The following is a 1125946-nucleotide window of genomic DNA, read 5'->3' as shown; positions in this document are numbered from 1 at the left end:
CAGTGGCCGCTTTAGACTCAAAGGAGGAGCAATGATGTCACCACAGATGATGACATCAGAGGGAGCTGTGACATGGCAGGGAGGGACACCAGGTTCTGGGTGTGGGTGGCACAGGACTGGGTGGGTGGGGCTCCATCTGCTGGCAGCTCCCCAAACTCCCAGCAGCTGGGGATGGCAGGACTGGATAAAGCCGTGTTCGGGGGCCCTGCCTTATCTGTCCCCCCCACACGCCTGATAAGCCTCTTACCAGGGCAGGCCCAGGGAGCAGGCAGGGAGCAGGCTGGAAAAGGGGAAAGGGTCAGCTGCGTCTGGCTGAGCTCCAGGACAGACAGCAGGGGTCAGGGTGTCCTGGCAGAGCCCCAGGAGGCAGAGGGGAGGGGTCCCTGGGAGAGCAATGCAGAGCAGGGGTTAGGAGCAGGGTTTTTGAAGCCAAGATGCCTGCATTCGTACCCCAGCTCTTCCATTTCATATGCGGGTAAGCTGGGCCCTCGGTTTCTACAATATTTCTCAACAAGAATACTATTAGCCGTGACCATCAATCATAGTATTGTGAGGATCAAGTATGTGTGAAGTAGGCATAGAAAACGGCCTGGTATATAGTAAGTCCTTGTCCTGCTTCCTAGGTGAGATCAGAATTCTCACCCAGAGGTGCCCATCCTACCCAGCAGCACATTCTGGTGTCCTGAACCTCACTGGGGTCTGGGCTTTTCGGGGGCTGTACAGCCCCATGCATATCCCTGTGTGCACCCCCACACCTTCCCAGTCTGCACCTGCCTCAGGAATCCTTCCCAGGAGTCCCAGTCTTTCTGGCCTGGTTTCTTCCTGCACCCCCTATGGACACCTTGGAGCCCTGGTGCCCTCTGGTGACAAAAGCCATACATGGCAGTTACAGCAGGATCCCTGGGCACCTCTGGCCAGACAAGGTGTTGTCACCTGTCCGGTTATTTTGTGTCGTCCTCACATCAAGTTTTCAAGGTAGGAATTACCTCCATTCTCTAGAATCAAGGCTCAAGAAGGTTAAATAATTTGCCCAAGGTTACAGAACTAGTACATGGTAGAACTTGAACTTGAACCCAAGTTGGTCCCGTCTCCCAAGCCTACGCGCTCACCGTGTGAACAATATGCACACAGAGTTGCATGGCCACCCAGTAGATATTTTTTGTGCCATACTGATAGTTGGAGTGTAACTATGACTGGGTGTATGGCCATTGAAATTCTCCAACTGTGACCATAAAATGTGAATTGGTTTCAAGAACAATAAGGTTGGGTGTTTGATTACTGGGACCTTTTGTTGGCTATGATGTGGCTGATTGCATTGTGTGAGTATTAACCATGGTCAGCGTTGTCATTGATGTTGTGTGAAATTGGCCACGGTAAAACGTGTGGCTCGTCTGCCCACACGTGCGTGTGTGCCTGCGTGCGGTGCTGGCATGTGTGGTTATTGAGACTGTGTGGGGGAAGGTGACAGAGGGCCCTGAGTTCCCAACGCCATTTGCCTGTGCAGTCTCAGGACTGTGTCTGCTCACCATGACACATAAGATGGATGACTTCACATGCCTTGTGCACTCCCAGGGGCCAAACCGCTTCTGAGTCCTCTCCCTCCTGCCCCTTTTTGGAGGAAGTAAAGCAAATAATACCACAAATGGAACTGACTTTCGTTTTTTTCCATGGGATATTTGAGAGACCAGTTTACAAACCTTTGAATGATATCTCCCCAAAAAAGGGTCATTTAAAAAGAAAAGTAAATACAACCTCTCTAATTCTTTAATTCGAGTTTAAGCACCGATTCTCAAGGTCTTGTTGGAAGATCTCCAGGGATCTCCAGGACCCTTACAGGGGACCCACAAGAAAAAGCGATTTTTATAATAATGTCAAATTTTTATTTGCCATTTTCACTTTGTCGATATTCACATCAGGGATGCAAGGGCAGCGGGTGGGCAGTTCTAATCTGATGCCCAAGGAGGAATCAGGACGTGGCTCCCAACTGTACCAGCAAGCTTTGAAATTTGTCTGCCACTGTGCATGCGCAGAAAAAAAAAAAAAGAGAGGAAAAAGGATAAAAGGGAAAAAAAGGCCAGTTTCACTTAAAAATGTCTTGATGAAACAGTAAAATTATTAATTATTTTAACTTTCAACCCTTAAGTGTCTTTTCAGTATTTTTGTGACAAATGGGAATAGACATAAAGCATGTCTTCTGCATTCTGTTGTATGATAGTAATCTCAGGAAAAAGCACTCGTGCAGTCGACTTACGAGCTGAAAGTCGTTTTTCTCACTGGTTTTACTTAAAAGAACAAATGACAAAAAATAGTCAGGCTTGGGTGTTTGGCATCCACTTTCTCCAAAGTGAACCAAGTGAGCCCGTCACTTCAAGGGAAACAACTTCTTAGTATTTGTCGCTATTGATAAAATTAGAGCTTTTAAGTGAAAATTGGAATTTAGCAAATATCTGTCTGCTACTGTGAGCTTGAAATCTTTTCAAAAATTTTTAAAAAGATTTTTCATTTATCTATTTGACAGAGATCACAAGTAGGCAGAGAGAGGGGGAAGCAGGCTCCTCGCTGAGTGGAGAGTCCCACGTGAGATTCCATCCCCAGGACCCCGAGACCATGACCCGAGCCAAAGGCAGAGTCTTTTTTTTTTTTTTTAAAGATTTTATTTATTTATTCGACAGACAGAGATCACAAGTAGGCAGAGAAGCAGGCAGAGAGAGAGGAGGAAGCAGGCTCCCCACTGAGCAGAGAGCCCGACGCAGGGCTTGATCCCAGGACCCTGGGATCATGACCTAAGCCAAAGGCAGAGGCTTTAATCCACTGAGCCACCCAGGCACCCCATCCAAAGGCAGAGTCTTAACCCACTGAGTCACCCATGCGCCCCTGAAATCTTTTCAGTTTTGATGAGGTTGGTGATGACATCAATGAACGTGGAGGGGGGGTTGTTTTGTTTGTATTATATAATGAAATGTGTCAGTATTTGGAAGATCTGCATAACTCAGTGAACTGATATCTTCCAAATGACGGGGACGTGATGTTCAAAATCACACATGGATAAAAGACACATTCAGGGTGCAGGACAGACCCATGAGATTTCATGTAACAGAATATGAAAAGCTCATTAATGGAGTTTCAGATTCCACACTGCAACTAATCTTCAGGAAACTACGCCTGGCGAGTTTTGTTGTGGTATGAAAGAATAAGCACAATGGATAAGTCTATTCAAACACTTCTCCCTTTTCCAGCGACATACATTGTGAGGCTGAATTTCCTTTGCATAGCGCAGCCAAACCAACATATGGTGACAGATTGAATGCAGAAGCAGGTATAAGAATCCAGCTGTCTCCTGTCAACCCAGACATTAAAGAGATTTACAATAATGTAAAGCAATGTCACTGATCTCATTAAAGTTTTCATTTTGGAAAATACACAGCTATTTTTTGTAGACTTTTTTTTTTCCTGTTAACCTGTAATACATGGATATTGTTATTTTCAATTTATATGTATTTTAAGTGTCTTTCACTTTTAACTTTGAATATAGTGAATATGAACAGATAAAACCCATTTAAAAAGAACTTTTGGGGGAATGCCTGGGTGGCTCAGTTGGTTAAGCCGCCGCCTTCGGCTCAGGTCATGATCCCAGGATCCTGGGATCGAGTCCCACATTGGGATCCTTGCTCAGCAGGAAGCCTGCTTCTCTACATGCCTCTGCCTGCCACTCTGCCTGCCTTTGCTCTCTCTCTCTCTGACAAATAAATAAATAAATAAAATCTTTTAAAAAAAGAAATTTTGGGTCCTCAGTTATTTTTAAAAGTACAAAGAGGTCCTGAAATCAAAAAGTTTGAGAACCACTGAATGGGAGTTTTATTTTTATTTTTAAATAAATATTTATTTATTTATTTGAGAGAGGGAGAACGTGAGCAGGGGGAGGGGTAGAGGGAAAAAGAGAATCTCAAGCAGACTCCCCTGCTAGGTATGAAGCCTGACTTGGGGCTCCAACCCACAAGATCATGATCTGAGCTGAAATTATGAATCAGATGCTTTAACCCACTGAGCCACCCAGGTGCCGCTGGAGTTTTTTTTTTGTTTTTGTTTTTTTAAAGATTTTATTTATTTATTTGACAGAGAGAGATCACAAGCAGGCAGAGGGGCAGGCAGAGAGAGAGGAGGAAGCAGGCTCCCTGCCAAGCAGAGAGCCCGATGTGGGACTCGATCCCAGGACCCTGAGATCATGACCTGAGCCGAAGGCAGTGGCCTAACCCACTGAGCCACCCAGGCACCCGGTGCCGCTGGAGTTTTATTTTGAAAACAAAAAAGACAACAAAATTGTATTATAAACATTAAAATGGCTAAGAGACTACACCGTGATTGTCCCCATTACTAGAAGAAATGTTAAGTGGGGCACCTGCGTGGCTCAGCGGGTTAAGCCTCTGCCTTTGGCTCAGGTCATGGTCTCGGGGTCCTGAGATTGAGTCCTGGCATCCGGCTCTCTGCTCAGCGGGGGCCCTGCTTCCCCCCCCAACCTCTGCCTGCCTCTCTGCAAGCTTGTGATCTCTGTCTGTCAAATAAATAAATAAAATCTTTAAAAAAAAAAAGATATGTTAATCATGTGACCCAATAGAGGTGTTAGCTAATCACATTGCAGTATAAATGTATCAAATCAATATGTTGTTTGCCTTCAACTTACACATTATATGTCAATTACATGTCAATGTTTAAAAGAGAGCCCCTTTTCTGCCCTAGACCTCTCTGATTAGTATACCATGAGAAAGTAAGTTTATCCTACTGCCTACATGCCAAAGCCCATAAGCTACAGATTTTCAGTGTGTTCCTAGTGCTGTTGGCATCATTCCCTCTCCCTCGTGAAGGGTGCACCTTCTTTCCACAAAGCCTGATCTTTTTTTTTTTTTTTTTTAAGATTTTATTTATTTATTTGACAGACAGAGATCACAAGTAGGCAGAGAGGCAGGCAGAGAGAGAGGGAGGAGCAGGCTCTCTACTGAGCAGACAGCCTGATGTGGGGCTCGATCCCAGGACCCTGGGATCATGACCTGAGCTGAAGGCAGAGGCTTTAACCCACTGAGCCACCCAGGCGCCCCAAGCCTGGTCTTTCTTAATGAGAAAAGAAACGAACTCCTTCCCTCAGGACTGATAACATCGGCTGGCAGGCGGCGACCTGCGTGGTTACTGCTGTTCTTGCTTCACACCGTCTCTTCCATTTCTAAGTGCACTTTTTTTACACTATTATTTATTGAGTACATTCTGTGTTAAGAACTTCACATTCACTTTCCCATTTAGTCCTCACAATGACTCACAAACCAGTTACTATTCTTCCCATTTTACAGATAAGAGAACTCAACCTCAGAAAGGTTAGGAGAAACCTCTAGGAATGTAACTGAATTTAAATCCCTTTTGTTTAAAGAAAGAGGAATATTTTAAAAATCATATAATTTTTTTTTTCACCGCAAGGGCACTCCCTAATCCCCATCCCCTATTTCACCCATCCCCCACCCCCTTCCCTTCTGGTCACCACCAATTTGTTCTCTAGAGTTAAGTCTGTTTCTTGGTTTGTCTCCCCCCCACCACACACTCCTTGCTCGTTTGTTTTGTTTCCTAAATTCCACATACTAGTGAGATTATATGGTATTGTCTTTCCCTGACTGACTTATTTCACTTAGTGTAATCCCTGAAGGTCCATCCATGTTGTTGCAAATGGCAAGATTTCATTCCTTTTTGGGGTGCCTGGGTGGCTCTGTCGTTAAGCATCTGCCTTCAGCTCAGGTCATGGTCCCAGGGTCCTGGGATCGAGCCCCCTATTGGGCTCCCTGCTCAGCGGGAAGTTTGCTTCTCCCTCTCCCACTCCCCCTGCTTGTGCTCCTCTCTCACTGCCTTTCTCTGTCAAATAAATAAAATCTTGACCAAAAAAAAAAGGATTTCATTCTTTTTTTTTACAGTGGAATAATATTCTATTGTATAGATACACCACAAAAGACCATTTTAATTCATACATTCAAAAAGTTATTCACCTGAAGTTTAGTATTTTAACAATTGTTTTTCGTAACAAGTCAGTACTGAAGGGAGGCACCAGTACAGATCTTCCCCCGAGCCCCATCGGTGCCCTCCCATTTGGGTCCTCTTCCTGAGCCCCCACTGAAGTCTCCTGTCATATTTGTTTATTTATTTTAAAGATTTTATTTATTTATTTGACAGACAAAGATCGAAAGTAGGCAGAGGCAGGCAGAGAGAGGGGGGAAGCAGGCTCCATACTGAGCAGAGAGCCTGATGTGGGGCTCGATCCCAGGACCCCGGGATCATGACCTGAGCCGAAGGCAGAGGCATTAACCCACTGAGACACCCAGACGCCCCTCTCCTGTCATATTTAGGGCGTGTTTACCCCAAGCCTGAAGTCTTGTACCTATGTCTGGCCTGGATTTTTCCAGAACCTTTATGCTGAGCCTTCATCCCCTCTCTTTTTCACTGGAACCTCTCTGAGCCCTTACCCTGGGGCAACATGCTTGAGCTCCTCACCCAGCCTCCGGACCTGAGTCCACTGATGGGTCCTCACAGCAGAACCCTGCCCTCGATGAACTACAGGTAGATTTTGGCCTCTGAGGTAGTCCATTTCAGGGAGTCGCAGAGGAAGTAGAGGCCAGAGGCTGAGGATGGGGCCTGAGCTGAGAGAGCGGGAGTGGAGACAAACCTGGGCACTCAGCCCCCAGCCATGGTCGGGAATGTTCCCAGAGAGCACTGACCTCTCACCCCAACCCGCTGCAGTTCCAGGATCCGCTGCCTCCACTGTCCCCACTTCAAGGCCTGGCAGCCGCCTCTGGAGCAACTGGGGTATCACCATGGCAACCAGGCCAGGCCAGTGTGTGGGTGGGGCTGCTTTAAAGACTTATTGCCCCAAAACCCAGGCATGATTCTTTCATTTTGGCAATCCTCAGGGGCCCTGTGGGTGAGGGGTCTGGAACAGGAGGGACCCTCTGCTCCCCACCATGGCTCTCAACCCAGAGAGATGCTTCTCTGGACTCAGCCAGGTCCTGCCTGAGACAATCTAGTGGAAAGCCCAAGATCTCTGTCAGGGGGCTCCCTGACCTCCACCAACACGGTAGGTGCCTGTGGATCTCCCCACCCGCCCCAATTCCCCGGTAGCAGAGCTAGAGGGGAGGCTGGACGGTCTGACCTCTTGCCCCCCCCTCCCCGGGCTATGATTTTTCAGGGGTGAAAACTTGTCCATGGAGTCCCTGATGGGAGGAGCAGAGGAGTGGTTGTGGGGGTGGGCGCTACCCGGGGCTAGGTGACCTAGACAGAGGTCTTGTGTGGGCGATTAGCTGTCACGCTGGGTCTAAGCTCCTTACCCTGAGAATCTAGCCTCCCCACCCCCAGGTCTAATCCTGAGGTGGGGGGAAGGGCCTTGGTGGGTCCCTGGTGACCCATTTAGCATAACCAGCTATGGCCCTCTTGGCGGGGTAGAGCCTCTCTCGGTCCCTGGGAGCGTCTCTGCCTCTTCCTGCCTTGTCTTGGCATCTGGGTTTCTGTCTCCTTGTCTCCGCCTCCGTGGGTATTTTGTGCCTTGTCTCTGTGAAGAGTTTTGTGGCTCTGACCCTGTGAAACTCTGGTTGGGGACAGAGGGCAGGGATGCCACTAGGTAATGGGTTATAGAAAACTCAGTGACAGGAAGTTTTGGGGACACAGGCTGGTAAGTGACCTGGGGCTTTAGACAACACAGGGTCTGGGTAGCAATGTGTTGTGGGTGACCCAGGGTGTGAAGAAAATTGGGTTGTTTGTATTTGACACTTGCGTGGGGTCACCCTGAATTGTGGCTAACACAGCATCTGGGTCACTCAACAGTAGCAATTCAGAAAGAATCTGGGAGGCCGTAGGAGTGGCTGCAGTGGTTTTCAACGGGGAGGGATCTGTCTGTGTCTGGAGACAGTTTGGGTTGTCACAACTGGGAGAAAGGTGTGCTAAGCGTCTAGTGGGAGGAGGCCTGGGATGCCACTTACAACCCACAGCGCACAGGACAGGTCCCCACAACAAATAATATGGGGCCCACATACAGAGTGTCCGCTCTGAAGCTGGCTGCCTAGGCTGAAATCCCAGCTCTTGCACTCTGCCATCTTGAGCAAGTTTCCTCCTATCTAGCATGGACTATGCTTCTGAGGTTATTGGGGTTTCTGGGCCCATACCTGGAAAGTGGTCCTCATGGCACCCAGCACTTAGTGACTCTTGTTCACTGACTGCTGCCCAGAGAGAACAAGAGTAGATCTAGATCTTGGGACTCAGACATTCTCTCCCTTTCTCATTACAGCTTCTACTGCAGGTGGGATTCTTCCGGAATCCACGTAGGAAGCCACACAGCCAAAAGCAGCTCAGGTCTTCCATCACAGGGACCTTGGTTGTGTCAGAGGAACAGAGAGAAGCTTTTCCTGGCTTCAGTACTTCGAAATCCCGAAGATCGGCTCTGATTGGCTTAGCAGGCACCATGTAAATACATTCATTAACTCTTGCCATCTTCATACCACCAATGTGGTGAAGTAGGTAGACGCTTTTACCTTCCTCTTTCAACAGCTGAGGAAACTGATGCACAGAGGTGAAGTAACTTGCCCAAGTTCACACGGCCAGTAAACAGTAAGCAATGAGATTTGATCAGAGGCAGTCCGGCTCAAACACGTGCACTCGCAAAAGCCACCATCTTGAATATATTTATGTTTAGATATGTCCGTTTTTGTCAAAAAGTACAACAAGAAGTAATGTTTTATTATCAAGGCTCAGTCATAGAGACGTTTTCAATACCAAAGTTTGCTCATTTTTGTTTTTCTAAGATAAAGTAGTTGTGCTAATAACATGAAGCCACCCATTCTCTTGGGTGAGCTGATGAGAGATGAGTCCTGACTTTTGATATAACAGCCTTGAGGAGAGGAAACAATGAGAGCTGGTCCTGAGACAAAAGGTTGGGGGAGAAGGGAAAAGGGGATGCAGGTGGGGGTGACCTGGAGAAGAATTAGGTCTAGAGAGGAGACAGCCCGGTTGTGAGGTGGGGTTGTCAACAATGTTGACATATCTTCTATGTTTCGTAATGACCCTAGACCCAACTCAACCCTTTGACTTTTTCTGGAGCATTGACAGCGGTTGGGCACTGTCACATCAACTTCACTAAAAACGCACCTGTGTCAGTCACATACACTTTGAGGGAAGGGATGACTGCATAGTGAGAGTATCCTTTTTTTTTTTTTTTTTTTTTTCATAGTGAGAGTATCCTGCCGGGGGACCAAGGGCTCAAGAATAGGGGGATAGATGGTGGTGCTGCATTCCTTCTTTATTCATGCCACCGATTTCTTTTTTAGGTGCTTAGTATAAGGAATAATCAGATACGACCATGTAGGTGGGTTAGACAGGAAGAGGAAGTTTCCCTTGGGAGTTCACAGAAGCCATTCTGCGGCGAATCGGTGTTAAAGGTGGTGTTATGGTGCCCTCTAGTGGACACTGTAAGAATTTAAGCAATATCAGATTCCGATAGGTACGCTGCTAAATTCACCAAAGACAAGATTATTTACCAGGGCGTGGCTTCCAGAGTGTTTGGAAAGCAGGACCAGGAAAAGACTCTGTGTGTGTGTGTGTGTGTGTGTGTGTGTGTGTGTGTGTGTGTGTGTGTGTGTCTCTATGTGTTGTGTCTGTGTGTTGGGAGCTCTGCGGCCTCTCCTAACTTCACCATGTAGATGTCAGGAAATGGTGATAGAGGCAAAACGTGGGAGTAGCTGATGGCAATGGCCCAAAGATTTTATTTAAAAATGTGAGAAAACCAAAGCCTGTGGAGATAGGAACTTTTCCCCTTTCCTAAAGTAGACTAAGTACGGTGGTTTAAATAAGAGAAGAGGCAGAGCCGGTAACTTTCCAAGCAGAATCGGCTGTGTGCCTGGGGTGCTTCTAGATGTCAGTTATGCTGAGAAACGTCCTGATTCCACGGATTCCCTTAGTTCACCCGGAACAGAGGGAGAACCGAGGGATATTACAGCCTCGTACCCACAGTGTAATAAAGGGATGTTTCTGTCAGGATGGGGAAATAGAAGGGTTTTAGGGGAAGAGCAGATGAAAGAGAGGTTCCTTCTTAATGGTGAATGCTTTTGTCATGAAATGTGTGTTTGACTTTTTCTTCTTCTGAGAAGGTACTACATTCTGTTTTTCGAACCAGAAACTTCCTCTGATATGACTGGATTGAGAGCTCATTGGTTAAAAGTTAGTATTTGGGGGTTGGGAAAATATTCTTTTTGCTCTTAAGTATGTGAATGAGTTGCCTTATTGTGAGCCTAAGTTTCCCTTGGTGAAATTGTCTTCATGTGTTTGGCTGAGGTATAGTTTGTTTAATTTATGAACACGGTAAGATTTATCTATGAATTAGAGACGTTGAAAAGTTAATTTATTCTGATAATAATAAGATTTTTGGTTTTATGTGTGCAAATACTGCATGAATGCGTTAGCTTAATAACCCTTTAATTGAAATAACTCCCACAGAAAATTTCATAAATCATAAATATATAGCTTAACGCATCATTTCAACTTGAACACATCTGTGTAAACTTAATTGTTTTAGTCAGCTCAGGCTGCTGTAACAAAATACTGTAAATCTGACGGCTCAAATTTCAGGCATTTATTTCTCATGGTTCTGGAGGTCGGAAAGTCCAAGATCAAGGTGCTGGCGGATTCAGTTCTTGGTGAGAGCCCTCTTCCTCACTCCCAGAAGGTTGCCCTCTCTCTACTGTGGAGGGTGGGGGAGAGGATAAAGGGAGAGGAAAGAGAGCATACACCCTCTTGCTTTCTTCTTCTTTAAAAAAAAAGATGTTATTTATTTATTTGACAGAGAGAGAGAGAGAGCACAAGCAGGGGGAGAAGCAGGCTAGAGAGGGAGAAGTAGGTTGGAGAGGGAGAAGTGGGCTCTTGCCAAGCAGGGAGCTGGACGCAGGGCTTGATCCCAGGACCCTGGGATCGTGACCTGAGCCGAAGGCAGACACTTAACCAGCTGAGCCACCCAGGCATCCCTGTGCTTTCTCCTTAAAAGGGCGCTCATCCCACCATGGGGTCCCTACCTTCACGACCTCATTACCTCTTAATACCATCACATGGGGGGTTAGGGCTTCAACATGTGATCTTTGGGGGGCACAAACATTCAGTGCATATAATAACCATTTTGTAAAGAAGCCTCTCCATCACCACCCTCTGTCCTCCCCAGGTAACCACTATCCTGACCTCTAATTCCCTAGACTAGTTTTGACTGTTTTTGAACTTTACATATCGTTAGAATTACACAGTGTACACACTCTGCTATTTCTCAGATTCACTCCTGTTGTTATGTGTAGCAGCAACTTGTTTATTTCCATTGCCGTGTGGTATTCCATTACATTAATGCACGATTTATCCATTCGAGTTTTCCGGCTTTTTGACTATTTTAAGTAATATAAATCTTTCGGTGCACATACCTACCAGTGGAATTGCTGTCCCCCCATCAACTTGAGTAGGTATCATCAAATGACATTATAAAGTGGTTGTGCCAATTTAGACTCCCACCAGCAATGTGTGAGGGTTTAGCCACAGTCAAAAAGTATTTATGCCACAGAAATCGGCAACTTCTACAAATTAGAGTTTCTTTCTCAGAGAGCCGCTTGTTAAATAATTTCCAACAGACCACTGCCAAAACCCACTGTCACAGAAACTGCACATGCTTTCCAGTACTTGGTAGAGTCAGTCTTTTTTTTCCCCTCAAAAGAAATGATAAAAAATTTTTGATGAAAATTTTAATTGGATATATTTTTAACTCTGATTTAAGAATCTAGAGAAATAATTTTATTTTATTAAGATCAAATATATAAGGAGTCAGACATCTCTTATTTTATACACATATACATACCTCAAATTTAAAAATAGGTGCCTGGGTGGCTCAGTGGGTTAAGCCTCTACCTTCAGCTCAGGTCATGATCTCAGAGTCCTGGGATGGAGGCCTGCATCGGGCTCTCTGCTCAGCAGGGAATCTGCTTCCCTCTCTCTCTGCCTACTTGTGATTTCTCTCTCTGTCAAATAAATAAATAAATATATTTTTTAAAGATTTTATTTATTTATTTGACGGAGTGAGATCACAAGTAGATAGAGAGGCAGGCAGAGAGAGAGAGAGGGAAGCAGGCTCCCTGCTGAGCAGAGAGCCCGATGCGTGACTCAATCCCAGGACCCTGAGATCATGACCTGAGCCGATGGCAGCGGCTTAACCCACTGAGCCACCCAGGCGCCCCAATAAATAAATCTTTTTAAAAAATTTAAAAATAGTACCATTTTCCAGGCTCTCAAAAAATTGTGTATCTTAAGGTCAAAGGTGAGGAAAAACCAGGACAGTCATATAGCTAGTGAGAGTGTAAACTGAGACGACCGCTTTGGAAAACATCTGCAGTATTTACAAAAACTAAACGTGCGTACCTCCCACGATCAGCAATTCTACTCCTGAATATATATACCTAACAGAAATGAATGCTTCTGTCTACTGGGAGGCATGGAAGAAAATGTCTATAGCAGCTCTATTCATCATAATCCACACTGGAAACAACCCTGATGTCCATAAACGGCAGAGTGGGTAAATATGTTTTGATGTATTCACACAACAGAATATTACATGGCAATAAAAACGAATAAAGTAAGGCACCTGGGTGGCTCAGTTGGTTAAGCTACTGCCTTCGGTTCAGGTCATAATCCCGGACTCCCGGGATCGAGTCCTGCTTCAGGTTCCCAGCTCCATGGGGAGTCTGCTTCTCCCTCTGACCTTCTCCCCTCTCATGCTTTCTCTCATTCTCTCTCTCAAATAAATAAGTAAAATCTTTTTTTTTAAAGATTGTATTTATTTATTTGACACAGAGAGGCAGAGAGATCACAAGTAGGCAGAGAGGCAGTCAGAGAGAGAGGAAGGAAGCAGGCTCCCTGCTGAACAAAGAGCCTGATGCGGGGCTCGATCCCAGGACCCTGAGATCATGACCTGAGCTGAAGGCAGAGGCTGAACCTACTAAGCCACCCAGATGCCCCAATAAATAAAATCTTAAAAAAAAAAGAATTAAAAAAAAAAGTCAGACACAAAAGAGTCCATGCTGTATGATTACAGTCATATGAAGTTAAAAACTGGCATAGCTAGCCAACAGTGGTAGAGATCAGGAAGGAGTCACCCATGGGAAGAGTACTAACTTGCAGGGATGCAAGAGAATCTTCTGGGAAGATGTACTTATTGTATTCTTGATCTGGGTGGTGATTACACAGGACATGTACATTTAAAATCAATTTGTACACATTACCATTTCTAAATTACATGCCAATAAAATGGAAAAGATTGCCTAACACCCTGTTGTTAAGAGTGATATTACTGAGTCACATTCTTAAATTTCTTTTTTTTTTTTAAAGATTTTAATTTATTTATTTGACAGAGAGCGAGCACAAACAGGGGGAAGCGGCAGACAGAACAAGAGGGAGAAGCCGGCTCCCTGCAGAGCAGGGAGCCCGACATGGGACTCAATCCCAGAATCAATCCTGGGATGATGACCTGAGCCGAAAGCAGATGCTTAACCAGCTGAGCCACACAGGTGCCCCTGAGTCAGATTCTTATGTCAGTGCAGGCTCAGTCTCTTTCCATATGTCTTTGACATTGCCGTGTGGCATGAAAATACCATCTTCCATAGGCGTGTGGTAAGAAAGGGGAGAACCAGCTGTTTCTTCGGCAATATTTGGCAGTACTTTTCATTTAGGCAGCTCCAGAGTTCATTAATCATAAGATTTGACAGCTGACACCTGGTATATATATATATATATCCATACACATATATATATTTTTAAATCATCACTTGAATGTAATCTGACTCTTTGCTTGTGGGGTTTGGACAGACCTTGGGAATAATAATACTCGGTTTTAATTTGCAACCTTCTGTCTACAGCCATAGATTCAGGGGGAACGAGTTTACATACGATGTGAAAATCCACCAGCAAAAGACCACCAGAACACACCTGTAGCTAATCGAAGTTAAGTTTCTTTGGCTTGCAGCAGCAGGGAGGATGTACCTCAAAGGAAGGGGGGGCCCTCTCAGGCCCGGAGACTCATTTGGGCTTGTCTGAGAGGTGATGAGGCAAGTAGGAGCCAGGAAACAGGATGATTGCTGCCAGGAAGTGAAGTGTGGGGCACAGAGCAGGGTGGGAGAAGGTGGAAAGCGGATCCCAAATGGGCAAATGCTGCCCGTGTAGCTTCTCTGAAGTAACTGTTAGAGGAAGTGCTTCAGCCAAATGGAAAAACACATGAGAAAAGTTAGCTGAGAAACAAGGAAAGCCTGATATGCTGAACACAGCAACAGGTAATCAAAGCAGTAAGATTTATCGTTAAGTATTAGTAACTACTGTTATTGTGATTGAGAAAAGATTCTTTTTTTTTTTTGGACAGATCACAAGTAGGCAGAGAGGCAGGCAGAGAGAGGAGGAAAGCAGGCTCCCCGCTGAGCAGAGAGCCAGACACGGACTTGATCCAAGGACCCCGGGATCATGACCTGAGCCGAAGGCAGAGGCTTTAACCCACGGAGCCACCCAGGCGCCCCTGAGAAAAGATTCTTTTTTTTTTTTTTTAAAGGACCACCATATTTATTTAGTTTAACATTTCCCCTGATCTAAAGAGAAAGATGTCAAAAGAAAAGCTAGAACATATACATAAGCACATATTCCGCCCCCCCCCCCGAACACAGATAACCTAAAAGAAAAAATAACAACAAAGTTCTGTTCAACAGATAAATTTATCTTCGCTTCTGGAAGATGTTTCCACGCCCCATTCCATGTCCTCTTCCTCTTGCAGCCACTTGGGCCTTCAGAATAGCAGCTTTTCCCCGGCCAGCCCCTGAGCCTTGGTTTTTATTTTTCATACTCTTTAACATGGGCGCATTTTTCAGCATGTCAGGCAAAATGAGAAAATGGATCTTGCTGCCACGGATGTACACCTGTTCCAGCTGTGCCACTCGGCCATCTCTGTATGTGACTGTGATGTTGGACATCTGGCAGTTCATGTTGTCCTCCGCCTCAATGAGCTTCCCACGATACACCTCACCAGTGTTTGTCTCACATGTCACGATGTGACCCTCAGCCTCATGTAGGAGTTTAATCGGCACACCAATAGACATCTTGGCAGGAAAAGAGTTCTCACCGGCTCCGTCCTACTCTCCCTTTCCCGTGCAGTGGCAACTCCAGCGACTGCAGAGGCGTGAGCCAAGCGAATGGCGGGTCTCGCGCTCCGAGAAAAGATTCTTAAACCAATTATCATAAAAGGCATATGCTCATCGTAAAAACTAATGTACAAAGCACTAGAAATATTTTCTTAATTGCCCCAAGGGCCACTATCCCAAAACAATCACCTTCAACATTTGTTGATCATCATTCTAGCCAACTTTCTATGCCAATATATGGAGAACGTTAGCTATAAATCATTTAATGACATACAGTTTAAAATAATTCTGTGTTAGGGTCATGCCGGAGATTAGCTGCAGGCCTGGTTTTTGGCTCATATCAGCTCTTCAACTGTGGCTTTGGCCTGAACCCTTAGAAGGTTGAACAACCAAGCATTTACTTTAGTATCATTTCTGACGTCTTTGAACTTGTGTGTGGTCCATGATCATGATTTCCATCAATTCTTATCAAGGTAACAATGTCTGCAAATTTAAGTAAGCCATGTTATTTAGGTTTACTATTAATATCTGAATATTTGCTTTCAAATATGGGTAGCAGATGCAAATCACTGAAAATGTCCGTCTTTGGGGCCTCTGAGTGACTCAGTTGTTAAGCGTCTGCCTTCAGGTCAGGTCAAGATCCCAGGGTCCTGGAATCGAGCCCCACATCGGGCTCCCTGCTCAGTGGGGAATCTGTTTCCCCCTTTCCCTCTGCCATTCCGTCCTCTTACTCTCTCTGGCTCTCTCTGTCGAATAAATAAATAAAATCTTTTTTAAAAAATGTCCTTCTTTGCTTTAGATGCTCAAATCCTTTCAGCCAGTTGAAGTACAAATATATATTTAATATTTCATGAGAAAAATGTTGTAATAATTAATGATTTGAAAGCTGCTAATTATGTGTATAAAAGCAATGTCTAAGAACTTTCAAACCATTAAATATAGGAGTAGATTAACAGTTAATGCAATTCTTAAGAAAAAAGATGTTAATTAAGTATCTTTAGGAAGAACTTTATATTATTATTGTATTATTTTTTAAGATTTTGTTTATTTGGGCCCCTGGGTGGCTCAGTGGGTTAAAGCCTCTGCCTTTGGCTCAGGTCATGATCCCAGGGTCCTGGGATCGAGCCCCACATCGGGCTCTCTGCTCAGCAGGGAGCCTGCTTCCCTTCCTCTCTCTCTGCCAGCCTCTCTGCCTACTTGTGACCTCTGTCTGTCAAATAAATAAAATCTTTAAAAAAAAAGATTTTGTTTATTTATTTTTAATGTTTCAAGTTTTTATTTAAAATTCTAGTTAGTTAATATATAGTGTGAAATTAGTTTCAGGAGTAGAATTTAGTGATTCATTACTTATATACAACACCCAGGGCTCAGCACAAGTGCCCTCTTGAATGCCCATCACCCATTCTAGACCATTGCTCACCCACTTCCCCTCCAGCAACCCTCAGTTTGTTCTCCATCGATGAGAGTCTCTTAGCCGCACCTGGGTGGCTCAGTCAGTTAAGTGTCTGCCTTTGGCTCAGGTTGTGATCCTAGGGTCCTGGGATCAAGCTCCATATCCGGCTCCCTGTTCATATCCGGAGAAGAAGTCTGCTTCTCCCTCTCTCCTTTCTCATGCTCTCTCTCTTGCTCTTTCTCTCTCAAATAAATAAAAATCTTTAAAAAAAAAGGCGCCTGGGTGGTTCAGTAGGTTAAGCATCTGCCTTCAGCTCAAATCATGATCCCAGTGCCCTGGGGTTGGGCTCCCTGCTCTGTGGAGAGCCTGCTTCTCTTCCTCCTTCTGCCCCTCCTCCTGCTTGTGCTCTCTTAAATAAATAAATTAATTAATAAAATCTTAAAAAAGAGTTTCTTGTGGTTTGCCTCCCTCTTTGTTTTTCCTTTACCCTATATTCATGTGTTTTGTTTCTTAAATTCCACATGTGAGTGTAATCATATGGTATTTGTCTTTTTTTTATTTTTTAAAAATATTTTATTTATTTATTTGACAGAGAGAGAGGTCACAAGTAGGCAGAGAGGCAGGCAGAGAGAGAGGGAGAAACAGGCTCCTCACTGAGCAGAGAGCCCGATGCAGGGCTCAATCCCAGGACCCTGAGATCATGACCTGAGCCAAAGGCAGAGGCTTAAACCACTGAGCCACCCAGGCGCCCCTGGTATTTGTCTTTTACTAACTGACTTATTCTGCTTAACATAATGTCCTCTAGTCCCACCCATAGCATTGTCAATGGCAAGAGTTCATTCTTTTCTATGGCTGAGTAATATTCCATTGTATGTATACACAACATCTTCTTTATCCATTCATCGGTCAGTGGACATATGGGCTCTTTCCATAATTTGGTTGCTGTTGATAATGCTGCTATAAACATTGGGGTGTGTGCGCCCCTTCAAACCAGAAGTTTGTATCCTTTGTAAATACCCAGTAGTGCAATTGCTAGATGGTAAGGTAGCCCTATTTTCAACTTTTTGCGGAAACTCTGTTCTTTTTTCCAGAGTGTCTGCACCAGTTCGCATTCCCACCAGCAGTGTAAGAGGGTTCCCTTTCCTCTGCGTCCTCGCCAACACCTGTTTTCCACATTGTTAATTAAGCCATTCTGACAGGTGTGAAGTGGTATCTCACTGTACTTTTGATTTGTATTTCCCTGATAATCAGTGATGTTGAGCATCTTTTCATGTGTCTGTTGGCCATCTGTATGTCTTCTTTGGAAAAATGTCTATATTCATGTCTTCTGCCCATTTCTTAACTGGATAATTTATTTTTCGGCTTAAAAATTTTATTTGTAAGTAATCTCTACACTCAACATGGGGCTCGAACTAATGACCCCCAGGCCAAGAGTAGCACACTCCTCTGAGCCAGCCAGGCACCCCAAACTTCATATTTTTTAAGGTCTAGCACTCTTTTTAAAAAATATTTTATTTATTTATTTGCAGACAGAGATCACAAGTAGGCAGAGAGGCAGGTGGAGAGAGAGGAGGAAGCAGGCTCCCCACCGAGCAGAGAGCCTGATGCGGGGTTCAATCCCAGGACCCTGGGATCATGACCTGAGCCGAAGGCAGAGGCTTTAACCCACTGAGCCACCCAGGTGCCCCAAGGTCTAGAAGTCTTTGTAATAATTTAAATAATACAAATCAGAAACTAGTGATCAGATTTTATCATAATCCCAATTTTGTAGAACTGTTTGGTGTAATAGTATTCCTAACACTAATCAAAATACTCTTCACTAGCTGTCTTACTTTCACTTATTAAAAAGACACCTCAGAAGAAATAAAAATATAAACCACAGCAAAGGAGAAGATAATTGTAACACACATAATCAACAGAAGATTAATATCTAGTGTATGTAAATAACTACTATAAAATAATAAGAAAAAGAGAAGGCGTGCACATGTGTTCCCTCTCCACCCTCAAATAAATAAATAAATCTTTTAAAAATGGGGGTGGCACTTGGGCAGTTCAGTCGGTTAAGCCTCTGATTCTTGATTTTGGCTCAAGTCATGATCTCAGGATTGTGAGATTGAGCCCCAGGTCAGCCTCTGTGCTCAGCGTGGAGTCTACTCCAGATTCTCTCCCTCTCCTACTGCGTCTCCTCCCACTCTTGCATATTGTGGGCACACACTCTCTCTCTCTCTCTCTCTCTCAAACAAATTAATTAGTTAATTAAAAAAGAAAAACAGAAGGAATTCAATAGAGTAATTGACAAAAGGCATTCTCAGAGAAGAAAACATGTATGATCAATAAATTGATGAAAAATGTTTAGCTTTATTAATAATCAGGAGATCAAGACTGGAATGAGATACCATTTTAAATACAGCCACTTGGCAAAAATTAAGAGCAATACTTCCTGAAGAAAACATTGATCAATGAGAGATCTCTTACACATTGACGGTGGGTGTGCAAATTGAACAGCTACTTTGGAAAACAATTTGGTTTTCTTTTATGCTATTGGATAATCATATACCTAGAAATTCAACTCTTGGGTTTATAGCCAAGAGAAATTTTTGCCATATGCATCAGGAGACAGGTGACAAGAATGTCGCTGGTAGCACTTTGTGTAAGAACAAAAAAAAATTCAATTCAAGAACAATTCAAGTGCCTAGTGGCCCCAGAATAAATGGGTTGTGGTGTATTCATACACAGAATACTATACAACAGTAAAAATGAGTGACATTCCTTTACATGCCACAACATGGGTAAATCTGAGTAGCATAATTCTGAGTGGAAAAGCAAGTCTCAAATGACTATGTTCTTCATAAAGTTCAAAGACAAGGCAGAAACAATATCTTACTTAGGCATCCACATACGTGAAAAGCCTTCAGATAGTAGTGACCTCTTGGGGGAGACACAGGTCCCGAGGAGCACATTGGCAGACCCACGTTACTGACAATATAACTTGGGATGAGTGTTGAACTCATGAGTGTTCATTATGTTCCTTACAAAATTAAAACAATGGGTAAATAGTCCTCACTACGTCATCCCCTGTTACTAATAGGACCTCCAATGCCTTCCAAGCCCAACCAGGTCAGATGACCAGTCCCACTCCTAGACCAGACTCCCTGCTCCCTTGAGCATTAATTGACGCAACCCTCTCATGTGAATCATTATATTCGTCCAAGTCCTTAGTTGCAGGCCACAGAATCTGCAATATTGAGTTTAAACAGGAAGGAATTTATTACCATGTATCAGGTACTCGGTGAGGTTGAAATTCGAGGGACAGCGGGTTGTGGCTCACAGGAGGCCTGGGTGATGCTGATTGCGAATGAATGATACAGGGTTTTCTAGACTGGCTGGAATCCCTAGAAGAAAGCCTGCTGGGAAGATTCCTGCTTAAGTGATTTACCGGATGAGTATGTGTGGGACAGGGTGAGTGAGGAACAGGACAGGTCAGACGAAGAAAGTTCAGCAAAGGTGTGGACATGGTCTCCTCTGAAGACTCCTCGGCCTGGTTCCCCAGGGAACACTGGAACATAATCGTACCACAGAATGTGTCCCTGCTTTAGGCAAGTGGGACAGGACAGCCATTTGCACCCCAGGGAAGGTGTCTAACCTCCAGGGAAGTTGATTCCCTTGGGGTTGAGGGACATTATTTAGAGAAGGAACAACCAGCTCTCACAGCGACTGGGGCTGGGTGCAGTGACCAGGACACAGTCCTGGCAGTGACCCAGTGCCAGTCTGAGCTCACTGGGAAAGGCCAGGGTTTAGGTGGGGGGAATAGAGGAGGGCAGCAAGACAGGGGCAGCAGCAGGGGGCTGTCTGTATACCTTGGAAGTATAAGCCTGGGTTCCTGAAGACCCTGGGCTTGGCCTCATGCAGCAGCAACCACTCTTCCTTCTCTGGACACAGAGGGACAGACCAAGCTCTCTCCTTAGCCTTTCATTCCAGTGAGGGCTGAGCTTGTCATCACCCCACCCCCAGTCATCACTGTCACCCTCCCAGTTACTCAGGCAGCGAGAACAGGAGGCTTCTCTCTTAGCAACCTGCTGCCCCCTCCCCCACCCTGGCCTTCTCCTTGATCTCGGGCTCTGACAGTGCTCGATTCAATGTGATATCTGATTCATTGGCTGATGGGCAGTTTTTCCCAAGCTGTTTGCCTCAGTCTGGAGCGGAATATTCTGGCCTCATAGAAGGGCAAATGGAGAGGGGGGTGGAGAGAGGGGAAGGGGGGACATTAACTCCTGCTCTGCCAGCATGATTCTCCAGGGCCAGAACCTGGGGTTCTACAAATTTTTTTCTCCAGGATGGCAGCAGAGAAAAACCTTGTCGAAAGCTGTAGGTGATCCACGTACTTCCTCGTCTCTACCTGGGGCCATCCGAGAAACACTTAACCTAAGGAAAAATAGTGTGTCCCTCGCCCCACCCTCCTTTCCAAAACAACTGCCACCCTCTGCCCTTCTGTCTATACTTTGGGGTCACCACTGGGACATCACGAACAAGGTGGCCTCCCCTGGGCCTTCTGCACACATTTCTCCCTCCCCCAGCAGCGTGCTCTGCTCTCAGTGGCCAGGGCCCCACCTCCAGCAGAAATGGAAATTTCAAGGATAGTAACACAGAAAGTCAGAGCCAGCACACCCTCGTGGCAGCAATTCAGAGGCTGAGACAGCCCCGGGTAGGAGACATTCCAGTTTTCCCATCCTTCTGGCTGATGGATAGGGGGCATCTTGGCAGGTGGGGATGGGAATGGGGGCCTCAGCAGGGAGCGAGAGCTTTCCAGGGAGGGGTCTTGGCCAGAAGGTGGCTCAGCAGGCTATTTCCAGGCCAGCGGGCTCTCTTCCCCTTTGCCCTCACTTTGAGGGTGCTGCGGGAGAGAGGCTACATCTCTTTTTAGCCCCAGCTTCTTGGGTGGGTCAGAGTCCAATACCCCAACCCCAAAGGCACCAACGTCCTCCTTTCTCTCTTCCTGGCTCTTGTCCAGCCTTAGCACCTACCTGTCCTGATGCCTTTAATGCCTTTCCCCTCCTTCAGACCCAGGGCCCCACGGTCCCTCACAGCTGTGACCACTGAGGCCTCGGGAGCACGTGGGTGGGGACCCAACATCCTTAGTGGTCCTTCCTGTGCTCCAAATCCCCCCACCTTCAACCCTCATGTTTTATCGATTAGACCTTCTGGCACGTTGAGCCTTCAAGAGTATGGGTTTCTATTTATAGCCCGTCAACACGCAAAAACCTCCCTTGTTTTTTTTTTTTTAAAAAAAGGCCCCACTCTGTCTCCACCACAAGTCCCACTCCCCGTCCTCCCTTCTCTCCCGTCCCCATCAGAGCCAAACCCTGCTGGGCCACCAAATGGAGGAGCCAGGCCTGTGCTGGGGGCACCACCGAGGAGGAGCAACCCTCCGGAGAAGGAATGAGACAGCCACGGCAGAAGTTATTTTCAACGAAAAGTGGCAATATGTTAGTTTTGCATTTAAAATCATTTAGAAAGGGCTTATTTGAATTTAAGCATACATGCAAGTTTTATATTAGTTTGAAAATCGAAAATGTATTTTGTGTCATCTATAGAAAGGATGGGAAGCCTCATCTTTTCAAGGTGTTTGTTCTCTCTTTCCTCACCCCTTGATCTCCAATCCTGTGTGGCTTCAGACACCATGGAGTCACAAACTGCTCCTGCCAAGGTCACCAATGACCTTCACATCGGTATGTTTGGGGCTCAGCCGTGATGCCCTCTGACCTTGAAAAGCTCTCCTTGCGGGTTCTGTGACAACTGCTCTCTCCTGGTGCTCCTTGACTTATTAAGCCTCGCCCTTTCTGACTTCCTCTTGGTTCTTCTTCCCCAAAGTGTTTGTGCTTCCCAGAGTTCTGGGCGGGGACTTCTCCCCCTCCGGCCCTGTATCCGTCTCTTCTGGTCCAGCTCCCTCCCTTCTCGGGTCTCAGTTATCATTTGTAATTAGGTTGCTTCCAAACACCGCCCCAGCTCAGCTCCTTAGCTCTAGTTCCGTGTGTCCGACCACGTACCCTTCCAGGCAGTTGGGTTCATTAAACCAGAACTTGAACTTGATTTCTCCTCTCCCCCACAACACCTTCAGTGGCCTCTGCATGGCTGGGTCAAGCGCAAGTGAGCAGCTGTGTCACCTTTTCCGTCCCCAAGCTCAAAGCTTCCTCCCCCACATCCTGTCTACAGCCAACTCCCCGGTCTGTAACCATCTCCTAAGGATCCTGAATGTGCTTCTCAGTTTTCTGGGTTGCCATTATCTCTTGCTTACGCCGCAGCAACAACCTCCGAATGGGTCTCCCCCACCTCCACGTTCTCAGTCCATTTCCCATGCAGAAGCCAGTATAGTGAGGTTTCACCGAGTTCTCATTGGCTCAGAAGAAACCCAAGCTCCAGCGGGAAATGATCCAGACTCCTCACCTCTGGTCCCTGGTGTGCGCTCAGCGTTAGATCTCCCCACTCTTTGTCACCCACTCTCTGTCCAGTAGTATCTATCTGAGCCCCCACCCTGCTCCATCACACCGTTTCTTCCCTGTGCTGCCTGGGCCACCTTTGTCCCTTCCCTCATCCCCCGCAGCTCTGATGATGCTTTCTGGGGCAATCATAGCCAGGCCGGAGATGTGGGTGGCTTGGACCAGGGTGTTGACAATGGATGTGGTCCAAGATGCTAGACACACTTAAAGGAAGGACTACTAAAAGTAGGACTGGTTGGGTTTGGAAGTATGGGGGAGAAAAGCAAGGTTGTTTTTGCCTAACTACAAGGGATTAATTCTGCTAACAGATGAGAAGGTAGTGGGAAGAATGGGTTTGAGTGGGAAGATGGGGAGTTCAGTTTTGCAAGTGCTAATGGAAATGGCCCTTAGAAGTCCACTTGGGTTTAGGTGTCTGGTTTCAGGGGATCTGAACTGGAGCTGTGCACTTGGAGGAAAAGCAAGAAAATGCAGCGCCCTGATAGCCTAGTGGAAAAGGGATTTGATGGAAGAGAGAGGGGTCAACTGTGTCACAGGTCAAATAAGAGGAGGTCTGAGAATTGACCCCCTACATGTGCTAACAGGAAGGTCATTGATGCCACTGGCAAGAACAGTGCAGGAAATGGTGGGGCAAAAAGTTTAGGGGAGCATGTCTGGGAGAGAAAGAACAGAAGGGTGGAAGTCAGGTGGACAGACAACTCTTCCAAGGAGTTTTGCTGTGAAAAGGGAAAGTAGATGCTAGCTGGAGGGTGGGTTAGGGACATGAGAGCTTTTTCTTTTAAAGATGGGAAAATGACAGCACCTTATTTCAGTATATCTAGGGGATTGATCCAGTAGAGATGAAAAGATGGATGGAGGAAGAGAAAAGAAATATTGGAATAATGGAATCCCGAGGGGCTGAGAGAGGAAGGGACCCACTGACAGCACAGAGGCCAGCCTTGGACATCAGCTCTTCTGAGCTGTTTGCATGACTTCTTCTCTCCCTTCTCTCTCTTCATTCTGCCCCAGTGTCTGCTCTTCAGAGAAGTCTCTCCTGACCCCCCTTCTACAATGGTGAACACATTTGTTTACTTTCTATCGTCCTCGCTAGAATATAAGCTCCCTGTGGGAAGACTTGGTCTTCTTCCCCCGTGTATTTTCAGCACCCAGAATAGTGCCTCACCCAGTAGCTACCCAGTAAATAAGTAAGCATGAGGGAACAAGCGAATAGTTCCCTGATGACCACTGCAACATACTCAGTTCTCATTCCATTCTTGTTTTTATTCTGCTATAACCCGCATCTCCTCCCCCCTTCACCCAGGAGAGCATTCAGCCCCATGCCCATTAGCATCCCTGGCATCCCCATGCCATCCCTCCCCCACACCATCCTCGTCCGACGTGTACCCGCCCTCTTCTACATCTAATTTCCTCCATCCCCCATCTTAATTCCCCCTGAGAGCCCGGTCTTAACTCTATCCCCATCCACATCAGGCTCCTCATCCTGATCCCATCATTAAGGCTACCCTCATCTCGGTTTCCACTGCCTATATTGTGTCCGGTCCCCCCACTCTCAGTCCATTCTCTTGCCAGCAAGATGTCGTCTCCGCCTCCATCACTGTTTCTTTCCCCATTCCCTTCTGCCAACGCCATCACCACCTAACCTGCTTCCTCGCCTTGGTTGGATATCTCCAATCTTGTATGGTTAATACAAGCAGCTGTGGGAAGACAGACGGATGGGACTCCTTCTCATAGTGACTTAAGTATTAACAAACATATCTTACAAACTAGCATGATTCCTTACAATAGACTGAATAAATGACTCTCTGAAATTTTCTGAAACATGTTTTACAAATATTGGCATTATCTCAAGTCTTGAGACAAGGGGTTCTGAGCCTGAGAGATTAAGCCAAACTCTGGGGTAAAAACAATATGGCTTCTCAGAGGGCTTTCCTCTCCCCGCTTAATTTCTAATGTCAGGAAACACTGAGAATGTCTGTAAGTTATGATGAAAAACAGAGCAATTCAAATTGAATCTTACTTGGGACTCTGGTCTCTGCCGGAGTCGGACTGACTAGTTAGCTAACAAGCCTTTTTGTATTGCCCACTGGGTTGTAAGTACTTTGTCTTTCTTTATTTTCAAGAGAAATGATGAGTCCAGCACCTGAATAAACACAGTATTTTTAGCTTCTTGAGTTTTTGTTTTTATAATTCTTTCCCCTCATCCCAATTTGTGACCTAGAATTTCCTTGTAGTTGAGACTGGATCAAAAAATGTATATATTAAAATCAATGAATTAATTAATTACAAGTGTACCTTGCTTTCTTGCACTTCACAGATACTGCATTTATTTTTTATTTATTTATTTATTTATTTTTTTTAAGATTTTATTTATTTACCCGACAGAGAGAGATCACAAGCAGACAGAGAGGCAGGCAGAGAGAGAGAGAGGGAAGCAGGCTCCCCGCCGAGCAGAGAGCCCGATGCGGGACTCAATCCCAGGACCCTGAGACCATGACCCGAGCCGAAGGCAGTGGCCCAACCCACTGAGCCACCCAGGCGCCCCGATACTGCATTTATTAAAAAAAAAACCAGCTGAAAGTTTGTGGCAACCCTGTGTGGAGCCACTTTTCCAATAGTTTTTGCTCACTTTGTGTGTCTGTGTTACAGTTTGGTAATTCTCACAATATTTCAAACTGTTTCATTATTATTATATTTATAATGATCTGTTATCAGTGATTTTTGATGTTACCATTATAATTGTTTTGGGGGACCATGATCTATACCCCTACAAGATGGCAAACTTAATCAATAAATGTTGTGTGTGTTCAGACCGCTCCACTGACTGGCCGTCCCTGCATTTCTCTCCCGCTCCTCAGGCTCCCTATTCCCTGAGACATGATGATACTGAAATAAGACCAATTAATAACCCTCCAATGGTTTCTAAGTGTTTAAGTGAAAGGAAGAGTCACATGTCTCTCACTTTAAATCAAAAATTTGACATGATTCAGCTTAGTGAGGAAGGCATGTGGAAGGCCAAGATAGGTCCTAAGCCAGATCCCTGAAGCCAAACAGCCAAGTTGTGGCTGCAAAGGAAAAGTTCTTGAAGGAAAATAAAAGTGCAACTCCAGTGAACACATCCGTGATTAAAAAAAAAAAAATGGAAAAGAAAAACAACTTTATTGCTTGATATGGAGACAGTCTTAGTGGTCTGGATAGAGGATCAAACCAGCCACAACATTCCCCAACCCAGAATAAAGCTCTAACTCTCTTCAGTTCTCTGAAGGCCAAGAGAGGGGAGGAAGCTGTAGAAGAAAAGTCAGAAGCTAGCAGAGGTGGGTTCCTGAGGTTGGAGGAAGGAAGCCATCGTCGTGACATGGAACGACAAGGGGAAGCAGCCAATGCTGCTGAAGATGCTGCAGCGAATTCTCCAGAAGGTCTGGCTATGAGAATTCACGAAGGCAGCTGCACTAAACCACAGATTCTCAGTGTAGACACGCAGCCTTCTATCGGAAGAAGACGCCATCTAGGACTTTCATAGCTAGAGAGGAGAAGTCAGTGCTTGTGTCCAAAGCTTCCAAGGCCAGGCTGACTCTGCGGCTAGAGGCTAAGGCAGCTGGTGACTTAGTTGAAGCCCACGTTCATCTACCATTCCGAAAATCCTAGGGCTCTTAAGAATTATATGAAATAAAAAAAAAAAAAAAAGAATTATATGAAATCGACTCTGCCTGTGTTCCATCAAAGGAACAACAAAGGGGCACCTGGGTGGCTCAGATGGTTAAACATCTGCCTTTGGCTCAGGTCACGATCCCAGGGTCCTGGGATGGAACCCCACATCGGGCTCTCTGCTCAGCAGGGAGTTTGCTTCTTCCTCTCCCTCTGCCTCTCCCCGTGCTTGTGCTCTCTGTCTCTGTCTCTGTTTCTCTGTCAAATGAATAATTTTTAAAAAATCTATATAAAAAGGAAATGCGTTGAACTTCTGGAGGGAACAAATTAAAAAAAAAAAAAAAAAGGAACAACAAAGCCTGGATGACAGCACATGTGTTTACAACATACTTTACTGAAGAGTGTCGGTCTGTTGTTGAAAACTGCTCAGAAAAGAATGTTCCTTTCAAAATAAGACTGCTCATTGACAAAGCAGCTGGTCACCCAAGAGCGCTGGTGGGGATGGACGGGATGAATGTTTTCATGCCTGTTAAAGCAGCATCTATTCTCCAGTCCACAGATCGCAGTTTAATTTTGACTTTTAAGTCCTATAATCTAAGAAATACGTTTCTTGAGGCTACAGCTGCCATAGAGAGCGAGTCCCCTGGTGGATCCAGGCAAAGTAAACTGAAAACCTTCTGGAAAGGATTCACCATTCTAGATGCCGTTAAGGATAATCATGATTCATGGGAAGAGGTCAAAATACTATCATGAGCAGGACTTCGGAAGAAGGTGGTTCCAGCCCTCATGGGTGACTGTGAGGGGTTGAGCACTTGAGCGGAGGAAGTGACCGCAGATGGGGTGGAAAGAGCAAGAGAACGAGAGTCAGAAGTGGAGCCTGAAGGAGCGGCTGAAGTGCGGCCGTCCCTTGAGAAAACCTGAACAGGTGAGGAGTTACAGCTTATAGAGGAACAAAGACAGTGGTTTCTGGAGATGGAACCTGCTCCTGGTGAAGACGCTGTGAAGATTGTGGAGATGACAGTAAAGGGTTTAGGACACTCCGTAAACTCAGTTGCTGAAGCAGCTTTAGGGTTGGAGAGGACTGAGTCCCAATTTTTTTTTTAAAGATTTTATTTATTTATTTGACAAACAGAGATCACAAGCAGGCAGAGAGGCAGTCAGAGAGAGAAAGAGAGAGAGGAGGAAGCTGACTCCCAGCAGAGCAGAGAGCCCGATATGGGGCTCGATCCCAGGACCCTGGAATCATGACCCGAGCCAAAGGCAGAGGCTTTAAACCACTGAGCCACGCAGGTGCCCCTGAGTCCCAATTTTTTTTAAAAGATTTTATTTATTTATTTGACAGAGAGAGATCACAAGTAGGCAGAGAGGCAGGCAGAGAGAAGGGGAAACAGGCTCCCTGTTGAGCAGAGAGCCTGATGCAGGGCTCGATCCCAGGACCCTGAGACCATGACCTGAGCCAAAGGCAGAGGCTTAACCCACTGAGCCACCCAGGTGCCCCCCTGAGTCCCAATTTTGAAAGAAGTTCTGCTCTGGGTAAAATGCTCTCAAACAACATCATGTGCTACAGGGAAATGGTTTCCGAAAGGAAGAGCCAATCAGTGCAGCAGACTTCCTTGTTGTCTTATTTTACAAAACCACCACAGCACCCTAGCCTTCAGTGCCCACCACCCTGACCAGTCAGCAGCCATCAACAGCGAGGCCAGACCCTCCACCAGCGAAAAGATTAGGACTCGCTGAAAACTCAGATGATGGTTAGCGCTTTTTAGCAAGAAAGTATTTTTTTTAAAGATTTTATTTATTTATTTGTCAGAGAGAGAGAGAGAGCACAGGCAGACAGAGTGGCAGGCAGAGGCAGAGAGAGAAGCAGGCTCCCCGCCGAGCAAGGAGCCCGATGTGGGACTCGATCCCAGGATGCTGGGATCATGACCTGAGCCGAAGGCAGCTGCCCAACCAACTGAGCCACCCAGGCGTCCCTAGCAAAAAGTATTTTTAAGTTAAGGTATGTACATTGTTTTTTTTAGACATAACGCATTTCCACACTTAATAGACTACTTATAAACAGGTCTCTTCTATGTCATGGGAAACAATTTCATTTGACTCTATTGCTGTATTTGCTTTATTGCATTGATTTGGAACTGGAACTGCCATATCTCTGAGGTACGCCTGTATAATAGTACAGATATCATAATAATTATATATTATCAAAAATTACTTAATCTATAACTCGTTACTGTCACATATTAACAAGACTGTTATTTCCAATATGATTATGGTTCCTTATATAATTTTATTCCTAGTTTTTTTAGTCAGATACCAGCCCAAGGTCATAAGTCATAATCCTCACCCTGGCACTTAATACTTTTTTTAATTTTAATTTTTATTTATTTATTTTTTGTATAGGGTAGCCTGACTGGCTCCATCTGTAGAGCTTGTGACTTTTTTTTTTAAAGACTTTATTTATTTGACAGACAGAGATCACGAGTAGGCAGAGAGGCAGAGAGAGAGAGGAAGGGAAGCAGGCTCCCCACTGAGCAGAGAACCCGACACGGGGCTCGATCCCAGGACCCTGAGATTCTGACCCCAGCCGAAGGCAGAGGCTTAACCCACTGAGCCACTCAGGCGCCCTGACTTTTTTTTTTTTTTAAGATTTTATTTATTTATTTGAAAGACAAAGATCACAAACAGGCAGAAAGGCAGAGAGAGGAAGGGAAGCAGGCTCCCCGCTGAGCAGAAAGCCCAATGGAGGCCTCGAACCCAGAATCCTGGGATCATGATCTGAACCCAAGGCAGAGGCTTTAACCCACTGAGCCACCCAGGCACCCTGCTTTTTTTAAAAAAAGATTTATTTATTTACTGGAAGGAAGGGGCAGAAGGAGAGGGAGAGAGAGGTTCAAGCAGACCCCACACTGAAAGACTCAGATCACGACCTGAGTTGAAATCAAGTGTCGGAAGCTTAACTGACTGAGCCACCCAGGTGCCCCCTGTTCTGTTCATTAGTGTTCTTTACTAATGAACACATAAAATCCTTTTTCCTGGCTAGAATAAAATCAAGAGACATGTGATTTTGTAAACATCATGGTTGAATTTGCTACCATTGTTGTTGTATATAAATTTAACCCATAATCATGTTTATTTGACTAGGGATCTAAAAAATGTTTCTAAAGTAGTGATCTATTACCACAGAGATCAAGCACGTAGAGTCCTTGACCAAGTCAGTTTCTCTTCTACATGATGGGTAAGCATCACCAATGTAATTATCACCTCTGAGATCCTATTTTGTTTGAGGTCCATATTAACCAAGATCCTTCAGACTGACACATTTTGTTTTCTTATAAGTTATAAAAGAAATGATTTTTTGCATCCCAAAGGGTAATATAACAAATAAAAACACCATAGAGAATGATAACGTACGAAGACTATATGGTGTATATAAAGACCAGTGTGCCCATCGTCCATCTTGGGAAGCAGAGCCTCATCCATAGTTTTGAAGCCTTTTGGAAGATCCTTCCCATTGCCTTCCTCTCCTTCCTCTGCTGGGATAATGGTCATTCTCAATTTTGTGGGTATAACCTCTTTGCTTTTTGTTAACATTTTATTACAGATTATGTACGTGACCTTAAAAAGCATGTCACTAAAATTTTTTTTAAGCATGTCACTAAATTTTATGCATCTTTGGATATTACATGAAGGGCTTCATAATGTACGTTATACTTCAGTGGTGTACTTTTTTTCAATTCACATTTTGTTCTTAAGTTTATCCATACGGCTGTGTGTAATCACAGTTTGTTCATTTTCAGTATGTGTAGTATGACAAGGTAAGAACAAACAACCATCTATTTGCTCATTCCCTTGCTGATGGGCATTTTTTGAGATACTTCCAGATTTTGACTACTACGGATAATGCTGCTATAAACATTTCTGTGCATGTGATGCGGTTCCCATGTGCATCGATTTCAAAAAGGTATGAACCTGGGAGTAGCATTGGTGGGCTGCAGGGTACATGCATTGTAAACTTTGCTGCCAAAATTTCCCTCAAGGGGTTGAGCCAATTTAGCACTCCATCAGCAGTATATATGAATACCTTTTATGGTGACACAAACCTTGTGTGCCTTCAGATTTCCTCAAAGTCCTCCTTTTCTCTCTTTTTCTTCCTGAGCATTCAAACTGCCACTGGTCACCTGACCAGTTCCAGATTTGGCTGAAATTCACACCATGGAGATCTGCCAGAGAGCCATGGGAAGCAGCCTGGAAACAAGAAAAGGAAATGGAAATGAGAGAAGCTAGGAACCAGGAGCCTTCTTTCTCTCTTCCAACGTGTAGTTCATCTTGCAACCCTTCTCACATGAAGAGTGACCATGTTTAACGAACAATCCGCCGTGTCTCTTTGAAGTTGGTTACAAAACATGAATCACAAGTCTGTGCACATGCAAAGCAGATTGTAGGAACAGAGAAGTTTATGGCAACATTATCTGTGGTGGTCTGCAAGCACCCTGTCCCACCCTAGCTTCCCTTGCTCCCTTCCTGTCCTCCCTCACCTCACTGCCCTCCCCTGGAACATCTAAAATAAAGCATTAGTCCTTGTCTTAATCCTTGTCTCAGGCTCTGCTTTCTAGAGGGTCCAGGTCAGGAAATTTTCATGACTTACTTCCTCACCAACTCTTGAGATTGTCAGACTTTAAAAACATTTGTCTTCTATTGGATGTATCTCACTGTGGTTCTAATTTGCGTTTTCCTGAATCCAATGACGTTAACCAACTTTTCATACATTTATTGGCTGTTGTGTTTCCTCATTTGTGAAGTGCATGTTTAATGTTTTTACCCAATGTGCTACTGGATTGTATGTCCTTTTTCTTTTTATTATCGATATGTAAAATGTTTCAGTTAACTCCCGGGAAATTAGAAAGTTAGACTGTATAAAAGCACATGGGATGGGAGATACTATCTTTGGAAAATATGTTTGCCATATACAGGAGTTCTTTTTTTTTTTTTTTTTACTGCCACCCCTCCCAAGCTCACCCTCTGTAATCCCTTATATACACGAGTTCTTTACATTTTTCTGGAACAAGTCTTTCATTGCTTATATATGCTACAGACATATATACAGACATCTGCTGCCACTCTGAGGATTAGTTTTCCACTGTCTTAATGGAGTCTTTTGTTGAATAGTATTTTATTTTATTATTTTTTAAAAGATTTTATTTATTTATTTGTCAGAGAAAGATCAAGAGAGTGAGCATAAGCAGGGAGAACAGCAGAGAGAGGCAGAAGCAGGCACCCTGCTGAACAAGGAGCCGGATGTGGGACTCCATTCAAGGATCCTGGGATCATGACCTGAGCTGAAGGCAGACGCTTAACCAACTGAGCCACCCAGGTGTCCCTGAATAGTATTTTAATTCAGTCAAATGATCCATCTTTTCCTTTATGTTTGGTGCTGTAAATGCCTCCAGGACACTGAGGCCATGAATCTCTTCTTTTATAGTGTCTTCTAAAAGTTTTACAGTTTTGCTTTTCAGGTTTATATATTTAACGCAGTTATCAATTTACTAGTGCTCAGCTCCAAATGCACCCTGTTTTGTCCTGCTTTGTCATCCTCTGGAGCGGGATCTTAGGAATGGTTGTCCTTTGTCAGCAGATACAATTCTAGGTCATGCAAGAAGAGGGCGCTAGAGAGACTGCGAGAGGAGGGTAGTTTCTTGGTCCGGGAGCTTTTCCTTCTTGTTCCAAAGGTGAGCTGCCAGTAAGTGGCTTCCTTGTCATGGGGTGGCTTCTCAGTGGGTTTTGCTGCAAGTGATTTCCCAGTAAGTTTTGTCAGCACCCCAGTGGGCAGTTTCCTGCCGGCCAGCCGTGGTCTGCGGCACCTTCTCTCTCAACCAGTGGAGGGCAGTGACACCTTCTCCAGTGAGATCTGCAGCTCAGCCTTGGGTGGGTGGTGGGCGCTCTTCCAAATGCGTTCCTTTCTTGGGTGCTCTGCCCTAGCCATAGAGGTGGTGGCTGCTCTCTGCGTCTGCTCTGCCTGCATTATTTGTAGTTCTCTACTCCTCTAAGTAGTTAATCCCCTTGTAACTAGTTAGTAAGTCTTTATATTAAATTTTTCCGGTTCACATTACTCATGTGGTTTCTTTTGCCAGACTGGATCCTGATTGACAAAGTATTTAGTCTACCTGGAAATAATTCAGTATATGATACGAGCCAGGAGTCCAGCTTCACTTTTTCCAAATAACCAATTGTCCTGGCACCGTTTAGTGGAAGGACTTCTCTTCCTCCATTGCTTTTCAGTGACAGCTCTGTCATAGAGCAACAGTCCCTCTGTGTGAGTCTCTTTCTAGGATGTATGTCTGCCCGATTTTTCTGTCTGTGCCTGCACTAATGCCTTCACGTCTTTTGTTTTGTTTTGTTTTTTTTTTTTAAGATTTTTTTATTTATTTGATAGAGAGAGAGAGAGAGAGAGATCACAAGTAGGCAGAGAGGCAGGCAGAGAGAGAGGAGGAAGCAGGCTCCCCGCGGAGCAGAGAGCCCGATGCGGGGCTTGATCCCAGGACCCTGAGATCATGACCTGAGCCGAAGGCAGCGGCCTAATCCACTGAGCCACCCAGGCGCCCCTTTCTTTTTTTTTGTTTTTTTTTTGTTTTTTTTTGTTTTTTTAAAGATTTTTTTATTTATTTGATAGAGAGAGAGAGAGAGAGAGAGATCACAAGTAGGCAGAGAGGCAGGCAGAGAGAGAGGAGGAAGCAGAATGCCTTCACGTCTTAATCATGTCTCATAATAAGTATTTAGTAAAGCATGTCCTTCCACAGCTATCATTTTCTTCAAAATTATGTTGGATTTGGGGCGCCTGGGTGGCTCAGTGGGTTAAAGCCTCTGCCTTCGGCTCAGGTCATGATCCCAGGGTCTTGGGATCGAGCCCCGCGTCGTGCTCCCTGCTCAGCGGGGAGCCTGTTTCCTCCTCTCTCTCTGCCTGCCTCTCTGCCTACTTGTGATCTCTGTCTGTCAAATAAATAAAAATAAAAATCTTTTAAAAAAATTATGTTGGATTTTTATCAAATGCTTTTCATGAGATAATCTCACACTTTAATCTATGGTGGATCATGCTGATTGCTTTTTAAATGGTAAACTCTAGGGGGGCCTGGCTGGCTCAGTCATTGGCGCATGCAACTCTTGACCTCTCTGGGTTATGGGTTCAAGCCCCACATTGGGTGTAGAGATTATCAAAACAAATAAACGTTTTTTAAAAAGTTAAACTCTAAACTGTTTTTATTTGTTTCTGCTTCTGCTGCCTCTGTCTCATGGTAGCTTATTTCTCCTCATGCGGTAGTGGTTTTTTTTTTTTTTGTTTTTGTTTTTATTGCTTGCTCGTATTGGGCTAAACAATCTGTAAGATTAAATGACATAAATGTGAACCTCAGACTCATGAGAGGACAGGTTCATAGTTAGAATTCTGGACAGGCTATTATTATTATTTTCATTCAAAGTCACAACAGAGACGGACAGGTTTTTTTCTTGTCATTTCCCTCATACAAGCCCAGAACTTATCCCCCATTCCCCATAATGTATATTTACCTCCAAAGCTTTAGGTTTTGGATAGTGACACCTTCCCCATGATAGCCTAGCTTCCACATTGGCAAATCGCCAATTCTAGCAATCTGTATCTGTTTTAGGCCCCTGGAGGTTTTCTTTGGTGTCTTAAGGTCCTAGCAAAGTGTATGAATGTCTATTTGTTGAAATTTATCCAGTATCAATGTTTTCAAGCAGGAGGGCATTTTCTAGTGAACCATACTGCTGGTGGCAGAAATCTTTTTGTTGTAATATCTTCCAGAGTGTTATTATATGTGATATTACCAACCTGTTCTAAAATCTCGGATAATTTTTCTTAATGGACCTGGCAACACCGTATATTTGGAAAGTTAATGTCCAAAGACTTTCCGTTTCACTTATTTCTCTGAGATTCTATAATTTTGCTTAGGGGAGAGACTAGAAGTGGTGCATAACCAGGATAATATCCCCATAATCACATACGCCAGACCAATTCCTTGGATGCCAAAAGTCAGCTCATGTACCACAGATGAAATAAGTCCCAATAAATGATCACCGACAGTCTAATTGGGCAATTGAGCAACTGAATAGCGGAAGATTAAGATACAGTGATGTATCGAATTCAGGAAAATATCATAAGGATTAATACAACATTCATTATAATTACATTGGCCACTGGCCACAGGAACTAATCCATTTTGAATGAAACACTGAAACACGTTAATGGCTATGGCTATTTGTGGAAAGAGTATGGAAGTATGGGAAATTACGCTGGGGATGGTGTGTCTGGAAGGCTTTATTGGTCCCATTCCAGCAGCAATCAAAAACAACGGTTTTGCATCCCTGGGCTTCAAAAGTCTTCCTAGAGGAGGAGCACTGGTATCTTGGGTATCCCCTGAGAACTGACCCAATACTTGGTGATGTGAAGTTTCTTTATGAACCAAAAGAACGGTTTTAAGGAAAGCGTAATATTTTTACCCCTGGATTTTGACATACCAAAGCCATACAACAATAATCAGACAAAGTCCCATCAACGATTTTGGAGTTTTTTCCTTTATATTTTAGATAGTCCTTTTCTTCCCCTTCCTCTAGAGGGGAAGATCATTTTTACTTTGGAATGGCACATTTTCTGTACCTTATAAAGAAGAACCCAAACCAAACCTGTGCATTCCGAAGGGACAGCAGGCCCAGGGCCATGGTGACCTGGCGGAACTGACCTTGTCATTTGATCTCTTTGCCAAAAGAGAGAGGACCATGGACTCACTGTGTCTTTAAATTTTTGAGGTAAGAATCGAGCAAGGCCTTTTTTTTTTTTTTAAATAGAAACTTTTTTTTTTGTTTTAAAGATTTTATTTATTTATTTGAGAGAGAGAGTGAAAGAGAGCATGAGAGGGGAGCTGGGAGCCCACTCAATCCTGGGATTCCAGAATCATGGCCTCAGCCAAAGTCAGTCGTTTAACCAACCGAGCCACCCAGGGGCCCCTGGGTGAGGTCTTTTTTTATGCAATGAAAGACATTGTTCATTTGCTTATGTTTTTTTCCTTGCAGAAGAGAGGTTGGTGAGAGAATTACTCTTTTAAAGCTGTGACCTCATTGTGCTGCTCACAAATCGGCCTGCGCTCAGAGTCCATTGTTAGGATAAGTGTCAGCTGGCATCCAGAGAGCAAATAAGGAGACAGTATAAAATATCAGCCAGGTTGTTCTTAAGGTGAAGGTTAAATATCCATGAAATAGGCCTGAGAATCTGCCATGCCTCTGGCACAGATGTCTTCTTGAGGTGGGAAGCCTGGACCAGGTTATGTGGGTGGTCATTCCAAGCTGGGATGGTTCCCTCCAGGGAAATTCAAGTGATGCCTCTTTTCTCTGGTATCTTTTTTTTTTTTTTTTAAGATTTTTTTATTTATTTGACAGACAGAGATCACAAGTAGGCAGAGAGGCAGGCAGAGAGAGATAGAGGAGGAAGCAGGCTCCCCGCTGAGCAGAGAGCCCCATGCGGGCCTTGACCCCAGCCGAAGGCAGAGGCTTTAACCCACTGAACCACCCAGACGCCCCATTTCTCTGGTGCATCTTAAGGTCTATGCAATCTTTAGTTTGTAGATTATAGTTCAGGGTCACCAGGGTGATCTTTCAGGCTTCTTGTTCCTACGAACAGAAGCTCTGACATGCTTCAGTAGTTCTTTAGAATAAGGTAACAAAATGCCACTGAATACATCAATATTTCCCAAGTGGATGTCACCGGAGCTTGTCCCGTTCTTCTGTTGGTTGTAGTTCTTATGATCTTGAGAATCACAGGCAAGACATCTGACCATTTCGGTTCTATACGATTTGGCTAATTTCCTTTTTGAGATCCCGCTTTGGCTTTCTCCCACCCTGAGCTAACTGTGAGTGATGAGAGCAGCGCAAGTGTTCATTTCAACGGGGCTTTACTCACTTCCTTTACAGTTTGACCTGATCACTGCTGAAGGATAGAATTGCCTAAACCTGGGAAAGAAGATTTTCAGAAGTTTTTGATTCATGGTGACTGGGTTAGCCTTTGCTCGTTGCTAAAAAATGTACTTGAATTACCAAGGCAAAATGAACACCATTTCTTTGCCTAGGTAGACACCTAAATATTTACAAATGACCTGCGGCAGAGGATGAGCTACTCATATTTATGGGCAAGTTGGCGTTACTGTTGGTTCAATGAGTATTCATTGAGCACATGCTATGTGCCAGACACTGTTCTAGATGCTGGGGTTAAAGTGGTGAATAAGGAAAGAAGGCAACAATTCCTTCCCCCATGGAGCTCACATTCTAATGGGAAGACAGAAAACAAACACAGTAGGGAGGTAAAATAGATTAGGTTAGGGGGACTTAGCACTAACGACACAAAACAAGGAAAGTGGAATAAAAGTATGTATGTGGAGGGGGGTGCCTGGGTGGCTCAAGGGGTTAAGCCTCTGCCTTTGGCTCAGGTCATGGTCTCAGAGTCCTGGGATTGAGCCCCACATCAGGCTCTCTGTTCAGCGGGGAGCCTGCTTCCTCCTCTCTCTCTGCCTGCCTCTCTGCCTACTTGTGATCTCTGTCTGTCAAATAAATAAATAAATAAAATCTTAAAAAAAAAAAAAAAGAGGAGGGCAGAGAGTGGGCCAGCCCTGAGGAGCAACAGGGTTGAAAACCTGCCTGACCTGACTTCAGGGGAGAATGGACGGAGAGACATTAGAGATGGTGAGAACAGACCGTTATTTTGAAGGATTTTGCTCTGAAGGGGAGCAGAGAGACAGTGTAATAGCTGGAAGGAGAAATCGGGTAAAGTGAAGTCTTTGCCTTTGTGTTTTCTGTTTTGGGGGGGGGGTTGGGAGATTATATAGCATCTCTGAATGCTGGCAGCAATTATCCACTAGCAAGTAAATATCGAGGCTGTGGGGAAATTGTAGGAGCAGAGCGAGGACGCAGACAGCTGAGGCGAGAAGGCAGAGTGCCTGTGGAGAGATGCTGGGAGACCGGCAGGCTGGAGAGCAGGCGGGATGCTCTCCTGGTGGCCTCTATTAGTGAAACAAGGAGCAAGGTTATCAGCAGGGAGTTAGGGATGAAACCTGTGTGAAGAGGGGGGAAAAGATGTAAAATAATTAAGTACACAAGTAAGAGAGTTAATGGATTAGAAACGTGTAGAATAATTGCCAGGAAGTGAAGTGCCCACTGGAGGTCAGTGGTCAGGAATGTGAAGGAGTCCGGCCAACACAGTGACCTTTTGTTCAGCTGTGTTTTTCTGCAGCATCGATGCCGATGTGGAGGAGCTGGGAGAACTGGATTCTGCCAAGGTTTGGGTTTTGCAGAGCAAGTGATGTGAACTGAGGTCTGGCCAAGGGACTTGAGAGCGTTGACAATGGTTCGTGATGTTTGATCATGAAAATTTCCCTGGGTAAGGAAGTGTAGGAACCAAGTATCTTATTTTGGCTTATCTTGACTGCCATATCAAGATATTTGGGCAACGTAAACTAGACAGTTATTCTCTCACACTTCCGGAGGCTGGAAGTCCAAAATCAAAGTGCTGGCAGGGTTGGTTTCTGGTGAAGCCTCTCTTCCTGGCTTGCAGACCGTTGCCTTCTTGCTTGTCCTCCCATGACCTTTCCTATGTGTGTGGACAGAGAGCAAGTGAGATCACCGGTGCCTCTTCTTCCTTTTTATTAGGTGTAATGGACATATAACATATTAATTTCAGATATACTACATGACTTGGTATTTGTATACATTGCAAAATGATCCCTGCAGTAAGTCTTAACATCTTCACCATATATATGGACACATTTTCTTTTTCTTTTTTTTAAAGATTTCATTTATTTATTTGACAGCACAAGCAGGCAGAGAGGCAGGTAGAGAGAGAGGAGGAAGCAGGCTCCCTGCTGAGCAGAGAGCCCGATGTGGGGCTCGATCCCAGGACCCTGGGATCATGACCTGAACCGAAGGCAGAGGCTTTAACCCACTTAGCCACCCAGGTGCCCCACACACATTTTCTTTTGTCGTGAGAATCTTCAAGATCTATTCTCTTAGGGGGCGTCTGGGTGGCTCAGTGGTTTAAGCCTCTGCCTTCAGCTCAGGTCGTGATCTCAGGGTCCTGGGATGGAGCCCTGTGTCTGGCTCTCTGCTCAGCGGGGAGCCTGCTCTCCCACTCCCCGCCTGCCTCTCTGCTTACTTGTGCTCTCTCTCTCTGTCAAATAAATAAAATCTTTTTTTTTTAAAGTTCTATTCTCTTAGCAATTTTTGAATATGCAATACAGTATCATTAGCTCTAGTCACCATGTTGTACATGATATCCCTGTGGCTTATTTATTTTGTAACTAGAAGTTTGTAATTTTGACCCCCTGCACCCATTTTGCCCACCCCATCCCCCACTTCCGGCAACCACAAATCTGTTCTCTATATTTATGAGCTTGGTTTCTTATATTGTTTTTTGGTTTTTGATTCCACATATAAGTGAGATAAGTATTAGTCTTTCTCAGACTAATTTCACTTAGTATAATGTCCTCTTCTAATAAGGATACTAGTCCTATCAGAGGAGAGCCCCACCCATATGACCTCATTTAATCTTAATTATCTCTTAAAGGCTCTGTCTCCAAATGCAATCACGCTGGAGATTAGGGCATCAGCATAGAAATTTTGAAGGGACACAATTCAGTCCATAACAGTATGGAAGGAAGCAGTCTAGGAGAATGACAAAGAGGTAAGATGAATGGATTGTAGGTAATGGCGAAACCAAAGGCTCTTCGGAGTTGGAGTATTAGAAGGTGTGAGTTGGAAATAGGGGAGGAGCTGATTGGAGGGTGGACTGTATGAAATTAGGATTATAGACAGTTGCAATAATTTGTAGTGACAAAGTCTGGGGTGTGACAATGGGGCTGAATGGCTGAGGCAGGATGGATGTCAGGCTCCTGGAGGAGAGGACACCAAAGAGCTGAGAGGCCAAGGTGTGAACAGGCACATCGCTGGCTATGCTGAAGTGACCAGGAATGATCACAGGACAGCAGTGTTCCAGAGACTGACAGTGAGCCCGGTGTTGAATGGCCAAGGAAGGCAAGGGGCATAATGGGCAACAGATGACATCAGTAAGGCAGGACTATATTGGGACACAACCGTAACCAACCAATCATAACTCACAGAAGAAAGTATTTGCAATCCATACCCCAAATAGATTTTCCAGAGGCAGATGCTGAAACGTAATTTCCAAGATGAGGTCCAACGTGAGGTCCAAGAAGCTTACCAGGGGTCAACACGGGTCAATGGCGGTGGGGGTGGGGAAGCAGGACTGGGCAGAGTAAGAATTTGAACTATGATATGGCTACTACAAGCCTCAACTAACCCAGCCCGGAGCTCTAGCAAGTATCATGCATGATGATGTTTGGTGTTGGCACACACGGCTGGGCTTTGCCTGCCCGCCACCCCTCTGGTCCCCAGATAGGGGATGCAGGCAGGTGGTTTTCTGCAGAGGAGGCCGATTCTGAAATCGTCAGCAGCTGCAGGGCATCTGCCTACTGCGCTCCGTGCAGCTGGAAAACCAGCTCTCCCTGCTGGGGCATCCGAGGGGTACCTCCCTGCGTCTACCATGAGGAGACCTGTATTTTATTTTGGCAAAAACCCCTCTATGAAATGGCAAATATAAACTTCTATATGGAATATAAAATAAATATAAATGTAAAATATAATATGTCATATACAAATAAATATATTCTATATTCTATATAAATAAATATAAATATGAAATATGAAATCAATATAAAAACCCCTCTATAAAATGGTAAACAAAAAAACCCTAGTACGAAATCTAGGTTGCCAAGGATAGTAGCGGCGGCCAAAATCTGAATCTCTCCCCAATCCGAATAACACACAGTTGGACCTAGAAGGCATTATGCTACGTGAAGTAAGTCTGAGAACAACACTGTATCATTTCACTTATATGTGGAATCTAAAAAATAAAGCGAACAAACAAGCAACAGCAGAAGTAGACCCATAAATACAGAGAACAAACTGGTGGTTGGCAGAGGGGATAGGAGTGGGTGTGGGGCGAAATGGAAGAAGGGGGGGTGGGAAGTACAGGTTTCCAGCTATGAATGAATAGGAAGCAGGGATGAAAGGTAAAACACAGGGAATACAGCCAATGGTGTAATAGCCTTGTATGGTGACAGATGGGAGCTACACTCGTGGTGAGCTCAGCCAAGGGAGATGTTGAATCACTATGTTGTACACCTGGAAGTAATGGAACATTGTGTGTTAGCTATATTTCAGTTAAAACAAAAAAAAATTGAGAGGGGTGCCTGGATGGCTCAGATGGTTAAGGATCTGCCTTTGGCTTAGATCCTGAACTCCAGGCCCTGGGATTGGGCTGCCTGCTCAGTGGAGAGTCAGCTTCTCCCTCTGCCTCTGCCTTTCCCCCAGCTCATGCTCTCTCTCTGAATCTCTCTGTCTCAAATTAATAAATAAAATACATTTTTAAAGATTTTGTTTATTTATTTGACAGAGAGAGACACAGCAAGAGAGGGAACACAAACAGGGGGAGTGAGAGAGGGAGAAGCAGGCTTCCCGCTGATCAGTGAGCCTGACATGGGGCTCCATCCCAGGACCATGGGATCACAACCCGAGAGGAAGGCAGACGCCTAATGACTGAGCCACCCAGGCACTCCAATAAATAAACTCTTTAAAAAAATTGAGTACCCTAAAGAGCTTTTGTAGGGAGTTACCTCTATCAATATTTAATATTGACTATTCAATTAGATATTAAACAGAATAATAAAATTCACTCAGTAAAAGAATTCAGCAAGATAACAGGATACAAAATTAACAAGGAGATGTAAATAGCCATCAGGTATATAAATAATAATCAGCGGATATGATGGTAGAGAAAAAGCCAATTTACCATAGAGGAGACACTTAGGAAAAAACTTAAGAAATGTGCAAAGTCTATCAGGAAAATTTGAAAACTCTCCTGAAACATACAAAAGTAGACATAAGCAAAGGGGAAGACATCCCTTATCGCTGGACAGGATGATTCAACATATTTAAATGTCAGCTCTCCCTAGGTAAGCTTATAAATTTAATTGTGAACCCCCAAACTGTCAACACATTGGTACTAAAGTCCATGTGGAAAAATAAACATGTAAAAACAGGCTGGAAAGTTATGAGGGGACTGTAGCTCTATCAGTAATTACATTAATTAAAACACATTCTAAGACCTCTCTAATTAAAATAGTCCTGGATTACTTTTGCAGGCAATGTGTAATTTCTAAAATCATTAAGATTTGGGGGTGCCTTGGGGCGCCTGGGTGGCTCAGTGGGTTAAAGCCTCTGCCTTTGGCTCAGGTTATGATCTCGGGTTCCTGGGATCAAGCCTCGGAGCCCCGTGTCCGGCTCTCTGCTCAGCAAGAAGCCTGCTTCCTCCTCTCTCTCTTTCTGCCTGCCTCTCTGCCTGCTTGTGATTTCTGTCTGTCAAATAAATAAATAAAATATTAAAAAAAAAAAGATTTGGGAGTGCCTGGCTGGCTCAGTTGGTGGAGCGCACAACTCTTATTCTCGAGGTTGTGAGTTCGAGCTCCACATTGGGTGTCGATATTACTTAAAAAATAAAGAAAATTCTTAAAAAACAGTAAGATTTGTAATTCTTTGGTTTATTTTGTGACTTTCCTATTAACATTCCTGTCAATGTTTGTTTTTGTTTTTAGGGAAGGTGGGAGTGTTGGAGGAGGGGCAGAGGAAGAAGGAGAGAGAGTATCATAAGCAGGCTCCATGACCAGCACAGAGCCCAATTGGGCCTTGATCCCAAGATCCTGAGATCATGACCTGAGCCAAAATCAAGAGTCCAACATTCTACTGACTGAGCCACCCAGGTGCCCCAAGATTCCTATGGTTTTGATAGATAGGTTGGATAACCTAATGAGATAGCTTTGGCTTATCTATTTTATTTGCTTGAGCAAATCACTTTGGAATTTTTGTTGTGATAACTAAGCCAGAGCTTTCAGCGAAATGTAGCATCTGGTGTTATTGAAGAATCACATGTAAAGAGAAGTTAATGGAGAGCAACTTTGGGAGATTTATGGATTGAGGTAGTCACGGTTTTGCTTTGTTTTTTTAATCTGTTACATAAGTTTATTAATTGAGTAAAAATAATGTTTTTCGCCTAATGTGTACTCTACCAAATTTGTATTTGTATTATTAATACAAAAGCAAATAAATATGCCATCCGTGTTAAATTCTTCAGCTGAATTTACAGGGGCTTTAATGCTAAAGTCAAATATCTCACCTTCAAGAGTAGAATCATTCAAAAGTTTTACTTTAGGGTGCCTGGGTGGCTCAGTGGGTTAAAGCCTCTGCCTTCAGCTCAGGTCATGATCTCAGGGTCCTGGAATCGAGTTCCGCATCAGGCTCTCTGCTCAGCAGGGAGCCTGCTTCCCCCTCTCTGCCTGCCTCTCTGCCTATTTGTGATCACTCTCTCTCTGTCAAATAAATAAATAAAATCTTTAAAAAAAAGTTTTACTTTGATTGAATGAATGGAATGAAAAATATCTACCCATTATTGACCTTAGTATCACTGATTTTTCTCTTTGATGCATATGATGTTAATGGATATCAAATTGGCCTAATTTCCACCGTTTTTATAATTATTTTACTAGTGTAGCCAATACTTAGCTAAAATCATGCAAGAAAAAGGAAGAAATTGAAATGATTGAAATCAATTGAGAACAAGCACTTGACCCAGATGAAAATCATGTTTAACAGAAGGATTTTTAAATGTACCTTCTGCAGTGACACAAGTTAAATCTGACCTTTTTTTTTTTTTTTTAAGATTTATTTATTTTTGAGAGAGAGAGAGAAAGAGAGAGAGCACTTGCACAAGAACTTAGGGGTGGGGTGGGAGGGAGAATCGCAAGCAGACTCAATGAGCTCAGAGTCAATCACACTCATGACCCATGAGATCATGACTTGAGCTGAAACCAAGAGTTGGATGTTTAACTGACTGAACCACCCAGGCACCCACATCTGACCATTTTTCAATGTAGTTGCTAATGTCTTAGTTTTTATGAAGCCAAGGATTTTACCACATCCTCCAAAGTGGATGGTAAATGTCAGCAGACATTTTGTGCAACTTACACATTTGCATAAACTTTTTCGAGAAATGTAACACAATACATGTGTTTTTATTAAATATGCACTTTTAAAAAAGTCATTGCTGTTGAAAGGATTTATGGAAAAATTTAAAAATAAGTTACTGAGCGATTATATAAATATGTATGTACAACTTAAAGTCAATGACAAAACCAGTTAGCAAAAACACTCGATTATTCTCTATACAAACTATGGGGCAATTGTTCAACCTCTATTTCCCCAAACATATTTAATGGAAAGCTAGCCTCTAATTTCTTGATTCCCACTAATACTGTCCATTGGGAAACTGATGTCTGGCTTGCAGATCAAGGTCAGAGTGCACTCAGCCTAGGGCAAAATTGGCTGGTAAACCAGATGTCTAAGTGACCAGAAGAGAGCAGCATCAATGTCACTGGTAGCTTGTTTCCAGAAGCACTTGGTTTAATCAGCAAGTGTCCCGCATTTTGTCCCTGCAAGAGAAGTTGATGACACATGTATATGTTGGCGACATATTTATCTGTACACGTATATGCAACTAGAAAGGGTTGAGGGAAAGAGATAGGCTTCATCTCTGTTGATCATTCATATTTTACCAAATGTTAAAGTAGGAACTTTGTTTCCGACACAGGCATTTTTTATGATGTTGGATGAATTATGGAAATTGGAGGTCTACCAAATCCATGCTGGCTTACTGAAGTGCAACTGTTAATAATAATACCATTCTACTCACCAATAAGGCCAATGTATTCATTTCTTTCCATACCAAGCTAGAGTCATCTGGCGTGTTGGAGCCTTCTGCTTGGCCAGGTCTGGAAAGAGGGAAAGAGATAGTCACAGTTTTAACCTGTGTATGCCAAGCATAATCTTTAAAAGAAAAAGCAAAAGTCACGTTATCCAAATTCCTAGTTGCCTTGGTAGCCACGTACAAGGACTCGGATGGTCTCATTTGTACTCTTTCTTGCCGAAGTAGTAGAAAGCTTACTGCCTTACACTGTGGTGCCAGTACCGCTGCCCGGGACCGACAGAGTTGGCAGAGGGCGCTTACACAATGTTGGGAGCAATTAGCAAGTCAGAGGGCGCCTGGCTGGCTCAGTTGGTGGAGCACACGACTCTTGATCTCAAGGTTGTGAATTCAAGACCCACACTGGGTGTGGAGCCTACTTTAAAAAAAAAAAAAGTTAGCAAGAAAGGTTGTAAAGAAAACACAAAAGATGTTGGCAAAGGAGATTGGGTAAGTCTGGGTAAGGTTTTCTTTTGAAGCATTTTGATATCAAAGTGAAGGAGAGACAGTGGCTATAGTGGGGGTGCGGTGTGCATCCATGTGTGTACGCTTTTCTCTTCTCCTAAAAAATTTTATTTTTCAGTAATCTCCGCACGCAATGTGGAGCTTGAACTCACAACCCTGAGATCAAGAGCTGCACACTCCACCGACTGAACCAGCCAGGCAGCTCTGTGGCTCTCTTTTTTTATTTTATTTTTTAACATTCCAATCTCTCTTTTAGATGTAGAAGTTACGCTATTATTTGAGGGAGTGACCAGATTCACAGTTTTCTCTGCAGAACTTCTGTCACTGCACGGACTTTGTTATTGATCACTCCTTTCCAACCATATTTGCCGAAGCATTTAAAACTGCTTTTTTGTTTTTTGGTTTTTTTTTGAAAATGAAATGTTTGATAGACTTAAGTTGGCAAATTCGGTTCTGGACCAATTCCACTGTGGGGGGAGGGTAACACTTGCCCCTACTCCGGCCCCTACTCCAGCCCCCACCCCCACCCCTGCCACCAGGCAATTCTCTGGACACCAGCTGGGTGTTCTACAATTTAACTCAGTTCTGACACTATCCATCCAGAGATAACATCAGATCCCACAGGTGAAGGGGTCAGTCTTGCAAGACTGTCCCTCCTACCCCACACTTAAGACACCAGTTGCAAACCTAGATTATCACCTGTGTTACCGATTGACCGGCTATACATCGGGAGTTTGCACAACCCCTTCCTTGGACTTGAGACACCTGTCACAAGTTCAGGTTGTTACCTGTACTTCTGACTGACTGGCTGTAAGTCAGAGGTTCTCATGAACCCCTCCTGAGCTTCGATTAATTTACTAGAGCGGCTCCAAGAACTCAGGGAAACATTTTACTTCCTAGATCGCTGGTTTGTTGTAAAGGGTGTAACTCAGGAAGGAACAGCCGGATAGGAAAGGTGCATAAGGCAAGGTATGTATGGGGAGAAGGCCTGAAGCTTCCGTGCCCTCTCCGGGTGCACCGCTCTCCCAGAACCCCTGTGTGTTCACCAATCTGGAAGCTCTCTGAACCCAGTCCTTTTGGGGTTTTATGGAGGCTTCATTACATACGCATGAGTGATTGAATCATTGGCCATGGGTGACTGAGTCAACCTCCAGGCCCTGTTCCCTTCCCAGCGGTCAGGGGGATGGGACTAAAAGTTTCAACCCTCTAATCACATGGTTGGTTCTACAGACAGCCATCCCCCACTGTTAGGTGTAGTCCACCAGTCGCCTCATTAACCTAACAAAAGATCTTTACCTGTCTCCTCACTTAGGAAATTCCAAGGGCTTTAGAAGCTCAATGATAGAAGCCAGATGAAGACCAGGTATACATTTCTTATTATAAATCACAATACTGCAGTTGGAAATAGTTATTTTAACTTTATCATAATTTGCTAAATCTGAAAATCTATATACATTTCATCTAAAATGAAATGATGATAAGTCAGAGATCCAGAGATAGTTTATATGATAGTTTATATAGTTATCATTAACACCTTATTAAAGAGTATATATGCATTTTCTCTGAAAAAGAATTTAAGGAAACAAAACCTGTCAGAAACATGTGCAAGAGACATGAATAGACAATTCACGAAAAAGATATAAAAATGGCCTTCAACAGATGAAAAGATGTCCAACCTCACTCATAGTAAGAAAAAACACAAAGTAAATTTACTCAGATAAACCATTTTTCACCCATCAGCTTGGTAAAAATTTTAAATTGTGACACCTTCTCTTGGTAAGGCAAAGCTGTGGGGAAACAGACCCTCTCCCACACTGCCGGCACAACCCTCATGGAGGAAAATTTAGGAATATCTGTCAGAGCTGTATAGACGTTTATCTCTTGATCCATCCATCCCACTTGCACAAGATACGCCTCAACAATACAAAAATACTTATGGAAGCGGGCGCCTGGGTGGCTCAGTCAGTTAAGCGTCTGCCTTCTGCTCAGGTTGTGATCCCAGCGTCCTGGGATTGAGCCCCATATCAGGCTCCTTGCTCAGCGGGGAGCCTGCTTCTCCCTCTCCTTCTACCACTCCCCCTGCTTGTGCTCTCTCTCTCCCTCTCTCTTTCTCTCCATGTGTCAAATAAATAAAATCTTAAAAAAAATACTTATGGGACTCCTGGGTGTCACAGTTGGTTAAGCAACTGCCTTCGGCTCAGGTCATGATCCTGGAGTTTCAGGATGGAGTCCCACATCGGGCTCCCTGCTCAGGAGGGAGTCTGTTTCTCCCTCTGACCTCTCCCATCTCATGCATTCTCTCTCTCTCAAATAAATAAATTAAAAAAAAAAACTTATGGACAAGATTATTCACTTTAGTATTGTTTGTAATTACAAATCATAGAAAGCAACTTCAATGTTAGATGCAGGAAAGTGAATGAACTGTGGCACATCCCTATGAATGAGTACTACGCCCTGTAAGAAAGAAGCTACGCGAACAGATGCGAGTGATTTCCAATGTATATTGTCAAGGAAATAAAACGAAAGTGCAGACGAGCAGCTACAGCGTGCTACTTTTTATGTAAAAAGGAAGAGAAAATAGGAAAGTATGTGTTTATCTGTTCCTTTGTGCAAAAGCAGAACAGAATGTAGATCAGAAATAAATGATGTGGGCACGCTGGGCAGGTTGGGGTGGAAGGAATGGGGGATGGAAATGAGGGTACTGAGAATGGGAAAGAGGAAAGATGTTTTACTGAGCAGACCTTTTTGTACAGTTCTGAGTTTTAGAATCATGCTTATGTTTCATCTAGTAAAAAAAAAAAAGCAAAAAAACAAGAATGGCAGAAGCCTACAGCAGAATAGAAAGAAACAAATGAAACGAAGTGTATTTCAAATGAAAAATATAACCACACAGAAGGGGGGAAAGAGTCAATTGGAATAACTCTTGAATGCAGAATTATGCGGATACACTCTCCAGTGAAAGAAAAACAGATACCTTGAGGTGTACTGAATATTGAGATCTGGTTTGTTTTTTGGAATGTTATAGGCTAGATTTTTCTTTTTTCCCCTGCTCCCATCCCAGGCTAGGTTTTTCAAACTTCTTTTTCTGCGTATCCCCCGACTGGAACTCTAAGCCAGGTTTCTCACTGTTGGAGAAGGAAGTTACAAACATGGAAAGAGACCCACGCTTTATACTCGTGTGTGCGTGTGTATATGTATAATCTTATTTCTTAGTTCAGGCCACTGAGGGTCTGAAAACAATAACACTTGAATAGTAACGAGCTCATCCAGGGCCTAGATCTTGTTTTGTTCTTTTTTTTTTTTTATTAATATATAATGTATTATCTGTTTCAGGGGTACCGGTCTATGATTCATCAGTCTTACACAATTCACAGTGCTCACCATAAAATCTTGGTTTTTAAATGCATATGAAAAGGAAACCAGGGTTCTAAGGCAAGATTGGAAAACTGCACTTGAGGCTAGAATATCTTGTGACAGAATTTAAGGTTAGTACTCAAAGAAAGATGGTGACATGTCAAAAGGAGACATAGGTGGTAGACGGAAGTGGCTCTCCCTGGCCAAATCTGGGACAAGTTGAGCATGAAAATAATGTGTATGGATTATAACCCATTGAGTCAAATAGGAATTCATGAGTCTATACCATTATAGAGAAATAAGCAAGAGAGAAGGAAAAGCTCTTCCATACAGTAGAAGGCCAACTAACAAATAAATGTAGGATTAGGAAGTTAGAAATTTACTGTCTAGCAACCATAATAGTAACAATTGATTCAGGCAGGACTCACAAATGGATACTAAAACTGGTGGGTGAATTAACATAGTCTCGAAGATTCTCCCCACAAAACACTGAGTGATTTTGAAAAGAAAATGGTAACTTTAATCTCCAAGTATTTGGGGATTTTCCAGCTATCTTTTTGTTATTGCTTTCTAGTTTAATTCCACTATTATCTGAGAGCAGATATTGTTAGGATTTTAAATTTTTAAAATTTGTTAAGGTGTGTTTTATCGCCCAGGATGTGGTCTATCTTGTTTCATGTGAACTTGAGAAGAATCTCTTTTTTGCTACTGTTGGATGAAATAGTCTATAGGATGTCAGTTATGTGTAGTTGATGGATGGCACCATTGAGTTCAACTATTGCCTGCTGATCTGTCCGTTTCTTTTTTTTTTTTTTTAAGATTTTTATTTATTTATTTTTTGACAGAGAGAGCGAGATCACAAGTAGGCAGAGAGGCAGGCAGAGAGGAGGGGGAAGCAGGCTCCCTGCTGAGCAGAGAGTCCGATGTGGGACTCGATCCCAGGACCCTGAGATCATGACCTGAGCCGAAGGCAGCGGCTTAACCCACTGAGCCACCCAGGCGCCCCGATCTGTCCGTTTCTAACGGAGGAGTATTGAAGCTTCCAACTATAATAATGGATTCAGTTATTTCTCATTGCAGTTTTATCAGTCTTTGCCCACATATTTTGTTCTGTCGTTAGGTGCATACACATTAAGGATTGTTATATCTTCTTGGAGAACTGACTCTTTTATCAGTATGTGATGCCTTTCTTTATCCTTGATAATTTTTCTTGCTCTAAAGTCTCTTGTGTCTGAAATTAATGTAGTCATTCCAGCTTTCTTTCGTTTAGTGTTAGCATGGTATATCTTTCTCTATCCCTTTACTTTTATTTTTATTTTTTTGGTTTTTTTTTTGTTTGTTTGTTTTAAGATTTTATTTATTTATTTGACAGGCAGAGATCACAAGTAGGCAGAGAGGCAGACAGAGAGAGGAGGAAGCAAGCTCCCTGCTGAGCAGAGAGCCCCATGCGGGACCCGATCCCAGGACCCTGAGATCATGACCCGACCCGAAGGCAGAGGCTTTAACCCACTGAGCCACCCAGGTGCCCCATCTATCCCTTTACTTTTAATCTACTTTTTTCTAAAAAGAGATTTAATTTATTTATTTATTCAAGAGAAAAAGAGAGAGAGCACAAGTGCGGGGGAGGGAGAAGCAGACTTCCTGCTGAGCAGGGAGCCTAACATGGGGCTAGATCTAAGAATTCTGAGATCATGACCCAAGCCAAAGGCAGATGCTTAATCAGCTGAGCCACGCAGGTGCCCCATGTGTGTCATATTTAAAATGGATTTCTTAATCCCCTCCAGCTGGAGCAAACCAAGCTAGAGTACAGAACAGAACTTCTGATCTTCTTCACGTTTTCATACTTCCCTCTTGCTAAAATGAAAGTATTACATACCATGAAAAGATAAAGTGGGTTTCTTGGAGAAATGTATAGTTAGGGTTGGTTTTTTTTCATCCAGTCTGACAATCTCTGTCTTTTAATTGTTGTATTTAGACCATTGACATTTAAAATGATTATTGATTATAGTTGGATTAATATCAACCATATTTGTTATTGTTTCTTTTTCACATTCTGGCTATAATTATTGAGATAAAATTCATATAACAAAATTCACCATCTTAATCATTTTGAAATGTACATGCTAGTGTGGTTTTTCTCAAGTTTTATTCATGTTTAAGTAATCTCTGCACCTACTGTGGGGCTTGAACTCGTGACCCTGAGATCAAGAGGTACATGCTCTTGTTACTGTTTTCTATACATCACCTTTATTCTTTGTTCCTATTTTTGTCTTCTACTTTTTTTGCCTTGCGTGGTTTTACTGAGCATTTTATGTGATTTCATTTTCTCCCCTTTCATAGCATATCAATCAAAATGTTTTGGCACATCAATAAAATTATATTTTTGTTTTTTATTTTTATAGTGGAGAAATTTGTGATCACATTAACATCACTAGTAAAAGAACAAATAGCTATCATATGTCTCCTGACATGTTGCAGTGAGAAGGGCACATTTCTTACCTGGTATTCCTGCCAAAAAATGCATAACCTTAATTACTCTTGAGGAAACACTGAACAATCCCAAATTAAAGAACATTCCACAGAGTAACTTGATTTATTCTTCAAAAATGTTAAGATCATAAAGGACAAGGAAAGGCTGAGGAATTACTCCAGAATAAGGCTTTGTGGCATGACTACTAAATGTAGCTCATGGTCCTAGATTTTCTTTACTTAAAATGAATATTACTTAGGGGTGCCTGGGTGGTTCAGTTGGTTAAGGGTCTGCCTTCAGCTCGGGTCATGATCTCAGGGTCCTGGGATCTAATTTTGCTCAGAAGGGAGCCTGCTTCTCCTTCTCCCTCTGATGCCCCCCTTGCTTGTGCTCACTCTTTCTGTGTCAAATAAATAAAGAATAAAAATCTTTTTAAAAATGAATATTTTTTGGACAATAAGAACAAGGCTATTTGGTATTATATCAGTATTATTTTCTTATTATGATATTTATATTGTGATTATATAAGAGAATGTCCTTATCTTTAGGAAATATGCACTAAAGTATTTAGGGATAGATAAAGCAAATGCGGTAAGATAGTAATACCTGAGGAATCTGAGTGAAGGGTATATAGGAATTCTTTGCATTGTCTTGCAACTTCCTTGGAAATACAAAAATTATTTGCAAATAAAAAATAAAAAATTGCAATAGGGTTTAGTCTACTGTTATTTAGATGAGTCACTGGGTGGCTCAGTCGGTTAAGCAGCAGCTTTCAGCTCAGGTCATGATTCCAGGGCGCTGGGACAGAGCCCCGTTTCGTTAGGGAGCCTGCTTCTCCCTCTCCTGCAGCTCCCCCTGCTTGTGCGCATGCTCTCTCTCTCACTCTCTCTGTCAAATAAATAAATAAAATATTTCAAAAATAAAGAGTGCTATAAAAGCTTTATTTTAATATATCAGTGTTTGTAGTATTCCAGAAATTAAGTCCTTTGCAGCTATTTAACTTACAGTGAACATTTTCAATATACTTAAAAATATGTGCCAATTCTTAGGCTAGTGAAACCATTCTGTATACTATAATAACGGTTCCATATCATTCTACACTTGCCAAGAACCATAGACTGTGCAACACCGGGAGTGAACCCTGATGTAAACTATGGGCTTTGGGCAATAACGATGTGTGGGTGTAGATGTACCAATTGTAACAAATGTTATCACTGGTGTGGGATGTTGACAGTGGAGGCTGTACATGTGCAGAGGCATGTGTAGAGGCAGGGGGTATATGGGAACTCTCTGCGCTTTCTGCTCAATCTTTTTTTGGTGAATTTAAAGTGGTGGTGGTAAATTTTTGAATAAAAAACAAAGTCTATTAGAAAATGTGTGAGAGACAAAACTGAGGGTTGCAGGGCAGGGGAGTGGTATGGAGAAGGTGATTGGATTATGGACATCGGGGAGGATATGTGCTATGGTGAGTGCTGTGAAGTGTGTAAACCTGATGATTCACAGACCTGTACCCCAGGGGCTAATAATACATTATATGTTAATAAAAATTCTTTAAAAATGTGTGAGAGAATGCATACATTTTTCAAGTCTTTAGGGGTAAGGGAGAAAAATTTGGGATCACTTTCCTAGAGGATTGGTGCACAGAATATTTATATAAAACCAGAATATTTATTCTGGTTCACCAGAATATTTATATAAAAACAATCATGGCAGCATTTTGACAATAACCTCAACAACTCCATGGGGCATCAACAGCAGAAGAGATAAACACATTGTAACATATTCGTATTCATATGGGAAATTATTCAGCAATAAAATGAATGAGTTACAATACCACAAAGGAATCTTACAGATCAAGTGCGTGAAGCGCTATATACATGATTCCATTTATATAGAGTTCAAAAAACAAGCCAAACTAAACCATATTGTTTAGAGCCATACGCATATGTGGTATAAAAGAAAAGGAAGCAAGTGATTCACAGAAAATTCAGGATCATAGTTACCTCTAGGATAGAAAGGGTCATGTGACCCGGAAAGACACTTGTATGGGTGAGGGGCTGTTGTTGGGGTGCTAGTTAAGTTCCATGTTTTTGATTTGGGTGGTAGGTAAATGTATATTCACATTAGAATTAGTGCCTGTACTTTATATTTTATGCACTTTTACATGTGTTATATTTCACAATAAAAGATTTGAAAACTAATAGTGCTTATAATGGATTAAAAAACAACAACAACAACAACAAAGTACAATCTCAATTTTTCATGACACTAGTCTCTTGGTGTCCTTTCCTGAATTTGGCAGACATGATGGCCAGAAAAGAATGCACTGATGGTTGGCAGGGAGGGGGAGGACAAAAGCAGTAGTGTGTCCTGGGAAAGGTACGGGGCATCAGCCAGAGCAATTTTTCTTAATTGCTAGCCTGCCCACAAATTCCCTAGGGATCTTGCAAAAATGCAGATTTTGATTTCTAAATTCTGGGGAGATTCTGCATTTTTAACAAGCTCTGGGGTGATGCCAATGTTGCTAGTTCATAAACCACACTTTGAAGTAGCAAAGTGCTGGAGCGTTTCCAGGTAGAAAGATTTCTGAAGAATAATAACTTTTTTCTTTTTTTTTTTTGGATAGCTGCAACAAAAGCTTAGGCATAGAACAGAGTATAAAGACAGTTAGAAATGTTTTCTCCTCCAGAGGTGAAAAATTCCCATTTTTCCACAATGGCCTATAATCACGTATCACTTCAAATAGAAAAATGAATGGATATAAATCATGACAGATTCATACGGAGCAAAGGAATAAGCTGGGGCAAGTTAACAGGTTTGGCTTCTTGTGCATAGCGTAAGGCAGAGGAAACCTCTTTATACCTTCCTGCTGAAACCAAAACTTCCTATGTGGAACTTTCTGGGAGAATCTCACCAACCTGCCAAGATTGGTATTTGGGGAGAAATTAACAGAAAATGTTATTAAATTGGTAATAACCTCGAAGCTATCACGAGCTTCTCTCATTATTGGAACTGAAAATAGGCTGGATTTAACAGGGGCATTTATTAAGGATCATGTGATCGGAAGAAGCAATATTTCATATCTGACTTGCTGGGTGTTGGAGAATGTTAGTGCTTGTTTTTAGGAGGCTATCACAGGAAGAGCCACTGTAGGAGGAAGCTTGCAGCTGCTAAGCCTACCAAACAGATTCAAGATGGCAGACTGACTGCCACCAGTGAGTGCCACCGAACATTCAAAGAGACACAACTACAATCTAATGTTTCCAGAGAACTAATGAAGAGGGAATGCTCTCCCTTAGTCATTTTATGAGCCTGCATAACTTTGAAACAAAACTTGACAGGGACACTTTGAAGAAGGAAAATTATAGGCCAATCTCCCCCATAAACACAAATATAAAAATCTGATACTCGTTAGTACACTATATCAATAGAAAAAGCATATGATAAAATTTAATATCTATTCATGAAAACTTCTAGCAAACTAAGAATAAAGTGACATTTCTTTAACCTGATAAAAGCTATTTACAAAAATCCTGTAGCAAGCAACAAAACTTTTTGAGATGGAAACAAGCCGTGGATGCCCACATTATTACTTCAGTTCAATGTTGTGCTTAAGATCATAGCCTCTGATGTATAAAAAGGAAAAAAATTAAATAAAAGGTAAAAGATTGGGAAGGAATAAATAAAACCAGTATTATTCACAGATGCATGATTATCTATATTTAAAAACCTTAAATAATCTGAAAACAAATAATTATAATTCAGCATAGTTGCCAGATATGAAATCAACATAAAAATCAATTGTATTTCTATATTCCTGTAAGAAACCAGAATTGAAATTGAAATAGCATTTTTTAAAAAATGGAGGTAAAGGAATAAGTCTACTGAAAATATGTGCAAGACCTCTTCAGGGAAAATTATAAACCTCTGATAAGAGATATTACAAGAGATCTAAATAGATGGAGAGACATAATATGGATTGGAAGAGTCGTTAGTTTAAATATATCAAGTTTCTCCATGTGGATTTATAGATTCATTGCAATTCATTGCAAAAAAAAAAAAATCCCAACATGACAAGAATACTGTAAAATATGTGTGGAAATAAAAAGGGCTAGGAATTACCACTTATCTCCTGAGAAAAACAATGCATACATCCTACACTACCAGGGAACAGTACTTATTACAAATCTATTGTAATTAAGTCAGTGTATTGATGCAAGAAGCAGTCACAGGGAAAGTGTGAGTCTGAACAAAGGAAGCACAAACCTTTGCATTGGTCAAGAGGACTAGTGAGCCCTGGGCTCCTCACATAAATCACTACCTTCCTCAGAATTGTTACTCTCAAAGTTTGGAGCCAGAGTCTCCTTCAAGAAATGTAGCAATGGCTGGAAGAAGTGCCCTTAATGAGAGCTGGGAGAATGGCTCAGGCTACAGGCCTCTGGGAACATTTTTCTAGGAGATTTAGTAACTCAGTTTATACAAGGAGCACATTGAAATTGAGTCAATAGAGGTCTTCACTGTCCATGACTGTACTTATGAGAGCCTGCCTTGTTCTTTTTTTTTTTTTTTTTTTTAGATTTTATTTACTTATTTGACAGAGAGAGAGCATGAGTGAGGAGGAGAGGGAGAAGTGAGAAGCAGACTCCCCACTGAGCAGGGAGCCCGATGTGGGACTCGATCCCAGGAACCCGGGATCATGACGTGAGAGCCCAAGGCAGATGCTTAACTGGCTGAGCCACCCAGGCACCCCAAGTACATCTTGTTCTGATGAAGAAATCTCAGATCATACTGAGAAAACCACTCACATCCATGAGGGCAAAACAACTTCTCAGCTCAATCTGGTGTGACCAATCTCTTCGCTCAATCAATTCAATGACAGTGGTTATAATAGGATGTTGAAAGGGACTTTTGTTGTTCCAGAGGGACCCTTAGGACCAGAGTTGAGGACAAAGCAGCATCAGGTACTCCAATAATTAAGGGCTAGCCACCCCTTTGAGGACTTGAGGGCTAACCGAACTAAATCTGCTACTCCTAACCATCACTCTAAACCCCCTTCTCCATGTAAGCAGAAGAAAGGGGAGGAAGGAGAGGGGGGAAGAGGGCTGTTAGAGATATGGGACGTGAGTCTCTGGCGTAGGGAGAAGAGTGTACTCTTATGATTTGGAGTTGCCTGTAGGCCAGAGGCCACCATGGAAGACAGCTAAGTTTCAGCTACCCTGCCAGTTCCCTACTCAAGAATGCCGCATGAGGAGACCCCAGCACTGGGAGCTGTGGAGTATACTGGCTCCATCTTGACTCATTTGAATCACCATCTCCAACCTGATGCCACACACTTCATCGTTCCATCCTATTCCCATTTCCACTTCCATTCCATCTCCAATCCTATCCCCATCTCCATTCCTCTCTCCTTACAGATCCACCTTCCCATCTCCATTCCCATCCCCTTCTTCTCTAGCCCCCTCTCTAGCCTCTGCTTCTACCCCATCTGCATGCCCATCTGGTCTCCATTCCATCCTCATCTCCATTTTCACTCTGATCTCCATTCCCATCCATCTTTATCACCAGCCTCTTTTCCCAGTGTCCATTCCTTTCCCATCCCAATCCCCACCCCTGGGGCCACTAGATCCCCATTACTATTTCATCCTATTCCCAGGGCACCCCATCCTTATTCTTACACATTCCTTTTTCACCTTCACTTCCTCCAGGGTGAAAATTGAGGAAGATTCATGAAGAACGCTAAAAGTTTGGAGAAATGTTAGGAACTATCAAGGTTGGTGGTCCTTCTATACAAGATTTCCTCCCCAGGTTCCAAGTATGAAACTTCAAAAGAAGTCACTCAAGTTAGATTTCAGATAGAACTTCTCCACCGTTCAAGGTGATTGCAGGAACTGGAATGCAGGCAGAATAGGAGGGAGTAGGAGGGAAATAGAGCAACCCTGAGGGAGACACAAGGACAAAAACACCAAGAGAAGCTAAGGTGATGTCAGAGACCAGAAGACACAAAAGAGTAACAAATTGGGAGTAACAGATCACAAATCCAGTTAATCTGAACCTCTTTCCCGTTCTTCCCACTCTCCCCACCAGTCAGATTTTGCCACAGATACTTAGAGAAGGGGAAAGGTGTGGTCTGCCCCTTCGTTCAATCCTTTATCTGTTCAGCGTTGCTTTTTTATTCAAATGAAGCAGGAGAATGGAGCTGGAAATGGACAATTATCTCTGATTCCCCTGGCTGTGGAGAAGATCCTCTTTAGGATGGAAAGGAATAAGGGTGGGGTGTGATGGAGATGTGAACAGAGGGGCAACTGTAATGATGATGATGATGGGTTGATGAATAGGAGACTAGAGTTTTCAATTATACTGAATGACCGGAAGCTAACGCGCTTGCTCATGACATTGTTAAGGCACTGGAAAGAGAAATGTGACAAGTGAAGTTGAAGGCAGTGATTAGAAAAGCCAGTCACCTGCTGTGAAAATTAATAAAGGGTAATCTCCTTTAGAATGGAGTTGGGAGGTCAGAAGGGGGCGCTCTCACTTCCTCCCACTCACCAGAGCAGGAGTCTGTAGCAGTCAAGGGCAGACCCAAAAGGGAGAGGTGCACCTTTCAAGTTCACTACTTTAGGTCCCCCTTGACTATCCCAGCGGGAGGAAGAAAGGTTTCTTCCTACCCTGACCAACAGCCCAGCCAAGGAGAGACTGTCCTAACTCAGCCAATGAAGAACTCCCATTTTATTCTGGTGGACTTCCTTTCCTCTGTAAGAATGTTCCTCCGTTTTGTTCTCTGGCCTTGCCTGCGGTTATAAGGTAGCTTGTTTGTTCCTGATTGCAATTCTCTGCTATTCCCAAAGAAACCCATTTCTCCCTGGTAAAATAACTGGCAGATTGATTGACTGATTGATTGTAGGCGCCATGCCGTGGAGCCCAACACCGGGCTTGAACTCAAGCCCTTGAGATCAAGACCTGATCTGAGATCAAGAGTCGGGCATTTAACCGACTGAGCCACCCAGCTGCCCCCTGGCAGTTTTATTTTTAAGGTTAATACTGAAGTTTAGGGCCTCTTTTCCCAAGAGGCTGTGTGCTCTCCTGACCTTACCTAATAGTGAGCTTGGAGGTTTCAACGGTCAGATAAACCCATCCTGAGAAAGACTTGCTCAGAGATTCTGAAAGTTTTCTTCCCTTAATTATTGCTGGGAATTCAGCCCTGGAAGTTCTGCCCCGTTGCCTCATATTAGGATTAGCAGTAGGAACTCATGGGTTCAACCTAATCATGTATTTTCATGACTGCTGGAGTGAACCCTAGGAGGCCTTGTGACTCCACTTTTGCTCTTTTTTTTTCTTTTCTTTTTTCCTTTTGATTTTTTGTTTTTATTTCTGGTTATTGGCCGGGTCTGTTCGTCTATGACTTGTTTAGCTTATTCTGGGGATCCTTCCCTTCCCAGAGCTGGTCCAGGAACAGAAGGAATCAGGCCACTAGGCCAGGCTGGACTGCACTGCTGAGAACATAGTGTGTACAGAAGAGCTCAGTGGTGCAGGGGTGGTTCCGTTTTCCCCACGGGAAGCAGTGATGGTCAGGAATCTGGTTTTATGGTTTGACCATTGGTGGTCTCTGCCAGGTGAGTGATGAGCTCTTTCTGTCAGGTGAGAGATGACAGAGAATCGGGTTTGTTGGTTTTGTTGGTCTTGATACCATTTGTGAGATCAGATCACTTAAAATATTTCATGCCCAATGGACAAGGAAAGGGCACTTTGAGATGGGGACTGGTGAGTCATTGCGGTTCTGTGTCTGCTCAGACTAGTGACAGGTAAAACGGAACCTGCAAACTCTGGGTATCTTCAGGCCTGCAAATGAGAAAAGCCTTAAATCTCATTGTGTGGGTATAGGATGTTTTCCTACAGCTTAAGGGCATGAGCAAATTAGATTTTAAAGACTCTTGAATTAAAGGACATTTATTCTGATTGGTTCATAGAGACTAACAAGAGCTTATATAAATCCAATATTGCTCAAACCACCTGAAAACAAAGAAGCTGAACTTCTAATACTATAAATGGATTAAGCAAAACCTTTTCTCCTAGAAACTGGTAACTTGGAAGCAATTTTATGCAAAATCCAAGTTTATGCAATCAAGCAAGGTTGAATGCTGGACAAGTGAGACTGACCTAAAATTTTACCTTAAAAAAGATTTGTCTTTAAAAAATTGTCTTTTTCCTGATTTTTACCAGTGTAGAGTAGAATACAAACATACATTTTTAGTTTTTGTTGTTGTTGTTGTTGTTGTTTTTTAAGAATTTGAGAGAGGAAGAGTAGGGGAGGGGCAGAGGGAGAGAATCAGAATGGGAGCCCCATGCCAGGTTCAATCCCATGACCCCCAAATCATGACTGGAGCCAAAACCAAGAGTTGAACGCTTAACCAACTGAGCCACCCAGGCGCCCCTAGTTTATTTGATTTTTAAGATTCGTTTTTGTTTCTTCATGAAGAGAACTGGTGAGCTGAACATTCTACGACACAATATACTCCTCTGCCACTTTTGCTCCTGGACTAGCCTCAATTATCTTTATTATAACCTTTACCGAAGTCTCTAGGGTCTGCTTCAGAGAGAGAACAGGGGGGTAGAGCACTGAGAACCCTCTATCGCTTACAAATAATGCAGGATATTGGGAAGAAAGGCAGGCAGGGGCAAATCCCCCTCACCAAATGGAAACTACCCTTTAAAGGAAAAAGTCCCCATCCTGTTATTGACATCACCCTGGAAGGAGGTGTTTCCCACATGAACAACTACCTGATAGGTCAATGAGCACGTGGACACTAACCTGATTGGGTGACAAGTGCAAGGAGGGTTGATCAGATTAAAACAGCCTGCCAGCACTCAGAAAAACCTGCAGGGGGTGCGTGAGTGGCTCAGTAGGTTAAGTATCAGCCTTCCGCTCCAGTCACGAACCCATAATCATGTCCGCATTGGGCTCCCTGCTCAGCGGGGAGTCTGCTTCTCCCTCTCCCTTTGCCTCTCCGTCTACTCGTGCTCTTTGACTTACTCACTCTCTCAAATAAATAAATAAAATCTTTTTTTAAAAAATCCCCAAATCTGTTGACTTACCAGAGGGCAACCCTCTCTGGTCCCCTACCCCTCTTTGGAGGCTTGGTACTATTGTTCAATAAACTTTGCTGCTCACCACTTTTCATCTGGTCTACCTCTCATTCTTTGAAGCGGCGTGACCAAGAGCTGTGGGCACTTAGGAAAAGACATCCTTAAGAATTTTATCAAATTCTTTTAGATTCCTGGACCCAATTCCAGTGTGTGTGTGTGCGCATGTGCGTGCGTTGTGTGGCAGCTTCCCCAAATCAACAAGGAATTCTTGGACACCAGCAGGTGGTCCAAAAATTCAACTACATTCTGGCACTATCTCTCCAGAGGTAGCAGCTTCAGATTCCACAGATGAAGGGTTTAGTCGTACGGATTGTCCCTACCACCCCAACCTCAGAGGCCAGTGCCAAGTCCAGAATGTCCTCTCTACTTTTGACAGACTAGCTATAAATCAGAGATCCCACGACCTCTTCCTTGGGTTCAATTAATTTGCTAGAATGGCTCACAGAACTTCGAGGAAAGCATTTTACTCACTAGATCACCAGTTTATTGTAAAAAGGATAGAACTCAGGACCAGCCTGTTGGAGAAGATGCATGGGCCAAGCTTTCATACTCTTCCCAAACATCCATGTGTTCAACCCAGAAGCTCTCTAAGCCCAGTCCTTCTGAGATTCTATAGAGGCTTTATTATATAGGCATAAGGGATCAAATAAGTGACTGAGTCAACCTCCAGACCCTGTCCCCTCTCCGGAGGTCAGAGGGATGGGACTGAACGTTCCATCCCTCTAATCACAGGGTTGGTTCCTCTGAGGACCAGCCCCCATCCTTAGGTGTTCTAGGGGCTTTCCAAAAGTTGCTTTTATTAGCATAACAAAAGATACCTTTATCACTCCCTTCAGTTAAGAAATTCCAAGGGTTTTAAGACCTCCTGGCCAGAAACCAAATATATATATATTTCTTACTATAAATCACAGTATCACACAGACCAACAGAGTTTATAAGAACACATGCTGCTTGATGTAAATGAATCAGGCCGAACACCGTAAAGTCAGAGTTTTGTGATGATTGAGAGTGATCTTTGGAGAATAGTTATGATCACAGCAGGGGACTATTAAGAAAAATTACATAAAATTGGTAATAAAGCAAAAGGATGACTATATGTCCTTTTAAAAAAGTTTTTCTTAAAACTTATTTTGAAATAATTTTCAATTTTCAGAGAGTTTCAGTGACAGCACAAAGTGTTCTCATATACCTGTCACCAGCATCTCACAAAGTTAGTATCTTATGTAACCAGGTACACTTTGTTTTTAGTTTCTTAAAGTTAAGATTTTATTCTTGAAAGCTATCATGGGAAAAAGTTCAGTTCTTCCTCAAGCTTTTCTTTCATTTACTGATTATATAATTCTTTTAAAAAAATTTCTATTACTTCATGTTTGTATAATTTCATTTACATTCATATTGCTCTAATATTTCTTATTCTATTTATAAATCTTTTTTTAAAGATTTTATTTATTTATTTGACAGACAGAGATCACAAGTAGGCAGAGAGGCAGGCAGAGAGAGAGGAGGAAGCAGGCTCCCCGCTGAGCAGAGAGCCTGACACGGACTTGATCCAAGGACCCCGGGATCATGACCTGAGCTGAAGGCAGAGGCTTAACCCACTGAGCCACCCAGGCGCCCCACTTATTCTATTTATAAATCCAGAAAACTTTATTAATCCCTTTAAGGTGGCTTTTACAATTCCCTTACATTTCATTAAGTTTTTTGTTTTTGTTTTTTTAAAGACTTTATTTATTTGACAGAGATCACAAGTAGGCAGAGAGGTAGGCAGAGAGAGAGAGGAAGGGAAGCAGGCTCCCCGCTGAGTGGAGAGCCCGATGCGGGGCTCGATCCCAGGATCCTGAGATCATGACCTGAGCCGAAGGCAGAGGACATTTCATTAAGTTTTAACTGCACATATAAAATGCAATACTCAGTTATCTTTTCTTGATTGGTTTTTCTAAGGGTTGATCAATTCTTTTTTTTTTTTTAAAGATTTTATTCAGTTGTTTGATAGACAGAGATCACTAGCAGGCAGAGAGAGAGGAGAAAGCAGACTTCCCGCGGAGCAGAGAGCCCGATGTGGGGCTCCATTCCAGGACCCTGGGATCATGACCTGAGCTGAAGGCAGAGGCTTTAACCCACTGAGCCACCCAGGCACCCTGATCAATTCTTTTTTTTGAAAAAGTTTATTTATTTATTTTTATTTTTTTTTTAAATATTTTATTTATTTATTTGACAGAGAGAGATCACAAGTAGACAGAGAGGCAGGCAGAGAGAGAGAGAAAGAAGCAGGCTCCCCGCGGAGCAGAGAGCCCGATGCGGGACTCAATCCCAGGACCCTGAGATCATGACCTGAGCCGAAGGCAGCGGCTTAACCCACTGAGCCACCCAGGCGCCCTGAAAAAGTTTATTTATTTAAGCAATCTCTACACTCCATGTGGGGCTCAAACTCACAACCCCAAAATCAAGAGTTACGTGTTTCACTGGCTAAACCAGCGAGGCACCCCAGGATTGATCAGTTTTATTAATCATTTCAATATGTCAATTTGGGCTTGTCGCTTTCCTTTGTTTTATACTCATTTTCTGTTTCATTATTTCTGCCTTTTTCATTATTTCTTTTCTTCAACTTTCTATTTTTTCCCTAGCTTTATTGAAATATAATTGACACACCATATTGTGTAGTTTCGGTATACAACCTGATATTTGATACCCATATTTATTGCAAAATGAATACAACTGCATTAACATTTCCATCACCTCACCTAATTACCTTTTCATGTATGTGTCTGTGATGAAAACATAAAGATTTACTTTCTGAGCAACCTTTAAATGTATAATTAGCTATTGTTAACTATAGTCACCATGCTGTATGTTAGACCCCCAGAACTCACTCATCCTATAACTGAAACTTTGTATCCTTTGACTGACTTCTCTTCATTTCTCTCCACCCCTACCCCACCATCCACCCAAGGCCCTGGCAACCACCATTCTACTATTACTGAGTTCAGCTTTTGTAGATTCCACATATAAATGAGATCATATGTTATTTGCCTTTCTCGGTCTGACTTATTTCACTTAGCAGAATGCCCTCAAGGTCCAGCCGCGTTGCAAATGGCAGAATTTCCTTTTTATGGCTGAATAATATACATAATATGTACAATGTTACATAATAATAAATTACATGTAACAATATACATAATAACATATATACACCATATGATATATATGCGTGTGTGTTTTCTGTGTATTGTGTATTGTTGGATGGAATGCTTTGCATATGTCTGTTGGTTTAAGTCCAATCTTTACTTACTGATTTTCTGTCTGGAGGGTCTATCCGTTGTTGAAAGTAGGGTATCGAATTCTCCCACGATAGTATTGTTGCCTATTTCTCCCTTCAGATCTGTTGCTCCAATGTTGGATGCATGTATCTTTATAACTGTTATATTTGTTAATGAGTGGCTCCTTTATCATCATATAATGACCGTCTTTACCTCGTGTTACAGCTTTTTTTTCTATTGAAGTTTATGAATTTATTTTTTAGTAATCTCTACATCCAACATAGGGCTCAAAGTCACAACCCCTCTTATTACAGCTTTATTTATTTATTTATTTATTTATTTTTTTTTTTTTTTAAAGTTATTTCTAGATATTTTTTTTTTTTTTTTATTTATTTGACAGAGAGAGATCACAAGTAGATAGAGAGGCAGGCAGAGAGAGAGAGAGAGGGAAGCAGGCTCCCCGCTGAGCAGAGAGCCCGACGCGGGACTCGATCCCAGGACCCCGAGATCATGACCTGAGCCGAAGGCAGCGGCTTAACCCACTGAGCCACCCAGGCGCCCCTATTTTTTATTTTCATTTAAATGTTGTTCGTTAACATACAGTGCCATATTGGTTTCTGGAGTAGAAATCGGTGATTCATCACTTACACCCAACACCTCGTGCTCATCACAAGTGCCGTCTTTAATTCCCATCCCCCATTCATCTCCCTCTTGATTGAAGTCTACTTTGTCTGAGAGCACGGTAGCTCTCTTTCGGGTTCCATTTTTGTGGAATATCTCTAGTCATCTCTTCCTCTCCCTGCTGAGCAGAGAGCATGATGTGGGACTCGATCCCAGGATTCTGGGATCACGACCTGAGCCGAAGGCAGAGGGTTTAAACCACTGAGCTATCCAAATGCTCCAGCCTACATATCCTTAAAGCTGATGTGAGTCTCTTGAAGACAGCATATCTTGGGTCTTATTTTTTATCCATTCGGAAACCCTATGTCTTTTGACTGGAGAAATCAATCCATTTGCATATAAAGTGATTATTGATAGATAAGAACTGAATAATGCCATCTTATAGTTTTCTGGCCTTTTGTTCCTTTCATCCTCTCTTACTGTCCTCCTTTGTGAATTGATGATCTTTTTATGCAGTGGTATGCTTGATTCCCTTTTCCTTTGTGTATCTACCGTAGGTTTTTGCTTTTTGGTTACCATGAAGCTTACACAAAACATCTTGCAGATATAACAACCTGTATTATACAGATAACAATTGAACTTGGGGTGCCTGGGTGGCTCAGAGGGTTAAGCCTCTGCCTTCGGCTCAGGTCATGGTCTCAGGGTCCCGCGACAGAGCCCCGCATTGGGCTCTCTGGGCTTCCCCCCTCTCTCTGCCTGCCTCTCTGCCTACTTGTGATCTCTCTGTGTCAAATAAGTAATAAAATCTAAAAACAAACAAACAATTGAACTTTGATTCCACACAGAGACTCTACTCCTTACTCCTTCACCATGTTTTGACGTCTCAACTCATCTCTTTTTACATTGTGTATTAACAAATGATTGTGGCTCTGGTTACTTTTAATATTCTAACCTTTCTACCAGATTAAGTGTTAATACACCACCATATCACAGTATTAGAGTGTTCTGAGTTTGACTGTACACTTACCTTTACCAGTGAGATTTATACTTTCAGAAGTTTTCATGTTACTCGTTAGTCTCCTTTCATTTCAGCTTGAAGAACTTCCTTTAGCATTTCATGTAAGGCAGGCTTACAGTTTTAATTCTCTGGGCTACCTACATTAACTTGTTTGATCTCTGTCTTAGTAGGTTGGGCTGCTATGATGAAGTCCCCTGGATTGGGTGGCTTATGAAGAACTACAAATTTTTTTTGTCACAGTTCCAAGGGCTGCATGTCTGAGGTCAGGGTTCCTACACAGCCAGGTGCTGGTGACATCCTCTTCTGTGTCGCAGACCACCAGCTTCTCAGTGCAGCCTTTCAAGGCCAGAAGCAGAGTGAGGGAGCCTGCTGGGGGACCTTGTATAAGGGCACTAATCCCATCCATGAGGGCTCCAGCCTCATGACCTAATTTCCCCCCAAAACCTCCACCTCCTAATATCATCACCTTTCAACATATGAATTTTGGGGGAGGTCACAAACATTTAGTCCGTAAAAGTGTCTCCTTTAGCAAACGTACTAAAGTATCCCCTGCCTATGAAATTATGTAAATCCTCGTTCCTTAAATGCTCTTTGAATCAGCTTTCCCAACCTTCTGATTAACCAGTTAACTTTTTAGAAATTCTACTTGGAAAACAATTTTTTAAAAAATTCTACTTTAGCAGAATTAGTATCAATCTGGGGTTGAGAGTTGAAATGACATTCCTGAGAAATTAAGATATGCTCTATAGTTACATAATTTGACAATTCAGAAAGCCCTCCTAGTCTTTTTTCCTTTCTCAGAAAAAAAAACCCCCACCAAATTAAAACATATAGAGAATAATATAATAATGAGTACCAATGTACTTGGCTCCCACGTTTGTCAAATCTTAGCATCTATGATATTTGCTCCAGATTCTTTATTTTTTTAGTTTAAATCAATTAATTAAATATAGTGTATTATCAGTTTCAGAGGTAGAGTTTGGTGATTCATCAGTTGCATATAACACTCAGTGCTCATTACATCATGTGCCCTACTTAATGCCAGTCTCCCAATTACCCCATCCCCCCCACCTCCTTTTCAGGAACCTTCAGTTTGTTTCCTACAGTTAAGAGTCTCTTGGGGTTTGTCTCCTCTCTGTTTTGTCTTATTTTATTTTTTATTGTTTTTAAAGATTTTTATTTATTTATCTGACAGAGAGAGAGATCAGAAGTAGGCAGAGGAGCAGGCAGAGAGAGAGGGGGTAACATGCTCCCCGCCAAGCAGAGAGCCCAATGCGGGCTTGATCTCAGGACCCTGAGATCACGACCTGAGCCAAAAGCAGAAGACCAACCCACTGAGCCACCCAGGCGCCCCTGTCTTATTTTCTTTTTCCCTCTCTTTCCCTATACTCCTCTGTTTTGTTTCTTAAATTCCACATACGAGTGAAATCATACAATAATCATCTTTCTCTGATTGACTTATTCCCCTTAACATAATACCCTCTAGTTCCATCCATGTTGTTGCAAATGGCAAGATTTCATTTTTGATGGCTAGTAATATTTCATGGTCTATATGCACCACATCTTCTTTACCCATTCCTCTGTCGATGGACATTCCCCCAGAATCCTTTAAAGAGGAAGAAACAGTACCCATATTTTTGAAATTCCATCACTACTTCTCTTGGATCTGCTTCCTTACTCTCTCCTCCTTCCTGCTCTGAGAAACCACTATCTTAAATTGGGTATTTTTCATTCTTGTGAATGTTTTTATATATTTATTACATATGTATATGTCCATAAACCATATCTAGTATTATTTGTATGGTTTGAAACTATGTATAAATGTCATCCTATTGCATTAACTCATCTTTATCTTTGAGTCTATGTTTTCATTTAAAACTTGCTTTTGGGACATCTGCGTGGGTCAGTCATTAAGCGTCTGCCTTTGGCTCGGGTCATGATCCCAGAGTCCTGGGATCTAGCCCTGCATCAGGCTCCCTGCTCGGTGGGAAGCCTGCTTCTCCCTCTCCCTCTCCTCCCCCTGCTTGTTTTCCCTCTCTTGCTGTGTCTCTCTCTGTCAAATAAATAAGTAAAATCTTAAAAAGAAAGAAAGAAAGAAAGAAAGAAAACTTGCTTTTTTTTCTTTGCGCTTACATTTTTACAAATAAACTATCTGGGAGTCATTTAAATTTCAGGAGAGCTGCAAAGGTAGTCAGAGAGTTACTGTAAACTGTTCACTCAGCTTCTTGCAATGTTAGCGTCATACCTAACAGTGATACATCTGTCAAAGCTAAGAACAAATACTGGTAAAATCCTACTAAGTAAATTGTGACTTTATACAGATTTCACCAGTTTTTTCACTAATGTCCTTTTCCTGTTCTAGATCCAACCCGGGACACATAACATTTAGTAGATTGTGTTTTTGAGATTTATGATGATACCTGGCATTCTTATTCATTGTGCTTGAAGTCAGAATTCCATTTTTGACTGTAACGCAATGTGTGTGGGGGTTTTTTTTTTTTTAAGTTTTTATTTATTTACTTGACAGAGAGAGTTCACAAGTAGGCAGAGAGGCAGGCAGAGAGAGAAAGGGGGAAGCAGGCTTCCTGCTGAGCAGAGAGCCTGATGTGGGGCTCGATCCCAGGACCCTGAGATCATGACCTGAGCTGAAGGCAGAGGCTTAATCCACTGAGCCACCCAAGCCACCTGTGTGTGGTTTTTTTTACTAAGATTTTATTTATTTAGTTGACAGAGAGAGATCACAAGTAGGCGGAGAGGCAGGCAGAGAGAGGGGGAAGCAGGCTCCCTGCTGAGCAGAGAGCCAGACATGGGCTTGATCCCAGGGCTCTGGGGTCAAGAGTCGAAGGTAGAGGCTTTAACCCACTGAGTCACCCAGGCACCTCAATGTGTGTGTTTTTAAAAGATTTATTTATTTCAGAGAGAAAAGTGAGAGAGAACCCAAGTGGCAGGGGCAGAGGGAAGAGAGAATCTCAAGCCAGCTCCCTGCTGAGTGCAGAGCCTGACTCGGGACTCCATTTCATGACCATGAGATCATGACCTGAGCAGAAACCAAGAGTTGGATGCTTCACTGACTGGGCCACCCAGGCACCCCACACAGTGTGCTTTTTATTCTCCTACTGGGAGATATTTGGGTTATCTCCAAGTTTCTTTTGCTATTATAAATTGGTGCAATCCTTGTACCTTTGTCCTTACCTTCTTTGTACTGTCAAGAAGCAGAGAGAAAGCATCTTTCTGCAACTAACGATGAAGTCCAAGGCTGTACCTTTAAAATCTGGCTCTGACTTTCTTCTTGAGCCACTTCAGCACCCCTGTCAGCCCTCCCGAGTTCACGGCTGAGTTCCGGCTCTCCTGTGTTTTCGAATCTGCCTTGCGCTTTTCTGGTTCCCAGCCTCGCCTTTTCTGGTCTTCTTCACCCCACTGCCAGCCCCAGTGGTGCCTGTTAGAAGGCAGCACAGATTGAAAGTCGAATGTGGTTATAAGTATGGTTTAAGGAACAATTTTGTTACTTAAAATGTGTGCACGTGTGTTTTTTAAAATTTTTTTGGTTTTTGTTTTTTTATAGTCGCACAGACTAAAACCACACAGAGACGTGTGAAAGTGAGGGTAGAGAAGAGGGAGGCCGGCGTGCCCTGCCGGGGTGGCTGTGAGGGCAGCACCAAAGGAGCATGTTCAACCAAACTGATGGGAAACCCAGACAGCGAGAACCATGGACAAGTTCTTTATGGACAAGCCTTTATGGGGGTCAGGGTGGAGTACCCAAGCAAAAGGCAGGAGGGGGCGTCATTGGTGTGTTTGAATGCCACTAGTCACAGTCAGGGCAGGGTAAAGAGGGGACTTGCAGCAGAGACCACACTTTCACACTGGTACTCTGGGGCTCACAGCCTGTTTGTGGGGCTGTTAAGGCAGCAGGAAAATAAGAAGCTTAAAACACTTATAATCCAGTAAAGAGAGTGTGGGCTTAGAATAAGATGGGCTCAGGCTCCTATCTAACAACCTCTCTATTTGACCGAGAGTTACTCATCGCGTCTGTGTGTCAGACACGGTGCTAGGCACCCAGAGGTTTCTGTAGCCACTTTTCTTCCTATTCTATATTCTAACGGCTTCAACTCAGAAATCTGCACTCTCCAGCTTTGACTTTGTGTCCTGAGCTTCTAACCTGTATCTCTAAATGCTTTCTGGGCATCCTTATGTGGTCATCTCATAGGTAACCTCAAAGTCAATCTGGTCAAATATGTATTTGCTATCTGTAAAATGTCCGGAGTCTGCTCCTCTTTCAATGTCCCCCATAATCTTAGGGAATGGCCTCAGCAACCTCCCAGAATTCAAGGTAAACACCTGGGAGTTTCCCTTGATGCCCCCTCGTTCTTCCCCAGCATCAACCCAATGCAGCACCAAGTTCTGTTCATTCTATTACCTTAGGGTAGACACATTTGTCAAGTGCGTTCATTTATCCTTCACTTTTGCAGCTACTCAATGCCTTTCTATGCCAGAACTCAGGGAAATAAAAATAAACCAGTGCTTCTCAATCTGTCTTGGTGAGGGAACTTTTTCCCACCCCTAATCAGTCAGGATGGATTCTTTTCTAAAACACAGTGAACACTAATTACTAGGAAAATAAAATGAAAAAAAGGACATACACAAGACAAGCCCCAGATTTTCATTATTGGATTCAACACACAAAAATAACTGGTCACATAGCTAGAAGAATTTTAAACGTTTCGCTCAATTTCTGTCCGTATCTTGTTGCAGGACTGGTTAAGTCTGCAAACTGGGGTCATCCATTGCCTGCACTTTGAGGAGCACTGAGAGACAAACACGGAATAGGGTGTGTATATGTGAGCCTCAGAGTGGGAGGGGAGAAGGCAGAAAAGGAAGATTCTTTTTTAAAAAAAGATTTTATTTATTTAATTTATCTAATTAATTTAATCAATTTATTTTAATTTGATTTATTTATTAACTTAATTTATTTGTTACCTTAATTAATTAATTAATTTATTAATCCCTGCTGCGCAGGGAGCCGGATGCACTCTCAGATCATGACCTACGCCAAAGGCAGACAGTTAACGACTGAACCACAGGGGCACCCAGAAAAGGAAGACTCTTGAGCAAATAAATATCAAGCACATTTTCAACAACAAAAGCAACTGGTTTTCTGTGCCAGGGCAGCGGGAGAATAGACGAGGCACCTAACCCAGCAAGCGTATCAGGATAGGCTACCTTATAGGGAGTGCAAGATGGGCAGGAGTTGGTCAGGTTGGGGAAGCTCTAGAGACAATAGGGCAGGGTGTTCCCAGCAGGGAAACAAGTCTGGAGGTGTTAAGCAGCATACGGCTTGGGAATTACCTTTCCTATGATTTGAGGGGCTGCTTTTCTCTGAGTCAGCATCCATTTCTACCCCATGTGTAAAGTGGATATGCTAATCCTTCCTTTAAATGACGGAAGAGAACCCACGAAAGTGCCTATGACAGAGCCTGACATTTGGCACTGTGCTGTGTGTGTGTAAGGGGTACGCGCAGGAATCTGAGATGCCTCAGGGGGAGGGGTACAGGGGGTTGGGGCACAACTCATTAACTCAAGACTGGAGTCTAGAATGAGCCAGGTTCTGAAGGATGATGAGGCAATCAGGGGGCCATGCCTGTTGGACAGTCAACCAATGATGGAGTGTAGTCTCAGGTTGGCGCATGAAGCAGGACCCCCAGAGTAAGCATCTCTTTCCCACAAGCCTCTGGTGTTCGAGATGTTCACACCAAAATTCGGCTCTAAGGGCAGGTACCTGGGTGGCTTAGTCAGTTAAGCATCTGCCTTTGGTGCATATCATGATCTCAGGGTCCTAGGATTGAGCCCCACATTGGGCTCCCTACTCAGTGGGGAGTCTGTTCCTGCTTGCCTCTCTGTCCCTCCCCCTGCTCATGTTCTCTTTCACTCTGTCTCTCAAATAAATAAATAAAATCTTAAAAAAAAAAAAAGGTTCTAAAGCTAAGGGTTAGTTCTTGCTCTGTCCTGCCCTGTCTTGCCTTTGCGGGGAGGTTGATAGGATAAATGACATTAATGGAACATTGATAAGTCACAAAGCTTATCTTCTCAGGGACTGGTTTCTTCCTTTCTTTTTTTAAAAAATATTTTATTTTTATTGTTTATTTATTATTTATTATTTTAATATTTTTTATTTTTAATATTTTTCTTTAAGTTTTTTTGTTGTTGTTAGATTTTATTTATTTATTTGACAGAGAAACAGTGAGAGAGGGAGCACAAGCAGGGAAAGTGGGGGATGGTGAAGCAGGATTCCATTGAGCAGGGAGCCTGATGCAGGGCTCGATCCCATGACCCTGGGATCATGACCTGAGCAGAAGGCAGACACACAGAGACTGATAAATAAATAAATAAATAAATAATAAATAGATAAATAAATAAAATCAAGATTTTATTTTTAAGTAATCTCTATACCCAACATGGAGCTCAAATTTAAAACCTGGAGATCAAGAGTCCCATGCTCTTCTGACTGAGCCCTCCAGGCACCCCTCAGGAGAATCAGGAAAATTAAATAACACATTCCAAAATCTCAGAACCAGAGCCATCACTAGGATTAAAACCCAGGCCCTGACTCCAGACTTCACGTCTTAACCAGATGATGCATTCAGAAAATTTTCCTGATTTTTATTTTGTTGAAAACGACTCGTTTTTATTTAAAGCCCCAAAAAATGAGATATAACATGTATACTTGTACATGGAGAAAAAGATACCGCGGAGTATACAAAATGTTGATCACTGCCATGTATATACGTGTACACACAATGGAATATTATTCAGCTGTAAAAAAGAAGGAAATCCTGCCATTTGTGACAACATAGATGGACCCTGAAGGCAGTTTGTATGTAAAATGAGTCAGGCAGAGAAAGACAAATATGATATCAGTTATATGAGGATCCTAAGCAAAAAGCAAAACAAGGCGCTGAACTCATAGATAGAACAGACTGTGGTCGTCAGAGGTTTGGGGGAGGCCGATGAGGAGGAGAGGGGTGGGCAAAGTGGGTGATGGTGGTCAAAGGTACACACTTCCAGCTGTAAGATAAATAAGTCCTGGGATGTCAGGCACAGCATGGTGACTGTAGTTAATAACACTGTATTGTATATCACAAAGTTGCTGAGAGAAGAAAAAGATTGTAATGGTCATGATGGATGTTAATTACCCTTATTGTGGTAATCATTCCACGATATATACACATATCAAATCCTTATGTTGTACACCTGAAACTAATATAATGGTAAATGTCAATTATATCTCAATGAAAAAACAAAGAAAAAAACCATGAAAACCATGTGTTAGCATATATTTATTACACACCTTTTAATAAAGATTTTATTTATTTATTTATTTATTTGGGGGGGTGTGGAGAGGAGGAGCAGAGAGAGAGGGACAAGCAGACTGAGCTGAGTGCGGAGCCGGGCACAGGGCCCCATCTCATGGCCCTAAAATCATGACCTGAGCCGAAATGAAGAGTCGAATGTTTAACCGACTGAGCCACCCAGGTACCCCTATTCGAAGTTAATTCAGAGAGTGCTCAGTTGTGCTTGGAACTCACTTTAGGCATGGGTCATGTCTCTGACACATGTGGTATTAGACATGCCTGTGTTCACACAGTAGCTTCAACAGCTTTATTGTATATATTGATTGATTATAAAGGCAAAGAAACAGAACTTGATTTACCTCCATTCTGTCCTTCAGCGCAGCCAGTTAGAGTTTCGTGATAAAATTTAGAACAGTGAAACAATGCAAATGAGAGGCAAAATTTTTCTGTTTGTTTAAGTGCAAATTTTTCTTTTAACTTTATTTATTTGAGGAGGGGGAATACAAGCAGGGAGAACAGCATACAGAGAGGGAGAAGCAGACTCCCTGCTGATCAGAGAGCCCGTCTCATCTCAGGGCTCAATTCTAGACCCTGGGACCATGACCTGAGCCGAAGGCAGGCAGACAGACGCCCAACTCACTGAGCCACCCAGGCGCCCCTGGTTAAAGGCAAATTTTAATTCACACCCGAAATGTTTTACTGAATTGGAATCACACTTTTAAAATGGAAATTTATTTTTAAAAAGTCTTAGCTGTTTTAAAATGAAAGATGAATCAGGAAAGTAAATGTTACATCAGTGGTACAATTTAGCAGTTTTGGTTTTATTAAAATCATTTGTTAGTTACTGAATGATCACTTACATAAGGTCTCAGATTGCAGTGAAAGGATCAAAGTTCAAACAGGTTGATGTGAAAATGACTGATGTAAACAGTTTTACTTTTTTCATTCTTTTGGTACTGTAATACTAATTGTCTGTATGTATTTGCTTTACTAGTAAGAATATGCATACAAGGTTTGTAAAAGAAAATTTTCACTCCTATATTTCTTTTCTGCACATTCTTCTTCTTTTCATTTCACGGTCGCTTGAAAATATGAAATTTGAAAAAAAATAGTAAAATAAATTAATTTAAAAATAGTTAATTAATGGGGAGCCTGGGTAGCTCAGTGGGTTAAAGCCTCTGCCTTTGGCTCAGGTCATAGTCTCAGGGTCCTGGGATCGAGCCCTGCATCGGGCTCTCTGCTCAGAAGGGAGCCTGCTTCCTCCTCTCTCTCTCTGCCTGCCTCTCTGTCTACTTGCAATCTCTGTCAAATAAATAACTAAATAAAATCTTAAAAAAAAATTTAATTAAATTAACTAAATAACAACTAATCAAATAATTTAAATTAATGATAATTATTAGTGTTATTATTCATAAACAATAAGTGGATTAAATTAATAGTTATCAAATAATTTTATCTTATAGAGGATAAGCTGTTAATAATCTGCTCCATGTATCAAATATGATTCATTCTGCAGACACAGTTGAGATGCCATGTTGGGAGAAATATTAGTTTATGGAAACTGGGAGAGGCATCACCTGGGAGTCAGAGATGCTCCCAGAAGGCAGTGATACCTGAGCTGAGACCTGAGCAGGTGTTAGTTATAGAGGCACAGCCACTATTTCCCAAAGGCCTACTCTCAGCCCCCACCATGTACTAGTGGCTGGAAACACGAAGATACTCAAGACTCTTGTTACCCCACCTGTTACAAAAGAACAAAAGTCCCCCCTTTCACCAAAGTCCCACTTGCCCATTTGTACTCTGTCTGGGTCCTGTCTTTACTTGAATTATCAATGTCACTCCTATAATTAAGCTACCTTCTTCAATATCAGTTTCTCTTTATTGGTGGATCCCTGTTCAGCCTCCCTGAATCCTCCTAACTACCACCTCATTTCTCTGCCCCCATTTATAGCAAAACCTCTTTTAAAAAAACATATATATATGTATATGTATATATTTGTAAGTAAACTCTCTGCCCGATGTGGGCCTCGAACTCACGACTCCAAGACCAGTAGGCTCCATCTGCTTTTGTCAGTCACCCATGACTTCCATCTTGTCAAGTCCTGGTTCTTATCTCAGCAACCTTTGATGTGGTGGCACAGTCCCTCTTTTGAATGCACACTTCTCTTGACTTCCCGAAATATAATCTCCTGACTCCCCTACTTCTCCGTCTGTTACTTCTCAGTCTCCTTGGATGAACTTTCTGTTCTGCTGAAACTTACATGTAGGAGATGCTCAGATTCTGTCCCCAGTCCCTTTCTCTAACCAGCTCCTAGCTGATACCATTTACTCCAATAGCCTTATGACCACCATCTCTGTGCTGTCAACGCCCAGATTTACATTTAAAACCCCAACCTCTCTCTGAGCACGTTTGATGGACCATCCAAAGTCAATATGCCTGGAAAATTGAGTTGTTTCAGCTGCCTCCAAATCTGCTCTTCTTCTCTTTCCATATTCCCAAACAGTGCAGTCACCACTCAGTTGCTCAAGCCAATAATCTAGGGATCATCTTTGATTCCTCATTTCCTCTCAGCCCTTTACCATTCCAACCCATTACCAAGTCCTTTCCCTTTTCATTCTAAAATATCCTCTAATCGCCATCCCCAGCCCCCACGAAATACTGACAGCTCCTTCTTGGAGAGCTCCTTTAGCTTTCTTTCTTTCTTTCTTTTTTTAAGATTTTATTTATTTGACAGACAGAGATCACAAGTAGGTAGAGACGCAGGCAGAGAGAGAGAAGGGAAGCAGGCTCCCTGCTGAACAGAGAGCCGGATGCGGGGCTCGATCCCAGGACCCTGAGACCATGACCTGGCTGAAGGCAGAGGCTTAACCCACTGAGCCACCCAGGCGCCTTCCTTTAGCTTTCTAACTGGTGTCCCTGCTTTGATCTCATCTCCTATAATCCATAAACCTCAAAGGACCCCAATGGTTATTTTATTTTTTTTAAGATTCTTTTTTTTTTAAAGATTTTATTTATTTATTTGACAGACAGAGATCACAAGTAGGCAGAGAAGCAGGCAGAGAGAGAGGAGGAAGCAGGCTCCCTGCTGAGCAGAGAGCCCGATGTGGGGCTCGATCCCAGGACCCTGGGATCATGACCTGAGCCGAAGGCAGAGGCTTTAACCCACTGAGCCACCCAGGCGCCCCAATGGTTATTTTAAAAACTTAGATCCTATTAATTTAAAATCCTTCAGTGGCTTCCCATCACACTTTGAATGAAGTTCAAACTGCTGTCCATGGTCTCCAAGACCATCCCTATCATGTCATTCCACTCTCCTCCGCACTCACACAGCGGCGGTCCCCCGGCCCTCTGTGTTTCCTTCCACAAGCCAAGCTCTCTCCTGCCTCAGATCCCTCCAGTCTTCCTATGGGGAGGTCCCTTTCAGGCACTCAGTGCTCAGCTCACATTTTCCTATTTCATTTTCTCTGTGGCACTCGCCACCAAAGAATATCATATTAACTATTGACTTTATTATATTCATTTGTCCGCCCATTTAACATGAAAATTCCTTGAGTTAAGACCCTTGGTTCTGTCTTGTTTGCCGTTATATCCCTAGTTCCGAAAAACAGTGCGACGCGCAGGAGGTACTCAGTAAGTATTCTGGAATAAAGTCACCGGCTAGGAAGCTCCCAGAATTTGGTTTGTACACACAAGGGGGAGAGGTACCTGGTTTATAGCAGAGAAGATCCAGGCCTCTGGGAGCTTATGACAAAGAACCCTGACCTGGTGGGGTGCTGGTTATGGTTCTCCTGTCTCTGGTATCCCTGTCTGTAGCTGCCTCCTGACTCCCGCCCTGGTTTTTCCACTCTGAGGTCTCCAAGGCCTTTGGTCTGAAACCTCAATGTTCTTACCCCTGCTTGGACCAAAAGGACCAAAAAGAGATGCTCAGACTGAAGGGCGAATGGGGTAAATCGGGTGGGGGTGGACTTTAGACACAAGATGTGGTGACGGTCTGAGGTCCCCTGTTAGTGACCCTGTGGTGTCTGGGTAGGACCTGGGTGCCCCCTGCAGCGGGGCAGGGTGGGGCGGCTGCTGATGGGTGGGTCTGTGGGTGCGGCCCTTGGCTCCGCCCCCCGGCTCAGTGGGAAGTAGAAGCTGAGCTATGCAATTGTGATTGTGGCGTGGTGGTGGCGGGGCACTTTATCTGCGACGCGGAGCGGGAGCATCTCAGCTGTGATCTGGTGTGGGCCTGGACCCGCACGCGGTCCTGATGTGCAGCCCATCCAAGGCTGAGATGGAGCGGGAGGCGGAGAGGCTGAGACAGTGGCAGCCGGCTCAGCACCAGCTCGTACAGGTGAGTCCAGACGTCAGCCCCAGGGCTGGGCGTCGGGGGCGGGGGTGGGTGGGTGCAGGCTGGGGGTGGAGGGAAGCAGAAATCTGAGGTATCAGAAGTGTGAGGGGTAGGGTTGGGAAGGGGAGGGAGGGGAGATCGCGGACAAAAATGATGTGTCGTTTATGCAATTAATATTCACCCAGCGTTAGCACCTGTGCTAGGCTCCGGGGGTGGGGGGTGGGGGGTAAAGAGGGCCTGGGCGACGCCCTGTCATACTTGACAGAACGCCCTGGATACCTGAATATCCAGGAAAGAAGACAGAGTTAGAAAGTCAGTAGGGAGCAAGCAGGGAGGAAAAAATTAATAAGTAGCAGGCCTTTGCCAAGACCCTGGGGTGAACTTACTATAGGATACTATGCTATTATATTAATAAGTAGCTGAATGATTGGAAGTGTACAAATTACTATGAGGGAGAAGAATGGGGGCCACAGGAACAAATAGCAGAGGTCTTTGAGTTGATTTAGGGGGTTGGGAAGACGACTGAGGATTTGGTCTGGATCTGGGGAACTGGCTGGGTGAAGGGTTTGCAGGGTCGGAGACCAGAGACAGGAAGGGAATCAGCCTTGGAGGAAGTGAGAGATAGACTGAGAATTAAGGCCAAGAGAGTGATGGGAGAGTGGCCCAAGGGGAGGGAGGCGGAGATTCCGGGCCTTACTGGAGGTCCCGCAGGGCCAAAGCCCACAGGAAGCCCCTGAGGAATTTAAATGTGATCAGTCGTGATTAGATTTGCATTTTGTAAAGAGTGCCCTGATGGGTGGGCAGAATTCCAGGTGATTGCTGGAAAGTTGCTCTGATGATCCCAGTGAGAACCGAAGTGGCAGCCTCACTAGGGAGACGAAGGTGAACATAGAGAAAACCAAATAGATCTTGGACATGCTTTGGAGGTAGACACCACAAAAACTGGTCATTAACTTGCATCTAGGCGGTGAAGGAGCCATCCGGGACACCTTACCAGATTTCTGGCCTGCATGACTGGGCAAGAATAGTGACATTTTGTGAGAGAGCAAAGGATGAGAAGAACAGGCTTGTTTTCAAATCTTGTTGGGGAGGGGGCAAGTGAGGATGAGCGCGAGTTTGGAGTTTTAGAAGCCGCCCATTCAGGAGCCTTTGGGCTATCCACATGGACTGAGCAGTAGGCAACTGGGAGATTCAGGAGAATTCTGCCCTGGAGCTACTGGTTTAAGAATAAATGGAATATAAACGTAAATAGATCATTAGCATGAGAAAGATTGCCTGGAAAGTAGGCCATATGGGAAACCTGTAGAGGTGGCTGAGAAGGAAGGAGGGCCAGGGAGAACCGAAGGAGAAAAACCAAGGAAGTGTGACAAAATGTGTTCCCAAGGCCACGGGAGGAAAACATTTGAAGAAGAGTGTGTTCAGTAGTCTCAGGAGCTCCAGAGAGGTCAAGCAAGAAGGGGTCTGATAAGTGTTTGGACTTAGTGACATGAAGGTCGTTGACGACCTTTATGAAAGCTGTTTCTGTGGAGAAATGGGGGCCAAATCGAATTTGGGGGAATAACTAGGCAAGGTAGTGGTGAAGGTGTATATTTTAAGCATTTCCAAAGAAGTCTGCCTGTGAAGGATCAGGAGAATAAAAGAGGGCCATCACTGAGAGGAAGGAAAAGGGGGGCTTAGCGCCCTAGAAATACCCATGCGATAGACATTATCTGGAGCCTGTTATGTGCTTACTTTATGCAAGTTGCGTATCGTGGTGAATGAGACAGGTTCTCCCCAACCCTTCTAGGGTGAAAGAAAATGATTTTCTTCTATAGTCAGCACATTTTCAAACCTACCAGAATTCTAATTTCTTAATATCATCTTAAATGTAATTTGTTTTCAGATTTCCCTAGTTATCCCTAAAGTGTGCTTTACGATACTATGTCCAAACCAGGATCCGCTTTAAACCCACACGGCACATCTGGTTGTTAAATCTCTTGAGTTTCTTTGAAATTAGAGTAGTTTTCTTTTTTCCTGACTTTCTATTTTTCATGATCCTGACTTTGGTCTTGTAGACTATTCTTCTGGATTTATCACCTTGCATTCTCCTGGTATAATTTAGCTTGATCCTCTGGCTCTTGGATCCATTTCTAAACTGAACTGAGACCTTAAGCCTCATTGGATTCCTGATTGTTGGTAAGAAGGTCTCATAGGTATGGTAGGCTCCGTCTTCATCAGGAGACGAATCTGGATCCCCACGTTTGGGTTACACTAGGCTTGGCCCTTGAATTAAGTTAGTGAAAAGCCTGATTGATCTCTTGATTCAAACTTAACCTTTCGCCTTGTGGTCAGAAAGTAATCTGTGTGACATTATTTTGGATAGATCTAAATGCCCGGTTCCCCACCAATCAATCACCAATTGGTGTCAACCAAATGTTAATTTTTCCTTAATCGAAAGTTTTATTAAGGGTTGTAAAATAATGATTTTCCAATCCTACCACTCCTTTTACATTTATTAGTCTGTGTTCTTCTGTAAAGTAGGATTTTTCTTAAACCACTGGACTCTTCTGGTGATTTTGAAATAAGTTTCCTACCAGAAAGAGATTAAAAAAAAAACACTTAATTTTCACTTCAATTCACAATGTTCAAAGCTTCTGTTAAAACTAGTCATTATTCTTTTTGATTCTCAAATTGTCACAAGTTTGGCCAGTGGGACCTTTTTTTAGACATTTAAAGTGTGGTAAGATCTACATAACAAAAATATCATTATAACCATGTTTAAGTGTATAATTAGTGGCATTAGTCATACCACATTTCTGTGCGACCATCCCCACTATTAATCTCCACAACTTTTTTCATCTTCCCAAATTGGAACTCTTTTATTTTTATTTTTTAAATTTAAATTTAATTAATTAACATATGATGTATTATTTGTTTCAGGGGCTGTAATTCATCAGTCTTCTATAATACCCAGTGCTCATTACAACACGTACCATCCTCAGTGTCCATCACCCAGTTCCTCCATCCCTCCACGTAGCAACCCTCAGTTTGTTTCCTTTACGAGTTTCCTGTTGGGGGCGCCTGGGTGGCTCTGTGGATTGAGGCCTCTGCCTTCAGCTTGGGTCATGGCCCCAGGGTCCTGGGATTGAGCCCCACGTTGGGCTCTCTGCTCAGTGGGGGCCTACTCCCCCCCCCCACCCCCCCCCCCCCCCGCTGCCTACTTGTGATCTCTCTCTCTCTCTGTCAAATAGATTAATAAAATCATTTAAAAAAAAAAGGAGTCTCCTGCAGTTTTTCCCTCCCTTCCACTATGCTCCTCTGCCTTCCAAACTGAAACTCTTTAACCAATAAAAAGTAACTTCCCAATTCCACCCTGCCCATATCCCTGTCAGGCAATCACCATTCTACTTCCTCTCTTTGAATTTGACTTCCTTAAATATCTCATATGAATGGAACCATACATTTTTTTGTCCTTTTGTGACCAGCTTATTTGACTTAGCTTAATGTCTTCCAGGCTCATTCATGTTGAAGTTATGTATCAGAATTTCCTCTTTTTTTTTTTTTTTTTAAGGCTGAATAATATTCCATTGTAGGTATATGCCCCAGTTTGTTCATCCATTCATCTGTTGATAGACACTTGGGTTGCTTCTGTATTTTGGCTCCGATGAATTCTGCTGCCCTGAATATGGGCATACAAATATCTGTTTCCGTCCCTGCTTTCAATTCTTGTAGGGAGATACCAGAAGTGGAATTGTTACATCATAAAGTAATTTTATTTTTAACTTGTTGAAAGGCTCTCATACTCTTTTCCATAGTGGCTGCACCATTTTACATTGCTGCCATCAGTGCACAAGGGTTCTAATTTCTCCATGTCTTGCCATCACTTTGGGTTGTTTTTTTTGTTTTTGGTAACAATCATTTTAAACGGGTGTGAAGTGGTATCACATTGTGGCTTTGGTTTGCATTTCCCTAATGGTTAGTTATGTTGAGCATCTTTCATTTGTTTATTGGCCATTTGTATATCCTTGGAGAAAAGTCTAGTTAAGTCCCTTGCCCACTTTTGAATTGGGTTGTTTGTTTTGGGTTAAGTTCTAGGAGCTCCCTATATCTTCCGGATATTAGTCTCCATTAGATATGTGATTTGCAAATGTATGCTCCCCTTCTGCGGGTTGCCCTTGTAACTCTGCTGGTGGTGTCTTTTGATGCACAAAAGATTTTAATTTGATGAAATTCAGCTTCTCTTTTCTTCTTTTGTTGCCATGCCTTTAGTGTCATATCTGAGAAATCATTGCCAAACCCAATGTCATGAAGCTTTCCCCCTATGTTTCCTTCTAAGAGTTATAGTTTAGCTCTTGTGTGGAGGTCTTTGATCCATTTTTTTTAAATTTTATTTATTTATTTGACAGACAGAGATCACAAGTAGGCCAAGAGGCAGGCAGATAGATAGAGGAGGAATCAGGCTCCCTGCTGAGCAGAGAGCCCGATACGGGGCTCCATCCCAAGACCCTGAGATCATGACCGGAGCCGAAGGCAGAGGCTTTAAACCACTGAGCCACCCAGGCGCCCCTTTTGATCCATTTTGAATCAGTTTTCGTATGTGGTATTAAGTAAAGGCTCTTCATTCTTTGGCATGTGGCTATCCTGCTTTGCCGGCACCATTTATTGAAAAGGCTGTCCTTTCCCCCATTGAACGATCTTGGCACCCTTGTTGAAAATCATTTGACCATATGTATGGGGGTTTATTTCTGGGGCTCTATTCCTTTTGGTGATGGATAGGTCCATACTTAATGCCTATATTACATTGTTTTGATGACTTAGCTTTGTAGTAAGTTTTGAAATCAGGAAGTGTGAATTTTCCAATTTTGTTCTTTTTCAAGATTTTTTTGGCTATTTGGGGTCCCTTGCAATTCCATATGAATTTTAGAGGGTAGATTATTCTTGTAAAAAAGGTATTTTGGGGGGCGCCTGGGTGGCTCAGTGGGTTAAAGCCTCTGCCTTCGGCTCAGGTCATGATCCCAGGATCCTGGGATCGAGCCCCGCATCGGATTCTCTGCTCAGCAGGGAGCTTGCTTCCTCCTCTCTCTCTCTCTGCCTGCCTCTCTGCCTACTTGAAATCTCTGTCTGTCAAATAAATAAATAAATGAATTAATTAAAAAAAAGGTATTTTGGTAAGAAGTTGTATGGAATCTGCAGGTTGTTTTGCATAGCATTGACATCATAACTATTAAAGTCTTCCAATCCATGAACACTAAGATATCTCTCCGTTTATTTTGTCTTTAATTTCTTTCAGTAATATTTTGTAGTATTCAGTGATTAAGTTAACCTCCTTGGTTATTTCTAAATATTTAATTCTTTTTGATGCTATTATCTATTAAATTGATTTTGTAATTCCCTTTACAGATAGTTTATTGTCAGTGTATAGAAACAACTGATTTTTGTGTATTGAATTGGAATCTTTTATTTTTTAATTTATTTTTATTTTTTTAAAGATCTTATTTACTTATTTATTTGTCAGAGAGAGAGAAAGACAGAGAGTGCACAAGCAGGCAGAGTGCCAGCAAGGCAGAAGCGGAGAGAGAAGCAGGCTCCCTGCCGAGCAAGGAACCCGATGTGGGACTTGATCCCAGGACCCTGGAATCATGGCCTGAGCCAAAGGCAGTGGTTTAACCAACTGAGCCACCCAGGCATCCCCAAATCTTTTTTTTTTTTTAATTTAAATTTTAGTTAGTTAACTTACAGTGCAATATTGGTTTCAGGAGTAGAATTCAGGGACACCTGGGTGGCTCAGTGCATTAAACGTATGCCTTCAGCTCAGGTCATGATGCCAAGGTCCTGGAATGGAGTCCATGGTCGTGCTCCTTGCTCAGTGGGGAGCCTACTTCTCCCTCTGCCTGCTGCTCCCCCTGCTTGTGTGCTCTTGCTCTCCCTATGACAAATAAATAAAATCTTTAAAAAAAAGTAGAATTCAGTGATTCATCACTTACATATAACACCTAGTGCTCATCACAAGTGCCCTCCTTAATACCACCCATCTAGCCCATCCCCACCACCTCCCTGACCTCAAACCTCAGTTTGTTCTGTATCATTAAGAATCTCTTATGGTCGGGGCGCCTGGGTGGCTCAGTGGGTTAAAGCCTCTGCCTTCGGCTCAGGTCGTGATCCCAGGGTCCTGGGATGGAGCCCCACATCGGGCTCTCTGCTCGGTGGGAAGCCTGCTTCCTCCTCTCTCTCTGCCTGCTTCTCTGCCTACTTGTGATCTTTGTCTGTCAAATAAATAAGTAAAATCTTTTAAAAAAGAATCTCTTATGGTCTGTTTCCCTCTCTCCTTTTTTCCCTGTTTCCCGTTTTTTCATCTGTTTTCTTTCTTTTTTTTTTTTTTTGTTCTTTAAAGATTGATTTTTGAGACAGAGAGAGAGCACTAGCAGGAGAGGAGCAGAGGGAGAGGGAGAAGTAGTTTCCCAACTGATCAGGGAGCCCGATGTGGGGCTCCATCCCAGGACCCTGAGATCATGATCTGAGCCAAAGCAGACAGTTAGCCAACTGAGCCACCCAGATGCCCTGTTTTCTTTCTTAAATTCCACACATGAATGAGATCATATGGTAATTTGTCTTTCTCTGGCTAATTTCATTTAGCATAATACAGTCTAGCTCCATCCACATCATTGCAAATGACAGGATTTTTTCTTTTCTTTTCTTCTTTCTTTCTTTAAAGAGAGGAAGAAGTAGGTAGGGTAAGGGGCAGAGGGAGAGTGAGAGAGAATCTTAAGCAAGTTCCACACCCAGTGCAGAGACCCATATGGAGCCTGATCTCATGACCCTGAAGTCATGACCTGAGCTGAAGTTGAGTCAATCACTTAACTGACTGAGCCACACAGGTACCCTCAAGATTTCATTCTTTTTGTGGCTGAGTAATATTCCACTGTGTGATTGAGATAGATATATATCCCCAAATTTTGGCTGTTGTTGATAATGCTGGTATAAACATGGGGGTGCATGTACCCCTTTGAATCTGTATTTTGTGTACTTTGGGTGAGTACCTAGTAGTGCGATTGCTGGGTCATAGGGAAGCTCTATTTTTAACCTTTTGAGGAACCTCCATACTGTTCTCCAGAGTGGCTGCACCAGTTTGCATTCCCACAACAGTGCAAGAGGGTTTCCCTTTCTCTGCATCCTCGCCAACACCTGTTGGTTCTTCTGTTGTTAATTTTAGCCATTCTGACAGGTGTGAGGTGGTATCTCATCATGGTTTTGGTTTGTGAGCATCTTTTCATGAGTCTGTTAGCCATCTGGATGTCTTCTTTGGAAAAGTATCTACTCATGCCTTGAATTTACTACTTATGGGGTGCCTGGGTGGCTCAGCTGGTTAAGTGTCTGACTCTTGGTTTCAGCTCGGTCATGATCCTCAGGGTCATGGGATGGAAACCTGAGTTGGGCTCCAGACTCGGTGCAGTCTGCTTGAGATTATCTCCCTCTTCCTCTACCCCTCTCTGACACTCACATGTGTGTACTCACTCTCTCAAATAAACAAATAAATAATCTTTTATAAAATGACTCTTACTACTGCTGAATTTGTTAGTTCTAACAGGTGTATGTGTAATCCTTAGGTTTTCCACATATATGATCATATCATCTGGGAACAGACAGTTTACTTCTTTTCCAATACAGAAGCCTTTTGTTTTTATCTGATTGCTCTGGTTAGAACTTCCAATACAATGTAGAATAAAAATGGTCAAAGTGGGCATCCTTGTCTTCTTGATCTTAAAGAGCCTTCCATCTTTCATCATGAATATGCTATAAACTATGGGTTTTTCATAAATGCCTTTTATCAGATTGGAAGTTTATTTCTATTCTTCGCTTTTTTCGGAGTTTTTTCCCTTAATCATGAAAGGGTATTGGATTGTTTCAAATGCTTTTTCTGCTTTCTCCCCCCTTTATTTTTTTTTATTTTTATTTTTTTTTAAAGATTTTATTTATTTATTTATTTGACAGAGAGAGATCACAAGTACACAGAGAGGCAGGCAGAGAGAGAGAGAGGGAAGCAGGCTCCCTGCTGAGCAGAGAGCCCGATGAGGGACTCGATCCCAGGACCCTGGGACTCGATCCCAGGACCCTGGGACTCGATCCCAGGACCCTGAGATCATGACCTGAGCCGAAGGCAGCGGCTCAACCCACTGAGCCACCCAGGCGCCCCTCTCCCCCCTTTATTTTACTTTGATTTTCAGATGCTGAATCAGCCTTGTCTTCCTGGGATAAATTCCACTTGGTTATGTTGTATAATTTGATTAATATGCTGGTGGATTTGGTTTGCTGAAAATTTTTTAAGGATTTTTTTGGTATCTGTATTCATGAAGGATGTTGGTCTGTTGTTTCAGTTTACTTGTGATGTCTTTGCCTGGCTTTGGTATCAAGGCAATGCCAGAATGAGGTAGCAAGTATTCCCTCTTCTTCAGCTTTTTGAAAGCTTTTGAGAAGTATTGATATCTTTCTTTAAATATTTAGAATTCACCATAAGCCATCAAATTAAGGGTTTTTCTTTGTGCTAGAGGGTTTTGATTACTGATTCAGGCTCTTTATTAGTTATGAGTCTGTATAGATTTTCTACTTCTTCATGATTCAGTGTTGGTAGATTTTTGTCTTTTTAGGTATTTATCCATTTCATTTAGGTTACCCAAACTGTTGGAATGAAATTGTTCATTGTACTCTCATAATCTTTTTCGTTTCTGTAAAATGGGTAGTAATGTCCTCACTTTCACATTTTTCTTGGCCAGTCTAGCTAAAGGTTTGGCAATTTGTTAATCTCTCCAAAGAACCAGTTCTTGGTTTCATTGATATTTTTTCTAATATTTCCTTCCTTCTGCTAGCTTTGGGGTTAGTTTGTTCTTCTTTTTTTTTTAGTTCCTTAAGGTGTAAAGCTAAATTGTTGATTTGAGATTTTTTTTTTATTATTATAAGCATTTACAGCTACAAATTCCCTCTTGGGAGGGAAAATGTATAGAATATTTCCTATTTAAATTCACCGTTATTTTTACTTAATTTATTCTTATTTTTAATTAATTAACTAATTAATTATGAAAGATTTTATCTATTTATTTGACAGAGAGAAAGACAGTGAGAGAGGGAACACAAGTCGGGGTAGAGGGTGAGGGAGAGGCAGGTTTCCTGCCGAACAGGGAGCACACGGGGCTCATTCCCAGGACCCTGGGATCATGACCTGAGCAGAAGGCAAAGGTTTAGCAACTGAGCCCCCGAGGTGCCTCTACTCTGATTTTTTTTTTTAAAGATTTTATTTATTTATTTGACAGAGAGAGATCACAAGCAGACAGAGAGGCAGGCAGAGAGAGAGAGAGGGAAGCAGGCTCGCTGCCGAGCAGAGAGCCCGATGCGGGACTCGATCCCAGGACCCTGAGATCATGACCTGAGCCGAAGGCAGCGGTTTAACCCACTGAGCCACCCAGGCGCCCCTCTACTCTGATTTTTAAAATAGCATTTTTCACTTGCTGAAAATCCTGATTTCTCACAGTATTATTTTGAAACTATTTTAATAAAAAAATAACAGAGAAGTGAATATAGTGTACAGCCTAATGGATTATTACACAGTGAAGATCTATGAAACATTGCCACCTCTACAGAAGCCCCTTCCATGCCCCTTATCATTGTCTCCCCTGCTCCCCTCTAATATAACTTGTACCTTATTATCTGGACATAACTTTAAATTCCACTATTTCTGTTCTGTGATGTTTCTGTAATTGGTGTAAAAGCTAAGTTTGCTTTCTTTTTGTGTGTGTGCGTGAATGTTGCTCATTTTTCCTTGATCTGTGGCAACATTTTTTTCCAGTCAATTTCTTTAAGATTTTATTTATTTATTTGAGAGAGAGAAAGAAAGCTGAGAGAAGCAAGTGCCTGAGCCGGAGCTGGAAGGGGTGTGTGTGTGCAGAGGGAGAAGGAGAAGCAGTAGGGGAGGGACAGAGGGAGAAGATGCTGGGATCTATCCAAGGACCCCCTGGGATCATGACCTGACCTGAAGGCAGATGGTTAACCAACTGAGCCACCCAGGAGCCCTGATTTATTTTGTTTGTCTGTTTTGGTTTTTTGAGATTGCAATATTCAATTTCTCTTGGTGTTTTAGTATCTTCTGTGGATACTGTATTTTTTACTTACGTTTTGGTTTTCATATTTGAATGGATTGGTCTTTTCTGGACTGTCGCAGTGGAGGAATAGATGGGAAACTATTCATTAAGACAGTTTCAAAATAACATTGTGAGAAATCAGGATTTTCAGCAAGAGCTCTCTCTAATGCTGCAGTGATGGACAACTTTAAAAAATGTTCTTGGATCTCGTCCTGTTTCAAGAGGTTCTGCTGCCCATCTCTTTATTTCCCTTTACACCGGTCAGTCTTCCAGGAATACCGCCTCTTGACTTCCAAGCTAATCTCCTACCCTTGTTAAAAATCGTCCTCATTTCCTCACCTCCTCCAGCATTTGATCTCAGACTTGTCCACAGCAGTTTCAACTCAGCTCAGACCCTCTTCTGTAAGTAAATACTTGCAGATGCTTTCTAAGTTTTGCTAGAGTCATGACCCATCTGAACCCTCAATTCTTCCTACTCTGTGGCTTTCTGCACTTAGGCTGATTTTGGATGTTCTTTCACCCTTACACTTAAAGATATCTTTGAAGGTTTTCTCAAGAGTTTTACTGAAGCTATAGGCTATGGAATATTTTATTTGCTCTCTTGTTTCTTTTTTTGACATGAACATGACAAGGAGGAAAAATGGCATGAGTCCCGTCCAGGCTTCTACTGTGCTCCTGTCAGCTAGACTTGCTTCTTAGAAAGTCCACCCAGGAGAATGGCCTGGTGCTGGGATAATTCAGGCAAAAGATCTTGGAGGCTGAATAAGGGTGGAGTCGGGAGATGGGAAAGAGGGATGGAGTTGGGAAGGAGGGACATGTGGAAATGGAATTTGAACTAAGGGTGAATTTCACTTCTCTCTCTTCAAGGACACTGAGAAGTCACTGTCCATCTTGGACATGTCTCCATCTCCTAGATGCGGTGGAGCGCATACCTCTTGGAATGATGCCAAATCAGGCATTCACCACTTCCTTCTGTGCACAGAGCTGGAGAGGATCCCTTTGGCCTTAGCTGAGGCACCCAGGAAGAATGCAAGTGAAATGGGGCCACAGTTCAGTATGTTGCTGCCTGAGCATGGTGTGAGCTACTGCTCCCAAGTGACTCGCACTCCTTCCCAGATGATTTACTGTGAGGGAATGTCTCCCTCCCAGCCAGGCATGGTGATTTTCAAGGGGCCCCAGATGATGCCCTTAGGAGAGCCCAGTACTCCAGGGGTGGCCATGACCTTTGGTAGGAATCTAAGGATGCCCCACAGTGGGCCGCCAGTCTCAGCTCCCAGTGGAATCTCAGTGACATCCCACATCAATGTTCCATCAACGCCTTATTCTGGCCCCCCCATAGTACCTTCTAACAGAGACTCTTTAACACCTAAAATGTTACTGGTCCCAACCATGCCTTCTACTGAGGCCCAGGCAATGCTTCCTTCTTTAACTCAGATGTTGCCCTCTAAAGAACCCCATGACTTCAGGATGAGCCCAGCTAGTTCCTCATCATTTCTGGCTTTAGAATCCCAGGACTCTCTCAGCCAGCCAAGCTCCCAGGAAGACCCCTTACCCAAGCAGCCCATGCATGCCCCCTCGAAATCAGAGGGGAACTCCAGGTCCCAGGAAAGGGCTCTCAGGAGGAGATCCCCAGTTTCAAGGCCTTACTGCTGCCAATATGAAAGCTGTGGAAAAGCTTATACTAAGCGCTCCCACCTTGTGAGTCACCAACGCAAACACACAGGTAAATGAGGTGTCAGATAGGTGGGGTAGAGGAGTCTCTGGGCTTTAGATTTGTGCTAGACCACTGGTTTGTAATGGCTTGGGATTAGCTTGTTATCTTTCAAGCTTGGGGTCAAACTGTATTGGCCCCACCGATGTGCTTTCCCACTGGCCAGTGTGACCATGCCAGAATCATGGGACTGCTGGTCGTGTTGCCTCCAAACTCCTTTCCCTTGATTTACTTTTGGTTTCTCAACCTTGACTGCTCTTCCTCAATAGAGTCAGATCCCTTTCTAAGCACCTAAGGCATGTTCTTCTACTTAATTTCTTCTGTCCCTTGTCACCTCCCCATAGGTGAGAGGCCCTATAAATGCTTGTGGGAAAGCTGTATGTGGTCTTTCTTCCGTTCTGATGAGCTTGGACGACATATGCGGATACACACCAGATACCGACCACATAGTTGTGACCAATGCGGCCGACAATTCATGAGATCTGACCATCTCAGGCAACACCAAAGGATTCATCTACGGGTGTCAGGATCCCCAGACCCACAGGCCAGCAATGGACAGATGGTTGGTCCTCCTGCTGCTGGTCTTTAGACCAATCTTCTCTCCTCATCTTGGTTTCTCTACCCAGATCTCACCTGCCTCTGACCAGCTAGTCTTCAGTAGGTACAGGCTTAGATGAAGACAGAGAAAGATTACGAGGTGGTGTTAAAGCCTCTATGAGCTCTGGACCCAGTCAGAGACTCCTCGGAACTGTCTTGCATGTCCTCACCTCTCTGGGGCCACCTACTTTTGCCGAAGTTAGCCACATAGGAAAATGGAGGCAAGTAGAGATTGGGAGCTTTATCCAAAAGCTCTTTATCTTGTGTCACTGCCCAGCTTGAAACTCTTCAGCGACTTTCCTTCACCTGCTACATATAATCCAACTTCCTTATCTTGGTCTTCTATAGTTTCCAGAACCAGACTATGTTAAAATCCTGAATTTACCACTTACTAGCCATGTGACCTGGGAAAAGGTGTTTGGTCACTATGCCATGTTTCCTCATGCGGTACACAAGAAAAACAGTGTTGGACTGTTTTGGACCCATCTTAGGTACTGAATCAGATTCTCTCTGGCATTCACCAGACACATGTCCAGAGATTGTCTCTCCTATAGCTTCGAGGCTTGGATGGAATGCAGCACGGCAGGGCATGGGATCTGGCATCTCAGGTTGCTATTAGCAGCCCAGAAGTGTGGGGGAGTAAATGCTCCTGAGATAACATTTAACTAATGTGAGATGGGAGAGAGTCAGGCAGATAACCTTCTTCCCTCCCTTTCCTCGATAGCTGCAAGGCTGTTTCTCCAATGGGGAGATTGCCCAAGTAGCCATTGGACACACCTGCTGAGTTTCTTCAAGGCTTGTCATGAGGCAGGACTCAGCTGCTATCATTTTGCATTACCATCAGTTCTTTCCTGCCTTGCTTCCTTTGTCTCACTCAGTGTCCTGGGTTTGCACTCTCAAATAAAACATTAGTACTTAGTTCTTGTTTCAGGCTCTGTTTTCTAGGTGACTTGGGGTGGAGGACAGTAGACTGGGGCAGAGAAGGACAAAGCCTACTGTAACTTCCACTTCTCCCCTAACCGGTACCTGGGCTACCAAATACCAGGTATTAAGGGCCTTGTCCTGCCCTTTTCCCTCCCATAGGGTTGAGAGAATAATAGCTATCCTGAGTACTCAGGTAGTTTTGAGCCTCATTTCTGGACTTCTCAGCTAGCCATTCCACTGGCTGGCAAGCTAATAGGAACTTGCCCAAATTCAGGTGGCAGAGCTGGGATCCCAACCAGAATTGGGATTGTTGCCAAACACTGCCAGGTGAGAGCTGCAGAGATAATGAATCAGTTCTGGTGGCCAAGGGACTATCTTGGTCTAGGGGCTGAGAAGTCCACCTAGGTATGGTGGCCATGGAGAGGAGGAACACCTAAAGGGAAGGTCAGAGATGCTTTCTGGGGGAGGTCACCCTGGAGCTCAGTGAGTGTATGTAATATCTAGTAATCCCTTAAGTGTTGGAATAAACTGAGCAGGAGAATGAAGAGAAAAGAATTCCAGACAGATTGCTGGACCAACACAACTGCTCAGAGGAGAGTCAAACCAGCAAGCTTCTATTCATTTGACAAACGTTCTTTGAGTCCACTACAGGAGCATCACAGCTGTGGGGACTCGTGGTGGAGGGTGTGTCAGGGAAGAAAGACTTCTCAAAAGGAGGTACCTGAGCCAGCCCTGAAGGACTCATGGGCCTTAGCCAGACCTCAATTTCCTGGATATCTATCCTTGGTCATGTCCTGTGTTGGACACTAAGGACTCAGAGCATGACAGTGCCTTGCTGTGGGCCATTAAGACCACAGTTAAATATTCTTTTTTTTTTTTTTTTTAGATTTTTATTTATTTATTTGACAGAGAGAGAGAGATCACAAGCAGGCAGAGAGGCAGGCAGAGAGAGAGGAGGAAGCAGGCTCCCCGCAGAGCAGAGAGCCCGATGCGGGGCTCGATCCCAGGACCCTGAGATCATGACCTGAGCCGAAGGCAGTGGCCTAATCCACTGAGCCACACAGGCGCCCAAGACCACAGTTAAATATTCTGAAAGCACTCAGTGTTGCCAAGAAGAGCCGCCAAATCTCTGGGGGCTCAAATTTATTCTGGGCATTGTGGAAGTCCCACAGGTAGGGTGACACCTGTGACCCCCATCCCCACCCTTACCTCCTCCTGCATGGCCACCTTGGTCTGTTCCCTTGGTAGCCCCGGTGTACCTGCACCAGGCATTCAGTGCCTTCCACCCAAACTCAGAGTGAGGGGAGTGGACATGATGACATGAGTGGACATGAGGGGTACTTAATTGGGACCCAATGCGTGGCCTCAGGTCTCAAGTGCCCGAAGTCTCTTTCATTCCCACCTGGGCACTGGGTCCCTTCTGTGAAGCAGGACATCTCAAGCTCAGTGGGCCAGCACTGGTCTCCATTCCCTGCCCTACCTGGCTCATACACATCCCTGCTGGTAGGGTCAGAAGGCCAGATTGCTTGTTGGGACATAAGAGAGAGGTCTGTTGGTGATCCATCACTTTCACCAAGGAATGGAACTGGAAGGAGCCAGAGAGGGCAGGGGTGTGCCAGACACTATAAGTATTGGGCAACAAGGGGCCCTGCCCATGTGGAGGTCACAGTCTAGTGGAGGAAGGAGGATAGACATTTGGAATGCAGTGAGGACAAATACCAGGGACTTGCCTGTAATAGGACAAGGGTTAGGAAGGCATTCCCTTGGGAAATAGGGCTTGAGCTCAGTGGTAAGGACTAACTAGGAGGCAGATCAGGAGGTGAGGAAGTTACTGGAAGGGAGAAAGTTTACAGGTTATCTTACCGCAGGCCGTGGCTAAGCCTTTCCCAGAATTATCTTGTTCAACACCAGGTAGTATGGGTGGGGTAAAGGCCTTGTGGGCTAGCGAGTGAGATTAGTAGATTTTGAATCCTGCCTCTACCATTTTCGGCTGTGTGGCCTTGGGCAATTTCCTTATCTCTGCACCAGGTAGCAAGTGGGGCCAGATTGACACCTTCAAACTGAAGAGAGAATTAGTCATTAAAAATGGTTTCTTCTGCTTAAGGGGAAGGGATCATTCCAGGTGCAGTGGAAGAGAGTGGAAGGTGGAGAGTAGTAGAAAGGTTTAAGAGATAAAATCACCCCGGGGGATAGCTGGATCTGGTTGGCCAGGGAGAGGTCAAGGATAACTCCCAGGTTAATAGCTTGTGTTCTGAGTGACTGGAAGGAGAATGGATGAAGTTTATTTTTCTATATTTTTATTGTTGATGTCCATCTTGTGCAAAAAGTTTGCTTATATACAGTTTAAAGAAGCACACACTAATACATTTGGCGCCTTGGTGCTCCCCTCTGACCAGGGATCTCATCCTCTATAGAGGTAACCACTATCCTGAATTTTGATGAATTTGTGTTTGCTTTTCTTTGATTTTATCATATGTATATATTCTTAAACCCTATAATGATTTGTTTTATGCGGTTTTGAACTTTCTTTATTCTGTTCAGGGTTCATTGAATGTCTTCCATCTAAAGGTTTATAGTCTTAATAAAATTTGGAATTTTTTGGCATGTTTTGTCAATTTTTTGTCCCCCTCCCCTTTTTCTCCTGACTCAGAATCTGCCCATATAATAGACTGTTTGCTGTTGTCCCACAGGCCACGGATGCTCTGTCCATTTTTTTCAGTCTTTTCTTTCTCATTTTATTTTTTTTAAAGATTTTTATTTATTTATTTGACACACAGAGAGAGATCACAAGTAGGCAGAGAGGCAGAGAGAAAGAGGAGGAAGCAGGCTTCCTGCTGAGCAGAGAGCCCGATGCAGGGCTCGATCCCAGGACCCTGAGATCATGACCTGAGCCAAAGGCAGCAGCTTAACCCACTGAGCCACCCAGGCGCCCCTTCTTTCTCATTTTAGATCTTTTCTTCTACAGTGTAATCTGCTCAGTATTTCAGATACTGTACTTTTCATCTCTAGAAATTCCATCTGGATCTTTTAAAAATCTTCTATTTCTCTCCTTATCATGCCCATATTTTTCTCTCCCTCAGACATAAGAAGCATAGTTAAAAGCTATTTTTTTTTTAAGATTTTATTTATCTATTTGACAGAGATCACAAGTGAGCAGAGAGGCAGGCAGAGAGAGAGGAGGAAGCAGGCTCCCTGCTGAGCAGAGAGCCCAACGTGGGGCTCGATCCCAGAACCCCGGGATCACGACCCAAGCCGAAGGCAGAGGCTCTAACCCACTGAGCTGGTTCCATCATGTTCATCATTTCTGAGTCTGGAATGGTTGGTTTTTCTCTTGATAATTGTCCTTATTTTCCTGATTCCTTGAATAGCTGATAATTTTGTACTAGAGGCCAGACAATTGTGAATGTACATTGTTGGTTGCTGGATTTTGTTTTATACCTTTACATATTGTTAGTTTTTAATTCTGGCATGCATTGCACTTTCTTGGAGTTAGTTGGATCTTTTTGAGGCTGACTTTTCTTTCCCTTGGAGAATATTTATTCATTTATTTATTTATTTAAAGATTTTATTTATGGGGCACCTGGGTGGTTCAGTGGGTTAAAGCTTCTGCCTTCGGCTCAGGTCATGATCCCGGGGTCCTGGGATCGGGTCCCGCCTCGGGCTCTCTGCGAAGCAGCGAGCCTGCTTCCCTTCCTCTTTCTCTGCCTGCCTCTCTGCCTACTTGTGATCTCTGTCTGTCAAGTAAATAAATAAAATCTTTTAAAAAAAAAGATTTTATTTATTAATTTGTCAAAGAGAGCACACAAGCAGGGAGAGCGGCAGGCAGAGGAAGAAGCAGGCTCCCCACTGAGCAAGAAGCCTGATGTGGGACTCTATTCAAGGACCAGAGCAGAAAGGCAGATGGTTAAACGACTGAGCCACCCAGGTGTCTGGGGTATTTTTATTCATATGAGACTTACACTTTCAGCTTTTTTTTTTTTTTAAGATTTTTATTTATTTATTTATTTGACAGAGACCACAAGTAGACAGAGAGGCAGAGAGAGAGGAGGAAGCAGGCTCCCTGCTGAGCAGAGAGCCCGACGTAGGGCTCTATTCCAGGACCCTGAGATCATGACCTGAGCTGAAGGCAGAGGCTTTAACCCACTAAGCCACCCAGGCGCCCCTACTTTCAGCTTTTTTAGAACAGTCTCAGAATTGCGTTTTTTTCTAGGGCTAATTTAACCTCACTACTAAGGCAACATTCTGAGGATTCTTCCCGATCCGTATATTATGTTGTTGCATTCTGGTTGGTGAAAACAAACTATTTCCCAACCTATGTGAGATCCAGGAATTGTTTGCCTACTTTTCAGTGTTTTTCTTCTTAGTCTGGAGTAATTTCTTTTTTTTTTTTTAAGATTTTATTTATTTATTTGACAGAGAGAGATCACAAGTAGACAGAGAGGCAGGCAGAGAGAGAGGGGGAAGCAGGCTCCCCGCTGAGCAGAGAGCCCGATGCGGGACTCGATCCCAGGACCCTGAGATCATGACCTGAGCCGAAGGCAGAGGCTTAACCCACTGAGCCACCCAGGCGCCCTGGAGTAATTTCTTCTCATGCTTGATCAGTACTTAGTCAAAGATGCAGAGGGATACCTCTCTGGATCTTGAGCCACCCAGGTACCCCTCATCATTTTTTTTTTTTTTTAGAGAGTTAAAGGATGAATGGGGGGTATGTAGGGGTGGAGGGAGAGACAGAGAAGATCCCAAGAAGGCTCCATGGTCAGTGCAGAGCCTGGCATGGGGCTTGATCTCGCCTCTCTGAGGTCATGACCTGAGCCAAACCAAGAGTCCAATGCTTAACTGACTGAGTCACCCAGGCACCCCTCATTCCTTTTTTTTTTTTTTAATTGAAGTATAATTGACGCACAATGTTACATTAGTTTCAGCTGTACCACATAGTGATTTGATAAGTCTGTCGGCCATTTGTGTATCTTCTTTAGAAAAATGTCTATTGAGGTCCTCTGCCCATTTTTAAATCTGATTATTTGTTTTTCTGCTGTTGAGTTGTATAAGTTCTTTATATATTTTGGATATTAACCTCTTATTAGATATATAATTTGCAAATATCTGGGAGAACAATGTTTTTTAAGTAGCACTGTAGTGAGAGATCCCAAGGTAGATGGGATGGGAGAATGAATCTTAGGGTAGGTGGATGGGTTGGGATGTCTTCACAAGGCAGAGATGTGGCAGGACGTGAAGGCAAGAAGAAGAAATAGCTTCTTGGAGGAGATGGAGCATGTAGGAGAGTTTCCAGATTATGGAACAATTTGAGAGAGTACAGTGGGCTAGTTTGGGAGGGAGTTTAGGGGGAAGGATGGGAAATACAAAATAAAATGGGGAAAGGCTTTCCAAAGGTCTTTGGAACATTGTCCTTGAACAGTGTTAGAAGTTGCATTGTATGCATTCTCTTCCATTCATCAGAAAATTTACTGGGTGCCTACTGGGTGCCCAGGGGTCTCAGTGATGGGGATACAGTGGCCAAGTGGTCAGCTGGACCTTAGCTCTCCTTGGAGCTCTGAGCTAAACGCAGGAAAGGCTGACTCCCAAACAGATGATTACAGTTGCATTTGGAAAGCCCATCTCGGTTGCCTTGGGTGAAGAATGGATGGATTATACTGGGCCGAGGAGCAGGCGACTGCATTTGGGGAAGATGAAGCGTGGTTTGCACAGACAAGCAGATTCACGAGAAGTGGTTGCATAAGTGAGCTGAAAACAATTTCTGACTTCCTGCTACAGGTCACCTCCCAGCCCTCAGCCACAACTGCTGCTGGTTGCCTGTGCTGGGAACTCATCCTGCCCTGGGTGCATTTGATGACGATCCTGCTTTTGTCAAACAGGTGCCGGAGGCTGCCTGGCTTGACGCTCTGGGGCTGTAGCTAATGCCCTCCCAAAGGCAACTTTCCTGGGTCTGGCCTGGGTCCAAAGGAGAACACCCTGTCCTCTGTCTGCGCAGGTGTAGAATTCAGCCACCTTCCACAGACTAGAGAGACAGGTTTTTTGTTTTTTTTTTTAAAGATTTTTATTTATTTATTTGACACACAGAGAGAGATCACAAGTAGGCAGAGAGGCAGGCAGAGAGAGAGGGGGAAGCAGGCTCCCTGCTGAGCAGAGAGCCTGATGCAGGGCTTGATCCCAGGACCCTGAGATCAAGACCTGAGCCAAAGGCAGAGGCTTAACCCACTGAGCCACCCAGGCACCCCGAGAAACAGTTTTTAAAGAGAATCCTAGGTTCTGGGGCAATGGGGATGGAAGCCACCTGCAGAATGGAGCCCTGAGTGGGTGCAGAAATGGTGTGAGGGGTCAGGTGGGGGAGGGAGGGGAGGGATGACATGTGAATAGGCTTTGTTTGAGAAAACACTGGCACAGCTATTCTACTCTTAACATATGATATAGCAAGAAAAGAGTGGCTTTTCCAATAAATATGACTTCTTCTTTTGGCTTTCAGATGTTCATCCATTCACTCAATTCTCCCTTGCCTGACTCACACCTCACACAATGAATCAGACTTTTACTTGTATTAAGTGTTGAGATAAAAGAGGGGCGCCTGGGTGGCTCAGTGGATTAAGCTGCCGCCTTCGGCTCGGGTCATGATCTCAGGTCCTGGGATCAAGCCCCGCATCGGGCTCTCTGCTCTGCAGGGAGCCTGCTTCCTCCTCTCTCTCTGCCTGCCTCTCTGGTCCTGGGATCAAGCCCCGCATCGGGCTCTCTGCTCTGCAGGGAGCCTGCTTCCTCCTCTCTCTCTGCCTGCCTCTCTGCCTACTTGTGATCTCTATCTGTCAAATAAATAAATAAAAATCTTAAAAAAAAAAAAAAAAGATAAGCAGGACCTCTGGCTTTCAGTCTTCTCTTCCATTTCTGTTCTCCTTCTCCTTCACCTGGCTCATTAAGAACATTTTAAATAGACAATGTGTACATGTAGTACAAAATTCAAAAGGCAGAACATATTACAGGGAAAAGTTCTCCTCCTGCTCCTGAGCCTCTCCTTGGGAGTGATGCTTCTTTGGTAATATGCCTTCCAGACCTATCTGTAATATATAAATGGGGGATTATTCACACGGCTTGGTGTCTTGCTGTCTTCGCTTATCAGTACGCCTTGGACCCTCTTTGATGGAAGCAAATAGAGAACGACTAGAATCTTTTAAATGGGTGCATAGAATTCCGTTGTGTGGATGGACCATATTCATTTCCTCCATCTTCTGTTGCAGGATGTTCAGCTCATTTGCCATGAAACAATGTTATAATCTTGAGAAGGTTGTTTTATTTGATAGAGAGTGTGAGAGAGAAGAGAGAGCACAAGCAGGGGGAGCAGCAGGCAGAAGGAGAAGCAGCTCCTTGCTGAGCAAGGAGCTTGATGTGGGACTCGATCCCAGGACCCCTGGGATCATGACCTGAGCCGAAGGCAGACACTTAACTGACTGAGCCACCCAGTTGTCCCCACACTTTCCTTGTTTTTGGCAACCTTGACAGTTCTGAAGAGCACTAATGAGATATTTTGCAGAATGTCCCTTGCTTGGGATTTGTTTCTTGCAAACGGGCCACACATGTCCACGTGCATATGTATTTTTAGCCCAGTGGCCTCTGAACATTCAGAGGTTTCTTTATGGGAGCCTTGGTGGTCTGAATTAGTACTCTTTCATTTGAAGCCCTCCTCTCCATCCTCTCTCAGATTCCCTAGGTCCATAAAAAGGCAGGAGCCTTTCAGTTCAGGGCTCCTTGGCGGTGAGGGCATTCCCCTGTCTGTCTGTATCCAAGTGACTTTACTTGGGGGTTTTAGGGAGCCAGCACCTCTCCTCTTCACCTCTTGCTTGTACTGTCAAAGAAAATAAATAAAGCCTTGATTTTTACCTTCCGTTTGGCTCATTGTCCTAATGAACCATCTCAGCACCTGGCAACTCAACAAACTGATGCAGCAAGACAGGGGGTGCCTGCTAAGCACAAAGCTGTTCTGGATGAATAAAACCCCCGAGGGCCCCACAGGGCACCTCCACAGCCATACCAAGAGGACGTGGCAGTGGGGTTGCTAGTGGATTATTTACAGATATTTTCAGTTTGAAGGGGAATCATGGGTCCCTTTTAGCCCTCCACTCCTGGCTGGGCTTGCCCAGTAGGTCCAGTGAGAAGTCCAATGAAAGGAACTCTAGAAAAGCTAGGGCATCTGTTCCCTAGCTGCTACTGCTCATGGTCCTCCAGAAATGGGACCAAAACCTGTGAGAATGCACACACTGAATTGCACCCGAGAACTATGAGCTCTTTTTGCTGATGCCAAAGGACGTCCTGCGACACAGCGTGATATGAGACTCAACTTCAGTGAAAGAGTGTAGAGGTCTTTGTCCTGTGGCCCAAATAGACCTAGAGACTTGGTGAATTTGCCTCTGCAATGAAATAGATCCCCTTGTTGGACTAGCGACAGAGAGAGTGTCTTGCTGTCTTCGCTTATCAGTACGCCTTGGACTGATCTCGTCGGGTGCACTGCTATAAATTCTCTTTGGAAGTGCCCTGGCGGTGGGCAAACATCCGAGACCTCCTTCCTCAGTGGGTGCTATGTGGCTCCAATAGGTTTGTCCCACCTGTGACAAGTTCCGTGTTTGGACCACACTTGCAGAAGTTCTAATGTTGCTGCAAATCATCCTTGCGATCCCTTGGTCTACAATGAGGGACGGAGAACAGCAGATGGTCAGATTGTTAGCCAGACTCAAATTTCCAAGTTTGTTCATGCTACCCCTGCTGGCCCTGGTCAGCAGGCCTCGTTAAACCTCTTCATGAGATCAGGTCAGTTCACCTGTGATACAATCCAAATTCTTGGACAGGGAAAAAGCAGCCACTGGCAAGAAAGCAAATTGACCAGGACAAAGAGTGGCATTAAGAGTAATAAACTAGCGCCCTCTCCTGGGAAGCCTGGGTAAAGCCTTTCCAGAAAGATTTCTGAATTTGGTTACTTTGAGACAGTCTCAAAGGAAGAAATCGGTAGGGCAAGGAAATCAGGGCTTGTGGGGTAGCTGATAAACAGGTTCCTCCCAGTGAGCCTGGACCTCTTGGCATTCAAAAATAAGACTTTGGGATGAGTCAAAACTCCTCTGTTCCCATGGGGGATCAGAGGCCCTATGCCAAGGTCAAGGTTCAACACTGTTGTTGGGGAGAGTTGCATTTCTTGGGTTTCTGGCTGCTGGCGCACAGGTGACTGTGATCCCTGAAATCCTAGCTCCAGGATGAGGGGGAAACAGATAAAGCTCTACCACTGGGACCTTCCCCCATGCCTAGCGATGGGTGGGTCCTTTTGGGTCCCTACAAACTTCCTTTGCTATGGCTCCCACTCGTGAATGTATTATTGGTATAGAAGTATTGTCTATGTCTATAGATGACTTGCCTTTGCCCCAAATCCCTGATAAGAACTGCTGCATTTTAGTGGGACCTGTGGATGAACCTACCCTATTGCTTACCAGTGCCTAGTACTGCTGTCTATCCCAAACAATACTGACTGCTTGAGGGAGAAAAAGAAATAACCATCCACACTGCCCATCTCAAGGAAGCCAAAGTTCCATGAGATGATTTCTTCATTCAATAGACCAGTTTGGCCTGTGCACATGGCGTAGGGTATCTGGAGATTCGTGATTGGTTAGAGGAGGTTCAGGGCCATAGTTCTGCAGTCAAATGCTCTACCACTGAGCTATACCCCCACAGGGCCATAGTTCTGGAAGTACCTGGTATCATGATTGTCACAGAGATTACAGCCCAAGCTGAAGAAACCTGGTATGTAGCAACTGCTATTAAAAATGTTTTTTTCTAGGGGTGCCTGGGTGGCTCAGTGGGTTAAAGCCTCGGCTTTTGGTTTCCCAGGGTCTGGTCCTGGCATCGAGCCCCATATCAGGCTCTCTGCTCAGCAGGGAGCCTGCCTCCACCTCTCTCTCTGCCTGCCTCTCTGCCTACTTGTGATTTCTGTCAAATAAATAAATAAAATATTTTTTTTAAATGTTTTTTCTAGCAACCCCTCTCTAGCCAGATGATCAGGATCAAATTCGTCTTTATGTGCAATGCATTGTGATACACCTTTCATGTCCTATTACAAGGCTACCTAAATTTTCCAGCTCCTTGCCATCAGTGTGGCCTAGAAAAAGTTCTGCTCCCAGAAGGAACACTAGCCTTTGTTATATTGATAACATCCTCCTCGTGGGCCCACAAAAGGGCACCAGCCCATAAGAACGGGATGCTCTGTTGACCACCAAGCAACACAAAAGTGGGTCGTTAACACAGGCAGGGCACGGTGACCTAGTGCCCAGTGAAACTCTTAGGCATTATCTTGGAAAGGGGTGTGATGTCTCATTCCAGAGATGACTGCCCTGATAGACACTAGGGAGGCCTAGTGATTAGTGGGGTGCTTTGGCTATTGGTGCTCTCATATAACCAATGTAGGAATATTGGGGGCATCCATCTATTGGGTTACTAGAAAGACAGCTCCCTTAGAGTGGGGCTTTTAACAAAATGCCTGGAGGCTCTCCAATGGGCTACCCTGGCTGACCTTCCCCTGGTTCCCACAGATCTACATTTACCTTTGAGTTACAAGTTTCAGCAAACTCTGAGTTCACTGAGCACAGCTTATGACAGAACTGTGCCATGGGCTCGTCGCACCACCTGGTTTTTGAAACCCCTGCAGTTGGCTGAAAGGTACACATTCTTTGAGAGATCATTACTGGTCTCTTAGGGTCTTTCCGGTACCTCAAGTGCACCAACTTAATGTGGACATGACATGTTGCCACTACGGGGTTCTGCAGGAGCAAAACACCTCCCTAAATGTAAACTCACTCCTGTCAGAGAAGGAGGCAACCGGAACATCTGGGAGAGCAGTGCAGGGTCTTCCATCAGAGCTGTTTTGGCTACAGTGGTGGAGGCCTCCTTCCCTCCACTCACTCCTGCCCTATAGAGGCTGTGTGGTCATTCTCATTGTCCTCCAATTAGAAAAGGTTGTACAAAAAAAAAAAAAAAAGAAAGAAAGAACGAACGAAAAGAAAAAGAAAGAAAAGAGAAGGTCATACACTTATCTGTCCTTCCTCTTCCATTGAGATGATTACTAATCCTATCCCAGCCTCAACTCCTTGGCCCAAGTACTGTTGGCTAACCGCAGAGTCCTTGGCTCCCCGCTGGCCAGCCAAGGAGGGTCTGTGTAATGGCCAACAACTTGGATCAAGGAATCTGGCAACAGAGAACGGACAACTAGGTGACTTAGATAGAAGGCCTCCCGGCTCTCTAGGATAGATGCTAAAGAGCTATGTATCTTTGGCTTGGCAGCTGTTGAGGCTCACGGTTTTTTCACTCTTCTGGGCTGGCCTGATATTCTACTTAGAGTGACTTTGACCATGGCGGTCACACTGATTAACCAGACTTATTGCAATGACTGGCTCATCCGAGTCCCTCATGGAGCAGACTATGCTTCTTGCTCAGGCCCTGAAGCATCAAGGGGTGAAGTTGAGGAGTCCAGCTCCAGGCCAAAATCCTGTTTGTGATCTTTCAGGCCCAACCGTAGGTAATTAATTACAAGACCTTGCCTGCCAGTCCTCGCGGGGAAAAAGCTGCTCTCCCCACACCAGACTTGGTGCCCAGAAGGTGCACCACAATTTTCTGAACAGAGCTGTTGTCAAGAAGTCACTTCACAGGCCAGCCCTGCTCCTAAGCATATCTGCATTCCCAGCCTGGGCACCTCCATTCAGAAGCCTCTTCACTGGGGAACCTGCTGAGATATTTTTTTTTCTCTGACTCAGTACTTTTCCAATCCTAGCACTTTCCCCTCTTCCTCCTTCTGTTATCCCTTCCATGAAAAGGTAGGAGAATCGTTTTACTTAGGGCAGTGCGAGACTTCCCCCGTCCTCACTGCATGCCCCTTAACCCCAGCCTGGTGCCCTTTCATGGGGAAAGATGGAACATTGAAGAGCTGGTGCCTCTTCTCTTTGCATGCTGCTTTCTCTATAGCCGGAAGCAAGACCTGATTGTTATTTTCAGTTTGGCTCATTGCCCTAACTGGCCATCTTGATACCTGCCTGTGCACCATGGGGTGATGGGCTCCCACAGATGTTCACTTGTTTATACTTCTAACTTACATGGACTATTTCATATAATGCCAAATACAACATTAAGATAGGATTTTTTAAAAAGATTTTATTTATTTATTTGACAGATATCAGAAGTAGGCAGAGAGGCAGGCAGTGACAGAGAGAGGGGGAAGCAGGCTCCCCGCTGAGCAGAAAGCCAGATGCAGGGCTCCAGCCCAGGACCCTGGGATCACAACCCAAGCCAAAGGCAGAGGCTTCAACCCACTGAGCCACCCAGGTGCCCCAAGATAGGATTTTTTAAAATGCTGTCTGAATCCCTTAAAGACTCAGGGATCTAGTGTCTGGGGGTGAGGTGAAAGTGTGGTCTAGTGTCTGGGGGTGAGGTGAAAGTGTGGTCTAGTGTCAGGGGGTGAGGTGAAAGTGTGTGGTCTAGTGTCTGGGGGTGAGGTGAAAGTGTGTGGGTCAAAAGTGCTTCAAATGCTGCAGAGCTGATTGAAACCCTGGTGTTTTGTGGTCCACTCCCCTTTTAGGGCTCTGGGTGGAAAGAGCTTTTCAAAGTGCTCCCTTTGGAAATAAGGAGTGGGATAGATCACATCCTTGACTTTTCCCAGCCTTTTTTGCCAGGAGGATATTATATAAGCTGGGGTTTGGACAAGAGTCAAGCCCAAAGAGGGCAGAATCTTTTGAGAGCTGGAAGAGGACCTCGTCAGCAAGGAAAGATGGTGGAGCTTCTCTGAAGCAGTTATCAAATCATGCCCAGGCAAAGACCAACAGATCGCCTGCAGAAGCAATGAGCAAAGGGCCCCAGAGCCCAGTGGCAAAGATAGATCCTTCCCCTGGCAGCTGTCCCTTGACCACCCTGTTCCAATGCGATCACTCTCTGTATCCCGACAGCATATGGAGAAGGTAGGGCGGGAAAGAGACACTTTGCCTGAGAGAAGAAATAGTCATGACAGGAAGTTCAACTTTTGAATAGATTTAGTACTCATCCGAATGAATTCCATTTAATTTTAGAGCATTTTACACAAGATGTGACCAAGTGTCTCCCTCCTCTTAACTGCATAGAAATGGAGACCCAGAGAAACATGAGCTTAGATACAGAATGCTACATCCTTTGCACACTGGAACTATGTATAAATTTCAATCATCTACATATATACATCTGTACCCGTACACATAGAGGCAAAGGCACAGAGCAAGATCCAGAAGGATCAATAGCACAGGATCAAAAGTAACTCTTGGAGTGGGAAGTGAATGAAAAGTGCTCTGAGCCTATTGAAATGCACACACGAATTCCTTGTATGTTTCTGAAAAAAATAAACAAAAACCTTAAAAGCTTACAAATAATATCAAGCTCTTATTATATGCTGGCACAGTGCCAGGTACAGAGCAAACAAAGACTTAGTAGAATCTTTCAGCTGAACTCATTTCCTCTTGTTCTGGTAAGTTTGTGATCATGGGCGAGTATTATCTATGGATTCTCTGATGCTGCTTCAGGTGATCAGATCGTGCAAAATTCCGGTTGCATTTAGTACACAGGTAGGGTCGCTCCCCGCTATGCCTCCTGTTGTGCCTGTTGAGCTCATCTGAACGGGGGAATTTCCATGTGCATCCCTTCACATTGCATTTGTATGGCTTCTCCCCTGGGTCAGAAAGAGAGAGAGATTTGTCATGCTTCCGGGTAGAATGGGACAGGGAAGTGGAAAGAGAAAAGAGAAGATAAAGGGCTTGAGCGTGTTGGAGTGGGAAAGAGAGAGTGTGGGAGAGGAGAGGAGACCAGAGGTGGTAAGTAAAAGAGGAAAACAAGGAAGGCAGCGTGAGCTGGAAGGACAAGAGAAAAATTGTGAAGGAGGGAAAGGAAGAGAACTAGGCAAAGCAAAGGTCAGGAGGAAAGTCAGTGGGGAAATAAGGTCAGGGGTACGTATATGTAGGGCCTCAGGAGAGGTCCATGAAGTGTCAGTCCCAGCAGAGGTAGGGTCATAACCAACTACAGGAGGACAAACAAAGCCTTCCACTTATTCCCATCATCCCAGCACAGGTAACAACACAAAAGGCTGCAGCCAGATTGGCTGAGGCCCAGAACGACATAGTCTATTTCTGGGACTGCTTTATATACCCTTTCAAATAGGCCAACTTTTTCTAGTCTTCTGAGGTCCCAGACTTAGAGAGAGGTGACAACAATCTCAAATGATCCCAAAGTTTTATAAAGGCACCTCCCAGTCCCTCAGCCCTCACTCACCAGTGTGTTTGCGCTCATGGATGCGGAGGTGGGAAGGCTTAGTATATGATTTCCCACAGTCCTGGTACGTGCAAGTATAGGTCTTCAAAGTCCCAGGATTCTTCTGGAATTGACGACTCTGGGTCTTGATACTGCTCTTCTGCTTTTCTAAGGATTGTCCTTGGATCAAATGGGAACTTGAAAGATACAGGAACCCCGGATATGGCAGTGATGGTGACTGATGTGGCATCATATGGCCTCCATAGAGAGTGTGGTCATCAGCAAAGGTTGTCATATGATCCCCCTTAAGGGTCATCATCTGATTTCCATAGGGGGTCTGGTCACCACTGTATATTGTCATCTGGCCCCCAGTGAAGGTCTGGTCACCAGTGAAGGTCATTGTATAGTCCCCTTTAAGAGTTGTCATCTGGCCTCCATAGAGGATCTGGTCCCTACCGAAGGCCATCTGTCCTCCATAAGGGGTCTGGTCATCACAAAGTGTCTTCATCTGGCCCCCACATGGGGTCTGGTCCACACTGAAGGTAATCTGGCCTCCATAGAGGGTCTGGTCACCACTGAGGGTCTTTATCTTCTCTTCACACAATGTTGTCCTTTGGTTCCAATTCAGGCTATGGTCACTACTGGAAGTCATTGTATGGCCCTCAGTGAAGGTCTGGTTACCACTAACAGTCATCACATAGCCCTCTTTAAGAGTCATCCCTGGTCTTTCATAGAGGATCTGGTCGCCACTGGTCATCATCTTCATCTGGTTACCTTCACTGGGGATTGCTATCTTGTTTGCAGTGATAGTTACCTTTTGGCATTCAGTTAATGTTTTTGGGTCATCAGTAGTATCTGTCATCCAAGAGGTTGTTGTGGGTTTTCTCTCATCAAAGAAGGCCACCTTTGGGTTCATGGAAAAAGTTTCACCTAGGTCTTCAGGGGGCATATCAAGGGCTTTAGCAGCGGGTATTATTGAGTTCTGAATAAAGTCTGTCCCAGGGATGTTAGAACATGCAGAAATCATCATTGTGGATGTCAAAGGAGTCATCACCTTCTGGGTTGACTCCTGTTGGTTGTCCTCACCATGGGCAGTCTGAGGTATATCAAGTTGCGGTTCTGGTGCAGCTGAGGTTCTTGCATTATATGTCTCAGAGACATCCCTCAGAAACTCTTCAATTTCCTCAACTGTTCGAAGTAAAGAGTCTGTGGAAGTCTCTTTGCTATTGCTGGATAACTGAACTGGATCTTCCGTTGCGGGATCCTGAAAAAAATTTAGAAGTTCAAGGGTCTCACCCAGCTCAAATCCCAATTCCATAAACCCTTCCTCTCCATCTTTGCTGATCCTATCCTAGTCTACCCCACCATCATCTCTTGTCTAAAAGCCTGCAGTTGCCTCTCAGCTGGTCTTCCTGAGTCTGAAATAAGAAGGAACAAACACAACATAATGAAGGCCAGATATGACAAGGCCATAGCTAACATCATACTGAATGATGAAAGGCTGAAAGTTTTTCCTCTAAGATCAAGAACAAGACAATGGTGCTCATTCTCACCACTCCTTTTCATCATGGTGCTGGAAGTCTTACCCAGAGCAATTAGGCAAGAAAAAGAAATAAATGGCACCCAAATCAGATAAGAAGAAGTAAAATTTTCCTTGTGTACAGATGATACGATCTTATATACAGAAAACCCTACAGACTCCACCAAAAAAACTGCTAGAACTAATAAACAAATTCAGTTAAGTTGCAGGATGCAAAATCAATACACAAAAATCAGTTGTGTTTCTATACACTAGCAACAAACTATTGAAAAAAAATTTTTTAATTTTTTTTTTAAGATTTTTTATTTATTTATTTGACAGAGAGAGACCACAAGTAGACAGAGAGGCAGGCAGAGAGAGAGAGAGAGAGAGAGAGAGGGAAGCAGGCTCCCTGCTGAGCAGAGAGCCCGACGCGGGACTCAATCCCAGGACCCCGAGATCATGACCTGAGCCGAAGGCAGCGGCTCAACCCACTGAGCCACCCAGGCGCCCGAAAAAAATTTTTTAAATCCCATTTACAGAAACAGCAAAAACAATAAAATTCTTGGGAATAAATTTTTTTAAAGATTTTATTTATTTATTTATTTATTTGACAGAGAGAGATCACAAGTAGGCAGAGAGGCAGGCAGAGAGAGAGAAGGAAGCAGGCTCCCCGCCGAGCAGAGAGCCCGATGTGGGGCTCGATCCCAGGACCCTGGGATCATGACCTGAGCAGAAGGCAGAGGCTTTAACCCACTGAGCCACCCAGGCGCCCCTTGGGAATACATTTAACAAGGGTGAAAAACTTGTACTCTGAAAGCTGTAAGACACTGAAGGAAGAAACAGAAGACCCAAACAGAAAGCTATCACCTGTTCTTGGATTGAGAAGATTATTGTTATAATGTCCACCCTATCCAAAATGATCTACAGATTCAAAGTAATCCCTAACAAAATTCCAAAGCAATTTTTCACAAAAATAGAAAAAAACAGTTCTAAAATTCAAATCAAACCACAAAAGATTTAAAATAACAAAAGCAATCTTGAGAGAGAAGAACATAGCTGGAGGGATCACCATTCCTGATTTTGAATTATGTTACAAAGCTTTAGTAATCAAAATAATATAGCACCGCCATAAAAACAGACACATAGACCAACAGAACAGAATTGAGTGCACAGAGATTAACTCACACATATAGGTCAACTAATCTTTGACAAGGGTGCCAAGAACACACAGTGGGGAAAAGATAGTTTCTTCCATAATGGTAAGAAAACTGGATATGCACGTGCAAAATGACACTAGATCCCTTTCTTATAGCACTCGCAAAATTCACTTAAAATGGATTAAAGACTGGGGCACTTGGGTGGCTCAGTCAGTTAAGTGTCTGCCTTCCGCTCAGGTCATGATCAAGCCCTGCACTGGGATCCCTGCTTAGCCTGGAACCTGTGTCTAGCTCAAACTCCAGCCCCCACCCCACCCCCCTGCCCCTGCTTATGCTGGCTCTGTGTTTGAAATAAATACATAAAATCTGTAAGCCTCTGTACAGCAGAAGGAAATTAGCAACAAAGTAAAAAGCAACCTGTGGACTGGGAGAAAATATTTGCAAGCCATCTGTCTGATAAGGGGTTAATATCTAAATATATGAGAAAGTCATACAACTTAATAGCAAAAAAACAAACAATTCCACTGAAAAATGGACAAAACACCCGAAGAGACATTTCTCCAAAGAAGATATACAGATAGCTGATGGTATAGGAAAAGGTGTTGACCATCACTAATGATCAGGAAATGCAAATACAAACCACAACAAGCTAGCACCTCATTAACTGTAGAATAGCTATTCTTGAAAAGACAGGAGATACCACAGTTGGGGGAGGATGTGGAGAAAAGGGAACCCTTGTGCACTGTGGTTGGAATTCATAAACTGGTACGGTCATGGAAAATGGTATGAAGTTCCTCCAAAAATAAACAGTAGAACTACTATCCAGCTGTTCCTCTTCTGTATGTTTATCTGAGGGAAATATAACCAGGATCTCAGGGATAGCTGCACACTTCACGGCAGCATCATTCACAATGGCCGAGATATGGAAACAACCTAAGTGTCTGTTGACAGGGTGAACGAATAAATAAAGACAACATAGGGGGTGCCTGGGTGGCTCAGTGGGTTAAGCCTCCGCCTTCGGCTTTGGTCATGATCCCAGGGTCCTGGGATCTGAGCTCCGCATGGGGCTTTCTGCTCCGTGGGGAGCATGCTTTCCACCACCACTCCCCCGCCTGCGTTGCTGCCTACTAGTGATCTGTCAAATAAATAAATAAAATCTTTTTAAAAGAATAAATAAAATATTTATTTATTTATCTATTTATTTGACAGACAGAGATCACAAATAGGCAGAGAGGCAGGCAGGGGCGGGGGAAGAAGGCTCCCCGCTGAGCAGAGAGCCCGACTTGGGGCTCCATCCCAGCACCCTGGGATCATGACCTGAGCCCAAGGCAGAGGCTTTAACCCACTGAGCCATCCAGGTGCCCCTTAAATAAATTAAATCTTAAAAAAAAAAAAAAACCACACACACACACAATGGGGGGTATAATATATACAATGGAATATTAGTCAGCCACTAAAAAGAAGGAAGTTCTGTCATTTGTGACAACATGGGTGAACCTGAAGGACATCATGCTACGTGATATAGGTCAGACGGAGAAAGACAAATACTGGATCACTTTGATGTGGAATATACAAAAGAAAAGTCTGAACTCAGAGAGTAGAATGGTGGTTGCTAGGGAATGGGGTGTGGGGAAACAGGAGATTGGTCAAAGGGTACAGACTCGTAGTTAAAAGGTGAAGAAGTTCAAGATCTAACGTAGGGCCTGGTGATGGCTGCTAATAATGCTGAAATTACTGAAATTTGCTAAGGTAGTAGATCTTAAGGATTCTCACCCACACAAAAAGGTGACCACATGGGGTGATAGATGTGTTAATAACCTTGATTGCGGTGGTCATTTCACAACGTACACACACATCAAATCACCGTGTTGTACACTTTGAATAGATTGAGTTTGCCAAGTGACTTCAATAAAACTGGGGAAAATTTTTAAAAAGATTTTCCTTAAAGAAATAAAAAGGGAAAGAAGGAAGGATGGCGGGAAGGGAGAGAGAGAAAGAAGGAATCATTTCCCCCGCCCCCTGCGCCCCCCCCCCCCCCTTGGCTCTGTCTCCAGATGCTAGCTAATTTTTAACCGAACCCACCCCAGGCCTCTCTGCCTCATCCGCCCTGCGTTCTGCCCATCCTCCCATCCCTTCCACGATGTGTGCAGTCGCCCAGGACCAGGGCGGTAGTCTGGGGACCTCCAGCGCACCAGGCAGGGAGCGGACATGCCCCGAGACTTCAGGGACAACAACCAGCAGGCCCAGCCCCGACCATGTCTCCCCCGCAGGCCGCGTCCGTCTGTCTGGAGGAGGAGGGCACCCCCTCGGGCAGGGCAGGCACCCGGGGGTGAGGGTAGAGCGCTCAGGAAACAAAATACATCCCCCAAGAAATGAACCATTTCGAATGTTTCGACCGCCTCCTCCCCATGAGGGGCCAGGATCCCCGACCGTCCACCTGAAGGCCGTCGGACCTCCCGCTCCCTTTTTTGCCCCGGTACTTTTGCCCCTGAGTGGAAAGGGGCAGACTCACCATAACTGGCTCCAGCGCGCCAGCACAGAGCATGCGGTGGTAGGCCAGGGTGAAGCGGCTCTGGGAGGCCAGGCGCAGGGCCTGGCCTTAAATAGGGCCCGGCCGGATGCGCGCGGCTCACAGATTCGCGCCTTCGGTCGGCCACGCCCTTCAGGGCGGAGCTCCGGGCACCCATCCGGGCACCCATCCCTCCACCTGTGCAGGCCGGACAGGACAGCGGCTGATAGCGTTACCTGCGAGGCGCCTCCAGATGTCTTCCCAATCGTTTCCCGAGTGTTCCCACTGGGCGAGGGAGTGATGCTCGCGCATTAGCCCATTCGTCTCCACGACGGTCCCGTGAGGTGGATTTTGTCATTGGCATCCTACTATGAGAAAACTGAAGCTCAGAAAGATTAAGTCATTCGCTGGGATTATAAAGAAAATCGATCGCGGAGATCAGAACTAGATTTAAACTCAAATGGCTTTGCGCGTGTAGTCTGTGCTAAACAGACGAGGCTTCAACCCTAAATCCAATCAACCACTGAGTTCTGAGTCCACCTCTTTGCTGCAAATTTAATCAAATTAACGACAGAGGAAAGCTCTAGATTCGATCAGGTCACCTAGAAATGGTAATGGTAATACCTGATGCCCTTCTCCCTCCCCCCACTCCTCAGGTCCCGAGACTGTTTCACCCCAGTAAAGGCACTCACGCCTGGGGTTGCATGAGTGACTTCGACCTCCTCTGGACTCTGCTCCAGGTCTCCGTTGGGTCCCCACCACCGATGGCCCAGCCGTCACCAACTAGCCTTGGGGCTTTAGCGATTCCCAGAAAGTCCCGCCCGAGGGCCACCCCCTCTCCAGCCTCGGGTCTCTAAAATTTTTAACGCAAGTCGCCTACGCCCCTTTGCCTGGGGCTTGAGATGGGTTGAGAGGTGAAGGGGAGACGGGCGCAGGGACTCCCAGACCCTGGCTCCGGCTCCCAGCGGCTGGAAGGCCTCGCTGAGGAGCTGCCATCATGGGATAAATTTATAATCCATATTGGTTTCTTGCTCCCACCGTTCCACCTCCTGGCAAGTACTCACCTGCTTTCTCCCTACTAATGTTTTTATGTGCTTTTAAATTCATTTAAATGGGGGCGCCTGGGTGGCTCAGGCGGTTACGCGTCTGCCTTCGGCTCAGGTCATGATCCCCGGATCTTGGGATCCAGCCCGGGGTCCGCATCGCGCGCCATGCCCAGCGGGGAGCTGACTTCTCCCTCTCCCTCTGCTCCTCCCCCTGGTTGTGCTTTCTTTCTATCCAATAAATAAATAAAATGTTAAAAAAATAAATTCATGTAAGTGTCATTATCCACCGCTTATCCCAAAATTTACCTCTTTTCACTGGATGTTATATCTTGACAACCATTCATGTGGTTAGGGAATCAGCCTTTTAACTGCTGCTTTTGTCCCTTTTATGAACAGAGAAATGAGGAGGGGCCGCTGAGGTGTCTCAGGACCCCAGGAGAGACCGGCTTTTCTGATTTTGAAGCAAGGCAAGTAGGGAAGCTTTTAGTGCGACCACACCAGGGTAAAGGAAAGTCGGTTCCTCTGCAGGTTACTGTTGAAGAAGTTGGGAAATGACCTTTACATAAGGAAGGCCAGTCCTCTTTCGCAGATGCATGGAAAGTCAAGGGTGCAAGCCCCTCAACAACAGTGCTGCTGATTGAATTTGTATCGATCTATTAAAGGAGTACAGTAAATAGTTTGAAGAAATTAGTCTTTCGTACTCTGGATCTTAATCTCTTAAATCTCTGAGGGGAAAAAAAAGGATGGGGCAAGTGAAAAAAATAAATTGGACTAGAATGTGTTCTAAAACTTTGGTTAAAAGGTAAACATCACACTCTAATAAAAATTTAGAACTTCAGGGCACCTGGGTGGCTCAGTTGGTTGAGCAACTGCCTTCGGTTCAGGTCATGATCCTGGAGTCCTGGGATGGAGCTCACCATCTGAATCCCTGCTCAGCAGGGGGTCGGCTTCTCCCTCCAACTCTCCCCCCCCCATGCTGTCTCTCTCAAATAAATAAATAAAATCTTTTTTTAAAATTTAGAACTTCGTGTAAATAACTATGTAAACAACTAGGTTATTGAAAGCATTTTCTTTTATTTCAAGATTTTATTTGACAGAGGGAGAGTGTGCTTGTGCACCAGCAGGGGGAGCTGTGGGGCGGGGGCGGGGGGGGCGGGGCAGAGAGAGAGTGAGAGAGAGAGAGAGAGAGAGAGAGAGAAGCAGGCTACTTCTGGACCACAGAGATCGCTGTGTGGCTCCATCCTAGGATGCCGTGGTCATGACCTCAGTGGAAGGAAGCTGCTTAACCAATTGAACCACCCAGGCGTCCCTAGTATTTAGAAACATTAAAAAAAAAGATTTCACCTATTTATTTGACAGAGCCACAGCGAGAGGGAATACAACCTTGGGGAGTGGGAGAGGGAGAAGCAGGCCTGTTGCTGAGCAGGGAGCCTGAAGTGGGGCTCCATCCTAGGACCTTGGGATCATGACCTGAGCCGAAGGCAGACACTTCATGACTGAGCCACCCAGGCGCTCCTAGAAGCATTTTAAATAGTATTCATCTAATTCCTTTGTCTGAAGAGTGTGTTTGATAAAAGAAAAGCCTTTGATTGGTGGCATCCATGTCACTGCTGGGATGGAGATACAGAATGAAGACGTGCAAGCTGACAGCAAGTCAACAATTACTAGTCATAAAAAAGGTTTTAAGGAACTCTCTTGTATCAAGACTTTTTTATTAAGTAGGCTCTGAACCCAGTGTGAGGCTTGAACTCACAACCCTGAGATCAAGAGTCACATGCTCTACCGACTGAACTAGCCAGGTGCCTCTGTACTAAGACTTTTAACTGATATTCAGAAAGTAAATGAAATCAAGGAAATTGAAATTTCATCAATATTAATTGATACACTTAAGGTAAACCCTTTGATAAATTGTTTGGGGAGTCTGGGTATTTTTTTTTTTAGAAGTGGTCCTAATTGGCCGTTTATACAAAATACTTATTTTTTTTAAAGATTTTATTTATTTAGTTAACAGACAGAGATCACAAGTAGGCAGAGTGGCAGGCAGAGAGAGAGGAGGAAGCAGGCTCCCGGCTGAGCAGAGAGCCCGATGCGGGGCTCGATCCCAGGACCCTGAGATCATGACCTGAGCCAAGGCAGAGGTTTAACCCACTGAGCCACCCAGGCACCCCTGGGTATTTTTTTTTTTCCTCACTATCTAGGAGACTTTAAAAAAAAAGGTTTTATTTATTTATTTGACAGAGAGATCGCAAATAGGCAGAGAGAGAGAGAGGAGGAAGCAGGCTCCCTGCCAAGCAGAGAGCCTGATGCGGGACTTGATCCCAGGACCCTGAGATCATGACCTGAGCTGAAGGCAGAGTCTTAACCCACTGAGCCACCCAGGCACCCTGGGCTTTTTTTTTTTTTTTTAAGATTTTATTTATTTATTTGAGAGAGAGCATGAGCAGGACTCAGGGGCAGAGGAAGAAGCAGGCTCCCCACTGAGCAGGGATCATGACTCATCAGGACTTGGTCCTGGGATTCTGGGATCATGACCTGAGCCAAAGGTAGGTAGTTGCTCAATGAACTGAGCCACCCAGACACCTAAATCTGGGATTTAAATGATGACTGTATGACTTCTAGATTTTACTTATGTGATAAATAAACATGCAAACAGTTTAATTTATCCAAGGCTCTGCATTTGATTTCAAAAAAAAGTCTAGACTAAAGAATCACCTAAATTCCTTAAAATTGCCTTATGAGGCATATAGTTTATTATTATTTACACCAATATGTAAGAATTCTAAATGTAAACTCAGGTGTACAATTAAGTTGAATTATAATTTAAATATATAGTACCTTTAGATGGAAGCAACGTAAGTGTTTATCAATAGATGAATGGATAAAGAAGATGTGGCATACACCTACAATGGAATAATTCAGCCATTATTGTAGAACTGTATTTCTCCCTTCAATTTTTCAGTTTTTGCTTTATATATCTTGATTTCGTATGACATACATAACTGTTTGTAACTGCTATATTTTCTTCATGTATTAAATGTTTTAGGAATGCATAACATCCTTCTTTGTCTCTTGTAACCATGGAGCCCAACTCGGGCTTGAACTCAGGACACCCAACTGACTGGGTCACCCAGGCATCCCATCTTGATTTAAAGTCTGTTTTGTCTGGTATTAGTTTAGCAACTTCACCTCCCTCTTGGCTACTATCTGTATCTGTATTTATTCTGTAACAGAAAAATATCTATCTTTTATCTTTTGCTTTTCTTTTTTACTTTTTAAGATTTTATTCATTTATTTGAGAGAGAGATAAAGTGCACAAGTGGTGGGGGAAGTGCAAAGGGAGAGGGAGAAGCAGACTCTTGGCTGAGCAGGGAGCCGGATGTGAGGCTTGATCCCAGGACCCTGGGATTATGACCTGAGTCAAGGCAGATGCTTAGTCCACTGAGCCACCCAGGCACCTTTCTGTTTTGTTCTTTCACTTTCAACCTATTTGGGTCTTTGGATCTAAAGTGAGCTTCTTGTACACAGTATGTAGTTGGATCATGTGTTTTAAATCCATTCTGCTAATCTCTGTCTTTGGAGAGTTTAACACATTTACATTTAACCTAATTACTGACAAGAAGGGATTTAATTCTACCATTTTGCTATTTGTTTTCTATATGCCTGATAGCCTTGTTCCCCACACCACCTCCCACCACATTTCCTGCACTACTGTCTTCTTTTGTATTTAGTTGGTTTTTTATAGGTTTTCAATTTTTTCTGGTTTCCTTTTGCATATATTGTATAGGTATTTTCTGTGTGGCTACCATGGGAACTATCCTTAATATCACAAAGCTTTAATGCTATAATTTGAATTTATATCAGCTTAACTTTAATAGCATATAAAAACTGAGCTCCTGGGCACCTGGGTTGCTGGGTCACTCAGTTGGTTAAGTGTCTGCCTTCAGCTGAGGTCATGATCCCAGTGTCATAGGATTGAGCCCCATGTTGGGCTCTCTGCTCAGCAGGGAGCCTGCTTCTCCCTCTCCCACCCCCTGACTTGTATTCCCTCTCTCGCTGTCTCTCTCTCTGTCAAATAAATAATTAGAATCTTAAAATAAATAATTAGAATCTTAAAAAAAGAAGAAGTTATTAAAAAAACAAAAACAAAAACTGAGCTCCTATGCAACTCCATTCCCCTTTTAGGAAGCGCTAATGAGAACAATGTTGCCTGAAAATTGGAGGAAAATTGCTGTAGGAAAATTGCTTTCCTACAGCCTTGGTATTACAGGCAAACTGTCTCACAGTATCTCTCCTTTTGTAGGTGCTATTACACTGTTTTCTTGTACTTAATGTTTAGGTCAGGAACATAATGTTGCACTGATTTTCCTCTTGTTAAATGATTTGGTCTTTCTTCCTAAAATCCATAAGTTTTTTTTTTTTTCCATCCTTAACCCACTGAGCTATCCAGGTGCCCCTGGTTTTTTTCTTTTTTATAATCTTTAAAGTCTAATAATTCTTTTTTTTTTTTAAGTCTAATAATTCTACCTGTCCTGAGTCGATTTCTCCAGGCAGATGTGTTTTTTTTTTTTAAGATTTTATTTATTTATTTGAGAGACAGAGATCACAAGTAGGCAGAGAGGCAGGCAGAGAGGGAGAGAGGAGGAAGCAGGCTCGCCGCTGAGCAGGGAGCCCGATGCAGTGCTTGATCCCAGGACCCTGAGACCATTACCTGAGCGGAAGGCAGACGCTTAACCCACTGAGCTACCCAGGAGCCCCAGATGTGGTGCTTTTAAAAATATAATAAAATACATACATTTGGATCCTATTTAATGTCAAACCATTTTTTAAAATTAGAATTTAAAAATTAGTTCCACTCTACTGCTTTTCTTTCTCAGAGACTCCAATTATACATCTGTTGCTCCTCCTTGCCTATATTCTATATTGATCACTTTCTGATCTTTTTATTTATTATATTTGGACATTCAAACATAAATTTAACTTTCTGATCTTTAAAAAAAACTTTTTATTTTTGAATCACTTTCTTGGCTCTTTTCATGTATATTCTCTATATCCTTTACTGTATTTGCAGCTAATTTATTCTCCCTTGGACATCCTGTAATTTAATCTTCATTTCTGAGATAATTTTACCTTTTTCAGTCTCTTTCCTGAGCTAGTCAACTCCATTTTACATCATCCTCTGGTTTGGTCCATTTGGTATCTTTTTGCATTTCTGTTTCTTGTGACCCATGTCCTACTCCACCCCCAGCCATATCTACAATTGCTTTTTAAAATATTCTAAATTCAGTTTGGATTATTGTTTTACGATTTTCCTCTGCTATATGATAGAAATGTTTCTGAGTGTTTTCATCTGAAAATGCATAATTGATTTTCATTTTTTTAAAGATTTTATTTATTTATTTGACAGACAGAGATCACAAGTAGGCAGAGAGGCAGACAGAGAGAGAAGGGGAAGTAGGATCCCCACTGAGCAGAGAGCCCGATGCGGGGCTTGATCCCAGGACCCTGAGATCATGACCTGAGTCGAAGGCAGAGGCTTTAACCCACTGAGCCACCCAGGCGCCCCTTGATTTTCATTTTTAACACTTACTGTATCTTTGTATGTATGCTTGATTTTAATATTTTTTTTTCATTAGTATTTGGGATGTGTTGAGTTTTTCTGGACCATTTATTTGTGTTAGGGCCGATTTAATGTTGAAACCTGTTTAACTATTAGGGCCTGCTTAGCTAGAGCGATGCCATCTTGCCTAGGTAGCCATATTGTTGTTTACATACAAGGACTTCATTCTGGGAATAAACGTACCAGTAGTTCCTGGTATCGGTTCCAGGTATCAATTCTGGGAGTAAATGCCTTAACAATAGAAGCCACCTACCTTGAGGTCTGCAGTTATGCCCTATAAAACCAGCCTGTGAGATTGGGACAGGGTCGCTCTCTTTGGAGGCAGCCCTGGCTGGTCAGTCTGACTTCTAATGCTTGGCATAGAATAAAGCTTTGCATAACTTTCACTTGGTCTCAGTCTCGTTCCTTTGATAATGGACCCCAACAATTTGAAGGAGGAATTTCTGGAGGATAAAGAAGGAAAGTTTAAGTATTTTTACTAATGTTCATCTCAAGAGTTACCTCTTCCATTGCCACAGTTTAAGAGTGTTTCTTTACTGTAGGGTAACTTTATTTCTGGTCAAATTTTCTCTGATCCTTAGATCTCATCTATTTAAGAAGAATCCTTATTCTGAGCTACTTCTTTCCTTTTCTCCATAATCTACTGAGGCCTTCTGGGGCCACTGATATCTTTCAGGGTGCCTCTTTTTTTCTCCCTTAAAAGTAGTACCTTCCAAAGATTGCAGGCACTTCCCAAGCCACTTCCCATGACTTCTCTCAGACCTGCTCTCAGCAGTTCCCTTCAGGGTGGGTTCCTCTCCTTTGAGGAGTGAATCTTGTTGATGTTACCTATGTTCTGCCACTGGTTGGACCACCTAGATTCTTTACTCTTGCATAGCCACATCTATGTGGGCTCCAGCAACAATTCTGCTAGTCTCTGGCATTTATCTCCTTCTCATTTTCTTAAATTGGAATGTGTAGTCTTTCCTATTTGTGAGTTATACTCTGAGGATGAATTCTGGGTATTTTTGTTTGCTCCCAATTTTCTATTTGATGTTCAAATATCTTATTTATTTATTTGACTGACTGACAGAGAAAGAGAGTGAGAGCAAGCAGGGGGACTGGCAGGCAGAGGGAGAGGGAGATGCAGGCTTCCTGTTGAGCAAGGAGCCCAGTCTGGGGCTCAATTCCAGGACCCTGGGATCATAACCTGAGTTGAAGGCAGATGCTTAACTGACTGAGCCAGCCAGGTGCCCCACAACATCCTTTCTTGATTAAAACTCTTCATAGTGTAGGGATAGAGAGTACATACATCAATATCATAAAACCCACAGCGAATATCATTCTCAATGGGGAAAAACTGAGAGCTTTCCCCCCTAAGATCAGGAACATGGCAGGGATGTCCACTATCACCACTGCTGTTCAATGTAGTACTAGAAGTCCTAGTCATCAATCAGACAACAAAAAGAAATAAGTCATCCGAATCAGCAAAGAAGTCAAACTTTCACTCTTTGCAGATGATATGATACTTTAATGTCGAAAACCCAAAAGACTCTAACCCAAAATTGCTAGAACTCATATAGGAATTCAGTAAAGTGGCAGGATATAAAACCAATGCACAGAAATGAAATAAGTTGCATTTCTAGACACCAATGAGACAGAAGAAAGAGAAATTAAGGAGTTGATCCCATTTACAATTGCACCCCAAATCATAAGATACCTAGGAATACATCTAACCAAAGAAGCAAAGTATCTGTACTCAGAAAACTATAGAATACTCATGAAAGAAAGTGAGGAAGACACAAAGAAATGGAAAAACGTTCCATGCTCATGGATTGGAAGAACAAATATTGTTAAAATGTCTATGCTAACTAGAGCACTCTACACATCCAAGGCAATCCCTATCAAAATGCCATCAACTTTTTTCACAGAAGTGGAACAAATAATTCTAAAATTTGTATGGAACCAGAAAAGACCCCGAATGGCCAAAGGAATGTTGAAAAAGAAACTAAAGCTGGTGGCATCACAATTCCAGACTTCAAGCTCTGTTACAAAGCTGTAATCATCAAGACAGTATGGTACTGGCACAAAAACAGACACATAGATCAATGGAACAGAATAGAGAGCCCAGAAATGGACCCTCAACTCTACGGTCAATTTACTTGCAGGAAAGACTATCCAATGGAAAAAAGACAGTCTCTTCAACAAATGGTGTTGGGAAAACTGGACAGTCACATGCAGAAGAAGAAACTGGACCATTGCCTTACACCGTGCACAAAAATAGACTCAAAATGGATGAAAGACCTAAATGTGAAGCAGGAATCCATCAAAATCCTAGAGGAGAACACAGGCAGCAAATGTCCCTTGTGACTTTGTCTACAGCAACTTCTTGTCAGACATGTTTCCAAAGGCAAGGGAAACAAAAGCAAAAATGAACTACTGGAACTTCATCAAGGTAAAAAGCCTTTGCATAGCAAAGGAAACAGTCAACAAAACCAAAAGACAACTGATAGAGTGGGAGAAAATAATTACAACTGTCTTATCAGATAAAGGGCTAGTATCCAATATCTATAAAGAAGTTATCAAACTCAACACCCAAAGAACAAATGACCCAATCAATAAATGGATAGAAGACATGAACAGACATTTCTGCAAAGAAGACATCCAGATGGCCAACAGACACATGACAAAGTGCTCAACATCACTCGGCCTCAGGAAAATACAAATCAAAACCACAATGAGATACCACCTCACACCAGTCAGAATGGCTAAAATTAACAAGTCAGGAAATGACAGGTGTTGGCAAGAATGAGGAGAAAGGAGAACCCTCCTATACTGTTGGTGGGAATGCAAGCTGGTGCAGCCACTCTGGAAAACAGTATGGAGTTTCCTCAAAAAGTTGAAAATAGAACTACCCTATGACTCAGCAACTGCATTACAGGGTATTTACCCCGAAGATATAAATGTAGTGATACAAAGGGGCACCTGTATCCCCATGTTTATAGCAGTAATGTCTACAATAGTCAAACTATAGAAAGAGCACATATGTCCATCAACAGATAAATGGATAAAGAAGATGTAGTTATGGAATGGAATGTTATGCAGCCATCAAAAAAAAATCTTGCCATTTGCAACAATGTGGATAGAACTAGAGGGTATTGTGCTAAGCAAAATAAGTCAGTCAGAGAAAGATAATTATCATATGATATCACTGATATGTGGAATTTAAGAAACAAGGCAGAGGATCATAGGGGAAGAAAGGAACAAATGAAATAAGAAGAAACCAGAGAGGGAGACAAACCATAAGAGACACTTAATCTCAGGAAACAAACTGAGGACTGCTGGAGGGGAGTGGGGTTGGCGGTGTGGTGGCTGGATGATGGACATTGGGAAGGGTATGTGCTATAGTGAGTGCTGTGAATTGTGTAAGACTGATGAATCACAGACCTGTACCCCTGAAACAAATAATATGTTAATAATAAAAAATTAAAAATTAATAAAAAAGGAAAAAAGAAATATGTTGTCTTTCTTCATCAGTATGAAACAATTTTCATATAATTCTTTTTTTTTAGTTTCAGGATGGGATGTGTAATCATATTTCTTCTTTTTTCCCTTTTTTTAAATCATATTTCTATTCTGAGTGTATTTTTTTTAAGATTTTATTTACTTATTATTTGAGAGAGAGAGAAGAGAGAGCAGAGCAGGGACCCTGATGCTGGATGACAAAGGAAGTCATTTAACCAACTGAGCTACCTAGGCGCCCCATGAACGTATCTTTTAAAATCATGCATGAGGGGTGCCTGGGTGGCTCAGTCAGTTAAACATCTGACTCTTGATTTTGGCTCACGTCATGATCACAGGGTTGTAGGATCGAGTCCCACACTGGGCTCCAGGCTCAGTGCAGAGTCTGCTTGTCCCTCCCCCTCTGCTCCCCCACCTCTGACACTCTCACGGTCTCTCTCAAATGAATAAATAAATAAAATCTTTTTTAAAAATTGTGGATGAATTGGGTCTGCTTATTTGAAAGGTTATTTCCACATGTCAGAACCCCTAGGTCACCATGGTCTTCGTGTCTTCCACACACTAGGTGTCACCTAAGTCAAGAAACTGTCACCATGTTCCATTTCTGGTAAGTTTTGACAAGTCCGTCTTCAGAAAATTTCAACGCTATGGGAATTGCTAATTAAATTGTGACTACCTCTCCCAATGCAAATGTTACCTCAGGGTCACTCTGCTTTTATTTAAATCCTTCCTTTACTGTCATCCCATTCAGTCATAATTCCCTTTAAAAATCTCCCTCAGGAGACCTGGTGGAGAATTTCTAGAGGACAAACCACAATCCCAGGGCAGGAGGCTTCTGTGCTAGAAGCTCTGACTAAATCTCCAGTGTCTACTTCTAAAAAGCCTGTTTCAGTGATCTTTAAACAACAAGAAGTCTTTCTTCTGTGCCTCTTTCCTTCTGGTCTTGACAGAGGTTGAATTATTTGTCGTGTTTCACCAACAAAAAATAGGTTTTGGGTAGGATTCTTCCAGAAGTCCTCTCTGAGGCTAGGGCCCATATGGAAGTGGCTTATTAAGGAAAGTTCTCAGGAGAACCAGTGAGGGAATGGTGAACCAGATTCCTAAAGGGGCAGGAACCAGGCAAGAGTGAGGTTGCTCATGATGTCTCAGACACACCTGGTCCTGCTGGGAGCTCTAGGGCAATAATTAGGATTCAGAGTTTGTTCTGTCCTAAAGACGGGCTTTTTTTTTTTTTTTAATATTTTATTTATTTGGGATAGAAAGAGCATATGAACACAAGCGGGGGTTGGGTGTTGGGGGATGGGGATGGAGGGGTAGGGGCAGAGGGAGAGGGAGAAGCAGCCTCTCGGTGGAGCAGGAAGCCTGATGTGGAGCTCAATACCAGGACCCTGGGATCATGATCTGAGCCGAAGGCAGACACTTAACTGACTGAGCCACCCAGGCGCCCCAAGACATAGGCTTTTGTACTCCTAGCCAATGACTGGTAAAGGGCCGGCTGGGGTGGAAGGTCAAGCGGTCTTGTAAGACTCCCAGGCACTTCCAACTCTCTGCATGGTGGGCGGGGTGGAATGGCATATGGGGGTGGAGCAAGAGGAGGGGAAGCAGGAGTCCAGTGCCCAAGGGCAATCCTCAGAACGCCGCAAGTAATTGTTGGCTTTTAGCAGCAAAGTCTGCAGGAGCTGGAGGAAGGGTGCACAGAGCTGATAAAGCAGAACTGAGAGCATGGGCGGGGGGAGCCCTGCAGGAACCAATTCCTGCAGATGAATCTATTCTCAAAGCACCTGTTATGGGCTGAATTGTGTCCCTCTCAGGTTCATATGCTGAATTCCTGACCCCCAGTACCTCAGAATATGACTATATTTGGAGACTAGTCTTCGAAGAGGTAGTTGAGTTAAAATGAGGACATTAGGATGAGCCCTAATTCAATCTGATTGGTATCTTTATAAGGAGGAGATTTTGACACAGACAGACAGGCAGAGAAGATCCTAGAAGACCCAGGGAGAAGACAGACATCTACATGCCCAGGAGAAAGGTTTCAGAAGAAACCAGTCCTGACAACACCTTGAACTCAGATTTCCAACTTCTAGAACTATGAGAAAACAGACCTCTGTTGTTTAAGCCACCCAATCTGCTACGGCAGCCCTAGCAAACCAATATAGCATCTTTTTGCATCTGGAAGCAGCAGGCGTCCCTTCTGTAATTATACCACTTTTAAAGCAATAAATAAAAAAATAAAAATAAATTCAAACAAGAGTGTTTATGTACCTGGATACCTTCTAGGAAGACCACAAAATTAGTAAAAATACTTATATTTTGATTCAATATTTCTACTCTGAATGAAAGGATTTTGCCTTCATTTCCACTTGCCCCTCATTCAGCCACATGTTTGGTCCAACATGCCAGCTACTGCTAAGTATTCCATAACCGCAGACTTAGATTCTACCTTCTTTGTTCCAGTCTACGTATAGTACATTCCAAGGCCTATCTGTTTCACCAAATGATTTTAAAAGTTTTAAATAATATTATGTTTCCTGGTTGCTTAGTCTCACTCAACATAATGGTGATCGATTGCTCTTCCTTCCTTCAGTAGATGTCCTCAAACAGAATAACCATCTTTCCACAGTTCTGGTGCCCGGGGTCCACTACCTGGAACATAATATCTCAGTATGGAACAGCATCTCTACCACACCCAACAAACAGTTATTTTCGAGAAATCCAGACACACTGCAATTTCACAGATGTACTCTTTATTGGAAATGTTCTCTTTTCCTTTCATGAATAAAAATCACAGAAAGATATCACTAATGGAATTCCATATTCAAAAAAATTTTTTTTGCATTGAAGTGAACATTTTTTGTAAGTATGGATACTAGAGCTGCACACAGCACTTAACAAGCCTTGGTGGGTGGTTCTTCCAGAGACGTGGTGAGCTGGGGAAACAAATCAAAATCAGAACAAGTGTCTATGCCATTGGGGTCAAATCACTACCACTTTATGATGTGAACAAACTGCCCCAGGGTGCCTAGCTGTCCCCAAGTGCATGTGGCTAAAGGTTAGTCACCTTGCTGGTGTATTGGGCAACAACAATGGCAGCAAGCCCACTCAACCTTGGTAAGGGGAAGTCCATGTCATCGAGCCCATTTTATTTATGAATCCATTGAGCAAGTTCTGGGGTGACTGGGAGAGGAGGCTGACCAACCCCCAGAGAACAGGTCCTCTTGTCTTCCAGAGTGTGGAAAGTCTCCTCCATTTTGAAGATTCACAAGATGCATAAATATGTTTATAGTCTGGACCCATCTTTAGAGGATCTTGAATCCATCTACATACCTCTTCTCCCGTCTTCCTGGTCATCCATTTTCTTTTCTTGCCCCTTCCAAGTTTCCGACCCTATAGCTAACAATTTGCCACCCTTTTTGTATCACTATAGGACCTTATCTCAGGTCAGCTTCCCTATAGGGAGTGTGGACAAAAAGATGTGTTACCTGGGGCTCCTGGGTGGCTCAGTGGGTTAAAGCCTCTGCCTTCAGCTCCGGTCATGATCCCGGGGTCCTTGGATCAAGTCCGTGTCAGGCTCTCTGCTCAGCGGGGAGCCTGCTTTCCTCCTCTCTCTGCCTGCCTCTCTGCCTACTTGTGATCTGTCAAATAAATAAATAAATAAATCTTAAAAAAAAAAAAAAAGATGTGTTACCTGAAATTCTACCCAGAGTTTTCTTCTCTACAGTCCTTCAAGGACACTCTGAATATAATGTAATGGCACACATAGCACAATAGTATACGCTTGGCCACTGCCAGTGTCCTGTGCCAAGTAGTCTATAAAGGCTAAAAGCTTTCCTTCTTAGCTTGCGATCACAGGAAGCTCTCCGTGAGGCCCTAGGTAGGGGCTGAGCATGGATGACATATGACAGGAGTGGCCATACTCCTTACATGCAACTTACATGTATGTTCAGACTTGGGCCATCATGATCCTGTAAGTACCATTTTTAATTAATGGATGACGTGCCCTCTAGTTTATGGTTTGGGATCAGTCTGGGCTGTATAATCACCAAATATTTCATGGTTAAGTATTTTTATACTGTCCTGCCTCCAGTAGCAAGCCAGGTGCTAGTTCTCAAAAGAGCCATCTGCTGGAGATGCTTTCCAAATGATACTCGATGAGAGCAAAGTTAGCTTCACCTGGCAATTTCAAATGATTGTCCTCCTGGCCTTAATGCCTATATGTTTCTAGTACACCAGTGCGTCTCAAACTAAAGGCCACCAGCCCCCATCTTTACTTTTCTCTAACTGGTCAAATAAGAGATTACCTCATGCTTCAATTTTTCTCCTACCTGCTCCCCTATCCACTGATGATAAAAAAAAAAAAAAAGAACAAGAAGAAATAAGGATGGTGGGTGAGAGAGCCCTTTGGGAAATTTTCCTATATTGGGCTCTCGGTCCCATAAAACTGCCATGTAAGTATTTATCCTTCTCACGGGAAGCATATGGGATTAACAGACTGTGACAATGGTCTTTTATTTTTCCATAATATTTTAACTTCTAACTGTTAAAAGCCTTTCAAGACCAAAGAAAGCAACTTAAAGAAAGCAATTTATATTATAAAACTTTTATTTGATCTAACACTTGATCTTGCTCTTTTGAGTTCAATGGCTTCACCAGGAGAGATGTGAGTGAGGGAATTCAGACCTTTTTATTATGGAACGTTTCAAACATACATAGAGAGAATGGAATCCTGAGCCTCCATGCACCCATCACCCGGTGTCAATGGTTATCAACACTCTGTTCCTTTTATTTATAATTTGTCCTTCTCCCCCCTAGTTTTTTTTTTTTCTTTTGCTAAAGTATTTTATTTTATTTTTCTTTATTCTTTTAAGGATTTTATTTAATTATTCGACAGAGAGACACAGGGAGAGAGGGAACACAAGCAGGGGGAGTGGGAGAGGGAGAAGCAGGCTTCCTGCCGAGCAGGGAGCCCGATGCTGGGCTGGATCCGGGGACCCTGGGATCAGGACCTGAGCTGAAGGCAGACACTTAAGGACTGAGCCACCCAGACGCCCCTTGCTAGAGTATTTTAAAACAACCCAAGATATCATATCATTTCACTTGTAAATACTTGGGTAAAAATCTCTTAACACATACAGACTAATTTTATAATCAGAACATGACCATAATTTTATCACACACAGCAAAATTAATAATTCCTTAATTCATCTAAAAATCAGTCCATGTTCAGTTTTCCCTAATTGTTTCAAAATGTATTTTTACAGTTGGCTTATTTAAATCAGGATCGAAATAAAATCTACATATTGCATTTGGTTGGTAGGTATCTTTAGCCTCGCTCTCTCTTTTAAAAAAGTAAAATACAGGCTTTCTATTGAAATAATTTGTATTTCCTTCCTAGTTCCTAAAATAGACATCACATTTCTAAACAGAACAAAAAAGCCTTCGCTGAAGAGCCATGTATGAGACATTCAGACTGGTCTAGGAAAAACGATAATGAATAAATGGATTTGAATAAATTAAGGTGCGCATTCAGAACAGAACTGTAGCTTTTAGTTAGAGACCCCAGAACCAAAGGCAAAAACCTGCCAAGATGAAGGCAGGTTTTTCACTGCTGTTTATTTATTTGCCTTTTACTGCTCCAGTCAATGAAAGGAAAACTTGACGGAGGCCCCAGGGCCTTGGGGCTCAGGCAGGAGGCCATCCCCCAGCCCCCCAGTGAAGGAAGAGAGGGAGCAGGGGCCTTATTTGACCTTATTCTTATTGGGGCCAGGTTGCTGGCGTGGGTGCATTTCTGGAGGCCGGGGGATAGCGCCTGGGTGCGGGCATGCGTCACACTTGGGCCGATCTTCTTGTCGCAGTCGTGTTTCTGGGCCAGCTAGGGGAGGGAAGGCCCCATGAGGCCACCTCGCTGGCGAAGCACCACATGCAGGGTGGGCTCTCTCTGGCTATTGTAGACTGACACCGTGGGGCCATCCTCCCAGTTCGCCCACAAAAATCCGACGCCACTAGGCGGGCGGAATGTCCTCTTTGCCTTGCATTTCGGCTTTGACCTTCTTAGTGACCTTCTCAGTGGTGCCGCTGGGGTCCACCTCGAGGGGACTGTCTTGCCGGCTAGGTCTGCACAGAGGTCTGCAACTCTGAGTCTGCTGCAAGACCACCTCCTTGAAGAGGAGGAATCTTTTTTCACTTTTTAAAAAATAGGGACGCCTGGGTGGCTCAGTCATTCGGCGGCTGCCTTTAGCTCAGGTCACCATCCCAGAGTCCTGAGATCTGATCCCATACTGGGCTCCCTGCTCAGGTGGGAGCCTGCTTTTCCCTCTGCCTGCTGCTCCCCCTGCTTGTGCCGGTGCACTCTCTTTCTCTGGCAAATAAATAAATAATCTTTACACACACACACACACACACACACACACACACACACACACACAATGTGTTCTTTGTTTCCCTTCAAGTTCATGTAGTGGTCATCTTGATATTATATAACCTGCATTACCGAACTAGAATACAAGCTTTAAAATACATTTAAAAGTTTAGTGGATATTTCATGCAATTCAAAAAAAAAAAAAAAAAAGATGGCATAGAAAGTTCCTTTTGGTTTTAAAGTCTTACATAAAAAAAGGTCTTTCTCATACATACACAAGAAATGTTTCCTTTTTGCCTTCACATACTTTAGTGTAAGACTTTATTGCAAAATCACATGACTCCAGGGCAAACACTTGGTCACAGAGCAGGATGATGGCCATTGTAAGGACCTGCTCTCTTCCTGTGCGAGAAGCCGCTCGCGTGCTGCTAGTTTCCCCGGAGAAAGTGGACGGCTTTGGCAAAGATTGTCATTCATCTCCAAGGCCAAGTCTACAATGATTGTGGGGTTTTTAAAAAATTTTTTAAAGATTCCATTTATTTATTTGACAGAGACAGACAGAGTGGGAGAGGGAACACAAGCAGGGGAAGTGGGAGAGAGAGAAGCAGGCTTCCCACCGAGCAGGGAAACCGATGCAGGGCTCAATCCCAGGACTCTGGGATCATGACCTGAGCTGAAGGCAGACACTTAACGACTGAGCCACCCAGGGGCTCCTAAAATGACTGTATAGGATGTCATCACAAAAGCGACATAGCCTGGAGAGCTGTTTCAAATGTTCTTGTAATTGAACTTTGGGAAAGCTCACTTTGTAAAGAGGTGCAAGAAAACCAAACACACAGGGACCCAAAGTAGGCATATCTCCAAAGAAAAACAGAGATGTTCCCAGTCTGTCTGCCAGAAGGTTTAGGCACCCCTTGGCTTGTCTGTGTATATGTGTTCCGCTTCTCAGAGGTGGAAGAGGGGAGGCTGTCCTCTGATCAGGAGAATACTATACTCAGTGCTCCCCAAGGCATTTTTCCAGGCAGGATCAAACTGGAAAGAAAAGCAATTCAGGAACCAAACCCAAGAATTGTGTCACAGTCAAGAATTGTCAGTCAATCCCTCTCCACCTACTTGTGATCTTGTCTGTCAAATAAATAAATAAAATTTTAAAAAAAGAAGAAGAAAGAATTGTCAGTCAATCAAGAATGTGGAAAAACTGCTAGAAGCAGCTTCTCTTACCTGCCCCCTGCATTGCCCAGAGTTCATAGTCAGATCCGCATTTGTGTTCTTAAAAAATTTAGTGTTTTTCCAGCCAAGAAATAATGTCATCAGTGATCAAAATTGCTACCTTCCCTCTTGAACCTCTCTGTGTATCATGTATGATACTGATGTTCAAGAGTGCACCATAAAATTTGTCATAAAACGTCACCACCAGGGACTCACCAAGTACAATGGGACACCCCCCACCACCGCCACCACTTCCCCAGCCGCTGAGCTCCAAGGGCCGCCATCTTGCTGGGCCTGAACTTTGCCACTCTTAAGTCTCTTTCAGTTGATAGAATGGCCGCTCTTTCTTTGTTACTGGTTTCATTTTGTTTTTGTTTTATGCAACTTATTTATCGAAGAAACTGGGTACTTTGGCATGTGGGATTTCCCACATTATGAATTCGGATTTGTAATTTTGTAATGTCATTTAACATATTTTTCTATCCTCCGTATTCTTTATAAACTGATACCTGCATCCAGAGGCTTGATTTTTGTCGTGAATACTTGGTAAGTGGTGCTACAGGTTCTACCACATCAGGTCAGGAGGCACAGCCAGCTTGTAATGAGGTTGAAATTAATCAGTGAGGGCAGGAGTTTCCAGCCTCCTTTAAAGTTTGTCATCAACTTCCACCCAAAACTTTTATTTTATTTTAATTTTTTAAAGGTTTTATTTATTTATTTGACAGAGAGAGAGAGAGAGAGCACAAGCAGGGGGAGCAGCAGGCAGAGCAGGCAGAGTGAGAAGCAGGATCCCTGCTGAGCAGGGAGCCTGATATGGGATTTGACCCCAGGACCCTGGAATCACAACCTGAGACTAAGGCAGATGCTTAACTGACTGAGCCACCCAGGCGTCCCCATCCACAACTTTTAATTATAATTAATGACCATTGCCTAGATCCATTATTTCATAAAGGAGTGCAAAACAGAAAAAAAAATTTTTTTCTGTTTCCACTTTTTTTTTTTTCATTTATTAACTGTGGCTTTTCTATAAATTACTTTCTCTTATCATTGAGTCCAATAGCCTAAAATACAAGATATTCAGGAGAGGCCCCTGGATCCTTCCCTTTAAAAAAAAATCAACTTTTGGAATAATGAGATCATATTCTAGCAATGTCCAGGGGTGGTCAGTGAGTCATTCCATGGTCATATGTATCATGAGGTTTTAGGGTTTTTTTAAGCCGCTACATTTTACGGTGGGCATATTATACAGCAGTAGATATTCAAAATAATGAGTCACAAAAGATTAGCATGTAACAATGAGGTTTCGAAAAATTGTTATTATGAACTCATGGATGTTTATATATTCCATGTGTTTCATTCTTTGTAGTCAGTATATTCTCTCTCTCTCTTTTTAAGATTTTGTTTATTTGAGACAGAGAGTGAGAGAGAGAGCAGAGCTGGGGCAGAGGGAGAAGCAGACTCCCCACTGAGCAGGGAGCTTGATGTGGGGCTTGATCCCAGGACCCCAGGACCATGACCTGAGCTGAAGGCAGACGCTTAAGCAACTGATCCACCTAGGCACCCTGCATTTATTTTTCTATAATTTTCCCATTTTTCTACTGGGTTGTTAGACAGGATTTGAAGTTCTTTTTAATATCTAGAAAATGTGCATATATTAGAGATATTGGCCTTTGAGATATTAGTTACAATTTTGTCATTTGTTACATTTTTTAATTTAACTTTTGACATTGCTGATGGTGTTTTGGGCAGGCATTTAATTTTTTTTAAGTTTAAGATAGACAAATTTATCCATTTTCCTTTAATGATTTCAGGTATAGAATCACAGTTAAGAAAGTTGTCCTCCTTCCTACATCGTAAAGAAACTGACTTATACTTTCCTCAAATATTTGTATGACTCAATTTTTTTTTCATTTAGGTATCTGATCCATTTGGAACTTATCTTAGTATAAGGTATGAGGAATGAATCCAGTTTTATTTTTATCCACATGGCTATCAGAGGATAAACCGTTTGTTTATCAAACATTAAATTTCCATATGCCTTTGGAGTCTGTCTTTGGATTTTATATTCTCTTCCCTTAGTCACCTGTCTACTTATGCACCAATAGCATAATGTTTTAATTATAGGGGCTTTATAAATCTTTCAATGTATGGGTAATTCCCCCATTGCTATTTTTGGGGGGCAAGGGCAAGGGAATGGGAATGCCCCTTCGATTTTTTTTTTAAAGATTTTATTTATTTATTTGACAGAGAGAGATCACAAGTAGGCACAGAGCAGGCAGAGAGAGAGAGGGAAGCAGGCTCCCCGCTAAGCAGAGAGCCCGATGCGGGGCTCCATCCCAGGACTCTGGGATCAAGACCTGAGCCGAAGGCAGAGGCTTAACCCACTGAGCCACCCAGGTGCCCCTCGATTTTTTTTTTTTTTAATTTATTTAACAGAGAGGGAGAGATCACAAGTAGTCAGAGAGGCAGGCAGAGAGAGGGGGAAGCAGGCTCCCTGCTGAACAGAGAGCCTGATGTGGGGCTCGATCCCAGGACCCTGAGATCATGACCTGAGCTGAAGACAGAGGCTTAGCCCCCTGAGCCACCAAGGTGCCCCGATTCTTGGCTAATCTTGTATTTATTTTTCAAAATAACTAATAACCAACTTGTCTGGCTCCAGGAAAAAAAATCAGTAACTTGGATATTTTTATTGGGATCACATTAAATTTGTAAATTTTAACTTGAAAAAAGTTGGTATCTTTCTGGTGTTGATTCTTCTGATCAAAAATAAGGCATCTTTTTCCATTTGTTCAAGTCTACTTTTTGTCCTGTAAGATTGTTTTATGGTTTTACTCATGTCAGTTTTACAAATTTTCATTAAATTTGTGCCTACATTTGTCCCTACATTTATTTTGCTTATGCTATTGTAAATGGGACCTGTGACTTTCTTTTCCATTATTTCTTCCAAGAGGTTACTGTTGTTACTGTTTCTTCCAAGTGGTTATGAATACTATTTCTGTATGTAATTTTTTATCTTGCTACTTTGCAAAATGCTTTTACTATTCATAGGAGGTCTTCATTCATTATAAGGTTCCTCAAAACATATCATCTGCACATGTATATAATCTTATCTCTTCTTTTTAAATTCTTATGCCTCTAATTGCCTTTTCTTGTATTAAAATAGTGGCCATCCTTGTCTTGTTTCTGATTTTTGCAATGAGTTCCAAGCCAATTATCTGATACCAACTGAGTGTTCAACAATTCAGTTCAGTTCTGACAATAACTACCCACAGGGGGTCTGTGAAGACCCCCGCAGGGGAAGGTTCACAGTTCCACAAGACTGGCCCCACGTGGGATGTTGGTTGAAAATCCTTAAGCCATTAGTATTTCTGCCTTGCTGGCTACAAGGTGGTGTCCTCTTACAACCTCCTCAGGTTGGTAATTCACTATTGACAGTTACAATTTTATTATAAAGGATACTAATGAACAGCTAAATGAAATGTACATGAGTAAGATCTTGAGACCACTGAGTCTGTGGCCTACCTTGGGCCACAGAGTTTCTGTGCCCTCTCCTTACAGAATCTGAGACGCTGCCCTCTGAGCCCATCAAGGTGTTCACCAAATGGGGAAGTTCCCTTGTGTTCCAGGATTATTAAATCATTGTCTTCATGAATGAACTCTATCCCCAGTCCCTCTCCCTTTCCCCAAGGTTGGTATGTGTGTGTGCTGTGTGGGAGGTTGTTGAGATTTCCAACCCTCTAATAGCATGGTTGGTTCCTCTGGCCTTAGCCCCCATCCCGGAGCAATCAGATCCCTCTGCCCGTGAATCATTACCATGATTCATTTTATTAGCATGAACTCGAGTATTGAGTTGATAAAGTATTGAGTTTATAAACTCAAGTATCAAGGGACTCATGAATAACAAGACATTCCTATCATTCAGGAAATTTCAAGGGTTTTTAAAGCTCTGTGCCAGGATCCTGGAACAAAAACCCAAATTTATTTTTTATTATATCACAAACAGGAAAGACTCTAGTGTTTGTCCATTAATATTAATGCTATATTTGGGGTCAAGATATGTAATAGAAATATCCCTCAATTTCTATTTCATTGAGTCTTTAGCATGTATGGGCTTTGAACTTGTCAAATGCCTTTTCAGGGGCTGTGGAGGTTATCTGTTCATTTTTTCCTTATGTGTATAAATTTGATACATTATGTTAACAGATTTCCTATTATTAAATTATCTTTGTGTTCCTGAAATAAACCCCACTTGGTTATGTATTTATTTAATTTGCTGGGTTATGATTGCTAATACTTTTCCTGTTTTATTCATTTACTATTAATATTATACTTTGTTTCACAAAAAAGAAATTAGAAGTATTTCTTCACTTTCTATGCTCCAGAATTGTTGAAGCAACATTCAGATGACCTTTGCTTTAAAGATTTAGTATAAATCCTCTGTGAAGCCATCTTGTTCTGATACTTTTTTGTTGGGTTTCTGTTTTACAAAATTGCATTTCTACATAATTCTCTCTGTTGAGACTTTATGTCTCTACTGGGTTCAAATTTGGTAAATTTTATTTATTTAGAAAGTTATCTATTTCTTTGATATTTTCATATTTATTTGCATAAAATCATGCAAATTAGTAGGCTATGTTTTGGTGGCCACATATCCCTTATCATTTAGCTTGTATTATTTGTTCTTTCTCTCAAGAAAAAGTTGTCTAATAGTTTGTGTACAGTATTACTGTTTTCAAACATTAAGTATTCTTACGTATGTACTATTTTTGCTCTGTTTCTGTTTTTTAATTCACTAATTTTTCACTCTTATCTTAATAATTCCTTCCTTATACTTTCCTTTGAGCTTTTTCTAGCCAATGTTTCATTTATTTACCTTCATTTCATTGACATATGTATCTACTGTATGAATTTTCCTCTGATAATTATTTTTACTCTAGATCATTTGTTCTAATGGGATGATTTCATTATTAATAGTATTTCCAAGAAACCCTATTTTTTTTTTCAATTTTCCTTTTTTCTGCAGGAATCACTTAAAAGTATGTGCATTAAAAAAAAATTCCAAGTGGAAGAAATTTGGTTATTAGCACTATCAGTTTCTAACATTGTAGTTAGACAGCACTGTTTGTGTTATTTGCATTTTATTGCAGTTTTTCTTTATGGCCTGAGATATCCATATGGACATTCCACGTGCACGTCAAAGAGAGGTATATTCTCTAATATTGGGATTCAGAGTTTGATGTGTATTTGTAAGAATTACCATACTGATTATGTTGTTAGGTCAATGTGACTCAAAGTAACTGGTCTACTGTGTCACTATAAGCTCACAATAGTTCAGCCAATCTCCCCACTTTGGTAGCAAGACTTTCTCCATGAAGGAAGTGGTGCATGGATTTATATTCTCGGGCAAGCTTACAATCTCACTGCATCTGGTAAGCGCGGTTCATGAACTGGCACCCACCTCTAACCACATTTTCAGTAGCACTGGATTAGGTTTCCTAAATCCTTATTCATTTTGGTTTTGTCCACTTGATTTGTCTTCAACTGAGAGTAAAGTGTTAAACTTTCCTCTTGTTGATGTGTTTCTAGTTCATCTACATCTCCTATAGTTTTTACTTTCCAAAAGTGGATTGCTGTGTTATAAAGCAGATATCTACCTCCATTGTTAATTTAGCCAGCAGAATTATAAGAAGCCCTTCTTTTCCTTTTTAATGCTTCTTGGTCAGAATTCTACCGTGACAGATAGACATAAACCTTGCATTTTCTGTGCCTTATATTTTGCCTAGTATATATGTGTCTGTCCATCCTTTTATTTTTAAACAGTCTCAGTCTCTTTGTTTTTGGTGTGTCCAATATCTAACAGGGCTAGACTTTGCTTGGTTTGATGATTTGAAAATCTTTCATTTGATATGTGAGTTTGCCTCATTTATATTATTGATAACGACCAACTTTTTTTTTCAATTTAAAATATCTCACAATATGGTCACCTGGTTTTTTTTTCCTCTCTCCTTTTCTTTTGAGCTTCAGAAACTATTTCTTTTGGATAAGGAGTTCTATAATTTGTTCTAATTGTTACTTTCATAATAATACCTTTCCAAAATAATATTTCCTTCCTTTTTTAGGTAATAGTCCACTGGCCCCTACTTTGAGCAATATTAAAATTAACAAGTTACAACTTCTTCACCTTCTGCCTCCTCTCCCTGACATTTAGTTAAAGTGATATATTATTATTCACTTTTAATAACTATAAGGCAATTGGTGAACTTATTTTGTATTTCACATATTCTCCCTTCCTCTTTTTAAAAAAATTTTTTTATTTTTTTATTTTTTTAAAGATTTTATTTATTTATTTGACAGAGAGAGATCACAAGTAGATAGAGAGGCAGGCAGAGAGAGAGAGAGAGGGAAGCAGGCTCCCTGCAGAGCAGAGAGCCCGATGCGGGACTCGATCCCAAGACCCTGAGATTATGACCTGAGCCGTAGGCAGTGGCTTAATCCACTGAGCCACTCAGGTGCCCTCCCTTTTTAAAAAAATTAAAAAAATTTTTTTCCTTTCCCCCATTTTTGATATGGGGGAAATATCTAAAGTATATCCACTTTATCTACATTGTCAGAGCACATAACAAGTACATGCCATTCTGTCACCCTTAATCTTGACATTTGCTTTTAGTTCTACAACTAAATAAATTCAGTGTTTACAGCCAATCCTTGTGTTGAAGTTTTTCTAGTTATTTCATGGTTGTATAAAGGCCATTTTCTAGTAGATTCCTCAGGAATGATCTCATGGGAACAACATTTGCTAAGCTTTCACATGTTCATAACAACTTGTCTATGGCCTTTATATTTTCTGGTCATTTTAGCTGGGTATAAAATGCTTGGGCCATTATTTTCTTGAGTATTTCAAGGATATTACTTTATTGTCTTCTGGTATAAAGTATTTTGGTGGAAAACACTGATGCAAAACTGATATCCTTTCATTTATAAGTAATTCAGTCTTCTTGCCTCACTCAGGTCGGTCCTCTCTCCAGGACAGCCCACATCTGATGAACAGCTGGGATGGGAATGCAAGGGCCTGGTTTCCTCACTCCATCTAGAGACAACTCAGAAGGGTCATTTCACCTTCAGAGCATCTCTTGGGGCCAACTGAGGTCTTGCTGGGATTTTATCACAGTCCAACTTCTCCCTCGAACTAACACAATAATGTTAATAATATAAAAACCCAGACCTGCTTTTCCCCTTTCCCTCTACAGATATTGGTACCAAGAGTACCAGTTTAACAGATATCATGATAGCTATGTTTCAGAGTACGCTTCTCAAGGACTTTAACCCACAGTAACATTTGCATGAATCAAAACAGCCCCTCATCACACCTCCAACTGATGCTGTTCTTTTGCTCTAATGCAACCTATGTTTGCTCTTTCTTAGGGTGGAAAGCAAATGTGTAGCTTTAGTAAACCCCCTGCTTAAAAGCCCCAACCCCAATTTGTTTAGAACCCATCTTGGTCGGGTTTCCTTTCTCCTTCTTAAAGAAAAAAAAAAGGGGGATTGGGGTACCTGAGTGGGCTCAGTTGGTTAAGCGTCTGACTCTTGATTTCAGCTCAGGTCATGATGTCAGGGTTGTGAGGTCAAGCCCTGCATTGGACTCCATGCTCAGCCTAGAGTCTGCTTAAGATTCTCTCTCTCTCTCTCCCTCTGCCCACCCCCACTCTCTTTGTCTCTGTCTAAAATTAATAAAAAAGGAATAAACCTAGACTTGAGTATCTAAAACAAGGTAAAATTGAGATGGGATATCAAAAGGTGCCACATGAGTATGAGGAGAGTAGTGAAAGGTGCCAGAACCCACCTCCACTGGTGTGACAGCATTTGCACCCTTGGGGCTTGGCTGCGCGTCAGACCCTCCTTCCTGCCACTGGTCCCAATTACCCCCATCACCCCCACTGCCAAAACCGGCTCTGGGTCTTAGGACTGTTTGGATAATTTAAAGCTCTTTCCTTCAAACAGAGGACAGGAACAGCATGAATAAAATCTGTATAGTGCTTGGCAATGGCTTCAATAGGAAAAAAAGAAAGTAAGACCCTTTTGGTACAGCTGGGAGGCTCAGTCCGTTAAGTGCTTGTGTTCAGCTCAGGTCATGGTCCCAGGGTCCCAACACTGGACTCCCTAATCAGCAGGGGAGTCTGCTTCTCCCTATACCCTTCTCCCTGCTCGCTCTCTCTCTCAAATAAAATCTTTAAAGACAATCAAAAATGAAAAATCAAAATAAAAAACAGAAAATAAGACCCTTTGATCAGTATTGGTCTCTGAGTGTGACTTCAATTTCCATCCTATTTGTATAATATGAAATCAAAGTAATCTTGTTTACAGAGAGGGCATTCTCCTCTATATTTTGGTGGACTCTGGAATGAGATCTGCTATATGAAGTTGTTACTCCCATTTTTCTTTTTCTTTTTTTAGATTTATTTATTTATTTGAGAGTGCGAGAGAGAGAGAGAGCATGTGCACCCACACGCACACACACACATTTGTGTGTGTGTTGGGGAAGGGCAGAGGGAGAGAATATTAAAGACTCTTCACGGAGCACAGAGCCCAATGCAGGGCTTGATTCCAAAATGGATGAGATAATGACCTGAGCCAAAACCAAGAGCTGGCCCCTCAACAGACTGAGCTATCCACGTGCTCCTGTTACTCCCATTTTCAAATCCTGTTTCACTTTTACACAAAACCAGTTTTGAGGGACAGCAGTGATTGCTGCCTTCCTTGTTCCTGACTTTAATGGCAGTGCATTTAGCCATTTGATATGATGTTTGCTCTTAGTGTCTTAGAAAAGGAAAATAGACTAACCCTTTATCATAGTTAGGAAATGTCTGGTGCCTCTTGTTTTACATAGGGTTTTTTCCAGAAATGGTTCTTGAATTTTCTCAGCAGCTATGTAATATAATTGTGTAGCTTTCAATTTGATTTTATTAATGTGATTAATTAGGTTGATGGATTTCCCAATTTTGTACTATCCTTAAGGGCCTGTTATAGAATAAATAACAGAATAAATTATTCTATTTTTTAGGTTTATTCTTAGGTGGTTAATAGTTTTTGTTGCTATTGTGAATGTCATCTTATTTGCTATTACATTTTCTAATTGGTTATTGCTGGTATATAGGAAGGCTATTGATTTTTGCACTTCGATCTTGTATGTGGTCCCCTTGCTGAATTCTCTAATTTGTTCTAATACTTTGTCAATTGATATTTTTAGGTTTTTCTATGTAAGCAATAGTGTCATCTGCAAATAATCAGAACTTGCCTCTTGCTTTTCTCATGTTTATGTGTCTTATTGCTCTTCTTCCCTTCTTGAATTGGAGAGAACATCTGACACCCATTTGAATGGTAATGGAGATAAAGGTTATTCTTGTCTTACTCTTGACTTCAGTTGGAATGTGTCTATTGTTTCACCAGTAAGTGTGGCATTTGCTGTGGGTTTTGTTGTTGTTCATTTTATTGTTTTTTTTTTTTTTAGATTTTATTTATTTTTAGAGACAGAGAGCACAAATGAGAGGGATGGGGAGAGGGAGAATCCAAAGCCAACTCCACACTGGCAAGGAGCCAGACATGGGGCTTTATCTCACTACCCTGAGATCATGACCTAGCCCAAACCAAAAGCGGGATGCTTAACCAACTGTGCCATCCAGGTGCAACCATTTGCTATAGGCTTTTATCATTGCTTTATCAAAAACAAATAATGTAGGGGCACCTGGGTGGCTCAGTGGGTTGAACCTCTGCCTTTGGCTCAGGTCATGATCTCAGGGTCCTAGGATCGAGTCCTGCGTCGGGCTCTCTGCTCAGGAGGGGGCCTGCTTCCCTCTCTCTCTCTCTGCCTGCCTCTCTGCCTACTTGTGATCTCTCTCTGTCAAACAAACAAATAAAATCTTTTAAAAAAACAAAAAAAACCCACAAAAGAAAACAAATAGTGTATCAAATTAAGACTATTCTTTTCCTAGTTTGCTAGGATATTTTTTCTTTTAGATCATTAACGGGTATAGAATTTATTAAGACACTCATATTTAAACATTTTTTAAAAAAATATTTTATTTATTTGTTTAACAGAGAATCACAAGTAGGCAGAGAGGCAGGCAGAGAGACGGGGAAGCAGGCTCCCTGCTGAGCAGAGAGCCCGATGTGGGGCTTGATCCCAGGACCCTGAGATCATGACCTGAGCTGAAGGCAGAGGTTTAACCCATTGAGCCACCCAGGTGTCCCATATTTAAACTTTTTAAATTATTAATATAATAAGCTAAATTGATATAGATTCTTTTTAAAGTGTGTGTGTGTATATATATAGAGAGAGAGAGCACGCGAGCATGCTCATTGAGTCTAAGGTGCTGTGATCCTGGCACATTCTTTTTTTTTTTTTTTAGATTTATTTATTTATTTGAGAGAGAGAGAGAGAAAGCACAGGAGGAGGGGCAGAGGAAAGGGAGAGAGAATCTTTTTTTTTTCTTTTTAAGATTTTATTTATTTATTTGACAGAGAGAGATCACAAGTAGGCAGAGAGGCAGACAGAGAGACAGGGGAAAGCAGGCTCCCTGCTGAGCAGAGAAACCGATGCGGGGCTCGATCCCAGGACCCTGGGATCATGACCTGAGCCGAAGGCAGAGACTTTAACCCACTGAGCCACCCAGGTGCCCCAGGGAGAGAGAATTTTAAGCAGGCTCCGTGCCAGTGCAGCGCAAGGCCAGGCTCAATCTCATTACCCTGAGATCATGACCTGAGCTGAAATCAAGAGTCAGACACTGAATTGACTGAGCCAGCAGGAGCCCTTAAATTGTAAGGCAGATTCCAACACCTGATTTATAATTCTTGCCTCACATTCTGTAACCCCCATCTCCTTCAGGGTTTTAGCCATTGTCTGTGCCTCTCTCTTGGCATACTCTTGGGAGAAGCCATCTCACCAGACTCCACGACATCCAGTGATCACACTTCTTGGGCTAAATCACCCACATGAATGTATTTCATTCCTGGCCTGGCATGGTTCTTACAACCTCTGGTGTAGCTTGCCTTTCCCACCCTCCAGCTCTGCCCCCATGTGCCCTGACCAGGGAGCAGAACGTTCAGCTTTTTCTTATTTCCTTAAATGGTTTACATAAGGTAAGAATTTTCTATTTTTAAAAAATATTTATTTAGGGGCACCTGGGTGGCTCAGTGGGTTAAAGCCTCTCCCTTTGGCTCAGGTCAGGATCCCAGGGTCCTAGGATCGAGCCCCACATTGGGCTCCCTGCTCAGCGCGGAGCCTGCTTCCTCCTCTCTCTCTGCCTGTCTCTCTGCCTAGCTGTGATTTCTCTCTGTCAAATAAATAAAATATCTTAAAAAATATTTTATTTATTTATTTGACAGACAGAGGTCATAAGTAGACAGAGAGGCAGGCGGGGGTGGGGGGGAAGCAGGCTCCCCATGTAGCAGAGTGCCCAATGTGGGGCTCGATCCCAAGACTCTGGGATCATGACCTGAGTTAAAGGCAGAGGCTTAACCCACTGAGCCACCCAGGTGCCCCAGAGAATTATCTATTTTTCAAAGCATTCCCCTCTTAGGTTCTGATATTATGCCATTTTTCATAATTTGAATTGTAAAAATTTTGATTTCTTATATGCTCTAAAGTCAATTTGAATAAATGAGGAAACTTCTGTTCCTTGAAGGTCAACTAGAACTTTTCTCTTTGTAATTTTCAGCCTGCTACCTTTTAAAATTGTAGCTCAATAACAATATTTTGAGTTTTTCTTGCTAAAAATTGTGCCTTTAACTGATAAACACGTTGATATCAGAATAGTCATGAATTTGTATTTATTTTTGGACAGTAAAAAACCAGCTAATAAATATTTTTGGACAGTAAAAAACCAAAGGCAGCCCTGGGCCTGCTACTAATAGATAACCACCTGAATGAAAGTTGCACCGAAGGCAAAGCCTTGGGGAACCAAATGGCCTCTGTATAGAGCAGCATGAGGGCAGCCAGCTTTGGGAACTGCAGTGAAGAGGGCTTTCTTTCTGGACAGAGTAAAGAAAAAGAATGTCAATCTCAATATCCTGAAATTTTGGCTCAAGACAAGTCCCAAACCATCGACTTTCTAAGTCTATGATAAAAATAACTTATCTCTTGCAGTCATGGGGCTGAGTATAATTGAAAATTGAATCTAAAGTGTGATTCCAAGGGACGCCTGGGTGGCTCCATCGCTTAAGCGTCTGCCTTTGGCTCAGGTCATGATCCCAGGGTCCTGGGATCGGTCAGGCTCCCCGCTCAGCAGGAAGCCTGCTTCTCCCTCTCCTACTTCCCCTACTTGTGTTCCCTCTCTCTCTGTCAGATAAATAAGCAAAATCTTAAAAAAAAAAAAAAAAGAAAGAAACGAAAAACTTAAGAAAAAATGAAGTGTCATACTGAGAATTGTTGTAGTATAATATGAGGTAAAATGGCAGCCTTGCCAGGTCCCTTATGCGAATATTAGAGCACTGATCAGAAAAGAAAGCATTCAGATGACTTGGAGCATCCAAAATTTTACTCCCTTGAACCTCCCTTGCTGGCAGAAGTTCCTCTTTCTTCCTCTGTTGAGGTTAATGAGTGACTCCTGACCATCCCTGTCAGCAGGTGGGAACTGTGACATAATTTCTGTCAAAGCCTTCTATTGACACCTTCTGGTAAATCAAGAATGCACCAAGGGACGCCTGGGTGGTGTGGGTCCATTAAGTGTCTGACTCTTGGTTTCCGCTCATGGCATGATCTCAGAGTCATGAGATCGAGCCGGCGTCAAGCTCTGCACTCAGCACTGATTCTGCTTGAGATCTCTCTCCCTCTCCCTCTGCCCCTCCCACTGTGCTCTCTCTTTCTCTAAAATAAATAAATAAATTAAAAGAAAAGAATGTGCCAGGATCACAGCATCCTAGATTCAATGAAATAAAGCAAACCCTGTGGAAATAGATGGCAGGGGTGTGTCTGGAGGAAGTGCCTGTCTTAGGTACACGTTACCTCGCCTTACACCCTGCTACCATATGAAAGGGGCAGAAGACCATCTCATTGGTTCACATTAAAAAATAATTAAAAATTTGGGGCTCCTGGGTGGCTCAGCGGGTTAAGGCCTCTGCCTTCGGCTCAGGTCATGATCCCAGGGTCCTGGGATCGAGCCCCGCATCGGGCTCTCTGCTTGGCTGGGAGCCTGCTTCCTTCTCTCTCTCTCTCTGCCTGCCTCTCTGCCTACTTGCCTACTTGTGATCTCTATCTGTCAAATAAATAAATCTTAAAAAAATAATTAAAAATTCACGTAACATAACATTAACTATTTTAACCTGAACAATTCAGTGGTGCTTTGTACATTCAAAATGGTTTTCCTTCACATTTTAACATCTCTGACATGAAATTCTTCTTATAATTAATGGTATATTACGGCTGAACTGCTAGTGCTTTAAAAAATTCTTCATGGTGGAATATAAATGAAGGTGTGCTTTGCAGTTGATGGTGACTTCGATTAGTGGAAATGTGGTACTTGGTGGTTTTCTTGGATTTTTGAGGAGTATACATCATATTTGGGTGTCTGGCTCCCCACTCATTTACTGAGTCACCTGAAAGGCTGTCTGCTTTGAGAGGAATCCAGAACAAAGGAAAATTGTCCAGTTGGTCGAGGCTGCCAAGTAAATAGACAGGCCATTTGGTCTCCATGACGCCCCCAGATCCGATCATGTTCATGTCCCATGCTAATGGAGTCTATAGCAAGCCCAGGAGGAACAATGCAGAAGAAGCCCCTGGGATTTAGGAAGAAAGCTGTGCCCTGTTTGGCCAATAACTGATCTCCCTTTGAGAAAGAGCTTTATCTTATGTCGGGGCCCTGATAGAGACTGAGTGCTTATCCATGGGACAACCAGGTGACCTTGCCAACTGAACTGCCCAACACAGCCTGCAAGCTACTGGGTCCACTGTAATGTCTGTAGTGTCCAATAGCACTCATCATCAAGAAGAAAGGATACAAATGTGGCCAGGCCTAAGCTTGTTCTTTTTTGCTACCCATCCAACACCTATGGTCTCAAGAGGCAGAGGTGGTCCAAATGGATGAAAAAGAGTAAAACTCAAACATGTATAACAGATGCACTTAAAATGTAAACATACCAAAAAGATGAAAGAAAACGGAAGGAAAAAGATATACCATGCAAACAGCAAGCTTGTGAAAGCTGGAGTTGCCATGACTATGAACTGAAGTATACTTTAAGACAAAGACTATTGCCAGAGATAAAGATAGATACATAACAATAATGAATGGGTCAATTCACCACAAAGCTATAATAATTATAAAAATAACAGAGCTTCAAAATATATGGAACAAAAATGGACAGAATTAAAGGAAGTTACAGATGATTCCACAATCATAGTTGGAGATTTTCAACCCCTTTCAGCAATTGATAAATAGACCAAAAAAAAAAATCAGTAAAGGAGATTATATGAACAATACTGTCAATCTTATTGACCTAATTGGTATTTCTAGAACTCCATACCAAACTGTGGGACACACATTTTTTTCAAGTGTACCTGGTATATTCACCAATGGACCATAAGCGGGGCCATAAAAGGGCTCTCGATAAATTTAATAAATTCTCAATAAATTTAAAAGGATTGAAATGATATAGAACAAGTTCTCTGACCACAGTGAAATTAAATTAGACATCAATGATCATCAGATACCTAGAAAACTCTCAAATATTTAAAAATATAGTGAGCCACATTGTTCTAAATAACCCACGGATCAAAGAAGCAATCACAGGGAAATTAGAATGATAATGAAAACGTAACATAATTTGCCAGATGCAGTGAAAGCAGTGATTATGGTGAAACTTAGAGCATTAAGTATTTATAATGGAAAAGAAGGAAGATCTACATACCCCTTACATTTTAGCATGGGATACTGACTTCCATCTCTACCTTGATGGCTTAGGGGACAGAATAATTCTCAGCTCATGTTCGGGAGTTCGAGTCTCATACTTAGTGTCTCATGGTCAGGCATTCAGTTTCTACTGGGTCCCGCTGTAAGCCAGAAACTGCTTTTCAAGTGATGGCTGCTTGTTTGCAGCCTGGATGCTTGTGCTGTGACTCTCCCCTTGGAACTGCCTGCAGGTATGTATAAGATCCTTGTCACACACAGAATCTTCCCAGATTATGGAGTCTGCAGGCTCATCAGGCCGAATTGCTAACACAGGTCGCACTGCAACCTGGACCTACTGGGGAACCCTTTTTTGAGCCAGACCCCTCTCTGACCTTACAGGTTACCCGGTAAACGGGTCAGTGCGGCAGGCCGGGATCTTGGACATGCAGCCTCCAACCCCAAAGAAGTCCACTGAACTTTGTAACGCTTTCTTTGAGGTGGGTGGTACAAGGTGCAAGGTCTTGCCTCTGACTTTGATTTTTATTTATTTGGTTAATTTAGAAAAGCAAGAGAATTGACTTGCAAAGAAGTTTTATAAGGGACTCCAGACTTTAGGAGTGGCTCGCCAAAGATGAACATGTATTTAAAAGAAAAATATCTCAGGGCCTCTGGGCGGCTCAGTGGGTTAAGCCTCTGCCTTCAGTTCGGATCATGATCTCAGGGTCCTGGAATCGAGCCCCGAATCAGACTCTCTGCTCCACAGGGAGCCTGCTTCCCCCTCTCTCTCTGCTTGCCTCCCTGCCTACTTGTGATCTCTGTCTGTCGAATAAATAAATAAAATCTTTTAAAAAAGAAAAAATAATGAAAAATATCTCAGTTCAAGCTGTTCCAGTAGAACTTCTACCGACTGGGTGGCTTAAACAATAGAAACTTATTGGATCATGGTTCTGGCAGCTGGGAAGACGGCTCTGCGAAGGAAAAAGAAAAAAGAAAAAAAAAGGAGCCACATGGCATAAGATAGTCAGGAGGTGAGGGTGGGGTGAGGGGGTGAGGGCAGGAGCCAGGAATCCACTCCGGAAAGTTGATAACTGTCAATAGGACACTGGCAGGGGAAGAAGAGAGATGCATGCGCGAGAGAGAATTCCAGGGGCCCCTGGGTGTCTCAGTTAGTTAAGTGACTGCCTTCGGCTCAGGTCATGACCCTGGAGTCCTGGGATTGAGTCCCACATCAGACTCCCTGCTCGGCAGGGAGTCTGCTCCTCCCACTGACCTCTCCTCTCATGCGCTCTCTCTCATTCTCTCTCAAATAAAAAAATAGAATCTTTTAAAGAGAGAGAGAGAGAGAGAGAGAATGAATTCCAGAAAGGTTGAAATGGGGGGCAGTATAGAACACCCAAGAGACCCTGAAGTAGGCGGAGGTGAGGGCACCAACAGCAAGCTTTTCCTCTGTGGCGGATGGGGGAGGAGTGTCTATTGGGCTGCACGTCTGGAGACTCAGTGCTGGGGGTTGGTGGCAGCCCAGAGAGCCCCCCAAGAAGGCCTTGCCCCACTCTCAGACAATTGGCTGCTGGCGCGGCCCGTGTCCTTCAGTCGTTCCCGGAAAAGGGCTTCATCGTTCTTGATCCCAAAACTAATCGGCCCACACAAGCCTCCTCAAAGCCCCTACCCCCAGCTTCTAGCCCTGGATTTCCTGATCCCAGCCAGCTCCCTATGGGCTTTTCCCCCAGGAAGTCTCAGGGCCTTGGGGAGGGGCCATCTTGATTGGGGCCAATCAGAAGCTCTCCTCCATTTACTTGTTTCTTCTTCTTGAGGAATAACTTTCCCAGTCTATTTCTTAAGATAAAGTGCCAACCGGGGCGCCTGGGTGGCTCAGTGGGTTAAGCCGCTGCCTTTGGCTCAGGTCATGATCTCAGGTCCTGGGATCGAGTCCCACATCGGGTTCTCTGCTCAGCAGGGAGCCTGCTTCCCTTTCTCTCTCTCTCTCTCTCTCTGCCTGCCTCTCTGTCTACTTGTGATCTCTCTCTGTCAAATAAATAAAATTAAAAAAAAAAAACAAAAAAAAAACAAGATAAAGTGCCAACCAAAAAAAAAAAAAAAAAAAAAAGGTGCCCAAGATCCCTGCTGAAGGCAGCAATGGTGTTTGTCTTTACTGCTGTATACTCAGGACTAGCGCAAGGCCTGGCATAGAGTGCTACGCTTCTTCCTCTTTAAAAAAAAAAAAAAAAATTTACCTAACCTCTACACCCAACCTGGGGCTCGAACTCATGACCCGGAGATCATAAGTTGCATGCTCCACTGACTGAGGCAACCAGGCACCCCAAGTGCCACACTTCTAAGTGACTACAGTAAGTGCTAAACAATTTGTTGAGTGAACTAATGATTAAAATCGCATCATTCCACATTCTCATCAACCCGGTAGGCTGGAGACTAGGGCAGAAGTACTCTTGTCGAGAACGCGTATCACAACTATTATTTTACAGTTTTCACCTACCCAATAAGGCAAACACTGATATCTCATTATCGTTTTCAATTTCTCCATTTCCTTTCATCCATTTACTTATTTCTCATTTCATTTCACTTCTTTCATCAGGTGATGCTGCCTGTTTACCTGTACATGTGTTGGCTGTAGCACTTTCTCTGGAGCTTTCCTAATCATGCTCTTTGCCCATATTGAAAAGTGGGAAATCTGTCCTCGTTCGTTGGAAGATGTTCCTGATAATTAAGATGAGCAAGACCAGGTCAGAGTGAGAGGCTCTGGATCTTGAGCACAGCACGTACAGATTGCCTCCCCTTTCCCACAGTTTCTAAGGAGCCCCGTGCATATAAAGCCTGTGGGCACCTTGTGCGGGGAGAGCTCCGGGGATGAGGAGATCTCCTGCCGCTGCTAAGGAGAGCATAGTCTTGGTGAGGAGCAGGGTGGAGGGTGAGGAGGTAGAGGGGAGAGGGAGAAGGGAGAAGAAGCAAGGAAGGGAAGAGCCAGGCCTGGTCCTTGGGAGCCCCAGTCTACTATTTCTGGGCCCAGATGTGAATAGGCAAGCTGAGGAGGGATGGGCTTCTGGGTCCCTCTTAAATTCTGTTTGCCGTATCCACAAGCATGCGTGTTCCTAATTCCAGGGGATGCTCCCACTGCCTCCCACCTGGTTCTTCTCCTCCAGCTCCGCCTCCTACCCCCCAGCTGGCAGGCTGTCATGGCCACTTTCAGTGGCTTCATGCTGCTCTTAGAGATAAGCAAAAATTCCTTTAAGGTTGCCTCTGCGGCCCCAGAGTGTCCTGGCCTGAAGTCCCTCTTCCTGGCTTCGCAATAGGTCACTGTAGTGAAGAGTCTCTCCAGAAGTGATGTTGTGTCCCCACAGAGGATCTGATGGGTGTTGCAGAACAAATCCCTCTCTGGGTGGACAGTGGATCCTATTGCCACCTGCAGTCTGGTTGAGGAACTGTGGGCAGTGGCTCCCGAGATGGGTCGAGGGAGGCATCCTTCTCTTGTCCCCTTTTCCCAATCCCTGGACTCAGTTTCCCCAAGGGATGAGAAACTCTGGACCATATATTTGGGGAATTTCCCAAAGATGGCAGCTATAGTGGTACCCTCCAAGGATGAGGATAGAATCTAGACTATGGCCAAGAAAAGATACCATCTAATTGCTCGTTGGGTAAAACCCAAAGTCTTTACCATGGCCCTCTATACCTACCTCTGATCTCAAATCTTCCTATTCTCCCCCTCCTCACTCACTACTGGCCACACTGGCTTTTTTTCTTTATGTGCCTTTAATATGGAGAGTTCCTTCCATCTCAGGGATTTTGTGCTTATTATTCCTCCTGTCTGAAACATTCTTTCCCCACGTAGTCTCTGGCTGCTTCCATCATTTAAGCCTCAGCTCAGATTTCAGGAAAGATTTCCCTGACCACACGACATAAAGTAGTCCCCTATTCTATTACCCTATTTTATTTTTTTCGTAGCTCTTGTCACCATAAAAACTAACATTATTTTATTGCTGAGTTTCTCTTTTTCCACCAAGGGACATTTGTGTCTCATTCACCTACTACATCTCCAGAGCCTAGAACAATGCCTGATACATACCTACATTTATGTATCATGATCCTCATAGAAATAAATCTATCAGGGGAGGGGCACCTGGGTGGCTCTGTTGGCTAAGTATCCGACTCTTGATTTCGGCTCAGGTCATGATCTCAGGGGTGTGAGACTGAGCCAGCACTGGGTTTTGCAATGTGCATGGAGCCTGCTTAAGATTCTCTCTCTCCTTCTCCCTCTGCTCCCCTACCCCATACCCCCACTCATATGCACTCACTCTTTCTCAAAAAGAAAACAAAAACAATAAATTAAAAAAAAAAGGTCTATCAGCAGAGATAGTTATAAAACAAATAATTACACAACTACAAGTAGAGTCAAGTGTTTGAGGCACAGGTGCAGGACTCTTTCCCATTGCTCTGTCCTCTTCTGGCTCCAAGGACCATTCCTTTACCCTGTGGGCAATTTCTGCAGGAGACCCTGACTTTGCCTAGAAACTATTTAGAGCCCAGAGGATTCACCTAGAAATCAGGTCTCTGGAAAAGCACAAGATTTCCACCTCCAGATCCAGTTCTCCAAAGTTTTGGGATCTAGGTAGGCTGGCAGCTGCAGCTGCTGCGTCCCTGTCCCCTCCAAGCCAGAGCAGGCTACAACATTGATCGCTAACTTGCGAAGGCTGTGTGCTCCTCGAGTCCCTGCTTGGTTCTTTGGCAGCCTGGGGTCTAGTTTCCTCAGTGCCTTGCCAAGCCCTCGCTCCATGCTCAATGGCTACGTGTCTTCCATGTTTGTGGGTTGGTATGCAGAGACTGAAGTTGGGAGCTGCTTTCCCTGTCCCTTCTGCGCTTCCTCAGGACCTCCTGTTCCAGACGTTTCTCTCTCCAGGGAGATTAATAAATTTCTTCCTTTAAGAGAGACTTCTTCTGGCTGCTCCCTGCTCGGGGCTGTGTTCTTGGGCCTCTTTGTAACCCACACTAGCGCCGTTAGCTCCCAGGCCAGTTTAGTTCCAGGAAAGCCCCATGGAGGGGGAGCTCCCTCAGAGAAGCTGTAAGTGAGGGTGCAGGCCTCACTCCATCTTGGCAGCCATCCTGGGATGCTCCGCTTTGACTAGTTCATCTCTTCACCTCCGACGCTTAGCACAGTGCCTGGTACACACTTAACATTTAATGAACAGGGGCCGTTAATACCACTAATTCATTTAATTAAAAAATTAAACGTGCCAGTCAATTTGCTAACGTTTTGCATAGATTATCGATCCTTCACTTAAGCAGGTGCCATTACAATTTCCATTTCATAAATGAAACAGCCTCAGAGGAATTAAGCGACTTCAAAACTCTGCGCTGTTTTTATTGCCCGAGATGCAACAGAGCAACGTAGAGCGGAAACGCCAGAAATCAGGAAGCACCTGAACGTCGGCGAGCTGGTGGAAGCCAAAGCCTGCGACGACCTCACCACACTCAGCCGCTTTCGCACTGGGTTGCCAGCCGGCTCCATTACCGCGCAGCACAGACCGGAAGTGTTCCTGCCGGCCGCGTTTCGAGTGCGCACGATCGGAAGTTTCTGTCCGCGGCTTTGCGGGGATCGGGGAGCGGTGGCCCCTGCAGTCAGAGAATTCAGTGCCGAGGCGCTGGGGTTTTGGAGGCAGACGGGGCCGTTAGGTAGACCCAAACGGTGGGAAACAGGCCGAACCCCGACCACATCTGGACTTCCCTCTTCGTAGCGGTCCGCCTCTTCACCCCGCCTCAGTTGGGGCTGAAGTGGCTCCGCCCCCTGGCCTGAGCCTGGTCCCTTCTCTGGCACTGACCCTTGACCTCGGGGCGCTCCCCCATCAGGTGCGATGGCCACAGGCGCGGATGTGCGGGACATACTAGAACTCGGAGGTCCAGAGGGGGATGCGGCTTCCGGGACCATCAGCAAAAAGGACATTATCAACCCGGACAAGGTAGCGGGGGCGCCTGAGAGCCTTGGGTACTGGGAGTGAAGTGGGGAGCAGTGACAATGGGAGAGAGAGGGGGGAGAAGGGGTGCGCTGCTGCGCTCCTAGAGAGATGGGCGGTAGAAGGTGTGACATAATGGGACAGTGTTATCTTGATGAGATGGGATGGAGGTGGTGGGGCACCCGGTGGGGACCAAGAGAGTGTGATACTCCTGAGATGAGAGTACCAAAAGAGTGAGACTCTTGTAGGATACTGGGGCAGGGTGGCACCAGGTCGGTGTGACGTTCTGAGAGACGGTGGAAAAGTATCTTGTACTCTGACAGGTCGGGGCTCTACCCAGCGAGGTGGGGTTGGGCAGGAATGACCTGCTTCAACTAGAGGTTTCCCTGTGAGTGGGCCTTCCCAGTGTGTGGTTATGTGTCAAGTGTGTATGCGTTATCATTGTACTTGTAGGTGCTGTTTTGTTCAGGGATTGGGCTTGGCTAGACAATTTTCAGGGAAGGGAGTCTAGGCTGTGGTTCCTATCCTGTGGTTTCTCTTCTCAGAAAAAGTCCAAGAAGTCCTCCGAGACATTGACCTTCAAGAGGCCCGAGGGCATGCACCGAGAGGTCTATGCACTGCTCTACTCTGACAAGAAGCAAGTACTAAAATCCCAAGCACCCTAGGTTCTAGTCCCTGACCAGTCTGCATGTCCCTATCTCCTGGTTTTCTCTGCCACTTCTCTCCCTGATGCCCCCCCAGTCGGGGCTCCTGCTTGCTTAGTAGGATGCAGGAGGAGCTCAGACCTCTCATTCCAGGATGTGACTTCCTTGCTCCAGTGTAGATCAGCCTGGGTCCAAAGGCTCTCTGCACACCTCTGACTCTAACCTCTCATCTCTCCAAACTCTGCTGCCAGGGATGCACCCCCACTGCTACCCAGTGACACTGGTCAAGGCTACCGCACAGTGAAAGCCAAATTAGGCTCCAAGAAGGTGCGGCCCTGGAAGTGGATGCCGTTCACCAACCCAGCCCGTAAGGATGGAGCTATGTTCTTCCACTGGCGACGGGCAGCTGAGGAGGGCAAGGACTACCCCTTCGCCAGGTTCAATAAGGTGAGCCATCACCATTTGGACAGAGGCCAACAGAGCTACTCGGAGCTACTCCTGGGAGCTCTCAGCCTCCTGGGGTTGGCTCCAGAGGCATGGTCAGTCTTTGTGTCAACCGCGGTTATTCCCTCAGTCCACATGGCATATGCCTGCAGGGTGAGACTTCATGCATCTCATCCGCCCATGGGATCCTGTCCTTTCCTGGGCCTGGTCTGGTTTTTGGTGGTTTCTCTTGGCCCTTTAAATGTTGCTGTTCCTCAGAGCTGTGTCCCTGTCTCTCTGTACTTTCTCCCTAGTGGGTCTCATTTTCTCTGTAGCTTCGGTTGCCTGTTATATGACAGTGACCTCACTTAATATCTTCAATCATTTACTTAATGTCTCTTCGGGTGGGCCCCACAAGGACTTCAAGTAAGGTACCCCTGAGCAGAACTCATCTGTTCCCTCTCTTCCTCACCCATATCAGTGAATGGTACCACTGTCCACGCAGCTACCCAAACCAGAAACATGTGAATCATCCTTGAGGTCACTTCTCCTGTAGTCTCTAATTATTTCATTCAACAGTAGGACCAAGAAGGCAGGGAAGGATAGATGACAAACATGTAAGCAAATAAATAGGATTCTTTCAGATAAGAGCCATCAGTGAAATGAAATTAGGATATGAATGGAATATGAAATGAGTTAAAGAGTGAACTTGTAGGCCATAGGGGAGGCCTAATTTAGATAATGTGGTTAGGATGGGCCTCTGTGAGAAGGTGGCATTTGAACTAAATCTCAGTGATACATTGAATCATTGAGTCCACTGATTCTGTTTCCATAATAAACCACATCTGCCTTTGTTCTTCATTCCCTGTGCCGGCACCCTCATCTGAACTGAATCATCTCTGGTCTAGATTACTAAGGCTCAGATGGAGCAGGGCCTTACCCACACTCTCCCAGCCAGTGAGAGGCAGAACTCGACTAGGCTAGGATTTCCTAGGCTGTTGTTCAAGCCATTATATGATATGGTGTCACAGTCCCTGCAACCTGGAGCAGCCTCCTCTTGGAGGCCAAAAACACTGGGCCCTGATCCCAGGGCTTCAAGTCCTGACTTTTCCCCCACTCAGCCCAGTGTAGCCAGCCGTACCTGCACTGTTCTGCCTGGATGGCTCACAGGCTTCCCGGACTGAGCACATCCGGATGTGACCCTTCATTCTACCTCACCTCGAAGGGACCTGGTTTTCCTCTATCTCACCACCATCCTCAGACCCCCTAAGTTCCAGTGGAGGGAGAGGCTGGAGGTACAGGATTGAGAAGGGACAACCAAGAGGTGAGGTGCTGAGATGGGAGGGAGGGTTGAATGAGACAATTTGAGAAGACGAAAGAATGTTCATTTTGTATTTGGTAAAAGCTGCTTCATGCCAAGTCAAACCTTAGGGATTCAGAACACAGAATTACACCAGCAACAATAACTACCCTCAAGAAACTCTCCATATTGTTGGGGAGGGAGTGGGCAGAGGCACAGGTAATTACAGTCCAATAGGATGCATGCTACTTGGGGAGGACTTGAAGGCCATGGAAGCTTCCTGGAGCAGTTAGAGCTGGAGTTGTGTCCTGAAGTATGTCACCAGGCAGTGTTAGGAACAGAGTGTAGTGACTTTTTCAGGCAGAGGGCCCGGCAGGAGCAAAGGCATAGATAGAAAACCAGTCAAATGTATGGTGTGCTGCAGGCATTTCCCTCCTGATGAGCCTAAACCCGGCATAGGACATGGTGCAAGATGAGGCCTGAGAGGTCAGCAGGGGCTAGTCAGTCAGGGCTTGGCAGCCCGGCTCAGGAATCTAGGCTTGGCCCTAATATCTTTGGGTAGCGACTGACAGATTTTTAAATAGAGTACTGTCAGGATCCGATTTGAGTCTTGGAAAGATGGTGGTGACTGCAGGTGGAGAATGAACTCAGAGTAAGGTAAACTAATGATCTTCCTTCCAGTACCGCTGGTTCCTGGGGCCCCACTCTCAGTCTGTGGCTCCCCAGCTGCTCTCTTGCTCAAGCCTGAGACATGGGGGTCACCTGTGATGGTGTCTTCCTTTACCCCTTATGTCCAGGTGCCAAGTCTTCTGGTTTTAACCCAAAATTAGGTCTGTGCCCTGTTCCCTACTTTCCACTGGTGCAGTTTTAGTTCAGATCTCTTCACTTCTCACCTGGATTGTTTCCAAAACCTGCCAGCTGGCCTCCCAGAGTCTTGTTTCCCCTTATCTGTCCTTACTGCTGCCAGGGTGGTCTCTATAAAAGAGAATCATGATCATTTCACTCTTCTCTTTCAAAGTAACCTTATTGTTTCCTGTCACCTCTTCCCTGACCAACCCTTGTCCCCAGGCTGGATCAGGTGTCACTTGTTATACCCTTAGGTGTACGGTTGGCATCAAACTCGCCACACTGGACAAAATTATTTTTTCAGCGGACTCTGAGCTCTGAGAAGGTAAGGCCACTCTTTGTCTTACTCAGCATTCAGCACTGGTGTTCTCAGCATGGGTCTGGCAGGCCCAGGATAAATATATGCTGAATGAATGAATGTTTCCCTCACTTGACTGTGAGCCCCTTGAGAGCAGAACTGGCTACACAGGTCCTGAGCTTTTTTTTTTTTTCCCCCTTAATTAAATGGAATTGAAATACTTGGAAGGGATACTTAACCAAGCCTGGGAAACCAGAGAGACTTCCAAGAGGAGCTGATACCTATAAGAGGCCAAAAGGATGAGAAGTTAACCTATGTAGAGGAAGGAATGTGGAAGTGGAAATGCACTTCAGGCAAGAACAACAAAGGCTGAGGGGAGCCTAGTGAGTTCCCAACACTGCTAGTCATTTGTTTGGAACTTGGGGCACGTGAGGGTGTGGCTGCAGAGAGGCTGGGTCATCCACCCCTGTGTTCATTGGTTGATTCTGTAAATATTCATTGATCCTTAGAGTGTGCCTGTCCCTGTGCTGACCTGTGCTTTTGAGGAGTTTGTGAATTCGCTAGAAGACACTTTTAGTGTAGTAGAGAACTTCTGAGGGTTTTAGGAAGAGATGGGTGACATGATCAGATATTTATTCTAGAACAGCGCTTCTCAAATTATCTGTGATGAAGGGCTTAAAAAAAATAATTTCCAGTCCATCAGAGACTGACAGTAAGGTGACAAGAAAAGACAAAATACAAGTCCGTGTTTTTTGTTTTTTGTTTAACTTATTAGAGAGAGAGCAAGGTGGGTGGAGGGGCAGAGGAGAGGGAGAGGCAGACTCCCCACTGAGCAGGGATCCTGACATGGGGTTTGATCCCAGGACCCCGAGATCACGACCTAAACCACCCAGGTGCCCCCCAAACCACGTGTTTCTTCATATTCGATTCAGTAGGATGTGATTTCTGTGAAATTGTCATAAAGGTTTCTAAATGCCTACTCTCACTTTCCATACTTAACATAGACCACTGGTACCAGTTTGCAAACAGCAGTGGTCTACAGGCTGTCCTTTAGGTCGTAGCACTGGTCAGAGAGATCACATCTTGGATGCAGAGGGAGAATTGTTTGGAGGGGGATCAAATGGAGACAGAGAGGCTGGTGGGGACGCTGTTTCTCTGATGCAGGCAGTGGTATTGATGGTCTGGACTGGGACGTGGCAGGTAGAGGTAGAGATCCTGCCAGTTAAAGCCCCAGCTTTGTGGAAGGGGAGGGGTCAAAGGTAAAGGTAGGAGTTAAAGATGCTTAAAGATGCTTTCTAGTCTTCTGGCTTGGGCACCTGTCTTGGCTAATGGTGACATTGACTTAAGAATCAACCTGAAAGAGCTAGAAGTTTGAGGGAGGGTGATGAGCTCAGTACTCATATATACTCATATACACATATTTTTCTTTTGAGGTATAATCAACATACAATATTGTTTCAGGTTCCTATTTGTGTATATTGCAAAATGATCACCACAGTAAGTCTGGTTAACCTCTGTCACCTGAGCATATTAAGTTTGAGGTGTATGTGGGACCTCCAGTAGGAGAAGTCCAGGAGGCAGCTAGAAACAGGGTCTTGAGAGCAAGCAGTTTTAAAATTTTATTTATTTATTTGACAGACAGAGATCACAAGCAGGCAGAGAGAGAAGGGGAGGCAGGCAGAGAGAGATGGGGAAGCAGGCTTCCCACTGAGCAGAGAGCCCGATGCGGGGCTCGATCCCATGACCCCGGGATCATGACCTGAGCCAAAGGCAGAAGCTTAACCCACTGAGCCACTCAGGTGCCCCAAGAGCAAGCAGTTTTAGAACCAGTGTGTTCTTTGATAGAGAAAAGGGACTTCCCTAGTCTAGCCTAACATTGACTCCTTTCTGGGGTTTCTGACTGACTGGCTCAGCTGGTGGTGGTGCTTTTTGTCCCTGAGGAGGGTCTGGGGGTTGGGGCATGGCAGGAGGGAGGCAGGGATGTGTGCAGGGGTGCATGAGCTGGGAGTAGGATTCAGGCCCCTTTTCTGTAGAGAGATGAGACTTTGGCCTGCTCTGGGGAGCTGCAGGTCTCATTGTCACCACTGGGTGGCAGCAGTGCTTCAGACAAGGGTTCCACTGACTGGGGGATCCTGGGCCTTTCTCCAGTATTTAGCCATCTGCTCTACTCCAGAGTTAACTTTTGCACTCCACAGAAGCTCTTACATGTGAGCCCCTCACCTTAACCCTGGGGACAGGAGCATGCATCCTGTTATTGAGGCTCTGGGGCTGAAGGCATGGTCACATTGCTCCTGGGCCCAATCCAGAGGCAGGCTACAATCCTAGCCTGCTGGGGTCCCTGGGCAAGCAGTGTGTTTTCTCACCTGGAGACATCGTTTCCAGGCTTCCATGTGCAGGGCCCTAGGCAGAGGGTTTGCTTTGGTCCCGCCTAGGAATGGGCTGTATACAGATCACAGGCTATGACCACAGCGGGCTGAAGCCTGCTGGCCATGACGTGGTACGCCCCTACTCTGTCCCTCTGTGCCAGTAGACTGTGCAGGTTCCCGTGTACTCAGAGCAGGAGTACCAGCTGTACCTCCATGACGACGCCTGGACTAAGGCAGAGACGGACCATCTCTTTGATCTCAGCCGCCGCTTTGACTTACGTTTTGTAGTAATCCACGACCGCTATGACCACCAGCAGTTCAAGGTGAGCTGGTGTTACGCATTTGCATGTGTGTCCCACCCCTGTGCCTGGCCGGCCCCCTGCCTTCATGCGACCCCTTCCCTGTGCCTCTGGGCACTCACTATCCATTCCTACCTTGTCTTTATCCTCAGAAGCGTTCTGTGGAGGACTTGAAGGAGCGGTACTATCACATCTGTGCCAAGCTTGCCAATGTGCGGGCTGTGCCAGGCACAGACCTCAAGATACCGGTGTTTGATGCTGGGCATGAGCGACGGCGGAAGGAGCAGCTGGAGCGTCTCTACAACCGGACCCCAGAGCAGGTCAGTCCCTGAAGCCCTTTGCTTTCATCCCACAGGCTCGCAGTTCCCTACCCTCCCGGTTCCCCCACCGCCCCGCCTAGTCCTTCCTGCCTAGTCCTTCCTCGCTAGCCACTCTCCCCACTCCACACCCCTCCCCCTCCCTTGAGGTCCCTTTCCTCTCGGGGTGGCTCACGGACAGGCTAGTGGCCCTGCAGCTCCTCATCTGCCCCGGTCCCCCCCCCACCCCTGCCATGTGCCCTCACACTTGGGGCGTCTCGCTTTCCCAGGTAGCAGAGGAGGAGTATCTGCTGCAGGAGCTGCGCAAGATCGAGGCCCGAAAGAAGGAGCGGGAGAAGCGCAGCCAGGACCTGCAGAAGCTGATAACGGCGGCCGACACTACCGCGGAGCAGCGGCGCACCGAGCGCAAGGCCCCCAAGAAGAAGCTACCCCAGAAAAAGGAGGCGGAGAAGCCGGTATGTAGACTGAGTCAGCCCAGTTCAGATTGCGGGGCTCCGAGGGCACCCAAAGCTGGGAGGGCGTCAGGACTAACCCTGGGCCCTCCTGCCACTGTGCCTAGGTCTCCATAACTTCTCTCCCCCAGGCTGTTCCTGAGACTGCAGGCATCAAGTTCCCAGATTTCAAGTCTGCCGGTGTCACCCTGCGGAGCCAGCGGGTACGTGTCACCTCCACCGCCTTGCTGGGGCCCTGGGCTCCCCGCAGCCTGCGCGTGGCAGCTGTGGCCCTGGAGCACCGGGAGGGAGGGTGCCATGTGCTTCAGAGAGAGCTCTTGGGGGTGCGGCCAGGCTGAAGTCAAAGCTCTTGCTCTGTTCCACAGAGCTCCCTCCAGGGGTTCACTTCTCTCCCAGTCCCCTTGCCTTTGGTCCCCGTTGTCCTTAACCACTTGTTGGGAGAGGGCTTAGCAGCCTGGGTCATTGCAGATGAAGCTGCCAAGCTCCGTGGGACAGAAGAAGATCAAGGCCCTGGAGCAGATGCTGCTGGAGCTTGGTGTGGGTGAGTGGGGACTGGGCCTGTGGGACCTGGCCACCTGTGGCTCGCAATTAAGGCTGGGCAGGGGAGGGCACTTTGCGTCGCTGGCCTTCCCGCACACCTTGGCTCTGCTCTGCCTGTGCCCTCCACCAACCGCCTGCAGAGCTGAGCCCAACGCCCACGGAGGAGCTGGTGCACATGTTCAACGAGCTGCGGAGTGACCTGGTGCTGCTCTACGAGCTCAAGCAGGCCTGCGCCAACTGCGAGTACGAGCTACAGATGCTGCGGCACCGGCACGAGGCCCTGGCCCGGGCTGGCGTGCTCGGGGGCCCCACCACGCCAGCGTCTGGCCCGGCCCCAGCCTCTGCGGAGCCGGCAGTGCCTGACCCCGGTCTCGGCCCCGACCCCACCAAGGATACCATCATTGATGTGGTGGGCGCGCCCCTCACGCCCAATTCGGTAAGAGCCCAGTTGGGCAGGGGTAGTGTGATCGGCCGGCCCTGCTCCGTCCGGTGCCCGCGGTTACTGTGACAGGTTCTGAGACTGAGGGCAGGACTGGGCGGCGGTGGGCATTACCCGCCCTGAGTGTGAAATGCATGCACCAAGCCCAAGCAGAGCTTGGGGGGGCCACTGACTCCATCGCCTTCTGTGTCTTCTTAGAGGAAGCGACGGGAATCCGCCTCCAGTTCCTCTTCTGTGAAGAAAGCCAAGAAGCCATGAGAGGCCACAGTGGGTGCGGGTGCTGCTGTGTAAATAGAGCTGCTGAGTTGGACTGGGCTGCTTCCTTTTCCTTCCCACCCCTGGCTGGGGAGGGGGCGGTCACCACACCCACTCCACAGGGGTGGCCTTGGGACCTGCCCGCGTGGATGCCCCAAGCAGCCTTCTCACCACTGCTAGTGTTGCCCAAACATCTGTACTTGGTTCTGCTCTCAAGATGGTTCACACATAGCTGTAGCTTCAGATAACCAGCCACTTCAAACACTGCCTTGTGCTTAGACAGTGCCCGTGGCCCTGTGCTCATTCAGGGAGGGTCTCATAGGTGTTCCAGTGACTGCCAGCCGCTCCGGTAGCCTTCAGCCCCAGAGCAGCCCGGAACATGCGCTAACCCCTGTACACCTTGGACGGCAACAAGCACAGCAGCACCCGGTCCACACACACCCACAGCCTCGTTTCCCCGACTTTATTCAGTGGCACGTTCACAGCGGGGATGGGGGTTGACACAAGGTGGGGCCTGATCTGTCCTGGAGCCCTGGGGGCACCACACACCATGCACTACAGATGGGAGGGGGCACAGGGGGGCTCAGTGGCCCCAGCAGAAGCCTGTGTACCAGGGAAGAGGCGGTGAGTGCCTGGGTCCTCCTAGCCCAGGCCCACAATGGGAGGGGCTAATACTGGGCTGAGGTTGAGGGATTGGGGTGGGGGGCACAAAGTGTCTGCTCCAGAGGGGCCGAGTGGCCAAGCCCTTACCCAGGGCACAAGCCCACAGGGCAGGCTGGGGGACACTCTGGATGTAGAGCTGTGCCACTCTCCCTTTTCCCCTCTGGTGAGGGAAAGGAGGGTTCTGGGCTGGGCCAAGCAGCTGCCCTGTCCTGCCCCATCCCGTCCTCGGCCAATCAGAACGGCTTTGATGTCTGCTTGAAGATGAAGCCTTGATACGCAAGTGTCTTCATGATGTTGGCAATGTTCTTGCAGTCATCTGAGAAGAGAAAGAGAGGACATTTAGAAGGGGCCCAGATCCTTCCCTTCTGTGCCCACAGGTGCTCTTACATGGCTGGGGGAGGGGAGCAGGGTCAGATTCAGGAGTCATAGGCTCTTAACCAGGGGGTCCTGTCCCCTGGTGGCAGCATCTCCAGCCTCATGTTGGGCTGGATGAGACTGGGCCAGCAGGAAGCATGGTCTCAATGCTGCTCAGTCCCATAATTCATGCTGGAAATTGGCCGGCATGTCCCGCCCCGGCCCCAGCGGTGATGTATGGGCGCCGTCGCAGTAAGAAAAAGGCAGAGTAAATGTGTAATTTCTCCCTTGACGGCCCCCGGCCGCTGGGCGATCCTTCTTGTTGCCGCCGCGTGGGGACGGCCCGTCCGCCACACTCCGTCTTCCCGCCACCCGCCTTGATGTCTCCATTTCATTACTGTGCGGCCATTCATCACGCCCACGGCCAGGGTGACTTTGCCGGCACTTGGGTGTGTGTGTGTGTGTGTGTGTGTGTGTGTGTATGTGTGTGAGAGAGAGAGATGTGGCCCAGGCCATAATGGCTGGTAACGAGGCACAGGCCTTGGCACTTTTGGGCCAGGGACCTGGGAAGCCTGCTCTGGGCCCCAGGCTTGTGTGCTCCAACAGCAGCCTGCCTGGGCCCCTGCTCCGATGGAGCCCAGAGCAGTGGAGAGGGTCCAGGTCTGCGGTTCTCCCACACCCTGGCCTGCAATCCTCCACTAGACGTGCCTGTGTGCTCAGGCTAAGCCCTGCCTCTCCCACCCCACTAGGCTCGAAGCTGGTGCTGGTCAGGCTTCAGTAGTCTTGTCTCTCTGGCTGTTTCTAAGTACATCTGCTCCTGCCAGACCCTGTCACAGCAGTTTCTCCAGTACTGATCCCTGTGAGAAACTCCTGGAACCCTGGCGGCTGCAGGAGCAGGTACTCTGGGCCTTCAGTATGATGGACACCGGCCAGGACTTGTTCTAATGCCACCAGCAGGAGGTGCAGCTGCCCAACACTTGTCCCTCTACAGAAAGCCAAGGATGGAAATACCCAAGTGCCCAGGGTTTTTCTGTTCTACTGCCAACAACACCAGCCTGCTCCCCATCCCTTCGCCTGCCTCTCCTCCCACCCCTCTCCCACCTCCCACAGATGCTCCTGGGCCATGACCAGGGCCTCAGCCGCTACCAGCCCTCATGGGATCGATGCTGTGATTGCAGAAGCGTTATACTTCGATGTCATAATCAGGTGCGGGGTGGTGGTAAGGTCAAGGTGGGGTCAGGAGGCCTCTGCATCTTTCAGGAGGCCAACTCCTTCCACTGAGCCCTCCAGCCTGCCCTTGCTAGAACCTTAGACTAGGAAGCAGGGCCCAACGAAGCTAGAGAAGGGCTGTGGGAGCAGGAGTCGGCCGGCCCAGGTCCCATGTCATTAGCCAGACACGACTCTGAGCCCTGTTTAGGGCAGATCAGTCAGTCGCACACCGTCCTGTTTAGCCGACCTCAACATGAACATACTCAAGGGGGATATGGACATGAAAAAGTGATACAGGACCCAGACACGGGGACACCCTTTTCCTCCAGGGACTCAGGAAGCCACGAGGGCTGGTCTGAAGCAGGACAGTGGGAAGACAGATGGGTGGGTAGTGGCGGCCATGGCAACTCCAGACGTGACCCGTCCCCGTGGTTTATGGGCCGGACACGCACCCCGCTCAGCTGAGGCCCTGTCATTTGTCTCCCTTAGTGTGTATGCCTGTGCTGTGGGGGTAGAAGGTGGAGGGAGCGGGCTGCGACAGGAGTGAGGCAGCTGACAGGAAGGAGAGGGGGCAGGAAGATCTGTGTGGGAGGGGCAGGCTGGAGATGGGGCAGGAAGGGCCCTGGGAGCAGGAGGGTTTATGATAGGGTCCAGAGCTGTGATGGCACCGTCAAAAGGTGCTACGATAGGGTGATTTTCTTCCCAAAGATGTCTGGCCTTGTCAGGGCACCTCCAATCCTTCCTGTCTCCTGTACTCTGGGGACCATGGCCGCTGTGCATATTAAGAATAAGTCCCCTCGTTATCTGCAATTACCCAGCGGCCACACACCTCATTTCTTCCAGCAGAAAAGAAAATTAGTTTTCTATTGACTTCATCTGGCTCCTCCCTCATTGCTGGACAAATCGCTCAATCTGCCTCCCCTGGCCCAAGTGAATGTGCCCAGCCCCTCCCCCCAGGCCACCAGCCATCCAGAGAGCCAGCACTGACCTCCCACCTGTGCCTGGCCCCAGTCAGTCCTTGACCTCTCCCCACTGGACACACTGGCTGGCTTGTCCACGCCCTGAGCTTCAGCAAGCCCTGAAGATCGCTATCTCCTGCCTGCACCTCTCCTGAGTTCTGGAACATCTCTTTCTAGATCATGTAAACTCAAAACATCCAGTAATGCACCAATATCCTTCCCACATGTCTTCACTAGTGTTCTCCATCCCAATGAACAGCACCCCGAGTGCTCCCAAAGAAGCCTGAGAATTGGGCTTGACACTTTGCCCTCTCCCTCCCCAATTCTTAAGCATCAACTGTGAATTTTATCGTCTGTTTAATCATCTACTTCCCTTCATTCTGGCAGCACCCCCCACCCTCACCGCCCAGGGCAGACCCCATCATCTCTTGCTCTTATACAGCCTATCTCTCTTTTTTCTCCCTCTAATTCATTCTCTTGTAGCCCAAGTGATCTTTCTTACACAAATCTGATCACATCCTTGTCTCTTTAAATCCTTTCAATGGCTCCTGCTGCCCTCAGGTTCAAGGCTATACTCTTTAATATGACTTAAAGGTAAAGGCCCTATAAAAAACGGGTCCCTGCTCTCTCTGGTCTCACCTCTGCCATTCTCTACCCCCAATCCCTGTGTTCCAATCTCCAGGAACCACTGTTTTCTGAAAATGACAAAGACAGACCCACTTCTAGTCTTTGCCCACTGTCTGTGTGCTTGTGGCAAGTGCTTAAGTTTCTTTGAAGTTCAGATTCCTCCACTAGGGGTGATCAGGGATGCTACCTGTGTTAACTGTGAGCACTGAGCAGGGGACACCCCTCCGCACCCCGTCTTTGTCAGTACTTCAGGTTTGGAGTCCTTCCTCTTTTTGGAGGGACGGCAAGGATGCTAGTTTCCCGGGTGACCCGACGGCGAGAAGGTAAATCCCATACCATCTATGGCGCAGATGACAGAGAGGCCAGCACACGTGCTGAGACCAACTGGCATTCACTGCACAAGCTCACACTGACTACTGATCCTGTTTACTGAACATTCTGCAGTCTTAACTTGTAACCGGTCCACTACAACAAAGACCCAGACTGGGGAAGACACCTGCTTCAGTTCCCCAAAGTCCGCGATATGGCAGTTGTGGGCTTCCAGCCCAGGCTCTTTTTCTAGCCCCGGAAACCACGTGAGTCAGTGCAACCTACTGAGCAGTTTAAAAAGTCAACAGTATGGTTAGAAGATGAGGAAATGGAGCATAAGCAAAGAGACAAATCTGGGCCTTTTAACAGGCCACAAGTTCAGAGAGAGCAGCAGGGTGAAGCTGGTGACAAGGCCTCTGGGAGAGTCCTCTGCTTAAAGCCCAGGGGCCACATGGTCAGCAGCTCCCCCTCTGGCATCTCCCACTGAGCTAACGAGGCCAGCCTGATGCTGGCATGGTGTAGAGGGTGAGGGGCGGGAGGCACACAGCCTCTTGCCCACAACAGAGGCCTCCAAGGTAGGTCTTCCTTACCTCCAAATTCTAGAAGACTAGCCTGATTTTATATTCCTACAGGGTTATCAGCTTGTGATAAGATGACTCTCTTCTGTTTGCGGCATTAATACTCTTAACGTTGGAAATATTTTTATATTGCAAACTCTTTAACGGGAGATGTGCAGCTGCTTAAATCCGTCAGAGAGGTGAGTGGGGCTAGCACCTGACAAAGGATAAGCATGTTGGCTGGGCCCAAGGGTAGTCAAATATCTGCTTGGCAAAGCTGCTAGCGGAAGGAGGGCTCAGACCACGGAGGACACCCAGTGAGAGCTTACACAGGACAATGACCTGAGGCTGACATGGGCCAGTCAGGAGCACTTGTCTGGGAACCGAACAGTAGAGGGCTTCCAGGAAGCAGGGCCTGGGTGAGGGCCACCCTCAGGAGGGAAAGGGCCCAAGGAAACTCTTAGAGAACCATTTATTTGTGCATGCTTTCATTCAGCAAACACACACTGACACCTCCGCGTGTTGGGTGCACACGGGCCAAGCCGGGTCCCGGGCCTGGCTGCAGACCCATCAGAGGTGTGGTGTGAGCAGTGCTGCAGGAAAAGTCAGCACAGAAAAGGCACTGAGGATGGGGAAAGGAGTCCTCAGGGACAAAGCCAGGCAGAAGTCTAAGGGCATGTGGGAGGGGGCCGGCCAGCAAGCTGGGCTTGGAGTCGGGAGGTGACCCCGGCATAGTGAATAGCACACGGGCACCTGGCTGGAGGGGAAATGTAGTGTGTTCAGAAACAAGTACTTAAGTCTAGCAGGCAGTGGAGGTGCTGAAGAGTAAGAGGCAGGCGTGTGGCAAGAGACGAAGCTGGACAGGCCGGCAGTGACTGGCCAGAGGAAGCCCTGCAGACAGGATGCCAAGCTAAGGAGTTTCAGAGCTTACTACTCCGGGAATGACGGGGAGACGCTAACCGATGTGAGGAGGGGCAAAACAGAACCACATCCGCATTTCATAATAATCACTCAAGGATTGGAAGGGTTAACCCTGAAGGCACAGACACTGATTAGCAGACTGTACCATGGTCCAGGCCAGAAACAGTGGCCCAAACCAGCCCAGTGGTGGTGGAGACAGAGGTGGGGATGTACGGATGGTGCGGAGACATGGACAGAGGCAAGAGCTTTTAAAGGAACAGAACAAGCAAGGCTTATTAGGGGGAGACAGAGTGTGGGGCTATGGGTGGGGGGTGAGTCTAGGATCTTAGCACCACCCACAGAGGTAAGGCAAACCTGAGGTGGTGTAGGTTTGGGGCAGTGGTGACCTTATTGTAAAATCTCGAGATTCCTATGGGACATGTCAACATAGCAGGCATTTCCCTTACAGCTTCTAGGCTTTGTATCTCACTGAAAAAGGCCTTCCCTATCCCAGTGCTATTAGAAAACTATCATATATTTTCTTCTAATACTTTTGTTTTTATATTTAACTTTTTAATCTGTCTGGAATTTATTTTCATATATGGTGAGAAATAGAAAATCTAACTTTACTTTTTTTCCCCCAGTGGATAGCCATTGTCCTATCACCATTGACTGAACTGTCCACACTTTCCCCACCCTTCTGAAATGATGCATCCATTATACATACAATTCCCATACGTGCGTCTGTTGGAGTGAGGAAAGAGAATGAACATGAAATGATCAAAGAGACAAACTGGACTGGAGATATCGGGGGCAGAAGGGTGACGTGCTGCTGACTTTATGGGGCTGCAAGGCAGTGTGGCCTAAAGGAAGATTCAGACAAACAGGAGGCCTTCTGTCTCAAAAACTCAGCCTGGTAAGCACACTTTCTTAGTGATCTCCAGGAGCTGGGGAGGAATGGGGCCAGAGCCCATGGAGCAGGAGCCAGGAAAGAAGGGGTGGGAACAGCACTGGGAGCAGGAACCTTGGTAAAGACAGAAGAGCAAGAACCCTGATGTGTTGACATTCTAGAACCTCATTTTGCTGCTGCATCTTTCTGTCTGTTAGCACATCTTGGCAGCATTGTGTCTGAGAGCAAAGGGCCAGTGGGTCAATGCTGGGCCTGCTTGACAGAGGACTGCCATATTAATAAGTCCCCAGCTCCAGAGGGGACATACTTATACTAAAAAACTATTTGTTCTGGGCGCTTGGGTGGCTCAGTGGCTAAGTATCTGCCTTCGGCTCCAGTTGTGATCCCGGGGTCCTGGGATTGAGCCCCACATTGGGCTCCCTGCTCAGTGGGGAGCCTGCTTCTCCCTCTCCTACTCCCCCGGTTGTTTTACCTCTCTCACTGTCTCTCTCTGTTAAATAAATAATAAAAATAAAATCTTTTTTTAAAAAAAGTTATTTGTTCTTTGGCTGACGTTTAAATTTAATTGGTGCCCTATATTTTTATTTGCTAACTGGGCAACTCTATGCTGGGGGCCAGCATCTCAAGCTACACTGGGTACAACTCAGGGTACAGCAGCACAGGGTAACTCAGAAGGAAGACAGGTAGGACTGAACCAGCAGAGGGCCCTGGATATCCTGAGATTCTGGGTTCGAATCCAAACTCCATCACTTCCTAACTATGAACTTGAACAAGTTACGGTGTTATTTCACCTCTCTGTGTCTTGGTTTCTTCTCTTCTAAAATGGGAACGATAATGATAATTATAGCAACTACTTCCCTCAAAGGGTTGTTGAAAGATGAAATGAGTTTTTATTTGTGAAGTGCTTAAAACAGTGGCTGCGTTAGTGATTATTATTGTGGTTGCTATTCCAATAATATCCAATAATAACGTTATTCCAGGAGTAATCCCCTGATATCCCACAAGCCCCTATACCTTGTCCCAGACATGGCCCATGCAGTCCCCTGGGTGCCCAGACAGGGCTACCCTGGCCCACCTAACACCACCCCCAGATACAGACCCCTGTCCCCAGACACGGCTCCCACAGCTCCCTCTGCTCCCCCACCAGTCAGGGTCCTTATAACCTCAACTCCAAAGTGACCCCTTCTTCTAGCCCCTCCCCTCCGCCCCCTCCACCCCACCGAGGTGCCTGGAGGTGCCACAGGGCTGATGGTGAAGGATGACGGTGGTTCCACAATAAGGGGAAAAGGCAATTTCATCTTGATTAGCAGGCGATTTCTCTCTCCGTAATAAGCGCGCTCCAAATAATTAGCGTGTTTTACGTAATAATGAAATTACAGAAATGCAGTCCACTTATTCAAACAACTCACCATTACCATATTTTTAAATATTAGACTTAATTAGAGTTTATCACTTCAGAGAAGTATGCGGACCGAAGATGTTTTTAAAAAAATCCTCATAAAGTGTTTATTAAGCGCTGGTAAAGCTGGGATAATGATGTGTTTGGAAATTAAGGCAATCAAACACTTACCGCCGCTCCTGGAGGCCGGGCATGGAAATGAGGCCATTACACGCCCATTACCCGCCAGCTCACAGCCACTTGGGGGGCGGGGAGAGGATGTGCCCGGCCGAGAGGGCATAGTGCCCGGAAATGCCTATGCCAACAGCCCGCAACGGCCTGGCCGGTGAGCAGGCGTCAAAGCCTTATGTCACTCACATTTGGCCACCAGGAACCCAACTCAGACTTGGCCACACAAATGACCAGAGGGGTCCCAAATGCCAAAGACGACACTCAAGACCAATCCTGAACTAGATTCCCAGGCTGGGCAGGACCTGTCACCTCCATTTAGACCCTAGCGCTGAAGGGGACAGAAACCAGCTTGGGCAGCCAAGAGAGGTCAATGAGAGGAGGCGGAGGCTGAGGAAGCCACAGATCCTGAGCAGGTGACCGCTCCCAACTCTGGGCCACACGGGAAGGGCTAGCTACAGTGAGGGGAGAAGGGTCTAGGAGGGAAGTGTGGAACTGAACCACAAGCCAAAGGTACAGAGGAGCCAGGGGTCAGGCCCGTGAACACACCTGGATCAGGGAAAGCAGGCAAGAAGGGTGGTGGGAGAAGGGCTGGTGGCTCCAGGCCCCATTTATCCCAGTGAATAACTAATTCCAGAATTTATAGTGCTGGGTTTTTGTTCTGTGGCCATTTATATCTGCGAGGGGAGGAAATGAAGAGGCAGCGCGGACGCCACATCTTTCTGTGTTATTGCTTGTCTGCCATTTGCAAATCATTATTAATTGTGGGCCCTGGTGGCGGGCTGGGCGGGGGCCGGGCTGGGTACATCCACATAGCTCTTCATCAAGGACCCCAGCCGCTGCCCCAGAGAGCCAATTACCCCGCCCTGATTGGGATCAGATAAAGAGGGAATTTTTACAAATTAGGGAATAAATAGAATTTCCACACAGGGCGCGGGCAGGACCTGAGAGGCTGTAATGAAAAACCATCCGTCACCATCAGCGCGGCCTGGGTACGCAGCCCCGGCCCTCCCTCCCCTTGTGGGCCCGCCCTAATGCTCAGGGGCCTGGGTGTACAGGTCTAAGGACATACCCCCCACCCCCATCCCAGGCCCAGAAGCAGGGAGAGGACTTCCCTGGCAGGGTATCTCTACACTCTTTGGGTTGAAGAGGCCTGGGCCCCAGCTCCAACCCTTTCCCTACTGCCTCCTCTTCCTCTGGATGTTAACAAGAAGGACACTGAGGTGGTCAGGAGAAAAGCCAGAGTTGGGGACCATGGGGCACCATAGCCCCTACAGCTATGGCAGCTCTAGGGCAGAGCCCCGGCCCTGTGGACCACTCACTCTGGGCTCCCATTAGCGCTCCTCCCCTTGGATCATTAAATATGTATATCTTATTACACGCCTTGTTAGAGTATCGAGCTCTATTGACTGATGATAAATCCTGAGCCTCGTCCTGGCCATAAATTTATCTGGAGATGATGAAGACTCAATAATCTAGTCAGGCAGATAATATCATCGGGCCTTAAAAAAGATCATTACATTATATGTCAGAATTAAAAGTGAAATACGCCGTAGTAACAGGGCGGTTGCTCTGGCCATTACAATAGGTGCCCGCCTCCCCCACTCATTCCCAGCCTAGGCCCCATCCAGGTAGAGGGGCTGAGAAGCCGCGCCCTCCTCCTCCTGACTCTGGGATACTACAGCTAGAAGAGCCGGAGGTTAGCGAGATAACTCAAGGCTGAGTGAAGGGGACCTGGCCAGGAGTGGGGTGAGGAGCAGAGGCAGCTCCAGAACACAGTTGAGCACCTCTGCCCCATTCCACCTTACCCTGTCCCTAGGGGTCTCCCATGGCACTATCTTCTGAAGGTCCCTGAGTGGCTCCAAGAGGAAGGTGACAGGGCCTTAACCTCTTCCAGAATGGCCTGACCAACCAGGGAAGATTTTTTCCAAAATGCCAACACTGGGATACAGACAGGTTAGGCCACTTGTCTGTACTGCCCCAGGCACCTGTGACCTGTCCCCAGACCCATTTGCTAGCAGCCTCTCTGAGGCCTTTCTCAGAAGCATGTGCTGGCAATCCAGACCCTGATCACCTCCTTCCCAAGAGACCTGCCTGCCACAGCCTCTACAACATGTCCTTGGAGAAACTTGCTGCCAGCCTCTTGGATCTTTGACCTCAGCACTAACGACTGTTTCCGCTGTATCCCATTTCTAGTCATTTCCACAGTTACACCTTCTACCTTTTTAACATCCTCCACTGCTCTTCCTTTGAAATATTAAATTCAAATCTCCCTAGTTACTGGCACTAATACACTTTTCTTTCATCTCACTGGAACCTTGAAACATGAATACCTCTGCTCTCTCCGGATACACCACCTGCCTCCTGTCTACTTTCTCCCCTGTCTACTTGTGACTGCTTACCCAACAGTCATTCTCTTGCTGCCAGCCTGGCAGAGCCCACTCCTCGCTCATGGGACCAGGGGTGAGTCCCCTGGGTCTGAGTCACCTGTGGTGATCCCCGCCCCCTTGCGGGTCATTGGTGTAGGGGTGGCCATGTGTTCCTGCTAGCGAGAATGAGGGTAAGTTTGCTGAAGGACCTGCATGGAAAACTTTACTCTTATGAAAAGAAACACGAGGAGGAAACAGTCCTTTATATTCTGCCGGATGTTTTCATGTCTGCATATAATGTCTAGGACTGCAGAAGCCATCTTCCAACCATTAGGGGAGTTAGCCTGTGAGGAACATGCTGAAGATAACACAACAGAAAAATGGGAAACGTCTGGGTCCTTTATGACATTGCTGAGATGCTGAATTAACTAATCCTAGGATTACCTTATCTCCAAACTTCTGTGAGGTAATAAATCCTATTTTTTAAAGATTTTATTTATTTACTTGACAGGGAGAGCTCACAAGTAGGCAGAGAGGCAGACACAGAAAGCGGGGGAAGCAGGATCCCCACTGAGCAGAGAGCCCGATGTGGGGCTCAATCCCAGGACCCTGGGATTATGATCTGAGCCAAAGGCAGAGGCTTAACCCACTGAGCCACCCAGGCGCCCCAATAACTCCTATTATTTAAGATACCTTGCATTGAGTTTTCTTTTTCTTATAGCCAGAAGCATACTAACTGATACAGAATGTAAAGACAGGAGAGAGAATAACAGAACAAATGGGCCCTATAACATAAACTTGGCTGAAGGGAGGAGGAGCAAAGGGCAATGAGGGTGCTGTTATTTCGAGCCAGGAAGCTGGTAACTCTTGTTATGCTCTCTTGAAACACCTGACCAAATTGTTTCCTGCTATATCGCAAGACACAGGCCATGTTCTACTAGAAAGGCTATAAGAGTCAGGTTTTGACGGGAACCCATATGAAAACGGAGAGGAAAGAAAACTCAGCTGAATGAAGAAAAATTTTTTATGTCTATGGTTTGTGATCTAAGTTGCCTGAAAGCCCTGTGGCTCCACAAAGCCACCAGGGGCTTAGACTACTTCCTTCTGCCCTTTTGAGCATGTTGCTTCCAATTTCCAGGTTACCTCCTGGTCCAAAATGGCTTCGGAAGCTCCAAGCATCACATCCACATTTCAGGAAAGAGGAAGACGGGAACAGCAAAATAATGTCCTTCCCGGCTGAGTCACTTCCTTTTAAAAGTATCATTCCCGGAGGTCTCACATGCTTTTCCTTTTACTTCACTGGCCAGAACTCAGGGACGTAACCGTATCTAGCCGCACGAGGAACTAAAATAAGTGGTGTTTTAACTGGGTACACGCTGCTGCCCCTAGTGATACAAGGGCTCCATTTAGTGAGGAAGGAAGACAATGGCTATCGGATATGTACCAAGCAGTTCCCATCCTAGCAACATGACCAACACACCTCACACAGGAGCCGGCCTTCCATGGGCGATCATCTCAGTCCTTTCTTGCCAATATTCTCAACTCTCTTGCTCCCTTTTCTTCCCATCACCCGTGCCTGGAAAAACCTAGAATGCCTTCTCTCTGCTTGCCTCTGGGCGGAGCGTGACTAGAGAACATGGCAACCATACCGATCTGTGCCTCTTACAATCAGTCCGCAAGCTCACCCGGTTGTATAAAGCCACCCAGCCGGCTTCCTATGTTCCTGATCAGTGTGCACGCTCTCTCCCTTTCTCCCTGGCGGCAATGTCGCGTTTGCTCTAGTTCCCACCATTCTCAAGTCCCTCTCCCCCACCCCTCTCCCACAGTTTGGTCACCTACTTCACAGGAGACATAGGGGCACTCTTCTCTCACCTGCTACAGGGGGAGGAGAGAGGGCGCATCCTGATGGCACGTCTAAAACCTGCCCTCGCTCTACCTGGGTTCTCCACCACACTTCCTTTGGGGGGGGGGCATTCCATGCTAAGCAAGCCCCTTTCTCTCTGACAGAGCCTCAATGGTTTTTCTGCACTGCTTCCTTAACATAAGCATGTAAACATATCAAATCTCTCCCATCTTTAAAAACAACCTCGCCTTAACTCCCTCCCCCCAACCCCCTCACCCCTCCACCCCCGTGCCTGATACCCAACCTCTCCTCCCTTTCATAGCCAAACTTCCCAGTCAACACTCAAGGCCTCCTTCCCTCACTTCCCGCCCTACAACCTGATTTCCCCACCTGCTTCCTACCAAACCACTTTCTCGAATGATCCTTCCGACCTCACAGGGCTCAAGTCCAGTGGTTTAGATCACCCAGTAGACTAACTCGTGCCCTGAAGCTCTTCTCTGGGGCTACGGTGACAGCATCTTCCCTCCCTCCCCGACTCCTTCAGTTTCTTTGTATGTGTCTTTCTTCTGATGTCCCTACAGAGTGGGTATTGCTCTGAGCTGCCACTGGCCCCCTTCTCACTCTCCATCCAGCCCTGAGCCTTATCCACCCTAGACATCCCAGTGATTTCTAAACCTATATTCACACTACCACCACCCTGGTCAAGGGCACCACCACCTCTCACCTAGGAGACTGCATTGCCCCCGTCAATCTCCTCCAAGGTATCCTTCTAAGCCACAAATCTGGTCATTTCACTCCCTGTCTTAAAACCCTTCAATGACCCAGGAACAGGAAAGGACAGCATTGGCGATACTGCTGAAATCCAAGGAAGCCCTCCAGTGTAGGGCACACTGTAGTAGCCACGTTTATTTCCTGGTGCTGATAACTGCTGCAATTATGTCAGATGCCAACATGAGAGAAAGCTTGGTAACAGATGTATAGAAACTTCTCTGCAAGTAAAATTGGTTCAAAGTAAAAAGTTTAAGAGTTAATCATTAAAATAACAACCACCACTCCAACAGCACTTCACTGCTCTTAGGACAGCGTCCAGACTTCTTTATACAGTTCTGGGGATCTGCCCAGCTTCCCCCTTGGGCCTTGTCTTCCCCACTCTCTTGCTGGACCCCAGAGTTTAGGCTCTTTTGCTTCTCGGTGTTTTCTGCATGCCCTCCTTCTGCTGAAAGCCCCACCCCTTGCTATCATTTCCTCATGTGTCTTCCCTGGGCCCTCATGTTTGTGTTAGGGATCCTTCTCTGTCACCTCCTGCTAGATCACAAACCCGAGGGCACTAACGTTACCTGTGCAGAGGCCCTCAGTAAACACATGCTAAGTGGAAAAAAGGAAGAACTGGAAGAAAAGAAAGAGGGAAGGATGGGAGGCAAGATCATAGGCAAACCTATTACAGCCCTGACATCGTTGCCCGAGGCCTAGACATGCCCAGGCCCTGAAAATGAGTCGAGGTCCTTGTCCTCAGCTTCCAAAGTGCTGGGGGCTGAGCCCCTTCCCCACCTCCTCTCCTTCCTAGTATCTTGATTTCCCCAAGACTTGCTGGGCCAGGACACTGGCTGGGACCTGAGCTCTCAGCAGTCTGGCCACAAGTCTGTCCAGCAAACTGATGCACCTGGGGGCAGCAGTATCGGTGATGGGACTCCCCAGTCCTAGCAGTGATGCCCTGGAGAAGGGCCTTGCTCTGCCTGGGGACTCTGCGAGGGGGGCTGCCTCCCCGAAGCCCAGTCCCACCTGGTAAATATTTCATCCTCAAGCTGCTCAGCTAATCCCTATTAATTTCAATACCGCCGCCTTGCCTGGCTCAGCTCCCAATGCATTATTTATCCCCTTTGTTTGTTTGTCGCTAACAGGTGGGCCCCAGCGGAGGCGCTGACTAGGGACAAGCCCACTCCATCACAGTGTGGCTGTGAATTAATCATGAGGACTAATGGGAAGCACCTCAGCTCCAGGCATTGCCCTCGCCGCCTCCCCCTGCCCTGGAACCCAGGGGTGGGCCACGGCCACCTCAGCTCAACTTCATTCAAAACAACACATTTTATTTACTATCTGCCTACACAAGCCAGACACAAGGTTACCCTTTGGAGATACAAGCTGAACAAACAGGCGTCAGTTCCTGCCCTCAGGGAACTTACAATCCAGCTGAGGAGAGAGGCGTTAAAGGACTATTAATTAGGATTGTGAGGAAAGGCCGTGCAGGGCAAGTGCTGGGTGGTAGGCAGGTGTGCCCAGGGGAGGACCTGACCGAGTCTAGGAGTCAGGGTAGGCTTCCCTGGGGAAGCAAACTTTAAGCTGCTCTCTGAAGGATGGGCAGGAGTTAATCAGGCCAAGGGATGGGAATGGGGGGCTCCCAAGGACCATAAAGCCATGTGGGAAGGCCTTAAGGTGAGAGAAGGAATGGCAGTTTCCAGAAAATGGGGGAGGGTCCTTTGCTGGAGTGCAGAGGGCATGAGAGAGGCAGGCTCAAGAAGGGGCAGGGGACTGGGTGACAAGGCCCAGCTTGGGGATGCTTTTCTCCCTACATGACCCCGGCATTTGTTCCTGGTGGACGGCCATGGACACATCCTGAACACCTGATATGCACACTCACACCACCTTTGCTGACTTGAGCAACATCCGATTTCTTGACCTTCTGCTTGTGGCTCCCGAGATGGTCAAGATCATTACCTCTCAATTGCACGGATTAGGAAACACAGGTGGGCATTCAACCTGGGGCTTATGTGAAGGCCTCTGTGGGCCTCTCAGCAGCCTGAAGCTTAGGTGTACCCGTGGCAGGACCAGGCTGGATCTGGCCCACTGACTCTACGTGGAGACCAGGCACAGGGCTGGGAACCCTAAGCTGCCTCAGCCACAAGTGCTCACATCACCTCCCGGCAAGGAACCTCCCTCACCTCTGAAAGCCAGCACTGGCCTGGGCCCCCAGAAGACCTCAGCAAACATCTTCTGAACGAATGACTGAACAGAAGTGAATGAATGCCCCACAATTCCCCACAAAGACCTTTCCCTCAGATACTCTCCTCAGAACTTTTACAGAGATCTAAAATAGACAAATGAGCTAACTGGTACTCGGTCGGCAGGGAGGGTGGGGTGGTTTACAGTATTTTCAAATGCATTACCTCCTTTCTCCTCATAGTAAGCCTGGGAGGTTGGAGTCACCATCAACCCCATTTTAAAGAGGAAGAGACAAAGGCCCAGAGTGGTGAATGACATATCCAGGACCACACAACCTGGAAGTGGTGAGTCTTGACTAGAACAAGGACATCCTGTTTCTAGGATCTAGGCCCCAGCACATCCATAGGTCTGCCCCTCTGTGGGCATTTCCCCAGGGATCCCTTGGTGGCTCCAGGGACCCTAGTTCTCAAGAATGATCCCCAAATGGCCCCACCTCATTTTTGAACCAAATGTAGCTCTGCCAGGGCAGAGGCTTCACTGTGCACATGGTCAGGGTTTGTAATTCTATTCAAAGTGGCCACTTTGAAAATCCATATGTCTCCAGGCTCCCTGTACATCATGGTGTCAAGTCCTGGAGCAGAGGCATCCATCAGCACCTCCCGACGCCATGGTCTGTGTGCCCACACGCCTCTTCCCACCCTGTGCCTGTCCTTGGCTCCTGGCCACTCGGGCAGTACTGGCCGGCCCCGGGCAAAGGCTCAGGCTGGCCTGCCTGCTGGGCCCCACAGTACCCTTGCCTGCAGACTAGTTCGGCTGCCGGGCCCCACCCCTGCCCCAAATGCTGCCTCTGCCCTGCCTGCTTCTCCAGTCTCTCGGAGCTAGGCAGCCAGCACGGAGGCAGCCTCGATAACTTGCTAACGTGCTGCCCATGCTGTTCTTAAAAATTTATGACTGTGCAACATGAAAAATCCGGCTGAGGAGCCGTCATTAGCGGCGCTGCCTCCCTCCCCCACCAGAGCCGCCCTCGTAAATTGAGATTTATGGCTGCAGCAGGCGGGGCGGGGGCGTGTGCAGGCGGTGAGGATGTTGTGGGGGAGACAGGGAGACCGATGAGCCAGCGGTGGGGCCAGGGGCTCCCCCCTGCGGCAGCTCCAGCTTATCACAGTCTGCGGTGAGACCCACGGAGAGCAAGGTCTTGGCTGGGGTGCAAGCTGGCACAGGTGCTGGATTCTGCCTAGCCGAGGGACTGGACAAGGAGGGGCCTATCCCCTGCCATCACTGGCTCCTTCAGGTGGAGGACCAGATCCTGAGGTCCAGGTGCCGAGCAAAGGCCTCTCAGGAGGATGACCTGAGGAGGAAGAAAGTTGGACGGAGGGAGGCAGCATCATGCTCGTTGGAGTCACAAGGCCTGAGCCCCAGAGCCAGCTTCTCCGAGAAGCACACAGGTTGGCTGTGACTGTGGTAACCCCACAGAGAACTGGAGGGCAGGCAGGGAGTGGGGAAAGAGGGTGCCAGCCTCTTCCCTGATCCTCTTTTCTCTTGTAAGGAGGGCTGGAGGAGAGCACCTTGGTGTGGGGTGGGGGTTGGGGAGGGCAAGCCCTAGACCCAGGCTGGGGCTGAAGAGGAGGTAATCCTGCAAGCCATTCCCCACTGAAGCCCCCCCCAACGCCCCCCCCCCCGCCACTCCTCCTATTACCTCCCCGCTGCCTCCTCCCCTGCTCACTTAGCCCTGTCAGCCAGGCCATTATGAAATTGGGGTTTCATTTACAGACTAATTAAACATTACAGCTTGTTCACAATTACAACGCGGGGATGAGGGAGTAACTAATTACGGAAGAAATGAGCTAACATTTATCTCTGCTCCCACCCTCCCTCTCCCCACTGCCCCCCCAATCTGGCTTCCTCCCACTCTCTGGTCAGTACCTGCTCTCTAGGCTTATTTCCTAGGATGGGGGACTGGAAGGGCCCAGCACCCACCCACCCTGGACACAGGATCTGACTATTATTCCCAGACACTCTGGGGAGGGGCTCAGCTCCAAGGACCCTGCTGCAGAAGATAGGGGTTTTGTGCAAGACCTTAGGTGTGACGAAAGTGAGGGTCCCTGTGATGGTATGTGTGACTATGACATGGCGGGGAGGGTCGGAGAGACACTCTACTTCGGTGTGTGTGACAGTACAGTGGGGCTGTGTGGCTCTATGTCGCTCTACCTTGCAGAGCAGGGTTTTGGTGTGACTCATGCAGACAACTATTTGTGTGATGGGGCATGCGTGTGAATGAACCACACCCTCACCCTCAAACCCCAGACAGAACAGACAAGAACTAGGTGGTTGCAGGAGGTGATGGTCAAAGCAGCCCTAGGCCCAAATCTCCACTGGGCAGCCCTATTCATTCCTGCCTCAGAAGCAAGAAAGGGAGCAAGGTTACCCTGTGCTGGGAGCTCAGCTCATCCCTGCCCTCAGGTTGGTCTTGGCCTCAGGCCAGATGCCCCCTGGGGCCCAAGAAGCCTCCTGGGGGCCTGGGGTGCCCCCTGTGGGCAGGAGTCCTGGGGTCTGGCTGGCCTGCCGCAGAGTTTAATAATAGTAACAGTGAGAGTAAGCGTTTCCATCCTTCCTGCCTTTGGGCAGAAGAAGAAAGGAAAGAGGAGGGAGAGGAGGGAGTGGAGGGAGCGGGCTGAAGGGAGGCTTTGAGGCCTCAGAACTCACATCAAACGGCCGGATCTGGGCCTAATTGTCTGACCCCTGCCCCTGCCTTCAATCAGCTCTGCGGCTCCCCGCCCGCCCCTCGCCTAACTAGCAGCCATGTTCTCCTCATTAGGACAAGCTCCCCTTGCACACGTGTCCCCGGACATGTCCCCAGCACTCTCGGCTTCCAACCCTGCCTGGTGGGAGGGTACAGTGGGGATCCAGTTTTGGAGGGGCCCCTGGGACAGCTCTACCCTCTGCCACCACAGCTGCCTGGACGAAGATGCTCAGCCCCTCTTCTTGAGCTGCAGGGGCCGGGATGCCACATGTGGTGACATATCATGGGGCTGGCTCAGCCGCTGGGTGCTTTCTGTCCTCTGTGCGTCCTTCTTGCTACAGCCCGACTGTCTCAGACACACTGCTCCTGAGGGCGGCATGTGTTTGAATCCTGTCCCTTTTGGTCTGGTTCAGCCCGGCAGGGGTTCTGGTCTGGGTCAGGGTCTGTGTTCAGAGGCTGGGAGTGGAAGGAACGTGTCTGCCCACTCTACAAGGGTGGCTCCCTTCCACAGGCCCAGGCATGCTGACGTGTGGAGTGTCTGGGTCTGCTGCCACAGCAGTGAAGCCACAGAACTTGGTGGTTTCGAGCTCTGGCCTTAGAGAGAGAGATGCTTAAATTCCAGCTCTCCCACATCCCTGCTCTGCTGCCTGGGGTGAACGGGAGCCTTCCTGAGCTCCAGTGTGCTCACATACGCTAGTGCGGACAGCCCCTCGCTCACAGGGTTTGGGAATGAGATGACAGCTGGGAACTCCTCTGTACTACATCAGGCGCTCAGTAAATGTGGGGTACCGGTGTTGGAAGGCGATTTAGACCAAGCTGCCCCCTCCACAGGCCAAAGCCCCACTGTGCCCAGGTGGGGTCTGGGCCCTGGTCACAAGGTGTCAAGGAGGAACTGTGGGCAAGGGGCTAATACCAGGGGCAGAAGCACCCGATGCTGGATGCTTGGGGGCAAGGATGTCACACAGAGGCTTCAGGTGGCAAGGTCAGAGCCCAGCTTAAGGACTGTTGAGGGGCGTTAGGTCAGCTAAGTGGGTCTGGGGCTGGTCCATGAGGCGCGGCCCCACCCAGGAGTACTGAGAGCCTGGGAAGAGGCATGCCATGAACACCACCAGAGTGAAGGCTGTCTGGCTACACATGGCGCTCATTTCCAGGGTACCAGACCTGGATGCAATCAGGGGAGGGGCTGGCCTGGTCTGGGCCCTGACATTGTCTCTCACCTTAAACCAGTGGTAATGACTTGCAAATATTGATGAAAACGCAAACTAGAGAGATTGTGTTTTTCGGGGAGTGAAGGTGGGGAGCGGGGATAAGGAGGAAAATAAACTGAAATGAAGTCCAGTTATCTCCCATCTGTGGCTGCTCCTAATCCCCCAGCCCAAAGGAATCCAATGCCTTATCTGCCCTGTCAATCACTCCATCACCGCCCAGTGCTCGGTGGGCACCACACACCCTCACACACACTCAAGCACATGCTCACACATGCACACACACGCACACACTCACTCCACCGACTCTTGCTCCAACACTCCCGCCCACCCCCAGCCCATTACTCCTCTGAGTAGGAGCCGCCAGCACGCAGGTCCTGCCAGATGGATGCAATTTGCATAATATCAGCAGCGGAGGCTGCAAGATCACCAGGGGTCAGGGCGCTGACATCCCCACACAGTCTATCTGCAAGTGCTAATTTGGCCGGCATTGATCTGTCTTTCTGATTTCTTTGTCATTTACGTGTGCGACAGTTTGACAGGAGATACAGAGAGAGACAAGGGGAGGCCAGGCCGGCCTGGGGCTAGGAAGGTAGGGAAACAAAGATTGTACTTCCCAGTGCATCACACACACACACAACACATACACACACATACCAGAACCTTCCCCTATCCATCCGGCAGTCTGATTGTCCATCTGTCCAGTCATTTTTCCACCTGTGGTTGCCTGGTGTCTGGCAAGGACCTATTCCTCAGACGTCCCCGGGGCTCTGAGGGCACCAGCTAAGGAAGGAAGGAGTACCCCTCCAGGGGAACACTGCCTCCAGGCAGGCCAGTGCAGCCCGTCGATGCCTACAGAGCTGTCCCTTCTCATAGCCACCCGTCCCTCAGCGGCTCACTTTCTCTGGGCCTCACCAGAAACAAGTAGATGGAGTGGGGGGTGAGGGTGGAGCCAAGGAAGCACATACTCAAGCTCTCTCTGCCCCTTCCTGAACCCACCCTGAAGATGGCCAAAGTGGAGGGACACGGGGTGGCCTGAGCAGCACCTTTCTGCCTCTCTGGGATAGCCAGAGAGGGGTTACTAGGTCTGCAGGGGCCTTATATCAATACTCACCACCCTCAGGTCTTCCAAAGCCCAGACTGTTTTTTTAGCTGATTCTGAAGCCCCTTAGCATCAGACCAGATCTAAATGCTACCTGCTCAACCCTCGGCCACTGTCCCCACATTCTTCCGTGCCTTGAGAGAAGGGTGTCCCATAGGGATGGGGCACTGCCTGGATAGATGTCAATGGTAAGGGGGAGGGGAGGATAAGATTGCAACTCTGGAAAGAAAGAACCCACTGCAGAGAAGTGAACATGGTCACTCTGTCAAGGGAGGAAGAGGGGCCTGAGCCTTCCAAGGGTGAAAACCCCTTCCCTGACAGCCACAGTGGCTCTGTCTTGGCCCCACCTCCTTTCCCTTGCCGATGGCAGCAGAACAGGGTGATCAGAAGGAACTCCCTGCTGGGCAAGAGGGGGGGCTGGCGTTTGGTGTGTGCTAATCCCGGGCCTGAGGTCTTCAGAGGGACCTGGGGAACTTCAAGGAGGGGAAAGCAAAGCTGTACTGTAGACGAGCTCATTAGCCAGCACCCCCACACCCCCACGAGGAGGAGGGCGGGCGGCCCAGGGAGCGTGGCGGCAGAGGCGGCAGAGAAAAGGCTGTCACTGTCCTTTCTTCCTTTTGGTACAAGCATCTCCCTGAGCCGACGATTCTCCTGCAGTGACACCTCTCACGGGAGCTAATGAGATCCGTGTCACAGAGCTAATGCGCTCTGACTGGACTCTTGATAGACACCCTACTCCAGGGGAGACCACAGGCCAGTACTGCCCCCCTGGGGCCAGGCTCCCACCTTGCCTCCTGCCAGCCCAGCTCTTTTTGCCAAACCACGCTGGGCAACGACCTCCTGAGAGCCCACTTGGTGTCTGGCTGTCCCTCCTTACCATGAGCCTCAGAGGGCTCCTCCTCAGGCCCTGAGCAGAGGAGCTAAGGAATCAGGGCAGGACCACCCAGTGGGCATCAGGGAAGTTTCCAGTTACTCTCCTAGCCAGCTGAAATCAACAGTCTGTGGGGCCTCCATGTCCCAAAAACAGATGAGATCCTGTGCAGATTTCTGGGACCTGCTGTTAGAGATATCAAGTATGGAGGGCCTGAACATCACCTCCGACAAACTGTGAGTGCAGTCCAAGGATGTATTTTGTACATGCACACTGGGAAGTCCAGACAAGATTCCCAGAAGAGGTGGCCTCTGGAAAACGGGCAGGATTTTCCTGGTCGATGAGGTGGAGAGCAAACAAATCAGAGTAAGAACTGTCAGAGCCAGAAGGAGGTCAGAAGCCTAGAGTTGCTGGGCTCTGGCCCTGAGGGCAACTGTAGCAGGCAATGCCTCCTTTCCTTTCTTCCTTGACAAGGCTTTGTCAAGGCCTGTCTGTTCACACTGACTGAGGAAAATGAGGGAAGTGAGCCTGTGTTCTTCCTCATGTCTCTGTTGGTAGCACAAAGCCCAACACCAAAAAGGTGCCTCCTAGTTCAGCACAGCAGTAAGAACACAGAGCCTGCACTCAGACGGAACTGGGTTTGAGCCCTGGTCTTCAATTTAACCAGCTGTGACCTCAACTTCCTAGTCTATAAAATGGGAATGCTAATGCCTGCCTTCCATAAAACTGATGTGAAAATTACATTAGTTAATAAAGAGCACCCCCAAATACTTGCTGACCCTTTGCAGAAACACGAGAAGCACCGCACAGCGCTCCAAAGCCGCCTGCAGAGGCCGCCCTGCCCCGAAGCCTTTGGTCCACACCAAGGGTGCAGACGGAGTCCACGGACCGCCAGGCATCAGCAGTCCCCCCCACATGGTCCCTCTTCACCCACACCCCGCTTCCACACCACCCTGTTCACGGGGCTCGCAAGCCCAAATCCACCACCCGAGGAGGACATGTCCCTCTCCTGACTCAGAGGCCATGCTGACAGCCCCTGAAATCCCTGTCTGCCTGGAGCTCCACCACCTCTCCCTCCGTAGCTAGGGCCAATTGGACCTGTGCTGATGACCGTACCTGAGCTCCGTGGGGGCAGGGCACTCTGACATCCTCACCCATACACCTATCACGGCTCCTGACACATACAACAGGCGCAAGGTAAACATTCACTGACGGGTCTTCTGCCTCCATTCCCACGGCTCCTGCTGGCTCTAAATTAACTGTCGCCTCCATGAACCTTACAGAACCACCCCTTCTGCTGTTTCTCCTTGCTAGTCCTCCCCGTGAAACCTCTCAGACTGCTCAAATTGCAGCCCAACTCTGACCAGGGCACTGCTCTGCCAGGACGCCCCCCGGCTCCCCTGCGAACAGTTCAGCCATGCACATTCATCCCAGCGGGCCCTCTCCCCTTCTATAGCCTACCGCCCAGCCCCGGGCTGGCCGGCCAACCCTCTAGCACGCCTGCCCCTCGCTCTCTCAGCACCACCACACCGGGTGCTCAGCCCACCCAGATAGGCCCACAAACTGCCCCTGCCACCCATACCTTAGAAAGAGGCTCAGGAGCTCTCTCTAGATCCTAGGATCATCAGTAATTTGTACACAGAGAAACTGCTTACCCCCCCTGCCATAGCATCATGGGAGAGCCAAGCGGATCCCAGAGATGGCTAAGCTGTGGGATCTGTGGAACCCTTGGCCCCCATCACCAATGCCCCCCCCAATATGCATACCACTCCCCACTTCAGGCTGGCAGCTCCTCACGCAGTTAATTAGCACTATGTCACTGAGGACCAGCCTGAGTGGCCAGTGACAGGAGCTGACCCTTGACCCCAGGGCTGGAAAACAGTCCACATCAAACTCTTACAGCGCGACCCTTTTAGCACGCACAGTAACTCGGGGCACCGCCAGCTGAAGCTCATTAAAGCTGTCTCTTTGGCGCGAGGGCCATTAACCTCACTGCTCAAAACCAATGCCTCCCCTCCCCGCCTCTCCCAGCCCAATTAATGCCCTGCATCCTCCCTCCCCTCCAAACACCCTCACCCACACCTCGGAGCCAGCTGGGAGGTGGCAGGGCAGCCCTCTGTGCTCAGAGATACAAAGACCCAGTGCAAGGAACCCCACGGGCCCTGGGGAGGCCACGGTGCTGGCAGGGCCATGGGGGAGGGGGAGCTGCTTGAGCACCTACTATGTGCTGGGCCAAGCACCGCACAGCCCTGTACACATGCAGCTTCACAGAACCTCCCCAACAGCCCTGAGAGGCACTGGCACTGTTCCTTGTCTGAGGTCGCAGAGTTCTGGGTGGCAGAGCCAGAACTACTTCTAGCTCCAAAGCCCTTACCCATTGTCACTTGTAACCGTGGACTGTCCCCTGTGGCCCAGCCAGATGGAAAAACCTTCTTCCCTAGAGAGGGAACACCTCAAGAGTCCTAACAGAGAGGAAGGAGGAAGCTCTTCCCCTCACAAACACACCCTGGGAAACACCCGCAGACACAGGGCACCCAGCTCAAGGCCGACCCAGCCCCATGATCCCTCTAGCAGCGAGACTCAACTACTGGCAGTGCGTGCTGACTCCTGATCATCCTGCAAGGGTCTCCTGACTCAGAAGTCTTTCTTCTCTAGGAAACTCCCTGCTGAGCTCCCAAGCATATGACCTTGCTAGGTTTGGGGTCCCCTCCAGGTTGTATGGGAGAACTCCTATGGAAGGGAATAGCAGCTGCTGTGGGGTACCCCTAATTCCTTAGAGCTGTTGACTGATTCCTCTTTCCCCCCACCCTGGACCCCAGAGGAGCCTTGGGGTGTCCCAACAAGAATGATACACGGCATCCCTGAAGTCAGTGAGATGTACATAAATAAGCAGAAGTCACTTTGGCCCCTGAAGACAGGGGAATCCTCCCTTGGGACAGCCTAGGTGCTCCTATCACAGCCCTTCTCCATCTCGTTCTAGGATGTGACCTCCTTGAGGATAAGCATCTCTATTCAAGCATGCCCAGCACCCACTAAGTACCAGTGATCTCTGTGGAAAGGATGAAGGGCTAGTCTGTGACAGGTGACTGGGTCCTTTTGGTGTATCTTGCTGGTGCCTCTGCCACCATAGCTCCCCACAGGTACACAGGTTATGATTATACCACCTCCCAGGAGTACCACGCCCCCCCGCCCCTGCTCCTCCCCACTTGGAACAAAGCCTGTGCTTGTCAAGTACCCCACCTGAAAGCATTTACATGACGTGTGCTCACACACAGAAAATCGGATACACAGAAATGAACAGACACACTTTCTGGTGGATACACACACTGGTTGATGGTCGCTTTCATATACAGACAAATGCCCTCAGGAAAATCAACCCAGATATTTCATTACACTCACTCACACCCCTGCCCAATACTGATATATCCGAAGTTAGCAGAGCCTCCAATGCATAGAACCACAGCCACTCCAGCCCCCTCCAAGCAGGGATCCCTCTGAGGGTGCACCCCCACCTGGTACCCCAAGCGGCCCCTCCCAACCCAGGCACCGCTCAATGGAGGCTGCTGCTCCTGCGGGGGAGTCAATACCCTGTGGACGGAGCCATCGGTCAGAAGGACCCCAACTAATTAAAAGCTGGTGAGGTTTAAATAATTCATCTCCTTAACTCCCATTGATCGCCCAGTTTAGTAGCCACAGACTTGAAACAATATTAAACAGCCTCCTCTAGCTCCACAGGGGTGGGTAAGCTGACATGTGCCCACCCCTCTGAGGACATCACCCACCAGAGATGCAGGCAGGTTTGGGGGCATCTTGCCCTGAATTCAAAGCCACCTGTGACCCACCCAAAGCCCAGACCCCAGTCTCCTCCTAAACAGTATTTTGAGAGATCTTTTCCAGTGGTCTGGTTCCATTTTCCCGTACACCACCTTCCTTCCCCACTCCCCCCAGCTATGGAAAGCACCCCGTTAGAGCACACGATGAGCCACAGAACCCCTCTGTGTGCCAGGGGACTGGGGCATGCGGGCAGGGGGCTGACTGAGCTGCCAGGGGGTATATGTGGAGGGACTGACCGATGCCGCTGTGGGGCCGCCCTATGTGTTGAAGGCTGAGGCCCTTGTTCATGTCTAGAAGTCCATTCTTGGGCCAGCAGCCCATGGCGAAGCTGTAAGCCTGGAAGACAGGAGGCAAGAATGGTTAACAGAGGCCCTGACCCCCAGGACTCACCACCTCCACCCTCCAGCCAAATCTTCCCCCTAAGGGCTTACTCTCATTATGTCATTTCATAAGAGTCCCTGCACTAGGTCCCCTTTCCACCTGGGCCCCCACCAGAAAATCCCTTCCTCTTTCAGAGGTCCTTTTGTCCTAGGCATCTCCCCATCAGAGACCTTCAATCCCCAACAGATACCCCCTTGCCAGGCTCCTCTAGAGAGCTCCCATTTACTAAGACCCTCCTTCTCAGGACCATCGTGTCATCAGGGCACCCCCTTCACCAGGCAGCCCTGTTAGATACCCACCCTAGGGTACCCAGCACTGTGCTGCGCCCCTTCCTACAGTACTGCTGGTCACAAAGCCTGGTGTCAGGAAGGACTTGGAGACCAACATATGCAAACTGCACTCTATATAGGAAAACTGAAGCAGGAGGGGGCTGACCACCTGCTCTTGGTCTGTTTGCTTTAGACCGAGAGGCAGGCCAGGCTGTGGAAGGCTGAATGCCATGCATGGGCTCAACAGAGGAGGGCTAAGGTCACCTGGTCGACTCAAGCAGCTGTGAGGGGAACACACGGAGAGTGTGTGTGTGTGTGTGTGTGTGTGTGTGTGTGTGCGCGTGAACACCAGAATGTGTGTGTGGTGGGGGAACAGATCTCTGCTGAAGGTCAAGTGCTCACTTATGCATATTCAAAGCGGCCACCCATCGATCTGTACTTAATTGTTTTCCTGGGGTTGGGGAAGGAAGTGCTGGGGGCATCGATCTGCTCAGGCCCCTAGCACTTCATTGCCCCCCTCCATCCCCTACTCGCGCCACCTGGCCGCCACCAACCTCCATGGTGAGGGGCAGTATATGGCAGGACAAGGGATGGCACTTTTCTTTCATAATCCCTTACAGGCACAACAGACTTGACATCACAGATGAGGAAACTGAGGCCCGGAAAGAAAAGACTTGCAAGGGTCAGAATGCTATTAAGTGGCCTAGTGTGAACTGAATTCCTGCTCCACCTGCTAGCGAAGTCCTAGGCTTCTACCAGAGGGCTTGTGTAGCTGGCTGGCCTTCAGACATTACCCATACCCTCACCTTTTAAGTCCTGGAACCCCAGGCTACGCTGCTCCCAGTGGCAGGAAGCATATGGGATGTGGTCAACAGGAGTGTAGCTTGGGGGAGTTCCCAGAAGCTCAGTGCGGAGACCACGAGGTGAACCAAGGGGACTGCAGCCACATTCAGACAGGCACTGCAGTGTCCCCACCCATGCCCCGGCCTGGAGGTCCCCATCCCACTAGAGACTCCCTCACAGCAAGGAGGGCCTAACACAGGGTCAAAAACCAAAGACAGGAAGCTGGACCCAGAGTCCGTGCTGAGGCCAAGGGGCGTGTACCCTTCCTTCCCAGCTGCAGGAACCAAGCCCTGGTCCTGAGAGTCCTTCAACCTGAGCACCCTCTGGAGCCGCTTTCCTTGACCACAGAGGTACCAGCCACAATTCAACATCCCAACCAACCCTCCCACACTTTCCCAAGCCACAGCTGGACCCCCAAATCAGGGGCTGAGTGTGAGGCTCAAGGGCAGGGGAGAGAACACTGGCTTGTGGCCAGGGCAGAGCTGGGGGAAGGCAGGCAGTGAGGGAAGTAGCCGGTGGGTGGTGCACAGCTGGACGAGCTGCTGAGCCCGGCCAGGGCCATGGCTGGAGCGCAGTGGGGCAGAGAGCAGTGGCGGGCCGGCTTTCAAGTACTTTAAAATCACTTACAAAGGCCGGATTAAACGATCAGAAATTCCATTTAATAGGACAAATAAAGAAATAACAATCTACCCTATCAGCCTGGAGAAGGCGAGCTGGATGGGTTTTTTTCCCCCTCTAAAAAGGAAAAAGGGAAGGAAGGGGGAAAAAAGAAGGATAATGTGTGTTTACTCAAGCAAAGAAAAAAATATTTAAGTGATGTCGGGGAGAAGATTGCAGTAACTAGTGAAGAATAACATCGTCTACTTTGCTGTCAAATCACACCCGAATTTCAGTAATAGATTCTCGGCTGACACTCAATTCAATTCGAAGGTGATCCTGCTTTATCCCAGCCCATCAAATATTAAACACTTGCATTAGCAGGTGCTGCCGCTTCCCGGCTTAAAGTGGCGGGCGGGCAGCGGGCTGCGGAGGCCCCTCTGCTCTGCTCGCGGCTTGGGGACAGGGCAGCTCCGTTATCTGCCCGTCACCCCGAGTCTTATCGCAGCTCAGCGGGAAGACCACTTCAGATAACGCTTGCCCTGACGCGTCACCGTGATTAGATTATTATAATAATTATGGCTCCCCAAGATCTCCCCTAGACTGGGACATGTGGAAGGGGGGTGGCGGGCCAGGCTGAGCCTGGCTGGACGAGGGCAAGCTGAAAACCCAGGCAGAGAAGCACAGGTAGCAAGCAAGGCAGTGGCCCCGGTCCCGCCTGACGGATGCCTTTCAGGAAGGGCAGCCTAGCTTGTCAGAGAGAGGGCGAGATGAAATGGCATCTCCAGCGTGGCCGTGGGTGTCATGCGCACAGTTTCATACTCCCAGATAAGGCATGATAACCAATTGCTGCCGTGACATGGCCTCATCCAGTACTTCCTCAGGGGGGCACAGGCGGGAGGAAGGGGGCAGCACATGCACTTGGGTCTGCCAAGCTCCTAATAAGAGGGATTTAATTTTTACAAATGCTGCTTCCAGCGGGGCTTTCACATACCAGCCCAAGTCCAAAATGATATTAAAAACGGTTAATTAAAACTGCTCTCCTTCAGCCTGGGCTCTCCCCCTGCTGCCCCTGCTGAGAACCCTGGCATGTCTCCCCCAGGTACTGTCACACACCCTGCAGAGCTGAACCTTCAGAAGTGACCACCAGCCTCAAGGAACCCCCACAGGCACAGTCCCAGGGCACAGTCTCACAACCTTCCACCAACTCCTGCCATCTGAGGTACCCCCTCAGCCACAACCAGCAGATGCAGAAAGCCACCCAGAGAACACAGGGTTGTACAGAAATCTGTGTTCCTACCCATGTATGGTCTGGATCCTCACACCTGCTACCACTCTACACCTGTACCCACATGCCCACCACACCAAGCACTCACTTCTAAAGTCCCTCCCTGCCAGATACGTACACCATCAAGTGCACACACCTGCACAGGCACCAAACTCTCCCTTGGGTTACTCGGTGCATCCTTCTATTCCCCACTCCCTCCAGACATCCTCCCCAAGATTACATCTATCTGTGAATCTGAGCAGAGCTTTCCCAGGAGCCCTGCTCAAAACAAGGTGATGTGGGTTGTGTCTCGGAGATTCTGGCTGAGAAGTCAAGGCTGGGACCTAGGGAACCAGCAGAACAGGAGAATCAGGGAGGCTATCCCCTGCGGCTGCCCACAGGGGCACTGGAGAGAAGCAGGCCTGTGTGGGGTTGGAAGCAGCTAGGAAAACTTCCTGGAGGGAGTGGTAGTGGAGGGCTGGGTGGGGGGTTAACAACACTCCAAGCAGGAGACACAGCAAGGACAAAGGAGAATGGCAGGAGCAGGCTTGGTGAGAGCACAGACCAGGGCTTGGGTGTGGCTGGGGCAGCCCACAAGGACAGAAAGAGCCCCATCTTCAGGTGCTGCCTCCCAGCTCTGTGTTCCAATGGCAACACTGGCATCAATCAAGGGACCTTATTACTTATCCATCCTCTTTTTTCTGCCTGCTCCTTTTCCCTGCCTCCTCCTTCTCTCCCGCCAGTCTGCAAGGACCTAGGAGTTTTCTGACCTCAGTCAGCAAGGGGTGGGAAAATGTTTTAAGAGCTCTCACCAAGAGCCTGTGCCCAAGCCCCTTTTCCATACTGGTTCCAAATTCTTGGGGTGCCACTTCCCCAGCTGCCCCTCTCCTGGCCATCAGGACCCACCTGCCCAGCTGTGGCTTCCTGGCCAAAGAGTGGGGCAGGTGGAGCCAGGGTGAAAGATGCTGGGGGTCTACCAAACCACCCCACCGCAGCCCTGTGCCACGCAGGCACACACACTTCCTGTCCCCTGGGCTGCTGTAATTTCCATGCGCGGGGAAGCAGGTGCCGAGCTGCTCCCGGCTGGCTCTTCTCTCTCGCGGCTCTGCCCGCCTTGGCTGCTGCCCCATTAGCTTAGTGGCCAGCCATCTGCGACGGGCCTGCCGCGCAGCCCTGCTGTAGGCGCGGCGGGTGGCCCCCTGTGTAACAGGGAGCTTTGCCATTAGCGCCTTTAATATTCTGACACCTCAGCACAGCCTGCTATTACATGCAAACGCTGATCGCCCTGTGAAATTACATTGCTGGGCCCGCGAAATGGAATCGTGTATAATCAGCCTCCTCCATGCACTGTCAGTCCCATCACAAACACGGCGCCCGGCGGCTTACGGGGGCTTAGCAGCTGCGACAAGTGTATTGGGTTTAATAGATGAAGTAGCCCTCATCGGCAGCAGCATCAGATCCTTCAAAGAGGAAGGAAGAGGCATCGATGGCTGCGACGGTGCCTCTGCCCACCCATTCACTACCTGCCAGGGCCCTGAAGGGGGGTGGCCACTGAATGGGTACGGCAGTGGCTGGGGTTAGAACCCAGCTCAAACTGCACACAGAAGCACAGACGGCTCTGTAACTTCCGGAAAACCCAGAGCTTCCAAGCTGCAACCAGCACATGGGACCCACCCAGCTTCCTCATGATGGGGGGAGGAGCAAGCCTTTAACCAGACCTCTGGGTGACATGTCACCTGGTGGACCCAAGGCTGATGGGTCATTTCCCAAGATAAGAAAGCCACTCAAATCACCTGCCATTCCCACGAACATCCAACAGATGAAGCTGTAAGGGGGATGCTCTGGACGATGGGGGAGAGAAAACCTGACAGACACAACTACTACTTAAGTCCTTATCTAATTGGCCAGCGCTTCTCTAGCTGGCGAACCAAGTACCAAGGACAGAGGTAAACATGAGGATGGCAGACCCAGCAGCCCAGGCCTCGGAGAAAGGCAGTATGGTTGGGCTCAGGAGTCAGACAAGCATGAATTCGGTTCCCAGTCTGCCAGTTATTAGCACTGTCACTTGGGAGGAGTTACCAAATGTCTCTGAGCCTCAGTCTCCTATACTATAACATGGGAGGACAGTTCTTTCTCCGGGTATACCTGAGGTCACTCAGAACATCCACTCCCACTGCGACCTCCAGATATTCTTGGCGCTGTCACCTGAAATGCCTTTGAGAATGCGGTTCCCTCTCCCTTTCCTGGGCTCGGCCAAGCACCAGTTGTGGCAGACTGTGTTTTCCAGGGATGGCTGCAACACCATATCCCATCTCATATGCTCTTCTTCCAGTGTGACTTTGACTCCCCTGTTATCAAGAGAGGGAGTCTATGCCCCTCTCTTTGAAACAGCATAGGCTGTTGGGACTATTTCAACTAGCAGAGTAATGCAGAAGTAATGCTATGTGACTTCAAGGCGATTTCAGAAATAGAGGAGGCAGCTTCCTCCTCATTCATTGGAACACTTGCCGGGGAGCCCTGAGCAGCTCTGTACATAGCCAGACGGCCCCAGGGCAGCCATCTTGTGAGGAAGCCCACACTAGTCTGTACAGAGACCACATACAGAAGCCATGAGAATAGGCAAGGAAAGAGAGATGCCCGCAGCCAGCTCCCAGCTGATCCAATCACACCCTGTGCTGGCTCCAAGGACTAATAACTACAAATGAATGAGAGAAGCTGAGCCAGAACCTATTTACTGAGCCCCTCCTAAATTCCTGACCCACAGAAACCATGAGATAAAATCAGAAAGCTATTGTGTTAAGTCACTAAAGTTGGGGGTGACTAATTATGTAGCAATACTAGCTAGAAAACCAATACCTACTCAATTCTGGATATACTCTGCCAAAACCCCTTCAACTTCTTGCTGCTTTGAGACTATTCCTCCCCTCTCTCTGGGACTCCATTCCAGGTCATCATCATACTGGGTAACTTTAGTATCTACAGGACAGCCCAGCCATGAACCTGGCCTTTCAGTTTCTCAACTTCTGTGCTCTAAAGACCTTCTCCTCTACCCATTTCAGCCATCCGTAGGGAGTGGGTGCTTGAAGTGGTAGATCTCAGGGCTCCAGGCCTGGTAGACAGAGGATCAAGACCAGAAGGGGATGGACAGACTAGGAAAAGAGCAAGAGTAGAAGGTACAGAAGCTGGCAGGATAGGAGGCTGGGGTCAGAGTGGAATTATCATTGTAAGATTTCTGAGGGAGAGCAGTTCTGGTTGATAACAAGGCCCCAGGATCTACCAGTTCAAGCACCCACTTCATGGTCTTCAAGCCCCCCTGTCCACTTATCCAAGTACACCTTCCCTGAGAAAAGCCAATGGTGACTCCATTTCTCCACACTTGATCCTGAGCTAAGTGATGCCAGAAAGTCACTCTGATGCATAGAAAGTGGCCACAGTGGCCAAGATCACAAACTGAGCAATTCTCAGTGGTATGCAACACTCCTACTCTTCTCTGACTTTCACAAAGCTCATAAAAGCTGTGGCGCAGAACTCTTTCAACTGCATGCCCCTCGCCTGCAGATGCGTCTGTACCCTTCCCCACCTGCTCCTCCACCAGTGCTGTTCCAACAGAAGGGACACCTCACTTCTTGTCTAAGGCCAGTCCCGTACTTGTGATTGACATCTCACCCTTCTCCTGCCTACTTGGTCCTCCTCCATCTGGGATCCCCTTTCTTTCTAATCTTTAACCTTCCCCTCTCTGCTGGCTCCTTACCACTAGCATTCTAGCAAATGTCTGAATCTCTATCAACTTTACAGAATTTGTGTCTCGGGTTCCTCTTTATAAAATGGGGGTAATCACACTTTCTATCCCATAGAACTGATGTGAAGAATAAATGAATTAGTGTGTAAAATGTTTAAAACAATGCCCAGCCCTCTGAAATGTATGTCAGTATTAGATTAATATTTTTAAAGCCCTCTATTCACTCCAGGTCCCCACCTGGCGACTGACTGTTTTCCTGTTAACCACCAAACTTCTCAAGGTTATCTCCACTCGCCTCCACTTACCTCCCCCGTTGCTCCTTCACCCCTGCAGTCTGCCTTCTGGCCTGACTGGTGTCATTCAGCTCCTGCTAAAGCCAACAGTCCTCCTCACGCTGCCCACACCTAGGGACAGTTTCAGAGCTTTGCTGTCCCCGCCTCTCTGCGGCCTGCTTCAGCTTTTACACTCTTCTCCTTCCGTTCTCTTTGAGTTCTCTTATCTCTCTGCCCTGCCACTTTCCTCATACTCTCCCTGTAGTCCCCTCTGCGTGCAGACCATCCTCCTCATGCCCTCAGGTCTTCTCGCTTCCTGTCTTTGTCTACACTCTACCTACTTACCCTCTCCCCGAGTGACCTTTTCAACTTCCTGTCTTCCACCTCTCCACCTTCCAAACTGATACTCGTTGCCACTACTTGAGTAAAAATACATATTTTCTATTGCCTACCTGACATTTCTACCTGGATTTCACCCAGGTACTTCATTCTCAAACATCAAAACAAAACAAAAAACCCCAAACTAAAAAAACCTGTTCCAACATCTCGTCTCCCAAGTTATCCTTCTCTTGGGTTCCCAAATCCCAGTGAAAGCCATTATCATTTCTGTGGTCTATTAGAAGTCCTTTTTCTTTTTTACTGCCCCCTGAGTCCTGAAATTGCTGTTTCATGCCTCCAAAACATGACCTGAGCAGTTCCTTCAGTCTGCCGAGAATGCCCTTGGCCTTCTCCCACTTTTTGTCCTAGTAAACACGTACTCTTCTTTTACCACTGACTCAAAGTCTTTACCAAGTCCTCCTTGACTTGTCCCTTCTTTAAACCCATCCACACTCTAAACAGCATCTGTAACACCAGATTTGTTCACGTAACCGTTACCCCACAACGGTGCTGGGAGATTCTTAAGGTCAGAGGCTGGCTCTGCTGTTTCTCCAAATGGTCTTCATTGAGGGGAAGGGAAGGGAAAATAAGACCTCTCTTTGGGCCTAATTTTGCCAAGCGGGAAAGCCTGGTTTTCAGAGTTGCTGCTCCTGTTGACCCTATCTGGTCTACTTCGAGAACCACTGCTGTTCTTGCCCAGCAGACCAGCAATCCTCCCACAGCCAACCTTAGAACTGGGGGCTCGGCTGTCTGTGTTAGGAGAGAAGGGGAGACTGTTCCTGTCCCTCCTTCTCTTTTTCTGAGCTCTTTGGCTTTACGGGTAGCTCCCACTCCATTCCTGTGACCCAGCAGAGCAGCAAGAGGATGGACACTCACATCAGCTGACACATCCCATCCTCTCTATGTCTGGTGGGTAGTATGTCCACAGTGTTCCCTGGTCAGGGGTCCCAGAGCTGCCGCCGCCTCTGTCCATCAACAGACCTTGAGTGGGATGATTATTGTCTCTGTGTACTTCATCTTCCTCCACACGGCCCACAGCGGGACGGCTGCCTCCAGCAAGCTGGACCACCACTACAGCAAAGGCTGGGGCTGCAGCACTGGGAGGACGGCTGCCAACTTAGCTGGATCCCATGAGGGTCCTGAGTCTATTTTCAGGTGGAGTAATCCAGAGCCTTTGCTTCCCTGCTGAGTCAGAGGGGACCTGGGGACACCGAGGTTTCTGAGGCGAGAACCAGATAAGGAGCTCCTGAGCCACGCTGCCTGAGCCCCCACGGAAGAGGCTGGCCTCTCTGGGGCACCACACGCACTGTCACAGAGTCAAAGGCAGCAGGTCTCAGCCAGCTGCCCAGGGTGAGAGCTACCTTGTGAATTTTCTTTGTTTTCATTACAATTTTCTCTCCCATTGCTTCTTTTTAGCCAGCCCTCTCCTCCCCGAGGTGCTGGGGATTGAATGAAACACCACCCCCGGCTCCAATAAGTGTATTTCAATTACATCTGTCACTGCATAACGATATAATGATATATCATGTGATATTAAATCCATGGTAATCATATCAGGGATTTTTTTTAATCGTGCACTAATCGCATTATTACATCTCTATAATTAACAACAGGAGGTATGGAAATTCAGTTAAGGCAGAAGGCTCAATGTACTCCCCTCACCCCATCCATGCCCTAGCTTCCCCAGATTAGGGCCTGATTAGGAGTTGGGAACTGCAGGGCACCAACATGATGGGCCAAAGCTTCCACCTCCCAGTGCCTTGGCCATGGGCAGAGCCTTCAGCATCCAGGACTGGCAGAGATAGGACAGACTGAGACCAGGAGCATCTTGCAGACGCTCAGAAAAGAGCCTGGGGTGGAGGCCACACAGAGAGGCCCAATGACGAGGCTCAGCTGGGCCTTCTAGACCTCCTGTCCTTGCAGCACCAAATCTTCTCCATGGGGAGGGGTGTTACCTTTCCTTCCAACCAGCAAGGTTCTCAAAGGTACTTGCAAGGCACAAGGCAAATTCCTGCCTCATGGTCTCCTAGATCAGAATTCCTCTTGCTACTGCAACATGCATTCCCTCTCTCTGACCTGGCCCACTGTGGTGGTAGCTCTTAATATCACCAGGTCCAGCAGCTGTGATGTCGCTACCTCTTGGTCCTAAAATCCCTGAGCTGAGCAAACCGAATTTGCCCTGGGTCCGTTCCTCCCCAATTCTTTCTCTGAAGCCTGTCCCTTCATATTGCATGACAAGTGGGGTTTTTGATAACCACTGGGGTTGCTCCCCCATCCCCCAGAATGGTCCAGGTTCTTATGTCCTCCCACCCAGACCTATATGGAGAGGGGAGGGGCCTGGGACTACAGCTTGAACTATGTCAAATGACCCTGTCTCTCCCACCTTCCTCCCCCCCCTTCCTGATACTGAGCTGTTAGGGCTAATCCCCTCAGGGGTGTCAGAACCAGTCTGCAAAGCAGAATTCTGTGTTTCAAGTCCAAAGCTTTGAACTTGGCATGTAACTAGTCCTCAGTGAGGGGCAGGCATTTTGCTAAGTTTGACTCTCAGAAGTTGGACAGGCCTGAAGATAAAAGAGAAAAATCATGTCCTTTTTCCTAATAAAAAGGAGACACTAATAGCAGTCAGCACTTAGGCAAAGCACTTTAAGTTTCTAAAGTGCTTTCCAAATTAAAATATAATCCTTTACTGAGCATGTGACACCGCCACCACGACCACCAACCCCTCACACACGAAAGCATGTGCCTGCTTGCACATAGCACATACACCTTCGCTTTCCTTCTCCCTGGGAAAAATGAAAAGGGTGTTCAAAACCTTCATCTCAGAGCTCTCTGCATCTTCATTGGCTTGCTCATATAACACACACTTACTGAGCAAAGACTACGTGCCAAGCTCTGTGCTAGGTACTGGAGACACACAGATCAAGTGGACTAAGCCACTGCCTTCAAGGAGCGTTCAAGCTAGAAGGAGAAACAAAGACATTTACATGCAGTGGTGGGGGAGCTTAGATCCTGTAACAAGAGGCAGAAACCCTAACCAGGCCTGGAGGGAAATCAGCTAGAAGACTGATGTGGCCTTCCGTAGGACATCCAAGGCAGGGTGCCTAGAGAAGGTGGACATGTGGGCCTGGAGCTCAGTTCAGAGGTCGGAGCTGAGACAAGAAAGCCCTAAGAATGTGTAGGGGTGGCATTTGAAACTGAGTAGGTTAAGATCACCCAGAAAGAGAATAAAAAACCTTTGAGGGTCACAAGAGGCCCTCTCTTCTTTGATGTTTGGACAGAAAAGAGAAAGCCTGAGAAATGGAAGGCTGAAACCCTAGAGCCTCCAGGACTGATGCCCAAAGAGCCTCCTCTCTGGACACGCCCACCATCCTGTCCCCTGTAGGCTCTTGTCACCGCCACCTTTGCTCTGCCTAGATGTGGTTCAATGGAGGACTGCAGGATCTGGAATCACACTGACTCGCTCATGACAAAAATTTATGGACAGCCTATCGTATGCGAGGTCACATGCATACATTAGCAACAGAGACACAGTACTGTCCTCAGAGAGCTTCAGTCTGTCAGAAAAAGCGGATGTTAAATAAAGAGCAACGTAAATAACCACTAAGGACCTATAGTAAGGACTCAAAGAAGAAAGGTACGCTGTTAAGACAGGACAGAAGAGGGAAACCTAACCTAGATGGGGGGAACACTTCCCTGAGGACAGGGAAGCAGGAATGATGGACTGGAGGGAGAGGTGTTTGCGGTCAAGGGCATGATGCATGCTAGGGCCTTTAGGCAAAGGGTAACAGCACTTGGAAGGAATCAAACACTTGGTATCTCTGGAGCACAGGAGATAAGTATGAGATGCAGCTGATGAGGAAGACAGGAGATGCCCAGACATGTAGGGCCTCAGAGGACACAATAAAGAGCTTCATTATCATTTCCTAAGGTGATGGGAAGCCACCCGAGGGTCTACCATTGTCATGCGATGTGATGTTAGGGTGCTATACCAAAGTCAAAAGTTAGTTGCTGTGCACCCTACTCCACCCCATTCCTAAGGGTAGTCAGGCCCGGGAAAAGCTAATAGAGAACCAAGACCATTTTCTTCTGAAAGGAGAGGGAGAAACTGCACAAGCGACTGAACTCATTCATTTAATCACTGAAGACTCACACAGTCACTGAAGGCCTGCCAGACCCTGCCTGGCACCTCAACTGAATCCCATGTACACCGTGCCCTCAAGAACTCACAGCCCTTCGCAGGAAAATGAATACAGATGCCATGAAGAGCCCAGTCACTGTGACAAAGTGATCAGTGAGAACTGCAAGAGCGTTACGAAGGAGGAAAGTGCTTAGGCCCAGAGGCATCTGGAGCCCGGAATCCGTGTGCTGCCTCCTGGTCCTCTCCTCACTGCAAGCAGCAGTTGGCTGGCTGGGACAAGCACTCCCACACAGGCTGCACACTGGGCAGTGTGAGGAGGACCCTGAGCCAAGGCTCCCAGGAAAGGGCTGGATACCAAGCAGCAATGAACTTAAGCCAGGATCTTCTGATTGCACAAATGAAGGTTGGAAGGATGTGACCAAAGCTACAGAGGAGAGAGGAGGGAAAGGATCACTGTATCATCCCAGGATGATGGAAGGGGCACCTTTAGAATGAGCAACAGGGCTTAAATAGGAAATCATTCCAGGACATGATTCAGGCAACTCTAGTCCCCTGCCCTGTCTCCGCTTTGGAAAGTGAGGGGCTTAATTACTTGACTTCTTAGGTCTCTTCCTGATCTGAAATTCACTGGATCTGAGGTGAAACTCCCACAAAAGTCAGGCTTATTTCTGATCCCGCATCTTTGCTTACACCATTTTACCCCCCAAACACTGGCCTTCTTCCACCCTCTCCAAATCTGGCTTATCTGCCAGGACACCACTTTCAGGAAGCCTGTCCTGATTTCTCTTCCTCCCTCCCCCACGTCCCACCCTGACCTCCACAGTTCATACTATGTTCTCCCTATAGCACTTTGCTTAATTACATATCACAGGGGTCTGGTTCTCTTACTCAACTGGTCTGAGGACTGTCTTGTCTCTCCTCGACCCCTGACATCCATTTCAGAGGCAGGAGGGAAGCTCCACTCTTGCAGGCCCTAGAGGCAGGCAGAAGTCTGGGTCCCCACTCCCTCTGCCCACAGTCCTTTGAGAACTCGACAGGCCTCCACTTGAAAAGGGTGCTAAAAGCAATGATGTCTCCAAGTGCGATGGGAGATATTTGTGTCTGCTTTACCCTTGGCTTTTTGCTCCGGTTCAGGTAGGAGCGGGGTGGGCCGGCTGGCAGATCTGAGAGCGCGGCACGCCCCAGCGGGCAGGGCGCACAGCGCGGGGAAGGCGCGAGTCAGTCTGGAGTGCTCCCCATTTATCAAGCTCACGCAGGCCGCCAGCCGAGCGAGTCTTTCTATCATTACACCTCTCAAAATCCGATTCATACCACTAATCCTGCCTTCATTCTCCCAGATTAATAACATCTCTTTCAACCTTCACAGTGTGATAAATAGACAAAGAGAGAACAAAAGGAGAGACAGAAGAGAGAGAAAGAGCTGGAGCAAGTCCCCATAATAGAGAGAGCCGAGAAAGAGGAGAGGGAAAAAAGGAGAGCGAGCGAGAGCAGGCAGCGGCCGGAGACTACAGCTACCTCAGAGAGCCGCTGAGGAGAGCGGGCCGCTGCGCCCCGCTATGCGCTCCGCTCCGTCCCTGAAGAGAAAGAAAGGCTCGTTAACAGCTCCTTCCTGCCTGCACTTTTGTTCAGATTCTTTTCTTCCCTTCCAATCCTGCTTTAGGTCAAATTCTAGTGAAAATGAGTCTCGCGGTTTCCTGGGCTCCTCCCAGCCTCCCTACCAGGCCCAGGGAACCAATCGGGCCCCTGGCAGCAGGGCTGGATCTAGGCCCAGGCAGGGCTGGAATGGGTTTAGCAAGGGAGGGGTAAGCTGGCCTAAAGCTTCCCCAGAGCTGTTGCCTTAGCCAGGCCCCCTGCCTTGCTCTTTAGGCTGACCAGGAGAGGAAATGGAGCAGAGGGAGGCCACGGGGTCCATTTCTTAAGGCTCTGCCCTGTACAATTCTCTGACCTAAAGCTCTGGCTGGTCCAATCCAAGGCTCCTAGCCCCCAGCAGCCCAGCCCTAGCTATATGGTGGAAGTAGGCCCCATGAAGGCTTGCTAAAACTGAGGTGTGGCCCATACAATCAAATTATGAGGAGAATGTGCTGGGAAAATCAATCCCACTAGGTCCCAGCGCTAGGCCTAACACAACTGATCTGTGACGATTCTCCTTGTTCTCTCTGCCCAGAGGCTCACCCACACTTGTCTCCATAGCACACTCCCCATCCTCCTCACAGACTGAGTTCAAGAGCCCCCCCTTCCTCCCATGACCCCCACTTCTGGGTGCCAGTCTGAGCTCTTCCAGGAGAATTCAGCCACTCCCTCTTCTGGGCTCTGGAAAGCAACACCATTTACATCACCCTGTAGTGAATGTCTCCCTCACTCCACTGGGAGTCTTTCAGCATTCTGAGTTCTCTCTTCCCAGGTCCAAGCTACCCATGGCACTTCTGCTCTTTCTTGACTTTGCCCAAACTAGCCCTAGCAGAAAACTAAGCCAAACAAGATCTGACCCTCCCTCTGGACTGCACAGTATTCCTAGGGAGTTCACAGGCCTAGCTGAGAGGCAGGGGCAGGGGCATCCGGCCCTGGGAAGCTCTCTTGGCTCTGCACACCCACTTCTTTCACAATTCACCACACAGGACAATGTGGATTTTTAAAAAAATAATCCAAAGACTTTAATGACTTAAACCTGATTAGAATATGCCACATGAGAATCAATATTTTACAGAAAGTTGTACAGAATTTTTTACAAAGAAAACTTTATGTCTGTACCACATACATTTTATCTATTTGAAAATTTTTTTTACATTAAGCTCCTCAGATTTCTCTATCCCTTCGTATACTCTTATGGTGGGACGTAGGTGGTGTGTGTGCAGAATGAAGGCCCGTCTTGCCCAACCCAGCCTAGTATGAGGAGCCGTCCAAGAAAGTCAAGGCTTCTCCAAGGATGGAGGTTGGTGGTAGAGAGAAGCAGAGCCTCAGTAAAAAGCTGGTGGCCTTGTGGTCTGCTTAGAGACAAGTCCTATCTACGAAATATCCTGCAGACACTTGTCAGTTGTTTTCCTCTAAAAAGCCTCCCCCTATCCCCTGCTCCCAAACACAGCCCTGCTTTTGGATCAAAATGGCTGCTACCTACTACTACCATTCATTCCCGGGGACCCCGTTACTTCTAACTCCAACCCTCAGGTTTGGGGAACTTGAAAAAGCTCAGAGAACTGGAGCTGGAGGCTTCACAGAGCTAAGTAAAAGAAACAAGTAGGCAGAGGGTAGTCCTTGGGATCATATCCCTCCCACAAAAAAACCCAGAGACTCTGTTAACCTTCCTTCAGCCCTGTATCAGGACTCTCGGCACTCACTTGTGCCACTAGACCTCTAAGATCAGACACCTACAATAGAGAGGGTGAAAGAATGATAGCGACTTACATTTGTCCATGAGTCCAAGTGACCCAAGGAGTTGGGTTAAGAGAGGGAATCATACAGTCTCAGTGAAGGAGAATGGTCCTCCCTACAACCAACCTAGCCCACTGGTACCCTGAACTCCAGAGCAGGCTAGGTGCAGCTGGCGCACAGGCCCATACTGCTTTCAAGCCTAAGGCCACAGGAGAATTCCAGAAACATGGAACTTGGCCCCTCCCTTCCCTAAGAGCCCACATTACTGGCAGATCAGAGAGCCTCAGCCAGTCAACCCCCCTGCAGCCCTCTAGACACAGGCAATCAGCAGGCCCAGACACCCCTAAACTTGCTCTAACCAGCTCCCATGCTCTAAATTCCCAGGCAACTTCCTGGACAAATTTCCCAGGGGCTTAGAAAGATGCTCTAGCTGCTGCAGCCCCACCCCAAACAGAAGGACAACCCCAAAATCTGAGAAGTCAAGTCATGGCAGCCCCTCCATCCTCTGCTTCTGCTGCCAATCCTTATTCAATACACAGTCTACTGCCACCCCTATAGGTAAGACTCTGCCACATACCCAACTTTGAGGGATGAACCTCATTCCTTCAGGGGGTTTGACTCCTTCAACTGAGAGGGACAACCTAGATCCCAGTAAGGGACCTGTCTGGGGAGCAGACAGAAGGACGTCAGGCAGACACAACAAGGTCTCTGTCAGGTTAAGAAGCTAGATCCCAGGGGCGCCTGGGTGGCTCAGTGGGTTGGGCCTCTGCCTTCGGCTCGGGTCATGATCTCGGGGTCCTGGGATCGGGCCCTGCATCCGGCTCTCTGCTCAGCGGGGAGCCTGACTCCTCCTCTCTGCCTGCTTCTCTGCCTACCTGTGGTCTCTCTCTGTCAAGTAAATAAATAAAATCTTAAAAAAAAAAAAAAAAAAAAAAAAGAAGCTAGATCCCAGTGATGCTTTTCCCCTGAACCGGACTTGGAGAGTTCACCCCCAAAGTTTCCAGTTCTAGAGCCCACTCCTCCAGGCAGCCAGTGGCACAGAGCAGGAAGAAGTTGGGCCTAATGTGTAAAAAGCTCCAGCAAAGCAAAATCATTTACTCTTCGGTGTGACTGCTCAGCAGAGCTAATAAATCTTGCATGAGCAGGGCCGATTCTAATTTCCTAATATGAAAAGGCATTTGGATTGAGAGAGAGGGGGAGATAAAAGTGATTGAATCTCCAATAGTCCAGGTTACTGACAAGAAACATCCTGCTCAGCCCTGAGAGAAGGATGGCAGCGCCCGCCCGCCCGCACACACCCATCCGTTCTGCCCCCCTCTTGGCGCGATACATCTCAGTCTCGTCTATTGACAGGACGTGGCTTTAAACACAGTTACACAAGTTATCATTTCTGCCTTCTGATCAATCTGAATTTTCAGGACAATTACCCTCTTAATCAATGATTGCTATCAGCAGCCCTGCGCCTGGACGGATTTCTCAGCAAGGTAATCATGCCGCCAGGCTGGACGGCGCGTGCATAGGCAATGAAGCTCCGGGTGGGGTCTCCTCCCTCCCTCCTGAGTTCCCCATATCCCAGCGCTCCTGCCAGTATCGAGGACAAGGACGGCAAAGTGTGAAGGCCACTTCAAGGAGTGATGGGAATAGAAGGGAGGGAGGGGAGGGGGCCCAGCCACCCAGTCAGCCTTTCAGACCACCTGATTATGGAGCAAGCCTATTAAAACCCTAGATTTACTGCCCAGCACCCTGATGCATCTCCACATGCCCTCCTGCCATCATTCCTACCTCCTAATTAGCCTAATAAAGCCCAATTCTAATTATGGGCTCAAACTATTAGGGTGAGTAAATGCAAAGAAAAGAGAAATATTGGTTTTTACCAATCTCTCAGAGGCTATTGGTTCTAGAAATTCCTTTTCTTTTATAGACCTGGTTCATACGGGCCACTGACTAGAATGGCAGAGGCAACCTCCTCTCCTCAGATACCCAGATATTTGGAGCTGTCACAAAACCAGCCTGGCCTAGAGCCAGGAGGCCACCCCGCTTAACAGCCCCTCCAGGGCCTTTCCACAGATCCTACCCTCCCTGTATAAAACAATCTGGGGCCCCTCAGGAGAAGAGGGAGAGGAGGAGGTAGAGTCAGCCTCTACATCAGTGTTGAGTTAGCCAGAGACCTTACTGACCTTACTTGCCATCAAGGGGGCAACTCAGGAAAGCTTCTCAGACTAGCTGTTGTTGGGCAAAGAACTTACACCAGAGAGGCCAACAGTGGAAATGAGAAGGGCATGGTCTGGGACACTGATGAATGAGCTTACATCTCAGTGTGGGTGGCAGATAGGCGAATATAGATACAGGGGACAGAGCGGCTTGGGGAACTGCTATTACATCCCAAGAGGGAAGAGAATTAGAAGGCATCCGTGTATTCATTCACTGATATTTACTGAGTGCTAGCCATGGGCTAAGTGGTGGGGATACAGCAATTAATACAGGAGTGACCCTTACTCTTAGGAGCTCACAATCTACTTGAAAGACAGGTGTAACACAAACAAACAAAACACCAAAATGCAAAAATAATAAAGTGAACTTGTACACAAATATTCATAGCGGCATTATTCATAACAGCCAAAAAGTGGAAACAATCCGAATGTCCACCAACTGATGAATGGATGAATAAAATTTGATGCAACAGAGTATTAGTCGGTAATGAAAAGAAATGAAGTGCTGATTCACAGTGAAACACGGATGAACCCTGGAAATGATGCTAAGTGAAAGAAGCCAGTCACAAAAGACCACATATAAAAAATTCCCAGAACTGGGACGCCTGGGTGGCTCAGTTGGTTAAGCGGCTGCCTTCGGCTCAGGAAATGATCCCAGCATCCTGGGATCGAGTCCTACATCGGGCTCTGTGCTCGGCGGGGAGCCTGCTTCTCTCTCTGTCTCTGCCTGCCACTCTGTCTGCCTGTGCTCGCGCTCGCTCGCTCTCTCTCTCTGACAAATAAATAAATAAAAATCTTAAAAAAAAAAAAATTCCCAGAACTGCAAGAATAGGCAAATTCATAGACTGAAAGTAGATGAGTGGCTGGCCTAAACTCAGACGGGGATGATGGCTACACAACCCTAGGAATACACTAAGGAAGACTGAATGGTACACTCTAAGTGGGTAAATTGTATGGTACGTGAATTACAGCTCAACAATACTTTCTTTTTTTTTTTAGTACACTACCACAGAAGAAGTGCCAAGAGCCCACAGCAGGCTCACCTAAGTGAACAAAGCCAGAAAGCTCTACCACAGTACATAGGCACTTAATGAATAGGTGTGTGAAAGAGCAGGAAGTTGCCAATGGGAAACACAACAAGTCTTCAAAGAGCACATAAAGGGGTTAGGTCTTGAAGAGTAGGCAGAAGTTCATGAGGCAGAAATGCAGCAAAGGGCATTCTAGATAAATAGAACACAAGTATGAATAAGGCCTGTGCGTGACCATGCAGGCCGTCTTCGTACAGCTAAAAACCCAGAGGAGTTTCAAGAGGTAGGCTAGAGAGCTTGTACTGTACCTAGCAGTCAAGATTTTTCAAGAAGAGTAGTACAGGAATAGCTTGGGCTTTGACGGTTTAGGCATGGGAAACAACATGTCACAGGTGAAAGGCCATGGTTTCTGGAATCATATGTCCAGCATTTAAATCCTTCAATTTTTCTCCCAATAAACTTGAATGACCAATGAGGGCTGGAATTTTGTCTATTTTGCTTGCTATTTTATTCCCAGTGCTTGGCAGAGTGCCTGACCTAGTAGGTGGTCAACAGCCGTTTACTAAATGAAAGTGAATGAATGAATATGTTGAATCCAGTCCCATTTGACAAACATTGATTTACCATCTACTGCGAAGTTCGCACTGGTTATGCAGTGTGAGCTCTTCGTGGGCAGGGTCCCTGTCTGATTTCTGCCTCAGTGACTCACAGTTTGTTTGGAACGGGGCAAGTGTTCGAATTGTATTAATTCCCCTCCCTCTCCTGGTCTGGGAGGTTTCCCTCAGACGCAGTGACTCTTGGATAGGTGTGGCACAAACATGGGGCAGTAGCCGACAAGAAAAGGGGAGCTGAAGCTGTCGGGGTACAAGGCTTCAGGAGCAGGTGGTGGTACCCAAGGTATCTGTCCCACAGCAAGCCATGCGCTCTAGGAAGCTAGCAGGCAATTCCATTTATCAAAGCCCGTGAGGACCTGAGTGGGAATTCACAGAATCCTCTGCAAACTACCCTGCACCCAAGGCCCCCACGCAGGGCGGGGGCCAGCACAGACAGTAAGGTGGGAACATAAGCTGTGGGGTGTGCAGGTAGATGAGGAGGAGAAGGTCTGGCCTTACTTCCTGAGCACCTGTCCTGACCCCAGAGATCCACCACTTCCACGTCTCTCCTCCGGTCAGGAGAGCCCTTCAGCTCACGGCTGACCACAGTATCAAGGGGGCTCCTCAGTTTCCCAGCCCCCAATTCCTGTAGGGCCTCCTCCTCCCCTCCGTGTTCTTCCCTCCCTTTCCTTCCTGCAGAGCTTCCCTTGAGCCATAAAAATAAAATAAAACACAAACACCCACAGTCCAGGAGGAGGGCGTCAGACAGATAATGGGCATTTTATATCTTTTTATGACACTCCCCATAGGCAGCTCGGCAATCACAGCGCAATAAAGGCAGGCATGCAGCTTGCATAGTTAAACAACTGCCGGGTAATTAGGCACAGCAAACACACCACTGGGGAGGCCTCAGGGTTGCCCTGGGATCTGCCTGCAGCCTGTCCTCCTGCTAGCAGCCAAGTAGGTGCAAAGCCCAGGCCTAGCGCCATAAGCCCTGGTCGTGGTGCTGAAGACAGAATCCTGGCTGCTGCCCTATGCACACTTGGGCTCATGCCCATGCACACTCACAGCCACAGCTGTCCACACCCATACAGAAGTACTTCCCAAGCAGCTAGCCTGGACCTCATCTTTCCAGAAGGACCACTCCTCTTTACCACGTAGGGCAGCCTAGCATCTCTTGGGGCCCTGCATTAAGGTCCCTGAAAAAGTCACTGGCCCAGATGCAGCTGGGATGAACTCACCTGGGTAGCTCTGAGCTTGCTGAGTCAAACAGGCAAGGGACATATAAACACAAAGACATGCCTACATGGATTCTCTCTCTTGTGCATTCTAACTCGTACAAAGCTGAATTCAAAATAAATTATTTTTAAAAGCACACTTAAACATACCATACACATAATTCCTATTATTGTACTTAACTACCTCTATTGTATATTTCCCCATTTTCCCTGCCAGACTGGGAGCCCTGTATAGGTAAAGACTAGACCTGATTCATCTCAGAGTCTAAATGCCTGATACACAGGGCTTTAGAGAGTGACTGGTGGCTCAATGTGAATGTAGAGGTCCTGGCGCAGGCAGGGCACAGGTCACTAGGTTCAGGCTGATCTAAGCTTAGCTTATAGACAAGCGTCCTCCCAGCACCGAGGACACCTCACTGTGAGTCTACACAATGCTTGTTCCTTCTCTAGTGACCACCCAGCCAGTCAATTTCAGAAATTTCAGGGAGCTGGTGGCTAATTCATGGGACAGAATAGACAAAACCCTGCTATAATCCCATCTGAAGACTGAGATGGCCAAAGGTCCCATATTTCGAAGCCACCCAAATCAGCTTTGAGGAATCAGTCAGGGGAAATTAAAGCACCCAACCCTAAGCCACTCTTCCCCCAGAAGAGCTGATAGCAGGCCAAGTGAGCTCACACAAAGGCTTTGGGTTGAACCAGCAAGTTCCATATGAAGGTGAACACATATCCAGCTCTTTGTTCTGGTCTCTCTACCTGACCGTCACTCTGCACCTGCCACGACAATCAACAATGGGGATCAAAGGGCAGAGGAAAGACCTGGGCTGCACCCTGCCTTTAAAGGTATCGAGAGGCCCCCTTTCCCCCACCCCCACAAAGAAGCAGGGAGACAACAAACTTCACCTCACCCCATGTTCTCATGGAGAAGTCCAAAGCCTCCACAGCACTCAACTCTAGTCCAGGCCATCCCAAACTGTGACAGGACCAGCTATCCAATACCTGAGCCCCAGCCCTTCTGAGCTGATGCCAGGCAATGCTCTGCCTTCCCTGGACCCTCAACTTCTCCTAGTGGGATAGTGGAACAGTCCCAAGGCTGGAGATCAAAGTAGGTACGGATTTAAGGGAAACTTCTCTCACCTTCCTTACATCTGTCTCATTTTTTACTGAGAACAAAAAAGAGGAAACAAAGGCAGAAGAGATTGCCTTCTCTGGCCCCCTTATTTGTTAGATGAGGAAACTACAGGCTCAGAAAAAGCAAGTGACCCAACACCAGAGCCCATGTCTTTAATCTTCCAGCTTCAAGTTTGGCCCAGGAGTCTTTGTATTGTTCCATGCTGTCCTCCAGAGATAAGGGCCTCATCTGTTCACCTTCAGGTGCACATGTATTTCCACAGAACCCATATTTACACCCTTTCCATACCCCTACATGTGGGCATGTGCAAGTACCTGAGTATACACAGACACAAGCCTCCCACATGGACAAATACACTTCTTTAAATACAGATAGATATCCATGTACACCTGGGCACACCCCATACACACACAGATAGATCCGTGTTAAGTAAGTGCCACTCTCAAGAGACCTGGATCATGAGGCCAAGCCCTATCCTTCCCTAGTCACTGCCTTTCACTGACCATACAACTAGTAATGGCCGGCTATGTGTTTGCCCTAGGCTCCTGTTCCAACCAGGCCAGACCAGAGGAAATGCCTTTAGGTTGTATCTGTTACAGGACAAGTGACAAGAAAGAGGCCATGAAAGGAGAGAAGCTGAATTTACATCCTGGTCATGGGGCCTTGGGCAAGCTTAGTTTCTCTTTAGTCTCTACTTCAGCACTCACAGCACAGGGACAACAGTCCTCCCTTGCTGCATAGTTGTGAAGATGAAACGAATGAACATATGTAAGGCACCGAGTACGGAGGCTGGCACCAGCTGGGGCTCCGAACGTTGGTGCTTTATTATTGACACTGACAGACGTGGTCAGCCCTGCTTTTCCAGAATGGCAGCAGGGCAACCAGGGAGGGACAAGGGAGGCAGGCAGGGCTGTGCCTCCTGCCTTCAAGAAAGTCTCCTTATCCTTTTCTCTCCTTTTCTGTTAATCTTTTCAGTCTCTAGGGTCCAGAGTAGCAGTAACAATAACAACAAAGCAAAACAAAACACAAAAAGAAAAAAAAAACAAAACAAAACGAAATAAAACAAAAACTTGGGAGAAGGCAGAGTAACTCAGTTCCCTTACTTCTCTCAGACTTACCACGGAGTGTAGATGAGTCAACCTCTCCCTCGCCTCGCCTCTCTCCCTAGTGGCCCTCAGCTTTTCCACAGGGTCTTCCTGGCATCCCCTCTGCTGGCCTAGCTCTGTGGATCGAGAATTCTGATGGATTCAAGAATGAGATCTAGTCCCTATGCTTGAACGGCTCATGGTCCTGCACAGGGACAGACCAGGCCACATAAAACAACCAAGAGGCATGGCCCTTGGGTTACACTGCAAAATAACCTAGAGGCTAGCCCGAGGGTTACAGTGCAGGCTGATAGTTGGGATGCCTAGGCTTAAATCCAAGCCCCACACAGATCCAGGAGAGCTCACACGCTCCCTTGTTCTCAGGATTCACTTCCTCAAGGACACAAGAGAAAGACAGAGGAGCTACAGAGTGGGACCAAGAGGGAGGTGGCATCACCTGACAGAACACAGACTCTGAGCCCCGGCCAGCAAGAGGCAGACCATGAGCTGGGCCTCATTACAAAGACCTGCCATGGAGGCCACCACAAGCAACTCCAGGGTAGAGTCGCTTGCTCCCTCATGGAGGGAGAAGGAATCCCAGCTGCCTTGAGCGGACTCCCTCTTCGTTCCATTTCCCCTTGTGGCCACACTCATGCGGAAGACAGAACAAGGCAGGCTGGCCCCTTAGCTGCGAGTGTGCTAGGCTAGCCAATCATACACCAAGTGCCAGAACACGCTAAAAGCTTTACACACATCACCTAATTGATTCCTCACACTGTATTGCTTTTTTTTTTTTTTTTTTTTTAAGAAAGGGAGAGAGAGTGGGGAGGCGGCAGAGGAAGAGCAAGAGAGAGTATCTTAAGCAGGGCATGGAGACAGGGCTTGATCTCACAACCCTAAAATCCTGACCTGAGCCAGAAGCAAGAGTTAGATGCATAAGTAACTGAGCCACCAGGCACCCTGGTTCCTCACTGTAATTTGCCACCTTCTCCTGGAAGGATATGGAGGTCCTCTGGCACAGCAGTGTCAGACTGCCCAGAGCTGATAATGCTACAAGGCATGATGCCCTCTTTCCCATCCTGCTATCCTGGGCCCGTGGACTCTTTCTTCCCACACATGGACATAAACGTGGCATTTTTCTGGAGCTACTGCCACATTCGTAGAAGGAAGCTTAGGCTGGCTCCACCAAGACACTGGGCAATGGTACCTTCCTGTCCTCACTCTCCCAGCTTCTCTGGGAGAAGGCATACACATGACTGGCCCACATCAGTAGCTTAAAAACCCTGTAAACTACTTTGCAGTTCCCCAATCTGGCAAGTGGCTGCACTCCTCTGTGGACTCTGTGGACACTACTGCCTCCACCTGGAATGCCCTTCCCACCCTATCTCCCCAACACTTTCAAGGCCCAAGTCAAATATTCCCGTGAAATCTTTGTTGACTTTCTCTCCTGCCCCCAGATGAAAACGACTCCTCCCTCCTCTGCGCTGGAGTCAACAGAGCTGTAAGAGCACAGTCTTGGAGCCTGCCGCCTAGACTCGGAGTCTGCTCCAGCTCTCATTAGCAGGTGAACCCTGTGCCAGGTACTCAGCCTCTATGGATCTCCGTCTCCTCATCTGTAAGATGCCAATACCAGTACTTAGCTCTTAGAATGGGAGATTAGGGACCGAATTCATATAAAGCATTTAGACCAGTACCTCTTCATTTTTATTAATTACCTCTACTTTATTTACAAAGGAGGAAACCAAGATTCTGAGAAGGGACGTAACCTGTCCAGGGTCATAACGCAGATAGTGACAGAGCCAGGGATCATCTGAAGGTAAATGTGACCATGCACTCCACTGTACACCAGCCATACTGATGGCAGCTGGAACCAAGAAGAGGAGATGGACAGCTCCATTCACTACCTTCACACTCAGGGTGAGCTTGCCCACAGATGGCATGAGGCTCCTACTCCCTGTACCTCCATGAATTCTGCCAGGGGGCCTCTTTCTCCGAGCTCCTACGCACAAAGTCTGCCTTGAGCTCCTCTCTCCTTTACCCGCCCCCCCCCATGTGTAGTCACCTCGGTCCTAGTGGTCAGTACGAGGACGGGGAGGACATTTCATGTCCAGGACAACTCTAGGAGTGATGGTATTGTTTTTCTTCTTCTATAAAGAATGATACTGAAGCTTAAAGAAGCGACTTTCCTGAAGCCCCACAGCTAGTAAGTGCAGGTAAGATTCTAAATCAAGCCTACTGGAGCCTCTTCTGTGGTATTAGCTGTCTTTTACATGTTCAGGGAGGTTCAGGAATTTGCTTCAGATCACATAGCTAGAAGTCTGAGCCAGACTCATCTGATTCTAAAGTTCCTTTTCTTGCACTAATGGTCTCCAGCCTGTGAGCAACATCCCCAGGGACCAGTGTCCACACCAAGCATCACCTGAAGACTAAGTAAAGGGTCCATTTCACATATAGCCAGGCCTGGTATTTAGGTAGGTTTATGCAGATAGCATTGTAATTAACAATACAAATCCAGTCACTGTAGCTTTTTCCATAAGTACTTTCATTATCTTATCTTTAAACACCCAAAACATCAGTTCCACCAAGTGCTGAGGGGAGTGGGAGAGGAAGAATGCCTGTGAAGTCTTCCAACATTACTAAGAGCTCCAGGTACTCTGCCTGCTTACCAACTTAAGAGCTCTCTGAAACCACAGGCAGGCACTTTGTCAAGGCACTTTTCCCCATCCTTAGTTACAAGCACACAGTAGAGAAGTGTCTTTTGTATGGAGTAACTGTCCAAAGGTCCTTAGCAGTGACAGGAGGCACAATCCCTTCAAGGACTTGAGACCATGAATGCTAAGAACCAATGCCATCTCTAGCAAAGGGGACTCAAGTGTGGAGCTATAGGAAAGGAAGGAAGGAGTCAAAGAAGTGAGTCTGTCTTTCCAACCCTGGCTTCCAACTCCTTCCCTGCCCATCTGCCTAAGTTATACGGTCAGGGGAAAGAGCACCTCACCCAGGCTCAAATTCTAGCTTTACCTCTTCCTGGCTATGTGCCCTCAGACAGGTTACTTAACTTCTCCAAGCCTATTTGTCTGAGAGATCTGGCTGGGGACTAGGCATGGACTCCTGAGCTCATAGCCCAGCCCTATATTCAGTGTGGCTTCAAGTAGTTCTTGTTGATGCCCAGTGTGTGTCCCATCCAGTGCTGAGCACCAGAAACACAGAGATGGGTGGCATGTAGGCCTCAAAGTGTTCACAGTCTACTAGGAAATACAAACATGTGAGCAGATAATTGCAAGAGCATGTGATATACTCATTATGAAGTGTGAAACCATCCAAAGGAGGAGGTGATTAATTATTTCTACCAAGGATCAGGTCAGAGAAGCCTTCACAGAAGAGGGTTTTGAAGGATGAACAGGAGTTTTCTCAACATACTAAAAGGGGGAAGGCAAGGTAGGCAAAGGGAAGAGAATGAGCAAAGGGAAGTGAAACAGTCCCTTTCAAGAGTGTATATGAAGAATGGCAAGAAGTTTGATATGGTCAGAATGTTAGAAGGATGGGAGAGACGAAGCTAGGGATGCTGCAAAGGGCCTTGGGTACTTTGCGCAAGAGAAAGGATGGGCCACAGCTTTCCATACCTACCCTCTTGGCTCCAGTGCTTTTCCTGTCAAAACAAGCACACTGCAATCGCACCCTTTCCTGTGCCTTTGATTTAAGAGTTCCTCTCCTGGCCCTGACAGTAAGGCATTTCTGTCCCACAGATTATAACTCACTCTGGGCTATTATTCAGCTCCCCAGCCCTGGCCCTGCTGCAGTTAGTCCAAACATAATATCCTTCATGCATATATTATCTGTCTCCCTATTATCTGGAATCATTTCGGAATTAAATTTCAGTCCTGCAATATTGGCTTCAGGAGCGGCGCGCTTTATGGGCTAGTCAAAGGTTAGAATACCAATCAAAATAACAGTGCCGATGCAGCGAGACATTTTAATATTCCAAAACCCGGTAATTGTAAAAGGACATAATATTTTTTCCCTGATTACCCCAAAGGCAACACATGTTAACAAGGCGAGGGAAGGAGTGAAAGAAATTTCAGAGTTCAGACAGCTGTAAGACATATTTAAAGGAAAAGCCGGGCAGGGCACTACACCATGGGGGCAGGGAGATGCGAAGAAAGGAGACATTCTCTCCAGCTCCAGCTGTCCCTGATTCCAAACACAACACTGTTCCCTCTGCTACTTCTGGACCACATCCCAAGAACTCGTGCCCAAGGGCATACATTGCAGAAGGTGGGATGAAAGGAGAAAGAGCTCAGCACATGGAGTCTTGAGGCCTGGGTTCTAGTTTCAGCTCTACAATCAAGGAGCCTCCAGCCCCCATGACTGGCTCCTCCCAGGGTTTCAGCATCAAACCCAGCAGCAAGAGCTCCAGGTTGCTTTCTCACTCGCCCCCTCCTCGTCCCATGCCTGTGGCCCCACTTCTCCCTCATTTACACCTGGTGCTCTGTGTCCTGTCCTCTGTGTACATATTTCTTCCCCAACACAGCCAGAGGCCCTGGCCTCAGAGCTGGCTCCCACCAGGATAGTGGCCCATAACTGCCCCACGCAATGCTCTACACTTTGGATGATGCCAAAGACCTGGACCACAGCACATCTGGTTCTGACCACCGAGTGGTACAGAAGCATCTGTCTTGATGCAAACCCTCTCGGCCCTCCAAAATAAAACACCTTGCAGGGCCCCTAGATCTTCATACCCCTCTCTCAGTTTTCAGTTCTGTTTGGTCTGTTTTTTCCAAATTAGCTTGTGAATAACCCCAATGGAGGGACTCTGCAGGAGGCACCATGTGGCCACCATTCTATAGAGTCCCAGCCTCTGTCAGGCTGCCTATCACTTGAGCAGTTTAATACCCAGAGCTCCAAAATAGTGACCTGACCAACAGAGTTTCAGATCTTTTCACTCCTGATGGCTTCCCAGCTAGCTGAGCCTACTCGCTGGGGCCTCCAATCTGCATCACTCCGACCTGCTGACCTGCCTATGGCCCCCAGCAAAGAACTTCATTAAGGCCAAGAATTTATTCCTCCATAAGCCCTTAATTTATTACTGCACTGATTGGGACTCTGAATGCTCCAAGGTCAGGAAAAGTCATGCTCAATCATAGACACCAACCTTCCCTTTAGCAGTCTCTCCTGCTGTCCACTCCCAGGGGAGGGGGAGATAGAAATACTTCTTGGAGGGACCCAAAAAGGTCTCCTCCTCCTTATTCTCTCTTTCACAGCTGGCCCCAACCCCACCCCCTTCAGAGCACCCAGAAATTAGAGCAGGGCAGAGAGCACAGATGGCACAGGCAAAGTGGAACAAGTCTTCACACTCTGGCACATCAGGGTCTGTTAAATTCTAGGTGACCCCCTCCCTACAACTTCTGAGCGTGATTGGTTGAGCCCTGTCTGTCAGTGCTCAGAACCCTCCTAAGACGCCTGCCTGCTTCCCCCAAAGCCCGTCTAAACAGGCCCAGAGGGAATTCCAGACCATTTGTGAGCGTATGTGCACGCACCTACCTGGCTTGGTCTGAGTGTATGTGAACTGTATATGCATACATGCAGGCATATCTTTGTATATACATTTACCCCTCTGCGTCCATATATATGCAGAGACAATATATACATTATCTGTGCGTGTGTGTGTCCACATACTCACTTCCTAATGGAAGTCGCATCTGACCTATCCCTTTGTTAACCTCTTGTTTACAGTAACATTTTCCTCCACCCAATCTTAGCTACTCACTCCCATGGGCTCACCCTGGAACCTGCCAACATGGAGAACTGCCCCATGTCTGAAATCACTAAACCACACATCCTATGCTAACCATAATCTCTTCTCTCTCCATGTGGCATGCTCAACTACACCTGACACAGCTTTCCTCGCCTTACTGGGACCTAGCTACTTCTTCCATACCCATCAGGCCCCCTGCTGTCTTCTCTCTCCTCAGTATCCAGCTGAGATCTCCTAGTCCATTTTGGCAACCACCGTCTTGCCAGTATCTTCAACTCCTTTGTTCCTTTCATCATACTCCTTGGGAAAGTCTTCACCCTGGATGAATGTAAGTGTCTGCTGCCGGCATGCCTACAACCAGGCAGCTGAGCTCTCTAAAGACAAGTCCTACAGCAGAAGAGAGTGGTTCCACCATGGATGAATGCCATCAACCTCGAAGAGACCCTCAATACTGCCTAGAAATCCTACTCTGTTTCTCAAGCTGGCTCACACTTCTACTCTTTGCTCTTTACTAAAACTACAGCAATCCTTTCCACTTTCTACAGACCTTCCCTGTCCTCCACTATTAGCAAGTGGCTCATCTACTTCATAGGGGAAACGAACCATCAGATGGGAATTACTTCACCTTGCCGTCAAATCCGCGTGCCTTCTGCCTCTACCGCACCTACCTTCCCCTTCCCCCTCTCCTGCAGAGAGCCGATTTCCATCCTTTTCTCCACCCCATCTCCTCCTCACCATCTCAGAGACCTCTCTCACTCCTGTATTTTTAAACTTTCCTTCTGTAACGGTGCCTACAACCAAGCACATCTCCCGTCTTCAACCCCACGCTTGCCCCATAACAGTTCTCGTCCTTTCTCTCTCCTTCAAAGCTATGTTTCTGAAAAGGTTAGAATATCTCTGTCAGCTCATTTACTCCCCAATTCGCTCCAATTTGGCTCCAGTTCCTCTCATGCCATCGAGTTTTTACCAAGGTCGCCGAGCCCTTCCATCCCAGGCGTCTTTCTGTTACGTGGCTCCCTGCGAGCCGACTGGTCCTCTTGTTCTGAAAATTCTTTTGTTTCTGTGGCTTTTGTGGCACCACATCTGGTCTACCCCTTCTCTACCACTCTTTACTCTCTCATTTTTACCTCTCTTTAGCACAAAAGTTTAGGCAAAACTAAATTTCAGTTCTACCCCTACCAGATACCAATGTGGGACACTGAGCAAGTTGCATCCTCACTCCCTTGTTTTCTCAACAAGGTAGTATCTGTTTTCTCAACCTTAAAATATGAAAAATAGAGATATGCAAATAATAACAGATTACTTCAAGAAGTAATCAATATAAAAATTACTAATGAACAAAAAATTGATAAACCATTTTGTATTTAAGTATGTAACTGATACTTAAAATATACATCAATTCAGGGGTGCCTGGGTGGCTCAGTGGGTTAAAGCCTCTGCCTTCGGCTCAGGTCATGATCCCAGGGTCCTGGGATCGAGTCCCGCATCGGGCTCTCTGCTCAGCGGGGAGCCTGCTTCCTCCTCTCTCTCTGCCTGCTTCTCTGCCTACTTGTGATCTCTGTCAAGTAAATAAATAAAATCTTTAAAAAAAAAAGTATATCAATTCAGATGCTAAATCGTCATTAGAAATACTAGATCTCTATTTAGATTTTAAGCAGCTAACAGTTGAAAATGTAAACTCACCAATATAGGTTGTTCTAAATATACTTAAAAGAAGTTCTTCAAGAAAGCTTATTTAAATACAAGTTAACTAAGCTCTTAAAATAAAAAAAAATATTGACAACTATAATGGACAATACAGGTAGAGCACACAAAATGCAATCAATAAATGAGAATTTTTACCACTACTATACTCCTTCTCTAGTCTGACTCTTTCTCCTCTGTTAAGTATTGGCATTTCTCAGTGCTCATCCTAGGCCCTCTTTTCTTCTTGCCCTGTATATTCTACACTCCCATGGCTTCGGTGAGCATTCCTATACCAACAACTCCCCTGAATCTGTAGCTCTTATTCAGACCCTATCCCTGAGCCCGGACCTATATATTCAACTACTCTGCAGTTTCACAAGAACATCTGAAAGCATCTAAATTCTATGTGTCCCAGTTGATCTTCTCCTCTAATCCTCGAACTTCTCCTCCTTCCATTTCATTCAGTTGCTCAAATCATAAACCTTAAGAGTCATTGTGGCTTCCTCCTTCATCGTCAACCATCACAGCCGATCAGTCACTCTTTCCTGTCCATTGTACAGTCTGTTCTGCTATAATACCCGTTTTGCAAGAAGAGCACATTCATTTCAATGCAGTCAATGTATTAGCAAACAGTCTGGCAGAATGCGAATTTTACCTTTGTTTATGTTGGTTTTTGTCCATAATCAATACCAGATAGGCACAGGAAAGTATACCCAGCTGAAGAGAGCTGTGTAAGAATATGCAGAATGGACACATGCTTACACTTCGAACGTATTGTAGCTTCCTGGAACACTACGTGTGTCATAAGCGGCATCCATCTGGCTACAACTTTCCAACCAATCCCAGAGAACTCTCCTTCTACCACTTTGCAGTAACTCACAAGCTGCAACCTTTCTCATGCCTACTGCCAAGCAAACTTCATGGTTTTTTCAAGGTAGAGTGCCATATCTTTTGTAGTATTTATATATTTCTTAGCCATTTAACATGTGTAAAATTATGCTATCATTTTTATTAGGTTCCTATCTTTTTTCATGTCACTGATGAAGTTTTTGAGTATTGTGCTCCTAACCCCATTTTTATTGCAACTTTTTATTACAACTTTTCATAGCACGGTGATTTTTAAGAAAGTCTATGTTGCATTATAGCAGAACTGACTGTACCATTTAACACTCTAGAATCAATCCATTTCTCTACATTTCCACTCCTATCAGTTCAATCCTGGTGACTACTGTCTTTTACCTGGACTGTAGCAATGGTCTAATTCTGTGGTTCTCAACCAGGGACTGGACCTCCCCACTCCCACCCTTGTCTAGGCCACTGGAAATGTATGTGCATATGGTGGGGATGGAGCACTTTTGGTTGGAGCAACGACTTGGAGCAAGGCACTACTAGCAGGACAAGAATGCTACAAGTTCAGCAATGTTGTCCATAATTTCTCCCACCCCAAGATGCCAACTATAGACCCATTAAGAAAAACCAGTACTGATCCCCCCATATCAACACTCAGCTCTCTCTACACTGTAGCCAGAAAGAGCTTTTTCAAAATCCGTATCAGATGACACCTCTCCTACGTTTAGTAGCCTTTAATAGCTTCCCCTTACCCTAAGGATAAGGATCAAATCTCAAGTGTGGCCTCCCCCTCCAGCTTCATCCCTCACCACTCTCCTCTCTTCCCCACATTCACTATGCTCCAGGCAGTCATTCATTCAACAAATAATGACTAAACATCACTGTGTGCCAGGAACTATTCAAAGTGATGAGGACAGAACAGTGAACAGAGGAGACAAAAATTCTCCATTCTCATGGAACTCACATTCTAGTTCCATGAAGCTCCCAGGCTTCTCCTTACTTCAGGGCCTTGCCACACGCTTGTTAGCGAATTCCTACTCATCCTTCAGATCTCTTCTTAGACACCCTTCCTCAGGGAACCATTCTCTGCCTCCCTAAGTCAGGACCCCTTATGAAATGATGCCATGACTCTGGACTTAGCAGTGTTACAACACAATTAGAATTATTTAATATCCATCTTTTCTGCTCTATCTCCAGGCCTAGTATAGTACCTGGAACACAGAGGGCACTCAACAATATGTGTTTACTGATAAAGATGTGTATGTTTTTGTATATATATATCTACACATGTCTTCATGCTTTATGAATATGTATGTATAAACATTCGTGCCTGTGTTATATTTCCATGTATTTCTGAGGGTGAATATGTGACTATATATTTATACCCATATGTATGAATGGAAACATACATACAATTTTGGATACACCTACTTGGGTATATTCATTCACTTGAGTAAACACGTGTATATTCATGCACCTGTGCGTGTGTGTGTGTGTGTGTGTGTGTGTGTTCTTCTGGCTCCTCAGTGACAGCTCTGACCTCCTGGAGGGAGCTGGGAGCAGGGCCCCGAGTCTTCTCTAAGCTGACAGTTCAATAAGAGTGTAAGATCATTCAATGACACTCCAAATGTCAGCAAACACGGACTTGCTTCACTCTGCTACAGGGGAAGTGGGTGGAGGCGGGCAGTGTGGCAGCCTGGCCACTGAGAACCTGCTCTTCCCTGATGCAGTACACACCATTTCTGGAAAGGAGAGGCTTTAGGAAATGGGAATGGTGAATTCAGTCCCAGTTTACTCAATGGCTAAGTCTTGGCAGCCAAACAAACCATGACCCTCCCCCTCTACTTTTTCCATGGGTAAAGTTCTGCTTGTGGAGTTGAGGAGGAGAGGAAAAGGAAGGAAAGTGGGAGAAAAGAGTCAGATCTAGGACAGGAGAGGGCCCTGGAGACAGTCAGGGCCTGGTCACACGAGGCGAAAGAAGGGCACGGAGTAATACGTTGTACAATACCCACGCAATCCTGGCAATGACCTCTCTGGCTGGCTCTTATTGTTAACTATTTTTAAGGGAGAAGGAATCTTTGTGCAGCCTGCACTAACTCATGTTGTAAAAAGGTCAGAAAGATCACCATGCCCCTGGATCTCCAGGGCCCTGCAGCCTCTCTGTCTGGAATGACTGCCGGCAAAGACAGGCCCAAAGTCTGGAACTGAGTCACCTCTCCTGCTGGGCTCTCAGGTGCATCTGGAACATGATGTGGCTAGAGGGCAGAGAGGATGGGATTAGGCCTCTCTAATGCCACTTGCCTCATGCCACTCTTGTTTTTCCTAGACCTGCTCAGTTTACCTAAACACAATCACAAGGCCAACTGGGAACAGGGTCTCCAGTTTCCACTGGTACCCATGTCCCTCCTATAGCTTGGCATAGTCCAAAGAGAACCACACTGAACAGGCTCAGGACAGCTTGCCTCCAACCCGAGCAGCATCGAGGTAGCCTTGAGTGGCAATGTTAACACACGGGTCGGCTGTTTTCCTGCCTCTGGGCCAAGGAACCTGGAGGCAAGGACCTATCTGGACACCAAAAAGTCTAGTGAACTTCACAGAGCAATTGTTCATGGTCAGCGCCCGCTTCGCCTGGCCGGGCCTTCACATTGCATTTGCTGAGGCCAGCAAGCAGCCTCAGATGCACGCTGACAGCGGGCATGCTGTCTTTCAGGAGTGCAGACCCAGCCACACCCCCGCGCAGAGCCCCACCAAACCCTGCGTGAGAGGGCCTGTGGAGCCAGCTCTCAAAGATCAGCCAGCCAGCCAGCCACTATTTGCTGAGCATGTATTCTGTACCTAGCCTTGGCCTGGCCGCCTCGGACAGAGAGGAAGCAGCCTCAGTCTCCGTGCTCCAGATGGACAGGTCTGTGAGGAAACACAGAGGGACTGGTTTCAATACTCAAAAGTCACTGATATCCAAAGGGCCAAGGGGTCTCAAGACTACAGACTGACTGCTGACCTCTCAGAAGAGATAATGCCTGAACTGAATCCTCAAGAATAGCAAATGCACTTTATGAAGGTGACCAGGGGCGTTTCAGGCAGAGGTAAGGCCACAGGCCAAGACCTGAAGGTAGGACAGAGCCTGGCCTCTCACCCACAGATGGAAGGCAGTAAGTAGCTACTGCTCAGGTCCAAGGGAGGTCAGTTGGAGAGGTGGGTGAAGGTCAAAATATAAACAAGGACCAAGAGTAAAGGACCTGAGTACCAGGGGAAAGCAAAGGAGTTCACAAATGATGCGACAAAGAATGGCTGCCCTGAAATGGACGGAATGAAGTCCAGGATCATTCTCCTCTACTGTTCCTCTACATGTTCACTCAGCTCCAGCCCACACACACACCAAAAGCATGCTGCTCCCCTCGCCTGGAAAGTCTTCTCTCCTCTTCAGGTTCATATTCCACCTGACTTGAATGCCCAGTTCATGACCCAAATCCTTACGATACCTAATCTTACCCTTCAATGACCTCTCTCTTCTCTAAGCCCCCCTGGGAGCCACTACTCTGACCCCTGGTGTCTTCTCTCTTCTCTGATTTCCTGGGGGTCACTAAGCTGATCAGCAGCATGGGATTCTTGAGGCTGCTCCAGGGCTGTTGCCCTTACTTGAGAATTGTGGGGGTGAGTCTCTCTAGCAGACTGGGGCTCTAGGAGGAAGCATCCCAACAGTGAGGGGAATCCCTATCTTGGGAGTCTATTCCTACACCTCCTTTCTTCTGCTTACCTGAGAAGTATAGCACATATTAGAAAAGTACAGTTTTCTGGGTAATTCATTCTCTGCCAGGCCCCAATTTTGTAGCCACTTGGGGTTTCCTCCCAGCCCATAGCCCTAGCACACACTCCCCAGGTACTTGGTGCTGCATTAGGGCCAGTCTCCTTCCTCATACTCAAAGGGAATTGGGCTCCAGCTTACACGGTCCTTCTAACATGAGCAAGGCTCTGCTGGGGCAAGGAAGAACCAAAGCTAGCCTGAACCAATTCTACCTCCCAACCAGAGGGAGTTACCAGGGCCACTCAGAATGGTCAGAGGCCACACTCATGATCACATCAAAGCAGGATACTTTCCCAGAGGGTCAGCTACGACCACATCTCTCCTAAAGACAATGCGGCTCAGCCCAGTGATTCAGTTCTGAGCAAGAACTGAGAAAGTCCCCTTCGTTGCGACTTCTCCGCACATCTGGATGACACCACCATAGGACAACGTTATACTCTACCCCAAACAGCTCCCCACTTCCAGAAAGGTCCACTTCCAGTGCATGTTAGTTAGGAAAAAGGCAGGAGGGATGTTGAGAAAAGAGAATAAAAAGAAAAGGAAAAAGGTGACAACAAAAAGACAACAGAGATGAGTAGAATAAAGAAAGCGGGGGGTGGGTGGGGCGGATCAAGGCATAGGAGACCCAGAGGAAGCACCCAAATGGGGCTCAGACACAGTACCTTTTTCAGATTAATCCACTGCTTGAAGTAATCCGCCACCGGCAAGCCCAAGTACTGGCACTGGCCTGGGAGCCTACAAGAAAGGGAAAAGAGAAAAAGTTGGGAACATCCATGTCCCAGGTATGGAGTCTGAATCTAAGAAATGCAAACACACCTCCTCAGAAGGCTAACCCATTAGCCATGGTCCCACCCTGCCCAGGAAAGGCACCCCACCTCTAGTACCCTGGACACTGGGCTCCAGATCTACATATGAGCACCCGGAGCCTCTATTTGAACTAACACAAGCAGCCACTATTTTCTGACGGCCTGTAGAATGCTAAGGCTCTTACTTGCATTGGCACGTGATTCCTCAGCACGGCGCTGGGAGGTACCATTGCCTACCTTTTACAGATGAGAAAATAAAATTCAGAGGGGTCACCGAAGGTCCCACAGCTAAAAACTGACAGTGCCAAGAACTGAACCCAGGTCTATCTCACCCCAAAGCCTATGTTCTTTCCAATGCACCAGTTTGCAGTTGTTTTGTTACAGCAGAGAGGCAGGCATCTAAGACGGGAGGAGAGAGAGAAGGAGCATGTGAGTTGGTGATACCTGGGCAGGGGCTCCAGTTCACGTTTAAGTCTCTAGCAAGAGGTTTTCTGCCGATAGAGAAGAGACCGTGCAAAAGGATAAGAGGTCAGAATTTAAACCAAAAGCCCATTTTTACTTTTTCTTGTAATTTATAAATGGTCTTTCCCTGTAAATAGGATGTTGTACCTGCATAAATCCATTCAACCAATCATTTACTGAAGTTTAATAATAGGCACCTAGGGCTCAAAGCGAAAGTCTCAGCCCCTGGCCCTAAGGGGCTCACGATCTGTTCAGTGAGATGGACGATAAAAGAAACAGACTAAACAGCCTTAAGTTGGAGCACTGGGATACATGAAAACATGGAGGAAGATACCAGAAATATTAGCTGGGACAGAACATAGGATTTTCTTGCTAAAAGAAGAGCTTGGCCTTAGGCAATGGAGAGCCTCTGAAGAGTTGTGATTTACAATGATTTATCTGGGGACGACAAAAACAATACTCTGAAAAGGCTGGATAGTAGCCGAGAGCTAGATAGAGGCTGTAGAAGCAACGAGCAAGGAACAGACATGAGATGTGAAGGAGGCCTTGGCAACCAAATGGGATGTGGGGCCCAATGAGAGGAAGTGGTCTAGAGCCCAATTCAAAGGTTTGTGGCTTGGCTAGCTTCATGCTACTCTTTGAATCAGACAGAGAGAGGGAGGCAGAGGCAGAGAGAGGCTATCAAACACCCAGAGCAAATCAGTATTTTAGTCAGTTTTACAGCTGTTTCTAAATTCTCTACCCAAATCACGGTGCACTGCTTACTTCCTCACCCCTGATGCACTGCTGGAAGGAGGCACAAGTTTGGGAATGCAGCTTTACGTACATGTATGGTACATGGTGGCACTCAGTGTCTGTTGAGTTCAAAGTGCTCATAGGACATGTGGCAGGCAAATGATATCTACAGAGGTGGCCGCATATTCAGTTTTGAGCAGATTCTGGACTGGAGATATAAACTGTTTAATCATTAATATAATTTAAATGAAATTAAAGCCACGAGAATAGATCAACAGGGAAGAGTATGGAGTAGGATGAGCAGAGGACCCAGGCTAATGTCTCGGAAGTGTTACTGAGCAAATATGAAATCAGATCTCCCCAGAAGATCATCGCCACACACATGGAACTCACTACTTTACGTAGCAATTGGCTCTAGTTTTGAACTCCTTCAATTCTAGAACATCCTTTCTTGATACTGAACTAAGATCTCTCTATAACTTCTGCCCATGAGTCTTTAGAAACTGGACAGAGAGACTTCCATCTCTTCCTTACAGAATATTCCCAAGATCTGAGGGCCCAGGAAGCCTCCACCCCCAGAGGTCCCTTCTCAGCCCTTCCAGAATTCCATAGCAGGTAATGTACCATGAATCAGGACTCACCCAATCTACCCTCATTCTAAAGGGCAGAGCTCCTGGACCTTTTTCAGGGTACCAGATACCCAGAGTTACACATGTACTTTTGACCTCAATTTGTGTCAACCTGTGGTCAACCTAAACAACCTAAAAGCACATTTCCCTTTTCTGGAATATATATAACTATTTTTTTTTTTAAGATTTTTTATTTATTTATTTGACAGACAGAGATCTCAAGTAGGCAGAGAGAGAGGAGGAAGCAGGCTCCCTGCTGAGCAGAGAGCCCGATGCGGGGCTCGATCTCAGGACCCTGGGATCATGACCTGAGCCGAAGGCAGAGGCTTTAACCCACTGAGCCACCCAGGTGCCCCTATATATAATTATTTTTGAGCTTAAATTACAGGTCATTAGTGTCAAATGCCACAGAGTGGTCAAGCAAGATGACAGCTAAGAAAAACCAATGAATCTGGCATCAGTGGGTTGTGGGAGCAAAAGGTAGCATGCAACATGTCCAAGGTGAGTAAGAGAAAAGAAAGTGGAAACCACAGTGTAAAGCCCTTTCTGAGGAAGTCTGGCTAAGATTCCAGTTAGGATGACTGGTTCCAGCCCAGAAAGTTCCAGGGCAGTCCAGCCTCCCCTCCATTACTCCATTGTTCGGCAGACACTGAGAGGAAACTGATCCCCATGTTTAAGGCAGTACAGTAAGAATTCGCCTTTTTTTTTTTTAAGATTTATTTATTTATTTATTTGACAGAGATCACAAGCAGGCAGAGAGGCAGGCAGAGAGGGAAGCAGACTTCCTGCTGAGCAGAGAGCCCAACGCGGAGCTCGATCCCAGGACCCTGAGATCATGACCTGAGTCGAAGGCAGAGGCTTAACCTGCTGAGCCACCCAGGCGCCCCTTAAAGATTTTACTTATTTGACAGATCACAAGCAGGCAGAGAGGCAGGCAGAGAGAGAGAAGGAAGCAGGCTCCCTGCTGAGCAGAGAGCCCACTGAGCCACCCAGAAGCCCCAAGAATTCGCTTTTCTAAGACCCGGGATATCTTACTTGAAGGGGAGATTCCTCTTAAATATCCAGGTGGCACAGGGACATTAACTACAACCAGTCAATTTCCCAGAAGAAAGTTCTGGCTGAGACCATGATGAAGGAGTATCCACACAGCCCGTCCCCATGTGGGAACCAAGGACCAAGAATATAAGGATACTAGGAAAGGTTTTGAAGGCTGAAAGATAGCCTTAGAGCTACAATGTGATTGCTTAAGGAGAACTGTATTGTTTGGATAACTTTCTCATTTCCTTCCATTTTTCTTTTATGTTCCTTATCCTTGTTATTTGTGAAAATGTTTGCTGAGCTCAGCTATTTTTGAAAAGCCACATTAGTCTATAAGTGAAGGGGCCACCAAAAGCAACAGAATCTGCAAAGGACTAGGTCAGGGGGACCAGCCAGCCAAAGGCAGGGGTCCTGAGCTACCTATCATATTCTCCCTTAGCCATTCCCAGTGTCCCGATTCTTTTGGATGACATGGACCAGGAGTCCTACTGGCTGTGGCTTACACTGGTGGGGGGCGCAGGGAGGGATGGGGGTGGTGGCTCCCTCTTCAGCAAGATCTCAAAGGTAGACATTTCTACCCAGGTAGGAAGGTTTGGCACAATAGAATCCTATCTGACCCTCTTGGAGGAGGGCCTATATCAGATAGGCTGCATCAAAGACAGACTAGACAGACCGTTGGGCAGGTTGGTCAGTCTCTGATATGGCTCAGCAGCAGCCCTGCATGTTATCTGTACCCGTAGCTGACTGAGGCAGGGGACGATGGGACTATAATTCTCGCTCAGGCTCCAGGACTTGCAGGTCTACATGCAGTCTGCAGACTCACAGGCACTCGGGTTGCAGAGTCCTTCAGTCCATGGCTGGTCCTAGCCCTGTGACTCCAAGGCACAAGCAGTGAGATGCAGCAGCGTCCAGGCCCATGTCCACAAGAGACACAGAGCCAAATGCCAGAACCTGAACTTCCAGTTACCTCATGGGAAGACAGCTACACATTTCTATGACAGAACCCTACCCAGCTCAGAGAGAGCACCAAGAGAAACTGGGCGAGAAAGCGAGAAAGGTAGGTCAGAGTAGTTGTCATCCCCTACATAAAAGAGAAGAAAAAGGATTTGCTTGATCACACAACAAGCCAAGGGGAGAACAAAAAGTAGGACCTCAGGCTTCCGACTGCACAAGGCATCAGTCACACACATGCACATGGAGTTCTTTACAGTCCCTAGGAAGGCCAGCGCTGGGGCCTCAGAGAGGCAGGTAGCATGGTAAGCATGGTGGTTATTGCTCAAGGTCACACCTGGCTCCAGGGTTCTTAGCAGCCTAAGGCTACGGTCCGTGGGTAACAGGGGGTACATGGTTCCACCAATTTGGAAAGGAAGAGGGCAAAAGTCCCCTGGCATAAAGGGTCTGAAAGCCATGAGTTCCTACCAGATACTGATCCCAGGAAAAGAGCCACTGGCAGTGGGCCCTGGACTAGCCTGCGGGCATGAATGTGCAGGCAGGTTTATGGTGCCCAGGTCTCCATGCAGCTGGAATCACTGGGCACAGAGCTCCTCAACTGCCCAAACCTCATCTGGCCATGCTTATTACTGTTGCCCAATGAAATTTTATGCACCGAGTCCACAGGTGTGATTTCCCCTTCTTTATGAGGGTCGGAATGACATCACTGATGGCCAATAGAAAAGAACCAATTATGTCCAGGCCATAAAAAGGAATGAGATTTTTTCAACCAAATCAAAACTTCCTTCAGCTTCATGAATGCAAGGGGCCCCCTTTAAGAAAGGGCCCCCCAGTCCTGCCGTGGGCTCTAAACCGAGGGATTACAACCGCTTTCCAAATACTATGGGGCCTAGGGCTGGAGAGGGGCTATGCCTTCCGCATTCACCATGTGATGCTGCTCCTATCACACCGGGTCCTGGGGTCATCAGCACAGAACATCAAACCCTCCTCAAAGATGCCTGAATACTCCTCACTACTTCAAACTCCAGGCAGGAGTTAAAGATGAGGTATTCTTCAAGTTCCCTATTACTCCTTCCAAATAACAAAAAAGGAAGCAGAGAGCCCTCCCCCACTTAGAAAGAACAGTGTGGGAGGAAAAGGGGTATAAGTAACTGCCCCCTCCAACAAGCATAGGGCACAAAGCATAAGGAACCCAGCCCTCCCCACCCACCCCTCATCCAGCCCCACCACCTGCAGCCCAGTGCTTGGGCTGGGCCCAGACAGCCCTGATGGCAAACAGGTGTGACCAGCTCGGCGCCAGCCAAGGCAGGGGACTGGCTCATTAAGGGAACACCACCCTCGCTAATGGGTAAGGGCAGGATGAAGCCATTGTGAACAGTTGCTCCGCTTTGAAGATTAGGTGAAGCAGAGCTGGGGGCTCTGCTAGAACTGCTAGGCTTGAGTTGAGGAGGCCAGCAACATCCACGGAGGTCGGACAGACACCAACAGCCAGGATGAGCAGCACAGGCACCAGTGCTGGCAAAGGTTATGCACGAAATTCCTTCTGTGCTTTTCTCTCTAAGTCTAAGGAGCAACTCCACATCAGGGAGATATAGGTCACTCGCACTTTTAGCAGACCTGAGCCCTGAAAGAGCAGGAGGCCAGCCAGATCTGGAGCCGCATGTGAGCCCTTTCTGCCTCTCTAGGAAGGCCGTGAGACCCAGATCTTGAAGTAATGTAGGCTGTCTGTCCTGGCGTCCAAAAGCTCGAGGAGACACACACTGCTCACCTGCAAAGGCACACTGTTTTGTCCCATCAGATATGCAGAAATGAGGGGGTACTGAGGGGCAAAGGGAAGAGTAGGGAGAAAGGCTCGGTCTTCTCCCAAGCCACAGTTGTGCCATAGAGGGACGGAAGGCCCAGCCTGGCAAGGGGTAGGCCAACAGACAAAGCCAATCAGCCAGATGGGTGCTCCTGCCAAAGTGACACCTTGAAGAGGGAGTGGGGCTTGTTTCCATGTGGGGTCTCTACGCTTGCTCATCTGATACAAATGTGCACGTGGAGTGTTGTCATGCTGGCTGTCCTGCGTTCCAGAACTGCCATGTTTCCGAGGCCTCAGGAAAGGTCCCATTCCCAGTGGATCCCAGTCTGGGAAGTGCACCCGTTAGGAGACTTCACGGCCGGGGTGATGAGTCTGCATTCAGCACAGGCAGGCTATCCCAGGCAAGGCAGCACTTAGCCAGGGACACAGTTCTTTGTCTCCCCTGTTTCCAGTCCCCCCCCACCCCCACCAGAGGAGATAAACAGACCCTGGGTGATAAACGGCCCGCCTTTCACGATCACTTTTCCTCAAGTTGAGGAGAGTAGCTAGTGATGGATGGGCTGGAATTTGGTTATCGGGAAGGGCTGTCAGCCAGAGGTGCCTATCTCCTCCCCCACTACGCAGGGCATCATTACACTGTGGCATCGAGGTAAAATATGAGTAAGGGGAGGGAAGGAAGGAAGAAGGGAAGGCTGGGCTTCCACACAGAGCAAATTGAGCTACAATGAGAGCGGGCACAAGGCTGGGACGTTAGTTATCTGCCACGACACCTTTATCTCTGTGCAAATTGGTCCTTCCTCCCCCACCGCATCCTCTTGTACAAACAGAGGCAGGCACAATGTGTCACCACTGCAACAGCGTAGCAATTTAACCCGAATTAGTGAGGGGGTCAAGCTAGAAAATAGGGGTTTCTCATTTCAACAGGTTCCTTAGTCTCTGCCGTGAACCACCACACTGGAGGGAGGAAGGTGGACAGAAAGCAGACTCATAATTGAATTCACTCACTTGGCCACTGCTGATGTTTAAAAAAATGAATGCTGGAGCCTCCTACTTATCAAAGCCTGTTAGTTTCCATCTCACCTTCGAGACGCACTATGGCAAAAGACATGACCTAGGCCACCCTTGCAGGATGAGCTTCCAGTGCTTTAAGACCACATGGGAATGAGCAGGGTCCGGAAGGCAGACAACAGTGCTGCCCAAGACAGCTGCCCCATGCCAACAACCCCTTCTAGAAGCCTACAGGATAGGGGTGCTGGGTGGCTCAGTCATTAAGGGTATACTTTCAGCTCAGGTCATGATCTCATAGTCCTGGGATCGAGCCCCACATCAGGCTCCCTGATTGGCAGCAGGCCTCCTTCTCCTTCTCCCACTCCTCCTGCTTGTATTCCCTCTTTCAGTTTCTCTTTCTCTCTCTGCCAAATAAATAAATAAAATCTAAAAAGAAGAAGCCTAGAGGATAGAGTGCAGGGTGGGGTGAAGGATGTAGGCCAGGGGAAGGGGCAGTAGAAGGTAATCACATTAAAGATGATTCTGGACAATTCAAGAATATACTTCAGTCTACAGACAGAAGAAGCATTCTGGCTCCACTCTACACCCAACATCCAAGGTGCTTTAAGAGGGGTGTCCTGTAATCCCCCTCTGCACCCCCAGACAGATAAGACACACACACACACAGAGTTGTGCTGACAGTGAGGAAGCCAATGGCAGCACTGATGGCAATGACAAGGCTAAAAGAGCAGGAATAGAGTCAGGCCCATTCCCCAGTGACTCTCCCACTGCAGACCCTGAAGCTAGAAGAGTGCAGGGGGGCGGGAGGGTGCAGCACAACCCCCAGCCAGCACATGGCTCTGCTGCACGAGGAGACAACTTGGTCAAGTGCCCACATGTCCTTGAGCAAGTTACGTTACCCCCATGCCCTGCTCTATGAAGGTTGTAGGAGCCAGCCAAGGGAAATACGTTCCTACATAAGCACTTGTACAAGGGAATCAGGCTATAAAGAGGTCAGCTGTGACCAACCCTGCAATAGCCTTTGGAGAGGCCTCCAGGCCACCAACCTCGAGAAGACAGCACCTTACTCAGGAAAAATAACCTGAAGAAGCTCTGCTAGGGATGACACAGAAAGGGGATGTTCTAAAACCACTGAACAATTTCAAAAAATGAATTCCAAGAATTCATTTGGGGACGAAGGAAGGAAGCCTTGGGACTCATTCTCCAAATCCAAAGAATCAGCACACAAATAGGAGGGAACAAAAATCAAGGCCACAGTCTAGACACAAAATTGAAGAACATTCTACCTCGACTGACACTATAGACTTAAGGATATCACTGAGACCCAGGACCCTCAAGGGCAGATGCCAATCAAGCCTGATTCCTAGACTCAGGGAGCTTCTAAGACCACCCAGAAGATAATCACAACATGAAACATAATGATCACTCCAGGAAAAATGGCAGAAAGGGCCATCCTATTTTTGGTGATGGGAGAGCACTACTGGGGAGCACTTAGACTCTGCTTTAGTCCGCTGTTAGAACACACACACAAACACACACACACAGTCTCTCTCTCTCTCTCAGTCTCTCCCTCCCTCTCTCTCCCTCCACTCATTCTTCTCTGCCTGCCCACAGCCCTGGGAGAGTGCCTACTTCTCAGCCCACTTTGCTCCCACACTTGCTCCCATCCTCTAGGACAGCTGCAGGTTACAATTCCAGCCACAGGCTTCAGAAAGATGATACACTTGCTGGAGCCTGCAAAGGGTCAGGAGAGAGTACTGTCTGAAATACCAGCGTGACAGCTGGCTCCTTGTCTGTCTCTTCCTCCCCCACCCGCCTCCCCAAACTTGTCATGGTACAAGAAGTCTATAAGCAGCCCATCAGCTTTAAATATCAGTGTGCGTGAAGCAGGAGCACGAGAGCGAGGGAGCGGGAAGCAGACAGCGAGCGCCTCTGTCGCCACTGCCTGTCAGGGAACACTAATGAATTTCACCACCAGCAGCCATGCTTCAGATTGGGGTGGGGAAGGGGGGTGGGTGGGGGGAGTTTTCTAGGGAGAACCTCGCAGTATTAAAACATCTTTTCCCAAAGCCCTGTTAATAAATGTCACTGCAGAGCCGAGAACTGCGGCCTACTGCCAGGACTTCAAGGCAAGGGAGGGGTAGGGACAAGCCCTAAGGTCCACCCAACAGAAGGAGAATGCCAAGTGTGAGGCTGGAGGGGGCCAGCTGGGCTCTGCAAATTGGGAGGGTGACTACCATGACCCATGCTAATCTTATAAAGGCCTTGGGCTGCCTAGCTCAGAGGACCAGGATAGGAAGGAAAGGCCCCAAGTAGGAGGAGATCACCAGCTGGTCTTCCAGGCCAGAATTACTGTCCACCCCACTCTCCATCAACTTTAGCCACCTCATTTCACAGGGAGGCCCGTGGGCAAGGGACTGCTGGGGCTCCCTTCTAGATCTAGGGGAGGTAGGGGGAAGAAACTCTGGACCAGTCCCAACAGGAAGTATTCCCCCATAGGTGGCAGGCTCCAGAGCTTATCATAATCTTTATTTTACAGATGAGGACATGGAGATTGAGTGGAAATGTAACTTTCCTAAGATCCTACAATTACCAAGTAATGGAGTCAGGACTCTAACCCAGGTCTCTTAATTCTAAAGGCCCATCTCTTTCCACAGCACTATGCAGGTTCTCTGAGGAAGCACCGATCACCTCATGGCCTCTTGTGTGTCCTCTATTCCCAGGCCCTGCCCATCCCCTCCATTCCCTCCCACTGGTACACATGCCCCTTTGGCCTAGCATAGGCCGCAGCTGCCATGTAGCACAGGGCTGGGCTCCAGGCCAGGGTGAACCCAGCCTGGCAGAGAAAGCCCTGGGAACGAGCCAGGACATCACCTGGGAGTCTCCACAGCTCAGAGGGCATGGCTGCAGGCATAAGCCTTCCCTTGGGTACCCTCTGCACAGCTCTGATCAGCAGTGTCTGATCTGGCAGCGACCTGCTGTGCAGGGGGCAAATGACATTTAATTTCCTCTTGGTTTCCCTATGGTACAGACGAAAGGCCGTCACCTGCGTCTGAGTCTGGCGGCACAGCTGGAAGTGTTCCCAGACATGCTGCTCTGGAGAGTTCCCAAACAGAAACCAGAACGCAGGCAGAGCAGAGGGACACCCCACAGGCCAGGCTGCTGGTCATCCCTGAGAAAACCAACCTCAAATCCCCATTGCCAAGCAGTTGCTCAAAGCCTCCAAAGGCACTGATATGTAAATGGCCCCTCCCGGCTCTGCTGCTTGCTGGCCCACTGGCCCACTATTTCTCCTCCACGGGGCCCACAGAAATGACCACAAGCACATAAGTGCCACAAGGGCCCCACACACCCTGCAGTGTTGAAGATGTATATGAAGTATAAACATGCACTTCCCTGTGCCACAAACAGTTCAGGAAGTCAAATACCTTCTATCTCCCCACCCCCTCTCCAGTGAAACAATAAGACAAGCATCTCTCCATGGTCTCCCTAAGGCCAGTTCCTCCAAGGAAAGGGCATGGTGCCCCACCTGTTGTGACTATGGGAAGTGTCAGAGCTGCCACCAGGTCCTGGCTAGAGCTCTCTCCCAGATGGAATGGCCCCAGCAGGCAGTAGGGAGGTGGGTAGAGGGAGGAGGGGGAGCAGGTGATAGGAGGTTTCCAGGGCACTTTGGTCAGTGTCTCAGCTGATAAGCTATTCTCTTTTTTGGCCAAGGAAATCAAGAGCTCCTTAGCAGTTTGAGCTGTTTCCAAGACATCTCACTTGTCCCCCATTACAGTCTCTACCTGGCCTGTGGCCATCTTGACCCTTTGCCTGGGCTGCTTTTGTGTGGCCTACAATGCCCTCTGGAGGCTCCATGGAGAGGCATCCTGCAAGCAGCCAGGTTCTGGGATACAGACTGATCTCTGCTGCCATATACAAGGATGTAGCTGTTCCCCTTACCCTCTGGCTGATCTCTGCCCTGACCCCAGCTCCCTTGGCTCCCTTAAAACAGGTAACCACTTGGCCTACATAGAGTCGCACTTCCGGGTAGCATTAGAACAGGCTAGTGGTTTTTAAACTGTGCTCAATGGGGTTCTAGGACTCTAGAGGGGACATGAGGCAACTCTGTGGACTGGGGGAACAGGAAGAAGGACAGGGTCTTGTTCTAGCTTCAACCAGAGCAGTTCAACTTTTATACACTTTGTAATATTGGGATTTCTTTAATATTTGTTTTTTAAAAAAAGTTTCCTGCTAAAAAATACTACCCCTTCAGTCTCTCTACTGTGCACCTGTAGGCTCTCACGGCATTTGTTCTGTATCTTCTCTGTAGCGTTCCCACCCTCCACTCACTCAGCCTATAGTTAGTCACGTGCATGCCACGTTCTGTCCCGACCACCTGTGCTGCTGACGGTCTCCAGCACAGGACTTCCCGACTTTCCGGCCAGAGCAGCTCTCAGCGGCGTCTGACTCTGGGCTGTTGCTGGAATATCAGCACTTCCAGCAGACACAGTGGTCAGCACCTTCAGGGGCAGTTTCTGAAAGACTTCTCTGAAAAAGAGCTGCAGTGGGGGTTGACTGACACTCACAAAGAAGGTTCTAGTGAAGACACGTGGCATATGTCACTCTTAAATCACCAAGTGGGACACACCCGCTACCATCATCGATCACCCAAATCGACCTTTGAGGGGAATCAAAGAGACTTTCGCAAACAGCCAATCTTTAGGCAAAATGCAGACATTCCAACCGGAAATATCACTCATTAGAAGTTTCCAAACCATGAATGTGAGACCATCCATGGAAACACAAGATGATGCTCATCGGCTGAGTACTCGGGGTCTGTTGCCTTGGAAAAGAGTCACTAGTCCCACAATTCTACTTGTAGCACTGGAAATGGGTGGCCCCATAAACCAACCCCACTGCCTGACCTCCTCCAGCCAGCTCTGGGGAAGGGGCAGGAGGGAAGCAGGGGTCTGTGCTCCTCCTAGCTAAAGCCACTTGTTAATAGGCCCTAGATTCCCTTATCCCCAAGGAAAGGAAGGTAGCAATGAGCCCTCTCCCTTGCACGCCACCCCCCCCAATATGCCTCCCAGCAGGGCCAGGGAAGAGAGCCATTAGTGTGTGCCTCAGCAGACAATGGGGAGGAGAAGTCTCCAGAGCAAAGGACAACTGCAGCAATTAGAATGCAGGGAGGTTCAGAAGCTATTTAACTGGGTGACCCCTGAGGTCGCTGCATCTGACTCCCATCCCTGGATAAATATTGTATGAGAGGGGAGGGGGGGAGAGTGAGGGAGCCCTCAGAGCGCTGCTCCTCCTTCCACTCTGTTCCCCACCCCACACGGCTGCCTCCAGCCACACACACCAGGAACATTATTTACAGCCCTGACAGTCAGAGCAATCACTCTGCTAACCAAGAGGGAATGGACAAAGTCGACTTACCAAAAATTGACTATGGCAATTGAAGAAGAAACCAGGGCTGTGGGGGAAGGGAGCTGAGCCAACACTGAGATGCAAGGCTTCCCCCACATTCTGGGTCCCACTGGAGCAAATATTTCCCAACACCCCAAGACCACTGGCAAGTGAAGCTGGTCCCAATGGCAAAGTAAATCAGAAATGGTGTATCGTTCCACCCTTCCGGGGCGTCCTAACTGAAAAACTCCTGGATCTCATCACTACCAAGGGGTTCCTTAGCAAAGATGGGAGTCCTAGCTACCTGCCCAGAGGACATGGGACTAGCCACATTGTCACTCATCCAGAGCGTTCCTCAGCTGACCTCTAGGAAAAGGTCCCAGGCAGGAGAGTCAGCCACAGCAGAAAAGGGTCAGGCTGGGGGAAGAAGAGGAGGGCATCTGAGTGCGGGCTGCGCCTCGGCCCCCACATGTGTCGCTCCTCCAGTCCTGCTCTAATGCACCCTGACATGCCTCTGAAGACAGAGAGCTGTTTGCAGTCAGCACCGTGATTTGTTAGTAATTATTTCCATGGTGTCACATTGCTGTCACTCTGTTAACAAAGAGACAGGCTGCCTCAGGCTGCCTGCAAGAAAGAATCGCAGAGAAAAAGGCCTGTCAGGCTCCCGGGATTCTCTGGGCTGGCTGGCTTTCTTCCCCAAACCAACATCCTTGCAGGCTTTGGAAGAAACAGTTTTACAGAACTATCAAGTCTGAGTATGTCACCCTTTAGCCAGGGACACTGAAAATTTACCCCATCCACTCACAGCCGTTTCTCCCAAGCCCTACTGAGCTAAGCCCCCAAAGTCCACAGATCATATAGGCCCAGGTCATTACGCCAGTTGCAGCTTCGACTTCCCCGGCCTTCATCTACCAAGACCCTTGCCTCCCGACTCCTCTCCCCCAGTGGGGTGTTTGCAGCCTCTCACGTGCTGTTAGGAGCCCAACACAGGAAACCTACTTCAGACCAAAGCGAAGCAGCTGCTCCGCTGGCATGGAGAGTGGTTAAAGAGAATACGATGGCAGGGTATCGCCCCTCCTTGAACCTGCCAACCACAGTTCAGGACCAAAGCTGCTCCGGTGTCAATGCCCCTGCAGTCTCTAGACAGACGCCTGTGCACCTGTGAGGAGATCCCCACAGACTGCCCTTCATTCCTAGTGCCTGGATCGGTCCAGTATCCACACAAGAACTGGTGGTTTGCTTTAGCACAGAGTAATGTCTCCATTACCCTGGCTGGGAATTAGAGGACAGATTGGCAAGCGCTGACAAAACAGAGGTCACTCACCTTACAGGCATGGGAAGTTGGAGATTAATTCTCTCCTCTCAGAGAGGGACTCAGACTCCTGGACAGTGGAAGGGAAGCACCAATATTGAGAAACCCTTTCACTGCCAAGCAGTAACAGCAGGGGGGAGACAAAAGCCATACAGAGGCCCTGTCAAGCTGGCAAGGGCCATTGCCACCCAGCTCCCTTGGAGCCCCACAGGATAGAGGAGCCTGGGCAAAATCAAGATTCTTCTGGCACCAGGGTCCAAAGGGCAGAGGGCAGGGCTGGCTGCATGCACTGGAATGTAAACTCTATGAAGGCAGAATGTTTTAGAAGTTTTATCTCCTCTTTGCTTCTCACCTAGAATAGTGTGAGACAGAGTGGGTATTTAATCAACATCTGCTGAAAGAATAACTAAATGGGTCAGTATGGCTCAAAGGCCACTTCCACAGGCCTGCAGCCAGCCTCTCCCTCAGAGAAGAGGGAAGCCAGTGCAGATTCCAGAAGAGACAGGGAGGCCACATATCCAAAGGACTGGCGTTAGGTTTTAAAGGATGAGGGAGATTTGGATAGGCCTTGGGAGATTCTCATATCTAACTGAACATTCCCAAACTCATTTGACAACCATGTACCGAAGGGCTAAAGAAGGTGTGTAGTCCAACAAAAGGAGAAGGGATATAGTACAGAAATACAAGGGGACACTATACGGCAATGAAAAGGCTGAACTGCTAATACATACAACAACCATGGAAGACTCTCTTATATGTTATGTTAAGCAAAGGAAGTCAGACATAAAAAACTACATTCTGTAGGATTCTACTCATTGGAAGTCAAGAACAGGCAAAACGAACCAAAAGTAACAGAAGTCAGAACAGTGGTTACCTAACAGGCAAAGGGCATTACTGAGAAGTGGCACAAGGGGATTTCTAGGACGGTGGAAAGGGTTTTTTTTTTATCTTGAGCTGGATGGTGGCTGCACAGGTGTGTATTTGCATAAAAACCTATGGAGCTGTACATTTCACATCTGTATGCTTTATGTACCCTACTGTGCCTATTTCATACCAAGATTTCTAAAAATATTAGGGGGAAAAAAAAGGTTAGGTCTCAAGAGTCACACAGAGATGTTTTGTTTTTTTTTTTCTTTTTTAAAACACAGAAACATCTCACCCAGAGTAAAACATTTTCCAGGAGCAACAGTGTCTCCTTCTCCTTGGGAGTTCAGGGGATAGGCCCTCCAGCCTTCACTCTCTAGCTGCCAGAGGACAGAGGAGCCCAAATGGCCAAGGCCTGGGAAGGTCCAGAAATATTCAAAACACAAAGGAATGCAGCCCGAGTCCCAGGCCTAGGAGGTAGTAACAGCCTCTATTCCGTACCAGGTGAGCTTCGGGGAAGCAGAAAGGGAACATATGGTCAAGCCACGGCTCCAGCTGGTTCTGAGGCTCTCTGAAGCAGCCTGTCAGAGACTGCGACAAAGGATAGAACCAGACTTCCAGAGACGGTCTCCAAGAGCCACAAGACCAATTTGTCTTCCTGACAAGCCAGGCAGACACTCGCTGAGCTACCCCAACTCTGGGTTATGCAAAGGTCTCAATGCCTACAGTCCCTGCTGCCAGGGAGGAGGTGGTGGTAAGACCCTCACAGATGGTCAAGGGGAGTGTAACTCGGGGCCAGTACTTGGGCAGCAGCTCTTGCCTCAGGACCAATGAAGCAGCTAAGAGCCACCCGGTCAGCGGCCCGGCAGCGTCCTGGCAGCAGCCTACTGCACGAGGCTCCCCCGACCACACACACCTCAGAGCCTCATCAGTTACCACACAAACGTCTTTATCTTTTATCGGGATTTTAGCCAAGCAAACCTTCCATTCCAGGGTTCAAAAAAATCACCAGAGTGCTTTTAGATCCTCGCGCACTTTCCTAGCGAATGAGGAGAGGAGGCCAACATTACAGTCCCACCACTGGGCAGAAAAGTGCCCAGAAAGTGGATACCGGAGGCTCTGCCTGCCAAGGAGGGACCGAACTTACTGATCAGAAAACAGAGCTTCTCCCCAGTGCCCCTCCCGGTCCAAAATCCTTTCAGATCAGACCAATTGCCCCAAACTCAGGCTCCAAGGTAAGGACACAGGCTGAACTGCCTGCTGACATGCGGCTCCAGGACCACATGGAGAAGAATGGAAAGGGGGCTCGGATAGGGACCTAGGAGTCCCCTGGGCACTCCAGAGAAACCTGCTCCTGCCCTAAGGCCCACCCACAGGAAAGGGGATAATCCCAAGCCCACACTCAGGAGCCCCTTTACCACTAGTGCTGGGCACCAGGACACATGCCGGAGGGAAATCTCATGTGTCTGTGAGTAGGCTGGCCCCAGAGGCCTGCAGGCTCCTGGGGGGAGGCGGGGCACCCCTCGCTCCTCAGAGCCCAAGAACTCTCGGCCCAAGGAGCTGTCAGGCTAACGAGGCTACCCCACCACCACTCCATCTGAGCATGGCAGGCTGCACCGCACGACTGGCTTCAGGTGGCTCTTCTTTAATTAATGGCATCCCAGGCTCTGCAGGGAGCTTCACCCTACAATGAATGGCCCTCTCTCATTAGAGGCAGGCCTGCCATGATGTATTCAGGGCGAGGGCCAGGATTCATTTCCCTGTCTGTGGGCTAGGGATGGGAGGGAGGGAGGGGAGAGGCAGCGGGGAGAGATTTATATCGAGTGACTTGGATTAGCTGCAGCTGAAACATGACCCCATCAACTCCAGCTGCCTTCTTGGGGCTAACCCGATGCACCTCTGCTGACGAGAGGGCTCTAGGGAAGCTGAAGGGAGGGCAGAAGGTCTGGTTCTTGTTCTCTCTGGGCTTAGGCTAGAGCTCGAAGGCCCAGAATTCCTATACAACCTCCAGAACACCCTCCCCAGCCACCACACACACACACTGGGAGCCTGGCCTGACTCTGAGCTCGTCTTGCCCACTGAGAGCCTCTTCACGGCCAGGAAGCTGACACACTGGCCTGCGAGCTAGAGGGCTGCCCATGGCTGACGGTTGGAGGCTGGCTTTCCTAACTACTTTGTGTAGGAAACACCCTCCCTCCCTACTTCAGAGGACAAGTGCACAACATAGTAATACCCCCATATCTGCTGTCTGGACAGGATCCAAGAACATTCTGCCACAGGGCATCTCAGACCTCGGGCTACCCAGCACCAGGGAAAAGGCAGGCATTGGTCTGATACTAAAACATGCTGTCGGCTATCACCTCACCAAGCGTCCAAGGTGGGGAGATTCTGTACAAAACTCATTTCCACCTCCCTCTGAGGCCATCTCACAGGGATCACAAGACTGAGCATGGGGACATGGGGTCTTCAGGGCAAAAGGGTACCCACATGGCCAGCAGTACAGAGACTCAGAAGGCTACCCTGTGTGCTGCTATTCACACAGGTGGTTCTAGGCCTGGGGGTAGGTAGGTAGGTAGGTTGGCAGCAAACAGCACACAGCCCTACAAACTCGCCTTGTAAATCCCACTGAATCTGACATCCAGTCGTGCTTGTGCTTGGGATAAAAATTACACGTCAGAGCCTGTCCTCTAACCACCCTTAGTCCTCTTAGAAATGCCCATTCACTAAGAGAGCTGGAGAGTGGACCCTCACCCGCCCCTGCCAGCCAATCTGAAGGCTGCTCCGCAAACTTGCTGTGTCCCCAGGAGAGCCAAGGCAGAACGCCTATCATCTGTACACACACCCACTCCATGTCATCCACGCTTCTCCCTGGCCCTTGTGGAAGAGCTTCATTTACCCTTCCTTCCCTACTCTGAAAGAGATGTAGTTCAGTTCCGCTTTGCTAAGCCCTATTTGGCAATGTGTCTAAACACATGCAAACTTAATTAGTTCAGGAGGGGAGCCCAAGCACTTGCAGTGACAGATAAAAGTATCGGGAAATGAGACAAGTCAGGACTGCCAGGGAGTTCTTACTCAAGGCCCTTCCCCCAGCAGGCTGCTAATCAGAGGTGATGCAGCTCAAGAGCTGGGACCAACTGGCACACCCATGGGCAAGGGGCAAGGCTTTCACGAGCTTAGTGAAATGATGAGATCCCCTACATGCTTCCAAACATACTACAGGAAAGAGGTATCCAAAATGACACTAGCAGTGTTTTCCTTAGAACAGATTTGAGGACTCATTCATTTGTAGCTCATCAAGGAAGCTCTCGGACACCCCAAACCATTCCTCACCACAACTCCTGGCCAACCATGCCCCCATATCAAAATAAACCTAACAGTCCAGACCTCCATCAATACCAGATTGGGTACCAGCAGCCTAGGGTGTCAGAGAACACCTGCCACTCAGTGCAAACAAAGGAAAGAGGGAAGGGAATTCCCACCATATCACAAAGCCATGGGCCATTAAGGGCAGATGGCACGTGATTAAACACACGGGTTCTAGAGTCAGAATGTCTAAGTTCAAATCCCCGCCACAAACTGGTTGTGTGCTCTTGACAAATTACTTACCTCTCTGGACTCCAGTTTCCTCCTCACTTATTTAAAAAAAAAATTATAAAATGAATTTATTTCATAGGACTACGGTAGAATTAAGTGAGATAATGTATAAATAGAACAGCAGGACTCCTGGTATATAATACATGCCTGATACATGCTGGCTATCTTTATTATCTAATGTAAATGTCTCCAGAGCAATCCCAACCCTCAGTCTTAGAAGGCACAAACTCTCAGAGAGCCCTTTGGCCAGCTCCTAGGACCAAATTCCTCCACGGCCCAGGCCTATGGGCCATCTCACCCAGTACCCACCATGGAAGGAAGACCTAACACCCTGTGCTGGCAGTGAGAAAATCCAGGAGCTTCCTGACATTAGCAGCATAGTTCTCCAACCCCTCACACTCAGCTTGGTGCAGGAAGGCCCAAGATTTCCTCTTCTGTTCCATTCTCCCTGAATCTACCTTCCATTGATCCTCTGTCATTCTTCCTGAGTACAGATTCCACAGGCTCACTCCATTCCTGAGCTGTCATTTAGTCAACATACATTTATTGAACAACTACTTACATACCAAACATTGTTCAGGATTATAATGGTGCCCACAGTCTAGTGAGAGGGACAGACAAGTAAAGGCAGACACAATACAATTTCATGTATAGATAAGTACATGTGCTCCAGAAACACACAGGAAGGCACCTAGAAATTGATGTTCCAAAGGATCATGAGGAACTGGCCAGCTAGAGCACCTGGCTGGGGTTGGAGGTGGAGGGTGCACAGAAAGTATTAAAAGATGAGGTTCGAGAAGTATGCAAGGGCCTCATTAAGCAACATGACTTTGCCTTGAGGGCAAGAGGAAGCCTTGAGAGTGTTTTGTGGGCATGTGACATAATTTGCTATAGTCAGAATGGCAAGGAGGTAAAACTAGAGTCAGAGACAACTTAGAAGACTTTTGTAATCCAAGAAGAATATGTTGACCTGAGGGGCGCCTGGGTGGCTCAGTCGGTTGAGCGTCTGACTCTTAGTTTTGGCTCAGGTTGTGATCTCAGGGTTGTGGAATCGAGCCCTGTGTCAGGCTCCATGCTTCGCAGAGTCTGTTTGAGATTCTCTTCTTCTCCCTCTGCCCCTCCCCCTGCTCGCACTCTCACTCTCTCAAATAAATAAATCTTAAAAAAAAAAAAAAAGGCAGCACCTGGTGACCTGAACTATGGCAGCCGTAGCAGGGATGGAAAGAAGACAAAGGCTTTAAGAAACCTCTGGCAGGAAGAATCAACAAGATTTGGCAGTTAATTGGTTGTGGCTAGAGAAGAGGCATCAAGGATGAGTCTCGGCTTTCTGACAGAATTACCAGACAGTGGTTCCAGTTACAACTTGAGAGCAAGTTGGAGGACTAAGTGTTGGGAGAAGGAGGACACCTGAACTTTAAGGGGCCTGTGGCATTCAGGTGGAGATACAGCATAGGTAGTTGGATGTCAAAGCTTGGAATTCAGCTGGCAGATAAGGCAGACTGCTTTTCCCCAGCAGGATCTCTGCTGCCATGTCAAAGATGAAACCCCTTTACAGAGACATTCCCTGCCTGGGTAGGCAGAGAAGAGAGAAAATTGGAAAAAGAATACTAAACACCATGAAAAGCTTCAAGAACCATGAGGTAAGGCAAAGGAAAGGTGGGTCAGGTAAGGTAGGAAGCTGACCAAGGGCCAAAGCCATAACAAGTGTCATTTCTTAAACAAGTTGAGAAGGAAAATTAAATCCGTGCCCACTAAATTAAAACCCACCTCGGCAGAATCTGTGACTACAGCATCAAAAGCCCACAGAGTATCAACTCATCTGGCTTTGACAAAAGATGGACACAAAATGATTCTGTCGGGACCAGAGCAGATTTCTTTTCTCCGGTGGGATTTCTGCTGCCACTTCAGTTCCCATTTCTCAGTGCTTCACTAATCAGGCCCTTTCCAACAAAAGTGATGGGAAGCTGGCTGGGGGTGGGTGTTGGGAAAGAGGGGAAGAGCAGCAATGAGAAAAAGCCATGGCTCCGGAAACCTAGAGTGGAAAATGAAAATATTTGCTGAAATCTTTAGACTTAGTTAAATCTGAAAATGGATGTCAGAATAAGAAGCGAGCCCCATACTAACAAGTTGCGGGTGTCAATTTACCACCACCCTTGTCAGGCTCCTCAGCAGCCTTTACCGGGCGCATAAAAAGGTGATGGCTCTGATGAGAGGTTCCAGGAACACCGATAAGCTGTGCACTGTCACGAAACACTACTTAGGTTTCCTCTCTGGCTGTTTTTATTTTGTTACACATTTAATTAAGAGCCTTCCCAGCAGTTATGCGGAGTCCTGCTTCTAAAAGGCAGCCACAAAGCTCTCCTCCTCCAACCCCTGCCACCTGACATCTGCTTCCTTCCTGCATATTCTTTTTCAGAGCTTCACTGGTCTTTTCAATACAAACCCAAACCAGCTACCAAAGTCTGCCCAATCCCTCTCTTTTAGAAGCAACATGGTCTTAGAATTCAATTTTGTCTAGCTACGAGTCTACCAGTTTAGGCCTCAGTTTCGAATTCTGTTTTGTTTTTTCCCTCTATAAAAGGGAATATAATTAGGAGGACCGAATGAAATATGGTATATGCTCATTAAAATTTGGTTTCAGGGCGGTTGGGTGGTACAATTGATTAAGCAAGCGACTCTTGGTTTTGGCTTAGGTCATGATCCCAGGGTCCTGGGATGGAGCCCCATCTCAGGCTCTGTGTTCAGTGTGTAGTCTGCTGTCCGCCCCACCCCCCCACCCCCCACCGCCAGCTCATGCTGTCTGTCTCTCTCTAAAATAAATCTTAAAAAAAATTTTTTTGTTGTTCTTTTCTTTTTCTATATGTTTGGATTCAATGACCCAATCCCTCTTCTTTTTTTTTTTTTTTATTTTTTTTTTTTAAGATTTTATTTATTTATTTGACAGAGAGAGATACAAGTAGGCAGAGAGGCAGGCAGAGAGAGTGAGAGGGAAGCAGGCTCCCTGCCGAGCAGAGAGCCCGACGCGGGACTCGATCCCAGGACCCTGAGATCATGACCCGAGCCGAAGGCAGCGGCTTAAACCACTGAGCCACCCAGGCGCCCCCCAATCCCTCTTCTTGATGGCATCGGTTCTTATGAAGATGCAAAGCAGCTTCTTGAGTCACCAAAGTCTGTCCCAGGCCCACTGGGCTGATCTGGTGCTACAGGTCAGAATGGGCCAGACCCAAAGAGAACACCCTCTGAAATTCCCTCTTTGTCTCATGGAGAAACCAACTGAGGAGACCTGGCCAGACAGTCCCCAGAGGGAAGAACAGGGACGTTTTCATACACACACATGTACATGACATTCCCAGTTAATACAGAAGATTATGGAATATGGGTGTCTGGGATATGAATACACCAAAGAGTGAAATCCACCTGGAAGAGTGGGAGTTCTGGGAGGCTATCTGGAGAAACTGGGCCTCTAGACTGGGTAACATGAGCCTCAGATGCTGGGTACAGCCTGAACCGTGCCCACCCCAAACAGCTTCTCTTAGTGCAGAGCTCCACCTAAATCCCTTCTCTGCTCCAGGCACTCAGAGACGCCCAGATGCCATAAATAAGAGCAACAGCCTTCTTCCTCCTCACCATCCCCACAGAACCCTCCCCCTGATTCATATCTGCTTCCAGATCCAGCCTCTGTCATTTCTCTGCCCCATGAGTGTCATCTGGGAACACAGATCCTGTGGAGCTCTGGGAGTCCTGTGTATACACCTAGAGGTATCCAGTCGGTGTGTGTACACAACCTGAGGAATGTGGACATGAAGTGCATGGGTGTTTATGTGCTTTGGGTTTGCTTCTCCTGTCTCAAGTTGGTGTCCAGCAGCAGGCTTGATATCCACCTGAGTGTGTAACTTCACCTCAATACCCAGCATCCAAAAGGCATAAAAAAGGACCTTGGTGAGAAGATCATGACTAATTTGGTAGAAATGTCACTCCAGAGCCACTATTCTTCACCACCCACCAACACCCCAACTATGAGCATAAGTGTGCATGCACGCACACACACACACATGCACACACACACACACACATACTCTCCCAGAATGCCTGCAGCTGCCTTTGGTCACAAAGAACACAGAGGTATCGATTCTATCAATCCTCAGCAAACAGTGCCCCCACCACCTCCACCCCGCTTTAGCTCCCTGGGGGCTGTCTGAAGCCAGGTATCCATGAGGACAGACAAGAGGCAAAAGTGTCAGCCCAGCAACGGAATCAGTTCTGTCTTCCATGACCAGGGCAAGACCCAGAGACAAAGGAGAAAAAGCAGTGCGGACAAAGGAGGGACAAGGAGGCTGGGGAACTGGGTAGCTCCCTAGAAGCAGCCCTCTCTCATCCCACCAATGGGCCTGCAGTTGAATCATCAGGGCCTTGTACCCCAGATAAAAGGGTGGCACAGCAGAATGGTTAAGAGACAGGACCCTGGAGCCAGGTTGCCTGGGTTTGAATCCTGGCTCTGTGTGTTCTTGGGCAAGTTACTTAACCTCTCTGTGCCTTAATTCCCTTATCCATAAAACAGGAATAAAAGTACCAAGGTTTATTAAACGAATTACTATTTCTAAAGCATTAAGGGTAGTAAACGCTATACATTTGGTAGGAAAAAAAAGGATCTTCTTTAAATTCCTTCCTTCCAGGGCAGTAACACACAGCCCCACAACTGGAAGGGCTGTCCTGAGCAGTGGGACCCGGCAAAGGCAGGAAGATCCAGACAACTGCAGTCCCAGTAGGGTCCTTGATTGGTCTACTCCCAGCTCCACAGTCAGAAGGCGGGGTTCCCAGCCCTCTTCACACCATGGCAGCCCCAAAGATCCAGGGACTCCCTGAGCCAGCTGTCCTGTACGCTTGGACGTGTTGGCCAGCGAAAGGCATGACCTGGTCCCATAGTTTCCAAGCCCTGCCAGTAAAGCAGTCCTTCTCATACTCACATGACTTTCAAGTCCCAGTCTCCACAGGTGACAAAAATTGACTTGACGTTTGGATCTAAGAGGCCTTCTTTCGCCATCCACTCATCGACCCTCTGAAAAGAACACAGGAACAGATGAAGATTTTCCTTTTTTTTTCTTCCCAAGTCTGTGAAGAGCCATACCAAAGAAACGCAGATAAGCTGCTTGTAATCAGAGCAGAAGAAAAATGTAATCTTATCCAGCCATGGCTCCGCTCTGGGCTCTCAGCCTTGGCTCAGGGCTGTGGGGGCAGCGGGAGGGTGATCCCTGCAGGGAAGGTCCACAAACCTGAATGAGGGGGGGAAGGGAGCCCCTCCACTGCCCCGATGCCTGGCAACCTGCCCCAGACGGGATAAGGACATATCCCGGTAAGTCGGTCCTCAAAAGCAAAGCCTAGCACAGGCTAGGCCCAGGGCATCTTGTGCCATGAGGACAGGCAGGAAGGAGGCCCCAAGCAGGGACTCCAATCCACAGGTTCATTCATTCACTTGTTCATTTCACCCTCCCACCAAAGGCTTATTAACCAAATGTATGAATTTCCCAAATGAGGATGAAGTTAATCTTTACTGTGAGTCTAGCAGAAAAAGCTCCCTTGCTGGGCTGGAACTCCACCTTGATTCCTGGAGTGGCACTGCCCGCTTTAGTCTCTGAAATCTCATCAACTGGCCCCAGACTTTACGTTTCTCCTCTCCTGGTTGAGGATTCAAATTCAGATTCAGGAGAATCTTTTCAAGGCTGAGCTCAATGCCTAGACAAGGATTAAAAACTGCTCCTAAACACACTTTAAGTATTTCTTTCCCTTCATCCCTTTCATCAGTTTCAGTATTTGCACTCACATGGGAAGTACAGATACTAAAATCAGTATATACTGAGAGAATTATCATAAAGCGCTCCTGAAGCATTGCCTATTTTTCAGAAGATCCAGGCATGGGGTGGGAGTACAGCAGATGACCACCGTGCCACTCACACAGAAGGATTCGTTTTTAAAGGCTACATTGCGAAGTCGCTACAAATGCAGGATTGAAAGTCAGACACATCTGGGTGCTAACCTTGGCTCTTCCACATCCTGGCTGTGTCACTGATGGGAAGTCATTTAAAAGTCATTTAACCTCTGTGAACTTCAGCTTCCTTCATCTATAAAACGAGGTAGGATGACTAACCTTACGGGGTTGTTTTGAGAATTAAATGTAATAATGTATTAAGTGCCTACCACAAAACAGACAGTAGGCTGAGAAGGCAAGAAAGGCGAATCATCCGAATACAATAAAATAGATGCAGCCACGGAGAAGCGACCAGAATGCTGTAGGACCAAGAGGAGGATGTGACCAGCTCTACCTTTGACAGAGAAAAGGAGTCAGAAAGGAACGCTTCACAAAGACGCCACTCCCAACTAGGGGACCTGGTGGCTAGGTTTGCATGACGGGGTGGAGCAGAGCAAAGGACAGCACAGGCGCGATCATTTTGTATCTGAGAAGCAATTGTGTGCTCGGTATCTGCTTCCCCCAACAGACTAGAAGCACCGTGAAGCAGGGACTTTCATTCATCTTATTCACTGTGTAAATCCTTAACCCAGCAGGGTCCTCTCAACAGATTCCTGCTGATTCACTGAAACATGAGTAGGGAATAGAGTGACCGACGTCCAGTGTGTAGAAAGGAGGGACAGGAAATGACACTGGGGGATACATGGGCCAGACTCCATGGTCTTACTCCAGACATGGAGTACATGGGCTTACTCCAGTGGGTAATGGAGAGCCCACTGAAATCGCGAAGGAAGCTAACTCTTAGCGGGTGTAGGCTAGCTCCCTGGGACATCTCAGAGATACTGGTCTTTAAGTAGGGCCAAAGGTCCTAGGTCATTCTCTGGTTAGAGTGGTCCTACCTCTCAGGGGGTCAGAGCTGCTCCTTGAGCCAGACTGTGCAGAGTCTCCTCACAGTTTGCACACCAAAGAATTCCCCTCAGCTGAAGAGTCTCCCCAGCAAGCTAAATTCTGGAACTTCCACGGCTGAATGGCTTGTTTCCCCAGCCTCCATGGCCCACTTACACAGAGGATATGCACACACTCACACTCATGTATCCTTTCCCAAGACTTTATGTAAGAAAAGAAGTAAGGCAATCCTAGGGCTGCCTGTGTCATCCAACCTTGCTCCAGCTCACTGGCTTTATATCCCCAAGGTAAGTGCCCCATCTGCTAGTGGGGCTCCCAATGCCCCAACTCCTACACAGTGGTCTTAGAAAAGATAGCAAGACAGGATTGTCAGGAGCCAGTGCCCAGCAGGACCTTCCCTATGAGAAGCACTTACTATTCCATGGGGTTATTCCTTGGAAGCTTAGGACCCAGCTCATTCACTTGTGCAACAGATGTTTAGTGAGAACCTTTTAGGGTGAGCTGTCCAGAGAAGTGACACTATATTTGGAATAAAGCCTATCTTTTTCCTTCCCTTCTCTGCTTAAGTGGACAAAGAGTTAGAGAAATTACCAAGACAATCCCCAATCAGCTGTGGCCACCCTCCCAGCTACTGAAGGTCTAGCATGAGTTCTACCTGAACCAAACTAGTCAGACAAACATCTAGCTGACCACTCGCTCAGTGCCTTGGTTAGGACAAGAAGTCAGCTTTTTATCTATTTGGCCAACTTAGGACTAATGAGACAAAGCAGAGCCCATTCTGGTCTCCTGGTCAGAGACTCCCTATTCAGGCTGGTGCCAGGTGTCTTCCCTCTTCACCCACAAAGTATGCTGAAGTAGCAGAAAGTAGCCTCATGGATAAGACTCAGAATCCCTCCAGCATTCTGCTCCAGGCTGGCCTGAGATTAGCAGGAGGAAGCCTCCTAAAGATCAAAGCTCCCTCAACCAGCACCCTGAGGGAAAAAAAAAAAAATCCCATAACCTCAATAGCTCTGGTTCAATGCTGGATTACAGCAGGCATCTTCCTTCTAGGATCCTGGCCGAGAAGACATTCCAGGAAATAGCCGTGTGGCCTCCCTCAGGGGCTAGGCCCTGGCTGGGACACAGGAAAGGATGGGTTGGTCCCCTCTTTCTCCTTGAGTCTGGTCTTACAGGGAGCATGGATGCTGAGGTATCCCCTCAATCATAGGAGCAAATCTCCCCTCAAAAAAAAAGAGGGTCAGTGGGGCTGTGAGACACCTCACAGTTCATCTTCTCTTCTCCCAACCTACTGCAGGTACCCTAACACTGACCCGACCCAGAGCTTGACCCATCAGAGAACCCAGGCTTATACACTTCCAGGGAGAGGGAGCATACCTGCCACCGGGTGGGCCTAAACCTGACTCCATCCTGAGGAACCCCAGGAAATTCAGTCTGCATCTCTCTCTCCCATGGGACAGGGCCTCTAGATCTTCCTCCCTCCCCAGGCTACCCTCCAACTTCCTCTAGGCTGACTACCTCTGATGTAGACGTGCCCTGCTACCCACCCCCAACTCTGCTTCCTCCTGTGCTTCGACAGGGGCTGAGCTTTGGGTTTACTGGTCTTAAAGATAAATAAAGCACCTAATGAGATCCATGGGCTTTTTCTCTTCTCCCCTCCCCCTAGAGAGGAGGGAGGGGGGAAAGGGACCTTCTCCCTCCCCCAGGCCAGAAGGGGTGGGAGACAAGCTGAGGCCAAGCACAGCCCTTGCTTATTCCCTCAGGCTGAAGCACAAGCAGCAGCATCTTAACCTTTTCCAGCTCCCTGAGGAGAACATCCTAGAAGTGTGGTCTCTGCCAAGGGTTCTAAAGCCTTTAATTTGATTTCCCTCACATAGGCAATTGTTGTAATTATTCTGATTAGGAACCATTACCCAGTGCAGCCTCTGCACCCCTGACAGGCACAGTGCATCCAGCGGCAAGCTGCAGTGGGGCAGGCGGGCCCAGCCGCACCTCCTGGAGGAGCTGACAGCAAACAAAACCATCGACAGGGAGTTCTGGGTGAGTTAATGAAGTGCTCACATGCCACAAGAAGCCAACACTAAAGCTAAACAAAAACACCTTCAGTCTCCAGGGCTAGTCCTGCGGTGCCACGGCTCCGCTCCCCTCCTCCCTGACGCGCCCAGCGCTGGCTGCCCGTGCTGCCCAGCCCAGGGCCGGGGGCCAGGAGGGGGCGGGGTCCCGAGTGGAACTCAGGGCAGCACTTGGACATCTTGTCAGTAACCCTGACGGGAACAGCTGGAGATGACAGATCAATGGTTCAATACTCTCAACAGCATGTCACTGATGTGACAGCAAATGTTATTCTAATCAAGCCATAATCATAGTCAAATTACACGGCTACATTCTCAGGAGGGGAGGGAGAGAAAGGCAGCGGGAAAGGGTCAGAGGTCAGGAATTAAAGGTCACTCAACCTACCTCCAGCACTTGCTGCAGGCTCGGCTGACCATCCACCATGGCTTGAATAATCCCGGTAAGCTGAAAGGAAAGAGAAATAGCCAATAGGTGGAACAGCAGGACACAGGGTCTCAAAGCCGGACTGGATCCTCTCCTTTCTCCTTCTGCCATAAAAGACTGGCCTGCACTGCTTTTGGCTCAGAACCTGCCAGAGGCCTTGGGAATGTAGTCCCAGGACATAAGGTGAACTTTCTCCACAACATCCTGCCCCAAGAGGGGGAAACACCTCCACATGCTGACCACAGGGTGTGTTTCATACCTATTTCAGCTTTCACTTTGAAAAGGAAAAAAAAAAGGAAAAAGATTTTATGTGTCTTGTATTCAATAAACTCCAATAAATCCCTACAAATTATAATCTAAGGTACATTTACCTCTAAGCTTCACAGAAGTTCTTGTAGACCTTGAGGAATGCTCACACAGGACAGCCACACCTGGGTTCAAGTCCACTCCTTCTCTGGGTCTCAGTGTCCAGCATTTCCCCCTCTAACATCAGAGAAGAGCCGGGGGAACCCCACAGGCATTTACCCTTTACCCTGAACACCTGGGTCCTTGATACCAACTAGGCAAGCAAGAAATAGACATCTTTTTTTTTTTTTTTTAATTTTATTTATTTGACAGAGAGAAATCACAACTAGGCAGAGAGGCAGGCAGAGAGAGAGGAGGAAGCAGGCTCCCCGCGGAGCAGAGAGCCTGATGTGGGGCTCGATCCCAGGACCCTGGGATCATGACCTGAGCTGAAGGCAGAGGCTTTAACCCACTGAGCCACCCAGGTGCCCCAGAAATAGACCTCTTTAACTGACAGGGAAACACAGACGCAAAGGCCTAATAAAGGAACCTGGTCTAGAGAATTTCTCACTCACAGGTCTATGCTCCACCCAGGTCAGACCTAGGTTCAAACAGGCTTGTTGCTTTGCTTTGTTTTGTTTTAAAGTGAAAATATCCTTCGAACACAGAGGAGGACAGACTGCCTCAGGGATCTGAGGCAGGAGGCCCCTATCCACAGACTTGGACCTTGCTGGAAATCACCATGCCCAATGTGCCCGGGGCTACTTCTACAGAGAGCTGCATCTCAGGCTTGCTGGGGAACTTCTTCTTGTCCTTTTTTTAAAGTGTTGGGGGGGGATTAAACTCCAATTAAACTATAATTACATTTAATGAATATCAAATACCCAACTCACAGGAACCGCTGGCTCTAAGAAGGAAGGTTATTTTCTCATAGCGACTTACATGGAATGGTAATACACACCTTTTAGGGAAGAAATTTTCATTTTAAGAACGCTGAGTTCCTCTAGGTGGGTTTCTGTAGTTCATCAAGTCATTATTAGGTGGTATTTTAAGGAAGTGTAAGGACACAGCCACTCTATTTTATATTCCAGAAACTGTTTTTATATTAATCTGTATTTTAATTGGGTAACAGCTGCTGCCTACAGACTTCCCATGGTCTAAAAGGAAAATAAATTAGAAAGATTAACTACACTGTTGTTTCGCAAGGCTTTAACCCACAGCAGGCCCACCCGGCTGGTCCCTCCACACCCTTTCCTTGCTTGGGAGACCGAAGAACTGCCCAGCAGAGGGAGGGCCTGAGCCAAAGAGAAGGAAAGTTGGTCCACTGAGGGCTAGGGGTGGGGCTGGGGGGTGAGGGGTGAGGAATACCTCTGGGTCAGCAGCTTTAATCTTTGAGGGCTAACACTCCTCCTTTCATTTAGTCAACAACTACTCATGGACAGCCTACAATGTACTGGGCCCCATTCCAGGAACTAGGGATCCAGCCGTGAGGAAAAACTGAAATCCCTGCCCTCATGGAATCTGCATTCTTCTTGGCAGCCCCTTCTAAGCCCAGCCCAGCCAGCGCCCAAAGCCTGCATACCTTCCAGAGCACACCCTGAGCAGGCAGTGGCCCTGTGTTTTGTCTCAGGCACACAGAGGCCAGAGTCCAGAGTGGGCTTGTTGCTGACTCCAGGTGCAATACCTAGGTAACTAACGAGCATCCACCACTGCTCTTCCTGGCCCCCGCTTCTCTCCTGCTTCATTCTTCCAGGACCAAGCCATACCCCCAAGCTTGGAGCTAAGACTTGGGTAAGGACTATCCTGGAAAACCTATAGCCACTCGGACTTCTTGGAAAGCTCTGGGGTCTGTGTGCCATTCCCATGTCTCATCTGAGTCTTCTGGGGCAAGGTTAGGTCTACCATTTCTCTTGACTCCTTATACCCAGGGTCACTGAGATGAGCTGAGCACAGAAGGGTTTCCAGAAAGGCTCACTCACAGAAAAAACCAATGACACCCTTGTCAAGAGACCTCCCTCCCTAGAGATGGGTCATGGGTCAGCATCTATGTACTCCACAAGCACCTGTTCTTGGCCCCTGGAAAATCACTAATGTGGGGAGAGAAAGTCACTGCACTATAAAGGAAAACAAGGGCACTGCTCTGCATGACCTCTCACTACAGACTAGGCCTGCCTTTTCCACCCCGGTGGTAGGCGGTAGGGCTCCAGGGTCCTGGGGCTTTCTCACACTCCTGTCCAGCAGTCAGCAAGCCTGGAATCATCAGCCTGGGAGAAGCCCAGTGAGCCCAGCTCCCTCTCTCTCTCTATGCTTCCTAGACCATTCGCGGTTCAGCCAGACACAGCTTACAGCTGACCTCCTAAAGGGCTTGAACTCAACCTCCAGAGACACAGGGGCTTGCACCATTGGTTCAGCTAGAGGCACCCTTCCAGGGGAAGCCCTCACTCCTTCCAAGGACAGACTACATCTTACTGGCTCCACCAAGGCACTAGTTGAAGAAGAGTGTGAAATTACGAAATTAGTCTCTATATCTGATACAACCTACAAGACATCTCTAAGACTTACACCAGAAGCCATGGAAGCTAATTTAATAAATTTAATAAATACTGGAAAGTTCTACCTTAGGCATAACTTAAGTCCTTCATGCTGCAGTTTGAACCCAATCCCACTTGGGTTAATATATATTTGTAAAAAGCTTTTACATCCTCACAATGAAAGGTACTAGAGCAAAGCCAAGTATTATTAAGCTGAGAACCAGGGCTCACAGGCTAAACAGAGCTCAAAGACCTTAACCACTTAAAGCTGGAGAGGTGAGAGGAAGAATTAATGTGTGCTCTGTGGCTCCTTTCACCAAGGGATTACAGATTAACTCCCGCTTCTCCAGACTCGGAAACCACAAGGCGAGGGGCTTTTGACCCTGACTGATAACATGACTGGTTACTGAGATCCCCTACCCTCACAAGGGCTTTGTCCGGGAACGAGCTGGCTTCATCATAAACACTAGCCACTACAGGAAGCAGCCCAGGACACTCAATGCCAATAGCATGTCAGCATCCAGAGCTTTCTCCTTTCACAGTTTATCTCCAACACAATCGTATTCTGACACCAAGACAGTTTGTTGATTACATAAGCACTTGTCTCTGGTGTACAATCTGATAATCAGACCCACTCTTTCTCCTCAGACAAAGAGACCAATAAATCTCACCCTTTATAAGTACAGGTGCAAGACAAAGCCCTTTACTGGCATTTAGCAAAATTGGTATTTTTTCTAGTTGTTTTTTTTTTTTTTTCAAGACAATGACAACAACAACAACAAAAGACTACACATGGTCAGAGACTGTGGCAGCAGCCCAGCTGCTAGATGCAGAGATCTGACAGGTTGGAGCAGATTCCAGATGTGGGAGAGAAAGGGCTTGGGAAGGAATGAAACTTATCCCATCCTGTCTCTGTTAGAAACAAGTCTACCGGCAGACTATGAACTGGAACGAAGCAAGGATGTGAAGAAGGCTACTAACATGCCCATTACAAAGAGCAGTAAGAGTGTCTGTATGTGGGTCACAGACCCACTCAAGGCAGCATCCCTCTTCTTGCTGCCTAGCACTGAGCCTGTCTCTCCCCCCACAAGCATGTGCTCATATGTGTACTTACATGTCACGATGTGTGTGCACACACATACACACACGCCAGGGTTCTTAAGAACTTCTTGTGCACAAGAGGAAATCCTACTAGAGGAGATGCTTAGGCACAATCCTTACTGAAGAAAGATCCTCTCTGACCACGATGATCTCTCTCTCTCTGCCCCAAAGGCAGCCCACTGCCACACAGGACGAGGTTGCACAATGACGGCCTGCATCCTGTGCCCATGCCTCTCTCTACATTCCAACTCCATTTGGAATAGAAAGAGGGCAATATTTAGATGATCTGAGGTTTTCCAAAGAAGACTTCACTTGCTCGAAAAGAACAAGTGAGCAGGACAGTGACTTCGGGGCAGGGGCAGGGCGGTGGGCAGCAAGGTGTGGTTGAATACCCTTGACAATATTCACTCATTTAAGGAACAAGTGTCAAGTGCTTACTTGGCACCAGGCTCCAATGATGGGCCAGAGATAGATCAGACCTAGGTTCTGCCCTCAAGGAATGCACGGTCTAGTGGGGAGACACATAAGTAAATACAGTATAATGCATCTGCTCAGGGCTTTGGGTGGTGGCACCAGCGATGGTCTCAGGGAAGGCTCCCCAGAGAAGGTGACCCTGAGCAAAGTCCCAGAGGACAAGTGTTGGGGGTGGGGAGGGGGAGGGCAAGAGTGGGAGCAGCGTACAGGTAAGAGCATCACGTGCACAGGGAGACTGGTGAGGGGGCGACCTTAGGTGAGCAAAGTGCGGGGCATAAAGCAGGAAGATGTGAGGCTGGACAAAAGGCCAGGACCAGGTCAAGGAGAGCTGGAGGCTCTAGAAGCCTGAGGCAAGATCGCACCCTTGGTGCCATAGCTCACTCACATCTTCACTTTCATATAAGGCTTCAGGACAAAGGTCCCAACCTCACCATGCCTCCTGCCCTCCAAATCATGTATGTGTGTCCTGGGGTGAAACTTTCCAGAAAAAAGAAGAATAGCTCTCATCATAGTCTCATATTCCCTCCTCCCCCTACCCCCCAAAAGAAGCAGCAGCAGCCCTGATCTCAAAAAGATCCCTTCTCCCAATACTCTCAGGCACCCACTCCTGCCCAGGGCTGAGCTCCAACTGCACTGTTCCATGCCAGAACAAGAGTAACCTTTCCCAAATTTGGGCCTGCCCGGCTGTGCCAGGAACCCCCGTGGGGAGTCTGCACACAGACAGGAGGAAGAGAAGGACAAGAGGATACTGCATTTTCAGGCCAGTGGCTTGCTTAAGGAAAATCTTCCCTTTCCACAAGGAAGGGGATTTTCACCATTAAAATGGTGACTTTTTTCCCCCAAAAGGGGCAAAAAGAACAGATTAGCGCCCCCTGGTGGTACAGGTAATTTCCAGGGGGCGAGGGGGAAAAAACGCAGATTCCAGAAGGAGCAAGAATCTCAACATCATTAGAGGGAACAGCAAAGGGGGTGAGAGACTACACACCTAGGGAGATGGATGCCTGCACCAAAAGGCCTATCTGGGTTGGGCGGGAAACACTGGCATCAAGCCCAGTAGCGACCCCCAGAAACTTCGTATCTGGGCTGAGTCAACCTCAGAGTCCATGGGGCCCTCCCACCAGTGGCAGGCAGGCCCTTTCCCAGCATTCCCCACACCAAGACAATGGTTTTAGGATCACTCAAGAGCTTTCTTCCTCATGTTTCACTTATATGCAGAAAGTAGATCTCTAAACAAGGCACACTATCTTGAATGTACCCCAGCCCCAAATTCTTTAAAAAAAAAATTCCAGCAACACTCATGTTTTCCCATTACTTCTGCTACCACACATACATGGCCCAGGATTCCACTACAGCCCGTGGATACCACAGAGTGCAAAACAAGACATGTCACAGGGGAAAGCAGTCACAGAAGATCCTAAGAGTAAGAACTCTGCGGGAGCACCTGCTCTCCACTATTAGTTCTTTTGAGCCTCTAGCAAGCATCAAGATCTCAAGTTAGCCCAGTTTCACAATCTGCAGAATGGGGTCAATACTAACCTGCTGGCAAAGTGGCTGAGTCCAACACCAGCACAGCATAAGGGTAAGGCCATTTCAGCCTCATATACCACTTAGACCGCCCTTCTCTTTCCTCAATGATAGAGTTGTGCTTCCCACAAACTGAAGCAGGGCCACTTTGCTCCAGGACAGAAAAACATCACCAGAAGCTAAGAGAGCCTTAACATAACCTCTCCTTCCAAGAAGCTGAAATCTTTACTTCTTGTCAAGAGGCCCCAAGGGAAATGGAACTGAAGAGAAACTGAGCCCCGGAAGCACCACCCTCGAGTGGGGCAGCACTCCAAGTGCTGGTCACCAGGAGGGGTAGGGACAATAAGGGAGGGAAAAGGCTGGGGAAGCTGGGACAGATTGAGCCACTTCTTGGGTCCCCAGTGACCACAGCAGTGCAAGTGGAGTGGCACACTTTGTAAAATGCCAGCTGCTGGCTGGGTCCCATGCTCACCTGCCTTAACCAGCAGTAAGACTCAAGCTGCCCCTAAGCAGCAGGGACAGCGTACCAGTGACCCAAAACTCCTGTCCCAGCGCTCTAGGGCCCTTACCTCTGTACAGAAGGGAGTAAGCTGTGGATGGACTACGGGCTGGACATACATGTGAAAGGTAGACTCAATCTCCATGGTCCGACCATTTAGCTTCAGGATGGGGAACTCGATGATTTCCTGGAATGGCAAAGACACAGAAAAAGAAGAATACACTTTTTTAACCAACCATTTCAAGGAACTCAAGAATGAGGGACTGTTTTGGACTCCTGAACTCCTGACAGAACAGACCCAAGACTGAAATGGCACCAGCTCAGTTTCCATTCTAACCTTCCCACTGTCACTACCCTCATAGGCAGCAGGGACTAGACACACACCCCAACCCCACTGTCTCTGGAAAGAGGAAAGAAGACAGTGGTACAAGCTGCCCCAGTTTCCCCAACTGGTTCTCTGCCAGAGGCCTATTTACCGGAGCCCACAAAAGTAGCCCCACTGCTTCCACTTGCCCAGGCCTCTGCCCTGGATGGGGCTGGATCTCCAGTCACCTAGACAACCAGCCATAAGACCAATCAGAGCCTTCTGCATTTGAAGTTTAAGCAGAACCAATGAGTTTCTTCATTCATTTTTCCAAAAGAAAAAAAAAAGATAAATAATAAATAAAGCCAAAGGGGATACTAAAGAGAAGCAGAAAACTGAGTAAGAGTAATAGGAGCTAGTGCTTCCCACCTTTCTTACAGGCAGTACACCCTCCCCCAGGCTGCACCCCCCAATCACTTAGCCAGCCCTTCCCAGTCCACTGGAACGTAATAGAAGAGAAGGAGGAGGAGTGACAATTTGTTTGGTGTCTCTAAGATTAATTTGTCTCCGTTATTTAATAGAGATGCACAGCACCAAGGTCCTGGTGTGCAAACAGGCTTGCAGAACGCTGGCTGTGCAGCACACCTCCCACATCGCTCCTGGGAAGGGAGGAATGCACCAGAGGGGGGAGAGGGCAGGAGAGCACACACGCACCAGAGAGAAAAGGGAAAGCGAGGAGAGAGAGTAAAAAAAATTATTGCTTTTTAATATTCAAAAACAGTTTGCAAAATTTAATCAAAGCAGAGGAAAAGCTAACATTTTTACCACTTTGACATTTTTATTAGCGCTTTCATAAATTTTTAAAACATGAATGGAATTAGTTTACAACACAAAAAAACTGCCCTGAAAACATCTGGAAGAGACAAATAGGAAATAATAAAAAAAATAAATAAAAGCAAAATCCTCCGAGTAAAATTAGCATGTGGAAAAGGCCTCCACTGCAGAGAGCGAAGGGGGGCTTTGCCCACTCCGTGCCCCCAGTAGTCTGCTCCAGCGGCATCCCTACCCCAGGTTCCCAGTCCTGGCGGGGATCTTTCTAGTATCACTAAAATCAAGGCAAACTGGTTCTCTCCAGGGACAGCCTAGAGGAGCAGCACGGAAGCTGTTGACACCTGACTGTGTGCGGGACGTGGACGAGTGGGAAGATGGGAGAAATGGCCAATCTCCTTGATTTCACAGGGCAGCCAGGTAGCCTCTCCCTCAAACGCACCTGTGATTATCGGGCTTGTTTTTAAAGCATCTATTTTTACCCAACACCTTACAGCAGGACTGAAGACCCAATCAAGGCAGTCAGATTTCATGACAGAAAAACCCTGAGGTTCTGTTTGCCTGGCCTCTCCAGTTGATCCCCACAAATGGGGAAGCTGACAGGAGCCCCCTGAGATAGGAAAAGCAACAAGGCTGAGGCAGAGGGGGCAATGGCAAGGAGGCCCCAGCTTTTGCTCAGGTTAGGTGATACCTTTCCTCCCAACTTGAGACGAGGAGACTCTCCCAGTCCCCTGGGCCTTTCTCACTCCTCACAAAACACTCCTTAGCAGACCTGGCAGAAGATAGTTTTGTGCTGAAAAATAAAATGGAGGCACACATACACACAAAATACATACTGCCCCCCCACCGAAAAACCAGACAGCCAAGTTTTCCAAGAACTCCCTCTGAAGTGGGGCTCACCGGATGCCCAAATTTCTGATGTATCCTGCTTCTCCTGCTACAGAGAAGCAGCATTCCCCAGAAGGAGCTCCACAGCCTGGTGAGTTTGGCTGCCCTGGTGTCTAAAGAAACAAATACAGCCAGTTCCTCACTAACAATGTTAGCTTGGCCCACAATGAAATTGAACCTGTGACACAACTGTACTTTTCATTTAAACTTTCATTTGGAGAGAAGCAGTGTTTGGAGACCTGCAGTTTGTCCTGCTAATAAAGACAAGTGTTGGGACCTTTAAGGATGCCATTCATCTCTGGCTTTTATTAAATTCAATTTTCTTAAGCCCATGATACATTATGAAATTAGGAGTTGACATTCCTCTGGAAACAAAAATATCTATCAAACATAAATAGAAAAAAAACCCTCTATTACCAAGAATTTATGGCTTAAAGTTGATCTCTTTCCACTTTTTTACAAGCACATGGTTTGTTTTAGATATCTGAAATGTTATTACAGATCTAGAATTTCATTAGTATTTATTATAAAATAGTAAGCGCTTCAGCTCCTGCTCTGACCAGCACCAAGTCGGCATCCCCAGTAGATTCTCTGAAAAAGGCCTTTGGGTTTCCCCACCGCAGCTTGCTCTTCCACTTCTCCTGCTGCTGGCTTCCTCACCCCGAGGGAAATGGAGCTAACCTGTGCTCACACTCAGTAGCACCCTCCCAGGGACGAATTAGAAGCTAGCCTCAGCTCTAAGCAAACTGAGAAGGGAGATCCCAGAGAGACCTGGGGGCCAGGGACACAGCGAACTGGACCTATCCTAAACATACCTCTCTAGAGGTCTATCAACCAGGCCTTCTCCCCAAGATCAAGAAGAGGGACTTCCAAGAGCCAGTCTTAGAACACGACTTTGCATGCACCCCTTCTCAGCACCATCAGCGGCTGCTGTGTCAATGACCTTGCACACTGGCATACTCATTTAAGCCAATGAGGATGAAAAGAAGAGCTTCTGATAGAAGACCCTCTGGGGAGTCAGAGCACAAAGGATTTCACCTGGGTATTTTTTATCCTCGCATATTACCCATCCAAGCCCAGAACCTCAAAATCCTGGCCCCAACAGCCCATTCATGGGAGAGGAACCCTAATCTCTACCAAGGGGCATGACTCTGCAGCCAGTGCACCCAGAGCAGGCCAACGGTTTTTGGCTCATAAGGATCAGAAAGGTAACACCAAAGTTACAGGTTGATCACATTAATTCCAAACAGGAGCTTAGGAAGCTGTGCCTCTGTGCTAGCTTCGGGAGGCAGGCCTGTGATGATGATGAAACTGTTATTCCTGCCCCTCCTCCTTTTCCCTCCCTCAATCTCCTCATTCCCCTGGGAGGAAGTTTTTAGGAGTAGTTGAGTGTCTGCTTACGCAGAGGTAGGACTAGAAAGGAAAGAAGAACCAGTGTGTGTTCACCAGCCCTCTCTTCCTCCTCTAACAGTTTCCCAATTCCTTACATCCGTATGTCATGTGCATTCAATTAAACTACCTGGGCAGCATCTACTGGGAGCAGGGCACTGTACGGGTGTTGGGAGTGGGATTTAGAGGGAAGATGTAGCCTCTGCTTTGGAGAAGTGCACAGACTAGTGAGCAGAGAAGATACCGAACAAATAATGAACAACGCACTACGGTAAGTTTCTCAGTGGAGGCACATACTGAGTGTTAGTACTTTCAACTTAGAGGTGTGCTTGCAAATACATTTTCTTATCTTACCCTTATTAATCCTGGAAGATAGGTCATATCTGCGGCAGCAGCAGCTCATAAACTAACACTATTAAGCACCTACTATTTACCAGGCAGGGGCTGGGTGTGGACATAGAGACAAATATAAGGAGATGTGGCTCCTCTGAGGGGCTTGGAGTCTGGGCAAAGGGTAGAGAGGAGCTGGCCCCAACACCCTCAGGACCACATGGAAAATGGAATCATTTCATTCCTTCCATTTGTTGTTTACTACATGGCAGACCCTCCACCAGATGCTTAACAGGAAGCTTCCTAACAACTTAGGAGGTGGGAATCACTAAGATCTTTATTTTACAGATAAACTCAGGCCCAAAAAGAAGTGATGCTTTGCTCGAGGTTACACTCCTTCTAAGGGGCAGAGCTGGGACTCCAAATGGGGAAAGGAGACTTAAGAGAACAGAAGAGCTGATTCTTCCAGGCTGAAATGCTGTCTTTAGGAGGCTTGGCCTGCTATCTCCTCGGAAGAGAGGCTGCTCTCGAGTTACCAGAGCACAGAATACGGCCTCCCTGGGCAGAAAGTCCTGGAGGACCACTGCTGCACAGTGACGCAGATGGCACTATGCTCTGAGGGCAGGGACAGTGGGAACCCGGAGCCTTAGGTCTGCATCTTCAGCACCCAGCTCCGTCCTGGCACACAGACCTCACTCTCTCTGCTTCTGATGAGTAACACCGGAGGGGGCCATAAATGGCGAGGTAGAAGCTGAGCACTTGGCTCTAACAGAAACATCTCAGCTTTTACACAGCTCCCCACAGGTCAGGGAGATGAAGTGATCTACTGAAGGTGACAAATGGGGTAAAGGTGGTGGTGGAGCCAGGATTCAAATGCAGACATAGAACACCCCAAAGCACCTTGTCTTTCATCTTTAAGCGGCTTCTCATCCTCCCTCAACTGCTACAAACCACCAACATCCAGCCTTCTGTCTGTCCAGACCCAGGGTTCCCTGGAACACAGAACTTTCAGAGCTAAAACGGACAGCTGGTCACCCTTCACTATCCACAAGCTACCTGGACCACTAGGTTGTCAAAGGATAGAGCATAATAGTCCCCCAAAGCTGGTCTGCTGATGGTAGATGGGAATTAGCCACAACTTGACAACTCGGGACAAAAGCCTCAGAACTTGAATTGTTCAAAGTATCCAGGGTTCCAAACCTACTGTGTCTGCTGTCTCCCTCAATAAAATGCCAGCAGCAAACCTTTCTTTGTTTTTTTAAGGGGAGAGAAGACAGATAAAAAGGAAGCACTAAGTAAATATTCTTTTACCTTTTTAAGTGAGCAGAGGTATAAGTTGGAGCAAAGGTTTTAGACAGAGCTGCTTTCTAGTTGCTCAACGAGGAACACCAGAGATTGTCTTGATTAACTGAGGACAAACGTGTAATAGCATCTCAAGTGAAATTTCACACCTACAATCAGCAGATTACAAGAAATAAATGTGTAGGTTGCTTTCAGGGTATTCAAACTCCCTTCAACTAAAGTGTCTTCAGTGATAAGATTATATTTGAAGATAGAACAACAATAACAAAAGGATTTTTAAGGAGAAGGGACTTAGGTTAGACTGCTGGAATTTCTTGACAATGGGACAGAAGATTTAATAGTGTCACGTTCTTATAGACCTTTTCTCCAAAGCACAGATTCTCCTTTGCCTGAGCTGATGGCTCTATGGTCCTGTCTGAAATAAGGGAATCAGCAAATCATTTTTCATGGCTTCCTCCTCTCAACCCAAGAACTGGCGCTCCTTCAATTTAGAGGTGGTAACAACTAACCTACCCCTTCCCTCCAGCCTCAGAAGAAAATACCGAATTGTGCAACATCCCTGCAAGGAAAGGTTTGATAAATCCAAAAGCGACATCACACCACAAGGTAGAAAAAGCAATACATGGCAAAAACATGAGTTTTCTGCAAATACTTGGGTTTTGCCTACAAGTCCCATGAAAAGGCAGGCCCTTCCTCAAGGGATCAAGGAGCCTCCTGGCCACAGGGAAGAGGGGAAGTTGAGAGGGGAAAGTGAGGGCTACACTGGGCAACGAACAGGGCACGGTTTGCTTAACAGTTTCTCCCTTGGGGAAAAAAAAAGACATTTTATGCACAAGGAGCTTATTTCTTAAACAAACACTCGTGGTTTTGATTTACACCACAGCCTGCTCCTAAATAATTTATGGCGGGTTAAATTTATTGCCGAGCCCTGGCTGGCTGCAAATTCGAATTGCCAAATAATTAGATTTTAGGGCAAAGCTTATAAATTACCCGTCGATTTGTCCGGACTTGTTTGTCAGTTGCTTTGTGCTTCAGGTCATCTTTGGCATTTGGCTGTTTGGGTTTTAATTGCTGATTTACACTTTGACAGATGAGAGCTGATGCTCGAAGTTTCAGGACAAGGAAGGGTAAAAAATTGGAGCTTTAAAAGGCTGGTTTTTCACCTACATGTCCATTTTCACTATCCCTACAGACCCCAAAGCAATTAAAATGTAGAAAAGAGGCTGAAAATAGACAGTGCTATTCTTTATTGGGGGGTGGGGGCAGGGGGTGGTATGCAGAATGATTTATAATTCACTTTAACTATAATGTGAATTTAAAAAAATAATAATACCAATAAATGAAGGGGCCTAAAAGTTTTCAAAACTGCATCCTCACCCAGGATTGTGCCTGCCTGTGTCTACCTTCATGTGACTCTGGATCCCCCTCAGTTCAAGCATTTTTACATACTCAATTGTAAATAACTGCAGATATTAGTGGCCTCTTTGAAGCTAACCCTCCAGGGCAGCAAACAACCAAATGATTCCTTTGTAGCTACCTGTATACATATTGGTCATAAAATTAATTTAAGCAAATCTTGGAGTTGTGTGCAGGAGAGGCCCCCCAGAGGCAGGACTAAGGGAGGGCATGGAAATGGAAGGGTTCCAAGTCCAACTTGCCATTCCAGTACAGGAAAAAAAAATATCTCTAGGTGGTGCCTCAGCTCTACCCACTATGTTGACAGAAGGCCTAAAGGCTTTCTCTATGCTTCCAGAAGCAGGGCCTTCTTCCCAGCCACCTGCTCTATCTCAATACCCTGCAATGATGCCATGATTAAGAAGACTACTAGTACTAATTCCACTAGGAAGAACTAACTCCTATCGCTATGACATGTAAGGCACTGTTCTAAGACTTACACTTTACCCTCCCAACAGTCCTACGAGACTGGTGCTATTATTAACCCCTTTTTGCCAGTAGGGCAACTGAGGCATGAAGAGTACAAGTAACTTGCCCAAGGCAAGTCATACCATTAGTAGGTGGTGGAGACTGGGCTCAAATCGAGAGTCCAGTTCTGGAATCTATGCTCCAAACCATTATGTTGTAATACTTCTCATCAGAATAGCCTCTCCCTCAGTTTCCCTCACTTTGGGGATCCAGAGTCCACATTCTGGGACTTGGGCACATGCAGCCAATGACTGTTCATTTACTCAACCAGTAAGGTAAGGAAAAGTCATGTAACATGCTCAGGATCACAAGACGAATCAGAGGCTTGGTTAGTCAAAGACTGTTTTCCCAATCAGTGCAAATACTGCACCAAAGATCCAGTACTTGGGGTAACAGGTGATCGGGAGAGGCCCAGGCCCACTCAGGCAGACAGAGGTCCTGGCCAGGCAACTTGGGCAGGAGACCAGAGAAACTGGCTGGGCTGCTCCTGAAAGGGCTACTGGTCTCTTCACAGAAGGCTTAGTTCCATGGGGTGCTTCATAGATTCCCTGTTCTCTGTATAAAGCTGCTGGCCAGAAGCCAGGACAGGAAAACCGTTGCGCTGGCATGACAGCAGATTTTTAAAAATCACTGACCATGGAGCAAGCAATACCCAGACTGACATCCTGCCTACAATGCACGGAACACTTTTGTCACACATTGGCTCATTTGATCTTACATCTCTGTAAGGCAGGCAGGAATCGCTGACCTATTTTATAGACGAAAAAGCTGGGGAGGTCAATGGGCCTCAAAGCATGTTCTCTCACAGGGAGCATCCCATCACTAGGGAATTTACCAGAAATGCAAATTCCTAGCCTCTACCCCAGACTCTGGATCAGAAACCCTGAGGTTGGGACCAATAATCCATGTTTTAACCAGCTCTCCAGGTTAATTCTGATCACTATTCTGACTAAGTTTAAGAACCACTGTCTAGACTAGAGCAGTGTCTCTCAGACTTCAAATTACCCAAAGATCTTGTCAAATTACAGATTCTATTCAGTGCTGGAGCCGGGCCCGCTATTCTAACAGCATTTCTAACAGGCTCCTACATGATGAGGATGCTGCTAGTTCTTCTACCACACTGATAAACAAAGGTGTAGTCTAGACCATCTATGAGATTATCTCCTTATACTGACCCAGGGAGATTCTGTGCCACAAGTCTTAGTTCCTTTCTTAGAGCAAACCCTTACTTGGCCCACTTTCAAGCACTTGGGACAAGCCCTTTAGATCTGCCAACCATTCCTGGCTCTAGCCATCAGACATTTCATTCTCCTTGCTGCCACAATCCAGGGGAGGAAAACTGGCAAGTCACACCCCAGAGCTTTACTGAGCTGCTGGCAACTCTCTGCTAGGGAGCCAACAAGAGGTCTTCTTTCATGACAATACATGCTCCTCTCCAGGAAAAAAAAACACCTTCCTTCTGTCCAAATGAATCAAAAAGCAGCTCTGGATCCTTCTCCAATGAAGACTTCTTGAGAAATACCTAACTGTGGGCACAGATCTGGAACAGGATCCCAGCAATTCCTACAAATATCCCGAGGTACCAAGCTGGGGATTCCTCACCAACATCAACCAACTGCTACATTCTACACCATCACTATGAACTCCCTTTTAAGGTCTACCCCTGGCCTTGTTTCTCTAGCCACTTACCCTTCCAATGAAAGTAGACCTTATCAAAATGGCATGTTTCATACCCATTCTTCAATGCCTACCTCCTCTGTCCCCAATTAACTATCAATCCCTTTCAGTCCATCAGTTGGCCTTCCATTCAAATGCTGCTAAGACTGGGGAAAGAAAAAAAAAGCAACCCATGAACAATTCCGACTCCCTGGAACTCCATTTTCAAAACACCACAATCTCAAGCCATGGCTCTCAGTTTCTATCACACTTCTGGAGAGCAAGATTCCAAGCTTTCTTTCCAGTTATTATCCTATCTACCTAATCATCACTACCTACCTCCCCTGGGCTACTGGCCAAACGGTTCATCAAAAAGATCCTACTTACAACACCACTAAGGAACTCAGCTTATCGGTGCTCCCTGATAGGAATCTTCAGTTCGGAGCACCCCTTTTACAACCACCAGAGGTTCCACTTTTACTCCTTGCCAAATCTCAGTGCCACTGATCCTCAGGGGCCCACCAGTATCCAAAGAAGCCACTGGCTACTTTAAAGCATGGTTCTCAAGCTCACGTCTTTCCCAGCACATCTAAAAGCTACAGCACATAACGTTTTCTCTCCAACTCCACCATCACTACCTTAGTCCAACCTACGAACAACTCTTTCAAATAATACCTCCTAATCAGGTTCCCCACATCCTTTTCTATTTAAAACCTTCGAACACCTTCCCCACCATTCCCATGAACTCTGGCTTGCAACATCTCCTTCTGTTTCTTCTACTCCCTTCAATAACACCTTCACACTTTCTCTTCTGGCTCACCATCTTTCCCCCAGCCTCACCGTATGCTCCCTTCCTTTCAGCAACATCAGCATCTTCAAATAAGAGCCTCTGCCAGCATTCAGCCTTTAGGCCAACCCTTGGCTGGGAAAGGCCTCCCTAGGACTAGACACTGACCACAGCACTGGAACAGAAGTGGGTTGATCACATAACAGATGTGTTTTCCTGCCCACAGACCAAGATCATCCACTGGCCACTACATACAGGGATAGGACCAAAACAGCAAGCTATTCCAAGGTACCTGCACATCAGATTAAAAGCTTTGCTGATGTTTGTCTCTCCCTCCAGGGTCCACTTACCTCCTTTCGGATTCTCTCAGCACCGAACGGGGCTTTGCCTGTGGCAGCGCTCTACACTCACAAACCCTTGTCTGCCCGTCCCAGCCTGCTCACCCTTCTGCTGCAGACCTGCCGGCCTGGGGGGCTAGTGTCAATCTGGGAACACTCTTGTTTCAGGCTTTTAGGCTATGACTCAATTTTCACAGCTAGAGCTCAAAACTCATCACATAAATGTATAGCTGTGGGGTTTTTGTTGTTTTTTTTTAAAGTATTGTGAACACCCAGGATTAAGAAAATAGAAAATAATCACCCCAGTGGCATCTTAATCAAAATGATGCAGGATCCTTTTCCCCAACAAGATAAAGGAATGGAGAAAGCATCTTCTGGTATCAGTTTTCTCATGTCAAACAACTGAGATCAGTCTACAAAGTAAGAAATGTAATCAATATCGGAGAGGAGAAAAAAGACAGGATGGAGGCAAGAAGAAGTGAAGCCTATGGACTTAGCTAAATACTCCTCTGGATTTCATTTCACTACCCCCATCCCAAACTACTTGTTTTCTTTTTATGGCTGTGTACCTGTTGGTCCTGCTCAGAGGGAGAACTTACCCCCATCTCGACACCTGCTCTAGCACATTTTCTCTTGTTACCCAGGCCTGCCTGCCTCTTCCTTAACCCTTCCATCGAATCTCTTGGTGTTAGTCAGCCAGCTTATCTGTTTGACGGATCTGGTCTATGGAAGGTAGCTTCTTCCCAAGGGATGTCTCGCAGATCCAGATCCCAACTGCCAGTACTTTGAGGGGTCAGAGGGAGCCGCCATGTCACCCTCTAGCCCTTCTTTTTACCTGAAGGCCTAGTAGCCCAACCCCGTGCTACCTTAAATAGCACCAGGTATTCAATTAGCCCTCCCCGGCAATGTTTCAAGGCCTCAGCTTACATATTTTTTTGTTGATCCTTACGTTTTTGCCCACAGTTTATTGGCTAAAATTCTCTCAAACCTCTCCTAGCCTTCATACTCTCACAGATCCCACTAAGACCTTCTAGCTTGCAAGGCGCCTGGGTAGCTCAGTCCGTTAAGTGTCCGCCTTCAGCTCAGGTCATGGTCCCAGGGTCCTGTGATGGAGACCCACATCAGGCTCCCTGCTCAGCAGGGAGTCTCCTTCTGCCCCTCCCTGCTGCTAAAAACAAAACAAAACAAACAAAAACCACCTTCTTGGTTGAATGTGAGAAATACCATATAACCAACACAGATAATCCTATTAAACAAACAGTGAAATATATTTGTCACGTTCAAAGCCTTCACTCTATCTCTTCCTCATTTTCAACATTCCCACAAACAACCCTGCAATCCCTGTCAGTTTTTCAGACTCGGGTCAATTCATCCTGGCTTACTCTGTGAGCACCTTCTTTCATTCCTGCTACAACAATTCTAGAAGCCATAGGCTGACTTGGCTCTCTTGGATCTCCTAAACTTTTCTAACATCAGGCCTATGTGACCCCTCCTCCACACTATGAGCAGAGTTGATCTTTCCCCTCCTTTGAGCCCCCACTGCACCAAGTACTTATCTACAGGATATAATCAAATGCTTAACAGTGGTTACATGCAGGTCTATCCTCGACTACCAGCTTCTTGAGGGTAGGGACTGTTTCTTGTTTCTATGTACCCAGCATCTAACACGGAGCTTGAAATTGCTATCCAAAGCGTAGAAAGAGGCCTTTTCACTGCCTCTAAGGTAGTTATAATGAGGTCCTCCCCACTCCTTTGCTTACTTGGTTGGTTTTGTCGTATCCAACAAAAACTTTAAAAGGCAGCTCAGTGTCACTGTTCGTTTACAGTCCCTGATTTCATTCATCATTTATCAATGGCCCTATTCTTTACAGCTCTTCCCCACCACCAACCTTAGCCCAGTGTCTAACAAAATCTGCATTCCAACAGCTGTCTCAGCCCTGGGGAGGCCCCAGGATAATAAGAGGCTAGGGGGAGGTTTCCTGATTTTGTACTAAATTATGTGGTGATTTTGTTACCAATGACCCAGTGCTCCCCAAGGAAAGTTCCTGGTCCCACCCCCAGGGCGACTCCACAGCCCTAACTACACACCACAGCAGCTTAAAGGTATAAACCCTGGGGAAGATAGAGAAGCAGTGTGAATAGAGCAAATAAACCCACTTCGATCTCTGCCTCTGCTATGCCAAACACATAAGGCAGCACCACCACGCATCGGTGCTCCACTCCTGGGGATGTATATTTTACTTTGACATTGCTATGTCTGCTCCAAATAAAGAAGGGCCCTTCGGCTTTCACGTGAAGTTACAACAAGGCCAAGACCCGGACACAGCAAATGCTTGTTCCCATTCAGGGAGAAGTTGTGAGGAGCCACAGTGACAGTAAGAGGGAAGGGATGGTGGGGGTGGGGGGTGGGGATCCCTGTAAGGGACCACCAGGAAACAGCCGTCTGTGAAGGAGGGGGGCTTTTGGAGGTGGAGGGGGAAGCACCACTTTTATGGAGGCAGCAACAAAAAGGACAAAAGCGCCTAGTGGGCTGTCCCATTCCCACCACCTTCACTGGCCACCAATAGAGGAATTCATTTACGGTGACCCTGGAAAAAGAGATGTGTTAAAGCAGAAATATAACTAAAAAGAAAGGCAATAATTGGTCTGATGGGCAGGGGAAAAATTATACCAGGAGTCAGGAGCCTGTGCAAGAACACTTACAGCTCACACAGTCGTCATAACTCAGCCCCCTCAAGCATTTTGTGCTCTGCTTATGGTGTTAACTTTAATGTCTTAACATATAACACCATCCGCACTAACACAAAATACTACACACGCCAGATGAGGCTGAATTATAGTTGCTGTGGGAAGCATAACTTTGAATTTCCTGATTTTGGTGCATTTAATCTCAACCATAATGTTACATTAACGTCGGTTTTGCATTTCATTTCCCAGTTTAGAAGAATAGCGTCAGCGCCTTCGCCTGTCTGTAGAGAAAAAAGCGCAGGCTGACTGGGGCCACAGGCAGATGGCCCACAACCGAACAATTGGGTCCTCCCAATAGTAAGCCTGGCTGCACCCCTTCTACTTGAAGGAGCTGGGACTGGGACAAGTGAATGGGGCAGAAGGGTGGATTCTTTCTCTAGGGAACTGTCTTTCCATCCACTTGGAGGGTGCAGAAACCAAGAGCAGGGAGAAGGAAAGGTGACTACATAGGAAGATAGTATGTGTGCGCACACTGGTTAGGAGCGGGGGGAAAGGATTGGGGGATCCTGCTTTTTAGCCCTGAATGGAGAAGGGAATCGATACAGTTTGATTTGCAGGGAGCTTAACAATTTCCTGTAAAGTTTCCCAAAATGTCTTTCTCAAAGAAGACTAATAATGATATACCGGTTCTAAGTCATACTGAAATCCTCCAAATGCCTCTCTTCTGTATTATTCCTTCTCCTGTCACCATTAACCTTCCTCCACCTACCCTCCCAAAATAACCCAGCATCTGGACAATTTTCTATAAAAGAGAAACTCCTTTACTCATAGTTCTAACTCAAAATGCAGATGGAGTTTTCTTCAAGGTTTCCTTTAAAAAAGAAAGAAAAGAAAAGAAAAGAAAAAGAAAGAAAGAAAGGCAGGCCCCTGTGGACAAAGACCAAACACTAGAAAACCTCAACCCCAAAGGTCATTTTTCTCCAAAGTTATGGGCACTTGAATACAGATGAGAAGGAAAACAGTCACAGGGCTGCTGCAGAGCAGTGAGAAAAAGACCATACCAGGAGCCTCATGGACGGCCCAGAGGGAACTCAGGGAGGGAGGGCAGGCAGTGGCCAGACAGGAGAGCAGGGCGGCCCTCTCCCTGGCCATTCGGATAGCTGACGTGATTTCCTCCTCCTCATGTGCTATGGCCTACACCCCACTGTCCTCACTTATATTTGCTTTGTTCCTTTCTAAACAGTGAGGTGGTGAGAGAACTTGCCCCCAGGTTAAAGATGGACAATTAAAGATCCCACCAAAGCTTTCAGACTGCTCCCTGGGCCTCAGGGTCACAACCACCATTATTCGATGCACATCTACACCAAACTGAGCACATGAACTCCTGCTAACCAGGAGAAAGGAGTCAGGATTCTCCTAAACCAGATAAAAACCTACTTCCCTATCAGGAAACAACTCCTAAAGTAAGAAAGGAATCCTATTCCTCAAACTTAGAGTCTCTAAAGCAATTTAAACCATCTAAATTAACATTAAAGCGGAAAAATGTTTTCAAATGTGAAAGTCTTGTATTCTGCCAATATCTACCATGTTAATCTGAATTAAAATGTAAATCAAAATGAGTGCAAAACCCAGAAAAGTGAAGCCTATCACTGGTAAACCAACCACTCCAGCTACACCCAGCTGAACAAAGTACAAAAATAAATAGCAAAAATGATGACAAACGGAAAATACCAGATATTTTACCACATTTATAACCAATACTGCTACTCACCCAAGTAAAACAGAGCTTATACGTGTTTGTTTTCACGGTGCCATTCCTTAAAAACAGTCTCAATCAGCTGACTCAGGAACTTCTGAAGACCAAAGATGGATCAGAAAAATGAACCCTGTAACAAGCCTTCAGATAGATCCTGGACCCAAACTTGTTTCTCCCTCCTACACCCCACCCCCAAGGGGTAACGGCACACTCTCATAAGGACCGGAAATATACCGTGTAGATGCCTTGAGTATTCAAAGCAACTGGGAGCCAGGGAGGAGGAAGGCTGATTTACAGTCCCAAGCTCGTCCCCAGGAGGCACAGAGACCTTGCCTATAAAGCATCTCTGTCGAGTGAACAACCATTAAGCTATTCTGAGAGAGCAATAGGGAGGGCTGGATTCAGCTAGGAGCCCATCATTTCCAGTCTCTTCTAAAAGTTCATTCTCATCCCAAATCTCAATCTGTTTCCATTTAAATTCATTTCTTTTTTTATCCTTATTAAAATGAAGAGCAAGTTATTAGTATACTCCTTGGAACACCTCCCATGTGAAGAAGTCAGTCACTAAAACCACATTCAATTTCTCTTCTCTTCTAAGTCCTATTTTTGTACCCCTAATGATTTTTTTCCCCTCTTATCCTGAGCTTTTCCAATTTCTCCACTGCCCCTGCTGACCGGAAGACCTACACAGCCCAGAGGCTCTAATGACAACATGACTATGTTAACTAACCTCAGTGGAAGGACGCTAGCCTATGTGGGACTGAAAAATTCTCCAAACCATCTTCCAAGATTCCTCAGGATCCTATCAGGATCCTGCTACTTGCAAACTTTAGAGAAGATTTTTTTTTTTTTTTTTCAAAGAGAGATAAGGTTTAAGTTGCCACAAACAAGTCTCAAATCACTCCTGAGCTACCCATCCTTTTTCTAAGAATGATCCAATGGGTAGTCCAACAGAGCTGCCTGGCCCCCAACTCACCTTCCCACCTGTTGATCACAGCATTGTGGAGGCTTAATGAAGTAGAGATGCATTACATTTATCACTTACCCCAGATCCACTCAAATCCATCACTGTGTCACAGCAAGAAGTTAGATTGATCTGACAGGATTTGCTCTTCTTCGCAAACCCATGTAAGTTATTACTCGGTACCCTACGCTCTTCTAGCTGTTTGCTGATTGATTATCTGACGATCAGGTCAAGTATCTTCTCTGGAATCACAGTAAACTAACGGGTCTATAATTTCCAAGATCATTCGTATTCCCCTTTTAAAGATAAGCAAGACAGCAAATGCTTCTTCCTGAGTTCTCTAAAGCAACAGCTAATGCTTTCTAATAATGAACCAGGGCAGCCAATTCTTTAAGTGCCCTTGGAATCACATCATCAGGGTTCATTGATTCTGGAGATAATCTTTAATCAGGCCCAGAACCTGGTAAACGGCAAGAAGTTCTACCTCGGCCTAGATCAGGAAGGCCTCCGTGGCTAAGTCTGGGTGGGAAGTTGGTGATACGAGTGATTTAAATCTGTATGGCATTATATCTTAAGCATTGCAATAAATAACTAAAAAGAACAATGCCCTTCAAAGAGAGATGGAAGGTGATCCTGACAGACCAAACTGAGACATGAATCAAGCTTCACCTTTAGCAACATTGATGGGACTCTCTGTAGGACAAGAGAACAGAGCTACAAAATTATCTGAGCTTACAATCTAACTGAAAAGTTCAGAAATAAGCATATACAAGTATGTGCCAGAAAGTAGAATGTAGAAAATGACATAAAGGAGGTGCCAAGTGATTACAAGAGTTCAGAAGAGGGATGAATCATAGGCAAGCGGGATGTGTTGGATCTTAGACTCATGTCCACTAGGGCTTACTCAATAACTGAAATCTACATCAGTAAGGGAAATAATATGGTGTGTTTGATTTGGATCCTTGATTCCTAAGCTGGGAGAATCTACGTAACCAAAATTCCCACCCACCACCCAGAAACAACCAGCAAAGAATCTCCAATAGTTTGGGGAGGCAGAGAAGACTCTAGAGAATGGGCAGGAGCAAGCGGCTGAGAAAGTAAGTGTGGCTTAGGCAGCACCCACGCTATATTCCTTTTATGCAAAATTCCTCCCCTCGGGACATTCCCCTCATCTTGCTCCTGTCTTCCCAAACCTCCATAGGCCTAATTCCAATGCTCCCAAAGATAGACCACTACTTGAAGGGAGAACAGGAAAAGGAGAGAGAAGGGGGAAGGTAAAAGGGTGGTGGCATCTGCTTTATGGAAAATAATCTACAATTCTAAAGATAGAACCTCTTCATGGGGAAAAAAAAACAACCATGAGAAATGAACCCAGTTCATTTTTGAATGGACCCCACTCCTCCCTGTCTCCCAACTGCCTGATGCTACCGTCCTCCCCCATTCCCCCTCCTCCCTACCACTGAAAGCTGCTCCAGACTAACATGTCTACACATCCCAAAATTACACTCCTAATAACCCAGGCCCAGAGGAAAGAGTAACAGTCCTAGAGCCGGGCATACTAAAGGCCCCCACAGCACAATGAACTGCCACATCAGCCCCCAATCGTTCCCCTCAAAGAGACACCAAGCATGCCAGTATCTCTCAGCACAGGTGCCTCTGTGCTGCTAATCCAAACCTCCTAATAGCACTACCTTAAAAGGTAAAAGGTCTCTGAACTCAGCTGATGACAGGAAAAAAAGCAAGCAAAGAAATTTTCCTTTCCAACAAACCAACAGTTGTACTTCTTCAGGTTCTCGAATGCTGCAAAACACATCATCCCCAAACTTAGTGGCTTAAAACATCAATAATCACTTCTTAACTCACAGTTTTTGCCAGCCAGGAAGGAGTGGCTCAGTGGACCAGCCTGGCTCAGGGTCTCTCCTGAGGTTGAAGTCAGATGTCCACTGGGGCTGGCAGATTCACTTCCGAGACAGCACCAAGAAACATGAATGGCACTGATACTGGTTTTTAGCTAAGAAACTTGGTTCCTACAGACGCATGCCTCTCCCCAGGCCGTTTGAGAGCCCTCGGTGCATGGCGGCAAGTGATCCAAAAGAACAAGGCAAACCACAGCGCTTTTTATGAATTAGCCTCAGAAATCCCAGTATGGCTTTTCCTCTCTATTCTACTGGTTATACAAGGCTAGCCCAATTCAGTGTGGGAGAAAAACTACCAAGGGTTAGGAATCTCAGGAGGCAAGGGTCACTGGGTGCCATCTTTGGGGCTGACTTCCACAATATTCCTCAAAATAATGTGCGGCAATAGCAGGAGAAGGAAGGAGGGAAGGGAAAGGAGAGAGGAAGGATGGGACATTAGGAAATATTTTGATTTCCAAAGGCCGAGACCAGAGAGAAACAATATGCCCAATTCTCTCCAGAGACTTGTCAGGTCTACCTTACCCTAAAGCATGCCTGAACCAAGTCCGGCTTCCTAGGCAGGAATTCCCGATGAGTAAGAAACCAGGAAGACATGAGAAAGTTCCTCTGGAACCCAGAAAGCAAGACTAACCTCCCTCCCTCCTTGCCCGCCCCCCCCCTTTTCTGAAGCAATGATGCAACAGTTACCTGAGGATGAATCTGTGGCTTGTCGCACGTGGCCTCAAAGTCCAGCACTAAAAAGTAGTGATACCTCTGGGGAGGGAAGGGCACCATTGCCGCCATGGATGCGCCAAAGCCGTGGGCCGCCAGTTTTCTGGTGGATATGGAACAGAACTCCGGGACACCACAGGGAGAAAATAAGTGGGAGCCCAGCACTTTTCTTGCTCTTGAAAGTAAATATGAAGAAAATCGAGCTGCTCCAGTCTGTAAAGGTGCTAGCATTGAACATCCAGAAGCATCTAAAACTTAGGGGAGGAAAGTTTAAAAAAAAAAAAAAAAAGAAAGAAAGAAAAAGAAAAAGAAAAAAAAAAAAAAAGAACAAAGAGCCTGAGTTACTCCCCTCCCACGGTGGCCCTGTTCCATCTGGTCTTCAGGAATAGTCCCACAACATGAACCACTCCCCAGTGTTTCTGGACCCCTTTTCGAAATCCACAGTATTCGTTACTGCAGTTCAAGACCCTAATACTGGCCCCCGCAGAATTATGACAGCTCTGAGTCTCCAAGACCATCCTCAGAACAATCTGCCACGCTGGCCTTCATCTTTAAACGGAGCTCTAAAGTTTAAAAGAGAGAGAGAAAAATTCTGTGGTCATTTCTCAGGTGGCAACAGTTAATGTAAAGCTAAGGTTCCCAAAGTAACATGAGGTGACCAAGCCACACAATCCATCCTGGAAGCTAAGGAACAGTGGAAAATGCCAAATATTCTCTCCTCAGCTCATTACAAGCCATTTGCCCCTGGGTTTCCAGTCCATATCGCACACCTCCACATTCCCTCCATCCGGTCTCCCAAGGTGAAATGGAACGCAGCCGGGGAGCTTGCTCCTGATGTGCTGGTGATTCCCCAGCCCCCATACCACCAGTAAGTGGCACCCTGGGGGAATGAATGACGCCTGGAGAGCACAGCTGGCAACAGCCTCGGGCCTTCTCTTTTGCTGCCTTTAGACTTACTCTCTACTAGAGACCCTGAATGACTGCGGGATTTTTTTAAAATAGGGAAGAAAAAGAGAAAACCCAGATGTGGCAGTAATGGGAGCATTGCTTAAAAAAAAATAAAAGAAAAAGAAAAAAAGGTCTAGTAAAGTTTTCTGAGTGAACATGTGCAAAAAAAAAAAATCCAAATCACTTTTCAAGTTTTTCCTTTAAATTTGCAGAATGTCTGCTCTTTAGAGGGTTAAGAAAATTTAAAAACCAAAGCCTAAGTTTTACTGACAAATAACTCAGGCTTCCTTTAAGAAAAAAAAAAAAGGGAACAAAGAAGAAATTTTGTGTTTTTTTACCCATCTTACACCCAATATTCAAATTCCCTCAACTTTAATCCTCAAAGTCAAAAGAGAAATCTCACTGCTCAATGCAGAAATGGCCATAGTTTATGCCTTCGGAAGCCCCATTCTAATAGAGCCAAAAGCTTGCCTCTGAAAGGCTGCAGATGGGCACTGGCTCCTTCCCGCAGGGCTGAGGGGGGTAGCAGCCTGTGAAGTCCAGGACACACTCGGAGGCAAGGAGGTGACCACTGCCTGAATGGATGTATACAATGCCAAGTATCACTCTTCCTTCTGGCTCTTCCCTGACTCACTGAATGCCCTACAATAACTTGTCTGCATATTTACTAGGACACATGTGGGTCCTCGATTTCCCCATCTCCATAGTGAGATTCCATGGGGATTCAGAGGTGCGAACACTGAAAAGTATTTGAAGTTCTTCATGGATCCTACAGAGCATAGTGCTTGCTTTCACCATGGCTTTACGGCATTGCCAAAAATGCAGCCCCAACTCTTTAGCTTAGGGTAGACAAAGGCTGGCTTGGATTTCACTATGGAATCCCTTGGAAAGGCAAAGGGGCCAACATCCCTCTGAAAACCAGAATCCAAAATAACTTCACATCACCTCCCCCCCAACACACGCACACATCCCCCTGCCTTGAACAGTACTGGAAGCCTTGCTGAGATGGGAGACACCACTCTGTTCAGATTATGCATTATAGTTTGGACCCAAAGTCCCTCAGGGCCTTAGAACGCTCCTCTAACTCCTTGAAGTCAGGCCGTATGGATAAGGACTTTTGAGAGTCCTAATATTTGTCAATATTCACAGTGAGTGTATATAGTATATGTAGTCAACCAGACCCCATCTGCCAAACACTACCGGCAATTAAGCATCATGATTAAGGAGGCCTTCCAGGTTTGCATCCTGGCTGAGCCACTTATTTGCCATGGCACCTTGGCCAAGCTCTGTTCTTCCATCCTTCACCTGTAAAATGACAAGAATAGTTCTTATTCCTTAAGTGAGAATGAAATGAGAGGACACGTGTAAAGCATTAAGAGCAGTGTCAGGCACATAGGGGCTCAATATAGCTTACTATTATTGCTGTTACTACTATTCTATACTACTACTGCCTGGCCAAGCCTGGACCCCCCCCCTTACTTGGAGCCTATATATCCAATTAATGCATAAAGCAATCTCAGAGAATAACAGCCAAATCTCCTGCATGCCCAGAATGCTCCAGGCCTCCCATATGGCATACTATATGTGTACTATCCCTTTTCATGAATGACACATTGATGACCAGTAGTCCTCTTGCCTGCAGGCCTTGCTTTCTCAACTGATTTCACCCACATCAGAAAGCTTCTCTTACAGGAAATCTTGAGAATAGACAATAGTAGGAGGCCAATCCTCCACATGTCAGTAATCACTGGATTCCACACTTCCTCTACTTCTAAAAACCAAGTTCAACTCAAGTCAAGAAACAGAGGGCAGCTCTTCCTCTTCCCTTCCTGAAAAAATTTAATCTTATGGCTTTAGAGTCATTAGTGGTGGCAGAGGAACATAGTATCTACAAGTTGAAATGGGAGGAGCAGACGAGTCTGGCCATCGGGATAGAGGGTATCTGAGCCCAAGCAGAATAAGTAAGACATCTGTATAGAGGCAAGAAGGTGTGAAGTAGCATGTCAGAGCCCATGTGGGATGTGGAGGGTATGGGGAGGAGGGAAGCAAGCCTGATGCAGGGAGTCACAGGCAAGGTAAAAGAGGCATTCAAGATGGGGAAGGAGCAATGGTAACAAATGGGAGATTGGTTACATGCAGAGGGACTGATCAAAGGGCATATATTAAGGATAATGAGAACCAGGTTTCTCACTGTTACAGGATGGAATTAAAATATGGAATGAGGAAAAAAAAATACATGGAGTGAAATTGGAGGAAACAGTGTGAACTCAAGGTTTCTGATATACAATATATAAAAATAAGCTAGATGTGGGCACCTTGGTGGCTCAGTCATTAAGCATCTGCCTTCAGCTCAGGTCATGATCCAGGGTCCTGGGATCAAGCCCCACATCGGGCTCCCTGCTCAGCAAGAAGCCTGCTTCTCCCTCTCCTACTCCCCCTGCTTATGTTCCCTCTCTCACTGTGTCTCTCTCTGTCAAATAAATAAATAAAATCTTTTTAAAAATAAATAAATAAATAAATAAGCTAGACATAACTGTGAGTATGGACACACATACACCCAAACACACATATGTTTTCTAGCTCTACTGAAGGGTCAGGGAGCAGCAACACTCCAGCAGCACTAAGCACACCTAGCACCCGTTGCCTTCTAAATAACATTCTTCAGTGGAAGAACCAGAGCTCTTCGGAGAAATGGCTAATTCTGCAACTATGGCAGGGAAAGTACAAGATGAGCCTAGAACATCTTATTTTGGGGCCAGAAAGCAAGGAAATGCTAAAAGAATGATAGGAATTATTAATCAAAAGGATGCAGAAGCCAGTTTGAAGGGGCTCCCACTGGCAATAAATGATGATATTAACAGATTACACTGCATTGAATTAAAAAGGAAACCATGAATCTAAATACACAAATTAATTAACTAATTAATTAATTAATAAGTTAATTAGTTAATAAACTAATTAATTAATTAGTCTGGTGAGGGATATTCACGTATTTCAAACTATCTCCCCACAGAATGCTTAGTAATTGTAACAGGAAGTATACAATGGGGAAGCCTGGCAGACATCACCTTAATCAAGTGATCAAAATGAGCACAATGGGAAAAATCAAAATCATGTACCACATGATAGGAGGCCATGAGAAGAAAGCATCATTTCTGTGATATTTCTGTTAAAGATGCATTATCTAACTCTAATCATGAGAAAATATCCAACAAATCCTAATTGAGGGACAGTCTACATAATAACAAGCCTATAATCTTCAGAAGTATCAAGGTCATGAATGTCAAAGAACTTTTACTGAGCAAAATCTAAAGGAGATTAAAGGGGCTCGATAACTAAATGCAATGCACATTCTGAACTAGATCATTTTGCTACAAAAAACATCACTGGACAACTAGCAAACTTGAATGGAATTTCAGAATTAGAAGGAGGTAAGGTAGCAACATTAATTTCCTGGTTTTGCTGATTGTATAATGGTTAGGTAAGAAAATGTCATTGCATGTAAGAAATACACTCAAAGTATTCAGGGTGATGGGACATTAACATTAGCTCTCAAATTGTTCCACAAAAAATTCTTTGTACTGTTAATTCCAACTTGCATGTAAATTTGGCCTATTCCAAACTTTCTAAAAATTATTTTTTAGGGGCGCCTGGGTGGCTCAGTTGGTTGAGCTACTGCCTTCAGCTTAGGTCACCATCCCGGAGTTCTGGGATCACGCCCTGCGTCCCTGCTCAGCAGGGGGTCTGCTTCTCCTTCTGCCCTTCCCCCTCTCATGCTCTCTCTCTCTCTCTCTCTCTCAAATAAATAAAATCTTTAAAAAAAATTTTTTAATCTATATGCTGCAATGCGATTTTAAAAAGGGGTGGGGGGAGGAAAGAGAGAGAGAAGAGATGGTATGTGAGGGCTCCATCTCTCCATACTGCCCATGAAAGGTAGGCTGTGCATACAGCCACAGTCTACCTTAAGAGCCAAAGCCAGCCCTTAAAGCATCAAGTCTCAATGCTAAGAGCCCCCACTCAATGCCTGCTCACTGGGCACTCCTGCCACCATTCTCAGGAAACAGCCCCGTACTCCCTGCAGGGGCATCCCACCTGCCTTGCAACCTCTAGCCTCTTGGGGATGCCCCTTACCTACTGCTGCTTTATACTTTCGTCCCAAGCTTGTAGACTGTAGCCTGTAATTTGTATCATCAATTGCGACTTCAAGTATCTAGTCAAGGGGCAGAATTCAAAAGGAACAGTTTATGATTCTATGTATTTCTGCATACTATCTTTCGTCAGAGACCAAGACTTACACACCTTTATTCTCAGACACCCTTTTTCTTCTCCTAGCAATTAAAGGTAGTAAGTAGCCCGTGGCAAGGAGGAAAATAAATGATTCCCTCCTCAAAATGAAAGGACCAGCCCCCAACGGAGACAGGGGAGTGGTAAATAGGGACCGCCATGGGGCCAGCCCGATTTGGAGAAACAGGCCTGCGCCACAGCCCCTGGAGGACGGTCTCTGTGCACAGTATTTACACAACAGACACCAATGGCTCCTCTGCAGCCATTACTGTCGGTCAGGTAAATAACGCATGTGCCAAAACACACATTTAATGAGGGAAATAATATGCCTTTATAAAAAGCCTCAATCTGTATTTACCTGAGAGACCAGAGAAGCACCAAATCACCAGATTAGTGGAACCACAGAGGAGTCATTCTGGTGTCTTGGGTAAATAGACATTTTACAGCCTTCCATTACTGAGGGAGGAAGAGAGAGCAAAGGGAGGGGGCCATCCTTGAACATCCACATACACAGACCACGGGAACGTGGGGGATAGGAAAGAAGAGAGGGCCATCATGAAATATAGGGTCTACACCCACCCTATCTCCCCAACGGCCCATACAGTTGACCCTTGAACAACACAGAGGTTAGGGCCACTGACTCCCCCATACAGAGCAGAATCCGCCAATAACTTTTGACTCTCCGGAAACAACTACTTATACTACTGTTGACTGGAAGCCTTACCAATAACATAGAGTCAATTAATACATATCTTACATACGCATTATACACTGAATTCTTACAATAAAGGTAGAGAAAAGAAAATGTCAAGAAAATCTTAAGAGAAAGTACACTGACAGTACTGTACTGTATTTATTGAAAAAAATCGACAAGTAAGTTGGATCTACACAGTTCAAACCCATGTTGTTCAAGGGTCAACTGTACTTGGAATCCCTGGGGAGGGTTTAGGCTGATACCATCCCTGGATTAAATCCATTCCATTAAAAACTAGACTGGGAGGCAGGAGCACACACCAGAGAAACTCTAAGGCACTAGAGGCAGGCTCTGAGTCCAGGCAACTAAAAGCACCTGAGAGCTACAGCTTCCCGAGGTCCCAGTCCAGGGCAAGTCCCTGACCCAATCTGACTGATAGTATCACAAGGGCTCAGGTACCTGAGTCACAGAGGCATCAGCAGGGAGCACAGTAATATGTGTCCGGAACCACTCGGTCACAGGCTCTGAATTAGGCAGCTAAAAATGGCCTGGGAAAAATCTAAATAAACCGCATGCCTTCAAATGTCATCATCTTCCAGCTAATGAATGCATCCTTGCTGCCAGAGCACTTTCTGTGAAAATCACAGACTGTTAAAGGTGAAAGAAAACCTAAGGGGAGACACAGTACAGCCAGCCAGGGAAAAGGAGCCCCAGGAAGAGTAAATGACTGCCCAAGACTCACATCGCAAGTAACAACAGAACTCAGTGCTCCTGACTCCCACACCAGGGTCTCAGACCACTGCCCCAACACAAGGAGCAGGCCTCACCGCTCACCTCCCAAGCTTCTCTGCAGTCTCGCCATGGAGGCTGAGGGCCTGAGGGTTCGGCCTAGTCTGCTGAAAGCCAGAGGCTGAGGCAGAACAAAGCATGACATGCCCTGGAACCTCTCTACACAGCTTCCTAATGGCCCCAAAGTAGAATGGAAGCAGGAACTCTAAAGCTGTCGTCACCTCAGCAAAACACTCTCCTGCTCTCTACAACCTGTCACTCCCTTGGCCAGTAGCTACAGCTGCTTCTGTTCCAAGGTGGAGCGAGGGAGAACATTCTCAGCATCGGAAGCAGCTGCTAACCCTAAATTACCAGGAGAGCTACAGTCACTAAAGACCTACGGGAACACCACATTCCGATGGCAACATCACAGGCCACAGGAGGCTTACTCTCCTTTTCAATTAGCCATCTCAGCAGCTCAAAGCAGCACCTAAAAAGAAGTGACTATGATTTGCCTGCTGTCTGCTAACTAATCACTACACCAGTAGTTTGGGCAAACTCCTTCGAGGGGCCAAAGCTGGGAGACATCTCTTTGCAATGTCCTACAAGTCAGCTGTGACAGCATGTGAGAGGGGACAAAGGTTTGTTTCTAACACACCGTAAGTAGGACAGAAATGACCAAAGGGCAGAGTATGGTACTCTTACTCCTTTAAGCACCTCTCACGCTTGTAGACAGCACCTGACCCCAGAAGAGAGGTACCAAGAACCTGTCATTCCCCTGCTTTCAAGATGGAACTGGTATAGAAACAAGGAGTTACACAGCCCAGATGTTTAAACACTGGAATCAGACAAATCTAGGTTCAAATCCTGACTCTGCCACATATTCTTTTTTTTTTTTTTTTAAGTAGGCTCCACACCAGCGTGGGACTTGAACCCATGACCCCAAGATCAAGAGTTGCATGCTCTATCGACTGAGCCAGCCCCTCTACCACATATTCTTAATAATAATAGCTATAATAACAATACCTATCTCTTTGGGGTTCAGTGCAACCACACAACGTATATAAAGCACTTTGTACAGTTTAAGCACTCAATGGAAGGGAGCTACTGTCAGTAATGCATGAGAAAGAGGAGAGGGAAACACAATTACGAGCCAGAAGCCAGGCACTGTATTAGTGATCTATATATTTCATCCCCCTAACTCTCAAGCAAAATGGGGGAACAGTATTTCCATTTTACACACGAGAAAACTAAGCCTCAGAGGTCTTCAGCTCTTCAGGGCCCTGTTCTCTCCCATGTTTGAGGGCCCACATTCCCCACTTGATTGAGTCCCCTATCCACCAAAGGATTAAAAACACGTATCAACTTCAGTTTTTCCTTTAAGGTAAGGAGTGACTTTAACTAGAAATAATTCAGCCATAAGCAATGATCAGGTCTGTCCAAATCACCCAAATCTGTTCTCATAATACCTTCACCACATTTTAACAAGAAAAACAAATTGCAGCCCTGGGTACAAAAAAGCAGAAAAAGGAAGGGTTGCCTTGGACTAAAACAAATGCAGCACAAGAAACTCAAAGCCTCTTCTCAAAACAATTCCAGAGGAGCAGAGAAACTGGCAGGAGGCAGGGTGACGACTAGCTCTTGCTCAGGTCCCCAAATGTGATGCTTTCCCAAATGTGATGCGTCCTTTTACAAATCTGTGCCTTGGCAAATGCTACTCCCCCTGCTTTGGAATGTTACTTCCAATTTCACCAGGCTCCTTCTTCAAAATACAACTCCAAACTCCCTTTTAGTAGCTTTCTCCAATACTCCATCAGAAAGTTAATTACTTAAGTGTGATCCAGTAACACACTCTATTCCTACGTCATAACTTTTTGTCTCACTATACTGTACATAACTTTTTGTTTCACTATATTCTAAAATTTTAATCTAGTTCTCCTACTATAATTTTCAGAGCGTTTGGTGAGAAAGCTGTAAGATAGCAGGTAGAGGTATGTGTGTATGTGTGTGTAAAAAAAGCATAATTTCTTTGGCTTGTTCTTTTAAAGACCCTTTGATGCATTTTAAAATTTCAAGTAGCATTAAAGAAACGCATCAGATTAATTTTTGCACATGCATGAGTTTAAAAACTCTGAAAAACACTGAGATTCCCATAGATCTTTAAGGGCAAGGACCATATTTTAATCAGTTCTGTATTCCCAGCACCTAGCACAGGGCCAGGCACAAAGTTAGTGTGAATCAGTGTTTGCTGAATGAATATGCCCGAAGTCCCAATGTCAACTGCTCTGGAATCAGAACATGTTAGAACAGAGCAGATCCTAAGCACCCAGCAAAGCTTCTTTTTTTCCCCTCTTTCTTCCTAGCCCACCCCATTCTGTCCTCCCCAGTTAAAGACAGAAAGACACCACATTGCCTTGGTGCTAGAATACTATTAAAAGGATTAATTTAGGGACCGGTGTTTGGACTGTCACATCCAATCACTACCCACAGATCTACAGCTTCCCAAATCAAGCTCATGCAAAGAGGAATCAATTGCAAGGACACAGAGGGTCTGAACAGGCATACTAATGGCCTCCTGAGGTGCCAGCGGCCAGCTCTGACACTCCCATAAATTATCCGTCTTTTGATTTTACCTGTAGCTGTGGGGCACAAGGCACAATTTTGAACATATCAAAGCAATCTCTTGTAACCCAAGGCTCCCCCAAGAATGTCCCCAAAGGAGGAGGGGCTAAAAACAATGACCCAAAGGGAATCTGCTTCCCTGGTCCAAACAATCATCAATTAAAACCCAACAGGACCAAGTGAATAAAGTGGGACCCAAATCATCACTCCTAGCACATCTGGACAAAGCATGCATCAGTCTGCAGTTCCGCAACGACGACACATCTCTCACTCAAAGGAAGAGAAATCACTGCAATAAACTAACACAATTTCTTCTGGAGGCAAATCTGCACTAGCTCCTATGGTACCTCACAGTGTGTCCTCAAGCAACATACTTAACCTTTGTGGGCCTCAGTTTCCTCACAGGGGTAAGCAGGGACAATAATACTGACTACCTAACTCATTCCCAGAGTGATGGTGAAAAGTAATAAAAAACAAACAAACAAACAAACAAACAAAAAAACATTCAAGAGGCACTTTACAAAGATGTAGGGCCACAAGGGTGGCAACACTAATAAATGACCCTGACCAACTGGGAGAAATGACTGGTCACACTTTGGTGAATTTCTTTCAGGCAGCTGCTCACTCAATTCACTTCACTGATGGTACTGGGGCTAAGGTCTACCCTGAAGAAAGTTCTGATTTTCTGGACTCCTGATGGCTGAAAATTTTCCATTATGAAGAGTGGCCCTTTCCGTTAGTTATAACTCCCTTCTGTCTACTAGCTCTCACCACCAGTGGTTATGTTTCTCTCATACAGCCATAATGACAACTGTGAGGACCCAAAACATATGAAGGCAAAGGCCAACTCACCCAATTGTGGGCTGCTTTTTAAAAAAAAAAATTATTGTGTAAATTACTATTAGTAACTAAAGTTATTAAAACACTGTGCTAAGAGCTTTACATACATTATCTCATTAAATCCATTAATCCACCGCCTTAAGTCCCATTATCTGCATTTTACAGATGGGAAAGTAAAGCTCAGAGAAGTAAGTCACTTGCCCAAGGTTACACAAACACCTTAATGTGGGTTATCAGAAACCTATAGGCTTCCCTTCAACAAGGCAAGTAGGCTTGCAGGAGGAGGAAGACAATTCATCAGACACTCAACAAACACTTTGGCTCCTGTGCCTGGCATATACCAGCGTACCTGAACCAGGAGACAATACCCAAAACAGAAAAAAGGTCATCAGGTCGCTACAAGCAAGGGAAGTTAAGACTGAGTAGGGCATGTAACAGAATGAGGACAATTCCCTGGAAAACTTACGAAAATGTGTCCTCCTCTATATAGTTCAAAACGTTTAAAGCAATTGACACTAAGCTAGGAGCCTGAAGACCAACATTCCTACCGGCGCTCTGTTTATTCCCTACTTCTTTGATTAGAAAAGAGTTCCCCAAAACTCTTCATTCATTCCACACCTACTTGCCCTTCCTACATCTTTTCTAGTCTGTAAAACAGAAGCTGGTATTACCAACAAATTCTTTGGTAGACATGCTTTAAGTTCTCGTCGATAGCCAGGAAATTAATAAAGATAACCAGTATACACATTATGCAAAAATTCAGTTATGTTCAATTTTTAAGTGTCAAAATACTGCCTCAAAGGGTTAAATATAAAATGCTACCATGCAATGGTCACCGGCTCCTTTAACTGGTTTCTGCCAGTTATTGTCCCCTTCAGTTCATTCTTAAGGTTCTAAAACACAAATATAATTATCAGTCCACAGCTTAAAACTTTTTAATGGTTTCTTACTGTTCTTAGGATAGTCCGATCCAGGTGTTGGCAAACTATGTTCCATGGGCCAAATCCAGCTGCCACTGGTTTTTATAAAATTTTACTAGAACATAGCCACACTCATTCATTTTCATACTATGGCTGCTTTCATGCTGTAACAGCAGAGTTGAATGGAGTTGAATAGTTGTGACAGAGACCACAAAGCCTAAATAGTTACTATCTGGTCCTTTACAGAAAAAAGATCTAGTCTAACCTAATCCTAAGAGCCTATAAGGCCTTGGCCTCTACTTACTTCTCCTGCTTCATTTCTCACCATATTCTCTAAACCCCTGTCCACGGAGTATGCTGTTTCATCACACTGAACTTCAGTTTCTCAAACTCAACAAAACTCTGACCTTTACACTTGGTCCCTCATGTCTTCATTTAATTCTAGATGAGGAGCCTACAAGTCTGGGTTGTGGACCCTTTTGAGTACTCCCAAAGCACCTAAATTTACCTTATTAGAGCACTCCCAGAGTGTATCAGAACTGCTTCTTTACTACCTATCTCTCTCCTGAATTTTAAACCCTGTGGTATCAGAGACAGAAGTTGCCTTGTTCACCACTACAATTCTGGTCCTAGCAAAGTGTCTGGCCCTTTGTTACTAAACAGAATCTGAGATCTGGGAAATTAGTCAGAGTCTGCCTTTTCAGCCAGCCCTGATCCTTGCAAAATGGAGACAGGCTGGGATTCACCATCCACCCAACTGTGACTCCCAAACCAAATCAAACCAAGTTCCCAAAGGCCTTGGTCAAATGCATTATCAGAAGCCAAATCAATGTGTTCTTCCTGTTATCTTAAGCTGTATATTTCTCAGGATGAAGGACTATTTCTGGACCTATTGTAGGGTGCTCATGCAATGCCCACAAAGAAATCATAACGGAACTTGAGAGTATGGCTACCCCACTTCTAATCCTTGCCACTTCATAGACATTTGGGTACATTTCACAGGTCTTTGAGCACATAGTGTCTAATCAGATAAAACTACAGAAAAACACAATCTGCACCAACCACCACCCCTTCATCTTCTAAACCCAAATACTCATAAGAAAGAAGTCAAGCCAAACTTGACCATGCAACAAGATTCTCACCTCTCCTTACTTCGAAGATGCCAAGACTGCCAGCTGGGGATGCTGAAGGTTCTGTGAGAGCTGGAAACCCCCAATGCTGTGGATAAATACACATCTCTGCAACAAGTCTATTTCAGTATAAAGGATCAAATCCCCAGGGGATGGCTGCTATATGAAACAATTTTAGGACCACCCGAAACCTCAAACTCCTAAACTCAAACTACTTTGGGGTAACAGTTATCTATGAGGAAGAACAAGACCCGAACAGAGCTTTCAGAAGCTACTAGCACTATATATTTTTGGAATGATGAATTTCATGTTCCCTAATAGCACACTTTTCTTCCTAAGGAGGTTATCTCCTAGAAACACTAAACATTTATAATAGCTGAGCTTGGCCTAAGAAAGATAGCCGTGAAATGATGTCTCTCGGGATCACACCGGAATCCTAGTCTAGTCAAGGAGGAGACACTGGTAAAGCTGACAATATTCAGAACTCAGGAACTGAGACCAGGACTGGAGGAGAGGCTGTCTGCCACAAACCCAGAGGCCACATTGAAAATGGCCAAACAAACCATTACACGCTTACAATATACTTCCAGGTCTACCTCAAGTCCTAAGAAAGTCAAAGTGTAACCAAACTCTAAGTCAAAACATTAATGGACACCTATCACATTTATCACCTAATTCGGATTTTCTAAAAGACTAGAAGTTGCAGAGGTGCTCTTGTAAGCTAGCAATGCCCCTGGCGCAGAGAAAACACTTCAGTTTGGAACCAATCTATTTCTGTCTGCCACTCTACTCATTTAAGATTTTATGCTACTCAGATCCCCTGGGAAAGACCACTTACAGACTTACCCCACCACAAAGAAAACACTTTTCAAAATGAAAGGGAATAAAGGCACTTTGGAAATTTCAAGTTGGAAGGAGAGCTCTCAGCCAAGCTCTAGGACCTAGCTAGCCGATTATTTACAGGATCTTTGGGCAGGAATTGTTAATGAGCTTTTAATTTGGAGTGCTTAAGTTGCCAAAGTGCTCTGAGCTCCAGTGAAGCACCACAGAATCCATAAAGGAAACCTTATCAATCACTTCCCGGCAGCTCCCTTCCCCCACACCCCACCTCTCTGAGGAAAGGCAGCCAAGTGGGTTTCTAACCAAGATCACAGATACACACATTAGTGGAGTCACACTCCAAGTCCCTGTTTATAAATTGGCTTTTAAATGGTAGGGGATTCAGGTATAATATACTTAAGCTCCAGGAACGAACCCACTAAAACAAGGCATGCCATGTATGATAAAGTCAGAATAAAGCACAATTTGATGAAGCCAATTTCTGGTAGAAACTCTACAATCAAAAATCATTCAGCCAATCACAACCTACTATGGTTCAAATAGTGTACAGTCTTTAGCCAGTGGGATTCGTGGTATTTTGCCCTTCAGCTCGAAGATTGATAAAATGTCTGATAAGAGATAATCCCATAGAGGTGGCCAGAGACCTAGAGCAGAGACAATGATGGGCATTATCCGTTTGCAAAATCCAGCCCTAAGGGCAGAATCCAAACCCCCAGGAAGGAGCCACCTGCAGCATCTTCCAAGTCAACCTGGAAAAGTTACATTATGCAAGAATTCGCAGTCAAGCCTCAATTCAAGTTCATACTTTTTTGTTTTAAGAGAACACCTGTTGCTGGAACACTTGCAGGAAAAGCAAACAGAATGCTAGCTAGGTTAGGCCCGTTACTCACTCGTTCCACCATCACTACTATTACCACTACTACAGATTTACAAAGAGGTAAAGCGCTAACCTCGTGTATGTGGAGAGGGAGGATTGGGGTTATTCTATCTACTACCTCTTTGCTGAGTTTCTGTACCTACTGTGGTCAAACCTCTCTTCCTCTTCCCTAGTAATCCCAAGTAAAAAGTCAGTACCCTTAATCACCCCACCCAGTCGGTCTGGCAAAGCCCTGCCCCGCTCCCTCTCGGCCAGAACGTTACTCAGTAGATCATGCATCCAGGGTGAGCACATGGGCTAGCACCCCAGACTGCACAAACTGCGCGCCGCGACCCTCACCCCGCATGCATTAACGAGGGCCCAATCTGGGGGGCCTCTCCGCATCACCCACCCCAGGGTGTTGCCCCCAACTTGGGCCCATCCAAGTCCAGGGGAGAGTAAGGGGAGGGGCAGGGGGCCAGGAGACCAGCCCTCCTTCCCAGGGCCGCCCCCGCCCCCCGTCAGCGGCGGGAGAGGCTGTCGCCATGGCAACGCCCCCTCCTCGGGGCCAGCGCGGCAGGCTCCCTCCAGGTGCAGGCCCCGACGTCTCCCTCGGCCTCAGCAGGCGCTCAGGGCAGTTTACGGCGGCGGGCGCGGCCCGCGCCGACTGCGGCGCCGGCCAGGCAGAGGCAAGGCCAGCTCCGCCCGCTCCCCACCGCCCGTTCCCGGCCGCCTCAACAGCGGCAGCCAGCACCACGAGTCCACAACACACCGACTCACCTCCGCGCACTCTGACCCCGACCGACGCGACTGACGGGCGGGCGCGGTGGCCAACCGCTGAGCCCGCCGCTTGCTCCTTCGACCAATGGGCTTCAGGAGGGCGGGGCTTCTTCTCCCCAAATGCTCGCTCTACCGCCGACATGCGCGCTAAGGTGTGTCAAGATGGTGACTCCCCGCGGCTGGCCTTATGGGACTTGTAGTCTTGGGGTGGCACGTACTCAGAAGAAAGTGAAGGGGGAGCTCCCTTCCGAGCTGGGAAAGAAATATTTTAAATAACGAAAACTTTTTAAGGCCTAGAGCGACCCAGGTCCCCCACTTCCGTTTTCCCACCTCCCAATATACTCATGAGGTGAGTATAGGCTCATAAGATGACGTGTTATATTTAGATAACTCCTCATGATTTGTTCATTCAACAAGTCATTATTACCATCCACTCTCAGAGGTGGGCCTGGAGAGAGCTGAGAGGAGGCAGATTTTAGGCTAAGAAGAAAATTCTTAGATTTCTGCTTCCTGCTTAAGAGGGAACTGATTTGTTTGGGTCGGCTCCGGAGGGAACATCAGAGTTGAAAGGATTCTGGCCTCAACGATAGGGAGCTACCACAGACAGTCTATTCTGTCATCTGGAGAGAAGTCTGGCTAAAGACAGAAATGTGTTTCTTCAACTAGTTTATGGCACGTTGGGAAGTCATGGGTAACAGGTTCTGAGGCGGGAAGCCCCCACCCTGGCCAAACCAGTGATGGTTTTGACAGCTTCCCAGTCAGCCAGGAACCATCTTCTGGGCCCAGCTTTGATCACCAAGCCCTCTGTCTTCCATTTGTGTATTTTCACATAAGAAAATGATGTCATTTCTGGGTCCACCGTTTCTGTGAGATCTGACGTTAACATAATGGTTCCTGCCTGTGCTGGGAATGCCTGGTAATACCCATATTATTAGGGAATGTCTTCCTTAATCCCATGTAATGGGCTAGGTGATTCTGCTCTGCACCTACAGAATTTATTGCATTGTTTTATAATTGTCTATTTCCTTGTTGTCTCTCCCCCAGGCCTGTAAATTCATTTAAGGTAAGCATTATTTCTGTATTCTTCATGGTGTATCAGTAATACCCAGCACAGTTCCAAATATAAAGCAGGAATCTGTTAAATGGTTGTGGACAAATGAGGAAATAAACATCAGTAGGGACAGATGTCACTTAACCCAAGGTCAGTAAAGCACATCTTCCTCTCTGATTCTTGGGGCTGGAATTGGGTCTTCCTCCTCCCATTAATGTCATCTAGACATTAATCCCAGTTGATTAGTCAGTCAACATATATTTATAGTGCCTCGGCTAGGTGTTGGCAACTGTTTTTGATGTAAGGATGCATTGGTGAATAAGGCACCCAAAACCTGGTCCTTGAGGAGCCTTTATATTGGGAAGGGGAAGGTAGAGGCAGAACAGACAATAAACAAGTAAGTAAATAGATAAATTAAATTAGACAAGTGAGGGGCTCTGAGATGGTCTCTCCTGTCTCTGGCTTTCGTATGTCCTGAGTCTGGCCTAGGAATAGGGCACAACCAACATTTTTGACTGTAAGAATGAAGTCAACCTACACTGTATGGATTGGAGGCTTCCATTAAGGCCTAGTACCAATATCCTCCATGGAGTCTTCCATGGTGCTTGTAACTTCCCCAGAATGTGCTCTTTCCTCCTTGGTGCTCTAGAGATCACCCCTACAGCTTCCAGGACCTCACCAGACTATATTATATATAAGCTCTTTTTGGACAAAGACAAGGCCAAATGTATTCAAATAATAGAACAGTTTAAGAGATCGATATATATTTGGTACCCTACACTGCTGCCTAACCCAGCATTTGGTTCCCTTGAGCCTTTGGCTCTGATGTGATTCCCTCTGTTTTCTGATTTTGTAGAAAACAGAGCTTGAGATAAAGCTTATGTGGTAAAACTTCTTTGGGAAATATAATCCCAGGGCAGCAAGAGTTGGAAAGGTAAAGGGAAGTGAGGCAGAGAAGAAAAGGAAGAAAATATAAGGTTGTATATTATAAAGTTGACCAGAGCTTCATGGAAAACACAGCTAGTCATTGAGGCCTTATAGAACCATCACTTAAATAAATAAAATCTTTAAAAAAAAAAAAAAAAAGAACCATCACTTATAAGGGAAAACGGAGGTTGTATTACCCCTACCAGGCTGGCAGCCGCAGGGGGTGCCAGATCCCACACCCTAAAGCACAGCAGTGCATCTGAGACTAGAAATGATGAGAGGAGTCATAGCCCCTGGTTTGGCCAAATTAGACCCACTGCAGTCCCATCACAGGGGGCACAATGGAAGCTCTGTCGAAACCTAACCCTCCTCCCAAGGAGGCTAAGACAACCAGATGTGTTAGTAAATAAGATGATGGTAATGGCAGCTGGGCTGTGCAAAAAACTGGTGGCCAAGGCCCAGGTTGGGGGTACAGATGGGGCAAGTGAATCTTTGGAGAGAGATGAACTGAGTCTGGTACACAGACACAGATATACCTTGGGCAGCCTCCTGGCTGATGGATTTTTTTTTTAAGATTTTATTTATTTATTTGACTGACAGAGATCACAAGTAGGCAGAGATGCAGGCAGAGAGGGGGCGGGGGGAAGCAGGTTCCCCGCTGAGCAGAGAGCCTGATGCGGGGCTCAATCCCAGGACCCTGACATCATGACCTGAACTGAAGGCAGAGGCTTTAACCCACTGAGCCACCCAGGCGCCCTTGATAGATTTTTTTTTTTTAAGATTTTATTTATTTATTTGACACAGAGAGAGAAAGAGAGCACGTGCAGAAGTGGGGGGGGGGCGCAGGCAGAGGGAGAGGGAGAAGCAGTCCCCCTACTGAGTAAGGAGCCCAATGTGGGGCTTGATCCCAGGCCTCAGGGATCATGACCTGAACCGAAGGCAGACGCTGAACCAACTGAGACATCCAGGTGCCCCCTGTTTGATGGATTAAGTGACTGAGCTAAAGTGAACACAGAGCAGGAATTAAAGAGAGGGCCAAGTTGGTTCTGCTGCCCTGTGAAACCACAAGAGAAAAATAGCAAGATGGCCAGCAAAACTGGGACCTTAACCAGCCATGGAAGGGCAGAGAATCCAGGACCCAAGGACAGTGCAGGCATGGCAGCCCCTAGACTTGGCACAGCTGAGAGAAACCAGACTGGGTCTGAAACTATTTTATCTAAGATCTGGGAATGCTTCTGCCATTCACAGCCCCTGTAAGCTGCATAAGACAGCATCATGCAGTTAGGAGGAGTGTGAGCTCAGAGACAGCCTGTTCAGGCTGGGGTCCTGACTCCATCTGTGACCTTAGGCAAGCCACATACCTCTCTGAGGCTCCGTTTCTTCATCTGTGGAGTGACGATGATACTAGTTTCTACTTATTAGAATTAAATACAAACATGCTTAGCATAGCATCCAGCATAAAGAGTTCAGTAAATATTGGCTGTTATTACTGTTATTCTCACCCCTCCTCCATGCCTCTGTCCAACTCCTCTTCCTGCCATCACCACCACCACCCCTCCTTCTCACGCCCCCATGCCCTGCCCCCCACAGTCTCTGCTGCAGGAGCAGTGGGAGCCAGACCTGGCCATGCCTTCTCTGCCCTGCTTTCCCCAGGGCTGTTCCCCATGAGCCTGAGCCATTCATCTCCCTGGTGACCTGAATCTGAACTAAGAGATGGATGTGGGGTGGCTGAGGCCAGGGTGGTAATGTGCTCCCTTATCTCCGTGCCCCTCACTGGGGCCTAGTTAATTTTCCCTTTGATTTTAATATAGATTTATTGAAAGTTTCAGTTATCAAAACAAACTGCAGTAGCAAATTGGTGTTCTTTGCAGGCCTACAAGTGCCTATAAAGCTGCCATGCTCGGGGACGAATGGCGCTCTCCGGGAGGTCAGTCATGGCAACAGGAAGTCCCTGGGGACACACACACTGCAGTTTAATATTTTTCTTATTAGCCTTTTTCTTCTTGGCCATCTAAGCCTCCCCTTTAAATCGGAAATCAAATGGAGCCACCTGCCCAGGGAGGCTCTCTGCCCCAAGCTGTTCCACTCTGTCTTCTCTGTCCTAGCCTCCCCACTTCTCCCTGCCTTGTCCACTGTTCCAGAGAACGTGCTGATTCACATGGCCCAGAGGTGTGGCTGAGAGCCCCACCCCAACAATGAAGCTTGGCTTGGGCTATCCAGTCACTCTAGTCAGAGGAAAAGCATCCCTAGAAAAGACTGGGGCCCCAGGCCTCTTGGAATCTGGGGCTCAGAGGGGAAGGAAAAGACACGTTTTTAAAGCAAAAGAGTTGTTTTCAAAAGGACAGACAATCCTGTCAGGATCTATTGAATTCATCAGAAGCAAAAAAGAAACTGGGCAAGTTTTCCTTCCAGCTCCCAAATTGTCTGATTTCATTCTCATTTCCCCACGGCCACTAGCCACTCCCAATATGGCCTCTCTTCTCAATCCCAACTTGATTTTTGAGAGCACCCCCCCACACACAATTCTCTAGTCCCAATCTACCACTCTAAGAACCAGCCTGGTTTGTTGCCTCCAGTGGCTCCCATAACTAGAACCACACACTGCCACTTCTAGATGCCGGAATCAGTCCTATCCTTGGAGAGCCTCCCTGACCTGGTGACCCTGAGGCCACTATCATCTCTTCTTCTGGACCTGAGCTGGTGCTGGGTCACCCATACATGTCCCATCCCAATTCCCAATATCCTCCTCTTGCTCTTACAGCTTCCCTGCTAGCAGCATGGGCTCCCACCCTTCCTCAGAACTTGGGCTCTGACTAAGCCAAAAACTATTGCCATGTGGCTAAAGCGGTGGCAGGTGCTAAGGTTTGGATCCAGACAAACCAGGAATTGAATCCTGGCTCTGATACTTAATGACTCTGTGACTTTGGGAACCTCTTTGTGGTGTCATTGTACTTCATGCTTCTGTCTGCCCTTGTCTGCCCCTGTATCTCTCACCCCCAATATTCGGTTGTCTTCGAAGAAGAGGACTGTGTTTTAATCATCTTTATATTCCAAGTGTATATATTTGATGAATAAGCAAAGTCATCTTACCTTGGCCTGTTTCCTCCGCTCAGAAATGGAGATAATATCTGTGTAACCAATAAAGCGAAGAAAGCACCGTAAGGTAGGTGCTCAGTGAGTCAAATATCCTTCATCAGGTTTCTCTTCAGGTTGGCCATCAGCCTCCCACTTCCGCCTTTTGCCTGTTCCCACCTCTGCTTCAAGTTCAGCTCTCTCCTGTTGCCTGTTAGAGCTTCTCATCACTGATCAAATGCCAGCATTCAACCTGGACCCTTTGGAGTGGTACTGATGTCTCCTCTCCTCCAGGCCGGACTCCCTCAGTTTTTCCAAACCCACTTACAAAGTGTTGCCTCCTGGTGGTTCTGTTTCTATTCCCTAGATGACCTCGTAGTTTGTCTGTTGCAAGGCTTTTCCAGCTGGCGGTACCAATGAGTTTATGTTAACATTCTTATACCAGCCTTGCTAATGCTAGCCCCACTTGCTCCTATAGAAATACCAGTCCCCGGCAATGTTTCTTTAAAAAGCCCCAGTTGTGCCCATGGCTCCATCCAAGCTACTGTGCTCCACTGGCTTCTGTCGCTAAGTGCACCATAGATGCTGGCCTTGAATGCCTCTGCCTGATGTGCTCCCTTCTCATGATCCCGTGACAGTGTGAGCACAGCAGTCTTTCACAAAGTAAGAAGGATCCCTCCGTATTACATTCAGCTAGGAGGACATGAAGCCCAGCTCAGGGTGTTTGAGCTCTTCAGTGTTTCAGAAACAGCTCTTTCCACTTATTCAACTATTCCTCTTTCCTCTCGTTCTGCAAACCTACTAACCATGAGAGTAGCCAGGATTGGGCAAGCTTATGTAAGAACCATCATAATGAACCAGAGCCGTGGTCCTCTTCACCCATTAGCCTTACTGTGGAAACTGGCTTGTCTGCCAGGCTCCTCCCTTCTCTATCATTAGGCCTCTGTCTCTCTCAAGCTCTGCTGGCTCTTCTGGCAATCTGGGATCCATTGGGTTGTCCACACACCCCCACCGTAATCATGCTGGTATATACCTGGTCCAACATGGTTCAGGCTTGGTTCAAATATATTTGTTTGGCTTTGTAGCTCCATGTAAAACAGTAGATTCAAATAGAGTCAGGGGATGTAGCCCAGTATCAGTCCCAACCCACTAGGACCTCCATTATACAGCATATTCTCCCCAGGATTCAGTGAATAAACTTGTACTTCCTTTCCCTTTCCTTGGCCTTCCCAGACAAATACAGCCTTGTCCTTCCATTGGACCCCTTGTGATTTCATAGTTCCTCCTTCCTGATCTCAACTCAGGCCTTCAAGTGCTTTACACTCAGGCTTCAACCTACACTTCCAGTCTTATTTCCTAGTAGTTCTTTACCTCTCCTTCTCTTCCAGGCCAAAAGAACTAATTATTACTCAACAAGGTGCTTTGCACTTCTCTGCCTCTAAGACTTTCTTTGCTGGTGGTAGCCTCTCAACTAAGAGTGCCTTCCCTGTTTCCGTCTCTACCATTGAACTCCCTGAGAAATGTGCCCCGCTCCAGGAAGCATTTCCTGATCCCCAAATGATTGTTCCTTTCCCTCCTCTGAGCCCCCAAGCCCCATCTGTGTGTCCTGCCTAGTGTGGCACTCACTAATCCACAGGGCAAGGGTTTGCTCAGAATTTTTTCTTTTTTAAAGTAGACTCCGTGTCCAACGTGGGGCTTGAACTCATAACCCTGAGTTGGAGAGTCACGTGCTCTACCAACTGAGCCAGCCAGGCACCCTCAGCATTCTTATACTGTAGGCACTGCCTGACCACACCTCCCAGGACCGGAGAACGCTGTAGGGTTTTTAGGAGGCATCTGAAGCCTTCAGGGGATCTCCTCCAGCAGCCCCAGCTGATCTAAGAGCTTGAGCTCATTCTTCTCAAAGTGTGTACTTTTTCAGGATTCAACAACATTCTTTGAATTCCTGCTTTGTGCTAGGCTCCTTGAAAGCACAGGACAAGATCATGAACAATAGACACAGTTCTGCCCTCATAGAGCTTACACTGATATGAGGGAGACGCTGATAAAGAAGTGTGTCACTCAGAGTGATAACTGTGATCAGAGAGACAGACCAATTGCAGTGAAAGTTCGAAGAGGAGGCACCAATCACAGCTGGAAAGGTTTAGCACTGAAGTCAGGTGTTTTTTGAGTAGGACTTTCCCAGGCCAAGGGGGATGGCGGGGAGAAAGGGGTGAAGAGGAGAGGCCAGTCCAGGCAAAGGGAGTAAGTTGAGCAAAGCCATGAGGCAAAGAAATGACTCCCACATGAATGGGGAAAAAACTCAGGGCTGTTGGAGCAGAAAGTGTGACAGAGCCCGTGGTGAAAGGGGAGTTTGAAGGAAGCAAAAGTGAGACCATGCCTAGTCTTAAAGTGAGCCTTCTTGATGGGTTTGGACTTGAGTTTGAGAGCTATAGAGAACCAAAGGGTTTAAAGCAGAGCAGTGACTTGGTGTGTTCTGTATTAGATCATTGCTCCTCAAACTTGAGCGTGCATTCCAGTCACCTGGGAATCTTGTTAAAATGCAAACTGTGATAATGGGGTCTGGAAAAGGCTTCAGATTCTGCATTTCTAACAGATTCCTCAGTGATGCTGATGCTGTTGGCCCTCAGGCCACACACAGAGTAGCAATCCCTCTGGCCCACCTTCCCACCTTCCCCAAACACTCATCTGCTTACATCTGCAAACACAGAGCGATTTCCTTTCCACGGAAAATGGTCCAAGGCTGCTGTGGCTCTTTGCTTTTAAGTAGCAGCTATCTTTTAGAAGCTGTTTATTGAATATTTATTTGCTCCATGCCTGCCCGTTTAGGACTAGGTGAGGGGGGTAGGGGGGGTGGGGGGAGGAGACTGGGGAAAAAACAAAAAGCAAGACATTTTCCTGCCCAAAAGTGTTCGGCATCATCTCGAAGGGGCAGCTTTCCCTGAGCTGCCCTCTGCCAGACCTGTCATAAACATGGTAAATGAGGCCTGTCTCAGTGGTTCTCCCTGGGGCTCCCACCGCCTCTGTAGCCCCATCCATAGATGAGCCTGTTTATCCCTAACGGTTGTCTCTGACCTCTAAATCAATTCCCTGTCTGATACAAAAACCCCAATCCTCCCGGCCCGCCTCCCAATCCCAGACTATGACAGTTTTTAAGACTAGAGGCAGTATATGATGACAGCGGTTCCCAGCCCAGGCTCTGAAGTCAGACTGTCTGGATTCATAGCCCAACCCTCCTACTTATTAGCTGGGTGACCTTGGGCAAGTGGCTTAACATCTCTAAGCTTCAGTCTTCTCATCCGTAAATTGGGGATAATAATTCTTTCTGTATCACGAGGCTGTTGTGAGAGTCGGTATGACACTGCATTATAAAACACAGCCCCTGAAACAGGCAGAGAACACCCAATCACTGTTAGCCATCGTTTTTGTAAATATGAAAACCTATGTGTCTAGAAGCTTATCAAAGCCGCCTCGGAAGTCTATATAAACAAAATTCTGTCTTGGTCATCCCTTATCCACCTGTGATGGTTTCTTCCTGCTGGCATCAGCCCTTCCCTAATGCTGGGAAGGCAGAGGCAGTCTTGGAAGTCAGTGCAGAGAAGCGCTGCTGGAGGAGGCAGCCTTTGGGGAGTACTTTTGGGACAGGAGGTTTCAGCCTACAAAAGCTGAGGCTCTGTGTCGGAGGGGGATGCTTTGTGGATCCCCTCCTACCCCAACCCCATCCCACACAGTGTCCCCTCTGTATAGGGTCACCCAGACTGTCCCTCCTTCTGGCTGCAGGGAAAGAGGCAGCTTCAATCATTCATCTTAATGTCTCTATTAAGCAGGGTTATGACCAGGACGAGACAAGAAACAAGGTCTTTTAGTGTAAAAACATGGCTCCCAGGCTTGGCCTCAGGGGACTCCTTCCCTGCGCAGCTGCTCCCAGCTACCCTGCGGTGGTGCTGGAGGGCTAGTTGAGGCCAGGATTGGACAGGAAGTTTCTGCCCTGAGTTCTTTCTCTCCCATTCCTTCCCTGGATCCTGCTATGTGCCCAGAGCTTTCTTTTCCAAAGAGAAGAGCAAAGACTTGGCAGTTAGTTGCAGCCACGGGGTCCTCAAGGCCTGCACCCTGACTTGGGATCACCATCCTCATCACTATCTCACCTCTCGCTGGCACTGTGGAAGCAGCTATAGCCTTAGCCACTGAGCCCTGGGCATGCGAGGGGCCTCACCCGGAGTCTGGGCTCAGAGCCTAGGGGATTACAGGAATATTCCTGATTGTGGAAAGATCTTAACAAGACCATACCAGAAGTCCCCATCTCTCATACTGAAGAAGGCTTAGGAGCCATTGGTGGAGTCAGCATATGCTTAGACCTGGGGCCTAGGTTCTAGGGTGGTAGCTGTCTGCCCGAGGAGCCCTGTGCTTACTGATTCTCACCTACACCCATACATGGGCAGAGGTTGGCAGGCGGCAGCTGGACCAACCCCCTCACCTGGGGAGAAAGGCTGAGGCTCCTGGAGAATTGGAATCGAAAGGCCTCCGAAAGAGCAAGAGCACAGATCCAGCCTTCAGAGGCATAGAAAGAGTCCCTAGATGGCTGCTCCCACATTTAGTAATGTCCCCATTAGAACGCGAGTCCTTTAGCTAACTGGAGTGGGAGATTAAGAAAGTGGAACTCAGAGGGCCTGAAGAAGGAGACGCTCACCCAATACTGCTTGCTGCCCGCACTCCTGCTAATGCTCGGGCCACTGCCTTCTATTTTCCACTGTGCTGCTGCCTTCTCCCTGGTCCCGGGATTTCCCTCTGGATCACCACTTACCCTAAACATGACCTTTCTCTAGCGGACTTCCGGGAGGTAGGCTGGCAAAGAGGAAAAGCCATAGCCGTGGGGCCAGGTAAAACTGGGTTCACATCCTGGCACTACCCTTCTGAGCAAAGTGACCCTGCCAGAGTCAGTGTAGCTCCCAGAGCTCTAGTCTGTTCTTTCATTCTTAAGATCTTGAGGAGTCAACGAGACAGCATGCACGCATTTGCTTGGCTTAGAGTAGAACCTGAAACACTGTGGAAAGGGAGAAGGGGTGCAGGAGAGAACTGGGAGTTTCAGGCCTCTCCATATGTAGGAGGGAAGGCTCTGTGCCTAAACACAGGGGGCGTGGGTCTTGAGCAAGAAGGGTTGCAGGAGCAGGGGGGGCTGTGGAGGGAATGCCAGAGCAGCTGAGGGCAGCACAAAGTCAGAGTGAGTTAGCACTGGTCCCAGGGGCTGCATGAGCCGGGCAGGCTTTTACAGAGATATCCAGGGAACAAGAAATACCAGCAAGGAAGTTGCTCCATTAATAAATAAGAAGGCGGGAAATTAATGATGGTCTGAAAATGGCTGAGCTACTGAACTCATTCCTTAAATCTGTCTTTAACAAGAAAAATAAAGAAAAGAGATTTGGCCAATTAGGAGGTAATGAAGACATTGTAGAAATAGCACCTGACAAAAGCACACGTGGGGGTGGGGGGCGGGGTTGCTGAGTGAACATCCAATGGCTTTGACCCCTTCAGAAGAAGAATGCTGAAGGAGAGGAGGACAGGAGATCATGCCAGGGCCTGGGAAGGGGTAGGGAGGGAACTGGGGTGGGGGTGGGGGCTGAGGGCAAGACACTGTCCCCTGAAGGTGAGAATGGGGGTTGGAGGGGACACAATGAGGGCAGATGGAGGTGACAGGAAGGGGCCCAGAGAGATCTCTAAAGACAGAGAAAACCAGAAGGACCCTGATTAGAACTACAAAAGGGCTAGATCCCTGACAAATCTGGGGTTTTTAGGTTTTTAGGTTTTGGGGCTTTTAGGGAGTCTGTGCCTATAAGGAGAAGGGAACAGGAGAGGAGTCATGGGAGGGAAGGAGAGAGAAGTCAGGAAGAGAGACCTGGGGCCTGAGGGAGAGAGGGAAAGGTAACTGTACAGAGAAAGGAAAATTAAAGATGGTATTTAGGCAAGGCTCAGAGAAGCGGCCAGGGGGAGAGTGGGAGGGAACAGGCTGTTTTGCTGAATGGAGGAAAACCACACGGCTGGCCAGCCACGGAGGCACAGGTGATCCATCTGGTGAGCAGAATGGCAACCCTCAGTGACAGGTGGCGGTAGGATAGAGGGGTCACAGGTTGAGCGTAAGCAGAGGAACCTCAAGAAATAAGGGGGGACTAGAAAGATGAGGGTGAGAAAGGAGTCCCAGAGCAGGGGAAGCTTTGCCACTGGGGGGGGGGGGGCCCTCTCTGGGGAAGTATCTGTGTGCTGCTCTGCACACCCTGCCACTGGGTCACTGCTACAGCAGTCCTCCTCCCACCCATGCTCTATAAGGACGTAAGGAGAGGGTGGGGGCCTGTGAGACAGGCAGCATCACAGAGAAGGACATTGAAAGGAGGGCTCTTGGGAAGATCTAGGCAGGGAAGGAGCAGAACGTCTTATGGAAGAAAGGAAGGAATGAGAAGGCAGGTCCATCCATTTAAGCCCCCCACCCACAGCCCCTTCCTACACTAAATTAAGGCCTGCCTATAGCTAGGAAGGGAGCCCTCTGCTCCGTTAGCCCTCCCATCCTTTTCCAGGCCGGGGCCTCCATCTCCTACAGCCCCTGGGTGCTGCCTTTGGGCTAACCCCAGTTGCCCAGGGAAGCCAAGGCCCACAGCCCCCCAGGGACAAGAGCAGTCTGGCCTAGGAAGCTCATCAGCTCCAGGGTCTGTCCTGAATCTACATCCAGAATGCAACCCCAAGTGGCTGGGCTGTAACACTACTGACACTGTCTGCGCAGGGGTGGGGGTGGGGGTGGGGGTAAGAGCAGTGAAACCGCAGGAGAAAGGGAGGGTGGCCAGTGATGAATAGGGGCGGCCAGAGCCTCGTTAGAGGGGGCTGTGGAGAGGCTGGCTGCTGCAGGGATGAGCCCTGGGCCTGATTTATCATCTTCAGAGCTGATCCGAGCGAGAGGGGTTAAGTAGCAAGTTAATGAAATCCGCAGATGCCGCTAAATGGGGAGAGCGGGGAGCACCAGCCTAGAGGGGGTGCCAGGAGTCAGGCTGGCTGGCCACTGAAGAAGGGGAGTCATCTGGAGGGGAGAGAGGACAGACATAGTCCTGCTCAGGGGGGGATCCTGTCATAGTCCCTGAAATCTGGTTTGGGCCAGCCAGAGAGAAAGAGGTTAGAGAGACAGCAGGGATTCAGAGAGAACTCGGGTCCCGTCCCTGGGGTGTCCCCAGTCAAGCTTCACAGCCCCCTGCCCCAGTCCCAGTGGGCTTCAGCAAACACTGGGCGGCCCCTGAGCCCCAGAGACCAGGAGGTGAATGGAAACAGGCCCCTGCCTCTCTTTCCCGGAGGCTGAGTGGCGGAACAAGTAACTACAGTTCGCAGTGATAAGTGCTGTTGAGCAACACAAAAGGAGGGAGCAATTAATTCTGACAGGGGAGGGCAGGGAGGTCACGATGACATTAAAGCGAGGCTTGAAAAATAAGGATTTTGCCAGGCAGAAAAAGGAAAAGAGGGACTCTGGGCAGAAGGAACAGCATGAGCCAAGGCCAGGAAAAGCACAAAGGAAGCCAAGGGAAAGGGAGCTGACCTGGCAGAGATGACTGTTCACAGAAGGGAAGGGGTAAGCGGAAGCCAGCCAAAAGCCCTGTGTACCCCACCACGGGGCTCAGCTGGGGACACTGGGTGTTGGGTGACGCCGGTGGGCCCAGGCATTGTGTTGGGTGGTCTGGTGGTCCTGTAGTGGTCTGACTGTGCAGGAGAGGCCCAGGAGCAGCACAGTCCTCGCCAGAAGAGCCCCTTCTACATGCTGACCTCCAGTTCCAATTCTAACAGTAGGCCTGGACCTCCCCAAAGGGTTGACACAGAGTTAAATGATGTCATCCATAGAGCTTTGGGCACAGGGCTTGGCACACAGCACGAGCTTACTAAATGTAAATTATGATTATTTTGGTAGTTAATATTTCCAGGCTGAATGAAAAAGAAACAAAAAATAGAACCTGAGCCAGGGTAAGATTGAGGATCCAGAATGCACGCAGGGAACAAGCAGACAGGTGGTTACTTAACAGGTAGAAACTTGGGCCCACGGGACGGAAAGTAATCACTGTAATGATGCGGTGGGGCAGGGTGCTGCTGAGACATCAGGACTGAGAGCCCCGAGAAAGGGAAGATGACCCATAGGCTATAACTAAAGGAACTCTGAAGACCAGACCATCAACAATTCTGACCAGGGCCATCAGGGGCAACTCTTAAAGCAGAGGGAAGCAGTTTGCATCTTTAGGCCAAATAGCAAGTCACCTTATTCCTCCCCCAGCTCTCAGAGCTATCTGGGCCAATGAGTACAGCCTTCCCTGTAGAGGTCCTCCCTTTTCTAATCTTGTCCTGAGCAGCCACCCTCCCCGTGTAGGAGAACCTTCCCTAAGGGTATAGTAGCAAGTGGCAAGATATCTCCTTCACTCCTTCTAATTCTGTAGTAACTAGGTATTCATTGAAAGTTTGTTGGATGAAGGGATGGATGAACCAGTAAAAATCCCGAAGCTCTTCAGCATAGCAGAGTACAGCCAGAGCTAGAAAAATCTTCCCTGGCCACCATACATACACACACATGCACACACACACCCTCTTTCTTCATTCTATCTCAAGGCAGCTGGCCTGAAGAGAACGACTGATACTGTGCTATTTAAAGATTAGGCCTTGGAGTCAGACTGTCTTGGGATTCAGACTTTGCTCCACTACTTACCAGTTCTTTGCTCCTTAACCCCTGCCAAGTCTTAGTTTCCTCGGTAAAATGGGAATAATAACAATGTGAATAATAGAATCGTGCCCACCTCATATGTTGTATGGATTAAATTCATAATTCATAATAGTTCATATGAAGGACTTAATACAGTGCCTGACTCACAGAAAGACTTACACAGAAAGAATTACTATTAAAACAGTAGAGAAAATTAAAACAGTAGTAGAGAAAATATCTTGATTCTCCCTTCACCTCCACTTTGTGTCCCTTCAAACCTTCCCTGTGGGCCCATACTCCCCCTGCTGCCGCATGTTTTTTTCAGGCAGGTCCTAAAACTTCATCCTTTCACCAAAACTGAGTTCTGAGATCCACCGAGTCATGGGGTTAGGCAGGCCCAGTAAGAATCCATGCTAAGATGAAAGAACTCCCATGTGAGGTCGAGCATGAGCAGAAATGGAGTGCACAAGCAATCGACAGTGTAGTATCCCACATCATCTACCACTGGTGTGCCAGTGCCTCTCCTCTGCTCACACCTAGCTTGTATGGAAGGATTCCTTATAATGAGGAAATAGGAGAGAAAAGCCCTACCTTAGTTTATGGATGGCTTGAAGCAATGTGCGGGTACAAGCAGAAATGGACAGTGGCTACCCTGAAACAGTGGTGAGGGAAAATCCTCTCAATGGGCAGAGTCCCCTGGTCACCCACTTTATGTGGAAAGAAAGGAGATTCAAGGATAGAATAGTTATGGACTCAAGGGCTGTGGGTAATGACTGTGGCGGCTGGAAGAGGCAAGACTGGAAGATCACGGACAAAGAGGTCTGGGGTAGTAGACCGTGAAAGGACATATGAGAATGAGCACAAAGTGGAGCACAAAGATCTTTGTATGACATGTTAGGGCCCACCAGTGAATATCCACCATTGGAAAGGGAACTAAACCATCAAGTCAATAAAATGACTCAGCCCGTTGACATAAACCAGCTTCTGTCATTGGCTACCCCAGAGCCAGTACAATGAATGCATGGATGGAGTAACAATGATGGCAGGGGTGGATGGAAGTTACACACAGGCCTTATAGCATGGGTTCCCATTTACCAAGGCTGATATAGCCAATGCCACTGTGCAATGTTCAGCCTAGAAGTAACAGAGACCAACGCTAAGTCCCCAAGATGGCACCATCCATTGAGGAGATCAATAAGCCCATTGGTGGCAAGTTGATTATTTTGGGCCCTTTCCATTTTGGAAGAAGTATAAATTCACTTTGACAAGAATAGCTACATATTCTGGTTATGAGTTTGCCTTTCCTCCCTCTAGAGCTTTAGCCAGCACCATCAAATGAAGGCTTACAGAATATCTGAACCATCAGCATACAATCTCATATCCTATCTACCATGTCATACCAAGAGACCTACTTTACAGGAATGGAGGTGCAAGAGTGAGCCCGTAACAAGGGGTCCATTGGTTGTATCATATGCTATGGCACCCAGAAGCTGCTAACCTAACTGAACAATTAAATGGCTCTTTGAAGGCACAGCTGAAACACCAGCTAGGACATGATAGTCTCTGAGAATGGGGCACCATGTTTTTGGATACTGGCTCTCAAATGGGGATGATTTTGCCCCCTAGGGGACACTGGGTAATATCTGAAGATGTTTTTCATTTTTGCAGTAGAGGAAGGGAGAAGGAGAGGTAGTGCTACTGGCATTTAGTAGATAGAAGCTAGGGATGTGCATTCTACAATGCACAGGACAACCTCTCTCTCTCCCCACACATCCAAATAAAGGATTATCCATCCCAAAATGTCAATAGTGCCAAGATTAAGAAACTCTAAGACATGGTGTACATTTTTTAGGAGGGCAAGTGGAGGGTGGGGAGCAAATCTTAAGCAGACTCCACGCCCAGCATGAATCCTAATGTGGGGCTCGATCTCAAAACCCTGAGATCATGACCTGAGCCAAAATCAAGAGTCAGGCGCTTAACTGACTGAGCCACTCAGGTGCCCCTTAGGACACAGTATACATTTTAAATCAAAGATCTTTATATGGAGATGTGTCCCCAGTGGGGTCCAGAAACCAAAGCCTCATTTACAATTACTCCCAGTGATCTATGTGTGAAATACACATGCTGGGCTTTGCAAATTTAGAAGAGCTGATACCCAAAGGGGAACACTTCTGTTAGAAGACATAGCAAGAGGCCCATTAAACTATATACTATGGCTGCTGCCTGGGTTCTTCAGGTTCATCATGCCACAGACAACAGACAAGAAGAAAAGTCTTGGCAGAGGTAATTGGCTCAGATCATCAGGAGACAGCAGGGCTGCAATTACACAATGGGAATAGCCAGGCAATCCACTTGATACTTGATCTATTGGTACTCCCTTCTCCTAATTTGATGATATAAGGACAAGTGCAACAACCTCAGCCTGAGAAGGGAATAGTAACCAATCTGAGATCTCCCCCAAGGATGAGAGTCTGCGTCATGCCATCGGCTAAGCTATCAAGACCAATAGATGCGCTAGCTGAGGGTGAAAGGAATCACAAATTTTGAGCAGAGGAGGAGTATAATGGATCTAATCTGTGACTCTGAGACCAGATCCAACAGTGGGGTCTGCAGTTCATTCTTTGAAACCTCTTCTTCTAAGTTTCCTCCAGAAAGAGAGGCCCACGGAAATCCTGGAGGAGGTGCTCTCAGAACCAATATGAGAAAGTGAATCTAAGTGGTAGCAGGGTCGATCGCAGTGAATGCAGTAATCTGCTGCCTCACTCCCTGTTCAGGAATGAAGGACTGATTCCACTAGTTGCTGGGAGTGCTGCTAGCAGCCCCCAATGGCTGGCCTTGTTGGAGGATGGCTCAGCTGAAGAAAACTTCTTTGCCCAAGGTCCTGCCTCTTTCTAAAGGCAGTTGCATCAATGACTCATCCATCCTGGGGCACGAAGATCCACTTGTCCCAACTCTGGGTAATTTTGAAAGATCATCCCAGCTCCAGGGCTTCCTATAGGACTGGCTGAGGTCCTGTTGGGACTGCTTCCTAGTTCCTAGTTCAGAAGCTTCTAGAAGTTCCTAGAAGCTTCCTAGTTCAGGTTCTCCCTCTGCCTAATCGTGCTTGCCTCTATTGGTGCTGATCCGAAGAATAGTCTACTAAACATCTTGCATACTAATCTTTGTCTCAAAATCTGCTTTCTGGGGAAACAGTCAATAAACAAAATAAGACCTCTATCCATGTTGCACTTACATTCTGGGGCAGGCAAGTGGGGATGTGGAGGAAAAAACCATAAATGAATAAGTAAGTAAATCACTAAGTATGTTGGAAGATGGTAAGTATGATAAGTTCTAAGGAATAAAGAAAAAGAGTGGAGTAAGGAGATCAGTACTGTCTGGGTACAGGAGTTGGCAGACAGGCGGCAGTATTAACTCAGATGCCAAAGTGGGCCTCATTGAGAAGATGAGATTTCAGCAAAATTTAAAGGAAGTAAGGGAGTTGAACAAGTGGGTGTCTGGAGACATTCCAGGTAAAGAGAAGAGCAAAGATCCTAAGGCAGGAGCCAGTGTGTTTCAGGAGCACCCAGAAGGCCAGTGAAGGTAGAGTAGGATGAGCAAAAGGGGAATACAATGACAGGAATAGAAAATAGAAAGGCAATGAGGGTCAGATTATGTAGGGTGATTTTAAGGGTGATGATTTGTGCTTTGAGTAAGATGAGAACTGTATCTAATTCATCTTCCTCTAGGAAGCCCTCCCTGACTGTCTCTGACTAGATGTGCTTTTCCTGGTGCCTCCTCTGTGCTCTCACAGCCTCCTGGGCTTCTGCCATGGCTGCGTTTATCACACTCTGCCATAATTGCTTCATTGTCTGTCTGTGTTACCCACTTAATCGTGAATTCCATGAGGACACACTGAGATTGTGTTGGTAATAGGGGATCATTGTGAGGACATAGAAAGTAATAAGGAAATAGAGACAGAGCCACACCATGAGACTTCACAGAGCCCTTAGAAACTCTGAGAACACTGTTGTTCAGGATACAGTGTAATTCTAGAAATGAGGTATTTTCATTACTGCCTCTGAGTGAGCATTCATTGATCTCCAATCTTGTCTTTCACCCGTATAGTCACTTAGTACTCTGTCCTTGCTTCTGCAGCACCTAGCACTTAACAATTAACGTGAGTTTCTGTTTTCCAAGGAAAAGAATCTAATTGGCTTGGCCACATCCCAGTCCGTAACTCTGTTGATCAGAATTCCTTGCTAGGTCACTTCATGGACTCCTGTCCAGCAAATAGATTGGCTGCCTTTGGGTCACGTGTCCAGCCCTGACCCAGTTAGCTGTGGTCAGAGTAGTAAAGTCCTTGACGCCAAGCACGGTCATCTCTGCAGAAGGAAGCACCCAGAGCCCCTTCTCCTAGCAAGGATCTGTAGATGGGGCAGCTGTTCACTTTCTGGTACAGAGGACTCTCCAGTACAGCTTACAACAGGGACTTGCGAATGGGAAACCTCAGCCAATCAGTCATTCTTAGATAATGCCTATCCCTCCTAAGGGCTCAGCGTGGGGCCCAGCATAGAGTAGACAACAGTAATTATTTCAGAATGGAAGACCAGGACTTGCAGATGACACGGCACGAAAGGAGGCGATACAGAGTAGTGGTTTACACGTGGATTCCTGCCAAAGACTGCTTGAGTTCAGATCCCAGCTCTGCTCCCCAGCAACCATGTGACTTTAAGCTACTTAACCTTTCTGAGACTTAGTTCTTGCATCTGTACAGTGAAGCCACAGATGGCACCCATGACATAGGAAGCTCGGGTGCATGAAATGAGAAAATAAATATAAAGTGCTTTTGTACAGTCCCTGGCACGTGGTGATGCCTCCGTGAGAGTAGTGTGATGATTTTCCTTTGTCAGACTTATGCTAATGAGCATGGAGCTCTAGGCTAAATACAGGTCTGGAAGGCATTAGTCCTATCCTTCCTTCAACTGAGTGGGGTAAGATCCTACCACACAGAGAGCTGCCTAAGCATACGCTGATTCTGAGACTGGCAAGGCCATGGTCCACTGGCTGGACTCTCTGTCTTCCCTGTGGCCCTGCCTACCTGGTTACAAGTAACCTGGACTTTATAGGTCATCCAGGCAGCTACTGCTGATTTTAGCAAAGAAAGCCACTGTGAAGGATAGATCCCTAATCTTTCTGGGTCAGCAATAAATATATTAGTTATTGGGCAAGCTATACCCACAGTCTCTTGAAATGACAGGTAAGTCCGGCAGAGAATAGGGGGAGAGAAGAGAGAGAGAGAAACAGGAGTGTGCACTGACCACAGTCAAGGGTTCAAGGATTCTGTAAGTTATAATTCAGTATGTAACCAAGCCAATCTTAATATTTCCAGTATGGAGAAGCCTTCTGGTCACCTTGTCTCAGCACACAGGGATCAATGGGAAGGTCAAGATGGAGATAGGTTTCTGTGCATTTGTGTGAAGGTAGGCATGTTTGAGACTGGGGGCTCATTCAGGGCAAAGAAAAGCAAGCCAGCCTTATACCCTCCTGAGCCCCATTACAGGCTGGCAGGCAGAATGGGACTGAGAACTGATAGAAGATGAGGTTCTTCTTAGGAGCCTGCTTAACCAGGAAGGGCTCCCCATGGAAGAGATTACTGGAAAGTTTGGGGAAAGGAATGAGGGTAGTTGCCTTGGCCCAGGGTATATTGAGGGGACAGAGGGGTGAGAGGCAGGGAGAAGGAATACAGAGAGCAGAGGGAAGATGGAGTCACTGCCGCAAGCTGGACCCTCGGTAAACTGAGCAAAGAGCAGTGAGAGTTCCTCTCTCCGTAGAATTCCATGGTGGCCTGCACTGGGGGCTGGAGCCTCAACCGCTTCCCTTTGGGGCTCTCTGGGGCAAGAAGGCTGGGCTTCTTGGTTCCCTCCAGGATCTCCCAACCGCTACAAAACCCCTGCTGCTCCTCCCTTCCCCCCCCAAGGAACACCACACAGCAATGCCAGCTCCCTCTTTACTGGGCACAGCACCTGGTAGCCTAGAGGCATACTTGTCAAGAGAGAAGTTTCCATTAGGAGAGGACAATTCTCTCTTTTCCTCACCAGTTCAGCTAGGAATTTCCTTTGAGGAAATGGTGGTAACTCAGGCACCGCCAGGGGGCACTAGGGCCTCTAGGCACCAGGGGCCAAGGCACGTGAAATCCCAGAAGCTTGGAGACCCAGGTCCCGTCTCACAAACCCCACCCCCACCCCCTGCAGCAGCCCCTCCAGCAGGACCTTGGTGCAGAAGATCAGGGAGACTGTGCTGCTGACTTATCTAACGAGAAATGAGAGGACTGGGCCAAAGAGCCCTATTTCTGTCCAGCCCTACACTACCTGCCATAAAATTAAATGATCACAATGAGTACATTAATTACCTGACACGAATGCTTTAACATAACAAAATTATTAGCCATTTTAGATTTAGTGTTTGTACAGCACTTTATATTTGCAGGGACGTCGCAATAACTTCCCCTGTCGAGGGCGCATTTCGGGACCCGAATGACATCCTAAAGCGTTTCTTCTGGCCAGCCAGCTGTCTGGCCTCTGCCACAGCTGGTTCCCTGCCTTTCTTGCCTGCACTGACTGCTTCTCTTCCCCTCCAACAGCCACCTGGCAGTCCCTCCTGGCGACCCCCTCATCTGTTCGCCGAACCTCTTTTGTCCAAGAGCCTGGAGACAGTTTCTTCCCTTGTGCCCAGGTTCCCTACTTGACCCTGCATCAGAATTCAGGGGCCCAAGGGCAAGAGCCCTGGGCAGGGCTGGCCTTGGTGTCTGGCAAGTCTCTCTCCCACGCTGGCAGTGGTGGCAAGTATGGACACACAATGGCTTCTGCACACAGCAGGAACTCTGAGTCTGAGGCCTGACGCTGATCAAACTCCACAGGAACCGATGGCTTGTCCTGTCATATCATCCATGGTGAGCTTACTGCACCCACACCAGAGCCAGCCCTAGGCCCTTGAAGGGGTATGGTGTCGAAGGGACTCGCCGTGGTGCAGATTCAGTTCCAGACTGGATGGGGTATTACAGGAAACTTCACTAGTAAAACTTGTTGCAGTTGGCTTGGGTGTGAAATCTGCTTCCCCGGGCAGAGAGATCAAAAGCCCAGTTGATGGATGTCTGTGTACCCAGCTCTCCTTGCTCGCTTTCATCTTCCTTCCAGAAAGAGGAGTAAACATTCAGCTAGCGAGCACTGCAGGTGTTCCCTTGAGGAGTGGAAAGGAATATCACTGAAAGCAGACAAGACCACCAATGAAGGTGTCCACAGGATATCGAGGGTCTCAAGAAGGAGCAAAACGAAGGACGTTTGCAGCAGCAGTTCCAGAATTTCTATGTAGGAAGGCCTTTGGGGCAGCAGCAATTTGACTGGAAGGCAGCTGGGGGACTATACTTGAAGCTGAATTTGTGTAGCTTATACAATGCAGATCAATATTTCCTGACGCTTTTGGTCATACTTTACAAAAGTGGAGAGAACATCAATTGTCTATATAAGAGAACATCAATTGTCTATATAATTGATGCTTTTGGTCATACTTTACAAAAGTGGAGAGAACATCAATTGGTGCATAGTACAGTGGTTAAGGGCAGACCTCTGGATCTGTATTGCTTGGGTTCAAACTTCAGCTTCACCATAAATCATCGAGGTAACCTCAGGCAAAGGCCTTAACTTCTCTGTGATCTGATTTCCTCACCTATAAAAGGTGGGTAACTATAGTGCCGACCTCACAGACTTGTGAGGATTAAATGAGTTAATCTGTATAAAGTGTTGAGCATATAGTAAGTCTTCTTTGAGGGTTACTAGTTACTAGCTACTGTTACTTATTGGAAGAGATTTGAGAGGGCCTAGGGGTGGCTGTGGTACCCAAACTGGGTGTTCGAAAGTCAATTTCTAAGTCATTCAAAGTGAAGAGGAGTTGAGGAGATGGACTCGTGATTTAGGCAGGAATGGTGTGTACGGTGAGGTGCTGAGTAGACTCCTGGTGAAGTCCAGACAATTCCATCTCTATAGGTGTCGTGGAAGGGAAAGGACTGGGTTCCAGGTCATTAAAGACCCACAACCTTTCAGTGTACATTAAGGAGTGAGGACAGCCTGGAACCCCCTTTGACAAAACTAGATGTTACCCCTAAGAGTAGTGGGGGGAATGGCTCTTCTCTTGCCTTTCTGAGCACAGTCTAGGAAACCTGTGGAAGGGGGTACAGAATGGGAGGAAAGAGGATACAGGCCCAGCCAGGGGAGCGGGTGGGGTGGGGTTGCAGAGACTGTCCCAGGCACAGGACATCTGCGCAGTGAGCAGGTAGCCCTGCACCGCTGCTCTGCCCCTGCCCTTACTGTCCAGGCTTTGGAGGGAGAGTGGCTCTCATGGCTAATCACAGTGACCGGCTAATTAGCTGGCCTCCTCCTGCTTTCCCTGCTGCCTCTAGGATCTGGGCCTCTTAGAAACTCAAGGGGGATGAGGGAGCAGTGACCACTCCTGGGAAAGAGGACATCCTGGTTATTGGCCCAGACCCAGAGTAGTAATGGGGTGGAGATGAGATCAGTAAGTGAGGAAACCTGACCTCTGGCCGGGTCCTGGAGTTGGGAGGCTGGGGCACCTCATCCCACATCTCCCTCTAAAGTGTAATCGGGGGCTCTGACAAGCTTCCCCTAAAAGCCTCTTCCAGCAGCAAGCCTGTATGAGATTCTGTCTCAGTTTGTGGTCAGAGAAAGGAAAATGAGGGAGCAGACCTGAGTTCTACAGTCTTGCTATGACACTGATAAGCTCTGGAACCTTAAAACTGAGATGAATAGGCCAAATCCTGGTCCTGCCCCACACTCCAGACCCAGACCCACCCACCATACAAGTGGACAAAAAGGCCCAGATGTCCATGTGCTCTCTACTTGGTAGGTCACCTGGTCACCTGTCATGAAGGGAAACGATGTACCCAATGGGGAGCAGGGAATTCAACAATATGGAAGATTAACAACGGTTCTTTATACATATGCACAATGGAATTTTTTATTGAAGTATGGTTGACATACAACATTCCATTAGCTTCAGGTGTACAACATAGGAATTAGACAAGTTAATACCTTATGCTATGTTCATCACAGGTGTAACTACCTCATCACACGCTCTTACAATACCATTGACTATATTCCCTATGCTGTATCTTTAATTCCTGTGACTTAGTCACTCCATGTTTGGGAGCCTCTATCTCCCCCTTGCCTTCACCTATTTTGCCCATCCCCCCAATCCTTCTCCCCTCGAGTAACCATCAGTTTGTGCTCTGTATGGGTCTGTTTCTGCTTTTGTTTGTTGCTTTGTTTTGTTTTAATTTAAATTCAAGTAATTAACAGATAGTGTATTATTGGTTTCAGAGGTAGGGTTCAGTGATTCATCAGTGTAATACCCAGTGCTCACTACATCACGTGCCCTCCTTAATGTCTATCACCCAGTTACCCCATCCCCTCAACTCCCTCCCCTCCGGCAACTCTCAGTTTGTTTCCTATGATTAAGAGTCTCTTATGATTTGTCTCCCTCTCTGATTTCATCTTCTTTTATTTTTCCCTCTCTTCCCCTATGATTCTCTTGTTTTGTAAATTCTACAAATGAGGGGCACCTGGGTGGCTCAGTGGGTTAAGTCTCTGCTTTTGTCTCAGGTCATGATCTCAGGGTCCTGGAATCAAGCCCTGCATCGGGCTCTCTGCTCAGTGAGGAGCCTGCTTCCCCCTCTCTCTCTGCCTGCCTCACTGCCTACTTGTGATCTCTCTCTCTGTCAAATAAATAAATAAAATCTTACAAAAAAGATTTCTTAAAAATTCCATGTATGAATGAGATCATATAATTATCTTTCTCTGATTGACTTATTTCATTTAGCAAATACACTCTAGTCTCACCCATGTTGTTGCAAATGGCAAGATTTCATTTATTTTTTTATGGCTGAGCAGTATTCCATTGTATATATATACACCACATCTCTTTTATCCATTCATCTATCGATGGACATCTGGGCTTTTCCCATGGTTTGGCTATTGTGGACATTGCTTCTATAAACTTTGGGGTTGACAGAGGTTCTTAGGATGTGTTGCAGTTAATGTGTGCCCAGTTAAGGGATTTACTAATTATATGAACTAGTTTTAGCTAAATTTCTTCATGGAATGGACAGAGGGTTTAAAAAATTCCTGCAAAGAAAACATGACTTTTAAAAAATACCAAAAAATGCAAGCACAATGAATCACTTCTACTCCTATTGGAGCTCTTAGACAGATTATCAGATACAAACAATCATAAGCTAATCAGATCTGACAAGAAGTCAGCAAAAACTTTTTGAAATTATTCAGAAGAGTATTTGAAGTAAGGATTTACATACATTATAATGAATTCTGCCCTAAGAATATATTGTATCTTGCGATATTAGCTGATGGTAGTAACTCAGAAATAAATATACATATATTAGGAGAGGGTGTGCTTTTTTACTGATAAGTATGCATGGTCAAGAAGTTTGGAGACCACTGGGGCGCCTGGGTGGCTCAGTGGGTTAAAGCCTCTGCCTTTCGCTCAGGTCATGATCCCAGGGTCCTGGGATTGAGCCCCGCATCGGGCTCTCTGCTTGGCAGGGAGCCTGCTTCCTCCTCTCTCTCTCTCTGCCTGCCTCTCTGCCTACTTGTGATCTCTATCTGTCAAATAAATAAATACAATCTTAAAAAAAAAAAAGGAAGTTTGGAGACCACTATTTCACTTATCTGTGGCTCAGGTTTTGTCAAAAATGATTGTTGTTTTCCAGAAAAGTGATAGGATAATACTTCACTTCTCTTAATTTATGATATGTTATTTGGTGTGTGGACTGTCATTTTCTATCAGTGAAACCTTGTACAAGTGTCTTATAACTCTCTGAACCTTGCTTTGCTTATCTGTAAATTGTTTTATGGTTGTTATAAGATTACAGAAAAATGTTCAAATGTTCACAATGTGGGCCCTTGATAAATGGCTGATGTCATTATAAAGGAAGGTATTGCTAAGTCAAATTAAGAGGTTTAATAAGTTAATAGAACAGACAATATTTTGGTGCAACATATTTCTTTAAAGACTTTATTTATTTGACAGAGAGATAGAGAGCACAAGTAGGTAAAGCAGGAGGAAGATGGAGAAGCAGACTCTCCACTGAGAAGGGAGCCCGATGCGGGACTCGATCCCAGGACTCTGGGATCATGACCTGAGCAGAAGGCAGCCACTTAACCAACTGAGCCACCCAGGCACCCTGGTGGTTCGAATTCACTTTGGGCTAAGGGCTAAGAATCCAGAGAGGAATTTGATAGAGACTCAATGGTCTAGAATTTGGAGCTGGCTTGTCCAATTACTATAGGAGCTACCCGACTAGTGTCTCTAGCTTCATTGTCCCCCACGGTTTCCTGGTTCCAGCAACCACCTCCCTGTGAGTGGCAGACCTGTCCGCCTCACTTCCTTCATTTCCATGTGTAAAAACCTTCGATAACTCATACACTACGCAATTCTCTGTTATATACTGTTTTGAACTGTTCAGCAATCTTTCTTCAATTCAGACTTCTTTTCCCAGATAAAACTGTTATAGTTAGGACTTAGAACTTAAAAATAAGGAATATAAGGTTGCCCCTGAGAGAATTTAACTTAATGGACTGGTGATGAAAAGAACCCAAGGTCTCCTAGGCCCTTGGGAACAGTTACTTAATTACTAATCAGTGGTATGAACACATCTAAGGAAAGAAAGCTTCAATGTGGTCTGCTATACAACTCAAATAGAGGAAAGCCGCAGAGATAAATGTTAGCTGAATGCATCCAGCACTGACCATGGGATAAAGAAAGATACTGGAAACAGGAGAACCTGAACATTTCAAGGCTTCAGGGCTAGTTATTTCCTCTGGCCAGCAGAAGTCCCCCTCCCTTCTATGTCTCCAGTAAAGGTACTCAGCATTCTTGTCTTGGATCTCCTGGATGAAATAGTCCCCCTTTTAAATTACTAGGTCTGGAGATCTCATCAGGCTGCTTGTTTACTAATTCTGCTTTTCAGGTATTTACAGATTGAGATAGGGCACCTCTGTCAGGATCTCAAGCATTCTGGTTAATTGAAAGGTTTATCTCTATTCTTTATGTGAGTCTGACATTCTTAGTTTATGTGAAGCTGATAAAGTGAAGATCTTAGTGAAAAAGATGAAACTTATGAGACAGGAGAAAATGTAGCAGAATATTTTATTTATTTATTTGTTTATTATTTTAAAAGACTTTTAAAATTTATTTATTTGACAGAGAGAGAGAGAGCACAAGCAGGGGGAGCAGCAGGCAAAGGGAGAGGGAGAAGCAGGCTCCCTGATGAGCAGGGAGCCCAACACGGGGCTCAATTCCAGGACCCTGGGATCATGACCTGAACCGAAGGCAGATGCTTAACAGACTGAACCACCCAGGCACCCTGACTTTTTAATCATGTGGTTGAAATATTCCTTTTAAGTAAGACATACCATCTAGGATCTATAAAGGAAAAGATTTAACTAGGTACAAGACTTAACTTCTATACAAAGAAAAACACTATCAACAAACTAAAACACTATCAACAAACTTGAAAGACATGATAGACTAGGATCACATATTGGCAAGTTACATAATAAAGGATTGATTGATTGATACATTGTGGGTATATGAAGATGAAGATATATTGTTGATACAATATATGAAGAAAACCTAATAATGAAAAAAGGAAAGACTACCCAATAGAAGAACGGGTAGAGGATATATGAATTAGAAAAGTTACAGAAAATATGTTTAATAATAATATGTCTCACAAACATTTGAGAATGGTTCAAGTTCAATACAGTAGGTTCAAGACAATAGGACAGTTTGTCTCATTGATCAACTCTTCCTTTCACAAAAGGTTTCTCTATAGCATGTAGTGCTGTTTGATAGCATTTTACCCACAGTAGAATTTCATTCAAAATTGGTCTTAATCCTTCCAAATTTAATCAACTAAGTTTATGGAATGTCCTAAGTCCTTTATTGTCATTTCCACAATCTTCACAGCATCTTCACCAGAAGGAAATTCCATCTCAAGAAACCGCTTTCTTTATTCGTCCATAAGATGTAACTCCTCTTCGGTTCAGGTTTTATCAAGAGATGGCAGCAATTCAGCCACATTTCAAGGCTCCGTTCTAATTCTGGTTCTCTTTCTCTTTCTACCACATCTGCAGCTACTTCTTGCACTAAAGTCTTGAACCCCTCGAAGTCATCCATGAGGGTTGAAATCAACTTCCTCCAAATTCCTGTTAATGTTGCTATTCTGGCCTTTTCCCATGAATCACAAATGTTTTTAATGGCATCTAGAATAGTGAATCCTTTTGAGAAAGTTTTCGATGTACTTTGCCCAGATTTTTCAGAGAAATCACTCTCTATGGCAGCTATAAACTTACAAAATGTATTTCTTAAATAATAAGTTTGAAAGTTGAAATTACTCCTTGATCCTTGGGCAGCAGAATGGATGCTATGTTAGCAGGCATGAAAACAGCATTCATCCCATTGTCCATCTCTGTTAGAGCTCTTGGGTGACCAGGTGCACCATCAAGAGCAGCAATATTTGGAAATGAATCTTTTTTCCTGAGTAGGATGTCTCAACAGTGGGCCTCAAATATTCAGTAAACCATGTTCTAAACAGAACAGTAAATGAGCATTGGCTTCAACTTAAAATTTCCAGCTGTATTAACCTCTAGCAAAAGAGTCCGCTTGTCCTTTGATGCTCTGATGCCAGGCATTGACTTCTCTCTAGCTATGAAAGTTTTAGATGACATCTTCTTCCAGTATAAGACTGTTTTGCTTATATTGAAATTATATTTGTTATGGTGAAACTATTGTTTACCAACTATGGTAAATATTGTTTAGTGCAGCCACCTTCGTGAATTCTCATACTCAAATCTTCTGGAGAACTTGCTGCAGTTTCTACATTAGCACTTGCTGCTTCACCTTGAACTTTTATGTTACAGAGGTGGCTTCTTTCCTCCAACTGCATGAACCTATCCCTTCTAGCTTCTGATTTTTCTTCTGCATCTTCCTCCCCTCTTTGTCCTTCACAGAACTGAAAAGAGTGAGAGCCTTGCTCTGGATTAAGTTTTGACTTAAGGGAGTGTTATGGTTGGTTTGACCTCTCAAACTTTTCCCATATCAACCATAAGGCTCTTGTTTTCTTTTCATTCATGTGTTCACCAGAGTAGCCCTTAAGATTTCATTCAGGAACTTTTCTTTTGCATTCCCAACTTGGCTAACTATTTGGCTTAAGGGGCCTAGATTTTGACCCAATTCAGCTTTTGACATGCCTTCCTCATTAATAATTTCTAGTTTTTTATTTAAAGTGAGGGATGTGTAGCTTTTCCTTTTACTCACTTAGAGACCACTGTAGGGTTATTAACTGGGCTAATTTCAATATTTTTGTGTCTCAGGGACTAGGAGAGGGAGAGACCGGTTGGTGGAGCAGTTAGAACAAATAAAACTTTTCTTTTTTTTAAGATTTTATTTATTTGACAGAGATCACAAGTAGGCAAAGAGGCAGGCAGAGAGAGAGGAAGGGAAGCAGGCTCCCTGCTAAGCGGAGAGCCTGATGTGGGGCTCGATCCCAGGACCCTGAGATTATGACCTGAGCCGAAGGCAGAGGCTTTAACCCACTGAGCCACCCAGGCACCCTGTAGAACAAATAAAACATTTATGGTTTAAGTTTGTCATCTTATATGAGCACGGTTCATGGCACCCCATAATAAATGTTCATGGTGTCCCAAATACAAGAGTAACTTCCAAGATCACTGGCCACAGATCACCATAACAAATATAATAATAATGAAAAAGTGGGGAGGGTATGTGATACGGTGAGTGCTGTGAAGTGACCCTGACGATTCACAGACCTTACCCGGGGGCAAATAATACATTATACGTTAATAAAAATAATAATAAAAAAAGAAAAATAATAATAATGAAAAAGGTTGAAATATTGCAAGAAATGCCAAAATGAGGGGTGCCTGGGTGGCATAGTCAGTTAAGCATCTGACTCTTGGTTTCAGGTCAGGTTGTGATCTCCTGGTTGTGGGATCAGGCCCTATAATAGACTCCCTGCTCAGCATGAAGTCAGCTTGAGATTCTCCCTCCTGTCCCCTCTTGTCCCTCCTGCTCATGCTCTCTGTCTCTCAAATAAAATAAAATAAACCTTTAAAAAAAATTACCAAAATATGACACAGAGTGCAAAATGAACAAATGCTGTTGGAAAAATGGTGTCAATAGACTGGCTCAATGCTGGGTCGCCACAATTTATAAAAAACTATGAAATGTAATAAAGCGAAGCACAATAAAACAGGGTATGCCTTGCTTGAAAAACAACTTGACTAAGAATAAAATTCATGACTTGCATTTGCTTTCCCTCACACCCTTGAAGTCATGCTCCATTGTTTTTCTAGTTTTAGTCCAGCATTTTCATTCATCTCTGGGTTGGCTTGATTTCATCTGATGTTGTTGTTTTTTTTTTTCCAGAAAGGATTGTATGTTATTTACTCCCCAAGTTCTTGCTTGTTTGAGAATATGTCTTATTGGCTTATTGACTTAAATGACAACCTGACCAGATATTATATTCTTGGGCTCACTTTATTGCCCTAGAAACTTTGCAGCCACCGAATGCCACTATGGAGAAGTCTGAGACCAACCTGATTCTTCCTTCTTATAAGTGATCTGCTTTTTCTGCCTGTATGGCTGAAGAATTCCTCCTTTATTCTGAAAGATGAAGAACTTTATAAAGATATATCTTGGTTTCAATTGTTCTTTGTTGGTTTTCTCACGACACAGTGTGGCCTTTTCATGTGTAGACTCAGTACTCCTCAGCTCTTCACATCAGGAAAAATTTCTCTTGTTATAGATGAAAACACCTTTTCTTTTTAATTTGTCACGTTCTTGCACCCAGTTTTACATCTTCAAAGCATGTGTCACTACTTGAAAGTATCTTATTTGTTTATTAGTTTAATGTCTTTCTAACCCTTGGAATGTAAATTCCATGAAAAAAGGAATTTTATCTCTCCGTTGTAATTTCTGTATCTCCCATATCATGAACAGTGCCAAGGAAGACCATTGCTGTTTCAATAAATATTTATTTCCAATTTTATAAATTATGTAGTGAACATTCTCAGCATACATCTTTTTGAACCATTTAAATGATCTCTTTAGAGTAAATTTCTGGAAGTGGGATTACTATATCAAGAGGTACACACATTTCATATTATGTTCGCCATTGCCAAACTGTTTCCAGAAAGATTGTTCAAATTTATGCTAAAGTGCAGGTGAGTGCCCATTTTCCTTACCTCCACAGAATTTAGTCAATCTTTCTAATCTTTGCCAACCTATATGTAAAATATAATAGCTTATTGTTTTACTCATCTTTTCTTTAGGTTCTTAGACACTTGTAGATCTTAGACTGTGCATTTTCTATTTATGCAGCTTGACCTTTTGCTAGTGGGTTGTTAATATTTTCTTGTTGATTTATAAGAGCTAGTTAGATATTTGTTATTAACTCTTTTTAATTAAGTATGATAAATATTTTCACTATTTGCTATTTGTCTTCCAGTCTTATTTATGGCCTTTCTCACCATGCAGAATGTTTACATTGGTATGGGATGACTAGTTTCTCTTTATGGCTTCTAACTTTTGGGATGTGTTTTGAAAGCTTACTTCAACTCCAAGGTTATACAACTATTTCCCCGTGTTTTCTTCAAGTATTGTTATGGTTTCATTCCCCACCCCCCACATGCTTTGGGCCTAAAGAGTGAGATAGGGATCAAGCTGTATTTTCTTCTAAATGGCTGGCCAGTTATTCCAAAGTCTCTTACCATATTAGTCAACATACATCCACTGATTAGCATTTATTGACTATCATGTGCAGACACTAAGTCCTTTACATGCATAATCTAGTTTAATCCACACATCAAGAGATGACAAAATCAGATTTGCATTTAAAAAACAAAATAAAAGTTTTTTGGATGCCTGGGTGGCTGTCGGTTAAGCATTTGCCTTCAGATGGGTCATGATCTCAGGGTTTTGGGATTGAGTCCCTCATCAGGCTCCCTACTCAGCAGAGATCCTACTTCTCCTTCTGCTTATTGCTCCCTCTGCTTTACTCTTTCTCTGATAAACAAGTAAATACAATCTTTAAAAAAAAAAAAAGACTGAATCTTTGTTTCCAAAGTGGAAAATAGACTGGAGGGAAAAAAGGATTTCAATGTGACCAGTTATTTAAGTGATCCAGACAAGAGACCCCTTTGCTGTTGTATATTCTAGCACTTAATGGTCATGGCACGTGGTAATGACTTGGACCAGAGAGGTGGTGGTAGGGATGGAGAAAAGTGGACAAATTTTGAGAAATAGTTTGGAGATTGAATTAACAGATCTTACTTAAATATGGGGAGAAGTGAGAGAGGGAGATGTCAAAGGTGACTCAGGTTTCTAGAAGGAATATCTTTAATGGGAAAGTGATGAGTTTACTTCTGAACACACTGAGTTGAAGATACCTTGGAAATATTCATCTGAGAATGTCAGGTAAGCAGTTAATTACATCAATCTGGAGCTCAAACAACAATTCTGAATTCGGATATGAATTTGAGGAGCATAAGCATACTGATAGTAGTAATTGAACCCATTGGAAGAGCTGTGATTACTTAAGGAAAAGGTATCAAATGAAAAGAGAAAAGCACCTAGGACAGGTCCCTGAAAGATTCTGGCATTTTAAACGTTTAGTAATAGAGGAGAGAGAAACCAGTAAAAATGTCTGTGAAAGGCTGCTGGACAAGCAAGAGAAACCAGGAGAGTGTGGTGTACTTAGAAGACAAGGAAAGAGGGCATTCAAGGAGAGAGTTCAGGGTAATTCTAAGAGCTAGTAAAATGATAGACCATGAACGCTAAGCCAGATAAACAGAGAAGTAAAGATAGGAAGGGGGTGATAGAAGGGAAGTGAAGTGATCGGTAATCTTTTCGAACAGAGGGAAGGGAATTTGCCATCAGGCTGGTGTAATAACTGAACTGAAAGTGGACTATTAGAATTAGTGATTTTAGGGAAGAGGGGAAAAGAATTAGTGGTTTTAGAAATAAAGAAAATAGGGACACTTGGGTGGCTCAGTGGGTTAAAGCCTCTGCCTTTAGCTCGGGTCATGATCTCAGGGTCCTGGGATCAAGCTCGGCGGGGAGCCTGCTTCCCTTCATCTCTCTCTGCTTGTTTCTCTGCCTGCCTGTGATCTCTGTCTGTCAAAAATGGATAGAATCTTAAAAAAGAAAGAAAGAAAGAAAGAAAGAAAGAAAGAAAAAGAAAGAAAGAAGGAAAATAGAGGGGTTTTAGGTGATGAGTGATTGTTGGGGGGTAGGTGGCCAAATAGCAGTGGAGGAGGACATTAGCGATTAGGTGGGTCTTTCATGAGGACTCGAACTCACTTAGGATGACGGCAGGACTTGCAAGACAAGAGAACACAGTAACCAAGTGCCAGTGTCTTCTGTGAATGATGAGTCCACACAGGGCAGGTGAATTACAGTGACTAATCAGGGAGAGGGAGGCAGGGGTTTTCACAAAAGGGGTGGGGGAGCAGTGGACTCTGACTAGCACCGGGGAGTATCCTGGTCTCCTGACATGAAATAGGTGTGAAAAATATAAACAGACCTCACTGGAGAGAGCAGCCTGGGAAGTGGCCTAGAGAAGGCCAGGTTGAAATAAGTACTGAAGTGGAAAGAACTTTCCGGGAAATGATTGAATGTGTAGAGGAGTTGAAATTCCAGAAGGTAAATGGAGGGTTTGTGTAGGGAAGGAGGAGAGAGATTACACTAGGCTTAAGGAAGTGTAGAACATTTTAGGACGATAGTTCCATAGAGGACAAATTTGGGAAGAGAGCAGGTAATTCTGTTTGGAGCTTTGACTTATGGAAAGTGGAATGAAGCTTGGTGATTTAGTCACAGCTGACTCCTGGAGAACAGTGGACACAAAGGTTTAGTAAAAGCCGGCTGTGGTCTGGAAGGTCCTGCAAGTATTTGTTCTCATGCAGAAGTGTGATTAGTCTCAGTAGATGCAGCGGAGGACAGTAGTAGGAGCTAAGAAGCTTGAAGTTCAAGGTTCTTTGAGGGGAGGAATGAACAGTTGTCCTAAGATTGAATTCTTAGGTGTAGCATCAACTGGGGTCCTCTTTAAACAGAGGTTGGAGGTCTTGATACTTAGAGCTCCGGGTGGGGGTGGGGAAACAGGGACTTAGTAGTGGCCCGGGAAACAGATCTAGAGCTGTAAATGCAGATACACGGTTTAGAACTTCCCCTGGAGAACAGTTTTGATTTTCACTCTCCCAGCATAGAAATGATTCCAGAACTATGATCTCAGAGTATTTTCATCCATTATTACAAGCTTAAATTTTAAATGATTTGGTCCATTTCCCCCAAGTTTCCTTCTTATTTTAGCAAAGTATGTATTTGCTTAATTCATAATTTACGTAATTGTTGGTAAGTTAAATTTTCCAACACAAGAGATATCATGGTTTCTGGTTGGTATAACTATAAAATTCAGGAGTCTTAACAAAACTTAAAGTTGTCCCATTTCAGGGGGGAAAGTATAAATCTTAGTTTTTAACTTTTTCTTTTCCTGCCAATGCCTTTATAGAATCGGTAGAAAATGCTTTAACGGAACTAGGCCAATGTCATACACAGGGCCCCTCCGTCCCTACCCTCTCTCAGCTCCTTGGGACTTCACGCTACCCTAAACTTCTGGAGATGCTTTGTGTTTCTAGCTCTCACTTGGATATGGATAGACTATGGATAGATTCTGTTTTTTCACTGTGGAAGCTCATTGTTTTTTACTCACATAAAATCACTTCTTAGATGCATATTTTTCCACATTTTAACAGCTCAGAAAGTTGAGATGTTTCTTATAATCCAAACTGTCTCGGATTTGATGATCCCTCCCCTCCCACAGCCTAACATAATTCCTGACACACAGGCAGCACTGAACAAATGTTTGTTTATTGATTGACTAATATGTAAATTAAGAAGAGGCCATACAAGTTGAATTATTTCTTAAATACCAATTTTAACCTGACCTCCAGCATTTATTCAAACTTTTAAGTTTCATGGGTCTTTTTATTCAAGAGAATGTTAGGTTGTTAAAAAATAGAGGAAAGGAATAAAGAAAAGCATAATAATCTATCTGCCTTTATAATGATCTAAAAATGGATTTAATATTTACAAGGCATTCCTTAACAATACCTAACCTTACTTTTGTGTAATTTGTCACCAAACAACAGTAACGAAAACAACCAACCATACGATATATATAGGAAAAAAGTGACTATTAGAATAATAGAGGGATACCTGGCTGTCTCAGTCTATAGAGCATGCGACTCTTGATCTTGGGGTCATAAATTTGAACCCCACATTGGGCCTAGAGATAACTTTAAAAAAAGAGACCACTCACTTTATGGGGTACCTGGCTGCCTCAGCTGTGGGAATATGCAACACTTGATCTTGGGGTTGTAAGTTCGAGCCCCACATTGGGTGTAGCGATTACTTAAATAAATAAACTTTAAAAAATGGATAATAGAGAAAGTATATGATTTATCTAAATTCTATCGAAGTTCTTTTTTTTTTTTCTTTTTAAAGATTTTATGTATTTATTTGACAGAGAGAGATCACAAGTAGGCAAAGAGGCAGGCAGAGAGAGTGAGAGGGAAGCAGGCTCCCGCCGAGCAGAGAGCCCGATGTGGGACTCAATCCCAGGACCCTGAGATCATGACCCGAGCCGAAGGCAGCGGCTTAAACCACTGAGCCACCCAGGCGCCCTCGAAGTTCTTTTTATCTTTTTTTTTTAATTTAGATTTACCTAAATTTATCTAAATTCTAAATTTATCTAAATTGGTTTCTTGGTTTATAGTACTTGTTCTTCACACCAGGCTGGGTTGTCCCACGGAAAGATGGATGTATCAAAAGCATTCTTAAACGCAGCGCACTTGTGCAAAGTGCTTCTTAAAACTGATAGCCTTAAAGTGAAATTCTCACTGCTTTTGTGCATTCATCTCTTTCTAGTCTTCAGAAGAAGGGGAAAAGGGAAAAGATGCAGCACCGCTGAAATATAATTGCTTAGTAGGCACCGTTCAATGAGGGAGGCAGTAAAAAGTGAAACTCCTATTATTACATAGTAAAGAGCACCTTATTTAGCTCTTGGGAAAGATTGAAGGATATTTACAGGTAAAATGCAATTTTTCACTCACTTTGTAGGTATGATCACAAGTGTCAACTTGTTTTCTGACTTAGAATCTTTAAGTCATCCTCATGAAATGTTTATATTCCTTTGTCTTACCTTCTCTGCCCGTGCCGCGGAGGTGTCACTCCACTGCTTCGCCGTGATTTGACTTTGGGAGTAATTTTCACTCCTACACATATATTTCCAGGCTCTCCTTAGGTTATCCCTTTCTTGCTTTGGCTTTCATTGCAATGATATCTTCTCTGACATCCATTTTAGCCAAGATTAACTTCCTTTTGCCCCTGAATATTTGATTTTTTTCTCTACCTATAAGCTGGTTTTGAAGTCAGGTGTGTCCCAGGGTAGAAGCGTCTATTTTTCATTTCACTAAAGTTACTTCCTGGAATTGCTTCTCTCTTGGGGGGGGGGGGGTGGTTTTCAAAAAACCTCAGGACTCCAGAAAATTAGTGAGCACAAACTTTGCAAGTTTTAGTGAAGAATGTTGGTAGTGGTGGTTGCATTCTTTTATGGGGAAGTCATCATATTGATGCTTATTTCTGCCTTCCCACTCAAAATGACTACAAGTTATCAGAGGAGGGACCTCTCGTGACCTCCAGTTATTTCCCTCTTTAACTTTTTTTCAATTACTTTTTTATAGTTTGTTAGTTCTGCTTTCTAGCTATGTTTTACTTTTTTTTTTTTTTTTAAACGAGCTCTGGCCAGTTTCATTAAAGATGAATTTTGCATGTTTTGCTTTTCACCAGTCTGTTCTGGCATGCTTCTAATAATATCAGGATCACCTGGATCAACGATAGCCAGTGTGCATACCCCACAGTATTTCCCACATTCCAAACCCAGTTCAGTAGTATTGCCTCTATACCGATGGACACCAGTTTTGGCCAAAATGGCATAGTACTCTATTTCAGATTTCCTCAAGGCAGGACAGTTGTTGGCAAGGACGATCAGTTTCACTTTGCTGTGTCTGATCATTTTCAGAGTCTGCTTGTACCCAAGCACATACTTTCCACTTTCCATAATGAGTTGGAGCCCAGAGTAAAGAGACTCCAGTACCTTTTTTGTCTTCTTTGCAACCACCGTCTTCCTGCCTTAGGTGTGGGCAGACCCCAAACAAGAGCAGCCACCAAGATGGCTGGGAGCAAGAAAAAGGCGCTACGTTCTACTTTTTAAGCTACAATTTTAGCTAACTTTCTGAGTGGGCTATTTAATCTAAGCTTCAATTAGTTTATCTGTAAAATATGGATGAAAATGCCCACCTATCAGCGGTTTTTGTGGCACTGCTCATCCAGAAGCGGCTAGCTCATTCATTTCATAGCTCTTTATAAAAATCTCATTCAAGGGGCACCTAGGTGGCTCAGTGGGTTACGCCTTTGTCTTCGGCTCAGGTCATGATCCCAGGGTCCTGGGATTGAGTCCCGCATTGGGCTCTCTACTCAGTGGGGAGCCTATTTCCCTGTCTCTCTCTGTCTGACTCTCTGCCTCCTTGTGATCTCTCTCTCTCTTTCTGTCTGTCAAATAAATAAAATAAAATAAAAAATCTCATTCATTTCAGTACATTCCTTCACTGTCTGCAACTTGAAATCACTCTAATTTCTTGCTATGCTCTTGTCCTAAATGTTCTTGCTCTTAACTCACTGTTCTCACAAATTCATGTGGTCTTCTGGTTGGCTGGTCATATAATTTATTTGGACACTTTTTTTTCTTTAAAGTAAGCTCTATGCCCAACATGGGTCTTAAACTCAAGACCCTGAGATTAAGAGTTGCGTGCTCTACCAACTGAGCCAGCTGGGCACCCCTAATTTATTTGGACACCTATAAGCATACAAGGGGGCAGCACCATCAATTATTATGCTAGGATAACAGATGTAAACTGGGATCGTCCTAAGCAAATGAGAATGTATCCCATCCATTAGCCCTCTCCTGGCTAAAGCAGACTACTTCCTACTCTGGGAATTATCTTCACGTTTCCATTTCAGGACTCCATTGCTTTATTGACCTTCTGTATAAATCCTTCCCTCTGTCACTATGACTATCAATACCTATGCTCAGACAGAACTACATATATTTACTTTCGAAACCACCTTCCTTTACCAAGTTTTCCATTTCTGTTAAAGGATAGCCCACACCAGAATTTATCTTTGACTTTCTGTATTCCTTCAGATCTCATATCCAGCTGGCTGGCAAAGTCTGTTAGTTCAATTTCTATAAGCATATATTGAGTATTCACTTGGTTCCAGACTCCAAGTGAAGTGCCAGGGATACAAAGAGAAATAAAATACAGATAGTATCTTTGGTATAGTGGTTATGTTAACATGGAAGTTATCGATTCTGCCTGAATGAGTCAAGGAAGACTTTGCAGAAATAAAGTTGAAACTGATCTGTCACTTACTATATGAAAATATTAATATATATTTTATTACCAAAATTTGCTAGACACTATGATATGCACTAAGAATACATTGATACGCAGGGCAGGACCCTGGAGTTTAGAGACTATTAGTGAAGGTAGACCATATAAAAGTGAGGAGTGTTAGAAAAGGTAAGAATGGGGCATAATATGAATGTATAGAAGGAGAACTAACCAACTCTGCTTTCATTTAAGCCAAAATCTGAAAAGACAAATAGGAGTGGTTAGGTGAAGGGGAGAGATTGCTAGGAGAGAGGAGGAGAGATAGGTGTGAAAGAGGAGAGAGGATGATGCATTGAAGCACTGATGGGAGATGAACATGTCTTTAGGGAAAGAGAAGTGGGGAAAGGGACGTAGAATGAAGGTGGATGCTCAGACGGCGTCAGAACTTACAATACCTTTAGACCATATTAAGGATTTTAGACTTTATCCCAAAGTCAATGGACAGCCATTATATTACACATAAGCACTGACAGTGATAGCCCTTTTTAAAAGAAGACTGTTGCAGTAGCTTAGGTAAGAGATGATGGTGGTAAAAATGGAGAAGAAGATGGTTTTCAGAATATCTAGAAAGTATAATGACAAAATCAGTCATTGATTTGTAATGAATGGTGAAGAAGGAATAGTCGAAGATGACTCTCAGAGCAGCTGGTACTAGCACGTGCTGAGCTGAGAAACACCAGGTTTGAGAATGAAGATGATAAGTCTAGATTTGGATATGCCAAGTTTAAGGTGCCAGTGGAAAATTCAGGTAGAGGGCTTATGGAGGCAGTTGGATATGTGAGTGTGAAACTATGGATTTGAGAGTTGTAGGTATGCCAATGGTAAAAAAGCCATGGGAGTGAATGCATTTAACCTTTGGTAGAAGCCAAAGTAGGAAGAGATGTGTGCATTAGAACGGAATGTGAAAAACATTTATTGGTTGCACAAAAGAGATGTAAGATGGTCAAAAAGGAACATCTAGAGAAGAGAAAAGAAAATCAGAAGTGTGTGATATCACAGACGTTAAAGGAAGAAAGCATTTCAAACAGAGAATGGCCAAGTAAAAGGAGAAATAAAAATTGATGATCTTACTGAGACAGTTTTTGAGGAATGGCAGGAAAAAATTCCAGATTGATGGGGTTGAGGAGTAAGGGGTGGTTAATAATATCAAGGCAGAGTACGTGGGCTAATACTTTGGGAAGGAGGGGAGGGAAAGCATAAGAGCTGGAGAAGGATGTGGATGAAAGACTAAGGAGGATTTATCTTTTTTTTTTTTCTTTTAATGAGGGATACTTGAGTATGTTTAAATATTGACTAGAAAGGAACCATTAAAGAGGACGAGGTTGGAAACAAGAAAGAGACCATACTAGTGCAAAGGCCTCCAATGAAAGCCAGGGCTCCAAAGCACAGGTGGAGGGTCCAGCTTTTAAAAGGAAGAGGGGCTCTTCTTCCCTTTCTGCAACAGGAGAGAACAAAGAAAGGGAATTACAGGTGCAGGTAGGAGGTGGGAACTGAAGTAGGTTCCCCTCGATAGCTTTTCATCTTTCAAAAATAGGTACTCAAATATTTATTAAGTCAATGAATGAACAAATGCAAGTGACACAAATCTGAAATCCACACAGTTTCTGTTTTCCTCCAGAAGCATTCTGTTGTCTAGAAAAGCATGGAGATGATAGTGGAGGTGAGCAGGATTCAGAGTATTTTTAGGAAGAGTGCCTTTAGGAAGAATACCTTTCAAGAAAGGATGTTTCAAAATCAAAAAATAAGTATGCTAAAGTCATGATCCAAATGGGAATCAGCAGGGATAACGCTGCTCTGTTGAATGAAGGGAAAGCAAAAAGGCTGAATGAATGCCTGTTCTATACAGGTCTGTTTTGTTCTGTATTTTTAATTTTAAAAATTCTTTTTCAATCCCTAGAAGTTTCAGACCACAAACTGCGACTCTAGGGGGAGAGCATAGAACTATCACCTACTGAGCACTTATTTGCCAAGAACTATGGAGAGTAACTTCCATTTTATCTTCATGTCAACTTTATGAGGTAGGTGTACTTAATACTGTCCCCATTTTAAGATGGGGGAAACTGAGCTTCAGAGACAATGAATGAGACAAGGCCCCTCAACCTTTCAGTGGTAGAAATAGGATTCAAACCCAGATCTGCCTTCAGTTGTTCTTTTTTTTTTTTTAAAAAAGATTTTATTTATTTATTTGACAGAGAGAGATCACAAGTAGGCAGAGAGGTGGGCAGAGAGAGTGAGAGGGAAGCAGTCTCCCCGCCGAACAGAGAGCCCGATGCGGGACTTGATCCCAGGACCCTGAGATCATGACCTGAGCTGAAGGCAGCGGCTTAAACCACTGAGCCACCCAGGCACCCCTGCCTTCAGTTGTTCTTAACTGCAGTGCTATATGGATCCATCTCAGATTTTAACACTTTTCCTTTTTTAAAGATTTTATTTATTTACTTACTTGAGAGAGAGAGTGAGAGAGAGCACAAGAGGGGAGAAGGTCGGAGGGAGAAGCAGACTCCCCATGGAGCTGGGAGCCGGAAGTGGGACTTGATCCCAGGACTCTGGGCTCACGACCTGAACCGAAAGCAGTCACCCAACCAACTAAGCCACCCAGGTGCCTCAGATTTTAACTCTTAACCATTACAGACACTCTTCATGATGCGGTCATGAGTAAAATGTTCCCTGACATGCCATAGGCGCTATTCTTGTGATATTCCCCACTCTTCAAGGTTCAAATTCTATCGCCATTAATTCCCTGTCTAAATCCTACTTCTTTCCTAAACACGTCAGGATACCTCTAACCCTAATGGTCTCTGTGTCCTTCGAAATCCTACAAAGTTTGTGTTACTCACTTGAAGAATTTTTTTTTTCTGCATTGTAATTGAGAATAATAACTTTTCTTTTGAACTTTCCATAGGACTCTTTTATGATTATAACTTAACACCACAATTCCACAAGCTTCTTATGGGGTAGGAAGTACATCTCATGTCCTTTTATTTGTTTTCTCCTTCCTTCCTTCCTTCCTTCCTTCCTTTTTAAATATCTTTTAAAACTTCTTCCTAGTGCCTTGTCCATAGCTTGCAGTCAGTATTTGTTGCTTAAGATTGCTGGGTCAATCTCACCACAGATATTGGTTGAACGTCTCTGAGAACTGTCCTCAACTACTTCAGAAAGTTCCTTGTTGATAAGTCAGTCTGAGAAATGGAGGATTTATTATTATTTCTGCTGTGGATCTTATTTTTCTTTTTTGGTTACAAAACTGGGAATCTCAAAGAGACTGTTCGTTTGTATGTGTAGGGGGGTTCCTTTGAAAGGGACTTTAGAAAAGCAGACTTTTTATTTTGTAAAGGTTTTTTGCAGCTTACAAGTCCTCAGGAAAAAAAAAAAAAAAAGCCCAAATTGGTTGAACTTGATGTTCCCCTCCTCCTTTCTCCTCCTTCAGAGCCTTTTTCTAAACCTACTTCCCTTAAAATGACTTTTATTGATTTTCACTCAATGAGAGTTATTCTTCAGAATGAGGATGGAGGGGTCAGAGAGAGAAATTTACCCTGTGTTACCTGTGGAATAGGTGTACCTCTGTATCTAGTCTTGTTTTATTTGTTCTGTTTCCTGTATCCAGAAACCTGCACACTAGGGATCATTAGGTCCTCTGTGTCTTGGTCGGAGCTTGAGTACAGTATACTAATAGATCAATTTATGTGTTCATTCATTCAGCAAACATTTATTGAGCAGGCATGTCCTAGGCATTGGAGATACTAAGATGAATAAGATGTAGTCACTGCCCTCAATGACCTCCAGATGTACATGAAGGCACCAACTCGGTGGGGGTTGGGGTCAAGGAAGGCTTCCTCAACGAGGTAACTGAATATCCTCCCTTAGGGAATCCTAAGAAACTAAAGAGGTCAGCCTTGTAAAATACATATAAACATCTAATCAAATTAGCCAATTAGAAAGACATTTATTAAGAAAGGACAGTCTTTTACCAGTATGTCCTATGTTTCTTTTTCAATTTTTTCCAATTTCTTTGTCTCCAGTCTTATCCCTCTCCAGCCTACATTTAAAATTGCCTCCAAAGCTACTTTTCTAAATTCTGATCTGATCATGTCATTTCTGTCATGAGAATTTGTAATGGCTATTCATTCATTCATTCATTCATTCATTCATTCATTTATTCTATGTAATCATCCATCACCTACCATGATTGTTAAGTGTTTGGGATGCAGTGGTAAGCAAACCGTCTTTCCCTTTAAGAAGCTTACAGTCTAGGGGCGCCTGGGTTGCTCAGTGGGTTAAAGCCTCTGCCTTGGCTCAGGGTCCTGGGATCGAGCCCCACATGGGCCTCTCTACTCAGCAGGGAGCCTGCTTCTTCCCCCCACCCCACCCCCCGCAGCCTCTCTGCCTGCCTTTCTGCCTACTTGTGATCTCTGTCTGTCAAATAAATAAATAAAATCTTTAAAAAAAATAATAAAAGAAGCTTACAATCTAGACCAGGAGACAGACAAGCAGACAAGTAAGTAGACAGTTTCAGTATAGTTTAATACCAACTTTGACAGGGTAAGCACAGGATTCTGTGGGAGTGTATAGAGGAACACCTGGTCCTGTCTTGGAAAGCCAGGTAGTACTTCTTGAATCTTGTCCTTACCTTTTAATCAATTCAAGCTAACAGATACTAGTATCTATTGTGCTAAGTCCTATGCAAAACAGTCTGATCAAGCAGATCAAAGTCTAGTGGAGGTGCCTGAAAATTTAATCAATAATTCCAGCACCATGTGATAAGTGGATAGATAAATGCATAGCATGCTCCAATAACGCGGACTGGGGAAAAAAAAGGCCGGTGGTAGTGCAGCTTCCTGGAAGAGACCAGGCCTAAGCAGAGGCTTGAAGTAGGAGTAGGAGTTGGCTAGATCCTTAACAAACAAAGGATCGTTTAGATCCTTAACAAAAATACCCCTTCACAATTCATTGATCTACTTTCTCAATACGCTCTTACATCTTCTATGCCTTTGTTTTTCAAATGAGAAAAAATAACCCCTGGATTATTTAGTGTTACACATGTGATATGAGAACGTATTGGACAAATGTGGTGCATCTTTCCGGAGCATCAGTTTTATCAGCTGATAAATCATTGAGAACACTGTTTTATATTCAAACACAATATATTTGTGGAGTTGAAGGCAAATTTTCCATTAAGTCTTTCAAGATAAAACTGGATACATAAATTCAGGATTGCCCTTAGACACCACTATCCACCATCACCCCCTTTCTTTTAGAAAAGTTTGAAATGCACTATCTGAATGCACCAAGAACTTTCATGTCTCCGTGCCCTAGCATATGCTGTTCGCTTGCCCTATAGGACTCATCCCACTTTTCTCCCTAGGTAAACTCACTCTTCTCCTCCCTAGATAAACTTTATCCTTCAATGTCCTACTTAATGTCATCCCATAATAGTCTTTTTTTTTTTTTTTTTTTTTTTTGAGAGAGAGAGAGAGAATGGGTGGGGGAGGAGAGGTGGAAAGGCAGAGGAAGAGGGAGAGAGAGAATCTCAAGCAGGCATGGAGCCCATTGCAGGGCTCGATCTCATGACCCTGAGATCATGAGTCTGATACTTAACTGACTGTGCCATATTATGAGGAGCCCCCTCCTCATAATAGTCATTTTAACACAATTTTTCATCCTATATAATGTTTTGGGGGTTTGCTTTTTTTTTCTTTTTGTTTTTGTTTTTAGATTTTACTAGTTTATTTGAGAGAGAGCACAAGGGGGAAGGCAGAGGAAGAGAGACAAGCAGACTCCCCACTGAGCAGGGAGCCAGACATGGGGCTCGGTCCCAGGACCCTGAGATCATGACCTGAGCCAGTCAGACACTTAACCAATAGAGCCACCCAGGCGCCCTTACAATGGTTATTTTCTGAACACCGACTTCAGTCCCTGCCTCCTTTCTTCGTAGCTCCAGGTAGAGCCAATGCCAATGTCATCCTTTACTCAGGATCTCCATTATAGCCCTGCTCACCTTCTACAGCACTGCTTACCAGCTGCTTCCTCATTTGTCTCTGCTGCTGGAATTGGAAGCTTCTCTAGGGCAGGGATGAACTCTTTTAAAATTTAACTTTGTTTTCTTAGTGCCTGGCCCAGTAAATACCTGTGGCATGTTATGTATACGGACCATTCCTTATTCTGCCTCAGCTCTGCTTTTACCTAAAATATTATCTCCTTTACTTCTCATTTTCAGGGAATGGTGTGTTCCGTGAATGTATATTTTCCAGACAAATGCAATAGACTTCCTAAAGCATCAAAATCTACTTTGGGTGGGAATTTATTTTTCTAAGTTTTTACGTATTTGCTTGCTCTCATGAGTAAAATATACTAAGTGTAATGTGTTCCTTGATGATTTAGCCCTTCAAGCATTAGGGTTTTGCTGGTTTGGAATTTGTGACATCCTCTGGGGCCACTGATGGGATAGGGCTTCTTGCCTCCACACTGAAGAACCCCATCATCTTCTAGTTTGTGACTTTTAGTGCTTGCTTCTTGTATATTGGTCACAGCTTCTGGCTGTGAATGTGCTCGCTGTAACCACATTGCCCTTTGCTCCTTTTATATGCTTTTTAATGGATATTAAAATTACAAAACTAGGGAGATGCAACATGGTGGGGTAGGGGGGTAGGAGAAGAATAAATGAAACAAGATGGGATTGGGAGGGAGACAAACCATAAGTGACTCTTAATCTCACAAAACAAACTAAGGGTTGCTGGCGGGGGGGTGTTGGGAGAGGGGGAGTGGGGTTATGGACATTGGGGAGGGTATGTGCTATGGTGAGTGCTGTGAAGTGTGTAAACCTGGCGATTCACAGACCTGTACCCCTGGGGATAAAAATACATTATATGTTTATAAAAAATTAAAAATTAAAAATTAAAAAAAATTACGAAACTAATATATGTTCACTGAAACACAAACAAACAGAAGCACTTGAAGCAAAAAGCCCCTTCTTTTTTTTTATATATTTTATTTATTTATTTGACAGAGAGAGAGGTCACAAGTAGGCAGAGAGGCAAGCAGAGAGAGAGGGAGAAACAGGCTCCCCACTGAGCAGAGAGCCTGATGCGGGGCTCGATCCCAGGACCCTGAGATCATGACCCGAGCCGAAGGCAGAGGCTTAAACCACTGAGCGACCCAGGCGCCCCAAAAAAGCCCCTTCTTTATTCCTGTTCCCCCTCTCCCCTCTCCCACCCACATTCCCACTCCCACTCCCTGGCATAACTATTGTTGGCAGTTTAATGTATATCCCTACAGGCCATTTCTGTCAATATGTGTACGTACTTGGGTACATACAAATATCCGATCACATTACGTACGCTGTTATATGACTTGCTGGTCTTCCCACTTGACAGTATACAATAGATATCCTTGCGTGTCAGTTCATCCAAGTCTATCTCCTCCTTTTTAATGGCTGCCCCCTTTTAATTTGACAATCTTAATCAGCTGTAAATGGGAAAGCCAAATAATCAAGCTTATTAGAATTGTACCTAAGAAAGAGTAAATCGGCTCTGAGTGAAAGCTTGAGGAATTCTCCTAGGAGTAAAATGTGTTAACTTTAGTGCAAGGACTTTGTAATGTTTATTTTGGCTATTCTGGGACCCTTTTTGCTTATTTCCTGGTCCATTGTGTTTTGGATAGCTGAGGTTGCTGGACAATGACCCGTGAATTCGTGAGGTATTACATATTCGATTTTGCATTATATAATTTTACTATGATTTTGTGGATTTAATTTTTTCATTATTTCATCTAATTCTTAAGTACTTGAATCATAGTGCAGAGCACTGAATGTGGTAGCACTTCAAAAATGTTTGGTTTGATGATTGACATAGGGCTTCTTATCTTTATCATCTCCTCGTGAGAATGTCCACTGGATTTATGAGAACTCTAGAAGCTGATCTGAGGAAGCCTTTAACTACTAATGAACATTAAAGTACTGGGGTGCCTGGGTGGCTCAGTGGGTTGGGGCCTCTGCCTTCGGCTCAGGTTGTGGTCCCAAGGTCCTGGCATCGGGGCCAGAGTGAGGGGGGGATGTGTCTCTGCTCGGCGGGGAGCCTGCTGCTTCCCTTCCTCTCTCTCTGCCTACTTCAAAAAAAAAAAAAAAAAAAAAAAAAAGGACTGATAGCATCTTGTCTTCCAAATAATAAAATGCTATTTCAGCTATTTCAGATTCATAGAGGATCTTCTGCTTCATCTACCATAGAAAGTGGCTAAATCCTATTGTCTTTTATTTATTTATTTATTTTTAAACAGACTCCACACCCAGCATGGAACCAAATGGGGTTGGGGAGCTTGAACTCATGATGACCCTGAGATCAAGACCTGGGCTGAAATCAAGAGTTGGAGGCTTAACTGACTGAGCCACCCAGGTGGCCCTGCCTTTTTTTTATTTTTAATTTTTTTTTTTAAGTAATCTCTACACTCAATGTGGGGCTCCAACTTAAACCTGGAGATCAAGAGTCACATGTTCTACCGACTAAACCATAGGCACCCCTAAATCCTGTTGATCCCACCTTTCGATCTCACTGCAATGTGTTTGTTCCCTCTTCTCCATACACTGCCTCAGTACCTTGATTCAGGCCTTACTAGATCCCAAATGACTTACCTGTCATAAACATCTTAACTGGTCTTCCTGCCTCTTGTCTAACCTCCACCATGCTCACCCAATAACTGGTACTCTTTTTGAGCAGAACTCTTACCATGTTACACCCCTGAAAAACACTCTAAAAATTTTCATCAGCTACAGGATAAAGTCCACTTTCCTTAACTTAGACTGTATAGCCTTTTGTGATTTGCCCCACTTGTCCTGATTATCTCTTGCTGCTCAATGCCTCATACTTCAATTTCTAGAGAAATCAAGCAGCTCATAGTTCCTTCAACACATCACACAAGAGAATTCTCAACAGATGCTTGTTAAATGTATGAATGAAACACCCCATATAGCTGGGATGACCATTCAACCTACTCAACTGGGGATGGTCACACCGGCCATCACAGCGTAATTATTAATGGTGTTCCTTTTCATGATCAGACTTGTCTCACGCCAGTAAATTACACGGTCATCCCGATAGCAGCCACCAAATTGTCTTCTACCTCTTGTCTCCTCTACCAGATGGCGAGTCTTTGAGGGCAGAAATTGTGTTTGTTCACTTTATTTTTATATCCTCATATATGCATTCAGCTAAAAGATTACCACTGTTAGATACTGAGGATACAATGCTGAATAAAACAAAAATGGTTCTTGCCCTCAGGAAGCTTACAGTCCAGCAGGGAAAAATAAACTAATGGGAAGAATAGCACCTACTATAATAAATCCTGCTGTGAGTGAATGACTAAATGTGGATTAAGATTTAGAGGCTCCTAAACAAACAATGGTAATCCCATGAATTACAGATACAGAAATAGTCATAACCATAGAACTCTAGATTGATCAAATCAACCATTTACTTAAAGAATGGCTCATTAAAATTAAAAATAAATTAAAGAAAAAATTTTAAAAATAAAATTAAGAACCTAAACATACATGATGTGTAGATGCTACCTTAATGTTAAACATAAGAAAAAAGGACCATGCAATAGTAGCAAGAATGAGACTCTGAGGGTTCTGTGTTTTTAGAGAGACAGTTTGTAATCCCATGTGGTTCTTTGCTGAGTGGATTATCAGTATGTACTCTATCCCCCCAGCCCCCCACCCCACTTTTTTTTCAGATGGGAAATCTGAGGTTTCAGAAACTGAGCCACAAACAAAGGAATGATTTCTTAAACCAGGATTAGATTTTGGTTGGGCTTTGCTTTCAGAGCTAGGAGTACCTGCTATCCTAGACTTGTTAACCATATTCCATGGGCAAATTGCAAAAACCCTTTCAACCTCAGTTTCCTATTTTATATATAAAATAATGATAATATTATCTCCAGAATTAATCTAAGCATTAAATGGGGTTATGTAAAGGCATTTAGTCCTGTAACCTGGCTCTTAGAAGGCACTCAGGGAATGTTAGTTCTCCATCCATTTCCCCCTATTTATCTTCCTGTACTTGGTGAATTAAAAAAAAAAAAAAAGATAGAAAAGGGGCACCTAGGTGGCTCAGTCGTTCAGCATCTGCCTTGGGCTCAGGTCATGATCCCAGGGTCCTGGGATTGAGCCCCCAGTTGGGCTCCTTGCTCAGAGGGAAGCCTGCTTCTCCCTCTCCCACTCCCCCTGCTTGTGTTCCCTCTCTCACTATCTCTCTCTCTCTCTGTCAAATATATAAATAAATAAAATCTTTTTAAAAAGGATAGATGATTAAAAAAAAAGAACTGTAACATAAATACCAGCAAAATTTTTAATTCTTGATTCTGGGTGCTAAACTAGGCCCTCTCCACCATCTCTAAAACTTGTAGTTTTATTTATATTCATCTGTTATCTTACTGTTATAGGCAAAGACCCTGAGAAGTATTCCAGGAGCAAAGCAGTAGGTAAGATTTTTCTGGAAAAAGGCAGAGTTTATGAGGAAGCCAGGATTTGGGAGTCATTCAACTGCTGTGGGTGTCAGCCTTAAAGAGTTTAGCCTTAAAGACCATTTACTCTTGGTCACTTTTGGTTCAAGAAAGGAAGAGCACCAAACAATTCATTAAGATCTCCCCGGACGGGGGGGAGAGAGGGTGTGATGAGGGGGAAGTGTGAACAAAAGTATGCACTCTCTGTTGGGTTACCACAATGTCCAGCGACCCCAAGACTTTCCAGCTCTTTCCTGAGGGCCAGCAGGTCTGTTCTCCAGGAGTGCCCTGGGTCTGGACTCCATTTCCCAGAGTCCCTTAGTGCCCTAATGTATTCAGTGCTCAGAGTGCCTGTATGTGTGTGAGTGTGAGAGAATGTGTGCGTGTGTGTGCGTGCGTGTGTGTGTGTGTCTCCGAGTCCCTGGGAGAGTGGAGGCTCATTCACTGATTAGAGCCAGCGCTGAGAGGCAGCACTGCTCCTTCTCTCACACCAACCGAGTCTCTTGATCTGTACATGCAATCCCAGGCAGCTCGCGAACACAAACCCGGGGCCAGCCGCCTACTGCTGCTGCTGCCGCTGCCGCCGCCGCCGCCACCGCTGCCTCCGCCGGCTCTGCGCACCCGGGACTTTTCATGCACCACACTCACTGCCTCCTTCCCTCCGTGTCCTGAAAAGTGCGACCGTTCTCCCAAGGAATTTCCACGGCAAGTATGGAGACCAGAAAGGGGTGTGGGTGTGTGCGCGTACACAGAGGGGTGGGTGCGAGAGCGGCGGGTTGCTCGGGAACCTAACTTTCCGGGTCCGTTTCCTAGGGATTCGGGCGGCTCCCCGCGACAGGGGCAGGGACTGGGACCTGGGCTGGCGCGTCTCAGATCTCCGCGACGGTGCCTCCCGGCAACGGTGCCCTGCGCACTCCGTGCGCTGCCTCGCTCAAACTTTCCGTCTTGAGTTTTCCTTAATGTGTTTTATTTGGGGGGTGCGAGGGGGAGGGACCAGACGCGGGAATTGGACAAGTAGGGAGGGTGAGGGGACAGCTGAGGAAGGGAGCAGGACTTCTTTTTTCCATCTTTTAATAAGCCCCGTTCCCACTTTGTTTGGGTCGATGATGAGATAGCCTTGTCGCCGGGCTCTCCCGCGTACCCCGCGGCGATTTCCGGCAGGGCCCAGCCCGGGCGGTGCTCAGACGGCAGGCAGGGTGGGGAAGGGGAGAGCCTAGGGAGGAGGGTCCCCACCGCCCCCACACTGCTCGCCACCGGCCCGGTGGAATACGCGCGCAGCGCTGGGAGCCTCGGGCCCCCGGGTGCTTGGCTCACTTTTTCCCAGCGGGGGCGGGTGTGAAGGGCGTGGAGGGAGGTGGGGGTGGGGTGGGGGGAGTCGCGGCGCGCAGGAAGGAGGCAGGTGTTGGCACTGAGGTGGACCGTTCTAAACGCAACCGGTAAACTCCCTGCTCCGCCCGGCTGGACCCGCCTGGCCTTAGAGCAGCGGGACCCGTGGGGGGTCTCCCGGGATTTTCGAGGTCGGGACTCTAGCCCCGTGGTTCTACGGAGCCGGGCGGGAGGACCGCCGTGTAGACAGCGGCGCGTGGCTTTTTATTTTAATCTTAGACCTGCCTTAAACTGAGTAACAATTTCTCTCCCTCCGACTTGAGAACAAAACTTTTCAGCGAACACGCAGGTCGCTGCAGTCCTGCGGCCACCACCACCGTGCTCGTCAGCCCCTGCGGAGCGACCTTCTCCGCCCGGAGCCGGGCCCCGCCACTGCGCTCCCGAGCCTCCGGCCGGCCCCCCTCCCCAACCCCGGGCTTTTCAGGGCTCGGCCTGGGCGTTTCGCCTTTGTGCTTTGTAAGGGAAAGCCTTTTCTTCCAGGGCACAACAAACTTGGGCGGAGAGCTTCCGTGTGGCCCCCCGGGCGAGGCCGCCCACGGTGGTGAGACCATCCGAGGGGATGCCCGGTCCGTCCTTTGCTCCACGAGCCCCTCCAAGAGCTCGAGGCCCAGGTGGTCCCCGGCCGGCGAGGGCGCGCGGGAGCCCCGAAGTAGCGGGGGCTCCGGCTGCCCGGAGGCAGAGGAAAAGCTCTCGTTTCCCGTTCGGAACGCACTGCTTTCTTGGGCCCTGGCCGCAGGTCCAGCGGAGGGCCAGGGCCCCGGCTCCGAGCCGGACGCGCGTCGCACCGGGTGGGTGCATGGGGCGGGGGCGCTCGGTGTGGTGTTCAGTCCTGCCTGGCGTGGCCGGGCCGGGCCGTCCGGGGTCTGTGGCCTGCGCCGCCTCCCTGCCCCGGGAAGAGCAGGGAGGGAGGACTCGGGCGCGCTCTGCCTGATACCCACCAGCCACGTCTCGCCTCCAGCCCCCGCTCCGGACTCGGCTTGAGGAGCAGAGGGGTGTAAAAAAGGAAAAATAAAGAGGAAAAAAGGGCGGGCAGTGAGGAAGCGGCGGGTCAGACTGGAGGGAGCTGAGCGGTCAGGGATGCCCGGCCTCTTCCTCTGCGCGTCTCGGGGGGTTCTTGCCCAAAATGGCAAACGAGCAGAGGGGGGAAGGTAGAAAGAGCGTCGAGGAAGAGATGCGGGAGTCTTCCGTTCCCATCCCTCCTGGCCCGCGGAAACCCGGCAAAAGTAGCGTGAGTTCGCTCGCTGCGATCCGGGGCGAGGTGGGGGAAGGCCGAGGACAGGGCGGCGCCGCCCCGCTGGTGACCGACCGGGGCCGGGGCCGGGCGCCCAGAGAGCGGGGACACACACCTGTTCTGCTAGGCTGCGTCGTGTGCGGCGGCCGGACGGCGTAGGCGCGAAAGGCAGAACTCTATCTCTCTCACCCCAGGCCCGCAGTCCCGGAACCGGGAGGGCCCTGTTGCCCCGCGCAGGCCCGCATTTACGGGAGCGCCAGAATCCCTGAGCCCGGTGGCTGCCCGCCGAAGCGGTGGCGGGCGGCGCGGAGACCCGGGTGACCCGCGGGGCGGGGTTGTTCAGCGGCACGAGGTCCCTGGACTTTGATCGAAGGCAGACTCCCCCCAGACCCTGCCCCGCGGGCCTTGCCCGGCTGTGGACCGGGGCGCCTCACACTTGTCGGTTCTTGCCTGGCCGGCGCCCTGGTTCCCCCAAAGTTACAAGCAGCTGCTTTCGTGCAGAGGTGTTGGGATCGAAAGTATTCTTTGTGCAATGGCAGCCGAGAGCTGGGGGAGACGTCAGACCAAGGAGTGGTGGGCTCGGCTCTGCGTTGGCCCCAAGTTTTTGCAGGTTTCGCCTTCACCTCTTCTTCCTCCGTTTTCCCTAAAAGAGTTGGTTTTCCCGGGCTAAGACTCCTCCCGGCTGAATTTTGCACCCGCTTGGCTGAGCTGGCAGCCCCGCAGCCCCACACTCTTCGAGAGGCCGGGTTATTTCGGATTCGCACCCGTTGGCCACGCCGGGCCTGGGTCGGGGCCCAAATCTGGGACCGATACCCGGCCACTTCTGAATTGCAGGCGTTGGCCCCAGCCTTTGGAATAGTGTTAAGCTTATGCTTTCTGAGCTCTTGCATATGGTGGTAAAATTTCTGTTAGAGCGGTGTTTCCAAACACCCCCTGGGCATTTGGTGTGCGGGAATTCTCTTCAAGCGAAGAAGTCTGTGAACTTAAAAAAAAAAAAATTCTTTCCTGAGTTCTTCACAACCCCCCACTACCCTGGCCCCACTTCCCATTGTTCTTTGCTTTTTAAGTTGCCTGTTAATTTTTTAAAAGTTTATTTATGCAAAGGAAAAATATCTTTTAATTTGTTCTATTATTTTAATTCCTGGCTTTTGGAAACGATTCAGAGACCACAAAAATGTCACCTGTTGTAATAAGCAGAGGAGTGTTGTGTGTGCGTTTTAATTGCCCGCAGAGTCGTAGTTTGGTGGGCGTTCAGAGCCAGGGCTCGGGGAAAGAGGCTTTGCAGCTTTTCTTTGTGGCAGTCATTTGCAAGTGGGTTTGGCTCCTAGCGGCAGCAGGAGCGCCGCTTCCTTCTACGCGGATCCCAGCGCGGGTCAGGAAGCCCAGACCCTGGACGGGGATGGTCAGAGGCTGGGGTGGGAGATCGCCCACTCTCAGACTTTCTTTCTGGCTTTCGGTTTTTCAATGCGAAAGTGGCTAGTTCGCGCCGGAGAGCGCGGAGCGCTGCGCATCAGCCCAGCTCCAGACATTTTCACGTTCCAAATGCCAGTTTCTTCGTTTCATTTGTCTTGGTTCTGGCATGTTTAACCATGCAATTAGTAATCTCACTAATTATTCAGTTAGCTGGCGTTTTGTAATCACTTTAAACCAGGGTCGGGTGTGTGATTTAACAAACAAACAAACTCCCACACATACGGACCTGAACCAAACCCATCACGTCAAGGATTTGAAAATTTTAAAACTCAATATTTGCTGGTCCCCCCCGTCCAACCTCACTGCCTGCCAGACAATTTATTTAGCTTCGTGGATTGATCCCTCCTCCTTGTTTAGTTAATTCAACAAAGACTTTTTGCAATCTGTTTGGAGTTTGTCTGATGCCGTGGAAAAGTAGCTGATGATTTATTTGGTTGCTTTTCGATTTCTGTCTTCAGCCCTTCTTTCTCCTCCTTTCAGCGGGGATGTCAGCTGTTATTACTTCCTATTGATCCCTTTGCAAAGTGAGAAGTGAACTAAAATTAATGTCAATTCCACTGCTCAGATCAATAGCTGGAGTTATTTTAATCTGGATTTGCACGAAGTGCTAAATTAAAAAAAATCAGCATAGAGGCAGAAAAGTAACAGTTACTTACTTTCCCTTTGCCTGGTTCTTTACAGTCACCCAAATGCTCCATCAAGCTGATTATCTTACAATCCATATTTTTTTAATTAAGAGGGTCAGTTAGTTTTCTTATTTTGGGTTCTGTGTTTAAACCCATGACATTTTGACATTGGGAGTGTATTAACTATAGATTTTCATAATGACTGTGGTCTGCTGAAGCCCCATCTATACAAGTTGTTAATGTGAGGAGGGGGTAAGAAAGAAAAGGAAAAAGAAAACACACACACAGACACACACACACACACACACACCCTCCCCCCATAGAGACCAACGCCCACACAGTGGAGTAAAAGAGATGTGGCCTAGAAAAATATTGTTGATTTATTTTCAGTATAATGAAGTTTCAAATGAATAACCAGGTTTGAGTGATTCACCGTATTCTGTTGGAGTGTCCGGTGCTGTCGCCAGATTGCTAATTTATGAAACTCATTTAACATAATGAGGTGATCCAGGAAGTAAAAATAGAAAGTGAATTCTCTGGGCAATTGGTTATTTGGGGGGAAAACATTCCACCCTTCACCCCCCACCTGCGGTGTATTATGTTTGTCCTTTTCTCCTGCTTGCCTCATGTGATATTGCTTGTTGAGATACAAGTAGTTAGTTATTTCTGTTATGAAGAGCTGCTTAGAACCCTTGGAACAGCCCTAGACCCACTTTTAGAGCCTCCATGTTGTGTGACCATTAATCTGACTTGGAAACAGCCAAGAACAGGATTCTCAGACCAGGCTTGTCAGGCTAACTGGCTGTCCTTGGCAGATCATTCCCTGAGCTGCTATAACTTGACAGGAAAGTTATTTAAAATTTGGAAGAGAGAAAAATCCGTTAATGTGAGATACATAATCTGGTAATTTAGCAATGATGTCTATAAGGAGAGATGCCAAATGAGGAAGCAGTCTGATGGTGTGCACTCATCTTCCCAATTAATAACAGTCATTGACACGTCTGCTACAGGATGAGAGAAGGAAATACTCTCTTTGCACTACATTAAGCCAAGGGGATTCATCTACAGTTTAACTGAGGCTTCTCTAGTTGAGGGAATATCAAAGATACTCCATTATCTAGGTGTTTTGTGGTTTTGTTTTTTTTTTTTTTTCCCTAAAGGGAGGGGGTAAATTCTTATTCGAGCTATGACTCTCAATTTAAAGGTGATAATTTGTAGCAGATGGTGATTTTTGGTTACACTTGGAGTTTCATTAAGTTTCTGTCTAGTGTATATTTTTGAAGCTAATAAATTCTAGTGTTCATCTTATGTTATCCTGACTTTTGATATATAGCCCTTCTCCCACTCCCCCAAACCCCTACTCAAAATAAATTTTGAAATGGAATCAGTGGCTATGAAGATGTACAGCCTAAATTTAAAAGGGAAATTGAAGGAAGTCTCTCCGAACTCCAGAATATTTCATGGGCCTTTATCAGACAACAATTGTGATCGGGACAATAAGCAGAGCAAAATAAGTCAGAAATTTTGTTAACATTTTGCTCCAAATGTTAATGGCAAATTCAGGGCTCTTTACAAATCTACTTAAGAGCTAGTGCATTAGTAACTAAAATTACCAATCCGTTCTTTGCTGCCCCCGGAAGACAGCCGCTTCTAGAGAACATATGCCAAAGGCACCCATTATGGTGTTAAATATTGTCAGAGATGCCAGGCATTTTACTGATGAAGGTTTTGTTCCTTCTCAGGAAAGAGAAAACCTGTATGATTAGAGAGGGGTGTGCATCAAAAATAATATTGCTGTTGTCTCTTCACATTGCACTTCTTTCTAGAAACAGCTTTAAATGATACATGAAGATATGTGTTGATGTATGTGCCAATGTGTGTGATTTATCCACACGTACAATTCGTACCAACTAGCATGTACACATGGTCTAGATGTGCTTGATTTAGGAATTTTTCAGCACCGGGGCGTTGTCAGGGGAGATGAAGAGAAAATGTGTTTGTGGGGGGTCACCTAGGTAGAACCTCGCCTCTGTTTGAACATCAGGCCTGCCAAGAGCGGTGTGTGCAGGTGGAAACCCTTTAAAATATAGACCCCACCTAATCTACTTGGGTGCCTTGGCCTTCCAAAGCTCATTTGCTCAGGGAATATTGTATTTGGAGGTTTTATGATTTTTTTTTCCTTTGCTGGGCTCAGGCACATTTCACCCGGAACGTGTAGGGACCAAAGTCAGCTACGCGTACATCACAGTAAGTTGTCTATTGATTTTCCTGAATGAAAATGGTCTGATGCTGCTGCCCACTGGCTCCTAAAGCCTCTGGTGTCTCTTGCCCGAGCATCTGTAAGCCAGAAGGATGGTGTTTCGATCACTTGGGGTTTCCCTTTTTTTCCTCCCCCTGACCTTCCTCCCCCTCTTTTCTTCTCTTTGCTGTTTCCGCAGGTCTTAGAAGGGGATGATTCCCCAGTAATATTCCCTGCCCTGATCCAAGGTGCCGCTCGGCCTCCCTCCCAGGGAAGACTGCTTCTCGTGTGACACCAGCCATAGAAAGAGACTCCGATGGACTTACACCGGGCAGCCTTCAAGATGGAGAACTCATCCTACCTCCCCAACCCGCTGGCATCCCCAGCACTGATGGTCCTGGCGTCCACGGCTGAGGCCAGCCGCGATGCTTCCATCCCTTGTCAGCAGCCACGACCCTTTGGTGTACCTGTCTCGGTAGACAAGGACGTGCACATTCCCTTCACCAACGGTTCCTACACCTTTGCCTCTATGTACCATCGGCAAGGTGGGGTGCCCGGCACTTTTGCCAATCGTGATTTTCCCCCTTCTTTACTGCACCTCCACCCTCAGTTTGCTCCCCCAAATCTAGATTGCACCCCAATCAGTATGCTGAATCATAGTGGAGTGGGGGCTTTCCGTCCCTTCGCTTCCACTGAGGACCGCGAGAGTTACCAGTCAGCTTTTACGCCGGCCAAGCGACTTAAGAACTGCCATGACACAGAGTCTCCCCACTTGCGCTTCTCAGATGCAGATGGCAAGGAATATGACTTTGGGACACAGCTGCCATCTAGCTCCCCCGGTTCACTTAAGGTTGATGATACTGGGAAGAAGATTTTTGCTGTCTCTGGCCTCATTTCGGATCGGGAAGCCTCTTCTAGCCCAGAGGATCGGAATGACAGATGTAAGTACTTTGGTGGGAGCCTTCCCTACCCCCAGCAAGCCCTGCCTCACAGTAGTGTTCAACAGGTCGGTGGCAGTTGTCATGCTCCTAGGAATAGGGAGGGCCGACTCCTTCCCACTCAGTGGCTGCGGAGTGCTAACATTTACTTGTCTAATGTCGATGAGCACTGACAGTTCCGGGAGGACATGTTTTTCTGATGGTAGCTAGAGGCAAGTTGGCCTCCAAGCTGCCTCTTCCCAGGGCACGACTGGCTTATTCTCTGGGGGCTCACTCTGGAATGAAGAGGGGTGCCGTATGTATACGGGAGCAAATGTCATTTTATTAGAAAGCGTAGGTTCCTAGAATATTTGGGGGGCCTGAAGAAACTTGTCCATCCCTCCTCTCTTTGCTATCCTCATTATATTCCTCTGATCTTGACATTATTTTTTAGCTTTTCCATTGTATCACATCCAGTGGACTCCACGTGATTTTATTTTCCCAACTCTCAGCCCTTGTCCACATCAGGCTATTTTTCAGAGAAGGACAAAGGTGTCGTCAATCACCATAAAGCATTTCAAACAGCTGTGTTTTCCTTGCGATTGCAAGTCTAAAAAGCCGACTTCTCTTGGGATTTAGCAGGTTTGCTGGATGCTTATCCTGGGGCTCACTTTTAGGACTAGACACGGTTGACCTATGTGACTATTCCATATTTGATGTTCACAACTATTATTAATTTCTGCTTATGGAACATCTTTCTTGTGTTCTCCCAGTGCCTTGTTGAGCTTTGGCGACCCTTGCTAATAGTTGGAACCAAGCCTTTATTTGGAACTTGTAGACCAGGAGTGCTGAACCCTGCAATCTTCTCTAATAGAATCAGAGAATAATTGTGTTCTGACGCTTTTGGGCTGTGGGTAGGCAGAGCAGTTTTCTTCAAGCCTGGTGAGAATTTATGAACTGAGGGCGTTTTTCCACCCAACCCTTTGTTCTAAGATTTGCTTCATTTTATTTTCTTAAGAAAACTACATCTGAGGTTTGCTTTCCCCTCTTTTTTTTTTTTTTTTTTTTTTTTTGTGCTCCTGTCCTCTCCATAACCACCAACACGAATACCATTTTTTTTTCTCTTCTCTTTATGATGCCGAGGAGAGTAATAGAGACATTGCAGCTCTCTCCCCTGTCGGCACTGCTTCCTCAGGCTGTCTCCTTGAATTAGGCACTGTGTTAACTTTCCTGCGCTAAAAGGCATCTGCCTAAACCCAGCGTACCTTTTCAATAAAAGTCATCATAAAATCAACCTGCCTTGTAAATCCATCGCTCTTTGGTTTTGAAATATGTTGCAAGTGTGTCTTTTATGTCAGCGTCTGTAAGCCCGAGACCTCCCCACTTCAGGGAGAAGCTGCTAACACAAGTGCCCATGTGTTCTCTCACTTCGCTTGGGCCCCTCTTCCATCGTCTCCCCTTGTGGACAGCTGATCTGTGCATTACCATCCTGCTTTCCCGGTATACCTGCAGGACACGCTAGCGTCTTGTGGGTCTGTTGTGTTTTACTTCAGTGCAGTTTTCATTTGTCAGTGGGCAAGCCATCAAGGCGAGCTGTCATCTGACCTCTGGCTAAAGCTGGCCTGGGTGATTCTGCCCCCCTTTTTGCTCCAAATACAAGTCGAAGATGAAATCCTCTCAAACCTAACATGCCGCCAAGTAACATCTGGAGATCAAGATTCCTTTCTTCTCTCCCAGCAGATCTGGCTGGTCTCCGTTTTTCTCTCTTTTTAGCCCAAACCTGTGTCAGACCCCCAGAGCAGGAGGAAGCTTGTTAGTCAAGTCAGAACTCATAGATGTGGCTATCCATTCCCCCTCCGAGTGTCAAAGCCATAACTCTTCTGTTTGCCTGGTTTGCATTGTGTGGTGGTGCCATTCCCCATGGAGATGGCTCCCTCACACAGGAGTACGCCTGGGTGGAGAAAAATTAAATGAGTCTATCTCCCAAAGTGAAATGGAATTCTGACCTTGAAATTAATGAGATTCTGATCAGAAGGGTGGGGAAACTTCTTTATTTCAAATTGTAGTGCTGTAGAAATGGGAACCCTTTCCCCTTTTATTTGTTTAAAATATTCTTTCTTTTGAGAGTACTTTGTCTTCTCTTTTTTCTCTTACACAAGCATAAAACCTATAGGGGTGTCTATGAGCGTAGGATGTTTGAACACCCACAGTATTACCTAGAGTTGCATTAGTGACTAATCTTTAACAAGAAACAAAGGTGCCAAGTGAAGAGGAGCCTCTTAGCCTGTGATAGCCCTGGGTCTGGGTTCCTTCCTTCTTTTCTTTCCTTAGGGGGCAGAGCAGCCTTCACAGGGTTGTACTGGGGAGCGTTTGTGCTTTTGATTTTGAGTTTTTGGAAGGCGGGAGAAACATTTTTCTGTAGGGAAGGGTTGAAGAGGCACTGTGACAAAGTCGGCAGCAGCTTTCTTGGCTTCTGTCATATGCCGACGTGTGTCGGAATATTTATGGTCTGTTTTATGTAAATACATATTTAAGGGCCGTTAGAAGGCCTGATTATTCCCACTAGATGCCTTTCAGGTCCTCCCTACAGAACCGTTTTGAAATAAGTAATATTTCTCAGATAATCGAGTGACAGTGTACAAGACTGCTTCCAAAGGGAGAGCTTAAGGGGCAGCTGGGGCAGCGAGGGGGGGATGGGGAGGCCAGAAGAGAGAGGATAGAAAGTGTTCAAAAGAGCAAAGTAATAGGATGCAGTGACTTTTGGTCAGATTGCCAAAATTAGCCAGGTATATTCTAGATGTTTTTTATTCTTAAAATTTAGAGTTAATTTCTGATGTGGTTGACTTATTCTTCTGTTCTCTTCTTATAAATAAATTTTTCTCATAAAATGTAAAAAAACAAGTCTTAATTAAATACAACAGTAAAACTTCTAAATAGGCACTTAGCTTTAGGGGGTTTTTTGGGGGGTGGGAGCTGAGTATGGGTGTGTGTATGTGTGTGTGTGTGTGTGTGCGTCCTTTACTTAGAGTAGAAGTTTTATGACTGAGTTTTAGGTCAATGAAAAATCAGTTTTACAATGGAAACACTGACAGTTTTTACTGTCGCAGCCACCCCCCTGCTCACACACTGTGTCCATATGCAGATATGGATATGGATATGTCCACATGTGAGTGCACTTGAAAGAGGGGCCTGCAGACATGGTGTAATGCACACGTGTTCTTTCCTTAAATCTGGGTGCCAATAGGCAGGCTTTCTTTTGCGATTAAATATGCATTTTTGTAGACCTAAATTGTAGCTATTTGGGTAAAGTGTTGTCTCTCCTAGTAGATGATTTCCGGTTTGCTTCCCTGTTCACCTACCTGGCATCACAGGTGATTCGTGAGGTAGGTGTTGGGTTCTATGGAAAAAAGAAGCCTTGACTCGGCAGGACTGACTTATTTGCCCTGGAGAAAGGGAGAAGTGTTTTGTGAGAAGCCGTTCATGGAGGATGCGTAATTCCCCGGAAGGGAACTAAGGTAACTCCTGTTTATTGTCACTCCCTGAACCAGTCTCCAAGGCTTCTTGTCCAGGGAAATGATGCTAAAATTTATGGACCAATTACGAATAGTCCACGTGTGTCTTACATATGAAGTGTCTTCAGATATGTTTCCCAGGGCTTTTAAAATAAACATTTCCTCATTAAGGAAACTTTACAACAAAAGGGAAGATAAGTATTGTCTGCTGCCTTGTGCTACAATCTATACATTTATTAGCCCCTTAACGCTCTGGCTCTTACCATGTGCATTTCCTTGTTGTGTTCTGTTGGCCACCCGTGTGCCCAGATTCCTGCCTGGGTGATGCAGGTTTTTCTGTGTTTTGGGGTGGTGGTGGTGGGGAACCAGCCTGCCAGTCATTCTACTCAGTCAGCCCAAATTGGAGTTGGCTAGTATGCATGCTCACCAGAGGGCTGAAAGGAACCAGAACTGTCCCAGTTGGAGCAATGACTGGCCGAGGCTTCTGATTCACCTTAGGGACAGGCACTGGGCATTGACCGTGCAGTGGCCCTGTTTCCTTGGCCCTTCCCTGTGTCAGGCAGATTCACAGGTAGGCAGGAAACCAGGTGGCCTACAGCATTCCTGGATGTTCTATTTTGCTCTCATCTTTGATGTATTTGAAAAGTCTTTCTTGAGCCCTGAGTAGGAGATGGTATTTGTACCTGGAGAATGTGTCATGTATCATCAAAGACCCTGTGTCTTAACAGATCAGCTGAGCCCACATACGCCCAAGGGCAGTCTGGAATGAGGAGTCCTGGCTATATCATGAGGGTGGTATTAAGGGGGATTCTTCCCAAGGGCCCTGGGACTGGAGTGGCCAGGGATCCTAACCTGGGGTTTTAGGAGAATTGCTCTCACTGGGGAAGATGTTTGGGACAGTTGTCAGGTCCCCAGGCTCAACTTCTGGATTGTAGCTGGAGCAGATGACCGCAGTGGAAGGGCCAGCAGATCGCCAGGGGAGATGGGTCAGATGGCTCCTTCCATACCCACCGCCCACACCTAGCCCAGTTATCCTTCAGCTGCTCCCCGATTTTTTCCGCAGCCCCTTTTCTCCTCTCTCCGGGGGTGGAGGGCAAGAACTCCTGTAATGTGTGGTTGTTTGTGGTTGTTCACTCCCAGCACAGTCATGGAGACTCCTTTTCATGCTGCCGGGTTTAATTGTCTTGTTGGGATAAAGAAATGTTTGCACAGCTAAAGTGGGGCCGGGCTGGACGGGAGCAGTCCCTGATGGCTGCAGAGCCATCTGGCCTGGCTTGGCTTGGCTCAGCGCGCCGCTCGCCCGCCGCCCGCCCGGCGGCTGGGCTCGCTCCCGCTCTCGCTCTCTTCCCCTGTCCTCGCTCCACGCCGCGCCGCTCTGGTCGGCGGCTGCCTCCTCGCGCGGCCGGAATGCCTAATCACCATGGTGAGAAAACGGACACCGCAGCGGTCCTCCCTCCTCGCCTCGCGCCCTCCCTCCCATCAATTGTCATGCAGAAGTGATCCGGGCTGCCGTTTCCTCGCGGCCGCCAGCCAGCCCCTCGCCGCTCCCGGCAGAAGGGTGGCTGGTAATTGATCGTTTGGGGGAGGGGGCGCGGAGAGGCGCGAGGCCCGGCCAGGGGAAGGAAGGACCACAGAGCGGGCACCGTTGGCTTCCTTGAAAAGGACCCCCCAGCCTCCGCCACCGAGATGGCTTTCAAGTGGTTTCAGAAATGTTGGCGACCTCGCCGTCGCTCGGCTGGACTCGGAGGTTGCGGGAGAACCCCGGGCGCTGCCCCAGGGCCGGGCGAGACCCGCGCCGACGCCGCCGCCGCCGCCGTCTGCGGCCGGGACCCGCGGGCCGGCCTGGTCCCCCACCCCCGCCCCGCCCCGCCCTCCACGTCCCGCGGCCCCAGGTCGCACTAGGAACCGAGCCCAGGGTCGGTTTCCTGTCCTGTCGTCTCAGCCGCAGAGGGAGTGTGGGGACGGGGTGAGGAGACAAGGGAGCGAGTGTGACCCCCCCGGGGGGGGCACGCCCACGCGGGGGGTCGGGCTGCGGGGGGACGGGGCGGGAAGTGCAGGTGAGCGCGTGGCTGTGTGAGGAGTCGAGGGGACCCCGCGTGGGCGGCCAGCGCGCGGCGAGGGGGGGCCCGAGGGGAGGGAGGAGGGCGTGTGGGAGGGCGTGGGGGCGCGTCCAGGAGGACGGACGTGTGTACACGCGCATCTGGCGCTAGCATTTCCCTCGGCAGCCGAGGACTTTGAGGTTTCTCCTGTAGATTCGAAATATTTCCCCGTCTTGCTTTTTAAATTTGTAAAACGTTCTGGGGAATGTTTCCCAAGTCCTGGGGTTCGTGAATCCGCAGGATGGCTGGTTTTCGGGCGAGGCGAGTCTCGGTCGCCTCGGACCGTCTGAGGCTCTCAGCCAGCACAGCGGGGCTGTTAAAGTCCGGGCAATTTCTGGAACTCTTCCCACGGGAAGTTTTCCGGGGCTGCCTTCCGGTCAGCGGCCCCAGGTTGATTATTTGGTGGCCCTTTTTTGTTTGAAAACAAAAAACACGCATTGTATCCTAATAACAAAAGTTGCTCTCCCTCCCCATCCCCTTTCCTCATTAGGCAGAAGAGGAAACTGAAAAAATAGAATTATATTTTTATATTAGTTTTTCTTATTTTTAACCCTTGTTAGCTACATCCATCAGGTTAATAAATATTAGCACACATTGAAATGTATTATTTGTAAATACTCGGCAGTTGGAGTGACAATACATTTAATAGATTATATATTCATAATGGTTTTTCATATTTTTAAGTCTTATTAACCACGTCCATCTGGTCAATAAATATCAGCGCACATGTTGGAATGTACTCTTTATAAATACTTGGGATTTGGAGTGATGATACATTTTAAGTGTAAAACCCACACAATTGTAACACCAAAATTACAGTAATCTTTGGATTTGAATATTCTCTTCCAACAGTTTAACAGCATTTCCCAGTGCCATTTCCCCCCTAACGACAGATGAACTGCAGACTTGAGGATAACTTATTGCCGTATAGCAGCTAAAATGCCTTCACCTTTTAAAAATACCATTTAAATTGTGACGTTTGTGGCTGAATAGAACCTGCAAGTCTGTGCTGTGGGTGGGAATTTGTAAATATCTTTCTTTGGGCAAGGAGGAGAATTTTCTGCAAAAGAACTTTCACCTACTTAGTCTCTCTCTTAGGCCTTTTCCAGGAAAAGATCCTGATTTGGGACTATGGGTTTAGGCCTGGAAAAATGATAGGCTGTGGTATGAATAAGTAAACCTGGCAGATGCTGAGTAAACAAGAGGAATTCATTCCCTTCCATTTTTTACTCAATGGATTAGGTTTTTCTATAATCTTAAGCACAGTTTAGTTTTAGTACTAAAAAAATTGGGGGGTACGTTGATGCCAATCACATCGAAGGGTTCAGTGTTAGTTCAGTATTGAGTAAATTAATGGTGGTGATTATAACCTTATTTTTCTCCCAAGTTTTCATCTGTTTGCCACTCTTTGGCATATCACTGAGTAATATCTATTAGACTATTCTATCCCAAAGGTGTAGAGGTTGGAGGGAAGAAAAGAAGAATTTATTTACGCCTTGAGGTTTAATAGTGACAAAAGTAGGTAGGGAGTTTTTCAAGAGATATGTGAAATTGCCTTTCTCAGCTATAGACATATTGATTATTTGGGGGTACCAAAAGAATCTTTCCTAGCTTAAAAAATAATTCAAAATTTGCTTTTCTCACCTAACAGTCTAGGAACCTAAGATCAGAGGCTATCCCCTTCCCAAATGTTTTCTCACAGCATTACATTCCCTATCATGGTGTCCACAAATGCTGATCTGCTTTTGATGTGTATTTAAAAAAAAACAAGTTCCCACCCAGGTCCTGGGTGAAGCTGGAAACAGACAAGTGATGTGGAGGTTTTGTAGACACACATAACCATCTGGCAATTCAGACATTTGACCGTCAATCTTCCCTGTGGAATGTGTTCTGATTGAAGATGACCTAGAGGAAATGAAAGTTGTGTTTTTGGGGGGAAGACATGGTGCTGCATCTAGCACATTCTGTTCAGCAGACGCAGAGCTGCAGGAAAGTCTAGAGCTGTATGTGTAAGGAAGGGACCTTTTGGTACAGTCTCATGAGAAATCAAGCCCAGTAAGCCTGAGTGTGACTCACCAGATGAGGGTTGTCTTTTTCCACTGAAATTCATTTGCAGGCTGAGACTTATGGCTTTGCATCCATCTTAGAGCAGCAGACAGTGTGAAAGCTGTAGGGAGGGGGCAAGGGCCAGTCCTGGACAGATCTTTGCTTTATTTTCAGGTGTATGACTCCCCTTTTGGTGCCAGCTAATCCTAGAGTGCTCTCATTTGGTCTTTGCTTTTTGGAGTGTGACTTACACCAAGTCAGAGTGGCCTAGCAGAATAAATACCTGTGAGAGGAATAAATGTTGCATTTACCCTTTTGGAGCCTCAAATTGAAAATGTTTCAGATTGAAGGTGGGAAGACAGTATAACACAGTAGTTAGGAGTTCAGCCTCTGGAGTAAGATCCTGACCCTCTAACTTACTTACTCAGTGATCCTAGGCAAATTACCTGACCTTTCTGGGCCTCGGTATTCTCACCTGTAAAATGGGAATTATACAACTTAAAGAGCTGTTGTGAAGGACTGAATGAGATTAAGTACCCAGCTGATGCTTGGAACAGTACCTCAGACATACTAAGCTTTCAATACCTAATGACTCATTTCAAGGATAATCTGGTGGTATAATCTTCATGGTTAGAAGCACTGACGTAGCCAAACACAGGGTCGTTAACAACTGGCATGTATGTAGGATCCTTTCACACACTCGTGCCTTATGGCAATATGAAAAAAGGAGAGAGAAAGTCTCAGAGCCCTTTTCTGCAATACCCAGCTGCTTCACCTCCCTTCATTATTACCCATCCACCATGATTAACCCTGGTGGCCCTCTGACCTCTTTCTCCCTTCATTTTATTTAGAAGCAAGGCAATATTAGAGTTAAAGAAACCCAGTCTGAGTAAAGAAGCGACCTGACCAGGGTTAGTTAGGTATCAAGGCAGTGGCCCAGGTCAGAGAAGCCAGATCTCATCATATTTTCTTATTCTGGAACTTTGTATTGTCAGATATCATTTGAAACAAATGGACCATTAGAATTTGTTTGTGGTAGAGATTTGAGCTATATGTAATCAGATTTTCTGTAATGGTATTTGAATAGTATTAGAATGCAAAGTCCCAGAGTTTCTAGTATGTCCCTAGATTTTAAGTTATACAGACACTTTTACCCTCTTGCCTATGTGAGAGAAATCTGTGAACCTTCCCCCATCTGTGTGTGTCACAGTCACACAGCATGATGGATTGTCTCTGCTTGGGGGAGGCTTAGGACGGGGCTTGAAGGGGGCTTGTAGGTCAGGAGAGAAATACAGCAGCAGGACTGAGCTGGGGGAGCTGCTGGGGCGGGATTAGCAGGGGAAGGGGAGGGCAGGGTTGGGCAGGGATAGGCCTCTTCCATGGTGTCTGTGTGCATTTTCCTAGGAGTAAAAGAGGGCTGTCCATTACCCTGAGTGCACAAATAAACTCAGTGTTTTCTTCTTTGTAGAAAGAGAGCCCCATGGGACTTGGGAATATCAGAGAATGATTCTGCACGTCAGTGGGAGAGGTGGAGAGTAGGGGGATGGGAGTGGGCAAGACTGACCTTCTGCCTGAGGACCTTGGATTTGAGTCTATTATTTAAATATAGTGGCTTGGATTTGAAAAGTCTCCTGTTCACATACATATGTAGCAGAAATAGCCATTGGCGGCCAATTGAGGCTGACACCTCAATCCTTGTCAGGTCCTTCATGGCTCTGTTGCAGAGAAGGGGTTCAGGTCCGTGTTGGTGGTGAAGAGCACCCACTTCTCCTCTTGCCCTATCCCCAGTCCTTCCCATATAGAGTCACAAAGGTGTACAGGAGGTAGGAAGGGAAATGCTTACCACTCTTAATTTTGAGTTGTTAAAGAAGGGGGGAAATTCTGAGATTTAGACCCCAATGCCAAAGTCAAGGGAAGGAAGGAATTCCAGAAAAGAGAAGAGTTGGACCCAAGAGGTGGATAGGGAGGTGAAGGCAGTAGTGCGTGCTGGGGTAAGGAATCAGCAGGGACTGCAGTTAGAGCCTAGGCTTTGCCTTCCTTCCTGAGCAGTAAAATTAAAAAAAAAAAAAAAAAAAATCCTTAGAACAACAAAAGTCTGGACGCATGGGCTTCCTTCCTGACAGGCCAACCTGGTGGGGCTTCATTCAGCCTGAGCAGCAGTCAAGGTTGATTTACTGGTAAGAGATCCCAGACAGACGTTTGGGCTTAACCCTTTCCTAACTGCAGTGATGCCTTATTGCGAAAGCGGCCCTCTTCTTCCAACTTACCATCACAGTGTGAGTAGCTTCTTACCATCACTTGTTCTTTATTTAAAGAGGGTCCTTACTGCTGAAGGGCCTAATACCCTCTTCGTGAGAAAGCTGGGTCTAGGAGAAGTTGAATGACTTGAAAGAGGGATCTTATCATCAAGTCTGTGACAGGGCTGGCGTTGTGGCTTACGGCTGATTTAACTCTCAGGCTCTTAGTGATATTATATTGACTTTGGAGCATTATATTCATCCTTTGGTCATAGAAGTGCCTCCTGGAGTCTGTATTGGGGTGATCCTCTGAGCCTCAGCTCTGCCTCCATACTGTGCTGGCCCCACAGAAGGAACACTGCTGCTTATCGTAGGTGTTTATTGGTGTATTATGGATAACACTGGCAGAGTACATGAGGCATGATTCAGTTTCCATCTTGCTAATATGATGCACTCATTAATTCATGTAATTATTCAATCAGTATTTACTAAGTACCTGCATTGTTCCAGGCGTTATGTTAAGCGCTGGGAATACAATGATGAGCAAGGCAGATTATATACAGTCCCTGCCTTACTGTAGCTTAAAGTTTAGCAAGAAATTGCTGGATATTGTGAAAAGTACAATAGGGGAAGTATAAAAATGCCGCAGGTTTAGAAGCTGGAGCACCTAATCTTGTCTGTGAGTGTGGATAACTTTCTGGAGCCGGTGACCTTTAAGCTGATATCTGGACATCAAGAAGGAGTTACTTTATTCAAAGGGGCTAGGTGTGGCAGTTTACCTTCATGGACAAAGTATAGCATCTGAGAGTGGAAGAAAGAACTCCAGAGCTGCCAAGGACTGCTTATGATAAAGGAAAAATAGAATTTCTGTCTGCCAGGACCTGAGGCATGACCTCAGATCTCTATAGTACTACATTCTATAGGCAGGTGTTCCTGAGAACATTCCTTTAATGCTTATATACTTCTGAAGCTAAACATCATATAGGGTCTTGTTTTTAAAGTAACTTTCTCTTGTTTTGTCTGTTTTATTGAAGTATAGTTAACATAGAGTAGTAGAGGGAGGAGATAACAGAGCAGTAGAAACATTGGTTTCAGGCATACAGTATAATGATCCAGCAATTCTGTACATTACTCAGTGCTCATCAAGTTAAGTGTCCTTTTAATCCCCTTCACCTCTTCCACCCATCCCCCCACTCTTCTCCCCTCTGGCAACCACTAGTTTATTCTCTGTATTTAAGAGTCTGTTTGGGGTACCTGGGTGGCTCAGTTGGTTAAGCAACTGCCTTCAGCTCAGGTCATGATCCTGGAATCCTGGGATGGAGTCCCGCATTGGGCTCCCTGCTCAGCAGGGAGTCTGCTTCTCCCTCTGACCTCTCCCCTCTCATGCTCTCTCTCTCAAATAAATAAGTAAAATCTTAAAAAAAAAAAAAAAAAAGAAGGAGTCTGTTTTTTGCTCTCTTTTTTCCCTTTGTTTTGTTTCTTGAACTCCACATATGAGTGGACTGACTTAACATTATACCCTCTAGGTCCCTCCATGTTGCTGCACATGGCAAGATCTCATTCTTTTTTATGGCTGAGTTATATTCCATTGTATATATATGTAGCCACATCTTCTTTGTCCATACATCTACGGATGGACACTTGGGCTGCTTCCATATCTTGGCTATTGTAAATAATGCTGCAATAAACATAGGTGTGCATATATCTGAACTAGTGTTTTCATTTTCTTTGGGTAAATACCCACTAGTGAAATTCCTGGATCCTACAGTAATTCTAGTTTTAATTTTTTGAGCATACTCCATACTGTTTTTCACAGTGGCTGCGCCAATTCGTATTCCTACCAGCCGTGCACTTTTCTTCCACATCCTTGCCAACACTTGTTACTTTCTGTGGTTTTGATTGTAGCCATTTGACAGGTGTAAGGTAGTATCTCACTGTGGTTTTGATTTGCATTACCCTGATGATTAGTGGTGTTGAGAATCTTATCATGTGTCCGTTGACCATCTGTATGTCATCTTTGGAAAAAAGTCCGTTCGGGAGCTCTGCCCTTTTTTAATTGGATTATTTGTGGTTTTGTATTGAGTTGTATAAGTTCTTTACATATTTTGGGTATTAACCCCTTATCAGATACATCACTTACATGTATCTTCTCCCATTCAGTAGGTTGCCATTTTTTCGTTTTCCTTCGCTATTAAAAAACAAAACAAAACAAAAGTAACTTTCTAAAGATAAGTCACTATAAAATACTTTATAATGACATATGATATCTTAAGGCCCGTGAATACCCAGAACCATGCTTGGTACAAAGTACTCAGGAAATATTTGTTGAATATGGAAGACCATTACCCTTGAGGATGTTTCGGGGGCTAGATCAAGGGCCTTGTCTTTTTACTCAAGTTGATGCTCAGCTGTATACTCTGCTTGCACAGAGATCCGATAAGTCTCAAGGTCTAAAGTCCTCCCTGACCGTTAAACTACACCACACAGCACCCAGGATTCTTGGCAAGATTTCTTGGCAAAGTTTCCTATGGAACGTGCTTTGTTCAGGCATGACTTTCATGAGGGAGGTGAGGCATGTAGTGCCAAGACTATTGAAGAAGGAAAAAAAGAAAGCAAGGCAAACCGTTGTTCCAGCCTGGCACACGTAGGCATACTAAAAACAGTTCCCTCCAGCTAGGGCCTCGGTACTCTGCCATCCCTGTTGTGGTTTTCCTTCCCCTGGCCTCTTATCGTGGTCATCACTCAACAGCCACAGCATTTCCTGTAGAGCTCGGTGCTCAGGGCTGTTTGCAGAGGAGTCAAAAAAGTAGATGATACTTCCTCTTCTTGTGGGCCTATGGTTAAGGTGAGTGGTTAGGATGTATATATGAAAAAAGAAATGATGATATGAAATAACAGACAGCAGGGGCTCTGGGATCTCAGGGGGAGTCATTCCCAAAGGTGGGTTTCTTAAAATGTGATTTAAGGACCACGAGCTTCCCTACCACTTAGTGGTGTGGGGGGGAGGGTTTGGGAGGGGGGTGGGAGATTATTACCTATAATGCAGATTCCCAGGGCCCACTCCAGACCTCCTAATCAGAATCACAGGGAATGTGACCTGGAAATCTGTATAGTTAGCAAGCCGGCCATTCTTAGATTCCTTAAAGTGTATGAGTCACTCACCAAGGGTGAGAGTCTCAGAGGGAAGATCTCACCAAGGAGTATGGCTTTGGAGGAAGGGGAGTCAGTATGGGCAAGCAGAGGGGAAGAGCTGGGCTTCCACCCAGAAGCCCGGAGTGGTAAGAGTGAAGATGCAGCCCCTGCTTAAGACAGTGTCTTTCTTCTCCAGTCTCCTGTTATGGGTGGGATCTGTCCAACTGCCTCTAGTTGCCCCCTTGGCCCTTGCTCCTCCTCGGGTTGTTTCCCTTTTCCTCCCTTATTGCTGACTGGCTGATGGTACGTGCTCAGACCGCTCCTTTCTTGGTGCAGTATAGTAGCTGTAAGATGGCCCAGTGGAGGGGCTCGCGGTGCTTAGCCAGATGTGAGAGAGCCAGTGCGCGCTTTGGTACTTCTTGGGCTCCAGCCAGCTTGACTGCTCACTGCTGTTATACTGCCGAGTTGGGGCTGGAGAGGGGTTTTGCCAGCCTCCTCTCTCCTCTTCCCCAGCCCTTAAGCTTTCTTCTTATGCTAAAATGCTCATTTGTAAAGAAATAAGGGTTCGTGGTGGGTTGGAGGGTTAGAGGAATCTCTCAGAGGCTGAATTAGTCACCAGCACCTGCAGATTGACTCTCTGCTGCAAGCTTTAACCCTTGTGGGGATAGCTGCGGGTGGATGGAAGGTTCATCGGACTGCGAGCTTCAGGTGGTCCAGGCACCTGCGCACGAGCCAATGCTCTCATCTATTTTGCTCATGGACTCGGGGGTGGTGTCCCTTTCTGGACCTACTCTCCCCTTTTAAAACACTCATCATATTGTATTGTAATTATTTGCCTAATTGCCCCTCCTCCATGGGCCCAGGGCTGTCTTCTTATGTGACTCTACCCAGTGTTTCTCCTCCTGTAGCACCTGGCTCAGTAAGTATTTGTTGTGAGAATACGGGAACGCAGGGTCACTGTTTCCTCGACCGAGTTATGCAGAGCGTTGCCAGCTGGCTCTACCCGCTTTGACATAGTCTGAAGGACCACGCGGGATCCACTGCTGGGCTGGGCAGCCCCTGGCACATGGACAAGTGGGAAGTGATGACTAGAAATAGAGGCTTTGGAAACAGCTCAGCGACAGGCCAAGAGCCCAGAGCCAGAAGCTCCAGCTTCTCATTTACGAGCTGTGTACCTTTGGGTCCGTCCGTCTCTCTGAGCCCCAGAGCCTCATATATAAAATGAAAGGTGGCAAACAATCCTCGCCCTCCTTTACAGGGTTGTTGAATCAGGAAAGATAACACAGATGTGTTTTGTCATCCAAACGTTACCATATAAATGGCACACGAGCACACAGACCACAGATAAGACGTACCCATACCCGGTATAATGCGTTCTTCCCCTTCTGGGAGCATCTGTCTAAGGAGCAGCATGGTCTTGGGGGAGTAAAGCGGTTTATGAAATACCTGAGTGTTCAACCTAGAGGGAGCCCTCCTACCTGCAGTTCCATCCTTGCAGCCGGACTCCACGGGAGAGGCTGCAGTCCCCGCCACCGGCTGGGCTGAAGCATTATTTTCCCAGGTGGTTTGGGACAAAAGTTTTGTACTCTTTGTGGATGCAGGTTGGCAGGCTACTTTCTGTATGGATCCATGACATCTGAGCCGAAATATTATTTTGCCGGATTCCCACTGAAACGAATTCACCCTTTGCCTTTCTTCTCAGCAAAGTTCAGAGCACCTTTCTTTTTCAGTTCCCAGGGCCCATGACTCTATTCCTACTTTGGGGAGGGAAATATTTTGACTTAGAAGCAGAATGCCTTGGCCAAAGGATTGATAGGCAGAATTGAGGTGAAGAGGGCTTTCTGCCCTTGAGACCTTGCTTGGGCCACAAAAACAACCAGGCTCTACAGGTCGAGTAGGACAAGGTGAAGAGGGCTATCAGATTTGGAAGGATTTGGAAGGACTTGCCCCTCAGGCCAGATCTTTAGAAGTCAGAGCTGAGCCAGGAGGATTGGAAAGAGCAAGCATTTGAAAAAGGCTTTACTTGTGCGGTAAACTTCATTGTGTGATTATTTAATAGACCATTAACAAGCAGATTCATTAACAAGATCTTAATTAACAAGTTCCAGGGTTATTCCTCCAACTTCCCAGGGGAACTGTTCTCCTATTTAGTCCCAGAGACTTCCTGTCCTCCTTAAACTAACCATACCAGAGGCATTTAAATTCAGTCATTTTATTGCAAGAGAAATGACTGCGGGCAAAGACAGACACACAACACTATTCCTAATAAGAAGAGCTAACACCTTTCGAGTGCTTTCCATGAGTTAGACACGGTTCTGAGTGCTTTACAAGTACTCGTGTGTTTAGTCCTCATAAAATCCCTTTGAGATCGATATTGTTATCATGTCCATTTTACAGATGAGGAAACCAAGGCCCAGAGCATTTAAGCACATATCCACTGTCACAAAAGCAAGGGATAGCAGACATTCAGAAGCAGGCAGTTTGGCTGCTGAGCCAATAGGAAGGAGGAAAATCCCAGGAGAGGGAAGACTGTGGGTCAGATTCGTGAGGTAATAAGAATAATACTTGTATCTGTTCATGGTGCAACAGACACTTCTCAGCACCTCATGTCTGTATGCCAGGGCATGTCCACACTGGAAGAAATTGTAGGACTCTTTTGTAGTGAGGCAGCCCTTAGGCGAGGTCTCTTTTGACCCACTCACAGGCCTCTCTCTCGCCCTACCTGCTCTGTGAGTTCCCTGAGGTAGGAATGGTGTCTTACTCATCTCTGTTCTCAGTCCCTAATGTGTTGCCTGGAACTTTCTAGTTATGATCTCAAACAAAACAAAACAAAATAAAAACGAGTCCGTCAGATATACCCCTCCATGGACGAGGGGGCAGATGGTTTTAGCATCTGCTAACTCCTCATGCTGTCTGTGGACCAGAGCCTGCCGGTGGGGAATTCTGCACTTCACAGACAGAGCCATTCAAAGAGAGCTAACTCTGAGACAGGCCAGATGTGTGTGGTCTTTCTGTGCCTCAGTTTCCTCAGGGTAAAGTAGGACTCGCACTAATACCAGTCTCCTAGGATTGTTAAGAGGTAAGTGAGTTCATATAAGATGCAAATAAAGTACCAAGAATAGTTCCTGGCACAAAGTAGACCCTTAATACATGTTGGGTTTCATAGTCGCTATCACAAGGACTCGGTCACAGTTTTGAAGTCTCTTGGACCAAGGCCTTTCCCTCACCTGCCTCTGTTCTTGTTTTGGTTTTTTTTTCTTCTTTTTTTCAAAATTTTATTTAAATTCTTGTTCACCCCAGCTTCTATTCTTGATTACATTTTAGAGGCAGTGACTGATGAGCCCTGATCTCTTACAAGTTTGTGCAGTTAGTGACAGTTCTTTCTATAGCTGAAAAAAAATTCCCAAGTGACATTAAGGAGCTGGTCCCTATAATGTCTTGCCTTCTTGGCTCCAGTTATATGGGGACTGGAGCGAGGACACTACAGCTCATCTGATGATCCCTCCTTTTAACTGCCCTAACTGGCATAGGGTGGAAATAACCAGAATTCCACGCTAAACTCCTACCAGGAGAAGGACAGGGAGCCATCAGGACTTTATTTGGGAATAAAGGGTTTGGTGAGTCTTGTTCTTGGCCTCTTCCTTGGCAGCCTTTCAGAGAGCAAGCTTGTGGACTCTGCCAGCTGTGTTGGGGAGAAGATAAGGAGCGGCAGAATGCCTGAAATCATTGGGAAATGTGGCCTAGGAAAGAACTCTTGTAGATGGCTTTATTTTGCTTGTTCTCTGATTACTTACATGGAGCTTACGTGAAGCTGTGTTCTCCCCTTTAGCCTAAGAAAACGGTTACTTCCGGGGCGCCTGGGTGGCTCAGTGGGTTAAGCCTCTGTCTTCAGCTCAGGTCATGATCTCAGGGTCCTGGGATCGAGCCCCTCATCGGGCTCTCTGCTCGGCAGGGAGCCTGCTTCCTCCTCTCTCTCTGCCTGCCTCTCTGCCTGCTTGTGATCTCTGTCTGTCAAATAAAGAAGACGGTTACTTCCTCTCTATCCAGATTCTAGTCCCATTTGTACATTCTGTAAATATGCTTCTCCTCAGTCTCAACCTGAAGACCTACAAGAGCGCCCTTTCTCACGCAGCTACTTTTGCTCCCACTCCAGGATCCACCCGTTGCCCATCATCTTTCATTCACGACAGAGGCTTATAAACCCCCAAACTGGCCTCCCTCCTCCCAACTTACTATCCTTGTGTTCTTTCTGAGTAGCTTGCTTGGCCATAATATCACTTTCTTTAGCAGCATTCTAACTTCTAAGAAGCTTAATAGGCAAGGAGATTGTGGGGTCTTTGACTTTCTCTGAGCCTCAGCCTTAAGTGGTTTATTCTATTAAGCTGATTCTTGGTGGTGGATAGAGCTTTGCTGGATAAGAAGTTGGGGATGAAGAGGGGGTTGCAGTTTGAGGAATAGGATCCTTTCACTCCCTCTTTACTGTTCCCCACCCTCAAACCCATTCCTGCACTAGGATCCTTTTTATAGAGCTCAGGAATGAAGAGGGTGGTGGTGGAACCAAAGTAAAGAACTTTTCTTTGAGGACTTAAGAAGTTGGCCTTTTTTTTTTTTTTTAAGCTGTGCTTTGCCTCCTTACCTCTACCCTTCCTGCCCATTTGTTCCTCTTCTTCAGTCAGCCACTTTGGGATTTTCCCTTTGTTTCCTTCCCTCCTTTTGCTGCCTCTCCAATTCTAGCTACCAAAAAAAAAAAAAAAAAAAAAAAAAAAAAAAAAGAAAGAAAAGAAAAAAAAAAGCAATGAATAAAAATTATGAACTACTGATTTAAAGAGAGGAAATCCAGGGCACCTGGGTGGCTCAGTGGGTTAGAGCCTCTGCCTTCGGCTCAGGTCATGATCCCAGGGTTCTGGGATGGAGCCCCGCATCGCCCTCTCTGCTCGAGAGGGAGCCTGCTTCCCTCCCCCCTCTCTCTGCCTGCCTCTCTGCCTACTTGTGATCTGTCAAATAAATAAATAAAATCTTTAAAAAAAAAAGAGAGAGAGAGGAAATCCAGGTGCGGGATGTAGAAGAAAAAATAACATTCAATTCTAACAAAGGAAATAATGCAGAATTCTTCTCAGTGTTCTTTTTCTTTAGAGTTGCACCGAGATGAATTTATTCCTTCTGATATTCTGGCCCAGATTAAAGATCTTCAGGTTTCCCTATTAACATTCTCTTCCGGTTCAGAAGGGCCAGCAGGTTGGGAGAGCAGGGCAGGGGAACTGTTTTTTTGTTGAATCAGGGGAGCTGCAGGTAAACTATAATGGAAATTTGTGAGCAGAAAAAAGCAATGTTTCTGGAGAAGTGGGGAAGAAACCAAGAGTGTAAGTGTAGAAAAAGGTGCAGCGAGACACGTGAAGGAAGGGTTAAGAGGTACAGACTTCTAGTTAGAAAATAAATAAGTCAGGGAGGTGAAAAGTGAAACATAGGGAATATAGTCAATAATATTGTAAAAAAGTTGGATGGTGACAGGTGATGACTGCACTTATCATGGTGAACCTTGTGTCATGGAGAGAATTGTTGAATCGCTACATTATGCACTGAAACTAATATAATATTGTATGTCAACTAGATACTTCAATAATAATTTTTTTTTTAAAAAAAGGTACAAGACAGTCTTCTCAGAGAGGGCAGGAAGAAAATCAAAAGTAACCAGAAAACTAAAAAGAGGGAAAGAATATTTGAAGATGGAGGTGGGAAGATGATGGAACATTTGAAACATCTCAGGGAATTACGAACAATTTATTTCATTGTGTACCCATGTTGATGAAGGTGCTTGGACACAGGGCCTTGTACATAGTTGATGGGATTGTAAAATGCCGTAATCTCTTTGGAGGGCAATTTGGCAATATCTACGAAACTTTTAAAAAAAAATTATTTATTTCTTTGACAGAGATCACAAGTAGGCAGAGAGGCAGGCCGAGAGAGAGGGAGAAGCAGACTCCCTGCTGAGCGGAGAGCCCCCCGATGTGGGGCTCAATCCCAGAACCCTGGGATCATGACCTGAGCCGAAGGCAGAGGCTTTAACCCACTGAGCCACCCAGCAGCCCCTATGAAACTTTTAAATGCAAATATCTTTTGAAGCAGTTCAACTGTAGGAATTTATCCTACATATATTTGGTCAAGTACACAAGGATATATGTACTTTATAATATTGTTTGTAATTTGAAAAAACAGAAGCAACCTAAATGTACATTGATGGGAGGGGAGTACATTGATAGGGAATTGGTAAATTATGACACATCTATGTAACAGAAGACTAGGTAGTGGTTTTAAAAAGTAAGTTAGGACCATGGGTTCTTATATGTAAAACTAGGTACAGAGAAGTATATGACCTCTTTGTATAGAAAAGAAGATACATACATATATGTCTTTATACACATATGTAACTTTTGAAAGGGGACAAAGGGGGTTGTTAACAGTAGTTTTATTTGGGGAGTATAACTGGGAAGGAAAGTTGAAGTAATGCATTTTATTGTATGATCTTCTGCAGTATTTGAATAGGTAATATGGGTATTACTGTTTTTATAATAAAAAATCTAGTTTATGATTTAATACATAGTTTGGAGGTGCCAGAATAGAAAAAGGACATTAGGTGAAAAGTAAAGAAATCTGAATAAAATATGAACTTGTGTTAGTAATAGTGTGTCAACATTGGCTCATTAGTTATAACAAATGTACCATACTAAAAATAAGATGTTAATAATAGGGGAAACTGGGTGTGAGGATATGGGAACTGTCTGTACTATCTTTGCAATTTTTCTGTAAATCTAAAAACTTCTAAAAAATTTATTTTAGAAAGACAATTTGGGTGTGCCTGGATGGCTCGGTTGGTTAACTGTCCAACTTGATTTGAGCTCAGGTCTTGATCTGAGGATTGTGAGTTCAAGCCCTGTGTTGGACTCCACTCTAAAAAAAGACATTTAGGGGCACCTGGGTGGCTCAGTGGGTTAAAGCCTCTGCCTTTGGCTCAGGTCATGATCCCAGGGTTCTGGGATCGAGCCCCGCATCGGGCTCTCTTTTCAGCAGGGAGCCTGCTTCTCCCTCTCTGCCTGCCTCTCTGCCTACTTGTGATCTCTCTCTGTCAAATAAATAAATAAAATCTTTTAAAGAAAAAAGACAATTAAAAAAAAGATAATTCGGAAGACTATATTATGTGAAAGGCCCATGACTAGCATTTAAGGATTGAATCTTAGAGAGATGATTTGATAAAGCTGGATGATTTCTCTAGTTCTAGAACTCATTACTATGGGTTCCATTTCTTCCAAATGCCGAGTGGAATGGGATGGATAGTCACAATTGCTGCGAATGTGTCTGATTTTGTTGTTGGTGTTATTTACAAAATTAATTTTCTTTTCTGAATTAGTTTATAAGAAGGTTAAATTAACTGATAGTTATTTCCACTTCATCATCCGAAAAGTACAGGCTGTGCAGGAGCTACTAGTGAAGGGAGTTTTGTTTTGTTGGTTTTTTTTTTTAAAGATTTTTTATTTATTTATTTGACAGACAGAGATCACAAGTAGGCAGAGAGGCAGGCAGAGAGAAAGGGAGAACCAGGCTCCCCACTGAGCAGAGAGCCTGATGTAGGGGGTCAATCCCAGGACCCTGGGATCATGACCTGGGTCAAAGGCAGAGGCTTAACCCACTGAGCCACCCAGGTGCCCCTAGTGAAGGGAGTTTAAAAACGAAAAGAGAATTAGAGGTGGTCAAATGCTTGCTACTTTCTTTGAGTGAGTGAGATGGGGTAAATAGAGAGCAGATGGGAGGACTAAGTTGTATTCTACGTAAGCAGTTCTGTCTGTGGTCATTTATAAAAGAGCACAATAGCCAACTAGGAACAGACCGGAAGACTCTATCCCTAAGCCATCCTCCAAGTGGCCTCTCTTCCCTTATCATGCACTGGTCAGGGCTACTGACAGCCATTGGCTGAGTTCTTTGCAGGAGTAGGGTCTAAAGAGCACAGACCTGCCATTGGCTTAATATGATATGTGCTTTTCTATCTTTCTGCCTCTTACACTAAGAAATGGTTAAGACCAAAGGTAAGAATTTTCCCTTTGAGCTAACTCATATGCCAGCTAGAAGAAAGCAGACTTGATTTTTACCTTTCCATGTAGTAAAGGGAGATCTCTAGGCCGTACCCCGGGTTGGCCCTGGCACCCAGTTCAGAGGAGGGATCCTTTATGGTACTGGATACAACTAACCCCTGACTTCATCCTTCTTGGAATTCCCACTCCCTTGGCTTCTGGGACATTATATTTCCGTTGTTCTTCTCCTACTCCTTTCCCCTTGTTTCTGTTCTCCTAATACCTGTATTTCCCTGTATCACAGCACTTAACAACTTTTTTATTGTGATAGAGTGTCGTGTGCGCTGGTGAGGGGAGTTAAGTGCTGTGTTAGTCTGCAGAGGAATGTCAAAACAACAGTCAACTAAAAGTTGGTCTGCTTTTTAATGTCATCATGCACTGGTGATTTTAAACAATGTCAGTTATAAAATATCTATAAAATATTTCTCTCCAAAAATATCTTTTGTTGGCCTACGTTCTGAAAAATTGCTGGGGTCACTCTTGAGTTTTGCCAATATGTAGGTAACTTTATATTAACACATTTTAAATTTTATTCTTTACTAAACACTGTATTCTGTAAGGAAGAATTGGGAGAATTTTTGTTATTCTGTGGACCCATGACACCTGCGGGCTCAGTTGGCCTTCCGAGCAAGTGCCTGACACTCCTGAAGCAGCTGAGCTCACTTCCGTCCTCAGCTCCTGTGATATGGCTCAACTCCTGCATGCAAATGGGAAATTCAAAATAAACAATGAGAGCATGTTAATTGTAAAGATAAAGAAACAAAAATTGAGTTATTTCAGTCTGCCATTCTTTCTGACCTCTTGGAGTTCTTATGTTTTAAACTTTGAAACAGTGGAACAAACTATGAAATGGGGTGTGATATTTTCGTTTGGTAGGGGCAAATTTTAGTTCATCTGGTTAATAGTTTACTAAATTAGAATATCGTTAAAAACAAAACATTAGGGGTGCCTGGGTGGCTCAGTGGGTTAAGGCCTCTGCCTTCGGCTCAGGTTGTGGTCTCAGGGTCCTGGGATCGAGCCCTGCATCGGGCTCCCCACCGCCCACACCCTCCCGCCCCCCCCCCCCCCCGCTTCTCTCTGCTGGCTTTCTGCTTACTTGTGCTCTCTGTCTTCCAAATAAATAAAATAAATTCTTTTTTTTTTTAAGATTTTTATTTATTTATTTGTCAGAGAGAGAGAGAGAGAGATCACAAGTAGGAAGAGAGGCAGGCAGAGGCAGAGGGAGAAGCAGGATCCCTGCTGAGCAAGGAGCCTGATAGGGGACTCCATCCCAGGATGCTGGGATCATGACCTGAGCCAAAGGCAGCCTCCCAACCAACTGAGCCACCCAGGCGTCCCAAATAAAATAAATTCTTAAAAAAAAAATTATTGGGGCGCCTTGGTGGCTCAGTGGGTTAAAGCCTCTGCCTTCAGCTCAGGTCATGATCCCAGGGTCCTGGGATCAAGCCCCACATCGGGCAATCTGCTTAGCAGGGAGCCTGCTTCCTCCTCTCTCTCTGCCTGCCTCTCTGCATACTTGTGATCTCTGTCAAATAAATAAATAAAATCTTTAAACAAACAAACAAAAAAAAAACCCATTATTTTTCAGTTGTTAATCACTTACATTAAAACTGAAGCATCAATCAAGAAAATAATTGTTATGATTGATCATGGCATGATTATTTGTCATAAAAAATGGCCTGCTGTATCCACTATGCCTGGTACACCCCCGGAGGTGATGTTTGAACAGGAAATATGAGTGGTGAGCAAGTGGCAACCACAGAAGCGTTTGGGTCCTGGTACATTTGAGGGACAGAGAGCCTGAGGGCTGGGATGGCGTGAACTTGGGGGAATCCAGAAGTAGATGAAAGAAAGAGCAGCCAGATCTCCATGAATCTTTTAGATCATAGAGAGTTTGAATTTTATTCTTTATGCCACAGAGTATTTTGAATGGAGAAATACCATGTTGTGATTTATCATTTAAAAGAGGACTATGGCTGTTGTGTGACTAATGGGTTCAAATAGGGTATTAGTAAAAAAAGATCATTGTAAAGAGGCCATTGCAGTAGTCACAGATGAGAGAGGGGGAAAGGAATAGTGCCTTACACTTACTGAAATAGCAAAAATTCCCATAGTAGGTACTCAGTAAATACTAAATAAATAAATTGGCAGAACACTAAATGCTTAAGAAAACAAACCAAAACAAAAACAAAAACTGTAGCAGAGCAGTGCTGAACAACACGGTGGTATGCCAGGACCACGGACTTTGGAGTTCAACACATGGGGCTTCAGTTCAACAGCTTGGGCTCTTATTAGATGTGCTGTTCTGAGGTAGGTAGTTTAAACCTTTGAGCCTCAGTTTCCTTGCCTGTAAAGTGGGAACAAGCTGACTCACCTTTTTGTTTTACTGAAAACTGTATTTTTTTAAAAGATTTTATTTATTTATTTGTCAGAGAGAGAGAGCATGCACAAGCAGGCAGAGTGGCAGGCAGAGGCAGAGAGAGAAGCAGGCTCCCTGCCAAGCAAGGAGCTCAATGTGGGACTCGATTCTAGGACCCTGGGATCACCGCCCGAGCCGAAGGGAGCGGCTTAACCAACTGAGTCACCCAGGTGTCCCTAAAATACTGTATTTATAGCATGGTATCTGATATAGAGTAGCCACTCAATCAGTGGTGACCATTATAGTTAGCAGGACATGAGCTAGTGGTCAGTGAAGTTTTGATGTGTGTATAGGCACGGGGAAGAGGGCATCTGGTGTTCCTTAGGATATCAGGAACACTCTGGACCTTTTAACAATTGAGAGTCCGTCTCCTGAGTCTAAACTTTTACTGGCCTTTGAGTAACTGTGTTTGAGGGACTTAGGAGGAAAAAACAGAAGAGACCTTTAGAAAGAGACAGTTAAAGCTTAGCATATTCTCTGTGAGCTCAGCTCTTTTCCCTGATTTTGGGAAGAGTCAAATCTCCTCTCTCTTCATTTCCAAGTTGAACTGTGAAGTCCTAAGGTAGATGCTTCCTTCACACACAAAATAGCTACTCTCTGAAGCAAGTTTCCAGTTTTCTCTGCCAAAGCGGCCTGGGGCACAGGACGCTGTAGGCTTGTACCTAGTTAAAGACCTTGATTAGGGATGCAGTCCTAGCTTCTGGCTCTGTGTATCATTTGACCCTCACCTAAAGCGGCCCCAGAGGCCTGGTGATCATTCCAAATCCATGGTGATCATTCCAGATCCATGAGGACAAGGTGGAGTTGGAGACCGCCTCTATCCCTCGTGGGGAGATAGCTACTTCTCTGGGGGTGATATAGTTTTCTTTTTCTTTTCTTTTTTTTTTTTTTAAAGATTTTATTTATTTATTTGACAGAGAGAGATCACAAGTAGGCAGAGAGGCAGGCAGAGAGAGTGAGAGGGAAGCAGGCTCCCTGCCGAGCAGAGAGCCCGATGCGGGACTCGATCCCAGGACCCTGAGATCATGACCTGAGCCGAAGGCAGAGGCTTGAACCACTGAGCCACCCAGGCGCCCTAGTTTTCTTTTTCTTAAGATTTTCTTGCCAGGATATGTGTGTGTGTGAGTGAAAGAGAGAATAAATAGAAAGGGAAAAAAGGCCCAACAGTGCACAGAAACTGTTAGCACAAAGGCCAGGGGAGGGACTTGCAGGGGAGGACAAGGAAGTGATTTTGCCCAGTTTAAATCCCACTTGAACCGTGTGGTTTCTGCGTCCTGAACCTTTTGAGGTTCAAGTTGAGTGCACTCTTGACAAAACGTGATTTTCTGGTTCACATCAAAAAGGCTTTAAAAGACTTCGAAGTCTTTTCCTTGGGACATCAAACAGTCCTCAACAAAGCAGGGTGTTGATGAGATGCGTGCAAATGAACAGATTAAATTCTCCCGTGAGGATTAGATGCTCCTTAAGAAGCAGGCAAAGTTGGAAACACAGGAGAGGAGACGAGGCTGTGCCCAAGCATACTCACACGCAGGGACCCCAGAGTGCCCTCACGCCCGTTTCCCGGCACTACCTCCCTGGGCTCAGGGCCTGACCTTATTTGTTACCAGGTTCACCCAGGAGTACCCAGGGAATTAGAAACTGAAAACAAACTCTTCTGTATTCTCTCTCTTGCCTAAGGCAGCACTTATGTTCCCCAATAAAAGGTGTAAATTAACTTAGAAAAGATAGGTCATTCCTTTGAAAAATTGTCAGTTGTCTTGGTGGCTTAGAGCAGAATTTTGCTTATTGAACCAGCCTCAATCTTTCGAGAACTAAGGACTTCAATGTCTGCTGCCTTATGGTAAATGGACTAGCCAACTTGAGGACTGGTGTGCCAAACCAACCAGCGTAGTCGAATTTCGTTACCAGCAAAGCCCCGAAGCTAGAGTCGACTACATAGACACAACGGCATCGAGCACGGTTTCTGAGCTGAGCAGCTAAAATATTAATGATTAGCTTTAAGGAGGAGCAACTCTGACCAAGACCACTCTCTTGAAGAAACCATAATTAGCAATTAAAATATATTTTTTAAAAAACTGTTCCAAACCAACAGCTTCTAAATAAATAATTGTCACTGCTGATTGAACTTGTTTTATTTTCCTGTGTTTTTTCTTATCTTTTCTTCTCCCTGCATAACTTACAACCTGGTAAATGCTCAGGAGCTGTTAATATGATTCTGTCAATACGTTTACCATGGTGACTTGGGCTGTATTTGGCGAGCATTTGAAGAAATCAGTCACTGGTTGGAGGGAGGAAAGACAAGCTGTCGATATCCGGGGAAAAATGCTAATAACCCTAGTGACAAATCGTCCTCTGGATTCTCCAAGGGTTAAGAAAAAGCACCTCTTCGACATGGGAGCTCCGGGCTAAGTGGTGGTGACTCGTTAGGAAGCACAGACATTCGCTGTCACAGAACTGCAATGTCCTTTTCATTGTCATACGTCGCACCTTTCAAGCCACAGATGAGTTTTGGAGACAAACGGGCCTGGATCTGGATCGCGAGTCCCCTGCTTTTATCTGTGTGACCTTGAGCAATCACCACACCTTCATTTTCTCGTCTGTGAGTCAGAGGGTGTGATATGTAGCCTCAAAAGTGGTCGGGAAAGACCTTGCACAAAGATATTATTCGCTGCTTCTCTTCCCAACTCTTCTGGGAAAGTACACAAATGATAAAAGAACATGAACTTCCGGCCCCCAGCATTGTAATGGTGTATAGAAAATGTGACATATTTGGGAGTCTTGTAGTACCTAAGTTTTTGTGGATTTTACATTCTGGGTTTAATGTATCAAGACAATGTTTAAATATGCTGATCATTAGGTAAAACTGGTACTCGGATATAATTCACTAATTGAACACGTATCTGTTGAATGCCTATTATGTGCCAAGCAATTCAAAACGCCAGGGATACTACAGTGAATAAGATAGGTTGGGTTCGTGCTCCCAGTGACTTATAGCTGCCTCAACCAGGAAACCTGGTACTGGATATTTCTCAGGTTCCCTGTGACCCATTTGAGGGGACACCAAACCCCACACCAGAGAATCCTGGGGAGGACCTCCCACTGGCTAACCGCCATGATTTTAAGTGGGGAAAGAGAGAGAACCATTAATATTTTGGCATCTGTCCTTCCAGGTTCCTTTATATGAGTTGACAGATAAGTAAGCTGACATATATTTTTATGCAAAGAGGGTAGTACTAACATGCTTGTTTTTTCACTTTTTCATTTATTATAGATAATGCTCCATGTCAATAAGTGTAGATCTATAGCACCAACCCTAAATAGCTACTTAGTGTTCCACTGCAGAGAGGTACCATATTTTATGTAACCAGTTTTCTGGCTATCTAATTAGGTTGTTTCCAGCTTTTCAGTGTGATAAACAACACTGCAGAGAACATCTTTGTAAATTCACCTTTGGCAAGTATCTGATTATTTTCGTAGGATAAAAGGAGAATTGTTGAATAAAAAAATGTGCGTATTTGGGGCACCGGGGTGGTTCAGTTGGTTAAGCATCTAACTAACTCTTGATTTCAGCTCAGGTCTTGATCTCAGGGTCTCCTGAGAGACCCTGCTTACAATTCTCTCTCTCCCTCTTCCTCTCTCCTACCCCCCATGCACATGTAAAAATATATATATATTTACATTTTTATGCTTACTATCAGATTACCTATTTCTTTATACTCTTATCAATGTATTATAAAACATTGTCATTTTGTCAAATAGGCAAAAAATGGTATTTTGTTACTTCACCTGCATTCTTTAATTACTAATGAAGTTAAACATTTCAAAATGTTTATTGACATTAGTCTGTCTTTTTTGTATTGCCTGTTTATATCCTTTCTCCATTTTTCTCACTGATTTCAAGAGCTTTTTTATGAGAAGACTGGTCATCCTTTTTTATCTATCATATATGTTGTACATTTTTTTCCCTAGTTATCATTTGTCTTGATATATTAAGATGGTAGGGTTTTGTTGTTTACTTTGCATACAGAAACTCTTCATTTTTAAATGAGCTCTTTTATGGTTCCTATTGTTTTTAGTTTCTGACTTGGGCTTGTCCTTAGAAAGGTATAAGGCCACTTCTGATCAATCCCTAAAGTATATGCAAATATGCAGTAGTTATCTCAAAGGTAATGGTCCCCAACTTGGAAAAAGTCTAAATCCTGAGCTCCCGTGGATTTCCACTAAAAGGGAAATTAAGAGGCATCCAGATTAGGGAGGTAGTCCATAGATAGGATAACCAAAGAAACTGACAACCTAATGGAAAGTACAGACAGACAGTCATTAAAATAAAATGTGATTAGTGATATAACAGGAGAAGGCAACAAAGGGGAAACCAAACTGGGTCCAGAGTCTCAGGATGTATCCTGGAAAAACAGGTGTTCAGGTGGAGATTTTAAGCCCAAGTAGAAGTTAGCTAGGTAAAAAGTGGGGAAATACATTTCATGCCGGAAAATGGCAAACACAAAGACCTACAGTCTAAACCTGTCAGTTATGGTATGGGGGCTATTTAAATTTAATTAGACTTGAATAAGATTACGATCTTTTTTATGAGTCCCACTAGCTACAATTCAGTTCCTGACATGTGACTAGTAACTATTACAGTAAAGAGCTCAGGGACAGAACTTTTTCTCTTATTTTAGAAAGTTCTGTTGGACAGCACTATGGAGGAGGAGCCTTATGTATTCAGGGAACTGAGAAGACTTCACTCTAGCAGGTACACAGTGTAGAGTGGAGGGGGAGGGCAAGAGATGAAGAGGACACAGCAAAGAACGGAGGGACTTGGTCAAAGCTGACCATGGCATTGGGGCTGATGTTCGGAGCCTGTTAAAGAGGAACTAGAAGGGAAACAGGGAAATAAATTTAAGTTTTATTACACATCAACCTTTCTGGTAGATTTTATCTCCGTTTTACAGACAATGCAGTGGAGACTGGGAGAACTACTTAAGACACTTGACTAATGCACACCTAGTTAGTGGCAGAGCTGAGATTCAGAGCCAGATCTGTCTGATGCTGAAAACTTGTATTCTTTCAGTCAATTCAATTGACTAAAGAAAGTTCTACGGAGTCATCTATTGGATCAGGGTGGAAGAGATTCTGACATAGAACAGATTCCTTCTCAACTTGGTACTCTGTTCTGGGAGTATTACTGATGGGTGATTTTGGGACCCAGCTTGGAAGTACGAGAGAGAGAGAGAGAGAGAGAGAGAGAGCACGCGAGCGGGAAAGGGAGGAGAGAGGAGAGAGCTTAGAGGCAGAGCTTTCTTTGGACCTTTAGACCTCTTGATCCCTGAGTCCCCCAAGAGAAACTCCTTCTGCTGCCCTAGAGACATTGACATTGGGCAAATTTAAGGGAGAGCTCTGTCCAGGGGCTGACTCTTAGAACCAAGACTACATTACCAAAAAGAGCAATTGGCTTAAGAATCCTGTCCGAAATCTGTCAGAGGAACTCACGGGTATTGGAATATATGACTTGATTCATCCCTGACCTAGAATCCATTCTGGTGGCCACTTTCAAGATAGTATCTTCAGAAAGGAAGGGTGCCAGTCTCCCACTAAAGAGGGATGTCCTTGCCTTAGTACAAGCCCATCTAGTCCAGCAGTTGAGGAGTGTGTGGGGTCACGTCTGACCCAGCCCTAAGCAGTCATAGGGACTGAAGTTTTTATTTTTTAATTAAAAAAAAATTGGGGGGATAGAGGGGAACTGAAGCTTTTAATTTGCTGTCATAGCACCAAGCATTTTCTGAGCCTATGAAAGTCATGCCTGGCAGGATATTAAGGAGTATATTACCAACTGAATGTGAACTCTACATAAGTCTGTTTCCTAGGTCTCATATTTTCTAGGGCGAGTATGTTACCTTCACATTCTCTGAGCTGGTATGAGTAATTGAAGGGGGAAGGAAATATGTACGATCATATAGATCAGGAAAAATGAAGGATGCAAATCTGAGAAACAAGTGCAAGAGAGGTAGTTAAGGTGATGGATAAAATGGTTAGCTTTGGAGATGAGCAGCAAATCTAGGAAGGATGATAGAAGAGAAGATTCTAAATGGGGGAGGAGGATGCTATGGCCTCCACCTTTAAAGTAGGAAGCAAGATACTTTGTGGAGAACTGTGGAGGAAAGGATGGAGTAGCAATTGGAAACTTAGTACGTGAAGAAGGTTCCTGATCCCTGTTGAGTGCAGTGCAGAGAACACTCAAGACATGATAGTAGGAGAATTGAGTAGCGTATCATCATTTTCATTCACTCATTCCACAAATGTATTGAGTACCTGTTACATGCTATAAGCCATTCAGTTATCAGAATCCAAAACCCCGAGATCATGACCTGAGCCGAAGGCAGACCCTTAACTGACTGAGCCACCCAGGCACCCCAAGCCTCTATATCTTATTGATCTCCTTATTTCTGAACTCAGACCCTTTTAATCCATCTTTGTCATAACTACCAAAGTTCTATTTCTAAGACAAACCTTGCTCTAGTAATTCCCATGCCTGGAACCCCTCAGTTCCATTGCCTCCTGGACGGCATAGCATGTAAGGCCCTCCATCATCTGCCCTAAAAGCCTCAGCTTGTGCTGGATCCTCTCAACCCCCTCCTTCCTCTTTATTTACTGTAACCTCCATCTCTACCAAACTGCTTACAGTTCCTTGAACACATAAAACTCTTTTTTATACCTGCCTTTGCCAGAGTTATGCCTTACCCCCGCTTTGTCTTTAATTGGGAGAATACCTACTCATCGTTTTTAAATTCAGTTCAAAGGTCACTGCTTCTTTAAGACCTTTCCAACTCTCTTTTTCATCCCTCATTAACCTCACCATCTTTTGTCCTCCTACTAAATATACTAGTATTATTGCTAGCAGGGCATCTGTTTATTCTACTGCAAATACCAGTTAATATACTTCCCTCTCCCACTAGACTATACAGATGCCCTCCAAAGGCATGCGGAGCCCCTTGAATGGAGGCATATTTCTTACCCCTCTCTTTCATCTCGGGCCTAACACAGTGCCTGGCACAGAGTAGGTGGTGGTAAATAGTAGTCATTGTCATTAGTGTCGTTAGTGTTATTGTCCCCCTGTTTCCTTGTTAGATTGGGAGCTCCTTGAGGGCCTGGCACTTGGTTGGCATGCAGTGACATTTGTTGAATGAATGAATAACTTACAAAAACTTCTAGAAACAGCGATTGGTTTAAAGTGATATTTGGAGTAGGAATATAGAAGCCACGTGTATTATATTTGTGGAGGAACAAAGCTGATTTACATCCATTTCGTGGGGATGAAATTTGAATCTGAAATAAATGCAAAGCAAAATTTTATAAGAACAAATGTAAAATTGTATGCTTGGGTTAAAAATTTAAGCTGCAAAAGTAAAACTGGGAAAAGCCTGACTTGTCCGTGCCTGTGGAAAAGGAGCTGAACTCTGTTATATGATATTGTCCCTCCTCTAGAAAGATTACATTTTTGCAGCAGATGATAATTTGTATGTAAGTGTGACTGGAAAGATGAAAATCTAAGAACACGGTCCTATGAGATTATCCTTTGGTCAGCACCGATGTCTGCTGTCTGAAGAGCTTGTCAGTGTTACAGTGACATCTTGTAGATGGCCCAGCTAAGACTTTCTTTGCTCAAAAAGAATGCCTCTTCCCTCGAGTAACCGTTCTTAAGCAGCCATCTTCATCCCCACACAGTAGATGAGGTTCACGTGCATGGTCATCTGTCATAGACAAATCTGCATTGATGTATAATTTCTGACCCATGAGCTCTGCCTCCTCCTCTTCATCTCCGCCTCAAGAAAGCATATCATAATGGAAGTGTACGATCATGACATTATTTATTAGAGTGATAACCTTGATCTACTCCAAGTTCTGTTTTCTCAAAACTCAATCATTTCTCCAAACTTCAATACTTTCATTATTAGTGGTAAGAAATTACTATATTCCTCACAATTGACATCTTGGTTGAGAACCAAGATATGAACAGTGGTCTATTTTATTTGTAGAGAGATGAGAAACTTTGGAATCGGACCAATTGTGATTGATTTACAGTGCAGTCCCTGCCACGTGATCCTGAGCTAGTTGCTTAATATCTCTGATTTTCATCTGAAAGATGGGCTACTTTATAAGTTGCTGTCAGGACTATAAATAATTATGTAAAACACTCAGCATAGTGCCTACCTCCTAAATATCTTTCAAATCTGTATACCTCTCTCTCCCCACTCCCTACCCCACATGGGCTGTATGCATGGTACCATGTTCCAGATTCCTGCAGCAGCCTTCTTTCTAGTCTTTTGCCCCACTTTTATTTGCGCTGTTTCCTTCAAAGCAAGTATTCTCAAAGGGTCCATCCACAACAGGTATGTCCCGGGTACGGGACTGGAGACGTAGCTGCCACTTACGGAGTGCCTGTCACATGACAGGGGCTGGTCTCTATCTAGCATTTTGTTCATGAGCTGTTTAATCCTCACAGTAAGCCTGAGAAGCAAGTATCATCATTCACCTCTTAAAAACGAGAGGTTGGAGAGATTGAGTGACTTGCCCACCGCCACTCAGCTAGGAAGCGAGGAGCTCTGTGTGTATCCAGGTTAATCTGGTTCCAAAGTTGATGTTCTGTTCCTCTTCCGTGCTTCAGAGCCTGGTGCTGTTAAACACCCTAATCCTATTACTAGCTCCGTGCGTGCTGATTCTGAGCTTACCATCCGGTCTGCTAACAATTGGGCTTTGCACGTCCCTTGGCTACAGGCGGATGATGGTGGATACAAATACCTCTTTGTATATTAATAAACTGACACTCTAGTTTTGTACTTCAGTTTTTCATGACTTAGTGAACGTGTGTAAACCTCCCTGGTGTCTCTCACCTGACAGGATTGAGTTTCTGGACCAGCGAGGCTGAGGGCCAGATTCTGGACTTGGATAAATTTGCCAAGGCAATAACCCCTGGTCTGAGTCTTCTGGCAACTAGCCCATTGCTCCAAGCCACAACTTTCTGATGCCTATCGTTAACCTTGATGACATGGATGAAAAATCTTTTATTTGGTTTACCGAAACCCGTCTGCTTGTCTAGGCTTCTGGACGGTAACAGAGATGAAGACTATCTATACTTGGTTTCCCAAGACTTAGGCTAGCCTTGTGTATGGCTAATGTTTAATGGTTAATGGTTTAATGGTTAATGTTTTCTCAAGCATTCCATCGACAGACATGTTTTGGGGTCTTTTTTGACAAACATGTTTTGAGCCTTATAACAAGGGAATACAAGAAATTTAGTATTTAAGATACTTTACTGTGTAATTGGAAGCATTAGACATGAAAAAAAGAAATGACCAACAATTAAAAATACCAGATCACAGTACTTTCATATAGTCAGCTTTCTATGAATCAAATCGGTTCGAAGTGAATGTTTGATATCATATGTGGCTGGAGCTTATATGAGAGCTCAAATATTTATTGAATGAGGGGCACCTGGATGGCTCAGCGGGTTAAAGCCTCTGCCTTCGGCTTGGGTCATGATCCCAGGGTCCTGGGATAGAGCCCTGCATTGGGCTCTCTGCTCGGTGGGGAGCCTGCTTCCTCCTCTTTCTCTGCCTGTCTCTGCCTACTTGTGATCTCTGTCTGTCAAATAAATAAGTAAAAATTTAAAAAAATCTAAAAATATATTTATTGAATGATTATTGAATGTTGACGTCCCAGATGCCACTCTTCCATAGACAACTTCTAATCCATATCTCTAGCTCTGACCTCTCTAAGAAGCTGCAGGCTTGTGATATCCAGCTGCCCACTGGACAGCTCCACCTCAATGAATACCCCATTAGCATCTCAATCACAACATGTCAAAATTGATTTTATTAACTTTCCATCTTTGGAGAAGCACTCTAACCTCGGGATTAAGAGCATGGAGTCTAGAATATTGGTTTGAATTGCATCTCCCGTATTTAATGGCTGCATGACCTTGGAAAAGTCTCTTGACTCTTCTTTCCTTGTGTGAGGTTGTTCTTAGGAGTCAATGTGATAATGATAATGGATATAAAGCATTTAGCACAATACCGGCCCATAGTCAGTAATCATTAAACGTTAGCTATTGTCATAATTCCCCCAAACTTCCTATTTTCTTTAGTTGGTAATGACGCCATTACCCACTCCAACCCTCACCTTCACCTCATCTCATCTACTTAGTTACCTAAAATTGTGTGTTTACCTTTTTGTTATCTCCCAGATGATGACTCATTCGACATACACTTACTCATCATCTGCTGAATGCCAAACACGTTGCTAGGCTCGGAAGACACAGAGATGAATACTTACCAGTCTCTGTGTTTATGAAGGCAGATACATGCATAATTGTAGCCTTTAAGTAATCCACTTAGTGGAAATGCATGAAGGGAGTTAAAAAGAGCCTGGGAGAAATATTCTTTCCTCCTTTCAAAACCAATGCTCTCGCTTCAGTCTGTATCCCCTCTAACCGTGGATATTACAGTTCTTCTCTTCCTCTTTTTTCTCTTCTTTCTATTCTTCCTTCTCCTCTCCCCCTCCCCTCCTCTCCCCTCCTCCTCCTCCACATTGATTTTGAAAACATACAGGTAAACCAGAAATATGTGCTCATTGAAAAAGAATAAATTACAGAATAATTACAAAGTAAATTTGTCCTCCACTTCTGTAATCCTGCTTCCATCCACAAAGGTTAACACGATTTACAGTTTAGTATGTACCTCCTATAGACCTTTTCCTATTTATAGATGTGTACGCTTATGTATAGTTCAATGTAGGTAAAAGATATGTTTTTACACAAATGGGATCATACCATAAACAGGTTTTTTGCTCTTTTTACTTAGCAATATATCTTTTTTTTTTAAAGGTGCATTTATTTATTTGAGAGAGAGAGAGAGAGCAAAAGAGCATGCAGCATAAAGGGACAGAGAGAGTCTTAAGCAGACTCTGCACCGAGCACAGAGCCCAATCCAGGGCTCCATCTCACAACCCAGAGATCACAACCAGCCAAAACTGAGTCCAAAATCTAACTGACTGAGCCATCCAGGCACCCCTTAACCATATATCTTTAAAATTTTTTCATGGCAATGCATAGTAGAATCACCTTACTCTTTTAACCCTTAATGCTATTCCATATTTTGTAACTATCATAAATTTATTTAGTTGTTTCCCTATTGGAATCCTTGTAGTGCTTCGTTTTTTCACTGTCACAAGCAACGCAGTCGCAAACCTTCTGCACAGACCTTTTTATGGCTGTATGCAATTGTTTCTGCAAGTAAGTTTCTAGCAGCGGAAGGGCTGAGATAAAAGATGTGAGAATTTAAGTTGTTGTTAGAGTGTGCTTCAAAAGATTGTATCTGCTTACATTGCCATCCAACAGTGAATGAGAATACTCATTTTCCCACATCTCACCCCTACTGGCTATGATCAGTTCTCAGTAAATCTAACGAGCAAAAAAGCTATATTAATCTTTTGCAGATTTGTATTTCTGTGGTTACTAGTCAATTTGAGCGTGCTTCCATATATTTATTGATCACTTATATTTCTTCTGCAAATGGCCTGTCTATATTATTTGCCTATTTCCCTATTAGATTGTTGTCTTATTCTCATTGATTTGAAGGCTTGCATCATACATTTTGATATTAATTCTTTTTCTGTTATATATGTTGCAGCTATTTTTTCCAAGCTTATTGCTTTTTTTTTTTTTTTTTTGGCTTGTCTTTAATTATACTGCCTTACATCACACAAAAGGTTTTCTTATGTAGTAAAACTTGCCAGTCTTTTTCTATTATGACTTCTGAGGTTTGTTTTGCTTAGAATGCCATCCTTAACTTTCAAAAGATTATATATATATATATATATAATCTCATTCAATCCTTTCACAGTTTTGTCGTCCCAAGTTAGATCTTTAATATAATTAAAATAAATCTTTTTCAGTAATGTGAATTAGGATTATAATTTTAGTTTTTCCTAAGGTAATTTCCAGTTGTCCCAATATAATTAGTTAAATACTCCACCTTTCCCCCACTGATTTGGGATGCCAGGTTGTACATAGGTCTGCTTCTGGATTCTATCCTGATCCCTTGATTTTTTTTTTTTTTCTTTTGGTCCATTTTTGTACCAGCATCACTCTGTTTCAATTACAGTAGCATTACAGGACATGTTTATACCTTAAGGGACCCAGAACTGCATATTCTACATTTTCATTATGTTTCTTTTTCTTTGTCACATTGTTTTTCTTTCTCATAATTTTTTTGGACTGCCTTTGTACATTTCCTCTACCAAGTGAACTTTGGAATCAATTTGCCAAGTTCCATAAAATATCCTATAAGTATTTTAATTGGAATTTCATTAAATTTATAGTTTAATTTGAGTTTCATCCAAGAACATGATGTATTCTTCATTTATTTTTGTCTTCTCTTAATGTCTTTCAATAAAGTTTACAGTTTCTTCATATAAATCTTGGGCACATCGGTGAGTTTAGTCGCATGTATTTTACAATTTGCTTGCTGTTATAAATTAGATACTTCCCAATCCATTTTTCTATTTGGTTATAGTTGGTGTATAGGAAAAGGAATGATTGTTGTTGATCTTTTATCAAGCTTTTCCTGAAATCTAGTATTCATTTTGAGTTCTTACAGTTAATTTTTAGATTTTCTAAGTTGAAGATTTAATCACTTATGGTTTATGACAGTTTTATGTCTGACTTTGTAATGCTTCTATTTCTTTTTCTTATCCTATTGGACCATCTAGGACCTCCAGTACCATGTTTAGTAGTTACCATGGTAGCAGTGAAAGCTGGCATCATTTTCTTGTTCCTGACCTTCATGGGACGGTAAATGTCCTTTATCAAATTAAAGAAATTTCTTTCCATTACTGGCTTGTCAAGAGTTTTTAAATTTTTGTGTTTTGTTTGTTTGCTTGCTTGCCTCTTAAAATCAGAAATGGGAATTTAAAGTATCATTTTTTAAAGTGTCATTTTGTGTGGTGATCATGACTTTTTCTCCTTTAATCTATTGATGTAATGAATAATATTTATAGGTTCCCTGATAGAAAATCAGCCCTTACATTTCTGGATAAATCTGAGCTGTTATTAGTTATGAAAAAGCCTTTTTAGAGCAATTAAATTTAAGACATTTGCACTGATGTTCTTAAGTAAGCTGATAGTTTTCTTCTTTGTCTCTTTTTCATGTTGGAGTAATATTAGTTTAATACAATGGTTCTCAAATATTTCTGCCCCAGGACCCATTTACTCTCTTAAAAATTCTTGAGGAACCTCAAAGAATTTTTGTTCATGTGTTTCCTGTCAATATTAGAAACTAAAATGAAGCAAATTTTTAAAACACACGAATGTACAAGCACACATTTCGTTAATTGCCAGAACAATGACATCATTACATAGTATTCCGTTAGTCTCTAGAAAATGCCACCTACACTTGTGTGAAAGAATGGGAATGAAAAAGTCAAAACATCTTAGTATTGTTATCAATGTAGTTTTGACCTTACGGACTCCCAGAAAAGTCCCCAGGGAACTTAAGGGATCCCTAGCCCACACTTTGAGAAATGCTGGCTAGCAGAACGAGTTGCAAAATTTCCACTTTTTTTCCTGTACTATATAAATAACATAGAAATTGTTTGTGTCTTGAAGGTAGAACTCATCTGTAAATTATTTGGAACTGATGGTTTTGGGGATGTTATATCTTTGCCTACCATTTCAATGCCCCATATGACTATTGGCCTACTCAGGTTTTATACCTCTTCTTGAGTTAATTTATACACTCATATTTACCTAGAAAAACATGCAATTTCATATAGATGTTTATTTTTTAAGTAACAGTTATGCTTAAATTATAATTTTTAGATTTTCTTTATGTCAAAAATTAAATCCACTTTTTTATTTCCAATATTGTTTGCCTATGTGTTTTCTCTTTTATTCTCATTTGGATTTGCCACTATTTTATCTACTGTATTGGTATGTGTTGGTGTATTTTAAAGAACCAGTTTTTGTATTATTAATCAGGTTTATTGTTTTTTGTTTGTTTCTGCATCTCTATTAATTCTTCTATTTTGGTGGATATATTTTTTAAAGTCATTTATTGAGATCTAATTTATACATAGTAAAATTCACCTTTTATAGTGTACAGTTCTAGGAGTTTTGGCAAATTCATACAATCATGTAACTACCAGCCCAGTCAGGATACAGAAAAGTTCTGTCATCCTCAGAAATTCCCTCATTCCCCTTTGCAGTGATCTTCCCCTTGATCCTCAGTTTCTGGTGTCATGTTTCCTATTTAGTAGTTTGTTTTTTTTTTCTGAGTGATATTCCATTATACGGATGCACTGCCGTTTTAGCCATTCACCAGTTGAAGGATATAAAGGTTTTTTCCAGTTTGGGATGATTATGAATAAAGCCACTATAAACATTTGTGAATATGTTTTTGTATAAACATTTGTGAATATGTTTTTGTATTTTAAGTTTTCATTTTTCTTGAATAAATATCTAAGAGTAGCATTTCTAGGTCATATGGTAAGTATATGTTTGACTTTATAAGAAATGCCAAATCGTTTTCCTGTCATTCTCTGTTTACTGGATTTCTGTTTGTTTTGTTCTTTCCTTTGCTTCTGTCAGATCTCCTTTTTTTAGGATGTAAGTTGGTCTCCCCTTGCTCATTCACCTTAGCAAGGGCATAGGGCACACTGCAATGCCTCAAGCATAAAACACCAGGGAAGACTCCTCAGTGACAAGACTTGGGAAGTGGTTGAGTAAGATGATATTAAGTTTTCCCAAGTGAGACACCCATGGGGGTCATAGGAGGGAGAGGAGGAAAATGGGAAAGATGGAAAAAAAAAAAAAGGCAAAAGAAGGGCAAGAAAATAAATGAAAGCAAAAGTGCTACCCTGTAGTAGCTTCATGTGTCATGGCAGCCTTGAGGGCAATATTGACCTTGAGGGCAATAGAGTAGGGGAGGTGGGCCAGAAATCACCAAAGCAGATTCTGAAAGCCCGTGGTTCCAAGGTTCAATATGAGTAGAGAGGTAAGCCATTGTGGGCTTTGGGAAAGGGGAATGATCTGATCCCAGTGGTTATTGTGATGGGATTGGGGTTTAGGAAAAGGAGAGAGGCTGAGAAGGGGTCAATAGTGAGGCTGCTGTGAGAGTCTCAGGGCGGGGGAGGGGGTTTCATGGTGCCATCAAAGGAAAGAGAAATTTGTGGGATGGAAAATGTGGTAGGTATTCAATACATACTTGTTTAATTAACTGATTAAAGAACTTGATATTTCAAGTCAGTTGTAAGAAGTAGAGGTTTTTTAGAACTGCAAATGAATGAACTGGAGAGGTGAAAACATTGAGAACAATATGGAAAGATGAGTAAGCTGGGAGGGGAAAAGAATCCTGATAACTAAATTAATGGTCTAGGGTAAGGGAAGGAGTTGGCAACGGAGACTTAAAGCTGTAACTATAACAGGAACTTTGTGAATAAACATGGAAACCTCGTGAAACCCAAGGATGAATTTCTGGGTTCTCTGGCTCCAGCACCTGCCATTTGTCCCTGGTTGAGGTCTGAGCTTGTCTATGGATACCCTGAGGCCAGACAGCCAAGTGATGAGAAGGAATGCTCCTGACGGGTTTGAAGCTTTGGGGTGGGGATGAGGGGTAGATAACATGACTCTGAAGAACTTTTCTAGCTTTGGGATCTTGTGATTCTAGTGAAAATACTACTCGAGTGTCATATTCCCAGAATAAGAATAAGGACTCTCTTGACTTGGAGAAAGGCCCTACGGCCTTTAGTGGGAAAGAAAAAGTAAAGGCCAGGAAAGGTCAATAAAATCTTTTTAAAAATACTTCGTTGCTAAAACAAACAAACAAAAAACATCTGAGTTTTCAGCCAGTCATATTATTTTTGCTGGTTGGGGGGTCTTGGTGACTGCTGACCGGTCAGGGTGGCGGTTGCTGAAGGCTGGGGTGGCTCTGGCGATTTCTTAAAATAAGACAGTAACGAGGTTTGTCTCCTTGATTGCCTCTTCCTCTCACAAACAGTTTCTCTGTAGCATGCAATGCTGTTTGATAGCTTTTTATTCACAGCAGAACTTCTTGGAAAATTGGAGTTAATCCTCTCAACCCTGCTGCTTTATTAACTAAGTTTATGCAATATTCTAAATCCTTTGTTGTCATTTCAACAATCTTCACAGTATCTTCAGCAGGAGGAGATTCCATCTCAAGAAACCGCTTTCTTGGCTCACCCATAAGAAGCAACTCCGTTCAAGTGTCATCACGAGATTACAGCATTTCAGCCACATCTTCAGACTCCACTTCTAATTCTGGTTCTCTGGCTCTTTCCACCCCATCTGCAGTTACTTCCCCCACTGAAGTCTTGAACCCCTCGCAGTCATTCGTGAGGGTTGGAATCAACTTCCTCCAAACTCCTGTTTCTTTTGCTGTTTTGACCTCTATTATGAATCATAAATATTCTTAATGGCATCTAGAATGGTTAAATCTTTTACAAAAGGTTTTCAATATACTTTGCCCAGACTTGTCAGAGGACTCACTGTGCCAGCTATAACCTTACAAAATGTATTTCTTAAATAACAAGACTTGAGAGTTGAAATGACTCTTTGATCCACAGGCTGCAGAATGGGCGATGTCTTAGCAGACTTGTAAACAGCATTAATCTCATTGTCCATCTCCGCTAGAGCTCTTGGGTGACTAGGTGCATCGTCAATGAGCAGCAATATTTGGGAAGGAATCTTTTTCTGAGTAGTATGTCTCAACAGTGGGCTTAAAATATTCAGTAAACCATGCTGTAAATGTTGAGCATGGGATTCAATCCAGAGTCACCAGCTGCATTAACCCCCAGCAAGAGAATCAGCCTGTCCTTTGAAGCTTTGAAACCAGGCATTGACTCTCTCTAGTGATGAAAGTCATAGATGACATCTTTTTCCAATTTAAGGCTGTTTTCACCTACACTGAAAATCTATTGTTTACTGTAGCCACTTTCATTAATGGTCTTAGCCAGATCTGGATAATTTGCTGGTGCTTCTACACCAGCACTTGCTACTTTAACCTTGGACTTTTATGTTACGACGATGGCTTCTTTCCTCCAACCTCAGGAACCCACCTCTGCTAGCTTCTGACTTTTCTTCTACAGCTTCCTCCCCTCTCTCAACCTTCACAGAATTGAAGAGAGTTAGGGCCTTGATCTGGGTTAGGCTTTGGCTTAAGGGAGTGTTGTGGCTGGTTGGAGCTATCCAGACCTCTCAAACTTTCTCCCTATCAGCAATAAGGTTGTTTTGCCTTCTTATCATTGATGTGTTCACTGGAGTAGCACATTTAACTTCCAACAAGAACTTTTTCTTTGCAGTCACAACTTGGCTTTTTGGCACGAGAGGCCTAGCTTTTGGCTGGTCTTGGCTTTCCACATTTCTTCCTTGCTAAACTGAATCATTTCTAGCTTTTGATTTCAAGTACAGATATGTAACTCTTCTTTCACTCAAACACTCACAGGCCGCTATAAGGTTATTTGTTGGCCTAATTTCACTTTTGTGTCTGCATGGAATAGGGAGGCTCGAAGAGACGGAGTGACACCAGAGGAACTGCTGGTTAGTGGAACGGTTAGAACACCCACAACATTTATCAATTAGGTTTTATGGGTGGGGTTCATGGCACCCCAAAATAATTATAATAGTAACCTCAAATATCACATCACTGATCATCATAACAAATATAATAATGATAAAAAAAATTTGAAATACTGCCAGCATTACCAAACTATGGCACAGAGACACACAGGAGGCAATTGCTATTGGAAAAATGGCACCCAAAGGTTCACATGAGACAGGGTTGCCCCAAACTTTCAATCTGTAAAAAAACTCATTATCTGTGAAGCATAATAAAATGAGGTGTGCTTGTAATTGGCAGAATGACTAGAAATAGGAATAAGGGAATTGGCTGAAGATAAAAATCATAGCGGTAAGAAGGATCCTGTCTGTATCTTTGGATTTTTTCCGAGTTGGGAGTGGGAGAAAGGAATGGAAATCAAAGGTAGTTTTTTTTTAGTTCAATTAGCCAACATATAGTACATCATTAGTTTCTGATGTCGTGTTTAAGGATTCATCAGTTGTGCATAACATCCAGCACTCTTCATAACACGTGCCCTCCTTGATGCCCATCACCCAGTTACCCCATGCCCCCACCTACTTCCCCTCCAGCAGCCCTCAGTTTGTTTCCTAGAGTCAAGAGTGGAAATCAGATGTTATATTCAGATCTGTGTTTCAGAAGATAACAGATTCTTTATCTATTGCTATTCAATCTCCAAAATTTTAAATGCTAAAACAGAAAAAGTCATACTCATTCAGCATTGCTACAAGTTGATGAATCAAAATCAGTTAAGGTAGGAAGTCATAAAAACTACTACATATAGGTGTTCAACATTTTATTCTAATTTAGAACATATAAATGCACAACTCTGGCTCATCTTCTTAAGACCTTTCCTTAAGTGTGGAGTCCTTGATTCTTGAATGACTGCACCCATGTGGAATCATCTTTGGATTTTAGCTTCAAGTTTTTAAAGTAGAACAAGAGGGGTGCATGGGTGGCTCAGTCGATCGTTAAGTGTCTGCCTTCAGCTCAGGTCATGATCCTAGGGTCCTGGGATGGAACCCCGCATCAGGGTCCCTGCTCAGCAGGAAGCCTGCTTCTCCCTCTCCCACTCCCCCTGCCTGTGTTCCTTCTCTTGCTGTGTCTCTCTCTCTCAAAAAAATAAATAAAATTTTTAAAGATAAAAAGATAAAAAAGTAGAACAAGAACCCTAAATACTTAAATACTTCTTGTAAAATAACATTAGCACAGATTCTATTACTAGGATTTTTCAAGTTTTGTACAGAATAGCATAATAGTAGTAAAGAGTGCAGCCTCTCAAGCCAGACAGCCTGGGTTCAAATCCTGGATGCACTGCTTCCAAACTCAGGCAAGTTGTTTAGTCTCTTTGTGCTTCTGTTTCCTCAATACTCTCTTTAGAGAGTTATTATATTTTATATAAAGGCTTTGTGTGGTACCTGACACTCAGTAAACATTCAGTAGATGTTAACTGTTTTCCAGTTGTCCCACCCATACCCAATTCAAGAGCATTTAAAAAAGGAAACCTAGGGATGCCTGGGTGGCTCAGTCGGTTAAGTGTCCGACTCTTGGTTTCTGCTCAGGTCATGATCCCAGGGTCATGAGATCGAGCCCTGCATCAGGCTCTGTGTTCAGCATGGGGTCTGCTTGAGATTCTCTCTCTCTCCCTCTGGTCCCCACTCCCTGCTCACTCTCCCTCTTTCTCGCTCTTAAATAAATGAATAAATAACGAAATGAAATGAAAAGGAGATTTACCTTTATTGAGACTTTCCAAAGTATTTGGTTTTGTATTCTTGGAAACAATTCTCTTTCTTTGTACTGTTGGTTTACATAATATGTACTTAAATTATGTAAATTCAGTAACCATTACCATTGGCATAAACGATTTTGGGCCTAAACAGCGACTTACACTCAACTGTTGGAAACAGATACAGACGTACCAGACTAACTTACTCACCAGGAATATTCAGGTTGCTGTGGCCATTAACTGGTGAGTATCACAGTGGAAATGAAAAGTTGTAATGAATCCAGTAGGTCATTAAAGACAAGGTCAGTTAAGAGAACATCTAATCTTGGATGACAACCCCTATCCTTCCAGCATCCTCTCTCCCTTGCGTCTCTTCTAGCTATGTCTTAATTTCATCAACTTCCCAGACCCAGGCCAGACCTTTAATCTTCCCAAGCACCAGAAAAGAGAATGCTCCCCTATGGAATTTAAAATAAAAACAATACTAACTTGTAAAATAAGCATAAGGAAATCCAGTAAAGTTCTGACTTTTCCCATAGTGATTATTTCAGCACTCTTTTTTTTTTTAAATTTCACGTTCTTTCCCCAAATATGTTGTAGGGGGTCCCTTTCCCTTGCTGGTGCCCTGAGAATGTGTGTATCTGTTGGGTAATCCCACACTACCTTTGACTCTTCTGTGTTCTTGCCAATCTCTCAGCCTCCCAGAATCACTTCCCTCCTTTTTGAGCCTAGATCCTGTGGTGCATTGCTTTTAACTGCTTTCTTACCAATATATTCTCTTCCATTTCCTTACATACTTGTCTTTACACAGAACCCATCCAATAACCCTTTGAACACTGGATATATTGAATTTGGGGTGATTTAGCAGCTTATGGGTGAAAATACCCAACAGACAGTAGAACGTAAAAGTCTAGAACCTAGGAGAGAGTAAAAGTAGATAAAGAGATTTGGAAATCTTCAATAAATAAGCGGGATTTGACCCCATGTGGGTATGTCACATTACTAAGGGCAATTTCAAGTGGGAAGAGCGTTGGTGGAGCTAGGAACTCTGGGGAGTATCACTGTGTAGGGGGTAGGTGGAACAGGAGCTGCTGATGAAAGACGGAAGTCTGAATCCAAGGAAAGAGGGCTTCAAGAAGGAGTGGTTGCCAGTATCAGAAGTAACAAAGAGGTGAGGGAAGATTAGACAGTGCCCAATCCTAGCAGGTACTCAATGCATATCTGTTAACTGACTAAGTAATTAGGACTGAAATGTTAGGATGTTGGTAGTGATCTTGGTGCTAGGTTTGGGTTTCCCTAAGCAGACCCTGAGATAAACATTAGTATATTTGAAAGATGAAGGAACACTGGGAGGTGGGAGAGAGTGAAACAGGACTGGGGAAAACCCGGTAAAGTATGAGTTATCAAGCCAGCAACCACTGTGAGCAGTTGGAGTTTAATCTCCCAGGGAAAATTCTGGAAGTCAGTGCAGAACACCCAGCTCATAGTTATCCCTCTCAAGGAATGAGAGACCTGGAGTATTTATATACCAACTCCTACGGGTCATTGGTTGAGAGCTGCTCTTGGAGGGCATTAATTCAGTGACATTTCCAGTCTGCTGTTTAGACCAGAAAGAAGACCTTGGATGTATAAGGAAGCAAATGAACACAAGTCCTGGCATTTGGAAATCTAGTGTGCCCTCTAGTAGTAAGGGCAGGGATACAGACAGGACACCAACAGCCCCTGTAACTCCTGGTATCTGCAGTTTTAGTAGCAGAAGCTAGACTTATGTGAGTTGGTCGTAAATTGGAGGTGAGAAGTGGAGATGATGAGTGTAGATATCTATTTCAAGACGCTTAGCTGAAAGAAGGTAAAAGATGTGCGAACTGGCTGACTCGTAGAGGGGAGGGAAGAAGGGGAGGGGGTACTGGAAAAGCAGAACGTCCTGGTGATGTTCACTGAAGAGATTCATGGGGCACATGGGTGACACAGTCAGTTAAGTGACAGACTCTTCATTTCAGCTCAGGTTGGGATCCCAAGGTCCTGGGATCGAGCCCCTCATTGAGCACACTCAATGCAGAGTTTGTTGGAGACTTTCTCTTCCTTTCCCACTACTCCTCCCCACCACGTGCTCGCTCACTCTCTCGAAATAAATAAATCTTTAAAAAAAAAAAAGGAAATTCACAACATTTTCCCATTTTTAGTTAGGTTGAGATGTACTTAGCTGCACTAACTACTACTCACCTCAGGGTCCTTCTTCCGCTTCCTTGGACCAGCATCCAGAGTTTCCCCTACTGGGCTTTGAGAACTGTGGTCCCCTTCTGGAGAAACCCGTTTGAGCTGGCCTTTTCCAGCCTCAAGGTCCCAGAGGATGAGACCGACTGTAGCACCAAGCGGATTTTGGCAGGTGTGGAGCCCAGTGCCCAGACTCTGAGCCCACAGAGGACCACAGGGTCAGAGGAGAGCTGCTCCTGAGGGGTCTTCCACTAAGTAGCTCCTTGCTTTCCTGCCCTTCCCCTCTCACATTCACAAATCGCAATCATAGGTTTGATTGGGGCATGGCGGGCATAATGCTAAAAGAAATATTCTCATGACATTAACCTAAGAAAGTGGCTCTTTATTTGATTGCTGTCTATCTCTTAGCTAAAGCATAAGTTCATGAGGGACTGTGTTCATTTTAGCGGTATCCTATCCCTAGTGACTGGTACGTAGTCAGAATTCAATAAGTATTTGCTTAATGGAGAAAAACCCACAAATACTACTGTCTATTGATGGTGCCTAGACCAAGAAGAAGCTGAGATTTTTATTTCTTAATCCCCCCAGAAGCAGATTTTCTATGAAGCTAATGAAATTGAAACTTCTAAAGTTCCCTTACTTGCAGGGCTCCTTTCAAGATACTGGGAGAGGCCTTAACAATATTTTTACGTGGTCACAATTTTTATATTTGCAAAAATAAAATACCTTAACCGAAGTTGAGTGAGACCCCTGATTCTGCTCAGACTGCATGTCCCCTCCTATGGAGCGGCTTTGGAGTGGCTACAGGTGTTTGGGGGACCTGGTTAAGGGAAGTTGAATTGGGAATATATTTAGTTTATTTGGGTTTAATGGGATCTATTTATGTGGGTTACGGTCTCGTCCATGCTGTGTAACTTACTACTGGCTGTCTCAGTGTAGAGCTGGCTCTCAGGAGTAGTGCTCCTGCCCCCTCTGCTAACTCAGTGGCATCAGGACAAGAAGGTGGGTGGCCAGACCTTGCAGGAAATGTGAATGTGCCCATGGCACCCTGCAATAGAAGAGAAGCAAGGCTGAAAATATATGGATCCAGAAACTACGATTTTGTTTATGATTTTTTTACTAAGATTTTATGTATTTATTTGGGAGAGAGAGAACATGAGAAGGGGAAATGCAGACTTCCTGCTGAGCATGGAGCCCAACATGGGGCTCGATCCCAAGACCCTGAGATCATGACCTGAGCTGAGGGCAGATGTTCAACTGACCGAGCCACTCAGGCACCCCAGAAATTTTGGTTCTTATTAATGCCTGGTTAAAACAGAGCCTCTCCTCTGTTGGGAATATCCTCCTTAATGCACTACATACAATGATAAATGCATCATACACATTTTTTTCAATGGAAATCACATAAGATAGAGTTTATTAAAATCCCTATGTTTATATGGCATAAACCCATGACAACACTATTCATAACGAGTGCATTCTTATGTGAAATTATATATTTTACATATCTCCACAGTATATTGACATCACCAAAGGTAACATAAAACTCCTAATATACCATTATAGCTAGGACATCAATAATAAACTGATAAAAAAAAGTGTCAATAAAGTCCAAGAGTATTCAGGAAAATTCAAAATGCCCTGAAATCTTACAACTCTTATACGAAATAAATTTGATAGATGTTTCCCCAAATTTCACAACAATACTAAAAGATTTATATAACAATACTAATAGGGAGTTTTGAAGCTGAAAGAAAATCTTCTAAATTTTAAATAATAAAGTTTGATCAACAGTGGTAGAAGGCTGAATTATATTTAGATTTTTCTATAGAAAATAATACTTAAACTTGTTCATATGCAGAGTCCATCAGAAAGTCTGCAACCCCAAAATTGTAGGAAATAATCACTTAGGGGTATATCAGACAATTAGTTTTAAAATCATATTAAAAATTTGGGGGGATGTTTATGGCCAACTTTAAAGATTTTATTTATTTATTTGACAGAGAGAGGAGAAACAGCCAGAGAGGGAACACAAGCAGGGGGAGTGGGAGAGAGAGAAGCAGACTCCCCACTGAGCAGGGAGCCCGATGTGGGACTCCATCCCAGGACCCTGGGATCATGACTGGAGCCAAAGGCAGATGCAAACAACTGAGCCATCCCAGCATGCCTATGGTCAACTTCAAAAATTTTGTTATTTGTTGTGCTATCATTTGTCGTGTTAAATACATACTTGCTTTTGAACCTAATTTTATAGTTGTACTTCTATTTCATTTTCTTTTCTTTTTAAGAGGACCCACAAAGTTGTATATGCTAAGCTTTAGAGGCCACAAAACATGAATCTACCCCTAATCCTCCTTTATCTTCCTAGCATTAGGTGATTTTGGATAAAAAAAAAAAAAAGCATTATCTTTAGCATCCTAACTACAGACCACTGGTGTATAACTAGTTTCCATGTTTTAGACATTTTAGATGGCTCTTGGCCTTCTTTTTTGGTTTATAGAATAAACTGAGTTTCTAGAATGAGCCGGGTGCTGAGGACCACTCCCTTCTGATTTATTCATGGCATCTGAGTTTGAACCTCTTAAATCTAAAGTCTCTTTGAGCCCAGGCCCCAAGGACAGCTTTCTTCTTCCTTTCGGAAGGAAGAGCCTTCTATTTGGCTGGCTCTAGGATGGAGGGAGAGTGAAAGGGAAGAGGGAGAAGAGGCCCTCATGAACACAGAATTCTAATTTGATGACTTGTGGGGAGTACCCCCTAACTGGTCCCAATTAGTATATCTTGTTGAGAAGGAGAAGGCATATGATGACTGTGGAAGGAAGAGAGGATGTTTAGCCTAGAGAAGCGATCTCTTCGTTGGAAACCTGTATTAGCAGCTCTTGCCCCAACATTGCATAACAAACCACTCAAAACTCAGTGCTCGAAGGTAGTGGGTATTCATTTCTTGAATGCACAGATATCTGGATCAGCGGATCTAGGCTGGGCTCTGCCAGGCTTGGCTCCACTGTGGGTGAGTTCCAGGGCTGCTCCATGTGCCTTTATTCTCCTTGAACCAGCAACTCCCAGAGGCATGTTTTTCCTCACGGTGAAAGGCAAGAGCCCAAGAGACCAAGGCCAACTTGCCAGCACATTTCCATCCTCTGCTTGCGTAGTATCTGCTAACATTTCCCTGAATGAAGCACATCAAAAGCCAAGCCCAAAGTCAAGGGTAGGAAGATGATTCCGCCCTGCAGTGAAGACAAAGTAAGCCATATGGGCAAGGCAATACCTGGGGAGCCGGGAAGATGGAGGTGGAGACACAGAAGGAGGAAGGAGGGACTATTTGAGGAGCGATCATCTAATACGTCACCAGAACTGTCATAGCGAAGAGAGAACAGATTCCTCTCCTCTCAGTCCTCAATGCACTACTCTAGTCTCATCCCTAGCTTTTACCAAAACCACTAAGTCTTCCTTATTTTGCTTCATTATATCTAGAATGTGGTTCTTCTTCATGCTTGCCTAGATTGCTGCCACAGCCTGGTAACTGCTCTCCTTGTCTCTGGTCTCGGCTTTTCCCAGTTCATTGTCCACAGGGCCACCAGCTGTCATCCGTACCCCATCAGCAGCAGCATTCATGTTACGTATTCTGCATTACATGTACTGGTTATGTGTCTTCATTGTACTGAGAACTCCTGGAGGGCAAGAACTGTGTTTTCCTTATCTTTTTTTTTTAAAGATTTTATTTATTTATTTATTTGACAGAGATCACAAGTAGGCAGAGAGAGAGGAGGAAGCAGGCTCCCCACTTAGCAGAGAGCCCGACACGGGGCTCGATCCCAGGACCCTGGGAGGGGCAGAGGCTTTAACCCACTGAGCCACCCAGGCGTCCCTATTTTCCTTATGTTTGAATCTCCAGCATCCTGCATTGGGCCTGACACAGCAACACTTCAATAAAGAACGGAGGATGATGAGACTCCAATTTAAGTCTGCATGACTTTAAAGCCCAAACTCTTTCTACTCTACCATAATTTAGACTTAGTCACAGATATGTTGCTGATAAAAAGAAGGCCAAAGCTCAAACCCTCCCACCGATACCCCAGTGGGAAAGTAGGCTACTAGATCAAGATTAGCAAAGATCCTTTCTCCCATAATCACAGTAATCCTTCTTAATCCTAATTCTTGGAAAATGGAAAAGTCTTAAAGCCATAAAAAATTGTAAATGGTCCTCAGCATTTTAAATATAGGAAAAGATGCTCAACTTCACTCTTAGAGGAATGCATTCAGCCTTTTTTACCTATTGTTGTTGTCAGGTTGTCAGGGATCAAGAAAAGTTTTAACATTGTCTTGGTAAAGGGTGTGGAAAGGGGTATTCACGTGTATTGCTGATGGGAGTGTAAATCACTCCCTCCTCCACGGGGGGCAATTGGGCAATGTCTGTTGGCTCTTTAGGTACTGATGCAGGGAGGGCTCTGATACACCCTGTGTTGTAAGTAAAAAGGAATATTGCAGAATTTGGAGTACACTGTTACTTTCGGGGCGGGGGGGGGGGGAGGTTGGAGAGGGAACAGACACCATACAAATTGTTATTGTTCAAGCAAGCTCTGGAAAGATATGTAAGACACCATTAATAGCACTTGCCCTTGGGAGGGGAATTGAGCTGGAGAACAAGGATAAGAGGAAAATTTCTTTGTCCTAGTGTATATTTGACATTTTCTTGCATTTAGAATAGAACTGTTTAGATGACATAAATAATATCAGAAGATCAACAAACTGGAAAACATATTTGCCACATGATATGGCAAAGGGCTAATTTCCTTAATCTACAGAGTTTATAAATCAGTTAAATTAAGACAGAGGGAGAAGTAGGTAAGGGATATAAGCACTAATTTTAGAAAAAAATACAAAAGGCCAGTAATTACATGAAAAAAAAAAGGCTCAACTCATACATTATTAAAGAAAATAAAGGAAAAATCAGAAGGAATCTTTCAGAGAAGAATTGAGCTTTGTTATTCAATGTATTTAGGTGGAGACAAAGAGACCGATTACAAAGGTTGCCATTGAGGAGTCTTTTTTAAGTCTCTGACCAAAGAAAGATTTCTAGCACCCGAAGGAATGAATTTATTCCTGTCCTTAGAGGCCTTAATTCCTTCTGGTACCCAATGGAGGAGTGTTCATAAGGTCTAGCATAAGAAGGGAAAGGAAAATAATGAAAAGTCACCTAGAAATCTCAGAAATGGAAGGGAATCTACCACCTAATGCTCCATCTCTTGGGACACAGTCCCAGATCTGCCACTTAATGACACTGGGCAAGTTTATTACTGTATCATTCATTCAATAAATATTTACTGTGTTCGTTCTGTGTGTGTCAGGCACAGCCCCTATCCTCATGGAGACAGACATTAATCAAATATTTATTCAAACAAATGTAAAATTGGTAACTGTGGCAGGTTGCAAAAGCCTCAGGGTATGATGTGACCCAGACAGGGTGTTTAGGAAAGTTGAGTAGGAGTTTAACGAGGCAACAAGGAGTGGGGAAGGTGCCAGGCGGAGGCAGCGGCACGTGCAAAGGCCCCAACGGGAGGGCTCATGACAAGGCCTAGGAGGGGGGAAAAATTGGGCATGCTGATGACTGTGTGGTCTGAGGCAAGGCTGAGGAGAGACAGATCTGGCCTTAAGGAGCTCAGTCAGAGTCCTCAAGCCAATGGAAACCCTTCAGAGGGTTTGGGGATGGAGAAGAAGGGGGCCAAGGCCTGGAGCAGATGCACATTTTTTAAACTACTACTCTGGCCATAGAGGGGAAAGTGAATTGGTGGCAGCGAGAGCAGATTGCCCTGGTGGGCCAGGAAGCCGACGCTGGAGGACAGGTGGAGACGCCTGGGAGGTAAAATCAGCAGGACTCTCTGGTGGGGAAGGAAAGTGTCAGTCCTGCTTCCTGAGTGGCTAGATGGCGGTACCATTCACAGACAGAAGATAATGGGAGAGAACTCAGTTTGGGAGGAAATGTCAGGAGTGCGTTTAAGAGACCCTGAGATGTTTTGGGGAGGCCATGTTGGTCAGTGAGCAGCATTTACCATGGAGCAGCGTCTGTGCAGCTGGCCGTGGAATATACGAGTGTGTTTATTTGCAATAAAGGGGAACAAAGAGATGAACACAATACCCCCTTTGAAGCCCTTTCTGTTGCACTATTCTGTTGTCTCTTCCTTCTTCCTTCTGTCATTTGCCAATTTTCTGACTCTCCTCCTCATCTGTTGGATGGAATGATCCAATACCTTACATTTATAGCTTCTTGGCCTATTAATTTCTAAAGACCTTTATCACCATTAACTTCGCTGTCTAGTCCCATGGCCACACCGTGAACCTTATCACTCAGAACCCACCAACCTTAAACTTCTCATGCTAACTGTGCTCTCCTATCCTGCCAGATTTCCCTTCCCCCTTGTCCTCGTCCTCCTGCATTTACGGTCCTGATTTTTTGTTTGTTTGTTTTAAGATTTTATTTATTTTTTTGTCAGAGAGAGAGAGTGAGAGAGCACAAGCAGGCAGAGTGGCAGGCAGAGGCAGAGGGAGAAGCAGGCTCCCTGCCTCCCTCCTAGGGAGGGAGCAGCTTCCCTCCCTGAGAAGGAACCCGATGTGGGACTCGATCCCAGGACCCAGGGATCATGACCTGAGCCAAAGGCAACCACTTAACCAACTGAGCCACCTAGGTGTCCCATATGGTCCTGTTTCTTTCCTTCCCATTATTTCCAAACCTCCCAATCTCCTCCTTATCATCGCTGGACACATAACAGACATTCAATAAACATCTGTTGAGGGAACGAAAAGTTGTCTCTGCTTTCTTATTAACCAACTGCTTGCAGAAGTGTTGACTTCCATCACTGCACTGGTAGGCGGATGGGGCGTCCTAATTACCAAATCCAGTGGGTATTTTTTCCAGCCTTTATTTTAATCAGACCACCCCTCATTGTAGCTGGCCTTGGTGCCTTTCTTTTGGTACTACATTTCCTTGAATTCTGCAGTTTTCTCCCTCTCTACTTTTTCTTCGCCTCTTTTGAGGAATTCTAACCCTCAAAGAGTGTCTTCAGCCTTCTTCATGCCTCATCTACCCATTTTCCCTAAGTGATTCTATCCGCTGTCTGTGTTGTGAATCCCAAAATATCTACATCCAGTGCAGAACTCTATCCAGCTCTGAAAATGCAGTCAATACCTGCCTCCTGGGTATTCACCAGGACACCTAGTAGGTGTTTGCATATTGGTTGACTGAATGAAGCATCTATAAGCTCCCACCTCGTAATTACCATGTCCAAAGCAGAAATCTTCTTTTCCTTCCAACCCACTCCTCCTCTTTTTTTGTTTCCTATTCTGGTTAATGATAGCACTGCCCATCTAGTCATCCAAACCCCGCACATTAAGCACTAAGATCTGATTACTTTTACCCCTAAATATGTTTACATCTGTATCTTCCTCGATCCCCACTACCACTATCTTAGTCTAGCCCCTCATCAGATCCCTGCTGTTTTTTTCTTCTCTCACTCTTGAGAGATTAGATTATTCAAATAGTCTAGATTAGATTATTCAATCTTATTAATCTCACTCTTGAGAGATTAGATTATTCAAATAGTCTAGATTAGGTTATTCAAATATTCTAGATTATTCAAATAGTTTTCTAAACTAGTCTCTCTGGTCTTTATCTTGCTCCTCTCCAGTCTATTTTTTTTTTAATAAAATAAATTTCATCATTTTTTCATTTTGAAGTAATATAACTTGGTGGTTTTTAGTATATTCACAATGGCGTACAACCATCACCCCAACTAATTCCAGGACTTTCCCATCACTCCAAAAAGAAACTGTGCCTCCCAACCGCCCTTTTGCAACCACTAATCCACTCTTTGTATTTATGGATTTGTCTATTCTGGATATCATACATAAGTGGATGCATACAACATGTGGCCTTTCATGTCTGACTTTTTTCACTTAGTATATTTTTTGAGGTTCATTCATGTTACAGCATATGTCAGTACTCCAGCCTTTTTTATGGCTGAATAATATTCTGTCATACAGATGCATCACATTTGGTTTATCCATTTATCATTTGCTGGAGATTGGGGTCATCTCCTCTTCTCTGCTATTATGAACAATGCTGTTTATGAGCACTAATGTGGTGTGTTATGTGAACATAAGCTTTTGTTTCTCTTGGGTATATACCTAGGAGCGGAATTGCTGGGTCATTGGTTAACTCTCTGCCATAGAGTCTTCCATAGAGGCTACATAGTTGACAGCCAACATTGCCATCGGTAGTATGTGAGGGTTCCAGTTTTTCCACATCCTGGCCAATCTTTGTTATTTCCTGATTGGTTGGCTGGTTTCTCTGTTTTTAATAGCCATCCTCCTGGGTGTAGAGTGACATCTCATTGTGGTTTTGATTTGCACTTCTCTAACGACTAATGAGGTTGAGCATCTTCTCATTTTTTTTTTTTGAGCATCTTTTCATTTTTTTTTTTTTTTTTGCCATTTGTACATCTTTGGATGTAGAGTCTTTTTAAAAGGCAATTCCATCATGGCACTTCAGTGTTAAAAATTTTTAATCATGGGGCACCTGGGTGGCTCAGTGGGTTAAGCCTCTGCCTTCGGCTCAGGTCATGATCCCAGAGTCCTGGGATCAAGCCCTACACTGGGCTCTCTGCTCAGCAAGGAGCCTGCTTCCTCCTCTCTCTCTGCCTGCCTCTCTGCCTACTTGTGATCTCTGTCTGTCAAATAAATAAATAAAATCTTAAAAAAAAATTTTTTTTTAATCACTCTTGGGGTACCTGGGTAGCTCAGTGGATTTAGCCTCTGCTTTCGGCTCAGGTCATGATCCCAGGGTCCTGGGATCAAGCCCCCGCATTGGGCTCTCTGCTCAGCAGGGGACCAGCTTCTCCCTCCCCCTCTGCCTTCTTCTCTGCCTACTTATGATCTCTCTCTATCAAATAAATAAATAACAACTTTAAAAAAAAAAATAAGATTGTTGTAAAGACTTGAGAATGAGGCCAGCCCTTATGATGTACCTTCTAGGGCCCAGGGAGAGCCCTCTCTTCCTCAAAGTACTCAATAGAGCAAGACATCCCTTTTTAAAAAAAAATTTTTTAAATCACTCCCTATGTCTAAATAAAGGCCCTTCAAGATCTGGCCTCAGCTTTTTTGGGGGGGAGGGGGGGCTCAACACCTTCTAATTCTTTCCTCCTCTGACTTGATGTTTTAGCCGTATTGAACTGAGAAGAGGTAGTGGGATTGTACTTTTGTTGCCTTTTGTGTCAACTCAGTCTCCAACGATAGAGGATGCTCAACCAAGGTTAAGGAAGAGTCATCTGAGCAGCACAGTGATGAGGTGGGATTAGCATACCCGTGAGCCCTACTGGTGTTCCCTTTCTCCTCTTATTCTCTTGGCAGCTCTCATTTTGCCCTGATCGGACCACGTGAGTGCCAGACAGGGCTACATTCATGTCTCTAGGCCTTACTGAAAGGTTCTCTCTTAGGTCTTCCTGGACTGCGAAGTGTGTGTTTCTTCATGTCCCTGCACATCCTGGGACTCTACAACCCAGGAGGAGGCAGGCGGGCAGAGGAATAGTGGCCAATTTGTTCTGTAGGCCCTTCCCTCTCTTGTCTTGACTGCAAAGGGCTGGAAAGTCAGCTTCTATTGTGATTAAGTTATAATTTAAGGCAGTGAACATGTGCTCTGCTGGCGGCTATAAAGATTCAAATCATAAAGTTTTACAGTGGAACGGTTTCTGTAAAAGCATCGTTAGGAAGTGGGAACCATGCCTTTAATTCTTATGACATATGGGACTGCCTGGTTTGTTTTGGTTTCAGTGGAGTTTAGTAGGGTGACGGTCTGACTAATTAAAGTCAGACCTTCTTCCTCTCCACAGTGCTGTGCCCTGTCAGAGGACAGTGTAGAAAGGTGGAACTTTCTCTCTACTCTGCTCCTATCTCAACTTATCAGGGACAAGGGACTCTTAGAAATCAAGAGTAACCCTTCAATCTCTGAGTATTTTATAATCTCCTCCAGCCTACCAGGCTTCATTCACTGGGGAGTCCACGTCTTCGTCTGTCTCTTTCTGGCCAACGGGACAAACCTAGAAAATGAACTAAGCCTAACATAAGAGGCTGATTTCATTCAGGGGGATGAGCTGAGGAGATAGATGGGCCTTGTAATGGCAATGGTAGAAGCAAAGAGAATAATAGTGGAGTAGCTCTCTTAACTAACTTTCACTTAACTTACTTGCCTGGTTAACTGTTGCTTTCTGTGCCATGTGTAAATTGTACTAATGCCTACAGTGTACTCTCAGGTGATGGCTACTCTTGATTTTGCTGTTATCGGATACGCCATCTCACTGCTTCTCCCACCAGCTGACTTGTAACCGAGACCCAGAGATACTTGCCCCTAAGCCTGTTTATGCCAATGGCAGTTGCTATTACAACTGCCTGATTTCGTGAAACATTTTGTTAATTCAACAATAAAATTGGAGAGATTTTTATGTTGTTGTTTTATGAAAGCCAAGTCGAAAACTAAGGTGAGTTTTTTAAATAATGGCTGCTCAGAGCTGTGAATAATACTGACTGAGGGAAAACATCACAACAGTCTGGGAATCGGCCCTCTAATTTCTCTAAGTTCTTGTTCCTCTATAAAAAACTAAAACCAAGAAATGAAGACAATGTATTATGGGTGTGATTTACACAGGAAAGATCTGGAAAGCCAGTAAGCAGACACATTCCTTGGCCTTACATCAAAAAATTGGAGAATGAATCTACATTTGTATATTTTAAGTTAAAATAAAATATTTGAGGTAAGTATATATCTTTTTAAATGACATTCTGCTTTACGGGACTTTTTGGATAATCAACCAATATGTTGGATAAGAGAGTTTCTCTGTAATAGGATTTATCATTCATTGGTATCATTATTGAGTGTGTTAGGGTGTGTCAGGGACAAGGGACTCTTAGAAATCAGTGGAAGGCACTGCAATCCCCATTTTACAAGTGAGGAAACTGAGGCTTGGAAGAGTTAAACTGTGCTAGTTCACACAGAGAGAGTGACCACTTCAAGTCCGTTAGCTATAGAACTGAGAAGAAAATGAAACGTCCCCTGTGGAATACAGGAGCAAATGGGTCAGGGAAAGAGGTATTTGGGTTTGATCAAAAAAGTAATAATAAGTAGCACCTGGTAGGCTGCTGGGAATAAAAACTTGGTATCAACACTTTGAAAAAACAAAGCATTATCTTCATTTACTCAACCACTAACTATTGAGTCACCTACTCTGTGCCAAGCACTGTTCTATATTTTGAAGAAATGGTAACGAACAAAATAGACAGAAAACACTGACCTCATGCATTGTAGCTTACATCCTTGTAGAGCTGAACATGTATATATCACATGCCTTAGCATTTCCATCCCTTGGTATATTCCCTAGAGAAACTCCTGCTCACATCCTCCAAACGATGCGTGTACAAGAATGTTCACAGCAGAATTGTTCATAATAGCAACAAAACAAAGCCTGTAAATAACCCGTATGTCCATTAACAAGAGAATGGATTAACAGATTGTGGTATAGTCGTATAACTGAATACTATAAGGAGGTGAAAATGAAAGCACAATTACCGTAAGAATCAACATAGAGAACACTTAGAAAGAGAACATTGAGTAGACAAAAAGGACAGTTGCAAAAGAATACACATAAGTCTGGGAAGGGATGAGGGAGGGAGGGAGGGAGATGGAAGGAGCACATAACTATTAGTTGTTATGTTCTATTTCTTAAGTTTGGATGGTGGTTCATAAAATTCATATAATATTTAATAAAATGTTAGTGCCTGAACAAAGAAAAGAAATTAGAAAGGTTTTAGAGATTAAAGTAAAAGATCTTGGAGCACCTGGCTGACTCAGTCAGTAGAGCATTGATCTTGAGGTCCTAAGTTCAAGCCCAGGGGTGCCTGGGTGGCTCAGTTGGTTAAGCTTTCAGCTCAGGCCATGATCCCAGGGTCCTGGCATCGAGCCCCACATCGCACTGGGCTCCTTGCTCAATAAGGAATCTGCTTCTCCCTCTCCCTCTGCCTGCCGCTCCCCTTGTTTGTGCTCCCTCTCTCTGTCAAATAAATAAAAATAAAATCTTAAAAAAAAAAAGTTCAAGCCCAATGTTGGGAATAGATCTTACTTTAAAATAAAAAGATCAGAGATCTTGACTTGGAGAAGCTTGGGGTTAGAAAAGCTAGAAAGTCGGACTCCAATCTATAGCTTGTACCAGGATCCAGGCCCTGGTTTTTCTTTCTACCTCTCCCATGTAGGAGGATCTTCATGCTCTGGAACCCCTCTGCTTCTTCGCAGCATATGGTCTGTGACTTCAGAAACACTGTAGAGACTGACATTGGGACCTTGTAGCAGGGGCAGCAAATACTACAGGGAGGAAGCTAATAGTAGCTTGGGGAAGGTATGTGCTAGAGTTGCCAGGTTGTGGGCTCAGTCATCAGGCTGAAGGTAGAAGATATCTTTGGACTTCATGTTTCTGTCATAGCCTCGAACCAAAGCTCTGGGTGTCTGCATGTGTTTTATGGGTATGCTTATGTTTTTGAAGTGGGTGGAATGCACCAACCAAGCTTGGTGAAAATAACTTGCTCTGACCTTGGCAGAACAGCAGATAGCCTGATCTACATCTTTGACACCAAGTCATAATATTTGTCTCAAAACAATCAGACATAATGTAAAGAAGGAGCCCATCAGTTATATATTTTAACTGTGTTGGTTTGTTTGTTCACCAGCCTAATTATTTGGGAAGCATAGCTTGCTAGGAGGGGAACAAACGGTTACTATTAAGGAGAAGAGGGGCACCTGGGTGGCTCAGTCAGTTGAGCATTCAACTATTGATTTTGGCTGGGGTCATGATCTCAGGGTCCTGGAATCGAGCCTTGTGTCAGGCTCTGCACTCAGTGGGGAATCTGCTTGAGGATTGTCTCCCTCTGCCCCTCCCCCAGCTGTCTTTCTCTCTCTCTCTAAAACAAATAAATAAATCTCTAAAAAATTAGGAAGAATGGAAAAATTGAGTTACACTTTCTAAAGCTATTTTCTAGGCAGGCCAAAGAGTATTCCAAGTTCATTCACTCACTTTAAAAATTCCTTTACTCAACAAATATTTACTGATAACCTATTATGTGCCAGTACTAATCCTAGACTTTGAGAGTGCATTAGTGAATAAGTGGCTATGGTCCTTCCCCTTACAAGGCCTATAGTCTAGTGGAGAAAGCAAACAAACTAAGTATTTATTCTTACACACAGGGGTGAATGCTATGAGATAAATGACATAATAATAAAGGATAATTGGGTGATGTACTAAAGGTGGTCTCTGAAGAAATGCATTTGTATGAAGATCTGAAGTGAAGACCTACAATGAGCACAGGGCACATTCAAAAAGAAAGAACAGGTTGTTTCAATAGTCTTGAAGCAGGAAAGGGCATGTTGCATTTGAAGAATGAAAAAGAACCAGTTAGCTGTTGCTACATAATAAACTAGCACAAAAATCTTAGCTGCATACAACAGTAGCACTTACTTCTCACGCATCTGTAAATCAGCTAATCTAGCTTTAGCTCGGCCAAGAGTCTTTGCTCCTTGCCAGTGGTTGAGCTCTAGACTGATCCATGGATCTTCATTCTGCAGTTTGTGTTGAAGAGAGAGCAGCTACATAGGGTGAACATCTCTTCAAAAGGGCCAACCCCACAAGTACATTTCAAGTCCCTGCTTGGGAATATCTGACCCAATGTACATTAGCCAAAACAATCACATAATTGAGCCAAAAGTCAAGAAGCGGGAAAGTAAACTTCTCCATGGAGACAGTAGGGGAGTAAATATTTTTGGACAATAATCTAACATAGCACAGTCTACCTCTTATTCATGAATATTTGTATAACTCCCACTTGCCAAACACACTCACTTACAATCCCAAGACTCCCCACATTTTATCTAAATCATGGCACCTGGCTTATTAAAGTCTAGGATCTTATCATCCCTATATTAGGTCTAACTGTGATTTCTCTTTATCTGATGACCTAAGAACCAAAATAAATAAATAAAATACCACCACCACCACCACCCATTTAATATACATTGGTAGAATAGGTACAAGATAACAGCAATAAACTACTCCACTCAAAAAAGAAAAGAACTAGATGCATGTAGAAATTATCGATCCATAGCAGTTCTGAAATTCTACTGGGCAAATGTTGAACAGGTCCAACCATCCTGGGAGTTGGGAATTCTTTCATTAGTCCTCAGTTCTGTTTTTCGGGAGTAGCTCTCCAATCCATTGTTCACTATAGCTCTTTGTTCTATCCTCTAAAAGTTCTTCCTTTTCCATCAGCCTTGGATGCTTCGTCTTGGATGCAAAGAGAGAGGGAAAGAGAGAATCTTTTTTTTTTTTTTTAAGATTCTATTTATTTATTTGACAGAGAGAGAGAAAGATCACAAGTAGGCAGAGAGGCAGGCAGAGAGAGAGGGAAGCAGGCTCCCTGCTGAGCAATTCCTGCTAAGCAGGGAGCCCCATGCCAGGCTCGATCCCAGGACCCTGAGATCATGACCTGAGCAGAAGGCAGAGGCTTAACCCACTGAGCCACCCAGGTGCCCTGGAGAGAGAGAATCTTAAGCAGCCTCCATGCCCAGTGCGAAGCCTGACACAGAGCTCATTCTCACAACACTGAGATCGTGGCCTGACCTGAGAGTTAGACCCTTAACCGACTGAGCCACCCAGGAGCCCTGCCTTGACTGCATCTAAAAAGAACATTAAATAGCATATCTTTCTGATGGCTGAGCAGATTTTTCTGCCTACTCCCTGTCCATAGTAATCTGAGGACTCAGAGATCTTTTTACATCTTGAACAGTGTCAGTCTCTTTTAGTTGGAGCTGACAGTGTTTTTGCCAATACAACTCTCTCACAAACTTTGTGGGTTTTCTATATATTTGATACTAGTCAGCTCTGTGTGCCACAAGCCCCACCCACGGTTTTTGCAAGGCTTGATTCATCCAGACTTAATTACTGGCAGTCTGGACATGTCAGGCTGCTGGAGAACCACACTCATAAGCTATCTAGGAGCCTCTTTTCCAGCAGAAAGAACCTACTAGATGCCACCTTATTTCCTTCAGAGCTTAATGAAAACCCTTAATTTTTACCTCACCTTGAAACGATCTCTTCTGGTAGCATCCTAAATTTGATCTTTAGCCCCAGGATGGATCTTAATTGAAAATCTTTTACTGGAGAGGTTGGAGTTGAGAAAGTTTTATGTTTCAACCCATTAAGTTCTGAGTTCTTTGTATTTCCACTGAATTCTGCTTGTAGACTAGCCAGTTCTTTTTAAAGTTTATCTCTTTCTTCTTAGTGCCTCATCAAATGTACCTAAAAGCAACCAGCTCGTGATTTCAATATTTTACTGTAAGATCTCCTCCAGTTCTACTAGCTCATTAGGTCCATTTTCTGTCTTCCAGCTTACTATTGCTTAACCAAGTATTTACCTCTATATGATACAAGTTACTCTTTTTCTAATCTTTTATATCAGCTTCCTTGCAGCTCTGCCTAGTTCCAAAGCCAGTGTCCTATATTTGAGATGTTTTGCTGTTTTCGTTATAACAACATTTCATTATTTAGAGTGTTAAAAAAGATGAAATCACCAAGGCTAAATCATGTTAAAAGCAGGAAAAAAAGGGCACAGATCCAACCCCCAGAGACCTATAACATTTAAAGATTTAGTAGAGGAAGAAAGGACTGAGAAGGATGGTAAAACCAAGGAGCAGAAGGGGAATTTTAAGAAAAGAGCAAATGGTGAGCTATGTCAAATGCTACTGAGAGATCAAGAGAAGGGTTGTGTCTGCGGGATTTGGCAATACGGAAGGTGATTGGTAGCCTTGAGAGCCGTTTTAGTGGAGTGACAGGGCAAATTCAAATTGTCATGAGTTGAAGAGTTAATGAGAGGTGAGAAAAGGTACATAGCATATGTAGACAACACTGGAGATGTTTGGCTATAAAGAAGAGCATAAAAATATGATGGCAAGTAAAGAGATGTGAGGTTAAGTGAGGGATTTTTTTTTTAATAGAGGAGACAAGTACATGTGTGAATGTTGATGGAAATGATTCAGACAAAGAAAAAGATGGGTAGTACAAGAAAAAGAGATGATGATTAATGATGCAGTTTTTAAATGGCAAGAAGGGATAGGATCCAGAGCACATGTGGAGGACTGACTTCAACAGGAAGATGATCATCGTTCTCATCAGGAAAATGGGTGTTAATCCAGAGACAGGAAACCAGAACAATGACAGCGAAGTGGGGTGCCTGGGTGGCTCAGTGGGTTAAAGCCTCTGCCTTCGGCTCAGGTCATGACAGGGTCCTGGGATCCAGCCCCGCATCAGGTTCTCTGCGTGGCCGGAAGTCTGCCTCCCCCTCTCTCTCTGCCTGCCTCTCTGCCTACTTGTGATTTCTGTCTGTCAAATAAATAAAATCTTAAAAACAAAAAAAGAAAATTGTTTATAAAAAAATCTTTAAAAACAAAACAAAAAAACCCACATGTGCAACATTTTGTGCCCATTCATTCTGCAGATACTGAGCTAGTCCTGGGTTCTAGGCCCTGTGCCGGCTAAAGTGGTGTAGAGTGGAATGAGGCTCTTCTCCTGACCTTGAAGAGCTCCTAAGCTCTTGGGCATGCAGATTGCCTTGTAAAGGTGTTTGAAGATATGTCCAGGGAGCTGGAGAGCAGGCAGTAGGCAAGAGTAGACAAGTAACCAGATGAGAGAGGCCCGAGATGTGTAAGCAGCCCAGCAACTTGATCTGATTCGAGATTGTGATTTCTAGTTTGCTTTCATACACATGTTCATTATTCTATATGAATCAGATTTTCAGACTACCTCCTCATTACCTCTTCTCCCTTGAGCCTTCCAAAGCCTATCAGATGAAATCAAGTATGTGAGGGACCAAGAAACCCCCAACGCTGTGAGCTCCCTCTTCAAGGTGGAGGGTCTGGGTCCACAGCTGGCTGTTGCCATCCTAAGCCCAATCCAAATCTGTTTTCCCAGCCTTGGGATCCAGACTCTCCTTCCTCACCTATCCTTCACAGGCTGTAGAGCCTCCTGAGGAAGGGGCTTAGTCAGCTCACTTTTAGAGTTCATTAGTCAGGGTAAGGTAATTTCTACAACAAGCAAACTCTGTTCTGAGGGCAGCTTCGTAGCAGTGATTTGGGAATTCAGGTTCGTCAACGCTTAGGGTTCAGAATCCTTTTCTGGATGTTCTAGCCGGCATCTGAGAAAAGAAAGAGAGCATAAAGGATCAAGTAGGAGACTTTTATTGGCCCAGGGGAAGTAGCATAGCACACATCACCTTCACCTATGATCCAGTGATTGGAATTCAGTCATATCTAACGCAAGGGAGGCTAGGGAAGACCATCTAGCTGTACGCCCAGGAAGAAGAAACAGGTTTCGGTGGGCACACAGTAGACTCTGCCACACAATAGGCAGAACTGACAGAGAATAGACTGCTGAGCTCTGGTGACGACAACAATGAAACAGCCCCAGGATCCCCCCACGTCCGTGCCTGGAGACCAGAGATATTCTACTTCAGGTTTTCGGTGGGATGGTCGGTGAAGGCCCTATCCACCTCATGAACGAAGGAGCCCCGAGTGAGGGGTTGAGTGAGACCTGCTGTGACTAGGATGGGGGGGGGGCGGGGCAGACTCCTGTGGCCTGGAAGAGGGTTCTCTGGTGGGCTTTCTGAATAATGTTGTACCAGAGTCTCTCTGTCAGCCTTTCCATCCAGAGTAAGCACAGATGCCCTAAGCTGTCCCTTCAACATAATGAATTAACTTCTCTCTTGTGCCTTTAGAATGTACTGTCTAGATGGACTAATCGTACCATCCTTGGGAGAACTAAGAAAATAGTTACTGAGGTAATTTTTCAGTCCCTGAGGTTCAGTTGAGGTACCCTGGTTGAGAACCACAGCCTGTGGCGCGGCAGACAGCATTTTGTATTTGAAGCGAACACTCTGGGCTCTTTTCCCCCTTCCCCCAGTCTCCTGCCCCCTGAAAGGAAACAAACTGATGTCATGAGAAATTCCTTTCTAATAACAAAAACAAATGGGCCGTCTCAGGGGACTGTACGCATGGAGAGACAGTGGTCGTTTAAGAATGAGGAAATGGTGACTCTTGCTCCGAGTTCTCTTTAAGTATCAGGTAGAATCTTTCCAGCATCATTCTGAATCAAGAGAGGCAGGGAAATCACTTTAGTAAAATCTTGGAGTCGGAAAAAATGTAAGGAAAACAAAATCCCACTAAGGCTGCTTTTCCCCAGGAAAGGCATTAGTCGGGCAGCGGTTGGAGCGAGCGGCCTCTCAAGAGCCTGTTTTTCAGTGTCACTACGGTGACTCTCCATGCTCTGGGTTTTAATTCTAGCCTCTAATCTCAGTTGCTTCTGTGATAAATTAATTGTAATGATAGAGGCCCCAGTTACGAGGTCTGCACCGTTTGCTTGTAATGTGAGCGACAGGTTTAGGACCTGCTTTATTTAAGATGCTGGGGTAATTACATGGGAGTTAGCATATGCCGGCAGAGATATGATTCATTCTTCCAGCCACAAGCATGACACAGCTGTTTGCGGGATAAAATAGGGGAACCGTGTTGTTACAAAATGTTCCCCTTATTATACCTCATTAAAAACAAGGCTGTGATAAGTCAGGACTGGCAATGAAGAAAATCTATTGCCCCTCTGTAAAACCTGATAGGAGAGAGACTCGGAGCTGTGCTGTGTCATTTTATTTTTTATTTATTTCTATTTATTTTTTTATTTTTTTGTCCTTTCTCTGACTCTTCTCCCTGTTATGTAGCAACTCGCCGATACTTGGGGAAGGAACAGTCTCCCAGACCCTCTTCCTTTCTTCTAATGAAATAGGGTCTGCCCTTTCCCTTTCTTAGATAAAGCTGAGCATTTTCAGAAAGAGAGAGCATTCACTGAGAACAAAGGATGGGGGTCTTTTGGGCGACCTGGCCCAATTTTGTCCTCATCACCTTCAACAGGAGTACGTGGGCTGAGAGGGCGCCCAGAGCTCGGAGGCTCCAGCAGGAAGCAGAGCTTCAAAGTCAGAGAAAGCCACGGGCAAGAGACAGAGGCTCTTTCCTTTCAAGAGACAGATATATGCTGTCTTCCCCCATCATCTTGCTTTTTAAAAATAACCTTAAAAATTGAAATGCATTTTTGGCCTCATTTTCCTCCTTTTTTCTCTCTCCAAGGGAAGTAGTGAGAGTCCAAACCAACCTGCCGATTAACATTGAACCCAGGGCCAAATAAATTAGGCTATTCTTCATCAAAATGGATGGTTAGGAAAGGTAGGAGCTACCAGGTGAAGAATATTCTTCAGGAAAGAGCTACTCGAGCCCAGTCTGGAAGAGTTGTTCCTTGAGACATGGATGTGGCTGTCCAACAGTAAAGACCACTTGGGAAGCCACTAGATCTTGATGATTAAGAGCATGGGCTGAAACACTAGACGACACGTGTTCAAATAGCTCCACCTCCTGCTTTTGTGGCTTTGGGGAAATGGAGTCAACATTTCTGTGCCTCAATCTCCTCAATCTATAAAATGAAATTGGCGAGAATATTGCCTACCTCTTGGGTTATTATAAGAAGTAAATATGATCGGGGCGCCTGGGTGGCTCAGTTGGTTAAGCATCCACCTTTGCTCTCAGGTCATGAGCTCAGGGTCCTGGGATCCTGCTGCTCCCTCTCCCTCTGTTGCTGCCCCTGCTTGTGCGCGCTCTCTCTCTCTCTGTCAAATAAATAAATAAAATCTTAAAAAAAAAAAAAGAAGTAAATGTGATAATACATGTAAGAGCTTTGAATAATGTCTGGTAAACACCATGTGCCAAGTAACTGCTGTTATTATAAGTAGCACAATTAACAGCAGCGAACTGCTAGGAGCCAGGTTGTGTGTTAGATTTGAAAGGACAGTTCCGGGTGTTTTTTGTTTTTTTTTTTTGTTTTTTTAAATGTTGTTGTTGCAACAGAAATAAGGACTCTAACCAGATTCGTGATCCTTTTCTGAAGTTTGGGCTTGGGGACAAAGTCTCAAAATTTTGGCTAGAGATACAGGGAAGGAAGTCACGGGCATTCTTAGTTGTTGAGTTACAGACCAAAGACCTGTGCATCTTGGTAATATGTGTGCCTTAGAGTAGTGGCCTTTAAACTTTTTACACTATGATTTATATTTTAAAAATATGTTTTAGGGTGCCTGGGTGGCTCAGTGGGTTAAGCCTCTGCCTTCAGCTCAGGTCATGATCTCAGGGTTCTGGGATCGAGCCCCACATTGGGTTCTCTGCTCAGTAGGGAGCCTGCTTCCTCCTCTCTCTCTCTCTGCTTGCCTCTGCCTACTTGTGATCTCTCTCTGTCAAATAAATAAAAATAAAATCTTAAAAAATAATAAAAATAAAAATGTGGGGTTTTTCTGTTTTTTTTTTTTTAAAGATTTATTTATTTGACAGAGAGAAATCACAAGAGAGGCAGGCAGAGAGAGAGGAAGGGAAGCAGGCTCTCCGCTGAGCAGAGAGCCCAATGTGGGACTCGATCCCAGGACCCCGAGATCATGACCTGAGCTGAAGGCAGCGGCTTAACCCACTGAGCCACCCAGGCGCCCCTAAAAATGTGTTTTACAGTGTGACTCAGTATACACACTCACCAACTGAAACAGAAGTTTCACAAAAATAGTAGTTTCCTTACTTTATGTGATGTACTCTACAATTTTCTGTCTTACTCTATTGCATTTAATTAAAAAGTGCTGATGATCATTCTTAAGTTGATATTACCCTCCACTAATGGATCTCACTTTATAAGTGATGGACAGTTGGTAGTTCTCAAAAAGTGCTTGTTGAATTGAGTTGAAGTATTCTGGAAGAGGGGTTAGACTATGAGAAGGACAGAATCAATTGTGTATGGTATGTTCAAGTTTTAAAATACTGCTGAAGTTATAAAAGTTGATGCTGAAGTAGTAGGGTATATATATCCAATAGTTAGAATCAGGAAAGTATTAGATCCTAAGAGAACAGATAATGTAGGTTTATAGATGACTATACTATGAAATCAAAGGTTTTAAACACCATAAGAACAATTCTGAGAATTTTGGGAGATCGGAGGAAGTTGAGATGGCTTTCAGGGAAATCTTGGTATTCCTCAGGATTCTGTTCTACACATTGTTCATTCATGCATTTATTAAATGAATATTTTTTGAGTTCCCACTATGTGCCAGACACTCTCCCTTGGCTCTCATCCATCTTCCCAGTTTCAACTGCATGGAGGATAACTTGAGTTTTTAGCTGTTCATTTGGCACTTTCCAGCATGGAAAGGTAAATGGTTTTACTTAAAATTCCAGTTGAAGTCTCAGTACCACCCTTTGGCCTTGACTTGTGCCATCCTGAACCATCACCCTGGCCAGGGCAACATAATGCTCTAATTGTCTTGTGCCTGGGTCACATCCATTACCCTGAAATGATGGGTGGAATCTGCTTCATCAGAATCTCATAGACTGAGGATGGGGGAAAGTGTGGTCATGAATGCCATATTTTGTTTCACAGCTCGAAGTCTACATATTGTTTCCACTGCCTGGGAAATGATCTTTCATGATTTTGCCTAACTAATGAATTATTTGTCCTTAAAAGCCCTCCTCAATAATCACCTCTATTGTAAGATTTAGTCTGTTAAACAGAGCTAATTACTTTATTTTCTATATTCTTTGGAACTTTAAACATAAGTCTGTCATTGAATTTATCAACCTCTATTATACTTATCTGTTTCAGGGTCATCTCTCCCACTGTACTGTGCATTACTTCAGTGCAGGAAGTGTGTTAACCATTTTTGTATTCCCAGCCCTCAGCTTGAACATAGTAGGTACTCAAGAAATGTTTATTAAACTAAACTGTTCTTCATAAGACTAGTCAGGCAACAAAATGTAATATCAACTAGAAAGGAAAGTACTGGATATGTTTCTTAGGGACAGTTAAAGATATATATGAAGGGTCAAAGATGAAATCAAAAGGGAAATTAGAAATTGATATGAATGAAAATGTAACACAACACACCAAAACTTTTTTTTTTAATATTTTATTTATTTGACAGAGAGAAATCACAACTAGGCAGAGAGAGAGGAGGAAGCAGGCTCCCTGCGGAGCAGAGAGCCCAATGTGGGGCTCAATCCCAGGACCCCGGGATCATGACCTGGGCTGAAGGCAGAGGCTTTAACCCACTGAGCCACAACAGGCGCCCCAACACACCAAAACTTAAGAGATGCAGCTAAAGCAGTGCTCAGAGGGAAATCATAGTTCTAAACACCTACACTTTAAAAAGAAGAACTATCTCAGATTAATAACCTAACCTTGCAGTTTAAGAAACTAGAAAAAGGAAAGCAAACTAAACTCAAAGCAAACAGAAGGAAGGAAATAATAAAGATTAAACAATAAAATAAGTGAAATATTGAATTAAAAACAAGGAAGAAAATCAACAAAACTAAAAAGTGGTTCTTCAGAAAGATCAACAAATGGGCAAAACTTTAGCTAGACTGAATAAGAAAAAAAGAAAAAATACTCAGATTACCAAAATCTAGAAATGAAAGAGGAGACATCACTACCATCCTTGCAGAAATTTAAAAAAAGAAAAAAGAAAAAACACTGTTAGTGAATAACTAAACAATTGTTTAGTAGATAACTACTAAAAAAAGTAGATAACTGAAAAAGGTAGATAACTTAGACAAAATGGACAAATTTCTAGAAAAATAAAAGCTGCCAAAAGTGACTTAAAGGGAAAGAAAATCTGAGTAGACCTATAACAAGTAAAGAAATTTAATTGGTAATTTTAAAACTTCCCACAAAGAAAAGCCCAACTCCAGATGGCTTCACTAGTGAATTCTCCCAAACTTTAAAAAAATAGTCAATACCAATCCTTCACTAACGCTTCCAAAACATAGAAGAGGAGGGAACACTTCCCAAGTCATTCTGTGAAGACAATATTACTGTGATGCCAAACCAGTCAAATGGATCATAAGAAAACAAAATTACAGATCCCTTATGAATATATGCACAAAAATCTCCAATAAAATTATAGCAAATCCAGCAACATCTAAAAAGGAAGGATTATGCACCATAACTAAACAGGAATGCAAATTTGGTTTCACATTTGAAAAAAAAATCAATGTAATATACTATATTAATAGAATAGAGGATAAAAACCAAATGATCATCACAATAGATGGGGAAAAAAGCATTTGGTAAGTTAAACAACCCTTCATGATAAAAACACACAAGAAACAAGAAATAGAAGGGAACTTCCTCAATGAGGAAAATTGGAAGTATCCAAAAACAAGATAAGAAGTCCACTCTCACCACTTATGTTCAACATTGTACTGAAGAGTCTAGCCAGAGCAGTTAGGCAAGAAAATAAAATAAAAGACATCCACATTGGGAAGAAAGAAGTAAACTCAATAATAAAAAGCATAACCCAATATTAAAATGGGTGAAAGATTTGAATAGCTATTTCTTTAAAGAAGATACATGAAAACCCAATAAACATGTGAAAAGATAACTCAGTATCATTAGCCATCAGGGAAATGCACACCAAAACCACAATGAGATTCTACTTCACGCTTACTAGGGTGGCTATAATCAAAAAGTCAGATAAATGTTGGTAAGGAAGTGGAGAATTAGAACATTTATAAATTCCTATTGGGAGTTAAAATGGTGCAACCACTTTGAAAACAGTCTGACAATTCCCCAAAAAGTTAAACATAGAGTTACCATTTGACCCAGGAATTCTGACTCTTAGGTTTATGCCCCAAAGAACTGAAAACATATGTCCATACAAAAATTTGTACACAGATGCTCATGGAAGCGTTACTCATAATAGCCAAAGGTGGAAAGAATTCAAATATTCATCAAGTATGAGTGAATAAACAAAATGTAATTTATCCAACAATGAAATAATATTCAGTCATAAAATGGCTGGTACATGAAGTACCAAATATTTAAAGAAACATTAATACCAGTCTTTCTCAAACGCTACCAAAAATTGAAGAGGAGGAAACACTTCCAAATGATTTTTACAAGGCTGCACTACCTTGATACCAAAGCCGGATAAGGACACTATAAGAATAGAAAACTACAGGCCAATATCCTTGATAAATATAGGTGCAGAAGTTCTCAACAGAATATTATTAACAGCACTTTAAAAAAAGTATCGTACACCATGATCAGGTGAGATTAATCCCTGGTTTGCAAGGATGGTCCAACATACACAAATCAATAAATCTGATAAACTACATTAATAGAATAAAAGATAAGAATCATGTAATCATCTCAACAGATGCAGAAAAAGCATTTGACAAAATACAACATCCTCTAATGATAAAAATTTTCTTGGGGCGCCTGGGTGGCTCAGTGGGTTAAGCCGCTGCCTTCGGCTCAGGTCATGATCTCAGGGTCCTGGGATCGAGTCCCGCATCGGGCTCTCTGCTCAGCAGGGAGCCTGCTTCCTTCTCTCTCTCTCTGCCTGCCTCTCTATCTACTTGTGATCTCTCTCTGTCAAATAAATAAATAAAATATTAAAAAAAAATACCTTTACATTAATAGAATAAAAGATAAGAATCATGTAATCATCTCAACAGATGCAGAAAAAGCATTTGACAAAATACAACATCCTCTAATGATAAAAATTTTCTTGGAGTGCCTGGGTGTCCCAATCAGTTAAGCATCTGACTCTTGGTTTTGACTCAGGTCTGATCTTAGGGTCATGAAATTGAGCCCCACCTCAGGCTCTGCACCCACCCACCCCCCACCCTCACCCTAGTTGGGTGCTGCACTCAGTGTGAAGTCTGCTTAGGTCTCTCTCTCCCTTTCCCTCTGCCCTCCCCACCTCTCTCTCTCTAAAATAAATAAATAAATCTTTTTTAAAAAATTCTCAACAAGTTGAGTATAACAGAAACACCTCAACATAATAAAGGCCATATGACCAGCTCACAACTAAAACATCATACTCAGTGGTGAAAGAGTCAAAGATCAGGAATGATGCAAGGGTGTCCACTCTTGCCATTTCTATTCACCATTGTACCAATAGTGTTAGCTAGAACATTCAAGCAAGAAAAATTAAACTCATCCAAATTAGAAAGGAAGATGTAAAACTGTCTGTTTGCAGATGATATGATCCTATATGGAGGAAATCCTAAAGACTCCACCAAAAAACAAACAAACAACAACAACAACAAAAAAAAACTGTTAGAACAAATCAACAAAAATCAGTAAGGTTACAAGTTACAAAATCAACATATAGAAATTGGTTGCATTTCTATACACTAACAATGGAATGTCTGAAAAAGAAATAAAACAATTCCATTTACAATAGCATCAAAAACAATAAAATACTTAAGAATAACTTTAACCAAGGAGGTGAAAGAACTCTACACTGAAAACTATAAGACTTTGGTGAAAGAAATTGAAAAAGACACGAATAAATGGAATGATAACCCATGTTCATGGATCAGAAGAATTAATATTGATAAAATGTCCATACTATGCAAAGCCACCTATGCAGTCAATGTAGTCCCTATCAAAACTCCAAAGGCATTTTTCACAGAAATAGACAAAATAGACAAACAACCCTCAAATTTGTATGAAACTACAAAGGACACCGAATAGTCAAAGAAATCCTGAAAAAGGACGGAGCTGGAGGCATCACACTTCCTGCCGTCAAGCTATCTACAAAGCTGTAGTAATCAAAACTGTATGGTACTGGCATGAAAATAGACACACAATGAAACAGAACTGAGAATCCAGAAATAAACCCTCACGTAAACTGTCAACTAATATTTGCCAAGGGACCTCAGACTACTCCATGGAGAAAGGATAGTCTCTTCAATAAACTCTAGTGGGAAAACTGGGAATCCCATGCAGAAGAATGAAATCGGACTCCTATCTTATAATGCTCACAAAATTTGGGGCACTTGGGTGGCTCAGTGGGTTAAGCCGCTGCCTTCGGCTCAGGTCATGATCTCAGGGTCCTGGGATCGAGTCCCGCATCAGGCTCTCTGCTCAGCAGGGGGACTGCTTCCCTCTCTCTCTGCCTGCCTCTCTGCCTACTTGTGATCTCTTTCTGTCAAGTAAATAAATAAAATCTTTAAAAAAAAAATAATACTCACAAAATTTAACTCTAAATGGATTAAAGACTTCAATGAAACCATAAAATTCCTGAGAGAAAACAGAGAACATACTCCTTGATGTTTTTAGCAACAATTTTTTGGGTATGACACCAGAAGCACAAGCAACAAAAGCAAAAATAAGTAAGTGGGACTACATCAAACTGAACAGTTTCTGCACATCCCCAGCAACCATCAACAAAATGAAAATCCAACATACTGAGTGGGAGAAGATATTTGCAAATCATATATTGGATAAGGGGTTAACATCCAAAATATATAAGGAACTTCTACAACTCAATAGTTGAAAAAGAATCTGATTAAAAGTTGAGCACAGGATCTGCATATTCTTCCCAAGAAGACATACCAGTGTCCAATAAGTACATGGAATGCGTTCGACATCACTAATCATCAAAACCACAATGAGATATCATGTCACACCTGTTAGAATGACCGTTATCAAAAAGAAAAGAAGTAACAAGTGTTGGTGAGGATGCGGAGGAAAGGGAACCCTCGAGGCACTGTTGGTGGGGATGGAGCTTGGCTGAGCTACTATGGAAAACAGTATGGAGGTTCCTCAAAAAATGAAAAATACAATATCATATGATCCAGGAATTCTATTTCTCAGTATACAGCCAAAGGAAATGAAATCAGGATCTCAAAGAGATATCTGCACCCCCATGTTTATTGCAGCATTATTCACAATAGCCAAGACAGAGAAGCAACTTAAGTGTCCATCAACAAACGGATAAACAAAATATGATGCATACATATACAGCGTAAGAATATTCAACCGTAAAAAAAAAAAAGAAGGAAATCCTGTCCTTTGCCATAACATGGATGGACCTTGAGAACGTTACGCTAGGTGAAATGAGTCAGGCAGAGAAAGCAAATACTGTAGGATATCACTTATATGTGGAATCTTAAAAAAAGTCAAACGGAGGCATCTGGCTGGGCCAGTCAGTAGAGCATGCAAGTCTTGATCTCAGGGTCATGAGTTGGAGCCCCATGTTGGAGATGGAGGTAACTAAATAAATAAATAAGCCAGATTCATAGAAACAGACATTGGAATGGGGGTTTCCAAGGGCTGGTGAGTGGGGGGAAATGGAGATGTTGGGCAAATGATAGAAACATCCAGTTACACGATGAATAAATTCTGGGAAATCTCATGTATAGCAGGGTGATTACAGTTAATAACACTATATTATATACTTGAAAGTTGCTAAGGGAGTCAGTCTTTTTCTTTCTTTTTTTTTTTTAAGGGAGTCAGTCTTAAATGTTCTAACCACAAAAAGAAATGGTACTTATGTGAGGTGATACAGATGCTAACTAGCCCAACTGTGGTAATTATTTTGTTTTGTTTTTTAAGATTTTATTTGTTTATTTGACACAGAGAGAGAGAGAGATCACAAGTAGGCAGAGAGGCAGGGAGAGAGAGGGGGAAGCAGGCTCCCTGCTGAGCAGAGAGTCTGATGCAGGGCTCGATCCCAGGACCCTGAGATCATGACCTGAGCCAAAGGCAGAGGCTATAACCCACTGAGCCACCCAGGTGCCCTGTGTAATTATTTTGTAATAGGTGTGTGTCAAATTAACACGGTGTATATCTTAAGCTTATGCAATGTTATATGTCAATAAAGCTGATAAAAAAAACCAGGGATGGATACATGCTGTAACAGGGATAACCCTTGACTACATCACGCAAAAGGCCATGTATTGTTTGGTTCCATTTATATGAAAGCTCCAAGATAGGCAAACCTGTAGAGATAGAAAGTAGATTAGTGGTTGGTAGGACTGTGGGGAATAAAAAGATTGGGGGTGATAGCTTAAAGGTATGGCTTTTTGGGGGGGTGATGAAATTCATTGTGGTGATAGCTGCACAACTCTGGATATATCCAAATCATTGCATTTTTAATGGGTCTGTTGTGTGGTATGTAAATTACACCTTAATAAAGATGTATTTCCAAAAGACAAGAAAGCTGAGGACTTGCCCTAGAACAGTAATAGTGAGAATAAAAAAGGGGGGATGAACTAAAGAGAGGTGACAGAGGTTGAGGGTCTGTTGGACTTAGCTAAGATTTTGACGTATGGACAAGTGAGAAAAAATAATTCATGATGAAGTTTCTGAGTTGTGTGCCTGTGAGCAATGGGTAGCACCATTAATATGAACAGGAAAGAACCATTTTTTAAAGAAGAGTATGTTTTGGGGCACCTGGAAGGCTCAGTCAGTTAAGCAGCTGCCTTCAGCTCGGGTCATGATCCCAGGGTCCTGGGATCGAGCCCCGCATGCAGAAACCCTGCTTCTCCCTTTCCCTCTACCTGCCTCTCTGCCTACTTGTGCTCTTTATCTCTCTGTCAAATAAATAAATAAAATCTTTGGGGAAAAAAAAAAGAGTATGTTTGGATGGCAAGATAAATGTTCTCAGAATTCCACAATGCTAGGCATTGAGGATACAACAAGATGATGTCGAAAACTGCCTTCAAAGAATGTACAAGTCTTACGGCAATACAGACAGCTTAAAAAGCAGTTAAAAGAAAATTTAGTTGCGTGCTTTGATGGGACTGGTACAAGTTGCTTTAGAAGCATGTGGTTAGGGGAAACTAACCTGGTCTGGAGAGCGAGAGAGACCTAAATGATGATTAGGAGTTGGCTAGGCAGGGGGAACTGGAGTAGGGAGACGTTCTGGTTGAAGGAAGACAATGAGCTTTCCAGGCAGAATAATAAACTTTGTATATATTGGCCCGGAGGTGAGAGGGGAACAGAAAGTACATCAGGATAGCTAGAACTCCAAGATGGCAGAGACCCATTCTGTTTACTGCCTTATCCCACCAGTTGGAATACTATCTGGCAGGTAGTAAGCACTCAATGCACAGTCACTGAATGAATGGGTAAATGAAACAGTGACAAGAGATTATGCAGGAGAGGTAGGCAAGAGTCGGCCATGTGGGGCTTTTATCAGCCTTGTTAAGGAGCTTGGTCAGAATCCTAAAGACAATGGGAAACCATCAGAGTTTTCAATTTTAGCAAACACCACAGATTTGTACTTTAGAAAGAGCCGTATGGTTCTCGAGCGGAAAATAAAGAGTAGCTCCATGATAGACTGGGTGGCAGGGTGAACAGAAGGGGCATCCACTGAAATGGAAGGACAAATTAAGGTGAAGGGGAGTACAAATGAGTTCTGCTTTTGACATACTGCATTTTAGGTGCCTATGGGGGAATCCTGGTGAAGTTGGGGGTACCAGTTTTCCCAGGATGGAATTCAGAAGAGAGGTCTGTTAGAACCACTAACCTTTCTATCACAACTAAAGCTGTGAAAGTGAGTGAGATATCCCTAGAAGATGGAAGGAATGGCAGGAGAATGAATGAGTGAAATGAATGAATGAAACCCAGACACCCACTCTGAAGAGCTTTGGCTAAATACCCACGGGGTGAGAAATGCTGTGGAAAGATGGGAAGGCTTAAATGAATGAACCAGTGCCCCCTCCCAACCCCAACCCTGCAGAGCTGGTATAGGAGAAGAAAGGTATGGGCCATGGAGTAGGGAAGGGGGACTAGCCACATCAGCCGCTCCTACTTTTCACCCTAGCCCTTTGTTCCCTCCCGCGTCCCATGTGGTGCTGCTATGTCTAGATTAGTGTGATGTGGACTGAGAGTCCAGAGCCCAGCTTTTAGTCTTGTTCTTCCCTCCCCCGCCCCAACAATGAAACAGCTCCCCTGTTCACCTAGCAAGTTGCTAAAATTGAAACTTAATCAAGCATGGTCACTTGGGAATGCTGAATAATTTTGCAGCCTGCTCTCGAGAACAAGGAACTGCTAGGGCAGAGAACGACGGTGTGAGGGCTGCGGAAGGTGCCTGTTCTTTCCTGTGGTCCCCATCCTGATGAGCAGAAAGACAGTGGCCCCTTCCTCCTGCCCACCTACCTATTGCTTTAAAGGCAAAGAGTCCCAGCCATAATATTTCCTGGCCTGAGGTTGGGGGCCAGACCTTCAGGACAATTTCTCCTCTGACCACTTCCACCCTTGCCCTGGATACAGAGCAAGAGCTACATTAGTGTCCCCTTTCAAATTAATTCTGAGTCTCAAAGCCCAGAATTCCTGAGGCATCTCTGGGGGTTCCTTTAAACCAATGCTGCTATGACAGACGTATTTCATACATCTGTTCCCTCCTTTCTGATGGTGTTTACCTTACCTTATCCACAATCCAGATATGTTCTCAAGGCTAGTGATTCTGGGCGTATATGTACTTGATAATTCCTTCCCCCCACCACCAGTCTTCTACCCTATGCTTAAAGACCAAGCTCTTCCTGTATAAAGTCACCGGCCCTTTATGTCCTTGGACCCTTACACACCTGTGTGGGATAATCTGGACTCTTAAGTGACCATCAGGTCTCACCAGGATATGCTCAGACTCCAGTGTCTGGCAATTTGTCCCATCGGCAGGTGTGTGATAATCCCTTAGTGCCCCATCCCCACCATGTGATAACCCTTCTCTTTGGCCTTAGTGTTGTTTTATTATATGAGAGAATCTCCCTCAATCAAGTCTTCCTGCATAAAGACCAAACCATAAAGCATGCATATATGATCATCCTTACTCCTTTTCCCCAGTACCTGATAATCTCCCCATTCCCCCAAATTCAATAATTCTCCTCATTCCTGGGTTTATTATCTACATTTATTAAGCACATATTATACAACTCTCAAGACCCTCCCTTTCTGCTAGAAGTTGCTCCTAAATTCTTAGGATACATCTTCTTCCAAAGCTAATTGTGTTCCTTCTCTTATCTGAACTCCCAAGGCATCTGGACTGGACGTGGAGGCCAAGATGCCTGATACATGAAAAGCTGCTTGTGCTTCCATGAGAAAAGAAACCAGCTGGGGAAAAGCCTGGCCTGGCCAAGGAGCTCACTGGTTGGAACAGTGCATCAGCAGAGACCTTGCCAGAACTTGGCTCAGAGAGCCCTTGCTTCCCTAGACGTGGGCCTGCCCAAAGAAAGCCAGCATTTACCATGGAGTGTGTTTGGTGGGCAGTGAACATAACTCTTTCTTTCATTTATAGATCTGTCTGTCCTCCCAAACTACATTGCTTCTGGGTTCCCAGAAGAGAAAGACACATTAACTTTGGAATGAGGAATGTGGAAACTCCAGAGGTCCACATGCTCCTAAAAATACTGTCAGACCTTCTGTGGTAGCACAACCAGCCTCACCACTAAGTTCTGCCCCAGAGTCTACCTGGACCAGTGTCGTCATGCTTTCTGTTTATGGATTCACCATCAAAGTCCCCTGGCTCCCAGGAGGATGTCATCACCTGGACTGTGCAGGAACACATAATAATCATGTGGCCATGGTTGAGAACTACTGCCCTAATCTGATCCCACTGTCACCCCACCCCCTGCCCAACTCCCACAACCCATCAAAATCTACTATACCAGTAATCATCAAACTTTAACATCATCAAGTCATCCAGGAGGGCTAGACTTCTGGACCCTACTGTCCAAGTTTCTGATCATGTAGATCTAGAGTTCAGCCCAAAGATTTGCGTTGCCAGTGATCCTGGTCCAAGGACAACCCCCCCCCCCCCGCCCGCCAACCCAGAACCATTTCCAATTTCCGGCTTTCTTGGTTCTTAGATCTTCTCTCTTCTAGTAATGTTGTCTTCCACTCTACCTCAATGAAGGACTCTGAAGTTCATCCCTAAAATCTTGTCATTGTCTTTACCAATACTGAAGCCCTTTGTAATATTCATTACACCAATTTAGTCCCTTCAAGTGCCCCAATTCCATCCCCAGTGGGACAATACTCCACTGGTCCTACCAGCTTTTCACTGTCCCTTACCACATCATGCCCTAATTTCTCTCCTAACCTAGCTTAGATTTCAGGGCCCACTGTTATTTTTGTTGCCTTTTATGTACCCTCAACTAACTCCCTTACCTTTCTCTCTTTCATTATACTCTCCTAGCAAAACTCCAACCCTAGCTGCGTCCACCTCTTGCCTTCTCTCTGCTTAATTCTTGCTTCTCATTTAATGAAGAAAATGGACCCATCAGAAGATAACTTATACCAGCTTCCCCCATCTCATGGACCTCATCTCATCTGCATCTGTACCTCTGTTTGAGCTTTCTCCCTGTTGCTATAGGTGACATGTCATGTTTCTCTAGAAGAAGAACTCCTGTACTTATTATGCTCTGGATCCCTGTCCCTCTTACTTCGTTAAGGACACTCACTGTCCCAGCAGTTGTCTCCTCTCCATCTCGTCATCAGATTTTCTCTCTCTGCTGGATCATTCCTGTCAACATACAAATATATGTCGATATTGACCACCTTCTAAAGAACCCTTCCATTGATCTCATTCCCTTTATGTCGATCCTTGTTGTCACCCTCCTCTCCTTTCAGTTTCACTCAAACCCTCTCCACGCGGATTTTCTCCAATCTTCCCTCTGAAATGGCTTTTGTCAAGGTTACTAGTGATTTCTTCTATTGCCAAATCCAATGACCAGTCCTCAGTCCACATCACACTCAACCTATCATTCCCTCCTCCCAACCTTTCTTCACATACCTTTTAAGACACTGCTTTCTCTTGGTTCTCCTACCTCACTCCTTGCTCCTCTTTTGCTGGTTCTTCCTCCTCTTTCTGACCTCTAAGCTTTGGAGTACCCTTGGACTTGGCCACGGATTTCTCTGCTTTTCTATCTACACTCCCATCCTAGGCAATCTCATCTAGTCTCTTGGCTTTAATACCAGCCACGTGCTGGCAACTCATAGATGTATACCTTTAGCCCAGGCCTGTCCCCTCAACTTCAAACCCCTGTTCCCAGTTGCTTACTGGACATCGCCACTGGAATGTCTAATAGGTAGCTCAGATGTATAAGCCCAGAACTGAACTCCTCATTCTTCTAAGTGCATAGGCCCAAATAAGTATCCCCTTTATATCCGCCTTATCAGTAAATGGCTACTTCAGTCTTCCATTTGGATCAGACCCCAAACCCTGAAGTCTTCCTTAATTCCTTTCTCTCACGCCTTCCATGCAACCAACCAGCAAATCCTGTTGGCTCCACCAGCAGGACATAACCAAAATCTGGCCACTCCTCTCCATTTCTACCTCAGTCCCTGGTCCAAGCCACCATCATCTCTCTCTCCCAGGTAATTACAACAGTCTCCTGATAAGGTCTCCCCACTTCTGTGTTTGCCCTGGGAACTTTTAAGACATAAATCGAATTATCTGACCTTTCTGGCTTCCCACCCATTCAGAGTAAAATCCAACCCCCTTATCAAGGCTTAAGAGATGCTACATTATCTGGCCTCCCTGCTCCTCTCTAATCTCATGCTTACAGTTTCTCTTTGATCTCACTGCTTCAGCCTTTCTCTTCCTTTATCAATAATTTAGGGCCTCTGTTCTTGCTGTTCCCTCAGGCTGGGATCCTCCTTTCCCAGACACTTCCTTGAGATAGGCCTGGGTCTAAATTCTGACTGTATCAGGAGGCCTTCGTGACACACCCTCCCCTCTCCCCGTTAACACTACCCCACCTAGCGCTCTCTAGCCCCTTTTCTGTCCCTATTTTTCCATATATGCTTATACCTGAATGTTGATTGAATTTGTTGGTTCTTTCTCTCCCACTAGAATGTAAGCTCTGCAAGGAGGGACTATATTTTGTCCATGGCCATTTCCCCAGTGAGCATATGGTAGGTGCTCAATAAATACTTGTTGAATTAATTAATTGAAAATTGTTTAGATTTTTTTCCTCCCCAGTGGCTGCCACCCTGCTCAGGGAGGTGTCCCCCCCCCCCCCCCCCCGCTGCCTTTCTCTATTCTCTGATAGCCTCCTGGCTACCACCTGGGCCCCCTCCCCTCCCCAGAGCCTGCCAGACCATTCTAATTGCTCCCGCAGCGGAGGGAGGGAGGGAGTCTCTAAAGAAGAAGGAGGGAGGGAGGATCTCCATCTGGTATCCAGGAAAACAAGGGAGCAAGCTTGGGGCTGCTGTTCTAGGTCCACTCTCAAGCCCCCCTCCCCGGGATGTGTGGCTAGGGAGTCATGAGGCCAGGCCCTCTTCCAGCCTAGACTTGCTCTTGGCTCTCTTTTTCCTTCCATCAAAGGGTGGGCCTTGAGCCTCCATAGAGGGCCCCAACTTCTCCTGGTTTGGTCAACTAAGCTGGGCCCAGCATTAGGCCTCCAAGCTGCAGAAGGCAGTGGGGGTGGGGTGGCCAGAGACAATGGGGAGCCCAGAGCCAGCTCTCTTTTTCCACCAGCCTCAAGTGATACAATGGTACAAAGGGAGAGTCTTGTGCTTGGGGGAAGGGGGTGGGAGAGCCCTTTGTCCCTCTATTTTATGCATTGCTGGGGGGGCAAGGGGTTGGAAGGTTGGGGGGTGGCTGGTGAGCGGCTGTCAATATGGGGAGGAGTAGAGAGTGGTGCCGAGGGCCCTGGAAAGTTTTTGAATTTCAATCAGATTGGCTTTGAAAGAGTTTGGCTTTTGTTGTAAGAGAGAGAAAGGTTAATGCTAAAGTTGAGGGGGAGGGGGTGGGTTCTGAAGATGGAGTCCTGTTTGCAGGCCAGTCAGCTGTGGGACCCCCAGGCTGGCGGGAAGGCTGGGATGGGAGCACAGGAAGGCGGGGAAGTCCCATCTCCTTCCACGGGAAGAAGAAGGAGGAGTGCCCTGCGGAGAAGCCTGGGGAGTGTTTGGGTAGGAGCAGAAGAACCCGGTCAGCAGGGAAGCCCCGCAGGGCCAAGCAGAGGAGGGGGCGGAACTCTTTTCTCTCTTTACGAGGCTTACAGAGCCTTTGACTTACTTTCAGCCCGCAGAGAATGACGTTCCCTCGCGCTCTCCCCTCCCCCAACCCCAGTTGCCGCAGCGCCTTTGCCAGGACTGACTTTGTGACAAGTGCAGGCTTAGGTTGTGGGGGAGGGGAGGCCAGGGTGGCTTAGGACCCCCTAGTGATAGGAGTCAGGTGGGTTCCCTGCTCTGGGCCTCTGCTGACCCTCCCCAGCACCTTAACTCTCCAACAATAAAACAGAAAACTGTGGTGGTGTTGTGGTCTTTGGAACAGCAGGAAAAGAGAAAGGATGAGGGACCCCTGGCCAGGAAACAGGCTGCAGCCACCAGTGTGGGGGACCAGCCATTCCCCAGACAGGCCAGGTCCACAGAACCTGAATTTGTGGCAGAAGTACCCACCCACAGCCCACGCATCCACTTTCTAAGGCTGCTGGCTAAGGCTGCAGTCCGATCTGTTGTTCTGGGAGTCCTTGGGGAGGAATCTGCGGGGTGCCTAGTTCTCCAAATGGTACCACTGTGTGCTCTTAGCTCCACGGGTTACAGACCTGCCGATGATAACCACCCCCGACCCTTGGACTCCAGTCTCGAAATATTGGAGGAGCAAAGAGTCCGAGGAAGAGAGAAGGAGAATTGGTGAATGGGCTTATTCTCATTTTTACATTTAATAAACACGTGCACAATATTAGGCCTCTTCCTCATGGAGCAATATTTGATCATCAAATATTTGTTAAACCTTCCTTGGGTTAAACGTTATGCCAGGCCCTTGGCGACAAGGCAGAGTTAGAACTGTCTCTGTCCTCAAGGAGCTCACAGTCTAGAATAGAAAAACAGGAACAAATAATTATAATCCAATGAGATAACAATGCTATCACCGCACCACACAGCACACTGCAACATAAATCACATCTAATTTCATTCGACAGGAAAGTACTACAGAATTATGTGTGAATTCATTTTTTAAGATTACATTCACTTTTTTTTTTTTTTTTTTTTTTTTGGTTTTTAATTCTGGTCCGTTTGAAATGTCTACCAAAAAAAAAAGCATTCCAGAGATGAAAACTCGCCCCAGTGAGCAAGAAGAGGCTTGGACTCCAAATCTTGGCTAAAGGAAATAAAAGAGGAATGTGCCCATTTTCATGTGCACGCAAATTTAGGTGCTGAAAGATGTCCAGATCTGTGCCACCCTTCATCCACTGGCCCGCTGAGAGTACTTTTCTGATTTTGTTCTCTGGTTTGCAGCCAAAAAATCACCCCAGGCCCCCCCAACCTCAACCCCCATCCCCGCCTCCAACAGTGGGTCTTTCAGTCCATCTTTGAAGACCAGGTCTGAGGTGGTGAGAAGGCACTGGGAAAGTTGACCAGAGGGAGATTTTCCGGCCAGTGTCCTCATAGCCGGGTCCCTGGACCGGTAGCGTCCACATCACCTGGGAATTCAGAAATGGGAATCCTCAGGCCCCACTCCAGACCTGCTCAACCAGAAATTCTGGGTGTGAGCATAGCAATTTGTCTTTTAATAAGCTCCCCACTCGATTCTGATGCTCCTGAAAGTTCTAGGCATGCTGATCAACTACCTTTGGTTAGATAATCCTGATGCACCTCAAAAATATCCCTATCTGGGTAGAAGCCACGCCCGTGGGCCAGCCCAGCCCGGCCCCTGTCTTTGGGCTGCATCACGAGCTCATCTGCCCAAGGGTGTGAATGTTAATGGCCGTCACACAGAAGCTGTAAGGACCACATTAGCGTGGACCCCTGGGGCTCAGGCCCTGTGATCCTCCCCCCCCCCCCCCCCCCCCCCCCCCCCCCCCCCCCCCCCCCCCGCCTCCTGGGCTCAGATTCAGAGACCAGGAGGAGGCAGAAGGAGGAGAGGCTGGTTAAAGCCCAGAGTGGCGATTCCCGTCAGGAATCCCGGCTTGTATCAACACCAAACGCAGTTTGATTCTCTGGGATTCTGGATGGGCACAGGTTATGACAAGTGGGTTAGAATGGAACAGGCGGAAAGGGCAAAGGCCCCTCTTGCATATTTGATTTTGCAGATAGTGTCTGACACCTCGGAAACAGGGCTCCAGAGCCCGGGGGCCCCCTGCAATCTCTTTGTCGTCAGTATCTTTCTCAGCATCAATGGACAGTGTCCTTTGGAGGCCACATGACCATTTCCGTCTTAAGAAGAAGGCATCTATCCATTTATCCAATCTGTGTCTCTGGCCTTTTTCCCGCCTCTCACCTCACGCTGGAAACCTTTGGAATGCTTGGGCCCGTTTCAGGGTGCTGTCATCACATGACCAGTTTTGATCTCTAAATGTGAGGCTAAGAATTCCTTTCAGAGGGAAAGAAAAATCAACATTAAATAGATGTTAAGTGCCAAGCACTGTTCTCCCTGCTTTACATTCATTTCATTTATCTTCATGGCAGCTCCCAAAACTGCATGTGCTATCTGCCATTTTATCACTGAGGAAACTGAAACTGAACAAGAATGCCACTTACACAGGGTCCACAGGCTTTTAAGGAGCAGTAGGATTTGAACCCAGGTCTGACTGACTTTGGAGCTCCCATTCAACTCCCTTTACCACACGGCTTCCAGAGGGTTCCTCTAAGGTCCTGGCTCCCTCCCAGGCAACCATCAAGGAGACAGGACTCTGGCTAAGTCCATGGGCCATGTCGGTCCTGGCTGGATTCCCTCTTGGTTGGGCTCCGGGTCAGGCCTTACCTAGTTTCTGTCCTCCCCTTCCGGCTTGCTGTGCTGTGTGCCCTCTTGGCTCTTCATGGCCTCCCATGGGAGAGGGCAAGTGAGGCCTAGACAGGTCGCTGGGAGCGTCCCTTCCATCCCCTGTTAACCCCTGCGGCCGGCCCACAGCAGGGAAGCCTTCTTGCCTAGCTCGGCGAGATCTGCTCGCCTGCCTGAGTTTGCATTATTTATTTAATGTCTTGTACCGTAAATAATGGTAACTTTATGGTTATTAGGAACGGGTTAAGGTACATGCGGGTAGCACCAGGCTGCCTTCAAAAGGAACAGTCCTGGCATAAAATGTTGCGATAATTGCTTTACTGCTGAGTGTTGGTCTTTATTTTGTGTCTGATTTGTCCCTTAAGCCAGCGTAACATTCTCCCCACGGCAGGAGAATGCAGAGAGCAAATTGAAGGGCTGAGCATGAACAATGCGACATGGCGCACTGCTGGGTTTTTCTTTTTTCCTCTTTCTTCGTTTCTCCCTTGACCTCCCTCCAATCCTCTCCGCTCCCCTCCCCCCATGCCCTGCCCAGTCTCCGCCCTCCTCTGGTTGGTGGAATCCTTTCCCCCCACCCTTAACACCTCAGGAAGGTGTCCCATCTTACCCTCCTTATTTTGAAAAATCCCTTACCTCTGCTTGGGGCAGCAAACAAGACAGAACAAAAGAATAAACAAACACCGAGGCTTCCTCTGCGTGGACCCAGGGCCCAAGCAATGCCCGGGCATCCCAGCCCAGAGGTGGTTGCCCCTTCGTTGCTTACAAGGAAGCGGGGTACTGGCACCAGGACACTAATCTCCTTGGGGCCATCTCACCAACCTGACAGTCCCACAGTGGTCAGAGTGGGGCAGGTATGCAGGAAGACCCAGTCTGCCAGCAGCTTCTGATAGTGGGACAGGGAAGGGGGCTCCAGTGGCCGCTGGAACTCTTCCCCCTCTCTTCCTGTCTTCCCACCACGACAGGCAGGCTGAAGGCACTGGAAGGAAGGAACTACCAAGGAAGATTGTGATCGCTGGCCAGGGAATAGAGAAAAGGGAAAGTGCCATGGGGCCCTTGGTTTGGGTCCATCTTTAGCTGCCCTCATTTTTTTGCCCCGAGGGTTATCTCTCAGCCTCTGGCCATGCCGCATAGGCTGGGATGACCCAAGAAAGGTAAAACCTCCATTCCCTCTTCCCAAAGAGCAAGCCCAGAATCCTTGGAAAGAGCACTCCCGTTCACCCTGGGCCTCTCTGACATTAAGGGAGTTTGGCTGAGAGGAGGACACTGACGTGGGAGTCAGGAGGCCTGGCCTCTTGTCTTCGTGCTGCCACTGACTCACCGAACGGTAGGTGTGGTAATGGAAGTTCCTTGGAATCTTTCCATCTCAAGTTCATGTGTAAAGTGAAGGCAAAAATATCTGCCTTGTGAGATGGTGAAGATCCAAAAGGAGAGACTGATTCATACAAACTCCAGAACCATTGTGGTAGGGTTATCATGGAGGCTCAGGTATCCCATCATGCTCTCTAGCCAAAGGCAAGTGGCTCATTCTGGGCAAGGAGTGGGGGAAATTTGGGGTGGTACAAAGAAGGGGAGAGGAGGAAGGCAGAGCCCACCCACCCAGCCCGCATGGTTCCCCTTGGGGAGGGAAATCCCTGCTGCTCTTGTGCACATAGCCCATCATCGGTCAATGGGGCAGATCACCAGGCTGTGCCTGACCTCGTGGGATGCCGTTCATCCAGCAGGCAGGATGGCCTCTTGCCCTCGGACCCATGCCCTCCTCCTCTTCTGGCTCCCTTGCCTCAACCGTTTCTTTTCCTCCCCGCTAGGGTTTCTCCCTCTCAGCTATAAACACAGGGACAACAGAGTCCAAGCACGTTGGCAGCCAGTGCTTTAAGCTACAGGAGACTGAGGAGATCTGTACCTCTCTCCACTCACCCCACCTCTCCAGAGCCTAGTAACTCATCAATAGCGGAAATTTGAACAAAGTGGAGAACCTGGGATGAAAGGAGAAATGCTGCGGTGATTGGGGTTGGGGGGAAGGGGGCAGGGGGATGGCTTTAATTAGGACTTCTTGGCCTCTTTAGTCCTGGGGCTGGTTGGGGTAATCCAGTTAGAGTCCTCGCCTTTCATCTCAGCTGGCTGGCCTCTCTGGGGCCCTGTCAGAGCCTTTAGGGGGCAACAAGTAGCGGGCTGCTCCGAGTGGGGGAGTGGGGTGGGGGTTGGTACCGCACTCCTTTCCAGCTGGACGCAGAGGGGGGTGCGGAATGAAGCCCAGCCAGCACAGCAGTTGGTGGTGGGCAGTGAAGTGGCCTGTGCGGGCGGCTTGGGCGCTGGGCGGCTGTCTCCTGACACCAGAAACTCTCTTTATGAAAGGATCAAGTCGGGAGCATTGTTCCCTAGGCCAGGGAACCAAGGGCTCAGAATGCTCTTTTGTGTGGCCGTGCCCCCCCCCACCCTCCCCCTTCTTTTTTCTCCCTTTGAGCCACTGCTGGCTATGCCTCTGCCCCCCCCCACCCCGTGCTCGGGAGCGGGGGTGGGGGTGGGGGGAGCCATGGAGTGGTGGAGATGGGCTCGGGACAGACAGTCCTGGGGGAGCCATCTGTGCTGGGGTAGGATCCACTGGAGCTGAAAAATTAAACAGCATTTTCAATTAACTTTTCCTCTCTTGTTTGGGGGTGGGCGTGAGGGGGGTGGTGGAGCGGGCTGGTTGAATTTAACCTTTGAAAAGCTGCTGTGGAGAGGAGGAGGAGGGAATGACCTTTCTTCCTGAGGCAGGGTTGGGCGGGTGGGGGGGGGGGGGGAGCAGTGGGATTGTTTCCTTAGGCAAGCCAGGGGACCCTCTCCTCTGGTGAATATTCGAAGAAGCTCTTGGTGTCCTTGACCTGAGGTCCCACCTGTGTAGATCTGGTTTGTGCATGTGTCCCCAGAAGGCACACCCTAGAAGAGATGGGGAAACCGCATGGAGTCAGCAGGTGGGGCGCAGACTCACTGCTGGGCAGGGAGACCTCTTCTACCCTTCAGTTGCCCCTTAATGGCTATCCCTGTTCTCTACACATCTCCCCTTCTTTTCCTCAAGAAGTTCTGCCTTTGAGTCTCAACTCTTGGGAGGGGTGCCCCAGAACACGGAGGAACGCTGATGGAAGGGTTCAGGTGGTATTTGACCTAGATGTGCTCAGAGACCTTTCCAACCCTGGTTCCGATGGCAACGTGGAATATACCTAGAGTATTACATCATCCAAGAGTCCAGGTTGTACCATTCTCCCGTCCCCAGGTCTGCATCTCGTGGCCTTGTCCATCTTCTGGAAGCTCTGGGGGCAGATCTTCCTCAGGCTTTGCTGGTCTCTTCCTCACTCTGGGCCACATAGCGACTACAGGGCCCCTCAGCTCTTCCTGGGTCACCATAGTGAAGACTTCTCTCTCCATCCTGACTACTAGTAAGCCGAAGAACACTCTGTAGTTTTCAAAGGATTCGCATGAGTCTCCTTGCGATCTGTGGAGATAGGTGGATAGAGTTAATCCCTTTTTTTATGATGAGGAAACTGGGACTCAAGAGGGGTTAATTTTGAAAAATTAACCCTTGGATGGTTTATCAGCATCACCTAGGGACCTCTTCCAAATTGCCCGTCCATTCACAAAGATTCCAAAACTTTCACCCCTCCTACACCTACCTTTACTCCGGAGTAGAATTGTTTCATGAAATTGTATCTTTTGCATTTTTCTTTAGCCAAGCCTAAACTCCCATTTATAGGTGAGAAAATCTGGAGGGTCACTTGATTAGCTAAGGCAGAAGAGAGAATAAATCCAATGGCTTCACTCGATTTTTTACCATCCCCTGTCATCAAAGCAACAGGGGAGATGAACTAGAATGTTCCAAAGTACTGGAAATGAGTTGTCCCTCAACTCTTCTAGGGCACAGTGGAGCATAATTTTCCTTCCCAATCCTGTTCCTTGTCTTAAATTTCATCCTCAGTTTAGGGCACTATTCCCTTGCCTTGGCTGACAGCATTCTCCCCTTCCCTGTGCTCAGTCACTTTTCCTTTGGTTCATCAAACGTTCAAACTTTCCTTTGAGGCATCTTACTGTACACTGCACCCACTCTTACCCATCCTTCCCACCTCTGTGAACGTCACTGCTCAAAGAAGCCTTTCCTGTCCTCCCAATGTAAGTCTTGTCTTCTGGTTTTACCTTCTCATATCACCCGGAGAGTATTTCATGTCTCCTCTACTAGACCTCAAGAACTGTGAGATCAGGCATCCCGCCATTTGTTCACTACTCTATCCCCAGTGCTTGCGGTAGGCGCTCCAGCACTTAATACAAGTTGAATGAATGAGTAAATGAATGAATGAGTGAATGGGGGAATGAATGAATGAAAGGAGAAAGAGGAAAGGTAGCGTCCCACAGAGAAAATGAGCAAAACGAAAACCAAGTCTTCCCAGAGGTAAAAGTGAGAGCTAAGTATTACTCTGACATCTAGAAAATGTCTTTAGAACCCCATAATGGAAGCCAGCGAGCTGAATGGCGCAGAGAACATTTTCAAGGCAGGGGATGGGAGAAACTGGAAATGATGGTCAAGGTCTTGTAGGTGAGGCAGGGAAAGCAGGCAGCTAGCTTCAGTTCCCCCCCCCCCCATATTCCAAGATGCCAGTCCAATTTTGGACCCCCAAGGAGGAGAAGGCTGGAAAAACACTCAGAACTTCAGCCCAGTTCTGATGTGTAGTAAGAGAAAAAGAAAGATTTTGCCGGCTAGAATAGCTTTGGGTGAGATCACCCTAGTGTTCAGCAAAATAAGAGGGTTGTCTTTGATTGGCAGCAGAGGAGAGAGATCCTGGGACTTGTGGGCAAGAGAACAAACCATAGGAGGTAGAGAGAAACTTGATCTAGTGAAGAGTTAAAGGGAATAAACATGTTTTGCAATATATTGAGGGTGAGGGGAAGGGAAAGGTGGGGGAAAGACCAGGGAGCACATAGACTCTTAATAAATGAGGAGAAGTGGGAGATTCATCTTACCTCCTACAGGGCAGAGATACTCAGCTCATTTTTTAGATCAGTCTTTAAAAAGAAAAATGACAAAAAGGAATTTGGATAATTAGGAAGTAAATGCAGACGGTGCAAAAATCGTTACTGATAGAAAGCAGGTAGGAGAATACTCAGAAAATGTAAAGGTTTCACAAATCAGCAAGCCAGGATGACATCCATCATGAGGTATTAAGGCCAGTGTTCTGGGAACATGCTAAGCGGGGAGCTGATTGAACCACTTATAATTATGTCTTGGAAAATCATAGAAAGTAAAAGGGGCCATCAGGAGCCTGGAGAAGTGTAACGGATGTGACTTCTAAAAAATGGTCCAACAGTCCTAAAAATGTTCATCCCGTTAGTTTGGAGCTAGATACGGTGAAAGGGGGAGGGAACCTGTCATCTTCGGGAGGAAAACAGAACTGAGAGCAGTGCGTGCGTGTGTGCGTGTGTGCGTGCGTGTGTCAGTGTGCCTAAGGGTCAAACCACACCAAACAGAATAACGCTACGTGATCAAATTGGAAACAGAACAACAGATGTGTTGTAATGGGTCCACCACAAGTGGCTCTTGTTAAAACAGGTTCAGGTTTTCTCCAGTGGTGTAGACATGTAGGTGAAGGCTGCACAGAAAGGGAAAATCAGCGGCAGGGAACCCATTCAGGGAGAAGGACGCCCTCCCAATGAACAGAGGGTTCTGAGCCCACTGACGAGGTCTCAACTGGGAGCTGTGTGGGGAGGTGGGTAAACTGTGTGCGCCGAAGAAGCTGATGGGGAGATGCGGCCAAGGAATGACACGGGAACCTGAAGAAGTCATTGGTGTGGGCACCTACTTGCGCGCGCGCGCGTGCACGTGCGTGTGTGTGTTGGGCTTGGGCTCGAACAAATCAACCTGGCAGGGGGGAACCTTCCCCTGCTCTTCAAGGAGAACCATAGGAAGGCCTGGGAAGCCACCTGGCTTAGAGGGCTCCACGCATGCACATCTGTTTGAAGGAAGAGCTAGAAGGGACGTGACACTCCGGAGTGGCTTCGGAAAGAGTGGGGAAGGCCCCTCTGCGCCGGCTGCAGGGGGGAGTGGCCTCTCATGGTAATGATCCTAACTGACTCCACGGCCCCAGCGCCCTGCACGCTTTTACAAGGTTAAAGCAACAGCTTGAACCTGTATGGGGTGAGCATTTGTTTCCTTTCCAGATTGCCAGCTAATGAGGAAAGATTAAAGGAGCTAAATCTGTTTAGCTTGGCTAAGTGACGACGGAGGCGGCGGGAGTGGAGTGCCATGCTGGGCCGGCCAGGCCGGGCTGGGGGTGTGATAACTGGCTGCAGATTTCGGGAAGGTGTAATTCCAGAGCAGGAGGAGCGGCGGGCTCAGGTGCTGCTTGAGCCTCAGATGAAGGGAACGTTCCCCAGCGGTGAGCTTGATGCCCCCAGGAGGAGGCCGTTGACCTGAGGGGTGCACAGAAGGTCCCCGCTGAGCTAAGGGAGGGACCAAGCCAACCCGTGTACTTAGCAAGACTGTCCCAGTGGGCTGGCTTTCATTTTACCTTCTGCTAACAGCATCTTCTGGTATTCCCGATGGGCCTCTCCGACCCACTGCCCCCACCACAGCCCATGACTTAGGAGACTTGGAACCCAAAAAGGTGACTCCACTTTCTGGCCTGTGATGTTCTTAGTAGCTACTCTGGTGGTTCACAGCCAGGCCGGGCCCTCAGGATGTCTTCCGATGGTGTCTTTCCTAAGCTGTGAGTTCAGCACCTGTGAAAGCTGTGAGTTCAGCACCTGTGAGAAGAGCCCTTCTAGAAACAGAAAGATCTGGTCCAAAAAGGGGGAACAAGGCCCAGGGTTTCCCAAGCCCGGACCCTCCTCAGGAGACCTGGGCTGCCTCTTGTCATGCTTCCTGTTGGCAATCTCACGGTTAAACACTTAAACAATCTTTCTTTCTCCTCTTTTCTCTCTCCCCCTCTTTCTCTCTTCTTTTCAGAGTTGACAGGGGCCAAATAAAGGCCCTTTTAAAAAAAACGCACAAAACAATTTTGTTCCTTCTGAAAGTGATGGAGCGAAAGTGAGTGCAGATTATAGGCCTGTGAGGCGAGGGCCTTCCTGACGGGGGAGAAGCGGTGACATGATGGGAACCTAATGGCAGTAATTGGCCCTGGCTTTGACAGGGCCCATATCACAGCTCAGGAAAAGAGAGATGTTTAAAGTAAAAATTTACACAAAATTATATGTTTTCGGGGTGAAAAAGACTGTTTGGATTTCATTTTTTTTCTTCCTCTTCTTCCCCCCAGGGCATGTTTCATGGGTCTTCCTTTGCCGGGTGTGTGTGTGTGTGTGTGTGTGTGTGTGCATGCATACACACACACAGCCATGCGTCTGTACCCCTGGGTACATGTGCATTTTATACCTGTGTGGTCAATGCCTTCTGTTTTCTCCCTTACTGCATCAGAGGTATTGGTTAGCTTTGGAAGTTTCTCTTCCAGAAGTAGAGGGAGACTACAAGAAGGGAGAAACAGAGAACCATTCGAGAAATGTCTTAGGCCACCCTTAATAATGTCCCCTTAGCACTGCTTGTTCAGATCCAATATACAGGCAGCTGGCATCTTGTAGCATTTCATCCTAAATATAACCAAGCAATAGATTGGGTAATTGTGTTTGTTTAGCATCTAACTCCTACCCCTCCGGACGGTGAGCCCTTTGAACACAGGACTTTGTCTTGTTCAATGCCATAATCCCAGCACAGTGCCCAGCACCCAACAGGCATTCAGTATTTGTTCTGCAAGTGGCCCAGAATCTTAGAATTATGTTGAGACGGGAACTGTGTTGGAAGACCATACCTCCCTGAGAATAAAATGCTGAGAAACCAGATGTTTGTCTTGGGTATCAAAATATGCAGAGAATTGATTCTTTGTTGCTTATTGGAAATGTGGCCTGATGGGAAGACTTCAAGATGGCAGAGAAACTAGAACGTGAGGTGTTCATCCCCTGTTCTGAGTAGTTCCAACTTTCTCTGCTGTGAGCTGTACTAGAAGCTCTACAGTCAAACTCCAACCAACTCTTTAATGCTAGTGACCATTTCCAGTGTAGACTGGTCCACTGGGGGCTTACAAGATAGACTGCAGCTCCCTATTTGATCTGGAGGGTTAGCATCAAGCAAGGACCAAGCTAAGTTCTTGTCAGCCCTCGGGCTACTTCTTAGATTTTTAAAAAATATGTACACTTTGACTAAAGTAGTAATGAGATGCATGAATGAAACTAAATCGAATGTTTTCTTCAGATGAGCTCAAGGTGAGATACTGGAATCACAGACTCTCAGACTGGGGAGAGACTTTACAGGTTCTGAAGTCTGTCTTTTGTAAGTTGCACACATATAACCTCTACACTAATTCCTCAACCTCCAAATGCAAAGATTGGTATGTCTGGTGGGAGTGGAGAAATGAGGGAGTTAGGAACTGGGCTGGGCAAGAGTCTGTCCTTGGGAATGGGTCAGTCATGGGGGACACAGTTAGAAAGGGGAGATGTGGCAGGGACTGTGCCGGGGGGTTGTTGAGGTGGTGGAAATCAGTTCTCAAAGGAGAGTCCAGGAGACTGGTAGAGAGTGGTAGGGACCAGGAGCAGAGACAAGGCAATATTCTATGTCCTCTCCATTTAACTCAGTGAACTGAAGAAGATTTCAACCGAGACAGAGTAGAAGGTTCTGAAGACACTGGGGGAATCCAGAACCCTGGTGGACATCACCGGGGGTGCGAGAAGGGCAGCAGTGGCTAGAATCCAATGAGGTGATGCTCCTAGAGCTGTGACGGTCACCGAGATGCCAACTGAGGATGAGTTGATACCATTCAGGGGACAGTTCTGGAACAACATCAGGTGTGGCCCATGTGCTCAGGATGGAGTCAGGTACAGTAATAGCAAGTGATGTAAGTAAGTCATAGGATTCACGCGCTCTAGGAGGAGAGAGGATGAAGGGATCGCTTATGGTCAGAGTACAGGTTTGGAAAGAAAAACGGAGGCATTTGGGGCTTTAGAACCGTTTATCTGTGCCAATATTTATGGAATGCCTACTCTATTCTAGGCATCCCATTTGGTCAAAGCCCTCCAGACTTACTGTTTAAGTCACTTCCCTTTTATTTTCCCTTTATATGCTGGATCGAAATTGTGAGTAAAGAAAAAAAAATGGCTGGCATTCCATGAAGGAAAATCACAAAATATGAGAAGTCTCTCTTGGCAATCTCAGGGTTCTCTGAGCTCTGTAGACGCTCCAAGAGTCTAAGGGAACAGGCTTACAGAAGTCTCCTTCTTTTTGGCATTTAGCACAGAAATGATAACCTTGTCCTCCTATATTACCTCGGTGTAGGAATATTACAATTGTAAATTACATGCATTTTCCTAAAATACAGTTCTTTCACTGGGATCTGGAATAATGACTTGGCTGCAGGTGCCTCTGGGTACCACTTGGCTTGCCAGTCACTGCAGCGCGTTGATCCGAAAGATGAGATGCTGAAACCTTCCAGCCTGACTCCCTTGGACGTGATCTTGGCTGTTAGAGCTACCCTTCTAACAGGATAGCAAAGGAGCTGTGGGTGGTACTTGTTTTTTCACTCATCTAAACTTTTTGCTTAAAATCATGGAATCTCAGAGCCTTGGAGGTCATGCAACATTTCTTAATAGACTGCCTACTCTAAGTTAAATGCTGGAGATACAGAGCTTTAAAAATAGTTCCTGCTTAAAGGAATTCATAGTCCACAGAGGAGACAGCCCAGCTAGAGAGATCATGTCAGTATACTACGATACGTGCCAAGATAGAAGTCTGAACGAGTTGCAGAACCACCTAGAAGCAGCAGTACCTAAATCAGCTAGAGACCTAGAAAAAACGTCACAGAGTTGGCAAAACCGTTGAATGATTCCTTACGGAGAGCCCAAGTTCCATAAGCCGTGGAAACGCACAGGGAAGGGCGTTCCAAGTAGAAGGCAGAGTGGAACTGTTGGAAGCATGAAATTTAAGTCGACCAGTCCCAGCCCTGAGTTCTGTAGCAGTTTCTCAGAAGTTCACTCTCCTCACCTTTGTGACAACTGTGGGCAAGGTACAGGGTCCGCGAGAAAGGGAAAGGGCTTGGAGAACCATGAAGAGAAGGGAAGTGGGAATAGATTAGAGGGCAAGAGGAAGAGAAAGGAAGGAAACCGGTATTTATGGAGAGCCTGTCCTGTGCCAGGTGGCTTTACATTATCTCACTTCGTGTTACTGCTCCCACTTTAGAAGTGACGAAAGTGTCTCGGAGAGATGAATGAATTCCTTCACCCTCCCTTTACTCTTCTGTCCTCTCTCGCCCACCCCCCAGCCCCGTCCCCACTCTAAGTCTACCTCAGACCCCTGCCTGCTTGGATCCCTCCTCAGACCCCACCACTTGGATCTCTGATAGACACTCCAACTTACCTGTCTGGAATACTGCCAATAATTGACGCTCCCGGCCAATCTGCTCCTTCTCCACTCTTCCCATGCCCCCTCCCCATCCACGTGCTTGCACAGGAAACCGGAACCACTCTTGCTTGACCTTTCCCTCTTGCTGGACCCCACATGTGACGCCTCACGCAGTCCTGACCATGCCACCTCTGAGACTTCTCTTAAGGGCATACACTTCTAGCCCACTTCTCTATCTCCACACACACACCACTACTAACCCCCACCCCTCAAGCAGTCCGTCATCATCTATCATCTGGTATGGCTAAAACAGTCTTACTTGGCACCTCCCAATCTAGCCTCTCCACTGGGCAACCCAGAAATCTCTTTAAGATGCTTGGCCCCTAGAGTCAAGTTCATTATCCCTAACGCTGTGAGACGGGCTCCCTACGAGACCTGTCCCTCTCCTCACTTTGGGGGTCTTTGCCTCCCACCCACCTCTTCACATGGTTGGGTCCTTATGCTTCAGATCTTTGCTTAAATGCCATTTCCCCCAGAGAACTCTTCCCAATCTAATAAAAATGTCTCCTATTTTTCTATTTATTATCTTTACCTTTAAGTGTTTATGATGAACTGTAGTGATATGTTTGTTTGTGTGTTTGTTTAATCCTGTCTCTTCCACCAAGCCTAAGTTCTGTGCAGGGAGTACTATGTCTCCTTTGTTTGCCTCTGAATCACTGCCACCTTGCACAATGCCATGCTTTGAGTAGGCATTTAATATTATACATTAAAATATTATGTTTTGTTTTAAAAAAAAAGAATATCGGGGTGCCTGGGCGGCTCAGTGGGTTAAGTCTCTGACTTTGGCTCAGGTCATGATCTCAGGGTCCTGGGATTGAGCCCCGCATTGGGCTCTCTGCTGAGCGGGGAGCCTGCTTCCCCCTCTCTCTCTGTCTGCCTCTCTGCCTGCTTGTGATCTCTGTCAAATAAATAAATAACATCTTAAAAAAAAAAGAATATCAATTAAAACTGGTTCAGGATAAGGAAGAGCTTGGATTTAAATTCACCCCTTCCTGAAGCCAAAGCCCCAGCGCTTTCCTCTCCACCATCCTGCCCTCCTGTGCCCATCACACCCCTGAGAACCAGCACGGACAGACAGGCAACGTGTGGTCTTTCTGGAGTTCTTTTCAGAGACGGGATGGAGAGCCTTCAGAAACTTAACCCTGATGGGACAGTGAACTCCATGAAGTCAGGGGCCATGTCCTCACTGTTTAGCAAAGTGCCTGGCACAGAGCAGGTGCTTAATAAATGATGAATGAACAAATGAACCATGAGAAACTCTTGGGTTTCTAATACGAACCAATGAGCATAGGTACCATTTACAGAGGTGGAAAGGGGAGAGGAGGAGAAAGATTCACTGGTGGATGGGGAGACGTGGGGAGAAACGAAGAGTTTAGTTTCAGAATGACCTGCCTAGAAAGCACAAACATCAGTTAGTGTGTGTTTCAGGAACCGTGAGCAGTTTATCCATTCATTTCGTCATTTATGTGACCATTCATTTAATCTACAAATGCCTGTTAAAGGTTTAGCACAGACCAAGCCCAATGCTACATGCTTAACATGAGACAGTAAGTCAGATATAGTCAAGTAAGGGAAAAGGATAAGAAAACAGATTAAAACGGAGAGAAGCGACGCCATTATAAAAATGAGCACATAGTTCCGCGGGACTTCAGAAGTGGAGGCAGAAAGATTTTCTGGAGAAAGTAACACCTCACTTGCATCCTGAAAACTGCAGGAAGTAGGTGCCAGCCTGACTGAAAGCCAGAGAAAGGGTGTTCGAAGCAAAGGAAGTAGCATGTGCAAAAGCCCAGTGGCAAAAGAAAGAAAAGCGTTCAGGGAACTATAAATAATTCAGCAAGTGGGAATCATGGTGTTGGGCGCAGAATGCTCCAGGGAAAGTAGTAAGACATCCAAGCCGTGGACCTCTTCAACATCCCTGCTCTCTGTCTCATTCAGAGAGAGAGAATAGATAATGCTGGAAGTCCAGTGCAGATGTTAGGTAAGCCACTGTGGCTCACAGCGATGTGTGTGAGGAGAAAGTGGGGTTGGAATCATAAGCTTGCACCAAGTGGATAAGAGCCTTGTTTGCCATAACAAAGAATATGACTTCTAGGGGCAATTGGTAGCCACCGAGAGCTTTAAATCGGGGAGGGTCTTGGGGGTGATATGATCAGACATGTATCTTAGAGAACTCATAGCTAGCATGAAAAATGGATTTGGATTAACAGAGACATAACCATAGGCTACTTTCTGTCATATTTTCTGTCAAGAAGACATTCTTCATATTGGGGGAAAGAAAAAAAACAGGATGACAAGAAAATACCGAAGTCTGAGACTGTGTGTGTGTGTGTGTGTGTGTGCGCACGCGCGTGTGATCATAAGAAGCTATCTACAAGACTCCCTATTCTGACCCTCATGGCAACTGAACTACTTGCCATGTATTTGCCCCACATGTCCTAGGTTTGCCTCTATGCCAGAACACATTTGCTACCTCTTTTCAAAAGGCCTAGGCCTCCCTACCTAGTATCCATCTGAAATTAAAACCGTAGGTCTCAGCTCAGCCTTCCCTGCCCCTCTTCCTCCAGCCAGATTTAACTGTTCCATTCTCTGGACATAACAACTGCTCTAGAACTACTGGTTTTCTTTTCCTCTATGTATGTATGTATTTATTTATTTGAGAGAGAGAGTGTGTGTGTGCAAGTGGGGGGAGGGCCAGAGGGAGAGAGGAGAGAGAACTTCAAGCAGCTCCCCTCCAAGTGTAGAGCCTAACATGGGGCTCGCTCTCATGACCCTGGGGTCAGGACCTGAGCCAAAATCAAGAGTCGGACACTCAACTGACTGGGCCACTCAGGCATCCCTAGAACTACTAGTTTTCTTCTCTGTCTCTCAAAGTAGACTGTAGGCTCCCCAAGAGCTAAGATTGTGCAAGTTTCCTTGTATCCCCAACATCAGGTAGGCTCAGGGTAAATAGTAGGTATTCTAAATATTAGACAGATTGAAATTTCTCAGGATACTAATAACTGGGATGGTCTAACATGAAATTTAACAAATGCAAATTCCTGCACCTTGGATCCAAAACTTTAGCTGTACCAGTAGAGAATGGGAAAGCAAGATTATTCATTCAGGAAACATCTATTCACTGTCAAGTACGTGCCAGGTTCTGTGCTTGACACAGGACATAAAGCAGGCAAGCAGGGTGACACATTCTTTGCCCTCATGAAGTTGACAATCTGTTGGGAGGATCGATTTTGAACAAGTAGTTAATGTAAGTGAAACGCTACAGGGAAGAGCACAGAGAGCAATAGAGATCTAGCCTCGTCCGGGCGGCCGGGGAAAACTCTACAAGAAAGTGCTGCAGAAGCTGATCTGAAAGACAGCTGGAGTTCCCTAGGCAAAGTCAAGGGTCGGTGGGGCCCCGTGGTGGGGACTGGGGTAGGAGACGCGGTTCGCAGCAGATCTCAGCTCTGTTACTACTTCCGTAGGTCAACTTTCCCTGACCTTCTTGACAAGGTCACGTCTCCTATAGCAACATGGATGGCTCTTGCAGAACTTATCTGCGTCGCAGACTCACACGTATTTCTGTCATTCCTCGAATGCCCATCACACCCCTAGACCGTATGCACAGTGAAGAGACTTGTCTCGTTTTTGTTCACCAGCATATTCCCAGTGCCTATACCTGACATATAGGAGGCTCTCAATTGATGTTTACTGAATGAATGAAAGTGTATATGCACGAATCAGCAAGAGAATGAATGAGGAGGTGGGCCTTCTAGGCACAGGGAACGGGCAACGAAGACCGAAGACCTACCTTTGTGTCTGGGAACAGAGTGAGGGGGAGACCGAGAGTGAGAAATCTGAGGGTTTGGTTGACGGTCAGCTGTGTATAGAACAACAAAGGATAGAAGACTACAAACTCAGGATTCATTGAGAAAAGTCTCTCTAGTCTGCCCTGGCTAGACTAAACCCAGGGTGTTATTTTCTTTCCAGGGGGTCACACTTTAGTAAAGACTGTGACAAGTATTTGCAAAACATTTCCATGTGGGCAGTTCTGTCACGTAATGGAAAGATCATGGGATTTCTGATTCAGACGGACACCTGAGTTTGAATTCCAGCTCCACCATTTGCTCGCTGGATTGGACGAATCACTCAACTTCCCAAAGCCTCTTTTCTTGTCTATAAAATACAAATAATAATGTCCAAAGTTCTGAAACCCAAATAAAATAACATGTAAAATGCCTAGTACAAGAGGCATGTACTAAATGTGAGCCATCTCATCTATTAGAAGATAAAGAACTCTGAGCTATTTGAGTTAAAGAAGGCGTCTTTATTTATTTTTTTAAGATTTTATTTGAGAGAGAGAGAGAGCATGAGGAGGGGAGGGGCGGGGCAGAGGAAGAGGCAGAGAGAGAGGGACAAGCAGGCTCCCCACTGAGCAGGGATCCTGACTCAGGGCTCCATCCCAGGACCCTGAGATCATAACCTGACCTGAAGGCAAATACTCAACCAACTGAGCCATCCAGGTGCCCCAAGGAAGGCTACTTGAAGGGGGCAAAATCTGAGCGGGTCCCTTAGGGACTGGAGGACTTTCTTTCATTGAAGAAAAGAGAGAGGCCTCAGTTGGGGGGGTAGGCGATTACTGAGCATGGCAATATGCTGGGCCCTATGCCTGGGTAGAGAACCAAGTAGAGCCCATTCCAAGCTCCCGGCCAAGAATTTCCCTTCTGGGCACCAACCTTCTATCGCTTATCTCACCTTCCAAATAGGAATATAATGCCCAGGAACCATCTCTGACTAGGGCACGGGTTTTAGAAAGTAGGGAACATCCAGCCTGGTTTAAGATTTGCTCACAAACTCGGGCAGCCTCTAAAAACCTGCCCTCTTTGAGCTGGTATGGAACATGCACTCCACTAACGGAGCTCCGAGTAAATGTGCGCGCGCACGCGTGTGTGTGTGTGTGTGTGTGTGTGTGTCCACACTCACATGTGTGCACACACTAAAGCCTGCAGCCAAGCCCAAACAAAGCATGCTAGCCACACTGCAGCTTGGCCGTGACATCCAAAAGCAGCCCATCCAGAGGGTAGCTTTGGGTATGGAAGGACCAGTAAGGGAGAAGGGAGGCGAGAGATGGGAAAGAACATATGTTCAAAAATAAACACTGCCTCCTGCTAAATGGTCTAGAAAGCATCTGTAAGAGGGGCTCTGGGCTGTGGGGTTTCCGAGGATGGTTAGTGCGGGAATGTTTTGTCTGTACAGTTGGGGTTGGGGGCTTCCACATCCTGCCCCATTGCCACATCTGGGGAAGTCATCTGTGCTGGGCTGATGGCTCCCCGAGCACTCCTATTTTAATGGCTCGTGGTGCCGCAAGAAGTGGCCCTGGAATGGCCATTCCAGGCTGCCCTGGGGAAGGATCTGGGGCAGGCCCCAGGCAGCCTGTTTGCTTTTCTCCCACCCCAACCCATCTTGCATCTTCCAGGCTCTCTCTGCCTCAGTGAGCTGGCCTGCATCCTGGTTGGCATCCTCCAGCTGCCCACAAGGTGACCGTGGGACCAGGGGACTTCAGCATGGGGCATGGGGAACGGACCTGGCCCTGCTCTCCTGGACTGCCCTCCCCTTGATGAGGCACCGGCTCCTACATCCATCACGGTTTTCTTTCTTCTTTTGATGCCGCTCTGTCTCATCTCCTCGCAAAAGAGGGAGGTTCAGGGTTATGGGGTCACTTCCAAGACCAAGTGGTGCAGAAAGGGCAGGCACAGCACATTTTGAAAGAAGTGCTTCTCTCTGTGAAGCATGGTATTAGGGCGAGAAATGAAAAGAGCAAAAAGCAGAGAGCTGTGCTGAGGGCTCCTGCCTCTGCTGTCCCCTCAGGTCTAAGGGGACCCCCTAGTCCTTTCTGCCTTCGTGCTCCAGTGCAGCCCCATCCCAGAGACAGTCCCTCAGCCCGAGGCAGATGGCTGTAGGTGGAGACAGACCGGCTCCCAGGAGAACTCTAGGATGGGGCCATTCTCCCTGCCTTGCTGACAGCCCTAGAGAATTACCCGCGGGACCCAGGAGAAGGGGCATCGCCTGGGGAGGTAACTGCAGGTGGCCAGGATTGAATGAGGGACCAAGGCTTCAGCAAGGGCCAGGACCACCCCGCCCACCACACACACGCACGTCGGTGCCCCTCGTGGCAGCCTGGCTCGAGTGGGGGCCCACAGCGCATGGGGAGAAGCTGGAGGGGCCGAGGAGAGGGGAGGGCTTGCGCTCCTCTCTCGGCAAGGGCTCGTAAAGCTGCAGGTGTGAGATGTTGTTATTTAGTCTAGAGCCTGGTATGTGACAGCCTGGGCCCTCTCTCCTGCGACTGCCGCCACCGCCTCTGCTGGCCAGATAATTAGTCCATTACGACTCTCCCACCTCGGGTGGGTGGGGGCAGGGCGAGAGCCCACCCTCAGACTCCTTGTAATTCAACTTCCTGTGTTTTATGGAAGCGGGCTGTTGGGGGCAGCCAGTGAAAGGCCCTCCCTTGGCTTGGCCAACCCCTCTCTCTGCTCCCAGCCCCCACCTCTCTCCTTGCCCCCCCAACCCCAAACCCAGTTGCTGTGGTGACCAAAGGTTATTTCCCAGCTCCGTATTCCAACTAATTTGTAAAAGTTTTTTTTACATCCCTTACCTGCCGAAAACATGAATACGAGCCGGGGTCTATCTCGTCCCGAGTCTTGCTCTGCCTGTCTCTCTTCCTCCGCATCTCTCCTCTGTCTCTCTCTATTTTTATTACACGCTTATCGCCTTTTTCCCTCCTGCTTTTGAAATTGATTTCCTTTCCTTTCTCCCCCTATTCAGGACCTAAACGCTGAATGTTCGATATTTCATTTGAGACCGCTAATCGCATTACTGCCCTTGACGTTTCACAGATATCATATTATGGGCGCAAATTTGGCAAATTATTAGCGCTGTAATGTATAGCTTGTCAGAGGTATTTAAGACGCTAAGAGCCCAAGGCTTATCGGGGTTAGCAGAGAGCTCTCGTTGAGCTTTTGAAATGCAGAGAGCCAGTTATAAAACACACTGTGACTCTCTCTTCAGCTGGTGAAAAAAAGGAAAAGAGAAAAAGAGAAAGAAAAAGAAAAAAAATGTCACCCGTCTATCAGAGGCTTCCAGGGCTGATAACAAGCAAAATTCTTCTCTGTGGGTTTCACTGGAAATGTGAGAAGCTTTTAAAACATTTCTCAAGCTGTCTGGAAAAGAAAAAAAATCTTTATTGAAAGGATGTAGCAATCTTTTTTACCGTGGCCTATTTATCTCTGGGGAAAAAGCTGTAACAAGAAGATCTCCTACCGGCCATCAGCCGTGTCACGGCCTGCCTGGCTTTGGTGGCAGGACTTTGGTGTGGGGGGCTTGCTGAGAGAGTGTGGGGCCACCTTTGGCAGAAAGGGGAGAGGCTGCTGGCTCTGGTGCATTCCTCTGGGAGAGAGAGCCTCATCGCCACACCTAGCGCCCTCTGTGCTCAGGGCTCATCAGACCCATCTCATCATATCCCTTCGGAATGAATGCGCGATTGAACCGACCAACAAAATAAACAGAGCCTGCCCCCCACTGCTCCCCCCCCCACCGCTTTGGCTGGCCCACCAGTCCCCTGAACCTGTTGGTTGGCCCCTCGTACCCTCAGCAGTGAGGTGCTCGCTCAGCTCCCCCCCCCCCCCACCATCCCTGGTCTCTGAGCCTATGCCAGCCACTTGGTCTTCTTGTCACTGCCATCTGCTGATGACATCTCTCCATTGGTCACTGTGAACTTTGGCCCTTGACTCAATATCTCCCCAGGCCCCGATTCCCGCCTTTGTCCTGGGAATTTCAACAAACCACAGGGACCACTGAAATCCCAGATTCTCTCCTCCAGTCTCCTACACTCCCACAGCAAAAGACCAGAGGCACACGGCCCCACCCTCCGTCTGACTGCGTCCCAGGATCTCTTCACCTCAGAAATCCCACGTTCTAGCCAGACCCTTCTATCCTTCTACATCTGTGCTACTGCCTCACTCCCACGGAGGCTGGTTTTTGACCTTATATAGACCCTCGATCCTTGGACCATTCCTAATGTAACAAGCCCATCATTCCCTCCTAGACTTACTTTTGTTCTTACCCAACCTTGACCCTTTGATCAATCTCTTTAAAGAATTTCTTGGTTCCGTTTCCTTACCCCTTTGCCTTCTTGCCTATCTCAGATCCAACTCCGAGTAAGTATCTGCTTTCTCCCCTACCTCCGCCCTGTGATGCTGGACTGAGAAAAATCACCCAACCAGTTTGCCCAGTAAGAACTTTAGCTGGGCCCTGAATGCTTCTCGCCAGTGCTCCAGCTCGGCCTAGACTCAATTCCCTTTTCCATTTCCCACAGCAGTTGTTTTAAGCCTTTCCTTCCCTCAAAAAATTTACTTCCTTGCCTCTGTTTACCTCATTCTCCCCGGATGACTTCATTTCCTGCTTTCCAGAGAGACCAGAGGCCAAAAGCTCAACGTTTCTCCCCTTTAACCTTACCCTTGACCCAGAGGGTCATCTCCACAGCCTTGGGTCCCTACTCAGTACTAATCCTCCCCCTGTGCCCTGGTGCCCGTCTCCGCTGCTCCATGAGACCTTACACCACCATGTCTTCTTCAACATCCCTCTTCCTACCGATGCCTTTCCCTCTACCTTCAAGCACCCTCACGTGTCCCCTGCAAACCTTGTTCTACGCTATTGTTCAAGTACATTACTGCCCCACCTTCCTCATTCTCTTTACTGATAAACTTGTTCAGAAGCAGTCCTAACTCTCACGTGTCCACTGCCGCATCTCCAGTTCACGCAGCGCATTGTAGACCATGTTCGATCTCATTGCTTTATGGGTACTTGGATCACCTTTCCCCCACTTCAAGTTCTCTTCTTCCTTAGCTTCTCCAACTCATTCCTTTGGGTTTTATCTACTCCTTCTCGTTCTCATTCCCTAGCTTCTCCTATGTAGGTCCCTTCCACATGGCTGCTGCCCAGAATACCTTCGCTTGTCTCTTCCAACTTTACACCTCTGCCCTGTGAGAGTTCATCCGTTCCGGTGGTACCACTTGGCTTCTCAACACTGATGATTCCATGGCTACAACTTCAGCCTCAGCCTCTCTCCTGAACTTCATGCCTTATAGTCCACCTGCCAACTCACCATCTTAAACCTTTGCAAGACACTCATGTTCAACGTATTTGAAAGTGACATCTGTATATTTTTGTCATTCTGCAACTTAAATGATCCTTAAGCACCATTCAACCAAACACACAAGCAAAACCTGGTTCAATCTCGATTCTTCCCCCTTTCCCTGCCCTTTACCTGTCCTTCTTCGCCTGAAAAGAAAAGAAATATTGGGAGGCAGCTGAAGAATAAGTCCCTTGTCTTGTACCTCATATCAAAATAAATTCCAGATGAATTAAAAAGTTAAATGCAGAGGATAAGCCATAGCTAGATCTATATCAACTATGGATATGTATAACCAGTTAGGGAAGGACCTTCTTAGCATAAACACAACAGAAGAAGTCACCAAAGCTTTTAGATTTCTATACAACAATGCAAGTCCTGCCACAAACAAAAATAAAAGACAAATGCCCAAATGCCACCTGAAAAACAAAGATTTGCTTTAAACACAGCAGAACATTTGGTATTCTTAACATGTAAAGAGCTCTTACAAATCAATGAAAAGCACTACTAGCTCGATATAAAATGAACTAAGACATGAACAAGCAGTTTGTGAAAGAAATAGGAAAGTCTTCAAATTAATATAGCTAGTATTAACTAAATAAATGAGATAATATTTTGCCCATACAAATGGACAACTTTTAAAATGATAAAGTTCAGTGTTAATAAGGGTGGAGTTAGATAGGCATTTTTATATACTATTCGTAAAAGCGCACGTTTGTATAACCTGTCTGGAAGCAATTTTGTAATGTGTAGCCAAAGCCTTAAAATATTCATGCCCTTTACTTCAGTAATTCCGTTTTTGGAATCTAGTCTAAGAAAATAACTGTACACGTGGTAAATGATTTATGCATAAGGATAACCATTTCAGTGTTATGTATAGCTGGGAAAATTTGAAAGCAACCTAACTGTTCAACAACAAAGGAATGAGTACATGAATTATAGTGAAATCATATGATGGAATATTGCACAGCCATTAAACAATCATGTTTTTGGAGACTATTTCAGAGAATATTTTGGAGGCTATTAGCAGAGATCCTAAAATAAGGTTAATTAAAACTATGCCTAGAAAAAGATAAAAGGAATCACACCAACATATTATACCAAGTGGTGGGATTATATGTCACTCACTGAGTTTCCTTCTCTAGAGTTCTCTTTGTTTTCTAAATTATCGACAATGGACATATGTTACCTTTACAATTAGAAAAAAAAAATTCTTGGGACACCTGAGTGGCTCAGTCAATTAAGAGTCTGACTCTCGATTTCGGCTTAGGTCATGATCTCAGGGTCCTGGGATGGAGCCCCTTGTGGAGGTCCTGAGATAGTTGGGCTCCATGCCCAGTCTGGAGTCTGCTTCGGGTTCTCTCCCTCTCTGTGTCCCTCCCTCCCCACCACTCGCTTTCAAGCTCGCTCTCTCTCAAATAAATAAATCTTTTTTTTTTTAGATTTTATTTATTTATTTGACAGAGAACACAAGCAGGGGTAGTGGCAGGCAGAGGGAAAGGGAGAAGCAGGCTCGCCACTCAGCAAGGATCATGACATGGGGCTCTATCCCAGGACCTGGGATCATGACCTGAGCTGCAGGCAGATGCTTAACCACCTGAGCCACCCAGGGGCCCTTGTGATCATTTTTAAATGCAGGTGTGACTGTGCCACTGTTTTTCAATCCTGTTATGCTTTCTGTAACCCTTACTGTACATTCAAGGTACGTTCAAGGTCTTCAGCAGTTTGCACCGTCTTCAGTCTCGCTTCCCACATACCTCATCCTCCCTGAATGTGCCCTGCTGTGCACAGTACCACAGCTTTGCACATCTTTCCCCTTCCACCTGTTGTACCCCTACTTCCCTTTACATCGCGCAAGAGCATTTCTTAAAGACTCAGCTCAAGGACTCCCAGCGCTTAGTTACTCTCTCTGGCGTGCACCCAAGCACTTTGCCGGACCTCTGTCGTGACAGTTAACCCCATGAGAGGTAAGAGCGCTGAGTCTTTTTTCCTTATCTTTGTTATTTTTTTCAGCATCTAGACAATGCCTGGCATGTAGTAGATGTTTAATGAATATCAGATACGTGGGGCGCCTGGGTGGCTCAGTGGGTTAAAGCCTCTGCCTTCGGCTCAGGTCATGATCCCAGGGTCCTGGGATCGAGCCCTGCATCGGGCTCTCTGCTCAGCGGGGAGCCTGCTTCCTCCTCTCTCTCTGCCTGCCTCTCTGCCTAGTTGTGATTTCTTTCTGTCAAATAAAAAAAAAAAAAATGAATATCAGATACGTGATCAGTTTGAGAATTTCAGATTCTTCCCTGCCCCTTTGATGACAAAGAGCCATGACATTTCAGGGTAGGAGAGCTGTGGTCTCAACCTCCCTGTTTGAATTCTCCCTACTAGACCCAACTAACACCAACCAACCTCTGCTTGAATACCTCTTATTGGGGGGGGGGGTGTCTCATTACTTCTCAAAGCAGTCCTTGTCTGGATATCTGATTGTTAGAAAATACCTTTATTGTTAGAAAATACCTTTATTAAAAGAAAATACCAAATTTGAGGAGTCTAAATTAGCTTTCACTTTCCTGTTCTTGGTTTTTCTCATGGGGGACATACAGAAATCAGCTCCTTCTGCCTTTACCAGCCTCCTTCTTATAAACTGACGAGCCCCCCCCTCCCGCCCCCGTTTCTTTCTATGGTGCTGAGTCCCCTGCCCTGCCTTGCAGTACTGTTTATTGCAATACCTACTACAGATGGTCTCTACCTCGCTTGGTAATATGCTGCTGACGGCTCATAGTAGTGCTTTCCATGCGGACAAGCTCTGTGGCTTACAGGAGGTCTTCATGTGTATGGTTGGTTGGGGCTCTTGGAGAATGGTGCCTGGACCAGCGCTGCCTGAGGCAGGCCAGGGTGAGCCTGTCACTGCTTTGTGAGTGCCGTGGGATCTCTCACTCGCTGCTGGCTTCTACTGAGCTGGTCACCAACCCAAACCCCAAACTGTTCATTGCTGAATCATGTCTCTTTCACCCCATTCTATGCTCTTGGGTTTTTATTGTTCATTTTATTTTTTTAAGATCTTATTTATCTATTTGAGAGAGAATGAGAGAGATCACAGAGGGAGAGGGAGAAGCAGACTTGCCACTGAACAGAGAGCCCGATGCGGGGCTCGATCCCAGGACCCCAAGATCATGACCTAAGCCAAAAACAGACGCTTAACCAACTGAGCTACCCAGCATCCCATATGCCATTGGGTTTTTAGATCCAAATTCAGACCTTTACATTTATTAGTATTAGTATTGGTATTAGTATTGTCTCTACTGTCCATTAAGTCTCTGCTATCTACCAGGGGTAGGCACTTCAGATATACGCACACGTTGATATCTTCTATGAAATATTTTAGCCCTTACTAATGTTAGGGGTGGGCTTTATTATTTCCTTTTTATAGGTAGCAAAAGTGAAGCTGAGGAAAGCGAAGCAGTTTTCCCAAGGGTAAATACCTTAGAAGAGACAGAAGTATTTTTGGACTTCCAAGCCCATGTACTTTTTTTTTTCCCCCTTCTCATGGTCACAGTGTGTCTTTCGATGGGGAAGAAGTGTGACTTTAGTAACAGTATGACGTCGGTGCTCCTCATGTGACTTCCCAGGGTTAGGGGCGCTGTGTTGGGGGTCTCGGTTCCTCTCCGTCACCACCCTGGGGAGGGCACCAGTAGCCTGCTCCCTGTCCACCTCAGGCTGCTGCAGGTGGGAACAGCCCAGAGGAGGGGGGCTCCTGGGGCTTTCTGTTGAACAGCCCCTGAAGACCCGCGCTGACCACCACATGGGAGCAAGAGGGGGCTTCCAGGGTCCTCCAGGAATGGGAGTGGTGGCCTGCCCGTGGCAACAGGCGGAGAGGACAGAGCCACAGTGGAGCTGTGCCCGGACCGGGTCAGTAGCTACCTGCTCCTTTAAGGACTAGATGCAAAGGAAGGCGAAAGTGGACGACAGTGAAGCAAAGGACTTTTAACATCACAGAATCTGGGGTTTGCCCCTTCTCTCTGGTTTCAGAGGGGACCGCCTGGCTTTGAGTGCCTGTTGCATGCTGGATTAGTGGTTGTTATCTAGCGAGGAAACGAAGAGAGTTCACTGAAGGCTCTTTCTGGCTTGGGATGCTGGTGTGGGTTTATGAGCCTTCAGTTCACGTTCTTTCACGCCGCAGTCAGTAAAAACACGTACTAAGTGCTTGGTCTGGGCCGGGCTCTGTGCTAGGTGCTAGGACTGTAAGTGTAAGACACCTGCCCTTCAGAGATTCCAAAGCTGCCAGTCGACACTGAGCTAGAGGTGAGTACAGGCACATCAGGGCAGACCAGATCAGACTAGGGGTGAAGTCTCAGAAAAAGCTTCTGCAGGAGATAATGCCTAACCCAAGTTATGAAGAGGTGGCAGTGGAAAAAAGTAGGTGGCCATTCTAGGCAGAGGGGATCAGAATGAGCAAATAGGAAAGCCTCCTTTGCTAGGGGGAACTAGACCGATTCAGCACTGTAGGGACATTGGGGGAGAACAGAGCACAGAAGATGGGGTGAAGAGGGAGGTGGGTTCGTGGAAGATCTGGTAGCCTCTGCTGGAGAACCTGAACTTGATTCTTTCGTCAAGTCACATAAGAAGTGCCCCTATATCCCAAAGTCACATGACAAGTGCCCCCAATATCCCAAAGTCACATGACAAGTGCCCCCATATCCCAAGTACCGTGTATTTGCTGTGGACTCTGCCACAGCACTGGTATGTAGTCTGTTCTAGAAACGCGAATCACCCTTCAGCCCGCTCTTCTCTCCTTGGATTTGGAGACTATCAGGCATCCCAATGAGGTGGTCATTCCTTTATCATCATTGCATTCAACACCACGGTTATCATCATAACCAAATGATAAAACAGAATTGCCTGTGAGAGGGAATTGTGGTCCTCCACTTCATCGACCTAGAGTCTCTGGGACATGAAAGCATGCCTCTGGCATTAGGAAAGGGTCCAGTGGTCACTTCTTCGGCCAGCTGTAGTCTGATTCAGACAGACTTTTAAAGGATGTAGAGAATGAAGACAACAAAGGACATATCGAGAACAGAAAGTTCTGGCACATTATGAAGCTCTTCAAGTGGAGATGTCACACACAGGGAGAAAGGGGAGCTTTGAGGGGTCCAGGGGAGAGTGACAGCATGTTTGTACGACACATCTAGAGCACACGGAGCATACACAGGGGCAGGGGGAGTTACAGAGTGCCCTCTTGTTAGGAGTAAAGCTTTCTGGCTTCATGAGGGTGGTGGCCGTGGAGACCAACCAGCTTTATTCCATCCCTTCCTTTCCATGTGGGGCGAGGCTTCCCACATGCCCTCCCTTCCGGAGGCTGCCCCTTCTGGGAATGTAGTGAAACTCCTACTGGGTCTGCCTGGCCTGGCCTGGCTTACTACCCTTTGGGTTCTTTGGAAGGAGCCCAGAGTCTAGGACAGATGTGTTCAAAGGCTGAATTTAATCTGTGAATTAGCAGACCCACCATGGATCACTAAAGGGAGTGTGGCTGTTGGGAGTATGTCTCCAGCCTTTGAAGATGACATCCACTTCCCAGAACCCCCATGCATCCTTTGGTGCTACAAGACAGCAGAGAGCAAGACAGAATTGCCTCCTTGCCTTGCCACAGCTCCTGGGGAATGACTAAGGTCGATGTCGCCTTGCCCGTCTGAGAGGACACACAGGGCCTAACCAAGGCTTCTGGTCGGAGGGCTCCCTGTTAAGCACTGGCATTTTCGATCCTGTGGCCCGTTCCTCACTATGAGGATGTCAGGAGCTGGTTACGTGCTGTGAGTGCAGGCCGTCCAAAAGAGACCTCGCCCGCAAAGTGCAGTGAGAGCTCAGCAATTCCCCTGCAGAATGGGGTGGGGGCGGGCTGGCAGGATCCTACAGCCTCTTCCTGCTCCGTCACTAAATAAGGGGGCTCTTAAAATCCAACAGAAAAAAAAAATCCAACAGAAAAACGAAAGGGGCCTCTCCATTTCCCAATCCCAGCACCAACCATTATGGGCCTCTCCTGTGTCTGCTGGTGGTGATGGAGTGAGTGACCTTAAGACATGTGGCCTGGGCTCCATGGACTGGCTGGAAAATTCTTGGGCTGTTCCCTCACTTACTTTAAGCTTCCCCTGCGGAGTCGGGGCCTGGGTGGTAGGTGTGCCTGGAGCACCCCGAGGCAGAAGGCAACTCTTTGCAAGAACCACTGATCGCTGGCCCGTCTTCCCCAAACAAGGCTGTCTTGGCTAGGAGTCCTCCAGGAAGCGTTCTGAGGTAAGGCAGTGGGGGCGAAGTGTTGCTTTGAACTGGGTTACTTGGGCCAGCACTCTGGAAGGTTGGAAAGCAAGTGGTGCAGATTTACAAGGTCTCATTAAACCGCCTGGGGGCCTGATACAGGACCCTGTCCTCGGAGGTTCTATGCTGTCCAAAGGGCTACGGACGCGGTGTCTCCGGGTCTGGAACCACAGCCCCCACCCCCCACCCCCCACCCCCCACCCCCCCCCCCGCATCCTTCCTCGGCGCTCACCCTCCTCGCTTTCCCCCTGAGCTGCCAAGATGGGGAAGGATGGGATCTCGTTGCTTCGCTCTCATGAAATGGCGCATCAGTAAGTGCTACTTAAGAAAACACATGGTCTGCCCCTCGAAAAGGCCCCCCCCTGCTGCCGCCGCCACCAACACCTTTCTTTATTCCGCCCAAACCTCACCAAGGGGAATTCGAAACAACTGTGGTGATAAATCCGCCTGCAGATAATTGGCAAGAAAACAACACTTGTGCAGTATATAACGTTTTATGGTTGTTTCATGTACTTTATTATAATACTAATGAGCAGTTATATATCAGGAGCTAACTGCACGCCGGATTAGCTTGTTAGCATGATATGAAATGGCAGAGCAAACAGTCCAGGCCCCTCGCTCCCCGCATGCCTCCCCCACCCTCCCTCCCTACCCCTCAGTCCCATTTGCACTCAGTAATTAGTATGCAAATTAGGCCCCGGGACCACACAAGTTCTAGTATATTACAAGGGCTTTATTATGCTCTTGTGAGTACATGATGGAAACGGCCCATGACAGTGTTTATCTCTGTACCTCTGTCTTGCCTTCCCCTTTATCTCTCTCTCCCTCTAACCCTCTGCGCCCACACAAGCACGCGCACACACACACACACGCACGCACGCACGCGCGCACCACGCACACCTTCCTTTTCACGGTCTACAAGCAACCTCTTCCTGAATCAGACCTCCAAACTTGATAGAGGTTTTACTAGGTCTTTCTGCCTCTATGCAAACATATCTAGTAATGGGAAGCTGCTTCTTCTGGAAGTCATAGTTCCATTCCAACTGCCGTAACAGAGAGACAGTTCTCCCTTTTTTGTGGTTGTTAATGTGTGTGTGTGTGTGTGACAGACCCCATTAAAAATTTGTTGGAAGTCAAAGATCCCATACGTATTCACACATATGCAACATTTTATATTTGGCCTTAGGAATCTTAAAACCCATGCATGGCGGAGGGGAATCCCTAGTCTTCCTATCTCATATTAGGTCAAAATTTAATTTGCCTTTATTTAATTCTTGCCCTGGGTTAAAGTTCTGCCTTTTGAATCTCTTCAGAAGAAATCTCTCCTCTTTACTCTTTGGCAAGTATTTAAGAATTCCTATCGCATTTCTCAAATTATTCTTTCCCCAACTGGCCCAACAATTGATCACAAATCGTGGTTTCAAGACCTCTTTCCACCCTGACCAAATCTGCCCTAGTTATCAATGGCCCGCCAGTAGCAGGATGCCCGAGTCAGAGTACACCGTCTCGCCTGTGCTGTGGTGTGACCAACCCTCCTTTGTTCTATACAGCGTACCTCATTAATGTGGCCAAAGTCTTACAAAGTCTTTTGGCAAATGTAAATTCACCCAGGACTCCCAGGTCTTCTTCCCATGACTTCTTCTCAAGTTATAATTCCTCCAACCTACACTTTCTCAGATTTTATGTATTTTTTTTTTTAGTCTACATGTAGAATACTTACTTGTTCTGTTAAATTTCACTTGTGTTCCAACTTATGGAAATGGCTTCTGAATCCTGGTTCTGTAGTCCATCTTGGCTGTCCTTAGCCTTGTCTCACTTAGACATTTGTCAGCTTTATCTTTTCTGACTTCAAGTTGTTGATAAAAATGCTGAGCGGGGCAGAAGACATCATCCTGCTGTATGCCACTCAAGACCTTTTTCTAACACGGATCAGTAGTCTTCCAGTACGGTTCTCCGGTGTGCTCTGGATTGCTCCTAGACGTGTGTCATTTCTTTTTTACGCTCTTTTTTCCTGTCTCGTTTTACCCAACACATGTTTTTTAAACCCTCCTCCTTCCTGAAAACATCTTCCCTTGATCTTGTTTTTCCCCTGAAGTCCCCCTAGTTTTCACATTCCCTCTTGAAAGAAGAGTCCACACTTTCTCACTTCCCATCCCAAAGTGAACTGGCTGGTCTGACTTCTGCCTGCCCTGACTCCGGTGCGACCGCTCTCACAAAAATCACTAACAGCCTCTGAACTGCCAAGTCCCATGGACACCTCTCTCTTTGTCTTACTTGATTTCACTTTTGCATTTGGCACCAGAAATCATTGCCTTCTTATTTTATTTTATTTTATTTTATTTTATTTTATTTTATTTTAAGAGAGAGAAAGAGAGCGAGCCAGCAGGTGGAGGGGAAGGTTGAGGGGGAGAGAGAAACCCTCAAGCAGACTCCCCATGGAGCTCTGAGCCCAACAGAAGTATCAGTCTCACACCCCTGAGATCATGACCCAAGCTGAAATCAAAAGTCAGATGCTTACCCAACTGAGCCACCCAGGCACCCCTCATCGCCTTCTTCTTAAAAAGCTCTATTCCTATGACTTGCCATGAGTCCAGGACATGACTCTCACAGATCTATCCTAACTCTGAGCATTCCTTCTCAGTCTTCTTAGGTGGCTCCTGTTCTTACACTTGCCCCTAAACCCCTCAGCTTTCTACATTCTGTCTAGTTCTATTTTCCCTCCTCTTTTGTTTGCTTATTCAAAGTAAGTACCACTGAGTAATTCTATGTGCTATGCATGTATTAGATGGCAAGATGCAAGGATTGCAAGGATTGCCCAGACCCTAGCTCCAAGGAGCTCCAGCTAATAGTCATCATACAATGTGAAGAGTGGTTCGAAGGGAGGAGAAGTATGAGGAAGATATTATGGGAGCCAAGGGGAATGGGTGAGCCAATCGGAGAGGGTGGAAATGATTTCACAGCAAAGGTAATACCTTTTAAAATCAATCTTAAAGGACGAGTAGAGGGTTACTAAGGTGTCCCCCAAAATTGCTTATTTCTGAATCCGCTACCGTATCCTTCTACCATCTGTATCACTGCAACACTCTTCCAGAATTTCCAGATTCCGGGTCTCACTCCTTGCTCCCTTCAACCTGCACGACACCCCAATCCATCCTCCACAGTCGTCATGAGAGTTTAAAAGATAAATCTGATTCTTTGCAAAATACTTTGTTGACTCCCTTTGCTTATAAGATAAACTCCAAACTCTTCAGCATGGTTGGTATGCACAATCTCTCTTACAAATCTGGCTCTGTTCACGGGTCCGCTCTCTTTGGGTGCTTTCGGCTTGACAGGTGGTCTTGCCTGCTCTGAGAGGGTCCATCATAGCTGGCCACGGGAAATCCAGACTATGAAAGGCATTCGCTCGCATAGCTTTGGTTAAACTTTGAAGAAGTCTTTTCCACTCACCCAGGCTCAAAGTCTACACTTCAAGGCCTCCTGCTGATACCTCCTGAGGCAGCTTCCTCTCCCACTGCCTACATCTCTTTCCCAGGCTGCAGCAAAGCCCTTCAGTACAAGCAGGAGGAGAGAGCAGGGCAGTTGCTGCCCAAAGGAGAAAGACAGAAAGGAAGAATCCGTAAAGCAGGAGCACAGAATAATGGGCTTCATGAATACTTAGCATAAGGAAGAGAGGGAAAAAAATCTGTGTAGCAGGCAGTTTTTGTAAAGCCTTGAACTGTACCACACATCACCCCCTGACAGGCCCTGATGTTAGCTCCTGGAATGGATCACAAGAGACTCATTAGAAAAAACAAATATTATCGCACGCTGAAATGATTTATGGAGAAAAATGAAAAATTTTGTGTTGTTGCGTTCCCTCTCACTCACTCCCCCTCGCCTCTGCCTTCTTATGGGGAAGTTATTTATGGCTCCAGACCCTTAACAAGAGAACAGCAAAGCTCTGAGCTGATCACTCCTGCAAACTGCCTACATTTGATTTTTATTAGTGACTTAAAGCTTCCTTTTTTTTCTTTATTGTCCTGGGTGAACCAAAATGCATTTTAATGCCTGCTATTCAGGCCAGATAAGAAATGTGTAGATGCCTCCCACACAAGCCAGCCACCGCAACATCTCTGCCCAGAACCAAGGCTGGTGTAGAAGTGGGGAGGGAGAAAGATCAGACTCTCTGAGAGGACGAACCAGGTGCCGCGAATAGGGGCGCTTTGCACATCTCCCCCTTCCACGGTGGCCACGAGGTACAACAAATTGGGGCTCCTTGTTGAGGCAGAGACCGAACCAAGGAAGCTTCAGATGAGGAAAGGAGACAGTAATTGACAGCTATCGTGGTTTGCTATAAAATGGGCTTTCTTCGAGGCATTTTCACTTAGATTATTTACTCGATCTTCCTAACAACCGGGAGTTAGGTATCCTTATGCTCATTTCATGGAAGAGGAAACTGAACTTCAGAAAAGTCAAGTAACTTATCCAAAGTCACGTAGATAGTAATCAACTGAGCTGGGGGTCTAGTCCAAGTCCGTCTCATACCATTGTCTGGATTTGTTCCTCTGTACACATTGTCTCCTAGATTGAGTCATGAAATCTCTAGAAGCATAATTTCTGAGCACTAATTGGAAGACTCCTCAGAGACCTATTTCATAGTCCCATCTTTCACCTGCCACAGGATCTTCCCCTTTTCTGTCTTGGATCGGTCTCACCAAGCCCCCACTGGACAGTGTTATTTTTCAAGGCAGCCCGTGGAGCAGTTCTAGAGGTTGGCCCCTCACACTGGACATGATCTGAACATCTCCAATGCGGTCAGGTGCCTTCCCATTCTGGTCACCTCAGTCTGGCAACTGTTAGCTTCCCTCTTACCCTATGGCTCTTGGATGTAGGTCATTTTACAAAATGCAATATCAAGGAATTCCTCTTGAGAAAAATTTTAGCATTTGAAGTCCCCAGATGGAAGGTTGTCCTTGCTTCCCTCACGGTGGCAACCAGGACGGGGGCTGCAGGAGAGTCTGGGCTTGACCTGCGGCTGCCTGGTCCTCTTGATCTTTGACCTCTGTCTGCAGTCTGGTCCTCTAAGGCCCTAGAGTCTCTCTAGCTGCTTCTCGTTAAATAACGGCAGCACTGGGCCAAGAACAGAGTGGGTACCAGTGCAGAACCCTGTGGACCCTCCAGACAAGTTTACAGTCAACCATCATTTTGCCTTTCCTGATTATTTCCATTCCGATGCGCAAATAGCGAGCTCTTACCCTGCAACAGTTACCTAAGAAATCTCAACGGGCAGGGGCTGACCAAGTCTTTCCTTGGTCTCCGGGTGCTGCTAGTCCAAGGTCGAAGCCTCACTAAGGACAGTCAGTGGTAGGTTACAAACTGAGTCCCCTCTCCACCCCCAGTGACTAGCCTTGGGAAATGCCCTACTAATGTCTGTGTGCTTCAGGCTGTCTCTTGTGGGATGGGGAGGATGTTGGGAGTGGAGAAGGGGTCAACAGGAAGTACGGAACTACTGAGAGCTGGCCTGGGAGGACAATTCAGCTAATCCTAATCTGGGCTTCCATGCCACAGTTTGTCCCAGGGCAAGCGCAAGTCCCTGGAGATAGGACAGTCCTATCGACACTATGGGCCTGGGAGCCCCAGATGAAAGGCCACGGGGGCTGCCCTTCGGTGTGATCTGTAACTCACTCTGACATCTGAACAGAAGGAAGGGCCACTGACTAAAAAGCAGCCCATCCCCCTACACACACACACCCCCCCCCTTATTTAATCCCCAGGAGAACTGGCAGCCCAGCCTGGACATTGCCAGCAGGGCCTCCCTGGAGCACCTCGCTCTCCTTTGGCAAACTGGGCTGAGCCAAAGAAGCCTGGAGAGGGGAGCAAGGGGGTGTTAGAGAAAGCAGGGGTGAGGGAGGAGCCTGGAGCCCCGAGGCTCTGTGCCTCTCCACCCTGCCGCAGCCCTTCCCTTTCCCGGGCCTACTCTAGGGCCAGCCACACGGGGCCTCATTCCTGCAGGGCCCCGTCTCTCGGCAGTGTTGCTAGGTGCGGTGAGCTCGGCGCCTGCCACCGACTGGCCAAGGCTCTGCCTGGAGACCACTGGGGAGGCTGGGAAGAAGGAGCTGCATTATTTGGTTGATCCCTCCCTCCCTCCCCCAGCCTCAGCACAGTGAGCTTTCCGGAGGGATGGTTATGAGCCAGCCCATCCCCAGGCCTTCCTCTTTGTGCGGAGACCTCCCCGTCAGACCCCCCACCTTCGCTCGCCACCCCCTCCCCCTTCCCTCCGGTTCAGCAGAGCCAGAGTTAAGCCCGGGGTTAATGCCCAGTGACACCTGCAGGTTGGCTAGTGTTGTTGACATGGGGATGGGGGGAGGGGTGGGGGTGGGGGGAGATCGTTGGTGGCTTTATTATGGAGAACTCAGCAGGCCTGGGGCCTTCTATTGTCCAAGTGGCAAATAAATAAATAGGAGAAAGTAAGTCTTCCCCATGGCTTACCGACGGGAGGTTAACAGCTGGACATGACATGACAAATTGGGCATTTTTCTTTGGGGACTGATCCTTACAGCAGCGAGCAGGGAGAATGAGAGAGAGAGAGGGAGGGGGGAGTTGAGAGAGAGCGACAGAGAAAAAGAGAAAGCCAGAGCACAGACCCAGCTCATCACCGAAGTCAATGTTGAAGGCGCCTGTGCCTGGGCAGGGGTACGTGACTGCGGTGTACCATGAACATGGCATCATATTTTGGACATTTGGAAAAAAAAAAAAAACAACACAATAATTTTGCATGACTGCCTCAGGAGTGAATCCCAGAGCCCCAGAGGCTGGGCATCTGGCTGTGGGGAGAGATGGCCCTATGTCCTTGGACCCTCTCCCCCATCCTGCCAAATGGAAAACCAAAAGGCCAACATGGCTCCAATCTTAAAGGATCTCCTCCCTCGGGATGGGTGGAATGTTGACAGTGGTGGAGCCTACAGCCCAAGTCTGAGACAGTGTCTGAGACAAAGGTGTGCCCAGTTGGCTGGTACTGGTCCCAGCTGGGCAGCAGAACATCCCATTTGTCCTTGTAGCTCAGGTCAGGGAGCCCAGGGCTTTTTTCCTGGTCCAGTCCAGCCTTCTTTCTTTTCCCCCAGCAGTGCCCAGCAGGAGGGCTGGAGGCCTATCACCTCTCTCAGACAATCTCGGTTGCCAACTGTAAATTGAAGCTGTGGGTGGACAGCGGAGCAGCAGAACAGAGCATAAGCCAATGGGGAATTCTTGATCTCTGCCAGAGCCTCAGAACCATTCAAGCCCAGACTGGTCTCCACCTTCTTCTGAGGCACCAGAATGTAGTGATTAATAGCTTGAGCCAGACAGATCTAAGGTCCCATCTTATTCCTTTCCTTCTTGACCCTGTGATCTTGGCATGTTAATTTAACCTCTCCAGCCTTGGCTTCCTTATAGGTAAAATGGGGATCATATTAGTACCTTCCACATTGGTTGAGGCAAAGTTTAAATGAGTTAAGGCATGAAGTGTTGAGTGTAGAATCTGGCGTGTAACAAATCCTTTATAAATATTGCTTAGTGTTATTCTGGGGCTGGCCAACCTTTCTCTCCCTTTTGCCCTGTATTTTAAGACTGACAAGGGCGGGAGGTTGTGCTGTATGGAATGTCCTCTGCAGGGGGAAGGAAGTGAGTATTCAGTCCTAATCCACAGAAGTTAAATCCATTGGATTTATCCTTTAGAGATAAAGGCCTGGCATGGATTAACCTAGAGCCTTCATAGAGCCTTGCTTGCAAGAATCACCCTTTTTTTTTTTAAGATTTTATTTATTTATTTGACAGAGAGAGATCACAAGTAGGCAGAGAGGCAGGCAGAGAGAGAGAGGGAAGCAGGTTCCCCGCTGAGCAGAGAGCCTGATGTGGGGCTCTATCCCAGGACCCTGAGATCATGACCTGAGCCTAAGGCAGAGGCTTAACCCACTGAGCCTCTCAGGCGCCCCAAGAATCACCCTTTCCCCCTCATCCTCCCAAAAGTCACATTTCTAGCAGGGGTTTGCCAGGAGATCCTTGCTGGGAGTGATTCTACCCACTGTGTACTCCATGGAGGAAGCCTGGCGCACATTCCAAGGACATTTCAAGGGAAGAGAGGATCCTTGACTTTCAGGAGGGTTTGTGGTTTTTCTAGAAGACAAACTGTCCATATCCCTCTAGAACCAGAGAAAAACCACAGGAAAATTACCAAACTGAAGTGACAGATGCATATAGGAAATACTGACTGAGCATTTACCAGGTGTCGAGCTCTGCTCTAGACATTGCTAGACATTGCTCTAGACCTCTGCTCTAGACATAGACATCCTATGTCTAGACATCTAGACATAGAGCCAGAAACAAAGCGGGCAAAGCCCCCTGCCCTGGGGAAGCTTACCTTCTAAGGAAGGAACCTCAGTGATGGCACAAGTCAGAGTTGCCTCCGCCCATCCCACGGGCTCTCCAGTGCGGCCAGGGCCTACTGTGGTCTTTGAGGCTCTTCCAGTTGGCTTCAGGCCCACAGGAAAGCCAATCACAGGGGAGACTGAGAGGTGTGCAGGATGTGAGAGAAGAGCTGATGGAACTTCTGAGAACTTTGGTGGCATGGAGGGCAGTTTCCAAAGGTTAGCAGAAGCTTCATGGAAGGGAGGTTTGAGAAGAGGGGGAGAAACGCGGAAAAGGAAGCTAGAACATCAGGCACTTCACTCATAGGTGCCCTGTGAGGCAGTTAGTATTATCCTTCCCACACAGGTAAGGACACTGAGAGTCAGAGGAGAGTGACTTACCCAAGACCACAGCTGGTCCATGACAAGGACTGGATTTGAATCCAGAGCTGTGGGTCTTTCCTCTGCCCCATAACGTTTGGTTTGCAGGAGAAAGCCTGCCAGAGGGTTCAGAGGCAACAACTGTGGAAGGGGAGAGGTAGGGAGAGAGGCCAGAGTTTGCAGTGTTAAAAGGGCAAAGGAGAGGAGAAATCTAGGGGGGGCCCGAAGAGCAGGTGAGACCTCAGTCTCCCTAAAGCGTCAACCCCCTTATCCTTTCAAAGTTATAGTCCCCATCCTTGGCCAGACCCTGCTGCGAACCTTCCTGTACTAGGTGAGGAACAGTCTGAACCTGAGCAGGAGAGAGGGCCTAGTTCTCTAACGATCACTGCCACACGGTAGAACCAAAGAGGTAGAAAGTTGATAGAAAGGAGATTTTCAAGTTGTGGGGCCTTCGCCGGTGACCAAGAGAGGAAGCCCTCTATGGTGGCTCATGCACGTGGTCAGTCAGGCAGCTCGCTCCCAGCCTGGCTTGGTCTGACCCTTTAGCCTCCTCACAGTCAGTACCAGAGGCCAAATCTCTTGTCCTCCTCCCCAAGCTCAGAGTCGTGGCTCAGGGGCCCTTGGGCACCGCCCAAAAGTTTCAACGGCCAGGCTTTCTACCTGGGGAATGGCTTCCGCCACCGGGATCTGAGAGCGGGAGCCACGCAGGAGGGCCCATCTTCCAGGAAGCCCTTCCCCCAGCCCCCGCGACTCACTCCCCTATATAATATTCCACGTTAGAGCTCATAAATGCTGCTGCGGGTCCCCAGCCTGATTGAATTTGGAAGCCATTGTTTACAGACGTCTGGCTGTACAGGGGGATTTATTGAATTTTCCATGAAATGTTGCTCCCCTAATGCTGTAAAAGGCAAGCAGCCCACATCAGAGGAGCCCTGCGTTACAGGATCATGTTACCCCGGGATGGAGTGCCTGCTCCAGGATCGTTGACGCCCCCAGCCCTGGCTGTGAGCAGGCGAGAAGGGCCTTGGGGCTCGCCCTGGACCCTGCCACCCCGGCACCCCAAAGCTGTGACTTCTAAGGCCGCATCTGTCCTTTCTTTCCCCCAGCCCTCTTCCAGTCAATCCCAAAGGCCCCACCACAGCCTCAGAGCCAAGCCTCCTCTCCCCACATCTGCTGCTGCCCACTGCCCACAGCTCACAGCTGGCCAGCCCCTCTGCCCCACTCCTCCTCCCGGCTGTCCTGAGCCACCTAATGGTGACACAGGTGACACAGCATAGCTGTTCAGTCAATGTTCATTTTGCAAAGGCGTAGGAGGAGTCAAGGCAGAAAGACGGGAGGAATGCCTCAAGGTGTTCTATAGTGTCAGCGGTGGCAGGGGACCCTTCCTCCAGGATCGCTAACACAGCGGCCCTCGGGATCCATGACCATGAGAGGCCCCAGGACAAGGGAAGGACATCGCCGACAGCCCCATGAGATGCCTGAAGTGGAAATGTGTCCTTGCATGCATCACAGAAATGCAACTTGGCCAGGTCTTTCCCATTTTCAAAACGCGCCCCCTTCACTGTCTCGTGGCTCAAAGGGTTGTTTATGCTTTACCCCCCACTTCTCAGCCCTGGCTCCTTCCTGCCATCATCCCTGCCTCTTCCCTGGATCTGCTCTCTTAACGGTCATGTGTCTAAGTCCCTAAGTCTCTCTCAGCCCCTGTCCTACTCAGCACCTTTTGGGCTCATCTGCCAGCTGCCTTTCAGAAACTCTCCTCCCCGGTCCCACGCTCCTGGTTCGTGCAGACAGCTTCTTCTCCCACTTTCTGCCCCCCTCCTTCCATAGAAGTGGGTGTCTTCCAGCGTTCTGTCTTTGACCTCTGCTCTCAATACACACTTGCATCTGATGATCTCATCCGTTCTTCGGCTGCAACTCTCATCCTTACTTAGAGGACTCCTGCATATAAAGCTCCAAATCTGACCTCACGCGGCTCTGATCCCATTTTTCCAAATGCCTGGTGAATGCCTTTAGCACTCTGTCCCATAGACCCCGCAAAATTCAATCCATCATTGAGCCCCCACCCCCGTCATAATTCACCTTCAGGGGTCCTTATATCTGCGGATGACATTATCATCCTTTCAGTTACCCAGTCATGAAATCCTGGAGTGATCGTTGGTACCGAGGCTCTAGCCCTGCAAACCGGCGGCATTCTGAATACCCCCACGTGGGCCAGGCCTGTCCCCACATAGCATTATGATGCCTCGACATGCACACACATACACACACCACTCGTTCTCTTTCCGTCATTTCTCTCTCGGCGTGAACAGCGCCACGCTTCTCCGGGGCGCATAAGCTAGAAACCCAGGTCTCCCTGATCTCTTCCCTCATGGCCTCTCATCTCCCGTGTTCCATCAGTCACTAAGTCCTATGGATTCCTTACCGTCCCTTTTGTATGTCTCTATCTCTATCCCATCATCTCTAGCCCTTGCTACTGACTTAGCTCAGTATGGGGTCCTCCACCGGCCTCACTAGTATTCTCTAAAAATCTTCCCAGCTTGTGTTCACCATCCAGTCTTTCTCTCTCCCACCCCTCCTTCCCCCTGCTGCCAGCACAATGCTGCTAGATTGCCATCCTCATAAGTGTCTAAACCCCACCAAGGGCTCCTCGCTGCTCCAGGACAATCTCCAAGCTCTCCGAGCCTCCAAACATTTGCACACAACATTTTACCAGGCATGCACTCCTCCACTTGAGTACCCCACCCCGGCCCCTTGGTTCAGTCCGTTCAGTACACTCCCCATGGTACTTTTAAGACCCAGCTCAGAGGTCCTCTCTTCTGTGCCATCTTCCAACCCCTCCAGGCACAAATGAGCACTTTGTTCACAGCCACTATGAGAACAGACATGCTATAGCCTTGTCATGCCTAGTACACTGGACGGCTATCTCCTCTTTTTAGTGTCTTGTTAGTTTCTAGCCCCAGCAGCTAGCACAGAGCCTTCCATCAAGAAGGATCTATGTGGGGGCGCCTGGGTGGCTCAGTGTATTAAGCCGCTGCCTTTGACTCGGGTCATGATCTCAGGGTCCTGGGATCAAGCCCCGCATCGGGCTCTCTGCTCCGCAGAGGGCCTGCTTCCTCCTCTCTCTCTGCCTCTCTCTCTGCCTGCCTCTCTGCCTACTTGTGATCTCTCTCTCTGTCAAATAAATAAATAAAATTTAAAAAAAAAAAAAAGAAGGATCTCTGTGAACCGGTGTTAAAGGTGGGTCAAATTTCAGTAAAGGAGGCATACCTAAGGAAATGTCATCTATGGTGGGATTTTTTTTCTCTCCACATTTTCTGAGGTCCTCAAAAGGGGCAGAGCCCAAAAGGGATCGTCTCTTTCTTGTGTCACACTGTTCCCAAACCAATCCCGTTGTGTCCAGGGGTAGGAGGCCTTCATCAGCCTCAAGTTTCTGAAGTCTGGGACTCCCTCTCTCTCCCCCAGCCTCCACCCTCCCAATCTGTCACCCCTCCCCAGTCTGCCTCCCCAGTCTGACAACCCCTTCCCCTTCCTTTCCCTGACTTTTAGCTGGGGCACACCTGGCCTCTCCCATTCCTTCTTCCAGGGTAACTGAAGGACCTCAGAGAGAAAACAATGGTCCTCCAGAGACATGTGTTCACCACGTTAGAAAAACACCCCACGCTGCAGGTGCCGGCCCGAAGGAGGGGGTCTCTAGCCAAGGATGGGGAGAGTCCCCACACCAGCCTCTTAGCTCTCAGACAGATCCACCCTCACTCTGACTCGAGGGTGGGCAGTGGTTCTGGAGAGAAGTAGTAGGACGTTGTTTTCTCAGATTTAATTGGTTTATTTATCCTATGCCTGAGCTCCATCTGTCCAACACGCAAAAAAGAGAAGCAGCAGGGACTCCAAGCCACCATGGGAGCCCTGTCCTCAGCCTGTAGCTCTGCGGGGACCTGGAGCCAGCTGAGAAGTTTGGAGTTTGTCCTCTGTGGGGCAGAAGCGTGGGAGGCCCTTAGGGCCTAAGGGCCAATTGCCCAGAGGGCTAGAAAGAGAATAAATCAAGCGAGAAGAGAGGGGAAATGCTCTCCTGAGCCCTCCTGGCTGCTGATTGGCGTCCATTCACAGTCCTCTTGTCACAGCCAGGAGGTCCCACAGGTCTTGGAGAGTTGGCCCAAGACGAGTCCAGAGGAAAAGCCCAGAGGGCCCAGATCTGACCTTGCCTACTGCAGCTGCCTGAGGCAGGTTTGGTGAGGAGGCAGGGGGAGATATCTGGGGTCAGGGAGACATCCCCTAGGGTAACCCACCATGTGCCATTCTCCAAGTGCATTCGCTGGAAAGGCCTCTAAAAGCTGCCCTTGATTTTGCCATGGCTGGGCAGCATTCAGTCCTCTGAACTCGGACAACAGGACCAAGCTCCTCGCCTGGGCGCTGAGGGGGAAGCTGAGGGTTTGTCAGCAATGATGAGCTGATGGGAGGAATCAGAAATGGAGAAATCCGGAGAGCCAGAGATTCTAAAGAGATGCAGAAAAATTGCTTTTCCACCCTCAGGAGCAGGAACCTCTCCAGACAGCGAACCCGTATCTGCTGAGGACTTGTCCCTGATTCCTGCTCCAACTTATCCCAGCCCCGGGGCTAGCCTAGGGGGAGCTGTAAAGTCTAGCAGCCTTGATCCTAGGAATCATTAGTACCATGTAAGCCTGTGAGCAGCTTCAGTGGTGACTTAGGGGAGACACTCAGGAAGTTCTTGGGCCTCCCTGCGATGCTTCCCCTGGTTGGGTGAGCCCCATTCTTCTCCTCCCCTCCCTCCACGCCGGCATGCATGCCTTCTCCTAGTGTCACGTGGTGTACTTAAACCATGGTCCCCAGAGCCATGCGGACCCTGACCCCCCACTCAGGCTGTGCAGGCAACATTGGCCATCCCCTAGCGCCTCTATCCCAGCAGAGCAGAAGCCAAAGTCACTGTCTTCCCCAGCACCCCCCAAAACCGGCCCCCTCGCTGGAAGGAGCCCCACGTGTGCTGCCATCTTTGATTCTTGATTCGATCTATCACCCAGGCCTCATCAGATGGGAAGTCCTGCCCATTCTTTCCCCTATCCTCTCTCTTCCCACAACAACCCCCAAGGGGGAAAGACAGAAACATGACCCCGCCTCCCAGAGATAACCACTACTAACCATTTGATACTGTGTTTCTTTTTTCAATGCAATTGAAAAAGCACAGACCTTAGAATCAGGAATATCTAAATTCAAATCCTGGCTCTACTACTTAAAATCGGTGTGACGTTGAGCCTCCATTCCCTCGTCTCTAAAATGGGCTATAATGGTGATGCCTGGGTGGCTCAGTGGGTTAAGCCTCTGCCTTTGGATCAGATCATGATCTCCAGGTCCTAGGATCGAGCCCCGCATCGGGCTCTCCGCTCAGCAGGGAGCCTGCTTCCTCCTCTCTCTCTGCCTGCCTCCTGCCTACTTGTCATCTCTTTCTCTCTCTGTCAAATAAATAAAATAAAATAAAATAAAATGGGCTATAACAGTATCTACCTCCTAAGAGAGTAGTGAGTATTAAATGAAATATTGTAAGAAATGTAGTTTACACAAAGCCTGACATGTAGCAAGCCTCAAAAAATGTTAGCTACAGATTTACAGAAAAATTACAAAGATGGAGAAGGTATTCTGATACACACTCACCCAACTTCCCCTAATGTTAACATCTTAGGTGACCATCTTCTGTTCATCGAAACGAAGAATTAGTTAACACTGGTACGATGTTATTATTAACTAAACCATTGAACTATAACTACAAACTCTTTTTGGATTTTCAGTTTTTCCACTGAACTATAACTACAAACTCTTTTTGGATTTTCAGTTTTTCCACTGATATCCTTTTTCTGTTTCAGGATTCAATCCAGGATATGAAATTTCATTTGTACCATGACTCTACCACTTAATCACTCTCTTGTGAACATTTCTAATTCTGTTCAAATATACTCCCAATGCCCTTTTCCCAATGACGTTAAAATATTTCTTCACTTATTTTCTTTGTTATTTCTTTGCATTTTAATTTATTGAACCATTCTCCCTTTATAGGTACTTAGATGGTTCTTTCTTTCACTATTATTAATAACACACTAATGAACATTCTTAAGCATACATATTTTTGATAATTACCTTGGGTTAGATTCCTAGCAAAGAAATTATGGGATCAGATAGTATGAACTTTTAAAAATTTGTTGATACATATTGATAGACAACTTTCCAGAAACGTTATACCAATTCATAGTCTCCTCAGCAGTGAATGACTATACCCATTTTCTTTTCTTTTCTATCCTTCTCTTCCCTTCTCTTCTCTTTTCTCCTCTCCTCTCTTCTCCTCTCCTCTCCTCTCAGTAGGATCCATGCCCAGCATGGGGCTTGAACTCACAACCCTGGGATCAAGACCTGAACTGAGATCAAGAGTCAGATGCTTTCCCATTTTCTTTCTTTTTTTTTAAGATTTTGCTTATTTATTTGACGGAGATCACAAGTAGGCAGAGAGGCAGGCAGAGAGAGAGGGGGAAGCAGGCTCCCTGCTGAGTAGAGAGCCTGATGCAGGGCTCCGATCCCAGGACCCTGAGATCATGACCTGAGCCGAAGGCAGAGGCTTTAACGCACTGAGCCACCCAGATGCCCCTACCCATTTTCTTAAACCATTATCCACATCATCAATTTTTAAACCTTTACTATTTTGATTAGCATTAGAAAACCATATACAATAAACAAAAACCACTTTCTGCATTATTGTAGCAACCTCCCTGCCTCCAAACAACTCAGCTTGCCCATCACCACCAGCTTACACATGCTACCGTTACAGTTTCACCATGTTCCTTCCCCGCTCAGAATCCTCAGTCCTGCTCTCAGGCTGGCCTGCTGTGTAAGGCAGAGCTCCTCAGCTGACATTCCAGAAGCGAAGCCATATATTTTGTCTCATCCTGACATGCACTTCCATTTTCCCTCTTTATGGGAGATGGATGGGAGTCCCCACCTCTGGGGGCCTGACCCAGAGTTAGAACTGGTTTGATGTATGTGAGTGGAAGCTAGCACCCCTCCAGGGCTGGGAGATGCCATCCCAGGACAGGCAGCAGGCTACTGAAACAGGAAGTGTGCAGGCTGCTTCGTGGTTCTGATAAACCTCACCCGAGACAGTCAGGGTGCTCAGAGAAAAGAGCCCAACGGCAGACTCAGAACTTGTAAACGTGGAAACTCCAGATCCCCATAACCGGCTTCCTTTAGGCTGTCCACAGACCTGTCCATCTTAACATCTCCTCGGGAAGGCAAATGAAACTCATCTTCCACCTCCTGCCAGACCTGCTCCTCCCCTCTTCCTTTATTTACTTCCCCTCTCCGCAGACACTAAGTTGGAAATGGGAGCAATCCCTGACTCTTCTGTCTTCCCACTCTTCCCAACAGCCATCACTCACCAGCCACATTCTATCAAGTCTCGCTGTCCCTGCTCCGGTCCCTATCTCTGCCTCTGAGATGGCCCTGGGCTTCTCTCTTGCCTCTTCCAGGATTCATCATGGTACAGGCATTTACTTTGATTCAGAATTGATCGTGTCCATTCCCTACTTGAAAACCACCAGTGGCTCCCTATTGCTCTCAGAGCAAAGTCCAGACTCCTTAGAACAGTCTAGAAGGCTGTCTGTGATTTGGTCTACCATCTTTCCTGACTAATCTCTCACCACTCTGCCCCTGACATACAAGATCCAGCCATCCTGACTTACTTTCAGCTTTCCGGCACACCAGGTTCCAATTCCTGGCCTTTGCACATGCTCTTCCCTCCCTCCCCCAACTCTGCACCCTTGTCGCTTCCGTGATTTCTTTCAGATCATAGCGTAGACTCATCTCCTCTGGGAAGCCTCCTCTGCCCTACCACCCAAGATTAGGATACGTAACACGTATCTCCACTACACCCCATATACATCCCTCTAGTAAGGTCGATTACTATAACTACCTAATTACTCCTTTGTCTCTCCAACAAAATCATGTGCACAGTGAGACCAGTATCGTATTTTGTTAATTATTATATCCATGGTGCCTAGCATAGTATCTAGACCATGGTAGGTGCTCCACAAATATTTGCTTAGATATAAGAATGAATGAACAAATGAATGAATGCTTTAAACCCTCCAGCTTCCCAGCTTTTTTTTTTTTTAAGACTTTTTATTTATTTATTTAACAGAGAGAGGTACCATAAGTAGGCAGAGAGAGAGGAGGAAGCAGGCTCCCTGCTGAGCAAAGAGCCTGATTCGGGGCTGGATCCCAGGACCCTGAGACCATGACCTGAGCCGAAGGCAGAGGCTTTAACCCACTGAGCCACCCAGGCACCCCTGGCTTCCCAGTTCTGACACTCTCTGTGTCTCGATTTAACTTGTTTTTTGCCACTGTGCTCGTTACAAAGCTGGAGGAATGGACATGTAAGTACAGCTACGTGAGAAGCTGCCCAGGCTAAAAGCATGGAATTTAATTTGTTTGGCTCTTCAGTCTGCCCATCCACCCAGCAAGGAGTGACATTTACTAACACAATCCTAAAAGGCCGGTGGTAGACAAAGTAGGATGGAACGGAAGAGAACTTGCTGGAACAAATGTATGTCTAGCTAGTGTGATATATCTGAGCCTGCCTGCAGTATTAGTCGGGATTCTGGTGTGAAACAGAGCTCCATGAATGGTGTAGCTGAGGAAAGTCTGATGAAGGGACTATTGGCCCAGAGAAGGTGGAGGGAGAGCTGGGGAGAGAGAAGGGGAGCTGTTACCACTTCCGGCCTGAGGGAGCATGCGCCAGATCCCACACGGAGCTGGGACTGTGACCGTGGCTGAGCTTAGGAGCTGCGACCTTCAGTAGAGGAACAAGGAACCAGGCTAATATTATCCCAACCGCTTCCCTCCTCCTGTCCACCAGTGTCTTCCATGTGTCAAACTCACTAAGAGTCCTGAAGGCAAGTGAGCTTGGTTGAGGCCACCCACAGCCACCCGCCTCCTGGACACGTGAAAGCATGGAGAAGGGTGGTGTGTGGAACTGGAGGGGCGAACAGGTTTTGTCAGCTCCTGCTCATGAGATGGAGGCAGGATGGAGATAAGGAGGGCTGGCTCTCCTTGTCCTCTCGGGCTTCACTGAGGACAAGAGTCGCTGAAGAGGCAAAGCCTAGAATGTGGTCAGCTGGCAGCCTGGTGGGTATTGGGAAGAGACTTAAGCCAAAAAGTGAGAACTGCTTCTCATTGCCTAGGAAGTGTCCTTCTTACCTGCCCTGCACTCTTGGGCTAGCTCACTCCCCAAGCACGCTACCAGGCCCCAAGCGAAGCAGAGTAGGAATCCTGGCCCTTATCTCAAGATTACTTTCCCTGGTCTGCCCTGCTCAACAGAGCTGTCTGTCCTGCGCAGTGAAGAACCATTCTGTAGTGTCTTCAGTGTGTGGAAGGAAGGGCTCTGATGTTAGACCCAAGAACAGGAAACAGTTGGGCTGGGATGGGAGTGGGGCATTGATCAGGGGCCCAGAATCAGCTGACAGGAGAATGGAGAGACAGAAAGATCTACCTTTTCCCTAGAAATCATCTGAGGCAAACCTGTGGGGCCCAGGCAGGGCTCCATAATGGAGCAGCCCGAGTGTCAGAGGATCTTCGAGATCTTGCCTTCTTACACGCAGCCAGGTGGAGAGGCAGTCTAGGTCCTGGCTGGAATTCCAGAGCAAGCAGGTAAAAGGCAATGGCCTTCTCAGCTCACTTTCCCCACTCACCCCTTCACTCTGTTTTGATCTCGTCCTCTTTACTCCCACTGCTCCTGTTCTAGCTCAGACCTGTCCTCCTCATTTCTCCTAGACTTCGGAAATAGCTCCTGTGCTAGTCCTCTTGCCAACAATTCTGATTCCTTAATTTCTCCTCCGTACTGTTTCAAGAATTGATACTTCTAAACTGCAAATCCAACCATGTCTCCCCTTTGCCTTAACCCCCTCAATGGCTCCTTTTTTGCCGACAGGATCAAGTCCAGGCTCATTAGTACAGCGTTGGAAGCCCTTTATGAGCTGACCGCACCCACCTCCCCAGTCTCAGCCCTTACGGTGCCTCCATGCATGCCCTAAATTCCAGCCACACCGAAGTACTTCCTTTGCAAACACCAATTTATTTTTACCTCCTTGATAGCACATACCCTTCCCTCTGCCTAGAATGCCCTCTGTCCCTTCATCCACCTGTTGGAAACTCCCACTCATATTCCAAGATGCACCTCAAGGGACATGTCGTGCTGAAAGCCCTCCTTGGTGTTGTTGACCATCCCCTCGGTACCGACCCAGTACTTAGCTTTTCCAACCGCACAATTTTCTAATGATCTGTCCATATGTTCTTCCCCCTTCCCAGACTGTGAGCTTCTTAAAGACAGGTTCTGTGTTTCCTTGGCTCTAGCACCGTGCCTGGCACATAAAACAAGCTCCACAAGTTGCTAGTTAATAACAACCGGAATGGACAAATGACTCCCTTCTCTGTCCCAAAATGCGGCCGCTGCCTTCTAGGAAACCTGTCCCCTTTTTAACACAACTCTCCAGCCTGTCTGCCCCAAGTTCAGGTATCTCTTTCCCTTTCTTGTCTCTTCATGGCTGCTCCTCATGTTCATTTTTAATCAAAGTTCCCCTGTACAAATGACACTGGATGGGGAGGGGGTACCAGGGAGCTCCCATTGTGACTGGATTCAATGCTGTTGCCCACTAAGATCCCCACGAGGCCAGAAACGGCAAAGACAATCTCTGTACTAACGGGGAACCGTGGGACCTCATTCTGCATCTCCCTAGGGGCTGAACTGAAGGAACTTCTTTCTGCTTAGCTCTGAAATCTACCAGTTATTTTGAGTCTTAAATTTAAGAGCTACACTAATCTCTGCCCGCTCCTTTCCATCTCAGGGCCCGATTGTCAGAAGATCTTCAAGACCCTGCTTTTGCAATTCTGACCCTGCCTTTATTCGCTATAGGGTGGCCCAGACTTTCCTTTGCTATTTGTCGGACGCTGCTCTGTTCTTCTCTAAGTATCTCTTCTCTCCCTCCCTCTCTCTGTTCCCCTCCCTCCCGCCCCTTCTCACTGTGCTTATTATCTATACCTAAACATGTCCTTTTATTTTTTCCACCTTCACATCTTGGGACTTGTCATTCCCTCTTTCTGGGATACCTTTATTTCCTCTTCCACTTGCTAGAAACGAACTTGTCCTTCAAGGCCCATTTCGAAGATCTCCTTCTCCATAAAATCTTTCTTGATCCCTTTTCCAAACCTTACACAATCTCTGCCTTCTATGAGTGGCCGTACCCTCCTGCATTTTTCTTACAGCACTCGCTATGTTCTCCCTGTGTTGACACTGTGCCTTCTAATCCTCTTATAAAAGTGTAAGCTTCTGGATAGAAACTGTTCAGGTTTACATCCTGCAACAATGCTTTGTCATAGTAGGTTCTCCATGAATATTTATTGCACTGAATTGAAATACCTTGAAAACCAGGGTCATTCATATTCATTGGTTCATTCACTATGAACAAACCCTGATTAAGGGACATAGAGGACTCTTTCATAAATGTGGCCAAATACTTTTTGATTCATTTATGTTTTTTGCTAGACCCACCCCTTGGGCTAATGAATTTCTGGAGTTTACTGGCTGCTGTGTAAAATGGCAATCACCTGTGTTCATCTCAAATGTGCTCAAGCTTCCAAAGCAAACCCACTTGCCTAGGGTTTCAGGATTTCGTGAGTAAGTCTTTAATCACCTTCTCTACCCCACTTGTGATTTCCTGCACATCCCCAGCAGCCTCTCACTTTGCAGACTTGAGAGTAAGCGATTTAACCTTTCCCAGTAAGGCAGTCTCGTACCCCCCTGGATCTTCTCCAGGACAGGACAGAGAGACCCAGCAGAACCTGTTCCAGCTGGACACCTTGAGAAGTATGTTCTCCTTCTTCTTTCATATCTTGCTTGCAATTCTCTTCGTCTTTTGGCCAACAGCCTCAGGGAGCTGTCTAAATGAAGAAGGATTTCTAGGTCCTTTGCCAGAACTGTGGCTGACCATGCAGAGTTGAACACCGGAGAGGGAATTTTGATGTGTTTATCACAAAAGGCGCTGCCTTGTACTTGCTCACATTTAATTGAGTCTGTACCCTTTTGCCCTGAAGTCTTCGTGCCAACTAGATCCAGAAGGATCCTGGAAAACAGCATCCCATGGCCCATCCCCCTCCATATATACGCATATACTCCAAGGGTCATACCTTTCTTTGGCTGGATGCCTGGTGCTCTTTTCTGTGAGAGTCCTTGCGCCATGTGAGATAGCAAATCTCTCCCAGTTCTCCCTGTCTAATCAGACATAAAACCTAGAAGACTTTGTCTAAGCTTTCAAGGACCTCTGGTAGGCTTGGGCGGGGGGCGGTGGTGGCGGGGAATAGACACATACGATAGTATTGTTAGTAGAAACACCTACTTCTTCTTGAGCATGTCCTACACACCAGGTACTTTAAACATTCTTTACAATGAGGATCAAGTTTGGTCTTTACGATAGCCCTGCGAGGTGGGTACTCTAAGCCCATTTTACAGAAGAAGACATCAAGGCACAGAGAGGTCAACTCACTTCCCCAAGACCACACAGCTAGTAAGTCCACACTAGAATTCAGACATAGGTGTGTCTTGCTCCAAAGTCTGTGTCCTTTGCCACTACCTCACATGGTCCCAACACATGACAATGACACAACATGCAGTAGCCCTGTGAAAGTGAGCGGTTACTGGGCTGTTCTGGTCTCCCCCACCACCAGAGTCAACCTGTCACCTGTCTCAGCCAGTCTTTTCAGACCTTAGCTTATACCTCATTTCCTGAGGGCAGCTTTCCCCAGCCCCCATTATTCATTCCCATAACACCTGTCATTGTCCGTTATTTAGTAAATGGTTCCTTTACTGTTTTCCTTACTTGTTGGAAAGCAAGTCCATGAAGACGGGGCCATGATCCTTTGTTCACTAGTTGCCTCGAGCCCCTAGCAGAGCTCCTAGCATAGAGTAGATGTTCATTAAACATAGCTTCCTCAGCACGTCTCCCTTACAGAGCTTCGCTGGCCTCCAACATCCCCACCACCCCTCCCTTGTCACCGGCTTGGAGCAGGACAGCCCAGGCCTGCTCTGCTCTGCCACCTCTGCCCTGCCTCTAGAACTTCCTTCTAGAACTTCCTTCAGTGGTGGTGGCTCCGGCACCCCCTGGCCCCGGCCCTCAGCCTTCCTGTCTCTTGGCTCCCAGGAGTTTATTCGCATGTTCTGGCTTTTCCGTGGAAGCAGAGGCATCCCCTCGGCTCAGGCCCAGCAGGGCAGGGTGCTGACAGGAGTAGCCAATAGCCAGGGTACCAGGTTTCCCTTTGCTAAGCTTTTTCCTGGGAGTGATTTAAGGCCCCGAACAGATAAGTGAAGAGCAAACCCGCAATGAAGTCAGCACTCTGCTTATTAAGTGGAAAAAGCTGTGCTCGGCTTATTGAAATGTTCATTAGACAGATATATAGAGATGAGAAGGAGGAAGGGGGGCGGGCAGCACCACAGGATCTGACCAAGCCCGCGTTGGTGAGGCAGGGGGCACCAGGGGGGAGACCACCGTCTAGCCCAGAAGGAACAGGATTGGGGGCTGGAGCCGGCCAGTGGGGCCCGGGACGCGGAGGAGCCACAGCTCGGACTCATGGAAAAGAGAGCGAAGGGGGAGATTCCAGAGCTGTGCCCATGGAAGCTGCTGTCACTCAAGGGCGGTGGCTGGAGGGACTTGGCCCTAGGTTGTGAGGGCATCCTGGCTCATTTTGGAGGACCCTCACTTCTCTGCATCAAATGTCATTCCCTTCGCCCTGGGTGTGTAATTTCTGAAGAGCTCTGACCTGTTCACTTGCTGACCGTACAGGCAAGAGGGTGACCTGTGCTTCGTCAGGGAGTATGGGCCTACACAGAGAAGCGTGGTGAAGCGGGCCCCTGTGAGGGATCCGGATGTCTGGCAGGGCCCCCCACTTCCCCACCTACATCTCCCTAAGCCTTGAGCTCCCTCCAGGAAGGGCCGTCCCTGGGGTGGGACTTGGTGGGGGGTTGGCTGGGTCCCCTCAGACCAAGCCAAGTCATGGTTCCTTCAGCAGCCTCCATGCTCCCTGGCTTCTCTCCTCTTCAGGGCCTACCCAGGTAGTGTCAACAGAGCTCCGTGCTCCAGAGTGGGGTTTGACACCGCAAAAGGGTACAGCCTTTGACACGGCTGTACCCCCATGCTAACTGTATCCCCTCCTGAGACACGGTGAGAGCTTGTGGGGAGCAGGAGCTTGTCTGACGGTTCTGTGTCCCCAGCACGAGTGCAGAGCCGGGCCCATAGAAGGGCTTCTTCTCTACACGGTTGAGCTGAGGGCTGACTGAGTGAGGGAAAACTCTGTACCCCTCTCGCCCCCTTCAGATCCTGGAAGGGGGAGGAATCATGATGGTCTCGAGGAGCAGGCGTACTTTGGAAACGGGAAAAATAGCCTCAAGGTTTTCTAATATCTTCGGCTTCCTTTCTTGCCTTCGTCAGTTCGGCTCCCAGAGTGGTCACCAAATGGACAAGAAGACAGATGCTAGCAGGAAGCGTGGGAACAGAACAATAAAAACAGGATCTTTAGGGTTTGAATGTTTTCCCACACATTATCTCATTTAATCACCATTCTTTTATTCAATAAGAGTTGAACTCTTTTTCAACTCCTGTACCTAGCAAGTCAGCAAGCCATGTTCGAACCTCCTCTGAAGCCATCTGACCCTTCCCTGCCCCTCTTTCCCAGCGCCGCTGCCCTGGGCAGACACCCCATCGGTCACTCGGCCCGGGGCAGGGGGTCACTGTTGTGAGTGAGACCCTCACTGCCCCTACCCTTGTGTAGCGTCATGCTTTCGTTCAGCAAACCACGGTGCCAAGCCAGACACCTGGGGGTGGAGGGATGAATCAGACTTGAATCTTGCCCAAGAGAAGTTTATAGTCTATGAAACACTTGTGCAAGGAACCGCAATTATCAGTGTGAGGAATGCGCGGAGGGGTTAGGGAAGGCTTCCTAAAAACGTCCGAGCCGAGTCCTTTAAAAAGAGCCTATGTAGGGGCGCCTGGGTGACTCAGTGGGTTAAGCCTCTGCCTTCGGCTCAGGTCATGGTCTCAGGGGCCTGGGATCGAGCCCCACACCAGGCTCTCTGTTCGGCGGGGAGCCTGCTTCCCTTCCCCTCTCTCTGCCTACTTGTCATCTCTTTCTCTCTGTCAAATAAATAAAATCTTAAAAAAAAAAAAAAAGAGCCTATGTTTACCAAGCACCTGGGGACAAGGTATTTCTTAGCAGGCAGCACATGGATTTGGGGGGGAAATCCAAATTATCCAGCCCTGGAGGGAAATAGTGGAAATTGGTGTTAGAGGTCGAGGAAGGGCCCACATCCCGAAGGAATGTCCATGCTATAGCGAGGAGTTAGACCCATTCTGGAGGCAACTAGAGGCCGCTGAAGAGGCAGAATCACCCCAGCAGCAGTGGGAGAGGTTGTCTAGAGGGCCAGACCGCAGACCAAAGGCAGGGCCCTTTGGGAGGCCGTCAGGATGGGCCAAGCAAGAGTCGGGGTGCCTGAGCAGGACAGAAGCCCTGGGAAGGAGGGGAGGGGATGGGTCAGATGCTTCAGAGGAGGCTTGGACTCAGCGTGGTGACCTGCTAGGCACGGGAACGAACGAGGCAGCTTCTGTTTCACAAGGAGGGAGCGTGCCAGGGCGGCACCCCATCCCGGTGGAGCAGAGCGGGGCCCCCCGGGAACGGTGGCCACCTCAGCCCACGGGGCAGTCTCTGCCTCCCACGCGGAGGCAGCTGTCACCTGCTCCCAGGCCCTGAAGACTCCATTTTCCCAGCTCCCTCCCAATGCCTCGCTGACTTTGGAGGTGATTAGTAATAAAACTTTAACAAGCATCCATAGGTGCGTCTCCCTGTCACTTTTATGAGGCCATTTCCTGAGCAAAGATATAGGGACGCCTTCAGCCTCTCCCGGCCATGTCGTTGCTGCCACTGTTTCAATCTGCGCCTCAGACTCAGCGAGTCCCAGACAACCACAGGGGTAAGGGTGCGGGGGGTGCCTGGAGGGGACTAGAACATGCCTAGCCCAAGGAAGCCCAAAAAGGCAAATCCCTAGGAGGACCGCAGCAGTTCTTCCTGAGAACTGGAAAGCGTTGCTAGAAAGCTCAGGGTCATTTGCCCTGCTTGGGCCATTATAAATCAGAAAGGGCCTCCTTTCTCCTACCCTCCCCTCCTCCACCCCACATGTCCCCTTCCAGCCTTGTCCTAGCATTTCTTGAGTCATTCCATCATGTGAATTTATCCTGTGCCACCACAGAAAGATGTCGGGGAGCCAGTCAAGAATCATACTTGCTCCCTGCCCTTGGGTAGCTGGTGACCTGATTGGGGCCCACCAGGTAACCAGAATACACTGGGATCGAGTTCTCACAGGCCCGAGGACAGCGCTGTGGTGGGATTCCAGAGAAGGAGCAGGAGCCCTTCGTGAAGCCAGGGCAATGGGGAATAGCTTCAGGATATTTCCCTGGGAAGGGAACGATGGGTCAGGGCCTTTCCAGGCTAGAAGGATTTCGTGAGCTGGGGAGGAGGGAGGCAGCCCTTTCTTTCCTGGCACCATCCGTGGTCTGAAGAGGTCAGGCCAGGCTGGACCCCTCTGTGCTAACTGGGCTGAGCTGAGCCCCAGGCAGACCCCTCCATACACATACACCCCACACAGCCCGGGCTGTTGGGCCCTTGCTGCTGGAGGAGGCTGAAGTGGCACAGTGACTGTGGAGAAAGGGGCTCTAGCCCAAGGAGCTGAGGACTTGAGGGGTGCCATGATTTCCTCCCAGCCATGATGGCGCCTGTTCCGAGGCCATCCAGGGAAATGGGGCCAGCTGAACAGGAAGAGGGGAAGCTGCTGCATTTGATACTATTGACTCCTTCCTCATCCTTGAAATTCCCTGTCACTGGGCTCTTTGACCCTTGTGTGTCCTGCCATGTGCCATAGGGCTAAGATATCTTTGATTGGACGGACATGGTTTCACATCTTAGCTCCTGACAGGGGATTCCCTAACCTGAACTGACTTACGCTCTCTGAGCCTGGATCTCCACCTATAAAATAGAGACAGAGCACCTTCTTCAAACGGGGAAGTTCAAATGCAGGATAAGTATTGGGCATCCAGGACAGCATTGCAGGAAACCTGGCTACTCCGTTTGTTCCCCCTCCACACCCTTGTTCCCCACCTCTTTGGTTGTCCCTTCTGTCTCCTTTCTGTGCTCCTTTGCTTCCACAAGTCCCTTGGTCATCCCCAAGGCTGGTGTGCCCCTCATCTGTGTCCTCTCCTCATGTTTGTCTCCTGAGCTGGGGACCCACACTTCTAGGTGCCCACTAGTCAGCTCAGTTCAATGTCTGTTAGGTGCCTGTCCTGTGAGAGCTCCACTGACCCCCATGAGTTCAGAACTGCTGCCTGCCTACAAGGACTTATCATCCTGCCAAGTTTTCCCCGATGGCATCAGTTTCTTCTGTGAAGTTATGATCGAGGTCATATGATAAAAATGGTGGGAATAGAGGTTGAATGGGGGACAGAGAGTGTTACCAGTTAGAAACAGCTGCAAGAGTAACAGTTCTCAAATTTCCTCTCCCTTCCATCCATGTTATTGCTATTCTTGTTTGGATCACTCTTTACTCCTGCCTGGACTGTTGCAGTAGACTTCTAATACACTGGTTTCAATCTTGGCTCCAGGACATCGGACTTTCCCGATGGGGTGGACTTTTTAAAATCTGATGCCTGGATCTCTCCCCAGAGATGTGGATTTGGTTGATCTCTGTGTGGCCTGAGCATCCTCACTTTCAAGGTCCCAAGTTAATTCTGTTGTGCCACCGCTAGAGTTGAGAACTACTATTCTGCCTTCCTGCCTCTGCGTGCACCCCCACTAATCTGCTCTCCACCTTGCAGGGACAAGTTTGGTTGTGCTGTTCCCTTGCCTACCTGCCCTGCAATCTTAAGTTCCCCCAGGACTAGGGACTATATCAGAATCTGCTGAGTATCCCCAGGACCCAGCATAGAGCCCTCCGTAGACAGTGTTCAGTCTGCACTCAATGAATGAGTGAATGAATTAATGAATCAGTAACCAACAAACGAACAGCCGTTGATTCCATTACTAGCAGTCTATGGGTGAATGACAGCAGTTTACCACTAATCCAGGAGAATAAGGCCAGTTGGGTCCAGATCTCAAAGCCTGGGGAGGAGGCTCGGCAGGGGGAGGGTAGGAGTCAGGGAGGAGGCAATGAGAGGTCAGAAAGGCAGAGTTTCCTGAGAGGTGAATTATCAGTGGGACCACCATGGGTCGGGTAAGCACCTCAGCCTGGGAGTAATGGAGTTAGGGAGGAAGGCCCAGGCAGAGCCTGGGAGAGCGATGGGCGCAGCTCACTCTGCCCCCAGGAAGTGCAGGCTGGGGACAAGCAGGCAGGAGGCAGCAAGCCATTCCTCAGCGGCTAATGCCCCCAGCCTAACCCAATTCCTTCTCCCTCAGCCCAGGCAAGGGGGAGGTTGCAGGGAGGGCAAGCATGCCCCGCAGCTGGGAGGGTGGGGGCCCAGCTAGAAATGCAATCAGGAGTTCCACTTCTGTATTAGCCTGAGCTCCCTATTTCAGCTGGTGGGGCTAGCAAAGACTGTGGGTTGGGGCTGGGGCAGAGATGCTACTGGGAAACCTCTGAAGCCCTCCCGCCTGGCCCTCCCTGGGCACCGCTCAGACTTGATCTGGAGACTCCTGTCCCCGCGGCCTGAGCCAGTCCTCCTGCCCAGCAGGCTCCCCTCATCTCTGAAGTCCCAGTGCCATGTCAGGTGCATGCCCCCACGGCCGCTCCTCACTCCCCCGCCGCAGCCTCTCACCCTCCCTCTCTGCTCCACATTGATATAAATGGAGGCTTCGGCTGCCTTTAAATAGTCCGATCTATCAGAGGGGCACACGCTGCCCATAAATCTGCCGGGGCTGATGGCTCCCTAAGTGGACTGATGGGAGCTATTTCCGGCAAGGTGTTCAGTTACTGTGCCCCTCCCGTCCCTCCCCCCAGCTTGCCCTTCCCCAGGGGCAGGGACCCTTTTTGTCATCTGGTAATTGGCGTTTTTTTTCACTTGCACTTGGTCCTACAGAGGGAGTGCAGAGCCCTAGCCTGGCCCCTAACCGGATTAGCATTGGCTTTCAGAGAAGGCCCCTCTGGAGTCAACCTTCCTGTTCCAGAGATCAAGATCGAGCTGTTGGCTCAACAAGGAAGGGGGCCAAAGTGGGAGGAGGGTGCCCAGGGGAGCCAAGACTAAGTGTTGGGGGGTAGTGGAGTGTGGATCAAGTCCCAGCCCCACTCTGGCTAAGCCTGCCTGTTTCCCAGACCCCGGCCTGTAGGACAAGGAAGGGATCATTATCAGAAGATAGACTCTAGAGTTGGGGACCTCCAACCTGACGGTCAAATCTATCTCCCGCTCCCCATCAAGGCTGCCTTGGGCTAGCCTTGAGCTTTTCTCTTCTAGAAATGACCTAGTATTGAGTAGGGGATGGGGTCTCTACAGACAAGTGGTATGAATCTGAAACAGAGCTGGAGAAGCCTCAGGGCTGACTGTTACAGTCTGGGGGGTCTGTGCAGGAGCACATACATTACTCTAATTTGGAGGGCAACTTACTAATGGATAGATTTCCCTGAGGGAGGAGAAAAGACCTCTAGAATTCTGCCTGGCCTCCTGGCCCCAGAGCCCTGCTTGGGGAGACAGAGATGCCCTTGGAGGTCACCCCAGGGGCCTCTGGTCAAGAGGTCACTATGTCACTCAGAGAACATCACTAGCATATCTCTGTTTACCACCCCATCCTCACTGCTTTCCGAGGGCAGAGAGCTAAGCCAGCCCGATCGTATGGGCCTGGGCCCTTGCCCCTGCCAAGGACTCCTAGAATGTTCCTAAGGTTTTTGTGTCTAAAGGGGAGAAACAGCCAGAGATGGTGAAGTACAGGAAAGAACTGGTGGAGAATTATCCTGGAATATGTCCCCAGAGCACTTGTCATCTTTCTCTCCTGAAACCTGGGCTCTCAGGAATGGTATTGAGTGGGTGGGTTTGTGTTCCTCATCAAGGTGCAGGAGGTGGGAGGTTCCTGCTATGGACTCTGGTTAGGGAACCAGGAAGAGTCCAAACAGAAGGTGTGGAAAAATACTATTTTGAACAAAATAAGATTTTCATATTCCAGTAGCCCCATCTCTGACCAGCTGCTGGGGATCCAGACATAGCAAGAAGGTGGAGGGAAGAGCATGTGATGAGGTTCCCAGCAGGGTGGGATCCTGGAGCAGGGAGACAAACTGACCAGAGCCCCCAGCCAGAGTTTCAGACCTGAAGGGGACCATTTCTCCTGCCCCACTCATGGCAGTGACAGACACAGCCCTACGAAGGATATCAAGAATGCCTAATACCATGGCGGTTGTGTAAGTCACCAAGAACATTTCCCAATGATCTTTCAGGAGGCTTGGAAAGAGCCTACACTTTCTGGGGTAGAGATGGTTGGGGGTAGCCTTTGTTTAGAGCAATCCAGAGAGAGTCTGAGGCACCCCCAAGACCACAGGGGTTGCCTCAAAGAACATAAACATGTGGCCCCTCCCTGCATTCGTCCATTCATTCATTTGCTCATTTAATGCACTCTTGCCACCAGCAACCGTATAACCTACCCTGTGCTGGTGACCAAAGGTGGAGAAACTAACCAGGCCCCGTTCTTGCCCCCAAGGAGCTCAAGTCTAGTAGAGAGAAACAGACCTGCAAACACAGATCATGTAATCCTGCGTGTGAGGCGCGGTGCAAGCCCAGAGGCCCCAGGCTGAAACCAGTCCGCAGGGCCCAACCTGGACCCGCCACTCCGGACTCCACATGGACTTCCGGACATTCCCACTTGTTTGACCCTCGCACTCCTCAGATGCAACTTGTCCAAAATCAAACATATCCTCTGTCCCCTAGTAGGTTCCCTCTTTGATGTCGCTCACCCAGTGAATGGCACCACAGCCAAAATTACAAGCCATCTTAAGTGGCCCCTCACTCTCGACCTCCGCAGCCCACTGGCAATCCATCAGAGTGTTCTTTTTAACAGTGTAGGTGACACTACGCCACCCCCCTGCTGAGAACCCCCAGTGACCGTTCCTCTCACTGAGGATAAAATCCTGACTGTGGCCACAAGGTCCTGCGGGATCTGCCTCTCCAGCCACATGGGCTGCCTGTCATTTCCTCAAACATTTAATAATAAGAAGAAACATTTGCTATGAAATAAGCCTGTGTTATTTACATGCATTACCACCCGTAGGCATTTGCGTACCTGTTACTGTCTTTCCCGCTTGTGATCTGAAGAACACCGAATTTATTTATCTTCATTCTCTTTGGATAGATTCACTGTTGTTACCCTGGTGCCTAGCACAGTGCCTGGCACGTGGTAGATGTTTAATGTCTGCCCAATAAGTGAATGGGCAAATGTCAAATGGGATATCCCCGCATGGAGAAAAACCTCGGAGAAAGGCACTAGTCTAACCGCTCTGCAGAATTTAGAAAGTATTTTTCTGCAGCCTTTGCTCTCCTGGACCTCTGTCCAAACTGATGACAGTCCTAAACAGAGCGAAACCAAGGCCACGTGACTAAGACTGATGAGCAATAGACCATGTACTGATAGGTGCCCCTCATTTGAGCTGGATCTTAACAGATGAGAAGGACGCCCAGGCTGGCGACCCATGAGAATGAAGCTGAAAAGATGGAGAAAGAGAGAGGCTTGGGGCTGTCCACCTGCAGAAGTGGGGGGGGGGCATGGTCACTTGGGCCAAGTCCCTGCTCTCCCCAAAAGACTCACTGTGTGGCATAGAACAACCCATGCCCACTCTCCACCCTTATATCCCTCTCATTTATAGACAGAGATGAGGGTGGGTAGATGGAAAGATTTCTGAGGGCCATTCCTTCTTGAATATTCTAGGATGCTATAAAAACAGTTTGGGTCCCAACTGATTGGACCTGGAAGCCCAGCTGAGGAGCCTGGCTTTGGTCTTATTATCAGAACGGTTTCCAGGCAGAAAAGTTTGTCTCAGAACTTGTCCCACTTGAGGACCAGAGGCGAAACTTCCTTCCTGCCCTCCAAACAGACCTTGAGGTTTTTGGAAAATTGATGAAGAACAAAGACTTCACTTGCGGGCGGTCTGTAGTGTGTAGAGCTATGGAGAGGTGGCTAGGGCCAAGGTGTCGTCCCCCCAGGGAGACTTGGGAAAGGGAAAGGGGCTTTTGTCTGTTTTTAGACTAGCCTCTCTCCCTGCCACACTCTCCCCAAAAATTATTATAAAGAATTATTGCCATTAGTACGTCTTTCCTACTGAAAGGAGAAAATCGCCTCATTCATAATTTATACCCTCAATTACTATTAATAAAGAAATATTTCAGCAGAAAATCGCCTGGGAAAATTACACGTAACATTGCATTAACATTCTATTTGAACATTTTCATCACATTTGTTATAGAGTTAATAAGAGGGATACGGTCCCCTGACTTCTTCATGAAATTATGGGCTGACGATGATAGTTTAATCTTTTAGACTTTATATAATATATTCACTTTACTAATTGAGCTATCCAAGGAGCAGTTAGAGATGTTCTTAAACGTGGAGACAGAGGAGTCAGGGCCATGACTTTGCTGCCAGAGGCACCGCCTGTCAGGGTGGGGCTGTGGGCAAAGCCTGCTGACTTAGGCTCGCTAGCCTAGAACCCCACCCTGGCAGAGCCCAGGATCTTTGCATGACCTCCAGGGGCAGCAGCTGGCCTGAACCCCTTGGGAAGGTGTTGGGGTAGGGGGCTGCTGAGTAGAGAACAAGAGAAAAGGGAGAAGGGAGGCCATGGGGAGAGGAAAAGAGAAGAGGAGGCAGAAGGGGCATTCCTTTCTAGACCCTTCCTTCCATAGTCATTTACTTAGATGCCTTCTGCCTTTGTTGTCCTGAGTCCCAAGGAGAGTTTAGCCCCATGATATTTGTGGGATGGCACATGGTGGTGGTTCTAGACACCAAGAGCTCCTGGAAGACCTGGCATCCTTGGGATAATCCCATGAAGGCCCCAGAGACAGGTGCTGGAGAAGGTGGAGCCCTGGAGGGCCAACCTAGCACAAAGGAAGGAGCTGTGTGTTTGTTTATTTTTCCAGGTCTTAACAGAAATGATGGGTGTATATTTCAGGGAGGAGAGCTGAGCCAAGTTAAGACAATCATTTGTACCTGCTTTCGTCAATGTGCTTTTCCATCTATTGTCTCAGAGAACGCCCAGCAAAGCTGGGAGACAGACCCAGCAAGAGGTGCAGTTCCGACTCCCGACTCCGCTCAAGGGTCACCGCCACGGGAGCTTTTCTTCCCCGTGCCCCTTCCCCTGTCACCTTTGATGACGCCCTGATTGGTTTGTGGGGTAATGTTTATCACTTCCTCAAACTGCTTGTTTTCTTTCCTCCTAGAATTTAAGCGGTTTCGCCCTGCACCTAGCACAGGGCCTGCCTACCGTAGGCAGTCCGTACATATTTGCTGGACTAGTGGAAGTGAAGCAGAGGACAGTCAGATGGCATTGCAGAGACCATGGAGTTAGAGCAGAGAAGAGACTAGAATTGAAGTCTCCTCCTTTCTGATTCCCCTCCGATTCTTGGCACCTCCTCCTACCTTACTTAGCCAATATATCCGCCAACGGGACTGTGTTCAGAATACTTCTCACCATCTTCCTTGCCCCTGTGGTCAGGCAGTCCACCGTCATCTCCCACCGCACTCCTTTCTTGCCCTCCGACAATCTGTTCTCCACATAGCGACCAGAGTATCCTTTACAACGTTAAGTCAGATTGTATCTCTCCCTGCTGCAAACTTTTTCAGGCCTTCCTGTCACACTAGAAGAAAATCCAGTTCCTCATCCTAGCCTATAGGACCTCATGGTCTGGCCCCTGGCTCCTCTCTGCCTCCATTTCCTGCTCCTCTCACATGGGTTCTCTCCACCCCAGCCACATCAGCCCCATTGCTCCTTACTACGCCAAAGCATATTCCCCATCAGGGCCTTTGACCTTGTTTCCTTTGCCCGAAACACTCTTCCCACAGATTCCCGTGAGTCTCTTGCCCACTTCATTCAGACCTTTGCTCAGATGTCACCTCTTCAAGGAGCCCTTCCCTGACCGCCTGCCATCGCTCTCCACATCTCCTTGCCCCGCTTTGTCTTTCTTCATTGCACCTATCCCTATCTGACCTCCTATTCCATTTTTATTTGTCCATTGTCTGCTTCTACCAGTGGAAGTTAAGTTCCGTGTTCACTGTTTTACTTCCAGAACCTGGAGCAGTATCTGGAACATGGTAAGTGCTCAGTAAACTTACTGAATGAATGAATGAATGAATGAATTTATTTTTGTTCCGCTTTTCACTGCACACAGCCTGTTTGCATGATCTCATCCACTCACATGTAAATGCTACTCCAGAAAGCCAATGGCGTCCGAATCTCAACTTTAATCCACATCAACCACCTGAGCTTCCAACTCACTTTCCAGCTACCCACTGGACATCTCCCCATAAAGATACTTAAAGCACAATACATATCATTTTTCTCCCTCTTTTCATTCCCATCTCATTAAATGGCACCACAATCTTAGATGTCCAATCCAGAAACCTGGGATCATTTTCCTAAATGTCTTATTTTTAAGTAATCTCTGTACCCAATGTGGGGCTCACACTTACAACCCCAAGATCAAGAGTCACAGGCTCTACCAACTGAGCCAGCAAGGCACCCCACCCTGCGATCATTTTGGACTCCTCCTTCCTTCTTACTGGTATGTCCATTCAATCACCCACTAAATCATCCATTCAAATTCTGTTAACCCTACATTCAAATACTCTCAGATCCAGCCAGCTCTCTCCAAGGCTCTTAGCCTAATCCAACCCAGTGCCATCATGTCGCCCCTGAACTACTGCATCAGTCCTAGCCGGTCTCCCTGCCTTCAGTCTCCTTTCCCTCGAATCCATCCTCTACAGGATGTTTTAGGTTTCATCTAAAACATAAACCTTGTCAGATATAATGTTCAGGCTAGCTTGAGGAATTAAATGATAATGATTCCTATCACACTAAATGGGAGAAGAGGCAGTCTGGAGACAGGAAACATTTAACTGCCTTTGTGGCATTTTTTTAGCTTGGCCGTCTCCTCCCACTAGGTGGCAGAAATCAGCTCATCCATCCCTGTGTCCTCCGGGTCCTCAGCACCCAGCACCGTGCCTGACACAGTATGGGCTCATGAACCTTTATTGCGTGCAACTGTCACCCTGAAATTCATTAGGGAAGGGACTCTTTTTGAAATCCATGTCTCGATGGCACCCCACCACTTCTATTATAATATTTATCATGTTGTAATTTAATTTCTGTTTATTTGTCTGACTCCTTGCTAAATGATGAGCCCCTCTTCCATCAGAATTAATCTCTCCTTAGTATGTTTCAAAATCTTCTTTACTGGTCCTTCTACTCCTCCTGACCAGCCAGACTCCACGGCCAGCCTCTCAAGGCCAGCCATTCTGCCAGGCCCATTTTCTCTGGCTCAGCTACTTCTCAGCTCCCTGGGTGTCTGTGACTCACTGCCTCAAGGGTAGCTTCTGATCTCTACCATCAGCTACTGCCACTAAAGATTTGGATCATTGTCACCGCTCCTCTCTACAATACTAAGTTACCATGGCTAAGTGAAATGCGTGTCCGCAGCATTTTGTTCTCTTGCTGTGCTTGCAGAGAGATGCTCATGAGGAAGGATGATGGGGATCTGATAGAGTAAATAATAAAGAGAAGGGTCCTCCAGGCTGAAAAGAGGTTGGGTGAAATGGACGAGGACATGGAGGCTTGAAAGAGGAGTTCTCTTGGAGCTCGCGGAAGAAAGCATGGAGGAGAATGGCAAAAAAGGAGACTGAAGAGAAAGACAAGCAGCAGCATGTGGGTTGGGGGGAGCTTAGACTATGATTATAATATGACACAAACTGTATAATTATTATTATGGTAGTAACAATAGCTACTATTAATGGAATGCCCAAAATGTCCTAGGTGGCTGGCCAAGTGCTTTCTGTGCATCATCTCATTCCCCCTTCACTAGAATCCTACAAATCAGGTGCTAAGGAGTTTGAACTTCATCTTGTTTATCCTGAGGGCATGGGGATCCAGTGAAGGCTTTGAAGGAGGCGGGGGTTGCCTGGTCAGATTTGTGTAGGGCCTGAACGTGGAACGCTGCATGCAAAAAAGGGAGATGTTGGGACCAAGAAAACCGTGATGTGGGTACTGAGCTATTGGTCCATGGGGACACCAAGTCAGAAAGAAGAGAAGATGCCAGAATCTACGAAAGGAAGCTAAGGATAGGCATCAGGGAAAGTGGAGCTGAACCAGGGCAGAGCCCTGAGTTAGGATCAGAACTGAGTTTGGAGGGCACCTGCATGGCTCAGTGGGTTAAAGCCTCTGCCTTCAGCTCAGGTCGTGGTCCGTGGATCCTGGGATCAAGCCCCATGTTGGGCTCTCTGTTTAGCAGGGAGCCTGCTTCTCCCCCCACCCCCCGCCTGCATCTCTGCCTACTTGTGATCTCTGTCAAATAAATAAATAAAATCTTAAAAAAAAAAAAAAAGAACTGAGTTTGGAAGGAGACCAAGAGGAGTTCCTACTGGCTAGTTTGAGTTTCAGGTGTTTACATCCACTGACAATTGGATATGAGAGTCTGATACTCCCAGGAGAGCTCCGGGGTAAAGATACAAATTTAAAATCAACAGAATGTAGATGGCAGTTGCTTCCAAGGAAATGTATCCCCATTCAGGACAAAGAGCTGGGCTTCATCAGCCAGCGGTTGCTTACCTCCCAGGAATCATCCCTCAATGTCCCCCCAGAATTATTCTCCCCTCTGGCCATACTGTAATTCTTGGCTTTCTCCAGCTAGACCACACCGGTCCAACTGCAGGCTGTTTCCTGGCTCTCCCCGCTAGTTCTAGTTCGGAACTGTCTCTTCCCTACCCTCTTCATGGCTAACTCCTACTTGTCCTTCAGATCATATTTAAAGATCAAGCTTTAAAGATAAGTCCAGGAGAACATATGGTTATCGTATGCTTTCTGTAGCCCACAAATAGGCCATCACTTTCCTCTTCCTGCTCCAAATGAAGAGGATTGGGGAGCATGGACAAAAGCTTCCCAAGGCTTCACATGATTCCTTAATAAATTTACTTAGGAAAGCCGGATTCAGACAGTTCACTGGCCTCCGGGCCCAAGAGGCTAAAGCCAGGCCCTTAGGTACTATTTTGGGAAGACAAGGGAATAAGAGAGATCACCCAAGACACCCTGCCATTAGGGATTTTGAAAGTTCATTCTTCATTTTATTTACTTATTTATTTTTAAAAGATTTATTTATTTATTTATTTGACAGACAGAGATCACAAGTAAGCAGAGAGGCAGGCAGGTAGAAAGAGGGGGAAGCAGGCTCCCTGCTGAGCAGAGAGCCCGATGTGGGGTTCGATCCCAGGACCCTGAGATCATGACCTGAGTCAAAGGCAGAGGCTTAACCCACTGAGCCACCCAGGCGCCCCTCATTCTTCATTTCATAAGCACATTTGTTTGCTGTATCTTAGATGCTGTTACCATCAGGGAAGAGGTGTCCTAGGTGCTTACTCAGACCCTATGCCTATTCCCGTCCTATCGTTCACACCGTGTTTTTATTACCTGTCTCTCCCCCTAGTCTGAGAGTTTCTTGGCACCTACTTGTTTCATAAATGAAATAATTGTGCCCCCACTGTGTGCCATGCTCCATGATAGGCCCTGGGGCCACCAAGTTGATTAGGACAAGAGCCCTGCCTTCTAGGGGCTGGAGATCATCTGTTTCATTTCAATGAATTACTGTAGATCATTCCATCATAGTCACAAGTGCTTTGCAAGTCTTGGCATATACATAATTTCCTTTGATCCTCAGAGCAGCTTGGAGGGAGGTGGCAGATAAGGCAGAGATTTGTTCCCAGACACTAGGTACCAGGAAGAATGGGGGCTGGGGGGCAGGGGCCCACCATCTTTGTTGTCGCAAGTTCACCACCTGAAAGAACAGAGACAGAGGCCATGGGACGCAGCAGTCCTTCTTTCTCTGGGGCTCCTAAGGGCAGAAGTTTGGCTGTGGGGCCGTGTCTTACTCCATTTTCACTCCGTCTTGAGGACAGTGCCTTCCCTGGCATTGGGCATGTAGGATCCCCAGCCCTATTGCTCCCCAGCCCGAAAGGAGATTGAGGTGCTCGGGGCTACGAGAGGCCCCTGGCTGGGCTCTGACTTGAGCTCCCAGCCCAGCCAGGACAGGATGGGCCCCAGTGTAAACCGGAATCGCCTTGTAAACAGCTGAGCAGCTGGGCTCCATCTTGGCGGGGGAGCCCCAGCAACGACCCAGCAGGACAGCCCAGCCCAGCAGGGCATTGTCCAAAGAAAAAGGTGGGGAAAAAGCTGAGTAAACAAAGAGGGCTGGCCAACGTCTCAGTCTCTGACTTGTTATTTCAGCCGGACTGTGGCTGTGCTGACTGTGGGGCGGGGTTGGGTCCGGTCGAGCTAAAGTCTGAGTAATCTTCCTCACCACATCTCCTCTCCTCTCCCTCACCTCAACTCACTCTGCCTTCTCTACTCTAGGCTCACTTCTGGGAAAAGGGTCAAAGATGGAGACTGCAAACTAGTGAGGCCAGGCTCTGAGGCTGATGGGAGGGTTAGGAACTGGCCATTTGCCAAGTTTCCACATATCCATGGGGTTGGGTCCAAGGCGCTGGGAGAACATAAAGCAGAGATCCAGGCAGTCAATACAGCTTGAACTACCTTGTCTCGGATACCGCTGCTCAGGCTCTGCAAAGCAAGGCCACCTTCACCTTGCAATGATCTGGATCCCAAGGTTCCATTTGGAACCCTAGGACTGTCCTGCCCATCAGCTGTCACATCCCAGCCATCCCCAGTCACTGCCCAAGTACAAGCCCCTACAGTCTTCCCCCTAGTGTTTTCATCCCCAAATTACTATGCACCCCTTCCCCCTGGCCCTCTGCCACCTCCCCTCCCAGATTTTCCCTTCTGTCCCATGAAGCCCCCAGTCAATTCCACACAACTTCAGCTTCTGGATATTCCCTCTACTTCCCATCCTGCCGGATATGCAGCTCTCTGCAAAGGCCCCGTTGGAGCTCTTGTCTGCAGAGGCCATGGACTCTCCTGGATCCTAGCTTCATGCTCCCCCCCAACACACTTCAGGCAGTCACTGGTCTACCCTCATGTAAACACAAAATCCCTGTTCCCTTCAAGCTCTTGGTATTTCATCAGACTACGTCTCTTTGCTATCTTTGTCATCTACCGATTTCTTTGTTGTTCCCCAACACGTACACCTATATCAATCTTCTCTCCCCCATTCTTTCCCTCATCTTAGGGGGTCTCAGGCCCCCCGAAATGATGAGCCAACCAGTTCCCCCAGTTCTCGGGCTTGACCACCTCAGCTTCAGTGGTTTTCACCACCACTTTATCTGTCCAACCCTGATCCCATGTCATTCATCCATTGAACACGTGTTTATGAAGCACCTGGCCCGTGTCCTCAGCCCTGGAGAGAGAGTGCGAACAAACCCCTGTTGTCGTCAAAAGCTTTTGTGTTTGAGGCAGGAAACAAACAATGAAAAAATACTGAGTAATTAGAGTGATCGGTACTATGAAGGAAATAAACAGCATGCTAAGATAGACAGTCATGGTGGGAGGGACTTCTCTATGTAGGATGGCCATGACATTTGAGCTCAGAACTGATGGAGGAAATGGGGCCAGGCATGCAAACAAGGGTCCCAAGAAAGGGAAGAAGTGGGAGTACTCAAAGACCTGATAAGGAGGCCAGAGTAGCTAGAAGGTATTAAGGGGGAAATGGTACAGGATGTGAGAGAGGCAGGAAAGAGGCAGGAAGTAGGGCCTTGTAGCCTATGGCAAGAAGTTTGGGCATACTCTACAGGGGGAGGCTATATGAAGGTCAAGTCACTGGATTAAAAAACTGCATTACCATGAGGCATCTGGGTGGCTCAGTCAGTTAAGCCTCTACCTTCAGCTCAGGTCCTGATCCCAGGGTCCTGGGATGGAGTTCCTCATCGGGCTCCCCGTCTGTCGGGAAGCCTACTTCTCCCTCTCCCTCTGCCTGCTGCTCTGCCTACTTGTGCTCTATATCTCTCTGTCAAGTAAATAAATTAAATCTTTAAAAAACAAAAAACTGCATTACCTCTGAATATTTTCCACTCCAGCCACCTCAGCTTTCCGGTCTCTCACACCCAGACTCCTGCTTCACCTCCTAACTGCTTGCCATGGAAGGGGCAAAGGCAGCATCCAGCAGGTCCCACCCTTGTATCCCTGGCCCATGATTGGTTCCCAGTAAGGGTTGTTTGCATAAGGGAATGAATAATCAAATAAATTACAGTTAAACATCTCCCCTTTGACTTCATCAAGATTTCCGGTACCCAATTCTAGCGTTTTCTCCCAGTATATCAGCACGCCCTGCTCATTACTTCTTTACCGGGACTCAGTGCTGAACTCTTCTCTCACCCGTACTCCTCAAGCCCTCTGCACCTGTCCTGTGATACTACTTAGCAAAACCCTATCTCTGGATCATTGCCACAGCCCATCTCTATGCCCATGGCTGAGAGCTGGTGAGCAAAATCACACAACTCTACAGACCTGTTCTCCACATCATCTGAGTCTCGGATGACTCGGTGTTGATTCACTTCTGTCCCTCTACCACTCTTTGCTTCCTACTTTACGCAGAAACCCGGGATACCTGACATCCTTCAACTCTGAGCCTAAACCTTTTCTCCTCCTCTTCTCTCTTCCAGAGTCACGCTCCCTCTTGTTCCAGACCATGCTTCTCTGCCTTCATCTAAGTTCCCTGTGATCTGATCTCTACCTTGCCCTTCTCATCTCCCTTCATTCTGTGCCTTATCCTTTAACACCAAACAGTGTTGTACTCCATAACCCATGTAAGTAATGTCTACCGAGACCTTACTATGTATCTGCCTCGGTTCTGAGCACTTGACATGTGTTAACTCATTTCATCATCACCCTAGCCATGTTGCACTGTGTTATTCTTTATTATTAGACTATTCATACTATGCCATAATTATTCACATTTTGCAGATGAAGAAACTGAGGCACAGAGAGGTTCCGTAACTTACGAAGTCACGTCGTATATGGTAGAGTTAGGATTCAGATCTACGCAGTCTGACTACAGAGTTCATACTTTTTGCTCTACTTCTTTGTTTTTTCTGCTGAGCACACCCTTTGCCCCTACTTCTTTGCCTAATCTCTACTCATCCATGAAGACACAGCCCAAGAATCATTCACTCCAGGGAACGTTCCTTTACCACCTTTCTCCAGTCTCTCTCCCAGATCCCCAGGTCTACTGCTTCCAACATTTAGCATGTAGTAGATGCCTAATAATTTTTTTAAAAAGAGCATTATGAGGGTTGCCTGGGTGGCTCAGTCTGTCAAGCGTCTAACTCTTGGTTTTGGCTCAGGTCATGATCTCAGAGTGGTGAGATTGAGCCACCGCCCACCCCTCTTCCTCCCCAGTCAGGATCCAAGCTCAGCATGGAGTCTGCTTGGGATTCTCTCATTCTCTCTCTGGGCCCCTTCCCCTACTCTATCTCTCCCAAAGAAATAAATAAATAGGAGCATTATTGAGGTAAAATTTGCATAACATACCCTTTGAAGTGTACAGTTGGAGGTAATTGGGGTATTTAAAGTATATTCTTGGACTGTGCAATCATCATCAGAATCCAGAATCCGGAATTTCAGAACACTCTATCCCTCTTAAAAAAAAAACAACCCACTGGTGGTCAATCTCCCTCCTCCCACTCCCCAACCCTAAGCAACCACTAAACTACCATCTCTAAAAATTTGCCAATTATATCAAGGAATTGGGGGGGAATGCTGAATGGCTTCTTTCATTTAGCCCGCTTTCAGTGTATCCATACTGTAGCATGTATTAGTATTTCCTTTTTTTATTATTATTTTTATTTTTTATTATTTTTATTTATTTATTTTATTTTTTATTTATTTTATTTTTTTACTCTTTTTTACGACCAAATAATATTCCATTGTGTGGATATAGCCCATGTTATTTATCGGTTCATCGGTTGAAGGGCATTTGGGTTGTTTCTGCTTTTTGGCCCTGATGAATAACGCTGTCATGAACATTCACATAAATGTTTTCATGTAGAAGTACGGTTTCTCTTCTCTTGGATATACCCCATAGCGTGGAATGGCTCTGTCTTATGGCAATGCCGTATTTAGCTTTTTTAGAAACTGCCCGACTGGGTTTCAAAGCAGCTGCCCCATCTTATGCTGCCACCAGCAAATACTGAGGGTTCTAGTTTCTCTACATCCTCTCACCAGCCCTTGGTAGAGTCTTTTTGGTTCCAGCCTTCATAGAGAGTATGAAATATTCTGACAAATGTTTTTTAAACTAAATGTAAGCTCAGGGTTTTTAAGGAAGCTTGACATTGGAGTTAGGTCCCAAAGGACGAGAATGAATTGACCAGGTAAACAAGGAGGACTTGAGACAGCTGCTAGGCTGCTAGGCAGAGGGGATTTCTCTCTCTGCTGGCCTAGACTATGGAATTTCACAAAAGATCTAAAACCTTGTGGATGAGACCTGCAGAAGCCACAACTCTAGAAGGAAAGATGACTGAATCAGAATAGCAAATGATCTTGACTGGCTCAAATAAGGGGTAGAAACTTCCAGCCGGATGCAATGCATTTAGGATAAATATTTGATTTTGAGGACATTCAGAGGGAAGGGAGAAAAGCTAGAAAAGCTCTGGAGAATCTTCAATAGTAAATTCAGAAGAATCCAGCAAGTGCTATGGCTTTCCCCTCCCCTCATCCCAACGCCTAGTATCTGATATCAATTGGATTCCACAATGATGGGACAGGTAGTTCTGCTCCACTTCGCACCGATCAGACCAACCTGGAGGCCCAGGTCTGATGCAGAACAGGCAGTCAACAACTCGAATCACCCCCAATTGCCTGATTGTATGCCAAGAATGACATGTTCCTATTATCCAGCACCCATGACCTTCACAACTGTCCTAGGAGTGGGATAATAATAATAGCCAATATTTATTGAGTGCTTACCGTGTGCTCAACTTTCTTTGTTCTAAGTGTTTTACATGTATAAAATCACATAATCCTTGCAACACCCTGAGGTAGGTAAATGATCAGCATATTTCAAATGAAGAAACAGGTACAGAGGGTTAAGGAACTCGGCCAAGGTCACACCCAATTAGCGAGCCGTTAGACCAAGATTCAAACCCCGGTAACTCAAGAGCCTGCACAAGCCAAAGACATGGCGGGTCTCTGGGATTCGGGGCAAGTTCTCTGGTAGGCAGTGCAACCTGGATCTTCGTCTCTGCCTGGACCTGGGGAGCCCCACTCTGAGCCGCGATACTTGGGTTCTGGTGCTGTGGGGCCTAAGAAGGGAGTGGCTCCCTCCCTGAGACAAGCAGCCTCTTACACGCTGCCTTGTTTGTCTGAGCATGAAGGGCGAGAATGGGGACAGGCTGCGTGCTTGAAGCTTTTTACTAGGATTTGGGGCAGTTAGTTCTGGGCACCCATCTGGGACAAGGAGCTATTTGTGGATAGTGTTTACTTTTTCTGCCCTTCATCCTACGACCTCTGCTGACCTCCTCTGACTGAGGAGGTCTCCGCAGAGGTCCTGGCCTGTCCTTGGACCACATCCTGAAGAAGTTGTTCCAGTGAGGAAGTTGTTGCCTCGTCTAAGGTTATGATAAAAAAAAACCGTATCTCAAAAAGGTGAAGGACCTGACTCAATTCCTCTCACTATTAAAGAATGAGGCCGGGATTTTGTTTTTTGTTTTGGTTTGGTTTGTTTTGTTTTAAAAATTTTATTTATTTATTCGACAGAGAGAGCACAAGTAGGCAGAGAGGCAGGCAGAGAGAGAGAGAGAGGGAAGCAGGCTCCCCACTTGGCAGAGAGCCCGATGCGGGGCTCGATCCCAGGACCCTGAGACCATGACCTGAGCCGAAGGCAGAGGCTTAACCCACTGAGCCACCCAGGCACCCCGAGGCCGGGATTTTGAGCCTTGGGCTCTGACTCTGGATGCTTGCTCTTTTCCCCTTTATCATGCAGACTTCCTTTGCCCATCACGGCAATAGAAAATGGGTCTTATGTCCTCAGTGGAACAGAACTGGAGTTCTGACCTAGGGGTCATGCTATGTGAAGTTGGGTCATACTAGAAATCACCAAATGGACTAGAAATGCCCAACCTGGAGAAAAGAAGACTCCAGGGAACACTGTTAGTGTTTTCAGATTCCCAAAAGGCTATCGTGTAAAACAGAGATGAAGGACTTTTCTGTCTGAGGCCAAGGGGTTAAACACAGACCTGTGGGTGGAACTTCCAGGGAAATAGATTTTAGTTCAAGCTGTGTGTGAACTTTCTAAACAGCCAAAGCTCTCCAGAGCTGAAATGGCTTCCTGGGGATGTCTGGAGTCTCCTGGCCTTGGAGGTGTTTAGGCAGGCCACCTATCAGGAATACTGGAGATATAAGCTAGACCATGGGAACTAGAAGAATTTAAACAGAAGAGTCTGGGGTTCTTGGCTTCAAGTCCAGCCTCTCCTGGCCTCCAGAGTTCTGGAAGCCTCTGAACCAGCTCCTTCCTTTCCCAAGTGTCCTCTAGCTTCTCCAGGAGACCAAGGGGAGGAGCCCCGCATGCCTGGGCCTGTGTCTACAAGACATCAACTTCTGGGCGACTGCTGTCTCTAGGTCTTGCTTTTCCTCTGATGTTGGGTACACCTTCCTAGACCAGGAAGTGGACCCAAGGCCAGGCCCAGAGCCAGGGTCTCAGCCAGGAAACTTGGTGGGAGAAAAGTTTACCTGTGGTCCAGAGCTCAAGTCTAGGGCCAAACCCTGGCTGAGAGAGGGAGTGTCCTGAAGGCCTGCCTGTGTGGGGCTGAGGAAGGAAGGCTCGTCTGATGACATCTTCATTAGGATTTTCCTCTCGTCATACAGACTCTGCACCACACTCACACACATATATAACTATTGGAAAAACGATTTTAATACCCATGGCACATTGTCCTTGTGTGATATAAAATCCAATGACATGTGGCATTTGGAAAAGGTCACTTCTCCCATCAGGATTCATTAGCCTGTTTCAGCCTCTACGCCTGCAGGACGGGTCCCAGCTGCCTGTCCCCTGCAGTAGGACCAGCTGGACAGGTGGGGCCCACAGGGACCCTCCCTGGAGAGCAAAAGGACTCCCCAGGGTGCTAGCCAGGGAATCCTTGCTATCGCCGAACATTCCTGAAGAGGAGGGAGGGATGGTCTCCAGAGAAAATGAAGTCTCCGGCCAGGCAACCATGACTTTCGGTTCTGGAGTCCAGGGAAAGGGGAAAGGCAGAACCGAAGCCTCAGTGTTTTCCTAAGAGTGTCATCCTCCGGGCAGAGGGAAGGAGACATGAGGAGCTCTGCAGAGAGAGCTGGGGGTCCAGAGTGGATGCTCCAAGGAAATAAAGGATGTGAGGGGAAAGAGAGACCTGTGAGACCACAGTGGACAGGAACTTAGGTCCTCCTTTAGGGCCCTAGATAGAACCTGGGATCTCCTGGTGTTTTATTCAGTCCTCTCTGGCCAAGCTGGGGCCCAAGCTGGGTCTTCTTACTCCACTCTTGCATTCTTCATGCTCTTGGGTTTCATATCTAGGATGAAGCACTGGGGACCAATGGCCAGGTCTGTGGGAGAGGCAGTGTCTGTCAGTGGTGACATTGGTGGGGCCAAGGGATGAGCCAGATGACACCAGCATTTGTGCCCCATCCACCTCCCGTGTTTGACCTGTGCTGGTGCATGAAACAGCCAGCGCTCACCTTGGGCGGCCATGTCTGCACCAGCAAAATGGGAGCCACTGGATCCTTGGCGTCTGGGGTGGTTGGTTTGTAAGGAGCTGCCAACAGATCCCAGAGGAACTCTGGTTTCAGAGTAGGAGAACAAGGACAGTCGGCGTCAGAGAGACAACTCTGAAAACACTGGAACTGGGGGGCCGGTGAGCTAGGAGGAGGGGAACCGGAAAGAGGTACTCCCTGAGGGAAAGCCCGAGGAACCAGCCCCTCAGCATAAGCAGAGGGCGCCAGAGCCCACCCTGCCTGTCAGTTCACTCACACACTCGTGTGCGCCTGCCGAGGGACCTGGCCTCACACTCCAGTATCTAGTGGGTGGGAAAAGGAGGGAGCTCCAGCAAGGAGACTAAGAAGAGACGTCCAGGGAGGCAAGAAGGGAACAGGAAAGTGGGTTGTGACAGAAGTCAAGTAAAGCAAGTGTCTGAGGAGGAAGGAGTGAGCCCCCGTGTTCAAGTGGCTGCCCTAGAGTAAGGCGACAGGGTTACTGAGATCTAACCTCGCGAAACGGCCGATGAGATGACGACACCGACCCCCCCCAGCGAGAGCACGCTGGAGGGAGGATGGGGGAGAAGGAAAGGGAGATGAGGAACACTGACGGCTCTTTTGAGGAGAGTTGCTCCCAGAAGCGGAGACACACATCCACACAGACACTGGCCTGTTCATCTGAAAAACACGGATTGCGGCCTCCGTCCTAGGCCCTCTGTCCCCGGAAGCAAGCAGCTGGGTGGCTGGACTAGGCGAAGCCTCTGTTCTCTCACTGACGGTTTGAGCTTCATTTTCCTGACTGTTCCAACAGAGATGCCCCAGTCCCTGCCCTCCCTGCTTCTGGAACTCAGCATGTCACAGAGTTTTTTAAACAACCCGAATTCCCAATGTTTTGACTTATTGTCACAGCAGGTGGTCACCCTGGGTTCTAATTTTTGATTCAGAAAATGTGGTCGTTATGGGATTGTTGTGAGAATCGAAAGAACGAAGCACATGGAACTATTCCGTGACCGGCCAAGTGCTGTAACTGCACACAGCGTTACTCAGACTGGCTGAGACGGGACAGGCAGGCCCGGCCACTCCTTGCTTTGTGCTCTTCCGGAGTAACTTGCTCCCCGCTCCTTCCCCGCGCTGGTCTCCTTGCACTTTCAAGGGGCTGTAAGGTGTGTGCCTCTCACACCAACTTGTGCAGGACACAGGGCCTAGCACACGGTGTAACAGACTCCCTGGACTTCTGAACGAGTGGGCACATGGTGAGGGACACAGACAAATAAACAGCAAATTACGATGTGAGACAGAAGAAAACGGTAGTCACCACAGCTACCAGTTATCGGGGACTGAACCAAAGTTCTTTGTCACGGCTTCACTGAGAGGTAGATGGGATCATCCCTCTCTTCCAGATGAGGCTCAGAGACATTAGACGACTTGCCCAAGATGCAAAGATCCTGAGCACCGAGGGGGCCCCAGCTCACGTCAGCCTAGCAGAAGTTTCCAGAAAGAGTCCTTTGGCCCTTAGATCATCCCTTTCTCTGGTCCTCTCCCAGGCAACTGGCCATGAACCCACCACTTCAATCTTCTCCCCGCCCTCACCAGGGCGGGCCCCGGCCAGGCTGGTCTAACCCTAAGCAGCCGCTAGGGAAGGAGCTGCCCAGAGCATTCATTTCTCTTTTATAGCCCTTGTCAAACTCCAAAGCAAGTCGTAAATTCATTAACCTCGAACGGATTAAGCTGTGCAGCTTACTTAGCACCATAAACAAGATCATTGGGATGTTGATTTTCCCCTTTTACTGCTTCACTCAGGGAAAGCATGGCTGGCTCCAGCTCTGGAAACAGGGTTTTGCTCCCCTGTCAGGGTGTAAGATGCTGGCGATCCAATAGTAGTTAGTTGCTGCTACCGGCAAGACTAGGGCTTAGGGCTCAGGTACGCCAAGCCCAAGAGTTGCCCTCCCCCACCCCTTGCTTGTCTTGGCACAGCCAGAAGTAGCCATTTCTAATCCAGCCACCTGAGCCCATGTCTCCGGATGGGCACTAAGCATCCTGGGGGAAAGCTCAGGGGAGAAGCTCAAACGCCTACCCTCCAAGTCACTGGCTGCCCCACCAAAGATGGTACTATGAAGGCATCTCCCTTCTCCCGGCTCTCCAGCCCCTGCGGTTTCCTCCAGCTCAGCCCTTCCCCAGTGAGGCTGTCCTTATCCGTTTAACTCCTGTCTCTCTCCAACAGAGTAACGTCCCTCCCGGTCAGGAAGCGTCCCCTCTCCGCGCTTGGGATCCTGTTTCCTCACGTCCTCTCTGAGGCCCGGCTCCAGCAATGGTGCCCCCTCGGGGAGCCCCAACCCTTTTCCCTAAGCTAAAACACACAGCGGTCATGACCCAGATCCCGTGCCCCTCTCTCCGTTCCTGAATGGGCGGTTCGCACCTGACCCCCACCTAGCCCCCTTCCCTCCCCTTCACTCTTTAGATCCCTGCAGCCATACCTCTGGCCCCACCTCTTCCTTGACCCTGCTTTGGCGAAGGTCAGCAACTACTCAAGCCATCAATCCAACAGGTGCATTTTAGCCATGTATTTGTACTCTTTTCCTCAACACATACGCAATGGGTTCCTGGATGATGGTGACACAATAATAAACAAAACAGAACAAAACTGAGACCCTAAGAGGTTAAATATAGCAAAGTGGCCATAAAGACTGCCAGCCTGCCTGAGTTCATCCTTTGGCTCAGCCACTTACTAAGCTGCGTGACCTTGGGCAAATTCCTTAGCCTCTCTGGTCTGTTTTTCTGATTTCTGAAATGGAATCATTATAGCAATATTGCAAAGACGGTAGTGAGGATGAAGTGGATCCGAAAGGCAAGACCTTGAAGTCGGTGTGTGGCAAATGGGAAGCGCTCTATGTTCACTTGAAGCGTCACATAGCTGGCAAGTGGTGGGGAGGCCAGGCTTTGGACCCAAATCTACCCAATTCCAGAGCCCTCCCCCTCCGTGGCCTCCTACTGCCCCCTATTTGTTCTGCCTCCCATCTCCATCCCCCCCCCCCACCCTGGGCTAGTTGGGCTTTGCACATGAGAGTTACCTGGAAAAAATTTGCTCAGTGTATTAGTTTAATCAGTGGATCTGGTGTTTGGGAAGGCCAGGCAACCAGAACCATAGTTATTTTAGGCGTGGAAATGAGGTGGAGGAAAGTGAGCTGAGCTATTTTGAAGAAAGGACCATGATGACCAATTTCAGCATGTTTCCCTGGGAGTGGGAGTAGAGCATCTCAATAGTTAGGTCCTTTGGACCATTGACAACTCAGGATGGGAGTTCAGGAGAAACATGGGGGGAGCTTTGGGAGTCACGTCGAGAGGGGGAACATGGAAGTCCCCAAGAGTAAGAAGACAAATTCTCTAAGAGCAAAGAGCACAGGAGTGAACCTTCAGTCAGGAGGACTGGGAAGAGGAGACTAGATACTGGTGTCCAGTCAGCTGAGGAGGAAGGAACGACAGGAAGGGGAGAGCCGGCAGAGGTGAGGGGAGATGGGAGAGCAGGGGCGTGAGGAAACGCTGCGGCTGCTGTGAGAAGGAGGCCACGGAGGAGCTAAGGGTCAAGGCTTCCATGGGGCGCCAGTGAGCAGCTGGGGGTGAGGTCATGGTAGTGACACCAGTGCTGATGGGCGCTCCGTCCCAGAGGGCGAAGGCCCAGAAGACAGAAGAAACTTAGAAAGGTCATAGAGGAATTAACAAGGTCAAGGAAAGGGCTGGCCACGGCAAGAAAGAAATTGCATACACGTTTGAAGACAGAGAAGAAAGGACTAATGTAGGGGCAAAAACCCAAGAGAGAGAGGAATGAGGAACAGCCGAGAGAGTGGAGTTCCTGCTGAGGACAGAGAAGGCTGGCCCAAAGGGACACTGGGCACCAGCTCTGGGGGAAAGGCAGAAATTCTGAGACCTGAGAAAATAGGAGGAACCAACTAGAAGCAAATGCTGCATGAGCCAAAGAGAGGAGTGGCAGACTCCTTCTACATGGTCTTCCCAGTAAGAGAATAGTAATGAGAACAAAAGTGACAATAATAATAAACCAGTATATTGAGGAGCTGAACTTGGGAGACACAAATATGAAACCTCTTCTCTCCCTACCAGCTATCCTTCCTCACATACCCTTTGTCCGATGGATAGTTGATCCCTTCACAACATGGGCAAATTCCTCCCTAATTCCCAGTGACTTCTGACGTTTAAAAGTTTGAGCACTTTTCAATTCCAGTCTCCTATCTGGTTAAGACCTTCCTCTCCTGGCTTTTAGTCTCCCTTCTATCACTTTGCAGGGGGCCAAGGGGCAGGTCTGCTTCTAGAAGATTCCCTCCCACTCTGAACCAGCCTCCAGCTCCTCTGATGGGGAAGAGGGAGGAGGGATGGGATGGCCCGTCTTACTCCCACCCCCTTAGGCTGCTGACGGATTTACTGTTTCTTTGGCCAACAGCGTAGGCATCGCGGCTCTCTGTAGAGCTGGTTCCCTCAGAGGGTACATGTGCTCAAACAGCTTAACCTACCTGAGCCTTAGTTCGCTTCCTCTTCTATAAAATGAGTAACACTGCTTCAACCTTACAGGATTGGTGTTAAGGATTAGACAAATGCCCGTAAAGCACCCAATACTCTATGCTTGCTCTACAAATGGAATTCCCGTTACTGCGTGCGTGAGTAGGATAGCTCCTGGGCATGAAGGTGCGTCTGTGTCTCCGTCGAGATGTGTGCATGTGTACCTGCGTGTGCAAGAGAGAGTTATGTGTGGGCTGGAAACGGGGCACCCTTGTGAGTCAGCTATTGTGTGTGTCATTGCCTACAGCTGACCCCAGAGCTGTAAATCCTGTGTCTTTGCTGGCTACAGTGAACACTTTATAGCTGCAGGTCAGGCCCATGAATCATAAGTGGGGCTGGCAGGAAGCAATCAGACTGGGCTGGGTGGGGCCAGGCCAGGGAGGGGAGCGGGGCTGGAGGAGTTCCCAGTCTTAAGACCATGGAGAGGAGCCCCGGGCATATCCTTCAATCCAGATCTCTGGGAGCCCAGATGTTCTCAGCAGTTTCCCGGGACCTCCATGGGTGGGGGGCCCTTCTCTACTGAAGGCACCCCTCACACTGGGGCCATGAGCCGAGGCCCTGCCTTCCCAGGACCGGCCTCTCCTGTCTTCCGGGCACCAGCACGGCTGGTGGGCGAGCTGTACTCTAGGCTTTAGAGGATGCCGTCCCGAGCCCTGGGCTCTCAGCCTAGTGGATGGGGAGCGCCCAGCCCTTTGAGCCAGATGCTTTTATTTCTTCTTTTCCTTTCCAATCTGTCTTGGGGAAAGTGGCCCCAATAAGGCAGCCCTTTCACTCTGAAACCTTTTTATGACTCCAGCCATAATTAACTTGAGTAATAAAATTTTTCAAATCCAAATAGATATAATTAACATTTAATGCCCCTGGTTGGTGCTGGTGGCTGGGCCCATTAAGAGCGCAGTATTGATTGAGAAGGTGAGCCAGCTGGGCCTGCTGCTGGGCCAGGGGGCAGAGGTAGTTGGAGCCCAGGGCTGCCCATGGGCTGGGCCCCCCAGCCCAGGTGCACGGAGGATGGCAGGTGGCCAGTCCCCACCCCTGCCTGCAGAACCAGGGCGTGAAGAGTATCCGGGCTGGGTGGACTCGTTTATGCCATCCATCTCCAGGGGCTCTCCCACCTTCAGACACTGGGATCTCAAGCCTCCTTACCATCATGCCCTTCTACCCAGCCTACCCACTGCCTTTCCTGGGCCTGAGACCTGCTTCCTCTCCCAGAATTCATCAGGCACCCAGAGGACAGGGCCATGTCTTCTCCTGAGGAGCCCCCTGCCTGCAAGCAAGGCTCTCCCCACTCTTGTCTCCTCTCTGATTCACCCTGCCAGGCTATGTGCCGTAGGCTGACCTCCATACCCCACTGGTCAGATAAGAACCTTATCCGACTCCCCTACTTGACTTACACATCCCTACCTGCAGACAAACTTCACACCCTTCCCCAAGCTGAGGTGTAGCAGAGAGGGGGAAAGGATGCGTTAGAATCCCAGTCCCCCCACTTCCCGGCTGTGTGACCTCGGGCAAGTCCCCAAGCTTCTCTGAGCCCAGGGTGCTTATCTGTGAAATAAAGATAAGAACATCCATTCCTTAAAGGACTCATGTCAGTCTTAATCTCACTTATGCTTCCCAGATATCCCAGGTGATGGGGATCACTGTCTCCATTTTACATGTAAAAAAACAGGCTTAAGGGAGGCAAAGCCCTCATCCCTGTATCTACTTCTCTGTCTTTCCCGATAGTTAAACCATATTTATAAACCACACCTAGGCTGGGAATTGCAAAGAAAAGGTGATGCCTTTTTTTTTTTAAAAGATTGATTGATTGAATGATTGACTGATTTTAGACAGAAAGCGTAGGGGCAGGGCAGAGCGAGATCGAGGGAGAGAGTCCTGAAGCAGGCTCCCCTCTGAGTGTGGAGCCCAATGCCTAGATTACACGACCCTGAGATCATGACCTGAGCAGAAATCAAGAGTCTGGATGCTTAACCCACTGAGCCACCTGGGCACCCAAGAATGAGAGGATTCTAAAACAAAGCCCCTGCATTCAGGGAGCTCCTGGCCTGGAGAAGATACAGTGCAGACCAAAGGGGTGCACAGTCAGTGGGTTGAAGCTGAGGCTGCGTGGACAGGTGTGAAGGTTGTGGACCCTGGCCCAAGTTAAGATGTAAAATGCCGCAGGAGAAATGAGGGACAGTCACTGGCCCAAAGCAAAGCCAGATAAGAGGCTGGCAGCCCTGGGAGGGCTGGCCAATGGTATGGTCCTCAGAGGACGCGTGCTCTGTGGGAAGCCCTGAGCTGGGGAGCAGTGCCTGGTGCCAGGATTCACGGGTGTGGTTTATGACGGGCTGGTTCAGCCACTCAGCATGTTAGAAGGACCAGCCTCCCGGGCAGTCACCCATGTGATGCCCCTTGGTGGGGTGGGCAGCCCAGGCCCTGCCAGGCAGAGAGAGTCTAGGGAGGGGGCCGAATGCTTTCCTCTGTTTGCTTCCACTCAACCTCCTGCCCCCAGGCTTACAGTCCTCTGGTCTCCATGAAGTGCAGTATTCCCCATCCTTCGAGGGCCTTCCTCTCAAAGACACCTGTCCAACCTCAAAGTCTCACCAGGGCCTGCTTTAGGCCAGGTCCTGCCCTGAACCTAAATGCAAGTGAGTCTCTGCTTTCTCCAATGCCCCCTCCTGACTGTTTGCTCCTGGCAGGCCCAGGACCACCCCTAGCCTCCCTGGTGTTCTTTGAGCCCGGGCACACCCCCCTTCCCGTGGTGCTGATGTGCAGCTAGGAAGGCTAGGCCTGAGCGCATTTGATATCCCTCACTGTGCCATGCCCTGGTGAGAAACCAGACAAGAAAAGCTTAATTACAACGCGACAGGGAAGGCTTGGAGGCTATGGGGACACACGGTTGAGCCTAAAGATTCAAAGAGCAGAGCTTCCCGGCAGAGTTCCCTGTGAGGCCGAGATCTGAAAGGTCTGCCATCCAGACGGAGGGAACAATGCATATAGAGGCCCACAGGTGAGAGAAAATGGCCCACGTGAGAAATTGAAAGGGTTCGGTGTGGCCAGAACCCCGGTGCACATGGCGGGAAGTGGGGAAGAGACGAGGCTGGCGGGTAAGCAGCGGTCTACATGGGAACACCCTTCCGACCTTGCTCAGGAGCCCAACCTTGCAAGTCCCAGCTCCATTACGCGCTGCTGGGGGATGCCAGGCATCTCACCTGATTCCTCTCACTCCCGCATCAGCAGAGTGGGGTAATGACCCAGCCACCTCCACCGCGTGCCAGGATCGAACTGCTTCATGCTGCGCCAGTGCCCAGCTTATGAGAGTCACAGACATGGCCAAGACGCAATGTCCTTCTGCCATGGACTATTCTAGTTGTAAGCCTCAATGCCCTGTCTAAAGATTTGAGGGGGGTCAACAGGCCCATGGGGGTCAAAGGCCCAGGGGAGCCCCCACTAGGTGGTATCACCCAGATGCCATGACCCCTCCATCCTCCTCTATTCCAGCCATGCTCTCAAGCCCTACTGGGCCGTCACTCTGCCTTTTCTTTGGTTGTTGTCCCCCCTTCTTTCTCTTGCCATCTATCCTACACTCCAGATTTCTGGCACCACCTCCTCCTCCAGGAAGACCTCTCTACTTCTGAGCCCTAGCCCCATTCTCCTCCTCACTCCTTCCCGCTTCAGCCTTGCAGTGGAATCCTCTGTGCCCAGCCCTGGAGCCTAGGATGCTTTTCTTTCCCAGGCACTGGCCTCCAAACTTTGAGAGTGTTCCAGGACTAAGTTCGGAACAGCTCATGATAAAATGGAAAGGAAAGCAAGAGAAAGGGACCGACCAACCAGTGGACAGAGGGGAGAGAGAGAAGAGGGCAGCCTCTCCCTTGAGCAAACCCTGCCTGAACCGTGGGAGACTCCACTGGATTCCTTTCCTCAGCCCCACTCCGCAATTAGAACTGAGAACTAGGACACGGGAGCCCAGGGCTGGTGACTTTCAGCTGGGGGTGCTGTTGGTGGCGGGGCTTAGAGCCCCAGGGTGCAGCTGGTAACAGGCTGTGCCTGGCCAGGCGGCCCAGCTGCCCCTGCCTCGGGCCCTCTTTGCACAGAACCTCCAGCCCAACCCCCCACACAGCTGCCTTCCTCATGACACAGGCTTGTGTTGTCCTGATGACCACTGACCGCTCTGCCTGGGGGAGGGCTGGGCCTGTGTGGAAAGAGGAACTCTAGTGCCTATGGGCCAAGCCTCCCCAAGGCTCCCCGGGTTATCAGCCTGGTCCCCCTTGCACTCCCAGGCCTCCAGCAGCCCCCGCCACTCCCACTTCCCAGCCAGGCAGGAAGGCATGCTGAGACCTACTCTGTGCAAGTTTTTGTGCTTCACCCTATGCCCACTGGTTCACTGGTTTGAGCAACCTGGGAGGCGAGTAGTATTATCCTCTGTCTCCAGGTATGAGGAAACACAGACTCCCGTAGAGTAAGGCACTTGCCCAAAGGATGCATGGCTAGTAATGCTAAGTAAGGTAGGTTTCCAGACCAGATCTCTCCGACTCCAAAACTCATGTTTCACCCTCCTGGCCTCCTTACTCCTATTCCCTGCCTTTAGCCCAACTCTGGCCCTGGGAGTCTGCCTATGACTGAGCCACTGGGCAGAATGCAGAGAGTATGGATGGGGAAGCGTGCCAATGTAGAAAGGAACAAGATACGAGCTGGAGGGGAGAGGAAAAGGTTTCTCGTGGGGGGATTGGGTCCGGAGCTGCCATGGGAAGTGTCATGACTCGGCTCTCTCTCCGGGTCATGGAAGCGCAGTGGGCAGCCACGGAACAGAACCAGGAGCAGAGCCTACCCAGTCTCCTGCCCCCCGGAGGCCCTGCCACCAGGTCCCACAACTCAACAAGGGGAAGCAAGGCCTCCTCCTCTGTTCCCTCCTATTCCCCAGACCCAGCAGAGGGCAGGGGACTTATGGACCCATCCCCCTCCCCAAATACTTTGGCCAGATGTTTTTAGTGTGGTAGACAGAACACAGCAATAGACTATAGAAGCCAAATGTCCATTTTTGTAGTTTGTTGGGTTTTTTTTCTAAGTAGGCTCCCTGTCCAATGTGGGGCTTGAACTCTCGATCCTGAGATCAAGAGTCACATGTTCTACCCACTGAGCCAGCCAGGCGCCCCAAAGCGTTTCATTTTTAAGCTTACTGGCAACAGACTTTGGACAAGTACTTTTGCCTATCCCGATCTTTCCCCTATCTCAGGTGCTAAATATCCCAGGATATTGGTAATAACAACAGCAGCAATAATAATAGCAAACATTTGACATAAGGGCTTCTACACACCCTGCGCTATTCAAATGACTTTATGCATAACCCCGTGAAGGAGCTACTTCTATTCTTTCCATTTGACAGATGAGAACGTTGAGGCACAAGGAAGTTAAGTACCTTTTCCAAGGTGTTCAATAGGATCTTTTCATTTAAACGTTTGATGAGAAGTGATCTGTAAAACTATGGAGTTATTTTATAAATGTGGAGAATGTGGAGGTGCTCTAGAAATGCAACAGCAGTTTTCCTAAATAGAGCTATTTATAAATGGAGAAGGGGAGAGCTTTTTAAAGGCAGAGGTGTTTGACATGCGTGGCCGTATTTTTTATTACTCTGTGCCTCCCAGCGTGAGAGATGGTTCTTCTCTGAGTTGACCTATCTCCTGCACGCTGGGGTTGAGGAGTGGGTCACAGTGGGTAGCCCACCAGGGCAAAACCAAATTATTCCTATTTAAAATTGCATTCCTTCTTTAAAATCACAAAATGTCAGATCTATAAGAATCAGCTTCTGTCGTGCCCGGGAGGGCCACATTGTAGACAGAGCTGGGAAAAGAGGAGAGACCCTCAGAAAAACCTTGATTTAGGGGGGAAAAAAAGCCCTAGAGAGTGCTTTGCTTGCTTTACCCCCCTCCAACACACACACACACACACACACACATCCTCCTTTTTCACCTGCTATCAGGGCCGGGCTAATGGATATACTTCCTCCCTGCCTTCCCCACATCCCCAAAAATGGAGTCTTTAGGACAGAGGAGAACATAGAATAAGGACAAGACTTGCTGCGTTCCCCAGCAGCAAGGGACCTTCCAGAATATGTGTGGAAATCCCTAATCTCAACTAGACTGCCAAATCGCGTTTCCCCTCTGCAATGCCTGGACCAGCCTGATGAGGCAAATGTTCTCAGATCCTATTGCCCTACTTTCCTGGCTCAAACTGGTGTTGAGAAGAAAGTATGGCAGAGGATCAGGAAGATTATCAGAGAGGCTAAGGGGGCATTCAGTCTTGGGACAGAACTGAAACAATGGATAGTACAGTTGTTGGATTTAGCGGGGCACAAGAGTTGAGCTGAGGTCGATATCAGGATATAGCTCTGATGGTGGGAACTGGGGTTATCTGGGGGAATTGGGATTAGATTCAGGTTTAGATTTAAATTTAGGAGTTAAGGGGCACTGGGGTGGCTCAGTTGGTTAAGCTTCTGCCTTCAGCTTAGGTCATGAACCCTGTGTCCTGGGATCAAGCCCCATTGTAGGGCTCCTTGCTCAGGGGAGAACCTGCTTCTCCCTCTCCCTCTGCTCTTGTGTGTACACATGCTTGTTCTCCCTCTCTCTCTTTCTGTCAAATAATTAAATAAAATATTTTTAAATCAATAAATAAATTTAGGAATTGAGCTAGGTGGTCAGACTGGGTTGCCTCAGAGGACTGGAGTTAGGTTTTGTATCAGAGCTTCCCTACAAACTGCCTGCTTCATGTTGGTCTCCAAAAAGAGGGCATCCTTAAGAGTTAACCCCGGTCTCTGGTCTAGGAGCTTTATTGAAGAAATAGGAATGAGGGTGCGGGTTGGCTTTAGAAGGAATCGCAGTCGGCGTTCCCCATTTAGGGAGCTGTCCAGTCTAGAAGCTTGCTCCTCAGAGGGTGGTCCACAGAACAGCTCCACCAGCTCCACCTAGGAACTCTGGAGAAACGCAACAATCTTCGGGACCCACCTCAGAGCTACCAACTCCGAATCTACGTTTTAACATGACCTTCTAAGAGTTCTGTACCCTTAAAGCTTGAGAAGCCCTGGAGAAGCTTCCCTGGCAGAGAGACCTGAGGCGAGGGCAGGAAGGCCAAAGGGCATCCAGCCCCTAGGCTTCCTACAGGGCCCCCTGCCTGCCACCCCCTCCCACTGCTGGAGCCACAGCGACACCTACTGGCCATGGGCACCTAGGCCGCCCCCTCCAGGACTTGTGGACCCTATGGTCCTGCCCTGCAGGGCCTCCGGTGGGCGTTCCTGAATTCTAGGGCTTTGGCTTCCCCAGCTAGGCTGGAGCAGGTGTTGCAGGGACCGGGGCCTGGGAGCTGGGCAGGGCTGCATGCAGGTTGGGGCTCTGAGGCCTCCGCATGAAGAAGGCAGGGCAAGAGCACACAGGTGGCCTCTCAGGGGCCCAGAGCTCCGGACACATGCCTACCCCTGGTGACTTTCCACCCTCAGCAGCGAAGTTTGCTCCCTTCACTGGCCCACCCCTAGCCTACACGGACAGGGTGCAGCTTCCTGTCCCAACCAGCGTACCTGTCCCAACCTGATGCCTCTCGAGTAGGTGGGATTTGAACCTATGTCTGAACGATTCTTCCTGGAAGTGGACTTTAAGGAACTCCAGGTGAAAAGCAGCTCGGGGAAGGGGAGCAGCTAGGATATTTCTGGTCCAGAGTGGTTGCTGGAGACCGGATTCCTGTGGCAGAATTCTAAGTCAAAAAGGTAGGCGAGGGTCACAGGGCAGAGAAGTAAGAGGGTGGGGAAGGAAGGCCACCCACTTCAAGGCAAGGCTCAGCTGACCCACCCCGGGGGAACTGATGGTTCCAGAGGGTCCCTGGGCCCGAGGCTGCTGGCCCAGAGCCATCAGGGAGGAGAGGGGGGCCTCATCGAGGCAGGAGTGATCCCGTCCCTCCCGTCATTGCCAGTCCCAGTAACTGTTAAACATGCACACCACCCCGAGCCCTGCCGGTCCGCTCTCAGCTATGAGAAGGGGTTTTCCTGGGAACTAAATGATTGTGATTGCCCACCAGTGTCTGCCATTAGTGGTGATTAGTTAAAACATCAGAGTCTAAACAGTCAATTGGCTCTAATAATTAATACCATGGCTCAGCTGTGACTGGGAGCATGCGAGGGAAGAGAGAAAAAAGAGAAAGGAAGACAGGATTGGCAGGGGAGCCCTGGCTCTCCAGCTACCATTTCTTGACCCACATGCCACGTGCTGGGCCAGGGTGCCTCCAGCTCCTAATTCTGTGGGCTCACAAGACATTTTAATAAATTACTTCACTGAGTTATCATCATCGCCCTGTTAGTCTCCGCTTTCCGGGTAAGAAAAATGAGGCACTGAAAGGAAAAGCCAGTAAATGCTCAGTAACAGGTGAACAAACGGATAAATAAGTGAATGAAGAGCGCAAAACTGAAATTCAAACCCAGGTTAGCCTGACTCCAGGAACTCTGTGGAGGGGGCAAGATGGGAGACACTGCAGAGACAAAGCAAAAAAAGAGAAAATACCCACCCTTCCATCTCCCATCATCTCTCCTTATACACGCTCCCTCTCACACACTTCTCTCTCTAGCACCTAACACACCCTGCTGGCTCCTTACATGCACACACGCGCGCGCATGCGCCCTTTTCCGTCACACACAGAGATCTCCACCAGACACCCCCCCTCCCCTGCCCTCCCCTCACTGTGTGCCCTATTCCGTACCCTTCTCCACACACACTGTGTCCTCTCAATCCCAAGCCTGTCTACACACCCACTCTGTCACACAAGCCTGTTTCACACAAATGTCTCCCACCCTCTCCCTTACACCCGCCCTCCCCGTCCCTGCTCCTGCACACAGACCTCCCCCCAGCTCCCCCTTTCGTATGAACCTCTCCCTCTCCGCTCCTGTGTTCACACCTCTCTCGCGCCCAACTGCTCGCTTGCATTTCTCTCTCACACGCTTCTTCTTTTCTCTCTCTCACACACACACCCCTCCTCTTTCTCGGGGCCCTGTCTGTCCTCTTCGGTGCTGTATTTCCAACTCTTCGAATATCACTTGGCCCATAGTAAGCCCTCAGGGAGTGTTTGGGAAATGAAATCAGCGTACCCACTGCTCTCTCCCTCCTGCATGCACACACACACACACACACACACACTCCCTGCTCTCTCCGTCCACCTCCACCTCACACCGTGCACACATCTCTCACACACACAGGGGCACACTTTGGGCCCTATCCTAGAACTGGCTTCCATCATGCACTCCTGCTCTGTTGCCCTTCCAGGGGTCAGGCCCAGGGGCCTCCAGCAGGGTGGTCTCGGGCTCAGCCTGTGCATCTCTGAACTGTCCCCAGATCTGGAAGAGCCCCGGGGACTTCCCTGCCTGGCGGTGGGGTGGGGGGGGCTCTCATGCAGACCCCTTAGTTATCCTAGAGCGGCTCACTCCCTCCCCACCCCCTCCCTCCCTGGGTCACACGCAGCGACAGAGCGGCCAGTGAGCAGGATGGCTGTGTGTGCCTTGCTATTAATCACCCCTCCTGGTCCGCTAACGAGGCTAATGCGGTAAGTGACAATAGCCCATCTTGGTTCCTGATTTAGGGGCTCAGGACGGAAGCTGGGCTCCTGGGAGTGAAGACGTGAATTCTCCACGACACTAAACCTTCAAATAAATCTCCTCCAGTCAGAGAAGCCCAGGGCACTAAATCCCAAGCGCCGGTAATTGAAACCCTTAGAGCTTTCTTGGGTAGGGAAATTGCTGAGAGAAAGAGAGCAGCACAGGGGTTCTGGGTGGGGTAATGGGCTAGCAGAGAGCCCCGCAGAGGGCTCTGTGACGGGGGAGGCTACTGGAGACCCTCTCTGAGCATGTGGGTATCTGTCAGCTCTGTGGGGGGGAGAGGAGTATGTCTGTCAGGGTTTCTAGGCATGGGATTGTACTGTCCATCTGTGTTCACGTGACCACGGCCCACCTTCTTCACACCAGCTCTGTGGACACTGGTATTTTTCTAGGACAGCTGGAGCTTCTGTCTTTCAAGGGCTTCTCGCTGTCACTGAGCACGAAACCAGGCTTTATTTAAACAAAAGAAATTGACAGCATGACCTCATCGGCCTGCCTTCCCCTCTTCCTACCCCTCCACCCCCCACCTCCACCACCCACCCACCCCATCTTTTACAGTCTTTTCAGACAGTCCCTTCAAGCTCTCCTCCCACCAACAAGGCCGCTGAATCATTCAGCAGCTGCTGCCACCTGCTCTGTGCCAGACCCTGCCTACATCGGGTCCTGAGTCTACCAAGTGAATCAGAGAAACTCCCTGCCCTCAAGGAGCTCAGAGTCTAAAAGGGGAGATAGACAAACAAATCATTGCCATATTATAGGTAGGACGTGTGCGATAATCGATAATTCTAATCGAGATAAAGGCATATAAGAAATAGCATGAAGAGGAGAGTAATTACCATCACCGAAGGCGTCAAAGAGGAAGTAATGTCTGGGTGTGGTCTTCAAGAACAAATAGGAGTTATAGTTGCCTATGGGGAGGTAGATGTCACGAGCACTGTCGGCCGTGAGGACCAGCTGCAGAGAGCTGGCCCTCGCCCAGCCACAGCACACAGCATTGCTGGAAGGGATATGAGGCTGGAGACGGGTTTGCACGATAAGGAGCTTGGAATTTATGCTGTGGGCTTTGGGAGCCGAGGAAGGGTCTTAAGCGGCTGAATGTTAAGATCCTACTTGTATTTTAGGAAGATCCCGCTGGCTGTAGACATAGAACTGGATTAGAGGGGACACAGAGGCGTTAGGAGACAGGAAAGACTGGAGATGATGCCTGAACTAAAGCCATGGAGAAAAGACACCGGGGTTCCTTAGGAGTTAAAGACCGCTCAGATGTAGGGACCAGAGTAAAGAGGCAGATTTCAGATTGCAGATGCAGGGAAGTATGCGGAGGGGGGTGCCACACATGGAAATAGAAAAAGCAGGAGGAGGGCAGGTCTAGAGAAAGACAAGTCCCATCCTGGGCACACTGAGCTTGTAGAGCGGACAGCACATCCAAGTAGAGGATCCGAATCGGTGCACGATGATAGGCATGGGACAGGCCTGGAGGTGGGGATTGAGGAGGACAGTGTGCAGAGAGAGGAGGGGATGAAGACAGGGCCACAGCTCACCTCTGAGAGTGAGGAGGGGAAGGGTCAGGGTCAGGAGCACGGGCTGGAGGGTTGAGTCCAGCCACGTGGCTTACAGGGTAACCGCGGGCAACTTACAGAGATTCTCCACGCCCGTTTCCACGATGAATAGTAAAGTACTTAGCACAGAGGAAGTATTTGGCCGACGTTATCCCTTTCCTTCTTCCTCCTCTACCCAGCTCATACTTAACCCATCCCCTCTCAACTTTACCTCATCCTCAAGGAGGCCTTTCTGGATTCCTTGAGCAGGGCAAATCTGCCTTTATGGGTTCCCATAGCACGTTCACCTCTCCTCGGCACGAGGGCAATTTTACAGTTGTTTGTATAATTTCATTGTATCTGTTTCCTCCTGCTTTGGAAGTTCCAAAAAGACATCAATTTAGACCATGGGACAGTGCCTAACCCATAGAAGGCCCTCGATAAATATTTATTGAATTAACAGATAAATGAATATCAGTGGAGGATCTGTCATAGCGGGCGAATGATGACCACTGAGAATCTGACGGAGAGCAGCCTGATGGAGAGTGGGGGTGGGTTGCAGACCTCAATGAGTTAAGCAGTGCTAGGAGACAAAGGAAGGTGGACAGCAAGCACAACTCTTTGGAGCATCTTAGGTGAACCTGGAAGGAGGAGGGAGAGCGTCAGCTACAAGGCGCCATCCAGAAGGGAAAGAGGAGTTGTTCATATTGTTGTGGGGCGGGGTGACTCCAGGCGTATCAATGCTGATGGAGGGTGGCACAGGAGAGAGGGTCCCACAACCGCTTTCCCCACCGACATAGGCAGGAATGGGAATCTCAACCCAGGAGAAGGGATTATGGCTAGAACAGAAAGATGAACACCTCTTCCACTGAAACTGAAAGAAGAAAGGAGGCCAGTGTGGATCTGGAAGTGGAGGGAATTCATACGTAAGGACTTCAGATTTCTGAGCGAAGTGGGAAGCAAGGCCACCTAGTAAGAGAGAGGGGGACAGAAGATGGGGCGGGGGACCCTGGATAGTAAAATATTATTGGATTATCTCTGTGGGAAAAGGGAGACCGAACTGACCAAGGGCATGTTAAGAGATTGCTTAGTAGTGCTGGGATTGGAAACTGTGAATTTTTATTGGCACATATCTGCGTGATTTTGTGATTTTCCCCAGCTGCGTTTAGCCGCCTGTGTGTCTGAGACCAAAAGGAGACTAGTTGGATGGTGGAGGAGGCAGAGGAAGCAAGAGGGTGTTGCAGTGACGTGCCCTAGGACTTGGGCTAGAATCCATGAGTCAGTGGTGTCTCGGGAGATGGGAGGACAGAGGGAGAGGCAAGTAGGATGGGTAAGAGGCTGTAGGAGGGTAGGGGAGAGAGGGAGTTCTATCACAGAGCAATTCAGGCTGTTGACCGGCTCCTCCAGGAGGAAGTGAGTGCAGGGAAAAACAACAGCCACTGAGGAGGTCAGTGATGGGGTTTGGCATAGACAAGTGAGCGTCCAAGTCCTGGAGGACCATGGAGAATGGGGGACACCAGCAATAAGGGATGCAGGGGAGAACTTGACCTCAGAGCCCATAGGGTGGAAAAACGGTGGGCTGGAAGTGGCAGTGAGCACAAGGAGACACTGCCCTCCCCCTCCTGGCCTGAGGAACCCAAAGTTGGGAGAATAAACAGCCTGCGCTGGGGAAGACTCCAGAGAGAGGTGTCTCCAGAGCATGGCCTGGTTTCCCAGAAAGTAATGAGAGGAAGTAAAGGAAGTACCTAGGGACCGAGGAAGGAGAGTTCACTGGCACGGAACTCAGTCCCGGAGGGCATGATGGGAAGATGGTAAAGAGCCATCATCATCAGTGGGGTCACCTCTGTGCCCTCCTTCCCCGGCATCTCCCCTAAGACTGTCCGCCTCTCCAGCCCACCTCCCCCGACTTGACATCAGTCTTCCTGAACCATCAACTCCCCAACCCACCTCGCAGCGTACATTCCCCGTGCTCCCCCACCTCCTCCCCAGACCCTCCCCTGCCCTGCCCCACCCCAGCCGGCCTGAGTGAGCAGGAACCCCTGCACCTTCATTTCTCAGGTCACTGCTTGGCTAATGGGCTATTAATTTGCTCAATCGTCCCCTGTGAGGCAAACTCAATTTCTGCCAGCCAGTCGTCCCTCCCTGTCGACAGCATGATTGATTGGAGGAACAGCTGTCACCGCCCGGCCGCCTGCTCCCTGCCTCCTTTCCTGAGAGTCCTCACCACCCCTCCTCCTCAGGCCGCTGCCCCGCGCCCACAGAGGCAGCGCACCCCGGCCACCTGCCCAAGGATCTGTCGCCAGCAATGAAAAATGACAGAAATATTTAAGGACAAATAAGGTTTCCCAACGCAATTGAAAATGATTACAGGCAGCTACAGATGGGGCCAATCTGATGCGCAGCAGCAAATCAAATCGAATTTCCTTATCGGCGTATTATTTTAGGCGTTATCTGGCACGTTGATGCAGTTATCAATTCAATTTCAGCCGCCGGTCCGCTGTTTACTGTCTCGCCTTTGCTGGGAAAAGGTAAACATGCTCAGCCCAGCAAATTAATTTCTGGCTGAAGCCAGAGGCTGCGAAGGATGGCTCTGCGGGACCCGCAGCCCCCACCTTGGCCCTGGGCGAGTGGCCCAGGGTGGCCGGGCCTGGGGCAGGCGAGAGCTTGCCCAGGGACCAGAAGCCCCACTAGCCGCCTGCCCCAGCCTGGCCCAGGCCCCCTGAGCAGGATTCAGGGCTCCTAGGAGACTGAGGTGACCGCTGTTGGCTCCGCGGCTGCTGCCAGGGAGAGGTGAAGGTCTCCCATTAATTCCCAGCTAAAAATGACAAATTCATCTTGGACGACAATTAAATGAAGTCAGTAATTGATGCTAATTGATCTCCAGATGCAAGGGCTCCCCTCAGCCTTAGCAGCACGTGCCTGTCTTGCTCACTCTCCCCACCCCAGCCCCCCTCCTCCTCTACCTCTCTGCGGCTCTCTCTCGGTCCTCGCCCAGCGCCCTAAGGCCTTGGGTCTCCTGACCTCTGCAGGTCTGCGGGAGACAGCTGGCCCAGGGCTGGGCTAGCAGGCAGCACCTGAGGCCGAGGAGCTGGCCCGTTGCCCACCCCGCCCCTCAGACACTTGTAATCAGTGCCCCGAGTCCCACCCATCAGCCCAGAAAGCAGGTAACATGCCCTCCTGGCGGTTCAGGATTTATTGCCCACAGCTGCAAAGGTTCCCACTTCATTTTTATAAGCCCATAGTCAGAGCTAGCGGGAGCGGGGGGGGGGGGGGGGGGTAAAGCACACTTGGATTTACTTTACTTTAAACAGTACAGTGCTAGCGTTGTGGCTCCGTGGCAGGGAAAGCACAGGGTGGGGAGTGGGGGCATCCAGGTACACTCCATCCATACTCGCAGATAGGCAGAGGTGCTCTGGTGTGTTTATCTAGATGTGGAAAAACGCCCACACTCGGGGCGCCTGGGTGGCTCAGTGGGTTAAGCCTCTGTCTTCGGCTCAGGTCAGGATCCCAGAGTCCTAGGACTGAGTCCTGCATTGGGCTCTCTGCTCAGCCAGGAGCCTGCTTACCCCCCTCTCTCTGCCTACCTCTCTACCTACTTGTGATCTCTCTCTGTGTGTCAAATAAATAAATAAAGTTTTTAAAAAAAATAAAAAGGCCCGCACTCGTGTGAGCACCTACCTGTGTGTGCCAGTGCCCCCCACGTGCACGTGTGAGGATAGGTGTGCATGTGCCATAGGAAGAGGGTCCTGAATTGGGCCTTTTCTACAGTCCGGCATGGCTAATCCCAGGGAACCGCCCCCCACCCCCACCCCAGAGGCTCCATCTGCCCCACCCACCACTGGCCCTGCCCAGCCCAGGGCGCTGTCTGGAAGTTATTAGCTAAGGGAGGAGGGGAACTGAATCGTAGCTCCAGAAGAGAGAGGCTGCAGTTGTGTGTGGGACAGCCAAGGTCAAGGGCATGAAAGAGCTGGGACCCCTGAACCCCACCAGTCTCTAAACAGGTTGGCTGGTAGCCCTTGGTGGAGCAAAGGCTGATGGGGCCAAGAGCTGGGGCTCCAGGCCCCACACTCAGTGAACTTGATCACATGTTGGCCCTGAGCCCTTGGCTCCAGTTCCAACCCGAGTCTGAGCCTAAATCTGTCCACAGGCCGACCTCCACTGGGCTGTCCTGCGTAAGTTTGCCATTGGCCACCCAAGAGACATGGCTGGCTCAATCCAGGCCCCCTCCACTGTCTAGAGACAGGAAAGAGCATCCATCACCAATGGGGTCAGGGGACCAGCCAGGCTCTTGTTTTCTAAGGACCTGGCGCTGGTAGGAGGCCATGTGGAGTGGGCAGGGCCAATCTGAGCTTTTGTAGGCAGAGGTGGGAGAAGGGAAGATGGCATGCGAGCATGAATGTGCCACCTGTGTATTATATCTGTGTATCAAGGCCACATGTAAGGAACTGATGCTCTGAGGGGGTCTGCACTGTCTCATGGAAGGAAGAGGAGCAAATTAAGGACAAGGCACTTACAGTAGGATAGAGGACCAGACCAGACCCTAGATAAAGGTCAGGGCAGAGGCAAGACGTCAGAGAAAACTCCCACGACGTCTCCCAGCTAACCTCTGCATCCTTTGGGGAATTTATCAAGGTCAGCCGTATGTATTCATTCATTCATTCCAAGAATATTTATTGATTTCTATTATTACTATTACTATTCTCTAACTTGGGGCTATGTCCTCTGCTAGATGCTGGAGTTGCAGCTGTAAACAAGTTAATCCTTGCCCTTGAGAAATTTCCAGTCTACAGAGGGTGAGAGACACAGAATAGGCAGTGGTAACACTGGGTCACTAGAGGTGGCACGAGAGGTTGGGGGAACACAGAGAAGCCACCTGCTATGGTCTGGGGAGTCGGGGCAGTCTCCCCGGAAGAAGGAATTCTGAGTCCCGTAGAGTGAGAGTAAGAGTTAGCCAGCTTGTGCCAATGGTCCCGGCCATACCCTCCGGGTGGTTGTTTGCCCAGCCCAAAGCAGAGACAGATAGGCCTATGTGGTTCCGAGGGACTCAGGAACTGCTAAAAATGTCAGCCTCCTCCTGAGCACCAGCCGCGGCCCCCGGGGTCTGGGCAGGAGGGCACATGGTTGTTTTCAGGGCACCCCCGGGTACTGGCAGATAAATACGGGCCATCGCTAAATGCACGGCTCTCCTCCAGCGGCCCTACCCCCACCTCCTCGACCAGGGATGCCTATTAATCCTGACAAATGATGACTTACGAACATGTAATGCAAACTGATTCATCATACATTCAAATCCGCCGCCCCGCCCCAGCGGGAGGCCCCAGCCAGACAAGTGTATTACACGGATAATGTATTTGACGTATTAATAAAACCAGCCGCATTGCTCTGGCGCGGGGACTGGGGAATGCCAATATACGATGACAGATCACATATTGATGAAATCCAGATGTTTGGAATCATAGTCTTGGGGCCTTGTTCATATTGACTGAAGGTAAAAAATGCCATCTGTCAGCATGTTAACTCTTCCTGTCCCACGCTCAACAGAGGCGCCAATCAGGATTTTCTGGAGGGAGGAGATGGAGAAAGAGAAAGAGTGAGAGGGGGCAGGATGAGTAATTAGGTGGTCTGGATGGTGACGGATGGATGAAGTGGGGGTAGACGGCTGTATTGTAGATATAATGGGTAGAGGGGACACTTTGCACGCCTTATGTTCTTGACCTCTCAGCAGCATGTGACCCTACCAATGACGCCCCCGCCTTGACACTCTTTCCTTCTTGGCTTTGATGACGTCGCTCTTGTTTTCATCCTCCTCTTGATGGTTCTCGGTCCTTGATGACTTAAACTTTCTCCACCTGTCGGAGTTATTCAGGGTCTGTTCCAGCCTCTTCTTTCTGTGTACTTGCTCCCTGGCCGATCTCACCTATACTCAACTTCATTAACCGGTTCATTCCTTCCGTAAATATTTACTGACTATTTACCATATGCCAGACGTTGTGCCTGGCACAGAGAATGCCTTGGTAACTTCAGCTCTTACCTCTATGCCAGCATCTCCAGCTCTGTCATTCTGGCTCTGGCTCCCACAGAGTACCTGGAAAACATTTTCAAATGGACGTCTGCTAAGACATCATCAAACTAAGTACCACATCCAACATTGAACTCATTTGCTTCCTCACCAAGCCGGCTGCTAGTCCTCCTGTTGCTCAAGCCAGAAACCTTGGAAATCACCCTTGGCTCCTTTCAGTCCTTTACCCCCCACGTCCAACCCATCCCCTTCTGTTCACCTCCATCACCAACACCATCATCATCACCATCGCCCTCCAGCAAGGCACCACTGTATCCCACCTGAGTCAGTGAGATCACCTTCAAGGCAGCCTTCCTGCGCTCTCTACTTTGCCCCGTCAGACCATTCTCTACACTTAGAATGATCTTTTTAAGTGCAAGCCTGATATGTCTCTCTCCTGCTTAAAACTCTCCTGTACGTTACAAAAAAAAAATCCTTAATGTAATTAAAAAGTCATCCAGGATCTGGCCTCTCTCTCATTGTATCTCAACACTCAGCCCCTCACTTACTCGGCTGCAGGCACACTGCACACTTTCCAGCTCCTCAGCTGGTCCTTCTCCCCTTTCAGACCTTCAAACCGCTGTTTTGTACCTAGAACGTCACTTCCCCACAATCATTGCCTGGCTGGTCCCCCTTCATCCCTCACACCTTTGCTTGAATGTCATTGCCTTCCCCTCCCAGGCCAGCTAATTCACTCCCATGGTTCCATGTACTTCCCTTTTTCTAAAACCACTCTGGGGACATGTGTTTCAGGTCCCTATCTGCAGTCAGTTCCCAAGCTCCTTGAGGGCAGAGAGTGTACCTGTCTTGTTCATTACTGCATGGCATGGGTACAAAAGTAGGCTCTCTGTCAGCATCCAACTGACATTGGTTGAATATTATTGAATTATGACGTAGGTGAGTGGATAGGTAGATAGGTAAGTAGCTGGGTACCATGCAGTGGTTAGGAGCACTAGCTTTGGAGTCGGACGGCCCTGAACTGAAATCCTGCTCTGGCAGGATTCTGGCTCTGTCCTTCGTTGTTCCGAACTCCATTTTCCTCATCAGTGTGATTGCAATAATATCTACGTCATAGGACTGTTGTAAAGATATGAGATGGGATAAAATAGGCACAACATTAAGCCTATAGCCTAACATACAATAACACTCAATAAAATGTTATTTTTATTAATATGCAGATAATGGATAAATGGTTAGGTGGATGGACAGATGGATACACTGGCATGCAAACCAATCAACAGCTAGATGGGTATGGATGGATAGGAAGAAGGACCTCCATGGAAGCCAGACAGACCAGGGCCAGGGTACCTAGGGAATGGTACACAATCTTGACCATGGCAGGGAAGAAGGCCAGATACAGGGCAAGGCCAGGCTGATGTCAGAATGGGACAGATACAGGCACAAGCAACAAACTGTGCTAGCGGCATACTATGATAATGATTCATCACTTTGTACCAAGCCCTGGTTTAATGGAATCTTCACCAAGGTCCTGGGAGTTAGATGTTATTATACCTGTTTTGCACGGGGAAAAGCCAAAGCTCAGCAGTGTTAGGTGATTGGCCCAAGGTCTCACAGCTGGTAAGACACAGCTCTGTTGAATCCTGCTTGAAGGCTCCTCTGTGTCTTGCTCACCAGGAAATGGAAGCCTTTCTCCTGGGGGTTCGGTGAAGGGGAGGGTGGGGCACACATGTTTGTATGCACAAACACACACCTGTACACACACACATGTTCTCTTGAAAGGCCCAGCTTGTGTTGCCATGCCCCGTTAGTGGTACCCTCACTCTCATTTAACCTTCCGCCTTCTTACATCAGACACAGGGCAGTCAAGCCCTGACTTTTGTGGTCTGCAGAGAAAAGATCGTGAAGATGGGTCTTGCTGCTTGAACAGAGAGCCAAGAATGGAACCCACAGACGACAGAACTAGGACACAACCAAAGAGGCCAAGCCAGAGAAGCCATCGCTGGGCGGGGCGTCGCAGGGTGGGATGTGGGTTAGTGACCTAGGAAGGGAGGGCTTGCCCTCCTAATGAGCCCCCAGCGTCCAGCATCCAGTCCTGCGCCAGGCTTCACTGTGGAAGTTGGCAGAGGAGGAGCGATTTTGCGGGGCCCTGGAGTTCCTGCTCCCAATGGTCAGCACTTCCCAACAGAGGGGGGCAGCAGAGGGCTGATCTGGGACCCCAGGTGCCCGAGGCCGGGTTCCGAGGCCTCAGGGAGCGACCGGTTGGAGCGTGGCCCCAGCAAGAGAAAGGCTACTTGGCGGGTGCGCTCGGCTCCCCTCGGCATGCCTACCCGGCTTCACAGCCTGCGGCCGGTCGCTTCCTGGTGGAGCCTCACCGTTTTGGGTGGGGTGGTGTTCCAAGCAGCTCAGAACTCGCGGGAGGGGGGGGGACTCATGGAGGACACACAGCTAGGGAGATCGACGCTGTCATCGCCTCTGGCCCTTGGAGCTCGAAGTGCCCTGCGGAAGGTTGAGGACAGGTTCGGGCCCCACTGCTCCCTGCCCTCCTCCTGCTTCGGGGGATACCTGCGGCGGGCGGGCAAGTGGCGGTGGCAGGCGCGCGGGGCGGGGGCAGGAGGGAGGTGCGGTAATGAATGTGGACGGGAGGCGGAATGAGCGATCCATCTTTGCATGGGAGGGGAGGGGGCCGCGGGCGTTCCCCCCACACACTCACACACTCAATCAGGCGCTGTCAGACCTCGGGCCGCCTGGCATTTTGGTGAAGAATCTCTCAGCTAAAAATTGTTGTCAGTCCCATTTCCTCGTTATCAGTGCAAGGGCTGAGGCAGCGCCCGGGGATTAACAGGAGCGGCGAGCGCCCGCGCCGCCATCCGCCGCCGATAACACCGGGCCTCCCGCCTCACCTCCCCCATTCATCATCTTTAGCACTGACAGCCCGTCCCAGTCCCTGTCCCCAGCCCCTCATGCTTCCCGCGTCTCCCCACTAGGCTGCTCAGCCTGCCTCCTGACCTCCCTGTGGAGCTAGGCCTCCTGAAGAGGGACAATATTCAGCCCAGGCCCGCATGACCTGGACCCACCTGTGGCAAAGGGCCTGGCCAGCTGGGGGGCGGGGGGTCAGGAGGGCAGCGGCCGGAGTGAGGGATGTGCAAGGAGCAGATGCCTTCTGACAGCCTTCCTCTGGAGGGCTTGGTCTGCCTGCCTGTGGTGCTGGCATTGGCGTTGGAGAAGGGATTCCTACATCAGATGGGCCGCTGTACTAGGGATTTCCAGAGGTCTCTCCAGCCTGAGAAGGACTCTCATAATTCTGGGAACTGTGGAAGATAAGGGCCAGGATGCCTACTCTGGTCCAGGAAGAGTAAGGGGTTGAGGACTTCATTCCCACCCCCCGCAAGACCACAGCCCCCTCCTCTTGGCCATTCCCAGCAGTTTTATGGCCCGTTTTACGGCCACTGTAATGGCCCAGGTCAAAAGCTTCAGGGAGCTGTATTCTGGGAATTATGCAAACGAGGAGCAGGCCCAGGGCCAGAGTATGGATTTTGTCATTAAACCTGGGCAGGCCATGTCGTTAGTGCAGTAAAACCCACGTCATGACCACAGGTCTCAATATAAAATTATAGGGAACACAGCGGGGGAGGGGAAGCAGGGGGCCCATGGCCAGGCTGACACCTGCCACTCTAACCCCTGGGAAAATGGGGGGTGGGATGGAAGGCATAGGCTTCAGGGTCCCTCGGCTGATCACTGTCAATGCTATTCCTAAAGCTAGAGCCAGCAAGAGGGCCCATTGTCCTGATGGGGAAACCGAGGCCAAGCTCAGAAAAGTAGATCTCTGTGGCAGCAATGCAGATGAACTAAGAACAAACAACTATATAGGACTGCTGATTCCTGGTCCCAACCTCGGAGGGAAAACTCTGAGCTCTAGGAATCCCTAGGAGCCAGAGTTGGTGGCTCAGGCTTAAAGGGGCAGAAACCCGATATTTCCACCTCAGTTCAGACCCCATGCCCTGGATCCTCCTCTTTGTCAGGTCTCCTCCCTTACCATTTCCCTCAGTTCTGCCCCAGGCCTTGCTTCAATGATCCATTTCAAAAGCCTTGTCAGTTCTCCCTGATTCGCCCCTCATGCCTTCCATCAGGCACTGCCTCCCCCTGGACTCTCCCAACCACCCTCCGGCAGGCACCTCCAGCCTCCACCCTGGAGCACCTGTTCCCACCTCCCTCAGCCCTGGCTGGGCGGCACTGACTGGACCCACGGACCTTTCTTCAGCTTTCCTCTTACTTTGTGATCTCCTTTAGGCCAGGCATGTGTTTTATTTATCTCTGAACTCCAGTTTCTCCTAGAATAATCCCTGAAGTAAAATAATTGTTTAATGAATGTTTGCTGAGTGAATAAGTGAATGAAGTGTAGAGATCATGAGCTGAGTACAGGGGTCACTATCCAGTTAGAGCCTTGGTTTCCCCACCTGTAAAACAAAGGTAATGGGCCTGCAGAATTTCTAGGGTCTCACTCACCTCTGAGATTCTCAGGCCAAATGAAGTTCAAGGCAGAGCTGAGACTAGAATCCTCATCTCCCATCTTCCAGACCAGGCCACATCTGCTTCTTCGACTTAGAACTGCCTTCCAGCTGTCCTCTGAGCATCTGAGGCATAACCAGCAAGGCACATGATCAATAGGGCCCCTTCCCCTTCTCAGAGACTTAACCACACAGACTAGAGCCACACCTACCCCACACTGGCACATGCCAAGCCCCCACAGCGGACCTCCCAGCTCTGTGAAGGTCATCTGGCTTCTAGGATGATCCGCTCTTTTTCCTACAGCCTTTCCCTTCCTCTTTTCCTCTCCTTTGCTTCATTACTGCACATCTAGTCAACGTCAGTCTGTTTTCAATTGTCTGTAAATATCAAGCTAGATAAGAAATGACCACTGCCCACAGGAAACTCACAACTCATTCATTTGTTCCCATTCTCTGCCTGAAATACTTCTAAGGTGCAACTTATATTTCATTTCTTTGGTTAAGACTTTTCTTTTTTTCACTCCTCAAAACACACACCCAGAATGAACTACTGCCTTCTTTGAGCTTTGAGATGACTCAGTCTGGGCATCCAAGAGAGCTGGGACCTTCCTCAACCTGTGTCAAAGTGAAGTTCCTGTACTCAGCCTGAACTGGGAGTTCCTTCAGGCATGGGGTTGCTAGAGTTAGCAAATAAAAATATATGACCTCCAGGTAAATTTGATTTTTGGAAAAACAATGAGTAACTTTTAGTATCAGTATATGCCATGCAGTATTGGGGATGTACTTATACTAAAAAAAAGTATTCATTTTTAACCTGAAATTCAAATGTAATTGAGCATCTTTTTTAAAAAATTTTATTTATTTATTCGACAGACAGAGATCACAAGTAGTCAGAGAAGCAGGCTGAGACAGAGAGGGGAAGCAGGACCCCGCCGAGCAGAGAGCCCGATGTGGGCTCAATCCCAGGACCCCAAGATCATGACCTGCACCAAAAGCAGAGGCTTTAACCCACTGAGCCACCCAGGCACCCTGTAATTGAGCATATTCTATTTAATCTGGCAACCCAACTCAACCATCTTGGTCATTACTGGCATGACCTTTATCTCTCTGAAAGCTAATTTTGACCCTCTCTGGGCAACAGCAGGAAGAAGAAGCAAGAAGAAAGATCTTGGCTAAAGCTGAAGTACTCTTTCCACAGTTGGCGTTTACGTGGATAGCAAGAATGTTTCTGGATGAATAGGCCCGCTCTACCCCATGCCTTAAGCAGAGGGCAGAGGAGCACTGGGTGGCGAGAGTGACAGGGAGAGGGTTTAGGCTCTTCAAGAGGCATGCATTAGGCAAGTTCAGCCTCCTTCCTAGAATGGTGTGCTCTGGTCTCCATCGGCAACAGAAATAGTGACAGAGTTGGGACACAGTGGGGACAGAGTGCAGGCTCCCAGCTGGCCCCCAAACCAGCATAAGCCAGCACAATACCCACTTGTATTCCCATACAATTTGAAGGGTATTTTGGAGGGAGAAACCCAGAATCTGTTAGGCTTACAAGAGGCCAATGAGTTTATCCATGTAAGAGGTAGTAAGAGCCAAACAGACTACAGATTCCAGGAATACTGAAGAAGCAGAACGGACGGGACCTGGTGGTTAAATGAAGGAGGGGCAGTAAGGCAAGGGAAAGGGTCTCGGGGGAGGTGAAGGTTCCCGGCTTGGGTGACAAGGCGAGTGCTGGTGTCATTAACTAAGATGAGCACTGCTGAAGGGGAGCAGTTTTGCAAGGGGTAAAGAAGCTGAGGGACTTGTTTTTGGATCATTGACTTTCAGATTCTTCGGGGCATTGAATTCTTCCAGGCATTGAAGTCCATTAGGCGTTTGGATACAGAGGCTGAGAGAACCAGGGAAGGATCTAGGGCAGAAACACAGATTCTGGAGTCTACAGGGCACAGATGGGAGTTAGGGCTGTAAGAAGGAGGAAGATCATTCAGCGTGCAGAATAGGGAAAGGAGAGCCTGTGGGCAGAATCCTGGGAAAGTGAGGAACTGGGAGAGAACGCTACCCCAGAAGTCACATGACTCCTTTCTGGTCGCTCCCACTCAACTGTGAGGGCCTCAAGGGCAGGGACTAGATCTGATTATATTCTGTGGCCCCACTGCTCTGGGGCTGTTCAGAGCAGACCAGCCCTCAGACAGTGTTTGTTGATTGACTACAGGAATGAATCCCCTCTCTCCCTCTCTTCTTCCTTCTCCAGATTTGGAGAATATGAAAGCAGTGAGGAAAGGAGAGACAGAGGGGGTGCTGGATATTCTGGGTGATGGTATGATTACACCAAGACCTTCACTAACCTGTATGAAATGGAGTGATCCAGCTTTGATTGCACAGAACATTGATTGTGTCCTGATAGATTTCCCAGAGGGGCAGCTGGTTAAGGAGATGCCATTCATGGCCATGAGCCACAAAGAAGAGTGAATGGTCATGGTCTCTGAGACACTCAGGCTCAACCCTCCTCTGGGGCCAGGAAGCCCTGGGAGGCAGCAGACTTGGGCTGGAGGATTGGGACACTGGGTTTCCATCCACAGACTAGCCCAGCTTATCCATCTGTCTCTTCTTCTTTCCTCCCCAGGTAAGAAAAAGGCAGCAGCATTGTTTGACAGCCAGGCCCCTATCTGCCCCATCTGCCAGGTGCTGCTAAGGCCCAGTGAGTTGCAGGAGCACATGGAACAAGAACTGGAACAGCTGGCCCAGCTGCCTGCCAGGTAAGCCAGCAACTGGGGGAGCCTGCCTGCCAGATGATTCCACTCGCGGTTGTAGACACCAGGTCCCAGGAAGAGCTGCCTGGCCCAGTCCCCAGCCTTTAGGTAGAAGGCAAGGCCCTCCTATTATTCTCCTCTACTCTGCTTTTAGTCCTCGGACCCTCCAGGCAGATGATGATGCCTTTCCCTCCTTGCTGTATTTTTGGGGATGGGAAGAGGGTGACCCCTCTTTAGGCCTCAGCCTCAAAAGGGCACAAAAGGAGCTGGAAAGGGATGAGCCACAGCCATAGGCCTTGCCCTGCCATGCTAAGCCTCAGGGTAGGGTAGCAGAAGCAGGCACAGGGCCTGGCAGCCTGACCAGCCATGTGGCCTGGTGCTGACATCCAGGGGCATAGACACTACCTTTTCAGTGAATCTCAAAGTCAAAAAAGTGACAGTCAAGAATGGGCTCAGGTGTGTGTCCTCCCCAACCTCTCCATCGTCCCTCCCTTCTCCCTGTCTGAAGGACCAGGGGGAGTGCCCTATAGAGGAGCCGGGTTATCAAAGGGACAGCGCAGGGGTGTAACAAATTACCCCAAATCTTAGTAACTTAAAGTAACCATTTCCTTATACTCACGGAATCTGTGGGTTCAGGAATTCAGACAGAGTGCGGAGGGGATGACTTGTGTTGCTCCACGATGTCTGGGGCCCCAGCTGGGAAGACTTGATGGTTGGGAGCTAGGATCGTCTGAAGCCCCCTTCATTCGCATGTCTGGTCATGGATTTTGGCTATCAGCTGGGACCTCAGCTGGAGCTATGACCCAGGCACCTCCACTTGGCTTCCCCACGTGGCCTGGGCCTGCTCACAGTCTGGCAACCTCCGGGTAGTTGGACTCCATACAAGGGCAGCTTAGGGCGCTAAAGCAAATGTTCCAGCCCATGAGATGGAAGCTGGATCCCCTCTTACAACCTAGCCTCAAAAGTCACTTAACGCCACTTCCACTGTTCTCTGTTGGTCAAGGCAGAATCAGCCCAGCCAGACTGAAGGGGAGCAGACATACACCCCACATTTTGATGGGGGAGTGGCAAGGTCATATTATAGGAGAGCACGTGGGAGAGGAGATGTTGGCCGTTGCCGCCCGCTCTGAAAGATACGTCAGCCAGAGGGGAACAGCCTGCTCCACCATTCCCAACCCCACCCCACCCCCTCCTTCAGTCCAAGTCATCAGACTTGACTGATCTTCCTTCTGCCCTCTTGCCTAATCCCCCTTGAGGGGTGCAGGAGACCCAGAGGTAAGCCGGAACTGGTCCCACCTCCAGAAGTTCATTGCATGAGAGTAAGGGGAGCAGAGCCAGAGAAACGGGGAGGGGTAGAGGCTGCTCTATGGGAAGAACTGTGGGGCACCGAGAAAGCATGAATCCCAGCATGGAGGAGAGAAGACCTCCTATGGGAGGGGCAGCCTGAACTGAATTTTGAAGGAAGAAGTATTAGTTATCTGTTGCTGTGTTACAAATTACCCTCAAACCCAGTGGCTTGAAACAACAAACATTTATTATCCACAGTGTCTGTGGACCATCAGTTCAGGAACAGCTCGGCTGGGTAGTTGTGTCTTCTGGCTTAGTCTCTCGTGAGGCTGCAGTTAGGACATGAGCAAGGCTGCAGTCATCCAAAGGTCTGCCAGTGACTTCGGGAGCTACTTCCAGATGGTTCGTCCACACATGGGTCTCTCCATGGGACGGCTTGAGTTTCCCTCTGACATGGCTGCTGACATCCCGCAGAGGAAGTGATCCCAGAGACTTAGGAGGAAGCCACAGTGCCTTATGCGATCCAGTCTCAGAAGTCATATGCTATTGCTTTCAGTGTATTCCATTCTCTCCATTAACAAGTCACCACGTCCAGGCCCCACTCAAGAGAGAATTAAACTCTATAAGCTCTACGTCTTGACAGGAGGACTATCAAAGAATTTGTGAGAATACTTTAAACTAGCACAGAAGACTATAGGAATAATAAAAACAATAACCCTGTTTGAACACTCACTACATGCCAAGTTCTCTACATTGTACTGATGTATTTAATCTTCACAACAACTCTCTATGATAGGTAATAAAAAATTATTAACTCCATTTTACGGATGGGAAACTGAGGAACAGAGGGGCTAAGTGACTTCTCTAAGGTTGCACAGACCATCAAGTGGTAACAATAGGATTCAAATCCAAGCCCTCGACTGTAGTGCCATGCTCTTAACTGCTCCCGGCATACACAGACACCCCTGACCTCCCCCCCACCACCACACACACACACACCTGGGACCAGCCTAAAGGGGGCACAAGGGGGAAAGAAATACCTTTCTGCCCGGTTGAGTTCCACACCTTGGCTGTCTGGGAGGGCTCCTGGGTGATTTGCTTCCTACAGAGGACTTCCCCTCAGTAAGAAGGGAGAATAGAGGCAGAGGTGTGTGGAGGGACCTGCGGCCCTCTGTCAAAGCTGTGGCTCCCTAAGGATCTGGAAAATGGGGGCCCAAGCTCTCTTGCTGCCTCCTCAGTGGGGGGCCACACAACAGCCTAGTCCCTGTGGCTCCACCCCTGCACTGCCCAGGGCATCCACATCTACTCACAGAAGTGCCCCTCAACCATGATCCTGTACCAACCCCCCCACCCCCATATTTTCTTGGGGCACCCCCTACTTCCACTGCCTTACCCCCACGTCTGCTTCCCCCACCCAGAGCCCCCACATCGGCTCCGCCCCTCAGGCTGTGTCTTGCGTCCCCCACTTCTGTGCCCCTCACATCCAGGCCCAGCCCAGCACCCCCTAACCCCTGGCACGCCCCCCCCCCCCACCACCCGGTGTCTGACAGCCGGACAGCGGGATCTGCACAGCAAGTGAAATTCCCGTCGGATCGATAAAGCCGAAGCGCTGGCGGCGACGGGTCGATGGTTTTATCTGTCTCGGCCCCGCCGCGCCCCGGCGCGCTGACAGTCGGACCGGCCCGCAAAGGCGTTCAAGGGCAGCCGCGCCCGCCGCCCCCCCCCCCTCGCCCCCTCTCCCGCCCTCCCCTCCCTGCGGCCGCTGCGCCCACCGGACTGCAGGCTGGACCGGCCGCCACCCGCCCTCGTGATTTATCTGGATTTTTAATTGGAAAAAATTTGCGAATTAATTGATTTCAGGAACTTGCCAATTAACATTGTAATTGGGTGCGTGATAAATTCCCAAGGAGTGTGTCAGCTCCCTCCGGGCTGAGGGCGCCTCGGAGCCCCGTTAGCGCGCTGGGAGGGCCCCAGCCTTGGCTGCCCTTGCCCCGCCCCTGCCCTCTCTCTGGGAGGCCGGAGGAGAGCAGGGAAGTGGGGAAAGATGTGGCACCTGGGCTCCTAAGACTCCTCCCTCTTCTCTCCCAGCCACCACGGCTCCCTGAGCTGAAAGTGACCTTTGACTAGCCATTTTGCAGATGGGGAAACTGAGTCCTGAGGAGGGCAGAGCTTGTCTGTGCCTGGGCACGGGTGGAAGGAGGGCATCCCCCATCCCTGGTATGTGGCCAGAGCCTTCCTCTCTAGCTCTCCAGTCCTCTCCTTTCCCTTCCACTTCATGCTCCCTTCTCCCTGCTCCCCTCCTTTCTCCTCCTTCCTCCAACTTCCCACTTCCTTCTCTTACCCTGCCTTTGCCTCTGCTCTCCCACCCCTCCGAAGGCGTAGTGGGCTGCCAAGTCTGTGGATGCCCCTGCAGGGTGCCTGTCCATCCTTTGGGACGCCTCCCCCATCCTGGCCAAATGGCTACTCCCCCAGAAGTTCTTCAGGATGGGCCTGGGGTTGTGCCCTTTGCCTCCCTTTGCCCAACAGCACAGAGCAGCAACCTTCCCCCCTAACAACCGCTCCCCCACCCCCAGGAGCCCACTATTTCAGACCCACCTGAGGACTCACACAGAGAAGCAGGGACCTCCCAGCTCCCAAACTCGGGCTGGCTAGTTCCTACAGACACAGGCAAACATGTCCATGACATACAGGCACCCATACACCCCCACATTCCAGCACACATAGATATGCTCACACACACATGCTCATTCCCACAGGTACGTGGGCACACAGATACCTAAGGAAGAAGAGTCGGAACTCCTGTTGGCAAAGCACATCTACTTTTCAAAGTACTTTCACATCTGAGATCAGGCTGTGCACGCACACCCTCCTTCAGACCGGCCTCCCCTTTCTCAGTCCTGCCCAGGAGCGCAAACAGACCCCAGGACTCAGCTAGTTAGAGCAAAGAGGGCAAAGTTACAGTAAGGACAGTCTGTAGGCCTGGAGGGTTGTCCTGGAGGTAGTGGGGGAATCAGAATATTGATGAGCCACAGAAAACTTGACCAACTTGCATTAGTATGGGAGAAGCACTCTGGAGGCCGGTGTGGAGCGTGAACTGGGGGTGGAAGCAGGGAGGCAAGTGAGGAGGTTGGCCAAGGGTCCAAGGGACAGATAATGAGCTGACCCATTGACCTGGGACAATGGCAGTGGCTTTGGGATCGGAGAAGACGGAATGCTGAGAGACTGGTGGAGGAAGCAGCAAGAGAACTTAGGTGATTACCCACAGGGTACTTACTAAGAAGAACTTTCTGACCTGGGTGACCAGAAAGGTGTTGATGGCAGAGAAGCAAGTTTCTGATGAAAGGAGGAGACAATGGACCGGGCTCTGGGCATGCTAAGCCTCAGATGTCTCTGGGTTGGTGATGGGGTAGAGATTGGATGTGTGCAGACAGACAGGCAGGCAGCAACACTCTGGGGGTGGGGGCTGAAGATTGGAGGGTGGTGGGGAGTGGCCTCCAGACTTCTCTGGGGCCCCCAAGCAGGAGTTTCCATCCAGAGAAAAGAAAGAGCCCTAGACATGGAGAGATGGCCTTGAGTTGCGAGTGAGGCGTGGCTTGGTAAGGCCTGAGCCTGGGGACCTTTCCTGGGAGGCTTCCAAAGTCACTTTGAGATCTGGCATCTAGGATGGGAAGCCAGCTCTCAGGTCAGTGCTTTCAAAGTGCTGAAAGGAGCCACAGGGAGGCTGGGTGACTCTAGAGAGGCAGGGTATGGAGACGGCCATGCCCCCACCCCCACTTTAGCCTTATTTAAGGCCGGCCTCGGTGTTTGGTTGGGTAATGAACTAGATAAACAATTCCCCAAATAGATTAAAACGAAGTGTAACTTACAAAGGCGGCTGGTGATGATGGTTTATTCCCGGGCAGCACACCATTTCTTTATTTCCAAGGATAATTCAGTGTAAATCACCTTAATTAAAAGTGTCAGCCCAGCCCATGAATATTGTACTTAGGAACGCGTTTCCTGGGTCCCAGTTATAATTTAAAACCCATGGATCACTAGGCAGCGAGTGACTGAGAAGGGAGGAAATCGTTCGGGGCGGGCTGTGGAAACAGGGAGGGACGGAAGGCAGGGGAGCTGGTGGGCTGGGCAGGAGCCTGTCTGCCTGTAACTCTGGGGTTCAGACCTCCCCCTTTCTCGGTGGCAGGCTTTTCACCAGACTCCTGTCCCTGGGGGACCAGGCTCACTCGGAAGCCTGAGACAATCAGGTTGTTGGAAGAAAGGTGGTGTGGGGTGGGCACACTTGCTCCAAGAGGGTGAAGGAGCCCAAGGCAGGACCAGTCCAACTTAAGGGAAAAGGAAGAGTATTGGCAAAGGGAGAGGCTGGACATTCTCACCCTAGATGTCTTCACTTCTGCTCACCAGCAGAGTAAACTAAAGCCCAGCATCAGTGGGATGTTCCCCAAGTAGAGAGAGAAAAAGAACTCCAAGCTCTGTCCTCTAGCCTAACCCCTGAGTATCTTCAGGGAAGCAACGTGAGCAATGGAAAGGCAGCACTTTGGACTTGGTCTGACTGAAACTCAAATCCCTAAACCCTGCATGGACTGTGTGAACACAGGGGTATATCATTTACCCTCTGTTCATGTCCTGTGCAAAGTTTTTGTGATGATTAAAGCGAGAACACATACGGACCGCCTGGCCCATACCTGCCAGCCCCATCCCATGTGGTCGGTGCATAATCATTGCTCACTCTTTCTTTTTCCGTCCCAACCTGATCCTGTCCAGACAAAGCTCAGACCTCAGGCCAGGGGTCCAGTGAGAACAGGGTAAATGCCTCGTTTCTGGCATCTACAGATGCCTCATTACCAGATGCCTCATTTCCGGACCTGTCCAGACGCAGGTGCAACGGGATGTCATTTCTTGTTGACTGAGTGAGGGAAAGCTCAAAATCATAAAGATGCCAACTAGTTGCTCCTCAAGAGAAGCTCAGTCTCGTCTCTGTATCCCCATGGCCTAGATCAGGGCCTGGCCGAGAGCAGGAGTACAGGGACTGTTCAAGAACCCAATGGAACTGAGTGGAACCTGGTCTGGCTGTCCTGCCCAGTCTGTGATGCCCGCACCATGTGATCACACAGGCAGACAGCTCTGTGTTTACACTCAGACCTTGGGCTCGCGCTGTCACCGAGCCTGATGGCCTCCGCACGGTGATGTGTGTATCCATGTGGGTGTGCGTCCACACGTGTCTGCATGTGTGGGTGCGTGTCCGAGCACGTGGGTGTCTGCATCTATGCATGTATTTCTGTGGATGTTGGCACCTGAGTGGCTCTTCACCCAGGTCTGGGGGACTGTTGTGAATGGGTCTTTCTTTACACCGTGTTTGAGCCTCATGACTGTGGACAGAATTATGGACAGTGGATATGTGCATCTTTGCCTCTAGGCCAGGGTTTCTCAACCTCAGCCCTATGGACATTTGGGGCCAGATAATTCCTTGCTGTGAGGGGCTGTCCCATATGTTATAGGATGGTTCATATCCTCTACCCCCCAGATGCCAGTAGCAAACTCCCTGCCCCCAGTGGTGATGATCAGAAAGGTCTCCAGACATTGCTAAATTTCCCCTGGGGGACAACGGATGCCTTTATCTGAATCTGCCTAAGCTTTGGCTCACACACTGGGTGTGTCTGTGTCTGACCCTGTGGGTGTCCCCTGGGTCCATGCCCTGCCCTGTGAGTCCACGTGTGCCTTGGGTGTGGGTCTGTGTGTCTTTTGTGCCTTACGGATAGCCCTGTGCATGTGTTCTACCTGCACAGTTTGCACGCGCCTGTGCAGGGGCCCTGTGTCAATGGGCTGTGTCTGCCTCCTGCACATATCAGCCAGCGCCTCTGTGTGCATGTATTTGTATGTGTGTGTGAGTGCACGTGCGTGAATGTGGGAGCACAGATGTGGCGAGCACAGTGGGGGCAGCAGGGAGGGAGGGACAGGAACAGGGATATTAATGTTTCTGAAGTGGATCTGATTTGATACGTCTTGTTCCATTGTCAGCATCTGTTTAGCAGGGATTTGTAATACTTTGTGGCTCTGGATCACTCATGCTTAGCGGGGGATGTGGCCTTGCATACCAATTTTGTTATTAAACACAGTCCTCGCCTCCCCCACAGCCCATCCATCACCTCCCGCCCCCGCCCCCGCCTGCTCTGAGCCGCCCACCATATTTCAGGGCCCAGCTCCCGCCCGCCTGCCGCGCCCGATGCCGGAGGGCCTGGGGCTGACAAATTGAATCAGGGGGAGATCATTCCTGGCCTAACGCAGTTTGCAGCATGTTGGAGGGAGAATTGACAAGAGCCATGTCAGCTCCATCACCCCAATCCCATAGGAGCTAGGAGCAGGCTGGGGACAGGAGGTGGAGGGAAGGGGGCATCCGGGAATGCAGAATCCTCGGGGCTGATACCAGGAGGCAGGTAAAGCCCCTTTCCTCAGATTCATGAGGGAGTCCACGGGCCTCGTGTCTCTGTCCCCCTCCCGGGAGCCAGCTCCTGCCACTGGTCCCTGATGGAGGCTGAGCTAGTCAGGGCCAGCTGGGGTTGAGTGGCCTTGATAGAGCTTGGCTGCACAGGGCTGGGCTAAGCTGGGCGTGCCTTCTCTCTTTGGGGTCTTCTTGCTATTCTTCTCTTGCACGCCCTGGGTAAGTGGGATGGTCACTCTGTTCTCTTCTTTCTTGGCAGCAAGAATTCCCTTCTGAAGGATGCCATGGCTCCAGGCACCCCCAAGGTAGGTGGACATTTGTGTGTTTTCCTCCGACCCTTCCTAACCTAGGCCTCCCCATTACTGATTCCTCTTGAGGAAAAGGAGCTCTTCCTGGATCCCCAACTGTCTCCAGGGTTTGGTCGTCAGCCTGAGGCCAAGGGCTGCCCTGTGTGCTTGAGCGTGTGTGTGTGCGCATGTGTTTGTAATCTGAGTGCGAGCCAGAGTATGTTCATCTGACTTCTTCCTCTTCCAGCCAGGACAGGGGTCAAAGCTAAAGCATGACTTGGGGACGTGGGGGGGCTCAGACACTAAGACTCAAAGAAGGAAGGTGAGCTGTAGCAGGTAAAGAAAAATACCGAAGTGCAGGTCAAGACAGAGCACACGGTCCTTAGAAGCCGGGCCCTGGGTGTGTGTGTGTGTGTGTGTGTGTGTGTGTGTGTGTGTGTGTACTTTGTCCTGAGGGCAGCAGGGAGCCAGGGAGGATATTGGGCTCCTCTGGGGGGACAGTCTACCCTCTCCAAACAGATACTGTGGGAGAGAAGTTTGAGAGCATCAGACAGAGAAAGGGAAAAATGAAGGGCAAGTAGCTGGCTTGAAGGAGGGGCCAGAGAGGCCTCACACAATGACATGATTTGTACCAAGGACTCCTATAGGTGGCCCCAGAGGCAGATGGTACTGCTTCCCCAAAGGTGATGATTTTGAGGGAGTGGGGACCTGGGGAGGAGGACCAGATCCTACTCACTGAGTGTCCCCTTCCTCACCCTCCGTAAGGCACCTCCTTTCTTAGGAGTTCTCAAAATGATTCATAAAGGCAGGAATCCCTGGCCCTTTTTATAGGGAATGAGGAGTGAGGGTTAAAGCTTCAGAAATGATGCAGTCTGGAGGCATGAACAAAGAAATTAGAGCAAAAGCCAAGATGAGAATCTGGGGACCCCTGCATTGGGGGGTCAAGATAAGGTACAGGCATCAGGAAAGGGGGCAGAGGAGAAAGATTCACAAGTTAGGAGGGGCCCAGGAGAGCCTGGTACCCCAGACTCCAAGGGGAGAAAAGTTCCAAAACATATGGGTTGGTCAGCACTTGAAGAGAGCAAGTCTGGAGAAGGGGGCCACTGCACTGAAAAGTCCTAAAGGCATTGGGGACATCTGGCAGTTTGGAGAAAAGGAGCCAGAGCGATAACATTACCTGCAAGGGATGGCCCTGGAGGCCTCAGAAAGGGTGGGAGTGGATTTTGCACCTTCATTCAGGAAGTCACTCACCACAGAAAGTTGGGCAGAGGTGGGGCAGAGACAAATGTAGGCTCTGCCCAAGTAAGCAAAGCCTTCTGGCTCCAAAGAGAAAAGGTGGGGCTTGCCACACAGCTGTGGACCATGCAGGTGGAGAGCCACACTCGTGGGGCTTGGCCTGGCCTCCAGCACTCAGCGGGTCTGGTTAAGGAAGACAGGCCTGCTGCTGACACCTGGCACCTGAGCGCAGCTGCCAGGGCTGGGCCCTGGGCCCCAGGCCCCAGAGAGGCCGGTGCTCTAAGGATAAACACGGTTGCAATCCACATCCATACCTGGCCCCGCACAGACACAGAGTCACACACAACGGAGCTCAGAACACTCACACAGGAAGTCTTAAAACACGCGTGGATCCTGCCACCGCCGACACAGGCATGTTGATAATCAGACTCCGAGGCGAGGACCCCTGTTTGCCCACTCCCAGGTTCATGCTCACACCCCCAAAGCTGACCATTGCAGGGTCTGTCCCCTGCCTGTGGCGAGGCTTTAGGGAAGCAGGCCATGGGTGGAAGAGGCATGAGGTAGAAGGTTCAAGCCAGAGACTGAGAGGACAGGGAGAAGGAGGGAGGGAGGAGGGGGAGAGGGCGAGGGGGCCTTAGACAAGATTGATGGCCTCATTGCCATTAAGAAAAAAATTAGCCGGTGGCGGCTATCATATTAAAGGGTGAAGAAGCCGTGAATTATTTTCTTAAAGATCTTATCGCTTACAATGATAATTTTACCTTCCAAAAGGCCACTTTTAATGAGGCGAAGAGCCAGGCAAAAAGTCATGATTTAATGCCGGGATTTTTTTTTCAAAACACATTTTACTGCTTTTTGGTCCATGTTTAAAAAGCACCAGTGACCTTTTTTTATTCTGCTTGCCCCAGGTGTAATGCTGGGCCTCTCAGGGCTTCTAACCTAGAGAGAATGAGAGAGAGAGAAAGCACACAAGAGTGAGCTTTCTCGTGGCGGGGGGGCAGGGACCCCCACATCGTTTCTCCTCCTCAGCGTCCTCCCTGGGACCATAGAAGGAGAAGGACATTGCCCAAAAGCCCACCGCAGTCGGCACCGGGCCTTGGCTGGGCGAAGAAAGGGCTCCAAGTGGCAGGCCCTTCCCGGGCTCTTTCCTCCACCAGCTCCTTGGGGAGAGGCTGAGTCAGGGCGCCCTGCCAGACCAGCAGCCGCCCCTCCCTTCCCAGGGCCCTTGCCTGAGGATGTGCAGCTTGGCCACCACATGCAGGTCACATCCTAAGGCTCGGTCAGAGATGAAGGATAAATGGCTGCTCCATCTTTCCCAAATTGCTTTCTTTGGGCTGTCACTGGCGATTTGGCATGGTTTCTAGGCTGGGGAGGCCTCCTAGGGAATTGTATGCTTCCGGCTCCGAGCTGTGCAGGCTGGAGAGGGTGGGGGAAGGAAGACGGGATTGCTTGCAAGCCTCCAGGCCCCCCGCCCAAGCCCCGTTTGCAGCTGAACAGGCCTTGGCAAGAGCCGGCAAGAGCCCGCCGAACGTGCCATGTGGTATTTAGAATTGTGGTGCTCGCACACAATGTAAAGCAGACAGTTTATTAATTTAAACTGCGGGCGCATGTAGGAGAGGCCACACAGGATTGACGTGGGGGGGTTAGTTGTGCTGGGGTTCTTGCTGGGGTCACTGCCGCAGCGCTGGGATAAATGGACCCGGCGTACATCCCTAGCTGCATGTGGGAAACTCATACATACTATTTAATTTACTGTCTCCATAGCGGGGCTGCCGTCAGCCTGTATTAGGGGCAGACATGGCTGCAGGTGTGTGGCTTTACCCCCAGCCCCCTGGGGGGGGGTGTCCCAGAGTCTCTACTTGCTATGGGAGGACAAAACATATATCATCTCAGCCTATTAGGGGAGGGCAAGGCATCCTGCCCCACTGGAGCAGAGATTACCTGGGGTCTGGGAGCTTTGGACCCCCTTGGAGGTCTCTACCCCTTCCTAGAATCAAGCCATGGTCTCCCACAGCCACACCCCCAGGGCCCCAATGCCTGCCTGCCTGCCTGCCGAGACTATCCCTCAGCCTTCCTCTCTGCCCCTTTCCCCAAAGCTCTGTTGGACTGGAAATTCTAGGGGACTGACTGACTGCAGGTCTCATTTGGCCCGAGGCGACATGTCCTTTCTCTTCTTCCAGTCCCTCCTGTTGTCTGCTTCCATCAAGAGAGAAGGAGAGTCCCCAACAGCATCCCCACACTCCTCCACTACCGATGACCTGCACCACTCAGACAGATACCAGGTGAGGAGGGGCTGGGTGAGCGTCAGAAGGAAGCCCCTGTGGATGAAAGCTTAGGGGAGCTGCCTGGTGCCAACTCCTCCCCTCCTTGGGAGGAGAGAAGAGAAGCCTGGACTGTATTTGGTTCGCTCTGCATCCAGTGCCCCTAACCGAACCCAGAAGGAACAGGTGTCAGGGAATGGGCCTTCGACAGATGGGTTTTAAGGAATGATGCCAAGGTTGCCTGGGTTCTGGTGGGCTCTGAGCACATCCAAAGGATCCTGTTCATCAAGAGGAATCCTATGTGGTTTCGTTTCATGGAGGCCCTGAGACCTAGCCCCAAATCCCCTGAAGACTTCAGACTTCAAAACCAGGATCCCCTGAGCAAATAACTATTCAATCCTGCCAAACCTTGGTATCAGACCTGAGAGAGTCAGACAGATGTGGCCCATGAGTGCCTTGGGCAAACAAGAAGGGAGTAATCGCACAGTCCCAAGAGATCACAGCAAGAGGGGACCTGAAGGTAACATCCTAGCTCTATAGGGATTCTGTACCTCTATATAGGACTCAAACAGCATAGTCAAAAATGCCAGCCTTGAGGAGAGATCCCCACTCTCATAAATCTTGGTTCTAGAGAGGCAGCCCAGTCCAGCCCCTGGAAACACTGCTCTCACCCAGATAACCCTAGTGTAAGTGGAAAAATGACTCAACCCCAGGGAATTCTGGTGTGATAGGGAGACAAGGCTCTGCACCAAGAGTTCCGCTCCAAAGGGATGGACAGAGCCCTGTCCTTAGGGGATATCCTGCACAGCAGTCAGCCTCAGTACCTGCCGAACTAGGAAAAGAACTACCATCAGGCATAGGCATGGCATGCTAAGGCATGACACTGAGGTTTTCTGTGATTTAGGTTCAACCCCTATCTCCAGCTGCCATTCCTAACATTGTCCTCCATGAACCCTATGGGCTATCAGCACAAAATTAATGCCAATCACTCCCTCCCTATCTGTGCCATTCCTTTCTTGCCTGCACACTTTTACACGTGTGGTTTCTTCTAATGGGACTATTTTACCCTACCGTGTCACATTTCTATTTATCCTTCAATATCCTGCCCAAATACCATCTCCTCCAGGAAGCCATTCTGGATTAGCTATCTATTCTCATGATCCCTGTATGTCCTTATGATTGCCCTTATCATCCTGTATTGTGATCACCTGTTTAGCTATGTTTCCATTATTTACTGACATATAACATGCTATCTCAGAACTTAGTGGTTTAACACAATGTGCTATTTCTCATGTTTTTTTTTTTTTTTTTTTTCAGTTGACTAGGCCTTTTCTCATTTATGCAGCTCATTCAGCTGGAGAATTGACTAGGCTGGAAAGCCTCTTGTTCTGGGAGATCAGGGTGCCTCAGTTCTCTTCCATGTGCCTCTTATCCTCCAGTAGGTTAGATCAGCTTCCCTCCTTGGAAGCCTCAGGGCAGTGTTATACCAAGAGGGCAAAGACTAAAACTGCAAAGCCTCTTGAGGCCTAGACTCTGGAACTCACACATCAATTTGGCAAAACAAGTCGCAAGGCTAAGCCATAATCAAGGGATGAAGAAATGCACCTCTTGACAGAAGGAGCCACAAAGAATTGTGGCCATATTTAATCTATCACAACGAACATGACTGTTTCACTAGACTGGGAGTTCCTCCAAGGCAAGGACCTTGTCTCATCCTTCTTTACTCCATTCTTATATTCAAACATGCTCACCCCAGTGTCCTTGCCTTCAAGGCATTAGATTTGAAAATAAATAATTATAGCCAGTGGTTTAAGTGCTGTGATAGTTATTAGTAAGTTTCTGGGACAGCACAGCATAAAGAGGGGCAAATCAGAGCAAGCTTCACAGAGGAGGTAACAACTGAACATGGACAAGTAGGAGTCCGCTTTGGTGGACAAGGAAGATCTGCCATTTCAAGGCAACCCTGTGTGCAAAGGGCATAGAGATATAACACAAAATGATGTACTTGGGGACGTGCAAGCTGTTCAGTTTTGTTAGCATATAAAAGGGAAACTGGTAGAATGTGACGCTGAAAGTACCCCAGGGACTGGCTAGGTATTCCATCCCCTGATCCTTACACAATACCTGGCATTGACCCTAGTTGGTCAATTATGGGGGTTTTCTTTGTTGTGGTTTTTGTTTTTGTTTTTTTAAATCATCAAACTAGGTCTTGAAAGCATGGGGTACTGGTTTCTGGTTTGGATTCCCATGTACTTAGCCCCCACTGGATTCCCATATACTTAGCCCCCACTGGATTACCCCTTAACCATGACCTCATTTTACCCTCATAGCAACTGTGCAGGCTAGGATTCGTTGCCCCCAATTTATTGCTAAGGAAACAGGCCTAGAGAGGGGATATGACCTTTTTTGGAACCCATAAATTATGAGCAACAGAGTCAGAATTTGAACTGTAATCTGTCTGGCCCTGAACCCTTGTTTCCCAGCCCTGCACTGGGCTCAGGGGCTTCCCTTATAAATCTCCTTTTCCCCTTCCCACTGATATGTCCTACATGCTAGACCCTGTGCTGGGTGACTGGATAGAGATGATCCCACCCCCCCGGTAGCAGGGACACACATGTAAACAATCACAATATACAAGATCAGAAGGGAGCCACGGGATGGTGAAAATCCAGAAGAGGCAACTAACCCAACCTTTGGGGGAAAGTGAAGCCTTCCCAGAGTCCTGAAGGGTGAACAACCCTCAACCAAGCAGCAGATATGGAAGTATGGAGGATAATCTAGCCCAGAGTCCAGAGCACAGAGTGCTCAAAGAACTACCATTAGCCCTGCAAAGGTAGAGTGCCAAGATGGCAAAGGGAGAGAGCAAAAGTAGTAGAAGAGTCTGAAGAAAAAAGGCCTGTATGCCATGCTGCAGATCTTCTAGGTGGAGAACCATCGAAGGATTTAAAGAAATGGGGGTCAATTTTGTACAATACAAAGATCACATTGTGTGTAGTCTGAAGAATGGGTTGCAGGGAGAGAAACTGAAGACCAGAGGCCAGAGGAGAGACAAATTTTGAGAACTCACAAGATTATGACCTAGAGCAGTGACATCCAAGGCAGGTGTAGCCATTGAAGAAACAGGCCACGCCAAGCGCTATGCAGGGCCCTGGGTTCACCCATATGACTGACACATGGCCCCAACCCTGGAATGGTCAGTCCACCATAAGAATTTGTATGAGCTACAATGAAGATAGAGATGGAAGTACTCTAACGGGAGGAAAAGATATTTTTGCTTAGGCCTGGAAAGATGAGTAGGAGATACACAGAGGTGGAGATGGGAACATTCAAGAGTCCTTTAAATATAAACTCTGTGGCATCTAAAATTGGACTGAGTACGAGGAATGAAGGAGGGCGGGGCCAAAAGACACCTCTCAGTTTCCGGTATGGGCACACTTGAGTGGATGGTGGTATTCACTTCCGAACCGAGCACCCCGGTGGGAAGCGGCTGTTTGGAGATGTCGAGCTCCGCGTTGGCCGCATTGGCGTGCGGTGCCTGCGAAACCTCCAGGGGCTGTCCGACAGACAGCTGAAATGGGAATCCTCTAATAACGGGACTACAGAAAGGCTGGGGGTGGGGGAGGATGGGGGAGGGACAGTTTGGGACATTCAGTGGGATCGCCCAGAGACGACTGGGAATCCAGACGCCTCGTACCTAGCAAAGAGCTGGCCGCGCGGGAAGAAGGGTCCGGGGCCCGCGGCCGGACCGAGGCTGTGCGGCGGAAGGAGCCCCGCGCTGGCAAGGGGGAATAGAACGCGGTGGGAGGGCCTGGCGCTCGCTAAAACTCGGGCGGGTTGGCTTTGCGGAAGGTGGGAGGGTCCCCAGGGCGGCCCCAGCCGGTTACTACCGGAGAACAAGCAGCCGTTTCCTGGTCCTGGTCCTGCTCCGGCCGCCGCCCCCCCCATCGTGAACTTTCACCCCGGCGCGCGACGGCAGCGGGTCACGTGATCAGGGCCAACATGGCCGCCGCCGCCGGTGGGAGCTGAGGTGCCGCCGCCGCCGGGCAGCCGGGGGGAATCCGCCCGCATCGCCGCCCTCGCCGGCCGGACGGCCGCAGGGCCCGGAGCGCCGGAGACCGGGGTTGGGGCGGCACCGTGCGGCGGCCACGGGGTCCCGTTAGAGCATCCCCCGGCGGCTATGCCGAGGGCCCGGAGCGGCCGGCGGAGCAGGGGGGCCGGCGGGAGGGAGGAAGTAGGTTTGTTTACGGGCTGTTTGGGGCGGGGCAGGCCGGGACCGGGATCCTGCGCTGGGGCGGGGGCCAGGGCTTCGGGTCGTGCCTGACGCTTTCTTCCTCTTTTTCCCCACCTCTGCTTCTGTCGGTGATCTTTTCCCAGACCTTCCTGCGAGTGCGAGCCAACCGGCAAACCCGACTGAATGGTGAGTCTTGCCCGGCCCCTCCCTCCGCCCCACCCCCGGCCTCCTCCCTCCCTCACTGCCTGAACCTCCAGGCTTGTCTGGGTCTCTTCGACATTGGGGCCATTTGGCTTCGTCGCAGTCACAGCGCCTGAGATTGTGCTAACCAGGGCGGCCGCCCTCAGTTTCCCCATCTGACTAATGGAGGTTATGGTTCCAGTTCTTGCCCACGCCTCTCTGAAGGCCTTCAAGAACCCTGGTGGGCAATAAGTACCAGAGAATGAGGAACAAGCTACACAATTCCACTCGGGAGCTCAGCTTTGAATTTGCAAACTGCTGGGACCTCACTGTACAAGCCGGCAGGGCGCTGAGAATGTTTTTCTTCCAGTTTTTAATCAGTGCCCAGTAGTGTGAATACAGCCTCTCTGCTGAGACTTGACAATGCAGTGAGATCTGGAGTTCCCACGGCAACAGGAACTAACTCATCCCAGGGCTCTTTGAGTTATCAGTCGGCCCACATTTCACAAAGGTGATCAGCGTGGGCTCGACAGCTCTTAGAGGCCTTCTCTGAAAGCACATCATGTATGCACTACCTGGTGCCCCCCACCCCTTTGGATTCAAACCTCTGGAGCATTACTATTTGCTAAACACAATTGGATGAACCTAGCTTTTTGTGCTGACTAGGGTGTGGTATATCTGGGTGTTGGCTGTAAGGGGCTTAAGGTCTCTGGCCAGCTGGTGAGTGAGTGAGGCTGTGGACATTCAGGATCCCCAGCTCCTGCCACTTGGGTTCTGCTGCCTGGCCGAACCCTGATCAGGAAAAGGAAAACATTCATCATGGGCTGACACCATGTTAATCGTCATTATCATAACACTTCAGAGGAGAAGGTGGTAACACATTTTGTAGATAGGGAAACTGAGGCTGTGAGAGGTAAAGGTGATTTGTTTAAAATCGTGCAGCTGGGATGTAACTGAACCATGATTTAAACTGAAGTTTACCTCCAAAACCTGTGCTTCTGTGACCGTGTCTTGCTGCTTCCTTACACAAACACAGACCTTTCCCTGCCCACACTTTAGTAAGCTTAGTTCAGGACTTAAAAGATGAATGGCGAGTTACCTTTTTTTTTTTTAAGATTTTGTTTATTTATTAGAGAGACAGCACAGCAGGGGGAACAGCGGAGAGAGGGAGAGAGAAACAGACTCAGAGCAGGGAGACCAATGTAGGGCCCGATCCCAGGACTCCGGGATCACAACCCGAGCCGAAGGCAGACGCCCAGTGACTGAGCCACCCAGGCACCCTATGAATTGCAAGTTAAACCAAACCTGCCTTGCTTATCTGAGAATCTTCAGATGCTGTTCAGCCCATCGGGTGCTTTCCTGGGATTATCCAGGATCTTCTGTCTTGGGTGGCTTGGGCAAGAACAGTGTCCAGTATCATGCTCTCCTTGGCAGATCTGTAAGATTCATTTCTTTATTCAGTTGTCAGTGTCTGTCATAGGCCCTTTGTATTGGCACACTGCTCCACATGGGCTTCAGGAGCCATCAGGGTCCCTTGCCCTTCTGATGTCTACCATCCGTTCTCCATCCCAGCCCTGGATGCAGGGTGCAAAGGTGGCTCAGCCCTGAAATTCCAAGTGTTAGGACAGTTAAAGCAAAGGGATCTAGATCTTTGTCTACAAAATCAAGGTGGGTACTAGAACAGAGTCCCCTCTCCTATAGACAGAGCACGGGAAAGTGAAGATACGGGCCAGGCTACAGATCAAGATTTATCAAACCCCATGCCATCTCTGGTGGGGTGATGGCTTTCCAGTTGGTTTGGGCCTTTCTAGAGTTACTGTTTTGGAGTTGGAGTGGCTCCTTGCCTCCGAACAGGCAAGAGGTATATGTGCATATTCTTAGTGCCCTAGCATACTCAGGGATCAGTCTTTGTTGCTGCAATTGCTGCAGTCAGTCGGGGTAGGTGTGGTACTCAGGACAGAAGAGCAATCTCCTTATGGAGTCAGGCATGATTTCTCCTGTCTTTGCCACTTTTTTTAAAAAAATATTTTATTTATTTATTTGACAGAGAAAGAGAGATCACAAGTAGGGAGACAGGCAGGCAGAGAGAGAGAGAGGAAGGGAAGCAGGCTCCCTCCTGAGCAGAGAGCCCGATGCGGGGCTCGATCCCAGGACCCTGAGATCATGACCTGAGCCGAAGGCAGAGGCCGTTACCCACTGAGCCACCCAGGTGCCCCGCCACTTTTTAGCTACTTGAGCAAGTGCCTTGTTCTCTGAGTCTTAAGTGACTTCTGTTAAAATGGATAATGCAGCCTTGCTTTAGGTTGAATATAGAATTAAATGAGTTACTTTGTGTAAGGTATTTGATGCTGAGCCTAATACACAGCTGAAGCTTTAAGTTGTAACATCAGCTTTCATCTGTGTCCCTCTCCCAAAACTGCATTCATGAGCTTCCCACCAGGGTCAGTATCCATGAGAAAGTTCTTCCTGGCCTGGCAGTGGGAACCTTTTTCTCCCTGGCTGGCTCCCACAGCCCCTAGTCAGTCTGATCTCAGAGTGGCTAGCTCTGCTCCTCCTACTGCATGGGGAGGATGGCAGTCCCTTGTTTTGACCCCTTCCTGCTTCAGTGACAGGAGGGCTGCAGAGAGGGATTAGTGAGCTAATTAGAAATGATTGCATCTCTCAGCATTAATTAGCAGTGCTGGGGGCTTATAGTGTGCACTTTGGAATTGAGCCCCTGTGGGACAGCATGGCAGGCAGCCGTCTGCCTTGGGGGCCTGCCAGCCCCCTGCACTGATTAGAAATGATGGAACAGGTTTGGGTAGGCATAGTGAAGGCTGTCCTCTCAAGGTACCCTGGGCTCTCTGAATCAGATCCTCTATACCTTTATGATTGGGCCTCAGTCTCCTCTTCTGTAAAATGGGACCAGTGGATTGCTTTCTTCATCAGCACATATACTAAAATTGGAACGATACAGAGATTAGCAAGGCCCCGACAGAAGGATGATACGCAAATTTATGAAGCATTCCATAAAAAATAATTTTTTTTAATGGGACCAGTGGACATGAGAGAAAATCGTTCTGAGAGATTCTAGGTAGGACACTAAGGGCAGTGCCTCAGGGCTGTTAGCACAGAAACAAAGGGGGTTTTAGCTGATGAGTGAACAACAGGACAAATTGGCCCTCTGGCAGGGACCTTGGGTTCTAGCCAAGAGATGTTTGCTAAGAGAACCTATGGTCTTGGCCTTCTGGGCAGATACTTAGCAACTTTTCGAGTCTTTGCTCATTGGACTTACTAAGCACTACAGGTAGGAAGGTACGGGTTGAACTTGAGCCATCTGTGGCCAAAGAGTAGACACTTTGCTGGCCCAGCGCCAGTCTCCTCCCCAGGTGCTCCTGGTGAGACCCAGTCCCCAAAGAGTAGAGGTGCTGCGTAATGAGGGCCGGATCAGACCCTGAATCAAAGGGCTAATGGCTGGCAAGAGGTCAGGATGTGTCAGCATCACTGGGATTCTGGGAGCTCCAGTGACCTTCTACCTGTTCTGTGCTTTGTTTTTGGTTTCTCCATGCAGCTCGGATTGGGAAAATGAAACGGAGGAAGCAAGATGAAGGGCAGGTATGTCCCCTGTGCAACCGCCCCCTGGCAGGATCGGAGCAGGAGATGAGTAGGCATGTGGAGCATTGCCTTTCGAAGGTAGAGGGGCCATCTCTACCTACCTCTTCTCCCCTCCCCACCTCGCTTTCCCTGACACTAGCTGCTGACTGCCCTCAGATTTAGGGGCTGTGTTGGGGTCCCCATGTGGTCTTAGCAGCTGCTGCTTCTCCGTTCTTCATCTTCTTCCTTTGCTTTCACACTTTCACTCCTTCCCTGGGGCTCCAGTGGAAAATTATTGGGAAGAGGCAAAGGTTCTTTGACTTTTGGATTGGTTTCCTTGAAAGGAGCCAAGAGCTGGGGGCCCATCTGGCCCACCAAAGCTGGGGGCCAGGGCTGTGCCTTTCTTGTAGACTCGGGGGAGCAGGTGGTGGTGGCCTGGGACCCACATGGTCCTGCTTTGCTCTTCACAGAGGGAAGGCTCCTGCATGGCCGAGGATGATGCTGTAGACATCGAGCACGAGAACAGCAACCGCTTTGAGGAATATGAGTGGTGCGGGCAGAAGCGGATCCGGGCCACCACTCTCCTGGAAGGTGGTTTCCGAGGTACAGGCGGCTGACACGTAAAGCACTGGTGCCTGGTGGCCGGGCCTCTACTCGGTATCCATCTGTTGGGAGCCGAGAGGCCAGGGCTGGTGGCTGGTCATCCGTTCCACCACGTGGGAACTGCTGCTGGCGGGGCTCCTTTGTGACCGTGCTGCCTGCCTGTGATGTGCATATTAAAATGGATGTATTTGGGTGGGGAAATGGAATTGAGGCTGCAAGCTAGGAGTGACGAGGGGGGCTCTCAGCCTCGGGTGATGCATTGAAGGTGACAGCCAAGCCGCGTTAGCACCTGCATAAAATATTAAAGGGACGGTTATGCATTTATCACTCCATCCCTCTTAAGGCTGATAAATGAGAATCCAGCAACCTGCTGTACACCTCCAGCACTGGGGGCCCTGAGGGCTTCCAGGCAAACACATTGGATTTTCCTCCTCCTCCTCAGCCCCACGTCAGGGAAATCAGTTACAGAGGAGAGAGTGAGTTATGGCAAAATTTGACCTCCCATGAGCTTCATTGGGGAATCTAATTTTAGCTCTGATCCCATCCTTTCTCCCTGGGTGCCCTCTGCCCTGAAGCAAGAGGGGCCTGGGCCCAGCTGCTCCCTGCTCCCCCTGGGCTCGCCCCCGTTACTACAGAGGGGTCCTCAGGGCACTGCACAGCTCCGTTGCCCTCCTAGCTCATTGGAGGAATGTGGCTTCGCCCAGTGGAAGTCTCCATCCCCCCCCACCAGGTCATACAGTAGCCTGGCCAGTTGCCTAGGGTCATGTCCTCCTGTCAGACTCCCCTGCTCTAGTCAGGGGAAGAGGGAAAGAGTCTGCCTCCTGGCCTCCAGCTCTCCTCTTTCAGTACGAGCACAGCCGGCCCTGGGAATCACGATCATTGAGTGAACCAGTCTGCTTCCTGTCTGCCTCCAGTTCTCCAGGCAACACCCGTAGGAGTACTGGTGGGTCCCTGGGGAACTTCACAGCAGCCAGGAAGAGGGTCTCTGTCTTGCCAGGGCCATGCTGCATGGGCCAGTCCCGGGGAGTGGTCTCCATAGCGCCGTGCAGTGCAGACTGGACACATAAAGGGGCTCCAAGTCCAGGTCGGGCATTATGCCTCTGGGTTTCTCTCATTCCCCGACTTTGGGGTCAGTCAGGACGGTGAAGGTATCAGGCCTAAACCATTGCCCCACCCTGAGCTGGAGAAAGTTCATTTACCACATCACTCTGGTCCTGTCCTGGCGCTCTAGTGTCTGAGGCCCTGGAAGGATGAGCAGCAAAAACCCCAGGATCCTGGGAATGGGACACACAGGTGTCTGGTGGTGGCCTATCAGGGTCAGCTGCAGGACGCGGCTCTGGGTTCACTCCGTTGGCAGCTGCAGATACATCTTCCATCACTGTGGCAACTTCTTAGGTTTCTTGGCACCGAACTGAACCTGAGGCCTTCTGGGCACCAGACCGGGCTTACGGGGGCTACAGCTACAGACGGGCCCTGCTGATTTGACGGTCCTTCCCCTGCGCTGGGACACACTTGCAGAGCTGGTGTGCGGTGCTCTTAGGCCCTGGGCGGGTGTCAGTTTTCCCTGAGTGTTTACACTGTGAGGTTGTTCCTTTCAAGAATTCCTGAGGGGAGTTCAAAGGGGGCTTTTCTTTGAGCGGTTTGGAGAGCGAGAATGAGAGTGAGGCTTGAAGAGGGAGCAGGGCCGGAGGTGCCTTTATCTGCAGAGAATGGCTCCAGCTTGCCTGATAGAAGCTGCTGCCGCCTCTTAAACAGCTTAGTGCAGTCAAAAGACAGGCAGACTTGAAAGGCTGTGTTACAGCAAGATCAGCGGGGGCCACGAGGCAGAGAGCGGGGCGCAGTGGAGCAGAGGAGGCTGAGGCTCCTCGGTGGGGGGGAGGGGGGCATCAAAGGAGTCCCTGGTTGATCCTGACTGCCTCTGCCCCTGGAACCCTGGCTGCAGAAGCTGGCCATCTGTCAGTCTACCCTCCCTGGCCAGGACCGGTAGGCCCCAACTCATGGGGGGTTGGGTGTGGCCCCGCCAGGCGGGCTGGTGTCAGTGCTGGCGCATTGATCGCCCGCCGGGCGGGCCGGGCCGCAAGCCGGGCAGCGCGTGCTTAATGTGATTGAAAGGCAGTTAAAATGGCGGTGACCTTTTCAGGAGGAATTAGATTGCCTGCCAAGACCGGTTAGAGGGAGTGATAACGCCGGCTGAAGAAGCTGCCCAGCCGACTTCAGAGAGAGGGAGCAGAGGCAGGATGAGCGGGCGAGTGCTGAGGCCCGTTTAAGCTGCGCTGTGCGTGCTGACAGAACAGAGATTGCTGTCCTTGTTAGATACGAAAGAATTGAAGAATTGCAGATAAGTTCCTGTATCCGATCATCCCCTATCCCTCCTCCCAGACCGGGGCCCCTTCGTCATCCTCAGCAAGCTTCCCACCAGGCCTACTGGGAACTGGTTTGATGGAGCACGTCTGTTACCTTTAGAGTGTAATCTGCTGTGGAGCCAGGGAACAAGCAAGTTTTGGTGGAGACACTTGGCTGAGGGGAACAGGCCTTGAAGATGGATCTGTGGCTATTGAGGGCAAAGCCTGGGTTGCTCGGGCCCAGGAGTGCTTGGAATTGGGACTCTAGAACAAAATGAAGGACAAGAGAGAACAGGTAAGCAGGCAGCAAGCACCAAGATAGGTCCAGCTAGAAATAGGTCTTTAAGAGGCTAAAGGAATAAAGATTTCAAGACAGGTTGGAAGACCTAAAACTTTCAGTGTCTAGGAAATACTGTGGCCTTCCCAGTTCTCAGAGAAATCCTGGGCTGTGTGCCTGAGCTGTTGATGTCCTCTCAGAACCTTAGGGTTGCTAGTCTGCTGCTGCTCTTTCCCCCACCCAGCATTAGAATTGCATAAAGGGTACCATGGAGCCTAGAGCTTCCCCAACATTCCCCTGAGAGAGCTTAGCAGTTAGAAAAAGATCCTCTTCTGGGGCACCATGCCAGCCCTGGGCAGAGCAAAGGGCCTCTAGCTAGAGCAGCAGGCCTCAGCGAGAACCTAATGATACAGCCCCTTGGGACAAACCTGTTCCTATCTGTAGCCAAGGGAGGTATGTGATGAGTGAGCCACACCTTTCCTCATTTCCTGTCTCCAGCTCCTGGGTCCTCAAAGAGAGACTTACGGTGAGCTTTGATCCTTCCCCTGTATTGGTTGCCATTGAAAGTTTACCCAGCTGGATTTGGGGAGCCTGGAGCCAATCGTGTGTGAAATGGACAGGCTAGAGAGAAGACATGGGAATGGTTGGTTTCAGATAAGGTAACAGTGATGGGGGCAGGCACAAGAGTGTGGCAAGATGGAAATATCTCCCAGGAGATTGCACAGGAACTAGAGGGCTCCGGCTCCGGCTGTGTCTGAGCCCCGACAGGAAATGCTTCACTAGAATCCAGCAGTGAGCCCCTTTGAATCAAACAGGTGGAGGGGAGGGAGAATGATGGTACTTAGAAGCCCAGCTGTGCAGGTCTCTGCCCTCCCCAGATCCTGGCCTGGTGACTCCATCTTTCTCAAGTTCCTCCAAGCTATGGCTTGCTAAAACATCACCAGATCCTGGGTCAGGAGCTGAGAGGTACTGTGAGTCCCAGGGCACAGAGAACTAGGCCTTCCCTTAGCTGCTGCCCCCCTCTGGCATGTTAGTTCCCAAAAGAAGGGGACCCCGTAGCTAAAAGCATCCCCCGGTGCAGCCGTGCCGTGTGGTCTGGTCAGTGACAGATGTTGGAGCAGCCAGCTGCTGGGGGCAGTCTTGGAACAGGGAGGGCTGGGGCTGCTGCTTTCTAGCTCCTACCACCTTTAGTTCTAACTGTTGCTTGGTGGGAGGGGTGAGGAGAGGTGGCAGGGAGCAGGGCACCTTCTGTCCCCTGTGGCAACTGACGGGGATTTAATCGCCTTTTGGAACACAATTGTTAAGCTGGGATAGAGGGAGTGCAGGCAGAAGGAGCAAGTATCAATGGTTTTAAACGGCGTCTGTCTCTCTGCGTCTCTCCTGACGTGAGGCAGTGAAACGCGTTATTGAGGAGGCCCGGAAAGTGGCTAAGTGCGTTTGACACACGCCAACTCCCTGCCTCCACACTGGATAATTGCATTGTCAACTGTTCAGCGAGGTGGCAGGTGACACTGCAGGCCGATTGATTGTCCCGCATCGCAGCTCCCCAGACTGTCAGCTCCCCAATCGATGGCGTTTACACAAGACACCGTAACTGCATCTGTAACTAATTCCAGTGTAAAACTCTCCGGAAACTGCTGCCCCTGTCTCTCCCCCCACCCCGCCCTTCCCCAAGAGCATGGCCTCTGAAGGGCCTCAAGACTTTCCTTTCTCCCTGGGCTCAGGTTTTGTTAGAAGCAGCAGGTGAGGAAATTGATGGCTCCTTTTTTGTGGTTTCGGGTTCCAGGACGTTAGTGCCCCCAGTAAACGGGCATCTCCAGTTTCTCAATCGATCACCTAATCAATTGATTAAATTAACACTGATTTTTTTTTTTTCTTCTCCTTGATGACCCAGGAAGAAATGAGTTTATGGGAGAGGTCATTTTTATAAAATTTAGACTTGCTTATCATTTCTGCACTTAATCCTCTCTGTTGCTAAGTATTCGTTTGGAGGGAAGAGATTTTTAACACTGCCTCCCCTCCCAGAACCCACTCTGCTGAGCATTGCTGACCAGCAGCCTTGTTTGCCTAGAGACAGCAGCTCAGCACATTGCGCCACTTTAGCTGGGGTTGAGTCATAGCAAGGGGCCTCCCCTGGTGACTAAAGGGTTCTCCAGGTCATCTTGGAAGTCCTGGGACCTGAGTCCCTTCCCTGGATAGCAGCAGCAGGAGCAGCAGCTTGCTTGTTATCCCCGGAGCTACATGGAACAGGAGCCAGAGACTTGGAAAGGAGCTCTGTGTGCCATCTTGCCTCTGAGTACTGGCTTGGGATGTTCCAGCAGCTGAGAACATAAAACGGCTATGGAGCCTTCCTCTCAAAGCTGGGGGTTGGGGGGAGGGTGCCAAGCTGGGGGCGTGGGGATGCTGTCGGCATAAAATGGCTTTATGGCAGTTTCTTTTTATTATGATTCTGCCAGAAGTCAGCAAGTGACATTTCATTAAGAAAATAAAGTTTAATGTGCTGGGAAGGAGGTTGGAGGAGGCTGGGGCAGCATAAGAGGGAAATTGGCAGTAGCAGCCTGTTCTGAACACCTGTGGGGTAGGGAGAGGTTCCCAACATCTGTCTCCACAGGGGGATGGGGTCAGGGTCACAAACCAGAGACAGGCCTTTTCCTTGGCAGATAAGATGTGCCATGCTCTCTGTCCTGCCTGGCAGGTCGGCACTGCCCAGCTGGGGTTGGGGTCTGACAGGGAAGGTTGTATCCTGAGAGGCTTCAGGCCTCCACCTCCTTTCGGACATAGGGCTCTCAGGACCTGACAGGACAGCGCCATCAGCATTTTAGCCGTCACTGCTGTGGGCCTGGCCAGCTCTGCTGCATGCTACTGAGACCACAGGAGTGAGTCTGACCTGGGCTTGCAGTTTGATGAGGGACCATGACAGTACATGTAGTTAAATATGACTTTGGATTTGCACGGGAGTCTGGGTGGACACTAAGGAAGGGACACCTATGTAGAAATACCCGGGGAAGTCTTCACACTCAGCACCTCACGGGTGGAGATCAGATCTTGAAACTCTTGTGTCTCCAATGCCAGGCCAGACAGGATGAACTCAGTAAAAGTTGAAAGAATGTTGGGGTATTTCTGGAGCAACTGTATGCATAGGCACTGTGAGTTCATAGCAGGAGGTATGGCTGAGCTAGGTCAGACTTGCAGAACAAGCAGGCGTTTGTTCTGTAGACCAGGAGGGAGAAGAGATAACAAGATGTACGAAGGCAGTGGTGCACGGACAGATGTGGAGGGTCAGGGAAAGCACAGTGGCTGTGCTCTGCTGGGGTGGGAGTCCTGGTCTAGGCCTGGCTGAGGAGAGGACTTCAGGCCACAGGGCTGCTTTCTGTGTTGAGAAACCGGGACTCTTCCTGGCAGCTCTCTGGTACCGTTTTCTCAGCTTTGCCATGGGTACGTTGCTGCTTTCCTTCTCGTACACTCACCTGGCAGGGCTGGGCAGGGCCCAGCCGAGGCAAGGCTGTGAGGCTGGCTGCTGAACTGTGTGTACTTGGGGGAGGGGGCCTTGGCAGGTTCGGGGGCACAGGCTGTAAATGAACCTGATAGCTCCATTCTGATTGATGGCAGAGTTTGTCTCCCAAACTGTCAGAGGGTTTATAGAGGTGCCACTCAGCCACAGGGAGGGAATTGCTTGTCAGGACACCTGGCCGTGAACAGGAGACAGAGCTGTAACTTGGTGTTTTCTCAGCTTAATGGCCCCGCTGCTGACCTGCCTGCTGCCTTGAGTTTGTTGGTGCCTTGGTGTGGAGGGGAGATGAGGGCTGGCGGGGGCACGGAGCAGAGGGGAGCTTAGCCAGTGCCTAGTGCCTCGCTTTCCTTCGTGCTACTTGACTTTGGGATGGATGAAACCTTTGAGAGACCAGAGACGGGAGGCATAGGGGAAGGAAGATCAGGAAGAAAAATGCTCTTGAAATGGGCTTAAAAGATGGAGAACATTCCACATGGAGCGAAAAACATGAGCAAAAGTCTGCAGAGCAGGACATAACAGGACTGTGTGAGGCTCAGTAAAGAGTGTGTGTGTAGGCATGGGGTGTTTGGGTCGGCATGAAGAAAGAGCAAAGGTGGACAAGTAGGAACATCCACATCTTGCCGGGCCTGGCTGAGGAGATAACGCATGCAGTGGGAGACCATAGCTGGTTTTGGAGCCTGGAAAGGAAGGGTCAGAACCATCTGGGAAGCAGGATGAAGGAACAGACAAAAGGCTTGAGGACCCATCGTAAGACTGTTGTCTTGATGAGAGTGGAAAGAACGGACAAGAAGACCTTTCTGAGATCATCGGGCAGTACCCCAAACTGCTTCCTCGCCTCTTTAAGGATTTCCTTGCCGATTCTGCTTGCCACAAATTCCACCGTTTTCATCTCTCTCCATTCTGGCAGGACGGCTGTGCTTGCCAGTAGAAAGTGGTCAGAGACCACTGGGCAGAGACAGGGGCAGGGAGGGAGAAAAGGCTTTGTGGCCCCTAACTGTGCCCGTCAGGAAGGATGATCCTGGGTGTCAGAGCACAGGACCAGGTAAGGGGCCCTGATGTGGCTTTCACCCGTCCCCACTGGCCAAGGGTCTGCCTGTGGTTGGGCCAAGTACACCTTGGTAGGGTCACCCACCTGCCTGGCCTATGGCCCTGCCTCCACGCAGCCTGGTTGCCTTCGTGGATTGCTTTGAGAAGCAGGTGTGCGTGCCTATCCTCCCTCGGCTGTCCCTTCCTAATCCCTTTATAACTGCACTTGTCCAGGAATCTGGGCTGAGTGAGGTGGAGATGAATAATTAATGTCAGGCGCTTCAGACACCAAATATTTGAACAGCTGCCTGGTGTTTTTGCTGGCAAGGACCTGGCGGCCAAAATCAGGACGTTGGCTGGGGGTCTCACTGTGTGGCTCTGACTAGCCCTAGCCAGTTTACTCTTCCCTTTGATGGACTGTCACAGTGGACCATGGGACACAGGGGATGGCCAGGTCTTGGGTGGGGGTGGCTCTACAGACCTGAATTTCTGTGTCCTCTTCCTGCTCTTCCTAGACCTGGAAGATAGGTGGACAGCAGGCTAGCTTGAGTGTCTCCTGAGGACCTGACATAGTATATGAATGGGCTAGTTCATGAGCAGAGACCACCAGGAGCAGCAAGAAGTGGCAGAGGAGAAGGAAGAGGTATACAGAGTGAAAGGGAATGAAATGCAGAGCCAAGAGTACCTAAGTATTTGGCTCTGTGTTTCAGGCCCAAATTTCTGTCTGGGCCTTACCTGGCCCCAAACTTAAGCCTTACCTAGAAGCAACAGAAGGGGCACGCTTGGTGTAGTCTCATTGGCCCCTGGTCCTACTCATGTTTTGCTTCCCACAGGCTCTGGCTTCGTCATGTGCAGCGGCAAAGAGAATCCGGACAGCGACGCTGACCTGGATGTGGATGGGGATGACACTCTGGAATATGGGAAGCCACAGTATCCTTGGGGCACTGTGGGACAAGGTGGGGCTGGTGGGACAGGCCAAAGGGAATTGAAAAAGTAGCCAGCAGCTCTGGTACTTGCCTGTACCCTCCCCTGCCCCGCCTCCCAACCTTTGGCGTCAGTGTCAAAGCTTTCACCAGGATTCAACCTTCACAGCCTACTGCAACCTAGGATCTGTTGTCCTTGACCACCATGCCAGATACACAGAGGCTGACGTCATCCCCTGCACAGGCGAGGAGCCTGGTGAAGCCAAGGAGAGAGAGGCACTCCGGGGCGCAGTTCTAAAGCAAGTGTGGGCACAGGCTTGGGTGGGTGGAGTAGAGGGATGGGAAGTCCTAAGGCGGGGGAGTCAACCCACCCTCAGGGCTCCTCTGCCTGCCTTTAGGGCTCACTCTGTTCTTTTCCCCTCCTTTCCCTAGTGGCGGCCCCCCCAGCACACGCATCACACCTGAGTTCTCTAAATGGGCCAGTGATGGTAAGTCCTGACCCACCTTGAGAGTAGTGGGGGAAAGGGACATCCTTTGGGTAGTGGTGACTGACTCAAGCCCAGTCCCTCACCTGTGCTGCCCAGTCTGGCCAGAATATGAGTTGCCCCTCTGTCCCAGCAGAGATGCCATCTACCAGCAACGGTGAGAGCAGCAAGCAGGAGGCCATGCAGAAGACCTGCAAGAATAGTGACATCGAGAAGTGAGTGTCGGACCAGGAGAGGGGCCCCTGGGATGGCAGTTCAGGGAGGGGAGAGAGGGGGGCTATCTGCTAGCAGGAAGGCCTTCTGCCAGGACTTCTGGCCCTCCAGAGCAAGGCTTAGTCCTGCGGCCCTGGGCACACGACGGCAGTGGGGCCCAGCTGGTACTAAGCGTGACTCTGTGAATTGATCGCTGGGCCACTGCCCTAGGAGTCCTGGCGGAGGGAGGAGCAGTCCGCCTGCCTGCCTGCCCGCTGCGGCAGCCTCCGCCTGGGAATGTGATGTATGGCCGCCCAGCCCAGCCGGCGCACTTGATTCATCTCCAGTTTCTGTTTCTTAATCGGGAGCTAAATTGGTTTCATTTTTCTTGTCCTGGGTGGCGCTCGCAGTGGATTTTAGGCAGGAGCATTGGGTCTCATCACTTCTAATAAGGAATTTTTGGCCTGGGTTCTCTGGCAGAGGGAAAGGGGATCCCTTAGCACTTCACATGAGACTGGCCAGCCCCGGCCTGGATCCCCAGGAGCCATGAGGACTTGAAATTAGCTGGGCATCTTACCGCCTTTCCGGAAGCGCAAGCAAGGCCAGTTCTGGCCACTAGAAGTGGCACTGTCCGGCTCTAGCTGCCTAGAGTTGCTGCTCTTGGCCACTGCTTACCTCTCCGCACCCCATCCCTTTCTCTACTGGAGGCTAGGTTGCCTGGGGTTAAATGGCAGCCTCTTCATTCCAGGGCCAGTGTTCCATCTTGCCTCCTGCCAGGAGAGTGGATTGCAGGCCGGTGCAGGGCCGGGTCGGTGGCCCAGGGTCACCTCCCATTTGTTTCCCTCCATTTTGTGTTGTCATAAATTCATTCCAGCCCGTTGTGGTTGATCAGTTTATCTCGGCCGGGGCCGCGAGTGCTGCTGGCATGATGTATGGGCCGCGGCTCGGGGCCCGGCTGCCCATGAATCACCGCAGCTGCTCCGTGTCAGTGCTGGAGCGGGCCGCACGGGTTCGGCGCAACCAGCTTGCGGGGGGGGGGGGGGAATGACGTATGGATGTTTATTTAATAATTCTCTCCTACTCCAGCTGAGCGGGGCGGGCGGGGCCGTAAGGGGCGCCCACCCTTGTCTGGAGGGGCTGCTCATAAATCAGAAAGACAAGATCATTAATCAGGGATGGCGCCCGAGGGGGAGGTGGGGGCCAGAGCCAGTGGCCATCCATGAAGGTACTACCCACCCAAGGCTGGGGGAAGTTGGGACTTCTGTCCCACCTGTGTGAGCACAGGCACCAGTAGGCGAGGTTCTCTGGTGACGAGTCATATGCAGAGATCTCCACTGAGTCTGGCCCCACCAAGATTGGGACCTGTCAGTTCCCATGACTTCTAGTACACACAACGTGGGTTCCTGCCCTACATCTTTTTCACAACCCAGGAGAAGCAGGACGCCATGGCTGCTTCCAGGAAATTCTCTACCTTGTGCCCCACAGGGTGTCGGGAATAATTCACGAGTAGCCTGGGTCAGGGACTGGAGAACCAGGTATTGTACCAGAGCAGAGATTATAACCAGGTGTTTGCCGAGCAAGTCCACAGTAAGGTGGGCTCTGCAGTCGGATGTGGCCTATAGAGCTTTTGGAGATGAAGGGGGAGATGGCTTCATTCTCTCCTGGCCCCATCTTTTTTGCCTTTCTAGTTCTAATTTCTCTGATACAGAGTTTGAGAGTGCTCTGTTCTGGGCCTTTGTCCCCAGCTCCAGGCCTCAGGGTCCCAATTTTTAAAATAACTACATAGGACCAGGCAAATGCCCAGCCTGGTCCTTAGAGAGAAAGGGAGCACAGCTACCTTGTCTCCTTGGCAGAAATTCACCAACAGTCCAGATGAGAATGGCACACGTGGCATTGGGCAGAACGCCAGAGGAAGAGCCGTGCTGGCGTGTGTAAGGGTCAAGGGGCTGATGAAGGCTTCCAGATCTGGAAAGTTGAGTGGACACTTGAAGCATCAGCCAGTGTCAGAGGAGCCGGAGTCATTCCCTTCACAGCTTCCGTGGGTAGAGGCAGGGTAGAGAGAGTCGTGGACCCATGGAGTAATAGATCAAGGGCATCCCTGACACAGGAACACAACACCAAGACTTTCTGTTCTTTGTTGCTGCTGGTGCCCTAAGAGAGAAAGGTTAGAGATCAAAGTCTGTTGCTGCCCATAGAATGTTACCCACCATCATCCCCATGCCCCCTTATATCACTTAACGCCAGTACCACCTGTAAGCTTTCGGGCTTTCTGTGCCAGTTGTCCGTTTCAAGCCAGCCGAACAGGCCATCGCTGGCTTGGGAGAGTGTCTCTGCCCACACAGCGCCACACTTAGGATTCCCCTCAGACTGGTCCCTCTTACCACCCTCCTCCGGTGGGCCCAGCAACTTTCCGTTGCCTGTGAGATCAGCTTCACTTTCAGATTGTGGCCTCCAGAGTCTTCCCTGATATGATCTCCCACTTTCCCCACGTTAGCACTTACCCATGGGTGAGCCTTACGGCCACATGGACCTCTTGGCCTTTGTTGGTCCTGGTCCCTGGGCCTGGAGACCCTGCTCCTCCTGGATATTGTCAGTATTGTAATGTTAGTCACAGAGTGGTCGGTGGATCACAGCAACAGTCTGGGGTTTGAATCCCAGCTCCCCCACTCTGTGTGAACCATACGCAAGCTACTTCATGTTCCTCTGCTGCTTTAGTTTCTTCATATATAAAATGGGAGTATTACAATCTCCTCATGGGGTTTTTGTGAGGTGTAAATAAAATAATAATTTTCAATCCCTCAGTACAATCGCTGGCATTTAGTAAGCGCTTAATAAATTTTGGCTCTTTTATTTGTGTTATCATCATTATTATTCCCTAAGGCCCGTCTCTAGTAGCATCTTTTCTGCTCCTCCAGGCAGCATTCTTCTCCTGTAAGCTCCTCTGGGTTCTGTTCAGTTGTTTCAGAAGGGGTGGGAGGGATCACCCCACTCCTTCAGCTAGTCCTAGCTCTTCACTCTTCAGTACTGCAGCCCAAAGAGCCTTCCAGAAGTTATAGGGACTTTCATGGGCAGAGCTTGAACAGCAGGTGAGGACTCTTAGGGCATCTGATTTGCCCAGGAAGGAACAACAAGGAGCCCTTGAGGTAGGGCGGGCCTATGGCCCGGGACCTGGATTCTGTGGGACTTGTGCAGTCCCGACACCTCTTACTGGGGGTGAGACTAGCTTTTGGGTCAACATTTACTCACACTCCTGTGCCCGCCGTGGGCTAATGTCCATAGTCAGTATTGGTGGCATGAGCAGCCTGCCATTGGGAGACTGCATCTTGCCCAGGAGACAGGGACGTTTGCAGTTGCACTGCTCTGGTGCGGTCCGCTGCAGGGTGCCAGAGAGCACAGAAGACCAGCCACCCACGGTGGGGCTGGCAGGAGGCAGGGTGGGCCAGAGGAAGCAGGAAGTGCTGCCAGAGGCCAGGGGCATGAAAAATGGTGCTGGGTGTGGGAAGCTTCACAGTTTGGTGTGGATGGAGCATCACGTGTGGCAGGGTGCTGAGGGATATGGGCCAGGGCTAGGCCAGGGAGTCCCTGTTCAGCTTCTGAGGAGTTTGATAGAGCTGTACTCTGAGAGAAACATTGAAATGTTAAAGTAGAAGTGGTCAAATCTGCAAAATTCTAGGTGCTGAGAGAATGGAATGAAGGATATGGAGGCAGAGGGGCCATTCAGGTCAGCAGAGGAATTGTAGGAGAAGCCATGAGGGCCTGGACCAGAGGTAGCAGTGGAGACACTACGGAGATACTAGAAACTAGATGACAGATTGTAGGTGTCGAGGGTGACTGGGAAGGAATGGTTTGAGAATGGTTCCAAGGTATCTGGTTTGGAAATTCACCAAGATGGAGGTGGAGGAACAAGGAGGGTGAAGAGTTCAATTCTAGAAGGAGGAGTTTTCAGATAGAGGATTTGGGCAGGTAGGGGGCAGGGACATGTGGGAGACATTTATATATATGCTTCTAGAATTCAAGGGAGATGTGGGCTGGAGGTTCAGATTAGAGATGCCAGCCTGCTGCCTGCCCAACCAAGCCATCCTCTTTACAGAATCACCGAAGATTCAGCTGTGACCACGTTTGAGGCCCTGAAGGCTCGGGTCAGGGAACTTGAACGGCAGCTATCCCGTGGGGACCGTTACAAATGCCTCATCTGTATGGTGAGAGAAAGGGAACCTGGGATGCCTCTGGTCAGGCTTCAGTGCCCTCTGGGGGTTGGAAAGGGCCTTTGCACTGTGATTTGAGCTCTTTAGAGGGTGGGCCAGCCTCAGAGTGACCCCTTCTCTGCCCCCCTCCTCCTAGGACTCCTACTCGATGCCCCTAACATCCATCCAGTGTTGGCATGTGCACTGCGAGGAGTGCTGGCTACGGACCCTGGTGAGGTGGCATGCGGTTTTGGGAGTGGGGGGCGGTCTCCGGTGCTAAGCATTCATGCTTATGCGTGAGCCTGCTTGAGGGGGGAGGGTGGTGCGAGGGGCAGGGGAGAGCATGAGCATCGAACACAGCAGCAGGAAGCCAGGATATTCACCCCCACCCAGGCTCCCCCCATTCTCTCCTCCCCCATCAGGTTTATTCTCTCCCTCAAAAAAAAAAAAATTCTCTCCCTCCATGGGTTTGCTGCCTGCTCCCGTTCCCCTGCCCACCCCCAAGGCTCCCTCTGTCACATATACTGGTGAGATCCCGGGTCAGGAGGAGGCTGGTTGTGGGTAAGCAGGACCAGGGCCTCAGCCCCTCCCCCTGCTATTACTAGGCTCCTTCTGCTCCTGCCCCTGTTCTTCGCTCCGGAGCAGCCATTAAAATGTCGCCCGGAGACAGCAATAAAAGGCCCGGACGTGGGCTCTGTGTCCTGATCAAAGGCCGCATGTAATCTCGTTAGGGCCGCGGCAGCCACAGCTGGACCCAGCCTTGTTCTCATTACCGGGGCTCCCGCTGCGGGGCTGGCCAGGCGGTTTGATCCTGGCATCCCCCCAGCACAGGAGTGCGCCTGCCTGCTTGCAGAGGCCGCCTGTGCATCCCCAGCCTGGGCTGGCAGGACCAAGGTGCCAGCACACAAGGGCGCAGGGAGACATGGCTGCAGGCCCGGGTGCTCTCAGCAGCAAACAAGCGGGGTAGTGTGTGACCAGAGCCCTCCCTGTTCTCCCTGCAGGGTGCCAAGAAGCTCTGCCCTCAGTGCAACACCATCACAGCGCCCGGAGACCTGCGGAGAATCTACTTGTGAGCTAGTCGCCCCTGGCGGCCCTTGCTGCGAGCAGCCCCACCTGCCCGCCTCTGTGATGTGACCCTCCCCCTTGTACATACTTGCACACAGGATCCCCATGTACATACATGCGCGTGCACATATGCGTGTGTGCACATATGCACACACACATACACACATACACACACACACACACAGGACTCTGGAGCCAGAGTGGAGGCTGAGGCCCAGGCCCTGCCTGCTGGCTACTACCAAGCCTGGGGACCATACCTATTCCAGGTTCTGTTCCCAGGGTGGGGCAAGGAGGTGGAGGTAAGGGGGAGTAGCGGGGCAAGGCTCCTGAGATCCAGCCCCCAGACGGACAGACGGACAGACAGACATGCAAACGCCAGACTGAAGCACATGTAATATAGACTGTGTATGTTTACAATGTTGTGTATAAATGGGACAACTCCTCACCCTCCACTCCGTCCCCTCCCCTTTGGTTGTATGATTTTCTTCTTTTTTTAAGAACACCTGGAAGCAGTGCCCCCTTCAGGGCTGGCTGGGGGCTCGGCCCATCCACCTCTCAGGGCGCCTGCCTCTCTCTCCCCCATGGCATCCCTTTCCCTCTCCTATGTGCTCGGTGTTCAGTGGTGTATATTTCTTCGCCCAGACATGGGGCACATGCCCCCAGGGACACGATCCTCTCCTTAGTCTTAGCTCCTGGGGCTCTTTATAAGGAGTTGGGAGAGGGGGGAGACACAGGAAATGGGAACCGAGCTGAAGCAGGGGCTGAGATGGGGGCTGGATGAGTGTGCTCCTGGCTGCCCAGCCTTCTGCCAAGAACCATTCCTGGGATTAGAACTGCTGTTCCCAGGCAAAGTGGTCTCCCCCGCCCCTCCCCTGGGCCCCATGGTGTGATGCTGTGTCTGTATATTCTATACAAAGGTACTTGTCCTTTCCCTTTGTAAACTACATTTGACATGGATTAAACCAATATAAAGAGCTGCTGCCTGTGTGTATGAAGGGCTAGGTGATGGGGCAGTGTGGACAGAAGCAGTTCAGGGGTTAATTCCTGGCAGCAGTTTGGGGCAGAGGACTTGGATGTGGGTGTGCAAAGCAGTGCAGGTTTGGTCTGCTCGGGGGGGGCCCCTGGAGCACTCCGTCAGGAGTGGGGGTAGGGCTGGGGACCCGGACTCCTGACTATTGATGGGTAGGGGCTCCAGGTTAATTCCTTATCGATGCAGAATCGTCAGCTCATTAATCACAGAAGAGGTCAGAGCTTGGGGGTACACAGCTCTATCCCCCAATCTAGAGTAAGAGCAGCTATAAGCTTAGACCCCAAGCTTCTATCCCTTTCTAGTCCCCTGAAATGAGCCAGGGACCAAAGTGACCATCTCAGTCCCTGCGGCTTTTTTTTATAGTGACCGACCAACACCGCAGTATAGCTACTGCCTAGATCCTTTGGTGGTCTCGGGAGAAAGCGCCAGTTGTCCAAGATGGACTCTTGCATCAGGGAACTGAAGTTGGGCAGCCGGCACTGAAGATGGCATTTTATCAAATCGTCATCCCCAGAGCTGCCTGCTGCCAGGTAGTAATCTGCATCCTGGGTGCTCAGGCAGGTGTTCAAAGCTGCAGGTGAGTCCTGTCCTTTACACAGTGTCACACAGGCCCATCCCCCATCTTCCGAAATCCCCCCACCTTAGATGCACCAACATCTGGCATGCCCTTGGTGTGTACTACAGAATAGGGTACAGCCTGCCGCTCCTGCCTCCTGCACCCCAGTGACACGTCAAACCTGTTTGGAGCTCAGGGAAGGCCCTGCCGAGCCCCAGGCGCAACTTGATGGCACCAAATATCCCAAGTCCAAGAATCTTGGGGCCCAAGGTTCCAGGGAATGTATGCAGCCTGCCATAGCAGAGCGGCCCCAGGGATGGCTAAGGTTTCAGAAAAATGGGTAATGCCCAGCTCCCATCGGGCTGGCTCCTTTCAGGTCTCAACTCCCCCCTCTCTTTGCCTTGGACTCAATAGGTCCCTGAAATAGGTCCCTGATGGCTGGTTACTCTCAACCCAGGTGGCGGGAGGAGGGGGCGCATATGCTCTCTAATAGGCCACATTAACCCTGAGTGAGGGCCTGAGGCCTACTCAGCTGTGGTATCCTTAAGCTTGGTCTTATGGCCCAGGCAGCACTGCCACCTGTTGGCAGTGGCTAGGAATGCAACCACACAGCATAGGGGAATCAGTGACCATGGTCCCAAGAGATTACAGAGGACCGGCAAGATGCAGACTGAGCTCGGCTCTGGAGCCAGAGGGTCCATCAGTCCTGAGAATATCAAGCGTCAGCTCCCACCCAGAGCCTGGCCGGCCATCTCCTTCACTGACTGTCAAACTTCCAAAGCCCGTCCCTGTCCCCCACCCAAGTCCCTTGAATGCCACAGTGAGCTCATTCAGTCAGCATGTTTATTGAATACCTACTATGTGCCAGCATTGTGCAGCAGGGACTTAAAGAACAAGAGAAGATAGAGAACTCAGGCTGAAGCCACCTCTCCAGCCTGGAGATGATCCAAGTGAGTCTCTCAAGGAGATGAAGGAGTCCTCGCCCCGGCTCTGGTCTTCAGGGCTACCAACTTAGCTTGTCCCAGCTCCTGTATGGTGCTGCTGTCTTCCTACTCACTCCAGCTGCCTATCAGACACCCTGCAGGCTTCCTGGACCAGTAGCTTCCCAGCAAAGCGTTGTGGACTCCGCCAGGCCTACCACTTGCACGTCCTCAGCTCCCCTCTCTCCAGCGGTGAGGTGAGAGAAGTCTCTCTACATCAACTACCAAGTGGGGTCTATGCAGATGGCGTGTCATGCTGTGGGGCTTGGGAGCAGAAATCCTAGCCCCCTGCACCAGCCTGACCCTGTCCTCCAGCACCACTACTCAAAGCTTACCTGCCTTTCAAGAAGTTAAAGATCAACCCCGGGGCTCCTCAACGGCCCCACCTTCCCCACTCTGTGAGCCCCTACCTGGCCTAAGAGCTCCAGGCGTCCACAGCCTGACCCGTGCCTGTCCAAACACAGCCAGGGCAAGATTCCCACGGAAACCTGTCCGGGCACTCCCAGTCCTAGGATCCTGGGAGAAACCGTTCCCAGGGCAGAGGCTGCTGGAATTCAGTGGGAGTTCTCTCCTCGCGGGACCACGGAGTCCCAAAGAGCTGTCACGGAGCTGAAGCAGGAGAGGACCCCGCCGCCCACGGACAGAGGTTGTGGGGAGGTGTGGGGTGTTTATTTCTGGAGCAGAGAGGAGTTGGGTGAGTGGGGCAAGGAGCTCAGCAGTGGACACAGCTGCGCATGAAGTCGACGCAGAGGCTGGTGTAGTAAGTAGGGTAGTCACGGAGGTGGCTGACATGCGCAGATGACACAAAGTCCACAGAGCGCACGAGGACCTTATGCGCCAGGCGTGCCTCCACCATGCGTTCCACGTCCCTGGCCAGGACCACCTCGTCAGCCCTGGAGTAGAGGTAGAGCTCAGGCCAGCGAGAGGCCGCATCGAGTAGCCTGTCATAGAAGTGGGTATGGAAGAGGGCCGTGAGAGGGGCGAGCAGGACGTGGAACAGGACTGCCACCAGGGCGAAGGCCGCCAGGAGCAGCAGGCGCAGCACAGCAGGCCGGTGCTCCAGGACGGCCGCCAGGGCCCGCAGAGCCCCCAGCAGGTTGCTGTCACCGGGGCCGCTGTCAAAGATGGTGCCCACCACACGCAGGTGGCAGAAGCGCCGATGGGTCTGCAGGAGCTCCAGCACGTATCGGTAGAGCATGACGCCGGCATTGCTGAAGACATGGAAGAGCAGGGGCTCCTTCTCCACCTCGTAATCAAAGAGGAGCTCAAGCAGCTTCTGGGCCAAAACACGAAGTGAAGGGATGCCCAGGGACTCGGAGAAGAAGACCATGTGCCATGGGGCTGTGTATCTGATCACGATGCAGCCCTGGGGAGAGGATAGAGGCCAGGTCGGTCTTCAGGGATGGGGGTGGGGTACGGGTGGGGGAGGGGGGAGTCCAAGCTAGGGTCAGAGATGTCCCGCATCTCTGACTGCCGACAGCCCATAAGCCTACGGGTGCTCCAGGCACCAGCTCACCGCTCACAGACACTGGGGCCTTCCAGAGTGCAAGGTACACTCGAGGCCCAGTTGCGGAATAATCACTTCATGCTGGCCACAGCCACTCAGCCTGGCACGGTCCATGAGGCCTGGAGCCATCTCCGGCCTGTGCCCTGTCTCCCTCCCACCTTCCCCCTTGCACCTCCTCTGCTCAACTCTGGCATATTTAAGGCCTCACTGCTTGGCCACACCTAGCTGCAGTGACTCTGCTCCATGCCATCCCCACCTCCCCGGCACAAGCAGCTGCCCCCACAAAATCCCACACCAGAGACACAGCCTGCATGCCCCAGCCTTGACCACCAGAGGCCACTGGTGAGCTGAACCCGCATCAAGTCCATCTCCCGTCTCTGCGAGCAGAGTCCCTGCTCTTTGGCACAGGGGCCTGGCACCCCAATTTCTCTGGTTCTAAGGCCTGGGATCGCTCCTCCCACTCGCCTTGAAATTCCAAATACAATAAACACTGTTATTCCTCAAATTCTAAAATCTGAGCCAATTTCATGTACCCCTCCATGCCTGGGTCAAGCGTGCCTCAAAACCTCCAGACAGATCCTCTCCTATGTCAGTTAGAAAAGGCAGCCAATGCCATGTGCCTGAGTGCTAATCCCCTCTGGCTGTCCTGCTCAAGAGACAGAGGGCCCTCTATCAGCGGAATCAGTTAGGCGGGCTCTGGGGTCACACAGGTCTGGCTTTGATTCCTGGCCCCACTGTTAACAGTAGGGGCGAAGAGCAAATCGCATCACCATCCTGGGCCTGTGCCTTCCGTCTGTAAACTAGGATAACGTCCACCTCGTTGGGCTATGGTGAAGACCGAATGAAAAGACACACCTCAAGTGCTCCAAACAGCACCCGGCACAAAGTCAACCAACGGTAGCAGCCATCAGTAGCGGCAGGAGTAATATGAGAACAGCCTTGAGTGACCCAGAGCGAAACCCAATGGTCAGCTGACATAATCCTGCCGTCAGTCCCTGATGTCACTGCACCCCTGCCCCTGACTTCAGTCTGACACCTGTCCCCGACTCCTCCTGGCACTATTCTCACTGGGGCCCTGGCGTGCCGAAGCCCCCCTCCCCAGACTCTGCGGAGGGGCCACTGATGCCACCTGTCCAGTCAGGCTCTAGAGAGATTTCATAAAATGCTCTGTTCTCACTTCCTAGCAGGACTTGAAGGATCTTCGCCCCAACCAAGACACAGCATTTCCCACAATGCAAACACACTCCCACATCACATGGCCGCACATGCAACTCCGAGAACCCAGCAAAGCCCACCCATTTCATATTCCACAGACACAGAGGCATGTGGCACCCACCACTCACTCATGTGCACCTGCCATGCCATGTGTAAGTACACAACAAAGCCACAGCCGGCAAGACACACCTGCATGCAGACATACCACTGGCACGTACACAGTGACATGCTGCACTCCTTTCAAGAGTACACACACACACACACACACACACACACACACACACACTCCTGCCCGAGAGCATTCACATGCAGACATAAACAGCAATTCCTATCAACATGCCATCTATGAGGACACACACGGTGTTTGCCCTCCAACCCTGTGTCACCTATGAGGGCATATGTGGAACATACCCTCTGGGGCCCCAGCACTCCCAGGGAAGGGCACATGTGTGCCCAGCTTCCCTGTGCCCGCAGGTCTGGGCCTCATGTTGAGATTTCCCAGGTGTCCACATCTCTGCTGCCACCTCCCCAGTCAGATGCTCCTATAAGTCCCTGCAGGTCACATCCCAGTCTCCCCCCCACCCCCCAGCCAAGTGGATCTCAATCTCTGGGCACACTCGGACCCGCAGCCCTGCCATGGGTCCTTGCCTCCCTCCCCTGTATTTTCAGTCTCCTCCCCTCTCTCTCTCAATTCCTGACAAACCAATCTCATTTAAAAAAATTTTTTTTAAAGCCTCAGGGCACCCAGATGGCATAGTCGGTTAAGTATCCAACTCTTGGTTTTGGCTTGGGTTGTGATCTCAAGGTCCCAAGACAGAGTCTCACGTCTAGCTCTGCACTCAGCAGAGAGTCTGCTTAAGACTCTCCCTCCTCTCCCTCTGCCCCTTGTCCCTCCACCCCCCCCCACATGCACACTGTCTCTCAAATAAAATTATTTTTTAAAAAGTCTCTGCCATTACACTGTGTTCCCCTCTAACTCTATCCCACCCTCTCTCCACCTTCCGAGACAATCTTTGACACCTGCCCTCTCCACCTCATCCCCTCCCACTAACTTTTCTGCACTGTTCTCACCAAGGTCACCCGTGCGTGCTCTCCCAAATGGCCAAATCACACAACGCCTCTTGGCACCCATCATACTTTCCTTCTAGCACAATTCGGGATCACACACTCCTGGATATATTCTCTGGTAGCCCCATGCTGGGTGTAGAGACAACTTAAAAATAAATCTTAAAAAAATAAATAAATAAAAGAGCCTTAAGGAACAAAGTAACTAGATCCAATGGGTAATCTAGATTGGATCCTAGTTTGGGCAAACCAGCTATAAAGGACATTTTGGGGACTGTAGAGCATCTGAACATGGACTGCAAACTCAAGGAGATGAAAACATTAAGCAAGGTGGAGATCAGGATCTGAAAAAAAGCATGATGCAAAATAGTATATTCAAAAACTGGAATGCTTGGGTGGCTCAGTCGGTTAGGCATCTGCATTTGGCTCAGATCATGATCCTGGGGTCCTGGGATCAAGTCTCACATCAGGTTTCTTGCTCAGCGGGTAGCCTTCTTCCTCTGCCTTTCTCCCCCTGCTTGTGCTCTCTCTCTCACACAAATAAATATTTTTTAAAAAAAGTAAATGGGGCACCTGGGTGGCTCAGTCATTAAGCGTCTGCCTTCAGCTTAGGTCATGATCCCAGGGTCCTGGGATTAAGCCCCACAATCGGGCTCCCTGCTCGGCTGCTCGGTTACACAGGGAGCCTGCTTATCCCTCTGCCCCTCCCCCTTCCTGTGCTCCCTCACACTTGCTGTGTCTGTCTCTGTCAAATAAATAAATAAATAAAATTTTTTTTTTTTTAAAGTATATTCAATAGATCTTGTTAGGTAAAGAAAAGTTACACACAGAGAAAAGCTGAAAGGATGGCACGAATGAGTAAACAGAGGTCATCTCTAGGTGGTAGATCCGGTATTTTTACTTTCTTTTAAATAATCTAGTATCAGGAGTTTGGAGTTGGAACATTTTTTTCTCCACATGCATCCTGTCCTGACCCCCTTCCTTTCCCAGAGGAGCCCTCCGCCAGCCCTGCCAACTCAACCCCACTGCCTTCCTTGGAATCTAAACCCACACCCTCCCCACAGATCCCCCTCCTCTCTTGACATTTGCCCTTTCCTTCATTCTCTGCTCTGGCCACACTTACCTAGTCCTATTCTTCCACCTGCCCTCAGGGATCTTAGTCCAATGGTGAAGCCAGACAAACAAGCCTGGCCCAGTGAGTGGAATTCAGAAGTAGCTGAAACCAGCCCCAATGCAAGGCCAGTCATAAAAGGCGACACCAAAGGACCAGCCTTCTTGGCTGGGGGAAGGCCTCAAGCTCAGAACATTTTGCCCCCAACCCTTCTCCCACTCCAGAGCCACACCCCCTTCAGCCCCAGTGCAGATGGAGGTCAGTGGAGGGAGGCTGAGGCGAGGGGCTGAGGGCACTGGCTGGCCACTGGAGATCCCCACTCCTCCTCAGCCCAGGACTTCCAGGTGGCAACGAGGGCTGTCTCCACTGGCGTCTCTCTGCTGAGGAGGGCAGGGCCAGGCCAGAAGCCACAGATGTGAAAGAGCCTTCCAAAATATAACCAGGCCCTCCTAGGGCTCTCTCCAATTACCACAAGCTCTACATCCAACTCTTGGAGTAGCCTAAGAAGAAGCCAAAAGACCTCCGGCCTGAATCTCTTTTCCAAGAGGCTCTCCTGCCACGGGAATGTGAAGGTGCCATGTCAACCCTAAGACGGAAACTCACCTGGTCAGAAAATGGAGAATATCCTGGGGGTACTCACTGTGCCCCACACTCTCAGCCCAGGCTCTTGCTGCCCATCTGGGCAACAACAGAATTGAGGTCTGGGCCGACTCCACAGCTGGGAGCACATCAGGGCTGGGCTGCCCACCTCGGGGTTTGGGGAGGAAGGAAGAGGAAGCAGGTCAGGGGCTGAAGGAGACAGACCCGGCCACAGAGCTGGCAGCAAAGGAGGGATAATCCTGCCAGAGTCCCCATGACCGCAGCGTCTTCCTCACAGGCTGTTCTCAGTACCAGGCCTGTCACATTGGTGCTCAGCAGTCGCTGCAGCCCAGAGATGAGGGCAGCCAAGGCCAAGCTCGCCACAGAGAGGCACAGCCACAGGTGGCAGTGCACCCCCCCACCCTCCCCCCACCCCCGCCCAGGCACGGTGTCCACAAGCCTGCAGTACTCACCCTTTTGTGGTAGATGGCGCTGTACTTGGCAAGGTTCTTGTCGGTGCAGCCACCCCAGCCCAAGAGAATCACCAAAGGCTGTCGAGTCCCGGCCTTCTTCCCGCCTTGGTTGGAGCTGTTCTCTGAAACAGAGACATGGGGGAACTGTCAGCACTAGAGGTGGCACACAGGGTGAGGATGACTGGCCAATCCAGAGCCAATCTAGCTGCAGGCAGGGAAGCAACGGATGCCAGACCTTGGCATATCCTGCCAGCGCCTGAGCCTCGGGTCCCCACAGGGCTCCCTCCTCTATCCCGCCTCAAGTGGCATTTAGACCTCTCAGGAGGCAATGCAGGGTCACTGGAAAAACCCACATGAGGGCACCTTTCTTTCGTAACTCAAAGACATAGCCCAGGCGAGAAAAGTGAGAACTTCCTCCATGCAATGTCACTTTCTAATCCAGAGGTCAGCAAACTACAAGCCATGGGCCAAATGTGGCCCATGCTCTAGTTTTGTATGAACCGAACACTAAAAAGAATAATGGTTTTTATATTTTTAAATGGTTAAAAAAATCAAAAGAACTAATATTTTGTGACACATGAAAGTTATATGAAATTTAAGTTTGATCGTCTACAAGAAAGTTTTATTGGAATATAGCCATGCTCATTCATTTATTTACTGTGTGTAGCTGCTTTCATGTTAAAACAGCAAAGATGAGTCATGGCAACAGGGACCCTATGGTTCGCAAAGCCTAATATACTTATGGCCCTTTACAGAAAAGGTTTGCCAGCCCTATCCTAATTTCACAAGCAGTTAGAAGAAGGAGATCTTAAAAGGAGAAAAGGATAGGACAGTGCCAAGAGGGAGGTAGAGCAGACAGACTCTGAGGGACCACATTAAACCACCCACCCTCTCCTGCCAGAGAATAATCATCGCCAATATTTGCCAAGACTTAACACTCATAACAACACTGCAAGGAATATTATTGAAGATGACGACACTGAGGCACAGAGTGGTTAAGCTACTGGCCTAAGGTCACCCAGGAAGTGTACTGCTGGGAATCTGGCCCCTAGTCTCCATCCTAACTAACCCACTGAGATGTTCTGTGCCACTGGCACTGTCCCCAACTAGAAGCAATGTCTCCTTCAGTGATGTGCCAAGGCACAAGCCAGCTGCTTCCTCCGTGGCTACTTTCCCAGAAGCTTCCCTGCAGCCTTGTTGGTCACACCTCATCTCATTTCCCCTACCAAGTAAGGACCCACGCACTCAGGGGGACTTCGGTGCCAGGACTGTCCACTCCTAGTTATCTGCCCTCCCACAAGGGCCAGGGTATGCCCTTCCCAGTATCAAGCGCCTTGTCTCTGCTCAGCGGCCACCTCGAGATTTATGGATGCCGGTGGTGACCTGGCAACAGTAAATTTCAAGGCTAGTTAAGAGGATGGTAAATATAAATCACTAACCTTTGGACAAAAGGAAGACAACAATTTCCTGTGGAAATTAACATGATTGAAAAGTTCAATGTTTCTGCTCTCCAGCAGTGGTGACTCTGGCCTTCAGAGATTAACGGCCTGCCCCCAGGGGCATCCCAGGCTGGGCTGCAACTCAGCCTGGAGCAGGAGCTGCCCATGCTCCTCAGGGCCAGCACTCCCAGGCTCCCCTGATGCCTGCCTGGCCCCGGGGGGAGGGAGACGGTCCCACAGATCTAACTCAGGTCACTCCAAACATCTGCACCACATTTCCCGGCCTGGTGTCCCCATCCCCTACTAGGGCAGCTCTTCGACTGTCCTGGCCCTTCTGGCAGAAAGGCGTCTAGGCCTTCCTGGGGCCCTAGCCCACCCTGCTGAGGATGACTGCCCCTGAAGCTTGGGCTGCAGCAGCCTCAGGGGTAGCCATCAACAGCCACCCACTTGGATCTGCCTTTGAACCTCTGAGATCCAGGAACTCGATTCCTGAGACCTGCCCCAGGGAGGCTCTCTGACCTCCGTGCAGCTGACTGAGCACAGTCTCCCCTCCCCCAGCTTACAGTGGTCCCCTCCCGGGCCACCAAGACACAGCAAAAGGCCTCAGCATTTATCTCGAACCCAGAGAAGGCAGCCAAGGGATGCCGCACCCCCGGCAGCCTCCTGAAGTTAAGGTCAGCCCACACCGGCCATGATGGTGCATTCCCGGTTGGGGAAGGTTCGAACAGCTTCTGCAGACCCTCTGACCTTCCCCTGGACATGAAACTCCCTTCTGCTCCACCAGGTTTTACAGGTGCCCAGGCTTCACTAACTCAGGGAGGAATGACTTCCCCAGAGAGGCATTTCCACGAAGAAACTCTCGGAATATGGACACCCTGAACACACTGCCCACTCCCAGAGCCCAGCCTTTCGGTACTGCTCAACATGGGTGGGAGCCCGTCCCTCCATTCAAGCCAGGCACTGGAGGGGGCCCCTGAGCCGCAACTGCTCTTCCTGCCCGTGGGAATCTCCCATTCCCCCGACACAATCTCATCCCAGGGCCCCACTCTCTCTACTCATTCCTAACTTCAGCCCTCATCCTCACCTCCTCCCATTGGAGCCGTGCTGCCTGCTCTGACTCTAGATTTCAAGTGCTATTACCCAGAAACTCCAAGGTGGTCTGGCAATGTGGCTGAGAGTGCTGGCGACCAGGAAGGCCCCCCAGAGGAAGACACACTGCTGGGCTGCCCTGGAGGCCCAGTACAAACACACCAGGTGGAGAGAGGCCATGGGTGGGGGCAGGAGGCTCTGGAGATGCTAGGGTTGGTGTAGGTAGGCCCAGCAAGCAGTCCTGGGGGCTCAAAGCTGGGGTGAGGAGCGACAGTGTTTGCAAGAGCTACTGAGAGTGGCACTGGGGTCCCATCCTGCAGGGCCTTTCAAGCCATGCGTAGGAGTTGGGATTTTATTCCAAGAGCAAAGGACGAGTCTGGAATTGGGGAAGTGGCAGGATCCAATCTGGATTGATTAATGACTTGTAGGATGATTTAATGTCTGTCTCTCCCTTTAGCCAGCAGGCTCTGTGAAGGCAGGCGCTGAGCATTGCGTGTTTATCACTCCGTCCCCAGTGCCCAGCCCTGTAGCTGGCCCATTCAGGCGCGCAGGGGAAACGTGCTGGAATGAACATGGGGCTGCCAAGTGAAGGATGGATCCAAGGACAAAGAGCTAGCATTCTTCTTGATACCTGCTGCCCTTTCCAGAGTAATACAAGTAATTGTTATGGCCACTGTTATTTATTGCCACATCCAGATCACAATTCCTCCATCCTCTTATAAAAGCCCCTGTTCTTTCTGTGCTTATTCCACTGACCAGATCACCCGGTTCCCGCCTGTGGCTGACATCTCAGGGCCTCCGGCTGCTGCCCCTTGGGGACAAGACTTGGGCTCTGGGTCTACCTCTCATTTATGTTCCAAGACTTCCCACGACTCGGTGCAGGCAATCAAATCCACTTCCTAAGCCATCACAAACCTCTTGAAGCCCACATCTCCTTCCAGCTCTTCTCTCCCCATCTTTCCCCATCACCAAGAAAAACAGCAATGGTAACAGGGAAAAGAGCGTTTCGCCTCAAACACTGTTCTGAGCCCTTTATGTGTCAATTCACCAAACTTTACAACGTTCCCATGAACAATGTACTGTGATTATTCTCATTTCGTGATGAACAACTTAAGGCACAGAGATAATAGATAACTGGCTCAAGGTCACACAGCTAATAACCAGTGAAACTGGAATCCCAACCCAAGTGGTCTCGAGACCAGCTTGTAACCACTGCCCTGGCCGGCGCCCTGGGTAACAAAACCCAAGCCCCCCAGGCTGAACCAAGTCTCTACCACCTAAGCTCCAAGCGTGTACACATAGCTGCCTTTGCCCATCAACAGATCCACTCTGACCTCTTTTTCCTCCTCCTCCTCCTCCTCAGGGACCTCTGCCCCACCCCAGCCAGAGCCCCCATATATGCTGCCTCATTGGGTCCTAAACCATTGTAGGAATTAGGTACTATTGTTCCCAGTCCACAGATGAGAAAACTAAAACACAGAGAAAGTAAGTCCCTCTCCCCAAGAACATGCAGCCAGGAAGTAGCAGAGCCAGCATCCATCTCTCTGGACCCCGAAGCCACCCAGCTCCCATCGCCACCCTGCTCCCATCTCCAGGATCTGGCACATGCTCCCCACTCTCCCCGGCCCAGTGTGCCGCTGTTCCATGTTTATGCCCATTTGTGGGCTAATGCCTGCTCCACCTGCTGAGTCGCCTCACTGTTACTTCCAGGAAGCCTCCCCCAGAGGGTGAGGGCTCCGGCAACCCCTTTTCATCCCCAACCCCCAATCACCAGACTGGGTTAGACTCCACTGGGATGGGGAGGAGGCTGCAGTAACATGCAAGGCCAGCAAAGGCAAAGGCCTGAACCCCAACAGCAGAAGACAGGTAGGAAGGTGGGGGGAAAGGACAGGGACAAGAGTAGTTTTGGACATGGATCAAAAAATCTCAAAAGCATGCCATCTTTGACATAGCAATCCTAAGAAAGAAAAATGTTTAATCATATGGAAATATTTGATAATACATGAAGCAAATTAGAGACACACACGTAAGAGCTAAAACCTTTAATAAAACCCTTCAAAGAAAACACAGGAGTAAATCTTTGTGGCCTGGCATTAAGCAACGGTTTCTTGGACATGACCAAAAGTCCAAGGACTAAAAGAAAAAAAAAAAAAAAGATAAATTGGGATTTTGTCAAAATTCAAAATATTTGTACTTCAGAGGACACCATCAAAAAAGTGAAACGAACAACCCCCAGAATGGGAGGAGATATTTGTAAGTAATATATCTGATAGGGGGTTTGTATCTGGCATATACCAAAAACTTCTCACAATTCAACAATAAAAAGACAACCCGATTAAGATGGGCAAAGGATTTGAATACACATTTCTCCAAAGAAGAGAGACAAATGATCAATGAGCACATGAAAAGATGTTCAACATCACAGTCCTTAAGGAAATGAAAATGAAAACTGCAGTGAGATCCCATGTTATACCCACGAGGATGGCTAAAATCAAAAAGTCAGGTAGTAACAAATGTTGATGAGGGCGTGGAGAGATCAGACCCTCATACACTACGGGTGAGAACACAAAAAGGTGCATTTAGAAAGCAGTTTGGCAGTTCCTAAGAAAAAAATTAACCATCAAGTTACCACAGGACCCAAGACACCTGGATGGCTCAGTCAATTAAGTATCTGCTTTAGGCTCAGGGCATGATCCCAGGGTCCCTGGATGGAGTCCCAAATCAGGTTCCCTGCTCAGCGGGGAGCCTGCTTCTCCCTCTGCTGTTCTCCCTGCTTGTGCTTCTTCTTCTTTTTTTTTTTTTTAAGATTTTATTTATTTATTTGCCAGAGAGAGAGAGAGAACACAAGACACAAGCAGGCAGAGTGGCAGGCAGAGGCAGAGAGAGAAGCAGGCTCCCCGCTGAGCTAGGAGCTCAATGTGGGACTCAATCCCAGGACCCTGGGATCAGGACCGAAGCTGAAGACAGCAGCTTAACCGACTGAGCCACCCAAGCATCCCCCACTGCTTGTGCTTCTATCTTTATCTCTCTCTCTCTAACAAATAAATACGTAAAATCTAAAAAAAAAAAAAAAAAAAGTTACCTCGGGACTCAGCACTTCTATTCCTGGGTAAACACACACCTAAGACACCTGAAAGCATGTGTCCACACAAAAACCTGGACACAAATGTTCAGAGCCACAGATATTCACAAGAGGCACCAAGTAGGAACAATCCAAATGCCTATCAGTAACATGGTATAGCCATACCATGAAATACTATTTCGTCATTAAAAAAAGCAATGACGGGGATGCCTGGGTGGCTCAGTGGGTTAAGGCCTCTGCCTTCAGCTCAGGTCATGATTTCAGGGTCCTCGGATCGAGCCCGCATTGGGCTCTCTGCTCAGCAGCGAGCCTGCTTCCCGCCTCTCTCTCTCTGCCTGCCTCTCTGCCTACTTGTGATCTCTGTCTGTCAAATAAATAAAATCTTAAAAAAAAAAAAAAAAAGCAATGACGTGCCAACACAGGCTACAACATGGATCATGTTAAGTAGAAGCCAGCCACAAAAGACTATATATCACATGATTCCATTTATATAAAATGTCCAGAATAGGTAGATCCACAGAGAAGCTGAGTAGTGGTTACGAGGAGCTAAAGGGGATGGGGGGGTGGGGGGGAAGAGGTGTGACTAATGGGTATAGGGTTTCTCTGAGATGACGGAAACCGTTCTGGAGTCAGTGGTGATGCAGAATTGCACAATTCTGTGAATATACTAAAAAACAATACAAGCTTTAAAGGGTGAGTTTTATGGCATATGAATTATATCCCAATAATGCTATTATTTTTAAAAATTAATAATAATAGGGTTGCCTGGCTCTCTCAGTCTGTAGAGCATGCAATTCTTGACCTCAATGTTTTAAGTTCAAGTCCCATGGTGGCTATAGAGATTACTTTAAAATCTTTTTAAAAATTAGTAATACATTGGGGCACCTGGGTGGCTCAGTGGATTAAGCCGCTGCCTTCGGCTCAGGTCATGATCTCAGGGTCCTGGGATCGAGCCCCGCATCGGGCTCACTGCTCCGCAGGGAGCCTGCTTCCTCCTCTCTCTCTGCCTGCCTCTCTGCCTACTTGTGATCTCTCTCTCTGCCAAATAAATAAATAAAATATTAAAAAAAAAAAGCCCATTTAAAAAAAAATTAGTAATACATTAAGTGAAAAAGCACGTTGAAAAGCAGCATATACAACAGAATATATATATATATACATTTATAATTATAGGTGCGGGGTGCCTGAGTGGCTCAGTGGGTTACATCCTCTGTCTTCGGTTCAGGTCATGATCCCAGGGTCCTGGGATCGAGCCCCGCATCAGGCTCTCTGCTCAGTGGGGAGCTTGCTTCCCACCCTCTCTCTGCCTACCTCTTTGCCTACTTGTGATCTCTGTCAAATAAATAAAATCTTTAAATATATATATATTTATAGGCACATATATATTTACGTATATACACACACATATATTTATGCATAGAAAAAACACATCAAATATTAATAGCAATTATTTCTGGGACAAGAGGCAATTGCTTTTTCATGACTTTTTTTTTTTACCCACTTTCTAAAATCAACATGCTATCACTTTTGCAATGAGAGTTAAAATATTATTTTAGTCCCTTGGTAAGGCAGAAGTATTCTTTTCAACCCTGGTGATTCTTGAGCACCCACAAAACAATTTAATCTCACAGTCTCCCTGCCCTCTAGAATTTCTCAACAAAACAATACTGACACCAATAATAGAAGAATTACAGATACACATATTGTACAACAGTTCAAGTCATAAAACTAAAGCATAGATTAGATTGTGTATATCCCAGGGGCATGTGGAGAAGACAAAGGAAAGGCTGACAAGAAATAAGGGTATACAGCACCATACATGCTTTTTATCTGTAAGTCAGAATCAAAATGCAAAGAACCTATGTTTTCTTTTTAAAATGCAAAGACTAAAAGGATCCTCAGTGTCCTCTACTCCCCAGCAAAACTTTCTAGAATCTCACATACCTAGTTCCGGTATTTATTTTTTCTTTAAGTAAACTCTATCCCCAACATGGGCTCGAATTCACGGCGCCAAGATCAAGAATCACATATTCTACCGACTGAGCCAGTCAGGTGCTCAACAGTTCCCATATTTATATATTTATATTTAAGTTACTTTATATTTTTTTTTTTTTACTTTTTGAAATAGGAGCCTAGGAAAGTAGCACAGTACATACTTTATAAAACCATATCTGAATTCAAGAGAGAGAGACAAACCAAGAAACAGACCCTTAAGGATAGAGAAAAAGCTGATGCTCGCCAGAGGGTGGGGCAGGGGATGGATGAAACAGATGATGGGGATTGAGGAGCGTCCTGGTCGTGATGAGCCCTGGGTGCTCTATGGAAGTGTCAAATCACTACATTGTATACCCGAAACTAGTAACAGAACACTGTATTTTAACTAACTGGAATTAAAATTAGAACTTTACAAAAAATAAAAATAAAAGAAAACCTTATCTGCATCCAAATCTCTGGCTCTGCCACGGATAATTATGAACCAGCCCTTGAGCAAGCTCCTTCAACTTCAATTTCCTTATCTGTAAAACGGGGCTCTTAAGGGGCACCTGGGTGGCTCAGTTGTTAAGCAACTGCCTTTGGCTCAGGTCATGATCCCGGGGTCGTGGGATCGAGCCCAACACTGGGCTCCCTGCTCAGCGGGGAGTCTGTTTCTCCCTCTCCTACTCCCCCTATTTATATTCCTCCTCTCTCTGTCTCTCTCTCTGTGTCAAATAAATAAATAAAATCTTTCTTTAAAATGGGGCTATTAATATGTAGATTAAATAAGATAATGTCTGTCGAGGGCTTAGCATGGTACCTGGCACAAAGAAAAGAGTTCAATGAACCCCAGATACTATTATTCCTTCACAAGCAGCATGTGCGTACTGCAGAAAAGGAGAAAATGAATGTCTAATAAAATTGGAATCCCACTGTTTTGTAATCTGCTTTCTTCCATTTAGCAATATATTGTGAACCTCTTTCCCTGTCAGCTTATATATTTCTACATCACTCTTTTTAGCGGCTACAGAGCGACCATAGAATATTTCATAATTTGTGGTGACCAATCTCCCATTATTGGACATGATGTTTCCAATTTTTGCTATTATAAAAGGACTCTGTTGGACACCTCTTTCTTTGTGTGTGTCCTTAATTGTGTCCTAGAAATGGAACTATAGTCAAGCAACACTTCCTAAGGGCAACAGGAATCTGCACGCACTAGCTGAGGAGTGGAACTCGAGTTGAAATCTGGGATCATTTGGGGTTAAGACACCTCAGCTCCCTGGAGTTTCTGGTCCTCATATGTAAAACAGAGTAAGACCTCTCCCTCCTTCACAAAGTGGTTGCCATTAATAAAATCATGAGAGGTACTCCTGGCAGGCCTGGCATGTGAGCAGGACATGGTCAACAGAGGAAGGGCAAGAGAGACCCTGGCGAGCTCAGAGAAGAGAGGCCTGGAAAGAGTCCACCAGGTTTGGACCTCAAATCCACAGCCTAGATGGCGCCTGGTATAGAGCAGACAAATTAGACAGGGTTTTTGCTAATGTGCGGAAGAAACTGTGATTCCAAAAAATACAGGCATACCTTGGAGATACGTGAGCTTATTCCCAAACAACCCCAAAAAAGCGAGTATCACAATAAAGTAAGTCAAACAAATTTTTTGGTTTCCCAGTGCATACAAACGTTGTTTTCACTATACTATGGTCTATGAAGTATGCACTCGCATTGTCTAAAAATATAATGTACATACCTTAATCTAAAAACACTTTATTGCTGGGGTGCCTGGCTGGCTCAGTCAGTACAGCATGGGACCCCTGATCTCAGGGTTGTGGGTTCAAGCCCCACACTGGGTGTCGAGTTTACTTTAAAAAAATAAAATCTTTAAAAATTCTTTACTGCTGGGACACCTGGGTGGCTCAGTGGGTTAAGCCTCTGCCTTCCACTCAGGTCATGATCTCAGGGTCCTGGGATCAAGCCCTGCATCGGGCTCTCTGCTCGGCAGGGAGCCTGCTTCCCCCTCTCTCCCTGCCTGCCTCCCTGCCTACTCTCTCTGTCAAATAAATAAGTAAAATCTTTAAAAAAAAATACTTTATTGCTAAAAAATGCCAATCTTCATCTGAGTTTTCAGCGAGTCCTAATCTTTTCACTGGTGGAGGGTCTGACCTCGCTATTGATGGCTGCTGACCAGTCAGGGTGGTGGCCGCTGAAGGTTTGGGCGGCGGCAGTGGTTTCTTAAAATATGACAACAAGGAAGTTTGCTGCACTGATTGGCTCCTCCTTTCCAAAACGATTTCCCTGTAGCACGTGATGCTGTTTGATAGCATTTTACCCAGAGCACAACTTCTTTCAAAATTGGAACTCAGTCCTCTCAAACCCTAAAGCCGCTTCAGCAACTGAGTTTACGGTCCTTTACTGTCATCTCCACGATCTTCACAGCGTCTTCACCGGGAGCAGGTTCCATCTCCAGAAACCACTGTCTTTGTTCCTCGTAAGCTGTAACTCCTCACCTGTTCAGGTTTTCTCAAGGGATGGCCGCACTTCAGCCGCTCCTTCAGGCTCTACTTATGACTCTCGTTCTCTTGCCCTTTCCACCCCATCTGCGGTCACTTCCTCCGCTCAAGTGCTCAACCCCTCACAGTCACCCCTGAGGGTTGGAACCACCTTCTTCCGAAGTCCTGTTAATGTTGCTATTTTAACCTCTTCCCATGAATCACAAATATTCTTAATGGCGTCTAGAATGGTGAATCCTTTCCAGAATGTTTTTGGTTTACTTTGCCTGGGTCCACCAGAGGAATCACTCTGTGGCAGCTCCAGCCTCAAGAAATGTATTTCTTAAATAACAGGACTTGAGTTGAAATTACTCCTTGATCTATGGGCTGCAGAATTGATATTATGCTATCAGTCATGAAAACAACATTAATCTTATCATACACCTCCATCAGAGCCCTTGGGTGACCAAGGGTGACGAAGATACATTGTCAATGAACACTAATATTTTGAAAAGAATCTTTTCTTCTGAGCAGAAGGCCTCAACAGTGGGCTTCAACTATTCAGTAAACCATGTTGGAAACAGATGTGCTGGCATCCAGGTTTTGCTGTTCAATTCAGAAAGCACAGGCAGAGTGGACTTATCATAATTCTGAGGGCCCTAGAATTTTCAGAATGGTACAGAAGCATTGCCTTCAACTTAAAGAGTCACCATCTGCCTTAGCTTCTAGCAAGAGAGTCAGCCTGTCCTTAAAAGCTTTGAGGCCCAGGAATTGACTTCTCCTCTTTAGCTATGAAAATCCTACATTGCTTCTTCTTCCAACACAAGACTGTTTCTTCTACACTGAAAATCTGTTGTTTAGTGCAGCCACCTTCGAATGATCTTAGCCAAGTCTTCTGGTTTCTACACCATAACTTGCTGCTTCACCTTACACTTTTATGCTATGGAGACAGCTTCTTTCCTCCAACCTCAGGAACCCATCTCCGCCAGCTTCCAGCTTTTCTTCTGCAGCTTCCTCCCCTCTTGGCCTTCAGAGGATTGAAGAGAGTGAGGGCCTTGCTCTGGATTTAGGCTCCGGCTTAAGGGGATGTTTGATCTTCTATCCAGACCACTAAAACTCTCTCCACATCAGCAGTAAGATTGTTTTCTTAGCATTCGTATGTTCACTGGAGTGGCACTTTTTTTTTTTTTTTTTAAGATTGTGTTTATTTATTTGACAGACAGAGATCACAAGTAGGCAGAGAGGCAGGCAGAGAGAGAGAGAGGAGGAAGCAGGCTCCCCGCTGAGCAGAGAGCCCAATGTGGGGCTCGATCCCAGGACTCTGGGATCATGTCCTGAGCCGAAGACAGAGGCTGTAACGCACTGAGCCACCCAGGTGCCCCAGAGTGGCACTTTTGATTTCCTTCAAGAACTTTTCCTTTGCCTTCACAACTTGGCCATTTGGTTCAAGAGGACTGGTGTTCAACCTCTCTCAGCTTTCCACAGTCCTTCCTTAATAAGCGTAATCATTTCTGGCTTTTGATTTAAAGTGAGGGACTCATGATTCTTCCTTTCACTTGAACACTTAGAAGCCACTGTAGGGTTATGAACTGGCCTAATTTCAATACTGTGTTCTGAGGGAAAAGGAAGGCCCCAGGAGAGGGAGAGAAACGATGGAGTGGCCAGTCAGTGGAACAGTTAGAACACACACAACAATCATTGGTTAAGTTCAGTGTCTTACAAAGGTGGGGTTTCATGGCGCCCCCAAACAAGGTCAATAGTAACATCAAAGGTCACTGACCACAGATCACCATAAAAAAATATAAAAATATAATCATAGTAGAAAAGTCTGAAATATTATGAGAATTACCAAAATATGACACAGAAACGTGAAGTGAGCAAATGCTGTTGGAAAAATGGCACCCATAGACTTGCTTGATGCAAGGTTACCACAAACCTTCAATTTGTCAAAAAAAAAAAAAAAAAAACCACATCTGCGAAGTGTAATAAGGCAAAGCACAATAAAACAAGGTATGCCTGTAAATTAAACTCCTGTTTAAAAAAAAAACAGGGGGGCCCACAGGCAAGGAGAGGATGAAGTCCCAACTTACTCTTCACCTGGGCCTCTGAGGCCTCTCTGGTGTGACAGCTCTGTGGGACCACCTCAGTCCTCCTCCAGCACCTCTACTTCTGCATTTTCTTTGCTCACCATCTACCCATCAGCTCTAGGTCCAGTGGGCCACTCTGCTCCAGAAGCCCACCGTAACCACTGGGGCCCACCATGGTGTTCAAAACCACTCAAAACTATTTCCCAGGTGCCAGTGAAAGCTTCCTGAAGGTTAAGTAGCCTTTTCTTTTTTTGCCCCCCACTTTTTTTTTTTTTTTTTTTGCAAGTGCTGAGCAGAAGAGCAGGTTCACAATAAAACCTGGGCTCACAATAAAACCTGGGCTCACAATAAACCTGTCACTTCCCCTCTTTGTGACCTCCAAAGGCCTTCCTTGTACTCAAAGGGTAGGCCCCTTATCCAGACCCTGTGAATCAATTATTTCTGAAAATGTTTACTAAGCATGAGAGCAATATAATGCTGTTAAGAAGGCCTCCTGGCCTGCCAGCAAGCCAAAGAGGGGCCTGGGGCAGCGCTTGGCTGACCAATCTCTGGCTGGGAGAAGGGACAGCTTAGCCTCAGCCTGGGATGTCAGAGCATCTCTGGCTCAGGCCTACAGAGCTGCCAAGTGACTCCATTCAGGTCCTTTGGCACCTCATCCCTGCCAGGCCCTAGCAACAGTGAGCAAAACCATCAAAAGCACTACCACAGGGATCCCTGCTATGGGAGCCAAGAGAATAGAACCTTCCCCAAGAAAATGAGATGGGAACAGAGTATTAGGAGGGGACTGGGATCACTGTTCAGGGAAGAAGGATGCAGGGAGATTCCAGGTCAAGGGATCAGCTTCAGCAAAGGAGCGGACAGACTACTCTCCCAGCATGGGCAGTCACAGATACTGGCTGGTGGGATTCCCAGCAGAAGGATCCAGGGCTGCCCAGCCTGGGCTCTGAACAACCCTAGATCTGCAGCTGCTTCTACTTAACTGATAGGCCAGCAGCAGCTGCTCGCCTGTCAGCTCACAGCAGTGCTGGGCATCACAGTTTTCATGTTCAAATATGGGGGAGAGAAATTCCAGAAACCAAACATGATTGCCCTACATACTTCTATACCATTAAACAGCAAATGCAAAAGAAAGACAGTCTCCAGGATCCCCCCAGGCTATCCTCATGTGAAACCATGTCAGCCTGGAGGGAGCTTTCTGCAGATGGGAAACGGATTCAGGGGATCACAGTGCTGTTATCTCTTGCTGAGGGGAGCTACAACCCCCAGCCCAGCTCTGGGGCATGCGCTTTGAGAGGGAAAGGCATGATGAACTAAAGCCCATCCAGAGAAGCAATCAGATGGAAGACGTCCTTAGAACCACATCGGAGGAAGGACAGCTGACAGCCCTAGAGGTATTCCTCTTGGAGAACAGAGATGTGAGGAAGGCATGAGCTGACCTCCTGAAGAGAGAGGAAGAGAGATTACCTTGCTGTGTTGCACCCACCCCGACCTTCTTGTCCTGCAATTACCACATCATTGTGAAACCGCCTGCTTATATATCCTCCCACCTCCTGAAAATCATAGCTCCCTGAACGCAGCCTGTGCGTGAGTCACTTCTCAGGCACCAGCAACTAAGCTGCGGCCAGGACACACCAAAATGCTGAACTGAAAACAGAAATGACAGGAAGGACTATAGTGGCTCAAGAAAGGGAAGTGCTTTCTAACAATCCCAGTTACCTACAGCAGGCCAGGATGTTTGGGAGGAAGCGTCCTGTCAGGGAAGGGTCTGGAAGCAACAGAATACCCTCATGCTAGTAGGATTAAATAGCCCCCTGAGGTTTCTTCCAATTCTAGGACCCTGCCTCCTGACGCAGTGAGGGGAGCCACAAGAAGAGGAGATACACCGACATGCCAGGCACACACATCCAGTCAGTGTCTCGGAAACCCTCACAATCCCGCGAAAGAGGCACTGTTATGGAGGAATCTGAGGCCCAGGAAGGTTCAACAACTTGCCAAAGCCCTAAAACCGGTAGGAGATAGAAGTGAGGCAAAAAGACCACCAGGCTGCTCACATGGGCTGAGAGAGCACATCTGCCCTCCTAATCACAAAGAGGGCAGCTCCAGCCCTTTGCAGATGGTGGCTCTCCACAGGCAAGAATATTAACTGGTGGGGCAGCTGGGTGGCTCAGTGGGTTAAGCCTCTGCCTTCAGTTCAGGTCATGGTCTCAGAGTCCTGGGATCCAGCCCCGAATCGGGCTCTCTGCTCAGTGGGGAGCCTGCTTCCCCCTCTCTCTCTGCCTGCCTCTCTGCCTACTTGTGATCTATCTCTCTGTGTCAAATAAATAAATAAAATCTTAAAAAAAAAAGAATATTAATTGGCTTCATCTCTCCCTGATGCCAAACTTCTGAAAAGTATTTTTACACCCATAAGCCCAAGAGCCCTCTGCCACCATACACAGCCCTAAGGAACTAGGGCCATCTGTCCTGTGGAAGCCTAGGGGCTGCCCTCTCCTCCTAGACCCCAACCAATAACACAAGATGCTATGGGAAGGGGCTGGGGAGGCTCTCCTGAAGGAGGGAACATCTGAGCTAAGCCTTCAATGACGAACTGGACAAGGACAAGGGGACAGGGTGGCACAGCCAAGGGGAAAGGGCATTCCAGACAGAGGAAACAGCAGGAGTAGAGGCAGAGAAGCAAGGAGTGTATGGAGAATCACAAGCCGCTTGGGTTGCCAGAACATAAAACTCAAAGCGGGCTGCTAAAGTGCAAAGAACTTTGAATGCCACCTTAAGGAACCTGAACTTGATTTATCCTGAGGGCCCTAAGGAGCCACTGAAGGGTTTTACGCAGAGCGGTGATAAGAACAAACCTCTACGTTAAGGAAGATCGCCAATAGCCATTCAAGAGGCTGCTTGGTTGGCAGTGAGACTGGAGGGTGGAAAGGCCATGTGGACCAAAGGAGGGAGAGACATGCTGGGCTCAGTACCTCAAGCCTCCTCTATCAAAATTCCCAGTCAGCGCCAAACGTTCTGTTCTCTGGGCCTGCAATCCAACTCTCACTGCAGGGACCCAGGACTGGTCTACAGGCTACTCATTTTGTGGAGCCTCCCACACAGCGCTCTTTAATGATGCGACTCCAGGGAGGAGGAACGCTAAAAACTATACTTACTCCATGCCAGGCACTATGCTGGGTCCGTTACACAAACTACCTCAGTTGTGCAACCAACAGCCCTGGAAAGGGAGTCACTATGGGTAGCCTTGTTTTGCAGACGAGGAAACTGCCAGACGTCATCTAGCTACTAAAGGGGGGATCTGAACCGACTTCTACCTGACCGGCAGAGACTGCTTGGTTCACCACTGCCAAGGAAAGTGGGAGGGATGAGTCCGTGTCCCGGGCTTCTGCAAGGACCCCCGGGAAAACAGTGGGTGGAAAATAATGTGGGTGGGTCCCCAGCCACAACCGCCGACGAAAGGCTGGAAGTGGGAAGCCTGACCCCAAACAAAGGAAGGACAGCCCCTGCCCTCGGCAGCCTTCAGCTTCGGGGGGAGAAACGAAGGCACGGACCTGAGAACTGCCACCGAAAAGACAGAAAAAGCCCCCAAAAGAGCCGAGGGCGCAGGGAAGGGGCGGGACTCGGACGCGGAGACCACTCCGGGGCGGGGCTTGTGCGGGGCGGGACTCTGTGGGCCCGACCAAGTCTAGGACCTGCAGGACCCCGTGAGGGGGCGGGTCGCGAGAGGGCGGGGCTCCGAAAGGGGCGGAGTCACAGCTGTGCTTGTGACCCAGAGACTCGTCAGGTTACCTCCCCAAGATGGGACCCGACCCTCGTTCCATACCCTGGCTCCAGCAGGGCTGATCCGGGATCTCGATGGTGTAATCCAGCTCAGCCGAGGCCATGGTGAAGGCGCCAGACCTCAGCACGGGCCTCCGCCGGAACTCCCGCTCGCGCGCCCGCGCCTCACCCGGGAGCCTCCTGGGCGCCGCCCAATCACCACCCCCCTCCCCCGTCGCTGCCCAATCCCTGAGCCGCGCTCTGTGACCTCCCGGCCTAGCAACCTCCTAGTCTCTCTCCGAGCCTCTCGCGGCACCCCACGGCTCGGCCCTAGCAACCATTCCCCGCCCCATTCTAGCCGTGCTTCACAGCCATTGGCTGACTCGCGTGATCCGGGTCAGGTATTGGTCAACGGGGACGCCTCTCGGGAAGAGTTTCCACCCTCCCGTGTAGGTAAGAGGGTCTGCGGGAGATTTGCGGTGTTCTGAAAATGGGAAGGTCTCCCTTCCCCACCGTGTCTTATCCTACGGGGTGGACGGCAGTGCCCTTTGACTTACATCATCTCCTACCTCTGCGGTCCTTTACCAGACGCAGCTCCGAGGGCTGGAGGTAGAAAACCGTACAAAACGGCCTAGGGGACGCGTGCCAGCCCATCCTCCATCCAGTGGGTTGAGGCATATTCTGGCTGGTGGGGTGAGTGGTAGGCAGGGGAGTGGTGTCTTCAAAATGTTCTGTCCGTTGGGGACATAAAGGGGCTAGAGAATACAGTTTTCTTCTTTTATCCATGTATTTAACAAATACTTGCTAAGTTCCTATTATGTAGGTGAGCTCTAGTGAAGATTAAGCTTTTGGTCTTGACTTCCGTAAGTCTTAAAAGGAGAGGGAGAGAAACCATACATGAACCAACTCTGTGTGAGGGATAAATACTACAGAAGAATAGGCCCTAAGGATTTGAGGGTCTCAGAAAGTGTTAAAGGGGCATTTATGACAACGGGGATATGTCTTGAGCTGGGCCTTGAAAGACTCGTGGAGATATGGAGGACAAAGGACTCCTTGCAGGAGCCCAACGAGGGGAAACTGAGAGATGAGTGACAGAAATTTTGAGCATCTTATGGCCAGTGGAGATACTAATATGAGAGTAAACTCGGAAGAACAGTTAGGATCTTGGAGGGTCTTTGATGTCAAGCTCAGCTTTCAGCTTATGGGTAGATGATAAAAATTTTCCAGTGTATTTTATACCTATGAGCACAAGAGCTCAGACTTTATCCTGAGGACAATGGAGAGTCATTGAAGTACTTTAAGCAAAGGAATAATGATCAGATTTGCATTTTAGAGAGATCAATGGAAAGAATGGATGGGGGGTTGGGAGAAGGAAGGAAACTAGTTAGGAAGTTGTTTCAGTAATGGGGAAAGATTATGGTGACCTAAAGAATGGAGAGATAGCAGGAATGAAGAGGCGGAGATGGATTCCTTAGATACTTACGAACTAAAAAGAACTGGACGGGGTGCCTGGTGGGGCAAGTAGGAGAAATGAAGAATGACTTCTAAATTCCTGTCTTGAGCAAACAGAAAGAAGAGGTAGCAGGGTTTTTAGGAGAGGGTAAGTTCTGGGTCTGATGAATCTGAGATAACAGTGGGACATCCAGGTGGAAGTGTCCAAGAGTTTGGAATATGCCTGGTTGCTGCTTGCAAGAGAAGCCTAAACTGGAAGTAGAAACGTAGTGGTCTGTAGTGCCTTATAGACATCAGCCACACCAGTGGATGGATTTGTTGGGCTTCCCAGAAAGTATAAATAGGAATAAGAATAGAAGATGGCCTACAAGAGAGCCCTGAGAGGGGCACCTGGGTGGCTCAGTCAGTTAAGCATCTTCCTTCAGCTCAGGATCCCGGGGTCCTGGGATCAAGCCCCGCATCGGGCTCCCTGCTTAACGGGAAGCCTGCTTCTCCCTTTCCTACTCCCCCAGCTTGTGTTCCCTCTCTCACTGTCTCTCTGTCAAATAAATAAAATCTTTTAAAAAAAAGAGAGAGCCCTGAGAAGCCCCCCAAGGCTGAGGATCTGCAAAGGAAGGATGAACCTGCAAAGTTAATTGAGATGAAATGTCCAGAATGGTAAGGTAGTCAGTGGTAGAACGTGGTTTCAGAAGCCATGACAGGAAAGTATTGAAGGCCGATGACTAATCAAGTAAAATAAGGTCTGAAAACAATCCGGGGGATTTAGAAATAAGGAAGTTGTTGGTGACCTTTGTAAATGCAGTTTCAGTGGAGCCATGGGAACAGAGGTCAAATTACAGTGAATTGAGAAGCAGGTGGGAAGGTGAGAAGGTAAAAACTGTACAGTACACTTTTGAGACGTTTAGCTCTTCCCAAGAAAAAAGGAGACAGCAATAGCTGGAAGGAGACAAAGTTTTTATTCAGATGAGAGAAGTGCTGTTAGCACGGACCCAGCTAAAGGAAAAAAAGGATAAAATGACAGAGAAAAGGCAAAAACTGAGAGAGTAGCACCCCCAGAAAAGGAATAAGGTGGAGAAACTCACCTAGAAAAGCGGAGGGACAAAAAGGAAGCATGTGAGATCTACATATTGGTAGGTTTGGTGGCAGGAAGTTGAGGAAATTCTTGTTTGACGGTTTCTGTTTTCTCTGTGAAATGTGGACATGATATCAGCCAGTGAGAGTGGGATTGGAGATGGTGTGCAGGGTCTGAGAAGAGCAGAGAAGGACTGAACTAGCCTCAGTGAGTGAAGAACAGGAGCACGACGACTGAGGCAGCGTACAGATTTCTGGGCAGCTATGAGGTTGGTGACCATTTGGTGTCACAGCAGTGGTCTACATGGTTGTGTGGGAGGTTATTTCTTCCCCCAACAGTATTCAGGCATCTAGCAGTGAGTGCAGAGAGCTTAGTTGAATCTATCCAGGTTTGGGTTTCATCAGGCAGATGAAATGGAAGGACAAAGGACAAGGAAGTGGATGATCCTGGCAAGAGGTTGAGATGATGGAGGTTAGAACCTAAGCTGCCTAAGAGGGTGTAAAAGTGTTATGGACTGGGGGTCCCAGTGAAGTCAGGCGAGCACATATCTTGGAAAGAGTTGAATGAAAGAAATGTGATCAGAAAAGTGGAATAGTGGGGCACCTGAGTGGTTCAGCGGGTTTAGCCTCTGCCTTTGGCTCAGGTCATGATCTCAGGATCCTGGGATTGAGCCCCACATCGGGCACTCTGTCCGGTGGGGAGCCTGCTTCCTCCTCTCTCTCTGCCTGCCTCTCTGCCTACTTGTGATCTCTGTCTGTCAAATAAATGAATAAAATCTTAAAAAAAAAAAGTGGAATAATGAAGTTTGAGTAGTCCCATGTGATGGCAAGGCCCAGGATGTAGCCATGGGATTGGGTGGCTGGAGTGAAATACAGGACAGTCAAGATGTTGACATGGCCAGCCCCTCTAGATGATGGCAGGACTTGAGGAGGGAAAAAGATGTTTGTGAGCTAGGTACCAAAGCCCTGGATGAATTAAGTACGTTGTTCTGGAGTCTGTAGGCGATGATATGAATATGAGGTGGGGTAATGGTCAGTAGAAAAGAGTGGCATGAGCCTCAATGTAGTAAGGGTTTTTATAGGAAAGAAGTGGAAGAAGGAACTGGGTTGGGCTTTGATGAGCAGACACTAGCCCCCCACTGCCAGTCCTGAGAACTTTGGGGCGTAAGAGTATAAGCACCCTCCACTAGGGAGGGCTCTGTGTAAGTGGCACCTGGCGTAGAGCCAACTTTGGGGGCAGCCTGAGAGGAGGCAGAGCAGCTGTGGAGAAGCTAAGGGTGGAGGAGCCTGTTGGTGGGGAACAAAGGCTCTTGAGGGCAGAGTAAGAAGGCTGAGAAGGAAAGAAGGGTAGGAAATCAGGTCAGGGATGGTGAAGCAAAGAGCAGTGCAGGGCTGAGGAGAATGTGGGTAGAAGATGATGGTTGACCTAGAGAGTTAACGTTTTGTGGGGAGAGCGCAGCAGTGATCTGAGAGGAAAACTGGGGTCTGGGTAGAGAGTGAGGGTAGGTCTGAGGAGATGATGAAGGCAGAGGACGTTGTCAGAGGAAGGTGGGAGAAAGCCGGTCTCTGAGGAGAGGATGGAGGGAAAGGCAACTGTGAGGAAAAGATGGGGCACCTGGAGTCTGTAGGGAAGTGACGGGTGGCCGGAAGGATCTCAGATGAAGGAGATGAAGCAGAAGGAAGGGAATCTTTGAGAAGAAAGTGACTATTTGTAGCGTATATACCCTGAGGGCAGAAGTAAAGGCCAGGACAGCCTGTCACTGAGCCTGAGGTCAGAAGGAGAATGTTTCTTTCCTTGTCTCTCTTTCCACATGTGGAGCTGAAAGTGAGGATTTGGGGTGGGAGCCAGAAGAGAAGGCCTCTGTCCTGTTCTGCAGGTGGAGCCTGCAGGAACAGGGGACAGTGACGGCCTTGTCTCTGAGGCCATCCAGGGGCAGGGAGCCAGGCTGGCAGCCTGTGCCCTGGAGGCTTCTTGCTTTTAGAAATGTGTCTTTGATTTAGGGGGAAAAAAGCCCTCTGAGAAATTTTATTTAGAAACGAGATCAAGTGACCTTTTGGTTTTTAATACCTCTTCTCGCTTGTCACTAAAGACTTTTGACTTTAGTACAATAGCCGGGGTTTTTGAGATTTTGTGATTTTAGTTTCCCTGCCTGAGGAAGAGCCATTTGTCTGCTATAGAAATGATTTATGGATGAGTCCAGATTTATTCATCACCCTTGAAAATGGAGAGGAAATTAAAAACAAAGAGTCCACTCTGGGCTGAAGACAAAGTAGGTTTGTAGTCCTTGCAGAAGACTTTGCCAAGGTTAAAAGGCCACAAACAAACCAATTTGGACCACGGTTCCTAATCCGGATTTTAATTTCATGTGCTTTGATTTTTCAGGCCATTTTTCTCTCCAAGGTAAAATAATGACTATTTTAATTGGCTGCCACTTACAAGAGAGATTCCAATAAGCATGATGGCATACGTAGATTTTTCTCTGGCATTCCGTGTGTGCTCCAGTTCTTATGATCAAGCTGGTGAGGCTGACTTTTACTGCATGCTGCATGCCATGATCAGTTGACTATAAATTAAATCCCCTTTTCCAAAAGCCATTTTCCATTAGTGCTAATTTGTTTGCTTCTCATTTCCGCTGATCATTAGAGTCTCTGGTTGTGAGCACCAAATTGGAAATAATTTCCTTGACATTTCAAAAAAAATTTCCCTCCTTCTTGAACGCCATTTGGCTGCAGCTAAAGAACATTATGGTTTGCAGAGGAACAGTTCACTCCAATTACAATTTAACTGACCGTTCATGGCACTGAATCCCTGTCCTTAGTGTCCAGAGATGACACCGTTGCTGACATTGCTATTTTCTGTCATAGCTGTAAAATGCCTCACAGACTTTGCACCGGCCTTCTTGGATAGAGATTCTGCCACTGCGCGTGGCGGCTTTGGGAACTTGGTAGTTTTATGGACCTACATATCATGGACATTCAGATATAACCATCCAGACAGGAGCTGACTAATTCCTTCATCCAGTCACCTAGCATGCGTTTATTAAACGTCTATTTTGTGCCAAGTGTTATGCTAGACCCTAGAGACACAAAGATAGGGAAGACCAAACCCTGCCCTTGAGGAACTCACACTCCAGTGGGATGGAGGGTTAAGTTTTACAGCAGAATAGGGGAAGAGATGGCATAGGTACGACCACAGAACAAACAGCCCCCAGTTACCTTGGGGAATCAGCCAAAGGGCAAAAAGGAAGCTGGCCATTCTTGTTGGTAGAGCAGCACTGAGATCCACAGGGCCCTGGAAGGGCCCAGGCAGGTGAGACGTGAGATGCGGTTAGCCTGGGCCCAAGTCTGAAGGGTCTTTTTTTTTTTTTTTTTTTAAGATTTTATTTATTTATCCGACAGACAGAGATCACGAGTAGGCAGAGAAACAGGCAGAGAGAGAGAGGAGGAAGCAGGCTCCCCACTGAGCAGAGAGCCCGATGTGGGGCTCGATCCCAGGACCCGGGATCATGACCTGAGCTGAAGGCAGAGGCTTTAACCCACTGAGCCACCCAGGTGCCCCCCAAGTCTGAAGGGTCTTGTGTGCCACACGGTGTTTAGACTTTATCCTGTAGGCCAGTGGGAGAAATTGGGTGGTGAAGAAGGGAGGAAGGATAGAAGCTTGAGGGAAAGGCATTCAAGGAAGGTGTTATTTATGTATTGATTTTGGTTGGTGAAGATTGAGCAGGTGTTTAAGGAGAGTCAGAAAGATGGAAGCTGGAGGGACAGACTCGTGTACAGGGAAGGGCTGGGTGCTGACCTGGTAGGTTATAGAAGGGAGGTGTTCCTCATGGGCCCTATGTCCTCTGTGAGGTAGAGAGCCAGTCAGCTGGGCATCCTTGATTCCTCCCCCACTTTCATCCTCCACTGCCAGTCTCCAGGTCCTGCTGCTTCTCCCTTCTCCAGAAATGTGAGGCATTTGTGCTTCTCTCCAGCCCTACTGTCACCAGCATCTTTTGCCGAGATTAGAGGAACAGCCTCCTAACTGGTGCCCCACTTCCAGCCTTGCCCCCTTACGGTCATCTTTCTATACTGCAGTCAAGAGGATATTTCTAAAGATTTTATTTACTTATTTATTTATTTGACAGAGAGAGAGATCACAAGTAGGCAAAGAGGCAGGCAGAGAGAGGGGCGGGGAAGCAGGCTCCCTGCTGAGCAGTAAGCTTGATGCAGGGCTCCATCCTAGGACCCTGAGATCATGACCTGAGCCGAAGGCAGAGGCCTTAACCCACTGAGCCACCCAGGTGCCCCAAGAGGATATTTCTAAAACAAACTCTCTTCTTGTCTGCCTCGACTTAAAACCCTTCGGTACCTTCACATGGCCCTGGGGATCGTGTGCAGACCCTGCAGCACAGCCCGCACAGCCCTTCACTCTCTGGCCTCTGCCTGTTGTCACAGTTTTATCCTTTGCCATTTCTACCCTCAGACTGTCCTTCAGCTGTTCTGAGTAATCTCAGCCATGAAAATAGGAGCTCAGCTTTATGCGAGGTGGTCTGTTGGCCCTGTGAGGTATTACCACCTCTCCTCAGGCAAGAGAACAGAAGCCTAGAGAGGTTAAGTACTGTGTGTCAGGTCACTCAGCTGGGAGGTGTGCCACTTACAGAGAGATTTTCATAAGCAGGATGGCATACGTGTATGTGTGGCGATCATGGAGCTCTGGTGTCTGTGTTCCTAACCACAGTCCTATACCGTCTCCCACTTGCAATCCTTCAAATACAGCTTACAGTCTCTCCTCTCTAAGCCTTTGCATATTTTATTTCCTCTACCTGAAAGACCGTTTCATCACCTCTTCACCTGGCTGGCTACAGATCCCCGTTTGGCCTGGTTGGCATCTCTTCTGGAATGCCTTCCAGAGCAGCCACTACCTGATTCCCCCACCCACGGCTGGGTTCGATGTCCCTTGCTCACATTCCCACAGTGTCCTGTGCTTACCCCCAAGATGGGGAGGAGGGAGGCCGCTGCCGGAGATGCAGGCCAGCCAAGAGAAGAGGTCATGGTGCGGAGGCATCAGGGAAGCAAGCTTTCTCAGCAGGAGGAATGTCTATGGCAGCAGCAGGACAACTGAGCAAAAGACTGACCCATCCTCACAGAACTGAGCAATGAGGAGGTTAGAGACGCTGGGTGAAATAATGGGAGTGGAGTGAGGGGGATGGGTGGCAGGGGAGGGAGAAGCCAAATCACAGTGGGTTGAGGGGAGACTGGTCAGTGGGGGAACAGGAAAGAGTGTGTAGAAGGTTTTTAAGAACGTTTGCTGTGAAGTGAGAAAACCAGAGAGACTACTGGAGGGGGATATGGGGTTGAGGGAAGTGCGGTTTGTTTTCATTTTTCACTTGTTTTTGTTTTAGGCGATATAGGAATTAAGTACGTTATCGAGAAGAATGCCTAAATAAAGAGAATGGTTGAGGACACAGAAAAGGAGGGAGCAGTGGCTAGAGTGAGGGCCCTAAGGAGGCAGGATGGATGGATGGGGAGCCCCGGAGTGGGGAAGGAAGACGGGAGGACAGGTGTGGGTACAGATAACATGGGAAGAATGAAGAGGACTGTGGGGACATTCTTGCCTCTTAGCTTTTTGTTAAACCCAAGAGTAGCTGGAAGGGTAAGGAGCTGGGGATCTCAGACGTCACAGACAAGTCACAGCATTGAGTGTGTTGCTCATGAGTGTGAATGCTGGCTTGGTTGGAAGTGAAGGTTCAAGGTCACTGGAGTCTAGATTTTGTGCCTCTCCTACATGCTCCAACACATCCTGGGATTTGTCCCCTCAGAGCACTTTTCATTAAAATCACCAGGTTGCCTTTCTCTCCACCGGCCACTCTCGGAAGCGTCTTGAGGCCAAAGACTATGTTTGTCATGTTAACCAGTCCCACTCAAGCCATGCTTGGCTAGGACTTGGCACCCAGGACATTTGTTTAATTCATTACCGTTGGGGTTAAGGAAATTAAAATGCTCATCACGAGCACAGTGCGACAGATGTGGAGCACCCGTTATGACCCAGGGATGATGCTAACCCCCCAGATTGCAAAGATGGAAACTGTGGATGTTGAAACCGCCTGGCCGCGTTTAGGGGAGCAGGAAGACAGGGGTGCCCAAACCGTCGTGAGCGTGAGGGAGAGGCCTATAAATGAGCACCAAGGCGTAGCAGAGGGGGGAGGACAGGAGGCTTGAGCTAGAGGAAAAGAAATTATTTGATATGGGGAATTTAGAAATCGGTTTGTGAAGCCTGGGAAAGCTGGCAGCCACCTTTTAATTCCCACTGGAAGCAGTGACAAGGGGCGGGGGTAAGGGGGTAAGGATTGCAGTGAACAGAGGTCAGATTTCAGTTGTAGACAGAAGTTCTCTGGGCTGAGATGTTTGAAACTCTATCTTGAGGGTAATGAGGAAGAGCTGAAGAGTCTGAAGCAAGGAAGTCTGTCAAATTTGCATTTTTTAAAGATTTATTTATTTGAGAACACACATACATACACACACGCGCGTGCACGCGCACACACACACACACACACACACATGCAAACATGGAGGAGGGCAGCCCAAGGGAGAGAATCTCAAGCAGACTCCCGGCTGAGCACAGAGCCTGACATGGGGCTCCATCCCAGGACCCTGAGATCATGACCTGAGCCAAAATCAAGAGTCAGATGCTTAACCAGCTGAGCCACCCAGGCACCCCAAGGACTTAGGATTTGAAGAGCGTGTAAAATATAAGGAGGAAGACTTCCACCAGTTCTTCAGATACAGGCATCTGGACCTCAGGAGGAAGGCCCAGGCTGACAGTATGGGTTTAGGAGTCCCAAAGCCTGCACTATAGTACAAAGGGGTGGGCGTGAAAATTATGAAGTGTGAGAAGACAACTGAGAACAGAACGGAGCTGCAAAGGAGCCTGAGAATGCAGTGAGGGACAGAACCAGGAGAGAGTGAGGTCAGGAAAGAAATGTTCAGAGAATCATCCACAATCCCTCAGAGGCCAAGCAAGATGGGACTGCAAGTTAGCCACAGAATCTGACAACAAGAGGTTATTGGTAACATTTTGGAACACAAGGGAGAGCAGAATCACTGCTTTGGGTTTAATGGAGAAAACCTGCACTCGAGTTTTACACAATCTGAGTGTAGTTTCTGTTTCCACCCCTGTTTAGCTATGAGACCTTCAATAAATGAGCAAACTTCCCTAAACCTTGGTTTTTACATCTGAAAACTGGGGATAATTATAACTACCTCCTCGGGAACTTAAGAAGATTAAAACAAATAATGTCCATAAAATATATTCTTTGTGACTAGCTCTTAGAAACACTAAAAAACATTAGTTTCTTCTGCCACCATTCCATTTCTCCTCCCTGAACCATGAAAAACACATAATGTGTCCCCTTATACTTGGTAGTCAAAAAGAAGTTCAGATACAAAATTTACCCCAGAAGGGGGTATAGCTCAGTGGTAGAAATTTGACTGCAAAATTTACCCCAGCAACTCCCTCCTGGAATTGGGACATTTCTTTCCTTTTCCCACTGTTTTCTTCTTAATTCTTTTTAAAATTGTACTTACTGGTTGTTTGGGTTTTGGGGGAAATGGGTTTGTAATCTTCATCAGGTCTTATATTGTGGATGAAAGACCTAAATGTGAGAGAGGAATCCTTCAAAATCCTAGAGGAGAACACAGACAGCAAACCATATGATTTCACTTATGACTTCAGCCATAGCAACTTCTTGCTAGGCACGCCTCCAAAAGTACGGGAAACAAAGGCAAAATTGAATTATTGGGACTCCATCAAGATCAAAAAGCTTTTGCACAGCAAAGGAAACAGTTGATAAAACCAAAAGACAACTGACAGAATGGGAGAAGGTATTTGCAAATGTCTTATCAGATAAAGGGCTAGTATCCAAAATCTATAAAGCACTTATCAAGCTCAACACCCAAAGAATAAATAATCTGGTCAAGAAATGGGCAGAACACATAAACAGACATTTCTCTTAAGAAGACATACAAATGGCCAACAGACACATGAAAAAGTGCTCAACATGATGTATCAGGGAAATATAAATCAAAACTGCAGTGAGATACCACCTCACACTGGTCAGTCAGAAACAGCTAAAATTAACGAGTCAGGAAATAACAGAAGTTGGTAAGGATGTGGAGAAAGGAAAACCTTCCCACACTGTTGGTGGGAATGCAAGCTGGTGTAGCCATTCTGGAAAACAGTATGGAGGGTCTTCAAGAAGTTAAAAATAGGCCACATTATAACCCAGCAATTGCATTACTAGGTATTTACCCCAAAGATATAAATGTAGTGATCCGAAGGGGTACCTGCACCCCAATGTTCATAGCAACAATGTCCACAATACCCAAACTATGGAAAGAGCCCAGCTGTCCATTGCCAGATGAATGGATGAAGAAGATGTGGTATATATATATATATATATATATATATATATATATATATATATATATATATATAATGGAATACTATGCAGCCATCAAAAAACGAAATCTTGCCATTTGCAATGACACAGATGGAACCTAGAGGGTATTATGCTAAGTGAAATAATTCAATCAGAAAAAGACAATTATATGATTTCACTTATATGTAGAATTTAAAAAACAAAACAGAGGCGCATAGGGGAAGAGAAGGAAAAATAAGACAAAACCAGAGAGGGAGACAAACCAGAAGAAACTTCCAACTAGTAGGAAGCAGAGTTGCTGGAGGGGAGGGCGGGGGGGGGGGGGGATGGGGCGGGCAACTGGGCGCGGGCATTAAGGGCATGTGATGCAATGAGCACTGGGTTTTTATGCACAACTGATAACTCACTGAACTCTGCCTCTGAAACTAATAATATAATATATGTTAATTAATTGAATTTAAATAAAATTTTTAAAAGTCTTATTTTGAAGAAAAGTTGAAATAAAAATAAATAAGTGGCTGGAGACTCTTGACTAAACCTGTGGTCCTTATCTCCCTTACCTCTCCAAACCTCCCTGACATAACACTAAAGAAATACAGATGGGGGTGCCTGGGTGGCTCAGTTAGTTAAGCCTCTGACTCTTGGTTTCTGCTCGGGTCATGATCTCAGCGTCATGAGATTGAGGCTCACTTCAGGCTTAAGTTTGTCTCTCCATCTCTGCCCTCCCCCACCTTTAAAAAATAAATAAAACCTTAAAAAAATAAAGAAACATAGGGGCATGTGGGTAGCTCAGTCGGTTAATTGTCAGCCTTTGGCTGGGTCATGATCCCAGGGTCCTGCTTCTCCCCCTCCCCTCTCCCGACTTGTGTTCTCTCTCTCTCTCTCAAATAAATGAATGAATCTCTTTTTTTTAAGATTTTATTTTTTATTCATTTGACAGGGAGAGAGAGATCACAAGTAGGCAGAGAGGCAGGTAGAGAAGAGAAGGGAAAGCAGGCTTCCTGCTGAGCAGAGAGCCCAATGCGGGGCTCGACCCCAGGACCCTGAGATCATTACCTGAGCCGAAGGCAGAGGCTTAACCTACTGAGCCACCCAGGCACCCCTAAATAAATCTTTTTATTTTTATTATTTTTTTAAGATTTTACTTATTTATTTCACAGACAGAGGTAGGCAGAGAGAGAGGGAAACAGGCTCCCCGCTGAGCAGAGAGCCCGATGTGGGGCTCGATCCCAGGACCCCGGGATCATGACCCGAGCTGAAGGCAGAGGCATTAACCCACTGAGCCACCCAGGCGCCCCTAAATAAATCTTTTTAAAAAAGAAATACAGAAAGGTATTAAGTCACAAAAGTTCAGAAAAGGAGGCAACACCAGATGAAAGCTGGACAAATATTTAAAAGAAGGCAAGTGGCTTGAAACATGCTAAGAAATTACAAACTAAGTGCCCACAAGGGGAGATTACCAACGGGAAGCAAGTCAGTTCACCCATTTTAATCTCCATAAAGCTTAGTGCCTTGGAGACCTGAGTTAGCCCAGGTTAGACATGAGGTAAGGGGCTAAACACAAGGGGACTTGCTGAAGTCAGTATGCAGAGCCCTTTGTCCCCACCCCAGAGCTCCTTTCTGAAAAGCCACATGCGTACTCTAAACTCTTGTGCTGCATAAGGAGGAAGGGAATTGAATTCTGGAGGCCTTCATAGTCAGAGACCTCAGGCATAGTTTGAAAGGCAGGGATGAGAAATAGGGGGGGAACTGAGTGACGGCAGGAAACCCTACACCCTGTGTGGTGGCAGCCCTGCTCCTCCCCCACCTCCACTCCCAGGATGCCACATGCCAGGCATCTAGCAGCCCCCAACCCTCTCACCGCACCCCACCCCTGGAAAGTAGAGAAATCCTGAAAGTCCCCCAGGAGGCAGGAAAAGCCCTCCACTGAATGACATTTATGTATTCGTCAATGAAAAGACTAGTCATTGCCTGATAAAGAAATTTCCAAAACCCAAAGGACACAGCACCTGCTCAAAAGAGCCCACCAAGGGCCCAGAACACTAACTGAAGAAGACCTGCAACCAAACATCCCATCCCACCATTTCAGAAAAGTGTTTAAAAGCATTGAGAATGAAAAAAAAAGCCACGGTCCATAGCACACAAATCAGAATGACATCAGACTTCTCAACCAGCAATGCTGGGGAGGCTCAATCCAAGGGAAGTTTTTTCCTCACATGGAATTATATACCCAACTAATATAACACGAGGTCAATATACTTGGAACTTTCAAGGATACACACAAAAAAGTAATTTTCATTTCTTAGGTAACTACTGAGGAATGTGCTTCGACAAAACAAGAGAGCGAACCAAAAAGGAGGAAGAGCTAGGTCCAGGAAATGGGACAGTCAGCAGAGAAAACTGGCAAAAGGAAATCCCAGAACAACATTTGTGTGCCAGGTTTAGGAAAGCAACTGGTCCCAACTGGGGCAGAAAGACTGAGGTCTGTGGGAAAGACGTTGCCAGAGAAAAGACGGAACTGTTCAGTTAGGGGTTGAACGTTTGGAAAAACAGCTATGTGTTTGGAAGAAAATCGCTCTAGGTACTCAGAAATCTACACAATTGAAAAAAGAAGCAATGATTCATCCAGGTAAAGCCCAACTTGTAAGAGAAAGAAAATGTAATTGTAGTTTACAGCTTGAGTGAACAGTGTTTGTCTACCTGGTCAATAATGTAAACACTAACTATTGATTTAACTATAAATTGTGGAAAACTATATTGTGAGGATAAGGGGAGGAAAAAATGGAAGTGAGCCTGGGATGAGAAACTAATTGCTCAAGTGCTAGGGTAAGACATAAATACAGCCTAAAGCAGGTTAAGCAAAGTAAGGATAATCTGAGGCTGTCATAACAAAGCACGACAGACTTGGGGGTGGGGTGGCCTTAACAGAAGCTAGTTATCTCGGGGTCTGGAGGTTCTGATCAAGGTGTCTGAGATCAAGGGATTGCAGGACTGGTTTCTTCTGAGGTGCCTCTCCTTAGCTTCTAGTCTGACTCCAGATCTCATGTTCATCCCTTGTACCACAAGATCCGGGTCTCCCCCAGGGCCCCGGTAGTGCCCCCAACTCCCCATCTCCCACTGCACCTCACACAGTGCCACGTGCCAGCCCTGTGCTGCATGTTCAATGGCCTCAGTGTGACTTCTCAAGCTGCCATCTGTGGTTTCCTTTCCCCATTAAGAAAAGGGTAAGATAGGGAAGATCCAAGGAAATGTCAGGGGCCATCATGGGGAGCGCTCAGCTGGATGTTTCCCACCCTCCATGTCCTAGAATTGCTGGGTGCGTCTCTGATGGCCTTCAAATTTTGATCCTAGAAACAGCCCACCCACGGCAGCAGGGGGTGGGGGGGTGGGGACAGCTGGGTGGGCACAGGGTGCTTTCCTGCCTTATAAAGCAAATGGTGGTGTTTCAACTCCTCTTCCCTTGGGTCCAAGCAACCACTCATCCCCATTTTCTTGAGGACAGTTTGGCTGTTGAAGGTGGCCGCGGCCTCTGAAAGTTATTCTCAGACTTAGGGCTATAATGTCATTCACAGTGATTGATGTTTGATCCTAGGAGGGATTTTGGTCATTTTTGTGTTTAGGTTGATCCACAGTCATTCACCTGGCTGTTAAGGCTGACAGGATTTCGTGGCTGTGTCCATCCCCAAGGCTACGTGGACGCCCTTCCCAGGAGCACATATCCAGTGTCCTCTGGGGACTAGTGGAGGTTGGTGTGTATGTATGTCTGTCTCCGTGGGCCTCAGATTATTGCTTCCTAATAAAATTCTGATAGCTGGGTCCCATCAATATCTCAAATACATGTGAGGAAACGTTAATTTAGAATCAATTTTAGGATGTTTCAGACTGTAAAGTCCTTTTAACTAGATCTCTGGCGAAGATGTAGAAGCACTTTATGGGACTGTAAATTTCATGTTGAACAGTCTTCGTGAAATACACATCTCCCCTACACACAAGCTGTTCTCTCCATATCAATCATGGCCCCTGCAAGTAATGTTTCACAAATATTCTGTAAATCACAGAAAACCCCCTGATAATGTGAAATATGACTTTCACTTGTCTGTTAGACAAAAGAATCACACATGCCTCTCTCCCATCAGCACTAACATTTGTTATGGATAATAACACTTTCAATCACAACTATTTTTGGAAAACGGGTTTATTTTAAACCTTCCCTCCCCCACTGAAAACACTCTCCCAAGGACACAGACTCCTACAAACCACAGCCCATTAATTCAACTATGGAATGGAAACTTTTTCTTCTTACTAACTTTTTTTTTAAGTTGTTTTTAAGAGAGTTTGTAGAAAAGCCCAACGTACAAGGTTAAGCAGCATTTTTCCTTAGCTGATTGGTATGAGAAGAGCCAGGTCTCTAAAGACCCCCAAATCTCTGGCCCTGGGTGAATTAAGAGTGAAAGGGACCCAGGTTTTTAGCAAGCACCTTCATTTCAGCTGGTTCTTTAGTTACTAGCATCCACAGAGGATCCAAGGAGCTAAAAGGTTAGCTCTTAAAGATGAAGTAGACATTTACCACCTTGATTTTTTTTTAAAGATTTTATTTATTTATTTATTTGACAGAGAGAGAAATCACAAGTAGGCAGAGCAGTAGGCAGAGAGAGAAGGGGAAGCAGGCTTCCTGCTGAGCAGAGAGCCCAATGTGGGGCTCAATACTAAGACCCTGAGATCATGACCTGAGCTGAAGGCAGAGGCTTAACCCACTGAGCCACCCAGGCGCCCTACCACCTTGATATTCTTAACGCCATTACAACACAGCTAAATCCTCTCTGTTCAAGTAGGAGATGGTCAGTTCTAAAGGTGTATTTTGAATGTGATAACATCTACGGGGGTGACAGAGGCTCACCCTGCCTCCAGCCGATTGTTGGAAAAACAAAACCCATAGAGTAACCTATGGGACTTGCATGGTTCTAAATATTAGGAGACCTGTCTGTTTTCCTTCCCTCTGTAGCCAACTTGAGGACTGACTGACCATGACCTCTATAAAGGAGCAGGCAGCAATTAGCCGCCTCTTGAGTTTTCTACAGGACTGGGACAATGCTGGCAAAGTCGCAAGGAGTCACATCCTTGACAATTTCATCAAGACCAACCAAGGCAAGACCTCTCCTGAACTGGAGCAGGAGTTTTCCCAGGGAGCCAGCTTGTTCCTGGTACGCCTGACGACCTGGCTGAGACTCATGTATCCTTTGCTGAACAGAAATAAGTTGGGCAATCCTCAAAGGAGAAAAGAAATGAAGATTATTGGGACAGCTTTTCTCTTGATTCTCCCTAAAACTATAGATCAGGACATCTGGTGACCAAAGTAGCATCCACAAAGTCAAGAACTCCCTCCCTTCCTGTCTTCCCCCCCTATATGTATATCCTCATTTTCACCCCGCTCCCTTCAGATTCAATGCGGGTAATCCTTCTCTCTGGAGTTAATCCTCTCTCTGTCCTCAGGGTCTTTATTCTTTCTCTCTGATGGACTTCACATTTGCCTCCCTACCAGCTTTTCATCAGCATTTACATACGCTTAAATCTCTTCTACCTTAAAAAATTAAATTAAATCCCCATCTCAACCACTATTCCACCTAGTTCCTGCCCTTCATGGTAAAACTTCTTGAAAAGGTTATTGACTTTCCCTGTCTACGCTGCTTCACCTCCCTTTTCTCCTCCGCCCCCTGCAATCTGACTTCTGTCCCCTTCACTGATGCAGGTCTTGCCAAGGTTACCGCTGTTGTTCTAATTGCAAAACCCAGTGACTGCATCCTCGGTCATTCCACATGACCTCCCAGCTGCATTTGTCAACCATTACCACTTGTCGAAAATCTCTTCCCTGAAACTAACATAATGTTATATGTCAATTAAACTTCAATAAGAAGAAAGAAAGAGAGAGAGAGAGAGAGAAAAGAAGGGGGGAAAAGCACATAGAGATCATCACAAAAACAAAAAACTGCCCACTCTTCCCTTGGTTTCTATGATACCAATTCTCTTGGTTTTCTCCTTTCTTTCGGTCTGTTCCTCTTTTGCTTCAGCCATCCCTGAAATGTGGATCTCCCTTGGGACTCCCCATCTACATCCCTCTCCCTCAGTGACCTAATCTATCGTGATGATGTCAGCACCACTCCAGGTTAAGGGCTTTCAGTTGTGTACCCCTACCCACATTTCTCTCTGGAATCTGAGTTCTATACCTATTAATCCAACAACCATCTTCACTTCCACCCCACACAATGACTCTTATTTTCTGGCTTGGAAAACTGGGTGAATGGGGTGCCATTACATGGGAAGAGAATACAAGAAAAGGAGTTGGGGTAGATAAGTCTGGTTTGGGACATGTTGAGTTGGAGGTGTCCCTGCTCAGGGGTCCCAGAGACAGATTGGGGTTGAAGACAGATTTGAAAATTTGGGTAATGGGTATATTTCAGGATATTCCTGCTCTGTGTGCCTGCAGCATTCCATGGATCATCTCAGATCCTTTTTCCCCCCCTAAGACTTTACGTTTTTAGTCATCTCTACACCCAATGTGGGGCTCAAACTCACAACCCTGAGATCAAGAGTCACACACTGCACTGACTAAGCCAGCCAGGCGCCCCTCAGATCCTTTTATTATATATTGTTCTCCTTGTCTGAACTTCCTCCTTTCCTCTAAACCTACTCCTTATTTGACTAATTCTTACTCCGTCATTCAGACCTCAGTCTAAACATCCCTTCCTCAGGAAGCCCTTTTCTGAGCCCTAAACTAACCTTGGTTCCCCTGTTACATATCGTCATGGAAGCCCCTCTGTCTTAATCACTATAACATTGTGTTGTTTGTACCTGCTTTAATATTGGGGCACATGGGTAGCTCAGTCGATTAAGTGTCCAACTCTTAATTTCAACTCAGATCATGATCTCAGGGTTCTAAAATTGAGCGCTGTGTCAGGTTCCACACACTCAGTGGGAATCTGCTTAGGATTTTCTCTCTCCCTCTGCCCCTTCCCCCACCCCTGTGTGCTCTTGTGCATGCATGTGCTCTCTCTCAAATAAATAAATAGCTCTTTTTTTTTAAAGATTTTATTTATTTATTTGACAGCGAGAGAGAGAGAGATCACAAGTAGGCAGAGAGGCAGGCAGAGAGAGAGAGAGGGAAGCAGGCTCCCTGCCGAGCAGAGAGCCCGATGCGGGACTCGATCCCAGGACCCTGAGATCATGACCTGAGCCGAAGGCAGCGGCTTAACCCACTGAGCCACCCAGGCGCCCCAATAAATAGCTCTTTTAAAAAATATCTCGGGCACCTGGGTGGTGCAGTTGGTTAAGCACCTGAGTTTTGGTTTAGTCTCAGGTCATGATCTCAGGTTTGGGAGATGGAGTCCCACGTCTGGCTCCACGCTCAGCACAGTCTACTTAAAATTTTTCTCTCCCTCTGCCTCCTCCCTCACCTTTCTCTCTCTCTCTCTCTCTCAATCTCTCTCAAATAAATAAATAAGTCTTTTTTAAAAATCTCTCTTCCCCATTGGAGTATAGGTTCTGTGAGGGCAGGAATCTCCTCTGTTCTCTTCATCTCTACATTCCTAATTCCCAGGATCATGGCTAACACATAAGTGGTATGTACTACATGTTTGTTTGGTAAAGAAAGGAGTGAACCAGAGCCTGCAGCTGGGCAGAACTAAAGGCTTCAGTAACCACAGCTCTCTTTTTCTCACAGTTAAGTCATCAGTAAAATTTCTAATCAGACTCAGGCCCAGAACAGGCCAAGGGGAATACCGCTGATAATGTCTCTAGGTTTACCCAATGTCCTCAGACATTAGTGTGCATGAAAGAGGTTTAAGTTGCAGATCACCAGTCTGCCTCCCCACCCTCAGCCCGCTGTTCTGATGTAGTGGATTGAGGGAGGCTCCCTGGCCTCTTTGTTTCTAATACACATTTTGATGGGGGACCCTGATCCTTATGTCCATCTACTTCCTGAGGAGACAATCTCAGACAGGTGAATGACCTGTTCAGGTCTCAAACCAGTGAATGACCTGTCCAGGTCTCTCATGGTCCAAAGATGACACCTTGAGAAACATGAGCACCCACAATTTGGCTTCCACCTCACAACCTGTGACACTAACCTCCCCAAGGTTATCAGCAACCTCTTGGTCACCAAATCTAGACCACCCTCTGCCCTCCTCATCTTACTTGGCAGCATTTTCCATGTGACCTCAGGAAGAGGTGAGTGAGGCAGGGTTGTACAAGTACAGGGTCAAATCCCATCTTCAGTCAGAACTTTAATATTTTATTCATCATGGATTTTTTTTTTGGTATTAATGTTGATTTTTTTTTAAATTGTGCTATGGATCATTATTTGATCACTGAGTGGTTTGAAGCCCCTCAAAGCGTCACAACTGAAGCACGTGCCTCATTCACCTCCCCCTAGGCCCAGTCCTGCTTGACCACTGCCCCTTCCTACGCTTGTCCCCACCTTCTCCTTTGGCCGGTTCTCAGTCTCTGTGGCAGGATCTTTCCCCCCCACCCCTGAAGTGGTAGTGTCCTCTTCTTACTCAGTCATTCCCCTTACTACCCTTGGCACTGTAGCACCCTTCCCCATCTCCCAAGTGCCAGTCAGAACGCCCAGCGTTTACGAGACACTACGGCATGCTTATTGAATGAATGAAAGAACCGTGCTTCCAGGAGACAGCTGTATGTTCACTGCCTACACCTGACACCATGCCTAGTTTCCTAACTTTTGTGACCTTGTCATAAACAGAGAAAAGACCAGCTGAAGTGATGTCATGTGTTACGTGAGTGACCCCATGCCTCCTCCTCAGCCTTCTAGTTATGGTGGATCCGGAAGGAAGACAAAGCAATGTAACATCATTATGTCTTGTAAAATTGACTACCAGCTAATCTCACATTAGCCTCAGACCCCTTTTTTAGCCTCGAACTTCCAGAAGAGACCAGTAAAATAAGGATTTATTTATTATAATGACAAAAGTATTAGTTAGCATTTATTGAGTCTTTTTATGCTCTAGGCACTGAGCTATGTGATGTACAAATATCATCTCATTTGAGCCTAACGCCAAGCCTAATAGGTGCTTGGCATTATCCCATTTTAGAAATAAGAGAGATGAGCTTTGGGGCACCTGAGTGGCTCAGTCATTAGGCATCTGCCTTCAGCTCAGGTCATGATCCCAGGGTTCTGGGATCGAGCCCTGCATCCGGCCGGCAGGAAGCCTGCTTATCTGTCTCCCACTCCCCCTGCTTGTGTTCCCTCTCTTCTCTCTCTCTGCCAAAGAAATAAATAAAGTCTTTTAAAAAGAGAGAGAGAGATGAGCTTTGAAAGGTTGAGTCATTTCCTAGTGAATGGCAAAGATAAGGTCTAAAATGGGTCTGTCTGGCCCAAAGCCCATATACCATCCACTCTCCTTCACCACCTCCCTCCCCGGGGACAGAGCAGACCCACAGTTCCACCTCCAACACCACCCTGGGAGATAATCTGCATAAATAGCCCCACACCCTCCGTCTGTCTACCTGCAGGAAGACCTGACAGGAAGAACTCAGACTCTGACCTAGACTGCTAGTTTCAAATCCCAGTCTGTCCGTTAGCTTTGATACCTGGACAGGTCATTCCCCCGTCTGAAATGGTTTCCTCAGGAAGTAGACGGACATAGGACTAGCAGGCACCCCAGGGTGTGGTGAGGTTTAAATGAGACAACGCAAACAGAGCGTCCCAGTGCCAGGCACGCGCTAAATGCTTAGTACTAGTTAGCGCCTGCTGATACTGTGGCAAACTTCTGGAACTAATTGCTGGAAACAATGGACCAGAAACATGTGTAATGAGTGATTGTGAAAGCCAGACTAGCGTGGGACAGAGGAAGAAGCGGTGACAAAGTTGGTGAGCCTGGCTGGTGACTGATGAAAAGAGGGAGAAGGCAGGGAGGCAGGAGCGGGGTCTCGTGGGGAGCTGGGTAGAGGACAAGGTAGGAATACAGAGACTGCCCTGTGGTCTGATAACCTGGCCTCCAGCTGTCGCGGCAACAGGCAGGGGAGCCTGGCTCCAGAGCAAACACTGTTTTTGCAGTAAAGAGCCTTTCCTAATGAGCCAATCTGTCTCCACTTCTATTGGCATCCTGGGAACCAGGGTGCAGCAGAGATAATTTGCCTCACGCGCCCTCCCCCCCAACAAAGCACCATTACCTCCAACCCATTACATTAGCCTTTTATCAGTCTTGGAAGCTCTCAGTCATCCTCCATGAGCTGCAATAATTTCAGCTAATTTCTTAAGTGTTCTAAGAGCCTGTGATGTGTTATGAGCCTAGTAATTGTTGACTGGTTCCTTTTCTGTTGTGGGTTGATTTCATACCTTGTATCCGAGCTGATGCGTGCTCTGGGTGCTTTATTACAATGAAGCTTTTTGCAAGGCTCACATTAAAAAAATAACACTAAATACGGAGGTTGTTTTAAATCAGAGTTTAATTTTTCCACCATCTCCCGTTGTTCTTATTAGGAAGGCATGCAATCCTTCATAAAGATAGTGACCTCCAGTGTAAAGCTTTGAGCAAGTACAAAATTGAGAATTAATGATGAAGCCGATTATTTTTAGAGAAGTCTAAAAATGAGGCATAAAGTAATGAACTGTACTGAGACCCAAGGGTGCAATGGTCATGGCGTAGAGAGGCTTGGAAAATTGGCTAGGCTTTCTCCACGCACCTTTTATTCATCAGAGCCTCCTTGTTCTGGATCGGGCCTGTCAGACCCAAGGTGGCTGACCAACCCCAGAAAAGCTTCCTGGGGAACCGGGAACAAGCCTGCTAGCACCACCCACCCCTGTACCCCCCACTGCATGTTCATTGCCACTTCCCCTTCAACCTAGTGGCCCCTCTCAGATAAAGGGCACAATTCAACTGTTGGTCATCCTGGGCCATCAATGGTACCAGGAATCGACGTAGAATCTGGTTAAGGTGTGGAAAACCACCCTGAGATTCACTCTTTAACTTGTCATACAGCTATATGACTGGCTCCTGTTTAGATAAGCTTCTACAGTCTATTGGCATCTTCTTGTCAGCTGTGAGCAGGTGAGTTCTACTTCTAGGGAGACTCTGGGGTCTCAGTTGCATATGGGGTTCATGGTGCCCTTGGCATTCACACTACATGGGACCACCATCTTCTACCAACATGAGTAGAAATCCATATTTTTTTTTAAGATTTTATTTATTTATTTGAAAGACAGAGATCACAAGTAGTCAGAGAGGCAGGCAGAGAGAGAAAGGAGGAAGCAGGCTCCCTGCTGAGCAGACAGCCTGATGCGGGGCTCGATCCGAGGACCCTGAGATCATGACCTGAGCCAAAGGCAGAGGCTTTAACCCACTGAGCCACCCAGGCACCCCAGAAATCCATATTTTTAAGCTTGGCTAGACCCAGGGCCTCAAAAAACGTCATCAGTACTTGGTCTCTCCCTCTCTGTCTCCATTTCTCAGCTCTGTTCCCTTCTGTGTTCATAGGCCTCCATGTGCTATGGCCCTCAGAAGCTCCAGACATGTGTCCTTCCTGCTCAGCCACATTCAAAAGAGAGCATATCTTTGCCAGGGGTTCCCAAGAAAGCCCCAGGTGTTGAGCTTCATCGGACTGAGGTCACATGGCTGGTCCCAACCAATTACTGCCACCAGAATGATGGCATGGCATGTAACCTGCTCACCCCGACAAAACCACACAGCCCGTGTGAGTGGCAGAGGGGTGATTCCCCAAGGGATAGTTGAGATGTTATTTCAAGAAGAAGAGGAACAGATTCTGGAAAACCAAACACAAAGCTTTGTGCAGTGGCAGTATCGTAGCCAATGAGGTTTATCCGAGGCGCGATTATTGCTAATTGAAAACCAAATACAAGAAACATCCAACATATTTAACTTTTGCACTTGCCACTAGAAGGAAGAACTTCCAAATTATTGTGTCACTTTGCCCATGAACACTTCCTGGATAGGAGGACAAAGTCTGTGAAGGAAGGACCTTGAGATCCCTTAGAAAGGTGAGTGCCAAGGAACATGACAAGTATCTTATTTCTCCTCTTGTATTCCCCTGAACAGTAATCGGTACCTTATAGAATTTCTTGAAGTTGGAGGCGTCCTAACACTCTTGGAAATACTTGGGCTGGAGACGATCAAGGAGGAGGACAAGAAGGAATCCATCAAGCTACTTCAGGTTATTGCAAACTGTGGCAGGAAGTACAAGGAGCTCATCTGTGAAAGCTATGGTGGGTACTGTGTTATGATGGGGGTGGTGATGCCATCCTAGGGGTGAAATGGCAGTGGCACCCCGCACCACTCTCAGAAAAGGTTGCACGGAAGTACTTTGTACAGTGGAGTCAATTAGCTCCTGTCCATGTCACCACCACGAGAGTCAGATTTATGATTTTCTTGATTTATCATTTGCTCCAATCTTTCCATGGTAGTTTTGGAAATACTTCTCCATTTTAAATATATCTTCTTTCATGCATCCATTCAACAAAGATTTATTAAGCCATTGCCTAAAATCCTTTGTGAAATTAAGTGAGTTATGAATAACTCTAGAAATAAGATGGAAATAAAATCATTGAATATGGGCACACACGCGCGCACACACACATGTATGCATATAGTGCTGGGAATACAAAGATGAATAAAATACAATCCTTGTCCTCAAAGAGCTTACAGTGTGGTGAGAAAGGGAAATAACCCTGTAAATTCTCTATGTTCCATTAAGTGCTCTGATCGAGGGGGATGGAGAAGATACCATCCCCCCACACACCCCTTTTTCAAAAGGACTTTTCATCGTGGTTCTCCTCTGTCTCCCCATGGCCTCTCTGGGCCTCAGTGTATAAATCCATAAAATGGGGACTAACATCTCCCTCTTGGTATAGGTTAACCTGGGATTAAACAAGGCAGCATTTGTCAGAACATTTTGTAAACCCCGCTGACCACTGCACATGTGTTATGATCACACAGCAATCCCAAAACCCATGTTTAATTGTGCCTTTTGCAGAGCCATTTTTTTAAGATTTTATTTATTTATTTGATAGAGATCATAAGTAGGCAGAGAGGTAGGCAGAGGGGGAGGGGGAAACAGGCTCCCCGCAGAGCAGAGAGCCCAATGTGGGTCTCAATCCCAGGACCCTGAGATCATCACCTGAGCCGAAGGCAGAGGTTTAACCCACTGAGCCATGCAGGTGCCCCTGCAGAGCCATTTTAAACTTTAGAACAGATCTTGACACGCTGACATGCCTGTGTTGAACCACATCCTCTGGTCACGGAACCACGAAGCAAACAAGACAGTGAGGCAACACGAGAACCGAGCCTTGATTCTGCTTCGCTTGAACGGGCCTGGTTCACCCATCTCCATCGTCCCCCGCCCATATTAGGTCACCTTGAGCGAGGATTGTGTTCCTTATCCCCTTCTAACTGAGCCTTTCCTCTCTTCTGTGCTCAGGCGTGCGATCCATAGCAGAATTCTTAGCAAAGTCGAAATCTGAAGAGACCCAGGAAGAAGTGCAGGTTCTGTTGGATTCTTTGGTCCACGGAAATCCCAAGTACCAGAATCAAGTATACAAAGGTCTGATAGCTTTGCTGCCCTGTGCGTCACCTAAAGCTCAGCAGCTGTCCCTGCAGACTCTCAGAACTGCGCAGGTGAGCCCAGGCTGCACGCGCCCATGGTTCTGATGCAACACACTAGCCTTAAAATTACCTGCCGCCACCGTTGCCCTTCGCAAAGGCATGAGAAACAGAGCTCAGCCTCCTGCGGCGTGTCTGCTACTCAATCAGCGTCACTTCCAGAAGGCCAAGGCGGGGCAAAGAGTTCATGTCTCCCAGCAAAGTGATTTGTCCTGTTTACTTAAGGATCAGAAAGATATTGGCAGGCTTAAAAGTGGTGGAGACAAGCAACAAGGATGATGAAAAGACTGTAGAAAAGCTTACAGGAGTCAATTTGGTAGGGAAGGAATCACAGTGCTTTTGCAGACAGCACAGGAGAGGGAGGCCAGATAGCCAGGGCTTGGGAAAGCTCCTTCTCTCTCTCCCTGGCTTCCTCTCAGTGCCCTGGAATGTGAGTGGGATCTGATTTGGGACATGGTGGCCACATGAAAATACCGTGCTAGTCAGGAGGGACAAGAGGCTCCAAGAGGGGTCTTAGGATCCATTAGCAGAAGCTCTCAAAACAGCTCCATGCTGGGTGGAGGTGGGGAGACAGGAGGGTGGAGGGATGGTGAGGCCTGCCCTCTGGCAGTGGGAACAGAGGCAACTGGGTCAGACAGACATTTCTGAGGCAGAGCGCCTGGGACAAGGGGCAACAAAAGAAAAGCCATCAAACCTGACAGCCCGCTTGGGGCTTGGCAGCCTTCTGAGCTGTACACCACCAAGGGAGAGCAAGAAGAACCCATCAGACTTGGGAGGAGTTAGGTTTCCACTCCATGAGCCTTGGTGGCTCCCCAGCGCCATCCAAGGAGCAGGCCCAGCGGGCTGCAGAAGATATTAATAGATCATTTGTGTAAAAAACAAAACAAAACAAAAAAATCCCGGGCCTCCCTTCCATAGATTCTGACCTTTGGTAATGACCTTTGGTAATTCAGGAGGCCTTTGGTGATGCTTTTTCTTTTTAAGCTCCCCAAGTAATTCTGAGTGCTAGCTCAGTTAAGGATTACTGTTAACGACATCTGGTAGACACCCCACCACACAGTAGAAAATAAAAGTCTGAAAAGAGACCCAAGAGGAGGACAGCAGTTGGGTTTCCTGAGCAGAGACAGGATCACTGAAATGACAGAAGTGAGTGAGGTCAGCCAGGTAAAATGAACCAAGTAAGAGGAGAATCGCCAGCATTTACGAGACAGCTGAGCAAGATGGGCCAACAAAACAGCGGATTGTCACTGTTATTTCTGGTTTCCATTTATTAAGTGCCTCCTACCTCCCAGGCACTGTGCCAGTGGCTTACTTCCATGATCTGATGGAGGCAGACATTTTAAAGATGGGGTAACTGAACCTTGAGGGTCATTCGGTGACTTACTCAAGGCCACACATGGAGGAAGAGGTATGTACTAAGCAGGCATTTAAATCCAACTCTTCCTAACTGCAGAGTTCTTAGTCTTTCCATAGGCCACTCTGCCTCTTTGGTAAAGAGCAATGGAAGCCGTTAAAAGGAAACAGAAAAAAACCCAGGGCTGTGAAAGGGAAGGGAAAAGAGTTTCGACAAGGACACCATGACCAGCTGGGTCAAATACCATAGAGAGGCTAAGTGTAGGTAGAACAGAAAGATGGTCCCCATGTGAAAAGTCTAGGTGAATGTTGGTCCCATGGCAGGAGGTTAAATTGCAGCAGCCTGTCAAAGGAGGCACAGAGGCTGAAGTGGCTTCCCCTGGGCTCCTGGGAGGCTTAAGAGTGGAGAGAGGAAAAGGGCAATAACAAGAGAAGATGAAGCCGAAGGACTATTGTGTGCAAAGTAGGTGGACTTGAGGATGTTTCACGCCAATGGACAGGAACGATGCACACACAGAGCCTGAAGAGGTAGAAAAGAGGGGTTCCCCAATCAGGTGAGGTCCTGAGGGAGAGAAGATTTAGGATCCTGGAGGAGTTCAATTCTCCCTGATATCCACCCTCCCCCCCCAGCAAGGGAGCCGGCTTGTGCCTGCTCCTCTAGCAGGTGGCCACCTCCGCCCAACTGACTCACCATTACCCTCCCTCTCCCCATTCGGCCAGGCTGCCCAGCCATTGGCCAGCCTGCTCTTCATTTCTTCCAGGTGTACTAGATCTTAAGTAACCCCCTTGTGCTGTTGTCTGTCTCGTCAGTCAATCATTGGAACCACCCACCCCAGCATCGTGGAGTGCGTCCTGAAGGTGCTGCGCACGATGCACCTGGAAGTCCAGTATGAAGGTAGGGGGGCCACTGGGTCTCTTCCTACTCACATGGTACAGAAGCTGATCATGAGAACTAGACAGACTAGCTCTGAGCAGTTTTCTCTTGGTCACAAAGCACTTCGCTGGGTATCCCGGAGAGCCTTGGCAGATGGTAGATGCTGGTTCCGTCTGATCGGAAAGTTATTTAGAAAACGACAGTCACTTTCTGTACCTTCACATCAGCCATGTGGTAATTTAACATTTGCTATGATCCACTGGGGTCCAGTGCTGGCTGGTTCCCAGTCTTTTGTGTTTTTTTTTAAGACTTTATTTATTTAAAAAAAAAAAGATTTTATTTATTTTCAGTTTTGTGAGAGAGAGAGAGAAAGAGACAGCACAGGAGTAAGGGGGGTGGGTGCAGAGAGAAAAGCAGACTCTGCTGAGCTGGGAGCCTGACTCTGGACCCCGTCCCAGGCCCCTGGCTGGGATCATGACCTGAGCCAAAGGCAAGATGTTTAACCGACTGAGCCACCCAGGCGCCCTCTGGTTCCGTGTCTTATGTGGTACTTCCCCACTAACCAGAAATCACCCAGAAGACTCTTCTTCTGAGAAACTAAACTGGAGGGATGCCAAGGTGCCTCAGTCGGTTGAGGATCTCACTTTGGCTCAGGTTATGATCCCAGAGTCCTGGGACTGAGCCCCACATTGGGCTCTCCACTCAGCAGGGAACCTGCTTCTCCCTCTCCCTCTGCCTGCTATTCTCCCTGCTTGTGTACTCTCTCTCTGACAAATAAATAAAATCTTTAAAAAAAGAAACTAAACTGGACAGCAGTAGTATTAATACTCTTAAGTTCTCTTCTGTGCCAGCTACTTTCTGTGCATCATTTCATTTAATTCTCAAAAGAACAACAAGACTACAGAGCCTGGCATGTATTAGGTATTCAAATGCTCACAGGAATGAACAGTGGAGGTGAGTATTTTTGTTTTTGAAGCTAAAGCATCAAAGAACAGAGATATTAAGTATGCTTCCCAAGGTTATGCAGCTAACCAGAGTCAAACCAGATCTGACTCCAAAGCATAGGTTGTTTTTTTTTTAAGGGATCCTTTTTTAATTTTTAAAAAATTTATTTATTTATTCATTTATTTATTGTGAGCAGCAAAGCAAAGTTTATTGAGCAATACTACAAAGCTCCCAAAAAGGGAGGGGACCCAAGAGGGTTGCCCTAATGTGAGACTTTAAAAAAAATTTTTTTTATTTATGTATTTGAGAGAGAGGGAAAGCATGCACGCTCATGGTGGGGGGAGGGGCAGAGGGAGAGGGAGAAAGAGTCTTAAGTGGACTCCATGCTGAGCATGGAGCCCCACATGGGGCTCGATCTCATGACCCTGAGATCATGGCCCTGAGATCAGGACCTCAGCCAAAACCAACTAGATGCTTAACTGACCGTGCCATCCAGGTGCCTCCAAAGCGTATGCTTTTTTTTTTTTCAAGATTATATTTATTTATTTGACAGAGAGAGAGATCCCAAGTAGGCAGAGAGGCAGGAAGAGAGAGAGAGGGGGAAGAAGACTCCCTGCTGAGTGGGGAGCCTGATGCAGGGCTCGATCCCAGGACCCTGAGATCATGACCTGAGCTGAAGGCAGAGGCTTAACCCACTGAGTCACCCAGGCGCCCCTAAGCATATGCTTTTAACATGAGTCCATGGCAGGTGTTTACAGGATGTTGTTTTCTTCCCTGTTCCTATAGTGGTTCAGAGAAGATTCTGTTTTCAACAGGAGAGAGCAAAGAAGGGTTTGCTGAGAAGATAGTGTCTGAGCTAACCTTAGAGAACGGGAAGGAGTTGGGAAAGTGGAAAGGAGCAGAGGAGGGCATTCTGGAAAGTGGAATGGTATAAACTGAAGGCCCAGACATACAGAAGTGCAAGACATATCAGAGGAGTGACAGGTAGATCATTTAGTGGAAGTTTGGTAGATGTCTCAGCCCAGGAAGACCTAGAAAAGTAGGCCAGGACCAGACCAAGGAGCACCTTGAATGCCAGGAGGTTACCTGGGTGGCAGTGTCCACACCAGGTCAGAACCACAGGGATACTCAATCCTAGAAGCCGGTTGGAAGACCTTGCATGTTGGTCAGACAACAAAGTAAGAATGTCCCCATCTAGCCAAATACAGAGACCCTGGGTAGAGGGAATGGACAGGATTGGGAAGTTTGTTGGTGTGGAGAATGAGGCGGCCTAAGGACAGGGGAATGGGCAGGGCTGAGGAGGCCGAGACACAGAGGTCCATGAAGCAGAAAGGTGTGGACATTAGTAAATATCAGGATTTCTGTGTCCAAAATAGAAGGCCGGTAGAGCCCCAGATCCAGGAAGGCTGGGAGGGGCAGGAGGAGCAGGCAGGTACCAGGATTCAGGTGTGCATGTGAGATCCTGGGGAAGACCAGCCAAGGTCCAGAGGGGGACTTCAAATATCAATTGTTTTTCAGAGGCAGTGTTGAAATTGAATGTCGGTCTGTTTTAGCAGACCCTGCAGTTTTTGGACCCCTGCAGGTGTGTTTGGGAAAGTGGACCTTGTATGGTAAGAAGTAATGCTGTGTTAAAATATTACCAGCTGGGGGCACCTGGGTGGCTCAGTGGGTTAAAACCTCTGCCTTCAGCTCAGGTCATGATCCCAGGGTCCTGGGATCGAGCCCCACATCGGGCTCTCTGCTCAGCGGGGAGCCTGCTTCCCCCACACCCCTCTCTGCCTGCCTCTCTGCCTACTTGTGATCTCTGTCAAATAAATAAGTAAATCTTAAAAAAAAAAAAATTACCAGCTGGAGAAGTGTCTCTTAGCCCGGGAGGGGTCAGCAGTGAAGGGTAGGGTAGTGGAGGGACCTGAGTAAAGGTTGGACCCAGAAGCAGAGAGTTGTCACTGCATTGGAGCTCAGGGGCAGGGTGGGCACAGCAGTGACCTGGCAGTGGACTCGGGTTAGGAAACATAATTAAACAGGCTGAAAAGACTGCTGTGTGGCACTGAGCCTCCCTCCCTGCCACCACCTCCACGGGGCTCACATGACACTCCTACTCATCATCACTTCTTAGCTTATGCCTTTCTTCTCCAAGGCCGTCCCTCACCTGCCTTCCAGCCCTGCCCAGATATCAGCCCTCCTTCCTTTGTACCACCCTGCACCTCCCCTCTGGTGTCCCCCCAGCCATGGAGCAGTCTTCTCCAGAATGCACTGCACAGTTTCAGGCAATTCGCTTTTTTCCTTTTTTTTTTTTAAGATTTTATTTATTTATTTAACAGAGAGAGATACAGCGAGAGAGGGAACACAAGCAGGGGGAGTGGGAGAGGGAGAAGCAGGTTTCCCGCTGAGCAGGAAACCCGATGCGGCACGATCCCAGGACCCTATGGTCATGACCTGAGCTGAAGGCAGATGCTTAACGACTGAGCCACCCAGGCACCCCTTAGTGCAGGTTCTCAGACCAGTCTCCGGCATAGGGTAGGTCCTTGTTGCATATTTGTTGAGGGAGAGAGGGAGGGAGTTCTGCTCATACACCCCGAACCCTGAAAGAGGCAGAGAAGCGTGACGCTTTCTCACTGCCTTTTTGGTTTGATGTCTGCTCCTGTGATAACAGTGAAACTGTGAGCTCCAAGAGCATTTCGGATACACCAGACTCATAACAGGTGCTCAAGAGATGTCTGGTGAATGAAGGAATTAGCCTCTTTGACCAGGGACTTCAAGACACCAGTGTCTTGGTGCAACTGAGAAATAGAGCGTGTATATGTGCAGTTGTCCACTAGGGGGAGCTATTCCACATGCTGGGCAGAGCGGAAGGAAGCTCAGGGAGAGAGCACCCGGTCAGCTCCCACTGAAAATCCTCCCAAGGCAGGGAGGGAAGGCCTGACAGGTGTCGGATGTGGTTCTAACAGTGTCGACCAGACAAAGAGGATCAAAGAGGAATTTCTCTGAGTTGGAGGACACCAAATTGCAAAACCAAGCTAAAGTTCCCCCAGGGTGAGCTCAACAGTCCTGGAAGAGAAGCCAGGGGTGGGTGGTAGAGCATAACAGGGCAGGGTTGGTTTGTTTTTAAAAAACAAATATTGATTGAACATCTGCAGTGTGCCAAGTACTATACCAAACACTGGGGCTGGGGGCGGAAGGGTTGCTTGTGTTTGTTTGTATTGAGAAGAAAAAGGAATAGTTCGGAAGAAGGAGGGGAAGGAGGTTGAGGGTAGTTGACATCGCTCCCCCCCCCCCCCCCAGAAGGCTGCAGGGAAGGTAGAATTCTCAGGGACAGTCCAATGACAAGGGGGTGGAGAGGCTTAGGAGGCAAAGTGACTCCTGCCCTTGCAGTGGGGGTCAGCGGTGCCAGATCCAGGTGACAGCTTCACCTCTTTTTTCATTGAGAACTCCACCTCCCCAACTCCGAATCTGCCAACCTGCCTGGCCTATGACCCATGTTCTCTGCCCTCTTTCCCATTTCAGCTGAGTGTCCCTGCTCCTACCGCAGGCCTGCTCTCCTGCTTCTGCTTATTCTCTGAAGCACATTCATAAAACCCTCTCATAAACAGATCATCTCCAGTGACATGCAAATATGTTCTGTATCTCCCATCTTAAAAAAAAAAAAAAAAAAGAGCCCCTCCTTGGGGGCTTTCACCTATGGATTAAAAGAGATTTAAGAGACATGCCCCCCCAATTAAATTAAATGATAGCGTTTAAGGGTTCATACTCTTCCTTGACCCCAAGTTCCCCTCCAGCTACTCATTTTTCCATTTTCTTCCTACCTGATCTCTCAGCTGCTTTTGACCCAACTGGCCCAAGGCAACTGATTTTCTTCTCTGGGGCTCTGTGATACAACTTCCAGTTTTCCTCCCTCAAGCCAGGTCTGCCATGTTTGTTAGGCTCGCTTTGCCACTTTCTCCTATTTCTCTACCTGACTGTTGGGTCAGCCTACTTCTCATCTCTTTACCCACACCTCTGTCCACATGATTTTTGTCTAGTTCCCAGCTTTACACACCACATCTATGTTAAATATTCAGGTACCAGACTGTGTCTCTGGCCTGATCTTTCCCCCCAAATCTCCCCAGACATCTGAAATTTATAGGCAAAACAGAACTCTTCGTTTTCTTCCCAAATCCTACCCTATCTCCTGTTTTCAGTAAAAGGTGCCACCGCCAACCCAACTGCACCAGTAAAAAGTGTAGAACTAGTACCAGATGATCTACTTTCTCTCACCCGCCACCCTGTCCCACCCTTATTGAGTCCTCTCCGCTCTGTCCCTACTTATATCTCTCTGTCCCCACCGCCACCGTGATCGCCCACAGCTAACCTCCCATCCTTTCTGCTAACTTCCGCTTCCATCCTGGCCTCCTGTAAGCCACTCTGCCATTGTAGCCAGAACAATCATTTCAAAAAAAATAGCTTGCCCTTGCACCTGCACAAAACTCTACACATCTGCCATGGCCAGCAAAGCTTCTGGAAGGCTCTTTCCCCAGACCTTGGATTGATGGAAAACTTCTCAAACTTTAGCTCAGACATCACCTCAGAGAGAGGCCTCTGACCACTCTCTCTAAAGTGTCCCCAATCCCCTCCACTGCCCCCCCGCAGGCTTTCTCCAACACGCTCCATCACTGCACTTACCTCTTTCAGAAATTACCTCATTCGTTCATTTGCTTATCTAGTGTCTGTGCTCTACAGTAAGAAAGTCAGCCCCCCGAGACCTGAGACTTCATCATCTTTGTCTACTACTGGACCCCTGGTGCCTACACAGTACCCGCAAAAGCAGCCTCTAAGCTATTTGTCAAATGAATGAATGGAGATGAGTGAATCTTGTATATATCCAAGCTTATATGACAGTCATCATATTAGAATTAGAATTTGAAATACCTGGTTTGTTCGGCCCAGATGGCTAAGTGGAAGCTGTGTGTATCAAATGACCTTTTATTTCTTGAGAGTTCTTAGGGCCAAGGAAGAGAGTTTGGAGAGGGAGAAAAAAGGAAAGTTTCCTGGAGGAAGGTAAGAGATGGGAAGGTCACACGCACAGAGAGTGGATGCTCTGGTCACCTATCGCTTCTAACAAACTGCTCCAAATTTAGTGTCATAAAATGATCACTCTTTTACTCTCACGTAGTATGTAGGTCAAGTGTTACAACAGGACACAGTAGAGATGGGTTATCTTAGCTCCCTATTATCGGGGACCTACCAGGAAGACAGCTGGGGACCACAGCTGGAACGAGAGGCTAGTCCTCATTTTTCCTTTCCCCTCAGGCTCTAGTATGGTTCCACGTGGCACCTTTTTTCTTCTGAAAGATTGGAAGAGAACCCTGTACGCCAAAGAATGGTTTTCCAGTCCTTAGTGCAGGGGATTCTGGCTGTCCATTCTTTGCCTGTTCACTTTGAAGTAGAAATAAACAGGCAAAGGGTACTGATGTCCACTAATTTCTCAGGGTTTTTTTCTTTTCCCCTAGAATTAAGATTTTAGAATTTCTTCTAATGATCATCCCATTTAACATTAGAAAGCCAAAATTAAAATTAAGGGAGGCCTTCTTCAAAGTGGTCCTGCCTGGAATTTATCTCCATTTATGATTTCTGTGAAGTGAAAAACGGCAGTTTCCTCCCAGGGAGGATTGCTATTCCAGGAACTGGTGGCAGGCAGGGACTTAATCATGATGAGCCGTCGATAGCCACAGAAGGGATCGCTCACTGGTCTCCCTTCCTAGACAAGAGAAAGGTCAAAGTCATAGCGAGTTTTGCAAAAGAAATTAATGAGTTCTGTTGGGAATTTGAAATACATAAGTGTGTGTAAATATATTGGTATCTTTTATAAATCAATTGCCTTAGGATCATAAAAATTACAATGTATGACTTAATTAGAAGCAGACCAATCATTGCAAATTAATTTGCCAAAGATATGCCTGCCAAAAATCAATTAGCCAAATGACCAATTTGCTGAGTGCCCAGTTCACCAAATTACCAATTTACTGACCACACATTTCTTTTAAATATTTGTAAAGTATAGCGTATTGGTTGTATTAGTAGGACCTAAGAGAGCTGGGAGAAGCCAGGACTTTAGAGTTCCCTGGGCCTTCACCCCTATCTGCCCTTTGTCAGCCCCTCCTTCTCTAGCCTTTGGTCTCCCTTTCTCTGTCCCACCTATCCCCATTCCCTCTTCTCAAGGATGGGCTAGCTAGGCCATGCAGTATGGTGACGTCCAGCAGTGTTCCCCACCATGTCCCCCTTCCCTGCCACAGCAGCTACAGAGCTTGGGCAGAGAAAGATGACAATTCCTCAAAATGCTGCTTTGAAGAAAAAATGAAAGTTGTTATATTCCAACTTTGCAGTAATCTACAAAAGATGTTAAATCAATCCATCTGTATTCATTATCCATTGCTTTATAACAAATTACCTCAAAACTTAGTGGCTAAAAAAAAATAAACATTTTTTTTAATTTTTATTTATTTATTTATTTGAGAGAGAGAAAGTACAGAGGAAGAGGGAGAAGGAGGGAGCCTGCTGAGGGACTCGATCTCAGGACCCTGAGATCATGACCTGAGCTGAAGGTAGATGCTTAACCAACTGAGCCACCCAGGCACCCTCCAAAAGAAACATTTATTATCTCACACAGTTCAGGAATCTGGGAACCTTAACTGAGTGGTTTGGACTCCAGATATCTCATGGGGCTGAGGTCATCTGAAGGTGTGATGGGGCCTGGAGGACCCGCTTCCAAAGTAGCTCACTCACACACCTGGTGAGTTAGAGCTGGTTGTTGACAGGAAGCCTTGAGTCTTCACCACATGGGCCTCTCCACGGGCTGCTTGACTGTCCTCACAACAGAGCAGCTGGCTTCTCCCAGAGTGAGTGACCTAAGAGAGGGCAAAGAGGAGGCCCCACTACTTTTTATTATCTCATCTCAGAAGTTGCACACTGTCACTTCTGTTTACCCTGTTCATTAGGGGTGGGGGAGAAAACGGGCTCAGCCCTTGAGAGAAAACAGACAAAATTTTTGTGTGACATATCGTAAAACTACTGTACCATCTCAAAAAAAAAATCACTGTACCATCTCATAAAAATTGCTGAGAAATGAACACATAGGTATAAGAAACACATTTATGATAAAATGGAAATGTTTGTGAATTTGCAAAAATGGTCACTTGGGGAATAACATTTTTGTCTAATTGACCTAGAACCTAGGATTAATTTGACTTGCTAATAAAATGATCGTGTTTTGTGTAGTGAAGTTTCAAGTGTGGTTTATCAGCCACAAAGTACAACAGCAGCATTAATGACTGAGCAAAGTGTACCACACTAACCTAGTGGAATCCTCTAGAAATGTTACTTCAGGGAAACAGTGGTCCCAAATGACAGGACAGACATGGGCAAGTCTTTGAATGTGTGATATCTCTTCCCCTGCCCCTCAAAGACCTGGAGAGAGACTGACAATGGACAAGAATGTCATTGTTAATTTTTCTTAGGGTTCTGGGTTTTGTGAGGTTACATGGATTCCTGATACTAAGGAGTACGATCTACTTAGAAATTAGTCACAGACTTGGGGCACCTGGATGGCTCAGTCAGTTGAGCATCTGACTCTTGATTTGGGCTCAGGTTGTGATCTCAGGGTTGTGAAATGGAGCCCCACATCAGGCTCCACGCCCAGTGGAGAGTCTGCTTAGGATTCTCTCTCTCCCTCTACCCTTTCCCCGCTTGTGTGCTCTCTCTCTGTCAAATAAATAAATATTGTCTTTTAAAAAGAAAGAAATTAATCAGATTTGGTTTAGTTCCTTTTTTCCGCATAAAGGCATTTTTTCAAATTGTGGTGAGATTCACATAACAAAATTAACCAATTTAAAATGAATAATTCAGTGGTATTGAGTATACCCACAGTGTTGTGTGAACCACCACCCCATCCAGCTCTGGAACATTTTCATCACCCCGTGTACCATGTATTTGCTCCCTGGCCCTTCCCCTCAGACACTAGAAACCACCAATCCTTATTCTGTCTCCATGAATTTACCTATTCTGGATATTTCATACAAATGGAATCATGCAATATGGTACATTTTGCATCTGGCTACTTTCACTCCACATCACGGTTTCAAGCTTCATCCACGTGGAAGCGTGTACCAGTACCTGCTTTCTTATGGCTGAATAATAATCCACAGATTGTCTATCCGGTCACCCACTAATGGACATCTGGGCTGTCTCCCTCTCTGGCTATTGTGAATAGTGCTGCTGGGAACATGCACGTACCTGTATTTGTTTGAGTGTGTGATTCAATTCTTCGAGGTGTATACCTGGGAGGGGAATTGCCAGGTCATAGAGTAATCCTGTCCAGCCTTTTGAGAAATTGTCACTGTTTTCCACAGCAGCTGCACCAATTTTCATTCCCACCGGCAATATATGAGGGTTCTAATTTCTCCACATCCTTGCCAACACTTGTCATTGTCCTTTTTTAAAATTTTAACAGCCATCCTAGCGCACGGTGGAGTGGCAGTACCTCACTGTGGCTTTGGTGCGCATTTTCCTAATGACTAAAGATGTTGAACATCGGGGCGCCTGGGTGGCTCAGTGGGTTAAGCCGCTGCCTTCGGCTCGGGTCATGATCTCAGGGTCCTGGGATCGAGTGCCACATCGGGCTCTCTGCTCAGCGGAGAGCCTGCTTCCCTTCCTCTCTCTCTGCCTGCCTCTCTTGTGATTTCTCTCTGTCAAATAAATAAATAAAATCTTAAAAAAAAAAAAAAAAGATGTTGAACATCTTGTGCCTCTTGGCCATTTATATTTCTTCCTTGGAGAAATACCTTCTCAAGTCCTAGGCCCATTTTTAGAAATTGGCTTGTCTTTTCGCTGTTGAGTTATAAGAGTTCTTTGGATATTCTGGATACCAGAATGGCTTCTGTAGGTTGTCTTTTCACTTCGTATTTTCAGGATTTTATTTATTTATTTATTTGACAGAGAGAGAGAGAGTAAGCAAGCACATAAGCAGGGGGAGGGGCAGAGGGGGAAGCCAACTCCCCTGCTGAGTAGGGAGCCCTACACGGGTCTCGATCCCAGGCCCCGGGATCATGACTCGGCCAAGGGCAGATGTTTAACCAACTGAGCCATCCAGGCGCCCTTGTGCTCTCACTTTTTTGATAATGTCCTTTGTTGGTTTATTTTTAAATGGTTTACATTTTTTGTTCACTCATTTACTAAAAGAGCAGGCACTGAGCTGGGCACTGAGTGTATAGTGACAAATGAAACGAAGTCCCTGTCCAGCTAGAGCTTTTTTTTTTTTTTAAGATTTTATTTATTTATTTGACAGACAGAGAGATCACAAGTAGGCAGAGAGGCAGGTAGAGAAAGAGAGGAGGAGAGAGCAGAGAGCCTGATGGAGGGCTCGATCCCAGGACCCTGGGATCATGACCTGAGCCAAAGGCAGAGGCTTTAACCCACTGAGCCACCCAGGCGCCCCTAGAGCTTTGACTCAGCAGTCATAATACCAGGAATGACAACTAGTCATTGCTACCAGTGACTGGTGAGGACTGTGTGCCTGGCATGGTTTTAAGCTCTGCAATCGTGTCACACAGTCCTCAGAACAATCCTGAGAGGTAGGTACTATTATCATCCCCAGTTTTCAGGTGAGTAAACTGAGGCACAGAGCAATTGAATAGCCCACCAAAAGTGTCAGAGACAGTAAGTGGGAAAGTTGTGGGTCACACCCAGGCAGGCTGACCCTACCACCCATGTCCTCACCACCACACTGTCCTATCTCTCCAGTATTACAGTATTACAGTATTTTAACATTTTTACCACTTTTGAGAAACAGTTAAAAACCTGAGGATGGACAATATTATTATTAGCATAAAACATAATTATGTTTTCTTAGCTTCATGCCCTTCTCAGGGTCATGCAAATACCATTAAGATCTCATTTTTTAATTTTTTTTTTTTTAATTTGACAGAGATCACAAGTAGGCAGGCACGGAGAGGCGAAGGGAAGCAGGCTCCCTGCTGAGCAGAGAGCCCCTCAGTGTCCTGAGCCAAAGGCAGAGGCTTTAACCCACTGAGCCACCCAGCCGCCCCAAGATCTCATTTTTAAAACTACACCTTTTGCGCCATAGAACCTTGTGCCTTTACTTTCCTCTTCTGAGCTAACCCATATCAGCAGGGATGTGGCTGTATAAGAGGCCACCTCTCCATGTGACTTCATTGAACAACAGTCATAAGACTCTGATGTCAAAGGAGAGTTTAAAATAAAAGTCTGCTGAATATTCTTTTTTTTTCTGCTGAATATTCTTAAAATATATGTTATTTCCCCAAAATTATATACTTCAACTGCCACACTTTATTCACTGTTCATAAGTTTTATTTACAGTCTGCCATAGTTGTTTGTTTGTTTTTAAATAGGAAGTCATTGGAGAGCACTCTTTTCTTTTTCCTTTTTTTTTTTTTTTTAGATTTTATTTATTTATTTGACAGAGAGATCACAAGTAGGCAGAGAGACAGCCGCAGGGGTTGAGGGGGCGGAAGCAGGCTCCCAGCTAAGCACAGAGCCCGATGTGGGACTCGATCCCAGGACCTTAGGATCATGACCTGAGCTGAAGGCAGAGGCTTAACCCACTGAGCCACCCAGGCACCTGGGGAGCACACCTTTCTAATGGCCCAGTTTGCCCGGTCCTCAGAACCTCTGTGTCCGCCCTGGCTAGGCCTGGCACCCTCTCCCCTCGGGCGCCCAGGGTGGTGGTCAGTGCTTCCCTCAGAAGCCCGCGCATAGGCGGGTTGGACTCAGGGAGCCTGGCCTGGAAGAGCAGACTCCCATGGAAGATGCTACATGCTTTTATTTTTTTTTAAGATTTTCTTTATTTACTTGACAGACAGAGATCACAAGTAGACAGAGAGGCAGGCAGGGTGGGAGGGGGGAAGCAAGCTCCACGCTGAGCAGAGAGCCCGATGCAGGACTTGATCACAGGACCCCAAGATCATGACCTGAGCCGAAAGCCCAGGTCTTAATGAGCCACCCAGGCGCCCTACGCTACAGTCATTCTTAATTGAGCAGTACATAGACTACCAGAGCACAAAACATTCATTCCTTTATCAACTGGCTTTTTTCAAAGAAATAGTGTATAAAATATGCTTTTTTTGTGTTTCAACAGTGGGCTTTGAACAGGCTGTGATGAAAGAGGTAAGGAGATGTACAGGAATCAGAGATAGAATGCAGTTGGTCAGGAAGCTCCTTGACACTGGTCTCTTCCTTGTAATAGCTCGCCAAATGTATTCTCACTCCTGCGGGGGGGGGGGGGGGGGGGGGGGGCGCGGGATGGAGGCAAACCTGTGCATGGACGCTCCCTGAAGCACACTTCTCACATGTGGCCAGCAGGTGGCAGTCATGTGGAAGGGAAGACCGGGAACTGGGACTCGGGTTTCCCAAGGCTCTAGGAGCAAAAAATTATAAAACAAACGTCCTCAGTGCTGAGTGCCTTAGAAATAGTCGCATGCTGGGGTGCCTGAATGGCGCAGTCGGTTAAGCGAAAGATTCTTGGTCTTGGCGCAGATGATGAGATCGGGGTGGTGAGATCAAGCCCCGTCCCCAAGCCCCAAGTGGGCTTAAGACTCTCCCTCAGCCCCTGCCCACCCCACCCTCCAAAAAAATCTCAGGAAGGAAAGGAGGGTGGAAGGAGGGAAGGAAGGGAGGGAGGGAAGGAGGGAGGAGGGAGGGAGGGAAATAGTCGCATGCCATCACATTTCCCAGGTGCAGTGCCATTTCTAAGTTTCCATCTGTCCAAAGAATACTGAGCTATGACCCCGTCTCCTATTCACTGTGATTCCCAGGGCAAGTCATTTGTTCAGGGTTTCTTCAGCTCTCAGACAGGTGATCAAGGAACTTTCTTCCCAGGCTGGCAGGCTGTGGGTTCTGTGGTTCCTTCCTCTTTGGATTGGAGGATTCTCTTCTGCACTGAAGTTTCCATGAGCGTCAGTGGGCCACCCTTTGCCTCTGTTTTGTCTACTGCTGTTCCAGTCAGCACGAAGCACTGTAGCTGACACGGACCCGACCAGTTTGTCAAATGAAAGCGTGGGCCCAGGTAGAGCTGCTTCTCCGCCCCCCTTCAGGGCATGACCTCTCCGTGGCTCTCACCCTCCTGATCACACTCTGCCCTGAATACTCCGGTCTTTTCCTTCCCCGACCCGGAACTCTCCTAGTTTCCCCCTCTCTTTCTGGAAACTGCTGCTCAGTCCTTTGTACATTCCTGTCCCTCCACCAGCCCCTTACGTGCAGGTTCTTTTTCTCTCCGGATTCAATCCCAGGGCCCCTGCTCTTCTCTTTCCGTTCTGTCTGTTAGTGACCACCGACAGTGATAGAAACATGAGTGGCTGGCCTCTATAAGGTGTCCACTCCACATTAGGTACGCCTCCAGCTCTCTACTCGGTAATCCTCACAACAAGCTGACAACGTAGGCACAATTGTTATTCCCATTTTGTGGCCGACGGCAGAGCAGTTGAGTGACCTCTGTCCAGCTCACACTGCTCTCCTGAACTCCATCCCGTTGTTTCCATTTGCCTTCTGATCATCTCGCCTCAGATGTCACAGACCATGTTCAGAACTAGATGCCTGAGATTCCAGCTCCAAGGTCCCAATCCCAGTGAAAAGCCCAGTGCTTGGAAATGTAGGTCATTGCCATCTCTTCCAGCTTCCCACCTACAACCAACTTCTAACAAGACCAGTTAACTCTAACTCCTTAATATCGTTCAGATCTCCCTCTTCTTTCTGTCTCTGCTGCTGTAACTCATGTCTCTAAACTAATCTCCATCTCTCTAGCATGGTGCCCACGCTGTCTGTCCTGGTCCTCCGCCCGAGCTGAGGCAGGGGAGTTTAGAGGTGAAGAGTATGAGCTTTGGAATCCAACAGAGTCATTCTGCTGCTTTTTAGCTGTTTGGCCTTGGACAAAATACTCAACGTTTTGAGTCAGATTCCTCTGAAATGAAAGACCAGAGGGGCGCCTGGGTGGCTCAGTCAGTTGAGCATCTGACTGTTAATTTCAGCTTAGTCATGATCTCAGGGTTGTGGGACAGAGCCCCACATCAGGCTCCACGCTCAGGGCAGCGTCTGCTTGGGATTCTCTCTCTCCCTCTGCCCCTCCCCCTGCTCACCTGTGTGCATGTGCATGCTCTCTCTAAATAATTTTTTTAAATGTTCGAAATGAAAGACAAGAAAAAAACACCTGCCCTATAGGGTGGTTGGCACGTGCCAAGTCTTCAGAAGCCAGTCTGTCTCCTCAGGCTTGGCTCTCACTCTGTGACCCAGCCAGAGCTCCCTGCTTGCCTGGCCCTAATGGTGGGATGCACTTGCCACATTCTTCATTTCTGTCCCTCCCTTCTCGTCCATGGCTTTGTCAGCTCATGTGTCACTATCTCCAAGAGAGCCTTCTCCTGAGTCTCTCTCCCCCAGTTCCTCAACATACCCTCACACCAACCTGATTTCCTTTCTGTTCCCATAGCTCTTACAATACAACAGCATATATACCAGTTTCCTTACTGGTATCTGCCATTAAACTGTGTCACCCCTGAGGACAGGGATTATATCTTCTTCGTCCTCATAGCCCTAGCACAGGGGTCTGGCACACAGAAGATGCTGAGTAAGTATTTTGTGAGATAGATGAATGAATCAGGGCGCCTGGGTGGCTCAGTCTGTTAAGCATCTGCCTTCAGCTCAGGTCATGATCTGAGGGTCCTGGGATCGAGCCCCACATGGGGCTTCCTGATCCTCAGGGAGCCTGCTTCTCCCTCTGCCTGCCACTCTCCCTGCTTGTGCTCTCTCCCTCTCTGTCTCTGTCAAAATAAATAAAATATTTTATAAAAAATAAGATAAATTAATAAACCAACGAATTAATCAGTGACTGATCCAATTTAGGGACAGTTGGGTGTTGTCAGCAACACAGGCTTCAGGCGAAGCTGCCAAAGACAGTAATCCCCCACCACCCTTTCCTTTCTGAATGGCTCTGCTATGCTTTGGACCTCGCCCAGTGGGTAAAGAGTTGTAACTGGCTGTGGTTCCCATGGAGACATTTGGGTAGAGACTAGCCCTTTCACTTTGGGGATAAATATAGACAGCTGTGAATTTTAAAACTCAATCAAAAATGATTCAGTGAATAAATCTTCATTTTTCCAAGAAGTTCCAATGTTGCAGACACACCAGCAATGAAGGCTTAAGCATTTAGGATAAAGTGAATAGGCAAAAGCAGATATTTGCCTCCTGGAGAACTTGGTCTTAAGTGGGCAGAGAATACCATGTGTGGTCAGGGAAATTTCATAAAATTATTTTCACTCATTCTTTCCACCCTGAGTATTTTGAGTCATCTCTTGCTGCGAGAGAACTATCTTAAGCATAGGCAAGTGTTTTTCCCGGGTGTCCTGGCAATAAGGTGCTGCCAGCTTGTGGCTTGGAAGGGCCCAACTCCTAAGGCGAGGCAAGGTGTGCTGTGGCAGCCTGGGCCCAGCAGAGTTGGGCATGAGGGTGTGCTGACCACGCAGATCCGAAACCCCACTAATTCAAAAAGAAGGAAGAGAGTTTCACAACCAAACAATAAGAGAACAGGTGAGAAAGACTTGGGGGTTTCCTGCACCAGCCTAGCATCCCAGGCTGCATTTTTGTCCAAGTGGGAGAATGTTTGGGGAAAGCCAGGGAGTGTCATGAGCTGGTCCCTCTCCCTCTGTGATTCCAAGTTAGAACCACATCTGAGCAAGCGGAGGCTGGAGTTGGGGGTGCCACTGGGATTGGGAGGGCTCTCCTGGAAGAACTGGAAGGAAGAGAAAGCCCAGCAGCAAGCAGCTGAACATCCTAGGTAGTGTTTCTTAATGAAGCAGCAGTTTCTGAATCAGGTTGCTCCAGAGAGAAAAGGGGCTGCCGTACAAGGCTTGTCCCCGGAATACTAAGCACGAGGAGGGGTTGCAGGGATGTCCTTAAGAGCCCTTCTGCCAGAGAGTAAATCTTTGATTCTGTGATTGGGAAAAACAGGCCGAGACAAGACTGGCTTTGTGGGGGGGCTTCAGGACAGGGCTTCTGTGTGCTCTGTGGCTCTGCAGTATGGCTGGATAGGACGCTCCCCCCACCGCAACCCCCACCCCAACCCAGAATTTGAGACAAGGGCAGTCTGAGGGAGGCCTTACTGGTAGCTTTCCTTAAACCGACTCACCAGCCCAGACTGGTTCTCCTTCCTGCCAAAGAGCACTCTTGAGTCCTGGAGAGAAGTCAGCCCCCCTCCTTCTGGGAGTGTTAGCCGCTGGCAACGCTCAGCACAGGATGGGAGAAGAGTGTATGGAGTCTGAGACCCAGGATGGGGCTGCTGGCTGCCTCTCCAGCCTGTGCCTCCAGGTGAACAGGCCACTCACTGAGCTGCTGAGCACCGTCAGTGACAGTCTTCCGACAAGATTAGAAGTCACCAGCACATGTCCGTGGTTAAGCACCACAGGTGTGTTTGTAGTTAAGCAAGTAAAGCTTGTAAGGGCACACGCAGCCTCCTGTAGACACCCACTCCGCGTGCTCTGCAGATCTGTGCGCTCCTGTCACTGGCCCCTGGGCCCCTGCGCCTCGTCCCCCACTGCGCAGGAGGGGCTGCCGTGCCTTCACCTTTCCGTGCACCTGCCTTCTCTGCCATGAGTGCTCAGGCATGTGGCTCAGCTGACGAGGAAGCATAAGGTCCTGGCTTCCAAGTGTTCTCTCAGAGTTGGCTGTGGGAGGCTGGAACATGGCCTTGCGCCATCTCCAACCTGTGAAAAGGCAGGGCCAGGCACGATTCCCGGGCTCAGGGTGGATGAGGGCCGCAGTGGGCAGTGCAGAGCCTCTCCTGAGGTCATCTCCCACCAGGCTAGCAGTTTCCACAGTCTTGGGCTTCCATCACCTCAATAGTCTCTAGTGCACGGGAATGCGGAATCCAGCCAACTCTCTTCAACATTTATGGACTGGACTGGTTTGAGGCTTGGGGGAGGCAGAGGTGCCTCAGATATGTTCACTGGCATTCACAGTAGTGGAGAGGCTATTACTGGATGACAGCAGGACTCCATGGTGAGCAAACGGCCAGAGACACAGGACACCTACTCCTCAGTGGTCCAGAGTGGAGGCAGAGGGAGAACAGGCCAGACAAAGCTACTTGAAATCTAGTTGCTGAGGTGAGTCTAGAACAATAGGTAACAATAGGCAGGTGAAGAAGACTCTTTTTTCTGATAATGGCAGGCTAGGAAATTTGGATATTGAGTCATTTTTAGTTACAACACTTCTGATACCAAATGGGGGGAGGGGGATTTCCACACCAAGCAATTGTCCAGTTCTCCACAGACATCAATCAGGTACCCTACGATTCAATTCAATTCTGACACTAACTACCCAGAGTTAGCTTCAGACTCCACAGGTTTAAGGGCTCAGCACCTCAAGACTGCCCTCACTTCAAATGCCAGTCACAAGTGTTAGGTCCCCATGTTATTCATCCTTCTGTCCAACTTGGCTACAAAGCCAGGGGATTCGTGCAAGCCTTCCTCCCTTTCAAGTTCAGTCATTTGCTGGAACAACTCACAGAACTCAGGAAAGCATTTTGCTTACTATTAGCAGTTTAGTAGAAGGGATACAGTTCAGGAACAGGAAAACGGAAGAGATGTATAGGGCAAGGTGTGGGTTGGGGGACTGCTCTACGCACACCACCCTCCTACACTGCAGTGCATTCACCCATCCAGAATTCTCTAGACCTATCACTTCAGGGTTTTTATGGAGGTTCACTAAATAGGCATGGTTATTGGTGATTGATGAGCAAATCATTGGCTATTGATGATTGATTCACTCTCCAGACCCTTTCCCCTCCCTAGAGGTCAGGAGATTGAGCTGAAAGTTCCAATCTTGTAATCATGCCTTGGTCTTTCTACTGATCAGCCCCCAGGCTCCCAGTCAGTTATTTCATTTAACATATAAAGGACACTTCACATTCTGGAAATTCCAAGGGTTTTTCGATGTGTACTAGGAGCCAGGGGCAAAAATCAAATATCTATTCACCATCATACCATAAATATCTAAAAGGAAATTTGTAATCTTCTTAATAACAATAAAGAGCAGGGGTGCCTGGCTGGCTCAGTCAGTAAAGCATGTGACTCGATCTCAGGGTTGTGAGTTCAAGCCCCACATTGGGTATGGAGCCTACTGAAGAAAAAAAAAAAAAAAAGAAGAAGAACAGTACAGTAAGCAGTTACCAGCCCAAAACCTAGGGAAGGTGAGAACCCAGAATGATAAGCCCAGCACTCAAACCTGAGGCCACTTTCTAATCCTGAAAAAACTAAGCAGTATCAAATGGCAGGAAAGAAGGTATCCAGGGCCTGCCCCAGGTGAGAGGTATGATACCTCAAGATATTCCCGGGACCCGGGAAGACAAAGCCCTCAAGATAAGGATGAGCCAGAAGTAAGCTGGTCCTCAAATGACCTTGCATGGACTGTACAAGCACCTGTGTGGTCCAGGAAACCTCAAGTCTTGAACTTGGACAACAATGGTTCAGAATAGTTAGTGCCCAGGTAGCCAATAGAAAGGGAAATGCTCTTTGGAAGAAATATCTTCATCCTAGCGGAAGTTTTTTCTGGCAATTAATTTTGCAAAGCTAAGGCCAACCCAGGGACTCCCGGATGGTTCAGTTGAGCATCTGCATTTGGCTCAGGTCATGATTCCAGAGTCTTGGGATTGAGTCCCACATTGGGCTCCTTGCTCAGCTGGGAGCCTGCTTCTCCTTCTACCCCTCCCCCTGCTCATGCTTGCTCTCTCTCTCTCTCTCAGATAAATAAATTTTTTTAAATAATACAACAGCTAAAAGTTATTACTCAATGTACATATTTAACAGTAGAGTAGACACAGGTTAAGAGAAAATTAGTAACCTGGGGAGAGGAAGAAAAATAAGGATAAGAGTGAGAATAGAGGCAAAGAGAAAAAAAAAAAAATAGGCAGCACCATTAAGGAGACAATGATGGACAATGGTCAAGAACTGATGAAAGACACCAACCCACAAAAAAGTCTAAAAAAGTTAAATCGGGCACCTGGGTGGCTCAGTTGTTAAGCATCTGCCTTTGGCTCAGGTCATGATCCCAGGGTCCTGGGATCCAGCCCTGTATCCAGTTCCCTGCTTGGCGGGAAGCCTGCTTCTCCCTCTCCCACTCCCCCTACTTGTGTTCCCTCTCTCACTGTGTCTCTCTCTGTCAAATAAATAAATAAATAAAATATTTAAACAAAGAAAAAAAGATTAGCAATTAGGATTCAGCAATATATAAAAAGAATCACACACCATGACCAATTGGAGTTTATTCCAGGAATGCAAGGTTGGTTCAATATTCAAAAAAATCAATCAATTTAATCTATCAAATCAACGGGCTAAAAAAGAAAACTTACATTATTATATAATCAGTGCAGAAAATGCATTTGACAAAGTCAGCACCTGTTGATGATAAAAACCCTCAGGAAAATAAAACTAGAGAACTTTCCCAACTTGATTATAAAAAAAAAAAAAATCTACACCTAACTTTATACTTAATAGTGAAACATTGAACACTTTTCCCCTAAGTTCAGGAGCAAACCAAGAATGTCTACTGAAGGATTACTACTAGCAAAAGAAAAATGATCCTAGGGGACAATTCTCTACAAGTTTGTCATATTTCTGTGTGTCTTTTAAGTAAAATACCGACTGCTCTTTGTCCCAGAATATCTTTTCAAGGATATTGATGAGCAAACAGCTTTGGGAAATGAAGATATTTCCCCCTTTAGAGCAAAAGGCAGGCATGCTTCTGACTGTAACATTTAGGTTCTCTGAGATAAGCATTTCTCATTGTAGTGCACACCACTGCACAAGCAGGCATCCATGTGTGTTACCCCCATAGGACTCGAGGGCAAAAGAATTTGATCCGGAAGAGAAAAGTCACATAATCCATATGAAAAATATAAAAAAAGACACCACTAAAAATGCTACACATTAAAATGATAAAGATATCATGAGCTTATTTCAATGTTTGAAAATGTAGATGAAAACTGCTAGAAATTATAACCTAGCCAAATGGACTTGTGAAGAAAGAGAAAACACAAATAGTCCTCTAACCATTAAAGAAAATGAATCAGTATTTTTTAAAAAGATTTTATTTATTTGACAGAGAGACACAGCAAGAGAGGGAACACAAGCAAGGGGAGTGGGAGAGGGAGAAGCAGGCTCTCCACTGAGCTGGGAGCCAGATGCGGGGCTTGATTCCAGGACCCCAGGATCATGACTTGAGCTGAAGGCAGCTGCCCAACAGGCTGAGCCACCCAGGTGCCCCGAATCAGTTTATTTCATTTCTAAAATCAGCTTTAGAGAATTCTATCAGACATTCAAGATAAAATTCTTGTCTTACAGAAACTCTTCTCAAGATTAGAAAAGGAGAATACAAACCCCAACTCATTTTCTAAGGTTAGCCTAATCTTAATATAAAAATCCATCAATGATAGGGGCACCTGGGTGGCTCAGTGGGTTAAAGCCTCAGCCTTCAGCTCAGGTCATGATCTCAGGGTCCTGGGATCAAGCCCCACATCAGGCTCTCTGCTCAGCGGGGAGCCTGCTTCCTCTTCTCTCTCTGCCTGCCTCTCTGCCTACTTGTGATCTCTGTCTGTCAAATAAATAAATAAAATCTAAAAAAAAAAAATCCATCAATGATAGCATGCAATCTTACCCATGAAGATAGCTGCAAAAACTCTACACAAAATATTAGCAAGTTGAATCTAGCAGCATATGCCAGGGATAATATGCCATCTAGAAATGCACATATATCATCTTAATAGGAAATAAGTCTAAAAATTTAATGTCTGTCCAATAAGAGATATCTACAAAAAACTATGACAAATGCCATACCTAACAGATGAAACACTGGAAACTTTTCCTTTGAGCTCAGAAATGAGGCAAACTTGCAAACACTCCTCTCCCCAGAAATCTTTAGTAAAAGGGGACGCATTTAATCTGAAGAGATACCAGAGTGTACTTAGCTATGTTTGCCACTTTTTCTGTAACTAACTACAGTTCTCCAAGACTGGTGTCTGTTCCTGTGCTACGGTGCTACTGCTAGGAAAATTTGTAAAAGGGATTTTTGGAAAAGACATATGTTGGTCCAAGAAAACAAGGAAATGTGCAGTTTTTAACAGAAATGTAGTAGGGAGGATAGCACCCATGGGTATGCAAATGAGCTCGCTGGGTCAGATGATAGGGTTGGCCAGTAGCGCAGGGCCGCAGCTGCCCCACCCACTGCTCCGAGTGGGAGGGACCCAAAACATTTTTTTAAATGTTTTGGTTAAGCATGGGATTCTCGGTTTCACCCCAGATCACGATCTGTTGGGTTGTGGGATCCACCTGCCTTAGGATCCTAGACCACTGAGGAGGCTGCTTGAAAGATGCTCCTGCTCACTCTGATTTCCCCCAACTCATGCGTGCGCTCTAAACAAGTCTTCTAGAACAATACTTACTGACTTGGGGGTAGGGGGGCAGCCTATCTTAAAATGTTACTCAACCCTAAAAAGCCTTGGAACCCCAGATAGCAATGTTTTCTAGCTGCTAAGTTAGAGTCTCATTAACTTTTTAACAAGACAAGAACTTATTTTTGACACAAACACTTAGACTTACCTAAGTAGGGCCTCCGAAAATTGCACTATCAATTCTCTAATATTTCATTCCGCAAGCACTCTTGGGATCTATGCCAAAGAACCAATTAAAGCGGAAAAAAAAAAAAAAAACCACTATACGGAAAATCTGTGCCCATCGTCACGGATACTGGCTGATCCCTCTACGCTTGCGGTGTCTTTACACCTACCAGCAAACGCTTTTCTTCCATGGCAGAGAATTATCTCAAGCATATCCTTACTGGGCATAACTTTCCTGACAGGGACATAAAAGGTTAATTTTCACTATTCGAAGAGATATTAGTGGTAATGGTTCCCATGTGTCTATTATGAGTCCTGGTATGTAAATGAGCTAGTCAGGGAACTGTGCTTCCCCCACGTCTTAGCTCCCCCTAGCTCCCCCTAACTCCCCCTAGCTCCCCCTAGCTCCCCCTAGCTCCCCCTAGCGTAGAGAGGCGCCCCCCCCCCCCTGCACCTGACTACCCAGCTGGGGAACAGCATGTTTTGTCTTTTCTGTCTTCCACGTAGCAAGCATATGAGTTTAAAATAACACTTACCCCAGTGTCCCATCACTTGACCAGCTTCCCCTGCCCTCTTCCAGCTCTGTCTTTGTGATTTCCTCTTGACAAAAATATTCCTGGAGCAACCGGCGTTTAGGGCAGCCTTGCCCAAAAAGAGTGGGGTAATGCTGAAATGAATAAATGACTGGAAAGTATCTCTAGGAAAACCCCCCTCCCTAAACCCCAGTTCCTTCCTCCTTCCTAATCAAGTGTTTCCTTTATGCTCCCACATCCTTCCTGGCTGTAGTATCTTAACCAAAGTGCTTTATCTCTATGCCTTGCTTCCTGGTACCTATAATGGGTTAATGAGACAGTGTCATTGCAAAGCAAAGCACTTTTGGTTATGGTGGGCTTCAGTGGGATGCTGTGTGGAAAGCCTAGGGAAAGAAGGGATCCATAAATGGTTTGTCAGAAACTACTGCAGTCTACCGGGCTTCAACCCTTCTCACTCTCTGCCACACATCCTCCACCCACTCACTCTGTCTCCCTCACTCCTGGGTCTTGGCCCATCCTTTCTCCCCTTGAAGACCTAGCCCCTCCCACCTCCGTGACACCTCAGTGAGGCCTCCAGCTCTGACAGCCTCTAAGCCTCCTTGATGGGTAGGCTTACCATCCAACCTTTCTTCCTCCCTCTGTAGCTAGTTCTGTGAAGGCAGAGTGAGGGGAATGAGGCTCGGCCCCCTCCTCCTCCTCTTTAGCCCCAGATCAGCAGGACTGTGGTGTTGCCTGCCCAGCTTCTCCCACACACATCTTGCACGGTGCTGGCCAGTGAAAGGTGCTAGGAAAAGTGCAGGAAGGGGATGGGGGTAAAAGGAAGCGACTTGGTTCAAGGGGGTCTTTGCTTGCTTGGTGGGGATGGGGTCGGTTTGGAGCGTCAGGCCTCCCTAGGGCCTCTGCCCTTCCCCAGCCATCGAGCTGATCAAGGACCTGGTCAACTACGACGTGTGCCAGGCGCTGCTCAAGGGCCTGGTGGAGCTGCTGATACCATCCGTCAAGGAGACCAGAAAACTGCAGCCCAAGATCCTCAACGGTAGGGAGTCGCTCAGATTGAGGCTGCGGGGCTGGGGGGCGGGGGGGGGGGGGGGTCTTGGGATGCAGGGCCTTCTGCCTCACGGCCGCCCCTTCCGCCAGACTCTTTGGTTCCCCAGCTCACCGCCCACCTGCCCGTGTTCTTGCAGCAGGCCGCGGCTGCCAAAGCCATCGGGTAAGCGGGCTTTGGGGATGGGGTAATGGGGTATGGGGGTGGAATGGGGGTAATGGGGATGGGGGTGGAATGCGGCAAGCCAGCGGGCAATGCCCGCGGGTCTCGGAGGGGCTCGGGCCGCCGGGCGCCGGAGGGTCCCAAGGGCTCGCCGCCGCCCGAATTCCCCGCCCAGGGTCCTGGCGCGCAACAACACGAGCATCGCGGAGGAGATGCTGCACCTGCGCGTGGTGCACAGCCTGTTGGCCGCCATGGGCAACTCGGACCACTGCAACAGCCAGCGGCAGGCCAGCCTCACGCTGGAGGTGAGCGGCGGGGCGGTGGGGTGGGTGGGCCGTGGGCCCCCGGCGAGGGCACCGCAGTCACCCCGCCGCCCCGCCCGCCGTCGCAGTACTTCGTGCAGATGTTCCCGGTGGTGGAGGAGCACGTCCGCCGGTCCATGGGAGAGGAGCTCTACCAGCTCTTCCTCGTAAGCGTCCCCGCCCCCAAGGGTCGGGGCCCCACCTGACCGGAAGGTGCCGCCTCCACGGCTTCCCTCCCCCGGCCACATGCCCTACGCACGCTGCGCCCGGGGGCCCGCCGCTGAACGGACCGCCCCGGCTTGGGCTCCTCCCCACCCCCCACCCCCGGCAGGGTCGGTTCCCTTCCCGGCCCTTCCGGTCAGCCCCGCAGCATGCCTCCGCCCAGCGCCCACTTCCAAGTCCAGACTGCCCTGGGACCCCAGCAGGTGCCCCTTGCTCCTGTCCTCAGAGCAATGCCGAGGACTTGTACATGAAAATAGATAGCATTCAGGCGGACATCTTGGCGGCCAACAAAGTCAATGTTTCCAAAGGTGAGTGGGGGAGGAAGGGGACCTGGAGCAGAGGTGCAGCGGGCACCCAGACTCAGCCTCGCCTCTCTTGCTTCCAGTATTACACCAAAGTGGCGTCCCCCGCAGCAACACGACCTTTTATCTTGAAGCTCATGACAAGGATCAGCTTGGTTATATCTCATACTTCCAGAAGGAGGATATGGAGGGAAAGGAGTAACATAGCCTCCGAGGCAATCCAGAAAGGTCCAGGCTGTGTTTCAGGACGCCTGGGAGAAGGATCCTGGGTCACGCTCACGGTGACCCCACTGGCCCTAGGTGGGAGGCTGAGGGTTGGCCCTGCCGTAGGGGAGAGGGAGAGCTGCCGGCTGGCAAGAATTCAATAAATAGTCTTGCTATCTGTCTGTCCTCTCTGTAGCAGGGAGGGGGAAATTAAATAAGAGCTTTGTTGGGCCGGGGTGCCTCTGCTCATCCAGCTTGCCCGGATGGAAGGAACATCAACGTTCTGGAAGATTTAAAGACATAGCCTGAGGAGGGACCCTCACCTCTGCTTCCTACTGGCGCACACTCACCTGCTTGTTCTCCGGTTGCTTCCTCATTCTCTTTTGCAGATTCATCCTCTCAACCCAGCTTCTTTCAAACTGGAGTGACCTTGAGGCTCTTCTCTATCTACTTTTTCACCCTGATGATCTCATCCAGTCCCTAAACTTTAAATGCCATTTATATGCCATTGACTCCCACATGTCCATTTCCAGTTAAATCTTTCCACCTCTTTGTGTCCAAAACTGGACTCCTGATCCTGTGCCACCCTCCCCAGCTCAACTGATGGCAACTCATCCTTTCTGCCACTCAGAACAAAATAGCATTCCCCTTAATGTTCCTCTTCGACATCTGCATCCCGCTCTGTTGATTCTACCTTCCAGGTATATTCAGAATTCAACCAAATCTCACTACTCTGTTGCTAATACTTTAATCTGAGCCACCATTGTTTTTCCTCCTTTGTTTTTCCACCATTGTTTAAACTACTCTAGAGGCCTTTCTACCCCTTTCTCTTTTCAATACAGCAGCCAGGATAGTCTTTTTTTTTTTTTTTTTTTTTAAGATTTTATTTATTTGAGAGCAAGAGAGCACAACCAAGGGAAGGGGCAGGGAGAAAGGGAGAAGTGGGCTCCCGGCTGAGCAGGGAGACCCATGTGGGGCGATCATGACCTGAGTAGAAGGCAGACGCTTAACCAACTGAGCCACCCAGGCGCCCCCCATCGTAGTCCTTTTAAACTTAGATGGGGCGCCTGGGTGGCTCAGTGGGTTAAGCCGCTGCCTTCGGCTCAGGTCATGATCCCAGGGTCCTGGGATCGAGTCCCGCATCGGGCTCTCTGCTCAGCAGGGAGCCTGCTTCCCTCTCTCTCTGCCTGCCTCTCTATCTACTTGTGATCTCTCTCTGTCAAATAAATTAAAAAAAAAATAAATAAATAAACTTAGATTCTGTTACTGCTGAAAACCTTGCAGGGATCTCCATTTCAAGAACAGTAAACCTAGGGCGCCTGGGTGGCTCAGTTGGTTGAGTGACTGCCTTCAGCTCGGGTCATGATCCCAAACTTCCAGGATCGAGTCCCGCATTGGGCTCCCAGCTCCTTGGGGAGCCTGCTTCTCCCTCTGACCTTCTTCTCTCTCATGCTCTCTCTCACTCATTCTCTCTCAAATAAATAAATAAAATCTTAAAAAAAAAAGAACAGTAAACCTAAAGCCCTTCCTGTGGCCTGCAGAGAGGGCCGTAGGCAGTCTAGTCTCCCATGATGTCTGAACTGTCTCCTAATTCTCTCTTCCTCCTTCACTGGATAGTATAGCTATATGGTTCTTAGAACCTATAGTTCTTGTCACCTCAGCTATATAGCTACATGGTGAACTCCCTCACCTTGCAACTCTATACAAAAGTCACCTTCTCAGTGAGGGCTACTAATACTACCACTGCCTATACTCTGGTCCCCAAGCCCTTTATGCTGCTATATTTTTTTTTCCCACCACACTTACTACTTTGCATATGGTCTGTCTCTCCATCTGTATATAAGCTCAACTAAGGGGTATTTTTGTTCTTTACTAATACATCCCAAATACTGAGAACAATGCTTGGCATGCCCCTGTTAATGACCGAGGTAACTGAGGAAATTGTCATCAAATCAGAGGAAATGAAGTCAGATAGTAGTAATTCTGCAGGTGGCCACAAGAGGGCATCATCGCTCCCTAATACTGTTAAATCTAAGGCAGCCCAGACTCCCTCAGCTTTGAGAGAAAAGTTGACAAGATATATAGTTATGCTTTCATAAAGGTAAGTGGGTTTTCTGTTTTAAAGAAGTGTCTCTTTGTAGTCTTCAGATGGCCTTTGTTTGTAGAATAATGATAAAAAGGTACCCTAGAAATTTTTTGGAAATTTGAATAATCGGAAAATCCAAAAATCTGGAAGCCACTGTTCTAAGGTGACCATAGTTTAATAAAAACAATGGAGGGGCACCTGGGTGGTTCAGTCGTTAAGCGTCTGCCTTCGGCTCAGGTCATGATCCAGGGTCCTGGGATCAAGCCGGGCATTGAGCTCCCTGCTCTGCAAGGAGCCTGCTTCTCCCTCTCCCACTCTCCCTGCTTGTGTTCCCTCTCTTGCTGTTTCTCTCTGTCAAATAAATAAATAAAATCTTAAAAAGACAACAACAACAACAACGGAACTTTTAAAATTGAATCAAGTTTAATATATATGTAAATCATACACATTACATGGAATTTATTAATACATATTTCCCCCACTGTTTACAAGTTCAAAGCTACAAAAAAGTTGAAAGAAAAATACAGTAAATAGGGCACCTGGGTGGTTCAGATGGTTGGGTGTCTGCCTTCGGCTTGAGTCATGATCTAAAGGTCGTGGGATCGAGTCCAGCATCAGGCTCCCTGCTGCTCAGGGAGACTGCCTCTGCCTCTGCCTTTGCCTCTCTCTCTTTCTCTGTCTCTCATGAATAGAAAAATAAAATCTTTTTTTAAAAAATGCAGTGAATACCTGTATACCTATCACTCTTGGACACATTAGCATTCTCTCTCTGTGTTTACTGAACCACTGGAAAGTTTCAGTTATTGAGGCACATGGCTGGCTCAGTTGATAGAGCATGCAACTCTTGATCTCATGGTCCTGAGTTCAAGTTGCACATTCAGAGTAGAGACTACTTTTTAAAAACCAAGCTTCAGATATCATGATTTGTCACCACTAAATACTTAACATTATGTTTCTACTAAGAATTAGGACATTCTCCTACATAATTACAGTATCATTATTTTGGTGGTCTGAGTAATGGTCCCCAAATATGTCCACATCCTATGCCTGGAACCTGTGAATATGTTACTTCACATGGTAAAAAGAATTTTGTGGGTGTGAGTAAAGTAAGGGCCTTGAGATGGCGAGATTATTCTGAATTAGCCAGGTGGACTGGAGATAATCACAAGAGTCCTTAAAATAATTACAGAGGGAGGCAGGAGGATCCAGAGTTAGAACTAGGAGATGACAAGACAGAAGCAAGAGAGAGTGATGTGAAGGCATCACATGTAGGCAGCTCCTAGAAACTGAATGAGGCAAAGAAACAGTCTCCTCTGAAGTCTCTAGAAGGAAGGCAACACCTTCATTTTAGACTGCTGACCTACAGAACTGTAAGAGAAAAGTTTGTGTTATATCTCCAAGTTTGTAGTTACTTGTTAGAACAGCAACCAGAAAACCTATACAATTATAAATATCTGAAATAGAGTGCATATGAAAATTTCCACGACTGTCCCCAAAATGTACCTTCTGTCTTGGGGTACCTGGATGGCTCAGTCTTTAAGGGTCTTCCTGTAGCTCAGGTCATAATCCCAGTTTCCTGGGATGCAGCCCCACTTCAGGCCCCATGCTCAGTGGAGAGCCTGCTTCTCCCACTCCAGCTCCAGCTGCTTGTGTTCCCTCTTTCGCTGTCTCTGTCAAAATCTTTTTTTAAATAAAAAATAAATTTATTTAGATTTATTTTAGAGAGGGTGCATGAGCAGGGGAGGGGCTGAGAGAGGCAGAGAAGCAGACCCCTGTGAAGGCATGGCTGGATGGGGGGCTCCATCCCTAGATGCTGAGATCAGGACCTGAACAGAAACCAAGAATAGGAGACTTAACCGACTGAGCTACCCGGGTGCCCCCGACCTTGAACTTTATTAAAGTTTTATTGGGGGTAAGTCTGGGTGTCTCCGTGGGTTAAAGCCTCTGACTTCCGCTCAGGTCATCCCAGGATCCCGGAATCGAGCCCTACATCAGGCTCTCAACTCAGCGAGGACCCTGCTTCCTCCTCTCTCTGCCTGCCTCTCTGACTACTTGTGATCTCTGTCTGTCAAATAAATAAATAAAATCTTTTTTTAAAAAAAAGTTTTATTGGGGGCTGGGGGGTACACCTGGGTGGCTCAGTGGGTTAAGGCCTCTGCCTGCGGGTCAGGTCATAATCCCAGAGTCCCGGGATCAAGCCCCTCATAGGGCTGCCAGCTCACAGGCAGCCTGCTTCCCCCCCCCCACCCCCCCCCCCCATCTCTGCCTGCCTCTGCCTACTTGTGATCTCTGTCAAATAAATCTTAAAAAAAAAAAAAAGAGGGGCGCCTGGGTGGCTCAGTGGTTAAAGCCTCTGCCTTCAGCTCAGGTCATGATCTCAGGGTCCTGAAATCGAGCCCCGCATCGGGCTCTCTGCTTGGCAGGGAGCCTGCTTCCCCCCTCTCTCTCTCTGCCTGCTTCTCTGCCTACTTGTGATCTTTGTCAAATAAATAAATAAAATCTTTAAAAAAAAAAGAAAGAAAGAAAAAGAAAAGAAAGAAAAAAGTGTTATTCAAGGTAACCCAGGTGGCTCAGTCGGTTGGGTGTCTGCCTTCCGCTCAGGTCACGATTCCACTGTCCTTGGATGAGGCCCCAGCATAGGGATCCTTCCTCAGTGGAGAAGCCTGCTTTTTGTCCCTGCAGCTGTTCCCCAGTTATTGCTGTCAAATTTCTTAAAAGGAAAACGCTAAAGCTAAAAGTTTTGTTCAAAACCTCAACATAAACTGATTAAAAGATGTATGGGGTGATTTGTTTCCCCCCTCTATATGCCAAATCCAGTCCAGAGAATAATTTGCTCCCCCTTTCTTTACCACCAAACACAGCAAACCTAAAACCTAAACTGTTGCACATAACTTAACTACACTGCTAATTAAACTCGCAAAACATACAATGACACGAAACGCTTCAGTCTAACTAAAAAAACCGCCCGCGAGAATAAATCTCTGTTAAAGGTTAAGTCTGATTTTTCACACATATTAGTAAGCCCTGCAAACGCAAGGCCTCAAAAAATTGGGTAAACACTCAGAATTGTTCCTCTCCACGGAAATCTTTAGTAAAAGGCGAAAGATTTATACGATCTGAAGAGAAACCAGAGTATGCTCCTCTAACCTCTCACACAGCCCTCGGGTGACTGTCACTCCTAGAACAGCAATGGTAATTACTTATCCAAAAGAGCCACGGACATCTGCCTTTATCTCAGCCAATTCTGTGATAGCAGTCTGAATTCTGGAGAGGGAAAAAAAAAGTTGAAAGAAAAAGAAAAATCTAGCTGTTTTAAAATAAGAAATACCATGGGTGCAGGGCATTGTGGGTATGTAAATGACGCTTAGTCACCACTCTCCGGTTGCCGGAAATTCCTTAGATCGTTTTTCTGCTAGGCCTAGAGCCACCACCTGGGGGCAGGGCAGAAGCCAGATTTGCAGGGAAGTAAGACGCCTGATCCAGTCTCATTTCATTTTTTTTGTTTTCATTTTGTTTTATAATTGACACTCCAAGGTAAAATTTATCTTGAATTCAAAATTAAATTGGACCTTTTTTAAGTCTTGAAAATAATTGTCTTCATCCATTCACTCAACAAAAATGTATTGAACACTGTGTCAAACCCTGTGCTGGGCCTTAGGAATGTACAGTGAGTACGAATAACAATGTTCAGTGACACATCGGCCAAGCGTGGAAGAATTCATCAAAGCAGGATGGTGAGCGCATTCAGGGCAGCACCATAAGCAGTCTGAGCCGGGGTAGTGAAAGGGCAAGTGGCTAAGGACCAAGGACCTGATTTAATGGGCCGTCAAGGCCAAGCAAAGAGCTTCGACTCACCTTGAAGGCCGTGGGCATCAACTGAAACTCTTTAAAGGACAACGTGATCAGATTAGTGGTTTGAAGCAGCATCAGCATCACCTGGTGTTACTGGTGTTATGAGTTGAATTGTGCCTTCCCAAATTCATTTGTTGAAGTCTTTACTCCCCGTATCTCAGAATGTGACTATTTGGAAATAGGGTCATTCCAGGTGTAATTAGTGAAGTTGACGCTTCCAGAACTGTGTAGACATTTCTGTGGTTTCAGCCACCCAGTCTGGAGTGCTTTCTTATGGAACTCTAGAAAATACACCTGGGTACTTGCTAGATATGCAAATTATCAGGCCCCACCCCCAGGCCTACAGAGTCAGAAAAGGAGGAGGGGGGTGGCGGGGGAAGAATCCAAGCGTCTGGGTGAACAATCCTCGCGTGATTCTGATGCGGGTTATGTTGCGAACCACTGAACACCCATCCCGGCTCAAGTTTGGAGCGTATAGCCAGCAAGAAAGCCAGATAGAAATAAATGATGGCCCAGACTGCCCAAGGAAGGAGTGCAAGGTGAGGAGAGGCAAGCCACTCAGAGAGATCCCTGGAGGACAGTGGCAGGGGCGACTGGGTGGCTCGCTCTGTTAGGCGTCTGCCTTCGGTTCAGGTCAGGATCCCAGAGTCGTGGGATCCAGCCCCACAGTGGGCTTCTTGCTCAGCAGTGAGTCTGTTTCTCCCTCTTCTTCTGCCCCTCCACTTGCTCACTCGCTCTCTGTCAAATAAGTAAAAATCTAAAACAACACACACGCGCGCGCGCGCGTGTCTACAGGAGCCCTTTGGCAGGAACATGAGCAATTAATTAGGAAGGCTCCGGGGAAACCGGGAGCGTGCACCAAAACGAAACCAAGGGCGGAAAGACGTTTCAGGAAGGGAGTCGTCCCTTCTGTCCAATGCTGGAGATGGGGCGGCAAGGTCCACAGGCTTCCCCCGCGGGGCAGCTGCCTGCGACCTGGCCAGAGGGGTTTCCAGGGAACTGGGAGCTGGGAGCTGGCGGGTGAGCGGAGGTCAGGAAGCAGGCGGGCGGCTCAGACAGCTCTTCAGACAACGCTGGCCCTGAAAAATCTAGAGACCAAGAGACAAGTTCTGGAAAGGCGGGAAATCTGCTCGGCGGGGAGCCTGCCCCCCCACCCCCGCCTACTTGTGATCTCTCAGTCAAATAAATAAAATCTTAAAAAAAAAAAAGTGACATATTCAGGATGCCTGGGTGGCTCAGTCCGTTAAGCTTCTGCCTTCAGCTGAGGTCATGATCCCAGGGTCTGGGTATCGAGTCCCCTAACAGGCTCCTTGCTCATTTGAGAGTCTGCTTCTCCCTCTGCCTGCTGCGTCTCCCGCTTGTGCTCTCTTGCTCTCTCTCTCTCTCTGGCAAATAAATTTTTTAAATCTTTAAAAAAATTTTTTTTAAAGGGACATGTTGGGGCACCTGGGTGGCTCAGTGGGTTGGGGCCTCTGCCTTCGGCTCAGGTCATCATCCCAGGGTCCTGGGATCGAGCCCCATATCAGGCTCTCTGCTCAGCGGGGAGCCTGCACCGCCCCCCCCCCCCCCAGATTATTCTAGAGAGAAGTTATTCTATGTAAGCCTCTTTTTTTTAATACAAGAGAACAAATCCACTTTACTTTTTTTTTTTAAGATTTTATTTACTTATTTAACAGACAGAGATCACAAGTAGGCAGAGAGGCAAGCAGAGAGAGAGGGGGAAGCAGGCTCCCTGCTGAGCAGAGAGCCCCATGCAGGGCTCGATTCCAGGACCCTGAGATCATGACCTGAGCCGAAGGCAGAGGCTTTAACCCACTGAGCCACCCAGGCGCCCCTCTTTTTTTAAAGATTTTATTTATTTATTTATTTATTTATTTGAGGGAAAGAGAGAATGAGAGAGAGAGCATGACAGGAGAGAGATCAGTGGGAGAAGCAGACTCCCTGCCGAGCAGAGAGCCCAATGTGGGACTCGATCCTGGGACTCCAGGATCATGACCTGAGCTGAAGGCAGTTGCTTAATCAATTGAGCCACCCAGGCACCCCCACACTTTGTTTCAATAATAAATTTTTCAATAAGTTTGAATCCTTGAGGGGTAAAGCATCCCATGGATTCTGTGTCCAATGACCACAGCTGGAAGATTTCTTTGGAATTTGGCATGAACCATGCCACTGTTACCATGGGCCCCAATTGTCCTTTCCCCAGATTACTCAGGTTTTGTTTTGTTTGCCACAAGGAGTCACTATGTCATTCTATACTTTGTACATATAAGCGTATCTCTTGCCTAGAGAGCATTCAGTTTAATCTCTAGCACAAACTCCTTCAATTTTCAGAGCTGTGGTCTCCCTCTGTGCCAGAGACCTGCTTGTTGGCAGCAAAAATGGCCCTGAACCACAGCCTTCCAGGTATTTGTCATTTTAGAAATCCTGTCCACAGGGGCTCCTGGGTGGCTAAGTCCAAAGAGTGTCTACCTTTGGTTCAGGTCGTGATCTCAGGGTCTTGGGATCAAGCCCCATGTCAGACTCTCAGCTCAGAAGGGAGCCTGCTTCTCCCTCTCCCTCTCCCTCTGTGTTCTCTCTCTTTCTCTCAAATAAATAAATTTAAAAAAAGAAAGAAATCCTGTCCACAGCAAGTCTCCATAGGCTCCAAAATGGAGGAAAGTAATCTTTATAAGGTTTTCCTTTTCAAACATATTTAAAGCACATTTGAGGAAATGTTTATATCTATTAAATTGTAGTACTGGGTGTGTTTTTGTCCTCTGTATTTTTCTGTGGAGTTAGAAATAATTCATGATTTTTCTTTCTTTTTTTTTTTTTTAAGAGAAAGAGGGAGAGAGAATGAGTCTTAAGCAAGTTCCATGTCCAATGCGGAACCCATCTCGGGGGTCAATCTCACAACCTCCAGATCGTGACCTGAGCTGAAATTACGAATCTAACACTTAACCAACTGAGCCACCCAGGCACCCCTCATGACAAATTTTTAAAATAAAAATTAGAGGGGCGCCTAGAGGGGCACCTCCAGGTGCCCCAATAAATAAAATCATTAAAAAAATAAAAATGAGAAATAAGGAGGGAGAGATGAGAAAAGTATGAAACTCTTACTATGGAAATTACTTCACCTAGTAAAAAACACATCTTGAAGTCTGTTGTTTGAATCAATTTCAAGATCTGTGAAGCATTAATTATATGAGTCATTTTTAAAAAAAGGTCTAGTGTGAAAATTAAGTCAAAATTGTACCAATGTAAATGCATCCATGGTGAAGATTCTTTAAGGTGAAACTCAGTGAAGGTATTTGTTTGGTTATTTATTTATTTATGATTTTATTTATTTATTTGACAGACAGAGGTCATAGGCAGAGATAAAGAGAAGCAGGCTCCCTGCTGAGCAGAGAACCGGATGCAGGGCTCCATCCCAGGACCCTGGGATCATGACCCGAGCTGAAGGCAGAGGCTTTAACCCACTGAACCACCCAGGCACCCCTAAATAAATAAAATCTTTTTAAAAATGTCTATTTAGATCTTATGCCCATTTTATTTATGAGAGAGCATGCATGCATGTGCATGCTGTCAGTGGGAGGTAGGCAGAAAAAAAAAAACTTTCTTTTTTTTTCTTAAGGTTTTTATTTATTCATTCGAGACAGAGAGAGCATGAGCAGGGGAGAGGGAAAAGCAGGCTCCCTGCTGAGGCAGGAGCCATATGTGGGGCTCATTCCAAGGACCCTGAGATCATGACCTGAGCATGAGGGAGACGCTTAACCATCTGAGCCACCCAGGCTCAGATAAGGAGGGAGAGATGAGAAAAGTATGAAACTCTTACTATGGAAATTACTTCACCTAGTAAAAAACACATCTTGAAGTCTGTTGTTTGAATCAATTTCAAGATCTGTGAAGCATTAATTATATGAGTCATTTTTTTTTTAAAGCCTCTTTAAAGAGAATCTTTTTTTTTTTTTTCTTTTTTTAGCAGAGAGACTCTTAAGCAAGCTCCATGCCCAGCAGAGAGCCTGATGTGGCGCTTCATCTCATGACCCTGAGTGACATCATGTCCTGAGCCGAAATCAAGATATGGACAGTTAACCAACTGAGCCACCCAGGTGTCCCAATCTTATGCCCATTTTATTTTTATTTTTATTTTTTTTAAAGATTTTATTTATTTATTTGACAGAGAGAGATCACAAGTAGACAGAGAGGCAGGCAGAGAGAGAGAGAGAGAGAGGGAAGCAGGCTCGCTGCTGAGCAGAGAGCCCGATGCGGGACTCGATCCCAGGACCTTGAGATCATGACCTGAGCGGAAGGCAGCGGCTTAATCCACTGAGCCACCCAGGCGCCCCTCTTATGCCCATTTTAAAGTTTATTTATTTTTTAATAATCTCTATACCCAATGTGGGGCTCAAACTCACAATTCCAAGATGGAGAGTCACGTGCTCTTCTGACCAAGTCACCAGGTGCCCTATTAAAATATTTTTAATTTGTTAATTAGTTGCCTTTTTATTCTATATTTTGCTCATTTACATATTTTTCTATCACTCTTACGAGGTTTGTCTAGCTTATTAAGACTTTCAAATAGCTAATTTTTTTTGAAGCAGTTTCCACGCCCAGCCTAGGGTTGAACTCCCAGTCCTGAGATCAAGAATCACATGCTCTACCAACTGAGCCAGCCAGGCGCCCCTCCGAACAACTAAATTTTCTAAATTCTTTTTTAAATTTCTTTTTCACAGATTTCTGCCTTTTTCCTTCCTCTCTTATTTTGTTGAATCTCAACTTTGTAGCTCTTTCCCAAATTATTGAACAATGTATCAGGAATGTTTTCAGCTGCAGGTTAAAGAAAACATGAATAAAGATGGCTTAAACAAACAGGTGGGTTTTTGTTTTGCTTTGTTTTGTTTTGTATTTACACATGGAGCCTTGATGGAGGTAGTCGCTGACTTTGATTCAACTGCTCACCCTCCAAGAACCCTCGGGCTCTTCTCTCCTACTTGGCTGCCCTGAGTGTGTTGGATTTTTTGATCTTATGACTATCTGCCTACCTCATGATCACAAGGCAGCTGTCAGAACTCCAAAGGGAATATCCATGTCCTAGGCAATAAAAAAGAGGATGATATGTTATGAGCAAACCATTGTCAATGTCATTTCAATCCCTCCTATTAGAAAAGAACATATCCTCCCCTCTCTCTCTGCCTGCCTCTCTGCCTACTTGTGTTCTGTCAAATAAATTTTAAAAATCTTAAAAAAAAAAAAAAAAAAAGGGAACAGCATATCCTGCCCAGAAGGCCCCAGAACATTCCTGCTTATATCTCATTGGCCAGAACCATGTCACATGGCCCACTCTCATTGCATGGGAATCTAAGAAAGCAAGTTATTTAGTTCTTCCAGGCCCTAATGGAGACATGAGTAAGGAGGCTGGGAATAGCTGTTGGGTTAGCCATCAACAGTGTGTGTGTGTCATAAACAACCGGGCTCGTTTGTTTTCAATCTTCCTTGTTTTTTTTACCATTTCCCAATGCCTTTGGGGTGAATCCTCACCCTGATGTTGTTGTTTGTTGTCCTATTTGGGCTGTGACCATTCTGCTCTTTAGTCCATGTATGGATTTCAACTATTAAAACTTTCATAATTGGTATTTCCAACTGATTCTTCCTGTTTATTCCTGCCTTATATTAACAATGTCCTCCCTTATTTTTTGAGGATATTTATGATGCTTACATTAAACTCAGGTCCAGTAAGTCGGCCTTCTCGAATATTGGTTTCTCAGTTTGCTTTTCTTTTCTTGCAAATGTGATCCCCTTTGAGTTCGTATTACTTTGGGGGTGTAAGTGAACTTGGCAGGAAAGGGCTAAAGTCCAGACACTAAGATATGGAGAAGGAGGTAGAGAAGTAACGTTTAAGGGTACCTGGTTTAGCCCTACCCAGCCAGGATGGAATACTGGTCGGTGCTGCTGGCTTCCAACCTCCTGCATAGCAGTGGGGCATGTGACTAGCCACTCAGGGCCCTGGGGGGTGGGGAGGGGAGGGGCAGGGCAGTGCGAGCACAACTGAAAAATCTCCCTCAGCCTCACCCCCACCTCAGGCACCTGATCTTCTTCTCTCCTGGCTGCCATCACAGTCCCCACACCTGGCCCCAACAAGCCTCCTCATAGATTTCTCCATTTTTTACTTTAGTTTCTCAGATACTCAATCCCTTCTCACTCCTATTTCTCCTCCTCCTCCTCCTTCTTTGCTGCTGTTAAGCAGAAAATTTCAAGCAAACAAGAGTGCAAGAATGCCATTTCTAGGGCGCCCTGGGTGGCTTGGTCGGTTAAGCATCTGCCTTCAGCTCAGGTCATGATCCTGGAGTCTTGGGATCAAATCCCACATTGGGCTCCCTGCTTCATGGGGAGTCTGCTCTCCCTCTGCCCCTCACTCCACTCATGTGCTCTCTCTTTTCTCGCTTTCAAATAAATAAAATTTGAAAAAGAAAAGGATGCCATTTCCATCACCCAGCACCCATGATCATCAATTCATGGCCACCATTATTTCCTACATCCCTACCCCACACTGCTGGCCTGCTGAATTATCGGATTTTGTTTACAGATTTTATTTATTTATTTGAGAGAGAGAGTGCTAAAGAGAGCACGAGCAGGAGGGAGGGGTAGAGAGAGAGGGAGAAGAAGACCCCCCCCCCAGGAGGGAGCCTGCTATAGGACTTGATCCCAGGACCCTGGGATCATGACCTGAGCCGAAAGCAGATGCTTAACAACTGAGCCACCTAGGTGCCCCTACTCCCAATTTTTTTAAAAACACAATCCAATCAAGATTCGTGATTTGTGGGACGCCTGGGTAGCTCAGTGGGTTAAAGCCTCTGCCTTAAGCTCAGGTTATGGTCCCAAGGTCCTGGGACCAAGCCCCACCTCCGGCTCTCTGCTCAGCAGGGAGCCTGCTTCCACCCCCCCCCCCCACCCCTGCCCTGCTCTTTGTGCCTGCCTCTCTGCCTAGTTGTGATCTCTATTCTTTCTTTTTTTGTATTATCTTTTAATCTAGAATAGTCTTTATACTTTTTTCTTGGTAGGAACTTTTTGAAGAGACCAGGCTAAATATCTTGTAAAGTGTCCTGCATTCTAAATTTGCCTCATTATCCCTCCTGGTGTTGTTCAGTTCGTTCCTCCATCCCTTGCATTTCCTGGAAGCAGGAAGTCAAGTCTAGGGGCTAGACTGGATTTAGGTTATACATTTTTGGCATTGTTATCTCTTGGATGTTGCTGTGTAGTTCATATTAAAGCCTATCAGGAGACACATAATGTCAGGTCGCCCATAACTGGTGATGCTAAGTTTGATCACTTGGTTGCAGTAGGGACTGCCACATCATCCATATAAAGGTATGCTTTCCCTTTGTAAACTGTCAGCGCAAATTACTTATGGAGCAATACTCTGGCATCCTGCAAACATCCTGTACTCAGTAACCTTTCACCTACCACCCACTAAATCATTTATTTCATTGGGAGTTGTAGTATAGTTCCAGAGGTTTTCTTTTTTAATTTCAGTGCCTTTATTTTAAAAGTTTTTGTTATTTTTGTCCAATTATGTCTGTTACTTTTTATATATTGCTCTATATTTTCACAATGATTTTTTAAAGATTTTGTTATTTTTTTTTTTAAAGATTGTATTTATTTATTTGGCAGGCAGAGATCACAAGTAGACAGAGAGGCAGGCAGAGAGAGAGGGGGAAGCAGGCTCCCCGCTGAGCAGAGAGCCCGATGCAGGACTTGATCCCAGGACTCTGAGATCATGACCTGAACTGAAGGCAGAAGCTTAACCCACTGAGCCACCCAGGCGCCCCTAAGATTTTATTTTTCAGTAATATCAATACCCAACGTGGGGCTCAAATTCACAACCCCAAGACCAAGAGTCATGTGCTCTACCAACTGAGCCAGCTGGCACCCCACAATGATTTATTTTTTAATTCTTTCTTTTCAATATTAAGCATAGCAATTTTACAGATTCTAATTGTTCTATTACCAGTTCAAGGAGCAGAGAGGGCCTTTTTTTTTCTCTGTCATGGTAATGTGTCTACGGTCATATCCTAGAGTTCCCGACATATGTATCCTTAATCTAATGGCTTTGTATTTTCTAAGGTCTTAAAGGTTTCATTATTCTCAGACCATGGTCAGCTTCCCTTGCTGCTCTGACTTCTGTTTTCCTTTTTTAGCACAAAAGAATTCTCTACTTTGAGAACTGAGTTTCCTGTGGTTTTACTGGTTTTGAACTGCTCCATGTTAATTAATTTTTTAAAAGACTTTATTTATTTATTTGAGAGCAAGACAGAGAGCCTGCGCAGGGGGGACAAGCAGAAGGGGTAGCAGATTCCCCACTGAGCATGAACCCTTACCCGGGCCTGGATCCCAAGACCCTGAGATCATGACCGGAGTCAAAGTCAGACACTTAACCAACTGAGCCACCTGGGTGCTCCTTTCCATGTTAATTTCTTGGATTTCAGTTCCTATAATGGGAGTTAAGGAGGTTTATTACCAAGGTAGGGCCAGGAAAAATTCACTGGATTGGTCCCTAGGTTGAGGAACCAGAAATAAGGCATCCTGTAAAAACCCACGTGCCCCAAGGGTTCCACATAGGCCTTGGGAAGCAGCATGGAAGTTTGCAACTGCCTGGACCCACAGGTAGAAAAAGCAAAACAGGTAGGAATGAGTCCAAATTTACATCAGCTTCCTAACACAGGACATAGAGAAAATAACATAATGCACACTCATGTATAAGCATGATTCATGTAAAAAAAATGAAAAGTTCTATTTTGCTGCAATACCCTTTCTAATCCCATTACCCTCTCTGCCAGAGGCAACTGCTCTCCCAAATCTTTAGTGTTTATCTTTCGCAAATATATCTTTATTCTTTCATTACATATGTATGTATACCTAAGCAATATCCCACTTCAACTCTCTCTAGTTAGGCTCTTACCCTCAATAGTTCACCAAGATTGTTCAAGGTCATCAATGACTTAAGTGCTAACAAAGGATATTTCTATGCCCTCATCTTACCTGCCCTTTCCACAGCTCTCCTGATTTCCTTTCTCCTTCCTCACTCTTTCCTAGGCTTCTACTCCTTGGTTTTCCTCAGCCTTCAAACCACACTAATCTCATAGCCTTTGCTTCTTCTCTGCCCTACCTCAAAATGCTGGCCTGCTCCATGGCTCAGTTATGGATTTTCTTCTAGATCCCATTCAGTTCCATGACAGTTAAACACATCTACATAAAAATGGCTACCAATTCTCCATCTCTGGCCTTGATCCCTCCCTGAGCTCTTAGCTTGTATATTCACTGCTCACTCTCAAGTCTTACAGACAACTCATACTTAGTATGACCATAATGAAACTTACACCCCATATACACACCTGTTTCCTTCACAACCCTACTCCCCCATTTCAGGAAATAGTTCATCATCTACCTACCCAGTTGCTCTAGCCAGAAACCAGTGATCAACCATGATTACTCCTTCTCCTTCACACCCATATCCAACCCATCAACGAGACCCATCCATTCCATCTCCTAAAATTAAAGCCATTCTCTTAGCTACATTTCCATTATCCCTTCCCCAGGCTAGGCCAGCATAATCTCTTGCCTACTAAATGATCTCATTTCTAATCTATCCTTTTCAAATCAGTTGTCCACATATCAGAAAGCCTGACATACATAAAATCAAATGTTACTCAGATCTTGTCACTCCTCTGTGCAAAATTCTTCAAAGACTTCTCATCTACTAAGAGAATTATTACCATGGGCTAGAAGATGCTGCATGCTTTCACCCCTCTCCCCCCTCCTCTTGCTTTCCAGCCTCAAGGGCTTCTTTCAGTTCCTCGAATAAGATTAAGTTCTTTCCTGCTTCAGGGCCTTTGCACACGCCACCCTCTGATCTTAGTCTGGGATGCTCTCCACCTTTCTGCCCTCCACTTTGACATAGTTTGTTCCTTCTAGTTCTCTAGACTCAGGTTAGATATCACTTCAAAGATTTCTTCCCTGGCCTCTTTATCTAAAGGAAGTTCCTGGGCACATCGGTGGCTCAGTCCTTAAGTATCTGCCTTTGGCTCAGGTCATGATCCCAGGGCTCTGGGACAGAGTCCCACATACGGCTCCCCGCTCAGCAGAAGCCTGCTTTTCCCTCTCCCCCTCCCCCTGCTTTTTATCCCTGTATCAAATAAATAAATAAAATCTTTAAAAAAAATAGTAATAAAGGAAGCTCATCCATTATTTTCTCTCAGATCTCAGTTTCCTTCAGAGCACTTCCCACAGCTTGTAATTTACTTGTTACTTCGTTTTGTTCCCTGTTCACATTAGAAACGTTCGGTCAGGGGGCGCCTGGGTGGCTCAGTGGGTTAAGCCGCTGCCTTCGGCTCAGGTCATGATCTCAGGGTCCTGGGATCGAGTCCCGCATCGGGCTCTCTGCTCAGCAGGGAGCCTGCTTCCCTCTCTCTCTCTCTCTCTCTCTGCCTGCCTCTCTGCCTAGTTGTGATTTCTCTCTGTCAAATAAATAAATAAAATCTTTAGGAAAAAAAAAAAAAAAAAGAAACGTTAGGTCAAAAGGGGCACACCTATGTCTTGTTCACTATTATTATCTTTAGCACCCAGCACCATGCCTAGCATGTGGTAGACAGTAAAAGCCCAGGTAATGGTCTCCCAGGCACTTTAAACATAGGTCCTCATTTAAATTTCGCAATAACTCCATGAAAGTGAAAGCATGATCCAGGCTCCTGCCTTCGGCTTGGGTCATGATCCCAGGGTCCTAGGATCAAGCCCCATGTGGGGTTCCCTCCTCAGCGGGGAGCCTGCTTCTCTCTTTCCCGCTCCCCCTGATTGTGCTTTCTCTCTCTCTGTCAAATAAAATCTTTAAAACGAGAGAGAGAAAGAGAAAAGCGAAAGAACATTCCTCATTGCGCAAAGGAAAGCATGAGTCCAGTTTCCCAACCAGTAACTGAAGAAGTCGCGATTTAAACCCCTGTCTGAAGGACCCTTTGGTCTCGCTCTCAAACACCACACTGGAGTTTCTCAGTTTGGGGAAAACCAGTTGCACACATAGCTTTCCGCCTTACGCAGGAAACAGGAAATCTCCCGTCACCGACGCTTCCCAAGTTCCCATTAGGCCCAGCGCGCGGGGGTGTAGCTGGCGGGTGGGCGGTCCTAGGCACCGGAAAAACGACCCGAGACTACATATCCCAATAGGCTGTAGAGGGCGACGGGGGCTGGCGGAAGCGAGGCCAGAGGCAGCGTGATGACGTTGTGAGAGACGCAGGCGCGCGGGATTTAAACTGCGGCGGTTTGCGCAGCGTTAAGACTTGGTAGGGATACCGGAGCTGTGGGTTTGTTTTTTGGGGTTTTTCTGTGGGTTTGTTTTTTGTTTTTGGGTTTTTTTTTTTGCATTTCGTGTTTCTCTTCCCGGCGACTGCCCATGGACTCGTCCCTTCAGGCCCGCCTGTTTCCCGGTCTTACCATCAAGATCCAACGCAGTAATGGTGAGAGGCGGGGTCGCGAGATCAAGAGGACACTTGGGCTGTGAGACGGCTGAAATTACTGCTCCCCCCCCAAACGGCAGGGCCGAGACACTGTTGGGAATTCCCCCGCCTCCACCTGGTCTGGGTGTCTGCACTGGCAGTCGCTCTTTTCTACCCGGGTCCAGGGCCTCCCCTGGCGGTGGGTCCCCTGCCTGTCCTCGGAAGTGGGCGGGGCTCCTCCAAGTCAGTGGTCCTCCTAGGGAAGTTAGGGTTTCTGGATTCTCTTCGCCTCCAGAGTTCTCCTCTGAAACTGCCTTGCTTTTGTAGGGACCTCGGCTTCCTGGCCCCTGTATTCTTCTCTAAATATTCTGCATTTGCAGTATGTCAGGCACTGGGATTCAGGGTTAATCAGGCAGAAAAGATCCTTGCTCTTGAGGAGCGTGCAATTCTGTCCTCTTTTTTTTTGGTTAAGTAGCTATCGCATCTCTGGCAGGTCTAATAATACCCTGTCATTAGAATGGTCAGATATAACCGTGGGGAGTGAGGTAGGGAAATCTGAGGGCTCCAGAGCCTCAAGCCTCAATGCATGTTGAGGAACAGTACCTAAGGACTAGAGTGACTCCTCTGCCCAAATATGCCTTCACCTCACTGTACGCTCTCCTTTGAGTGGAGATGAATCCTTACTCCTGCAGCACAGTTTAAGTCCTGTTCCCTGCCTGCCTCATAGTGGGATGTTCTAAGGGTGAGATGCCAGGAGATTTGTCTTCTAGTGTGAAAAATAAAGAAAAAGGCAGCGGTCCCTTCCTTCAGGTCAACTCCACATTAGAGTGTCTGTGGGATTCTATAAGTGAAAAAGATGTAAACTGGACTTTCATATCGTAGGCATAATCCACAGTGCCAGTGTAAGGACTGTGAACTTGGAGAAATCCTGCGTTTCAGTGGAATGGACAGAAGGAGATGCCACAAAGGGCAAAGAGGTAAGTTCTATGAGAATGGCTCTACCACATTTAACACCTTCTTCCCTAAAAGATCTGTGTGAGGGGGCACCTGGCTATCTCAGTGTGTAGAGCATGTGACTCTTGATCTCAGTGTCCTGAGTTCAAGCCCCATGTTGGGCAGATAGATTACTTAAAGTAAAAAAACAAACAAAAAGATCTATTTGGAAATGGAACTTGTGAGAGCCTTGTATCTGATGCTGCTTTGTCCTCCCTAATCTTAAAACATGGTCCTCTTTGGATGCGTTAGGGATTTAGAATTTAGACCAGTCAGGCCTGGTCTAAATTGAAGCAATCAACAGTTTCTGGTGTGTCTGTAGAATACAAACTGCACAGAATCCTAAAATCTTGCTTATGTACCCTAGCTTCTGAGTGCAAACTACCTATGGCATCAGTTTAGAGAGCAAAATTGATAACCCTGTTGAGGAGAAAAAATATTCCTGAAACACCAAATAACAGAGGGCAACTTGTTGATAAATGGCAAGATGAATAGAGCTAGAGCATCTCAGAGGTGGTAACTTATTGAGGATGAGCTTGACTGGTGGGGGTGGGACGGGAAGGCTTAGCAGAAACAGTGCGATGGCCCTCATAGGGACTAGTAAAGAAGCTTGCTCCAGGCAGTGGCAAGCTCGGGATGCTGAACAGTTGAAAAAGGGGACCAGAGGGTCTTCATCTCTGGCACTAAGATGTTTAAGGTTTTATTCTGTAGGCGCTGGGGAGCATTGGAAAGATTTTTGAGAAGAGGAGAGATATGACTAAGACATTTATGTTTTAGAGGCATTGTGGTGTGATAAAAAGTTCACTGGGCTAGAAGTATGAAAACTCTAGTTTGCCTCTGCTTCTACTTTGTGTTCTCAGGCATGTTTCCAGCTCTCTTAGAAATTCAGTTTCCTGGGGCGCCTGGGTGACTCAGTGGGTTAAGCCTCTGCTTTCAGCTCAGGTCGTGATCTCAGGGTCCTAGGATCAAGCCCCACGTCGGACTGTCCACTCAGCGGGGAGCCTGCTTCCCCCTCTCCCTCTGCCTGCCTCTCTGCCTACTTGTGATCTCTGTCTGTCAAATAAATAAACTAAATCTTAAAAAAAAAAAAAAGAAAGAAATCCAGCTTCCTCACCAAAAAAATGAGGTTGATAATAATATCTACTTCATAAGGCTATTGTCAGGATTTATTCAACAGATACTTTTTTTTTTTTTTTAAAGATTTTATTTATTTATTTGACAGAGAGAGATCACAGGTAGATAGAGAGGCAGGCAGAGAGAGAGAGAGGGAAGCAGGCTCCCTGCCGAGCAGAGAGCCCGATGCGGGACTCGATCCCAGGACCTGAGATCATGACCTGAGCCGAAGGCAGCGGCCCAACCCACTGAGCCACTCAGGCGCCCTCAACAGATACTTTTGTAGTGGTTCCAAAATGCCAGACGGGACACTGAGGTGAATAAGACAGACCTGGACCTTCTTTCATGGAGCATAATGCGGTAACACATGAAAAGACCTTGCCTAGCATAGTCCCCTCTGGAAGGTATGCAGATATTTAGGTGGTATATTTGAGAAATAAGATACTTTACACTATCTGCCCTTGAGTCAAGAGGTTCCTAAAATTCTTTTCAACCAGCTATTAGTAGTAATTCCTTGTGGTTTTGTTTGTTAGCCTTTTTCTGTTGTTTAGAAATACAGCTCTTGCTGGGGTTTACTCCCGCTCAGATACTGCCTTTGGAATAAGGTCTGAACATCTAAGGTATTCAAAGCCTTTTCAGGATCTGCCGTCAGTCATCCTTTTTCCTTATACCATACACTCTTCTTGCAAAGTATGGTCCCGGGGGTAGCTGTGTCCAGGCCCCATGCTGTTCCCATGCCTAGTGCCTTGCTGCCTTCACAGTCACTCTTACTCCTTCTTCCTGAGATGTTAACTCTGAATCATCAGTGTGAGAGTTGCTTAATGCCAGAACTAGGGTTAGATCATTGGTCTCCTATGTTGCTTGTTTTCTGTGGTTTAAGTGTCAGAAACAGGAGAGGTGTAAGTATCTGTAGCTGTCCAAGAAACAGGGATAAAAGTTTGGTTACTGAAATACTTGCCAGCTTTTGCATTTGGTGATTCTATCCTTGTCCTGTGTTGCCCTGGTTTCTAGCCCTCTGTCCACATGACTTCTCCATTAGAATATGAGCTAAGTGGGGCGCCTGGGTGGCTCAGTGGGTTAAAGCCTCTGCCTTCGGCTCAGGTCATGATCCTAGGGTTCTCGGATCGAGCCCCACATCGGGCTCTCTGCTCAGCGGAAAGCCTGTTTCCTCCTCTCTCTCTGCTTGCCTCTCTGCCTACTTGTGATCTCTGTCAAATAAACAAATAAAATCTTAAAAAAAAAAAAAAAAAGCATATGAGCTAACTGCACAAAACAAACTGAGGGTTGCTGGGGGGAGGGGGGTCGGGAGAGGGGGGTGGGGTTATGGACATTGGGCAGGGTATGTGCTATGGTGAGTGCTGTGAAGTGAGTAAACCTGGCGATTCACAGTACCCCTGGGGATAAAAATACATCATATGTTTATTAAAAAAAATAATAAAATAAAACGAATTAGAGCCAAAAAAATAAAAAGAATATGAGCTAACTGAAGACAAGGGCAATGCTTGTCTTAATTCTTCTTTGAATACTTTCCCCCCTAGTGCCTTAATCGTGCCTAATAAATGTTTAAATAAGCAGTTAATAAACACAGATTGCATATGAAGGAAGTAAAACTTGCACCCTGGAGTACATGCTTCAGCTCGGAACCATTTCGAGATGCAGATAACCACATTGGTACTGTGTTGTGAACTGCTGTGAATTATGCTGATGAAGTTTGAGTTGTTCCTAGAGGGTTGCAGGACTCTAGTGATGTAAACCTAGAATTGTGACCTCATTACAGGCACAAGCATGAAGTAGGGAAGGCATGAGCAGGAAGCCGTGACTGGGGAAGAAGTTTCTGGGCCCAGTAGAAAATGTAGGTAGACTTAGGGTTAGGTAGCAGCTCTTGGGAAATTTTCCCCGCCCATAAGATCCAGAGGGCCCTCCATTTTGACTATCTCCGAGACAGTTAGAACTTATTTCCTCCTCCGTGTCAGCCAGCAAGAAGTGTTCAGGGGACTGTGCCCAGCAGGACCCCACTGCCAGCAGAACAGTAGGGGAGCCAGGTGGCCTAGATCTATTGTGGACTGCCTGTTTGCCTGTCTGCCTGCCCTCCTCTTTACCTCGTTCTCATCACTGACGTCTACCACTGGCTTGGCAATCCATCTAAATGGTAAATCATGACTAACGACTATTTGTTTATAGTTACTGGTACTTGGTGGAACTTATAAAAGTTGGTAAATTCTGAATCTAGGGGTCGCCTTAGTTGTAGAGATGCGATTGGATTGAAGAAGCTATGTTGTTCCACCAAACTTTTTACTTGCTCTCTGCAGATTGATTTTGATGATGTGGCCGCAATAAACCCAGAGCTTTTACAACTTCTTCCCTTAAACCCAAAGGACAATCTGCCCCTGCAGGAGAATGTAACAGCCCAGGTAGGTGCTTGTCATGTGGCCAAACCAGTGGTCCAAGTGATCTGCTTGGCTTATTGGCTTTTGCTGATTTTCTGGGACTGCCTAGGATTTCAGCATGACACGTGGACCCAAGATAGGTCCTTGAATGTTGATAGGAGCCATATATTGTGGTGGTTTGTTCTGTTTTTCAGAAACAAAAACGCAGATCAGTCAGCTCCAAAATTCCTGCTCCGAAGGAAGGTAAATGGATTTCTCTTGGCTTACCGTCATGGGGTTTGTGCCTAGAGTAATGTTGCTGGGGCACAGGAAGTGGTGACATAGATTCATTGCTCCACTTTAGCAGGTGACTGTATGTGGGCTGAGTCCTATGCTGTCTTCCAAGCATCTTAGGAAGAATCCAACCTATAGGGAGATTTTCATCAAAGAGTACAAAGTTGGGGCGCCTGGGTGGCTCAGTGGATTAAGCCGCTGCCTTCGGCTCAGGTCATGATCTCAGGGTCCTGGGATCGAGCCCCGCATCGGGCTCTCTGCTCCGCGGGGAGCCTGCTTCCTCCTCTCTCTCTGCCTGCCTCTCTGCCTACTTGTGACCTCTCTCTCTGTCAAATAAATAAATAAAATCTTTAAAAAAAAAAAAAAAAAAGAGTACAAAGTTTCATGAGAAACTTCACTGATGGGAAATAAGTTCTGGAGATCTCATGTAAAAAATCTGGTCTGTGATTAGCAACACTGTATTGTGTACTTAAAATTTTACTGCGAGGGTGGATCTTATATTAACAACGAAACAAAATACAAAACAGCAGGAACAAACCTTAGAAAATGATGGGTTAGTTTATGGCATCGATTATTATAATGATAGTTTCATGGGTGTTTACTTTATCTCCAGACACATCGAGTTGAATAAATATCTGCTTTTTGTATTTCAATCATACCTCAATAAAGTGCTTAAAAAAAAAAAGAATCCAGCCCTTAGGCCAACCTTCCAAGGACCTGATGCATTTGGGAAATTTGCCATTTGGCCTCGAAGTCTTTCCTGTAGAATCCAGAGCAGTAATCAGCCACCCACGGGCCTATTTTTTTTCCTCCAGGGAACAGTGTGCCTTGGAGTGAGGTGGGGAGCAGGCCGAGAGAAAAGCTAGGTCCAGGCTGTTTAGAAATAGTCGATGTTGCTGTGGAGATCTGTGGGTAGGACAGGATGGGAAGAGTAGGAGCATTGCCTTGAAGTCTAGAAGAAGGTTGGACTTTCTCTGCAGAAGTAGTCCACATACACCAACTCTGACCGTAATAGTCTGTAGCTGTAGGGGGTGTGGTGGCTGTAGGTACAAACTGCCCAAGAAATCCCACTCATGACTCAGAGCCAGCTATCCCTCACAGCCTGCGTGGCCTGTCCCAGCCAGGGGTGATCCCTTCCTGACAGGGTCCACCTACCGCAGGGGCCCAGAAACTACTTGCCTGGAGCTTCAGGTTAGGGGGAGCCCAGATGGAAGGTGGTGCAATTGCAAGCTTGGGCTGGGCCTGAGCGGTAGGGTGCTGGCCCTCTTGCTAGCTGTACCGTGGGGACCTGTGAGAGAAATGGGAATGGTTTCACTGCATATGCCTGTGCTCAGAGGACATTGCCCAGCCCCTGTCAATGGAAAACAGATCCTAATACGGGTGCATGCTATTCAGCAGTAGAAAGGAAACACAAGGGGCGCCTGGGTGGCTCAGCGGGTTAAAGCCTCTGCCTTCAGCTCGGGTCATGATCCCAGGGTCCTGGGATCGAGCCCCGTATCGGGCTCTCTGCTTGGCTGGGAGCCTGCTTCCTCCTCTCTCTCTCTCTGCCTGCCTCTCTGCCTACTTGTAATCTCTATCTGTCAAATAAATAAATCTTAAAAAAAGAAAAGAAAAAAAATGAAACACGAGATGACAACAAATGTTTTGGGAAATAGGAAAATGATAGCAATCTATGCTCTTAATGAAAGAAATGGTTGATACAGAGCCATCAGATCAGCCTAGACTTAGGAGACTCAGAAATTCCATCCAAGTTAATGTTTGCCTATGTTATACCGTGTATTCTATTTCCAAGTTTCTGACTTACTTCGTAGGTGGTAAATTGTTTCTCTCTTATGGAGGGAAACTATTTAAGTGGGTAGAAATTAACAAGAATTCAAATACAACTCCGTTTTCTCTCAGTTAAGCATTCTTTTAAGATTCTAGAAAATCAATGTAACTGACCCTGATGATGTGGTGATCTGATGATGTGGCCGGGCCCGGCTCTGTAAAGCATCCTGGAGCAGTGGGAAAAGACCAGGGTTTGGAATCTTAAAAGCCTTGGGTTCACATCCTGGCTCCAACCCTTACTAATTGAGTGTGACTATGGGCAAATCACTTAATTTCTCCGAGCTGCCATGCCCCACCCTCATCAGATGGGAATACTGGTACTTACTTACAGTATTATTTTAAAATATGGGAAGGTTGTACAGTGGTAGGGTAAGATGGTTAAGGTTTAATAATGTTTTTTTTTCTGAGATTAGCTCTGCCTCTTCAGAAAGGATTTCAGATTGGCTATAGGTCCCCCCATTTACTTGAGACAGATGTTCTTGTCAGAGATATCCTTGATCTTGGGAGCTCTCAGATGGGCAGAATGAGCAGAATGAGCAGATTAGTTTTGGGGTCACTAGTACTTGGCCTTTCTAATTTTTCCTTTTCCTCTGGTGGAAGGAATGGGAAGTTGGTGGGCTCCTTTCCTGGGGGTCTGGACCCTGTGCAGAATCTTGGAGGGTTGCCCCCTAGTGGCCCCCGTTGGCCCTCCTGATCGTGCTGCACTGACTGGCCACTGCCCTTGGGTCTTCAGGTCTCCGCAGCCGCTCCGCTCGAATGTCTACTGTCTCAGAGGTTCGCATCACCACTCAGGAGAATGATATGGAGGTAGAGCTACCAGCATCTACAAATTCCCGCAAGCACTTTTCAGTTCCCAGTGAGTGATGAATCTGTTTTCCCTTTTTGAGGTTCTGGAACAGCTCCTTACACATTGTCCTATGCCTGTCCTAGACTATCCTGAGATTCCTTACTCCCCTGGCTTCAGTTCTGTTCTACCCCCACCCCACTGGTCCCTTATTTGGAAGTCATTTAATTTTACTGTTTTAATTTAATTGAAACACAATATATATACAGAAAAGCAAACATATCCTTGAGTGTATGGTTCACAAACTGAACACACTCATGTAACTACCCAGATCGAACAGAGGGTTACTAGGAACCCAACAGTCCCTGTCAATCTCCCGACAGTTCCTAAACCCCTAAGGGTACCTATAATCTTGACTTCTGATAGCATAAATTAGCTTTTTCCATTTTTGGACTTTGTATAAATGGAATTTTAAAAATATTTTTAAGGACACCTGGGTGACTCAGTTGGTTAAGCGTCTGCCTTTGGCTCAGGTCATGATCCCAGCATCCTGGATTGAGCCCCATGTTGGGCTCCTATTCAGTGGGGAGTCTGCTTCTCCCTCTCCGACATTCTCTGCCCCTGCTCATGCTCTCTGCCAACTAAATAAAAATCTTAAAAAGAAACTAAACTAAAAATATTTTTAGTTGTTAGCTTTTAGTAGATAAAGCAGGTGTAGATTTTGTAAGATGTATAATCATTATATCTTACATGTATCAAATTGAGCTCTAATAAAATGAAGGTAAATAAAAGAGTCACAACCAGGTATGGAAAGTAATGAGTTATCATGTGATGTACCTTTCTGGGTTGAATTAGTATATTTAGTTGTCGCTCAGGTTCCTGGTTTTGTTTTTTGTTTGTTTTTAAGATTTTATTTATTTGGCAGAGAGAGAGAAAGACAGGCAGAGGGAGAAGCAGGCTCCTGGCTGAACAAGGAGCTGATGCAGGACTCAATCCCAGGACCCTTGGATCATGACCTGAGCCAAAGGCAGATACTAACCAACAGCCACCCAGGTGTACTCAGGTTCCTGTTTCTCCTGGCTTTTCTGTCTGTTCCTGTTAGCCATCCAGGCTCCAAGGCTTTGGAGAAGTCAGAAAGTCCTAGCTTTTCTTCCAAAAGAGTAGAAAGCCCTGGCCTAAGAACCCACACTTGGGTCAAGCCTGAAATCTTCAAGCCTTTAGAGGGTTTCCCTTTGTGGTGAAGTCCATACTGAGCTATTTACATACCCTTTAAGATATATATATTTTTTCAATTTAAAGATTATGTCTATTTTTTTAAAGATTTATTTGTTTATTTTAGAGAACAAGAAAGAGAGAGTGGTGGTGGGGTGGGGGCAGAAGGAGAGGGAGAGAGAATCCCAAGCAGACTCCCCTGATCTTGATCTCGTCACCCTGAGACCACAACTTGAGCCAAAATCAAGAGTTGGACACTCAACAGATTGAGACTCAGCCACCCAGGCGCCCCTTAAAGATTTTATCTTTACGTAATCTCTACACCTAGCACGGGGCTCAGACTTACAACCCTGAGATTAAGAGTTGCACCGTCTACTGCGTGAGCCAGCCAGGTGCCCCACTCTCCAAGAATTTTGATGCCAGGAGCCAGCCCCTGCAGGGAGACTGACTGGGCGCAGGTGCTGGCTGAGGTAGAGGGAAAGCCCAGGCTCTGCTCACACTGTGGGAGCCCCAGCCCTTGCTGGGCCAGCAGTGTGTTGCACTTGTCCTGGCCTGTGACCTGCTGGGGCTCAGAGGAGCACAGCTCTGGTTTGCCTGCCTGCTTCTCCAATGACTCTCCTTCCCCCACAGCTGGCCCTCCTAGGCCCTCCTGCCCTGCAGTGACTGAAATACCATTGACGATGGTCAGCGAGGAGGTGGAAGAGCAGGTCCATTCCATCCGAGGCAGCTCTTCTGCAAACCCTGTGAACTCAGGTAGAGACACTGAGCTATCTGCTTTGTTCCATCCTGTCCCAAACCTGGCCTGCTTTGGCACCTGAATTCAAACCATGTTTGTCACATGGAAGCATGTTTTCCTGTGGCTGTGGCATCGGTCTTTCACTGGAAGTGACCCTGTTCCCACTAGCTGACAAGAGCCCTCTGATGTAGTCGAGATGTTGTCACAGCTCAAGTCTTGGCCAACACCTGAAGAATAACCCAGAATGACCATCAGACCAATCAGGGACGGCATCCCCTCTTCTGATTGTTTAGAAAATGCCACAGAGGCGTGGCGAGAGCTTGGGTTAGGCCTAAAGTGCTTGTGCAAGTCTTTACTTTGCAGGGTTGGCCCTCCCAACAGTCTCATCTGTTGCTGCCTCTCCTTGCATATGGTCATTTAAAAGCAAGGGTCTAGGGAAGGCCTAGTCCTGGGAAAGGCCCAGGACTCAGGACAGCAGCTGAAGAGTAGGCTGGCTGGCTTAGACAGGTAATAGTGGGCTTCCTTCCCCCTCCTCCCACAGTTCGGAGGAAATCATGTATTGTGAAGGAAATGGAGAAAATGAAGAACAAGCGAGAAGAGAAGAGGGCCCAGAACTCCGAAATGAGAATAAAGCGAGCACAGGTACTTTTCTTAGGTCAAGGGTTTTTGGACAGATGTCCTTAACTGCACCCTCACCAGCAATGGAGATACAGTCAGGCCCCAGCATTTCTGAGGCTCCAGTTCTGATATCTAGGAAATTTAACTGCTTTCTCATTTGGATTCAGAGTACAAATAAGTCAGATATTTTTCTGAAGCCTTCAGGCAAGAAATATGTCCTGCTGATTGATATGTGCCATCGCAGGGCCCTGCAGGGCAGAGTTGCCTGCTTTCCTGCTCCTCTGGCCCCAGCTGCGTGTATGGGAGTTCAGTTTGGAGCACTTCCCCTCGATTGGGTTCGTGGCTCTCGGGAATCTCAACCTGCTGGTCTTCTAAAAAGCCCACAGTGGCTCTGGCCCTAGTTCCTAGATTGGTTTGGTGCATGCATAGGCACCTCCCTGCCAAAGTCCGTCCTCAGGGCTTTGTTCCTAAGTTCTCAACCTAGAGCCAGGATGGGAGGAAGTAAGACTGGGGGGCTTTGTCAACTGGAGGGCTGCATGCGTGTGAAGAGCTGAGCTCTGAGAGCCCTTACATGACAGCATGTCCATATCCTCCTTTTTTGCGCTTGTCCCAAACAGGAGTATGACAACAGCTTTCCAAATTGGGAATTTGCCCGGATGATCAAAGAATTTCGGACTACTTTGGAATGCCATCCGCTTACTGTGACAGATCCTGTAAGTAAACCCTAAGGCCTTCTACCCCTCCTTCCTGAGTAAGTGTACAATTGAAAGACAAACTTCCTCTTTAGGAGAGTGAGGGCCTGCAGGAATCTGCACTGGCCTTTGAGGTATTTTCAGTACCCTTTCCTGGACTGGAGCTATGAAGGCTGGATGGGAGAGTCTGATATCCAAAACTGTCACCCTCGCTTGCGTAGGTTGGCTAGATTCTTACTGAGAATCATGGAAGTAGCCCTGCACTCCGTAGGCAGCAGCATGAGAAAACTGGGGAGGAAACTCAGTGCTGCCTACTGTGCTCTGAGTAACTATCAGCGGAGGCGCAGGGGTCCTGGTGTCGGGTCTTGGCCCCAGAGTGAGCCAGACAAGGGATTGGAAGAGGAAGGGTTCTTTCAGTATTGCTCTGACCTTTCACTGGGTGGTTGTCTTTTCACATCCTATTGAAGATCGAAGAGCACAGGATCTGTGTCTGTGTGAGGAAACGGCCGCTGAATAAACAAGGTAAGCCCAGCTCAGTCAGAAGGAGGCTCTGGACTGACATCCTCCATGTCCAGGAATCATCCCCTGAAATACTCTCCTTCTGCAGAATTGGCCAAGAAAGAAATTGATGTGATTTCCATTCCCAGCAAGTGTCTCCTCTTGGTCCACGAGCCCAAGTTAAAAGTAGACTTAACAAAGTATCTGGAGAACCAAGCCTTCTGCTTTGACTTTGCATTTGATGAAACAGTTTCAAATGACGTTGTCTACAGGTTAGTCTCTTGCCCCTTTTCTCCCTCCTTTTCCCAGACTTCCTCTCTTCCGTGCGGGACATTGTGGTAACACTACTCACAGCCACGGGACTCTGAGGCCCTTCCTGGCCTCATATTTTCCTTGGGTCAGCCATCACAGAGCTGACTCCGGTTCTGAGTCCGACTCAGACTCCCAGGCAACGGGAAGGCCCTGCTTGGGCTTGTCACATCCAATTTTGCATCTTCAGCAGCCTATCCTTGAGCGGCTCGTGAATGAGGTATTACCCATTGCACTCTGCTGAGGCTGGGCTGGGCAGGCTGCAGGGAGTGGTTCTTCCAGTATCTTATGCAGCCACTCTGTTACCCACTGAGCTTAGCAGACACTGCAAACACTAGCACTGCTTTGTCTAATACAGCACCCACAAGCCTTACGTGGTTTTTAGTTTTTATTCATCTTTTTAGATTTTTAAGTAGTCTCTATACCCAAGGTGGGGCTCGAACTCAAAACCCCGAGATCAAGAGTCACACGCTCCATTGACTGAGCCCACCAGGCACTCCATCATGTAGCTATTTATTTATTTACTTTTTAAAAAGATTTTATTTATTTATTTGACAGACAGAGACCCCAAGTAGGCAGAGAGGGGGAAGCAGGCTCCCCACTGAGCAGAGAGCCCAACTCGGGGCTTGATCCCAGGATCCCAAGATCACGACACGAACCGAACGCAGAGGCTTAACCCACTGAGCCCCCCAGGCGCCCCACCATTTCAGTAAAAAATAAGATTAAGAATCGGTTCTGGGGGGCGCCTGGGGGGCTCAGTGGGTTAAGCCACTGCCTTCGGCTCAGGTCATGATCTCAGGATCCTGGGATCGAGTCCCGCATCAGGCTCTCTGCTCAGCGGAGAGCCTGCTTCCCTTCCTCTCTCTCTGCCTGCCTCTCTTGTGATTTCTCTCTGTCAAATAAATAAAATCTTTAAAAAAAAAAAAAAAAAAGAATTGGTTCTGGGGTAGGGGGGGCTTAACCACATGACCCTAAGATCGAGTTGCATGCTCTACCAACTGAGCCAGCCAGGTGTCCCAGAATTAAATTCTTGAGTCATATTAGCCACATTTTAAGTGCGTTCTAGCCACACGGGGCTAGGGCTGCTACTAGCACAGTAGAGAGCATTTCTGTCGTCACAGAAAGTTCTCATTTTTATTTTAAGATTTAGGTATTTAGGGAGAGAGAGTAAAAGAGCACACACATGGGCAAAGGGAGAGAATCTTTCAAGCAGACTCCCTGCTGAGCGTGGAGCCCAACTTGTCCTCGATCTCCTGATCCTGAGATCATGATCTAAACTGAAACCAAGAGTCAGATGCCTAACCGATTGAGCCACCCGGGCGCTCCATCACAAAGTTCTATTGTCAGGACTGCTCCAGAGAAGAAACTACAGCCCATGGACCAAATTTGGCTCACAGTCCCTTTTTATAAAAAGGGATCTCTAACTAAGAATGAATGGTTTCTATGTTTTTAAAGGATTTCTTTTTTTCTTTTTTTTTTTTTTAAATGTGACAGCAGGGCACCTGGCTGGCTCAGTTGGTGGAGCATGCAACTCTGGATCTCAGGGTTGTGAGTTCAAGCCCCCATTGGGTATAGAGATTAATTAAAAACAAAATCTTAGGAGCGCCTGGGTGGCTCGGTGGATTAAGGCCTCTGCCTTCAGCTCCAGACGTAATTCTAGGCTCCTGGGATTGGGCCCTGCTCAGCGGGGAGCCTGCTTCCCTTCCTCTCTCTCTCTACCTTTCTCTCTGTCTGCTTGTGATCTCTGTCTGCCAAATAAATAAATAAAATATTTTTTAAAATTAAGTTAAAAAATCTTAAAAAAAAAGTGACAGAGACCTATGTGGCCCACAAAGCATAAAATATTTTAAGCTCCGGGCGCCTGGGTGGCTCAGTGGGTTAAGCCGCTGCCTTCGGCTCAGGTCATGATCTCAGTGTCCTGGGATCGAATCCCGCATCAGGCTCTCTGCTCAGCAGCAAGCCTGCTTTCCTCTCTCTCTCTGCCTGCCTCTCTGTCTACTTGTGCTCTCTCTCTGTCAAATAAATAAATAAAATCTTTAAAAAAAAAAATATTTTAAGCTCCTACTTTAGAGGGTTTCCTCTGATTTTTGTAGTGTTTCTTATGCTGGCAGTCAGCTGCTAAGCTCAGGGTTTCACTTTGGGTCTTCAGGATCAGAGGGAAGGCTGGTGGCTTGGTCAGAGTGAAGGCCACCAGCTTCTTCTTGGCAGGTCAGCCCAGCCCTCCCCAGCTGGCTGGGAGAATTTCAGATTTATAAGTGGGGGTGGGGTCCAGTGGAAACACTTTGCAGGAGAGGAGTGCGAGTGCTTGGAAGGAGGAATTGAAGACCCCAGAAGTTCTGCAGTGAAGGAGCAATAGGACCACATTCTAGGAAGCACATTGTAGGGAGAGATACATACTCTCCCTTATCCTTTCTCCTAGATTCACAGCAAGGCCACTGGTCCAGACCATCTTTGAAGGAGGAAAAGCAACCTGTTTTGCATATGGCCAGACGGGAAGTGGCAAGACACATGTGAGTTTTCAGGCCTAGCAGGGAGCACACCTCCCCATGGTGTCATACTGGGTCCCTGAAAGGGGAGTTTCCTGCAGAAAGTGCCATTGGTGCCGATGCCCTGTCACCAGAGACTCTTGTGCCAGATGCCTTGGCCGGTGCAGCTTCTCAGCTTCGGTGCGGAGGCCCGCTGCAGTGATGCAGCCTGTAGTTCTCAGGCCTAGGCCCAGGGCCCTTCACCACAGTCTTCCGCCCCTTCCCTTGCAGACCATGGGCGGAGACCTCTCTGGGAAAGCCCAGAATGCATCCAAAGGGATCTATGCCATGGCCTGTAAGTATGTGTTCTGCCACACTGGGGTCGGGCACACGAAGCCAGGCTGCTTGCTTACCCAGCTGTCTCCCACAGCCCGCGACGTCTTCCTCCTGAAGAATCAGCCCCGCTATCGGAACCTGGGCCTGGAAGTCTACGTGACATTCTTCGAGATCTATAATGGGAAGGTAGCTAGCTGGCAAGGAGCCCCTATTTATACTGTCGGGGCCCCTGAAATATCCAAGTCCTTGAGGTTGGCTAGAAGTGGTAGAAACCAAACAACCTGTGGGCCGTCAAGGCTTTGATGGGCTGCTCTGCCCTGATGTGTGTGATGGGGAGATGGGGCCCAGGCTCAGCAAGTAGGTTGGTAACGCTCCTCAGGGCTCCATCTTGTGGGGAAGGTTTGCCTTGTGTATGTCTGTCTTCCCTTGACCCACCTCTTTTACAACTGTTCTAGTCTTCCCCTGATCGTGTGCGTTTGTTCTCTGTTCATCTCTTTTACTCTCCCCTCCGCCCCTTATGCTCTGTACCCTCTATCTCTACCGTCCGTGCTCATACAGAGCTGCCTTCCTCAGAGCAGGATCTCCATGCTAATAATAATAGTTATAGCTAATGTGGGTTATTGATATGGTATCGTGTGCTAAGCACATGTCTCCACTCATTCGATCACTGCAGTAACCTCTGAGGAAGCATTACGGTCATTATACTGTAGATGAGGAATAAGGCTGGAACCATTAGGCACGGACAGGTCCAGTCTCCCATAGCTGGCAAAGTAGCAGAGTCCTAGCACACCGAGGCCGTCCGACTTAGATACTGCCCTCCACCCAGCTTAGCCTCTCTCTGCCTTCCCTGCTGCCAGCCCTTATCTGAGCCAGGATGGGCCCTGAAGGATGGACCATTGGGTGGGGTGCCCGGGCCCTGACGGCCTTAGCCTTGCTCCCCTGTGTGTTTCCCTGCCCCGCACAGCTGTTCGACCTGCTCAACAAGAAAGCCAAGCTGCGCGTGCTGGAGGACGGCAAGCAGCAGGTGCAGGTGGTCGGGCTGCAGGAGCGCCTGGTTAGCTGTGCTGATGACGTCATCAAGATGATCGATATGGGCAGTGCCTGCAGGTCAGAATTATGGTGACGGGAAGGGGCTCCCAGTCCCTGGTTCAAGTGACAGACCCTCGCTCTGAGCCCACTGCTATTCCTGCAGAGTGCTGCCCTCTGCAGCTTGCTGAGGGCTGTGAAGGCCCCTGTCTTGAGGACTCTCAATAGGGCAGATGACCCAGGGCCAGAGGCTCATCAGGAGCGAGTCAGAGTGTCATAGATGTAACTAAAGCAGAATTTTTTTTTTTTTAAGATTTTATTTACTTATTTGACAGAGTACAAGCAGGAGGAGCACCAGAGGGAGAGGGAGAAGCAGGATCCCTGCCAAGCAGGGAGCCCAATGAGGGGCTTGATCCCAGGACCCCAGGATCATGACCTGAACTAAAGGCGGGTGCCTAACCAACTAAGCCACTCAGGCGCCCCCCACCAAGGCAGACTTTATTCCCAGGCTCTTACCCCAGAGCATGCTTCCTGACTTCTCTAGGCTTTTCCTTGCTCTTCTCTCCCTCTGTGGTGGGAGACAAGAGCTCTGGATCGGTTGTGGCTGGAAGTGATGGTGTCATTGCTCCTCTGCAAAGTTAGGGAAGTGCTCTGCCTCCAGGCATGGTGCAGTGGAGTGCTGGGTGGCTTATGGACGCCCAGGGAGGGGGCTGCCCTCCTCAGGGCGCTCAAGCTTTGACAAGTGGTTGATGACAACCCCTCTTCCTCCCTCCCCGCCCCCCCCAGCCACTCAGGCCACTCCTTCCCCACGTACAGCTGGGCCGTCTCACTAAGGCTGTAGCACAGAATCCAGTACTTTCACTGCCAGGAAAACTTGTTAGGTCTGGAGCTGGAGGGAGAGCTGCTGCCCACAGAGGACAAAACGGAAGTCTGGGACAAGAAGACACAGGACTGCTCAGAGTTCTGACCTGTGTCCCTTGTATCGAGAACTTAGTGCAGTAGAGTGGGGTGGCTTGAACTCTGGGGAGTCACAGCGGCCGGGAACTTTCAGAGGCTCATAGCCTTTCTTTGCTCTCTTTTGACACAGGACCTCTGGGCAGACGTTTGCCAACTCCAACTCTTCCCGCTCCCATGCCTGCTTCCAGATTCTTCTTCGAGCCAAAGGGAGAGTGCATGGCAAGTTCTCTTTGGTGGATCTGGCAGGGAACGAGAGAGGTGTGGACACTTCCAGCGCTGACCGACAGACCCGCATGGAGGGCGCAGAGATCAACAAGAGCCTCCTGGCTCTGAAGGTGGTGGTGCAGGCGGCCGGCCCGGGGGGCTCCTGCTGGGGGAGCAAGGGGGTGGGTGGTTCAAAGGGAAGGAAGGGACCCCAGTGCCCCCTGCTGCCCCACAGGAGTGCATCAGGGCCCTGGGACAGAACAAGGCTCACACCCCGTTTCGAGAGAGCAAGCTGACGCAGGTGCTGAGGGACTCCTTTATTGGGGAGAACTCGAGGACCTGCATGGTGAGTAGGGTCACTCTGGAGGTGGCGTGGGAAGACCCTGAGTCCTGTTTCTGGGCGGGTTGGTACCCCTGGCCACCTGGGTTTCCAGGCTTCATCTTGAGGCAGCAGGCTGCCTTTTATTTATGTACTTTATTTCATTTCATTTTATTTTTTTAAAGATTTTATTTATTTGACAGAGACACAGCGAGAGAGGGAACACAAACTAGGGGAGTGGGAGAAGGAGAAGCAGGCTTCCTGCTGAGCAGGGAGCCCAATGCAAGGCTCGATCCCCAGACCCCAGGATCATGACCTGAGCCAAAGGCAGATGCTTAACGACTGAGTCACCCAGGCGCCCCCCCACTTATTTATTTTAAAGATTTATTTATTTATTAGAGAACACACATGTGTGCACAAGTAGGGGGAGGGGCACAACGAGAGAGAGAGAGAATCCTTGCATAGACTCCTCGCCAAGTGCAGAACCCAACGTGGGGCTCAATCCCAACACCTGAGATCATGACCTGAGCCCAAATTAAGGATCGGACGCTCAACCGACTGCAGCCCAGCTGCGCTGCCCCCTAAACTTACCCTCCCCCTGCCACCCTGCCATGGCCTTTTAGTACCAATTTCCTCTGCCTGTTCAAGAGAGAAGGAAAGGATCTGTTCTCTTTACTGTATGTCTGGGCAGCTTTTGGTTTGGGGATGGTCAGTGCTCCCTTATCCCGTGAAATGGGACCCCACAACTCAGAAGGAGGGCTGTGGGAATCAGGAAAGGGAAATTCTCATCTCCTCTATGGCTTCCCTTAGGTTCATTGGCTCCCAGCTTCAGAAATAGGAAAGGGCGGGGCGCTTGGGTGGCTCAGCGGGTTAAGCCGCTGCCTTCGGCTCAGGTCATGATCTCAGGGTCCTGGGATCGAGTCCCACATCGGGCTCTCTGCTCAGCGGGGGGCCTGCTTCCCTCTCTCTCTCTCTCTCTCTCTCTCTGTTGTCTGCCTCTCTGCCAACTTGTGATCTCTCTCTGCCAAATTAAAAAAAAAAAAAAAAAAGAAAGAAATAGGAAAGGGCTGTGGCTGTAAATGATTTTTGTCCCCTTCCTTATTATATCTACAAGCCCTGCCAGCTAGGATCTGCCCTCCTTCCCCTCCATGGAATCTCTTCCTGGCCTACTAGGGAAGGCAGGAATTTCGGACTAAGCTCTAACCCACCATTCCTGAGCCTGGGTGAATAGAAGGTTCCAGCAGGAGCCACTGCTTCTTAAGATGTGACCTTGGAGAGTGGGTCAATAAAGTGATAAAGCAATGGGTTGGTGGGGATGGTAACCAGATATACCTTTAAAGGCAGATATCCAATTTCCAAGGTGCCTTAATTTTCAGTGCCCATGGGGCAAGTTGCCTGGCACAGAGTGGGTGCTTAATTAGCTCCCTGCTCCAATACTCTGTGGGAGTCAGCAGCTCACACAGACAGTTCCTGATAGTCTCCAGCAGCAGGTGGTCTGGTCCCCTTACCTTGTGATCTTGTTAAGAGTTGAACTTAACCATCTGTTTCCCCTTTTGTAGATTGCCATGATCTCACCAGGCATAAGCTCCTGTGAATATACTTTAAACACACTAAGATATGCAGACAGGTACTCGTACCCATGGCCAGTGGGATGGGGAGAGGGTTGCAGGAGGGAGGAGAGAAGAGGAAAGAAGCTCTGGAGTCTCAGTGCCTCAGGATATTCTTCTGTGACTCAGTGAAGCTGAGACTTGGGAGTTCAGACATGATGCTAGATGGTCTGCCCCAGTCCCCTTCAGGCCTTGGTCGGGAGCCAGCATGGGTCCTCTAGGCCAAAGTCAAAGCTGCTTTTCCCTTTGAGTCTCATGGTCTGAGTGGTACTGCAATCTCATGAGTGCCAAGGAGGCTCCTGTAGGCTCTGAGACCTTCTTGTTTCCTCAGGGTCAAGGAGCTGAGCCCCCACAGTGGGTCCAGTGGGGAGCAGCCAACTCAAATGGAAACAGAAGAGATGGAAGCCAGCTCTCATGGGTCCCTGATCACAGGCAATGTAAGGTGTGGGTTTGGGGCCAGGCAGAACAGAAATGTGGCCTCCTGAGACTGGAAGTAGGCCATACTGTTTGTACCTCTCCTTTGGGCCCCTGCAGTTCTCCAGGGAAGAGGAGGAACTATCCTCCCAGATGTCCAGCTTTAATGAAGCCATGTCTCAGATCAGGGAGTTGGAGGAAAGGGCCATGGAGGAGCTCAAGGAGATTATACAGGTGAGGAGCTGGCCCTGACTAGGGAGGGATCGGATATGTATCCTAGCAGAGGCCCTCAGTGGTGCTCAGCAATGTTCTTTGAACATGACCTGGGCTTTGCTCCCACAGGTCTTCAGATAGGGATGGCAAGAGGCAGGCTTCTACTTAGCATTCCTTCATTCTCCACCTATTCATTTAGATGTTCTAGAACAACTAATTAACATGCCCCCTTCTCCAGCCTGGCCCACACAGCCTTTCTCCTCCACCCTCCTAGCCAGAGCTAGTGTCTCTCCTCTATGCTCCTGACTGAGGCTTTGGAGGAGATTTATATACAGAGACCTTGGCTTGTTTATTCAGAGACTGTTTGGTGAGTGCTTTCTATATGTTAACCGCTGTGCTGAAACCAAAGACCAAAAACTCGAGGTATGGATAGCACGCTGTAAAATAAGACTAGATCAATCCTGATTCTCCTATTTATAAGCTGGTTTCCTTATGAAAGTCATTTATCATCACTAGGCCTTGGTTTTTTCATCTCTAAAGTGGGCAAGACAGGGTGGTTGCGCCTGAGGTTTAAGTGATGTGCTTCTAAAGCAGAGCCCAGGATGTAGTTCGCGTGCAGGAGGCGGTAGATGCTGGTGCTTCTGTGATCCCTGCTGTGGGAGAGCGGAGGGGGGCCGAGGGTGCACTCTGCCAGTGGGGCGCTCCGGGGGCAGCACGGAAAGGAGCTTGGGCCACTTAGAACTGAGGATGGGACATGAAGAGCAAGCGCTTAAGCCTGTCCTCCCTCCCTGGAGTGCTCAGCGGTACAAATGTGTGGAACGGCCATGGTACTTTCGGGAAGAATGAGAGACTCACTCTGGTCAAAGCAAAAGGAGTGAGCAGATGATGGAGCTTAAGGCCGTGGCCAGGTCAGCAGGGACCTGATGCTGGAGGACCTATGGTTCACTCCCAAGGCCTGGACTTGGTCATGAGGGCTGTGGATGCCTTAGAAGGGAATAAAGCAGAGTGTGGTCGGATCAAAGGACATGGTCTCATCAGAGCTTTAGGTTAGTGTGGAGCCTGGTTGGGGAACATGGGAGAGCATGAGTAGAGGCATTTTGGAGCTAAGAGCAGTTAGGAGATCGTTGTTAAGAGTTCAAGAGAGGTGTTCGTGCCCAGATGGAGGGCGGCCGTGGCCACTTCAGGACTGGAGTGAGGACGCGAGACTCAAGTACCAGTTAAGGGGCAAAATTGGTAGGATCCGGGCACAAACAGGGTGAAAGAATAAAGTTGCTGCTCCCGTTTCTGACGTGGTGTCAAGACAGATTGTGACATTCATTTGACCTGGGGAGAGGGACAAGTTGGAGGCAGGAAAGAGGATGGATTCAAGCTGAGGATTTCTGTGGGAGGAGGTTGGCAGGCAGAGAGAGGGCAGGCTGTGGCTGAAGGAACGGGCATCTCGCACACATCGTGTCCATTGCAGGTGGTGGGGGGCACAGGAAGGATTTGCTAGGTTGGTTTGACCATTTTTGCACTGACGTGCTTCCCCCGTGTCACCGCAGCAAGGGCCAGGCTGGCTTGAGCTTTCTGAGATGACCGAGGAGCCAGACTATGACCTGGAGACCTTCGTGAACAAGGCAGAGTCTGCCCTGGTCCAGCAAGCCAAGCACTTCTCAGCGCTGCAAGGTGGGTGTGGCTGGAGGGTGGGGCCTCAGCCCTGAGGGAAAGGGGCCTCTGTGACCCCCCTGACCCGCAGTACACCACCACCCCTTCCTTCCAGATGTCATCAAGGCCTTGCGCTTGGCCATGCAGCTGGAAGAGCAGGCCAGCAAACAAATAAGCAACAAGAAACGGCCCCAGTGACGACTGCAAATAAAAGATCTGTTTGGTTTCACACCCAGCCTCTTCCACTCTCCATCTCTCCCCAGGAAACTTTGGGCACCTGGCGGGTCTGGTCAGGGCCTGAACTGCGACAGGCTTTGGTAAATACCAAATATGGGGGCAGCTGGGGAGGGGGTCAGAGTGACATGGGACACTGCTTCCCCTCTCCTCAGTCGTAGCCCTCAAGGGAGCAAGGATGGGAAGGGTGTTGCCCTTCTTTCCAGGAGCGGAAGACTTTCTGGTATAGAGTTTTCCCTTGGGTGGCCTTCTGCCTGTGTGGACTGGCTACTGGTGAGGGGCTCTGTGGGGTTATCCTGGCTCTGGGGAAAGGGAAGGAGCCTTTAGTCCAGCTCTACTGGCTCTGGCCTGCCTTCCATGCCTTTGGTTCAGGCACTATGTCTTGTACTTTAAAAAAATTCTCTGGGATCTCTTCCTTCCTTGATGGTGTTTGAGGTCCAAGAGGATCCCTGCTGTTTCCTGTTTTACATGTTTATACATTGTGTCTAACAATAAAGAGGGGAAAAAATCAATCTGTTGATTGTTGTATGAGAAGCGCCTGGGACACATCTGCACCTTCTCAGACTAAGGACAGACACTTCTGCCACTCTCCGTAGTGCAGATTCCACACTCTTCCTGAGGAGTCCAGATCCAGACCTGTGGTTTCAGTGACATGGTAAAGCCTCAGCCCCTGCCTTGTTCGGTGCTTCCTAGGTCCCAGGTCCTCTCCTGGGGCCAGGAGCTAGCAGCAAAAAGGAGATGGTGCTCTGTCAGTTATGGTCTGCTTAAGGCACATTAAAAGAGTCTGTGGCAACACTGACAAGAAGGCATTTGGCTTGCTGGTTGGGAAAGAATCTGATGAGCAACATCAGTTTGGTCTTGAAAAATTAGAAGTTTGCCAGGTGGGCTGAGGAACTGAGCATAGAACACGGGCAGTTTGAGAGCTGGAGGATTCCAGATTCCTTGTCATGGAACATCAATTATCTACATAGTAACATGCCACTACAACATTTTTAGTCTGAGTGCCACACAACCAAATGTGTGTTCTAGAAAGGACACAGGAAGACAGGTGGGGAGCATGGGGCACATGGGCTACTACAGAAGCTCTAGGGCAGAGTTGGCTCAGACCTGGCACTGGTCTCTCAGCCTCAGTTACTTCATTTGAAAAACAGGTGCGTGGCGCTTGGGTGGCTCAGTGGGTTAAAGCCTCTGCCTTCAGCTTAAGTCATGATCTCAGGGTCCTGGGATCGAGCCCTGCATCGGGCTCTCTGCTCAGTAGGGAGCCTGCTTCCTCCTCTCTCTCTGCCTTCCTCTCTGCCTACTTGTGATCTCTGTCAAATAAATAAATAAAATCTTAAAAAAAAAAAAAAGAAAAACAGGCGCATTCTCTACCTCATCGCATGAGCTGATGGTGCCGTTCAGTACCCAACCGTAGGACCTGGCTTCAGAAGTTCAGCTGAATCAAGTTCACAGAGCTGGCACTAGCTCTGAGGCCTTAAAAGCTTCCAGATACCTAACCTTCCCCCTCATCTGTGAGAGGAGGCCACCAACACCCACCCTCACAGAATTGGAAAGATTAAATGAAGACCTCACCAGACCTGACCCATCTTCTCACCTGGAATACCGTATGCGTCCCTGACGGGACCAGCCAGGGGAATCCTTACGAGTTGTCCCCTGCTTGGAACCCTCTAATAGCATCCCTTCATCCAGATGATAAATTCCGAATGCCCTACCGTGGCCTGGTCAGCTCCTTCCTCTGTTGGTCCAGTTGGAACGCAGTTTGGGCAGAACAGTTTGGAGGTTAGAAGCCCAGCTGCTGAAGCCACACAGCCTCGCTCTGTGACTGCAGAACCTCATGTGGGTTTAACATCTTTGTGCTCGACATGGGGGTAATACTGGTGTAGCGGTGTTAGGAAAATTGAGTTGGTATATACACAGTAGTAAGTACAATGTCTCACATCTCCTAAATGCTACATAGGTGCTGCTTAGCTATTTTACGCACGTAAGGACAAGGTTTTTTGTTTTGTTTTTTTTTTAAAGATTTTATTTATTTGTCAGAGCGAGCGAGCGAGCACTGGCAGAGGGAGGCAGAGGGAGAAGCAGGCTCCCTGCCGAGCAAGGAGCCCGATGTGGGACTCGATCCCAGAATGCTGGGATCATGACCTGAGCCAAAGGCAGCTGCTCAACCAACTGAGCCACTCAGGTGTCCCAGGACAAGTATTTTTAATACTGTTTCTACAATGTCTATCTAGAACATATGGTGAACAGGGGCGCCTGGGTGGCTCAGCGGGTTAAAGCCTCTGCCTTCAGCTCAGGTCATGATCCCAGGGTCCTGGGATCGAGCCCCGCATCGGGCTCTCTGCTTGGCTGGGAGCCTGCTTCCTCCTCTCTCTCTCTCTCTGCCTGCCTCTCTGCCTACTTGTAATCTCTATCTGTCAAATAAATAAATCTTTAAAAAAAAACAAAAAACAAAAAAAAAACCCAGTGCTCTGCTCAGCAGGGAACCTGCTTCCTCCTCTCTCTGCCTGCCTCTGCCTGCTTGTGATCTCTCTCTCTGTCAAATAAATAAAATCTTAAAAAAAAAATCGAACATATGGTAAACATACAATATATATTTTTGAATGAGCGAATAAACTATCTCCTACTACTCACTTCTCCAACTACACTGACCTTTTTTTAGTAACTGCTTTACTGATATATAATTCACATACTATAAAATTCACCCTTTTAAAAGCCATATACTAAAGGGCACCTGGGTGGCTCAGTCAATTAAGAGTCTGTCATGATCTTAGGGTCCAGGAATGGAGCCCTGTGTCAGGCTTCCTGCTCAGTAAGGAGTCTGCTTCTCCTTCTCCCTCTGCCTCTCCTCTTGCTTGTGCTCTCTCTCTCTCTCTCAAATAAATAAAATTTGAAAAATAAAATAAAATTCACTATAAATTCAGTTTATATGCCAATGAGTTTTGGCATACTCATTTAATTAGGCAACCATCATCACTAATTCCAGAATATTTTCACCCAAAAAGAAACCCAACACCTGTTAGCAGTCACCCCCCAATTCAACTCTTTCCCCTGCCCAGGCAACCACTACTTTATTCTCTATGGACTTAGTATTCTGGACATTTCATATAAATGGAATCATATAATATGTAGTCTTATTATCTGTCTTCTTTGACTTAGTGTGGTTTTTTTCTTGGTTTTTTTTTTTTTTTTTCTTTTCCTTTTTTAAGTAGGCTTGGTCTTCAGCATGGAGTCCAATGCAGGGCTTGAACTCAGGACCTCAAGATCAAGACATGAGCCAAAAGCAGGATTGGACACTCAACTCAATGAGCCACCCACACACCCCCAAAATGGATGAATCTAAAAAACACACTAAGTGAGGGTGCCCGGGTGGCTCAGTCAGTTGATTTCAGCTGGATTTCAGCTCTGGTTATGAGTTGTGTGATCAAGCCCTGCACTGGGCAGAGCTGGGAGTCTGCATGGGATTCTCTTCCTTTCCCTCTCCCTCTCCCCTCCCCTGCTCATGAATGCACACCCTCAAATAAAAAAAAAAAATTATCCATTTTGGGGTGCCTGGCTGGCTCAGTCAGTAGAGCATGTAACTCTTGATCTCAGGGTCCTGAGTTTGAACCCCAAGTTGGGTGTAGTGATTACTTGGAAAAGTTAAATAAGTAAATAAGATTCATCCATGTTGATCCAGTACTTCATTCCTTTTTCTGGCCAAATATTCCATCCTATGGTTATACCCCATTTTTTAAAAAGATTTTATTTATTTATTTGACAGACAGATTACAAGCAGTCAGAGAGGCAGGCAGAGAGAGAGGGGGAAGCAGGCCCCCCACCGAGCAAAGAGCCCAATGAGGGGCTCGATCCCAGGACCCTGAGATCACGACCCGAGCCGAAGGCAGAGGCTTTAACCCACTGAGCCATGCAGGCACCCCTATACCCCATTTTTTATAACCATGAGTTGATGGACATTTGGGTTGCTTCCATTTTTTGGCACCAGGAATAATGCTGCTCTGAACATCTGTGTACAAGTTTCTGTCTGGGCCTCTTTTCAGTTTTTTTGGCGTATTCAAGTCCTTTGCCAATTTTTAAGTTGGGATGTCTTTTATTGTTGACTTATAAGAGTTCTTTATTCTGGATTCTACACCCTTATCAAATATATGATTTGCAAATACTTGCCCTCATTCTGGCATTATCTTTTCACTTTCTTGCTAATGTCCTTGAAAGCACAAAAGTTTTCCATTTTGATGAAGTCTAACTTATCTTTCTCCTTTTGCTCCTTATGCCTCTGGTGTCATATCTAAGAATCCATTGCTAAATTCAAAGCCATGAAGATTTACTCTTATGTTTTCTTCTGAAGAATTTTATGGTTTTAGCTCTTACATTTAGGTCATTGATCCAGTTTGAGTTAGTTTTTGTAGATAGTGTGAGGGGTCTGAATTCACTTTTTGGTTTGTGGCTATCCAGTTTTTCTAGCACTAGTTTACTGAAGACTGTTGTTTTCCCATTGAACTGACTTGGCACCTTGGTTGAAAATCATTTGACAAGGGGTGCGTGGGTGGCTCAGTCAGTTAAGCATCTGCCTTTGGCTCAGGTCATGATCCCAGGGTCCTGGGATCAAACCCCATGGGTTCCCTGCTCAGCAGGGAGCATGCTTCTCCCCCGTCCCTCTGCCCCTCCCCCTGCTTGTGCTCCCTCCCCTCAAACAAATAAATAAAATTTAAAAAATAATCAACTGATGGGCGCCTGGGTGGCTCAGTGGGTTAAGCTGCTGCCTTCGGCTCAGGTCATGATCTCAGGGTCCTGGGATCGAGCCCCGCATTGGGCTCTCTGCTCGGCAGGGAGCCTGCTTCCCTCTCTCTCTATCTCTGCCTGCCTCTCTGCCTAGTTGTGATTTCTCTCTGCCAAATAAATAAATAAAATCTTTAAAAAAAAAAATAAACTGAGCATATAGACATGGGCTAATTCCTGGACTTTTTTTCTTTTTGATACATTATCTTATTCAAATACCAGTCTGATCCCAGATGGTCCAAGAACACTCAAATAATAAACCAAATATATACATATTAAAGATTGATCTTCATTGTGCCAATGATGCCTCACTTGTTTATGATCTCGCTGACATAAAATCACATCCAGACCTCAGTGGCCACCAAGCCATTCAATAGAGCTTCCTTAACTGTGAACTGTTTGAAGCTCCCCATCTGAGCACTCCTGACTGTTTTTTTTTTCAAGCTATAAATAGCTGTAGAGGTCTCAGCAGTGGTTGGAAGAACCAGCCCAACCTTAGCATAGTGCCAAAATGTGGTTAATCCGCCCATCAGCCCACTGAGGCTTTGAGAAATGCATAGCAGTTTTCACTAGCACCAGGGCCTTCTCTGCAAGGTTATACATAAAATGGGTCACGGTTCCAGGAGAAAAAGTTGATTTCTGGACTTTAAATGTTATTCCAGGGGTACCTGGGTGGCTCAGTCAGTTTAGCGTCTGCCTTCCACTCAGGTTGTGATCCAGGGTCCTGGGATTGAGCAGCCACATCAGGCTCCCGGCTCAGTGGGGAGTCTGTTTTTCCCTCTCCTTCTGCCCCTCCCCCAGCTCCTGCTCCCTCCCTTCTCTTTAAAAAAAATTAGCGCTGTACAAAGTTTTTTTTTTTCCTTTCAGGTCTCAGTTTACCCCAGATCTCTGTCACCCTAGAGAAGGCCTCTCACACTATCCTATCTCCTTTGCCCCTCTGCCCCATGACAGCATATTATCTCCTTCACAGCGTTTATTACAATCTATTTATAATGTCTGCTCCAGCAAAGTTTATTCCTCAGGTAAGCCTTTCATTGTAAAGATTTTCCAATTGCTCGTAATTTCTAGTGTTACTAGTCTGCAGAGCTAAGTGTCCTTATCCTGGCATCAGGGACAAGAGGTTGGATTGATCCCAGGTTTAAGGACTTACTGGGTGAGGAGGTGGTGAAAGGTTAAAGTTGACGGAGATAAAGATGATCATGTGGAGACATCCAAAATATGACAGTAGTATTAGAGAGTTACAGAGGGTCGGGATCTCAAATCTTCTAGGCACAAATCGGTGAGAAGCAGAATTTATAGGTAAGTACAGAGAGAGGAGTAGTGAGTGTTATGGTTTTAGAACATAAAATTCAAAGTCTGTGGTTTTAAGGAGAGAGTAAGAATGGTCTGAAATGGGACAACACCTGTCTCCCATCCAGAGGACTGTAGTTCTCTTCCACTTGAGAAGGCTGACAAGGAAGAAAACTCCTCTGAGAGAACCAGAATTCTGTTAGAAGGCTATGGAAAAGGAAACATTATGAAGGCAAAGGAACCATTTCCACAAGAGGTTAAAGATACAGAGGATTTTTCTGATGAATGACATAGGACATAGTGAGATTTTTTTTCTTAAGATGTTATTTATTTATTTGACAGACAGAGATCACAAGTAGGCAGAGACGCAGGCAGAGAGAGAGGAGGAAACAGGCTGCTGCTGAGCAGAGAGCCTGATGCGGGGCTCGATCCCAGGACCCTGGGATCATGACCTGAGCCGAAGGCAGAGGCTTTAACCCACTGAGCCACCCAGGCGCCCCATAATAACCAGTTTTAGAAAGATATTATAATAACCTATGTCAGGATTAGAATGTGGGTGATAGATTTAATTTGGGAGATGATTTTTTTTTTAAGTGACTAATGAAAAGAGGGACAAAGGCATAGTATGATTAGTGCCAATAGTTTCAAAGCAAATGGAGTCGTGGCCAGGCTAAGGTGTTGGAGGAGAGAGCTCCTATTTGACTTCTGCTAAAGCCAGAGTAGAGACTTGGAGGGCATGATGTGGGACACGCAGAACTGTCTTAGTCTGATCTGAAGAGCTAGAGATACCTCTAGAATACTGCAAGCATGAGTAGATGCAGGCATTTATAATAAGTCTACTACATGAGAACATTAAGAAAACAACACGCTCATGTGATGCAGAATGGCTGACGGGGTGGAGCCCCATGTTAGATGGCCAGGGGAGCCAGATGGTGATGGGTAATGATGGGTGGGGGTAGGAAAGAGCAGCCCCATTCCCGTCTAAGCTTCACACTCATCTTCCCAATGACTTGCAATACAAAGAATAGCCACCTATGTCCCACAGGCCAAGTCAAAGTCATCCTGAGATTGAACTTTTTAGAAACCTGCCTCTCTGTGTTCTCTATTAATTGGTGTCATCCCACCATACATGACATTTCTCAGGTCACTTTTCTCTCATCCCCCTAATCCAGTCTATCTAATCCCATCACCCACCAAGTGTCCCTAGAAGCCATCTCTTTTTTTTTTTTTAAAGATTTTATTTATTTATTTGACAGAGAGAGATCACAAGTAGGCAGAGAGAAGCCATCTCCTTTTTATGTCCAGTGTGTTATGCCTGAGTTTTCACATCCGAGAGACCACCAAGGAGCCAACACCGATGCAATCACATGAGGGTTTATTTAACAAGCTTAAGCTTGGGCCCAAGTATACCCCACACAGCGGAGTAGGGACTTGGACCCCGAGCTTAGTTAAGGCAGGGGTATTTATGGGTTTCTGTTACTAAAGCAGGGTGGGGATTCCTGTTACTAAAGCAGGGTGGGGGTTTCTGGAACCAAAGCAGGGTGGGAGAAAGTTCAGCCCTTGGGCACAGGGTCTGAGATGGCTGCCAGAGCTAAGATGGCTGTACTTATGCTACGGCTAAACTTGAGGTGGGATGGCCTTGATTTTTCTCAGCCTCCCCACAGTGCAATTACCTTTTCCTTTTCTTGTACCAAAGAGCTGGAGATGGAGAGTTGATTAAGATCCCTGCACTGGGGTCCTGGGTGGAGGTCCTTAACCTCATTCGGTTAAGCTTCTGCCCTCAGCTTAGGCCATGATCTCAGGGTCCTGGTATTGAGTCCCGTGTCCAGCTCTCTGCACAGCAGGGAGCCTGTTTCCCCCGTCTCTGCCTGTCTCTCTGCCTACTTGTGATCTCTCTCTGTTGAATAAATAAATAAAAATCTTAAAAAAAAAAAAAAAAAAAGATCCTTGCACTGCACTGAGACATCTGCCTGGGTGGCTCAGTCGGTTAAGCCTCGGCGTTGAGCTCAGGTCAACCTGTCCTGCATCCAACTCCTTGCTCAGCAGGGAGCCTGCTTCTCCCTGTGCCTGCCACTCCCCCTGCTTGTGCACTCTCTCTGACAAATAAATAAAATCTAAAAAAAAAAAAAAAAAAAAAAATCCCTGCACTATACTCAAAGATCTCACAGTCTACTGGGAAAACCCATTGAATAAAATTTGGTAAGTAGAACAATAATTTGTTCGAATATTTGAATGCCATTTATTGAGTGCCTACTAAATACCAGGCCTTATTCTAGGTGTTGGAAACACAGCAGTAAGCAACATAATTTCGTGCTTATTATATTTTAGTGGGGAAGGCAGATAATGAGTATGTAAAAATAATGTTAGTATTAAGTAAGTAGAGGAAAGGTAAGTGTTGCTACTTTAGATAGGTTTTTTTTTTTTTAAGATTTATTTATTTATTTATTTGACAGAGACATAGCAAGAGAGGGAGAAGCAGGCTTCCCGCTGAGCAAGGAGCCCGATGCGGGGCTTGATCCCAGGACCCCGGGATCATGACCTGAGCAGAAGGCAGAGGCAAGGCAGACGCTAGGCAGACGCTTAACGACTGAGCCACCCAGGCGCCCCTACAGAGTTTTGTTTTTTTTTTTTTTTTAAAGATTTTATTTATTTATTTATTTGACAGAGAGAGATCACAAGAGAGGCAGACAGAGAGAGAGGAAGGGAAGCAGGCTCCCTGCTGAGCAGAGAGCCCGATGCGGGACTCGATCCCAGGACCCCGAGATCATGACCTGAGCTGAAGGCAGCGGCTTAACCCACTGAGCCACCCAGGCGCCCCAGAGTTTTGTTTTTTAAGTAAACTCTACCTCCTGTGTGGGGCTTGAACTCACAACCTGGAGATCAAGAGTCACATGCTCTACAGACTGAGCCTGACAGGCACCCCAAGTGTTGCCACTTTAGGAAGCAGGCTCAGAAAAGGCCTCCCAGGGTGTGTATGTGTGTACAGGTGAGATTTTGAGCAGAAACTTGAAGTAAAAGCAGAAGCCAAGCTAAGACTTAGAGAACAGCATTTTCTTGCAAAGCACCTGGGCCTGAGGTAAGAACAGCAAGGTCAATGTGCCGGGTAATTGAGGGAGGGAGATAGTACAAGTCAAACTGATAAAGCAAGAGATGAGCAGAAGTCTGATACTCCTCTGCCCAGCAAGGAATTTAGACTTTATTCTGAACGTGGTAGGAAGCCAGTGGAAGGTTGAAGATACAGAAGAAAGGCTAATGTTGAGAGTCCCTTCAAAGGGAGGAGACAGGATTTGGAGCAGATTGTGAAAGGGCTTAGCCATTAGGAAGTTTACTCCTTTCAGTACTACCCTATGATCTATTTCCATCCAGCAGCCTAATTGTCTCCTCCCCTTTATTTATTTTTTTTTCTTTAAAGATTTCTAAGTAGGGGGGCGCCTGGGTAGCTCAGTGGATTAGGCCGCTGCCTTCGGCTCAGGTCATGATCTCAGGGTCCTGGGATCGAGCCCCGCATCGGGCTCTCTGCTCCGCAGGGAGCCTGCTTCCTCCTCTCTCTCTGCCTACTTGTGATCTCTCTCTCTGTCAAATAAATAAATAAAATCTTAAAAAAAAAAAAAAGTTAAAAAAAAAAAAAAAAGATTTCTAAGTAGGGGCGCCTAGGTGGCTCAGTGGGTTAAAGCCTCTGCCTTCAGCTCAGGTTCTGGGATCGAGCCCCGCATCGGGCTCTCTGTTCCACGGGGAGCCTGCTTTCTCCTCTCTCCCTCTGCCTACTTGTGATCTCTGTCTGTCAAGTAAATAAATAAAATCTTTAAAAAAAAAAAAAGATTTTTAAGTAATCTCTCCCCCCACCATGGGGCTTCAATTTACAACCCCAAGATCAAGAGCTGCATGTTCTACTGACAGAGCCAGCCAGGCGCCTCTATTTTTATTATTTTTAAAAATGTTTGGGGCGCCTGGGTGGCTCAGTGGGTTAAGCCGCTGCCTTCGGCTCAGGTCACGATCTCAGGGTCCTGGGATCGAGTCCCGCATCGGGCTCTCCGCTCAGCGGGGAGCCTGCTTCCCTCTCTCTCTCTCTGCCTGCCTCTCTGTCTACTTGTGATCTCTCTCTGTCAAATAAATAAATAAAATCTTTAAAAAAAAATGTTTAAGTAATCTCTGCTCTCAACTCAAAGTAATCTCTGAACTCAGGATCCCCGAAATGAAAACCCACAGTCTCCTTCAGCTGAGCCAGCCAGGCATCCATCTCTCCTTCCCTTTAAAATCATACTTCTTGAAAGAATTATTTACATATACTGTACCTTTTTTAAAAAACTTCCCGGGGCACCTGGGTGGCTCGGTTAAGTCTCTGCCTTCGGCTCTGGTCATGATCTCGGGGTCCTGGGATCGAGCCCCGCATCGGGCTTCCTGCTCAGCGGGGAGCCTGTCCCCCACCCCTCGCCTGCCTCTCTGCCTGTTTGTGATCTCTGTCAAATAAATTAATAAAATCTTTAAAAAAAAAAACTTCCCAGAGTGCCTGGGTGGCTCAGTTGGTTGAGCAACTGCCTTTGGCTTGGGTCATGGTCCTGGGGTCCAGGGATCGAGCCCCATGTTGGGGTCCCTGCTTAGTGGGGAGCCTGCTTCTCCCTCTCCCTGTGCTGCTCTGCCTTCTTGTGTTCTCTCGCTCTATCAAATAAATAAAATCTTTTAAAAATTTAAATTAATTAATGAATTAAAAAACTTCCCATTCCAGGGTGCCTGGATGGTTCAGTTGGTTAAGCGTCTGCCTTCAGCTCAGGTCATGATCTCAGGGTCCTGGGACCGAGGCCAGCATCCAGCAACCCGGTCAGCAGGAAGTCTGCTTCTCCCTTTCCCTCTGCCTCTCCCTGATACTTCTCCTAACAGATAAATAAAATCTTTTCAAAAAAATAAATAAAACTTCCCATTCCACTTTAAGTTTTGCCCACTCCCCTGCACAGAAACTGCTTTTGCCAATATTACCGAAGATTTTTGAGTTACTAAATCCGAGAATCACTCATTTTAACTAGCCTTCACAGTAGCATTAGACCATGACATTGTGTGCTGGCTTTCTTCCTGTTACTCAATTGCTCCTCCTCCCCTTTGCCAGTTTTTCTCTCCCTGGCCTTAAATGTTCACATTCCTCAAGCCTTGGACCTAGAACATCTTACCGTATTTATGTTCGGGGATGGCACACCACTGTATGCTGATTGGGCCCATGCTCCAAGAATAGTTATGTTTTTAAATGTTTGGAAAAAATCAAAAGCATAATACTGCATGAGAGGTGAATACCTGTACCCCAAGTTTTAACAGAACACTGCCACACACAATCATTAACTATATTGTCCAGGGCTGCTCTCACACTACAACAGCAAAGTTGAGCAGTTGTGACAGACTATATCCCACAAAGCCTAAAATAGTTACTTAGTACATTTTACAAGAAAATTTGCTTTATGCTCTGTCCCTAAGTTCCTTCATTCTGGTGACGTTATTTACCACCTGTATACAGACAAGTCCCAAAGTAACATCTCCTGTCCAAGATCTTCTATAAGGGTGACCAGACATGACCAGTCGCCTGTCATTCCAAACGATCTAGTGAGGAATGAGGAATCCTTGACACGCCTCCCTTTTCCTAACCCCCCACGTCCAATCTATCATCAAACTCTCCCAAACAAAACCCAAGTCCACCGCTCCCTTCCATCCCTACTTCTTTCCACCCTTTCCCAACGCAGCCGCGCCCAGCTCGAAAGCGAGTCTTTTCAAAACCAAGTCAAGCAGGCGACTCCCCTTCGGGTGTGCCCTAAAGCCCTCAAGCTCTAGCACAGCCATTCCCACCGCGAGTCGCCCTCCCTCGGGATTCAGAGCGTGAACCACCCCCGGACGCGGTCGCAGAAACAAGGAATGTCGCGCCCCGTCGCCAGGCTCCTCGCCGCGGCGCCCGGAAACAACGTTAAAGGGGCGGGACTGCGTTTTACAAACCGGACCGTGAGGCTTTGCGTTTTCTCTTTCGCAGCCAACGCCGGGAGTGATGGGTGAGTGTCGCTCTGCGTTGGGGCCGGGGAAGGGGGATGAGCTCGATCCAGTGCCATCCTGCCTCGCAGCCAAGTCGGGAGTTCGGGCGCCCCGACCCCTGACCCTGAGCATCCCCGAGGAAGGTGGTACTCGGGTTCTGGCCGCCGAGGCTCGCTGCGGTGGCTGTAGGGGTTCGGTGCTGCGGACGCCGCCAACATGGCTGCCGCGGGAAAGAAGCCCGGGCTGGGCCGCATGTGGATGATGATACCTTGGTAATGCTGCAAACTCCCGAGTGCGCGGTGGGGAAGCCAACCTTGGAGAGCTGAGCTTGCGGCCCGCCCGGCGCGGGGGTCTGGGGCTCGCGAGCTCCCGGCCCGAGCCCCCGTGGCTAAAGCTTCCGCCCCTTGCTCCCACATGTAGGCATCTCTCGGGACAACTGGCACAAGCGCCGCAAGACCGGGGGCAAGAGAAAGCCCTACCACAAGAAGCGGAAGTATGAGCTGGGACGCCCTGCTGCCAACACCAAGGTGCGTGCGGGGGCCCTCGCCTCTCCCCTACCCGGTCTCCAGCGTGGTCTGGTCTCTGCGTGTGGTGGTGGAGTCTTCTTAGGGCTGATTTGTCCAGGGGACTGGGCGGCTTCCGTCTGGACGCGTTGGTTAAGACTAAAGAGGTTGTATGGAGACAGATGTTGGGTATCAGGCCTTCAAGGGCACCCGGAGGGAGTGGGCTTCTCGAATGATAGTCAGAAACCTGGTATTTTTTTTGTTGCATAGAGCCTTAATTTTGGAATCAGGTTTTTCTTCTTGGAGGTAACTGGAGTGATGAAAAAGTATCCTTAGGTGTGGTTGTGGCCGTCTTGGCCGCTTGTGTGCCACTTGCCAATGCTAGGACTTGTCATAGTTACACTGACTGTGTTGCCTCCGTCCAGCCGAAGTTCCCACCTTCTCTTGTCTTGTTCTCCTGGATAACCTAGTTCCTGCCTCTGTGTTTTCCAGATCGGCCCCCGCCGCATACACACAGTCCGAGTCCGGGGCGGCAATAAGAAGTACCGTGCCTTGAGGCTAGACGTGGGGAACTTCTCCTGGGGCTCTGAGTGTGAGTGAGGCCCTCCAAGAGGGGTTGGGAACTCCACACCTAAATCTTTCCAAGTTTCAGTAAGTGCTTTTAACAGGGAGTCTGTGGCCTCCACCAAGATACTGAAGTTTCTCTTTGAAAGAATTCTCTGCATCTCTCCTTTCCTATAGCTTAAGGGATTGGGGCTGAGTCTGATGAGTGGTTGTCAGTCATCTCTGGAAAGGTGGCTTTGTGGAAATTGAGCTGACACCCCGTAGCTGGGTAACAGCCTAGAGTTCCCTTGCTTCTCCTTGGGCACTTGGGGGAGGGTGTGCTGGTAGGGGACAGCAAGGACAGTTGGCTTCTGGCTTACAGGACTTGATTCTGAAATTCTTCTGTGAGCAGGTTGTACGCGCAAAACAAGGATTATTGACGTTGTCTACAATGCATCCAACAACGAACTGGTCCGCACCAAGACCCTGGTGAAGAACTGTATTGTGCTCATTGACAGCACACCGTACCGACAGTGGTACGAGTCCCACTATGCACTGCCCCTGGGCCGCAAGAAGGGGGCCAAGCTGGTGCGTGTTTTAGGGGAACCAACGTCCCTGTGGGGGGAGCGAGGCCAGCCTTATTCCAGCCTTCTTATGATGAAAACTGTGTCCAGTTCTGCTACTGAAGGGAAATAGATGAAAGCCTTAAGTGCTGAGGAAGGCAGCAGGGATTGGGATGTACAGGGCCCAAGGCTGTGGGGACATTTCTTCGCTGAGCCAAGGCCAGGGGAGCTCCAGCTAACCCATGTATTTGCTTTATTCAGACGCCCGAGGAGGAAGAGATTTTAAACAAAAAACGATCAAAGAAAATTCAGAAGAAGTATGATGAAAGGAAAAAGAATGCCAAAATCAGCAGTCTTCTGGAGGAGCAGTTCCAGCAGGGCAAGCTTCTTGGTAAGATGGCTCTTTGCATTGGGAGACTGGGTCACAAGATACAGTGTGCCCTCTGTATTTTATTGCCTCTTGTTCTCTTAACTGCCAGCTGTGTGGTGAGGCTTCACTAGGAGAGTTGAATGATAACAGTGTACAAACAAATCAGAACATGGGGTCATCCCATTAGTGTGAGGCTGAAGTGGGAAAATAGTGGGCAGGAGCCGGTAGGCCTGAGGTTGGCCTCTGCCTCTAACTTTCAGAAGTATTTTGAGAAGTCTGTGTTGGGCGGAGGGGGCTGTCTCAGTGATGAAAACTTTGTCCAGTTCTGCTACTGACCTTAAGTGATGATAAAGTGTATCTGAGGAGACACTGGGCTTCAAGCCTGCCCCCACCATAACTGAACCAACATGGACTTTTTAAGGAGACACCTAGGTTTGGGTACGGACCCACTGTCATTTTGCTGATGAACACATACTCTCTTGCAGCATGCATCGCTTCACGACCAGGCCAGTGTGGCCGAGCAGATGGCTACGTCCTAGAGGGCAAGGAGCTAGAGTTCTATCTGAGGAAAATCAAAGCCCGGAAAGGCAAATAAATCTTCCTCCCACCTTCGGTCATGTAATAAAGGTGTTTATTGTCCTGTCCAGAGTTATGTGTGAATATCCAGTTGCTCAGCATGCTCTCCCTGAAGGCCAGTCCTAGATGTGGGTCTATGCCTTTACATAGCTGGGGAACATTTCTCACCCCAGAGGCTAGTGTTCAGTGGGAACAGGGATGTGGTGCTCAGGTGACCAGAGACCATATTAGGGAGGTATTCTAGCCCTGGGCCCCCAGTATTACTGGGATGTTGATTGGACCATAATTGGAACCTGCTGCCTCTGTGAACTTAGCTCTTTGAGAGAGTCTCTACTGTTTTCCTGTGTGAACTGTGGTTTTAAGGTTTTAGCTTGAAGTTTTCAGCCTGGGTTCATGGATGGCCTAGAAACCTTGAAATTGTGTTCCAGAATTTTTTGGTATTGTAGAGAGCAAGTTGTATACATTTCCATGTCCTGTCAGCTTTTGGATGTCTTTCTGAAGTTAATTTTCTCTTGCACCCTAATCCTCCCCCCCCCTTCACTACTCAGGTGTGCAAGATAACCAGTGATTTCTGCATTGCTAAATCTGTAAGGGTCAACTCTTTGTCTTCAGCTTGGCTACATTGTCTCCTGTTGGTATTAAATATAGTTTGTGCTGCATTTTCCTAACTTTAGCCCAAACCTACTTAAAACCTGCATTTGAATATCCTGATTGGACTCAAAGGTGAACATGTGAAAAACTGGTAACATTCCTCTGCTTTCCCTTTTCAAATAGTTTCTCAGCTATTTAATAATAGCAAATCATTGCCTTTATGCAGCTGCTTAAATCAAAATCTTGGGTCATTCTGACCACTACACTGTTAACATCCTCTGTCACCAAATCTTGTTGGTTTAACCTTTTAACACCCTGGTTCTGTCTTCTGATCACTCTTTTGCAAGTAGCACTGAAGGCTTCTGTTGTCCCAACATAGTCCTAGAAATCGGGATCAATGGGTTTCTGACAGCTTCCCATCTCAGAAGCCTTCCCAAATGCTATGGAACCCAACGTGACCTGGTCCCTTTTTCTGTCGTCCTAATCATCCTGGCCTTAGAGCACATGTTTGTTTCTTAGTCCATTTGTTGGGAACATTTTCCTTCACATAGCACGTGCCTTATTTTCCAGGTCTTAGCCTTAGTGAGTTCCTCCCTGATAATTTCAAATAGTTCCTTCCATGCTATTACTCTGTTGTCCCTGCTTTTTCTCCTGATCCTTTAGTTGGGCATAAATTTTGCTCATTTTCTTTGTTGTTCAATTAGAGTAGAATGCCAGAGGAACAAGTACGTTTGTTTCCTGCTGTCTCCAGTACCTGGAAGTGCATGGCAACATATGAGGTGCTCAAATGTGCTAAATCAATTTTTTTAAAAAAAGATTTTTATCCGAAGTTAAAGTTGATGGGAAGTGCAAGTATAACTGAAGAGCCAAAGGAGTGAAAATCCAAATTGGTTCATTAGCTTGGCTGAATCGCAGAGTTCTGTGAATAGATAGATGACCCTCCCCCCACTTCTGAATACAAAAACTTCAGAACACTGGGGCGCCTGGGTGGCTCAGACGGTTAAGCCTCTGCCTTCGGCTGGGGTCATGATCTCCGGGTCTTGGGATCAAGCTCCGCATGGGGCTCTCTGCTCAGCAGGGAGCCTGCTTCCTCCGCTCTCTCTGCCTGCCTCTCTGCCTACTTGTGATCTATGTCTGTCAAATAAATAAAATCTTTAAAACAAGAAAAACCAAAAACTTCAGAACACACCAAAAGCAACCCAACCTTCTAAAACCTTACCATGGGCTCTGTGAGGCTTGTGCCCCACCCTTTCCATCCAGTGGTTTGTTTTTTTTTTTTTAAAGATTTTATTTATTTATTTGATAGAGAGAAATCACAAGAGAGGCAGACAGAGAGAGAGGAAGGGAAGCAGGCTCTCTGCTGAGCAGAGAGCCCGATGCGGGACTCGATCCCAGGACCCTGAGATCGTGACCTGAGCCGAAGGCAGCGGCTTAACCCACTGAGCCACCCAGGCGCCCCCATCCAGTGGTTATTAATGCAGCACCATCATTTTAGTTACTGTTCACAGTATTGGTCAGGAGTAGCAAAGTCAGATTAGACACTTGGCCTTTATTACCCCATTTGAGCTCTACAAGATTATACCTCCCCTTATACCTACCTCTAATCTGTGACTAGAAGCAGTGTGTTTAAAGAGTCTTGGATTCATTCGGGGCACCTGGATGGCCCAGTTGGTTGGGCACTTGCCTTCAGCTCAGGTCATGATCCTGGAGTCCTGGGATTGAGTCCCAGGTGGAGCTCCCTTGCTCAGCAGGGAGTCTGCGTCTTCCTCTGACCGATCCCCCTTCTCATGCTATCAAATTTCTCAAATAAATCCCCTATTCATTCCCGAAGCCTTCAGCTGACCATTCTTTCCCTGAAGCAAGGCAAACTCCCATTAATCCTGTGAGAAAGACTTCTATGGAAATGGCCATCTTGGGGTGCTTTTGTCTCCACAAACACCTGGAGACCTATGGAGGCGCTTGGGTGGCTCAGTGGGTTAAGCCTCTGCCTTCAGCTCAGGTCGTGGTCTCAGGGTCCTAGGACTGAGCCTCACATCAGGCTCTCTGCTGAGCAGGGAGCCTGCACCCCCCACCTGCCACTCTGCCTGCTTGTGCTCGCTCTCTAGGTCAAAAAAAGCATTTAAAAAACAAAACTTGTAGACCTATGTTTAAGTATTCTGTAACCCATGGTTGCCCAGCAGGAAAGTAGCAAAGCCAGCCCCAGATGTCAGAGGCTGCGCTCAACCTCTACACCTTTTGTTTCTTCTGAGTTGTCATCCTTTGACCCTAAAATTCGGTTCTGGCAGTCACCAGTTTCTTTAGTGGAGGCTGAACTTGCAGAGTGCAGCTCAGTTCAGTCAACTCCAATCTATGCTCCCATCAGGATGGTTCCCCCCAGCACTGCAAGCCCACCACAGATGAACCCGCAGCTTTCACCCCTTAAATCACGCTTCCTTCTGTTGGGCTGGTGGGAACAGAAGGGGGTGGCACTCCGAAGTCCAACCACTCATGGACTGGGCTGGGTCTGGGTCCAGCTGCCTCCATGTCTGAGTTTGATCATATTCCCAAGCCCTTACCATGTTATCTTTATCCCACCTTCCAGCAGGCCAGTTTAAACAACTGTAATTGCACAAGTAATAACTGATTATATTCTCGTTGTAAATAAAAAGAATATTACAGGTAAAGCAAATGTCCCCCAGCCCGCACACTCTGATGCCTCTTCAGAGTAAGATCAGGATAAGCTATATCCTCAACATCTTTTCATATGGGACTCGAACTGTGATGCCTGGACCAGCAGCAGCACCATCACCTGGGAACTTATTAGAAACGCAAATTCTTGAGTTCCATCCCAGATCTAATAAATTCTGGGAGTGGCACGCGGAAATATACTGAGCAGACCCTTCAGTGCCACTGATACTCCCTCGGGTTTGAGAATGGGCCCCACAACCTATTGAGCAGGAAATTAACAATGCATCCGGGTTCTTGTCCCCTAGGCCTTGCCCATGTATCCTAGCCTCACCTTCCCCAAGCAAACCATCCTACCTTCTCTCACCAAAATGGACACATTCCCAACCCTGGTGCTGGCCCCACCATCTTCCCCTTTCAGGGTCCGTCCCTAAATTCCCCAGCTCAGGACATAACAGCAAGTGCTCTAATAGCGCTGGAGGTCAGCAGGGTGTTGGGAAGTGAGGGGAGGCAGGCTTTGGGGAGGCGGGTAGAACGGCACTGGGCCAGGCAGCCTCTGATCAGGGCTCTCTGGTCTCATCCTCTGATCCCACAGACGCCTCCTCAATTCGGTCCGCAGCCTCAGGTTCGCCACTCTCCTCTGCTCGGAAGCGCAGCAGATGCGGGGTCCTGGGGACTCCTCGCATGCGGCCAAAGGTCCTGAGGCTGATGGCAGGGGAGGGTGCTCCTGCACCCAGGAAGTGGCCGAGTAGTGGGGTCTGGGCCGGCAGTGGCCGAGCAGCCGCTGGGGATGCTTCCACCTGCATGTTCTGTTCGGGGTCATCACTCATGCTGCGGGCAGGAGGACGGGCTGAGCGAGCCTGGTATGGGGCCGCCCCGGGACTGGATCTCCCGAGAAGGCTGGGAGCAGGGCCGTGAGGACCTGGGGGCCCGCCACCTGGGTCAAGCCCTACCTCCACCAGCATGGGCCACTTACCGAAGGTTAAAGGTGGAGCCCAGGAAGGAAGGCCGCAGAGCCTCGGCCGCGGTGGCCACTGTGTAGGGCGGCTGCGCCGAGTCTTCGTCCCAGTATAGGTCTTTCTCGGCAGGAGGCAGGTTCTGGTACATGTCGTCCACGGATAACAGAGACACCTGGGGCAGGCATCAAGTCGTAAGGATCTCCTGTCCTCTCCACACCCAGGCGGAGAGCTGGCAAGGAGGGGAGCACAGGCAGCTGCCCCCAGGCCCCTGCGTACCTGCAAGTTGCGGTCTATGAGCTGGTTAGTCTCAAAGTCGTCATCATCCTCACCAAAGGGGTTGATAATCTGTTCGGCCACCTACAAGTTGTAAGACAGTGTCTTCTGGGCTCAGAGCCCCATTCTCTGTCCCCAAAGGTGAGGTGGGGTTCCTGGGCTCACATCGCTACAGAGCAAGCCAGTACAGCGAGCCTCCTTGCCCACCTTGAGCCAGCCGGCATAGAAGAAGAACTGCAGCAGCGTGGTGAGAGGCACGTACATGTCCAGGTCCCCCAGGGTGGACGCTGCCTCTAAAGGCTCCCGAGGTTTGGCCGGCCCTGCCTCGGGCTCCACGAACTGGCGGCCAACCAGGGAGAGGCCGAAGAAGGAGTATACTGCTATGGTCACCACCTGGAGAAGGAAGCCTGGCTGAGTCAGGGAGAAATGCCCTCCCTGACCCTGAGGCCCAGTAGGGAATCTGACGAGGAAATAAAACGTGTAGCAAGGTGTGGCAGCCTCTGAGGGGATGGGGGCATCTTAGCAGGGCCCGGGATGCTTGGAGGATGAGCCCTTGGTTGCTCGGCGTCTCACTGGGCTGAACTGCCCCAGAGCAGGTCGGGTCTCTAATTGTCAGTGTCACACACAGCACTGGACATGCAGTAGGCACTGGGGCTGGGGAGGGGAGGCAGTTACTTGGGTGTAGACGAGAGGGATGCTGATCCAGTCGTAGTGGAAGAGCATGCTGCACTTGGCCCGGTACTTGTTCAGCTCCTGCGGGAAAGGCAGGAGGCCGACGTCAGCGGAGGAGAGGAGGGAAGAATGGGGAAAGAACAGGGAAGCCCAGCACAAACTGAGGCCTATTCTGCTGTCAGGGGTCTTATTGTGTGGGGGTGGGGGGCCGTGGTGGGAAGCAGTTTAGCAAAGTAGTTGCAAGCACAGACTGGAGAAGCAGCATGTCTGAGTCCTGGCTCTGCTAACTAGTGACTTGGGCAAGTTTCTTGCCACTCAGTCTGTGACTCAGTTTTCTCACCCGTGAAAGAGGGATGGTTATGATGTCCCAAGGGCTGTTGTGAAGGCTGAATGAGTTACTGTATGTGCAGTGCTTCCCACCATGTGCCATGGGCAGTTGGCACCATCTATATTATTCCAGTTTGCAAAGTCAGGGAGGATAGACAGGCCTGGTCTGGAGCGGACTCACTTCCAGGAGCAGACAAAGAGCAATGTCATCACGGATTCGCCCATCCCTCCGAGCCTGGGCCGCCAGGTTGGTAAACCAGACGCAGGGGATCCAGTACTTGTTGAAATCGGATTTCAGGCTCTCAAACTTTTTCCTCTCTTCCTGGGACATGAAACCTGAGGCGATACAGTGAGGGGGGGCGGGGCACAGACAACTCCCCCGCCCCTAGGACTGGCCCCCTGGGGCTCAGACCCACCCCCACCTCTCCTAGGAGGCCCGTGTTCAGGTCCTGGCCCTGGCCCCGAGCCGCCTCCCCCATCGCCCAAACCCTCCCAGTCCGAAAGCCCCCGCGAACACCTGTCCGCACCAGCGTCCACCACGTGCTCCATGGTGGGGAAGCGTTTGAGCACGCGCGTGCTGACCGAGCGCAGCACCAGCACGGACGCCAGGTTGGCGTAGCGAATGAGTGTGCGGCGCAGCAGGCGGCCGCGCTGGTCTACACCGTGCACGCTGGCCGAGATGACGCACATCAGCTGGTCCGGCAGCGGGATGCTCGTGTACTGGGCCCACCAGCGGTTCACCACCAGGGTCACGTAGAAACCTGATTGGCCGCCATGCAAGTGCGGACGGGAAGGGAGAATGGAGGGGCGGGGAGTCAGCGTACCCTGCCCCCAACCTCCCAAGCCAGAGCACCTGGTCCAGGCCAGGCTGAACCAAAGCAAGGAGAAGGACACATGGGCTTCAGTGCCCTGCCTCGCTGTCAAGGGGAAAGCCTCTTCCTAAAGCCTCTATCTTGCTAAGCCGGGTTTGGAGGACGGAGGAGGGCAAACCTCCTTCTTCGGAGAAGCGGTCAAGGAACGGTTAACTCTGAGCCCTGCTTCCCATGAAGGTGGGAAGGGGGTGTCCCCTCTAGTACCCAGAGTGGGATTTTGAAGCCAGCCCATGTCTTGTCCCCAGGTGGAATGAGGGTCCTGCAGGTGACAGGCAGGGTCTAGCCTTCTGGAAATCCTGGACCCAGAACGCAACTCCCTTGCCTGCTGACCTCCAGGCTGTGTTGCTGGGGGTAATTCTGACCCTCTGAGCTGTCAACTGAACGTGAAGTTCAGGAAGATGGTCAGAAGGATACGGGGGAGGGGCGCCTGGGTGGCTCAGTGGGTTAAGCCGCTGCCTTCCGCTCAGGTCATGATCTCAGGGTCCTGGGATCGAGTCCCGCATCGGGCTCTCTGCTCAGCAGGGAGCCTGCTTCCCTCTCTCTCTCTCTGCCTGCCTCTCTATCTACTTGTGATCTCTCTCTGTCAAATAAATAAATAAAATATTAAAAAAAAAAAAAGAAGGATACGGGGGAGAGTTCGAGGGAAACTTACCCAGTACAAAGGATAAGGGGATGAGATCTGCAGAACGATTACAGTATCGGGCTACCTGAGCATACACGTGCCTCTGCTCCTGGGTCAGCAGCAGCCTGGAGAAGGTCAAGTGTAAGCCTGGGTTAGAGGGGCGTTGGCAGATGAGTACCCCACCCCCTGCCCCCAGGCCAGCCCTGAGACCCGCCCCTCACCGGTAGGTGATGCTGAGCAGAGCATATAGGGCGATGAAGAGGAGGAACTCTTTGTAAAGGAGCTTGTAGATGCTTCCCCTCCAGCGGAGAAGCAAGCTGGAGAAGCCTCCGAAACGAGCCTCCGCCACTTTGAGGGTGTATGAAACCGTCATGGTGCTGGGGGCCTGGGTAGGAGGTCACAAGAGCTGCCCCCAGAGCCGTCCCTCTTTCCCAGCAAACGTCCGTCCGTAGCTTGTCTTCTTCTCAACAAGCTTAGTTCCCCAGGCACCCTCCCTTCAGCTCGGTTCACGCACACCCAGTCTTCATTCTATGTCAGTAGACAAGGGGAAGAAGCTTCAGAGTAGACAAAAGCACCCCCATCCCCTCCAGAGCTCAGGGGTGCATGGGTCAAGCCAGGATGGGACGGGCCCAGGGGAGCTGAGATCTATAATTTCTCTTGCAAGAAGCTTCCCTGAGTTCCTCCTCCACTCGCAGGGCCGGAAGGAACCAGGTCACAAACTCCTGAGGACAGGAGATCCATCTCCAGCCCAAATCCACAACTATCCTCGGGGGTCTTGCTGACAGCTGGTCTCCCCAGGCCCCGGGAAATGCCACCTCCCACTCCACACCGGCTTACCTGCTCTGGGCAGCGGCCCGTGTTGAGCACAGAGAACTGGGCTAGCCTACACACCACCCATATTTAAATATCTGCTGGGCCCATAAAGCTTAGCCGGACTGAGGTTATCATTGATGGATTGAGGCTGTCACCCAGCTTCCCCTGGCCCTGGGAACTAGATGTGTCTCCCTACCCCCTGCAGGGCTGGGCTGGCCTTGGGGTGGCAAAAGGGCCATCGGTACTGACACTACATCTCACACAGATGACACCATGTCCTTGAAACCAGGATGACAGGGATTACTGTCCCAGGCTCCAGGTGAGAAGGCAGATGCATGATGATAAATTGTTATAATCATCACAGCCGCTGATCACAGAGCACTGACCGATGGGCGTGGTGCCAAAGGCCCTGCTAGATCAGAGTCTCCTGCAATCCTCACCCCAACCCCATTTACACATGAGGCTCCAAGAGGTAAATGACTTGTTCAGGGTCATTGGAGGCAGGATTCAAAACCTGAGTTGATGGACTTGGTTGAGATTGAACACAAAATAGCCAGTTATTTTACCAGCAAAATGGACTTATTCAAAAACAGAGGAATCGCAATTCAGGATATGCAAGCTACAGCAAACCATAGGCGAATCCTAAGAACAAAAGAGAGGAAAGTTATTATATAGAGAAAAAAAGGGAAGTTGAGAGGGGCTACTTGGGGCAAAAGTCCACAAGAGATTGGTGATGTTTTTTCATTGGCTGAGTGTGGCAACTTCTCATTGGCTGGGCTCTTGCTATGCGAGAAAAAAGTCTTTCTCCCTCTTGCAGGGGTAGTGAAGTAGGTCCTTTCCAGGTGGAAAATGCAAGATATGCTTCTTCCTGTTGGGGTCTGCAATTGAGGACAAATGGGTGGGGTGTGAGAACTCCCCCCCATTCTGGTGACTGGACTCTTTTTTTTTTTTTTAAGATTTTATTTATTTATTTGACAGAGATCACAAGTAGGCAGAGAGGCAGGAGAGGGGAGGGGGGTAAAGCAGGCTCCCCACCTCAATCCCAGGACCCTGAGATCATGACCCAAGCTGAAGGCAGAGGCTTAACCCACTGAGCCACCCAGGCGCCCCCAGGGACTCCATTTTTTTAAATGAGGTTTCCTTTATTCAGTTTCACAACTCCAAAGGCTGGAAGTGGCCTGATTGAGCCTAAACAAGGGCTTGAGCCCTGGGACCAGGGTCCTGGGCACTGGCCACCCTGCTAGGCTTCTGGCCCAGGCTCTGGGGAGCTCGGCCTGACAATTCCCCATCCCTGTTTCTACAGGGCTGACAAGGTCTGGGACACAAGGCCTGGCTACAAGGCCACAGGTCTGGGACTTGGGCCTACGGTTGCAGACCTCCCTCAGCCCTGTGTCCAGCGTCTTGACTCCTAAGGGTATCTGGCATCCTGAGTAGCCATTTCTACTTCTAGGCCTCAATTTCCTTCTCAGTCTAACAGAAGAAATAATATTTGAGGCACCAGCTCAGTTACCTACCCGATACTGAGATCACCCACGAAACCCCAGGAGGGCTGGTCCCACTTCTGACCCATCTGGGTCCTTCCCCCACACTGTGAGCTGATTTCTCCCCTGCATGTGTTTCCTAGAGAGAGGAAGCATGGAGCGGTGATAGAAGCACAAGCTTGGGAATCAGACAAACCTGGGTTTGACTTCTAGCTCTCTCCGCAGCCTTGTATGAGGTACTTCGTCTCTCTGAACCTCAGTTTTCCTCTTCTACAAAGCAAGATCAATAACACCTGCCACCCAGGGCAGTTGGGATTATTCAAAGAAACAGTCTCCCGAGCCTGGAGCCCTGTGGGCATTTAGCCTGCGCTGCTCTTACCATGAAGAGCCCTTTGGTTTCCACCTCCTAGTCCTCTGCTGTGTCCCAGAACCAGCCAATCCTTCAGAGATCAAGAGGCAGAGACCTCTCCCCTGAAGCCTTGCCGGCCTGTCCCCAAGCCAAACAGTGCCAGGTCCTGGCTTTTCAGCAGGGTAAGGCCTTCTGAGATGTTCCCACCCCTGCTGCCATCACCTGCCTCTGGCTTAGCTCCTTCTCACTGCTCCTGCAAGGTCCGGTTCAGAGTGTCCTCAGGGAAGCTTTCCATGATCTTCCCCCTGGTCCCTCCCCGAAGCCCTCCAGGTTTCCTCTCTCACAACAAATCACAGTGCTCAGTGACCTGTCTTCAAGGCTCAGCTCCCTTCCAGCCCGTGTGGCCCTTGAGGACAGGATGGTATCCGACTCATGTCAATAGAGCTGGGGAGGATTTGAGCCCAGGCAGGCTTTACTTTACTTTTCTTTTCCTTTCTTTTCTTTTTAATTTTTTCCCTTTACACCTGAAAAACATCTGACCCCCCCCCGCCACTTTTTTCTGAGAAACCTCCTAGATGAGCAAGTTCTGGAAAACTACTCATGGCCAGAAGAGTCATGTTCTCTTTCTGGGCCCCAGGTGAACCAGGGGAGATGTCAATATGAGAAAAAAAAAACTGGAGTGAGTGAGTGTGAGTGAGAGAGAGAGTGTATGTGTGTGTGTGTGTGTGTGTGTGTGTGTGTGTATGTGTGTGCATGTGTCCCAGAAGTCTGGAAGACCCAGGACCTCTCTGCTGGGGAGGGCAAGATACAAGCTCTGGGGGCTCGGCCAGCATGGCCATGCCACCCTTCCCAAACTCTGATCTGTGGCTTTTCTAGAGCACTCTGGGCTGCATACCACTTAAAGAGCCTTGTACCTGGGGGGCCAGGCCTGGGACTGGGAGGAGCTCAGGCCCTGAGATCCTGGGAGCTTCCTTGAGGACAACCCAGGCTGCTGCTTTTCAATCATCGCCCCCTCCCCCATCTGCTTCTGTGGCCCTCACCCTCCTGTCTGTTACCCACACTCTGGATCACTGGGCTGAGTTTCCCACAGAGCCATGGATAAAGGTACAGGACTTGAAGCCGCACTCCAGGAAGGGGAGTCCCCAGTCCCCAGTCCCCTCCCTGCCCTTCCCTCCTGAGTCACCTTATCTCCCTTCCCAGAGGCTGACAGTTCCCTTTGGTTTACGGTCCAGGAGAGGGAACCACTCCACCTGTAAATCATTTACTCCACCCTTTACCTGTCCTCTAATTCTCACTTCTCACTCTCTCCAGGTCCTAATGGCCCATACCCCTCTCCCCTCCTCATAGCCCAGAGTGGGATATATGGCTAAGCACCTCACAGCATGGAGTCTGGAGCCAGGCTGGCCCAGATTTTCCAAGCTGAACACTGTGAACTACCGTTGTGACCTTGGGTAAGACGTTTAACATTTCTGTGTTTAATTTCTCCATGGAGAAATGAGGAGGATAATACCTTTCTCATAGAGTTGCTCAGAATATTAAATGCATTAATATTTATCAAGTGCTCAGAATAGCACATGGTGAGTGTGAAATCCTGCTGTAGCTATTAGCCTCTCTCTGGTTTGGCTTTAGGACTTCGGCCTCTGCACCCACCCAAGAAACCCAAGATCTTACTGCTGATTCCAACGGCCCCTTCCCAAGTTCTACCCTTAGTCGCTGTCATTCTTTTTTTTTAATGTGGGGCTCAAACTCATAACCCTGAGATTAAGAGTCACATGTTCGGGGCGCCTAGGTGGCTCAGTGGGTTAAGCCTCTGCCTTTGGCTCAGGTCATGATCCCAGGGTCCTGGGATCGAGCCCCGCATCGGGCTCTCTGCTCCGCAGGGAGCCTGCTTCCTCCTCTCTCGGCCTGCCTCTCTGCCTAGTTGTGATTTCTCTCTGTCAAATAAATAAAAAATATTAAAAAAAAAAAAAGAGTCACATGTTCTACTGACTGAGCCAGCCAGACGCCCCTAGGCAGCTCTCATTCTTGAAAGACATCCTTGACCTCAGTGACCTGAAAGGACAAGAGATTCTGATTCTGAAGGGCACCTGGGTAGCTCAGTAGATTAAGCATCTGACTTTTTTTTTTTTAAAGATTTTATTTGTTTAATTCAGAGGGGGAAGGGCGGAGGGAAAGAGAGAGAGAATCTCCAGTAGACCCTCCACTGAAGTAGGAGCCCGACATGGGAGCTCAATCCCAGGACCCTGAGATCATGACCTGAGCCAAAATCAAGAGTCGGATGCTTAACCGACTGAGCCACCCAGGCACTCTGCGTTGGGCTCTATGCTCTGTGCAGAATCTCTTGGATTTTCTCTCTCCTTCTCCGTCTGCCCCTCCCTTTGCTTGTGCATGCTCTCTCTCTCTGAAAGAAAGAAAGAAAGATAGAAAGGCAGACTTAAAAAAGAGAGAGAGAGAGAAATTCTGATTCTGAGCTGCCAAGGGGGCAGGGAATGTGGCACACATGCGCAACTAGGGGCAGCAGAGCCTCACAGAATCTTCTAGGGGATGGAGACTGAGAGAACTCTGAAAAACCTCAGCTTGGGCACAGACTGTGAGGTTCTTGGGGCAGGGGAGGAGAAAGAGTATTAATAAGAGGGACATAGACACATGGAGCAGTGTAGAAGGAGGACAGGTGCAAGGAAGAGAACCAGTGACCCCCAGAAAAGTCAGGCAGTGGTGAATAGTGGAGTCAGACATCTTGGGTTCAGAATTTAACTCTACCCCTTTGCAGCTGTATGTGACCTTGCGCAAACAGCTTAACCCCTTGAGCCTCAGTTTCTTCATCTGTGAAGCGGGAATAATAATCACATCCATGTCATTAGGCTACTGTGAGCAGTCAACAGCGGAAATGCTTAGTCCAGTGCCTGGTGTGTGGCAGGGGCATCAGATCCACTCATGGTCGCATACTTCACTGAGGGAGGAGGCAGAGGAGACTTCCAGGCCCTTTAGTTACAAGATTCAAGAGGAGCTCCTCCTAGTGTCCTAGTTTCTGGAGGAGGACTCAAAAATCTTGTTAACCTCCCAGGGGGAGAAGACAGTGAAGGGTAACAGAATTTGGCACCCAACTTGCCACTTTGGCATAGTGACTATTTTGAATTGTAGGTACTTGGAAAACAGGAGAGGCCTTCTCTGAACTCCCCTTATCTGCCTAAGGACGGATCTGTAAAAGGATTCGATGGGCATAAATGCCCTTCCTGGGAATGTCTTCTCCTATCACAGGAGAGGAAACTAGAAGTCTATGCCACACCCAGACAAACTTGGTCCGAAATTATCATATCTCCTATCCATTCTTCTAAAGGTCCATTCATCTTTTCTAGAAATCATTTACTTTTCCCTGAGAGTATTTCTCTTCCCTTTTCCCTATTAAGATGGTATTTAAGGGGCGCCTGGGTGGCTCAGTGGCTTAAAGCCTCTGCCTTCGGCTCAGGTCAGGATCCCAGGGTCCTGGGATCAACCTCCGCATTTGGCTCTCTGCTCCGTGGGGAGCCTGCTTCCCTTCCTCTCTCTGCCTGCCTGTCTGCCTATTTGCGATCTCTGTCTGTCAAATAAATAAATAAAATCTTTAAAACAAAAAAGATGGTATTTAATTGGGGTGCCTGGGTGGCTCAGGTCATGATCTCAGGGTCCTGGGATTGAGCCCCACATTGGGCTCTCTGCTCAGTGGGGACCCTGCTTCCCCCTCTCTCTCTGCCTGCCTCTCTGCCTACTTGTGATCTCTCTCTCTCTCTCTGTCAAATAAATAAATAAATAAAGTTTTTTAAAAGATGGTATTTAATTGAGAAAGACACAAAGAAATGGAAAAACGTTCCATGCTCATGAATCGGAAGAACAAATATTGTGAAAATGTCTATACTACCTAAAGCAACCTATACATTTAATGCAATCTCTATCAAAATACCATCAGTTTTTTCAAAGAAATAGAGCAAATAATCCTAAAATTTATATGGTACCAGAAAAGACCTCAAATAGCCAGAGGAATATTGAAAAAGAAAACCAGGGCGCCTGGGTGGCTCAGTGGTTTAAGCCGCTGCCTTCAGCTCAGGTCATGATCTCAGGGTCCTGGGATCGAGTCCCACATCGGGCTCTCTGCTCGGCAGGGAGCCTGCTTCTCTCTCTCTCTCTCTGCCTGCCTCTCTGCCTACTTGTGATCTCTCTCTGTCAAAATAAATAAATAAAATCTTAAAAAAAAAAAAAAAGAAAAAGAAAACCAAATTTGGTGGCATCACAATTCCAGACTTCAAGCTCTATTACAAAGCTGTAATTATCAAGACTGTATGGTACTGGCACAAAACAGACACATAGATCAATGGAACAGAATGGAGAGCCCAGAAGTGGACCCTCAACTCTATGGTCAACTAATCTTCGACAAAGCAGGAAAGAATGTCCAATGGAAAAAAGACAGCCTCTTCAACAAATGGTGTTGGGAAAATTGGACAGCCACATGCAGAAAAATGAAACTGGACCATTTCCTTACACCACACACAAAAATAGACTCCAAATGGATGAAGGACCTCAATGTAAGACAGGAATCCTTCAAAATCCTCGAGAAGAACACAGGCAGCAATCTTTTCGATCTCAGCTGCAGCAACTTCTTTCCAGGAACATCGCCAAAAGCAAGGGAAGTAAGGGCAAAAATGAACTATTGGGATTTCATCAAGATCAAAAGCTTTTGCACAGCAAAGGAAACAGTCAACAAAACCAAAAGACAACTGACAGAATGGAAGAAGATATTTGCAAACGACATATCAGATAAAGGGCTAGTATCCAAAATCTACAAAGAACTTATCAGACTCAACACCCAAAGAACAAATAATCCGATCAAGAAACGGGCAGAAGACATGAACAGACATTTCTGCAAAGAAGACATCCAGATGGCCAACAGACACTTGAAAAAGTGCTCCACATCACTCAGCATCAGGGAAATACAAATCAAAACCGCAGTGAGATAGCACCTCACACGAGTCAGAATGGCTAAAATTAACAAGTCAAGAAATGACAAATGTTGGCGAGGATGCAGAGAAAGGGAAACCCTCCTACACTGTTGGTGGGAATACAAGCCAGTACAGCCACTCCGGGAAACAGCATGGAGGTTCCTCAAAAGGTTGAAAATAGAGCTACCTTACAACCCAGCAATCACACTACTGGGTATTTACCCTAAAGATACAAATGTAGTGATCCGAAGGGGCAAGTGCATCCAAATGTTTATAGCAACAATGTCTACAATAGCCAAATTATGGAAAGAGCTTAGATGTCCATCAACAGATGAATGGATAAAGAAGATGCGGTGTGTGTATATATATATATATATACATACACACATACACACACACATACACACACACACATACATACAATGGAATATTATGCAGCCATCAAAAAAGAAATAAAATCTTACCATTTGCAAGAACGTGAATGGAACTAGAGGGTATTATGCTGAGCAAAATAAGTCAATCAGAGCAAGACAATTATCATATGATTTCTCTGATATGAGGAATTTGAGAGGCAGGGAAGGAAAAAATAAAACAAGATGGGATTGGGAGGGAGATGAACCATAAGAAACTCTTAATCTCAGGAAACAAACTGAGAGTTGCTGGGTGGTGGGGAGGTAGGGATAGGGTGGCTGGATTATGGACATTGGGGAGAGTATGTGCTATGGTGAGTGCTGTGAAATGTGTAAGCCTGATGATTCACAGACCTGTACCCCTGGGGCAAATAATACATTATATGTTAATTTTTTCTTTTTTAAGATTTTATTGATTTATTTGTCAGAGAGAGTGAGCACAGGCAGACAGAGAGACAGGCAGAGGCAGAGGCAGAGGGAGAAGTAGGCTCCCTGCTGAGCAAGGAGCCCGATGTGGGACTCGATCCCAGGCCGCTGGGATCATGACCTGAGCCAAAGGCAGCCGCCCAACCAACTGAGCCACCCAGGCGTCCCTGTTAATTTTTTTAAAAAGACGGTATTTAAGCTTGAATTCTAAGCTAGATGAGAGTTACTCATTTATCCTGGTATCTCCCATTTTTCCATGCATAAATATTACATGTTAATAAACTTGTGTTTGTTTTCCCTTTGTTAATGCTTTTATTGAAGAGTTTCATCTGAAGACCTAAGATGGGCAGAGGTAAGGTCTTGCCTTCTGCACAAAGTCCTAGCCCCCAATACTTTAGAACGTGACTGTATTTAGAGACGGACCCTTTAAAGAGGTAAGTAAAATAAGGCTGTTAAGTGGACCCTAGTCTGATTAGACTTTTTTTTTTTTTAGGTTTTATTTATTTATTTGAGAGAGCATGTGCACAAGGGGGTGGCAGAAGGAGAGGGAGATGCTCAGGCTCCTCACTGAGCAGGGAGCCTAACACATGGGCCTCGATCCCAGGACCCTGAGATCACGACCTGAACCAAAGGCAGACACTCAACTGGTGTTTTTATGAGAAGAAGAGATTAGGACACACAGAGAAAAAGCTCATGTAGATAAAGGGGATTAAGAGGTACAAATTTTGGGGTGCCTGGGTGGCTCAGTCTGTTAAGTGCCTGTCTTTGCCTCAGGTCATGATCCCAGGGTCCTGGGATCAAGTCCCACATCCGGCTCCTTGCTTAGCGGGGAGCCCGCTTCTCCCTCTGCCTGCTGCTCCCCCTGATTGTGCTCTCTCCCCTTCTCTGACAAATAAATAAATAAAATCTTAAAAAAAAAAGTTGCAAATTTCCAGCTATAAAATAAGTAAGTCACACAGATGGAGAATAAAATTACACCATAAGGCACGCAGTCAATATTACAATAATGGTGTATGGTGACACACGATGACTAGACTTCGGGTGGTGAACACTGAGTAATGTGTAAAACTGTCGAATCTGTGATGTATATCTGAAACTAAAATAAAATAGATGCCAATTTACTTAAGTTTAAAAAAAGATCATGTGAACTCAAAGGGAGAAGACCACCTATAAACCAAGAGAGAGGGCACCTGAGTGGGCTCGGTGGGTTAAGCCTCTGCTTTCGGCTCAAGTCATGATCTCAGGGTCCTGGGATCGAGCCCCACATTGGGATCTCTGCTCCGCAGGGAGCCTGCTTTCCCCTCTCTCTGCCTGCCTCTCTGCCTACGTGTGATCTCTGACTGTCAAATAAATAAAAATCTTAAAAAACAAACAAACAAACAAACAAAAACACAAGAGAGAGCCCTCAGAAGAAACTGTTAAAAAACTAAATTCAGGGACACCTGGGTTGTTCAGTCTGTTGAGCCTCTGACTCTTGATTTTGGCTCTGATCCTGGTTTCAAGGTCATGGGATTGAGTCCCCTTCCTTCCCCTTGCCCCTTCCCCTGCTCCTACTTGAAGCACTCTCTTTCTCTCTCTCTAAAATAAACCTTTAAGATTTTATATATTTGAGAGAGAGAGAGAGAGAGAGAGAGAGAGAGAGAGAATGAGTGCATAAGCAGGGGGAGTATCAGAAGGAGAGGGAGAAGCAGGCTCCCCGCTGAGCAGGGAGCCTGAGAAGGGCTCAATCCCATCCTGGGATCATGACCTGCCCTGAAGCCTGACACATAACTGACTGAGCCACCCCGATGTCCCTAAAATCAATAAAATCTTGGGGCACCTGGGTGGCTCAGTGGGTTAAGCTTCTGCCTTCGGCTCAGGTCATGATCCCGGAGTCCTGGGATCTAGCCCCGCATCAGGCTCTTTGCTCAGCAGGGACACTGCTTCCTTCTCTCTCTCTCTGCCTGCCTCTCTGCTTACTTGTGATCTCTGTCTGTCAAATAAATAAATAAAATATTTTTTTAAAAAATTAAAATAAAATAAATAAATAAAATCTTAAAAAGGCAAATTCAACTAAGTAAACTTGAAGACCTACTTGGCTTTATTAAATGAGTCATGAATCCCATCTAGCAAGTTGAGGAGGGATCTGAGGAGTTTGTACACAATGGAAAGTTGGTTTTTTTTTTATTTTTATAGGAAGGAACTTGGGGCAGGAAAGTTAGAAGCAAAGTAAAAGAAAGGATTGTTTCAGGCAAGGTCACTTTCCCTTAGGAAGAAGAACAGGGGGTCTTATCATGCTGATCACCTCCTCTTTCTTCCCGGGGTGAAAGTGTCCTATGAAAGGCTTACTAGCACCTACCAGAAAATTCCTGACAGGTTAAGATTTATATTTTCTGGGGGAGGTAGAAACTGCAATTACATCAGGTATTAAGCCCTGGCTGGGTGACATGGCCTGGCCTAAGTCACACCATTTGAGGCCTGTGGTTTTCTTTTTAACTGAATCAACCTTGTCAATACCTTGAGCTTGGACTTCCAGCCTTCAGAACTATGAGAAAATACATTTCTGTTGTCCAAGCCACATAGAGCACAGTATTTTGCTATGGCAGCCCTGCTGAACTAATACAAAGACATTTTGCTTTATTTTCCAAACGTAAAATTGCAACCTCAAATATGACTTTTCAAACTACACATGCTTCCGCCTCATTTTCCCTGTAGATCTGTCCTTTTTGGTCCCACCACTACCATCTCCCCACTGGAAAACTGTTGACTGGTAGGATAAAGACCAAACTCCTGACTAAGGCGCTTAAGGCCACCCCCTCCTCACCTCTTGCTCTCCCTCCCCCATCTGAGCTATTAGTCATTATCCCCATTTCAGGTTTCTCCCATCAGTGGCCCTGAAGGGCAAGGTCAGAGGGCTTGATGAGGGGTTGGGTGGGTGGGAAATATGGAAGGAGGTTATAACAGAGACGACAGGAAAGGGGAGAGCAGCACGTTGCTGGGGCAATGATCAGTAATCTCAGTAATCCCAACGGGAGGGACTACAACTCAGATTGAGCTGGGAGGGGAAGATGGAGGGAAGTGGGTACTGCGCAGAGATTTTTAGCTTTTGGGGGATACAACTGACAGGAATTAGGTTCTACTCAATATCTGTTGACTCATCTGGCTACTCTTCTAAAGCAAGCTCTTTGGTTAGTTAGTCTTCTGTTGACTTCCTTCATAGCATTTTTCAAAACCTGCAAGGACTTTTTTTTTTTTTTTAAGATTTTACTTATTTATTTGACAGACAGAGATCACAAGTAGGCAGAGAGGCAGGCAGAGAGAGAGGAGGAAGCAGGCTCCCTGCCGAGCAGAGAGCCCAATGCGGGGCTGGATCCCAGGACCCTGAGATCATGACCTGAGCTAAAGGCAGAGGCTTAACCCACCGAGCCACCCAGGCGCCCAAAGCCTGCTATGACTTTGTTCTTATACTTGCCTCTTGTCTGTTTCCAAAGAGCAGTGTGGACTAAATGAGGGCTGCAACCTTGAGCGGCCTTGTTCAGCCAGTGCTTGGCAGGCACTTGGCGAGTACTCTTAATAGGTCTTGGAGGCCTGCATGGCTTAATAATTGATCGAGTGGGACAGAGTGAGGGCAGACAGGTGAGAAGGACAAAGCCAGGGGGAGGCCTGTGATAACTGGGACAAACACTCCGGAGGGCTTAAGACCCCACCTCTCTCTCTGTTTCTGGCCCTGGGAAGGGTGGGCACGAACTAGGAGTCTAGCGGTCCACATGGCCCCAGGACCACCTGCCCAACTGTCCATCACTAGATTTGAGAAAATCCTAATTCCCATTCTTCACTTTCTGGCCTTCTGACCGCCGACTCAAGGCAGTAGGTGTTTTCAAGGAAAGGGAATAGGGGACCCCGCCAGAACCCGAGATCTAACTCTCAAGGTTGTGGAGGAGGGTAACAGAGGATGAGACGAGGCACATGGCAAAAATCCTGAATGCGGGGCGTTTGACCCCAAAACTCAGCGTGGCAGCTTCCCCTTCCTCCAGCCGCTCCGGCCCGTCCCAAGCCAGGCTCAGGAGGGTGCAATTCTTCCTAAACCCTAAAGGGGGTAGTTCCGGGCTGGGCCCGGGGGCTCTGGCCTAGGGCGTGGGACAGCGGAAGGTCTCGCGAACTTAAAAGGGCGTGTGGGCGACGCCCTCTGGCGAAAGCGAGCACCGCCCCTGCCTCTCCCTTCCCGCCAGGATCGCGGATTGGATCTAGTTGCCTGGGGTGACTCCCCAGATACCCAGCCCCATTCAGACTTCAGAAAAAGACCCGAAAGATGGGGAAAGAAAGAGACCCCCCCCCATGAACGGACTCTCGGCCACCAGGGCGTAGGAAGAGGGGTACGGAAAAACGGCTGACCACTCCATTCTGGTCCCAGCCTCACCGTGACGACCAGAACGGTTGCGTCTTTAAGGCGTGGGGAGGAGGCTGGGCCTGGACTTGCGTTGGGTGGGAGGAGGAGCTTATTGGTGACGCAGGGCTGGAGGAGGGGCGTGACTTCTAGGTGACTCGCCGTCTGGAAGGGGGCGGGCTCTTAGTGACGAGCCGCCGGGGAGGAGACAGGCGTTCATTGATAAAAACGCCGGGCTCCCTCGGGCGCGAGCGCAGCGTAGCAATACCCGGCAGCGCCACGCGCGGCCTGGGCCGGGCGGAACCGAAACAAGCCGGGCCCGCGCTGCGACGCACCGCCTGCATGGAGCCCGCCGCCGGCTTCCTATCCCCGCGCCCCTTCCCGCGTGCGGCCTCCCCGCCCGCGCCCCCTGCCGGGCCCGGGCCGCCTGGAAGTGCAGTGCCGGGACCCGAACTGGAGATGGTGGCTGGGCCACCCGCGACGGATCCAGGGCGCCTTATCACAGACCCCAGCAGCGGTCGGACCTACTTCAAAGGCCGCCTGTTGGGCAAGGTGAACTGGTGGGGTGGTGTGCTAGCGAGGGGAGTGTGGGGTTCCTCTGACCTCCTTGACCGCGCCGGGTGGGGCGGGGGCGCTTGCCCTCGGGGCGGGGGCGCTTGCCCTCGGCGCGGCGACGCAGGGACGCTTGCCCTCGGCGCGGGGACGCTTGTCCTCGGCGCGGGGACGTCTGCAGGCCAGACTTGGCTGTCCTGGAGCGCTCTGCCTGATGCCCCCTCCCCATAGGGGGGCTTTGCCCGCTGCTATGAGGCCACTGATACGGAGACGGGCAACGCCTACGCGGTCAAAGTCATCTCGCAGAGCCGCATCACCAAGCCGCATCAGCGCGAGAAGGTGGGCCCGGGCCCAACGGACCAGGGGTGGGGTGGGGACAGTGGTGAGGGAGCCCTTGAAGGATGACCACCCCGCGTCCGCGTTGCAGATCCTAAACGAGATTGAGCTGCACCGCGGACTGCAGCACCGCCACATCGTCCGTTTCTCGCACCACTTTGAGGATGCAGACAACATATACATTTTCCTGGAGCTCTGCAGCCGAAAGGTGAGCGATGACTGAGAGTGGGAGAGGGAAAGGGCGGTGGTGGTGGTGGGGGGTGTCTTAAGACCCAAAGCTGGAGCCCTTTCTCCTCTTCAGTGAGAGCGAACGGAGGGAGGGTCAGAGAGGGCGGATCAGGGGCTAAAGCTCAGGTGGCTCTCTGCAGTCCCTGGCCCACATCTGGAAGGCCCGGCACACTCTCTTGGAACCAGAGGTGCGCTATTACCTGCGCCAGATCCTTTCAGGACTCAAGTACTTGCACCAGCGGGGCATCCTGCATCGAGACCTCAAGCTGGGTGAGCCTCCTGGGCCGACAGGATTGGGGGTTGGGGCGGCAGAGAGAAAGGAGTCTGACACACCTTTCTGCCCCCATTCAGGGAATTTTTTTATCACCGAGAACATGGAACTGAAGATGGGGGACTTTGGGCTGGCAACCCGGTTGGAACCCCCGGAACATAGGAAGAAGTGAGTGTTTGAGGAGCGGGGTGGCTACAGTCTGTGTGACACAGATGACATGCGTGACAGTGAGTATGTATGTGGGAGGCATGATGACTGCCTGATGTGTGTGTGTGATAGATGGGAAAGGGATGATGGGTTGTTTGTGTGTGTTGCAGGGGGAATGTGGAGGTGGCAGCTGGAGTTACTGGGACTGGTGGGAAGGCTGTTTGAGTCCCTGAGACAGATGAGGGCTGTAAGGATTCTCGGAGATGTTTGACCAGATCTTCTGTATGGATGGGGGAAGGTGACATAAGCGATGCGTGTGTGAGACAGACTGAGTGTGGGAATGGCAGGACGTGATACCCTGTGTAAGAAGACCCTGCTGTGACCACGGTGACTGGGTGTGAGTGACAACAGATAGCATGTGTGGCTGATGAGTGTTTTGGGGAATATGACAGCTGGTGTTGGTTTGTGTGTGCACAGACCAGAGGAGGTGACAGCCGGTGTGGGTGTCTGACAGACGGGAGTGGGGGACTGAGGATAGGATGGTAACCTCGGAGGAGGGGGCTGGGGTGGGGGTCAAGGCCTCCCCTGTCCTGCAGAGCAGCTGAGCAGCTGGGCCAGGCGAGTGGGCGGGGACTCAGCTGCCATCCCCAGCATCCATTGTCCCAGGACAAGCAGGAGTTCTCTTGCCTTTGGTGACAGGCAGCTGCTTTGTCTGGACTCAAAGTGGGGGCAGGGAAGGGGGGCGGCTAGCCAGGCCGGGTCTGAACCTTCTTCTCTCTTCCTCCCTATCCCTTTCCAGAACCATCTGTGGCACCCCCAACTATGTGGCTCCAGAAGTGCTGCAGAGACAGGGCCATGGCCCTGAGGCAGACGTGTGGTCCCTGGGGTGTGTCATGTGAGTCCCAGGGTCATCTGTACCCTGGTGGGGGCCCAGGTGAGGTGTCCCTTCCGCTGCACTCCTGACCGCCTCACCTCTGTCCTTCAGGTACACACTGCTGTGTGGGACTCCCCCCTTTGAGACAGTTGACTTGAAGGAGACGTATCGCTGCATCAAACAGGTTCACTACACACTGCCCGCCAGCCTCTCACTGCCTGCCCGGCAGCTCCTGGCTGCCATCCTTCGAGCCTCGCCCCAAGACCGCCCCTCAATCGATCAGATCCTGCGCCATGACTTCTTTACCAAGGTCTGTGGCTCCCTAGGCATCGAAGTCAAGTCTGCATATTCCAAAGGGATTCAGTAGGGGTAGGTGACCGGACTCCTGGGCCTTCTCTTCTTTGCTCACATGACTTCCCTCCTCAGGGCTACACCCCTGACCGGCTCCCTGTCAGCAGCTGCGTGACAGTCCCAGACCTGACACCCCTTAACCCAGCTAGGATCCTGTTTGTCAAAGTTACCAAGAGCCTCTTTGGCAGGAAGAAGAAGAGTAAGTCTGGAATGTCAGTGCTGTGGAGGGTATAGCGTGGCGGGGCGGGCTTGGCACATTCATTGTGGGGGCATGAATGTGAATGCCTTTGAACCACTGGGCTCATCTGTATCCCCGCAGGAACCCTGGGGATGGGCAGGATATGAAGGTTACATCTTTCCCCACCCAGGTAAAAACCATCCTGAGGAGCGGGATGAGGTCTCCTGTTTGGTGAACGGCCTCACACGGACATCCATTGGCCATCAAGGTGCCAGGCCGGAGGTGAGGTCTCACATGGATAGCGTGCCCTGACTCACTCTCGCCCTAGCAGCTGCAGGAAGCCTGGGATAAAAGAAGCTAGTGAAGCATTTAACCTCGTGCTGGCCTAATTGGCTGTGTCTCATTAGCCAGGCGGGGCTGACCTGGGGTGCCCCGGCTACCAGGGCAAGGCTAGGCCATGGACTCTCGAGGATTCGGACCTTGAGGCCTATCTCACTCCTTTCCCCTCTCCAACTCTTTAGGCTCCAGCAGCTTCCGGCCCTGCCCCCCTCAGCTTGGTAGAGACAGCGCCTGAAGACAGCTCACCCCGTGGGACCCTGGCGAGCAGTGGAGATGGTGAGCAGCTGGGAGGATGAGAGGAGCTATAGAGATTGGTGGGGCTAAACCCAGGGACCAGAGGGAAGGAGTGTCAGAGAAACATGGCCTATGTCCTGGCGAACTGATGCCTAATTCCAGGTTCCCGGTTCCCTTCAGGGTTTGAAGAAGGTCTGACTGTGGCCACAGTCGTGGAGTCAGCCCTCTGTGCTCTGAGAAACTGCCTGGCCTTCATGCCGCCGGGTAAGGGTGGAGTCCGGTAGGGGTGAATGGTGTTGGGAGTTCTTTGGCCGAAAGGTGGAAAACAGGTCCTCACTCCTTCCTCTTCCATGACAGCGGAACAGAACCCAGCTCCGCTTGCACAGCCAGAGCCTCTGGTATGGGTCAGCAAGTGGGTGGACTACTCCAACAAATTTGGCTTTGGGTATCAGCTGTCCAGCCGCCGTGTGGCTGTGCTTTTCAACAATGGCACACACATGGCCCTTTCAGCCAACAGAAAGTAAGTGCTCTTCTAGTTTGCCTGGTATCTGGGCCACTGTGCCCAGCAGGTGTGTGCTCCTGCACTGGGGTGCCCTGGGGTCTCCGGGGGATGGGCATCGGCGATGGGCTCCCTCTGACCTCATGTCTCCTCTCCTCCAGGACCGTGCACTACAACCCCACCAGCACAAAGCACTTCTCCTTCTCTGTGGGTGCTGTGCCTCGGGCCCTGCAGCCTCAGCTGGGTGTCCTCCGGTATTTTGCCTCCTACATGGAGCAGCGTCTCATGAAGGTGTGTGATTGGAGTGGGGCACATTGATGAGTAACGCATTCTAACCCCTTCCCGGTCCCCTCGGCTGGAGGGGTGGAGGGCTCAGAGCTAGAGGCCAAACCTCTGTGGGAGACATCAAGGGGGCGGGGCATGACTCCTGTCAGGCAAGTGACCTGCTCCCGCTGGCAGGGTGGAGATCTGCCCAGTGTGGAAGAGCTGGAGGTGCCGGTGCCCCCACTCCTGCTGCAGTGGGTCAAGACGGATCAGGCCCTCCTCATGCTGTTCAGTGACGGCACTGTCCAGGTGAGAACCCCTCCTGGAGCTGGGGGGAAGGTCAGGGAGGCCCCTGGTGCAGTGGGGAGGAAACTGGACCTGGGGCCTAGGCCCTGATAAGGGTGACCCTTGTGTACGCAGGTGAACTTCTATGGAGACCACACCAAGCTGATCCTCAGTGGCTGGGAGCCCCTGCTTGTGACTTTTGTGGCGCGCAATCGCAGTGCTTGTACTTACCTCGCTTCCCACCTCCGGCAGCTGGGCTGCTCCCCAGACCTGCGGCAGCGGCTCCGCTATGCTCTGCAGCTGCTCCGGGACCGCTGCCCAGCCTAGGCCCTAACCCTCAAGGCAGGCCATGACCTAAATCGTCAGGTCTGAGGCCTGTGCCTGTAAGGCTCTGACCCTTGCCTTCGCGGGCCTCCCTGTCCCTTTGGTGCCTCACTGGGGGCTCTGGGCCGAATCCCCCAGGGAATCAGGGACCAGCTTTACTGGGGTTGGAGTCTGCCTGTCCCAGCAGCCTCCTACCCCTTCTCCAAGAAAAGCCTGAGCCTTAGTCTCCAGCTCGGGGGCATTATTTATGGACCACTTTTATTTATTAACAGACATTTATTTATTGGGATCGAGCCCCAGGGAGGACCTCCTCCCGGGAGAATAAATCGTTTTTGCAGAACTTGGAAACCTCCTCACTCGCAGTAGAGCCCGTGCACCACAGCCACGGCGAAGAGGGAGGCATTGGTGAAGGCAGCGGAGGCCAGCCCGTCGCGCTCCGTGTCCCAGAGTGCGCGGCTGACGACGTGCATGCCCTGGCCGGAGCGCGGCCCGAGCACCACGTTGCACACGAGCTTGTAGCGCGGGGGACAGAGTTCGCGCAGGCGCACACGCACCAGCTCGCACAGCTCGCGAGCCAGGGGCCCGGCCTCGGTACCCACGTAGTGCGCGTTTCCCAGCCGCGCGGCCAGTGTCGCCTCCATCGAGTGCTGCATGCGGCTGGCTTCCCAGCGCTCCCCGGGCGCGGGCTCCATGCGGTAGGAGGGCGCCAGCCGACGCAGGGGGGCCAGGGGCAACCCCGAGAAGCTAACCCTTGAGCCCAGAGGAGGCACTGGGCCCAGAGATGGTCGCCGACCCCCAGGACCTCCGCCAGGTCCTGCCAGCGAGTTGCGACGTGAGAAGGAGGAGGCTGGGCCTAGCACAGAGCCACGGCGGGAGGACGGGCCCAGACCTGCTAGTCGGGCCTCATCAATACTGGGCAGGTGGCCTGGAGGCCTCACCGGTGATAGTTTCAGCCCGGGGTCTTTGGTAGTTTCCTCCTCCTGGCGTCCGGGGGGCACAGGCCTGCCAGCCATGGACCTGCCGACTGGAAGACCAGCACTGGGACAGGATGCCCGAAACTGGCCATCTTTGTACCCCATCCAGTCTTTCACTCTGTGATAAGAGTTTTTACTCCCTAACCCCCTTCTTACCTGTGTTCCGGGGACAGGTGAATGAAATAGTCCGGGCTGCGTGGATTCCTAGGTTCTTAGAGGGTTAAGGGCTGTTAAAGACATAAGTGGTGCTGCTCAGACTATCACCCTAGGATGGCCCCTGCCCCAGAGCTTCACTTCCCCCTGGGCGCTGTGGAGGTTAGCTAAGTGAGCACCTCCTTGTCTCCCTTCCACCTGACTATTCTCCCACCTGACTTTGTCAGCAGAAGGGGGATATAAGTCTGCCCTTGGTTTGCCTTGGCCTAGACTGTGGTGCTTCAAACCCCCGACCAGAAGGAGACACAGACTCAACTCCTTCAGCTCCACAGATCATTCCAGCCCTGTGGGTACTGAATCCAGACGCCTTCCACCCCTACCTGCTTCTAGGGTGCCTGACACAAAGATCGCCCCTATAATTGGCTGAGACTGGAGGCAGATGACTCAGGAAGCTCCTTCCACGCTCTGAATTTGGCCTCTGGTCCTACCTCTAGAATCAGGCGGATGAATGCCGCCTTCTCCCGAAACTCCCGCAGGCACCTGAGTCACCTGCAGCTTTTGGCTTCCAAACTCTCTCCCAGTTCCACAGGCTTGCCCTCCCTGCTGGCCTGACTGGCAAGCAGGAAGGTAATGGCCCCTTGTGTTGTGGAGTTGCCCTGGGTTACAGGCACTCCTGTCTGGTTTCCACCCACCCGTCCTGGCTCTGGCATAACCTGGAAGTGTTACTACTGTGAGCAGGTGCTGAGTGTGGGGTCCTTGAGTCATCAGGGGAGAGGGGATAATGAGGGTCTAAACCCCAGGGCATACTACTACCACAAGGACGACTGAGGGGACAGATGCAGAGACGGGCTCCAGGGCTCTTGAGCCGCTGTCCAGTTCTCCCCTTGTGAAGGTTGGCTCTTCAGTTGTGAGCAAGTTGCAGAAGCCTGGGATGTGGGGAGACCTTGAGCCTGCACTGGTAGCTGCTGAGGAATTAGGATCTGGGCCCGCAGGAAGGAGAACGTCATGGCTCTTTCGTCTCCCTGTCAGCCTCAACAGGGACAGATATTTCCGCTCCCTGTGCAGAGCTGGGGTGGGGCTTGGATGACTTCCTCAGCTCAGGGCTGTGTGCAGGGGGAGGGGAGGCCATCGGCCCCGCTGGTGGGAGCCGACCTGACGCAACAGTGGTGCAACATTGGTGACTGGACTTGGCCAGGAACCAGTGCCCAGCCTCCTGACCCTTGCTGACCCAAGTGCCCTGGGGCTTGTCCCTTGCTGGCCACACCTTTTGGGTGCCCAGAGAGCCACCCCCCTCACAAAGGTTGCATTTTAGGGATGCCAGAGGCCATGACGCCTCTGTCAGAGCTGACACCACCTCACCTGACCTCCCTCTGGAAGGACAGGACTGTCTCTTCTCAGACAAGCCAGTCTGGGCCCTGAAAACTCCATGGGGGTGAGGAATTTCCCTGTTCAGGGGGGTTTCCCAGGCCTGGCTAACCAGATCCTGACCCTGTGTGCCTGTGGGGGGCAGGGGTAGGAGGGGCAGGGAGTTTGAACTGTGAACCCAAGACAGGCTGGGGCCTAGGTGCTGAGACCCTCCACTCAGCTTCTGGCCCCCTTCTGAGGGCTAAAGTTTTTCCCTGGCCCTGTGGGAGATGGGCGGGGCCTCTCAAGCCAGGCTCCAGTTTCCGTGGAAACCCACAGGCTTCCCACCCACTGCTGCCTGGGCAGGCTCCCAGCTGGGGCCTCATCCGCTGCCAGCCTCTCCCCAGTCCAGTCTGCTCCACCTCAGCCTCTCTTGTTCCGCTCTCTGAGTCCCCATCCCCTAGCCCAGCCTCCGGCCTCTTCCACTGACCTCTGATGCCTTCTTAAGGAACCTGGGCCTCTCCTGCCCCATCCCTAAACTTTAGCTTCTCAGCAAACAGGCTTCTCAAGCTCCGGCCCCTCCCTCTCAGGCCTTTCTAGTCTCCACACCAGCTGCCAGGCCTGGCCAGGCCTCCTGCTCCTTCCCACCTACCACCTCCCACAGACCAAGAGATAACAGGCCTCCTATTCTACCCGCTTACCCCCCTGCCCCCCACCCCCATGGAGACCCCAGGACTGGTTGTGCACGGGGAGGCTGCACCCTTCTCCACAGCACTCCGAAGCCTTCTCAACAATCCCCAATACAGGTGAGGGGGTGGGCCCTGTCTGTGGGTTTTCCCTAACTGGCTTTGCTGGGCCCCATGACACTGAGGAAGCCTTGGGTATAAAGAGGTGGGGAAGACGACCCTCCTCCCTGGTGAACTCAGTCTGGAGAAGTCAAGTGTGGAGAACGACTACAGGTCACTCAGAGTCCATGATGTCCTGAGAGCCAGAGGTGGGGGTGGGGGGCGGGCAGTGGGAGCTGGAGCCCAGAGCAGCTGTGTGACTTCAGGCAAAGGCCTTCCTTTTTTGGCTCTTGAGCTCCTGGCAGAGAAGAGCCCTTTGCCCCCTGGATCCTGAGAGATGGGATGTAACTTGAGTTCCTCCCTGGGAGGCAGAGGAGCAGATGACCCTGTTCTGGGAACTGGGGATTCACAAGAGGAACAAAACTCAAGGGACTGAGTGAGCCAGAGTCTCAGACAGGAAGTAGCTCAAGGGTGCTGCCTGGGGCTCACTGCCCAGGATGCTCGTGGTATCTGAAACCAGGGATAAAATATGGGGGCAGGGATAGAATGTAGCTTTCTGTCCCCACTGCCTGAGAGCTGGGCTCCTCCTTAAGGGTTGGTGACTCCCATAACCCCACTACTTTGGGGACTGCGTCTGATCTGAGTAGTGGGAACCCCTGGCCTTGGACCTGGGACTAGGAGGCTCCAGAAGCTCAAGCTTCATTTCCTGCCTCCTACCCCCATGCTGTTGGGAGGCCCAGAGGCTGGGGCCGGAAGTGATTGTGAAGATGGAAAATGTGGTCTGGTCTCATGATGGTGTATTGCTGCCATATCTGTCAGCAGCCAGTGCGCTCTGCAGCCCCGTTCCCCACCCCCCTCCTGCCTAGAGGAGGCTGAAAAAAGCTGACTTTGCAGTCTGTGGAGGAGGAGCCAAGAAGAGTTTCCTTTACCTCAAGACTCCGGCTGGGGAGATGAGGGGCATGTAGGATCAATCTTGCATCAGCCTTGGTGCCTCCTCAGTGATCAGGCATCGCCACCTCCTCCAAGACCTGAGGGTCTGGGATTACTATCCCATTTCACGGATGAGAAACCTGAGATTCCAAGGTATAAAGTCACCTGCCTGAGGCACCAGAGGGTGGAGCTGGGACTAGAATCCAGGAATATGTATCCCAGACCTTTGGCTGGAAGGACTAAGACCTGTCCCTTATAGGACAGAAAAGGAAATGAAGGCCCAGAGTGGGCAAAGGCAGAGCCCAAGAGTTGCACCCAAGACTCTGGCCTCTTCTTCCCTGGTTCTCTCCTCTCCTTTCCCGCAGTGATGTGTGCTTTGTGGTCGGTCAAGAACGGCGGGAGGTGTTCGCCCACCGGTGCTTGCTGGCCTGTAGATGCAACTTCTTCCAACGACTTCTGGGCCCAAAGCTGGGCCCTGGGATGCGCAGCCCCGTGGTGCTAAGCTCTGTGCCAGCGGATGCCTTCCTGGCAGTGCTGGAGTTCCTGTACGCCAACAGTGTCAGGCTGCACCGCCACTCTGTGAGCCCACTGGGCGGAGGTCTGGGTGAGGGAGGGGGGTGCTGCGGGGGAGGGGCAGGAGACACTCTCTTCCACTCCCCCGACCACCCACTCTGCAGGTGCTGGAGGTGCTGACAGCGGCTGTGGAATATGGGCTGGAGGAACTCCGAGAGGTGGGTTTATATGACGGGCCCTTGTCTCATTTCTCTTTCCTTTTTTTTTTTTTTTTTTAATATTTTATTTATTTGACAGAGAGAAATCACAACTAGGCAGAGAGGCAGGCAGAGAGAGAGGAGGAAGCAGGCTCCCCGCGGAGCAGAGAGCCCGATGTGGGGCTCGAACCCAGGACCCTGGGATCATGACCTGAGCTGAAGGCAGAGGCTTTAACCCACTGAGCCACCCAGGCGCCCCACATTTCTCTTTCCTTTTATGGGCTCCGTTCACACCGTGCCTCACGCACACTCTGGCCTGGAGAGGCATGTGTACCGACACAGAAGCATGAACGGCTCTCTGTGTAAACAGGCATTTACATGTGCCTGTGTGCAAAAGGATACGTGCGTGTTGTGTGTGTGCTGTGGGGACTTATGGCTGATGCTGTAGATGCCAGGATAAGTCAGCCTTGATCCTTGTTCTTCAGAGAGAGATAGACACATGAAAACCCTTAACCCAGGGTTATAGGAAGGGTGATAGATGAGGATATATGGTGTTGAGACTCTGCAGAGGGTATCTCTGGTCTTGCCATCAGGGAGAAAAGAAGGGAAGACTTCTTGGGGGATGAAACATTTGTGTTAGATCAGGTAAACCAGGTAGGAGTTTGCTCAGAGGGGAAGTGGAAAGGTGGCATTCTTGTCACCAAGGCACAAAAGGAGCTACTGAGCCATTTAGTGCCGCTGGACTAAGAGTGGGAGAGGAGGAGAGAGACAGATGAGATTGGAAAGGGTACCAGGAGCTAGATCACTGCAGGATCTTCAAGAATTTGGACTTTTTTTTTTTTTTTTTTTTTTACCCAGAGGGCATGGAGATTCACTGGAGGTTTTTCGGGTAAGGGAGTGAAGATTTGGAGTGAAGGGGAGAAGTGATTGGGAGAGATGGGAAGGGCTCCCCAGTCCAGCAGGGATGAGTCGCTGTGGAAGCCCAGGAGAGAGGTTCATGACTTTGAGAGAAGTGGAACTGGCATGACCTAGCACTTTTCTGGATGCAAGGGTGAAAGGGACAGGTCATGGGCAAAATTCAAATTTCTGGTTAAAACAAAAGCGTCTTTGAGTCAGGAGGGGTACAAGTGGAAGAAAATAAGTGTCCTCAGAGAAAAGGAGAGTGGATTTTCACATGGCTTTCATCTGGTCCAATTATTGTGGAGTGTGCTAGAAGGTAGGCTGCAGGACACAAGGTAGACAGCTAGTCTCTAGTCCCTTCAGGCTTGCCAAGTCTCAGCCCCTGGTGATTCCTTGCCTCCCCTAGTCTGGGAGGTCAGGATGGGGGCTTGAGGCGCTTAGTTGTCTGGGTGGCTCACTGCTTCTGGGGTGGGGCTCCCGTCTTGGAGGAGAGACACCTTGGCACAACCTACTTTCATTTCTTATTCCCAGCTGTGCCTGGAGTTTGTGGTGAAGGTGCTGGATGTGGAGCTGGTTTGTGAGGCCTTGCAGGTGGGTGTTGCTGGACCGGCTTGTAGGTGCGCGTCAGCGTGGAGGGCTGTACTACTAACCTGACACCCTTCATTCTGTTCCCAGGTTGCCGTAACCTTTGGCTTGGGACCGCTGCAGGAGCGCTGCATAGCCTTCATAGAGGCCCACACCCAGGTACCTCTCCCCATCTTCATACTCCCAAACCCTCACACGTCATTCTGCTCCTCCCTGACCCATTCGTGGACCCACAGGAGGCGCTCCGGACCCGCGGCTTCTTGGAGCTGTCGGCGCCCGCGTTGCTGCCCCTGCTGCGCAGCGACAAGCTCTGTGTAGACGAAGCTGAGCTCGTCCTGGCTGCCCGGAGCTGGGCGCGCGTGGGCGCGGTGAGCCGGGCCTCCGGGGACCCCGCGGTGGGGATGTGGAAGGAGGCTTGGGACGCAGGGACCTGGCAGGCGGGTGGCGGCGCGGGGCCCCCGCCTGTCCGGGCTTAGGGCTGACGTTTACAGGCCGTGCTGGAGCGGCCTGTGGCCGAGGTGGCGGCCCCGGTGGTGCGGGAGCTGAGACTGGCCTTATTGGCCCCAGCGGAGCTGAGCGCCCTAGAGGAGCAGAACCAGAGGGAGCCGCTCATCCCGGTGCGGACGCGGGGAACCAAACGCAGATCCACTCAGCAGCAGGGGGAGGGTGGGGGGAGTGGGAAGAGAAGAGCGGGGGTTTGAGGGGGTTGCAGCCCAGGGTCTGCGGGGCGAAGGGGTACTGCCGGACTCCGCAGTGACCGGCCTTCCCTGCAGGTGGAGCAGATCGTGGAGGCCTGGAAGTGCCACGCTCTGAGGAGAGGGGATGCGGCCCGGGGCGCCCCGTGCCGCCGCCGGAGGGGAACCCTACCACGGGAGCATCATTGCTTTCTGGACCTGCCCTTTAAGTGACCAAGACCGCGATTTGCGAGGACCTTTGGGCCTGTTCCAAACTACAGCTCCCGATATGCCCGGCTCTCAGAAGGGGCTTCCGCCCCCAGCATGCCCTGCGAGCCGGGAGCTGGCGGAACCGCGATCCATCCCGCGCGGCGCCCTGTGGCTGGGATTAAGGGGGAGGGAAAGGAGGGGAGGGGCGTGGTTGGGGCGGGGCGGGGCGGGGCGGGGCGGGGCCCCAAAGCGATTTCTTTTGCGCTCTTACCCTGTCCCTTCAGCGCCTCTGGCCACGTGGACCTGGAGCCTTTACTTTTATAATCCCCACGTGTTTTCAGCTCACCTCCTCTTTATACCACACCTGGCTCTTGGCAATCTCTCCCCAAATGCCGGACAGACACTTCGGACTCAGTTTGAAACTGAGCTGCCTTCTCATCTTTCCCAAGTTCTGCCCCCATCGTGTTTCTCATCTACGTCAGTGTCTAAGCCAGAAAACTGCCTTGCCTTATTCCTCCTCACATCTGCCTCCCGTGGCTTCCACCTTCTCAGACACTGAAGGGTAGCAGAATGTGCCAATCCAAAATATGCCTCTTTGGTGTAAGGATTATTTTAAACTATTTTGAGAAACAGCTGAAGCTCTGGAAACAGCCCCTTTGTAAGGGAAATTTATGTTTAAAAAGGAAATCTCCATTTGTAAGGGTGTCTCATTCTCTGTACCAGAAAAAGGATGGTGAACTCACAGGAGGATTTTGGTAGAGGAGGCACCCACTGGAATCAGCTTAACAAAACTTTTTTTTTTTTTTTTTTAAGGTTTTATTCATTTATTTGACAGACAGAGATCACAAGTAGGCAAAGAGGCAGGCAGAAAGAGTGGGGGAAGCAGGCTCCCCGCTGAGGACCCTGAGATCATGACCTGAGCCAGAGGCAGAGGCTTAACTCACTGAGCCACTCAGGTGCCCCAACAAACCTTATCTTGTTTACTGTGCTTTTCCAGGTGGCTTCCCCAGAACTGTCCTCCCTATACACTTTTCTTTCCTCCTTAGCTTAAGATGGTTTTTCAGCAGGTTTTTAGGCTGCCTCAGGGAGTAACTCAGTTTTCCCTGGTTATCTTCCATGTACACATGAGGTATACATGTTAATAAACATATTTTTCTCTTGTTAATTTGTCTCTTATTACAAGGGTCTCAACCAAGAGCTCAGAGAATAAAAGGAAAGTTGTTTTTCATCTGCTAGAAGATCTTTCCAGTTGGTTCAGTTCTCTTGCTTTCGTTCACCCCGTCCGATCTATGTCAGAATGAATGCAACAAGCTCTGAAAGTGCTCCTGCCTCACTCCACCTCCACGGCCTCTGTGCCTGCCAGGCTCCTTTTCCCGCCAACCATTTCCCCCACTGCAGCCAGACTTACTTAAGATTATCAGCCCTACTTCCCTTTTTAAGCCACTCAACATCCCCCTTGCTCTGAGGACAAAATACACTCTATTTCACTCTTGGGACAATCAGAATTACTAGTATCTCTTCTCTCAACTACCATCGTTGCATTAAATCACTGGTTCTGGGGGCGCCTGGGTTAAGCCGCTGCCTTCGGCTCAGGTCATGATCTCAGGGTCCTGGGATCGAGTCCCGCATGGGGCTCTCTGCTCAGCGGCGAGCCTGCTTCCTTCTCTCTCTCTCTGCCTGCCTGTCTACTTGTGATCTCTCTCTGTCAAATAAATAAATAAAATCTTTAAAAAAAAAAAAATCACTGGTTCTGAAGGCCGTAGTCCTCTGGCTGTGCACTCACTCTCTTAGTTACTGCAGACGCCCCATGCTACCTCTCATTCATTACACATTTTGTCTTCCTGAAGATCTGAACCTTTCTGAAGAAAGATCCCCTGGCCTGGAGTGGTGCCTTATTCATTTCTTGTTCCACAGTCCCTGTCACAGTCACATAATCAGTGCTCTGTAAATGCTCAGTGATGAATTTATTTCCTTGTTTATATGCTATTTTAGTCCATGAAGAGTTTAAAAGAGCTGTAAAACAAGACACTATCAATCTGGGGCACCTGGGTGGCTCAGTGGGTTAAAGCCTCTGCCTTTGGCTCAGGTCCTGGATGAAGCCCCACATCTGGCTCTTTCCTCAGCAGGGAGCCTGCTTCCTCCTCTCTCTGCCTGCCTCTCTGCCTACTTGTGATCGCTGTCTGTCAAATAAATAAAATCTTTTAAAAAAAAAGACACTATCAATCTAAAATGAGGGACAGTTAATTAGAAGAAAATATGGTTAAACTTCTGTCTCCAGGATTTTGTACAAAAATACGTTGCACATGAATTAAAGATAGTTATTTGGCATTCTCTCTCAAGACTGAAAATGTCGTTACTCATAGTACCACTTCACGACAGGATTGTTTGGGTAATGAGAACTGAAAACAGACTAGATGTCTTGGTTTAACCTAGAACTCTGATTAACTATGGTATATTCTTACTGTGATATCTGTGATCTTTGAAAAAAAATATCTGTGCTTACCACAAAGCACAGATATCTGTGATATCTGTAGAAAGATATCTGTGATCTTTGAAAAAAAGCTCAGTGCTTACCAGGTAGAGCAGGATTCCTTTTGCCAAAAAAAAGGTAGTGCAGGGGAGGAAGAAGTTTTCCTTGCCCCCTTAGGGTCCCTGGTTGGGTCTGGAAATCAACCTGACAAAGATAGATTAACAGGAGAAAAGCATACGAATTTATTTAAGATGTTTCCTTTTTAAAATTAATTATTTATTTATTTACATAATCTCTACCCCCAACGTGGGACTTATACAACTCCAAGATCAATTAAGAGTCACATACTGGGGAACCTGGGTGGCTCAGTCTGCCTTCAGCTCAGGTCATGATCTCAGGGTCCTGGGATCAAGCCCCGCATCGGGCTCCCTGCCACATGGGGCTCCCTTCTAGGTGGGAGGCCCGCTTCTCCCTCTCCCACTCCCCTGTTTGTGTTCCCTCTCCCTGTCTCTGTCAAATAAATAAATAAAATCTTAAAAAAAAAAAAAAAGAGTCGCATACTCCTCTGCAACTGAGCTAGCTGGGCACCCCAAGATAAATTTTAGTAATATGGGAGTCTTCATAAGGAAATGAAGACCAGTGGTTCCTGGGTAGCTCAGTTGGTTAGGTTAAGTGGCTCAGGTCAGGATCCCGGGGTCCTGGGATCCAGCCTCACCTCAGGCTCCCCCCGGCTTGTGCTTGCACTCTGTCTCTGACAAATAAGTAAATAAAATCTTAAAAAAAAAACCACAAAAACCAGGGAAATGAAGGCCAGAAGAAATGGTTAAACCTCAGTATTATTTTTTTTTTAAGATTTTATTTATTCATTTCACAGACAGAGATCACAAGTAGGCAGAGAGGCAGGCAGAGAGAGAGAGAGGAGGAAGCAGGCTCCCTGCTGAGCATAGAGCCCCATGGGAGGCTCAATCCCAGGACCCTGGAATCATGACCTGAGCTGAAGGCAGCGGCTTTAACCCACTGAGCCACCCAGGCGCCCCTAAATCTCAGTATTTTTATGCTAGGTTTGATGAAGAGTGGATAGTCATGAAGGAATATGGTTTAAAGCTTTTTGATTTTTTTTTTTTTTTTTTTTTTTTTTGACAGATCACAAGCAGGCAGAGAGGCTGGCAGCGAGAGAGGGAGAGAGGAGGAAGCAGGCTCCCAGCTGAGCAGAGAGTCAGATGCGGGTCTCAATTCCAGGACCCTGAGGTCATGACTTGAGCCGAAGGCAGAGGCTTTAACCCACTGAGCCACCCAGGTACCCCAGGAATATGATGGTTTAAAGAGTATGCGGTGGGGCGCCTGAGTGGCTCAGTTGGTTAAGCATCTGCCTTGGGCTCAGGTCATGATCCTGGGATGGAGCCTCCCTTGGGCTTGTTGTTTAGGGGGAAGCCTGCTTCTGCCTCTCCCTCTGCCCCTCCCCGGGTTGTATGTGCACGTGGCTCTCTCTCTCAAATAAAATCTTAAAAAAAAAAAAAAAAGAGTATAAGGCAAGTGTAGTAAACTGGGGAAACTTAGCAAGGCCTGTTTGTTTGGATTCTTCTCGGAGCTCCTTTGACTTTGGAGATAAGGATGATTCCCTGCCTCCAGTATAGGAGGGTAGGGCTCACTTGAGGGTTTAATAACCCATTTCTAGGGAGAAGGGAGGGTGTGGGTAGGGTAGAATGGGGAGGTGAGAGTGACTTTCGTGGTTTCTCAAATTGCTTAAAATATCCAATATGGTAAGATACTGTATTTTGTCCTGAACCCCATCAGTAGCACAGTGATTAAGAGTATGTCTCTTCTGGAGCTTGGCTGCCTGCGTTTGAATCCTAATTCCACCACTTTGGGGCTTTGCGACTTGAATGAGGGTGTGTAACCTTTCTATGCCTCAGTTTCCTTGTTTATAAAATGGAGCTAATAACAATCTATTTAGTAGGGTTCTTAGGAAGCTTGATTTTGTTAAGTGCTGAGAACTGTAGTGGAACAGTTTATGTATTGTATATATGCTTAAAAAATAAATACGTTCATTTGTCCCACAAATATTGAGTGCTTATGTGAGAGACATTGATTTAGGGTCATCAAATCCATCAGAGAACAAGGCAGGTAAAGTCCCTGCCCCACAGAGCTTACATTGTAGGAGAAACATATGCAGACAAGCAAGTTCAAGTATGATATAATTTCAGCGAGTAGGTTGTACTCTGAAGAAAAATAAAACAGACTAAAAGGATAAATAGCGATGTGGTGGGACTGGGCCTGTTTTATAGCGGGTGGTGAGGGGGGACTTCTGAGATAACACTGGACTGGAGACCTTAAAGAGGAAAGGTGCAAAGCACGTGTCCTGGGGAAGACTTTGGAGGGGTTTATGCAGGAGAGTGGAGTGTGTGATCAGCTTTACATTAAAACAGTTTCTATGTGGGGGTTTCTGGGTGGCTCAGTAGGTTAAGCATCCGACTGGTAATTTCAGCTAAGGTCATGATCACATGGGTCCAGAGATGGGGCAGTGTGGGGCTTAGCAGGGGGTCTGCTTGGGATTCTCTCTCTTCCCCTGCCCGTGCCCCTACTTGCAGGGTGCACTCTCTCTAAATCTTTTTTTTTTTTTTTTTTTTTTTTTAATTTATTTGACAGAGAGAGAGGTCACAAGTAGGCAGAGAGGCAGGCAGGCAGAGAGAGAGGGAGAAACAGGCTCCCCACTGAGCAGAGAGCCCGATGCAGGGCTGGATCCCAGGACCCTGAGATCATGACCTGAGCCAACGGCAGAGGCTTAAACCACTGAGCCACCCAGGCGCCCCTCTCAAATAAATCTTTTTAAAAAGTAACACTTAAAAACCCCCAGTTTCTCTGAGTGGTGTTGTGTGGAAGTTTGGGACAAAGGGATAGGAGGGGTGGGGTGTAGTCCAAGGAGTACAGCTGGGGAGGGGTTTTCACATGAAAACCTCTTCACAAGAAGAGCTCTTCTAGGATCAGGGTGAAGTAGATAAAATGTAGCTGCATGAAGCATTTGAATATAGTCATCAATGGGACCTACTGATGGTTGTAAATTTGTGGACCATCACCAGCTATGAGATGGTGTCCACTTAAAGCCAGAAAATCAAATGAGCTTGGGCAAGAAGTTGCAGATAGGTGGGCGGGTCTAAAATCTGAGGACACATTTGGTGCCTAACCCTATCCATCCTCTCATAATGCTTCTGTATGGCACTTATCACTAAGATTGTAAGTTACTTATCCCAATTATATTACTTACCCATTTTTTTTCCCAGTGCTTGGTGCACTGGAAAAATTAAGTAAATTAAGCCCCTTCCTTATAGTAAGGAATCTGCTATCTTCAGCATGAAAAACCGCCCTAGAGTGAGAGTCGGATGTGAAAGTTCTGCATGAAAAAAGTCATACCAGACTGCTGCGGAAACAACTATGGAGTCTGATGGGAGATAGGACTGTGCTTCCCCCTTGCTGTTGTATCTCAAGGCAAAAATATTGGGAGGAGGGGCGCCTGGGTGGCTCAGTTGTTAAGCATCTGCCTTTGGCTGGGATCTTGATCGCACCGTCCCCATATTGGACTCCCTGCTCTGTGGGAAGCCTACTTCTCCCTCTCTCAATAAAATCTTGAAAAAAAAAAAAAAGCAATAAGAGACAGGTGAATTAATTTAAAAGAAAGATATTAGGAAAAACGTGCATAATTTTTTACTCTTTCCTGGTCCTAACCCTCCTATGGGATAAATCCAAGTAAACTACACTAACAAAATAGTAAACAGAACTGTAAAGAAATAATAAGGAAAACCCACAGTAATGCAAGGCTAGACACTTATCACATGAATAACAAGCAAACACCACAAAAGAAACATCTTATTTCGTGTGAAGAAAAACTACAACGAGACCATCAAAAGCCGCAAGATACACAGTTCTATTTTTGCAGACCGGAAAAATAAGCCTCACTAAGCAAGGCCTCAAAAAATTGAGTGAAAACTCGGTATTGTTCCTCTCCACGGAAATCTTTAGTAAAAGGCGAAAGATTTATACGATCTGAAGAGAAACCAGAGTATACGTTTATTTCTCTAGTGGAACCTCCTAGAACAAGACAGCTCTTAGCACAGTTATGGTTGTTCAGTGACTGCACGGTGTGGGCTCCCTGCCTGAAATTTGTACGCATCGTGTATTTCTAACAGGCGGTATGTCCTAAAACGGTGAACAAATCTCCGTGGGGCTGGAACTCAAGCATCGTGGAACTGTCTTTTCGTGGTGCACCATGGGTATGCAAATCAAGGCGGCTCCGGGCTCGTGGGAGACACCAGCTGTCGCGGCGGGGAGGCGCCAGGGGGACCCCCAGAGGTAGCTCTTCCTCTTTTCTCTGTGGTCTGCACGGGAACTCGCGCCCCGTTTGCCCAGAGAGATCAGGGTGCTTCCCGCTGGTGCCGGCCGGTGTCGAGCCTTATACCGAGGCTGGGGCCGTTTGCCCTAATTGTTTAGGTGCTTATCATTGCATACCCACAGGGACACCGTACACCTACCCCAACTCCCGCTCCTCCCTGCACACCGCCCCCCTCCCCGCCCCACATCCAGTGCTGGGGCAGAAGCGGAAACGGTAAAGCAACGACATTCAGGCCCTCTGTGGAGGCACATCACTACCCCTCCTGCAAGAGATGGCATCCAATTTATTTATTAAAAGATGGAGGAAAAGTGTTCTTAGCAGAACGAACCGCCTATGTGAAATTATAGGTGATGCACACCGAAAGTAATTCAGCCTGTCTAGGGTGTAGTGTGTCTGAATGAGGGTGGGATTCTGGCTAGGCACTGTCTGGGAGACAGCTGGAGTGACGGCAGAGGCTAGAGCCAGCTGCACCTGGAAGGGGCTTGGATTTCATCTTGTCTGTGATGGGGAGCCATGGAAGAGTACTGAAGTCAGAGGACTGAGTCGTGTGAGGTGCCACACCAGGTGGGCTGCCCTGAGCAAAACTTTCCAGAGCAAAAACTTTCAGCACAGCTAATATCTATACAAACTACAACACTAGAGAGGACTTATGAGATACCAGGTTATTTCTGACATAAGTGATTTCACTGAAAATCCTGAGGGGGAAAAAATCGCACCCTACGGGATGGGCTCTAATCTTCCCATTTCATAGATGAAGACATGGAAACAGTGATGGTATCTAGCTTTTCCAGGCCGCTCTGCTTGTAAGTGGCATGGTAGGCTGACATATTTTATATTATTCCAGCTCAGTGAGCTCTCCTGCTCCACCCAAAGGCCCCTCCATAGTGACCCAAACACGACCAGACTGAAATCCAGCCTCCATCCCTTGCGCAGGCTGGATGCACCCCCTACTTAAGGTTCAAAGCCAACTATTCACTCCTTTTAAATCTTTTCTTTCTTTTTTTTTTTTTTTACAAAAAATTTTAAAAGATTTTATTTATTTATTTGACAGACAGAGATCACAAGTAGGCAGGGAGACAGGGAGAGAGGAGGAGGAAGCAGGCTCTCCGCAGAGCAGAGAGCCTGAGGCCGGGCTTGATCCCAGGACCCTGGGATCAGGACCTGAGCCGAAGGCAGAGGCTTTAACCCACTGAGCCACCCAGGTGCCCCTCCTTTTAGATCTTTTTAGGCATTTTACTGTTTGGGTTTTTTTTTTTTTTTTAACGATTTTATTTATTTGTCAGAGAGAGAGAAAGAGAGAGCATGAGCTGGCAGAGTGGCAGGCAAAGGCAGAGAGAGAAGCAGGCTCTTCGCTGAGCAGGGAGCCTGATGCGAAACTCGATCCTGGGATCATGACCTGAGTGTAAGGCAGCGGCTCAACCACCTGGGCTTCCTGCATTTTAGTGTTTTTTTAAAAAGGGTTTATTCGATGCAGAGAGAGGGAGAGCACACGCACAAGCAGGGAGCCCGGATGTAGGAACTAGATCCCAGGACTCAAGGACTGTGACCTGAGCTGGAGGCAGACGCTTAACCCACTGAGCCACCCAGGCGCCCCTGGGCATTTTAGTGTTGATTCAACTGCTGTAGTTTTGTTGATGCATTTAACTAATTTCACATTTAGTTGGAATGTGATTTTTCTGGCCTTTAGCCTGGTGGTGGGATATGAGAAGGCAGTGCTCTTAAGGTGGGGTTGTTCCTGGTGAGTGGCTGGCTGGAACCTAGGCTGGATCTTTGTGTCTCTCGAGACTGAGCCCTGGAATAGTTGGGGAAGGGCCATAAAAGTCCTCCCCCATTTCCTAGGGTGAGGTGCTCGATTCTAGCCCTGGGGTGTGGCCAGAATCTTCTAGGCCTCTGTACAATGGGGCTATGTGACGTCACAGCACCAACAGCTAAAATACAGCACCTCATCAGCGGCTAGCAGAATCTGTTTCTGGACAGTTCCTCCACTCTGTCTCCTGGTTGTCTGGCCAGAGATGCCTCCGGGGCACCAGACTGCTGACTTGCAGAGGCCTCTTGCCTTAGGTTTAGACATAAAGCTCCTGAAACATCTCCTGAAACCCTGCTGTTCCCACCTCTGCATCAGCCGACTCCAGTCCCTATCGGCTTCCTCTTCACCTTCCACCTCTGCCCGCGCCCCGCACGCCGCTGAACCAGCCGGGTGGGCACTGCGCCGGAAGAGGTGTGCGGGGCTGGACCCGGCTGGCCTGAAAGCCACACCACGTAGAATTTGACATCAAAAACCTTTGTATCTTTTTGCACACTGAGCACTTAACCCAGGTCCTGTTGCCAACTGTATGACCAGTGTACATTTGCTGATCACCATTACTTGCCAGGAAAATAAATGGACCCAAATTATGTTACAAAAATTTAGCACCTGTGTACTTTCCCTCCCAGGGTTAGAGTAGCCCCAGGAACTCAGACTATGACACCCCATACTTGCAAACTCCCGTTTGTTCAAAAGAAAAGGGCCGAAGTCGTTTGGGAGGAGTTCATATAGAATATATTTCACTCTTTAAAAATAAAACTTTCAGCGTAGCTAACATTTATACAAACTACAAAAATAAACATCTTCATATAAATAATTTATGTGGTAGGATGTGGGCAGCTGCCAAGCACGGGGGGCCCAGGCCTCGCAAAGGGTGCTACAGGACCCCTCCGTCTTGGTCTGCTAGGGGCCAGTAGCACAGGGGTGTGGGGGTGGGGGGAGAAGGGAGCCTGACGGCAGCCTGAATTGCTGGCCTCTCCCCCATCCGGACGGCACCCACACACACAGCCCGGTGTCGAGGCTGCTCTGAGCCCAGAGGCTGCTGGTTTCGTAGGACAGCAGGGAGGTCCGTGACTGCTGGGGCAGGGGAGGGGATGTGAGAGACAGCAGCAGCGGGGTTCTCCAGGCAGCTGTCCTGCATTCAGTAAACCCCCCCTCCCCGCATTGCTTCCCAGTGACCTCATGAGGCCCAAGCAGGGTCTCCTTGCTTCAGGCACTCTTTCATCCAGTGGCTGGACATGGTCCCCTAGAACTGAGGTTGCTGGAGCCGCTGGCAGCTGGTGTGGCAACAGGGGACCAAGTGGGCTCATCAGAGGCTGGATGGATGTAAGCACCAGGCAGTGGGGGTGGGTGGAGGGCCACTGTCATGGAGGTAGTCACTCTGGCAAAGCTCTGGGGCAGGGTGGGGGACAACCCCCAGCTGAGCCCTCCTTCCCGTGGAGCTGGAGGGCTCAGGACCTCTGGGCTCTCCTTGTACATCTGTACCACCTGGGGGAGACATGGGTCCCAGTGAGCCCGGAGCTCCCAGGACATCAGTCCCCTACAGCAGCTCCCTGGTGTATCACCAGGATTGTTGGGAAGCTGTGGCCCTTGTTGGCTTCTAGAAGGATATAAGAGCCGACACGGGACGGGATGTGAAGGTCTAGGACAAACCCTGCACCTTGCTCTGGACCCTAAACACTAAGGTGGGTCCCATGAAGAAGCCAGGAAAGCTGAGGGGCAGGGACATGGTGTTTGGGCAAAGGGAGAGGCTGCCAGACTCAGCTGACCTCATGGGGAGGGTCCCTGTGAATTGAGTCCTGTCTTTGGGCCACTGAGATTTTCTTCCTGGCTCTGACTCTTCCCTTGCTTGTCCCACCCCAACCCCTGGGCTGGGAGCAGGGGGAGGGTATGGTCACCTCTGGTGGAGGGCCCAGGATGGAGAGCAGCACGGGCAGCAGCACGAGCCCATGGAGGAGGCCCAGGAGTGTGAGCACTGTTAGCACCACGAAAAAGTACCTGCGTGGGACAGGTGGTCAGCCTGGGTAGCCCCTGTGGCCAATGCAGGCAGGCTGCACCTCCCTGCCCCAGCCCTCCCCTACCTTATGATGAAGTCAAAGTTGGAACCAGCAAGCATGAGCAGACCCAGCAATGTGGAGACGGCCCCATCGGTCACTGGAGCCAAGGTGTGCTCTAGGGCACAGGCAGCCCGCAGGTTCCGGCTCCCCTGGGTGGTCAGGAAGCCCTGTGGGGACAGACAGGCCCTGTAGCTGCTCCTTGGCCAGCCATGCCCCCAACTTCTCATCTGTCCCCAGGGCTCGCAGGTAAGGTACACTGAGCTGCGAACTGTCTAGGAAGTATGCCTGAGTCTATTTAGGGAACACTGTACACGTCTATGGTGAGACACAGCGAGAAGTCTAGAAGAGTTGGCAAACAAAGCCTGTCACCTGTTTTTGTAAATAAAGCTTAACTGAAATGCAGCCATACCCATCCACGTACATATTATTGTCTGTGGCTGCTTCGGGGCTACAGTACAATGGTAGGATCCCAAGGGACACTCTGTGACCTGCCCGCCTAAGATATTTACTGTCTGGCTCTTTACACAAAAAGCCTGCTGATCCCGGTCCATTAGTCCAGCAGGATGGACACCAAAGTGCTCACAGTTACTTGTTGGGATGGGATTTCAGACGATTTCTAATTCTTCCTTTGTACTTCTCTGCACGCTGGCTTTCCCCACCTCCAAGGAGTATCTATTGTTCTTGTAAGGAGAAGAACAGGGCTCTTATGGGGGCAAAAGGAAGGGAGCTGTTTGCGGGGGGTCAGCCAGGTTTGTGTCGGTGCTGCCTGCGGGTCTGGGGCCCCGCCCCCCTCCCACTCCTCCTGAGCCAGAGAACACCGAGCTGTGGGAGAGGCCGAGCCTCTCCGTCTCAGCCTCTGTACCCATGTTGCCATCCAGCTACCATCCCATTTCTCTGATCCCTTCCCAGTAAAACCATCCAAAAAATTACTGGTTCCCATTTTCTCAACTTATATTCTGTCCCCATTTTGGTCAAGGCTTTGTCCCCTCCTCTCTGCTGAAATGGCTGCTTATTTATTTGTTCATGTGTTTATTGTTTATCTCTACACTGAAAGATATAAGCTCCTTGTCTGTGGGCGCCTGGTGGCTCAGTCTGTTGGGCTGCTGCCTGCGCTTGGGTCATGATCCCAGGGTCCTGGGATCAAGCCCCACATGGGGCTCCCTGCTCTGTGAGGATCCTGTTTCTCCCTCTTCCTTTGCCTGCCCCCCCCCCCCCGCTTGTGTGCTCTCTGTCAAACAAATAAATAAAATCATAAACAAAACAAAACAAAACAAAACCCAGCCTGCCTGGATTGCTATTATATCCCCAATTCTTTTTGTTAAGTTTGTTTATTTAAGCAATCTCTATACCCAATGTGGGGCTTGAACTCATGTCCCCGAGATCAAGAGTCACATGCTCTACCAACTGAGCCAGCCAGGCATCCCTATATCCCTAATTCTTTTTCGAGGTGGGGGGTGCCTGAACAGGAACTTGAAACCAATTCTTAAATAGTGACTAGCACATAGTGGGAGCTTGATAAATATTTGTTGGCCACTGAATCAGCGGGTCCACCCCTCCCCCAGTGCCTGTGCTCACCAGAGCCACGTGGACCGTGAACTCAACACCAATGCCTACAGAGGCCACAAGGATCACCACGGGGATGGCACTCAGTTTGATGCCCAGGAAACCCATGATGCCAAAGAGCTCCACAGTCATCATCGCCAGGACCAGTACCTGGGGAAGGCAGGGCTCACCCAGGGCTCCGGGGTGAAGGGATGATGGGCAGGGCGGGGCAGGGGCGGGGAGCCAGGGGTGTCTGTGGCCTCAGCCCCACAAGGACTCACTATGAGGCCCGCCGTCCAGGGGTTGAGCAGCAGCAGGGCGCAGACGAGGAACGTGCATACCAGCAGGATGCAGACAGCCAGCAGGAAGGAGCGCCGCAGGCCCAGATACTGCTCCCAGAAGAGGAAGGGGGAGCCGCTGGGGTAGGCGCGCACCCCGGCCCGGCCTGCCTCGGCGCACGCTGCCCGGGCCCCCTCGATGGCCTCCACGAAGTCCGCGGTCTTCTGGAGGCCACGCAGTAGGAAGGGGAACTGGGCAAATTCCAGGGGCTGGGCTGCCGGGACTGTAGATGGTAGGGGGTGGCAGGGAAGGGGGGGTGCTGTGAGCAGGGGGAGCAGTGGGTAGGGCCTGTGTGGACCCAGGCTGAGGCTCTTGCTGGGCTCCCCCCCTCCACCCCTCTTCCCCAGGACTCACTGCGAAGGTTCTCCCCGGTGGTGTCATACTTGTCGTGCAGCCACTCAGGAGGTGGGGGGTAGAAGTTGGCCTGCGAGGCCGCCAGGCCCAGCGGGTCACTGCTTACCCACATGGTCAGCCCCACATAGAAGAGCTCGGGTGGAATCAGCCCGTCCTTATCCACTAGCTTCCTCGTGGTCAGCTGCAGAGGCGGAGAGGGCTGATGGTCTGGGCCCACGAGGCCTAGGGCCCCTCTTTGCATCCCGACCCTTCAGGCCCCCTTCCAACCTGGCTGAAATCCAGGGGCTCCCGGGCATCCCCGGTCTGGATGAGAAGCTTGTAGGCCAGCGCCCCATCCTCAGAGCCGTTGCGGCACGAGTGGCGGCTAATGCGCCCGGAAGCCCAGTCCTGGTCAAAGGCAGCCTGGATTCCTGGGGGCGGATGAGGGAGGGGCGTCAGGCTGTGGTCGCACGGGCTCGGGCCTGCAGCAGCCCTCCCTGCCGGCCGCCTTGCCTCTCACCCTGCAGCCAGTTCCGGTAATAGTGCAGCCAGGTGCGGGGTGCCCGGGCGGCTGGGGGGGGCAGCACGGCCTTGAGAGAGCTGAAGCGCTGGTGCAGATCAAAGAGGGCGCGTTGGGAGTGGGCGTAGTCAAAGCCACCCTGTGTCACCAGGGCCACCTCGTACAGGGAGAAGTACCTGAGCTGGGCGCTCAGGAAGTCATGCTCCTTGGTGCCCCGAGGCACCACATCCGTCAGGGCCAGCCCGTCCTGCACCAGCGTGGCTCCGTAGAGGCTCAGGCCCAGGAGACCCCCAAAGAGCGCCAGCACCACGGCCTGTGGGGAACGGCAGCTAAGCTGGAGGCCCATGGAGGCTCAGGTGGGGGGCTTGGCCCTGGGCCCTTCTTGGGGATCAGATGCACCGAAGCCCCGGCCCTGGCTCACCCGGCCTTCTCCAGGCCTAAGGTCTCACCTTGCTGTGCGACTGGAGCAGCAAGGGTGCGAACTGATAGCGGGCGAAATGGGCAAGGTTCCAGCGAGCACAGGGCAGGGAGCTGCAGGCTGCCTTTTGCCTGGGCCCCTCCTCTTGGCCTAGGAGGTCCCGTGTGGACCCTCCCGGGCTGAAGAGCTCAGAGCCCAGCGGGTCAGAAGGTGGGGGCACCAAGTGGGCACGGGGTGGCAGGATGGTGACCACATGCTGGCTGCTGGCTTCACAGTGGGCGAAGGCTTGAACTGTGGCCGTCAGGTGGGCAATGCCCATAGGGACCGTCCTGTCCCCCAGTTCCTGGGGCAGGATCTGGATCACCCGGGCTGAGCAGGGGCTGCAAAAGGCAGAGAATGGGGATGACAGGTCTGTGGGAATGCTGGCGAGACGGGACGGGGCCACGGAAGTGAGGGCTGATGGGGCGGGAGATGTGGGGACAGTACCTAGAGAAGCAGCAGAGCACATCAAGGCGCTGGCAGTGGCGCCGGTGCAGGTCCAGGCTGAGGACCGCCGGGAAGACAAGCATCACAGCTGCAAAGTTGCAGCCGACCACTATGGCCGCCTGGGGGACAGACAGGAGGGACACAAAGGCTGGATGAAGCAGGCCCCTGGGTTCACGCTCACCTGGAGCCTGGGCCCTTTCCTGAGGCCTCACCTGCAAGGAGAAGGCCCGCAGTGCAGGGATGGGAACGAGGGCGGCCATGAAGAAGGCAACCATGTGGTTGATGGATGTGAGCGCGACGCTGGTCCCCGTGCGCTGCAGACACTCGCCTGTGCGCTCCTGCCAGGACAGGGGAGGAGCCATGGGTCCTCAAGGCAGAGCGAAGGGGAAGCTTGGGAGCTTGGGATGGAGGAGGGGGACAGTGACCACACGGAGCTCACACTTACAGAGCGCCACACACACGTCCCATACACTGTTCATACCACACACGCGTCACACACACTGTTCTGTTCAGCCGGAGTTCTCACCAGTCCTCACAACACCCTCACAGCACAAGTACTATTGTCACCGCTGTTTACAGATGTGGAAATTGAGGCACACACAGGTTGATTACCAGCCTAAGTTTGCCTAAGCCAAGAGGCTTTTTTTTTTTTTTTTTAAAGATTTATTTGAGGGGCACCTGGGTGTCTCAGTGGGTTAAGCCTCTGCCTTCAGGTCAGGTCATGATCTCAGGGTTCTGGGATCGAGCCCCATATCAGGCTTTCTGCTGAGCGGGGAGCCTGCCTCTCCCTCTCTCTCTCTTCCTGCCTCTCTGCCTACTTGTGATCTCTGTCTGTCAAATAAATAAATAAAATCTTAAAAAAAAAAAAGATTTATTTGAGAGAGCGAGAGAGTGAGTGAGCATGAACAGGGGGAGGGGCAGAGAGAGGGAGAAGGAGAGAGTCAAGCAGGGACCCCACAGAGCACAGAGCCCAATATAGGGCTGCATCCCAGGGCCCTGAGATCATGACCTGAGCCGAAACCAAGTCGGACTCTTAGTCAGCTGAGTCACCCAGGCGTCCCAGCCAAGAGGCTCTTAACCCTATGCTGAGCTGCTTCAGACCAGCCTGGGCTGGCGGATGAGGCCTCACCTGGAGAGGGGTGCCAGGGGGAGCCTCTGTGAAGGCATGTGCCAGCAGGAATATGTCATCCACACCGATGCCCAGTGCCAAGAAGGGTAGCACCTGGAGGGGCACAGCGGGGGTAGCTGGAGGAACTGAGTAGCCTGGACAGAGACAACCGCTGCCCCCCCAACGCCTACGTGGGAGTCCTGGTATACCTGGGTAGTGGCGGCATTGAAGGTGATGCCGAGCAGGGCGCAGAGCCCAAGGCCCGAGGCCACTGCCAGGGCTACCAGCAGCACCCCTGCAAGGCCCACTGCACCCTGGGACTGGGCACAGTCCCAGCGCAGCATTGTCACACAGGCATAGGCTAGCTGTGGGGAGAGAAGGCACAGGCTTGGACGGCAGCTTGCTGGGGGGGAGCACCGGGTGGGGGCGAGGTGCCAGGAGCGGGACCCACCATGAGCAGATAGCCTCCCACCACGCGGGCAGCACTGACTTCAGAGAAAGCGTGCAGGATGTCATCCAGGGTGGTGGAGGAGAAGGCGTGGATCTGCTGGGATGAATTCTGAGGCAGGGCCTCCTGAGCCAGCTGGGAGGACAGGGCGGAGGTGAGGGGGAGGGGAGGAGGGGTAGCCTCAGGGCCCCCCCTCCCCGGCCGCACACGCACCTGCACAAAGCGCCGCTGCCAGGCCTGCAGCACGGTGCCCGCCTGCTCCTCGCTCCAGCCGATGTCGTGCGTCTGGTAGTCGCCTCGGAAGTGCTCGTACAGCTGGCGGGGACTCATGAGCAGGAAGGTGCTCTGCAGGGCCTCTGCCCTGGCGGGGGTGGGGGGTTGAGGTGGAGGAGAGTCAGGGGTCAGAGTGGGCTGGAGCACCCAGCGGGGGGCTGAATTGGGGCAGGGTTCTGCTGCAGCTGCTTGGAATCAGAGTGTGGATTCCCCGGCCTGGGATCCCCTTGCCAGCCCCCCCGCGAGGCCTTACCTCAGCAGCTGTCCTTGGGGGTCTCTGGCGATGCCCCCCAGCAGCAATTCCTCCTGCCAGTGCATGAACTTGTGGGAAAAGCCGTGGCAGCCCCCACTCAGCTCCTGAGCCACCTTAGGAGCCTAGAGGGGGACAGGAGAGGCCTTGGTCGTGGGTAACGGTGGGCCCCTGGGCTTGTACCTTCAGGAAACATGCCCATCATGGGGCTCCATCGCCTGCAGTGGAGATAACTATTCTCCAGAGCCTCTCGCCCACCCTGGAAGTGAACAGCTTTGTCCTGCAGAGAGGAGCCCATTAGAGGAAGCGGGGGCCTGGAAATAGGCTTCCGGGAAGAGCTGGAGTAACTCTGGTGGGTTTTGGGCAAAGGTTAACATTCACAGGGCTACAGAGACACTCAGGAAACTAGGTATGACACTGTGCTTAGCTGGTTTGCCCTCAGTTTCTCTGCACAAGTCTGTTTGGATAAAGTCCAGTGTCTCTGGCCTTAGAAAAGCACGAAGGGGTTCATATATCACCTGAGGGTTCCTTTTTTTTTTTTTTTTTTTTAAGATTTTATTTATTTATTTGACAGAGATCACAAGTAGGCAGAGAGGCAGGCCGAGAGAGTGGGGGGGAAGCAAGCTCCCTGCTGATGCAGGGCTGGATCCCAGGATCCTGAGATGAATGACCTGAGCTGAAGGCAGAGGCTTAACCCACTGAGCCACCCAGGCGCCCAGCATGAGGGTTCTTTAGGAGAACTAAATGGGAAAGGGAGAGCACCCCCACTGCGCCAGGGTGACAATGTCCAGGGAACGGAGGGCAGAACACAGAGCACAGTCTGCTCTTTCCCAGAAGAGAGGAGCATCTGAGGAGGGGAAAGGGAAGGAAAACAGCCTTTCTCCAGCTGGCAGACCCGGCTGGCACCCACCTGCTTGCTGCGATGGTTAGGGGCACTAGGTGGGCAGTGGAGGTCGTCAGGGTGCAGACAGGGCCGCCCCACATAGGCCTGGCCCACCTGTGCCTTGTCTAGCAGCTCCCGGAAGCCCTCGAGGGAGGCAAAGGGGCCCAGTTCCTCCAGAAGCTGCTCTGGGTCCAGGTTGGTCCACTGGATGTCAGGGCGGCCGCTGAGGGGAGAGCCCGTGGTTGGTGAGGGTAAAGAATCAATTCCCACCCTCCAAAAGGCTGCTGGGGACCCCTGCTGCCTCCCATTCTCCTCCTAGCGGCTCAGGCATCTGCCCCCCCTAGGAAGGGTCTGCAGTGCTCAGCTTCCCAGAACTCCCAAGCTATACCAGCCCACCAGGTGGCTGCCCTATGGACATGAGGACGGACGAACTCAACACAAGGAAAAGGTCCAGAAAAGCCCCACTGAGTCCCTTCCCAAGCCGGCTACCTTTGACTCTAACACATAACTGGTGGACACCTTGCCTCTAACAGGTTTTCTTTCCAGCCTGCGGCAACAGCTTAGCCCCTACCTAGCTAACTCTCCTGGGCAAGGTCGCCTTCTGGGGATCTTTTTTCCCTCTTTGTTCTGTTTTGTCTAAATTAGACAAGTCTTCCTTTCCTTCAGAGGCCAGGAGACGGGGGATGTGGAGAGACCCATGGGGCAGCCTGTGCTCAGGCCCAAGCCTCAGAGGTGGTTTGGGCCCTTGGTTCGGTTTCGAGCATCCTCCATCCTCCCAGCCTCTCTTCTGCAGGGCAAGTCCCGAGCTCGCTGAAGCAGGGCACTCACGGCAAGTAGGCAGAGCCCCCTTGGAGTTTGGCTCCTTCCCAGAAGCAGTCGAGGGGGGTGAGGATCACGCACGGAAACAGCTTCTCAATCATCTGCCACGGACACCCCAGGCCACATCAGTCCCATCCCTGGGCTCCTTTCTCCACGGTCTCTGCAGGATGCCCTCTGTAACCCCCCACCTCCCAACTCTTAACCTCCCCGTCTCTCATAGCCCTTCCCTACTTGCAGAAAAGGTTCCCCCAGACCCAGGCTCAAAGAACAGCTCTAGACACTCACCCGCTCAATCATTCCATTTTCAATTAGGGGAATTCCTGACTTGTAGCAGATTTTGTTCAAGTCCCAGGACCTGAAATGGCCGGGGCACAAGAGATCAGCAGAAGAGGGGAATTCCCACGCCAGCCCGGCCGCACATGCCTTGCTCCCAGCTGCTCAGGGACTCAGTCAGACTCACTTTCCATAGAGTGATACTTGCACTTTACTGGCGGTGAGGGCTGCCTGGAGGTGGAGGTCCAGTGCCTCAGGTGTGAGGACATTCTCCCCTTCCTGGCGTGGGGTCTGTATCAGCATCTGGGAGGTATAGGCAGCCTCCTCCCCCAGCTTCTCCTTGGTGTAATGCAACTCTTGGCTCACCCGGCTGCCCACTGCCAGAGCATAGAGAGAAAGTGGGGGGGAAGAGAGCCTTGATGGATCAGAGCTCTGGGGGTGTGGGACCCTAGTCGGCTGAGGCTTCCCAGGACGGGGAGGAGAGGCTCTCTGAGAGGAGCCCCTGTTTTTTTCCTTGATGGTCATGCTGACTCCCCAAGCTCTTGGCGCTCTGCTTAGAATCTGGAGCTTGGTGTGGAAGTGAGAGACCTCAGTTGGATCGCCCTGTGGAATTCTTGTGTGGTCTAAGATTTCCTCGTGAACCAGGATGGCTCAGTGTGGGGCAAACTACTTCAGAATGAGAGGTCAGTATGAGTTGGGGCAGGGCTGGGGTTAGGGAGGTATCCCGGTAAGGGAGCCCTCACTTAGCCCCTCTGTGCTCTGGTGAGGAAGACAAGGAGGGAAAAAAGGGATCAATAGGGAGACTGCCACTGGGAGGGTCTCTTCAAAGAACAGGCCTAGGGCTATGGCTGGTTCCCAGGTCAGCTTGTCTCAGGCAGTGCTTTCTAGAAATACGTCTTTTCGCAAATTGTTATGCTAAGAGGGCAGGGATAGGAGCAGCTGGTCATAATGGGCCTGTGGTAGCACGGATGAGGGGGACGATCAGACCGCCTTCAGTGTGATGCGGTCAACACACTGCTTCTCCTCATGTAGGAAGTACCTGGGATCACCTGGCAGAGGTGACACGGGGACCAATGTGGGCCAAGGGGAAGAAAAGTTCCAGATCCCAGATCTCACTGTCCAGGCAACAGGAGGCCCAGAGCCAGGCCTGCCTCAGTCTCCTTGATCTCGGCACCCCTCAAGTCCTGCATTGTGCTGACCACAGAGTCATCCTCTGTAACTGGGGCTGGGGGGTGGGTGGACAGGGTTGCTGCGAGGGGATATGGACTGACTGGAGTTTGGAGGAGGGCAAGGGCCAAACCACCGCTGAGGCTTTAGGGCCTTGGTCTGGTCTCAGGCTCAGTTCTGCTGCCACCTGTCCGGGGCCTCTTCCTGTTGGGTCCCTGTCACCTCTGCAGCCCATACGTACACCTTCTGTGAGACTCCAGCCCCACCTGCGATCGTTGTGCTCCCCAGTCTCTTTTTCAAACCCATATAATCACCTCACTCATGAGAGCTGCACACCTTGCACACAGACTTACCCATATGCTCATACCTCCCCACTCAAACCACTTTCCTGGCCCTCCCTCACAGATACGGTCTCCCAAAGCCATGTTGGGCATATGCCCCATTTTCTTCCTTCTCTGACTCCCCACTCCTCCCCCAGGCCTGGGCTACAGTGTTTATTTCACAAGGTTTAGGCCAGAGCTGCCACAAGGAGGGACCGGGGGGGACAGAAATAAGCTCCTCATAGTAAGTGACCTTGCTGAGGGGAGAGGCGCACAGGAGAAGGAAGGAACCAGAAAGAGCTATCAAGAAAGCAAGAAAGGGGTGCCTGGTTGGCTCAGTTGGTTAAGCATCTGCCTTCGGCTCAGGTCATGATCCCCGGGTCCTAGGATCGAACCCTGCATTAGGCTCCCTGCTCAGCAAGAAGCCTGCTTTCCCCTCTCTCCCCCTGCTTGTGTTCCCTCTCCTGCTGTGTCTCTCTCTGTCAAAAAATTAAGTAAAATCTTTAAAACAAACAAACAAAAAAAGCAAAAGAAAGAAACACTGAAAATATAAAGTATAACGTCAAAGAAAATAGAGAATACTCAGAAAAAATGAGGCAAAGAAAAAAGTAAACCTTGGCTGACGATGATGGTGACGAATGTGAGGACAGATGAACTGGGATGTGCTGTGTGGCCAGGGAGACACAGCGGGTGTAAGGGGGAGCCTGAAGGCTCTGGACACATCTGGCTTTGAGCCTGGGCTCTAACACTTGGTCTGTGCTTGGGGCAAATGACCCAGTCTCTCTGCCCTCAATTTCCTCATCTGTCAAATGGGGAACGTGCCTACCTTGGCGGAATTAGAATCAATGCAGGCAAAGTACTTAGGAAACTGCCCAGCACAAAGTAGGAATAGATAAGGAATTATTATTTAATGGTTGCTGAGAAAGAGACTGTGGGACAGAAAAATGAGAAAGAACTGGAGTAAAAAAGATTGAATGGGGGGGAAGGAGGAGAACAGGGGAAGGAGACATCAATATCAACAAGTTTGTTAAAAACTTCTGTACCCACGGGGCACCTGGTTGGCTCAGTGGGTTAAAGCCTCTGCCTTTGGCTCGGGTCATGATCCCACAGTCCTGGGATCAAGCCCTGCATCCCGCTTTCCACCCGGCAGGGAGACTGCTTCCTCCTCTCTCTCTGCCTGCCTCTCTGCTTGTGATCTCTCCCTCTCTGTCAAATAAATAAATAAAATCTTTAAAAAAAATTTTTTTTTAAAAACTTCTGTACCTTTATAAAAGGGAGACTCTGAGTTGTTAGCCAGCATGGGAAATGAACCCACCTTATAGGTAGTCCTACAATGGTAATATATATAATCCTATATTATAGGCAATATGAATTAAAACAGCAATAAATTACCATCTATCAATTTAACAAAAATAAAAATAATGATAGCCCTCATTGCTGGCTTACAGGAGTGCATTCTAACCTACCATCAGAGTGTAGGCTGGTATGGTATTTGGAGGGAAGCAATATTGGAATATATATCGGACCCTGAGAAATGTCCATAATCTTTGGTCCAGAAATTTCACAAGTTAGGGCCTGTAAACTACTGTAGTGATGCAGACTTTCTCTGAGTGAATTGGGAGCCATGGTAGGTTTTGAGCAGAGGAATGAGATGACCTGACTTTTTCATCACCTAACAACACATTCTGGAGCTGAGCTGTGAGTGAACAGGGTTTGACCAAGGGAAGGAGTTGGGAAAAGACGTTCTGGACCAAGGAGGAACTGCCAAAGGCTCAGCATTACTGAGTGAGGCAGACAATTCCGGAGCAGAAATCAAGAGTTAGATTTCAGAGGGCCTAGAATGTGTGCTAAGGAGCCTGAACTTGATTCTGGAGACTCCCCAGAACCTCACAGAAAGTGGTGGAAGGGCTCTAAGCAGGGGACCGACTTGGACAGAACTAGACACACCACAGGAGGGCAGTGTGGAGGCAGATTAGAAGGCAAGTCCTGCAGAAGATTGGTCACTTCTCTAATAGACTTGATTTTGTGGGCCATCCTCTGAAAGGCCCAGTGATTCAGGGAAGCTAGATCCCTCCCCAGCCTCGGGGGTGAGATCTGATTAGTCAATCACAGTAATTCCACTGCCTTTGCCAAGTAAAGGGTTTAGGCATCTGCTGCTCCACAGTTCTTGCCCAAGTGACCAAATGGGAAGTCAGTTGCGGGGAGAGGGGAGGGCTTCTGGTAAATTATCCCTCACTTCCAAAAAGGGACCACTGCAGTAGCCACTTGGGACAAGGGGGTGATAAGCCAGAGGACAAAAGCCCAACATGCTGAAGAAGGGTTAGGAGAAAGATACAGAGAACCTGGGTGCTTGCTGATGTCCTTAGGTTGCTGAATTAACCATCCAGGAATGGCTCTACTGTCTACTACTGGATTTCCTGTTCTTCCTTCTTTCCTTCTGCCCCCCTTTCCTTTTTTCTCTTTCATGTGGTTAAAACATATTAAATGATACAATCAGGAGAGTACTACCAGAGACTGGAGAAAGGCCTACTAGAACTAGAACAACGGCCACAAGGGTGGAAAGGAGGGGTCTGTTATGAAAGAAGTTAAGAGAGAAGAATTTGCTGGTTTAGTAACCAGTTAGGTAAGCAAGAAGAACTGAGCCTGACTCCTAAGGTTTCAGCCTTGCATTTTTGAGTGGATAGTGGGTCCACCAACTGGTATGTTTCTTTCTTTTTTTTTTTTTTTAAAGATTTTATTTATTTATTTGACAGACAGAGATCACAAATAGGCAGAGAGGCAGACAGAGAGAGAGAGAGGAGGAAGCAGGCTCCCTGCGGAGCAGAGAGCCCAATGCGGGGCTCGATCCCATGACCCTGAGATCATGACCTGAGCCGAAAGCAGTGGCTTAATCCACTGAGCCACTCAGGCGCCCCCAACTGGTATGTTTCATCCTGCCTTCTAGATACATGTCCCTTGTTTACAGGGACAGCTCCCATTTCAAGCCATCTCTATCACTGTTCCTGTAAGTACCGCTGGGGTCTAATGTTGTACATATTTGATATCTAATGTTATATATATTTTTATTTTAGAGATCAATCTATCTCTGAGCCTTTTAGCTTTAAAATTGATCAGGAAGGGTAAGTCACAGCCTGTCTCTCACCATGGCAAAGCTGGAGGGGACCCTAACTCTGATAGCCAGTGCCCTGCTCCTTTCTTTGCTTTTTGTATTCACAAAACAGGAAAGGAATAGAGAATACTCTTTGCTCTTTGTCTTGATCAGCCCCTCATTGCCCAGGGCGCTGCTGCAAGACCCCTTAGCTACGGATGTACAGAGATGACATCAGGTCAGGATCACTTTTATCTCACCCCAGTCCTGGCTGATAATGGGACACAGCAGTGTTCTGAGATAAAGGAAGCAGCCCTAGGAATTGGCCACCAGCCTTTTACATCACCCCTCCACAAACAGCAGCAAAGATCTGGTGGGACCTAGCCTGTCCTGTGCTAGGGTGTAGGAGAGAGGATGAGGAACATGGAGGTTCAAGCAGTGTTTAGATGGGAAAGATGTGGGAAATGAAGGAGGAGGAAGGTTGGTGGGGAGACAGCTTCTATTGTGGCAGGAAACCCAACAGGCATCTGGGACCACCCAGGCAGCAGTGGTGTGGGTGGGGTATGTGTCTGTGCATGTATGCACATGTGTGTCCTGGGGCTGGGAGCAGGCAGGCAGGCAGGCACAGAGAAACATCTGCTCTGGACCCCAGGGCTGGCCTAGAGTGCGTACATATGTGTGAGGCTGCGGAGCGCTGCGGCAGGGTGGGGATGGGGTGTGGGAGCCCAACAGGCAGGCATGCAGGCTCCAAGAAACATCTGCTCTGCATCCTCAGGCTTGCCAGCATTTGAAATAACTCAAGGGTGTGAGAGTCTAACCTGGCCTGCCTTTGGGTGTGGGCCAAGGCTGGGGGAGGTTTTGCGGGGGACCCACCAATGCAAATTTCCCAGGAAAGAACAGAGGAGAGTTTGACTCTATTGAAGGCTAGTATAGGAAACCAGGCCCCAGGAAAGGAGAGTTATGCCAAAATTATTAATAAGAAATCATTTTTAGCTAATGCTTCCACTAGGAAGTGAGGACGTGGTTGTGTCTGACCTTGCTGTTGCCTCAAAGTATAGACCCTGCGCCACTTTTTTTCTACTGAGTGGTTGCAGGAGGCCTCAGTGCATGGGACTCCAGGGATGGGACCTCTGCATGGAGGCCTGCTAGATGATTTACTCAGTTTCCCCAGCCCAGGTGTTAATTTTCTTGATTCTCCTGGTCGGGTGTGATCTCTCCTTGCCTTCTCTTATTCCAATCATCATACTATTGTATATTATATCCCAGCATGTATTTTACTCTCCTTGCTACTGAAAGATTTTGGTTACCTTTGCAAACCCTGCCATGCAGTAAAAAATACCCATAAAAAGTTGGTAACAATTGCTGCATACAGACACGCACAAACTCACTCTGCATACCTATTCACAGGGGCCCATCATTTGCAGATGTCCATTTACAGGTGTGGGAGGGACCACTGCTCCTAGCTGCCCAGGCTCTGGCAGGCAGGTACCCTCTCCAGACCCAGGGCCAAGCCCACCAGAACTCAGTAGCTAGCTCCTCACCCCGTTCTTATCTCAGAGTCACCATACCCAAGCAGCTCTGACTTGTGTCCACAACTCACCTTCCACCCAGAGCTGTTCCAGGTCTGTCTCAATGATGGCCACGCGGAGACCCAGTGCCAGGGCTCCAAAGGCCAGCAGGCCCAGGAAGAGCACTTTGCCACAGTGTCTCTGGATCCCGCAGCCCAGAGAGAAAAGCAGGCCCTGGAAGTAAGCACGAAGCCAGAGTGGAGACTTCAGGCTCCCAGCTAGGATCTGGGATGGAAAAGAGAAGGGTCAGCCAGGCATTACTGCAACAGTGCAATAATTCCTCCCCTTTCCTCCTTATGTGCACCCCCTGCCAAGCCCCAGGTTCTTGGTTTCTGGGATGCAAGACAGGTAGAACCTACACAGACACAAGGCCCAAAGGTGGAAAAGATACAACTGTTTCTTGTTCCCCCAACTTCCCACCCCAATACATACCCGATTCTTTTCTGAGAGTAGGACACATATACACACATCTGTTCTCAGGTGGACAGAGGGGAAATCCAGACACACTCTCACCGGTCAGATGAGAAGACGCAGAAACACACACACACACACACACACACACACACGCGCGCGCGCGCGCGCGCGCGCGCAATAACCCTTCGCTATAGCGACATCACACCTTGCAGAGTGGCAGAACTGGGGAATCTCTAGATCTGCTCCCAATCTTTCTCCCTCTGGCTTCCCATCCACTCACCTGGGGTGATGCGGCTCGAGCTGGGGGTGTATAACCAGGGGGCAGCTCTTGGAGTGGCGGCGGCCGAGCCATGCCGGCGGGGATGGGGGGCGTGGGCGCCCCCAACCCGCGTTATCTGGGATTCTCCATAAGCTGGCCTGGTACCCAGGTACCGCGGAGCTCCGCGTTGGGACTCAGTGGGGCCGCTTAGGCGCGGCGTGCGTGATGGTGGGGTGCTGGGGTGCCGCGGCGGCTGCGATGCGGGGCGAGCGCAGCGGGGCGCGGGTGCGGGAGTCGGTCCCGCGCGCAGGCAGAGCGACCGGCCAGCGACGCGCCGCACGGCTAGAGGTGGAGAACGCAGTGAGGAGGAGGCGTCCTTAGCTCCAGAAAAAGGGAGCGGGCCGGGACGACGCCCTCCCATTGGCTGAGAGGTCCGCAAATTACCCGGAGCCGTGCAGCCGGATCCGCTGCTAGGCGACGGCGCCGCGGGTGGGGGCGGGCAGGAGACCACCCAGGCAGGGCCACCCCACGCCTCGCTTCCCCGGCCGCCCGCGGGGCCCTGGGGGAGGAGCAGGGAGGGAGATCCCGGGGAGGCATGGCGCTGGCCAAGCGTAAGCCAGGAGACGCCAGTGCTGAGAAAGGGTATCTGCTGGCCTGCCCAGCCAAGACCCAAAGACTTCACTCTTTGCTGCCTCCATTCTTGCCCCTTTCAGTCCACTCTCCACCGAGGCCAGAGTCATCTCTCTAAAATGCAAATCTGACGATCGCTCCAAAACACAAAGCCCATCTGGAGCATGGAGCCCTGCACAATCTAACTAAAGCCTTCTCTCCCATAATTCCTTCACATCCACTCAATGTTCCTTCCAGCCCTGGGGAGTTAGATGTAATTTTTTTTTTTTTAAGATTTTATTTATTTATTTGACAGAGATCACAAGTAGGCAGAGAGGCAGGCAGAGAGAGAGGAGGATGCAGGCTCCCTGCTGAGCAGAGAGCCCGATGCGGGGCTCGAGGACCCTGAGATCATGACCTGAGCCGAAGGCAGAGGCTTAACCCACTGAGCCACCCAGGCACCCCTAGATGTAATTTCTTAAAAGCACCATGCTATTCCCGGCGTTTCTGCCTTTGGACGTGTTGTGGCCTTGTTGTCTTGGAAGACAACCCTCAAAACGAACACGAGCCAATCACACTTCCTTGAAGCCTTCCTTGATTCACACCTCCCTCCTGACAGGCACTTTCTTCATTGTGCTCCTTGTAACGCACTATTAATGGACTTGAAAGTCTGTCTCCCTCACTGACAATTAGTAGGTGCTCAGTAATGGTTGAGTGAGTCACTGAGAGTTGCAAAAACCAGGGTGGAAAGGACTGGAAACGGAATAATTCCTTTATTAAATTTATTAAATTGTCTTGAGTGCTGTTTCTGCCAGGTTTCTGAATGATTAACCCTGAGTGTCAGAGGATGGTAAAATCAATATTCTAACATATAACGTTTGGGAAAGAGAAAAAAAAATCTCTAATAAATTCATTACTCTAACACAACTACTACTATCTCTGGCCAATTTCTTGGTCAGTTCCTCCAGACTTGTTTACCATTACATCATTAACATTTCATGTTACCACATAGTCTTTGTATCAATTATTTGGAGAATGTCCTTAGGACAGATTCCCAGAAGTGAGGGTGTTGGGTCAAAAAGTACGAACATTTTTATGGCTCTTGCTACACATTGCCAAATTGCTTTTTGAAAACGTGTCAATTAACAGTATTTCCAGAACCTCCGTCCTGTGGAAAGGGAAACTTTAGGCTGCGGGGTTGAACACCTAACAGGTTTGTCCCATCCCTTGGTCCATTCATACAGCAAAATGCCTTTGGAAGAATTAATTCATGCATGATGCTTTTGGCCTAGTAACTACACATTAAAACATTAAAAGCAGCATATATGCAGAGCACTTTCTTCTTCCCTGTTAACCTGTTGTGGATAAAGAAAGTGTACCTCGGCCTCTGAGGAAGATGGGGGAATAGGAGAATTCAAGAAAGGGCACCCTCAGGCGCGCCTGGATGGCTCAGTTGGTTAAGTGTCTGCCTTTTGCTCAGGCCATGATCCCGGGGTCCTGGGATTGAACCCCGTACCCCACCATGGGGCTCCCCTCTCAGTGGGGAGCCTGCTTCTCCCTCTCCTTCTGCTGCTCCCCCTGCTTATGCTTTCTTTCCCTGTCTCTCCTGCTCTCTATCAAATAAATAAAATCTTTAGGGGGAAAAAAAAAGAAAGTGTACCCTCAGCAATTCTCTGGCTATAGAAATCACCTCTAAACTAGCTGTAAGGGTCCCTGGATTGCTCTTGGGGCCATAGCTGAGTACGGCTGGGTACCCAAGCAGACAGACTTTGCTCTAAGTAGCTCTTGAGACCTCCTTCCCTCTCACCAGACTCTGCAAGACAAAGTCCATGCAGAAGGATTCCTAATCGTCCGGGCCTTGGGACTCTGCTTCTACCACAAGCCCACCATTGCTAACAACTGTGGTCAGGGCCAGCATTTCTGTGGATGCTTCCAGGGTAGGGCTTGCCTGCTGGGAAAATTTCTTGCCAAAGTCCAAAGACCCAGTGTGGGAGAAACTGGTCTGCAGTTCTAACCATTCCAACCCAGGGCCTAGTGCCCTCTGGCTTCTCCAAGCTCCGTGATGACCTTTCTTTTCCCCAGCAAAGTGATTTCCTGAGCGTAGCTGAGCTCAGCTAGGGCAAGCTGAAGCCACAGACCCCAGGGAACAGGAAGGGGAGTAGAAGGCCCTCTTTTCTCTCTATAAGCGGTCTGCTTCACTGTGGAACAGCCTGGTTCAATGTCACTTCCACTGGATCTGAGAATGTGTTTTGGACTCAAACCAGAGAAGTTCTCCAAAGAGAAAAGAGAAAAGCAATCTAATTAATTCATTATCACCAAGGAGTAAATCTAATTACTGATTGAGACAAATAGCCCTTAAGGTCTGTTATGTGTCTACTCCTTTGCTAAGCTCTGAGATTTGCAGGGTACCTGCATTTAAGAAGTTCATAGCCTAAGGGAGAGCACAGAGATCACAGGGGAAACCACTGTGAGCTGGGATACTCAGGGGAGTTAGAGGGATTGGACGGGAGAGGTGAGAGGATGACCAAATCCGAAAGGAGAAGACACGGTTCAAGGTCTGCTTATGAGAGCTTGGGCAAGTCACATGATCTCTGGCATTGACATAAGGATTAAATGAGATAATATATGTGGCTGAGGAACAGTCTCAGGAAAAGTGAGGTGAAACACACCCGCACACAAACACACACGGTGTTGGAAAGTGACCAGCCTGGCTTCAGGGTAGGGTCCATGTGGGAGCAACTAGGAGGACAGACCTTCTTTCCTTGGCATTTTTTCCAGGCTTCTCTCTCATGCTTTGGGCTGGCTTCTGTTATCTGGGCCTGGCAAAGTCAGTAACCCTGAGATGTAGAAGAGGGAAGCAGGGATCCCTGGCACCACCAAAAGCCCCAGTCCCCCTGATATCCATTATGCTTAACGGCCAAGCCTGGGACTATATACCCCCTTCCCTGCGGGCAGCTTTAGGCCAATAGCACCTGTCAAGTCTCTAGTGTCAGAGGCAGCAACCAGAGATCAGAAAATGGCCTTTTACCTTGAAGGTGGAGTAAGAAGAGCAGCTGCGAATCAAAGCAGAACCTCCCCATTTATCTCTAGCAGAGAAGCCCCTGATGCAGTCCTTCTGGGTGGTGGCAGATGGGTCAGGTCGAGGACAAATCATCCTGGCTTCAAGTAGAATGTGTTCTCCTGCCCAGCTTCTTTCTTTCCCTGTGAGCTCCATCAGAACTAAGCCTTCTAGACCTTGTGTCTGGGTGGTCCTTCCCACACCCACTTCCCCTTCCTCAGACATATTTAACTATTTAGAAAGCAGCATACAAAGGCCTAGCTTCTGTACCTCCTTAGGGGTAGGGATGGCTGTGGATAAGGAAAGTATGCTTTCTGCAGTTCTCTAGAAATAGAAACAGCTTATAAAATGGGCCCTGTAGGCCCCCAGATTGCTTTTGGGGCTCTAGCTAAAGACAATTCCCCACGATCCCCCTCCCTGTCACCTCCATGGATGGGAGCGGGATAGGAAGAGTATTGTGGTGAGGGACTGGGAAGAAGTTCGGCCTCTGGCCTTGGGAAAAGCTTGGAGGGCAGCCTTGGCAGTCAGTCCCCCTACTGGCTCAGGAGCTCCTGGTGGCAGGTGGGGGTGAGGTGTTAGTGGGGGAGGGGTTCCTGGAGTAGTAGACACCAAATTTTGTCTGACCTGGCGAGCTCCCAGAACTCCAGGCGTAGTTGCTCAACACCTCCCCAGAGTCCTCCGTGGTCTGTACTGAAAGCCCCCTTCCTTCTCTCCTCCACTTTCCTCATGGAGCATCCCTGGGAGAGGAGGGCAGGGGACTCCTTTACCTGCCTGGTTCTTCTGGCTTCTTTCCCATGGAGAGGCGGCTAGCCAGTGAACATTCAGTTGCTCACTATATTTTAGGTATATTCACACTCTCTGTAGCTGTTGCCAAAAGGAAACAAAAATGGTCCCTGCCTTCTGGCAAACAAATAGAGCCAAGAGAAGAGAAATTAAAGCATTTTGGGCACCCAGTCAATCCCGGTGCTGCTGGAGACAATCGCAGCAGTGTCCTGGGCCGGGGGCTGTTCCCGACTGGGACTTAGCAAGGCCTTCCCCTGGGAAACCCCTACCTTGTCCTCTTTTCTCCCTCCTTTCATTGGAGCAGGGTTGCTCACGGGCTTGTGCAAGGGAAGGCAGAGGAGAGGTCTTTCTTCTACCTTACTGTCAGGGATTCCAAGGGCTCCGTGGGAAAGATCAGGAAGGGGTATAGGAAGGTTCTGGAATGGTTTAATCAATCCCTTCTTGTCCCTTGCCTACTTCCTTCCAAACATATCCAGCTCCATCCCCTTTCTGTTGACAAGGAATAGTCTTCTGGCCTCTTGGGCCACCCAGATCCCAAGGGTCAGAAAGCACTGAGAGAGGGACAGAATTTGAGAATAGGAAGAGCCTTTAAAAGTTACCCAGAGCGACTTTCCCATTTTGCAAATGTGGAAACACAGGGACAGAAGCGAGGCAGTGAATAGGCCAAAGCCAAGCAACCCTGGGGAGGGCAGGTCTTCTTCTACCTGGAGTCGTCTGGAATCCACAGATTTCACTGCATTGTCAAAGGGTACCCCCTGGGGCACTGCCCCATCTCTTTACTCCCTCCTCCCCTGCAGTCCTCTCTCTTTCAAGCACTTCTGCTGGCCCATTTCAGCTCCTGTCTGATGAGGGCAAACCGTTGAGAACCTTGTCCCCACCGGTGGTAGGAATGTGGAGCTTGAGAGCTCCGGGAAGGCTGGTGGAGGTGGAGACCCCCCAGGGTAGGAATGCTCATCCAGTCTCTCACAAGTTCAAGGAGAGCAGCGCTAAGATTCAGGCAAGATTACACCAATGAACTTTAGAGACTTTGGATTTTTAAAGCAACGTGGAAACCAGTATTTCAAATCATTCTTTATAATTACTACCACCCACAGTGAACACATCAAGGGAAACCTTTGCTTTGATAATTCTAGGAGGTGAAATCTCACCCCAGGAACCACTTTTATCTTCCACCAGACACCTGCAGGTTGTAAAGCAGTGCAGGGACAGGCAAGAGCCGAGGGTATGGGTACGTGTGTTTGGGAGTGGGCGTGGTAGAGGGAAGGTGGACAGGATTCCAGAAGGGCTGTGAGTATGGAAGTCTCACTTCTTAATTATCTCAAGCAGGAGAGGCAGTATAATTAGGATATAAAGGAATGCAGCTGGAGAAGAGTCAGAAAGAATTTCAAATCATGATATGGGCTCCTGGCTCTTACCAGGTTGAATAGACCTTAGACTCCTCATTAAGGGAGGTGGGAAGGAGTCTGTCTGGCTTCATAGATCACGGCTCTCTTTTATTTTTAATTATTTACCAATCAGAGAGAGCACACGCACAGGCAGGCAGAGCAGCAGGTAGAGGGAGAGGGGAAAGCAGGCTCCCTGCTGAGCAGGGAGCCCAACACAGGGCTCACTCCCGGGACCCCGGGATCATGACGTGAGCTGAAGGCAGACGCCTAACCTACTGAGCCACCGAGGCTTTCTCTTATTGCTCTTGCCTCCACCGAGACCAGTGGAATTAGACTTGATGCCTAGGCCAAGGCAGCCTCCTGCATGTTTTAAGTCTCCAAAAGACAGCAGTTGACCTGGAAAAACTGACTAGTGACTGGGAAGTAGGGAGTGAATGGCAGGGGCTGGGAATCCATGTGGCAGGTATGGGGAACAGAGTAGTAAGTCCTGGACTAAGGATTGGGGGCCAGGCTGCCCAAACTGGGAGCGTAGAAGGACTCTCCCGTGTGGAGGTGGCACTGCCAGCAGCTAGGCCTGGGGGTCTAGAAAGCCTGATTAGGGTCAGGAACCGAAGCACCTCCGGGTCCTTTCCGGTGGAAGATGCTTTTATGGACTAGGCTCGGCCAGGCAGTCAGAAAGCAGTCCTCCGAAGAGCTTTACCCTGCTGCCCATGCCTGTATGCAAGAGTCAGGCCATTGTGTCTTATCCTGTTCTACACACTGGCTCTAGACGGTTTTTACCATGTGACTCAAGCCCACACTGTGTATCCTTGGAGCCCACCACATCAGTGGAGCTTGGGACTACACAAGTCTCTGGCATACCTATGGGAGTGCTCCTCCCCCCCTTTTTTAAAGCTTATTTAAATAATTTTTACACCCAATGTGGGGCTCAAACTCACAACCCCGAGATCAAGAGTCTCATGCTCTACTGACTGAGCCAGCCAGGTGCCCCATGGGAGCCCTTCTTTATTGGGAAATAAATACACAGTCAAACAGGTGGGCCAGCCAACATCTGTAGTTCTGAGGGCCAAGAGAAAGGAGTCTGATTGCTCAGAACTCAGATCTCCATGAGCTGGTCACTCCCCACGATCACCTCGTTCACTCGTTTGGCTACAAAAGAAAAGAAAAAAGTTGTTTGAGAACTGGCAATAAAGGTGTCATTTCAAACCAAATTATTTCTAACTTCTGTGTTCATAAACATTTATTCGTCTCCTATGTGGCTCTGCCCTTGAGAAGGTCTTGGGAATATCCCTTGCCAAAGGGATTACAGGAGAGGCAGCATTTTCCAACACAGGAGGGAAGGACTCATTCTTTTTTTTTTTCCTTTCTTTCTTTTTTAAAAGATTTTTTATTTATTTATTTGACAGAGAGATAGAGAGAGCATAAATGGGCAGAGCGGAAGGCACAGGAAGAGGGAGAAGCAGGCTCTCTACTGAGCAGGGAACCTGACACAGGGCTCCATCCCAGGACCCTGGGGATCATGACCGGAGCGGAAGGCAGCTGCTTAACTGACTGAGCCACCATGGACTCATGGTGCCTATGGACTCATTCTTTCTAAACCTAGATTCCAGGACACTTCACACAGGAGGGAAACTGGATGGGTCTTAAAGGATGAATACAGTTTTTTCAGGCAGCGTATCAAAGGGAAGGCATTCTAGGTTGCTGGAACAACATGAGCAAGGGGATAAAGATACAAGGAAGAGGAGCATGAAATACTGTGGTGTGGCCAAATGGTAGGGGGTGAGGGGGAAAGGGTGAGAAGCAGTGACACTCAACAGTTAAAGGGAGATATCCAAAGGAGGGGGGCGATGCCTCACATGGAAATAATACCACCTACTGCACAGAGCTGTTGTGAGACTTCAGTGACTTAAGGAATCCTGAAGTGCCGGATAAGCAGTGGCCATTGTTTTGTAAAATCCAAAATATGGCCCTCCCTGACCTGATCCTTGCCTACCCCTGCAGCTCCACGTTCCACCATTGTGCAATTATACCTACCAGCCATACTATTTTGTAGAGGCTGTTCCCTCTGTCTAGAATGTCTTTCTTGGCCCTCATCCCATCAGTCTTTTGCCCTAAATGCCCTAATCCAGCAGCTCTACTATTAGTGGCACCTTCCCTTCCAAACTGTCCATTTCCTGCTCTGTGAAAACACTACCTGATACATATCTCTGTCTCTATGTCATTATCTTATTCTCCTACACTTCCCTGTGAGACTCTCAAGGGTAGGGCCAGTGTATTTATGTTCCTACCCCAGTGTCCAGCACAGCTACTGGCACAGGAAAGATTTCAGAGGTCCTGGGTAGTGATGAGGTTAGGGTATGATTATCAAGTGGAGAGCAAAAGTTGAAAGGAGATGAGGGTTGGTTAGAGTATAGAGAAGCTCAGAGAATTGTAAAGCTGAATGTAAGTAGTCTAAGATGTTTAGAAGAAAAGGAGCGAAGAGGAAGACTATAAGCCTTCAATATATTTAAGGGAGCACCCTGGAAGATGACCAGTGATGGGATGGAAGGTAAGGAAAGGGTTAGTTTTCTAGGAATAAGAGTTAGAGAATGGAGGCAGTGAACCAACAGTCTGGAAGGGGTAGGGGGAACCAGGGGCATGTTATCTACTTCTTGCCTGGAGGTAGGGAGCACAAGCAGGAGACAGGAGAGTTTTCCTGCCCTCTATTGGCTCAGACAGAAAAAGCTGACCAGCTGGCTGAAAATCGGTTCTTTCTGGGCAAGCTTCCCGTGTCTTCTAAGGATCCAGTGTTTCTTGTCATACTTGGGAGCTTGAATGTGACCCTGATAGATCAGGCAGAAATTTTGGCTTTCCTGACACTCTACTTCAGTCTTTGAAGGGCTTGGTGCAGCAAAATGAAGATCCTTGATGACGGGACCAAGATCGACAGAGACATGTTTGGGTTTGTTCATATTTTCCATAGGCCGGAGTCTCTAAGTGGGTTTCTGACTGCAGCTTTGGAGACCTTAAGAAATCAGACATGTCTGGGATGCCTGGGTGGCTCAGTGGGTTAAAGCCTCTGCCTTAGGCTCGGGTCATGATCTCCGGGTCCTAGGATCGAGTCCCTCATCGGGCTCTCTGCTCGGTGGGGGGCCTGCTTCCTCCTCTCTCTCTCTCTCTCTGCCTGCCTCTCTGCCTACTTGTGATCTCTGCCTATCGAATAAATAAGTAAAATCTTAAAAAAAACAACAACACTGTTCTTAAAAAAAAATTCAGACATGTCTTCTGTTCTATCCAACTTTTCCACTTTGTTTCTTGCTATATCTCCCTTGCACCCCATATTCTAGGTTTTGCAAATGATCTGCAGTTTCCAACACATTGGATTGCTTTTGCCTTCAAGTGCTTGCTTGCATGGTTCCCCTTTGCTTGAGAGGGTCTTCCCTTTGTGTATTTGATAAATAGCCCCAAAGTTCAAGATTTAGCATTAATTCCTTCCTTGGGCCAGAACTGACTGATTTCTCTTCTATGTCCTTAATTAACCCTGACCATCTCCTACCATCATACCTGAGAAACTTTTCTGTAATTATTTCTTTACTTGCCTGTTTCTGCACTGGGGGCAGATGGACAGGAAGAGGCAAATCTTATTCATCTTTCCACCTCTAGCCTAGAATACAGGAGGCCATAACAGTTTGTTGAATGTGTGTGTGTTTGGGGGTTATGTGACAGTATGGAGGTAGGAAAAGAAGCATATACAGAAGAGAAGGCCCAACCTCTGTCGGGAGTGTAATGGACACATTTGGAGCTTTAGGGCAAGGGTGCTTAGAGAAGAGCACCCTCAGGCCTATTTCTCCAACTTTCCCCATAGGAAGAGAAAGCTAGGTCTCGTCTTTTCACAAAGTCTGCTATTACAGAATCATGCTGCACAGCAGCAAACTCAGAGAAGAAAAGGATAGGAAAGCTAGGAAGAAAAGGTGACCATGCCGGAAAGGAAAGACCTTCTGAGTCAAAAGGACCTGAGTTGTGTTTTTTTTTTTTTTTTTTTAAGATTTTATTTATTTATTTGATAGAGAGAATGAGAGTATAAGCAGGGGAGGGAGGGGGTGGCAGGCAGAGAGAGATGCGGGACTCTGCCCCAGGACCCTGAGATCGTGACCTGAGCCAGAGGCACACACTTAACCAACAGAGCCACCCAGGTGTCCGGAAAGACTTGAGTTGTAATCAGACTCTGAGCAGATTCTTTCCTGTCTTTAGGCTTTAGTTCCCTCGTCAAGTGGGGATTCTATGAGACGAGTGCTAGAAAGGGCCCAGCACCGGGCTTTTATAAGTATTAAGTAGAAGTTATCGGAAGGGCCTGGAGTCCCGCCCTCCGAGCTGCTGGTTTTTCTGCTCGGTAACTGTCTGTTTTCTTCAGTGAGAGGAATGGGAAGGAGGCCCAGATACTGCTCCGGCCGCTACATTCCCTAGGGCTGGGGATGGTCCTGGAGTGTGACTGTCAATTAGGATCCACCCTTGAGATAAGAATGACCGGGAAAGAGTAAAGGAAATACTACTTTGGCTAGACTCTCAGGGTTTGTCCAAAAGCTCCTTTTTACCCTTTGTCTCTCTGCAGCCATGAGTCAGCCTCCTTATCTCCTTTCTAGAGCCCAACATTTATTCTTCCTTCACCAGTCTCGCCCTAGTTTCTAGAGATACTGGGCTGTTCTGCAGACAGTCTTAGTTCTTTTTTTTATTTTTTTTTATTTTTTTATTTATTCATTTGACAGACAGAGATCACAAGAAGGCAGAGAGAGAGGAAGAAGCAGGCTCCCTGCTGAGCAGAGAGCCCCACGCAGGGCTCGATCCCAAGACCCTGGGATCATGACCTGAGCTGAAGGCAGAAGCTTTAACCCACTGAGCCACCCAGGCTCCCCGACAGTCTTAGTTCTAATTAACACTCTCTATGGCCCTCAGGACTCCAGACCGGAAGGGCAAATGAGTCTGGGTGGGGCAGACAAGGCTTCCTTTCTGCCAGGTTCCAAATAAACACTTAAGCCTTCTTAGGCCGGCCCTAACACTTTCCCTGCTACCCTCTGGTCTGCTCTTGGCCTGGGGGTAGGAGAAGACTTGCTCATTTGGTTCAGGGAAGAGGGACTAGATCTGGTGTTTGGGGGATGGATGTATTTTCACGGGGATTCTGTATGGTGGAGGAAACCTGGAGGGCAGCAACAAGCCATACTAGTTCTGCTTGGCCAGGGTTGGAAGCAGGTTCCAATGAACACTCAAAAAGTTCTGGGCTGGGGCGCCTGGATGGCTCAGCGGGTTAAAGCCTCTGCCTTCAGCTCAGGTCATGATCCCAGGGTCCTGGGATCGAGCCCCGCATCGGGCTCTCTGCTTAGCTGGGAGCCTGCTTCCTCCTCTCTCTCTCTCTCTGCCTGCCTTTCTGCCTACTTGTGGTCTCTATCTGTCAAATAAACAAATCTAAAAAAAAAAGTTCTGGGCTGGAATCAGATCCTAAGGATCCTTCCCTGAGAGTACAAACGGAGGTTGGTTAGTTGAGGAGGAACCAGTGGGATGAAGGGGGAAGGGAATGACAATCTGCGTATGAAGAGCGCACTGCTGGGAAGCTGAGGATTCCTGCTAGCTAGGACTTGATCTTCGTGCCTGTCCGGTCTACTTTCAGGGCCACAGGATTGATCACTGGGGTCATAGGGAAGAGATCCAAGTCATTTCACTGACCACGAGAAGAGACTCACATGAAGTCTCCAGCCAGAGTCTCCAGGTTTTTACTTTGCCAGCTGTGGCTCTTCCACTGGCTTGAGTGGGAGGTCAAACTTGACCACCAGGATTTTTGCCAGAGATAATCTCATTAACTGAGTATGCTGGGGTGTGGGTGAGAAAACCTGGAGAGTTCTGTTAGAAAACGGCTCATATTGCTGCTGGTGCTAGAAGGCGGCATAGAGGGCTACACTGGCTTTAAGAATCACATTTTGGGGGTATAAGACTCATACGGACAGAGTGACTCTCTGGTATGCAAATGACTGAAATTTGGAGAGGGAACAGCACTGCTTCTGAGGATGAGAATTTTTTCCTGAAATCTCTCCAGGTGAGGAAGACTGACTGGGGACTCGGCCATCTACTGAGCTGTTCGCTGCTGAGCATCTGAGGTGTTGGTGCTTGCCTGGCTCATCCATGGTACAGCTCTGGAGGGCTGCACTAATGGCTGGGAATTTGCCTTCTCCATAATGCTCAGCTGCAAAGACAAGTGACAGTGGGAACAGGAAGTGTTGGGATTTTCCAGTTTACAGTCCAGATGACTTACTTCCCTGGCAACCTCTCTTTTAGGAGGACCATTAAAGGGTTTCCTTCTAAAATAGGGACACAGGGTGTTAGAGCCAGAAGTCCATGAGATGCTAAAGCCTATCACATCCCAGGGGTTTGGCTAGCCCAGTCTTATGCTCCCTGATGGGAGATTCCATGACTCAAAGCCCCAATATCCGGCATTCCATTGTCATGTATGCATTCTGCACACAGAATGGGAAGGGTCCTCGCAAAGTAAAAGGAAGGAGCACCATGACTTTATTGGAAATGGGGAGGAGAAGCAGCAGAAGCTGTGAGGTTCCAGGTCCCAGCACACAAGAAAGGAGGGATCCTCTAGGGCAGTGGCAAAAGGAGTTCATGCATTCAAATATGCCTGTGGAGTCTAAACTCTTAAAAACCACAAAAGGAAGCAGCTCCTGGTTCCAGGAGGGACTAAAAGGAGAAAGCACTGGAGGACGCTTCTACTTGCTGCTGAGCAGGAGAGAATTTACAGAGACCAAGAGGTAGGAAGGAGGTGGAAGAAACATAAAATCTTTAAAAAAAAAAGAAGAGAGCAAAGAAGGACGAGAAATGCAATGAGGTGACAGGGAGGGGACAGGATAAGAAAGCAGCTCCACAGACCAGCTGAGCAGCTGCTTTTGAAACTCTGGGGACCCTTTCCAAGGCCTTCCATGGGGTTAGAGAAAAGCCTGGGTGTTCTGAATCCTCTTTTTAAAAAAAACAACTTTTTTAAAATTAAGGGTTTTATTTTTTAACTTTAATTTTAAAAAAATTTTTAATTTTTTAAGAAGATTTTATTTATTTATTTGACAGACAGAGATCACAAGTAGGCAGAGAGGCAGGCAGAGAGAGAGAAGGGGAAGCAGGCTCCCCACGGAGCAGAGAGCCCTATGCGGGGCTCGATCCCAGGACGCTGGGATCATGACCCAAGCTGAAAGCAGAGGCTTTAACCCACTGAGCCACCTAGGCGCCCCTATTTTTTAATTTTTTTAAAGTAAGCTCTAGACCCAGCATGGGTCTTGAATTCACAATCCCAAGATCAAGAGTTGTATGTTTTATAGACTAAGCCAGCTAGGCGCTCCAACTGAATCCTATTTTATTTGTTTGTTTGTTTATCTATCTATCTATTTGATGGAGAGAGAGAGAGCAGCAAAAGCAGGGGAGTAGAAGAGGGAGAAGCAGGCTGCCCACTGTGTGGCACTCAATCCCAGCACCCTGCTAGGCTCATGATCTGAGCTGATGCAGATGCTCAACCAACTGAGCCACCCAGGTACCCCTGAATCCTATTTTAAAGAAATTGGCAACAGGCTCCAGGTGCCCAAGAAAAAAGTTTCTCCGTAACCCAAGGGTAGGCCTGGGTAAGCTGGTATGTTCAGTACGAGAGAGACAACCAAGACCTGGGGTTCCTGAAGATCAGAAAGACCTGGGATATGGAGGCCAAATATATTTTCCCAATTGGTCTGGGGAAGATGGACTAAAAGGAGAAAAGGTCTATCACTGATCAAATTCTGCTGGCCAAGCCAGGAGTGGTTTCTTCCTCTGGTCTTTCAGGAGGCTGTCTTGCAGTAATTCAGGCTGAAGACTCAGTTTTGTCATTTACTAGCTATGTACCTTGGGTAAATTTCAACTTTTCAAAGTCTCAGTTTCCACTTCACCAGATGGGTCAGTAATGGATCCCTACCTACCTCAGAGGGTTTTTACGAGAGTCCAATAAGAAAGTGTATTTGAGAACATTTTATTTTATTTTATTATTTTTTAAAAAAAGATTTTATTTATTTATTTGACAGACAGAGATCACAAGTAGGCAGAGAGGCAGGTAGAGAGAGAGTGGAGGAAGCAGGCTCCCTGCTGAGACTGATGCAGGGCTCCATCCCAGCACTCTGGGATCATGACCTGAACTGAAGGTAGAGGATTTAACCCACTGAGCCACCCAGGTGCCCCTGAGAACATTTTCAAGTTATAAACAACAGGGGCACCTGGGTGGCACAGTTGGTTAAGCCTCTGACTCTTGGTTTCGGCTTAGGTTGTGATCTCAGGATGGTGAGATTGAGCCCTGCGCTGGGCTCCACACTCAGCACAGAGTCGGCTTGTCCCTCTCCCACTGTTCCTCCCACCTCTTTGTGTGTGTGTGTGCATGTGTGCGCGCGCGCGCATGTGCGCATACTCTCTCGCTCTCTCAAAAGAAATGAGATCTTCAGGGCGCCTGGGTGGCTCAGTGGGTTAAAGCCTCTGCCTTGGGCTCAGGTCAAGATCCCAGGTCCTGGGATCGAGCCCCATATCGGGCCCTCTGCTCAGCGGGGAGCCTGCTTCCTCCTCTTTCTCTGCCTGCCTCTCTGCCTACTTGTATTCTCTGTCAAATAAATAAATAATCTTTAAAAAGAAACGAATCTTCAAAGCTACAAACAATTGGAAGCCAATGGTGTTCCAGGAGGGGAGTGCTGTCCACGCGGCCAGTGCTGGGAGTTTCAGTCGGTGTGCCCGGCCCTTACACTCACACACCATCACGGAAGAAAACACCAAAGGCTGCAGGCTGCTGTTGACCAATGCTCCTGCTTGAAAGTTCTCTGGTGAGGCACTGGGTGGAATGTGTCTGCCACTAATTAAAAATGCCAGCCTTTCTTGTAACAAGGGCATGGATGTCTGACCAGGCTTCACCTCCAGATGCAGCCACCCCAAACTCTGGGCTGAGAACTAGTGATACAAAGAAGCAGGAACCAGAGAGAACCCACTTTGGGCTTGCTGGGTGGTGGAAGCAGAGTGCAAGCCGGGGTATCTGGTGGTCAGTGAGGATGGCAGTGGGGTCCTTAGCACAATGGTTTGGTGCATACATCTTGGCTATAACCCAATTTTTAAGCTTGATCCTGCAGCCATCGTAGAACTGTGGGCTCGGATTTTTTTTATGGGCTTAAATCAGCCAGAGTTCCTTATGATGCTTTGTTATAATGCTTACCTTACTGGTAAACTAGTGACACTTGGGAAAGGCTTCTCAGAAATGACCGTTCTCACATAGAGGAAGAAAGTGGCTAAAATGTGAGAAGAAAGGGAATGCAGAGGAAGGCTGCATCTAGTCTCAGGTAGAGAAATAAAGGTGAAGGATGGTTTCAGGCCAAGGCCACACCTCCCCAACTCATTTACCAATATTACATGTGGTTCTTGTGAAAGCATAAGTTTAAAAAAAAAGTCAGGAGAGATCTCATGGTAATTGCAACCATCTCACATATGGCTTTCTTGGAACCCTGTTTCTGCACTGAAATTTCAGAAAGTTGGCTCTATGGATCCAAAATTCATTCACTCATTCCCTCCCTCACTCATTCTTGCCCCCCCACTATAAACTATAAACCAGTTCTTTTTTTTTTTTTTTTAAGATTTCATTTGTTTATTTGACAGAGAAAGACACAGTGAGAGAGGGAACACAAGCAGGGGGAGTGGGAAAAGCAGGCTTCCCGCTGAGTGGTGAGCCCAATGCGGAGCTCGATCCCATAAGCCTGACACTTAACGACACTTAACGACTGAGACACCCAGACGCCCCTAAACCTGTTCTGAGAGCTAGGGATGCATACTGATATAGGTCAATCCCTGGCCTTAAGGATCTCAGTCAGCAGAGAAGGCAGAGTCGTATGTAACCGCCATAACCTGTGCCTGTATTTTAATAAAGGTACTGACAAAGTTCAGGGGTGCAGAGGAAGAAGGAATGCTTAGTTGGCTGTAGGGAGTCATGGGAAGAGTCAGGGAAGGTTCTGCAGAGGAGAAAACACTTGGGCAGAGTCTTCAAAAGAGGGATTCCAGACAGAGAGGGCATGTACAGGGTGTGGAGGGGCACAGTGGCACTGTGTGGATGGGACACTCTAGGGCCCTTGTGTGCTCCTAGAGCTGCGTATGTGCCTCACAACATTTAATTATATTTAATTATCACAACAGTTCTCCAAGATCATTATTATTGTCTCAATTTTTCTACTTTCGAAAATCTAAGGTCTAGGGAGGAAAAAATCTAACCAGTTCGCTGCACAGCTGAGATGTGAATCCAGGTCTGTTTGATTCTAAAGCTCCAAAGAGAGGTATGTGGTTTTTTTTTAAAAAAAGGGGAAGGAAAGGGACGCTTGGGTGGCTCAGTGGGTTGAGCATTTGCTTTTGGCTCAGGTCATGATCTCAGGGTCCTGGGACTGAGTCCCGTGTGGGGCTCCCTGCTCATCAAGGAGCCTGCTTCTCCCCCTGCCTGCGGCTCCTTCTCCCTGTGCTCTCTCTCTCTCTGGTTGAGTGACTGATAGGTAGATAGGTAGATAAATAAATAAATAAAATCTTAAAAGAAAAATAAAAAGGGAAGGAGAAAAATATTGAAGAAGTCCTCTGTTTGCTGGGGAGAAGGAAAATGATGTGGTTTCTACCAGTTAATTCCTTCAGCAGCTCTCCTACTCTACTATATTCTAGATGTAGAAATAATCTCAAAAAGAGTTAGCCATTCTTACTGATCTTAAATTTTTGTCTATTTCCTGTTTAAAAACACCCAGCCAGGGGTGCCTGGGTGGCTCAGTCACTAAGAGTCTGCCTTCAGCTCAGGTCATGATCCCAGGGTCCTGGGATGGAGCCCTGCATTGGGCTCCCCGCTTAGTGGGAAGCCTGCTTCTCCCTCTCCCACTCCCCCTGCTTGTGATCCATCTTTCTGCTGTGTCTCTCTCTCTGTCAAATAAATAAATAAATAAATAAATAAACAAATAAATAAAATCAAATCTTAAAAAATAAAAACACCCAGCCAAAGTACGGAACTATTCAGATTCTCAGCCCAGCAGAGAAACCCTGATATTTGTGTGTCTCTCATGTATGACACACGGACATACCTCAGAGATGGTATGTGTTTGGTTCCACTGCAATAAAGTGAATATTGCACTAAAGCAAGTCAAATGAATATTTTGGTTTCCCAGTGCATATAAAAGTTATGTTTACACTATATAGTAGTCTATGAATTGTGCAACAGCATTATGTCTAAATAAATAAATATAAATAATTTATTGCTAAAAAAGGCTATCATCTGAGTTTTTAGCGAGTCCTAATCTTTTCACTGGTGGAGGGTCTGGCCTCGCTGTTGATGGCTGCTGACCAGTCAGGGTGGTGGGCGCTGAAGGCTGGAGCGGCGGTGGTGGTTTCTTGAAATAAGACAACAAGGAAGTCTGCTGCACTGATTGGCTCTTCCTTTCGGAAACCATTTCCCTGTAGCACGTGATGCTATTTGATAGCATTTTACCCAGAGCACAACTTCTTTCAAAATTGGGACTCAGTCCTCTCAAACCCTAAAGCCGCTTCAGCAACTGAGTTTACAGTCCTTTATTGTCATTTCCACGATCTTCACAGCGTCTTCACCGGGAGCAGGTTCCATGTCCAGAAACCACTGTCTTTGTTCCTCGTAAGCTGTAACTCCTCACCTGTTCAGGTTTTCTCAAGGGACGGCCGCACTTCAGCTGCTCCTTCCGGTACCACTTCTGACTCTCGTTCTCTTGCTCTTTCCACCCCATCTGCGGTCACTTCCTCCACTTAAGTGCTCAACCCCTCACAGTCACCCGTGAGGGCTGGAACCACCTTCTTCCGAAGTCCTGCTCATGATAGTATTTTGACCTCTCCCTGTGGATCACAAATGTTCTTTCTTTCTTTCTTTCTATTTTAGAGAGGCAGAGAGCATGAGCATGTGGGAAAGGGGCACATGGAAGGGGAGAGAGAGGATCTCAAGCAGACTCCCCACTGAGCACAGAGCCCTACACAGGCTCAGTCTCCCAATCCTGAGATCACGACCTGAGCCGAAACCAGGAGTCAGATGCTTTACTGACTGAGCCTCCCAGGTGTCCCTCTAGAAGGTTTTCAGTTTACTTTGCCCAGATCCATCAGAGGAATAACTATGGCAGCTACAGCCTTAAGAAATGTATTTCTTTTTTTAGAGAGAGAGAGAGAACACAAGCAAGTGGGGCAGGGGGTAGGTCTGTGGGGAAGGGGCAGAGGGAGAGGGGGACCTTGTATTTCTATGTTACGAATATGGACTTCTTTCCTCCAACCTCAGGAACCCACTTCTGCTAGTTTCTGATTTTTCTTCTACAGCTTCCTCCCTTCTCTCAACCTTCACAGAATTGAAGAGAGTGAGGGCCTTGCTCTGGTGAGGCTTTGGTTTAAGGGAATATAGTAGCAGGCTTGATCTTCTATTTCAATCACTAAAACTTTCTCCATATCAGCAGTAAGTTTGTTTTGCTTATCATTTGTGTGCTCACTAGAGTAGCACTTTTAATTTCCTTCAAGAACTTTTCCTTTGAATTCACAACTTGTCTATTTGGTGCAGAAGGCCCAGTTTTCAGCCTATCTCAGCTTTTAACATGCCTCACTCACTTAAAAGTTTATTCATTTCTAGCTTTTGATTTAAAGTAAGGCATAAAAAAAAAAAGTGAGAGATGTGCAATTCTTCCTTTCACTTGAACACTTAGAGGCTATTGCAGGGTTATTAATTGGCCTAATTTCATTTTTAAGAAAAATTTTAAAAGATTTTATTTATTTGAGAGACAGAGTGAGTGCATAAGCTGTGGGAGGGGCAGAGGGAGAGGAACAAGCAGACTCCCCACTGAGCACGGAGCCCAATGTGGCCCTGATCCCAGGATCTGGGATCATGACCAGAGCCAAACGTAGATGCTTAACTGACTGAGCCACCCAGGTGCCCCAACTGGTGTAATTTCAATATTGCCTCTCAAGGAATAGGGAGACCAGAGGATAGGAAGAGATGGGAATGACTGGTTGGTCAAGCAGTTAGAATACACACAAAGTTTATCAATTAAGGTAAATTAAGGGGCGCCTGGGTGGCTCAGTGGGTTAAAGCCTCTGCCTTCGGCTCAGGTCATAATCCCAGGGTCCTGGGATGGAGCCCCGAATTGGGCTCTCTGCTCAGCAGGGAGCCTGCTTCCTTCTCTCTCTCTGCCTGCCTCTCTGTCTACTTGTGATCTGTCTGTCAAATAAATAAATAAAATCTTTTTTTTTTTTTTAAGATTTTATTTATTTATTTGACAGAGAGAGATCACAAGTAGACAGAGAGGCAGGCAGAGAGAGAGAGAGGGAAGCAGGCTCTCTGCTGAGCAGAGAGCCCGATGCGGGACTTGATCCCAGGACCCTGAGATCATGACCTGAGCCAAAGGCAGCGGCTTAACCCACTGAGCCACCCAGGCACCCCAAATAAAATCTTTTTAAAAACCACAAAACTTTAAAAAAAAGATAAATAAAGACGCAGTCTGTGGAGCCCCTGCCCATTACAATAGTAACATCAAAAATCACTGACCACAGATCACCAGAACAAATATGATAACAATGAAAAAGTCTGAAATATTGCAAGAATTACCAAAGTGTGACACAGAGACATGAAGTGAGCAAATATGTTGGAAAAATGGTACGCAGAGACTTGCTCAACACAAGGTCGCAACAAACCCTCAATTTGTAAAAGAAATGCAGTATCTGTGCAGCGCAGTAAAACGAGGCATGCCTGTACAGTTCTTCTCCAGTGGCAGAGCAGAGTGAGCTAACACTGCACCTCCAAGACAGGAGCTCTAGTGAACAGGTTTCTGAAGAAACGGCTAACTTCCCCCAGGCCAGGAACCTACAGGACTACCTCTCTTCAAAAGCAGGTGAGACAAGGTGCTCAAGGTGTCTAGGAGGTCAAAAGTGGGTTTCAACACTTTTGCTGGATTACTGGCCCTTCTCACATAGGTCCAAGAGCCACTGTAAAGTATTGGTGCTAATCTGGGCCATTAGATCTTTTTGGTTACGTTTTAAAATTTTTGATAATAAGGCTGCATATATTTGTGAGCTTATCTGTAAGATACATTCCTAAAAATGGAACTGTTAAGTCAATGTTAACAGGTTAGACAATGATGTCAATTCTCCTCCAAAGACAGCTTTATCGATTCATGGTCTCACCCACAGAGAATGCATGTGCTTGTCCCCTAATCGTCACCAGCACTGAGCACCAACTGTACTACCATGCTAGGAAAAAAATGGCATCTGTGATTGTAATTTGGTTTACCTTTGGCTTCAATCCTCTGGCCACTTCCAATTAGGCAGTTCTTGATATCCGCTCCCTTCTCTATCACAGCATTGTTGCAGATAACGCTGTCTTGGATGTTGCTTCTGGAACACAATAAACAGCCAGGTTACAGAATGTCCGTGGCTCTCATCAGCATCCTCACCACGATGGGTTGGGGGTTCTGGCTCCTCCATAGGCTAGGAATAGCTGCTCCATCCAGTTAATGGCTACATGCCTCAAATTATCACTGGGAGAGAGAATGGCTAAGCTGGCCCAAGGGTGGACCTGGTTTTAGTGAAGTCCAGACTTCAGACAGGCTCCTAATGATCTTTCCTGCCAAGGCTTGAAAACTGCAGACCCCGTGACTTCAGTTCTTTAGGTAGTCGTTCCTGGACTGATCCATCACTCAGCTGCTCACCTGGGAATATATCCCAAATTTCATTGAAGGCTTAAGTCCCATGAATTTCCCTAGGAGATCAGCTATGGGAAAAACAGGTGCCCCACAGCTCTCACTACAGACTTTTGGTTAATTAAAACCAAACTTGTTTAGAAAACAAAAACAAAAAACAAAACCCAGTGTTTTTTAAACTAGTTCCAGGCCACATCAAAGACTACTCCAGGGGTGCCTGGGTGGCTCAGTATGTTAAGCCTCTGCCTTCTGTTCAGGTCATGATCTTAGGGTCTGGGGATCAAGCCCCAGGTCAGGCTCTCTGCCCAGTGGGGAGCCTGCTTCCCCCTCTCTGTCTGCCTGCCTCTCTACCTTGTGATCTCTCTCTCTGTCAAATAAATAAATAAAAATATATTTTTTAAAGGTTTTATTTATTTATTTGACAGAGAGAGATCACAAGCAGGCAGAGTGGCAGGCAGAGGGAAAGAGAGAAGCAGACTCCCCACCAAGCAAGGAGCCCGATGTGGGACTCGATTCCAGAACCGTGGGATCATGACCTGAGCCAAAGACAGCTGTTGAACCAACTGAGCCACCCAGACATCCCAATAAATAAAAATCTTAAAAAAAAACAAACAAAAACAAACAAAAAAAAACCTACCCCAGATCCTACATTCTCAAGAGTTAGCACCTCTTGCTCTCGGCATTTTAATGTGTTTAAAGAGCATCTTTTTGGCTCCTAAAGACTGGTAGGTGAGAAGACAGGTCGTTTTGAAAACCTTCACTAGCACTGCCTACCTACTCTATGCAGATGTCGTGTAAATAATACTCTAGGTACGTTACAGGAGTGACTTACAAATCCAGCCATTTCATCAGAAAAATCACTTGGACAGTGTAAAAAATAAACAAAAATACCCTCATTGTCTTGGCTTCCATCAATCCTTTTGGTAGGTCTGAGATGGGGGCCTCATGAATTTAATTAGAAAAAAAGAGCTTCCTAGATGATTCTGGGAGTATCATTTTTGCCTCTGATGCAGTAAAAAATAACAACCACATTTTGCAGATGAGGTAACAAACAGATTTAGGGAAGTTAAACCATTTGCCCCAAACCACATAATTGTCAAGCAGCAGATTCAAATCTAGGTCTGCCCGACTCCAGAACCCATACATTTAATTATAACGCCATATAAAAAAATCAAGGGAAGGAAAGGCTGGAGGAAGCTTGCTTGGAACTGCCAAGCTGCTCTTGAGAGCCAAATGGCTCTGTGGAGGGAAGGGCTCAGCCCTAACAGGGAAATATTCACTACCTTAAAGAGTCAGAAGTGGGCAGCTAAAGCGGAGAAGGAAGGTGAGCAGGAAGGGTGTGAGCATCCATTTAAACAAAACAAAACAAAACGCCAATTAAGGAAAAATCCTCAGGCAACCCAGGAGGTATGGGGGATGGCGAGGGGGACATTCCAAGGCCTGAAACTATTTGTGCAGAGGCTATTAAAAAAGATTCTTCCCAAACGCCAAAACTTTTTAGTAAAATGCAGAAAAGGAATTCTAGCCTGCTGTGGCATTCCAGAGTCTTCTTTATCTCCATTCTTCTGGAAAGTTAAGCCAGTTGGAAAGCAGCAAAAGGCAAGAGCCACAGCACCTCTGTGGTGTGGGCTAGAGACAGGCAGATAGTATTAGTTTGTTTTTTGGCTCAGATTCAGAATATACACACAAAAAATCGGGATACACAGTGGGTGGGCATTAAGGGACCTTCCAGAACTTTCCAACTTGTCTTCTGCTTTAGGCAAAGCAGTTCAGTTAGCAGCTAGAGTGGCTCCTGCTTCTTGATGAAAATTCCCCCAAGAAGAGTAGTAAAGAGGTATAGAAAGCCTCAGAAACAGGTTCCTGGGACAAAGCAGGCTTACAATTGGCTACTAGCTTCTCACTGAAAGTCTTCTTTCTTTTTCCAGAGTGGGAGTAGGAGGATACCTCCTGCCCAGTAGTTTAAGAGCCTGAGAACACAGGTTCTGGAGCTAGGAAAGGGGTAAACATAGTTGGCATAGACCAAAACAGCCAAGAGGAATTCAAGAGGCCATTTAATTAGAGACTACTACATGGCTATTTTGGGATTTGGGATATAAGTGGGAACCATTTCTGGAAGGAAGAGGCTAGACTGATTGAGGTCAGAATTCCATAGGAATGGATAGCCTGGGTTCTCCTTCTGTCCAGCCAGTCTGATTGAGGTGTTCAGGAACCTCGTCTCATTTAGTTTATGTGTAATTCCCTCTGAGACCCATAAACTAGCAATGTAGAATCTGCAGATATGATGGGGGAAAAGTGGGTTGACTAAAAAGAAGCTGGGGCTGTCCTGAAGCTCTTGGTCAGTGGATCTGTGGAAGGCTTTGAGATGAACACCTGACAAATGACAATTTATTTGACAGAGATCACAAGTAGGCAGAGAGAGAGTGTGAAGCTCTTTTCTGCCATTTGTTTCTTCATTGTTTCCTATAACCACTGGTATGGTCACAAGTCACCTCCATGAGCAAGGCTGAGGTATTCTGGAAAAATGTCAAGCCAATAGAGCTTTCTGTCTGTCCAGAAAGAAATTCCAAGATTAAGGATTTTACTGGATGTATGAGTGTGTGCTCACCCTGGAGAGGAAGGATGATACTACCATATCAACTAAGCTCTCTCCAGGTTGCCAATCTATAATATAATAATGGCTTTGCCTTTTCTATTTTTTTTTTAATTTTTAAAGATTTTATTTATTTGACAGAGAGAGAGAGAGAGATCACAAGAAGGCAGAGAGGCAGGCAGAGAGAGGTGGTGGTGGGCGGGGGAAGCAGGCTCCCTGCTGAGCAGAGAGCCCAATGTGGGGCTTAGTCCCAGGACCCTGAGATCATGACCTGAGCCAAAGGCAGAGGCTTTACCCAATGAGCCACCCAGGCGCCCCTCTTTTGCCTTTTCTGGTTAGTGCATAAAGCCAAGGGGAGTGACTTCTTTACAGCTCAAGCAAAGAACTGACCCAATGCCAAAACTATGGTTTTTGCCATGTAGTTTTAACTCTTAGCTCAGTACTAAGGACTCTGCTGTGCTAATACCTGGTTGTTTTTCTAAGAAGCTGCTGAGAGATGGCTAAGACTAATGGGTTTCAGTCCTCATTTCTACTTGGTGGGGTTAAATTATTTTGGGGGGGCAAAGGAAGAGGGAGAATCTTTTTTTTTTTTTTAAGATTTTATTTATTTATTTGACAGAGATCACAAGTAGGCAGAGAGAGAAAGGGTAGCAGGCTCCCTGCTGAGCAGAGAGCCCAGCACGGGGCTCGATCCCAGGACCCTGAGATCATGACCCGAGCTGAAGGCAGAGGCTTTAACCCACTGAGCCACCCAGGTGCCCCAGGAGAGAGAATCTTAACCACCCTTCATGCTTAGCTCAGCTCAGAGCTGAGCAGAAGGCTGGGTTCCTTCACAACCCTGAGATCATGCCCTGAGCCAAAATCAAGAATCGGATGTTTAACTGACTGAGCCACCCAGGCGCCCCTTGGTGTGGTTAAATTTTAAGCAAAACTGCAGGCTTTGGGAAACTACCCTGAAAATCCTAATGCTTCAGTGGAGAAGAGACCATGAGAAAGACCACAGAGGTCTGCAGTAAGATCTGGAGATCCACTGCTTGGCCAGGATACTATACCACATCATGCTCCCCGGCCTAGGACACAAGGAAGAAGCCCTGGGGGAGCCTGGGTAGCTCAGTTGGTTAAGCCTCTGCTTCCAGGAAAGGGCATAATCCTGGGGAGCCCGCTTCTCATCTCTCTCCATCTGTCCCTCCCCACCACTCTCTCTCAAATAAATAAATCTTTTTTTTACAAGGTTTTATTCATTTTTTTGACAGAGAGAGACATACAGCAGGCGAGGGAACATAAGCAGGAGGGTGGGAGAGGGAGAAGCAGGCTTCCTGCTGAGCAGGGAGCCAGATGTGGGGCTTGATCCCAGGACCCTGGGATCACGACCTGAGCCGAAGGCAGATGCTTAATGACTGAGCCATCCAGGCGCCCCAATAAATAAAATCTTAAAAAAAAAAAAAAAAGAAAAGAAGAAGTCCTGGCCAGGGAAGCAAAAGGGCCTCCAGATTTTAGTTGCTCTTCTGGCTTTGGTTAGAACTTTCTTCAGTTTATTACAGAAGAAAAGGGAACTCACATAACTCTAATGTCGAATATTTCTCAGTCATTACACAAAGCATTTTAAGTTCATTATGTAACTTAATCCTTTTGGCAAGCCTGCAGGGATGGTGGTATTTATTCTAATTTTTAGAGAGAAATTTGAGGCTCGCAGTGGTTAAGCAATGTGCCCAAGTGTACATAGTGGTAAGTGACTCTCCTTTGTGTGAGGGGCTTGGACTCAGCCGGTGACTGGGCAGTATTTGGCAAAGAGCCATCAATCTGGTCAGTAACCCTGAGGACAGGTAGGTTCTTCTCTGGAAGGAGCTGGCAGGCTTTCTAAACTTACTCATAACCTTGGGTAAGGAAAGAGTATGGAACTGGAGATACACATAGTTTTTCTAGGTATATGATTAAAGGCCTATTTTAGGCCAGCTCACTACTTCAGTCCAAAGATTTTGATTCACCCAGATTTCCCCAGAGGCAAGAGCTTCCTAAGCTTAGCCCAAGGGGTCCTTGTCCAGGAGTCCCTCTAGATGAAGAACCATTTATTATTATTATTATTATTATTATTATTATTATTAAAGATTTTTTGTATTTATTTGTCAGAGAATGAGAGAGAGAGAGAGAATGAGCACACAAGCAGGGGGAGCAGCAGGCAGAGGGAGAAGCAGGCTCCCCACTGAGTAAGGAGCCCATTGTAGACTCGATCCCAGGACCCTGGGATCATGACCTGAGCCGAAGACAGAGGCTTAACCAACTGATCCTCCTAGGTATCCTCCATGTATTATTTTTAATGAAATATTTCAGGCACAGAGGTGCCTGGCGGCTCAGTGGGTTAAGCCTCTGCCTTGGGCTCAGGTCATGTTCCCAGGGTCCTGGGATTGAGCCCCGCATAGGGCTCTCTGCTCAGTGGGGAGCCTGCTTCCCCTTCTCCCTCTGCTTGCCTCTCTGCCTACTTGTGATCTCTGTGTCAAGTAAATAGATAAAATATTTTTTTTTTTTAAATATTTCAGGCACAGAAAAAAGTATATATTAGTAGACGACATATAGTATTGTTTTCCATGTTTTAAAATTTTATATAAATGCTACAATTCTCTATGTTTCCCTCTGCAACTTGGTTTTTTCTCCTTCAACATTATTATTTGTGATGTTCATCCAGGTTGATTCAGGTAATGACATAATGCTTGAAGAAATATTTTACCTAGGGGGGAGGAGTCAAGATGGCGGAGAAGTAGCAGGCTGAGACTACATCAGGTAGCAGGAGATCAGCTAGATAGCTTATCTAAACATTGCAAACACCTACAAATCCAACGGGAGATCGAAGAGAAGAACAGCAATTCTAGAAACAGAAAATCAACCACTTTCTGAAAGGTAGGACTGGCAGAGAAGTGAATCCAAAACGACGGGAAGATAGACTGCGGTGGGAGGGGCCGGCTCCCAGAAAGCGGCGGAGCAACAGAGCACAAAATCAGGACTTTTAAAAGTCTGTTCCACTGAGGGACATTGCTCCAGAGGCTAAACCAGGGTGAAGGCCATGCAGGGTCAGCGTGGCCCCAGGTCCCGTAGGGTCACAGAAGGATCGGGGATGATGGTGTGTCGCAGAGCTCACAGGTATTAGAACGGGGAAGCCGGCTACAGAGACAGAACCGAGGACTGAGCTCTCAGCTTGGGGTTACCTTGAACTGGTCGCAGGCTGGGTGAACTTGGAGTGTGGCCGGAGGCTGGTGATACGGGAGTGATTGGGCACTGTTCTCTGGGGGTGCACTGAGAAGTGGGGCCCCGGGCTCTCGGCTCCTTCGGGCCGGAGACTGGGAGACCGCCATTTTCATTCCCGTCCTCCGGAACTCTACGGAAAGCGTTCAGGGAACAAAAGGTCCGGAAGTGAACCCAAGCGGATTACTTAGTCCGCCCCCCCCAAGGGCGGTGCAATTCCACCTTGGGCAAAGACACTTGAGAGTCACTACAACAGGCCCCTTCCCCAGAAGATCAACAAAAAATCCAGCCAGGACGAAGTTCACCTACCAAGGAAAGCAGGTTCAATACCAAGGACAGCAGCGGAATTCCAGAGGAGGAGAAAGCAAAGCACGGAACTCATGGCTTTCTCCCCATGATTCTTTAGTCTTGTGGTTAATTTAATTTTTTTTTCAATTTTTTTTATTCTTCTGCTAAATTTTTAAAAAAACTTTTACCCTTTTCTTTTTTTAATGTTTTTTAACTAGTTTATCTAATATATATTTTTTTCTTTCTTTTTTATATTTTTTCTTTATTTTTCTTTTTTCAATTTTTTCTGAACTTCTTTTTATCTCCTTTCTCCCCCCCACGATTTGGGGTCTCTTCTGATTTGGTTAAAGCGCATTTTTCTGGGGCCTTTGCCACCCTTTTAGTATTTTACTTGTTTCTTCATATACTTTTATCTGGACAAAATGACAAGGCGGAAAAATTCACCACAAAAAAAAGAACAAGAGGCAGTACTGAAGGCTAGGGACCTAATCAATACAAACATTGGTAATATGTCAGATCTAGAGTTCAGAATGACGATTCTGAAGGTTCTAGCCAGGCTCGAAAAAGGCATGGAAGATATTAGAGAAACCCTCTCTGGAGATATAAAAGCCCTTTCTGGAGAAATAAAAGAGCTAAAATCTAACCAAGTTGAAATAAAAAAAGCTATTAATGAGGTGCAATCAAAAATGGAGGCTCTCGGGGCGCCTGGGTGGCTCAGTGGGTTAAAGCCTCTGCCTTCGGCTCAGGTCATGATCCCAGGGTCCTGGGATCCAGCCCCTCATCGGGCTCTCTGCTCAGCAGGAAGCCTGCTTCTCTTCCTTTCTCTCTCTGCCTGCCTCTCTGCCTACTTGTGATCTCTGTCTGTCAAATAAATAAATAAATAAATAAAAAATGGAGGCTCTCACTGCTAAGATAAATGAGGCAGAAGAAAGAATTACTGATATAGAAGACCAAATGACAGAGAATAAAGAAGCTGAGCAAAAGAGGGACAAACAGCTACTGGACCACGAGGGGGAATTCGAGAGATAAGTGACACCATAAGACGAAACATTAGAATAATTGGGATTCCAGAAGAAGAAGAAAGAGAGAGGGGAGCAGCAGGTATATTGGAAAGAATTATTGGAGAGAATTTCCCTAATATGGCAAAGGGAACAAGCATCAAAATCCAGGAGGTACAGAGAACCCCCCTCAAAATCAACAAGAATAGGTCCACACCCCATCACCTAATAGTAAAATTTACAAGTCTTGGTGACAAAGTGAAAATCCTGAAAGCAGCCGGGAAAAGAAGTCTGTAACATACAATGGTAAAAATATTAGATTGGCAGCAGACTTATCCACATAGACCTGGCAGGCCAGAAAGAGCTGGCATGATATATTCAGAGCACTAAACGAGAAAAACATGCAGCCAAGAATACTATATCCAGCTAGGCTATCATTGAAAATAGAAGGAGAGATAAAAAGCTTCCAGGGCAAACAAAAACTGAAAGAATTTGCAAACACCAAACCAGCTCTACAGGAAATATTGAAAGGGGTCCTCTAAGCAAAGAGAGAGCCTAAAAGTAGTAGATCAGAAAGGAACAGAGATAATATACAGTAATAGTCACCTTACAGGCAATACAATGGCACTAAATTCATATCTCTCAATAGTTACCCTGAATGTTAATGGGCTAAATGCCCCAATCAAAAGACACAGGGTATCAGAATGGATAAAAAAACAAAACCCATCTATATGTTGCCTACAAGAAACTCATTTTATTTATTTATTTTTTTTTTTTTAAAGATTTTATTTATTTATTTGACAGCGAGAGAGAGATCACAAGTAGGCAGAGGGAGAGAGAGAGGGAAGCAGGCTCCCTGCTGAGCAGAGATCCCGATATGGGACTCGATCCCAGGACTCTGAGATCATGACCTGAGCCGAAGGCAGCGGCTTAACCCACTGAGCCACCCAGGCGCCCCAAGAAACTCATTTTAGACCCGAAGAAACCTCCAGATTTAAAGTGAGTGGGTGAAAAACAATTTACCATGCTAACAGCCATCAGAAGAAGGCTGGGGTGGCAATCCTCATATCAGCTCAATTAGATTTTAAGCCAAAGACTATAATAAGAGATGAGGAAGGACACTATATCATACTCAAAGGGTCTGTCCAACAAGAAGATCTAACAATTTTAAATATCTATGCCCCTAACGTGGGAGCAGCCAACTATATAAACCAATTAATAACAAAATCAAAGAAACACATCAATAATAATACAATAATAGTAGGGGACTTTAACACTCCCCTCACTGAAATGGACAGATCATCCAAGCAAAAGATCAACAAGGAAATAAAGGCCTTAAATGACACATTGGATCAGATGGACATCACAGATATATTCAGAACATTTCATCCCAAAGCAACAGAATACACATTCTTCTCTAGTGCACATGGAACATTCTCCAGAATAGATCACATTCTGGGTCCTAAATCAGGTCTCAACCAGTATCAAAAGATTGGGATCATCCCCTGCATATTTTCAGATCACAATGCTCTGAAGCTAGAACTCAATCACAAGAGGAAATTTGGAAAGAACCCAAATACATGGAAAGTAAACAGCATCCTTCTAAAGAATGAATGGGTCAACCAGGAAATTAAAGAAGAATTGAAAAAATTCATGGAAACAAATGATAATGATAATGAAAACACAACGGTTCAAAATCTGTGGGACACAGCAAAGGCAGTCCTGAGAGGAAAATATATAGTGGTACAAGCCTTTCTCAAGAAACAAGAAAGGTCTCAAGTATACAACCTAACCCTACACCTAAAGGAGCTAGAGAAAGAACAAGAAAGAAACCTTAAACCCAGCAGAAGGGAAATCATAAAGATCAGAGCAGAAATCAATGAAATAAAAACCAAAAAAATAATAGAACAAATCAACAAAACTAGGAGCTGGTTCTTTGAAAGAATCAGTAAGATTGATAAACCCCTGGCCAGACTTATGAAAAAGAAAAGAGAAAGGACCCAAATAAATAAAATTATGAATGAAAGAGGAGAGATCATAACTAACACCAAAGAAATACAGACAATTATAAGAACCTACTATGAGCAACTCTACGCCAACAAATTTGACAATCTGGAAGAAATGGATGCATTCCTAGAGACATATAAACTACCACAACTGAACCAGGAAGAAATAGAAAACCTGAACAGGCCCATAACCAGTAAGGAGATTGAAACAATCATCAAAAATCTCCAAACAAACAAAAGCCCAGGGCCAGATGGTTTCCCAGGGGAATTCTACCAAACATTTAAAGAAGAACTAATTCCTATTCTCCTGAAACTGTTCCAAAAAATAGAAATGGAAGGAAAACTTCCAAACTCATTTTATGAGGCCAGCATCACCTTGATCCCAAAACCAGACAAGGATCCCACCAAAAAAGAAAACTACAGACCAATATCCTTGATGAACACAGATGCAAAAATACTCACCAAAATACTACCCAATAGGATTCAACAGTACATTAAAAGGATTATTCACCACTACCAAGTGGGATTTATTCCAGGGCTGCAAGGTTGGTTACGCAAATCAATCAATGTGATACAACACATTAATAAAAGAAAGAACAAGAACCATATGATACTCTCAATAGATGCTGAAAAAGCATTTGACAAAGTACAGCATCCCTTCCTGATCAAAACTCTTCAAGGTGTAGGGATAGAGGGCACATACCTCAATATTATCAAAACCATCTATGAAAAACCCACCGCAAATATCATTCTCAATGGAGAAAAACTGAAAGCTTTGCCGCTAAGGTCAGGAACACGGCAGGGATGTCCATTATCACCACTGCTATTCAACATAGTACTAGAAGTCCTAGCCTCAGCAATCAGACAACAAAAAGAAATTAAAGGCATCCAAATTGGCAAAGAAGAAGTCAAACTATCACTCTTCGCAGATGATATGATACTATATGTGGAAAACCCAAAAGACTCCACTCCAAAACTGCTAGAACTTGTACAGGAATTCAGTAAAGTGTCAGGATATAAAATCAATGCACAGAAATCAGTGGCATTTCTGTACACCAACAACAAGACAGAAGAAAGAGAAATTAAGGAGTCAATCCCATTTACAATTGCACCCAAAACTATACGATACCTAGGAATAAACCTAACCAAAGAGGCTAAGAATCTATATGCAGAAAACTATAAAGTACTCATGAAAGAAATTGAGGAAGACACAAAGAAATGGAAAAATGTTCCATGCTCCTGGATTGGAAGAATAAATATTGTGAAAATGTCTATGCTACCTAACTACACATTTAATGCAATCCCTATCAAAATACCATCCATTTTTTTCAAAGAAATGGAACAAAGAATCCTAAAATTTATATGGAACCAGAAAAGACCTCAAATAGCCAAAGGAATATTGAAAAAGAAAGCCAAAGTTGGTGGCGTCACAATTCCGGACTTCAAGCTCTATTACAAAGCTGTCATCATCAAGACAGCATAGTACTGGCACAAAAACAGACACATAGATCAATGGAACAGAATAGAGAGCCCAGAAATAGACCCTCAACTCTATGGTCAACTAATCTTTAACAAAGCAGGAAAGAATGTCCAATGGAAAAAAGACAGCCTCTTCAATAAATGGTGCTGGGAAAATTGGACAGCCACATGCAGAAAAATGAAATTGGACCACTTCCTTACACCACACATGAAAATAGACTCAAAATGGATGAAGGACCTCAATGTGAGAAAGGAATCCATCAAAATCCTTGAGGAGAACACAGGCAGCAACCTCTTCGACCTCAGCCGCAGCAACATCTTCCTAGGAACATCGCCAAAGGCAAGGGAAGCAAAGGCAAAAATGAACTATTGGGATTTCATCAAGATCAAAAGCTTTTGCACAGCAAAGGAAACAGTTAACAAAACCAAAAGACAACTGACAGAATGGGAGAAGATATTTGCAAACGACACATCAGATAAAGGGCTAGTGTCCAAAATCTATAAGGAACTTAGCAAACTCAACACCCAAAGAACAAATAATCCAATCAAGAAATGGGCAGAGGACACGAACAGACATTTCTGCAAAGAAGACATCCAGATGGCCAACAGACACATGAAAAAGTGCTCCACATCACTCGGCATCAGGGAAATACAAATCAAAACCACAATGAGATATCACCTCACACCAGTCAGAATGGCTAAAATTAACAAGTCAGGAAATGACAGATGCTGGCGAGGATGCGGAGAAAGGGGAACCCTCCTCCACTGTTGGTGGGAATGCAAGCTGGTGCAACCACTCTGGAAAACAGCATGGAGGTTCCTCAAAATGTTGAAAATAGAGCTACCCTATGACCCAGCAATTGCACTACTGGGTATTTACCCTAAAGATAGAAACGTAGTGATCCGAAGGGGCACGTGCACCCGAATGTTTATAGCAGCAATGTCTACAATAGCCAAACTATGGAAAGAACCTAGATGTCCATCAACAGATGAATGGATAAAGAAGATGTGGTATATATACACGATGGAATACTATGCAGCCATCAAAAGAAATGAAATCTTGCCATTTGCGACGACGTGGATGAACTAGAGGGTATCATGCTTAGTGAAATAAGTCAATTGGAGAAAGACAACTATCATATGATCTCCCTGATATTAGGAAGTGGAGATGCAATATGGGGGGTTAAGGGGATAGAAGAATAAATGAAACAAGATGGGATTGGGAGGGAGACAAACCATAAGTGACTCTTAATCTCACAAAACAAACTGAGGGTTGCTGAGGGGAGTGGGGTTATGGACATTGGGGAGGGTATGTGCTATGGTGAGTGCTGCGAAGTGTGTAAACCTGGCGATTCACAGACCTGTACCCCTGGGGATAAAAATACATTATATGTTTATAAAAAAATAAGAAATAAATAAAAAATTTAAAAAAAAGGATAAAAAAAGAAATATTTTACCTTTCTGTCTGGCCAATCTTATTCTTGGTCCTCTAGATGAAAATGTATTGGCTTCAGTGAACAGGCTGAAAATTTCCTCCCTTTGGTTCCATGTGCCTCCCTTCACTATATAAAGGTTTAGTGGTGAGAAATGTCTCCCTCCTAAGAAATCTTAGTCCTTCTATTCCCTAAAGAGACGCTAAGAATAAAAGAAGGCTTTGGAGGGAATCAAAGTAATGAAGTAATAACCTCAAAGAATTAAGCAGTAGTATTCTCCATCTAAGAAGATGGGTTTAGTGTAGGGGCAAGAAATGAGTCAAAAGTCCTAAAGAGTTCCTTTAAGTCTGAGGGATCTTTCAAAAATTCCATAATTTGGTCTTTTCAAGAGTGTTACTGAAGAAACATGGACAAAATTCTTCCAATAATCATGGTCCTTTTGCAACTCTAATTACCACATACTTAATTTTATGTTTAAGGGAGTTCACTTTTATACACAACCAACTCATTAATCAGTATTTTGTTTCATTTCTTACTTGGCTCTATTATTATTATTATTTTTAAAGATTTTATTTATTTATTTGACACAGAGAGAGAGACAGTGAGAGAGGGAATATAAGCAGGGGTAGTGGGAGAGGGAGAAGTAGGCCTCCCGCTGAGCATGGAGCCTGCCTGATATGGGGCCCGATCCCAGGACCCTGGGATCATGACCTGAGCCGAAGGCAGTGTCTTACCGACTGAGCCACCCAGATGCCCCTCTATTATGTTTTCAAGTAGAGTTCTCCAGAGGGTTCTTGGGTGACACATCTCCTGAACCCCTGGAGTATTTCTGATGATTTTATATTTCAACCATAATTTGGATTAGCTATGGGACTCTTAGGTCACAATCATTTTCCCTCCAAATTTTCTAAATGTTGTTTCACTCCTAAATGTTTGCCTTAAATGTTCTCACAGAAAAGTCTGAGGCCAGCCCTCCTATGTGCCTCAGTGGTTTTTTCTGTCAGTTCTATGTGCCTTAAGATTTTGCAAAAGTGGGGCACCTGGGTGGCTCAGTGGGTTAAGCCTCTGCCTTTGGCTCAGGTTGTGATCTCAGGGTCCTGGGATCGAGCCCCATATCGGGCTCTCTGCTGAGTGGGGAGCTTGCTTCCCCTTCTCCCTCTGCCTATCTCTCTGCCTACTTGTGCTCTCTCGCTCTCTGTCAAATAAATAAATAAAATCTTTAAAAAAAAAGGGGATTTTGCAAAAGAGATGTTTGCCAATTCTTTGGTTTATCCATGCCCTTATTCCTTATGTTGGTCAAATCTTGGTGTTCTTTTTGGATTTGATCTGCATTCCACTGTATCTGGCAGCTATTCCTCAGTCTGTGTACTAGTACGTGGTGGTATTATCTAGTTTTATTGTAGATAAAGTTTCCTTTTCTGGTTTTGCTTGTATGTTTTTATTTCGTGAGTTTTAAGGAGTGAGGTACTCTACCACTTTTTCTAGTAGTACACACAGCTCTCTTGACAGATGCTCAGCCAATTATGGTAGGGAAGGTTAAATCAGGGATTCCTGTTTTTCGTTCAGTAAATACTTCCTAAGATACCTAGTATATAAAAAGTACAGTATTAGGCATTAAGAGATACAGAGATATAGGAGAACTATTTCTGTATTCAAGGAATCTGTAGTCTATTGAGGAAAAAAAAGATGCACTAAATGGCACATGAGCATACATCAAGTGTTATGGGTGCACAGGGAACACAGAGGTGGGGGAAAGATGGCTGCATGGTGTAGTTAGAATATGTATGGGACTTTGAAAGATGAGTAGGAGGATTTCTACAGGTAAAGATCTCTAGAAAGAGGCAATTCAGGCAGAGCGAATGTCAGGAATAAAGGGGAGTAGAAAAGTAAGGGACCCAGTGAGCTGGGCAGTCAGCTGAGTGTAGGTGAAGAGGACACTCAGGGTAACAATGAGAAGCATTAATATATTGTTGGGCTTTGACAGTGGGCACTTGCTGCCTACAGAAAACACAGAAAATCTAGGTGAAAACTTGGCTCCCTGGTCTGCCTGCCCACATGTGAAGGAGCTACCTTACCCCCTCGTCATTCACCGTGGACTAGGAGGAGATGCAGGAGATGTTGTTCAGGACCAGAAAGCCAGAGCACAGAACTGACACTGAAGCCTTGACAATGAAGTTTTCACTAGACTTTGAGTTCCTGGGCTTCAGCTGTCATAGAACATGGAACTTCCACCAGAAACTGAAAATGAGAAAGTCAGGCAGGAGCCTTCTCTGCAGTCTGGCCTATACCTTCCCCAAGGTGATCCTATTAGCATCCCTCATGACCTAAAGACCTTGGGCAGATGTCCAAGCCACTGTCCAGAAAGTCTCGGCAGCTCACCACTGCTGACAGAGACAAGCAAGCCTGGAATACGAGAAACTCCCTTCTGGACAAATTCATGTTTCTACTCTGCCACTCAGGTCAGATGTAACAGCAGCAGGGTAATAAAGTCTCATGTGACTGCAATTTAGTTACTTTCCCCAAATTTACCGTAAGTAATTAAAACTAAATGACCTGAAGATAATGGGAAAAGGTTCATATGGGATGCAGGATGTCTGATCTTATCACCAGGAGCTAATTTGCCAGATTGGGTCATCTGTAATGGCCTCCCTAGTCATTAGCCCCATGCGGGCTGCCTATAGCTCTCCCTCAACTTTTTTTAGTTGAAAAAATAGCAGCCACCACCATCTAAACCTTTATTGTTTCCTTAGTTTAATAGGCCATCCAAGACTATACCACCTCCAAAACAGCAACTGACTCTAGGATATTATGCTAGGCATTCTCTATGAACTTCTCTCACATGAGCAAACTGGAAGTTTCTTACCAAGCCTTGGTTCCCCACCAAGTCTCTTCACCTCAATTCAGGACACAATACTGGCCTTTAAAGAGGTGCCAGAGAGCTGTTCCTTTATCGGCCCGCCCACAGGAGGGGAAGGAGATGTTGCTAATTAAAGCAAATGGGAAAGTCATGGCATTGTCTTCCCTGGAAGGTCTGAGGTAAGATGAGACAGAGTGGAAGTTACAGAGCCTCATGAACTACTCTGGAATGAGGCGATCAAATGGGTAAAGGCAAGTGTGGTTCTGGTTTTGACAGAATGGTGATGCTGTCGGTCTCGTGCATGAATCCAGAATGGGACATAGAAAAGCAAGGGTGCAATGAGAAGAAAGTCTGGAATTCCATACTCTGCTCATGTATAAAAATGCAGAAGTTGAGTGGGGTGGCTTCTGAGGCCCCATCTCACTAACATTCCAGGACTCAGTGCTGGAGCCAGATCATGAGGAACCTGTAAGTTCAAACTTTATTCTAAAAGTAGGGGGAAGTCTTCAAAAAAAGTTGTTGATTAGAACAAGGACACGATCAGAACTATCCTTTAGAAGACAACACTGGCAACATGCCACCTCTGTGAAATGAGATTAATAATAAACGATGATGGGGACGATAAACTAATGACAGCTAACATTTTATGTCCAAGCACCATTCAAAGTCCTTTATGTCTATTAATTTAGTATCCCCAATAAACCTGTGAGGTAGTTCAGTTTTCACTCCATTCTACAGTGAGAAAATCAGGCACAAAGACGTAAAGTCAATTCCCTAAGTGACCAGTAAATGACAGATCCAGGACTCGGTCTGGCAGTCTGACTCCAAAGTTCATGTTCTAATCCATAAGAGGAATGGCGGAAGGGCAGATTTGGAAGAATAAGAGAAACAGAGACAGCAAAAGAAGTTAGAGAACACCACAATGGTTCAGGAAGAGGTCTGTGGGTCTGACCTCTTCTTCTAACCTCCAGTCACAAGCTGGCTACTGGATACCTCCACATACTTAGATGTCCTACAGGTACTTCCAACTTCATGTGCCTCACACCGGCCTTTTGTCCCCCAAATCTGCTCCTCCCTCGCCCTTTCTCATCTCAGTGAGTACACCATCGTCTATCCCGTTTCCCCAACCTGGGCTTCACCTACCAACTGTCCTCTCCCTTACCCCTTAGATTCCTTCCTTGTCAGTCTCCTTAGATTCCTTTTCTTATGCCTGAAATTGTTGATGTTCCTCAAGGTCTTGTCTTGGTTTCTTTTAAGGCCACACAATCTCCCTGGGTGATCTCCTCTACTCCCACAGCTTCGGTTACCATATCTATGCCCACCACTCTCCCAAACCCGTACTTCAAACACAGGCTTCTTTCCCAAGCTCCATTCCTGCACATTAAGTCCTGCATGTCAAGGCCGTCTGCCAGGAACTCAACTTATCCCAAATGGAACTCATCATTTCCCTGCTTCCCACCCTGAAAATCCTCTGCTGATTTCTATCTGAGTGAATAGCACACCAGAAACTGTATTGCTCGGGCAAGAAATCTGGAAGTTTTCCCTAATTTCTCTTTCACCTCATATATCCAGCCAATCACCATGCTTCATAGTTTTTAATCAACTCATTATTTCTCTTCCCTATTGCCACTGTTACTGCCTTAATTTAGGGCTTATGTTTCTTTCAGTAGTCTTCCGGCCTTCATGCTTATCCTCCTCACACCACCCTCCACAGTGTAGCCAAGATGATCTTCATAAAAAATTCCTCTCCTTTAAACTCTTAAGTTACTGCTACCTATTAAATGTCGTAGTGGATAGTCCGTGATTTGGTCCTTGGCCATCGGTATGGCCTTGTCTCCTGTCTATCCATTCCTCTTTGAATTCTGTATTTTGATTAATTATGAATTATTTACCATTCTTTCATGTAACAAATCTTTACTGAGCTCCTGTAGACTCTCAAGATATAACAGTGAAACGTACATTCTCAAACTAACATTTACTTGTTAGAGTCAGGTAAACAAGATAAGGCCAGACCGTGATAATGCTAGGAAGGAAATAAAACAGGGTGATGTAACAGAGAGTACTGGGATAGACTGCTCCTGCTGCTGCTTCTTTTTTTTTTTTTTTTTTTAAAGATTTATTTATTTATTTTAGAGAGAGTGTGTGTGTGCATATGCCTAGGGAAGAAGAGGGAGAGGGAGGGAGAATTTCATGCAGACTCCGCAGTGGAGCACAGCACCTGATACGGGGCTTGATCTTATGACCTGAGCTGAAACCGAGAATGAGACACTCAACTGACTGGGCCACTCAGGCATCTGGAGACAGAGGATACCTGATAGGGTAGTCAGAGAAGCCTCTTAAGTGATGAAATTCAAGCTAAGATCAAAATGAAGAGATGTTTCTGGAATAAGATATGCTGTCTCACACTTCACACTCTTGCTGTATCTAGAACATTCCTTTCGCCAACCTGGTGGCTTTAATCATTTTTCAAGATTCAGATCAAGGATCATTTCCTTAATTCTTTCCTGACCCTTTTCCCTCTGTGACTGTACAGACTTCTACCACTGCACTCATGCAGAGTCTTCAGCCTCCAGTGGGTCTCTGTGTTTGACAAGAGAGTGAAATACCCGAGACAGCTCTCTATCATCAGTGATGCGCTGGAGCCCGACTGCTCTGCTTGGGAGAGCTGACTGCTAGCATCTCTCCCCAGCTCAGTGTCTGCTGACACCATTGTCTATGGTGGGAGAATTTACACTATGGAAACTGGCAAATGTTATAGATCAGACCACTTATTTTTCCCTCGGAGAACTGGTTGTTAACAATTTATCATCATGCCACGGGGAGCAGTGTACCACCAAATTCTGGCTCGTTTTTGGCAATTAAATTTATATATGCATGTGTGTATCTTTTTTTAACTTAATTATTTGAGAGAGACAGAGAAAGGGAGAAGCAGACTCCCTGCTGAGCAGGGAGCCGGATGTGGGGCTCAATCCTACGACCCTGAGATCATGACCTGAGTTGGTCAGACGCTTAACCAACTGAGCTACCCAGCTGCCCCAATGCATGTATATATCTTAAAACAAATCTTTCTGAAGGTTTTTTTTTTTAAGATTTTATTTATTTATTTGACAGAGATCATAAGTAGGCAGGGAGGCAAGCAGAGAGAGGAAGGGAAGCAGGCTCCCTGCGCCCGATGTGCGGGGCTTGATCCCAGGACCCTGGGATCATGACCTGAGCCAAAGGCAGAGGCTTTAACCCACTGAGCCACCCAGGGGCCCCTGAAGGTTTTATTATGAAAAACAGCAGTCTTCTCTTTCCCCTACTCATTTCCTTCTTCCCAGAGATAATTTTTGTCTTATTTTAATTTTTTACGAATTTTATTTATTTGAGAAAGAGAGAGAGAAGGCACGAGCAGGGGAAGAAGCAGAGGGAGAAGCAAGGCTCCCCACTGAGCAAGGAGCCTGATTTGGGCTCAATCCCAGGACCCTGGGATCATGACTGGAGCCAAAGACAGATGCTTAACTGACTGAGCCACCTAGGCGTCCCCCTAGAGACAACTTTTAGACTTCTTTTTGCTGAGTATTTCAGTATTTACCTCCCTATCTCTAGGGAGGGAGAGGGAGGTATTACTAATAACATGCTACATAGTATCATTCTTGATGTTTTAGTTTTAGGCATTACCAATAGACTTCCCACAATGGAAGATGAGGATTTAGCGCCCACCGCTCCATCTTTCCCTTCTTATCCCTCATCCTTTCAATACTGTTACAGCAAAATTTTGGTCTATAGTGTTTATTATGACTACATAAATTCTATTTCACAGTTGAGTTATATAGTGAACTATGATGCCTTTTCCTTTCGTGTACTTTTTAAACAGTTCATAATTGTTTTGTTTTTGTTAGATAGTATTCTATGTTATTACTAATTCAACCCAAACTTTCAGCCAGTTGTCTAAATCTTTCAAGATGTTTATATGCATCTGGTATTTTATCACTTTCATCTTCCTGGGTAAGTGCTCTGTGGATTCCACTCCAGGCTAACTGCTCCCTTTATGCTTCAGGCAGTTCATAAAGTTGTCCATCCTTGGATCTGCCTTCAGTATCGTCCAACAATACTTTTTGCTTTTTTAGAGTTGGACCTTGTGTATCTTATCTCTTTCATCTACTGTTCATTTTGGTGGAACACATCTAGAAAAGTTTTTGAGACCTTTTCCATGGTCACACTTAACATTTTGCTGGGGTATAGAATTCTAGGTTGAAATTAGTTTTCCTTCAGAATTTTGAAGGTATTGTTCTAGTATTTTCCAGTTTCCATTGTTGCTACTGGTAAGTCCAAAACAAAGCTGTTCTGGTTCCTGATTGGTTGTATAGGACTTACTATTTTTTCTTTGTAAGTTTGTAGCACATTTTATTTTCCAGTGTTGTGAAATTTCAAAATGATGGAGGTTTGTTTTTACCCATTGTACTGGGCACTTAGTAGGCCTTTTCATTCTGTAAATTTGTATCTCTCACTTGTGAGACATTTCTTTCTTTCTTTTTAAAAATTTATTTATTTGACAGAGAGAGAGAGAGATCACAAGTAGGCAGAGAGGCAGGCAGAGAGAGGGGAAGCAGGCTCCCTGCTGAGCAGAGAGCCCCATGCGAGGCTCAATCCCAGGACCCTGAGATCATGACCTAAACTGAAGGCAGAGGCTTAACCCACTGAGCCACCCAGGTGCCCCCCTATATTATTTCTTAAATAATTTCCTCCTCTGAGATCTGAGTTCCCTTTTTTTACAGACCTCCTATTCAGATGTTAAATATCCTGGAACTGGTCCTCCCATGTCCTTATCTTTTTTCTTCCAAGTTCCATCTCCTTATCTTTTTGCTCTACTTTCTGGGAAATGTGACATTTATCTTCCAATTCTTTTACTGGGGTTTTCCTTTTGTTATCACAGTTTTAATTTCCTAGAGTTCTTTTTTTGTTCTTTGAAATAAGAGGTTGTTTGAAAGTATTTTTCTCTCCCTACAGAGTCTGTTTCTTCTAAGTAGCTTTTTTCTAACTGTTTGATTTGTGGATCTTTCATGATAAGCTCTCTTTAGATCTCTGGTAATCTTTGATTATCTCATCTTTAGGGGAGGATTCTAAAAACTAGGAATTCGTCATCCCTAATTTTCACTGCAGGGTGATTTGAGGGGGCTGTTAGAAATCTCTGACGTAAATTTAAGTTTTTCTTTTTGGGCTGGTTAGAATCTCCAGAGAAGATTCTTTCAGACTTCCATACTAATGGCTTTATGTCTGGTTGTCAGGGCTTGGGAATCAGTTGGGAAGTGGGCTTGGGGAGGACAGAACTTAGTGGCCAATATCCCTGTGGTTTCCAACTTTCTTGGTTTCTAATTATGGTACTTCCTCCCTCAATACTGTTTGTTATATTCCATGAGTCATTCTTCCTAAAGGGCAAAGGCTTAACCTTTCCCTCAACCCTTCACTGGCAGCTAGGAGAGGTAGTTCAGCTTTCACTGAACTTGCAGTCTTCTCTAATCTTCTCTCATATCTGTTCCTGCACAGAGACATCAAGAGGTTTCGGAGCTAGAATCAAGGCTTTAGAATCAGCTCTTTCAGGCTGATTGAGTCTAGTGTTTTTCAAAATTTGTTTATAGATCTGCTTCCTGTCCTCTAAGAAGGACAAGTGTCCCTTCCCCACTGTACTGCAAATAGCTGTGCTTTTATCAGTTTTAAATACTGAGTTTCTGCATAAGATTTATCTTAACAAAAAGTAAAGTTCACTTTCTAAAAAGTCTGAAGACCACTACCTTGGTCCTTCCTCTCTTCCACTGCCTATGCTTGCATTTTATACAGGAAAAACCTGAGGTCCGTACCGAGGAATAATCTTACTAAACATCGTTCAAGTCTTACTCCAAGTTCAGGCTGTTTATAAACCAAGATTTTAAGATACTCTAAAGTGTCTCAAAATGGGGGAAGACTCTCCGTAACTTGTAACAAAGAAACTGTCCCTTAAAAATAGTATGTGGCTTAAATGACCGCACCTCCTAGTCCTCTGCCTTCTTTAGGGCTGCTCTGGGCCACTGAGAGAAGCAAGATGACCCTTAGACGTTGGTAAGTGTCATTCCAGCACTGTCAGTGGTGCACTATGGTGACCATCCCATCAAGCAGCATACCAAAGCAAGAGGAGGCAGCCTCTCTCAGGACCGTAACTGGAATAAGTGTGAGAAAGTTGCGGGAAATGCTTTCCAAGACCATGTCTTTGTGGAGCCGAAACCAAGGCCTCAAAGGGCCTAGGCATTGTTCTTTCCTTCACCTTTCCTTTTCTTCCCTTCCTCAAGCTGAGCCCTTTCCAAGGGTGGACTGGCTCCCCAAACCTCCCAGAGATGCCAGGCCCCTAGCCCCAAGTGGGTACAGAGGGAAACATACCCTTCCTCCACGGTGACTGAGTTCATGAGAAGGCAACTGGTGACAGTCACTTTATTTCTTATGACACAGGATGAACCAATGACTGAGTGCTTAATGGATGACTTCTCTCCAACCTGCGTATCTGGCCCAATGAGGCTCTCAACTCCAACCTGCAAAAGGCAAATATAAAACCTTGTCCATCCATCTCAACTGACTGCAAACAAATCCCTCAGATCCTTTGAGTTAGGGTCCAATGCAGCCTTCCCCCAGAGACTCATCAGCAGAGGGACCATCATCCTTCTGCTCTACCCCATCATGGTCACCAGCATGTGACCATATTTCTCAGGGCCACAGGTCACATAATACCTCTGAGATCAACTCAAACTTACACACTCATGCATTTGTACACAGATGTGCTCTCTGGAAGACAGTGCTCAAATCAGGATGAGAAGAGGGACAGAGATGGAAAGTTCCTGTGTCTGAGTTCCAAGATCTTCCTTACAGAATTTGTGTGCCTGGGGTCAGCACCTGTCCAGCTTCGTGAGTGTCTGGGCTAGAAGGTAGTATTTTATTAACCAGAACCCAGTCAGGATTTCCCTAGTACTAATGAGTTTCAGGGCTTGAGAACGCCAATCCATCTTCTCAAGGATATACCTCAGTGCACCCAGAGACTGTTCCATGCCCGCCCTGCCCAAGCTAGCACTTACCAGGTGTTTGCTGACAATCTGGGCTGATGAATGAATCAGTGATTCTTCTGGACAGAGAACAGACAGCAATTTGGGCACCTTGAGGAAAGAGGTTTGGTCACCAAAGTTAAGACCAGAAAATACCCAAAAACATCTTAGGTAGAACTCAATGCCCATGGGGCATTTGGGTGGTTCAGTGGGTTAAGCTTCTGCCTTTGGCTCAGGTCATGATCTCAGGGTCCTGGGATCGAGCCCCATATCAGGCTCTCTGCTCAGCACGGAGCCTGCTTCCCCCTCGATCTCTGCCTGCCTCTCTGTCTACTTGTGATCTCTCTCTGTGTCAAATAAAATCTTAAAAAAAAAAAAAAAAAAAAAGAACTCAATGCCCAGTTAGAGAAGCAGGGAGTTTTCAGCCACAGCTTTCCTGTTTGGGTGAGGCAGGGCAGGAGGCTGCTGTAATTCCCCTAGGACAAGGATTATTATTTTTTATTTTTCGAAGATTTTATTTGTTTATTTGACACAGAGAGTAAGAGCACAAGTAGGCAGAGTGGCAGACAGGGGAAGAGGGAGAAGCAGGCTCTCCGCTGAGTAGGGAGCCCAACATGGGGCTTGATCTCAGGACCCGGGGATCGTGACCTGAGCCAAAGGCAGCCGCTTAACTGACTGAGCCACCCAGGCGCCCCTAGCACAAGGATTATATATGCAGTAAATTCTTCCTTTTTTTTTTTTTTAAAGATTTATTTATTTGACAGAGAGAGAGATCACAAGTAGGCAGAGAAGCAGGCAGAGAGAGAGGAGGAAGCAGGCTCCCTGCGGAGCAGAGAGCCCGATGCGGGGCTCGATCCCAGGACCCTGAGATCATGACCTGAGCTGAAGACAGCAGCTTAATCCACTGAGCCACTCAGGCGCCCCTATGCAGTAAATTCTAAATGTTCTTTTTTTTAAAAAATATTTTATTTATTTGACAGAGAGAGAGGTCACAAGTAGGCAGAGAGGCAGGCAGAGAGAGAGAAACAGGCTCCCCACTGAGCAGAGAGCCCGACACGGGGCTCGATCCCAGGACCCTGAGATCATGAGCTGAGCCGAAGGCAGAGACCTAAACCACTGAGCCACCCAGGCGCCCCAATTCTAAATGTTCTTATCCTTAGTTTCCTAGCTGCACATCTCCTTCCTGATTTAATAAATTAAAATTAAAATCAAAACATTTAAATAAATTTAAATTTATTTATCCATTCAAATAAACTTCGATGATTTATTATAAATAAGTTTAAATAAATTTAAATATTTAAAGTAATGCCATGTCCCTCAAGGCATTGAGACAAGCCTTCAAGAGGCCTACTGAGAGCAAGAAGCATTCTGAGTCCTGACCATACTCATTCCAGGTGCCTGCTCCCCTCCTGGACCAGTGTGGCCATGCCTAAAGTGAGGGTAGGAACAATGTCAGACAAATTCTACAATCAGGACAGTTCCTGAGAAGGCATCCATACTCTTCACCAGCCAAAATAAAAGGTTGAAGGTGTTCACACTATACTCTTTCCAGTACGAGAAAACTGAAAAGGTACGGATATGGAGAATTTTAGCTCTGGACCCATTAGGAAGGCACAGGCAGTGTGCCTACTGTCATTCTCCAGCATGGCCAGAGTGCTGGTCAGGGCGCTATGTGTGGTAGCCACACTGGCTGAGGGTGCCAGGACTGGCCGCACTGGCAGTGTGAAGGCTAATCCCTCAGCCCTTATCCCTGCAATCTCCTCCCTTCATTACATTTCAACCGTGGCCTCTCCAGGCCTCTTGTGATCTGTGTCAAATAAATAAATAAAATATTAAAAAAAAAAGAAACCATGTCAAGAGCTAATCTTTTCATCCTCTCCAGTGTCCTGCATGCCACCCCAGTGTAGTTCCCTCAGTCACCTATCTTTCCCTCTTCTCGTCTCCACCGTTACTGCCCTGTTTCCATTTCACGGTCAAATCACCCCTCCCTCCTCAGGCCTTCCTCCTGTGCCCGCTACATAATAAAGAGGTCCCCTACATTCTCAGTATCTTCACTGTCTCCTCACTTCAATCCCCTTTAACTAAACGTGACTTATCTTTTAGAGCACTGCTTCCCATTCAACAGAAGCTGCTCATTCTCCATATCTCATAAACCTCAGGGTTAAAAGGAGGGGTTGGCTCTCTGATGCTGTTTCCAGACACTTCCCTCTGGTAGACATTCCTTCTTCGAGGCTCTACCATCTGCCTATACTTTCTTCCTTTACCTTCTTAGGAAAGCCTCCTCTCTGTGCCTATATTTGCTTCATCACAGTAATGATTACACAGTATTTATCTGCTTGTTTATGAAATAATGCAGATCTCCTCATGACCAGAACAGGAGAAAGGCGCTGAATCCAGAGGCCAAAAGTTAGCCTTATTAGGGATCTTAGCCCTTCTTTGGAGCCATATGTACTAGGCCCACCGCTTCCCTTTTTGCTGTACCTGAGTGCCCAACCCAATGGTACCCTTGACATGCCAGGTCTTGCTCAACCTTGGGAATGAGAGGGATTCTGAACAAGCCACAGGGTACTTAATGAAGAAATAAGACAAAGGGCTCAGTCTGTTTCTAGGGCAGAAGCGCCCACAATTCCTCTTTTTTTTTTTTTTTTTTAAAGATTTTATTTATTTATTTGACAGAGAGAGATCACAAGTAGACAGAGAGGCAGGCAGAGAGAGACAGAGGGAAGCAGGCTCGCTGCTGAGCAGAGAGCCTGATGGGGGACTCGATCCCAGGACCCTGAGATCAAGACCTGAGCCGAAGGCAGCGGCTTAACCCACTGAGCCACCCAGGCGCCCCACAATTCCTCTTTTAAGCCTTTCCTCTTACCTGCCTGTTTGCTTCCATGTAGAGTCCCAGGGTGCTTACTCGAGAGCACAGCCCCTCTTTCATGATATGGACATAGCAGCGCACCTGTGATTTGGATAAGTCTTCACACCTGTCTCCTCGACAGATATTCCAGCAGGCATCATAGGGAGCAAAGGTCAGCGCATTGCCTTCTTTTATAAAACTGAAAATATCTTCAGAGTAAACAGAGCAAATAGAGACTCAGTCACATTTTGAAAGAGGGTATAGCTCACACCTCTCTCCTTGGAACTTACCATACAATATGAACCCTGGAGGAAATCCCATTAAAACCTTAAAGACTAAGTTAAATTCAAAGAGGCAACATGCTGGGGCGCCTGGGTGGCTCAGTGGGTTAAAGCCTCTGCCTTCGGCTCAGGTCATGATCCCAGGGTCCTGGGATCGAGCCCATCGGGCTCTCTGCTCAGCAGGGAGCCTGCTTCCTCCTCTCTCTCTGCCTGCCTCTCTGCCTACTTGAGATCTCTGTCTGTCAAATAAATAAATAAAATCTTTAAAAAAAAAAAAAAAGAGGCAACAAGCTTTCCTGAACTCTGGAAATACTGTATGATTAAAAAAAACGCTTAAAAAAGAGGTTTTAAAAGCAAGTTTGACCAATAATGAAGTACTACTAAGGACAATAAAATAGAGGACTCTTGTAAATCATGACATAAAGTAAGCAAGGGTCCAGGCTTCAGCGACCAGCCATGTTGGCTTTGTGCTGCTAGCCTCTATGACCATATCTAGTAGTTGTGTTATGACAGAAACAGTATAGGACTTGAAGCCAGAGTTATCTGGACCCCAGTTTTTCAATTCTTAAAACAAACATGTGAGATCTTTTATTGTATGATAAGAAAACTGGGGCTCAGGGGACTGAGTAACCTGCCTCAGGTCACAGAGCTAGTAGTAAGTGGCAGAGTAAGATTTCAAACTGAGGTCTGTCTGATGCTAAGAACTGGTATCTTAACCATCATGTTATACTGCCTCCATTTATTCGCTTGATAACTATTTTTTTGGAACACCTACTATGAACCCAAGACTGGCCAGGGACTAGGCAGGGGTATGAGAGCAAACAAGACAGACCTCTCCCCTACATCCTGGAAGGGAGATAGTCTGGTTGGCCTCTGCTTGAACTGTAATAGTATACTCCTTCACCCTTCTTCCCTTATTATATAATTATATAAAAAATATATAAAATAAGTTTTATATATAAAATTTTATATATATATAAATATATAAAATAAAATTATGTAAAATAATAATTATTATTATATAGAAGAGGCTGGATTTAGTCAGGAATGGGGCTGCCCAGAGCCTAGAGAACAGGGTAACTGAGAAGTAGGGGGCAGAGTTTACTCAAAATAGTCTGGTGAGAAATACAGACAAACCATGGCTATGAATGGGAGAATGGACTTGAGGCATGATTAGCTAATCCTTGAAAAGCACAGTGACAGAATTCTGCTTGAGCAAGCCTACGCAGAGCTCAGGGAATAGTGTCAGCTACCCTGTCTTGCCTGGTGGTTAGACAAGAAGCTGTTGCCTTGTTGGCTAGCTACTCTTTCCAAATGTGCTGCTAACCCCTATGACTGAAGCAATCCAAGCACTGACCTAAGGACTTGAGCTCCTTTTTCTTTAGATCCTCCTCTTTGTCTTCTTGTCCTTGTTGCGAGGAAGCTGAGGAAAACTGTTTTCTTATTAGGTATGGAATTAGTTCACTCCGGATGGAAGTGATTGACCTAGGAAGAAAAGAGTGGTCAAATATGAGAAATCTGACTGGATGCTATGGGATCAAAAACTCTACATCCAAAGAAAAGCCAAATTCCTTCCTGTCATCCCACCTTGGGACTGACAGAGATCAAAAGTGGCCTGGATTTGGTAGTTCTGGAGAAGTGGAGGATCTAAGTTCTCTATCAGCTTCAAGCTGGAGGTAGGAGGGTAGTGCACTAAATCCAAGAATTTATGCAAGAAATCCAAGAATTTATCCAAGAAATCCAAGAATTTATGCAGAAAACAGTCTTTGCATGTTGTTTTTTAAAGATTTTATTTGTTTATTTGACAGACAGATCACAAGTAGGCAGAGAGAGACAGAGAAGTAGGCTCCCCGCTGAGCAGAGAGCCCGATGAGGGACTCGATCTCAGGACCCTGGGATCATGACCTGAGCCGAAGGCAGAGGCTTTAACCCACTGAGCCACCCAGGCGCCCTACACAGAGTTTTAAATATATATATATATATATATATATATATATTTATTTATATATATATATATATATTTAAAGATTTTATTTATTTGAGAGAGAGAGGGAGAGCATGATAGGAGAGAGGTCAGAGGGAGAAGCAGACTCCCTGCTGAGCAGGGAGCCCAATATGGGACTTGATCCCAGGACTCCAGGATCATGACCTGAGCTGAAGGCAGTTGCCCAACCAAGAGAGCCACCTAGGCACCCCCCCAAAATGTATACATTTTTAAAAAGATTTTATTTATTAATTTGATAGGGAGAGAGGGATAGCGAGGGAGAGAGCACAGCAGGGGGAGCAGCAGAAGGAGAGGCTCCCACTTAGCAAGGAGCCCATTCCGAAGCTCCAATCCAGGACCCTGGGATCATGACCAAGCCGAAGGCAGACGCTTAACTGTCTGAGCCACCCAGGTGCCCCTTAAATGTATATTTTAATATTTTATTTATGTCTTTGATTTTAGTATATGTGCTATTGAAGTAAGCACTTATTTGTTTATTTGAGGGGGAGAGAGAGAGAGAATGAGCAAGAGAGAGAGAAAGAGCACAAGCCAGGGGAGAGGCAGAGGGAGAGAGAGAGAAGCAGGCTCCCCACTGAGCAGGGAGCCCAACTTGGGGCTTGATCCTAAGATCCTGGGATGATGACCTGAGCCAAAGGCAGACACTTAACCCACTGAGCCACCCAGGCACCCCCAGAAAATAGTCTCTTACAAGAACCAATTTACATGGTATATATGCACATGTGTTTCTGTGTGTGAGTATATTTTAACATGCTGCCTTGACTCTTAACCAGCAATAACCTACTTGAAGGAAGAATGCTCCAGTCTTGAAAAATGTTGTTTATTTTTTTTTCAAAGATTTATCTATTTATTTTAGAGAGGAAGGGCAGAGAGAGGAAGAGACGCTCAAGCAGACTCCCCGCTAAGTACAGAACCCCACTTGGGCCTTGATCCCCCGACCTTGAGATCATGAGCTGAACTGAAACCAAGAGTCGATGTTCAACTGACTGAGCTACCCAGGTGCCCTGAAAAAAGTTGTTTAAAAACATTAGAAATTTTTCTCTATAAAGGACTTGCATATCTTGTTAGATTAATCTTAAGTATCTTACATAGTTTGTTGGTATTATAAATAGTGTCTTCTATTTATTTATTTTTAAGATTTTATTTTTATTTATTTGACACAGAGATAAAGTTAGTGAGCACACAAACAGGGGGAGCGGCAGGGAAAGGGAGAAGCGGGTTCCCCGCTGAGCAAGGAGCTTGGTGCAGGACTCTATCCCAGGACCCTGGGATTATGACCTGAGTTGAAGGCCGACACTTACCTGATGGGAGCCACTCAGGCACCCCTTAAACAGTGCCTTTTAAAATCTTTGTTTGTTTTAAAGATTTTATTTATTTATTTGACAGAGAGAGAGAGTGAGAGATCGATCACAAGTAGGCAGGCAGAGAGAGAGAGAGAGAGGGAAGCGGTCTCCCCGCTGAGCAGAGAGCCCCCCGTGGGGCTCGATCCTAGGACCCTGAGATCATGACATGAGCTGAAGGTAGAGGCTTAACACACTGAGCCACCCTAAACAGTGCCTTATAAACAATTATTTTCTTCCTGTTGGTTTTAAAAATTTAATTTACTCTGTATTTTAATCTTGTGGCCAATATCTCACTAAACAACTTTGCTAATTCTAATAATTTATCTGTACATCCCGACAATCATACCAACTATGAAAACAAGACTTTTTTTTTCTTCCTTTCTAATCCCTGTAACAGGGAAGAAGGGACTCAATCCTTAATACAGTGATTACGCTTTTGAAATATAAGCACTGAAAGGTGAGAGATCAATGCAAGATTTTTAATTTTCTCTTTCACGCTGTGACCTTGTCAGAATTTTAAATCATTAATTAATTTATTTAGGATTTAACAAGCAATTATTAATATGCCAATTACTGTGCTAGGCCTTGGAAATATACTTTCCAACTTCAAAGAATTCATAATCCAGTGGACAGGAGCCTGATCGAGGATTTAAGGAAGAGGGTAGAAGGAGATGATTCTGATCAGGTAGGCAAGGGAGCCAAGTGATAGAAGCTTTCTGCAGCAGTCTCTAGTCTGGACTGAGATGCTGGTGGGGACTTTTAAGCAGGAAAATGATACTCATCAGTTTTATTTCTTTGTAAGATAATTCTGTTAGCAGTGGAAACAGGCCTGATATAAGGAGAATGAAGACAGGGAGATGAGTTACAAGACTCTTAAAGATGAGATAATGTGGCCTGAGAGAGAGACACACACACAGAGGGAGAGAGAGGGGTTAATGTACAAGCCTCCCTATAAACCTGCTGCAGCCTACTTCACACCCCTACCCCCATCCCCATTCAGAGAAGCTCTTCAGGCTGACAAGGGACCACACAGATGGAGTGTCATAGGAAGGCAAGACAGAGACAGAGGCTGAGGAGGGTAAGCAAAATTATGAACCCTGGAGCTACACAGTTCATGGTTTTTGTCATTTTTAAAGGATCAAGTCAGACATCTTTGAAAAATTCTGTGTAAACTGGAAGCTCTTGTACTGAATTTCAATGTGATTTTTCTCCTGATCCTTTGATGGAGATTAAAAATTTCCATATGAATACGAAGAATGAAACAACACCTACCCTTAGCTCTTTTTCTCCCCTTTTAATGCACCAAACCAGTTGGGTAGCAAATGTTCCTTGGCCCCCTCTGGTGGAAAACAAGTCAATTCCCTTTGAAAAAAATGACAAAGCATGGACAGCTGGGGGATTTCAGAGCCATGATATTCACATTATGGGGCAAAAAGAACTGTCGCTGCAGAAGCAAATAAACAAGACTTGGCACACAGCCCCTTAAGGCAGAGCTCTTGAAGATCAGACGGTGATTTAAAGAGAGGACATGAAACAGTCCTGCCAGGCCCACCTGCCTCTGCTGGCACTCAGCGTCAGGTCTGTTCCCATAATGCAGTTAGCTCAGCAGCATTACAGTGGACAAAATTACTCTTCTTGCTTCCTACTCAAAGTAGAGGCAGCCCAATGCTATCCCAAGAAGTGGGATAGGTCACTGTGAACCTTTGTGAACGTCCTGACCTTGGGACCTAAGATAAGCGGCTGGATCTATTGCCCTGGGCCTGGGTAACCTCACTTTTCCCCTTTCCTCTTACACACATCCTTCCAGAAACACCTGCTTCATCTCATGAATTATAAGCTTCCATGAAATAAGAAATCACAAAAGAGAACAACAGATTTTGGTTATTAGTTATAAACAACTCCACCAAATTAAAGACAAAATAATTGCTATCAATAGGACAAAAGATTAATATCCTAAATAGATACATGTTAAAAAATATTCTTAAAGAAATAAAAATTAAAACAAGATGCGATTTCTCCCCCAATCAAACTAGCAGATTAAAAAAAAATTTTTTTAGGGGTGCCTGGGTGGTTCAGTCAGTTAAGCAACTGCTCAAGTCATGTTCTCAGGGTCCTGGGATCAGCCCCACCACCCCTTCCATCGGCGGGCACCCTCCTGGTTCATGATCTGAACCCAAGGCAGATGCTTAGCCAATGGAGCCACAAATAAACTTTTTTTTTTTTTTAAGATTTTATTTATTTATTTGACAGAGAGATAGAGAGCACAAGTAGGCAGAGCAGCAGGCCAAGGGTCAGGGAGAAGCAGACTCCCTGCTGAGCAGGGAGCCTGATTCGGGACTTAATCCCAGAACCCTGGGATCATGACCTGAGCTGAAGGCAGCCAGTTAACTGAGCCACCCAGGTGTCCTCAAATAAGTAAAATCTAAAAAAAAAAAAAAAAATTTTTTTAAAGATTTTCTGTATTTATTTGAAAGACTGAGTGAAGGCTGTGGGGGTGAGTTTATGTTGGGGGAGGGAAGAGCAGACTCTGCATGAGCCCAGAAGCCCAACCTGGGGCTCAATCCCAGGACCCTGATATCACAACAAGATCACTACCTTGAGCCAAAACCAAGAGTCAGATACTCAACTGATGAAGTCACCCAGGTGCCCCTCAAATTAACAGATTTAAAGTAATTCTCATTACCAATAAGGATGCTTTGAGACAGTTACTCTCATACTATGGGAGTTAGAGTATAAACTGGTAAAATCTTTTCTGAAAAGAAACTAGCAATACATAGAAAAAGTGCTCAAGATATTCATATTATTTGACTCTGTAATTCTATTTCTATAAAGCTATCCAAGGAAAACACATTATGCTCAATAAATATTTGCTGAATACACGAATGAAAATTTCAGATTATAAAAAGGATCTTTGAGGGGGCGCCTGGGTGGCACGGTTGGTTGAGTGCCCCATTCTTGGTTTTGGCTCAGGTTGTGATCTCAGAGTTGTGAGTTTGAGCCCCATGTTGGGCTCTGCGCTGGGTGTGGAAGTCTTTCTCCCTCTCCCTGGCCTCCCTCCTCCTTGTTCTCTCTCTAAAATAAATAAATAAAGAAATAAATCTTAAAAAAAAAAAGTATCTTTGGGAAAAAAAATTATTCCTCTTAATGTTATTTATAAAAATAGGGGACAACCAAATATTCAACAATGGAAGAAGAAGAATAATACATCTATGTAACAGAATATCATATAGGCAAAACTCTGATTGTAAAGCACATTTTAATGACACAGGAAAATGCTCATGAGATAGTACTGAATAAAGAAAATGAAATGCTCATGAAATAATACTGAATAAAGAAAAAACAAATTATTTTTACAGCATGATTTCAAGTATGTATATGTATATATAAAAATAAAATAATGGGAAGAAATACACTAAACGCTCTTAGTTATCACACAGTAGAATTATGGGTAATATTTTGTTTTTATATTTTTTGAATTTTCCAAATCCATAGTCATAAGCCATTCCTTATTTCTTCTTCCCTTACCTTCTGTGGCATCACCCTCTTGATCTGCTCCTATTTCTGATACCTCCTTCCCCTAAAATAGTGGGTGTTCCTTAGTATTTTTCTTTTTGTCTATGATTTTTCTCAAGCTATCTCCCTGAGACCGATCATCACTTAGTGGCTTCTTTGCTGCTTATTCCCAAATGTGGACCCATAGCCAAGACCTCTTCTCCTTTACTTTAGTCTCACAATTCCAACTGCTGGATGGACCCTGCCATTTGGATGACCCAGATACCTTAATTTCAATGTCTAAAACCGAATACATCATCATTTCTTCAAACCTCCCCTCACCAACATTTGTTATCTTGCTTAGTGATATGAAGATTCATTTAGTCACACAAGCAAGAAATCCAGTAACCACTTGACTCTTCCTTCTTCCTGCACTCTTCACATAACCATTCACCAAACACTGCTGACTTTTATGCCCTAAATCTCTTTTCAAAAACTGTCAACTTCTTTCTATCTTTATTGCCACAGCTTAGTCTAAGCCGCTGTCATCATTTGTTTGGATTGCTTCAACTGCTTCAAATTGGTCGTCCTCCCTCCAGTCTTACCTCTTGAAATCTGTTCTTCATATTGTAGACAGAATACTCTCTCTAAAGTATAATCTGATCATGTGTCTTATTCCTTCTATCTAACCCTCCATACTGTGGTTTTCCTAAAGTACAAATCTTATCTTACCTCCTTAAATTTAATGTTTAGGATAGTGGTTAGTTCTGTGTGTTGTGGGGGATAGTAACTGTCTGGTAGGTAGCATCAGGAGAGCTTCTGGAAATCTGGTAATGTTCTGTTTCTTGACTAGAATAGTAGTTATAAGGGCGGGTTCACTTTGTGAAAATTATCGAGCCGTAAGACTGCTCTCAAATATCATTTCGCCTTGGAAGTCTTTCATAACACTTCTAGCTTCTGAACTCTCACAGCAAAGACAATTATATACTGTTTTTAAATCCGTATCATTTTTGAGTGTAATGTTAGGAAATTAAGAGACATCATCTCAAATTCTTACAGCAATCCTCATGGTAGGTATTACTGTCCTTATTTTATAAGTGAGGTAATTAGAGATTAGAAAGATTAATTACCTTTCTTTTTTAAGAAATATTTTATTTATTTACTTGTCAGAGAGAGAGAGAGCACACAGGCAGGCAGAGTGGCAGGCAGAGGCAGAGGGAGAAGCAGGCTCCCCGCCAAACAAAGAGACTGATATTGATATGGGACTCGATACCAAGACGCTGGGATCATGACCCAAGCGGAAGGCAGTCGCTTAACCAACTGAGCCATCCAGGCACCCCTAAGTATCTTTCTTAAGGTTACTACAGCTTTATAATTGGCAGAGCTGAGATTTACTTCATATCTATCCCAAAGACCATGACTCTTTCCACTATGCCATAGTAACTAGTACCCTGTTTACTGCAACCATAGCACTTTCCATAGGATTTATAATTTTTTGCTTATTGTTTATACAGATAGACATGTAGGAAGTGCTAAATAAATATTTATTTGAATACCTGAATTAGTAAATGTGTAAATGACTATCATCCCTCTAGGTCAGACAGCTGGCAATAATTTCTTCTTCTGATTTTTGGACATTGAAAGTAGAGCTTTTCTGATCTGGAACTGTAATAAACTCTAAATATGTTTTTCTATTATTAATATTACTACCATTAAAAATCCAACATTTGAAAAAACATATGATTATTAGTTCTGCTGAAATCTGATATTTTAGCATTTTGCCTTGGTCTCTGATCAAGTGCTCCTTGTGGCTTCAAGCTTCCAGGGAAGGCCTAAAAATGATGTCCATGGCAAAGGAAAACATTTGGCTAGTTTCCATTCTGGCTTTTCTGTCTCTGTAAGCAAATCACAAGAGCAAATCCTCTAAGTATCTTCCACTTTAAGTCAGTCCTTCAAAATATTAGTTAGGAAAGAGGTAGAAAAGGAAACCTACTTTTATAGGGCCTGGAACTCAAGTCTACAGAACACAGTATTAAGGGCCTGGGTTTTCTTGCCTCTTCTTTCAGCTCTTGAAGCAGAGCTCTAATTGGGAGGATACGGTGATTGCTAAATTAACTCTGTGCTTTGTTTTCAGGCTCCCCCACCCCACAAAGTAAATAGATATAATGTGAAATAGTAAACAGGAAATTATTTTAGATTAAAAGGTACTGACTTTATTATTTATTTTTTTTAGAGATTTTATTTATTTATTTGACAGGCAGAGATCACAAGTAGGCAGAGAGGCAGGCAGAGAGAGAGGAAGGGAAGCAGGTTCCCCGTTGAGCAGAGAGCCCAACACGGGGCTCGATCCCAGGATCCCAGGATTCCAGGACCCCGGGACCATGATCCAAGCAGAAGGCAGAGGCTTTAGCCCACTGAGCCACCCAGATGCCCCAAAGGTACTGACTTTAAAGCAAGGTATTTGGCGTACAGTATTCTGTGATACCATTTTCCTTTTTAACAAAAACAATGAAAATGGCTATGAGAATAAATTTTCAGTGTCGGTGCTAATGGCTTGAGAAAGAAAAACATGTTCACATCCTATAGGATGGAGAGATCATTTAGGCTTATAGCAATCGAATAAGCACTCAAAGAATATACTTGGGTACTTATTGATGTCTGTTGCTTTGAGTTTTTAAAGATTTATGGTACGTCCAACTCACTTTTTAAAAATGTAAAAACTATTTTTTGAAATGTATATTTAATAAAATACATCTATTTTAAATGTACAGTTCGATGAGTTTTGTCAAATGTATACTACTATAACTGTTACCCCAAAGGAAGATATGGAATATTTTCATCAACCACCCCAGTTCCCTTATGCTTTTATTATACCATTATACTACTCTACTATACTCTAATACTACCTACCACATTTTATAGTAATAATTTGTTTAACCTGTCCCCCTCACCCTAAACTGTGAGGAACCTGAAGCAGAAACTTCATGTTTTTATCTTTACTACCTAGCAACGCAGTGCCTGACACATAGTGGGTGATCAATTAAAAGTTAATTCGAGTTCTTACTGTGCACCAACCATTGCTCTCACCTCTTTCCTAATTTCAATTTTATTTTTTTAAGTAGGGTCCACACCCAGGGTAGAGCCCAACATGGGGCTTGAACTTATGACCCTGAGATCAAGACCTGAGCTGAGATCAAGAATTGGACGGTTAACCAACTGAGCCACGGAGGTGCCCCTGCTCTCAGCTCTTTACAAGTATTTTCAACAATAACCATATGGGTCAGGTACTATTATTCCCAATTTTCAGTGGGAAAAGTGAGGTTCAGAAAATCAGACACCCATCCAAGGTCACACAGCTCAGTTACTAAACTTCTCTTGTCAAAGACAGTACAGGTTTTCTTTTCTCCATAGCTTTCCCTACAGCTTTTCTACTTGGTCAACTACAGAAAACCTCATCTCTTCTTCCACTACTGATATTACTGATGTATCTATCACATTTCTTCTGCTGTCTGAACTATCATCACATCTCTTCTCACGCCATCCACCAAGCATGTATTGAGTGAGTTAGCAGCAATCCAGGTAGGTATCTAATCTCAAAAGAATTTGGGTGGAAGACATTAACATGTAAACATCTGAAAAACAAAAACCCCTCAAAATCCCCCCCTCAAACACACACACACACACACACACACACACACACAGGGCAAATATGTTGTTGTTTACAGGTTAAAGACAGCGGGGGGATTGCTAAAGTGTCCTTTCTTGAAGTAGTGCCTGCCAGGTTTACTCTTTCCTTCCATCCCTAAAGGAGTCATCATTTTATAACCAGATAATTATAAGCTTCCTACTTACCTTGAAGGAGTCTCCGTCTCATCCAGCATGGTCTATGTTCTCCTGCCAGGCTGTACCACTGCTCATTCCAAAAGGGGCTATTCTGTTTGAAGATCTATTATCTCCCTGTTAAGCTTTCAAAGCATTCTACATGCTGCTCCCACCAAACTATTCAATCCCAGGTCCCACAACTTTGAGACAAGACCTCCACTATTCCAGTTAGGAAGGAATAAAGAATATCTTGAGTACTATTCTCATTTGTCCTGTTTTTTCCTAATACATTGAACTTTATCACTTTTCAATACAATACCTTTAACCCCAATGATTCTGACAGGTGGGTAGGGTAGATGGGGGGAATGAAGAGATAAGGGTCTCTTTAACAGATCCTGAGATGGGGAGGTTGTCTGAGCAGAGGCTCTGTACCATTCTCTGTTGCAGCAGGCTCTGGGAAAGTCCCATTCGAAAGAGCTTCTGGCCATGAGCCACAGAATCACCAAATTAAGGCTTGTCCTTAAGGCACAGAGCACTGCACTACACTTGCCAGGTGTGGGAACAGCTACCTGGTGGCCAAATGAGTTACAAAGGAGCTACAGCAGCGAGGATGAAGCTAGCTCTGGTGCAAAACTGTCTACATATCCCAGCATCAAAAGCTAAAATCCCATTAGGTAGTATTAATGAACACTGTTAGTTGTTTTTAAGGTGTGATAATGGCACTGAGGTATTTGATTAAAAGATAAAAAGACTTTACATTCTACAGATACATACACAGATATTTATAGATAATAACAATTGAAATAATTACATATGAAATTACATCATAATGACTTGCTTTAAAATCATCTGGCGCGATAGTGGAGAGATGGGTGGTAGCACATACAAAACAAGACTGGCCATGAACGGATACTTGTCAAAGCTGTGTGGTGGATACAGGGGACTTCATGACTTTCTCTACTTTTGTATTTGTGTGAAGTGTGTTCTAGTAAGTGGTTAAAAAAATATTTCTACCACTACTGCATTCTCTCCCAACACACCATAGGGCCTACTTCACAGGCTTTGTTTTCACTTGAGAAAAAACATGCCCTTAAAGGCTAAGAGTGAACTTCATTTTTGGAATACAGAGAGCCCAGACTGGTGACTCGAAAACAGGACCCGGAATTAATGTCTAATCTTGTTTAAATAGCAAGTTTTCTTGCTATTTAAAAAGCAAAGTCCCGCAATTTACCCTGGAGCTTAGGCTGCAAATATGCTGAGGGCAGGGCCCATGTCTGCTTATTTACCATTGATCCCGCAGCTAATCTAGAACAATGCCTGCCTCATCACAGATGCTTAATAAATATTTATTGATCGAACAATAAAACAGAATTGTAAGTCAGAGGGGATCAAGGCAACAGGATCTCCTAGGGTGGGGAAATAGAGAAATAACAATCCCTAGAAAAGTTTTCCAGGAGTCCAAATGACTTCTTTTGCCATTGGTTCTACATGGGTCTTCCTGGGGGGGTTAGCAGGTATAGTCAGGGGTTGAGGGTTAGGATGTTGTAAGAAATAGACTGGGGCACAGAGGAACACTTCCTCTTCCCCTATCATAATATTCCTGTATATATCTAAGTCTATCAGCTGAGGCCATGCTAGCATTTAAACTCGGGTTCTCAGACTATCTTCCTCAGCTGGTCTGAGGAACTTGCTGCTGTGACACCAGCCCACTTGCTTTTCAGTCTACCAGTGCTATTCAAGGTAGAAATTTATCCAGCAGTCATCGAGGGAGACTGGCTGCTTCTCTTCTTAAGCATATAGTTACTGAATCTTTTCCTCCCTATTCTTCTGAGGATTCTTGTTGTGTTTACTATAAAAAAATCCCTGAGATCAGCCTCAGAGGAGGTTTTTTCCTCTGGAAACCCAAGTCCTGTGATCAGTCAGACACAGTCTGTGTAAAGTATTTAAGGCCCACAGTTCTGTTCTCAAAGCAAAATCAGAGAAAGTATCAAATTTTGTTTCTCTGCATTTATTAAAGTCCACTTGGTGAGGTGGGCTTTGCCAAAATTGGAAGGAAACTTTTTTCCCCTCCTCTTGGGTAAGTCTCTGAACCTTTGCTAAGAGGGCCCACCTACAAGATAATCGCTAAGGGGAGGACGCCTGCTTGGAGACAAAACAGCACTAGAGCTAGGGAGCTCAACCCTCTGCAAGGAAAAAGAGCCTGGAAATGTGAAAGAGGCATCATAGTTACTATTAGTTTTACAGAAATATTTTGTTGGGTTATTACATAAGCCCCCAAAATACAAGCAGGGGACTCTATGATACAGACAAAGCAACAGTATGTGGATAACACGATTTCATTTTTAAATGAAGGCGAGAATCAGCTATTATTTATATAAACCAGCTATCTAACATGATCAAGGTTTAGAACTATTAAATAAGAACATGATCAAGGTTTAGAACTATTAAATAAGAACCAAAGTAGTTAAAACAGTGTGAGTTTGAATTCACCCCCCTCTTTCTTACTTATTTTCCATTAGGAAGTCCACAACGTATTTTTTCAAGCAGTAGAGATGGGCGTCCACAAGGCCTGTGTGGAAATGTATTCTAGGGTGCCTGCAAAAACAATCAAGAGAGAAGGGGCTCACAATCAAGTAACATGGGTTCTATCCTATTTTTAGGTAGTAGGCATTAAAAAATTTGTAAGGGTCAAAGCCATGATCCCCACTGGTCTCCTACTCTGGGGAGACCAAGATGGTGGATACCGGTACTGATCCTACCACAGAAAAGGTTTTCTTTTTATAGAAACCTACCTCACATTTTATCAGGCCTTTAGGTGAACCATCAAATCACTGAGAAGTCATCTTTTTCTATCACAAACTTTTTTTTGTTTTTTTGTTTTGTTTTGTTTTTGTTTTTTTCTATCACAAACTTTTACTCACAATTTTTTTTAAAGATTTATTTATTTTAGAAATAAAGCGGGTGTGAGAGCCTAAGCTGGGGGGAAGGGTGGAGCAGGAGAATCCTGAAGCAGACTCTGATTACAGAGCATAACACAGGACTTGATCCCAGGACCCTGAGATTATGACCTGAGCCCAAATCAAGAGTAGGCTGCTTAATCCTCACAATTCTTACAACTAACATTTTCCTGCTTTTACTCCAACTGCCCTACTTCCTGCAGGCCATACTTCAGTCATGCTTTCCTCCACGATTTGGCATGTATCACTCCATTTTCACAGAAGATGAAGTAAAATTCTATGAACACTTACTAACTCCCTACTCTTACATATTTATCAGGATTTGTTCCAGATATATTTCCTCCAGGGAACCTTCCCTGACAATCCAAGTTTACATTCCCACAGTGCTTGGTGCCTACCTCTATCAGATAAGTTATCATCCGGTAAGTAACAGCCTACTTACTTGGCTCTTTCTCCCTGCTAGACTGGGAGTCCTCTGAGGGCAGATTTATCTTTATAGCTTTAGCACTTAGCATTATACCTGACACAGAGAATGTATTTAATAAATAGCTGTTGAATAAACAAACGAATGAATCCGGTCAAATTAAGGCTTCCTGCTTAGTTGCTGTCTATTTTATTTTATTTAAAGATTTATTTATTTGACAGAGATCACAAGTAGGCAGAGAGGCAGGCAGAGAGAGAGAGAGGAGGAAGCAGGCTCCCTGCTGAGCAGAGAGCCCCATGCAGGGCTCGATCCCAACACCCTGGGATCATGACCTGAGCCGAAGACAGAGGCTTTAACCCATTGAACCACCCCGGCACCCCTAGATTTTTTTTTTAAAGATTTTATTTATTTATTTGACAGACAGAGACACAGCGAGAGAGGAACAGAAGCAGGGGAATGGGACAGAGAGAAGCAGGCCTACCCCAATGTGAGGCTCAATCCCAGGACCCTGGGACCCGGAACTGGACCAGCCAAAGGCAGATGCTTAATGACTGAGCCATTCAGGAGCGCACCCCCCCCCCCCCATTCTTAGGTTCTTGAGTACCAAGAAGTTCTTTAGGAAAATAGAATTTTACAAATGTGAATGTGCCAGGGTTTCACCTAAAGTCCACACCCTATGGGTGCCTGGGTGGCTCAGTTGGTTAAAGTGTCTATTTTGGGCTCCCTATCATGATCCCAGGGTCCTGGGATTGAGCCCTCCACTGGGCTCCCTGCTCAGTGGGAAGTCTGCTTCTCTCTCTTGCCCCCTCCTCTGCTCAAGCTCTTTCTCTCTCTCAAATAAATAAATAAAATCTTAAAAAAAAAAATGAAGTCTACACCCTGATAATCCTTTCCCACTTGATCTAGCCAATTTATTTTTTATTTTTGTTTTAAAGATTTTGTTTATTTATTTGACAGAGATCACAAGTAGGCAGAGAGGCAGGCAGAGAAAGAGGGGGAAGTAGTCCCCCTGCTGAGCAGAGAGCCCGATGTGGGGCTCGATCTTAAGACCCTGAGATCAGGACCAAGCCAAAAGCAGGGACTTAACCCACTGAGCCACCCAGGTGCCCCTTATCTAACCAATTTAGAAAGTTAAACTCTCCTGTCCTGTCCCTTGGTTTACAAAGTCCTTGAATCATTCAACACACTCTACCTATATTATTATTTTTTTAAAGATTTTATTTATTTATTTGACAGAGAGAGATCACAAGTAGACAGAGAGGCAGGCAGAGAGAGAGAGAGGGAAGCAGGCTCGCTGCTGAGCAGAGAGCCCGATGCGGGACTCGATCCCAGGACCCTGAGATCATGACCTGAGCCGAAGGCAGCGGCTTAACCCACTGAGCCACCCAGGTGCCCCTACCTATATTATTTAATCCTCATAACTATGTAGAGGTAGATATTTTATCTTATTTTTATAGCTATGGCTGAGATCAACTTTTATTATACACATAGGAAAAGAGTAACTTCAGGGTTTTAATAAATAGGGTGGCTCAGTTGGTTAAGTTTGTGCCTCCTGACTGAGGTAGTGATCTTGGCCTCAGGCTTGGGCCTGCTCAGAGGGGAGTCTGCACTCCCTTTACCCCTCCCCCTGCTCTGACCTCTCTCCCTCTCAAATAAACGAAATCTTAAAAAAGAAAAAAAAGTTTTATTAGGGATGCCTGGGTGGCTCAGTTAGTTAAGCAGCTGCCTTTGGCTCCGGTCATGATCCCAGGATCTTGGGATTAAGTCCTGCACTGGGGCTCCTTGCTCCTCAGGGAGCCTGCTTTCCCCTCTCTCTGCCTGCCTCTCTGCCTACTTGTGATCTCTGTCTGTCAAATAAATAAGTAAAATCTTTAAAAATAAATAACATCTTTAAATAAAATAAAATCTTTAAAAAAATAAAATCTTTAAAAATCTTTTAAAAAGTTTGAATAATCATCTTCTAAACTATTATCAATCTCTAGCATATATGGTAATAACATTCATACAGCACCTTATAATTTACAAATGTTTTTCAGCTTTTTACTCTCATCCCTTAAAGGAGGTAAAACAACAACAAAAATTTCTCCCATTTCGAAGAAACATTCCAAAAATTTAGCTGGTATATTCACGCTAGAGATTTAGCTACAAATGTGGAATATAATGAAGGAACAGAGATGGCAGATTCAGAGATTTTTTCTTTTCTTTCAGATTAAATTTATAGTGAATGTAAACCTTGGGACTGGAGACTAACGGCATTTAAATTGTCAAAAAGGTGGTTTTCTTACTTCATTTTATAGTCTTGAATGACAATAGAAATAAGGACTGATTTTTTAAAATTAGATTTCATTTTTTAAAAAGATTTTTATTTATTTATTTGAGAGAGAGAGCACAAGCAGTGGGAGCAGGGAGGCTGATGAGGGTGGGGCTTGATCCCAGGACTCCAGGATCAAGACCATGATAGATCATGACCCGAGCCCAAGGCAGACTGCTCACCAAACTGAGCCACCCACGCGCCCCAAAACAAAACAAATGAAGCCAAAAACCTCAAAGAGGGACCAGTAAAATCTGGGTAATAGACTGACTACTTCAGGCCTGGAAGATCCTTTGAATTTGTATATCATAAAGTTAAAAAAAAAAAAAAACAATAAATGGAAATGAATAAGACATTTAGAAATAGTTGTAATTTTATGTTTAAAAAAATTTTTTTTAAAGCAGCAGGCAGAGGGAGAAGCAGGCTCACATTAAGCAAGGAGCCAGATGCAGAACTGATCCCAGGACCCTGGGATCATGACCTGAGCTGAAGGCAGATGCTTAACCCACTGAGCTACCCAGGCATCCCAAAGATTTACTTTATTTTTTATTTTTTGATTTACTTATTTATTTATTTAGAGAGAGAGAGAGCATGCAAGCGAGGGAAAAGGCAGAGAGAGAGAGTGAATCTAAAGCAGATTCCCCGCTGAGTGTGGAGTCAGACATAGGGGCTAGATCTCAGGACCCTGAAACCATGACCTGAGCCAAAATCAAGAGTTGACACCTGGGAGCCTGGGTGGCTCAGCATGGGGCTCCTTGCTCAGTGGGGAGCCTGTTTCTCCCTCTGCCTGCCACTTCCCCTGCTTGTGCTCTTTTTCTCTGTGACAAAATATTTAAAAAAAAAAAAAAAGAAGAGTTGACACTTAACCAACTCAACCCCCCACGTGCACTCCAGAAGCATAATTTTTTGAAGTTTTTAATTTTAATTCCAGTATAGTTAACATACAGTGTTATATCATTTTCAGGTGTACAATACAGTGATTCAACAATTCTATACATTACTCAGTGCTCCTCAAAAGTATGCTCTTTAATCCCCATCACCCATTTCACCCATCCCCCCCACTCCCCTCTGGTAACCCTCAGTTTGTTTACTGAAGTGTAATTTATATACCATAAAATTCACGTGTTTTAGGTGTACAACTGAATTGCTTTTAGAAAATTTGTACAGCGATACAACTACCACCACAATCCAGTTACAGAACATTTCTATCATTCAAATAAAATCTTACATGACAATACAACCAATCAATTCCCCTTTGTCACCCGCAGTTTCAGACAATCACCAATCTGCCTTTTGTCTCTACAGCTCTGCCTTTTCTCTTTTTGATTATAGCCATTCTAGTGGGTGTGAAGTGGTATTTCACTGCAGTTTAAATCTGCATTTCTTTAGTGACTAATGACATTGAGAACTGTTTCATGTGCTTATTAGCCATTTGTACATATTTATTTATTTATAGAAAGAATTTATTTATTTATTTGTCAGAGAGATTGAGAGCACAAGCAGGGAGAGACGCAGGCAGAGCAGGCAGAAGGAGAAGCAGACTCTTCTACCAAACAAGGACTCAATCCCAGGACCCTGGGATCATGACCTGAGTGGAACGCAGACACTTGACTGACTAAGCCACCCCGTACATCTTGTTTTAAAAAGATTGATTGATTGATTGACTGATTTTAGAGCACAAGCACACTTAACATTCAACAGCAGCAGGGGTTGCGTGGTGAGGGTCAGAAGGTGAGGGAGAGAGAAAATCTTAAGCCGGCTCCATGGCAAGCACAAGCCTGACGTGGGGCCAGATCTCTTGATCCTGAACACAACTTGAGCCAAAATCAAGAGTCAGAGGCTTAACCGACTGGGCCACCCATGTGCCCCTAGGGGCACAAAAAATTATCTTTGCTTTAAACATAATTATTTAAAAGTTCCTTTTTGGGAAGCCTGGGTGGCTCAGTCAGTTAAGCCTCTGCCTTCAAGCCAAAGGCAGAGGCTTAACCCACTGAACTACCAGGTGCTCCTGCAGCAGTCTTTTCTTATTATCCCAGATTTTGTATAATGAAAATCTCTGTCACCAAATCTAGTATAGTATTTCATGACTATAAGGATGATAGTCACTAGCAGAAAGATGGAGAGAAGAATTAAATGCCCTAATGGGATTCTTTTATCTTTGTAATATTTTCTTGCATGACATCAATAATTTTATCTGCTTGATTCTGAAAATGCTTAATTTCATCATTTCTAGATGCAAATCTTGGTCCAGATGATCCCCTTAGAAAAAAGTCCTCTTCTTCATCTGAATCATCTTCCAAAAGATTTCTCTTTTCACTGTGCACAGAACCCGTGACATCATCATCATTTAGGTGGTGCTTGAACTTGGGAGGCATACTTTTTACTTGACAACTACTCTTCTGTTTCCTGGTAGAGTAAGTATTCACCACCTGGTCCTCTGGGGAGCTCTGGGCAGTTCTTCAGGGTGGGTAGGGGAAGGAGTGGGAAGGGCAGGAACAAAGCAAGGAAGGGAGACAGTGGGAGCAGACCTGGTGCCCACTCCATAGCACCTGTGTGCCTAATCATTACCATTTAAAAGAAACTAGAGACTAAGTTTGCTCAGAAGTAGCTATCTATAATTCGACCTATAATTCTAATGAGATAGATTTTGGGGCAAGCACCTGTTGGATGGGTACCTGGTAGCTATTTTATAGGAAGGCACTTACTTGCCAGACCACCCCAAATGCCTGATCTTGGTGTCATCATGTGTGCACAGGGAGTTCCAAACCAAAGGGCTGCCTGCAGCAGAGTGGCTATGGCACTGTTGGGGCTCAGGCCCCACCAGGAAAAGCAGTTTTGTTGATGTTAAAGTCCTAGACTCAAAGTAGCAGCAGACAGAGACTTCCAGAGCTCTGGAAGAGTTCTTTAGAGTTCTAAGGGCTGCTCCTCATTGTACGGACAGAAAAACAAAAGGAAATTATTTTTGTCCATGTTAAAAGCAATCCATTCACTCCTCTAGGTGACGGTCTCTAGCCTACACTCACTGAATACCTACCGTGTGCCAAACATTTGGGATACAGCAGTGAATAAAATGGACATGAAAGCTGCATGAAGTGTACAGTGTAATTATGCTAAGTGTACAACAAATGAATGGGAAGCACAGAATGTTATAGAAGCGTGTAATAAGGGACCTTGCCTGGGCTGGGAGATGATGTAAACTTACCTTTCAGCTCAGATGTGAAGGACAAACAGGAGTTAGCCAGGCGAAAGGGGTGTAGAAACTGAGATGGGAACTCTGGCAGAGAAAACAGTAGGTGCCAAGACTTGAGACAGACTGGTGAGTGTGAGGAACTAAAGGTGCTCCATACTGATAAAGCACACAAAACAGGATGGGGAGAGGCACAAGATGAAGCTACGGAGGTGTGAGCCACATTAAGGATTTTGATCTTTATTCTAAAGGAAGGAGTCTCAGATGCCTGGCTGGCTCAGTCGATAGAGCATGTGAATACTGATTTTGCAGTTTTGAGTTCAAGCCCCTCATTGGGCACAGAACTTACTTAAAAATAAATAAATAAAGGAAACAGGTTTCAGGTTACATGTACAGATAAAGGCAGAGGTATATAATACAGAATCACCTCCTGTGTCTCTAGCATATGCAGTATCTTGAGACTACGGATAATTTATATTCTGTAATCATGCCACTGACTTAATAGTGAACTTAATCAAAGTTAAAAGGTAGCTTGGTGGAGCACTGGGCTGAAAGGGTTCCAGGTTTCATTTTGCTACTACAAAGGGCACAATCCTTCTTCATGCCAATCTCCTTGTTAGGAGACAAAGCATTGCACTTCATTGTTCCAGAGTTTTGTAGAGGTGTGTCAGGGAACTACGGAAACCTGAGTCAGAATAACCCCATGTTCTACATTTTATGTCTTAGGCTTCTACATAAGATTTCACTTAAAGACAAAGTTTCACTGCCTCAAGAGAACGTTGGAGAACAACTGCAATTTTTAATCTTAGACAATATATTCACGAATTTTATTCAACAAACGTGGAGATCGATCATTATTATCTACCCACTACAGAATTATTAGGATGACTAGAAATTACTCAAAGTACATTACACAGTCCCTGTCAGACATTAGGCACTCATTAATTGACAACTACTGTTGTTAATATCATGGACCAAATACTGTGCTTGGTAAACAGGGACACAGAGTTGAAACAAACAGATGTTGCCCTTAGGAGCTCACAATCTAGTAGGGAAGACTACATGCTCAAAAACATTTCCTAGTATAATGTGGTCTATGTAATAATGTAGGGAGCTGGTACAGCAGAGGATGCAATGAGCTAAGACAACAGGAACATGATAAGGTTTCACAGAGATGGAGGAAGCTGGAGGTTGGCTCTGAAAGATGAGGAGAAACTCGCTAGAGAGGCAAAGTAGGAAAAAGATATTTTAATTGAAGGGCTAGTGCCAACAAACACAAACAGGTATGAAAAAAAAATTCCAGGATGCAATGATAAAGGTTCAGGCTGGAAAGACAGCCAGAGGTTTGATCCTGAAAGCCTTCTATGATGCTTTTGTGTCATATGAAAGCAAGTGGATTGGGGCGCCTGGGTAGCTCAGTAGGTTAAGCGTCTGACTCTTGATTTCAGTTCAGGTCTTGACCTCAGAATCGTGAGTTCAAGCCCCGTGTTTAAAAAGGAAAAAGCATTTGGATTTTCTTTCTTTCTTTTTTAAAGATTTTATTTATTTATTTGACAGAGAGACAGAGAGAGAGCATGAGGGGGGAGAAGGTCAGAGGGAGAAGCAGATTCCTTGCTGAGCAGGGAGCCTGATGCGGGACTTGATCCCGGGACTCTGGGACCATGACCTGAGCCAAAGGCAGTCGCTTAACCAACTGAGCCACCCAGACGCCCTGGATTTTATTTCTTAGGTGATAGAAAACTATGGAAAGTTACAGTTTCATGGAAATACATATACACAAGGAGCCCCATGTAGGACTTGATCCCAGGACCCTGGGGTCATGGGCTTTGTCTGTATTACCTAAGCTGGGCTGGAATTAGATTACGCAAAATTCTCTTCTCTGAATGGTTCTCAGGTAGCGAATGCCACAGAGATATTTTATGTGACCTTTCAAAGGCAGAAGGAAAGCTACAGGTACATTTGTTCATAATGTTCTAAAGGTCAGTGGATGGTGTCACACACTGTGGCAACTTGTTCGTGACGTCACTGATATGCTAGCACACCTAGCAGGTAGGGAACAATATCCAGACTTACAGATCCTCCAGAACCTATCAGATATCTTCCTCAGCTTCTCTTGAGTCCTGAGCCAAGTACTATGTAGTTGTGTGGTGAAGGAAGCCTGCTTTCCCCGCAGGTCACCCACAGCAATGAGGCTGAAGGTGGTGAGAGAGAGAAGTGGGTTCCCGTTTGTCCGTGCGGGTCCCTGTTTGCTCTTGCTCTTGTGCACATCCAGCTCTTCTTTCTGACTGTGCTGGCTGACTCACAGCAATCTCACTCTGAACACTAAACCCAGAAGCAGTAGCATGCGTACACTGCTCTACCAGTTTCCACAATTAAATAACAAATGCTCATTCTGTATCTCTCATGGGAGTTCTGATTCTCTGACTGATATAAAAACTGCTACCAGAATTGGTCCTGGAGAGGGGTGCCTGGCTGGCTCAGGTGGTAGAGCATGTGTCTCTTGATCTCAGGGTTGCGAGTTTGAGCCCCACACTAGGCACGGACCCTAGTTAAAAAAATAAATATCAAAAAGAAGTGGTCCTGGAAGAACAGAACATTAAGGATGGGTTTGTGAATTGATTCTGTATTACCTACAATCAGTTCTCTAATTTGGTTAGGTTTATTTATTTCTTTAGTTGGTTATTTTTGAAAAAAATATTTTATTTATTCATTTGTATATGTGAGAGAGAGAGGGAGAGAGAGCATGTGTGAGCACAAGCAGGGGGGAGCAGCAGGCAGAAGGAGAAGCAGGCTTTCTGCTGAGCAAGGAGCCCCATGTAGGACTTGATCCCAGGACCCTGGGGTCATGACCTGAGCTGAAGACAGACACTTAATTGACTGAGCCACCAGGCATCTCATTTTATTTTTTATTTATTAAGTAATCTCAACCCCCAACGTGGGGCTCAAACTCATGACTCTGAGATCAGGAGTCACATGCTCTACTGAATGAGCCAGACAGGCATACTGATTAGGGTTAAAGGTCTTTCACCTGATTGGCTGACTCCTACCCAGATTAACCAGAATAGTCTCCCTCACTTAAAATCAAGAGATTTTAACTTATTACTTACAAAAATAACTATCACATAGACCGATGTCTAACTTTAACACAGGAGTCATCAAAGCCTTCCTAGACAGGATCACAAGGCCATCCACCCTCCCTGTCATCCCAGCCCAGAATGCTGGAACCTGGTGAGGTCTGGAGTGTGACCCTTCCCAAGATGTGCTCTAGACAGCAAACTGTACAGCCCCACTGACAAAGGGCTCCTACTTAAAGACAAGCCCGGGAAAGAGAGCTGTCTCTCCAGTTATTTTTCTAAGCTGCTGATCCATTATGTCTGAAGAATTTAATAAACAAAGATTTAAACCCTCCACAGAAACTGGGTGAAAGCTGACATATTAATTTGCACTCCACTCAGTACCCCTGACCTGGCTAATACGACCTTTTGGCAGGTCTGTCTTGCAGTCCTCAGTTCTTCCAGGATACAAAGCGGTATTCCTACTGGCTTCAGATCCAGTTTCAAGCCGGTTATGTACATGGCCAGAGGCAAGAGACTAGTTAAGGATCACTCGGGGGTTCATTTCTCAAAGCTTGGTTCCAGCTTTTCCATGACTAGAGTTATAACAAATTCAAAAGTTATTACAAACCAGCCTGCTCAGGCACTCCCCACCCTTTGAGGTTCAATAGTTGAGTAAAAAAATTTCTCCAGAGTGACAGATATGTGCTAGGCACAGAACGGTATTAGGTCTACAATACTGAACGAAACATAGATCTCATCTAGTAATCAGGGGTGCCTGGGTGGTTCAGTCAGTTGGGCATCTAACTTTGGCTTGGGTCATGATCCCAGGGATGGAGCCCCACATCGGGCTCCCTGCTTGGTGGGGAGTCTGCTTCTCCCTCAGCCTGCCACTACCCCTGCCTGTTTTTTCTCTCTCTGTCAAGTAAGTAAAATCTTAAAAAAAATTAATAACCTAGTAATCACTACTTTTTGTAAACTTTTAAAGACTTCCCTTTGCCTCTTTAAATGCTTTCACATTATATTCTATGCTTCAGAGAAACTAAGTGACCTAGTTATTTTGCTTTCCTTTCTCTGCGCCTTTGCTCATGTAGTTCCTTCTGGAGTGACTGCCTCTACCTATGTACACCTACTACTCCTAAAATACATAAATCCTTAAAGCTCCAGCCTCAAATGTCATTTTCTTCTTAAAATTTTTCCTGATTCTCCTAATCTAGTGAGTGTGGTTTTTTTTTTTTTTCTAAATACAAAATTTCATCAGAAAAATCTCTGAAAATACTAATGTTTCTATATGGTGTGTAACTATCACCTCTTTCAGGAGGAGGAGGAGGCAAGTAATTTTCTAAGACAGAAAGGTGGTGATGGTTGAGAGTAACTGCTAAGAGAAGTGGAAGGGTTGGTCCAGAAGTGTAAGAATGCAGAGTGGTGGGGCGCCTGGGTGGTTCAGTGGGTTAAAGCCTCTGCCTTCGGCTCAGGTCATAATCTCAGGGTCCTGTGATCGAGCCCCACATTGGGCTCTCTGCTCCGCGGGGAGCCTGCTTCCTCCTCTCTGCCTAGTTGTGATTTCTCTCTGTCAAATAAATAAAATATAAAAAAAAAAAAAAAAGAATGCAGAGTGGTTTTTAAGGGTTCAGCTAAGATTGGAACCATGAATTTACAGTGGTGCCACTTTACAACATTGCATAGTATTTTTCCTGAAGACCTGAATGAAACAGATGTAGGAACAGACAAAATAGAGTAATCCAAAGTTGAGGGTTATGAGGGCAGATATAGCAAAAGGACAGTGAGTGAGCATATGGAGGGAAATGCCTGAAGTTGCACACCACAGGATCTAGACTAGATAAAGGAGGAAATGAGGGAGAGAAGGAGGAAAAAGAGAAAGAGGGAGGGAGGGAATAGAGGAACTGAAAGATATAGAGACTGAAATGAAGGAAACAGTTTTCCAGGTAAAGATGGCAGAATAAACACAGACATTAAGCCCTATTCCCTTTTTTTTTTTTTTAAGACTTTTAAAATTTGTTTACTTGAGAGAGAGAGAGAGCATGAGTGGCAGTGAGGGGCAGAGGGAGAGGCAGAAGGAGACTCCCCACTGAGCAGGGAGACAGCCAATGTGGGAGGTGGGATGTAGGGCGTGGGGTGTGGGACTTACTTCCAGGATCCCAGGATCCCAGAATCCCAAGATTTCAGGATCAAGACCTGAGCTGAAGACAGATGCTTCACCAACTGAAGTACCCAGGGACTCAAGATTTATTCTTTTCGAAAACGCATTAAAGTGACAGTAAAGAGTTTCTGTTGTTGTCCTCATTGTTTTTTGAAAGGTTATAAACTCCAAGGACAAAGATTAGGAGATGTGAATATAGTGAAACACTTTGGAAGCTGGAAAGCAGAAGGATGGTGGTGGCAGATTCAGCACATCTAAGGAAAGCTGAATCCCAAGCCGGCCATAAGGAAAGCTGAGGAGCAAGCTGATTTGTACTGCAGAAGTCCTGAAATGGTCAGGAATTGGCAGCACTTTCACCCACCGAGAAAGGAGCCTGGAATATTTTTCTCTGAAGCCTGTAGTCAGTCCAAAAGAAAAGGCTTAAGGTTACAGATATGAGGGTTCTTTTACAAATAACCTATCTATATCCCTTTATAGAAGTGAAAGTTAAAAGTACAAAGGAGGGGGCGCCTGGGTGGCTCAGCTGGTTAAGCCCCTGCTTTTGGCTCAGGTCATGATCTCAGGGTCCTGGGATCGAGCCCCATGTTGGGCTCTCTGCTCAGCGGGAAGCCCGCTTCTCCCCCTCTCTCTGCCTGCCTCTCTGCCTACTTGTGATCTCTCTCTCTGTCAAATAAATAAATAAAATCTTTTTAAAAAAAAGTACAAAGGAGTAAGACAAAGAGTCTCAGTGCTTAGGCTGGTCAAGATGCCTTGGGAAAGTTTCTTGATTCTGATGTCCACAAGTCCCACAAAAAGCTGCAAATTAGAGAAGTACTTTAAGAATTATGGCTCGCTAGTAGCGTTGGGAATACTAATTTAGATACATAGTATTTCAAGACTTTCCATACCTTTGGGGAAATAATCAAGAGCATAAACCTACTTCTTATCATCTAGAGTCCCAGAAATATAGATCTGGCCATGCATGATCGTTGAGGTTTTGACATAAGTCCTTTTCTTTCCAGATATAAATGTCTAAACTTAAACAAGATAAATGTGTAAACATTTTATTCCATTTAAAAGATATCCTTTAGAAGCTTGCTTTAATATTATCATTACCCTTCCAGTAAAAAACCTTGACTAGTACTCAAAATAACATAACACTGGAGAAAAGCTACATGACTTTCTTATTAAATATTTGGCACAAACACCTTTTACTTATAAATTATTAAAAACACATGTCTTTCAGAAATAAAATGGGAATTTTAGAGCTGGGGGGGCGTCTTTAAAGAAAAACTAGGCCAATTTCAGTTAGAGAAACTGAGGTTTAGAGAAGCAAAGTTACTTGCTCAATATTATATAGCTGGTTTGTCTCAAAACTAAATTCCAAAACCTCTAGACTTTTAATTTCCAGTGCATGTTCTTTCTACCAGCAACACTCTCTTCAACTAAGAGAGTGTTGCGCTGTAGATTAGTTAGGCATCATCTAATGCCTAAATCACGAATGCATCAATCTGACATGTCTGAAAGGTGTTACGCTGTCTTCAAATTCACTGAGGTTGTAGAATCTGGGGCCAATGGAGTGAAGTTACCAGTATTGTCTGATGACTAAGCAGTTTGCTGGGAGTCTGCATTGTACCTGACTACAGGGACAGTAGGAGTCCTACTTCAGCATGTCTTATAATATTTCCCTTTTCAGTACCAAATATGCCTGAGGTTCTCAAAACAGAACACTCTCTTTGCAATCAGGGAAGCACTTCCTCCTCTCTCAGAAAGAGAGAATACAAGAGATGTACATTCCATTATCATTGTTTCTTTCTCCCACAAGCAGTATGGAAAGTTAGAAAACTTTAAAATAAGAGGTTTCAGACTCTCTTATATACACAAAGGTCTTTTCCAAGATAAGTTTGGTGTCTGCCCAACAGGAACCACCCCTGCCTTTGGAAATTCAATTAAAAAAAAAAAAAAAAAAAGGAAGTATCATATTCTCATATTCAAAAGTGCTTGAAAATCTGAATTTAATTAGTTTTTACCCACCATCTCTGAGGCCAGGAAGAGCACAATACCCTAGAGGGTCATAGGAATGAGGGCAAGAACAATTTTACTGCTCATTTATCTAGCCAGCTGCCCTATTATAACTACAAACCAAAGATCCTGAATCACTGGAGTGTCGATTACAAGTTAGAAGTTAGAAGAATGGAGGGAAAAAATCTGCCAACGACCAAAAAAAACCAACAACAACAACAAAAAACCCCATAAAAAAACCCCAGCAAATCTGCCACCCCCCCCCCCCCAAAAAAAAACCAACTAGAAAGTGTTCTAGGAAACTAGTGTTAATGACCCCAGTGCTTACCCAAGGTCCCCAACTTAGCAGCTATGAGGGAAAAATAGATCGCCATCTGCTCTGCATTTTCACCTTACCTCTGGCTACTTCCTTCTTTGCTCCTATCATGCCCAAACCTTGCTCTCCGTTGGCCGAGACCACTAGGATGAGGCATTTACTAACAGTCCACCATATGGAGCCATCAGCTAGTTCCCAGGGAGGTGAAGACAAAGAAGGGGATAGTCTCCACCTTCTAGTTGTAATTACAAAAACATATGACTAGCTTCTGAGAACTTAATGTCTTAGCCTGCCAAATCTAATACAGAGCAAAGCATAAACTTTAGTGCTTGATGGATGCATAGATGAGTCAGGTCCCTTGTTTCACATCATAACAGATAATCACAGTTCTTTCTGCATTCCAAAGGACACAATCCCTTGACTCTTTGGAGCCTTGTGAATTTAGCAATGCAACACTGTGATAACTTTTTAGGTCTTATACCTTAAATCTACCCTGCATACTGCTATCAGATTATCTTTTCAGAATCCTGAATTTGCATCATTTCCCTTCACAAAAAGTCTTTAATAATTCCCCAGTGTTCAAGGCCCTCTGTTATCATACCGACGCAACTTCTCAGCCTTATCTCCTAGTATTCCCCAACCAGGGTCCTCAATTTGGGTCAGACTGTACTTAAAGAAATCCTGCATACCCTGTCTCCACACATTTGCTCATAGGATTCTCCTCACATAGGATCCAGCTTCTTATGTCCCTTTCTGTACCTGATCTATATCCATCCTTCAGGTCCAAATCATTCTCTTAGATTTTCCTGACCACCTTAGACCCTAGGGATTGCTACCTCCTCTAAATTCTTAGAACCCTGCTGGCCATAACTGTTCAGTATCTGATCTAGTTTGTTATTGTTTGTTAACCTTTTTTTAAAAAAAGATTTTTAGAGAAAGAGTACGCATGCGCTCCTGAATGGGGGTAAGGGACAGAGAGAAAATCCCGCTGAGCATGCAGCCCACTGACACAGAGCCTGATCTCACCACCCATGATCATGACCTGAGCTAAAACCAAGAACCCGATGCTCAATTGCTCAACTGAGCCACCCAGATACCCCTGTTTATTAGCCTTTTATATGCATAATATGCATAATCTTATCTTCCACTGAGGTGAATGAATTCTTTGAGATTGTCTCCTGTCTCCAGGATTCCCTTAAATACTAAAACAGTGATTTGACCAGAGGAGGAAACTCGATAAATATTCGTCAGTTGAAAAATGTGTTCCTGGGGCGCCTGGGTGGCTCAGTGGGTTGAGCCTCTGCCTTCAGCTCAGGTCATGATCTCGGGGTCCTGGGATCGAGCCCCACCATCGGGCTCTCTGCACAGCAGGGAGCCTGCTTCCCCCTCTCTCTCTGCCTGCCTCTCTGCCGACTTGTGATCTCTCTCTCTCTGTTACATAAAGAAATTAAAAAAAAAATCTTTAAAAAAAAAAAAAGAAAAGAAAAATGTGTTCCTGAAAAACAGAAAGGATGAGCTAATGGAAAAGGCCCAGCTCTGTCCCTAATTAGATAAAGGATATGAAACAAAGCCTTCTTCCTCTGGCTTTCAGCATCGTTATCTGAAATATAGGTGACGGGACTAAATGACATTCTAGCTGTGGCAGTCTACAATGTGATCTTACAACTAAGATCATACTTTCAATGCATTAAGAGATATTATTTAATTGTATCTTATGGTTAGCTTTTCTAAAATACAAAGAACCCCCTCTGTTTCCTCAAAACTTGATTTTGATAAATGAACTTAGAAAAAAAAAATCCATAACAAACCCCTTTTTTTTAAAAGAAAGAATTCCAGATTCAGTCAGCTATATCTTGACTAAGAAATAAGCTGTCTTAACAAGGTACCATCATAGCTATTCTTTGTAGAGAAAAAAAAAAAAAAAAGACCTCCAGTGGGGCTGGCAGATGTCAGCCTGCCAGTTGGATGGCACTGATGTCTGTTTTTGTAGATAAAGTATTACTGGAACACAGCCACACTCATTTGTTACATATCTTAGGATGCTTTTGTGTTACAACAGCAGAGCTGAAGAAACGTTAACACCATATGGTCTGCAAAGTCTAAAATATTTACAATTTGCCCTTACAGAAAAAGTTTGCCAATCCTTGTTTTATACTCAACATTCATCACAAAGTGCCAAAGCCCTAGATTACAGACCCTTAATCGCAATTGGTCACTAGGTGATTTCCCACTAATTTGTTCAACAAATATTAATTAATTGGAATTTTCAATTTTTTTAAAAAAGATTTTATTTATTTATCCATTTGACAGAGAGAGACAGCGAGAGAGCAAACACAAGCAGGGGGAGTGAGAGAGGGAGAAGCAGGCTCCCTGTGGAACAGGGAGCCCGATGTGGGGCTCGATTCCAGGACCCTGGGACCATGACCCGAACTGAAGGCAGATGCTTAAGGACTGAGCCACCCAGGCACTCCTAGAATTCTTAATAAATTTCTAAAGGTTGAATGTGAGCTGGAATGGGAAGATACCATTCCAGGAACCACTCTGCACCTATTTTTCTCACACAGAACTGCATACTACAAAGAGTAAATTTTACTGTATATAAATGACACCTCAATGAATTGAACTTAAAAAAAAAATCAGGTTCTAGATCATTAGAAACGATCTAAATATACAGCACTGGGTATGTTTAGATAAATGATGGTATATGTATATACTATTCATACGACAGATAGTTATACAGTTATTGAGAACCACATTAAAAAACTAAGAGGACTGTCATAGTCGGGATAATGGCCCCTCAAAGATATCCACTTTGGAACCTGTGAATGTATTACCTCATATGGCAAAAGGGACTTTGCAGGCACAATTAAGTTAAAAGTTCTTGAGATGGATAGATTATCCTAGATAATCCTGGTGGGCCCAATATAATTACCAGGGTATTTATGAGAGGAAGACAAATAGTTGACTACTTTTTTATTTTTTTAAGATTTTATTTATTTAGGGGCGCCTGGGTGGCTCAGTGGGTTAAAGCCTCTGCCTTCAGCTCAGGTCATGATCCCAGGGTTCTGGGATCGAGCCCCGCATAGGGTTCTGGGATCGAGCCCCGCATCGGGCTCTCTGCTCTGTGGACAGCCTGCTTCCCTCTCTCTCTCTCTCTGCCTGCCTCTCTGCCTACTTGTGATCTCTGTCTGTCAAATAAATAAATAAAATCTTAAAAAAAAAAAGATTTTATTTATTTATTTGAGAGAGTGCACACATGGGTGTGGGGGAGGAGAAGGGGGGAAGCAAGAAGCAGACAACATCCCTCCCTTGCCCCCAGCAGGGAGCCCAATGCAGGGCTCAATCCCAGGACCATGAGATCATGACCTGAGCCAAAGGAAGACAGTTAACCAACTGAGCCACCCAGGCGGCCCATTGACTAAGTACCTTTTAACTGTTATGTCCAGAACCATCTATCCCTGAATGGTCAAATGCCAGCCACATCATTGGGTCTTAGTGCAACACCACAAATCTAGTGGGCTACCATTTGAATATTCTAGGGTTTATTTGGTTCTGCAAACAGGTCTACAGTGTTGGAAAGATGTTGCCTACACTAGCCAGAGCCTTCTCCTTGAGGTATGGCTATGGCCTGCAGCCCCTAAAGAATGAGAATCAGTTCTAAGCAGAAGTTTCAGGGGTTTGATTCACTTTCATAATGCTCCTATTTATTTCTGGGGTGCTGGAAAATTCCTTTAGACTCTGACAGAATGCCTATCCCTTTATCAAATACTTATGGAGAGGAGAGCAGTGCTATTGGACCACAAACTGGTAAGTTGAACAGGAGTGGGTTTTGAACGCTGGTACACTACCATCATCCAAGAAGCTTTTTAAAAATGCTTGTCCTGGGGTGCCTGGGTGGCTCAGTGGGTTAAGCTTCTGCCTTCAGCTCAGTTCATTATCTCAGGGTCCTGGGATCGAGCCCTGCATCGGGCTCTCTGCTCAGGAAGGAGCCTGCTTCCCCCTCTCTCTCTGCCTGCCTCTCTACCTACTTGTTATCTCTCTCTGCCAAATAAATAAGAGAAATCTTTAAAAAAATAAAAATAAAAATGCCTGTCCTCTGCCAGACCAATTAAGTAAGAATCTCAAGGGGTGGGTCTCAGCCATTAGCATTTTAAAAAATGCTCCCCGGTTGAGAACGATTGGTCTTGTGAGAAGAGCAGACAAGAAATCAGTGCTTACTATAGTGAAGTTGGAAAGACTGATTGAAAGGATACAACCTTTTTGGTACATCCTCAGTCAGGAGTTATAAGAGGCATGCATATTATTAGATAACATTCATCACAGTTTTTATACATGCAGAGGCCACTACATCAGGTTTCCTTCCTGAGAAAGAAAACAATTTAATAATCCAGGCAGTTTAATTTTACGATTGTAAAAGTGATCATCCCAAGGGTGAGAAAATTTGCTTTACCAGGTGGTAGCAAATCATGGGGAAAACCATTATTGTGTGTTGAAGGCTGGATTCTCAAGAAGTGAGCTGAGACAGTATTTGGGGGGGCAAGATGTTTATTAGGGATCAATACCTGTGAAAGGAAGAGGAGGAAGCACGACTGGGCAGAGGCAAACTGAACTGAGATGCAGGTTCTACAAAGCCCCGGCCAACCGGGCAGTTAGTTCAGGAGCAAGTATCGCCTATCAGAGTGACCAGGCCTTTACGCCCATCCTTCATTTAGTCTTGGGATGCAGGCTGCCCCCAGCAAGGGTATGACCTTGGGCAATGTGGCTCTTACAAATGAGGGAGATCCTGAAGATAACAACTAGAGGCTGTGTGTTAACTACACTCCTTACAGATGAGCAGCAAATCCTTCTTTGAAGGGGTACCTGGGCATTTTACCTCTACGTCTATCACATGACACTATAACAATGAATACTATGGGTCAAGGGGCTGTTCCTTTTCTCAATAATTCATTCTAACCCAGGCCTCTCTCCTGTCAAACACAAGAAAGAAAATTATGAGACTGTTTGTTGCCAATGTTTAAACAACAAAAACCTTACAAGTTTAGTAAGACCATAGGATGATCACCCATTTCCTTCATGTTTCTGACTGAGCTGACAGTTTGTCCAAGATCTTAGCAAAGGCAACCAGCTAAGACAGGATGCATCCCAAATATATAGCCACGTGACTTTCCCTACTTCCAAGATAAGCGGGGAGCAAACTGAGGCGGAAAGGAAAGGAACTGTGCTATATAAGCACATTATTTTTTCCCTCCAAGATGTCTTTCAACTTCATTGTTTTTGAAAGACTCTTGATCCAAAGCCTAGAGATTGAGAATTTTACTGGTCATCTATAGTTATATAACAAATTACCTCAAACTCAGAGGCTTAAAATAACAAACTATTATCTCAGTGTTTGGAATCGGGGAGTGGTTTCATGGTTCTGACTCAGGTTCTCTCAGGAGGCTGCCATCAAGCTGCTGGCCAAGGGCTGCAGTCAACTAGAGGCTGACTGGAGGGAAAGCCGCTTTCAACATGGCTGCTGACAAGTCTCAGATTACCTGCTTCCAAGCTCACTAATGTGGTTGCCGGCAGTTCCTCACCACATGGGTTTCTCCATAACCTGCCTGAATGTTCTCATGACATGGTAGCTAGCTGTGAAGAAGTTATTTTTTTCCCCCCAAGGAGGGCTCATAGATGCCGTATTTGTAAGCCCCTTCATGTTTGAGAATATCTTCCTGATGCCCCATAAAATTTGCAGATTCTTAAGATCTGCAGATTTTTACTTGATTCAGGAATTTTTATTGTATTTTATCTTGTTTTTAATTTAATTATAAAATTACATATGCACATACTTTATGTAAGTAAGGTTAAATAGGTTCTCGAGGCTTACAATGAAAAATTTCAGTCCTCTATTCCCTCCCCTCCCCATTTTCTGTTCCCCAGAAGCACCCATTTTCAATTATTTATATCTGTATTTCTAGTAACATTCTAATATTGATATTCCTTAATTTTTCCATTTCAGACATTATCTGTTGATTTCCCACTATGGAAGATAAGGATTTAGCTTTCTTTCATGACCAACCCTGCCCCTACCACATATACCCATACTTCCTGTACCTTTTACCTCCCTAATTTTCTTACTGTTTTGGTTAGTTCAATAATTGAAGTTTGTTATTATGGCTATTAACTATCAAAGAGGAAGTTTATCTCTCTTATCTTCCCTTGTGTCTCTAATATACTAACCCTCCCTGTCATCATTCCAAAGTAATTATCATGATTTTGGTTACGTCAAGTCAGTGATTACATTATGATGCATATATAAACATAAGTTACTGTGTGTTAACTACACTCCTTATAGATGAGCAGCAAATCCTTCTTTGAAGGGGTACTGAAACATTCAGTAACTAATGGTTAATTTTTTTCCTGCATATTTTTGTTTGCCTTGGTATTACTGTTTTCTCCCATTTCTTAGTTTTCCAGATACTTATCAATAATTCAACCCCAAACTAACCACCAAGTGCTCAAAACGCCTCTCAAAATGTTGAGACACACCAAGTATTTTGTCATTTTTGTCAGAAGAAATATGAGTATCCTGAGGAAATTATTCCCAAAGCTTTCTGACCTATTCCAATCTGGTCTGATTGCCATCTACACCCGGAACGAAGGTGTTATCCTGGAATCCTAGGGATTCTTTTTCCTATAATCCTATAATCCCATGTCTTTCTTTCTTAGACTATGCCAGGGCTTTGGTGTTATAAATTCTCTAGCAGCTTTCTGAAAACAGATGCTTGGAAAGCAACTGTTTGTAAAATGCTTATTCTACTCTCATAGTTGATTGACTACATATAGACTAAAGAATTTTGAAAGCTGTCCTCCATTGTTTTATAATTTCTAGTGCTGCTGTTAAAAGTTCAAAGCTGTTTTAGTTCCTTTATGTATGATATCTCCCCTTCCATCTAGAAGCTTCTTGGATCCTCTCTTTGACATCAGTGTTATAACCGTAAAATGTTCTCACATTTCACAATGACAACTTGGTATGTTTCTTTTCATGCATTCTGCAGGGCACTGTTTCCTTTCAGTCTAGAAACACAGCTCCTTTCATTCTGAGAAATGTTTTTTATATTTCTTCATTGATGCTATCTCCCCTCTCCATTTTCACTGCTCTCTTTTTCTGGAACTCCTAATATCAAATGTTGGACCTCCTAGGTTGCTCCTTTAGTTTTCTTATTATTTTTCATCAATCTGTTGTTTTATTTTGCTTTGTGAGACATTTTTCAAAAATTTTCCCAAAATTTTCAACCTTTCTATTGAGTTTTTTATTTTTACCATTAGCACTTTCTTGTTCTCTAAATGTTCCCCTTAAAAAAATTTTTTTTCGTATACTTGACCACAATGTAGTAATTCAACATCTCTATACCTTATGCTAGCTTCACCACCAGTGCAGCTACCAAAGAATGTTATTACAGTATCATTGGCTATATATTCCCTAAGCTGTACCCTTCATTGCCATGATTTATTCATTCCATAACTGGAAGCCTGTATCTCCCACTACCTATTTTGCTCAACCCTTCACTCTCCTTCCCTCTGGCAACCATCAGTTTGTTCCCTGTATTTATAGCTCTGATTCTGCTTTTTTGTTTTTTGTTTCATTTTTTAGATTCCATATGTAAGCAAAATATATGGCATTTGTCTTTCTCAGTCTGACTTACTTCACTTAGCATAAACCCTCTAGGTCCATTCATGGTGTTGCAAATGGCAAGATCTCACCTTTTTAATGGCTGCATAATATTCCTCTGTGTGTGTGTGTGTGTGTGTGTGTGTGTGTGTGTGTGTGCGTGTGCGTGTGCGCGTGCGCGTGCGCGCGCGCACACGCATACCACAACTTCTTTATACATTCATCTAGTGATGGACACCTAGGTTTCTTCCATATCTTGGCTATTGTAAATAATGCTGCAATAAACATAGGGGTGCATATGCCTTTTCAAATTAGTGTTTTCATTTTCTTTGGATAAATAGCAAATAGCAGAACTACTGGATCACATGGTATTTCTATTTTTAAGTTTTTGAGGAACCTCCATCCTGTTTTTCACAGTGGCTGTACCAATTTATATCCCCACCAACAGCACATGAGGGTTTCTTTTTCTCCACATCCTCACCAACACTTGTTGTTTCTTGTCTTTTTATTTTAGCCATTCTGCCAGGTATAAGGTGATAGCTCATTGTGGGTTTGCTTTTTTAAAAAAAGATTTATTTATTTGGGAGAGAGAGAGAGAGCATGAGTGGGAGGAGGGACAGATGGAGAGGGAGATGGACAAACAGACTCCCTACTAAATGGGAAGCTCGACATAGGCTTGATCCCAAGACCCTGAGATCAAGACCTGAGGTGAAGTCAGTCACTTAACTGACAGAGCCACCCAAGGTGCCTGCTCACTGTGGTTTTGATTTGCATTTCCCTGATGATGAGTGATGCTGAACATCTCTTTATGTGTCTGCTGGCTGTCTTCTTTGGAAATATGTCTATTCAGGTCTTCTGTTCACTTTTAAGTCAGAGTTTTGTTTTTTTGGTGTTGTCTAGTTCTTTTCAAAGATTTGTTTATTTGAGAGAGAGTGAGAGTAAGCACGTACACATGTTGGGTCAGGGGTAGAGGGAGAGAATCTCAAGCAGATTCCCTCCTGAGCATGGAGCCCAACATGGGGCTTGATCCCACGAAACATGAGATCACGACCTGAGCAGAAACCAAGAGTTGGATGCTTAACTGACTGAGCTACCCAGGGACCCCGGATAAGTTCTTTATATATATTTTGGATATTAACCTCCTATTGGATATATCGTTTGCAAATATCTTCTCCCATTCAGTGGGCTGCCTTTTTGTTTTGTTGATGGTTTTCTTTTCTGGGTAAAAGCTTTTTACTGCAATGTAGTTCCAATAGTTTATTTTTGTTCTTGTTTTCCTTGCCTTAGGAGACATATAGAAAAATGTTATGGTCAATGTCAGAGAAATTATTGCCTGTGTTCTCTTCTAGGACTTTCATATTTTCAGGTCTCACATTTAGTCTTTAATCCACTTTGAGTTTATTTTTGTGTATGTTGTTAGAAAGTGGTCCAGTTTCATTCTTTTGTATATAGCTGTCCAGTTTTCTCAGCACCATTTATCGAAGAGACCGTCTTTTCTATATTGTATATTCTTTGCTCCTTTGTCATAAGTTAATTGTCCATATAAATCATGGCTCTCTATTCTGTTCCACTGATGTCAATGTCTATTTCTGTGCCACAAAATCCTCCCTTTTTAATATAGCATTCTGCTTTTGGGTTCATGAATGCAGTATTCTCTCATCTCTCAATGAGGGCAAGGATTTTGGTGTGCTTTGTTTGCTGCTGTATTCCTATTTCCTAGGACAGTGATATTCAGATGCTCAATTATCAATGAATATTTCTGAGTAATATTACTTTTGAAGTTTTCTTCTCTCTGAACAATTTCTATTGGGTTTTCTGCTAACTTGGGTTTTTTTTCTGTTTGTTCCGGCCCCTACATCTTATAATCCCTGTTTCTTTTTTATCTAAATTTAAGAGTGGCAAATTAATATTTCACTGTGAACACCCAACATGTGGTGAGCTTTGTCAACTTTGAAATTCAAGGTAGGATGACCCAAGAAATGGGTTTTCTGGTGGGGATTCCCTGATGTCTATGTCTTTAGGTCTCCTCTTGGACTGTCTTTTACCACAGAGAAGAATCTTCTAACATCCTTGCTTGACAGATACAAGCTTGGCTGCTGGTATATAGAAGCTAAGTAGGAGACAGAAGCTAAAGACCTCAGGACATATGTTCACTTTTTTTTGGTATGGTACCCCCCATTTTTTGTATGGTACCTCTAACCTCATTCATGTCTAGTGCCCCAATCCAGAGATCTACTTTACCCTCTTCCAAGAATAAATCTTATGAGGTTTGGTGGGGAGGAAATCTGAGCATCTATCTACAGTTTGGACAAATTTTCAAGTAATCCAGTTTTTAGCTTCCCGTTTGGATATACTTGGTACTGCTAAATCTTGACTACTTAGAGTTTTGTAGGGTAAATCAGTCTGCAGTTCAGCTTCACCCTACTGCTGGCTTAGCATTCAGCTTTCTCGGGTACGGTCAACTGTCCTGTTTCCAAACTCTTGTTGTTGCCTTTTCGTTTTTAATCTTCTTTAGTCTTCTGGATTTATCCCTCTCTAAAATCTCCATATTGCTGTTTTAGTGGGATTTCAGAAGTCATCATATTTACTTAGCCTTTCTATCTTTATATTAAAAGCCTTAAACTAGTTTGCCAAGAAGGCCTTATATCTTTGAATACAGCCTTTGGCCACATGTTTAGCTCTCCTTTTCAGAGATATTGATTTATTGAGTCATCTTTGTCTTTTTTTTTTTTTTTAAGATTTTATTTGTTTATATGAGAGAGACAGCATGAGCAGGGGGAGGTACAGAGGGAAAAGCAGGCTCCCTGATGAGCAGGGAGCCTGATCTACCTGGGATCATAATCTGAGCCAAAAGCAGATGCTTAACAGACTGAGTCACCCAGGTGCCCCTATTCCTTTCTGTTTCTTGTCAGAATCTTGTTTCTTTCCTTGACCACCAGTGTTTAAGCTTTATTATATTTAATTATCTCACTCTTCCACGATTGAAATTTCTGCCAGTTTTATTTATTTGGTAAAAGGATTTTATTTATTTATTTGTCAGAGAGAAAGGGAGACAGCGTGAATGCACACGCACAGGAGTTGGGTGCGGGTGCAGCAGGCAGAGGGAGAAGGAGGCTTCCCGCTGAGTAAGGAGCCCAGTGTGGGACTCCTGAGATCATGATCTGAGCCAAAGGCAGACGCTTAACTGACTGAGCCGCCCAGACATCCCTTTTTGCCAGTTTTATATTAATTGAGATTTTCACATTTAATTAGGAACTAGTCAGTGGGAAGTTTGTGATGTAATCTGAAACAATAAATTTTAATCTGGAAGTGATATTATGCATGTGTTTTTCAAGCATTGTCTATTTGTTTAGAAATAATAATAACGTCTACTATTTTTTGACGACTTATTATGAAACAGATGTTAGGTTGTTTTACATAAATTTATTCCCCACGCAGCCCTATTATTATCAAACCCATTTTTATTCATGAGAAAACAAAGCCCCTAATACCGAACTCTAATCCATTGGGGTAATTGGGCTAGCTAAAGCTAGAATTAAATTTCACTTTCATTAAGTTATGTAATTTGAAATACGTCCCCTACCTCTGTTGTGCTAGATAGCAAAACAATAAGTAAGATACTTTTCTTTCCCAATTTACTCCTTTTACATTAGTTTCATCCAGGCTTCAAACATTTTTGTTTGTTTGTTTTATTTTTAAGCAGCAAAATGGGTTTAATCAAGAATTATAGGGGTGCCTGTGTGGCTCAGTTGGTTAAGCCTCTGCCTTCGGCTCAGGTCATGATCCCAGGGTCCTGGAATCAAGCCCCGCATCGGGCTCTCTGCTTGGCAGGGAGGCTGCTTCCTCTTCTCTCTGCCTGCCTCTCTGCCTACGTGTGATCTCTCTCTCTCTGTCAAATAAATAAATAAAATCTTAAAACATAAAATAGAATAACAGAGAACTGCAATCTGGGATAAAACCACAGACAAGTCGAACCCAGGCTCCAAACAGTTTTTAAACTTCCCTGTGTACTGGTATCAGACAGTACAGCTCTGAGTCTGGTGGCTTCTGATGAAAAAGTCCATACTGGGCAAGCACTCAATAAATGCTGATTAAGGAAGATGTGTGACTGGGTGGCCTATTTGTAGCCATTACGATGGCTACTATCAAAAAACAGAAAATAACAAGTGTTGACAAGGATGTAGAGAAACTAGAATGTTTGTGCACCGTTGGTGTGATTGTAAAACAGCACAGTCACTATAGAAAACAGTAGAGAGGTTTCTTCAAACATTAAAACTAGAACTGTCATAGAATCTAGCAATCCCACTTCTGGGTGTATATCCAGAAGAATCCAAAGCAGGATCTCAAAGGGATATGTGCACACCCATGTTCACTGCAGCATTATTCACAACAGCCAAGAAGTGGAAGTGACCCAAGTATCCGCTGACAGATGAATACATTTAAAAATAAAAAAATGTGGCATGTCCACACAACGGAATGAATATTATGTAGCCTTACAAAGGAAGGGATTCTGACACAAGCTACAACATGGAAGAACCCTGAGGATTTTATACTAAGTGAAATAAGCCAGTCAACAAAGGACAAATACTGCATAATTCTACTTATCTGAGGCATCTAACATAATCAAATTCATAGAAACAGAGAGTCGAATGGCGGTTACCAGGAGCTGGGGACAGGAAAAAGGGGAAGCTATTGTTCAACGGATGCAGAACTTCAGTTCTGCAAGATGAACAAGTTCTGGAGATCTGTTTTACAACTATGTGAATATGTTTAACTCTAGTGAACTGTACACTTAAAAGTGGTAAGATGGTAAATTTTATGTTGTGTGCTTACCACAATTAAAGAAAAGGAAGCTCCAGAACACTGTTAGAAAGACAGTCCTGTTCCCTCTTCTCCCCACAGCTGCTTTGCCCTACTGCTATGCAGGATTTGACTCTACCTTGGCAAAAAAGACACAGGGAAAAGCTAAGCTTGTGCATGAAGAAAAGCCTTCATCCCGTCTCATGGGAAAACAGTCACATACTTTTGTCAATTTCACATAGTATAATCTAGCTTTCATTCCCCCTTTCCCATCCACTGGGTGGTTTTATTTTGTTTTAAGACAAGGAGAACTGCCAGAAAGAAAACCCTAGGGCTTACTTGTGCAGGATGGATCCCTTAACGACCAGCTCTTCATCCAAGTCCGCTTCATTAGCCATGAAGAGCAGCCTCTTTCCTGTGCTGTCCACTCCGATGAAGTCACGTTGCTCCACTGGATCATACAAAAGAAGGGAAATCAAACAAAGCCATTTGCCCCTGCCTGCATGATGAAGTCGGGGGGACAGGGCACCTGCTCACAATTCTCTTGGAACTAAATACGGGATTGTCATACAGCACATACCAAGATGTTTAAAACATGGCAAGTCAAAATGTTTTTGTATTATTCTAAAGGATAGTGTTAGGTTAACTGGTGAAGTCTGAATAAGATCTGTAGATTAAAGTATTGTAGCAGTGTAGTTTTCTGTTTTAACAGACTGTCCTTTCTGGGTGGCAGTGAGGGGTGGGGGACAGGATATACACTGATGTATTTAAAGGCAAAGGGAATCATACCTGCAACTTATTCTCAAATAGCTGAGAAAAATAATAATAGTATATGTAATATACTGTTTATACATATTATATATTGAAAGTATATCACAAGGAAAGCGAATGATAGAACAAATGTTAACATTTGGGGAATCCGGGTAAAGGATATATAAGTTCTCTACTAGTCTTGTAATCATTCTGTAAATGTGAAATTATCCCCAAAACTAAGAGTTAAGGAGGTGGTAGGTATGTTCATTTGACTGTGGCAATCATTTCATAATCATGTCTACATATATCAAAACATCACTGTACACTTTAAATATACAGAATTTTTGTCAAAAATAAATAAAAATAAAAAATAAAAAGCCAAGGGGGGGTAGGGAGAGGGTGGTTGGGTTATGGACATTGGGGAGGGTATATGCTACAGTGAGTGTTGTGAAGTGTGTGAGCCTGATGATTCACAAACCTGTACCCCTGGGGCAAATAAGATATTATATGTTAATGGGGGCGCCTGGGTGGCTCAGTGGGTTAAGCCGCTGCCTTTGGCTCAGGTCATGATCTCAGGGTCCTGGGATCAAGCCCCGCATCGGGCTCTCTGCTCAGCAGGAAGCCTGCTTCCCTCTCTCTCTCTCTGCCTGCCTCTCTGCCTACTTGTGATCTCTCTCTGTGTGTCAAATAAATAATAAATAAAATCTTTAAAAAAAAAAAAAGATATTATATGTTAATGGAAAAAAAAAAAAGCCAAGTAAGTGGATGGTCCATAAACTCATTACATGGCACAGAAGGACAGTATAAAAAGGAATTCTTTCCCTGCAAATAACACCTGAGGTCTCCTCACTATTGAAGTGGGAATAACATTATTTAAGGACATGTACATTAATCAACATTAACCATATATCTATTATGCATTAGATTTTATGCTGTGTAAGAGAGCGCTGAAAGAAAACAAGGTGCCTATTTACTAACGTGGAGAGTTCTCTGGTAGATGGTGATGTTACAAGCTGTCGTATTATTGCTGTTTTCTGTGTTATATTTCTTTCCCCAACCAGATTATAAATTCTTCACAGGCAGGCTTATGATTCCTTTATATCTCCTGTAACATCTAGTATAGTGTCAGGCACTTAATAAAAACTACTAACAGTATCTATCTATATCTTACAAAAGCATTTTCACATAGAGGAAGCGTAGCATCATGATAAAGAAGAGCGCCTCTGAGGCCTAACCACCTGGGTATAAATCCCACTTACTAGCTGTATGTCTTTGATCAAGATACTTTTCTATCCCTCAGTTTCATCTGCAAAATGTATATCATAACAGTGTCTACCTCACACAGGCTTATTATGAGGACTAAATCAGTAAATATTTGCAAAGCTCTTATCACCTGTATAAGAGCTTAACTCAAACATTAAATGTTCATGTTTTAAAAAACTAAACAAAATGCATCCTCTCATTTGGTCCTCACAGCAATCAACTAAAGGAAAGATTTAATACCTCTTTGAAAAAGAAAAAAATAGTTGAGCTCTAGAAAAATAGTATTGCTTTTTTCTTCCTTTGTTTTTTTAAGCAGGCTCCACACACAGTGTAGATCCTAATGTGGGGCTTGAACTTATGACCCTGAGATCAAGAGCCTGACACTTAATCAACCAACCCACTCAGGAGGCTCTAGAACCTCTAGTATTTCTAAAGATGAATTTGTCTGCCTCCTACTGACAGACAACAGTTACTACATAACTGAACATGCTTCATTGTTGGCAACAACTGCCTGTATAACTAGAACCAAATGAATTACTCAAGTGTATAATGTGTTTAGCCCAGGTGCTTGAAAGTATTCTCTCCTTCAGATGGTTTCTGGTCATCTATTCATCTGTAGCATCTGAATCTAAATAGGGAAAAACTATCATAAAAAGTTATATGTTGGGGGGTGCCTGGGTGGCTCAGTGGGTTAAAGCCTCTGCTTTCGGCTCAGGTCATGATCCCAGGGTCCTGGGATCCAGCCCCACATTGGGCTTTCTGCTCAGCAGGGAGCTTGCTTCCTCCCCTCTTTCTGCCTGCCTCTCTGCCTCCTTGTGATCTCTGTCTGTCAAATAAATACATATAATCTTAAAAAAAAAAAAAAAGTTATATGTTGGGGTGCATGGCTGGCTCATCTGAAGAGTATGTGACTCTTGATCTCACAGCCATGAATTTGAGCCCCACACTAGGTGTAGAGATTACTGAAATAAATAAATAAACTAAAAAAAAAAACCAAGTTATATGTTGGGTTTTTTGCCCCCAATAACCAAAATTAGTGAAATCCAAAGAAGGAAGGGTAAATAATACCAATTTGAAGATAAGTTTTACAGGGAAATTTCAGTCAAAGTGAATTTTGCAGAGAATTTCAAATACCACACAGTAGATATGACATATACTAATTCATCCATTACAAGGAAACTTGAGAATATAACAGTCTGCAACAGTCTGATTATGAGCCAATATTTTAAAAAGAAACACAGAGATGTTATTTTTGGATATAATTTGGAGTGCTTACTCTATCCAAGTCCTTCAGCCTACAAAACCTTGAATTACTGAATGTCCTGGGAGCAGTGATTTCCAAGTCCATGTTTCAGCTATGTGCTCTTTACTCACATTCCTCACTCTCAGGGTCCCCTCCCTATGTTTGCTTCCTTGTAGCTACCATAGTAACTGGGACCTACGAATATGCTACAAATTATAGGAACCTGGGAAAGATTTCTTTCTGTTCTAACAATGTAAATTCTACTTTGGGAGGAGAGCAAGTAATATCAGAATGTCTATCGTAAGAAGACTACAAAAATGAGATTAAGAAAACAGTTAAAACTATGAATTTCCATTAAAAAAATTCTGTCAACTACTCATAATTTTTTTCTAGTTGATTTTTACTAGTCTGCCTGACCTTTTTGTTTCCTCTACAGTCATTTACTTATCCATTCATTCATTCAACTAATAAATGTACTTGTGCACCTCCCCTATGATAGGCATTATGTTTATAGTAGGGAATTTCATTTCCTCATTTTATAAGGCTAGCAGGATCCTGATGCCAAGACCAGATAAAAATATTATGAGAAAGGAAAATTACAGGCATATTAATTTATTACATAAGTACAAGGATTCTAAACAAAATATAGCAAATCAAAACTAAAAATGTATATAATAGCCCTTTTGCCTCATTGCAGCTGAGAGAGCAGGATGGGTTACCAGCAGCTGTATGGGAGCCATCTGAGAAAATTTGGTCAGGGTTCTTGTTCTTTTTTTTTTTTTTTTTTAAAGACTTTTATTTATTTGACAGACAGAGATCACAAGTAGGCAGAGAGGCAGGCAGAGAGAGAGAGAGGGGAGGAAGCAGGCTCCCCGCTGAGCAGAGAGCCCGATGCGGGGCTCAATCCCAGGACTCTGGGATCATGACCTGAGCCGAAGGCAGAGGCTTTAACCCACTGAGCCACCCAGGCGCCCCAGGGTTCTTGTTCTTGCCATGGCTGCTCAAACCAGCATGGTCTCATCCTGAAATCTGACCTCAACATGTTGGCAGTGTTTCTGTAAGAACATGAAGGATACAGGCTTCATTAAGTTGGATTTAGTGAACTTCCTTGAATAGGTCACCAAGATACCTACCTTAACTGTAGATCTCCTAGATACCTCCCTTAATGCCAACTCATTGTACATAAAGTAAAAATACTCCAATTATGGAAAACAATGTATACAGTAGATTTATTTTTTTAAAGATTTTATTTATTGGGGCACCCAGGGTCCTGGGATCGAGCCCCGCATCTGGCTCTCTGCTCTGCAGGGAGCCTGCTTCCCCCTCTCTCTCTGCTTGTCTCTCTGCCTGCCTCTCTGCCTACTTGTGATCTCTCTCTCTCTCTCTGTCAAGTAAATAATCCCATGGACCCTGGGATCATGACTTCAGCTGAAGGCAGAGGCTTTAACCCACTGAACCACCCTGGCGCCCCTATATAGTAGATTTAAAAGGCTTACAAATTTGTTGTTCTTCCCTTCAAGAGGTAAGGTCTGGAATGTAAAATGGTATAGCTACAATATAAAATAGTTCCTCAACAAATTAAAAATAGAGGGGTGCCTGGGTGCTCAGTTGGTTGCATCTGCCCTTGGCTCAGGTCATGATCCCAGGGTCCTGGGATCAAGCCCTGCACTGGGCTCCCAGCTCAGCGGAGAGTGTGCTTCTCCCTCTCCCACTCCCCCTGCTTGTGCTTGCTTGCTCTGTCAAATAAATAAATGAAATCTTTAAAACAAACAAACAAACAAACAAAAAAACCAGAATTACCACATGATTCAGCAATTCTATTTCTGGATATACCACCCCAAAAAATGAGAGGCAGGGTTTCACAGAGACATGTGTACACCCCTGTTCATAACAGCATTATTCACAATAGTTGAAATGTGAAAGCAACCCAAGTGTCCACTGATGGAGTAATGGATAAGCAAAATGTAATATATACATACAAGAAAATATAACTCAGCCTTAAAAATGAAGGAAATTCTGCAATATGTTAAGCACAGATCAACGTCAGAGGCATTACACTATGAAATAAGCCAGTGACAGAAAGACAAATACTGTATGATTCCACTTACATATGGTACTTCAAGTAGTCAAAATCATAGAGACAGAAAGTATCATGCTGGCTTCGGGGGTCTCGGGGGAGGAGGAAATGAGGAGTTACTGAGTTCCAGTTTCACAAGATGAAAAGAGTTATGGAGATGGATGGTGGTAATGGTTGCACAGCATTATAACTGTATTTAACACCAATGAACTGTACACTTGAAAAAAAGATGGTAAATTTTACATGTATTTTATCACCATAAAAAACAAAACAAAACAAAAAAAAAACTGAAGGAAAAAAAAGTGCTCATAGGAGGGGAAAAAAAAAAAGAGGTTAAGGTCTAGTTCCCCATCCCTTATATCCAGTCTGGCCTAGCCACTAGCTTTAAAGATGCAATGAAAGTGATACAGTCTGAGTTCCAAGCTTAGATCCAAGAGAACTTGTTTGTAGTTTCCTCTCTTACTCTTTTAGAACCTGCTGCTGCCATGTGAACAAGCTTGGGCCTCCAGTATGGTAACATCCTAGATGGAAAGAGAAACCGAACTGTCACAGCTGAGGGCCTAGACATATCAGTGAGCCCCACTGTGGTAGGTCATCTCTAAGAATGCTAATTGCCTCTTGGTAGTCACACCCTTCTGTATCCCCCTCCACCCTGAATATGGGCTGGCCCAGCAGCTTGCTTCCAACCAACAGAATGTGACAAAGGTGATACTATTTTTGTGATTCAGTCACATAACTTTGTAACTTCTGTCTTGCTAGAAGGTTCTCTCCCTTGCTGGCTTTGGTGACGCAAGTTGTTCTGCTGAAGAGGCCCAAGTGATAAGGAAATGAGGGCAGCCTCTGGCCAACATCCAGTTAGAAACTGAGGCTCTCAGTCCAACAGTCCTCAGGGAACTAAATTTTTGCCAATAAACAAGTGAGCTCAGAAGCAAATCCTTTCCTAGCTGAGCCTTCAGATGAAACCTCAACCCTAAATGACACATTGATTTCAGGCTTGTAAAAGACTCTGAGTCAGAGGGCCCACCTAAGTAATGCCTGGATTCCTGACCCACAGTATTGTTTTAAGATGTTAAGTTTGTGGTAATTTGTTATGCAACAAGAGATAATTTACACAACAGATAATATATACTAGCTGATAATCACTTGAACAGAAATGAGCCAACTCAGTTACAACAGGCCAAACTGCCAACCTAAAGAATCATGAAGCAGCAGAAGATTACACAAATCATGCTTTTTTGCAGGTTTTAACTTTACATTTCTAAAAATTCAATTTATTCTACTATTTTTTTTTAAATTTATTTATGAGAGAGAGAGAGAGCATGCCTAAGTGGGGGAGGGGCAAAGGGAGAAACAGGCTCCCCACAGAGCAGGGAACCTGATGTAGGGCTTAATTCTGGAACCCCAAATCATGATCTAAGCCGAAGGCAGACACTTAACTAACTGAGCCACCGAGGCGCTCCTAAAAAATTCAATTTGTTTAAACTAAAGCAAAATAAAACAAAAGCAGTTTACCCATTTCTCCTATCTCCCACTCCCCATCTCTGAAAACCACCAATCTATTCTCTGTATCTATGAGCTTAGTTTGTTTTCTTTAAAGGTTTTTTTTTTTTTTAATTTTTAGATTTTATTTATTTATTTGTCAGAGAGAGAGAGCCAGTGCACAAGCAGGGGGAGTGGCAGGCAGAGGGAGAAGCAGACTCCCCGCTGAGCAAGGAGCCCAGTGCAGGACTTGATCCCAGGATCCTGGGATCATGACCTGAGCTAAAGGCAGACGCTTAACCGACTGAGCCATCCAGGTGGCCCTCTATGAGCTTAGTTTAAATTTTTTTTTTCGATTCCACATATAAAAGAGATTATATGGTATCTGTCTTTCTGTCTGACTTATTTCACTTAGCATAATATCCTTGAGGTCCATCCATGTTATTGCAAATGGCAAGATTTCATTCTTTTTTTGTGGCTGAATAATCTTCCACTGTGTATAGATACCACAATTTCTTTATCCATTCACTTAGGTTGTTTCCATATTTTGGTCACTATAAATAAAGCTGCAAGGAACAAGGGGTTGCATATATCTTTTTGAATTAGTGTTCTCATTTTCTTTGGAGAAATACTCAGTAGTAGAATTATTGGATCATATGGTAATTCTTTTTTTAATTTTTTAAGGAACTTCCATACCCTTTTCCAAAGTGGCTGCACCAATTTACATTCCCACCAATAGTATGTGAGAGTTCCCTTTTCCATGTATCCTCACCAACACTTGTTATTTCTAATCTTTTCAATAACACTTTTTTTTTTTTTTTTTTAATGTAGGCTCCATGCTCAGTGTGGAGCCCAATATGGGGCTTGAACTCACGACCCTGAGATTTGAGACTTGAACTAAGATCAAGAGTAAGACACTGGGGTGCCTGGGTGGATCAGTCCCTTAAGCATCTGCCTTTTGCTCAGGTCATGATTCCAGGGTTTTGGGATCAAGCCCTGCGTCAGGTTCCCTGGTCAGTGGGGAGTCTGCTTCTCCTTCTGACACACCCCTCTGTTGTGTTTTCTCTCTCACTCTCAAATAAGTAAATAAAATCTTAAAACAAAGAGGGATAACAACGATTTGGGGAACGGGGGTGGAAATCACGTGAGTAAAAGTTATTTTAAAGTTTGAGTTTGCTGGTGGGTTAAAAAGAAAAAAGATATTAATTTGAGAAAATTTTCAGAACTGAAGACTTTTCAGATCAAAAGGCCCATTACCATCCAACACAGGGGATGATATCACACTGTACTGAAAACAATCAGGGTGAAACTTAGTAACTTTGTAAATAGAAAGATCTTAGAAGCTTCCCAAAAGGGGAGGAAAAGTTTTCATGAAGAGAATGAAGAATCAGAATTGTGTTAGACTTAACAGAAATCTAGAAGACAGTGAGATAACACCTTCAACATTTTGAGGGGACACGATTTCTCTTTTTTTTTTTTTTTTTTTCGAAGATTTTATTTATTTATTTGAGAGAGAGAAAGAGTGAGTAAGAGAGAAAACACGAGCTGGGGGAGAGGCAGAGGGAGCAGTAAACTCCCTGCTGACCCGGAAGCCCAATGCAGGGCTCAGTCCCTGGACTCCAGGATCATGATGTGAGCCAAAGGCAGACACTTAACTGACTGAGCCACTCAGGCACCCCAAAGGGACATAATTTCCACTAGAAGATTATACCTAGCCAAAATATCAAACAACCACTGGGACAGAATAAAGACATGCAAAAGCTAAAAAAATTTATTTTTCACGAACCTATCTGAGAAGGCTACCAGTATGTTCCACAAAAAAGTGAGTATAAACTAAGAGGAAAATTATGAGATTGAAGTGTGAACCTAAAATGACAGTTCTACAGAAGAGCTACTAATCCAGAAAAGTTCTAAGAGAGATGTCTTCAAGAGTTTGAAACTGAGAGAACACTTAAAGTGTTAGGAAATAATGAGAAGAAATTCACACCAGTGGGGCTAAGGTTGAATTAGTAATAAATACATAGAAAATTAAGCAAATGAAAAAAACAAGACAATTTTTAGGAAAATAAAAGGAGAAAAGAGAAAAGTAATCTTGTACAAGATTCAGCTGTGAATACCATTTATTTTAATTTTTTAAAAGATTTTATGTATTTGAGAGAGAAAGGGAGCATGAACGGTGGGGAGGAACAGAGGAAGAGGGAAAAGGAGGCTCTCCACTGAATAGGGAGTCCAGTACCCGGCTCGATCCCAGGACTCGGGGATCATGACCTGAGCCAAAGGCAGACACTTAACCGACTGAGCCACCTAGTCACCCCTTGTGAATAACATTTAAACAGTTATAGTGGTGTAAACATTAAATATATGTTAATAAACACGGCAATAAATGGGGAAACTGGGAGTTTGCATGTGTGTGGTGGGGCTAGAGGATGTGGTAAAACAGAACTAAATCTTTAAATTTCTATAGTAGGAAGTAAGTAAATAATTCCTAAAACTAAAAATACCAAGACATAGCAAACAAAAGCATGTCCTTTGAAGATATGGAGTTAAATGTGAAAAAAAAAATTAGCTAAATATGTTGAAAGTGTCTGCCTTTGAGTAAAATGAGGATAGACACAGTGAAGCACGGCTATTTCTTATAACCTGGATAATTCCATCACTCTTTAAATTACGAACATATAAAACTTTGATGAAAATAAAAACTAAATTCAAAAAGGAAATTTAAAAAAAAGCTCAGGTTATGGAGTCAGAAAGTGCAGGTTCAAGTTCTGATTCTACCACTTACCAATGATTTGATATTGAGCAACTATCTACAAAATGCTAGTATGCCATAAGTGGATATAAAACTTGGTAAATAACAAAACTACATAGCCCCATTCACTGGATTTTATTTTATTTCATAATTATTCTTTTTTTTAGTTTCATGTTCTTATTTACATTCCAGTTAGTGGGGTGTCAGGGTGGCCCAGTCATGATCTCTGGGTCCTGGGATTGGCTGTGTTGGGCTCCCTGCTCAGCAGGGATTCTGACTCTCCCTCTCCCCCTGCCTCCTCTCCCCTGTTCATGCTCTCTGTCTCTCTCTCAAATAAATAAAATCTTTAAGGAAAAAAAAAATTCCAGTTAGTTAATATATAGTGTAATATTAATGAGTTCCAGTCCATTCACTAGGTTTTATTTTGAGAGCAAATCTTGATTATTTTTGTTTCCCATATAAGGCTTAGCATAAACTTTATATATAGTATGTTCTAAATTCAATGACTACATCAAAATTCAATGCATTTGTAAGTCAGGGATCTGATCTCATACCAACTACCCTGTCTGCATATCAGTACATTGTTCTCTTTTTTAAATACTGTGCCTTTAAATATATTTCCCTGTAACTAGGACATTAAACTGCTCTCTGTATTTTGCATATGCTATTACTGTACTCCTCACACTGTGACTTATAAATTCTAGCATATTTGAATCACTTCTATAGGCTATTTCCTCAATCACAAGAATTTCGGTTTTGAGTATGCCGGGATTTCAAGTCACTTCTGTTAAATATAATTAGGAAAAAAGGGGTGGTGGTGGTGGTTGGGATTTTTCAAAAGAGATAAAACAGAAACCCAAGCAGGAGAAGTTTTCTCGCAATACAGCTCTGAGAAATAAAGAAAGCTGAACCAAAAAAAATACAGGCTCAGAATGCCTGCCAGCATTTGTTAGTGTGCAGGGAGCCACGCTGATTGAGTGGTGAGTGTGATTCTGAACCACACTGATATTTACTGAATCTAGCCTAGACCAAGGCTATCTAACTCTGAGAACTGGAGAGGAGTTTGAGAAATACTACAGTGAACTGGATGGGCTAAATAAAAACTGAATCTACTTTATCTTACCTGGGCAGGGGATAGTAAGAGTTGCCTTTATAGGCAGGTTCCTCAACCATTCAGTAATATGGACTGACTTCTTACCATGGGCCATAACTGAGCCAAATGCTGGATAAAATGAACAAAACAGAATATGATGATCCCAGCTCTCAAAGAGCTGATAGCCAAGTAGAGGAGAGAGTAAATCAGAGAGCAGTGCCACCGTATGTAGGCAAATAAGGGGGTATAACTGCATATGAGAGGGTCAAGGAAGGCTCTTCTCAGAAAAGAACTTGAAGGGCGAGTTAAATTTAGAGCACATGTGTCATAGGGAGTGGGATGGAGAGCATTAAAAGCCTGGAGGGGGTGGGGTGGGGGGAAAGCAGTACAAAAAATCCAAACATGAATTTTTTCCTGCCTTCCTCAGAACAGACATCTACAAATCTGAGACAGAAGTAGCAAGGCGGTGAAAGATGACTCCTGAAACGTGTAGCCGATAGCCATTCTCCTGTAAGTCTGTTAAGAACACCACTGCGAAACTTGGACACAGGAGATCTGCTCTATTAAACAATATCTGGGAAAGAGGGGACTGCTAGTTGTTCTGGCATATAACAGCAGCCAAGAGCAGACCAAATAGACAATCTGAGAAATTTAGGATTCCTTAATGAAAAAAATGCTTATCATTGAAATGCATAGCATTCCATGGGAGGAATTTATTAATTATGATTATTATTTTTAAAATAGTTTATTTATTTATTTGACAGAGCGATATCGAGAGAGGGAATACAAGCAGGGTGAGTGGAAGAGGGAGAAGCAGGCTCCCAGCTGAGCAGGGAGCCCCATGCAGGGCTTGATCCCAGGATGCTGGGATCATGGCTCAAGCCAAATGCAGACGCTTACCAACTGAGTCATCCAGGCGCCCCCCAAGGGAAGAATTCAAAACTCAGTTATCTAGTGGTGTCTGAGTAGCTCAGTTGGTTAAGTGTCTGAGTCTTGATTTTGGCTCAGGTCATGATCTCAGGATTGTGAGATCAAGCCCCACATTAGGCTCCAGTCTGGGCGCAGCGCCTGCTTAAGATTCTCTCTCTCTCTCTCCCTCTCCTGTCCCCCAACCAGACCCCCCCCACCCCGTGCATCCCGATGTCTCTCTTAAGAAAATAAAAGCAAAAAACCTCCCTCAGTTATCAGGGTGAAACTTAACCTTCAAATATAACAAAATACAGATATTGAGAAATTCAAAATTTCATGTGAAGTATGAAAATCTTTCAATAACACAAACCTGATTAGGGCATTCTCTTGTTTAAAATTTCTCAACAACTCCCCACTGTTTTGAGGATCAAGTTCAAATGCTTTAGTTTGTTCCCTGTATCCTCTCCAGTCCCATTCCCTGTTCCCTGTCCTCCATACTCACACTCCAGCTCAAGAGCAGGTTACCTATATACGTCATACCTTTTCAAAGAAGAGAGAAAAGCCAGCTTATGCAAACTTTCACTTGCCAAGCATCAAAACAGTTTTGGTTTTTTTTTTTTTTCATCTAAACAGTTTTAAATGGATGGGTAGACAGATACTACTTACAGCTAATTTAAAATTACACTTATAATGATACTTAAGAGATAATAGCTAATATGAAATGTACTAAAAAACTCAAATACCTAAGAAGAGTAACTCTAATAAGGTATTTGATTTTTTAATTTAAGTAGAAGAGTATGAAAAAAAGAAACAAGAAATGCATATTTATAAAATATATGCTTTGTTTATAAGGTCGAAAGGCTGAATACAGGGAACTGTGAATAAGCAAACCAGACCTCACGAAAGTAGAAACTACATCAAGAACAAAAGGATTACTCAACATGAGGATCAGAGATAGTGATAAGGTAGAAAGAGGACCCAACAATTAAACCACACTGGTGATCACTTGAACACAAAAAGCAATTTAGAAAGTTTTAATGCTACAATCCAAAATTATAAATTAACTAAATGACCTAAGGAGGGGTGGGAGGTTGGGGGAACAGGTGGTGGGTAATAGGGAGGGCACGTTTTGCATGGAGCACTGGGTGTTGTGCAAAAACAATGAATACTGTTATGCTGAAAAAAATAAATAAAATGGGAAAAAAAAAAACCCTAAAAATATTTATCTAGATCACTCAAATCCTAGGAATGAAAGCTTTGGTGTCTCTACCAAAACCAGTGAGATGCTAGTAAACCATACACAGCTTCTAATAAGTGTAACAGAATACATCAATAAATAATAATGACAGGACAATGGTTTACTGGGTTAGAAACAGTCACTTCTCAGTAAATGTTTCCTAAGTGAAAGCATGAATCATAATAATAGTAGTTGTTATTATTATAAAAACCCAACATACAAATAAGTCAAACTCCTTACCTGGTTTTTTCCCCCTCTTTTGACCAGGAATTTGTTCTAAGCCATCTTGGCCTTTTCTCATTAACATGGCGAGTGAGGCATCATGAGCTCTGAACAGGTCCACAACTTCATGTAAGGCAACATCTGTGATCAGGTCACAGCTCAGGACTAGTACATCTGTCTGTCAAATGGAGAAGGGGAAAGTCAATATCACAAAAGACAACAGATCGCACACATCACCACAGGATAAACTTATGATGGCTTGGCAGCACACACAGACTGAACACTTGTTTTCAAACCTTTTTTATAGCAGCAGAATAAGTAAAATAAATAGGGTTGCTCTAACTAAACTGTGCCGGGGTAGGTCTGGAATACCTACCTCCCTGTGTGTGTGCCTTATTGCTGCCCAATCTGAGGCACCACTGGAATCCTGGGCTCTAAGGGACAGAGTCTGGAAACTACCACACTGTCTATTTCCATGACTGTGGAATTAATGATCTTAAATGTACACATCTCTTTACAGTTTGAAAAGTATTTTCATATAATCTGATGATTCCATTTGGTTAGGAAGTCCTATAAAGCAGTCACTTGGCTACAGTACTAGAAAGTAAAAGGATGAATATAATATAATGCCCATCTCTCAGGAGACCAATCTAATTCGTAAACAATTACTATACAATATCAAGTATGTATAAAAGCACTCATGTAATTTGTATACCGACACCATGGGGTGGGATTGTTACTGTTACTTGTTCCCATTTTTATGGATAAGAAATATAAGGCTTAACTACTACAGTGTCTGGTAAGTAACACACATTTAGTAACTATTTGATGAATGAATGAATATATCAAAGAAGTAAAAAAAAATGTTACATTTCTACTAATTCAGATTAATTACAATAATAACTAATAATAGTAATTAACGTTTATCAAATGGCCAGGAACTGTGATAACACTTTGCACGCATTCCCAATCTTTAGAAAGTTATGCCATAAGCACTATTATTATTTGTACTTTACAGACAAACAAGTTTAGAGTAGTTAGGTAGCTAACCAAGATCTAACACTCTGTAAGACTATTCATATAAATAAATAATCTTTACTAGTGAATAGTGTTTAAAGAAATACAGCTTTGCTAGTTTGAAGACCCATATAAGGGAGTTTCTAGCATACAGCATTAGGTACCAAAAGCATCTGAATGTAGGTCTTAGATACTTCTAAATTTTGGTCTGTCTAGTGCCCGATACTATGGGCACTAGCTATCAACTGGAATATCATAGTTTAAGAGTAATCTTGATAAACTAAAAAAGTATCAATAAGAAGATGATTGAGAAAGGGCTGGAAACATGATAGCTTAAAGAAGAGAAGTTGTTTAGTAGGGAAAAGATTGTGTGGGGGAAACAGTGGGCAGGACAGGGATTATGGGGTGGGGTTAAGGAAGAGATAATAGCACTCTTTAAATACTTGGCAGTCTTTTTTTTTTTTTTTTTAAGATTTTATTTATTTATTTGACAGAGAGAGAAATCACAAGTAGGCAGAGAGGCAGGCAGAGAGAGAGGAGTAAGCAGGCTCCCTGCAGGGCAGAGAGCCCGATGCGGGGCTCAATCCCAGGACCCTGAGATCATGACCTGAGCCGAAGGCAGTGGCTTAATCCACTGAGCCACCCAGGCGCCCCAATACTTGGCAGTCTTAAGGAAGAAAAAAATTTTACCTGAATAGCCCAAGACCAAACTATCAGCAGATAGGTAAAATAGGAAGGAAAGTTTTTGGTTTCCATATTAACTTATATCTGTCAATCAGAGCTAGCCAAATGAGAAACCAAAAAATGAGTTTCCCATCATAAGAAGTGCTCAGGCAAAAACTGGATTACCACTTGCAACAATTTATTTACCTAACATTTGCTGAGCATTAATTCTATGCTCAGCTGGGCCCTACTCTGAAATATAGAGGGAACTTAGACTAGAAAGTGTTAATAAAATGGGAGTGGCTAAGAAAGGCTACTTAATATTTTTTAAACAAATGTCTACCTACACATTCTGCTATTACAGAATTTCATCATAAATGCAGAAAACAGATTTGCCAAAACAATATATTGAAAAACAAATCCCTTACATTGCAATTGAAACTGACTACACAGTTTCTCAATAGCACACCTGCAGTTTCCAGAGGTGCCTCGGGTAAAACCTGCTTCCTATTGTCCTGAGTCGGCCGGGGCAACTCCTCTCTTATTAATTTTATTTTCTGGGTTTCTGTGTAAGCTTTGGTTTAGAAAACAGGTTTTGCTACTTTAAAAAGTCTGAAAAACATTTAACATTTAAATTATTCCAGGTTTAAGAATAAAATGAGTATCTACATGGAAATTTTTATAAGTGGTTCCTACCTTTCTAAGATTTTAATTTAAAATCAAGATTCCTGTGGCAGCTGGGGAGCTCAGTCAGCTAAGTGACTGACTTGAGCTCATGTCCTGATCTCAGGGTCCTAGGAGAGAGCTCTGCATCAGGCTGTCACTCAGCAAGGAGTCTGCTTCTCTCTGCCCCTCCCCCTGCTCGTTCCCTGTCTTTCTCTCTCCAAATAAATAAAATCTTTTTAAAAAATAAATTAAAATCAAGATTCCTGCTTTGGGTGGGAAAAATGGATGATTTCAACTCACATTCTACTACAGTAAAAAGTCATGTTTGCTAAAAAAGTGAGGCTCAACCATAAGAATGCCTTGGCTTACTGCTTGAAATTTCTTATTTTGAATAAAGAATCAGTAAAAGAACCATCATTCCTTTTTCTACATGTAACTCATCACTTAACAGCCTAAACAATTCCTTCTGACAAGCCTCTTCAAGTTAAGAAGTTCAAACTTGATGGGCGCCTGGGTGGCTCAGTCCGTTAAGTGTCTGCCTTCAGCTCAGGTCCCAGGACCCTAGAATCAAGCCCTGCAAAGGCCTCCTTGCTCAGTGGGGAGCCCCAGTTTCTCCCTCTCCCTCTGCCTGTGGCTCCCCTTGTTTGTGCTCTATCAAATAAATAAAATATTTTTTTTTTAATTTCAAATTTGGATCCCCCCCCCCACTACTTTTCTGCTTAAGGCTATCTTAGTTCCTTTTGGATTTTAACTGAGTTAAAAAAAAAAAAATTCCTAAGCTCACCTTCTAGGAACCACCAAACATTAGCAAATCAGTCCATGTACCTGAAAGCTAAGGAAGAGATAGCACACAGAATCCTCTTTCTTAAAACAATGCTTAGAAAGGTTGGGAACACGGACTATTATAAAAGATATGTCACTGCAGCAGCACAGAAGCTGCCCATTTCATTGTAATAAAAATGACAGTTTGCTGAGGGGGAAAAAAATCCTTTCTCTAATACGCTGGCTGATTTTTGCCAACCTACTGTTGTACAGTAAATTCAATTATCAAGTATACTCCAAAGTGAAGAAAATGACCCCAGTGCAGATGCCTCTGAAGTGGCAACAATGTTGTCTTGGAAAATAGAGGCTGTTATCATTCAGTATCTGCAAAAAATAAATCTGTCAGGATAGTGATTGCCAAACAAGTCCTGCATAATTGGGAACAGTCACAGCCTCATTTTTGTCTTTGCTCTTAGATGACTTTTTGCTAAGCTGAATGCAAAATCCCCAAGGAGCCCAAGAAACAGAGCCCCCCCGCCCCCATGTCTGGTTGCCATCTGTTCTCAGTATGAAACAAAAGGCATCAGTCGGAAAGGGCAGGGTCTGAGATACAGATGGAGGTACTATTCCTCAGGCCCTCTCCTGCCTCCCTTCCCAGAAAACGCACCATCTAAGACTCGCTGAGGCCAAACACATTCCCATCCTCCTTGCAACCCCACCAAAGGAAAGTCTTTGCTGTTTATCAATGTACTTTGTTTCCAAAGCTGGAAATCCTGGAATAAGAAACAAAAATCTAACATCTTACATCTTCACATTACTACCTGTTTCTCTTTACATTTTTATAAACACTATTAAATGACTACTGTTTTGATTTGTATTCTAACTAGAAACGCAAATGTTCTTCCACTAACTGAGCCTGGACAGAAAAAGTGGAAAGGAGGTATTTCTGATCACGTGTGACCAAAGCCATGAACAAACACAGACTGTGTGGACTGTGAAGCAACTGTATATATGAAATGCAATTAACTTGAAAGCTCCCTGGACACACCAATCCTCAGCTGCCTTGTGTTTCAGGGCACTGGTTCTTTCCTAAAACCAGCAGTAATGCCTCTTCTTTTGCAGAGACCAAATGGAATCTCCACAGACGGCCCTACTCACTATTCTAATACCCTCAGTATCCCTTATCCCAAGCCTGTTCCTTTCAAGAAGCCAGGGCAACGTCAAGGGCAAAAAGCACGGCTCAGAAGGACAGCAGATGTGTGCAGTTTTGACAAACTGGAAGCATACAAGATCTTTAAGAGAAGATGAAGACAGCACATTAGTGTTTGGGAAAAAAATCAAGATACCCAGGAATTCAAAATTCGAATTGCTGCCAGTTAGTTTTGGCTAAAGCAAACAAATTAAGCTCAGAAACCCAATTACAAAGCTATGGCAAAGCCCAGAAATCCCTCATTACAAGAACATTTTCAATCAAGCCAAAACCACTGAGTAAAACTAGAAGAAAAAACCAAAAGTTAAATCAGAAAACTGGATGTTATGTATGTGTGGTGGTGGTGGTGTGGTGGGAGGTGGTAAGAGCTACTGGGAACGGCCTCTCTTCTTTTCCTGGCAGCTGCTCCATGACAGACTGTTATAAATAACACAATCTGGCAAAAAATTTCCTATGGCACAGAGAAAGAAAAACACTTACTCCCCTGGGAAAAAAAAACAAAAAAAACCCAGTCAGGACGAGGTAACCACGCTTTCACCCACCCAGCACTTCCACAAACAATGGCTATGATCCAAATTACCACCCTGCACCCCAGCCCTGCCGTATGGAACTAATGAATTCAGCTACTTGATGCAACTATGAACGGTCACAATTTACATTTCCTATGTGGTCCAATCCCAATCCAACCCTCAAGAGTAGTTTGGTGCTGTAATAAATGCCAGTGTCTAACTGTAATGGAGACCTCACCATACTTGATTTCCATTGAAAATGTTTGGAAAAGACTCCCAGTCTACAGTTCCCAAAGTGCATAGCAAAGGGCCAACTGCCATTTTGTTTTTAATGAGGCTGGGGCATTAGGTGCAGGAAGGAATGACCAACTCAGTCTGTAAGTAAGAAATGTGGTAATCCTTAGGCTTAGAACTAAACATCCTTCCTATGTTTCTTAGCTTAATCATAGTGTCACCACCACAAGGATCTGAAGTCAGAAATCTGGCCATAGTCTAAGGCTGAAGTCCTCCCTCTCTTGCCCAGTCCACCACCCCAACATCTTACTGGTCGTCAAGTCCTCCTCTTTTTTATCTTATTTTTTAAAAGGATTTATTTATTTATTTTAAATGAGAGAGAGAGAACACATGAGGGGAGGGGCAGAGGGAGAGAATCTTTCAAGCAGACTCCCTACTAAGTGGGGAGACCAAAGATGTGGGGCTTGATCCCGAGACCCATAAGATCACGCCCTGAGCCAAAACCAAGAATCAGATGCTCAACCAACTGAGCCATTCAGGTGCCCCCAAGTCCTTCTATTTTATCTCTATCTCTCTACCTTAGTTCGGGCCTCAAATTATGTTTCTAGTCTCTTAGCTGGTCTCACTCACTCCAGTTTTCCCCTATTCTAATCCATACTCCAATTTCCATTACTTATTCCACTTCCCTGCTTAAAGGCAGCCTAAAATAGTGTTCTCCAAACATAAGAAAAAGCCGAACACTTATTCACTTATTCTCATTTTACTTTTAAAATTTATTTAAAAATACATGAATTATGGTAAGTGATATAATATGCTCTTCAGATAACATACAAAAACTGGTATTTTTTTGTTTGTTTTTAAAGATTTTATTTATATATTTGAGAGAGAGAGAGAACGAGAACATGAGTGGGGAGGATGGGCAGAGGGAGAGGGATAGACTCCCCACTGAACAGGGAGCCCGATGTGGGACTCGATCCCAAGACCCTGGGATCAAGCCCCATATCAGGCTCTCTGCTTCTCCCTCTCTCTCTGCCTGCTGTTTTGCCTCCTTGTGATCTTTCTCTCTCTCTCCAAATAAATAAATACAATCTTTTTAAAAATGGTATTTTTAAAAGAAGAGGTAAAATTGAAAAAACCAGAGATTCTAATATCTTCCTTGAGTTCTCCATCCTGCACATCCCCTGGCTTTGAGATCACACCATTTAGGATATTACTGCTTTGTAGGACTGAGTTTAAATTCTTTATCATGATATTAAAAATCGTTAAAATATGACTCCACCTACCCAAGTCAGCCTTCTCTGCCCCAATTCCCCTTCCACATAACTAATGTTAACTTGCTGGAGTAAACTGCCAAAAATGTATTCCTCATTCTCTCTTCCCACCCTACCACACAGTCATCCATCAAGTTTCAGGTCCTGTCGCAGTTATTATAAAGGGCAGAGCCAGCACATTATCTCCTCTAGAGATGAAGTCTTTTCTGATCCATTGCAGACCTTAAATCACTACCGTGAGTTACATGTTTTTTTTTTCTCTTCTAGACTTTGAACATAAGGAGCTCTTTTATCTTTGTATCCCCGAAGTTCAACCTAGTGCTGGCAAACAAGCATCAGTAAATGTTAGCACTCTTCCTGTTAACTCCTTCTCTGTGTGTAAACGGACTCAAATGGAAACATCCAATTTCAGATGTTTAGGAACAGCACACTTTCTGACAGAGCTGAGAGCCCCCTTTATAGAGAATGTGACTGTTCCGAGTTAGAACAGGGGCCAAAATGGTAACTCCGCAGCTTCCTAAAGCAATGAGACAGGGGATAAATGTGCTGCTTCCAAGAAGGAAAGGAGCAGGAATGTCTGAAAGTAAAGAAACCAGATGCAGCTGTCCTGGAGGGTATAGCTGGAGGGGATATGCTAGATTTATAATTTTAAAATGGGGATTCAACATTTATAGTTTTAATATTTATAGTTTATTTACCTTCCTACAGAAGTCCTCTTCAGGTTAAGAACAGAGGAATTCTACTCATGTTTCCTACATAAAGCTAATTAATTTCTAACACTGTTAAATGCATTATATGCTAATCACATCTCTTCCCAGGATTTTTTTTTGGGCGGGGGGTAGGAGGCAATATATTTATTTATGTGACTCATTATGTAACATTTAAGACATAGAGGTTGTTTACAAAAAGGCGTTAAGTTGTTGGTCTTTCTTCCAGGATTTAAATATCTGCAATTTAATTTTAAAATCCAAATGGATGGACATAAATAGAGAAATAACAAAGGTTTTTTGTTGTTGTTGTTATCTCAAACCAAACCTTCACTCTGAAAGAATTTACTATTCTGAATCTATTTTAAATAATTTCATTCTTTTTCTTCAGTTAGACACAAATATTCCACAGGATAAAAATATTATTGCTCCATTTCAAGACCATGAAACATGTTCTTAACAATTACATCACATATTTTCTGCCTGTAACTTGAATTTAAATTTTGTCCTGAAGTATGAAATATGTAGAAATATTGTCCAGTTTACTTGGAAGCCAAAAAGCTTGGGAGAGGGACAGAAGAGGGTAGTTAGGGACTGTGACAAAGGGGAGTTTATTATGAAGAAAAGACAAGTAACAAGTTTAAAAAAGAAAAATGAAACTAAAATCATCCTCAAAAAGCAACTCTTAAGATTAGGTATGTCTTCTTTTCTTATTAATTGTCAACATTAAATGATGTCCAGTGTTTTGCATTTAATTTTACATATGACTTTGAAAGGGCCACTCCCTTTTTGGGCCTCAGTGTCATCTATAAAATGAGAGGGCTGTACCATCTCTGAAGTCTTTTATGGCATAATATTCTACGATTACAAGAGCCAAGCTATTCTTAATTCTTTATCTAGAGCTATGCTCTGGTTTCAGAGGTGATTAATAATTATGGTGACCTTAAAAAAAGCTGAGTTTCTCATCTACTTTGGGCATCATTATGAAAGATTAAATCAAGTTAAGTACAATTTTGATGCTCAGCACATTTAATTAAACTTGAATTCTTTCAAAAATAATAATCCATGTGTGGCATGTAAGGCAATTTTCAGTTAATCAGAGAAGTCAGTTAGGCACAAAAATCCAGAACCGGCTTACCATTCTGGTTAAAAAAAATGTTACTATCCAAGCTTATTCATTAAAGGACGTGTCTCTGAATACCTCTTCAGCAAAAGCCTGAGTAATCATATACTTTAAGGGTTCCAATCCATGAAGATTCCAGTTTGAAACCAATGGTTACATCCTACCTGCTACCATCAACTCACCTGGTTCTCTAAAACTATACTATCTTCAAGTTGATGGCAAAACACTGGACATCACTTAATGTTGACAAACTCTTACACACACTTTATTTCAGTTAAATATCACACAATTCTGTAATATCAATATATTGAAACCAATTTTATAGACAAGAAAAAAGAAGCTCAGAAATATTATGTGATCTGCCCCTTTGCTATCGCGTTGCCTTCTAAAACACACACACACACACACACACACACTACCCTAACACATTACTTTCAGGTGTACAACATAGTGATTCAACAAAGTCATACATTATGCTATGCTCACCAGAAGTGTAGCTACCATCTGTCACCATACAATGTTATCACAATATCATGGACTATATTTCCTACAGGGCCTCTTTATTTTATTTTCTTTAAAGATTTTATTTATTTATCTGACAGAAAGAAAGAGAGATCCCAAGTAGGCAGAGAGAGTGGGGGAAGCAGGCTCCCTGTTGAGCAGAGAGCCCGATGTCGGGCTTGATCCCAGGACCCTGAGATCACCACCTGAGCTGAAGGCAGAGGTTTAACCCACTGAGCCATCCAGGCACCCTAATATAGGCCTTCTTTATTTATTTTTTTTTTAAAGATTTTATTTATTTATTTGACAGATAGAGATCACAAGTAGGGAGAGAGGCAGGCAGAGAGAGAGAGGAGGAGGAAGCAGGCTCCCCGCCAAGCAGAGAGCCCGATACGGGGCTCGATCCCAGGACCCTGGGATCATGACCTGAGCGAAAGGCAGAGGCTTTAACCCACTGAGCCACCCAGGCGCCCCCTAGGCCTTCTTTAAATGTATTCATGTCACATTTAAATTTGGTTAGACATCTTACTATTTAAAACCAAATCATATGGGAAGAGAGGGGAACACTTTTATACTGTGGTGGGAATACAAGCTGCTGCAACCACTCTGGAAAACAGCATGGAGGTTCCTCAAAAAGCTGAAAATAAAGCTACCCCACGACCCAACAATTGTACTACTGGGTATTTACCCCAAAGATACAAATGCAGTGATCTGAAGGGGCACCTGCACCCCAATGTTTATAGCAGCAATGTCGACAATAGCCAAACTATGGAAAGAGCCCAGATGTCCATCAACAGATGAACAGATAAAGAAAAGGAGATATATATACATACTGCTCAGCTATCAAAAAACTGAAATCTTGTCATTTGGAATGACATGGATGGAACTAGAGGGTTATTATGCTAAGAGAAATAAATCAATCAGAGAAATACAATTATCATATGATCTCACTCATATGTGGAATTTAAGAAACAAAACAGGATCATGGGGGAAGGGAGGGAAAATAAAACAAGATGAAATCAGAGAGGGGGAGAAACAAGAGACTCTTAATCATAGGAAACAAACTGAGGATTGCTGGAGGGGATGGGGGTGGGGGGATGGGGTAACTGGGTGATGGACATTAAGGAGGGCACATGATGTAATGAGCCCTGGGTGTTCTATAAGACTGATTAATCACTGAACTCCACCTCTGAAACTAATAATACAGTATATGTTAATTAATTGAATTTAAATAAATAAATAATTAAAAATGAAAACCAAATCATAGTTTATGAAAAACTAGGTTGTATTTCAAAATAAGTTATATTTTGAAATTATACTTGAAAATTATAAAGTACCATTTAACTATACAGACTGTGCTTTTACTCAAATCAATAAATCTCTTCTAATAATACCCTCTAGGACATAGAATGAAATAATGCCACTGTGAATTGCACTCTCCAAATCACATTTCTGTATATCACAATTTGAAAGGGAAAATGACGCATTAGAGAGATCAGAGAAGTCACAAGGATGCTGAGGAGCCTGAAAACAAGGGAACTAGGGATCCTTAGACAGGAGAACAGAACTTGGATACCTGATAATGGAAAGGCTGCCACAGGAAGAGGAAGATAATATGTTCTGATTGCTTAAGGACAGAATATGATTTAAAAGTAGAAATTTAAGAAGAACATTGATGAGTTTAACATTACAAAAAACTTTCTAATATCTAAAACGTCATGAGAAATCCCCACTGGAGATTCTCAAACATAGCCTAATACAATCTTCATGGGAGATACTTAAGAATATATTCTTGTAGAAGTTGAGAATAGACGTCTTCATAAATTTTTTAAAGATTTTATTTATTTATTTGACAGAGAGATAGAGAGCACAAGTACGCAGAGTGGCAGGCAGAGAGAGAGAGAAAGAGGAGGAAGCAGGGGCACCTGGGTGGCTCAGTGGGTTAAGCTGCTGCCTTCGGCTCAGGTCATGATCTCAGGGTCCTGGGATCGAGTCCCGCATCGGGCTCTGGGCTTAGCGGGGGGCCTGCTTCCCCCTCTCTCTCTCTGCCTGCCTCTCTGCCTACTTGTGATCTTTCTCTGTCAAATAAATAAATAAAATCTTTAAAAAAAAAAAAAAGAGGAGGAAGCAGGCTCCCCACCGAGGAGAGAGCCCGATGGAGGGCTCAATCCCAGGACCCCAAGATCATGATCTGAGCTGAAGGCAGAGACTCAAGCCACTGAGCCACCCAGGCACCAATTTTACTAGAGTTTTTTTTCTCAAATGCTATTTCCCATTTGAAAGAGCTCTCTCCTCTGCCACTGATCTCCTTATCCTGCTTTATTTTTCTTCTTAGCACCTGTTATCACCTGAAATTGCTTTCTTGTTTATTGTATTACCTGTCTCTTCTTATGGGGTAGCCTCTTCTTAGAAGAGGGCAGGGATCTTGCTTATCTGGTTTATCCCTCTATTTCCAGCATAAACAGGTGAATAAATGAAAAATATGACTATTTTGTAGATGAATTAAATGCAAGCTTGGAAGGGACTTCTAACCTCTTTAAGGTCATAGGCTAGTGAGTGATGGAACAAGAGTTAGAATGCAGGTTTACCCATTTTCCTGAAAGCCTGCATTCTTTTCAGTATGCCACTCCACCTCTTTGATAAGATAAAATAATCCTCCTTCTGGGAAAACCTGCTTGGGGAAGAGGGCCAGCCATGTCAGTAAACTTTTTTTTTTTTTTAAGATTTTATTTATTTATTTGACAGAGATCACAAGCAGGCAGAGAGGCAGGCAGAGAGAGAGGGGGAAACAGGCTCCCCGCTAAGCAGAGAGCCCGGCGGGGCTCGATCCCAGGACCCTGAGATCATGACCTGAGCTGAAGGCAGAGGCTTAACCCACTGAGCCACCCAGGTGCCCCCATGTCAGTAGACTTAAGGCTTGATGGAAACTTACAGATACAAATAAAATGAACACCAAGCAGCCAATGTCATGATCCCTCTGGTCTACAATCATTGAAACTCAACTGTAGGCATCTGTGTCTATATAAAAGGAGTAAGGAGCATGTTCCAAATGTTTACAAAGAGCCTGCCTCCATCTGTCATTCATTCAATACATACATATTGAGCACCCAGAAATAATTCCTGTCCCACAGTCTAGTGCAGGGAGGTGATGATGTAACAAATCACTTTAATCCTCTGTGCAAGTACAGAAAAATGAAACCTAATCCAGTCTTAGAAAGCCAACAAAGGCTAATTGGAGCAGATGATGTCTAAACTAAGAGCTGAAAAAAGGTTGGGTAGCTTATAGGCTGCTTGAAATGAACTCCCTGTTCATGATGACAGAATGCTTACTGACTTCCCACATATAGCATAGGTCCATTCCCCTAGTCAGAGCAGGACAGGTGGCCCTTCCAAGAGCTTCCAAAAATCTAAGCCATATGGCTGCTTATCACCCAAGGATAAAGAGAGTGTATGATGACAGCCTGGGTGTTCTATCATAATTCCTAGCTATCATGTTTCCATCCTATTCCACAGCCCCTCATTCCATAAAGCTGTGGATATATATATACTAGGTTATTAAAGTCAAGAGGAATGCTTCATTGAGATTTCCTAGGGTGGGGAGAAATGTTAAGTAATTCCCTCCTTCAACTTGTTAACTTGTTTCTACAATAACTCCTGGGCTTTTTATTATTCCACCAGCCAGCTCAAAAAAAGGCATCACTGGGGATATCCTGAGGCCTTCCTGGGCAACCACAGCCTACCAAGCAATCATAAGAAGAAAAGGTGCCACTTAAAAAAGTCTTTAGGCAAGTTGGGACCATGTTCTCAGGTTTTCCCTTAACCAAAGCATACTCATTCTTTTCAAGCAGATAGAAATCTGCCAAAAACAAATCCCTGGGCAAAATGAAAGGTTCCAGGAAAGAAAGACAGAGATTTGTAATTTGATAAAGACATCAAACAGTCAACTGAAAATAACTTGTACTTAGCTTTTTGAACATTTAAAAATAGCACATAGGCTTAACCTTTCTAATAAGCTGTCCCTAGGATGGGGATTTCATGGGTATAGTTTGCTCTTTGTTGTAACATGTTGCTGTTTCATAAGACATATAACAATGGTTCTTTTGCTACATCAAAGAATTTAAAGAACTAAACCTCTAACTAGTGTGTTGGTATCATTACCCCTATTTTCTGGGTTGTGAAACTGAGGCAGAGGGAAAATGAGGCTTGCCTGAGGCTCAAGATTCCTGTCTAGATTAAATAGAAAATTATCAACTCTGCAATCTCTAAATTAAGAGAAGCCATGAGACCTGCAATATAAGGTAAGTGTTTTAAACACAGGCTACAGAACTCTATTATAGATTTTGTCCGCTGAGGTCTCCTAAAGACGCCTTACTACCCTGTTCTCAAAACACTTATCTAAGGAATAATCACATTGTTTCTGAAGCACAAAAATGCCACGAATGACTGATTACCTCAGACAATCAGAGGAGCACCGAATGGGAGTCAGGCTCAATGCCCAAGGAGTCAGCTAGTTTTGCTTCATGGGCTGATCACACACATCCTTACTTATGGCCCACGAAGAAGAGCTCTTTTTGCTCCAGAAGAGCCAGAATTCTTGCTCATATGGCTCTAGACAGGATCGAAAGGCTTCCCACAACGTTGCATCTTCCTCTACTTAGAGAAGGATATCAATAAACAAAGCCTCAAACTCGTGACACAAGGATACTACACAATTCCTTGAGTCCTGGAGGAGATTTGCTGATTTTTAAGTATTTTCACACAAAAATAATTAATTAGGAGTTTTATATGTACTAAGAACCGCTGAATTGCATACTTTAAAAGAGTTCCATATTTACATATAATTACCCAATGTACACAAAAAATTCTACACACATGAATCCCACAGACTTAAAAAGAGAAGAAAAAAGTAATTTTGAAAATTCCAGACTAACTGAACCCATTCTGAAGCCCAGAGTCTAGAGTTACAGAACATTATAAGGACAACTGATGCTTGTCTTTCCGGTGCAGTATGAGTGAAAAAAGCATGTATATTTGAGATGCACAAATGTATCTCAAATCCAGGGCTGGATTCTAGTCTGGCTCAGCACCTAACCAGGTGTGGGATTTGGGTGAGATTATTATTTAAACTTAGTACTGATTACTCAGAATACCATCTACCTTTCAAGGTGGATATCCACGCGGTACAAGTCTGCCTTTCAAGCTGGTTGTGGGGATTAGCCATCCACAGTAAATATGAAATATCTCCCTTGTGATCTTCACAGCAAACATTCTGGGTAACTCCAAAGAAAATAAATTTACACCCTCAATAATCAGCTAATAAATTAACTCTCTACTTTAGGGTAGCCTCTAAGACCATAAACTAAGGTTCTGAAGTAAATTAATTTTGTGTGAATAATCAGCTGTTACTGCAAAGCAGGTCTCTGTTGCTTCTCAATCTCACTTTTCATCTGCCCTTCTATTCTCCTTCCCTCTCAACTGTTCAACTTCTAAAAAAAAAAAATAGATCAAATTAAACCTTAAATGTATATAATTCAGGCTTGTCACCCAGAAAGAAAAAAGACTACCAATTAAGTTATTTAATTGGTATGTTTTCTTTCAAAGAAATACAGACCTCAGTAAAGTTTTAAAGGTATATGCTTATACTAAGTGAGGACATCAGCTCACACAATTTGAAACTAAAAATATGCCCTTGTATCTCAGCTTTGTAGTAATTCTTCAACTGCTAAAAGCATAGGATCTACCAACATTTTCATGCTTTTCTGGAGCTATTTTATCCTCTTCGCACTAGGAATATCTACTCCTACACATTGCCCCACTGTTACATATTCCTACTCTCTTCCTACAAGACTCAATTAGAAAGAGACATTCATGAAGTGGTCCTTCAGTAAGTAGATCCAAGTAGGTTCTTCTCTAGAGGGCACAGAGTATTCTCCTAACTCTTCTTTACTGTATCTCTAACCCACTCCACTACTGCATTCTCAAATAATAGTTCAATTTCCACTGAGACATGTGCCATTTGGCCATACCTAGCAGACATTATCCTATTAATCCCTTATTACTTAATGCATATACTGAGACTATGGTACCCAATGCATAGTCTTTCCTTCCAATTGAACTTTAGGCAAGTTACTCAAGCTCCCTGAGCCCTACTTTTTTCATTTGTAAGATGGGGATAAAGACAGTGACTACTGTAGAAGGTGTCAGAGGATTAGATGAAATAATGCACATTAAGTATTCAGCATGGAGGCTTCTGGCATTGGAAAGAACCCCAAAATTCTGTTATAAACCCTAAAAATTTTGGAAAAGACCTAACCAAAAATTATTCCAAATGTATTCGAACTTACAAGAAAGAAAGGGAAAATACCAAGTGCCAGAACTGAAGAAGGAAGTGAAAACTGAACAGAACCTTGGCTACCTTAGCTGGGGTTTTTAAGAGCTACATTGGGCCAAAAGATATGGCTTGACGACGATACGAAGCAAGGAGTTTGAATTGAGACCCTGCATAAATGAGATCCAGTGAAACTATAAACTTTAGAGAAAAAAAAAAATTGACAGCACAAGGAATTATCAAGGAAGTTTGCCTCTCTCTGCTTGGTTTTGGAACAGAAAATTCTGAAGGACTATTATTTCTAACCTAGAATTCTTTTTTTTTTTTTAAGATTTTATTTATTTGACACAGAGAGAGAGAGAGATCACAAGCAGGCAGAGAGTCAGGGACACAGAGGGGGGAAAAGCAGGCAGGCTTCCCGCTGAGCGGAGAACCCGATGCAGGGTTCAATCCCAGGACCCTGAGACCATGACCTGAGCCGAGGCAGAGGCTTAACCCACTGAGCCACCCAGGCGCCCCTAACCTAGAATTCTATACAGAGTTAAGTTATCTTTCAAGAGGGGTGCCTGGGTAGCTCAGCTGGTTAAACATCTGCCTTTAGCTTAGGTCATGATCCCAGGGTCCTGGGATCTAGCCCTCTGTCAGGCTCCCTGATCAGTGAGGAGTCTGTTTATCTCTCTCCCTCCCCCTCTCCACCCCGCCCCCCCCAGCTCATGCTCTCTCAAACAAACAAATAAATAAATAAAATCTTAACAACAACAATAAGGATGGAATAAAACTTTTGGAGGTGGGGGTACAGAGAGAGAATCTTAAGCAGGCTCCATGCCCAGCAAAGAGCCCCATGCGGGGCTTGATCTCACAACCCTGAGAAAACGACCAGGGCCAAAATCAAGAATCAGATGCTTAACTGACTGAGCCACCCAGGCACCCTAGAATAAAACACTTCAAACATCTGAGTTTTCAAAATATTTACTTTCCATGCTCTCTCTTTTTAAGAAGCCATTAAAAGGTTGGTTCCTTTGAAGTGAGGAAGTAAACCAAAGAGGAAAACCTGGGATCTAGAAACCAGGGTATCCAGCACAGGAGAAAGCAGTGAATTCCCAGAGTGATGGTGAAGAGAAGTCCCAGGATGACAGCTCTTCAGCAGGCCGAGACCGCGACCAGTAGAGATCTGAGGAGTGAAAGGATGGCTCCTAGAAGGGTTGTTTCAAAGGGAAAAGACGTGACAGAACCTGGTATGTCTGAATATGCTAATATATTTATGTTCCTTTTAGAAAGTCTGAGTATGAAAAAAAAAAAAGTCTGAGGAGAAATTAGTGATGGAACATGGAAAACCAAGCAACTTTGAAAGGATGGTAACTGATACTTCTAAGAAAACAAGAGATTGTACCAAAAGAAAACAGAAACTTGTAGGGGAAGCTAGAATTGTTCTTTATTTGATTGAGATGGTAGTTATACCACCACAGTACATTTGTCAAAACTCAGTACACTGAAAATGGTAAATTTTACTCTATGTAACTTAGACCTCAATAAACCCAATTTTTAAAAAACCACCAAGCTGTACATTTAAATTGGGTGTATTTTATCGTACATAAATCATAACTCAATGAAGTTGATTTTTAAAAAAGGAAGTATAATACCAGTACACTATACAGTGAGGTTAAAAATAAGCCTTCATGATTAATCTAATAAAAGATTAGGACATAACTAAATTTGGGAGATTAAGAAAGGGGGAGGGCGGATGGGGTGATAAGTGAACTAAGTCCTTATCTTTCATAGTGGAAATTCAACAGATTATTTAAAACTAGAAATCGGGGACACCTGAATGGCTCAGTCAGTTAAGCATCTGCCTTCTGCTCAGGTCATGATCCCTGGGTACTGGGATCAAGTTCCACATCAGGCTCCCCACTGAGTGGGGAGCCTGCTTCTCCCTCTGCCTACTGCTCCCCTTGCTTGTGCTCTCTCTCCTTCTCTCTCTCTGACAAATAAATAAATAAAACCTTTTAAAAAAAAGCCCTAAAAATAAAAAAATAGTAGTACAAATACGTTACTTAGAAATACTGAGAACAGGGCGCCTGGGTAGCTCAGCGGGTTAAAGCTTCTGCCTTCAGCTCAGGTCATGATCCCAGGATCCTGGGATCGTGCCCCGCATCAGGCTCTCTGCTTTAAAAAAAAAAAAAAAAAAAAAAAATTACTGAGGACATTACTGGAAGGAAAAAGAAAAGAGATGAAGGCAGTTGCCTCTGAAGAGCAAAAATCATTTATGAGTATTTTTGCTGAATAAAGGAATAAATGCAGTAACATTCTAGGAAAAGATAATGAATGAGGAAGGACAGTGCAGGAGACCTTCATCCTTCATTCAATCTTGTAGAACTATTTGATTCTTTAAGTTGTATACACTATATATATCTACAATATACATACTAATAAAAGGAGAGAATGTAAAAACACAATCTGGGAATAAATTTGACAAAAGATAAGATCTTTATGAAGAAAATTATAAAATGTCATTGACATATATTTTAAAAGCCTGAAGTAAATGCAGAGATTCTAAGTGAATTAGAGCCCAAAATACGGAAAGCAAAACTAAAATGTCAAAGAAAATATCTTTAAGACCTAAGTGCAGAAATCAAACACCGTTAAGGAAAGACTGGAAAAAATCACTTACATTAAAATTTAAAAGCTTCTATTTCTCCTAGAGCCCAGATTGCAGCCTATAAACATCATTCTCCACAAAAAGAAATGAGGACTTCTTTTTTTTTTTTAAACCACTTTGTTGAGGTATGATTGACATGTAAAAAACCATACATAAGAAAATCAGGACCTTTTTAATTTTTATTTTTAATTTTTTAAAAATGATTTTATTTATTTGACAGAGAGAGAGAGAACGAGCACAAGCAGGGGGAGCAAGCAGGTAGAGCGAGGGGGAGAAGCAGCCTCCTTGCTGAGCAGGGAGCCCAAAGTGGGGTTTGACCCCAGGACCCTAGCATCACGACCTGAGCCGAAGGCAGACACTTAACTCACTGGGTCACCCATGCAGCTCCAGCACTTTTTAAAAATATCTGACTTCAGATCTGGATACAATCCAATATGAAGTACATATACGAAATATTATCACAAAAAAACTTGAAATTAAATCTAATGCACATTGAGATCCAAATTACAGTTTTTACAAAGATACTGGGAAAGAGAAACAAGTTAAATGACATCAACAGAGAACAAACAGACACACCAGAGATACGGGAGATTCTACAGGACAAATAACCTGTTTTCTTTGATAAGTCAATGGCATAAAGAAAAAATGTGGGTGGAAGGGAGACTGTTCTAGAGTAAAAGACTAAAAAGACGTAATCAAATATAAGGTGTGGGCCTTAAAAAATACCATGTGCATAACAAAATTAGAAAGTATCTACTAATAAGTTCAATACAGGATGTATAAAACTTTTTTTATAGAAAAACTTCAAACCTTATTTGAAAACAACAACCAAAAAATAGCCTTAATAGAGATACAGTATATTTAAGGAATAGAAAGACTCAGTATTATAAAATGCCAACTCTCTGAAATTAAACTGAAAATCACTGTAATTCCAGTCAAATACCAAGGAAGATTTTTCATGGTTAATGTCAAATGGAAAGAAATAGTTAAGATGACTTTAAAGATAAATAATAATAATGAGAGGTAGAAGGGAATCATCCTACTAGACAGAATTTCTATAAAGCTACAGTAATTAAAACAATAGGATATTGGTGAAGGAAAAGACAATGAGGCCAGTGAAAGAGAAGAGAAAGCTTAGAAATAGTCTCAGGCATATGTGGAACTTGGTATAAATCAGAGAGTAAAAGACAGATTATTCAATAAATAGTGGGAATAACCAGCTATTCATTTGGAAAAAAGATAAACTTAGATATTTACCTCATATCATATATAAATATAAATATAGATACTGATTTAAAGATCCAAATATGAAAAGCAAAATTGTCTAAAAGGCTATGTTTTTGTTTTTTAAGATTTTATTTATTTGACAGAGAGAGACACAGTGAGAGAGGGAACACAAGCAGGGAGAGGAGAATAGGGAGAAGCAGGCTTCCCATCGAGCAGGGAGCCTGACTGCAGGCTCGATCCCAGGACCCTGGGACCATGACCTGAGCTGAAGGCCCATGCTTAACGACTGAGCCACCCAGGCGCCCCTAAAAGGCATGTTATTTTAAAACAAGATATAAAAACACCAACCATAAAGGAAAAGACTGATTTAGTTAACCACAAAAAAAGTTAAAACTTCTGTATGCTAGAAGATACTATACCCAAAGAAAAGAGCAGTGACAAACTAGGGGAAAACTTGTAACCAGCAAAGGATTAGTAAACACAATATACAGACCATATATATGAGTAAGAAAAAGACAACCTAAGCACAAAATGAGCAAATAATATGAGTAAGAAATTTCAGTGAAAAGGAAAATGGCTAAAATACCTAGAAAAAAAAGAAGTCCTCAAATTCACAAGTAATCAAGAATGCAAAATTAAACCAATAATGAGTTATGTATCATATTAATGAAAATTTAAGTTTGAGAACACCAACTGTTAATGAGGGCAGTGAAAAATCAGAACTCTAATTCATACTACTGGTGGGAATATAGACTAACAGGACTACTTTGAAGGGCAATTTGCCTGTATCTAAATAAAGCTGGAGATGCACCTTATACCTTATGATTCACACATACTTTATGATTCACACATCACTCCTAGGTATCTAACTTCAAAACAAGAGCACAAAGAAATTGGTACAAGGATGTATGTTGTAGCATGACACATAGTGAAAGAAATGAAGCCAACTAACTTTCCCACAGAAGAGGAATAGATAAACTCTTACCCAGCACCCAGATCCAATCTGGAGAGACTGGGTCGGGGGGGAAAGTTTTTGCCAAGCTCATGCCAGAAAGATAAGAGGGAAGGCCTTTGTCCATCAAGTCCTTAGTCAAATCTTATTTCTTCCTGGCCTCAGTTTTCCCCTGTTCAGTGAGTACAAATATTAACCTTGCCCATAACTCTCATCAACTGAAACATGTCTTCTCCTCTATATCTAGATACCTGAGCAAAGGTGAAAGAGAGAAAAATAAGAGAGAAAAAAAAAAATCCAACCCTACAAGGGTGTTAATTGCAGTAATTATAATTTACATTCCTTAAAGAAATATTTTATTTATTTATTTATTTATTTATTTATTTATTTATTTATTTATTTATTTATTTATCTGAGCAAGAGTGAGAGTGAGAGCATGAGAGAGGAGAGGGCCAGAGGGAGAAGCAAACTCCCCGCTAAGCTGGGATATGTGACTCGATCCTGGGACTCCAGGATCACGACCTGAGCCGAAGGCAGTCACTTAACCAACTAAGCCACCTAGAGGCCCTATAATTTACATTCTTCTACCCTAGCTGCACCCCTCATGTTGCTCAGGTCTCCTTCTCAGTATCCCTAGTCAGCTCTCTCCTATTTTCTAGTGAAAGTGCTTAGGTTTCACTCCTCACAGGTCCCAATCCCGTTACCTTTCTCTCTCCACATTGTCAACAGACAACCCTACTTTCTACTTCAAGAATATAGAGGCCTCAGGAGTGAACTATTTAAATTCCTGTCTCTCCTTTCTGATCTACATTTGAGCTTTCCCTTTCCTCCTGTTATCTCATTTTAGTGGAAAATATAGTCTTCCTCCTGCCCAAAGCTGCTCCTTCATTCCTTCTTTTCTCCTTGGGGACCTCATCCATTGTTTGTCTCCTTTCTTCTACACCTCTCTACTGGCTCTTTGGCTCTCATATAAAAATGTTCAAGTTGCTTCCATCTTAAAAACACCCTTAAGAAAAACAAAACAAAACAAAAAAACACCCTCAAGTCTTAATCTCACAAAACAAACTGAGGGTTGCCAGGGGGAGGGGAGTAGGGAGAGGATGGTGGGGTTATGGACACTGGGGAGGGTATGGGCTATGGTAAGTGCTGTGAAGTGTGTAAACCTGGCGATTTACAGACCTGTCCCCCTGGAGCTAATAATACATTATATATTTATTTAAAAATAAAAAAATTATTTAAAAAAAACCCGCAAAGTAGAAGAAACTAGTAACAGTGGTTGCTAACAGGGAAACCAGGTGGATAAGGAAGGAAGGGAAACATTTCACCATAAACATTTTTATACTTTTTGAACCCTGTATAGGTGTTACAATTACTTTAAAATATCCATGGTTGCATCTCTCTTCCTCTTTCAGAAGGTTCTCTTCTTCTACATGTCTGTTAAGTACAGGTGTTTCCTTAGGCCCCCTGTGTCCTGTCTTTTTCTTTATTTACTCTAATATTCTTGTGGGAAAGATGGTTCACATTCATAGCAAAGTCTAATTAGTGAGCTAAATGTACTTATACATCTTATTTCTCCTATAAACCTGTTCCTTATCCCATAGCCTTTAAATTTGTGAATGCCATCTCCATCCACACAGTTGCTCTTGCTAGAAAACCTTCGAGTCATCCTTGATCTCTCCTTCTCTTTATCCTCCCACGTCCAATTAATTAGCCACAAAGTTCTAAATATTCTCCAACTTATCCCCATCTCTTTTTTACCACTGTCACTGTCTTGGTTTGGTCCTTCATAATTTCTTACTAGGATTACTACAACAGCCTCCCCGTGGTCTCTCTGGCTCTCATTCATGAGGTAATATTTCTAAAATATTAATCTGTTAATAAGCCTTCAAAGTATCCCTACAGGATAAAGCATATATTTGATTTTCATCTCTATCTCAGACTGTACAGACAGCATAGTACAGTAGTTAAGAGCATAGGCTTTGAAGTGAAAAGACCTAAGTTCAATCACTAACTCTTTCATTAAACTTACCTAAGATTCAGTCTCCTTATCTATTCTCAGTAAGGTCTGAAGGGGCTGGAGCAGTCTTGGCCCTATGAACTCTTGAAACTAGCAAACGTACTCATTTTAAAAATGAAGCCCTGAGAATATGCTGGGAATAGAATCCAAATTGAGCAGGACAGGGATAATCAGTGCAAAGCAAAGAGAAAGACCAGATAAAATGGAGATAATGGAACAGAGGAGAAAGACCTCAAAGGAGGGGACTCTATAGCTATCCTGACTTATCCTTCCCTTCTAAAATTTTAGGAAAATTAAATTTGGGTAAAATCAGCAATACAAAGGATTATAGTCACCCCAATATTTATAGTAGCAATGTCCACAATAGCTAAACTATGGAAAGAGCCTAGATGTCCATCAACAGATGAATGGATAAAGAATATGTGGTACATATATACAATGGAATATTATGCAGCCATCAAAAACTGAAATCTTGCCATTTGCAATGACATAGATGAAACTAGAGGCTATTATGCTAAGCAAAATAAGTCAATCAGAGAAAGACAATTATCATATGATCTCACTGATATGAAGAATTTGAGAAACAAGACAGAGGATCATAGGGGAAGGGAGGGAAAAATGAAACAAGACAAAACCAGAGAGGGAGACAAACCATAAAAAACTCTTAATCTCAGGAAACAAACTGAGGTCTGCTGGAGGGGAGGGGGCTGGGAGAGATGGGTGGCTAGGTGATGGACACTGGGGAGGTTATGTGCTATGGTGAGCACTATGAATTGTGTAAGACTGATGAATCACAGACCTGTACCCCTGAAACAAATAATACATTATATGTAATTTTTTTAAACTTTTTTTTAAAAGGAAAGGATTATAGCCAAATCCCGTATAAAGTTATTATTGAGAAAGATCATAGTAAGGGTTAGAATAACATCTCTACAATGAACCACATGTCAGAAAGACATGCTCATGAAACAGGTTAAATCTGTAGGCGAATTATTTCAAAATAACCTAATATAAGAAAATAATAGATGTCAAAGGTCAAAATAAATCTGAATTAGAAAAATTAGAAATTAGGTGACAAAACTTAAAGAGTTAGAAATAAAAGAAAAAAGATCATTTCAGAAATAACAGCTAAACTAGAAAGGACACAAAAGTGAATAAAACACAACGCGATGCATAATACCTCAAGGGAAACAAGCATAAGAAAAAACAAAAATCCTATAATCTAAGAAGAAACAGATAAAAAGGATTTGAGGCAAAATAACTGAAAGTGAAGAAAAGCAACAAAAATCCAACATCTGTGTAAGAATTCCAAAGACTAGGGGCACCTGGATGGCTTAGTAGGTTAAGTGTCTGCCTTCCATTCTGGTTATGATCTCAAAGTCCTGGAGATCACCCCTATGGGCTCCCTGCTCAGCGAGGAGCCTGCTTCTCCCTCACCCTCTGCCCACCCCGACCCCCAGCTCATGCACCCGCTCTCTCTCAAACAAAATCTTAAAAAAACCAATCCTGGGGCGCCTGGGTGGCTCAGTGGGTTAAAACCTCTGCCTTTGGCTCGGGTCATGTTCTCAGGGTCCTGGGATCAAGCCCCACATTGGGCTCTCTGCTCTGCGGAGAGCCTGCTTCCTCCTCTCTCTCTCTCTCTCTCTCTGCCTCTCTGCCTTCTTGTGATCTCTGTCTGTCAAATAAATAAATAAAAAATCTTAAAAAAAAAAAAAACCAATCCCAAAGACTAAAACCTAGGTAATGAAATAGAACAAAAACCTAAATTTATAATTCCAGAAGACTTATCTGAAACAATAAAAAAGACCAAAACTTCGCATGAAAAGGACATACTACATGTCTAGAAAATACGATTCAGATCAATAGGATATATTATATGGTAAAACCAGAAAAGTTTAAAGAAAAATAAAAACTTGGGGTGTTTAGCTGGCTCAGTTTGTACAGCATCTGACTCTTAATCCTGGGGTCATGCGTTCAAGCCTTATATTGTACACAGAACTTAAAAAAAATAAAAATGGGGGGCATCTGGGTGGTGCACTCGGTTAAGCATCTGACTCTTGGTCTCAGCTCAGGTCGTGATTTGGGGGTCATGGGATCGAGCCCTACCTAAGGCTCCATACTTAGCCCGGAGTCTGCTTGAGATTCTCTCTCCCTCTCCCTCTGCACCTGTCACTTGTGCTCTCTTTCCTGCTAAAATAAATAAATCTATCTTTAAAAAAATAAAAATTGGGGCGCCTGGGTGGCTCAGTGGGTTAAAGCCTCTGTCTTCAGCTCAGGTCATGATCCCGGGGTCCTGGGATCAAGCCCCACGTGGGGCTCTCTGCTCAGCAGGGAGCCTGCTTCCCTTCCTCTCTCTCTGCCTGCCTCTCTGCCTACTTGTGATCTCTGTCTGTCAAATAAATAAATAAAATCTTTAAAAAAAAAATAAATAAAATAAAAATAAAAATTAAAAAAATAAAATAGGGGCACCTGGCTGGCTCAGTCAGTGGAGCATGCAACTCTTGATCTTGGGGTTGTAAGTTTGAGCCCCAAATTGGGTGTAGAGATTACTTAAAAATAAAATCTTTAGGGGTGCCTGGGTGGCTCAGTGGGTTAAGCCTTTTGTCTCAGGTCATGGTTCCAGGGTCTTGGGATCGAATACCACATCAGGCTCTCTGCTCAGCAGGGAGCCTGCTTTCCCCTCTCTCTCTGCCTGTGTCTCTGCCTACTTGTGATCTCTGTCTGTCAAACAAATAAATAAAATCTTAAAAAATAAATAAAATCTTTAAATAAATAATTTAAAAACACCTTTGGGAATCCAGAAATAAGACCAACTCACTCATAAGGGAAAGAAATATTTTCACTGTTTGGACAGCAACACTTTACAACAGAATCAATGAGGGAGTTTAAGATATTCAAGGAAAAAAATGTGAGTCAAGGATTTTATATCCATATAAATTGTCTTTCAAATATGAAGGCTGCAGCTAATCTGCTGAGCATCGATATCATGAAGACTTTTAAAAGACTCTATTAGAAGTAAACTTCAGATAGCCAAAAGAATGGAGAGAAAAGGACCTGGGCCTTGTGGCAGTGATTCACTTACAGCTACTACATCACAAAAAGAGAGACAACAAAAAACTTACATGTCTCCAGATAGAAGAACGCATCATCACCTATGAAAGTCTTGTCCCTAAATTCAAAACCTGAATTTAACGGAGCTTCTAGGTCCAACTACCAATACCAATATAAAGAGTGGGATACTTATTGACAACACCATAGGGTCACAATCAACAAAATGCAGACTGGGAGGGAAAATGTATGAGAAAATGAATGGCCCAATTTCTCCAACAAATAAATTATAAGAAAAAGAAGAGACAGAGGGAAAATCTATATATTAAAAGAAACATTTCAACCAATTGTAAAGTATAGTCTTTATTTGCCTCCTGATTTAAATAAACACACTAAAAACATTTTAAAATTATATTTATGAGGCAATTGGAAACTCATACACTGATTAGATATTTGATAATAAAGAATTATTAATTTTTTAGGTGTTATAATGGTGTTACAGTGTTATTTTTTAAAGAAGCTCTTATCTTAGTAATATATACTTACAGATGAAGTAATATGATTTCTGAGATTTATTTCAAAAGAACATGAGAGGGAACAAGATGGGTGGGGATATAGATGAAAATAAGATTATCTGGGTTGATTTGCGACGACGTGGATGGAACTAGAGGGTCTTATGCTTAGCAAAATAAGTCAATTGGAAAAAGACAACTATCATATAATCTCCCTGATATGACGGAAGTGGAGATGCAACATTGGGGGCTTGGGGGGTAGGAAACGAATAAATAAAACAAGATGGGATTGGGAGGAAGACAAACCATAAGAGACTCTTAATCTCACAAAATAAACTGAGGGTTGCTTGGGGTAGGAGGGGAGGGAGAGGGTGGTGGGGTTATGGACATTGGGGAAGTATGTGCTATCGTGAGTGCTGTGAAGAGTGTAAACCTGGCGATTCACAGACCTGTACCCCTGGGGCTAATAATACATTATATGTTTATTAAAAAAATTAAAAAACTAAAAAAAGATTATCTGGGTTGATAACTACTAAAGTTGGGTGACAGATACTTGAGCAATGTTCTATTTTTGTACATGTTTCAAGTTTTTCCTGATAAAAAGTTAAAAAAAAAACAACTATGGTCCATAATTGGTTATTTAATAAATTAAGCAATTATAATCATTACTATAGCCTCAACACATATTTGGTAAATGAATGAGTTCGGACATAGATAAGAATGAATCATTCATCAACAAATATGAAACACTATTGTGGAGAAGACTGAAAATCTAAGAACTTCCATGTTACCAACACTAGTTATAAGAATGGAGCTCACTCACCCAGGGCGTGGGAGAATGAATGAGCCAGTAACCTCTCTTGAAAAGTCAGGGAAAGAGGGTAGGCAGCTGAAATAAAAAGTGAGAAGCCAGTAAGTCAGCAAAAATTGTGGCATGAGGTAAGGTAAAATGAAGTAGAAAACAGTGCCAGAAGAATAAAACCAAATGAAATATGTATGTCAGTTGAAAAAAACACACAGCAAGTATGTATGATGTCCAGCTTCAATATCCTATAAGCACACATGATGGCAGTTTCCACAGATAAAGAGAACTGCGATATATTTAGCAAATGCAATGTAAATGAGAAACGTTATAAACTAAAATGGTGAAATATATTTTAAACAAAAAAGCCAAATAAAGCTAATATACTGTCGTGGTCTTTCTCTAGAAAAGCAGAAGCCACATGGGATAACCTCACAGTAATATTTGGGGAACTCAACCCGAAGGAAGTGGGTAAAGATAAAAGAATCCAAAGTTCATAAACCCCCGAATCTCAAAGGCAATAATTTTACCTAAAATCTTACTTAAAACAAATCAAAATAGTCGCCAAATGTTTAGGAAGCTGCTTTGTGGGAACAAGGTAAGAGAAATACATTGGCTCAAAGGGGCACTGCTTTTAAACCATGGTACGGCCTGGGGCTACAACTTTCTACTTCAGAGAGGAACAGGACATCTCCTAGCAAACACCAACAAACTGCCCTTCTCAGGTTATTTCACTTTCCTCAACTGTTTACACGTATTTCCATTACCTTTCTTACACGTTTGCTGATCCCAACCAGATGGTCCTGATTTTTGGCTTAGCTCAAACTTTGGCTATTTAGGAGTCTGCTAAGTTCCTCCACAGGTTAGCTTAGTTGCCTCTGCTCCAGGCTGGAATGCAAGTGGATGTGTAGCCAGGTATCAGGAACCAAGCAGAGAGAGCAAAGACAGCAGAGACCTGCCAGCCCAAGTCACAGCTCAAGAAAAGGCACAGAGGCCGGAGTATATGTAAAAGGTGCTGTGATGTAAATGATGTAAAAACAAAGTGGTATGTAAAGGAGGAAAAGAAATGAGACTGTGCAGAATGACTTAATGAGGACTCTTACCTTTAGGTTCTAAAATAAGGATTCAATGGTTAAAACCATAATCAGCAGCAGGAACTTGGGAGTACAGTGTCCTACTGGCAGTTACTTTACTTGCTTCACATGCCTATTTCTATTTATAGTTGTTACTACTACTTCTCAGGCCCCTAATTGTTACACAAGCCTCACATGAGACTCCTAGAACCGTCAGTTCCAGGTTCAAGTAAAACTAATATTTTTAAGAGATAGAAAGTAGGGAGCAAAGAGATTACACCTCCATCCTAAATGATTAGACTGTAGCTAAAACAGCCCCTGGGAAGTCCACCAAGCACCCTAAGCTTCTTAGTAAACCTGGTATCTGTTCCTATGAAAGACCAGAACTACAATTTCATTTTCTTAGTGAAATTCCCGGTATCTTCCCTAAGGAAAAAAGCAGCTGCAGTCCAGAAAGTAACACACCCAACATTACGGTGTTGGAAATCTCCTCTCTAGTCAGAAACACCAAAACCTACTTGGATGGAAGCACAGGAAAACAAAAAGGCCAAAAGTGAATGGAAATGCCTATAATACATTGCACTGGCAGTCCTAGCCAGGGCAAAATTAAAAAAAAAAAAAAAAAGGCATAAAGATTAAAAAGGAGTCTACAATTTGACAAGGTCAATCTTCAAAAAGCAATTTTATGTCTATACACAGGCAACAAACAATTGAAAAATGGAGTAAAAAGCACCAGTTACAACATCATTAAAAACATCTACCTAGGAATAATTTACCAAGAGATGTTCAAAACTTCTACATTGAAAATTATAAAACACTATGAGAGAAATTAAAAGAAACCTAAATAAATAGAAAGACTGGAAGAATCAATATTAACTAATTAGAACTAATTAGTTATTATTAACTAATTAGTTAACTAATCTATAGGTTCAGTTCAATTCCCACTACAAAGCTAAAATAATCAAGACATTATTCAATGTGCTTTGAAGACAGACAAATAGACCAATGAAACAAAATAGAGAAAACAGAAAGACCACACATATATAGTCAGTTGATTTTCAGTGAAGGCACCAGTCCAATTCAATGGGGAAAGTAAAGTCTTTTTAACAAATCGTGCTGGAGGGGCGCCAGGTCATGATCCCAGGGTCCTGGGATTGAGCCCCACAAGGGGCTCTCTGCCCAGCAGGGAGCCTGCTTCCCTTCCTCTCCTCTCTCTGCCTGCCTCTCTACCTGCCTACTTATGATCTCTGTCAAATAAATAAATAAAACCTTCAAAAAAAATGGTGCTGGAATAAATATCCATATAGAAAAAAAGTAAATTTTATTCCTACCTCACACCACATACAAAATTAAATCAAGATGGGATAAACATTAAAAAGTATCTTTGGGGCGCCTGGGTGGCTCAGTGGATTAAGCCGCTGCCTTCGGCTCGGGTCATGATCTCAGGGTCCTGGGATCGAGCCCCGCATCGGCCTCTCTGCGCTGCAGGGAGACTGCTTCCTCTCTCTCTCTGTCTGCCTCTCTGCCTACTTGTGATCTCTCTCTCTGTCAAATAAATAAATAAAATCTTTAAAAAAAAAAAAAAGTATCTTTATTGGGGCACCTGGATGGCTCAGTTGATTAAGTGTCCAGGTCTTGGTTTTGGCTCAGGTCATGATCTCAGGGACATGAGACTGAGTTCCATGTGGGGCTCCACACTCAGTGGGAAGCCTGTTTGGGATTCTCTCTCTCTTTCTCTGACCCTTCCCCCACTCATGTGCTCCCTTTTTCTCTCTCAAATAAATAAATCTCTTTTTTTTTAAGGTATTTATTTATTTATTTGACAGAGAGAGACACAGCGAGAGAGGGAACACAAGCAGGAGGAGTGGGAGAGGGAGAAGCAGGGTTCCTGCCAAGCAAGGAACCCAAGGTGGGGCTCGATCCCAAGATGCTGGGATCATGACCTGAGCCGAAGGCAGACACTTAACAACTGAGCCACCCAAGCACCCCTCAAATAAATAAATCTTAAAAAAGAAAAAAACGGAATATCTTCACAAGCTTGGGATAGGTAAAGATTTCTTAGAGAGGACACAAAAAGTATATTAACCACAAAGGAAAAAAAAGCAGTAATCTGAATTTCATTAACATCAAAAACTTCTGGTCATGAAAAGTCACCATTAAGAAAGTAAAAAGGCAAGCCATAGACTGGTGAAAGATATTCACAACACATCTGACAAAAGGCTTGCACCTAGAATACATACGGAATTTCTATAATGAATAATAAAAAGGTAAACAACTCAATTTAAAAATAGGCAAATGCTTTGAACACTCCATAAAGATAACCAAATGGCCAATAACCACATGGACAGGTGGTTAGCATCACTATTATCAGAGAAATGCAAATTAAAACAAGATACTACTACATTTATATCCACTAGAATGGTTAAAATGTAAAAGTACAATTAACAATACCAAGTGTTGATGAAGACGTGAAGCAAATGTAATCCTTACACATTGTTGATGGAAGTATAAAATGGTATAACCACTTGGAAACCCATATGGCAGTTTCTAATACAGTAAACTCTACAACCTAGAATATTTTCACAAAAAGATTTGCAAAACAATGTTCATAACAGCTTTATTCATGATATCTCAAAATCAGAAACAACCCAAATGACCCAACAGGGAAATGAATAAATAGTGGTATATTTATTCAATGGAATTAAAAAAAAAACTAGTTATATCTACAATAATACGAGTCTGAAAAATATTACATTGAACCAAAGAAACTAGAATAAAATGGCATGATTCCATTTATATCTAGTTCATGAACAAGCAAAGTTAACACATGAATTGTTCTTATGAAACTGTTCATATGAAAATGTTCTTCATTTGGGTAGTGGTGTTCAGGGTGTATATATCTGTCAAAACTCACTGAACTGTGTACTTAATATCTTTGTATTTTACTGTGTGTAAATCATTCCCCTATAACGGTAGGATGGAGAGAAAGACCATATACATTTCATTTTTTTTTTAAGATTTTATTTATTTGATAGAGAGAGAGAGATCACAAGCAGGCAGAGAGAGAGGGGAAGCAGGCTTCCTCCTAAAAAGAGAGTCCTGATCCCAGGACCCTGAGATCATGAACAGAGCTGAAGGCAAAGGCTTAACCCTCTGAGCCACCCAGATACCCTGGTCATATACATTCCTGCATTAATTTTTTGTTCTTTAGTGCACAGGCAGGTTGAAAATATTAATACAGTCACCAGAAATACCAGGAAATTCTGCTCCTCAATTCAAACAAGATGGCAACATTATCATACAGATTGAATTTTCTCCAGAGGACATCAATTTAAAAACAGTATACAGTGGATATTTCTCAGTTCATAGGCCACAGGCCAGTAGGGAGACTGTGCCCTCATATTCATATGCCCTTGTTAGTATCTAATCAAAGTAGATCAAAAGGTCAAATGTTATATTGTAAAGATGAGAGTCAGGAATTTTTGAAAATTCCTTTGTACTTCTTTCTGGTCAATCTGTCATCTGCAGAGTGAACTCCAGCTCTGATTTTTATCACTATAGATTAAGTTTTGCTTATTCATGGGGGCACCCGAGTGGCTCAGTCAGTTGAGCATCCAGTTCTTGCTTTTGGCTCAGGTCATTATCTCTGGGTTGTGGGACTGAGCCCTGAGTCAGGCTGCACACTGAGCATGGAGCCTGCCTGGGATTCTCTCTCTCTCTCTCTCTTCTCTGTCCTCCCCCCACTCCCACCCCCTGCACCCCTCCACACACATGCATTCTCTCTAAAAATTAATAAATAGAGAAATGAATAAATAAATTTTGCTTGTTCATGAATTTCATTTAAATGGAATCTTTAAAAGCACATTTGGAATTTATCTTTTTTGGGGCGACTGAGTGGTTCAGTCAGTTAAGCATTTGCCTTTGGCTCAGGTCATGATCCCAGGGTCCTGGGATCGAGCCCTGTGTCAGGCTCTCTGCTCAGTGGGGAGTCTGCTTTTCCCTCTCCCTCTGACTCACCTCCCTGCTTGTGCTCTCACTCATGATCTCTCTCTCAAATGACATAAAAAATCTTTTTTTAAAAAAGCCTATCTTGGGGCCTCTGGGTGGCTCAGTCATTAAGTGTCTGCCTTCAGCTCAGGTCATGATCCCAGGGTCCTGGGATTGAGCCCCACCACCACAGGGAGCCTGCTTCTCCCTCTCCCACTCCCTCGGCTTATGTTCCCTCTGTCACTGTATCTCTCTCTGTCAAATAAAAAATAAAATCTTAAAAAAAAAAAGCATATCTTTTTTATAAAGATGTAAAATTACTCAAAAATACTGGAAACCAGTGACTATAATAACTAAATGTTTAAATCTTCATTAATAATCAAAATAGGGACACCTGGCTGGCTCAGTCAGAGGAGTATGTGACTTTTGATCTTGGGGTCATGAATTTGAGCCCCTTGTTAGGTACAAAAATGACTTAAATAAATACATAAACCTAAAAAAAATAAAAAGTGGTTGAAGAGTACATGGGCAACAAAATATGTGATGATAGAATACATTTTCAAAAAAGCATTATAGGGGCGCCTGGGTGGCTCTGTGGTTTAGGCCTCTGCCTTCAGCTCAGGTCATGGTCTCAGGGTCCTGGGATCGAGCCCCACATCGGGCTCTCTGCTCCGTGGGGAGCCGGCTTCCTCCTCTCTCTCTGCCTGCCTCTCTGCCTAGTTGTGACCTCTCTTTCTGTCAAATAAATAAATAAAATATTAAAAAAAAAAAAGCATTATAAACTGTTGTAAGAAAACATAAGGTGATATTTATCTTCAATAAATAATACAAATCAAAAAATAGTTTCTCACCTTAAGTTTTGGGTATATTTGGCGCAGAGAATCTGCAGTCCCCCTGTCAGCTTCATCAGGAATACACACAATATCTAGCTTCATTTTCATCTTGAATTCTGCAGATAGAGCCTTCTGGACATCTCTGGTTGTAATGATGATGACTTCTACAGCACAAAAGGGAAAAAGAAGGAAAAACACAAAAACACATTCATTTAGACATTTCAATTAAATTTGGTCTGTTTCTAGATTTAATAATAACAGTTAATAATACTAAACCTTTTCAATGTTTTACAGGCATTCTCTCAATTCTTACAACAATCTTATTTTACAAATGAGAAAACTTGGACTGAAAGATATTAAGTCACTTTGTTCAGGGTTACACAACTAGTAAGCAACGGACTCAAGATAAAACTCGTCTGATGATTAGAGCCCACACTTTAATATATTACATATCATGGGGCACCTGGGTGGCTAAGTGGGTTAAAGCCTCTGACTTTGGTTCAGGTCATGATCTCAGGGTCCTGGGATGGAGCCCCACATTGGGCTTTCTGCTCAGCAGCAAGCCTGCTTCTCTTTCTCTTTCTCTCTCTCTCTCTCTCAGCCTGCCTCTCTGCCTACTTGGGATCTCTGTCTGTCAAATAAATAAATAAAATCTTTTTAAAAAATTACAATCATTACTTGATGTAAAGAGCTCAGAAGAGCATTCATCAAAGCAGATACAAATGGGATCACATTTTAAATCTTCATTCACTACAAAGGAAGAGCTATCACCACTTCCCACCAGGTAGCCATGAGGACCACAATGAACGCTACCAAGGGACAATCTCCACTTAACAGATGTCTTCATTTTATCCATAAAGCTGGTAACCAATGACAGAAAACTGGAAATCTTTGTTATGGATCTTTGGTAGTGTAATGTAATTCACTGCAACATAACTTGTGTTGCTGATGTCTGAAGATCAGATTTTATTTCTTTTTTTAAAAGATCTTATTTATTTATTTGACAGAGGGACAGATGACAAGTAGGCAGAGAGAGGGAGGGAAGCAGGCTTCCTGCTGAGCAGAGAGCCCGATGCGGGACTCGATCCCAGGACTCTGGGATCATGACCTGAGCTGAAGGCAGAGGCTTTAACCCATTGAGCCACCCAGGCACCCCTGAAGATCAGATTTCAGCATCTCAATTTCCACTTGTTCTATGATAGTGTTCCAGGTAACAATTTTCTCTCCCTTTCATCGTAATCATACTTTTTTATTTTCTTCCCTTCTGTTTCTTCCTCCCTCTTTCTTTTCCAAATCATTTAATTTTCCTTCCTTCCTTCTCTCACCTTTCTTCCATTCCCTGCTTTGCTTTTAGTACCAACTCATTCAACCAATAAATACAAATACACTTAATATGTAAAGAAAAAATAGGAACTGAGAAGTCAGAGATGAATTTAACATGGTTCCTATTCTTAAGAAACTTAACATGGAGAAATTATGGAGAAATGACTAAGGAAGTGCAAGTGATGGCCTTTGAGATAGGTCAAGATAAATTCAAGACCACTGAAAACTTCTTTAGTACACACTCTGTAAATGCTGATGTTACAAAGATGAATGAGGTATAGTAGCTGCTCTCAGATCAGTCTTCCATGCCACTAATTATAGCATAAAACAGGCCCTGGTGGGTACTGAGATAGAAAAACAAAGTGTGATGGAACCATAGAGGACAGGGTGATTGATGCTGTTTGGAACTTCAAAGAAAAGATAACATTTTGGAGAGGACATTTTATTTTACTATTTCATTTTTTTTGGAGAGAACATTTTAGGTAGAGTGCATAGTCAAGGAAGTAACTGGAAATATGGGACAGTCTAATAACTGGACTAAGACTCTCATGTGTAGATAGAAAGAAAAAAGCTAAGCAGGACTACATTAACTTCTCTAAACTCATGAACAATATGAAGAAAGTGAACACAGACTTTGCTATTAAATTCCGGAATCCTGTGTTTAGGAGGCATTCATCAATTTCTGAGTGAGCCTTAGTGAGATAAAATTTCCTATGTAATGGGTGTTAAATACACCATAAAAGAAACCCCCAACCATAACTGAAGATATAGCAAGAGTAAAAAGGGAAAAAAAAGTTACTGATGACAAATCCACAAGGAGTTATTAAAGGATAGTATGATATTTTAAAGTGTATTAAAAAGAAAATCTTTTGGGGCACCTGGCTGGCTCAGTTGGTAGAGAGCATGGGACTCTTGATCTCAGAGTTGTGAATTTAAGCTCCACGCTAGGTATAGATTACTTAAAAATAAAATCTCAAAAAGAAAAGAAAATAGAAAATCTTTTCTTAAACATCTCTTAACATCAATGTCGTGCAGACCACTGCACAGAAACATTCATGGGTCTCTCTCAGGAAGGCAATTCTCATAGTACAATGAACACTGGAACATAAGACTGTGCCCCAGAACCAGACACCACTTCCATCTAGTACTCAGATTTGCTATATCTAACTATAGGATACCTCAAACTCATTGCAGCCAAAGCTGAATTCATTATATTTATTCAAATTTGTTCCTTGACTCATAATGCCTTTCCTGGTTATCCATATCACCACCTAGTCTCCTAGTCATCCAAGTAAAAAGTAGAGGGAACTCCTCTTTCTTTTTCTACTCTCCCTCCCCATTAATCATTAACTTTCTCAAATGTTCTCTCTTCTCCATCCTTCATGCTACTTCTTTAGTTCAGGTCCTATTTCTTTAGTTCACTGTTGCTGTGGACTTCTTTATCAATTTCCCAATTCATCTCCCTGCATGTAGTCCTGACTCCCTCAAATCCATTCTTCATATAATTTCCAAAGCAATATTTCTAAAATGTGCATCTAAATTGTCAAATTTGTTACCAAAAAGTTGTTCAAAATATTTACTTACTATCTTTTTAATGTCTGTAGGATCTGTAGTGATGTCCCCTCTATTTATATTTGTATTTAGATTACAAGGTCCTAGAAGTCAGGGCCTGAGTTATCTTTTGAATACTGTACCCCTTAATATATTAATACATTACCACATACATACAGATTCACAGTTAAGTATTGACTATGAGGTACTAACTTGGATTCCCATTGCACTCCTTCTGATATATTTACACGGTTCATCTTGAATCATTGTGGGGAGCAGCTCTAACACAGTAATAGTGCTGTCTTCTCAAGAACCTTTTTACATAGCAATAGAGTACTGCTATGCTCTTAATTTATAGAGGCCAATAGTCCATGTTGAGTCAATCTCATTCATCCTCTCTCACCCTCATAAAGCTGAAAAATCACTGGGATCAAACATCCCACAAGTTTTATGAGTATATTTAATTGTCATAGCTCACCTTCAAATCCAACACGCTCAAGCAGGTTCAATGGGTACCAAATTAAAGGTTTGTTCCCAACTGGAAGCAGAGGTTTGGGAATGCTGGAAGTCAGGTCTGTCATCCGAGATCCCCCTCCAACTGCCATCACTACTGCTTGAAATTCCATTTTCACAAACTGCTGTCACAGAAAAAAAAAACAATTATCAGGAAAAAAAATAATAAAATTCAAAGCACACACAGTACTAACCCTACTTCTACTTAGGTTATTGATACTCATGTCAGATGTGACACTTCCAACTCCAAAAACCACAGTAAGAAAGTTTCCTTAGCTATAGTATAAGCATCACCTTTATTATATTTTTTGACTCGCCAATATATACTCTCAGCCCCAGACAAGGGAGATGGGCTGTAGGAGGCATGTGAATTAAAGAAACTTGCCCTTTTCCTTGAGGTGCTCACAATTAAGTGGAGAAGACAAATTCAGTAAATTACAATATACTATGGTTAGTGTCATAGCAGAGATATATCCAAGATGCAGTAGGCATATAGTCTCAGTCTTCCTAGAAAAGTCCAGAAAAGTTTTAAAGGTAAGATCTGAGCTGACTCTTCAAGGATTAAGAGTTTACCAAGTGGTGTGTGTGTGTGTGTGTGTGTGTGTGTGTGTGTGTAATGGAATAAAACTCAGCCATCAAAAAGAATGAAATCTTGCCATTTACAATGACATGTATAGAACTAGAGGGATTTATTCAAACCAAAGTAAGTCAGTCAGAGAAATACAAATACCATATGATTTCATGCATACGTGGAATTTGAGAAACAAACATGAACATAGGGGAAGGGAAGGAAAAATAAATGAAGATGAAAACAGAGAAGGAGGCAAACCATAAGAGACACTCAACTCTAGGAAACAAACTGAGCATTGCTGGAGTGGAGGGAATGGGATAACTGGGTGATGGGTATTAAGGAGGGCACTTAAAGTTATGAGCACAGGGTGTTATATGCAACTGGTAAACCACTAAATTCTACCCCTGAAACTAATAATACAGTATATGTTACCTAAACTGAATTTAAATTAAAAAAAAATTTTTAAAAGGAGTTTACCAATTGGGCTGCTGATGAGTTACTTCTTGAAAAAAGAATTAACAGCAATAAATACAAAATATATGAATAAATATAATATAAAAATATATAAATAAAAAATAAATACAAGCATATTAGGTCTCTGAAAAGTATAAAATGACTTAAAATGTCTCCAATAACTCAGCCACCTGGTCCCATCTTTTCATTATCCCCAATGATGAAAGATATTGCTATAAACACAAATGCAGGCTTGCATCTGAACCTAGATTTGCAGAGCCCAGTGGCAGAAACAAATCAGATTAATTCCTTTTTCTAAACTCAAGATAATAAACAAACCTGTTTGACCTTCAAAATAATCTCTTTATAGGCGCTACCACAGAAAAGATGCATAGTAAAAGGTCATAAACCTTACTAATTTAAAATAAGAGTACTTCTTGATTTACAACAAATGATATAACTTTTTTTAAAGATTTTATTTATTTATTTATTTGACAGAGATCACAAGTAGGCAGAGAGGCAGGCAGAGAAAGAGGGGAAGGGGGCTCCCTGCTGAGCAGAGAGCCCGATGCCATGTGGGGCTCTGGAATCATGACCTGAGCAGCCGGTAGAGGCTTTAACCCACTGAGCCACCCAAGCACCCCTGATATAACTTTTTAAATACAAGTGTGAAATGCAATGTTCAGAAAAAAATTTGACAGTAAACTGGCAAATAATGTTGCACCTTTTTCCTTAATTATGATCATCTCTAGGCCCCTCATCAATATTTAAACTGCAGCACTTAAAGCCGGTACACCCGAGGCACAAAGTGAAGGCTCCTGCACAACATCTACAACTTAAAGATACAGTAATTTCGGGGTACCTGGGTGGCTCAGTCCATTAAGCGTCTGCCTTTAGCTCAGGTCATGATCCCAGGGTCCCAGGATTGAGCCCCTCTGCGGGCTCCCTGCTCAGCCAGGAGCCTGTTTTCCCCTCTCCTTCTGTTGCTCTCTCAAATAAATAAATAAATACTTAAAAGGGGGGGGGGGGCGCATGGGTGGCTCAGTGGGTTAAAGCCGCTGCCTTCGGCTGGGGTCATGATCCCGGGGTCCTGGCATCGAGTCCCGCATAGAGCCTGCTTCCTCCTATCTCTCTGCCTGCTTCTCTGCCTACTTGTAATCTCTGTCTGTGAAATAAATAAATAAAATCTTTTTTAAAAAAAGGTACCATAATTTCAATTCCAGCAAGCATTGCCTCAGATTAGAGTTTAAATTCAATTTGGCTGGCACTATATATAATTCGTATCACATCTGATGTTATTATGAAAAGAACACTGGCGCTTTCGCAGTCAAAAGACCTGAGTTTGAGTTCTGGTTCTACCACTTACAGGTGAGGCCTGACATTTAAAACTCTAAGCGTCCTCAGTTCCTAGAAGGGAACCTGGTACTTAAGCTCACAAACCCTGAAGCGGACTGTCAAATGTCTCAGTGCCGCAACTCTGGGTGATGGGAGTCACCGCAACGAGTCTTGTTAGTTAGGCTTCCAAGCTTTAGATGGAGGGTGTTCATGGCATCTCAGACATGCTTCCATCATTGCAGTTATTGCCTCTCTCTTTGTAAACTGGTGAGATAAAACACTACCATAATTGGTCTTTCATCTGGAGCTTATTGTATTCCTATTTGATTGCCTTGCCCCAAACAACGAAAAACAGGCAGAATAAATAAATGAAGGGCTGAAATGGAAAGAGTTCAGGTACTCTGCGGAGTGTCTGGTCCCCGATCTGGTTCTCACTCGCTGTGACTTCAAGCAGATGCTCCCCTCCTGAAACGACTCTCCATCTGTTGCACAAAGTGGCTGGCTCCCTTCTAGTTCGGCCACTTAGCTGCCTGCCGGGTTCTGGCAGGGACTCGAGCTGGAGACCCTGGGACTCTGCACCCTCGCCCACCCCATCAGGCCTTCCTCGGCCGGGATCAAGGAGCCTGCTTTCCCCACATGAAGTGGAACCCCGTGACTCTCACCGCCGTGCTCATTCCCAACAGCCAGCTCTTAAGGGGCCTGACAGCGCAAAAGCCGCAGCTTTACCTCTCAACTCCCGGCGCGCCACAGAAGCTACCACCGCTCCCCACGCTCCCCACGCCGCCTGCGACTGACAGCCCAAAGGCGCAGGCGCGCGATGGCCGAGCATATCGATGGGACGCGCTGGGCAGGCCCGCAGAGCAGGGAGGAGCGCCGAGCAATAGATTACGTACCAAGAGCTTGCGTTCTTCGAGGAGAGGAGGCGCCGTGGTCTGTACCCTTTCGTTCATTCACAAGTCATCAACGCCCTTTGAGTGTTCTTTCTAATGCTGCGCTCCTGGAATCCTGGAACAAGTCACGGTCTCTTGCTTCCAGTTCTCATTCTACGACCTGGCCCGACTACTGCTACTGGGCTAGCCAGTGGAGAAATGTCTAAATGCCCTTGCAGGCGAGGGATTGCCAAAGCTTTCTAGGTCTGCGATGTCTAAGGCAGAGACTCACATCGGCTATGTGAACCAGATTCTAATGGTATGGAAAACAATCACCTTTAGCCATCAAAACTGTGGGAGGGGGGCGCCTGGGTGGCTCAGTGGGTTAGGCCTCTGCCTTAGGCTCATGATCTTAGGGTTCTGGGATGGAGTCCTGAGTCCAGCTCTCTGCTTGGCAGGGAGCCTGCTTCCTCCTCTCTCTCTCTCTCTGCCAGCCTCTCTGCCTACTTGTGAAATCTCTTTCTGTCAAATAAATAAATAAAATCTTAAAAAAAAAAAAAAAAAGAACAGTACAGAGGCCAGTAGAGAGGAAGGGAAGTAAACCAGATGGAAAGTGAATGATGATAAAGGTCAAACAGGCTCTCTCTCCAGGAGAGAGAGTGGAGAATTCAGATTGCAGGGGTCTTGTAGGCCATTGTGAAGATCCCTTGAATGAAGCAGAGGAGAGACATGATATGACAGATTTTTAAAGGAACACTCTGGTTGCTGTGTTAACAGATTCCCTGGAATCAGGGAGTCCACTTAAGAGGCTGCAACTCCATGAGAGACCCCAAATGCCTACATCTAGATAACTACAACAATTGTGAGAAATAATAATAAAATAGTTGTTTTAAGCAGTTAGTTATGGGGTGGCTTATAAGCTACTGTAGGTAACAGGAACAAGAGCCATTCTCTCTTTCCCACACATTCCTACAATTTCCTAACCTTTTAGAAGCTTCCTCTTTTCCTGTCCCTTTCTTAAACCTTGAGTTGCTTTAGCTCCTTCCAAGTTAAGAGAGTTTAATTTTTGCAATAAAAATAAAGGAGTTTGACTTTATTCAACAGTATTTATTGAGTGCCTAATATGTGCCGAGCAATGTCGTAGGTGCTGGGGAAACAGCAGTCAGGACTTGAAATTTTTCCCAGATTTTTCAACCAGAAGAATAAGAGCTCAGGGATGATACTGGTTTGGGGGGGGAGAGTTGGGGAAAAAACCTGAGGCCTTTTTACCCACAAAACCAGCCTATTTTTGCCTTGTCTTTCCTTCACTTTAGGATGCTGGTGATGACTTACTGAATAATTAGTTATTTTACCTAAAATATAATACCAAGTATGTTGGTAAAAGGGAGTATGGAGTGACTGGCCACAGAAGGCCTGAAACTTTACTGTTTCCTTCTGCAGCAAGATTCTTTCTCCTGGTTATTAGCTGAAGCAAAGAGAAGCCTTGGGAATTATGGCATGGTTTTGAGGTAAGAACTAGTTATGAAGTAAGAACAGCATTCAGCCCCATATCTGTCATCCATTTTATTTTTTTAAAGATTTTATTTATTTATTTGATACAGAGAGAGAGATCACAAGTAGGCAGAGAGGTGGGGGGGGGGGGCGGGGAAGCAGGCTCCCTGCTGAGCAGAAAGCCTGATGCGGGCCCATCCCAGGACCCCAGGACCATGACCCCAGCCGAAAGCAGAGGCTCAACCCACTGAGCCACCCAGGCGCCCCTATCTGTCATCCATTTTAAATGCTCATGTTTAAACTAGCAAATGTTCTCAGGGAACTTATTCCTGTAACTGAGTAGTTGAGTAATTGCTTCAGTTTAAATGGCTTTTATTCCTTAGGACAGTGGTTCACAAACTTTTTGGTTTGTGGCCCCTTTATATAAAGTTTTGGATTTTTTTTAACTTTTTTGTTTGTTTGTTTTTAAAGAGAGAGAGAGTATGTGTGTGCACCAGGAGTGGGAGGGGAGAAGGAGCAGAAGGAAAAGGAGAGAGAATCTCAAGCAGGCTCCACACCCAGCTTAGAGCCCTACCAGCCCTACCCAGCTGGATCTCAGGAACCTGAGATCATGACTTAAGTTGAAATCAAGAGGTGGACACCCAACCAACTGAGCTACCCAAGTGCCCCAAGGACCCTTTTCACTATTAAAAATCATTGGGGACTCTTGAGGTACCTGGTTGGCTCAGTCTGTGGAGCATATGACTCTTGATCCCAGGGTTGTGAGTTCTAGCCCCATGTTGGGTGCAGAGATTACTTAAAAATAAAATATTTAGGGGCACCTGGGTGGCTCAGTAGGTTGAGCCTCTGCCTTCGGCTCAGGTCATGATCTCAGGGTTGTAGGATCAAGACCCGAGTTGGGCTCTCTGCTCAGCGGGGAGCCTGCCTCCCCCCCCCCCCCCACTGCCTGCCTTTCTGTCTACTTGTGATCTCTGTCAAATCAATAAATAAAATCTTTAAAAAAATAAAATCTTTAAAAAGAAAATTATTGGGAAGCCCCAAAAGACTTTTGTTTATATGGATTTTATCTGTTGATATTTACCATATTAAGAACTCAATCTAAGAAACTTAAACATTAATTCATTTTCAAAATAAAAATAATAAAATTATTGCATGGTAACATAAATACCATTTGTATGATAACATATGTTTCTTTTTTTTTTTTAAAGATTTTATTTATTTATTTGATAGATAGAGATCACAAGTAGGGAGAGAGGCAGGCAGAGAGAGAGAGAGGAGGAAGCAGGCTCCCCGCCAAGCAGAGAGCCCGATGCGGGGCTCGATCCCAGGACTCTGGGATCATGACCTGAGCGAAAGGCAGAAGCTTTAACCCACTGAGCCACCCAGGCGCCCCATAACATATGTTTCAAACCAAAAAAATCAGAAGAATGCCGTACTTTCACCTTTTTGCATATCTCTTTAATGTCTGGCTTAATAGAAAACAGCTGGATTCTCTCATCAGTTGCAATATATTGTTTTGGGTGAATTCTATGATAAAACCTGACCTCACATAGATACGGTAGGAAAAGGGAGAGACATTTTAATAGCCTTGTCAGATAGTTGTAGGTAAGATTCTTTGGTACTACACAAAAACTCAGTAAGTGGCAGTTTTTTAAAGATTAGTTGTAATGTAGAATTATTGTATCAATGAGCATTTGTACTCTAATACTTGCATTTCGAATGGACAATTTGATGCATTGATCACTTGTAAAATATCCTCCCAAATGTTGATTCATTATATTTTTAAAATTACATTTGTTTATATCACCACCAACCTTATCAGAAAAATCCTTTAAATATTGGAAAGCCCTCTCTCTCTGCCTGCCTCTCTGCCTACTTGTGATCTCTCTCTCTGTCAAATAAATAAATAAAATCTTAAAAAAAAATCTTTAAATATTGGAAAGCTGGCAGCCTTATGATGACAAATACAAGTTTTCCAAACTTCTGATTTTCTCTTGAAAGCTCAAGAGAGCTTTTAGTGATTTTCCTTGAAGAGACAGGCTGACTTCATTAATTTTGACAGTTTGTGTGTTCTCAAGGACCAAGACTTAATAAAATTATGTTATTGCTTCATCAAAGACATTCTTGGTTTTTAAAAAAGATTTATTTATTTATTTTAGAGAGAGAGAGTGCGAGCTGGGGGAGGGATAGAGGGAGAGGGAGAAAGAGAGAATACCTAACAGATTCCCCACTACGCATAGAGCCCAACATAGGGCTCTATCCCAGGACCCTGAGATCATGACCTGAGCTGAAACCAAGAGCTGGCCTCCTAACCAACTGAGCTGTACAGGAGCCCCCAAAGACATTCTTTTTTTTTTTTTTTTAAAGATTTTATTTTATTTATTTGACAGAGAGAGAGATCACAAGTAGGCAGAGAGGTAGGCAGAGAGAGAGGAGGAAGCAGGCTCCCTGCGGAGCAGAGAGCCCGACATGGGCTCGATCCCAGGACCCTGAGATCATGACCTGAGCCGAAGGCAGCGGCTTAATCCACTGAGCCACCCAGGCCCCCCCCCCCAAAGACATTCTTAAGTGAAACTTACTTTGTCTTATTATTTATTATTTATTTTTAATTTTTATTGCTAGTGCGTGGCAGTGAAGAATACAATGCATATCATACAGTTTGGTGTCACTGCTTTGATTCACGCCAAACCACCAGCAATCTTAGCCACCATGGCTTTTGTACCATTAGTGCAAATATCAATATAATGAAAGGCAGATAATATTTTAGAATTATTATAAAAATGGTTTTCACCTGAGAGATACCTTGAAAGGGTCCTGAGGACTCCCAGAGGTCCACAGAGCATACTTGAAGAGTATGCTGCCTCATGGATTCCTTCTTTCTGGTTCTCACTGCTTCTAGTATTTACATTATGGTACTTATCACAAAGGATTTTCATCCCCTTTTTCATGTTTTCTCTATCACAATGGGAGCCCTTGGAGGACAAAGACTATATGTTATTTGCTTCTCTCTCCTCAGGTCCTAGCATAGGACCTGGGACATGCTAAGTAAATAATATGAATAAATTAAATTTTCTCATAAATTTTCCCTTGACCTCCCATTTGGTGGTGGAAAAACTGAGCTGAGGGCCTAGGTCACTGACAACATCTCTTTTCCTGAACGTTCCTTCTCACTAAGTCAATCTATATTACTATCTCTTATGCCTAGCCTCATGCTTATTATTTATTTTTTATTTACTAATTATGTGAGAAGTACTTAATAAAGGCATATTAATACAGGCTGTTTCCTATAATGTTTCCTGTTCACATTTCTTCCCCAAGGGATATTTATATTTATGTTTTTATATGTGGTGGGGACTAGTTTAAGAAGGTCAAGCTCCAAAGTTCTCTTTGAACTGTGGGAGACAAAAGAAACCTTTCAAAAGTTGGGCCTTGGCTCAGAAATACTCTTCCCACGGTCTGCAAGAGCTCTCTCTTTGGGAATTTGCTGGCCACATCATAATATTCATCTCCATTTGGCTGTGGACTTGTCAGTGGGGCAGGAAGTTATTATTTTTAGAGTACTGAGTGAAAGATAAAAATGAAAAGAGAAACTCTACTTTGGCAACTTGTTGCAGGTCCCAAAATATTTGTGTTTTAGTTTTGTACATGAGCCCACCAGTTGCCTAATAGATTTGTGATAAGTTAGAGAGCAAATGATGCCATAGTGTTTCTATAAAGAGCTTGAAAAATAACTTCATTAATTGGGACTTCAACTATTTCCTTTCAAGCACACAGAATTTTCACTGTTGGTGGTTTTAAAAGTCTGAATCTGGACATTTATGCTTTAAACTGATGGGTCAGGGAGCATCTGGGTGACTCCATCGGTTAAGTATCTGACTCTCCATCTCAGCTCAGGTTTTGATCTCAGGGTCATGAGTTCAAGCCCCGTGTTGGGGTCCATGGTGGAGCCTACTTTAAACAAACAAGCATACAAATGGATGGGTCAATTAAAAAAAATGTGATTTATGGGGTTCCTGGGTGGCTTAGTGGGTTAAAGCCTCTGCCTTCTGCTCAGGTCATGATCTCAGGGGCCTGGGATGGAGCCCCACATTGGGCTCTCTGTTCGATGGGGAGTCTGCTTCTTTCTGTCCCCCACCCCCCGCCTGTCTCTCTGCCAACTTGTGATCTCTGTCAAATAAATAAATAAAATCTTTTTTAAAAAAATACGTGACTTAGTTTGGTGATTTTTTTCCTCCTTTACTGAAAACAAAACTTTGCAAATGGCTGATTTTCCTCATTTTTAAATTGGAAAGTATGGTTGATGAGCCACAGTTTATTATTTATTTTTTTTAAAGATTTTATTTATTTATTTGACAGAGAGATCACAAGTAGGCAGAGAGGCATGAAGAGAGTGGGGGGAAGCAGGCTCCCTGCTGAGCAGAGAGCCAGATGGGGGGCTCGATGCGGGGCTCGATCCCAGGACCCCGAGATCATGACCTGAGCCGAAGGCAGAGGCTTAACCCACTGAGCCATCCAGGCACCCCGAGCCACAGTTTATTTATTTATTGAACAGCTATTTACTGAGTGACTACTATGTGCCAAGGGGAGTTTTAGGCCCTTAAGGTATATTAGTGAACAAAAAAAAGGATCCAACCCTCATCCTAATAGGCAGAGCAGCATACATTATAAATCAATTGAAATAATAAATGAGTAGGGGCACTTGGGTCGCTCAGTCAGTTGAGCCTTTGCCTTCAGCTCAGGTCATGATCCTGGAGTCTCGTGTTCGAGTCCTGCATCAGGCTCCCTGCTCATTGAGGAGCCTGCTTCTCCCTCTCCCTCTGCCTGCTGCTCTGCCTACTTGTGCACTCTGTCAAATAAATAAATATACTCTATTAAATAATAAATGAGTAAACTGTACAGCATGTTAAAGGGTGATTAAGTACTTTGGGAGTAAGAAAAAAGTAGGTACGGAGGAAGGACAGGGAGAAGGAGAATACTATATTGGCAGCTATAAAGTCTTACAGTTTTATGGAGGTAATTGAAATTTGGGACTTGTGTCTCATTTAAACCTCTTTCTATGTAATACATTTATAAGCAAATACAAAATGAAGAGGTGAAATCAGTAAAAATGGTGAGGAAGAGAATTCTTTCCTCTATAAAAGCAATGAGAATACTGTAAAAAAAAAACTGTCAGAATCAACTTTTTCGAACGTATACCACAAACAGTGAAACAATTACGTCGCTTCTTTCAGTATGTTGGTAATTAATACACGGTGCACTGTGTATTTGGTTCACAGACACACAGCAAGAATGTAGTTGTGTCAATTCCTTGTCTCCCAGTGATAAGCCTGTGTGATACTTAAAAAAAAGATTACAGAATTGGCCAAAAGATGAAAGTGCAGCAAAGAAATGAAAAATGATAGGGCTGGAAGGCGAACCATAAGTGACTATGGACTCTGGAAAACAACCTGAGGGTTTTGAAGGGTCAGGGGTGGGAGGTTGGGGGAACAGGTGGTGGGTAATGGGGAGGGCACGTTTTGCATGGAGCACTGGGTGTTGTGCAAAAACAATGAATACTGTTACGCTGAAAAAATAAATAAAATGGGAAAAAAAAAGAAAAATGATAGGGCTGGAAGTGAAATTCAAATTGAACATAAATGGAGTTATAGAAGAAATAGCTGATCATGGGAATGTTAACACTGTCACCACAAGAAAGTGTAGATTCGCATGAATTGAGTGAAGGCTACTTCATCTCCAAAAGGAGGAAAGTGGCTGTGACAAAAGGGATGAAGATGTCTCACAGAAACTGATGCCAGCAAAAAACCACTTTGCATTCACGGCATTCTTAAAGATACTTCATAAGATTGTACATAAAAAGGATATAATGTCGGAAGTAAAGAGGAGTATGAAAATTCTTCAAGGCATAGTGAAGATACTTATTCTGTATTATAAGAAATAGAGGCCGATGCCTGGCCAGCTCAGTTGCTTAAGTGTCTAATGCTTGATTTTAGTTCAGGTCATCATCTTAGCGTCGAGGGTTCAAGCCCCCATCGAGCTCCAGGTCAAGCCCCACACTGGCTCTGCATTGAGCATGGAGTCTGCTTGAGATTCTTGCTCCTTTCCCCCTCCCGTCATCTTGCTTCAGCTCTGAATACATACATACATATGTAAAGTCTTAAAAAAAGGAAAAAGAGAAAGAAGAGGCAAGCATTGTTCAGACTATTTTGGATAAGTTTTTTTTTGCAAAGAAAACAATTTAATTCTCAATTTCTCTAAATGCTTGAGATTACAAGGTTCTAAATAAATATTAGTTTTACTATGTTTTCATTTCCCTACACATTTATAACTGATGCTAAGAAATTTTTTGATGCTTTGACAAAAACTTTTAAAGGTCACAGAACAATGGTAATTCCTTCCATTAACGATTAAGATTTCTGTTTGGTTTCAACATGCAGTGTCACATTCTTGTAGTATGGTGAAAAATGAAGATTTCATTTTTTAATATAATTTTTTGGGAGAATTCTTTTTTTTAAAGATTTTATTTATTGAGAGAGCGCACAAGTGGAGGGATGGGCAGAGGGAGAGGGAGAAGCAGACTCCCCGCTGAGCAGAGATTCTCCACCACCACTACACACACACCCCCCACCGACAGGGGGCGTGATCCCAGGACCTGGGGATCATGACCTGAGCCAAAGGCAGATTTAACCGACTAAGCCACTGAGGCACCTCTTTTTGAGGATTTCTTACATATACAAATTTAGCAGAAAATTATAAGTATGTGAAAAGATAACATTTCAAATCAACAGTAAAAGGGTAGATGCTTCAGAAAAGGAAGCCATGTTGGCCATGTTGGCTATGGCCAACAGCTAGTATGTGGAAAAACCAGGATATGAATACGGGCAGCTAGCTCTCCAGAATGGGCTCTTTTATTTTTTTTAAGATTTTATTTACTTTTTTGACAGAGAGATCACAAGTAGACAGAGAGGCAGGAAGGCAGAGGGGGGAGCAGGCTCCCCGCAGAGCAGAGAGCCCAATGCAGGGCTGGATCCCAGTACCCTAGGATTATGACCTGAGCCGCAGGCAGAGGCTTAACCCACTGAGTCAACCAGGCACCCCCAAGATGTGCTCTTAACAAGTATACTATAGTGCCTTCTCGTGGTATACATCCAATATATGGTTTCTTTCATAAGGATCTTGAATTCATAAAGAATTAAAAATTTTGTACATTAGGAAAGAACATACATGAAGTTAAGGGCAAAGAACACACAGGGAAAACCAAGGTATTATAACACCTGACATGACAAAGGCATTCATTTACAGGACTTAATACTTTAGCTACCAAGACAGCAGGCTTTGGCACTGGCAGACAACCATCCAAATCCTAGCTTCATTATTTATTGACAACTTGCGTGACACCGGGCAAGTTATTTAATTCATTTTTGCTCTAAGTTTCTCTTCTGGAAATGGGGACAATAAGAGTATTTAATTCATAGAGCTAAGAAATAAAACAAAGATAACAGATGTACAGCTGTTAGCACTGTGCCTTGCTGTGCGTATTACTTTAGTACTGTGCAGAGATTGTTATAAATCAGTAAGAAAAGTATAATAACACCAATAGACAAAAACACAAAAAGAGCAGTTCGTAAAAAAGAAAAACAATTGCTCAGTAAATAATCAAAGCAGTGCAAATTAAGGTAACAATCACCATTCTTCAACATATTAAATTATCAAAAATATTTTTAAGTGTTAATGCCAGAGGGTGGTCAGAGTTTAGGAAATGGACACTAATGGGAACAAAATTGATACTTCCTGGTAATTTGACAGTTTGATGGTGAGTTTAGGATGTTATTCTAAGGAAATAATCAAATAGATATAAAAGGATATATGCATGAGGATGTTTATTATAATAGTTATAGTTTTCAATATAAAAAAATTTATAGACAACCTTAATGTTCATCTATAGAGGCGGCTTTTCTTTTCTTTTTTTTTTTTAACTAAGCTCTGTGCCCAACGTGGGGCTTGAACTCATGACCCTGCAGGCTGAGCCAGTCAGGCGCCCCAGTGGAGGGTTTTAAATGAGTACAAGTTATGAAAACTTAAAACGTAACAAAATGCAGCCAATATAAATAATAGTTACAATGAGTATTCCCCTTGTCCCAGTGACCATCATTTCCTGCTTGGATTACTCCCTGCTTCCAAGCTCTCCTCAACTCATTCTCTACACAAATGCCAAAGGCAAATCTAATCATGTCAATCCCTTGCTTGGCCCCCTCATGGCTGGTCCATGTAAAATCCTAAAACAAGCCTCAAAGGCTCGAATCTCTTCTCTCTCTTCCCGTTACGTCCGGTAACACAGGACTCAATGTGCTCCTTCGCTGGACTTTGTGCCCAGTCATTCTCCCTGATTCAGCATTCCACTGAGCCCCGTGGGTTAGTATCACCCTGCTCTGTCTTCTAACAATACCTTTCGCTACTTCTTTGGAGCTCTTACATAAAGGCTATTACATGTTGTTTATGCAATTATTTGTTTAATATACTGTTTCCTCTTGCATTAGAGTTTAAATTCCAAGAAAGCAAAAATTATCTGTTTAGCCAATATTTTCCCCATTGTACTTAGTACAGTGCCTGACATAGGTGTTTGATGTGTTTACTGAACGGATGGATGAAAAGCAAGCTACAAAATACAATATGAGCCCAGTTTGGTACAAGAGGGACCAAAGACTTAAGTGGCCAGTACTAGACACAGAAATAGATTACTTCCAGCAGCTGCATGCTGGCCAGGCTCTTCCCTGAGAACAGAAGGGGAATGCCCTCTCTGCAGGGCAGGCTGCACAAGAGGGCGGGAGCTTGCTGGGAAGAGCAGAGCTGATAGGAGTGGTGGCCTCTGGGGCTCCTATTCTTCCAGCTCCCTGGGCAAGAGGCTGCTGGAAGAGGAAACTATGTCTTCCATGGACCACCCAAGGCACAAGCACTGGGGAGCCACAAGATGAGGGCTGCCTGGAAGGCTCAGCTGGGGTGTCAGACTTAGAGTTATGGGGAGATAGGCCTTGGCACGGCTCAAGGCCAAGGCAGGGTAGCATCAGGACTCGCCTTAGAGGGCAGCGTGGAGAAGCCTTGGGAGAGGAAGTGCCACTTCACTTGAAACTGATGTTGACTCTTTTGGCTTGGGGAGGGGGCTGGTCTCTATGGTCAGGAAATTTCTCATTGGGTACTTGTTCTTAAAGATGCCTTTTAGCTGTCTGGTAACTGGAGGCAGTGTCAGGTGTGGATGGGTGGCTATGCTGCTGCCTCTTTTGTCAAAAATTTGACTTGTCTGGTTTATCAGCCATCTCAAGGCTTTGTCTTTTACGATGTCCAGTTCTTCTGCCCACCTGGTTCCTGAAGGTGGGGTCCCATCCTCCAAATCACCACACCCATCCCAGAAGATGCCAGGCCAGGATCTGTGCAGCCACCCCCCCTCCTTCCCATAGTAGCACCCTTAGTTCCCTGCTCAGCTTCAGATATAATGTTTGTCACTTTGTAGACCCACCACTCCCATGTGACACACAATCTCCCTGGCTTCCAGCCCAGTTCCCCGAAGTCTTAGAAGAACCTTCCCTCCAACCCTCAGTAGCCCAATAAACACATTCTGAAGGAGTGAATACATCCATTTATTAAACTTTCCCATGTGCAAGACCTTCTTTGATGGAGTGTCATGGAGGCCCTTGAAGGAGGACTGGGGCAGAGACTTGTGGTTAAGACTTAAGAGCAGGTTTAAAGTCTAGGCTTTGAGTTGGGTGAAAGGGAGCTACTGCAGATTTCAGAGAGGACATAACTGGCTTTAACCTTGCACCATCTTGGGGCTGACACAGCAGATGGGAAATCAGGTGATGCATAAGTGTTGGAAATGGTGTGATGGTGGGGGTAGTAAAGATGTAACGTGGAGATGTAGGCTCTAAAGATGTAGGCTCTGAGCCAGGGAAGGTGGTAGAACCTTCAGTTAAGATTGGGTTGGAGGAAGGGCAGAGCTCACACTTTGGGTATAGAGGGAGAGGAGGAAAAGACAGCTCAGCTGCTGCTTCTTTCTTGGGTCAGGTGTCCAAAAAAGGATGGCCATTACTCCCTATCTATGCGATGCCTTGTCTGGGGAGGAGCCTCCACTACCCTCCAGAGGTTTTAGCTTTGGGTCCTGGCTGACGCCAGAGAAAAATAAGGAGGAAAAAAGGAGGAGCCAAAACAAAAAAACAAAAAAATCCCAACAACCAAAAAAAACCCTGAAGTAAACTCCATGGGGGTGGGGAGCTAGAAGGCCCCCTTCAAGTAGCTCAGGCCTGGCAGCTTGTGCTGGGCTTGCGGGAAGACTCCCTCCCACAGACGCGAACTAACTCGGGAAGCAAGCCCAAGCTCGCGGAGGGGCTGTGGGTGTGCGGGGCTGGGCCACCAGGGTCAATCAACCGCCCCCACTGCAACCAGACACAGGGGCGTGCTGTCTTTCCAAGCGTGTGGGCTCAGGTCAGGAGCATAGATCCCAGCCTGGCCACCGGCTGTGTCTTCACCCCGCGCGCCGCCTAGTGGGACCCGCGCAGGCGCAGTCCTGCTGGCCCGAGGCTGCCCCCTGGCGCCGCCTCACTCTTCCCAAGGGCTCATGTCGGTGTCAATAGCCACGCAGTTGTACGCGGCATAGCGGAGCTTCTCCTCGCACACCTTGGCACTGAGGGAGACAGGACCGCAGTTGGCGCCAGGGGCACCGCAAGGGCCAATGTACGGGGCCCTATGGGCGCCGGGGCCCCAGTTCGTGCACTTCATGACTCGTTGTCTTCCTCCATCCTAGGGTGACGCCCCTTCCCTGCTCCCCACTCTGTAGGCTCCCCCCGCGCCCAGCAGACCCACCTGGCGTAGTGTGGTAGGAAGAGGGTGCTGGAACACGTGGAAGACTCCGGCAGTGCGTCTGTGGTTTCGTAGCTGGGGACAGGCCACAGATTAGGAAGAACTGTAGGGACACGCGGTGGGGACACAGCCCCAGTCCCTTCGGAAAGCAAGCCCCGCCCTGCTCGGGCCACACTCACCCCAGTTTGTCCGGGTAGATGTAGATCCGCGCAGGCAGCCGGCTGCGGCCAGTGACAAAGCGCAGGAAGCGGCTCCGATCCTCTGCATGGAGAAGGACGTCAGAGTCCACACTGATGTCGGGGGAGGCTCTATGACTCCTACCCTGCCTCGGTATCCCGCAGGTGGAATCCGAACCCGGGCACCACGCTCTCCTCCGCCACTCACCGTTGGTGAAATTGTTCAGCGCCTCCCAGAAGTACTGCACCCGAGTGTCAGATGGCTCGAAGTCCTCAAACCGGGCTGGGGACCAGGTCAGAAATCGAGCTTAGGTCCCGACCTGCCTCGTCCATAAGCCCCCTGCCCCCACACTGCAGGACACCCATACTCACTGAGCTTGCGCAGAGCGTCCACAGTGACCTCTGGGTCCCCGCACACTTTCTTCTCCAGTTCCTGCCAGGTCAGCAAGTCCAGCACAGCCTGCGGCACCACCTTCAGCAGCCCCGCCTGCATGGCTGCCACCTGGGGAGGGAAGGAGAGGCCTGGCTAAGGAAGAGGGTCCAACTCCCAAGTCAGTGTGTGGTGGGGTACTTGGCCTCCACTCACAGAGATCGTGGGGGTATGATCTCTGTTCAGCACTGTGGGCCATCTCTGAACCCCAGTGATAAGCAGGAACATGGGGCAGAGGAATGGTGGGGGCCAGAGTTCTTGCGACTGGGTACTGGGGGCCTATCAGGCTGGGCTCTGCCTGTTAGGAGCTGCACAAAGCTCTTGTTCTGCTGGCCTCTGGATGGTACCTGCTCCTTGCTCTCTTCTAGCCGGGTCTTCTGCACCAGTTGGATGAAGCGGGAACGGTCCTCATATCCCACCACGATGCCTGCACCCCCGGGGATCAACTCTACTACTTGCTGGTCACTCAATACGGTGGTGAATGTTAGCTCCTTTCCAAATTTGAACTCAAATGTCTCTTTGTCCATTCCTTCCATCACTTCCAAGAGCTTCACCTGGCAGTCGGAGAGAGGGAACGAGGTCGGCCTTTCATTGTGGAGTCCTTGTTTTCTCTCAAGATGCTCACAGGGAAATAGGAGAGGCAGCTAGACAAGGCAGTCCCCATGCAGCCAATGAGGGCAATGTGGGGGTTGGTACAAGGACTATGAAAGCATCAAGACAACACCTCGCCAATCTTGGCTGCCAGAGAAGATGTCCTGGAAGAAATGGCATCTAAGCTGAGACCTAAATGATGGCTGGGAATTTGCGTGGCCACAAGGAATTCAGGAAAGAGAACATGAAAAAAGGTAGAAAGAGCAAAAGGCCTGTGGAATCTGTTTGGCTGGAGCCAAGTGGCCAGAGACACAGAGGTCACATAAGGCTTGTCAGGTTCTGCATTTTATGCTAAGCCTGGGGCAGAGCCACTGAAGGATTTAAACAGGGGGAAGAAATGAATTACTCTGGCTGCGGGAATCAGATGGGTTAAGAACGGAGACAGGAACACTAGGTTTGCAGTCAGTGGTTGTGTCACAGGGGAAGGTGGCCTGAAGCAGGAGGACAGTAGTGAGATGGAAGAAGTAGACAGATGCCAGAGGGAGATGTGATAGAAAGTAGGAGGTAAGGGAGAATGAGAAGTGGCAGGTGGCACTGAGGGCCCTGGCATGGGGAAGGGGTGGACAGTGGTGCCATTTGGAGACAGGAGCCCTGGAGGGCAGTAGAGCGGGGCAGTGAGGAGGACTAGGCTGAGGCAGAAGTGCCATCTTGGGGCAGACGTCCAGCAGGCAGGTGCACATAAGGGTCCAAGCTTAGGAAAGAAGCTGGAGATGGAGGTAAGGATTTGGGGGCCGCCAGAATAAAGACAGTAGTTGAAGCCATGGGAATAGAAGGAATCAGCGAAGGAGCATGTGTGAGGTTAGAGAAGGTTCAGGACACCCTCAAGGAACAGCGACGCTCAGGGGCTGTGCAGAGGAAACACTGGGTCCAGGCCCTACTTACCAGCACGGAGTCCACAGCTGGGAAATCCTTGCTCCAGCTCACCTCCTCCCCAGACAGCTGCTTCCACACAAAACCGGGCAGAGCCAGGACCTATGGGACAAATACCATTGTATCCTCATCTTGGGCTGCCCAGGTTTAGCTGGCCCTTCTTCCTTCCAGGGGCCAGGCTGATCCAATGGAGGCACAGATTTGGCTACTCACCAGGAACTCCTTACCCCGCAGGGCAGCCCCCATCAGCTGTCCGATCCACTCGTATTTGGCAAAATCTCGGCAGGAGGGGTTGGGCACATACATGTCCCGGGCCTCCCCAGTGCCATTGCCCTGCTCCCAAGACAAGAGCTATTAGCATGGCATGGAATGGACCCTACTTTATTGCCCCAGACTCTCCAAAGACTTGCCTGCACACCATCCACCAGAGGCCCTGAGTTTTCCCTCTGATTATACAATGGCTCCTCCTTCCCTGTCTGCCCAGAGGTTGCCCTAGGCAACCTGGTCCCTCCTCTTGCCCCCTCTCTAGTTCAGCACCTGGGAGGTTTGCAGAGACGAACAGCAGAAACAACTGGAGAAGTAGGGATAGGAGATTACCTGGTTGGCTGTGCGCACAAAGAAGGGCAGAGGCACAGGGGTGTCTGCTGAGCTAGGGCACAACTCTTCTGACATGTCTGCCAGGCTATCCCGAAAACCACCCCCTGAAATGACACACAGATGCTCTCAGCTGGGGCATTCAAGAGCTCCAGCCCCCATAAAGAGGTAATAAACTGGTCCTCTATCTTGATTAGCTGTGACCTCAGAAGCCTCTACCACTCTACATAGGGCAGGACCCTCATTATCCTTCCTCAGGGCCTCACCTTGGTCAATGATGCCTTCTGCAATGAATTTACACTCCCACCACTGGTCATAGCGCATGGGCCACCTGTAAGAAGGGGTGGATCTTTGTTCCCATGCTGGGTTGGGGCTCAGGACATTTCACCAGCCAGGAATAGGGGCCACAGGAGTAATGACAAGGGGTTTTAGAGGCAGTGTGTGGGGATGTATAGTTTATGCGTGCCCAGTCCAAGTCCCTCACCCTCATGCCATACCTGTAGTCCAAGGGCTTTTCGTACTTGTCAGAGGGCTTGAGGCCTTCATAAACCTGGGGGCAGGGAAAGGGAAGGGAGCTGTAGGAACGTCTATGTCAAGATCTTGTCCCACTCTGGCCCAAAGGCCTTACTTAGGCCCAGCCCCCACCCCACCCTTTACTGACCCTCCCTTAGATCAACCCCAGGTGGTCCAGACCTGGGTGAAGACCGCATTCTTGCAGGCAGGGTCCCTTAAGGGGCAGGCACGGTGCTCCATGGCGAGGCGCCGGTTGATGTACAGGCGTGGCATGAAGCTGGGCTTGCTGCTTTCCGAGTCCCGCAGGCACTGGGCCACCAGGCCTGGCCTCTGGCGTGACAGCAGCAGGAATTGCTTCACTTGCTGATGAGGAGATGTGGCCAGAGCAAGACTGGCAGGCAGTCAGTGTCTGTCCAGGCTCTGGAAACTTCCTCTATGCCTGGACCTGATTCCTAACTCTAGTCCATGCCTAGTCCATCCCCAACACCCTCCCCTTCCTTGTTTTCAGTCCCTCCTTTGTCCAGCCACCTGGGGGAGCTTTCTAAACACACACCCCCTCCCCCCAAATCAAACCTGGTCATCACCTACTTAAAATCCTTCCAATGGCTCCAGGGACCTAGGACATAGTCCCTCCTTCACAGCCTGGCCCGTACTGCCCTCTACTATCAGGGCCTCCTATTTGCCTACCCAGTCTCATCCCCAAGTTATACACACATCTACCTGGGGTGCTGCTCTCGTCATCTTCGGCAGCTAATAACTCCCAGTACGCACCTTCCATGCAGCTTCCCTATCTATACTACTACTTCTCCTCCCCCAGTTCTTGTACATTTCACACACTATCTGGAGAATGGCATCCCAAACACTACATTTTAACGATCTGTGTCTGGCTTTCTTCCTACGTTCCTAGAGCCCAGCAAAGGTCCAAGCCTAGAGTAGCTTTTAGGAACCCTGTAGAAGAGAGAGCACTTGCATGAGCAGAAGGGAGGAGCCCACTGCTGACACCAATACTAGGCGGGCCAGGCTCACCTTAATCTCACTGAAGGTACCCAGCGTGTGGTCCCAGGCAGGTACCAGGTGGTGCAGGACACTGTCCAGGATCTTTATGAATCTGGGGTGAGTGGGTAAAGATAGTGCAACTAAAGAGGATGGCATGAATTTAAGACTCCCTCACTCCCCAACACACAAGGACAGGAGAAGGTGGGGCCCAGGGGCTGCTCAAAGTGGAACAGCTTACAGTATAGGGCCTGGGGAACCTCCTTCCTACTGACAAATGAGGCTCAGGATTAGGGGAAAGGAAGGGCTGGGCAGGCACAGGACCACAGCCACCTTTGCAGGAGAACAGCTCTGCGGTATAGAATTTCAGGGTCCGTGCCTTCCAGACGTGGGTATCGCACCAGACTGGTCGGCTGGAACAGGTCTGCATTCAACCCTAGTTCCCGCTGTCTAGACGACTTGATCTTGATCCCTCGAAGACGCACATCAATCCCATCATCTGGGGGAAGAAGTTACTTAGGGCACCTGCTGCCTCTTTGACCCTCAGACCTGAGGATGGCCCCTGAATGCTCAGGCTTTCAGAAACTTGGGACCTTTGAGACGATCTTCTACTTATCTGACTCTGATTATTATAATCTTTGCGGGTTTCTCCATCCCTCACTATACTGCAAGGCCTGAGGATCCCAACTCAGTTCCTCTTCCAGATGAGCCCAACCACCTCTGCAGCTTTAAGGCAGGCCTGCACCTGGTGCCTCCCATGTGGCTCAGGCCCAAAGCTTCACCTCCCAGAGATAGTTCAGCTATTCCCCTCATCCCAACTCCAAGCCCATTGCTTCTCCACACTCACTGCCAACTAGCCACTGTCTATACACTGGGGCTCCCTTTCCCTCCTTAGAGCCTGAAGCCCCACCTCGGCACTCGACGATGCGGATCTCGATGACTGGGAGGTGAACGGTCATGTCCTCCAGGACACACACATCCCCGATCAGGGTCCTGACGAGATGGATGAGAGGCACTCTGAGTACCCCTTGCCTTCAGGGACTGCTGGGCTCTCACTTGACCTTCTGCTTCCAAATGGGGCCAGGCCCCATTGCTAGGATCATGCCCCATTCTCCCTCCCAGACCAGCCTGTTCACTCACTCATCAATGCTCACGTCACTCAGCTTCTTCAGGTTGTCCCCTTCGCCCCCATAGATCACTACTCGCTTAGGCATAAAGTTGTCATCTGTGGTATCCACTGTGAGCAGTAGCTTCCTGAGTGGTCAGAGGATGCACATGGGTCTCTGTACATTTACAGGCACAGGGCCCGCCCACTCTGTCCTACCTCAGAGCCCACTCACTTGACAATGGTGCCCTTTTTCATAGTAAGCCGTACCCAGTGCTGGCACTGGGACCCATCGCTCTCCCAGTAGGTGTCTGCATTGCTGTCTGTCAGGCAGGACACATTGAACTCCTCCTGGGGAGGGGCAGAGAAGTGGAGACAGTGTTTACCCCACTCCCTGCACATGCAGGTGGCTTAAAAGCACAACTGGTATGTGGAAGTGTCTAGGCATTCCCACAGGACTTCCAAAATGGGGTGCTGGACTGAGTCTGGCCTGTGAGAATTCAGGTTTGGCCTTGGCCTAAAGGTGAGGGTTCTGGATTTAGCAAGAAATGACCTCTTGCTTGGGGTGGGAGGAGTCCCAGAACCCACCGTGTAGGAGGAAACGTCTATGCTCTCCACATACTGCTTCACGCTACCCAGGTTCTCATCCTCCTTGCCCAGGTGGTCGTACAAGAAGTGGATCAGGTCCTCGTCGCACTCGTAGGTCCACGTCGGGGGCACATAGCTAAGCAACCCCAAGTCCCTAATTAGGCCAGGCCCAGACCTGGAGATTCTTCCTCCCTATCCCACCCCAGCTCACTCACAGTAATCTCTGTACAGCTTCCGTGTATGCCTCGGCTGGCTGGGGCCTTGATCCAAGGCGATGAGAGTATGTCAGGTCCACCACCTGTTCCCATCTGCGGGCAGGAAGTAGGGGACGGGGAGACATCAGTGGGCAGCGGGGTACCCCCACGGAGCTTTCTCCCGAGCTCCATCTCCACCAGACTGGGCCTCCAGAAGCTCCACCCCATCTCCATTCAGGTCCCGCCCCTTCCTGCCTTTAACCCTGCCTTCACTCCCCATCCCACCTCCCGGGCCTGTGCCCGCTTAGTTCCCAACCCTTCGCGGCCGAGCCTTCCGGCAGCAAGCCCCGCCCTTTCAAGAGCAGGACCTGAGCACCGGTCGGTAGTCCACACCGAAGAGCTGCTGCTGCCGCTGGAGGTGGTCTGGAGTGTCGATGGGTACGAGGCGGGCCCCGCCCTCCGCCGGTCGGCACACCAGCAGCCAGCCTTCGTTCAGCCCGCAGTCGCCCAGGTGTTCTGCCAGCTGCTCCTGCCGGGACGCGCAAGACGGAGACAGCCGTCTGGGAACTGCCCAGCGCCCAGCCCAGCCCAGCCCAAGGCAAAGGACACGGAACGCAGTGCTCCCTCAAGATGGGGGATGGGAAGGAAACGGCCTGGGGCTGCCCTGGCGCTAGGGGTCTTCCGCGGGGCCCAGGGCAGGCCAGGGAGTACCTTGGTCAGCTTCACCCAGAGCCCCTGGCCGTTGCACAGTTCCTCGCCGGTAGTTCGCACGCAGGCGCCGCGCCGGAGCTCAATGCTGTCTCGGGCCGCACGGAGGGGCCCGGAGCCGGTACCAGGGGCGGAGCCCGCCGCTCCCACACGCAGCCCCAGGCCCTCCGCTTCCCACACGGGCAGCAACACGCGCGACGGACCCGCCGGGTCCTTGTAAAGCTTGTAGAGCACCTCGCGAGGCACGAAGGCCAGCGCCGCCGGCAGTGGCCGTCCAGCGCGGAGACTCTGCGCTGCCTCTGCCAGGAAGCGCACGCGGCCCAGCAACTGCCGCGGGGACTCTAGAGCCGCGCCCGGGCCTGGGCCTGCCATGGTGAAGTGGCAAAGGAGAGCCCAGGGGCGGCGGTGCGGCTCCCGGAGCCGCAGCCGCGAAGGCTGACCAAGCTTCCCACCACGCTCGGCCCCGCCTTCGGCCAGCCTTCGCCGTAAGTTCTGGACTAAGGGCACCTAGCGCGCCTGCCGTATTTCCCTGTGTACTCAGATACTTAAACTTATTACAAACCAATGTGCCTCGTACTGAGCCAACCAGACCCAAGTTCAGTTGTCTTTACCTGATCCATCTCTCTGTTTGTCCTACCTAGGCTGGATCATTGGAACAGACATTTTTCTGGTTCTCTGGCCCGTTTTTGCTTTTCCACCCCGACGCGTCACACTACAACGAGAAGACTCTTTAAAAATCTAATAGACATCCTCTTAGCTCCTCATCCTAGGGGCAGTATTGCTAAAATATTTGGGAGAATAATCCCCTCCTCAGCCCTACCGCTGATAGGAGTCTTGAGTCGTTCAGGGTTCATCCTGGTGGTTACTCCTAATCCTAGGACATTGGTGATCATTATCCAGTTTCTCCCAGTAATTCTGAACCAGATGAGAGGAAAGGTCCAATGTGGGAAGATAGGTCCAAAGTGGGTAGATAGGATGGAGGCAAAAAAAAAAAAAAAAAATGGACAGGAGCTGTTGGCGAAGTATAAGGAAACTTTGTCTCCCACCCTCGCTGGCAAACAGTTTTAAAATAAGTTTTTTTGAGATATAATTCACATTCCATATAAGTCACCCATTTAAAATGTACAGTGGTTTTTTATGTATTTTTTAAATTGTGGTAAAATAAGTGTAAATTTGCTGAGTTAACCACTTTAAGAGTACGATTACCTATTTCCAAAACTTTTTCATCATTCCAAACAGCAGGGCTTTCTCTTTAAGCATTAACTCCTCATGGCCTGCTCGATAAACTCTAATCTACTTTCTGCCTCTATGAATTAGCCTATTCTAGATATTTCATAAATGGAACCATGTAATATTTTCCTTTTGGGTCTGTCTTATTTCACTTAGAATAATATTGCAACAATATCATAGCATGAATAGAACTTAATTTCTTTTTATGGGTGGACTAATACTCTGTTTTATGTATACACTACATATTGTTTATCCATTCATCTGTTATGGACATTTGGATGGAAACTTTGTTTTGATTTAGTTTTCAAATAAAGTTATCAAGAAAGAAATAATATATGATCGCGTGTAATTTTGATGGTTTTCCTTTTATTTTCTCCTTAGGAAGCTGGGAACATAGTGCCCCTCTTCCCTTCTCTCCAAGCTATTTGTATGCTACCGTGCTACTACAGAATAAAACGGACAAGTGACTCTCATAAGGGCTTGCATGACCTGGACTCTGAAGACACCTCTAGCCTCTTTAATTCCAGCAGATGGGTCTTCTGGGTCCCACAATAGCCATTTGTTCGTTCGTGGTTTTTTTTGTTTGTTTGTTTGTTTGTGGTTTTTGTTTTGTTTTTGTTTTTTGCCATTTGTTCTTTGCCTCTTCTCTTTGCACCTGCTGTTTCCTCTATTTGGAACACCCCTACTGCTTTCCCCAGTTACAGGAAGAGCCCTTGCTAGCTACTTCTAGTTTTTTCCTCTTGAAACATTTATTATTATGATTGCTGATCCACCAGTCTGTAGCTCCTTAAAGGAAAGGGCTGTCTTGGTGACCACTGTTAACTTCTGCATCTACTATAGTGCCTGCCTCTTAGTAGGTAATATAAATATATATTTTAAAAAGCCTTATTCTAAGGAGAGAGAGATACCGCACTGTGCCTGCACACACTTGAGTTCCGGGGAGCGGCAGAGGGAGAGAATCCCAAGCCGACTCCCAGAGGAGTGTGCGGTCCCACCGAGGACTCAGGCTCAGGACCAATGATATCATGACCTGAGCCGAAATCACAAGCCGCACACTTAACCAATTGAGCCACCCCGGTGTCCCGGTAACGTAAATATTTAACTATTTCATTTCCCTGTAGAGCTTGATTCTTTAATTCACTGTGTGCCTGGTCGCTAGGCCTAAGATTGTTAGAATCATGGAGCATGGGAATAAAAGTGAGTCTCGGCTGAAACTCTCGGATTTCCAGGCCATCAGAGAGGAGATTCCTGATGCCACGGTAAGGAGTAGTTATTTGCGGAGTTCTTGGCTGTGGGGAGGGTAGGAGAGGGGTGGGGGGGCGTTTGTTGCTGCGACTCTACAGCGGATTTTACGGTGAAGAAAGGTAGTCGGGGTCCTACCGGCAGCACCTGGGGCAGCCCCGGAGCTAATACCAGTGTCTGATCATGTGACTTTCAACATGGCGGCGGCCCTGGCTCCCTCCAGGAAGGGGTGGAGCCTGATCTCAGACTCCGGTTGAGGTTACAGTGGGGACTGTGCTCGCAGTTCCCCAAGGCTTATCATGGAGGCGAACGGGTTGGGGTGAGTTCTCTGCACCACTTGGTATGGCCCGCGTGGTTTCTGACCTGACTCTTCCAACTCGGGAATCTATCCCTATAACCCTCTTTCCCGACCTTGGAGAGTTCCCAACCCGATTCCTGTCTCTGGAATCCTTAATCCTCTACACATGGATTCCTGAGACTCATTTAGGGGATGCCTCCAGGATTTTCTAATCCTCAGTTAGGATCCGTATTTTGGGACCGTCTTCTCTGACTTCTCAGTGTACCCTAGCCTGGGGATCCACCAGCTTCCGAACCAGCCAACTGGTAGCCCTGTTCCTGAGATTTTCTGGTCCAAAGACCCTGATCAGTTCCTACTGGGCTTTCATTACGCCCTTCCCCCAGTTTCTCCAGTGGCTTTGAGCTTGGGGGAGTTGGGGCTGTGCGGAAGATAGAGGCCCCAGCGCGGGCCCTTCTAGTCTTGTGCACCATCTGATAGGCAAAGAAGAGGTGGAACGGGCGGGGAGACACATCTTAGGAACTGGCTGGAGAAGGCAGATAGTGGTGTCAGAATGAATCCGCCTTAAGAACCCGGGCCTTTCCCAACCCTTGGTCAAGCTTACTGACACCTACCCCCACCCCCTCCTGATCTCCAGATCCCAGGGTTTTCCAGAGCTGAAGAATGACACGTTCCTGCGAGCAGCCTGGGGGGAAGACACAGACTACACTCCTGTTTGGTGCATGCGGCAGGCAGGCCGCTATTTACCAGGTGAGGGTCAGGGCCCAGGAATCCAAGTGAAACTCTGGAGAGTGAAAAGATTTTGAGGGGCAAGGGAGGGATCCAGAGGTTCCTTAGGGTTGGGCCCAGCTTTCCCTCTTCTGTCTGCAGAGTTTAGGGAAACTCGGGCTGCCCAGGACTTTTTCAGCACCTGTCGTTCCCCAGAGACCTGCTGTGAACTGACTTTGCAGGTGAGGCCTCTATGAAAAAGGGAGGTATTTATGCCCTCAGCTTGCCTCCTAGTAACCTGTCTTCTGTTCCCTACAGCCACTGCGTCGCTTCCCTCTGGATGCTGCCATCATCTTCTCTGACATCCTTGTTGTACCCCAGGTACCTGTTCAAACCTGATGGGTAAGAAAGGGTAAAGGTAGTCAAGGCCCAAGATAAGCACTTATCTTCACTGGACAGAGGGAAAAACTTGGGCTGAAAGAGATGGAGTTTGACCAAGTTTCATTCTCCTTTTCTTCCTTCTTGGCATGGGCTGAACAGAGCCTTTTCTCTTAGAGTTATGGGTAGGAAATCCAGGTATTTTCTTCCTCGCCAGGCACTGGGCATGGAGGTGACTATGGTGCCTGGCAAAGGGCCCAGCTTCCCAGAGCCATTAAGAGAAGAACGGGACTTAGAACGTCTCCGGGATCCAGCCACAGTGACCTCCGAGCTGGGCTATGTGTTCCAGGCCATCACCCTTACCCGAAAACAGCTGGCTGGGCGTGTGCCGCTGATTGGCTTTGCTGGTGCCCCGGTAATGTGGAACAAGGCAGGGACTTGGGCATGGGGAAATCATTCTGGTGGGTCTGGTGTAGACAAGGGAAGTATCAGTCTGACTTCTACACCTATGACATTCTCTTTGTATCCTTTTGCAGTGGACTCTGATGACATACATGATTGAGGGTGGCGGCTCAAGCACCATGGCTCAGGCCAAGCGTTGGCTTTACCAGAAACCACAGGCTAGTCACCAGCTGCTTCGCATCCTCACTGATGCTCTGGTCCCATATCTGGTGGGACAAGTGGCTGCTGGTGCCCAGGTGGGTTCTGAGGGAGAGGAATAGGCTTGGGGTCTAGAAGAGTGAGAAGCAGTACGATTCCATACACCTGAGAGGGTAGGTGTCATAATGCCCAGCAGGAAAGAGGCTTGGCCTATGATGATCTGACTGGAGCACCTAGGTCCAAACTTGTCATTGACATTGGCAGTGCTATATGCATTCAAAGACCAAAGCTAGCACTGGTATGTGGAGAAAGCAGAATTTTTTGAATGGAACTGCATTTACAGGCTTAGGCAGTATGAGGGTCTGAAGTTACTCAGGAGAAATTGAGACACGTTGTGTGTGTGGGGTCTGAGATACTTTGTGTGTTATGTATTTGTCTTCACCATCCCTTCCTCCCCTCCAACTGTAGGCATTGCAGCTCTTTGAGTCCCATGCAGGGCATCTTGGCCCACAGCTCTTCAGTAAGTTTGCACTGCCTTACATCCGTGATGTGGCCAAGCAGGTGAAGGCCAGGCTGCAGGAGGCAGGCCTGGCACCAGTGCCCATGGTAAGGATGGGGATGGAGTAAGTGAAGGTGGGCCTGTGGAATGTTCAGGGACTGAAGTGACCACTGGAGGGCAGCAGAGACGCAGCCAAGATAAGTTAGTGGGCAAAGGCAGGTCTTTTGTTGCCTCAGAGATCTGTCCTTTCCCTCAGATCATCTTTGCTAAAGATGGACATTTTGCCCTGGAAGAGCTGGCCCACGCTGGCTACGAGGTGGTTGGGCTTGACTGGACAGTGGCCCCAAAGAAAGCCCGGTGAGTGATAGAGGAGGTGGTGGAGAGGGAGCAGCTGCCACATGAGCAGTCACCAGGACATGGCACTGACTTTGCTTTCAGGGAACGTGTGGGGAAGACGGTGACCTTGCAGGGCAACCTGGACCCCTGTGCTCTGTATGCATCTAAGGTAACCAGGGTCCCTATGTGTGTGTGTATATATACTCCCATGGCTATGAACATGGTTGTATTACTGTGTGTGTCTTTATTGTATGTTTGTCCCACTGTACGTATCATGTGAGCTCTAGGAAAGCAGGAATTTCTTTTTATAGTTGTCTGGCCCATACTAAGCATCCAGTAAACTGTTTTGAATTAATGACTGAATGAATAACACGGAGTAGAAGCATGCCTATGTGCTGTGTCATGGTTGTGCATAGGGAGTATAGGGGCTTGCTGGCCCTGTTGGTGTAGTCAGTGCCCTGTTGGTCCTCCAGGAGGAGATCGGACGGCTGGTGCAGCAGATGCTGGATGACTTTGGGCTGCAGCGCTACATTGCCAACCTGGGGCATGGACTTTACCCTGACATGGACCCAGAACACGTGGGGGCCTTTGTGGATGCTGTGCATAGACACTCACGTCTGCTTCGACAGAATTGAGCACACACCTTTTCTCTCAACTACCACTAACAAGGATGATTGTTTCCAGGAGAATAAAAGTTCCAGAGGTGGAGTCTAACATACTGTTTCATTTGTGAAAGATCTTTGCTCTTATCCTCAGTTCCTTCTTAGCCTCTGCTTCTTCCCTGGGGCCCCTTTCTGCATCTTCTCGAAGTCTTAGGAGCTCAGATATCAGTGAATATGTTCTGTAGGACCCAATGTGCAAGGCCCTCGCTACCATTTTCTCTCACCTCTCCGAGCCTGAGGGCTACGTAGAGTTGGGTAAAGCTTCCTAGCAGCTGAAGCTATGACATTTGCAGAGTAATGGGGTCCCCACAGCATACGAGGCCAAATTGACAGAGCTTTGTGTCTGGGGATGGAAGGGGGGTGTAGATCAGAGAGGGACACAGAAATTGCTAGAATATTTTACAGAATCCCCTTGAGGAAGATGGAATCTAGGTGAGCAGGGAGAAGCTGAGAGGACTTCAGCTTTGACACCAAAAGATAGTGGGGGCAGGGGGTGTGGATATAAAGACTCAGGGCTAGGATGCTTAGGAGTAGAGACAGACTTGCATCTTTGAGGGGAGAAGGCCTTTGAAGCCAAAAGGCCCTATTGCACTCAGGGTTGCTATGCATTCTTTTCTGAGTATACCCTCCAATTTTCTCAGGACCTTGGTGTTTCTGCCCATCATGGTGGTACCTACTTCGTGGGACAAGATCTGAAGTGCCTGTGAGCTCTGGAGAGGGGTGTAGTGTGGCAGGAAATTCTTCATTTGCCATTCCACATCTCCTTAGACCACTAGGGACCCACTGTACTAGAGGCGCAACCAATTTCTTGTCTAGGGCAATGCAGAAGAGAAAGAAGGGCCCCATTTATTGAGAGAACACAATTCTGATTTTAGAAAAATGATATTTTCTGTGATCCATGATTTATTCATAGAAAAGCGTTGTGAGTTCACACACTTGCTAAAAAACGGCAATTGTGATACAGAAATGGGAGTGGCTTGCTTCTTTCTTTCTAACCAACCTACTGGGCTGAGAGGTTGTAGGGGCCCGTGGCTGGATAGTAAGACTTAAGTAGCCATAGACATCAAAAACGACTTACTGGTTAGTGTGGAGGGGTGAAAAAAAGTGACATTTTGTCAAAGAAAAACAAAGCAGACAGGTCCTTAGTTCACACTCTAGCTATACCACCCCTTCCCTATCACACCCCACCCCCCACTTCGGAACTAAAACATGAAACAGTAAACACCAAGACACTGGCATCCAGATGACTCTTCTGAAAGCCCATGCTACCTCCTATAACAATTCCAGGCTGAGCACAGGGGTCAGAAAGGTAGCAGGAATAGGATACACTGTGGAGGTCAGCTAGGGCTAAGACAGGCATTGCCTACTAGGGGTAGAAACTACTCAGAAAGGGAAAGGCCAAATGCATTCCAGCCCCAGCCTCCAAAACAGTGACCAGTGGGCAGGCAGAGGAAGCTTGAGGTAGAAAGGCAAGGGAAGAAAGCAAGTGCAGGGCAAGAAGAGAACTGGAGCTGAAAGAGTCACTCTTAGGGCAGATGGAGACTAGTGCTTAGGAGCTTGCTGAGAAAGTGGTGAGTAAGGGAGGCAAAGAGATGGGGAACGTGTTCAGCGGCTGAGAGAGATAAGGAATGGGGAAGAGAGATCTGGCAAAAAAAAGAAGGGACACATTCATGCAAATTCTGAAACAAATTCACACATACTTACATGTCAAAATATCCAGTTACACATACAAAGACAGATCAAAGGAGAGCAAGCATACACACACACAAACATGTTCATACACATGCATCTGTGTGCGCCCCCCACTGAACATGCATTGACAGGCACACACACACAGGTATGTGTGCGTACATGTTCACAAATGTGTATACCCTCACACATAACTCACAGTCCAGCACACAGACATGTACTGACACACAGACCCGACAAACACACATAAGTACATGTGCAAGACAGGTATGCACAGAGACACACGTACTTAGCCATACAGACATATACACACATACATAGTTTTAGATAAAACCAGACACTCTCTAACACAAAGGTGACCAGAGTAGATGAATGTTAATGAGCTCAGTGGCCTCCCAGACCTTCACCCTCCCCCTGCGCTTACTTCTCAGGAGCTCAACAGGTTCCTAGAGAGGCTGTGTGTGGCAGGAATGAGAGTTTCACTGTCCTTGTGGCTTCATGAGGCAAGAGTCTAAGTCCAGTCCTGGCCCTGGCCCTCTCCCACCACTGGGCTATATAGATGCCCTGTGTCTGCAGGCTGGGGTTTCTGCATAGACTAAACCTGGAATTTATTCTAACCGGTCATTGTATTCCCCACCACCCCCACTCTTCCACTGCAAACTGTATATATTCTGCAAGGGAAACCTGAGAAATGGTTGTGTCTCCTCAGAAAACAAGCCTATCTTCCCACCCACAGCTACTTCAAGTACCCATCAAATTAGAACCAGAATTATAAATAGTTACAACTTTACAGTGTAATTGGCAACACATATACTATAGTATTTACAGTACCATAAATGCTTCTGTTTCTCTGGTTAAGCGATCCCTGAGACGGAACAGTGTTCTGTGTTTGCCAAGGGAGAGTGGGCCAATGCCCAGGACACGCAGGATATAGGGGCGTGAGGTGGCATGTTGTGGGGTTTCTGATCGATCTGCAGGGCCCAGCTCCTTCAGGAACAGTGGGCTGTAGTGAGAACTTTGCCAAGGAAGGCATATTGGCTAGAGTTGGACTCTCCCATGCTTAGCCCTGTGGTGCTTTGGCTTCAGCCACAGGTGATCAGAGTCCTCTCAGGGTGGACGAATGTTTCAGTGTCCTTGGCCTGACCTGTGGTACTTGGGAGCCCAGGCTGCCCCGGCAGTGAGTTGTCTGCTTTCTCAGCCAAAGCGCTCTCGAACCAGCAGCATCAGCTTCTTCTTGCCCTTGTAGATTTGTTTGAGGTTGTCGATGAACTGGGCAAACTGCAGGTGGCCGTCCTGGGGCAGCAGGAAGGTCTCCCGAGCCTTGCTCAGAAACTCGATGAACTCTCCGTAGTGGCGAGGGCTGATGTGTGTTAGGCGTGAGTGTGTAGTGTTGATATAGGCATTGATGGTGGCATCCAGCAACTGGCGCAGCGGAGCTTTGTCTGTGGACATGAGCTTTCCAGAGCTGCGGCGGCCTGGGATGCCTGCCAGGCCGGGGGCAGTCACTGTACAGCGCCGCAAGATGTCTGAAAGCACTGTGGCGCAGTGCACACTCTTCACCACCAGGGGGATGAGAGCTGCCAGCTCGTTCTTGCCCAGAGAGTGGCTGAGGGCACACGCCCAGAGCACATCATTGATGGCTGGATGGGTATCCTGGTTGTAGGCCAGGTTGAGATGGCTCATGGCCAGGGAGGCCAATTTGAAGGCACGTAGCGGGTAGCCACGGAGCTCCATGTAGCGGGCAATGGTGAACAGTTGTGAATGTGTCATGCCGCCGGTAGCAGCATCAATGGCGATCTGGTAGGCTGCCTCAAAGGCGATGTGGTCTTTCTCACAGAGTGTAAGGGCTGACAGGGCACAGCTCTGGGGATCCTTCATGGCACACTGTAGGGCCAGCGTGCGAGCACAGCTAGCCAGCTCCTCCCGCTGTGGATAGTCAAGACTGAGGCGCAGGATAGTGGTGTGGGATACAGCTGTGGCAGCCACAATGCTAGTAGCCTCGGTGGGGGTGAAGAGTGTGTACCAGCTCTGCAAAATGCTCACCAGGGCTCGCACACCTGTCAGGGAGAGGCTGAGCTCAGCCGTGGCCATCCGGGTCCTGATCCAGGTCACCCAGATGACCCCTTGGGGAGTCAGAACTTGGCCTGCAGAGATGAGTTCTCCCTCCTCCTCAGCAGCCTTGAGATGATCTGAGGCAAACCAAGGAGCATCCCACATGGCCAGACCATGTTTGGGGTCTTTTCCTTCCCCTTCCTTCCCCATGTCAGAGGGCCGAAAATTTCTGCAGGTGCTCTTAGCCCCTCACAAGGATGGAGCAGCAGAGCCTGTGGTAGTCACAGATCTGCCTGGGGGTTCTAACTGAAGTGGGACCTCTCAGGGTAGAGTCTCATGCTGGGACTTTGGGTTTTAGTTGGGGTCCTGAGACTCCAAGTTGTTTGGGGGTTTTTCAGAAGCACAGGCAGGGACTGGGACCAAACCACTGGGCCAACTACTTCCCAAGGGTGCACTTGTATACTGGTGGCTGAAAATCCAATCCCTCAAATATGTCTCTGATTGGAGGGTCAAAGTGCTGCTGACATCAGGGTATGGTCCAAGCAGTGAGGGCAGAGCTTGGGCTAGGTAAATAAAGGCCATCTTTCCCATCAGCAGCCCCATCCTTTCCCAGGCCATCAGTAAAAGGAATATGAGAGCTCTAAGGATTCACTGTCTTGTTCCAAGAGTAAGGCCTAAGAACTCCTTTCCCTGGGGATTAGAGGGAAATGGGAGACTCACCCACTTCTGTAGCACATGTCACCAACCACCGCACCATCTCCCGGCGCCTCCAGTTAAGAGTTGATAAGGTCATCCTCATCACCTGAGCAAAAAAGAGGCATTTCCACTTGGCTAAGTGTAACTGTAGGACTTCTACATCCCCACATCCCCTTAGTGTCTATTGGTGCTTTAAACAGCCATCTCTGATAAGTACATACAGGTTTGTTTAATTTCTGCCCACCCCTCCCACCAATCAGATAGAAGACTTCTCTGATGACCTGTAATGAAATCCTTGCTGTTACACCTTATTATTGACTTGACTTGGGAGGAATGGGGGGGGGGGGGTGGAGAGAAAATGGGGACTTGATGGAGCCTAAAGCTACATTGCTTCTGGCCTTAACTTCAAAATGGAGCTCAATTTGGAGATCCTTGCCTAGAAGCCTAGTCTAAAAGTTGTGTTCTGGGGACACAGAAAGAACCGGGCTTGGCTGGTTCATGCCCAGTGCCTCTGGGATCTTATCTTCTACCGATGATCACTATGCCAGAAGCCTAAAGCAGGGATAACTTATTCCTCTTCCATACCTGTAACCCCAGCTCCAGGGCCACGTTGAGCAGGGTGCTGTCAGTACTACTATCTGTGGGAGTGGCAATCTTGAATGCATCTTGGGCCAGTTTGAAGATGAGGGAGGAAGAATGGATGTGCTTCTGTATTGCTTCGAGAATTGTTCGGAGCCTCAGAGTATCCCCTATAGGTGCAGAGAGAAGGGACAGTGACAGGTCTTTAAAGTCTCCCTGAATAGTCTACTGATCACATAGATACTGGCTGAACTGGCTGCAATCAATTCACTGAATAGTTCTGAATGCTACCATTCCCTTTTGGGTAGACAAGCTCTATCTCCACTAAACCCAATGAAGACTGCTTTGTTCACTAGGCATCCACATGAATTCACTTCTCACCACCTGTTCATCTGCCTCTATTCTTCACCTTCCCCTTGACTCCTTAAGTGCCAGAAATAATTTTTATGAACACCTGACTTTTGAAAGTTACTTATACAGGACACAGGAAGCCACATTATCATCAAAAAAGTATGCTAATCCCATTGCCTCTCACTGCAGCTCCCTATGCTGTACCTTTCATCCCTGTGATGTGTTCATTCTGTAACTGGAGGCCTGTACCTCCCATTCCCCTCTACCCATTTTGCTCATCCCCTTACTTCCCTACCCTCTGGCAACCACCAGTTTGTTTTCTGTATTTATAGGTCTGTTTCTGCTTTTTGTTTATTCATTTGTTGTTTAGATTCCACATATAAGTGAAATCATACAGTAGATTTTTGTTTGTACAGATTTTAAATTTTACATAAAATCTTTAATTCTTAAGGTGAATAATGTATGAGCCACAAACTAGGATGTTTTATGGGAGCAGATTAAAAGTATGTGCAACATGTGGAATGCTTAAAAAAAAAAAGCATTTAGAAAATGGTGATTTTTGTATATTAACCGTGTATCCTGCAACCTTGATCAAGTTACTTATCCTGGTTTTTTTTGTTGTTGATTCTTTGGGGTTTCCTACATAGATAATCATCTGAATTGCCAGCAAAGGCAGTTTTATTTCTTCTTTCCTAGACTATACACGTTTTATCTCTTTCTTGTCTTACTGCATTTGCTAGGGCTTCCAGTAAAATGCTGAATGGGAGTGGGTGAGAAGGAACATTCTTACCCTATTCCTGATTTTCAGGGGAAAGTATTTAGTTTCTCTTGACTAAGTGTGATGATAGCTATAGGTTCTTTGTAGATATTCTTTATAAAGTTGAGTTGGTTCTTTTCTATTCCCAGTTGCTGAGTTGCTGTTGTTGTTATCATGAATAGGTGTTGGATTTTTGTCAAGTATTTTTTTGTATATATTAATAAAATTATATAATCTTTCTTCTTTAGTCTGATGATGTGATGGGTTACATTAATTGGTTTTCCAGTGCTGAAACAGCCTTGCATATCTGGAATAAATCCTACTTTGTCATGGTTTATAATTTTTTTTTTAATACTTTGTTGGATTCAATTTGCTATTATTTTGTTGAGGTAAGGTCATTCATTAGTGATGTCAGTTTGCAGTTTTCTTTTCCTCTATGGTCTTTATCTGGTTTTGGTATTAGAGTAATGCTGGCATCATAAGATGAGGTAGGAGGTGTTCTGCTTCTTTGTTCTAGAACAGATTTTAGAGAATTTGCCTCATTTATTCCTTAAATATTTGATATAACTCAACTCAGTGAAATCATCTAGGCCAAGTGCTTTCTGTCTGAAAGATTACTGATGCAAATTCTTTTTTTTTTTTTAAGATTTTATTTATTTATTCGACAGGCAGAGATCACAAGTAGTCAGAAAGGCAGGCAGAGAGAGAGGAGGAAGCAGGCTCCCCACTGAGCAGAGAGCCCGATGCAGGGCTCAATCCCAGGACCCTGGGATCACGACCCGAGCCGAAGGCAGAGGCTTTAACCCACTGAGCCACCCAGGCGCCCCGATGCAAATTCTTTAGCAGATGTATGCCTATTCAGATTATTCAGTTTTGGTAGATTGTGTTTTTCAAGGAATTGGTCCATTCATTATTGAAGATATCAAATTTGTGTTAATACAGTTGTTTGTAATTTTCTTTATTACCCTTTTAATGTTTAATATCATTTATGATATTAGTAAGTTATGTGTTCTCTTTTCTTGGTTAGCCTGGCTAGAAGGTTATCAATTTTAATGACTTTTTAAAGAGGTACCTTTTGCATTGAGTTTTCTGCATTTTCTTCCAATTTTCAAGTTCATTGATTTTTTTCTCTAATTTTTTTAAATTTCTTCTGCTAGTTTTAAGTTTATACTGCTCTTCTTTCTTTAGTTTTCTAACATGGAAGCTTAGATTATTGATTTTATTTTATTTCCCCCCAACTTTATTGAGATATAATTGACATATAACATTGTGTAAGTTTAAGGCATACAGTGTGACTTGATATACATACTGCAGATTATCACAATAAGGTTGAGTAACACATTCATCACCTCACTTCATTACCTTTGCGCGTGCGTGTGTGTGGTGAGAACATTAAGATCTATTCTCTTAGCAGATTTTAAGTATACAACACAGTATTGTTAACTATAGTCACCATGTCTTACATCAGATTCCAAGAACTTATTTAATTTCTCCCAACCTTCAGGACCTGGCAATCTATGTTTTCTATGTTTCTCTGAGTTTCTCTGTTTCTGTGAGTTTGGCATTTTTAGCACATAAGTGAGATCATGCCATATTTGTCTTTTTTGGATATCTATATCTATAAAACTAAACACAATGCCCTTAAGGCTCACCTATGTTGTTGTCAGTGGCTGGATTTTCTTTTTTTATGGTTTAGTAATATTCCTCTGTGTGTGTGTGTGTTTGTGTGTGTGCACATGCAATACATCTATTTATCTGTTGTTGGACACCTAGGTTGTTTCCAAATCTTGGCTATTGTGAATAATGCTGCAATGTAACAAATACAGGGGTGCAGATAAGTCTTTGAGATAGTGATTTCATTTCCTTTGGATATATACTCAGAAGTGGGATTGCTGGACCATATATGGTAGTTCTACTTTATATTTTTGAGGAAGCTCCATACTGTCCTCCAAAGTAGCTATAACAATGTGTATTTCTACCAACACTTCACTAGGGTTCATTTTTCCTCCATATCCTTGCCAGCACTGGTTATCTCTTGTTTTTTAAATAATAACCATTCTAACAGGGGTGAGGCGATAGATTCGTTTTAAATTTTCTTTCTTTTGTAACCTATGGATTTAATGCTATAAATTCCCCTTCAAGCACTGTTTTTGCTGCATCCCCTACATTTAAAAAATATATATTTTATTTATTTGAGAGAGAGACAATGAGAGAAAGCATGAGGGAGGAGAAGGACAGAGGGAGAAGCAGACTCCCCATGGAGCTGGGAGCCCGATGCGGGACTTGATTCCGGGACTCCAGGATCATGACCTGAGCTGAAGGCAGTCGCTTAACCAACTGAGTCACCCAGGAGCCCCATCCCCTACATTTTGATCATTTGTATTTTAATTTTCACTTAGTTCAAATATTAAAAAATTTCCCAAGATTTCTTCTTTGACCTATGTGTAATTTAGAAGTATGTTGTTTGAGCTCCACGTATTTTGGAATTTTCCAGTTATTTCTTTTTATTATTATGTTATGTTTGTCACCATACAGTACATCATTACTTTTGATGTAATTAGTGTTTCATGAGTCATTGTTTGCATAAAACACCCAGTGCTACACGCAATACGTGCCCTCACGGGCTAACCCATCCCCCCACCCCACTCTCCTCTAAGACCCTCAGACTGTTTCCTGGAAACAATCCAGTTATCTTCCTGTTATTGATTTCTAGTTTAATTCCACTGTGGGCTGACAGCATACTTTGTATGATTTCTTTTAAATTACTTAGGTGTGTTTTATGGTCCAGAATGTGGTCTGTCTTGGTGAGTGTTCCATGTGAGTTTGAGAAGAATGCGTATTCTGTTCTTTGATGAAGTATACTATGTTAATTGGACCCAGTTCATTAATATTGCAATTTAGTTCAAGTATATCCTGATTTTCAGCCTGCTAGATTTGTCAATTACTGAGAGAAGAATGTTGAATTCCCCAAGTATAATAGTGGATTTGTCTATTTCTCTTTGCTATATCAGTTTTTGTTTCACATATTTTGGTGTTCTGTTGTTAAATGCATATTCATTAAGGATTATTTTGTCTTCTTGGAATAACCCTCTTTATCCCTGTAATCTTCCATGTTTTGAAGTCTTTTTGTGTGAAATTTATACATAAACTCCAGCTTTCTTTTGATTTGTGTTAGCATGGTATACCTTTCTCCACATTTTGTTGTTGTTGAAGAAATTGTGTTTAAGAAATATTTAATTTAAGAAATATTTTTAAAGGTGAAAATAACAAACTGGCTAAACTACTATGCATGCTTTCCTGGGAGAGTATCTTTTCCAGACTCTTCCTGCTTTCAGTGTGGCTAGTCTGGCAGTAAGGCTTTAGGGTATGGAAAGTGAGGGCCAGAGTGTTGATACTCTTGTTGGTTTAAAGCCCTGGCCTCTAGTTTTTTTTTTTTGTTTTTTTTTTTTTTTTTAAGAGAGAGAGCAGAGAAGTGGGCAGAGGTGGAGAGGAAGAAAATCCCCAGTAGGTTCCATGCTCAGCACAGAGCCTGATGTAGGGCTTGATCCCATGACACTGAGATCCTTACTGGAGCCAAAATCAAGAGACAGACGCTTAACTGACTGAGGCACCCAGGCACCTCTGGCCTTTGTTTTTAGTAAAAAATATTTGAAAGGAAAGCATATAAGCTCAGTCATAGAGAAATTAAATATCTTCCTAAAGGTACTGAGATAAAAAGCCGAGTGATGTTCACTGTTTGTACTTTTGTTTGAGTCTTTTTGCTTGTTCTAGCACTCCTTCTTAGAGAGTGCTAATTCATTTATCTATCTATCTAGCTAATTTGTGGTTAACATCTGTAATCAAACTTGCTATTTTAACCATTTTTAAGTGCACAACTGAATGGTGCTCATCACATTCAAAATGTTGTGTAAATATTACCACTATTTGTAAAATTTTAAATTTTTTTTTTTTTTGACACAGAGAGAGAGAGAGAGAGAGAGAGATCACAAGTAGGCAGAGAGGCAGGCAGAGAGAAAGGGGGAAGCAGGCTCTCTGCCAAGCAGAGAGCCCGATGCAGGACTTGATCCCAAGACCCTGAGATCATGACCTGAGCCGAAGGCAGAGGCTTTAACCCACTGAACCACCCAGGCGCCCCTGTAAAATATTTTAATTACCCCAAACAGAAGCCCCTGGTAAAACTCTAATCTACTTTCTGTCTTTATTAATTTGCCTGTTTTAGCTATTTTCACATAATCATATACTTAAAATTTTGTATCTGGATTATTTCACTTAGCATGTCTTCAAAGTTCCCCAGGTTGTAGCATGTTATCAGAATGTCATTTCTTTTCATGATTTAATATTCCATTGTATGTATATATCACATTTTATTTATCTGTTTGTAAGCTGACAGATACTTGGGTTGTTTCCAACTTTTTGGCTGTTACAAATAATGTTGCAATGAACACTGATGTGTAAATATCTGTTTGAGTCCCTCTTTTTCATTCTTTTGGGTATATACCTAGAAGTGGAATAACTGCATTATATGGTAATTCTATCTAAAATTTTCAGGAACATGGGTGCCTGGCTGGCTTGGTCATTGGAGCCTGTGACTCCTGCTCTTGGGGTCATGAGTTCAGGACCCATACTGGGTAAAGAGCTTACATTAAAGTAAAAAAAAAATTAGAGGTACCTGGGTGGCTCAGTTGGTTAAGCATCTGCCTTCGACGCAGGTCGTGATCTCAGGGTTCTGGGATTGATCCCCGCATTGGGCTCCCTGTTTGTGGGAAGCCTATTTCCCTCTCCCCCTCTCATGCTCTCTCAAATAAATAAATAAAATCTTTAAAAAAAAAAAGGTACAATTTTCAGGAACAAACTATTTTCCACAACAGCTGTATCACTTTACATTCCCACTGGCAATGTACAACATTCCAACTTCTCCACATCCTTGCCAACACTTTATTATTATTATTTTTTTATAAAAGCCATCCTAATGGGCATGAAGTAGTATCTCACTGTGGTTTTGATTTGCATTTCCTTAATGACTAATGATGTTGAGTACCTTTTCATTTGCTTATTACTTATATATCTCCTTTGGAGAAATGTTTCTTCAAATCTTTTGCCCATTTTAAAATGGGTTGTCTTTCTGTTGTTGAGTTGTAGTTCTTTATAGATTTATATATTAAGCCCTTATCAGGTATATAATTTACAAATATTTTCTTCCATCCTGTAGGTTCTCTTTTTACTTTCTTGACAATATTCATTAAAAGCTTTTAATTTTTTTTCAACATTTCACTTTTTTTTAAAAAAGATTTTATTTATTTGACAGAGAGCGATCACAAGTAGGCAGAGAGGCAGGCAGAGAGAGTGAGAGGGAAGCAGGCTCCCTGCCAAGCAGAGAGCCTGATGTGGGACTCGATCCCAGGACCCTGAGATCATGACCTGAGCCGAAGGCAGCGGCCTAAACCACTGAGCCACCCAGGCGCTCTTCAACATTTCACTTTTAAGTCACCTCTACATACAAGGTGGGGCTTGAACTTATAATCCCTGAGATCAAGAGTCACATGCTTCACCAATCAAGGCAGTCAGACACCCCAAAAGCTTTTAATTTTGATGAGGTCAAACTTATTTTTTTCCTTTGCTGTTCATCCTTTGGTGTCGTATGTAAGAATTCACTGACAAGTCTGAGGTCATAAAGATTTATCCCTATACTTTCTTCTATGAAGTTTATGGCTTTAGCTCTTTTACTTAGGTCCTTCCCTTTACTTTTAGTCTGTGTCTTTTTATATATGTATATTTAAGTTTTTTATTTATTTGACAGAGAGAGAGATCACAAGTAGGCAGAAAGGCAGGCAGAGAGAGAGGGGGAAGCAGGCTACTCGCTGAGCAGAGAGCCTGATGCGGGACTCTGACCCCAGGATCTTGGGATCACGACCTAAGCCGAAGGCAGAGGCCTTAACCCACCGAGCCACCCAGGTGCCCATGTCTTTATATTTAAACCGGTTTCTTGTAGAGAATATATAATTAGGCCTTTGGTTTATTGTTTTTGTTTTAAATTTGCTCTGTCAGTTTCTATTAAAGATTTTTAATATATTTTTTAAGATTTATCCATGGGGAAGGGTAGGGACAGAGAGAAAGGGAGAGAACTCTCAAGCAGGCTCCCTGCTGAGCATGGAGCCTGACCCAGGGCTGGATCCTAGCACACTGAGATCATGACCCAAGTGGAAATCAAGAGTTAGATGCTCAACTGACTGAGCCACCCAAGAGCTCCAGTCTCTATCTCTTATTTATTTATTTTTAAAAAGATTTTATTTATTTGACAGAGAGAGAGAGAGATCACAAATAGGCGGAGAAGCAGGGCTGGGGGCCAGGAAGCAGGCCCCCTGCTGAGCAGAGAGCCCGATGCAGGGCTTGATCCCAGGACCTTGGGAGGGATCATGACCTGAGTTGAAGGCAGAGGCCTAACCCACTGAGCCACCCAGGTGCCACTCCAGTCTCTACCTTTTTTTTTTTTTTCAGTCTCTTTTAATTGGCATATTTAGACCATAACATTTAAAGTGATTACTGATATAGTTGGAATAATATCTACCATATTTATTAACTATTTTCTATTCATACTTGTTCTTCATTTTTTGTTTTTTTTTTTAAGATTTTATTTATTTATTTGACAGAGAGAGAGAGCACAAGTAGGCAGAGTGGAAGGTGGAGGGAGAGGGAGAAGCAGGCTTCCCACTGAGTGGGGAGCCCCATGCAGGGCTCAATCCCAGGACTCTGAGATCATGACCTGAGCCAAAGCAGCCACTTTAACCAACCCAGCCACTCAGGTGCCCCCCCACCCTTTTAAAAAAAAAACTCCTCCCATTTTGGCCATCTCTGGCTTACATTGATCTCTTTTTATTTAAATTTGTCTCTTATCAATTATACTTCTCTTAAAATTCTTTTAGCATTTGCCCTAGAGTTGCAGTATACATTTACAATGAATATAAGTTCATTTTTAAATAATTATACCAGTTCATAAGATGCCTTATAATAGTATTCTCAATTTTTCCTTTCCTTCTGTAACATCATTGCTGTCATTCATTTCACTTATCTTTGTGCTATAATTACCCAATATATTGCTACCATATATTGCTATTATTATTTAAAATTTCTTAAAAGTTTGCTTGTTTGTTTATTTATTTATTTATTTATTAAAGGGAGGAAAAGAGAGAGAATATCTTAAGCAGGTTCCACGTCCATCATGGAGCTAGATGCAGCACTCAATCTCATAACCTTGAGATCATGACCCAAGCTGAAATCAAGAGTTGGATGCTTAACTGACTGAGCCAACCACGCGCCCCTAAGATTTTTATTTTTATGTGATCTCTACACCCAACATATGGCTCAAACTTACAAACCCGAGATCAAGAGTCACATGCTGTATCGACTGAGCCAGCCAGGTGCTGCTGCTATTATTATTTTACTCTAAACAAGCAGTTATCTATTAGTTTAACTAAGAATTTTAAAAAAACCCAAAGGTTTTATTTTACCTTCATTTCTTTTCTAACATTCTTCCTTTCTTTATGTAGATTTGAGTTTCACATCTATATTATTTTCCTTTTCTCTGAAGGACTTCTTGCAAAGAAGGCCTATCAGCAATAAACTTCTCAGTTTTTGTCTGAGAAAGTCTTTATTTCTCCTTTACTTCTGGAGGATAATTTATTTGGATACCAAATTCTGGGTTGGTGGGTTTTTTTTTCTTTCAACACATTACATATTTCACTTCATCTCTTCTTGCTTGTGTGGTTTGTGAAGTGATGTAATTCTTATCCTTGTTTCTCTATAGGTAAGGTAGCTTTGTTCTCTGGCTTCTTTCAAGATTTCTTGGTCTTTGGTTTTCTGCAGTTTGAGTATGATATGTTTAGGAGAAAATTTTGGTGTTCATACTTGGTTTTCTCTGAGCTTCCTGGATCTGTGTTCTGGTGTCTGTCACTAACTGGAAAATTCTGAGCCATTATTACTTCAAATATTTCTTTTGCTCCTTTCGTTCTTCTCCTAGTATTCCCATCATGTATATGTTGGGTATCTTCTCTAATTGTCCTACAGTTCTCAGATACTCTGTTCTTAGGTACCCCATCCCACCATTTTAAAAAAATCTTTGCATTTTTATTTAAGCAGTTTCTATTGACATTTATAATTTAAGAATTTGGAAATATTCACATGGTTCAATGTTGAAATGACACAAAAGGTAAATAATTAAAAGTTCTTTCTTCCCCTCACCCCTGATGCTCATTCATCCACTTCTAACCCTATATGCAGCCAATATTATGAGTTCTTGAATTACCTTCCAGAATACTCTACAGATAATAAGGAAATACATTATCTATCTATCTCTCCTTAAAAACAAACAAAAAACCCCACGAATAGTAGCCTAGTATACAAAGATTTACATGTTTTTCCCCCTGCATATCAACATATCTTGGAGATTCTTCCACATCAGTATATAAAGATCTTCTTTTCTATTAAATGGCTGCATAATAGTCCATTTATGGATGTACAGATTCACAACTCCTTATTCAAAACCCTTTGAACGTGTTTTGGAATTCAGAATTTTTTTTAAAGAAAGATAATTTATATATACTTTATACATAATCTTTGCAGTGGGCTTGGGGCAAGATCCCATAATTAAACACACTGTGAATGAATAAATATTCACACTAGTTGGGATGAAAAGCAAAATAAGTATTGTTATTTATCAATAACAGCTTTAAACTGAGAAATGAAATGGTGTGATATAGACCATAAATACTTGGTACTCTTTATTTCTAAGAAAACATTCAATAAAACCTAAAACCTAAAATCCAAGACCAAACTAAATATTTCTACATACACATGCAATAAATATTTGCTGCATTTGGTTTCTTGAGGATCTTGGACAAAAGTTTCATCAGGTTTGTTATTACTGTCACCAAAGATTAGAATTAGTATTTAATGATGGGCCAGGAATGGTGTTCTTTAATGATAAAGCAATACTACACTACAATAGATGACCTTTAAAAATGTGTAGTTCTAGGGTAATGTATCTCATTAATATGGTTTTCTAGATAAGCAGTCTGCTTAATTAAGCAAGCAGATTTAAGATCTTCACTGCTAAATGCATATTATTCAAGGCCAAGTAAATGCTCTTATATTTCTCCTGTATTACCTATGGAGATTTTTTTCCATCTGTTATATCTCACCATTGTCTTCACTACTAGTCTCATGCTTATTTGGGTTAACACCATTTTAGCAATTTTTCTATCTTGCAAGGAATGTACAATAGGTACATACTTTATTCAGTATTTTTTTGATATCAGATTGCTCTATCTTAGTGCTTCTACAATCTTAGAGAACATAAAGGTCATCTTGAGAATTTGTTTAAATATACATTCTTGGGCTTCACCACGGAGATTCTAATTCAGTAGGTCTGAGAATTCACATTTCTAACAAGCTTCCAGTTGTTATCGATGCTGTTTGTCCACTGACCACACTTTCAGTAGCAAAGTTCTGACCTATTTAGACTTCTAGTCAATAAAATTTTAGTGTCTACTTTTTTGTTGACTTCATGGTAGGTAGAAGCTCCTTCATCATAGATATTCAGATATTTTATACTATGATGCTTCTTAAATTTCTGCAGCCAATTCTGATACTTTATACTCACCTTAAATATGTTCAGTCCTTCATGACATAGTCTAGCTTTTTTCATGACCAAAACCCAATCAGGGGCATAGTCACACTGCTTCATTGCTGAATCTATGCAATCATGGTCATTTCAGCATCTTCATTTTTTGCCCTCTGAAATCTGTTCTTCATTAGTTCTGGTCATTGTTGCCCTGGTAAAACTTCAACACTCTATTTTTTTCAAGTCATATGTTGTATTAATTCCCACACCCTATTCTTTAGTAAGATGCCTCACAGATATACCTGATTAAGCTTCTACACTAACTCTATGTTCTGTGCTACTGAAAATGATGCATGCTTCAATTTCTTCTTATTCTTCAATTTTCTGGACATTTTTACAGGACAATTAAAATCAAATGGACAAAATGACAACAATACAAACAAAGAAGGCAACACATTACTGGTGAACAGCAAAGATATATGTAACTAAGAATGCTGTGGAACAACTAATGCCTAATGTCAGTGGAGGTCAGGTTTTGCCGTGAAACTTAAAAAAAGTTTGGATTTTCAAAGCTTTTCAGATTTTGGAATTCCATGAAAGAGATTTTGGACATAATATACTTAATCAGCCTCCTATTGATGAATACTTAGAATATTTCAAATATTTCACAATTACAAACAACGCTGGGCCAAATAACCTAGTACAAACATCATTTCACATTTGGGTATAAATACATTTGTAAGATAAAATTGCTGGGTCAAAGGATATGTGCACTATAATTTTCATAGATATGCCAAATTGCCCTCCACAAAGGATTACCAATCATACTCCCAGTCCACACCTTTGCAAACACAATGTTTTATCAAAATGTTTTCTTTTATTTTGAAATAATTTCAAACTTACAGAAATGTTTCGAGAATAGTACAGAGAGATCTTTTCTTACCCCTGAAGCATTCAAAAGTAATGATACCCTATCACTCCTGGATAGTCTAGACTTCTGGCAAGCAAGGAAACTCTTCTACATACCCACAATACAACCATCAAAATAAGGAAATTAATATTGATATATTACTACCATCTACCACAGATCCTATTCAAGTTTCACCAATTGTTCCAATAATGTACTTTATAGCAAACAGATTTCAAACAAGATCATATGTTGTATTTAATTTTTCCTATCTCTTTAGTCTTTGTCATCTTGGAAAAATTCTTCAGTCTTCCCTTGACATTCATGACCTTGACACTTTGCAGATTAAACTAGTTATTTTGTAAGTATGCCCTTCAATCTGGGTATGTCTGATGTTTCCTGAAGTTCTTATAACTTCCTAACTGGTGATATATAATTTTGACTTGACCCATTTCTGATGGTCTTAACTGTGATCATTTGATTAAAGTGATATCTGCCAAGTTTCTCTACTGTAAAGTTACACATTATCCCTTTGTGATTGACAAGTATTTCATGGAAACATACTTTGAGATAATGTAAATATCCTTAATCAAATGTTCACCCACTAGTTTTAGCATCCATTGATGTTTCTAGGCTGAACTAAGTATTATATATAAATACAGCCTCTCCCCACCCCCCAAATGCTATATTCTCATTTCATCATTCTTTCCACAATCATCAGCTGGCATTCTACTCTATTCATTTATTTGCTCAAACCAGTATAAAACTCATGGATAAAACTATTTTATTCAATGAGTTATAATAAGTTGCCATCATTACTTAACTATGCATTTATTTATAGCTTTATTGAGGTATAACTGACATACAATCATCACATATTTTAAAATGTAAAACTTGATAAATTTTGACATATGTATACCCCCAAGAAACTATCACCACAGTCAAGATAATGAACATACACATCACCCCCAAAGTTTCCTTGTCACCTTTGGTGATCCCTTCTTCCCTTCCAACATAGCTTGCCCCAGCTCCCGTTCCTGTGAGACTGCTGATCTTCTTTCTGTCACTATAGTGTGCATTTTCTAGAATTTTATATAAATGGAATAAAACAATATGTAGTTTTTAATTTGGTCTAGCTCCTTTCACTTAGCAATAATTATTTTGAGATTCACCCATGCTGTAGTGTGTATCAACTGTTTATTCCTTTTCATTACTTAGTAGTATTCCACCATATGGTTATATCACAGTTTGTTTATCTGTTCACCTATGGATGTATATTTGGATTGTTTCCAGTTATTGGTTATTAGAAAGAAAGCTGCCATGAACATTCATGTTGAATAATTTGTACAGATATATACTTTACTTTCTTTGGGTAATATCTAGGAATGCAATGGTTGGACCATATGTGTAAGGGTTCATTTAACTTTTAAGAAATTATGAAATGGTTTTTCAAAGTGGTTTTGCCACTTAAGTTCCTGCATGTAGTTTATGAAAGCTCCACTTGCTCCACATCCTTGCTAGTCCTTGCTATAGGTTTTTGTTTTTTGTTTTTATTTAGCCATTTTCTTATTGTGATTCTATTGCATTTCCCTAAGAACTAACAATATTGAACATTTTCCATGTGCTTATTTTCCATCAGAATATCTTCTTTGGTGGAGTATCTCTTCATATCTTTGCTCATTTAAAAACTGGGTTATTGCTCATTTAAAAACTGGGTCATTTTCTTATTACTGAGTTTTGAGAATTCTTTACATATTCAGGAGGCAAGTCTTTTATCTGAGATACATGATTTGCAAATACTTCTCCAGTCTGCGGCTTGCCTTTTCTTTCTCATAGAGACTTCATAAAGCAAAGTTCTTAATTTTGGTTAAGTCCAATTTATCAACTTTTTCTTTTATGGATTATACTTTTACTGTATAAGATTTTGCTCCACCAAAATCTTTGCTTACCAAAAAATGAAAATGATTTTTCTAATGTTATCTTCTAAAGTTTTAGTTTTAGTTTTTACATTTAGATCCTTGATCCATCATAAGTTAATTTTTGTATATGTTGTAACATCTGTTGAAAAGACCGTCATTTTTTCTCAAAGAATTGGCTTTGCCCTTTATTGAAAAAAACCTAACCACATATATATGAGTCTACTTTGGGACTATCCTTTTTCATTGATTTGTCTGTCTAGCTTAACACCAATAATCCTATTTTGAATACTACAGCTTTATAATAAGTCTTGAAATCAGGTAATATTAGTCTTAATACTTTTATTTTTCTTTTGAGAAGTTGTTTTTGGCTATTCTAGGTCCTCAGCATTTTCATACAAATTTTATAATTGGATAGACAGTATCTATCCCATAGGCTGTTGGGATTTTGACTGGAATTGCATTGAATCTATACATCAATTTGTAAAAAATTAACATTTAATAATATTGAGTCTTCTAATCCATAAGTGTATATGTCTTTCCATTTACTTAGGTCTTCTCTCATTTCTCTCAGCAGTATTTTATGATTTTCATTGTATAGGCTTTGGACATCTTTTGTCAAGTTTATTTTCAAGTATTTCATATTTTCTTTATACTATTTTAATAGTAATTTTTAAAATTTCAATTTCTGATTGTTCATTGCTGGCATATTGATTTCTATATATTGATCTTGTATCCTGCAACCTTGCTAAAAACTCATTATTAATTCTAATAGCTTCTTATAGCTTTCATAGGATTTTTCTACATAGATGATCATGTCATCTGAGAATAAAGACAGTTTTACTTCTTCCTTTTCTTTTTTAAAAATATTTTATTTTAAAGTAATCTCTACACACAATGTGGGGCTTGAACTCACAGCCCTGAGATCAAGAATAGCATGCTCCACCAACTGAGCCAGCCAGGCACCCCTACTTCTGCCTTTCTAATCTGGATATCTTTTATTATTTTTTTTTATTGTCTTATTGTATTGGATAGAACCACCAGTTTGATACTGAATGAACAACATCTTTGCCTTGTTCCTGATGTTAGGAAGAAAGGATTCAATCATTTACCATTAAGTATAAGAGTAGTTGTATCTTAGATATCCTTTATCATGTTGAGGAAGTTTATTTCTTTTCCTAGTTTAAGAGTTTTTAATGTTCTTATTAGGGATTCATGTTAGATTTTATTAAATGCTTTTTTTTGTATTATTAAAATGATGAAATAACCCATGGGTTTTCTTTTTTACTCTGTCAGTATGGTGAATCACAAAGATTGATTTTTGAATGTTAAACTAACCTTACATTCTTGAGATAAACCCTACTTTGTTGTGATGTTTTATCTTTCAAAATATATTATTGGACAGGGGCACCTGGGTGGCACAGTGGGTTAAAATATATTATTGGATCAATCTGTTAACATTTTTATTAAGAATTTTTATACCTAGCCCATAAGGATATTATTAGTCTGTAGTCTTCTTAGGATTTTTGACTGGTTTCGGTATCAGAGTAATGTTGGCTTCATAGATTGAGCTTGGAAATATTTCCTCCTCTTCAATTTTCTGGAAAAGTTTGTATGGAATTGTTATGTTTTCCCTAAATAGTTGGTAGAAGTTACCAGTGAAGCCATCTAGGCCTGGATTTTTTTTTTTGTGGAAAGGTTTTTAACTATGAATTCATTTCTTTTTGATGTTCAATTCTATTTATTATTTTTATTGTGATAAAATATATATAACATAAAATTCACCATTCTAACCATTTACGGGTACAATTAAATGACATTAAATCCATTCACAATGTTGTACAACTACGGCCACTATGCATTTCTAGAACTTTGATGATCCCAAACAGAAACTCTGTACTCATTAAATAATAACTAACTTCCCCAGGCTCTGTATTCTACTTTCTGTCTCTATGAATTTCTCCTCTGTTTTGCTTTCTGCCCCTTTGAATTTATGATATTAACTGTGGCCACTTTACTCAAGTGATGTCTACCAGGTAGCTCTACAGTAGACTTATACTCTTTTTCCTTTGTGATTGATTAAGTGCTTTGTAGAGAGATACATTGGGACTACATAAATATCCCCTTCCTAATAAAATACCCACTAGTTTAGCAACCACTGATGTTTCCTTGCTGTGGCAGTTCTAGGTACCTCATATAAGCAGAATCACATAATATTTCTCCTTTCGTGTCTGTTTTATTTCATGTAGCATGTTTTCAAGGCTCATCCATGTTGTAGTATGTATCAGAATTCCATTCTTTTTAATTGCCAAATTAATATTCCAGTGAATGCATAGATCACATTTTGTTTATCTGTACACCTGTTTATAGACGCATTTCCAACTTTTTGCTACTGTGAATAATGCTGCCATGAACACTGACGTACAAGTATCTGAGTCCAAGTTTTTATTTTTTTTGGGTATATACTTAGCTCATCTTTATGCTTGAATGAGCTTTGGTAGTTTGTATATTTCAAGAAATTAGTCCACTTCATTTCTGTTATTTAATTTATTGACATAAAATTGTTCACAATATTCCTTTATTATCATTTTTATGTCTTTAGAATTTGTTGTGATGTCACCTCTCTCATTCTTGGGATTGGTGATTTTTTTGTCTTCTCTTTTTTTCTTGATCAGTCTGAATAGAGATTTCAATTTTATTCTTCTTTTCAAACAGTGTTTGGTTTAATTGATTTTTATCTACTGTTTTTTTTCTATATTCTGTTTATTGATTTATGCTCTGATCTTTATTATTTCCTTTCCTTTGCAATTTCATTTGATCTTCTTTTTCTGGTTTCCAGTTAAGGTGGAAACAGAGATCATTGATTTGAAACATTTCTTTTCAGATACAGGCATTTAATGCTAAAAATTTCCTTCTAAGTAAAGTTTTAGCTGTATTCCAAAAACTATGATATGCTTTTCTTTCATTTTCCTTCAGTTTAAACATTTTCTAATCTTGGGTTTTTTTCCCTTGGTCCAGTGAGTTATATGTAAGTGTGTGGTTTAATTCCCCCTATTTGGTGAATCTTCCAGATATCTTTTGTTGACTTCTAATTCAATTGAGGTTGTCTGAAAAAGTTTATTTCACCTTTGTTTTTGAAAGATATTTTCAATGGTGTAGAATTCTAGGTTGATGGTTTTTTAAAAGTACTTTAAAGAATGTCCTCCACTTTTTTTCTCGTTTATACTGTTTCTAGTGAGAAACTTGCTCTCATATTTAATCTTTTGTCTTTTGTATATAATATGTCTTTTTTCTCTAATTACTTTTAAGTAAGATTTTTCTCTTTTAATACTGGTTTTAAACAATTTGACTATGATGCCCCTTGATAAAGTTTTCTGTGGGTTTCTAGTGCTTGAGGTTAATTGAACATCCTAGATCTTAGTCATCTGATCCTGCTTGGAATCTGATACTCCATGCCATGCCACTGCCACCATCACCCCCACATGGATGCCTTTTATTAAGTTGATGGATTTTTGCCTATAAGATTGGTGAATAATGTTATCTCAGGGTAATGTTAATTTGCATTTCTCAAGGAAGTCCAGGTATTTAATTGTTCAAAAGTTATTTGTATCTTCTTTTCTGTGAACTGTCTGATCATATCCTTTGACTGTCTGGTCATATCCTTTGTTCAAGTTTTGTGTTGGTGTATTGATCATTTTCATATTGATTTATCTGTATCTTTTACCTTTTCCATAATGAACATATATTTTTTGGGCAATAAGACACAACCTGAAATTATTTTTTAATGAAAAGTATCTTAAAATATCCATAGTTTCCTAGTATCAGAAAAATATCCGTAACCCACGCAAGCTAGTATCTCATTATAGCTTCTCAGGGGCTTGTTTTCATTTCTTTTTGTGGTGAAACCTACCTAGCTAATAGGGAGGTAGTATGTGAGTTTGAAAATGTGAGAGTCCGTCTTAGCTGCCTATCTTCTGACAAGGAGCCCTGGAAATATCACAGACTCTCATATCTATAGAGATTTATAACTCTTAGTCATGACTTCACTGGATCTTCCAATGGCCCTGGGGAGGCTGATATGTTCACTGACAATGAATCCCATTTTATAGATTTTGAACCTGAGGCTTGCAAAGATGAAGTGACTACATCATATGGAATGTTAGATTTAGAAGTTATCTTAAAGATGATTTCACTCTACATACTCAGCATCCCACAATTAGTAACAAAGGCAAAACTCTGTCTTGGACCTGGGTGCTCATTCTAATGACAGTAATCAAAGTGGGGACCCCTATCACTCTAAGTAGTCAAGAATAGCCTTTCTTTTTTAGGAGACCACAGACCAAGCCCTTGATAGGCCATGACTGGGCCAGCATAGTAGGGGTGCTGGAGCCTAAGTTCTATCTATGCTCACCTTTGGCAGCGGTCAACATGGTGGAGGCCAGTTCACATTGCTGTGATTCCAAGTGTCCAAGCGTGAACCAGCGAGGATAACGGCTGGGCACCATAGACACCATATGGTGAGGGTGAGAAGTGTCGCCTGTAGAAGTTGAGTTTTCTAGAACAGGTAACCTAGAAGACCCAGGGAGAGTCATCAGCCGCCATCCAGACCCTTGACATTCTGAGCCACCTTAGAGAAGTTTGTTCTTTGCTGGGGAAGAACTGTGCAGGAAAGGGTTAACTAAGAGCTTTAAAGATTGTTTCTCTGTTTGTATTTTAATGTAGGCTCCATGCTCAGGATGGAGCCTAATGCAGGGCTTGGACTCATGACCCTGAGATCAAGATCTGAGCTGAAATCAAGAGTTGGACACCTAACTGACTGAGGGACCTAGGTACCCTGAGCCTCAAAGGTTTTAAAACCTAGAATACTATACTGTATGTAAGGCGAATGCCTGGGTGCTTGTAGAACTCAAGCTGAATACTTCTTACTGCAAATAGATTTGAAAGGCAGTTTGAAAGCCCTAAAACTATTTTTTGAAGTATAAGAAACATATGCTAAGGAATCCTCAGAAGTCCTTTTCTGGTTGAAGTGAAGAGCTCTCTCAGCCTTCTGATCTAATTAAAATTCTTCTTCTTTACGGTCTGCTGCATCCTAGAGGTCCACCTGCCTAAGGAGCCTATTCTAGTTTGAAAACGAGATCCCCATAGCTTATTATTCTCAAGTTCTGGTATAGAAAGACTTATTTTTATTTCTTTTAGATGTATCTGGTGACCTCTGCCTAGGAACCATGACTCATTTGAGCTCAAATGGGCTCAAACCCATTCTCATGCTGCCTAATGGGCCCCAGAGACAAAGATACTCAGGTCTTGGGTGCTCCATATCTACTAAAAACTTAGGGGCTTCCTAAGGTGACCCACTAGGAGTACAACCAGGGAGCCAAGTGGATCACCAACATGTCATTCCAGACAGGAATCCTAGATAATAGGAATATGCCTGAGCAATTTTAGGGTGTGCTTGGTCCAGTATTTTCAGGTCTAATAGAAGAGACAAAGAGGGAAAGAGAAGAAAGTGAGATAAAGAAAAAGAGCAGTGGAGATTTCTGCTTTGATGGAGGCAACTGGGCGGGGAAAGTGCTACCCACCTCATGGCACGTAAGGCTAATTTATAGGACAGGTCTGGATCATGAGGCAGCAGAGCTGAGAACAAATACTTGGCAAAGGTATGCATGGGAACACTCTCTCGGTGAATGACTTCTCCTAGACCACTGAAGGGGCCTCCTGCAGGAAGAAGATAGGACAGCCAGTTATTTATCTACATGCTTCTATTTGCCAATCTGGACTTGAGCTGTAGGATCCTGCACATGTTTGCTAGCCCTGGGAACTTGAACTATACTTTAACATAAAAAATGATTCTGTACAGTGCTCTGTTACAGAGGGGAACTCAGAGTTACAAGCCTAAGGTGCTATGACAAAGCCCTTCTCTACTTACCCTCCAGGAGTAAGATGCACTGTTTCTGCAGTGTTCGCACTAGCTCATCGTCCAGCTGCAGCTCCTGAAGTCGACTCAGGAGCTGTTCCTCATTACGGCACACCTTGTCCTGTGTGTAGAGGCCTTCAGGCATCACTCTCTGCTGACCCATCCCCATCAGAGCAACTTCCAGGGCCAGTGACAGGTAGGACTCATGGCTGTTTGGGCAGCCTGTAGCCACAGGTACATGCTGGTACACAGGGGGCCTGCTTTCATTCATATCTGAGGGCAACATGGGACCAGATTCTTTAGGTCAGTTCTGTGGATTCTTTTCTCCTCTTTCCTTCCCACTTTGGAATACAGTTAGGTCAGCAGATGCCACAGGGAAGCTGAGTCAAAACCCCAGAGCAGTAAGGAAAATATACTGAAAAAAGATTACACAGAGCCACAGAGATTCCCAACTCCTTCCCAATATGTGAACTGGCTAGACCAGTTGGGGAAGAAGTGGATCTTATATTAATCTTTTGCTAATGCATTATGTAATACATGATTATCTGTTGGTTTTTTTTTTGTTTGTTTGTTTTTGGGTTTTTTTGTCTATTTCACTAGAGTATGAGTACTTAAAGGGAAGAGACGTTATCTTATTGCCCTATGCATCTCCAGGGTCTGGTATGTGAAAGGAGCTAAGTGTATGTCCTTGGTGAATACATTCCAAGTATAGTTTCAGGTTTTCGAGATGTGTCACTGTGCAGATGAAACAGACCTAAGATGATGATTTCTTTTCAGGCGATTAGAGGGAAGATAAGGGCAGCTCTAGCTCAGATTGGGGACACCCATTGTATTTCTACCCAGAGAAATCCAAATCCATCCATTTAAACTATTACTTTTGTAACACTTGCAACTTCTTTGTAATTATTACCTTTTATGTTCCACCTCTGGGTTCAAAGTTTCAGAAAATGAGCACAGGTTTAAAGTCTTACAGGGGTTTAGAGTTTCTTTCCTCTTCACTCATCTGGTTAAATATTTATGGAAAACTATTAAATGAGAGGTATTGCCCAAAGTGCTGGGATCACAAAGATAAGTAAGTCATAATTTCTACTTTCAAGGAACTGAAGTCTGGTAAGATAATCACTTGTAAACAAATTGTGCTGCAGTAGGCTAAACACTATAAAAGATGTATGTATAAAATATAGTGATGGCATAAAATTCTGTCTCTAGTCCTTGCTACACTGAGACTACTAAGATTCTTCCCTTCCAGTTTGAGTTCTTACTGGTAAAATCAGAATATAACCATCATAAGGAAGAAAATTCAAAGAAAACATGAGAGTATTATGCAATTTTAAGGGTTACACACATTCTTTTTTTTGTAAGTTCTTTTCTGCTTCAAGACTGCTCCGAGACTTGGCCTCTGCCTCCTGAACACTATTGCTCTTCATACTCACTTTGGATTACACTCGTTAGGTATTCATGGTATGGAAGTGAGAGGAGCAAAGGAAAGCTGGCAAGGGGAAATGGGAGAATAGGATGGGGCCAGTCTACAGGGTGGGAAAGGAAGGTGGGAAAGAGATGAAGCCCAAGGAAACCTCTCTGGGCAGGTCCAATTTGGGTAAGAGGACAAAGGCTGCAGAAAATGTAGACAGAGTCAGACAGGGAAGGGAGGGCTACCAAGGACAGTTCTAGCTCTTCTCAGGCTGACCCCTGTACCTGACACTTCCAGATAGCCATCATCATTCAGACGACAGGCCTCAGTCAAAGTGAGAAACAGACAGCCAATGGGATCCAGGGGGTGGCCCACCCAGCCTTCCAGGTTTGTGATGGTTGTGGTTCCTCTCTGTAACAGTTCTGGAAACAACACATCCAAATTTTAGAAATTGATAGGGACACACTGCTCTCTGTCCCTGTCTGAGTCTTCTCATTAGCAACTTAAAAATATCTTCCCCCATTGTCTTGCCTTGGTAGTCACAAGTTTATTAGCTATAAGGTCTTGAGGTCTGCATTTAGACTTCTTGCTCGCAGCACACATAACGTAAATATAGTTTTACAGTTTAAAGAGGGTCTTATACAGATCTTAGTAGGCCTTCCAACTGCCTGTGAAGGACACAAACCAGCATTATTATTCCCATTTTGTAGATTAAAAAAAACTCTGAGATTTATAGAGGTAAAGTGAGGTATTCCACACAGCAGGTAGAAAACCCTGAAATTCCCTAGCTCCTGCCAGTCCATGAAACTTAAAGCCCCTGAAGATCCTCATCAGCCCCAGCCTGAGAAGTTAAGATAGCTCCTTATCAATATACCTTTCTTCTGATGCTTGTAGATTTCCAGCTGCCGTTGCTGCTGCAACCTCAGAGTATTGATAATGGCCACTGTGAGTCTGAGGGCCTCTTTTGGATAACCATGGGAGCGCAGAGCATCGACCCGAGCGCAGGCTGTAGGCACATGCTCTACCAGATGAGAAGAAAATATTTTGGTTGGGTTAGATTTTCCAATAGGAAAATTCATGTTTGACAAACGGGGTTTGTGTTTTGCTCAGTTCCTAAAATTCAGCTGATATCTACTGTGTACCAAGACCCATGTTTTATCTTTTAAGAATACAAAGTTGAATAAGTCACAGGCACTACCTTCAAAGAACCTCCATGCGGCCTCTGTAGAGTGGTATGGTGTAGAAAGGAACACACAACTAGGATAATAAAATGTAGTACCTCTTTGTGACCTCGTACTATGAGAACTCAGTGGAGGTAGTAGCTAACTGCCTAAAGAGAAAGGCCTCATTCATCTATTAATCCTACATTCCTGAGAACCTATTTTATGCCAGTTTGCTTGCCAGGCAAAGGAAGTACAAAGGTAAATAAGAAATGGCCACTTGCCTCAAAGACCTCACAAATGATACATAAACAGATCATTATAAAACAGTTAAAAGTAAACAACATGATAGTAATATATACAGAGAGAAAATAATATTTGAGCTGCACTTTGTAGAACTAGCAAGATTTTAACTAGGTAGACAAACAGGAAAAGGCATTTCCAGCAAAAAAGAACATATAAGCAAAGGCATATAAATAAAAACATAAGAAGTATTCTAAAAAGCATCTTTTGAGTATAACAAATAGTTCTGTGCAGAGTTAAGTTATGTCACCAGAGACTGCCTAGAAATGTGGAGTCTGGTATGCCATACTAAGGAGACTGGATTTAACGTAAGGATAATGGAGGGCCTCAAAAGCTTAAAAACGGGCAAGTGATTATAATGAGATTAATAGTTCATTGTACGATTTTTTAAAAATTTAAATAGGCTCCATGCCCAGTGTAGAGCTCAATGCAGAGCCCAAACTCATGACCCTGAGATCAAGACCTGAGCTGAGATCGAGTTGGACACAACCAACTGAGCAAAGCAGGTGCCCCCATTTTGTGATTTATTTTAAAGATAATATTAAAAGTCAGAAATAACTGCAGAAAATGTGAAAATATAGATAAGCAAAATATAAAATAAAAATCAGAGATAACCATTATTTCCAGTATTGTGTGTATGTATGCATTAAGTATGTGTGTGTATATATATTGTGATTGTGTATATATATATACATGGAATGACATGATCATTATTTTTTTTTAAGATTTTATTTATTTATTTGACAGACAGAGATCACAAGTAGGCAGAAAGGCAGGCAGAGAGAGAGGAGGAAGCAGGCTCCCCGCTGAGCAGAGAGCCTGATGTGGGGCTCAATCCCAGGACCCTGGGATCATGACCTGAACCAAAGGCAGCCACTTAACCGACTGGGCCACCCAGGCATCCCTTATTATTATTTCTTAAAGATTTATTTATTTTAGAGAGAGAGCATGAGCAGGGGGAGGGGTGGGCAGAAGGAGAGGGAGAGGGAGAGAAAGAGAGAGAGATGGAGAGAAGCAGACTCCCTCCACGCTGGAGAGAGCCTAACGTGGGGCCCTATCCTACTACCTTGAGATCATGAGTCAGACTCTTAACAAACTGAGGCACCAGGTGCCCTCATGGGATAATATTATAATTATTGTTTTGTAATTGGGTTTTTTCTCTGAATAACATGAAGTTTTTTTATATCATTAAATATACTTCTACAACATTAAAAATGCTGATATATCATTCCTCTGAATATATGGATATAATCCACTGAGTCAGTCAATCCCCTACTGTTGGACATTAAGATTATTTCCAACTTTTCTCATCTGTACATTATTTATGTCCATGCTCTAATAAAGCCCCTAACTTTACACATATTCTTAGTTACTTATAGCTCAGTACAAATTCCTAGATGTAGAATTCCTGGGTCAAATGGTATGAATGTATTTTAACAGCTTTGATAAGCATTACTGAAATACCCTTTAGACAGGGTATAAGCACTTACATTCCTACGAGTAAATAAATGAGAGTAACTACCTCCATGTAACTTTTCCCACACCATAAACTAATTATCTTTATTTCAAAAATCTCTGACCATTTGACAATCAAAAAATGGTAATTCAGTGTTGTTGTTTTTTAAAGATTTTATTTATTTATTTGACACAGAAAGAGAGATCACAAGTAGGCAGAGAGGCAGGCAGAGAGAGAGGGAGGCAGGCTCCCTGCTGAGCAGACAGCCTGATGTGGGGCTCGATCCCAGGACTCTGAGATCATGACCTGAACTGAAGGCAGAGGCTTAACCCACTGACCCACCCAGGCGCCCCAATTCAGTATTGTTTTGATTTTCACATTTTCACCTTTGTTTACTGACGAGGTGCATATGATTTCACACACTTGTTAGATTTATGTTTTGGACGTGTTAGATCTGAGAAGAGGAAAGGTGACCAAAGGAGACTTCAGGTAGTGGCCCACAGTGAATTTGGGCAAGGCTTTTAAGAGAGATAGGGACATATGCATATTCAGCAAGTTTTTTTTTTTTAAGAGATTTTGTTATATTTATTTGACACAGAGAGAGAGGCCACAAGAACACAAGCAGGGAGTGCAGGAGAGGGAGAAGCAGTCTCCTTACTGAGCAGGGAGCCTGATGTGGGGCTCAATCCCAGGACCCCGGGATCATGACCTGAACCGAAGACAGACGCTTAACCAACTGAGTCACCTGGGTGTCCCTGCATATTCAGCAAGATCTTGAGAAAGACAAAGAAATGTAGTGAAGGATGAAGGTAAGGAATTGGGAGAAGATATAAAAATGTATGTCACTGTTGTAAGACTCAGAAAATGAGTATTTTTTAAAAGTGTCTGTTTTGGAATGGGCATCCTGTGATAAAACGAAGAAGAGATTGACATACAGCCAGAGGAATCTTTAAACTCACAATGGATCAGCTCTGTTCCTTTATAATGAAGGAAGGAAGGGAAGTGGAGAGGAGGAAAGGAAGACAGCTTGGTGACAAATGCAGATAGTGCTCTAGCTACTAGTACAGGGTAATTTAAGTTTCAGTTAGTGCCTTTTTTCAAAATATATTAATTTCAGAGTGGATTATAACATTGCTCTGCAACTGTTGACTAAGAGCCTATGCACTGATATTTAATGGTTTTATGAGTACTCTTTTGAGATTTATTAACTCCTTTCCCCTCCTAAAACTCGGGAAATAACACAAATTCCTCTGTTTGAGGTCATTATACTTCAGCTAAGTACACATGGAAGTGGCTGAGGCTTCACATAAATACCTCGAGTCCCTAGTTAAGGCCCCAAAGATCTGTCCAAATTGGAGTTGTGTTGCCAGCACCTATGTAGTTCTGGCCTGGCACAAGGTAAGACTGAGCTCTGAAATTCTTAGAGGAGGGGAGAGGTACACTTACCAAGCCACAGCGGCTGGCCTTGGGAATTAAACAGTAGTCTCTCACTTTCCTGCTGGCAGGCAGGAGCTGTATATATATCGCTGCTTATTATTCGCTGTAAGTGGCTGTCCTGCCAATGTAATTCACGGCCCTCGATGGCTCTAGTGAACACTGTTCGTCTTGGTCTGGATAAGGAGTCTGGGGAAAGAAAGACATGCAGCAGTTCAGTGACAGGTAATCTGAAGCTCTAACGCTTATGTCTTCATCAGAGTGGGAGGGTGAGAAGAATAGTATGTGGTTCGTGAGAGCAGCCACTCTGCCATCTGTCTGGGTGCTTGTTGTGCTGCCTCTTTATCGGCCAGCCCTTAATGTGGCTGTGCCCTCTATGGCACGATCCTTTCTATAGAGACGTATGGCTGCCTTTCCAGTCTACAGAAGACCTATTTCTCCTAGGACGTAGAGCCACATGAAAAAGAAGAGAGACAGTGGTGCTCAGCTGCTCAATTATGAGAATACCAACTGCTTCTATAGAAGTCAGAGGAAGAGAGAAGCAGCTAGACAATTCCCCTGGCCAATCTATAACCTGTCTCATTTACAGCCTGACCCTTATCAGACTAAAGACTTCATGTAATTTATATTAAAAGCTGAAAAAGGGCGCAAGTCCTATGTATTCTGGTCCCTTTATCACACTGATATCTATAGGCTTACAGTCTTGTTCTTAAATATGAAAAACTGATGCTGACAAAAGACTAAATTAACATGTACTCTTACCATGCCATCTCTCTTCAGGAAAATGTCTGCAAGGAAACCAAAACAGTTTAGACAAAATAGGTTCAACTTTTAAGGGTGGTATGGAGGAAGACCAAATGAAAGATATGTCATCATAAACTCTGGAGACAGAAGGCCTCATGGAAACTATATTTAAGGAAATAAAAAACTAACCAACCAACCAACCATAAAGGATTATTTAATTGACTCTCTGCCAGATTAAGGACAAGTGGTCTGGGATCAAGTACTAAAATACTATACAGATGTTTCCAGAGATGCCCAAATGAGCTATACATCCATTGAGTCTGTGCAAAAAAAATGGGAGGGAAAGCCAGAGGATTCAAAATGAACATGAAAGAAATGAAGAAATGAACATATTCATTCATTGGGCAAAAGTCCTTAGAATATGTTCATCTCTTCAGAATTTGATATATTCCATAGAATGTAGGTTTAGAGGGTTAAATAAGAATAGCATGACAATATCTACTGAAATGTCTTCTCCCTCAAGTTGTCCCTCAGTAGAAGCACAATGTACCTCCTACTGGCTGCAGTCTACACTCCTCTCTTGCTGAACTGAGACTCTACCTTGGGTCTTCTCAGCCCACAGTAGGAATTAGTCTCCCAATACTCAACAAGTCTGTAAATAATGAGCACCTACACATAGCAGGTACTTGTTCTAGGTGCTGAGGATATATAAAGTCACTGCCTTTATGGAACTTTACATGTAAATGGGCAGAGATAGTTAAATAAATATACAGTATACCAGATATATGAGATGGTTTTGAGTGCTTTAGAAAAGACTAAAGCAAAATTAGGGAGAAAGGCAAGCTGGTGTTGGGTGGGGGTTATTGTTTTATATAGAATGGTATCTAATAAGGTAACATTTGAACAGAGACTAAGCCTGATAACTAAGATAACTAAGGGAAGAGCATTCTAGGCAAAAAGGAATAGCAAATGCTAAAATCCTAAGGTGGGTACATATTTGGAGTGTTGGAAGGTAGCAGGGTCAGTGTACTGAGAGTGGAATGAGCAAGCAGGAAAATTATAGGAGATAAGGTCAGAGAGATTCTATAAAGCCAGATCATTGAGGACCTTAGAGGCCACGAGTAAAAGATGAGAAGCCACTGGAGGGCTTTGAGCTGTTAAAGGTGTATGATGTGACCTGCTTTTTAAAAGGTTAACTGGCAACAGTATTGAGACTAGACCATGAGGTTGAAGGGCAAAAGCAGGAGGGGCAGTTAGGAAGTCACTGCAATAATTTGTGAAAATGATGGCAATTTGGCCAGAGTAATAAGCAGTAGAGGTCATAAGAATATATGGATTCTGATGGACAGAATCCATGGACATGGACAGACAAATTTTCCAAAGAAGATATCCAGATGGCTAATCGGCACATGAAAAAATACTCAATGTCACTCATCATCAGAGAAATACAAATCAAAACCACAGTGAGATACCATCTCACACTTGTCAAAATAACTAAAAGTAATAACACAAGAAACAGTAGGTGTTGGCGAGGATGCAGGGAAAGGGGAAACCTCTTGCACTTTTGGTGGGAATGCAAATTGGTATAGCCACTCTAGAGAACAGTTTGGAGGTTCCTCAAGAAGTTAAAAATAGAGCTACCCTATGTCCCAGCAATTGCACTACTAGGTATTTACCCAAAGGATACAAAACTACAGATAACAAAGGGGTACATGCACCCTGATGCTTATATATAGCAGCACTATCAACAACAGCCAAACTATGGAGAGAGCACAAATGTCCATTGACTGATGAATGGATAAAGATGTGTTCGCACACACACGCACGCGCGCGCACACACACACACACAGCCATCAAAAAGAATGAAATGTTGCTGTTGGCAATGATATGGATGGAACTAGAGGGTATTATGCTAAGTGAAATAAGTCAGTTAGAGAAAGAAAAATACCATATGATTTCAGTTATATATGGAATTTAAGAAACAAAACAAATGAACATATGGGAGGAGGGGGAAAATAAAAAAAGAGAGAGGGAAACAAACCATAACAGACTTTTAAATATAGAGAACAAAGTGAGGGGTAATGGAGGGATGTGGGTAGGGGATGGGCTAGAAGGGTGATGGGTATTAAGGAGGGCACTTGTTAGGATGAGCACTGGATATTGTATGTAAGTGATAAATCACTAAATTCTATTCCTAAAACCAATATTGCACTGTATGTTAGCTAAGTAGAATTTAAATAAAAATCAGAAAAAAAGAAAAAAAATATACGGATTCTGGATATATTCTGAAGGTAAAGCTAATAGGATTTGCTCATGGTTTGGATCTCAAGTGAGGGAGAAAAAGAATCAAGAATGACCCCATGGTTTTTTGCTTTTTTTTTCTTTTAAAGATTTTATTTATTTATTTGACAGAGAGAGAGAGATCACAAGTAGTCAGAGAGGCAGGCAGAGAGGGGGAAGCAGGTTCCCCGCTGAGCAGAGAGCCTGATGTGGGCTCGATCCCAAGACCCTGAGATCATGACCTGAGCCGAAGGCAGAGGCTTAACCCACTGAGCCACCCAGGTGCCCCAGACTTCATGGTTTTTAAGACAGACTTGCCATACATGGAGATAGGGAAGACAATAGGAGGAGCAGGTTTAGGTGGGGCTTGACAGATAAGAAATCTAAGTGGAAATATTGAAAAGGGAGTTGAGCATATAAGTCTGGAGTTGGGATTTAAAGTCTGGTCAAGACAATATAAATTTGGGAGTAGTTAGTATACAGATGATTATCAAAACAATGCAATCACCAAGGGAGTTTGTATATAGAGAGAAGTGGTTTGATGACAGAGCCCTAGGCACTCTAACATTTTCGGTTAGGAAGAAGGAAGGGGACAGTAAAGGAGGCTGAGAAGGAGGAACCAATGAAGAAAGTAAGAGCTGAACCAAGAGAGCAGTGTCTTGGAAATAAGATGAAAAAGGTGTTTCAAGAACAAAGTAAACAATTCTAATAGTGCTAATGAGCCACTACATTTGACCATGCTTAGCATCAGTAACCTATACAAGAGCAGTTTCAATAGCAGAGGGACGAAAGCTGACTACAGTGGAGAATATGAGCAGAAGTAGAGATAATAAATATGTACTATTCTTTTAAATTATGTTTCTTAATTCTACCACTTATTTCTACTACCTCAGGGAAATAAGGTAGTAGCCAGAGAGGCATATGGGAACAACATGTCTGTGTTTTGTTTTGTGATGAGAGAGAAAGCAATGTACTTATATATTCATAGGAATAATCCAAACAAATTTGTGAAACAGGGTAGAGAAAAGATAATTCCCAGAGTTCTATCCTGGATAAAAGAGAAGGAATAGGATCTTGAGAATAGGTAGAGGGCTTGGGCTTAGAAGCACAAGTAAAAAACGGGGAGAGGAAGGGGCGCCTGGGTGGTTCAGTGGGTTAAAGCCTCTGCCTTTGGCTCAGGTCATGATCCCAGGGTTCTGGGGTCGAGCCCTGCATTGGGCTCTCTGCTTGACGGGGAGCCTGCTTCTCCCTCTCTCTCTGCCTGCCTCTCTGCCTACTTGTGATCTCTGTCTGTCAAATAAATAAATAAATCTTTAAAAAAAAACAACGGGAGAGGAAGACTGGATGGGCACAGACAGAAGAAGATGTAGTGAGAGAGTCATGGAAATTCTCTTGTGATTTCTTCTATATTCTCAGTAAATAGGAAGCAAGGTTATCAGCTGAAAGTGAGGAAGGGGAGGAAATAAAGTTTTCAGGGAAAGATGCATGAAATACTAATATAGAAGAGTGAAAGAATGCACAGATTAAGGAAATGTCTGGACAACACTATGGACCCATTTAAAATCAGTGGTCACAAACTTAAAATAAGACCAGTTACCATGTTTATGTTTCTTTTCATCATGTTCAGCAGTGTGGGCATGAGCACTGAGGAATTAGAGAGTGACATTGAACTACTAAGTTTAGTGTTTTGCTATCTGTGTGAAATGAAGGGAAAGAGAAGTTTGAGCGTGTATGTGAGGGAATGATTATAATGATTCACCAAGAAATCAGGAGGAAAACAAGGCTACCAGGAGAATGAAAAAGTGGTAGGATCAAAAGTCCTAGTGTATCAAAGATTATTGGAACCGGGATACTAGAGAAAATAGGTTAGCAAGACTGATGATGGTATTGACAGCTGCCTGAAATTGAGATTATGAAGAAGTTATAGTTATTGGCAATGACAAGGTTTAGGGTATGATCTTGGGATTGTATGGCTGAATTATGTGGGAAGATGAGACTGTTAAAAAAGAGGAAGTCAAAGAACTGAGAGGCTAGGTTTTGGAAGGATCATCTGTGTGGCTACTGAAATTATCAAGAATTATGAAAGAAGCAGCAACAGAAAGCAGTATCACTGAGCCAATAGCCAAAATCTTCAAGGAAAGAGGGGGATTGACACAGAGATCTACAAATATCAAAACCAAAAGGGTAGCAGATAGTATATTTTGACAGCATGAACTTTAAAGCTGGGGGGTGTTTTAGGAAGGAGGAAAGGATAATGATATAGAAATGGCAATGAAGAATAAGTGGGACCCCCATTGCTCCACTAGGTATAGAGACATGAGAGCTAAATCAGCCACAACTTGAAGCAAGATGTTGCAGAAGAAACAACATCCTCAAATGAGAACCAGTAACAACAAGTAACCAGTAGAAGAAACTACCAGACTAGAGGCATGTCTTTATATGCATTTGACTCTCTATGCCAATCCCAAACCAATACTAAAGGGATGATGTGTTGTGGAGATTAGATGAATGCCAGTAGAGTGTAGTTTAAAGAAGTGGCAAAACTATAACTTTTCAAACTACTGTTACTTTTGTTGCTTTAGATACACTGACAATCAGTTATGGTACAGTAGACGAAGACCTGGCCGGAACAATAATTTAAATGATTTTCTCCTTGAGATTAAAAATCCCAGATTTATCACTTAAACTAGAAGGACCACATGTAAAATCAATGTCTGACAAAAAAAATCTCCTACCAGTAAAGGTTCCCAATGGGCTAAAGAGCAATCAGTTAACAATAGCAAACAGCCTGAGTTAGACGAATTAAAACTGACAGGAATAGTGATGCTCAGTGCTACTTGCAGGCCAGAGGCTCAAAAGGCAGAGTGTATAGTATCACTGTACTAGATTTGTCTTAAAATGGGGCAAGGGTCAGATGCAAAAGGACAAATCTTGTACAACTCCAGCTTTTGCTTGAACAAATGAATGCAGTTAGTTTTTAGTTTTTAAAGTCAGTATTATTCTTTTTGTGAATTCTGACGGAGAAGGAAGTCCTCACTAGCATTACTCAGTTCCCAGGGCCTGGCAATCTGGTGAGTGCTTAAATATGTTTACTGGGTGAATGATTGTTTACTGGAAGAAAAAAAATGAATAAATTTAAAAATAGCCATTAGATTCTAAATATTAAAGTGCATCATGGTGGTACAAAAAATTATACCACGCTAAATAGGTGAAACATATTCTTTGAGAAGCACACTTACTATTTTTTTCTATTGCTAGATAAGTAGGATTATGATAAAATAATGCATCTCAGAACTTCATAAATATTGTGCTAAGGTTACACAGTTAAGACTAGGATAAATTTTTGAATATTGGAAAACAGGCGATACCACATTGTTAATGTGAAAGTAGAAGAGAAAAGGAATTGTTTCTTCTTGAAAAGGTTCTTTTATTATAGGTGGTGCCTTAGCCCAGGGACCCATGTAACAGTAATTTAAAGCTGTTGTATTTGACCTTGTACTGTTAAAGATTTTACAAATAAAGCCTTGGCCAGTCTCTAAAAAAAAAAAAAAAAAAAAAAAAAAAAAAAAAAAAAAGGGCAAGGGTCCTAACAGTAATTTGGGAAGATAATCCAACCTAGGTATCTGCTGTATAAAAAAATTTGAGGAAAACAGAGAAAAGTAAGAAAAGCAATTGTCAGGGCATTTTTAAAAGCTGTTTTTAAAAACAAATAAATAAGTAAATAAATAAATACTGTTTTTTGCAGGCCTTCCATCCTTCTTTTGTGGTAGGCCTTCTAAGCTAAAACCAACCCCAACTGAGGACAAGATCCATTAGTCATGAAGAACTTGAAAGGTAAAGAGAATTCATGCAGAAGGCTCTAGGAATTTATGGTGGGCACTATAAGAACACTCTTATGTTCTTATATGATATGAATGATATGGAAAAAGACACAGCACCCCCAAAATGTCAAAGGTAAAAAGCTTAACCTTATTTAAGGCTTACCCTTATTCAAGATAAACAAAAGAACAGGCTTTTCTTACTGAGGATGGCAATACTGACAGCCAACTGTCTGGCCACCTTTGTTCTAGAGCTTTACCCTCCCACTTTTTTGAGTTCTGGCACAGAGACCCCAGAAGGATATATGGCTCACCTGGGCTGTGACTGGCATTCTGAGGAAGTGCATTGGTGATGTTGGGCAGCTCATGCCCATAGTTCCCATCCTCCAGGGGACAGACATCCAGGTCACTCCACTTCTGCAGCTGCTGTAGCCAACAGGACTTTTCCTCCAGTTTGCAATGTGGATTTAAAATGATGCATACCCATAAGGCCCCTGGAAATAGAGCAACCAACATTCTTGATATCTTTCCTCTGATGTATGTGTCAGCTTTAATTTTTCAGGCTACTCTTTTCTTCCATTTCTGGTTGGTAGGAAGAGTTTCCAAAACATCAGCTTTTCTCAATATAAAAAAATCAAGTCGGCTAAAGTTTTCAGAAATGGCTTATTTTTCCTCCCTAAAGCTTTCTTAAAGCAGTGATTATCTGGATATCTGGATGTGTGCCTGTAATGATGAACAAGACAGATTTGGACTTGAATTCTGAGCTCAGATTTGTAGTCCAACATACTATTTATTAAAAGCTTTCTATGTTCAAGGCCTATTCTCCTACTGGAGAATAAGACACTGTTCCAACCCTTGAGGAGCTACCCAATGGGGGAAATAGATTAAGAAGCATAAAGTCAACTGAATAAGATGAGTCTTGTTAAGATAAAGATATGTTCATGGTGGGATGCCTGGGTGGCTCAGTGGGTTAAGTGTCTGCCTTTGGCTCAGGTCATGATCCTGGAGTCCCAGGACTGAGTCCCGCATTGGGCTCCCTGCTCAGCAGGGAGTCTGCTTCTCCCTCTGCCTCTCCTACCCTGGCTTGTGCTCTCTTTCTCGCTCACTCTCTCTCTCCATCAAATAAATAAATAAAAATCTTAAAAAAAGAAGGTATGTTCAGGGTACAATAGCAGCATATAGGAAGGACACTTAGCAGAAGGACAAAGGTCATAAAGGAGGTGCTCAGAAAACATCAATTTTTGATTAGTTGACCTTGGATTTTTTGAACTTCAAATCCCTTAACTGTAAAACTGACAGCACAGAAAAACTACTTTGTAGCGACAGTGTGACAATTAAATGAAATAACATTTGTAAAAGGCCTAGCATATTACTTGGCACATAGCAGAATTTTAGTATTTCCTTTTTCCAAGAAAATTTATTTCAACTTGGATTTTGATACTGCTGATCAACCATGATGCCTTAAAACTATCGCATTCTTCGATCTTCTCTGTCACTATAGCTGAGTATCACATTTTCCATATAACCAATAGTTACTGTTTCTCTTACCATCTCACCTTTCTTTTAAGCAAGGCTGCCTCTTTTCAAGGTTGGCTATGTGACTGAGCCAGATGTATTCTCAATCTCAAATCTGCAAAAAGCCTGGCTGCAGAATATCTTAAGTTTAAAATCCTTTGGGATGAAGTTACATCTTTGGACAGAGTACTTTCAAACACTATTTCAAGGCCTGTTAGGCTCAAATAGGAATGTTTTAAAGGACATTTTTAGCCTCAATATCAGATACTACTTGAAAATGGTGAAAATTCATTTCTACTGACTCAGTTTTAAAAATCTACCATGAAATATAAACTATGCTATGTAATAAAATAGTATTATTATGATGACTCTCAAGAGAATTATAGTTAAGAGTCACCCAAACAATAATTAAAGCATGGCAAATGCTATCACAGACATACATAAAATTCTATGACAATACATGATGGAGCAATGAATTCTGCATATGGGGTCAGAAGAAGCTATAGAAAGGATATGACATATGAGCCTGAAGAATAAACATGAATTAATTCTGGTTAAAGATACCTAACCACTTGGGGCGCCTGGGTGGCTCAGTGGTTTAGGCCACTGCCTTCGGCTCAGGTCATGATCTTAGGGTCCTGGGATCGAGTCCCGCATCGGGCTCTCTGCTCGGCAGGGAGCCTGCTTCCCTCTCACTCTCTCTGCTTGCCTCTCTGCCTACTTGTGATCTCTCTCTGTCAAATAAATAAATAAAATCTTTAAAAAAAAAAAAAAAGATACCTAACCACTTATAGCAGCAATGTCCACAATAGCCAAACTATGGAAAGAACCTAGATGTCCATCAACAGATGAATGGATAAAGAAGATGTGGTATATATATACAATGGAATACTATGCATCCATCAAAAGAAATGAAATCTTGCCATTTGCGACAACATGGATGGAACTAGAGGGTATTATGCTTAGCAAAATAAGTCAATCAGAGAAAGACAACTATCATATGATCTCCCTGATATGAGGAAGTGGAGATGCAACAGGGGTGGAGGGTTAGGAAGGTAGGAAAAGAATAAATGAAACAAGATGGGATCAGGAGGGAGACAAACCAAAAGAGACTCTTTTTTTTTTTTCTTTTAAAGATTTTATTTATTTATTTGACAGAGAGAGATCACAAGCAGACAGAGAGGCAGGCAGAGAGAGAGAGAGGGAAGCAGGCTCCCTGCCGAGCAGAGAGCCTGATGCGGGACTTTATCTCAGGACCCCGAGATCATGACCTGAGCCGAAGGCAGTGGCTTAACCCACTGAGTCACCCAGGCGCCCCCCAAAAGAGACTCTTAATGTCACAAAAGAAACTGAGAGGGGTTGGGGGGAGGAGGGAAGGGAGAGGGTGGTGGGATTATGGACATTGGGGAGGGTATGTGCTATGGTGAGTGCTATGAAGTGTGTAAACCTGGTGATTCACACACCTGTACCCCTGGGGCTAATAATATATGTTTATAAAATATAAAAAATTATTTAAAAAAAGACATGTACACATAATTACTAGCACTTAATTAGCATAAGGGTTTTTTAAAAATGTGTTTACATGTTTATTTCCTTCTCTAGAGTGTTTACTCTTTGAGGATAGGGACATTGTACTTACTTTTGTATTTTGTATTGTCTGGCACAAACTTGGTACTCAATAAATGTTTGTAAAATGAAAATAAAAGAAACACAATTGTTTATTAAAAAAAAAAGATACCTAACCACTACTTCCTTCTGAAACCTCACTAAAATGAAAATAAAGGGATAAAAATAGGCATAAACTCACCCAGTTACAGGGAATGGGAGAGATAAAACAGAAAAGCCACAGAATTTTAGAATCTAGAAAGTATGTGGATGAGTGATAGCTGACTTAGAAAAACAAAGAAAGTTGAAACCTCCACCAGCCGTTAGGAAAGCCCAGAAGCACAACTGATTCAGGCTGCAGAACCCTGCTGAAAGTGGAGCTGAATTTAGTAAAATTGGTTAGAAATTTGTCAAAGTTCTCAGGCTTGCAGAATTCCTCCTCTGTTCAGAGTATCAGAGTGCCTGCTCCTTCCCTCGCCTGGATGAAGACCAGAGTTTTACTCACTGGGAAGGCTGATTCAGACAGGCTCTGGATTGGAAATATTATGCACAGCCAAGAGTGGGGTGTCCTTCCTAAAAACTGAGGGATTAGGGAAGATATATATATTGAACAAATGGATACCTCCCAACCCAACCCTCTTTCTCCACTTGATTCTAAGAAGACTGTGACAAGTTTATAACTCAGAGACAAGAGACTGGAGGATTCATCTCTGGAAATCAGGCCGGGGGGAAAAACGTAGCATATACTGTAGTTTGGGCTCTCCACTGGAGAAAAGCCTAGCCAGATCATCCTCAGTTAAACTGACTAATTAACAAGGTCTCTCTCTCTCTCTCTCTCTCAAACACACACATGCACACACACACACACACACACACACACACACACACACACACACACACACAGCTTCCTTTTAGCTCTTAAGTATTACTCTTAAATAGGATTGGATAGCTAAGAAACATTAGATATATAAGAAAAGCATCTTACATAAAGGGCAAAGAACAAAGCAAACAGAAGGAAAACCTGAGGGAATACCAAAAAGGCACAGGTCACAAAAAAACTTAAAGAGAAAAACCTTTCCAACTGATACTGTCAAAGTGCGAAGATCCTGCATCTATGAAGAGCAGGATGCAACGACAACTAAAATGGGCTCTTGGAAATTAAAAATATGATGCCAAGAAAATTTATTGAAAATTAACAAAATGGTTGATGGGGCGCCTGGATGGCTCAGTTGGTTAAGTGTCTGCTTTGGTTCAGGTTGTGATCCCGGGGTTCTGGGATTTAGCCCCACGTCGGGCTCCCTGCTCAGTGGGGAATCTGCTTCTCCCTCTCCCTCTGTCCCTCCTGCTCCTGCTCATGCTCTATCCATCTCATTCTCTCTCTCTATTTTTTTAAAGACTTTATTTATTTATTTGAGAGAGAGAGAGAGTGAGGGAGAGCACGAGAGGGGAAAAGGTCAGAGGGAGAAGCAGATTCCCTACAGAGCTGGGAGCCTGACGCGGTACTCAATCCTGGGACTCTGGGGTCATGACCTGAGCTGAAGGCAGTGGCCTAACCAAATGAGCAAATCAGATGCCCCATCTCATTCTCTCTTAAATAAATAAAATCTTTATTAGAAGATTAATAAGATGGTTAAAAGATAAAACTGAGAAACCTGGAAGATAAAAGATAAAAAACAAAAACATGAGAGAAAATGAGAGAAAAAAATACCAAAATTAGAGACTCAATCTCCGTTTAGTATGTTCAGTCACATAAAATAATCTAATAATTTTACTATGTTGTTAGAGACATCCCTCTGGAACCCTCTATTTTCTTATTCTTGATACAGACTCTCCTCTAAGCCTGCAGCATAGTAACCTAGAAACTAATATCCAAATAACAGAAGTAGTTACAGACAAAAAGAGAAAATAAAGGTGAGGAAATGGAAAAAAAAAAGTTCAAGAAAACATCTCAAATTAAAAGATGTAAGTTTCCCATTTGAGAAGGCCTACTGAGTATTAAGCAAATTAGATTTTTAAAAATTTATTTATTTATTTATTTTTAGTAACCTATACACCTAATGTGAGGTTCAAAAACACAACCCTGGGACCAGGAGTCACATGCTCTACTGACTGAGCCAGCCAGATGCCCAAGTAGATTATTATTATTTTTTTGTTTCAGGAGTAGAAATTTATGTATTCATCACATACATATAATACCCAGTGCTCATCACTACACATGCCCTCCTTAATGCCCATCACCCATTTAGCCCATCACTCATCCATTCCCCACCTCCAGCAACCCTCAGTTTGTTTTCTATAGTTAAGAATCTCTTATGGATTGCCCCCCTCTGTTTTTGTCTTATTTTATTTTTCTGCCTCCCCTGTGTTCATCTGTTTTCTTAAATTCCACATATGAGTAAGATCATATGGCATTTGTCTTTCTTGGACTTACTTTAAAAAAAAATTTAAGACTTTTATTCATTTCTTTGACAAAGAGAGAGAGCACAAACAGAAGGAGGGAGAGAGAGAGGGAAAAGCAGGGTCCCTGCTGAGGACCCTGGGATCAAGACCTGAGTCAAAGGTAGAGGCTTAACCAACTGAGCCACCCAGGCACCCCCCTGACTGACTTATTTCACTTAGCATAACACACTCTAGCTCCACCCATGTCATTGCCAATGGCAAGATTTCATTCTTTTTGATGGCCGAGTAATATTCCTGTGTGTGTGTGTGTGTGTGTGTGTGTGTGTGTGTGTGTGTGTGTGTACACACCACATCTTCTTTATCCATTTATCAGTCAATGGACATTTGGGTTCCTTCCAGATAATGCTGCTATAAACATTCAGGTATATGTGCCCCTTTGAATCGGTATTTTTGTGACCTTTGGATAAATACCTAGTAGTGCCAATTGCTGGATTGTAGCATAGTTCTATTTTTAACTTTTTGAGGAACCTCCATACATTTTCCAGAGTGGCTACATCAGCTTGCATTCCCACCAACAGTCCCCTTTCTCTGCATCCTCACCAATATCCGATGTTTCATGTGTTGTTAATTTTAGCCATTCTGACAGGTGTGAAATGGTATCTCATTGACGTTTTGATTTGTATTTCCCTGGTGATGAGTGAAGTTGAACATTTTTTCATGTGTCTCTTAGCCATTTGTATGTCTTCTTTGGAGAAATGTCTGCTCATGTCTTCTGCCAATTTCTTTTTTTTTTAAATATTTTATTTATTTGACAGAGAGAGAGGTCACAAGTAGGCAGAAAGGCAGGCAGAGAGAGAGGGAGAAACAGGCTCCCCACTGAGCAGAGAGCCCGACGCGGGGCTCGATCCCAGGACCCTGAGATCATGACCCGAGCCGAAGGCAGAGACTCAAACCACTGAGCCACCCAGGCGCCCCTCTTCTGCCAGTTTCTTAACTGGGTTACTTATTTTTTGGGTTTTGAGTTTGTTAAGTTTTTTATAGATTTTGGATACTAGCCCTTTATCTGATATGTCATTTGCAAATATCTTCTCCTATTCCATTAGTTGCCTTTTAGTTTTGTTGATTGCTTGCTTTGCAGAAGCTTATCTTTTTTTTTTTTTTAAAGATTTTATTTATTTATTTGACAGACAAAGATCACAAGTAGGCAGAGAGGGCAGGCAGAGAGAGAGAGAGGAGGAAGCTGAGCAGAGAGCCCGATGCGGGGCTCAATCCCAAGACCCTGGGATCATGACCTGAGCCAAAGGCAAAGGCTTTAACCCACTGAGCCACCCAGGCACCCCCAGAAGCTTTTTATCTCGATGAAGTCCCAGTAGTTCATTTTTGCTTTTGTTTCCCTTTCTTCTGGAGACGGGTCTAGTAAGAAGTTGCTGTGGCCGAGGTCAAAGAGACTGCTGCCTGTGTTCTCCTCTAGGATTTCGATGTTTTCCTGTCTCGCATTTAGGTCTTTCATCCATTTTGAACTCTCTTTTGCATATGGAGTAAGAAGGTAGTCAGTTTCATTCTTCTGCATGTTGATGTTCACTTTTCTCAACACAATTTGTTGAAGAGACTGTCTTTTTTTCCCATTGGATGTTCTTTCTTGCTTTGTCAAAGATAAGTTGACCACAGAGTTGAGCGTCCATTTCTGGGTTCTCTATTCTGTTCCACTGATTTATGTTTCTGTTTTTGTGCCATTATCATACTGTCTTGATGGTTACAGCTTTGTAATATAGCTTGAAGTCTGGAATTGTGATACCTCCAGCTTTGGTTTTCTTTTTCAACACTGTTTTGGCTATTTGGGGTCTTCTCTGGTTCCATACAAATTTTAGAATTGTTTGTATCAGCTCTGTGAAAAATGTGGGCAGTATTTTCATAGGGATTGCACCAAATGTGTAAATTGCTTTGGGTAGTATAGACATTTTAACAATGTTTGTTCTTCCAATCCATGAGCATGGAATGTTTTCCCATTTCTTTTTTTTTTTTTTTAAGATGTTATTTATTCATTTGTTAGAGAGAGCACAAGAAAGGGAACTGGAAGGCAGAGAGGGAGAAGCAGTTTCCCCGCGGAGCAAGGAGCCCAATGAGGGACTCACTCCCAGGACCCTGGAATCATGACCTGAGCTGAAGGCAGACTCTTAACTGACTGAGCCACCCAGACATCCCTGTTATTCCATTTCTTTGTTTCTTCTTGAACTGCTTTCATAAGTGTTCCATAGTTTTCAGAGCACAGATCTTTTGCCTCTTTGGTAAGGTTTATTCCTAGTTATCTTATGGGTTTTGGTGCAACTATAATGGGATCGATTCCCTGTTTTCTCCTTCTGCTGCTTTCTTATGCATGTACAGAAACACAACAGATTTCTGAACATTGATTTTATATTCTGCAACTCTGCTGAATTCCTGTATCAGTTCTAGCAATTTTTTGGTGGAGTCTTTTGGGTTTTCTACATAGAGCTGCATGTTGTCTCCAAATAATCAAAGTCTGACTTCTTCCTTGCTGATTTCAATGCCTTTTGTTGCTTTTTGTTGTCTTATTGCTGAGGCTAGAACTTCCAGTACTATGTTGAACAACAGTGGTGAGAGTGGATATCCCTGTTGTGTTTCTGACCTTAGGGAAAACTTCTCAGTTTTTCCCTAATGAGGATGGTATTAGCTGTGGCTCTTCATATATGGCCTCTATGATGTACATTCCCTCTATCTCTACTTTCTTGAGGATTTTTTTTTTTAATCAAGAAAGGATGCTATATTTTGTCAAATGCTTTTTCTGCATCTCTTAAGAGGACCATATGGTTCTTATCCTTTCTTTGATTAATGTGGTATATCACATTGCTTGATTAGCAGGTGTGGAACCATCCCATAGCCCCAGAATAAATCCCACTTGATCTTGGTGAATAATCCTTTTAATGTAATTTTGGATTCAACTAGCTAGTATCTTGTTGAGAATTTTTGCATCCATTTTCATCAAGGATACTGGTTGGTAATTCTCCCTTTTACTGGGGTCTTTGTCTGGTTTTGGAATCAAGGTAATCCTGGCCTCATAGAATGCATTTGGAAGTTTTCCTTCCATTTCTATTTTTGGGAATAGTTTCAGAAGAATAAATATGACTTCTTTAAATGTTTGGTAAAATTCCCCTGGGAAGCCATCCAGTCCTGGACTCTTGTTTGTTGGGAGGTTTTTGATTACCGATTCAATTTCTTTGCTGGTTATGGGTCTGTTTATATTTTTTCTTTCTTCCTGTTTCTGTTTTGGTAGTTTATATGTTTCTAGGAATTTATCCATTTCTTCCAGATTGCCTAATTTGTTGGCATATAACTGTTCATAATATTCTCTTACAGTTGTTGGTATTTCTGCAGTGTTGGTTGTGATCTCTTTCATTCATGATTTTATGTGGGTCCTTTTTCTTTTCCTTTTTAAGTCTGGCTAGGGGTTTATCAATCTTGTTAATTCTTTCAAAGAACCAGCGCTTGTTGATCTGTTGTTGTTGTTTTTTAATTTTCTATATTGTTTAATTCTTCTCTCTTATTTCCCTTCTTCTGCTGGTTTTAGGCTTTATTTGCTGTTCTTTTTCCAGTTCCTGTATGTTTAAGGTTAAGTTGTGTATTTGAGACTTTTCTTGCTTTTTTTTTTTTAAAGATTTTATTTATTTATTTGACAGAGAGAGATCACAAGCAGGCAGAGAGGCAGGCAGAGAGAGAGGGAAGCAGGCTCCCTGCTGAGCAGAGAGCTCCATGGGGGGCTCGATCCCAGGACCCTGGGATCATGACCTGAGCCAAAGGCAGAGGCTTAACCCACTGAGCCACCCAGGCACCCAAGACTTTTCTTGCTTTTTAAGGAAGGCCTCTATTGCTATATATTTCCCTCTTAGGACAGCCTTTGCTGCATCTCAACTGTTTTGGACTGTCATATTTTTATTTTCATTTGCTTCCATGTATTTTTAAATTTCTTTAATTTCCTGGTTAATCCATTGATTCTTTAGTGGGATATTCTTTAATCTCCATGTATTCTGTGGTCCTTCCAAATTTTTTCTTGTGATTGACTTCAAGTTTCACATTGTTGCGGTCTGAAAATATGCATGGTGTGATTTCAATCTTTTTGTACCAGTTGAGGCCTGATTTGTGACCCAGTATGTGATCTACTCTGGAGACTGTTCCATGTGCACTTGAAAAGAATGTGCATTCTGCTGTGAGTGGGGTATTAAAGTTCCCACTATTACTGTATCATTATCTTTTTAAAAAAAATTTTTTTTAAAAGATTTATTTATTTGTCTGAAAGAGAGAGAGAGAGCACAAGCAGGGGAAGCAGCAGGCAGAGGGAGAAGTAGACTCCCTCCCAAGCAAGGAGTTTGATGCAGGACTTGATCCCAAGACCCTGGGATCATGACCTGAGCAGAAGGCAGATATTTAACTGACTGAACTACCCAGGAGTCCCAATTATTGTATTATTATCAATGAGTTTAAGTTTGTTATTAATTGATTTATACATATGCTCCCAAATTGGGGGCATAAATATTTAAAATTGTTCCATCTTCTTGTTGGATATCAACATTTATTATTAATATAGTGCCCCTCTCCATCTCTTTGTTATAAAATCTTATTTGTTTGATATAAGGATGGCTACTCCAGATTTCTTTAAGAATCTCTTATGGATTGCCCCCATTAGCATGATAGATTGTTCTCCACCAATTCACTTTCAACTTAGAGGTGTCTTTGGGTCTAAAATGAGACTCTTGCTAACTGAACATAAAATAAATAAAATGATAAATAATAAAATAAATAAATAAATAAATAGAATAAAATGAGTCTCTTGTAAGCAGCAAATCGATGGGTCTTCTTTTTTAATTTTTTAAAAAAATGTTTAATCCATTCTGATACTATGTTTTTTTGATTAGAGCTATAGTCCATTACATTGACAGTAATTATTATAGTAATTATTCACCAAATTATGAATTTGGTGCCATTATATTTCCTGTAAGGGCACTGTTCCTGTAGATTGGTGCTTTTTAGTCTTTTTTGCTTTTGGTCTCTCTTTCCTGCTCAAAGGGAACCCCTTTTAATATTTCTTGCAGAACTGATTTAGTGTTCATGAACTCCTTCAGTTTTTCCTTGACTTGGAAACTCTCTCTCCTATTCTGAATGACAGCCCTGCTGGATAAAGTATTCTTGGCTGCATATTTTTCCCACTTAGCATGTTGAAGTGTCATGCCATTCTCTTCTGGCCTGCCAAGTTTATGCGGGCAGGTCTGCTGCCAGCCTTATGCGTCTACCTTGTAAGTTAAGAACCTTTTGTCCCTAGCTGCTTTCAGAATTCTCTCTGTATCTTTGTATTTTGCAAATTTCACTCTGATATGGCTTGGTGTTGACCTATTTGTGTTGATTTTGAGGGAAGTTCTCTGTGCCTCTTGACTTGAATGCCTGTTTCCTTTCCAGATTAGGGAAGTTCTCAGCTATAACTTGTTCAAATAAACCTTCTGCTCCCTTTCCTGCTCTTTGTCTTCTGGGACTCCTATGGTATGGATATTACTGTGCTTTGTGGAATCACTGAATTCCCTACATTTATATTTGTGCTCTAATAGTTTCCTTTCCCTCCTCTTTTCAGCTCCATTACTTTTCATAATTTTGTCTTTTATATCTCGTTGGTTTTGCATCTCAGTTATACCAATTTTTATTTTGGCCTGATTGTTTTTAAGTCTTTTATCTCTGAAACAAGGTGTTTTCTATGGTTCTTTCAAGCTCAGTTAGTATTCTCATGACTGTTTTTCTAAATTCTTATACAGATACATTGCTTATATCTGTTTTGAGCAAATCCCTGGCTGTGATTTCTTCTTGATCTTTCTTTTGGGGAGAATTCCTCCCTCTTGTCATTATGTCTAGGTGTCTGTCTTTTGTATATTATGAAAGCATGTTAAGTTTCTTGCTCCTGAGAGTAATACTTTATTAAGAGTAAGAGTATTAAGGGGTCATACATTGTCCGGGGCCTGGCACTTCAGGAAGTGTTTCTGGTGTATGCTGTGTGCACTCTGCTGTTGTGTTTCGTTCTCTTTCGCATAGCTCAGTCCTCCACAGAGTTCCTCCCTGCTTGCAGTGGGGCGTGTCTGGACCTTTAATTAGGTATGCTTTGATTTGTTTCTTAAGAAAAGCCTGGAAAAAAAAAAAAAGCCTGATCCAAGAAAAGAGAAAAGGAAAAGGAACAAAAAAAACAAACAATGAGACAAACAAAAAACTATAAGCCTGATTCCAAAGAAAAAGAAAGAAAGAAGGAGGGATACCTGAGTGGCTCAGTCGGTTAAGTATTGGGTTCTTGATTTTGGCTCAAGTCATGATCTCAGGGTCATGAGATCAAGTCCAGTGTTGGGCTCTGTGCTGTGCATGGGACCTGCTTAGGATTCTCTCTCTTCCTCCCCCTCCATACTTCCTCCCTCCCTCTCTCTAAAAAATAATAGAAAAAGAAAAAGAAAAAGAAATGAAAAGAAAAAAAAAAGGAAGAAAGAGAAAGGAAAAAGAAGCCTGATCCAAAAAATGAGAAAAAGAAACCAACCAACCAACAAATGAACAAAAAACCATAAACCTGATTCCAAAAGGATAAATAAATAAATAAATGGCCTTGTCCTATTTCTATCAGAACTGAAGCTGACACTTTGGAGCACTCTATGATAAACAGACTTGGTATACGAAGGGGGCCTGTGTTGGTCCCCTGGGGGAGAGGCCCATTGTGCTGGCTCACAGTCAGACCTGTCCTAGTAAAGATGCCCCTGCCAGGCAGAGGGTGGAGGAGTTTGGTGTCAGCAACTCCAGCTTCCCCTGGGGGCCCTGTGTTTCTCTCAAGTCTGATGGAGCTGGTGAGAGAGGGCTGGCAGTGAGGATGGGAGATAGTGTCACCCTGCCCTCTTGTCCCCCAGGGAGTGAACTTGAGGCCACCACAGTTGAGGAGGCCCTCAAAGAAAAGCTAACAATCTCCTCTCCTGTATCCCAGGCTTTTGTCAGATCCCTCCCCTCAACCTGTTTATGCCTGCGGGCCGTTAGAACTCCCGGCACCCGCTTTGTCTGGTCTATGTGTCTGTTTTTTGTGTTGTTGTTTTTTTAATGATTTTATTTATTTATTTGACAGACAGAGATCACAAGTAGGCAGAGAGGCAGGCAGAGAGAGAGGAGGAAGCAGGCTCCCCGCTGAGCAAAGAGCCGGATGTGGGGCTCGATCCCAGGACCCTGAAATCATGACATGAGCTGAAGGCAGAGGCTTTAACTTACTGAGCCACCCAGGTGCCCCTATGTGTCTGTTTTTATGCCAGTACCATGCTGTCTTAGTGATCACAGCTTTGTAGTAAAGCTTGAAATCTGGCAACGTGATGCCCCCAGTTTTGTTTTTCTTTATGCCTACATCAGAAAGGATGAATGCCCAACTTTTGTATCAACATGGATGGGACTGGAAGAGATTATGCTGAGTAAAATAAGTCAAGCAGAGAGAGTGAATTATCAAATGGTTTCGCTTATTTGTGGAGCATAAGAAATAATACTGAGGACATGGGGAGATGGAGAGGAGAAGGGGGTTGGGGAAATTGGAGAGGGAGATGAACCATGAGAGACTATGGACTCTGAAAATCAATCTGAGGATTTTGGAGCGGCAGGGAGTGGGAGGTTGGGTGAGCCTGGTGGTGGGTATTATGGAGGGCACGTATTTCATGGAGCACTGGGTGTGGTGCATAAACAATGAATTCTAGAACACAAAAAAGAAATTTAAAAAATAAAAATAAAAATAAGGAAAAGAAAAGGCACTCCCAGCACCACAGTTTGTTTGTTTTTTTTTTTAAAGATTTTATTTATTTATTCGACAGAGAGAGATCACAAGTAGGCAGAGAGGCAGGCAGAGAGAGAGAGAGAGAGGAGGAAGCAGGCTCCCCGCGGAGCAGAGAGCCCGATGTGGGGCTCGATCCCAGGACTCTGGGATCATGACCTGAGCCAAAGGCAGAGGCTTTAACCCTCTGAGCCACCCAGGTGCCCACCAGCACCACAGTTCTCTTGTGTTTCATCTCTCGCTGGAGGCTGGCATTCCAAACTTCAGACCTTAAAGGACTCGGCAAAGTGTGGAGCACTCCCCTGCCTCAGAGGAGAGCGTCACAGTGCTGTGGCCAGCACTGTTCTCTCCCAGAAAAGCAGTCCCACAGCTGTGCAGGTGCCTGGAGTCTACTGTGAAGGACCGCCAAAAGCTACAACCAGGTTATCTGCCCTCTGTGCCCACCTCTGTCCCCTGCTGTTAAATGGCTGTTCCATCATGCCCGGCAGGTCTTTTGTCCTTGGAGAGGCAATATACCCTTTTCCAAATGTACTTCAGGAAGGGGAATATCATCTCCCAAGGAAACCCAGGGGATCCCCACACCACGGCATCTTGCTGTCTTGCAGTAATCCAACTCATTGGTCTCTCCCGCTCATGGCCTCTCTCCCTGAAAAGTCTCCCTCCCCACCACAGCACTGTGGCTTTTCTCTCCCTCAATTCAAGTCTCCAAACCTTACAATTGTGCAGACTGTCTTCTTTTTTTTTTTTTTAATTTATTTATTTGACAGAGAGAGAGGTCACAAGTAGGCAGAGAGGCAGGCAGAGAGAGAGGGAGAAACAGGCTCCCCACTGAGCAGAGAGCCCGATGCGGGGCTCGATCTCAGGACCCTGAAATCATGACCCGAGCCGAAGGCAGAAGCCTAAACCACTGAGCCACCCAGGCGCCCCGTGCAGACTGTCTTCTTAATCCTCAGATAAATTTCCTAGTTGTTCAAAATGATTTGATGTTGATCTAGCTATGCTCCAGGGACAAGGCAAGCCCAAAGTCCCCCTACCACTCTTCCATCTTAACTCCTTCAAGCAGATTAAATTTGAAAAAAATTTAGAAGACCAACAGTAAGTGATATCAGTGTGAAATTTCAGATTAATGATGACAAAGATAAAACATGGTTCTGCCAAGAAAAGATAAGACATTCTTCTGAACCAGAATGACCTGGTACTTCACAATGGCAATTGGAAGCTGCAGGACACTGGAGAAACATCTTCAAAGTTCTAAGGGAAAAGGACATGATTTCCAACCTAAATATACACCAATCAAAGTATCAGTCAAAGTGAAGGTAAAATCCAGACATTCAGCAATGCAAAATTTATCAACTATGGAAAATTCCTATCTGAGGAAGCTACTGGAAAGTGTACTCCATCAAGGCAAGAAAGTAAATTCACAGAGAGAAAGATCTTGCCTTCAGAAAACAGGGGGTCCATAATGGAGAAAGAAAAAGAGAAGTCCTAGAATGATAGTGAAGGGCAGTATGTACCTGACTACTCTGCAGCAGGTTTAGAAAGGAAACAGTCTAAACCAGGGATAGGAAAATAAATGGTTCCAGAAGAAATGTCTCTAACAAGATAATTGACAGATTATTTGTCGTGACCAAATATATTATATGAAGATTTTAAATTACTGCTAGACAATTTAGGTGTAAATAAATGATCACTACAGAAAAATCTGCAAACTCCCTAAAAATCAAACAAAAAACAAATGAAAGTATTAATTCCTGAAGGGGAAAAAAGGTTGCATAAGAAAGTAAATGTAGAATTGTGTGCTACACAGACTGTGCTACAAATATTTATTTAGTGATAATAATGTAAACATTTAATTTTGATCTAACCTCAAATCATAATATTATTTGAGAGGATGAGAGAAAGGTTCATGGTATGTATATATGTATGTATGAATTGGGAGCTATAGACTCAATGACAATAAGATCTCTCATGAGAACCCTTGTTCTTTCTGCTGTGGGAAGATACAGTGAAAAGATGGCTCCCTATAAGCCTGGAAGTGGGTCCTCGCTTGATACCAAATCTACCGGTCACTTGTCTTGGACTTTTCAGTCTCTAGAACCCTGAGAAATAAATTTCTTTCACTTGTAAGTCACCTGGTAGGTATTCTGTTGTAGCACCCCAAACAGACTAAGACAGAAACTAGTACAAGAAGTGGGGTGCTACTATAACAAATATGTGAAAGTGTGAGAGCAGTTTTGGAACTGGTTAAAGGCTGGAAGAATTTTGAGTTGCATGCTAAAAAAGCCTCTGCTGCTGTGAACAGACCTTTAAAGATGATTTTGGTGAGGGCTCAGAAAGAAGAGGAGACTTGTAAAGTTTTAATCTCCTTAATAATCCTGAATAGAGTGTTGGTAGGAATATGGAAGGTAAAGGCCATTCTGATGAGGTCTCAGATGGAAATGTGGAACATGTTAGTGGAAACTGTAGGAAAGGTGACCCTTGTTATACAGGGGCAAAGCACTTGGCTAAATTGTGTTTATGCCCTAGTGTTTTGTGGAAGGTAGAACTTTTGAGTGATGAAATTAGCTGAGGAAATATCTAAGTGAAGTATTGAAAGAGTAGCTTGGTTCCTCTTGACTGCTTACAGTAAAATGTGAGAAGAGAGAAATAATTTAAAGATGGGATTGTTTAAAATGAAGCAGAACTTGGGGTGCCTGGGTGGCTCAGTGGGTTAAAGCCTCTGCCTTCGGCTCAGGTCATGATCCCAGGGTCCTGGGATCAAGTCCCGCATCGGGCTCTCTGCTCCGCGGGGAGCCTGCTTCCTCCTCTCTCTCTGCCTGCCTCTCTGCCTAGTTGTGATTTCTCTCTGTCAAAAAAATAAAATATTAAAAAAAAAAACTTGTTTAAAATGAAGCAGAACTTAAATATTTGCAACATTCTCAACCTATCCATATTGAAAAGAAAAAGAAGTCCTATCTGGGAAAGAATACTAAGGGTTTGATCCTTAGAGAGGTTTCAATGTAGGAAGATAAAAGATAATATCTAGAATGTAAAACTCAAGAAAGAACAGTCATTCTGAAATATGAAGGCATTAGAAAGGGCAACTAAAGGATTTAAAATTGCATTTAAAATTGTATGAAGTGGGAATTGGCAATGTGACGGAATGGGGCAAGAGAATACTGTTTTTTATTTTAAAATTTAGCAGTATTTGACATTTTAATCTGTATACATGTATTACTTAAATTTTAAAGACGAATAAGTGATAAACAGGAGTTCTTTGGGCACAGAGATGGAAGAAGGGTGTATCCCAAACAAGGGGAAGGATATAAGCTAAGGGAAAGATGCTCTCTGGAGTCATTTTAGTCCCTTTGGATATTTAGTCTATTGGATGTTTTTTCCTTCCCCAGGGACTGTGAGCTCCTACCAATTACAGAGTCTTATGAACACAGGTGACAGGAAATCCTTAATATGTAAGTGCAGCAGGTAAAAAATTTGGAACAGTGTGCATTAAGAAAGATGCACAAATATTCAAGTCATAAAAGAGTTACTATCTCTACTTTTTTTTTCAAAGATTTTATTATTTATTTGAAAGAGAGAGAGCACAAGCAGGGGGAGCAGTAGAGGGAGAAGCAGGCTCCCCAATGAACAGGGAGCCAGATGTGCAGCTCAATCCCAGGACCCCAGGATCATGACCTGAGCTAAAGGCAGATGCTTAACTGACTGAGCCACCCATGTGCCCCTCTCTACTTTCAGGATTTAAGAATCCCAAAGGCCTTATAAATATAATGAGAAAGAATTTTTTTTCTTCACACTGTAGCTCCCCAATGGTATCTGTGTTACACTATTTTCTGGTTCTTCTAAAACTGATGTAGGGAGTGATATGGCCCCACCTACCAAGGAATAAAAATGAAGAAGATGTGATCATTTAGGATGAGGGGAGTGCTCAAAACAGAATTGAGGAAACATTTAAGTCATGAGCAGAGGAGAAGGAGGAATAAGCAAAAGAGAAAGAAAGAGAAGAGAGAAAAAACCAGGAGAAATCAGTGACACAAAAGCCAATTAGCAATGTCTAATGCAGTAGAATGTAAATATTAGTAACACATCTACTTCACAATTTACAAAGTGTTTTTCATTTATAGTGAAGTCAAAGATTTTTCACATTTAACCTTCACAAGTAGAATAAGAAACCCAAAAAAGCCATTAAACTTAGCAACTATAGGGACTCTAAGGACATTATGAATGGCAAAGATCAATAGTAATAGGAATGGAAAACGGATCAGGTGAGTTGAGAAAGGGTCAAGAGGTAAAGAAACAGGGTGCTCATTCAAGTCATCGAAGAGTTCCTATTTCCTAGGCATTTAGGTATTAAAAAGGGGATCCCTAGAAAGTGAGTACATGTACCTGCCCTGGAAAGTTAAAAAGAAGTTTTCGGTCTAATTAAGTCCTTATGAATTTGTTTCAAAACATTCAGAGACGATCACATCTCTAAGAAAGAGCCAAAGCAAAAGATTCTGCAGATGCTTGCATATAATAGCATTCATGGGACTGTGTTACCAGTATCCAAAAGCATATTTTCCAGCAACTTAAAAAAAGTGTCAAAAACTCTAACCAAAGGTTAGCTAGTAGGGAAATTAAAAAATCACATAATTATTATATAGTAAATACAACAGTAAAATAATAGCTACAATTTATTTTTTTAATGGGCCAGGCATTGTGTTCAACATTTTATATACATTATCTCATTTAGTCTTCCAACTTTGGGCATCAGCAGGTCTTGGGTTGGCTATCGATGGTAGAAAATGGAACCAAGTATGACTCTTAGATTTTCTTCTTGAGCCATCAGATACATCTTGGTGTTGATACTAAGATGGGGACAACAAGGAAAAAATCAGACTCTGATAGGAAAATTAAGAGCTCAATAATGGTCTTATTAAATTTGAGATGTTTCTCAGAAGTGGTGGGTAGGTAGACACTGAGCCTAGAGCTCAGAAGGAAGGTCAGGGCTAGAGATATAAATTTGTGACTTACCTATATCTAGATGCTATTTAAAACCATGGCACTTAGGGGCACCTGTGTGGCTCAGTCAGTTGGGTGTCTGACTCTTGGTTTCGGCTCATGTCATGACCTCATGGGTTGTGGGATATTGGACTCTCACTGGACTCTGTGCTTAGTGGGGAGTCTGCTTGAAGATTCCCTCCGCCCCCCCCACTCAAATAAATAAATCTTAAAAACAAAACAAAACCATGGGACTGAATATGATCACTTAGGTAGAGAATGTAGACAGGGCAGTGGATGCTATGGAGTACTCAGTATTCAAAAGGGTTGCAGAAAGGCAGAAGACCCTGCAAAACAGACTGAGAGAAAGCAGCCAGGAATACAGGAGGAAAAACAGGAAGATGGGATTATAGAGGTCAAGAGAATAAGTGTCAAGAAGGGCATAGTCAATTTTATTGGAAATTGCTAAGAGGTCAAATGAGATACCAAGAGAGAAGTAACCATTGTATTTAACAATACTGAAATCACTGTTGATTTTGACAAAAGCAACTTCAATAAAGTGGCAGAAATGAGCAATGGAAGCTCAATTATAGTGGACTCAAGATATAATGGAGGTGGACAAAGGGGAAAAGGTGACTACAGACAAATTTTTCAAAGAAATATTGCTCTGACTTCTGTATAGTGAAGCAAACAATCAACAAAATCAAAAAGCAACCTACAGAATGGGAGAAGATACTTGCAAATGACATATCTGATAAAGTATTAGTATCCAAAATATATAAAGAACTTATAAAACTCAACACCCAAAATCTGAATAATCCAGTTAAAAAATGGGCAGAAGACATTAATAGGCATTTTCCAAAGCCACATACAGAGGGCCAAAAGACACATGAAAAGCTGTTCCACATTACTCATTATCAGGGAAATGCAAATCAAAACTAAAATGAGATATCTCACACCTGTCAGAATAGCTTAAATCAAAAATCCAAGAAACAACACGTTGGTGAGAATGAAGAGAAAAGAGAACCCTCTTACACAGTTGGTAGGAATGCAAACTGGTGTAGCCACTATGGCAAACAGTATGGAGGTTCCTCAAAAAGTTAAAAATAGAACTACCTGGGGCGCCTGGGTGGCTCAGTGGGTTAAGCCTCTGCCTTTGGCTCAGGTCATGATCTCGGGGTCCTAGGATCGAGCCCTGCATCGGGCTCTCTGCTCAGCAGGGAGCCTGCTTCCCCTTCTCTCTCTGCCTGCCTCTCTGCCTACCTGTGATCTCTCTCTGTCACATAAATAACTTAAAAAATCTTAAAAAAAAAGAATAAAAAAAATAGAACTACCCTATAATCCAGCAATTGTACTACTAGGTATTTACCCAAAGAATACAAGAATACTAATTCAATGGGAACCATGCACCCCAATGTTCACAGCAGGATTATCAACAATAGCCAAACTATGGAAAGAGCCCAAATGTCCATTGACTGATGAAAGGAACAAAGAAGATGTGGCATATATACACAACAGAATAGTTTTCAAAAAAGAATGAAACCTTGCCATTTGCAATGACATGGATGGAGCTAGAGAGTATAATGTTTAGTGAAAGAAGTCAAGAAAGACAAATACCATATGAGTTCACTCAGATGTGGAATTTAAGAAACAAAACAAACAAGCAAGGGGAGAAAAAGAGACAGAGGCAAACCAAGTAACAGACTCTTTACTATAGAGAACAAACTGATGGTTAACAGAATGGAGGTGGGTGGGGAGGAAGGATTAAATAGGTGATAGGGTTTAAGGAGTGCACTTGTTGTGATGCGTGCCAGGAGCTGTATGGAAGCGCTGAATCACTATATTGCACATCTGAAACTAATATTACACTGTATGTTAACCAACTGGGTTTAAATTTCAATAAATTAAAAAAATTTAAATGTAATAATTTAAAATAAATTATAAGTTTAATATCTATAATATTAATATAAATAAATAAAATTTAAATAAAAAAACTAAAAATAAAGAAATATTGCTTTGAAGGGAAGAGAAATGCAGTAATCATTGGAGGGGGATGGGAATATCAAAGGCACTTTTTTTTGAGGTGGACAATATTAATCCATTGTAGCTGATGGGATTGGTCCAGTAGAGAGGGAGAAACTAGTAAGGCCAGAGAAGGGAGGTAACTGCAGAAGCAAAGTTCTTGAGAAAAGGAGATAGTACAGGACCCAGAACAAATATGTAAGAACTGCCCTGTTACAGGAGCAGAGATACTTACAGATTTTAACAGAATATAAAGCAAAGCATATGTGTGCAGATACAGGGAGATGAGAAAACTTCATGTCTGACCACTTCTGTTTTCTCTGGTTCAGGATCTGAAAGCAGTGAGTCCACTCCTCTGAATTCCTATAAACCCTGCCCAGGCTCTTCCAAGTGAGCAGGCCTGGTGAACAGTAAGGAGCCCTCACAGTAGTAAGGGGAAGCATGCACCAAACTCTAGTGTCTGACCTAATAAGGCTTCTCTTAGTATAGCGGTTCTCAAATTGTGGTCTCTGGAGCAGATGTAACATCATTCTTTAGACATTTTTAGAAATGCAAATTATCAGGCCCTACTCCAACCTACTGGATTAGAAACTCTGGGGACAGGGCCCAGCAACCAGTTTAAATAAGTACTCTTGGTGATTTTGAGAAGTTTTTTTTTTTTTTTTTTTTTAAAGATTTTATTTATTTATTTGACAGAGAGAGATCACAAGTAGCTAAAGAGGCAGGTAGAGAGAGGGAGAGAGGAGGAAGCAGGTTCCCTGCTGAGCAGAGAGCCCGATGCGGGACTCGATCCCAGGACCCTGAGATCATGACCTGAGCCAAAGGCAGCGGCTTAACCCACTGAGCCACCCAGGCGCCCGATTTTGAGACGTTTGAGAACCACTGTCTTTGCAGAATGTTGAGAGTTTCTTGGAAGACTGAAATAGCAATTTCTCAGATATAAAAATGTCAGAAGCAGGAGCTTTTCATAATGAAACTAAGTATATGACAAATGCTTTAAAAGCACTGACAGTCAGCTGTGTTAACTTCTTCTCACATACCTTTGCTTCAAAGGCCAAACTCAGTCCACAGCATAATCCCATGAGTATGACAGAAATTACTCCATGAGATTCAGGCCTCAGATGAAACTGACTCACTGAGGAAGGCTGATTTTAAATTTAAAAACACGCACTGTAGAGGAAAAAAGTACATAACAAGATAGAATTGAGGGAGGTGTCGCAGAGGGATGCTTGATTTGGAGTCAAACATATTGCTGTTCCATGGGTAGAACCACCATGTGTGATCCTGAATAAAACACTTAACTTCTCTGAGCTCAGTTTTCTCATCTAAAAATATGAAGGTGCCAAAATCTTACCTTGGAAGGGAGTCTGTGACTACAATCCTGTCTGAGTATAAAGAGTCTAGAAGTAGTCCCCAAGTTGCCATGTATTGTATCATGTGACCCTGGTCACAACAGTTTGAATGAGTAGCTTTAGACCAATAGTGCAACATTCCTATACTTCAGAAAATGTAGTTATGTCATGGCAGAGACAGTTTTCTATAATTTTATTCTGTATCCAGAAGTAACCAGAGCTGTCTCTGTTTCTTTGCAGTAAACACACAATAACTTTATAGGGTTGTTATGAGAATTAAGTGAAAAAATGTGAGTATAATCTGTAACACAGAGTCTGGCACATAAAACTCAAAAATGTAGGGGCGCCTGGGTGGCTCAGTGGGTTAAGCCTCTGCCTTCGGCTCAGGTCATGATCTCAGGGTCCTGGGATCGAGCCCCACATCAGGCTCTTTGCTCAGCGGGGTGCCTGCTTCCTCCTCTCACTCTTGTGATCTCTCTCTGTGTGTCAAATAAATAAATCAAATCTTTTTTTTTTTAAAGATTTTATTTATTTATTTGATAGAGAGAGATCACAAGTAGGCAGAGAGGCAAGCAGAGAGAGAGAGGAGGAAGCAGGCTCCCTGCCGAGCAGAGAGCCTGATGCGGGACTCGATCCCAGGACCCTGAGATCATGACCTGAGCTGAAGGCAGAGGCTCAACCAACTGAGCCACCCAGGCGCCCAATAAATCAAATCTTAAAAAAAAAAACCAAACCTCAAAAATGTAGTTCTTCATAGTAATGAGACCTCCAAAGCCATTAGTGCCACGGGTGAGATCAAAAAGCCTTAGCACCCAAAACAAACCCCCAAAGTAAATGAGTACAGTTGCAGAGTCATGAAACCTCACTCTGCAAGGCTTTTAGCTCTGAGGCTATGAAATGTATGCTCCTGGGGCTTTAGTCCAGAAGAACTCACTGAACTCCTAACCTGCAGCTTTCTCTTGTATTACTCTGTATGAGTGGAAAGTTTATTGTTGCTTTCTGGCATGGAGGGACTATGGAGGAGCTATATTAGAAATTTTAGAATATGTTACACAGAACTTTTCTGGTATAACTGAAAGTGGGGCTATGACTGGATTCAGGGTATGGAAGATTCCGAAAATAAGAAGAGAAGCTGAGTATTAGCACTGCAAAACTGGCCTTGTAGCATTGGAATAATACAGAGAAATGATGACCAAAGAAGATGGCCTTGATGAGGAGAATCCAGAATAGAGAGGCCATTCGGAAGGCCACAAGTCTAATCTAATCTAGAAGTTCCCAATGCCCTTAACCAGAGCAGTGGTGATAGGAAATTAAAAAGTGTGAGTGGACATTGAATTGCATTTTAAAGGTCAAGGCATCAAATAAAGTTGGTGACTGAATGTTGGGAATGAAAGAAAAATGAGTGCCTGACAGTTAGTTTGGTAGAGTGAGGAATGGTGGGGCCACTGCCAGAGTTATGGGAACATGTTTTGGTTGAAGGCCTGAATTCATTTTTGGATTTCTCAAGCTTGAGGTGATTAGGGGATTTTTCAGTGGAAATGGTTACAGTGCAATGCTGATATGGGACTGGAACTCAGATAAATGGAAAGAAGATGAGGCTGAGGTCAACAGAGAGGTAAGCTCTGGAGCCATGACATTAAAAAAAAAAGTTCTCAGTGGCGGGGGGGGCGGGTATAGAGGAAGAAGAAGTCCAAGGCCCACGTCTTGGAAACTGCCCTATATCTAAGAGGTGTGTCTGGTAGTGATACAGAAGAGCAAACCCAGGGAAAGCAAGAAAAGTAAGGTTGATAAGTATCGGGAGAGCCAGGTTAGTGCCAGGCAGAAGAAGCCAAGGGAAGTAATTTTCCTTCAGCAAAGGCTTCTATGAGGTAATATCTGGAACAGAATACTGATGTCAGTAGCAAAGTACAATGTTGTGAAAGCAACACAAATGAGCTCAGAATACTCTGGGTGGCCTGCGCAGAGCCTACATCTTTCACAGCTAGGCTAAAGTTCATTTAGCAAGACCCTCATAATGACCAACGGCAAGTGTTCGCTAACACTTCTGCAGGGGGCAGACTGGAAAGACAGACATAGCACTTCTCTGAGATATGGGGACTTACCTAACTCATCCCAGAGTTGTCTGCATTTATCTGTCATGCTTGTTCCTTGCTGCCTCCAGAGTGTGAGTCGTGGGTCAGCCATAAACTGCTCAGTTATCAGCGTCAGCATCCTGGCTCCATTGGAATCCCTCATCCGCAGCATCTCTCGAACCTGACACAGAAGGAGGGGCCAGGGGTTGGTGACTGCACATCATAAAAAAGTAGGAGGAGAAGGAAGGGGAGGAGAAGATGAAGTATCTAAGCATAACACACCCAAAGAGCCAAAAAGAAGGTTTCTATTTCTATAAGCAAGTTCTCTGCATATATCAAGAAAGCGTGCTGTGCACAATGAGATACCACTTCACATCCACTAGGATGGCTAGAATCAAAAAGTCAGATAACAACAGGTGTTGGTGAGGATATAGAGAAATCAGACCCCTGACACACTGCTGGTGGGAATGTAAAATGATGCAGCCACTTTAGAAATCAGTATAGTAGTTCCTCAAATGATTAAATGTAGAATTATATGACCTATCAGTTCCTATCGTAGAGAGAATGAAAACATATGTCCACACAGAAACTTGTATGAGAATGTTTATAAAAGCATAATGCATAATAACCAAAAGGTGGAAATAATCCAAATATCCACTAACAGAGAATGGATAAACAAAAGTGGTCTAGTCATACAATGGAATATTAGTCAACCATAAAAAGGAATTAAGTATGGATACATGCACAACATGGGTGATCCTTGAAAATACTATGTTAAATGAAAGAAGCCAGTCACAAAAGATTATATACTATATTATTCTACTCCTAGGAAAGCTCAGAATAGGGAAATCTATAGAGACAGAAAGTAGATTAGTGGTTGCTTAAGGCTGGAGGAGGGGGAGTGAGGAATAAGGGAAGTGACAGGTAAAGGGTATGGGGTTTCTTTTTAGGGTGATGAAAATGGTCTAAAATTGACTATGGTGACGGATACACATATCTGCGAAAAATTAAAAGCCATTGAAATGCACACTTTAAATGGGTGAATCATCTGTCACTAAAGGCGTTAAGAAAAAAAGAAAGAAAGAAAACCTGCCGTGAGAGCCCAGAGTTCTAGAGTACTACATCTCTTCAAGGCTTCATCTGGCAGCCTTGGGTTCCAAGCAGAGGGATGGTGTCTTCCTGACGAAAACTCCCAGCAATGTTAATTGACTTAGAATGGAGCAGAAGGAAGAGGACTAGCAGGGTGAGGCAGTAAGGGTCCCTGGATGCCACCTGCTCTGATCAGATCTGCTCTGATCAGCCCTCCCATTAGTTTTCGAGGATTCAGTAGAGACAGGTCAAGTGAGCCAGATCCAATGCATGAAGCCAGAAGTGTGGTGAGCCCAGTTTACTTAAAGAAAAAAAATATCCTTCATATCTTACCTTGGCAAACATTGAATTGAGTTGCTTCCCAGAGCCATAGTAACCACCCTGGGAGAGGAAGAGTTTCACTTGTTCTTTCACCTGTTCCTCATCCAAATGCCAGCAGTTCTCATCATCGATGCTGGCCCCAGCTGTGGGGTCAGGAGCACCTGTGAGGGACGGCAATGGTGAAATGAGTCCCCTGAATTCATATGCTACACATTTGGCAGAAGGGGTACTTTGTGAGTATATTAAAAAATGGATGGCTTATTCTGCCTTATTTGGGGGCTTTGTCAACTGCATGGTCCTGAATAAATGTAAGAGGGCTAATGCTAGTTTCATACTCACTTATGTTTCAGTCTTATCTCCTTCCAAGGTCTATAAATACCATTCCAGGGGGGGAAAATCCCAGAAGGAAATGCACAAACACAAAAAAGTGATGTATTTTTTCCCTAGGAGGGTGACATTTATTTTTTTTCCTTCAATTTGCCTTCCTATGACATTCAAATAAACCTTAAAGTACAGGTTACAAATTTGTTTTTAAAGTTCATTATGCAATTGTAGTTTCTCAGCAGAGTCAACACTTCTAAATCTCTAGAAACTTGCCCCTTAAGGCAAAGTCAGAGTTGCATACAAGGTGAAAAATTTTATAAACTTATACTCAAAATATCTTTCATATCTGGACTCACCACACCACCTTCAAACAGTTTTGGTTATTTACACACCTCTCTCCCCTCATGCCCTGTTAGCTGCTTGCTCACAGCTGAATCAGCCACAGCACTGTGCTGGTAATGTGACAGGCATCTAGGGAATATTTATGGAATGAAAACTGAATCTTCTCTCACTTTCTCAAAGATAGAGTCCCGTGTTAAGTTTTTAGAAACCTGCCTCCAAGTGTTAAAAGGCTATAAATCAAATGCTCTCCAGGTATGGCCATGTAATAGATTAGAAATTCATTTCATGAAACCATAAGAGGCTCTAGGAAACAAACGAAGGTTTTCTGGTGGGGGGTAAGGATGGGGTGGCTGAGTGATGGACATTGGGGAGGATATGTGCTATGGTGAGCGCTGTGAATTGTGTAAGACTGATGATTCACAGACCTGTACCCCTGAAGCAAATAATATAGGATATGTTAATAAAATAAAAATAAATAAAGTTTCTCGGAAGGAGAAAAAAAATAAGAAATTCATGTCATGTTTCATCAGTCTACTTTTTCTCTTGTCTTCCTGTATCAAAGCCCTGATTAAATGAAATTCAGGTCTACCCAGAAAAGCTGCTCTTTAGCTAAGCTTTTGTAGTGCATCTATCTTTTTCTCCAAGAACTCAGGAGGGTTCACACATTCTGTTATTCTACAAGTACTAATTAATACATATGACTATCCAGATTATGCTTAGATACCATATACTACTTTTCTTCAAACATATTGTTCTAGATGCAGTTCTGATTAGAAGTCTTCAGTGATGCACCATTTTTATTAAATTAAGTCCATATGCCTTAGCTTGGTATTCAAGGTTCTCCAAGCTCAGGTCTTATCTTTTATTTCCAGTCTTGTCTACCCTATATTTATGCTATGTTTCTGCTAGGAACTTAGTGTTCTCAGAAATCAACCACATTTCCTTATGACTTCACTTCTGCTTTTTCCTTTATTTCCCTCCCTCTCCTGTAACCCATTCTTCAGCCAAACAAATGATACTTCTTATTGTCAGTATTGCCTGGGCTCTAGAGTCAGGGCTGCAATGAGCAATGGAAACCACGAAATAAGTATTCAGAAAGGCCAACACTGGCATGCTTCAGGCACTGCTTAGTTCACTTGGCAGGAGAGGCTCTTTTTACCCCCTCACTAAATTAGCTATATAACCCATTGTCACCTATCAAAAGTATGTCCATTTTATGCTCAAAATACATATAAAAGGAATAATACTCTTAGCACTTTATTATTACTTTTCTTAAAGACCTGTTGCATTTTATTCTACATCAGAATTGTGCATTTCTCATATATTCCCCAAATTGAAGTTTTTAAAGAGTAAGTGTTTAGTTTTGTACCTCACAGTGCCTGGATTATTACAGCACTGAGTTAGCATTTATAGAATAAACAAATACATGTCTCACTGACCGTTCAGATTTAAGCTCCAGGTGGGCAAATAATATATCCTATACTTCTTTTGTATCCCTAAAGGGGCAAAGCAGAACAAGTATACTCCTTATTCTTAAATATTGGTTAATAAGAGCCATATTTTTAGTGCTTCCTGTATACCAGAGTCTAAGAACTTTTTACATATAACCTCACTAGAACATACTCTCCTTGAGGGCATAACTGGTTTTATTTGCTGGTATATTTGCAACTTGTAGAACAATACCTGGCACACAGTAGGTGCTCAATGATTATTTGGTAAGTAAATTCCAGTGAAATTTTATAAGTCCATAAGGTAGTATTATTATTCTAATTTTAAAATGAAAAAAACTAAAGCTTATACAGGTAAGTAATATAACATGTATAATAATATGTAATATAACATATATATTATATACATATACATACTTATAACATATGTAATATAAGTAATATAACATATATAATATGAGCCAGTATCTATATGCTGGTGTCTCTTCAAAGTCTGTTTTTTCACTACAACACTGAACTTCAGCCTCTAGCCTCATAGGCCTGAGCATGGAGAGCCATAAGCTGGTTTCAGGCCCTGAAACATAACATCAACATAAAGTTGGATGGTGTGTATGAAGATAGTCAAATCCTTTCTTGGCCTATTCCACTATATAGAATATAGGATTAGGCATTTCCCCTTAGTGAAGATGATAGAGTTCTCACCAGTACAGTGATTCTCAAATGTTAATACATAGAATAATCATCTGGGATTTGTGTTAAAAATGCAGATTATAGAGTCTCACCTCTAATGATTCTAGTTTTCAGTAGTTCAATAAAGACAGAACAGAGATAAAATGAACCAAGGACTGGGCCTTTGAGTACCTTGTTGCCAAGGGTGGGGATAAGGGAAGGACAGAAATGGTGCTCCAAAAACAAGCCCAGATGGTTTGAATACCAATTCTGACTCTTGGGTGGTTCGATTAGGATGTAAAAAAGCAGGAACAGGACCCAATCTCCCAGGGGAAATGGCCTTAGTTAACAGGCTGGAAGTGGGAGTGATAACCCCCCATAAAAGTTCAAAGGGGTATGGAGAAAACTGGAGAATTTGGGGGGCCCAGGTGGTGGTAGTGGCAGCAGCTCTGGAAGAAATGAGGCACAGTTTATAAATACACAGTATACGAACCATAGAAAACTGCTGGGAAGGGCTTGGATTACTAGCATTAAAATTTCAACTAGAACTTTAGAAGGGTTCGCTTATTTGATAGGCAAAAAAGGAAGGTAAACCATGTAAATGTTGGCTGATCTATAACAAATCCAGGAGATGAGAAAGAGGGCTTCCAAAATGGCTGGTTGCAGCAAAAAAACGGGAAAGTCAATATTTGAGGCATCCAGGTAACACTACTATAAGGAGTTCGTGTGACTGTTGAAGGAATTAAAGTCATCTGGGAGAGCATGAATTGGCAAAAGGCCCCAAGGAGGCTTTTCTAAGATATTTTCATTTACTCAACCAATATTAATTGAGAGCCTACCATGTGTCAGGACCTGTGCCAAATATTGAATGTATGGTGGTAGACAAAGCAGATATAGTTCTTATCCTCATGGAGCCGGTAGACTAGTTGAGGGAAGAGATGTTAAACAAATAATTACACATGGACATATTTGTGTGGGAAGAAAGGTCAAAGTTTTCCCTGAGAAAGTGGCATTTAAGTGAACACCCAAGGAATGAATTAGGAGTTAGTCTAGCAAAGAGTGGAGGAAATACTGTGTGTATTTTTTGCTCAAAGAAGCATGAAGTCATAAATTATGGTGGTAATTAGTACAGTCATAATAAGGGGGAAAGCATAAGAAGAGTAAGAAGAGTATTTCCAGAGGGAAAATCACATGAAAATGTAATCAAAAGCCAGATGATACAGGTTTTATAGGCCATATGAAATCTGGACTTTATCCATGACAAAATCTGTAGTTATAGAAAAGTTACTCTGGGTAACTATGTGGAGACTGGAATAGAAGGGAGCAATAATGGAAAAAGAAAGATAAATTAGACCTCTAGGTGGGAGATTATAGTAGTTTGATTTAGGGTGATTGTGGTATCAATAGAGAGTAGTAGAAAATGATGAAATATACTTTGCTCTGTTCTACAGGAAATTTCCTTACCCTTATTTTCCATCACTTAGTTTTAAAAAAAATTTGCCATTATATTTGTAATTTTCATTAGTTCTTCCTGTTGTGTGAATTTGTTTTTACAGCATCCCGTTCTTATTTCATGGTTGCAATATCTTCTTCTAATCTAATTATAATGTTATTAATAATTTCTCAAGGTTTTCTTCTCTCTAGATAGTTTCTATTTCCCCCAAATTGCCTTTCTACGTTTGTTAACTTTGGTCTGTATCTTCCACAATATTCAATGTTGTTGACTATTCCCTTGTTGAAACAACTCAGTTGTTCATTCAGTTCTATACCGACTTTGATAATTGCTAGCTATCTTTTTCTCACTTCTCATTCTACCTTGCTCATAACTACAATGACTCCTGTTTTTCATCACCTGTGTATGCATGGCTGTATTCATTCAATAAACCCTTATTAATTTCCAGGTACCATGCTGGGTGACAGAGACTCAGAAATTATTAAAACATGGTTCCTGACCCTACTCCTCAATTACCTCACTTTTCTCAAGGTATCCAATCTCTCTTCATGGGTAAGCAGCAACTGAATCCCTGGTAAGATGCTATACCAGAGAATCTCAGGGTATGGAGTTACCAAATCAAATCACAGAGCATTGGAAGCGGGGGGCACACCTGGGTGGTTTAGTTGTTGGGCGTCTGCCTTCAGCTTGGGTTATGATCCCAGCATCCCTGGATGGAGCCCTGCATCAGGCTCCCTGCCCTGCGGGAAGCCTGCTTTTCCCTCTCCCACTCTCCCTGCTTGTGTACCCTCTCTCGCTGTCTCTCTGGCAAAAAAAATAAATAAAATCTTAAACAAAACAACAACAACAACAACAACAAAAACAAATCACAGAGCACTGAGCAGTGATAGAGGTAGAAAAACAGTTTACCAAAAGGGACAAGGTAAAACCTGGTTCTACTTCCTAGGAGAAAAACACAGAAGAGAACTAAAGGGGTTTCAAGGAAGTGAAGAGCCCAGCAATGCCTGGATCCATTCCTGGGATTAAAAGTAGGCAGCTACCAGTTTTAGAAATCTTATTTCTGCTTTTTAAGTCTGTTTTGGTGAGGAAGAGGGTTTGGGAAAGGGAATAAGGAAGATGGTCTAAGTGTTTAAAGATTTAGCAGGGAAAAGAAACATGACTGTGCTAATAACTCCAAAATTCTGACTTTTGTCCTCAGTTCCAGATCCATATATCCAACTATGCATCAGAAATCTTTTCCTAAATGTTCTATAAGCACCTCTAATTTATCATCTTCCCAAATTTATTCTTCCTCCTATATTCCCTCAGTGAACAGCAACATTATCATTAAATTCATCAATACTATCCTAGCTAAACATTCTAGAATTCAGTTTCTCCCATCTTTCTATTCTTTTCTTTACTCCTGACACATATACACCTGAATGCTGACCAGTCCATGTTACCTCTAAGATATCTTCATTCTCTGTCCCCCTTTTTTCAGTATCATTGCTGATTATCAACATTGCTTATTAGAAATAGATTAGGAAAGGCCTTGTGGAATACTAGCAAGCTGGGTGTAGAAAGGTAATATTAGTATGGAATAAACACAAGTATGGAAGTAGTAGTTCCTGGGGAAGGTTAAGAATCATATCTCAAGGTCAATGTGGCAATGTAAGCCCAATTTCAGACAAATACATAATAGGATACTGAGATGGGAGGTTCAAGGAAAGATAAAAATTGCTTTAGCACAGTGGTATAAAGGGAAGAGGGTTGTTTTGGTGACAGTAGTGGTATAAACAAGACAGGTGTAATATACCTCTTTAACCAAGGTGGTCATTAAAAGAAAAAAGGCAAGAGAGTTTGGAAATAAGCAACAGTTCTGAGAAAGAGCTAATGGGAATAAAGCATAAGAGATCATAACCTAGTTATTGGGGTATAGAGCAGTACTTCCCTTTAGTGCTATAGATGTTGGGATGAGGCAGAACTCAGGTCTCTAAGAGCTCTAGACTTAAGGAGGCCACAGAAGTAGAACAGCTTCTCTGTGTGGGATAAGAGATAGGTGAAGCTACTCTTTACAAACGCGAGAGCTCAGTTACTACATATACACCACAACTTTCTGTATAAAGCAATAGAAGATTATTTCTGCTAGGTAGCAAGAGTTCCTGGAAGCTTGTCTGAGTATCTTTGTTTCTGAGGAGTGCTGAGGTAGTGTGTAGGACTCGATTCGTTCTATTGGACAAATGGGAAAGGCAGACCCTCTGGCACACAGACTACAGTATTATACAGGCCATCCACCTGGTCTCCTTGCCTCTTTTATGCTGGCACCACAGTTATCGTCTAAAAATAAAGAAGTACTATAAAGAAGTATAAAAACCTTGAGTTCTGAAGTCAGGTGAGCCTAGGTTATAAATAATTTCCTTATTTATAAAATGGAAGTGGTTAAAACACCTATTTCACAGACTAGTTTTGAAAGCTAAATGAATTGACATATAGAGAGTCCCTTGGGTGGTGCCTGGAACATAGTAGGATCTAACAAACAAAATGCCTTCTCAAAATTCTTTCCTATGATAAAGTCCTTACAATCTGGCTTCATTAGCATCTGTTTAAATTTAGCTATCTTTTCTACTAGATTTTAAGCTACTTGAAGGCAGGACCCATGGCTGTTTTATGCCTTCAATAATCAGCACTATTTCTTGCACACAGCAGGTATTCAATATATAATCAAAGAATAAGTGAACATAGTATCTTTCTCCATCCATGCACCCTCCCATTATAAATAGCTCATAAGCACAATGCTAATAGATGCTCTTTAGAATAACCCTGATGTAGCATGTAAAAAAAAAAAAAGAATAACCCTGATGTTATGTGGGATCCTAAAATATTAAGGAAATTCTCATATCCATCTAATTTCACTGAATGACACACATTATTTCAGGTGTTTGCTTGCTCCTGAATATTCCAGGCTCCTGGGCACAGGGATTATATAGACAAATAAAGTCCAAAAACTAGATCAATATATAACTCTAACATTCTCTGTCCTTTTTGCCAAAACCTTTATAAGGTAGACAATTGGACTGCATTAAGAAACTAAGAGTTAAATAGTTGTTTAGATAGAATGAACTCATTAAGGTATAAGCGATTACAACTACAAAAATGTCCCCCCCCTCAAATTTGAACCTCCAAATACGCAACGAAGCAACAAAGTAGGCTTTTGTAAAAATCTGTATAATTACCATGCACTTGGTTGATTTCGGAGTTGGAGGATAGAATCTCATCTGCCAGTTTCTGCGCAGTTGGAAGAACTTCAGTGTGGTGGGCCGTGATTAAATATTGAATAAACTTTTGTAGCTGGTCCCTATTCATCTGGAAAAGGGTTTCTGAGATAGGAAGACGCAATTTGACTTGGTCTGGTTTACGGATCCTGTAGAGTGAGAGTGCTACCACATGAGCACAGTAGAATATGTCTTTGTTCCCACAGCCACACGTCACTGAAGTGATTTTGCATCGATCAAAACTGATTGCAACTTTGTAAGTCACTGCTGGTTCAGAAGGAGTAGCTGCCTCAGTTACTGTGCCACTGAGATGGAAGCCTAAGGAAACAAAGAAAGTGTGTTTAGAGATTCTGTAGTAAGAATCTTGAAGATTTTCATTTTGCATTTCAATTAATCAATTCAGAAACTTTTTGCGGAGTATCTCCTATCTTTGTAGTAGGCTCTGCCATAATACAAAGGTCAATGAAACTCAGATATAGCTCATAAGGAACACTATCTAGAAAAAAAGTCCTTACTCTGGAGTCCACAAACCTGAACTAATTACACAAACTTTTTTTTTTTTAAAGATTTTATTTATTTATTTGACAGACAGAAATCACAACTAGGCAGAGAGGCAGGCAGAGAGAGAGGAGGAAGCAGGCTCCCCGTTGAGCAGAGAGCCCGATGTGGGGCTCAATCCCAGGATCCTGAGATCATGACCTGAGCTAAAGGCAGAGGTTTAACCCACTGAGCCCAACCTAGGCATCCTGCAGTCTCAAGGTGTCTTTAACAGGTTTTGATACCAGGATAATGCTGCCCTCACAGAATAAACTTGGAAGTTTTCCTTCCTTTTCTATTTTTTGGAATAGTTTGAGAAGAAAAGACATCAGCTCTTCTTTAAAAATATTTTTGTTGTTCTTTAAAAAGATTTTGGTGTTTTTTTTTTTGAGAAAGAAAGAGAAAAAGAGAGTGCGCTCATGAGTGAGGGGGAGGGGCAGAGGGAGAAGCAGATTTCCCACTGAGCAGGAAGTCTAATGTGGGGCTTGATCCTAGGACCCTGGGATCATGAACTGAGCTGAATGAAGGCAGAGGCTTAACCAACTGAGCCACCCAGGTGCCCCTTAAATATCTGATAGGATTTGCCTGTGGAAACATCTGGTCCTGGACTTTGTTTCTTGGGGAGTTTCTGGATTACGGATTCAATTTCTTTGCTTGTAATCAGCCTGTTCAAATTTTCTATATCTTCCTATTTCACTTTCATTAGATTATATGTTTCTGGAATTTATCATTTCTTCTAGGTTGTCCTATTTGTTGGCATGTATTTTTTTCATAATACTCTCTTATAATTTTATTTCCATGGTGTTTGTTGTTATTTCTCCTCTCTCATTTCTGCTCTTATTTATTTGGGCCCTTTCTCTTTTATCTTACATCTGGAGAGGTTTGTCAATTTTATTTTATTTTATTAAAAGATTTTACTTATTTATTTGACAGACAGAGATCACAAGTAGGCAGAGAGGCAGGCGGGGGGTGGTGGGAAGCAGACTCCCTGCTGAGCAGAGAGCCAGATGCGGGGGCTCAATCCCAGGACCCTGGGATCATGACCTGAGCCGCAGGCAGAGGCTTAACCCACTGAGCCACCCAGACACCACAAGGTTTGTCAATTTTATTGATTTCTTCCAAAGAACAAGCTCCTGATTTCATTGATCTACTCTATCACTTTTTAGTTTCTATATCACTTATTTCTGCTCTAATCTTTACTATTTCCTTTCTTCAAATGAAACCTTTTAAGTTTCATTTGTTATTCTCTTTTTAGCTCCTTTTGATGCAAGGCTAGGTTCTTTATTTGAGGTTTTTCTTGCTTCTTGAGGTAGGCCTGTATTGCTATAAACTTCCCTCTGAGAACCGCTTTTGCTGCGTCCCAAAGGTTTTGAACTATTGTGTTTTCATTTTCATTTGTTTCCATGTACTTTTCAATTTCTTCTTTTACTTCCTGGTTGACCTATTCATCGTTCAGCAGCATGTTACTTGTGGTCTTTCCAAATTTTTTCTTGTGGTTGACTTGTAGTTTCATAACACTGTGGTGAGAAAAGATGCATGGTATGACTTCGATCCTTTTGAATTTACTGAAGCTAGTTTTGTGGCCTAATAGGTGATCTGTTGTGGAGGAAGTTCCAGGTGTACTTGAAAAGAATGTGTATTCTGCTGTTTGGAGCTGTAATGTTCTGAATATTCTGTTAAATTCATCTGGTTCACAGTGTCATTCAAAGACATTGTTTCCATGTTGATTTTCTGTTTAAATGATCTGTCCATCGGTGTAAGTAGGATGTTAAAGTCTGCCACTGGTATGGTATCATTATCGATTAGCTCCTTTATGTTTGTTCTTAACTGTTTTGCGTATTTGGGAGCTTTGTGTATTTGGGCCCCATATGGGGCCCATAACTATTTACAACTGTTATATATTCTTGTTGGATTGTTCCCTTTATTATGATAGTGTCCTTCTTGACTCTAGTTACAGTCTCTGCTTCAAAGTCTATTTTGTCCAATAGAAGTATTGCCACTCCGGCTTTCTTTTGACATCCATTGGTATGACAGATGTTTCTCCACTCCTCACTTTCAATCTGCAGCTGTTTTTAGGTCTAAAATGAGCTTCTTGTAGGCAGTGTATAGATGGGTCTTGCCTTTTTGTTGTTGTTGTTGTTTTCATTCATTCTGTCACCCTATATCTTTTGATTGGAGCATTTAGTGCATTTACATTCAGAGTAATTACTGATTGGGGTGCCTGGGTGGCTCAGTAGGTTAAGCGTCTGACTCTTGATCTCAGCTCAGATCTTGATCTTGGGGTATGAGTTTGGGTCCTCCATTAGGCTCCATGCCATTTTGTTATTTTTTTGTTGTTCTGAAGATTTTCTCTGATCCTTTCTTGTTTTTCTCTCCTTCATGGTTTGGTTTTCTTCAGTGACATATTCAAATTTATTTCTCTCTATTCTTTCCACATTTCTTAGTGGTTTTTGATAAATGGTTACCATACTGTTTGTATATAACCTCTTCTGCATATAGCAGTCCATACCAAATTGATGGTCGTTTAAGTTTGAAGCCATTCTTTACTCCTCTCCTCCCCCACATTTTAGGTATATACTTCCTTTTCTTTTGTGAATTCTTTGACTGATTCTTTTTACAGAAATATTCACTTTTTACTTTTTTGGTGTTTCCTACCTTAATACTATTATTTGTGGTCTTTCCTTTCCACTCAAAGAGTTCCCTTTAATATTTCTTGCAGGGTGGTTTAGAGGTCATGAACTCCTTTAGTTTTCGTCTGGGAAACTCTTTATATCTCCTTGCATTCTGAATGACAGCCTTGCTGGATAAGGTATTCTTGGCTGCAAGTTCTTCCCATTCAGCACTTCAAACACATCATGCCACTCCTTTCTGGTCTGGAAAGTTTTTTTGCTAAAAATCTACTGCTAGCTTTATGGGGTTTCTTTGCATGTAACAGTCTTCTTTTATCTTGCTGCTATTTATTTATTTATTATTTTAAAATATTTTATTTATTTTAGAGAGAGAGAACAAGGGAGCATGGTAGGGAGTGGGGAGGAGCAGAGGGAAACGGACAAACACATTTCATGCTGAGCACGGAGTCTGACATGGGGCTTGATCCCATGACCCTGAGATCACGACTTAGATGAAATCAAGAGTAAGATGTTAACTGACTGAGCTACCCAGGTGCCCCTATCTTGCTACTTTTTAATATTTTATCATTATATTTTGCCAATTTAATTGTATTATGTCTTGGTGTAGATCTACTTTTGTTGATTTTGATGAGAGTTCTCTGTGCTTCCTGTATCTGAATATCTGTTACCTTCCCCGTCTTAGGAAAGTTCAGCTCTTATTTCTTCAAATAAATTTTCTGCCACCTTTCCTCTCTCTTCTTCTAGGACTCCTATAATAGGAATGTGTTTATGTTTGATGGAGTACCAAGTTCCCTAGGTGTATTCTTGTTTTGCATAATTCTTTTTTCTCTTCTTCATTCAGCTTGATTGTTTTCCTTTACTCTGTCTTCTAGATCATTAATTCATTCCTCTGCTTCTTCCAGCCTCCTGTTTATGTCATTAAGTGTGTTTCTCTCTGCTATGTTATTCCTTATCTCTGTGTTAAGGTTTTCACTGATGTTTCCACTCTTTTCTCAAGTTTAGAGTATCTTTATGATCATTATTGTAAATTCTCTATCAGGAATGTTACTTTTATCTTTTTTCCTTACACCCCTGTCCATGGCCTTATCTTGTTCTTTCACTTGGAATAAATTTCTCTGTCTTTTCATTTTGTCTAAGTCTCTGTGCCTGTTTCTATGTGTTAGGAAAGTCAGCTAGGTCTCCTGTTCTTGACGGTAATGGCTGTACACAGACGAGGCCCTGTAGAGCCCTGCCAAGTAGTGTCTCCTCTTCCCAGGGCCTGACTCTTCTGGGAGTGTCTCCAAGACGGTCTTCACTTTAGAACTAAGGAAAAGAACTGCAGATTTGAAAAGCAGCTATTTTCCAATCTACATCCATAGGATATAGACAGCAGGGTTATACAGAAGAGCATATATCATACTGGGATTAGGCAATCAGGATCTGTTATTAACTATGTAGTCTTGGGAGATTCACTTTAGAACTCTGAGCTTCAGTTTCCTCCCCAGTAAAGTGGGGATAATACTTGCCCTTCTGGGGGCACCTAGGTGGCTCAGTTGGATAAGCGACTGCCTTCGCTCAGGTCATGATCCTGGAGTCCTGGGATCAAGTAGCAGGAAGTCTGCTTCTCCCGCTGACCTCTCTCCTCTCATGCTCTCTCTCTCTCATTGTCTCTCTCTACCTCTCAAATAAATAAATAAAATATTTAAAATAATAATAATACTTGCTCTTCTCTCAAAAGTGGTTTATAAAACTGTAAAATGTCCTATAAATTTGTTATTCATGCTTTTATGCAATTTTTGTTAATGAGTTTCCATGTCAAGGGCATCAGAGAGAACTTCTCCAATGGCCAAATTTAAGAGTGGTTGAAAACCAGGTGCTAGTAGGATGCCTGGGTGGCTCAGCAGATTAAGAGTCTGCCTTTGGCTCAGGTCATGATCTTAGGGTCCTGGGATCAAGTCCCACATTGGGCTCCCTCCTCAGTAGGGAGCCTCCTTCTGCCTCTGTCTGTTGTTTTCTCTGCATGTGCTCACTCTCTTGCTCTCCTGACAAACAAATAAATAAAAATCCTAAAAAAAAAAAAAAAAAAGAAAAGAAAAAGAAAAAAAATTAAAAAACAGGTGTTAAGAAAGTACACTTTTCATTTCACTTAGGCCACTCAGAAGCATTTAGAACAATTGTGAAAAATGACTTAAGTCCTAATGAAAAGAGACCCCACGGAAGGGTAACTTTAAAATTTCAAATACGATAGTAATGTCAATGTAGGAAGAGCTTAGGTTCTGAATCTGGAACTGAATATAAACATTTTTACTTCATCAGTTGAATGCTTTGGGATACCTGGCCTACAGCACAGTCTCTGAACCCAAATCTCTAATTCCTTTCCTGCATGAAAATGAATAAGAATATTGGTGAGATCTGGGGCAGAAGCAATGGGTATCTTATTAAGATGTAAGCTCCAGTAGGGCAGTGCTTTATCTGTGTGTGTTTATCACTATAAAAACCATAATCACTTTGGCTATACCAACAAGAGATTGGACCTCAGCTTCCAGGTTTTTAAAATGAGAGGCTGGTCTAAAAGACCTCCAAAGTTCATTCTAGCAAGAATATTAATTGACTATATGGTGACTATCACTGAATTTATTATTCTCTTTCTTAAACCAGGTTACTTTTGGGATTTAAAGAATGTGTAGTAATAGATAACCTTTATGAGTGCCACCCATGTGTTGGGCTCTGTTCTAAGTGCTTTATATGCCATTAACTCATTACATTTTCACAGTTCTTATGAATCTGATAGTAGGTATGATCTAAGTTTTATGTATCAATTTGATTAGGCTATAGGACCCCATCATTCAATCAAACGCTAATCTAGATGTTGCTGCAGAGGTAGTTTATAGATGTGGTTAACATATACAATCAGCTGGCTTTAACTAAAGGAAATTATCCTCAATAATGTGGGTAGATCTCATCCAATCAGTTAAAAGGCCTTATGAGCAAAACTAAGGTTTCTCTTCGAAAGAAGAAATTCTGCCTCAAAACTGCAGAATCAGATCCTGCCCAAGAATTGCCAGCCTGCTGGCCTGCCCTACAGATTTCAGACTTGCCAGCTCCCATAACTGCGTAGACTCATACCTTGAAAGAAATCATACATACACACAGATACATATAAACATTATGTGTGTGTATATACATATATCCTACTGATTCTGTTCTGGAAAACCCTGATTACTATTATTATCCCCATTTTATGTATGAGGAAAGAAGCACAGAAAGGTTAAGTAACTTGTTCAAGTTCATTCTGTTAGTACGTGGCAAAGCCAAGATTTACACCCAGGCAGTCTGGCTCAAAAACCCTTACTCAGGTTATCAAAATTCTAAAATTTCAGGGCGCCTGGGTGGCTCAGTGGATTAAAGCCTCCACCTTTGGCTCAGGTCATGATCTCAGGGTCCTGGGATCGAGCCCCTCATCGGGTTCTCTGCTCCGCAGGGAGCCTGCTTCCTCCTCTCTCTCTGCCTACCTCTGATCTCTGTCTGTCAAATTAAAAAAAAAAATTTTAAAAAAATCTTTAAAAAAAATTCTAAAATTTCAGTTTTTATAGCACCAGTAATGGTTTGAACCCTCTTTGTTAATCTGGAATTAGAGAAAAATGTTGACTATCAATTTAGATTCCACAGTAGGTCAAGTTGAACAACTGAGAAACTTTCTACAAAATGTTTTTTTAAAGCTAGTCAAGCATGACTCTCTAGAGGCTTTAGTTAAGACTCATGATGCTATCGAGAATATGTTTATTTGAACTTGGTAAATCTTTTGTCTCCACTGGCATAGTTCATGCTCCAGGCCTCGGCCCATCTGAAAGGCAGTGTGAGTGGCTCTGTGGAAGTTTCCTTGCTGTGAGTTCCTTTTTCCTTTCACTTATCTTAGAATGTAAACTGAAAGTCAGTTTCACATATTTGTTCTTCTTGCCTTATTGTAATATAGTAACATTTTTAAACATTTAGTTACTCCTGAGAATAAAACTACATAGAATCGGTTCAATATAGTGTTTCTTTCACCTTGCAAACCTAACTGCCACAAATATGTCCATCAGTTTGTTGATATTAGCAAACATGTAGAAGCCTCAAAATTTCTACTGAATCCAACATGTATTTACAAAATGGCCACCGTACGCTGAGTTTTTACTTTTTAACTCTTTTATTCAGACATTTTCAAACAAATAAGTAGAGGGCTTAGTATAAGGAGACCCCATGTTTCCTTCACTCAGCTTCAATAATTTTCAAGAGATATACACTGGTTAATCTTTACCCTTTCCCAACTCCTTCTCTAGCCTCTCTAATAGATTATTTTTAAGTAAATCCCAGAAATATAATCTCATTGCTGTATACCTCTGTATACCTGTCTAAGATAAGAATTTAAAATTAATAATAATTCCTCAAAATCAAATATCCAGTGTTCAGATTGCCATTAGTAACATTTTTTTTTCCATTTTATTTATTTTTTCAGCGTAACAGTATTCATTCTTTTTGCACAACACCCAGTGCTCCATGCAAAACGTGCCCTCCCCATTACCCACCACCTGTTCCCCCAACCTCCCACCCCTGACCCTTCAAAACCCTCAGGTTGTTTTTCAGAGTCCATAGTCTCTTATGGTTCGCCTCCCCTTCCAAATTTTTTTTTTTTAGTAACATTTTTTAAAGCCCCCAAAACAACAAACAAACAAAAACAGGAGGTTTGTTCAAATCAGGATACAAAGTCCAACCATTACATTTGGTTGATTTGTCTCTTAAGCTACAAGTTCCTCTCCTGCCTCCACTCCCTATTATTTACTGAAAAATAGTAAGGTAGCTCTAAAGGCACTTGACCAGATTCAGGTTTTTTGGTAAAATTACTTCACAGGTTGTACTGCATATTTTCTAATACATCACATCAGGAGATACATAATGCCTGATGGTTTTTCTTTTTGTGCTTTTAGGATTGATCAATGTGTTCAAGTGTTGTGAGTCTGATTCATCCATTTTAATTTTTTTAATAAACATATAATGTATTTTTATCCCCAGGGGCACAGGTCTGTGAATCGCCAGGTTTACACACCTCACAGCACTCACAATTGATTCATCCATTTTAAAAATTCCCTACAAACTTTCTACCTAAAATAGTTTTATAGTCATTGATGATCACTTCCTTAATCAATTATTTCATTTAGAATGGCTCTATTTTTTTATTTCAATTTTGACTCTCTTACCTTCTCTGGCTCTTAACACCCTCATTTGTAAAATGAGGAAAGAAACGTGTAAGCATTGAGAACATGGTAGGCTTTTAACAAAAAAAGTGACAGAAATGACAAACACAAAAACTGCTTAGAATTCATGGGAGAAACAACTACTTTATAGAACATCATCTTTGTGATGATCCATCAATCACATTTTCCTAAAATGCAAAAAGAAAATGCATATATTATGAAACCATCCAGCTTATCAATATTCAAATGCGCAAGAACTACTTTTAAAAACAGTCTCTTTTGTCAATTATAGGTCTTGGAATGATTAAGATAATGGATGGTCTGGTGGGAGAAGGCATAGGCAGACACTCAGGAAAGCAATCAGTGTATGTTTGCTTCACTAGTGGCTCCAGCAAGCCATAATGGTCCAAGTCCAGTATTTCCTTCCTTCATACAGCATATCTTTTTGATGCAAAGCCGTCAGGGACGGTGGGTATGGTGGAGACCTAGCTTTTTGAAGGAAAGAGTCCATCAGGTAGGTGTTCCCCTGGTGGCCCTATCACTTCATACAGGAGAAACACAAACAAAAACAAAGAAATCTCAAGTGCTTTAACACAAGCAAGCCCTGAAAATGTACCAAATACTTTTAAGGAGTTCCTGTTTCATTTTGTAAGCATTACATCCCCACTTCAACCCATCCCTAAATCATAAAGTGAGCTTTGCCTTGAGAAAAGAGAGACTTCATTTCAACTTTCTGTTCTATGCCTGAGATAGCCTCCACACATAGTCTTCACATTGTTCAGAAATTTAACAATAAAATTGAATCACAGTCCCTTCTCCATTACATATCACAATGGCTCTGACATCTATTTCCAGGAAAATGTCTGGCCTTCTATGAACATCTCCTATGAAGTAAGCCCCTACCAGCATGTTATCCTAATAGTATGCCATGTTTTCCTTGCCTCCAACATGCTCCAAATGCCACTGAGGAATGGGGCAAGACTCAAACACTGTGCAGAAATGGCCTCATAGGCTCCTAACAACCAAATAATTTGCACGTCCTTGCTAGAGCTTGCCATGCTTAAATGTGCAACAAGAGCTCTGAGAACCTCATGATTCGCCAGGAATAACCCATGAATGGCTCATGGATTAAAAGAGTTCTTATTCTCCTGCCTTCTAAACTAAATAATGACCCAGAGGAAATGGAAATGTCTGAAATTGTTTACTTAGTAATTTTCTTTTCCCAGAATCAAGGCGGGAGAATTCAGGGCATGGGCTGGACCCCAGCTTGGACTAATCAGAAAGTACCAAAGATCAGTTTTGCACTTGCGGAAAATATAAATAAAATTTTCCTTCCCCAAGTAAGAAAATCCTATGTTTTTCATGGCTTAGCTCAAATATCACCTTCATATGAAATTCTACCTGCTGCCCTTATCCTGATTCAATCATATTAAATGAAGATGCTTTAACATTTATGCTTATGGAGCTTATAATCTAGTTCACAAGGAGAGATTTTACCCAGAATCAGATAGTAAGAGAGACTCATTTCACATATGAAGAACAGGCCCAGAAAAGTTACACAATTTGACCCTAATTCACTGAGTGATTACAGTCACGAAAACAGAAATTAAAATGACCATAAATTCACATTCTGAAACATCTTGGGCTTTAAAAACTATAAAATATAAATTTGTAAAAGTCTCCTTTAAGTTAATATACTTCCTAAATACAGCCAAATTGCTTTTGATCAAAAAAGAAAATAATTTTAATTATATTTTTTTGGCACTTACCATGTGCTAGACACTAAGACCTCTTATAAGCACTATTTCATTTAATTCTAACCACAATGTTATGTGTTTAGCACTATTACTATCTCCATTTTTTGTAGGCAAAAAAACTGAGGCTTAGGGAAATTAATTAATTTGCCTAGGTTTACACAACCAGTAAGTGGCAGAGTTAGGAACTGAACCTAAGTAGTCTGGCTTCTGAGTCTAAGCTCCTAAGAACCATATTTTATTTCTTTTTTTTTTTTTTTTAAAGGAAAGGTCAAGCAAAGCTTTATTTTATTTTATATTTTACCATATTTTATTTCTTTTAGAATGTTGCCCAAACATCAACCTCATTTTCCTAGTTCAGGAAAATCAGAGTAATGTTTGCTATTGCCTCTTAATTTTTTTTTTTTTTTAACTAAGACACTGCAAAATCACCCTAATTCAATTTTCATCTTTTGTTTACATATAGTCAGCTACTATGATAACTATCAAACTGATAGAAAATGGAATTTGAGCAAAATTTTATAGACTAAATAAGAATTAATTAGATGAAAGGATAGGGAATGACAGAATAGTGGTAAAGAGTACTCCAGGTGGCAAAAAAGCATATACACAGAGGTGCTGAGGCAGGAGGAAGAAAAAGGCTATGCTAAGGCTAGTAGTACTAAGGATAAGAGGAATATGGAATATTCAAAGAACAGAAAAGAAGACTAGCACCTTCTCACTTTCTCATCCGTAATTCTCCACTCAAATGATACCTATTTCAGGAAGTCTTCGCTGATCCCTGATCTCTTTGGAGAATTAAGTGTTTTTTCATTAGGTCTCATTTTAAAATCAGTGATATCTCTCTTATAGCACTTGACATCAGTGTAATTAATAGATTGTATATTTGTCTTTTCTTTTTAGATTGTAAACTCCTTGAAAGCAGGGGTTATGTCTTTTTCATCTTTATATTTTCATCTCAGGCACACTAAGGGCACACACATGGCATACTACTAAGGCTTAGTAGGTGTTTGTTGATATGTGAATGAATAAATGAACACTAAATTGAATCTTTGATTCACATATCCATATCCATGATTCACAGAATTAAGCATGTTTATAAAATTATAAAATTATACTGATAAATTCATAAAATTTATAATTTATTATAATTACAATTTATTATATAATTTATTATAAAATTATGTTTATAAATTTATAAAATTTATAAAAATCATAAAAAGCATGCTTGTAAAATTATAAAACTTAAAATGATAAAATTTCTGATTTTATGATTAAAATGAAACCAGAGAAGAACTAAACAATTTTACTGGGATGCTGAGCACAGTAACAATAATTTTTACATAATGCTAAAAATAGTAAAGAGCCAATATTATTTTCCATAATTCATATTTGTACCCCAAATGGATAGCTTTAATGCTTCTGCCAATTCTTAACCCAAAATATAAAATATGAGCAGTTTTATTAGCTAATAACTACTGGATACTTACTGTGTATCAGTGTTCTAATTACTTTCCATGTATTAAATAAATCCTCAAAACAACCCTAAAAGACAGGTTCATCTATTATCCTCTTTGCAGATGAGGAAACTGAGGCTCAGACAAGGAAACTTGTCTAAGATCACACAGCCTCTAAGAGGTTGGGTTGGGATTTGAACACAGGTAGTCTGGCTTTAGAGCTTTTAACTACTATAATACATGTGCTTTTAACTACTATAATACATCAATATGACTATGCAGTTTAAATTATATATACAGGGGCACCTGGGTGTCTCAGTGGGTTAAGCCTCTGCCTTCAGCTCGGGTCACGATCTCGGGGTCCTGGGATCGAGCCCCACATGGGACTCTCTGTTCAGCAGGGAGCCTGCTTCCCCCCCACCCCCCCGCCTGCCTCTCTGTCTGCTTGTGATCTCTCTTTCATAAATAAATAAAATCTTAAAAAAAATAAAATAAATTATATATACAAAACTTTATAAAAGTAATCAGCAAGTACAATTCTACAAAGATACACTGATGACAAGTCAGTAAACTCTGATGTTTGCCTGTTTCCTGGGCAATTGTTCAAGGCAACTAAAACTGACAAGTGGTCTGCAATGCTTTCACAGTTGGAATGAAGATGGACTCGTGAACTCATCTGTACAAGACAATGTTTCTGCACAGTGAGTGAATTATCTGCTGAGAGTTCTAAAGGAAAACACTTCTCAGTACAGCCCTCTGACACCACTCAAAGTCTTTGTGTTCTGAGTACAAGAAAGGCTCTAGTAAAGCCTGGGCAATTAAAACCACTTTGCTCATTGCTCTTTTGATTCACAAGATCCCTGAGCAGGTGCTAATGCATGAAAACGAATGTAGTTTCAGCCAATGGCAGAGAAAAGGAGAGCTGTGGTTTATAAAAAGAATAAATTTTCTTATAGTCATTTTGAGTATGTATATATAAACTACGTAGCTCCTTTGAATGACAATGCTTTCCTCTTGAATAAATTTGGTTTTGTTGAAACTGTAGAGTGTAAATTAGACCTTCTCACTAACTCCCGTCTTCTGGATGCCCATAACAATATATCAGCAGCCACTCTTTCTCCTTTCTGTGATCTAACAAAACGGTAGCCACAAGAAGGCTTAAAACAGTGAAAGTGACATCCTCAAAATAACTACTTTCCTTTCCAGAAAGTCTTACTCAAAAGCTGGATAACTACTGCCAAAGCAAGAGCACTGGGATGGCTTTGTGGACACATATTAGGATATAAAGAGCTTAGGAATCTGGGTACTTGAGTTCTAATTCCAGTATTCCTCAATTCCTCTTTGCCTCAGTTTCTTAATTACGCAAATGGACATAATAATACTTACATGCCTATGAGACTCATGTGAAAGTAATTTGTAAAGAACACATTTCCCAGAGATATCATTTAATAGCAATCCCAACTGGCCAGGGCCAGGGCCTACATAAGTTCACAAGAAGCAGATGGCACCCACACACTGGGTGAGGGTGCGAGAGACTGCAAAGTGAGGAGCAGTATTGTTATTCAGGAATACAAATGATGATGCCCAGTTACTCTGAGAGCTACTTGGTTTGTTTGTATTAGAGAGGTCAGTCTAAGCTTCTTGGAGCAGCTGAGTAAGCTGGGGGGCCCTTCTTGTGGCCATCTGCTCCCGTCCCAGACTCCTCCGGCAAATCAAGAGGTTTTCCTTGTATTAACCTCTGAGGAGCAGCCACGGGCCCTTTTCAGCACCAGCTTCAGCAGGCAATGGCCTCTGCTCTCCATCTGTGCCAGTAACCACAGTTAAAGAACAATGAGGCTTCCCAAACCCAAGTATTCATTCACTTACAGAGATAACTCTTCTATTACCTATATTTTCCAGTACTCTTTTCCTTGGATCTCTATAAGGGAATTAGGTGTATATTTTAGATGACTGAGTTATTTTTCTTTTGTTTAGAAAAATTTATGTAGAAAAAATAAAATGGCAAGAATGTCTGGAAAATTCACTTAAAAATCTAACATGCATAAAATATAATCAATTTTATAATAGTAATTTCATTTTCCCCCGAACCATTCTCTGGAGTCTAAGACTTAGAGCACAAGTTGTCTTGTACATTGATGGATAACCAATCTATTCAGAACTGCAGATCTGATGCCTGCTCCTCAGTTCAGAGATTTGAACACAAACTGGGGAAAAAAAATACCACACTCCTTAAGCAGTTGTCTGCAGAAACAATGTGCATACATACAAGGTACACATGTTGCCAAAATGGATGTTACTGACTAACAAATACCACCTGGATTATTTATTGGAACAGACAAAAGAGCAACATGTAATTGTAGGGGCACCTGGGTGGCTCATCATTAAGCGTCTGCCTTGGGCTCAGGTCAGCATCCCAGGGTCCTGGAATCGAGCCCTGCATAAGGGTGCCTGCTCAGTGGGGAGTCTGCTTCTCCCTCTCCCACTCCCCCTGCTTGTGTTCCCTCTCTCACTGTCTCTCTCTCTGTCAAATAAATAAATAAAATCTTTAAAAAAAAAAAACCCACATAATTGTAAAATGACTTCAGAAAATACCCTATTCCAGTTAGTAGACTACATCAATGGGAGGAAATGAAAACTAAACAATAAACTGTTCTTCAAAGGAAAAGGACACACATAGCTATTTTTGATCAACTATGGTATTGTGTGATCAAATGTTAATTTTTAAGAGTCCTCAAAATAGCATTCATTTTAAAACATTAAAATATTACCCAGATACCTTTTTCCTAGAAGAAAAAGATTTCCTGGCTACTTCTCCAAGACTGTGTATACTGAATCAAGTCAGCAGACTATATTAAAATTATACTTCAATGAGTTAATATATATATTAGTGTCTGTGTACCATGTTATTAGGATTCTGACTACAACTGTGGCTAGCTCTCTCATTCCAATATCTAAAGAACCCTCACTTAAAGCCAAGTCTAACCTCAAATGGGCTAAAGAAAAATGCTATATTTATGCTTCTGCATAAATATCAAATGAACTGTAATCAAATTCTTATAGCAATCAAAAGACTCATTTTCAGGCGATCTTAATCCTCATCTTTTCTTAACTCCATGACATTTTATTTCCAACATGGCCTTTTTAATATGGAGATAAATGCATATCCCACATAACATTCTTTATTTAAAGGTTTCATACACTAGTGAGAACACCATTCCTAACATTTACAGCATTTTGGACAAGGCCTCATATTACCCTCTAGCTTTGTTCTTTTGTTCTCTCTTGCAACTTGACCTGTGTGGGGCAGCAAGAATGTCAAAACAAATTCAATTAAGACAATGCTTTTCATTTTGTTTAGAAACTGGAGCAAAACCATTTTTTCCACATTCTAGAGCAACCTGATTCCATACAAAAACCAATCAAACAGAAGACATTCTCATTATATCTTCAGTCAGGGTTCTAAATGTATCCACATCATCCCCTGGATCTGAGTAGCAGTTCTTCATAGGAAAAATCTCTAGGGTCAGCAACTCTTATGAATCAAAATTACATTCTTTTTTTTTTTTTTTTTTTTTTTTTAAATATTACTGAAGAATGCAGCTAGGCTGCTGTGAGACAGTCATTCATTTGAGAATTCCCTAGAGGCTTCTAAACAAGTATGCATGATAATTTTATGTATTTATTTTTGATGGAGGCTTTCAAGGTTTGTGCCCTTGTCCTCAGCAATTTTTTTTTTTTAAAGATTTTATTTATTTGAGGGAGAGACAGTGAGAGAGAGGATGAGAGGAAGAAGCAGACTCTCCAAGGAGCAGGGAGCCCGATGCGGGACTCGATCCCAAGACTCTGGGATCATGACCTGAGCTGAAGGCAGTCGCTTAACCAACTGAGCCACCCAGGCGCCCTCAAAATTACATTCTTACTGTACAGTTCCATTAATTGGCCAGCAAATCCTTGTGCACACTGTTCTTATATGGCTTTTAACTCCTTTGCTCCTCTAACCACAAAGGCAGGGGATAAATATGCTAAATAGAATATTTCTCCCCTTGTATACTTCCTGTTTAGAAAGACTCCCTGAAAATCTTTAGATTATCTAAACTGAATTATGCATTTATGGATTCTCATGCTGTGTGATATAATTATTTTTCTCTTCTTTAAATTGACTTAAATTTGTGTATAAAACAAAATAGTCATGGGAAGCTTGGGTGGCTCAGTTGGTTAAGCCGCTGCCTTCGGCTCAGGTTGTGATCCCAGGGTCCTGGGATCAAGTCCCGCATCTGGCACTTTGCTCAGCAGGGAGCCTGCTTCTCTCTCCACCTCTGCCTGCCACTCTGCCTGCCTGTGTGCATACGCATTCTCTCTCTGATAAATAAATAAAATCTTTAAAAAAAAATAGTCATCATCTGAACCAAAGCTCGATTTATTCTGGCCTGGTCTCAGAATTACAGCAGACTAGAATTCAGGATATATACATATATATTAAGGAAAGACAAGCTTCCTTCTCTCAGTCATAAAAAGCAAACTTGCTTTTTGAGTAGCCTGTAAGAAAAAGCAGCTATGAAGCTTTCTCCCATATAATCCAGGTCTAGATTGAGGAGTTCCTCTGTGGTCATGTAGGGATCCTCAAGGTCAAGAATGCTGGTGAAGAAGGCTGTTTTTGTAGGTAAGAAAAATGCAGTGTCCTGGAGGGGGAACAGAAATACTCTAACTGGAGAGGTTGCTGAAAGATAAAAATCTACGAAGTCCACATAGATGAGAGCCAAAGAAGTTGCTTTCTTTGTCTCAAAGATCTAAGACATGGGGCTCAGTCAGTTAAGCGTCTGTCTTTGGCTCAGGTCATGATCCCGGGGTCCTAGAATCAAACCCTACACCAGGCTGTCGGCTAAGCAGGGAACCGACTTTTCCCTCTCCCTCTGCCTGCCGCTCCTGTGCTTGTGCTCTCTCTCTCAAATAAATAAATAAATAAAATCTTAAAAAAACAAACAAACAAACAAATCTAGGACCACACAGTGGAATCCCAATCTCTGCACCGAAACATTATGTCAAGTAAAATATTTTTTTTTTTCTGATGCAAAATTAGAGGGAAAAAGAACAATAATCAGGCTATTATCTAGGGAAATGGTGTTAAAATTTAATGCTCAATTGAGAGAATGAACGCTGAAAGGGATACACCACAGATCATCAGGGTTACCATATTTTTGATAGTGGCCACAGTGAATCCTTTCTCTCATTTTGTGTACTGTGCTGGAGAAAAAAAGTGATTTTTAACCTCAAAATGAATATAATATCCCAACTGCAATTCTAAGTGACAGAATCACTGACTGACTAATTTATTCATCATACATAACTTAAGCCTTTACTGTGTATTAGAACTAAGCTAAATACCAAGGATACTAAATTGAGAAGGAGCAGTGTCTACTGGGAGAGACAGATAAGTAAACACTGATAGTTAAGGAAATAAATGTTATAACAAAGATTAGCAAGTGGTATTATAGGAGGACAGAGCCAAGAACACCTAGTTCAGGCTGAGGGTCTGCAGGTCAGGAAAGACTTCTGGCAAGTAGTGATATTTGAGTTAAATTTTGAAAGGTGAGTAGGAGCTGAACAAAAAATCTACATTATGTGACATGTAATATGAGAGGTGCTATAGAGGGAGATGAAAACACAGGTGAAACAACCAATCTAAGCTGAAGAAGGAGCCAGGAAAGGGTCTCTCCAGAAGTGGGGAAAGGAGGCAGAATGTCACAAGCAAAAGCAAGGTCTTACAGCATGTAGTACAATATGAGATGCAATATAGTGTAGTGATTGTATTAGTTTCCTATTGCTACTGTAACAAATTACTACAAATTTGGTGGTTTAAAACAACACAAATTTATTATATGACAGTTCCGGAAGTTGGAAGTCCAAAATGGGTCTGGGCTAAAATTAAAGTGCTGCCAAGTCTGCACTCCTTCAAGAGGTTCTAAGGGACCATCCATTTCCTTGCTTTATTCAGCTGTTATTTTTTTTCAAAGATTTTATTTATTTATTTGAGAGAGAGCGCAAGAGAGAGAGAGAGCACAAGCAGCGGGGAGGGGGCAAAGGAGAAGAGAGAAGCAGATTCCCCACTGAGCAGGGACCTGAACAAGGGGCTAGACACAGGGCTCGATCCCAGGACCCTAAGACCATGACCTGAGCCAAAGGCAGACACTTAACCAATGAGGCCACCCAGGCACCCCTATCCAACTTTAAGTGTTCACCTGTATTCCTTGGCTTGTGGCCCTTTCCCATTTAGCACTAATAATGGCTAAATCTCCACTGTATCAATCTGACACTGAATCTCTTTTATCTCTCTTTCACTTATAAAGACCCTTGAAGTTGCATTGGGACCATCTGGATAATCCAGGATAATCTTTTTTTTTTTTTTCAGGATAATCTTGCTATGTCAAGGTCAGCTAATTAGTAAATTCCCACTGCTACATTAATTCTTCCTTGCCATTGTTTTTTTTCCCTTTAAGGATACATTTATTTATTTATTTATTACAATAATTATTTACTCACTTACTTACTTGTTGGGGAGAGAAAGCATGCACACAAGCAGTGGGCGAGTGGCAGCAGACAGAGAAGAAGGCTCTATGACGAGCAAGGAGCCTGATATGGGACTCAATCCCAGAACCCTGGAATCATGACCTGAGCCGAATGCAGATGCTTAATTGAATGAGCCACCCAAGCATCTCTCCTCCTTGCCACTGTTAACATAACATAGTCACAGGTTCCAGGGATCAGTAGGTGGACATCTCTGGCTAACACAGTGATTTAGAGTGCACATGCTGGTATCACACTGCCTGGGTTCATGTTTACCATCTTTTTTTTTTTAAGATTTTATTTATTTGACAGAGAGAGATCACAAGTAGGCAGAGAGGCAGGCAGAGAGTGTGAGAGGGAAGCAGGCTCCCAGCTGAGCAGAGAGACAGATGCAGGACTCGATCCCAGGACCCTGAGATCATGACCTGAGCCGAAGGCAGCGGCTTAAACCACTGAGCCACCCAGGCGCCCTCATGTTTACCATCTTGTTTAATAGTTGTGTGACCTTGAGGAAGTAACATAACTTCTCTGTACCTCAGTTTCCTTATCTGTAAAATGGGATAATAATAACTACCTCATTCTGTTGCAGTGAGGAATAAATAGTTTAATATGTGTGTGAGTGGGTAAAGGGTTAACAAAACTCCTTCCCTTTCTTCATGAGACTCCGGCCTTTTGTTTTTTTGTTCTGTTTTTGTTTTCTTTGACTTTGGCCTTTGATTAAATTTTTATTATTTTAATTTAATTTTATTTTTTGATTAATTTTTTAACTATGTTTCCCTGAAAACCTGATAAAGGTAAAATGTCAACTATATTCTTAAGCAGTGTTATGTTAAAAATGACACCTGACTGGTAATAATGGGAAGAAGTGTAAATACCAGTTGTAAGCCAAATCTTCGGGCTGCCCTGAGTGTTGATGACTCATGTAACTTGGCACGACCCTTTTGGGGACCCTAGATACTATGCCTATATAATTGCCATAAGAGATATTGACTCCTGTGGGACATAAGCCCATTAAGTCAGGGCAACTCCTAGACATGTCCAATGTGGATCTCATTTCTTTATACCTAAGAATCACCTAGGGGAATGGAGGCAAAGAGTAGTTCCTGAGCAGCTGCACAGATGACGCTATGAACTGCTACAAGCTCTCACTGAGGAAGAATGCCTGATGTCTTGCTAACAATCTTCGGTTCCTGTTCTGTATATTTCATTTTCTTTTTTTATTGTGTTAAGATACACATAACATAAAATTTACCATCACAGTAACTTTTTAAATTAATTTTAAAATTAGCATATAATGTATGATTTGCCCCAGGGGTACAGGTCTGACCATCACAGTAATTTTTAAGTGTGAAGTCCAGTGCTATTAAACACATTCATATTGTGCAGCCAACACCACCAGCCATCCCCATAACTCATTTCATCTTGTAAAACTGAAAGTCTATGCACATTAAATAATAACTCCCCATTCTTTCCTCCTCTACTCCCTGGCAACCACATCCTACTTTCTGTTTCTATAATTTTAACTACTCTAATTACCTCATATAAGTGGGATCATACAATGTTTGTCTTTTTGTCATTGGCTTACTTCACTTAGTGTGATGTCCTCAAGGTTTATCCATGTTGTAGTTTATTACAGAAATTCTTTCCTTTTAAAGGCTGAATAATATTCTATTATATATACATATCAGATGCTGCTTATCCATTCATTTATCAGTGGACACTTGGGTTACTTCCATGTTTTAGCTTTGTGAATAATGCTGCTATGAACATGGGTACAATTTCTTTTGAGAGCCTTTCAGTTCTTTAAGGCATATAACCACAAATGGAATATCTGGGTCATATGGTCATATTATTTTTAATTTTTTGAGGAAACTCCTCACTGTTTTTCACAGAGACTGTACCATTTTACATTCCTACAAACAGTGCATAGGCTTCCAATTTCTCCACATCCTTCTCAACACTTGTTTTCTCGTTTTTTGATTATAGGCATTTCTAATAAATATGAGGTGGTTTCTCATTATCATTTTGACATGCATTTCTTTAGTGATTAGTGAGGTTGAGTATCTTTTATGTACTTATTGGACATTTATTTATCTTTCTGGGAGAAATGTCTATTCAAGTCCTAAGCCCACTTTTGAATCAAACTCTTTGGTTTTGTAGTTGACATGTGGAGTTCTTTACATATTTTGCATATTAATCTCTTACTAGATTTATGATTTGCAAATATTTTCAGCCATTCTATGGGTTAACTTCTTACTCTGTAGATAGTATCTTTGATGTACAAAAATTTTTAGTTTTCATGACATCCAATTTCTTTTGTTACATCTGCCTTTGGCATCATATCTAAGAAATCACGGTCAAATCCAATGTTAAAGATTTGTCCTGTGCTTTCTTCTAAGAGGTTTATTGTTTTAGGTCTTACATTTAGGTTCTTGATTCTTCTGAGATAATTTTTGCATATGGTGCCAGGTAAGGGTCTAATAACTTCATTCTTTTGCATGGGGATATCCAGTTTTCCCAGAACCACTTGTTAAAAAGACAATCCCTTCCCCATTGTGTGGTCTTGGTACCTTTGTCCAAAATCACTTGGGGGGGGGAATATATATGTATACATGCATGCAAGGGCCTATTTCTGGGCTTTCTGTTCCACTCCAACTAGTTTATATGTCTGTCTTTATGCCAGTACCACATGATTTTGATTACTGTAGTTTTACAGCAGATTTTAAAATGTCCTTTTTACTTTTGAGTAGACTACTGTCAAGTGTGGCCTGCTACATAGTCTTGTGAGCCTGAATGTTTAACTGTACCTAAGAAGACACCTTTCCCTGCTGGGTATGTGGCAATGTGTTAAGCTCTTAGGAAGGTGTTGTTACAAGGTATGTGCTATATTAACTGTTAGCTCTTCCTATTACATATAAATTGCATACAAGAAGGGCTGGCACAATCCTAACATCTATTGGAAAAATACAGTATAAAGAAGAGAATGGTAGATATGTGCCTGAAGACTTAGAAAGGTTTGAGATTATAAGGAAACAGATAAAGAGCTCTAATTCTTTTTTTAAAACAAGAAAAAACCATTAACATTATTTTAAATAAGGTAATATCATGATTAGATCTATATCTTAGAAAGATCATTCTGATAGGAATGTGGAGAATGGCTTGAATGAGAGAAGCTGGAACAGAAGCACAGAGATTAGCTAGGAGGCTGTTAAAGTTATTCACAGGAGAGAAATGATGGTGGCAAGTAGGATAGTTTCAAGTAATTTCAAAGACTACTTTTTGCTGGTAATACACACACACACACACACACATACACACACACACTCCTCTAAAAGTCTTCTAGGTTCCAGATCTACATTTCCAACTACTTGCTGGACATCTCCTAAGGAAGTCACTTAAACTTAACATGTTCCAAACTGAAATTATCAATCTTCCCCTAAAAATTAGGCTCCTCCTGATTTCCCAGACTCTTTTAAGGAAAACATCCTGGTCATTCAATGTTGAACCTTGCCTCCCATATGTGAAGTTTACAAGTTCTCTAAAAATGGTTCTATAATGTATTTATTCACTCAGCAAAGCAAGCAATCAAATAACATCTTTGAACTAAGTGCTAATATTGAAGATTATTATAAAGACACAGCCCTTGACTATTTTATAATCTGAAGAGAAAGACAGACATGTAAATAGGTAGTTATGATACATGATGGGCAAAGAGCCCCTGTGATAGAACTGAGAAAAACTTACAGAATAATAGCAGACTTACAGAAAAATAGCAAAGAGCTTGGGTGGCTCAGTTGGTTAAGCATCTGACTTCAGCTCAGGTCCTGATCCCAGAATCCTGGGTATTGGGCTCCAACCCCCATCGGGCTCCTTGCTCAGCAGGAAGCCTGCTTCTCCCTCTCCCCCCACCCCCCGCCCCGCCCCACCCCGCCCTAGCCTGGCAGCTCGTGCTGTCTCTTGCCATCTTTCTCTCTTAAATAAATAAAATCTTCAAAAAATAATAATATAGGGGCGCCTGGGTGGCTCAGTGGGTTACAGCCTCTGCCTTCGGCTCAGGTCATGATCTCAGGGTCCTGGGATCGAGCCCCGCATCAGGCTCTCTACTCAGCAGGGAGCCTGCTTCCTCCTCTCTCTCTGCCTGCCTCTTTGTCCACTTGTGATCTCTCTCTGTCAAATAAATAAATAAAATCCTTAAAAATATATATATAAAAATCAAGTAAAATATTAAAAAAAGAAAAATAACAAAGAGAATGGCAAATACAATTTGCATGCTATGTCCTATTTCATTCTTACCCCTGCTTTTTAGTTCAGGATCTCATTCCTACAATGGTCTGTATGCTAGTCTCTTTTCACCAAACTAACCAACACTCAGGCACAAGTAGAAGTAGCTAGGGTATAATAAAAAATACATTACACTTTAAATAAAAATATATAAATCTAGGTCCTGACACTCATTAGCTGGGTTACCTTAGGCAAGCCCAAATCAGAGAGCTAGTCTTTACATCACACCATCATCCTCTTTAATGATATTAATCTGTTTACTTGTATTCTATCTTTTGTATCTATTTACTGGATTACAATGAGGCTTAAATAGAGTGAAAGTGTAATATCATCCTGACCTTTCCATTGGGGAGAAAACCCAACCAAAGAGGTAAAAGATCTGTACTCTGAAAACTATAAAATGCTTATGAAAGAAATTCAGGAAGACCCAAAGAAATGGAAGAACATTCCATGTTCATGGATTAGAAGAACAAATATTGTGAATACTACAGTACCCAAATACTGTTAATACTATACTACCCAAAGCATTCTACAGATTTAATAGAATCCCTATCAAAGTAACACCAGCATTTTTCACAGAGCTGATACAAACAATTCTAAAATTTGTATGGAACCAGAAAAGACCCCAAATAGCCAAAGTAGTATTGCAAAAGAAAATGAAAGCTGGAAGCATCACAATTCCAGACTTCTAGCTGTATTACGAAGCTGTAATCATCAAGACAGTATGGTACTGGCATAGGAACAGACATACATCAATGGAACAGAATAGAGAACCCAGAAATGGACCCTCAACCCTGTGGTCAACTAATTTTTGACAAAGCGGAAAGAATATCCAGTAGAAAAAAAGGCAGTCCCTTTCAACAAATAGTGTCAGGAAAACTGGACAGCAACATGCAGAAGACTGAAGCTGGACCACCTTCTTACTCTATATACAAAAGTAAGTTCAAAATGGATGAAAGACCTAAATGTCAGACAGGAAAACATCAAAATCCTAGAGAAGAACACAGGCAGCAGCCTCTTTTACCTCAGCCACAGCAACTTCTAACTAGACCTGTCTCCAGAGGCAAGGGAAACAAAAGCAAAAATGAACTATTGGGACTTAATCAAGATAAAAAGCTTCTGCATAGCAAAGTAAGCAATCAACAAAACTAAAATGGGAGACTTACAGAATGGGAGAAGGTATTTGCTAGTATCCAAAATCTATAAAGAACTTATCAAACTCAAGATCCAAAAAATAAATAACCCAGTTAAGAAATTGGCAGAAGACATGAGCAGACATTTCTCCAAAGAAGACATACAAATGGCTAAGAGACACATGAAAAAATGCTCAACATCACTCATCATCAGGGAAATACAAATCAAAACTACAATGATACCACTTCACACTTGTCAGAATGGCTAAAATTAACAACACAGAATAAATGAATACATAAGTAAAATTAACAACACAAAATAACAGATGTTGGTGATGATCCAGAGAAAGGGGGCTGTTGGTGAGAATGCAAGCTGGTGCAGCCACTCTGGAAAACAGTACAGAGGTTCTTCAGAAAGTTAAAAAGAGACTACCTTATGACCCAGGAAATGGCACAACTAGGTATTTATAGAAAGGATACAAAAATACTGATTCAGGGGCGCCTGGGTGGCTCAGTGGGTAAAGCCTCTGCCTTTGGCTTGGGTCATGATCCCAGGGTTCTGGGATAGAGCCCCGCATCATGCTCTCCACTCGGCGGGGAACCTGCTTCCTCCTCTCTCTCTGCCTGCTTCTCTGCCTACTTGTGATCTCTGTCTGTCAAATAAATAAATAAATAAATAAATAAATCTTTTAAAAAAAAAATACTGATTCAAAGGGGCACATACACCCCAATGTTTATAGCAGCAATGTCCACAATAGCCAAACTATGGAAAGAGCCCAGATGTCTATCAAAGGATGAATGGGTAAAGTAGATGTGATATCTGTATATCTATATATATCTATGTAATAGATATATTATATTATATATAATAATATTATATATATATATAGGAATACTATACAGCCATCAAAAAGGCCCAAAATCTTGCCATTTGCAACTATGTGGATGGAACTGGAGGGTATCAGGCTAAGCGAAGTAAGTCAGAGAAAGAAATACCATATGATTTCACTCTTATGTGGAATTTCAGAAGCAAAACTGATGAACATATGGGACGGGAAGGAAAAATTAATTGGATAAAAACAGAAAAGAAGACAAACCATAAGAGACTCTTAACTATAGACCACAAACTGAGGGCTGCTGGAGGGGAAGTTGGTAGGGGGATGTGGTAATGGAGTGATGGGCAATAAGGAGGGCATTTGATGTAATGAGCACTGGATGTTAAATGCAACTGATGAGGGTGCAGGAAACCTGCTTCTCCCTCTCCTACTCCCCCTGCTTGTATCCCCTCTCTTGCTTGTCTCTCTGTGTCAAATAAATAAAATCTTTAAAAAAAAAAAAAAGCAACTGATGAAACACTACATTTGACCCCAAAATTAATAGTATGCTATGTGTTAACTAACTTGAATTTAAATAAAACCGAAACAATTTGGGCACCTGGGTGGCTCAGTCAGTTAAGCATCTGCCTTTGGCTCAGGTCATGATCCCAGGGTCCTTGATCAAGTCCCGCATCAGGCTCCTTGCTTGTCAGGGAGCCTGCTTCTCCCCCTCTCTGCTGCTCCCCCTGCTTGTGCTCTCTCTCTCTTTCTGTATCAAATAAATAAAAGCTTTAAAAAAAATTTTACTAGCAACATGGGGGGGTAGGGGATAGGAGAAGAATAAATGAAACAAGATGGGATTGGGAGGGAGACAAACCATAAATGACTCTTAATCTCACAAAACAAACTGGGGGTTGCTGGGGGAGGTGGGATTGGGAGAGGGGGAGGGGGCTATGGACATTGGGGAGGGTAAGTGCTATCGTGAGTGCTGTGAAGTGTGTAAACCTGGCGATTCATAGACCTGTACCCCTGGGGATAAAAATACATTATATGTTTATTAAAAAAAAAAATTTGGAAGGGGAGGCGAACCATAAGAGACTATGGACTCTGAAAAACAACCTGAGGGTTTTGAAGGGTCAGGGGTGGGAGGTTGGGGGAACAGGTGGTGGGTAATGGGGAGGGCACGTTTTGCATGGAGCACTGGGTGTTGTGCAAAAAGAATGAATACTGTTACGCTGAAAAAATAAATAAAATGGAAAAAAAATTTTTTAAATAATAAAAAAATAAAAAAACCTGCCCGGGCCAATTTTTTAAATGAGGGAAAAAAAAACTGAACATACTTCACAAAGGAAGATATACAACTGATTAATGAACACATGAAAAAGTGTTCAACAACTTTCATCACTATAGAATGTAAGTTAAAACCAAAATGAGATACCATTACATATGTACTGAAATGGCTAAAATTAAAAAGAACGATACCACCAAATGTTGGCCAAAAAGTGGAGCAACCAGAACTTTCATATACTGCTAGTGAGAATCCCATAAATAAGCTGATGAACTCCAAAATCATACAATCATTTACATATAGGTACACTTTGACACAAAAATGCCACCCCTGGGGTGCCTGGGTAGCTCAGCGGGTTAAAGCCTCTGCCTTCAGCTCAGGTCATGATCCCAGGGTCCTGGGATCAAGCCCAGCATCGGGGGAGTGATGAAGCAAGGAGCCTGCTTCCTCTTCTCTCTGCTTGCCTCTCTGCCTACTTGTGATCTCTGTCAAATAAATAAAAATCTTTAAAAAAATTTTTTTAAAAAGATTTTAAAAAATGCCACCCCTATGTATTTAGCTGAGAGAAATGAAAAAAAAAAAAAAAAGCCCACACAAAGTCTTACAAAGAATATTTATAGCAGATATAGTCACAATAACAAAAAATTGGAAAAACTCAAATATTATTCAAAGAAGAGTGGACAAAGTGTGGTATATTCATATAATGAAATACTACTTACGCATTAAAAAGGAATGAACTTACTGGACGAATTCCATTTGGAAGCATCTTTGAGCTCACCGAGTAGACACCATGAGCAAAGCTCAACCTCCCAAGTTGAAAAAATTTATGGACAAGAAATTATCATTGAAATGAAATGGTGGCAGACATGTCCAAGGAATATTGCAGGGGTTCGATCTGTTTATGAATCTTGTGATAGATGAATGTGTGGAGAGGACAACTAGTGGGCAATAGAACAATACTGGAATAGTGGTAATATAAGGAAATAGTATCATGTTAGAAGCCTTGGAATGAGTAAAAACAATGGGTGTGTTCATCAGAAGAAATCAACTGCTTCCACATGTCCCCTCTCCATAATACCCGTTTTACTACAAATATAAAAATCAGGTCGTGTGCATTTTCATATTGAACTTTTTTGTTAAATAAACTTTTATAATAGTCCAAAAAAAAGGGGGGGGGGGGAATGAACTACTGATACACCTAATAATACAATGACTCTCATAACCATAATGCCCAGCACAGATATATACTATATATAATCTCACTTATATGATATTCTCCAACAGGTAAACTACTCTAAGGTGGAAAATATTAAAAGAGTGGTTACCTCTTGCAGGTTGGGGATTGCCACAAGAAGCTGCCTGAGGGGCGCCTGGGTGGCTCAGTGAGTTAAAGCCTCTGTCTTCGGCTCAGGTCATGATTCCAGGGTCCTGGGATCGAGCCCCGCATCAGGCTCTCTGCTCCGCAGGGAGCCTGCTTCCTCTCTCTCTCTGCCTGCCTCTCTGCCTAGTTGTGATTTCTCTCTGTTAAATTAATAATATATTAAAAAAAAAAAAAGAAGCTGCCTGAAATAAATTGTTGGAGAAAATGCTCTATATCATGTATTTGTGGATTACGCTACAGTATTACAACAGTATTACAGTATTACAATATTTAGCAACATAGATGAACGTCATAAATGTAATGTTGATAAAATAAGTCAAATAAAAAGTATCCTTAATTCATGATTATATTTATATGAAGTTAAGAAACATGCAACTTTAAGTTATAGTATTTAGAGATATATACTTAAGTGGAACAAGAAAGAAAAGCAAGAATTTGATTACCATCAAGTCAGGGCAGTGGTTATATTTGCAAGGAGGACAGACACAGTGATTGTGATGCAGCATGAGTAAGTGTTAAAGGGTGTTGGCATTAGTCTATTTCTTGTTCTGGAGGTGGTTAAGTGAGGGTTTGCTTTGTAATAAAATACTGAGTTATACAAAATAAAGCCATGGTAAAATAGCACGTTTTAACTATAAAGTGAATAGAAGTTAATTTTCCGGGTTTCTCTATTACAATTTTATTTTTAATTTGTAAAATTGCAAATTATTATTTATTTACAAGAAGTCTAGTATTGCTAAATTCAATCAGCATTTCTCAGTCCTTATCTTACATTTGACACAATTAACAACTCCTGCGTCTTTGATACTATCTTCATTGGCTTCCAGTACAACACACTGTCTTGGTTTTCATTTTAACTTACTGGACTCCCCCTTTTTAGTTTTCTTTGTTGGCTCCTCTTCCTGTTCCCATTTCTCAAGCTCAGAATGCCCCAGGGCTCAGTCCTTGATCCTTTTCTCTACTACTTAACTCCCTTTGTTATTTCAACTGGTTCCTTTGCTTTAAATATGGCCAATGAACCTCAAATTTAGATCTCAGATAAAGATCTTTCTTCCAAAAACCAGACAAACACATCCAACTCCCTCCAAGTGTTTATATAAACACTTGGAGGTCTTGATAAATATCTCAAACTTAACAAGCCCAAAACCTGTTTCACCTGTATCCTTCCCCATCTCAACCTTTCAGTTGCTCAGACCCAAAACCATGCAATCATCCTTGATTCCATATCCTATATCCAATCCATCAGGAAATTATACTTGCCCTACTTATAAAATACTTCCAAAACAATTTCTCAACATTTCCACTATTTCAACTCTGGTCCAAGCATGGATTATTTCACTAACTTCCAAACAGATGTACCTGCTCTCTTTCTACTCCTTCTTCTATCTATTCTCCACACAACAGTCAGAGTGAGTTTTTTTTTTAATTAAATTTATTTATTTTTTTTTTCAGCATAACACAGAGTGAGCTTTTAAAAATCTGTCAGATCCTGACACTCCTCTACTCAATACTTCCAGTGGTTTCCCATTTCATTCAAAGCTGAGTCTTACAATGGCCTAAATAGGCTATGAATTGGCTCCCACTTACTTCCCTGACTTTTTTTCTTATTACTCTGAACCTTACAGTGTTTGCTGCTCTTCAAGTATACCAAGCACAGTACAACCTTAGAGCCTCTGGTCTAGCTGTTCCTTCCAAATATCTGCTTGGTACACCCTTCCCGCCTTTAAGTCTCAGTAGATCTCGGTAAGGTCTACCCAGATCACCCCATTAAATGCTGAAACTGTTCTATCTCCCTGCTGCCATTCCTGCACTCTAGATTCCTTCAAACCCTATTCTCTCATTCCCTTTTTCAATAGCACTTACTAACACATTATGTAATGTATTTGCTTATCATGTTTATCATTGCTTTCTTTTGCTACAGTAAAAGCTCAGCGATCTTTGCTTTGTTCATTGATGTATCTCACGTGCCTAGAATGCTTGGCATTCAGTTAGTACTTATGAAATGTAAAATGATTATTATTGTTTACGTTAGGCTTATGGCACCCTTATCACTAATATCATCAGCCAAAAGCACATGCATTTGATTGAATCCTGAATCAATCATCCTAGTGAAGAGGTCGCATATTGAGTCAGCCAGGCTTCTCATGTACCTTCATGTGGAGCTAAGAAGAGTGGTCAAACCTACCTGAATCACATGAAATGATTTCCTCACAAGAACAAAGGACAGCATTTCCAAAAGAGGTAAGGGAAAGTATGCTGGACAGGCAAAACAGAACTGGAGGGAAGTATAGAGTAGTAGTTAAGGGTGATTAAGGGACAGACTCTGGAATAAGGAAGCCTAAATTATATTTAATCCATGCTACTTGCTAGCTGTGAGACCCTAAGCAAATTATTTATGCTTCTGTTGCTTCAGTTTCTTCACTTGTAAAACAGGGATAAGTAATAATTATCTCAGAGTTGTAATAAGTATTAAAACAGTTTTAATGCATATGAAAACACTTATAGGAGGGCCTGGCATATAGTAAGCACTATAGAAATGTTAGCTATTGTTGTTGTTTCTGTTATTATTATTAATTGAGGCAAAGTATTCCTCATTATAGCAATTGTATCACAACGCTTAACGCTTGGTGAGACACAGCAAAGAATAAGAACTGCAGGGTGGCTTGCTTCACTCATCTTTTTTGTTTAAGAATTTATTTATTTGACAGAGAGATCACAAGTAGGCAGAGAGAGAGAGAGGGGGAAGCAGGCTCCCTGCTCAGCAGAGAGCCCGAAGTGGGGCTCGATCCCAGGATCCCGTGATCATGACCTGAGCTGAAGGCAGAGGCTTAACCCATTGAACCACCCAGGCGTCCCTTAAATTCATCATCTTATCAAGGTGCTTTGCTTAATCATCTATACATCCACTAAGTGCTTATGCTGTGCCTGGCACTTGGCCAGTTCAGCCTTTAAGGAGGACACAGTCTACTGTGGGGAAATGAAAGCAATCAAGAGTTATAGGTGCTATTTCAGTTCCATTCTTCCTATAATCTCTCATCTTTCTATTCTAAAACCCAATTTAATACTAAGCCCTTAAAAGTCAGAGATGTCTTCTACTTTATATCATTATTAAGCATTCTCTAAAACATTTAAGTAGCCTCTATACCCAATGTGGGGCTTGAACTCATGATCTCCAAACCGCATGACTGACTAAGCCAGCCAGGCACCCCAAGCATTCTCTAAATTTTTAATAATCATCATAATTCTAGGCCTAGTGGCAGCTCTTGACCCTGAGCCTTAATGCTATAGTACAATGAAGTATCTCATTTCTGTGGCAGCAGAAATTTTTGCTTATGATCAATTGCTACACTGACTTTTTATTTACTTTAACTTGTCTTCTACATAACCTGTGGAATGTACTAGGATCAACTCTGAGGTACAAGGAGAGGACTAGGGGTCTTGAAATTGTATGATGATGGATAAACCTCATAATATTTCACTCAGACACTCATGGATCACTATATCATCGTTTGAAATGTCAGACTAAATGAATGAAATAGTTGGTTGCCTTTTATTTGATTACCTTTAAAAAGTTCCCTGTCATTGGAAATAATAAAGAAAATACGACCACCTATTTTATTCATTTTAATCATCCATTTGCATGCAAGATCCCATGGAAAGAATATATTAAAAATATAGTAATGAGTAAGGTATAATCCTTAACACTGATCTCAGTATCTAATAGTTGAAGGGGATACAACTATAAAGATTTTTGAATCATACGATAAGGTTCATTTTTTCATTCATTCATTCATTCATTCATTCATTCATTTAAATTACATTATTGACTGCCTAATCTGTGCCAGGCACCATGGGAATATAACTGTAAAGAAGACAGAAACAGGGCGCCTGGGTGGCTCAGTGGGTTAAAGCCTCTGCCCTCGGCTCAGGTCATGATCCCAGGGTCCTGGGATCCCTTCCTCTCTCTCTGCCTGCTTGTGATTTCTGTCAAATAAATAAACAAAATCTTAAAAAAAAAAAAAAAAAAAGAAGACAGAAACAACTTCTACTCTTATGGAGCATAAAAATTAGTAGTAGCAGTGATGCTGATGGAGTTGGTAGAGACAACCTCCAAGATTTCTTCTAAATATGGGGTTCTTTTATTTCTCCACAAATCAAGATGTGATACATGACATGTCAAGTTGGAGACTAAACTGATGGCTGTGACCCACAGCTACAGGTTGGGAAGAGGTTAGGAAGTATATAGAAAAGGAAAGGGGTGGGGGAAGGCAAGGCAGAAATAAAAGAAGGGGACTAATATAATAAACACTTGCAAAGTTATTTTTCTTTTCATCTTATAAATACTTGAAGTTTATGGAGATTAAAGAACTTTCCTGGGGTCTTTACTGACTTTATTAACTTTATGGTAAGTAAAGAGCAGAGCTGGAATGTGAACTTAGCAGTCTAGCACTGTTTCTTCTTCATCTTGTAGATACGAAAGAAAAAAATATTAAAGTAAAGGGGGAAAGAAGGACATTAGGGAAAGCAGGCTAGAGGGAGCTCTGGATGATAGATGGCCATTTAGAAGTAGAATGAAACTCAAGCTCTTGTTAAAGAACTGGCATGCTGCCCATCAAATAGATGCTACTCTGGGTCTCAATTAAGGCAGCTTTATTCTTGTTCAGCCAGATTTACTCTACCTTAAGACCAGCCTCAATTTAGCTTCCTCCTGTGATCAAAATTTACTAATCTTTCCCTACCTTAACTAACAATTTCTTTTAATAGGATTAAAAAAAAATCAGAATACTTAATTTAAGAAAATCAATGACCACATCCACCTTCCCCAAATAGGTTTTTTTGCTGAAGACCATTACTAAGAGTTTCAAGAATGTGGTGTTTGTCAAAATGCATATTTCTAAGCTCCATTCCACAAACAGTCTCTTGGCCAATGGCCTATAATCTGCATTTTAAATAAGCCTATCAGGTGGTTCTAATACAAAGTAAAATATACCAAACACTGGGACTCTAAAGGAATGATTATAAAACCATGTTGTCATCTGAGTGATCCAGTATTTTCTCAGGAAGCCACATATCTTAATGGGACAGCACATCCTTACAATAGGTATAAAATGGAGCACTTGATAAGGTAAAAAAGAAAAAAAGAAAAAAAAAAGAGCTCCCTTATATTGAGTGCCCTTCAAGTGGACAACTTTTATATTTTTACAACAACCTCATGATAATTAATGTCATTTTTCACATTAATAACTTGAGGCTCAGAGAAGTTAACTCTTTTTTAAAAGATTTTATTTATTTATTTGACACAGAGAGAGTGCACACAAGCAGAGGGAGTAGCAGAGGGAGAAGCAGGCTCCCTGCTGTGCAGGGAGCCAAATGTGGGGCTTGTTCCCAGGACCCTGGGATCACAACTTGAGCCAAAGGCAGATGCCCAACTGACTGAGCCACCCAGGCACCCTGAGAAGTTAACTCCTTAATTTCACTTAGGAAGTGACTTTCCTACATAATTCATTAGTAGTAGAGCTTGGATCAAACCTGAAGCAACTTTTCAAAATTCTGCAATCTCTTCTTTCAGGGCCCTGGAAACCATAACCCTGTGATTTCCCCACAACCCTGTGCCTCTAACCTAACATACAACAGATATAGTGGGAAGGAACAATAGAAAAGACGAAAGGGGTAATAGCTAGAAAGCACAATTTTTTTTTTTTTTTTAGACTTTGTTTATTTATTTGATAGAGATCACAAATAGGCAGAGAGGCAGACAGAGAGAGAGGGGAAGGCAGGTTCCCTGCTCAGCAGAGAGCCCAATGTAGGGCCTGATCCCAGGACCTGGGATCATGACCTGAGCCAAAAGCAGAGGCTTTAACCCATTGAACCACCCAGATGCCCCTAGAAAGCACAATTATTAAAATTTTAAGATTTCAGAGGAAAAGTTGAGATATGGATATGGAAGTGGGTGGCTAAAATGGAAAGTAGGTGGTGTCTAAGACATTAAAGAAGAGAAAGGATAGTGATGAATGTCATAGTAGGCAAAACAATGCTCCCCTCCCACAAAGTTCATCTCTTAATCCCTGAAACCTGTGAATATGCCTTACATGGTACACAAGGGACTCTCTTGGAAATGGGGAGATTATCCAGGTGGGCCCAATGGAATCACAAAGGTCCTTCAAAGTTAAAGAGCGTAACAGAAGAGAATAAAGAAGGCATGTGACTATGGAAGAAAGGTCATAGCGGTGCAATGCTGCTGGTTCCAACAATGGAGGAGGTAAGCTGTGAGGCAAGGAGTATCAGCAGCCTCTATGAGCCGAACAAGGTAAGAACAGAGATTCTCCTCTAGTGCTTCCAGAAAGGAATGCAGCCCTGTTGATGGATTGATTTTAGCCAATGAGACCTCTGTGTGATTTTTTATTATTATTCCTATGTTCATTAGCCAGCATATAGTACCCTCATTAGCTTTTGATGTAGGGATGATTGATGCATTAGTTGCATATAACATCCAGTGCTCATCACCCCATTACCCTATCTGCCCACCCCCTGCCCTTCTGTAGCCCTCAATTTGGTTCCTAGAGTCCAGAGTCTCTCATGGTTTGTCTCCCTTTCTGATTTCTTCCCATTCAGTTTTCCCTCCCTTCCCCTGTGGTCCTCCACACTACTACTTATGTTCCACATGAGTGAAACCACATGATAACTGTCCTTCTCTGCTTGACTTATTTCACTTAGAATAATCCCTTCCAGTTCCATCCATGTTGATGCAAATGCATTCTTTCTGATGGCTGAGTAATATTCCACCATATATATGAATGACATCTTCTTTATCCATTCTTCTTCATAAAAGGACAACTTGGCTCCTTCAGTCTCATAAATTTCTCTTTATCAGTGCTTTTTGATATTTTAATTACTATATTTCTTGGTGTGGACCTCCTTCAGTTGATTTTGTTAGGGGTTCTCTCTGAGTTCTGGATCTGGATTTCTGTTGCCTTCCCCAGATTTGGGGAGTTTTCAGCTATTATTTCTTCAAATACATTTTCTTTTCTCTTTCTTCTCCTTCTGAGATCCCTATAATGTGAGTGTTATTATGCTTGATGGTGTCACTAGGAGGAGATCTGGAGCTCAGGCCTGGCTGGAGGGGGTGTGTCCACAGGAGAACTCAGGGGTGGGGCATGCTGTTAGTAAGTTGGGCTGGTTCCTGCAGGTGCCTATGTGTCGAGGCTGGGACTGGAGAGGGAAGTGGTGAGTTCCAGCTCTTCTGTTCCTGGAGAACTTGCCCAAAAATTCCTCCTCTCCAGCGCACGCTCTGCAATTAGTAAACAAATCCCCCTTGTGTATACCTGAGGCTTTTTTCCCAAACTCCTGTTTCTATGCTATATTGCCATGGGCTGCTGAGCTGACTCCTTAAGGGCAGGGACTCTGTTTCTTCTTCCCTGCTCTCCGATGAGCCTATTTTTAAAGTTCTAGACCTTAAGCCCCACTGAGTATAAGAACTTTTGAAATTCAACCCCTCTGGTTTTCAAAGCCAATATTACAGAGATTCATCTTCCCCATGCAGACTGCCTGGTGTGAGAGTCTGTTTTTCTCCCCTCTCTGTGCCTGCAATGGCCCTCCTTCCTGCTACCGTCCCACAGGTCCATGTAGTTCCCTACCCTGTTTCCACCCTTCCTACCCTCTTTGATGTGGCCTCTTCTCTACATTTAGCTGTGGAGAGTTTGTTCTTCAGTCCTTGGGTCATTTTCTGGGTTATTTACACTGATGAAACTGTTATTTAGTTATATTTGTGGGATGAAGTGAGCTTAGGGTCCTCTGACTCCACTATCCTCCCTAGAACTCAGTCTTATGGTAGTTCTATTTTTAATTCTTTGAGGATCCAACCTCCATACTGTTTTCCACAGTGCCTGTACCAATTTACATGCCCACCAACAGTGCACAAGAGCTCCTTTTCTCCACATCTTTACCAACACTTTTTTCTTGTCTTTCGCTAATAGCCTTTTTTTTTTTTCCTGAGAGAGACAGACAGCTTGCACAAGTCAGGGGTTGGGGGGCCAGAGGGAGAGGGAGAAAGAGAGAGAGAAAGAGAGAATCTTAAATAGGCTCCATGTCCAGCATGGGTCTCATGACCCTGAGATGGTGACCTGACTCAAAACCAGGACTCAGACACCTAACTGAGGCACCCAGGTGCCCCTTTATTTTTTATCAAGAAAAGATGTTGGATTTTGTTAAGTGCTTTATTTGCATCATTAAATTTTGTTACTATGAATTACCTTTATTAATTTTTGAATGTTAAACTTGCATTCTTGAGTGAGAAAAATCTCACTTGGTTGAGAATCATTATCCTTCTCATATATTGCTGGGTTTGTTAAAATACTGTTTATAATTTTTGTGTCTTTGGTTATGGGGAATATTGGTCTATAGTTTTCTTATGATGCTTTGGTTTTGATAGCAGTGTAATGCTGGCTTCACAAAATGCACTGGAATGCATTCCTTCCTTTTCAAATTTTTGGAAGTGTTTGTGTAGAATTAGTATTCTTTCTTCCTTAATATTTTCTGAAATTCACCAGTGAATTTCATCTGAGCCTGGTATTTTTTAGTAGAATGATTTTTAACTATAAATTCAATTTCTTTATTATGGCTTTTTTAGCACTTACCACCTCCTATATTCTTGCTTATTTTATCTACCCCCAGCAGAACATATGTTTCATGAGTATAAAGCTGTTTTGTCTTTTTCTTTTCTTTCTTTTTTTTTTTTTTAAAGAAAATCTGTTTTGTTCTCAGCTGTATTATTAGCACTAAGTGCTTGGCAGCATGGCACACAATAAGTGCTCAATATACTGATGAATTAAATTATAAATGGGTACAAATATGTGACACATTATCATGTTTTCTAATGCGTTTCAAATGCGCATGCATTCCCATATGAAATGTCATCTCATAAATTATTCCTTTTTGTTTTACATATTATTAGGATATATTTATTTTTTTAGACATTATATATTGAGCAGGTTATGAGTTTCTATGAATTTCATTATAGGAGAGGAAAGGGAACCTTATAAAAATTTGTTTAAAAGGGGCATATTAGATCTGACAGATTGAGAATAAATGACTTCAGTCATATCAGTGAGAGAAGTATACAAGGGGCAGTAGGTCATTGCTCTGGAAGTCCTCTGAAAGAGTTGCTGTTTCTGGAATTCTAAAAATATCCATCTACAAATATCTTCAGGTATTCTAGGACAGGAAAAGTTGAGAGGAAGAAGTAATAACGACCATCAGTACCTTAAAGATATGTTATAGGGTATCCAAGAGAATTTTCGGGAGGTCAGTCAAGTCAAGGGTGGTGCTAATTATGGAAAAGTTTCACATCAACAGTGGAGAAATATTCAAAAGCCACTATACATCCTTAAAAGTAAGGATAAAAATGGGAGTGTTGGCACTCCAGGACTGGGATTTCCCCTGATTGGCATCAACTCCCTCGATACACAGGAAAAGACTCAATCAAAAGCCTGTTTCTTGGGGCATCTGGGTGGCTCAGTGGGTTAAAGCCTCTGCCTTCAGCTCAGGTCATGATCCCGGGGTCCTGGGATCGAGCCCCGCATCGGGCTCTCTGCTCAGGGGGGAGCCTGCTTCCCCTCCCTCTCTCTCTGCCTGCCTCTCTGCCTATTTGTGATTTCTGACTGTCAAATAAATAAATAAAATCTTTAAAAAAAAAAAAAGCCTGTTTCTCTATGCTATCTTGGTTGCAATGAGGAGAAAACCCAGAATCAAGAAAGTTCAGAGGATCAGAAGGAAATTTTATAATGATATAAAGAATCAATACAATAGGAGGATAAAAAAATTGGAACTGTAGATGCACCTAATAACAGTACTCCAAAGTATATGAAACCAGAGCTGAATGAACTGAAAAGATAAAGGCAAATTAACAATTTAGAGTTAAGAGTTAGAGATTTCTATGCTCTTTTATCAATAACTGATAGAACAAGAATGTATATAAAGTTCTGCTCTCTTTTCAACTGACAGCTTGGTTGTATTCCATGTCTTCTTTTTTGTAGCCAAACATATTAATCCTGTATCGTTGTGTTCAATGAACTTCTCTATACCATAGCAATGAGTTTTATTTCTTCCATGACATAGAAAATTAAAAATAAGGAACTAGTTTCAATTGCTCAGATTTTTCTCTAAGAGCACATAGAAGATATAATTAGCACCTGGCACTTGAGCTATTTTTAAGGTAATCAGGTTTTTCTTTAAATTCGTGTATTGTTGACATACAATGTGATACTAATTTTAAGTGTAAAACATAATGATTAAACAATTATACATATTATACTATGCACATCATGATAAGTATAGTTGCTATCTGTCACTATACATTATTACAATATTATTAACTATATTCCCTATGCTATAATTTTCATCCCTGTGACTTATTTATTTCATAACTGGAATTTTGTACCTTTTAATCCCATTCACCTTATTTTGCCTTTCCTCCCACCTGTTCCCCTCTGGCAACTACCAGTTTGTTCTCTGTAGCTATAAGTCTGTTTCTATTTTTTGTTTGTTCATTTGTCTTGTATTTTAGATTCTACATATAAGTGAAATCATATGGTATTTGTCTTTCTCCTTCTGACTTGTTTCTTTTTGCATAATATCTTCCAGGTCCAGCCATGTTGTTGTAAATGGCAAGATTTCATTCTTTTTTATGGTTGAGTAATGTTCCATTATATATATATATAGATAGATAGATAGATAGATAGATAGATAGATATAGATACACACACACATATTTTCTTTATCCATTCATCTATTTGTGGATACTTAGGTCTTCCTTAACTTTCTTAATTTCCATAACTTGGCTATTATAAATAATGTTACAGTAAACATAAGAGTGCATATACTTTTTTGAATTAGTGTATTAGTGTTTTGTTTTCTTTGGGTAAAGAGCCAGTAGTAGAATTACTAAACTGTATTGTATTTCAATTTCTAATTTTTTGAGAAACTTCCATATTGTTTTCTAAAGTGGCTATATCAATTTACATTACCACCAACAGAGCACAAGAGTTCCCCTTTCTCCACATCCTTGCCAACCTTGTTATTTCTTGTTCTTTTCATAACAGCCATTCTGGCAGGCATAAGGTGGTATCACATTATGGTTTTGATTTGCATTTCCCTGATGATAAGGAATGCTGAGCATCTTTCCATGTGTGTCTGTTGGCTATCTGTATGTCTTCTCTGGAAAAATGTCTATTCAGATCCTTTGTCCATTTTTATTTTATTTTATTTTATTTAGTGTATTTCTTTTTTTTTTTTTAAGATTTTATTTATTTATTTGACAGAGAGAGATCACAAGTAGACAGAGAGGCAGGCAGAGAGAGAGAGAGGGAAACAGGCTCCCTGCTGAGCAGAGAGCCCAATGCGGGACTCGATCCCAGGACCCTGAGATCATGACCTGAGCCGAAGGCAGCGGCTTAACCCACTGAGCCACCCAGGCACCCCCTTTGTCCATTTTTAAATCAGATTGAGTTTTTGTTTGTTTCTTTTTGCTATTGAGTTGTATGACTTCTTTATATATTTTGGATATTAACCATTATCTGATATATGATTTGCAAATATTTTCTCCCATTTAGTAAGCGGATTTTTCATTTTGTTGATAGCTTCTTTTGCTATCCAGAGACTTTTTAGTTTGATAGTAGTCCCACTTACTTTTATTTGCTTTTGTTGCCTCTGCTTTTGGTGTCAAATCCAAAAAATTATCACCAAGACTGATGCCAAAATCTTACCACCTATGTTTTCTTCAAGGAGTTTTACAATTTCAGGTCTTATGTTCATGTCTTTACTATACTTTGAGTTAATTTTTTTGTATGGTGTCAGATAGTGGTCTAAGCGGTCAAGTTAGGAAAATATGGTTATCTTTTTAGTATCCTTCTGCTCCCCTTAAACACAGACTAGCTCATTGCTATCTTTGTGCCTTTGATCATACTAAAATAATCACTGTCTTCCTCTGTCTATCCATTTTGACAAGTTCAAATTCCACTAATTCTAAGGTATCCTGTTTGATGATATCAAATTATATTGATTTCTCCCTCTGCTAACTTGTCTGACATTTATTACCTATGTTATACAATTGATAAATTATATTCTGTCTTATTTATTAATCATATTCACACCTGGCAGTAATGAGGCAGCTCCCTTCCTACTACTGCCACAGCAGTGTCAGAAGAAGCCTGCTACAACAAGACTTCAATAAAATGTAAAGTCTTAAAACATAACACTTCAAATGTCCATGTTTCAACTGAAAATTACTCAAACCAAAAACCAAGAAAACCTCAATTTGAATGAAAAAGTCAATCATTACACACCAACACCAAAATAAGAAATATTAAACTTGTTTAACAATCTTAAAGAAACCAACATAAAAATGCTTCAGTGAGCAATAACAAACACCCTTGAAGCAAATTTATAAAATAAAAATTCTCAGGAAAGAAATAGAAGACACAGAGTAGAATTGAGCAGAGATTTTTGAACTAGAAAATACAAAACTGAAATGAAATCAATTGATGGACTTAACAGCAGAATAAAGGGAACAAAGAAAACAATAATAGAATAGAATAGAATAATAGAAATCACCCAACCTGTCAAAGACAAATCAAAACAAAACTAACCCCAACACACCAGCCTCAGGGAACTGTCGGATGTAACAAAAAGTCTAACATCACTGGGACCCCATAGGGAGAGATAAGAGGGTAAGGCCTGAAGAAATAATGTCTGAAAATGTCCTAAATTTGGCAAAAGACATAAACCTATATTGAAGAACCTGAACAAACTCCAAACAATAATATACCCTAAAAAATCCACAAGATACCTCAAAGTTCTAAAACAAAACACTTAAAAGAAGCAAGAAAAACAACACATTATAGGGGAAAACAATTCAAATAATAGCATATTTATCATCAGAAATCATGAAGATCAGAAGAAAGTGGCACATTTTCCCATGAAGGTCAGAAGAAAGTGGCACATTTTTCCATTGTTGGAGAAAACTTGTTCTATTTTTTTTCTATTTGTTCTATTGTTAAACCTAGACTTCTATATTCAGTAAAAATATCCTTCATAATGAAGGAGAAATCAGGACATTGTCCAATGAAGCAAAAACAAAAGAAATCTGTTGCTTGCATACTTACTTATAAAGAATACCTAAAGGAATTTCTCTAAACAGAAAGAAAATGACAACAGGAGGAATCTTGGAACACTAAGAAGGCAGTAAGCAAAAATATGGGTAAGCAAAAGACTTTCCTTCTTCTGTTGAATTTTCTAAATTATGTCTGCTCTTTAAAGAAAAAAAATTATGGGGTACCTGCGTGATTCAGTTCATTAAGTGCCTGCCTTTGGCTCAGGTCATGATCTCAACATCCTGGGATCAAGCCCCACAACAGGCTCTCTGCTCAGCAGGGAGTTGCTTTTCCCTCTCACTCTTCCTCTGTGCTCTGTCTCTATCTCTTAAATAAATAAGCAAAATCTTTAAAAAGAAAGAAAGAAATTATAACACTGATGTGCTTCTACATGTATGGGGGAATATTTAAGACAATTTGTAATATAAATGGGGAAAAAAGAAAAGTAAGGTTTCCCCATTTCTTTCTTTCAAGATTTTATTTATTTATTTATTTAACAGAGAGATAGGGAGAGAACACAAGTAGACAGAGCAGCAGGCAGAGGGAGAGGGAGAAGCAGGCTCTCTGCTGAGCAGAGAGCCCGATGTGAGGCTCCATCCCAGGACACTGGGATCATAACCTGAGCTGAAGGCAGACGCCCAAGCAACTGAGCCACCCAGGTGCCCCAGTTTCCACATTTCACTTGAAGTGATAAATGTCAACATCAGTAAACTATGACAAGTTATTACTTATAATACAAAACCTAGAGCAATTATTATTAAACTACACAAAGAGAAAAAAAATAAAAAAATAAACTACACAAAGAGAGAAACTCAAAAACACTATAAAAACTGAATTCTAAAAAATGTTCAATGCTCAGAAAAACAGAAATAAAAAATAGTAAGAGAAAACAAAAGACAAAAATAAAATGAAAGGATGAAGTCATAACATACCAATAATTACATTAAATATAAATTATCTAAATATGCTAATTAAGAGACAGAAATAGGTAGTGTATTTTTTTTAAAGTTTATTTATTTTTTCAGCGTAACAGTATTCATTGTTTTTGCACAACACCCAGTGCTCCATGCAAAACGTTCCCTCCCTATTACCCACCACCTGTTCCCCCAACCTCCCACCCCTGACCCTTCAAAACCCTCAGGTTGTTTTTCAGAGTCCATAGTCTCTTATGGTTCGCCTCCCCTTCCATTTTTTTTTTTTATAAACATATAATGTATTTTTATCCCCAGGGGTACAGGTCTGTGAATCGCCAGGTTTACACATTTCACAGCACTCACGATAGCACATACCTTCCCCAATGTCCATAACCCCCTCCCCCATTCCCAACCCCATCTCCCCCCAGCATGTATTTTTTTTTTTAAACATGACCCAAGTATACCCTTGGGGCTTGATCTCACAACCCTGAAATCATGACCTGAGCCAAAACCAAGAGTCAGATGCTCAACCACCGAAGGCACCCAGACACCCCTGGAAAAGTCCTGTAAAAGGAACGCACTTACAACAAGTAAGCTGACTGTAAAAGGATGGAAAAAGATATACCATGCAAATGCTAATCAAAAGAAAGCAGGAGTAGCTATATTAGTATCAGATAGACTTCATAACCAAGAAAATTATCAGAACCAAAGAGCAATATTACCTAATGATAAAGGGGTAAATCCATCCATAATACATAACAATCCTTAATTTGAATGAACCAAACAACCTAATACAAAATATGTAAAGCAATCCCTGACTGAATAGAAAGAAGAAACAGACAAATCCACAATTACAGTCAACACCCCTATCCCAGGAACTGATAGAGCAACGAGTAAGAAAATAAACAAGAATCTAGAAAAATAGTAACACCATCAATCAACAGAATGTAATCAACATAAAATACCCAAAGAAAACAGAATAAACTTTTGTTTCAATTGCCCATGAAACATATGCCAAAATAGACCCTATCTTGGACATAAAGCAAATTTAAAATAATTGCAAAAGTGTACTCTATTACTGCAATGAAATAAATAGCTGGAAAGCAAATAGAAAGAGAATAGGAAAATCACCAAACAATACTAAACAACATATTTCTAAACAATCTGTGAGTAAAAAAGGAAATCTCAAGGGAAAATTATAAATACACCAAATTAATAAAAATGAAAATACAAGAGTGATACCTGAGGGCCTGAGACGGTTGAGCATCTGACTCTTGGTTTTGGTTCAGGTCATGATTTCAGAGTTGTGAGATCAAGCCCCAAGTTGGGCTCTGTGCTGGGTATGGGGTGTGCTTAAGACTCTCTCCCTCTGCCCCAACTGCTCTCTCACTATTTCTCTCTCTAAAATAAATAAATAAAATACTTTAAAAAAATGAAAATATGACATATAGAAATTTGTGGTATGCAGTGAAAACAATGTTGAGAAGGAAATTTATAGCATGAAATGTTTACATTTTTTTAAAAGAGGAAAAATCTCAAATTAATAACCTAAGCTTCCATCTCAAGAATCTAAGAAACACAGAACAAAATAAAACCAAAACAAACAGAAGGAAGGAAATAAAAACAGGAATCAATGAAACTGAAAACAGAAAAACAATAAAGAAAAATCAATGAAATAAAAATGTGATTCATGAAAAGATCAATAAAATTGACAACCCTCCAGCAAGACTGACAACAAAAAAAACAGAAAAGACACAATATCAGTACGAAAATGGAAACGGGATATTACACAAAACCTGCAAACAACAAAAGGATAATAAGGGAACACTATGAAAAACTCTACACATGGGGCACTTGTGTGGCTCAGTCCTTAAGCGTCTACCTTCAGCTCAGGGCATGATCCCAGGGTCCTGGGATCGAACCCCACATTGCACTCTCTCCTCAGTGGGAAACCTGGTTCTCCCTCTCCCACTCCCCCTGCTTGTGTCCCCTCTCTTGCTGTCTCTCTCTCTCTCTCTGACAAATAAATGAAATTTTAAAATCTTTAAAAAAAAAAAAAGGAAAGGAAAGAAAAACTCTACACATAATATTGACAAGATGGATGACATAAACCAATTCCTCCAAAAGCATGAATTAACCCAACTCATCCAATATGAAATAGATAACTGAAATATCCATAACCTGTTAATGAAAATGAGTTCATAATTTTAAAGCTTCAAAGGAGCAATACTTATGCCCAGATGGTTTTTCTGGAGAATTCTACTGAATGTTTAAAAATGAATTAACATAAATTCTATATAATCTCTTACAGAAAATGTGAAGGAAACAATTTTCAAAAAATTTTATTAGGCTAATATTACCATTATACCAAAAACAGTAACAAAAAAGGAAACTAAAGACCATTATCCCTTTAAATATGACACAAAAATGCTTAACAAAACATGAGCACACAGATTTTGGCAATATATGGTAAGAGTTATACACCATGAACAAGTAGAGCTCATTCCAGAATGCAAATTGATTCAGTATCTGAAAACAATTCAGTATTTGAAAATCAATCAGTATAATCCACCACATAACAGGCTAAAAAACAATGACAATCCTCAATTGATATAGAAAATGCATTTGGCAAAATTCAACATACATTCATTATAAAAACTCTTAGAAAAAAGGCAGGAATAAAGGAGAACCTCTTCAATGTAATAATCAACTGAAAACCTACAGCTCGCATTAAAGGGGACAGACTGAATGCTTTTCCCTAAAACAGGAAACAATGCAAGAGGTCAGATTTCACAACTCTTATTCTATAAAGTAATGGTACTAAGTAAGTTCACATACTACACCTGATAAGCATACAAAAATCAACTGTATTTCTATATACTAGCAATGAACAATTAGAAGCCAAAACCTAAAACACAATACTACTTGTAATCACACACACACAAAAAAACCCCACTTAGGTGTAAATCTAATAAAACATATGTAGGACTTGTATGCTGAACACTACAAAACACTGATGAAAGAAAACACAGAAGATCTAAATAAATGGAGAGCCCATTATTCATGGATTGGAAGATACAGCAGAGTAAAGATGTCAATTCTCCCCAAATGCAATTAATGCAACTCCTATCAAAATCCCAGCAAGATTTTCTAAAGAAAGAGAGATCAAAGAAACAAAACAAAAAAACCCCAAACAAACAAAAAAACCAGACTCTTAACTACACAGAACAAACTGATGGTTACCAGACTATTGGGGGGCGGGGGGGTAGGTGGGGAAGGGTTGGGTGAAATAGGTGAAGGTAAGCGTCCAACTCTTGGTTTCGGCTCAGGTCATGATCTCAGGGTTGTGAGATTGAGCCCCAAGTCTGGCTCCATGCTCAGTGAGGAATCTGCTTCAGTTTCTCTCAGCCTCTGCTCCCCCCAACAATGTGCACAGGTGTACACTCCCTCTGCCAAATAAATGTTTTTTAAAAAAAGATAAATTGGGAGGAAACAGTCTGCCCACTGTTAAGAATTATATAGCTGTAGGAGCACCTGGGTGGCTCAGAGGTTTGGGCCTCTGCCTTTGGCTCAGGTCATGGTCTCAGGGTCTTGGGATCGAGCCCCACATCGGGCTCTCTGCTCAGCAGGGAGCCTGTTTCTCCCTCTCTCTCTCTGCCTGCTTGTGATCTCTCTCTCTCTGTGTCAAATGAATAAATAAAATCTTTAAAAAAAAAAGAATTATATAGCTGTAGTAATCAAGACTGTGTGTTATTGGAGGGATAGACACAAAAATCATTGGAAAAGAACAGAGAACCCAAACACAGACCTATGCAAATATGCCCAGATGATATTTGTTTTAAAGTTCATAGTTTAGGATTCACTCTAAATTTGACAAACACATAATGTCATGTATCTACCATCATAGCATCATAAAGAGTCATTTCACTGCCATAAACATCCCCTGTTCTCTAGTAATTCCCCCTTCCCAGCACCACCATTCCCAAACCCCTAGCAACCACTAATATCTTTTACTGTTTCTATCAGAGTTGCCTTTTCCAAATGTCATATATTTGGAACCATACAGTTTAAGCTTTTCCAGACTGGCTTTTTACTTAATGATGACCATTTTAAGGTTCCTCCAGGTCTTTCCATCCTTCAAAACTTCATTTCATTTTCATAGTAAATAGTATTCTGTTGCATGGATGTACCACAGTTTATTTAACCACTCGCCTTCTGAAGTACATTTTGTTTGCTTCCAAAATTTGTCAACTATGGGGGGGAAAAAACCTGCTATAAACATTCCCATGCTAGTTTTTACATGGAAGTAAGTTTTTAACTCATTAAATACCTAGAAGCACAAATGCTGGATTGTATAGTAAAATTGTGTTTTGCATTGTAAACAAAAACAAGACAAAAACAAAACAAAAAAATACTTTCCAGACTATCTTCCAAAGTGGTTGAAGTGCATTCCCAGTAAGCATGAATGAGAGTTCTTGTTGCTTCACAAACTTGTCAGCATTTGGTGTTGTCAGAGTTCTGGATTTTAGCCATTCTAACAGGTGTGTAGTGGAATCTAATTGTTATTAAAATTTGCAATTCCCTAATGGCATTAGATGTTGAACATGCTTTCATATGATTATTTGCCATCTGTATATCTTAACATGGTGTCCAGATCTTTTTTCCTAAAATTTAAAATTCAATTAGCCAACATATAGTACATGATTAGTACTTAGAAAGTAAGTCTTTTGCCCATTTTTTTTCTTTTGTCCATTTTTAAACTGGATTACTGTTTTCTTAATTTTGACTTTTAAGACCTCTTTGTATTGGGGGTGATAGTCCTTTATCAGATATACCTTTTATAAATATTTTCTTCAAGTATGTGGCTTGTCTTTTCATTCTCTTAAAACTGTCTTTCACAGAATGATTGATTTAAACAAAGGAGGTCCACCATATCTATTTTTTTTCTTGTTCATAGATTAGGCTTTTAGTGTTCTATCTAAAAAGTCATTGCCACACCCAAGTTCACCTAGATTTTCTACTCTGTAGCTTCTAGAAGTTTTATAGTTCTGCATTTTACCATTATCCATTTTGAGCTAATTTTTGCGGAGGGTGTAACATTGAAGTCTATATCCGTTTCCTACACCAGAATATACAGTTTTTCCAGCACCATTTATTGAAAAGACTGTTCTGTCTTCATTGAATTGCCTTTGCTCCTTTGTCACAGATCAGAAGAGTGTATGTGTATAAGTTTACTTTTAAGCTTTCTATTCTGTTCCATTAATGGTTTTTTGCCAATACCAATATTGGCAAAATAGCTTTATAGTACATCTTAAAGTCAGGTAGTGTCAGTCCTCTGACATTGTTTTTCCTCAAGATTTCTGGATCTACTGCCTTTCCATATAAATGTTAAAAACAGTTTGTCAATATCCAAAAAGTAATTGCTGGGTTTTGATTCTGATTATACTGAATCTAGGTCAAGATGGGAAGAATAACATCTTAACAATATTTTGTATTCCTATCCATGAACATGAAATGTTTCTCCATTTATTTAGTTCTTCTTTGATTTCCTTCATCAGAATTTTGTAATTTTCCTCATATAGATCTTGTATATATTTTGTAATTCTTATGCCTAAGTCTGTAGGCCTGCCTGTCTTTCCTTCCCTCCTTCTTTCCCTTCCCCTTCCCTCCTCCTTTTATTGCATTTAATATAGTGTTGTGTTTTCGTGTCAAATCCAATTGTTCATTTCAAGATTATAGGAAAGCAACTTTTTTTTTTTTTTTAAGATTTTATTTATTTGACAGAGAGAGATATAGTGAGAGAGGGAACACAAGCAGGGTGAATGGGAGGAGAGAAGCAGGCTTCCTGTCGAGCAGGGAGCCCGATGTAGGGCTTGATCCCAGGACCCTGGGATCATGACCTAAGCCTAAGGCAGACGGTTAACGACTGAGCCACCCAGGTGCGCCACAACTGGCATTTTTGTATTAACCTTGTTTTCCTCAATTTTGTTATAATTCTGACTCTTTTTTTTTTAAGGTTTTATTTATTTATTTGACAGAGAGAGATCACAAACAGGCAGAGCAGCAGGCAGAGAGGAGGAAGCAGGCTCCCTGCTGAGCAGAGAGCCCGATGCAGGACTCTATCCCAGGACCCTGAGATCATGACCTGAGCCGAAGGCAGAGGCTTTAACCCACTGAACCACCCAGGCACCCCCGACTCTTTTCTTATTTGACTATAGCTGATACACAATGTTACATTAATTTTCGGTACGGAACTCAGTAATTTGACAGGTTTAAACATTATTCTATGTTCACCACAAGCATAACTATCATATGTCCCAATACATTGTTATTACAATATCATTGATTATATTCCTTATGGTCTGCTTTTTATTCCTTTGACTTACTTATTCCACAACTGGAGAACTGTATCTCCCTCTCCTCTTCACCCATTTTGCCGACCCCACCCACCTACCTCCCGTCTGGCAGCCATCAGTTTGTTCTCTATATTATAGGTCAGATTCTTCTTTGTTCATTCTTTTTTTTTTTTTTTTTAGATTCCATTTGAGTAAAATCATATGATATTTGTCTTTCCTGGTCTGACTTATTTCACGTAGCATTCTAGGTCCATCCATGTTGTCCCAAATAGCACAATTTTATCCTTTTTATGACTGCATCTATTATATGTATGTATCACATTTTCTTTATCCATTTGTCTACTGATGGACACTTAGGCTGATTCCATGTATTAGCTATTGTAAATGCATATATCTTTTTGAGATAGAGTTTTCATTTTCTTTGGGTAAATATCCAAGAGTTGAATGACTGGATCATTTGGTATTTCTATGTTTAATTTTTTTTGAGGTACCTCTATATCGTTTTCCACAGTGGCTGTACCAATTTACATTGCAACCAACAGTGCATGAGGGTTCATTTTCCTCTACATCCTTGCCAACACTTGTTGTTTCTTGTCTTTTTAATTTTAGCCATTCTGACAAGTGTGAGGTAATAGCTCATTGTGGTTTTGATTTGTATTTCCCTGATGGTTAGTGGTGTTCAGCATCTTTTCATATGCCTGTTGGCCATCTGTCTGTTTTCTTTGAAAAAATGTCTATTCAAGTCCTGTACCCACTTTTCAGATTTTTTCAGTGTTGAGTTGTACAAGTTCTTTGCATATTTTGGATTAATCTATTACTGGAATTATCACCTGCAAATATCTTCTGCCATTCAGTAGGTAGTCTTTTTGTTTTGCTGATGGTTTCCTTTGCTGTGCAAAAGCTTTTTGTTTTGTAGTCCCAATAGTTTACTTTTGCTTTTGTTTCCCTTGCTTTAGGAGACATATCTGGAAAAATGTTGCTATGGCTAATGTCAGGGAAATTACTCCTTGTGCTCTCTTCTAGGATTTTTATGCTTAAGTATTTAATCCATTTTACATTTAGGTATTTAACCCATTTTGAGTTTATTTTTGTATATGGTAAATACTAAATTTTTTTTTTACAAAATGCAAAAGCAAGTTAATGGAGGAAATAATACCTTAAGTTTTTATTTTATTCACCCATTGCTTATTTCAATAAGTGCACTCGTTAATCTTCACCACATATTTCACCCATCTGCCCACCAACCTCCCCTCTGGTAACCATCAGTTTGTTCTCTATAATTAAGAGTCTGGGGGCGCCTAGGTGGCCGGGTTAAGCCTCTGTCCTCGGCTCAGGTATGATCTCAGGGTCCTAGGATCAAGCCGCACATAGGGATCTTTGCTCAGCAAGGGACATGCTCCCCCTCCCTCTCTCTCTGCCTGCTTCTCTGCCTACTTGTGATCTCTCTCTGTCAAATTAATTAATTAATTAATTTTTAATAAAGTCTGTTTTTTGGTTGATCACTTTTTTTTTTTAAGATTTTATTTATTTATTTGACAGAGAAAGAGACAGGGAGAGAGGGAACACATGAAGGAGGAGTGGGAGAGGGAGAATCAGGCCTCCCACTGAGTAGGGTGCCCAATGTGCAGCATGATCCCAGGATCCTGGGATCATGACCTGAGTCTTAAAAACTGAGCCACACAGGCGCCCATCTTTCCTTTTTTTTAAACATGATTTTTCAAAATATTAGTTTCAGGTGTAGATTTTTTTTTTTTTTAAGATCTTATTTATTTGTCAGAGAGAGAGAGGGCACAAGCAGGAGGAGTGACAGGCAGGCTCCCTACTGAGCAGCCTGATGCAGAACTCCATCCCAGGACCCTGGGATTATGACCTGAGCCGAAGACAGACGCTAAACTGACTGAGCCATCCAGGCAGCCCTCAAATGTAGATTTTAGTGAATCATCACCTACATACAGCACCCAGAGCTCAGCACAACGGGTGCCCTCCTTAATAACCATCACCCATTTAACCCATCCCCTGACACACACTCTACTGCAGCAACCTATAGTTAAGAGTCTGTTTTATGGTTTGCCTCTCTTCTCCCCGCCATGTTCAATTTCAAATCTTAAATTCTACATGAGTGAAATCATGCAGTATTTATCTTTCTCTGACTTATTTTGCTTAGCATAATACTTTCTAGCTCCATCCACATCACTGCAAGTGGCAAATATCCTTTTTAAAATTTTTTTCAACATTTATTTACTTGAGAGAGAGAACAATCAGAGAGGAGAGGGAGAAGCAGGCTCCCCACTGAGCAGGGAGCCCAATGTGGGACTCGATCCCAGGACCCTGGGATCATGACCTGAGCTGAAGGCAGACACTTAACTGACTGAGCCGCCCAGTCAAATAGCCATTTTTTAATGGCAGAATAATATTCCAGTGTGTGTGTGTGACTGTGTACACACACACATATATACATACACCACATACACCACTTCTTCTTTATCTGTTAGTCATTGATTGGATACTTGAGTCACTTCTATATCTTTGCTATTAGAAATAATGTTACTATAAACATAGGGATACATGTATCTATTTGAATTTGTATTTTTACATTCTTTGAGTAAATACCCAGTAGTTTGATTACTAGATTGTAGGGTAGGTCCATTTTTAACATTTTGGGGAACCCCCATACTGTTTTCCACTGTGGCTGGACCAGTTTGCATTTCCCCCAACAGCGCACAAGCATTCTTTTTCTCCATATCCTCATCAACACTTGGTTCTTGTGTTTTTTATTTTAGTCATTCTGACAGTTGTGAGGTTATACAGATTTCATTTGTATTTCCCTCATAATGAGTGATGTGGAGCAATTTATCATGTGTCTGTTGGCCACCTTTTTATCTTTTTTGAGAAATATCTGTTCATATCTTCTAACAATTTTTATAAGTAGGCTCCATGCCCAGCATGGATTCTAATGCTAGGCTTGAACTCATGATCTTGAGATGAAGACCCCAGCTGAGATCAGGAATAGGATACAACTGACTGAACCACCCAGGTGCCCCTCTTCTGTCCATTTTTTATTGGATTATTTCTTGCTTAGATGTTGTTTTGTAAGTTCTTTATATATTTTGGATACTAACCCTATATCAGATATGCCTTTTGCAAATATCTCTTCCCATTCCATAGGTTGCCTTTTAGTTTTATTGTTTCCTTTGCTGTACAGAAGCTTTTTATTTTAGTCCCAATAGTTTAGTTTTGCTTTTGTTTCCCTTTCCTCAGGAAATAAATCTAGAAAAGTGTTACTATGGTCTATGTCAGAGAAATTAGTGTCAGTGCTCTTTTCTAAGATTTTTGTGGATTCAGGTATCACATTTAGGTCTTTAACCCAATTTGAATTTATTTTTGTTAATGGTGTAAGAGAGTGCTCCAGTTTCATTCTTTTGCATGTTGCTATCCAGTTATCCCAACATCATTTGTGGAAAAGAATGTCTTCTTCCCATTGTATATTATTTCTGTGTTATCCAAGATTGATTGCGTATATTAGTCTCCCTTTATTTCTGGGTTTTCTATTCTGTTGATCTATGTGTCTATTTTTGTACCATGCCATTTCAATTACTACAGCTTTATAATATAACTTGAAGTCTGAAATTGTGATGCCTCCAGCTTTGCTTTTCTTTTTCAAGATTACTTTGGCTATTCAGGATCTTTTGTGGTTCCATACACATTTTAGGATTGTTTGTTCTAGTTCTGTGAAAAATGCTGTGGTATTTTTGATAGAGATTGCATTAAATGTATGATTGCTTTGGGAAGTATAGACATTTTTTAAAAATTTGTTCTTGTAATCCATGAGCATGGAATGTCCTTCCATTTCTTTGTGTCATCTTCACTTTCTTTCATAAGTGCTCTACAGTTTTCAGAGTATAGGTCTTTCACCTCTTTGGTTAGGTTTGTTCCTTGGTATCTTATTATTTTTGGTGCCACTGTAAATGGGACTATTTTCTTAATTTCTCTTTCTCTGCTTCCTTATTGGTGTACACAAATGCAACCGATTTCTGTACACTGATTTGGTATCCTGCAACTCTACTGAATCTGCTTATCAGTTCCAGAAGTTTGGCTGGGGGGGGGGGGTGAGTCTTTCAGATTTTCAATGTAGAAGAGTATCATGTCATCAGCAAATAGTCAACATTTCACCTCCCTTTTACTGATTTGGATGCCTCTTCTCTCTTTTTATTGTCTGATTGCTATAGTTAGGACTTCCAGTATGATGTTGAATAGAAATGGTGAGAGTGAACCATAATAATAAGAATAATGTCTTATTCCTGACCATAGGGGAAAGGCTCATAACTTTCTCCATTGAGGGTGATATTAGCTGTGGGTTTTCCATATAGTGAGCTATCTATTATGCTGAGGTATGTTCCCTCTAAACCTACTCACAGTTGAGGGCATCATCATGAATGGATGTTGTACTCTGCCATGTGCATTTTCTGCATCTACTGAAAAGATCATATGGTTTCTATCCTTTCTGTTGTTGATGTGATGTGTCACGTTGATTGATTTGTGAATACTGAACCACCTCTGCAACCCTGGAGGAAATCCCACTGGATTGTGGGGAATGATGTTTTTAACGCATTGTTGGATTTTGTCTGCTAGTATTTTGTTGAGGATTTTTGCATCTATGTTCATTAATAATGGATATTGCCCTGTAGTTCTTTTGTGTCTTTTTTCTTTAAAGATTTTATTTATTTAAAAAAAAGATTTCATTTATTTATTTGCTTGACACAGATAGAGAGAGATCACAAATAGGCAGAGAGGCAGGCAGAGAGAGGGGGGAAGCAGGCTCCCTGCTGAGCAGAGAGCCCCATGTGGGGCTCAATCCCAGGACCCTGAGATCATGACCTGAGCTAAAGGCAGAGGTTTAACCCACTGAGCCACCTAGGCACCCCACTGTCTCATGGTGTCTTTAACAGGCTTTGATATCAGGATAATGCTGGCCTAACAGAATAAACTTGGAAGTTTTCCTTCCTTTTCTATTTTTTGGAAGAGTTTGAGAAGAAAAGGCATTAGCTCTTCTTTAAATTTTTTTTTTTGTTGTTGTTCTTTGAAAAGATTTTATTTATTTATTTAGAGAGAGGAAGAGAAAAAGAGGGCACTCATGAGTGAGGGGGTGGGGCAGAGGGAGAAGCAGACTTCCCACTAAGGAGGAAGCCCAGTGTGGGGCTTGATTGTAGAACCCTGGGATCATGATCTGAGCTGAAGGCAGATCAGGATAAGCCTGACTAAGCCACCCAGGTGCCCCTTAAATATTTGATAGAATTTGCTTGTGGAACCATCTGGTCCTGGACTTTGGTTTGTTGGGAGTTTCTGGATTACTGATTCAATTTCTTTGCTTGTTATCAGCCTGTTCAAATTTTCTATTTCTTCCTGTTTCACTTTCATTAGATTATATGTTTCTGGAATTTATCATTTCTTCCAGGTTGTCCAATTTGTTGGCCTGTAGTTTTTCATAATACTCTCTTATAATTTTATTTCCATGGTGTTTGTTGTTATTTCTCCTCTCTCATTTCTGCTCTTATTTATTTGGGCCCTTTCTCTTTTTATCTTGATTAAGTCTGGCTAGAGGTTTGTCAATTTTATTGATTTCTTCCAAAGCTCCTGGTTTCACTGATCTCTTCTATTGCTTTTTAGTTTCTATATCACTTATTTCTGCTCTAATCTTTACTATTTCCTTCCTTCAAATGAAACCTTTTAAGTTTCATTTGTTATTCTCTTTTTAGCTCTTTCTGATGCAAGGCTAGGTTCTTTATTTGAGGTTTTTCTTGCTTCTTGAGGTAGGCCTGTATTGCTATAAACTTCCCTCTGAGAACCGCTTTTGCTGTGCCCAAAGGTTTTTAACTGTTGTGTTTTCATTTTCATTTGTTTCCATGTACTTTTTAGTTTCTTCTTTTACTTCCTGGTTGACCTATTCATCGTTCAGCAGTATGTTACTTGCGGTCTTTCCAAATTTTTTCTTGTGGTTGACTTGTAGTTTCATAACACTGTGGTGAGAAAAGATGCATGGTATGACTTCGATCCTTTTGAATTTGCTGAAGCTAGTTTTGTGGCCTAATAGGTGATCTATTGCGGAGGAAGTTCCAGGTGTACTTGAAAAGAATGTGTATTCTGCTGTTTGGGGCTGTGATGTTCTGAATATTCTGTTAAATCCATCTGGTTCACAATGTCAAAGTCATTGTTTCCATGTTGATTTTCTGTTTAAATGATCTGTCCATTGGTGTAAGTAGGATGTTAAAGTCTGCCACTGGTATGGTATCATTATCGATTAGCTCCTTTATGTTTGTTCTTAACTGTTTTGCATATATGGGTGCTCCCATGTTGGGCCCATAAATATTTATAACTGTTACATATTCTTGTTGGATTGTCCCCTTTATTATGATAGTGTCCTTCTTGACTCTAGTTACAGTCTCTGCTTCAAAGTCTATTTTGTCCTACGGAAGTATTGCCACTCTGGCTTTCTTTTGACATCCATTTGCATGGCAGATGTTTCTCCACTCCTCACTTTCAATCTGCAGCTGTTTTTAGGTCTAAAATGAGCTTCTTGTAGGCAGTGTATAGATGGGTCTTGCTTTTTTTTCTTTTTTTTTTTCATCCATTCTGTCACCCTATAATCTTTTGATTGGAGCATTTAGTGCATTTACATTCAGAGTAATTACTGATTGGGGTGCCTGGGTGGCTCAGTAGGTTAAGCATCTGACTCTTGATCTCAGCTCAGATCTTGATCTTGGGGTTTGAGTTTGGGCCCTCTATCAGGCTCCACGCTAGGCTTGGAGCCTACTTAAAAAAATTAAGATAGGTACTGATAGATATTAATAGGTATTGATAGATAGGTATTTATTGCTATTTTGTTATTTTCTTTGTGGTTGGTCTGAAGATTTTCTCCAATCCTTTCTTGTCTCTCTTTCATGGTTTGTTAGGTTTTCTTCAGTGACATATTTGAATTTCTTTCTCTTTATTCTTTCCATATTTCTTAGTGGTTTTTGATAAATGGTTACCATACAGTTTGTATATAACCTCTTCTGCATATAGCAGTCTATACTAAATTGAGTCATAAGTTTGAAACCATTCTTTACTTCTCTCCTCCCCACGTTTTAGGTATATATTTTCCTTTTCTTTTGTGAGTTCGTTGACTGATTTATTTTACTCATTTTTACTTCTTTTGTGTTTCCTGCCTTCATACTGTCATTTGTAGTGTTTCCAGTCAAAGGCTTCCCTTTAATATTTCTTGTAGGGCTGCTTTAGAGGTCATGAACTCTTTTAGTTTTGTCTGGGAAACTCTTTCTCTCTCCTTCTATTCTGATGACAGCCTTGCTGGATAGGGTATTCTTGGCTGGAGGTTTTTCCCATTCAACACTTTGAGTATATCATGCCTCCTTTCTGGCTTGTGAAGTTTCTGCTAAAGAATCTGCCGATAGCTTTATGGGGTTTCCTTTGTATATAACTGTCTTCTTTTATCTTGCTGCTCTTTAAATTTTTTATCACTATATTCTGCCAATTTAATTACAATATGTCTTGATGTGGATGTTCTTTTGTTGGTTTTTTTTTTTTTTTTAATATTTTATTTATTTGACAGAGAGAAGTCACAACTAGGCAGAGAGGCAGGCAGAGAGAGAGGAGGAAGCAGGCTCCCCATGGAGCAGAGAGCCCGATGCGGGGCTCGATCCCAGGACCCTGGGATCATGACCTGAGCTGAAGGCAGAGGCTTTAACCCACTGAGCCACCCAGGCGCCCCCTTTTGTTGGTTTTGATGGGAGTTCTCTGTGCTTCCTGTATCCGGATATCTGTTTCCTCCCCATGTTAGTCAAGTTTTCAGCTATCATTTCTTCAAATAAATTTGCTACCTCCTTTTCTCTCTCTTCTACTTCTGGGACCCCTAAAATATGAATGTGTTTATGTTCAATGGATTCACTGAGTTCCCTAAGTATATTCTTGTTTTGCAGAATTTTTTCTTTTTCTCCTTTGTTCAGCTTGATTACTTTCCCTAATCTGTCTTCTAGGTCACTAATTCATTCCTCTGTTTCTTCCAGCCTGCTGTTCATTCTATCAAGCATTCTGCTCATTGTGGTTATTGAGTCCTTTGTCTCTGCTGTTATTCCTTATCTCTCTGTTAAGGGTGTCATTGATGCCCCCCACTCTGTTCTCAAGTCCAGTGAGTATCATTGTGATCATCGCTTTAAACTGTCCATCAGGTATGTTATTTATATCTGTTTTACTTAGATCCCTGTCTAGGGCCTTGTCCTGTTCTTTCATTTGGGATAAGTTTCTCTGTCTTTTCATTTTGTCTAAGTTGCTGTGCTTGTTTCTCTGTGTTAGAAAAGTCAGCTACATCTTCTGTTCTCAAGAGTAACAGCCTTATGAAGGAGAGGTCCTGTAGTGCCCTGCAGTGTAGTGACTGAACAGAGGTCCCCTGGACCCGGTGCTTCTGGGAGTGTCTCCAGAGTGTGTTACATGTGCTCTGCTATTGTGTCCTGGTTGCTTTATCCTTCAATCCAGTTCTGCAGAGGCTCTCTTTGCCTGTTGTGGGCTGTGTTTGGTTCTGGCCTGGATTTGGCACATTTTAACTAGGTGTGCTCTGGTCTGCTTGTTGAAACCTGTCCCTGCTACCACTAGAATGGAGGCCTTACAAACTCCAGGGTTGGGAGATGCCACATTGGTAGGGATTTGAGCCAGTGTTCTGGGGGAGGGGGCACACTGCACTGGGACTGAAGCAAGAGTGACTGGGAAGGGCGGTTCTTCCAGAGAGTAGGAAGGTAGGACTTGGTGTAAATAAGTAGGGAGTGCTGGTGCTGCACTGGTTTCCAGAGGTGGCTCTGTGTTTATGCTAAAGGGTGGGAGAAGGAAATAGCCACTTCCTTTTGTTCCCAGAGGTTTCTCTCCGTGAACATTGCTTCGCTGGGACAAATTCTAAGATGAACCACTAACCTCCCCACTGTGCGCCCCAGTGGCTCTTCATATTGCTATTTCCATGTTGTATGTCTGCAAGCTATTTGCCCGCCTTTTCTCCAAGAGTAGCCCCAGTGTCCTCTGAGCTTTCCCGAAGCCAAGCACACTGACCTTTAAAACTCTAAGCCCTGCTGGTTGCAAGAACTCATGAAATTTGGACCCTTTCACTTTCCAAGCCAATTATTATGGGGATTTGTTTTCCCTGTGTGCTCCCCTGCATGGCAATCTGTCTTTCACCCTTCTCCATGATTGTGGCTCCTCCTCAACACAGCACCCAGGATCTGCTTCCCTCCAAAGCCACCTCTCTGCACCTCCTCCCTCAATGTGGCCTCTTCTCTACTTTTAGTTGTAGAGTTTCTTCTTCCACTCTTCAGATAGGTTTTTGCAGTATTTAAGATGATCTGATAGTTATGTAGTTGTATTCATGGGACAAGGCAAACCTAGAGTTCTACTCACCATCATCTTCCCCTCCTCATCAGAAAGCACATCTTTTTAACAAATGATACAAGTGGACATCCATAGGCAAAAGATAGTAATAATGATAAACTTTGAGTTAAACTTCATGTCTTAGATAAATATTAACTTAAAATGGGTCATGGACTTAAATGCAAAATGTAAAACTATACAACTTTTAGAAAAAATACATTAAAATCTTCAGGATTGAGAATTAGGCAAAGAGTTCTTAATGAAAATTAAAAACTCTTGCTCTATGAAAGAACTTGTTAATAAAATGAAAAGACAATCTAGACTAGGAGAAATATATGCAAACGACACTGCCAATGAGCACTAGTATTTAGAATATATAAAGAATTCTTAAAACTCACCAGTTTAAAAAAATATATCCGCAAATGGGCAAAGAACACGGAAAGATATTTTATCAGAAAGGATACAAAAACAGCAAATAAGCACATGAAAAGATGTTCAACATTGTATATGCAAATTAAAACCATAATGAGATCTCACTATCCACCTATCAGAGCAGATACATTTTTTTTTTAATTAGCAATAACACCAAATACTGGTGAGGATGGGGAGAAACTGGATCACTTGTAAGTAGTTGGTAGTATGTAAAATGGTACAGCACTATAGAAAACAGTTTGGCAATTTCTTTAAAAACTAAACATGGAGGGGCACCTGGGTGGCTCAGTGGGTTAAGCCTCTGCCTTCGGCTCAGGTCGTGATCCCAGGGTTCTGGGATCGAGCCCCACATCAGGCTCTCTGCTCGGTGGGGAGCCTGCTTCCTCCTCTCTCTCTCTGCCTACCTGTGATCTCTCTTTCTCTCTCTCTGTCAAATGAATAAAAAAACAAAAAAACAAAAAAAACTAAACATGGAACTACCATATGACCCAGCAACTGCTCTCCTAGGCATTTATCCCAGGGAAATGAAAACATATACTTACACAAAAATCTGTACATGAATGTTCAAAGCAGCTGTACTCATAATTGCTAAAAACTGGAAACAATTCACAAGTCTTTCAATGGGTGAACACTTAAACTTTAGTATGTACACTCGTACCATGAATGCTACTAAACAATAATTTTTTAAAATGATATGAACAGGGGCGCCTGGGTGGCTCAGTGGATTAAGCCACTGCCTTTGGCTCGGGTCATGATCTCAGGGTCCTGGGATGGAGCCCCGCATCGGGCTCTCTGCTCCGCGGGGAGCCTGCTTCCTCCTCTCTCTCTGCCTGCCTCTCTGCCTACTTGTGATCTCTCTCTCTGTCAAATAAATAAATAAAAATTAAAAAAAAAAGATATTTAAAATGATATGAACAGGGCACCTGGGTGGCTCAGTTTGTTAAGCGACTGCCTTTGGCTCAGGTCATGATCACAGAGTCCCGGGATCAAGTCCCACATCAGGCTCCCAGCTCCATGGGAAATCTGCTTCTCTCTCTGACCTTCTTCCCTTTCATGTTCTCAATCACTCTCAAATAAATAAAATCTTTTAAAAAAAATGATACACACAACTTGAAATTAATCTCCAGAGAATTATGCTGAGTGAAAAGAGATAATCAGCAAAAGTTACATATTATGTTATTCCATTTATATAATATTCTTTATATTGTATAAAGATATTAAAGATAAATAAATTTATATATGTGTGTGCATATACATATATATGTATATATACATATATATATATAAAATAATCTATAGACTAGATTTGTGGTTGCCAGGAATTAAAAATGTTGGATGGAGGAAGAATATAGAAAGAAATCAGTGTGGCTGTAAAAGGTCAATATGTAGAATCCCTGTGGTAATAGAACTGGTTTGAATCTTGCCTGTATCAATATAAATATCCTGGTTGTGATACTGTACTCTAGTTTTGAAAGGTGTTATTACTGGGGGAAATGAGGTATCTCATACAAGGGATCTCTGTATTATTTCTTCCAACTGCATGTAAATTTACAATGATTTCAAAGTAAAAATTTTCTTTTTTTAAAAGATTTTATTTTAGAAAGAGAAAGACAGCAGGAGTGGGGGAAGGAGCAGAGAGAGAGGGAAAAGCAGGTTCCCCACTGAGCAAGGACCCCAAAGTGGGGCTCGATCCCAGGACCCTGAGATCATGACCTGTGCTGAAGGCATATGCAGAACTGAGCCACCCAGGCACACCTCAAAATAAAAATTTTCATTAAAAACTTACATAATGGTCCCAAAGATGAGTGGCATATAATATTTTTGGCCTTGGTGAGCTAATAAGCTCACAGACTCATAGGGAAAACAAGTATTCAAGTCAAAAATCACAATTCATTATGATAATATCTCATAATTATATAGTTTACTGTGTACTAGACACTGTCATAAGCTTTTTACTTACATTAACTCATTTCATTTTCACCACACACCTATGAATTAGGCATTATTATTATTTTATGGATGGAAAAAAATTGAAGTATTGAGATGTTCAGTGACTTGCACAAGGTCACACCACCTGTACCTGGAGTGCCCAACTATATCCAAAGGTTCAAGAGTGAATACAAAAAGTTTTACAGAAGAACTGAATCTTGATAGATATTAAGGAGTTTATCTGAAGTTTTAAACAGGTGAATCAATATATACAAATTTCAGTGATGTGAGATAAGAAAATGCCACTAAGGAAAAGTCATTTAAGTTCCCTGGCTCTCAGTCTTCTCCCTCATAAGATAAGTAGCTTGGATGATGCTATCTCTAATGTCCCTCCTAACTCCTAGAGCCTGTGATTTTATGCTACTAATGTGGAAAGTTAAATAGTTGGGACACTGTAGGTACAGTCCTTGTTTCTTGTCTCTATGCTGTACTAGAATAACTTACGGGCAATGTAATGTGTCTGTGTGCCCAAAAAGCAAGGGTATAGCTGTTGTCAATTACAAATGAAATACCACTTGACACGAGTTTAAAAGGCGTTGGAGTTAGCTGGGGAAACAAAGCCATCATTTATATTATTTTTCTATGGGAAAATAACTTTCAAACTAAATATGGCATATAAAGCAATTGTTTGAAAATTGTGCACAGTCTGTTCAAATGTAGTCTAATATGTCAGCTCGTAAGAAAAGAAAGAGATAGTTCCTTTAAAAAATTAGAATCAGGCTTGGAAGGAGCTGTGGGTCTTAGAGAAAAGTTAATGAATAATCTTTTGTGTCTGATGCCAATTAGCTTTTATAACAGTTCCAGGCTCAAAGAACAGGAAGCGGCAGAGAAGAATTCAAGAAAGAATTTCCACCCAGACTGGAAAAAAGCAGCAGAGGATAATCCTAGGAAAACTGTGCATATGTAAACAGAATCATTTCCTTTCTTTCTGGTTTAGATTGGAAAAAAAGCAAGAGCTGAAAGATGCTAGGAAGGAAGCAAAACCTGAGCAACGATGGTGGAACAGACACAGCTTCTAGTGGGACTCAGTAGCATAACAACTAAGAGCAGTGCTTTCTTTTCATCCCTACCAGTGAGAAGAAAAGTTAGAATTCTTGTTCTGCCCAAGTAAACCCAAAGTCGAATCACAACAGTGGAGTTTTCTTATGATGAAGTACACAACTGTGTTGGGGTATCTTATTCAATTGTGCTCTCCATTATGTGTTTTATACTGAAGCTCCAATAAAAAACAGACGCACAGATCAATGTAACAGAATAGAGAACCAGAAATGGACCCACAAATGTATGGCTAACTAACCTTCCACAAAGCAGGAAAAAATATAGTCTCCTCGACAAACGGTGTTGGGAAAACTGGACATGCAGGAAGAATGAAACTGGACCACTTTCTTAGACCATACACAAAAATAAATTGAAAATTAATGAAAGACCTAAATGTAAGATAGGAAACCATCAAAATCCTGGAGGAGAAAATAGGCAGCAACCTCTTTGATGTTGGCCGCAGGAACTTCTTACTAGACACATCTCCTGAGGCAAGGGAAACGAAAGCAAAAATTAACTACTGGGGTTCATCAAGATAAAAAGCCTAGGCACAGCAAAGGAAATAATCAACAAAACTAAAAGGCAGCTGATGGAATGGGAGAGGATATTTGTAAATGACATATTGGATAAAGGGTTACTATCCAAAATCTAAACTGAAGGTTGTATACGGACTATACCAAATTTGTGGTTTAATTTATAGTTTAGGACTTAGTTTCTACAGTTAAAATTCTTTTTTTTTATTTGAAATTCTTAGATTCAACTGCCTACTAGATTGTTTCCACTTAGATGTCTCGCATCATACTAAACATATCTGTACTACTGATCTCAACCTCTGCCTTCTCTTACCACCACTCCTAGCACAGCTTTCTTCCAAAAAGAGCCAACACCACAGAATACAAAGGATTATAAGAGCCTACTATAAAAAACAATACGCCAACAAATTAGACAAAATAGAAGAAGGAAAACTTCCTACAAACATAATATCTTCCAAGAATAAATCAGGAAGAAATAGAAAATCTAAACAAACAAATTACTGGTAATAAAACTGAAACAAAGCTGAACCAAAAAACTCCCAACAAACAAAAGTCCAGATGGCTTCAAAAGTGAATTCTACCAAACATTTACTTTTTTAAAAAAATATTTTATTTATTTATTTATTTATTTGAGATGAGAGAGAAAGGAGAGAAAGCACAAGAGTGGGGTGGGGGGCAGAGGGAGAAGTAGACTCCCCGCTGAGCAGGGAGCCTGAAATGGGTGGGACTCAATCCTGGGACTCTGGGATCATGGCCTATCCTGAAGGCAGTCGCTTAACCAACTTCATTGCAATGGATGCAGAAAAAGCATTTGACAAAATTCAACAACCATCCATGATAAAAACTCCCAGCAGAATGGATTTAGAGAGACTGTATCTCAACAAAATAAAGGCTATCTATGGTAAGTCCACGGCTAACATCATCCTCAAAAGCGAAAAACTAAGATTTTCCTCTCAGATCAGGAACTACCTAAGTATACCCAACTCTTGCTACTCCTATTTTCCTAGCACTAAAGTCAGAGCCAGAGTAAACAGGCAAGAATAAGTAATAAAAGGCATCCATATCAGAGAGGAAGGTGAAAACCTGTGCTGGGAAAACTGAACAGCCACATGGAAAAAAAGGAAACTGGACCACTATCATACCCCATGCACAACTATTAACTCAAATGAAACCAAGACTTGAATGTATGACTTGAAATCATAAAAATCCTACAAGAAAACATGAAGGTGAGCCCCTACTTGTCGGTTGATACCAGTTTCAGCAATGATTTTTCAGATAAGACACCAAAAGTAAAGGTAACAAAAGGAAAACTAAATAAATGGGGCTATATCAAACTAAAAAGTTTCTGCTCAACAAAGGAAACAATAAAAAAAACCTAAAAGTCAGCCTTCAGAATGGGAGAAGATATCTACAAATGACATATCTGATAAAGGGTTAGAATTAAAAAACTATAAGGAACTTATCAAACTCAATACCCAAATAATAAACAATCCAGTTAAGAAATGGCCAGAGGACCTGAACAGAAATTTTTCCAAAGAAGACATACAGATGGCAACAGACATATAAAAAGATGCTTAACATCACTCATCATTAGGGAAATGCAAATCAAAACTACAAAGAGAAACCACCTCACACCTGTCAGGATGGCTAAAATCAACAACACAGGAGGAGTGCCTGTCTGGCTCAGTAGGGTAAGCCTTCAGCTCAGGTCATGATCTCGGGGTCCGGGGACTGAGCCCCAAATCAGGCTTCTGGCTCAGCAGGGAGTCCTGCTTTTCTCCCTCTGCTCCTTCCCACTGTTCACTCTCTCTCAAATAAATAAAATCTTTAAAACACACACACACACACACACACACACACACACACACACATACACACACACAGGAAACAACAGATATTGGTGAGGACGAAGAGAAAGGGGACTGTTGGTGGAAGTCCAAACTGGTGCAGCCACTCTAGAAAACGGTATGGAGGTTCCTCAAAAAGTTAAAACCAGAACTACCCTATGACCCAGCAATTACACTACTAGTTATTTATCCAAAGGATACAAAAGTACTGCACCCTAATGCTTATAGCACCATTATCAACAACAGCCAAATTATGGAAAGAGCCCAAAAGTCCATCAACTGATGAATGGATAAAGAAGCTGTGGCATATATATACAATTGAATATTACTCAGACATCAAAAAGAATGAAATCTTATTTGCAACTACATGGATGGAGCTATAGTGTATTATGCTCAGTGAAATAAGTCAGTCAGAAAGATAAATACCATATGATTTCACTCATGTGAAATTTAAGAAACAAAACAGATGAATAAAGGGGAAGGGGAAAAAAGAAAAGAGAGGGAGGCAAATCATAAGGGACTCTTAACTACAGAGAACAAACTGAGAGATAATGGAAGGGAGGAGGGAAGGAAATGGCCTAAATGGGTGATGGGTATTATGGAGGGCACTTGTTGGGATAAGCAATGGGTATTGTAAGTGATGAATCATTGAGTCCTACTCCTGAAATCAGTATTTCACTGCATTTTAACTAACTAGAATTTAAATAAAAACTTGAGGGGCACCTAGGTGGCTCAGTCAGTTAGGTGTTTGCCTTTGGCTCAGGTCATGATCCCAGAGTCAAGGGATCGAGCCCTGCATTGGGCTCCCTGCTCAGTGGGGAGTCTGCTTCTCCCTCTGACCCACCCCCCTCTCATGCTCTCACTCTCTCAAATAAAATAAAATCCTTAAAAAAAATTGAAACAAACTAAAATAAAATAAAATAAGAAACAAAACAGATGAACATATGGGAAGGGGAAAAAAAAGAGAAAGAAGAGGTTGGGGCGCCTTGGTGGCTTAGCTGGTTAAGCATCTGATTCTTGAGTGTGGTTCAGGTCATGATCTCAGGGTTCTGAAATTGAACCCTGTGTTGGGTTCTGTGATGGGCAGGGAGTCTGCTTGAGATTCTCTCTCTCCCTCGCCCTCTACACCTCCTCATGCTTACATGTGTGCTCTCTCCCCTAAATAAATAAATCTTTAAGAAAAAATTAAAAAAGGGAGGTAGGCAAACCATAAAGGACTCTTTTTTTTCCTTTTAATTTAATAAACACTTACTCCTTTAGTTAAACAACCTCCACATGCAAAATATATATGATTTAGGATCTTTTTGAGTGGAAGGTAATTTAGGTCTCAAGAGGCTTTCAGTCTACAGTTTTCTGAAAATCATTTAACTGAGCTTAAGACCCCTGAAAAATACTGGATTCAACCTAAAAATGTGGTTCCAAGGTAACATTATTCTGCATATCATCATGATAAAAGATTAGGATAGTTTTCACATTTCCAAGAAAATCCAACTTTAAAAGCTTGTTCTTACCAAACTCTTAAAAAGAGCCATTTGGGAGTAAACCAGGGCATTACATCACCCCCCAAAAAGCTGTAGTTTATATTACACGTACCAACAAATCTACATGGCTAGTTTCTGCATTCTACTTTTACAGAATTTATTTTACATCTATACCAAACAGCATTTTAAACACTGACATATAAACTCCTTAATAAGATAAAGCAAAGACAAAAGCATTTATCTTATTAGAAACAAGATACACCATTGTTTACAGTCTTTTTTTTTTTTTTTAAGATTTTATTTATTTATGTGACAGAGATCACAAGTAGGCAGAGGCAGGCAGAGAGAGAGAGAGGAAAGCAGGCTCCCTGCTGAGCAGAGAGACCGATGTGGGGCTCAATCCCAGGACCCTGGGATCATGCCCCAAGCCGAAGGCAGAGGCTTTAACCCACTGAGCCACCCAGGTGCCCCTCACTTACAGTCTTTAAACATTATTTTACTTTAACTTTAATAATTTGACAATGCATTCATGGAACAATCTGTAGATAACTAATTTTTTTTAATAAAGATTTTATTTATTTATTGGACAGAGATCACAAGTAGGCAGAGAGGCAGGCAGAGAGGGGGAAGCAGGCTCCCAGCTGAGCAGAGAGCCCGATGCGGGGCTCGATCCCAGGACCCTGATATCATGACCTGAGCTGAAGGCAGAGGCTTAACCCACTGAGGCACCCAGGCGCCCCCTGCAGATAACTTTTAAGAGACAAATTTTAAGAGACAAATTAAAGAACAGTTTTAAGCAGCCATAACTATCCTAAATTGTTTATTAGGTAAGGATTTTACAAACATTACTTATATTAGTGGTAACGGTGGAGCTGGAAAGTATTGTGTTTTCTCTTATATCTCATAGTGAGAACCACCAGTAGTGTGGTGGAATTTGTGACCCTTTCCAAGGCCATAGCTCTTGCAGCCTACAGATGTCAGCCCTCATACCTCCCTGTGCTTGTGGACTGGTCTGGTGATCCACTGGGTGTCAGGATTTTTCTGATAGCTTTATGGAATGGAGCAATGAGGATAACCTCAAAGAATTTGTACATGCAATCTACACCAACCCAGTAAAAATTCAAGACTCTCAGAGCTCCACAGTAGTGTCCAGCTCACTCCTCTACAACAGACTGAAGGCTTGGGGCAAATTTCAGCTGGTTAACACCATGATGGACAGGAGTGCCATAGGTAGCACCCTTCGGAACTTGGCATTTATGGTCATCATGTCAAACATGAATCCGATGTATGACATAACCTTGCTTGGCCTTGTAACCCACTCTGCATGCTCTATCAGGCTTGGTTGGGCAGGGGTCCCTGTGGAGCACAGAAAGCTGGGGTACTACGAGCAGCACACCCTGAGAGGAAAGCATATTACGTCGGATGGCTTCTTCCTCCACAGCTCCTGGATGTACTTGTAAGTGTCCATCTTGGCTTACCTTTGAGCTGATGGCTGCCAATGGATGGAAAGGAAAGAGGGTTTCTCCCAAGACTCTTAACTATGGAGAATAAACTGAGGGTTGCTGGAGGAGTGGTGGGTGGGGGATGGGTAATGGGTATTAAGGAAGGCACTTGTAATGAGCACTGGGTGTTATATGTAAGTGATGAATCAACTGAGTTCTACTACTGAAAAACATTGCACTGTATTTAACCTAACTAGAATTTAAATAAAAACCTGAATCATAAAAAATAAAAATTAAGAAATTAAAAACAAAACTAGCATATTATATAACAGTTCTATCTCAAAGAGTCTCTTATAGAGAGCAAAAAAGAAAAAAATACCACATGATTCAGCACTTACACTTCTCAAAGGGTATCTGTATACTCATGTTCATAGCAGTATTATTCATGATAACTAAAACATGGAAATTATCCACGACTCCATCAAGCAAAAAATCACCAAGCAAAATGTAGATATACATACAATGGGATATTAACCAGTCTTAAGAAGGAATTAAAGTCTGCAATATGCTACAAAATAGATGAAGCTTGAAGACACTGTGCTAAATAAAATAAACCAGTGACAAAAAAACAACTACTGTATGATTTCACTAATAGGAATACTAAAAGTATTCAAAATCAGAGACAGAAAATAAAACTGTGTGGGGGTGCCTGGGTGGCTCAGTCAGTTAAGTGTCTGCCTTTGGCTCAGATCGTGTTCTCAGAGTCCCAGGATTAAGTCGCAAGCTGGGCTCCCTACTCAGCAAAGAGTCCCCTTCCCCTCTGTTCCTCCCCCTTCTCTCTCTCTCTATCCGTCTCTCAAATAAATAAATAAAATCTTTAAAAAAAAAAAAGAAAGAAAGAAAAAAGGGAGCCTCAGTCAATTAAGCAGCTGCCTTCAGCTTGGGCCATGATCCCAGAGTCCTGGGATTGAGCCCCACGTTGGGCTCCCTGCTCAGCGAAGAGCGTGCTTCTCCCTCTCCCTCTACCTACCGTTCTGCCTACTTGTGCTCTCTCTCTATCTATTAAATAAATAAATAAAATCTTAAAAAAAAAAAAAAAAGAAAGAAAAGAAAACTGGTTGCTAGGAGCTAGAAAGATGGGTGGAAATGGGGGTCTTTGTTTAATGGATATAGGGTTTCAGTTTTACAAGTTGAAAAGATTTATGGACATGTATGGTAGTGGCAGTTACACAACATTATGGATGTATTTAATACCAATGAACTGTATACTTAAAAATAATTCCATGGTAGGGGCACCTGGGTGGCTCAGTGTGTTAAAGACTCTGCCTTTGGCTCGGGTCATGATGTCGGGGTCCTGGAATCGAGCCCCGCATCGGGCTCTCTGCTCAGTGGGGAGCCTGCTTCCCTCTCTTTCTCTCTCTGCCTGCTTCTCTGCCTGCTTGTGATCTCTGTCAAATAAATAAATAAAATCTTAAAAAAAAAAAATCCCATGGTAAATTTCATGTTATATGTATTTTACCACAACAAAAATTTTTAAAATATAAAAAGGAAGGAGAAATTAAGACAGTCATGGATAAACAAAAACAGAACTCACTGCTAGCAAATCTGTTCTATAAGAATAGTAAAGGGAGTCCTTCAAACTAAAATGAAAAGACTCTAGATATTGATTCGAATGAACCAAAGAAAAAGAGCACTGATAAAGGTAACTATATAGGTAAATACAAAAGGCAGTATAAATGGATTTTTGCTTATATCCTGTATTGTTAAGATGGCAATACTACCTAAATTGATCTATATTCACCGTAATACTTGTCAAAATCCTAGCTATCATTTTTGAAGAAACTAACAAGCTGATCCTAAAATTCATATAGAAATGCAAAGCACCCCCAATAGCCAAAACAATCTTGAAAACTAACAAAATTAGAAAACTCATACTTCTCAATGTCAAAATTTACTATATAGCTATAGTAATCAAGACAGTATGATATTGACATAAAGACAGAATATCTAAATATATAAAGGCATATATATAAATGGCACAGAATTGAGAACATAGAAATCAACTCCTTACATTTATGGTAAACTGATCTTCAACAAGGATGCCAAGACCATTCAATGTGGAAAAAAAGCACCTTTTTCTACAAATGATACTGGGAATATGCGATATTCACATGCAAAAGAATAAAGTTATAAACTATATCCTCATGCCATACACAAAAATTAACTCAAAATGGACCACAGACTTAAATGCAAGAGCTAAAACTATACCACTCTTTTTTTTTTTTTTAAGATTTTACGAGCCACCCAGGCGCCCCAAACTATACCACTCTTAAAGGAAAACAAAAGAGTCTCTGTGACCTTGGGTTAGGCAATAATATTTTAGATATAACACCAAGAGCAAAAACAATGAAAGAAAAAAAATAAGTAAATGGACTTCATCAGAATCAAAACCCTTTTGGCTTCAAAGGCTACCACTGAGAAAGTGAAAAGACAAGGCTCAGAATGGAAGAATTTTTTGTAAATCATCTATCTGATGGGAAAATGTACCAAGAATATGTGAAGAACTTTTACAGCTCAACAGTAAAAAGGAAAGAGCTGGGCAACTCAGTCAATTAATGTCCTACTCTTGATTTTGTCTCAGGTCATGATTTCAGACCCTGCTTGGGCTCCATGCTGGTTGTAGACTGCTTGAAATTATAACTCTCCTCTTCCTTGGCCCTCCCCCTACTTGTGCTCTCTCTCTCCCTCTCTAAAATAAATAAAATCTTAAAAAAAAAAAAGGGGGGGGGCGCCTGGGTGGCTCAGTGGTTTAAGCCGCTGCCTTTGGCTCAGGTCATGATCTCAGGGTCCTGGGATCGAGTCCCGCATCGGGCTCTCTGCTTGGCAGGGAGCCTGCTTCCCTCTCACTCTCTCTGCCTACTTGTGATCTCTCTCTGTCAAATAAATAAATAAAATCTAAAAAAAAAAAAAAAAAAGACAACTCAATGTTAAAAATGAGCATAAGATTTGAATAGACATTATCAGATATTTGTGTATCTTCTTTGGAGAAATAAGCACATGAGAAGATGCTGAACATCATTAGTCACTAGAAAAATGGAAATCAAAATCACAGTAAGAGACCACTTCACACCCAGTAGGATGACTAATTTTTTCCTAGGATAACTAATATTAAAAGACAGACAATAATGAGTATTGACAAGGATGGGGAGAAACTTGAACTTCATACAATGCTGATGGAAATCTAAAATGCTGTCGTTGCTTCTAAAAATAGGCAACTTCTGAAAATGTTAAGCACAGAATTACCATATTCAGCCAGCAATTCTACTCCTAGGTATCCACCCAAGAGAAATGAAAACACATGTCCACATGAAAACTTATATACAAGTGTTCACAGCATTATCATTCACAAAAGCCAAGAAATGGCTATAAGCTAAATGTCCATCAACTGATGAGTGAATAAACAAATGTGATCTATTCATAAAATGGAATATTATTTGACACAAAAAAGGAATAAAGTACTGCTGTAACATGAATGAACCTTGAAAACACTGTGCCAAGAAAAAGTCCATCACAGAAGACTACACAGACTGTATCACTGTAAACATCACATGTCTAGAAAAGAAAATGCATAGAGACAGAAATTAGATTAGTGGTTGTCAGTGGGGGAGTACTGAGAGTAACTGCTAATAGGCACTGGGTTTCATTTTTGAGAGACAAAATTCTAAAATTAGTGACGACGGTTGTACACCTTTGTGAATACACTAAAACCCAACAAATTATACATTTTATTTATTTTTTAAAGATTTTATTTATTTATTTGACAGACAGAGATCATAAGTAGCCAGAGATGCAGGCAGTATACATTTTAAAAAGTTGAATTTGGGGTGCCTGTGTGGCTCAGTGGGTTAAAGCCTCTGCCTTCTGCCCAAGGTGCTGGGATCAAGCCCCACATCAGGCTCTCTGCTCAGCAGGGAGCCTGCCTCCCCTTCTCTCTCTGTCTGCCTCTCTGCCTACTTGTGATCTCTGTCTGTCAAATAAATAAATAAAATCTTTTAAAAAATAAAAATAAAAAGGTGAATTTTATGGTATTTCAATTATATCTCAAAAAAGCTGTTATTTTTACTGAGAGAAGCTTAACAAGAGTCAGAGAAATAAAGAAATATTATATACAGAAGAATAAAAATAAAAATGACAGCAGCTTTCTTGACAGAAACTATGCATGCCAGAAAAGAATGGAGAAACATCTTTATGGTACTGAAATTGGGCAGGGCTGTCAACTTGGATTCTACACCCAACCAAAAATATCTTTCACAAATAAGAGTGAGGGGCGCCTGGTGGCTCAGTTGGTTGAGCATCCAATTCTTAATTTTGGCTCAAGTCATGATCTCAGATTATGGGATTAAGTTCTGCATCAGGCTCCACACTGAGCACGGAGCCTGCTTGGGATTCTCTCTTTCTCCCCACTCATGCATTCTCTCTCTAAAGACTAAATAAAAATTTTAAAAATAAATAAATAAAAGTGAAATACTTTCACACACCCTTAAAAATGCTGAAAGAATTCAGCAGCAGGAGAAATTTTAAATGAACTTCAGGCAGAAGGAAAATTATAGCAGATGGAAATCTGCATTTACACACACATGAAAACAAAAGTGCACTGGAAACTGTAACAATGTAGATAAATTTATTTATTTACTTATTTTATTTTGAGGGTGATAAGATAGTTTACATTTTTTATTTTTATTTTTTTCAGTGTTTCAAGATTTATTGTTTATGCACCACACCCAGTGCTCCATGCAGTATGTGGCCTCCTTAATACCCACCACCAGGCTTACCTATCCCCCCAAAACCCTCAGTTTGTTTCTCAGAGTCCACAATCTCTCATGGTTCATCCCCCCCTATTTCCCCCAATCTCACTATTCTTTCCTTCTCCTAATGCCCTCCATGTTATTTCTTATGCTCCACAAAGTAAAACCATACGATAATTGACTTTCTCTGCTTGACTTATTTCTTTTTTTTTTTTAAGATTTTTTATTTATTTATTTGACAGACAGATCACAAGTAGGCAGAGAGGCAGACAGAGAGTGAGAGGAGGAAGTAGCCTCCCTGCTAGCAGAGAGCCCTATGCGGGGCTTGATCCCAGGACCCCGAGATCATGACCTGAGCCGAAGGCAGTGGCTTCAACCCACTGAGCCACCCAGGTGCCCCTCTGCTTGACTTATTTCACTCAGCATAATCTCTTCTTTCATTTTTTATTTTAGTCTCCTGAAAATAGGGGCACCTGGGTGGTTCAGTCAGTTAAGCATCTGCCTTTGGCTCAGGTCATGATCTCAGGGATCCCATGATCCCAGAAAATATAATTGACTATTCAAAGTAAAAACAACAGCAATCTTACTTATACATATTCTATAAAATTTAAATCACATGTAAAATGCAAGAAAATAATAGTGCAAAGGCTGGTAGGGAAGAAATGGAAGTATTATTTCTTTTAAAGATTTAATTTATTTACTTGAGAGAGAGAGCAAGCACGAGTGGGGGGAGGGGTAGAGGGAGAGGAAGAAGCAGACTCACTGCTAAGCAGATAGCCCAAGGACATGGGATTTGATTCCAGCACCCAGAGATTGACCTGAGCCAAAGGCATAAACTTAATAGACCAAAAAACCCAGGCGCTCCAGAAATGGAAGTGTATTGTGGAAAGGTTATACAAGTGAAGTAGCATAATATCACTTGAAAGTAGATTGTGTTAAATTAAAGATATGACCAGATGTTGGCAAACTATAATTTACAGGCCAAATCTGGCCTACTCCCCATTTTCATAAATAAAGTTTTATTGGAGGGACACCTGGGTAGCTCAGTTGGTTAAGTATCTGCCTTCAGCTCAGGTCATGATCCCAGGGTCCTGGGATCAAGTCCCACATTGGGCTTCTTGCTCAGACAGGACCCTGCTTCTCATTTGCCTGTTCTGCCTGCTGCTCCCCCTGCTTGTGCTCTCTCTCTCTGACAAACAAATAAATAAAATCTTAACAAATAAATAAAGTTATGGGGTGCCTGGGTGGCTCAGTGGGTTAAGCCTCTTCCTTCAGCTCAGGTCATCATCTCAGGGTCCTGGGATCAAGCTCTGCATTGGGCTTTCTGCTCAGCAGAGAGCCTGCTTCCGCCCCCCTCCCCCACCGCCTGCGCCTCTGTCTACTTGTGATCTCCGTCAAATTAATAAATAAAATCTTTAAAATAAAATAAAGTTTTATTGGAACAAAGCCAGAGTCATTCATTTACATATTGTGTCTAGCTGTTTTTGTACGACAATGGCAGAGTCAAATAGTTATGAAAAAGATAGTATAGTGCAACAAATCTAAAATATTTACTATGTGGGTCTTTATGGGAAAAGTTTGCTGGTCTCTCATGTATACTATAAGCCCTCAGATAGGCATACAAGGAATTATAGCTCATAAACCTAAAAAGGAGATAAAATGGAAACATAAAAGATATTTAATCCAAAAAGAAGGCAGAAAAATAAGAAAAAGAGAACAAATAATAGATGGGACAAAAAGAAAACAAATAGTACATGGTAGATTTGATCACAACTATATCAATAATCTTGAATAAATGGTCTAAATATCCTAGTAAATAGGCAAAGATTATCAGGTTGGGTAAGAAAGTAAGACCCAACCATATGCTGCCTTTAAGAAATCCACAAAAAATATAGACAGAAATAGGTTAAAACAAAATGACAGGGATTCTGGAGCTGTAATCACAGTTCACTCTATCACTCCTATTGAATGCAACTACAAAACCTTGGACAGAATGCTAAAGGTAGTATTTGAGGACTCTGAAAAGTCCTTATTAGCAGGTGGACAGGGGAAGACCCAAATTCTATCATATCTGGGTTTTCCCTCCCTCTAGGATCCTAAAGCCTGAATTTAATACATCAAAAAAATCTAGATGTGAAAAATGGGGTGACCTAGAGATAGCTCGAAGAGAAGCCCCTTTTCTAGCTCAGAGCAGGAAAGGGAACTCCTAATACACAAGAGTGTGAAAATCCCCCATGTTTTCTTTCTTTCCTCCATTCTCTCATACCCAGACCCCCAGGCAATCCTATAGTGGCAGTACTGAAGGGAACAGCAGCAGTAAGTGGTAATAAGCAGTGGTGATCAAAGCTGGGGCACCTTGGTGGCTCAGTCAAGTAATAAGTGTCTGCTTTCAGCTCAGATCTGCTTCCAGATCTTGGGGTCCTAGGATGGAGCCCTGTGTTGGTCTCCCTGCTCAGTGGGAAGTCTGTTTCTCCTTCTCCCTCCGCCCCTCCCCCAAACTTGTATGCTCTCTCTCTCCCAAATAAATAAATAAAAACCCTTTAAAAGGAAAAAAAGTTAAAACTTATCAAACCTTAAGCACATACTTACAGATTATACATGGTGCCATTTGCAGTCTAGAGAAATGTAAGCAAATGTAAAGATACGGTATTACATCATAATTGCATAAAATTAACTGTAGTGCATATGTGCTACTGTAATAATTTCATAGCCACCTCTTGTTGCAAGCACCTACTTAAAACAACATGTGACAGTTTCTCTAGTAAATTGCATATATTGCAGTAAAAAGTGATTTCTTGTGGTTCTCAACATATTTTTCATTGTGTTTATTGCAATATCATAAAACTTGAGTTAACAGGCGCCTGGGTGGCTCAGTGGGTTAAAGCCTCTGCCTTCGGCTCAGGTCATGATCCCAGGTCCTGAGATCGAGTCCCGCATCGGGCTCTCTGCTCAGCAGGGAGCCTGCTTCCCTTCCTCTCTCTCTGCCTTCTTCTCTGCCTACTTGTGATCTCTGTCTGTCAAATAAATAAATAAAATCTTTAAAAAAAAAAAAAAAACAAACTTGAGTTAACATTAGTGATGCTGGAAGTGCTACCAAAAAGCAGAGAAAACTCATGACATTTTAAGAAAAAGTTGAATTGCTTGATATTACATAGACTGAGGCCAGCAGCAGCGGTTATCTTTCATTTCAAGATAAATGAATCCAGTGTAAGGACCATGGTAGAAAAAAGAAAAGGAAATTCATGAAGCTGTTGCTGCAGCTATACCAGCAGGTATGAAAACATTGCACTTCTTGCAAAATACCTTTTTATCTCCTACTGAAAATGCAGCTTTTATGTGAGTGCAGGACTGCTATAAGCAAGGCATACTACTGTCTCTAACATGATTCCAGAAAAGTGAAGTCGTTAAAGGATAACTTAGGGGCACCTGGGTGGCTCAGTGGGTTAAAGCCTCTGCCTTCCGCTCAGGTCATGATCTCAGGGTCCTGGGATCAAGCCTCACATCGGGCTCTCTGCTCAGCAGGGAGCCTGTTTCTCTGCCTCTCTGCCTACTTGTGATCTCTGTCAAATAAATAAATAAAATCTTTAAAAAAAAATAATGAAGGACAACTTAAAGCAAAGGGAAGTGAAGGATCTAAACCTGGAGAATTTATTGTCAGCAAAGGATGGTTTCATTTTAGAAAGAGGTTTTACCTAAAAAATGTCAATATAGGAGCGCCTGGCTGGCTCAGTGGGTTAAACCCTCTGCCTTTGGCTCAGGTCATGCTCTCAGGGTCCTGGGATCGAGCCCCGCATCGGGCTCTCTGCTCATCGGGGAGCCTGCTTCCTCCTCTCTCTCTCTGCCTGCCTCTCTGCCTACTTGTGATCTCTGTCTGTCAAATAAATAAATAAATAAAATCTTTAAAAAAAATGTCAATATAACAGAAGCAGTAACAAGTTCCCAGACACCACTAAAATAATCACAAAGGAGAAAAGATATCTGCCTGAAAAGGTTTTTAACGTAGACAACATACCTTTTTCTGGGGGAAAAAAAAATGCCACAAAGGACATTTATAAGTTAGAAAGAGAAGCAAGCACCAGGATTTAAGGCAGGAAGAGACAGACTAACTCTACCATTTTGCACAAATGCAGTTGGGTTTATGATCAGACTGGCCTTATCTATAAAGTCGCTAACCCCTGGGCCTTGAAGTTGGAAAAGATAAACACCAGCTGCCAGTCTTTTGGTTATTCAACAAGAAGACTAGACAAGAAGAACCCTTTTTCTGGACTGGTTGCATCAATATTTTATCCCTTAAGTCAAGAAGTCCCTTACCAGTAAGGGACTGCATTTTAAAGTTCTTCTGATATTGGACAGTGCCATGGTCAACCAAAACCCCATAAGTTCAACACCAAAGGCATCGAAGTAGTCTACTTGTCCCCAAATACAATGTCTCTAATACAGCCTCTGGATCAGGGGTCATAAGGACCTTTAAGACTCGTTATGCATAGTATCCTATGGAAAAGATTGTCAACATGAAGGAGGAGAACCCCAATAGAAAGAACATCATGAAAGTGTGGAAGGATTACACCACTGAAAACGCCATTGTTGTTATAGAAAAAGCCATGAAAGGCATCAAGCCCAAAACAATAAATTCTTGCTGGAGAAAACTATGTCCAGATCTTGTGCATGACTTCACAGAATTTACGACAGGGTCAATCAATGAAATCATGGATATGGCAAAAAAGAAAAGGTTGGCGGGGGGGGCGGGGGGGGGGGCGTGTGAAGAGTTTCAAAATATGTTTCTTGGAGAAATTCAAGAGCTATGTGATACCACACAAGAGGAATTAACAAAAGGTAACTTAATGGAGATGAGTGCTACTGAACCAGTGCCAGACAATGAGGAAGAAGATGTAGAAGAAGCAGTTACAGAAAACAAACTGAAGTTAGACAATTTGGCTGAAGGGCCAGCTTTGATTTCATTTATGTCATAGACCCTTGTAGGATATAAGCACTGAAATAAAGCAAATGGTGGAAAAAGGAGTGGTACTATATAGAAACATTTTTAGAAAAATGAAAAAGCAAAAAAGTCAGACAGAAATTATGATGTATTTCTATAAAGTTATACCAAGTGTCATACCTCTCCTGCCTCTTCCGACCTCCTCCACCTCTTCTGCCTCTGCCACCCCTGAGAGAGCAAGACCAACGCTTTCTCCTCTTTCTCCTCAGCCTACTCAACATGAAGATGAAAATAAAGGCCTTTATGATGATCCACTATTCCAGTTAATGAATAGTAAATAATCATCATGCTGTACAATTATTAAACTTATTTGTTGTGTATGTGTGTTTCTTTGTGTGAACATCTAATAACTGTACAAAAAGAACTGTATGAGGGGCGCCTGTGTGCCTCAGTCGTTAGGCATCTGCCTTCACTCAGGTCAGGATCCCAGGGTCCTGGGATCGAGCCCCGCATCAAGCTTCCTGCACCTTGGGAAACCTGTTTCTCCCTCTCCCACTTCCCCTGCTTGTGTTCCTTCTCTCGCTGTGGCTCTCTCTGTCAAATGAATAAATAAAATCTTAAAAAAAAAACAAAGAAGGAACTGTATGAGACGGTTTTGTGTTAGCAGCAATGCCTAAGTAGTCATCACACGGAACAATCGTCATGTGCAAGACTTGCATGGAAATAGCCTACCCTTACACGAGCATAAGGTGAGTGATATTTAATAAAAAATTAATAATGAGTTGGTTTTCTTACTCTCCCTCCACCCCCTCCAAATTGGGGAAACTGTATCACCTATCATCACAGGTAACTTTTTGTGCTTTTTTTTAAGAATTTTTTTATTTATTTGACAAGAGAGATCACAAGTAGGCAGAGCAGCAGGCAGAGAGAGGGGGGGAAGCAGGCTCCCTGCTGAGCAGAAAGCCCGGTGTGGAGCTCGATCCCAGGATCCTGAGACCATGACCTGAGCCGAAGGCAGAGGCTTAAGCCACTGAGTCACCCAGGCAACCCTGGTAACTGGTTTTTTAAAAAATGTAACAATGGGACATCTGGGTGGCTCATATATAGGATATAATACATATACAAAGTATAAGTTAATCAGCTATTTATATTATCAGTAAGGCCTGCAGTCAACAGTAGGCTATTAGTAGTTAAGTTTTAGAAAAGTCAAAAGTTGTAAGTGGATTTTTGACTGTGCGGAGGTTGGTGGTACCCCTAACCCTCAGGTTGTTGAAAGATCAACTGTAATTGTCAAATCACTATGTTGTATACCTGAAACTAATAATATACTATTATATGGCAACTATACTTCAACTAAAAATGAAAAAAAAAAAAAAAAAAAAGGTAATGGGAAAATCTCCAAACTTTTGAAGAATTTGAAAACAGAACAATAGAGAAAAATCATTCAAGCCAAAAGCTGGCTCTCTAGAAAATTAATAAAAAAGATAAATCTCTACCAAGACTGGCAGAGAAAAAGAGAAGACACAAATTACCAATTTTAGGAATGAAAGGGGTAATACCACTACAGACCATGTAGACATTAAAAGGATTATGAAGAATGATTAGAGATAAATCTACACACACAAATCCAACAAACTGGATTAAATGAATCTCTCAAAAACTCAAAATACCAAAACTCACCAGACATTAAAATAGGTAATCTAATTAGTTCCATATTTATTAAAGAAATTAAATGTGCAGTTAAAAATTCTTCTGGGGGCACCAGGGTGAATCAGTCAGTTAAGCAGCTGACTAGATTTCAGCTCAGGTGATGATCTCACAATTCTGAGAACAAGCCCCAAGACAGGCCCTATGCTGAGCATGGAGACTGCCTAAGATTCTCCCTCTCTCTCCCTCTGCCCCCTACTCCCCACCCCCCCAAAAAATAAATATATAAAATTCTTCTGAAAAATGAATCTCCCAAGAACAGATGGTTTCACAGGCAAAAACCTCCAAACATTTGAAGAAAAAAATAATACCAGTTTTATATAATTTCTTCCAGAAAGCAGAAGTAGAAGAAACAGTTCCAAGTTCTTGTTATGAGGCCAGCACTCCCCTGGTACTAAAACCAGACAAAATCAGATAAACAAAATAAGGAAAGAGAAGGGAAAGAAGGAGAGAAGAAAACAAGAGACCAATATTCCTCATGATCACAATCACAAGAATTCTCATCAAAGTGTCTGCATACTGAATCCAGAATAACACACGACAACAAAGTTGGCTTTGTCCTACAAATGTGAAGCTGGCTCAATATTTGAAAATCAATCTATGTAATCTACTATATTAATGATCTAGATTTTAAAATATGATCCTATGAACAGATACAGAAAAAAACATCTTGACAAAACATTAACATCCATTTGTGATTAAAAAAAATAAGTTAAAAAGAAACTCTTAGGACTCAAGAGTTTGAGTGGCTCAGCTGGTTAAGAGTCTGCCTTTAGGAGAGCCTGGGTGGCTCAGTTGTTAAGCGTCTGCCTTCAACTAGGGTCATGATCCCAAGGTCCTGGGATGGAGCCCCGCATGACATCAGGCTCCATGTTTGGCAGGAACCCTGCTTCTCTTTCCCACTCCCTCTGCTTATATTCCCTCTCTTACTGTATCTCTCTCTCTGTCAAATAGATAGATAAAATCTTTTTTTAAAAAAAGAAAAGAGGGGCGCCTGAGTGGCTCAGTGGGTTAAAGCCTCTGCCTTCGGCTCCGGTCATGATCTCAGGGTCCTGGGATCGGGCCCCGCATCGGGCTCTCTGCTCAGTGAGGAGTCTTCTTCCTCCTCCTCTCTCTCTGCCTGCCTCCCTGCCTACTTGTGATCTCTGTCTATCAAATAAATAAATAAACTCTTTAAAAAAAAAAAAGAAAAGAAAAGAAAAGAAGAAGAAGCCTTCCTTCAGCTCAGGTCATGATCCCCGGGTCCTGGAATTGAATCCCACTCAGGCTCCTTGCTCAGTGAGTAGCCTGCTTCTCTCTCTGCCTGCCACTGCCCCTGCTTGTGCTCTCTCTTTCTGACAAATAAATAAATAAAATATTTTTTTAAAAATGGGAAAGAAAAGTTAAAAAAAATACTCTTAGCAAACTAGGAATAGAAGGAAATTTCCTCAGTCTGATAAAGGGTATTATCTACAGAAACTCTCCAGCCAACATCATCCTTACTGATCAAGGATTCAATCCCTTCCTTCTAAGATCCAGAATAAAGCAAGAATATATACTTTCACCACTCCTATTCAGTATCACACTGGAAATCTTAACTGGTGTCACATGGCAAGAAAAAGTAATATAAAGCCTACATATTGAAAAGGAAGAAATACAATTATCACTTTTCAAAGATTACATGACTGTCTATACAGAAAGTCCCAAGGAATTTACAAAAATCTCCTAGAACTAATAACTGCATTTAGCAAGGAGTTGGTTACAGGTGAACATACACAATTAAATATTTCCTTATACTAGCAATGTATAAATGGAAACTGAAATTTTAAAAAATGACCAAGTATAAAAACTTCAAAAAAGGTAAAATATGTAAATATGAGTCTAACAAAACATATATAGGATCTATATGCTGGAAACTCAAAAGAGTGATGAAAGAAATTCAAAAAGACCTAAATAGAGATACCTATGTTATTCATAGACAGAAGACTCAACATAGAAAAGATTTCAATTTTCCCAAAATTGATATATAGGTTTAATACAATACCAGTCAAATTCAGCAGAATTTTTTTTAATTTAGACAATCCAATTCTAAAAGGAACCGGAACAGCTAAAATAATTCTGAGAGATAATAAAGTTAGAAAAATCAAACTAACTGATTTGAAGACTAATATAAATAGACTGCCTGGGTGGCTCAGTCAGTTAAGTGTCTGCTTCAGCTCAGGTCCTGATCCCAGGGTCTTGGGCCTGAGTCCCACATCAGGCTCCTTGCTCAGTGGGGAATCCGCTTCTCCCTCTCCCTCTGCCCTTCTCCTCTGCTCATTGTGCGTGCTCTCTCTCTCCCCCCCCCCCAATAAATAGATAAAACCTTTAAAAAAAAAAAGACTTACTATAAATATAATAATCAAGACAGCAAGGTAATGGGATAAACACAAATCAATGAAACAACAGAGAATCTGGAAATAGATCCACGCAAATACAGTCAATTGATTTTTGACAAATACACGAAAGGAATTCAATGAAATAAGAATAGTATTTTCAAAAAAAAAAAAGAATAGTATTTTCAACACACAGGGTTAGATACTGAATGTCTATATGAAAGAAAAAAAAAGAATATTGACTTCAACTTCACCTTTTGTACAAAAAATAATTCAAAATGGATTATAGACTAAATGTAAAATGTGAAAGTATAAAATTTTTAGAATAAAACATTAAAAATCTTTATGACCGGGGGTTACACAGAGAGTTTTTAGACATGTCACCAAAAGCACAATACATAAAAAGAAACTGATAAGTTGGATTTCATTAATGTTAAAAAAATCTTTGTTCTACCAAAGATGTCACTAAAAAGATGCAAGAACAAGACACAGAGTAGGAGAAAATATTTGCAAAACACATATCCAACAAAGGACCTACATCCAGAATATGTAATGAACTCTCAAAACCACAATGAGAAAACAACTCAATTCAAAAACAGGCAAAACATTTGGATACCTCTCTAAGAAAATATACAAATAGCAAGTAATCACATGTAAAGATGCTGACATTATTAGCCCTTAGGGAAATACAAATTAAAACTATGATGAGATATTACCATATACTAATGAGAGTGGATAAAATTTAAAAATATTAACAATACTAAGTGCTGGTGAGGATACAAAACAAGTAGGACTTTCATGTTGATGGTGGGAATGCCAAATGGTACAAGCACTCTGGAAAAGTATTTCGCAGTTTCTTACAAAGCTAACATATACTTAATGTATATGTAATGTAAATCCTCCTGGGATTTCTCCCTAGGGAAATGAAAACCTGGTTATCAATGTTTATAACAGTTCTGCTCATAATTGCCCAAAACAAAGCAAACTGGAAACAACCTAAATGTCCTTTAACAGGCAAATGTATAAACAAATTGTGGTACATCCACACAAAGGATACTATTCAGCAATAAGAAGAAACAAACAATAATACATGTAACATTTCAGAGAAAATACCAAAGGCATTATGTTGAGTAAAAAAAGCCAGTCTAGAAAGGTTACACCCGGCATGGTATTCTCAAAAAGACAAAACTATAATGATGGAGAGCAGTAGTTCCAGGTGACTTCTAAATTGTGATTATACAAGGGATAACATGAAGGATGCTTTGGAGGTGATGGAATTGTTCTGTATCTTGATTACGGTACCAGTTACACAAATCTATTTACATGTTAAAATTCATAGAACTGTACATCAAAAGAAAAACAGCCAACTTTTTTACTGTGATATTTTCTAAAAAAATTTTTAAGTTAAGGGGAAAAAGAGAAGAGGAAAAATAAGTAAAAGAGACTAAGAAGTATGTGCCAGTGAGGTAAGAGAAAAAGTAAGAGAACATCATATTTGGAAACCTTGTGAAGAAAATAAATCAAGGATGAGGGAGTGATCAAATACTACTACTGATAGCAGTTATCAGTGCCACTGACAGACAAGGACTAAGAAATGACAATTAATAATGTGGAGATCATTGGTGACTACAATGAGGACAGATAGGGAATAGTATAGTCAACACTGGCTGAAATGGGTTTAAGAGAAAATGGGAGGAGAGAAATTGGGAGTTAACAAGCAGAGAAAGCTCTTAAAGCTTTGCTACAGAGAATAAAGAAATAGAACAATAGCTGACAGAAGTTAACAGAGTTTAAAAAAGATTTTTTTAAGAGGCAAGAAATAAAAGTATGTTTATCTGATAATGTGACTAACAAAGAATGAAGTCGATGATGCAGTCCAAATTATTCTGCATACAGCTTTTCTTTTTTTAATGAACATATAATGTATTATTTGCCCCAGGGGTACAGGTCTATGAATCATCAGGCTTACACATTTCACAGCACTCATCATAGCACATACCCTCCCCAATGTCCATAACCTAGCCACCCTATCTCTACCCCCCACCCCCCAGAAACCCTCAGTCTGTTTCATGAGATTAGGAGTCTCTTATAGTTTCTCTCCCTCCCAATCCCATCTTGTTTCATTTTTTCCTTCCTTACCCCCCACAACTCCCCCCCCGCCTCTCAAATTCCTCCTATCAGAGAGATCATGATAATTGTCTTTCTCTGACTGACTTATTTCGCTCAGCATAATACCCTCTAGTTCCATCCACATCACTGAAAATGGCAATATTTCATTTCTTTTGATGGCTGCATGGTAGTCCATTGGCATACAGCTTTTCTAATAAGGACTTACACTATTAATTTTGTGTACACACACACACACACACACACACACCATATGGTAACCAAAAAGTCTGGAAACACGGGCAAATATACCTGTCATCAAAGACTTCTTTGATTTTTTTTTTTAAGATTTTATTCATTTATTTGACAGAGAGAGAGAAATCACAAATAGGCAGAGAGGCAGGCAGAGAGAGAGAGGGAAGCAGGCTTCCTGCTGAGCAGAGAGCTTGATGTGGGGCTAGATCCCAGGACCTTGAGCTGAAGGCAGAGGCTTTAACCCACTGAGCCACCCAGGTGTCCCAAGGACTTCTTTGATTTTAAATATACATAAAAATATCTATTTCCAGACTTCATGGGCATTATATACACACAACTGCAAATATACATACTCATACTGACTATAAGCTCCCTAAGGACAGCTATTATGTCTTACTTATCTCTACAGTCCTTGTAGCTAGGGGAGTATATGGAACAGTCAGAATTCAATTAAAAAGTCAGTCAGACTTAAAAAAAAAAGGATTTAGCTCTACTGGCCAGCCCTATTATAAATCAACTTACTTTCCCTTGAATAGCTGATATAGCACAAATTAATTCTCTGATTTCCCTGTCCACTCCTGACCCACAATATGATCATCTTTGGTCCTACACCACCCAATTTCTGGTATTAACGATCAACCTTGCTGAATTGTTTGTTCTGAGTTTTCACTGCTGTAATATAGAGTCCTTGGGCATAAATGAAAAGTTTTGGATAAGACGATGTCTTTTTTTAATTAATAAAGGTTTTATTATCTTTAATAAAAAAAGATGAACATTATCAACTTCAGAAAGAGTTAAATATACCTAAAACCCTAAATTCTGTGAGAAATCCTAATTCAAAACATGGCTAGGGGCGCCTGGGTGGCTTAGTGGGTTAAAGCCTCTGCCTTTGGCTCAGGTCATGATCTCAGGGTTCTGGGATCGAGTCCCGCATTGGGCTCTCTGCTCAGCAGAGAGCCTGCTTCCCTTTCTCTCTCTTTGCCTGCCTCTCTGCCTACTTGTGATCTCTGCCTATCAAATAAATAAATAAAATCTTTTTTTAAAAAATGGCTAAACTTTTTATGTAGATACCAGCCAGCTTAGATGAAATGTCATATTGAAGAAATAATTTTCCTAGATAAAGTCCATCCCAATTACTACAAAGAAAAGAGGAAAAAAAAAAAAATATATATATATATATATTGCAACTTGCCAGCTTCACTACTAAATGTACAATTACCATCATAGGAAAGGTCCCTGCTTTGCAGAACTCTATGTGCATTCAAAATAGTTCTAAGAAAGGCCTCTAATCTGTTCCATTGTTAGTCAAGTGGTTTATACATGCAGAAAAAGAGAAAAGAAAATCAGTTAGATGTATATAATACGGAAAGAAAAAAATGGGGAAAGAAAAAATCACCTTAACAACTCTTACTTTTCTCCTTTCCAAAAATCTCTTCTTATTATTACCCTTTTCTCATTCCTCCCTCCCAAAAGGGAGAGGGGGACCAGGACCCTTGCCAAACCCCACAAAAAACCCTTAGGCCTCTCTCAGGCATGCAAATGTAATTTTCTACCCAGACAACACACTCCCTTTTTAATGAACTCCAAAAACAATCTGTGAATGCCCACAGAAGAGAAAAGAGGAAAATTGCAATGAAAGAAAATACAAACAGAGAGATGTGGGGGAGGGTCAAGATGGATATGGCAAGTCCAGAGTTTAAATAGACATAAAAGATAATGAAGGTGAAGGGACGGTAATCAAACAAAATGGTCTGCAGGCTGTCATTTCATACAAATTAGAGTCAGAGAAATATATGAATATTCACTTGAATAAAAAATCATTCATTATAGGAGTAGTCCTTCAAGTAAAAAGATCTCTGTCAAGGCCTAATGTGATGTCACTCTTTGTTCCATTTTATAATTTAAAAACAAAAACAAAAAAAATTAGTATATAAACAAAAAAGAGAAAAAATAATTTTACATATGCACCCACCTCTGAAACAGTCAAGAGCAGGAGCAAGTTTCTTCATGATATAACCGAATACTATGTCAAAATTAGATATTCAAAGAATGTTAATAAATGACAAGAGACACTTCAGTCAGTCACATGATTCAGGATCCCTCCAGATGCACATTATGATTCAGCTTTGAACAGTAAACAGAGTAGGCCACAGGGTAGGGTGGGAAGACTTGAAGAAAAATACAATGCAGGAAAGGTCGTCAAAATGAAAACTGTCTTCTTGCCTTGCAATTTGAAGAGAAGTTTTATTGAAAAAAAAAAAAAAAAAAAGCTTTAAACCAATTTGGCCGAAATAATTACAACATTTTACAATCCAACCTCTTAATGATGAATAGAATTCTTCTCCCTGCTTAAGGATCAAATTGGTTGGGCTCTACACTTGTCTGGCACCATGCTGTGGGCTATTTCCTTTAATATATAACCAATCAAAGATGTATTCAGGCTTTTGTGAGATCCAAAGCTTTGGTAACTGCATATTCTAGAGCATATGAAGTTTCTCTAAAAGGAGCAGACAAAGCTATATACAGTGATAGCCTCCCTTGGACAGCTAATGTTCAGTGGCCCCTCCTTTCTCAAAGGTAGACTCTGAAACCTTTTATGATACACCAAATAGACACTTTTAATACTTACAATACTTGTTCTATAATATTTATATTAACTTTTTTTCCTGTCACTTTGTATCAGCATACCACAAGATCACAGCTGCTTAGGAGATTGACAAAAGCAAACCAACTCTTCAAAATATCTCAGCATTAAAAAATGCAGTAATCTATAAGTACTAACTGAAAGATAATAATACTACCTTATCAGACTTAATGATAAATGCCATCAACTGAATATACAATTTAGCATAGATCTTTATGGGGTAACTATGCCAACATACAGTATATATAAACCCTATACCACACCGTTAAGGTTAGGTGAAAGTAATGTTACGCATTGGTACACATTACATAGCATTATCTACGTAAGTAAAAGACTGAACATACAACCTTTTAAGACCTTTCCAACAAAATTTACTAAGGTAACCAAGTTAAATCAAAGATGTAAGATGAAAGAACATACATTAGCAATATTACATGAGTTAAATCTTCCTTTCATTTATCTGTAACAGGTGCATCACCCAGGACACCCCCATGGGAGTACAGAACACAAATTATCTTGAAAAATTACATGTATTTTTTTTAAAGATTTTATTTATTTGACAGAGAGAGATAGCACAAGCAGGGGGAGTGGAAGGCAGAGAGGGGAGAGAAGGAGGCTGACAGCTAACCTGGGAGCCTGATGTGGGGCTCGATCCCAGGACTCCAGGATTATGACCCGAGCCAAAAGCAGCTGCCTAACCACCTGAGCCACCCAGGTGCCCCCAAAAATCACATGTACTGTTGTAATAAATCTATTTCAAGTTCATTACATTTTTTACAAAACAATATTTTGTCCATTTCCCCACTTAAAATCATGTGAAAGGGGCACCTGGGTGGCTCAGTTGTTAAGCATCTGCCTTTGGCTCAGGTCATGATCCCAGGGTCCTGGGATTGAGCCCCACATCTGGGAGGAGGCCTGATTCTTCCTCTCCCCCTCCCACTGCTTATGTTCCCTCTCTCACTGTGTGTGTGTCTCTGACAAATAAATGAATAAAATCTTTAAAAAATAATAAATAAATCATGTAAAAACACAAATTAATGATACTTTTAGACTACCATTAAAAAAAAAAAGCTGCTATAAAGAAACTCATTAAAAAATGTTTGGGTTGGGGCACCTGGGTGGCTCAGTCCGTTAAGCATCTGCTTTCTGCTCAGGTCATATCAGGGCCCTGGGATCAAGCCCTGCCTGGGGCTCCCTGGTCAGCAGGGAGCCTGCTTCTCCCTTTCCTTCTGCTATTCCCCCCACTTGTGCTCTCTGACTCTATCTCTCTGACACATAAGTAAATAAAATCTTTTAAAAAAACTGTTTGGAATTTTTTTTTAAAGATTTATTTCTTTATTCTACAGAGAGAGAGAGAGAGCACATAGAGGAGCTAGTGGGGGGAGGGGGGAGCAGAGGGATAGGGGAAGAGAGTCCAAAGCAGACTCCACTCTGAGTGCAGACTCTAATGCAGGGCTCAATCCCACGACCCAAACTGAAACCGAGAGTTGGACACTTAACTGACTGTGCCACCCAGGTGCCCCTCATTAAAAGACGTTTAACATCATTGATAATTATGAAGATGTAAATCAAAACCACAGTGTTCACACTCCCTATAATGGTCATAATCAAAACAATAGAGGGGCGCCTGGGTGGCTCAGTGGGTGAAGCCGCTGCCTTTGGCTCAGGTCATGATCTCGGGGTCCTGGGATCGAGTCCCGCATAGGGCTCTCTGCTCAGCAGGGAGCCTGCTTCCCTCTCTCTCTCTCTGCCTGCCTCTCTATCTACTTGTGATCTCTCTCTGTCAAATAAATAAATAAATCTTTAAAAAAAATAGAAAAGAAGGAGTGTTGACAATAATGTAAAGAAAGAGAAACACTTTTACATTGCTGGTTAGAATATAAAATGGTGCAGCCAATGTAGAAAACAATTTGGCGCTCCTTTAAAAGTTGAACACAAAATTACCATATGACCCAGCAATTACACTCCTAGGTATATACCCAAGAAAATAAAAATATATGACCATCAAGAAACTCGTACACAAATGTTTATAGAAGCATATACATATATGTTTATAGAAGCATTATTCATAATGTAAGGTAGAAATAACCTAATATCCATCAGCTGACGAATGGATTAAAAAACTGTGGTATGTCCATACAACGGAATATTATTCAATCATAAAATAAAAGGTATGATGCTACAACTTGGGTAAACTTGAAAATATTAAGAGAAAGAAGCCAGACACAAAAGGTCACATATGGGATGATTCATTTACATGAAATACCCAGAATAAGCAAATCCATAGACACAAAGCAGATTAGAGGGTTCCAGAGAATAGGAATGATAATTTAATGAATACAGGGTATTCTCCTTTGGTGATAAAGAAGTATTAAAATATGAGAAAGGGAGTGGTGCACAAGTCTGTGAATGCATCAAATGCCCCTAAGTTGTATACTTTCAAACAATTGTGTTGCGGTGCCAGAGTGGCTCAGTGGGTTAAGCCTCTGCCTTCGACTCAGGTCATGATCTCACAGTCCTGGGATTGAGCTCTGCCTTGGGCTCTCCACTCGGCAGGGAGTCTGCTTCCCCACCTCCTCTGCCTGCCTCTGGCTACTTGTGATCTCTCTCTCTCTCTCTGTCATATAAATAAATAAAATCTTTTAAAATAAATAAATAAATAATAAAATGATTGCATTGTGTGAATTTCATCTTAATAAAAATAAGTAAAAGCTTTTATGTTTTTAAAAGTTAGGACAAAATGGTATAAAAATGTAATACACTTTATGCTCTAGGAGGAAAAAGAGAGAAAGTGGAAAGTAAAATAAGATAATTAACTATGGTAAAGGTAACACTGAAATTCAAAGGGTATTTAAAACTGACAAACCAAAGGGGAGCCTGGTTGGCTCAGTCGGTGGAGCATGTGACTCTAGATCTCAGGGTTGTGGGTTCAAGCCCCACATTGGTTGCAGAGATTATTTCAAAATAACGTCTTTAAGAAGACAAATAAATGGCTAATAGACACATGAAAAAAATGTTCAACATCAGGGAAATTCAAATCAAAACCACATTGAGATACTGCCTTACACCAGTCAGAATGACAAAAATTGACAAGGCAAGAAACAACAAATGTTGGAGAGGTTGTGTTAAAAAGGGAACCCTCCTACACTGTTTGTAGGAATGCAAGTTGGTACAGCCACTTTGGAAAACAGTGTGGAGGTTCCTCAAAAAGTTAAAATAGAGCTACCTTATAACCCAGCAAATGCATTACTGGGTGTTTACCCCAAAGATAGAGATGTAATGAAAAGAGGGGCACATGCATCCCAATGCTCATAGCAGTAATGTCCACAACAGCCAAACTGTGGATAAGCCGAGATCCATATATACGATGGAATATTACTCAGCCATCAGAAAGGATGAATACCCAACATTTGCATCAACATGGATCAAACTGCAGAACATTATGCTAAGTAACTCAAGCAGAAAAAGATATTTATCATATGGTTTTACTCCTCTGTGGAACTAAGGAACAGTATGGAGTGCATCAGGAGAAGGAAGGGGAAAATGAAGAGGGGGGGAAATCAGAGGAGAAGACAAACCGTGAGAGACTATGAACTCTGGGAAACAAACTGAAGGTTTCATGGGGAGGGGGCTGGGGGTTTGGGTAGGCCTGGTGGTCAGTATTAAGGAGGGCACATATTGCATGGAGCACTGGGTGTTATATGCAAACAATGAATCATGGAACATTACATCAAAAATTAATGATGTACTGTATGGTGACTAACGTAACATAATAAATATAAAAACTAAAAAATAAACCAAAAACAATAAAGTCTTTAAAAAAATTTAAAAACTGACAAACCAAAAAGTAAAAGACTAAGTTAAAAAAAACATTGTAGGCATGATAGAAAGTATAAATATAGAGGGGTGCCTGGTGGCTCAGTGGGTTAAAGCCTCTGCCTTCGGCTCAGATCATGGTCTCAGGGTCCTGGGATTGAGTCCCGCATTGAGCTCTCTGCTCAGCGGGGAGCCTGCCTCCCCTGCCTCTCTCTCTGCCTACTTGTGATCTCTCTCTGTTAAATAAATAAAAATCTTTTTTAAAAAAAGTATAACTATAAAGATAACCACTAGAATATAAAAAGACATTTTCGCATGCCAGAAATCTTAACAGAACAAAGGCATAGAAAAAAGAAAAGCTCCCAGTATATTATTCAGCAAATTAAAACATAAATAATAATACAATAGCTTTGAGATCAAATATGTCAGTCATATCAATAAGTGGAAATGGGCTCGAAATATATGAAAAGTCCACAACAAATATCATTCTCAGTGGGGAAAAACTGAAAACTTTTCCCCTAAGGTCAGGAACACGGCAGGGATGTCCTCTATCACCAGTGCGTTCAACACAGTACCTGAAGTCCTAGTCTCAGAAATCAGACAACAAAAAGAAGTAAAAGGCATGTGAATCAACAAAGAAGTCAAACTCTCACTTTTTGCAGATGACAGGATACTCTATGTGGAAAACCCAAAAGACTTCCCAAATTGCTGGAACTAAAACAGGAATTTAGCAAAGTGGCAGTATATAAAATCGATGCACAGAAATCAGCTACATTTCTACACACTAACAATGAGAGAGAAGAAAGAGAAATTAAGGAGTTGATCTCATTTACAACTGTACCCAAAACCATAAGATAAGCAGAAATAAACCTAACGAAAGAGGCAAAGGATCTGTATTTAGAAAACTACAGAACACTCAGAAAAGAAACTGAAACATAGAGAAATGGAAAAATGTTCCATGCTCATGGATTGGAAGAACAAATATTGTTAAAATATCTATGTTACCTAGAGCAATCTACATATTCAATGCAATCCCTATGACTTTTTTTCACAGAGCTGGAACAAATAATCCTAAAATTTGTATGGAACAAGAAAAGACCCCGGATACCCAAAGGAATGTTGAAAAAGAAAACCAAGGCTGGTGGCATTACAATCCTGGATTTCAAGGCTCTCTTACAAAACTATAATCACCAAGACAGTATGGTACTATCACAAAAACAGACACATAGATCAATGGAACAGAATAAAGAACCCAGAAATGGACCCTCAGCAATTTGGTCAACTAATCTTTGACAAAACAGGAAAGAACAGCCAATGGGAAAAAGAAAGTCTCTTCAACAAATGGACAGCCACATGCAGAAGAATGAAACTGGACCATTTTCTTATGGCAGGCACAAAAATAGACTCAAAATGGATAAAGGTCTAAATGTGAGATGGGTACCCATCAAAATCCTAGAGGAGAACACAGGCCACAGCAACTTCTTGCTAGACACATCTCCAAAGGCAAAGGAAACAAAGGCGAAAATGAACTACTGGGACTTCATCAAGATCAAAAGCTTTTGCACAACAAAAGAAACAGTCGATAAAAACCGAAAGATAACTGACAGAATGGGAGAAGATATTTGCAAATGACATATCAGATAAAGGGCTAGTATCCAAAATCTATAAAGAACTTACCAGACTCAACACCCAAGGAACAAATAAAACGACAGATGGGCAGAAGACATAAACAGACATTTCTCCAAAGAAGACAAACAAATGGCCAACAGACACATGAAAAAGTGCTCCTCATCTCTCAGCATCAGGGAAATACAAATCAAAACCACAATGAGAGAGAGACAAACCATAAGAGATTCTTAATCTTAGGAAACAAACTGAGGGTTGCTGGAGGGGTGGGGGTTAGGAAGGATGGGGTGGGCTGGGTGATGGACACTGGGGAGGGTATGTGCTATGGTGAGTGCTGTGAATTATGTAAGACTGATGAATCACAGACCTGTACCCCTGAAACAAATAATACATTATATGTTAATACAAAAAAACCAAAAAACCATAATGAGGTACCACCTCACACAGTGGTACCTCAGAATAAGTAAAATTAACCACTCCAGAAATGACAGATGTTGGTGTGGATACAGAGAAAGGGGAACCTGCAAGCTAGTGCAGGCACTCTGGAAACAGTATGGAGGTTCCTCAAATGGTTGAAAATGGAGCTACCCTATGACCCAGCAATTGCACTACTGAGTATTTACCCCACAGATAAAAATGTAGTGATCCAAAGGACCATGTGCACCCCAATGATTATAGCAGCAATGTCCACAATAGCCAAAGTATAGAAAGAGCCCAAATGTCCGACAGATAAATGGATAAAGAAAATGTGGTATTTATACACACAGTGGAATATTATGTAGCCATCAAAAATTGAAATCTTGCCATTTACAACCAGGTGGATGGAACTAGAAGGTATTATGTTAAATAAGCCAGTCAGAGAAAGACAATTATCATATGATCTTGCCGATATGTGGAATTTAAGAAACAAAACAGAGGGTCATAAGGGAAGAGAGAAAAAAAATAAAACAAGCCAATATCAGAGAGGGAGACAAATCATAAGAGACTTTTTTTCTTTTTTTAAAGATTTTATTTATTTATTTGACAGAGAGAGATCACAAGTAGGCAGAGAGGCAGGCAGAGAGAGAGAGAGGGAAGCAGGCTCCCCGCTGAGCAGAGAGCCCGATGTGGGGCTCTTTCCCAGGACCCTGAGATCATGACCTGAGCCGAAGGCAGTGGCTTAACCCACTGAGCCACCCAGGTGCCCCTCATAAGAGACTCTTAAGCACAGGAAACAAACTGAAGGTTGCTCGGGGGAAAGGGGTGGTGGAATGGGGTAACTGGGTGATGGACATTAAGGAGGGATATGATGTAATGAGCACTGGGTATTATTTAAGACTGATGATCACTGATCTCTACCTCTGAGACCAATAATACCTGATATGTTAATTGAATTTAAATAAAAATTGAAAAACGGGTTTAATTTGCTTATTGAAAGAGATTTTCAACTGCCTCATATGGAAATCTAAATCTATGTTGCATATAAGTATATACCTAAAACAACATTTAGAAATACTTTAAAAAAAAGAATAAGCAAAGAAAAAATAAGGAAATGGAAACAATAAGAAAGCAATCCTGTTATCAAAGCAGAATTAGGCCAAAATTATTAAATAAAACAAAGGAAGATATTTTACAATGTTAAAAGCCAAAATTAAAAATGAAGAGAAAATCCATTCATATAAAGCAAAACACCAGAAGAAAAAAAATAAGAAATCGATAGAAACAACTAGTAGTAGACTGCTTTAACATACCACTCTTAATAACAGACAGGTGAAGGAGACCAACAATAAGAATAAAAGACAGGTGAAGCCGACCAACAATAGAATGCTATAGACTCCAAATGGATGAAAGACCTCAGTGTGAGATAGGAATCCATCAAAATCCTTGAGAACCCAGGCAGCAACCTCTTCAACCTCAGTCGCAGCAACTTCTTCCTAGAAACATCGCCAAAGGCAAGGGAAGCAAGGGCAAAAATGAACTATTGGGACTTCGTCAAGATCAAAAGCTTTCACACGGCAAAGCAAACAGTCAACAAAACCAAAAGACAACTGACAGAATGGGAGAAGATATTTGCAAATGACATATCAGATAAAGGGCTAGTATCCAAAATCTATGAAGAACTTACCAAACTCAACACCCAAAGAACAAATAATCCAATCAAGAAATGGGCAGAAGACATGAACAGACATTTCTGCAAAGAAGACATCCAGATGGCCAAAAGACACATGAAAAAGTGCTCAACATCACTTGGCCTCAGGGAAATACAAATCAAAACCACAATGAGATACCACCTCACACCAGTCAGAATGGCTAAAATTAACAAGTCAGGAAATGACAGATGCTGGCGAGGATGCAGAGAAAGGGGCTCCTTCCTACACTGTTGGTGGGAAGGCATGCTGGTGCAGCCACTCTGGAAAACAGCATGGAGGTTCCTCAAAAAGTTGAAAATAGAGCTACCCTATGACCCAGCAATCGCACGACCGGGTACTTACCCTAAAGATATCAATGTAATGATCTGAAGGGGCATGTGCACCCGAATGTTTATAGCAGCAGTGTCCACACTAGCCAAACTAGCCAAAGAACGTAGATGTCCATCAACAGATGAATGGATAAAGAAGATGTGGTATATATATACAATGGAATATGATGAATCCATCAAAAAAATGAAATCTTACCATTTGCAATGACGTAGATGGAACTAGAGGGTACGGTGCTAAATGAAATAAGTCAGTCAGAGAAAGACAATTATCATATGATCTCACTGATATGAGGAATTGGAGAAACAAGACAGAGCATCATAGGGGAAGGGAAGGAAAAATGAAACAAGACGAAACCAGGGAGGGAGACAAACCATAAGAGACTCTTAATCTCATGAAACAAACTGATGGTTGCTGGAGGGGAGAGGGTTGGGAGGGATGGGGTGGCTGGGTGATGGACATTGGGGAGGTTATGTGCTATGGTGAGTGCTGTGAATTGTGTAAGAATGATGAATCACAGACCTGTACCCCTGAAACAAATAATATATGTTAATACAAAAAAAATTTTTTAATTAATTTTAGAAAAGAGAATGCATATAGAGGGGCATCTGGATGACTCAGTCAGTTAAGCATCTGCCTTTAACTCTGGTCATGGTCCCAGGGTCTTGGGATTGAGCCCCGTGTCTGGCTCCCTACTCAGCAGCGAGTCTGCTTCTCCCTCTCCCTCTGACTCACACCCTCCTAGATGCTTGTGCTCTCTGCCACTAGCAAATGAAAAAAATGAAAATCTTAAAAAAAGGAGCATATAGAAAGACCTATCAATGAGAGCCCACGAAGATAGATACAGATATCAGTATAAATAAAACATTCCTGTAATAGAAATAATACCTTTTTCTCAAGTGCACATGGAATGTTCACAAAAACTGATCAGAAAACATCAGTAAGTTCCAGAAAGCAGTAGTGTTAAAACAGCATGCTATGATTATAAAGCAACAAAATTAAAGAAACAAAAAGACCCTTTGACCTAAAAATGTAGGTCTTCTGTTAAATAACTCTTGAGTGACATGGGAAAGAAATACAAACAGAAATGATGGGATTTCTGAAAAATAGTAACAAAAACACTATATACCAGAATCTATGGTATCCCCTTAAAGCAGTGATCAAAAGAAAAAATTCATAGCATTAAGCATCTATACAATAAAAAGAAAATAATGAAAATTAATTAAATTTCTCTATCAAAAATTAATTAAATTTCTATATCAAAAATTTCTGTATCAATATCTATATAGAAAAAGAACAAAAAGTAAACAGATAATGATGAAAGCAGAAATAAGGGAGAGAACAGAAATTGGTTGATGAAATTAATAAATTAAAATCCTGGCTCTCTGAAAAAAGTCAACAAAATATGACAATATAAAACTCCCTTTACAACAGAGGCAAAAAGGACTAAATACTCAGAATAAACTTAAGAAATGTTCGAGTCTATATAAAGGAACCCATTAAACAGCAACACCGGGTGGCTCAGCTGGTTAAGAGCCTGCCTTCAGCTTAGGTCATGATCCCAGGGTCAGGGGAAGAACCCCGCATCAGGCTCCCTGCTCAGCGGGAAGTCTGCTTCTCCCTCTTAGTTAGGATGTTTCACCACCATCAAAATTTTAGTATGCCCTAAATTAACATAATGAATACCAACAAACTTTGTTTTCTGGAGCTAGACAAGTTGTATTAAAATTCATATGGAGGGGCACTTGGGCTCAGGTCATGAAATCAGGGTCCTGGGATCGAGCCATGCACCAGGCTCTCTGCTCAGCAGGGAGCCTGCTTCCTCCCCCTCTCTGCCTGCTTCTCTGCTTACTTGTGATCTCTGCCTGTCAAATAAATAAATAAATTTTTAAAATAAAAAAATATGTTATTGTAATTACATTGCATGTTGACAGATGGTGACTACCCTTATGGTGAGCACTAAATAATGTACAGAATTGTCCAAACAATACGCCATACACCCGAAACTAACACTGTATGTCCACCATATTTCTATAGCAAAAATTTTTTAATAAAAATAAAGCATGCTACTCTTTTATGTGATAAAGAATTGGGAAATAAAACTACATAAATGTAGCTGCTTATTTTTGATAAAAGAAATAGAGGAAGACCAAACCAGAAACCAGTCAAATTAGGGGTGCCTGGGTGGCTCAGTGGGGTAAAGCCTCTGCCTTTGGCTCAGGTCATGATCCCAGGGTCCTGGGATCAAGCCCCGCATCAGGCTCTCTGCTCAGCGGGAAGCCTGCTTCCCCCTCTCTCTCTGCCTGACTCTCTGCCTGCTTGTGATCTCTGTCTGTCAAATAAAAAAATAAAAAATAAAATCTTAAAAAAAAAAGAAATCAGTGAAATTAATTAACTACAATGGTAGAGAGATACGATGGAAAGTAACAACCTTTGAGCATATTTGCATAGTTTTGACTACCCAAACATGTTCATAATGTTCTACAACCTCAAAAAATAAAATTAAATCAACAAAGATGGGGGGTAGATTCTATAAAATTGAATGCAAACAGGAACAAATGACCCTAACAGTATTTCAAAGGGGTAACATAAACACATCCTGGAAAATTCCTTCAGGCCACTTCCTAGTCAATCCCTACCCCCCTAACTGCTTCAGTGACAACAACTATACTAATTTTATTTATTTATTTATTTGCCATAGGTTAGCCTTGGCCATTCTAGAACTTCACTTGAATGGAACCATACTGTATATATTCTTCTGGTTAAAATTTCTTTTACTAAGCATAATGTTTTTGAGATTCATCCATCTTGCTGTACAGACCAGACAAGACACTGTTAAATATCACATAATCAGGCTGACTGGTACTACTAAAAGTTCAGGTTCACCAATTTTATTTGGGCTCACAATATTACCAAGCATTCATATTATGTTTTCTTCATCAGCATGCTCTCCCATTCCAACATCAAACCTCTTCCTCTTTCTTCCAAACACCACTTGTTACCTATGCTTGGATGTCTCATGAACATTTCAAATTCAACACGTTAAAGACTGAACTCAACATCTTTCCCACCTAACACTACATTCAACCACCCAAATACATTCCTTCCACTTCTCCACCCCCTTTATCTTGGCACCAAGACCAAGATGATACTACCGTAAGGCCAGAAAACTGGCAGTCATTCTTGTCTCCAATTTTGCTTTGCCATCAATCTTCCCAGCATCTAATCAGTCATCTTCCCAACATCTAAATAGTCATCTAAATAGTTGACTATTTTCTATATATGTCTAGAATCCAACCACTTTTTTCATGGGTTCCACTAACCCAGATCAACATTATTCTCTAACAGCTATAGTTTTTCAAAACCCACTCTGCCTGCCTCCGCTTTTACCCTAATTCTAGTTCTTTTTCCAAACAGCAGAGTTAATTTTCTAATTGGCTTAAGATTCCTATAAGACCTTCTTTGATCTGACCCTAGCCAAACTTTACTATATTTCTGTCAGTCTTGAATGTGTCACTGTCTGACCTAGTCTAGGACTTTGCATATGTTATTCTCTCTACCTGAGATACTTTCCTTATACCTCTTAATCTGCTTAATTCTTGCTCAAATTTCAGATCTCAATTAAACATCACTTACTGTAGGCTCTATCTGATTTTCTAGAATAGCTATGTTTCTTACCTATACTCTCCCCATCCTCAGGAATTTACAATCTAATGTAAACAATTTAGAGTGGTACTTACAATATATAAGCAGCAGCCAAAAAAAAAAAAAAAGCTTTTCCTACCTGGAAAAGTCAAGTAACATCTGAATACAGTTTTTAAATAAAGATTTTATTTATCTGAGAGACAGCATGAGAACAAGCATGGGGGGGCAGGTGTGCAAAGGAAGAGGGAGAAGCACACTACCTGCTGACAGGGAGCCCAACAACATGGGGTTCGATCACCATGTTTAAGGAGGAGAGAGGGAGGGAGATCAGAGACAAGTAATTACAATTCAAGAGTGTCAGAAACCCTTTAGTCCTTCCCAAAGATGGTCAGCAGATCATCTACTTCAGAATCAACACACATTTGTTAAAATATGCTGATTTCTAGGTCTTATATCAGAATCAATCAGAATCTCTGGAGTAGGGGGTCCAGTAATATGTAGTTGTAGCAACAGCCCAAGAGATCCTACCTACATCAGAGTTTCAGAATTGTAGCAGATAGTTTTGTTTTTTTTTAAGATTTTTATTTATTTATTTGACAGACAGAGATCACAAGTAGGCTGAGAAGCAGGCAGAGAGAGAGGAGGAAGCAGGCTCCCTGCTGAGCAGACAGTCCGACGCGGGGCTGCATCCCAGGACCCCGAGATCATGACCTGAGCTGAAGGCTTTAACCCACTGAGCCACCCAGGCGCCCCGCAGATAGTTTTTTTTAAACAAAGTAACCAGCCTTTGTCTTAAAAAGGGTCACTTAATAGTTTAATATTTGTATGTAAATATAAAGAAAGCAAGAAGGTTTAGTGATCAGAATGCAGCAAAATATTTTGAGACTCAATAATAGATACCATATGGAATGCTGGGTGGCTCAATCCGTTAATCGTCTGCCTTTGGCTTAGGTCATGATCCCAGGGTCCTGGGATGGAGCCCAGCATCAGGCTCCCTGCTCCTCCCATTCCCTCTGCACCACCCCCACACTTGTGTTATCTCTTGCTTGCTCTGCTTGCTCTCAAATAAACAAGTAAATAGTCTTTAAAAAAAAAAAAAAAGAAAGAAAGAACAGATCCCACACACTTGAGCCTCCTGGGCGGCTGAGTCAGTTAAGTGCCTAATCTTGATTTTAGCTCAGGTCAGGATCTCAGGGTAATGAGATGGAGCCTGATGCAACAGTCTCCACACTGGGAATGGAACCTGGTTAGGATTCTCTCTCTCTCTCTCTCTCTGGGGGCGCATGGGTGGCTCAGGCATTTAAGCAGTTAAGCCGCTGCCTTTAGCTCAGGTCTTGATCCCAGGCTCTCTGCTCAGTGGGGAGCCTGCTTCTCCCTTTCACTCTGCCTGCAGCTCCCACTGCTTGTGCTTTCTCTCAAATGAATGAATAAAATCTCGTAAAAAAAAAAAAAAAAAAAAAGATTCTCTCTCTCCCTCCCTCCTCCCCAACCGCACACATGTGCTCACACTCTCTTTCAAAAAAAGAAAAAAGAAAAGAATAGATAGACACTCCTGATCCCTCCATTCCTGGTTACCAGGAAGGATTAATTGTCAAACAAACAAAGACTCTGGGAGCGACACAATACGATGCATTTTACATTTTGGTAGTAGAAAAAAAACTGCCTTGTTCTTGCGGGATTCTCAAGAGACATTGGTTGCAGGCTCTACCAGTGAGAGGATACCTGAACTTACCTGAGTACAACCTCTCTGTTACAACAGGGCCTTATAAAAGAAGAGTTTGTGTTTTATGCCCGAATAGACTAGGAATTAAAAGTGTATAGAGAGGGACATCCTGAGTCAACTGGAAAACCGAGAGAGTAAACTTGTCCATGGAATCATCCTCATTTGAAAGGACTTCACCAGCCTTCACCAAAAAGCTGTCCCAGTGAAATTTTGCTGTGTGGGGATAGGCAGCACCAGACTATGGAGGTACCTGGCATCTGTACCATCTGTAATAGCCAACTGAGAGTCACCAAGATTCCTCCCTATTTAGAAGTGGAAATCAGATACACCTTCTGTTTGGAGTGAAAAAACACTTTGATGCTTTCAGACAATACAGAGGAAAGGGAAGTGTCTGTATTTCAGACATTACGGGAAAGGGTGCTATTGATCTTTCTATTAAGTACAGTATATAGGGACTTGGGTTGGTCATAATCTAAATTAGGGAAAAAAGAGATGAACTGCATTTTCACTTAAGAGTTTTGTAAAGCAGACCATACAAGCTGCATAATGTAAACCATTTAGTACGAAGTCTGGATACTGCAATGAATCAATAAATGGTAGTCTTTTATTATTTTAGAAGGAGAGAGCTGTCATAAGGCTCACAGTTTAAGTATTGGAGAGAATAATTACAAATAAGGAAATGGGGGGGAGATCTGAGTTTGTGGAAAGCATCTGCTTTACACATGCTAAGTTTGAGGTAGAAGAAAGGCATTCAAATAGAAATGTTCATTTGCTTAAAAATGCACTTCCTACCACTTTTGCTAGTTGGAATCTTACCTTCCTATACCCTGTTTCACCTTCCAGCTTCCTTTCTGCCCCCATACCTCTGGCAATTATTTTCACCTTCTTCCATCCTGTAGCAATTTACATTTCTATCACTTTTATTACATTGTTTTATATCACAATTATTTTTCCCATATATGTCTTGTCAACTAAATTGTGAGTTTTTCAAGAGCAGAGATTAAAGCCAAGCAGACTGTCCCAGAGGATTTTGCTGATGGTTCTTACTTTATAAATCTATCAGCAGCAATCAAGTAAAACACCCAGAGCTCTATGTGCTCAACCTAAAATCAGTTTAACTTCCATACCACCGGGGTGCCTGGGTGGTTCAGTGCTTAAGTGTCTGCCTTTGGCTCAGGTCATGGGGATCAAGCTCCGCATAGGGCTCCCTGCTTCTCCCTCTCCCACTCCCCTTGCTTGTGTTCCCTTTCTGGCTGTCTATCAAATAAGTAAATATAATCTTAAACAACAACAACAGAAAAGAAAAAAACCTTCCATACCACCATTTGCAAGAGAAACAGAAGGAACCCAGGATTCTGTGTGATTCTAGCAAGATTCTCCATCCTTCCCTTGCTCAACACTCATATAGGTTCACTAATGCGTTGAAACTTTCAGGACTAATCTCATAATATCTTTTATGCCCCACCTGTCCAAGGAGTCTAGAGCTCCTAGGTTATCCCTCAATGCCCAGACTCTAAATCCCTGTTATGTCTCTATGAGCAAAGAGACAAATTCACTATATGCCTCAGCACTACTTATTCACTTTCCTTTCCCCACTTCACTCTTCTCCATTGCATTTACCACCACCTGACTATTTAATTGTCTGTGTCTCAGCTCCTAAATATAAATTCCATGAGTGCAGAGATTTTTTTTTTCTGTTTTGTTCACTACTATAACTCCAGAACTGAAAAGAGTACCTGGTTCATGGCAGAGCTCAATGGATATCTACAGAATAAATGGATACATATTTTTTAATTATTTCTATTAACATATAATGTATTATTTGCCCCAGGGGTACAGGTCTGTGAATCATCAGGCTTACACATTTCACAGCACTCACCATAGCACAATCCCTCCCCAATGTCCATCACCCAGTCACCCCAACCTTACCCCCCAAACCCCAGCAACCCTCAATCTGTTTCATGAGATTAAGAGTCTCTTATGGTTTGTCTCCCTCCCAATCCCATCTTGTTTCATTTTTGCCTTCCCTAACCCCCGCCCTGGCTCTCAAATTCCTCATATCAGAGAGATCATATGATAATTGTCTTTCTCTGATTGACTTATTTCGCTCAGTATAATACCCTCTAGTTCCATCCACGAACTAGAGGATTTGCATTCGTTGCAAATGGCCAGTTTTCATTTCTTTTGATGGCTGCATAGTATTCCATTATATATATATATATACACCACATCTTCTTTATCCATTCATCTGTTGATGGACATCTAGGCTCTTTCCATAGTTTGGCTATTGTGGACATTGCTGCTATAAACATCTGGGTGTACGTGCCCCTTCAGATCACTACATTGGTATCTTTAGGGTAAATACCCAGTCGTGTGATTGCTGGGTCATAGGGTAGCTCCACTTTCAAGCTTTTGAGGAACCTCCATGCTTCCAGAGTGGCTGCACCAGCATGCCTTCCCACCAACAGTGTAGGAAGGAGCCCCTTTCTCTGCATCCTCGCCAACATCTGTCATTTCCTGACTTGTTAATTTTAGCCATTCTGACTGGTGTGAGGTGGTATCTCATTGTGGTTTTGATTTGTATTTCCCTGAGGCCAAGTGATGTTGAGCACTTTTTCACGTGTCTTTTGGCCATCTGGATGTCTTTGCAGAAATGTCTGTTCATGTCCTCTGCCCATTTCTTGATTGGATTATTTGTTCTTTGGGTGTTGAGTTTGGTAAGTTCTTTATAGATTTTGGATACTAGCCCTTTATCTGATATGTTATTTGCAAATATCTTCTCCCATTCTGTCAGTTGTCTTTTGGTTTTATTGACTGTTTGCTTTGCTGTGTGAAAGCTTTTGATCTTGACGAAGTCCCAATAGTTCATTTTTGCCCTTGCTTCCCTTGCCTTTGGTGATGTTCCTTGGAAGAAATTGCTGCGGCTGAGATCGAAGATGTTGCTGCCTGTGTTCTCCTCAAAGAGTCCGATGGATTTCTGTCTCACATTGAGGTCTTTCATCCATGTTGAGTCTATTTTTGTGTGTGGTGTAAGGAAATGGTCCAGTTTCATTTTTCTGCATGTGGCTGTCCAAGATGGATACATATTTTATTTGTTAATATGATGTGTGTCTATAATATATCCCTAGCATATATTTGTGAACAAGAAAGGCATGGTCCCTATCCTCATGAAGCCTACAGTCTAGGGGAAAAGATGACATTAAACAAGTACTATATACTTTTACATAATTATGAGAAATGCTCTAAAGTAAAGTATAGGATATATAATAGGGAGACCTAACCTAGAGAAATGGGAAGAGGGATTCCAGGTTAGATTCTGAGGAATTATATTTAAGTCAAGGCTGAAGAATAGGTAAGAGTTAGGTGAGCAAAGAAGAGCAAAAGATCTGAGACAAAAAGAATGTGCCAAGACCTTAAAAAGGAACATATAGTTGTTTGTTTAGCACATTTATTGAGAAAAAAACTGGCATGCAATAAACTGTACTCTTTTAAAGTGTACAACTGGTTATGATTTGGCATATATTAAGTTTTTTTGTATTTTTTTTTAAGATTTTATTTATTTATTTGACAGAGAGAGATCACAAGTAGGCAGAGAGGCAGGCAGAGAGAGAGAGGAGGAAGCAGGCTCCCCGCGGAGCAGAGAGCTTGATGCGGGGCTCGATCCCAGGACCCTGAGATCATGACCTGAGCCGAAGGCAGCGGCTTAATCCACTGAGCCACCCAGGCGCCCCTTGGCATATATTAAGTTTGACATAAGATTTGACATACACATATGAAACCATCATCACCATCAAGATAATGAACACATGCATCTCTATCTTGGCACATAATCTATATTTACTCAGTTAATACCATGTCAGGCCCTAACTATACACGGGTGCATGATCCCTGTTCTTTTGGTACTCAAAGTTCAATGGGTGTCGAGTTCAAAGAAGTAAAAGAAAGCCAATGTGATAATGTCCAGGAGGTATGCAAAGGCCTTATCTTGCAGGGACTTGCAGACTATATTTTTATCTTTATACAAAGAACAATGGGAAGGAAGCAGGCAGGGACTCGAGACTTTCTGGACCTGAACAGGAAGAAGCCATTAGAAAGTTATTAAGTAGGCATTTGTCTTTTCAGAAAGATCACGCTGATAGAAAGGTGAAGAACAGATAATGGAAATCAAGCTTCTGAGGGAACCAGTTAGGCAAGTACAATAATCCTGGCACGAGATGATGGTAATTTGGCTAAAAGCAGTGGTAACAGAGAAGATAAGATTTAGAATGATTCAAGAAATATTTAGCAAACAGAACCATCAGGACTTACAGGTGGATTAGATATGATAGGTAAGGAAAATGGAGGAGTCATGGATGATTTCCACCCAAACAATTAGATGTGATGTCATTACCAAGTGATGTCATTACCTGCTCTGGAGGAACAGGACTTTTATAGAAAAGTTCAGTCTTAGATTCGGAGCTCAATCTTGGACATAGTGACTTTGAAGATCTAAAGAGATATGTAAAAGAAGATACCCAGGAGACACTATTCCAAAGCTGGGTAGAATAGTAGACTGCAAAGGTGACTGAGAAAGGGCAAAGAAAAATAAAAAGCATCCAAATTGGGGGGCGTCTGGGTGGCTCAGTGGGTTAAAGCCTCTGCCTTCGGCTCAGGTCATGATCCCAGGGTCCTGGGATTGAGACTTGCATCGGGCTCTCCACTCAGCAGGGAGCCTGCTTCCTCCTCTCTCTCTGCCTGTTTCTCTGCCTACTTGTGATCTCTGTCTGTCAAATAAATAAATAAAATCTTTAAAAAAAAAAAAAGATCCAAATTGGAAGAGAAGAAATAAAACTACTAACACTATTCATAGGTGGCATGATCTTATGCAGGGAAAATCCTATGGAATCTATACAGAAACTATTGAGAGATAATAACCAAGGTCAATAAGGTTATAAGATCAACATCCCAAAATTAATTGTACTTATATGCATTTGCAATGAATAATCCAAAAAATAATTTTTAAAAAATCAAGATACAGAACCTTACCATTACCCTAGAAAATGTTCTCATGCCTCCTACCAGCCAATCCCCTCCCTAGGCACCAGATTTTATTAAACTATTGATTAGTTTTGTCTGTTGTAGAACTTCCTATAATAAAATATATACCTTCCTATAGTAAAATATATACAAACATATACCTTTTAAGTGAGGCTTTTTTTACTCAACTTAGTATTTTTAAGGTGTATTCATGTTGCTGCATGTATCATGTATTTTGTTTTGTTTTTTAAGATTTTATTTATTAGTCAGAGAGAGAGAGAGAGAGAGAGAAAGAGAAGGAGAAGGAGAGAGAGAGCACAAGCAGGAAGTGCGGCAGGCAGAAGGAGAAGCAGCCTCCCTACCGAGCAAAGAGATAGATGCAAAACAGGATCCCAGGACCCTAGGACCATGAACTGAGCTGAAGGCAGACGTTTAACCAACTGAGCAATGCAGGTGACCCAGTTGTTTGCTCCTTTGTACCGCTGAGTAGTAGTCCATATATAAATATCAAGTTTATTTAGCCATTCTTCTGTTCATGTACAACTGGGCTGTTTCCATGTGGGGGTTGTTACGACTGAAGTTGCTATAAACATTCTTGTACAAGGTTTTTTTGTTTTTTGTTTTTTTAAAGACTTTATTTATTTGACAGAGAGAGATCACAAGTAGGCAGAGAAGCAGGCAGAGAGAGAGGAAGGGAAGCAGGCTCCCTGCTGAGCAGAGAGCCTGATGCGGGGCTCGACCCCAGAACCCTGGAATCATGACCTGAGCCGAAGGCAGAGGCTTTAACCCACTGAGCCACCCAGGCGCCCCCTTGTACAAGGTTTTTTGTTGACACTGTTGAAATGTGCTTTCATTTATCTTAAGTAAATACTTGAGTAGAATTTCTGGATCATAGCATAGATGAATGTGTAGACCTTTTCCCAAAACAGTTATAACATTTTATATTCCCAATAACAATGTATAAGACTTGGGATTGTTCCACATCCTTGCCAATATTTGGCTTTTTAATTTTAGCCATGCTGACAAGAATTTGGTAACATCTCACTGTGGTTTTAGTTTTCATTTCACTGATGATTAATGATGTTGAGTATTTTTTTAATGTCTTCATTAGTCACTTGGGTTTTTAAAAAAGATTTTATTTATTTTATTTGCAAGAAAGAGTGAGAAAAAGAGAGGAGCACGGGCAGGGGCAGGGGTAGAGGGAGAGGGAGAGAATCTCAAGCAAACCAGGCACTGAACATGGAGCCAACTTAGGGCTTGATCTCACAAGGCTGAGATCACAACCTGAGCTGAAACCAAGAGTCGGACACTTAACTCACTGTGCCACCCAGGTGACCCTGTTCATTAGCCATTTGTATATAAACTTTATTTGTATATAAACTTTCATGATGTGTTTATTTACACCTTTTGCCCGTATCATGTTGGGTCTTGTTATTATAGAGTTATCTTGTTATTACAGAGTTGAAAAGGTTCTTTATATATCTTAAATACCAATCTTTTGTCAAACATGTTTGGCAAATGTTATCTCCCAAGTGACAAGTATTTATTGACCGAACTGCTTACAGTTTTTAAGTAATGTGACAGAACTTTGAAATCCCTTTGAAATCAAATACGCTTGGGTTTAAATCCTGGCTCTATCTAAAACTAGCTGTTGGAATGTGAATAAGGTATTTAATCTGGGGAGAGGCATTTTTTCCCACCTGTAAAATAGAGATAATACCTTTACAGGGTTGTTACGGTGATTTAGACAATGGGCTTTAATGTATCTGGCATATAAAATGTTTTCAGGGTGCCTGGGTGACTCAGTCATTAAGCATCTGCCTTTGGCTTAGGTCATGATTCCAGGGTCCTGGGATCAAGCCCTGCATTGGGCTCCCTGCTCAGTACGGAGCCTGCTTCTCCTTCTCCTACTCCCCCTGCTTGTGTTCCCTCTCTGGCTGTGTCTCTCTGTCAAATAAATAAATAAATTCTTCAAAAAAATTAAAATCCTTCTTTGATTTAAGTTCTATGATACTATGGCAGTTGCTGCCTTAAAGAGCTGAGTGGCAATTTTTACACTGCAAACTATAAAAATTTGAATTTTCACAACAGTAAAAATCATGGTAATTGTGGAAGACATAGAGAATAAGGGCTCCTGGGAAAAGAGTAATATATTTTTCCTTTATTCGAGTTCAGTAACATACTCAAAATAAAACTGAATCTAAAAGTAGTCGAATCAAATGAAATTCATCTGGAGGTGAAACAGTAAAGAAAAAGGTGAAAAACCCAAATTGTGTTGTGCTAACAGTATCTGCTATACCACATGGAATATTTAAATGACATGGCATTGCAAATACAACTGTACTGACTCCTGCCTATACCAGTTAGTAGTATTTCACCTCTTATAAAAATTCACATAAAAACAGGTTTAACCCAGGGACACCTGGGTGACTTAGTCCATTAAACATTGGACTCTTGGTTTGGGCTCAGGTCACAATCTCAGGTTGTGGGATCAAGCCACACATTGGGCTCGTGCTCAGCATGGAATCCACTGGAAATTATCTCCCTCTCTCTCTTTCCCACCTCCCTCTGCTCCTCTCTGCCCTCTCCCACTGTGCATGTATTCTCTTCCCCCCATCTCTCAGACAAATAAAATCTTTAAAAAAAATAGGTTTAACACAAAAGGATTTTTAGGAATAATTTCAACATATCAATAATACTCTGAGTTATACCAATAATTTACTATAAATAAGTTAGTGCAAGTTAAAGTAATTACTAAAAATAAGACTTATTATATAGTGCAGAACTTGCTTATTGTTTGCCATTCCTATTTTATTTGTTCTTATAAAAATTTCAGGTTGTGGATCTAAGTTCTGTCCCCATAATTTAATAGTCAAGTTATTTAACTCTTCAAATCTCACTTCTTTCATTTGTAAAATAATAATCATATTGTGTAGTTTATATCATTGCTATCATTACCAGTTTTTAATATCATTGCTATCATTACCAGTTTTTAATATAGTAAGTCATCAGTAAATATTAGTTATTACTGTTGTTGCTAAAGTATGCTAATCAAGCTTAAGTTTCTGAGACTAGTCTGGGCTTCACATTTTCCAAGTTAGAGAGATACTGAGAAATGATAATGATTCATTTCCTAAACTGACTGGAAACACTGACAGGTTTTATATTTTGCGTTCTTCAGATCTCAGCTTAAATGACACTTTCTGGGGCGCCTGGGTGGCTCAGTCAGTTAAGCGGCTGCGTTCAGCTCATGTCATGATCCCAGGGTCCTGGGATCAAGCCCCAAGTCAGGCTCTCTGCTCAGCGGTGAGCCTGTAGTTCTCCCTCTCCCTCTGTCTGCCTCTCTGCCTACTTGTGTTCTATCTGTCAAATAAAAAGTAAAGTCTTAAATAAATAAATAAATGACACTTGGAGAGCTCTAACTCCAAAGCAGACCCCTTATTTAAATTTTTATTTCTAATATGGTAAATATTGATAGAAATGACCCACATGAGCAAATGTTCTGTGGGAGTCCTCAGTAATTTTTAACAGCATAAAGGGGTCATGAGACCAAAATGTTTGAGACTAATACAATGAATTGTTTAGAAGATGTGTATTCTCATTCAGAGTATAATACGGCCTGTCAAACTAATTTATATTTCCTTTTTTAGCTAGATTTAATTTGAGTAGTAATTAGGAATTGTACACATTCACTTTTCCCTATTGTGGTTATACTTATAGTAAGGCTACAAAGGCTAATTACAATTTCAGGATTTGGATTTTTCACGTTTTGGGGGTTTTTTTTTGTTTTGTTTTGTTTTTGTTTTGTTTTGTTTACTATGAACTAGAATTGCACAACTCAAGTTGTATGCACTAGTCATCTTGTGCCTATAGGAACCTGTAAGTGACAATTAAATTTTATGGTAATATGATTGCTAATAAATACAGTTTGCTTGTAAGACATAAACCTTTCCAAACAATAAATCCACAACAGTCCATGAAAGGGTAAATACACGGAAGCACTGCACTGAAATTCTGACTTCAATTCATCTTTTCTTCTAGCCCTAATGCCACTGCCTTAGGTTAGCCCCTCCTTTTCACTCACATTTTCTGTTACATTCTGTGCCATTCTGTGTTAATTCATTATTCTAACCAACCCAATCTCCCTCCACACTGAGATGAGAATAATCTTTTCAAAATCAAATCTGGCCATGTCAATTAACCTCCCCCCCACTTTTGTAAGATTTTTATGTATTTCTTTGATAGAGAGAGACACAGAGAGGGAACACAAGTGGAGGGAGTAGGAGAGGGAGAAGCAGGCTTCCTGCTGATCAGGGAGCCTGATGTGGAGCTCGATCCCAGGACCCTGGAATCATGACCTAAGCCAAAGGTAGACGCTTAACAACTAAGCCACCCAGGTGCCCCCCAATTACCCTTCTTATTTTAAAAAGCTAGTATGGCTTTCCAGCTCTCTATAGCAGAAGCCATAAATTGATGGATTGAATAAAGATGTAGGATTCCCCCCCCATACATAGGTGTTTTGAACACAGGAAGATTTCACACTAAAAATACAGATACCTGGTTTCATTTTAAAAAATTAGAAAATTTAGCAATACTGGGCCCAAATCTGCACATAGCAAAACTCAGCTGGAGCAGGAGAGAGAATACCTAGGTAGGGCAGTGCATATATGATCTGAGATTTCCCAGAGTTTACCAGAGTCCTTACCCAGTCCAATTCACTCATTTACCTTAACTGTTTGGTTCCCAAGGAACAACTGAATTTGCACAACCTGCTTTACAGGAGAAGGCCCAAACTGCTTAGAAAGACAGACTCTCGATCATCTGAGTACAAGTTAAATTTCCACTTTCAACTCTCATCTCTCTATGCTTTGCCTTCACACATATGCTCATCATTTCTCAAACATCATGTTCTTTTACACATCCTTTTACACTTGAAAGCTGTATATTTAGTTCCTTCTGGTTGGAACGTCCTTCTTACATTCACTTCCCCACCCCACCAGCATCTGAAGAATTTCTCTACCTCTCCTTCAAATCCAACCATACAAGTAAGTAGGAAAACATATAAATGAGTGCAGTTAGCACAAAGCTTAGTATATAGTAACTTTCAATGTCCTAACAACAACTGGAAAAAGTAGATATTATGGCCTCATACCAGAGAAAAGAATGTTTTCACCTAAAGGAATTAGTCAAGACCACGAAACTAGTAAGTGAAACAAACAGTTGGAATGTGAGCCCTAATCTTATCACCAGGCTACACTGTCTTTTTTATTTGACTCTAATGACACAGAACTGCCAGATTCTTTCCTCATATATTTTGTGTAACTTTTCTCATCAGGTACCTCCAACTGTTCCCTACCATCAACAAATCCAAATCATTCTGTCTTTATATCCCTATTGCCTATCACAGTTCAGCCCACATTACAAGCTTAATATACAGTCTCAACTAATTCAACTCTTATTACTGAATGAATAAATGAATGAGAAAAGTTCTACTGTACTGATAATCTGTATTAAGTGATAGGAGCTGAATACTTTAAGCATTTCCCACAACACAAATCTTTTTTTTTTAAGATTTTATTTATTTATTTGACAGAGATCACAAGTAGGCAGAGAGGCAGGCAGAGAGAGAGGAGGAAGCAGGCTCCCTTCTGAGCAGAGAGCCCGATGTGGGGCTGGATCCCAGGACCCTAGGATCATGACCTGAGCCCAAAGTCTTCACCCACTGAGCCACCCAGGCGCACCCACAACACAAATCCTAATGCACAGTATGTAGTGAATAAAAAAAACTTAACAAAACCTGTAATACATATAAGCACTAGAAATTTTTAAATCTTCCCAAAGATAACATTAGTACTCTAAATTGATGAAATACTAAAACTCAGCAATATCTATGTGTATGTGTATGTAAACTATTTATTTCATTCAAACAAATGATCTAAAACAACACAAAGGTTGTACATACTATTACGAGCCTATTTAGATAAAATTATATGCATATATTTCTGTGCCTGTATGGTGATAAGGCTGTCTGGAAAAATGCTCAGATGATTTTTACCTTTTTCTCTGAACTTTGATATACTGTTGTAATTAATTAGTATGTAATTTTTAAAATAAAACCAAGCTGAAGGGCGCCTGGGTGGCTCAGTGGTTTAAGCCGCTGCCTTCGGCTAAGGTCATGATCTCGGGGTCCTGGGATCGAGTCCCACATCGGGCTCTCTGCTCGGCAGGGAACCTGCTTCCCTCTCACTCTCTCTGCCTGCCTCTCTGCTTACTTGTGATCTCTCTCTGTCAAATAAATAAATGAAATCTTTAAAAAAAAAAAAAAACCAAGCTGTTTAAGCTACTTTAAAATATAATTCTTTTTGAATCCTCCACAGTAATGGAATTAATAATAATCCCTCCCACCTCATTCAGAAACACAGTGAATCACATTTGGGAAGTAAATATTGAAGTCCTAAGAATAGGCAGCTACATAAATTAGAAGACAGTTTTAATTTTAGAAAGGCATCTTTTTTTTTTTTTTTTTTTTAATTTATTTGACAGAGAGAAATCACAACTAGGCAGAGAGGCAGGCAGAGAGAGAGGAGGAAGCAGGCTCTCCGCAGAGCAGAGAGCCCGACGTGGGGCTCGATCCCAGGACCCTGGGATCATGACCTGAGCAGAAGGCAGAGGCTTTAACCCACTGAGCCACCCAGGTGCCCCTAGAAAGGCATCTTATACACTCAAACAAAGGCCATGAAATAACTTATTAAATTAAAGATGATTGGAGAGGGGTGCCTGGGTGGCTCAGTGGGTTAAGCCTCAGCCTTCAGCTCAGGTCATGATCTCAGGATCCTGGGATCGAGCCCTGCATTTGGCTCTCTGCTCAGCAAGGAGCCTGCCTCCCCCTCTCTCTCTGCCTGCCTCTCTGCCTACTTGTGATCTCTGTCAAATAAATAAAATATTTTTTTAAAAAAATGTTTGGAGGGCGCCTGGGTGGCTCAGTGGGTTAAAGCCTCTGCCTTCGGCTCAGGTCATGATCCCAGGGTCCTGGGATCGAGCCCCACATCGGGCTCTCTGCTCCGCGGGGAGCCTGCTTCCTCCTCTCTCTCTGCCTGCCTCTCTGCCTAGTTGTGATTTCTCTCTGTCAAATAAATAAAATGTTAAAAAAAAAATGTTTGGAGAACTACCAATATTTAGCATAGTATCAAATTTACATTATTTCATATGATTATTAAAAAGTATTTAATTTAACTTACAACACAGCAATCTGGGTTTTTTTTTTAGAAATCACTCATTTGTCATATCTACTCTAAATGTAATTTTGGGGGGAAAAAAACACTTAACAGTGTAGTGTAGAACTAAGAAATTACAACACAAGGATTTATTCAATTAACCGTTATATCATTTACTGAAAAATTCTGCCAATGAAACACAACTACTCTACGTTGGCTTCCAGAATCTCCCATGTTCCTGCATATACATTTTCAATTCCCTATAATCAAGCTTTGTTAAAAAAAAATTTTTTTAATAAAATGCCAAATACCTTCCTCTGTTGCTTTTTCAACAAGCTCCAGGATTATACCACAGCAACTAAGACTCAAAAATTAATTTTATGTTGGGGCGCCTGGGTGGCTCAGTCGGTTAAGCATCTGCCTTCCGCTCAGGTCATGATCCCAGAGTCCTGGGATCATGCCCCGCATCAGGATCCCTGCTTAGTGAGGAGTTTGCTTCTCCCTCTGCCTCTCCTCCTGGCTTGCGAAAATCCCTTTAAAGAAACAATTTAATTTTATGTTGAAAAAATTAATGTGTGGTATTTCTTTGTTCTAAGGGTAGAAAGTCAATTGAATTGTCTACAATAACGTATCTCACAAAGATTAACTTAAAATGGATATTGTCTCTCAAACCAAAATCCACTGAACAGTTTCACAGTCTATCAGAAGTGTGAAAGCCTCTCTTGCTGCAGCTCTGCTGACTGCTACACTTCTTATGGAAATAGTTCAGTCTGTTCTCATAAGATAGAATGATATTTCATATTATTATATTCCATAACCCCAAAAGAATCACAAACGCACAAAAGTATAATTAAAAGGATATAAACATGATCTAAGGGGCTTTGTGAGAATGAACATTAACCAATACTATATCTAGAAAAAAGCTGAGGGAATACTGTATGGAGCATTAAATCACTGTAACCAATTTTCGGTTATTAAGAGTAATTCAACAAATACACTTCAAAAGTTATTTAACCTACTGGCTAGCAATTATGTTAGCAAAATCTTACACAATTATTTGGAAATCCAATGGTATCTATAATCTTTTCATAAAGGCAAAAGATATTAGAGGGGGCGCCTGGGTGGCTCAGTGAGTTAAGCCTCTGCCTTCGGCTCAGGTCATGATCTCAGGGTCCTGGGATCGAGCCCCGCATCGGGCTCTCTGCTCAGTGGGGAGCCTGTTTCTCCCTCTCTCTCTGCCTGCCTCTCTGCCTACTTGTGACCTCTCTCTCTGTCAAATAAATAAATAAAATATTTTAAAAAAAAAAAGAATGCTCATAGGTGTAGACTCAGATATAATGTTCAAAAAAAAAAAGAAAAAGAAAGAAAGAAAAGATGATCCATTCAATGATTGAGCCAAAATGTAGCTCAAATGGTTGTGATGCTGGACCAACAGGATCCTGTTCAGGTTCTGCTCATATACTTTGTTTTGACCATATCTGTTGACAGATATTAATAATTGTATTTTCCTTCCCCCAAAATTAATCTGCTCAAAAAAAGAAGACAAAATTCAGTTGTAAATAAGTAGCAAATATGTTGGCTAAAGGGAACAGAATATAACTGAAGAAGTGAGTGCCAATTTGGTACTCCAAATATACTCTTAGAGCAGTGAGCTAAAAACAAAATATATTATTAAAAAATGAAATATTTTACTATTCAGAAAACTGAAAAAAATGCTAATGTACAGTTCTGCAGCAAATTCACCAGATATGATCTTAGAAAATTCACTATTATATCAGTCCAGAACTGTATATTTTAACAAGGCCCTTCAGGTACATTATCTCCTACAGCTGAACTCTGGGGGAAACTATCCTCCCATAAAAGGAGCTACAAAAACTGCTGCACATTTTTTTCTCCCACAATGTGACCTTATAACCTTTCTAGAATCACAGGGTTTGGAGCAGTTAGCAAAAGAGCCACATATTTAGATTACAACTGCCATCCAAATCATTCTTAAAGTTAGTTTTATAGGGGCACCTGTTTGGCTCAGTTGGTTAAGCACCTGCCTTCGGCTCAGATCATGATGCCAGGGTCCTGGGATCGAGCCCCCCCATCAGGCTCCCTGTTCTGCAGGAAGCCTGCTTCTCCCTCTCCCACACTGCTTGTGTTCCCTCTCTCACTGTCTCTCTCTCTGTCAAATAAATAAAATCTTTTTTAAAAAAAAGTTAGTTTTATAAACCACTCCTCAGTAAAACTTTCAAATGTTCTGCCTCTTTTCATCCTCTGTAAAAACCTATTGCTTTCTAACAAATTCTGTAACACAAGAAAGACTGAGAATATTTAAATTGCTATGGGTAAATCATAAAGCCAAATAAAGATAAAGTGAATAAAATCAATAACATATTCTCCATTTATGAAGTTACCTGTTTGATTCTTCTATCTACACTGCAAAGTGAATTATTTCCTTGTATTAAAATTATAACCATCCAATTTATATGAATACATAATAGGTCTGTGATTATATGAATTTAATGTATTGGGCTCAACAGTAGAGTTACGGTTCTAGTACAACACCACCTAGTTTTTTTTAAAAGGTCTGCACATTAAATATGTGATATAATATAGAAGGCAAGATTGTGTGTTATTAAAGGCAATAAAGATTTGTCATGCGGGGCGCCTGGGTGGCTCAGTGGTTTAAGCCGCTGCCTTCGGCTCAGGTCATGATCTCAGGGTCCTGGGATCGAGTCCCACATCGGGCTCTCTGCTCGGCAGGGAGCCTGCTTCCCTCTCACTCTCTCTGCCTGCCTCTCTGCCTACTTGTGATCTCTCTCTGTCAAATAAATAAATAAAATCTTAAAAAAAAAAAAAAAAGATTTGTCATGCACTATATAAAATCTATGCCTGAATTTTCTTGTTTATGGACAGCAAAGGGAACATAATTTCAATATATACTGTCTTCGTTTAACTGACTTTTTCCCCCTTCTCAATCACTCTTTGGATTTAAACTGCTTGTTTTATTTTTCACTATATATATAATTGAATATAGCATAATGATTAAGATCTTAAACCCAGGCATCAGATTGCCTGGGTTCTAACCTCAGCTCCACCACTTAACCAGTTATGGGAACTTTCATGAGCTGCTTATGTGGGCCTTATATCCTCATCTGTAAAATTGGGATCATACCAGTACATACCTCAGAAGACTGGGGTTTTTTGTTTTGTTTTGTTTTGTTTTTTTTTTTAATAAACATATAATGTATTTTTATCCCCAAGGGTACAGGTCTGTGAATCGCCAGATTTACACACTTCACAGCACTCATCATAGCACATACCCTCCCCAATGTCCATAACCCCACCCCCTCTCCCGACCTCCCTCCCCCCAGCAACCCTCAGTTTGTTTTGTGAGATTAAGAGTTACTTATGGTTTGTCTCCCTCCTGATCCCATCTTGTTTCATTTATTAGAAGATTGTTTTAAGAGTTAAATTAAGGGGCACCTGTCTGGCACAGTTGGCCAAGCATCTGACTCTTGATTTTGGCTCAAGTCATGATCTCAGGGTCATAAGATCAAGTACCACATGGGCTCTACACACTGGTCGTGGAGCCTACTTAAGAGTCTCTCTCTGCTCGCCCCCTCCGATGTGGCCCCTGCATGCATTCTCTCTTTAAAAAAAAAAAAAAAAGAGTTAACTTAAAACATCTTGAAGACCTAGCACAGTGCTAGTACACAGTAAATGTTCACTGTGTATTAGCTATTAATATTGTTGTTGTTGCCACTGTTAGGCAAAAAAGTGAGATTACATTAAATGCCAATATTCACAAAACTAAAAAATTAGAAGACTGGGGTGCCTGGGTGGCTCAGTCATTTGCCTGACTCTTGATTTCATCTCAGGTCATAATCTCAGGGTCGTGAGATTGAGCCCTGTGTTGGGCTCCATGCTGGGTGTGGAGCCTGCTTAGGATTCTCTCTATCCCCCTCCCTCAGCCCCTCCTCCCAGCTCACACACTCTTGTGCTATCTCTCTAGAGAGGGAGGGGAAAATAGATACATATGTAAGTTAGAAGACTATAAATTCATACATCCAGGAAAGACACAAAAACTTAAAATTTAGGGTTGCCTGGGTGGTTCAGTCAGTTAAGTGCCTGCCTTTAGCTCAGGTCATGATCCCAGAGTCCTGAGATCAAGCCCCAATCATGCTCTCTACTCAGTGGGGAGCCTGCTTCTCCCTCTCCCTCTGCCATTCCCCGTGCTTGTGCTTGTACTCTCTCTCTGCCAAATAAACAAAATCTTTTAAAAATTTAGCTTATAATTTGAATAAGAAATAACCAACTATTACTTAAAATGAATGATGAGTTTGTACTGTTGATAAATTAACCTTTAAAATAAACATGAGCTCTCTGGGCTCAGACCTAGTTTGCGGTGACATGGCTAAACGGACCAAGAAGGTCGGAATCGTGGGCAAATACAGGACCCATTATGGTGCCTCCCTCAGGAAGATGGTGAAGAAGACTGAGATGAGCCAGCACACCAAGTACACTTGCTCCTTCTGTGGCAAAACCAAGATGAAAAGATGAGCTGTGGGGATCTGGCATTGCGGCTCCCACATGAAAACCGTCGTTGGTGGTGCCTGGATCTACAACACCACGTCTGCTGTCACAGTAAAGTCTGCCATCAGAAGACTGAAGGGGTTGAAAGACCAGTAGAAGCGCCACCGTTTGAAACATTGCTAGCCTATAATAAACGGGTTAATTTATGTAATAAATAAATAAATAAAAACAAAATGAACATGAAATGAAACTAAAACATTAACAAGTAATTCTTTTTCAAATATCTTTGGAGATTTGAATTATAAGCTAAGAAACAAAAAAATATTCTTTTTTTTTAATTGAATCAACTATAGTTGACACACAATGTTACATTCATTTCAGGTGTACAACACAGTAGTTTGATTAAGTCTATACATCATGCTATGCTTAGCACAAGCATAGCTGCCATCTGTCCCCATACAATGTTACTGCAATACCTCTGACTATATTCCTCATGCTCTATTTTTTATTTCCACGACTACAAAAAATATTCTCTTGAGCAGCTCAAAGTAACTAGATAATGGGGAAGCACTTATTATTAAATAAAATTCATACAAGATTAATTATCGTATTTCTTTTTATGTTGAAACAATCTCACACTTGCAAAAAAGCTGCAAGTACATTTCAAAGAATTTTTTGGAGGGAGGAACACATTTTTCCCAGCTTTACTGAAGTATGATTGACTAATAAAAATTCTATATATTTAAGCAGCATAAAATGTGATTTTTTAAGATGTACAATATGATTTAATATATATATACATTGTGAAATGCTTGCCATTTTCAAGTTAATTAATATATTCATCACATCATATAATTACCATTTGTATACATGTATATGAGGGGTAAGAACACTTAAGACCATTCCAGACTTCAAGCTCTATTACAAAGCTGTCATCATCAAGACAGTATGGTACTGGCACAAAAACAGACACATAGATCAATGGAATAGAATAGAAAGCCCAGAAATAGACCCTCAACTCTATGGCCAACTAATCTTTGACAAAGCAGGAAAGAATGTCCAATGGAAAAAAGACAGTCTCTTCAACAAATGGTGCTGGGAAAATTGGATAGCCACATGCAGAAACATGAAACTGGACCATTTCCTTACACCACACATGAAAATTAGATTCAAAATGGATGAAGGACCTCAATGTGAGACAGGAATCCATCAAACTCTTTGAGGAGAACACAGGCAGCAACCTCTTTGACCTCAGCTGCAGCAACTTCTTCCTAGGAACATCGCCAAAGGCAAGGGAAGCAAGGGCAAAAATGAACTACTGGGACTTCATCAAGATCAAAAGCTTCTGCACAGCAAAGGAAACAGTCAATAAAACCAAAAGACAACTGACAGAATGGGAGAAGATATTTGCAAATGACGTATCGATAAAGGGCTAGTATCCAAAATCTATAAAGAACTTATTAAACTCAACACCCAAAGAACAAATATTCCAATCAAGAAATGGGTAGAAGACATGAACAGACATTTCTGCAAAGAAGACATCCAGATGGCCAACAGACACATGAAAAAGTGCTCCACATCACTCGACCTCAGGGAAATACAAATCAAAACCACAATGAGATACCACCTCACCCAGTCAGATTGGCTAAAATTAACAAGTTAGGGAATGACTGATGCTGAGGAGGATGCGAAGAAGGGGGAACCCTCCTACACTCTTGGTGGGAATGCAAGCTGGTGCAGTCACTCTGGAAAACAGTATGGATGTTCCTCAAAATGTTGAAAATACAGCTACCCTACAACCCAGCAATCGCACTACTGGATATTTACCCTAAAGATAAAAACGTAGTGATCCAAAGGGGGACGTGCACCCGAATGTTTATAGCAGCAACGTCCACACTAGCCTAACTAGCCAAAGAACTTAGATGTCCATCAACAGATGAATGGATAAAGAAGATGTGGTATATATATACAATAGAATACTATGCAGCCATCAAAAGAAATGAAATCTTGCCATTTGCAACGATGTGGATGGAACTAGAGGGTGTTATGCTGAGCAAAATAAGTCAATCAGAGAAAGACAATTATCATATGATCTCTCTGATATGAGGAATTTGAGAGGCAGGGGGAGGCAGGGAGGGAAAAAGTGAAACAAGATGGGATCGGGAGGGAGACAAACCATAAGAGACTCCTAATCTCATGAAACAGACTGAGGGTTGCTGGGGGTTGGGGGGTAGGGATAGGGTGGCTGGGTGACAGACATTGGGGAGGGATTATGCTATGGTGAGTGCCATGAAATGTGTAAGCCCAATGATTCACAGACCTGTACCCCTGGGGCAAATAACACATTATACGTTAATTTTTTTTAAAAAAGAAGCATTTCCAAGTTCACTGAAAAGCAAGAAATCTCCCTTAGTCCAATGCATTCTATGGAACTAACAACACTGAGTTTTGTGACCTGCAAAAATAAGGACCACACGTTCCAGATTGGAAAGAAAAAAAATGATCTCTACTGACAGAACTAATAAATGAGTTCAACAAGGTTGGTACAAGATCTATTTATATAAAAATCAATTATATTTAAACACACTAGCAATGAATAACCTAGAAATGAAATCAAGAAAACAATTCCACTGGGGCGCCTGGTTAGTTCAGTCAGTTAAGCGTCTGCCTTTGGCTCAGGTCATGATCCTGGGATCCTGGGATTGAGCCCCACATGGGGCTTCCCTGCCCACTTGTCCTTCTCTCTCTGCCTCCCCCTACCCCCGCTCATGTGCTCTCTCTCTCAAATAAATAAAAAATATTTTAAAAAAATAATTCCATTTATAATAGCATAAAAAAGAATAAAATACTTAGGAATAAATTCAACCAAGAAAGTATGGGATTTGTACTGTTCTGAGTATAAAACATTTTTGAAAGAAGTTAAAGAGGACCCAAGTAAATGGGAAAAGATCCAGTGTTCATGAATCAGAAGACCAGACACTGTTAAAATGGTATGGTAGACAGAATAATGCCCTCAACTCAAATATGTCCATGTCCACGTCCTAATCCCCAGAATCTGGTAAAAGAGACTATGCAGATATGATTAAATTAAGGTTCTTAAAATGTGCAGATTATCCAGGTGTCTGGGTGGCTCAGTCAGTTAAGCGTCTGCCTTCAGCTAAGGTCATGATCCCAGTGTCCCAGGATCAAGCCCCACATAGGGCTCCTTGCTCAGCGGAGAGCCTGCTTCTATCCCTCCCCCTGCTCTAGTGTGTGCAGGTGCTTGCTCGCTCTCTCTCTCTCTCTCTCTTCCCCCCTTCCCCCCCTTCCTCTCAAATAAATAAATAAAATCTTTTTTTTTTTTTTAATGTGCAGATTATCTGAGTGGGCCCAATGTAATCACAGAATCCTTGTAATAGGGAGGCAAGAGGCTTAAAGTCAGAGGCAGAGGTTGGAAGCAGAGGTTGCAGTGATACGCTATGAAAATGGAGGAAAGAGTCATGAGCCAAGGAATGTAGGTGGCTTTTAGAAGCTGGAAAAAGCCATGGAAAGTGATTTCCCCCTAGAACCTCCAGATGGGACACAACTCCACTAACATCTTTTTCTTTTAATTGAAGTATAATTAACATACAATGTTACAATAGTTTCAGGTATACAACACATTGATTCAACAATTCTATTCATTACTCAAAGTTCACTACAATAAGTATAGTCACCGTCTGTCACCATATAATATTATTACAATATTACTATGTTCCCTATAATTTTCATCTCCATGATTTATTTATTTTATAACTGGAAGTCTGTAACTCTTAATCCCCTTTATCTATTTTGCCTATCCCTCCATATACCTCCCCTCTGGCAACTACCAGTTTGTTCTCTGTATTTAAGAATCTGTTTGGGGGGCGCCTGGGTGGCTCAGTGGGTTAAAGCCTCTGCCTTCGGCTCAGGTCATGATCCCAGGGTTCTGGGATCGAGCCCCGCATCAGGCTCTCTGCTCTGCGGACAGCCTGCTTCCTCCTCTCTCTCTCTGCCTGCCTCTCTGCCTACTTGTGATCTCTGTCTGTCAAATAAATAAATAAAATCTTTAAAAAAAAAAAAAAAAGAATCTGTTTGGTATGTTGTTTGTTTTGTTTTTTAGATTCCACATATCAGTGAAATCATTTGGTATTTTTCTTTGACTTATTTCATGTAACATAATCTCCTCTAGGTCCATCCATGTTGCAAAAGGCAAGACTGCATTTTTTATGGATGAATAATATTCTATTTTATATATTTACTACATCTTTTTCATCCATTTATCTATCAATGGACACTTGACCAACAACTTGATTTTTGCCTAACAAGACAAATTTCATATTTCTAACCTCCAGAACTATAAATTATTAAAACTGTGTTGCCTTAAGCCAATATAGTTTGTGGTATTTGTTAAGCAGCAACAGACAACTAATACAAATGACAATACCACTTACACAAATATATCTACAGATTCAACACAATCCCAATTAAAATCCCAGCTGACTTTTTGCAAAAATTGACAAGCTGATCCTAATATTCATATGAAAACTTAAAGGAACCAGAACAGTTGAAACAATCTTGAAAAACAAGAAAACCAGTAACCAAAACAGTATGGTATAACATAAAAACAGACCAATGGAACTGAATCGAGAAGCCAGAAATAAACCCACGCATATATGGTCAACTAATATTTGACAAGGGAGCCAAACATATTCAATGGGGAAAGGACAGTCTCTTTAATAATGGTGTTGGGAAAACTGGCTATTCACATGCAAAAGAAAAACTGGATACCTATCTTATACCACTTACAAAAATTAACTCAAAATGAATTAAAGAAATTACACATAAGACCCAAACCCATAAAACTCCTAGAGGAAAATACAGGGAGGGTCACCTGGGTGGTTCAGTCAGTTAAGCATCTAACTCTTGATCTCGGCTCGGGTCATGAGTTCAAGCCCCACAATGGGCTCCACACTGGGCATAGAGCCTACTTTAAAAAAGAAAAAAAGGAGTGACTGGGTGGCTCAGAGGGTTGGAGCCTCTGCCTTTAGCTCAGGTCACGATCTCAGGGTCTTAGGATGGAGTCCTGCATAGGGTTCCCTGCTCAGCAGGGAGTCTGCTTCCCTCTCTGTCTCTACCTGCCTCTCTGCCTACTTGTGACCTCTCCTCTATCAAATAAATAAATAAATAATCTTTAAAAAAATAAATAAAAAAGAAAAATATATTTATTTATTTATGGAAAAAGCTCTTTGACATAGTTCTTGGCATGATCTTTTGGATACCAAAAATACAAACACAAAAGCAAAAATAAGTAAACTAAAATGCTCTGCACAGCAAAAGAAAATCAACAAAATGAAAAGGCAACCTATAGAATAGGACAGAATATTTGCAAACTATGTATCAGATAAGCTGTTAATATCCAAAATATATAAGGAGCTCATACACCTGAATAGCAGAAAAACACACAATCCAGTTTTTTTTAAAAAGATTTTATTTATTTATGTGACAGAGATTACAAGTAGGCAGAGAGGCAGGCAGAGAGAGAAGGGAAAGCAGGCTCCTCGCAGAGCAAAGAGCCGGATGCGGGGCTCGATCCCAGGACCCTGGGATCATGACCTGAGCCGAAGGCAGAGGCTTTAACCCACTGAGCCACCCAGGTGCCCCAACAATCCAGTTTTTAAAAAATGGGGAGAGGAAATGAACAGACATGTTCCAATGAAGACACACAAACGACCAAAAGTACATGAAAAAGAGCTCAACTTCATCAGGGAAATGTAAATCAAAATCACCATGAGATATCATCTCACATCTGCTAGAATGGCTATTATCAAGAAGTGCCTGAGTGCCTCAGTCAGTTAAGTGGCTGTCTTCAGCTCAGGTCATGATTTTAGGGTCCTGGAATCGAGCCCTGCATCAAGTTCCTTGCTTGGCAAGGAGCCTGCTTCTCCCTCTACCTCTCCCTCATGCTCGCTCGCACTCTCTCTCTCAAATAAATAAAATCTTTTTTAAATTAAAAAAAAAAAAAAAGGAATGGCTAGGGGTGCCTGGGTGGCTCAGTTGGTTAAGGGTTAAGCCTTCAGCTCAGGTCATCATCTCAGGATTCTGGGACCAAGCCCCTCATCGGGCTTCCCTGCTCAGTGGAGAGATTGCTTCTCCCTCACCCTTTGCCTGCTGCTCTGCCTACTTGTGCTCTCTCTCTGTCAAACAAATAAATAAAATCTTTATAAATAAGTAAATAAATAAATAAAAGAACAGCTATTATTTAAAAGAGAGAGAGAGACATAACAAATGCTATCAAGGATATGGAAAAAGGAAACTCTGGTGCACCACTGGTAAGAATGTAAATTGGTATAGCCTCTAGGAGAACAGTATGAAGGTTCACTAAAAAATTAGAAACTGAACTACCTACTATCTGACCCAGCAATCCTACTTCTGGAACTCAGAGGAATGAAATCACTATCTGAAAGAAATATCTGCTCTCCCATGTTCACTGCAGCATTTTACAGTAGCCAAGATGTGGAAACAACCTAAGTGTCCATCAAGGTATGAATGAATAAAGAAAATGTGGTCTGTGTACCTATATATGAAAGAATATCGTTCAGTCATAAATAAAGGAAATCCTACCATGTGTGACAACATGGGCCATGAGGGCATTATTTTAGGTAAAATAAGTCAGACAGAAAAAGACAAATACTGTATGATCTCACTTTTTTTTTTTTAAGTTTATTTCTTTTTTTAAAGTAACCTCTACACCCAATGTGGGGCTCAAACTTATGACCCTGAGATCAAGAGTCACATACTCTTCTGACTGAGCCATCCAGGCACCCCTGTGTGATCTCACTTTTATATGGAATCTAAAAACAGCAAACTCATAGAAGGGTGTCTTACTGGCTCAGTCAGTAGAGCATGCATGCAGCTTTTGGTCTCGGAGTTGTGTGTTTGAGCCCCACATTGGGTGTAGAGATTACTTAAAAATAAAATCTTTAAGTAAGATAAATAAAAAATAAAAATACCAAACCGTAGAAACAGAAAACAGAATGGTACTTCCTAAGGGCTCAGGTGGGGGACATGGGGAAATCAGTCAAAGGCTACAAACCTTCAGTTATAAGATGAATAAGTTCCAGGAATCTAATGTACATCATGATGATCATAGTTAAACAATATTGTACAGTATATTTGAAAGTTGTTATGATAGTACAGCTTTAATGTTCTCACCATCACAATAACAAAATGTTAATTGGGTGAGGTAAAGTATGTGTTAACTAACTCCACTGTGGTAAATGCTTTGCAATATACATGTGTAACAAATCAGCACATTGTACACCTTAAATTTGCACTGTAGTATATGTCAATTATCTCAGTAAAACTGCAAAAAGAAAAAGAACAAAGTAGGAAACTCAAACTTCTCAATTTGAAAACTTACATGGAGCAACAGTAATCAAGACAGTGTATTACTGGCATAAAGACAGACACACAGATTAACAGAATAGAACTAAGAGTCCAGAAATAAACCCATCTACAGTCAACTAATTTTCAACAGGAGGGCCAAAGCTATTTTTTTAAATTTTTTTTATTTTTAAATGTTTTATTTATTTGACAGAGAGAAATCACAACCAGGCAGAGAGGCAGGCAGAGAGAGAGGAGGAAGCAGGCTCCCTGCGGAGCAGAGAGCCCGATGTGGGGCTTGATCCCAGGACCCTGGGATCATGACCTGAGCCGAAGGCAGAGGCTTTAACCCGCTGAGCCACCCAGGCGGCCCGGGCCAAAGCTATTCAATGGAGAAAGAACAGTCTTTTATACAAATGAAGCTGGGACAACTGGATAGCCACACACAAAAAGAATGAAGTTCAAAACCTTTCCAACACCATATATAAAAATCAACTCAAAGTGGAGCTAAAACTGTAAAACTCTTCAAGGAAAACATAGGAGTAAATCTTCATGACCTTGTGTTAAGCAATGGTTTCTTAGACATGCTATCAAAAACTAAGCAACAAAAGAAAAAAAAAGGTAAACTATATATCATCAAAATTAAAATTTTTTGTGGTTCAAAAAGTATTACCAGTAAACTGAAAAGATAACTCAAAAAAATAGGGAGGGACACTTGGGTGGTACAGTCGGTTAAGCATCAGACTCTTGGTTTCAGCTCAGGTCGTGATTTCAGTGATCTCAGGGTAGTGAGACTGAGATGTGCATGGGGCTCTGCACTCAGCAGGGAGTCTCCCTGAAGATCTCCCTCCCTCCTCTTTCCCCCTCCCTCCCCCTCCCTCAGGCATAAATCTTTTAAAAAAAGGAAAAAAAAAAAACCAGTAAAGTACGTTTGCATATCTGAAAAGGGACTAGTATCTATAAAATAAGTAATAAACTCTTACAACTCAACAATAAAAAGACAAATAATCCACTTTAAAACTGGGCAAGGTGCCAGAGTAGCCCAGTTGGTTAAGCATCTGACTTTGGCTCAGGTCATGATCTCAGAATCCTGGGATCAAGCCCCAGTGTCAGGCTCCCTGCTCAACAGGGAGTCTGCTTATCCCTCCTCCTCTTCTTCTCCCCCTACTCATGCTCTCTCTCTTTCTCTCACTCTCAAATAAATAAAATCTCTTAAAAAATAAAATAAAAATAAGCAAAGAATCTGAATAGTCATTTCCCAAAGAAAATATACCAATGATCATTAAGCACATGAAAGGGTACTGAACATCGTTTGTCATCAGGGAAATGAAAAGCAAATCTAAACCAGCCACAATGGAATACTGCTCCACCTCCACTTGATAGCGATAATAAAAAAAGATATGATAATAACAAGTGTTGCAAAGATATAGAGAAGCTAGAACCCTCATATATTGCTGGTGGGATTGTAAAATGGTAGTCCACTTAGGAAAACAGCTTGGCAGTCCCTCAAAAAGTTAAACATACAGTTATCATATGACCCAACAATTCTATTCCCAAGAGAAATTAAAACATGTCCACACAAAAGTTTATACATGAATGTACACGGCACCATTATAACAAAAAGGGAAACTCAAAAATATAACAACTGGGGACTTGGCTGACTCAGTGCAGCATGTGACTCTTGATCTCGGGGTTGTAAGCTTAAGTCCTGAGTTGGATGTAGAGATTACTTAAAAATTAAATCTTAAAAAAAAAAAAAAGTATAACAACTAGTGAATAGATAACCAGAATATAGTATATCCATGTGATGGAGTATTATTTGGCCATAAAAAGGAATGAAATACTGATCCATGTTACAACACATATGAACCTTGAAAACCTTATGCTGAGTTAAAGAAGCCAGTCATAAAAAACTACACATTATATAATTCTATTTATATGATATCTCCACAACAGGCATAGGAGATAGAAAGTAGTATTTGTTTAGGGCTAGGGGTGAGGTGGGGATTGGAAAGTGATATTAAAGGGTATAGAGTTTTTTTCTGAGATGATAAAAATATTCTAAAATTGACTGGTGATGGCAGCCCACATCACAAAATATACTAAAAACCATTTAATTTAATTTAATTTTACACTTTAAATAGGTGAATCGTGGGGCTCATGGGTGGCTCAGTCAGTTAAGTATCTGCCTTTGGTTCAGGTTATGATCCCAGCGTCCTGGGATCAAGCCCTGTGTCAGGCTTCCTGCTCAGCAGAGTCTGCTTCTCCATTTCCCTCTGCCTGCTGCTCTGCCTACTTGTGGTCTCTATCTCTCCATCAAATAAATAAATAAAATCTTTTTTAAAATTTTAAAATAAAATAAATGGTTAGTCATGTGGTATGTGAATTATATCTTACTAAAAGTGTGAAGGAAAAAAAGACAGAAAGCCTGCTGTGAGAGCCCCCAGTTCCAAAATACTGAGTCTTCTCAAGGACACTGCTGACACTTTTGTCTTCAAGGCCTCATCAGGCACCCATGAGGCTTAAAGCTTCCTTACTAAGGTTAGCAATGCTACTTGTTACTTACTAGTTGCCTTCCTTATCACAAGTTAGCAATGTGATCTTGTCTTGATGGTTCGCTAAAAATGGCATGTTTATCATAAGGCTATAAAACTGCAGTAAATTATACTCCAACTCCTCCATAATTTTTCAATTCTAATCTGTAAGTAAATAGGTAATGGGGAGTAGGTGTTAGAAAAGCACTCACTACTAAATAAAGTTCTAAATAAAATGATGCTAAAATACTAGAAATAAAAACTTAAGATTTTGGTTGTGTGAGTTCTTTTGTTGCTAATTATCCTGACAATATATTAATAATATGTGCAAGGGACAACACAAGAGGTGACAATCTATAAACCTCTGCAATTAGCACCCTGATACTATATCAAAGAAACATTAATAAAGTAAATTCAATGTAATATTTGATCTGTAAAACCAAAATAACAGACCTGATTTTAATCACATAATATGCTACCTTAGCAACATATGGTATTTATGAAATAAAATAGAGTCACCAACACGAAGAAAAGTAGCATAAAGGAACAGATGACATTTAGCCCCTGGATTGTCACTGGGGTATCTCTTGGTATTTCCCTGCCCAACTGTGACGATAAATGAGCAAGTACAGTGGTCAAGGCCTTAAAAAGGCATGGTAACAAGGCTCACACCCTTCACTCATGATAGTCACCCATCTGATATGCCATCTAGACAAGTGGAGATATTGGCCAAGAATCTAGAATGGAGATTAGAGGGAGACAGTAAGTATCAGTGTGATCTAGGGACAAGCTGTAGTGGCAGTGGTTGTAATTCATTAGTCCACTAACCTTACTATTGTGAGTTCTCAGAAAAAGAAGCCAAACAGAATGCCAAGAAGTTGTTCCCACACAGTGTGAATTCACTACATGAAACGAATACAAGAGGTACAAGGAGTGCAGTGACCAGACACTCCCTTCAAGACCAAGGCATTCATTCCTCTAACTGCCTGGAGTGTTCCTCCAACTCCAGGATCCTAGCAGCTCACAACTAAATCCTCCTCAACAAACTTCCCTCAACCAAAGCATCAGGGATTAAGTTCTCTGAAAGCAGGCACTGAGATGGGAGTTTAAGATGCAAGATACTTAACAGAAATCAATACCTATGAAGGAAAGGCAGCAGAAGCAGGACTAAGAAGTCAAACTACAATGCAGGCCTGACAATCAGGTACAGCTCTCACAGCAAGTACTGCTTCTCAGGGAGCTCCATTTTATTATTATTTTTTTAAAAGATTTTATTTATTCATTTGACAGACAGAGATCACAAGTAGGCAGAGAGGCAGGCAGAGAGAGAGGAAAGGAAGCAGGCTCCCTGCTGAGCAGAAAGCCCCGACGTGGGGCTCGATCCCAGGACCCTGAGATCATGACCTGAGCCGAAGGCAGAGGCTTTAACCTACTGAGCCACCCAGGCACCCCTCCATTTTAGACTAAAATAACTGGACCTTTTTACCCAGCCTTGTTTGGCATTTGCAAGCTGTCCCTAGAAAATTGTGATCTTAGGTAAAGCAGCTCTCTGTAGCTGTAGGCAAATCTGAACCAGGTGACAGGTGGAAACCATCTGCTGAAAGCACTCCCCAAAGATGGAAAGGGAAACTAGTTTCATCTCATCTTTACCACAGAAACTGCCCCATCGAAGGTTATGCCCCCTCCCCTCAGGTCAGCCCACATCCAATTCCAAATAACTCTTAAATATCATACTAGCTCCAGAGATCCCAAAAGGATTGACTAAAGTCTCTGAGGCAATTCCATTAGTTCAGTCTCTCTGCCCTCCAAATCTTGCATCCCTTACTCCATTACAAGTGTGGCTCCTCAGTAAACATCCTGCAAGCCAATCTCCAGCTCAGAGTCTGCTTCCCAGGAAATATAATCTAAAAAAAACCAATTCCATAAAGTAGCTATAGCTTCTCTGTTCAGTAACCTCTTAGGATATTACTTCATTTCAGCAAGCGCAAATCATTAAAATTCAGCTGTCTGTAGTATAATAATACCAAGCCATCATCCTATTGAAACAAACAAACAAAAAAGTAACTTAATACAGCAGCATTAGAAAGGAGTAGAAAAAGATGAATATGTCAGAGATATGGAAACCGAAATATTTAACTAGTAGAAGTAGCAATAGTAGAGCCATGTTAATCTTTAGGAAAATAAACTATTCTATTCATAATCTGAAAATGGGTAGAATAAAAAAAGTTATTAACTCACATTCACCCATATTACATACATCAGGGCTCAAAGGCAACTGAAGAATTAATCACAGAATTTTTATCAAATAAAGCAGATTCTTCTACATAAACAATTAGTGGTTCCTTACTTTGGAACCACTTGAACTTACTTGAGTCATGGATCCCCTTGAGGGATATTATGAACAATGAAAGTTACCAACCGTCTTCTTCGAAAATGTCCATATCTAGGGGCACCTGGGTGGCTCAGTCAGTTAAGCATCTGACTTAATTTTGGCTCAGGTTGTGATTTCAGGGTCGTGGGAGCCAGCCTTGCTTTGGGCTCCACGCTCAATGGGGAGTCTGCTTGATATTCTCTCTCTCCCTCTCCATTTGCCCTTCCACCCCCGCACTCTCTCTAAAAAAAAATTTAAAGATTTTATTTGTCAGAGAGACAAGGGTGCGGGGGGCACAAGCAGGAGGAGCAACAGACAAAGGAAGAAGCAGGCTCCCCTCTGAGCAAGGAGCCCAATGTGGGACTCAATCCCAGTACCCTGGGATCATGACTTGAGCCAAAAGCAGACAGACACTTAATTGACTGAGCCACCCAGGTGTCCCAAATAGATAAACTTTAAAAAGCCAGGGGCGGGGGGGGGGGGGGGGATTTTCCATAACCATTTGTAAAATCTAAAAAGAATTCATGGATCTCTAAAAGCTATTTATAGATGCCCAGTTAAGAATCCCCTGACCTAAACGAGGTTTATAAAAAGAAAGATAACATTTCTCTAAATCATGTTAACTTAAAAGGCTAAAAATGGTTAACAAAAAAAAGCAACAAAAAATCACATTATCTATTACTTATTTTAATTATATTATATAAGAAATACACAAATAGGTTGTCATCATAAAATGATTCAAGCAATACAGATTAACTAAATTTCCTCTTGGTCACCACTCATTCCCCTTCCTCTTGACAGAGATAACTTAACAGTTCTGTTCAAATCCTTTTAAATTTGTCAATGCTTTTTCAAAAACTTACATACCTATTAAAATGTAGAGAATTATTTTGGGTAAATACATTAAGAACTAGCATTTAAAAACAACAAAGGGGGGGCGCCTGGGTGGCTCAGTGGGTTAAAGCCTCTGCCTTCGGCTCGGGTCATGATCCCAGAGTCCTGGGATCGAGCCCCGCATGGGGCTCTCTGCTCGGCTGGGAGCCTGCTTCCTCCTCTTTCTCTCTGCCTACTTGTAATTTCTGTCTTTCAAATAAATAAATAAAATCTTTAAAAAAAAATAAAATAAAATAAAAAAATAAAAATAAAAACAACAAAGGGGGTGCCTGGGTGGCTCAATCCCTTAAGCGTCCTCTTGATTTTGACTCAGGTCAAGATCTCAAAGTCATGGGATCCAGCCCTGTATTGGCCTCCACACTCAGTTGGGGAGGCTGCTTGAGATTTTCTCTCTCCCTCTCCCTTTGCCCCGTGCTCACTCTCAAATAAATGAATAAAGTTTTTAAAAAATAAAAAATAATTTAAAAAAATAAAACAACAAAAGGATAGATACTGGTGATTTTCCTAACATCAGCAAATTTTAGTATTACTGAGCTTAATGACTTTTCATGTAACTCTTTCCTGAATCCAGTCTGTTTAAATCGATTTGACCCACAAGTTTCAAACATGATTTGAAACAAGGTACTGTATAAGTCAATCAATATATCAATTTAAACAACACTACTGGGGAGCCTGGGTGGCTCAGTGGGTTAAGCCTCTGCCTTCAGCTCAGGTCATGATCTCAGGGTCTCTGGGATCGAGCCCCGTATCGGGCTCTCTGCTTGGCAGGGAGCCTGCTTCCTCCCCTCTCTGGCTGCTGCTCTGCCTACTTGTAATCTCTCTCTCTCTCTCTCTCTATCTGTAAAAAAAAAGAAAAAAAAAAAATTTTAAACAACACTACTAAGCACATTCTATGTAAATCACTGTACTAAATGCTATGGAGCAATGGTTCCCAAACATTTAAACCTGGACAGCTTATCAAAAATAGAAATTCCTGGATCCCATTCCAATCTTACTTAACTATAATTTCCAAGGATGGAAGCACACAATCTGTATTTTACCAAAGCTCCTCAAGTGATTTGAGTAAAGTGTAAAGCAGCCAGTGCTAGAAATCACTATTATGAAAGCCATAGGGGGCACCTGGGTGGCTCAGTCAGTCAGCCACTCTTGGGGCTCCTGGGTGGTTCAGTCATTAAGTGTTTGCCTTCAGCTCAGGTCATGATCCCAGGGTCCTAGGATGGAAGCCCACCTCAGGCTCCCTGCTCAGCAGGAAGCCTGCTTCTCCCTCTCCCACTGCTCCTGCTTGTGTTCCCTCTCTCTCTCTCTCTGTCAAATAAATAAAATATTAAGAAAGAAATAAAGAAACCTACCCTTGATTTGATTCAGGTCATGATCTCAGGGTTGTGCAATTGAGCCCCACAATGGGCTCTGCACTCAGTATGGAGTCTGCTTGAGATTCTTCTCCCTTTCCTTCCTCCTTCTTCCTCTACCCTGACTAATGCATGTAAATGCACGTTCTCTCAGTAAATAAATAGATAAAATCTTGACGGGAAAAAAAAGGAAGTTATAGAAATGAACAAGATAATGTTTGTAATTCATTTCCACAAAGACCTCTTAAAAGGTCATTTTGGAACCTACTAGGTGTGGTGCTAGATGCTAAATATAATGCAGGATACAGTCCTTGACATGGAAGCGCCTGCAGACTGAAAGGCAAGATAACACCTGTCACAATTAAAACACAGACTGAAAATGGAAAGTGTTGTCTGTCCCCTCACTAACATGTATGCTTCATGAAAAGAGGAACTTTGTTTTATTCACTGCCATGTCTCCAATGGCTACACCAGAGCCTAGAATATAATAGGTACTCAAACAATTGCTGATCAATGCATAGGACTAAAGTGGAAGGTGTTTAATTTCAACTAAGTAGATACGGAAATGGCACTTTTTAGAAGAGAGATACAGAGTCTGCTTCTCCCTCTGTCTCTCTGTTCTATCAAATAAATAAAATCTTTAAAACAAAAAATAGAGGTATAGACTATTAGGAGGCAGGAAAGGAGAAAAGAAAGAGAACTAAGATTCACAATACCCCTAAAATGTGTAAGAAATTCCAAGCTGACTTTGAATACTCTAACACATTTAACTGTGATATAAATCTTCTGAGACAGTATTGCATCTCCATTTTATAGATGAAGAAACTGAAGCACAAAGAGGTTAAGTAACTTGTCATCCAAGTTTACATATCTGAAAAGCAGCACAATGTCTTCCAGGTTCACCCATGTTGTATCTATCAGGATTTTCTTCTTTTTTAAGGCTACATAATATTCCATGCTATGTCTATACCACATTTTGTTTATTCATTAATCTGTCGATGGACACTTGGGTTGCTTCCACCTTTGGCTATTGAGACTAATGCTGCTGTTAAACATGAGTGCACAAACATCTATTCAAGTTCCTACATTCAGTTCTTTTGGTATATACCCAGAAGTGGAATTGTTGGATCATATGATAATTTTATGTTTAATTTTTTGAGAAACAGTCATTCCACTTTCTACAGCATCTGCACTCCTTTATACTCCTAATAGTGATGCACAAGGTTTCCATTTCTCCATATGCTCACTAACACTTGTTATTTTCTGTGTTTGGTTTTCTTTATATATGCTATCCTAATGGATATGAAGGGATGTCCCTTACGGTTCTCATTTGCATTTCCCTAATAATTGGTGATGTTAAGTATCTTCACATGTGCTTATGGATCACTTGCTTACTTTCTTTGGAGAAGTATTTATTCAACTCCTTTGCCCATTGTTTTTGTTGTTGAGTTGTAGGAGTTCTTAATATATTCTGTACATTTGGGGTGCTTGGGTGACTCAATGCGGTGACAAGTCCCGCACTGGACTCCCTGCTCCTCATGGAGTCTCTCCCTCCCTCTGACCTTCCCCCATCTCATGCTGTCTCTCATTTTCTCTCTCAAATAAATAAATAAAGTCTTAAAATACATACATATGTATATTGTGCGTGTGTATATATATACATATATACGTGTGTGTGTATATATACATATATATGTATATATGTGTGTATATATATACATATATATGTATATATGTGTGTGTGTATATATATATTCTGGACGTTAATCCTTTACCAGACATGTTGATTTTCAGTGGCTAGTACAGTAACAATTTAGAAATATCTAACAGGCAAATATATATGCTGATCTTGAATTCCAGAGGAAGAAACACCATAGATTTAAGTTATATTATTTGCACAATGACATTTATAAAGTGCTTCTGCATATATTAGTTTATTTAAAATCTCACAAGGGCGCCTGGGTGGCTCAGTGGGTTAAGCCGCTGCCTTCAGCTCAGGTCATGATCTCAGGGTCCTGGGATCGAGTCCCACATCGGGCTCTCCGCTCAGCGGAGAGCCTGCTTCCCTTCCTCTCTCTCTGCCTGCCTCTCTTGTGATTTCTCTCTGTCAAATAAATAAATAAAATCTTTAAAAAAAAAAAATAAAATAAAATCTCACAAAAATCCTGACACTTTTACATCTGAGAAAACCAAGGCAGAGGGGCGCCTGGGTGGCTCAGTCGTTAAGCGTCTGCCTTCAGCTCAGGTCATGATCTCAGGGTCCTGGGATTAGCCCACATCGGGCTCCCTGCTTGACAGGAAGCCTGCTTCTCCCTCTCCCACCCCACCCCACTGCTTGTGTTCCCGCTCTTGCTGTGTCTCTCTCTCTGTCAAATAAATAAATAAAATATTTTTTAAAAAAAGAAAAGAAAAGAAAACCAAGGCAGATCTCCTGACTTCAAATCCCAACACTATTATTTGGAAGTGCTTCACAGGGGCAAAAAGAAGCTGGCCTCGCTGATTGAGTTGTGGGCCCCTTCCCAGTCCTCCAAACTGCTCAAATTTTCTGCTACAAAACCTGAAATACCATCTAAGATTTAATTTTGAAAATGAGTAGCAGAGTTGCTTTAAACAAAATCTAAACCACTACATTACATGATGCTATCTTGGGTTCATAAAATAGTAATTAAAGCTATAGAAATAAATAAATTGCTAAATTAGAAAGCTTGGGGCAGGGGCACCTGGGTGGCTCAGATGGTTAAGCGTCTGCCTTCGGCTCAGGTCATGATCCCATGGTCCTGGGATCGAGCCCCACATCTGGCTCCCTGCTTGGGCGGGGAGTCTGCTTCTCCCTCTCTCTCCCCATTGTCCCCCCCTGCTAGTGCTCCCTCGATCTCTCTGTCAGATAAATAAATAAAATCTTTTTTAAAAATAAATAAATAAAAAGAAAGCTTGGGGCAGGGCACCTGGGTGGCTCAGGAGGTTACATGTCTGCTTTCAGTTCAGGTCATGATCCCAGGGTCCTGGGATTGAGCCCGGCACTGGGCTCCCTGCTCAGCGAGAAGCCTGCTTCCCCCAAGCCCTCACTTGTACTCTCTGTCTCTCAAATAAATAAATAAAATCTTAAAAAAAAAAAAAGAAAGAAAGAAAAGCAAGCAAGCAAGCAAGCTTGGGGCAAAACACACATCCCAATTTTTTTTTTTTTAAGATTTTTGTTTGTTTGTTTATTTGACAGAGATCACAAGTAGGCAGAGAGGCAGACAGAGAGAAGGGGGAAACAGGCTCCCTGCTGAGCAGAGAGCCCGCTGTGATGGTGGGTTGATCCCAGGACCTTGGGATCATGACCTAAGCCGAAGGCAGAGGCTTTAACCCACTGAGCCACCCAGGCACCCCAACATACATCCCAATTTTGTAGGATAAGAGATAAAAGAAGGAAGGCGGAAAGAAAGCCGAAACAGTGAAGTAAAACTAAAATCTAAGAAGTATTTCAAGAAGAAGATGCAATAGACTACAGAGGTCGTGAAGGATGAAGACTGGAAAAAGGATACTGTGTTTGGCAATCATGAGGTCACTGGTGACCTTTAAGAGATCAATTTTAATACACTGAATGAAAGCACAAGTCAGACTGAAAAGGCTTCAGAGGCCGGGAGAACGTTGAAGAAGGAAAGGTAACAAATACAGAATATTTTCAGTAGTTGTAGTATATTAATGATACCAAATATTTACATAGCACCTAATAAGTGCGAGGCCCTGTTCTAATTATTTTACCTATTAATTTATCCCGAGGGTCACTTGGGTAGCTCAGTCGGTTAATGTCCGACTCTTGATTTCAGCTCAGGTCATGATCTCAGGGTTGTGAGATAGAGCCTCACCTCAGGCTCAGCCGTGAAGCCTGCCTAAGATTCTCTCTCTACCTCTGCCCCACCCTCTCCCCTCACCTTCTCCCTTGATCGAGGGTACACACACGGCACTCTCTTTAAAAAAAGAAGATAATCTATCTTCGAAACTATGGTTGGTATCATCATTCTGTCCATCTACAGGTAATGAAACAGATACAGCAAGAAGCCAGAATTCTGAGGCTACCTACTGCATAGACCCTGCATATATGTGATAATATATAATATTATCATATTATATAATATATACCCTGTATCATATTAGGTAATATATATAATAATATATATGGTAGATATAGATATATATGGTAGCAAAAAATATAATAACATAATATTGAGTGAAAGAAAAAATCAGCAAGATTTTTTTTTGCAATAGGGAACCATAGTGTGAGAAAGAATTTTATATTGCTAACATCAATGTGTACATGATGCTTGCCAGTCATGTCAGTTTATCAGGTGTTGACAGCCTGGCTTTTCCTGAATGTATTAATGCTGCAGGCTTCCATTCAATAAAACCATGAATGAATAGGGAAAAAAACATAATTATCTCCAAGGCTTTCAAAGACATAATACATTTCTCTGTTGCTTACAGACTACTGATAATGAATGGATAGACCAAAATCCATTTTGCTGATTGGCTCTATCATATAGTTATACCTAAAGGAAGCAATACTCTTTTAAAAAAACAAAGGAAAAAGGGGGATTATATGAAGATAACAAAGCTATTCTAAAGACAGAAATCTGTAACATTTATTCTGAGAAAAAAGGATTAACAGCTGGTATTTTTCTGTCATCTTCCTTCCTACCGATGTTACTCTTTTGAATCACTATGGACTAGAGTATTACAAGGCATAGAAATGTCAATACAGAGGAAATTTCATGAAGGGTTAATCTAACTTATAAGCAATAAATGCTGCTTTCCTATTTTTTTGTAATATTAGACATAATTTCAATGTTTCTTATAACTGGAATTCTATTAAAATAGAGCAATAGGGGCACCTGGGTGGCTGAGTGGGTTAAAGGCTCTGCCTTCCGCTCAGGTCATAATCCCAGGGTCCTAGGATCAAGCCCTGCATCAGGCTCTCTGCTCAGTTGGAAGCCTGCTTCCTCCTCTCTCTCTGCCTGCCTCTCTGCCTACTTGTGATCTCTGTCTGTTAAATAAATAAATAAAATCTTTAAAAAAAAAAATAGAGCAATACATCCAACTGTCCCCATTTCTTCAGTTAATCACTTCCTACTCTTTCCCTCCATAGTAACTACCTCTATTATTATGAAATGGGTTAAATGTCATTTTACATGTGTATCCTACATTAAACAATGTACTCCTTATATCTAGAAATTATGTTCTCTGTGGCACAGAACATTAAAAAATGTTAAATATGGGGTGCCTGGGTGCCTCAGTGGGTTGGGCCTCTGCCTTCGGCTCAGGTCATGGTCTCAGGGTCCTGGGATCAAGCCCCACTTTGGGCTCTCCGCTCAGCAGGGAGCCTGCTTCCCCCTCTCTCTCTGCCTGCCTCTCTGACTACTTGTGATCTCTCTCTCTCTCTGTCAAATAAATAAATAAATAAATAATCTTTTTTATAAAATGTTAAATACAAGCTTCACAAATGAATAAGTGAACAAACATGAAGAAAACTATACATTGGCATTGCATTTAGACAAGCATCTTCTGATGGTGATAATGACAAAGAATTTATATACTTTTACATGAGACCTTTCCAAAACACAGGCACAAATTCTTTAAGTGGTAAGAAAATAATTTTCCTTGAAGTCCATAAATAAACCTAAAGACTGGTAAAACAGAATAAATTGAAGTAGAAAAGAAAGATGACATGGTGCATAACATTTGTGTAATAAATATGACATAATGTTTTCATTGCCTACAATAAGTTTAAAAACTTTTTTAAAATTCTGAAGTTGAATCCTCATTCTCAATTAATTAATTTAGGGTGAATCCTGGATGGACACTGTCTTTAAAAAAAATCTGCCCAGGGGATTTTAGTGTGAAACTGAGGTTGAAACCCACTATTCTTTCCTTTAAAATCAAATTTTTTAAGTATAATTTACATTCCATAAAATTTACCAATTTTAAGTGTATGAAATTCACTGTTTCGACAAGTAAGTACAGTCATGTAACCACTACTATGATCATGATATGGAACATTTCCATCACCCAAAAAGGTTTCCTCATACCCCATTCCCCTGTACCCTAGCAACTCCTGACTTATTTTCTGTCACTATAGCTTTGGGGTTTCTAAAATTTCATATACATGAAACTGTGTCACCTGTACTCTTTTTGGTCTAGCTTCCTTTATTTAGCATAATGCTTTTTATTTAATTTTTTATTTTTTTTAAAGATTGTACTATTTGAGAGAGAGAGAGCACACACGCACTGAGCTGGAAGAAGAGGGAGAAGCAGGCTCCCTGCGAGCAAGGAGCCCAACACGGGACTAAACCATGACCTGACCAAAGGCAAACGCTTAACTGACTGAGCCACCCAGGCACTCCTAGCATAATGCTTTTTAGAATCATCCATGCTTCTAGGCTAGCAATAGTCTGTTCCTTTTTATTGCTGAATAGTATTCTATTGTATGGATATACAATTTATCTATTTACCTGTCTGATAGGCACTTGGAATGTATCCAGTTTAAGGCTATTCTGAATAAAGCTGCTCTGAATATTCAAGTACAAGTCTTTTTTTTTTTTTTTTTAAAGATTTTATTTATTTATTTGACAGACAGAGATCACAAGTAGGCAGAGAGGCAGGCAGGGAGAGAGAGGAGGAAGCAGGCTCTCCGCAGAGCAGAGAGCTGGATGCGGGGCTCGATCCCAGGATTCTGGGATCATGACCTGAGCCCAAGGCAGAGGCTTTAACCCACTGAGCCACCCAGGCTCCCCTCAAGCACAAGTCTTTTTATGAACAGATCTTTTCATTTCTCTAAGTAATACCTAGGAATAGGGTTCCTGAATCTTACGATTAAGTGTATGATTAACTTTATAAGAACTTGTTTTTCAAAGTGACTATATCATTTTGCATACTTACAAATACAGTAAGACAGTTCTTTTTTTTTTTTTTTAAGATTTTATTTATTTATTAACCCACTGAGCCACCCAGGCGCCCCCAGTAAGACAGTTCTTAATTGCTCCATATCCTTGCCAGCACTGATATTGGCAGTCTTTTATTTTTAGCCATACTACTGTGTGTGTGTGTGTGTGTGTGTGTGTGTGTGTGTGTGTTGTAGTAGTAGTAGTAGTATCTCCTTATGTTATAATTTGCATTTCCCTGAGGACTAAATGATAATAAATATATAAATAACTGTTCATAAAGCAAGAAAAACACAAGGGTTAACGGGTATTTCATTTTTTGATTCTACTATTTTCAAAGAGGGTAACAATGTTATACTGCCTTGATACCACATTTGTCACTCCATTACAATGGGAAACAAGCAAATGACCAAAACACACACACACATAAAACTTCAAAAATAGGGTGCCTGCGTGGCTCAGTGGGTTAAAGCCTCTGCCTTCGGCTCAGGTCATGATCCCAGCATCCTGGGATCGAGTCCCGAGTCGGGCTCTCTGCTCAGCAGAGAGCCTGCTTCCCTTCCTCTCTCTCTGCCTACCTCTCTGCCTACTTGTGATCTCTGTCTGTCAAATAAATAAAATCTTTTTTAAAAATGTTTAAAAAAAAAAACTTCAAAAATAGGTTTCAGAGAATCTCTTAGAGTCAAGTACCCACTCAGTTTATAACCCCCACATAAATGTCAACGTAATGTAGTCCCTAGACCCTTAGGCTTTAGTGTCCAACTTGGGTTTATATTCTAAGGCAGGAAAATACAAAATATTTTGGAATGAGGTCCACTAAAAACAGGAAAATGGTTATTTACTGAGCCTTACACAAAACAAGTAACTAAATAGTCAATGAATGAGGGGTGCCTGGGTGGTTCAGTCAGTTAAGTGTGGGACTCTGATTTGGCTCAGTTCATGATCTTGGGGTTGTGGGATTCAGCCCCACATCAGGATCCACCCTCAGCACAGAGTCTGCTTGGGATTCTCTCTTTCCCTCTCCTTCTGTTCCTCCCCCCATTCTCACACACACTCTCTCTAAATAAAATCTTTACAAAAAAATTCAATGAATGAATCAAGAATTAGTTAATAAGTGGCATTTTTAAAATCTATGTAATGTTTCAAAAATCAGAAACATCTAGAAATTACAAATTGTCAGTGTATCACCGAGGCTCCCATTACATATAAATCAATGAAGAGAGATGTCCATACTACATAAATATAAAAAAGTCATTATAACAATATACTCATTTATTCAATAAACATTTATCGAACACAAACACAGCATATCACGTTATACATTCTAAGGGGACAATTTTTTTTAATACTGAAAACCAAAAATTAATCAGTTGGCTACATATGATCATGAAAAATACCAGAGTAATTTAGCATACTATAATACAATACTAAAGTTAGTATAAAAATGAGTGTGATCTCCCTGGCATACTAGTTCAATGATAGGTTAAAAGTGGCCAAGAAGCATGCTGCCTCTATCAGGAAAGAAATAAGCCTATGAATAAACTACAAGGTAGAAAATTCACATAAAAGTGATCTGGAATGGAAAGGGACACCCAGGTGGCTCAGTCAGTTAAGTGTCTGCCTTCAGCTCAGTTCATGATCCCAAAATCATGGAATCAAGTCCTGCATTGGGCTCCTTGATCAGTGTGGAAACTGCTTCTCCCTCTGCCCGCCGCTACCCTTTTTTGTGTGCGCGCTCGCTCTTTCTCTCTCCCTCTCTGACAAATGAATTAAATAAAATCTTTTTTTTTTTTTTTAAGTAATCTGGGGTGCCTGGGTGGCTCAGTTGGTTAAGCAACTGCCTTCAGCTCAGGTCATGATCCCAGGGTCCTGGGATCGAGTCGTGTGTCAGGCTCCCCGCTCAGCCGGGAGCCTGCTTCTCCTTCTCCCTCTGCCTTCTACTCTGCCTGCTTGTGCTCTCTGTCTCTCTGTCAGATAAATTAATAAAATCTTAAAAAAAAAAAAAAAAGTGGGGGCGCCTGGGTGGCTCAGTGGGTTAAAGCCTCTGCCTTCAGCTCAGGTCATGATCCCGGAGTCCCACATCCGGCTCTCTGCTCCACAGGGAGCCTGCTTCCTCCTCTCTCTTTGCCTGCCTCTCTGCCTACTTGTGATCTCTGTCAAATAAATAAATAAAATCCTTAAAAAAAAAAAAAGTGGTCTGGAATGGATTGTAGTCGATTTCTAATATCAAACACTAATTCTAAACCATATTAACTTAAGGTCTGGAAACAGGTTAAGAAAAGGTTCATATGCGAGGCACCTGGGTGGCTCAGTGGGTTAAGCCTCTGCCTTCAGCTCAGGTCATGATCTCAGGGTCCTGGGATCAAGCCCGGCTCAAGCCATACTTTGGGCTCTCCACTCAGCAGGGAGCCTGCTTCCTCTTTCTCTGCCTGCCTCTGCCTACTTGTGATCTCTCTCTGTGTGTCAAATAAATAAATAAAATCTTAAAAAAAAAAGAAAAGGTTCATATGCTTTGAGGGTTACCTATTTCCAAAGACAGGTTATAAAGGATACACATTAAAAAAAAAAACCAAAAACCTCACAGTAATCTGTTCATCCTTGCATGTATACCCTGAGTGCTGTATTGCACAATCACCATTTTTTATTAAAAATGACAGGTTTATCCTTTATAACCACCTACTCAACAAAAAAGTTTCACGTGTACTAAAAATATTAAATAATATGAATCATGCAAACTGAATCAATTAAATTAAAATAATGCTTACCTAATAAAATGAATGTGGTAATTTCTAATTTAAGCCATAGCCAATATAAAAAAGTTTAAAATTCACATGAAACTGTTATGCAACAAGAAGTAAGTGTGAGAAGCTGTTATAAGTTGAATTGTGTCCCTCTAAAAATGGTATGCTTGAATTCCTAACCCCCAGTACCTCAGAATGTGACCTTATTTGGAAATAGGGTCATTGCACATGTAATTAGTTAAAATGAGGTCACACTGGAGCAGGGTGGGCCCCTAATCCAATATGACTGCTTATAAAATGGCCATGTGAAGACAGAGACACATAGGAAGAATGCCATGTGACAACAAAGGCAGAGATTAGAGTTCCAAACCCCCAGAAGCTAGAAAAAGCAAGGAAGGACTCCCCTATAGGTTTCAGAGGGAGCATGGCCTTTCCATATCTTGATTCAGACTTCTGGCCTCCAGAATTATGAGCCAATAAATTTGTGTTGTTTTAAGTCACCCAGTTTGTGGCACTTTGTTACAGCAGCCATAGGATACTAATACAGCGTTTTCAGTATCTTTCTTGTATATTCATTAATTTATAGATACATTAATGCCTTGATTTTTAAAAATTATTTTCTAAGGTATAATATAGTAAACTTGACTTTTTGGGAAGAGTTCTACATATTTTAACACATTTACATATATTCATATAACCATCACCATAGTAGGACACTGACAGTTAACATCTTAATTTTTAACAGCCATTGCTGAAACAAGAGAAATGAAATTGTTTCACATAGGCATAAATAAATTTCTAGCCCTTTCACTTCAAAATTTAGAGTTTGTACTCACACTTCAATAATATATATTTTTTTAATTCCTAAAATAGAGATACACTCTAAAATAAAATCCACTGTCTTTTAGTTTACTCATTATCTTTTAAATCTAAGAGCTCTAAGCACTGAATTCTACTCCTGAAATCAATATTGCACTATATGTTAATTAACTATAATTTAAATAAAAACTCTTTTGAAAATCTAAAGCTCTATCTTTGAGAAAATCACCTTCAATAATAATTCATCTAAAGCTTTCAACTGAAGAAAATGGTAAGTCATAGCCTTCACACAAAACAGTAAACATAGACAATACACAAATGTAACATTCATACTACTTAATGCTATCAGTTTATTAATATGCACAGGTATGAAGTTTCCCCCTATGTTCTAATACGACATGAATACTAAAAATAAAGGCTTCGCTCTTTTTTAAGTCTTATAACACTGAGAAGTCTGTTCTTAACCTTCCCTATTCAACAAATATTTATTAAATATTAAGATGTTTGTTTCTGTGATGTGTTAGGGGAGGTAAAAGGAGAGAACTCATTGCTTAAAAAAAAAGTAATGTGATTTTAAAATTTGGTAAGTTTCTACTCTAAAAAATTTTTCCACATATCCCTTAAAGTATGCAGCTACCTTCTGAGCTCGAACAGCTTAAATATAAATTCATTTTTCCTCACATGAATTTTATTATGATTTTACAACTATTTTAGCTTACATACAATGCTATAAAGCTTTTTAGATGAGGATATCTTTTGTTCCCCCAAAAAATACAGATCAAAACAAATCATATACAAAAATCAACAACTGGGGGCGCCTGGGTGGCTCAGTGGGTTAAAGCCTCTGCCTTCAGGTCAGGTCATGATCTCAGGGTCCTGGGATGGAGCCCCACATCGGGCTCTCTGCTAAGTGGCAAGCCTGCTTCCCTTCCTCTCTCTCTGCCTACGTGTGATCTCTGTTTGTCAAATAAATTAATTAATTAATAAATCTTAAAAAAAAATCAACAACTGTAATACTTGTCACAATGCACTTCACAAAAGTTGTACTATAGAAAAATTTCACAGCTTATTGATAATGTACAAGTTCTCATAATTATAAACTTATTATTTGATATCTAAGCTATGAAATGGATCTTCTAATTATTATTGTCTTTGTAATTATACTTCTTTCATGTAAGGTAGTACATAGCATTGTGGCTCTTGTCTTAAAGACTATCCAAGGACAAATTATACTTACTAGAAAACGTATGGACTAAAAATATGGGGTTTGTGTTGACATCAATTGTCATAATCTATGAAAATTTTTGAATACATATGTAAATTATAATATATAATAGATATAACATAAGATATACATCACAATATATAAGAATTTATATCATTAAGATATACCAGCACAGAAGGTCGCTGACTGCGCTTACCTAATTTTTTAAAATCTAAACATCCAAATAAATAGTTCTGCATATGAGAGAAAAACTGTTAATGCTTAAAAAAAAAGCTTAAAAAAAACACAATTGCATTTATTTTTAACAGCATTTGTGAGATATAATAGACATAAGAGGGGCGCCTGGGTGGCTCAGTGGGTTAAAGCCTCTGCCTTTCGCTCAGGTCATGATCCCAGGGTCCTGGGATCGAGCCCCACATCGGGCTCTCTGCTTGGCGGGGAGCCTGCTTCCACCTCTCTCTCTCTCTGCCTGCCTCTCTCCCTATTTGTGATCTCTACCTGTCAAATAAATAAATAAAATCTTTTAAAAAAAAATAATAGACATAAGAAAATGTACTGAACAAAAGGAATGGAAGAGCAAAAAGAATTAGTATAAGGTGAATATCCAACAGACAACCTAGGTTCAGTGATAGAGCATTGTCAGACCATCCGAAGACCCCTGGATACTTCCTCTTAGTCATGTTAATGATTTTTTTCCACTGAATCAATCCAGATTTCCCTGAGAAGTCACAAACCTACTTAAGTTTTACCAAGCATAGATAAGTTATTTAAGAAAAAAAAAAAAGATATGATGAATTGCAAAAAAAGGTCAACTTCTTAAAACTATTAGTAAATTATAATCATCCCATTCTTATACCATCTACAGACTCCTGAATAAGTATTTTTTCCCAAAGTCTATACTACTGATAATTTCCATGGACTTCTTAAACAGGTTAAAAATGCAAATACCTAAAACATCTGAACTCTTTTACCTTCATAATAACCGAGAGATCAGTCTGTAAGTCTTTCACACAGCTTTAAATTTACAGATGTACATGAAAAGACTAATTTACAATTTTCCCTTTTTAAAAGGAACAATACTTCTGATTCAGTACTGTTATGTAGAAGAAATGCATCCATTGAGCATAATAGCCTATATAGTTCTCCAATCTGTTTACATCAAGCTGGGAAAGTTTCAGTTCTGATTCAAAATCTGATGTTTTCTACAGAGTACTTGCTTTTCAACAAGCCCATGACTTCCCATTACCGGATTCCATGTGGAAAGGAATCAGAAGTTACGGAACGTAGTATACCTACTCTTTGCACAGGTCTTTTTGTTATTGTCTATTTTCCTTCAAAATTTGTTTTGTGTTGTGCTGTTTTCTTCATTTTTAAAAACTTACATATTTTTATTTTGAGGTCTTTTTGTTTTCCATTTAAATCTCCTTATGAATCCTTTCCTTAAAGGAGTATTGTTATAAAAATACCCTAAACTCCTTTCCTTTCTAAACCATCAGACTTCAGTAACTTCCCAATTCTGAGGTTATAACTATGCCTTACCAACATCAAGGAAATATGTAGCATTTTTAAATTAGGACCACTGAGTAATTAAATTGAGTTTGACGTTACAAACTGAAAAACACTATTACTATCTTCCTATATATAAATCATTTCCTCACTAGTCTCTTGGCAATACTTTTATAAAACCTATCATGTACATTAAGTCACATACTCATATTTTAAGTTTAAGATATGAGGGATGAGTCTTAATTTCACATAATAAATGGTGATTCATGCTAAGATACAGAACTCAAAATGCTAGGAATGGAATATCCTCTTTCACACTCATTAGCATAAATTAAGGTAAGAAAAATAAAGATTACACAGCTCATGGTTCTCAAATAGCATTACTAACGTAAGTAATTCATTCTCCTACCTTCATCTATGAAATAAATCCACAGTAAGAATCAGAAAACGTGCTTATGTGTCTTTTCTCCAGACCCCAAAACTCTCATACAAGAGCTCATTACCCCAATAAGCATGCCAACTATCATACCATGAAAGAAAAATATCTGATTTAAACATGAACTGCATCACCCACAAAATATGATTTTATTTGGAACTTGACAATTATAGTCATTTACAAAATATATCTCTTTAACTCTTCCTGTCCCTCGTTTGCCCCAAGTTTAAAAATTCTTTCAAATCCATCCCTTACTATAAAACAACCACTTAAATTGACACTTTTCAATATCTTAACAAGATATCTTAACAAGAATCTTAAAAGTTAACTGATCTAAACTCATACAAATAAAGTTTGCAGACTAATAATGTCTACATTCACTTTCATGTTTTCAGTATTTCAGTACTCAAGCTGTACACTTTAATTATCTGATTATTCAACTCATTCTTTCAAAAATACAAATGCACAAAGCACTAGCTAGCCTTTTCCAAATAAAACTTTGTCAATCCACTGTCACTGTATTCTGACACAAGATAAATTTAGATAAATTTACATTTCACATTTGCAAAACAAATTGTGGTACACTGTTGTTTTAAAAAGAAACAGAAGATTCAATGATTCTCAATAGCCATAAGCAGATTACTTTATATGAAACACAATGCACCACTCTTTAAAAGAAAAAAATTTCAAATATATTAGTTTTACCTGGGGAAAATAGAGCTAGATGTTTGGCATGCCTGTGTATGTGTTCAGTACTTATTTAATTCTAAAAACAACCTTTCTCCAACTCCTTTCAAAAATCAGTATTTTTTCAATAAATATGAGCATATACTGTACAATAAAATGCATAATGTGCATGTCCAGAAAGCTACAATAATCCGAATAGAAAAAAAAAATCAGTGTTTTAATTTTCCAGACAGCAATTCAATGTTAAACAATGTCATTTTTCCCCCTTTCTCCCTAACCATTCCACACATCAGGTCTACTGCTGTATTTATGTATTTAGTAAGATTAACAAATTGACTAGAAGATCTGGAGGAGTAAAAGAAAAAAAAATCATTTTTCACTTTCCCACCAATAAAAAGATAAAACAAAAGCAAATCTGAAGACTTGTTAAATGAGAAGCATTTGAAAAACCCAACGTGACCAGCTTTTGATTTACCCTAGTCTGACAAGGAAGACAGACCCCACCCCCACTCCAGATTGTGTGGCTTTTTTTTTTTTTTCCTTGGGTGGGGGTGTGGAGAAGAGAGCTGTCACATTTCCATCTTCGGTTATTGTTAAGACCGCAGCCTAGATTCCCAAGTACCACTGGTCTAAGGGGAAAAAAAATTAAAGCGTATAATTCTACTTGTTTGAAATGCACAATATTTTGTTGATGTTTTTCCGATTTTAAAGTTAATTATACCCAGCTTCAATCTGTAAAGACTACAGATTGCCTTTGACAGCCTGTCCCTCAAACATTCCCTGTAAGACTGCTTGCTCCAGATTCACTAAGAATTCTCTTCTCTCTAAACTTAAATTAGAAAAACGCATTTCTGAAATCATTACATCCAAAAAGGCATTCCTCCCCATCCTTTTGCTTTGGTGTGGGGTGCAGAATTGAGAGTAAAAAGGAGATCTATTTGCTCTTCGAACAAAAAGAAACGGGGTAGAGGGCGAGTGGGGGAAAGAGCAGCAGTGGACCTGAATGAAATGTTGAGAAAAGTTTTTTATGTGACTAGTGTGTCCTTCAGCAGGGGAACAAGAGTTGGGCAGAAAGCTGGAATCTTGGCCCCGGGCTCCTGCAGAGAGAAGGCACCTGCGGAAAAGAAGGCCAGGCACCAGAGAGGAGCCGGGCTACTACCTACCGACTTGCAGCACGTTCTCCACCGAGCCGCTGTCCAGCAGACGGATGCCCCGGCGGAACGGCAGCCCCTCGCCGCCGCCGCCCGCCGCTCCGGCCGCTGTGCCCAGCCCGCCGGACGACCCCGCCGCGGCGGCCCCGGGGGCGGAGCCGGTCGGAGCGGCGGCCCCGGGGGGCGGCGGCGGCCCCTCCTCGGCCGGCGAAGCCCCCGCGGAGCCGCCAGCCGCTCCGGCGCCGGGGCCGCCACGGTACTGGAAACTGGAGTACATGCAGATCTCCCGCTCATTCCGCGGGAAAGACCAGTAGACGATGCGGCGCTGCACGGGCTCCGGGATCCGCTCGAAGCGCTCCTCCACCCTCTCGTACGCCCACTTTTCCGCCACCGTCTTGGCGGCGCAGTCCAGCAAGGACTCGGGCTGCAGGTGGGGGCGGGCCCCGGGGGCCAGGCAGCTGCCGCCAACGCCCCCCACCCCACCGCTGGCCGCCCCGGGCGAACCGCGAGGGTGGTGAGCCTGCGGGCTGGGCCACGAGCACAGGCGCTTAGCCGGAGAGACCGGCGACGGAGAGAGCAGCTCCTCTCGTTCACCTCCTTCCGCCATTGCTGGGAACTGACTGACTGAGGCGGCGGCGGCGGTAGCGGCGGCGGCACCGACTGCGGCGGAGACCCCGGCCACGGCCACGCGCCCCGCGCAAGCGCCCAACTGCGGCGCCGGGGGAGGGGCGGGGCGAGCAAACCCGCGAGCCGGCCGGCCCGAGTGGGGAGCCTGGGCCGGCCCGGTGCGCGCGCCGCAAGGGCCGGCGAGGGCGTCCTGAGAACGAGCGTAAGGTGGCGCGCGCTGTCCGGGCCGCCACGGGCGCGAGAAGGGGCGAGAGCGAGCGCCGGCCGGCGGCGCGCGCCGGGCGTAGACAGCCCAGAACGCGCGCCGAGCGCTTGCGCGGGGCCGACGGCCACCTAGGGGCGAGGAGCGCAGGGCACAGTCGCCGGCCAGCGCGCCTCTAACCCACCTGCCGCCTGGCCAGAGAGGGGTGCACTGCGTGGTCAAGTGAAATAGCCAGGCCGCAAGCTTTCGGAGGAGCCGCCTCCGTGAATTCTAGGCTTGCCGGGCACAGGCAGAGGGAAAGTTCAAAATCAGGCTGCTATGGTAGAATTAACAAGTCAGGAGACTGTCACGGCCGAGCAGAGGAGCCGGCAGAAAGATGCTAGGAAGACACTAGGAAAAAATCGGTAAGTTCGAATGGTGGAAACTCTCCTCATGTCACAATAGTGTAGAATAAAGTCGGCGGTCCCCTCCAGAGCCGGGCAAAGTTGCGCCAGCCGGTGACTGGACACTGGGGCGCCAAGATCTCACCGCCTAGGCGGCTGCTCCCTCCCAGGTTTTGGCGGGTTTAGCACCTTGCGTCCTAGGAAACAAAACAATTTTTTGTGTGGCTTTGATAGAATTCTCTGGTCCTCTGCCTCCAGTCTAAATTATGTCTTGCATGTTTCCCTCGCTGACTCAGTTTTGTTTTGTTTTTTTACACCTTTGTATTACTTATAACAAATTGTACACATATTTTTATATATTTGTGTAATGTCGGACTGCCCAACTGAGTGTAAACGCCATGAGAGCCAGGATCATTTCTATTTTCTTCAAGATAATGTATCCTCAAGTGGGTGCTCAAAAACGGCACCTTCACCCCTAACTCCTCCATGAACAACGCTGAGTTGTAAGCAGCAAGAAAAACTCATTTCAGGTTTGCTGACAGACTAATCTCTACAACTTTAAAATGTTCCAAGAACTATATTAAGAGTTCCTGTAATTGCCATCTCCCTTTAAAATGAACGAGTTCTAGGGTATAAAGTAAGAATAAGAAGAGAGTAAATGATTGGAGGCAAAGGACCCAAACTAGTTTGGGTTTGCTTTAACCTCAGAATTAAAGAGCACGGGCTAGAGAGGCAGAATTGGCTGTCAGTCACACTTCCTGCTTGTGTGATACTAGTCATGACTCACTTAAATGATTTGTAAAGGGATCTAGTAATAATGCCCATATTAACTGTTGTAAGAATTACAAATATTCCAAATTGAGTATTTATGTAGTACTCGTATCTATTTTATATCTGTAAATGGATTTATATCTATAGATATCTTATTTGGTTGTTGTGAAATAGCATAATCTTTACTCCTCCTTAAATCTGGTACCACAATTATAGACTTCCATGGCACTTATTCTTTTCCTTCCTAGAACTTACAGTTTTTTATTGGGGGAGGACAGCAGTGAGTATATTTTTAATGCCTTACTCCCTGACTAGAGTACATGTGTGAGACATGCAATGGTAGAAACCATTTCTATGTAAGGATGGGCCTATCTCTATCACTTGCCATAATGGTTTACACATGGAAGATCTCAAAAAGTACTTGCTTTTTGATAAATTTATTTTTTTTCAGCGTAACAGTATTCATTGTTTTTGCACAACACCCAGTGCTCCATGCAATACGTGCCCTCCCTATTACCCACCACCTGGTTCCCCCAACCTCCCACCCCCACCCCTTAAAAACCCTCAAGTTGTTTTTCAGAGTCCATAGTCTCTTATGGTTCGCCTAGTACTTGCTTTTTGAATCAATGAATATGTTACTCTGATTTAATCAACTGCTGGTAAAGATGGTTAATAGAAGTTGGAACATAGGAAGAAATGTTACTTAAACATGTTTATTAAAAGTTAAGTTTGAGGGGCGCCTGGGTGGCTCAGTGGTTTAAGCCACTGCCTTCGGCTCAGGTCATGATCTCAGGGTCCTGGGATCGAGTCCCGCATCGGGCTCTCTGCTCAGCAGGGAGCCTGCTTCCATCTCACTCTCTCTGCCTGCCTCTCTGCCTACTTGTGATCTCTCTCTGTCAACTAAATAAATAAAATCTTAAAAAAAAAAAAGTTAAGTTTGAGGGGCACCTGGGAGGAGCAGTCGGTTAAGTGACTCTTGGTTTCAGCTCAGGTCATGGTCTCAAGGTGGTGCATGGGGATCTGCTGAACATGGAGTCTGGTAAAGTTTCCGTTTCCCTCTCCTTCTGCCCCACCCCACTCTCGCTCTCTCTCTCTCTCAAATAAATAAAGAAATATTTTAAAAACTGTTAAGTTTGATTCCTATGCATTTGATGTATGCAATTGGTGCTGGCCCTTGGCAGAAAGCCTTATTCCTCTCCATGGGAGCCTCTGCAATGGGCTATTTGAATATCCTTATGACATGGTTGGTTTTCTCCAAAGCAATTAAGCAAGATAGCAAGCTAGAAGCTGCAATGCGTTTTATGACCTAATCTCAGAAGTCACACACCATCATTTCTACCACATTCTATTCTCTCAGAACAGTTCTGACTCAGTGTGGGAGAAGACTCTACAAAAGCATAAACACCAAAGAAGAGGAAAGGATCACTGAAAGGCATGTTGGATATTAGCTACCACAACCAACTCCCACCAGCCCTGAGTAAGAATACTATTTCCCGATATTCTCACCGATATGCAACACACAATATTGTCAGACTTAATAATTTTTAACAGCTTCATTAACAAAAAGTGTTTTTGCTCTATTTTTTGTGGTTACTGGTGAGGTTGAGCATCATTTTACATATTTTTTGCCATAATACATCCCCTTCTGTATATTGCCTAATTAGATCATTTTCTTCTATTGGATTGTTTAATATTTTTTTGATTTGTAGTACTCTATATGTTCTGGATAGAAATTCCTTATTATATGTATTGCAAATATCTTCTTCCAGTATGTGTTTTGTCTTTTAAATTTATTATGTTTATTATATTTTGCTATACTGATATTTTAAATTTTGATCACATCAAATTACCTAACTTTTCTTTTAAGTTTTGCATGTACTTTATATTATTTGAGAAAGCCTTACCTAGTCTATATTTTCTTCTAGTTTTGAAATTTTTTTCACTTTTTGGTCTTTTTTCCCATGTAGAATTTTTTTCTTACTATGGATAAAATTTTAATTTTTTTTCCTATGGGGAGAGTTGGTAATTTCTCTCAAGCCATTTGTCAAAATAGTTCAGCCTTTCCTGAATTGATTTGTGATGTGCCAAATTGTCTTATATTTATAGGTTTGTTTCTGGGCCTTTTTTTATGTTTCACTACCTTTTTATCCCTTCCTATTACAACAATACATTTTTAATTAATAATTTAATTTGGTAATATGTAACTTTATAAATTTGGAAATGTTTAGATAACTGGTAGGATGCCTCTCCCTTCTTTGTCCTTATTTTTCAAATTTGTTTTAGCTATCCATGCACATTCTAATTCTTTCATGTGAACCTTATAATCAATTTTACTATGTTCCAAAAAAGTCCTAAAGGGATTTTTTTCTTGGAATTACATTGAATTTCTAGATTAACTTGGGGACAGCTAATGTCTTTATAATTCAGTCTTCATAAATGTACTAATCTCTTCATTTATATGGGTCTTCTTCGCCAATCTTTTTTTAAAAACTTAATATTTTACTATTACTCATATTTATTTTATGACCTTAGTGATTGCTAGATCTTTTCCAAGATATCATTAAACAAGAAATAATTTCACTCTGGTAACTTAACATCCAATTAGTGAGATAAGGTGAAACACAGGAAAAGTTAAATAACAGTAAAGACTGAAAGATTATAAAAAAGCAATAGGTACAATAAGCCTCAGAGGATTGTCAGGTGACTTGAAACAGTGATTATTTTGAGAACCAGAAGAAGGATCACTTTGAGGAGATCACTTGGAGTCTTCTTTCATCTTGAACTTGGAGAATAAGTAGGATTCAAATAGGCCCAACGACTTAGGGAAGGAATTTAAATTGGTTTGAACTACTTCAACGGAAACCCAAAAGCTTTGAAAAGTACAAAACATTCTAATGGAGCAGGTTTTTTTGTTTTGTTTTGTTTTGTTTTGTTTTTGGAAGTTTTTAAAAATCTGTTTGACTATAAAAATGGAAAATAAAGATTAGAGGGTCTTTGAAAGCCAAATTTGGATAATCTTAAATGCCAGGTAAGGCGTTTGAAGTTGAGTATACAGAATGAAGAATGGGAAACCAAGGTTTTTAGATAATCTATATAGCATTATAAAACTGAATATAACTTATTTTTTGTTTTTTCCCATCTTTCCTCCCATTAGTCTGTGCTTTGTATTTAGTACATAATAGATTGTCAGTAAACATTTCGTGAATGAATGAGTGAATGACCTGGCTATAATGTAGAGAATCTATTTGAAGGGGAAAAATGGAAAACATCGAAAATTCTCAGGAACCTATTCCAATAATCTGATCATGAGTTAGTTGTTAGTGACCTCAATTCACAATGACAGTAGGAAAAGAAAAATTTTGCTAAGTAAAATGCTTCTAAATAAATAAATAAAGTTCTTCCTGCATATTTTTCCTGAAAATTGATACAATGAATATTTATTAATATCAACACTATACCTTAGAGTAGCAAGGTGATTTTTTTTTTTTTTTTGGACAAACTATGAAGATACATTTTGTGTTTTCTGGTATTTTTGCCATTTTGAAACAAATAAAATTAATAAACCATTATTTGTGAGGCATTATAAGTTAAATGTAGCAAAGCACGCTAAGTTAGTTAAGATAGTCTGGCCCTGATTTGGGACTGGAAATTGATAGAGCAAGCTGCCAAAAGATAAGGAAGCAAGGACACCTAATAATAATGATATTTAAAATTGATACAGTGCTTTACACTTTCAGCTGAGAAATAAAGCAGTGTTGAAAATTCACTGAGTTGTGTTAACCAAAAATACTAATTTAATACTTATTTCAGATCAAAATTAAAGCCCTGAATGCTGCTTAGTAAACTCTATTATTCATCCCTAACTTATTAGAACCTTTATCCACATTTTACCTATGAGGAGAGGCTCAAAAAGTTGTATCTTAATCAAGGTTACTAGCAAGTGAGTGACTGAACTCAAATCCATGTTGTTGAATTCTGAGTCCAGTAAAATTTCATTTCCACACCATTCTTGTCTTTACCAAGAGCTAAAGGATTTTGTAAGGATAGCATCAAAGTGAACATATATTTTGTTTCCTGTACAGGGACTCAAATTTGGCCAGAAAGGAGCTCTCAGACTGATTCACTTAAAAGGGAATAAGCAATCAGATTTCTCAATGAAGCATGAGAACCATTCCATTGGCTATAGTCAAATAGTGAAACTGTAGGGGAAAAAAGGGGAAAAGAGGCCAAGAACAAGATGAAGGAGATGGGGAAGTTAAGAAAGAAAAGGAAAAACAGCGGTGATTTAGAGAGACTATAATACACTGGAAATATCAGCAGGTGGAATAATAATGAGACCTAAAGCAAGACCTTGTTGATACTTGGCTTGTGTGGAGTAAATACAGAGGCCAGTAGTGTTATTGAGAGCTATGTGAGGCCATTGTTGACACCCGCCAGTTTTTTTCAAGATCAGTCTAAGGCTGGTTCAGATTAAAACAATATTTGTTTGTTGATGTTAACATTATTGTTTTCTTGCCTTAAATACAAAAGTCTAATGTAGAGTTTATAGTCCAGTTTGGGAAACAGACATTAAACAAACACATAAATATATAAATGCAGGTGGTAATAATTAGGTTTATAAGACATTTGTGAATATGTAAAATGTGTTTTGGAACAGCAAGTTCTCTATATTGATTGAAACACCAAGACTGTGGTGAGAAGTAGCAGAAAAAGACTGCAAAGAAGACCTGAGAGTGATCACACAAAACTTTAAAATGCTAATTAAAGAATCTGAATTCTCATTGAGGAAGACACAAAGAAATGGAAAAATGTTCCATGCTCATGGATTGGAAGAACAAATATTGTGAAAATGTCTATGCTACCTAAAACAATCTACACGTTTAATGCAATCCCTATCAAAATCCCATCCATTTTTTTCAAAGAAATGGAACAAATAATCCTAAAATTTACATGGAACCAGAAAAGACCTCAAATAGCCAGAGGAATGTTGAAAAAGAAAGCCAGAGTTGGTGGCATCACAATTCCAGACTTCAAGCTCTATTACAAGGCTGTCATCATCAAGACAGTATGATACTGGCACAAAAACAGACACATAGATCAATGGAACAGAATAGAATGCCCAGAAATAGACTTTTTTTTTTTTTAAGATTTTTTATTTATTTATTTGACAGAGAGAGATCACAAGTAGGCAGAGAGGCAGAGAGAAAGAGGGAAGCAGGCTCCCTGCTGAACAGAGAGCCTATGCGGGGCTTGATCCCAGGACCCTGAGGCTTAAACCACTGACCCACCCAGGCACCCCCAGAAATAGACTCTTGACTCTATGGTCAACTAATCTTCGACAAAGCAGGAAAGAATGTCCAATGGGAAAAAGAGTTTCTTCAACAAATGATGTTGGGAAAATTGGACAGCCACATGTAGAGAAATGAAACTGGACCATTTCCTTACACCACACACAAAAATAGACTCCAAATGGATGAAGGACCTAAATGTGAGAAAGGAATCCATCAAAATCCTTGAGGAGAACACAGGCAGCAACCTCTTCGACCTCAGCTGCAGCAGCTTCTTCCTAAGAACATCACCAAAGGCAAGGGAAGCAAAGGCAAAAATTAAATATTGGGACTTCGTCAAGATCAAAAGCTTTCACACAGCAAAGGAAATAGTCAACAAAACCAAAAGACAACTGACAGAATGAGAGAAGATATTTGCAAACAACATATCTGATAAAGGGCTAGTATCTAAAATTTATAAAGAACTTACCAAACTCAACACCCAAAGAACAAATAATACAGTCAAGAAATGGGCAAGAGGGGGCACTTGGGTGGTTCAGTGGGTTAAAGCCTCTACCTTCGGCTCAGGTCATGATCCAGCTCCTGGGATCGAGCCCCACATCTGGCTCTCTTCTCCTTGGAGAGCCTGCTTCCTCCTCTCTCTGTCTGCCCCCCTGCCTACCTGTGATCTTCTCTCTCTGTCAAATAAATAAATAAAATCTTAAAAAAAAAAAAAAAAGAAATGGGCAGAGGACATGAACAGACATTTCTGCAAAGAAGACATCCAGATGGCCAACAGACACATGAAAAAGTGCTCCACATCACTTGGCCTCAGGGAAATACAAATCAAAACCACAATGAGATACCACCTCACACCAGTCAGAATGGCTAAAATTAACAAGTCAGGAAATGACAGATGCTGGCGAGGATGTGGAGAAAGGGGAACCCTCCTACACTGCTGGTGGGAATGCAAGCTGGTGCAGCCACTCTGGAAAACAGCATGGAGGTTCCTCAAAAAGTTGAAAATAGAGCTACTCTATGACCCAGCAATCACATGACTGGGTACTTACCCTAAAGATACCAATGTAGTGATCTGAAGGTTCACGTGCACCCGAATGTTTATAGCAGCAATGTCCACACTAGCCAAACTAGCCAAAGGCCTTAGATGTCCATCAACAGATGAATGGATAAAGAATATCCATTTCTTAATATAAGTCAATCAGAGAAAGACAATTATATGATCTCCCTGATATGAAGAAGTTGAGAGGTAACATGGGGACTTTGGGGGATAGGAAAGGAATAAATGAAATAAGATGGGATTGGGAGGGAGAAAAACCATAAGAGACTCTTAATCTCACAAAACAAACTGAGGATTGCCAGGGGGAGGGGAGCAGGGAGAGGGTGGTTGGGTTAGGGACATTGGGGAGGGTGTATGCTATGGTGAGTGCTGTGAAGTGTGTAAACCTGGCGATTCACAGACCTGTACCCCTGGGGCTAATAATATATTATATGTTAATAAAAAAGTAAAAAAATTTTTAAAAAGGTAAAGACAAAAAAAAAAGAATCTGAATTCTCTTGGGTTGGCTGAAGGATGTTGAAAAAAATGTTTTGAGTGGGAGAGTAACATGATAAAAGCAGTATTTCAGGAAAATTAATCAGACAGAAGTGTGCAGGATGAATGGGGAAGAGAATTAACAGTCTGCAGGCAGAAGATAAGTTAGGAGGCTATGGCAACATGTGAGATGGAAATGATACAGTCCTGTAGAGGGCATAGGGCATCTAGACCTAGGGACTGAAATCCAGCCTGCAGTCCATTTGCCCAGCCCTGCCCCTAAAGTGTTGCATGTGGGTGCCTTTTTCTGTTTCTCACCAAGGGGCCGCCATATAAAGCAGTGGCTCCAGACCTGTATTACTCTGTTTGATCGCTCCTCTAGTGAGAGAATTGACCCATTTCAAAGAGACTGTGGGAGACTAAAATACTTCTTTTACAGCATTGCAACGTCCAGGG

At 45.0% G+C, this 1125946-nt stretch overlaps 19 protein-coding genes, 1 long non-coding RNA gene, 6 other non-coding genes and 5 pseudogenes across 64 annotated transcripts; 17 read left to right on the top strand and 14 right to left on the bottom strand.

Moving 5' to 3' along the window:
• Positions 1-14619: 14619 nt before the first annotated feature.
• Positions 14620-15236, bottom strand: LOC123952286 (small nuclear ribonucleoprotein Sm D3-like). The gene has a single exon (XM_046021632.1). It carries the CDS (start codon positions 15162-15164, stop codon positions 14784-14786), a length of 381 nt encoding a protein of 126 aa, XP_045877588.1. The 5' UTR covers positions 15165-15236; the 3' UTR covers positions 14620-14783.
• Positions 15237-76574: 61338 nt separating this feature from the next.
• On the top strand, positions 76575-89061 carry KLF17 (Kruppel like factor 17). The gene is made up of 3 exons (XM_046000482.1): positions 76575-76658; positions 87629-88484; positions 88817-89061. Exons 1-3 carry the CDS (start codon positions 76575-76577, stop codon positions 89059-89061), a joined length of 1185 nt encoding a protein of 394 aa, XP_045856438.1.
• A 58602-nt stretch (positions 89062-147663) lies between these two features.
• DMAP1 (DNA methyltransferase 1 associated protein 1) lies at positions 147664-156271 on the top strand. Its single transcript, XM_046003457.1, has 10 exons — positions 147664-148043; positions 148583-148674; positions 148933-149128; positions 154079-154237; positions 154366-154533; positions 154800-154985; positions 155114-155185; positions 155451-155523; positions 155663-155958; positions 156160-156271. The coding sequence occupies exons 1-10, from the start codon at positions 147939-147941 to the stop codon at positions 156217-156219; spliced, it is 1407 nt and encodes a 468-aa protein (XP_045859413.1). The 5' UTR covers positions 147664-147938; the 3' UTR covers positions 156220-156271.
• Positions 156272-156665: 394 nt separating this feature from the next.
• Positions 156666-282644, bottom strand: ERI3 (ERI1 exoribonuclease family member 3). 7 transcript variants are annotated; one of them, XM_046003467.1, is made up of 9 exons: positions 282255-282614; positions 280159-280234; positions 267917-268194; positions 250231-250347; positions 243708-243767; positions 239350-239441; positions 216460-216532; positions 181409-181508; positions 156666-157195 (listed from the first exon to the last, which is right to left on the bottom strand). In XM_046003467.1, exons 1-9 carry the CDS (start codon positions 282387-282389, stop codon positions 157113-157115), a joined length of 1014 nt encoding a protein of 337 aa, XP_045859423.1. In that variant the 5' UTR covers positions 282390-282614; the 3' UTR covers positions 156666-157112. The 7 variants fall into 7 exon arrangements, with proteins under 7 accessions (XP_045859423.1, XP_045859451.1, XP_045859433.1 ...); XM_046003495.1 differs by lacking the exons at positions 280159-280234; positions 282255-282614 and adding an exon at positions 282623-282644; XM_046003477.1 differs by lacking the exon at positions 181409-181508.
• Positions 282645-315339: 32695 nt separating this feature from the next.
• Positions 315340-318691, bottom strand: LOC123925225 (60S ribosomal protein L30-like). The gene is made up of 2 exons (XM_045978490.1): positions 318363-318691; positions 315340-315352 (listed from the first exon to the last, which is right to left on the bottom strand). Exons 1-2 carry the CDS (start codon positions 318641-318643, stop codon positions 315340-315342), a joined length of 294 nt encoding a protein of 97 aa, XP_045834446.1. The 5' UTR covers positions 318644-318691.
• Positions 318692-337696: 19005 nt separating this feature from the next.
• Positions 337697-555834, top strand: RNF220 (ring finger protein 220). 4 transcript variants are annotated; one of them, XM_045997767.1, is made up of 14 exons: positions 337697-338423; positions 520635-520767; positions 528744-528789; positions 532188-532289; positions 536643-536685; positions 540230-540351; positions 540723-540855; positions 548845-548941; positions 549147-549233; positions 549367-549422; positions 549553-549634; positions 553702-553810; positions 553953-554027; positions 554797-555834. In XM_045997767.1, exons 1-14 carry the CDS (start codon positions 337799-337801, stop codon positions 554866-554868), a joined length of 1782 nt encoding a protein of 593 aa, XP_045853723.1. In that variant the 5' UTR covers positions 337697-337798; the 3' UTR covers positions 554869-555834. The 4 variants fall into 4 exon arrangements, with proteins under 4 accessions (XP_045853723.1, XP_045853729.1, XP_045853738.1 ...); XM_045997773.1 differs by having other exon boundaries at positions 337700-338423; positions 549556-549634; XM_045997782.1 differs by having other exon boundaries at positions 337703-338423; positions 540230-540273; positions 549556-549634.
• Positions 539592-539704, top strand: LOC123928395 (annotated as a pseudogene).
• A 114-nt stretch (positions 555835-555948) lies between the features above and the next one.
• TMEM53 (transmembrane protein 53) lies at positions 555949-579554 on the bottom strand. Of its 2 annotated transcripts, none has more exons than XM_045997842.1 (3): positions 579354-579554; positions 563377-563498; positions 555949-558792 (listed from the first exon to the last, which is right to left on the bottom strand). In XM_045997842.1, the coding sequence occupies exons 1-3, from the start codon at positions 579412-579414 to the stop codon at positions 558139-558141; spliced, it is 837 nt and encodes a 278-aa protein (XP_045853798.1). In that variant the 5' UTR covers positions 579415-579554; the 3' UTR covers positions 555949-558138. The 2 variants fall into 2 exon arrangements, with proteins under 2 accessions (XP_045853798.1, XP_045853805.1); XM_045997849.1 differs by lacking the exon at positions 579354-579554 and adding an exon at positions 562928-563072 and having other exon boundaries at positions 563377-563459.
• A 78-nt stretch (positions 579555-579632) lies between these two features.
• ARMH1 (armadillo like helical domain containing 1) lies at positions 579633-630636 on the top strand. Of its 4 annotated transcripts, none has more exons than XM_045997799.1 (13): positions 579633-579742; positions 593850-593974; positions 595232-595459; positions 601224-601292; positions 602298-602464; positions 603676-603872; positions 606021-606105; positions 629135-629257; positions 629359-629431; positions 629604-629733; positions 629820-629897; positions 630179-630260; positions 630338-630636. In XM_045997799.1, the coding sequence occupies exons 3-13, from the start codon at positions 595254-595256 to the stop codon at positions 630454-630456; spliced, it is 1329 nt and encodes a 442-aa protein (XP_045853755.1). In that variant the 5' UTR covers positions 579633-579742; positions 593850-593974; positions 595232-595253; the 3' UTR covers positions 630457-630636. The 4 variants fall into 4 exon arrangements, with proteins under 4 accessions (XP_045853755.1, XP_045853763.1, XP_045853774.1 ...); XM_045997807.1 differs by lacking the exon at positions 579633-579742 and adding an exon at positions 579782-579898; XM_045997818.1 differs by lacking the exon at positions 579633-579742 and adding an exon at positions 579782-579953.
• Positions 602023-602145, top strand: LOC123927735 (annotated as a pseudogene).
• LOC123937196 lies at positions 617999-629755 on the bottom strand. 2 transcript variants are annotated; one of them, XR_006817434.1, is made up of 5 exons: positions 629650-629755; positions 628838-629005; positions 628225-628355; positions 622211-623189; positions 617999-618454 (listed from the first exon to the last, which is right to left on the bottom strand). It is a non-coding gene; the product is annotated as an uncharacterized LOC123937196 (long non-coding RNA). The 2 variants fall into 2 exon arrangements; XR_006817432.1 differs by having other exon boundaries at positions 628225-629005.
• A 4928-nt stretch (positions 630637-635564) lies between the features above and the next one.
• On the bottom strand, positions 635565-635680 carry LOC123928039. Its single transcript, XR_006815588.1, has one exon. It is a non-coding gene; the product is annotated as a U5 spliceosomal RNA (small nuclear RNA).
• Positions 635681-647636: 11956 nt separating this feature from the next.
• On the top strand, positions 647637-669222 carry KIF2C (kinesin family member 2C). 2 transcript variants are annotated; one of them, XM_046019888.1, is made up of 21 exons: positions 647638-647879; positions 648741-648835; positions 652274-652375; positions 652546-652594; positions 655185-655307; positions 657078-657200; positions 657725-657825; positions 658419-658514; positions 658961-659015; positions 659101-659263; positions 661720-661810; positions 662057-662120; positions 662196-662287; positions 663066-663208; positions 664215-664419; positions 664524-664634; positions 666167-666234; positions 666546-666651; positions 666749-666862; positions 668383-668506; positions 668601-669222. In XM_046019888.1, the coding sequence occupies exons 1-21, from the start codon at positions 647816-647818 to the stop codon at positions 668681-668683; spliced, it is 2172 nt and encodes a 723-aa protein (XP_045875844.1). In that variant the 5' UTR covers positions 647638-647815; the 3' UTR covers positions 668684-669222. The 2 variants fall into 2 exon arrangements, with proteins under 2 accessions (XP_045875892.1, XP_045875844.1); XM_046019936.1 differs by lacking the exon at positions 655185-655307 and having other exon boundaries at positions 647637-647879.
• Positions 669223-680674: 11452 nt separating this feature from the next.
• RPS8 (ribosomal protein S8) lies at positions 680675-683409 on the top strand. Its single transcript, XM_045980876.1, has 6 exons — positions 680675-680802; positions 681203-681309; positions 681778-681877; positions 682241-682416; positions 682653-682782; positions 683247-683409. The coding sequence occupies exons 1-6, from the start codon at positions 680799-680801 to the stop codon at positions 683354-683356; spliced, it is 627 nt and encodes a 208-aa protein (XP_045836832.1). The 5' UTR covers positions 680675-680798; the 3' UTR covers positions 683357-683409.
• Positions 681036-681115, top strand: LOC123928708. The gene has a single exon (XR_006815789.1). It is a non-coding gene; the product is annotated as a small nucleolar RNA SNORD55/SNORD39 (small nucleolar RNA).
• LOC123928761 lies at positions 681594-681697 on the top strand. The gene has a single exon (XR_006815805.1). It is a non-coding gene; the product is annotated as a small nucleolar RNA SNORD46 (small nucleolar RNA).
• LOC123928754 lies at positions 682479-682548 on the top strand. Its single transcript, XR_006815804.1, has one exon. It is a non-coding gene; the product is annotated as a small nucleolar RNA SNORD38 (small nucleolar RNA).
• LOC123928748 lies at positions 683060-683128 on the top strand. The gene has a single exon (XR_006815798.1). It is a non-coding gene; the product is annotated as a small nucleolar RNA SNORD38 (small nucleolar RNA).
• A 2629-nt stretch (positions 683410-686038) lies between the features above and the next one.
• On the bottom strand, positions 686039-691200 carry BEST4 (bestrophin 4). 2 transcript variants are annotated; one of them, XM_046014904.1, is made up of 10 exons: positions 691155-691200; positions 690539-690845; positions 690348-690442; positions 689351-689584; positions 689005-689159; positions 688500-688577; positions 688032-688217; positions 687828-687908; positions 687569-687723; positions 686039-687423 (listed from the first exon to the last, which is right to left on the bottom strand). In XM_046014904.1, exons 2-10 carry the CDS (start codon positions 690688-690690, stop codon positions 687153-687155), a joined length of 1407 nt encoding a protein of 468 aa, XP_045870860.1. In that variant the 5' UTR covers positions 690691-690845; positions 691155-691200; the 3' UTR covers positions 686039-687152. The 2 variants fall into 2 exon arrangements, with proteins under 2 accessions (XP_045870860.1, XP_045870853.1); XM_046014897.1 differs by lacking the exon at positions 691155-691200 and having other exon boundaries at positions 690539-691104.
• Positions 691201-703281: 12081 nt separating this feature from the next.
• On the top strand, positions 703282-708351 carry PLK3 (polo like kinase 3). 2 transcript variants are annotated; one of them, XM_045990226.1, is made up of 15 exons: positions 703282-703681; positions 703913-704020; positions 704109-704225; positions 704386-704515; positions 704597-704684; positions 705463-705558; positions 705649-705847; positions 705964-706087; positions 706257-706348; positions 706588-706681; positions 706820-706903; positions 706997-707159; positions 707300-707429; positions 707598-707711; positions 707823-708351. In XM_045990226.1, the coding sequence occupies exons 1-15, from the start codon at positions 703472-703474 to the stop codon at positions 708012-708014; spliced, it is 1941 nt and encodes a 646-aa protein (XP_045846182.1). In that variant the 5' UTR covers positions 703282-703471; the 3' UTR covers positions 708015-708351. The 2 variants fall into 2 exon arrangements, with proteins under 2 accessions (XP_045846182.1, XP_045846283.1); XM_045990327.1 differs by lacking the exon at positions 705463-705558.
• Positions 708345-709039, bottom strand: DYNLT4 (dynein light chain Tctex-type 4). The gene has a single exon (XM_045990469.1). It carries the CDS (start codon positions 709022-709024, stop codon positions 708365-708367), a length of 660 nt encoding a protein of 219 aa, XP_045846425.1. The 5' UTR covers positions 709025-709039; the 3' UTR covers positions 708345-708364.
• A 1660-nt stretch (positions 709040-710699) lies between these two features.
• BTBD19 (BTB domain containing 19) lies at positions 710700-717563 on the top strand. Of its 2 annotated transcripts, XM_045996477.1 has the most exons (8): positions 710706-711288; positions 712563-712776; positions 712875-712928; positions 714339-714398; positions 714483-714551; positions 714629-714760; positions 714884-715009; positions 715166-717563. In XM_045996477.1, the coding sequence occupies exons 1-8, from the start codon at positions 711203-711205 to the stop codon at positions 715298-715300; spliced, it is 876 nt and encodes a 291-aa protein (XP_045852433.1). In that variant the 5' UTR covers positions 710706-711202; the 3' UTR covers positions 715301-717563. The 2 variants fall into 2 exon arrangements, with proteins under 2 accessions (XP_045852505.1, XP_045852433.1); XM_045996549.1 differs by lacking the exon at positions 714884-715009 and having other exon boundaries at positions 710700-711288.
• A 4126-nt stretch (positions 717564-721689) lies between these two features.
• LOC123928045 lies at positions 721690-721804 on the bottom strand. Its single transcript, XR_006815590.1, has one exon. It is a non-coding gene; the product is annotated as a U5 spliceosomal RNA (small nuclear RNA).
• A 2877-nt stretch (positions 721805-724681) lies between these two features.
• On the bottom strand, positions 724682-741334 carry PTCH2 (patched 2). 14 transcript variants are annotated; one of them, XM_045980185.1, is made up of 22 exons: positions 740521-741334; positions 739859-740051; positions 733871-734060; positions 733696-733765; positions 733420-733511; positions 732619-732814; positions 731712-731833; positions 731399-731546; positions 731189-731320; positions 730947-731102; positions 730759-730851; positions 729842-729967; positions 729630-729748; positions 729175-729523; positions 728726-729038; positions 728494-728636; positions 728227-728407; positions 727815-728095; positions 727567-727704; positions 726016-726158; positions 725833-725932; positions 724682-725422 (listed from the first exon to the last, which is right to left on the bottom strand). In XM_045980185.1, the coding sequence occupies exons 1-22, from the start codon at positions 740590-740592 to the stop codon at positions 725156-725158; spliced, it is 3624 nt and encodes a 1207-aa protein (XP_045836141.1). In that variant the 5' UTR covers positions 740593-741334; the 3' UTR covers positions 724682-725155. The 14 variants fall into 14 exon arrangements, 8 of the variants coding, with proteins under 8 accessions (XP_045836141.1, XP_045836154.1, XP_045836149.1 ...); XM_045980198.1 differs by lacking the exon at positions 727567-727704; XM_045980193.1 differs by lacking the exon at positions 731189-731320.
• Positions 741335-747306: 5972 nt separating this feature from the next.
• On the bottom strand, positions 747307-877291 carry EIF2B3 (eukaryotic translation initiation factor 2B subunit gamma). Of its 3 annotated transcripts, none has more exons than XM_045980712.1 (12): positions 877227-877291; positions 874107-874263; positions 870773-870918; positions 838675-838834; positions 825971-826082; positions 799276-799365; positions 787469-787596; positions 785849-786039; positions 783016-783093; positions 782330-782478; positions 760646-760749; positions 747307-747483 (listed from the first exon to the last, which is right to left on the bottom strand). In XM_045980712.1, exons 2-12 carry the CDS (start codon positions 874252-874254, stop codon positions 747431-747433), a joined length of 1359 nt encoding a protein of 452 aa, XP_045836668.1. In that variant the 5' UTR covers positions 874255-874263; positions 877227-877291; the 3' UTR covers positions 747307-747430. The 3 variants fall into 3 exon arrangements, with proteins under 3 accessions (XP_045836668.1, XP_045836677.1, XP_045836659.1); XM_045980721.1 differs by having other exon boundaries at positions 874107-874266; positions 877227-877290; XM_045980703.1 differs by lacking the exon at positions 877227-877291 and adding an exon at positions 877163-877220.
• Positions 877292-888473: 11182 nt separating this feature from the next.
• On the bottom strand, positions 888474-897995 carry HECTD3 (HECT domain E3 ubiquitin protein ligase 3). 2 transcript variants are annotated; one of them, XM_046011833.1, is made up of 21 exons: positions 896531-897995; positions 896188-896348; positions 895841-895933; positions 895626-895761; positions 895273-895388; positions 895073-895186; positions 894843-894925; positions 894266-894431; positions 893966-894047; positions 893120-893269; positions 892924-892976; positions 892693-892757; positions 892430-892533; positions 892046-892165; positions 891845-891934; positions 890659-890865; positions 890254-890383; positions 890090-890164; positions 889885-889966; positions 889709-889780; positions 888474-889529 (listed from the first exon to the last, which is right to left on the bottom strand). In XM_046011833.1, the coding sequence occupies exons 1-21, from the start codon at positions 896897-896899 to the stop codon at positions 889445-889447; spliced, it is 2553 nt and encodes an 850-aa protein (XP_045867789.1). In that variant the 5' UTR covers positions 896900-897995; the 3' UTR covers positions 888474-889444. The 2 variants fall into 2 exon arrangements, with proteins under 2 accessions (XP_045867789.1, XP_045867788.1); XM_046011832.1 differs by having other exon boundaries at positions 893120-893302; positions 896531-897994.
• Positions 897996-898825: 830 nt separating this feature from the next.
• On the top strand, positions 898826-902529 carry UROD (uroporphyrinogen decarboxylase). Of its 4 annotated transcripts, none has more exons than XM_046011836.1 (10): positions 898831-899016; positions 899932-900044; positions 900165-900244; positions 900321-900383; positions 900598-900795; positions 900917-901078; positions 901449-901586; positions 901736-901836; positions 901918-901984; positions 902289-902529. In XM_046011836.1, the coding sequence occupies exons 1-10, from the start codon at positions 899009-899011 to the stop codon at positions 902448-902450; spliced, it is 1092 nt and encodes a 363-aa protein (XP_045867792.1). In that variant the 5' UTR covers positions 898831-899008; the 3' UTR covers positions 902451-902529. The 4 variants fall into 4 exon arrangements, with proteins under 4 accessions (XP_045867798.1, XP_045867792.1, XP_045867794.1 ...); XM_046011835.1 differs by lacking the exon at positions 898831-899016 and adding an exon at positions 899183-899318; XM_046011842.1 differs by lacking the exon at positions 900165-900244 and having other exon boundaries at positions 898826-899016.
• An 865-nt stretch (positions 902530-903394) lies between these two features.
• Positions 903395-1117417, bottom strand: ZSWIM5 (zinc finger SWIM-type containing 5). Of its 2 annotated transcripts, none has more exons than XM_046023252.1 (14): positions 1116701-1117417; positions 972184-972540; positions 964748-964896; positions 963356-963506; positions 939875-940054; positions 932731-932907; positions 929240-929386; positions 928650-928787; positions 926967-927227; positions 926620-926755; positions 925452-925609; positions 907500-907663; positions 906939-907020; positions 903395-906223 (listed from the first exon to the last, which is right to left on the bottom strand). In XM_046023252.1, exons 1-14 carry the CDS (start codon positions 1117293-1117295, stop codon positions 905361-905363), a joined length of 3558 nt encoding a protein of 1185 aa, XP_045879208.1. In that variant the 5' UTR covers positions 1117296-1117417; the 3' UTR covers positions 903395-905360. The 2 variants fall into 2 exon arrangements, with proteins under 2 accessions (XP_045879208.1, XP_045879217.1); XM_046023261.1 differs by having other exon boundaries at positions 1117283-1117349.
• LOC123953232 lies at positions 998679-998900 on the top strand (annotated as a pseudogene).
• LOC123947220 lies at positions 1037258-1037871 on the bottom strand (annotated as a pseudogene).
• Positions 1086550-1086828, top strand: LOC123953227 (annotated as a pseudogene).
• Positions 1117418-1125946: the final 8529 nt, after the last annotated feature.

The sequence above is a fragment of the Meles meles genome, chromosome 1 (assembly GCF_922984935.1).
Source record: "Meles meles chromosome 1, mMelMel3.1 paternal haplotype, whole genome shotgun sequence".
In the NCBI taxonomy this organism is placed as follows: Eukaryota; Metazoa; Chordata; class Mammalia; order Carnivora; family Mustelidae; genus Meles; species Meles meles.
The sequence above is the reverse complement of the archived record's forward strand: the minus strand, read 5'-3'. Positions and strand labels throughout refer to the sequence as shown.

Coding starts and splice junctions, on each gene's coding strand:
- LOC123952286 (XM_046021632.1), bottom strand. CDS start 15,164: ATGTCTATTGGTGTGCCGATTAAACTCCTACATGAGGCTGAGGGTCAC.
- KLF17 (XM_046000482.1), top strand. CDS start 76,575: ATGTGCAGCCCATCCAAGGCTGAGATGGAGCGGGAGGCGGAGAGGCTG. Junction 76,659..87,628: donor CTCAGCACCAGCTCGTACAG/GTGAGTCCAGAC, acceptor TCTCTCTTCAAG/GACACTGAGAAGTCACTGTC. Junction 88,485..88,816: donor TCACCAACGCAAACACACAG/GTAAATGAGGTG, acceptor ACCTCCCCATAG/GTGAGAGGCCCTATAAATGC.
- DMAP1 (XM_046003457.1), top strand. CDS start 147,939: ATGGCCACAGGCGCGGATGTGCGGGACATACTAGAACTCGGAGGTCCA. Junction 154,986..155,113: donor AAAAGGAGGCGGAGAAGCCG/GTATGTAGACTG, acceptor TCTCTCCCCCAG/GCTGTTCCTGAGACTGCAGG. Junction 155,959..156,159: donor CGCCCCTCACGCCCAATTCG/GTAAGAGCCCAG, acceptor GTGTCTTCTTAG/AGGAAGCGACGGGAATCCGC.
- ERI3 (XM_046003467.1), bottom strand. CDS start 282,389: ATGGCGACAGCCTCTCCCGCCGCTGACGGGGGGCGGGGGCGGCCCTGG. Junction 181,509..216,459: donor AGTGGATTAATCTGAAAAAG/GTACTGTGTCTG, acceptor CCTGTCTTCCAG/GCTTACAGCTTCGCCATGGG. Junction 157,196..181,408: donor GCGGCCCCACAGCGGCATCG/GTCAGTCCCTCC, acceptor TTCTCTTCTCAG/ATGACTGCAAGAACATTGCC.
- LOC123925225 (XM_045978490.1), bottom strand. CDS start 318,643: ATGGAAAGTGGAAAGTATGTGCTTGGGTACAAGCAGACTCTGAAAATG.
- RNF220 (XM_045997767.1), top strand. CDS start 337,799: ATGGACTTACACCGGGCAGCCTTCAAGATGGAGAACTCATCCTACCTC. Junction 540,856..548,844: donor CCTGGAAGGTGGTTTCCGAG/GTACAGGCGGCT, acceptor TGCTTCCCACAG/GCTCTGGCTTCGTCATGTGC. Junction 549,423..549,552: donor CTCTAAATGGGCCAGTGATG/GTAAGTCCTGAC, acceptor CCTCTGTCCCAG/CAGAGATGCCATCTACCAGC.
- TMEM53 (XM_045997842.1), bottom strand. CDS start 579,414: ATGGCCTCGGCTGAGCTGGATTACACCATCGAGATCCCGGATCAGCCC. Junction 563,499..579,353: donor TCAGCCCTGCTGGAGCCAGG/GTATGGAACGAG, acceptor TCTCTGTTTCAG/AGAACAGCTCCAACCAAGGC. Junction 558,793..563,376: donor GCGCCATCTACCACAAAAGG/GTGAGTACTGCA, acceptor TCCTCTCCCCAG/GGCTGCATCGTGATCAGATA.
- ARMH1 (XM_045997799.1), top strand. CDS start 595,254: ATGACCTCTATAAAGGAGCAGGCAGCAATTAGCCGCCTCTTGAGTTTT. Junction 595,460..601,223: donor ACGACCTGGCTGAGACTCAT/GTATCCTTTGCT, acceptor CTTGTCATACAG/CTATATGACTGGCTCCTGTT. Junction 601,293..602,297: donor TTCTTGTCAGCTGTGAGCAG/GTGAGTTCTACT, acceptor TCCCCTGAACAG/TAATCGGTACCTTATAGAAT.
- KIF2C (XM_046019888.1), top strand. CDS start 647,816: ATGGACTCGTCCCTTCAGGCCCGCCTGTTTCCCGGTCTTACCATCAAG. Junction 655,308..657,077: donor CAAGCACTTTTCAGTTCCCA/GTGAGTGATGAA, acceptor CTTCCCCCACAG/CTGGCCCTCCTAGGCCCTCC. Junction 663,209..664,214: donor GATATGGGCAGTGCCTGCAG/GTCAGAATTATG, acceptor CTTTTGACACAG/GACCTCTGGGCAGACGTTTG.
- RPS8 (XM_045980876.1), top strand. Junction 681,310..681,777: donor GCCCTGCTGCCAACACCAAG/GTGCGTGCGGGG, acceptor TGTGTTTTCCAG/ATCGGCCCCCGCCGCATACA. Junction 681,878..682,240: donor CTTCTCCTGGGGCTCTGAGT/GTGAGTGAGGCC, acceptor TTCTGTGAGCAG/GTTGTACGCGCAAAACAAGG.
- BEST4 (XM_046014904.1), bottom strand. CDS start 690,690: ATGACGGTTTCATACACCCTCAAAGTGGCGGAGGCTCGTTTCGGAGGC. Junction 688,218..688,499: donor TCCCTCTCGTCTACACCCAA/GTAACTGCCTCC, acceptor TTCCTTCTCCAG/GTGGTGACCATAGCAGTATA. Junction 687,424..687,568: donor GGCTCCACCTTTAACCTTCG/GTAAGTGGCCCA, acceptor TCCTGCCCGCAG/CATGAGTGATGACCCCGAAC.
- PLK3 (XM_045990226.1), top strand. CDS start 703,472: ATGGAGCCCGCCGCCGGCTTCCTATCCCCGCGCCCCTTCCCGCGTGCG. Junction 705,848..705,963: donor GCCATGACTTCTTTACCAAG/GTCTGTGGCTCC, acceptor TTCCCTCCTCAG/GGCTACACCCCTGACCGGCT. Junction 707,712..707,822: donor TCAGTGACGGCACTGTCCAG/GTGAGAACCCCT, acceptor TTGTGTACGCAG/GTGAACTTCTATGGAGACCA.
- DYNLT4 (XM_045990469.1), bottom strand. CDS start 709,024: ATGGCTGGCAGGCCTGTGCCCCCCGGACGCCAGGAGGAGGAAACTACC.
- BTBD19 (XM_045996477.1), top strand. CDS start 711,203: ATGGAGACCCCAGGACTGGTTGTGCACGGGGAGGCTGCACCCTTCTCC. Junction 714,399..714,482: donor TGGTTTGTGAGGCCTTGCAG/GTGGGTGTTGCT, acceptor TTCTGTTCCCAG/GTTGCCGTAACCTTTGGCTT. Junction 714,552..714,628: donor TCATAGAGGCCCACACCCAG/GTACCTCTCCCC, acceptor GTGGACCCACAG/GAGGCGCTCCGGACCCGCGG.
- PTCH2 (XM_045980185.1), bottom strand. CDS start 740,592: ATGGCTCGGCCGCCGCCACTCCAAGAGCTGCCCCCTGGTTATACACCC. Junction 729,968..730,758: donor CCCCTGGCACCCCTCTCCAG/GTGAGGCCTCAT, acceptor CTGTCCTGGCAG/GAGCGCACAGGCGAGTGTCT. Junction 725,933..726,015: donor AACTTTGACTTCATCATAAG/GTAGGGGAGGGC, acceptor TGTCCCACGCAG/GTACTTTTTCGTGGTGCTAA.
- EIF2B3 (XM_045980703.1), bottom strand. Junction 799,366..825,970: donor AAGGGATCCATCCTGCACAA/GTAAGCCCTAGG, acceptor TTGTTTTTGCAG/GCACCCTAGAATACATTTCC. Junction 760,750..782,329: donor TCAGTCACCGTGGAGGAAGG/GTATGTTTCCCT, acceptor ATTGTGTTCCAG/AAGCAACATCCAAGACAGCG.
- HECTD3 (XM_046011832.1), bottom strand. CDS start 896,899: ATGGCAGGCCCAGGCCCGGGCGCGGCTCTAGAGTCCCCGCGGCAGTTG. Junction 892,977..893,119: donor AGAATGCGGTCTTCACCCAG/GTCTGGACCACC, acceptor CCCTGCCCCCAG/GTTTATGAAGGCCTCAAGCC. Junction 892,166..892,429: donor TTGTGCGCACAGCCAACCAG/GTAATCTCCTAT, acceptor TCTTGGGAGCAG/GGCAATGGCACTGGGGAGGC.
- UROD (XM_046011835.1), top strand. CDS start 899,299: ATGGAGGCGAACGGGTTGGG. Junction 901,079..901,448: donor AAGTGGCTGCTGGTGCCCAG/GTGGGTTCTGAG, acceptor CTCCAACTGTAG/GCATTGCAGCTCTTTGAGTC. Junction 901,837..901,917: donor GTGGCCCCAAAGAAAGCCCG/GTGAGTGATAGA, acceptor CTTTGCTTTCAG/GGAACGTGTGGGGAAGACGG.
- ZSWIM5 (XM_046023252.1), bottom strand. CDS start 1,117,295: ATGGCGGAAGGAGGTGAACGAGAGGAGCTGCTCTCTCCGTCGCCGGTC. Junction 972,541..1,116,700: donor GGAGAACGTGCTGCAAGTCG/GTAGGTAGTAGC, acceptor TTGTTTCCTTAG/GCTTCCATCTCAGTGGCACA. Junction 906,224..906,938: donor GACATGTGCTACAGAAGTGG/GTGAGTCTCCCA, acceptor TCTCCCTGACAG/GTGTGCGAGCCCTGGTGAGC.